The sequence below is a fragment of the Paroedura picta genome, chromosome 4, assembly GCF_049243985.1.
Source record: "Paroedura picta isolate Pp20150507F chromosome 4, Ppicta_v3.0, whole genome shotgun sequence".
NCBI lineage: Eukaryota > Metazoa > Chordata > Lepidosauria > Squamata > Gekkonidae > Paroedura > Paroedura picta.
Window position 1 is genome coordinate 118,833,415 of NC_135372.1, and position 1,098,708 is coordinate 119,932,122.

A 1,098,708-nucleotide genomic window follows, 5' to 3' on the forward strand; every position below is an offset into this window, starting at 1 on the left:
CCAAATTTAAAGATATATATATTGGTTGGAGAAAGCGCGTTCCCAATTCCCAAGAATCCCAGATTTCTGTAACTATTCCAAAAAATAATGGTAATGATCCAAGCAACAGCTTTCTGTGTATATGTTCAGCAAATGAACTTTGTAGTGCACAACCCTAGTGAGAACCTCTCCTTGTGTTGAAATGGGCAAGGTAGGATTAATATCAAATCAGATCAAGGAAGAGGCAGTGTGATAAGCAGACCTAATTAACAGTTAAAATGTGTGGGTCAACCTGAGGAAATAGCACCTATAGTAGTCCTTTTTCAGGCCTGGGGGCAGACAGTACTAAATCTTTTGATGAATCACTTTTGTACTTCACCACTTTTGTACCGGTTTCTCCCTTCAAAGTGTTGTTGTAAGAGAACAGTAACCTTTAGATCAGCACACTATGCTGTGTAAGATTAAAATATCCACCCACTGTTTTTTTCTTAATACTGCAGTTTTTAATGTTAGATTCACATCTATTTATTCTTTTGTGATTACTGCCAAAAGCAGTCCACATTTAAGAACGTGTATGAGGAGGAGTAGCTAGCATTTGCTTTGTCCACAGAGGACCATATGTTTGCATCTGCATGCAGATTATTGGGTACTAAAAATATAAAGGCACCCACATTTAATTCCTCTATGAAATAAAACCTGCTTGGTGACAAGTAGATGCAACCAGAAACAAAGCAAGGACAAGATAAGTTGAAGACACAGAATTCAAGGGAGGGAAATCCACACGAAAGCTTATAAACACAATAATACTATGGAAGTACATTCTCTCTGGCTTGTCTGGACTTCACAAAAAAGAGAAATTGTTAGGGCCAAGTGAGATATTGTTGGAGTGAGGTTCTGTTGCAAGGGCTGATAGAACAGCTCAGCTTTATTGGGCCCTGCACATTTTATATCTCTGTTCGGTCCTTGTTATTCATAGCACAGCTCCCTGGAGAAAGAGAGAGTCATACAGAGTACCCACCAAATTGTCCTCAGTGCTTATATTTTACTTGCACTTCTATGGTACATAGATTTAATGTACAGTAATAAATAGCACAATAATATCCTACATTTCTTTAGCACCTTTATATCCCTCAATATATCCCACAGCGCTTTGCAAATGACGCACCTTGCTTCTCCTCTCCTGTGTCAGGTATGCAAGGTCCATTGACTTTAGTGGAGTTACTCTTGAGTGACATTGGTGTGAGCAAGATTGGAATCAGGCCCTCGATATGCAAGAACTGCTTCACTTGCCACCGAGGCGTAGCAAACCAATTATGGAACAAGATTCTCCCATGTTATAAAAAAATCAGTTAGCACAAGAAGCAAAAATAAATCCTTTGCCCACTTGAAAGTGTGGTGTGCATTTAGAAAAAGGAAATATATATATATTTGAAACCCTGTAATTGCAGTTTGGCCAAGACTGAAAAGTCAACTTCAAGATCAAGTGTTCTACTTGGAAAGAAAAATAGAGATAACAGGCATATTCTTTGAAAGAAGCATGTTTTTTTGGAGGCTAAACCTCTTTGGCTCCCTCACACAGGATCTATGCAGTTGGCACCGTTTGGGTTCTTGTGATCACTGATTATGGGAATGCTTCCTAAAAGTGACACACACAAATGTCAGGCTGGCTTGTCTTTTCCCTTCTCAGAAGAAAATGACATATACATAAGACAGGTGTCATAATGACATTGTCTCCTTTCAGGTGAAAAAGTTTGTATCCCCTCCCTGCGCTTGGTGTAGTGGTTAAGAGTGCAGTCTTCTAATCTAGCGAGCCGTGTTTGATTCCCTGCTCCTCCTCCATATGCAGCCAGCTGGGTGACCTTGGGCTCGCCACAGCACTGATGAAGCTGTTCTGATGAGCAATAATATCAGGGCTCTCTCAGCCTCACCTCCCTCACAGGGTGTCTGTTGTGGGGAGAGGAAAGGGAAGGCAACTGTAAGCTGCTTTGAGACTCCTGGTAGAGAAAAGCAGCATATAAGAACCAACTCTTCTTCTTCTTCCTTTAAAAATGCATAGATCTTGAATCTCTTTGAGCATATGAGTCCCTTTGAAATTCTGACATAAGGTGTTGGGTGCAACTGCAAAATGGTCACAGCCACAATCATAGATGAAACTGACCTGTGGGAGGCAAGAGGGGGACATCTTTAAAATACACTAGGAAAGAAGAGTCAGAGACAGAGTAAAACCACTGAATACATAATCTATCAGATCTCCAATGGGCAATAAGAATCCTACTGGCCAGGAGCCCACCTGACTCTATCCATTTTCTAAAAATACTTGGTGGATGCCATTGTGACCCCAGACACCATGTTGGGGACCTGCCACAGATGGACAGACACCAGATCTGAAAGTCCACATCCCCCTCTTCGAGAAATATGGAATCTACCCAAGATCAGGGCCAGTTAATCCTTGTTGCACATGACATATAGCATGTGCTATGGGCCCCACACTTCCAGGGGCCCCCATAATGCCTCCCCCCCCCCGATCAGGGCTGTAACTTCTCTCCTCTCACATTTTTTCCTCGTTAAAGTCACTTGCATTGACCCCCCCCCCTTTCCACTGGGGGTCTCTGCCCCCAGTCTGGCTGCTCCCACCACAATTGTATCTGCTAGGGCTCTGCAAGTCCTTAAAATGGCTCTAGTGCTATTGGCCCTACATATCCTTAAGCCACTCCTGCCAGAAATCATTAGGAAGAAAAGGCCTTCTGGACCCACCAGTGGCACTTTCTTCTTCATTAGGGCTACAAACATGCCATAGCAAATGAGGCTTGGCCTGTAAATCAGACCAAAATATAAAGGAAGGTCACAAAAGGTTCCTTTAAAAGGACTTGTTTGTTTTGAATGAGTGCTGCACAAGAAAATAAAGCACCGTTCAGGAAGCAGTAATAAAGCTGATGAATCGATGCAGCTGACTTCTCAGGGGAGTGCTTGAGGAACCCCTGTGATATGTGGAAGTCTTTCTTCTCAGTCAGCTGTGCCAGGCTTATGACAGTAAATGAGGCCTTGCAGTGGCTGTGTGAGAATGAGGCAACCCGTGGCTGAATTGATCAAGGTGTTCACTCATTTCTCCCTGGAGAGCTTTTACTTTGGAGCTGGTAGCTTCTGGTTTAAATTTGGATGTCTTCCTTCTGGTAGCATTTCTCAACAGTGACGTCCTGAATGAAGGGCTGCGAGCTATGAAATTTCCACATTTGCCATCCTTTCAAAATGAAAAAGAAAGTGATTCGAGTTCCTCTTCATGACCTTGAGCTTCTTTCCCTCTTTTATCTTACATGCTATTGCCTATAGAAACAGAAAAGCAATACATCTATTATTATGCTTGCATTCTTTCAGATTCTTAAGATTTCATTCATATCATTGAGTCATGCTGTCAGGTTCAACAGTAGATCACTGCAATATTACTCAACCTCCCCCAAAGGAATGTCTATGACACTATGATCCATAAGATTGGGAGGGGGGAGGAAGTTGCAATTTTGGATCATGGAACTGAAGACAAAGGACAGAAGTCAGGAATTCAACTGACATGCAGCCAGCTATGTGAAATTTCATCAGCATTCCAAATATTGTTTTGTTCTTCTCCAAATATTGTTTTGTTCTCAGAGAACATTGAGAGCAACTGACTGGTGGCTAGTTTTGTATAGTCCGGGACATTTGGAGTGGGATATAATACTGAGTTCTATGTATGAGGCAGTGAGATAAGGAATGGGATTAAATATCTGGTAGATGAGACAGCCATTTAATCTAAGCAGACGGCTACAATGAATTTAGGAAAGGCCTTATGGGGGACAGGTTTGAAAGAGAGTAATGAACCTTCACCTGAAGAGTATTACTCCATGTTGAACTAGATTCAAGTGGGTAGCCATGTTGGTCTGAAGAAGCAGAACAAATTTGAGTCCAGTGCTACCTTTGCATCCTTTATGTGGCACCTTTAAGTGGCACCTTTAGTGGCACCTTGAAGACCAATAAAGTTTTATTCAAGGTATAAGTTTTCATGTGCACGCATGCTTCTTCAGACGCTTATACCTGTCATGAACCCCGATTCATGCCAGCTAAGTTTCGTTTTCTCACAAGCCTTTTTGCTTCTCACCAGCTTGGCCAAGCCAAGGCCATAAACCAATAAATCTGTCCGCTAGCTTCTAGCCTCCCTTCCATTTCCCAGCGGGAGTTTTCCATTGCTGATACATCCATCTCACTATAAGTGTCCTTGCAGAGACAACCCAAGTCTCAACAATGTGGCAACAACCTAGATAAGATTCCGGGCCATGTGGTCACTTGGGAATCAGCTCACCTTTGCTGCCCTCCGCTCTCCCGCCAAAATGCCTATGTTCCCCCTTCCCTTATGTGATGGGCTCTATATCTGCCCTGGGTTTCCTATTGTTCTTTGTTATTATCAAAATCTTTGCTTAGGAAGATCTTGGCTTGCTTTAACGTTCTGTGGACTCTGTCTAATAAAGCTCTCTTTGGATTTACAACTGCCTGTTGGATCTCGGATGTGCCTTTATCACGGACTCTGCAGGCTGGGCTCAGCCTGGTTTCTGACAATACCTTGAATAAAACTTTGTCCGTCTTAGAAGTGCCACTAAACAAACTTTGTTCTCCTTGCTGAATGGTATTTATTCTCTCTGCCATTAAGGCAAATCAGATAGAGCCTCTGGGTAGATTTGCTATCTCGGGGTTGGGACATTCATGAAGATTTAGGAGTGGAGCTTGGGGTGTGTGCGGTATAAGGGGTGGAGGGACCTCAGCAGGGTATAATGTCACTGAATCCACCCTCCAAAGCTGCCATTGTCTCCAGGGGAACTGATCTCTGTAATCTCCAGGTCCCATATGGCATGGGTAGTCAACCTGTGGTCCTCCTGATGTCCATGGACTACAATTCCCATGAACCCAGGCATTCACTGGCAGGGGCTCAAGGGAATTGTAGTCCATGGACATCTGGAGGACCACAGGTTGACTACCCCTGCCACATGGGAGTTGGCATCCTTATATATAAGAGGACCAGAGAAGGAGTTGATAGAGCAGATTTTCCATATCTTGTCCTTTCCCCTGCATAGTCCCAAAACAATCCACTATCAGGATTTGTCATAAAATGTATTGCCACACAAGGGACTACAATAAGAATGGGAAATCAGATGAAATTGGTTCCCGTTTCCTAGTTTGCCCATGGAACAATTGCACTGCCAGCAAAGGAAGGAGGAGAAGGAGATTTTGCTCATTCTTCCCTCTTAACTTCAGCCTGTCTCTTGTGATGCAGGTTATTAGTGAAGAAACATGGTCTATATGTCAAGGATGCCATCATTCATAATAGAAATGTGATGATGTCAGAGTCGGACCTGGCTTGGTGAACAACCTGAAAATTATTCATTTGATTGGCAGGCAGTAGGAGATTTATGGATTGGCCAGAGCCCATAGGAGAAATCCTTCTGTGCTAGCCTAAATTGTGATAGACATTAACCTCATTTTAGTGGCTCAGTTCATGGTTCATGGCTGAATCACAAACCAAACCATGAGCTGAACCAAACAGATATGCCGGTTCATGAACCGAAGTGTCCATCATAAATGACTGCTGTGTGAAACAGATAATTGAACTAGATGGGATATTGGTCTGATCCAGCAAATCTCTTCTTATGTTCTTACTAGGGACAAAGCCAGTTGCATTCAGGAATACAATGGGTGCTAGATTTGGGAGTGGGGAAGAGCTCTGCAGATGGCCTCTCCCTCCCCCCAGGACCTGGAAAGGCTGTAGGCTGGAGGCCCCCAGGCAGGGAACTCACCAGCAGGGGCAACTCTCACGCGGCAGGGATCTGCAGCCTCTGAGCCTCAGAAGCAAGGAGAAGGAGAAGGAAGTGGTGGTTAGGGGTGGGGGACAGAAGGCAATTGGCTGACAAGCTGGTTGGAGTAGGAGGCACTCAGGGTAGGATAGCTGCTGAATGGCATTTAAACCATGAGACCAGCTCCTCCTCCTAGGCCTTTCCATAAATATTAAGTGGAACAGATGCTGTAATGATCAGGTGGGTTCATTTGGATGAAACAAGTTCTTAATTATGCTTGGTCCAAGCTGTATGGAACTTGAAACATTGAACAAGAACCTTCAGTTGGGCTTGGAAGCAAATCAAAAGCCAGTTAATTTATTGATTTTTAAAATACTTGCAAATAATACTACTATAACATATAGAAGACGATAAGTTAAAATATCCAATTAGGACTGCTAATAAATAACTGAATAGTCAATTGTAAAGTAGTCCTAAGTAAAACTTTCTTCAGTTCCCTCCTTAAATCTGAAAATGAAAGGGCCAGGCACACCTCCCTAGGGAGGTTGTTCCACAATCATGGAGATGCCATAGAAAATAACTTTACTCCTGTGCTTTCAAGATGAACCTTTTTGGTGGCCCTCTCTATGTGAAATTTATGGGAGAAGCTATCCTGGTCCAAAGCCATGTTAGGGTTTTAAAGATCAAAAACAGCACCTTGAGTTGGATGTAAATCATAAGCCAGTGTAATTACTGTATGATTGGGGTCACGTGATCCTGGTCATGGGCCCTGACTAGCAATCTAACCACAGCATTCTGCACTAGCTGCAACCTCTGGACACTCTTCCAGGGTAGCCCCAAGTAGACTATATTGTAGTAGTCCGGTATGGAATGTAACTAAGGCATGGATCATTGTAGCTATATGTGACAGAGTCAGGAAGAGGTGCAGTTGGTTCACCAGCCACAGCAGTATAAATAAAACAATGGTCTTTATGACTATGTATGATCTCCATACACCTGAACTGACCAACATGGGTCTGTTAGATTGTTCCTTGTTAGAATGTTATCCTCCTTCTTCATTACTGTTTATTATTCATCTGACACAGCCATTGAGTTTTATGTATAGTTCTTGTTCTTTGTTCCATGTGAACCACGCTGAAACTAAGGGGAAGGCAGTATATAAATGCAATAAAAAATAAATATGATCCAATCCAATTCTGCTTGCAGCATTCTGTATCTATTGTGGTTTATGGATACTCTTCATCTAAGGCAGCCTCACATAGAGCACATTCTAGTAATCTAACTTAGATGTTACCAGGGCATGCACTACAGTGGCATTTTTTTACATAGGAAAGACCACAATGGGCATACCTGTCAAAGTTGGTGAAAAGTGCTTCTGGACTCTTATAGGTGGCCACCTGCTTATCCAAGAAGTAGCCTAGGTCTAACAACACTCCCAAGCCACATACCTGTTCATTTGTTGAATGTGTCTCTAAGTTATTTGCTATGGATATAATTCTTTCTCTTTAAATTGGTGTTTTATTTGCATTTCCCCGTGGTTTGCCTTGGGATTGCCAAGATTGTAATTTTTGGTTTCTTTTTAATTCTAACTGTGATAAGGTAAGATGTAAATATAGATCTGAAATGATATGAGAAGCAGAGAGCGAAGGAGAGGAGATGCCTTGACAATTCTGGTGATGGGTTGAGGTCAAAGCAGACTTAGACATACCTAAACTGATTGGCTTGAAGTATGGGCCCTCCCACTTCTCACAGCAGCCTGCTTTGCCATATGGCCTAAAGGGATAGTGTGGAAGTCTGATTCTGTTGGAGGAGAAGGAATTGACAAAAATCACCCTTCCCTGCCCCACCAACAAACAAAACCCCATTCAACTGGAAGAGCTGATGCTGTGATGAGAGAAGAGCACATAGAATCCAAGCCATTGATTTCTATGGGATTATGAGGAGAGGAATTTGAGATGTCAACAGGTGCTCTATGGATAATCCAGATAGAATATTGCAGAGAAACACTGCTGCAAGCTTGAAGCAGTCTGGTTAATGTCTAGTGACTTTTGAAAATAATAAATATATCCTGTTTATTCTTGTATATAATACTGATTCATATACAATGACTATTCATTCCTTGATGGAAGACCCAAGGACAAACCACTCATTTTCATGCAGAGGTATTATATGAAAGTATGTACAAATGTACAGAAGTAACAATCCAAGCCTGTACTGGTCGTTGCTGAACAAAGGAAGGTATCCTGACTCTCCTGCAGAAGCATTAACCAGCCGCCTGAAAGCAATGACAAAATGGTTCAAGCAGAGTTGTCTGAAGCTCAACTGTGCAAAGAAGGAGGTCCTGTGGCTGGGCAGGAAGGGACTATGTGAGGAAGTGTATCTGCCCACCCTGGATAGAGTGCAGTTCTCAGCAACTCGCTTGCCTAGAAACCTAGGCATGATCCTGGATGCTTCCCTTACAGTGGAAGCCCAGGTCACAAAAGTAGCATGGCTGGCATTTCACCACCTTCGCCAAACCAAGACACTAGTGCCCAACTTGGCCCAGGAACAATTGGCCACAGTGATCCATGCAAGTTGCAGAAGTCCAGTCTAGAGGTGACTGTTGCATGGATCACTGTGGCCAGATTGGTTCTTATATGCTACTTTTTCTCTACCCAAAGGAGTCTCAAAGCAGCTCACAATCGCCTTCCCTTTCCTCTCCCCACAACAGACACCCTGTGAGGTAGGTGAGAGAGTCCTGATTTTAGTGATCGGTCAGAACAGCTTCATCTGTGTTGCGGCGAGCCCAAGGTGGCCATGTTGAAATATAACACATGTTCTATCCATTTCTCAAAATCCACGTTTGAATTTAGGCACAAAATGAGGGTGACAGTAGAAAAGCCCTTCAGACCTCTTGTATTATGATCAAGCCAGGCCTCTCCCATTGATTTGGGTGGAAAAGTGAGCACATATGGGAGGAAACAATCCTTCTTTCAAAATCTCATGGCCACCATTGCTTGCACTACTTCATAACCCCTAGCATACAATTTCTGATTTTAAAAGGAAAGTATATAATGAGATTTACCTTTGTTGTTATGTGCGAAGTCGTGTCCGACCCATCGCGACCCCATGGACAATGATCCTCCAGGCCTTCCTGTCCTCTACCATTCCCCGGAGTCCATTTAAGTTTGCACCCACTGCTTCAGTAACTCCATCCATCCACCTCATTCTCTGTCGTCCCCTTCTTCTTTTGCCCTCGATCTCTCCCAGCATTAGGCTCTTCTCCAGGGAGTCCTTCCTTCTCATGAGGTGGCCAAAATATTTGAGTTTCATCTTCAGGATCTGGCCTTCTAAAGAGCAGTCAGGGCTGATCTCCTCTAGGACTGACTGGTTTGTTCGCCTTGCAGTCCAAGGGACTCGCAAGAGTCTTCTCCAGCACCAGAGTTCAAAAGCCTCAATTCTTTGACGCTCGGCCTTCCTTATGGTCCAACTTTCGCAGCCATACATTGCAAGAGATTTACCTTACCCTGCAGCATAGACATTTTTTTGCAAGTAAGAGGTTGGCAGAATAGAGGTTGTGACACCACTGTCATTCTACATATCCTAAATACTTCACAGCTGCACAGTAGGCAGCCCAAAATACTGGCCTGTATCCTCCCATTCTATTAAAAGCTGGGCTTTTTAAGCCTGCTTTTCACTTTCAGAAAGAGTCTAAAATCGGCTTGCAAATGCCTTCCCTTCTTCTTCCCACAACTGATACCCTGTGATGTAGGTGAGGTGGAGAGATCTCTAAGAGAAATGTGGTTGGCCCAAGGTTGCATGTGGAGGAGTGGGGAATCAAACCCAGTTCTCCAGATTTCCATTTGCTGCTCTTAACCACTTCAGCAACCTGGCTTCAGTTTAGTGGTTAAGGCTTCTTCCAATGGAAGTGGCTGTGTTGACCCACCTCCAACCAGAAGAAAGTTTCAGACTTAGCTGAACAGAGTGGAAGGATACAAGTCATCATACCAATTGCCTCTGAAAAGCAAGTCAATTAATATAAGAATCTGCACAACATAAAAACCCACAAACAAATTGTGCTTCACTACATCTTAGGTCCACTGATGCTATTTTTGCGGGGAGGACCTCTTAGCATCCAATAAACTCACTAATACTCACCTTAGAAAGATACCTCATGTGCAGCCTCAGCAGGGAATGGATGGCTGGAGGTCAGGCAGCTCACCAGGACAACAACATATATGAGGGTATAACAGGCCATAGCTTGATTGATCACAGCTGCATGTGCTTCCTGGATGTTAGGGAGGGCAAGCCCCTGGAGTGCCCTGCCTGGACAATTCTCCCATCAGCTGTTAAGTTTAAATGGCTAAGAGATATTAAACCTGCCTGCTTCACTCTCTCCTGCTTTGAAGTGGGAGGAAGCAAAATAGATTATACCCCCCCACACACACACACACACATACTTGCCCTGCTTGTGGCAAGCCACAATTGTGAGAAAGAGGGACTCAGACTGGCTGGGTTGACTGAAGGAAATTCTGTCCTTGCTTGGGTCAGGGTTCATTTCAGGGACTGCCCTGAATCCCAACCCCAACCAGAATTTTTAGTTTTGTGCCCATACGTAGTCCCTACCTATATTTGGGGAAAGAAGTAGATCGCTACAATTATTTGATGTGAATGCAGAATCCTTGCCAATTTCTTTTTGTATTGAAAAGATACATATTTATTGAACTTACTTCCAGTTTTGCTACTTATACCCAAATAAGGTTTCATTTTGTTCATTGCAAAAGCGCAAGTTTTGTGGGACTCTCCTAACTTTTAGAATCGTAGAGTTGGAATGGACTCCAGGGTCATCTAGTCCAACCCCCTGTACAATGCAGGAAATCACTACTACCTGCTCACCCACAGTAACCCCAATTTCATGCCCAAGTGATTTCCCCCCCCCCCCACACACACACACACCAAAAATCTCCAGAATTCAGCCTGGCCTGGAGAGAATTCACCTACCATCCCACATTGCCAATTAGCAATTCCCTGGGTATGCAAGGAAGGGCCACAAGAGACAGATACTGGCACATCCCTTCCTGCCCACAATCTGCCTAACTTCATAAAATCAGCTCAAATTTGCTCAAAAAAAGAAAGGCAAGTAATCCCACTCCTTTTACAGAATAACCATATACAGCCATCCTGATTCATTAGGATTTATCGATGGTGCTTCTCACTGTAAATTCAAAGCTGACTTACTACATCAACCATGAAAAAGCATCCTAAAATACATGATGCATGAGGAGGCCATCACAACATTGTATCCATAAACCTGGGAATACCAAAGCTGATTTGGGCTTTGTTATCTCCTGCACTGCTAAGCACATGGGTGTCGTAATAGTGTGGAAACAAAAAAAAAAAGTGGGGGGGAGGGTCAACATCTTAAACTCTTCTGTCAGGGTCAGAAGGAAGAATCTTATGTTTTGATTTTTTTTAACCTGCTTAATGTGCACAATAATAAATATTTGTATTTTGATCTTAATATGATCACTGTAGAGTCTAGGAATCCCTTCACCTTAGAAGTCTGAACCCAAGCAGGTAGTGATCCGTCCATGGCAAAGGAGCCGTTGTCAATTCCTCTCCCTTCAGATTGCATTCCTGCTTCCTAGAACAAAATAAAAGGTGATAAATCAATTTTGATACATTTCTTATGCATACCCAAGGAAGAAAAAAAGTCTTTCTTGGTTTTGTCCATTATTAATTACTAGGGGCAAAGCCTGTTATATCCAGGAATACAACGGGCACTAGAGCTTGGCAGTGGGAAGAGGAAGGGGAGGAGTTGTCCAGTCTTGTAAGGTCATGGGGTTGAATGGGTGTGTTGTGTGGGAGGTTGTGGTGGCATGAAGACAAATGAGGGCATGGGTGTGGAGAGAGGGGTGTCAAGAACCTGTCATTTGGAATATTCGTGGAGTCTGGGAGACGACTGACCTTTGGGAATTGTGGCATAGTGGTTACAGATGAGCTTTCCAGAGCCATGTCTTCAGATATATGAAGGGAAAATCAGACTGGAGATTCTTCTTTAGGGGGAGATTACATGGCAACCAATTCCTCCCAGTTTTAAGTGAGAAGGGGCTTTTCTGCGGTCTGCCTGTCAGCCAACTGTTTGGCAGAAGGGGAAAGCTCCCCCCCCCCTCAAAAGGACAGCCCACACCGATGCCCTCAGTCCTCTGCGTTGCTCTCAGAAATGCATCCTCCCCCCTAAGTCAGGGGCTGTCAGAGGCTCCTTCCCAGCAGGTCTGAAAAGAGGGGGGAGGGAGAGCTCTCTCCAGCCTCCTACCAACTCTGACAGTTTTCTGAGGCAAAGTAAGGGAAGTTAGAGTTGGACATGATGTTTAGGGCAGCCTTGGGGCAAAAAGGGCTGGCACAGCCTGTCCAAGCCTCTGTTCTCATCCCCCTTGGCAGCCCTGCTGACCTCCTCTCCCTGCAGTGGTCAGGGGCAGACTGGAAGTGATGTCTCCAGATTGGCCCTGGCTGGGCTGGGAGGGTGGGCCCTGTCAGATTGGGCCAAAGTCCTGAGTGGGCATGACCTGTCTGAGGCAGGGCCCAATCGGAATACGCAAATGCGTCCCGATTGGGCCGCGCCTCTCAGGCCAAGCCTACTCAACACCCACTTAGCCCTTAGCGAAATATATATAACAGCTCATGCTGTTACAGATACTGTGCATTTTACATAGTTCATAATATACTACATATATTTACAATTATCTTTGGTCTTTCTCTTTTTGATTTTAGGTTGCTGCATTGCAGACTTGTCCTTCTTCTACATTTTCTCTCTCTTTTTGAGATAGAAGAGTGTCCAGAGCTCCGGACATCTTGTGGATTATGAAAATTTGAGGTTCTGAATCAGTGCACCCAATTTTGGGGGAAAGCCCTGTCAAAATGTTCTTAAATCAGTTAAATGCAGTCTATTAAAGGTTCAATAGCCTCCTAGACTGGGTGTGTGCCCAAGAGAGCAGGTAGAGCAACTGGACATCCTGGAGTGCTTTGTTCTGCTTCTCAGGGCTCAATCATGTATATCGAATTTTGAAGCACCTAAGAATCATATCTAAGCATCTCATGTTTGATTGCATCAGCCACAAGTGCTTCACCATTACCTCCTCACTTGGCCATTTTTAGAATCATTTGCTGAAAGTGGAAAAAATAAGTAAAAAAAAAAAACAATTGTTATAGTCCAGAAGTGATCTCTTTTTGTTTCCAAAGAGCTGGGAGAGTGAGAGGAGTTAGCAAGTATTGTTTTATTAAAGTACAGCATCACATTTAGTGGGCAAAATGGGTTGTGCATGTGCACAAATGGTACCCAATTAACTACTGAAAGACAAATTAATTGCCATCCTATTGCCAAGAACTATGTATGTGCTTTCAGAGCAGAATGAAATCGATTACAAAGTTGTTGTCTTGTGAAATATATCGCCAGATAAATGAAATGTTCCAAGCCTCTGGAAAGGGGAGTGTTAGTGCTTGTAGCCTGCATGTCACTGCTGCATTTCAAGAGCGAGCTGGATAAGGAATTTTAGAGGGGGAGGTATTTTCTGAGAAGACAATCAGAATGGATTGCCTGTTCTCCACCAAACAGAATCTATGTGAGATAACCTGATTCCCTATTGAAATTTCCTCTAATGGGTGGCAAATGCATGCTTTATAGGGATGTGAGCTGAGAAAATGCCATTGCAGTTTCAGATCTAAGCATGGTAGTATTTTTCATATGATTGCATCATTTTATGTAGGTCAGTTATGGTTAGAAGTTCATGTGGTATTTTGGGGTTCTTTTGGATTTAGGATACTTTTTTTTCTAGTAGAAAGCCATTTTGAGGGACTAAAATCACCCTGAATGCAAACCTCCTCTTTCTCTCAAGACATCCCCTCACCCAGTTTCAAGCACATGCAGCAATTTTACTGGATCCTGAAGCAGACACATTTCTGCACATGCAAATTGCAGAAATCATTATCTTCAATGGAGCCAATCTGAGGGGCCTGGGGCAGCAGTTATGAAAGATAATAAAGGGACCAAAATTGCATGGAATACAGTCTTGTTTCTCCTCTCAAGACTCCTGAAATTTTAATCATATGCAGCTGTGGGCCTCCATTTTACCCCACCTCCAAGCAGGTTATAATCTGATATGGTGGGAAAATGACAGGCCACAATATTTGTCTTGATGCTTAAAACAAACCCTTCCAATGTTCATTTTTCTTCTACTGTAACAGTGAATGAGCAACAATATAATTCTTTTACATTTTCTCTTGAAAAAACTACTTCCTTGTAGTTGTGAATGCCCCCATTAACATTCTTGTCTGAGCTCTAGACTGCTCGTCCGTGCAGGATTCAATTGGAGGGAAGAATTCTATTCCATACTGACGCTACTTCTGGTTAAAAATAGATGTGATATCATTAAATTGGAGGGACACTCTAGGACAGGGGTAGTCAAACTGCGGCCCTCCAGATGTCCATGGACAACAATTCCCAGGAGCCCCTGCCAGCATTCGCTGGCAGGGGCTCCTGGGAATTGTAGTCCATGGACATCTGGAGGGCTGCAGTTTGACTACCCCTGCTCTAGGATTTGCAAAAACTCAATTGTTTGCAGTCATAGCCCTCCTCTCATTGAGAGACACTTTATAGTTAGTAAGCCATAAACACCCTTTCTATAATTTTTCAAATATTTAATTCCTGACAATATAACACGAAATACATTGCCTGGCAATATGACACTAAAATAGATGTCAGCCACATTGTAAGTGCAAACACACAGTCTCCAGGACACAGTGGGACCAATTTTGGTTTCTCTTTGCTTGCTTTTTCCCTGTGTACCCCCTTTCTTGTACAAGTCTCCAGGACAAGCCTGGGCATATGATTTAGAAAATGTGAAATAGGGAGTAACACTATAGTTTAACTGCAGAGTTTTTGTGACTCTCAGGGCTAACAGCATGACATCAGTTCCAGAAAAACTGAGAAGTAATACCATGCTAGGATTCACTGAAAGTCTATGGTTTTATCATAGAGATTCCAGTGATTCCTAGAGAAGCATGACATCACTTCAAAGTTTTGCTCAGAAGTGACATTATCCTGTCACTGATGGCTGCCCCCCCCCCATACCTCTCGCAGTTCCAATTATATAGCTGGTAGATCATTAATAATGGTTTATTGATTCAATTTTGCATGGTAAGTCATAATTGTTTGCAGATCAAACTGACAATTAATGGACAGCTAGAGAGACCAGTTTACGAGTTCTAATCTAGGTCCACACCAAGTTTTTGTTGTATTTTCTATTTCCCCAGTGTTTCTGCCTAACACTCTGATGGGAAAGCACATTGCCAAATTCTCTATTGTTCTTTTTCTTTTCCCTTGTATTTTCCACTTAATAATTTAAAAGATTGTATCCTGTTGGTTCTTTGTAAAACCAGGGCAGCCATTCTGAAAACCTCCAGCTGGGCATATATTTATTGGCTTCTTGTCATTTACCAAGTTTACACTCTAGCTCTGTTTTATGTTCATCTTTCCTCTGGTATTATGATGCTCTTGGACCACAATTGTTTCAAGTTATAAAATATGGATATTACCACCATGAATATTAGATGTCAAGTTATAGCCTTCTGAGGTAATTTGAACTGTATAAAATGGTATTTAAATATAGCTAACAATGGAGAACTTTCAAATGTTCACAGTAAGCACAAAAGGGCCTGAGTAAATCACAAAACAAAGAGGAAAAGATAGTGATAATAGTGGTCACAACAGAAGAAGAGCTGATTTTTAATACCTCACTTTTTGCCTTGCAGGGGGATATTGACCGCCTAATGAAGACACTGACAAGCATAATTTGGCATAAAATATTTGGCCACAGCCTTTATTCAACATTGAGCGTGGCAAGCATGGGAAGAGAAATTCGCCCTCTTGTGGTCAGCTGACCACAAGACAGCCCATCACAGCCTGCCTCTCAACAGGTTGCATTGGCTATCCAGCCCAGAATCCTGGACATAATGGCAGGCTGAAAAAGGGGGGAGGCAACATGGAGTGACCCCTCCGGGCGTCAGCCTCTGTTGGGTTCTCCTGCCTCCCGGAAATGCAAGCCTTCAACCAGGCTCTGCATCCATGCATCCCCTTAAGGGGCCCCCTAAATCTAGGGGAGGCCAGCACGCAAGCTTGGCTGCCCCAAAATTGATCCTTCTCATGCTACACTTCGCATCTTTGGGCACCCTGATGGGGAAAAGAGGCCGAACAATGTCAGGCCATCCATTTAACTGACGCCTAGCTCACCCACACCCCCTGTTGCCATGCCAATACACACACTGCCCAGAATGCCAGGGCTGGGAGTTCTCTCCCACCAGCCAGGTCCCTGCTGGTGTTCCTTCCCCGCAGTGGCAATGGTCCCCTTTAAATGAGTCTTTGGGGATTTTTAGTGCCTGAAGGAGTCTCAAAGTGACTCGCCGTCACCTCCTCTTCCTCTCCCCACAACAGACATCTTGTGAGGAAGGTGAGGCTGAGAGAGGTCTAAGAGAACTGTGACTGGCCTAAGGACACTTAGCTGGCTGCTTGTGGAAGGGTACAAATTAAACCAATTTCTCCAGATTAGAGGCTTCTGCTCTTAACCAAGATATAAACTAAGATTATAAAGCACAAGATAGTTTAAATAAAGACTCTTTCCATGCTAGAGTCCTTTAGCACTACTCCTTCACAATCAGATGTATGCGTGAGATTCCAGCACAGCACTTGCAGTAGAATCCAGCATAGAGGAACATCCTTCTAAGTCAATTGACTTCAAATTGGTTTAGAAGGGTGGGACTCTGTTTAAGGTCTCAGTTATGATCCTGCAATGCACGTGTCTATGGTAAAGGCATCGGTGTGCTGTTCATTCTTGTGCCACCTCTAGCAATACAGAGTAAAACAAGATTGTTCCAGTACGAAGTTATGGTTGGAATGTCAGAATAGGAATAAGGTCATCCATGGAGAGCCTACATCAGGCCTATCCTCATGCCCCAATTCAGGGTTCTGGATTTAACCTTTAAGGTATGGTGACCAGATTTTAACATTGGTAAAGCGGGACACCATTGACGGGGGGGTTCTTGATTAAAATTTGATTAGAAGAAGAAGAAGAAGAAGAAGAAGAAGAAGAAGAAGAAGAAGAAGAAGAAGAAGAAGAAGAAGAAGAAGAAGAAGAAGAAGAAGAAGAAAAGTTGGCTCTTATATGCCGCTTTTCCCTACCCGAAGGAGGCTCAAAGCGGCTTACAGTTGCCTTCCCATTCCTCTCCCCACAACAGACACCCTGTGGGGTGGGTGAGGCTGAGAGAGCCCTGATATCACTGCTCGGTCAGAACAGTTTTATCAGTGCTGTCGCGAGCCCAAGGTCACCCAACTGGCTGCATGTGGGGGAGTGCAGCATTGAACCTGGCATGCCAGATTAGAAGTCCACGCTCCTAACCACTATTCTAAACTGGTCTATATGAAGCAAAAATTTTTTTCATAGAACGCATAGAATGCAAAATTAGTATTGTATTATATATTTTTTAATTTCAACATAAGTACAATTTGCCAGGCACCCCCAGATATCCCTTACTTTAAGGCCATATGTGGCCTGGGCCCCACATACCTGAGGGACTGCCTGACCAACTATACTCTCCAAAGGGCACTGCACTCAATGAATACAAAGAGGCTGGCAATCCCTGGTCCTCAAGAGGTATTGCAATGCAATGCCCCATGTGGTGGAATGAGCTCCTGGAAGAACTGCAGGCCTTTCAAGAGTTAACTCAATTTCCGAGGGCCGGCAAGGTGGAACTCTTCTGCCAGGCATTTGTTTGGGGCTAATGACCAGTAACATCTTTGAGTTGGCCTCCTCCTATGACAAACTCACTCCCTGGAAATGGAGACAATCATTGGTAAGTGCTTGGTACTGCTGTGTAGTTGAGTTCTTAAGGAATGCTTTAATTAGTTTTTAATTCATATTAATGGTACTCATGTTCTGATTTTCATGTAACCATTATTTTGCTGTTATCCACCCCAAGCTAGCTTGCTGGGAGGGGCAGAATATAAATCTAAACAATAAATAAATATCTGCTGTGATTTGGATCCCTTGCAGAGTTCTGTAGACAGAAGGGATTTCCATGCGTGGAGTGGAATCTCTGTGCCTTCCTTTCTCACTGCAGTCCAAGATGCCCCAATACTGCTCTTAGAGGGAGAAAGGAGACCCCCAGCTTGAGAAGAAGTTGTCTGTAGCAGAAGGAAGGGATCACGAAAACTGCTTCCCTTCCATGTATAGATATCCTCCATGAAGCACATTTGGTGAACTTAAAATTGGTTGCATCCTGCCAGTCTTCCACAGTTGTTATAAGGGCAATATGAGGAAGGGAGAATCATATGCTCTTTGAAAGAAGGATAAGACAATGACGTGATGGATTAAATTTGTACATTCCCCCCCACACACACACACCACTAGAAATCTCATTCTTCCCTCATTGTGTTGTTCAGAGGATACAGAGTAAGAAAAATGTGAAGGAAAGTCTCCCAAGATCACTTTTAGTAGGGGATAAGTGAATTGGGGGACAGAAAGAGAGAACCACTGACCTTTTTTCCTGTTTTCTTGTTGGTGTGGCTGTGTGAACCTTATTTTTCTTTCTCTGCAGAGACTGAATTATATCCTCTGAAGTCTGGGGTCCAAACCAATACAGATCCATAAATCCAGAGTTCACTACCTTTTATACCCATAGCATAGTTTTCACTTGGATGTTTTTATAGGCTTATACCATTAGAGGGATCAATGGAAAAATCAAATTAAACTTGATCTAGCTGTACTAGTTTTCAGCTTTCTGGTATACATAACCCTTACCTTCCCAGCACACTTCCATCTGAATTTTCAGGCAAAAAAGGAGAAGAAGAAGTTTAAAGTGAAATGACACCCTTTTTAATTTTGGCTGCAAACTACAGACTGTCATGACTAGCCCTTTGCAGTTGGCTACATTTTCAGATATTGTTCTAAATCAGTTCATGTTTTGCGTTGCTTTGATTTGAACAGGATCTCTAGTGACATCCCTGCATGACACTTTGTTTGATGATAAAGACTACAGTCTATTCTATGCCTCACCTCTTCAGGTTCATTCTACAATATAGATTTCCTCAGCATCTCATGTTGAGCATACTATACAAGAACAACAAGGTTATTTAAAAAACAACAGCACAAGATATTTTAAGCATCTACAGAAATACACACATTCACCTAAACCAGGGGTATTCAAACTGCGGCCCTCCAGATGTCCATGGACTACAATTCCCAGGAGCCCCTGCCAGCAAATGCTGGCAGGGGCTCCTGGGAATTGTAGTCCATGGACATCTGGAGGGCCGCAGTTTGACTACCCCTGACCTAAACTGACATGGGGGGGGGGGATCCAGGTACACTTCTTTCCAGCTTTCTTTTTTAAAAACGATCCTTTGAGGCAATTGGCTGATTAAACTTGGACTGATGGCTGGAAAAACCGTGGAGGCAGCTGCAACCCCACTTCCCTCCCCTCCCCCTGCCTTCCCTTTTATCTCCCAATCCTGGTTCTTATTTTTAAAGCAATAAGATGGTGATGCCCATAGCATAAGGGCAGTCTGACAGGGTTTAGTACTATAAGAGTGCTGCCAATAAGTCCAAGCCTGAACCCTGTTGGTTTCCAGGGTTCTGTGTAAAATATATGAATTTTAATGAAATATTTTTAGAATAAGTTTATTTTTAGGCAATACAAAATTCTAGAATTCTTGCAGCTCAGAAAACAAGAAAAAGCTAACCTTTCTTACACATTTATTGTATTAGATGATACAGTTCTAGAGTCCCCAACTAAAAGGCCTAAGTGCTTGCCACTGCAATGCAAGCATGCTATAGTCAAGGCATCAGTCCACCAGAATCATGAAGTTCATTCCTTGTTAGCTCCTAGTCCAATTATAGAGTGAATCTGGCCACTCACAAAATGGCTGCCATGGAAAGCAACTACAATAGTTGGGAGGTTCCCGACCAAGCATTTTCTTATGAGGGAGCAGCTGTTTCCAAATGGGTACTCTTTGAAAAACCAAAAGTCATGCCTCCTTGTTTTTTCTAAAGCACCTCCTACTCCAGGGAGGTGGAAGAATGCTAGCGCTGGCTGTTTTGGAGAAGCAGCAAGTAAGCTTCAGAAAAGTATGGGTAGCCAAGGGCAGTGTACCCATTCTGTACCATTTCAGGATATAAGTGGGAGCTAGATATGAATGATTCCTCCCCTTGATTTTATTTAGTGTAATAATGACATCAAAGAAGATTACAAAACAGTTCTAAAAAGCTATCATATAATACATCTAATACTGCAACAGGGCTAGGATTACAAAATTCGACAGCAATGAAACAGTAACAAAATAAAATATAGCACACCACATGCAGAGAATATGTGACAAAAATAGAAAACCCTGTGAGAGCAAGATAATAAATGTAAAAAAAAAGTTTACCCCTCTGATTGGGGGGATGAAAATGACAGCACTGAGAAGAGAAAAGTTACACAGGGGTGGCCAAACTGTGGCTCTCCAGATGTTCATGGACTACTGTGGCTAGGGCAATTCTATTCAACATGGTTTAGGATTCAGAGCATAATTGCTGCTGTAGATGCATCTTGATCATGTATTCCACATAAGATTGGTGTACCTTGATCATTCTTTTAGGGGCGTTAAGGAACTGCAATGGAAGTAGAGATGGTTCTATTCTTGTGTGTGTGTGCGCGCGTGTGGGAGTAATATTTGTCTCTAAGTTTTAGCTCAAGAGCCATTTCACTAAGATAAAATACTGATGGGGTAATGTTTTTGTTGCTGGTGATGTTGTTTAATGTTTGCTATGTTTCATTTTGCATCACTGATATGAGGGATATGTCTTGTATTGGTTGCATTGAGATATCATGCATACCCATGGCTAAGTTAAATTGTGCATGAAGACAGTTTGTTTTCAAGATTGAGCAAGCCCTTCATTCCTCTCCGAAGCTGCTGATTTGATTGGTAAAGCCCTTGATGCGCAAATGCAGGTACATCTGTTTACTGTAGTTCATCCCCCCCACCCAACTACCCAAGATGTTAAACCAGGGTTTAACCCAAGGCTTAGAATCCAGGCTGGTGGAGGTCCTAAGGTACATGCCTACAGTCATGCACAAGGGTAGCCAGAGTCAGTTTCTAAGCACAATTCTCACATGAGTAGAGAGACAGAAGAACATGTGTACATATGAGCCCAGTAACAAGTTAGATGTTGCACATTTTCACCTAAATATCATTGAGTGTAGTATCTGAATGCTCTCCTTTGAGATATCTTAACTTCTTAGGACCTCTGAAACTGAATGCTGGACAAAGCAGAGGGCTATTATTTCCAAAGTCTGATTATTTTTTCCTTAAAAAAAATTCTGTTGCATGTGTTGTTCTGGTTCCCCCCCCCCCAAATAAATCTCATGCCACTCAGCCCTTTGGGGTCATTGAGAATGACATCTCCAAATGTGAGCTGTGTCAGTGTTGGGTGAAAACCTCAGGCTTCTTGCTGACATTTTGTCACTTCAAGAAGGAAAAAAAAATGTTCTTTGAACCAAAAGGAAGTTTTTGCTTTTCATGTAAGTGCTTATTTCCAAGCTGGTTAGGAAAGGTCATTTGGGGCCCCGAGTTCCTTCAAAGACGAATTGTACCAAAACTGTACACATCTGTAGGACACTCAAAGTTGTCCCCCAACTCAAAGGCATTTAAGAAGAAACCGGTGGTGACATTTTAGTGTACCCATTTTCTTTTGACAAGGTTATCAGCATTTGCCTTGTTCCCTTGTTTGCTCTTAGTCACCTCTTGATTTTTCCCCCTGTTTGCAACCTTTTACAACAAGACTAGAAGACTAACAACCCATTCGTTCATCATTCCACGCTCAGGGGGGAAAATACATATATGCGTTTTACAATTCTAATGTTTCAAATGTTATGCCAAATATTCGCTTCAGGAGTGGCAGTTCCTACAACAGAACTGTCTTATCTACCGAGCACAGAGATTGCAGCAGGTTTCTAAAGGTCTTCAGAAATTTAAATGTGGACTTTCCCCCCCTCTTTTGCTTGCAGCCAGTTGCTGACATGCATTCGCTGATGTGGTCCTGGTTTCTTTAACAAGGGAATAAGCCCATCACATAGTACATTTGCAGATGATTGAAAGCTAGGAGGAAGGGCAAAGACTGTGATGGACAGGGTTCAAATTAGAATGGAACCCTACAAGATATTGCAAGAGAAGGAAGGATGATGTGCCTGAATGTGCTATTTTTACACTTCTTCCTGCCGCCTGAAACAAATCATTTGAGGGAGCTGGCTTCCTCATCATCCTGCTGAACTTGTACATCTGCTAAACTTGTATTTTTATTTCCTTTTCCAGACTCTTTGTCACTGGAGCTGGACCCACTACCAGAGAGCCCTAATTGTATCTACTTTGCCACAGCAAACCTTGCAGAATGATGAATGGCCAGTGATGGTTGGGGGTAATTTCTGAGTTTGGATGAGGCCAGGTTTATTCTAACTCATACTCTTTTTCCACTTGTGTATCAGATCTCCAGTGTTTCACTCCTACCCTGATCACAGCTCCTCTTATTGTGTTTAAATGAGCCTGGAACCATGTCTCCGTCAGTTACTATGGAAGGTGCCAAAAAAGGGTTAATTTAAGGGAATTACTGTTGATTTAAGAAAGGGATTATTTATAAATGGATAAATCCATCTGAACTAAAAAAAACCTATTCCTTTTCTATTTATTCATATTTTAAGTTAACTGTTCATAGATTCTGAATTGCTTGTTGACATTTGGGAGAGGATAGCAAAAGTTGCTATTGAGTCCTATATGTATTGTGAACATGTGTACAGTTCATGGCTGAAAGCTGTATTTGCATGAAAGCTGTATTTGCATGGCATATGATCCCTGAAGGATTCTGGCCCCATTAGAATCTAGCCAGGTGCATTTTCAAGAAGTTGCTATCAGAACAGCTGGAGCTACTTTAGACCAAGATTATTTGAAGGCAATGAAGGTAGCTTTGTTGGATCAATTGGTTTGCAAGTTTACTAACCTTGTGTGCCAGATCCAGTTCCAACACCCTGCCAAACTGCAGACAGCAGAGTAAGTCCATGGTCTTAAGGAGACCAGTGGGCTCAGAAACCTGGGGCCAGAATATGCAGGGTCAAACAGCAGCCCATCAGAACTACCTTCCTGAATTGCTCAGTCAAGTGAGAACAGAACCATAGAACTATGGTGCCCCTGACTTTCAAATTAACCATCTTCTTCAAAAGGATATAATATTTGATGGTATTGAAAACCACTGAGAGGCTGGCTGTTCATGTGAATATGAGTCAAGCTCCTCAGAGGATTGCCTCAATATTTTTATCTGAAGTTTGAATGGAATGCTAGGTGAAACAGCTTTGTGCCTGCACAGTGGCTGACTGCTGAATAAGTTACTTTACATGAACACAGTCAGAGCAGCTCTTCATCATGGCTTAGCCTTGTGCAGCATTGCTCATGTGTCTCTTCTCCTTTCCTTGATGGGGGAATGGCCTTTCCCCAGAACATTCTCACCTTCTCCACCGATGTGTGAAATGATGAGATCCAGGTTGGCTTGCTTTTGTCACTTGTGAGCACTGAAGCGGGCACAAAGACACAGAGAGACATCTTGCAATTTAAAATTACTAATTGGAATGTGTCAATGTTTAGTGCCCATAAAGAATGTGGCAATCAGTAGATAGGAGGCCGCTGGTGGCTGTGGATTGGTGGGTGGACTGGGTAGAGATTTAGGAAAGCTATAATCATAACCTATACAAATGAGGCTGTCCTTCTGATGACCTGCTGAATGTTCCAAATCTTCTGATTGGCCCACAGTGCACGGCATGCCCCCAATAGGGAGAGGACACTCACACACTGAAGGCCAGTCATGAGTCTTCCCCACTCCCATATTCCTCCTCATCCTCCTCCATGCTGCTTCAGGCTACTTGCCAAGAGGAGGAAAATCCAGCAGAATGTGAACCAGGAATGTAAGGGAGTAGGCTAACCACACTCAGCCATGGCTGCAAATCCAGGCCTGGTGGCCCAGCTCACCTGGCTGTCCTGCTGTGCTGAGCCCTCCTGACCACCGGGGAGCATGGGAGACTGTCTACCTGCACTCCACAACAGCTGCAGTGCTGGCCTGGCCAGCCCTGTCTCTGGGCTGGGAGAGAGCCCAGAGGGAGAGAGCTATCTCTTCTCCAGCTGTCAAGAAGTCTTCTTACCTACTACCTTGGGAAGGAAAAGAGGAACCCATAGTGGCCAGCCTGTTTAGGATGTCTTAAGCTTGACCAAGAACCTGCTTTCTTGCTGCCAGTGGAGGAGGTTTTTCTTGCCTCTTTGTGATGTGTACAGCCAGTCATGCAGTTCTAAGTCGCTTGCATAGAACCAAATGCAGCTTGCTTCACCATTGTCAGCCTATGGTGCACCTCCCTGCTCTGCAGGAGCCCTCACATCCCTCACCCTCTGCCCTTCCCCCTTTCTACAGCCTAGTCTCAAAATGGGCTTTGCTATGGGCTCTGCAGGAGCCCTCCAGCTCTTTGTCCCCCCCACCTCTTTGCCCCCCCCCATTTTCAAAATGGGCTTTGCTATTAGTATTTAATAATGCATGCATGGTCATCTTTCTTACCTAGCTGAAATGTGTGAACTATTCACACACAGGTCTTCTGAATGTTTAGAGGTGCTGATCATAACCCATGAACAAATTGGGAGCTGAACAATCTCAGGAGTGTCCCAGCTGGCATGATTGTTACCATTCCAAGAGTTGCTCAAGCAGGTAGAAGAGCTACCATCCACTGTCTTCTGCTTATTATGTGGTATTACTGGCCATAAGAGGATACACAAAGGGGATGTTCATTTTACTTCAGTTATTACTGCCAGCACTAGAAACAAGGCTATAGTCAGCTTGCCGTGCTTGGTGGAGTTGCTGCCTTCTCAAGGGAGGATGAGTTTCTTCATTCCCAGAGCCCTGTCTATAGAGTGTCAATAGCCCTGTCTATACAGTGAACGCATGCACATCTGTTTGTAATAAACAGCCACTATGCATTCAGGGACACCTGGATAAATGCAGTGTTTAAATCACTCAGTCATAGACGTGTAGAATTTCTTGATGTATGAGCCTTCAGCAGACATTATATTACATTACACTGGCATTCTGTTTGTGCAGTGTGGGAGCCCACCAATAATGGGTTTTGGGAGTGCAGTTCATGTGAATGTCTTATGACTGAATTGTCCATGCAATGACAGCTTTCAGCCATGTGGACCAGAACCTACTTTCCCACATGCAATGTCTCTTTTGATCCCAAAAAGTTCAAGGACACTTTAAAGAATATTCTATTTTACCTTTGAAAAAGTAGCTTTGCAGTCCCACAGCAATGCAGATCATCCACTTAAAAAAAAAATTCTCAGAGCAGGAAGTTGAGAGGGGAGGGCGGGACAACACTACAGAGACTATTGCGCATTTCCCCCTCCATACAGGCTTACCCCTGGTTGTTCTCTGATGAGAAGTGCAATAGGATGTGGCTAATCCAGTTTTGACAATTTCCCTCATCCTGAGGCTAATCTAGCCAAAACTCAAGCCAGCCTTTGGCCAGCCTCAGGTTGCAGATTACGTCAGGTGGAGGGGGTTCTAAAACCCGCCAGCAACTAGAGGCTGTCCAGGGGCAGATTCCTCATGTGGAAACAGTTTAAAATTCAGACCCCAACAAGTTTACATGTGTAATAATTTTTTGGGAGCTGGGGAAGTTTTTACAATAAGCCCTATTTTATAAATTTTGGTGCCATCAGTAATTGAAACTGGAAAATATTATCACCACTGTAAGCTCAGTTCAGTTCAGCAGCAACTCCATTTTTGGCTCATGAAGTCACCAGATACCCAACATGGTTAAACTGCCAGACAGGTCATGAAACAGTCCTCAAAAGCATTTTTAAAAAAAAACATGCAATAATAGTCAAGACCAAAAATCTGAGAACCTGGTTCTTGACACTGAATGAAATCTGTTAAGCAAAGTGTTAAATGCTGATCCTGCCATGGTGCATGATTTCATTTTCAGAAAGGTTAAATCTGTTGGCAAGTGTTATTTTGTTAAGGTTATCTCATAGTTCAGTAGGTATAGCATGGTCTTATCAGACCCACAGCATTTGCTAAGGGATTGACAACTCTTAAGCTGACCCAGTTTCACAAGTTGGCAAAGGAGAAGGCGAGAGAGAAGCAAATGGTGAATAATTGCCTCCTGCAGCAACAGATTTATCACCATGAAAATATGATCCCCTGGAATGTATGTTGCTCTCAGATCTGGTTGTTCTCCCCTGTGAGCTTAGAAATTGCATCAGATAGACACTCCCAAACCACTCTGTGCCAAGCCTCAGTTTGGTTCCATAATAAATATAATGATTGCAAAATCAGAGATTATAGGCTGCTAAAGAATAAATGCAAGCCTCCCAAGTATACAAGCACAACAAAAAAGAAAAGAGCAGTTATCTGGTATGTTTAGGTTGCACACTGCTTTAGATTAATATAGCATCAAGGGTTGATGTTTTTTTTTTTTTTACATATTTGTATTTTTGTTGTAGTGGTTAGGAGTGCAGACCACTTTGAGTCTCCTTTAGGTAGCGAAAAGCAAATCTAAGGACCAACTCTTCTTAAATCAGCCTCTAGCTTTCCAGGTTGAGTGTTCCAGGACTTCCTTTGAATGGTACACCTAGAAACACAGCTGCCATCTCTGCCAAGCAGTGGAAGAGACTCCAGTTGTTTGCTAACTTCTCCAAAACCTCCATGCAAATAAAAAAGATGCCTCCCCAATCTTCCAGATACTCTGAACTATCTAGAGGGAGCTTGGTAAAGTGTCTGGTTATCATCTCAAATGTTCTGCAGTTTGGAGAAGGTAAGAAATAGTGGGAGGAACTCCTGCTGTTTCTTAGCGCCTCCAACAACAATAGAAGACCCTGCCTCTCTTCTAAGCCTTCTGGCATACACAAAGGACTTATAGGAGAGGCAAAGTTTGTCTCAGTCAGACTCAGTTTTTAAAAGGTAAAGAACAGCAGGAGTCTCTCATACAGATAATTAGCTCCTTCACACCCCAGCTCCTTGCAATCCAATCCCCATGAGAAGAAAGTCACATCTGTCTCAATATAGATATTGAGGAAATAAATTCCCAATAGGCATGCCTTCAACCTTCAAGTAGCTGTCTTCCATCATAGCTTTGCTGTTAGCCATGTAAGGGAGGTCCACAGATTTATACAAATAACTTGCAACATGCTTCTGAATGGGGCCTAGACATTTCTGAAGCCAAGAAGCAGCGGATCCGGCCTACAAACCTTCTTCCTTATAGGATATTTTCATTTCTGTTAATTTAAAGTGACCAGATTGTCCCACTTTTGGAGGGACATCTGGGAGTACCTGGCAAATTGTACTTATGTTGAAATTAAAATATATATATATTACAATACTATTTTTGCATTCTAGGCATTACATGAAACTTTTTGTTGCTCCATATAGACCAAATTTTTAATCAAGACCCTCCCCCCCCCCCCCGTCAATGGTATCCCGCTTTACCAATCTTGAAATCTGGTCATGTTATGTTAATTGTGGGCATCATGAGACCTTTGTTCCTTTGCAGGATCAACTCCAAATTGGTTTGGCTTACAGTGTTTCTGGATGTAGGAAAATCAGAGGCATTCACACTGATCCACAAAGGTCAGAACTTGAACATGGAAGTAGCAAGACAAGAGGACCTCCTTGTGATGAGAAACCACAAGGAAGCAAAGATTTTTCTTCCATCATTTCTTGTTCTCCCGCATGGCAATATCAGGGGTCTATTAGGTACCCAGCTAGAGAAGCAGGCTGTTTCATAGAGGATCCAAGGTCTGCCAATCCAATTGAGCTTTAAGATCTTGGCATCTTAAGTTTTGCTGCTGGTTTAGAAGGGGTGGGGAATGACACTACAGATTTACAGAATTCCTTGAGTGTCCAACTTCCCTTGCCTCTGGATAAACATTTATTTGCTGGTCAGATTCAAGAGTGAGGAAAGAATGACATGCCAGTGCCCACCCCCAGTTACTATCCAATAGCAAGGTGGTGGGTAGGAAAAACATCATAGTGATAGAGGATTCTCACTAGGTATGGTTTGGCATTTTCAGGCAAATCCCTCCTTTCAAGAAATTGAGCTAAGGTGAGGGAAGTTGGAAAATTCCATAGTAATGCTCTGGGAATTTCTCCATTTCTCTTTCCTGGACTGTCAGCTGGAAGTGATGTCATATCCTCCCCAAACTCCAGCCTCTCCTGACATGGCCTTCAAAATCTTCCAGCATTAACTTTTGAAGTATCTGATAGACCTATTAGCCAATCAGAATCTTTATTCCATATTTGTGACATTCAACGTCCTTCCTGATTGGGGTTCTTTTAGGGTATAGGGAAATGGTTTTGTTCCCTGGCACCATTACTTACTGTGCTGAGAGTTTTGGTGTTTAAAACATTGCTGGTACTTTATCCTCTGCATGCATATTTGATCAATTGATACTGCAAAACCAGAACAATGGGATCAAAATTTGGATGGACACCGTGTTAAGGATTGTAGCCTCAATTCCTTTTTCCTCCCTTTAAAATAACCTTTCCCCCCCCCTGCAAATAAAGAAAGCTTTTTATCTCAAATGAAATGTTCCTTTAAAGATAAATGCATCCTATTTTAATGGGATCTCTTCTCCAACTAATTTGTGGTGAACAACAGCAAAGGCAGAGCTCACGTTCTTATTGAAAGGGTTTATGAAGAAATGATAAAAGGCTTTAGCTTACTATCTGGAGTGATCTTTTTCCTGACCTTCCAAAATGTTAGCACCTCTCTTTTACTGCTTTCTAATTTTCTTTAAGTGATTTAGGCATTCAGAAAATTAGCCCTCCCCATTTGTGAGTACAAGCTAGAGAACTTTGAGGAAGGGCTGCACCACACTAGCAGGAGAACTCAAGCCCTAGACTCACATTCCCCTTTCCCTAGTACCCTGAATCGCCATTGCTGCCATGTGAGAGGGTGGTGGGGGAGGAAATCAGGGGGCAATTCAGTGCCAAACTGACATGCTACATCACTTCCACTGCAAATTTGGATGTGACATCATGGCCTCAGAGCAATGCTCTAGGAATTACCCGATACTCCAAAAGCATTGTTTTGCTATAACAATGTCACTTCTGGTTTCTCCCCAACTCCTCCTCCCCTCCTTCTGTGATTTCCCCTGGGGGTTTCACAGAAAGATCTCCCTTTTACACAACTTAGGGGAGGGGGGGATCCAAGGGAAGCTTCTATTGGGATCGATGTTGAAAGTTGTCATGATGTTACTGAACTTCTGTTGTATTTAATTGCAAACTATAACACAAGCCCACAAACACCTTAAGGACTGATGAAAAGTGTATCACTATACACCTGCATGCATTGCAGCACATCCCTTTGTGTATGATCATAGAATCATAGAATCATAGAGTTGGAAGGGGCCATACAGGCCATCAAGTCCAACCCCCTGCTCAATGCATGATCAGCCCTAAGCATCCTAAGGCAATGTGGACAGCTGCTACAGACTCACATGACCAACCTTCTGCAGTTTCCATTCCCTTCACCAGGCTCTCAGCTGACCACTTCATGCAGCTTGAGTGGTCTGAGAGGAGATGTGGTGGAGAGGTGGTGGAGCGGTGGTCAATGAATGCCATACTCCCTCAGAGCACTGCTGGCACCTGATAAACCATGCAGGTTGGTGGTGAGGAAACACAGGGGTCTCAAGTTAGATGGGGTGCAAGAGATTATGAAAGGATTTTGGAGAGGTGTCTCAGTTCAAGGGATGCATGTCTGGGGTTGGCCCCCAACAGTTGGGCTGTGCTGTTTCCCATTTTGTGGTTTGCAGGGGGCAGAGGGGCATCATGTCTGTCACGTGGGCTCTTTCCTGGTGGGCTACAAGGGGACATTTAGACCATAGGCCCCTTTTGAAGTTACATTTTTCCTCCCTGTCTTCTGACACTCTGTGCAAGGGAGTAGCATTGAGAGGTCATGGTCACATTGTCAGGCCATGGTTGCATATTACTCAGAAGGTTGTTATTGGATGCTGCTGCCTTATTGGGCAATGTTGCAAGTGAATTCTAGTATACTCACTGTGGTCTTTGCCTTGCAGAGGGGCATATGCTGGTCCCCCACACATACACATACACACATGCAATGGTCCTAGGAATCCCACCAGAAGACTGGCTAGTACATTGGTGGGGGGTTGCCACCTCCTTAGCAGCCTTACTTAACTTCTTATCCTTTGGAGCTAATTTTTTATTATATTTTCACCATTCTTCCTCCAAAGAGAGAGAAACCTACATGACTCTCCCTCCTCTCTTCATACCCTTTGAGATAGTTAGGGTCAGAATGACTAGTGCATAATCACCTAGTGAGTGTCATGTGTAGTGTGACTTTGAACCTGAGTGTCTTAGTCCCAGTCCAACACTCTTAACATCACAATTACTCAACCATCCATATTTTGTACCAACAAAAAAAGGCTAGGATTTACAACAGTTATAATTTTCTTGCTTATGTGTTTTTGCTTCCACTACAGATGTAAACATATCCATTTGTGTTTTGTCTAGAGAAAAAAATGCCAGCATCTTAAATTGCCAAAATTATACACTTAGTAAAGAAAAGCTCCAAGAATTTCTGAACCACTTGTAACAGCCGGTTTATTCAGAGGAGAGGAGGCTAAGCCAGCACAGACTAATCTATCCCAGAATAAAGGACAATGTTTGCCCAAGAAAATTAACTGTTTACCTTTTCTTCCAGGAGGCCATGCTTGGATATACGGAATTCGTCAAGTTGTTCTCTGTTGTGAACATTTTGGCTCAAGCACCTGCCAAGTTTGACAAAAGCTCCGTGGACTGCCACACAGTTTGAAAGGTTTCCATGGGAACTGAGGTGGGGGTGGTCTCTGGCGGCTGATGTTCAAATAAGATGGTAATGAATTTGAACAAGACAGTATTGAACTGCACTGAAGAGTTATCCCAGAAATATTGAAACCTTTAGTGAGGGTAGAACTATATTACAGTAGATGTGGATGTGTCACTGTGCACTTGTCTAACTTCTTTCAGGGTGTACTGGGATGGAATGCTCTTGGTGCTGATTAGCATTAACAAATAATGGTCTCTGTGAAATGCTGGGGAGGAGGAATAAGGCTTGGCATTGCTCAGCATGGTTCATGTGCTGGCAATGTTAAGCACAGCAAGCAACAATTTCTGGCCAGGGTGGACTCACCAAAATGGTAGCAGCCATAGATTGGTACATCGCACTGTTGAATATGCTGGTAGCTGATGACATAGACCAGCTATTACTAATTAAGCCCTAATTTGGTTGTCCTGTGTTTTGCTTTAGGAATGGTGATGGGGGCAATACTGACACATATATCTTCTATGAAGATGGTGGGGTTTTCTCTAACACTATCACATGAAACCCAAGTGCTCTTGCAAGTACCATTGTACTCGAGGGGGACAGAGCTGGATTCAACCCATTGAGTGGACATCCCAATCAAGAGGTGTCATTCAGCTTGTGACAATCTATCAACCTAACTTAATTTTCAAGTATATCCTGAGGGATAAAATGAGATTACAAAATGTAGGTTTCCATGGGAACTGTGGTGGGGGTGCTCTCTGGTGGCTGATGCTCAAATAAAAACTTAGAAGTGCTGTAAACAGATAAAGATAAAGGACTGTGAAGGGTTCATTCTTCACAGAGATAGAGAGACTTGAGTGACAGGCTGCTCCAAGAGATCTGACTGGATACCCAATGAACAAAGAGAGACTTCAGAACTTTGTGGCTCAGGAGATTTCAGTCTGATTTGATCCCTAGTTGGGAAGAGTTGAGTACTAACAAGTTTCATAATTCAGCCTTAACTGAGAAGTTTTACACAGATGGAAAACTGGGGGAAAGTTGGCAAGGAAGTTTATGAAGTAGGTGAAGACTCCCATTCAAGCCAAGGAAAGGCTTCTACTGAGAGAAGAATTTCTCTACCCAGTCAAATTCTGAAGGGTGCAAAGATTTGGTATAGTTAGAGACTGTCTTTAGAGCTCTTAAAAGACAGTTAAAAACTCAAAACAAGTACTGGGATTTGGGTACTGAAAAGAGTATGCCAGCCCAAAGAATCAGTGAATACTCAAAGAAAGTATACTGGAGTGTTTGAAAAACACTGGAACAAAAGCCTCTCAACATAATTGCCTGTTGAGGGGGTTAATTGGGGATTTTAATATTGTTTTTATTGGCCTTTCTATTTGTGTTTTGAACTGCCACAAGCCTTTTTGGGAATGGTAGTATATAAGCTGAACTATAAATAAAAATAAAAATAAAGATTAAAGTAAGAGCGAATAGCTTAAGAAACTCTCATTAGCCTTAAAAATAAGAACGAAAGTCTATGCATGCAGCAATTTTATCCCAAAGTTATCTAAATTGAGTTACCTCAGAAATTTCAACCCTTATCCTGCATTATAAGGGTTGAAATTTCTGAGAAAACTCAATTTAGATAGTGCAGTATGTGGCTTGTAACATCAAGATGATGTATAAGAATAAGATATGTATTATATGTAAGCTTTATGAATACTTCTTTTCTGAATAGTAGGTTAGTAGTATATAACAATATGTGGTATTTCCTTTTCTTTTCTATGCATCCTCTTAAAATAAAAAAGTGCAAAGGGAAAAAGAGATATTTCAACCTCTGATTTCACCTCACTTTTCCCCTCTGAGTTGAATAAAATGTTTTGTTAATTCTGAATTTCAAAATGTTTCAAGTGCCATTTTCAAGTAGTTTAAATTGAAAGGTAATCCCAACCCAATCTTGCCTCTGAGGGAGGGAAGTGAATGGGGTCATCATAACATGGAAGAAAAGTAGGATTCAGCTGTGATAAACAAATCAATTTAATGAACTCACGGTTTGTTATGTTTCGTGGAGTGCAAGAGCAGAGAGAACAGTTAACCATGCAGTTTTGATTTTGCTATTTCCATTGATTGAAATGTTTCCATTTTTCTTTTCAGGTCTTGACCAGATTTTCAGGGTCTCTCCAGAGCATTGACTCTGATTTAAATGGCGAAGAGTTTCTTTTGACTCCTGTTCAAAACAAGAAGCATATCCTCTACTCTTTTCATTTTCTCCAAGCTGGACCAAATGCCTGGACATCTTCAGATCTGTAAAATCAGAGTCCAGTGGCACCTTTAAGACCAACAAAGATTTATTCAAGGCGTGAGCTTTTGAGTGCAAGCACCCTTCGTCAGACTATGATCTTCTTACATGACAGGGAATATATAGCAAAAATCAGTTCTGTTACATCTGTGTCACAACCAAAGACTCTGATTTTATTATGCTACTTCAGACAAACACGGATACTCATTTGAATCTATCTTCAGATCTGGTAGGCTTCACCTGACAGCACCATCTGTTGGGAAAAGCAGATCTCCAACTGAATTGTTTCTTTTTTCCACACATGTGAAATACTCGACTTACTTATCTCATCTTTCCAACTTCTTTCTTGATTGCTGTTCTAGTTATAGTAGAAGGCTGAGCAGGTTCTGTTGGTGAGTTCAGTAGGGAAGAAACGAGGCGCAGTTGTGCATTTCAGCTCTTTATTTGTTAAGTGATTCCAGGTGGGAAGTAACCACGCTGACTGGGGACTTGCCTGGACAAGCCCCCAAATATATACACAGGGGTAGAGGTGGACACACCCTTGGCTGAGCCTTGATTGGATTAGCGGAGCCTGATTGATTTAAACTCATTGGACCCTGCAGTTGGGGACCTGGCAGTTCATTGGCTGTCCTTCGGGGCTGCTTGGATCCTGCTCCAAACCCCAAGCTCAGCCCTCTGCTGCCTCGCATACACAACAGGTTCCTTCTACATGTAAAGGTTTCTTCTAATCCCTGCCAGCAGTCTGTTCAGTGTGACTGGCCTCTTGACTCTGAACATTTGAAGCAGCACATCTGACTGTAAAACCAATCACGATTCATGTTTTGTTACAGTCCACCGGCGCAAAAGTCTAGATCAGGGGTAGTCAAACTGCAGCCCTCCAGATGTCCATGGACTACAATTCCCAGGAGCCCCTGCCAGCATTTGCTGGCAGGGGCTCCTGGGAATTGTAGTCCATGGACATCTGGAGGGCCGCAGTTTGACTACCCCTGGGATATTACATCCTAAGCATAATGTTGTTGGTGCTGCAGGTCATAGGATTAGGCGATTAATGTCTACACATTCTTCATGACAAAATGACAGGATAGTTAATGGAATTCTGTTTCAATTTTTTTTAATGGTTTACTGCATTTTGGGATTTCTGTGAAACATAAACTGATTATGAATTCACTGGGCTGGAAGGGCTTTGTAAGGAAGGGCTTCATTTTGACATATGCACAGGCAGTACCAGGCAATGTGCGATCCATGTGACAATGGGCTGCAGAAAGGAAGGGAGCTTGTTGCATGCAAGACCACCCACCAAAAGCCATAAATCATGGAATGAAGTGCAAAATGTGGTTTATTGTGGGAGCAGAAAACAGGGGGTTAAATGGAAGGGGCAAAGCACCTTCTGCTGCTGCACACCATGGCTAGCAGAAAGGAAGGGGGAAGAGTCAGTTGCATAAAGTGTATCTGTCACTGACTGTGCACTGGTGGGAATCAGGCGACATTCCGGGTAAGGGTGGGGGGACCAGAGCTCGGCAGGGGTCAGGGTCATCAGACCAGCTATTGCCAGGCTCTGCTTCACATCAAGCCATTTGACACTCTGCACAAGGTGGATAACATCAAAGCCCCCTTCAGAAAGCAGTTGGATGAATGGATAAGCATGGAAGTCACCACAGGCTTCTTGGGGACTGATGGTGGCTCTAAGATGAAGTCAGCAGCCAAAGAACTGGGCATCATGTACAAACCCTGTGTGGCCCACCTTCTCCACCTCATGGTTAAAGATGCCTTGGGGCTGAGTTCTGTAGAGAAGCCTGGCTTGAATGCGGAGACCCATGAGTTCTGACATCTCCTCCAGATATGTACATCACGGGTCACTTCTCTTGCAGTATGAGGGGCATGCATCAACTTCACAAGAAGCAGATACTGCCTGCTGTGTCATAACACCACTTTATTGGTGATGCTTTTTCACACTAGAATTTCACCTGTGCCATGCTTGAGTCCTTGGTGGATCAGAGGAAAGCTCTGACTGCCCTAGACATTCCAGCTGGTAGCCGGCACAACAATAATGAGTAGTTGACTGTCTCTCTGACTGTGAAAGTTATTAAGCTCTTTAAGAGCTACACAGAGATGCTGTCATCTGACATTGCAAGTCTGGCTGTGGTCATCCCCTGGCTTATGAGGACTTGGCTTCTTTTTGGAGCCAACTGCAGGATGTGCTGACTTGGTTCCAGCAGTACACATGCTGGTGGGAAGGCTGCAAGCTGGACTCAAGGCCACCTTCAGCTTCTCACACAGCGGAAGGTCTACATGACAAGCTATCCCACTGAGTTGAATACATGCAGGCTAAGAGGGTGACATTGGCACAATTTGTGGAAGAAGAAGGTGAAAGCAGCTCTGGAACTATTCATCCACACCTCCCACACTAAACAGCACCCCCTCCCCCAGTGGCCTCCACTGTGCAATGGCAGTCATCAGGTGAGTCTCTGGGAGTGGTAGGACCATGAGACAGGACATGGCATCTGCAATGGTGAGGGCTTACTTTGTGGAGCCCTGATAGCACAGACCACCTGTCCAATGAGGTTCTGGGCCATGAAGGAGGTAGTCTGGCCAGACTTTCTGACATGGCCCAGGAGTTCCTTGCATGTCCTCTGATGAGTTTGCAGAGTAAGTGAGATTTTTCCCATGCAGGCAACATTGTCTGTATGCATTGCACACACTTAATACACTGAAGAGTACTATAAATAATGAATCCAAAGTTCTCCTCCTTTGCAGGGATGGGAGGTGGGAAAGAGCCTGTGCTGGTGAAGGGCAACTGTAGCTGCTAGGCAAAGGCTACTTCACTGAGGCAGTGATGGTTGGTGTGCTGCTGCTAAAAGGGTGGACACAACCTTCACCCTCTCACTTCCTGAGGCCTTCCCTGGGGAAATGGCACACTGTATAAGGTTCTTGTGCATTTGCCCTTGCCAACTCTTCTGTTTTCTTGCTCATTAACCAACTTTGGAACATTCCTTTTTGGAGCTCTTTCAAGTCTTCTTGGCACTCCTCCATCCTATATACTTGCTTCTCTTTTCAAACCATTTGTGAACAAATTAAACATCACCATTTTCAATAAAAAAGGGTTGTGGATAACAGAGTGTCCATGCACTCCCAATGAGAGAATGTCCATAGTTAGAACATACTGATGATGCTACCTTACATCAAGCCACTTGTCTGTCTTTGATATTGTTACTGTTTCTACCAATAGCTTTCTGTGGTCTATGGCTGAAAACATTCCCTTGCAGAACTTGCTACTAACAGTGCCTTCCTAAGCAGACTTATATCCATTTCAGTGGATTTAGGAGAAGATATTTAGGGTTTCACTGTAAATTCTTGAAGTTTTCCATTCTGATAAACACTTGTGTCTTTAATTTTAGCAACATACACAGGCAAATATTTTACCATTTTACTACTCTCATCCCATTTCTACTCAGATTATGACACCAAAAAACAAACAGCCAATCAAAGAAGCACCAGTGCCAGAGTCTCTTAGTAAAACATTAATCTTGGATCACAGGTTTATTGTATGGATTTTGCAACACAGCCCATATTACAAACATTGTCTGGGAAACATTTACAAGAATAAATAAGATGGACTTGCAGTTATTAAAAAAAGATTACACTTCACTGTAATGTACAGTCAAAAAATATATCTGATATTCATTGACTTGACATTATTTACCTTCCCTTCTTGTAAATTAGGAAAAGAAAAATTCTGAATGCACAGTGCTGACTTTTTAGTATTTATGGGTTTTTTTTCATTTTTTGTTCTTTTTTTAAATACGTGCTTTATCTATCAAACATCCAAACTGTACAAGTGAGCTTAATTAGTAACCTTAGGCATCCAGGGGATACTGCAAAAGAAGAGAAATTTAGCTCTCATGCAACAACCCCTCCAAGCTAGCAAAACTGTTGGATCAAAAGAGCTAAAACAGGAGTTTATCAGCTTGCTTGGGATGTCAACACAATTCCCCCCTCCCCCGGGTTTGCAGGCAGAAAATTACAAAAATGTTGGCAAAATACCTTCTTGGAAGCCAGTAGATCTTGATTTCAACAGATAGTAGTGGGGTGGGGGGGAGAGGAAATCAAGAGGGGCAGATTTGTGCAATGCTTATACTTCAATCCTCATTTGCCTTTGCAGTCTGTGTGGGATGCCTTAAAAAAAAGATTGAACAAGACCTGATTCACAAGACTATCTCTTTTTACTTGGGCAAAGTCACTAAAATGTGACTTTGTCCTGCTAAGCCACTGTAAAGTAGTCTTCTGAAAGCATAACCGTGAAGTAAATGCCTAGAAAACTGGGAGGGGGGGGGGAATCCATGATCTGGCAAATTGTAAAGAGGGCAAAATTTACAGAATGGCTTTCCAGTCCCAACCTTTGCGGCAACAGTCTACAGATTAAAAATAATGACCATGTGAACTGGGACAAGAGTTGATCTTGTTTGTAAAAGAATTTTGAGATAAGGAGGTATTTAGTTCTCATCTGTGTATAGCAGCCATTGCATAACATTTTGCCGGTATCAGCCATTTGCTTCTGTGGTTACTGACAAAAGCTTGCAGAGACAGGGCAAGTCATGTGATGAACTAGCTCTCCATTTTGGAACTAGACACAGATCGTTTCTTGAAGATCCGAACAGACCAAATGCACCAAACAAGGCTTTTTTGACACCAAACCTCAGAATTTGACCCAACCCTCTGTACAACAATAACAAACACAAGGACATCTATGGCTTACTTTCATTTTTCTCCTTAATGCAGCCTAGCATGAGAAGTTAAAGGTTAAACTGTTGAAATGGTCAGTGAATGAAACTCCAACCTGGCTCACACCCTCACCGCAATGTTGACACTTCCAATTTGTTTTCCTTTTCGAGCATTTGTTCTGTAACGAAGCCTACATGCACCAACCTTTTATCATACATTTCTTCATTACCAAGCTAGAGTCGTTCTGGTGGCCAAGACAGGGGCAGGAATTTATGTGACAGACTCCGTTGTTGGAAAAGTACAAGAAAAATGATCCTTTTTGAAAAGGGCAATCTGGTTGCCAGCAATGCAGAGATTTTGGAGATTTACTATTATCATGTTTATGTTAGGCCAGCCGCACTCTGCAGGCATTGCCTTGTTCTCTCGGAATGAACTGCTTTTTAAAATAATCTCTAGTCCTTAACGTATGCGAGGAACCCTCTCAAGAAAGCGAATCCCATACAAGGTGCAGAGATATTTGTGTTGAGTCTACAGGAAATCTAGAACACTTTGGGGGCTGTGTGTGAAAATCTTCTTTTTTTTCTCTTTGAGGCCTTTTTTTTTTTCTTCCCTTCCCCACCCCCCGGAACATTGTGATAGAAATTTAGATGTTAACATTTGCAGTTCTATTCTTGACATGAGAAAGGTGACTCATGGCCTTACTTAATCCATTTCAATGCCATATCATTTCGACTTTGAAAGTGTGTGGCATTTGAGAGAATTTTCTTTAAAGATTCACTCAGCAAGGAGGATGAACTGAAGTCTTAATGGATTCTTAGGCCTCATCATGGCGTCCCTATTAGTATCCACGCAGAGTATGTCAGTGTGTTTTGAAGAGAGCCCTCCCCACACACTATCTTGTTTGATCTTTCATTTCATTCAGTCACATTTATTTGGGGTGAGGAGGAAGGCTGGAAAATGTCAAGCATTTCTTTAAGTTTAAAAGCATTTTTTTTAACAACGGTGAATTAATTCTTTCTGATGAATGGTTGTTGTCGCTTTGAATGGAGGAAGGGATTCTACTGAACCACAAGAAATGCCTATGTCAGAAAATAAGCTGCAAATTAAATTCCTTTCATATATTTGAGAGGTATTTAGCCATAAGTGAGGCTGCATAGTTGCCTTACCCACAAGGCACAGTGACTCCGTTTATATTTTTAGTATTCGGCTTCAGTTTTCGAGTTGCCAGGTTTCCTACTCTAGCAGATCATCTTGGCAACCTGTGTTTTTTTTTTTTTTTTTGCTCACTGGTGCTGGCTTCTACTTTTTTAAAAACCAAAAATGACATCAGCATGCCAGCATGATACTGGTGCTTTACGTCCTACCTCCAGTTGCTCGCAGGGTTGCCAGCAGGAACCTAGCAACACTAATACATTTAGATATTGGCATTCAATCCAGAGCAAGTAAAAGCTTCTATGCTGCCACAGATGAACCAAATCTCACCATTTGAGTCCAGTGGCAACTTTAAGACCCACAGAGTTTTATTCAAGGTACAAGCTTTCATGCACCCACACACTTCTTCAGATACATTGAAATGGAAGTTATCAGTCCATATATAGGTAGAGGGCGAGCAGCAACTTAGCATACAACATAATGACAATGTTTAGAACAGGGGTAGTCAAACTGTGGCCCTCCAGATGTCCATGGACTACAATTCTCAGGAGCCCCTGCCAGCATTCGCTGGCAGGGGGCTCCTGGGAATTGTAGTCCATGGACATCTGGAGGGCCGCAGTTTGACTACCCCTGGTTTAGAAGATGCAAGGATCAAACAGGAAGAACAAGCTGAGTTTATACAGTTACTATTTGTTTGGATTTAATTCCAGGGGGAAAGGGGAATGTAGTGAGTTAAATAGTATTGGAGAGTGATGTGTAAATGTACCTTTCTTAATTATGGAATGCTGAGAACAGTTAACTGGGACCCTGTTCTTATGCTCCATCCATCTCCTCTCCAGCATAGAGGTAACTTCGGTTTTCATGCATCTGAAGAAGTATATGTGCACATGAAAGCTCATACCTTGAATAAAACACTGTTGGTTTTAAAGGTGCCACAGGACTTGAATTGTGTTCTGCTACTTCAGACCAACATGGCTACCCACCTGGGTAAATCTCACCCTGACTTACATGCACACACATGGGATAGTGTTGCAATAGTATGATTTTTCTTAACAAAAGGGAGCAATGGTCCTGGGAATGCTCAGTACCAGCCAAACCTGAACTTGAATGGAGTTCAGGCTATTTACAGTATTAAGAGCAAAAATAATTAAATTTTCCATTTCTGCGGGTTGAATATAGCCATTTTGTTTTTGCTCCCGCAGGCCCATTTTTCCTTCTTATTAATGGCCCCATTCTCACATGGCTTTTGATCATATACAGTCCATGAGACATCCTGGAGACTTTCAGGTGGTCAGAGGAGACTTCTTGCTTCTTATCATTGGAAAACCTGCTGCTTGCTGGTTGGTTCGATTGCTATATTTAATAGAGCAGTATGGAACTCAAGGTGCCTCTCTAAAATGAGCACACACCTGGAATAATTTTACACTAACACCGTGGTTGGATTCAGTCATCCAATTCTATCCCCCCCCCCCCCCCGCACTTGATTATTTTGGCACATGCTGGCAAAAATTCAGTGAAACCTGGCTGTGTTAACAGATCCAACATTAAGTATTATAACACTAGCACAGTTTTAGTACACTACATTTTTCTAGCTTGTCCAAAACTAGTGTAGTTCAGCTTCAAATGCTATGGTGGCCTTGATCAAGTCATTAACTTCTTATCTCAGTTGCCTGGGGGGAACACGGTGGCCTATCCTGTAAGGTTAGTTCATGAGATAAGGGCTGTAAATAAAGTTATATTGGTTTAAAGTATATTATACATATTAGTTATAGGCTGGGCTGTTTACCACTAAAACTTGTGAAAGGCCTGGGATTTATCTACAGCTGACTGATGATAGGCTTGTAGCTTACAGATTTTTTTAATGAAAAAAATCCATGTTAAAATGTGGGACTAAGCTTTTCTGTTACAAAGTTTACAGAAGAACCAAATAAGTAAAAAAAAATGAGCCTCACCACTGGAATTACTATATTATTCAATTTAACATCAATATATCAGAGATGCCCAAGTTTCAAAAAAATATATACTACACAAACCCTTATTTTAATGTTCTACTGCACAGTCAATGGTCAGCATGAGAAAACATTCATATGTTGTCTCACATTATAAGTTTGTCTATTTCACTTTAGCAGTTCAGAAGACATATGTGTGTTTCTCCATATAGACCTCCACACAATGTGCCTTTTCCAGAACAATTGTCCACAAAGAACCTTCCTTGGAAGTACAGATTTCATTTCAGGGACTGTATCTATCCTTAAAATAAAAGACAGCTGCTGAACAAAATTTGGATATGTGAATGGCTCTGTTGAATTAATAAACATCTGACCTTTGTAGATTTGAATGCCCTAAGTAACTGTTCAGATAACATTTGTGGCTGAATTGGATGCAGTACTTGCAAGATGGATAGGCAGACCTTTGCAATGTTATACTGGAATCAAAAATTCAAATACAAAGTTTTTCAAAGATGGGAATTCACATTTAAAATAAAAGTTGATATATGTGGTTCCAGAGCATAACAACTGCAAACATGAACGTATGAATTTATACAAAACATACAAGATTCTTAAGCAAAATCTCCTAAAATATAGTACATTCAGTTTTGTGCCTTAAAGATACTCTTAAAGCTCATTTTAATGATAAAGGAGGTGGGCTAATGGAACCCACCATAACAGGAAGAGGTATTATTCTCTACTAAGAATATTAATAACAATTCATGCCATAGACACAGGGCTCTGCCCCCCCCCCACTTTGCATCCTGTACAATTTCTTGTCCAGTTGTGCTTGGGAATTCATGTGCTTGGGAATTCATGGCCTGAACACTCTGAACCTTACCCAAGTTCAGTGTCTGTACTGTGGGTGGCTCAGGAAAAACTATATGTGGTGTCAGCAAAAGACTGGAGGGTGAAGAGAATCCCTGAACTCTGAACTCTGGCCCAGAGCAGTCTCTGTGGAATGCTCCCTCCCCCCACTCACAGCTGCAACAGATGGATAGGAGAATGTTATGGGCCCCCAAGAACCAACTAGCCAAGGATGCAGAGGTTACACAGGGCAGCCTGAAGACTGAATCAGCCTCAAGTACTAAATGCTACTCCTGTGGTTAAATGGAAATGAACCATCCTGGGGACATTTCTAGCTACCCATCACTCAAAGGGAGGAGTATTGGCATCCAGATGGTCACATGCCAATACTGGGGCTGTGCCCTCTCAGGTCACAAGGAGCAATACTGTCAGAGGCATGCTCTGATTCTTCAGCAGTACCAGAAAGTCACCCTGAATTGTTTCCAAACAAGCTAAAAACATATCATAGGAAGTCTTTACCTCTTCAATGAAATCAAGAATCCTGGTTTACCTCCAGTGGTCCTTTCCCATAGGGATGCCTAAACACTTTTGGTCCCCAGAATATGTGATCCTGATTATTTACAATATAAGCAAGGCAGGATTGTAGTGTGTGTGCACGTGTGTGGGAAGAGATGCATAGTGTGATACTATGTACCCTAACTTAGAAATCCCATGATTTCAGTGGGAACTACTCTTCAATAATTATACATAGAACTACACTTATCTATATACTTATCACCTCTAGAAAAAATTACTTAGTAATGCTCCGGAAGCCTGAAAAAGCTGGCTAAAACTCATTCCACACACATTGGATAATGTGCAGCTGGATTTTCCTATGTGAAACAGGAAAATATGCTTCTAAACTGTACTGAAAGTGCATTATCCAATGTGTGCAGAATGAGTCCAGAAATCACTGTCTTTGAATGCATAGTGTGTATATATGGGGTGTGTGGGACATTACATAAGCAGTCCTAATTGTTGACTTTAACATAGTCATTTGAAGGTCACAACAGAATTGATATAAGGGATTTGCAGTGAAGTTTTGTAGCCCCAATGGAGTCTTCTGACCTTGAGTTAGGAATAAGAAGCCCTCTTTCACTCCATTGATTATGAAATTGGCCCAGAAAGGCAAAAGGAATGTGTATGCATCCTGGCAAGTTGACCACTTTTAGCTTTTTGAAGATCTGTTGTCAGCCCCCAAACTTAAATACACAGTCTTTGGATTGGTGGTATTTTACTTTTTTTATTGATACTGAATACTGCATGGATTTAGTGTTGTTGAATTAAGCTGTTTTTATACTTTCTCTTTAATATGAGACATTAATTGTGTTTTTTAAAAAAAACTTTTAAAAGATGTGTACGGAATACTTTGAGCTGTGGAAGATGTAGGATAAAAATATTTTAAATCGATGATAAACAAATCTGCTTGGAGCAATCTGGAACAGGATCTATGGCAAAAATGTTTGCTAAGAATAATATTCTTCTCTCCCCAAAAGTTTGCTTCATACACTTATCTTCAGGAAAAACCAGATTCAAATCCAAACCTTTCTTGTCATTCAACTCCCAGGCCATGGTGGTATGGACCCGATCTTACCGTTCCACTGAATAAAGTGTGTTAGTTTATGTACTCATTTATTGAAATATACTCCATGTTGATTTAAGGAAGGCTGCTATGAAAATAGTAGGATCCAGCCCATCTTAATTTCATTTCTGCCACTTCCCATCTTACCAGCTTCCCAGTTCCTCTCCAGTGACACTTTTCTTGCATACTCCCTATGGAGGGAGCTGGGCTGGCGGCAACATCATGCAAAAGCAGGGATTTGCCCCACTGTCATGAAGGCACCAGCCTGGCCCTCCCCCCCCTGCATAATTGGCCATGGGAACACAGAAAGTTCCCAGGAGAACATGTCCTTACGTTTGCCTCTAGGTTCCATTTCTTTGTCTTCCTTTCATCATCATTGATTTGGACATCTTACACTTGCAGTGATGCAAAATTCATCACAATCCAGATTAGGAACAGGTTTATATCGAAATATCCATTTGTTGGCTTCGTTCAGATTATCATGTACATCAGATAGAACAAAGTTGAAGTCCAGTGGCACTTTTAATACCAAGGTAAAGGTATCCCCTGTGCAAGCACCGAGTCATGTCTGACCCTTGGGGTGACACCCTCTAGCGTTTTCTTGACAGACTCAATACGGGGTGGTTTGCCAGTGCCTTCCCTAGTCATTACCGTTTTACCCCCCAGCATGCAAGCTGGGTACTCATTTTACCGACCTTGGAAGGATGGAAGGCTGAGCCAACCTTGAGCCGGCTGCTTGAACTCCCAGCCTCATGGTCAGAGCTTCAGACAGCATGTTGGCTGCCTTACCACCGTGCACCACAAGAGGCTCTTTTATACCAACAAAGTATAGTTAATGCTTTCAAGTGTGTGCACACTTCATGCTTATACCCAGCATTAAACTCTGCTGATCTTAAAGATCCCACTGGACTCCAACTTTGTCCTATTACTTCAGACCAACATGGTTACCCACCAGAATACATCATTAAGCAGACAATAAGTCAGAAGTGCTGATTCTGTCACCATGGACTACAAAAGACAAGGAAAAGCCCTATGAATTCTGGCAAATGACAGAAAACTCCTGCAAGTAGTCCCCCCCACACACACACACACACTGAGCATCAGTTAAACTCTGAGTATACTGATAAACTCCCTAAATCATGCCTGTCTTCTCTGCAATGAAGTAGAACATTTCTCCAAGTAAAAAAAACTTAGGTGGGCTGTTGAGCGCTTGGAAATTTCCATTTCATTTCAGCTTCTAGGGTATGTTCCAATAAAACACTTTAATTAAGGTTCCTAACCTTCAGGTAGAGCCTGGATATCTAATAGAGTTACAATAGAATTCTAGAAGTTTGAGATCAGTTTCCCTAGAAAAAAATAGCTGCTTTGGGGGGTGGATGCTATGACATTATACCCTGTGAAGGTCCCTCGCCAAGCCCTGCCCTTCCTAGGTTCCTGGAGATTTTTGGCAGGGGGATCATTTGGGCATGAAACTGGGGTCACTGTGGATGGACAGGTAGTTGTGAGTTCCTGCATTGGGCAGGGGATTGGACTAGATGACCCTGGAGATCCCTTCCAACTCTATGACTCTATGGTTACATCCCCAAATGTCCACAAATTTCTCAGCCTGGAATTGGCAACCCTACTTTTAACCACCCTGCTAAGTGTGGGAGTCCAGTCTTTCAGGCCGCATGCCATGATTGTGCATAGTCATCACCCTTGTGCCTAACTAGAAGAACATCGGATTGTAAGACCAGAAGTACTAAAATAATACATTCAACATTGTAATCCTAAACAGTTACATCCTCCTAAGCCCACTGATTTCAATGGATTTAAAAATAAGTAACACTGTTTAGAATAGCACTGTCTGTATTCTACCAATCTTGGTATACCCAAAACACTAATATGTTAAAAGTTTTCTTGGAAAATGCTTTTATTCATAGAAAATCGCTATTTAAAAATAATGCACAGAGAAAGCTCTTTCTCCAAAAGTTCTTAAATGGAGGAAAGAGCTATTCATTTTGCATGGAAACAGGAGATACATCATACTATTGTCACTCTTGATCTGAAACTAAAAAACAAACAAACAAACAAAAGCACACCCTTGTTCCTCCTGTTCCTCCTTATCTATGTAGTTTGTAAGATGGTGGTATCTCTGCCTTCTGCTTCACTTTCTACAGAAATTAATCCGTACCTTATTTTCCAAACATCACCCAACTAGCACAGGGTCTCTCTCTGAAGATGGATTCCAATATGTTGTCATTGGATCTGAGGCAGCAGAACAAAGTTTGAGTCTTCAGATATCTGAAGAAGTGTGCATGCATAAAAAGCTTATACCTTAAATAACATTTTGTTGTTTTAAAGGGGCCACTGGACTCAAACTTTTTTTCTGCATTTCTCTCTGTTCAGCCATTTCCATGATCCCTTTGCATATAAAAATGTTTCCTGAAGAAATTCCCTTGGGATACTATAGGAGAAAATGTGTTACCCAACCGGTCATCCTTAGAATCTGGCCAAATATGTGGTGGGATGCTTGAGACTAATAGAAAAGTTACATATGAACCACTCTGGAAAGTATATTCATAGGTAAGCACCATGGAAGCCCTGTCATGAATCAACTCCATAGATGCAAAACATGACAGCAGAATATGTTACCAAGCTGTAATTATATAACTTATTGCAATTAGAGTAATATCTGGTGGTAGTGATGCCTTACTTTGCACATCCTTATCCATTGTTGTTCCTCTATATATTTGTGAAATAGCCTAGGGGGTGGGATATGTCCTGCTGTCCAAGTTGGAATAGGGCCAATTAGGGTGCAGCCAGCTTTGCCCTGATTGGCCCTGCCCCTGTAGCTCCTGCCCTCTGTCCCTGGACTCTAGCCTCTTTGCTCTCAGACGCCTCAGTGCCTGGAACCAACAGCAGGTAAGGGGAGAGGGCCCTGGGCATAGGGTGTGGTGGAGGGTTTGCTAATGAGGGCCTCTCGGCCTGCTGACTGCCTGCTAAGGAGCTCTGTCCCAATTCTGCTAACGAGCTGCCCAGCCCCCACCTGCCCCACTTGATCTGGTTGCGAGCTGCCCAAAGCCACCTTAAGCTGCCTGGCCAGGGGCCAGTGGAGGTGACCCTTTCAAGGCTCGTTCTTAGGAACGGGCTTTGAAGCTAGTCTTTACATAAAGCAGGGCAAAATAGGATTATGCCACTGCTCTCTTTTGGGGGGCATACTACAGACATCCAATTTTCATTAGGAACACTCATAATTCCCTGTGCCCCCAGTTCAGGACCTGTGGCACACAACTGAATGCATGAAAAGTGTCCTGGAAAAGACAAACATTGAAGAGAAAACAGGAACTCTAACATGGAGACTGTAGATATCTACACACTGGTTCAGTCATCTCTGCATAACCCAAATGAGGAAACACTGACCTATTGCAGGCTAATTAAGGATCCTTGCAAATGTGGACTATGGGAACTAGATAAATATTGTGCCAAGTACATCTGTTTTCAAAATAAGCTGCAGATACATGTGTTCTAATAATCAAGATACCTAAAATACAATTAGAGGATTCTGTATCTCTCAAGCAAATATCAAATCTGATTGACGTTCAGCAGCCTCGGTTATGGTATTTCCATGAAGATTTGATTCCAGATTTGTGTTCCGTGACTTCCGCAGCTTCTTCTGAGTTATTTACTTTCCTGCTGAAATCACAAATTGTTTCACTAGAATTTAATTATTTTAGCCTCCCAGTGAACTTCTCAAAACAGGCCTTTGGAGCAAGAGGGTTTACTAATTAAAGGAACCGTCTAAATTAAGATGTCTTGCAGCTATCACTGTTTTACCCTTAAAAAAGAAATTAACACTATATTTCAAATGCCAAAAATCAATGAGTCTAAGGCCTGAGTGCCTGGTTATTAATTAAGTAACCAGAGGGCAGAAACACACCAGTGAGGTCTTGCAGGAGAGGCTTCTGTTACAGAAAGAGCTTGTCCCTGTGATGTGCTGTTGCAACCACCAACCTCAGCAAAGCAGTAGAATCTGTGTCAGGTATCTCAGAGTGCATCTGAACACTTGTGGTTGCCTTACGCCAAGTCAGACCACTGATCAATCAAGCTCAGTACTGTTTACTTGAACTGGCAGCAGTCTCCAGGGTCTCAGGTATAGAAGCATCATCTCTGCTCTTGAGCTACAGCTTCTCTCCTAACGTAGAGCTATTTATATAGTGAACTGGGGATCACAACAGAAATCTACCCCGCCCCCTGTATACAGTTGTTTCCTTTAGTGAAAAGACTTGCAAAAAACCCCCCAAAAAACAGAAGAATGGAAAGAATGGAAAGAATCATAGAGGAACAGGTAACATCTTAGTAGCTGTGATTTATATCAGTGGTCCCCAACCTTTTTATCACCGGGGACTGGTCAACGCCTCACAATTTTACTGAGGCCCAAGGGGGGGGGTAGTCTTTTGCTGAGGGACGTCTCTGCCCCTGCTCCACTTGCTTCCCTGCTGGTGCCCCTGACTTCCCACTGCCCGCTGGGGGGCGCTGCCAGCAGCAACTGTGCAGTGCCACACCGAGGGGGAGCCCCAGCCATGGCGGCTGCTGGAGAACACCAAAGGTGAGCTGGCGGCAGAGTGTCAGGGCAGCCCCCGAGCCAGCAGCCGGGAAGGAGGACAAGGAGGAGCCACGGCCCGGTACTGACTGATTCATGGACTGGTACCAGTCTTTTGACCGGGGGTTGGGGACCACTGATTTATATGATGTGGCAAATATTCATAATTTTTGGTTTCCAGTACAAAATCCATATATTTCCTATTCTGAATAAATTACCTGAAGAGGAATCAAGTTTGAAATGCCATATGCAAACTGTTGCAAAGATAAACTCACGGTGGCTAATTCATAAGCAATGGACAACCATTGGCTTGCATTTGCCCTCCTCCTTAGGGACACAGTTGTGCTTTTGACTGGGAATCATGACGCAAAGGAAAAGCAATCTCATTGGGAACTAAAAATCAAAATTTGAGTTGAAAAAGCCTCAGAACCACTGTTCAGGTAAGTGTGCCAACTATCCAGTGCTAGCACATCCCAAATATAGAGTGCATAACCTAGTAAGGATCAAAACTTGGCATGTGATAAGTGGATGTGGGCAGAGGGTTTCTGGGAACTGCAGCAGCTCAAAAGTAATAGCATTTTTTCAGCACATGCTGAAATGTCGCATGCCATATGTGGGTCACTGCATCTTGCATAATGATTTCCCCTAGGAGAGGAGTATGTTGCTACAAGAACCTCATGCTCAGAAACATAACAGTTCACCTAACCAAGCTGTGCACAGTTTTTGTTTTGCTTTTGCTTGATGCAATGTTCTATCGAAAGAAACCAGTTGGCTAAACAAACAATGACGGCTAAACACGTAGATACCAAACATTGTCATAGCTACTTGATTTCCACAGGATTTTACCATTCACAATGAAATGGAATTCAGCCATTTCATACTAATCAGTTGACAAGTGGTTCTGCAGCTCCATAATATAACTGTTGACCTGAGACAACAAAGCAGAATTGTCTGATGCTCATTTCCAAGAATAGCTTCGTGGGACTTCACAGAAAACTGTAGCATATAGCTTTGATCTTTTCCTACTATCTACTGACTTTGGGCATGCTTCCTTCTCTATAAAGTTCTCTTCTTTTGAAAGGAAAACTGACACTCGTGTTGGAAATGAAGAGTATGGGATCGTCGACACAATCTTTTTATATGAATGACAAAGCTTTCACCTGAAGAGACACAGAACCATTTTACCAAGTCCCATTTAGGAATTTCATTGCTGGAGAGCTGTCTGAGAATACCATATTATTATGGGTGATCTGTATATTGAACCATGACAACTCTATGTTGCTTAAGCTGAATATGCCGTCTTCATCATACCACTTATTTTGGGAATTTTGATTAGCAAACCTAACCTGTGCAAATAGATTTGACTATACCAGAAACTCACATTTAGTTTTCATACAAATGTGGCTATTAGGAAGGTGGGAAATTGCTGTTATCTATTCTTACGGAATTAATAGCTTTCATGGCATCACCCAACCCAGTCTATGATAACCTTGAAGATGAAGAAGAATTGGTTTTTATATCCCGCTTTTCAATACCCAAAGGAGTCTCCAAGTGACTAAAAATTCCCTTCCTCTCCTCATAACAGATACCCTGTGAGGTAGGTGAGGCTGAGAGAGCTGTGAGAGAAACTGCCCTGTGAGAACATCTTTAACAGGACTGTGACAAGCCCAAGGTCACCCAGCAGGCTGTATGTAGAGGAGTGGGGAATTGAATCTGTCTCTCCAGATTAGAAGCCACCGTTCTTAACCACTACACCAAACTGGCTCTCTTGCCAAATTGATAGTCCCACACTGCATGACACAACAGGCCCTTACAGAAACATTTATGGATGGTAGAGAGAAAGCCCCAACATACTGTAATACAGGCAAACATTTTAAGATCATCCTTCCATGTCAACCTCTTTTTAAAGAGACACTGCACACAAACAAATACTTAAACGTAAAATGGAAATTAGCTTAATTACAAACCAAAGAACAATAATACCTTGATGCATGACATTTTAGGGCACCCTCAATTCAGGAAAAGTGACATTACATAATTGTTTTACCAGAGCTGCAGCTAATATGAACCATTAAGATGTAACCAACCCATGCACAACATTGGAAATGTAGCAGTACTGTTTAGCAACTGAGACAGAAAATTCATAGCAGCTCCTTGGTTCCATGGCTGGGTTTCTATATAAAAGGACGGTGGCAGCAGATAGAAAATTACAGCTTCATGGCCGTGGCCTTTTCATTTGGAGAAACAGATCACAAAGGCTTACGGTGCTGAAAGCTTCAACGTGTCTACTGAAGCTTCCCTCCTTTGCCAAATGGCTGATAGATGAAATTAAAAACATAAAGTGAGGATTTGTGGAAAACAGAAAGAGGAGCTAAAAGACGGGGGATAATCCCAGTACTTTTTTGTTGTTGTTGTCGTTATCTGTATTCAAGGAGAAGCAAAAATGCACATCCAAAATGGCAGAGAGAAGCGGTCAGAAGGGATTAGAAAGCAGAGCCTTCCAGCCTGCCTCCCACTTTGCCAATTTGTATCGTAGGCTGTTAAAAAATCGAGAGAGGCTCCTGTAGAAAGCAGATGGCAGCAGTTTTCTCCTCCTTCTAGCTGGCACTGAAAGCTGACCCAGTCTCTCACTCAAGGATGAAGAGCTTTACTCTCTTTACCCCATTATTCCTTTCAAGTGAGGGGGGGGGGGAGGTCCAGCATCCTTCAAACATCAGGGCTCTTGGAATTTGGAAAGCTCCCTGTCCCCATGAGCTAAAATGAACTCAAATATTCCAGTGCAACCTCGTATACAAATTTATACTGTTCCTGAGAAAGAGAGAGAGAAAGAGAGAAAGCGCCATGAGAAAAAGAAATGTTTTCAACTTCAGTATGAAATGTTTTCAACTTCAGCCTCCACATCTTTCACACGGCGCTGCTGATGTACACAGAGAGAATCCACATTTGCACATAACATCCACCAACCTCAATTCATTCCTGTTAAGTCACTCTTTGTGTGAGCATGTGTTTTAAACACTAACTTCTAAATCGCTCCAAAAAGCAGCATAGAAGGTTTTTATTTTTAAAAAATTATCTCAGCATTAACATAAAACCTTCCCTTCTTTAAGAAAGAACCCATGGCATTTTTTCTGTACACAGATTTCTCTTCCCTGAAGAGTCGGTATTAAAGGGACATGCATGGAAGTGAGTGGACTTACGACATATGTTTATAAAGCATGGAGTTTATGAAGACACTACTACAACAGATGTGGTCATATTGTTTTATGTCTGAACTCAATTATACGTATAGTGGGCTTTTTAAAAAGCATTCATTTGCAGCTGATCTATTTTGTGTGCATTTTGAAACAAACAACAAATACAAAAGTACATTTGTATAAAAATGTCAAACACATTGTATTCCTTCTGGGATGTATATAGATTTGTATATAAAATCAGGAGTCATGCAGATTTCACGTGTGCTTGTGAATCTTCCTTTTAATGCTAAGGAATTCCTTTTTTATACACCACGGCAGCAAGAATTGTTATAGCTCAGAGTTGGAAGCACTTTGAGTTACCCAAGGTGACAGACTAGCTTGACAAAATGGGAGAACTTTGTAAGATGGCTAAGCTGATGAGTTAACTAAACAGAAAACCTTCTAAAGATTTTCAAGATCACTGGCACTTCTATTTGGACTAGATGGATAAGCTTCTCTTAAATATTGACTTTTATGGGTTTTAAAAGTTTTAAAGTTTTACTGCTGAAGCATTTCTAACCTCTTTCTTATGTATTACCTTTCTTTTTTACTGCCATTGTTTATTAGTGCATCTGCAATTTTGGTCTAAATGACTGTAAATAAAGATTGATTGATAAGCAGATATATTATTTTTTCATTTTTCTTTTCTCTGTTTGTTCTTCTTAAATGTTTAATAAATAAGTTTCTGTTAAAAAGCTATCTTGCAGATTTCACTCCAAACATCAGATGAATCCAAGAGGAAGTTGATCTTATAGCAATATACCCTTTCTTGGAGTGCTTCCACACTGGGATGGTATCCTGATTCCAATCCATTTTTGCCTTGTTTCTTGTCTAAGGATGGCAGGATTGTTTCCTTAGACAGCAAATAAAACCCGCATACAAAACATGCATGAAACATTTTATGTGTTTCAGACAGCGCTGCATTTCTCTACAACAACTGCCTTTTAAAAATTTTGACCATTCTGCACTATGCTTTTTTAAAGAGATGAATTGACTGGTCCATTTCTTGCTCTCATTAACTTGCTCTGCGATACAGAGGTATAGCAAAAACTGTGGGACCTTTAAAAGGGGCGGAAGATGGGCAAGAAAAATTAATGGGACCTTTAAAAAAGGTGGGAGATGGGCAAGAAAAATTAGTGAAAAAATTCAGACTATAAGAAGAGTCCTGCTGGACTAGACCAGTCTTGCATCTAGTCCATCACTCTGTCTCACACTGTGGCCAACTAGTTCTTCTGAAGTCCAATAACGGGGCATCTTCCCCTAATGCTGGTTCTTTGCACTGGTGTTAGAAGCCAGTGCTTTCAAGAGCATTGCAGACACTTCAAACAATAATTTCCCATGATGCAGAAACACACCATCCATGAAATTTGGAAGGAAACTTTTTTTTAAATTATTCAACGCTTCATTCAAAATGGGACAAAGTTTAAGATGTCTGCAAAAAAAAAAAATCCAAACATACCTGTTTGACATCAGAAGCCAAATCAGTTAAAAGAGGCAGTCTGAAAGTACTTTCACCTGTTCTACTTACCAGTGTCTCCACCATGTTGGACTTGTTGTTCCGCAAGGTTTTCACTATGTGAAATACATCGATGATGTTTTGCTGCTGGATCATTTCACACACACTGCATATAGCACAGAAGGTGCCACTGCGACCACCACCATTCCTATGAACACAAGGGAACAGGCAGTTAAGACAGGCAGAACGTTTTATGTTGGCTGAAGATCACAAGCGATCATGCAGTAATGGGAAGATCACCAAGTCAGAAAAATATTTAAATATAACCAGTCACTGGTATTCTGAGAGCAGAAACTAAAGATTCTTTCAGGAGTATATGGGATGAAAACTGCAAAAGGCTGGATTTTTACAGATCAATTAACAAAATGCTTGCTGCAAAGGAATTTGCTTTAGAGATATGGACAGTAATCTTCAAGTAAAACCCTGTTTGTAATGGGCTTGGCTAATGTGAGTTATGCTCAGTGCTTAGACTATGCCATATTTTGAATTCCAAACTATGTATGTCACATCAGCCCTGTGACTGTACCTAAATACTTCAGCCGAATCCTCTTCCCCCAAACTGGCTTTCTGTCTGCAGAGACTTGGAAGCTTCACAGAAGGCCTTTCTGTAGGGCTACCATTAATCCTTAGCTCATAAATCACTGACATGGCAGTACTACAAGAACCAGTGACCATGAAACATGTTTTCTGAAGTGCTGGTGTACTTAGTAAATCACCGGGGAAGCTGGAAACTACATGTCCCTTGTTTTACATAACAAGCTACCTACATTCCATCAAGGTACCTTCCTAACTTCTGGGAGACCTATTGTCTCAGATTGTGACTCAATCTTGGAATATCTGATAATGTATTTAGACTAGATTCCTAATAAAAACCATTTGTCCCCTGCACTACATCTTATTTGAGAGACACAATGTATTTTCTAAATCATATTAACAGTATTCAGAAGTATTGCAAGAACCTATCTTTGTTTCTGTCCGTCTATCTAATATATCCATCCATCCATCCATCCATCCATCTGTTCCATTTCTATGCCACTACTCCCAGCCTAGCTGACCTGTGGAAGCTTACAACAATATACAATAAAAATTACAATAAGAAAAAAACAGTTAAAAGCATTAAGAACCCATTCCCACCCTCCCTAACCACCCACCCACACTAATTCCGATTAATCCCCATGCCAGACTGCCATATGAGCCCAGAAGACATAACAGGCAGATGCCAATGTCAGATGACAAGGACAGGCCAGATCTTCCATGACCCGGCTTCAACCAAACACCTGGTGTTCTATGGATGTTGATTATCTAGACAGGAACATTCTACAGAATAAGGCTCTGCACCTCTTGCAGGATGCTTTGGAAAGCCAGCTTGGTGTAGTGATTAGGAGTGCAGACTTCTACTCTTGTGTGCTGGGTTTGATTCTGCGTTCCCTCACATGCAGCCAGCTGGGTGACCTTGGGCTCGCCACAGCACTGATAAAGCTGTTCTGACCGAGCAGTGATATCAGGGCTCTCTCAGCCTCACCCAACTCACAGGGTGTCTGTTCTGGGGAGAAGAAAGGGAAGGCAACTGTAAACCGCTTTGAGACTCCTTCGGGTAGAGAAAAGCGGCATATAAGAATCAACTCTTCTTCTTCATAAGAGGGGGTGCTTTGAATTTTACCACTGAGGAAGGCTTTTGGCTGAAACACACATGGTTCTTGTTTGTTTGTTTATTTATATACCTCAGGGTAGTATATTGGCATAATTGGTACCTTTTAACCTGTATTTATACATTTGAACATTTGTCTTTATATTAGACACAGGTACTTATATATGTAGAACCAAGAAATTTGTGTTTGTCATTTTAGTATCTTTGAATGTATAATTAAATCATATATTGTATTTTATATTTTAGCACTGCCTATCTAGCTATATTTTAGTTTCTTTTTTGTGTCAGTATTTGGATTACTTTACTGAGGCATTATAAACCAGGACTGAAATTGAGTGGGCTCAGCTCATAGTGACCTTGAGGACAGCAAATTCTTAACGTTTGCCACTGCAAACCCTCCTCCTAATTTCTAAGTCTTGGCATCATTACTGAATTCACACAATTGAGTTGGCAGTACATCTCAATATATGTCAAAGTGTTCAGTTTTCCATCAGAACAATAAGCGCATGTAGTCTCACAAAGGCATTATTACATTATAGTTCTTCCCAGTTCTCTTACAAACTGATTTCACATGTTTAACCTCTACTGAGCAAAGAAAACAAAGGAATAAAAGTACATACAAGCAATGGACTACAGTCCTCCCATCTCGCCCATCATACTGCTCCTGCCATTTCTCTAGCCGTCTGACAACCTTCAGTAGAGAGCGTTTCGAAGGAGGTGTGTCTCTATATGCTGGCCAGCCAATGTACTGCAAATGCTGAACAATACGATACCCATCTTGGGGCTAAGAAAAAGAATTACACATTTGTTGGGATGTGAAAAGCTCCAGCAAGAAAATGTCTGTAAAATATCAAATTACTACAATTTTAATCATTTATACCAATGACATTTATAATAGGCATATTAATTGCAGGATGATCCCAATTAAGACAGAATTGTAATTGTAATTGCAAACCAATTTAATTTGGTTTAGTTTAGTTAATAGGGTGATACAGGTCAACTGTAGACCCCCTATTAAGTGTAAGTGTGCTAGCTAAAGTGATTTGTTGAGCATTTTTTTTGAGTTTTTTCTAAATGAAAACATGATATGACCAAAGAGAATTCTGGAAACCTTGTATGGATGCATACAAAGAAAGTCCCATGGGAATAAGTTTCTCATTTGCCACTTTAAAAGAAGGACATGCAGTCCAATAAATCTGAAGCATAGAAGAACAGATGAAACATTTGTTCATTTTTTCTGCTAAAGTGCAAGACAAGACAAAGTGAAGTCTTTCATAAGCAGTTTTGGAAAAACAGAATCATATGGGGGATGTTCTTCTGTTAGGTTTGTTTGGTTTTGCAGCAAAGTATATAAAAAAGCACTTTCCTGAATGGAATGAAAATTTGTAGAAGCTTAATTCTTGGCAATAGAAGTAGATTTATTCAGTAGTTGTTTCTCCTAAGGCCCAATCGGGCCACATATTAATAGACGATCAATACAGAACTGATACCTAATTGTGAAAATATTCTGAAGGTGGCTAAACATCAAGATTATCTTTGTCATTGCCATTACAAAATAATGTGATGCTAGTGTTGTGGGAGTCTAGACATTAAGCACTCTAGACATTTCTCCTCTATCTGCAGCCTTAAGAGTGATGCTACTTAACAGAGGGCTCTAACATTTTCATGAATCCATCACCTCTGGAGAATAAAGGGTAGAATCAAGTAAGTTTGATAGGGAAATAAGAATTCTTGTGGATAAGAAACTAAGTGGCAAGAATCTTGGAAGAAAACCATCATTTTTCTAAATTCCTTTGTCTTAAAATCCCAGACCATGTAATTCTTTATACTTATATATATATAATATATACAGGGAGAGAGAGAGAGAACTGAGTTCAAATGCTACTCTAACAGAGTTTAAAACATGGCTATGCCATGAAAGCATGCTAAGAGACCTTAGACCAGTCATGGTCTCTTAACCTAGTTTGCTTCACAGGGTAGATATTATTGGAGGAGGAGGAGGAGATAATGTTGTTGTAAATTGCTTAGGATCCGAATGGGGAGAAAAGTGGGGTATACATTAATCAATACCTTTCATCAAATCTTAAACAGGGAAAGCTGAATTGCTGTGTTTTTATACTAATACACATATTGTCTTTTTTGTGTATTAGTCTTGAATGAGTTGTTATTTATAAGCATAATGATCAAGTACAAGAAAAGTTTTTATCAAAACGTTCTGACGTTCCATATAAAAAACCACATGCATGTACATAATAAGCCATACAATTATTTATATTGTATGTCACAGATACTGATTTCAAGTGACTAATTCCATCTCCACAGAGTTATTTTTTAAAATGCGTCCATGGAGTCAAGCAACACTGGGAATCTTCAGAAGTAAATGAATCTCCATACCCTTGCCATGTTGCAAATCCGGAATATTCTATTGATGATATCTTCATCTATGTCAGCAGAAACAAACTCCACTTGGATGGGCCCATAACAGCAGGATGTTTTCTCTGGCCAGTACTGCATACAGAGCTGGTTATGGAGAAAGGGAAACAAAGAATGGAATTAAAAAAAATGAAATGGAAATATTAGGAACAAATGGAATTCCTTTACATTCCTTAGTACTCCAGAGTTTCATTCTGTGCTGTGTTCTACTCTGCATTTCAAACTTGAATAGGAGATTTTTCTAATATTCATTCTGGAATTGCACTGACACAAGGCCACATCTGGTGCAAAAGTGATGTCATTGCACTGGGACAACACTGTAGGAGTCACTCAAACTCTATGCTTAAACTATAAGAGCTTTGGCTGAATCCCAGATTGTCATGCTGATGTTCAATATCACTTCTCTTTGTGACTCCTCCTCATTTCTCCCCTGTCAAGGGACAGTGGGAAATGGGGGGGGGGCAAGACAGGAGGTACAACAGAAGACCTGACCCCCAAGGAGAACTACCGTATTTGCCGGCGTATAAGACAACTGGGCATATAAGACGACCCATCAACATTTCCACTCAAAATATAGAGTTTGTTATATACCCAGCCCACCCCTGCATTTCCCTGTGACCGGCACTAGTGCGCAAGTGAGCATGTGCGAGCTCTGTGTAGACAAGGGGCGGGCTGGAGTGCCGCTGCTTCATGCCTGGAGGATCATTGTCCATGGGGTCACGATGGGTCGGACACGACTTTGCACCTAACAACAACACAACTTAATAGCAATCTGTTTGGAAATCTTTAACCAATTTTCTTTTCTTTTTTTTTTTTGTTTTCTTTTGTTTTGGTCAACAGTATTTATTCTAGGCCTGAAATTAAATGAAACAGCGTACATAGGCATCCTCAAAAATCCACCTACTTGTGCAGCATCCATTTCATTCAGCATCACAATGGAGGAACAGTTGTAATCAAACACCAGCCTCCAGAAATCTGGTACAGTGTTGGGTAAAGGATGCTGAGTAACTATAAAGGCAGCAGGTTGCTTGTGGCTCTAAAAAAGGTATGGAGGAAGGGGGGGAGAGAGAGAGAGAGAGGGAGAAGGAAAGGATTAATGTTCAGGAAAAAAAAGAAATCAATCACCATTTATCCAGAAGAATATTAAACCCGGAAGGCGGAGGGCAGGCAAAAGGATCCATTTAACTAGATTATACAAATTGCACCTCATCCCCTTTTGTTATCACTGCATACTGAAAGAAGCCTTTTATAATGGGATCCCAATGAAGACATTTCATTAAAGAAAAGTGCCATGAGAACAAGGATTATCTTTCATGAATTATTCATGGGATATGACTTGGCAAAATAATAATAATAATAATTAGAAGAAATAACTGGGGATGACAGCTGTCAGTAGGTCTTTTCCATGTTGCTGCTGGGACGGAAAGATGGCAAAAACATCAGAAACCAGGATCCAAAGAGGACCTTAGGCGTATGCAAAAAGATTGCAGTAGCTTCCTCCAAAAGGCTTTTAAAATGGTGTATGTATGTGTGAATGGGAGGGGGGCTTGGCCTCCTCTTCCGCACTGCCAATATTAATTTATCAAGTCACATGCTACAATGTCCTTGTGTCTGCTGCAACAACATTGTATCCTTCATGTGATGGGGGTTTGGTGCCTCCTGGATTCATATGGCTGGCTCTCATTCTCTAGTACATATAGAGCAAGGGCTTATAGATTCCCTACCACCACCACTATTTACACATCTTGAAACTGCCCTGAGTATCTGCTGTTTGTTCTGTTGCAGAAGCGTCTCTGTTTATTTACTTCATTTATATCCTACCCCTCTCCACAATAGAGACTGAAAGTTGCTTACATTGTTCTCCTCGCCTTCATTTTATGCTCATAAGAGCCCTGTCAGGTAGGTTAGGCTGACTGTATCATTGGCCCAAGGCCACCCAGCAACTTTCCATGGCAGAGTGAAGATCCTAACCTGGATCTTCTAGATCCTAGTCTAACATGCTAATCATAGCACCACTGCAAAAAGTGTCTTCCTGCAGAGATTTTCAGGGACATTCTGCTGGGCTTGTACTACTGCCTAGCTATTTTCCCTTTTAGAAACAATGGAGGATGCGGTATCTTCTTTGGGTGCTCATAGCATTGGATTCCCTGGTCCAAGCTTTTTGAAACTTGGTGGTTATTTTGAGGAGAGGCTCGACCAGATACACTGCAAATTTGATGCCTCTACCTCAACCCTCACCCACCATCAAACCAATGAACAGTCACAGGCTAGATTAGCTACTGACATTAATCATCCCATAGGGCAGGGGTAGCCAACCTGTGGTCCTCCAGATGTGCATGGACTACAATTCCCATGAGCCCCTGCCAGCAAATGTTGGCAGGGGCTCGTGGGAATTGTAGTCCATGCACATCTGGAGGACCACAGGACTTCCCCTGCCATAGGGTATAATGGAATAAAACTATTTGGTATTATTGAGCATACTAGTAATCAAGCCCGCTGTAAAATAGATACAGCGGATGCTAGGCAAGGGAGCCCCCAGCAGTCGTGCGCAGCGCGGCTACCGGGGGCTCCCTTGCTGGCGGCATGATGCGTCGGAGGTGCTTCGTGCCTCCCGACGCATCAGGCCGCCGGCAAGGGAGCAACTGCGAGCCGCGTGTCGGCAGGGCGGGAATCGGCCGGGCCAATCGAGGGAGGCCCGTGGCGCCGCGGGCTGTGTTAAGATATTGGTAGCTAGATACAGAATATAGAATCTTCATTAAGCATAGAAAATACCTATAAATACTAGTAAGGTATTTTCTGGTTGTTGTTGTTGTTCAGGTAAACATGCCTAGCGATAACAGCTGCTGAAGATCTATCACAGCAATATATGGTTCTCCCCTCTAAAATCAGAGAATCATGGAACTGGAAGGCACCTAAGGTCATCTAGTCCAACTCCCTGCCCAATGCAAGAAACTCAAAACTACCTGCCCACCCACAGTGGTCCCATGACCCCAAAGTGGCAAATGGCATTTCCCTGGGCATGCAAGAAAGAGCCACAAGAGCCAAGCACTGACACAAGCCTTCCTGCTTATTATGTCTGGGGCTCTGAAGTTTTGAACCAAGGTTAAAGGCAGCAACGGGCTGACAGGAAGAGTTCAAATGAAAGAGGAAAGAAGAATGTGATCCAAAAAAGGACCAATGACATAACATTTTTACCACCATCCCCAGTAGAGAGAAATACTCTTTGGACCACATCCCCATGTCTATATATATTTATCTATATATATACTAGTCATAATCCCCCCATCTGCCTATGCATATGTGGAAGAAAACTAGCCCTGGACATTTTGTCCAGTACCTCACAGCATGCTGAGGCACCTACATGTAGATTTGGTAGCAGAACATGGAGACAGAACAGGCCAGCAAAAAAGAAAGGAAAAAGACAAAGCAACAGTGAATGGGGTGGACAGAAATCGAAACATTCTTGGAACACTTCTGGGATTGTCAGCATCTACCAGTTTCTGAATATTCATTGTAACATATACATGCCATACAAACACATCCCTGATAAAAAGGGTAGACTCCTTTTTTTGGGGGGTGTTACGCATGGCAGGATCCCTGCCTTATGGCTTGGCACACTGTACTCCTTAACCTATAGAGCAGTGCGACAGTCTAGACTTGGGAGCAAGCTAGACACAGGACAGACCAAGTCACTCTGGCAGGGCAATGTCAGAGCAGACTCCATCTTAGGAAACAGGACAAGCCTAGGCTTGTTCTCAGCTACTGGTTTGGAAATCCAGGTGCCTCCATGCCCTACTCTCGACCCCCCCCCCATTGTATTTCTAAGTGAGTGGACTGGCTTCCTCCTGTTTGCCTAAAGGCTCCTAGGAAAATCCTTTGTCTTGCAACATTTTTCACACTTGGCCCCTCTGCCAGGGGATATTTCCTCCCCACACCCTGCCAGCTAGACCTGATGGCTCTCTTCCTCAGAGCCATTAATACCTTTATCCAAATCCATTTACGGCCATCACCCCCCCCCACTTGGCCAGGTATTGTCCTAATCTCTGGGGACCCTGGAAACTTCCAGCACATGCTTACCTGAGCCTTGTCACATAGCCCCCTTCCCAAAATCCTATAAAAACTGTGGCTTCACACAGCCACTCTGAGTGTCTTCCAACCCGGGACCTCCCACGCTGGTTCGTGCTCCTTCCTCTGACCCACCACTCCTCGGACAGGTAACTATCAAGCCTTCCACTCTTCCTCCCCCTTCTCTATATGACTGCTTGTATGTGTGTTAGCTATTAGTGTGTCTTTTTGTTATTTTCCTTTCAATAAAAGCTTATATTAACATTTTACCATTTAAATCTGTGTTTGCCTTGAGTTCCTACAGGTGGAATAACCCTCGTATACAAAGGTAACGATCCGATAACGCTAAGTTACCCCCCTCTCGCAGCATTTGAGCTAATATTCCCCACAAGCTCAAAGATACGTGTTTTAGGACACGTGTCCACGCAATTTGGGTAACAGATTATGGTGGATCTCGCGGGCAGTTGCCCCAGGCTTACTCGGGAGTAAAGTGGACGCACGGCACTCTCCAGTAACCCGGACGTAAGGGGAAAAGCCCGTTTGAACTCTTGGCATAAGTGTGTGAATGTGCTCTTGGAAGTGTGCTTTCTAAAAGGGTTGGCCTCTCTCTCTCTTTTCTACCCTTTTGCTATTGTTTTGCTCCTGCTGGAGATTAGTTTCCTTTAAGGCTAGGAACACCAAAGCAAGGTTTTCTTAGGCTTAGACGGGCGGGTGGACGACACGCACCCAACAACTAGGGATTAGCCAAGCGTAGGAAGGCGTTAGGCAGTTCCTCTTAGCTGTAGGAAGGACCAGAAAAATCCCCCTACCGCTACTACTCGTGCAAGCAGAGTCGCTCTCTGTAGCACCAAATTGCCCTGCGGCCGCAGGAGTTGGAGTTTCGAGTGTCGGGAGTGGCACGAGAACTCAAGCGGGCTTTGCGAAGCTCAGATGATCCAGGTTTTGGTAATTTTCCCCGTGTTCAGGAAAGCCAGGGCGATCCTAACCGAATAAATTAGCCGGTACCCTCAGGTTTTCTTGGTAGTTTTGTCCCTGAATCGAGAGAGCCCCGGCCATCTCGGTATAAAATAAGAAAACTAGCCAAACCCCGTAAGGACGTGCCTTGACGGGAGCCCTTCCCCCTTTTTGCCTTGCCGCTTTGAAGGATATAGAAGCCGCAAGAAAATCCCCCAGTGATCTCTTCCCTAAAAATACCTTCAGGTTTTCGGTGGAAAAATCAGCCATCTGCTTGGTTTTTCGGTAGTTTTTGCCCTGAACTGAGAAGAGCCCCGGCCATTCTCAGCCAAAAACAAACTAGCCACACCCGTGAGAGGTTAAACTCCACGGGATCCTTTTCCCTCTCTCCCCTGCTGTTCAAGAGACGAGCAGCGGCTGCCCCTCAACTCATCCCCTCTGTGTTTGCTTGCCCAGCGACAAGAAGCCAGAAAACCAAGCCCCGTCCCCTTTAAGATCTTGGAAATTAATAGGAAGAAATGGCATCCAGATTCAATCTGACTAGCCTGATTGCCCGCAAGGAATCGGCAGACAGACTGACACTCTGGGTGACCAAGAAGGGCGGCCGGAACCCCTGGCGCCCGGGAGCTTTCAAAAGCTCCAACCCACTGGAAACCCTTACCGAGGCTTTCCAAGAATGGTGTAACACCAGGAAGCTCGGGGGTGGCAGTAAGGACTCTTATGCCACTTGGGGTATGTTTGTTGCACTTCAGGACAGTGTAGCTCAGATTGCTGAGCTGCAACATTCCCTAGAAGAAAAGGATGCCCTATTGAAGGAGCAGGAAGCTCAACTGACTGACCGTCTCGAACAACGGGAGGCCCAGTTAGCTGATCTCCTAGAACAGCGTGAGGCTCATATCATCCACCTCTCCGAGATGGAGGACATGAGAACTGAGCGCTTGAGTGCACGGGTGGAGAAGGCTCATCAGCTTCAGACCATCCAGGAACTAGAAAGTCAGCTCCAAGCCACAAGGCAAAGAGCTGAGGTAGCAGAGGCTCGCATTCTTGAGCTAGAAGCAGAGCTAGTTAAGATCAAGGGAGCTGCACAGTTCCTAGTGGAGAACAATGTGGCCAAGCATGCTCAAGTAAGCCATGAGGCATGCCATAGAAAAATGCAGCAACTTGAAAAGCAGTTAGAGCTCCAAAGGGCTCTAGTTGCCACAATTCATACAGAGACTCTTCCCCTTCTACCTTCTGAGCCTCTGCCAGAAGAAATAAGCCCCAAAATGTTCATAGAACCCCGAGGGGAAAATTCAGCTCCCTTCCACCGAGTTCTAGTTACAACCCCTGCAGATAGAACTGAGAGGCAGGAAATCCAGAAACTGCTCCCCATTGCAGGCCAGCTTAGAGAATCAGGTTCTCTTGAATTTCCCACTAACCAGGACTCCAAAAATTTAAACATTCAGGCAAACAGTGGTCTCCACTCTCAGTACAGGATCAAGAGGGAGAACCGCTTTAATCAGAATCACCCCAATTCTAATAGGAATAGAGACAATCGCTCCCTGCAGCCACCTAATGGCTGGAGCAAACAAAAGCCAGGAGAAAGGAGTAAGCCACAAAATGGTTTCCCTTCAAATAATTTCCCCCAAAATACTCTCAAACCTAAATACTTTCAGAATAGAAATTCTGCCCCTCAGCAGCAGAATAAAATTAGTGACCGGATTTTTCTGTGGCGGGAACTTAGAAATGCTGGAGCAGACATGTCCCAGTATCATGACAAACCCACATCTGTACTCATGTGTGGTTTTGTAAAGGCCATTAGAGAGAAAAGGAACAGAGACATACTTAGATGTGAGCTACAGAAAACTAGCCCCATAGAAATTTCTTCTCAATCCCCTAAGGATTGGCAGAAGGAAATAGAGAAATTTAAAACTCTTACCCAGAAACAAGATTTAAAACAAGGAATTCCAGGGTGAACTTTTAAATGTAAAAACCCATTTGCAAAATGTACTGGATTTCCAAAGCCACACAGATAATAAATTGAAAAGAAAATACAGTAGACCCAGTAACTCAGCTTCATCTCTTGTCTTTAAAGAAGAGAAAATATTCTCAGTTCCCCCATCACAGAGTCAGGAAGGAAATCTTGTCTCTGAACCTGTACAGAGTTCCAAAATCCAAGTTGACAACAATTGTTTTAACAGGGAAGAATTTGTTGCAAGGCTCTTAGCTTCCCTAAAGTTAACAGATTTCCAATTATTTTCTCAACTTCCACAAATAGTTCCAGTGCCACTGAGTTAATTTAACATGTGTGCTTCCATTTTTACTTTTTAAATTTTCAAATTTTAAATTTGGCTGCAAATGGTAGAGCCTCCAGCTATAGTTGCAGTCACACTGAAACAGCCACTATTTTGCAATCTTAAAACAGACTCTCTTTGTCTAACTGCCTTCCTAGGCACTCAGCCCCATGACTCATGCCTTGCTCTCTCCCCCATCCAGGCAACTAATCCACATAACAAAGGAACTTTATTCTTTCTTCCTAAAGCAGTAAGGGAAGAAGTTTTGTTTCTTTAAAGACTGACCCCTACCTCAGAGAGAATCTAAGGGGGGGAGAGTACAGTAAAATTGTTCTGTTCTAAAACATGTTTTGTTTTAGTTTTTATTTTAAGACAATTTTGGCTGCTTTTAGTATTTGAAATATTTTCTCTTTGAGAAAAAGCATTCCCTCCATAGTTTTTCCCTCTGACATTTTTACTTCCTATTTCAAATTTTAATTGCAGTTAACACTTTTTTTCCTTTTTTCGTAAAAAAAATCTGTTTTTGCAATTTTGTTTTTGTTTTGAATATGTTTAGAAAGCTTCATACAGACCTTTCATTTGGGCACTCAGGCTTCCACTCAGCCTGACTCCTATGAAAAGGCACTCTGTGTATGTACAGAGGAACAGTCTTTCCTCCTTAAGAACACAATTATTTTGACACACTATTGTGTAATGGGACTCTGACTTCATCTTCATGTTCCTCTCATTCATTCGTTCCCACTCATATTCTCAGCAGTACTCCAATGTAACTTTTAAAAGATGTCAATCCACAATATTTTGCAAATTCTTTTGCCATGTTTTTGAGTCCTCTTTTAATTAGGAGTCCTCTCTTGTGCTCTTTATAGCAAGATCTTTATAGATCACTATCCAAGTTTTGTTTTTAAGCTTTCTTTTTGTGTTTTGATTTATCTTATGTTCCTTATAGAGAAAAATCTGTAGTATGTTTTCTGCTTATGCTTTTAACCTATTGCATAGAGCTTCTATTTCTTTTTGTGCTTATTAACTTGGGAAGCAATTGACCAGATTCTACCTAGCAATTCTTATTTTTTCCCCTCATATATATGTGTGTGTATTTGAGCTGCTAATCTATTCATTCATAGACCATTTGCAACATGTTTGCAGGAACCTTTAACTTTGGCTCTTTGATTCTTTTACTGAATGCTTCTTTTTACACAACAGTGCAGCGGGCATGCACATGTCCAGTAGAACTAGCCTCCAAAAACTATCTTCTTCTTCCAGGACTTCCAGGACTTTCTCTCCTCTTGTGTATTTCTACAAAGCATCTTGCTTTAGTCACCCATAGTAATCTATCAGTTTTCTCTCAAATTCCCAAACTCACCAGGAGTTTGGCAACCTCCTTCCCTTGTCTTATGATTGCACTCTAATCTCCATCTCCCTCCCTGGAGATGGCATCTAGCTCCTCTTAAATTCTATTTTCAGTCTCTGTAAGGTCATGGTGGGCACCCACCACAGTAGATCTTTTTGACAGTCACTTATGGGGGCACCCCTCTGCCTCCATCTTTCATTTGAGTTCATTGTCTTCAAAGCTCTAAATTTTTGAGTATTTTTCCTGATCTGTATATCCATCAGGCTGTGTGCCTACTTGAGCCCAGCCTCAACAGACTTTGCAGCCTCACTCTTTGCAGCTGCACACACTTCTCCATTGAACTTTTGTCAATCTTTGTCCTTCTCTCAATTGGGTGTTTCCCCTTTGAGCTCTTCAGCTCCACTGTGCTGTTGAGGCCCTGGGCCACTCAAACATTCTTGCAACCCACGTCTGCCAAGTCTGCCCTAAGGAGGCTCCAGGCTTGTGCATCACAACCAATTCCTGATGGTCCTGCCTGCATGCTGTTCCTGCTCGCCAACCTCCAGACCTGACCTGGTCAAGATGACAGCGATCCTCTGCCTGCGTTTGCTATGGATATGTCCTGTGACCTCCTGCTCTGCGCTTTCTGCCTCAGCCTACTTGCTGGTGAACTACTGATGCTTGCTGTTTACCCCAGCTCCTGGTCTATGAAGCCTCACTGCCCAGCCTGCCTGCTGTTTCTTCTATATGCAATCTCTGACCCTGTGTACGCTCTGACGCCCTGGATTAGTGCCTTTACTGCCTCTTCCCCTGCCATTTCAGTCACAAGGGGGGGAAGAAGATCAACTTGCAAGCTAACCCGGACCTGCACACATCTCCAGCTATTTGCTTGTTGCCACAACCTCTTGCCAGTGGCTCTCTCATAAAATGGATCCTCGCCAAAGTTGCTTTTTACCCCCATGGAGGACCCCCTTCACCATTCTATGTGTTTGCAAACATCACCCAGCAATGTCTTATATATATATGCATATATATATATCAACATCTTCAACTGCTGAACCAGTCGCTCATCTTCATCAATCCTCATGTTCAACTATTCAAGGAATCTCCAGCTTCACTCCCACCTTTACCAATGGGACAAGGGGGGGAGGAAGTTTTTCAAACTGTATTGTCTGTATTCCAAATTGTATTGTGCCCTGTATTTCAACTCACTGTCTATTGCATTGTGCCTGTATCAGTTTTAAATAGTTTGCAAGTTTATGTATATAAGTTTTGCTAAATTGCTTAGCTTTACTTTGTTCTTATTGCATTGCTTATTAGAAGCCATTGCTTAGTTCATTGTCTAACTTTTTAGTTTCTACCACTTTCTGCCTGCTTCATAGTAATTGCTTGATATTCATTGCCAGCATTTTTAGGATTGCCTAGTGCTCACATTCTAAAATATTGCTCAGTACTGCCCACAGTTTCCTGCCTGCATAGAATTTGGTTTTCACTGCATTTGCTTTTTGTCTATTGTTTGCTAGGTTGCCTTGCTCAATGTATTAGTTTGCATTGGTTCATTACTTTATTCATATGGTGGAGACCTCACGCTTAGCTAGTTCATAGTTCATGTATGTTACATTTCGTTTTGAGTGGTTGTGGTAAAGAGGAACAGCAACTTCACAGCTTTCCTTAAGTCACCCAAACCCCTCCTAAATGTGTTTTGTTTTTAATTTGGCTTAAGTTTTTGTAGTTTTTGGAGTGGCAGAAGATGGCCCCACTTTTCTCTCTGAATTTCCAGTCTGAATTTCAATCTTTGCCGCCACTAACGCATTATACATTGGTCTGTAGTGAATAAATTGGACATATAATTCACTACAGAAGGGGGGGAATGTTACGCATGGCAGGATCCCTGCCTTATGGCTTGGCACACTGTACTCCTTAACCTATAGAGCAGTGCGACAGTCTAGACTTGGGAGCAAGCTAGACACAGGACAGACCAAGTCACTCTGGCAGGGCAATGTCAGAGCAGACTCCATCTTAGGAAACAGGACAAGCCTAGGCTTGTTCTCAGCTACTGGTTTGGAAATCCAGGTGCCTCCATGCCCTACTCTCGACCCCCCCCCCCCCATTGTATTTCTAAGTGAGTGGACTGGCTTCCTCCTGTTTGCCTAAAGGCTCCTAGGAAAATCCTTTGTCTTGCAACATTTTTCACACTTGGCCCCTCTGCCAGGGGATATTTCCTCCCCACACCCTGCCAGCTAGACCTGATGGCTCTCTTCCTCAGAGCCATTAATACCTTTATCCAAATCCATTTACGGCCATCACCCCCCCCCACTTGGCCAGGTATTGTCCTAATCTCTGGGGACCCTGGAAACTTCCAGCACATGCTTACCTGAGCCTTGTCACATAGCCCCCTTCCCAAAATCCTATAAAAACTGTGGCTTCACACAGCCACTCTGAGTGTCTTCCAACCCGGGACCTCCCACGCTGGTTCGTGCTCCTTCCTCTGACCCACCACTCCTCGGACAGGTAACTATCAAGCCTTCCACTCTTCCTCCCCCTTCTCTATATGACTGCTTGTATGTGTGTTAGCTATTAGTGTGTCTTTTTGTTATTTTCCTTTCAATAAAAGCTTATATTAACATTTTACCATTTAAATCTGTGTTTGCCTTGAGTTCCTACAGGTGGAATAACCCTCGTATACAAAGGTAACGATCCGATAACGCTAAGTTACCCCCCTCTCGCAGCATTTGAGCTAATATTCCCCACAAGCTCAAAGATACGTGTTTTAGGACACGTGTCCACGCAATTTGGGTAACAGGGGGGGGCTCCACAGTGCTCTGGGCATGCAACTGCTACGAGGATAAGTCAAGTCTGTAGGCAAAACAAAACCCAAAGACTTTGTAACAAGGGCAGGATAAGGAAGATCAGAAGAAGGTTATGAGGAGTGCATTCAGTTAATCCAAGCCAACTCCCCGGTTCCCCCCCTCCCACACACATGAAAAATACCTTATTGGAATTAATTCAGTCGGATATATTTTTCGCTATTTTTCTGCTATCTGAATTAGGATATCTCATTACTGCTGGATAACCACAATTAAAGTGAATTTAAAGGGCTCTCAGTTCCTTTAAATTCCGTCAGAGTGAATTCTAGACTTGGAGAGGGCATTTAAAGAGACTGTGGGCCTTCTAAGTACCTTAAAAGTTCATTCATGCCACTGCAGCTTGCAAAAGCCATTTAATACAGGAATATCAGGCAATGCTGATATTTGGAGGGTTTAATATACCCAACCCCCCAAATACATTTTGTACACCCCTAGATATGAGGCATGAAAATGATCTCAGCTCTGAGGTGAATTGATTTGTATGCATTCTTTGTAAACGCGAACTTAATCACAAATGGCATTTTCTATGCAGGCAGCTGCACAACTCTTGAGTTAGGTACAAATGGCTCATGTGGAAAACAGCTTCTGCTCAACGAAGCAGTAAAGTCCTTTGCTCACTCAGCTGTTATATAACAGATATCTGCTATCGCTGTGTCTCAGAATCACTTCAACAAGACAACCTCCTGTGTCTGAAGCTTTTTAAAAAGACTCTCTCCCCCCCCACACACACGAAGAAACACAAACAGATTGTACAGAAATGGTTCTCACCACAGTTGCAAACATTCAGTATATCTGAGCTAGAAAAGATAGTCAAAAATACTTTATCAGTATTTTGTCACTATTCTGTCAGTTAGGGCTAAATGTTGCCTAGCAAAAAATGGCTACCCCTGAAAAATCCGAAAAATACTCAAGAATTTTTGGGACAACTGGACAGATGAATTTAACTTGCCACTTGTAGAAGATATTTAAAGGGACAGCAAACCCTTTTGCAAGCCCTGAGTGAACTTCCTGCCCTTCCATTAAAAGCAGTAGAAGATGGGAGCATCTTATTTTGGGGACCCTAGAATCAGACCCACTGGTCCAATCTTTTTTAAATCTTGGAGTCTTTTTAAAATCTTTGCAGCTATGCTGCAAATGTGGCACCTCTACCTCAAAAAAGAACCCCCCCTCCAAAGTCCAAGATAGCCCTGGAATGATTTTCCATTTTAATGGGACTGAAAAAAAGAAATCCGATTTCTTTAATATTTTCCAAATCCCAGTACCCCTAGTCGCAACTTCAGCTGAGTACATGCTAAACAAAGGGGGAAAATGAAAAACAATATAGAAAATAAATAGAAACAATATAGAAAATAAATAGAAACAATATAGAACAACACTACAGTCGTAGTTGATTTCCCTCAATGCAGAGTTTAATTAGTAACCCCCGTCCAAAAAAATGATAAAAATAAAAACCATGCAGGAAATTTGTGATTGTACTGGCAAGAGGAAATGCAGATAAGGATTATTTTCTCACACTGCAGGGTGACTTTTTTTTTCATTCACCCTGTGATAGATATCCTACTTTATCCTACTGTCAGTAATGGTTCCCTTAGCCGCTCCACAACTAGACAGAGAAGAAGGAACAACCAAGTGCCCCCCACTGATGTTGCTTTAGCAAGCAAGCAAGCAAGCAAGCAAGCAAGATCTTCCTGAGAAACAAGTCTTTAGTCTTTCTCTTAAATTAACTAATAAACCTGCATTATCCCTCTGCCAGCAGGTCTTCACATGACAAACTGCTGCTCTAGATGAAGAAGAATTGGTTTTTATGCCCTGCTTTTCACTGCCCAAAGGAGTCCCAAAGTGGCTTACAATCAATTTCCCTTTCCTCTCCCCACCTGTGAGAAAGTGAGGCCGAGAGAGCCCTGAACAGCTTTATCAGTGCTGTGGCGAGCCCATGGTCACTGTATTTGAAGAATCAAACCCAGCTCGCTGGATTAGAAGCTGCTGCTTGTAACCACTACACCAAGCTGACTCTCCAAAATAATTCCATTCACAGGGAATGTATGCTAGACGGCAAGGTTTTAGAGTCATCTTTTCCCCTGATGCGTACAGGAATACATTATTTTGTGAGAAAAAATTTCCAATGTAAGCCCTCACCTGTAGTCATAATTGGTAAGTTTGAGACACAGGTCTATTTCACCGAGAACCAGGCCTTTTGGCATGACCTGAAGAAAGTGAAGACTTGGCCTATTCAAACCAAAAGCTCAGTAATCATAAGTATACCATCAGTATGTGCATTTGGGTGACTTTTACGTCTGTTTTATTTTTTTTTTATTTTTGTTCCTGGCTTTGCTCAACAGGAAAGTTATTTCTCTATGTATGCTTGTCCTCATATTAAAAACCTGTCCTAAACTTCAGAAGAATTTGTGGCTGGGAGACAAGGAACTAGGTGTTGACATCAGCACCCCCTCTGGATGAACAACTTTTTTGTTGTTTTCTAGTGTCTCATCTGATTAAGTGATGTACATGAACTGGTTGATGAGCCAGCATTCAGCATGAACTTGTCCTGGTTTGCAGCCCCTGACATGTTCAGGGAAAGCGCCTCCCCCAAACATTTACTGGGAATTTGGCCAGTTCAGTTCAGCTGTTTCGGCCATCCTTATCCATGGTTCCTCTATATATTTGTGAAACAGCCTGGGGGTGGAACGTGTCTGGATGTCTGAATTGGAATAGGGCCAATCAGGGTGCCACCAGCATTGCTGATTGGCCCTGACCCTACAGCTCCTGCCCTGCCTCCCTGGACGCTAGCTATGTTCCTCTCAGACATGCCAGAGACAGAGAGAGACACACAGAGCCCTGCCAGACTGAACACAAGCCCTCGTTCCCTCCTATTGCTCCTGCTGCAAGGGAGGCAGAGAGGCACACAGAGAGAGCTGCCCCCAAACTGTACACCAGCCCTGCTTCCCTCCTACAAACCGGTTCTGATTATCTGCTATGCCTCCTGCTGCGAGGCACACTGAGACACACAGGGAGAGGGAAAGAGAGACACACAGAAAGAGATCTGCACTTCCCAGTGTCCCCTGGATCCTAGCACCCATTGCAAAGGGCTTTCTGCCTAGTTTATACATAATAGGGGGGGGGGGGTTCTGCCTATCAGCTGTTAGGTTTAAATGGCTACAAACCATTCAACATCTCTGTTTCCCCACTTCCAAAAGGGAGGAAATGAAATGGACCCAACCAATGGACAGGTGTGCAACTATTAGGTTTAAATGGTTGGCAGACAGTATATTGGTTAGTTTAGCTTACTCCTCTTTGGAAGCGTGGAGAAGCTGCCAGCAATTTAAGCCTAATAGCCTGGTGGATATGCCCATCAGTTGTTAGGCTTAAAAGGCTGCAAGCTATTTAACCTGTCTATTTTGTTCCCCACGCCACTTCCAATTGGGGAAAATGAAACGGACTTGAAGCCATTTCAGACTAACAGCAGTTGTGCAAACCTGCCCTGCAGTTAGGCTGAAATGGCTGCATGGCTGTAAGCCATTTAAACATAACAGCCTAGTGGGTCTGTCCATCAGGTCTTAGAAATGAATGGCTGTGAGCTATTAAACCTGCTTTGCTCCCCCCGTCCACGCTTCAAAGTGAGGGGGTAAGTGAAATGGGCGGGTTAAGCGGCTGCCAGCTATTTAACCTTTCCTAGGCAATCCCCCCTTTTTCCTGGAGGGGGTCTAAACTGGCTAGTTCATTAAAAAAAAAATGTGCCTTGGTTTAATTTGTTTGGTTCAGGGGCCTCCCTGAATCCAAACCAAACCAGAACTTTTAGGTTTGTGCCCATCCCTGACTCTCTCTTATTTATTAAGGAGAAACATCGGCAACAAAACATATCTGTGCTAACATTGATAAAAGGAGATGCAGCAGGTTACATGAACAAAAGACGGAATAAGATTTGGTATTCAAACTCTATATAAAGGCTAGAGACAACCATCTCCTTCAGTATTCCCATGTGGGTCAAAAATGTTCTGGATGACTCAAGATTAAAATGTTATGTAAGACACAGTATAGTGTATTAGTTACGAGAGACTTAAGCCAGGAAAGTCCAAGTTCAAATTCTCATTCAGCCACAAAACGCAATGTGGGCAATCATTCGCCCTCTGCAGTACTGACTTCACAGTTTGTGGTGAAGGTAAAATGAAGAGAAAAACCACTTATACTGCTGTAGGTTTCTTCAGCAAATAACAGTACACCCAAAGTTGCTACTCTGTATAATTTAGCTACAAAGGTTGTAATTTGCCTTACATCCATGAGTGCAGCATTAATGTAATTGCTTGATTCCCCGTCGACAGAGATGAGGAAGGGGAGGCACCGATCCAGGGGAAGAACATCCATGCAGCGGTTCTTGTCATGATTCCTGGGTAGGAGTCCAATACTGCAATCTTCTGGCCGGACCCGAGGTGTTACTATGTTAAGGGTCTGTAAAAGGGAGAGATGTTGATCAGTATTCAACTTTAGAAAAGGTGCAACTTTATACATAAAAGACAAATTCTGATTTGTTCTCTTCTGTTTAACAGTGGCTTAAGGTTTGTTTCCATTGGCCCATTATGCACGGCCGCCGAAACGGCGATTTCGGGTCACATGGAAAACGCGGAGGGGGAAGACGCGACGCACACCGGTTATGCACGAGGCGGGGCGTGACGGCGGCAAAACCCGGAGTAACCGATTATGCACGCGGCGATCCGGGCACCACTTCTGGTTCTGCCTCGGTCACCTGGAAGCTGTGCTTTCTTCCGCGTTTCGCGAACGCGGCTTTTTCGGCGGCATGCACTGAAGCTGCGGCTGGTTGCAGCCAGCACCGTGCGTTATCAGTGATTTTAGTCGCCGCCATTCCACCCCGAATGTGCGTTATTGCCCCCGTGCATAATGGGTCAATGCTGTGCAAGGTTCCATATGGATAAATTAAAAATTAGAATCATCTTACTACTGTACTCGACTTCCAGATATGTTCCACTCAGAAAATACTTGGGCTAACGAAGAAGAAGAAGAAGAAGAAGAAGAAGAAGAAGAAGAAGAAGAAGAAGAAGAAGAAGAAGAAGAAGAAGAAAGAGTTGGTTCTTTTATGCTGCTTTTCTAATAAAATAAAATAAAATAAAATAAAATAAAATAAAATAAAATAAAATAAAATAAAATAAAATAAAATAAAATAAAATAAAATAAAATAAAATAAAATAAAATAAAATAAAATTGTTGCACTGATACCTGAACTTGGAGAGAAGGACCTATTCTCAGCTCCATGTACAATGGAAGGCAGAAGTTACTCTGTGCCTTCAGACTGTTTCAGCTTCAGCTCAGAAATTATTCTATTAATGGTAGTAGCATAACTGTTCTCTCCCAAATAACTACGACACACACTGAACCAAATCACATTGAACGACACTCATTTATTTTTTACAGAAATATATGTAAGTCCAGATATTAAAATCAGAATGAGAATAAACAGACTTCAGACTGTCAAAACACGTGGGATGGCATAAATCTGTGATCTTTATGCACATTACTTAGCGAGCAGTAAGTCCCCAACAGAAGCAGACAAACCAAAATGTACCACCACAATGCTAAAATCCCTTTGAGAGAATCCCACCTGGCAGCAATCTGGCAAAAAGGACAACCAAGCTAAAATCTCTCATAATTACACTCCATTGCCAGGGTGCACATGATAAGCTGCATCATGCAAATGGCTAGACATTTGGCCTCTTAGCAGTTTATCAGTGCTTCTTTTCTCACTAATCTGATAAACCAACACTCAAGCACGGCTGTAGCCCAGATTGTTCACTTAGCTATAAATACAGGAAACCCTGTATTTATTAATGTCACCCTGGTCTCCCCCCTGCATCTCTGCAGCCATTCAGTTAATGTTACAGCTTGAAACCTTCAGGTGCCATTCGGATGCACACAGTATAGTAATAAATCATAATCTACAAGCAAAGTTTTGTAAGGATGGCTTGCAACACATATGTTGTACATAGAGCAACACAGAAACATGAAACTATCAATAGTAACTTTTCAGTGCATAGAGTATTTTCTGTTTTTTTTTTTTTAATAACTAAAACAGGAGTCAGGGTAGAAGTCTGTATAGAAACTCTCCCATCACAGATTTGGGGTCTAGCCGTGATGAAGTGGCTACAGCACGTCTCTAGATTGCTGGAATTCCATTATCTAGGCATTATGCTCAAACAAACCTAGTGCCAGCTAGCGCGTCAAAGGGGAGGTTCTGTGTGTCTCATGCTGAATTCTGAATAAGAATTTGAAACTACATACTGGCAAAAAACCCCAAAAGAACTCCTCTTAAATTGGGACCTAAGGTTTTTCTTCTGGTTCACCCCCTTCCCCTCCGTAGCCAAGGTAGTTTGACCATATAAATATTCCAGTGCATGAATGTTCTTTCCACTTAGACTATGATGTAGTATATGTTCTAATCTATATTCAGACATAATCATTGTTGAATAGGAGTGTCATTAAAAGATCCTGGCAGGGTTTGGGAGATTGTTTTTTTCTTTAGCAAGAGAGAAAACTCCATTCCTTTCCTGTTTCATTTATTTAAGGAGTAATCCTGGCACTGAAAACAGTTTGCACAGCTGAGCCCCGAGAAAGCCAAACTTCAAATTAAGCTATGAGCATCATACATGATTATCCAAAGATTGCTGAAGGGCAACCTTCTATGAAACACTGCAAAGAATTTCTTTCCCACTGTACATGTCATTCTCCAACATGTTTTGGGGCAAGTAATGACTCTTTACTACCTGCACAGAAAAGAAAGCAGCACAGGCTGAATAAAAAGCAGCATTATGTTTGGTTTATGCAATTTAATATTCCCTCTGGCTGCTCTCTATTTTTTCATATCACTCTTCAGTGTGAGTTCTCCGTTTGCGTCTTACTGATGAATTTGGGGAGAAAAATATTGTAGAGGGATGCTGTCAAATTTCACCTCAGCATTCGAGCTGGATTCCCGACTAGTCATTGTTTTATTGTTTTTTGATGGTTTAATTTTATATTGCAAACCACGTCGAGTCCACTTGCAGAGAGGGGGTACAAATCCCAATTATAAAGAAATTTAAAAAAAACACAGAAAACTGGGATGCTAGGTAGGGATGACGTTTGGATATTTCTGATCTGAATATATATCTGAAAAATATCTTACTGGTATTTTCTGGATATATCCAAATCTCTGAATGGTACAGGAGATTTTCTGGGGTACCAGGAAATGGGTTCTAAAAAATCCTGGAAATATTCAGAAGCAATTAGGAATATTCAGGAGCAATTAGGAATTTAAAGGTTCCCAGGACTGTTTTGCTTTCATATCTAGATCAATGTCTTCTTGTCTGGTATTGGCTTAGATTCTGTTCTTTGAAATTGGTTTTGTACGTAGGTCTAGCAACATTGTATTTTTTGCACAAATTGGCTTTCATTGGATTTGCTAATCTCTACTTTGACGTAAGAGCCTCTTGTGGCGCAGAGTGGTAAGGCAGCTGTCTGAAAGCTTTGCCCATGAGGCTGGGAGTTCAATCCCAGCAGCGGCTCAAGGTTGACTCAGCCTTCCATCCTTCCAAGGTCGGTAAAATGAGTACCCAGCTTGCTGGGGGGTAAACGGTAATGACTGGGGAAGGCACTGGCAAACCACCCCGTATTGAGTCTGCCATGAAAACGCTAGAGGGCGTCACCCCAAGGGTCAGACATGACCCGGTGCTTACACAGGGGATACCTTTACCTTTACCTTTACTTTGACATTGCAAGATTCTCAGGTTCTACATAGTCAGATGTGACATTTCTTGAGTTAATGGGAGATCAAATGGGCATATTCCTGGACCAGGCAAAGTCCTTTTCTCATGTGTAGCAATGTCATAACGAAGAGACCAAATTCTTACCACACTAGAGGCATTAGCAAATGCAAGGGGACAGTCTAACGTGGCCAAGGGCGTCCCTAGATTGTGCTTCATAACCACATCATAAGTTAAAACGCTTCTGATGCAGTGTTGGTGGTATTATTTCATGTACCAATGGTCTCATTAGGGATCTCCAGGCTTTGTGAATGCCTAGAATAGACTATGCAATTGACTCTGAATTCTTTAGGCTACTCCTCAACTAGCAGAAGAACTTTAGTTCAATCTAAGTTGAAATTTTTTTTTAATGGTTGGATCATATGAAAAAAGCTTGTTATGTTTTTTTTTTTAATTTCTCAAAACTGTAACTCTTCCTTCAGCCAACAATTTCAGAGACGTTGGTATTGAAAATACCAATACAATCTAGGAAATGTTACAGACCACAAAACTTTAAGTATAGCTATAAGGATCCTGATCCAATCAAAATTAAGTTTTCCCAAATCAGATGTGGTGTGTGAAAAACTGTTGCAACACTTGAATTCCCTAGTTGCCATAGTACACATTACATTTCATTAAATTCAGATGCTGTGAATGACAATGTTCAATAAAGTTATGTGGGGAGCATCTATTGTCAATTATATTGGAACTGCTTATAGAAACAGGAGTCTCATACTCCAATAAGGGCACTCTAATTTTATTTAGCCAATTGGTAAATGATGATGTTATCCGTTCAGTCATGTCCGACCCTCAGCGACTCTATAGGAAAGTCTTTGCCATGCACCTCTGTCTCTGACTGCAAATAGTTCCCTGTATTATGGGTCTGACTCTTAGCCTCTTAGCCATGTGGAGGATTCATTTTCCACAGTTATGACTTCCTTCCTTTTTTCAACATGTGGGATCCTTGATTAATTATTTGATTTGGCCCTAGTCCTTCTGCAGTTGTGCTTTTTTCTTTGTGTTTTCTACTTTCTATCAAGATGCATTTTGCTATATGCTGTCTGCATTGGCCTTTGACTATGAACTCCCAGAATGCCTTTCATCTTATTTTTCATCTCTGCATACGTAGTAACATTGACACACAATAACGCAATGAATAGCCTTCATCCATTTTTCTAAACATCTCCCTGCATTTGCCATCTACCTGCACATTTAGCTAACATTTGTCACTTCACATATTATTGGCTGGGCTTTTATTCCTGACCCATGTTGTGGAGCATACTACAAGAAAGAAAAAAAGGGGGGAATGCTACCTCCATACAAGAGCTGTGGAGATTGCTGCCTGGGAAATAATTTTCTTTACAAACAGGCAATGATAAGATGAGGTGACAATAAAGACAGGAAGTTCAGCAATATAATGTAATTTTATAATGTAAACACAAAGGATTGATAAATGAAGGAAAGGGGAAAGGGAAGGCTACTGCAACTAGCAAACATACAGCCGTGAGCACCGGCATATTAGTTTGTTATCTTGTGCAATCAGAATTACGTTAGAATGGAAAGAGGGCTTTAAAAAAAATGAAGATAGAGTGAAGTGGGTTGTTTTTTTATGCATAGTGATGACATCTATCTAAGCAGCAGGAGGAAATGGAGGCAGAAATGGAGGCGGGAAATAACTCTGTATCTCTGAATTCCCCATAAACAAAACACCAGTGGCAATGTGCAGGAAAACATGAAATCGATGCTTTTCCGGATTCTGAGAATGCAGGGTAAGCAGGCAAGAGATTCAGATCTGAGCTGTAGGCAGGAACATTCTGTGCAGAATTTTTTACTTTCATTGGGTATGGAAACAGTCTCTGAGTGTCTGTAGTGGTAAGGGTTTGCATTTTATTCAGAAGTAAACTTATTTTCTCTTACTATGGTTCAGAGCTGTAACCTGGTATTATTATTTTTTTTTTTAGAAGAAGAAGAAGAAGAAGAGTTGGTTCTTATATGCCGCTTTTCCCTACTTGAAGGAGGCTCAAAGCGGCTTACAGTCGCCTTCTCATTCCTCTCCCCACAACAGACACCCTGTGAGGTGGGTGAGGCTGAGAGAGCCCTGATATTACTGCTCAGTCAGAACAGCTTTATCAGTGCCGTGGCAAGCCCAAGGTCACCCAGCTGGCTGCATGTGGGGGAGCACAGAATCGAACCGGGCATGCCAGATTAGAAGTCCGCACTCCTAACCACTACACCAAACTGGCTCTCTTTAAAAACAATTATACTTATATCCCACCTTTCTGCCTTCATAGAATGATAGGCAATATAGAAGAAGTTCTTAAATCTCCCAACCAGTCATTGACCAGACTCAGTCCATAACCAATGATTAAGGCTTTGGATCAACACATCTGCATATAACTGGGACCCATCCATAGATTTTCAAGAAAGGCTATGCATTCTTTTTAGGATTTCTTAATTTGGCTACATTTGAGATTTGGAATATTAGAAAGGTATGTATTTCCCTAACTGAAGAGGCTGAAGGGGAATCTTGGCACAGCAAAATATCCTCTGCTTCAAAAACAGGAAGAAAGGTAATTGACAATTTGCTTGGAAATGGATATTTGCTTGGAAACGGAGTGAATGGATGCATTCACTCGCCTGTACTCATGCCTCCCTAATTCTAAAGGTAACGGTAGTTTCTCAGTTAATTGCTTTCTGTATTATACAAAAACACAGCAGGATCTGCATGAGATTTGCAGGCAACTTGCCAGTACAACCATCGCCTAGTTAGATATTTTGTTCTTTTTGCTGTTTTCCTTTCCCCCACTCCCCCCCAAATTAATCTAGTCAAATGGCTACTATCCAACTTAGTTGGTTATTCTACTGGGTTATAAACATCAAACAGGACATTAGTACTCCTACTGTCCCCCTCCTTATGACCTATTTTTCTGCTAGGTTGTTATCTTTTGGCTCCAATCCAATCTGTTTTGAGGAGCCCCTTATTTTCCTGCTATTTTAACACTTCAGGGGTATTCAGATAGCCCAGAGAATCCCAGCACTTTGCTCCAGACTTTGGGTCCTATCTCCATACGTGGCTCTAAGAACAGGCTCCAAATCCCAGTGTTGCATTGTGGGAATGTGTGTGTGACTCTGCAATTGCCCTGCCACCCATCACAGGTCTCCTTGAAAACTGTTCCCGTTTCCACCTCATTCTCGCCAACACTGCTTTTCCTTTCTCCTGATGAACCTTACTGGACTTCACTTGCTGGAACAGGCTCATATGTTGTACTGCCCTTCTCTTTAGATTAGTAACTTTACACTGGATAAGTTTATATCTCTTGAACTAACTGCACACTTCTACACTTCCAAAAAGTAGCAAAAGCCATTTGAAAATTTCTGTTGTGAAGTATATGTACTCTCTTATGCATTTAACATACATGAGTTAAAGATCCTAATTTTTAAACAAGACCAAGAAAACAGCCATGCAGAGCCACAGAGCCAAATATGGATTTAATGCAGCATTTTGATGCTATCCTTTAAACACCGAGACACAGAATCATAGAATCATAGAGTTGGAAGGGGCCATACAGGCCATCTAGTCCAACCCCCTGCTCAACGCAGGATTAGCCCTAAGCATCCTAAAGCATCCAAGAAAAGTGTGTATCCAACCTTTGCTTGAAGACTGCCAGTGAGGGGGAGCTCACCACCTCCTTAGGCAGCCTATTCCACTGCTGAACTACTCTGACTGAGAACAACTTTTTCCTGATATCTAGCCTATATTGTTGTACTTGAAGTTTAAACCCATTACTGCGTGTCCTTTCCTCTGCAGCCAGCAGAAACAGCATCCTGCCCTCCTCCAAGTGACAACCTTTCAAATACTTAAAGAGGGCTATCATGTCCCCTCTCAACCTCCTTTTCTCCAGGCTGAACATTCCCAAGTCCCTCAACCTATCTTCATAGGGCTTGGTCCCTTGGCCCCAGATCATCTTCGTCGCTCTCCTCTGTACCCTTTCAATTTTATCGATGTCCTTCTTGAAGTGAGGCCTCCAGAACTGCACACAGTACTCCAGGTGTGGTCTGACCAGTGCCGTATACAATGGGACTATGACATCTTGTGATTTTGATGTGATGGCTCTGTTGATACAGCCCAAAATGGCATTTGCCTTTTTTACCGCTGCATCACACTGCCTGCTCATGTTTAGTTTACAATCCACAAGTACCCCAAGGTCTCGTTCACACACAGTGCTACCTAGAAGCGTATCCCCCATCCAGTAGGCATGCTTTTCATTTTTCTGACCCAGATGCAGAACTTTACACTTATCTTTATTAAATTGCATCTTGTTCTCATTTGCCCATTTTTCCATTGTGTTCAGATCTCGTTGAACTCTGTCTCTATCTTCCGGAGTATTTGCCAGTCCTCCCAATTTGGTGTCATCTGCAAACTTGATGAGTAGTCCCTCCACCCCCTCATCTAGATCATTAATAAATATGTTAAAAAGTACCGGGCCGAGCACCAAACCCTGAGGTACCCCGCTACTCACCTCTCTCCAGTCTGATGAAACACCATTGACAACAACTCTTTGAGTGCGGTTCTCTAACCAATTCCCTATCCACCTAACGATCTGAAAATCCAGATTGCAGTCCTTCACCTTATCCATCAGAACATCATGGGGAACCTTGTCAAAAGCTTTACTAAAATCCAAGTAAATGACATCAACCAAATTTCCCCGATCCAGCAAACCTGTTACTTGGTCAAAAAAGAAAACTAGGTTGGTCTGGCAGGACCTGTTGGAGACAAATCCATGCTGACTTCCTTGGATCACCAAATTGTCCTCCAGATGTTTGCAGATCGCTCCCTTTAATATCTGCTCCATTATCTTCCCCACAACAGAGGTCAGACTCACTGGTCTGTAGTTTCCCGGGTCATCCTTCCTCCCTTTTTTGAAGATCGGAATAACGTTTGCTCTTTTCCAGTCCTCCGGGACATCTCCAGTCCTTAAAGAGGTTCCGAAGATGATGGACAAGGGCTGTGCAAGTTCTCTGGAAAGTTCTTTGAGTACTCTCGGGTGCATTTCATCTGGACCAGGGGATTTGAACTCATCCAGTGCAGCTAAATGCCTCTCGACCACCTCTCTATCCATGTTAACCTGCCACCCAGACACTATCCTTTGGCTACAGCCATGTCTAGATGTGCCTAAACACTTTGACCTGTGGGAAAAAACAGATGTAAAATAGGCACTAAGCCTTTCTGCTTTCTCTGCATCTTTCGTTAGAGTTTGTCCATCCGCACCCAACAGCGGGCCTATTGCCTCCTTTACTTTACGTTTGCTCCTCACGTAACTGAAAAATCTTTTCTTGTTACAATGGGCTTCCCTGGCCAATCTTAGCTCACTCTCAGCTTTGGCCTTTCTGATGATTGATCTACAGTGCCTAGTAACCTGTAGGTACTCTTCTTTAGAGCTCTGTCCTTCCCTCCATTTCCTGAACATTTTCCTTTTCTTTCTTAGTTCCTCTTGAAGTTCTCTGTTCATCCAAATAGGCTTCTTAGAGCTCCTGCAGTGTTTTCGTATTTCTGGAATATTTCAGAAATTCGTATTTCTGGACACCATTTGTTTATATATAAACAGGATTATTTTTTCAAAGTACTTCAGTGTATTTGTATATTTTAGCCTTAGTTTTTCATGGGACTTCATTTGTGTATATTTGATTATTGTGGAATTCAGATTTCTGATAATATATATCTGATAATATATTGCACCTTTGATTGTACCTTTGAGATCCTGGCTCCAGCCTGGTGGAATGAGCTGCTGGAGGAGCACTCTCAACGTTCCAAAGGGCCTGTAAAAAGACGCTCTTCCACCAGGCATTTTGTTGAGGCCAAGCTCACTTGCGAGAGCCTTTGCCCAGGCCACTCTCCCCATTAAACCTCGGCCAACAAGGGGCCTACCAACTACATGTGAGAATGATCATGGGATGAAGCATGAAATCAGTATATATATTTTATAATTATCACACCTGAATTTGTACTCTCAGTACTATTTTTGCATTACTGTAAGCTCCAGATGGTAACTGGAGATCTTGAATTACCAGGGATGTCTAGGCAGCAGAGATCAATTTATCTGCGGAAAATGGCTGCCTTGGAATGTGGCCACTCTGGCATTATACTCCGTTGACATCCCTCCCTGAACCTTGCCCTCCTCAGGCTCCACTCCCAAAATCTTCATGTATTTCCCAACCCAGGGCTGGAAAGCTTATTGAGAAAACATAAAATCTGTTTGGTTTTTACCTGGAATTCATCTTTTATCTGGCTGGAATTCGTCTGTGGATCCAGTCTGCTGATGTTGTAGTATATGGATCTGAATTCACAAACTGGGATGGCTGTGTTGCCACAAAGGCATGCTTCCAGAATGGCATCATGAACGAAGACATATTGCTCCTATCAAGCAAGAGGTTAGACATTCATCACCGCTTATCCTTTTAGGAGCAATCTTACATGGCTTGCTTTAATAAAGGAACTCTCAAGAATCCCAGAATTTTTAGGTAAACAAGTAAACCAGAACACTTCCTCCCTGTGAAAATAGTGTGTGGGTTAGAAGTGCTAAAGTTTGACTATTGAGCATATGTACATTGACAATAAGGGAAGCGTGTTCTTCTTCGACCAAAATTAAATAGAGAAACACAGGCCAACATGTGCACAATGTTGTGAAAAGGACTGCACATTCTATCTTTATTTGGATAGGTGGAGTGATCTCATAGCGTTAATGGATAAACGTGCACAGGAAAAAAATTCTAATCGTTTTGGATTTGGACGAATCCAAAACAGTCCGAATGGCCTTTCAATGGGACGGATTCGGCCAAATCAATTCAGCATTGATTTGAGTACTTTTCTTCTTATGCACACCGAATCGCCCACCGCTATTAATGGATAATTTACAGGAATCTTAATCCACCTTCAGCATTATAATTGATTATAAGTAAGAAATCCTAGAGGACAGAACTGAGAATTTTTTCCTTGAATCAACTCCCCCCTGTCCCTCAAGGTGCTTGAGCAGATCAATTGCCTCATCCCCTTTTTAAAAAAAATGATGTTCAACTCCACTGAAGATTCTGTGATTCTATGAGGACAAGGAGCATGCTGAATCTTCATCAAGTTATTTAGACAGATGGGTTCTCCTTTTTTTAAATTAAAAAAGTAATATTTTTGCAACACCTTAAGAAGTGCCTGAATGTACAGGCCCCTACTTGTCTCAGACTGAACTCATTTCACTACCCTACTTGCAGGTACAGCATGTGTTATCTGATGGGAAATTGTTCTTCTTTTCAAACATGTTAACAAAAATACATATGTCAGACTCAATATTTAGAGATCCGAAGAAGGCAAATGTATGGTCAGAGATAGAATCATAGAATCATAGAGAGCACCTCTTCTACAATCATGCCAAAAGCATGTATTTCTGCAAGCCATAAATGGGTAATGATATTCTTTAAAAAAGGTCTGTTGCCTAATTAATCAAGAGCACTTTCTTAATCAATCAAAGGTATGGAATCAATAAATCCTAATGCATAATTGGCCATTGTGTTGCAGCCCATATATGACTATCTGATAGGGAAGACATGATATTTTCTTGGGAGTAAGAAACAAGAAAAGATTTTATCTTGCACCTACCTCTGTCTGCACCAAATTGACCCTCTGGGATCGCAGCTCCCTGACACAGTTAAATATGTCCACCACACCTTCATTTTCAGCCATGTCAAGCATGATGTCAATGGCAATAAAGCACCCTGTTCTCCCAGCACCAGCACTGGGGGGGGGGGGGAAGAAAAACAAGACCTGATCAATGGACCATGAAAAGGGAACACATTCCAAGGGGTGGAAAGAAAATAAGTGCTGCAAATGCAGCTGTCTTCCTTCATTAGTCCCTCTTTGCCCAGAAGGTCTGGACCACATTGCTGAGCAACACTGATGCTAGGGAAGACAAGGGGAAGAAGAAATATATGGAAAAAAGAAAGGAAGGAGAGGACAGCAAAAGAATAGGCTTGTGATCATGCTTTTCCTTTCTTGAATACCTGAAATAGAAACCGTGCAGAATTCAGTTCATTTGATAAGATGTAGGGAGAAAATGATGGATGAGTAGACAGACTCATGAGAAATTTTGAGAGCATCTTTTGAACTATTTGTTTTAAAAGCAAACTTATTGAATTACTTATTGAATTACAAAGCTGAATCTTTCCAGAATGGGTATCACATCTATCTTTCACCTTGGTGGTAGAGGAAATGCCATCAAGACACAACTGACTCATGACAACCCCTTGAGGTTTTCAAAGCAAGAGATGGTCAGAGCTGCCTCCACGTCATGAGCCTGTTATTCTTTGGAGGTCTCCCATCCGATTACTAACTAGGACTGGCCCAGCTTAGTTTCTGAGATCTAACAAGAACAAGTTAACCTGGGCTATCCAGGTCAGGGCATCTTTCCCAGACCATCTAGGGAAATCTAAATGGGGGTTCAGATACATGCATGTGACCATTATGCTATCAAAATCAAGGCAATTCATATAGTTGTGATTCATAGAAGTTTTGATTTTTGTGTGGGGGAGATGGATCTTGTGAACCTGTCCAGGGTGCTTTTCTTGGATGTAAGAGGCTCATGTGAAGGGAAGGTTTTTTGCAATAAAGAAAAGTACCATTGCTAGCCAAACAGATCCCTGGGATCCATTTGTCATTGTGCTGAATATCCAATTGCCTTCCAAACATATATGAGATTATACCAAGAGATTATGAACAAAGTACAATTTCACACCATTCTGTTGTACGTTGCACATACAATTCTGCTCTGGAATGGAGATATGACAAGCAGAAGAAGAAGAAGAAGAAGAAGAAGAAGAAGAAGAAGAAGAAGAAGAAGAAGAAGAAGAAGAAGAAGAAGAAGAAGAAGAAGAAGAAGAGTTGGTTCTTATATGCCGCTTTTCCCTACCCGAAGGAGGCTCAAAGCGGCTTACAGTCGCCTTCCCATTCCTCTCCCCACAACAGACAGCCTGTGGGGTGGGTGAGGCTGAGATAGCGCTGATATCACTGCCCGGTCAGAACAGTTTTATCAGTGCCGTGGCGAGCCCAAAGTCACCCAGCTGGCTGCATGTGGTGGAGCGCAGAATCAAACCTGGCATGTCAGATTAGAAGTCCACACTCCTAACCACTACACCAAACTGGCTCTTACTGCAGGACTTACTGCACATGCAAGGAAAACAATGAACCCTCCCTTTTGATGTGCTAGCTTGTTGATATAAAGAAAGTTTTATAACATGTTTATGTGGGGAGGAACATTTGCACATTTACTCTCTCTCTCTATCTGAAATCAGCAAATCTTTATCTGAGATGGCATGCAGGAAGGAGTGGGGTACAAATGAAAGAATAAAATAAATAAAAATAAATAAAGTATCCATCAACAGGCATGATCATGTGAGGTTGCTCTTCATGTCGCTTGATTCTCAATGATGAACATCATTATTACCCAGGATACATGATTACCACGGATCACTCTGGGACTGTGGGATTTAAAACCAGATTTGAAGACTGAACCCTGAGCTATGGTGCTATAGCTGCATGGTTTCCATATGGAGGTGGGGGGCTGTGGTTCAGGGATAAAGGCTCATGGTTTGCAAGCACAAGGTCCACAGCTGAAAGCCCACTATCTCCAGTTATAAAGAATCAAGAACTAAGATTAGTTTGAGACCCTCGAGAACTGCTGCCACTCAGAGTAGACAGTATTAATCATGATAGAACTATGGTCTGAGTCAGTATAAAGAAACTTCATGTGCTTATGGGCAACTGTATACTAAAGCTCAGGACTGGCTGAACAAATATTAGTATCTAAATAATAATAAAAAGAATTCCATCTCTGCCTTCTACTATGAGCAACCAACAGCTCATAAAGTTTCTCCCTCCCCGAGGCTAGAGAAACTTCAGACATAAGAAATGCTAACAAAGCAAGAAGACAGAAATGACTATGAATTAATGGCCCAGATTAATCAACAACTAGAAGGGAAGAAGACATTTTTCATTTGAATAATCTCAATGAATAAATGGCATTCTCTCTCCCTTCCTCTCTTTCTGCTTTGCAAAATTTTAACGAATAACTATCAATTTTCTATATTTACAGGGATCCTGTACTTCATAAATATTGAATGACAATGTTATTCTCCAGTGAAGCATTCATTAATTACTACTTAAAGCTGGTCATTTATATTTAAAAATGGATAAACAAAAGAGGAAATGTCATCCAAATCATTGCAATTAGGAAAAAGATAATCATCTTCCATTCTCTGGACTCCAGTGACTAGGTCTTAGGATGAGAAGCAGTGAAGAGCTAGGGCATAGTACAGACTCAGTTGAAGGTACCTGCCTATTTCAAAGTTAGCATATTATGGGTATGCTGTATGCACTGAATGGAAGACACCAGAAATGTGCCAAAATACTGCTTCAAGGCAGGTAAAGTAGGATGAGGCTGCACACTGCTTTTAGAGTAAGTTTGAAACTGAGAATCTTGATAGTCAGACATAGAATCATGCAGTTGGAAGGGACCTCCAGGGTCATCTAGTCCAACCAGCTGCACAATGCAGGAACTCACAACTACCTGCCCACCCACAGTGCCTCCAATTTCATGCCCAAGTGATCCATCTGAATATCAACAGAAATAAAAAAAACAAGGAACCTTTCCAAGGCAATATTCTTGTAAATATATATATATATTCAATTAATAGAATCATAGAATCATAGAATAATAGAGTTGGAAGGGACCTCATGGGTCATCTAGTCCAACCCCCTGCACTATGCAGGACACTCACACCCCTATCGCTCATCTACTGTAACCTGCCACCCCTTTGCCTTCACAGAATCAGCCTCTCCGTCAGATGGCTATCTAGCCTCTGTTTTAAAATTTCCAAAGATAGAGAACCGACCACTTCCTGAGGAAGCCTGTTCCACTGAGAAACCGCTGTAACTGTCAGGAACGTCTTCTGGATGTTTAGATGGAATTTCTTTTGAATTAATTTCATCCCATTCATTCTGTTCTTTCCCTCGGGGCAAGAGAGAACAATTGTGTCTAGTTTAAAGCCCTCTTCAGCAGGTGTGCAAGGGTTCTCCCCCAAAAACTTTTTCCGTCCCTTGTGAGGTACACGCCATCTCCTGATAATAATCCGTCATATTGACATTGTTGACCATGATACAATTGTTTTGTATACATGAAGAATCAACCATAACATAAGACTAACATTCCCCGGTTCCTTTGAGCCAATGACCTATTGATATTAAAACACTAATATAAGGAAATGCTCTAGGATTTTTCCACTGTTGTTACAACAACCATATATTGGAGGACTCAACCATTGAAGATGATATTGAAAACAGAAATTATCTAGAAACCATTACGGTTGATTCTTCATGTATATATATTATGAGAATATTGCCTTGGAAAGGTTCCTTGTTTTTCTCTTGATATTGTATTGTGAACCTTCCTTTTTTTTGTGTGTGTTGTAATCTTCAAGTGATCCCTCCACCAAAAAAAAATCCAGAATCCAGCCTGGCCTGGGGGGAATTCACCTACCATCCCATAGTGGTGATTAGCAATTCCCTGGGCATGCAAGGAAGGGCCACAAGAGACCAATACTTGCACATCCAGCTACTGCTACTAAATAGTATACCTAAAATATTCAGTATCAAATTGCTGCACTGCTCAGACCACACTTGGAGTACTGTGTGCAGTTCTGGAGGCCTCACTTCAAGAAGGACGTAGATAAAATTGAAAGGGTACAGAGGAGAGCAACGAGGATTATCTGGGGCCAAGGGACCAAGCCCTATGAAGATAGGTTGAGGGACTTGGGAATGTTCAGCATGGAGAAAAGGAGGTTGAGAGGGGACATGATAGCCCTCTTTAAGTATTTGAAAGGCTGTTACTTAGAGGAGGGCAGGATACTGTTTCCATTGGCTGCAGAGAAAAGGATGCGCAGTAATGGGTTTAAACTTCAAGTACAACGATATAGGCTAGATATCAGGGAAACAAATTTCACAGTCAGAGTAGTTCAGCAGTGGAATAGGCTGCCTAAGGAGGTGGTGTGCTCCCCCTCACTGGCAGTCTTCAAGCAAAGGTTGGATACACACTTTTCTTGGATGCTTTAGGATGCTTAGGGCTGATCCTGCGTAGAGCAGGGGGTTGGACTAGATGGCCTGTGTGGCCCCTTCCAACTCTATGATTCTATGATTCAATACCTGAACATTGTTGCACGCTTAGGAGAAATCCAGATTTGTTTTAGGCAGGACACCTATAAACATAGTGCCTTATAATGACTTAAAACATAGCAAAAGGAACTGGTAAAGCCACCTCTCCACACTTTCAGACCTAGAGCACAAAGCCCAAAAGGCTAGAGAGGGAAGCAGTCTTAATCAGAGTCTTACAAACGCCAGCCAAAGATAGATTCAAGTGGGTAGTCATGTTGGTCTGAAGTAGCACAACAAAAATTGAGTCCATTAGGCACCACTGGACTCAATTTTTGTTGAATTGCCTGTTAAAATTGGTTAAAACAGTGAGGCTTACAGGCACCCTTTGCAAGAAGACTCACTCTAAAACAAACATCCACATCAGCTAACATCATTTGAGATTCTGGCCAGACAGAGAAAGATCAGTGTTTGTAGAAGAGAAAGACAAATATTACAGAAGACTTAAAGGGTTTAGGACAATGCCCAGTAACTCAAAGGGAACAATCTAGTCTCTTGCCTGAGCTAATCACATTGGTAAAACTTGTCTCTTGCATCTGGACCTCAACAAATATGTAAGCAAAGATCCAGTCATTGTGTTGCAGTTAATCTTTTAATTTTATTTCATTATGTACTCCATTCATACTCTACCTTTTCCCCCAGCAGGGACCTAAAGGAGCTTACATTGTTCTGCTTTCCTTCATTTTAGTCTCACAGCATTGTTAGATTAGTATGACACTGTGCAACTGGCTCAATGTCATAGAATCATACAATCACAGAGTTGGAAATTCACCTCCTGAACCCAAAGTGGCAAATAGCATTTCCCTGGGAATGTAAGAAAGGGACACAAGAACCAAGCACTGACACAGTCCCTTTTGCCAACCTACATACAATCTGCCAAAGTTCACAGAATCAGAATTTCTGTCAGATGGCTATCAAGCCTCTGCTTAAAAACTTCCAAAGAAGGAGAACTCACCACTTCCAAAGAAGCCTGTTCCCCTGAGGAATGGTTTTAACCAGGGGTAGTCAAACTGCGGCCCTCCAGATGTCCATGGACTACAATTCCCAGAAGCCCCTGCCAGCGAATGCTGGCAGGGGCTTCTGGGAATTGTAGTTCATGGACATCTGGAGGGCCGCAGTTTGACTATCCCTGGACTGTCATTAACTTCTGGATGTTTAGCCATAAAGTATTTTGAATTAATTTCAACTCATTGGTTCTGGTCTGGGGCAACAGAAAACGACTCCATCATCTATGTGACAACCCCTCAAGTACTGGAAGATGGCTATCATATTATTTCTTAGTCATCTTCTCTCCAGGCTAAACAAACCAAGCTCTCTCAGCTTTTCCTCATATGTCTTGGTCTCCAAACCCCACACCATTTTTGTTGCTCTCCTCTGGACATGCTCCAGTTTGTCTACATCTTTCTTCCATTGTGATGCCCAAATCATAATAGTATTCTAAGACCGTTTATGCATGGAGGGGTAAAACGTGCATTGCCTCCTGCTTGCAACTGTGGGATGGTAAACCTCGCATTTGCAGCCCTCCTCTTGGTAGAGCCCTCCTGCATTTTCCCTCTGCCCCATTGCAGCTTTTTGCTTCCCAACGAGGCTGCAAGGGAAAACAAGTTGAACTTCTCCCCCACCTCCCTGCTCCTTGGCTTGTCAATCACAGCAAGCCACCAATCATAGCACAGCAGTTCCCTCATGTACTGAAACTTTCTTCCCCTCCCCAAAAGGCCCAACATTATTATTATTATTTTATTAAAGGCATTTCTGCCTTGGTATGCCATGATGCAACAACACAGATGGATTTTACATAAAAATCAACACGACCTTGTTGATATGGAGAAATGCCAGAATGATACAGCATTTTAGGATTTTTGTTCTTTTGGACTTTATTTATGCCTGGGTGGATTTCTGAGATGCTTAATATGGTCCTTGGCTTAAAAACAAAGTGCTCAGACCCCTGTATGATTGTAAGAAGACTGCTCAATCACCCGCGCCCCCCCGCCTCTTTCCCAGCTCATTTCCTACCTCCAGAAAACACAAACAGGGCTATTTTTGCCTGCCTGAGTTGTGAGAAGGCCGGACAGAGTAACTGAAGACCAAAAAGACATTTTGTGTAAATAGTAGGGTTAAAAACAAACTGCCCAGAACCCTGTATGATTGGGAGAAGGATGCTTGATCACACACCAGGTGCGAGGGTGGGACAATGCTGCAGAGACTATTATGCCTTTCCCCCTCCATACAGGCATATCTCTGGTTGCTCACTGGTTGCACACTGATGGGATGCAAGATAAAAGGAAGCAAATCCACTTTTTGCAATTTCCCTCATCCCAAGGCAAATCTGGGCAAAATGCGAGCCAGTCCCTGGACAGCCTTGGGATGCAGGTGATGTCACGTGGTTGTTACTTGCAAAGTCGTGTCTGACCCATCGCGACCCCATGGACAATGATCCTCCAGACCTTCCTGTTCTCTACCATTCCCCAGAGTCCATTTAAACCCACACTGACTGTTTCAGTGATTACATCCAGCCACCTTATTCTCTGTCGTCCCCTTCTTCTTTTGCCCTCAATCGCTCTCAGCATTAGGCTCTTCTCCAGGGAGTCCTTCCGTCTCATGAGGTGGCCAAAGGAGCAGCCAGGGCTGATCTCCTCTAGGACTGACTCGCAAGAGTCTTCTCTAGCACCAGAGTTCAAAAGCCTCAATTCTTTGACGCTCAGCCTTCCTTATGGTCCAACTTTCACAGCCATACATTGCAACTGGGAAGACCATAGCCTTGACTAAATGCACTTTTGTTGGCAGGGTGATGTCTCTGCTTTTTTGGATGCTGTCTAGATTTGCCATAGCTTTCCTCCCCAGGAGCAAGCGTCTTTTAATTTCTTTGCTGCAGTCCCCATCTACAGTGATCCTGGAGCCCAGGAAAATAAAATCTGTCACTACCTCCATTTCTTCCCCATCTATTTGCCAGGAATTGAGAGGGCTGGATGCCATGATCTTAGTTTTCTTGATGTTGAGTTTCAAGCCAACTCTCCTCCTTCATCTGTATCAAGAGGCTTTTTAGTTCCTCTTCACTTTCTGCCATTAGAGTGGTAACATCTGCACATCTGAGGTTGTTGATATTTCTCCCTACAATTTTCATGGTCACGTGAAGGGGGATCTAAAACACACCAGCAACCAAAGTCTGTCCAGGGGCAGATTCCATGAGCGAAAATGGTCTAAATATGATATAACCAGAGCAGAGTAAAGCAGTACCATCACCTCATGCACTCTGGACACTATACTTCTTTTGATACAATCCATAATGCCATTTGCCTTTTTAGCCACTGAGTTACACTGCTGACTCATGCTCAGTATATGACCTACTAAGATCCCTAGATCTTTTTTGCACATATTATTGCCAAGACAATTCTCCCCCATCCTATAATGATGCATTTGCTTTTTCCTACCTAAATGCAGAGCATTTCTACATGTATATATTAATGACAAGTGTATACTGTACATGGGAGAGTACTGCATGTCTGTTCTGTGTAACTTGGAAATGGGGTTATAGTCAGCATGGGATAGATGACAGGTGAAGATCAAGGCCATTGACGTTCAAGTCACCACTTGGCCATGAACCTTGCTAGTTGATCTCAGGCCACTTATTCCCTCTCAGTTTAATTGAGGGTAAAATGGAAGAGGGGGGAACCATGCATTCCATTATGAGATCCTTGGCGTAAATGCGGGATAAAATATAACCAAAGTAAAAAGAGAGAGAAATGGAATTTTAAAACAACTGGATTTCAAATCCGTTTAAATGACCAGTTGTTATTCTACCAGTTTATGATCCTTCTGTCCAAATAATGCTATCTCTTATCATTATTTGTATTCAGTGACTGGCATATAAAAGAATCATATAGATCATATAATAATATCCGGTTTTGCTAACACTTTCACTGAAAGACCAGCACAGATCACTCCCTGCTTCCCTGTTTTCTCCTGTTCTTTATTTATATTACACCATGCCCAGGATGACCAAAATTAATCTGGAGCTGGTTAAATGAAGCAAATGCAGGTGGATACATGAAGGCTCCTGTGGCAGAGATACTTGGTCTTGTAATTCTGTACAACAAGGTACGACAATTCCTGCAAAGATTAGGAAAGTGAGTCCAACTGGTGAAAAGGAATGGAAAGAAATGGCAGAGAGAAACAAATGATGTACCTGCAGTGCACAACGATAGGCCCTGCCTCTGGTGGATTGAGGAACTTCACTTGTCGAACAAAGCCCAAGAGGCCTGTGGCATAACAAGGAACCCCATGGTCTGGCCAGCTGGTGAAGTGGAACTGCCGAATCTCTCGGATCTCATGGTAGCCTTTCTGAGGAAATAAAGCAACCTCTCTTTTTCTCCATAACAATATTCCATAACAATGTTAATAACGGCGTTACTGTACTTGTGCCCACTCTTTGTTCATGTCATTAATATCAATTTTTCCTTCTTGATGTCAGCTATACATGCATGTATTCTGAGAAACACTGTACAAAAATAAATTTGACACGATCATGTATACAATATTTTAGCAGTGAACGTGAGGACTCATTAGCACTAATAGAAGTATCATGAAAACCAACTTTGATAGAATCAAAAATTGCTTTTTTGCAGTGTTTTGTATGCACATCAGTAACATGGAGGTGGGGAAAAGAACTGAAGTCTGCAGTGAACTTTGCATACTATGGGTTGGAGTGAGACTAAATTTTCTACCAGTACAATGGAACATTCCTGTCTCTCTCCTCCCATTGCGGCAGACATGGTCTCCATGACATCCTGCTGGGAGTAGGAAGCAGAAGTTTTATATCCTGCTTTTCTCTACTGCTTTTCTCTAATGAATCTTAAAGGCAGAGAAACACATAGCAAAGCGATCTTCCAGGGTAATAAAGGACTAGAAAGGGAATCCACTCACCTTTTGGACTGTAAAAGTGCGAATGACATACTCTGCCAATGGTTCTGTCTCAATTAAAGTGACTTTAATGTCTCCATAAACCTCTGTATCATCTGGCCAGTATCTAACACATTTGACCTGTACCAAGAAATATCACAAAGTAAGTACTAATACGTAATATAGAATAAAACTTGCCCTAACCCATATCCTAAACATTTTGCTTATTGATAAACCCAAAGAAACAAACCATCCATAGTGGTGCAAATCAGGTATTTACCAAAAGACTTTAAAATACCCATGACCCCATCAACATGCACTGAGTCCCATGCATAAGCTTGAATCAGGCAGAGTGTTATAATTACATGAACAAATTACACAAATGATATGTCCAAAGAGATGAATATGGTATATTTTTAATGTAGCTGTTATGACTAAGAAAGCCCTTGAATCCTAACATGTAGCTTAGATCATTTTCTTTTCCAGTCCTCACTCGCAGCATAACATTTTGAATAATTTCTGGAATCATATTGCCATTCACAGATCTGCTTGAGGAAGCTCAAATTTAGCATGAGGCATCAAAGGATGAGCTCCATTACTGCCCAAGCAGTTGAAAGGAGTGTTTGAAAAGAAGCATATCGGCAGATGGTATCCCTCCTATCCAGACGTGTATGCTGACCCATGCATACTCCCATTCTGAGAAACTTGCAGAAAGCTGATTGCTGTTACAGGACAAAGAGGAATTCTGGGGATCTCGTTCAGATTGGCTCTGAACGGGAACCTATTTTTTTTTCTTTTTTGCTGTCCTAGGTTATAGTGGCACAAGTAAGTGTGGCCATAACTAGGTTTGGCCATAACTAGGGATAGTGGGAATAGTGTTGATTACTCTTGGAGATGAGCAACTTCAACCAAATGTTAGTAGCTTGAGCAGCTAATTGAGGGAAGGAGGTGAGATCTGGTACCTCTCAGCACAGTGAATGTGCATGTCATGATAATCAAGGTCAGCAAGAACACTGGATACGTGTGGACTCATGGTATTGTTGAACAAAATTTTGGTAGCCAATGTCTTGCCTTAGTTGCAACTTATGGCTAGAAGGTGAGTGAATGGTTCGGTGACACAAATCAGCCATTTAAAAAACCAACCCTATTTATATTAATTTCATGTCTAGTGTATTCATTAGTGGGTTGTCGGTATGATTGCTCTGAAATGCATATTGTAGAATTTGTTGAAGTAGCAATCGACGATACCAGCTGTACTGTTAATACAAACATTACCATTAAAAGTTTTATAATATTATCCAAATTATGTTGGCAACAGTAAGCAAATTGTTCATTTGACGGATCTTTGAATTAATAATTCAAATGACCTAGTTCTTCCATCACACAATGAGCTTTAATGGTGAAGTTTCCATGGTAAAGTTTCCATGGGGCTTTGTTGTCTGAAGAGGTCTCACACACAATAGATTTGTAGATACTGTTCTTTTGGCAAGCTGCAAAAAAATATAGCTTTGAGAAAGCCGGATATGAGTCACAGTGTGGACAGATTATGAAGGAGCTATCAGACAATGGAAGAAAGTAGGTTATCTGAATCTATCAAAAAACTTACCAGGTAATGGTATCTGTGTAAAGGTAAAGGTAAAGGTATCCCCTGTGCAAGCACCGAGTCATGTCTGACCCTTGGGGTGACGCCCTCTAGCGTTTTCATGGCAGACTCAATACGGGGTGGTTTGCCAGTGCCTTCCCCAGTCATTACCGTTTACCCCCCAGCAAGCTGGGTACTCATTTTACCGACCTCGGAAGGATGGAAGGCTGAGTCAACCTTGAGCCGGCTGCTGGGATTGAACTCCCAACCTCATGGGCAGACAGCTTCAGACAGCATATCGCTGCCTTACCACTCTGCGCCACAAGAGGCTCATTGGTATCTGTGTACATTGGCGTTAATACTTACAGAGTACACCACTGAAAGAAAAAAATGGCTTAGATGGTGCAACTCTGCTTAGGATGGCTAGACTGAGCCAATGAGAGTAAGAAGGTACTTCTGGGCATGAGGGAAAGCAACTAAGGATGCAAACACACAGTAATGTAGTCAACAATGACCCTTATAGTAGCTTTAATCAAATGAACAGCAAGTAATCTGAAGGTTTAAACCATATGATGAGTTGATGTTTGCACCAATTGCTTGAAGACCTGGGGAATCAGGAGTGGTGGTAATAACATTTAACTAACCTTATAGTTGATCCTTTAAAAAACTCAGCTCACAGAATAGTTGAAATGAAGTAACTACATAATAGGTTGGATTCTGTAGGCATTTCACTGGTAGAAGCAAGTCTTTCCCCTGAAGTCCCTTCTCCTAGCACCCCACTCTAAATATTGTTGGAGCCTGAGGGATCCTTTCAGGCAAAAAACTCCACACTTGTGTATGGGCCAGCCTTTCTAGCAAAGAAACGAATCAGGTGAGATTTCCCCTCCTTCTCCTTCTGCCAGTAGAACATCTGCAGTATCCAGCCTGATGTTCCTTTATCTATTTTTGATGGATAGTGACTGAATGCTTTGGGCAATCATCATACCCTGCCAACTTCCACCAGGTTGGTAACCATGACAACACTTGCAGAGTTCTCCTGCCAGATCATCCTCCAAAAATCCTTCACCGTCTCTTGCATTGGTCCTGAGGGGTACAAGAATGAAAGAGAAAGGACACCCCAAAGGTAATTTTGGAATAAACAACTCATTTTTGCCTCTCCCCACCAACATCCTTGCCCAACTGAAATTCTGACCTTTCTACAGAGGATTTCCTGTTCTTTTAAGTTTGGCTTGGGGAACAATCCAATTCTTGAATAAAACAGGCCATCACCATAAATGCCTAGACTGCTACAGACAGATCTAAATATGCATATTCCCTATCTGGTTTTGAGAACCAGAAGAGAGAGACTGAAGTTAAGTCACTTGTAAACCAAAGTGTAAAATAAAATGCACAGCGCTAAACTGCCAATTATAAATTAATGCTAAAAGTGTAAGGAATCTTTAATTATTTTGTGAAATTTTAGGTGAGAAATTCTTTGAGATGCAACCTGATTATTGTTCAATAGATAAGTGTAAGATTTGTAATTTTTATCAGAAATTTTATAGAAGGAAGGTGTTGCTTTTTCCAAAAAATAAAATAAAATCAAAAGCCTGCAAGCTCAAAGGAGTTACCTCCTTTCATTTTTCAGATAGTCTAGGAAAGAGCTGCTTGAATTGTGCTCGGCACATGAGCCAGTCCAGCTGTGTGGTATTTCTCCAAACTCTTTCAGAGTTCACTTATGGCAACATCCCATGCAACTAAGCTAAGTATGTACAATGCAAATGTTATGAGCTGCCAAATAGAGTATCCCAACAAATGTTGCTGTGCAAATCTTTACAAATGTTTCAGCAGCAGCTGACCCCACAGTGCTGGTTTCATTTTTTCTTACACACTCCTCTTAGTATATTTTTAAAATTACTCCTCCTGTCCCTGACACTTGAGATTCCTCTATATATTTATGTGGCAGCCTTTTTGTGGTTTATGCTGCCTCTTGTGGCAGCCAATCTGTATGTGAGCCCATCACGCTGCATCATAATTCCAAAGCTGGACACAGGCTCAAATAGGCTACAGAATGCTTGGCTAATGGCCAGAATCATTGCTTGGCAATGGGTACTAATTTTAGAGATAGTTCCCTGATGCTGAGATCTTGGAAGAGGTAATTCTTCCAGCTAAGAAAGGAGAAAGGTACGTGGCCTTCTTTCTGCATGGAAAGGATTAAAACAAAGCTGTGCTGAATTGAACCAAATTCATACATGTTGCTCAATTTAATCAGTTTGCTTTAACCAATTAAAAAGCCTTTGGTGGGTTAATGTCTAATAAAAGAAAAAAAAAGAATGACATGCAAACATTAATTCTCAATAGAACCAAGGAAAAGATAAAAATTCCTGCTTCTTGTTTTCCATATGGAGGAAAATCAAAACAACACATTATAATACCAGTATATTCACAATTAAGTTAAGATGTTTAATCAATCCTTAACTCATCACCAAGCAGTAATTGTCAACATGAGTACACCAGCTCAGACAGTCCTTCCTCCATGGCACTGTATCTACTTCTTCTTGTGAAGGATGTTATGCTCTAACATCAGACCTACAACACATTACAATAAACCAGACCTACAACTCATTACAATCATTGTCTACCATTCTTCCAAGGGTTTGGGCTTGTATATGTAAGATTTCCATATGTGGTTTCTTAAAACCCTATGTAAGGTAAGTAAGACTGAAACAGAAAGTGATTGGCCAGGTGCCCAAAGGTGCTTCATGGAAGCCTCCTGTTCTAGTCCAACACTGTAACCACAACATCGTACTGACTTTCTGCAAAGCTGGTATTCTACTGTATGATTTGCATATCCAGTTTGTGCATCTAGTTATTCAGAATCCTTCCTCAGTATTATAAAATGTCATCAATGAGTCTACAGAGAGTACTGGAATGTTGTCGTTGTGGAGAATGGTATGAAATGATGGGGAGACCTCTGTACTCAACCTAGAATGATCAAACCATTTATGAGGATTTACCATTTCTAAGCGGGATGTACATACTGCTTTACAAATCTTTATATTAACGTAATCAAACTTGCCTTGAGTTGCAATGTAATGGTGAGGCCGATGATATCCCTAGAAGAGAAAAAGGAGACAAAAAAAAATGAAATCAAAATTTATACTATTCTACTACTGGAGGAACTTCAGATGTAAATTTGCTGTATTAATAAGTTATCTGGCACCACAAATACTTACTCTCTTCCAAAGTGGATAATGACAGTAATTTTCAGCAACAGGCTAACGAATAACACATTCCACCCAAAAGCAACCTTTATGTTTCTCTTGTGATAGAATATTTTCATGTGTCTGCCCCAGACACACATAAAGCCAAAAGTAAGGGGATTTCCAAGAATGGAACATGGAACAATTCTCCTCCTGAATTTTACTGCCCCTGATTCACTGGTGGGGTCACTGCTTAGAACACAGAAAACGTGCTAGACCAATGAACTGTAGGGAGATAAGTTGTGTAGGAAAAGATGGAGTACACCATCCTGCATACATCATCTACTGCCAATAATCCTGTGACTGTCACTTTATATATGAAGGGAGCAGATGCATGAATGATGACCTTGACTCATCAGTTTATTGATGCAGTACGTTTGCATCAGCAATCACTAGACAAACACAACGTATGAAAAGGTGTATTTATTGACATGGAATGTTAAATTCATATACTCAGATAATAAAAATGCTGTCTCTCAGAATCCTGTTAAGAGGACCTTTAGGATGCTTTGGGCTGATCCTGCGTTGAGCAGGGGGTTGGACTACATGGCCTGTAAGGCCCCTTCCAACTCTATGATTCTATGACCTATGCTATACAGAGGATAGTAGAGCAATAGTCCAAAGGGGGGTCACAAATAGTTTGTTCCTAATGGCGGTGTTTTGATTTTCATAACTGTTTTATAATGGGGGGGGGTTAGTTTTGTTTTGTTTAGTTGAAAGCCATCGCAAGCTGGCATATCATTTCCCCTAAAAAGGTAAGAAAGAAAAATGAAGCCTGGTCTTTGAGTCAAACCCGGCCCTTCAACTGAAAGTCATTTTCTCTCAATGATGTACTTTCCACTGTACCAATCAGTAGTTGGCTATTGACAAAACTGCCATAAAGTACCATCTGGGTATAATTGATTAGGTGGAGAGAAAACCATTCAGTGTAGCATATGCCAGTAACAATATTCAGAGGTGGAAACTCTTCCACTTCACTTGTAATTTTGAAAAATTCAGAAAGGGTTAACCTTGGAAAGAATGTGATTACGCAAAAACGGAATTCAGAAAGTGCCTTCATATTTCCATGTACATACCCAGATGCTCTTGCTTTAGAAAAACTTCATTGCTAACTCATTAATAGACTGAACATGGAGAAACTTGCATCCCCCACACTTGAAAAACACACATCTGTTTCTTGTCAAAACTGACTCGGCATGAGTGATTTTTTCAAAAACTGTGTAGGCTGTGCCATATTAAATATGCTTCCCCCCCCCTTTTCCCTTAATTGAAGGATCTTTTAGAAACACTGTCATATAATTAAAGAATAAAGATACTTGCATTAGGAAAAGAGATGTTGTTAAATACTTTCCTAATGGGTAACAAATTTTGTACTCTGGCAGGAATCCACAGGACATTATTAGTAAGATAGAGAGGGTTTAAACGGATGTTTGCAACCTTCGTTCCATTATCCTGCAATTTAAAGCATGTGCTTAAACGGTCGGCCACATATATTTGGGATTATATCCAACTGAACTCATATTAAACTAGGGACTATAAAAGAGAGATGGAACATCACTCCATCTCTCTTGGCTCTTTGTTAATGTCTTATATAGAGAGCACAAGACCTGCCTGAAGACATTGTTCTGTGCGACACCACATCTCAGGCGCCACAAACATCTTCAGCATGGTTTGAAGAGGTCCTCCCTCTTGCCTAGCCCTAATTACAATGGCATTTACCTCCTAGGAAAAAGCAGCCCTTTCTGCCACATTAACAAGAGGGGCAGGGGGGAAATGAGCTCAAAATAACGATACTTTTTGAAGAAAAAAAAATATTCCACAGCACTTACATCTATATAGTTGGCATTTATGTAGTCTGAGTGGGGATCTCCATCCAGCAATTGTAGCCTAACCCGGGAGTGATCATCTGAAAGTAATCAAGTAATAGAGGACAGTTGAAGACAGGGAAGAATAAACATTTTAACGCAAACAGAAAAGGCAAAGAGGGCATAAGAATATGAACAATTCAGGAAATGATTAATGCATCTTTTAAAAAATGCTACATGTATCCAGAATCAGCTCGGTGCTTTCCTGAGCCATCCAGAAGCTGGTTTTTAATGTATGCTCTCTTCTTCTGTTCACCTTTAGTGCAAGCTTCGATTTACTGCATACTCGTTGGACTTAGTATTTCTCCAAAGAATTTTTAAAGTATTAGCATTTTTCATGACACACCCTTTCTCAGGCCACAGCTGAATCATTGCCCAGCAGCATTTTGCAACATTAAATAAACTTGGACTAACTCAGGCTCTTTCTGGATCAATGGAGAAAGAGGATTAGAATGCTGACTGGTTTTTGTAGCTCTCTCAAAGAGAGCTGAAGCACTCCTGGTTTGTCCTGCTGAAAGGTAAGGTTAATAAAAGGTATGTTCTAAACAAGGAAAGTTGTTCAGATGTTCCATTTTTCTTGCAACTACAAGGACCAGTAGCTGTACAAAAGAGAATAAAAGAAAGGCCTGGTCTACACATGCAGCAGAATAAGGCAGCAGAGATCTTCTGAGCTGTTAGGACCCACTTCTGACTGTGGGGAAGAAGTCAGAGTGTTAAGAGCCCTCTATGTAAAACTTTCCTACCAAAAAAAAGAAAAGAAAAAAAAAGAATCAAGGACAATAGTTCTCACAGCTCTTCACACACTGCCAATTTTCCACTTCAAGATAATTATTAATATAGAGTTACCTTGAAAAATGTAATCTCCCACCTGTAATGTAAAATGTTCCATTCTACCACTCACCTTCTGAGACCTTATGAACACCTCATGCTACTGTTATGTGCAGACCAGGACTGTGAAAGTGACACCTTGGTATATAGGAAAAGAGACTCAAGAGGAAATTGGTGCAGGTAGTGGGGTCAACAGTAAACAACCCCTTCCCTTTCTAAAAACTAACAATAACATACTAGGACCATAGGTTTGGCAGATTTTCTGCTATGGTGGGAGACTTCTTGCCAGCAATTCCATCTGCCTGCTGGTTCTCTCTCACTCGGCTGGAGAAAAAAAAGATTTGAATATTGTCATTTCCAGGGGAAATGCCTCTCTAGGAAAGGAAAGAAATTTTAGATAAAACTAGAGGTTCCTGGAGTGGCATGATGTCAATTCCAGGTTCTGTCCAGAAGTAATGTAATGTCATCATGCTGACAACACCCCACAGATGTATCCCCCAACTCCCACTGGTTGATAGGTGCTGGTGGCAACTCCTAGTTGTTACCCATGTTGCCAGAAATCCCTTAGGGATAAAACTGTTAGTCATCTCCATTTATGTACCCATCAAATAATAACATTAGGTCAGTGGATTGTTTTTTCTACACTTTCGTTATTACTTTTTTAAATAGGGCAGCAACTCAAAAGAAAGGTTATGCCTTCATTCCTTGCAAATCCTTGAAAAGCTGGGCCCAAATTTTGCTATAATGAAATTTATGGATAAAGGAACAAACCCAAAATATTAAATACAGTTTAGTGCAAAACAGTCAAAACTGCCCTAATAATTGTCCAGAGTCATATCAGAATCCTCACTTCTGCAGGCAGACAGCTGATAGTATTGTATAAATATATATGTCTATCTGTAGTACTCTAGCCTACTTTATTCTGTTTTCCCACTACCTGCATTTTGCAGATAGCACACCTAGTTAGAACTGCAGAATATGTCCATCCCAGAAAGGAGAAGAAGCTTACATATTTTTGGAGCTCCTTGCCATTACCAGGAAGTGGAGGATAATTTTTACACGAAACTTTGGGTTGTGTCCACACTTACTGCTTGATAATAGCAGATGGTAGCTGTAGCCAGGAGTTCCTTTTACCAGCTTTGACCAGTTCTATACAAGTGACACTGCTCAAGGCCACCATCAGTTTGTTGTGATGGGGCAGCATGCCTTGCTGCTTCCTGTGTCTCCACCAGGGACAGTTCATGGTGATGTACCACATCAACCCTGGATTTCTATGTCCCCATAATGCAGCTGGAAAGGTTCTTCCACACGGGGGGTGGGTGGGATTTTTTGTTCCTGCTGGGATGCCATAGGCAGCGAGGAGAAGGGCCTGGCAAACTCGGCTCTTCCTCATCCAAACAAGCTTGGCCTGGCATGGCTACCAATGGTGCCCACAGTGAAAAGGGGAATTTCAAAAATATCTGCATTCCCTTGCCATGGGGCATTGGAGGGCCTAAAGTGGGCCAGGGCTGGGAAGGGGCCATGCTGGCACCAACATCATGTGGAAGTGGGGATTAGCCTTGTTATCATGCAAGCACAGACCACATACAAGCACAGGCCCTCCATGTGAAATCTGTCTGTGACTGGTTAGCCAAAACAAAACAAAACAAAAGGGTAAAACTGGTTAACTGCAGACTTTCCTGGGCACAAAAGATCTGGCCACTGTGGTGCATTCTTTGGTTACATGTAGAACAGATGACTTCATTATAGTCCATGTGGAAGTGTCTGGAAACTTCAGTGGGTGCAGAATCCTGCAACCACAATGTTGAATGAAGTAGGTCATAGGGACCATATCGCTCCAGTCTTGACCTATCTGTACTGGCTTCCAATTTGTTACTGGACAAAATTAGTTGCTGGTCTCGACCTGCAAAACTCTTTATGGTTTGGACCAACCTATGTGAAGGACCACCTGCTTTAGAGGCATTGAACTCATTTGTTATAATGGCCAGATCTGACATAAATCTGATTTTGTCAGGCCACATTGTGTGTGCCCTATAACAGGGGTAGTCAACCTGTGGTTCTCCAGATGTCAATGGACTACAATTCCCATGAGCCCCTGCCAGCAAATGCTGGCAGGGGCTCATGGGAATTGTAGTCCATTGACATCTGGAGGTCCACAGGTTGATTACTCCTGCCCTATAATGTTATGTCAGGTTCTGAAGATGTAACCTTTATAAACAACGTTGTAAAACCCAATTATTACCTTTACTGAAAATACAAACAAAAGCAATTGATTCCAAGAAGTGAAAGCTAATTTACTGAGGAACCCACAAGCCCCCCCCCCTTAATAAATGCATTAATTATATGTAAGACTAGGTTTTCCCCAAATGATACCAAAATGCGGGGGGAGTGGGATCTTCCATTTACATTCAAATTAGTTGCTTTTTGCATATATAGCACTTTTAGGAAATGAGTCATTTTTCTAGTAAATAAATAAGGTCATTTTTAGCATACATATTCCACACGCCCAACCGCAGCAGCAGAGCACAGCAATGAGATGTCACTCACTCTTTGTTTACTCTTTTGTTTATCCTACCTCCAAGGATTTCAAGGCCTTCCCCCTTCACAGCCCTATGCCCAACGACAATAACCCTGAAGATGGGGTCACAGAGAAGGCCTTGAGAGGCAGGCCTTAACTGAAGTTGCTGAACCTCAATTAAACGTGTCTTTCATGTATATATAAACTGAGCCTATGTTGTTCCACGTGAAATCTGTCATGAGATCACACCACAAGTGTGGATTAGAATTGTGTGAAATGGCCATACATTATGCCTTTCTGAATGAGAAAATAAACCTTACAGACTAAAGCTTGTTTATATTTGTGTTCAATTTGGTTTCCGGGAGTAATTGACATACTCCAGGTGTTTAATTTTGCTGCCAAGCATCTGAGGTTGTAACATTTAGGTGTTTTCTTTCTCTCATCAGACGTTTCTCCTACTAAAATGTGTGAATGGTATGAAAAGGTCCTCAGATTACATATACACCAAGGCTAAGAAATATTAATGATCATGGCTCACCCTTCAGGAGGTAATGAGGCCTTTCATTTTATTTGTATTTTGAGTGGGCCATGCTTGGTTAAAACTAACACCATAACTTATTGCATAAATTACATTTTCCATGTGTTTGGAAGCTATTAGGGAGATACATATTTCATTGTGATACAGTGAGTTCATGTATTAATAATAATTAATAACCAGCAGTGAAACAATATGGAATGAGAGCAGACTGAGATAATGAAAATCACCCCCACCAACACATTACTATAATGAAGTCAATTCCTGAATGTTTCTTGTCAGCCTACTTCCCATGTACAGATTTTCTGCCTGTTAGCCTCACCACTTTCCTCCCACTGTCATCAGCCATATACAGAACCAAGCTGTTCTGCACAATTAATAGGCAACCTACACATAAATCAGGAACTTGATTGAATAATATTAGTTTACTTCCCAAGAAAATGTGACTATTTGACTGATTATGCATGGGGCAGAAAGGCCAGGTTGGCAGCGACAGGGCAGTGTGGCTAATCCTGGCCCCCTACCAACCCTGGCCCTCGGATCGCCTGTGGCAAGGGATTGCAGATTCTTCCACATTCTCTGTCTTGCTGCAGTGGCCAGAAGAGGCCCAGATCCTCCCCCACAACTATGGTGTCCCTGCAGGGACACAAAATGCCCTGTTCATTTTACCGACCTTGGAAGGATGGAAGGCTGAGTCAACCTTGAGCAGGCTCCTGGGATCGAACTCCCAACCTCATGGACAGACAGCTTCAGACAGCATTTCTGCCGCTTACCACTCAGCGCCAAAAGAGGCTCTTTTGTATAAGGACTTTAAATTGATAGACATGTTTGTAGCAAACTATGTTGTACCAGTGGTGCTGCCAGCATATCAGGAGTTTTGGAATCTTTTGGTGACTGTAGAGATCTGGAAATGTATGATTGGCATAAGCCATGGCTGTTACTTTCTCCTGTGCCACTCGTCCCAGCAGCCTTGAGTGGAGATCTGACCCTGAGTATGAAGCAAAATAGTCTGGTACAATGTGAGCAGCATGTCAGCTATGGGGTTGCTGACTCCTGCTGTCTGTGTGCAGTATGGTTCACCCAGAAGGGACAACTGCAGTCAGACTACATGATATGGTCCACTTTTTTACACTCATTTTCTTGTGTTTTCCCACGACCCTATAGTAGCTGTGGGGAAATGCTTCTTAAAAAAAAATGGATAGTTCAAATGAGCTCCTAATAATGCTGAAGGGGGAAGGAAAGGCTCCCCTCCCTGCAGGTTTCCCAACTGAAAACTGCACAGGGGAAGGAGTCATTTCACCAGTTTTGCTGCTTCACAGATCCTACATGCAGAGCAGCAAAATCAGGGAAAATATTCCCCTTGGGGCATTTTTCAAGTAAGAAAACTACTTAGGAGGGAGTCAAGAGTCCTTCCTACCCCTGGGGTGCTGTTCCAAGACTATTTGGACTCTCCTTTTGCTTTTTTTGTTTGTTTAAGGAGCAGTTTCCTTCAACTGCTGTGTTACTACTGGAAACATAGAAAAAAACAGTGTAAACAAGTGAGGGGACATTGTTAAGCTCTAAGGCTCCAGGTTCTAAGCTAATACTTAGAAGTATAATGTCCTCCTTCAAGTTAGGTTAGGTGTGACTAACTTCTACTAAAACCAGTAAAACAAGCAAGTAAAATAGCTAAATAGTCTACTAAAACCAGTAAAACAAGCAAGTAAAATAGTTAAAAATTTAAATAGTTATCTGTAAGTTTAGTTTAGTAGTTACTGGATCTGGACCTCTATGAAACAGTCATGACAATGAGACGGGTATAAACAAATGGTCCAGATCTACTATTTCAGCAAAGCAGTGGTCAAATAGTCTACTTAAATTGGTTGCCTTGAAGTCATGCAAAATGCTTTGGAAGCAAATGGGCGAAAACAACTAATATGGAATGCCTTCCATCCTATCGCACAAAGACATGATTTAAGCGTATAGAAAACTGAGGTAGAATGCTGAGATATCAGGACATATGGTGGATTCCAGCTCTGAATGTTCCTTCACAGACAACAAACATAAAAATGAATGCTAGTATGCCAAGGACAAAGACCCTGCCCCTTCTCTTTCCTTGCTGTATCTGCAGAGAACTTTGAACCCAGGAGAATGTAAAAAAATGTGGTCTTCCACCCGCAGCCATAACAGTGTGAAATCTATTCTTCATCATTTTAGCACCTCTTTCTCACTACTCTCCAGTATTTGTGAACAAGACCCTTCTTGGAAAGATTTCATTAAAACCAAGTGGTCTTGTTTCTAAATGATGAAATAGTGCCATGTCAGTGTCACTGAAAGAAGCTCTGAAAACCTTTTAGCACAGAGTTTGTGACCCTCCAAACACCCTGAGGTATTATCCTCAAACCCTTAGCATCAACTCAGTCACACAGCCTCTCACTTTTCATTGTTATCCTTTATTTACACTGTGTTTCACTGCCACCACATCTTCTGTTATTTAATCACAGACTTTCTCCCCCTGAAGAACCACTGATGTACTAACTCACTTCAATAATTCTTTTGAGGGGCAAAATCATTATCCCATTATTTATCTTATACACGTTCATATTCACCATCTCCTTCTCGGCACTTTCTTATCTATACCCCTTCATTTTCCCCATTTTTATCATTCCCAGCATCCTCTGGGTCTGAACTTTCACTATATTTGATGCCTAAAGGATACCTTTTTTCATACACTTGATTACATTTTTCCTATCCCTATTCAAATATAGCCTGTTTTCTTTTGTAATTCCTGTGGTCTTACATCTATATTTTTAGTTACAGAGAAAACAGCTACCTTTCTTGAGCAACCAACCACCTTTGTGAATATTTTCTTGATATTTGCTTCCCTTTCATCTTGTTTGATGTTCTTTTCCTTCGTTCTTTCCCACACGCCTCACTAAAACAGAGCGTTCCCTTCCCTGCAATCATATTTAATAAATGGTTATCTTTCCCTGATGAACTTATTTAACTTTGCGCATTCATCCTGGGTTCTGTTTATTCTAAACCATATGAAACAGTGTAGCAGCTTTATGGGGCCTTTTACATCATCAAAGGTTTAGCACTTCCTCAGAGATGTGATGAAAGGGTGATGTGTGTACTCAGAACCTTATTTTTCATTATTATGATTTCAGTCATTCAAAGAGGAAAAAAACACACACAATCATTTTCATCCACTAAGTAGGCATCCAAAATTAATCCAGCAGCAGATGTCATACAAGGATATTAGTTATTTACTTACAGTAAATGTATCTTAGATAATCTACTCCCTGCTCATACAGGAAGTAATGTCCTTTTTAACAAGATGCCTGTTGCGATGCCTGTGCAAATATCATCAATTTTCCTAACACCTTTTTTGTGCACGTGCAAATATATGAAGACTTAACGACTTAATCTGTTTGATCTCATCCAATGCTTGCACTGTGATTTTGTTAATTAACTAATAACCCTAATTAAAGGTAAAGGTAAAGCACCGAGTGCAAGCCCTGTGCAAGCACCGAGTCATGTATGATCCTTGGGATGATGCCCTCTAGTATTTTCTTGGGAGACTCAATACAGGGTGGTTTGCCCTTCCCTTCCCCAGTCATTACCGTTTTATCCCCCAGCAAGCTGGGTACTCATTTTACCAACCTCGGAAGGATGGAAGGCTGAGTCAACCTTAAGCCGGCTGCTGGGATTGAACTCCCAGCCTCATGGTCAGAGCTTCAGACAGCATATTGGCTGCCTTATCACCCTGCGTCATAGAAGGCTCTTAATAACCCTAATTATTAAGTGCTAAAAACAGGCGATCCACAGGAGCATCTTATTTGCCCTCCTCTCACTATTTACTGTTTCCTTTTATAGAAATCCCCCTCCCCAGTCTCCCCTTTCCTGCTTCCTTTTCTTCTTCTCACCTATGTCACACTACCAAGAGAGCCAGCATGGTATAGTGGTTAGGAGTGCGGACTTCTAATCTGGTGAGTTGGGTTTGATTCTGCACTCCCTCACATGCAGCCAGCTGGGTGACCTTGGGCTCCCCACAGCATTGATAGAGCTGTTCTGACTGAGCATTAATATCAGAGCTCTCTCAGCCTCACCTACATCACACGGTGTCTGTTGTGGGGCGAGGAAAAGGAAGGAGAATGTAAGCTGCTTATGTAAGCTGCTTTGAGACTCCTTCAGGTAGAGAAAAGTGGCATATAAGAACTACCTCCTCCTCCTCCTATCTGCCCCACACCCATCCCAGTCTTCAGCTTTCCCTCCATTCCCTTTGCATAGGCTTGTCAGGTGTCCCACTGCAGCAGGAGTTCTCCCAGCAAATCTCACCTTTGGCTGCTGGCACCTAAAAGGTCAGTAGGAGAAAACAGTAGCTAATTAGGGAACACATGCATGTAGTGTGCCAGTTTGTGACATCTCTTTCAGCAAAAAATGGATGCGATGCCATGGATTTGCAAAACATTTTATTTTATTTTTTGCAAATCTTAAAATGTCCAATGACATTGCTTTGGTAAAGTCCAATGACTTTACCAAAGTGAATCAATATATTATCATGACACTGGAATGCTAGCCCTCACCATACACTCCTGTGGTTCCTGGCTGTGCCCTGGAAACACTACCCTGAGAAAACTCTCAGTGACCAAGGTGGGGGTGGGTAATCTGGGGTGGCAGTAGCAGGGCAGCCCTGATTGTGCACGATGCTGCTGCCATCCCAGCCCTGGCCTAGCACAGCACCCGTAAAGCCCATGGTAAGGGAATGCGGAATCGTCTGCATTCCCTGGGATGCTGCGAGTGCCAGCGGGGGTTAGTTGAGGCTGGTGCCATGCATAATCATCAGAGCCGGGCCTTTTGGCTTGGCTGCTCCCCAACCTCCAGAGTAATAAAAAACCTTCAGAAACTCTGGCTCAATCTGGCCTGAAGGATAATTACTTCCTGATCCCAAAGTGGCAATCGGTAATAACTAGGCATACAAGAAAGGGCCACAAGAACCAAGCCCTGGTTCATCCTCTCATGATCTCCCTAATAATGACTAGCTACATAGTGAGACAGAAATAGCATTGCTGTGAGCCTTAAAAACCTTCTTAAAAAGCCTACCACCTCCTGAGGAAATACGGTCCACTGAGAAACTCTCTGAAATTCTTCATAATCATGTTTAGCTGGTCACTCTTCTGATTGAATTTCTGCCCTTTGATTCTGGCTCAACCTTCTAGGGCAACCTATATGTGCTCTGGATTGGAGATCCACTGGTGATATCATGCTTTGAGAACTGACACAATCTGAGGGAAGACAAAGGGCAACCTGAAGTTGAACATACTTTTTCAGCCATCTGGTCATGAGACATCTGGTTATGAGCAGCTCTTGCCCTCTGAAGCCCCTCTTTCTTTTGTCCTTCTGAAGATTTGTTAATATTTACTGGTTTCGGAAGACCTCTGATACGTTTTGTGTTTTATTTTGCCCTGTATCTTTTTGTAGGTTTAGATTTTAGGTTTTATAGGTTTATATTTTAGGACTGCTGTGGTTGCTACTCATATTTCTTTGTATTCATTCTGATATGGTAGTTTATAGTTATTTTAATAATTGTTTTAATTTATATTTATTGATATTTTATAGAGATCTGACATTTATATGACTGCAAGCTGCCAGGGTTGTTATGTTCTAGCTGAAAAGTCAGATAGAGATTTGCTACAATGAAAAGAACTAGAAAAACCTCCTTGGCTGCACCAAATGTTTGCCCATTTTTATGTTGGACCAAAAACAATGCTTGTAGAAAGCAGAATTGGTTCAGAAGAAGTCTAAAATAGCCGGTGTTCACCTCCATCATTTTCGTCATTTATTGTAGTTTCACACCATTTTCCCCCCTTAAAATCACTGGCTCATTTTTTTCCTGATAACTGTCAATGTCAGCCAATTAGAGATCACACTGGTGGAAAAGGCCATGAGGGAGCTCATATAGAAGCAGGGCTAATCCCCACTGCCACATGACACAGCCTGGGCTGGCCTGGGCTGGCCTGTGGATCAGGCCCTCATTTGCCCCATGCAAAGGGAATGTGGACAATTCTGCGTTCCCTTTTTCAAAGTTGGGGCCAATGGGGTCTGTCGAGCTGTAGGCCCATGTTGATAGGGAAGAACCAGGCCTTCTCCACCCCCCACTCCTGGCAGTCTCTATCTAGAAAAAACTAGTCTTTCTCCACAGTGAAAACCACAGAAGCTTCTCCTTTCTTCCGGTTTACCTGAACAACAACTCTGTGAGATGGGCTTGTTCGAAAGTATGTGATTGGTCCTAAATCACCCAGTCAGCTTCCACAGCAAGATTGGGATCTGAACCTCGGTGTCACAGAGCCTGCTCTGAAGCTCTTTTATACTACACTTTCTGGTTTTCTGGTTTTCATAGGATGCCTTCTGCTGAATAGTTGCAAGCAGCTTGGCCTACCTGGAACTTGCTTGGTATCAAGTCACCCATAGCCTTCCGCCAGGCCAAGGGTCATCAGCCTCTAGGTGGGATGTGGAAACCTCCCAAAATTACAACTATAAAGTCCAGACAACCAAAATCTGCCTCTCAGGAAAAAATGACTGTTTTGGAGGGTGGACTCTGGCATTATACCATGTCAAGGCCTTTCCCCCCCACCCCAAAACACTGTACTACCTGGAACTGGCAACCCTAATCAGCTGCCCCAATGAATCTTCCCTCAAAGGTTAAAATAGGACTGGAAGGGTCCTGCCTATTCCCCTGTCTTTTTACTCCAAACACTTCCCTTGTTCTGGAATACTGTGGTTTTCTAGTAACAGCCACTGAATAAATCTGTTTTTTAAAGCTACTGGTGGTTCTTTACTTATTTTTGAAGTTTTTAACTCTCCAATGTACTTTAAAAAAAATCACATTTTCCCGCAGGCCTGGGCACCTTTTTAAGTTTGTAGGAAAATGGGTCTCATCTCTTCACAGCTCTAGTCACCAGATTTAATTATCCAAAGATCTGCCAACTTCACTATTCAAATATGTTCGCAATGGACAACCTTACAGTGCAATTTCTGAGCCATTACAAAGAACTTGTTCATACCATGCTTGTTACCATGCTATCATCATACTTGTCCTTCAAGAAGACATTTATGAATAGTGGAGCCTCTTTTATAGTTCAGCATTGGCATGAAAGCCAGCTTGGTGTAGTAGTTAGGAGCGCAGACTTCTTATCTGGAGAACTGGGTTTGATTCTGTGCTCCCCCAGATTCAGCCAGCTGGATGGCCTTGGGTTTGCCACAGCACTGATAAAGCTGTTCTGACCGAGCAGTGATATTAGGGCTCTCTCAGCCTCACCTACCTCACAGGTTGTGAGGAGAAGAAAGAGAAGATGTTTATAAGCTGCACTGAGACTCCTTTAGGTAGAAAAAGCAGTATATAAGAACTGACTCTTCTTCTTCTTCTAACAACATTCTCCTTCTGTGTAAATAAGACCAAAGTTATGGCAGCAATGTTCCATACTAAACTCAGCAATATTTCTCTACCGATAAATTCCCTTGAATTCAAATTTATCTTGACTTAAAGTTCTTGACTTTTTCCTCTGTGGTAAGAGCACTGTCTTGAGGATCATTAGTTTCCCTTTCATATTTGTAGATGTCCTGTACCTCTTTATATAGAAGATACTTCAGAGATGACAAAATAACTCATGTTATTATTACCCAGAAATTGTGTTCACTTTTTTTACTAGAGGCTAGGCTTTTAGGTGTGAAGCTTTTAGATGTGATGAGACCATTTTCAGAAGGATTTTTCATATGAATTAGATTTCAGTGCACATAGATACTTCCAAGAATGGTAAGAAAAGATCAGATGAGAACAGCCATCAAGCTAACATTATAACTTTGGTGTAAAACTCATAAAAAATTGTATCAGTGAAAGTTTAGAAAAAGTATCTAACAGGAAAAAAAATTAAGCTCCTGAAAGAACAACCAGCCTTATTGGAATGACCGATGGAGACTAGATGTAACTTGCAATTCCTCATTTTGATATGAAAAATCTGCACTTTTGCTTGCTTGTTTTCTTTTTGTGTATGTTTTACTCTATTTTTGTTGCACTGATTTGTAAACTGGTTATCACTATAATGTGCAAATCCAGTAACAATTATTCATATAATTGAGATATGCATGTACATATAAAATAAATTACACCACCTACACCAGGGGTAGTCAAACTGCAGCCCTCCAGATGTCCATGGACTACAATTCCTAGGACTTGGGAATTGTAGTCCATGGACATCTGGAGGGCTGCAGTTTGACTACCCCTGCCCTACACCGACATCCAGGCATGGAAAGCACAGGGAGTTTTCCAGTGTTCCCCTCTGTTCACAGGATCTGTGTGGAAGAACAACTGTGTAGGTTGATGGACTGGCATGAGAAGAGGAAAAGGAAATGTTCCCCTTTGTTCACAGTTGCTGCTGTTGCAGAAGAGGAAGGAGGAGTGATTTCACCCCTTGGCCTTCCTCACTTTAACCCTAAAACCTGTGTCTCCCCTGCACTGCTGGGAATGAGCCCTCTGGGTGTTTGGAGCAAATACAGGAAAAGAGAAATGCAGGGAAATGCCACCCATACTCTGGGCACAAAGTATTAGGAGATCATTACGTATGAGACATTACATATGCAACACAAAGAAATCCATAAAACAACAGCCAAAAGAGGAGAACCAAAAGTTCTGAATAAATAAAAAATCTGAATAAAAAAAAAGAAATCCAATAGAGGGCCATTCACTCATATCCGGAAGAGCAAGTAACTCCACAAACACCTGAACACAAGTCTTTCATAGTTTTCCTTTAAGATCTGAATAACATCTTATACTCCAAGTCTCATCCCTCTTCGGTTTCCTTGTAGGAGGACAAAGGGCAAAATATTGACTCTAATATCCAATGAGAAATTCATACCAAAAAGATATGAGAAACAATGAAGCAAACACGATGGGAGGGGGGGAACACTAACAAAGAAGCATGGTTTTGCACGCATTGGATAAATAATGCCAGTTATTTTGAGCTTTTATTTTTGTTTATATTTAACCCCCTCCCCCACCCGCCCGCCCACTAGATGCTTACAAGATATACACAGGAAGTTCAGTTCAGTTTGAATTTGCACCTACAGGAGATGATGTTGCCATATCTGTTCTTATTGCGATTTTCATCTTCTTTGGCTGTATCCCAAGATGCTGTCTGCCCCTCGGGTAAAGCCTGTAAAATAAACAATAATAGAGTGTTTATAAAATATCCAGTGCCTTCTGGTGTTTTAACATAACAAAGTGGTGATAGAAAATGGCAGTACATCATTTAGCATTCAGCCAGCCCAACTGCTTTTCTCCATGAAAAGGGCACATCTAATAATGCAGTGTTGAAGAGAATATTCCTGTCTTCCTGCTTACAGTGGTATTCCCAGTGCAATTGGAACTAAAGCAAGCTTTTGGCTTCATAGTCATTGGGAGTTTTGACATAGCAAGCTAAATGGTTTCCCCTATGCCCATGAGAAATAACTAGAATGCAAGGTATCTTAACTGTGAACAAAGGCAGTGTTCGTAATAATATAAATTCCTCCTGTGATATAAATTGAGGGCTAGGGCTACCTATTTTTACAAGAGCTGTAAAAACGTCACATACATTATACATATACATTATGGCTATAAAGTATACTTACGTTCTATAAATCAAGCCTATTATCATGTGAGTACAATTCAAAGTGCCAGTTTTGATATATGAATTACTAAAGAGCTTGAGACCTTATCTTACAGAATAGTTATTACTTTTGTTCCATTGCAGCTCTTATAAACAAACTCTTAATTCTACTATTTATGCAGGAATCCTGCACTAGAAAGACATGGAGGGACATTCTCAACAGCTGCCCTACAACTGGACCCTTTGCTTAGACTCTGCTTGAAGTGCTTTATGCTTGCTCCCCTGCCCTCCCCCCCTCCACTAGGCCCAGCAGTGCAATCCCAAACAGACTTACCCATTACTGTAAATCCACTAAAGTCAATGGGTTTAGATGGGTGCAACTGTTTAGGGGTGCACTATACATTTCAGTGGGTTTGTGTAATTTCAGTTCAGTGCAGTACTACCTATTTGAATGCATCTTTAATTCAGTGGTTTTATTGGACTATTTCACTGTTGAGAAAGACAGTAAAGAATAAAATCCTCCCTGGCTTTGTCACAGTCAACAAAATCTCTAGACAGTTGTACATGAAGGGGGAGAAGCTCAGATAATACAAAGAGAGCTGTCCAGAATGCCAGCCTGTAACATGAATACTTAAGATGACAGTGCCATGAATGCTTGCTCTTGGATGTTACAGTGTACTTTCTCTGTTGAACTTGTTATGGTTAGATCTTTGCCCTTCTCCATGACTAAAAAAATGAGTACTCCTATAATTCCCTGAAATCAACTCCATTTGGGGTAAAAGGAGGGGAATTCTTGGGAAATCTCTACCAGATAATAAGATCATGGCTGAACTTCTATTTCCTGTTTGCAGGTAATTTAAGCATGGGAGTGGCAGGTGCGTGAGTCTTTACTGGAGGGAATCTTTGTCCTCAGATCTTATCCTGTGACCTTAACTGAGCCAGCCCTGGGGATCCAGGATTAGCCCATCATGCAATCTGAGGTTTTAATAATCTTTATTGTACCTTTTATTTCAGTTCACTGCAGTAGTTTTCTGTTTGTTTAAATTGTATTTTGTAGACCACTTAGATCTCCAGTGTGGAGAAAAAGAGGTGCCTAAATAACTATTTGGAATGTTCAGTGGTAGCTTGAAGGATAGTATTGTTTAAAATTCTTGGAACATGTCTTCATATTATGGTCCTGGATTATACCCAAGTAATAAAGGATTATATCACATAAATTTAGGGAGCCAAGTTTCCTAGGGATAACTAATAAACCATTGGCTGAAAATCACAATAGTGCACTGCTTCTTTCTTGAAATGACTATTTCAGCTGTGATGGAGTGAAAGAAAATGCAGAATATGCGACCATCCGCTTATGATTATGCTGTTTAACAAGGCAGTCTTTGCTGGATCACAGCATTTTTTTACCAGTTCACAAAGGGCTCCAGGGGAGATAATGTCAGGATGTACTATAGGTGCTGTTCTTCACAAAGATAAGTAATAAGTGTCTCAGGCTCAAATCACCAGACATGTGTAGTAATGATTTGGCAAATGGCAAGAACTTTGATCATGCATCCATTTCCTCAGACGAAGTAAGTGCTACCTAATGGTGGCTAATCTCCTAAAGAGAAGGGAGGGATCGGGGGGGGGGGGATAGATGTAGGAAACTCATTTTTATCTTCAACATTAGACATTAGAGGAGAAAAAGTATATTATTTGTACATTAGTGTCTAGTTGCAATACATAGCGGTGAGAATGGCAGCAGTTATTTTGGATCTCATCCTACGCTACTGATGTGGGGGGAAAACTGCATTATACAACATATAAATTCTCTAAAGGAAATGCTAGACAGAAATTCATTGTTTTGATCCGTAAGCTTCCCATCAAAAGCCAGCTTGGTGTAATGGTTAGGGGTGTGGATTTCTAATCTGGTGAGCTGGGTTTGATTTCCCTCTCCTCCTCCACATGCAGCCAGCTGGGTGACCTTGGGCTCACCACAGCACTGATAAAGCTGTTCTGACCGAGCAGTAATATCAGGGCCTTCTCAGCCTCACCTACCTCTCAGGGTGTCTGTTGTGGGGAGAGGAAAGGGAAGACAGTTTTTAACCACTTCGAAACACCTTCTGGTTGAGAAAAAATTATATAAGTACCAACTTCTCCTCTTCTTCTATTTAAAAAAGTCATAGATCCAATGTGTATTGCAAAAAATGTCAGAAAGAGCGCTAGTGACTGCAAACTGAGGAACCTGGAAAAAATGTACCTCTGGTTCACGGTGTGTTGTACTCTGCTATAATGTGTCTTATATAGGTGTGAGTGTATCTCTGGGGGAAAACACAATTCGGGGTTTCAAAACGATACTCAAATGATACAGTAAAATGGCATAATATGCCATTCTCATCCAATTGCATGGTTCCCATTTGGACACACCTGATAATATTGTTTCAGAAATTCATACAAGACTTTCATCTATATAGATGTCTCTTGTGGCTGGCCCTACTCTGAGAGACTTTTCTCCAATCTGTATGAACCCTCCCCCCCAAAAAAATTACAGAAAAATCTTTAAAAGTTTTTAAATCTATGGGGATTGTTATGTCTCCTGCAAACAAAAATATGTGCACACACTGAACACTTTCCAGAAGGGGGTCCTGCAGCTAGTGCATAATCTCCTGGGGGCCCTTGTGCCACTGCACTGCCACTGCAGTTCCTGGGGACTTGCTGCAGCTCCCACCATGGCTTCTGGGGGCCCAACCACCAGTGCAACTCCTAGACCCCTAGAAGTCACAGCTTTTGCAGTTCCCATAGTGGTGAAAGAAACGGGGATGTATGAGAAGGGGATGAGAATAATGTTGAGAGACTTCCTGATAAAGGGTGCCAGGGGGAAGTGATGCAACTCCTGGTTCTTGACAGGGCTGATTTAAAACCTTCGATCCCTGTCAAGAACTTTGGTATGATGCTGGATGCCTCTCGATGACCGTTTATGCACTGGAAGATTCATGCTGGGCTGCAGGCTAGAGTTTTAGTCATGGCAGGTTGCCCCACCTCTTCCTGCACCCAGATGGGGGAGCATTTGGTCTGGTGCACCTCATCCGGCCCGGATTTGTACTCCTGCATGAGAGTTGGGCAGTGAAGTTCCCAGTGCATAAACAGTCTATACGGAGGTTGCAACTGTCACTTGCCAGACATTCTACCACCTCTGCCAAGCGTGAAAGTCGGCACTTTATCTCTTGATATGTGACCTAGCCACTGTGATCCATGCAACGGTCACCTCCAGATTAGACTTCTGTAACATGTTCTATGCACGTTCACATTCACTTGAAAATGCTCCAGAAACTCCAACTGGTCTAGAATGCAGTAGTCCAATAAAGAGTACACATTACAACGGTGCTCATAGAGGTCAGTGTTGTAGGGCTGCTTGCAGGTTCTGACAGGATGGGCTTGGACACTGCTGGCACCCTGCCCGCTGTCACCTCTGCTAAGTTAGGCTCTCAGTGGTCCCACTGATCCTCCTCAGACAGTGGTTCTGGCTCCTTGGGCTTTTCCCCTACGGAACAAGTGTCTGGGTCACTGAACTGGCTGGAGGGCTCATGACACACAGAAATTTTTGAACGTTCTAGAGCATCATGGTATTATACGGTACGCAAGCTAATGCCACGTGGAATTCTGGGAAACAGGTTCAGTCATAAGGAGTGAACAAATAAGCTCTAAGGATAATTTTTACTTTTAGCCCAGCCTTGCCTGATCTCATCAGATCTCAGAAGCTAAGCAGGGTCAGGCTTAGCAAGTATTTGGATGGGAGACCTCAGAGGAATACAAGGTCATGACACGAAGGCAGGCAATGGCTAGCCACTTCTGAATGTCTTTTGGCTTGAAAACCCTTTGGAGTCATCATAAGTCAGTTGTGACTAGACAGCAAAAATATTAACAAATAGTGTATCCTGTATCTTCTGCTTCATATTTATAACATTTATATACCGTTCTTCCTTTTGAGGATCTCAGGACTGAGTATGTGGAATCATATAATATAACATCATCTTTTGGGAATCAAGTCCTATTATTTCACTGGAACTGTTTTAAGGACTGTAACGCAGAGTAAGCTGAGTTGATATTATTTGCTGGACCAATTCGTTTTTAGGCTTCTTATTTACTTTAATTAGGAAATATGTATACAGCTTTGCCAAAATCCTGCTTGGGTAGTAAGAACAACATCATAACTTTGACTTACACAATATTTAGGCTAAGACAAATAGCCACAGCAGGTTTCTAAGTTCCCCAAAGACATAAAAACAAAAACAGTTCAGTGGGTGAACATTTCAGCTTTGTTAGTTGTCAAGTAAGTTGGCCTGAAGCAGATGTTGTGACTGTGGCTTTTTAAATTATTATTCATCAGGATTACAAAAAGATATGACCTTGCATTTAGATGTGGTAAATACTAAGAGTTATATTTTTATATGTTACAAAACTGCTGTAGCAAAAACAAAACAGAAGCGGTTTTTGTTTTTTTTTTTAAGAAAATGGGTATCAGGGTTAAACAATATTATCTGAGGTCATCAGATCCAGACCATTTCAATTCTTCACAGTCCATTAATACTCCAATAAGGTAACTTATCTAGTTTTTTTTAAAGCTGCTTAGTACATGTCATAAAAGGTCAGAATGTCTGCATGAGATCATGTTTGTTTACTATTGAGAATCAAGCATGGTTTGCAGAAATGCCATTTGGGTAATTTATACATCAAAACCTATTTACAGATAGAATTTGTAAAAAAAAAAAAAATTCCTCTCCAAAGTCACATTAGAGATGTTCAAATTCTTCTGAGACATAAAAAGCCATGGTGAATACTAAATATTTATTTTATGGTTTGTGTGTGTGTGTGCGCGTGTTTGTTTGTTTAGATATTGCTTGAATTTTCTGGCAACTCTGTATTTAAAAGCAGAAGTTTCTTTTTCTGATTTATCCACAACCAGGATGAAACTATAATGATCTCTTTCCCCAACAAATTACCAAAAATGATGGAAATGTTGTTGAAAATCAATATCTGTTTTTATTTATTTATTTATATTTCAATTTATATACCGCTTCCTCTAAAACCAGTCATCTCAGGGAGGTGTCAATTGCTTCTAAACAATATGGAAGTGATGCATTCATGGCGTGACATAAATGGCACATCAAGAAATGAAATTATGAGTTTGACACACATCACAAGCCAGGCTTAAAATGATTATGCATAAAAATGATATGAAAACAAATATATATTCATACATCTCTCATTTTGCTTCATGGGTTGGAACCCACCAACCAGCTTCACTACTAGCCATGCCTTCCTCTGTCAGAAGGGGCCTTCTGTTGACACAAGACTCCTCAAAGAATACAGAACTGAGCCACAAAATCCAACATCATGTCAGCAACATGGAGGAACACAGATGTCCAGAAACTGTTACTACTGTCCAGCAACAGTAGAAGGTGGACATAATATGTTCATGTCTGACACAACCCCCCCCTCTAGTATAGCCTTCCACCATAAGTATCAAAATCCTATAATTTCACATATGGTTTATAGGACTCATGTCAAAACAGTTATGCTCATTGAGGTGTTTGTATAACTGAAGCAAAATTGGGAAGAATAAGCTCAGTCAGTTGAGGCTAATGACTGATGAACCCAGGTCATAGTGCTATTTCATGAGCAAAATTATTTGGCATTATGCCACCAAATAGATAGTAATTTATTTGTGTATTTAGAACATTTATTAGCAACATCCACTCAAGGCAGCTTATTTATGAAATCTGCTAAGAAAATATAGGAGGAAAAACAGACCTTAAAAGGCTATGTATGTATGGATGTGGACACCAGTGTAGAAAAAAGGATGTGAGAACTAAACAAAAATGTAGCTCCATTCAGAAAACTGATTCACCCAAGCAGCTGGCTTTGAACCATAACCATTTTTTCACCATTATCCGCAGATGGCAACCTGCTGCCTAAACCACAAATGCATTTCCCAGTGGTACATATTGTAGGTTATTTGTACAGCATTTTGAGTGTGCAGACTGATTAACAGTGCTTATTTCATCAATCACGCCTACAATTCCATTTTATAGATGCAAAACAAAAAAATAGCAAAAGTTGTGATTGTTGAACGTTTGGGAGGTTTATTCAAAATGGTTAACTTAGGCTTGATTCAGTTTGGGCTCCAATCAGCTTATGTTTAAACACAGGCCCATACTGAGTGCCATATCTCATTGTACTCCCAATTAGAATTTAGAGCCAAGCTAATTTCCAACATATTTCAAATATAATAGTTCTCCCGTGGGGGATATATTAGACAGGCAACTCTGTAGCTGAATAGTTTTCATCACAAATACACCAAAGTAGAAAAACGTCTAACAATAAAGCAAGTATGAAAATATAAACTCTGATGTGGGTCGTTGTTCAAAAGGATGCTGCTGCACATTATTTTATATAAGTGGAAACCCACAAGGACTTGTGGAGGCATCTCATTTCCCCACCCTCCACTATTTTCTCTATAAGTTAAATAATTGAGCCACTAGGGCAGCCTGCTGGGTGCAGTTCATCTTTTTAAAGGGGCTTTCATGGGCTGACCCATGCCCAGCAGGCTGCCCTGTTTAGAACAAACCAAGAACCCACTTGGCTCACATATGAACTGAGCTGGGTTAATGAATTTTATGCTCAAAACAGCTGCTGGCAGGGGCAGCCTGAGCCCACATCTCAGCTGTTTTAAGGGGGTTTCTTGGGCAGCTATCCCCTAGAAACAACTGAGCTGTGAGAGTAAATACATATATCTCATTAAAATACATAGGCTGTACTCCAAAATGCCTAGGATTTCCATTATGTTCTGAAAGTTGGTACAAATGTAAGTACTGATGGGTCCCTATAATGAAATGAAAAAGGATGCATGATTCTCTCTTTTTATATTGAAATCCCTGCAGCACTTTCTCTCCTTTGAATTACTATGCTTCTCACCTAGCACCAGTACTGGCTCTCTGCTCACCTCCAGGACTGGGCCATTCTTCAATCCGTATTGTAACTCAGTCTAGGCATTTGTGATATGTGGCTGGCTCCACCCATATTGGGTGGTTTTACCTAGTGGAGAATACTTTGACAGCTACCTTAAAAGTTTGCTTCTCCTTCACTGTACCCTGGCTGCAAGCCAATGGATATTATTAACTTTCAGTGTGTTATCTCTTCCTCCATATTGGAACTTTCTAACTTTAAATTAATTGTGCATGCTCAGAATTTTCATTTACTTATTTCAATAAACCAAAGGGTAAGCTGTGACAATTTCTTGCTCTTAGGTGTCTATGTGTTTCCAGGTAACACATTTTCTCAGCATCTACAGATAACGCAAGTTTATTTAAGATCTGAGCCAAATCTGTTCAACCTTGGTAAGCACCTTAACATCATTTCCAAATACAATCTGGCAAGTTTGGAAATAGGATATAGATTATCTAAATGCTTTAGACAAATGATGCTATATGGTATAGCTTCAACAGCCATCGATTTTTCCCTCCTCCTGCACAAAGACAATTTTTTTTTAGCATCTGTCCTTTCATAATGCAAGAAACACACATATATTTCAGTTGCCATAGAAAGGGAGAAAAAGTAACAGAAGAAAATTCTCCTTTGTTTCTTTAATGGAACACCTAGCAGAATTTGTTTATCAATTATACAATAAAGTTTGAGCAAACAATAAAGATAGAATGAAAGTACTGCAATTTATTTGAAAAAATTCATCCCTGTCTGTTATGCTGTTTGATGGTAACTACAAATGGTAACCAGTAAGCCTCTGGGACCCATTTCATTGGAACATGCTACATGGAGATAGAGAGAAGGGAGGTGTCCCCTTGCTTTGTGAGATGGTTATGGGAGCCCATGTAACATGACAGCTTAGAAATGCGTAAAAGTAAACATACAAATTAGGTACATATCACAGATCTAAAACAATCAGATGATATTCCAAGACACGTTCCATTGTAACACACCTAAAATTTTACATATTATATATATGAAATGTATTACAGTTATTTTTTAAGAACAAAAAATCCATTCTCTCTATAACCTACCCAAATCAACAGTCCTTTCTTTGTCTTTTCTTCTAATTTCCTTCCATTAACACTTCCTCTATATAGTCTCAGGTCTCTTTACTCAAATTCTCCATCTCTAAAAAAATTCAGTTATTCTTGGACCTTGAAAGCAGGATTTGTCCAAGAACATTACTAACCCAGCTAATTGTTTAAAGCATCAAACTGGAACCACAGGTGCCATTTCAACATAGTAAACTATTACAAAGTCCTTGACAATGCAATTCACTAAAGAATAAGGACAGACAAAAGAGAAGATTCCCAACCATCCATCTCTCCCTATTATATTGTACAGGATAAGTAATTTCTAACTAATGTAATAGGTGTTCAATAGCTGCTACATGGTTCTAGTAGGATATTGGCTGTATATGAACCATCTGTTCATAGCCCAGTGACTAGTGTGGCAGTAAATCTTAAAGCTTAGCCATTAGCCACTGATAAGAGGAAGACCTTGCATACATTTGCCCTTTAACTGACTGGGACAATTCTCCATGGGCTGGTGATCTGAACTACCCAGGAGATATCTCAAGCTCCTCTTTGCAAAGTAGTCTACCTGTCACTTCTTCTTCCTTGAAAGGAAGGTCATTCAAGAAAGGGCACAGCACCTGTTACTATATCTGTCTACATTCATTACAACCAGGAGAAGGTGGTGTCACAGCATCTTCCTCATGAGGACAGCAGCTGAGATATCAGCATGACAATAGTCACTGCACCCAGGTCCAGGATACCTTCTTCATAATCAAGACAAGGTGGATATATATGCTACTTCCTCAGATAGAGGGCTGCGCAGGTCATAGATAGGATGCTATCACCCCACAATGGAGAGACAGGGTTCTGGGGCCAATGCCTCTTCCCCGACTTAGTACTACTACCGTTGCCTGGGAAGATTTAAAAAGCCGTGTGTTTTCCAACTTCAGTCCTAGGACAGAAGAAAATCTGTAGAAATCCGCAGTGGCTGGTATAAATGGAATATTCAGTTTGCTTACAATACTACCAACAAATCCTGTCTGAACATCCTGAAAAGCATTACCTACTTCAATATTTGCATCCTGAAAAGCAATACCCACTTCAATATTTGCAAGGAGAGAAATTAAGGTTTTCAGGGGAAACTATTAATGACACGTGCTTCAGACATCTGTGGGTAGTATTCTGCATGTGGCAACAAAAATTTTGCAGGTGAGATGCCTTCTTCAAGCCCAGTTTACCTATAAATGGTCTGATTCTTTAAGACAGGAATACGTAGAGCAGGGGTAGTCAAAACTGGGGCCCTCCAGATGTCCATGGACTACAATTCCCATGAACCCCTGCCAGCCATGGACATCTGGAGGGCCACAGTTTGACTACCCCTGATGTAGATAAACGGTTGATTAACACTAAGGCTTGAAACAACCTCCATATTCTTGGAAGCCTCCAGGTTGCCTGCACAGTTAGTGGGCCTGACTGATGTTATTCATACACAGAAAATCTTCAATTAAAACACAGTCTCTCTTCTCAACAGAAAGAAAATGAAGGGAAACAGAAGTTCTTTGTTAATTTCTGCAGCAGAGATCTTTAAAAGGACTTTCTGCATATGATGCAATAGCTACCAGAAATGCTAGCTGCTACAGTCACCTGGAAGCATCTGATCACATGGACACTGTCCTGTCAACTGGGAAGTAATCAAACTAATTTTTTCAACTCATATTACACGGAGCATGGTGGGAGCACCAACAATTGTTCTGATGCAATCTCATATTAATTTGCCTAGTGTCTGGGGATTAGCCTTCATGGATCTTAATCCAGAGACTTCTGCTGCACACAGACTCCCAAACGAAGAGACAGTTGCATGCAAATTCCTTTGTGTGCATGGAACTGTCAGGAAGCCCTTGGAGGAAAGACGGCGTCTCCCTTACATCAAGCCTGAAGCCTTTTCAGTTCTCAGAAGTTGTACGATAAGCCACTACATATAACAGAAAGAGGACTCAGACAAGGATTTGGAAGCAAATGGGGAAAACATTAAAGTTAACATACAAAATAAGCCTCTTAAAGCTACCAAGGCAATTCTACCAAGTACCAGCTCTGAGAATTATTTCATTCTTTATCTTGTTATTCAAGTGAACATTCCTCTCACCTCATACTCCTCTTTAAAGCCATATCCCTGTCCCCGTTTCATCTGAGTGATGTGCTGCAACAAGTCGGCCACTCGGATTGCTGGCTGGAACTGTCCCCTGGGGTAGGACATTTCTACGGGGTCGCAGCTTCGATAGGGATGGGTCTGGATTGTCAGTGTCGGCTGAGTCATCTCCCCATGGCTACTGTCTGTTTTAAAGATAGGGAGGCAAAACAAACTTTCACCTAACTGTTATTTGTTTAGTTATTCTCTTCCCCCTTATTGGTTAGTTATTTCCCTGTGGGTGAAATAAAGCACAGCAGGATTACCGTACAACATCCAAAGTCACTGCAGGGAAACAACAAAACAAAGCTAATGTGCATTCACTGGGATTTTGTGAGGCAGGCAAGAGAGAAAACACGGAAAGAGAAGATTGCCAAACAATTACACGACATCAGGACAAAATATGATTTATCGATTCACATTAGATCAGCGACTGAAGCCCTTTTTGTGTCAGCTGACGGAATCTGCCTCTTGTTCTTCCTGCTGCTCACAGCTCAAAGGCAGAAATCAGTATGCCCCAAAAGCATCTTCTTTGTCTGGTCAGCCCACCCACCCCCATCCCTTGCCAGCACAAGCAGGCAGAACTCCAGGGCCACTTGCCAGTGGGTGGGAATGAACATTAGGGGCTAAAAAAAGTAAATTGCTCTTGTGCCCAGTCTCTTAATCCCCTGCTATTGAAAATAACATATTCTGATTTGGGAGCAAGAACTGTGGACCCCAAAAACAGAGCAAAGAGAAAGAAGCTGATGTGTGTTTGTGCTCTATACCCAAAATGCATTCTACTGACAGAAACAAACAAATAAAAATCCTTCTCTGAGGTTTCAGGCAGGAAGAGGTGTCTTCCACATGTTTCATGAGTTCCTTTATATGCTGCACCTTTTTACTTTAAGAAAAATCAAATTCAGAAGAAGAATTGTTTTTATAACCTGCAGAGGAGGAGCCCACAGGCGTCAGCTTCTATTGGGGTCCCTGTTAGCCATCTCGCCGCATGAGACAGCTGCCCCCCTATCTGGGAAGATGCTGTTGCTTAGGCACATGTAGAGCCTTGTAAGGAGGCTCCTGCAACTGGCCTGTAGGCATGGGCTCAGCCCCAAAGGATCTGGCCCCAAACCAAAACCACCCACTGTGACAATAAGGAGAGCTACAAAAGCATTTCACACTCTTGAGAAAAAATGAGCGAGGGAGGATGGGAGCAAGATCAGTGGCAGCGAATGGCAATGGGAGGCCAATCCCAGGAGTGGGCCCTCATTTTAAGCCTGCCACCCACTGCCCCCCTCCCCGGCTCGCATTTTCATGCAACCATCAGGCTGGCTCTTGTTAAGCCATGCAAGATTGCCTGCCCTCCTGCTTTGCCTCACCAGAGCCCTCCCCCCGAGCAATGACAATCGCATGCCGAGGCAAGTAGCACTGCAATAGTATTTCCTAGAGCTCCCCTTGTCACTTGAGATAGCTCTAGGAATCATCTGGAACTTTATGATCTGAGCTTCTAGTAAACAGACAGGAGCTTCGTTTCATTCTTTCCTCCTGAGATGCTCCCCCAAACCTTCTCAGCAGTTGCCAGGTACTGCTGTGAAATTGTCTTAATTTGCCATCATTAGGCTCAATGGAAATTCACTTTCACAACTGGCTGAGGACCCTACATTTTTATCAACCTCACTTAAAAATACACATATTATAATCCTTTCCCAGGGGAGCCACAACAGCAATGTACAAAAGCACAGTCAAGCTTCTCAGCACATTTAGACGTAAGACCAGATACATATAATGCTTCCATTTAATCACACTTAATCTTCTTCCTTACTACTGTCTCCATCATATGTGGCTTTACCCAGGCAGGTCCCATGTTTCCTTGTATATCATCTTTGAAAGCAAAAGGGGACCACCTCTTTCCTTTGTCATCTCAGGAAGAGTTGGTTGAAACTAACCCAGTATTATTTTCCATGTTCCAATCAAATTATCTTCTGGCCAGTTTCTCTTTTTTCTAGAGTTCTTGAATCAGGAATCAACACTTGAAGAATCCTCATAGGCCTTTTCACTGTATTAACAGGGCAATTTCAGTTCTGGTTTCAAGCCAAGCTTCAATGTTGCATGAATGTTTATCTCATGGTTCCTTCCTCCTCCTCCTCCTCCTCCTCCTCTTCTTCATCCCATATGCTGCAATCCCAAACCTACATTCTTGTTTCATGGTAAAACATAAATTTTAACTACCAGATTATGGTTTTCATTGTCGTCCCTTACTCTAACATATTTCTCATGTACTGTTTTGGTGTAAACAAGCATACCATGTATTTTATCTTATTGCTATGGTCTTATACCATAATCAACGACCGACATTGCCCTCCCAAACAGAACTAAAAAACTCAGTCTGGTTATGGTTTCCTATTCCAATTTGGCATCCAAGCACAAATTACAAGTTGCTGTGACAGAGAGAGTTGTAATGTGCAAGGGAAGGAGGAAGCATGCAATCCCGTGTCTTGTTCACATAATCTCAAAAGTTGAACCAAACCACAATTTAAAAGAGGACAGGCAGCAATGGGAGCTGCCGTTTGGGTATAAATTCAGTCAACAACCTTGGTGTACTGATTAAGAGCACCAACTTCTAATCTGGCAAGCTGGGTTTGATTCCGCACTCCCCCACATGCCCTCAGTTAGATGACCTTGGCCTCACCACAGCACTGATAGAGCTGTTCTGATTGAGCAATAATATCATGGCTCTCTCAGCCTCTCCTACTTCACAGGGTGTCTGTTGTGGGGAGAGGAAAGGGAAGACAACTGTAAGCCGCTTTGAGACTCCTTCGGGTAGAGAAAAGCGGCATATAAGAAGAAACTCTTCTTCTTTCCATAGGGCTTCTTTAGCTCTGCCGACTACTGATCCAAGGCACCAGACTACAGTTCAAGCAAGAGTGGAAGTTTCTTACAGTCAGGAGGTCTGCTGCAATGGTTGGCCAATGCTGATCTAACGTAAATTGTGAATTTCTGTTTATGTCTGCACCCTGTGGCATGAGCAATTCTGAAGACTTGACTTTCAGACCCTCTTTTTCATTTTTTTAATTGAAGAAGAATTTGACTTTGTTTGTTGTAATGACACTGAATCACCAAATGACATAAGGTTGTATCCTACACTCTTTTTCTGTTGGTTTGTTTGCTTTGTTCATCTGTTAGTGTTCATGCGTTTTTCTGATGCCTGGGCCCTATCACTAGCGTTGCATCAAAGGAGTAAACAGACATCAATGGAATGAAATGATAAATTCTAACCCATCAAACTGTGAAAATAGTTTATGTGGGGAATGAAACGTATGCTCCTCAGATAATCTTCCAAATAAAGCACAACTATAGAATGAAAATCAAGTTGTAAGACATATCCTAAATGTGCTGTAGGATGTAATGTAAGAAAATAACATGAATCTTGATTCTTTACACAAATTACTTAGAGGTGATGCATCATTTTGAACCACAGTTCTGGGCAACATTTGAGTCTTCAGGAGTTTCTTTGCTTTGCAAACAGAGGGGCAGAAAATGAAGAAATTCGTTTTCCTCGCAAAGCAAACTCTGACTGCAAAGTGAGGTTAATTCACGTATGTTTTGCAAATAATATACCATTCTAGAAATGCAATGTGTTCCCAGTATGTCTAATCATACTCCAAATCTGAATGTAAATAAGGCCAATGAGGCACTCAAGCAGGGTATTCTGCCATCTTTCAGGAAGTACTGCTTACAACACCTGTGTGAACAATTCAACATGAACAACAAGAAGTTGTACCTATACTAGAATAAACACTTAGAAATCAGTTTCCAGAGTCTACCTATTCATCTATAGCAGAAGTAGTCAACCTGTGGTCCTCCAGATGTCCATGGACTACAATTCCCATGAGCCCCTGCCAGCAAACGCTGGCAGAGCTCATGGGAATTGTAGTCCATGAACATCTGGAGGACCACAGGTTGAGTACCCCTGATCTATAGGTAGTGCTCTCATGAAAAAAAAATTAGATGTAACATTTTTGTTCATTATTATTATAATTTTTCATGGACATCGTTTATATTGTATTACAATAACAAGCAGCAAGCAAGCTGTTTCTAAAATTCTACCCATTTGTCACCTCTCAATGCATCATTGAGAGTATCCAGATGTCATAACCCCTTACTACTCATATCTGATTCATATCATGCTTTATTTGGTATAAGTACATTGCCCCGAGAGAGTTGCATCAAGGAGACATTCAAATCAGAGAATCAGAGATGTGGATTTTTTTGTTTTTTGTTTTCCTCAGGGGAAGTACTTTGCCATACAATTATAGCTCAGTAAGTACAACACAAACTTTACATGCTGAAAGTCCCAGCTTCAGCCTTCAGCACTTCATATCAGGGAACAGAAAGTGTGAAAGACTTCTACCTGAAACCCTGTAAGAGGGACCAAATAGACAATACTATCTTTGACCGACCAATGGTCTGTCTCAGTATAAGACATTTTATTTATTTTATTTTTTATTTATTTATCATACTTTTATACCGCCCTCCCCGGAGGCTCAGGGCGGTTTACATTATAACAGAGAACCATACATAAAACAGTCTGTAGAACATGTACATCAATAACCAACAATTGCAACCAAACACAACACAGTATAACAATAAACAATCATAACACAAACAGGTCCAGGGCTTATTGATGGGATTCTGAGGGGGGTGGCTTATTGATTGAATTCTGAGGGGGGATGGGGGGGAGCAGGGGCCCTTGGTCGCTGTAGATTACATCTGGTCTCAGCCAAATGCCTGGTGGAGGAGCTCCTTTTTGCAGGCCCTGCGGAACTGTTTAAGCTCCGTCAGGGCCCTGATCTCCTCTGGGAGCTCGTTCCACCAGGTAGGGGCCAGAACAGAGAATGCTCTGGCCCTGGTCGAGACCAGACGGACTTCTTTAGGGCCAGGGATCCTTAGCTGATTGGAGGCAGTAGAGCGCAGAGTTCTTTTGGGGGCATAGGCGGGGAGGCGGTCCCTCAGGTACACTGGGCCCTGACCGCGTATGGCCTTGAAGGTAATTACCAGAACCTTTAGTCTGATCCGGAATTCAACTGGTAACCATTGCAGCTGATGGAGAATAGGCCGGATATGGGACCTCCACGGTGTTGCCGTGAGGATCCTGGCTGCTGCATTTTGAACTAGTTGTAGTTTCCGGGTCAGGGCTAAGGGCAGGCCTGCGTAGAGCGAGTTACAAAAGTCCAGTCTAGAGGTTTTCACAAGGTTATGTATTTGGTGCATCAAGTTGGATTTAGTCCTCTGATACAAGGAGCTTTTTATAGGAAACTACCATCTGAGCAAATGAAAATGGACATTAAAACTCTCTTCTTGTGCACTCCTTAGTCGGCACACTTCTCAGACACCAGATTTGTGTTCCCTTCCCATCTTTTTATCAGCCATCTCTTTCCCTGGGACAGTGTTCAGCCATGTCTCTTGACTCATAATGGTTATGACAACTGCTTTGACACTACTATTTGAATGAAAGCATATTCCAATCTAGTAACATTTTAATGGCGGAAAATATATTCGTCGTAACCAGCTATCCTACAATGCAATGGGCAAGAAAGGAAGTAGTCTAGGAGCTGCTGAACCAGAACATTACTGAAATGGTGTCACACAAGAGGCGTTGTGCTGTATCATTGCATCCATGGATAGCAAAGAGTTGCATAAAACAGAGGTGGATTGTGTGCAGAAAGAGGTCAGGAGAGGTGAGAGCAAACACATTAACAATTTAAGTGACACACTGGTCTGGGGTAATCCTGTGAGCACAAAGCATGAATAATTACTCATGTGTTAATGTGTGTTAATGCCATTTGCTGTTGAATAGTAAATTGTGATAATATTTTCTCAAAAACATCACATAGTAAGGGGCATAGCAAACCACACCACAGAGGAGGGGGGGGGGGAGAGAGAGAGAAATTGAACAGGGGGGGAAACACAACAAAACCGGCTTTAAAAAACCTTCCAAACATCCCTGTAGTGCAACTAATGCAACTTTTTGCCAAGTTGCTACAGACTAAGCCCATAGATTTCAACACATTTAGGCTAAAGCAACTGCACAGAATTGCACTGTAAACCTTCTTAAAAGTGAATAGGAGAATCCATTTTTCAATTCACCCTATATAGTTAATCTGCTAAAAAAGAAGGTGTGGCTGGGGAGGGAGAAGACCAGACTTTGTGGAAACAGCTCACATCCTGCCACAATGTGTTGTCCTGAATACAAAAAGCAAAGTTTTGTTCTAAAACTCTTCCTTTAATATCCGCAGCCTTCTCTCCAATTTTGAAATGATAGGCCTATCATATCCATTTATATTTTTATTCTGTTAGTCTTGGCAAGTGTGTAACATGATAAGACATCCTTTGCACAAAATAAATTATTTTTGGAATGCTGTTTGCCATGGATTTAATTACACACACATCCAATCTTACTCTGGTAGAGTAAAGGGTTGTCATTTCTTTGACATCTCCTAAGGATGGGTCCAGCATGGCTAATATCACTCTCTGCATTATGTCAGTGGTGTGGAAGCAGTTGGCAAATCAGGCTTATAGATTGTGTTTGTTTTCATGTGTATCCAAACTACTATGTGACAAGTGGCTTATTTCAAAGTGACATGCTGAAGTATGATGTGTGTGGCTATAAATGATAGCTGATCATTTATCATACTGATTATGCCAACTTAATACAACTGAACATGGGATTCAGAAAAGAAGACTGGCTGTGTAATTTGATTTCCTACTCACACCAGTTTCCAAAAATCCTTCATCTCATGGTTCAAGACCTACTGAATAGGATTCAAGCTTTCGTTAGTGTTTTCCTCTTATGCTCAGCAGCCCCTTTGAACATAAGAGAAGCCATATTGGAGGAATCCCCTGGAGTATGTGGGCTGCCCTGGCGTAGTGTGTGCGCGTGCACATGCATGTGCACAACGCCAGGGCTGGGAAGCCCGACTCACTGCCTGAAGGCAGCAAAGGTGAGGAGGTGAATGGGGGGAACGGGGCCTCTACCGCACAATGGTGGGAAGCAGCATGCTGCTCTCCCACCAAGGTGGGGGTGGGGGGACTTCCCTGTCGGCTCCGACAGGAGTATGCAGTGTCCCTCTAGGGACACTGTAGGTAGAGGGAATGCACTTCAAGAATCATTAGTTTAGTTTTGTGTTGGAATATTGGGAAGGGTATAATTACTGCTTCCATTAAATGTCCAGAGTATGGTTATCACACTGGAAAGCCATGTGTGTGAGGGGGGATTTTTGTTGTAACTAATATTAGATGTCTGTCCATTAATTACAATCATGTCTATTCTGAAATTGTAAAACAATGCTGAAATCATAATTCTTGAAGTGCCCATGCTGCTCCTCTATAAAGGCAGCAGGAGCAAAGAAGGAGAGAGGAATTGTGCCAAAGTTGCTCCAAAGTAGATTGGTCTTTTAAAATGTAAAGGGTCATTATTTTCAATGCTCGGTAGACCTGGCCTCTGGATACTGTTCACTGAAACTAATAGCCTTTTAAACTTTAAAAAGCCAGTGCACTGCAACTCAGGTGGGGAGGGTATTACATCCTCTCTGTAGGCAAGCTGCAGAACACAAAGTTCTCCTGGTACAATTTCAGGCATTCCTAATATCTACTGGAAGTGAAATGTTGGAATAAGGAAATATTTGGAGTGCCTTTCTTGCTATCAGAGATTGCTGGTTTGATCTGATACTAGAAATGTCTGGCATTATATTAGGTTGGCAATATACAAATGCACACTCCTTGCCAGATAACCCTCCAACATAGCGCAGTGAGCAATGCAGGCAGGAAGGCCAGAGCAAGAAGAGGGAACCGGCCCTCCCTTTGCACGAGCAGAGTTGAAGCCCCATAATGTGAACTCTGCATATGAAGGTAGACAATGCTGATGAATACTGCTACCTTCACATGCAGATGCCTGTGCCACATATTGTTCAAGATGACCCTCGCCGTCAACAGAAGGGATTGCAGAGGGCTGTTGGGAAATGCAAAAGGCAGCAAAAATGTTTTTGAGAGCTTGTGTTGTTTGTGAAAGCTTGGATGTGATCCATTAAGTTTTCCCCTTCAAAGGATGTCAAGATTTCTCCTGTTTAATGCAACGATATAGGCTAGATATCAGGAAAAAAAAATTCAGTCAGAGTAGTTCAGCAGTGGAATAGGCTGCCTAAGGAGGTGGTGAGCTTCCCCTCACTGGCAGTCTTCAAGCAAAAGTTGGATACACACTTTTCTTGGATGTGTTAGTATGCTTTGGGCTGATCCTGCGTTGAGCAGGGAGTTGGACTAGATGGCCTGTGTGGCCCCTTCCAACTCTATGATTCTATGAATGAAATATTTGCTTTTTAGAGGACAGTGGGAGTAACAGGGAATGAGGTAACAGTCCACAGGGAATGAGGGTGAGTTCATATATTACATCTTCTATATGAAAGAAGCACAAACGTTCAAGTGCTAGTGGCTCTGTATGTAATGGGGGTAACTATCAAAGATACTTTCTGTGGATCAGTCAGCTCTGGAGAACCCCTACACCATTGCCATCCATTTCTGGAAGGGGCTGGTTTTACCATGGCGGAGTATCACATAATCATGGACTAGCTACACATAACCATATAATCCAAACATTATAGGTAGATAACCCAAATGTAGATGACCCTATGTAGAACTGATACCACACAATATGGCCGTCACATGCAACACACTGAAGCAGCCTAATGGAGGAATTATTGTGTCCTAATCAAGTGGGTAGAACTATGTATATTGTCCAGAGCTCCTTGGACGTGGGTCAGATACAAATGTAAGTGACATACAGAAAGGAGAATAACAATCCCCATGTCTTCATTTCCCAAAATAATTTACACTGCTATATATTGCATCCTCCACAATTCATAATCAATACAATAAATCCTTTCCATAGTTGATCCATAGGTATAAAGGTCAACTGCTATGCAAACTTTGGGAGATGGCATAGCATAGTTGTGGGGCTCCCTGTTCAAGTGGGGCTGTGGGGCTCCCTGTTCAAGTGTCTCCTCTGCCATGCAATCACCACGTGAGATTAGGCAAACCACATTCTGAGTGAACTCATTCACCCTCCCAGTCAGCAGTCTGGCGAAAAATACTGATCTACACTTAGAGAAGGTGGCATGGTATAGGCCGATCTCATTAGACCTCAGAAGCTAAGTAGCATAGGCACTTGAACAAAATACCACCAAGGAAAACTGCAGAGAAGTCAACAGTGATCCACCTCTGCTTCTCACTTACCTTGAAAGCCCCTTGCTGTGATCACCATAACTCAGCTATGACTTGACAGTACTCTACACTGCATACCCATTTACAAGGTCAGTATAAGAACACAGAAAGTGCTGTCTAAATGCTAGTAATTATTATTACTACTCTTATTACTTTATAGGTGGAAATAATCCAATTGGTTACTCAGACAATTATGTGACCTATGGTTCCTGTCTAACCATCTCTTTCAGGTTGCCTATCAATGGCCCATTATGCACGGGCCATAATGCCCGCATTGGCAGCAGCAGCGCTTTGTGGGAAATTACCGATAATGTTCGTTGCCGCCGCCAGCACAGGCGCCTCCTGGCCCAGGGCTATGGAAGGCCCGCGTTAAGCAAATGCAGGATCTTCCGCAGCTTCCTGGGTATGCTGGGGCTGCAGCAGACCGGAGCTGTGCATAATTGCCAGTGCCAGGCCTGTTGGCCAGCCCGGCCCTGACCCTACGGTATCCCTGTAGGGGCACCACATGCCCCTGCAGGCTCCATGGAGCCCCGGAGTTGGCAGGGGTGATCCCCTGCTCCCACCTGGGAATGCAGAGGGGACCTGCTCCCCCCCACTCCCCCCTGGGCCATCCAACCCCCCCATTCCGGCTTACCTCCTGGCCCCGGCGTTCAGTGCGTGTGCGCACACTACGCCAGGGCAGCCCAGCATGCCCCGCCCCTGTGCATACACAAGGAATGGCGGGGCATCCTGCCACACCGCAACGGTATGGCAGGAGCGCGCAGTAGCTGCCGCCTTGCATAAAAGGCCAATGAGAGACTTAGCTTTCATGGGCAGCTTGTTCTACTGTTGAATTACTCTTATAGTCTGCATCTTTTCATAAATATGTAAACTTAAATAGTTTAGCAACTGCTTCTCATAATAAAGTCATTATCTAAAGTGATCGTATGATTGCTTTCTTTTTAAAGCGTCTTTTGATATATTGTGTAAATACAATCATTAATTCTAAGCTAAAATGTCCAATATATACTGTTTTTCTTTTGGACTTGTTCTTAATGAACTTTATTAATTTGCTTTCAACAAGTTGTCAACATCCTCTGTTATAGAACTCCAGAATTCTACAACAGTAATGAAAGATAGTAAAGGGAGCTTATGATATAATGTTACTAAAGATGGTCATTAATCTCTTTGCTTCAATTTTTTATTATGGATTATTTTACTGTAAATGAATCCATGGATCTTGCCCTAGAAACAACCCTGGATAAAGCTGTAAAATGGCAGCTAATTCATCATGGCTTGAGTCATCAGTTTTTAAATTTCCAATTTAAAACAAATCTATAAAATAGTATAATCTTCATATTAGATCAATTATGTTGAAGTTCAGTTATCACACACAATCATCATCTATTTTTTCAGCTGCATGAACTCATATGGTTGAACTAACCACAGGGTATTAAGCATGCAACACAAAACCACCAGGAAATATACTATGAATCTTCATTAGTTCTGACTGTGAGAACCCAGCATAGCCTGTTTTTCCAGCTATGTTCTTTTTCATTAACAGAAGAGAAGGCAAAAGAACTTGCATCATCCCAGATACAAAGCCAGTTCACAACTATTATCTCTCATCTTTCTAGGACTGAGTGAAACAATCTTCTGAGTTCTGCTTTTGCTTTTAATATGATCAAAAAGCTTTTCTATCTGCTTTCAACTTCACTCTTAAAACATATTAATTTTCATCTTGGTTGGCTCACCAGGCACTGTATAGGGAAGCTTCTAATTTTTAGCAGCCTAGGGAACTAAGTGAGCCCTGATCATGTCTGCTCAAGCTCAAAAGCACTGCATATCTTGCAAAAAAAATCTCTGATCAATCATAACTTTTTGTCCACATGTTCACTTTACATGGGTAATGGTTAGTGGAATATGTCATACAGGCCAGTCCTCTGAGTTCTAAGGTCAGCCAAACATTTGCAGCAGTTAGGCTGTAAAGAGCCTAGTTGGGATAAGGGCTCCCTTATCCCCAGCTCCCCTTTCCCACAGGAGAAAAAGATTTTTTTTAAAGGTCACTGATCCAATAGTGTGGTGGCACAACTGGGGGAAATCCCTTATAAGAAACTCTAGGTTTGAACAATTGCCAGTAATACCTAAAGAGAATGACCCCACTTCCTGGTTTTCCCTGAAGTGATACCATGATACTGTGATGTCATTTGCAGATGTCCCTACCTCCCCATCCCACTGGTTGCCTGACAACCATAAATGTCTAGCAATCCTAGCAGCAGTCACAACTGCATGGGTGAGCACAGGACCAAATGCTATTACATGCATAAATGGTCATTGCAGAGCTGTGGAAGAATATGCAAATGCTGAGGACCCAGAAGAAGCCCTGTTTTCTCCCTATACACATATTAAGTGCACACATAGGTGAATGTTTGAAGAGAACAAAAGCTCTCACATTAATTAACTATGGATTTCCCATGAAAATAATTGGGAAAAATAAAACCTACATACTGCCTATATGATTTGCTGAAAGAAGACACAACTAGGATAAGATATTTATCCTGCAACTGCTTTGGGCTGGTTTCCAGAGAAAGGTCAAGATAATCAATCAGTAACACCTTGGCATATAACCAAAGGTCACCACAGTGCTCAAAATACAACATCAAACGATACAGTTCATAACAGCTCTCACATATTTATTCTAAAAAAAGGATCTCCTCTAACACTTATCTTGTCTAATTCCTTCTTCAAAAAGCACATCTCCATGTTTTTACTGTTTGCAGCAAATTTGCTCAATTCATATGTTTATCATTTGTTCTTGCCACAAATCAACTCAGTTCTGCAAGTTCTGGAATTTGGGTTTATTTTTCTAAAATTTTGCATCAGACTAAAATTAACCATGAAGTTAAGAAAACACCAGTGCTCTCTACAAAACTTTATTACTAGAGGGACAGTGGACCCTTGAAGAAAGCACCAGAGGTAGGCTGCAGTGAGAAGAGGGAATTGTTAAAACGTTGGGAATGCTGAATGCACTTCAGTGGTGTCAAAAGTTGTAATACATTTGCTGGCTTTCAGCAAACTATGCAAAACTGATTCAAGAGGGCTTTTTTATTCAGGTAACCAAGCTGTTACAAAAGGCTTCACAAAATTACTTGGATAAATTACTGGGGACTGTGGTCTGTATTACTGCGAATAGTTGGCTGCGTATTAGCTTCTGTTGTATAATTTTGCATCATTTAATGTGTCATGCTAACACTTGCACTTTGCTTTTCAGACTTCTGGTTGCTTCTATATTCCAAATCACATTGTCAGTAAAACCAACCAGGGAACCCTGACCTGTCTCATGATTTATGTAAAATCCAATTTGGCCTTCTAGGTACTTCAGTAAAAAGGGGAATAAGAGAATGGGTTAGGAGTAACATTTATCATTAAGGCACAACAGGGCATGGTATTGCAAAGTAATTCAAAGGTGAGGATGACACTGTCAACAGTTTGGTGACAACTGACTGGGAAGAAATGACCCACTATGCTTCCATCCCACTGCCTCTGCTGTGCCACTGCTTCTGTGCTCCCTAATTTGCAGACCCATGGTGGTCTATGACTCCACTCCACACTCTGTCCTCCTCAGATTGTCCATTAATAAGGACCAGAGAAAAGCTACTGCACAACCACCAACCAGTATGCACAGAGTTTGTGATATACACTAGACCAATGAACGAATACAAGGATTGACTCTCCAGATCCACTGACATTAAATACGGTAAGTTTGTCTGGTGAATTCACATGCAGCAAATATACCAGCATCCTTACTGTTTGGTGGATGCATTTACCTTATTTGACACAATTACACTGTGAATAGAGCCTCTTGTGGCGCAGAGTGGTAAGGCAGCAGTCATGCAGTCTGAAAGCTCTACCCATGAGGCTGGGAGTTTGATCCCAGCAGCCGGCTCAGGGTTGATTCAGCCTTCCATCCTTCCGAGGTCGGTAAAATGAGTACCCAGCTTGCTGGGGGGTAAACGGTAATGACTGGGGAAGGCACTGGCAAACCACCCCGTATTGAGTCTGCCAAGAAAACGCTAAAAGGCATCACCCTAAGGATCAGACATGACTCGGTGCTTGCACAGGGAATACCTTTACCTTTACCTTTACACTGTGAATGGATCAGGGATCCATCCAGAATACATCAAGCAAAATGGTCCAGTTTTGCATAGTTTGTAGAAGGTCAAGAGAATGGAATTTCTCCTGACATCCTTTGACAGGCCACTTCACAGGGCAGCGGCCACAACAGAGAAAGCACGTGCTTTGGCAGTTGCTGATTTTGCCCTATCACTGTCAAACGTAACTGAAATCTACAATGCTGTTTTGAATCATAGAATCATAGAATCATAGAGTTGGAAGGGGCCATACAGGCCATCTAGTCCAATCTAGTTTTGGATTTATTTTGTTTGTTTAATTATGGTTTGTGACCACACAGCAGTAAACAACTTTTCAAGGAATATCACCATCATGCAGAACACTTTCTTCCAACTCAGCCAAGCCTGATATGCCAATTCTTTACCCTGATATGCCTGACCAGGCCACCTGGATCCATGCCACAATGACATCAAGATGACTGTAATTCACTGTACATTGGCTTCTGCCAAAATCAGCTCACAAACCCAAGTGGTTCAGAATGACGAACAGGGGGACTTAAATGGAGTGGGCTTGTTACTCCCATTCTGCAGACATGCCACTGGTTGTCCATTTGTTATTGAGCTGAGTTTAAGGTATTGATTATTACATATAAATTTCTTTATGGTTTGGGCCCTTCTTATTTACAGGACCATCTTTCCCACTATGGTAAGCCACAACTCTGCTCTTGCCAGGAGGGGCTTCTGCAGGTGCCAATAGGCAAGTGGGCAAAATCAACAATTGCCTGAGCACATGCTTTCTCCGTTGGGGCTCCTATTTGGTAGAATGGCCTCCCCAAGAGGTCAGGAAAGCTCCCACTCTCCTGGCCTTCCACACACTGTGCAAAACTCAACTATTCAAGAGGACCTTTCTGCATAGATAATATAAGGTCACACAGTACAAAATGGTTCACAAACTTTCTTGGATAAATGTACCACAATGTGTCATATGAATACTTATGTCATGCTTCTGTTTCTTTCTGGTACTTTTAAACTTCTAATCTCCTAATGAGTTAGTTACTGAATGTCTTATTTTGTTGATTGTACCGATTCATTAGGCCTTGTGCCTGCAGTCCTTGTGAGAAAGGCAGGTTACAAATAACATAATTAAAATAAATAAATAAAAGGGAATAAAATAAACATATCTGCTCTCCCTCTGTTAAACATATGCCCAGTAGTACCTCACCACACATAAGAGTGTGCAATTTTTTAAATCACTATTCTTTGGTTTGAATCTATTGACCCCAGGATTGAACTGGCTTTAAAAAAAATTGTATTTTTATTTTTGGATCATTTGGACCCCTCAAAATTGTGGTATGTCTGAAAAATCCCAGATCACAATCTTGCTATCGTATTTGGATATGGGATTTTTCTAAAATCCTGAATTGTTGGGGATCCAATAGATTTTAGAAGAAAAATATCAGTTCTTTTCCTTAAACCAGCTGAATCCTGGGGTCCAATAAATCCAAATTGAAAAATACTAATTCAAAGAACTGCACACCCACGACAGGATCTCCTACATCATTATTTAAACAACACTGCAGAAGTACCTGGCCCCAGGATCTGTGTGCCTCTCAGGCCCATTATGCACGGCCGCCGAAACGGCGATTTCGGGTCACGTGGAAAACGCGGAGGGGGAAGACGCGACGCATACCGGTTATGCACGGGGCGGGGCGCAACGGCGGCAAAACCCAGAGTAACCGATTATGCACGCGCCGATCCGGGCGCCGCTTCTGGTTGCGCCCCGCTCACCCGGAAGCTGCGCTTTCTTCCGCGTTTCACTGACGCGGCTTTTTCGGCGGCATGCCCCGAAGCTGCAGCCGGTTGCAGCCGGCTCCGTGCGTTATCCGTGATTTTAGTCGCCGCCATTCCACCCCGAATGTGCGCTAAAACCCCCGTGCATAATGGGTCTCACTGCTGCCTGCAGATCAGCAGGCTGGAACAGTTTAAAATGCACTGCAGGAGAATCTGGCCCTAGGATGTGCTGTGTTGTAACTAGCAGTTTGCTTCATCCAGAACAGCAGCTTCTCCTTCAGTTCAGTTAATATCAGGGTGCAGGAGAAGCCAGCCCCAAGTTGAGTCAGCAGGAACAATCTGCTCCCCCACCACATCTTATCCTTGGGATGACTTCTGAAGTCCATTTAAACTTCACTATGCTTTAAAGCAAGGGTAGTCAACCTGTGGTCCTCCAGATGTTCATGTACTACAATTCCCATGAGCCCTGCCAGCAAATGCTGGCAGGAGCTCATGGGAATTTTGGCTACCCCTGCTTTAAAGGGACTGCAATAGAAGCCTGACAAACAGGTGAGAGGTGGGAGCAATCTGCTCCTCCCTCTCAACTGTTTTCAGATCTACCAATAATTCCTGAACCTATCCAACATTTTCTCTAGTTTGCCCCCCTCCCCAGTCTCCTGAATGAGCATATTAGTAGGCTGCATGAATGAGCATATTAGTTTCCATTTGAAGAGCTACATTAGAGTCCATTGTGCACCAGTGATGCCATTGCAGGCTGCTGCTGGTTCTTTGAGACAGGGCAGTTAGCCTGCCTTTTCCTGGGGCCAGACAGGAAGATTTTCCCTGCCAGACCCGGTCCACTCCAGATTACTGCCTCCACACAAGGCAGCCAGATCAGAGAAGTGCCACAGCACTTTTTGATGGGGGAGTGTTATTTTCACAAAGATGGAAATAAAAAAAATATGCCCCAGTTGGCTCTATGCTATCGCTACCGTGAAGTGATGCAAAGCTGACTGGGGCATTTTTTGTCCTTTCCATAGATGGGGGAGGAGCTGGGCCTGGAAGGCTTGATTCTTCCCTTTCCACATGGGCCTGGCCTGAGATAGGTCCAATTGGTGCCTGGGAAGAAAAAGGGAATGAGGAGATATCTGTGTTCCCTTGCTGTGGGGCAATGGTGGGCCTGATTTGTTCCAGGCCTGGTCCAGGTCTGAGCAAGTATTGATGTCATATGGAAGCGAGGATTAGCCCCACTACCAGAGATGTGTCAGCTCAGCCTTTAAATCTCATGCGGAAAAGGTCTGCGGGACACCTACACTACATTTGTTTCATAAATATCTGGTCTTTCAGCCAGATGTATATGTGTGAAGATCAAACTATACAGTAAATAGATGGTTGAACTTTCCAGCAGTGCTTTGTGACCACAGGATCCTACATAAGGTACCTTGGACATTTTCAGAGCCCATAATTGGTGGAGGTGACCTTAGGGGAGAAGACGTCTTGATGGTCAATATCAGTGGGAGGTGATCGCTATCAGTGCGGTCTCCAATACACCCCTCCCCCTCCCCAGGAACAGAGAGAAAACGGAATCCCTTTCCCACCTGTACTACAGTCCCAAACTGAATTAGGATGTGGAGGAAACTGGGAAATTGGTTCTTAGCACCTGACATTTGATTCAGGAGAAAATGTTCCTTCAACTCAACATGCTAAAAATATAACATCTAGTTTGTCTTGAGAAGTGCTCTAATTTCTGCTTTGATCATTCTTAATTTTTTGTTACTTTTTAATCTATGGTATTCTACCCCTGACCCACCGAGAGGTTGGGAATATGACCCCAAATGCAACATGATATTTACACAAATGTTGAACCCTATATTCTGTTCTCAAATGAAACGTCAGCGCATCAGCTTCCCAATGCAACCTGTTTAATTTGTTAAAGTGGGTGTGTAACAGAGGAGAAAATAGATTTTAGGGCCATTATTCTTAGGCATATAAATATCTAAATTTAATAATGAAAAATGGCATGACAAGAATTGCCCATGAAAGCATAACCCAGTCTTTTATAATGAAAGGGGAATCAATGAAAAAAATTGAATCTCATAATGTGTCTCAAATGCTCTCTGTTCTTAGTGCTCAGACACACACACACACACACATGCAGGAGCTCAGATAAAATGCTGCTAATGGTCTCTTTGGACTTTAAGCCTCACACATGCATTATTTTTGTTCACTTTAACCGTTTTGCTGCTAAATGAAAATGAAATCTATAATGCTGTTTTGGATTTATTTTTTGTAATTTAACTAGTGTTTGTGACCACACTGCAGTGAACAAGTTTTTAAGGAATAAAGCTGATCAAATAGCACACTTTTGATGCTGCGCATATGCTAAAACAATTATCCTTCCCACTCATCGGCTTAATAGTGATGAAGGGGAAATGTTTACCATCAAAAAGGGTACTTAATTCTAGTAAAGAACACTTTGGGAGGATGTCTGCTAATGTTCTACTTAGCCGTTTCCAGACAAGATGACTATGTTTTCACATCAACAGACCACCGTGGATCATAACGGCCTTCTTACCTAACAGTGTGGTCGATGGAACAGTGTCTGATGATACTTTGAGATGGAATTCCAATTGCGCACACAACACGGATCAATGGAACCCACGTGAGAAAAGAATGGGGAGAACAATATATAAACACAAGGTTAGCTCTTTCCAACATTCCAGAGGCTTAATTCTTCACTGCCATATTTATAACTCTGCAGGGTAAAGGCATAAAAGCAAACAGAATCAATAATAAAGTCTGGCATAAGTACCTGAGTAGTAGGAATTCAACAAAGATTTGCTCTGAAGGGTTTTGCTTTGGACAGAAAATGAGCAAGGAGAGGATGGCGCTAGGTAGGAAAGACATAAGGAAGATACTTTAGACACATGTAAAGTGAAAGAACAGGGAGAAAAGCTTCTCAGAGAACTGGGTAGCATTGAACACACAGGACATAGCATTAAAGCAAGCATGGTCTGCTAGCAGTTCAGATCATTTTCCTTTGTACAAATCAAATAAGACTCCACGCTCATGTATAGCAGGGTGCTCTGCTTGTTCCCACTACCATAATTTCAGAATAAGAACAAATTCATTACTAAAAATGCAAATCAGCTTAATTATATTGGCCTAAAATATACTAATTAGAAGTGGGCTTCCTGCCATATCCATCAGGACTACTGTAATATATACCTTCTTTTTAAAGCGAGGGCGGAGTAGAATTAGAGGTTCCCTAAAAAATGGCTCTGGGGATTATCATGAAGAGATGCACAACACAAGGACACCAGTTTGCAAATCGCAAATAGATGAACATATAAAACATTTGCCTATTAAAGGGAAGCCCTGAAATGAATTATTATTATTATTATTATTATTATTATTATTATTATTGAATTTATTTCCTGCCACTCCCTTGCGGCTCGTGGCGGGTTACAACAGTATAAAAACCACATAAAATACATTAAAACCAATTAACATGTCAATAGTTAATGACTACCTGGCAAGAGCGGCTAATCAACTACCCATTCCCCCCCTAGCAAGTGGAGAGGGGATACTGATGGTACTCGTGTCTAATCCCAGTCCTCAGGTCCTGGGGGGGCGTAGATGTTAAGCCTGGTCTCAACCGTAAACCTGGCGGAAGAGCTCCGTCTTGCAGGCCCTGCGGAACGATGGAAGGTCCCGCAGGGCCCGCAGCTCTCCCGGGAGCTCATTCCACCAGGCAGGGGCCAGGACCGAGAAGGCCCTGGCCCTGGTTGAGGCCAGAATGAGCTTGTTAAATTTGCATGTCAGTACTGCTATGTGGCAAGGATCTGGAGACACAGACACAGTCCTCTCTTGTGACAGACAAGTAATTCCCTCCCAGGCTCATTTCCATGCAAGATAACAGCACTGTGAAGAAGGATGAAGCTCCTTTTTTTGTGCTGCCACAGTTCTGACTGGAGGAAGAACAGCGTTCATGAGGAAAAGGGAGCATATGCTAGTAATCTATGATTGAGATGGAGTTCAGTGGTAGGGTCTGGGGTCCCCAGGATCTCAAACCTTGCACACTGCCTCACAGAAACTGACCTTATGTTCTTAGGAGGTGTCTGACCTCAAAGAAGGCCTTCTCTGTCCTGGTCCCCACCTGGTAGATCAAGGCCCTTCCTGGGCTACCACAGTTCTGTAGGGCCTGCAAAATAGAGCTCTTCTGCCAGGCATTTGGTTGAGGTCGACCAAATCAACAACTCCTGCTGGGCCTCCCATAAACTCTTCCACGTTAACTGCTCCCAAATATAGATGGACCTATGGGACCACATTTACCAATATTGTCACTACTGATGTTGGAACCATTGTGTTGAAGTGTTGTTGAAATAATGGGTATTAGTTGTTAAGACTATTGTTACCATTTTTTTGTTTGAGATTGTTGAATTGTACCTATCCCTACATTTCATGAAAACTGCCCTGAGCCGCAAGGGAGAGTGGTATATAAATACAACAAATGAATAAATAAAATAAATAATAAACTAGTGTTTACAGCCTAATACATATAACATGCATGCCATTAACAGGTGTCCAAGTTGATGGATTCTCTTTGTCAAGAAAGTAGCATGGCTGCCACATGTTACCCAGGGAGTAATAAAGGATAGGGGCCAGGATTGTGTCATTCAAGTTGACATTGTATCTGAAGAAGTGTGCATGCTCCCTGAACCTTTGGGGAGGGCAGTAAATAAATAGACAGACAGACAGACAGACAGACAGACAGACAGACAGACAGACAGACAGACAGACAGACAGATAGATAGATAGATAGATAGATAGATAGATAGAAGCTTATATCTTGAATAAAACTTTGTTGGTCTTAAAGGTGCCACTGAACTAAAAATTTGTTCAAGGAAGAAGATAATTCTTATACATTGCTTAACTAAATGGTATCCCCTGCCCCACCAAACTGCCATCTTTTTTAAAGGTTGCATTTTTAAGATTGTCCTCACTAGTGAATAGCAAAATGGAATGATCCAAGAGAAGGTAAGACTGAATCATTCTTTCTAACATGTTAGGTTATATGCACAGACAGATTTAGACACAGGTAAGGACTTTGAGTACCCAGCTTGTTGTGGGATAAACGGTAATGATTGGGGAAGGCACTGGCAAACCACCCCATATAGAGTCTGCCATGAAACCGCTAGACGGCGTCACCCCAAGGGTCAGACATGACCCAGTGCTTGCACAGGGGATACCTTTACCTTTAGGGACTTTGAATACATGCAATTCTCCTCCTCTAAATTTTTTAAAAGTTAAAAGATGAAGCCAAGATTGTAACTTATGCAGAACATTTATATTTCAATTCATCTTGGGAAGTCATCTTATGCATTGACCAGCCCGTATTCAAATATTTCTGACAATTTGATCACCGCTCAGGCCATGCGATTTGTCATCCTCTCATATTTGCTTCTAGAGATACAATTATATATATATTTCCAAATCCACCATGAGTTAATGCAAAAATAACAGCACATCCAAAATGATGCCAATGGAGAATGCAGACATAACTATTCTATAATACAAGTAGATAATATTCAGTATACATGAAAGTAATGCAGAAGCAATTTCTGTCCCTCCAGAGTAAATATTACTTACAAGTGTATAAAAGCTCATCAAAATCACTCCACAGGGTGAACATTACTGATCTAACAGAGTTTCAGGTAGACTGGAATCAAATGTTTAGAAATTATTTCAGTACTTTGGAGGTGAATATCAAGCAATTTCTTTTTAAAAAAATGTCCCATAGGAAACTGAAGAAAATGTTTGTGTACCAGCAGATCTACTGATAAAAAGCTCTTCATAACTAGGGGAGTGTACCATATATGATTCAGTTGATGGCATTTATGAGGCCCCCATCCTTTTCCTTCCACAGAAGCAAAATTTTCCCTCCATTTTTCTTTCCCTTTATTGAATGAGCTGCCCTAGTAATGTGTTTTCTTCTTTGATTAAGAATTCTGGCTGTCCCATCCTGTTACACCTAACCACACCTAGAATAAAATTATGTTGGTCTTAAATATTGTTCTACTAATTCAGACCAACATGCCTACGCAGCTGAATCCATCCTGTCACATTATGATAATTTGGCTGTTGGCTCAGCCTAGGAACCTGAGGAAGGATCAGGAGTGCACTTTAACTTAAACAACTCAAATGACGAGACATTTTGAAATTCAAAAATAACAGAGTATTTTATTTAACATAAAGGTCAAGGGAAATCAGGGGTTGATTTCCAAAAGTAAAACCAGTACATGCACAGACTTCAGTTCTTATGTTTCAGGCTAATGGATATTTCTTAAGTTTTTCACAGTGACTTAAAGCAGGGGTAGTCAACCTGTGGTCCTCCAGATGTCCATGAACTACAATTCCCATGAGCCCCTGCCAGGAAACACTGGCAGGGGCTCATGGGAATTGTAGTCCATGGACATCTGGAGGATCATAGGTTGACTACCCCTGACTTAAAGCTTTATTTTAAGAGGCTTTTGTTCCAGTGTTGTCCCCCAAACACTTCAGTACCCTTTCAATAACTATACTCTACCTCAGCCTTTCTCAACTTTTTTACTGTTGAGAAACCCTTGAAACATTCTTCAGGCTTTGTGAAACCTCAGAAGTGGCATGATCATGTAGAATATGGTTGGAAAGCATAGCTGAGAATACATGCATTTAGGGAGCCTCCCCTTCCTGTCCCTCCCGGTCCATTATTGGCCATTTTGGGATGAGTGGGTGTGTTGACATGACCATATATGGCCATATCACCCAATAAATATTTAACAAGTGTGTGTGCGTGTGTGCGTGTATGTGTATGTATGTGTGTATATATATACACACACACACACACATATATATATACACATATACATACATACATACATACATGCGTGCGTGTGTGTATACATACACACACACACATATATATATATACATACATACACATACACACACATGCTTCTAGGGATGTCAAGAGACTCCAGAGTTTCATGAAATCCTGGTTGAGAAAGTCCATTTGAACTATTTGTTTTCCAAAAGGCTGGTACACTCTTTCCTGTGCCTCAGTCCCTTCTCTGGTTAGTGAAGTTGGTGAAGTGATGCTATAATCAGGATAACAAATGATCACCCATCAATGGCATTACTGTACCCAGTCTCTGTGAAGTGTAGGTCCCCATCACCAAAATGTCTCCCAAATTAAGGTTTTATTCATCCTTTAAAATCATCCATAAATAATGAAAATTATAATGTTTAAAATAGGGAACACTTGGATTCTAACCACACTTTCTGCTGCTGAAGTGACCTCTGCTAGTAGAAAGGGAGGGGAGCAATTTTCATCTATTAGCTTTTTGCTTGCAAATCCTCATTTTGTCCCTATTCTGATCCAATTATCAATATCCACCAACCATGGAGGAGAGATTTCAGATAAAGACATGGGAAGAGCCATTGGAAGTTTTTCTTTTATTTTTAAACTTCTTTTCCAGGAACAGTGCTGCTGATTTCATGTAGCCCAATATCTCAGCCAATAAAGGTAAAGTTCCAATTAAAAACAAAACTAGTTCAAGACTGCTAATGCTGAAAGAGGACTGAAGATGGTGTCATACACTCCTATCATTCTGTAGAATGTGTTAAGCAATAATGCTCAGGAGGGTGTATTTTTGAGGGTACCTCTGTAATTCATACCTTACCTCAGGCATCTATGTATCTAATTACATCTATGTTGTTGTTGTTGTTGTTAGGTGAGAAGTTGTGTCCAACCCATCGCTATCCCATGGACAATGATCCACCAGACCTTCCTGTCCTCTACCATACTTCGAAGTCCATTTATGTTTGCACCAACTGCTTCAGTGACTCCATCCAGCCACCTCATTCTCTGTCGTCCCCTTCTTCTTTTGCCCTCAATCGCTCCCAGCATTAGGCTCTTCTCCAGGGAGTCCTTCCTTCTCATGAGGTGGCCAAAGTATTTGAGTTTCATCTTCAGGATCTGGCCTTCTAAGGAGAAGTACGGGCTGATCTCCTCTAGGACTGACCAGCTTGTTCGCCTTGCAGTCCAAGGGACTCGCAAGAGTCTTCTCCAGCACCAGAATTCAAAAGCCTCAATTATTTGACCCTCTACCTTCCTTATGGTGAAACTTTCACAGGCATACATTGCAACTGGGAATACCATAGCCTTGATTAAACGCACTTTTGTTGGCAGGGTAATGTCTCTGCTTTTTAGGATGCTCTCTAGATTTGCCATAGCTTTCCTCCCCAGGAGCAAGTGTCTTTTAATTTCTTTGCTGCAATCCCCATCTGCAGTGATCTTGGAGCCCAGGAAAATAAAATCTGTCACTACCGCCATTTCATTCCCACCTGCAAAAGAGCTTATCTCCTTTTTGGAAGTTGCATATTCACTCTGAATTCTGCAACTGATGAATTTCATAGACAACTATGAAAACATATATGAGGAATGTATTTATATCCATATTGGTTATGGCAGCTCATATGACTCCTCCTTGGTTCCATCTAGGCTCCTGGAACATATCCTTAGAACAGGGGTAGTCAATCTGTGGTCCTCCAGATGTCCATGGACTCCAATTCCCAAGAGCCCCTGCCAGCTTCCCATGAGCTGGCAGGGGCTCATGGGAATTGGAGTCCATGGACATCTGGAGGACCACAGGTTAACTACCCCTGCCTTAGAACACAACAACAGATTTCCACTTCTCGGCATTCTAACATCCTTCCCATGGGTTTTCCTTTGTAGTGCTCTCTGCCTGAAAAGTACATTTTCATTCTCTTTATTTTCAAACTGAGTTTTCTAAACAGGCAGTCAATATCAATTCCTAACATTTGCCTCCTTTTTCTCCTGTCCCTCGGTGTCCAGGATACGATATTCTCCTTTGGATCAGTCGCAGCAGTTCTTCTTTACCTATAACCCTCACCATGACAGTCCATCAGCCTGCCATTGGTACAGTTGTGCTTCTGTGCAGGACTGTACCATTAGTGCATCATTGATCATTTGATAGTGTCTCGCTCATCATGCTCATGGGATGCCAGGTTACATGAGATGTGCTCTCTGTTATGACCTTGTTTGCGCATCATTGGGCTCTTCTTGGATACTGGTGGATAATTTTAGCTCCCTTATCATGAGTTTTGCTGAATGAATACCTGTAGTCATTTGTTCTGTAAAGCACTAGATAAAATCACAGCACCTCCAAAAGATGACATTTATATCACAGAACAATTTCACATGCAACACATGCCAGATTTTTTTTATCTTCTCTATCTGCTCACGCTTGCCAATGAAACGAAAATGGCAATGACTGCAGCATTTGCTAAGGGATAGAATTAAAGTTGATTTTTTTTTGGGGGGGGGGGAATAAACTGCAGAGCTGAGCTGAGGAAAAAAAAAACTTCTTGGAGAAAAACTGCAACCCAATATAAGACCTGCAACCAAAAATGCCCCTCTACAAGGAGAAAGAAATATATCCTTAACCACCTCACTAAGTCAAGTGCTCCATGAACACATGGAGATGCGGTGTTCAAATAAGCATGGTGTATCCCAATTCACTCATTAATTTGTGTGCATGGGAGACTTTCCAGACTCCTTCAAACAAAGGAGGGGTGACTCTCCATTTTAAAAGGCCAGCTCCTTGACTTCAGTTACTATGCATATGCAATGTTCCCCTTATTCTACCATGACCTGCAAGGCTTTAGAATGGAAAGGATTACACCTGTACCTGCTGCACCTGTTGCTGTTGCAGCTGCTGTACCTGCACCACCACCTCCTCCTCCTCCTCACCACCCACCTTATTTCAGAACACTCATCAAAAGGGCTTTGATTAGAAAAACACAATTATAGAATAATTGGTTCTCCAAGAGTTATCTGCCTTTACAAATGTAGGTTATTCTTTATATCCATCATGACATTTTTAGTGGGAAGGGAGATGTAAGGAAAGTAACATAACAAAATGATTCAGAAAGATTCTTTGGCAAAGGGACAAGGACTATGGACTACTTTGCACTTCTGACCATCAAAGAATAAGAAAGCAAGGCCACCAGGGCAGAGTCTGCACTTACTTTCTTTATTCCATTGTCAATCCTGTTGAATTCAGATCGCTTTGAACTCGGGTCTTCCTCTCCCCCCCCTCCCCATTGAAACAGGAAAGTGTTCTGCACGTGGCTAAGGTAGTTCAGAAGGGGGGGGGAGCCAAGCCTCTTTCTTTCTTTTCTTGAAGGCGAGGGAGAGGAGCCAGGCAGGGGGCCACTTTCTTTTCTTGGAGGGGTGGGGGAGAAGATCGAAAAAGGCAGAGGAGGGAGGAAAAATCCAGGACCGACAGAAGTTGAGAGAAATTAGGGGCTTCTCCTTTAAGACAAGTTTGTCACATGACCAGGTGTGGCCTATCAGAGGTTCTCTACCACAGAGCTTGGTTTCCCAATCTGGATATTGAGCATTAAAAGCACTCTAAGATATCACACAATAAAGGTAGGGTCACTCCAGATCAATCCTTCTTGCTTCAGAAGGAAAATTTAAATCGCCCAAAATCCAAACGGAAATCGCATTCTGTGTAGAGGGCAGGGACTGAATTGATCTGGGGTTGGAATAAAAGCTCCATGCAGTTTACACCCAGGACAACAGTACCAATTGTGACCACTTTCATGCGGAAAAGACAAATCGAAATGCAACTAAAGACATCTGCTTTTCTTTACAGGAGTACAGCCTAAAGAGTAAGGGTCATACTGGGTGAAAGAACAGCAGATGGAAGAGAAATCTCTGCAGAACCCACAGATAGCAATGCAAAGCAAACAAGACAGTAAGGAATAGGGTTTGCTTTCACATTGGCAACAGTTGTAGCTCACAGTTCTGCACAGCACAACGTGCTTTCAGTTAGTTCTGATTAATAACTGAGCCATATGTTCCTTTAGAGAATGAGATTAAAGAAAATAAAGCCCAGAAATGTAATTTAAAAAACCCACAGTCCTCCACTTCCTATGCCTTCTCTTAGTCAGTCCTTCCATTTTTTTGACAATGACATTATAGAAACATGTCCTTCCATTTCAGAAAGCAAAACAAACTTGTGGACACTACAATTCCACTGGGTTTAACAGCTCCTCTTTCCAATGTCAGAAAAAGTAGCCAGGCTCAAAGTATATCTGAGAGCTGGGCCCAAGAGTTATACAGCAAGTCCCAAGAACCATAAAATAAAGTCTGTACATGATCATAGGGGAAAAGATAGAACTATTTGCATGCGATACTTGGCCAAGGGCTATTGTTGTTGCTTTGATCAGCTGCAGCAACATCAGTAGTTGGTGGATGTTCACTAGCATCAGCTTCCAGGGCAGTAGTCCTAGAGATCATGTCCATGATCTTCTACTCAAGCCATAATTCAATAGAACAGATACTTGCCTTGTAGTTCAATCCCCAAATAAAATTACTGTCTTTCTAGGTCCACTGAGGTCAGTGAGTTTAGAACAGTATAATTCTGCTTAGACTGAAACATTTAAATAATGTGGGGTTTTTTTTAGGAAAATGAAGAGGCCTGTTACAGTGGAAAGGGCAACACCATAGGGACAGAAACAGAGACAAGCCTAGCTCTCAGCTTTACATTGGAACATCATTTGTGCCAGGATGGATTAGTGGAAGATGACTCAAGGCAACTGGGTCTCAGTTAGGTGGGCTCTTGGGCAGCTTTCTGCAGCCCTGTACACATGAATATAGCCTTTTTCAACCTTTTGACAGTGGAAGTACCGCTGCAGTATTTTTTAGGCTAGGAGGTACCAGGAAGTGGTGTCAGCTGGGCACACCTCCCTGCCACGACTCCCAGAAATGAGAGAAGCCTCAGCCAGTAAATGCTTAAATGGCAGATGCCCCTCCTCTACTTACTCCCTCCAAGCCCGTCATTGGCCACTTTTGGAGGGGGCAGGGCAACCTGCCCAAATAAGGGTAGATTACAAAAAAAAAAATTAAGACCTTTTTTGGTCCCAGAGCAGTATATCTGAGTCATCTTTCTCCCCCAAGGAAAGCCCCCCATCCCACCCTTGGGTCACAATTTCACCTTCCCAGTTAGATTGCATCACTGTTTATCCCCTCAAATTTATTTGCAGAGCTGTAGGTTGGGGACCCCATGGTATTCAAATCTCTTAACTGATAAACACTCCCCTACATATGGCGGTACGCTCGGCACGCACGCGAAACTTACTGAATCCATTAACATCTTGGCAGCTCGAAGAAAAAGCTTCTTCATTATGAACAGCACTGAGCTTAGTGGCGGTCTTGTCGGAAGCAGCAACAGGGCCCATTTCTCTCTGCGTGCTGCTCTGAGTCTCCTTTTGCTTCTTGGCTAGTTTCCTTCAAGGTATATTGAAGAAGGAAGAAATCATGGTTAGTTTTTTTTTCTTCTTCTTCTTTTGGTCCCCCTTTATTTAACAACCAAGGAAAATGATACCTTAAAGAAAAAAAAGGGTGGGGGGGGGCAATCTTTTTGGCTCAAACTTGCATGCAGGGCTTGTAGCAAATGTGATGGAGTGTTGTGTTGCATCTCCATTAGAAGCCATAGTAATGGAGAGTGCCTGTGCGGAAACAGCAATGGGGTGCCACGGAAATTAAGAGCAAGCAAAAGTGGCCCTTAGAACTGGTGGAGCAAGGGAAATGGTAGTGTCTTAGGAGAGAAGTAGAAAAAGCCAAAACCACGGCCTCTCCCCAGCTGATGTTTGGCAGATGTCAGAGCCACTCCCCTCATATTGTGTCTCCCCTTTCCCATTTGCCAAACCAGAGGGAAAAGAAAGCTTTCAGTATAGCACAGACATGCTTAGAGGATATTTGGGGAAGAAGTGGACTGCCTTTCTTCCCAGCCTAGTTTTCCTGCAATATTTGTTGCTGACCTTAGATATAAACAGCCAATTTGTATTCACAAGTGATGTTTAAAACTGGTTTTGCATTTCACATCTGAATGCAAATCTAATGAAAAGGGTGCATGGAATAGTTGGCATGCAAAAGGTTTTACACATTTCTTCCGCTTCCTAGCTCACATCCATAATGTTTTTAAGTAACAAAAATTTCTAGAGGATCAGGGATTTTTTTCATTAGCATAATAATTCACTTATGAACTCATTTGGGTTCAGAGGAAATATGCCTCTGAACTCCAGCTCTTTAGGGAGGGTGCTGTAGGGCAGGGGTAGTCAGCCTGTGGTCCTCCAGATGTCCATGGACTACAATTCCCATGAACCCTTGCCAGCAGATGCTGGCATCTGGAGGACCACAGGTTGACTACCCCTGGTGTAAGGGATGGAGTTCCTGTGGCCTCCTCTGTGAGGTCACTGCTGGAAACTGGATGATGGACTAGATGGATTCTAGATGCATGGTTTGGTGAATGTTTTTATCCACAGAGGCAGAATTGCTACGAGGGTAATCTGTACTAGATTTTCCATCAGCGAGCTTGGTGTTGATAGAATCAGAGGGCATGGAACATCCAGCTGCAGGGGATTCACCTGTGTTACATGCCAAAATCGTAGTCCATTTGAAACGATAGAAAATTCTCTAGCATAAACAAGAACCTCTAAAAACACCTTCCCCCAAAGAATGAATGATTCCAATCTTTACTTCCAGCTGATAACAGCATGGGAACAACGAAGCATGATCAGCTAAGCCTCTGTTGACATTTGACTGCTCCAGATCAGAGGACCAAAACTGCTTAAAAATGAAATTTGAGTCCAGTGGCACCTTTAAGACCAATAAAGTTTTATTCAAGGTATACGTTTTTGTGTGCACACAAACATAGTTAGAAACAATGAAATGGATCACAGGAGTCCACACATATAGGTAGAGGGTGAGCAGTGAATTAGCATACAGCACAATGATGGTGGTTAACAGATTTATGGTCCAAACAGGAATAACAAACTTAGCTTTTATGGTTGCCATTTGTTTGGGTTTAATTCTAGGAAAAACCAGTGAAGGAAATATGTATGTCAACATTGGAAATTGATGGGCAGGTGAATCTTTAATTGTGAAATGCTGAAAGTAATTAATGGAGACCATGCCATTATGCTCAGTGGGTGACCTCAAAGTGGCTGTTTTATTGCAAAGGAAATTCAGGAACAGACTAGAAAGTGAAATTGCTGAGTTGCAAGTTATTATAACATGCTGAACAATGGAATCTCCAGGACTCAATAGGGATATTGATTTCCTCTTATCTCACTACATATGTTCACCTCATTTAGCCCCTACATTTGTATTCACACCAATCTCCCAGAAGGGCTGTATGTTCTCTTTATTTTATATTTGTAATAATAGATTAGAATAGAAAATGCAATGTAATGTAATTTGGACTGGTAGATTTGAATGAATTTCTCTGATCTGGGGACAGGGAGATAACTCTATACAGCCAATTGCCCTACTTCATAAGAAGAAAATGCTGTAAGGATGAAGTGTAACGGCTGGGTCTCTGTTTGGTCCTTGAATCTGTTAAACAGCTTCACTGTGCTGTATGCTAATTTGCTATTCACCTTCTGCTTATATGTATGGACCAATAATTTCCATTTCATTGAATCTGAAAAAATGTGTGTACACACAAAAGTTTATTGGTTTTAAAGGGGCCACTAGACTCTAACATTGTTCTGCTGCTTCAGACCAACACAGTTGCACACCTAAATGTCTTTTAAAAATGCATCGTGGCATTCCATACACCAGAAGCCCAGAAAGATATCATAAAGAATGTCCTCCGTCGATAAGAAAATAATACAAAAGCAAGAAAAGGAAGAGAAAGATTGTTTTAAGAAGGTTCTTCCCATCCTATGTTCTCTGTACCGAAGACTGAATAATGAAATTCAATTATGTGAAGTCCCCCATAAATTAAATTGATTTGCTCTTAGTAAAAATGGACCTAAATCATATGTCTCCCTCTAACTAAAAATTAATTTGATTCGAGAATAGGAAATCCATCTTTTCAATTATTTATCCACCATATTTATTTAGCACTGCAGGCATTTAAAAACCAAGCAGTGTTTAAATATGCAGGGTGTAGATACACCTAGGAGTTCTAAGACCTAGATGGCCTCTCATAGAGAAACGTCATGCAGTTTATACACCAGGAGACATTGCAATCAACTGGAAAAGTGCTAAATGTTAAAAATGACAAGCATAACATATATGTGAAAAGGTTATTACTGAATTCATTTTTTAAAGAAAATTGTGTATGTGTCGAATGTCATCAAGTCATTTCCGAATTATGGCAACCCTATGAATTAATGACCTCCAAAATGTCTTGAAATGCCTTGTTCAGGTCTTGCAAATTGAAGACTGTGACTACCTTTTTTGAGCCAATCCATCTCATCCCATGTCTTCCTCTTTCCCTGTCGCCTTCAACTTTTCTAGCACTATTGTCTTTTCCAATGAGTCTTGTTTTCTCATGATGTGAGAAGTACAATAGTCTCAGTTTATTCATTTTAGCTTCTAAATTAGATTTGATCTGGGAGAAATTATTTGTTTTTAGTGGTCCATGCTACTCACAAGATTCTCTACCAACAGCACATTTCAAATAAAGATAATTGGGTAAGAACAATTTGAATCTTGAATATTGGTATTCCCTAAAATGGCTAATGTTTACAGGTTCATGCATCCTTAGGAGAAGGAGAAAAACTGGTTTTTTGTACCCCGCTTTTTATTTTATTTATTTATATATTTATATACTGCTTTCCTCTTGCGGATCAGATGGTTTACACAGAACAGGGAAGAACATAATAATCTGTACAATATCATTGAGTATAACATCAATTGATAACAATGGTAACAATGCTATCAATGACATTCTATAACTAATGGTAACAAAATTAACCTGTTAACTGTGACCCTATAGGCTGGTCCGTTCAGAATTGCCCAGTAGGTGTTGTTGGTTTGGTTGACCTCAACCAAATGCCTGGTGGAAGAGCCCTATTTTACAAGCCCTGTGGAACTGTGTTAGTTCCAGCAGGGCTCTGATCTCGTCTGTGAGCTTGTTCTACCAGGTGGGAACCAGGACATTTGGCCCTGGTTGAGGTCAGAAATTCTTCCTTGGGGCCAAGGATCACCAGCCAGTTGGAAGTGGCAGAACGTAGAGCTCTTTGGGGGGTATAGACAGTGAGGTGGTCCCTCAGGGACACTGGGCCCAGATTGTGTATGGCCTTAAAAGTGATTACCAAGATCTTAAGCCTGATCTAGGATTCAGCTGGTATCCAGTGCAGCTGTTGGAGAGTTGGCTGGATGTGGGACCTCCAAAAGAGTCTCAAAGCAGTTTATAATTGCCTATCTTTCCACAACAGACACCCTGTGAGAAGGGGATATGTGTTGAGAAAGCTCTGCAAAAACTGACTGACCCAAGGACACCCAGGAATCAGGAATCAAACCCAGCTCTCCGGAGTAGAGGCTTCTGCTTTTAACCAGTACCCCAAACTGGGTCTCAAGGGGCAGTCACATTGTAGGCTGTGATTTCAAGTTCATGATGCCTGACTGTTTCAGTTGTTCAAAGAAAAAGATCCCTACATTTTTCTCCTTGCATTTTATGGGGCACATGGTCTATCTTAAGAGTCCATTTATGCTCTGCTTCCAATAAAAAACAACTAGTATCATTAGATTAGATTAAGGGAGGTATCTTTTTGTATTTTGAGCAGCACTTTTATTCCAGCTTAAAAACTGCATGAAAGAGTTACATTTAGGGGACTGGAACAGTATCCATGGTCACAGTAAATGAGGGCTCATTCAAATATTACAGTCTAATATCAAGGATGCTAATAAATATACTCAATATATTTATTTGTTTGTTTGTTTTGTTTGACTTCTAGTCCACCACCCTTGGAGACCAGTTTGCAGTGGGTTACACAAAAATCCATACAATAATACAATAAAATCCCCATAAAATCCCATTAAAACCCCAATATCTACATACAAAAATAACTTCAACAGGTGTCAAAACCACCATCCCCTAAGACAATACCTTATGAAGGCAGCATAGGGGGAATATCAGTGACTGCACATAAGGGAATAACATTTGCTGGGATTGGCTGGACTGTCTGCATGATCAGAAACAAAGAAAGACCCACGAAAGTGAAAAGAAAAGTCTTACTCACATGGGATAATGAGGGTCTCTGAGGATGTATAATGGATCATGTCACTTTAGTCTGCAGGTAGTGGATGCTTTGCAAGTTCCCTTTAAAACTTTCCATTAAAGTCCAAAACTACACAACAAGCAGATAGTTTCAGATGAGCAGTAGGTCTGAAGCAGCAGGACAAATTCTGAGTCCTGTAACACCTCTAAGACTAACAAAGTTTTTTTCAAGGTATGAGCCCTTGTCAAATGGTGCCCATGTCCACTAAAGCACATACCCTGAATCAAGCCTTGTTGGTCTTAAAAATGCCACTGGACTCAAACTTTGTACAACAAGCAGATCTCTTTGATGCTCTTCCTATTTTCCACAGGGAATCTTTCCAACAGGCAATCACTTGTGATTCTCAGGCCCATTCCGCACATGTACGATAATGCACTTTCAATGCACTTTCAAAGTAGATCATCCTGTTCTGCACTGGAAAATCCAGCTGCAAAAGCACATTGAAAGTGCATTATCCTATGTGTGCCCCAATCTGTAATCTGAAATTCACTCATGTGTTCTTAATTTCTTCCTCATTTCTCAGCCTTGGTGACCTAAACAATAGGCCTGAAGTTCCAGCAGAAATCTTTCATATTTTACCCCTACAAATTCTTCCCAATTAGAATTTTGATAAAAGTAATGCATACAAATATATTATAGCATATATGCCTATTATTTTATTCAGATCCAATGTTTTCAACTGAGGACAGGTTCTTAAGCATGCACTGAAAAGTATAATGCTGCATTTTGAGAAATTTCAGCTGTAACCTTGAGAAAAAATCTTCCATAACTTAATTCATTTAAGAAAATGTTGAAATGAAACACAAATTACATTAGGCACGTCCCAGTCTCTGTTTAAGAGTTAATCCATACTGACAGGAAGTTGTGGGCACTGTCACTTCTGAGAACTGCTAGCAAAGTTTTTGTAAGCGGTCTAGGAAGTGCATTTCAATGGAAAAGTAAATAAATATCAATAAAATCAGTATAGAAATGATCTATATAGGATGTGATGTGTACACCCCATCATAATCCATGAAAATACACAAAAGAAGTTCACAAAATGATCAAGGGTTCTATCTACTCATCACTGAATATTCTTAGCCATAGTGATCATTCCCAAGTTCCTGTGAGAACAATCCAATCCAATTGCCTATGATAGCAATAGTGCAAAAATTGCATAGTGGCCAATAATGTATGTGAGCAACTCATTCACTCAGTGGAGGGAAGTAAGCAGTGGGATCATACAAAAATCAGGACTGGAGTTTGTCCTATTTATAATCAGTTTACAAATGTCTTGGAACTAGGCATAAATAGTATAGTGGCCAAGTCTGTAGATGACACTCTTATCCAAAATCATAAAAACTGAGTCTGAGTGTCAAGAGCACCAGAAGAATCTCCACAAACTGAGTGAGGGGGCAACTATGTGGTAAATAAAGTTCAATGAAGACAGGTGTAAGGTGGTGCATATTGGAACAACAACATAAACAAAAACCAAATTTAAGTGCATTCTCACAGGGTTGAACTTGCTGTAGACATATGATGCAGTCTTATTTGGAATGCTGCAACCAGCTCTGGTCACTGCATCTCCAATATGAAGAATACAAGATGAGTTGGAACACCTCTCCTATGGGGAAAGCTGGCACTTTCAGTCTCAAAGACCATTTCCGCACTGGAGGATTTGTGCTGGGCTGCTGGCTGGAATTTGAGCCGGGGCAGGTTGCTCCACCTCTTCCTGCTCCTGCATGGCAGAGCATTTGGCCCAGTGTACCTTGTCTACCCTGGATTTGTATTCCTGCATGGGAGCCGGGGCAGCAAAGTCCGCAGTGAGGAAATGGTCAAAAAGAGACAACTAAGGGGGGAGGGGTCATGATATGGGTTTATAAACTTATATATGGGATAGGAGTGGACAGACAGAACTTTTTTCCTTCTCCCAAAATACTAGAACCAAGTGATAGGCTGTGGATTCAAGACGAACAAAAGGATAACCTGCTTTATCGAACAAGTGACTAAAATGCAAAATAGGCTGCTAGAGTATGTAATGATGGACATAGGCATAAACAGAAAAGAGATTAGACAAATTCCAGGAGGAGGAGGGGGAGGGGGAGGAAGAAGAAGAAGAGTTGGTTCTTATATGCTGCTTTTCTCTACCCGAAGGAGTCTCAATGTGGCTTACATTCACCTTCCCTTTCCTCTCCCCACAACAGATACCCTGTGAGGTGGGTGAGGCTGAGAGAGCCCTGATATCACTGCTTGGTCAGAACAGCTTTATCAGTGCTGTGGTGAGCCCAAGGTCATGTGGGGAAGGAGTGGGAATCAAACCCGGCACGCCAGATTAGAAGTCTGCACTCCTTAACCACTGAAGCAGGGTTGCTCCAACTTCTAGGCAAGGCTTTAGGGGGGTGTAACTCTGTTGAGAGAGCTTGATCACTGCTAATTTTTGTTCTTAGTTGCTTTGTCTAAAATACTGTTCTCTGCTGTGTCTATTTATTTGCTTTGGATATGTAATTATGCATCATGTTATTCACTTTCTTTTGAGTATTTAATCATACTCTTTAGCATCAGGCATTTCATTTGACCAGGAGGCTCTCTTCGCAGACACTGTACCATTATTCTTCCTTCATTTCTATGATGCCTTAACAGACTGGTTCAATTTGATTCAGTTAATTTACTGATTCTGTATCTTCTTACTGATTAACGTTACTCCCCATAGTCACACAAGACCCCTGATTTGCACGGCACACTTCAGCAGACAGGAAACCTGACCCTTTTCTGAGACTGCGTGTGTACACATAAGTGCTTCTGTAGTGCTTTGAGTTTTGGGGAAGCCAACACTGGAGTACTCTTCATGCATGATCCTAACGGAACTTGAGTTTGCATAACTGGCATCTAATTGCGAGTGAAGTGTCTCCATCCAATCAAAATCACCACGACCTCCATGAAAGATTTTTGGAAATCAGAAGTGTTTGCAGCAAAGGAAACAAACAAAAAGTTCTGCAACATGTCAGGGGGATTCGTGATTTACAGCTACATTCTGCAATGCTCGCCCTATGTTGGCTGGCCTATCTGCTGTTCATGTTGTCATTCAGTTTTGTACGCAGAGTCCCACTGCATTGTTCATTAATCCTATGCTGTCCCATCCTCTCCCCCCCACCCCCGTTTCTATACTGTAATCCAGGGGTAGTCAAACTGCGGCCCTCCAGATGTCCATGGACTACAATTCCCAGAAGCCCCTGCCAGTGAATGCTGGCAGGGGCTTCTGGGAATTGTAGTCCATGGACATCTGGAGGGCCGCAGTTTGACTACCCCTGCTGTAATCCAACCTTGAATCTGAGGGATAAAGGTGGGCTATAAATAAGATAAACAAATTAATAATAATCTGCAGTGTGAGAATTTGGCTGCCTTTTCCGGCCACCTTTCCTCTAGTTTCTTGTCATCGAAACTACATTTTCATAATCTCACCTGAAAAATGTATCATGGGGGGAGGGGGATAGATGTGCCTCTAATGAAACAGCTTGTGCCCTATGCTAAATACTGATAATATTTTCTGACAATTATCTCCAGTTTGCATACATGTATACATCCTTCCCACTTGTCCGTTTCCTCACAGCTGTAGTGAACCAAACGTTTAAAAAAAAGTCTTCCTCTAAAGACATTCAAATCGATACATTCCAGTATGGATTTGGTTATTAATACACCTTACAATTTTCCACATGGGAACTATATGGCTGTCAGCTGCAAGATAAACAGACAACACAGCAAGAAATTAGCAGCTGATTTTTCTCCTCATTTGAGGAGCTGCCGCTAATTATAAGGCAGGGGTACAACTGGCATCTGAGAACCCTCCATCATGAAAGGCCAGTTATTAAAAATAACCCAGGCCTGTCATCACTATTTCCCATCAGGCATCATCAATAGTGGATAGAGCATCATCAGCCTTCATACACAATACTCATCATGTATGTATCTATCAATGACTCATTGTTACCATAGACTTAATATGGTCAACACAGAATGTTACATCTTTTCTCCTAAGCCTTCCTTTGCTCACCATCTGCACCAAAACATAAAATCACACCTCTGTCTTGGCCCCTGCTTTCTCTCTTTCATAGAATCATAGAATCATAGAGTTGGAAGGAGCCATATAGTCCAACACCCTGCTCAATGCAGGATCAGCCCAAAGCATTCTAAAACTGTTCCTCATAGTTCTTCTGTCATATTTCACAACACATCAAAACTTATAGCCCTTCTTGTTCACCCTCTGGGTCACATTCTGGCCTCTTTGACTTTCTAACTTTCTCCTCTCTGCTTTTAAGCCCCCAAGCACTCTGCCATAAATAATCATTCACTTCCCTTGTCATTCTTACAATGTACTGCTCCTCCTTATATCGCTATACTGGTTTCTTGTTTACTTTTGGATCCAGAATAAACCAACATTCCTTACCTTCAATGCTCTTCATGACAGTGTCCTTTCCTTATCTCCCCAGTCCATATCCCACAGCACCAATACCTCAGACCTCGCCTCCTCTAGCTCCAGTAACCTCAGCTACTCAGAGATTTCCTTCTCCCTCAAATGTCTCTACACTTCCTCCCTTGGGGCACCTTATGCCTCAAATTATTTTCCAGCAAGCCAGAATGATGCCACTTCTCTCACTTCCTTCAGATACCATGTCAGAACATCACTGGAGCCTTTGCATGTTCCCAGCATCCCCTGTAATTTCAATGAATCCAAATTCTTCCTACCTTTACTTGTACCATCGTTCCCTCCTTTTGCTTTCTATGATATGTCACCTTTTAGATTAAGAGAACAGGAACTGTTTTCTTATACCACCATGCATAGTGATGGCACTGTATAAGCAATAAAACATTTACTCTGAAGTAAAGCCTACGGAGTTCAATGGAAAGCAGTCCCAGAACAGTGTTGGGTATAAGTATGGATGGGTATAAGGATGGCTCTTGTGAAGGGGAAATGGATACAGATTCAACAATACATACTAGTGTTCTGTTCTTTCTGCCGGTTCCAGTCTTCTAATATCCTAATGCATTAATTATTGAATATCATGTTTTGGGGATTGTTCTGATTCGTTATGTGCAATCTGCCTAGATTACCTGTGAGAAAGATGGTCTATAAATAATTAAAAAACAAAAGAACTAGTGACATTTCAGCCTATCATACTAGTCCAGGCTTTTGTGAAACCATGAGGCTTCTTGATGGGAGTTAATTTGTTATAGATTTTATTTACTTTATTTTTCAATTTATATACCGCTGCTCCCCAACTGGTCTCATGGCGGTTCACATAATAAAACATTAAAATACAATAAAACCTAGTAAAACTTCCCAATTAAACAACAAAGGCAGCAGTGGTCGCATCCTCTTTACCCAAACCTTTACCCAAGTTGCTTGGGCCTTGTTATTGTCTACACATTTGTTAAACATTTATTGGGTGATATGACCATATATCGTTATGTTGCCCCTGACAAAATGGGCCTGGAGGGAGTGGGAAGGGGAGGGGCCATGGGTGGGCATGTACACAGCTATGCCTCCCAAACATATGCTACATGATAGCACCCCTTTTGGGGTTTCTCAAAGCCTGAAGGATGTTTCAGGGGGTTTTCAATGTTAAAAGATTGAGAAGGGCTGTACTTGTCCTCTGCTTTTGGATACCTATATCATCACACCTTAATATAATAATGACTTCAGTATTTCTGAACGGTATGCTCTGTAGGTAGGGCAGTCTTCTTGATTTGCTAATAGAACAGGGCTACATGAATTGCTTTGACATCAGGAATACTGCAGATTTCTCAGTGGGAAACGCTAATCTAAAATGAATAAGTCCTCAGTAATGAGCACTCTGGACTGCTGGGGTGAATTGCTATTGATGCTTTATAAAGGTTTATAAACAAAGGTGAGAACTGTTTATTAAATTCTGCTTAAATAATTTCTGGCAACAAATAGCTGGCTGTCCTGATGCTTCAATTGCTTCAAAATGATGATAATGGACAAAGGGCTAGATCTGGCAAGCTCACTTTGCTTTTCAGGAAATGAACAATAGTGTTTTGATTTTGAATGGCCCACGCAGAACGGAACACTCAGGCTTCAACGGCGCATCTGCAGCAAAGCAATTCCAAGTGATCCCTTTGTCCCTGCAGAGGACACGGGAGAACCCGAAACCTTGGTCTGGACTTGGATGTTGAAAGGTTTAGTAGAGGCTCAGCATCTTTCACCTAGCTCATAAACCAACTGAAGTGGCAACTGTTTTGCCAACTTCAATGAGAACCTTTGGGGAGTAAGGAAGCAAAGAAAGCTGCACAGAAAAAGTTGTGTAATAAGCCCTTCTTTTAGATGACCTGAATTGTTTCATAACACAACACATTTGCAGTTTTGAAGGTTTTGTTTTTTTGGGGTGGAGGCTTGTTTTAAATTCAAATGCAACATATGTGTTGGAAGATATCAGAAGAGGTGTGCATAAGTAATTAAAACTTTCACATCTTTTCATTCTGTTCCCAGTTGCTGTGACGAAAGTAAGCCAGAACGCCCCAAACACAGTTCCTCTAAACTCAGGTGAGAATTCACTATTCAACATGTGGAATTATTGTGACAAGGAGACAAACAAAAACAAGAAAAGGCTGAAGCTTTTTCAAAAGACTGATTATTCCATTACAAGCTCTGTTTTTAAAGAAGATCACTGTATAAGTTTTTTGGGCTCTCTTCTTCTTCCGTGTCCCTACAGGAAAACAAACTCCACTTATGGGGGATCAGTTTTAGTTTCTCACAGTGCTGTAGCACAATGGTTGGATCATACAACGTTTCTTTGAACCACTCCTGGGTTCCCCTCACCAAACCAATTTTGAGGATTGGAGAATCCTCTGAAACACCAATGGGATTCCGCACACAAGGAGTGCTGGTGGGGTTACAAGGGAAAAAGTGAATGGGTAAAAATTACACTTATTTATTTATGTAATTTACCAGTAACAAACCTTGTTTTGAAAATGGGCTGTAGAAGGGTGGGAGGGCAGAGGATGGGAGGGCTCCTGCAGAGCAGGGAGGCTGAGCTTGGTGGCTGGGCTGCCCTGTGCTACAGGAGCCCTCTCGTTCTCCGCCCTGCTTCTTGTGCCTTGCCACAGGTGGCTCACCTCACTGGCTGGGCTGCCCTGTCCTGCAGGAGGCCTTCCGCTGCTTGCCTTCTGCCATGTCACCTTTGTTCCAGCAGAGCAGAGTGGGCCAGGTTGGCAACTGGGTGGAACAGTCCTCCGTAGCTCTCCCAGCAGCCAGGAGCGTGGGGTATATGGGCCAGGTGTGGCAGAATGCACCTGGACAGCCCTCCCCAGCCTCCAAGCAGCCAGGAGGACAACAAACACAGCAGAGGATGACAGAGCATGCCTGGATGGGCATTTCCAACTCCTGTGCTTATTTTATGGTGACTTTTTCTCTTCACGGTATGTGCTGGGAAGCAGCACGGAGGAGGATGGGGGGGGGGGGCTCTGATTGACCATCAGTGGGAGAGTTTATTTTAGATTTTTATACCACTCTTCCATATGGATCTGGATGGTATAAAAATCACCCTACTGGTGGCATGTCCCCAGTGAAGGCCAATCAGAGGACTGGCATGTCATTGGGAGGACCATGAATTTTTTATGTTTTATGTTTTTTATAATTTTTTATAACTACACTTTTCTCACTGAAAATCAAGGTGGATTACACAGAGTGAGGTAATACTTTTAATGCATTTAGAAAGCTTCTGTAACCACATGATGATGATTTATGGTCTTCCCGGGCATTAATGAGTAGTTTTTGAATGAGTGTAGGGAACTGGGAAAGAGGAGATGACAAAGGTCCCTTCTGTAAATTTGCCATGTTCCCAGTGAAATTGAATTGAACTCACAAGAGTCCTGCTAGGAAGAAAGAAAAAAGGTTAAAACTAACAAAAAGGTTAAAATATTCATCTCCTCTAGAGCTTGATCCAATATAGAAGATAGCCTGCCAGAATGTTGAGCTGTCTTCTGAATGACAGAAGCATTTGTTTGAAAAATGCTTCACTTCCTCAAATAAGGCAACTGAAATGCTATATCTGAATTGCTGACAAGTCATATCACTGACAGCTCCTGATCCCCTCTCTGATTGGCTATCCATAAGCACAGCTACTGGGACATCTAAGGAAAGTGGCTTTCATCACATTAGTGTCAACCCCTTGTGGATTACAGGGCTGTACGAAATGTGAAAGTGGCAGGAATTCACCAGGCAAGTTATCAAACAGTGAGAAGAAGCATTTGTGTTTTGCTCAGTATGCAAATAGAAGCGTCTGGATGGGTTCTTTAAAGAAAAATGTAAGAGAATACGTACTGACACATACGAAACGGAAATATGCCAATACCAAAGAATCAGCATATATTTTACTTTCACTTTGTCCAAGAATGAAAGGGAATGTAAGGATGTAGATTAGCAATTTGCTTTCATGGCACCAAGGAAGGAGCCCTGTCATATAAGAAGGACTGGATTTCGGGCAAGATATGCAGTGGTAATTGACCGGTTTAACCTAACAGATTATCTGAAAATATGAATTCTTGAACAGTCTTCCAAACACTATAAGAGTTCAAATATTTATCAAATAGATTTATCAAATAGATTTATCAAATACAAATGAACTTAGAGTCAACAAAAACAGGGTGTTCTGATTTCTTTCCTTTCATTCTAGGAGTAATCTAAACAACAAAAATATCTTTCAGAGCTGGAGATCATATTTTGAACCTAAATAGTATAACGGCTCTGGTATAGGACTTGGATCATAGAGACTGGGCTTTACTTATCAGCTTTACTTAAAGGAATGGATAGGGTGGAGGTAAATGTAACAGCCTGAGTTCCACCATGATGAAAATTGTATACAGTTGGATACAAAGCACAGGCAGTGGAATGGGTTTGTTCCTTAATGATGCAGACCTTACATTTTATTCCTGGGAAAGAATCTACTAGAAAATAAGGGTGTCCATTCAGATATACCTGAGCTGAAGCCATACCTAAAATTATTTGTTTGGGTTGGTTGAGGGACACCTGAAAGGATGCAAAGCATTCCTAGAATTCCAGTAGGAGAAAAAAAATCTTCCAGAATTTTGAGAGTGTTCTGGGGAGGCATGAGAGCAGGAAGGGAAAGAGAACCAACCAGTCTGGGAAACAGCTCATGTTTGGCAAGAAGGATGCCAATTGATAGCTGATGGTATGGTAGACTTGGCCTTCATCAAGAGCCCTTTGAATTTTGAAAGAGAAAGGGCTAAACATGCCATCATTGTCCCTACTGGAGGCTTCTCCCTGTCTCCAGCACTGGAGGCAGCAGAGTCTGCCCCACAGCCAAAAAAAATGGCAGACAGGTTACTGAGCTCCTCTACTCTCATAAAGTTACAGTGGCCTTTTGTTCCCCTGTCATTGGGGTGGTGCTCTTTAAAACTGACAACTGAATAGCATTATATTGATGTAATGATATAGCAGTGTTTATACACTTTCCCCCCACCCCCGAAAGTATCTAGCCATCTTTCCATAGTGGAAATATACTTCCTTCTATTGTTGAGATATATAGACTTACCGCAAACATAATGAAAGCTGATGATTTAAACAGCTTGGCACATATACTTCTATAGTGTTATACCAATATAATATCATTCCATTGCTGATTTTAAAAGCCTACAGTGGTGGGGGAGAGGAAATGGCTGCTGCAACAGTCAAGCCTTTTGGAAGTCTAGGAGCCCACATGGCTCATCGGCCATTTTATGGCTGGGGGAGGGCATTAAAGCCTGCTGCCATCAATGCCACTGGTGGGGAGAAGTCTTCAATGGGAATAATGCTGGCATGGTGAGTTCAAAGCTGGCTAATTCTCTTTCCCTCCAACCTTCCCCACCTCTGGGTGGGGAACCTTCCACCAATGGGTGGAAACCCGTGACGAGAATGGGGCAGTAACAACACTTGCAAAAAATAGGAATAACAAAAAAAATTGTCTGACCCAAGCCCTGGATCCAAATTGTAGTTTTATTGAAGTGCACAGCTTATCCTAAAGAACAGTGTAGGAAGGAAGACACTGGTAGAAAAAACAAAACAAAAACCTTTCCTTTCCCTTTAACACAAGTGTCATTCCACAGGAGGGATAGTGACCTGATGGCAACACAAATGAATGAGATGGGGAGGAAAGATAGAAGAAAACAAAGAAAGTACATGACTTTTTTTTTTTTAAAGGAAGACTTCATGTTGGCTCTCAGAAAGGATGGGCCCAATCTCTCAAGGCATACATTCTAGTCTCTTGTATAAAACACAGTATTGGCTGTTGTTAGCTAGAATATAATGTCACTCTTCTAATAAATACAATTACATTCCATTCATAGGGCTTAGGAATGAGGACCCTGTGCAAAAAATGTGCAAAAGATGGCATAGTAGCAGCACTTTCCAGACTGAATCCTACAAATGAAAAGAGAATGGATGTTTTATTTTCATCTGGGCTGTAGATAAAATGGGAATAGATTCAGCATGTAAATGGTGTCATTTCCCCAAATTGCTGGTATAAATTTATCCCAATAACTCCATGTGAATCACTTCTTTTAAAAACGATTCTGCTATTTCCGTATGCATGAGACTGCAGAGGGAATAAAATGTATTTTCCACACAACACCAATTGTTTACGCTTATTGTTAACTTTACCATGCATGAATCTCAAACAGTGGTTGGGAATGTCTCTTGGGGTTGGTAGTGATTCCAACTAGCTTAGTGGGTTAGAGAAGACTCTGAAGTACAGCAAATAGAAAGCACTTCTGCTTGGCAAAGGATGGATCTTTTGCAGATTTGCAGGAGGCCCACCAGCAGGGCCAGAACTCCACAAGCCCTTCCCCCAAGCACCAAGAAAACAGAGCATTACCGCCCCAGACATAAGAACATAAGTGAATGCTCTCCCTGTCCTCAGAACACCTAGCCGCAGTCATCTGCACAACAGTCACCTCCAGGATTGACGTCTCTAACTTGCTATACATGGGCCTTCACTTGTCCTTGACCCAAAAATTGAAGCTGGTACAAAATGCATTTGCTAGGATCCTCAATGGAACCCCATGGAGGGCCCATATCCAGCCAGTGCTGCGGCAGTTGCATTGGTCGCCAGTTGTGGCCTGGATCAAGTTTAAGGTTTTGGTTTTAACTTTCAAGGCCCTTCACAGTTTGGGACCCACGTATATGAGGGACCACCTATGCCTCCCGCAGGGCCTTGCACGCTGCAGGTGCTAACTCATTGGTGGTTCCTCGCCTCAAGCAGGGCCAGGGCCTTTTTGGTTCTGGCCCTGGTCTATGGAATGAGCTCCCAGAAGAGCTGAGGTCCCTGCAGGAACTTTCATGGTTCTGCAGGGCCTGCAAGATGGAGTGCTTCCACCAGGTCTTTGTTGGTCTTAAAGGTGCTACTGGACTCTGATTTTATTGTGCTACTTCAGACCAATACAGCTACCTATTTGAATCTATTTTTTCAATAGTCATTCCAGTGTACAAAACACATTATAAGATTTTGCTAATGTTTTTTTTTAAAACAATGATTGGCACTCAAGGGACCTAATGTCCACGCTTATATTTCTCTTATTATATTATACAGGCTTTTGTCTTAATACGTATGTGTGTGTGTGTGTCAGGGGGAGGACTGTCTTGCAGAAACTTCACCAAAGGGACTATCAGTTTTCAGTCCACAACAGAATTAATCCAATCAGCAATGGAAGAGGAAGGGGCACGCCTTTCACAACTTTTACAGATGTACTAACCAAAGAAAATCCAATATGCATAAAAATTATAGCAATTGTCTGCTAAATGCAAATGCTGTTTTAAAGCTGGATTACAGCTATTAGAGATTCTAATGACATAAAATAAAGAAATGATGTTAAACAAATAAATTTATGATTCATTCTTAACTAAGCCACATGGCACAGCTAAGCTCTTTCTTGATAAATATTACAAAATGTATATTAGGAATTGTTTTTCGTAGATTTTTATTTGTGTGAAATCCAATAAGAAGCACAATGCCTATGCCACTTAAAACAAAGTACATGCTTCCAAACTGATTTATGCCTAAACATAGTTACTAAATCCACTAAAGTCAATGTATTTCAATTGTGTAACCCTGTTTTGCACTGTTAATCTTATAAAAACTAGATATGGCATGAAGGGTTCAAGGGTTCAAGTTACTTTTTCAGTTAAAGACCTCTAGGTATGTATGTTGGCATTATACTGCAGTACTGGGGAGGGAGTCAAAATTCCTACACTGAGAAAGAGATTATGGGGCATATATATTTCCCTATGAAGCAAATAGCAAATGGGAGAGCTCATCATGAAAATGGTGCATGGAGACAGGTTGCTCTGCTCCAGTGCTCCCACCCTGATACTAATAAGATCCTCCTCCCTGCAATGTCTGGTTTTAATGTTTAAATACTTGGAATTACCTAATATCCCATATTTCATCTAGTAGCTTGAAATTTACTTACCACATTGATCTATATTGGACATATTTACATCTTTAATAAGGATGTCCCTCAGTACGGAAGTCTATCCCCACTGGGAGGCACAAGCCTGTAAATTTCTAGCCCCCGACACAAAGGCAAAACTCAAAGAACATGTCATAGGAGAAGCCTCAGCTGATTACTCTGGTCCCATAACTAGAGTTACTAAGCAATAGGAGTAGCCACAATTGGCAAAGGCTGACAGCATGACAATCTCTATAGGTGCATAGAGGCAAAACATAAGTCAACACATACAGGGGTGAGCAAAACACCTTTAGGCTGCTTGAAACAATACAGCTGGCATTCTATCACTCAGAAAATGTATATAAATCTCCTATGTACTGCTCTTGTTCTTGGGGTGGGCATCTTTGGCATGCCAGGTAAACATGCAGCTACAGCCAATGTGCGTGGAAGCTTATTCATTCCCAGAGCAGTATGAAAGCATTCAAATGTGGAAACAACCAAATGCTACATGTGAGGGAGTTCTTAAGTTTGGGCTATTTCAATGTCTGAATAAGAAGTGTTAACACACAGAATTTTTTGTGCAGGATACATGATCCTTCCTGATGAGCTGAGGGGACTCCAGCCATATCCAGTCTGCAGGACATGTTACTCCCTAAAATGCATTGTAACTGCCATTCATGTTCATTCCTATATAATTGGAATAGCATTGCTGCCATTTCCCTATGGCTGAATCTTGATCAATGTTGCTGGTAGAATTCTAGGGGACTGTGGTTTTTGTCATACCAGCAATGCACTTCATTGGGAATACTGTGAAAGGGCTCCTATATTCATGGAACCCACATAATCCTATTTCCTCAGTATTATCATAGGTAATATCACCCCATTTTGCTGCCTCAAAGAGAGTCTCTCAGCAGCCAAATGGAAAATTTCCACTGTGCATTCACTGATCACTCTCCTACAAAAAAGTCTGAGATCAAGCCAGGTAAGAGCAGCAACTTCCTAGTTTCTAATGTCATTTTCTCTCTGCTTCACTCTCACTTCTGTCTTGTCATTTAAACTACACACAATAAAACCCATACACACACAAAAACCCAACAGTTTGTCTGGGAACTTGCTCAGTGTCTTTGCTATTTATTGAGCTAACTCTTTCCCTCCATGCCTGAGATAAGGGGCCTTTGGCTTCATGAGCAGAGGGTCAATGGCTAGAGCTATGTTTGATTCTCACCGTCCCACTCCCACACGAGGGTGCAGCTAAGTATACAGATGTATCCTAAGACATCTTGCTGCTCAAAGAAAAAAATGCTTCTGCACACAGAAACCTTTCACTCACAGAAGGAATTGTGTTATGAATGAAAGAGGGTCTTTGCATTCATCCGTGAAGTATCTCTCTCAGTTGGTTGATCCAAATAGAGCTTGATTGCTGCAAAAGAATCTATGGAAGGGCTCAGGAACAAACCAGTAACAACAAACTCACAGAGAAACCTCTGTCTCCCTCTGTTTTGAAGTTTGGTAAACATCTTGATTGAGTGGAGACAGTTTGTCTGAAAATGTATTAATGCACAAACTGCAACAGACCTCCATGAACAGCTTCAAAGTTTGTGGAAAGTTCATGATGGTTGATCTATCATGAACTTCACCCTGAAGCATAAACTGGTAAAAAGTCATCATAATCCACAGAGGACAATCCACAGTTGTGGGCCACTGTGTGAAATATAGTATTGGACTAGATGGACCACCGTCCTGATCCACACACTTAATACAGCTGTGTAATGAAGAGAAACACACTATCCCAAATGAAGTTAAAAATCTTACCTCTTGTGTGGCCCCAATGAATTTAGATACTCAGCATTTTATTTGCTAGATATTTATACCCCACTTTCTCTCAACTTACAACACTCTTCTCCCATCCTCTATTTTATCATTACAGACTGAGAGACAGTAACTGGCCCCAGCTCACCGGTCAAGCTTCCATGGTAGAATGGGGATTCAAGCCTGAATCTCCCAGATCCTACTTCAGGCTCTAACTACTGTATCACACTGGATCATCTGCTTTCAGTGGTACTATTTGATGGAAGATGCGGAAGACAAATGCTACAGCACGATGTTTGGGCTGTTACTAGCTGTCTATTAACCTAAATGAACAAAGATCATTTATTTGACCAGGCTGCAAGGGATGAGTGAGGCTTAAAGGACAAGAATTTAAATGACAAAGAAAAGTAAAACAGTGCTATGTTCTTCTAATCACAAGGGGTTAAAATAGAGGGAAATGCAAACTATTCCAAAAACAGTGGTTCATATATGGAGACAGACAGACAGAGACAGAGAGAGACAGAGAGAGAGACTGACTAGTAAAGTTTTTTTTTAATGAAACTCTAATGTGCATGCTCAAGAAAATCATATCCAGCTAGGTACTTACAAGTAATAGGAGTAGGAATATGCATTTCTTCTAAATATTGATGGGCAGCCAGATGAAGAAAATGTCCAAAAGTGGGGAAAGAGGAAAAAAGCATGATTAGACTTTATATCAATGGTGCTGATTTTGAAATGTACACAGTATTGCACTGTACTGTCTACTACCCATTATATTTTTAGCCCCTGTGATTTCTGCGTACTGCTCTAAGGTTTGGCAATAGATCACTTAGAGAAAGAATTCCTGGGTTCTATCCCTGCTGCTGCCACTAATGTATTGCATGGTCCTGGGCAAGTCACTTCACTGTGCTTTGAGTTCCTCAGCAAATAACAATTGTATCTATCTACTGTTGCAAAGTAGCGTAGGATCACTCAATGAAATAACACGATAATGAATAAGCGAAGTATGGTAATAGCAAAAGCTGAAGAGGAGAGGGTGCTGTGCGCCTAGTTTGAGTAATGTGCTGCATTTTCCAGTTCTGGGATTACTTTTGCAAGCAATTATTGTCCTTTGATATAAAATGCAATAAACAAACTATACACACAATATAACTCCTAACAGTGTGTTCTGTGCATCAGTGATGTGCCTACAAATGCTTTAGTTTGAAATTCTTTATTGGCCTAGCAATGATTCTAACAATGCCTGAACCCTTATTGGTAGCAAGGTACAGAACTAAACACAAGATACAAAATTGGCTGCACAATAAAGTATTCTGAAGAATAATCTCAAAATTGATTGAAGTAGATCTTCAAATAATCTAATTCACATCCGGTTTCAAAATTAATAATTTAATCTCAATGTATATAGTATGACAAGTACACCGGTTATGAACTAAGTTTCATACAACATTCTATTATATGCAGAACTTCTCTATTGATCTGACTACAAAAGTGCTCCAAGCCAGTTGCAAGAGGTACACAACTTTTAGATATGAGACTTTTTAAACACTTCCTACACAGGTTCCAAATTTTGGAGAAAATACCAGACAATGCATGCATACTAGCTATAGGAATCTTTGTACAGCATGCTGGCAGGGGCTCATGGGAATTGTAGTCCATAGACATCTGGAGGACCACAGGTTGACTACCCCTGCTGTATAACACCACATGGTATTCTACTGAAGCACTGCAAAGCTGTTATCATCTGTTACCCCCAATTGGTTCAACAATGAGACACATACAAACCAGATATGTATCCCAGCAGAGATGCCAATACATGAGGCCAGATTTTTTTTTTTTAGAATTTGTTTCCTCTTAACTTTATAACACATGGAAATAACAAACCTGCAGCAAAAACCATACATCATAAAAATGATAAAGGAAAAACACACACTAAAAAGATACAAAATCTATCAATTGATTCGTACTTTTATGAAAAGGAACATTTCAACCAAAATCTAGATACTATTCTAAGTCATGCACAGCCGTACTCAATGCTCATTTATCGCTTGTATTCTAGAAGACCAGTTCTTGGAAACAGTGAATTCTGAGCATGATTCTATTTTCGGCAGGGCAGGATAAGATCATTCTTCTGTTGAAAAAGTAGATATTGCTGCACCCATAGGGAGTGGGGGAGGGAGGACAGCACATTGAGGACTTTGCTCAGGCTGGGCTAGACTAACAGCACAAGGAGACAGATGGGAAGAGGTTGGACATGGCAAGAGAGGGGATGGAGATGAAAATACTTTGCTCCATTAGAAGTTAGCTGAACTTGTCCTGATTATTTTGTAACATTGCACCAGCAAAAGAAGTAGCACAACATTTCCTCTAAAGTCAGCATAGAGTCATCTCTACCCCAACTAGAATTCTACCTGACCCAGCTGCTAATCAACTCTGCAGCTGCTAATATTGTAAGTCCCAGAAAAGGAATTGAGATTTCATATGGTAAATTGTTTGCAGGCCGTCTCCCCCAAACAAAAAACCCTAGCAACCTAGAAACACTCAAGTAATCGAAAAAATTGCACAAAGGGAATATTTTGTTCTAGAAACAAAAACTGAGAGAGAACAAAACAAAATAAAGGGGAGATCAGAACTTCTCAGAAGTCTTTGAAACACTTTGCCTTCAGGCCCAAAGATGTGAACTGCATAACATCAGAAATGACAAAATACCTTCTACCACAGGGGCTGCATGGATCACATACCCCACCCAGAATAAGCATAGGAAGAGATGCCCACCAGGCAGGGGTGCATGCTCCAAAGGTGTGACAGTATTCAAACACCTATCACCTCAAAATCTTCCATTACCACAATAGCTAGATAAACAATTTCCCAAACTCAACAAATCACACTGTGTCTTCTAGATTAGGGGCTATATGGTGCTAGCAAGAAAAGAGAACTCACCATGCATTAATGAAAGGACTGGAAAGTCACACCTATATGTGGCATTCTACTCCTTCACACCCACCTGTATACTGGTTGCATTTCAGAGGTGCCAGCTGTTAAATATCATGAACCGCTACTTCACCGTACATACTGTGTTAATATTTGTCAATTAAAAAGTATACTTAAAAAACTGCTGTGCATAATTAGTTCTTAAATAATGCATAATTTAATTTCCACCTTTGCTGAATTTTTCATTATATTCCTACATATATAGAACCACCAATGAGCACTGAATTTGCAAATCAATGAAATCCTATTTCGAGCAATATTATTATATCCTTGCCTATCATCCTTGCCTACCATTATTATATCCTTGCCTACCATCCTTGCCTACCATTATTATATCCTTGCCTACCATACTTGCCTACTATTATTATATCCTTGCCTACCAAGCCTCAACAAAGGTGTCTTATGGACTGCAGCCCTGATGTGTATTTTCTTCACCCCAGGGTACCAATTTTTATGTGGAACTTCTCCATGTCTATGTTGAGTGTTAAAAGATTGTTCAGTATTTTGTGTGTGTGTGTGTGTGGGGGGGAGGTTGCTATTGCACTGGAGTGATGGGGCAGTGTAACACCCCCATTGGCTTATGAAGTTACCACCACCAAATCCCATCAACCATACCTTCTCTACATGTCACCATTTGATTGGTTACCATGAGACTGGTTGTTTTGATTGGCTGTGTTGTCCTACCTTCTTGTTTTTGATTTACAGACAGCAAGTAAAAAATTCAGCATATAATTATATTCAGCCATAATTCTATGGCTGATGGCTAAAGGAATACTCCTTTCAAAATCTATTTGAGGTTCTTCAAATAATTCTTACACTGGTCTTGTTCTGTTATCAATAAATAATGTTTTTATGTTTATGTTACATTCATGATTACTGTGCACCAATCTTATTCACAGAAAGTGTGTGTCTCTCTCTGTGTGAAACCATATCTCTCCTTTGGCCAGCAGAAGCTAAGGTTGAAATCTCAGTTCACCCACCCTGAAGGGGCTCCTCAGGCTGTCAACTGCCTCACCGTCATTCACTTTTCCAGCGACAAGGCTCTTCCCTTCTTGGAGTTCCCAGGTTTTCATCTCCCATCACTATATCTGTATCTGTTTTCTGCTCCCTGTAAACCACCCTGAGCCTTTGGGGGAGGGTGGTATATAAATATGAATAAAATAAATAAATAAATAATAAATTAAATAAATATACTACCTTTTGAATAATAATAATAATAATAATTATTATTATTATCTTTCGATTTATTGCCCGCCACTCCCTTACGGCTCGTGGCGGGTTACAACATTTTAAAACCCCCAATAAAATCCATTAAAAACCCTCAGCAACAATTACAGTATAACATTATCGGTTAGCAAGCTAACCTGGCAAGATAGGCTAATCAACCTCCCCCTCCTACTAATTGAATCCTTAGGAGCTGATCTACTACCAGCAAACTGAGATGACAAGAGTTTCTTAGGCAAGCATATGTAGAGATGCTCTTTGATATTATTGGAGATATTATTGGAGTTTGCAGCATCTGTTTTATTATTTTATTTTATGTATTTCTATGTTTTGGGGTTTTATGGATTTTATTGTATGGTTTTATTGGGGCTGTAACTCACCTCGAGCCTCCGGGGAGAGGCAAGTAACAAGTCTAATAAATAATAAATAATAATAATTTGATGGTTCCTGGACAGGTGAGCTGAATAAATATCATTTGTTTGTTGGGGAGTCTCAATTTATGGGAGGGATAGCAGCCTAAAAAAAAAAGACACTTCCAAAAAGCAAGGTTGATAAGGAAAGGCCCATCTCTACACACACACACCACAATTCAAGATGGGTATGCCCCTATCTGATAACGGAGACACTTAAAGAACATTGGTCATTTCACTTTGGAATTTAAAAGACAAAGAGAGGGAGGGAGAGAGATGCACATTCATCCCACATCTCAATTAGCATTTTCTCGCACTAGACTGAAATAATAAAAAATGGGGGGGGGGAATGATTGCCCAGAGCATACCTGGGGGTCATGTAGATATAAAAAGAACAGGAGAAAGAAACTGACTCCTAAACTACTAATTGCACTGCAAAGATGGGGAGGGGAAATGATAGCATGCAAATTAAAAATAAAAAGAATCACCATCTATTCCACCCTTTTTGAGCAGGATGGGTAGCAGTCGACAAAGCGGCACAGACTTTTAAGGCTTCTAAACAAAACCATGTATTGTGCAGAATCATATCACTTCTTAAAAAGAAAAAAGTACAGGAGAAATTGGCTTGAGAAAGAAGGGAACATGAAGGCCAATTACAGGGTAATGCAGGTTTGTTAACAATGCTGTGTGGGAACCAGGGATGGGGAATGGTAACCGGGAAGGTAATATGGAACACTGATGCAGGCTGGAAGTCACCAACAAAATGTATGAAGCATCATCCCAGTTATGATGGATAAATAAATAGCAGTTTTGCAACACTTTTAGCTCATTCCTCCACATTACTCTTCCTGGCTGGGGTCACTATTAGTAGAGAAATGTGAAAGGATGAGAAGCTCCTGAAGTTCCACCTCTGTGGAACTCACCCATGTTTTCTTGCTCTGTGCTGGGTCTTCAAGATCTGGAGGTACAATGACTGCAAAACATTCATGCTGAAAAAATATGCATATATATAGGATATAATTTCAAACTATTTCCATATTTAAATCATTAGGCTGTGCTGGAACTTCTCCCAATTCTTGCTCAAATCTTGGTCTTTGAAAATGTCATTGCCACCGGTGCATAAATCTCTACAGTGACAATAAAACCAGGAAACCACTAATCATCTGGCTGCCTCCTTGACATCCATTTATTAGATTTCTCTCTTCAACCATATGTCATGCACAGTTCATCTCTTATTCATATAATATTTTGTTCATTAAGAATATTTGTATACATGCTATTTCCATAAACATCTGAGTGCTTGTTGAATTCTTGTTCTCCAGTGTTGGGGATTGGTTGTGGATTTTGGGGGGAGGGGTCCTTCCTTGTGGAGAGGGAGGTGTGTCCTCCTAATTCTTCTAGAACATCTAGAATCTACAATGTCGTGAGAGTTCTTCCTTAGAGGGTGTATGTTTCACAAGAAACATACAAGGGAAAAGCGCTGAAGCAGAAAAAGTGGCAATCTTTTATTCTCTTAGAATCAATTTCTACAATAGGTCATCCCACCAGACCTTAAACTTTTCTGAGGACAACTTTTAACACTTTTTTAATACAAGTTGGGTCTGAGGACCCTAGCCTGTGAGTCAGGACTTCTCAGATCTTTTGTTCATAGTGCCCAGTTCAGACTGTATTGTGATGTGTGACGAAAAGGGTTTCAATCCTCCCCCAAGTAATTTAATCGGCAAAAAAGGTAATTTGCTCTAAGTCTGTGAAGATAGGGTGGGACATAAATTGAAATAAAATGATGACGATGATGATGATGATATTTTCCTGAATTTCTGTGTGTTTATTTGAACAAATAATCAAAATGCATAATGAAACACACTCATTTTTTTAAAAAAGGAGTTGAAAACATTTTCCTGCATTCCCTGTCCCTTAACAGAATAATGCTTCTTCTGAAAAGTCTTTCTGATGCCCTTCTGAACATGCAATTAAGTATGGATGAAGGCAGTGAGGAACTGGGCAAAACTGACTTCTCCTCCCTTTTCCATTGGTGACTTCTGCTTGCAGAGGAGGATCTTCACTGAACCACATCCCTACCTTAATACTGTGGTGGAGATTTTCCCACAAGGGTGAAAAAGAGTTAATTTACATTTTGTGGGAATCCAAGGATATGCTAATGTTTATTTTAACAACCTGCTTTTTAAAAGCATAGGAATCTGAATCCTTATTCTGACCACAGTCTCTAGATACCACTTTAACAGTTGGAGAAATATTGTAGATTCAGAGCAACCAGATTACATCTCAACATCTGGCAAAATTTGGCTATAGTTAAGCATACATCACTTCAATGAAACACAGCCTAGAAGGAGATTGAAAGGGATGGACTTATTATGTTTCTTAAGAAAAGAAATTTCCTAGCATATTTTATTTGCAATATATTTCAGCATGACTTGTTGATCATATATTGTCTGATTTTTTAAAATCTATTTATCATGCTCAACAGAGGATATGTGTATGACCCTCTCCCTCGTGACACATTGGAAGTTACTTCTGAATCTCAGAAGGTAGAATAGGTTGATCAGAGGCAGCTTCCTCTAGAGTTACTGTTGGCAAAGAAATGTGGGGAAGGGAGGTTGATTTCAGATGTACTGCTGCCAAGACTTGGCTCTGGTCATGGCTCTGGTCATGCAAGACGTTTTTTTATTATGTTGTCAGCATTACAAACTGTGCACAAGAAAGATTTTCTGAAAGAATATAGAGAGTAGTGTAGCAATAATGAAATTATATTGGATGTTAGTTGCATTGTTACCTACCATGTGACACCACATGGAAATTACTTTGTTGCTCCCTCAGCAGACTTAAATACCCACACAGATCATGACTTACTTGCCTTCTCACTCTCATTGCTCACCATTATTCCCATCTATTTTTTTCCTTTCAGTTATCCCTTGAATCAATTTTTGCTAAGGCAAAAAGGCCTTTGCTTCTGGTTTCATATTCCACTTTGTCCATCTAGCTCAGAAAATGGAACAAAATAACCCTACTCAAATCAAATGCATAGATGAATATCCTATCTTTGTAGGGGCTGTCCCATTCTTCTCATTGATGCATTCATTAGCACATATTGACCTGTTCCCATAATTGAAATGAATACATGCCATTAGAATATTCATTGGGTTCTAAATTGGATATCTACCACATGGTAATTACCATCTCTTCAGAAATTACAATATTTATTTGTTGTGCAAACAAATTCAATAAAAAGCAAAGGGGTTGCTTAGTAATCTGTCAGGACAAGAAGAATTCAAGTCAAAGGTAGGAGCCACACATCACTGGATGCTATGCTATTGTAACTATTCACTTCCTGAATTTTCGTATCAAGTCAATATGTAGACCCAAGTGTCACAAGAAGGGCAAAAGAAAGGAAAACAGAGGTGGATTGTTTTCTCTATTTCTTCCTTCATCAGTCTCTTTCTCAAACATTTCATTTTCACAGGAACCTTAAGAGGTAGGGCAAGCCGAGGGAGTGTGGCTGGGTCCAAGATCATCCAGTGAACTTCATGGCCAAGCTGGAATTTGAACCTAGGTTCTAAATCAAAACTCTACCATCACATTACATGCTTCCCTGGTCCCATAAACTTGCCCAGGGAATAGCAGTGACACTGAGCTAAAACCAGTGAGGCCGCAGCAACAACCATAAAGCCCACTCAATGGCTTCAGCGCCCAAAATATATGATTGTGTAAGTTTGTAAGTACTATCTGGCCCTGAAGCCAACATAAAAAGCAAAACAAAACAGACAAGAAAATTCTATGAAAAGCTAGCAAACTTTGTTTATTCAAATTATACAGCTATTCAATTGTAAAGTATAGGCTGAAAACATCATTCAGGGCTCGTGTCAAATACACCCAAGGTGCTAACATTCAACAATGAACCTCTTTCATTTTCTAAAGTAATTATTAAACTTCCAAGAAGTGTCTCAATTTAACCGTGTTTGTCATTCAGTCAGCATTTTTTGTCTGTTCACCCATCCCTAATTTCAGTCATGTTTACTTGTCTTGGCAGTGTGTCTCTTCACCCTTAAACATTTTCTCGGTATACAGGCCCACACTGCTGTCATTTCCTCATTTGGTTAGCAAAATGCTATATTCAGGAAAATTAAATTAATTGTGTCTATTACTGATCAGCTATAATGCCCTGGGCCACGAGCAGACGTCACTCTGATGTCGGAAGGTAGTGCCTCAAGTTTATCTAATTAAATTACTACTTTTCTGCCTCATTGCCTTGAAAGACAAGAGCATCTTGTACTTGCTGCTCTGTGGATTGAGGGATTAATCTTTTTCTGTAAGTCTGAATTCAAAGTGGCTAAGCTGTGTGTGCCTGTTTTTGTACAATGCTGAGACAAATCTCTGCCTTATAATTATTTATTCAGGGTTGTTGTTTTTTTAAAAGAACTTAATCCATTTAATGTGCATGTTGTTGACATCCACCAATATTCTGAGACAGCTTTTCATATCAGTATGGCTCTAAATTTGTATCTAGTTCCAAAAGAGATAGCCTTGGGAAACATGTGTTTCAATAGGGCACCAGTACCCAACTTCCCTTACTTGGGTGGCCCAAGGTAGCCCAATCTCATCAGCTTTTGGAAGCTAAACTGGGTTGATCCTGGTTATTACTTGAATGAAGGACCACCAGCAAAGCCTAGGGTTGCTACCCAAAGGCATGCATTGGCAAACAAGGAAGCATGAAGGAGGGAAGGAACTAGATCCCTGGGGGGCTAACCAGTCCTGAGCCTCCAGAAGCTGCAGCTGCTCTTGCAGCTGTGAGGGGGGGTGTCTATTAATTTGAATAAGGGAAGCCAATGACAACCCCTAACTAACAATGGCCCAAAAGCTTGATGGGTGCCAGGCGAAGTAGTGGAGTACATTGTGACACTCATAGTGCCACGGTGGGGAACCCTAACCTAAAATGTTGGACTCTCCTTTGCTCAGATGTTGAAACACTGGATTTTAACCTGAAGTTTTCCCAAATTTACAAAATCCATAACTTTTTTCAAAGTCTTTGCCTAGCAGAATTCTCTAATTTAGAAGAATGATTATGCTGTAGCTAAAAATATGGCAACCAATCATCTAATTTGACTAGGAATTTCTAAGCACATTGCACAAACAAAACAACAAAGGCTACCAGTACTGTCATAAGTACCTAGGCATATCACAGTTACTATAGTATCTCATCACTAGGGAAGTTACAGTGCAATTCGGCACATTTAACTTCCATTGCAGGCCATTATTTTGACACTTTATTTCAGATTCTGATAATTTTCTTTTTCATCAAGGGGAAATGGATGTGAAAACTTTTATCTAAGCTAGCCAGATTTTAATATAGGCCTGAACTTCCTATTGAAAGCATGCAGATTTGGATTATTCCACTGAAAGTAACCAGCATCTGTATGCATATTCCAGTGGGCATCTGGTTTATACCTTTAGATCCTAAAAACAGGGCTGATGCTAAGGGGAGTTCCTGTGGGTATCTGAGACCACAGCATGGAACAACAGAGAATAAAACAAAAGTTCTGTGCACCTCTAGCTGAGAAAAAAATCTAAAAATCAATTTCAGATATGTACCTCAATTTACGATGCTTGGTCCTGACAACAAAAATGGTGAGTTTAAGGAAGTAATCGTGAAAGACTATGCTCCTACAGAGATCACTAAATGCAATCAGGATTTCCCCCCAATCCCAAATCAGTTATAAGGCTTTTAGACTATAATGAAAAATATAAATGCAAACATTGAGTGGGATCCTAATTTTGTTTTCCACTGATGAAAGTAGAGGCAGTTCTCACTGATTTACCATGCAGACCCACATTTTGTTTTCCATATTGCTCCTCAGGGAGGGAGGGAGGCCAACCATGCATCTCACATGACATCACAGGTTGCAGTATTAGGAATGAGGTAGCACAGTTCCCTTCATTAAAAACTGTTGTAACTTTTAAAAAGAAAGGATTTAAACCACTGCCTCCAGAGGCTTAGAGCCAAACTTTAATATGTTTTAGCAATTACTTAACCAGTATGATAATTGATTGTGTTTTATTGTTATATCCTTATTATGTGACATTTTATTCTGGACGTTTTGCATTCTAAAATAAAGCAGGAGGGGGAAACATGGATCACTGTCTTCAAATATTTGAAGGATTGTCTAGCATAAAATGGAACATTTGCTCCACAGGAGAGGAGTAGAAAAAATAGGTGGAATTTATAAATCAGTAAATTTTGGAAAATTACTAGAAAAAGACTCTCTAAACAGTAGGAGCTGCTCTGCATTGGAAGGAATATCTTGGAATGAACATGGCTTTCCTTCATTGGAAGTCTTTAAGCAGAAAATGGATGGCCATCTGTAAGGGATGCTATACTTATGGATTGGACTAGATTACCTCCAAGATCGTTTCAAACTCAATAACTCTATTGACATAATCTAGAGAAGTTTCTGTGACAATGTACACCTGTTCCCTTCTTCACCATCCCATCTCCACAAAAACATGAAATCACAATAGGACAGTAATAAGCACATGGAAATGTTACCAGCTATGGAAGATTGGCAAGCACAATAACATGAGATGCTATTCCACATACAATGATTCCGTTATACATGACCCATAATTCCCAGTTATTGATTTCATGATGTTTTGTTAGCATTAGTAGGGAGTAGACAAAGAGCAAAAAGTTTAAAGCCCAGAAAATTAGTTTAGCTCTGCCAAAGATTCTTTGATAATACACTGGTTTATTTTGGTTCCTTGCAGATTAGAACAAGTACTGAGAAGGTTAAGAATATTAGGTATTTGGGGTCCTCTCGACTGAATTTTAAACACAACTACAAGAAGCATGCATAACAAACATACTTAGGTACACAAGCTGCCATGGACAGGTTCCCAGCAGAGATGGCATAGGAATTTCCCAAATAAATTAATATAGTGAGTTTCTAAGCATTCCCTATGAAACAGCAAATGGATGCATCAGAATCTCTTTACCTGTACTTCTAGACAGAGTGGTTGCCTTTGTTAATCTGTTGGCACTACTCTTAAAATGAAGGACAGGATCTAATAGTGGTTTTCTCAGGGCTATAAGACTTTTGCCCCTGCAGGGAGGTCTCATGATAAAATATCCATACGTAAAACATACAACACATATTGCTGAAGTTGTGGTCAAGCAGTGAAACTACTACAATTAAAACACTCGGTTTAGTAACAGCCAAAGACAGAAAACTGAACCAATTGCAAGTTCAAAAGTCATACAACCATTGTTGTGTTGGAATGTGGCAGACTAATGGCTCGCTTTAAAATTGCTCTTTGGAAAACAAACATATGGTCAAAAAGGGACTTAAGCATAAAACAAGGCCATAAAGGTCTTCTCGGTGCTAGACAATGCCGGCTTCACTGAATCACTACTCCACAACGTATGATAGGCATGGGTCATAAAATGAGAGCAAGGAAACTCAGCTATCATGCCATGCTGGTTCAGAGTGTGAGCGCTCGTGGTTCACATAGAAAGCATACACAGATGCAAAAAAAGATGGACTGCTTCAAAACTGTGTTTCAAAGACATGCCAGCAACAACTTCAGAAAGTGGTGGTCAGATATGAATAGAAACAAATCCTCAGACAACCCTTCTTTCCTGGGCAAGTGTTTAATAATGGTCCATCGGAATGGATGGTCCAGAGGAAATGGCTGTCAGTGAGCATGCACAGTCAAGCCACACTTAGAAGGTTAATGATAATCACCTTGGATCTACTGCACCGCTCCTTCAAAAAAGAATAAAAAGGCAGGTTTTTTTTGAAGAATCTCACACATTTCACAGATGCAATATAAAAATCAGATGGGAAACACCATACAAATATCCACAAATCATTTTGTCAGTCTCTAAACACACACACAAACCCACATACACAAACAGAACATAAAGCTTGCACAAGGTGTCATCACATCTTAACATCACACTGTGGAATCAGTAGACACACGACTTTTATAGGATAGTTTGTGCACACGCTTATAAACTACTTTTCATCTGAGGGAGAGGAAATGCTTGATAATTAGCCTTCTTAATTCTTTTCCTGTTCATAGCTAGGTGAAATGACTTGCTCAGGTAGGACAAAACAGCCATCTACACTACAAACTTATATTGGTTTAATATTAGGCCTCTTTAATTGCCATTGTTTCCACCAAAGAATCCTGGGAATTATTGTTTAAGTGAGGTGCTGAGAATTTTCAGGAAGAATTCCCTGTCACAAATACACATGAAACTACATTTCTCTGGATATCCTGGGAAGAAGGAGTGACTAACCAAATATAAGTTTGCAGTGTGGATCTCTCTAGTGGCAAAATAATGGGGTTTAGAACCCAGGACTTTAGAACTGCTTTTTTACGCATGTTGTACATCCTTTATATTAATTAAATAATGTCTAGTATGTTGTACTCCTTCACAACCTCACCAATCCAGGAAGAAGAGACCTGACAGGACTGGGAAAGAGTCCATCCATTCCTCTCCACAACCCTAGTGATTGTAATAATGTACAGACAGTCATGTGGGCTAGAACCACTGAGAAGCACCCCCATGAGGTTCAGTGCTATGTGCAAAAAAGGCCCTCAGGTCTTTGACAAATATCTAAACTATGTGAAGAAACCTACACTATTTCTGCCTCTACTTCCCCACATCAGATTGACTATATTATCTCCACAGGACTACATTTTTTAAGCAAAAGGTAAGCATAACAATAAGCATCTCTGAGGTCAAGAACAGTAGGTATTTTAAAGACTTACCTTCTCTTGATGGTAAGCATTGCTCCTAAAAGAATAATTACAAACATAAGAAGGCCAGCAATAACTCCTGCCATTTTCACAGTGTTGTCAACTTGCTTTTCTGGTTCCACGGCATTGGAATTCTGTGTCGAAGCTCCTTAAGAGGTTGCAGGATGGAAGGAAATAAAAACAACAACAAAAAAGTACCTTGTTGAAATATACCAGGTTTCTTTTGCACTGGAAAATCACAGATAAATTTCAAGCCACCAAGGCTAGAGAAGAAGGTATAAATCTCCAGAGTATAATGTAACATTTTGAACCACAACATTTTAAAATAGCATTACATTTGTACACTGCTGGCCCAAGCAAACACCCTGGTTATTTTAGATACCTTAGGGAACCCCTAAGATTTAGCAGCAACAATTTTACTTCCAAGATACAAAATAGATTATCTATTTAGTTATCATCTATCTGTTTATGTTGTCATCTGGGTCTACAATCCCAAATCTCTATTCCAAAAGGAACCAGATTATGGTCCGTTTGCCATTGCTTTTTCTTGGCTTTCAAATTTTGTTGCAATGTTTGTTATTCCAATTATGAAACTTTTCCTATTGCTAAAAGTATAAAAATTAGAACTGTAAAAAGTGTCGTTAATAGCTCGACAGCCCTCCTTTCTCAGCCAGCATTTTTTTCCATCTTAAGTCCCAGAAACTAGGAAGAGTTCAGTAGCATCTTAACAGCTAACAAAATTTGTGGCAGGGCATGAGCTTCCATGAGTCTCTGCTCACATTTTCAGATACAGCGAGATACTTTCTAACTCTATCTGAAGAAGTGAACAGTGACTGATGAAAGTTCATACCCTGCCACAAATTTAGTTAAACTTTAAGTTGCTACCAGACTCTTGCTCTTTTCTACTGCGATAGACAGACTAACAGGGTTACTTATTCTGATCTACCAGAAACCAATACGTAAAGAAGGTAGAGGGAGGTTACCTATCATAAACTTTAAAAAACTGATCATTTAGTTCCCCACCTAACCAATAGAATTCCATCTTCAGAGGCTGTCACCTTGTTGTCCACTATCCCAACTGACATTGGCCATTTGGAGAGCACAAGCGTTATATGTATTTGATCAGTGTGATGATATTGTTGTGGATTATTTAAGTCTGGGGTAGTCAACCTGTGGTCCTCCAGATGATCATGGACTACAATTCCCATGAGCCCCTGCCAGCTAATGCTGGCAGGGACTCATGGGAATTGTAGTTCATGGGCATCTGAAGGACCACAGGTTGACTACCCCTGATTTAAATAATGATTTTTGATGGTCTCTGTGATCCCCATTAAAAATGTGACTGCAAGAAGAAAAAAAAAGCTTTGCAAAACATGAAATTCCAAGTTCTAGACACACTGACAAAATCAAACCAAACTAGGAGCAAAGTCACAAAATGAACCACAAAGAGGATGTGCTCAGCACCAGTGAATTACTTTGAACAGCACTGAACTATTAATTTACTGTAAGCCACTTCTAATATTTATGCAAAGAAACTGGGTCAATGAATAAATGGAGAGACAGGACCTACAAAGCAGTAATACGAAGTCAGATAAGCAATGAAAGGTACTCTTCAAGTCAAGACCATGAGATAGTTAGTGGTGATTCATGGATACATTTTACTGGCTTAGTAGTAAAGTAGTCACTAGGGAAAATAAGTGTTCAGAGGATAACGTATATAAAATGGAAGCAGAATGTGAGTGGTTAGTAAATGACTGTTGTTAGTAAATGGTGGAAATCAGTGGAAAGACTCTCCTTGTAAGATACATATTTGGAAGGGCACTGTTCAGCAAGAAGTTGACATCAACCTGTAATTGCTCTTATGCTTTACTTTTGGATTATTTGCTTCATCTAGATGTCCTGGGTCAGATAGTGGTATACCTTCTGCATATTGCTTGGAGTACTTGCTGCATATTTCTTAGAAAGAATTAATCTAGATACAGTAGTTCCTGTTATCGTGATATTCATATTAAATTACTGTTATGTTCTTGACAAGGACTTATATTTAAAGGAATATTTAGAGACTGAAATTGGTTCAAAATATAGTGGATATAAGTATACTGCCTGGAATCATATGATTGTAAGGATTTAATCCTATCATAGAGTCCTGCCTGACTGTTCTATCTACAGCATTTGCTTCATGAAATGCTTTAAGTTTAGAAGAAAAGTCTCAGTAATTACCCCATATTCAACCTGAGGAAATCCACTTATTGCCTTCACTACTTGCTTCTTGTTCTGGGCATGTAGACCTGACTAATCATGTCTCAGATTGGTTTGTTTCTTTATATGCCACCTCTTGAGAGTCCTGCTTAAGGCAGCTTACAATTAAACAGCATCACAATATTTAAAGAAACAAACCCAAGAAGAAGCCATTGACATAAGCAGAATGAGAACTAAAACAGAAAGACTCATAGATCTATTATGCACGGCAGCCACTATGCTGGGTGGCCGTCACTCCATTGCGGTGGGGCACGATGCCCCGCTGTTCCCCATGTATGCATGGGGGGGGGCTCCCCAGTGTATGTTGATGCCCAGGCATAGCGCGTACACACACACTGCATGCCAGGGCCGGGAAGCCCGGGATGCTGCCAGGCTGTGGCAGCGGCTGTGAGTGAGTGGGGCCGGTCTGGGCCCCCACCACACACTACGGCGGGGGCAGGGGATGCCCCTGCGATCTCCATGACTCTGCAAAGCTCACAGGGGCGTGCAGTGTCCCTACAGGGACACCATAGTGTCCCTACAGGGACACCACACTGGTTCGGCCGAAAGGCCCGATGCTTTTGATTATGCACAGCGCTGGCCCATCCCAGCCCCTGCCAGCGCCCACAGTATCCTATGGAAGTTCCCGTGTTCTGATAACGCGGGCTTTCCATGGCCCTGGGCTGGGCGATGCCTGTGCTGGTGGGGGAGCATGCATAATTGGGGATTTTCCCCAATGCGCTGCTGCCACCAACGTGGGCATTCTGGCCTGTGCATAATGGGTCAAAAAGAGTTAATGATAATATCCATTAGTTAAACACCTGGGTAAATACATATGTTTGGCCTAAAAGAAAGTATAATGGGTGCTAAGTGAGGGTGTTCAAGAGCTGAGGTACCACCACAGAAAATGTCCTGTTTCTTGTCATCACCCACCTCATTGTTGAATGCAGGAACACTGAGAGCAGGGCTTGAGGGACAGATCTTATAGGTGGGCTGAATAGTGTGGGTGGAGAGTGTCCTTCAATAACCCTTGGTGCCAAGCCATTTAGGGTCTAAAAATAAGAGCCTGAATTGCGTCCAGAAGCAGATGGTTAACCTTTTGAACTAATAGAACTCTCCAAACCATTTTCAAAGGCAGCTCCACCCATGGTGCATTATAGCAACTTAACCTGGATATGATCACAGCATGGATCACTGTAGCCAGATCATGCTTTCTGAGTAATAGCCATAGCAGGCAAACCAGCTGAAGCTGATAAAAATGCTATGTGCCATAGCAGAGTCCTAAGCCTCTATCCTTAGGACTGAATCTAGTAGCATCCTCAAGCTATGAACCTTTTCCTCCTACTCTAGAACAGGCCAACTTTGCAGTCCTCGTGCAGCTTCTCCTTTGACCAACAGTACATCAAACTTGCCAGGACCGAGTTTCTGTTTGTTGTCCCTCATCCATCTCATCATTTTCTCCATTACCTTCTCCAGAACTTCCATAGACCCACCTGGCTTAGCTATTAAGGAGAAATAGAGCTTGGTATCATCTGCACATTGGTGACCACTCTAAATCCTTGAATGACTTCTGTCAGGGATTTCATATAAACAATAAACATTATGGGGGGGCCATAGGACAAATGCCATTGGGACAAAAAACAGTCCCCCAGCACCACTTTCTGGAACCCGTTGGTCAAGAAACAGCTGAAATACAGAAGCATGGTGTTTCCTACTCCCAACCCAACCAGCTTCTCTAGAAAGATACTATGGTTGATGTTACCAAAGGCTACAGAGATATCCACGAGAATCAACGGAGACACACTTCTCCTTTCACTCTCCTGCTAGAAGAACCTAGTACAATTGGCTGCCTCTTTTATTCTTACTGTTGTTTTTAAACAAATTAGGAAGCAACTGGCAGAAGCAGATCCTTCCCTGCATTTTTATTCTCCAAGTAGACTACTGTGTCCCCCTAAAAAACACTGATGGAGTGCAGAGGTAACCTGCCAGACAAAAAGCTACATTGGTTAGGTGGCTGCGGTACAGAGGAGAATCAGGCAAAATTGTCCTCCCTCCTGCTTATGTTAGTGGAATGTTCTGTAGCGCACAACCCATTGGATTAAAACTTCCTAGGTCACTTTGAAAATGCACCCTTGAAAAATGGGATTCAAACATTTTAAAACTGGTTAAATCATCAACAGTGGTACATTTTGTATTTGGTCCTCAGTCCATAAGGACACCTCTGGAAAACTTGCAAAATTGGAGAAGCCTTTGCATATCCAGATTTGAACAGAGAAAGTCAGTTATGTTTGAGAGATTGTTCATTATTAGCAGAATAACTAAGAGTGGGTGACATGGTGGTCTTGACATTCAAAAATTCTCTCATAAATCAACCTTCATTTTTATTTCAAGTTCCATTCAAGTTGCATGCAGAGTTCAAATGATTCTTTTTATATTTATAGAAGTGCTCTTTTCATAATAGCTGATTTAAAAGTAGAAAAGAAGCAGGAGAAAGGAAGGAATTTAAAACACTACGATGACCAGGAAAAAACTGAAGGAACAAAGATTTAAATGTCAGAATAATGTTGATGGCTGCATATAAGTATTTTAATAAATAAACAGCCTTAGTAGAAGAAAGAAGAGAATGAATATCACAATTACTGATAGAAGAAAGGAGCTGAATGGAAAAGTCTGTATAATACAAGTGAGGGGGAAAGCATGAATATAAGTCCCTTTTATCAACAAAGAAAAATCCTGAAGCCAAAGATAATAAAGGACACAGGAAGGACAAACACAAAGGAGAGAACTGACATACAAAAAAAGACAGCATGGCAAGAATATTATATAAAGGATAGGAGTAGAAAATAATTTGCTTAGCAGAGTACGAAGCATTTAAATATGAGCAGAACATGAACAAATCATGAAGGAAAACAAAAATAAACTGGGACTTAAAGGTGACAAGATTTTAACATTGGTAAAGCCATTGACCAGGAAGGGGGGGTCTTGATTAAAATTTGGTCTATATGGAGTAACAAAAATTTTCATAGAACGCATAGAACACAAAAATAGCATTGTAATATATATATATATATATATATATATATATATATATATATATATATGTATGTATGTATGTATGTATGTATGTATGTATGTATGTATGCATGCATGCATGCATGCATGCATGCATGCATGCATGCATGTATGTATGTATGTATGTATATGTATATGTATATGTATATGTATATGTATATGTATATGTATATGATGTATATGTATATGTATATGATGTATATGTATATGTATATGTATATGTATATATTTAATTTCAACGTAAGTACAATTTGCCAGGTGCCCCAGATGTCCCTCCAAAAGTGAGACAATCTGGTCACCTTAACTTTGCTCCAAATGCTGCATTGCAAGAGTGGAACAGCAGACAGAAGAATACCAAGGTCCAGAAGAGGAAATGTGACAAGTATCACAAACAGCAACATTAGGACTGCCAGCAACCTGGAAGCTGCTGGGATGGGATGGGGGTGGGGGGGTTCACTTATCAGAAATTAATTCAGTGCGTCTATGTGAGCTAGAAGTGCTTTAGGCACATCAGGAAAACTGGGGTGCAACACTGATTTTTGGGCAAACACTTTGTGGTAGAATTAGCTTCCCCCCTGATGTCCTTGACATGTTCTAGGTCATGTAGACATGTGTTAATTTCTGGTTGGGGTTAATTAAGGGGAGAGAGTTGTGGCCTGAAAACAGGAGATCAGAAGCTCATGCAGCATACAAAGAGAAAACAGTACAGTCACCAGTAAATGAAAAGAAATTGCAACTGAATAAGCATCACACCAAGAAGAAATGGGAGAAACAGGAAAAGAATAGAAGAATAAAAAAAAAAGGCATGAAAACAAGAAAATAGCCTGACAACAGGGTGGCTGAAAGGGTAAAATGGGGAGACGAGCTCCTTGGAGGAAGGACAACTATATACCAGGTTGTCAGATCTGGATTCCCATTTTTTTAAAGTCATTTATTTATTATATTATATTACATTACATGATATTATACTAATATACTGCCCTCCCTCGCGGCTCAGGACAGCTTATTAATTATGGTTCCTCTTTCCATTAATTGCGGGAAAGGGAATGACTAGCACAGAAGAGACATCAGAATTTGACCCACAACATAAAGCCAATAATGACAAGGGTGATAAAACTATAATCAGATAAAAAACAAAGAAAATTGAACTGTTCTACCTCATTTATTGTGTGTATTCAAGAAGACTTCTATGAAGTTAGCACAAAATAGTAAGGTGAACCCCCCCCCCCGCTTTAAAAGCACAATGTTTAATAGGAGAATTCTGCAACAAACATATTCCAGAAGTTGTGTTAAATAGGGATAATGGGTCCATCTTCTTTTGTAACCAGAAAAAAGAATGTATAGAAAATTTTTCTGTGGCCAGTAGTTTATGGCTTTATAGACATTGGTCAACCATGGCCCTGGCCTACAGTGTTGTGTGAACTTCATGGCATCACAGGACTGGTTAAAAGCAGCAGACTTTAATCTGAAGAACCAAGTTTGATTCCACACTCCTCCACATGCAGCCAGATCGGTGGCCCTGAGAGAGGGACAGTTCTCTTAGAGTTCTTTCATCCTGACCTATCTGAGGAGAGGAAGGAGATGTGATTGTAAGTTGCCCTGAAACTCATTAAGGCAGAAAAAGCAGGGTATAAAAACTATTCTTCTTTTTCAGTATCATATTGTTAATCATCCAACAGAATGATCACAGATTTTCAGATACATCACTTTTCTTTACTTTAATTCAAATGTTTTTAAAAATTTGGTGACGTGGAAACACATCAACTGGCAAAGTCCATCAGTCTTGCCCCCATCAGGAGGCCAGAAAGCAAATGACATAGAAGATGCGGGGGGGGGGGGGTGGCGGGCCTGGCACTGAGCTCCACTCGCTCTGCCTCCTCCTCCACCACAGGTATTCTGCAGCCAGCCCTGCTGCCAGGAGTGCGGATGGAGGAGGAGTGGGCATGGAAAATGGGCAGCGGAGGTGCTGGTACAGTGAGTCATTTCTCCTCCACCTGTGCCAGGCTTTGCCCAAGGCTGACAGCCTCAAGGGTGGCAGTTGTGGGGTGGGCAGCTGAGGTGGTAGCAGTGGAGAGTCAAGAGGGGCAGAAGACAGGTGGTGGAGTAAGGTGCTTGATCACAGTGCATGGCCAGATGACACCATGCCCTTTCCTCCTCTCCCTTCTTCAGCATCCTCCCGAGCCCGAGAATCCCTGTCTCCTTCTCTGGCCTTCAAGTCAGAATTTAGGAGGCTGCAGTAGGACCTAGAAGATGGGCAGTAGCAGCGGATCGAGGGGCCTGAACTACAGGCCAGGCCAGCTGATTTGGTGACCTTTCCTCCTCTGGCCTCTGCCCAAGTTGGAGCACCTCAGATTCCTTCTCCGGATGTCAGATGTGTTTCCACATAATATGTTATAATTATTAAAATTGCATTTTGTCGCCTTTAAAAGCAATTATTAAAAAAGAAGCTAGTTAACCACTGCTGGCACAATTTTTGTTGAGTATTCTTTTTTTTTTAAAGCCACAAATGTCTTAGGATGATGAACTGAGGATCATCAAAACTAAGAACCCATCAGACTAGCTCATACAGTTAATATGTTAGATTCAAGTGTGCAGCTATATTTTAATTTATCTCTTTAGTGGGATGATTGATTGGAACAAGTAGGTTGTAATTATGACTATTATAATGTAATGTTATATATATGCTTTTATCTGGTTTGCAAACAGAAACAGCCCAATCCCCTACTTCAAAGAAAAATGATGCCCCCAGATGCTTTCATGCTTGAGAGGACAAGCAGGGGGAAGAAGGGCAAGGTCTCACCTACTTCTGTCAACAATACATTATCTAGTCACCCATTATTTTCTTAATGTAGACATATTTATTGAACCTAAGATGTTGTCATGAAATTCAATCTCAAGTGAATATAAAGAAATGCAAATTACTGTTGTTTCCTATTTATCTCTGGAATCTGTCAATCATTTTCATTTTGCTGTAGGTGAATTTACCCTCAGACTTGCCTATAAGTGTGAACTGATTATTTCCATTTTATGGTATTGTATCTGAGAAAGTATATGTGCACACAAAAGCTCATCAGTACCATAAATAAAGGGATGGTGGGGGGAGTTGAGACTCATTATGTGCCGGAGTGGCTGTCTGTCCAATGAATGGCCAATCAGGTAAGCTGTCCTGTCCCTGATTCACCATCTGTCCAATGAATGGCTAATCAGGCAGACTGTCCCAGCCCTGGCCACATCCCACTCCAGTACCAGCCCACTCCACTCCACTTCCTGCGAGATGTAAGGCAGCCAGCGAGTGGGAGGAGGGAGGAGGGCCTGGGACCACAGCCAGGACCAGGTCCTGGGAGGGAAGGGAGGTGAGCCCTGACCTTGTCAACACATGGGGGTGTGAGGGGAAGGCCATGACCCCCGCCAGTGCTCCCCCACCCCAAAAAGCCCCACCATGGCCTGCTCTGGGGGGGAAGAGGAGGCCAGTCCCTGCCAGTGCTCTCCCCTACCCTGAAAAGGCTCACCACAGTCTTTCTAAGCCTTTGTGGGACTGCCCAGGGTAGGGGGGGAGAGAAGGGTAGCACCCGTTGTATTTTAAATTATAATGGGCCATTTTACTAGTACCTTGAATAAAAGTTTGTTGGTCTTAAAGGTGCCACTGGACTCTAAATCTGTTCTACAATTAATATGAAAATGTTATAAAACAGATTTCAACTATGCCAGAAAGTTAGGTTTCCAAGCTCTTGAGAGCTTTCAGTCTTCCCTACCCACATTTTTCATGCAGACTGTGAATGTAACAGCCAGTTAAATGACCAATAGGATTACTGAATAAACTGCAAGTATGATATAAATTTGTTTTGCGTGCGCTCCACAGAAGTGCACTTTTACATACGCATGTTACTTCTCCTTAGATGAGGTTGAACTAGGACTGTGGAGACCCAGGTTCAAATTACTGATCTCCTACTCTCCCAGGAGGCTCACTGGGTGACCTTGGTTCAGACATGATCTCTTCCCCTAACCTACATCACAGAGTTTCTATCGGGATAAAAAAGGAGGGATGACGTACACATTCCTGGCTTCCTTAGAATCAAAATACAATGGTGAAAATGGGGGGGGGGGGCAAAATAAATTGGTAACTCGTCTCAAAATAAATATGAAAATTGGATTGTTGCAAAATATTATGTGGGAACATCAAACATATTAACAAAGTGCAAGTCTGTCAGTTGGAGATGTTAAGGTTTTCAACCTCAAGGTAGGGCCTGGAGACCACCCAGGATTCCTACAGATCTCCAGATTATAGAAATCCATTTTCGGGGAGGAAAGGGCTGCTTTGGATGGTGGACTCTAGGAAATTATGACCAATTTTTAGTCCTGCAGCACTAAGTGTGCATGAATATCCAAACACCACCTGCTGCCAAAGGATTAGGTAGAGATGTTGAGCTAGGAGAAGTTCAATGATACTCCCCAACCCTTTCAGTGTAAAAATGGGGCCCAGATATCCCTCCCTAGCACTTCATTAGCCATGGGAGAGGGCATTGGTCTCTGAGGAAGCTAATCCATTCCATCTCCTGGAACCCCAAAACAGCCTTCTCACCTTAAATATGGAACTAATTGTTTGGGAAGGATAACTGCAACTCCTTCTCCATGCCTCAAGCTGCCAATTTCCAACTGCAGCCAGCTGATGACTAAGGACGGCTTAATGTTTTCAGGGGAGCTGCCTAGCCCTCAGCTCTCACCACACTGGTAGCTATGTGCCAGAGGTATGAGGCACATACCCATACCATGTATTTTTCTTCAAGGATAGAACTGCCCATCAGTAAAGATTCTTTGCTACCTTGTCCTGTTCACACTGAAGTTTCTGGGACATTAACATACACAGAACCCACTTTAAATATGGAAGAACAGGATATTCCTTCCATGGGTCCTACAAGTAGGGTGTTTGTATCAAGTGTCAGAATACACTTCCTGCTCAATAAAACAAATTTAATTACAAATAACTATGCTCTGTTTTATTGCTTTAAAATGTTTGTTTTTCCCCTATAAGAACGCCTGAGAGATCTGTGAAGATGCTCACAAGCTGCCAAATATTAGTTGATTCTTGAGATACTGTGAAAATGAAAATAGCCAAATCCTAACTGTGGCTTTGAAGACGTATTTACTTTATAAATCTGAAAACAACAACAACAACATGTTTTTAGTTTTTTTCCAGAATAGAAAGCACATCAGGGGAGGATCAGACAACATTCCTGCAACAACTAGGCAATTTCTAAAATATTTTGTTTGCTGGGAAATGTCCATTGACCATGGTTTCAAGTTGCTTTTATACACTACATTTATTTATTTATTTATTTATTTATTTATTTATTTATTTATTTGCTATCTCATAGGAACTCAAAGTGAGTTACAATGTAAATTATAACAAAACACAATGAAGTACATGAAAAACCACTAGTTAAAATTAATAGTTTAAAACTGTCAGTAGGCAGAAGAACTAATCAAATGCTGTCAAAATGGTTTCTAGCTGCCTCCTGAGGACTGAAGGTGAGACGATTAGTTGCTCCTCTCTGGAGGCACAAAGTGGTCATTGCGATACTAGCAGTCAAAATGACCATGCAACTGATTGAGGATACAGCAGGACCGTACATTGCTTTCCTCACTAAATAAAACTTTAAAAAGGGATAATTAATGATGTTATCACAGCCACAGATATGCCTATACTTTTCTCATCCAGTGACTATATGCATTTAATGTCTATGTATTATTGCCTAAGAAAACTGAATAATAATAAAGTTCAGAAATATCTTTTATCAATCAGTCTAATTTCCAATGTGGCCCCATCTGTGGACATAAGGTTGACAAAAGAAATATGACAAAAATAAGAGAAACAGTACTTGTAGATTTAAGAAATGAGATCTCAATGTCTGCTGTGGGGGGATGTAGGCAACCACAACAGTATTGCCAGCTTTTAAGCCTTGGTTTCTGACAGTAAAAGGCAGGGATAGAGGGAAGGGCACCTTTTAGGACTGCTATGTCCTTTGAGGAAGACACATTGTGTCAGACTCAGATGCAAACACCAGGAGATTTGCTACTATGCAACTAATATGATGATCAAGGCCCAGCTGTCTACTATTGTTCAACATCAGTTAAAGTTTCACAATAAATCTGAGATACAAAGATCTGAATCCTCACTCGGCCCTAGAAACTTTGGGCCAGCTACCCACTCTCAATTGAACCTTCTTCACTGGTTCTTGTGATAATAACATGATAAGAATTATAAAAGCAATTTTGGGGTCCCACTGTTGAAAAAGGTGGGTATACATTTATTTATTTACAAAATGAAGTGAATATATATATATAATAAATATAGCTGAAGATTGGGGTCACAAAAGTTGGGTTGGCTTGTGGCTAGGAAGGAGAGACAGAGTAGGGGAGGTGAGATATGAAGGCTAATTTGAAGAGGCAAAGAGGAAATAGTGGGGAGATACAGAAGAAGAAAGGAGGGAAAGCTGAATATGAAGAACAGAAATAGGTGGCTTGACTTGTGTATGGGAAAGAGAAAGGGAAGCTGGAAAGGGGAACAGGCTTACAAGGAAATGGAAAGAGGGACAATTTAGAAATTTAGAATTTAGAAATCCTTGTGAGTTATAATTAACATTATTCTTAAATACAGTCAGCTTGTACCCAGCAGTAAGGATAGTTCAGAAGGTAAGGATAGTTCAGTAGTAAGGATAGTTCAGAAGGTCAGATGTTTATGCCACATCAGATGGGCACAGTATTTCAATTTTAAAGGCCAGATTTCTTTTTAAAAAAGGAATGCTGCATATTCTAGGGGGGGGGGGAACCCTCTCTTGTATGCACCACCAAAGAGAGCCAGTTTGGTGTAGTGATTAGGAGTGTGGACTTCTAATCTGGCATGCTGGGTTCGATTCTGCACTCCCCCACATGCAGCCAGCTGGGTGACCTTGGGCTCACCACGGCATTGATAAAACTGTTCTGACCGAGCAGTGATATCAGGGCTCTCTCAGCCTCATCCACCTCACAGGGTGTCTGTTGTGGGGAGAGGAAAGGGAAGGCGAATGTAAGCTGCTTTGAGCCTCCTTCGGGTAGAGAAAAGTGGCATATAAGAACCAACTCTTCTTCTTCTTCTTGTTTTAATATATTTAGGGGGTAGAAGGCAAAATCTGTGCTCTAGGAGGATCTGAATACAATCCTGAGAAACAAGGGTAAAAATAAAAATAAAAATGCCAGGACATGTTTGCAACTCATAGTACCAAAAGTTCTCAGAAAAGGAAAACGCAGTTATGCTCCCTTACAGTAGCTCCCGGCACAGATCCAAACCCTGCAATCATTATAGAGTTTTCTGTTGTCAGCTACAGATGAGACAATACTTGCACAAACTCATAGTCTAGAAAAATGGAGTTATAACACAGTTAACCTTGCAAAGGAGCCCAGATTTAGGAATCTATTTCAATGCAAATCTTCATTGCTCATGTATGATAGAAGATAACAAATTAGACATTCAGCTTGATAGTTAAGGGATAGTAGTGACATCTAGAACACAAGAAGCTGGCTTTTCTGAACAGACGATAGTGCATAATGAAAGAATTCTTAAAATAATAACTGTGTATTACCCAGCAAGGACAAAATAATCCAACAACAGCAGAGAGCTATTTTGGCCAAGGCATATCCACAGATAATTCTCTAAAGAATGTTGAACATAAAATTAAGAAAAAATGGGAGGAGTAATAAAGCCCGCAGAGGAAAAATAAATGGAAATCCAAATTGTACAGAGACCAGATTGTTTCTATGGCAAACAAGAAGGATTAATAAAGGGTCTGGCATCAACACTGCAACCAAAGGTCAGAAATAAATAAAGGCTGGCATACTATGAATGGCAGACTAATTACCCATTTTGTTATAAGATAAATTGTCAAAATGTTTTAGCCCTATATTACAGAGTTTGCCATCGCTTATACGGAACTACTGGTAGTAGAAACTCACTGTTCAAACTGACAATATGCTTTACTAGAAATAATCTGAGTTCCTCAATTGCACACTGACTGAGAAGGTACCACTTTTTCATCCTGTCCTCCTCTACAGGGAGAAGCATTGCCCAATTCAGTGTAGCCGTTGGCCATGAAAAGCCTATCATCATCCCTGGAGTCAAAAAAGGAAGTCATTTCATCTCTATGGCGTTTGGTTTGCATATCAAAAGGTTCAAAGCACTGAAAGGTTTTCCTTTCTCCCTAACCCAGATGGGAAATACTCTTTCCCGAATTCTGCATAAAAGCTTCAATAAGTGCTCTATGGAGATATGAAATTGGAGTTTGAAAAGATATGGTAAATCGAAATACTATCTGATCTTCCCAGGATCCTGGGAGATATGGGTTAATTGGACAGAGAGGTTCTTGAAGAATAAAGGTCTCTATGAAGATACAGACAAAAGTATTCACCACCATGTTTTAAATAAAATATCATAAAATATCACAGGGTCAAATTACAATGGTGGAAGGGGTGTAAATCCATTTGGAAGATCTTCTAAGAAAATAACAGCAGTTGAAAACAACAGAACTGGAATATCAAATTCAAATCTATTTATTTATTGAATTTATTACCCACCACTCTCAATAAATTTCCTGTAGCAGCAATAACAATTAAAAAACCCAATACATAACCATTAAAAATCCAACAATCCATATAAAAATAATACTCCAGTGGCAAGCAAATAAAAAGTGATCCACCCCCTAGCTATCCCCCCACTCTAACCCTACCCCCAGCACCTCAGGGGGAAGACACTCCCCAGGTGTGTCAGTCAATCTAGCTCTAATCTCCTATGCAGTATAGAATATGGAGTTGTAGAGGGGCCCTTTGATCTTCCGTGCCCTGGCCTCAACCAAAGACCTGGCGGAAGAGCCCTGTGGGAGTTTTTAAGTTAACAGGAAGTCATTTTGATGATTTTAAAATTAACCAGATTTTGTGAATTACACATACATACAAATGTAGATCCATTGATTTCCCTATAATTACAAACTGATGCCCCAGAGCACAGGGCACTGAAACCTTGCTTAGACCAAATAGGTCTAGCCTTGAGTTCCATGGTTCCATGGATTCCTAGTTGTCTACAGGAGCTCTGGAGGGGGTTGAAAGGGTGGTCATAAGGAAGCAAGACAAATTCCTGCTTCTACATGATGCAGCTGCTGGGCAGGCTCCCTCCTGGGTCAGCCACGGACCAGGCCCTCAGTTGGCCCAGACTAATGGAACATGGGTGAATCCATGTTCCCTTAGTCCATGCAGGGGCCAACAGGGCCTGTCCCACAGCAGGCCCATGTAGACAGGGTAGAGCTGAGCCTTCCAGGTGGCCCAGTGTCCCGGAAGGGGCAGGAATGTCCCAATTGCTTTGCTTAACTATGGGGTTGACTAGGGCATTTTCATTTTGCAGAAAGGCGGGAACACAATCCCACCCTCCTGTAAAATAACCCATGTGACACCAGCCCAGTATGGCGGAACTATTCCTCCTCTGCTATGTTTCCGGGGGAGCACATGTGCCCCCCACAAGGACATATTTCAGTACCGGAGTAGATCCAGTGCTGAAATGTGCCTCCCACGGGGACACAGTAAACTGCAGAGCTTTCTGTTCCGCAGTACTGCACCGGTGGCGGCCCACTCAGCTGCCACCGTGTGGAATGGGCCAAAGAAACTCAATTACATGAGTTGCTTGTCTTCTAGATTTTTCATAGTCTTAATGCTTTTTTGACAGATTCACAGTTATCAAATTATAGGCACAATGGTCCATAATTGGCACAATTGCGTAACCTGCAGTGGTCACCAACATGGCTTTCAAGTAAAGGCCTTAATTTCCTATAAACAGATATTCTGTATGAACACTTCCTAGCAATGACTTAACCAACAATCCATGAATTCCAAACTTGTATGTACTAGCTGCCTCTCTCCAATATCTACTTTTTCCTTGTATATTACACTGAAAAGTCTACTACCACTTTGCATTGTACTTTAAACAAAAAATCTCTGTGGATTAATAACAGTAATGAATGTAGTCAGTGTTGGGTTTTTGAGATCCTATTTAAGGCATGGTTCATTAAAACTTGCAAGAGGCCATGCCTCTGCAAACTTTATGAACATTTAGTGGCAATGATATAGTCACACTAACCTTTTGAAATAACCGAGAGAGAATGAGCAATTGTGATTAGTGTCCATGATAGGACCATGATAGTTCAACTCATGCACTGTTGCCAAAATGTGTAGATTGTTAACAAAATGTCAATATAGATTCAAGTGGGTGGCTGTGTTGGTCTGAAATAGCACTACAAAATTTGAGCCCAATAGCACTAAGACCAACAAGATTTATTCAAGGGGTGAGCTTTTGAGTACAAGCTTGAAAGCTCACACCTTGAATAAATCTCTGTTGATCTTAAAGGTGCTATTAGACTCTATTTTTGAAATGTCAATATAGTGACTACAGACATCATTTTCCAAAAGTGTGATCAGCCTTCTGGCTTGATGCTCCAATGTCTTTTGATACACATGGGACTTATCTAGATAAAGATGACTTTTACAGTGCACAGTGGCTGTAGATAACTCATTTGAGCTGCTCCATTGCTCCATTCGGAAAGGTTGTCGCCCATGCCATCTTAAAATATGCTCCAGGTTGGAAATAATTCAAAATTTCTAATTAAAAATATACTGCATTAGGCTACTAAAATATCAAGTTCTCAATATATAATCTGGACACAAATTAGGAAAAATGCCAGATTCCCAGAGAAAAATGCACTCATAAAACTGACAATTTTAGGAGATTTATTTTTCTAAATTGAGTATCATTTTGTAGGATGTAGGAACCACAGCTGTTTAATGCATTGTCTTGGTGACACATAATACTATACTTTAAATGTTGAATAGCAATGAAGGATAATATTAATAGGCCAAACCTTGGAGAAAAAACAACAAAGCTGTTGGAAAATGGCCACTGAAAAAATTGAACAAACAGTTGGAAAACTGAATAAACCTATCAAGGACTTTGGCATTAATAGTGCTCAAAGACTAACTGCAATAATAAGAAATTGTCTGTTTTAACTTATGCATTATTGGTCTGTAAAACCAATTTTTTTTGGAGGGGTGGGGGACAAAAAATCCAAAATAGATTATCTAAATTTCGCTGAAATAACATCCTGTTTAACTAATTAGTCTTCCTAAAGAGCAGTCTTCTGACATAAACAAAGCAATTCATGTATCAGGATTCCTTTTTTTGTTTTACAGTGATTATTGCCATTAATGCTTAAAGTGCATTAGTATTTTAAGTCATATGGTGTCATTAATACCTTTAGATTCATATTGCCTTTTGAACTCTTGGCTTGGTTCCCAGATGGATTCAGAGAAGCTCATGGAATTCTGGTGGCATCTCATTTCTCTGTTTAGCACAAATACTTTCATGGATCCAGTGAACAAAACTGGCCCATAACATGGACATCTGTGTGGAAATCTTTCTGCATATATACTACATTTCAGTGAACACGAAGAGCCCTCAGATCAGGTTGCTTGCACTTAGGATTGCAGATAGTGACTTTATATTCCCTCATAAAATATTCGGGAGGAATTCTGTACTTCCAGTGAAAAATTCATTTAGCACTACCTTACCTATCCGTCTTTTTCACTGTTGTTAACTGTGACTACAAAGACAACATCCTAACCACAATAAATGAAAAATTCTCTCCATGTCTTCCATTAGACAGACATACTTTAGAGTCACCCAATTCTGCCACATATTACAATGCCAACTTTCAAGTACCTGCCTATCAAGAGGTTCTACTATCTTCAAAAACAAAAGAGGTATATCTTTCCAAATGCTTTGTGCATGGGGAGGGGAAGTCTATTCTTCTCTACTTCTGATGTCATTAAGAGACAATAAGCAGTGACCCTTCTCAGAAATAGTGAATTAATTCATCAGCAACCCTCAAATTCGGGCACAAGAAAACTGTACGGATTCCACTAGTTTATTTAAATGGCTGTTATGCATCACTGCTGACTAAAATATGGTCACCAAGGCCTACCTGGAATGGGGTGTAGTTCCTAACAATGGGGTGTAGTTCCAAACATTGCAACCTCCCCATTGCCTGCGACCTCCCCAGCCTTGACCAATTCTGCCTCCTGCCTCCTTTGAAAGAAGAGGCCTTCCTTCTGTAACACAGCACACATAAACAGTGCAAAGAGAGGACCTAGCAAAAATAGTTGCCAATGCCTCTACGAAAAGGTCAGAAGGAAAAATTCCCAGGAAAAGCTGACTTAGGCTCTTGGAGACTTCTGCTAAACTACTTCAGGTTTCCAGCAGCAGCAGCAGGGAGTAACTTCTTAAAAATAAAGCACCCAAGCAGACTTGGAATGCAGCGTTTAGTAATCAAGGATATCTGTTCTGAGGTTACCTGACTGCCATAGTGTGCAGATATAAAACTCTTCATAATATTAAGTGTAATCAAGAGAGACAGCTGAAAAAAGAGATTTGATTTAACAAAAATGAAAAGGTATAACCAAAAATCTAGGTTTGATCAAAAATGTATGCAAAATTCTTAACATCCCTGGTTTCTTCTTGCTTTGGAACCATAAATCTTAAAGAAAGCTTGTGGATTTTGAAAAGTAATATTTCTAAGATCTCCCTCCTTTGCAAATCTTCCATATGTTTATGAAATTTTGGATCCTCTATAGAGAAATTTCCTTTCTCAGTGTGTGCTTTGAAATGTTTGTAGAAAAATAAGGAAGGTAGGAAAACACCCATTAATTCCTCAGCATCAAATGAATCATTGATACTGTGAAATAAGATATCTGTTTGTGTGCTGAAAATCAGACTGTGGTCCCGCAAACTGCCTGGTTTAACATTCCCAAACATTTTAGCAGAGATTCCACAAAGGTGTTATATAACTAATAGGGATAGGCACAAACCAGTTCAAGAACTAAAGTTCATTACACAATTTGGCCTTTTTGTGATCCACAAAACAATGTTTACAAACTGAAGACCTGCCATGAATTCTGAAGCAGTTCATGGCAGTTTGTGGAGAGAAGAAAATGGCTCTGAGCCTTTTAAACTCCTGCTTTCTGCTTTTCATTAAAAAAAATCGGCGGTTTGGTTTAAATGACTCCACGTTTTAGAAATGCTGTATGAACAGCTGAAGGACTGTGAAATGTTAAATTCTTCAAAGAAATAGAGAGTCTTAAGTGACAGGCTGTTCCAAGCAATCTGATAGGTTAACATCCATTGAGCAGAGAGAGAGAATTTAGAGCTGAATGCTGCTGAGGACAATTCATTCAGAATTCAGCAATTCAGAGAGCAATTCAATACAAACAGGAGAACTGAAAAAAGTTGGCAAGGATGAGTAGGTAGTTAGACGGAGACCTTCATTTGGGCCAAAAACAAGGAATAGATCTTCTAGTGAGAGAATTTCCCTACCCAATCAAACAGGGAGTTAACTCAGAAGAGTGCCGAGACCTTAATATCTATGTATCTTGATCTTTATAACTCTGTCTTATGTCATATACTAGCTTCAAAGCCCATTCCTAAGAATGGGCCTTGAAAGGTTCCCCTCCCCTGGCCCCCGACCAGACAGCTTAAGATGGCTTTGGGCCACAGCTTGCAGCTAGATTGTGGAGTGGGCGGGGGCTGGCCAGCACATTAGCAGGCCCAGGACAGAGCTCCTTAGCTGGCAGTCAGCAGGTTGAGAGCCCTCCTAAGCAGGCCCTGTTTAGCAGGCCAGGAGGCCCTCGTTAGCAGGCCATCCACCACAACCAGGGCCCAGGGCCCTCTCCCCTTACCTCCTGCTGGCTCTAGACACTTAGGTGTATCTGAGAGCAAAGAGGCTAGAGTCCAGGGACAGAGGGCAGGAGCCCGGACACGTTCCACCCCCCCAGACTTTTTCACAAATATATAGAGGAACCATGGATAAGGATAGTCAGCCAAATTGTTATTATGGCCATAAACCAGCATATGGAAATTAACGTGCAATCAGTTGAAGAGCAGTTAGTAAATGAACAGCTAAGAGCATAAAACAGCTAAAAGCATAAAGATAAAACACATTGGTACTATGCCACATATATGTTGTTCACTACCCTGAAACAACCCCAATGTGAGGGGTGGTATAGAAGCTTTGAAATAAATAACTCATTAAAAAATCAAGACAAGCATTCGTGTTTTAGGGAAAGGGAGTTGGGTATTGGAAACAGCATACCAGCCTTCTAGAAACAAAAAGAGTCAGAGAATACTCAAAGAAAGTATGCTAGAATGTTTGGGAAAATACGGAAATAAAAGCCCCTCCGCATAAAGGTTTAAGTCACTGAAAAGCTTAAGAAACTATTATTAGCTTGAAACATGCATGTACTGATTTTACCTCAGAGTTCTCTACATTGAGTTACCTTCAGAAATTTTCAACTCTTGATTTTGCTTGACCTTTTCCCTCTGTTTAATAAAATATTTTGCTATTTTTGGATTTCCAAATGCCTTGATTAGTGTTTTAGTTAAGTTAAAGGGGGTTTCTAATCCTCCCCTCAAGTTCCTGGGTTGAACCAATAACCAAAATATACTGTGAAAGGATGGGATAGCTAGAGTTCTCCAAACACATTACTAGGCTATGAGAAAGAGAAGTTGAAAGGGAGGGTATCATAGAGCCATTTAAACCACTGCTTTCTGCTCTCTGCAAAAAGTCATGGAGAGTAGAAAGAAGGGGTTTAAAGGGCTCTGAGCCAGTTTACTCCCAGCTTTCTACTTGCCTCAGATTTTAGTAGCAAGGAAAAAGTAGGGGGTGAAATGGCTGGGAAGATTTCACCCCCTGCTTTTTCCTTGCCACCAAATATCATAGATAGCAGAAATCTGGGGATGAAATGAATGGCTCTGAGTCTTTTGAACCCTGCCTTTAGCTTTCCATGGCTTTTTGTGGGGAGCAAAAAGCTGGGGTTTAAATTTTAATTGGCTCATGAACCTATATGAGCTCGAGAACTGGCCCAGTGGTTCATGCTTTAGCTTTTGCTTCTACCATGAAACCAACTGCAATAATGAAGTCCATGCCCATCCCTAATAACATTAACCCAGCTTCACTGATCATTTATCTCGTTCTGACCTCCCCCCTCTGTCTTGACTTCTTCATGTCTACTCTTTGGGGATGTCAAACACGTGTTAAAAAGTTCTAGCTCTAACAGCTGGCATGCTTTCATGTCAAATTAAAACATATCCAATGGACAAAATGGCCACTGTAAAAAATACAAAAAAGGAGAACTGCGTAGACACCAAATGTCTCCTTAGTCCATATCTTGTTGTCATCAGTGGCCAACCAAATGCCAATGGGATACCCAGAAGTGCCACATGAAGACAGGAATACCCTCACACTTTTAACCCATAGCAACTGCAATTCAGTGATATGCTGCCTCTGAACATGGAGATTCCTGAACAAGTTATATTAATGACCTGCTACTTCTTAATGCACAGGTTCAAGCATAACTAGTTGAAGTTATATTGTCACCCTGAACAAGGTGGACTGATTCCCTCCCAGATCCAGCCAACAGCATCTGACACCTAGGAAAGTGACTGATGGCATTCACCCTCCATGCCACTAATGGCTGTTCCCCTACAATGCATCACTGTGCTAATTTTGTTACCCCAAGTAATCAAATTGGTGGAAAAGTGACCCTGAGGTTGGCCAACATCTATTGTTTTTAGAATCTGAACAACAATTGAAATATCAAAGCTGGTTTACCAATCTTTAGATTGCTTGGTATTACATTAAGAGTGTACTAGTCACTCAACAACTATTTAATTTTTTTTAAGTTCAAACTGGACATCTTCTGTCCTGATGCAAAAGTATTCAAAATATCCTTCAAACAAATCCCATCAACATCACACTTCAATTTGCAGGCATACTATGACATGACAAACTCAGTACTGCCCCAAAGTTTGCATATTTACGACATTCCCTTTCCTGAACTGATAATCACCTGTGCTCATGAGGCTGGGTGGATTTCGGGTGGTCACCTGTTGCCTATTTATTACTGCTAAGGACAAGGAAAACCGTTCCCAGGCAGCATGCACAAGAGAGAAAAGAAAAAAGGGAAATAAAAATAAAAATGTGCCACTCAATGAATTAAATTGCATTTTCTTTGCACAAAGTTGCACCCAGGACAAAAAATAATAAACTTGAAATAGGGAACCACTTACGAACCTTCTGCCTTGGTTTCAATTAGGTGCTGAAATTAATGTAAAACACTCAGAGATCACAGAGGCAATTGTTTCTCCCATAGCAAGAGGATGCAATTGTCACTAATAAAATGTCAATACTAACATATATTGTTTGGGGAGAAGGGGAAAAAAATCAGTTCATGCCAAACGAACACATCAAATTAAAATAAGAACAGAAAATACATGGTCACTAGGGAAACTAAAACTGCAAAAACGTTTTTTTTAAAAAACCTTTCTGAATTAAAATTCCTCAGCAGAGAATTGGTAAATCAGGGTTTAATTATCAGTTTATTTTAAAAGGGGGACTTGTCACACTAATGATAATAACATATTCTGGTTGACAAATGGGGTAGACATTTATGCTCACCTCTTAATTTAAACACAACTAGACTGCTGGTAGATGAAAGAGACAGTCGATGTAAGGCAGATCATAGCAGCAATGCATAAAAGAACTATGGTTTTGTATTGTGAAAGAAACACATGTAAAGCAATGACAGAAGACTGGGGAAAACAAAGAGAAGTGTAATATTGACGGGCAAAAGTGGAAGTATGGAACATTCAGAATGAATTCTGGGCACAGGGTCACCAGGAACAACTAGGAAAATGTAAGGTGCACGAATCCACAAGGGCCAGTGCTTCCTTCAGTTCAGCCTCTGGAGAAAAAAATGATTTATGGGTTTCTTTCCTTTCAAACGCAGAGCACTCAAGGTGATGTACACCAAAAATATTGTTTACCCTCAGGCAAATCTCAGACTTTGAGAATGATTTGGTGATCCAATTTGAATTAATCTTGAATTCTAGAAAACATTTGTAATGAATTTTGATCAAATACACCTAATAGGTGTAAAAGCACTAATTATATTATATTACTGATTATATTATTTGGTCAGGGAGAACAGGGTTCAATGTCTTAATCAGAGCAGTTGTCACACACTAAAAGGACTTAGCGCCTTCAGATCAGGGCCTCCAATAATCACAAGCTTGGGTGTCCATGAGCGGACCTTCCCAAATGATTGAGTTAGGCCAACACCTCTAACTGATGGTGTGTAGTCTGGTAAGCTGGCTATCTGTTTCTAAAAGTGGTTCTAAAAATGCAGGCAAAGCCAAGGAACAGGGCCAAGGAATACGTTTTTGCTCAAAGCTAGAGGCAGGTGTTGGCAGAAGATGAGACATTCCATCTGGACAGAGGGAACAGAAGGGAAGAATGATGACTAATCATGAGAGGTTGCTGGAACACAGCAGATTTGTGGAACTGTTTTGAACTCAAAGAGACTTTTGTTCAAAGGGAGAGGTGATGGCTCTGAGAACAAGGCATTGTTTCAGCTCCCAGATGGTCTCCAATTCAAGCCCTACACACACACATACACAGGTGGTCCTGACCGGTATCAGCTCAAAATCAGTTCTTCACAACACTCAGCCTTTTCAGTGCAAGTAATATAGAAGTGAATCTAAAGTATACGACACATGCATGTGAAGGAAGGGAACCAGTGGTGAATGGAGACTATATCGCCATTCGGAATTCTTTTTCATAAAGAATTCAGTCGCCGCATAGTTTCTATGTGTACTTTTTAATAATTGGGGATGGGAGTAGCACCTATGCATATAAATTGCCACCTGGGGGGTTGTTTTTATTTTACAATTCCTCTCCTGAAAGTGATGAAAATTAATGGTAATTTTAAAAACAAGGTTTGAACTAAAGAGCACCTGAGTAAATAGCACAACTGCAATCAATGCACAAACCAAATATAGTAGTTGCAGCTGTGACATTATATATAACGTTGTCTTAGTGTGTGTGATTTTTTTAACCTATGATTTTATCCTTCAGATCACCCTGTATAGGAATCAGGTAGCCTGATAGTGTAGTCTAATTAAGTAGCAGTTCCCATTACTCTGATTTCCCTTGTACTGGCTCCAGGAATGGCATCATGTCCTCCTTTCCTCATTCAGCAGTTCGTAACAGTGGATAGTGGTATTGTGCCCACAAACCATCACACAACTATCACCTAGCTATGAATAAAACCTGGAACAATACGCAGGATAATCAATCAACATCGATTACCTTGCTCAACAGTGGTCCCCAATGTTCTGGAGCCTGTAGGCACCTTTGGAATTCTGATAAACTGTGATGGACAACCACAGCATGCTTGCCACAAGAGAGGCATGAAGGTGAGGTTATGCATGATTCTAACAATAAATCTTCAGTGTTTCAGGAAGAAGCTCTATAGAATGGCTTTTAAGTGAAGAAGTTGTTTCAAGAGATTTTTCTTCTATACATATAGCTTACTCTAAGTTATTCAGTGAAGATCCTTGTGTTGTGGTGGCAGTTGTTGCCTAAGCAATTTTGAAAATCTGCATAGCCAATCAGATCTCCAAAGGCCAATTAGAAGTTGTGGTCACTTTCTTTAAACAATACTGGGCAGGCATTAGGAAGGGTGCTGGTGGACACCATGGTTGGGAAACCCTGTTGTGTAATTTATTCTGAGTGTTGAACCTGGATTTTCTTACTTTTAGGTTTCTGGTACAGAGTTTAAGAGTGGGCAAAGGACACGTATCTTAAAAAAAATGTATTTGTGAGGTATCCTTATAGACCGATTATGCACTGGGAACTTTACTGCCCCAGCACCCGTGCAGGAGCACAAATCGGGGCTGGATGAGGTGCACCAGGCCAAATGCTCCCCCGTGTGGGTGCAGGAAGAGGTAGAGCAACCTGCCACTACTAAAACTCCAGCCTGCAGCCCGGCATGAAACCTCCAGTGCATAAACGGTCATAGAGAGCCAGCATGGCATAGTGGTTAAGAACAGCGACCTCTATTCTAGAGAACTGGGTTGATTCCCCACACCTCCACGTGCAGCTGGGTGACCTTGGGCTTGTCAGTTCTCTTTGAGCTCTCTCAGCTCCATGTATTTCACCAGGTGTCTGTGGTGGGGAGAGGAAGGGAAGGTGGTTGTAAACAGCTTTGAGACTCCATCGGGCAGCAAAAATAAGGGGTATAAAATCTGACTCTTCTTCTGTGTTTGAAGCAAGTTGGTTAACTGTCAAATATTAAATGTTCATTAAATATTAACTTTAGGAAAGCATTATTAACGCCATTAAAGCTGCAGGCTCCTACTTTGCATCCAATGCTACCACCCAAATGTCACCTGGAATTCAGTAGCAACATTTCAGAGAGTTTAGTAGGCTGCAATGAAAGGGGGAAAGGCAAGACAGTTCTCTTCTGCTGCTCTAAGAGCTTCCATTGGTAGAAAATGACTTGGTAGAAATCAGGTTATATGTTTTTTTTCTGTCACCTTCTGTACTTTTCTAATATATCATTATGCCACTGAAGATACAGGTAATCAGATTGAATACACGCATTTGAACTTTCTTATCTCACAGTTCAAATGCTTGTGAGCAACAAAACAATTTGAATATGAAGCTCTTACATGAATAACATTCCAACTCTTAGTAGACATGCAGCTGTTTAAGCCCATTGATTTCACCAGATTTAGAAGGGTGTTACTTTGCTTAAAGTTGTACTCATTTATTCTAATTATTTCTCAAAGTCTGTAGCACATTGGTCTTTTGTCAAGTGTCTAAATGATGTCAGTTCAATATTCCTGTCTTTCTCCATTTACTTTCCACTCTTCATTGAAGAAGCAGAAAGTGACAGTAGCATCTTATTCTAGAAGAAGAAAATTGGAAGCATTGTGTCCAATTTTTTAGCTTTTCAGACCTCTGACAGAAGTATACCAATGAAATTTTGGGAGAAATCTCATTACAACTTTTGTGTTCCATTTTTTTTTAATGGAGTCCAAATTTTCCTGTCTACAAATCACTCACTATCATTAGAAAATAAAGCAGAACAATCAGTATTGTACATACCCCTTCCTCAATTTAGGCATGTTTTAAAGCTTATAGTTATTAATAATTCAATTCACAGTGACCAAGAGGAAAAGTCAGCCTGCTTAGACTCAGCCCAATACACTAACCACCATGTGCTAATCAGACTTTTAGTTAGATGTATAATCTCCTTTATTGTTCCTGAGTTTGTCTTTGTCTAGATCAGGGGTAGTCAAACTGCGGCCATCCAGATGTCCATGCACTACAATTCCCATGAGCCCCTGCCAGCATTTGCTGGCAGGGGCTCATGGAAATTGTAGTCCATGGGCATCTGGGGGGCCGCAGTTTAACTACCCCTGGTCTAGATCCTACTACTCCTTGATTCTAGGCAGTTTATTTAAGGGAAGTTATAAAATGATCTATGGGATTGCATCATGTGTTGTTTACTGCAGCTTTGCATTTCTTCCCCATCCAACCAGTGGAGGTGTTAATTGAGAAAACACTGCAGAAATCCATCTTCCTAGTGATTGTATATATGATTGCTTCGGTATTATTTTTAGTCAGAGTTCTACTGAAGCTTATAAGTACTCCAGAACATTAATAAAACCACTCCCAAAGATCATGATTTAAATTAATGTAAGATCAAGACTGTATTTTTGCAGTGTTTTTCAAGACATGCATGCACACCTCTAATGGAATGCACCAGATAAGTCCCCCAATATCCAGTGGACATGAACAAAGCTTGTGAAAAATACTTGCCAGCATTGTTAATATGAATAGGATTGAAATGCATAGAGCATCTGACTTCTGTGCAACTGAAATTCACTTAATTGTCCCTGTAGTTTGCCCACTGTCTCTTAAATTTGCAGCATCAATTTAAATAAATTTGGAAGTTACGGTGACCATTTCATGAAGGACCTCTATACAGGGAAGCAACAGGGAAAGAAGCAAGCAGTATACTAAAACAAAAGCTACATTGCAAGGGTAGAACCAAGACATAAATATGTCACTATCTCTTTTTACTATCACTATTTACAGGAGCAATATTCCCAATTTTCAGCACCTCTGCCAGATTCTCTGGTGTTTCAGAGCTGCCTATAATTTAGTCAGGGACTTTGATATCAAATGCAAATGATTATGCTCAACTGGTGCTCCATGGTTGTCTTTCTTTGGGTTTTCTACTGCCTCCCTTTTGGATTGGAGGTACAGAAAGAATGTAACAGTCATCAGTTAATAAAACAATCTGAATCCATAGGGAGATCCTTGTGGTCAGTTTTCTGTGTTCTCTTGGACATATAATTTTCATTGCAGTGATGTAGAATGCTTTTGCTGGCTGAAAACTCACTGACCATAGTGATTTTTTAAAAATAGATTTTTTAAAATAGAAAATAAAACTATTGGAATGTTGGCTAAAGCTATCAAATAGGACACAAAATGCCTTCAGAGATATTTCTAGTGTAAATTACTTATCCATTAATTGCACACATTAGAACATTTGTCCCAGATTGTCATGCTTGGTCTATCCTGGTTTCATTTTGTGATGTGTGAAAGTACCCAAAAGACAGGGTAACATTTCACACATATAGTTCCCAGAAGAAGGAAGAAAACAACAATTTGGAAAATGGACAAGAGCTGTGCCAATCACTGCCTTTTTCTTTGGAATAGACAGGACTATTGTAATTGAGTTACTGAGCAAGGCATCAGTATGATTTTTGGATTAAACTCTGATAATACAAAGTCACTTATTATCCAATTTCTAACAATTCCTACAACTGTATTCAAGAACATATTTTCTAAGCATGTAGAATGGGATATAGTTGTTGCCAGTGGACTGACCTCACATTAGAGGGAGCCAGAAAACTTTTTTTTATTTCAAGGTCAACAGAAAATCAATGGGATGCTTACAACCAGCTTGTCTGTGTTAAAATGGGGAGGGGGTGTCTCTTTTCATTATCAAAAAGGCTATGTTGGGTGTCCTGAGACCAACATGGTCAAAAGCCAAGTGGAGAAGAGGGTGTAATAAGGAGAGGGATTGTTTGAGACTGAATAACATTTTTTACTCGATCCAGCACAATGTCAAGGTATGATCAAATATTTATGGAATTGAGAAATCACTGGAAATCACAGTTTGGACTATGCTTGCCAATATGAATATCAGGGAAGTCAGGAAACTGTACCAGGGCATTGCATGAAGGCAGCAACAAAGGAAACAAGCAAAAGCAAGTGAGGAAATCTGAAAACAGGGTCTATCTACCATAAACACATGCAGTCCAGGAACCACAAAGAAAGAATGTTTAGTAGCGGATTTTGCTTGAATGACCATATGAAACTTAAATGATAAAAGCTGTCTTCATTGGCCTGTTGCAACAGAAAGATTTAATTCTCAAATCCCATTTCTGTTCATGAAAGGAGAAAGGACAATTTTTATCAGTTTTTCCCTCTCAATATAGCCCTCTGCTTAGACCAGCATGATGTTCCTGGGAGACCACTGCCAAACAAGGGCACAATTTCAGATGATACAGAAGGCTCCCATGCGAGGGAGAAAGGGGAAATTTCTAAAGTGTCTTATGGTATCTGAAGGGGTAGATAGTGATTGGATTTTGGATCACAAATGAATCAGTTTCCAGACCTACTTCATGCAAAGATAAATAGCTGGGAGAAAGAGATCCCCTACATACCTTTAGTTGCCAGTCGGACACAGTTGATCTTGGTCTCCTGCAAATAACAGAATATGAAAGGGCATCAAGTGAGATTAATATATATTACCTCAGAAAATAAGGGACAGCATGCACTCCATTTACATTAACTACCTCAGTATTTGAAGGAACCACATACCCCAAAGACTCTTCTGTATTAACACTATTTCGGATAATTTCCACTCATGCTGGGTGAAAGTTATTGAGGAGAAACTATATTTCTGTAGGTAGCCCTAGAATTGGAATGCCTGGTCCACTCTTTTTGAAGCATGGGGACTCTTTTGAGGAGAGGCTCCTGCAGCCACACTACAAGTTTAGTGCCTCTACCTCAACCTTCCCCCCAACCTGAGCCTGGAAAAAGACAAAAAAGGGAAAATCCCCATAGATCCCCATGGTGACATTGGTTTCGATTAGGCCATATCCAGATCAATTTGGCCAAATCAAAACTACACTATGGGTGATTCGGACAGATCAATTAAGTTTGAATCGTTTGGGCCAAATTGAAAATTGAAATCAGTCTGAATCTTCTTCTCCTCGCACATGCCTACTCCATAGTGTACTGGGCTTGCAACCCTAATACTGAAGGTTGTTCTCCTACTGAAGGGCTTATAGTTAACTAAAGATTTTTGCAATCTTGCTGTTGCAGCAAACTTCAAAGAATGCAAGTCTCGATACGTGATCTGTAGCCCCAGTTTGCTCGTGAAGACAAGGCAGAGACAAACATTTTGCTGGACAAATGGTGCTCTACAGTGAATCAGAGAGAGAGAGAATAATAAGAGAGTACAACGATATAGGCTAGATATCAGGGGGGGGGGGGAAATTTCACAGTCAGAGGAGTTCAGCAGTGGAATAGGCTGCCTAAGGAGGTGGTGAGCTCCTCCTCACTGGCAGTCTTCAAGCAAAGGTTGGATACACACTTTTCTTGGATGCTTTAGGATGCTTTGGGCTGATCCTGTGTTAAGCAGGGGGTTGGACTAGATGGCCTGTATGGCTTCTTACAACTCTATGATTCTATGATTCTAGAGAGAGAGAGAAAGACTGCATTCATGCAAGACAGGATTTTAAAAGATCCCATTAACTTGTATAGTTTATTATTCCCTGGGATGGAGTGAAGAATGACATATAGAGCAGTGGTCCCCAACCTTTTTATCACCGGGGACCGGTCAATGCTTGACAATTTTAGAGGCCCAGAGGGGGGTAGTCTTTTGCCATAGGACGTCGCTGCTACCTGAGCCCCTGCTCCAATTGCTTTCCCACTGGTGCCCCTGACTTCCCGTCACTCGCTGGGGGGTGCTGCCAGCAGGTGCACATTGCCACACCAAGGGGGAGCCCCAGCCATGGCGGCCGCTGGAGAGCACCAAAGGTGAGCCAGTGGCAGAGTGGCAGGGCAGCCCCTGACACAGCAGCCGGGGAGGAGGATGAGGAGGAGCCGGGGACCAGTACCAACTGATCCATGGACCAGTACTGGTCCCTGGACCAGGGGTTGGAGACCACTGGTTTAGAGGAAGCAGATCTGCAGTGTCTGAGACTGGCAGTCCAGTCAAGGCACCTAGTTAAACCAGCAACAATGAACAGTCTGAGTCCCAAGGTCTATATTTGGATTATCTTTAATTTCTCCCATTATTTTGCTTCTATATAATTTTAGCATTAGGTTTTGCCAAAAACATTATTTATCGATATAGATGACACATAACTGTGTTATACTTCATCTACATCTTTGCAGATTAGAAAAAAAGACTCTGTCAGACAGCAACTAACTGCAGGCTTTTCTTTCCACTTCTGACTTTACAATGTCACGCACATGTCTCTGGTGCAAAGAATATTGCAGAAATTACAGAATGTTCCAGGGACCCATTCATATGGATACATTTGATGCATATTTTGCACATGTCACCACTGCAGTGTAAATATTTACTTCAGTAGATTTTAACAGTAATCTTAAGAAATTAAAATTTGGCTAAATTCCACAAATGCATTTTTCATTTGCCAGCATTGTTAATGCTTGTCTCTGGAAACCATTTCATGGATGTTGACAATGTCTTCCCTATCTTCAGTAACATGAAGAACTCAAAAGTCAGGGTTAAAAACTGAAAACTGCTAAACCTCAGAAAGAGAGGTATCTTAAAAAAATTAAAGCATTCATATCCTTCCTTACTTTAAAAATTCAGAGTGAGCGGAAACATACCACGGAGGCACAAATTATAATAAACACTGAATTTAATGTCTCATTGAAACAGGCAAACCTAAATACAGCCTCCAGAAGCGGGGGTAACCCAGTATACATCTGCTTATTTTCAACATCAACAATTAAGTTCCATTAACAGGCCTCTGAAATTGGCAGCTTTCCAGGACTTCCTAAAAACAACACGCAAAGGTGCCTTCAGAACCTCCTCCAGTAAACTATTTCAGAGCTTGGTTCCAATGTGGCAATGGAAAGAGGAATGTAACTGGAGTTCAGGTGCACAACAGAAGATGCAGTCCTTGCTCATGTCTTGCAAATAGAGGGTCATGGCTTCCCTTACTTTGTCAGTCCATCTAATGCTGCCTTTTGTGCTGCCTTCAACTTTTCCTAGCATTGTGAACTTTTGCAATGACTCCTGTCTTGAAGCTTTTACACAGCCAGCTAGACAGGCACAGACAAATGGTCACTGGGAAACATTCTGGGACAAGCGGACCCCCCCCCCCCCCCCCCCGCCATCAGGCTCATCAATGGCTATAATTCGCCATTGGCGGCGGGGGGGGGGAGTGAGTCAATATGACAAATAACAATTTAAAAAAAAATTATTAACTTCCACCCATTTTAGGAAAACCTGTCAAGAAACCCCAGGATTACATGCAACCCTGACTGAAAAAGTCTGTTCATGTTTATATGTTTATAAGTTTAGCATTCCTGCTCTCCATGGGAGCAAGAACTGATTAAAGTTCCTTCACCTCCAAGAAATGTGAAGTCTGGCTTAGGCTTTTGTTTTGCTTTACATTTCAGTTAAGCATCTGGCTTTTGATAAGCCCAAATTCACACCATTCAGAAACAGGTACTTTATAGAACAAAGACCAAGAGTACTCAGCTTCACACATGTTCTATTTAAACCCTCTTCTGAGAGAAGCACCAGATATGCCAGCTCCCCCTGTGACAACCTACAAACAAAAACTCAAATGAGCGTCTCTTTTATCCTAAAACACAAGCACAAAACGATATATAGCACTGGGCAACAGAAGGCAAGGAAGCTCATGATCTAATTCAGCTACAATTTATGACACTTGTTTTATAACTGTCTATTAATATGTTTATTTCCAATGCAACAATCACAACTAATGGTAGCAGAGATTGTGAGCACATGGACAAGCTGCACACACTGTTACAAAGAGAGAAGCTGCAACAATGCAGAAAAAAACTCAACCCAAAATAATGCTCCAGTATTTTTTCTGCTTTTTAGCTATGAACTGTTTCCGGTAAATATGTTTCAAAGCAACTCTTAATAGAGTTTTAGGTTAAAACATAAATGGCTATGTAAATAAATGTTCTATTGCCAGGTTTGTTGAGAGATAATGTTGCAATCATAAGCTCTGAAAAATGGCTGTCCAATATGATTTGAATCATAACTTGCAGGACTGATCACATGACCAGACAGAATAATTACATAATGGAAGTTCATAACTGAACCAAGATATAAAAGTCATGCCAACAGTCACAAAATTCAGAATGAGAAATGTGTACTTGAACCACCATCACCACTGGGTCAGATGGACATATTGAAGGTCAAACTTGCATTATAACACAGAAATATATTTTAGACATGCCATACCTCCAAAAATTATCAGGATTACCAGGTGCTGGCCTGGCCATCCTTTTTGTTAACATATACCATCAAAGAGCTGAAGGATTCTGTCAACCCTAGCATTATCAAATTCAAGTGCCCTACCTGACCTTGGAACCCCTAGCCACAGTGATCCATGTGAAGGTCACCTCTATATTAGATTATTGCAACCCTTAACCCTAATTCAGAAATTAAAACTGGCCCCAAATGCTGCTGCTCAAGTCCTCACTAGGACTCCATGGATAACCCATGTAAGACCCATCTTGCAGCAACTACATTGGCTTCCAGTGTTTGCAGTGCTAGCCTTTAATGCCATTTGTGGTCTGGGACCTGCATATCTAAGGGACCCATCTGACTACATCCCCCGGGGAAAGTTGTGGTCAGCTATGGCTAACCAACTGGTCGTCCCTGGCCCCAAAGAACTTGACTGGCCTCAACTAGGAGCAAGGCCTTCTCAACCCTGGCCCCTGCCTGGTGGAAGGAACTCCCAGAGAACATCAGGGCCCTGACTGAGCTGACACAGTTCCATAGGGCCGGCAAGATGGAGCTCTTCTGCCAGGCAAATGGTTGAGGCCAGTATGCCTGGAAGAACAGAACGACATATGGGCCTCCCCTACAAGTGTGGGGTTTCCTCATTCATCCTCCCTTTTAAGGAGAATTAATATAAATGACTCAGCTTAGTATTTTTATTGTTAACTTTAGTAATTTTGTATTTTATTGCATTTCTATATTGAATTGGTTCTTATCTGCAACTAGCAAAATAGCCCCTTATAATTTACAACACAACGGGTGCTAGCTTTCTCTCCTCCTGCCCTAGGCAGGCCCATCAAAGTCTGGAAAGGCTGTTTCAAGTCTTCTATGGGCAGGGGAGATTGCTGGCGGGGACTCACCTCTTCCCTCCACCCTGGCAGGCCCGCCAAAGCCTGGAGAGGCCACAGTGAGCCTTTTGGGGTTTTGGAGAGTGCTGGTGGGGGTTGTAGCCTTCCTCATCCCCCATTTGCCAGTGAGGCCAGAGCTTGGCTCCCTTCCCTCATAGGTCCTGGTACTAGCTGCAGTTCCCGACCCTCCCCCTTCTCCCAGCTCACGCTTGCTGGCTGCCTTACCTCTCATAGGCAGTCGAGTGGAGTGGGCTGGCCGTGGAAGGAGATGTGGCCAGGAGCGAGACAACTTACCTGATTGGCAATTCATTGGATGGATGGCCAATCAGGTACACGATGAGTCCCAACACCTCCCACCATCCCTGCCCAGCTTTATTTATGGTACAGATGTTGTACACCACCCCAAGCTGATGGGCCCAAAAGGGCTGACCTAAAAATCTTAATAATAAATAAACTAAGGTGATCTATTTGTACTTTCTAACTTCAATGTTATGTCACCTGTTCCTCTTCCTATGTATCTGGGAGTTTCTTTATCTGCTATTTTGACTGGTTATTTAACATGGCCCAGAAGAATGATGTTTTTTTCTTAGAGTTGAACAATGACTAGTTCTATTTTCTATGCACATTACACGTTTCATTTCCAGGGGAACAAGTGGACTTTACATTCACAACACCCTCTAAATTGTAACATCAAATCATCTCTGAGCCATCTTCTCTTTAATCCAATTTATCTGGATCAATGGCAAGAGCCCAACACATCCCTAATACCTCTGAAAATGAATTCATATCGAAAAAGAATACAAACTTACATTCAGATCAAATTACACTGTGGCTCAAAAGAGTGGGAAGCAACTAAAATACATCTCTGCAAAGATAAATCAATACTTTTTAATGATATACTTCACTGACTCAACCAAACAAGTACCAGAGGCAAGAGAAATTCTCACTAAATCACTGTGTGACCGAGGTTACAAGTAGAAGGCTTTCTCATCATATAAATACCTCATCAGAAATACAGGCAATCCAGAGAGACAGTTCACTCACATATTTTAACTCTATACAACTACATAGTTCTCATGAACCTCTCCCCCAGAAGACAGTGGCATCTGGTCCTTGTTCCCAAAGCTACATTAACATGAAATATTTACCCTTAAAAACTGATATATGATACTTTATCATCTCAAGAAGATGAGACTAGAAATTACTATTACAAAAGTGGCTATCTCAACTTACCCCATTTGCTTTACTGAGAGCCTGAAAGTATATGCTATAACTTTTCAGAGGTGAAAGTGGAGCATTCCAATAGCCATTGTAGGTTTTGTTGTCCCCCACGGTGAAAGGCTGGGTGACAGGCAAGTTGACTGGCTTCAGTTCAGCTGCAAAGTAATGGGGGGAGTCTAGGGTTGACGCATTTTTGTAGCTCACTGGAACAGAGAAGCATTCAATGATATCTGCAGCTCTTCGTGACTTCTGTGGCTTTTCTTCTTTCACAACAAGCTGATAAATACTGAAAGAGAAAGAACAAGTGCTCCATGGAATGAGGAAGAACTGAGCATGCAAGGGAATGAAGCAAACCTATCAAAAGAATTCTAGTTTTCCCAGATAATTCCCGGGAGGCAGTAAGCATGTGAGAGAATTAATCTCCTACCAGAGTAGTTGGGGGTGAATTTACAGTTTAATAGAGAATGGGAGCATAATGTGTTACAGTTTTTAAAATGTTGATTTATCTTAATAATATTGGGGGAACTACATCTCCCACAGTGCTCTGCAATGACCGTTTATGCACTGGAGGTTTCATGCCAGGCTGCAGGCTGGAGCTTTAGTCGTGGCAGGTTGTCCCACCTCTTCCTGCACTCACACGGGGGAGCATTTGGCCTGGTGCACCTCATCCGCCCCCGATTTGTGCTCCTACACAGGAGCTGGGGAAGTAAAGTTCCGAGTGCATAAATGGTCAATGACATGCATTTATAAACTGCTTTAAAATCAGGTAGCTAGGAAAACCATTAGCATTTAGGCTGTCACCCACAATCAGATGAGTAAAATAAGAATTTTAATGTGATTTTTGATGCCTGTGTGATTTTAATTATTTTTTTTTTTGTACAATTCAAACAACACTAATAAACTGGCAGGAAACTTTGCAGTGTATGTCAGCAAGGGATCAAATAACCAACACTTTGGTAACATTATGAAAATAAAGTAACCACTTTAAGATTTTAATAATCATCTTCACTTGATGGGTTTACATGCCTAGAAGACCTACTATCCCTGCTAAGGATGAACTGGATGATACTGCTCTTGCCCTAAGATAGTGGTTCTCAGCCTTCCTAATGCCCCAACCATAACATTTCACAGAAATTAAACCAAAACTGACCAATGGCAAGAAGATCCATTGTTCATGATAGTACATGTTCATGAGAGCCAGTTTGGTGTAGTGGTTAGTAGTCCGGACTTCTAATCTGGCGAGCCGGATTTGATTCTGTACTCCCCCACATGCATCCAGCTGGGTGACCTTGCTCTCGCCACGGCACTGATAAAACTGTTCTGACTGAGCAGTGATATCAGGGTTCTCTCAGCCTCACCCACCTCAAGGAGATCTGTCTTGGGGAGAGGAAAGGGAAGGCGACTGTAAGCCGCTTTGAGCCTCCTTCGGGTAGAGAAAAGTGGCATATAAGAATACTCTTCTTCTTCTATATAAAGTGTTTTTCCCCCAGGATTTCTCAGTTCAGTTCTGCCTCTTGTCCCACCATACCGATCTCACGCTTTTTCACTGCTCCAGACAGATGAACACTTTATCTCGATCTACCCCGCAAGGCTGTTGTGTGGATGGCATTCCACCGGCCAAGCCGCTTGTCCTGCCATCACCCCTGTGAAAGTATCATTTGACCCCCAAAGGGGTCCCAACCCCCAGGTTGAGAACCACTGCCTTAACAAATCTTTCAGTTAAGCATTTAGAACAATTTCGATAGGCATTGCTAGCTACGTTTCTATTTGCTGTACATTTGCTGTTCTATACATCACTGGAAAAGATGACTTTTAAAAATATCACCATTTTGAGTAGATCTTGACTGCCCTTCCCCCTCCTCTCACATGAGCAGAAGCCCCACTGGTGAATGAGTGAGAAGTGGCAATTTCACTATATCCCCTTCCTTTTGCAGCCCCTCCTTGTTAGGTTTTTATTCCGAGCCCCAACCCCAATCAGGGTCTTGAGGAGTCACGGGGGCCTGCTGTGTGTGTGGGGAGGTGAAAGCGGGGAAGATCTGCTTTCATGATCACCATATTTTCGCTTACATTTTCTGCCTCATTAACAATATTGTGAGATTCAAATATGCTTTTAAGTACTTCTTGTAAAATATCAGCTTATTTGTATGTATGAAATGTCATGTGAAATATCAGCTAATTTGTATGTATGGTTGACATAATATGTGTCATGATAAAGAGCCTGGAAAGTTTGAAAACTTGCACACATTTGCCAACAAGCACAGGTTCACAGTCCTATTACTCCTAGAATATATAACTCAACACTGCTTAAATATGATGCCTCCAAGCTCACACACTTTCTGATTACATGTTACTAAGTAAGAGGATAGTTTCAGGAGGGCAGCTGTGTTGGCCTACAGTAGAAGAACAAGGCTCATGTCTAGTAGCACCTTAGAAACCAACAAAATCTATACACTCTCGAGAATATAAGCTTTCGAAAATCAAAGCTCACTTCATCAGATCGAAAAACTATGACCATGGGAAATATCAGTCTAGACCATAAAATAAAAGAAGTCTGGCAAAGACAACCAGGTTTGCTGGAGTATGTAACCTTTATTTTGGTAGTTCTGAATCCCTGCTGTTGTCATTTTTACCCATATCAGAGTTTAATCTGTTTGAGGTCTTCATCTCAGTGATATCAAGCACCAACAGCTGGCTCTCCATGTAGCTTTTCATTTTAACAGGACTGTGTGTAACATTCAGATACAGGGTATTTTGTTCTTGCTGTCATCTAAAGCTTCCAAGTTTGGCACTGCAACAGTGAATGCAAACATACTTGTGTTTTAACAGTAGTCATCCATTTGACAGAGAGAATGGTATCATGGCAAGCCACTTCACTTCACATCCGATTATTCATATATGCCACCCTCACCTGTCTATATGAGGCTGGTTCTTTGTCTTGTTAGACAGGAGAGATCGATGGAAGGCTGGGGAGCAGCCGCCAAGTTATCATTCGAGCAGATTTCAGAGACTCGTTGTGACAGAAAGATGGGCCTAAAAGCATTCCAAGCTATGTCTCATCAACATTACACTACAGAAAACAATAGAATGGCAGCCAAAGGAAAAGAGAGTTTCAAACACCTAATCCCCACACTGTGATTAATCACTGTCTCTTTTTATGAGTGTAGGGCATATTCTTTTCTTAAGGAGAAAAGAGTTACGTCTGAGCAAAAAATCCCAAAAGGAACAGAGGTTAGGGTTTTTTTTTTTTTTTTTTTTTTTTTGTAATGACAGATATAATGCTGAAAGGGGAAGTTTGTTTCAAGGTATACATCCTGTATTGCATGACATTTTGAGCCCTGTGTGGAAATTCCATGAATTTGTATGCTGGAGAAGAGAATCATTCCTTGTTGACCCTAGTTTCTCTGTATATTCAAAGCAACATCCATATACAGATGTGCTCTCTACCACATGCATTCTAAGTATACTCATTGAAATGAACAATCACAGGGTGGATCTGACCTCTATTGTTCCACCCCAAAGTGCAGTTTCAGAGCCTCTTGTGGCGCAGAGTGGTAAGGCAGCCGTCTGAAAGCTTTGCCCATAAGGCTGGGAGTTCAATCCCAGCAGCCGGCTCAAGGTTGACTCAGCCTTCCATCCTTCCGAGGTCGGTAAAATGAGTACCCAGCTTGCTACTGGGGGGTAAACGGTAATGACTGGGGAAGGCACTGGCAAACCACCCCATATTGAGTCTGCCATGAAAACGCTAGAGGGCGTCACCCCAAGGGTCAGACATGACTCGGTGCTTGCACAGGGGATACCTTTACCTTTTTAAAGTGCAGTTTCAAGCCTTCCTCCAACATAACTTAGGTGGTTCTTCTTTCAGTGGAAGTACCAATAAAATAGGAGGCCATATTCTAAAGCTAGAGGAAGGCTCTTTAGAGGAAGGTTGGATTAACACGTCTGCTAGGCAGCTGTGATCTTAGGTACTCTAAGGTAGGGGTAGTCAACCTGTGGTCCTCCAGATGTTCATGGATTACAATTCCCATGAGCCCCTGCTAGCAAACATCTGGAGGACCACAGGTTGACTACCCCTGCACTAAGGTTAACAGGAAGAGTGGGGACTAATCAGCTTACAAACTAAAGTTCATCAGGAATTTTTGCCAATTCATGGTTCATGAAGCAATGTTCATGAATTGCAGAAGCACCACAAACGTGCATGAATTCATGAAAAAGTAGCTGGGAGCCATTTAAGCTCCTGCGGGTTTTTTTAAAGATTTGCACAAGGATGAGATTGTATAAGAATGCAGTTCCACCCTTGTGCAAATTTTTAAAAATGCCCCATTTGGCCCCATGCTGCTGCAAAGCACTGCAGAGTTGACACATTTTTGTCCCTGCCGGGACACCGTACACACAAGCCTGCCCCTGGATAGGCCCCTGTTGGCCCCTGTGGCAGACCGAGGAATGCAGAAATATCTACATTCCCTTCCCGTAGGCCTATGGAGGACCTAAAGCATGCCAGGCCTGGGATCAGGTTGGGATGACACCAATGTCATATAGAAATGAAAATTAACACTGCTACCATACCAGCCCGGACTTTTTCACCCATGCACAATAAATGGCCTACCAGTTACTCTGGTGGGCCAACAACAGATTATATAACACAAGGAAAATAAAATTGCTCCAAAGTAGGTGATGTGGATATCTTCAACAGGAAAATTAATGCAGAAAACAATAATAATTCCAATTAAATAATGTCTTCCTACATTTCTATATTTCTTGGAGTTCTGCTTGCAAGAAATACTGCACAAAAGATTATCCTTCAAATTGGACATTTTACATTGGCTCTGAAAATTAAGCAGTCTGCAGGGCTAGCTGTATGGTACCAAAGTCCTTTTCAAACCAAGCTCTGTAGAAACTCTTAATCTTCAGAGGAAGGCTTAGACTTATAAGATATAATGGTATAATTAGCCATGCAGCATTCTTAAAAATAATAAAGAAAGAATTAAATGATAAAGTCCCTAAGAACACATCAAACCAAACAGTTTTAAAAGACAAACTGTTTGGCAGAACATTGCTTAGAAACTATTTTAACAACTTAAGTTTCCCAGTTGTCCTTTCCCTGCACATGCAACTCCCTTTCCTGTCCACCAGACTCTTTTGGAATCCAAGTATCCGGATTCCTCTCAGGAACAAAAATTCTTTTTGTCAAGAAACACACAAGAAGCTTTCAAGCTAAAGGTGGTTGTTATACAGAGCGTCCCACATATTGTAACCTGGGTTATATAAAAAGGCTAGATATAAATACAAGAGTTTTGCTGAGATGCTCATTAATCGTTTTCATTAAATGGCAGAAGTTTTCTTTCATATCAGAAAGTTTTGTCAGAAAAAAATTCTGTGCTTACTAATGTCACATCAGAGGACTGCCCATTATTTCCTATGAGGAGAAATGGTGTCAAAATAGTAGTTTTTCTGAAGTTTTGTTTTTACCAAATGGCACCTAGATTTTAGTGCTTCCACTTTACTAAATACCCCCAATACACCCCATGTTTCAACTGAATTAGACAAAGTGGTAAAATGCTAAGGCCCCTTAAAGAAGACACCCACAACTGTTATTTTCCGTATAGTTTCTACGGGGGAAATGGTAGATTTCCATAAGCAGCTACTTGGCACCCTGTCCCTTAAGAAGCAGCTACTTGGCACCCTAAATGGCACCCTGTCCCTTAAGAACAAGAAATGGGAAACAAAATAAGAACACAAACATGTCCCTTTAGAACCATACTCCTTTTCCAGGCAAAAGGAAACATTAGCTAATCAAAACAAATCAAACCAGTCAGCAAAGGTCCAGCATAGGAGAAATGTTTCCTCTATACTGTGCACATGAGTGGCTGGTCGTTAACACAACAATTTAGAGCTATGCGGGGTCTTGCACTGCCCATTGCCCATTTCAAGATTACAGCATTGATATTCTGCTCAGGATGTGAAGTGCTCCACTCAGTAGGTGGGAAAATTAGCAGGAATATTGCACAAGAGTCCAAGGTTCAGGTAATCAAAGTAATCAAAGAGTTTTCACATCCAGAAGCACACAAGGAACAGTTGAAGGGAATTTCTTGAGCAAGGTATCCTAATAGAATCATAGAGTTGGAAGGAGACATACAGGGGCTCAGTGCAGGATTAGCCAAATGCATCCAGGATAATTTTAATTAACAATTTTGTGTTCTTAAGATAATCTATACAAAAATGACATGGGTCCAATTGGAGAGCTTGGAGGTTTAGAGGGAGCATTAAGGGTGGGGAAGGTGTTGTGACATGGTTTGGAAAGGCCATGGAAAGTATTATATGAATGTATTGAACATGTAAAAATAGGTGGATTTAAATAAGCAAAAATTCTCAGGTTAGGGTTAGAGTTAGATTAGTCATGTGTCTGGATGGGAAGTTTGTACGTTTTGCGTGAGTGTAAAGGGTGGGAAATTCTTTTTGACATAGTTAGGAAAGGCCACGGGATGTAGAAGTATTATTTGATATTATTTAACATTTAAAGTAGGGGGATTCATATAAGCCTAAATTCTCAAGTTAGGGTTAGGGTTGACTTATCTGCCTGGGTAGTTTGTAGGTTTTGTGGGAGCATTAAGGGAGGGGAAGACTTTTTGACATGGTTTATAAAAGCCATGGGATACATAAGTATATTTTGACAGTACTGAACATATAAATATAGGGGGATTTATATTAGCGTAAATTCTCGGGTTAGGGTTAGGGTTAGCTTAATCATGGGCCCTGCTGGGTAGTTTGTAGGTTTTTTTGGGAGCATTAGTAAAGGGGAAGGAGTTGTGACATGGTTAGGCAAGGCCATGAGATGTATAAGTACCTTTTGACATTACTGAACATTCAAAATAAGGGGATTTAAATGAGCGTAAATGCTCAGGGTATGGTTAGGGTTAGCTTAGTCACGGGTCTGGGTGGAGAGTTTGTAGGTTTAGAGGGAATGTTAGGGGTGGCTGTTTTATGTTTGTATACAGGTCAGATATACATCCACAGGATCTATGTCCTTAATGGTCTTGAATGCATGGAGCCCTAATCTCCCTCTTATGTCCATTTCTACTCTGGTGAATATTTCAGCCAAATTTCAAAATAGCTACACAGTAAGTTCAATGATACTCTTTTAAAAAAATAAAATGTGTGCTTACATTGCACTAGACATGTTGTCTGACTCACTTTTATGCATAAAAGTTGACCAGTGAGAAGGGTCAGCAGGCATTTCAAATTTGTGTATTTCCATACCACAGCCTTCCCCATCCATCCGACCTGTCTTGCAACACAGATTAGGCATAATAGCTACTATTCCCTTGAGGAGTAAGCATGGGGACCCTCTTGTTCCAATTCAATATTATTCTTTGCTGGCAGATTAAAGATAATGATTACCTACAGCTACCTACAGCTATGGCTTCTGCTGTGAGAGGAGCCATGCTCATGTCTTTGGAGGTGCCTTTCCTCTCCCGTGCTCACTCTTCATCCATCTGACTTGCAACACACAGCAAGGAGCAAAAGCTGTTAACATCATTTCAGAGGAGGCAGATTTCAGCTGGCTCGGGTCTTTTGAGTTCTTCCTTTCTGGATGACAAGGAAAGATTCAAGGACAAGAGCTGCTATGTGTGCAAGCTTCAGTGGAGACGAGATTGGGAGCTACTGCATCAAGTCTCCTGTAACTATATTACGTTATGATTTATGTGGATCAATACACATGGAAATGTTACTTTGGAATATATCATATACACAGTCGCTAAATTACGATCCCATAAATTGCCAGTAACAGGAATCTAGGACACAGCTCAAGCTATTATCCTTGAAGAAATTTATGGGGGTGGCAGATTTTGACAAACAGTTGTGATTTGTAGCCATCTGTGAGAATTCCAGAAGTTCTCCCATGTATGCAAAACATTATCTTGGAACTTTGAAGATAAGGAAAAAAAACATTATGGGCTATAGTCCAGCACTAACTTAAGTGTGCTTAAACTCACTAATTTCAGTGAGCATGCATATCTGTTTCAGGGATTCTGGCCAAGTGGGAATTATGTGCAAAATGCCACGTTTCCCATTTTGCCTGAAGAAATATCATGCATTCCTAAACTGAAATAATCCTTTCAGTTTCGTTTTTGCTTTCCGCAGTTCCACTTTCCAGTATGTCCTCAAAATGTCACCAGCTTTTTGACAGAGGTTTGAGAGTCAAACTACATGTGTTGTTACAGTTCTGTGATAGGAACTGCTATGTGATTTGGCACTGAAAAACAGCTATGGGAGAGAAGTATTCAGGTTGTGAAGTTGGTGGAACAGTGGGCTTAATGATCCCCTCCCCATATAATTCTCCTAGTTGAAAATTGACCCTCAGGCTCCTTGAAGCACCATTAGGGCAAAAAAGAGAGAGGCAATGATATTATGTTTCTCTTGCTCCTATAGTGTGATTGAAAGCAGTTTAATGCCAAATAGGTTTGCCAGGTCTCCCCTGTCCACTGGCAGAGGATGGGGTGGGGGATGGTTGCCAAATCTGAGTTAGAAAGCCTCTTTAGATTAATGGATGGAGCCTGGAAAGACATAAACCTTAGTGGGATGCAATGCCATAGAATCCACCTTCTGAAGAATTCATTTTCTATACAGGAAATGATCTCTGAAATCAGGAGATGAGCTGTAATTCCAGTGGACCCCTAGGTCCCACCTGGAGGCTGGCAGCCCTAATGCCAAATTATATATTGAGAGTTCTAGTCACAGAATTTCAGCTGTCCATCATTTGGCCTTAAAGACTAGGAAGACAGAAATGTAGAAATCAAAAGGTCAAAAGGCTTCGCTCACCCAAGGTAATATGATGCCCCTGAAAGTAATCCAAGGTATAAACATTCTCATTTCATGATATATCAGTTGCTTGTCATTACTAGTGACTCTATAGCTTTATCCTCCTCATCATCATCTTTATTTTTATACTCTACCCTTCCTAGTACCTCAGGGTGGGCCATAGCATATGGTAAAACAATCCATTTCTTTAAGACCGGTTTACACTTTAAAACCTCTTTCACACCATGATTTTGGAGCTTTCCTGAAATATGCTCTGTGGGCTAACTCAGGATTTCTCACAGTCCCATGGGATCTTAAAGATCAGTTTTCTGAGACTCTGAGTTGTGCGTATGATTCAGGATTTGTATATGAAGCAAGAGAACCCTTTTGATTTTCATGCAGTTCGCTTAATTGTTTGACACAAACAAAAAGTGCTCCACCACTGAACGTGCAACCGTCAACATGTCAATTCAGTGCAGCTTTAATATTGTATACTCTGCTTAGCACATTAAAATGGGCTTAAGAAACGATGCAATGAATAACTACAAAATCCTTCATTAAAAAAAGCAAAATAATGTGGTTCTCAAATAAGAAGTAACTACTAACAGGGCCATCTGATGCAGAGTTAGTCCAGTCAGGCATTTATTTATTTTTTAAACAGTGGTATTCTTTGGGCTCAGAAACAATATCAGTTTGCCATTCTCTGACAGAATGCAGATGAAATATTCTGGTGTTGAACATATTAGGGATGCTAGTAAATGTTGCAGGCCCATGGTTTCAACTCAACATCTCTGTGTGGCTTCGATGTCTTTCTTGTGCGCATCAAACTTGTCAGTCTTCTGTGCCATTTTCCTTTTCTTGTGCCTCTACATTTTCCCTTTTCAAATGAATGTGTGTTTTGTTTTGTCTTTTGCAACAACAGTGTAGTAAGAAGCATGCCTAGGGAACTGGGTAAGATAGCACAAGAATGAAACAAATGGAATTGGGAACACCTGCTCACAATGCAACATACAAACTGAAACACCAAATGTTTCAGTTTCCTAGAAGAAATGAACACATTAAACAAAATACCTGATAACGTACCATTATGGTCAACAGGTATCTGAAACATTTACATGCTAACTGGATTAACAAATGTCTAATAGTAATAAAAGGTAAAGGTATCCCCTGTGCAAGCATCGAGTCATGTCTGACCCTTGGGGTGACACCCTCTAGCGTTTTCATGGCAGACTCAATATGGGGTGGTTTGCCAGTGCCTTTCCCACTAATAGTAATAAAGAGTAATAAATAAACAAACCACACTCCTCAATTAACGACTATGGTCACTGGGAAAACAAACAAACAAAAACAATAATGCTAGTAAGAGTTGAAGGCAGTTGGAAAAGATGATTTGACTCAATCAAGGAAGCCACAAGACCTGAACAGACTTTTGCACAAGACCTTTGCAAGACCTGAGCAGGGCTGCTAATGATAGGATGTTTTGGAGACTATCAATTCATAGGTTTGCCATAAGCTTGATAGCAAATAACATGTACGCCATGGTTACTACTATGTAGCTCCTTCTATTCACCTGGAGAAAAAAAGGAAGAACAATTCCCTTGACATAACCATTAGATGACACAAGACTCCCTGGATGGGTTTCAGAGCTGGGCATCACAGGGTAGCTGGCAACAATCGAGCATCCCCCCACCCACACACAAACACCAAATGGCCGCAGCAGAGGAGCAGCTATCACTCCCTGCCTTGCTTCTCTGCGTTTCATTAGTAGCAATGGAACACACTGTGAAGATTAGAGCACATTGTTCATGGTGGCATGATCTTGCTTTGGGTTTGCAGGGGAAGGAATAAGTACTAGCATCTTATGTGACTTTTGTTTGGGTTTGTTTGTGTGTGTGTGTTTTGTTTTTTTTTCCCATCTGAGTGAGGGAGCAGAAGAAGACACAAGCTGCAAGCATAGCATGCTTGGGGTTGGGAAGATCAGGGACCTAGGTCCAGAGGACACCAAAACCTGGAACCCGCCAAAAGCTTTGCCAGTGCTCCCTGCCCCCGATACCGTTATTGCCCTCCTAAAGTTCTCTGTGTGCTGCACACATTTATGAAAAAGCTTGCTTCTCAACTCTACAGTGTCAGATGCCTGTCAACTTTCACAATGAACACATGTGGCATTAGCAGCCAAAGCAGTTTATTGAGATACTGATATGGAGCTCTTGATTATTCTTGCTGAAACTCGATAGGCAATGCACTGATCAATATAAACCTTAAATCCCACAAGAGCCAGGTTCCTAGGGGGAAAAAAGCACACAAAGTAGTCCTGTGCCCAGGTCCATATTACATAATTCTTACAAGGCTGACTCAAGGCCAGCCTCACCAATATCATCCAAGGTCCCCTCCTCTATGGTTCCATCCTTCCAAGAGAAAATTGGCAATTAGACTGCACAAATGAGTAAGCAGTGCAAAACAATAAAACCAGTTACAATCAGGCTGATTCTGCATGGACAGAAAAGGCTAGAAGGGCACTTATATGGAAGCAGCCGGAAGGTCACTCATATGGAAGGCAGAGGCCAACCTGGTGGAGTTCTGTGTGGACAGGAAGAAGTCATCCAGGCCAGGCCCCTCCCCATTCTATGGAGGCCCAGAGGGGTCAAAAATGTGAAGCGCTGCAAAGCACCATGGGGCTATGCCCCATGGCTATGTCCACCACGGCTATGTCCCCCATGGGGACACATTTCACCATTAGACTGGATCCACCACCAAATTACATCCCCCTTAGGGACACAAGAAGTGGCAGTACATGTTGCTCCTCTGCAATGCACCAGTGGTGCCTCAGAGTGGCAGTACTGGTGCAGAATCACCCTCAAGTAACTTTCCTAAGTCCTCTCCTCAGATCACAATCCACAAAATGACAAGGGACATTGACAGCTGGCCCTGATATGATCATGACAGGAGACTGGCAACCACATAGATCCTGTCCTATGGAAGAAGCACCAATATCTGCTCCTGTTTTGATGCCAGGGAGAGCTTCACCTGCAGAACTGAAACAAGCAGGTATGCATAGAAAGCTATTGGAAGCACTGACCTCACACCTCTGGCATATGTATGCTTATACGATGAATTGCTTTTAAAAAGCACCCTTCACTGTGATGAGGCTGAAAGGAAGCAATAACAACTTCTTTTTAGAGATTAAAACTTTTTAATCCTTCTGAAATAATGGTGCATATTTCCGCTCACTAAAAGTAATTTTATTTTTCAACTATACATTCCATAAACATAAAAAAAAAATCCTGCAAGTCTCCATATAATGTCAGAACCTTTCCTAAAGACTATCACATGAAGGATTTGTAATGGGGGAAGTCAGGGGTAATCAAACGGCGTCCCTCCAGATATCCATGGACTAAAATTCCCATGAGCCTCTGCCAGCATTTGCTGGCAGAGGCTCATGGGAATTGTAGTCCATTGACAACTGGCCGCAGTTTGACTACCCTTGGAATAAGTGAACCAGACACATACACGAAAGGAGGCGAAGTGTGCCTGTTTCCACTAACAGCCTTGCCAGCACCATAAATTTAAGCAAAATACTGGAAGGAGATGATGTTGGCTCCTTTGGAAACACTTCCCAATACAGAGAACAAGAGTGACTTTCTATGTGCAAATCCACCTTATTCTCTCAGGGAAGTCTAGCTTTTGTTTTTTGATAACTTCTACGGATAGAAGTGGAGCTCACAGGTGAAATACTGTAATTGCTGCGGTGGCTTCCTTTGTATCTTCGCTCCGCATTTATGATAATCCCCTCATTCCATCTGCAGCCCACGCACTAATGCCGCAGCCCCCTTTCCTGGTTCCAAGAAAATTATGCATTCATTATGGAGGAAAATTAACACCTCAAAGCAAACTATAATTAGGAATTCTTCAATTCAGTTTATGCTTTTTCAATTAGGCCCTCTATAATTTTAATCATGGGAGCATTAACATGTTTCCGTAATTTATATACCTGTGGTATAATTAAGTCCTGAAATGCCTCAGTCTACAGTAGCAAAAGTGGGGCTCAGACATCTTCAGTTTGTCTTGTATTTAGGTGCAAAAGCACTGTGTGCCAGGTAGCCTGGATGTAAGGAATGAAAAGATGCACAGATCCAAAGCATTGTCTAGTTGTGGACTTGCCAATCAGCCTATCTAAGAAATCTACTGAGGATTCCCCAAAGAATGTCTTCATTAAAAAGCAAAGTTGGAGTTGGTGCTATTTAAAGTGGGTTTTTTTAAAAATATCTATCTCTCATAACAAGAGAAGTCTGGTAATAGCAAGGAAAAGTGGGAAAGAACCTGCTTGTTGGCTAGCAGCAGATGACTAGGCCTGACACTGTCTTGGGGTGGATGGTCCCAACGCCCCCCCCCCCACCCACTCACCACCTCAAGACATCATAGTGAATGGCAGTATATGAATTAAATGAATGAATGAAAAGAGATGCCAGCAGGGGGTGGCCTTGCCTAGGCACTGTAGACAGCCCAGCCAGTTTCCTTGGAGAAAATGGAAGTGGATTCCATGACATTGTACCCCACTGAAGAAGAAGAGCTTTTTTGTGTACCCCACTTTTTATTATCCAAGGGATTCTCAAAGTAGTTTACAATCACCAACCCTTCCTCTCCCCACAACAGTCACTCTGTGAGGTTGGTAAGGTTGAGAGAGATCTGAGAGAACTGTGACTGGCCCAAGGCCACCCAGCTTGTTGCATGTAGGGGAGAAGTGGGGAATCAAACCTGGTTCTCCAGATTAGAAGTTGCTGCATTACACCAATCTGGCTCTCTCACTGACTTCCGTGTCCTCCTCAGACTTCATCCCTTAATCTCCAAGAGTTTCCGAACCAGGATTTGGTAACCCTGCTCATGCATCCCCTATTGATGGCTGGGAAGAACCTGGCAACCTGAGGCCTAGGCAGGAAAAGAAGGCTTTTAAAACCTCCAGGATGGGATGCGGAAAGGCAGGGCTGAAGAAGGGATGACCTGGGTTGACTAAGGGAGGCCATTGGCTCAGATTCCCTATTCTTACCAAGGGCCCACCTGTGAAGAGAGGACATTTGGTTAGTGAAGTCAAGGGGGCAGCCCATCTCCAGGAATTCCTTTATTAGGTTGGTCCAAGAAAGGCCAGATAAGACAGCCCAGGCCTTTCCCAAGAGAACCTGGTTGAGGCATCTCATGGGAAAGAGACAGACAAGGGTGAAAGACTTCTCCATGCCCTTTTTTGAGTTTTTTCCTGGCATGTGAACCAAAATAAGGAAACACTGGAGAGTGCTAATGTCCTGGACTCTGTCCTAGCTCCAGCAGAGTTAGACAGGTACATACCTAAGTGGTGGGAAGTAGCAAGAGCATGGGAAGAATTTGCTCCCAGCACAAACCATATAACGCTATGCATTTGGACATATAAATGAATGACAGCAATGAATAAACAGGGGGAAGTAAAAAGGTATGATAGGAAGTGATGGGAAGGCTAAGTTTGTTCTCCATCCTTGGTAACCTCAGATTCTTATCTCACTCCCACAAAGTCTTGCTGATTACAGTTTATTTATGTTGCTTCCTGAAACTTAAGGGCAACAATGAAAAATGAGTTTGTTCCTATTGGCATAGCTGTGCCTTAGTTGTATTAAAACACATGTGATAGAGATGACAATGCTGGCTATTGTACAGAGAGATAATGCCTGATATAGGCAGAATGAGAAAGAAAAGAAATTCACTTTGTTCTCATCTGCCTACCCATTTATGCTGCCAGATTTCCACCTCTTCTTTGAATATATCTCCCCAGCATTTGTCTAATGCCTCTACAGAGCAAGTATACATTTTCCCCTTTAGAAAAGACACATATATACAGAATAAAGCAGCTATTCAGTATTAATGGAGAGTTGTACAATGAACTTCCTCCAGAAGGAAGCTTTTACTGGCATGCCTCATCAGCGGTGAATGTCAGTTCCACTTTGCGCAGAATCTCGACAATACAGTCTTAGCTTTTTGAGCTGATCCACAAGTATAGCTAGAAAATCAACATCTATCATTAAAATTATCTGGCCGAGATAATGAACTTCCTTCCAAAACGTACCCATTTTTTGGATGGTTCATTATGCATTAAGAACCCTTAGGAATAAGACACAACACTGCTCCCACATATATAATATATAATGACAATGTGGAGTGAGCCAGTCATAAATCAGAGTCTTAGGACAACTGAATCTTTGTTAGCAAGAATTTTAATTCTAACCAGAGATCAGAAGCCAGCAAGTCCTGATTTCAGAAATGGATTTGGTGGATCTGCCCTCCCCCCAACTTTCCATCTCATCAGCTGAACTAACCATGCTAGATAGTATAAATAAATAAGAGGAATGAAGGAGAGGATGGAGGCCCATATGATTTCAGACTGCCATGCCTCACCCATAGGCCTGGTGGAAGAGTGCTGTTTTGTAGGCTTGTGGAATGTTGACAGATCTGTCAGGTGGCACATTAAATTATACTAAAATTACATAGTGGGATCCTAGTTTCAGCAGGCTAAATACAGTAGCACAGTCCCCAATTATTCATCCCAATAACATTGCAGATATAGTTGGAGTACTTCAGCAGGGAGGTGGCTGACTAAGGAGTTTGTGAGTTCCCCCTCATTGGCAGTCAGTGGCTGGTCAGATACATATCAAGGATGCTTTTAGGTTGATCCTGCATGGAGAAGGGGATTGAACTAGATGACCCATATGGCCCCTTCCAACTATATGATTCTATGATTCTCACTATCTGCACCAGGTTTTAATTGTATCTGCATGTCTTTCATATACATGTACAAATACACTGGGACACAGGACATTAAGCATGATCTACTGCAGATTAGCTACTGTCAAATTGACAGTTGGTTCCTCATTTTGATACCAGAATCTTTTGTTTAAGTCACCAGGGTATTTGTCTTAAAAGAATACTGTATATACTATTACGTATGAATATGCTGATATTTGCAGCAATATACAACATGTAAGCTTAAAATTACTATAAATGGGTTGGGGACTATGGGAATGCACTAAGCAGGAATAGAATTACTTTAAATGGGTTGGGGAATGTAAGAACACACTAAATGGGGTTTAAATGAGCCTTCGGGGAGGGCGGTATATAAATCTAAATAAATAATAAATAAAAATGATCTTGGTACAGGAGTAGTTTGCCAGCCTCCAGGTGGTGCCTGGTGATCTCCACATTGCATTATGATTTCTAGTTCTCCAGGAGAAAATAGCAGCTTTTGAGGATGGGCATAGTACCCTGCTGAGGTCCCTTCCCTTCCATTCTGTCCCCTCCCCTCCCTTCCCCTCCCCAACCCCAACCTCTCCAGCCTCCAGCCCCTAAATCTCAAGGTATTTCCCAATTCAGAGCCATCCTACATAACTCATTTGCCACTGTTTAAAAAATGAGTTATCAGCTACTTTTGCCTAAATCTGTGAAGGCTCCATTCTTGTTCAAAGAATAAGCCATTTCACTTCCTTTTACTAAGCTGTTCAATGGGCAGATTAAAGCTATTTGTGACAGATTAGTTCAAAATATGTAATGCAATATAATGTACCAAACTCTAGCTCTGGAGCCCAGGTTCCTGGGCCTCTCAGATAGTTGCTGAGCAACTGCTATGTTGCTTTTTCTTTCTGTTGAACTCTGGAATGCACAGATGATAAAAGATAGTGGTGTAAAAACTACAGAAAGCCAGGATGGTACTCTATAGAATTCAGTACTCCTCACACATTATTTCTGGAGATGCTCTTGGGATAAGCGTACCCCATTCCTTGTCTAAACTGCTCTGTATAACCTCTCTTAAATTCAGAATAATGTGGGTATTGTATTGATGCCACAAGTAAAATAGGTGTTAAATAGACTTTGGCTCAAAATAAAACACACTCAATACCAACCAAGATGACATGGGAAACAATAGCTGTTATTCTATTACCTCTCCTGTCAAGGGCATTTTAGGACTACATACAATTTCCTAGAGATCAGGGCAAATGCAAGGCTTTCCAGGATCTTTGTGAACTTTGCAAAACAACCAGCGCCCTATCTGTGAAAAAAAAATGTGATCATTATAATAAGCCTATCACACACTGGAAACAATATATATGTGTGTGTGTGTGACATTTGAATTATGTCTATAGAAGACACTGTAGTGCTATAAGAAGTCACACTGCAATTTTGTAAAAATGCTCTCAGAAAGATTTTCATAATAGGCTCATTTTTCCGCAGACACTTATTGAATATAGGGGAAAGCATGGCAAATTGGACTTTAAAAATAGAAGACTGTTCAATAAAAACGAAAGAAAATAGCAACATTTAGGACAGCAGGTGGTAAAATGAAATATGAAAAAAACCTAAACAATCAAAGTTGGCATTTTCTGCTCTCCATCAGAATACCACACAATTTCTATGTATGTCACATAATGAAATTTTATTTTTTATTCTTTAGAGAACTACTGAATTTTACTTTTTAATTGACACAATACAGGCAAGTGAGAAGACATTTCTCTTTCTATATCCCTAATAGAAAGGACCAAATTTGATTTACACAATCACTTTTCCTCTGAAAGCCAGAAGCTGCAATAACAGTTTTTAATGTAAGAGCAATTGGGTTAGTTTTTGAAGACCACAAGATAATTTAAAAATCACACAAAACCCCCAACTAAATATATTTCGATTCCAAACACGTCAGCTTCAACGCTTCCTCTATATCAGACAGAGCAATTCACACAGCTGAAGAAACTCAGAGGACACTGGATAAGATCCAGACAAAGATAAACTAGCACAATGAACATCTGTTGCTTTAGATGGCAGAACATATGGCATGGTTTTCTCTCTGATGTGACATCATGCCACTGCTAAAAGCTTTGCCCCTACCCCCCATCTCCCACAGGCAGCCAGTTCATTCCTGGCAACCCTTCTCTAACCATCAGAATGTTCTTAACCATCTTTCTATAGCCTTGCTTTCATAGTGGCATAACAAATCCATCGTCATCATCATTGACTATCACGGTCAGTGTTGAAGTTGCCATTTGTCAAGGAGTGCCCAGTTGGCTCACTCATTCCTCCTTATCCCCCATCCTCATCCTTCCTTCTCACAGGGGCAGTCCTTCGTGTTAGTTTGGGAGCTAATGTCACATCTCACTGACATGAACTAAACCTAAGCCACAATCTGCAAAATTACGTACACCTGTAATTTTAAACTGTGCATTTATGGCAAGTAGGACAAGAAGATCACAAGCATCTCTCACAGCTAATCTCAACTGAGCTTTTGTTTCCCTTTCCATTTGCATATAATTTAAGCCTCGGCATGGGCAAATGAGCGAGCTGCTGGGCAATAACCAAGGAGCAAGGAATGAGTGAGTCTAAGGAATGCTCCACATTGCCTGTCTTTGGGTAGACAACCAGAACTGTTCCATCTGTACCTGGGGTGTCAAATGGCCCTATCCTAAATCAACAATCTATAGAACAAATGTGTGGCAATTGAAATTGGATTGTCTTTTTAGAAAATGAAATATCCAAGAAATTCTCACCAAGCAGGTCTCAAATTTTTCAATAAAAAAATCTACAGCAATACTTTACTTTGACTAATGCAAGACAAACAAACAAATACACAAAGCTATGTACATTAATCTCTTTTATGTTTGTTCTTGTATTCAGTTATAATACATGTCATAAATATGCTGCCAATTTACAGAAAGCCCCCCTTTTTGCAACAAATTGTAGAAATTCCTAATCATATGCTAGTAAATCTCAGTTTAATGTTCCACAAAAACAACAGATTTCTAACTTTCTCAAGCACAGAGAGGGAGGGGGAGAGAGAAGGACAGTCTATTAACTCTGATCCATGGTCCTGTGATCTTTAGTGTCTATCAACTGAAAGAGCAATGCATTGGCAAAACTCATACAAGAAGGAAATCAGGGTATGACTGCTTTTTAGAAAAGCTGTCAATTAATTATAAAGTAACTCTTGATAAATGAAATAACAAATTGGCATAATTAATACAGTATATTGATACATAAGACATATTATGGGTAATTTTAATGGTGATAAATAGCAATTGGTAAAATCAGCATAACAAAGAATGAGGAACAGGTAGCATTCTGAGCTATTATACCCTATTATTTAGACCAAATTAAAAGGCTGAGAGGGAAGGCAGAGAAAGGCAAAGAGGAAGTCAGAAGGGGTCATATAGTATCATAGGCAACACTGGAACATGTACCTTTCCTTGCCAATGTGGGTGAATATTCTCAAAAATGTACCCCATCAATCAGGCTTCATTTGCCCTCTGTAATGTCACTGAGTAGGCAAATCCTATTGGCTATATAGAATCCTCATCTCACATGAACTCTGATTGACTAGGATCAAACAGTCAGAGAGAAGATAAAATGGCATCATGGAGAATTGGAACACTATGAATAAGCAGCCATAAAAATGGTGCACACACCCTCTCATTTGCTTAAGAGTCTTTTCCCTTTTATTCTTCAAAGTGTCAATCTGAATCTGAGTTTGGTATACATAGACTAACAATCTCCAAGTATTATAAGCGCCCAAAATACATGTGTGGTCTGTGAAAACAAGGGGAACAAGCGAGAATAGGAACACTATGAATAAATAGCCATAAAAATTGTCAGGTAATATATTTAATGTCCCCCCAACGGCACCCCAGAGCCAGTTTGGTGTAGTGCTTAGGAGTGCGGACTTCAATCTGGTGAGCTGGGTTTGATTCTGCACTCCCCACATGCAACCAGCTGGGTGGCCTTGGGCTAGCCACAGCACTGATAAAGCCATTCTGACTGAGCAGTGATATCAGGGCTCTCTCAGCCTCACCCACCTCACAGGGTGTCTGTTGTGGGGAGAGGAAAGGACTCTAAGGTGCTTTGAGACTCCTTCGGGTAGAGGAAAGCGGCATATAAGAGCCAACTCTTCTTCTTCCCTCTTCTTTGACTCCACAGTTTAAAAGGCGATGATTCACCAATGATTTCGAGGGGAGGTTGTTTGTTTTTTAAAAGTGGCTGGAGTTCACATATAAGGTTACACTTTTGCACCAGTTCCCTCTTCCCAACACAAGTCCACACTTGGCTGGGTGCAGTGTGCCACCACATGAGGACTAAGGGGACCCTGAAAAAGGTGGCAATTCTCAGTACTGGCAAATAGCGGTGGAAAGTATGTCAAGTTGCAGCCATGGCAAGAGATGTGCACAGGTAGTCTGCAACGGCTTGTCTCTGACCTTGGTGTATATGTAGGCTAAGGACTCCAAGAATATAATTGCCCAAAGTACACATTTGTTCTGTAAAACAAGGGACATCTTTACACATTATGACCCTGACCCATGTATACTGGGTTGGGTAACAATGTAGAAAACTAACTTAGGGGAAAGATGGCAAGACAAGAATCTTCCTTTAGCACAACCTGATGATTGATGCAAAGAGTTTCTGGATATCCAGTCCTGCAGTCCTTCATCTGCTGCAATAAGTAACACTGACTATGAACAGTCAGGCTGCACAGTCTACTGTTTGTTGCTTATGTCTAATGATGTGTGTATTTTATACTGTAGTTTTTAATTGTGAGCCACCTCAAGCAGGACTCTGGGGAGATGGCATAAAGGCAACTCATAAACCTGACAGTGCCCACAACAGTGCCAGCAGCTCCTGTGAAAATTAATTTATATCCACAACTCTCAATCTGGCCTCACTGAGTAATCAGAACCTTGCTTTTTATATTTAAATAAGGAGAAGGATACATCAAATTTGTAAACAAGAAACTTCAGAGAGCAAATAAGGGGAGACCATGATGAATCTTTTACCTGACAGGTGCGCCACGAGACTGAGCTGGCTTCAGCATGACTGTAATGGTTGTCTCCGTCTCATTCAGAGGAGAGTCGGTATCATATTCTGGCATTGATGGAGCTGCAGCACAACAAAATAATCCATGCATTAGTTACTTTATGAGATCTGAAATCAGTCACATTGTACTGTGAACCCAAAGTCCCCTAGTACCGACAGAAGGGCATGCAATAACAGGTTTCCTGTTTCTGAGCGACCATTTACTTTGGCACATGTCCTGTGATGGCAGGATATAACTGGGACTTAAACAAACGAAGAAACAAGAATGTGAAATAGCCTTGCTGTTTAATTATGGATGGATATATAGGCAAATATTTTACCCTCAAATTCATTACTGTAGCTTAGGTGACATTTTTTGCATAGTATTTTCCTAAATCTTTAAGGCAAGAAGCATAAATTGATTACATCTAACTCTGTTGACAATTGAGCTGCCGTTTATTCCTTGCAAGAGGTTTTTATTAAGGAAACGGCACATTCAGTGTACCCATCCTATCATTCTGCAGTTTCTCATGCACTATGCCAAACTGCTCTTTGAACTTGGGAGAGTTAAAAGAAGAGCTTTGGAGGCTTCTTCTGAAAAGGAAACTCTCAGAGGTGCAAATTAGTAGCACACATGCTTCCCTATGGATCAGGGCCATTAATTATAAACTTGCTAAGGATCTCAGTGCTGGTCTATCCTCTCATCTCCTGAAAATTCTCTTATCCATATTTATATGGGTTACTCCATGCTACATAAAACAAATGTTAAATAGCAGTAATAGCAGAGTCACACATTTAAACAAGGCTGTTGGATTTTTATACCCACTTATCAGAAGTATACTCAGAATACACATGCCTAACAAGTATAGTTTCCCTCAAGTCTGTTGTGGGGAGAGGAATGGGAAGGCGACTGTAAGCCGCTTTGAGCCTCCTTCGGGTAGGGAAAAGCGGCATATAAGAACCAACTCTTCTTCTTCTTCTTCATAATGATCAGGATCCTGCAGTTCTCTGCTTAAGTGATTCCTCTAACACAAATGCTGCCTGGCCTACCGGAAGATTGCATGGTATGTACGTATACCACAGGAATCACATTAACATATGATGACCAAACTATGACCAAACTATGGAGCCATGAGAGTCAGCAGTACATATACTGGACAAGTTACATGTAATTGTTATAAGACAACTAGTATTATAAGCTGTGCAAGATGCATTGTCAAAGCACATGCAAAATATCCCACTTTCCCAATTAACGTATATTCTACCTGCATGATTCTTCTATATAAAGCAGCTGAGCTGATCATTTAGCTCACAGTGCTGAAATTTTTACTGCTGAATTTCCAAAATCCTTTTTAGTGGCCAATAAATAAAATGTCTATACTTTAATTCATGGCTAAGAAATAAGCACATGGCAGCCACATTCAGAAATTTATTATGCAGAAAGTGATGGGCAAGGGAAAGATATTTTTGTATATGCAGTTTTTTTATAAGAGTCGCAACTCAGTCCATCAAATGATACGTAATACATCTAATAGCAAAGCTGCTGACTGAGACACAGCAAATTAGGTATTTTTCTAGAGACCTGGGGAAAACCACAGGCTTGCAGGGGGGAAAATCCAAAATTAAATTTTACATGAGAGTACTGAGATCTTGCAATGCTGTGTCATCTGATCTCAGCCTACATTTTAGGTAAGAACCACCTGATCATCACCTGACCCAGTCAGACCGAGGCAGTGGAATTGTGGGCAGATGGGTAGGCAGGCAAAGGAGAATAGGAGCTGCCTCCACTGCTTTCACCAATAGGGCTGAAGTGGCAGCATTTTAAAGATAACTGTTGCTTTACCTACTGTTCTCCTTCTGCTACTGGCATTGCAGGTGAGCAGTGGGTGGGTGAGGAGCGGGAGCTGCCATAGCCCTCTCTTTGCAAGTTGCTACGGCTAAAGAGTCCCATTGCAAGAGTCCCCACTGGACTGTTGGTAATTTGGATGGGCAAGGAGTAATGGCCCACTGCCACTTCTGCCACATCAACTAGGCTGTCCTATTAGGTGGGAATGAATGATATCCTCCCCTGCAATCTTGTGGGTTCCTGCTTGTCATATTATAATTTAGGTAGTTTAATTTAGTTTTGTTTACTGTTAGGTTCCTCTGAAATGAAAATTGGGATGGGGGGCAGAGGACAGGCTTTTCATCTTTAGGATGCTTAGGGCTGACCCTGCGTTGAGCAGGGGGTTGGACTAGATGGCCTGTATGGCCCCTTCCAACTCTATGATTCTATGATTCTATGATCTCTGAAGCCTGATCACCGTCTTAAAATCCCATCAGGTTTGCCTGGGAAAGCTACTATGCTTCTTAAAGTCTGCACAGCTGTCCTTGAGATCTGCTTCTTGCTGACACTGCGAATGCCAGATAGGTGGATGTACCATTCATTTGTAGGAGGTTATTTTAAAAGCAATTCCCATTTTTAGTAGCAGAATTTGTCGGTAAAAATCCAGAATGGAAGAGTAATTACAAAAATTAGGGCAGACATGGAGTACTCTCTCCCCTTATCAGGATAATACCTGCAATTTTAGTTGCAATCCGCGTGGTGATAGGAGGTCCAAACCCCTTGATTGTGCTGGCTTTGATGGTGAATGAGTATGTGGTCCCTGGATATAATCCTACAAACAGGTGGTGAGTTTCATTTCTTAGTTTGAAGACCTTTCCTCTCTGGTTAGACAGGTCAGCAGTGGGATCTAGAGAACCAACAGCCTTGTAGGTAATCTGAAAAAGAAAGTCATGGTGGTTCTGTGATTTATTAAGCATTATAATGCCCTTCCTAATTTAAACCATTTATACTGGAATGACTGGAAATATATATGGCAGATGTGGATTCAACTGGTTTGCATTTATATGCCATAATTCTACATCCATTTGCTTTTCTTCATATAGAACATTGATACACATTTCATACTGACTAAAGGAAAATGTCAGCAATTTGTGAATGTTGGTATTTATATAGTTAATATAAAACACCTTAAAAGTCCGCTGATGGTGGAGGAATAGCATCACTTATCTGTTGAAAAAGCCAATGAAGGATCTAAACAGCCATGGAAATCATACAGATCCTACATTGTGTATTATTTCTTACAGCATTTATAGCAAATTCCCACTTGGTTCTGATGCAAAAGAGAAATCAGTTCTGTTTAATCATCTGAATATATGATAAAAACGACAATGACTGAAGAAATCTTCAGTTCTTGAAATAATCCTGTTGATATTTTAGATAAAACAAAGGCCTATCCAGAGAAGAGAAATAAAAGATGTTTTAAAACAGAGAACCTTCCATTAAGCTCTGTGATTTTGTGAATTGGTGGTCTCTATAAGACCATTTAAGCACTGGGAACTTCACTGCCCCAGCTCCTGTGCAGGAGCACCAATTGGGGGCGGATGAGGCACACCAGGCCAAATGCTCCCCCATGTGGGTGCAGGAAGAGGTGGGGCAACCTGCCACAACTAAATCTCCAGCCTGCAGCCTGGCATGAAATCTCCAGTGCATAAATGGTCTAACAGAGCCTTTCCAAAATAAAATCACCAAAGTTGCTACTGGAAGACAGAAATCATATACTGTGTGAGCTATGTTTTCATAACATTCCAACCTTGAACTCATATTATTATGACTATAATGTGAATATATGAAAGAACCTGACAATAAATGAGATGAGGTTTGCATCCGAACAATGTTTCTCAATTACAAAAATGTGTGATTTGTAACAAAGACTTATACAACACTCACTCACGACTAGCCTTCTTACTTCATTTCTGGTGCTCTGTTTCAGAACATTTGTAAAACATCTACCTGAGAAGGCTGCCAGGGTTGTACAAACTCTATTGCTGGGATAGTAATGCATCATTAGAGAGCTAGAAGCCCAAATCACACTTTTGACATTTTATCTGTGTCATGCTTACCTGTGGCAACTTTGCTGATGCACGCACACACAGAGAGGTAAAACTCATGCCTTATTTACTAGCCAATTCCTTTTCTGTGCTCCAAATTCAATCTAAAAAGGTCTTTATTTCAACTGACCTATCAATATAATACACTGTGATGCTCCCTGAACCATTTCTGCTGTTGTAGGATCTTTGCTTATTTTTGGTTCTGGCCCCCTACCTGGTGGAATGAGCTCCCGGAGGAGCTGTGAGCCCTGTTGGAGCTCTCTGGGTTGCACAGGGCCTGCAAAACAGAGCTCTTCCACCAGGGATTTGCTTAAGGCCAAGTGGAAGGACCGGGGCGTTAAGATCAGGCTGCTACCCCGCTTTTGAGGCCAGAACTGCTATTAGACTATGTCTGCCCCTTTTAATATTCTGTCCCTTTCTGAAACCAGGCTCAGAGAAGCGTTATTGGGTAATGTTTTATGCCACAATTGGTTGATTAATTGGGGTTAGAATGTTTTATTTGATTTTAAAGATGTATGGGGTGTATATCTATTATATGTAAACCACCAGCAGCCACAATTCTTGAGAGTGGTGGTATATAAATACAATAAATGAATAAATAAATAAATAAACAAACAAACAAATAAATAGAGACATTGTGAATAAATCAATGTACGCTAATGCTACGCTAAAATTATTATTTTTTTAAATGAAGGCCTTTACAAAAATCAAATTCACTGGTACCTGAGAAAGCCTTTGTGGGGGAACAAAACTGCTATTTTATAACAAAACACAACTCTCTGTAATATTAATTATCAAGGTTGCCTGAATTTGCAACCATTGGGCTTTAAACAATATACATGGGAAAATGTCACAAATATGGTGAATTATATTTCTTAAATGAAATTCATTACTCAGAAAACATATACAAATCCTAAATGTAAAACTGGACATTTAAGCTAAATTAGATTTAACAATTGCTAGTAATAACTGTTTTTAAAATCCACGTAAAGTTTAGTATTTGGCATTTCAGTGCACTTAACTCTTTCCGACTGAAATCAGCTGCAGTATTCAAGAGTGCTTTTTTGCACAGGGAAAAGGGCTGCACAGTACAAATGTAGTTTAAAAAGAAGCCTGAGGGGAAGGGTTAGGAACTGTAGACTACGCCACTAGTATATAATTCATACTACCTGTGGCTGAAAGTAGGTTCCCACTAGTATTTTTTTTAAATTTCTGCAATGTGTTACATTAATGCTTATGCTTTGCTCTAGTTGCAGCCATATTTCTACAAGTCAAATCCTACTGCACTGTCCATAGGATGTTCTACCCTATAGCTTGTACTTCTCAGTGAGAAAGACAGACTATAAGGAATATGAATAAATACTTTTAGCTCAGTAGCATGCTTTGGTTTGCCAAAGTCATAGAGTCATATGAAAATGAGCATGAAAGTTCTTCTACCTCAAGCCCCTAATAAAATAAAGAATCCTAATGACAAATGATCATCAGCCAGGAGATTTTTACAAGAGAAATGCAGGCATTCACAAACACATCAGGATTGCTAAATCATGTGAGTCCACTTACAGAAAGAACGACTACCAAAGCCAGAGTTTCAAATAAATATTGCAGTTGATATTGGTTTCGTTCAAGTAAGGTGATATATCACCAAGTGCAGAGTACCCATAAAAATATGTGACAGGTGGAAAGAGGGTGATGCTGGTACACATTGCCACATCAGACGATTGCCACAGAACTAACAAACCCCCTCCTATGAGAACAGTAATATATGAAGATGAATAGTAGGTGACAGTCGGATTGTGACCCTGCAGCAGATCATCTCAGCCCATTCACTTATGAATTTAAAGAAAACAATTCTTAAAATAGATCCCAAAAATTATATAGCATAGAATGAGCGTACCTATGCAGGAGGATATCAACTGAGACAGGAGGAGTGAGAAACTTCATGTGTTCATTGTGTAGGCATCTACTCTTTATGGATATTGAAACTTGCAAATAAAGACTTATAAAATGCATTCAAAAGGGGGGAATCGCTGTAATTTAATAAGGGGTGTGTTGCATTTCCTCTGATGAATCTCGGTGACTAGGGACATTCCTTAGAGTGTTCTCCATATACACTCATTAGATATAAGTGCAGAATCCGATAACTGATATAAGGCTAAGTATGTACCAAAGGTTTAGTGCAATGTTCAGAACCCACTGAGTTTTCAGATAACTGGACTACTGATTGCTCAAAAGATAGCTCTAGACTCAATGCAAATGGATGGACCATTGATTAACTGGTGGGCAAAATGCCGTTACTGTCAGAGCAGTGGGGAAATGCTGGCCATACCATGCTAGCTGGAAGAATAAGCAGGAATTCCCTGATTTTGGTCACCTATTTGACACCACCACAACAGTTCTGTGAAACACTCTGACCCTTGTGGAGGACACTGGGACTACTCTTCCTTTCAGGTCAGTTGCCAGGATGATAAGGGTAACAAAGGCAAGGCATCAAATGAGACTTCCCTGAGGAGGTTTAAGCCTTGGAAGGCTGTACTGGGATATAAAGCCCTGTAGACCTGGGCTGAAGAGGACTCCCAAGTTGGCTTCAGAGGTGCTCATGGAGAGGACAGAAGTAACTTGAAAAGGGAAAAAAAATCAAACAAATGAGTGAAGCCTGAGAAGTCCTCCCTCACATGCCAGAGGCAAACTGAAGTCCTTTAATGTCAGGTAAGTGATACAGCTCAGTACATGCAAATTAAACAGGGTGTCCCAACGACTCATGTTAAAAAGCATTATGGCAAGGTATCAGCACCTTGGACAGCTCTGTGGCATGACCATTGTCATGTTAGCCATGGTCCTGTGCTCAGCTCTTCTAAACAGGAACCAAATGAACTGGAGAAAGCGGCTTGGGAACTTATCAGCATTGTGGGGGTTCTCTCAGATCTAGAACTGCTAACTGTCAAAATTATGCTCAAAGAGCCTACAGGTGGGAACTTGACACCTATAGGATAGGTGACAGCTATATCCAGTGACAGCTATATCCTAGCTGTGCCGGATCAGATCCTGGACTACCAGCCTTCCAAGCAGAGTAGTAGAGACAGCAGGCCCATTCAAAAGTGGCCCAGCAGAGCTAGGCTGCCAGTCTTCTGTTCTAGACCACTGTTCCAGTGAATTTAGCAAGATTCTGGGCCAATCAAGCACCAGACAGATGAATCCTGGAATCCACTTTCAGAACATTTTGGAGCCCATTCCCTCTTTTTAAGCCTTGAACTAAGAAGGAGTTCTTGCTAAATCAGCCAGTTCATAAGGCACCAGCTCTTGTACTCTAGCTCTTGCCTTCTAGACCCAAGCTCTAGACTACCAACTAACTCCTGGTTCATAAGAATATCTTTCTCATCATGTTGCCAGGAGACAGAACATTCTGATTTTTTTCTCTTCTACCCAAAGTATTGAGTATTTTAAAAAACTTGCTGGCATACAATTTAAGCACAACCCCATTTTTCAACAGAACATGGTGAATTAAACTTTCTTTGAATACTAACCCATGACTATCATTCCATGATCAGTCTTCTGATCTCAGTGACTATATCTGTCCCTCATTTTTAATTTTCTTGTCCCTCCAGCCCTTTTAGAAATAAACTAATACAGCAGAGAAGGAAAGGGGGGAAAGACAAAGAAACATATTATAATTGCACTAAACTTTGCAAATGTACTTGATTAATTTAAGTACTTACAAGGCATACATTGTTCCTAGTAGAGACTATGTGCATGTGTTTCATGCTGAAATTTGGCATTTATGGCATAGATTACACCCAGACCTGGCTACAGTATATGTCAATTATTGTGGTCCCCACAGCACAAGCCCTTGCCTCCACTGAAATTCTGTGTCTTTCCCTTCAGAAAACACAGCCTTGCTAACCTTTGTGTCCCAGTTCTGATGCTATCTTTGAGTCTACAGCTAGTAAACAAATGTTTAGTGATGCTGCAGGAGCCAAATGGTCTTATGACATTGATGAGTGAGAAGAGAGACTCAAGAAATCACTCCATTCATGACCTTGCCAGGATCTGAACCTCAAACCTCTTGGATGAATAACCCTTGCTGAATTTTCTAAGTCAATTATCATTCAAACCAAAACCCAGGAAACAGGGCTATTTATATGTCAAGTCTTGTCACATCGTTGCATGTCTAGAGTAGGTGAGGGAATAAACTAAGGATCCTCTGGTGGCTGTTAGAGGTGTCAGCTTCTTTGCCAAAACATCTGAGCATCAGCAGACATGAAGAACACATCTCATCTGTTGTGATGGAAGATCTTGTTAGCTCGTATCTCCGTGCACCTCTCTGAGCACTAAATATTGACTCAGTCTCCTCTGAGACCAAGATGAATCCTGAATAATGAACAGTTCCAAACCCACCTGCAGAGCTACACAAGGTCCTCCCGGATGTGTGAATGCAGGATCAGCTTGACTTAACGAAAGCAAAGGCAAGAGACCCGATCACTTGACCCTTCCTCCCCACTAACTAAATGACAGTTCATTTTCAAAATTACTGATTGATTTGAAGACATTCCTCATTCTGAAGCTTCCATTATTACTCCCATTTTTCTAAGTCAGTAAAAAAAAATACTTTACCTACTACCATTGCTGTAATTTAGCCCCAAGAACAGGAGTAATGAAGGTCATTAGATCAACATTTCTAAAATTAAAAAGGTTTGAGCTGGGGCACCTGAATTCAAAACTGTTGAAGAGTACTAAGAAGGAAAAAATGATACCTGTTCTGTGGATCTAAGACACTTCAGAATATAGAACAGTGTTAATAAGTGGATTGGCTTTTTAACCCATCCAATTGGCAAGAGGTCTGAAACGACCAGCTGACCCTACATTCTTCCCAGATCATCTTTTACCAGACTGACAGGAGCCGAAGTCTACAACAGTAAGGACTGAAAGTTTTCTGGTTTTTCCTTTTCTTTCCCCACAAGCTCTCCCCCCCCCCTCAACCAATTTACAAGTGAATTCTTTCTTTCATCGAGTGAGAGGCTCCCAGCTAATTATACCCACTAACCAAACAAAGAGAGAGCTCAAGAAAAGAGAGACTTTAAAGTTTTGCTGGAGAGAGTTCAGTGGGGGAAGCTGACTTGATACGGAGATCAACAAACTGATAATTTTGGATCGCTCGTGCTCCCGCGAGACCTCACGAGACTTTCTATTTATAGTTTGTGACTGCCTAGAACTATGGAAAAATTAACTAAGGCACAGCTTTTCCATTTGTTATGCGAAGGGAACTCAAAGATACTGAAAGCAGTCAATAAGATGGGAAAGGAAATCCGAAAGACTAAGAAAGAGCTTTTAGACAGAATCGACGGTCTGGAAAAAATGGCTGATGAAAACACAACTCAGCCAACAATACTTCAAACGAGAATTCAATGTCTGGAAGTTAATCAACAGGAGGGGGAGAGAGCTAGGGACGTAAAAATCCAAAGCACCTTGGAAGAACTTGGCAAAACAGATTTAAGGAAGGAAAGCACTGAAAACCTGGAAGTCTATTTAGAGCAGGAAGTGATTTGGATCAACAAAATAAAAAAGAGTCTATTCAAAGGCGACAGCACACAGGAAGCTATCAGGAGATATCTCTGTGCGACCAGAGGAAGAGATCCAGATTGATAAAGTACACAGAGCCTACTTAAAGGTGACTACAAGCAAGAATCAAGCAAGAGACTTCTTTGGCCCTGACAGAAGGACAACTAGAAATACTCTACTATGGAAAAAAACACAATTTCATTTTCTGCGACCACCTGAAGGATGTGATGAACAGTGGAGCATTCTCCTGGTTTCCTGTGGGGAAGACAGCAGCAGTAACTTTTAGGACAGGACCAATATATGAAGGGAACTGACTTTATATCATCTAAGACAATAATAGAATATATTCTTATAATAGATTATACTCTCATATGTATCAACAATTACTCTGCTAAGAAAGATGGTAATAACTTCTAGAGCAGGATCAATATATGATGGAAACTGAATATGTATGCCAATATGTATGCTAAAAGTGGATGGCAAACTATACTTCATATGTATTAACAAGACAGCAGCAGTAACTCTTAGGTCAGGGCCAATTTATGAAGGGGACTGACCTTATATCACTTAAGATAATAATAGAATATATTCTTATAACAGATCATACTCTCATATGTATTAACAATCATTTTGCTAAGAAAGATGGTAAAAACCTCTAGATTAGGATTAATATGTGATGGGAACTGAATATGTATGTTAAAAGAGGATGGCAAACCATATCAGCTGGTCGCTTTTTTCTCTTTACTTTTCTGTAAATGCTTCATATAATAATAAATAATAAAATTATTTTAAAAAAACAATCACAAAGCTGTGTTCTCAGACAAATTAGTAACAATAAGCAAAGGCATTTTGAGCCTATTAGGATTCAAGAGAACACAGTCTGGTTTGCATTCCTAATCTAGCATTCTCCGTTAGCCTGGCTGATTTAAAATTCATTCATAACAATTTTACAGTCCAATTGTAAATACCATGTACTTGCACATATTTGCACTTCTTTTCCCATAGCTACCCTGATGCCTACCAATACAGATATCACAATTACCTTATATAAGAGGTCTAAATAGCAAAGCTAAAAAAAATTCAAAATTTTAGTATGCAGCTATTTCACTGTTGGATGTAGTGGATGAGTGGTGAGAAAATTTAATTGTCAGGGTGTGTGTGTGTGTAGTAATCATGTGAATATAAATGTCCAAACAGCTCAACAGGTCATGAGCAGGACAATGAATGTTGAAACATAATTACTTATTGAAGAGTCAAGCAATATCTATTAGCTTCTTACAGATATTTCGCCTTACATTGTCCCTTAGTCATTTATGGACTTGGAGTTAATAATTCCATTTGGATTCCCTAAAACCTCTACCATTTGGATTCCCTAAAACCTCTACCTGCAGGTTTACTAATGGAAATTTAAAAAGAAATACACACTTCTGGTAAGGAAGTATAATTGACAGAAATTAGCAAGTGAAAGCAGATTTAGCCAATCAAGAAATCTCGCTGGCTGAAAGAAGTAATTTCATCTACTACTACAGTTTGCTGCTGAGTTCACCCTAAGATGGTGGGGTGACAAAAAGCACAAAAGTGGGGAGGCGTGATCATTTCCTGTCATTGTCTGTTCGAAACAATGCCTCTGATTGCTGTTTGTATAAGTGCCTCTGCAAGTTAGACTATCAAGCTGCCGCAGATCGAGTTTCTATTTGCAAAGAAAGACTGAAAAGAAGCTGTTTCCATCGAAAGAAACAGGCTGTGCAATCTCCCAAACCCATTTTTCTATTTTTGAAAATTAGTACCTACATACTTCCTGTCTAACAGGAATTCTGGAAAGTACAGACTAACTGGCCATAAAAAGTCTGTGATGAGTAGTGAGCCAACCTGTTCAAACTCCACTTCAATAACAGATAGGGCAGATTTCCCCTCCCTGTTAAGCTTGCCATTCAGAAGTGGGCTGGAAATTCCAATATCATTAAAAAATGTTAATGTTATAACCCTGCTTATAATCAAGGTGTAGCCACAATATTAAAAAGACCAGACTTTTGTCACCTTCTCATCTCTACTTCATGAACAGAACTCATTAGTGCAGGACATCTAATAGACATCATTCAACGTGTAATTAGAGAAACATTCCCTAATTAGGAAAATTATAATTTCAAAGGTAAGCCTCCTATAGAACTTTTCCTGTGAAGGCTGAGTACATGATCACAATAACCAAGAGCCAAAAAGAATCAAAGTAAATGATATGTGCTTCTTTAACATTTCCCTGGAGGAAAATCCAGCTTTTGCCCCCTCATCTCTTTCACTAATGAGCTGGAAAATCCAGCCCCTAGCTGCCAGATGAGACTGACAGATTCCTTCTCTCTGCACCAATGACACCCAGGACAGCCAATATACGGATGGAAAATAAAGCTTTGACCAACAAGGGGAGAAGAAAACTCTGCCAATTCTGACACTTCTAATTTCAGAATCATCTAAGCAGTTATCATCTTCCCTCCTTTGTATTTCTGGATTGTTCTTTTGCACTTGTAGTTTAGCAATGGCTCTTGGTCGTTTGCACGGAGTGGCAAAGATCATTCTTTATTTTTCTGCCCCATAGGTGCTTGATTGCAGTTTATAGCATTAGTTCCAAAGTACTGCAGTATAAGTGCCTGGACTCTTTTTTTCTTTTCTTTTCTTTTTTGAAGGAAAAAAAAAGACAGCTGGAATGTTGCACCTTGGTGAGTAGCCAGACAGGAAGCCAACTGTTTTAAATTTTTTGAGTGGTGTGGAGGTGAGGGAGGTTAATTGCTAAGGATGTAGGCTTAAGCTTCTCATGCTGAGAGTCTCAGAACTAAACTGATCTTGATAGGATTTGGCAGGTCTTTAAAAGTTAGGCATCAGGAGGAAATGGAAAAATGTAATGCCAGTGTGGAATATGTTTGGACCACTTCCCTACCAAAGAGGAAATTATTTTCCTTGGCTCTAAAGTATTTGTTTGGAATCTCTCTGTGGACTACTTTTCTGCTTGATGTTCATGCCATTCCTACGCTTTCTATGGGAATGGACTTGGGGGGGGGCAGGGGAGGCTGTAGAACTTTTCTATTTCTCCTCATAGGATGTTGTGCAAGCTCTTCCCAAAGTGGCAGCTTACACAATGAACCTCTAGGCATACTCCCATCCTCATTTCAAGTGATGTAAGCAGTTCTGAACCCAAAATTGTTGCAGAGCATACAAACATCCAACATAAGGCTTCTATTGCAGAATCTGAAGTAGATGAGAAGAACATTATGTTCAGTAAAGTACACATGGCACTGCCATACCCCTTTCATGCAGATGCTGACTACAGCATAGCCCCACAGGAAGAACTGCCTATTACACAGCCTTTTCTATATATACGGACCATTGTGACCCATTTTCCATTATGGATGTTGACAAACTCCTGGCATTGGTGAAGGCCACTACTTGTGCCCCTGCCAATCCTGGCTTCTAAAATCATGTGAAGACCATCCGTGAATGAATATTTGGTAACTATTATAAATCCATCAATGAATACTTAGCATCTATTATAAACCAGTCAGGGTACCTTCCCCTGACCACTGAGTCCCTAACTCAGGGTACCTTCCCCTGACCACTTAAAGAGGCAATTATCCCTACAGAACAAAAGATGTTGCCAGTTATGTGAAATCTGCCCTTCCTAGACTAAGGGACTTTATTTAAGGGACTTTCAGAGCAGTAGCAGAACAGCTCCAGATTTTCTTGAGTAACTCATCTGTTCTAGATCCCTTTCAATCTGAGTTCAGACCGAACTATCTGAAGGAGACATGCTTTAGATCAGGGACACCAAATTCATTTGTTATGAGGCCTGGATCTGACATAAACATTACTTTGTCAGATCCGACCATGTTTGCCATAAAATATAATGCCAGGTACCAGAAATACAAACAAAAGCAATTTGTTCCTAAGATTGAAAGCAATTGATTTACTGGAGAATCCACAAAAGCCCCAATAAATGAATTTCCTGAAATAGAATAGTAGCCCTCCCTCCAAGGGATACCTTAAAAATGGGTATTTCCATACAGATTATTTACTTTTGCCATATGATAAATAAACAAGGTAGTTATTCAGAACCCCTTCTATATGTTCAGTCTCAGCAGCTAAGCATGATACTTGGATGCTCTTTGTTTCCTCTTTTCCCCTAGTCTATCTTTGAGAATATCAAGGAGGCACACCAGACTCTTCCCTCTAGCATCCCATCCCCACTACCACCACCAACCCTGTAAGGTGGGCCAGGCTGAGCAATTGGCCCTGGGTGACCCAGACAATAGGTTACTGATTCAGGAGGAGAGATCTGAATCTTCCCAGATCCCATACGCACTTTGCCTCTCAGTTCTGCAGCTGTTCAGACATGCAGTGGCAACTGTGGCCCCCTTTTCACCTTCACTCATTTCTGAGAAGTCTTTCCCAATCTACATCCCGGTCCTCCTTTTCTCTCTCCTACAGGCCCCATCCCTTTATTGCCAAACTGCTGCTCCATGCACCTGTTCTCACCAACCCCCCCCCCCCCATTGGTCACCATTTTGTGTCATGGTGGCAGCACCAGCTGCTTCCAGGAAGTGGCTTCATCAATCTTCTCTGAGCTACAGTTGGAGGAGGCAGGAGGGGGAAAAAAAAACACATCTCCTTTTTTTCCCTCTGCCTTTGCTGCCATTTCTGCACTCTTTTCTGCACTCATAGCCCTGCCCTTGTCTATTTCTTGACAGTTATAACTACATACATCTCACCTTTTATATGCAAACTGGCTAAGAGTGAACAAATTGAAAACAATTTATCCTTGCTTGGGCCAAGCTGCTGGTGATCAGGGGGACAACTCTCCTGATAACATGTCCAAAACAGCTGTGGCTCATTGTCACCAGTGGAACAAAGATAACAAGAATGCCTGCATGGGGTCTCATTGACGATTAGCACAACAGGGAGAGTGTTTGCATGATGAGAGTTAGAATCTCTGGTATCAGGCTTATTAATGGAGCTGAGACCTTGGATTTATGTGGAAGCAAATGTAAGTAATGTTCTAGCTGACATCCACCTTGCCTGACCTCTGCCTGAAATCCTGCCAGACTTCTTGGATATTCTGACCTCAGATGGGACTACTGACCAACCTTTTTGGAGCTTGTCTGCCTGCTTGACTAAACCTCTGGCTTTCTGACCCGGCCTTGCTGACTAGTGTTCAAACTTTCTTTTGTTCTCACTTCAAGCACACCGCTGTCAGCAATTGATTATATATTTGCTCATTATTCTCTTAATGTGGACATCTTTATTGTACGCAGAATGTTTCCTGTGCAATTTAGTCTCAAGTGAATATAAACAAATCCAAATTGCTGGGTTCTTTTCTATTTATCTCTGGAATTTGTTAACCATTTACTGCATGCAAATGCACTCTTACACTTTGCCTATAAATCTGAACTGATTACTTCCATTCCATGACATTGTATCCAAGGAATTGTGCATGCACATGAAAGCTCATACCTTGAATAAAACTTCATTGGACTTAAAGGTGCCTTTGAACTCACATTTTGTTCTTCAAGCACACTGAATGGCTGCTGAAACCTGACATCTCTGGTTAAGCCTGATCACCAGAACAGCCACTTTGAGACTCCTTTAGGTAGAGAAAAGTGGAGAATAAAAACTAACTCATCGCCATCAAGATTACTCTACTGTAATGCACTGTACATTGGTCCCCCTTCAAAATCAATTTGGAAGTTCCAGTTGGTGCAGAATACTGTATCTCAGCTATTATAGGGAGCAGATGGAACATACATATTATTACTTCCATTTTGCAGTAACTCCCCTATCCATCAGTTACTGGGCTCAATTTAAGGCCTTGGCAATTACATGCAAAGTCTTTCATGGTGCTGGACCCTTCTAGCTGTGAGACTTCTAGCTGTGAGACTGTCTCTCCCCCTATGATCTACCATGGCAGATTTGCTCATCTGTTCAGGGGCTTCTGCAGCTACCAACCTGCAAATGGGCAAAATCAACAACTGCCCATATACTTGCTTTCCCTGTTGTGCTGAGGCTTTGTTAGACATCTTGAGTCTAAAGAAGTAAGGAGGAATATAAATATTTAAAATAATTAATAAATATAACCTGTTCAGCCCTTTAAGTTAGGACAATAGCTGGTGTGCATGATAGAGCATGACATTATTTAATGTGGCCTCAGTTTCTTTTCATTTATTTGTTCCTGCTATGACTTTCATTTTTGTTGCTTACATTTCTGTCCTGGTCCCTATATTGTTCAACATATTCATCAATGATTTGGATTAAGGAATAGAAGTGGTGCTTATTACATTTTCAGGTGACACAAAACTGGGAGGGGTAACAAACACATCGGAAGACAGATTCAGAATGCAGGATGATCTTGACAAGGTAGAAAATTGGGCTAAATTGAATTTCAAAAATGATAAATGTAAAGTTCTTCATTTAGGTAGGAAAAATCAAATGCACCAGACTTGGCAGTAGTGTGTGAAAAGGATCTGGGGGTCTTGTTAGACCGGACACTGAACATGAGTCAGCAGTGTGAATTGGTGGCTAAAAAGGCAAATGGGATTTTGGTCTGTATTAAAAGTATAGTGTCCAGATCACGTGAACTCATGTTACGACTTTACTAAATTATGGTAAGACCTCACTTGGGAGTACTGTGTTCAATTTTGGTACTACAACTGAAGAAAGATGTAGTGCCCCCTCCCCGGAGGAGGGCTATGAAGATGGTAAAGAGATTGGCGATGAAGTCATATGAGGAAAGCTTGAGGGAGCTTGGTGTGTTTAGCCTAGAAGATGACTAAGAGATAATATGATAGCCATCTTCAAATACTTGAAAGGTTGTCACACAGAAGATGGAGCAGAGTTGTTTTCTGATGCCCCAGAGGTTCGGACTAGAACCAATGGTTTGAAATTAATTTAAAAGAATTTTCAGCTAAACATCCAGAAGAAGTTCCTGACAGAGCGGAACTTCAGTGGAACAGGCTTCCTTGGGGCCCATTATGCACGGGCGGGATAGCACACATTCGGGGTGGAATGGCGGCAACTAAAATAACCGATAACGCACGGTGCCAGCTGCAACCGGCTGCATATTCAGTGCATGCCGCTGAAAAAGCCGCGTTAGCGAAACGCGGAAGAAAGCGCAGCTTCCGGGTGACCGGGGTGCAACCAGCAGCAGCGCCAGGGTCGCCGTGTGCATAATCGGTTACTCTGGGTTTGTGTCCCGTCCCGTGCATAAGCGGTTTGCTTCGCTTCTTCCCCCTCCACGTTTTCCATGTGACCCGAAATCGCCATTTCGGCGGCCGTGCATAATAGGCCTGGGAAGTGATGGGTTCTCCTTCTTTGGAAGTTTTTAAGCAGAGGCTAGATAGTGATCATACAGAAATGCTAATATTATGAACTAAAGCAGATTGTGAGGGGGGTGGGCAGGAAGGAATGTGCCAATGTTTCTCTCTTGTGGCCCTTCTTTGTATATCCAGGGAGTTTCTAATTGCCACTATGGGATGGTTGATAAATTTCCTCCAGGCAAGGCTGGATTCTGGAGATTTTTGAAGGGGGATTCACTTGGGCATGAAATTGGGGTCACTGTGTGTAGGCAGGTCGTTTTGAGTTCCTGTACTGTACACACAGTTAGACTAGATGACCCTGGAGATCCCTTCCAATTCTATGATTCTAGAAGAAGATTTGAAAAATACCAGGAAATGCCAACTACACATCTTCTCTGATGCACCCTAGGATATTCTTCATATATTGTTCAATCATGCACACTACTGATCTTACATATTCCAAGACATTTGAGGATCTGTGTAATTTCAGAGGGCCTTTGGACAGTTTTGAATAATGATTTATACTACAACTGAAGTTTTTTAGTACATTATCATACTTAATAGCATTCTGCTGCTTTCAGTTTATTGAAGTCTCAGCATGCTACTATTGTGCATTATGATTGTTTCGGCAAAGTGATTCTGTATGTTTTTTTAAAAATTGGGCGCTAGTTTTGTTTTGCATTTTTGTTTATATTTATTACATGATACTTTGGGTTTATGCAATGCATAGAAAGGCAGACCCTACGCTCCCCCATAATCTAAATTAAAATATGTGGCACACATAAGCACAAAATCATCACTTTTGATGCCAGCCGCCGAAGGGAACTTAAGCACAGGATCATCCTTATGAACAGGCATGAGTGATCACCCAAGGTTTCCCAAGAGCCATGTCCCATTATTTCACTTTGATCACTTCTTAAGGATGTAAAATGAGGCTCAGAAATGTTATAAATAATAAAATAAATACATGAATGACATCAGCAATCCTGTTAAGCAGTGAAGTAGATAAGCTTGCAGAAGTACACATTTTTCAGGAGAATGTGTATCAAAGTATTGCATTTTAATATAGTGATTTTTAATTATCAGTGGCACAGAAATTATTGCAAGTGTCATGGAAATAAAAAAGAAAGAAAGAAAGAAAGAAAGAAAGAAAGAAAGAAAGAAAGAAAGAAAGAAAGAAAGAAAGAAAGAAAGAAAGAAAGAAAGCTGTCAAGAGCTCCAAAGCATCTTCCCATTAGGCCAGGTTGAGGATAATGTTAAACACTTGAGAGGGAACCAGCAATAACATGGTCCTAATACTGTGCATAGTGTTAGAATTGGTTGATTATTACTGAAATAGGCACATTTCTAGGTATGGGAATGAACTGGTTCATGAGCCAAACTTCAGCATGAATTTTGTCCAGTTGATAGGCCCTGAACCGAGGTTGCCTTCCCCAAACATTTACTGGACTTTTGTCCAATATGGCAAAACAGTTTAAATGTCTCATAGCCATTTCAGCCTGAAATGACGAGTGGACCAACTTGCTGTAAGGCCAGCTATTTCATTGGTTGGTTTCATATCTCCCTACTTGGAGGCAGGGAAAGAAAAAATGACAGATCTGCCCATCGGCTGTTAGGTTTAAATGGCTGCAAACCATTTAACCTGTCTGCTTTCCTCCCCCTACCATCACGTCCAAGCAAGAGAAAGCAAAGTTGACTGGTGAAATGGCTCACAGCCTTTTCATCTAAGAGGTTCACCCCCAGGAAGGCTAAATAGTTTGGTACTTCTTTGGTCAAAACCTTAATCCAACTTCGACAATTTAAAACAGACTGTTTATATTTTGTCAAATGCTTTCTTTATTTTTTTACTGCTGGCAAAACATTTGTTTAGAAGGTATATATTTTAACACAATTCATATGTTATTTATACAGATTATGTATGGTATTTTTACACATAATTTATTGATGGACAAATGGATAACTAGTTGGAAGATACATATATTTTTATGGGAGAAAATCACAGGTGGAAAAAGGGAATGGCATAAAACCATGGGTTTCTGTCACCAGGAGAGGGGCAAAATTGAAACAGGTATTCTTGGGTCAAAAGATCAAGAATGAGAAATTGGAAAGCTTCCCTAATTTTGAGCATACAACCTCAAGTAGTTAATATTGCAATATTCTTGCCCGCGACTAAATACTTACGAAGTAAACATGTTTCAAACAAACCTCTATTTCATCTTATGAGAACAGACTGGAGGCTTGAAAATAAAAATCTTACCAATACATTGGGGAACCGAAAAGAATCATTATAAATTGACAAAGGACAAGTTTTTATTCATCCAAATTAAGGGTAATTTATTGGGAAAGTAACAATTTGCTTCAAAGCCATTGCCTAAAGACACAACAGCCGAAGTTGGCTTTGATACATTTTATCATACACATTTCCCTCCCACAATGTTCGATTTGCAAATGACGTCAAGTAGACTGACCTAAATAAATGCAAGTTTTCATTCCACTTACATAACCCCTAAGTTGAACATTTGTTGTGTATTTTTTATTTGCCAGCAAAAATTTTACTCACTGAATAAAGAAAAGAAATATTCCCATTCACTTACTTTGGTATTTCAGGATAACAGAGTGATAAGATGTGACCAGCTAGAATATTAGCTGAGCTATGGAAACCATGACCATGATAGAAAAATATGTCCAAGATTTGCCCAACAATCAGAGTATGTCTACTGGTACTTGGATTCTTTTTGACTTTCAGCAGGAAATCAGGTTGCCAGGTCCTGCCTGGCCACAGGTGGGGATGGTGGGGTAAGTTTGCCAGACCCTGGTTTAAAATGGAGGATGGATCTGGGGATGGGGCCCGGGGATAATTGGGACCTCAGCAGGGTACAATGCCATAGCATCCACCGTCCAAAGCATACATTTTCTTCAGGAGGACTGATATCTGTAGTCTGGAAAGCAGTTGCCATTCTGGGCAATTCTGCAACCCCCCCCAAAAAAAAAACCCCCAAAAAACCCTGCATGGCAGAACCTCTCTACCACGGATGCATCTTCCAGGGGGACACGTTTCAGCAGAGGACCAGGTGTCCCACTGAAATGTGTCTCCTGTGGGGACACAGAAAGCTGCAAAGCATGCAACTATGTGGCTATGCACTGGCAGCAGCCCGGTGCAGCTGCCACTGTGTGGAATCAGCCTCTGAGGTCCACCATCCTAGACAGATTCAGGACATGCCTAGCTGGCCTCTCATTGTCTGGCTATGCCGAGACTCTGAGGTGGAAATGGAAGGCCAAAACACCAGGAAATGGGACCAGCTCCTCACTCTAAGCACCACCACTGCAAGTCATCAAAAAGACTGCCCTGGTTAAGTCTGGGAGCCACTTAACTGTATTACTAAAACACTCTAGCTTGCTCATGAAATCCTTGGGTATATACATTTTCCCCACTCCCCCCCCCGCCCCACAAGCACAAATATGGGATTAAAGATTTCCTGCTTCAAAAAAAACACACACACAGTTTGTCATCTGAGACTTTAACACACTGCTGATTTGTAAGCAAATATGCACTATAATCTGACTAAGCTAAGGTGACCAGATTGTCCTACTTTTGGAGGGACATCTGGGGGCACCTGGCAAATTGTATTTATGTTGAAATTTATATATGTACATTGCTCCATATAGACCAAATTTTTGATCAAGAACCCCCCGGACAATGGTGTCCCGCTTTACCAATGTTAAAATCTGGTCACCTTAGACTAAGCATCCAGCTCAAAATGCTCACTGGATTGTAGTTTCTTTCACAATAGCATTCAGCTCCCCCATGTGTGTGTGAGAGCAAGTTCCAAGTAGGAGACTGTTCTGGCAGTCAGTGAAACAGACCAGAACGCATCAGGTCAGATTGGTCTATGATATCATTTCTGCATGTCATATACCATGCTCAATCTAAAACATTACGTATAAAATGAAAGAATCAGTTTTTTATTTACTTTCCGTATCTCACAGATGCAAAACGCTGAGCCAATGTGTTCTAGCCATATGAATAAAATACAAAACCGTCATTATCAGATAAAAATCCACAGGAATAAAAGATGACCCACTATCAACAAAGTATGCAATTTACTGTACAAAAATAAATCTTAACTCAGATAAAAGATTGCTTATACAGTAGTGGGTTTTGCCTCTGACATTTTGTTTTATTGCAGTTACATTTTGAGCTCTAAGCTGGAGGAAACAATGCAAGTAAGTAGAAGGAAATGTCAATGAAAGGACAGTTCTGGGTAGGAATAGGAATTACATGGTTTCATAGACCTGCTGTAGTGTTTTGATTGCTATACCAATTTCTTATTAACAGAATAAAAGAGCCATCACTTCCTGGGCATTTAAATGTCTTCTTTTTTGAAAAGTTATTACAGCAAACAGCAAGGGGAACACTTTTTGAGATTTCAGAATTTTCCAATCATAAATCCAGGATGGACCCTTAAGCTCTGAATGGATATTACTACCTGAGCTGTTGCAATATATTCTTGCATTGCAATTTAAGGAGAAAGTCACAAACAGCCTTCATTTCCTTGTTGTAGACATGGTGCCAATTGTGGTAGAAATGTTGCTGTATGTCCTGTAATTGTGGTGCATTCTAGTTCCTAGTTTTAAGTGTTTCACTTGAAAGGGGATATTAGGATGAATTCACACAGATTATGGTCAACCCACATCTTAATTCCCTCTCTACTGTCATACTTTCCCCTCTGTATGTGGTATACTGATAGTTATATTAGCTCTCTGTAAATCTAATTGCCTGACATGGATCACCTGTTAGAAACTATTAATGCTCAGTCTCCTGATGGGTTGGTCTGCAAGCTGCCCACAATTTGCCTTCAGTGTGATTGCACATTTCAAAAGACAGTGGTGCATTCATGTCCTCCCTCCATCCAAAGCCACAAGCTTCCTTCTCTGACTTCTGTTGGTCACATTCTTTAAGTATATTAAATATTTCAATCTGACAGTGAGGAATTTACATAGCTGGGGTATCTCCCTGCATCCCTTACAATTGCCTGTTCTTTTCTTTGTTAATAGGTAAGAAAGGTGAACTGTTTAGATTGGGAAGAATTTAGGCTTGTATCTTCTCATACACCGCTACAAAAAGAAGAAGGAGGAGGAGGAGGAGGAGGAGGAGGAGAAGAGATGGTTCTTATATGCCGCTTTTCCCTACCCAAAGGAGGCTCAAAGTGGCTTACAGTTGCCTTCCCATTCCTCTCCCCACAACAGACACCCTGTGAGGTGGGTGAGGCTGAGAGAGCCCTGATATTTCTGCTCGGTCAGAACAGTTTTATCAGTGCCGTGGCGAGCCCAAGGTCACCCAGCTGGCTGCATGTGGGGGAGTGCAGAATCCAATCTGGCATGCCATATTAGAAGTCTGCACTCCTAACCATGACACCAAACCGGCTCTCAAACAACTTCCTGTTTCCAATCATTTATTCAGAAGAGGGGGGGGGGACCTTAAAAATCTGGCATATTCTCTATTGGAGATGAGCTCTCCACAGCCAGGGCAATTTGGGCAATTTCTTCTTCTTTTGGGTGTGACCATCGACACCTTGGTCTCTGTTCTGCTTTTCTTTGATATCATTGTCTTCCTCCTTTTAGATCACCTCTCTCCCAAAATGAGCTTGAGGCATTTCCTAGATTCTGAAGACAGGAGGCAGGCTCCACTATACTGTTTTGAAAATGAAACTGATCAAAGGCTACAGTGGAGGGGGGTATATTTTCAAGAATAAAGGATTGCGTTACAATGCAATCCCACCTTCGTGAAAAAATAAAAATAAAACTGCAGTTGGCTTCATGCCACTACAAAGTGCTGTAGAGCTGACTTTTTTTGTCCCTTCCAGGCCACTGTAGGTGGGGTAGGAGCCCGGCCTAGAAAGCCTGACCCTTCTTCCAAATGAGCCTGCTGTGAGAATGGCCCCATTGGCACTAGGAGTGAAAAAGGGAACACTGAGGTATCCACGTTCCCTTGTCATAGTGCAATGGAGGACCTGATTCAGGCCAGGCCTGGGCTAGGGCCAGGCTGGTACCGACATCATCTGGAAGTGCGGATTAGCCCCACTACAAGATGAGTGGTAGCCCGGCCTTTAATCGCTGTGCAGAAAAGGTATGTGTATATATGTGTATATACTGTTGCAAAAAGAAGAAAATAACTTTCAAAATATGGTTGTCAAGGTAAAAGTGTTATAATTCTTGGGACGTTATCCTGAATGCTGTTAGTACTATGTAGAAGATACCAAGTTATTGTAGGATTTTAGTTAACTGAATTACTGAGATTACAACTTTCTTTTAAATGGCATTTTGCTCCCTTTCTCAGAATAATAATAATATTATTATTATTTTATTTATTTCCTACCCAAATCATAACATAACATGGTGGCAGCCAATCACAATCTACTCCTACCTACCAAGGCGATAGAGAATGGGGGGGGGTGATGTATACTTCAGGCTCTACCTCGCAGACCCCAGCCTCAACCATAAACCTGGCGGAAGAGTTCCGTTTTACAGGCCCTGCGGAAAGCTGACAAACCCTGCAGGGCCCGGGAGCTCATTCCACCAGGTGGGGACCAAGCCAGGAATTTGGGCGTGACCATCGACGCCTTGGTCTCTGCTCTGCTTTTCTTCTCCTCTTTCAATGACTACATGGGGTCCTTTGGCACACTGAATTGCTGTGTGCCCTTCTTCCATTCTGGACATTCTAGGCCTCTCATGTTTATCAGATAGGCTTTTATGTTTACATTTGGTCCAATTTATTTTGTTCTTCTATTGCTCAGGTGCTATATTTTTAGGGTTAGGATTACACTACATGTGTGTGAGAACGTACAGCTTTCTGTATGCCTACTGCTTTTATTGTGTTGTCATTTCTAAACAAAAAAAAAGTTTGGATTCTATTTTCTATTCTATTTTCTGTTTATTTTCTGGGAAACTCCCCATTTCCATAAAGGGATTGCTGCTCCAAATTCTGGATCTTGGTACACCCAAGCAGTAGCCACTTGACACTTAAGGAGCCTGAAATGTCAGGGGTTATAGATATGTGAGCAACATATACGGTAAAAAAAAACATCCTGCAAAGTCAGCATATTTTATCTGAATTGAACTACATGACAAACTTGCAATGTATGGCTGTGAAAGTTGGACCATAAGGAAGGCCGAGCGTCAAAGAATTGAGGCTTTTGAACTCTGGTGCTGGAGAAGACTCTTGCAAACCGGTCAGTCCTACAGGAGATCAGCCCTGCCTGCTCCTTAGAAGGCCAGATCCTGAAGATGAAACTCAAATACTTTGGCCACCTCATGAGAAGGAAGGACTCCCTGGAGAAGAGCCTAATGCTGGGAGCGAATGAGGGCAAAAGAAGAAGAGGACGACAGAGAATGAGGTGGCTGGATGGAGTCACTGAAGCAGTAGGTGCAAACTTAAATGGACTCCGGGGAATGGTAGAGGACAGGAAGGCCTGGAGGGTCATTGTCCATGGAGTCACAATGGGTCAGACACGACTTTGCACCTAACAACAACAAACATGAAAAACACAGCCCATCCTTTCTGAAGTGCAATTTCCAAACCAAATGCATTAAGACAGACAGGATAAAATCTGTCACATATTGAAACTTTGTGGTCAGCTGCATTGGCTCGTTTAGAATTGCCGTATCAGTTAAAACTTACTCTTCATTTACTATCACTAGATATGGAGTGAGCCATTAAAATACACACAACATTCACTCCAAGACACGTTGTGTGAAGCACAAATGCTGCTGAACAGAAGTCAACATTCCTTCATTCAAAATTTCTTCTGGGGAAATGTCTACTGGGATGGCACTGGGTGAGCAAATAAGCAAAACCTTAGAGAGGAGCTCTGCCAGGTCAGATGTTAACTTTCTGAAAAGAAAAAGAAAAAGCGAGAGCTCTTCAAGGCACTGCCTAGGGAGAGCAGGATACACCAGATTGCAATGTATTTAGCTGCTGGCAATATTAATAAGCAATAAATGGTATAAGCAGAAATATTTATGAGCTGAGCATTCAGAGAATGATGTCTTGTTAAATGCAGTGGTTCTACTTCATTGTCTGAAATGCAAATCCCTTAGCCATAAGCAAGAGGCATTGGGAGCATCAACACAATTTCCATTGGCAAACTCATAACTATATAAAGGACCCATTCTCAAAACCCACTGGGCTTTCTAAAATAGACAAACCTCAATCATAATAATACTGCCAGGTTTCTTATTAAGGTAAAGGTAAAGGTATCCCCTGTGCAAGCACCGGGTCATGTCTGACCCTTGGGGTGACGCCCTCTAGCGTTTTCATGGCAGACTCAATACGGGGTGGTTTGCCAGTACCTTCCCCAGTCATTACCGTTTTACCCCCAGCAAGCTGGGTACTCATTTTACCGACCTCGGAAGGATGGAAGGCTGAGTCAACCTTGAGCTGGCTGCTGGGATTGAACTCCCAGCCTCATGGTCAGAGCTTCAGACAGCATGTTGGCTGCCTTACCACCCTGCACCACAAGAGGCGCATAGGTTTCTTATTAGACCCATCTAATTCCTGCTACAGAGTGTCAAATTTAGAACCCTTTCTTAACCTTCACCTTGCCAAGTGAAAACAATACCACATACATCAATTCCAATAGTTCACAGAAAGCCCATCCCTTGTTAGTTGGTAATGGACAGGGGGGAATCAGAATACTACCACTAATATTCTTGTTTTCTCTCCCTTTTTCTTTCTGTCTGTAATAAGGAAAACTATTAATGGTAGCATTCAATTTATCCATAGATAAACTGGGATTTACACAACATTTTAATCTATGGATGTTTAATGAAATGACCAGTTTGTCAAATGAAGGCCTAGCAAGACTATGTCTGGACACAGGGAGCAAATTAAAGCAGAGCTGCCCCCTTCCAAAGCTTAGAAGGTTATAACTCTCTCTAGGATGGCACTGCGTCTCCCAGCAGTTTTTCTAAAAATAAAAAGCAGCCATGAGATGCTGACATTAGGAGCAGAACAACAGAAGGGGAGGGCAGATTACACAGTAAGCAGGGAATTTGGCTAGTGTGTATCCCGGGACACAGTCCTACATTCTCAACATTAAACAATACTGGTCTTCCATTATGTCTACTGACTTTCCTCAAAACAAACAGAAAGGGGAAGAAGATCCCAACCTGGAATAGAGTTAAGAACCTGAGATGGGTGAGAAAATCGCTACTTTATATGATAAAACGTATTTCCTTTGAATTTTATTTATGAAGCTCAAATATATAGAACTATTAAAAACAGCAGGGAGGGACACACGTTACACATATATAAATTAGTTATGCCTTTAAATCCAAAGCTCTTACCAGGGTGGCAAACCAACTTCTATATTCCAGAGGAGGTCCCTTGAATATCCACTGGTTGTTAAAGGTTCTTATGCAAATAAGGTATTTCAAGGGACTGTCTTCAATACTCTTCCCTGGTTTTGAACAAAACCCGCTGTGTGCTCTTGTGTGCACACAAGAAGAAGCTGTTTTACCACCCTGGTGATTGAAAATGCTATAAAGACATATTTTATGTATATCTGTGTTTTTTCCTAAAACAATTGTGTGTACTTAATATTGACCTCTGAGGAAGAGCTGTATAGGTTGAAATGTGTTAGATCTTTGGATGTAAAGACATAACTATATGTGTGGCTTGTGTCACTCCCTCTTGTTTTTATTGTTTTTACAGTTTTATAAATTTGAGCTCCATACATACAATTCAAAGGAAATACGTTTCTATTATCTACTGACTTTCCTATACAAGACATAAGGAAATGTGGTGCGTCATAGTGGGTGAAATCTCTGTTGTGTCATATAAAGCTTTCTGGGAGACGAGCTCATCACAGCCTCTCATTAGCAAACCTCACAAGGTTATTGTTGTGAGAATAAAAGTGGATCCAGATGTGATGAGCCCCTTTGGGTCTCTATTAAGACACACTAAGCGGCTGAATAAGCTCCCCTTCTATCATTTTTTGGCTAAACAAAAATCGTCCCTAGTTTTGATTTGAATGGAAACTGAGAAGGAAACTCTGAGCAGAAGAACAACCAGAGGGAAAAGGATCAATTCATCCCCCCACTGTTCCTTACTCTATATTGCAGTTTCCTATGACAGCTTTTCAGAACATCAATAGTTCAACTGGAAAATTGTTGCATGCCATATGCCATGAGGCGTCTAGTCTGGTCCTGACTTGAGGATGATTTCGTTAGAGTCCCTTTTTTCTCCCCTCCCATGCTCTTATGGCCTAAAGGACTCGAAGCTGAACCTCGAGGCAGACAGTAACGGCAGATGACACAGGCTGACATGCACAGCGGCCCGAGGCCATTCACCTTCCCTTCTGCATTCTGAAAATTCACACTCAGGGTTGCTGAGGACACTGTGCTCAGGGCCCTGCCTAATGTACATAGATGCTTTGGGTTGCTGAAATTGACATCTAATAAAGCCTTTATGGCCTCCTTGCTTCTCCCAATCCCCGCTGCGCCCTCAAGAAGCACTGGCGATCTCAGCCTGTCGGTCTGAGTGCTTCCTAAGCAAACATCTCATAAAATGCTGGTTCCCATCTACGATTTAATCTCTTAAAAGCATCATAAGTCTTATGCTTCTCCTGTTGGAAATTTCAAACGGTTAGGATCATTATCCCATTATCCACATTGTTCCTCGAAGGAACCCTGATAAAAAGAAAAGCAATGGAAGGGGGGAGGGGGGACCAAACAGATAAACCCTAGGCTTTTCGCTTGCAAGGGGAGCTAGCAGCTCATCAAGACAATTTCTTCATTTGAGATCTATAAAATAACCCATACTAGCTGTAGGGGATTTTTCTGGTCCAGGCAGGCTTTTGTAACAGATGTATAATGTTTTCCTCCTTTATTTAAATCTCTCAACCAAAGCAGCTAAGAATAGTTCCACCTTCCCTGGTGCCACAGCCATGTTGCTGCTGGGATTACATGAGTTAAACTAGTAGCAAGCAACCTGGGACTTCCTGAAAAACTCTTTTATAAGCAGCCTTCTTGGCACTTGATTACCATGACAGAGGAAGCCAGGAGTCTAAGAAACTCTGCTGACAGCAGAGCAGACCTTTGCCTCAGGCAAAACAGAATGAGTTCCTACAGTTCCCAAATCAGTGTGATTTATAGCCTAAGGCTATGCCTCATTATTTCTGCGGAGCCAAGGTCGTTAGAACATCATGCATTAGTTGTGCGGTGGACTTGCCAATTCCCTGTCAAGGACGCATTGGTGCTTTAGTCAAGGAGGGTATCTAATCATCCTGGCAAGGAAATGGACATCTGTCTCCTGAGTGACTACTACACTCAAACCCATCATGTGGAATATTTACTTTATACAACGTAATGGAACAGTCTGCTCCTCTCCTAATATCTATGTAACTTAGTTTGGTCCTATTGGGTGGAGCTCTTGCTTCATTGCCCAGTTTGCCTGTTAGCTGAAGTTGCTGGTGTTGCAGTCGTCTCCTTATAAATAAACTGCTGATGTTTTGAGCCAGCTTGTTCTCTGCTTAATGGATCTGAGAACAGGTGCCTCTCTGAGGGCTCTAACCAGGGAACCCACCACCAAAGGGGGATGTTACATGGTGTCAGAAGTTGGCCTGTTGCTCCTTTGGGTCTCCCGCATTGTAAAGGAAGGTTTCAAATTGCAACTTAAGAAGAAGGAGGAGGAGGAGGAAGAGAAGGAGGAGGAGGAATTGGTTCTTATGTGACACTTTTCTCTATCAGGAGTCTCAAAGTGGCTTATAATCGCCTTCACTTTCCTCTCCCCACAACAGACACCCTATGAGGTAGGGGAGGCTGAGAGAGCCCTGATATTACTGCTTGGTCAGAACAGCTTCATCAGTGCTGTGACAAGCTCAAGGTCACCCAGCTGGTTGCATGTGGGGGAGCACGGAATCAAACACGGCTCGCCAGATTAGACGTCTGCACTCCTAATCACTACACCAAGAAACGCAATGGAGCATTTTAAGCCTCCCTCAGACTTGTCTTTATTGGAAATTTAGGGGAGAAGTGGAGGAGATAGGAACAAACTTTGAAACTGTACCTTGAAGTCACCGGGGCTGAAAAAGAGTGTGAAGATTTAAAAATTGCAGTGTTATTGTACTGCACAGGAGACAAGGCCCTTGAAGTTTACAATAATTTGCAAGGTCTGTTTGCACACCCTCACGAGAAGATCCCCAACAGAGGTTTCAAGAGCTTTCCAACCCTACTGTGAGCCCAGAAAGATCCCTGTGTTGAGAGATACCAGTTCTGGCAATTAGAATATGAGGCTGCTAGAATAGATGATTTTGTCACTGAGCTTAAAGCATAGCACTGTGGGTTTGTTCCTTCTCAGGCTCTCATAGTAAGCAAAAAGTTTGTATTTAGTATAACTAATAGCAAGTTCTTGGAGAAACGCCTAGAGAAGCCCAGTCTCGCCCTCCAGGAGGCAACCGATAACTGCAGAACAAAGGCTTTTACAAGTACCCTGGCCGGAGCTATATCTTCAGATGCAAAATGGCATGCTGTGGAGCAAAAGCAAAACTGTTCCAGCTTGTTGCAACAAGCATGCAAGCCTCCAGCAGACCTCCCACCTGTCCCTGCTAAACTACAGAAGATTTGCAATAAGTGTGGAAATACACACAAGCCTAGACAGTGTTCAGCCTCTGGGGTTACTTGTTACAAATGCTTGAGGGGGAAAAAATCATTTTGCTAAACTTTGCAGAATGAAGGGAGAACACAAAGAGCTAGAAAAGGATGTGATAATGCTATCCATGGGCTCTCTGTCTACTCTTGATCGCTCTAAGGCATGGTACACCATATCAACAATAACCTTCCAGCCACTTTAAACTGGATAGGCAACACCATCCCTGCTGCAGTGGCTAAAGATTGAATGAGAAAACTGCACATTATGGAATTGCCTTAGTTCAAGTTGGCTACTGACCTTTTAAAATCGCAATAGTCAAGTTGTGCCTTATAGTTGCTATTATTCCAAATACACTGAGGTGCTACTGCTGCCTGACAAGACATCTGACATCATTGTGGCCAAGATGAGATCATTGTTTGCTTGTCATGATATTCCTAAAGAGTTCATTTGCAACCATATCCCACTGGCGAGTTCAGTGATGAAATGCTTTGCATCTGAATGGGGTATCTCTATCTTTCACTCCAGACCTGACTATTCCCAATCCAATGGTCAGGTGGAATGCATGGTTCAAACAATCAAACACATGTTCAAATAAGCTTTACTAGATGGTTCAGATCTTCCTTTGGCTTTACTCAACCTGAGGAACATGCCTGTTTCAGGTCTTGAGTTCACCCCTGCACAGCTCTGTATGCTTTACACAGCACAGTACCATCAGCAGCAGTTCTGCAGAAGTTGAAGGCCCTGGAGTCAATAAGAGGCCTGCTATGACAAATGGGCCATTTCCCTTCCACCCCTGCAAGAGGAGGAGAATGTAAGGATGCAGAAATGTATGGGATGGGTACCAGCATCAGTTACAGGCAAGAGAACTGAACCACATTCCCATACTGTTGAAACACCAAATGGAAACATCTAGCCTGCCTGCTAGATTTAAGGGTTAGCAGTAAAGGTGAACCCCAACAATGATGAATAAACTATATAGCAGTTTAGTAAAAGGGTCAGTATACATGAAGTTCCGTTTGGTAACATTTGGGAATAAGAGAAGCCCACACTGGTATTATAACACACGTTGTAAAACTGCAATGAGAAAACGCCTGCCTGATGATCATACTGTGGAGTTAAAATTACTCTTTGTAGCTTCTTATCCAATTGAGCTATCCGTATATTTTCTAATATGTTGACAATTTAATAGTTGTGAGCAGTGACTCACACAAAAAAAAAAAAACCTTGTATCCTACCCTCAAATTTTGTTATTTTTTAAAGGTGCAACTGGACTCATACTCTTTTTTGCTGCTACAAATAAACATAGCTGCTAATCTTGAACTAATTTAATACTTATAACTTCATAAGTTCTAAAGATATCTTCAAAGTCAGTCTAACATTTTTATATTAGTGCCAAGCTGTGGATCAAATTAAGCAATCTTAACAGTGGAAGGACACCCAAAATTCAAATCCTACCCCAAAGCACATTGTTCTAATATAATCTCCACACATCTTAACTCACTTAATCCAGACTACAGTATCCATCAGTGCAGAGAATAAAGTTAAGTATACTATGCCTTTAGGGTAGGTTCTTCAGCTCAACAATGTAGAAAGAGTATGCTTTAGATTCAGTCTACACATGCAGTGGAATAAAACAGGAATGAGGCAGTAGAATGCTAAAATGGCAATATGCACTATACCTCTAGGTTATAGGTCAGGAATCATATTTATGAATGCCCCCTCATGTTTCCCTGTAAATAGAAAATTCCCACAGAATGGAAATGACTGATCACGACATTTTCTTCATGCTAGGTTTTGTATTAAGGAACACTTCTGATTGGGGGTAGGGGGACAGCTGGCTAAAACCAAGATGAAACACAAGAGAAAGGAATGCATTTTATAATTTGGAGAATCCAAATCCATTTATTACTACATTCACCATTTCTTATCCAAGTGTCTTAAATTTCAATCCAGTGTTAGCCAAGAACAAATTTAAAGGACCATACCAGATAACATAATATCTCTAATGTGTCAAGAAACATCATCTCAGTATGACTGATCTTATTGTTGGAAAACAACTATCTGTGCGATGTCTCCTGATGTGTGGGTGTAAACAGGCACTCTCTTGCCATAGAGATAGTGAGATAGATAGGACACTGACTACTCTCACCTTTGATCTCACTGACCTGTCCCTAGAGGGTAATTTCCTGTTTTCACAGTCCCCATTCTCTTTCTCCTCCATCTCTCCAGCAAGCAACATGATGGCAGGGAGGTGCTTCAAGCATCTCTCTCCATCCAGCTATTTAGAATAGAATAGGAACCTTATCTTTACCTCTAAGTATGTAGTATTAAGTTCTTTATTAAGCAGTAGTTATATTAGTTAAGTACCACGTTTGTGAACATGTGTTTTTTTGTTTGTTGTTTTCACTCCACATGCACTCTGCCAGCCGCTGTGTTACTTGCCTCATCAAGGCACTCTGCTAACTTCAAGGATATTAAGACTTTACCAATCCTTAATATCCAACACTTATAAAAATGTTGGTAAGGAGGTCAGAATTATGACTCTTCATATGCAAAGTGAGATATAAAGATGAAAGATAATGGCTTGGTCTTAGGTCATCAAATTATTATCACGTTAAGACTTAGGTTTAACATCTTGTCTGATATAATACTTCTCCCATATGAAAAGGTGGTGACTTTCCCCAATTCTTCCTCCTCCCATAGCAGACCCCCACTTTATTCCCATGGTGATTGTGGGAGTTCACAAACACACATGGGTATGATTTCAAAGGGAAGACAGCAAGCCTGGCTGACAATTTCATTTATCAAATGGTAGATGAACCCACAAGAGGTTCAGCCATACTGGACTTAATACTGACCAACAGGCAAGAGTTGGTGGATGAGGTGAAGGAGGTGGGGACCCTAGGGGGAAGTGACCATGTCCTCATAGAATTCCTTTTGAGATGGGGAGCCAAGGAATCTTGTAGCCAGACGCGGATGTTGGATTTTCGTAGGGCAAACTTTAATAAACTCAGAGATATGATGAGTGTCATACCATGGACGAGAATGCTGGAAGGGAAGGGAGCATGTGAAGGGTGGGCGCAACTCAAACAAGAGCTATTGCATGCTCAATCAATGACTATTCCAGAAATATGAAAACACTGCAGGAGCTCTAAGAAGCCTATTTGGATGAACAGAGAACTTCAAGAGGAACTAAGAAAGAAAAGGAAAATGTTCAGGAAATGGAGGGAAGGACAGAGCTCTAAAGAAGAGTACCTACAGGTTACTAGGCACTGTAGATCAATCATCAGAAAGGCCAAAGCTGAGAGTGAGCTAAGATTGGCCAGGGAAGCCCATTGTAACAAGAAAAGATTTTTCAGTTATGTGAGGAGCAAACGTAAAGTCAAGGAGGCAATAGGCCCACTGTTGGGTGCAGATGGACAAACTCTAACGAAAGATGCAGAGAAAGCAGAAAGGCTTAGTGCCTATTTTACATCAGTTTTTTCCCACAGGTCAAAGTGTTTAGGCACATCTAGAGATGGCTGTAGCCAAAGGATAGTGTCTGGGTGGCAGGTTAATATGGATAGAGAGGTTGTCGAGAGGCATTTAGCTGCACTGGATGAGTTCAAATCCCCTGGTCCAGATGAAATGCACCCGAGAGTACTCAAAGAACTTTCCAGAGAACTTGCACAGCCCTTGTCCATCATCTTCGGAACCTCTTTAAGGACTGGAGATGTCCCGGAGGTCTGGAAAAGAGCAAACGTTATTCCGATCTTCAAAAAAGGGAGGAAGGATGACCCAGGAAACTACAGACCAGTGAGTCTGACCTCTGTTGTGGGGAAGATAATGGAGCAGATATTAAAGGGAGCGATCTGCAAACATCTGGAGGACAATTTGGTGATCCAAGGAGGTCAGCATGGATTTGTCTCCAACAGGTCCTGCCAGACCAATCTAGTTTCCTTTTTTGACCAAGTAACAGGTTTGCTGGTTCGGGGAAATTCGGTTGATGTCATTTACTTGGATTTTAGTAAAGCTTTTGACAAGGTTCCCCATGATGTTCTGATGGATAAGTTGAAGGACTGCAATCTGGATTTTCAGATAGTTAGGTGGATAGGGAATTGGTTAGAGAACCGCACTCAAAGAGTTGTTGTCAATGGTGTTTCATCAGACTGGAGAGAGGTGAGTAGCGGGGTACCTCAGGGCTCGGTGCTCGGCCCGGTACTTTTTAACATATTTATTAATGATCTAGATGAGGGGGTGGAGGGACTACTCATCAAGTTTGCAGATGACACCAAATTGGGAGGACTGGCAAATACTCCGGAAGATAGAGACAGAGTTCAACGAGATCTGAACACAATGGAAAAATGGGCAAATGAGAACAAGATGCAATTTAATAAAGATAAGTGTAAAGTTCTGCATCTGGGTCAGAAAAATGAAAAGCATGCCTACTGGATTGGGGATACGCTTCTAGGTAGCACTGTGTGTGAACGAGACCTTGGGGTACTTGTGGATTGTAAACTAAACATGAGCAGGCAGTGTGATGCAGCGGTAAAAAAGGCAAATGCCATTTTGGGCTGTATCAACAGAGGCTTCACATCAAAATCACAAGATGTCATAGTCCCATTGTATACGGCACTGGTCAGACCACACCTGGAGTACTGTGTGCAGTTCTGGAGGCCTCACTTCAAGAAGGATGTAGATAAAATTGAAAGGGTACAGAGGAGAGTGACGAAGATGATCTGGGGCCAAGGGACCAAGCCCTATATAGGTTGAGGGACTTGGGAATGTTCAGTCTGGAGAAAAGGAGGTTGAGAGGGGACATGATAGCCCTCTTTAAGTATTTGAAAGGTTGTCACTTGGAGAAGGGCAGGATGCTGTTTCTGCTGGCTGCAGAGGAGAGGACACGCAGTAATGGGTTTAAACTTCAAGTACAACGATATAGGCTAGATATCAGGAAAAAGTTTTTCTCAGTCAGAGTCGTTCAGCAGTGGAATAGGCTGCCTAAGGAGGTGGTGAGCGCCCCCTCACTGGAAGTCTTCAAGCAAAGGTTGGATACACACTTTTCTTGGATGCTTTAGGATGCTTAGGGCTAATCCTGCGTTGAGCAGGGGGTTGGACTAGATGGCCTGTATGGCCCCTTCCAACTCTATGATTCTATGATTCTAAGCGGTGATGAGTTGAAGGAAGCAGTAAAGTACAGTTTAGTGAATGCTGCTCCCCTTGTGTCACATACACTCAAACCCATTAACAGTGTTCACATGTTATAGTCAATGCATGCACACACTACAGATACATACTGCATGTATGCGTATACATCTATTTGTATGATAGAGCCAGCATGCAGTCATATAAAAAATGAAATGGTACCAGTACCTGGATAAATGTGTTCATGTTCAGCAACATGAGAATTACTCAACAGATGTATAAAGGAAAATGAAGTACTCTCTGTAACTTATGAACAGCATTATGTGCTTAATGATGTATATAACTAGTGTCTTGGAGAATAAATGTAGTTGCTCTAAATTGGGGGGGGCACTTCTCTTAGTGCTGATTTTTTTTGGTTTTGCCCTTCATAAAGTAATAATAAGCACTCTTGATATTTGAAAGTTTTCAAACAAGTTCTGATAGATATTTGGACAATGATAAAGAAGCATCTTGCTAATCAGGATCTGGGAAGATGTCCAAGTAGCTACAGAAGTGTTGTTACCCCTATAGAACTGATAAAACATGATTCATGCTTTTGTATGGAATACAATGTTTGTTTTTAGTCGCATTACAATTTTTGGCCCATCACAGTGCGTGAAAACTTCTACTGACAGACCCTATAGTAATATTGAAGAAACAGGACAAAGTTCCTTCGCATCTCTCCTATAAAACAGATGGAAACTATCAAAATACATAATTAATTTTATATAGAAAATCTCCCTAAGAGTCCAGTAACCTGGGACTCAGCAAAAAAGCCAAATCTTTGTGTATGCTCTCAGGAAGGCCCATTATGCACGGCTGCTGAAATGGCGATTTCGGGTCACATGGAAAAAGCGGAGGGGGAAGACGTGAAGCACACCGGTTATGCACAGGACGGGGTGCGATGGCGGCAAACCCCAGAGTAACCAATTATGCACGCGGCGATCCCGGTGCCGCTGCTGGTTGCGCCCCGGTCACCCGGAAGCTGCGCTTTCTTCTGCGTTTCGCTAAGGCGGCTTTTTCGGTGGCATACACCGAAGCTGCGGCCGATTGCAGCTGGCACCGTGCGTTATCGGTGATTTTAGTCACCGCCATTCCACCCCGAATGTGCGTTATTCCCCCCGTGCATAATGGGTCAAAATGGAAACAACTCGGCACAGGAAACCACTTTTCAACAATAACCCACACCAGTACAATCCACTGATGCAAGCTCATCCAATGTTTCAGTGAAAAACATTAACCAAATAGACTAACCTAGTAATGTATAACCCTTGCCCATGAGCCTGCATTTTAATTTGTCCAAAACCACAACCACAACGTATTATAAACAAAGTATAATCCACTGCATTTTCAGTGCTCTTACTCTCTGTTTTGTATTCATGCTTCCCTGAAAATGACATTCTTTTCATTCGCAATAAATAAGACTAAATCGAGCAACATGTAAGAGTAAAAGGGGGAAAAAATGAAGTGGATAACAAAGCAACTGTGCGCTCCGCTGTGATGTATACATACCATTAAGGATTTCATTAGGTTTACTAAAAGGTCATTAGTGATAAAATATCTTTTTTTTATTTTACCTACTTCCAAAACATTACAGTCAATTCCACTTCCCAAGCTCTGTAACCCATTGACATTAATTAGAAAGCTATATATTAGAGAAGCAGTTTTAATGAGCTGTTATTTCAAATGGCTTTATTGGTGAACAGCATTGTTCAGTTTAATAGCACATAAAATGACAACTACAGAAATTGCTTTGATAAGATTAAAGCATCCAGGGGTTATTCAAGCTCCTGCACTGTACCTCTCACAATCCTTGGGGCTAAGAACATTTTGCTATACACACACACACAACTTGCTGTGCAAGGTCTTCCTACGAGATGTGGAAGGTATATTAAAAAAAAATTAAGCCACCCAATACAGAACAGAGACCTCCTCATCTGTAAATAATTTTATAAGATGGCAAAGATACAGATAGGACACCCAACCATACCTTTGAATAGTTATTTTTCATTTCCAGTATGCCAGAACATGTGCACTAATATGGAAAAATAAGCAATTTCCAGCTGGAGTCCCACTGGACAGAGAGAAGTGGCATATTAATATTTAAAATGTTATTTTAAAATGAATAAAAAACATAATGAAGCAATCAGATGGACTAGTGCAGGGGTCCCCAACGTGTTACCAATGGGTACCGTAGAATCTGCTGGCATTTTCCTGGTACCCACCAAGTGTTTTTAGAAAGTGGCAGCCACCATATGGGGCCAGCTTCTGTAAAGTTTTGTCCAGCTTGTGTAAAGACATATATTGTCTTCATTAGACAGGCATCTAACCTGTCAACCAGTTCAATATGTATACTTGTTTGGGATATACGGAAGAAAATATTTGTATACAATATACCAATTAAAAAAGGCATCGTTCTCAACAGGGCTTCGGTCTGAAATGCTGAAGAGTTATTATCAGTCATGCACAACCTCAATCCCTGAATGTTGAAGCTGACTCTGCCTCCCATGGTATGTTGTAGATTTGTCCGCTAATTAATCACACATAACTTGTTTAGGATTTATGACTGCCAGCCTGGGGGGCGTGGAGTAGGGTTCTACTGGATTCAATCTTCATATCACAGAGGTCAGTTGCCGTGCAGGAACTGATGGCTTTAGATCTCCCTGTGGAGCTCCCTTCTTTCCTCAAAGGCTACCCTCTCAGGATCTGCCCCCAAATCTCCATGAGTTTCCCAGATTTGGGAAACCCAAATGCCACAGAGAGTGTCCTCCAAAGCAAGAATTCTGTGAATGAAAGGCTGCCAGGGAAGTAGTCGGAAAAGTGAATCCATAGCATCCATCCTAAAGAGTTTATTATACTTCATTTCCCTAAAGAGGAGAATCAAAGAGCCGCATGAATGGACACTGGAAACCTTTTTGTTTCATTTACATTCTTTGCTTTTCACTAGATGCCTATGAAAAAATATGGCCTTGATGATACAATTGTTTTATGTTTGCAAGCACAATTAATTCAATGCACCAAACAACTGAAAGATTTTTTATGCGAAATTACAAACAGAACAGGAAAAAAACAAAACAAAAAACAGACATCCTCTTTGACTGTTCACTTTTGGAGATGGTTTCAGAATATATATTCAGACATATAAACTGTTAAAATGGGAGCTTTATGCATATCAACAACAACAAAAAATTCATTCAGAGTGCCCCTTGGGAAACTTCTAAAGTCTTACAAATTTATTCTTTTGCAGCATTGAGAGGAAAAGTTATCCATAAAGAAAGAACTGCAAGACATCAAATACACATTCCATCTAGCCTAAAGAACCAATCAGAGCAGGGTGATGGAGATCTTCTCAGACTTGTGTGGATAGTCCCAAAGGGATTCTAGGATCATGCATTTAAATGCAAACTAAAAGGCACCATGGTAGAAACTACTTTTCTCTCAGAGGGAAGCAAAAGGAACCCTTTAAAATAGAACTCACTCTCTCTGCAAATTTTAGGCTTAATCTCCCATTCAACTCGATTTACATAATTACAACTGCACAGGTTGTAAGAACTCAGTAAGGAGGAAAATTAGAAACAAGATTTGGCTCAGATGGATGTCTGATGCTCTGCCCTCCCGCCCAGTAATGTTACTTGATTTAAACAGTAATTGATTATGTAAAAATTATGCTACATATATACATGTAAGTGGGACCGAGAAATCATCATATTCCAACAAGCATAACACACATTAATGCTTGGAAGTAACCCATCAGGAATTCATTTCACATTACATTTATTGGGTCCTGCAGGAATTAAATAAGTGGAATAATTAGCAACTTATTGGGAAATGCAGGCAGCAGATCATTTGCTATCACATACTGCAGGCAATTTAAGCTCAACTTCTTTCAGAATACCAATAGTGGGATCTTCTCCATAAGCCTGGCTGTGTTCATTGCTTTTAGAAGAAGAAGAGTTGGTTCTTATATGTCAGGAGTCTCAAAGCAGCTTACAATTCCCTTCTCTTTCCTCTCTCCACAACAGAGACCATGTGAGGTAGGTGAGGCTGAGAGAGCCCTGATATTACTGCTCGGTCAGAACAGCTTTAGCAGTGCTGTGGCAAGTCCAAGGTCATCCAGCTGGCTGCATGTGGGGGAGCGCAGAATCGAACCTGCCTTGCCAGATTAGACGTCTGTGCTCCAAACCACTATACCAAGCTGGCTCCTAAAGGCCCACATTTTTAGAAGTGATTGACACAGCACTGCTCTGGGTACTAGAGAAATAGGGGCACTCTGTTGATCCAAATGACATGCCTCATAGCACTGTTCACAGAATGCCTCATCTCCAACCTCTCTCTCAAAACTTGCCTAAACATTTTGCATTTTTAGCACAATTAGCCCAATTGCAGGTCTGAGGATTATAAATCTATGGCTCAGATCATAGACTTATAGAGTTTGAAGGAACCTTCTGGGCCTTCTGGTCCAACCTCCTACAGAATTCAGGAAATTAACAATTACCTGCCCACCACAGTGACCCCAATTCCATGCCCAGATGATGCCCCCCCAAATAAAAGAAACAGAATACCTGGCCAGTCTGGTCTGGAGGAAATTTGCCTCCTGACCCCAAAGTGGCAAATGACATTTCCCTGGGCATTCAAGAAACAGCCACAAGAGCCAAGCACCGACACAGTCCCTTCTGCCCACCTACTTACAATCTGCCTAAGTTCACAGAATCAGCATTGCAGTTAGATGGCTGCCTGGAAGCTAGCTGGGTGACCTTCGTCCCCAAATAGACTTATGTGAATGTTATGAGGATAAAATGGGGGAGAAGAGCATGATGCAACTGCTTTGGCATCCCATTGGGAGGAAAAGCAGGATATAAATGAAACAAATAATTAATTAACCCCATATTATTGGGGTTTTATTGTGGGGATTTTACAGTGCTCCCCACCACAGACCAGTTGCTGGGAGTGGCAGGCAGTAAACAAATAAACAAAGGATTGAATAAATAAATTAGGCAATATTAATATTAGAATTGGAAACTCCATTGTTGTATTTAGGATGATGGGTAATTGACGCCTCTACTTTCCTTCCCTGTTTAATTTACTATTGCTTATAAAAGACCTATTACACACTGAGTCAGAAACCCCCTTGTGTTTCTGCCATGATTCTAGCTCTGCTGTGATTTAGTGAGTCCATCTAGCCTGACCTGTATGCCCTGATGTAACTCAGATGCTTTCATTTGACACCCCAAAGCTAATTTCCAGCTATTGCATTTTATGTATATCAACCTCCCCAAACATTCCTCACCTCCTCTCCCTTATTGCCCTCTATTTCCCTCCCTCTTTGGTTCCTTTAGTCTTCATGGCTTCCTGTCCCTTGATGCCTGGACTCTTATCTCTATATCATTACTTCTTTTGAACTGTACCTGATTTGAGTTCCCAGGGGAGGGGGAGCCCCCTCAAGTCCCAAGATCTCCTATCCTATACTTTTTGAGTCAGTTCTGACTAAGCCTTCAATGTAGATGCTTGCATTTCTAATTTTAAAAACCCTTTAATTCAAAGAGTTTGCTTATTTAGAATTTGGTCTCTCACAGTTGTGGTGGGGCAGCATGCTCCGTTGTTTATTGTGTCACCATGGGGGATGTATTTCAGTGGCGCAAGCTGGTGCATCACTTTCTGTGTCCTCGTGAGGAGCACATTTTGGTGACAAACCAGCTCCACTCCAAAATGTGGCCCCCTAGTGATTGCAACTGCAGTAGAAAGGTTCTGCTGAGTAGGGTGGGGGTGGGGGTTAATTTACAGGAAGGTGGGATTGCCTGAGAATGCAAACCTACCTTCCTGCAAAATAGCAAAACAAAACCCCATTCGACCCCATGGCACCGTGAAATGCCACAGAGCCGAGTGGGGCATTTTTGGTCCCCTGTCATCCTAGCACAGGAAGGATCTGGGCCTTCCAGACCTGGCTCTCCCTGTGTGCATCAGCCTGCTTTAGGGCAGCCAATGGCTATCAGAGGCCCTAAGGCAGGCCATCAGAGCCAGTTTGGTGTAGTGGTTAGGTATGCGGACTTCAAACCTGGCAAGCCAAGTTCGATTCTGCACTCTTCCACATGCAGCCAGCTGGGTGACCTTGGGCTCGCCACGGCACTGATAAAGCTGTTCTGACCGAGCAGTAATATCAGGGCTCTCTCAACCTCACCTACCTCAAAGGGTGTCTGTTGTGGGGAGAGGAAAGGGAAGGCGACTGTAAGCCGCTTTGAGCCTCCTTTGGGTAGAGAAAAGCGGCATATAAAGAACCAACTCTTCTACTTCATCTTCTTCTAAACTAGGCCGGGGCTAGGAGGTGTCTGGCCTGGTGGCAACACCAAGCATAAGCATGGGTTAGCCCCACTGCCATGCTGCTGCCAGGCCAGCCTTTCCACCCCATGCATAATTGGCCAGTGTTTTTCTTTTCAACACCTTTGGGAGGGACATCTGCCAGAACAGGCTGGTATATACATAGGTCTAAATCAGGGGTAGTCAAACTGCGGCCCTCCAGATGTCCATGGACTACAATTCCCAGAAGCCCCTGCCAGCATTCGCTGGCAGGGGCTCCTGGGAATTGTAGTCCATGGACATCTGGAGGGCCGCAGTTTGACTACCCCTGGTCTAAATGTTCCCTAGAAGTGTTGGGATGCACACTTGTGGGGATGTCTACATGTGTCAGGCTTTGGGATGACAAGATGACCATGTACCTCTGTGGTGGCAAAACTAAAATGGAGTCTCGTGTTACTTTTTAAAAGCTGTATTTCAGCATAAGCTTCCCTGGTAGAAACTGCTTCATCAGAGGGGAAAACTACAAACAGTAGAACTGAAACAACATAAAATGCAAGATCCATGCCATTTTCATGCCAAACTCCAAAGTTCAAAAAAAAAAAAAAAAAAGCACAATGATCTTTTTCCAATAGATGTAATAGTGTCTGTTTAAGCCTTCGTTAATACAATTAAATCTATTGTTAAATTCTAATTCAGCAAACTATTTGCACAGCATGTATTTATGCTCCAATAAATCTGTTAATCTTGGTGACACAAAGCTTCTTTTGTTTATAAGGAAGGAGGGGAATTGTAATACCTAATAAAATATATTTTGTCATGGAGCAATGATCCCTTGCAATGAATTGATATTATACATTTAATGTGAAAGAAAAAGAAAATTATATCCTAGGAAACTTTTCTATGAATCTATGTTTTGCTATTTAGGAACTAATGGGGAGAATTGCACAATTGAACCTCGCTTTGGGTGACAAAATAATTTGAACTGGTCTTAGTGGAGGCTGCCAGGAACAGGGCAAAATTTTTTCCACAGATTGAAGACAATTTATTATTTTGAATATACTGAACTTCTTTCCTTTAAGCCCATTTTTCTTCCTTGGGGATGCTTTTTTTTTTGTATGGCACCTGGAGTCTGCAAACATTTTAATGTTTATGTTCTCTTTGTAGAAAAGGCTGGAGAAAAGGGAATCAAATGAATTCACCTTGGTTTCTTGAATGGTCAGAAAACTTTGGGTTGATCAAACTGCTAACATGAAGGGCTTCATCAGATGTTGCTTCCACTAAATGCCATAATTTCAAAGATAAAGTTATTATTGTGATGACTTATCACTCTCCAGGCACCATGGTGTTCCACAGCAGCTGTTCGGCCAGAAAGTGATTTCTAGTCCAGTAGTCTGCTCAGTATGTTGTATTTTATTTAGTGTTTAAACAGCAAAGAGTTTCTTTGGACCTTTCTAGGTCCCCCCCCCCCCGTTATTGATTCTCATGTCTACTCATCAGATTCTACAGATTCTTAGGAAATAATTAACTTGCCTCTTGTATGCTTCTCCAGTCCATGTGTGCTGGTGCTATAAACTTAGCACACTCTGTGTAAATGTTCACGTGATGATTTCACCAATTGGTCAGATTCATATGGAACTATGTCTTCTAATAATCTACTAGACCATAACCGGGCTTTAAATTAGTACTACTGAATGATCCCAGAAAAAAAAAAATCTTTGAGCACAGATGAATCCTGGGCTATGTAATTTATGCCCAAACATAATTTTGCAGGATCAGTTTAAATTAATTAAGAGGAAGAGGAAGAAGAAGAAGAAGAAGAAGAGTTGGTTCTTATATACTGCTTTTCTCTACCTGAAGGAGTCTCAAAGCTGCTTGCATTCGCCTTCCCTTTCCTCTCATCCCAACAGACACCCTGTGGGGTGGGTGAGGCTGAGAGAGCCCTGATATTACTGCTCAGTCAGAACAGTTTTTTATCAGGGCTGTGGCAAGCCCAAGGTCACCCCACTGACTGTATGTGGAGGAGGAGTGGGCAATGAAACCTGGCTCACCAGATTAGAACTCCACGTTCCTAACCACTACACTATGCTGGCTTAACTTCTTAACTATCCTGAAAGTAACATGTTAGAGTTCTCTAGAGTGGCTCACTGAACTTAATCTCCTTATGGAATCGCAATAGCTGGGAAACTAAACAAATGTGGTGAAAGGTCCAACATGCCACAGGAGAGACCTGAGATTCTGGTTGTAAATGTAGGACCCTCAAACTACTATAAGGTACATGTCTTCTAAAAACCGGAAGAGTTCAGAGGAACTCAAAAGAAAAAAACAAAACAGACATGTTTTGGATAAACACAGTGACTACAGCCTCTCACTACTAAAAACTTAAGACCTAAGAAAAGCTTTAAAAAAAACCTCTCAAAGCATGTAACAAAGAACTTTAAAATTGTAAAATAACTCATTTGCATTTAAAATTTCCATCTCCTCATTTCAACTACCCTTTTCCTCTTTGTGAAATAAAATATTTTATATGTTGAAGGTTAACAAAGCATCTGTGCCATTCTGACAAACTGAAAGACAGTGGTGGAAGGACCTGCCATGGCAAAGCTTGGGTTTCCACTGCCACCAGCAGGTTGCTGCTACCATGATTATGCATTGGCCCCACCGAGGCCTACAAGGGCAGCAGCAACAGCAAAAGAGGTAGTGAGAGGACCAGCACAGACCTGCTGTTGCAGCAGACAGGCAGCAGACAAGGAGGGAGTAGTGGCTTTTTAATGGTCTGAGAAAATAGTGGCAACAAGGTGGAGTGGCCCTGTCCTCTCCACTTGCTCCTTCATTCCTCTCCTTGGCATGCCATGACTTCCATCATGACTTCCATTGCATTCCCCCCTAGGGCATGATGTTTTCATACCAACAATGCACTGATAATGACAAGACTGAACTGTTGAACTGATAGATCCAAGACAGAAGTTCTGAGGCTATGCATTTTTACATCCTAATTACTTGAGAGCGACAACAGGATATGACTCTTGTCTGCTCACTATACATAGGCTGGTTTGTGGAGCTGGGAAGTGAATTAGGTGAATCATTGTTGCATACTGTAACAATATTCAAAGCGGGGAGGTGAAGTTTACCATCTCCATTTATTTACAAACATTCTCAAACATTTCCTCTCTGTACACATATGCTATGCCTTAGCTGCACTGTACAATACAATTGCCTGAAGAAGTACACTGCACAGAGATTGCTAGTCACAGCAAATTGTGCAAGCCTTTCAGTGACATACACAAACATCCTCCAGAAATGGAGCCAAAACCACTAAAGTCAATTTCTTTCTTTGACCTAAGCCACTTTGGAAAATCATATTTCCAGATGTGAAAAGCTCAGTGCATTAACCTTGGTGCAAACATCCAGCCCTCTGCCATCTGCTTTTACTACAGAGACAACTGCTAGAATTGCTATATTCATAGGACTGGTTGAAATGAGACTCATCAGACAAGATCATCTTCAGTCTAAGCTTTCTTTTTCTCACTGTATCAAGAGAACCTTTTAAAGAAATTACAGGCAGGAAGCAGATGGAATTTTAGTACAATTCACATTTAAGAACTAAGCCATCTTGGTGTAGTGGTTAACAGTGGTGGCTTCTAATCTGGTGAGCCAGGTTTGATTCCATGCTACCCCACATGCAGCAAGCTGGGTGACCTTGGACTTGCCACAATATTGATCAAGTTGCTCTGACCAAGAAGTAATATCAGGGCTCTCTCAGCCTCACCTAGCTCACAGGAAGTCTGTTGTGGGGAGAGGGAACGGAAAGCAACTTTAAACTGCTTTGAGACTCCTTCTGATAGAGAAAAGCAGCCTATAAAAGCAATTATTCTTCTTTTAAAATCTGGCTGTAGAAGTCAAACCTAGGAATCTCTCTCTCTCTCTCTCTCTCTCTCTCTCTCTCTCTCTCTCTCTCTCTCTCTCTCTCTCCCCCCCCCCCCACACACACACACACACACACAAATGATTGTTTGTCTGCCAGCCTCAGATTTGTATGAAGATCCTCCTTGTCACTAGACTGAAACACCCACCAATCTGGTCACTCTGAGAAATGCATAAATGGATTACTCAAAGTCAGAACCTGAATGGGATACCATGTTCCAGCTTGGTGTAGAGTTTAGGAGAGCGGACTCCTATTCTGGTGAACCAATTTTGATTCCCTGCTCCTCCTATAGCCAGCTCAGTGCCCTTGGGCTCACCACAGCACTGATAAAGCTGTTCTGGCCGAGCAGTGATATCAGGGCTCTCTCAGCTTCACCCACCTCACAGGGTGTCTGTTGTGGGGAGAGGAATGGGAAGGCAACTGTAAACCCCTTTGAGCCTCCTTCGGGTAGAGAAGCGGCATATAAGAACCAACACTTCTTTGAATCTTCATTTGGCTACCTCATGAATGTTGCTAATTTTTCACTACAGTATTTTTTGTGCACAAAACTTTATAATTATCTACTATAACCATTTCTCTCTACTGTGGTCTATTATGAGGTACCTATGAGTAGCAAAAAGGAAAGACCTGTGGGATGTTTGTAGAAAAGGAAATATACTGCCTAGCCAAAAGAAACTCATCCTTTGTTGACAATACTTCTCACATGGCAAAGCAAACAAACAAAACACAGCGTATTTGATTGCATAGCAGGGAAGCAAGTAGCAGGACGGCATGAAGACTCAACACACCTCTGGTTTGGCACCTAATGGGCACAGCTTTATTGTTACACAAATCAAGCAAAAGCGCATACAAGGGTTGATCCAGCCATCTTGTGGCCACCAGGCCACTAGGAAACCCCTGCACCAGCAGCCAAACCATCCCAATAATCTCCATGCCATGTATGTGTATGTGGCCACCCAGGAAATGACAAGTGAAATTGAGGTGTATGTAGGCACCTGCCTCTACCATGGCCCCTCCCCATCACCTTAATATGTGAGCCACAAAGCCTTCAAGAGGGAAGGGGCCATGGCTCAGTATCACAGAGCTCCTTTAGGAGGCCCCTTGAACATGGAGGAGGCCTGCATGCAAGCTCATCCTCCCTGCTCCCCCATATGGCTCTACCCCTTGAACAAACAGAAACAAAATAAATACAAAGCCAACATTAAAAGAGCAGAGTAAGAGAGGGCTGGGTGGGCTAGCCACCATGAGGACAGCAAGAAATTGGGCACTGGTGCCGGCCTACTTTTAAAGGGACCATCTGCCCAGCCCCTGCCCCAGTACCAGCGGGAGTGCTCCAATTGCATGGATTGCATCCCACCTACAAGCTGCCCTGACCACATGGAGTCCTCCCTCACCCTGCTGTCTCCGGCTGCTGCAATCTGCAGCCCCTTTAAAATGGCTGCCACATTTATGTGAGCATACATTAAACTGCAGCAATAACACATGACGTTAGCCACCAAAGGTCCTACAAGTGATCAGCGCAAATTTCTCTTTCCAGCTTACTGTGGCTTTACATGTGTACAAAATAAACTATGTGACCAATTATGTCTCCCGCACTGTGTCAGTACTGATGACTGATATTAAAACCGTAAATGGTTAGTATGTCAGCTCCAAAAAGGATAAAATTTACACATTACAGTAAATCACCACTTATTTTTGAATGATTTACATATTAGACTCTTCTTTTAATTATGCTCATTCTGATATTTTCCAATATTTATCTTTCAGGATCCCACTCAACCATTGAGCTATACATTATAGAGAGTTCTATATTTCTATATAGAGTGTATTGTCATAATCTTGACCACTGAGGAAGACCCGGAAGGGTCAAAACGCGTTTGGTCCTTGGCTCTATGTGCTGTTAGTTTTTAAGAAGTTTTTTATTCTGTTTTTAATTGTGCACCATAATAAACAACCAACAAGTTTTACATTATTTTTATTGTTCAGCTCAACCTTTGAGTTCCTACCTAGTATGTCAGCTCACCTGACCATCATCAATCCAGAGACCCTAGGCCACAGCTACCATTTATCAGGCAAAGAAGGATTAGCTCCACCCAATATCAGATTGAGAGCTTTGGACACATTCTCTCACCCTCAACCCACCACCACCACCACCACCACCACTGCCACATCCCAGCCAGAAAAGTCTAAAAAGCACCAACAGGAACATTCTGACCTGTATTCTTGCCAAAAGTAGGGACAATACGTGCTGCTTCACCCTCACCTCGTAGAGTGTAATGATCCCATTGGTCTCATTGGGGGGCTTCCACTGAACATAGATCTTCTCTTCAAAGGGCCCTCCCTGAATAGATTCTAGAGGAACAGATCCAGGAACTAGGAAGGAAATGAGGGGGAAAACAGTTTTAATTATAATGTCTCTTCTCGTAAAATCTCTATGGTACATGAGATAAGAAGCTTTTCACCCATTCTCAGTTTATTCAATAAATGTTTGTGACAGCCAGGCAGGTTCCAAGTTTATGTGCATTCTGTGTGTTTGTGCCATGACTTTGTCTGGGCTACAGGGGTGTGTTTTGCAGTATGCTTCTTGCATGTGTGTTTCAAATTAATTATGCCACAGGGTTAAGGCAGTCAGGATCAAACCCTAAGAATGGTTATTTATATCATTTTAGATCTGTTAGTAAATTCAGGTTAGTTCAGGAGTACTCGGATCACAGAGTTTTACTACCATTATAATGTGAGTCTTCTGGAAGCCGTATAGCAGCAGTTTGATCCTAAAAACCAAATACTGGCATATTGTTGACAGTGGTGCAGCATCCTATGGTCTCATGGGGAAAAAATAAATGGCAAAAGGACTCCACTCCAGGGAATTTGAGCCACAGAAGATGTAGTAGAAGCCTTAGTGGCACAGCTAATACAGAGAAATCACAAAGAACAATGCTGCCAAGTCCCTTGCTTCAGCAATACATGGAAGTAGCCAGTCAATGCATGGCAGTGTCTACTTGCTTTCCTAACATCGGCCCACTCCCATCCATGGCAAGCTAAAGAACATCCCTTTGTAGGAAGGGCCATGGCATACCCAAAAGAATTGCTATAATAACCATATAGTTGGGTATTCTGCAGATGGGGGCTTAATTACCATGGTGCAAACACTTTTGACCAGCAGATACAAAAGGAAGGAAGCCTCACCAGTCCAACAATACCAATCAGATGTTGCTACATCTCATCTCATAGAAGAAACCTCCATAGGAAGCCCAAGCCTATCCCAGTCAAGGGTTTATGTATGGGGGGTGGACAGGAATGTCCCAAGGAACAACATTTTTGTGAGGTAAGGAGAACACAGACATTAAGGGTGCCAGTCAGCTCCCCAATAACTCACCAGGCACAGGCCTTTAGGATACCAAGTAAACTCAAATCCTCCACTGGGATGTTCCCAGTGCTGCCCATTTCTGGCTGTAATGTTATTCCAGTGGTACCAATAACAGATTTATAACAGTGCAAAACCAGGGTGGTATGCTGATGGATTTCTAGACTATGCTATCATAGCCTGCAGTTGCTATCCTGTGCAATATATAGGTTGGCCTTATGATTGTATCCTTACTCTACGAAGTATCTGGGGACTCTGGATATTCATGCTGGTGTTCAAAATATTTGTTTCCAATCCTTTAAGTAATAACCTTCTTTTCTTACCGTCCTCTTCAGTTTGCACCACCAACTCCTCGCTCTCCATCTTGCCCTCTGGATTCGAAAGAGCCAGCTTCAGACGGATGGTCATGAAGGGTCGGAGTCCTCGCAAAGTGTAGTGGGATGATGTCTGAATTAGTTCCTCTGCCTCATATTTCTGCTGATTGAACACATACTGGTAATAGACTGTCAGGTTATAGCTGTGGCAGCGAGTCACCGCATAGCCAAAAGGCTCCCACTGCAACGTGAGCTGGCGAGATCGGATGTCAACAACTTCCACATTCTGGGGGCCATGCACTGGATCTGTGGAGAAAACAGATGACCTTCAGGTAATGAGGCATGTAAGAGTTAATCAATTTATTGATTTACTTAGGGAATTCATATGGCAGCTTTCAAGTTAAAATAAGGCCATTCGTTCATTTAAACAGCAGAAATTATCAAAATAAAACAGGCCAGGAGCATGAAACAACTTATAAGAACTATTGTGTATCTTAAAGAATATCCATAAACCAAACCAGAAGAACATAAGATAAATCTCAGACAAAAGCCTGGGTAAAACAGGTACAAAAAAACTTAATAGCGGGTACCACATGGATCTCAAAATGGAGGGCATCCCAACACTTACAACTGAAAGTGCCTTGGCTGTAGTCACAACCCTTGCTCTGAAGCAGGGATTAGGAGGCCAACCTTAAATGTTGGGATTTACAATATGGGAGGAAAGTATTTTTAGAGGTCATATTCTGAGTACTACTTCTTTAGAACTACTATGAGTTATACAAGAGCCAGCTTGGTGTAAGAGCCAATTTGGTGTACTGGTTTCATCCATCCATCCAACACATTAATATACTGCCCTCCCCTTGTGGCTCAGGCAGTTTACAGAAAACATGGAAAACATAGTACAGATAAAAACATGGCCCAGTAATAACAACAGGATAAAAACAGTAGTAACAGTAAAGTTTGGTGATAATTATTTCTAATTAAGCACCAACAGAAAAATTTATAGTTAACTGGATCCCAGAGGTTGGTCACTCAACTTCAACCAAATGCCTGGAAGAAGAGCTCCCTTTTGTAGGCTCTGCAGAACTGTGGAAGGTCTGATGGGGCGTGGACCTCTTCTGGGAGCTCATTCCACTAGGTGGGGGCCAGGATGGAGAAGGCTCTGGCCCTGGTTGAGGTCAAGCATGCTTCCTTGGGGTCATGGATCACCAGGTGGTGGTGGAAGTGGTGGAGCTCTTTGTGGGGTATATACAGAGAGAGTGGCAGATTCTAATCTGGCAAACTGGGTTTAATTTCCTGCGCTCCCACATGCAGCCAGCTGGGTGACCTTGGGCTTCTCACAGCACTGTTCTGACTGAACAGTAAAATCAGAGCTCTCTCAGCCTCACACACCTCACAGGGTGCCTGTTGTGGGGGAAGGAAAAGGAAGGTGACTGTAAGCAGCTTTGAGCCTCCTTTATGTAGAGAAAAGCGGCATATAAAAACCAACTCTTCTGCATCTTCTTCTTCTGCATTGAAGTTCTAAGTTGGAAGGCAATGAGATAGCTTGGTCCTAAGTTATGAATGATAATAAAATTACTTTATGTCAAATGGGATTGCCAGCCCCAGAGAGTGGGGGGAGGGGATCATGTATGTGTCACAGACCTGGAAGTGAAATCAGCGTATCAAGGCAAAACTTAAGTATCCCACTGAAAGTCTATGGTTTACCAGAGAATTTCAGTGGAATCCTAGCAGATTGGCCTAAGGCAATAACATCACTTCTGGATTTATGCTGGGAGTGATAGTGATTCCCCCACCAGCACCCTATTTAGAGACAGTGGCTTTTGGAGTGGACATATGCTAGAGAGGGACAGATCTAGCGACTCTTAATGTCAAACCAGGATCTGAAGCTGTTTGATTTACCACAGTTAACCTTAACTCTTGTTTCTAATGAAGAATGTGGCCCTTCTTATTAATTTTCTTTTGCAGATTTTTGTGCTGCCCTTCCCCGAGGGCTCAGGGTGACTTACATCATGTTAAACCCATAAAACAAAATTAGAACCTTAACTCTGAAGTCCAATATACATTTAATGGGCAAAAAGCTCTTGCCTTTTCTTCAGTGGGAGGATGGTGAGGAGTAAAGTGCTCAGATGTTATTAACAATGACATGCTGATGTTATTGCCTGTGTAGGGGGGCCAGATTGCCGATGGTATTCTGTAGGCCTCAGCCAGAGGAGTAATGGAGCAACTCTGTCTTACAGGCCCTGCAGAACTGTTTTAGTTCCTGCAGGGCCCTGAGTGCTCCACCTGTCCAGCCCTGACTCTGGTTGAGGCTAATGATCTCGAACAGATTTTATATGCTTGAGTGCTTTCTTTTTCCAAACTACAAGCCAGATCCTAGCCAGGTCTCTGTGTTTGTTTGTGTGTGTGTGTGAAAGTGAAGATCATTAAACTAGTATTTGAGCCAATGTATACAATTCAACCCCTGAACTGGATAGCCCAGTCAAGCCCAATCTCATCAGATAGCATGAAGGTAAGTAGGGTCAGCCTACTTTGGTGGGAGACCACCAAAGAAGTCCAGCATCACAACACTCTCAGTGGATGGCAGACTGAGTTTCTGGCTCCTATTTTTATATGAATTAACAATTCAGGCAAAATGCCCAAAGCCTGGCATTAAGCCATTATCGTACCAACATTATTGTACAACACAAAGATAGACAATCATGGAGTGTCTCTTCTCTTGAAAACCCAACGTGGTCACTATAAATTACTTGTGAATTGATGTCACTTTCTACCATCATGCAACTCAAATCTTGATTTTACAAACTAGCCATACATAAAATGTTCCAGTTTTATGTTTTATTTTAACTGGGCTACAAAAGTCTGTGTGCACGGTATTTCAAATTTCAATGCTATTTCATATATTATTAGCACACAGCATTTTATACACACACATATCTATCTATACACACATTTGTGTAAATACAAAGTTGGAAACATGGTGCATGCACATGCACACATACACAGTCACTGCTGCATCCCTTTCTATATTGTGTGTGGTAAGCCTCCAATATTATATTCATCAACTGCTGATTATGAATGCACATATGGACACGCATAATGTAATAAATAATTATATGTAATTTTCACTCATAATTTTTTTGGTTTCAATGTGCAATTAAAATATATTGCTTGCTAATTTCATCTTTTCTCAGTATGAATTTATAGAAACAATAGTTTTTCAAAACTCACAAATACAAGGAAATCTATAGTCTTTTGTCCTTTAAAAGCTGCACATGGCATGAAGAGGAGAATCTAAAAATTGTCAGAGAATAAAAAGAAATCCATTTGTACTTCTGCTCATGAACAAAGCGTAGATGTGTTGAGCAGCTGGTCTGCTGTTTTGAGCTATCAAATGGATGACCATTTTTTAGAGCCTTAACATACTTATATTTATTTTTGGCCTTGTTTTAACAAATGAAAATTTGGCATGAAATTTCAAACATGCAGGATAAAAGTGTTGCATCTGCTTGGGAAAATGGGTCCAGTGCTTTTATTAAACATATTAAAATATCCTAGAGTACCAATATATATAGCAGTGTGGTAAATAAGGGGAGGCTGAAGCTTTGGAGGAGGGGGTTAACAGGGTCCCTACACTAAGGTTACATGAGCCTCTTGTGGCGCAGAGTGGTAAGGCAGCCGTCTGAAAGCTTTGCCCATGAGGCTGGGAGTTCAATCCCAGCAGCCGGCTCAAGGTTGACTCAGCTTTCCATCCTTCCGAGGTCGGTAAAATGAGTACCCAGCTTGCTGGGGGGTAAACGGTAATGACTGGGGAAGGCACTGGCAAACCACCCCGTATTGAGTCTGCCAAGAAAACGCTAGAGGGCGTCACCCCAAGGGTCAGACATGACTCGGTGCTTGCACAGGGGATACCTTTACCTTTACCTTACACTAAGGTTACCAGACGTCCCTGGTTTCGCAGGACCATTCAGGATTAGTCCCGTGTCCTGGCCGTTTCCCCAAAATCCCGATTTTTGCCGTGGGCGGGGGGGCGAGGCGGAAGTGGCCAGTGGAGGAGGCGGAAGTGGCTGGCCTTGCCCCTGCGGAGGGAGGGGGAAGGGAGGCTGAGTGCCCACCACACACATCAGGAAGGGAGGAGGGGAGTCCGCCCCCCCCGTCAATGGTGTCCCGCTTTACCTTTGTGAAAATCTGGTCACCTTACCCTACACCTATGACGCCAGCCAGCCATTAGTCTGCCTGCATTTTTATACCAGAGAGACAGTCATTGTAGTTTGCTGCCTGAATAATGGTGTGCCAAACCCTGCACTTCCCCAGAGCAGGCCTTGGAGAATCTGTCCCAGCTGCTCTGTGGCTAAGACCATCCCCAAACCAGAACTAGGATGAAATCCCACAACTATGCACATAGACAACAGTCCAGGCCAGAAAGTATTTCTTATGAGCAGACCTACATCCCAATGATTTAGAAAACGGGTACCAGCTGTGAATCAGCCATGACAAAATCTTTTCAGCATGGTCCAGGGAATTAAGGATCTTGTTTTAATTTGCTTGAAATCAGGTTCAATGCTTCTTCAAAGTTCTATTCTGAGTATCTGCCCTAATGTAACTAAACAATATTGAATCCATATGCTTCGGTTAAACTAGTGCAGCTTTCTCATGCAGAGACTGATAGCTTTTCCAACCCCATGATTCTTGTAATACTGTAGGAAGCACAACTGCATAAGCATGTAAAGCAATTAATCAAAGAGAGACTCTTAGCATGAAATTTCTAAGAGAAAAAGAAAAAGACAAGAACAAAGATCAATCTGTTATTTTTCCAAAGTTGACATAATAAATTTTTCCTTACCCCATCCTTTAATTTATTACAGATTCTAAACCAACAGGGGTTTATTGAATGTGAACAATAAATATTTCGACAGCTGACTTAGGGAGGCAATTAAAAACATACTCTTTGCTGTACAGTAGCAACATCTTGTCTTGAAGTACAAATATATCTGCATGGAATGTCAACAAAACTGTCATAGGATGGAAATCTTTATTCTCTGCTTATATTTAGGAGTTCAGAATAGGCACTGAGGCCATCAAAAGATCTGTGACCGCATCCTCCAAAACAGGAACCCTCATTTTAAGATGTGCAACTGTTTCAAGGCTGGCCTGAAATAATCTGTGGCTGGCTACCCCATCAATGGGGCATGATAATCCAAGCATCAATACAAGAAATCCTAAAGGCCATTTCCACTTTCAAATTAAACCACAGTTGTCTCACAAGTTGGTATCATCCCTAGTTCTGAAGCTCCTGGTGCCTACAATCTGTTCAGGCCATAAGGTATTGCACAGGCAAGCAGCAGACCTTTCTCACCTTTCTCCTATGTTCCTTATCCCTTTGCCTATTAGACAGAAAGCCTACAAGCAACCTCTTTCATTTTCTGACTATAAATCACTTTGTTTTGAAAGCTACTATGAAATAATTGCCTCGACCTGGATGGCCTGGCCAGCCTGATCCTGCCATGTCTTGGATGTTAAGTAGGGTCAGCCCTGATTAGTATTTGGACAGGAGACCACCGAGGAAATCCAGAGTTGCTGTACAGAGGCAGGAAACCGGCAACCCACTTATGAATGTTGCCTACCTTAAAAACCCCATGGGGTGGTCATAAATCAGTAACTTGACAGCACTTTCTACCCCCTATGTGAGCCTGATCTTGCCAAAACGGGGAGAGCGGTTTATAAATGCAAAAATGAATGAATGAATATTAGAAGCTAAGCAGGGTCAGTTGTGTTAGTTATGTGGATGGGAGACCAGGAAGTCAAGAGTCACTATGCAGAGGCCTGCAATGGCGAACTAGCTCTGAATGTCATTTGCTTTGAAACCCCTACAGGAAAATTTGGCTGCAATTGTAGTATATGGGACTGTCTCTTTAAGAAACCGCTTTATGTTCTAAATGGAACTCCCTCTCTTCACATGAATGGGTGTGTCATCTGCAATACACTAGTTTGTTTATTTGCATGCCACCCTATACAGAACTGGATTGTTGGTAGTTAGGGCTCCAGCCGTTGTTAAGTTGAAGTTGTTCCTGTCTTATTGCTCTGCACTTTAAAGAATATTTTGAAGATATCCTGCCTGCTGTGTCTTTCTGACCTTAGGGCAGACCATTTACCCACCTCCACAATGAGTGCACTTTACAGGGGAGTCAAAAACAGCATTGACTTGATGGCACTTTTCGCCACTGCCGTGAAAGAATTATTTGCAGTTTTATCTTTAACATTACACTTTTCAGTAAGCAGTCGATCTATGTGTGTGCACATTGACCCTTAAAGAGAGAGCTCTTGCTTCTTAATCCTGAAGGTGGATTAAAACACAAGAGGCTGGTGAAAGTCTCTAATCTCTTGTAAAAAGGTAGGGGAGCTAGTAATCTGTAGAGCTCACCCTATTGCAGGGTTGTGCTCAGTGTGGGGCAACAAGCGTAAAAGATGGATGGTTTGCAGCAGTCTGAAGCTGATTATAAATTATGTGAGATAAAATGTCATTCTCTCCTTCAAAAAAGCAGTCATCTCATGGATGTTGGTATGGGAAACTATTCTTGGAAGGACCAAGACATTGTTTAAAAACCAGGAACTAAAACTAAAGGAACAAAATATGCTTGTTTAGGCTTTGCCATACTCAACATTTAATATAAGAAGGATCACTGGTATTGGCACATTCAGAATTAGCACAATATGCTGCATGGTAACAAGCCACACATCTGTAAATTCCCAACATTGCATGCAACCTCAATTTGGTTTATATTTAACTCCCAGTGTGCATAATCCCATAAGGAAAGTTTCATTTTTCTTCTTGAGCATCACGTTTAAACCAGGCCTTCAATGTGATGCTAAATGCAGAACCAGTACACAAATGGAAGTTGCAAATCTCTCACCCACTTTCCCTGTAGAAGTTAGCCCTGTCCTGTTTTCCTGGCATTCCCCTTCTTGACATGACAAGCTGCCACAGGCACAGGGTAGAAAAATAAGGTTTTAAATGCTGGGACAACAGCAACAGTGAAGGGTTAAAAATCCTCACTAGGAAGACAGAATCAGAACCACAGGCTGCCTTGATATTCTGGCTGTGTGCTAGGGTTCTGAGTCTATTCTGATTCTAACAGAGTCTTAGCTGATCACTTACCTTGATGTGAAACTGTAATAAGAGAACTGAGTTTACTACTGACAGCTAATACACACAATATCTGGACAACTTGGATAGTTATTTGACAATGAGAATTTGGTCAGTAAAGCGAACTCCCAAGATAGGGCAAATTGGAAGGAGAATTCTAAGAAAGATCACTACCTAGTTAGTAAGGTGAAATCAGGTGTGTATTTTCCCTCAGACTCATGTTTGTGATGAAGTGCTTCAGTTACCTCAGTAGGCAGTGGTAAGAAGGGGGAAAGTGGTGGCACAAGCTAACAGTACCCACTTTCTAGTAACCAAGGGAGTTCAGGGGAACTCAAAATAAAATACAAAGAAAAATGTATTTTGAGATAAACACGGTAACAAAACCTCCAAGCTTAAAATAATTCTTAACATCTGAGAGAAAAGCCTATGAACGTCTTAAAAAGCCTGTAACTCAGAACTTTACTAAAACCTGTAAAATAACTGATTTGTATCAAGAACCCTGGTTCCTCATTCCAACTACCCTTTTCCTCTTTGTAAAATAAATTTTTTAATCTGTTTGTAAAAATACCTCAGTGCCCTTCTACCAAAGGATTTTAAAGAAAAAATAGGCTCCACACTTTCCCCCAAAGTTCAAGGGCTGAGTAAAACCCAAAAGATGTAATAGAGTCAGGATGGGGCAGTGAGCTTCATTTTGATAACAAAGAAAACCACAGCAATCACTGAGGGAACAGCAATTGACTTTGTAAGGAAAATTTAACTCAGAGTGGGGAAGTGTGTAGGGGTGACCATCGTAGTTGGCGAGGAAAGCTGTCATGACTTCAGGGCACAGTTCAGTACACTCACCATGAATTCTTCTTTCATCTCTTTCATACATTTGGTTTGGGGAATACAAGATGAAAAACAGTTCTCTTGAAAAGCTGCTCCATATATCTTATGCATTTCTTTTTTTGTTTTGTACGGCACCTTAGTGTTGGGAACGGAATTTAATCAGTGGGCATCTGCACCATTAATAAACCATGCCGAACGGCATCCACAGGGTCATAAATGATGAGCACTGGGGGGCCCAGAGCAATATGGCCATCGCCCACTCAGTGCTGTGTCATTAGTGACAGAACCAATTTTTTGCAATTAGGCTCCTGCAGCAGGTAGTTAACCTGAAGGGCAATGGCTGATTGTCTCCATTTAGCTTTGCTGCTCAGCTGAAGCCTCTCATTCAGAACATACTGTGTCGCGTCAAGCTTTGCCTTCCCTCCCCCCATCCCTTCACTTCCCTAACAGAGGGAGAGAAAGCCAATCACGGTTATTAACAAAGCCAAAAACAACATTCCCAGTCCTCCCACCTGCTATCCCACTGTTATTAACAAAGCCAAAATCAAAATTCCCAATTTCACCACTTGCTGCAAACCAGATAAATACCGAAGGGTAAAGAAAATAACCAGAATCAGTCTAAAAAGAAATAACAAAACATGGGACATCTGCATACCAGTAGTACAGCGATAATGGAACAGCTTTCCTTGAGATAATGTGTTGTACATAACACAATGCAGATGAGGTTCAGAACAAAGTTTTAGCCCAGTGGAATTTTTAAGACCAACAAAGTTTAATTTCTGAAGATGTGTGTATACACATGAAAGCTTATATCCAGAATTAAACTTTGTTGGTCTCAATTCAAGATGCCACTGAACTCAGACTTTGTTCAGTTGCTTTGGAGCAGGCTGTTTATCTCTTCCCAACTCCAGAATTCTATGCAACTTTTAAGTTACTAAAGCAGATATGGCCAGGCCTGACGTGCTATGTAGGCCTCCACTCAGGGTGGGGAATTCCCTACTGCAGTGTGGGAAAATGAAAAGCAATTAAAAACAAACCTCACCAACTGAATGATGACTTCATTTCCAGGGAATATGCACAGACTTTACCATAGAATTTCCAGCAATTCCTAGAGCCCTCGCTAGTTTCCAGGTATTCCTCTGGCAACCAAGCAGAAGATGTGGACAGGAGGGTACTAATGGCAGGCGTAATCTTCATCACCATGCAATAATATCACTTCCAATGCAACCAGTAGCAGACCGGGGGGGGGGGGGACTTATTGTAGAGGAGCAATCATTATCACCATGTCATGACATCACTTCCAGTGAAACTCGGAAGTGCTGGCATCATATCAAGAAAACTCCAGTAATCAGCACAACACTCTATAGAGTTTCTAGGCAAATGCTAGACCAAGGATTTCTAACCAGGGTTCCCTGGGGGCGGCTTTCTCATGTGGTAATCATGCCTGGGAAAGAGAGCAAAGCCTAGCCACCTACTCCTGCCTCAAACCACCTCCTTTCTCTCTTCCCTAGTCCTCCATGGGTGTGGCAGGGAGGCCTGGCCAGATGACTTCCGGCCTGATTCTGGGACTCCTTGAAGCCTTTAAAAGATTTCAGGGGCTCCTCCAGGCTCAAAAGGCTGTACTAGACCATTGCCCCAGTATAATAGCATTTTCAGGTCACGCCAGATATGACAGCATCACATGGTGACAAAGATAGCTGTCTCCCCCCCCCCTTTTGTTAGCCTGCCATTCTGACAATTGCCTGCAGTTTGCTCACCTTTATTGGGTATCCGGTGAGTCTACCTAGGTATTAGCCAGGTGACATAACCCCTTGTACTGTCTTAACTCCCTATTTTGGCATATCATGTCCTGCAGGAGACTGAGATATTGACACTATTCAAACAACAGTAATCATCAGCTGCTATACAAAGCCAGTTTAGAAGGTCAGAGATGGTATAAACACCAGTTCTGCCACTGCTTAAATGTATCTTACCACACCACTAATCTAAAAGCAACACATTCCTGCCCCTGAGAAGAAATTTCAGACACCAAAATTATAAAATGGCAACCAATCCATCCAATAAATAGCCATATCTATCCAATGTATGAAAAGTAAGAATATTGGAACCCAGACTTCAAGTGTTGTTGCCAGCTGAGAGGAGAGTCATTATTTTTCTTTCTCACTCCTCCACCCAGCCTTCCCCTATGCTAACATTTGCTTCCTACCAAAGGTATAAGGATAATTTCTTTGTAGTCTTCACAGGCTGATGGGATCTTATTCACAAGAAAAGAATGATTATACAGACACAAAGGGAAACTGTCTTTGTTTTCAAGATATGTGAAGTGAAAGTACTGTGCAGGCAAAATGACAATGCAATCCTGTTAGTTGGTCTGGCTACCTTGATGAATTCATCTCCTACCTTCTGACTGTTTTTATGGAGGGTATCTCCCTCATATTTCATAGCTCTGTGACTCAGAAGCACCTTTATCTCTGGTTGTTATAAACAACATAAACATAACACATGTTTCCTGCATAGTGCTTGTTTTGCAATTTAGTGTTGAATATATTAACAACAGCCCATTGAACCTTGCCGTAAATCTTGCTTCTTACCCTTACCATGCTGTAACATCACAGTGCAGGTGTGAAGAAATGTCTGCAACAAAGCACCATGTGCGGTACTAATTTGGTGGAACATTCTATAAATCATGTTTGGGGAGAGAAGGCAGGAAAAGACTAAGTGGGAGGAGAGAAGTGCCAGTTTTCAAGCATTAATCAGTCGGATTTTCTCCAACACTGGAAGAGTTACAGGACTAGATGAAGAAAGAAAAAAATGAAATACAGAAAAACTATTTAAACAATTCTATGATAGCATTTGCATTCTATATATCTAAAAATGGAGTGGAAATGACAAGCAAAAATCCCAGAATTAAAAGCATTCAGGAATATTTTGAATTCCAGAAGTCATAATGAGACATGACATTAGCTTGTTATGACAACTGCATGAATACTATTATACCTTAATAACTATGCAAACTTGTGGCATTAATACATCATAGAATACAGCATATTGAGCTGCTATGAGGCACATGACCCATTATGATTATAGGAACCATATCACTCCAGTCCTGTTCCACCTCCACTGACTCTTAAGGAGTGAAGGAGGTGGGAACCCAGGGGGGAGGGAGTGACCATGTCCTAAAATGCCTTTTAACATGGGGGACCAAGGAAGTTCGTAGTCAGATGTGTTTCTTAGACTCCCATAGGATGGACTTTAATAAACTTAGAGACATGATGAGAGTCATCCCATGGACCAGAATGCTAGAAGAGAAAGGAACAAGTGAGGGGTGAACTTTTTAAAGAAGAGTTATTGCATGCTCAAGCCATGAGTATTCCAGCGAGATGGAAACATGGTAAGGGATCCAAGAAGCTGATTTGGATGAACAGAGACGTTCAGGAAGAGCTGAGGAAGAAGGATATATTAAATAAACTAAGGGGATAACAAACTTCTAGATAATATTATCTGCAGGTTACTAGGCCCTGTAGGTCAGCCATCAGAGAGCCCAAACCTGGGAGTGAGCTGAGACTGGCCAGGGCAGTCCACTATAGCAAGTAAAGCTTTTTCAGATATGTGAGGAACAAATGTAAGGCAAAGGAGGCAATAAGCTCGCTGTTGTGTGAAGATGGATAGACTCTGACAAAGGACAGAGAAAAAGCAGAAAGTACCTATTTTGCCTCTGTGTTCCCCTGAAAAATATGTAGTAGGCATGGTATAGTCTAGTAGGCATGGTATAGTCTTTGTGTGGCAAGGTGACATGGACAGAAAAGTTGTTGAGAGGCACCTGACTGCACTGAATGAGTTCATATCCCCTGGGCCAGATGATGTGCATCTGAGAGTGCTCAAAGAACTTTCTGGTGAACCCTTGTTCATCATCTTTAGGACCTCTTGGAGGACTGGAGAGGTACCAGAAGATTGGAACAGAGCAAATGTTATCCCAATCTTCAAAAAACGGAGAAGAGATAACCCAGGAAACTACAGGCCAGTGAGTCTGACCTCAATTGCAGGGAAGATAATGGAGCAAATATTAAAGGGGGTGATCTGCAATCATCTGAAGGATACTTTGTTGATCCAGGAAATTGGATTTGTCTCCAACAGGCCCTGGCAGACCAACCTAGATTCCCTCTTTGACCAAATGATGGGCTGATTAGATCATGAAAAATCAGTTGATGTTGTTTACCTAAATTTCAGAAAGGCTTTTGACAAGGTTCCCCATGATCTTCTGATGGCTAAACTGGAGAACTATAGACTATATTTTTGGATGAGAAGGTGGATAGGGAACTGGAGAGAAAACTATACCCAAAGAGTTATTGTCAATGGCATTTCATCAGATTGGAGGGAGGTGATCAGCAGGGTGCCACAGGGCTTAGTACTGGGTTTAGTACTTTTCAACATTTTTATCTGGACAAGGGGACTCCTCATTAAATTTGTGAAAGACACCAAATTGGGAAGAGTCGCAAACATCCAGAATATAGAGATATTCACTGAGATCTAAACACAATGGAAAAGTGGGCAAACGAGAACAGAATGTAATTCAATAAGGAGAAGTGCAAAGTTCTACATCTAGGTCACAAAAATGAGAAGTGTGCATACTGGATTGGAGATACATTTCTGGGTAGCAGCATGTGTGAATGCTTGGATAAGGTCTAATAGCTGATTAGAATGTTGTTTCTTTTTCATCTGCATGCCTATGTTATTCAGTTTGTTATGGTCAACTGACTCTAGAGAATTTATTGTCCTTCCCTGCCTCCTACATTCTCAACTCCCTGTTTGGGCTCTGTCCTTGTGTTTCACAGAGTTCCCAGCCACCTGGATTGTTTTTCCTTTGAAGCTTCCCGGGTTAATTGGATCCCATGAGGGGAATTGGGCAATGGGGTTATATACTGTGTAACTGTACTGAAATTTCAGTGCTGACAAAGTTTATGTTTGAGTTATCTTGCTTGCTCTAGAATAAAATCTGTCTTTTGCATCCAGTCAAAGACTGTGTTTGCTTGGCAATGAAGAAGCATGACAATTTGAAAAAAGCACGGCAGGAAAAGGTTTCCGCTGGCAGCAGTGAATAAGATCTGCAGTAATGGGTTGAAACTGCATAGAATGAAAGCAGCTAGATATCCGAGAGAGCGGAGGGGGGGGGGATTCACACACTAGTTCAGCATTGAAACTGACTGCCTAAGGAATTGGTGAGCTCCCCCTCACTGACAGTCTTCAAGCAGTGGCTGGACAGATACGTATTTGGGATGCTTTAGGTTGATCCTGCATTGAGCAGAGAGTTGTACTAGATGGCCTATATCAGGGGTAGTCAACCTGTGGTCCTCAAAATGTCAATGGACTACAATTCCCATTATCCCCTGACAGCAAATGCTGGCAGTGGCTCATGGGAATTGTAGTCCATGGACATCTGGAGGACCACAGGTTGACTACCCCTGGCCTATATGACCTCTTTCAACTCTGCGTTTCTAAATCCTACATTGTATTACAACACAGTGACACTGCTTGTGGTTACTCACTTGGAACTGATGTTGTGGCATCATGGAACACTAACTTGGCACACAGCCACCCTATCCCCAATCTCTGAGGGGATGCCAACACTTGGCAGCCCTAAGTTTTAATTACAGTTTTATGAACTTTTTTCTATTTATTTTAAATTGGGGTTTTCATTTTTAGGAACTATTTTTATGATATGTTTTATATTATAATATTCTGACCTAGAGATAACTCAACCTTTTTGATTTTGTGGACATTTTTGGAATTGCTACACAAGGTGGTGAGTGCAACCACAAAGTGGCACCCATGGGAGGTGGGACTAACCACACAGAACAAGGACAAGTGTAAGGTAGAAAAGGGGCATTTAAAATATACACCAGGAGAGAAGAATGAAAGAGAGTGTTGGCCCCCATGGAAGCAACATTTAAAAATATATATAGTCATTGCAAATCAGATTTGCTACAGACAATAAGAAGGCTACCTGGCCACACCCCTTCTAAAAGAACACTTGGTGGGTGCCATAAAAGATATTGGTAGGTACCAAGGTGGGTACGCATAGATACCACATTGTGGACTCCTGTTCTGTTAACTGCTTTTGTGGCCTTAGCTAGAAAAAAGGCAACATACAAAGAGGCTTTTCCTCATTGTTTCACCCTTCAAGGCTGCCCAAAAGACAGCTACCTTAACTGTCTCCTTCCAGTTCTTTGGAATTCCCTCCCCGAGAACTGTGAGGAGGGCTTTTATGTTGTCATGTTGTGTGTATCTGTGTGTGTTTTAATAATCGAAGTGAGGCTGCTTTGTTGCAATAGACCTGTGGAGTCATGGTTTCAGGATGTAATAGCGGCTCATATATAGATGTGAAATTTTTTATAGGCTGAATTGTTATGTTGTCTAATGACCAGGCTTTGGTAAATTACTTTGAGATATCATGTTCAATGTGAAAAATCATATTATGAATATTTGAATACAGAAATACATAATATCTAGCTTGAACTGTCATTTTTTCCATGGAGATATTGCTTAAAAGGCTGTTTAGAATTACCATGAACGCACATTATATAGTACAGGCGCTGTAAATTAATTTTCTTTCCAGGGACAATGGGGTCACAACAGGCTTCCTTGTATAGGGACTACTTTAAGTAAGATGCTGGTCCAAGTGTCAGAGACCTGCACACTCTTCTATCATGAATGCAGCCTAGCATATACTTTCCCACAATATCATTCTGTTTCTTTGTGTGGTCAGAAAATCAGACACACATATAAACATACACATTCCACTGTACACTCACTAGAGGTAAGGGAGATTTTTTCTCATTCCAAAACTTGGTAAGGAGCCTTTACCTTCCAGCTCTAAACAAACAAACAACAACAAAACCTGAACCTGACAAGATGCAACTTTGCTATACACACAGCAGATTGATTTTAAAATAAAAGACCAAACCCCTGCTTGCCCTCAGCAAGTTCACGGGGAAAATTACTCATTACCATGTTGTAGTAAGCATGCCGAAGTTATATAATGGATTCCATTGAACACTGGAACTATAGACCTCCTGGTAATGACAACAGAGTAGAAATGATTTTAAAGATGTTCAAACTGTTGGGGGAATTGAATACACAAGAGATTAAGATGTGAGGACTCCTTAAACAAACAACCAAAAAACACAATGCAACTCCTTTCAATGGTTTGTGTAGAAACAAAATCAGACTTAAAACACACAAACAAAAACAACATTTTCTAAATTATATAGCTTCCAGCCTCACAGAAGAAGAATATTGTGGCAGAAAAAAGAACAATCAATGCCTAGAATATATATATATATATATAATCTGTATCCATTTTCTATGTTCATTTAAGTCAAGAACACTTTTTCTTGAATTTAAGACATGAAGAGGTTTTTTGGCCGTAAGCTCAAGAAGGAAGTGGAAATTTGCATAGTACAAAATTACATTTAAAGATAAATCTTCCCTGTTGGGCACACAGAATAAGAGACATAAAGCAGAGAAGAAAATATATTCTATAGGACCAGTATTTAGTAACTCTGGAGCTAATCCAGAACTCCGTGTATTTTTCCCCTTATAACCAGGATTCAAAATTCATATTTACTTTGCTTCTAACTTATCATAAAGGGGATAATTCTATTTCCATTTTAGCAATAATCTTTGTTTTTTCCTTGCCTTTACTTAAATAAATCTTTATTGCTACTAAATACTATGATTTTTAAAGTTAAAATTCTCAATGGCTGTCCTTGGAGCTAAGAAAGAATTGCCCCTCCAGGTCAACTTGGCTAGCAAGTCATTTATCTTATTTTTCTAATCATCATAAACTATGATACAAAACACAATGGCTCCTCTGATATGTGGTAGTCTGAACACCCTTCTGCTCATAGCACACTGTGATCTGGATGACAGAAATTAGTTCTGAAGCATGACCGGCATGGGAATACTGCCAAGAAACTCTCCTTGTAGGAAATGATAGCCACCCTGACTGTAAGCTACTGAACTATTTACTGTGATTATCTCTACAATTATATTAAGAGTCACGCTGCCAACAGTCTTCAAGAACCTGAAAAGGGCAGAGACTGGCAATGACGAAGCCAGTAAATCAAGTAAAAGGTTTGTTATAAGACACCTAAGGGAAAGGGGTTGCTGGTTAATCACATGTGGCAGACTCTCAAGTTTTACTGCTCTTTCATGCCCCTCACTCAGAGGACTTCCACAGCAACCAAACCTCACAACATTTTGGAGTTTCATGGTAACAGCCCCTGCATTAAGAAGGCCCTTCTCTCCATAGCATGGAGCTGTCCGACATGACAGGCAAACAAGTGGCCCAGCTGTTCAGGAGTCCTCAGGCATAGCTGGCTCCCAACAACTTGTGACAGGCTGAGGGATAGGGGGAGAAGCAGAGCTGGGGGTATCAAAGCTGAACAGCTGGAAAGGTGGGAATGTAGCATCCACGTGCCTTAAGATCTAGAACAGCCCTTCTCAACTTATTTTACCATTTCAAACCCCCTGGAACATTCTTCAGGCTTCAAGATTTTCTAGAAGTGCAGGATTGTGCAGAATATGATTGGGAAGCATAGCTGCAGACATGCCTACCTGGGACCACTCTCCTTTCCACCCCCATCTTTGGCCATTTTGGGGGCAGGGTGGGTAGACATGACAATGTAAGATTTATCATCCAGTAAGCTATTTATTTTTTTTAATTTATGTACCGCCGCTCCCCAACAGGTCTTGCGGTGGTTTACATCAGTGGTCCCCAACCTGCGGGCCGTGGCCCGGTGCCGGGCCGCGAAGGCCATGGCGCCGGGCCGCGGCTCCCTCTCCCCGCCCCCCCCGCAGTAAAAAACTTCCCAGGCTGCAAGCTTGCGGCCCGGGAAGCTTCTTACTGTGGGAGGGCGGGGAGAGGGAATCGGGGCCGGGCCGCGCCCATGCGGGCACGGCCCGATGCGCGGGCGCGGCTCGCGGGCGCGGCCGATGCGTGGGCGTGGCCCGCGCGGGCCGCGGGCCGCGGCCCAATGCCCTGCCGGTCCCCAACCTCAGAAAGGTTGGGGACCACTGGTTTACATAATAAAGCATTGAAATACAATAAAATCCCATGATTTACCCAGTTAAGCAGTAAAACAATAAGAATGACAACAGGTGGCAATGGTCACATCCTCTAGTGTAGGGGTAGACAACCTGTGGTCCTCCAGATGTCCACGCACTACAATTCCCATGAGCCCCTGCCAATTCCTATGAGCCCCTGGCTGGCAGGGGCTCATGGGAATTGTAGTCCATGGACATCTTGAGGTTGACTACCCCGGCTCTAGTGGCCATTTGTCAAGTGTTTCTTCAGATAACCTTTCACTTGACCAAGACAGGAGAGTGTTCCTTCACATGAAGCACTTTGCATGTAACACAATATTCAATGTATAATATTTCTACAATATCACCCAGGTCTGATGGAAATTTGGATCAATGAATCCCAAGAGGCAACTGAAAATGATAATTCATCGAAAGTACAAAACAATTCCTCTCTTCCTCACCATTTTTGTCTTTGGCTGATGAGGAATCAGGAAGAAAAGGGAAGGGAAGCAGAATATGTAGCCAACGGAAAATGCAGTTTTTAGAGAAAGTGCTTTCAAGGCACAGAAAAACCTGGACAGGAAATGAAAGGTAAAATTGCTTGCAAATCTAGTGTGCAAAGGTCTTAAAGAAACTGCGCTGTACATTATTTTTTCTTAAAAAGCATTTAGTTAAACACAGACCTCTCTCCTATTCCTTCTCCAAAGAAATGTCCTGCAGCCCAGTAGTCATATGTAACCATCCATAAGTATGTCCAGTAAGTAACAAAATGGTTTTTAGTTGTTTCTCCAGCTAACGATAAAAATGCCTCATATACAGGTATAGAGCAATTTGGTGCATTGAACTGCAGTCTCTCAGCCTTTCCTCATTGGGTTGGTCTCCAGGCCCTGGATCATTCTCTCCACTGTCCTTTGCACCCTCTCAGCAGTGGTGGAGGCTCCACACAAAGGAACTGAAGGAATCAGCTATTTATGTGTACTTGTGAATCAAAGAATAAATATCCTACCTTAAGTTAATATTCTTTAAGATATGCACAGAGATTAAAAACAGAAGATATGCAGTTTTACTGCTTGCTGTAGTAGTTAAGAGTGGCAATCTCAAATCTGGAGAACTGGGTTTGATTCTCCACTTTTCCATAAGCAGCCAGCTGGGTAACCTTGGACAAGTCACGTGATGTCCTTACAGAGCAGTTCTGTCAGAGCTTTCTCTGCTTCACCTTCCTCACAGGATGTCTGTTGTGGGGAGAAGTTGATTGGAAACAATTTTGCAGGGTATGAAAAGCAGAGTATGAAAACCAACTCTTTTTTACTTTGGATCAGTGCTAAATTTTCTGTGGCAGTATATAATATCTGCACTTTTCATTTTCTTAATAGACTTTCCTATTTTGAACCCTGTGGCTCAAACTCTGTGACCCACCAGTTGGCCCACCAGTTGAGCATGGGACTAGCAACTGGGACTAATGACATCTGCCAATGATGTTGCTTTGGTCCAGTCCTTCTTTAAGCCTAACTTATCTTGCACATTTGTTGTAAGATAGATGGGCAACCAACCCAAGGAGGGTTTTTTCACTGTGCTTGCTGCCACCACTACCCTCCTCTTCCCTGCTCACAAGCCGGGCAACAAACCTGGTTGGGCTGCTTCTGACCTCCAAGGTGGATGTTTGACACCTCTGCTCTAAAGGCAGTGGAGGAACCTGAAGAAGACCATTACAGGAAGAACCTATAATAAGACCATTCAGGTAGAGATTTTCTTTGATATAGCTTATGGTGATGGCAGCTACTCAAAGAGACAGATTTAGGGGGAGTAGAGAAAGGGAAATTGGGCTAGGTGGAAATTAAAGCTGCCGATCTCCAGGTAGCCCCTGGAGATCTCCCACAATTACAACTGACCTCCAGCCAACCAAGATCAGTTTCCCTGGAGAGAATGGCTGCTTTGGAGGGAGGACTCTATGGCATTATACCTTACTGAGGTCCCTCCGCTCCCTAAACCCTCCCCTCCCCTGACTCCCCCTTCCAAATCTCCAAGTATTTCCAAATCAAGAACTGGCAACCCTAACAGAAATCTAGTCAGCTGTGCAGCTTTTTCTCCCTCACAGGGTAGCAAGTTCCTGTGAGTGCTGATTGTCTAGGGGTGCCAAACTGTGGCTCTCCAGACATCCATGGGGGTTGGGGGTGGGGGGATGCCCCGGCCAGTTCCATAGCTCTGTGGAACTGACAGGGGCATGAGGTGTCCCCTGCAGGGACACTGTAAGTCTGGGGAGGATTTTGCACGGTGCCGGCCAGAACTAGCCCCCTCTGGCATCTGCAACATCCCAGGGAACTTAGAAGATTCCGTGTTCCCTTACTGCAGGCCTTCATGGGCACTATGCCAGGCCAGGCCTGGGATGGTGGCAACGTCATGCACAATCGGGGCTGCCATGCTTCCACCACCCCAAATTACCCACCCCATGCATAATCAGTCAGAGAGAGACAGAGACAGACAGACTGACCCTCATCTGGCATCTAGATAGAAGACTCATCATGTTAATCATGAGTAAATGAGGCTGTGACTGAATGATAGGAAAGTAATAGTACAATATACATTTTGGTCACTACTGCCATCAGACTTTAGGGTTGATGATAAGCCTGGATATTTTTTTTTTAAATCTGACTCTTTACAAGAGGTCTAATGACATATTACTTACCAGGTGATGTTATTTGCTTCCGTGCTCTAAAAAAAAGTTTAAAATGCCCATTTCCATACACCAGACAGACGGGACATTTTTTTTCTCCAGGCCTCCTGGCAACCCTGTGAGCATTTGTGGTACAGATTTATACTGGATCGTTCCTTAAAATATGTGATTTTAGAAAACCCTTTTACTATGGATTAAGTTTTTTTTTTACTAAACCCTGTTTGAATGTGAAAGCAAATTAAAAATGTATAGTTTAATTTCCCACCTGTCACATTTTAAAGCTCCAGGGTTAAATAAAAATTGCTTTGGCTATTTGTATCTTCCAGTCTAAGTCGTCTTGTGGGACCTTGGATGAGCTGGATAAATGAGAACCAAAGAACACAGCGCAATTGACAGTCCATCTCTGTTTCCTAGCTCACTTGCTCCTGGTTCTTTCTCTTCTGTTGGTTTCCAGCTTCCACTTTTGTTCACTGCCTTCTGAGTTAGTGCTAGCATGGAATGATCCCCTGACTACATGCAAAATTTAACTGTACAGTACTTGTGGCTTTCTGAGCTTCTATGGAGTTTAACCCTGCCTTTTTCTTGATTGTGCAGTCTCTACCAGACCCTGGCTGAAGAAATGACACTCATTTTATTGTTTTCCTCCCACTAGAATTCAAGCCATGAAGCCATTTCAGGGCACCCACAACAAAACAGGATGTAAAAATCTACTAAGAATTGTCATTAGGAGTGATTTCAATATACACTTAAGTGCTCATTTATAAATATCCATCTGTGTTCTCCATAATATTCGTTTCTTAGTGGATCAAGGGGGAGGGGGAAGCAGTCACAAAATCATGATTGACTGCTGTCTGTCATCCATTATGCCATATGTAGCCCTGCCAACTTAGTAGGTCACTTTGCTTATCTTGGTGCCATGTAACACATCGGTGTGTGAAAACAAGCACCATTGTCTCACAACAGGATCATGGAGGAACTTCTTTATACTTATCACATTTCTGATTCCAAGACAATCCTAAAAATAGAATGGGTATCTATACAGAAAACTAAACACACACAAAAATCATGGGGAGAATGACTACATATGAGTTTAGTCTTGTAGACTTGAAAAATCAACATTAGGGAGACAAGCCCCAGTTACAGAAGTACATTGCACTCTCTTCCCTTTGTCAACAAAATACTGTATGATATCACACACAAAAATTGGATCGTATAATGAAAAGCAAACGAAAACAACCTTCCCTGGTTTAATTCCCAACTTCCTCTTTGACATCTGCAGCAGTGACCTTCAAATCACCATTATGCTTCATAGTTGCTTCTTAAATTGTCAGTAGTATAGGATTAGAATGACCAGGTGATATGATAGGCAAGTTATCTTAACAAAGCTTAGCGGTCATGGGATAAAAGAACGATCCTATTGTTATTATCATTATTGTTATAGTTATTGTTATTAATGTTGTTTAAGAGCTGTCTTTATACTGCTACTTTCTGCTCTGTGCCATTAAACCACTTCTAATCCATAAATGGACCTGCTTGCTCATCCCCAAATTCCATATAATTTATGAACAATTCAACTAGCATCTGTTCCAATAGTGATCTTGTTGTTCATAAATAATTTGGAATTGAGTTGAGCAAGCAGTACAGAGGTCAAGTTTGGCCATAATACCAGTTATTTAAGTTGGTGAAAACCAATAAGGATTATGAAGAACTAGAGCAGGTTGTCTCTAAATTGGGTGGATGGGCAACAATACAGCAAGTGATTCAGTGTTTATAAGTATAAGGTGATGTACACTGGGATTAAAAAAAACTAGATCTGAATTGGTTGATACTAAGGCTAAAATATGTCTTAAGGCTGGAACGGGAAATATCAGCTCACTATGTGGCGCATAGAGCCTCTTGTGGCGCAGAGTGGTAAGGCAGCAGAAATGTTGTCTGAAAGCTCTGCCCATGAGGCTGGGAGTTCAATCCCAGCAGCCGGCTCAAGGTTGACTCAGCCTTCCATCCTTCCGAGGTCGGTAAAATGAGTACCCAGCTTGCTGGGGGGTAAACGGTAATGACTGGGGAAGGCAATGGCAAACCACCCCGTATTGAGTCTGCCATGAAAACGCTAGAGGGCGTCACCCCAAGGGTCAGACATGACTCAGTGCTTGCACAGGGGATACCTTTACCTTTACCTTTACCTTATGTGACAGCAGTAAAAAAAGGCACCTTTCATCATGCAGAGGAAAAGGCTTAAAATAAAACATATAATATTGAAGTGGCCCTGTTTTGAATACTTACAGTTTTAGTCACTATGTCTCAAAGAGAAAATTGCAGAGTTGACAAAAGTACAGAAGAAGGCAAGCATACGATTAAGAGGCTGGAGAACCTCTTCTGTGAGGAAATGAGAGACTGGAACTCCTTTAAACAACAGTTAATTACATTGTGCAGTTCAGTGCTCTTTAATGTAATGATGATAGTGAGCACACGTGGCTTAAAAAGTGGTTAGCCAGGTTCATGAGGCCCATCGGTGGCTACTAGCTATGGTGACTAAAGGAAATCTCCATATTTGTAGGCAGCAAATCTCTAAATAACAGTGTTCAAGGGCAGCATCAAGGATGGTCTTGATCTTTGTCACGTATGTTAGCTCTCTGGGGCAACTGGTTGGCCAACATGCAAAACCCAATGCTGAACTAGATGGACCAATAGTCTGATCCAGCAAGGATTCTTATGTTTTATTATTGGTTTCATAGGATATTTCATAGGGACAAGTTGTGGTGTCTAGGGCTTAACTACTCATTTGAGGATAAATATTAGTGGCTACCAACAAATCAGCCCACCCTGAAGAATGGAATGCATTTAGGAAAAATGTGAATGAGTTTCATGTTTCAAGAGAAGGAACATTTCTCACAATTCAAGAGCACAACTTCTTTTGGTAGCAGGTTTGAAAATGGCAAATGGGGGAGAAAAAAACATGACACAAAAACAAAACCACCTCCAGCTACGTGGCACAAGAATTATACCTTTGTGAAAGCAACAGACTGCATTCATGGTCATAGCCATCATGCCCGCACAAACCTTAGAAAAGCGACACAGCTAGCACTAGACCTAGTAGATTGGCACGGAGAATCTTTAGCTCCCTCCTACATTTGGTCAGTTTCTGAATAATATTTGTGTTGCACGTGTAGACATATTTAACAACTTGGATGAACAATACATCCCTGTCACAAAATAATTTACTTGCTGAGATCAATACTTCTGCATTTGTTCCTGCTACATAGCAACAAATGAAAACAATCACCAATTATGCATGGGGAGGAAAGAGCGGGCTGGTGGTGGCATAGCAGTGGAGCTAATCCCTGCTTTTCATAGAATCATAGAGTTGGAAGGGGCCATACAGGCCATCTAGTCCAACCCCCTGCTCAATGCAGGACTAGCCCTAAGCATCCTAAAGCATCCAAGAAAAGTGCGTATCCAACCTTTGCTTGAAGACTTCCAGTGAGGGGGAGCTCACCACCTCCTTAGGCAGCCTATTCCACTGCTGAACTACTCTGACTGTGAAAAACTTTTTCCTGATATCTAGCCTATATCATTGTACTTGAAGTTTAAACCCATTACTGTGTGTCCTCTCCTCTGCAGCCAGCAGAAACAGCATCCTGCCCTCCTACCCGAAGAAGTCACGGCTTACAATATGTTTTGCATGACATTGCTGCCATCCCGATCCCCTCCCAGCCCCAACCTGCTGTAGGGCCTTCACTGGCCCTTTTCTCCTGCAGCCACCATTGGAGGCTAGGCCAGGCCAGGCCTATGCACACAGGAAGAGCCAGACCTGGAAAGCCCAGTTCCTCCCTGTGCTAGGGGGGTCCAAATATGTCCCACTTGGCTGTGTGGCATTGCACGGTGCCACAGGGGTTGACAAGGGCTTTGTGCGCTATTTTGCAGGAAGGAAGGATTGCAGTCTCATGCCTTCCTGAAAAATGAACCCCTGCCCACTACCCCCTCCCCATAGGCGAAATATTCACCTGTGGCAGCATTCCCCGTGGGGATGCAGAAAGCGACATGCTAGCATACACTGCTTTACCGCATCTCCCATGCACCCTATAAATGGCAGAGCATATTGCTCCGCTGAAACACTCTGGCAGCAGCCTGGTGTGGCTGCTGCCATGCATAATTGAGCAGTACTCAACCAAACACTGAGTGAACCTATGACAGCTGTATAGTAGTAACAACTTTAGAATGTTAACCTGGGTCTTTTAATTTGTGCTGCTTATTTCAATGTTAACATGATAGCTCTTGACAAGAACAACCTGAACATCCACATGGCTGTTTGGATCACCAGTTCCCAAAAGCCAGTCGAGGACATCATAAAAAGCAGAGATCAAAGTTTGCATATAGGAAGGCGTCATCATTAGATGCTGGTGATATGATCTGTGAGAGCTTTCCCTAGGTTCCCCACAGCCAAAGAATTCCCTGTTAACTCTCCCTTGAAATAGAATAAAAGGAAATTAGCTGCAGATACTCCTTCCGCAGTCCTGCCCTACTGTTCCTCTCACACCCACGGTGGTCTCTAGTTGTGAAATTCAGCAGGACCAGGGAGAAAATGGGTGTTAGTGCCTTTGCTTGAAATATGAATTCAAAAGGCAATGTCTGTTCTTGGCAAACATGAGGAAAATGATTTTGTTTCTGCCCATTGTACCTGAGGAAGTGAGTTCTGACATAAGCTCGCACAGGAACAAATGTTGTTAGTCCTTAAGCTGCCTCTGAACTTCTGTTTTGTTTTAGGCAACTAACAGCAGTCATTCTTGGGAGGAGGAGGAAGAGGAGGAAACACAAGCATCTTAGCCTATGTTCCCCCTCTTTACCAGCACAAAGCCTTGTTTCTTTCCATGTTGTCTTAAAGAACCAGGTACTCATCTAACTTGTGAAACAGCTATACTGCTGGTACAAACGTGAAAATCTGTCTTTGCATCCTGTGCCCCCCCTGCCACTAATGTGGCAGATGTTATCCTATGTGAAATTCTACCTGTTCTCTTGGGACTTTCCCCCAGAGCACTGCTATGCAGTAAATTATAGAGAACACAAGAGGCATCTAGTGTGGGTGTCTCTATCGTGGCTCCATGTAGAGTCATTTCAGATGTACATTATTATTTTTTAAAGCCTTCTCAATACATTTTACACCTCCCCTGCTGCACATATCAGTATTTCATTAACCTAGTTACAGTCGTATAATGTAAAAGTTTAAAAATAGCTCAATCCTTGTCATACTTAACACTCTATTGTTCTCTAACAAGTTAAGAACAAAGAGAACAATTAAAAATAAACCACCAACCACCAGCAGTAAAATATAATTACTGATTTTATTAAAAGCATCCATCATATATTCATAGTTGGGTGTTATTTCAGCACTGAGAATAGAATATATGTTACTCGCTTTTCTAAGGATTAATTATGAAAGGGTGATTGATGTCAGTGGAAAATGGCTTTCCCTAAAGGGCAGATTTCTTAGCAGTCAGAGAGCAAAGAATAAAACAGAATTTGTTTGCAATGGACGGACAGACAGATATTTCCCAGGGACAGCATTACCAATACTTGGGACTCAACCAGCTTCTTTAACTTAGATGGATTTTATATGATTCATATGCAACCTCTAGATAGTTAAATATACAACTCCTTTATATATACACTAGGGGCAAAGCCCGTTGTCTCCAAGAATACAACGGGCGCTAGAGCTTGGCAGTGGGAAGAGGAAGGGGAGGAGTTGTCCAGTCTGTAAGGGCATGGGGTTGTCATGTATGTTGTGTGGGAGGTTGTGATGGCATGGTGGCAAATGAGGCCATGGGTGTGGAGATATGGGTGTCAAGAACCTGTGGTGTGGAATGTTCGTTGATTGTGGGAGAGGACTGATCTTTGGGAATTGTGGCATAGTGGTTACAGATGAGCTTTCCAGAGCCATGTCCTCAGATATGTGAAGGGAAAATCAGACTGGAGACTCTTCTTAGGGGAAGATTACATGGCAACCAATTCCCCCCAGTTCTGCGTCATTTCCCTTCTTGTGTGAATTAGGCCACATTCACCGAAATGCCCCTCTGCCCTAATACACATAGGGTAGTCACAGTACACAGGTGTCCACCCTGTTCCTTCTGTCTCCCATATTTTCACTGTTGGTAAAATGTTATGTGCCCACATGCTTCTTTCATGGTTGCTCCTTAGAACGGATTTTTGTACCCTGTTGCTTACTACCCAAAGGAGTCTCAAAGCGGTTTACAAACACCTTTTCCATTTGTCTCTCCACAATAGTCAACTTGTGAGGTATGTAGGGTTGTGAGAGATCTGAGAGAACTGGGAATGGGCCGCAGTGACCCAGCAGGCCTCAGGTGTCTCAAAGCATTTTCCAATCGTCTTCCCCTTCTCTCTCCATAGCAGACTCCCCATGAAGGAGGTGGGGTAGCGAGCCTCACAGGGAAGCTGGCAACCCTAAGAGGAAGACTGTCTGTGCACAGCAGTCTTGACCATAGTAATGTTTTTAATACTGTTTTTTTTTATTTGCCAGGCCAAGGTTATTTGCCAGTTACTATTTCAGTTACGATGTGTCTCCAGACATTTACTTGTTCTCTATTTAGTTTTAGGCTGTAAATATTTATTTAGATCTTCCTGCACTTTCCAGACTCACAGGACTGATGCTGGTCTGCCTGTCTGCGCCCCAGAATACAAACAGTTGCTGATAAGGGCTGGCCATAACCCATAGGCCAGGAGGGACACTCTTGCACCACTCCCTACCAACTGCAGGCAAAAATGGCTCATTTGAAGGCTGGACTCTGAGACATTGTACGATTTTGAAGTCCCACCTCCAAACCTCCAGGAATATTTCCAACCCAGGGGTAGCCAACCTACAGGTGTGGCCAGGAGAGCTCCTGGAATTACAGTTCACCTGCAGAGTATAAAGATCAGCTCCCCAGGCAGAAAGGGCTACTTTGGACAGGGTTGTGGTAGAGAAGAAACATTTAAGGCTTCCCACACAGGTTGTTGTTGAATTGAAAGACTTGAGGCCTACTGCACAGGGTTGTTGTGCAGATGAAACAGGAGACAAAAGAGCCAGCTTACTCTGCAGAATAACGCTGTGCAGTGGCCCAAATCTGCAGGGAGTTGCAAAGAAGAAAGACACATGGCTTGGCTGTGTCTAACCCCTGGCCAGAGCAGTATTTTAAGTGAGAAGGGGCTTTTCTGTAGCCTCCCTGTCAGGCAACTGTTTGGCAGAAGGGGAAAGTCCCCCCCCCTCAAAAGGAAGGCCCTCAGTCTCCCCTGCGTTGCTCTTGGAAAGGCCTCCCTCCCCTCAGTCAGGGCCTGTCAGAGGCTCCTTCGCAGCAGGCCTGAAGGGAGGGGGGAGGGGGAGCACTCTGCAGCCTCCTGCCAGCTCTGTCAGGGTTCTGAGGCAATTTGCAGTTGGACATGGCAGTTAGGACAGCCTTGGGGTGAAAAGGGCTGGCACAGCCTCTGTTCTCACCCCCCTTGGCAGCCCTACTGACCTCCTCTCCCTTTGGTGGTCAGGAGCAGACTGGCAGCCATTTCTCCAGATTGCCCCTGGCTGAATGGAATTTTGGTCTGTCCTGGTGAGGGGCCAATAGGAAGGCACTTTGCGTGCCTCCCCATTGGCTGCTTGGCCCTAGATGGACACTCAGAGGGCCCAATCAGGAGCCGCTTCACGGCTCCTGATCGGGCCCTCTGAGTTTTTATCCTGGACAGAGCCCGCCCTAACTCCTCCCCAGGTGGCCTTACTCTTTTATTTAAAAGGACCCTGTCCTATTTAAAGATATAAAATGCGGTTTTGGAATGAAGGTTGTGGAAACAGTCCCTTAAGTGGAGGCGCTTCTTTATAATTGCTATTGTACTAAATCACACATGGGGAAAGAAACTAAATAAAATAAGGCAATTGTTTCTTCTGATAAACGTTTCTCTTTCATAGCTACGGCTTTGTTCTCTGTTGATCAATCTGTATGGATGAAACAATTGTTTTTCTCTCAGATAATTCAGAGTAAACAGTTTTTTTTTACTCACACACACACAGCACACAGCACACAAGATTGTCCTCCCTGGCTCTTGCCAAGCTGGAAGCACAGATGCAGCTTGATTAAGGAATAAAATATATGTTCACCCACCCACACATACATACACACCCCTTGGTTAGTGAATCTGACTAAGAGTAGGAACTGGTACCAAATGAAAATAAAACACGCAACCTGAAAAGAAATTCCTTTACTAACCAACCAAAGTGGTCACTTCATATATTGACTGAAATGGCAGTGAATGGATTCAGTAAATTCTTACTCCTCAAAGAGTATATCTGTATAACTTCTTATTCTCTTGATACCTTATCATGTAGCATAGCGATCCCCAACCTGTGGGCCACGGACCACATGTGGTCCACTAATTGGAGGTGGGCCCAGAAAGACGCCTTCTCTCCCCCCCCCCGGCCATTTACTTCATCCCCCCAGCCCTTTACAACACACTTCATTGTTGTGGCGTGTCTGTATCTTATTTTGAAGGGATGTTTAAACATTACCATAGTGATCAGAGAGCGCTAGGGCAGTGGTTGAGAGTAGAGGAGTAAACTACCCCCCACCAGGCCTCAGTAAAAGGCATTGAGTGGTCCCCAGTGAGTGGATCCCGGTGATAAAAAGGTTGGTGACCACTGAGCATATAACTATATAGCATTTCTCCCTCTCTATATGGGATTACACAGACCCTCTCTCAGGGTCTAAATCTGGGAATATTTATTGACTCAGCCTTGGAATTTGATATTGAACAGAAACTGGTACATGGAATGCTTCCTACCAGCTACATTCCATTTTGGACAAGAATGATTTTTGCCAAGGTTACTATGAACTTGTATTTTTATTGGAATAATACTAGTAGACATTTAATGACAGTGCAGAATGTATTTGAAAACTGAAAACTGTTCACGCACTAATTTTAATATCCCCAAAGAACTGTGCATGATATGCTTATGATGTGGTTGCCCACCCATTCATTTAAATAGAATTTTAATTTGCAGAGTTCATTGCCATTCCAAGCAGTTTCAGCCTTCTAAGTCCATTTTCGGCATATTTAGGAGGGAGGGACTCAGTTCTGTTTAGGATGGCACTGTGGGTCATCCTATCATTTGCAGGCTTGGTTAGGCCTATACTACTTTGGTTATTAGAATCCCCCTTTTCACACCAGGGGGTACATATTACTGTAGCTTGGTTTGGATTTGACCTGTTAAGGCAATCAAGTGAATTCATAAATTCTTTTTCTATGAATTATTATACGTATTTTATACCAGTTTATCAATCTTGCATGTTCTTATGGGTAACTACCAGGCAAATATCAATGAAAACCTGCAAAACTTGCCTGATATTGTTCAACTAATGACATCCATTCACTGTTATTCCTTTTGCAAAGCAATCTGCTTTTCAAAATGGAAAATGTATATATTTTTACATCTTGCTATTCTGTTGATCAGTGTCCATCTGTAGGCCTAGATGTTGGGGAGTCTATAGAACTGGGAAGGATCCCCAGGAAACTTCTTCATAAAGCCCATCAAAACAACAAAGATCATTAAAAAAAACAAAGCAAATTTGGATAGAACACACCAGTTGATAATGAAAAGATCACATTTGAGGATCTCAGCAGAACCACAGATTTCTTTGTTCAGTCAAGACCGAAGTATAGCATTCTAAAATGAAAATACTCAAATTTTGGTGTGTTTTTTTTCTCCCTTTAAATATGTCGAGCTCTTTGGAGTAAAACTAACTTTCAAAATGGTTGGCATTCCCAGAGAAATTTCATTAGAAACCTTATCTGACCAAAGGGATGAGATTACCATGGTCTTGACAAAATCCAGTATAGTTTATGCTCTTAAGACAAAGTATACTTTACAGAAAGCCCAGGAGCCCTTGAAAAGATGCAACAGAGTAATTGCCTCCCTAGAAAATGACTTCTTTGTAAGTGATTTTAAATGCCTCTAATACCTGTAATCTTTCCACAGCCATGTATTACGGGGGGAAATGCATCACTGAATGTTTCTATTACCAAGATGTATTCTGAGTTAATTCAGTTGGAAACAATCAACATACCAAGAGATGCAAATTTGCCAATTACTCACTCTAGCAATGGCAAAGCCCTGCTTGTACTGGCAAGCAAAGAATTGATGATATTGCCACAAGGCACTGCACAAAGTTGGTAAACACATGAAATCTACGATTTCCCACTTAGCAAAACCGCACTGGGCTTTAGATATTAATGAGGGTGGAAGTGATGAACGAGGTAAACTTTGGGGTGGAATAGTCCATTATGAACACTTGCAGGTGGCTACACACCCAGCATCCATTGTTACCACTCCAGATCCATACAAGACCATAGAAGGAAAGGGGTGTGTACAAATTCCCCTAATTGCTGAATAAGAGCAGCCCATTCTTGCACATCTGGAATGGAACCTCACCACTTCCTCTGCTTAAGAAACAGAGTGTTTTCAGCCTCTTTGCGTCCACCTCTGTGCAGTAAGCTACCTCCAGGCAAACTCAAAGAAAGGAGCATGGATGTGTGCATATGTGTGCCAGTGAGAGAGATGTAGACAGAAGGACTCTGGCTCCCTTCCATTTTGCTATGGCATTATAAGCAAAAGGCTGCAAGCAAGCATGTGACTATCCATGTGCAAATAACAGCCAGAGTTTTTAATAGAATTAGGCAGCTGAGCTCATTTCCACCCCATTAGGATCAGTATATGAGACAGGGCCACTGAAGAAAAGCAAGCACAAAAGATTAGTTTTCCTCCTCACTGCTTTAAGAGATGCTCTGAGCTCCAAATACAGGAAAATGATGCCATCCAGGGAAACCAGAAAACCCAAAGAGAACATCACAACTGCTACTGCCTCCAGATTCCTTCTTGGCACTATTTGCATATGAACGCTCCCCTGGCCAATGTTGATACTATTAATGTCTTGTACTAAATAAAACAGCAGAGAAAATGCTGTCTCATGGAGGGTGTGTTTTTAATTGGATAGATGTGGAGAATCTCAAGCTGCAGCAACGCCCCCAAAGCTGTTCACGTGTATCCCGGCAGTGACTTGTAAGATGCTTTCTCCATTTGTTCTGTGGCAGGAAGTGGTGGCCAAGGTTTAATTTGGTCTTCTGTGGTATGTGCACAAAGGGACATGGCTGCAGTGTACATATAGTGTTTTTTTACACTGTTATGTGTATATTATATTTTTGCCAAGAGGTTTGGTTCTCTGCTTTCTGCACTGGACTTCGGCATTTTGTTTGTACTCTTATTTTTGTTGATATTTTAAGATACAGTTATATGGTGTCTTCATATCATACATATGCTTGAATTGAATTGTATTAGATACAGCCTAATGTCAGTCTTCATACATACACTTAAATATAACTGATTTTCAAAAGCACAAGTAATGCTGAGAAGTGTGCATTCTACAGGGAAAAGCCATAATGGTGTGGTTTTGGTCTACTCCATGAGGGTAGGATTGAACTGGTTTTGGTCTACTCCATGAGGGTAAGATGGATCCTGGTGCGGAATGGCCCAGAGGGTTGCAACATTTTTCCCATGGCAGTTCCCAACCTTCTATGAGGAAGAGAGGAATTGTTGCTTGTTCTTTGAGCTGGAAGAGGCATTTTGAGCACCATGAAGACTGACTTGCATGGGTTGCCAGCTCTGGGTCAGGAAATACCTGGACATTTGGGGAGTGGAGCCTCGGGAGGGCAAGGTTTTGGCTCCGGAGGGATCTTGGCAGGATATAAGGCTAGAGTCCACTCTCCAAAGAAGCCATTTTCTCCAGGAGATCTGAACTTGGGTCAGCTGGAGATCAATTGTAATAGCAGGAGATCTCCGGGCAACCCTAACGATGACCTTTTCCACTCATTACAGCTTAGGTCATGAAGGACATATTTTAAGTATGGACAGCAGGAACAGCGCAGGCCATTCTAGCATAAACGGGGAAGTCTGGCAAGTGCATGATGACTATGTGGCTGGGAGGTAGGTTTGCTAAAACTGGGTTGGGAAATAACTTGGGATTTGAGAATGGAGCCTAGAGAGGACAGGGGTTGGGTAAGAGAGGGATCTCAATCAGATATAATGCCATAAAGTTCCACCTCCAAGGCATCCATTTTTTTCCCAGGACAACTGACCTCTGTAGCCTGGTGATCAGTTGTAATTCTGGGAGATCTCCAGCCCATATCTGAAGGTTGGCATCCTATTGGAAGAGGGAAATGTTGGGCAGAACAGCAATAGGTGAATCTTTGTTACTGTATTGCATGGGGGAGGGAGGAGGCTTGGGACCCCTTCATACAATATTGTGCACAGGCAAACATTAACAGCACTATGCAATGACAACCAGGGCAAAATTGGTATCCCTTCCTCAGAACTCAGTTTCTTCAAGCCTGTTCCTTTAAGGCCTCTATAGCTCCTTCATGGGAAATTGGTGGAAAGAACCATGAAGTTCTTAACAAGTGAAATGTTTGTGAAGAGGGTAAAAAAACTGCAAGGCATCCCCCCCCCCAGCAGTTTTTGTCCTATGCAATTAAAACACCATCAACAACAATTATTATGTTTTGTCTCAGCTATGTCTTCCTGGCCTTCAACCAGAAACTTGTACACAGTAAGCAGGAATGTTATCCTTAGCAACATACTGAAATAACATGTGCATAACTGGACAAATTGACTTTAACAATACCAATGAATGGTCAGAAACCACCACAATTGGTTTTGTGCCTTAAATCTAGGAAAACCTTGCAGCCCAGTCCTATTCACATAGACGTGAGAGCCATTGTGTTCAGTATGTTTTATTCCCTGGTAAATCTGCACAGCATTGAAATGTTAGCATTATCTGATGGTTCACCTGTGCTGGGATCTGCTATTATCAAAACATTCCAGACCTTTACACATCCTACACACTGGGAAACACATAATTTCTTTTGAGATTATTCACTTTTTTCCAGAAACCAAAACTATTTTAAGATCATGGGGAGGGTAATGTTATTCGTGTTGTATAGTAACCATTTTTTCCTTTGTGACTTCCTTTACTGTACATTCCCTCCAAAACACAAGAGCCTGTAATGCATGTCTAACAGCTTTCGGAAAACCAAATCAAATAACTGTACATTTATCAGAATAAAATTCTCCTGAGAGAGCTTTTTATTGATTTGTGCATCTGGCTCTCCTTGGGATTATTGCGAAATTACTTTTATCCTCAACGCTGAAAAAGAAGCTGGCATCAAAAGAGGCCAAGCCGCCACCATTTTTATTTCTAATCTGCATAACGTGTATTTCTGAATTTATTTCCAACGCAGCAGCAGGAAAACCACTGTCGATGATTGTCTTACAGATGATGGCATTTATCTGTGTATCTCCAATTAATCTGCCGGACGCCTAGGGTTGGAGCCAGCAAGAAATTTCAGCTTGTGCTAGACTTCTTGCAAGGAAAAAGACAGCAGTAACCACTTGTGCTAAAACACACTAACAGTATTCCCACTTATACAGGTACTTGTTCAACAAATTTCTGACAACTGTAATACATATGGAGGGAAGAGGTTTTGCACATTTTTCTGCTGCTGCAGGCCACAGAGTGCAATAATGGTCTGAATGAGTGAATTTTTTTATACTACACAAAAAGATAGGATGAGGCAAAAATAAACCCACCCCATAGCTCCATAAAGATTTTGGAACGTGAAAATAGGATTCACTCCATCTAAGGATTTTAGGGATCGAAGATGGGATTCACTCAGGGCCTTTTCGCACGGGGATCTTTGTTGCAAATTGTTTGCGGAATGAAAAATCGCCATTTAAAATAGTGGAATTCGTCGTTATGCATACCTGCCTTTGTAGTGGAATCAGTTGCGTTTTTAGCATTTCCCATCGCTAGAAAGGAAGCGCTATTGCCAAGCTCGTCCCGCCCCTGGCCGTCAAGCAGCCAATGGGCAGCCGTTAGCATGCTCCCAAACAGCCCCTTTCCCTTTAAGAAAGGTTTAAAAAAAAAAAAAACAGACCCATAGCAACGAATCTAGGTAGATTCGTTGCTACGGAGAGACCCATCCAGCTGCCTAATGTGAGCTGTCGTTTGATTGTATGATCGTTGGCACGCTGCCTCGAGTGATAAAAAAAAAATCCCCCCCCCCCCTCTCACGGGCCCGATTTTCGGCTGAATTTATGTGTAAAAAATAAAGGGACTTTATTTCAGCAAACGGGCTTTTATGTGGTTTGTGCTTAGTGACTAAAGGTGAAGGACTGAAGCCAGGGAAGCCTCTAAACAGAAAGAGGCTCGCTGGTGCGTTTACCCCCGCTCGCTCGGAGAAAAAAAAATGGCGATCGCTTCGCCGGAAGTTTGGAGGAGAGAGCCAGGGGGAGGGACTTTGAAGAACCAGCAACAATGGTAACGCACAGGTCTTTAGCGCTACTGTTGCAGATTGGTTGCAGGAGTGTATCGCTATCCGGAGGGTGAATCCACTTTTCTGGATTCCCCTGAAAGCGCTACAACGAAGCGCTTTTTGCGGGTCGGTTTCAGGATTGTTGCAGATTGTCTACGACGTCGTGGGTTATGGCAAATTAGTAGCGTTTCCAATTAGCAACCATTGTGCTATTTTGAAGCCGTGCGAAATGGCCCTCAGTCTAAGATTCTAGTCTAGATTCTGGTTCAGGTGGAACTCTTCCCAGTCTCTACATAAAATTCAATTCCAGGATGGATTTTCACATTCACCTGCCCACTTAAATATGCATCTATGATAGCAAGATATTCTGATTAGGTAAAGCATTACCCCACTTCCAGAAATAGTACAAAACCATGATTAAATTAAACGATCTACACTTACTGTTTGCCATTATAAAACATTCCAGCTTTTGTTATCCAGTATCATTTACTCAGTTCTGTGATTGTTTAGAGAAGAACTAATTTTTGTACCCCAGTTTTTACTACCCAAAGGGGCCTCAAAGCGGCTTACAATCTCCTATCCTTCCTCTCTCCATAACAGACACCCTTAGGCAGGTGTGATTCATACTGGATAGTCTGAAAGTACACAAATCTATGCATATTTAGATACTTTCTGGGCAAATCTCGTACAAATAGCCAATTCCCTAAAGATTAAATCTCCAAGCAACCCTGTCTGCACTGCCAAATTGTGACTCTGCCATAATTCAGTGCTTTGGAGACTGAACCCTTTAAAGTTTAAAGGGGATTTAGACCTCTCAGGGAAAGAAAGATCTCCACCGACAGCCAGCTCCCAATCTCCACGAACAGTGGTCTCCTGGTGGCTTGGGGAGAGAGGGATTGGGGTGGACAAGTCCAATCTCCACTTGGCATGCCGTTTAAATGCCTCACACCACTTTTTCAGGCTCTCCCCAAGTTGCCTGAAGCCTGCAGTTAGTGGGGATCAGGAAGAGTGAGGGAGGGGGGCATTTAAAGGGCCCACCAAACAGCTAAGAGAGCAGGCTTGCATTGGGGAAGGGAGGCAAAGGGAACCCCATGCCTGCCCTCCCCCATGTTTGGAGAGCTGGCTGCCAGCTTCAATCAGAGAGGGGAGGCATGGGAACCCCATGCCCACCCCCACCCCAAATGTGTATCAGGAAAAAAATCAATGATTTTCAGATTAGAACTGATCTGGCCAAATCCAGAATTGGGAAGACAAATTTGAAATGCTCCACCCCCCCCACCCCCCCCCCATGCAGATACCTCAATACTCTGTAAGGTAGGTGAGGCTGAGAAAGCTCTGAGAACTGCAAATGGTCCAAGGTCACCCAGTTGGCTGCATGTGGAGGAGAGGTGAATCAAATCCAGTTCTCTAGATTAGAGGTCACAGTTCTTAATCACTACACCAACCTCTGTTAATTCATTTTCAGCCGCTATGGGTGTTCCTTTTAAGGTTAATTTACCAATTTATGGCTGTACTAGTATTTCTGCAGAATTTGCAGTTTGGAAAGAAAGGCAATGACGTATCTTTTAGAAGTAGGCCTATTTTTAAAATATATATTTGCATGTGTCTATATATGTTGTTGTTATGTGCGAAGTCGTGTCCGACCCATCGCGACCCCATGGACAATGATCCTCCAGGCCTTCCTGTCCTCTACCATTCCTCGAAATCCATTTAAGTTTGCACCAACTGCTTCAGTGACTCCATCCAGCCACCTCATTCTCTGTTTAGGTCTATTGGACCCAGAAACTTTCAAGATTAACCCCCCCCCCAAAAAAAAATCCCAAATTTGTTTGATTTCTCCCTGAACCAGGAACTATATATACATTTGATAAAGTTTATGTTTTAATTTTTATTTTTTAATTGAAATATATATACAATTTTATTTGCAGGATATTGTACAGAGACATATGATAGGGCAGTGGTCCCCAACCCCCGGTCCGGGGACTGGTACCGGTCCGTGGATCAGTCGGTACCGGGCCATGGCTCCTCCTCGTCTTCCTTCCCAGCTGCTGCCTTGGGGGCTGCCCTGCCACTCTGCCGCTGGCTCCCCTTTGGTGCTCTCCAGCAGCCGCAGTGGGCGGCGGCAATTCAGGGGCGCCAGTGGGAAAGCAAGTGGAGCAGGGGCTCAGGCACTGGTGACATCCCTCGGCAAAAGACTACCCCCCCCCCCGGGCCTCAGTAAAATTGTCAAGCATTGACCGGTCCCAGATGATAAAAAGGTTGGGGACCATTGGGGGTTTCATTTCTTCCTGTTGATGCAATTTGCTTCAAATTATCTATTGCTTCCGGGATGAGGTTAGCAGTTGATTTGCTTTGGTTATTATTTTGAGTTTGGAAATACATCGTTTTTTAAAATCTATCTGTTTAAATTTTTCAAATTTAGTACAGAGCAACCTGGACCTTTGTTTATTATGCATTCTTTTCATTTGGGTGATGTATTATCCCTGTTTGTTGCTATTTATTTTATTACCACTAAGGAAGACAATTTTCAGAATATACTTGGTCTTTTATATACACTTTGTAAAGGAAGGGTTATTTTGCATTAACTTAAACAAGAAAAGTGTGTTTGGGGAGGAAGGTTGTTGAATCCATAAGGTCAGGACTAAGTATCAGAGTCGTTTTATATTACACTTCAAGAATTCTGTATTTATACATGATATTGTTGTGCTGCAATGCTATATTATACATTTTGATCCCTGGTGGTACCGTCAGATACTCCACTACTACTGAAGTGCCATTGCCTGGCTCGAATAAAAGTGATATGTTGAGCCCACTCATGTCTTTCAAAAACTGTAAGCTTGTTAGAAGTCTCATATTTCAGTATTCACTTCCAAACAAAGTCCCTTTTGAGGCAAATTAGGATTTGTCAGCTCTGAACCAAATCCTGATTTTAAACCATTTTTTGTGTGTTATGTCTAAATTCTTTCACTGCTAGATTTCATAGAACTACAAAAACCACTTGACCAATGCAAAAGATAATCAAGTGTATTGCTGACTAATTATTGTAGTTAAAAACAATTAATTTAACCAACCACTTGAAAAAGGGCACACATTGTCTAACATATGCGCTTGAGGTAATGTTATTAATATTAGAGCCCACTCATGGTTAGGGAAACAACAGGAAACATTATCTCTTATTCCTTGCATATTTATAAAATATATACAGAGCATAACAATGAATGTTGACCATATTACATTTTGAGTAGTGCATATTCAGAGATGAACACACATTATTATACTCTGTATCCTTAACACTATTTCACTCCCTTATATATTTGGGAAACAGTCTCCTGGGAGGAGGCTGTCTAAGGCCCTGTCTGTCTAGGTCTACCCTGATTGGCCCTCCCCTTCCAGCTCCCACCCTCCCGCCTTGCCTGCTAGAAAGCCTTGTGGCTGCGGCCTCCATTGTCGCCCACGAGGAGAGAGGCAGCGACAGGGCTTTGTGGCCCGTAGGTACACTTCCGCTGGGAGGGAGCGGGGAGTTTCCAGCCTCCCTGAGGGCCACAAAGCCTTGTCACTGTCGGCGGAGTTGAGGGCTTTCCACGCCCTTTAGCCTGCTTTGCTTGGATAAGCCTGAAAATAACTCAAATTAATTTGGATTCAGGTATTTTGGGGGGCTCATCTGATTTGAATTGCAATCCCCATTAGTTTAAATGGGCCAAATCAGAGCATCAGCTGATTTGGTTGATTGAGAAAGACTCTGTTGTTTAGCAGGGTCTTTAAATGTCTCTGTTGCAATTAGCTCTGAATCTGTACAATGTGGGCCCTCCACAGCCTCAAAAAGGTCTGCTAGAGAGAAAGATGCCACTGAATAGCTGGAGATGTCTATGTATGTTTGTGTGATGACCTCAACTGCTAAAATTTTGGTGACAGGGGATGGATTTGCTTGGTGAGGTAACACTTAAAAGGAATATTTGCTCACCCTTCTGTCATCTGTTCTTCCATCTCAGCCTCCTTGCCACCTCCCACAGCTCCACCATTTTGACCTCCTGAAGACCACCTCATATACCTGGTGGATTTCCAAGTGCATGCTGGACATGAGGTCTTCCATATGGCCAGAATGAAGGAAGAGGTCTAGTGGTGCTTCAGCTTCTGCCCACTGCCAAAAGATACCATGTTGCCTTGGAGGCATTTTGGCACAATAAGAATAAAATCTTGTTGTATGCAGTTTAGAACATTTCAAACTTTAATGGTCTATGGCAGGGGTAGTCAACCTGTGGTCCTCCAGATGTCCATGGACTACAATTCCCATGAGCCCCAGCCAGCATTTTCTGGCAGGGGCTCATGAGAATTGTAGTCCATGAACATCTGGAGGACCACAGGTTGACTACCCCTGGTCTATGGTGTCCCTCTTCCCATCCACTCCATTCCATTTACCCTGCCAATAACACCAAGTACATTTTAATCTCTTAATTGAAGGGTTTTTTTCTTCCATGGAAACTGACCAGCCCACCCTCCTTTTGACACCCAGACAAAAGTGCTAAAAGTTTGTTTTAAAACTTCAAAATAAATTGTATTGGTGCTCAACAAAAACATAACCCATACATTGTGAAACCACGAGTTTTATTTAATACAAGTACAAATAATCATGGTAGTTGAGAGGCTTGCAATCATGGAAACAGGATATCCTGGGCACATAAGTTTTGCTTAAAAATTATTTTGAAACCTCTCATCTCTCCCAGCTTATCTGTATACCTAAAATTTGCCAGTACATCACACACATGCTTGCCCTTGGCAAGATGCTTCTTGCAGGCTTTGCAGGCATTGTCTTCCTCCAGTGGCACCAGCATGATGTCATGATCAGTTCATCTGATGAGAGCATCATTTCCCTTCTCTTCATGTATGTTGTGCAGAATCACACAGGCAGTGTAAACCATAGTTAGATATCAATTAACACTGCAAGGTGTGCAGAAAGACAGTGCCAACAAACCTTCAACTGCCCAACTGTTCACTCCACAACATTGCATGCCCTGCACCATTTTGGGTTGAAGTTCCTCTACCTCACGTTCCTGGGGTTACTTTACAGCTTCATCAGCGAGAACCTCATGGAATAGGAACCATCGGCTATCATGAGAAAGCAACACTCACCCCTTCTGAGTTATTGTGGGGTGGGAGGAACAAACACGGCATCATCCACTGCAGAAAACAAGCTGGAGTTGGAAACATGAAAGCATCATGAGTCCTTTCACTCCATCTGCGTTGATGAATTAGCCAGCGTTTTCCACCACCCCCTGGAGAACCATGAAGAAGAAACAAATTTCTGTTTCTGTATTGATTAATTTTCCTTTCAGGGACTGGAATGGTGAGGTGCAACCCAACCAATCAATGGCTTCTATGCAGTGCAAGAATCAAACATGCTCAAAACCACCCATTATCTGTACAGAAAGAAAAGGAAACTGCGAAGACTCTTCCCTGGCTGCTCTGTTAGAATCTTTATTTGCAACATGCTTTCAGCCTTCTCAATATGTTTCGTATCTATATCAAAATGACTTTTGGCATACCTAGCAGCTCTTATGATGGTGTTATAGTGATGTTATAATGTAACTTAGATAATATAATTTTTTTATTACCTTGCAAATCTTGTTGTGTAGGCAGACAACTTTCTTATTCAATGCAGCCTCCCATGCAGAATACATCTCCAAGACAATTTTGTCCACCGTGGATAGTCCAAGATCAAACTGCTCTCACACATTGTGATAGGTATTAGCCTTGGCCAAATACCAAAGGACAAATGCGAATCTTCTCCACAGAGATTGGAGAGCATATCTTGATAATCTGTCAATCCAGCCTTCCTCTCAAGAGAGAGACATTGTCCATGAAAGTTGCGTGAGATATTCAGAAATTCTACAGCCACTTCTTATTGCTCCAGGCACTGAAAATGAAGTTATCCCACCGGTTGCAACTTCTGTGGTAGACCCAATGGCATTGTGGATAGCCTATACCAGCAAGAGGATGCCATCCCTTTTGCCAACAATGGGAGTTCCTCAGATGATTAGTAAGTACCCAGACATGTTTGGACACAGAGGAAGCACACAGGGCATGGAGGAGGCATTTTCTCTTCCACTAATGATGCAACTAGGCTGAACAGACATCCATGGAAGACATGAGGCAGAGGAGGGACACATCGACCAGGGAAATCAACAGAATGACCAATCTGAGCACTCTAAGAAATTGTGTACTTTAAAGTGACCTGCCCCCCCCCCCTTCCCCAGTGAGCATACTGACTTTCTTGGCAATGTAGCATTCAGCATAAATCATACAGATAGTAAAAAAACAGAAAATAAAGAGTGACTTCCAACAAAACATTAAAAAAAAACAAGCCATGAAGACCCAGTGTTATGATTTTTAGAACAGCAGGAATGTAGAGGGATATATACACTGCTTTGGCACATGAACTTTTTTCATGACCCATTAAGCAGCTATTACCATCGCTTGGAGATAAAGCAGTCTTTTCATAAGCTCATAATGAAAATTGCAAGCCTGCATACCAGGTGCCTCCTGTCATTTCACCTTTTTAAGGAATTGCTTTAGATGATATACACAAATTTCATGTCAAATGGCTCTAATAGTATGCACAGTTGAACAAGTCTCAAAAGCATTAACACACAAAGAAAAGAACACCTGAAAACCTACAAGGAGACATTAAGGTATTCAAGTGGAAGGCTTTACACATGGGATGGAATTGAGACTGTTAAATAAACTATGAAATCACTTGAAATCAAACCACAACTCACATTTAGCGTAATGTTGTTCTACAAACTCTGCATACAATCTTGATTTTCAACAAGGCTCCGGAATGGTGCACAAACCTTAGCATCCAAAATATTAGCCGAGACCAGACTAAACTTGATAGTCATCCCATTTCAAAGGCTCCAATCCTTTCCATCCTTACCTGGGACTAAGTGCCATGAAACAAGTGGGTCTCTTAATGTAGCTCTGCTTGCAGGAGGGATTATGGAACATCATCTGCAGAACTTCCAAATTCAGCCTTCAGCCATTCTTATAACACATTTGGGAGGTTCTCCTGAGATACTTCTGACCATCATGACCCTCATTGTGGCCCCATGCACAGAAAAGGTCTGTGAAGAATTACTAATGAGTAGAGGAATTTTGCTTCCCCCCCCTTTTTTTTTTTAACAGCCTCAAGAAGGAGAAGCTGGGACTCTTCTACCCCCAGTAGATGCTTTCTGGGGCCTATGTTCTGAAACCCTGGAGGGGATGGGAAGGGGAGGGCCCCAGCTTGGGCATATACACAGCTCTGCTTCCTAACCATATTCTGCACAATTGCACCACTTCTAGGGTTTCTTGAAGCCTGAAGAATGTTTAAGGGGGTTCTCAACAGTAAAAAAAAGTTGAAAAAGGCTGGAGTATGGCCTTGCATGTACAAAGTCTTGCCACCAGATGCCCTGGGGCATTCCCTTGGATCCACTGCCAAGTGAATCCTACCTGTGGAACAGCTGAAGAAACAAAGGGATGCACGGCTCCCTTTGAGCATGTGGCCAGCAGACTTCTCACGTGTCATCACTTCCAGGGTCTTCCACGAGTGGCCAGAGCTTGGCCAGGATGCCAGGGATGGGCACAGCAGCTCTGACACTTCTGGGCATGCCCACTATGGCCTCCCTTTCTCCATTCCAGACTCACTGTTACACGATACAGAGAAACACATTGGAAGGCCTGCCCTCCTTCATGGCACCTGGTCAACAAGCAGCAGGTGGGAGGCAGTGCTAGAAGTATGACAGCCAATGAGCTGTGTTGCCTCACTCCCACCTATGAGAAACGAGCTGGGACTTGTGGCAGCTTGGCACTGGTTGACATAACTTCCCCACCACCTCTAAGAGAAGTGCAATAAAAGTTCCCCTTCCTGTCAATCAGGAATGAGGCTCCCCAGACCCAGCAAGGCTGTGCAGCCTGCCCCACAGGTGGGTGTGCAGTGTTGCACGATGCCACCATGGCTGGCCTCTCCACCCAACTCCGGTCCCAGTCTCTTGCCATCATTAACTTGAGGGTCCAATTCCCTAAAGCTAACTCGCCTGCCTGAGATGTAAGTACTAACTCTGCTTCTTAAGAGATGGTTTCGAAAAGAAAACACTGCAAATAGCACCCACTAGCTATGACTATGTCTGCTACCTCCATCTTTAATGAAAACTAGAAAGAACTACATATCGGTCCAAATACTAGCTTTTACACAATCATGCATTTTGGCTTTTTCAAGGTGATTTAAAAAATAAAATTAAAAGGCAGCACCGTAAATCCTGGTTTACTAATTGCACATGATGAGGGGAGAGAACCAGAGAAGTGGTGCTTGCAGCTTTCTATTCACATTAAGAAATAATGACAGCGTTGAGAGCTGTTCTGCTTTAAAAAACTGAATCGGGCATTTGTCACCATATTCAGACTCAGTGGGAGGGAGAAGCACATAAGTATGGAGCATGGCAATTATGGATGCTTGCTTAGCAGGTGGCTGCTTGATCCAGTGAGAAAGTTCCCTTAAAGCCTTTCATAGGAGGACTTTAAAATTGCAAGGCTTTTTATAAATGTGAGGGTAGTCATACGTAGTTGGTTACAGTGGCGACTCATGTTTTCAGAAAGGTTCTCAGTGTCTTGGATCAGCTGAACTCAGATTTTTTTTTCTAAATAAACCCCATTCTTTAAGAGTTTCAGTGAAAGGAGAAACACACACACACACACACATATATGTGCATATCTGTATAGAGGCTGGTGCAGGGTGTTCTGGAATGTGGCAAGACTATAATTTTAATGACAGCACCTCACTTGACACACTACACTTGGAACTTAATAAGTATAAGGAAACAGTTTCTTTAAGCTGCATATTCCTGGCTGTCAAAACTTCCTGAAGATAGGTTAGGTTTAGAGAGTAACTAGCCCAACATTACCCAGCATGATTCAATGGCAGAGCATGTATTTGAACTTTAACCTCCCAAATTCTAGTGTGATACATCACACTGGCCTATTAAATAACTCAAAAATTTGGTCTCAGATTCACATGTAGGTACAAAAAAAGTTTGAAAATTAATGTTCTAATGAAACCAGATGTTTTTTACTGAAGCGAATGGACAGAAATTCAGGGGGAGAAATGTATAGATTATATAGAAATGTTGAATAACTAGATTGGATTTTTAGGCTATAATAAGGTATTTTATGTATTTTATTAGGTATGATAAATGAGAGCCTCATGAATTGGCAGCCACAAACGAGATTGCCCACAGGTGTCTTCTCTGCCTTCACCTTAAACAGGCTCCTTGGTATACCAGGGAGCTTTGGGAGAGGAAGAGGGAAGTGAGACGTGAATGTGGCGAATGTGGCAGAAAACAAAGCAGCAAGAACATCCTGTTGCATGCTTATGAGGGCATATGAGATGGCAGTGCAAGTGACAAAACACGATTTCTTTGCCACGGAAATTGCACCCGTGAGCTCTTGCCCAGCACAATTGTTTAAGGTAGTTCAGTCTCCTACTGCCCTCAAGGAAGGGCACCAAAATGTTAGTAAATTAGATCTTAGCTGGGAGGCATTAGCAAGCTTTTTTGTGGATAAAGTCTTGTCACTCCGCCGGGACCTTCCTGCCATGGTTGATACAGATAGAGAACTGGAGGCCTATTGGTCACCTTTGGCAGTTACGTTTGATGGCTTCAGGTGACTCTCATTAACAGAAATGGACAAGAAATGGGGTCAGTGAGGGCAACCAATTGTCCCCAGATCCCTGTCTGTCTTGGCCAGCATATAGGAGGCCAACCCAGGAACATTATCAATATCTCCCTGTCTACTGGGGAGTTCCCTGAGTCACTGAAGGGGTCAGTGGTTTGCCCTCTACTAAAGAAACAATTGCTAGGTCCATGGGACCAAGCCAGCTATTGCCCGGTCCTGCATCTTGCATTTCTGGGTAAGGTGGTTGAAAGGGCCACCACAGACCAACTCCTGAAATTCTTGGAAGAAACTTCCGCACTCAACCCATACCAGTTGGGCTTTCGTCCTGGCCACAGAGTGGAAACAATGCTGGTCACCCTGATGGATAATCTCTGGCACCAGCTGGATCAAGGCGGTTTGGCCATCCTTGTGATGTTAGACTTGTCAGCAGCATTTGATGCGGTTGACCATGAGTTGTTGGCCCACCACCTTGCTGGGGTGGGGATACATGGGATAACTGAAGGAAGATGTCAGAGGAGGGCTACAAAGATGGTGAGGGGTTTGGAGATGAAGTCATATGAGGAAAGGTTGAGGGATCTTGGTCTGTTTAGCCTGGAGAGAAAGCAACTAAGAAGTGATATGATAACAACCTTTAAATATTTGAGAAGCTGTCATATAGAAGGTGGAACACAGTTGTTTTCTATTGTCCCAGAGGGTCAGACAGCCAATGAATTGAAATTAATTCAAAAGAATGTTCCGCTAAACATCTGGAAGAAGTTCCTGACTGTTAAAGTGGTTCCTCTGGATGTGGTGGGTTCTCCTTCTTTGGAAGGTTTTAACCAGAGGCTAGATAGTCATTTGACAAAAATGCTGATTTTATGAATTTAGGCAGCTTGTGAGAGGATGGGCAGGAAGTGATGTTCCAATCTTTGTTGCTTGCGGCCCTTCCTTGCATACCCAGGGAATTGCTAATTGCCGCTGTGGGATGGTAGGTGAATTTCCTCCAGGCCAAGCTGGATTCTAGAGTTTTGTGGAGGGCTCACTTGGGCATGAAACTGGTATCAATGTGGGCAGGCAGGTAGTTCCTGCATTGTGCAGGGAGTTGGACTAGATGACCATGACACTATGATGCTATGAATAAAATGTAAATCATACTTTTATGTAATATACTTCAAGGGATACTTATTTACTGTACTCAGTAAATAAAATTATTTTTATTGTAATTTTTTTTGTATTTCTATGATATAAGCCTCCATAAGCTGGCAGGCAAGGAGTGGCGGCCTAGAAATGAAACCAATAAATAAACAAAGAAGCAAACAAACAAACAAATATCATACTTCTATGACTGGGCAAATTCTTCTGTATTGACCAGTCACAATCCCTCATCCTGACCTACCTCACAGGTTTGTTGTTGTGAGGTTGACGTGGAGGAGGGGAGATAATGTAAGGGCAAAGGGAATTCTTGCTTTTTTAAAAATGAGAATGAAAATAATCAAAATCAATAACCGTCCCAAGAAAATATCAAGAACACCATGATGCCCTCAGTGAGAATGCCCAATTCCTTACCATGAAATTTCAAAAAGGGATGAGTAATAAAATTATTAATCCTAAATTAAGTTTTAGGAAAGACGCGAAGAATTATCTCCTACATCACCACTCCAAATTGCTTCTTAAACCAACTGCGCTTCAATAGAAGGGAAGTTTCAATTTCCACAACCACATATTTGTGCTGTCTTCCTATGTTATTCTTGTATGAGGAGGTTCCTTTGAATCAGAAGACATCTTGCAGGTACCCTTATGATTTTCTTTAGTGTGGGGTCTGTGCATCTTCACGTGAACCAAACAGACACGGCCTGTTATGCTTGTGGCTTTTCAATTATATGCATACGGTCACGGAACAAATACTTAAGGGTGAGCTGTTAGTTGCTACGTAATTGTACTGACATAGAAGGTTCCATAAAACAAAGTAGGGGAATCTTCCATGCTAGGCATGATTACATTTAAATTTATTTGCATGCATATTTGTTAGTGCAGTGTTTACTTTGTATTTCAATGGCTTCCCTCATTTCTGTTTGAGTATGAATTGGAAACAATTTCCATAGACTTCTATCGGTTTTATTTTGCTTTCAGATAAGAAAACCTTGCATATACATTGGGTAACACACAGAACAATGAAGTGTGTGCTGGAATAAATTAGTATGAATGTAGAGCAAGAAAGAAATGCAACTGTCTTTCATGGAGCCAAAGGTGCCAAAATGCCAATAACACCAAAATGTAGCCAAGCTCAAGAATGACAAGGAAGCTGCAACGAAGAAGGAAACAATAAGTTAGGAAATCAGTTTCTTCAGTTGAATTGAAAACTTCAGCTACAGAGGGAATAAGGATGGACAAATGTTCTCTGTCTCCATGCTTAATATCTCTGTGCTTTACAGTTTCTATTATCTACTTTCTGCTGCCTGTTTTCCAAGTTGATTTGAATTGTGAAATTGTGATGCTACTTTTGCATGCAGTGTGCGCCATTCATGGGTATAACTCTAGTTCACTGATGCTCAACAACATTCTTGCCATGTAGATTAAGCTAAAAGAGAGGTAACTGGTGAAGCTGGGATTCCTATAATTCCAAGAAGGCTACAGCAGGGGTAGTCAACCTGTGGTCCTCCAGATGTTCATGGACTACAATTCCCATGAGCCCTGCCAGCAACCACTGGCAGGGGCTCATGGGAATTGTAGTCCATGAACATCTGGAGGACCACAGGTTGACTACCCCTGGGCTACAGGACAACACCACCACCATGTATTTAAAGGCTTTACAAGCCTGAAGAACTCTGAGGAAATAGGTAATTAAAAAATGCAAATGTCAACAAAGAAAGCTTATAATTACTACGCCAATTTTTCCTAAGGGAAACTCACCCATCACAGTTACTAATTACTTCCCTTCTTCAGTCATTACTTTGTTGTCAAGGGCAGCATTCTTCCCTTTTATCCTCATGCTGTCCATATTATTGTGATAATACAAATCATGTGGATCCAATTTGTAACTGTGCTATACAGTGAATGTCCCTGGATCAAATATCACCTAAGACATGAATGCACTAATCAATCTTCGGACACCATTATCCCTTACATTTATAATACTAGTGATAATAGCCATTTAGAGAGATGGGATGCTGCCCCTCCAGAAATATGCCCAAGGCAGCTTATAAAAAAACAAATTAACTTTATTAATTAAAATCCAGCATTAGAAGAAAAAAAATTGAAAATGGCTCGAGCAAAGCTGCCTGAAGCTTAACCCCCCTGAACATGGAGGTCCTGTGGTTGCGAAGGAACAGACCAGAAAAGGAAACAAAGCTGGAAGCTGCATACACTGTCAGGAATGTGGAGGCGATCCTCAATGTCTTCCTCTCTATGGAGGTGCATTTCACAAGGGTAGCATGGTGGACATTTTTTCATCTATGCCAAGAAAAGTTACTAGCACCCTATCTGGCCCCAGAACACCTAGCCACAGTGATTTGTGCGATTAGTGTGATCTAGCCTCCAGGCTAAATGAGCCTCTTGTGGCGCAGAGTGGTAAGGCAGCTGTCTGAAAGCTTTGCCCATGAGGCTGGGAGTTCAATCCCAGCAGCCGGCTCAAGGTTGACTCAGCCTTCCATCCTTCCGAGGTCGGTAAAATGAGTACCCAGCTTGCTGGGGGGTAAACGGTAATGACTGGGGAAGGCACTGGCAAACCACCCCGTATTGAGTCTGCCATGAAAACGCTGGAGGGCGTCACCCCAAGGGTCAGACATGACTCGGTGCTTGCACAGGGGATACCTTTACCTTTACCTTTAGCCTCCAGGCTAGATTACTGCAACTCACTCTATGCAGGTCTACCCTTGACCTTCCTACAGAATTAACAGTTGGTACAAAATGTGGCTGCTGGTCTTCTTACTACGACCCTCTGTAGAGCTCATATTTGAGTTGCTCTACAGCAGCTGCACTTGCTGCCTGTCAAGCTCTGGATCAGGGTCAAGGTGTAGGTTCTTACCTTCAAGACCTTACATGAGCTGGGCCCTACATATCTGAAGGATCACATCTCAGAGTACATCCCCCAAAGAGCACTACACTTTGCCCACTCCAATTCGTTGGTGGTCCCTGGCCCCAATGGATTGGAAATGGCCTCAATCAGAGCCATGAGCTATTTGGCACTGGCCCTAGTCTGATGGAATTAGTTGCCAGTAGAGATCTGGGTACTATCAGAACTAGCCAGTTTGGTGTAGTGGTTAGACTTCTAATCTGGCATGCTGGGTTCGATTCTGCACTCCCCCACATGCAGCCAGCTGGGTGACCATGGGCTCACCACGGCACTGATAAAACTGTTCTGACTGAGTAGCGATATCAGGGCTCTCTCAGCCTTATCCACCTCACAGAGTGTCTGTTGTGGGGAGAGGAAAGGGAAGGCGACTAGGCTGCTTTGAGCCTCCTTTGGGTAGAGACAAGCAGCGTATATGAACCAACTCTTCTTCTATCAAATCGGGAAAATTGTGTAGACCACTGGATTCCAATTGTTATAAATTAGATGAACCTTTATGGTCCATGTGATAAATACAAGAGTCACTGGGGTAGACAGTATGGTTGAAAACAAGTTTTAAGTTCCTGGAGGTTATTTTGACTGTACCTTGAAGTATTTTTTTTTTAGATTTGCCATCGTCACCTTGGTGATTTGGCTGACAGGTCCTCCTTGCTGGATACGGTTGAGGCTAAGCGAAGCATGCAATAACATCAGAAACAGACTCCATCCTTTCCACTGTACTTCCCCACCATCAGAAGTAAGGACATGAATTAGAACAGTGGTTCACAGCTGGGGGTTGGGGCCCCTTTGGGGGTCGAATGACCCTTGCACAGGGGTTGCGGCAGGTTTGGGGGATGCTGCCATTGTGGCCACTCCTCCTGCAGGCACCCGCGCTCAACTGCCAGCCACTCCAGCAGTTCCTCCAGCGCAGCACAATCTCCTGCCAGACACTCCAGGTGGTGGTGTAGCTGGGTGGGACAAGAGGCAGAACTGAACTGAGGAACCCTGGGGGGGGGGGAATTGGGTTATTTCATGGGACTCCTACAGGAGTTTTGCCAGAATAATCCAGTCATTATTTTTCCATGGGCCTGATTAATCACAGGTAATATATAAAGCAAGAATCTCAAAAACTGTTGAGTCTTTGTTCAGATTTCCATACTCTAAAAAAGCAATGCCATTGTTTAGAGGTTAATCATCAAACTCCTCAGTGGAGCTTTTTTTAATGTCACTCAGAAATCAGCATGGTGTGTACATCGTTCATTGAAGCAATCAGAGGAATGAATTCCAGTCAACACCATTCATCAATGTCAGCCACGAGAGCAATTATATTTCATCCAACAAGAAACACATAGATGACAGGCATCGTATCCTAGATGACAAGCGGAACTAGCTTCTATAACTATATGTCAGCCCTATCCTGACTAGGACAGGGTTGTTTATAGGCATCAGTGACTGAAAGGATGACTATTATACATGAATAAATCATACTTGCAAAAGTTGCTCTCCCATGCAGAAGTCAGAATCTGTTCTCACCAGAAACCTATTTGCAGAAATCATTACACAATTGGATATCACAACTGTATACATCAGGGGTGGTCAAACTGTGGTTCTCCAAATGTCTATGCACTGCATGCTGGCAGGGACTCATAATAATAGTAGTCCATGGAGAGTCACAATTTGGCCACCCCTGGTATAGATGGTAGTAGAAAGGGTTTACCACCACATGAGACCCCATGTGGGAATAGTATGGGACATTACTATTCTGGGACAGAAAGAAAAACAAAACCAAACAAACAAAGAGAGTAGCAGGTGACTGAAAACGTTTCCACACTGGGGATTTTGCTGCCCCAGCTCCTGGGTGGGAGCACAAATCTGGGGTTGATGAGGTGCACCAGGCCAAATACTCCCCCATGTGGGGGCAAGAAGAAGCAGGACGACATGCCCCAGCTCCAACTTCAGCCAGCCAGCCTGGCACAAAGCCTCCACTGTGGAGAGGAGAAAAGGCCACAAGGCAAGGTAGAATTGTATGAACTGAGGAAAGCAGCAGCAAGTGCAAACTAGTCACAATCTCTTCCTGTTGTCTCCTTCCCATCCAGGCCTAAATGATCATAACCTTCCTAAGTCATAGTCGGATAATTTAATTGGTGAGGATGTATCACAATAATTAGTAAAGAACAATGTCAGACGAGAACAATATGTGACAAACAACTTTGGGCTGCCATTTAAGTGAAATGCAAAATAGTAATAAAACAAATTATTATATATAAATTAGGGTGCAGTTCTAAGCACACTTTCTAAGAGTAAGCCTCATTGAACAATACAGAATTTACTTCTAAGTAGACTTACTTCAGACTGCTCCTTCAGACTTTTACATAATTTTTACATGGCCCCCATATGTTTATTTCTGGGTTATGTTTTTCAAGCTCTTGGATTGGCTCTGAAGTGCTATATATGGTTTTCAACCCCACCCCCGCTCCCAAAAAAGGTGGCATTCTTACAGAAGTTTCATTTTTTCAAAGAGATCTTGGAATGGGGAGGAGCTTCTGAATCACTGGACCAAACCCTTTCCAGAAGATGAAACCATTCAGCATCTTAATTTGAACACAGACTAAAGTATACAATGGTACTATGATCCCTATAGCTTGTCAGACAGTTTCCTTCAAATTAGCTTTCTTTTAATAAGATACCAGCGACATATCCAAAACTTTATAACATTAAGGTATTTTAGACAAATAGAGTTTGTAATTTCAAAGGAACGGATATGCCATGAACACTAGTTTTTGTTTAGTTTTTGCCTAAAATAATCACTTTGTACTTGACAAGTCTAGCAACAGATCATTTCCAAGACAAATTAAATTTGGAATAATATTTTTCCTAATATTTACAACTCTGCCCACATGTTTCTACCACTCTCACTTCATGGAGAGTTTGGTTTACAAAATATTTGATATCAATTAAAAAAAAAAGAGTAATAAAATGATAGTTCCATTATGGGGTTCTAGTCTACAATGCTATTTTCTATGACTCACAGAAGACCTTGTGATGGAATGTTCCACCCTCACAAAAAACATTTGATCCTCACAAAAACATTCACATGACTAATTGCAGCACTAGCAAAGATTATTTTTATTTAGGATTAGTATTTTTAAAAAGAGTCTCTTGTGGTGCAGAGTGGTAAGTCAGCGACATGCTGTCTGAAGCTGTCTGCCCATGAGGCTGGGAGTTCGATCCCAGCAGCCGGCTCAAGGTTGACTCAGCCTTCCATCCTTCCGAGGTTGGTAAAATGAGTACCCAGCTTGCTGGGAGGTAAATGGTAATGACTGGGGAAGGCACTGGCAAACCACCCCGTATTGAGTCTGCCATGAAAACGCTAGAGGGCGTCACCCCAAGGGTCAGACATGACTCGGTGCTTGCACAGGGTATACCTTTACCTTTTACCTATTTTTAAAAAGCAACTAAGGCTATTCAATATGTACCTCCATTATGCCACTTCCAATGGAGGAGTAGTGCTACAGTGAAAAAAAGGATTATGGGCCTTTCTGAAGGGAAGCTGCAAACATATGCACTTCACTTAAGAGTGTGAACACCCAAATACGTTTCCAAAAGATAGCAGGTCATTTACTTCCCAGTCTGCTTTGCTAAGCTCTTGCCAGATCAGCCACTGGGTGAGTGAAGTTCTGAAGGAGATTTCTTCAACCTGTCACTTCCTGTCTTTGAACAGTGGGCTGTGCAGGCAACGGAGAAGAAAGACAAATGAAGGCATAGAGGAGTGCTTCCATAATGGAAAGTGAACTATACTTGTTATAAGAGCTAAATCACAGCAGCAGCTTGCAGTGGGGTCCGATTACAAATTGCTTCAAATGCAGGATTCCTGAACAATTGATTGTTTCTTTCCTTTCACGTACAAAGCTCGTTTCACAAATACAGCAGAAAACATATCAGACAAGAAATTTCAAGGCAACTAATTACTCATGCGGTTAAAACAAATTGACCTTTGATCTCATACCTTACAGTGCCACAGGAGGTTTACTCTAATTACCCACAACAGCTTTGCTAAAGGGTGATTGCTTAATTATCAGGGTGAGTTGTTCATATTTAATTAGACATTTCATTTGAAAAAATGCATTTTGAAATGGTATTCTTCAAATGCCTTCACTATAAAAGTTCATTTATAATTAAGAAAAAAAATGTTTTCTTCCACCCCTCTTTTAAATATACATTTTGGCACACTGCATTTTTTTCTTTTAAAATATAGGCATTATAGCAGTTGCTTACTTTCATTCATTCATTCATTAGGAAAAAAAGAAAAAAGGAATTTAACTTGATCCTTATGTATTGATTGAATATTTCACCAAAATGGATGAAAACACCACCATGCAGAGAGATTAATAGTTCAGGAAGAAGAAGAGTTGGGTTTTAAATGTCACTTTTCTCTACCAGAAGGAGTCTTAATGCGGCTTACAGTCATCCAGTTGGCTCCATGTGGAAGAACAGGGAATCAAACCCAGATCACCAGAATAGAAGCTGTCGCTCTTAAAGCATCTAAAACTCAAGAGCTGACATACACAATGGATCCTGTATGCTTTGAATGATGTGTCGAATTTGGCATGCCACAAACTATAATTCTAAAGACATTTTCACCACACTGTCCTACAGAAGGTTGATCAGATCTTCAAAAATAATGGGTCATGCCCTTAGCGGGTCATGTCCAAAATGCCACAAGCATGGGGAGGAGCTGACAAGATGAAGAAAGAATGGGTGAAATTGCCCCATCTTCCTCTTCTGCCAATGGCATTCTTTTTTTCCCCTAGTGAAAGAAATAGGTGGGGTGATTTCACCAGATTCACCCTTCTTACAGCAGGCCTCATGCTCCATGACAATTTGCCCACAACATTCACAGTATTTGTCATCATCTTTTCGAAGCTCTCCAAATGAGAGCCATATCTATCATCCCTTTCCACTCATGGTTTGAAAGATCTAGATCCATACATTCCATTCTGTAATGTGATCTTAATAGTCTGCAGAAATTTTAAAGGATTCTAATTGGCATATTAGGGTTAATTAAATTTCCCTGATGCTGACTTATTCCATAACTAGATATTAAGCCCACTGTAGGCAAAATACAGAGGGCGCTAGCGGGGTGGGAAAGAAAGAAAGAGAGGAAGGAAGAGGCAGACGGGAGAGAGAGAAGTTAAGGAAGGAAGGCGGAAGGGAGGAAAGGAGGAAAGGAAGGGAGGCAGGTAGGAGGTAGCTTGAAGAAAATGGGGCAGGGGGTTGGAGGAAGGGTGTGGTAAGGTCCTTTGGGGGGAGGGTGAAGTAGCAAAGGGTGGGTGGGTGAGTGGGTGGGCTTGGAAGGGGTGGCGGAGGGTAGCGCGGAGGGGGTGCGCAGGGGGGTGGCCTCAGCAGAAGGGGGGAAAGCCTTTCCCCCAGGCCTCCCCCATGCTGAAGCCATCCCCCCACCCCCTTCCCCCCTGATAATGCTCACTGCCACTGCCAGCGTGGGCGTGTCCTGTTCCAGGCCTACGGAAGGCCCGCATTATGCAAATGCGGGAACTTCCGCAGCTTCCTGGATACGCAGGGTGGCGGCAGCGGCTGAGGTGGGTCAGTGCTGTGCATAATGGATAGTGTTGGGCCTTTCGGCCCACCTGGCCCCGACCTATGTCAGCCCTGCATGCCCCACCCCCATGCATACATGGGGAATGGCAGGGCATCATGCCCCACTGCAACGGCACGGCAGCAGCATGGAGTAGCTGCCGCCATGTATAATGGGCCATGGATACCTCCTATTCCATGAAAACAACATACACTGCCTACCTGAGCAATGTTTTCCAATAAATGGATTCCAGTCACACTAGCACATGAATATCCTTTTGTCACAGAAGAAAATGCTACCATTGTATATTTATTAGCATTTCAGCCTGAACGTATGCAATCCCTTTAGAAGTTAGTAGACAATAAGTGCCAACATTCTTCTAGGCTGCAATCAGAAGTAGCCAATCTTTCCCTTTTAAAATGTAATAACTATAAATGTATAGCCTAGTTTGAAATGGAACACTAAATTCAACTCAGTCTCCTATCTTAAAAAAAGGGGTTAGTTTCTGCAATTAACAACATACTTGCTCTCTAAAAATCTTGTAGTTTTAAATTGGTATGGTTTAGACCAAATGGCTTATAGACAGACCATATCCTGAAAAGCAGGAAGCTGGTCAGAATTTACAGTCTTAAAAGCTTTCTTGAAGAACTAGTTGATTTACTGACGTTCTCCCTGTGGGCTCAGCTGCACATGATTTGCATGCAAAAGGTTCCAGGTTCAATCTCTGACAGCTTCCATTAAAAGAATCTCACATAGCAGATATTGACAAAGGCCTCTCTCTCCCTGAGACTCTGGATAGCAGCTGCCCATCTGAGTAGACAATACTGGGCTAAAGTGACCTTGTACATGGGGAAGGGCCATGGCCTAGTGGAAGAAGAAGAGCTGAATTTTATACCCCATTTTTCACAACCCCAAGGAGTTCCAAAGTGGCTTATAAAACACCTTTCCCATCTTCTCCCCATAACAGACACAATGTGAGATAGATGAGGCTAAGAGAGCTCTAAGATAACCCCTATGCAAGAACAGCTCTTCAAGGTCACCCAACTGGCTGCAGGTGGAGGAGTAGAGAATCAAACCTCATGCTCCAGATTAGAGTCCACCACTGTTTATCTACTATACCCATTCTCTACTCCTCCAACTACTACACCACACTGCATGCCGAGCATCTGCTTGGCAGTAAAAAGGTAAAGGTATCCCCTGTGCAAGCACCGGGTCATGTCTGACCCTTGGGGTGACGCACTCTAGCGTTGTAGACAGTCTTAAATTCAACCCCTGGCATCTCTAGTTCAAAGGACCAACCAATATAATACCATTATTTGCCTATGTGGGAGTCTCTCGCTAGAGGCCTAAAGCAGTGGTCCCCAACCTTTTTATCATCAGGGACCGGTCAATGCTTGACAATTTTACTGAGGCCTGGCGGGGTTGTAGTCTTTTTGCCGAGGGACGTCGCTGCCACCGCCTGAGCCCCTGCTCCACTTGCTTTCCCACTGTGCCCCTGACTTCCCGCTGCCCACTGGAGGGCACTGCCAGCAGTAGCTGTGCAGTGCCACGCCGAGAGGAAGCCCCACCCATGGCGGCCTCTGGAGAGCACCAAAGGTGAGCCAGCAGTAGAGTGGCAGGGCAGCCCCTGAGGCAGCAGCTGGGGAGGAGGACAAGGAGGAGCCACGGACCGGTACTGACTGATCTACGGATCGGCACAGTCCCCGGACCGGGGGTTGGGGACCACTGGCCTAAAGTACTATATCTATATCTAAACATATTGGGCTCCTTCTATCATTCCCCCCCCCCCCACAGGTCCAGAGAACTGGATCGTGCCCAAGCACACAGATTTTCCATGGAAATCAAATTGTGTTTGTGTGTGGGGGAATGGAGTTCTGAATTTAATGAGTTTTAGCACATATCCACCCTGACCTGGACGGCTCAGGCTAACCTGATCTCATCAGATCTTGGAAGCAGAAGGGGGGATGGTCCTGGTTGTTACTTAGATGAGGGACCATCAAGAATGACTAGGGTTACTGCATAAAAGCAGGCAATGAGAAACCACATCTGAACATGTTTTGCCTTGAAAATCCTATGGGGCCACCATACGTTGGCTAGAACTTGACATATACTTCGCAAGTATATGTAAAAATAAAATAAAAACTTGCTAACAGTCTCAAGTTAAAAGCAGTAACAGAACTGCTGTTGCATTCTGTAGGCTTAAATTGATAGAGTCATTTGCATTCCAGCAACTCATTCAACCCTCCCCAAACAAAAACACTTCAATAAATCGGTAGGTCCCAAACAGCCATTTAAGAATAAGGCTGTTTTAAACTTCTCTCATACAGCTTTGCAGGTTATTAAACCATAGCTAATTAAGACTGTATACAGTGTGGGCCACAGTGTTTGGATGAAGACACTGGATTTTAATGATACACCTGCCATGCCACCAATTGGTAATCAAGTAATTCATCAACTCACTCACTTTGGGAAAAAAAGAGAGAGAAGAAAGCATACAATACAAATAAACCAACAAAAATCTTGTGAACTAAAAACAAAGAGATACACAGCAATGTACAGCAGAGGTCCAGTGATATATTTCTACAGTGTGCCAACCTGTTTGGAAACAGTTTTCCAATTATTTTGGCTGGGCAGGTGCAACCAATCTCTATCTGTCTGTTCTTTCCCTACAATTCATATTCCCCCCTGGGGTGGGGAGAGCCTATCATGGCTATGTTTTTTTTCTGGAAGGGTTGCAGCATCTGTTCTCTGGAAAAGAACTTTAAAAATTTGGGTTGATTGGAGAGGTGATGGTGTTCAGAGATATAAATGGTAAGGGGGGGGGGGGAGAGGGGAGAAATTGCAAACTCCAAACATACACAATTATATGGCAAAAGATTCAGAATAATGGGCCCATTTTCCATCATTTCAGGAGTAGCGAAGAAACAAACAAACTACATTTTCCATTTAGTGCACTTTCTGAATTCCATTAAAGGTGTTAAATGAATAGAGAAGCTTCAGGGTGAGATGACAGTAAGCGAAATGGAAATGTCTGCTTCATAGAAAAGGAGGATTAAAAAAAAATCAAACTCGATGCTCCACCATTGCAGAACTGTTTTTAAAAACACACAACAATGCTCTTTGCACTTGATACACTTTTGTTCTTGCCTCTCACATATATTCTTTTGATCCAAGGTTTTCTTTTAATATATGTATACACGTATACATATAACTCTCCACCCACACTTGCTTGTGTTTACAAAAGTGTGTATATATACACACATAGATACACATACTTTTTGGAGGAAAGTAGTTTCTTTAATGCTGTAACTTAGTATATGTATGGTAGGTCTGGTTGCTACATGTCTCCCAGAGATCTTATTCACTTAAATCTATCAGTAAACAGACTATGTTGCAGCCTTACACATCTATTCCAGTGGTCCCTAACCTTTTTATCACCGGGGACCACTCAATGCCAGGGACCACTTACCGGGGACCACTCAACGCCTTTTACTGAGGCCCGGTGGGGGGGGGGTAGTTTACTCCTCTACTCTCAACCACTGCCCTAGTGCTCTCTGATCGCTATGGTAATGTTTAAACATCCCTTCAAAATAAGATACAGACACGCCACAACAATGAGGTGTGTTGTAAAGGGCTGGGGGGGGGATAAAGTAAAGGGCCGGGGGGGGGGAGAAGACGTCCTTCAGGGCCTACAGGTTGGGGATCGCTAGTGTAGACCAGTGGTCCCCAACCTTTCTGAGGCTGGGGACCGGCAGGGCATCGGGCTGCGCCCACACATTTCACATGTGTGAATGCGCCATGCGCATGCGCAATGTGTGGGCGTGGCCCGCATGGGCACGGCCCTGATTCCCTCTCCCCGCCCTCCCGCAGTAAGAAGCTTCCCGGGCCGCAAGCTTGTGGCCTGGGAAGTTTTTTACTGCAGGGGGGGGGCGAGGAGAGGGAGCCGCAGCCCGGCGCCATGGCCTTTGCAGCCTGGCACCGGGCCGCGGCCCGCAGGTTGGGGACCACTGGTGTAGACCATCTTCACTGTCTTCTACAGGCAACAAAATACAGGCCCTTTCTGCACATGCCTCCTGACATGGAGGAAGAAGAGATTTAAGATCAGCTGTGTGGGGAGGCTAAGAAGAGACTGGAGCAATAAGACAAGAGGTGAAGTGGCCAAAGACTGCAGGAAGGTCTTGACATATGCTGGGTGCCCATAATGGTTGCAGGCTGCTCTCTCCTTCCTCCACTATTCTCCTACCTCCACCTGCCCATAGTCCTTCCAGATGATGCCTATCTGCATCCTCCTCAAAGATCCAGTCCCCACTTATTCCTTCCTTCAACCTTCTACTCTTTGTTATGTTTTTGAATTACCTTTGGCTTGGGGGGGAAATAACACTAAACCACTCTCAGAAAACCTGGGGAAATAGTGCATAGAAAGTAAATGAATTTCTGAAGGGAGGAAAATCAATGTGGAACTGGGGGGGGGGGGGGCTGACACATGTGAGCAGTGAAGGTGGGGTGAAATACAGATTGGAAAAGAAAAGACAATGGGAATACATGATGAAAGCAAAGGGAAGTATCAGTGCATAAAATGTCACAGTCAACATAAGGAAAATGTATTGTAGCCTGGTGTATTGGCCCATCAAAAATCCATCCCCAATGCATGAAATACCTATTGTTAGGACCAATCAAAGCAAAACAACAACAACAACAACAACAAAAACAGTGTGAAATTCCAAGCTCCGCAAAAGTCTTCTTTTACAACAATGGAGGGGGGGGGGAGATTTTTTAGACATGATCTCTCAGTAGGGTTCTGCTACCATTCTTTGTATGGTAGTGAATGACAGGCACATCATTTTGAATTGCTGGTGTCCAACTGCATCCTAAGAAGAAGAAACAAGTGTGCCATATAACTAGAAAAAGGAAGGCCAGTAAATGTCTTTATTTTTTCCCCACTGAGATGACTCTCCATTGTTTACTGTGTATTCAAAATGATATGCCAGCTCAGCACCTCAGAATGAATACTACCAAGACCAGGTATAAAGATTAGGACCTGAAAAAACTGCTTCTCTTCCATACACTTAAAATAAAAATCTAACATCATGTTCAACGAAGAGCTTGAAAGCTTATACAATGTTTTATACTAGTTTGGTCAGCCTGAATAAAAAAGGTATTACCTAGAATTTGTGCTTTTCTTGTAGGAGGGCAGAGATGAGAGGAAGAACAAGAAGCAGCAGAAAATGAATGAGACAGAGAAGCTACAGCATCACTTGATTACTTTTTAGGGACACAGCAAATCTCAAATTATTCAACTACAGACACATTAAATATTATAACTGAGAGTGTTTTCACAAGTAATATTTTTGCCTAGGAACTGTATAAAAATGAGGTCAAGTAACATATCCTAACCCTTTGCATTCTCTGTCCCTAAGGCCAACACTTTATCCTCTTTATGGGTCAAAAGCTGAATCCACACGTTCCTAGATATTGTCTTACCACTGCATTATTTAGTAATTATTCTCCTGGATTTTCCTGTGAACAGGAGGCAAATGATTATGAGTGCAACGATATACAAATATCTAGGATTCTCAGACCCTGGGTAAAAGTCCAAGACTGGGACCCAGAATCAGTGCCACACCACTGCTGCCCACAGCCTGGGCCATGTAGGGGTGGCTGCACCTCATGCAAGAGGGAAGAGAGCCATCACTATTAGCATAAACCAGTTTCACAAGCCCCAGATGGGATAGATACAAATGGCACCTGCTCTTCTTCTTCTGTCCCCCTCTTCTATCCCCTCGTAACATTTAAGTCAACTTGCTTCCTTCTTCTATATGGCCATAATTTTCTGAGCATTTCATGGATTCTGCCACTGGCAGCTTCTGTTTTGGACTGGGCTCAGAAAAGTGTAATAACATAATGAACATGAGGGTAATACTATCAGGACATGGCACTATGACAGGGATGGAGGGGAGGAGGTTAGACATGGCACTTTTATTTATGACAACACCCTCAACTACAATCTGATTCTTCCCTGCCTCGTCCCTTGCCATTCTACTCTTCTCCCATAGTTGTGGGTGGTTTTCCTTTTGTAAGACTTGACCAGCTTCATTACATCTGATGAAGAGATTAAACACTCTCAAACCCCTCCTTCGCCCACACAGACATAAGCTATAATTTTTATCATGCAACATCAATTTTGATGTTTGACAGTAAAAACTCCACTTGCTATAAAACCACTAGAATATGGAACAGGTATTAATTAAGCATTATTAAAACTGTTTTTATTCCATGTGAAAATATTTCTGAATCACTGTGATGCTTTTATCTACCTTCATTTTAATTTAAAGCTGATGTCGGATTGTTTTCCCTAGCAGATGGTAACTACACAGTATTCATCTTAAACAAAGAATTCTCACTCTAATAAAAGAGCATCAGGATTCAAAACAATATTTATAATATTGCCCTTCACAAGTCAACAGAAAGAAATGGGATGGTCAGAATAAGTCCTTCCAAAGTCTCAGTCAGGCTTTCACAACCTGGGTTTCTTGATGGCTCTAGAAGGGTTTCTTGCATGGGTGGGAATTTGTTAATCATTTATTGGATGACACAGCCATATATGGTCCCTTATATGGACCCCCTCCCAAAATTGCCAGTGATGGGCCTGGAGGGGGTGGGAAAGGAAGGGCCTTGGGTAGACATGTACACAGCTATGCCCCCCAACCATATTCTGCACCGTCACTCTACCTCTGGGATTCCTTGAAGCCTTAAGAATATTTCAGGTGGTTCTCAATGGTAAAAATGTTGAGAAAGCCTGGTCTAAGTGGACTGTGTGCCACACAGAACCCTACTGAAAAAGTCTTATTATCATGTCATGTGAAGAGTTATATGTGCATTTTGCATGCATGTACAACTTCAGTATAAGCAAAATTATCGCTGCATTTATCAGGGCTTCAGATCAATTCCAGGCATCTCCCGTGAAAATAATTAGATGGGAAGTGCTTGGAAAGGCCCCTGCTTGAGACTCTGGAGATCCACTTCCAGTCTTAAAAGACAATGATGACCTTGATTAATGAGTTGACTGATTCAGTGAAGGCAGCTTCATGTGTACATGAAGATTAAATTCATGCTTCGCTGTCTTCACACAAATGACAGTACATAGCGGCGTCACGTGTAGTGCATGGACCCGATGCATGTGATTGCAAGGCTCCTCGTGCATATAAAAATAATGTCTGACACATCCATATGTATCAGTGGACAAATACCTGTATCAGCATCTTTCTTTCACAGATTCCCTCATACAGATGCCAATCATCCCTGTTTTCTTTCCCTTCCCTACTCCACTCAAACACTGGACCTCAATGTTCTTTTGCTCTCAGCATTCCCCCTCCCCAAAGGCTAGTCACAAAGAAGCAGTTTCTTATGAGACCACAAAGAAAATATTAAAGCCCCATGCCTGGATACAGAGAGAAAGAGGGAGGGAGGGAGGAATTTTTCTGGACTTCTGGATAGCTGAAGAGCATATAAAGGGAACACAGTCTCTTTAAATATCTTCTGGGTAAACTCACAGCTTGGAGAAGGAGTTTAATTGGACAACGAGCCCATTAAACACCTTTAAACACCTTCAGACTGTTCATATTGAATGTTCATATTGCAAAAGGCATTTAAAGGGACCACAATTCCTTTAAACATATTTTCCCTCACTGAAAACAATGAAGGATGGGAGTACCTTCTTTGGGGTCCCATACATTTAGAACTCCAGTCTAATCTTATTGATACTTGGAGGGTTGAAGAGAGGTACCAGCAGCTAGGCTGTAAATTTGGTGTATCTAACTAAAAAAAAAGCCAACTGGTCTCCCATCCAGGTATCTTTTCTTCTAGAACCTCTTCCAGGCAAGAATTCTGTTCAGATACTTCCCACCATGATCTTATAACTACAGCCACAAACAAAAACACTGCAATCTTTCCTTTCTCCTCATCTGGCTATTCTAAAGTCTCTGGAGCTATCAGTTCCACATTTGCTCAGTTCACCTTTTTCTCCTGCTCACTAAATAGCAAGTGACTCTATCAAAGAAACCAGAACAGAAGAATGTTGTCCTGATGAGATATTTCCATTGAATAGTGTGTTCAATAAGGTGTGAAGTTGCTCGTGGAGAGAAACATCAGCACTTCATTTAAAATCACACCAAAGAATTGAACTCAACAGCCCACCATATACACCCATATACAGTCCAGGGTTCCGGCAAAAGCCTGTGATTGCCTCCATACGAATTCCCAGGTTTAAACAAATTGGACCATTCAAACAATCCAGTTTGGTCCTGACTAATGACATTTATTTATTTTATTTATTACATTTATATACCACCCTCCCCTTAGGCTCAGGGCGGTTCACATGGAACAAGAACAATGCATAAAACTCAAAGTCAGTGTGAGATGAATAACAATAATAATAGTAATGAACAGGGAGGATAATATTCTCAGTCCCATGGTTGGTCAGTTCAAGTATATGGATTCACAGGAGGGGGTTGAGTCAACTAATCTGTTGTCTGCAGACTGGTTGTAGTCCCAAGAGATCTCCAGCCACCACCTGGAGATTGGCAACCCCAGCTGCATGCCAGTTTATGATGCTGGACTGGAGGGAGATGGGATGGGGACAAGTTTAAAACTTGTACGATAGTAATTTACAGCCTGCTTGTTTAGCAGCATGAGATAATGATTTGAATGTTGAACTGAGACTGGGGAGAGCTGGTTAAAATTCTCAATGGGCCAGTCATTCTCATTAGCTTAACTGGTAACATTGTGAGAACAAAATGGAAGAAAGGAGAACCATGCATTCCTTGGAGAAATGGTGGAATGAAAAAAACAAAAACAAAAAACAAAATTGATACTCTTCCCAGGTTCCCTGTAGGGGGTATCCTTGTTCTTCAGATTGCTGTTTGTCTTTCCATGTCTTTATTCTACCCAGCACCCCAGGAACATTGTGCTATATTCATGCTTGGATTCTTTAACATAATACCCTTTCATTTTAACATCACTACCCACATGGAAGATTTTACAATTGCAAACAGAATTTATAGTAGTCTACACTCTGCTTGCCAAGGGCTATGGCTATAAATAAGAATTTTCCCACTGTATTTCTTCAGAATTTTTTGGCTACGTAGAAAAGAGGGATGATGAAAAACATTCACATGTCAACTAGTTGAATACCCACTGTAGTCGGAACTGAGGAATAGATCAGAAGCTTCAGTGAGATTCCTGTCAAACTATGGCAGAATTAAGGCAGCACAGCTGGCAGCTAATATGGAGATTCATGGAATGTAGGGTTTTCCAATTAGGATGGCTGCACACATTTATTTTGAGCCTTTCTTCTTTTTTATCCATGTAACACTCTTAGAAGGCAGAGAAGCACATGTGAAAATGTGGGTGTATAGCATCGATGCTGAGCAGTAGGCAACCAAATGAATTTGAATACCTGTAAGACTAGTAATAGGTGCTTCCAGTTCATTCAAATAGTCATTAATCCAAAAATTAGTGATCTTTGGGAATGTGATGTTCAATGACTATAAGTACAATCTAAAAGAGTAGACTAGTTATTCACCGGCTGAAATTAAAGCTGGTTTGATTATACCCATAGAGACTACATCACTCCAGTCTTGTTCCAACTACCCCAATATATTCCGGGGCCTAATGAAAGGTACTGATATTGACATTTAAATCCGTATATGGCTTTGCACAAGCTTTCCTGAATGACTGCCTGTTCTGCTAAGAACCTACCCAACTACTCTGGTCATCATGAGAAGTTCTGTTTCAGGTATCCTTACCATCCGTCAGGTTAGATAGGTAGCATCCTGAGAAAAACTCTGTAATGATAATGACACTCTGGAATTCCCTCCCTAGGGAGGGTTGTTCCCATCCCTTTATTGTTGTCTTCCATCAGCAGGTGAAGCCTTTTTGTATTTTGCATTTCTTCAAAAAAATCTTATTAGCCCTCCTTCCTATTTTGTGGGTGTCTCATATATTTATGTTTTAATTGTTTTTAAATTATTATTATTATTATTATTATTATTATTATTATTATTATTATTATTATTATTATATTTGTTTCTCGCCACTCCCTTGCGGCTCGTGGTGGGTTACAGTATCCTAAAATCCCCATTAAAAACAAAACATTAAACATTACCAACATTACCAAGATGGCAACTCAACTTCCTCCCCTCCCACTAGTTTTACATACATTTGTATTTCTAAATTACCTTTAATTTTTGAGACGCAAGGCAGGTACGGAACTGGGCAGGGGGGGAGACAGGCTAGACCAGCCTTTCTCAACCTTTTTACCATTGAGAAACCTCTGAAACATTCTTCAGGCTTCAAGAAACCCCAGAAGTGAAGTCAGGAGGCTACACCTTCCTGCCATGCCCCTGGAAGTCACATGTCAACAAATGTGACATCACACTTGGTAGCCCCCCAATGCCAGAAATAGTCCAGCAGTGTACTCCACTGGACTAGGAACAGGACTGGGGAAGGCATCCACCACTCCATCACCCCCTGCCACCCCCAAATATGGTTCAGTTAAAATGAGTCTTTACTTCTCTGAATTCCACTCACTATGATTTGCAAAAAGCCTTAGACAACAACATTTTTCATGACTGGGACCCCTCCCCTTCCACCCCATCCTTTGGCCATTTTGGAAGGGGGTCAATGTAACCATATAGGGTTATATCACTTGATAATTTTTATATATAAATATATCAATTAATTAATTAATTAACTCCCAACAAATCGGCAAAACCCTTTTGAGGCCCATGAGAAACCCTAGGGTTTCATGAAACCCCTGTTGAGAAAGCATGGCCTTGACAGCAATCAGGTAAGATTAAAAGACTAGGGAGTGATTAAAAGGCATTTATAGCTAAGGCAATCAAGGAGAATCAAGAGACTGTCTGAGACTAGAGAGGTTATGAAGGACCCGGAGAACAGTAGTGTTGTTCCCTTTATCCTTGATATTGCAATCTAGAGTGGATCACCTGGACTGGCTCCAGTTGGAAATCTTGGCTTATCAAAACCAACAGGACCTTTTGCTTACATTTTATGGACTGATTAGCAGAAAAGCCTGTAATGTCCCTGAATACAATGGGCACTAGCCCCCCCCCCCTGTCCTGGGCAGGCCAGCCAAGGCTTGGAGAGGCCTCAGCAGGCCTTTTCAGGGTGGGGGGAAAGCACTGGGAGGCAGTCCATTCCCCCCTGCTGCCCCCAAAAGGCCCAACAAGGCATGTGGAGGCCTCAGTGGGCCTTTTTGGGGCAGGGCAGGAAGCACTGGGGGGAATCCGCTCCTCCCGCTGCCACCACCAAAAGGCTCTCTGAGGCCTGTAGGGGCCTCGGCAAGCCTTTTTTGGGGTGGGGAAGCATTGAGGGGCACTCGGTTCCACCCTCCCACCCCCAAAAGGCCTGCTGATGCCTTGGAGGACCTTTTCGGGGCCAGGGGGAGATGCTGGCAGGCAATCCACTCCTCCTCCCACAACCCCAATAGCCCATGGCTGGAGCTGTTCAGGGCAGCAGGAGTGTTGGAGAGGGCTCCCTCCCTCTTTCCCCCACCAGTCCACAGTCCTAGGCCCTCCACCCTCCCTCCCAGCTCCAGCTTACCAGGCTGGACCAATCCTTTCTGATTGGCCGTTCATTGGATGGAGGGCCAATCAGGAATAGGACAGCTGGGACAGCCAACCTGATTGGTGGTTGGGCAATGAGTCCCAGCTCCTCCCAGCACCCTCACTCCCAGTAGTAAATCCTGCCACTATTTTTGTGTATGCAGAGAAATTCAGTGCTTTGGTTTTCTACAAATCATCAATTATCATCATTATCCTTATAATTTATTCAGAAATAATTCCATTAAACTCTATGGATCTTATTCCCAAGCAGATGCACAGGACCAAAGCATAGTAATTTTTATTATTAGGCTATAATTTGCTTTGTTTGTTCACCTGGTTTTGCTTTTTCCTAATACACATCTTAGATGATGCCATTTTTTCTTTTACAAGGATTTTCTTCATTTATACTAAATGCTTAAGAACTAAATATATCTGAAAAAAACAAATAACTAAATGAAAGCCACTTTCATTGTTTAGGCTACAGGGTTGTACAGGCTATCTAGTCCAACCCCCTGCTCAATGCTTTTAAGAGAAGAGCTGGGGGGTAGGGGATTGTACCCCACTTCTTATTTTCCAAAGGAGACTCAAAGTGACTTACAATCACCTTTGCTTCTCTCCCCACAACAGACATCCTGAGAGGGAGGTGGAGCTGAGAGAGCTCTGAGAGAACCGTGACTGACCCAAGGTCACCCAGCTGTCTGCATATGGAGAAGTAGCTAATCAAACCCTGTTCTCCAGATCAGAGGTTACCACTCCACCACAACAGCAAGCTGGCTCCACAATAATAATGTTAAAAAAGAACCCATACAAATTAAATACAGAACAGGAATCTTTTGTGCTACTGTATTCTAAAGGGTATTGTAATTGATTCCCTTTGCTTTGGAGATTCTATGCAGAACTATATTAAATGTCTATAGTTTATAACTGGGTTTATCTTTTAGGGTTATTTTATAATGACCCTCATAACTTTTACAAAGTAAGACAAACCCTGGCAATACATTTTCAGTTTAGTTGGGATTACAAAAAATGAATTTCAAAACAGTGTCCCCTCTTAAGTCCATATTTTATCAGTTTGGATCACACAGGCCTTGCAAAACCACAGCACAGCTATTTGGTTACTTATATCCATTATTCTCAAAGGGAAGAAATGTTTTTTGGAGGGAGGTGTTAATTCTTCAGACATAAATTATGGCTTGGAATGTAGCTCAATGGTAGAACACAAGCTTTGAATGCAAAATGACCCTGGCATCTCCAGTTAAAGAATCCATTAGAAAGTGATTAGAAAGGACTCTGTGACTGTAGAGAGGACTAAAAGACAGACAGTAGACAGTGCTGTGTTTGATAGACCAATGGTCTAACTCCATGTGAGATGGCTAAACATATATAAAGCTGTGGCATTTTTAATGAAACCAGATTCCTCCCATGTGTTACCCAATGTGAAATCTCCAAATTGTCTTCAAAATGTCTTTTTTGGTAACATTCAGTGGCAACTAAATGGGCTTGAACATATTGGAAACACTAGAAAAGTAACCCTAAAATAAGAGAAGAGAAGAGCAATGGCTATTCTTAAATAGTTATACTCATCCTTTTTAGCATTATTCTGGCTTGGTGTTGCCATTCTTACTGCTTCACTGGGAAAGAAGAAGAGTTTTCCCCTGCCCTTCCCAATATAACACACATCTCTGTATATTATCTTCAATAAGGGGGGAGGGGGTGAGATACAGAATAGAAGTCCTAGCCTGTATACACATAGTGCCCTGACATCATGGAATAAAGTGTTACAGCTGCTCAGTGATCCATTAAAGCCTATTCTCTGGCACTGCTGATGTTCTAATGGCCTCCCCTGAGGTAGTTAACCCCAAGATCAACTATATAACTTGGGGGAGCAAATGCCTCATCCTCTGCACTGATGAAATTGCTCTACTCTTTTGACTCATTCACAGAGATGACCTATGATAAGTCTTCACTCACAGAGAAACTGAACTACAATGTGTATTCCCAGTTCAGATTTCCATAATGCTGCTATTTTAAAAATCACAATAACTGAAAGGGGTCCACAACTATTAAGGCCAGCAAATTTCTGTCCTGCACAACTCAAACATCAACCCCATATTAATACATGTGGAATGCTCTGTGGGACTCACCACACTTTTGCCCAGAAACTTGATAAAATAGCTGAAGATATTTAACATAATAATAATAATTATTATTACTAATAAATGAATAGCCACATTTTACCCAATTGTTAAATTGTACTGTAATGGGAGATTACTAGATTCTTTGGATCCATTATGCCAAACTCTGTGGTTGTTTTCTCACACTGCTTCATGATAAGAATGAAGTTGATTTATGCACTCCCATTTCCCAAAACAGAGCCAAGACAGAAGATCCCCAGATTTAGCAAATCTGCAATCTAAACACAGCGACTTGTAGTTCCCTGGTTTGTCAGACATTAATAGCACCCCATTTGTGAAGCACCCAAACGCAGGTTTAGCAAAAGATAATTAGACCCAAGACTTCCAGAACCAGGAAATCTTCTGTCTTGGCTTTCGTCATGATCATGATACATGAGATTCTGACAGACAGGTAAACTGGGACACCAGGAAAGTGCTGGAGTTATGTACAACATGGCAGAAACTCCTGACAAAACCATAAGATTTCTGGTGATTCATGTGGTATTACATGGCACTCAACATTGGCAATGAAAACAACCACCAACTTCCCTGACCCAAAGGAGCAGCTGCAGGAAGAGCAGGATGTTGGCTGGATGTCTCCTGTCATAACAGGAGGCCTGGTTACTCTTTGTTCATTTATACCACAAACAAAATGGAGTTTGTACATAGTGTTAACATTAGGGTTGCCAACCACCAGGTAGAAGAAGAAGAAGAAGAGTTGGTTCTTATATGCCACTTTCCCCTACCCAAAGGAGGCTCAAAGCGGCTTACAGTCGCCTTCCCATTCCTCTCCCCACAACAGACACCCTGTGGGGGGGGGGTGAGGCTGAGAGAGCGCTGATATCACTGTTCGGTCAGAACAGTTTTATCAGGGCTGTGGCGAGCCCAGGGTCACCCAGCTGGCTGCATGTGGGGGGAGTGCAGAATCGAACCTGGCATGCCAGATTAGAAGTCCACACTCCTAACCATTACACCAAACTGGCTCTCCGCACTCCTAACCACTACACCAAACTGGCAATTCTTGGTGATCTCCCACTGTTATAATTGATCTCAAGACAATCAAGATCAATTCTCCTGGAGGAAGAAATGGCAGCTTTGGAGTGTGGACTCTGTGGCATTATACTCTGAGGAGAAGCAAAACCAGGGGAAAATGCACAACTCCAGTGTGGCCTTCCTGGGGGCTAGCTACATGGCAAAAGCTCCTGCCCACCTCTGAGGTCTTGAGGCCCTGCATCCAAACCTCAAGGAACATTCCTGACCCAAGGATCGCCAACCTCAATGTGCAGTCCAGAAATAGAGATCAGCTCGCCAGAGAAAAAAATGGCTGCTTTGGAGGAGGGTCTTTATAATGACAACTCAACTCAGACTCCTGGAGATGAAAGGGCTTGCCTGGGAGGGGGGATCTCTGTGGCACTGTGCCCCAGAGAGGTTGCAGGATGCCAGTCTCCAGATGGGACCTGGGGATTTGCTGGAATTGCAGGTAATTTCCAGGCAACATAGATCAGTCCCCCTGGAGAAAAGGGTTAATTGGGAGGGGAGACCCTCTGACTTTAGGTCCCATGGAGGTGCAGGGATGCCAGGCTCCAGGTGAGAGACAAAGAGAGATGCTGTGTGTCAGGAATTGCCAATAACAATAAGCATCCAATAATTCATAAACATGTCAGTTTCTTCCTTGATAGCAAAATTTGCTTAAAGAACTGAAAACCTTTCATTCTGTACTTTCTTCAGTCCAGTTCAATATCAAAGTAAATCAAAAACAGTTGTATGTTACAATCAAACATGAAAACATTGGTTGGCAAAAAACTTAGAAGAAGAGTTGGTTCTTATATGCTGCTTTTCTGTACCTGAAGGAGCCTCAAAGCCTTACAGAGGGATTCTCAATAACTGCCTCTGTCAGCTTTTTTTCCTAGTTTTTTACCATTGAGAAATCCCTGAAATATTCATCATGATTCAAGAAGCCCTAGAAGTGGGATCTCCAGGTCCCAGCTGGAAGCTAGCATCCATGCCACTGTTCAGTCCTGTTAGAAACTCTTCTTATCAAGTAGTTTCTTTCAGAGCTCTCCCAATCTCGCCTACCTCACAGAGTATCTGTTGTGGCTAAACTCCAATGGGGGACATTCCTCACTGAGGGCCATCTCAAATTGGGGGAATATTTCCAAGAGAGGGCAATCAGGCAGAGAGTGAGTTGTCTGCATGCAATATAAGCTGATTGGCCCTCATTGGCATGGTGTAATTTGAACTGATTGGCTGTCATTGGCAGAGTACTCTCTCCCTATTAGCTGCACACCTATGGGGAGGGCCAATCAGGTAGGGAATGAGATGTCAATTTGAGCTTTATTATGTTTATTGATGATGATGAGGTCCCTCTTTTCCCCAAACCCTGCCTCCTCAGGCTCCACCATCAATATCTTCAGGAATTCCCCAACCCACAGCTGGCAACTCTAGTAAGAATACAGATACAATTTTTTCCTCTATTTTTCCACTTTTTTTTTCAAAGTGGTGTACTTGTGCACCATTTCAAAAAGAGTGGTGTAGAAGTGATATTTGGAGGTTTTTGTAAGCCCTCCCTTTTAAATACTCAGATTTTCAGTTACTGCATCTAAAAAAGGCCCATTCATGTCAACAGGGTTAATTTCCTAGACTGGAAAAGTAATCTCTGTTCCAGAGTTTTGACATCCTTACACAACAACCCATCATGAAAAAAATAATTTGGAAGAGTTTTGTTCCCCTTTTTTAAAAACAACAACATTGCAGGCCTTCATAAACCTTTCACAAAGACTTCCTCATGATATTATTCTGATGCATAGTAGATTAGAATGGTATCTATTTTTATAGCATGAAGGAATGAGCAACTCTTGCTTTTATGCATTACAGTTTTTGATGTACTAAGCTTTTGAATGAGTGTGTTATCCATCACGGTGAAAGACAGATTAAAACAAATATTACCACCATCAAAAGAAGATCCAGACAAAATAGCAGACAGCAACCCTCAAAGAAATTAAGTTCTGAAATCATTTTCCAAAAGGCCCAATTTGTGTTTGGAAAATGGGTTCCGCGTCAGTTGGAAATGCGTACATCAAACACCTTGGTAATTCTTTATTTAATAAACAGAAGAATCTGCTGCCATTGAGATTTGACAACAGATGTTTTTACAAGGGAAAAGAAAAAAAGAAAAACATTGATATGGTCCACACATTGATTAAAGCAATATACTTGGCCCTGGGGGTGGGGGGTAGAAGAGGGCTCAATTTGTATGTTCCTTCAAAATAGTGGATTTGAGCTGCCTGCACATTTTGCCTCATAATTCTGCAACAGAAGGGGCTTATTTTTTTCCCAAAAAATAGAATTTCAGTAATTATAGGCATACAGACTAGAAAGTTAATTCACAATAGTGCAATAGCAATTAAAAAGCCTCAAAAGCCTCCCAGTGGTACAGCAGGCAAATAATACAGGGAAAATGGTAGCTCATCATGTAGATGCAACCACAGATCATTAAATCAGTCTCAAATATATGTAACTATGTATGTAATAAATACAACTAAATCCCTACCCATCTGTGCCTAAGTAGTCCTTCATTAACCACTGCCACTCTCCTTGGATCAGCAGTTTTTAGCACATGCACAATTTGGGGGGGGGGGGATGCCTATATTTAGCAGGAGTTGAAGTCTTCAGTGGCCAATTTAACAGATTGGATGATCACAACAGCTAACTTCTGATTGCATAATTGAACATGTTAAGTCATACTGTTGTGCATATTGTAGCCAACTTCCAGGTAGTGAAACTGGAGTTCTCTCAGAATTATCTCCAGAGTACAAGGGTCAGTTGTCCTAGAGCAGTTCCAGAGGGCAAACCCCATACTACACCAAAGGAATTAGGTCAAATGTCTCTAAAAAAACAATGATACTGTCCCCAATTCTTGAAGAATTTCCCAGGTCACAGTTAGCAAACATATTTGTTCATGTTCAACATGAAATCCACAACTTCCCTACTTCTCAAAGAAAAAAGTCATTGCCAAAAGTAAAATGGGGGGGAGGGTCCAGATTACAACTTTCATGCATGATAAATAGAGAGAATTATAGGATACATAGTTCCCCACCCAACTTCATGGCAGTCCTCTGAGAGGACTAAACAGTTCCGCAGGGCCTGCAAAAGGGAACTCTTCCACCAGGCATTTGGCTGAGGCCAGGCCAACCAACCTACATCTGCAGGGCCCCTGCCCCCCCTCCCCCCAGAAACCCACTAAGACTCCTGGACCTATTCGAGTTACCACTGTTTATGTTATGATATACTGTTATGTTATACTGTCACCCGGTTTATCAATTAATAATATTAATGTTATTATATGTATGGTTTCATGTATAGTTTCAGTTATATGTAAACCGCTCTGAGCCTTTGGGGAGGGCGGTATATAAATATGAATGAATGAATGAATGAATGAATGAATGAATGAATGAATGAATGAATGAATGAATGAATGAATGAATGAATAAATGAATGAATGAATATTAGAGATTTTTATTCTGTCCAGTCTCCAAGGAGCTTGGCATGGCAACCAGTGAGAGTCTGGAGAGGGGCATCAGCATTGTGTCAAGTCATTACATTTCCAGTGGCTCCCCCTCCGTGGAATGGATGTCAGCCTTTTCTAGGAACTGCCAAAATCTCTATTGTTTTACCATAGAATTTCCAGACATTCTTACAGTCATGACATCACTTCTGGATTTTCCTGAAAATCATGACATGATGCTATTACAAATAGCATTTTAAAACGGCTTCCTCTCTCTGGTCACTCAACAGCTGGTACCCCCCCCCAAAAGCAATGCCTACCCCCAAAACAACCCTATTTTCATACTTTGTCTTTATTTATTGAATAAACTTATAGTATACTTATACCCTCACTATTCACTTGCCAAGAAGTTTTATTTTTATTTTGATGTTTTGATATTTGGCTAAATTTTAGGATCTTTAATTTATAAACTATAGCAAACAGCAGACATAAGAACACCATGCTGATCTGAAAATGAAAATGTACCCATTATGGAGTAGAAAAGACCATGATTATAGCAAGCTCGTAACTCATTAAACTGTTTTTGATGGGTTGCTAGATGCGGTGGGAGGGGCTATTGAGTCAGAATCAGTAGGAGGATCAAGGAAATCCTGGGAATCAACCAGTACTTTTCTCTGATACAGAATGTGTTTGGAGGAGGAGGAATGGAAATTGAATCTGGATAGCTTCACATATGGTCTTATAAAGCCAAAAGTTTCCTCCGCACCCCACAAAAAAATGCAGAAGGAAAATGAGGAGCAGAAGCAGCCAGCTGTAAAGACAGGAGGGAGGGGGGCACAAAAAATGTCATTTATTTTGCAAGTATTTCGGGAAATTTGTTTGGTAGACAAATTCTCAAAGGGTACCAATCTATTTACTTTCACCAACATTAAAATATACATTTCCAGCTTTATTCTTGAAAAAAAAGGAGATAAAAGCTACTGCGAAAAAGCCATTAAAGCAGTTAGGAGGGAGAAGGGGAGAAGAATCACTTTAAAAAACATACTTGCCCATGACAAGAGCAGAACAGAGGCAGCATGTCCTCTTTTCCTGAAAGCTTTGGAATATAAAACTATTTTCAGTGCTCATTTAGGCCTCTAATGGTGAGCCATCCATGTCTTTGACTGCTGTCTCTATAATAAAGTAAGGCAAGCAGATGTGTATGCAGGAAGGCAGTACAAAGGCCCAAGTGATCACTGAAGCATGAAATTTGTAAGTGATTCATTTTGCATATATTCTAGCAACAGTTGTATGCAATAGCACAACCTGCACTCAAAGAGTTGTTGTCAATGGTGTTTCATCAGACTGGAGGGAGGTGAGTAGCGGGGTACCTCAGGGCTCAGTGCTCGGCCCGGTACTTTTTAACATATTTATTAATGATCTAGATGAGGGGGTGGAGGGACTACTCATCAAGTTTGCAGATGACACCAAATTGGGAGGACTGGCAAATACTCCGGAAGATAGAGACAGAGTTCAACGAGATCTGAACACAATGGGAAAATGGGCAAATGAGAACAAGATGCAATTTAATAAAGATAAGAGTAAAGTTCTGCATCTGGGTCAGAAAAATGAAAAGCATGCCTACTGGATGTGGGATACGTTTCTAGGTAACACTGTGTGTGAACAAGACCTTGGGGTACTTGTGGATTGTAAACTAAACATGAGCAGGCATTGTGATGCAGCAGTAAAAAAGGCAAATGCCATTTTGGGCTGTATCAACAGGGGCATCACATCAAAATCACAAGATGTCATAGTCCCATTGTATACAGCACTGGTCAGACCACACCTGGAGTACTGTGTGCAGTTCTGGAGGCCTCACTTCAAGAAGGACGTCGATAAAATTGAAAGGGTACAGAGGAGAGCGACGAAGATGATCTGGGGCCAAGCCCTATGAAGATAAGTTGAGGGCCTTGGGAATGTTCAGCCTGGAGAAAAGGAGGTTGAGAGGGGACATGATAGCCCTCTTTAAGTATTTGAAAGGTTGTCACTTGGAGGAGGGCAGGATGCTGTTTCCGTTGGCTGCAGAGGAGAGGATACGCAGTAATGGGTTTAAACTTCAAGTACAACGATACAGGCTAGATATCAGGGGAAAATTTTTTTACAGTCAGAGTAGTTCAGCAGTGGAATAGTCTTCAAGCAAAGGTTGGATACATACTTTTCTTGGATGCTTTAGGATGCTTTGGGCTGATTCTGCATTGAGCAGGGGGTTGGACTAGATGGCCTGTATGGCCCCTTCCAACTCTATGATTCTATGATTCTAAATGTGTGGGTTTGCTGCATGCACCAGGCTTCAAGGCACCACCATAAGAATTCTTTCATAGCATCCAACCATATGTTTCCAGGTATGTGCAAAGAACTCTGGAATTTGATTTCATATTTACAGAGCCAATGGCCTTATGTTTGTCTAAGCGGGGCCCTATATACAATTTGCCAACCATTGTTGAATAGTCTCAGTGGGGCATTTAACAGTAATTTGTGACATGACATGAAATAGCTTTTCAAATTGTAAAGGTCAAGCATCCCATTTGGCATGCCCATGCCTTTGAATGTGTCTCCATTTTTTAATGTGAGAACATGTACAGAACTAAAGGATACTTGGGGAAATCCAAAACTCTCCATAATAAAAGGGCAGTCTTCAGCAGAATTCTAAAATATGAGTTAGGTTCATAACAATGGATCACTGAAAATATTTTGCCCCTGTCAAAAAAGTGAAAGCGAATGATTAAATATAATTATTCTTTCTGGATTGTATCTTTCATGTTGTTCTGTGTGCACACTTTTAAAATGGCTGCTTTTACATGGTGTGTTTAAATATCTCTTTACTGATTAATAACATAAGAGGAGGGGGTGGGGAGAGAGAGACAGAGAGAATTTATCTGCAGTCATACATCCATTATGGAGAACAGCTAAAAAGCCAAGAGGAAATCTTGTTACAAAAGACAAAGACACATTGAAACTACGAAGGAAAAAGAAAGCCCTTTTTAGAACAGGATGTACACACATACGCATAGAAACAGTCGCTGAATATTAGGCATTCTCTTGGTATACCTTCTAGTAAGACAATTAAAGAGGATAACATTTTAAAAGATAATATTGTTCATGTTTATGAGTGGAATGGGAATTCTAAAGTGCATGGATAATTCTGATAATAGAACTGAGGTGGGAGAAATAGAATGGATTAATTCATCCAATTAACTATTTTTGGATTAACAAATAAAGTGTTATGTACCATTAGACACCTTTATGCTTCCACCCACCTGACATTAAACAAAAACAACTTTCAACATCCTTTTTTCTAACTTTTCCAATGGCAGATACTGGAAAGAACAACTGCAGAATATACGTGTTGGTTCTGCCCAGTTGTTCTCCATTCAATTCTTACCCAACCATAACATATATTTGAAACAGGGCAAAATCCAGATGCATAAAATGGTAATAAAAGTTAAAGCAGTATACTGCTATATATTTCAATAATAACTTCTTTAAAAAGAGCAGTGAGTGATACCCTGGTTAAAATTAACACAGTAGGCATGTAGAAGTTAGAAGTATTTTCAGACACAAGTGGCTTCTGATTTTCTCACACTCAATACAACTCAATGGGAAGATACAGTCTTTACAACCTATGCCTTGGAAAACTTCCACTATTGTACTTAATGATGCTGCTTCATGATGAGTCAGACCATTGCTCTGATGAGACTGCAGGAACAATCCATGATCAATAATACGAAGTGCAAGGTATTTTAATGTATCCAATGGACCAAAGATTCTATCCTAAATCAGCCTGGTGCAAGGGTGCCCAAGACATATTTAATGACTTATCCTCAGTATATATGGTAACACTGCATTTGAATTGTGGTTTGTTTTTCAAAGAGTGATTTAATTTAACTGAACCATTTATAGCACAGGAAACAAACAAAAACTAGCCAGTAGTGAAATTCCCATATCAGATACTCATGGTGAATGCCAGTGCATCACCACTTTACCAGATGCATGCTTAACAACCCTGAAATGTGCCCCAACATTTATCTTCCTCATACCATGGTTAAGGATTCACCTAAGCTAAAACATACAAATATTCAGTTCCATTAGAATAGTGATCATTGCAAAAGGTTAATTTAAACTAAACCTTGATTGGATACACACTTTTCTTGGATGCTTTAGGACAGGGGTAGTCAACCTGTGGTCCTCCAGATGTCCATGGACTGCATTGAGAACTGCATTTTAAGCAATGTCTCAGAAAGAAAGAAAGGAAAGAAAGAAAGAAAGAAAGAAAGAAAGAAAGAAAGAAAGAAAAAGAAAGAAAGAAAGAAAGAAAGAAAGAAAGAAAGAAAGAAAGAAAGAAAGAAAGAAAGAAAGAAAGAAAGAAAGAAAGAAAGAAAGAAAGAAAGAAAGAAAGAAAGAAAGAAAACCCTGACTTGGGTAGCTCAGGCTAGCCCAATCTTGTCAGGTCTTGGAAGCTAAGAAGAAGCTTCCAAAGTTCTGCAGCACCTGCAAGATGGAGCTCTTAAGATTAGTGGGCCTCTCCTCTGAAAGCCAGAACATTGGACTACCCTTATTATCATACTCTGGAGGTATGATGAGCAGGAGGGAAGGGGTAGGTGGGGATAAGATATGGTGGGGATAAGATTGGTTGTATTTCCACCACCAGGGAGGGATGATTGTTGTGTTTTATGGAGTTTTATTGTGGGGGGAGGTAGTAAAAATAATAATAACAACAACAACAAAAATAACGGTTTGGCCCTGATGACCAATTGGATGGGAGACTACCAAGTAAGTACAGAGTTGCAACACAGAGGCAGACCACCTCTAAACATCTCTCACCTTGAAAGCCCTACAGGGTTGCCATAACTTGGCTGTGACTTGATGGCACTTTCTACCATCACCATCATCACAAAAAAATATTTCAGATAACATTAGCTTGTGGAAGGCTGACTGACACTTCTATCAGAATAGTGTCCCAAACTTACTTACTTAATTTATTTAATTATTTAATTTTTCTACCACATCCTGTGGGGTTTCAGAGTGGCTTCCAATTGAACATTTAACAATAATATACCATAAAATACATCTAAGCCATAAAAGAACACCAGGTAAAAATGAAATTATAATTTTAAAATATTAGAAAACATCAATCATATAAGAACTCATTCCTAAGAAATAATTCATTCCGCAGTTACCAGATAGAGGCAGTGGACAATTCTATAACATTTAATCAAAGGCCTGAGAAGAGAGAATGACCTTACAGACCATGTGGGATGCACACAGATCCTGCAGAGTATGGGCCACCTCAGGGAGATGGTTCCAGTGGGCAGAAACAACAACTAAGAAGGCCCTGGTGGAAGATAAATGGGGAAGCCAGGGGTCAGGAACCTGCAGGAAGCCCTGAGAGACTGACTGGGGGAACATGGGTATTCAACCTGGATCATTTTTGCACTGGGAACTTTGTTGCCCCAGCTCCCATATGTGAGCAAAAATCCGGGGCAGACAAGTGCACTGGGCCAAATGCTTCCCTACACGGGAGCAGGAAGAGGCAGAACAACCTGCCCCAGCTCAAACTCCAGCCTGATATGAAGCCTCCAGTGTGGAAATGGTCCTGAAGTGGCAGTTCTACAGGTATGAAGATCCCAGACGATTAAGGACTTTAGAGGTTAAAGCCAACGCCTTGAATTGGCACCAAAAACTAATTGGTAGCCAGGGTAGATTCCACAAGATAGGGGTGATATGAACTGACCATGGAGTTTCCAAAGCATCTTCAAGGGTAGCCCTAGTAGAACATGTAAAAAAAAAGTCCAAACTGGAGGTAACCAACATAACACTAATAAGGGTAATGGGGTATAATGAATAGCCTGCTGGACTAGGTACAGGAAGGTCATAGCCCAAATCATCATTCTGTCATGAAATTAAATGGAAATTTTGCACCAGCCACAGTCTCTTACAGCTCTTCTGCACTCTCATTTTCTTCTTTTTATTCTCTCTTTGCACGTTTTTTTGTTTACTCTAGTGGTTGCTTCAATATTACATTGTGGTATCCCTGGCATATTTCTCTGCAATTTTAAAGTGAAGAGAAATATGGTACAATATTGAAGTTACCACTACAGGAAGCAGAACCCCTTTTGGAAGGAGACATCATAGGGGCACACAATCAACAAAAATAATAGTACAAAAGAGCCTTTAGTTTAACTGCCTCACAGGTCTGTTATAAGGATAATATGGAAGAACAGACCAAAAGAAGAATAGTTATTTTTTATACCTTGCTTTTCACTTCCCAATGGAGTATCAAAGCAGTCTTCCCTTCCTTTCTGCACTACAGACACCCTGTAAGGTAGGTAAGGCCCAGGGATCAGGGGGGGAAGAGGGAGAGCAGAGCTCGCCATGCGCCGCTCACCAGCGGTCGCAAAAGCGCAGGCGTGGAGCTGCCGCACCTGCACATTTGTGCCTGCGCCTCCCCCCCCCCGCAGCGCAGTGCTCGCCGGCGAGTTCAAAAGCATAGGCATGGAGCTAATGCGCCTGCGTGTTTGCGCTGACCAGCGGGCGCCAATCTGCGGGGGGAGGCGGGGGCGGAAATGCACAGGTGTGGTAGCTCTACGCTGAAGGAAGGAAGGAAGGAAGGAAGGAAGGAAGGAAGGAAGGAAGGAAGGAAGGAAGGAAGGAAGGAAGGAAGGATGCCTAAGGAGGTGGTGAGCTCCCCCTCACTGGCAGTCTTCAAGCAAAGGTTGGATACACACTTTTCTTGGATGCTTTAGGACAGGGGTAGTCAACCTGTGGTCCTCCAGATGTCCATGGACTACAATTCCCATGAGCCCCTGCCAGCATTTGCTGGCAGGGGCTCATGGGAATTGTAGTCCATGGACATCTGGAGGACCACAGGTTGACTACCCCTACTTTAGGATGCTTTGTGCTGATCCTGCGTTGAGCAGGGGGTTGGACTAGATGGCCTGTATGGCCCCTTTCAACTCTGTGATTCTGATTCTGTGAAGGAAGGAAGGAAGGAAGGAAGGAAGGAAGGAAGGAAGGAAGGAAGGAAGGAAGGAAGGAAGGAAACCCACCCACCCTTGGATTCCTCCTCAGCCTGCTAAGAAGTTTATGGTTATTCCCTCCCACCCCAAAACAGAATGTTTCCTCTCAGATAAAAGTCTTCCTGTGCATTAACCAAGCGATCCTGCATCTCCTTATCATAATGGGGTGAGGTGGTTTCTCTTTGGTCCATGCATGGAAAGCCTCTATGAGGTCAGCTTGTTGATCATGCTCCTAAGAGGCTGGTGACAGACATGAATACTGACATTCTTGGCTTTTTGCATTAAAAGTAGTTGCTGTTTCCTAGTTGCTCCCAAACAGGCAGGCTGGGGGGAGGGGTTTCACTGTCAGATGGTAGGCTGGCAGTGGGATCTGCTGCTCCCCACCCTTGCTGTGCCAAGATCTGAGGAATCTACAATAAATAAAGTTGTGGTCTTATTTCCCCACTCTGGAGCTCTTCCTTTTCTCCTTCCCTACTGGCTGGTCTCCACTCTAGAATTGAGGAGATAACTGGATTAACATTGTTACATGGAATACTTTATTTGACCTTAGAACTCCCCCAACTACCAAATTACTATTTCCACATGGATTGTCACATGCAATTTTTCTAGGTTTGTACTTCTAAAGCTCTATATTATATGCAGCATGTCTGATACCATACTGTTATTGGCAGTAATTCCATTCCATTCTGTTTCAGTCATCCCAAAATTACACATACTGTCCATTGTTTATTGCTTGTACTTCTTTTGGATGAATTCTCAAATCATAAATCTCTGTTGCATTATTCTCTATGATGGTACACGCCACAAGAGATTAGTTAACGTGCATTTTACACTGTGTGTTTCAGCTCAATCCGCATCTATTGTTCTCATATTGATGACAAAACTCACAATTCAAAGACTTATTCCTCAAAAATATTACCTGCCATAGGTAAAGATGCAACTCATTTCTCGTACTAAAAATAAACAGTCTGCCATCCTTTTATGTGTGATATTGCCTGCTCAGGCATAAACAAACAAGCAAACAAAACACTACAAGATTTTCAAAAGAAGTTGCAAGACTGTTGACAAGAACGGAAACATTTGTCAAAAATGTTTGCATATCCTAAATTTATGCTGCAGGAAATAGTAGAAAAGGAAAGGAAATGGAAACAAAACAAGTCCAGTAGCTCAATGGTAGAACATATGTATTACATGTAGAAAGTTCTAGACTCAGTCCCTCATATCTCAAAGTGAAGAACCTTAGCACTAGGAATGGCTTTTCTGTGCATAAGACCCTGGAGAGCAGATGGCAACCACAGTAGCCAATACGAGTTGAGATGTTCCCAAGATACTCTTAATTATAAACCACTTAAAACTAATCTGAAATTTATTAGAGAAAGGTAAACTATATAGTGTGAACAAATACATAATTTGCAATCAAATGGCTATACCAGCATTTGATGGTTACTAAATAAAATATGTATTCAATTTTGCTTTAAGTCTTCTTTGATTTATTACTGAATTGTAATTATTATTATTATTATTATTATTATTATTATTATTATTATTTCGATTTATTTCCCGCCACTCCCAAATGGCTCGCGGCGGGTTACAATATCTTAAAAAAACCATTAAAACTCCCATTAAAAGACTTTAAAATGTCACAACATGGCAGCACAATAATGGCTACTGCATAGCACAATAATGGCTACTGCACAGCACAATAATGGCTACTGCATAGCTCCGCTCATGCATTGTCAAATATTGACAACTACATGACAGAGAATGCCATATTCTGACCCCGACAGTATACCAGCCGCCATATACTATCAAAGGTAGATATCCAACATGGGGGAAACAAACAAACCTCGTGGTGTCATATATCAAACATTTGTGAAATATCCTCTTGTTGAAAAAGTGATTTCAATCAAAATTCAAAAGAATTTGGGGGGAGCATTTTGAAGACAAAATTCTTGTCAGGATAAAACTTGGGAAATGAGAGACTATGGACATCGCCCTAAACACTTTGCAGAAATCCAGGGATAACAATCTAACTGACATGGATAGTCTAGGCTAGCCTGATCTCTGCAGACCTCAGAAAATAAGCAGGGTCGATGACAAAGGTTATGACCAAGGAAATCCAAGGTTGCTACACAGAGGCAGGTGGTGGCAACCCACTTCTGAATGTCTTGCCTGGAAAACCCTGTGTAGTCACCAGAAGCCAGCTGTGACATAAAGGACAAAAGAAGAAATGAAGGAAGGAACTGTTTTTTATACCCCACTTTTCACTACACACAGTCATCTCAGAACAACTTCCCTTCCTCTCCCCACAACAGATACCTTGTCAGATAGATGAGGCTGAAAGAACTCTATCAGAACTGCTTTATGTGAATAGCTCTAAAATGACTGTGACTAGCCCAAGGTCTCGCAGCAGGCTACATGTGGAGGAGGGGAGAATCACAGAATCATAGAGTTGAAAGGGGCCATACACGCCATCTAGTCCAACCCCCTGCTCAACACAGCATCAGCCCAAAGCCTGGCTCTCCAGATAATAGATCTCCACACCAAATGCAGATCCTAATCTTAAATTTTTTAAAACAAATTTTATGACTAAATAAACCTTTCTCAACCAGAGTTTTGCTACAGCCTTGGAAAAGTCCCCCCCCCCCAATTGGGTGGAAGTTAATAAAAAAAAAATACTAGGTGCTCTGACCATATGTGGTCGTCAACTCACCCACCTGTCCCAAAATGGCCAATGATGGGCCTGTAGGGGGTGTGAAGGGGAAGAGCTCCATCCAAACAAATCATTGTAGGCCGGGGCTCATTACACATAGTAGCACCTGGAATTCGGAGAGGTAAGTCCTCTCATTTTAACTTAACTGCAGGGGTGGGGGTGAAGTGGCATAGGCCTGTTCCAGCCCTATTTCTGCAGGCTTCCTTTGATAGTCAGACCAGAAAGAAGGTATGGTTGTGTTCAAAACTCATTTGAAAACAGTCCTGTGTTGTCACTTTCTGTGATGTGGGAACGGTATGGTGATGTCACATCTGGTGGGGATGTCTAGGTGATGTCACTTTGGGTAACATGTGACTTCCAGATATGGCAGAAAAGTGTGGCCTATTAAAATCACTTATGGGGTTTCTTGAAGCCTGAAGAATGTTTTGGGGGTTCTCAGCAGTAAAAAAGGTTGAGAAAAGCTGGACTAAACTATGAGAAAAAAAATGCCATGCAAAAAAATCCCGTACAAATAAAAACAAGCAATCAAAAATGACAAGCAGGGCTTCACTCTCCCCCAAACACACTAAACTTCCCTGACTTTTTGTAACATTTCCCCTGCACTGTTTTCAGACCCTCACTTAATTTTTATCGGGTGGCTCTCTCACCCTGGGCAACCAATGCATCAGACAATGGTGCCAAACAGCACTTTCTTCACCATAGACCCAAAGCAACAGATGGAACAATTAGCTCTCTGCCCTGCAATACTGTTGTTTTTCAAAGCAAGGGTGCCAAGGAAGATAATTGCTTTTACTGTTCTCTTGGAACATGTTGTATTGTTTGCTGACAGCCTCCTAGACTCAGAGCACACTCTACTTAGCCCTAGGCAGTAAAGCTCATGTGTGCATTTCAGATTTCTTTTCTAATTGACGGACTCCGGGTATTTCAGTTCCTGCCTGGCATCTGATCGTGGCATTTTTTTTTTTTTTTTATAATGATTTTTTTTATTTTCATAAAGATAGAAATATAATCATCATTTGAGAATATACGACCCCACATTGACTCCACAGTGATATAAACTTTTGCCCAAAACTCTAAGAGCCATGAGTCTAAGAGCCGTCCACATTTCCACTACATTTAAAAAAAAAAAAAGGCCTGTTTAGGTATACAAAAGAAAAGTTATTATTAGTCAACTTACTTGAGAGATCGTAGACCTCACATTAACTGCTTGATACAATCTAAGAGCTATCCTAGCAGATATTTCTAGGTTTGAGTTAGATGCTTAACATTAAACATTTCTTATAGCACAGTATGAGTTTTGGCCCTGTATCAATACCCTGATGAAGGGAGAGGAAAGTAGGGCTTTGCCTTAAAGATGTACAAAGAAAAAAAATTACAAAAGGATTTCATAATTTCTCCTTATCCTTAATACAGATACATCTACAAACCATTTATACTTGACCCATTCTAAGAGCCATCCTGACAGGTATAAGTTGAGAGCTTTGCATTTTCTACAGATCAATATGGGCTTTGGCCCTATAACAATACACCAATAATAAAAAAAAATAATAAGGGGGGAAAGCCCCATTTTATATTTCCAACGCTAACGATTATATTACCTATATGCCTACTAAGAAAAAGAAACAAGAGAGAAAAAAGGCACTGCTTCCCCTTTTTCATAAAAGTAGCAATGTAGAATACAGTATGTGTTGTTAATACAGAGAATAATAAGATTTCCAGGTTTAGATTAAATGCTTAACATTAAACATAAAACAATATAAGCTTTCAGTCTTCTATAGCTTCTCCTTATCCTTGGTTCTGATACATCTACAAAACAATTTATGCTTGACCCATTCTAAGAACCATCCTAACAGATATATTTTCAGATTTAAGTTGAAAGCTTAACATTAAACATTTTCTACTAGTCAGTGTAGGCTTTAGTCCTAGGACAATACACTAATAGAAGAAAGAAAAAATAAGGGGGGAGAACCCCATTTTACATTTTCAGCACTAATGATTATATTACCTATATGCCTACAAAAGAAAAGAGACAAAAAAAACAAGAGAGAAAGAGACACTGCTTCCCCTTTTTCATAAAAATGGAAATATAGAATACAGTATAACATTAAACATAAAACAATATGAGCTTTCAGTCTTCTTAAGGGGGTCTCATCTCGAGGCTTGCTACATCTTGTCGTTCCCGTAAAATTATATTCTGTCCCATAGGCCTTTGGCGTAGAAAGTGCAGTTGTACTCTTTCCCGCAGAGTATGCATCGATAAATCTTGAGGCCGTTGCACCTCCTGGACTCCAGTATCAATACAATTTTTTCCCCAGAGAGATCCTTTAAATCGGTTACTTTCACTGCAGATCCATATTTCTTTTGATTGATTTTTGTACACTGTTGCTTTGAGATGGCTGTATGTCTTTTTAAAAAGGGTGTCCTTATCTGGGCTGCAGAACTCCGGCATCCCATTTTCCGTCTCCAGAATTTCAGATTTCTCTTCTACTGTTGGTTTTCCACCTTGTTTAGAGCTGTCATCAGCCACTGTTATTGATCCATTATTCCTGTTAAAGACGTCTTCCTTGGCATCTTGGATCTCCTTGAAGATATGAATTTCAGATTTCTCTTCTGCTGTTGGTTTTCCACCTTGTTTAAAGCTGTCATCAGTCACTGTTATTAATCCATCATTCCTATTGAAGACTTCTTCCTTGCCATCTTGAATCTCCTTGGAGATATTTTTGATCAATCCATCTAAGAATACTTTGTAATCTTGGGTTTGTATCTCTATTAGATGAGCCAATCTTTTTAACATAGACATGATTTTGACTTTAAAAAAACCCGGCCTCAAACAATTTTACAAGTGGCCAGTAGAGGTCCTCTGTTTTATCCTCTAATGTTCCGGCACAGGCATGTGACGTATTAAAGTCAGTTAAGGCACAGAGTTCTCGTGAGATTTTCCCATTCACAGCTCTTATCTTCTTATCTTCGAAAACCAAAACAATTACAATAAGAGCTTTTGCCAATTAATTCGAGTTGATTTGAGTCCTTCTTCTGCTTAGTTAGGAGAATTAGCCTGCCTCTTAACGAGGTGGCTTCAGGCAGAGCAGAGTAAGAGGAGGGGGGAAACAAAGGGCTTTGATGCAGGAAGAAAGACGAAGAAAAAAAAAAACGAGAGATACTTGCAGTAAATGATGTTTTGGAACTCAGCCGATGTCCTCCCCTCAGTTCAAAGCGTTCATTTGTGGTAAATCATCATGTAGGGTTGAAGCAGATACTTTAAGATTAAAGAAAGAAAAGAAAGTCCGAGGTAGAAAATGGCAGTCGTCCTCTGGACCTGGAACGCTGACAGCCTATAATCCAGGGAGATATACTCCCTAAAGGATTGGAGACGGCCCCAAGAACTTCCTGGGTAGAAAGGTGAGGTGGGGTTTGCGTACCCCTCCTCTTTTCTGCCAATTGCTTGCACAATTGACCCCTGTCAGGCTTCAGAGATAGCAGAGCAGATGCCCTGCCACCCTCTCAGGACGACATCTTTAGCCACACCCTGATCGTGGCATTTTTTAAAGCCCTGCTCATTGGAAAGTTGGCCTGAAAGGAATAAAGGTTGTACAGTAGTGACACAGCAGTGAGCCATTACCTTTTGCTGTCCTTTGTTTTCAGGGATTTCATGGACGGTATGCTGCGTAAAATTATGCTGCATATGACAGACTGCATAAAATTAAATGACACATTTATTTAAACAGCCTGTGTGGTGTAGTAGTTCTATTGTTGGCTTAGGATCTGGGAGACCTGCATTCAAATCCCCATTGCCACAAAAGCTCACTGCATGATCACATTGTTAGGGGAGGCGAAACTCCTCCACCCAAATTTACCTTGTTTTTGAGGATATAGTCACTCATTCCTCTTATTATCTTTTAAAAGAGAAATTTCTCTTTGAAGAGAAATCAGTGTACCCTTTTGTAACTTCAGCACTTGCAGTTACTTTATATTACACACAACAGGGTGATGCCCCATCAGGAAGACATAAAGGTCTAGAAATATACTGCCTGACTCTGAACATCCTCTACAGAGTAAAATTCTGAAATGTTGCAGAACCTTGCTCTCTGCCCCTCTGTTTTTTGATTTTTTTTCCCTTTGAGTGAAATAGAACTTAGAAGAAGAAAAGTTGGTTTTTATAGCCCACTTTTCACTACCCAAAGGAGTCTCAAAGCGGCTTACAATTGTCTTCCCTTCCTGTGAGGTAGGTGAGGCTGAGGCTGATTCTGCACTGCCCATGCCACTCCAGGATGCTGGTGGTGTATTGCAATGGAGGTGCATGCTCCACTGCTTTCTGTGTCCCCACGGAAAACTGTTTGCAAGAGTGTAGCACTTTTCGGAGGGTGAATCCACTTTTCCCGATTTCCCTTTAAGCGCTAAAACGAATCACTTTTTGTGGGACTGTTTCAGGAGTGTGGCAGATTGTGTGCGACGTTTTGCGGAACTGCAAATTAGTAGTGTTTACAATTTGCAAGCCTTTTGCAACATTAAAGTTGTGCAGAATGGCCCTGAATTTCCTCCAGGCCAGGCTGAATTCTGAAGATTTTTGGTGGGAGGGGATCACTTGGGTATTAAATTGAAGTCACTGTGGGTAGGCAGGTAGTTGTGAGTTCCTGCATTGTTCAGGAGGCTGGACTAGATGACCCTAGAGGTACCTTCTATGATTCTATGATTCTAAGGTACATGAATCACAACACAGCTGCTCCTTCCCTAATGGTCTGTCACTATCACCTCTTGTTAGATAATAATCTTGCATTATATGTGAGGAGTTCACCAGTAACCAAACAAAAGATGGAAAGCTCAACTGAACTCTCTTAAAATCTAAAATTGTCAGTTGCAATATGAATTGCATTCTAAAAACAGCTATATTTCACTCAGCACTCCTAAGCCAACCCTGTCTATATGAGCACTTTCACACCCACATACACACACACACAAATAATGCACTTTCATTGTACTTTCAACTGGATTTTATTGTGTGAAATGGCAAGATCTGCTTGCACGTGGTATCTAAAGTGCATGGAAAGTGGATTGAAAATGGAATTTGAAAGTGCCTTATGTTTGCATCAGGTTTTGTTCTGTGACTTTAGGTCAGACCCTCCCCCACCACCACCAAAAAGAAAAAAAAACACGACAATAACCCTTAATTTAGGAAATATTTCAGGGAATACTGCTGAGATGCTTGTTAATAATTTGGATTAAAAAAAAAACAATTATCTGAAAAGTGTACTGCCCAGTCAACTAGTTTTCTTGAAGGGCCAGTTCTGAAAAGCAAACAAACAACAACAACAAAACTGATGTGTCAGTAACTCCCCCCTCCCCGAGGTCCCTGTTTGCAAACTTGTTTCCTGTTTTCTCTACATCTTTGAAGATGCACTCTATAAGCTTCTTTCAGTTGCAGTGAGGAAGGCAGGGATAAGTAAGCTAAAGAAAGAAAGAAAATTGCTGCAAATGTTAATCATAGTCTACAGAGATATGAGCGCATAACTGAATTTCAACTGTGCAGCTGCTTGAGTACTGTCTTGTTTTTATTTCAATTACTGGTTTGAATCCATCTAGATTGACAACTTCCAGTGATTTCCCCTTCTTGCTAAAGATTCCCCCCCACGTATAATTTTTTGGGGCCCCATGTCTTTCATGAACAGCAACTTGAAGAGGTGAGTGGGCTGCAGTGCTAGGAGTAAGGAGAAAGAAAAGTTTCACTTTATTGCTGGAAAATGTTGAGTCTGCATCCAATCCACTGTGCTTTAACTTTTGTGTTGTAAGTAGCTTCAAACAGGGCAAAGAAGTGAGTTATACTGAAAGAAAGAAAGAAAGAAAGAAAGAAAGAAAGAAAGAAAGAAAGAAAGAAAGAAAGAAAGAAAGAAAGAAAGAAAGAAAGGCACCACTTTACCAGATGCATGCTTAACAACCCTGAAATGTGCTCCAACATTTATCTTCCTCATACCATGGTTAAGGATTCAACTGGAAAGCTAAAACATACAAATATTCAGTCCCATTAGCATGGTGATCATTGCAAAAGGTTAATTTAAACTAAACATTGAGAACTGCATTTTAAGCAATGTCTCAAGAAGAAAGAAAGAAAGAAAGAAAGAAAGAAAGAAAGAAAGAAAGAAAGGAAGGAAGGAAGGAAGGAAGGAAGGAAGGAAGGAAGGAAGGAAGGAAGGAAGGAAGGAAGGAAGGAAGGAAGGCTCCCTTATGGCAGGGGTCTCCAAACTTTTCAAGCTTGAGGGCTCCTTTGGAACTCTGACAAAGCATGGTGTGTACAGTCCCAAAATGGCTGACCATTTACAAAATAGTCACCCCAGTTACACAGTGGATATCCTCATGCTGTAGAAACATTTTTAAAAATCTGAACAGCCAATCAGAAAGCTCACTTGTTCTCTGTTACTTTCTGAAAACACTTGATGGGCACCAGAAAAGGTATCAGTGGTCACCAAGAATGGGAACCCCTACATGAAGCTCTGCTGTCACTAAGTCTGCAATATCAGCTGTTTCTTGGGAAAGGAGTGGGTGCTACCAATACAGGATAAGATAACCTTATAACATCAGCTAAACATGGCTTCTTTTTACCATAAAGAAGCTGCTAATATGTAGGGACATCATGTTAATATTTAAATACATTTAATTCATTACTAAAATGCTTTGGCCAAAAAAAATAAAATCCAGGTACATATATGGAATATTATCTCCTCATGCTACAGTGAAACACTGTCAACAATAAAGGCCAAATAGCCAGATATTAGGCAATAGACAGTAGGTGTTTCTGCATTGTCCTCTTCAATATTGCCCATAAAGTTTTAAATAAGTTATTATAAAAGTTATCCAGTGTATCCAAGTCTAGCCTTTATGCTAGAAATTAATTCCTAAGGGTGCTTGCTCCAATAGGTAAAAATGCGTGTCATTTTATTTATTATGATGATGATCATGCTATGATGATGACTGGTGTTCTCTTTATGGTAATGTTTTATTTGCTTTTATTCTCAGCTGTCCACTTTGATTTAAAGTATGTTTTCCCTTAAGAGTGACAACTTGAAATAGGCATATCAACGCTAGAGTTATTTACTTTGAAAAAAAAATGCCAGCTCTGAAGATCTCTTTTTCACCTAAATAGTTCCTTTTAAAGCGTGGTCTAAGCAGCTACCTGCTGAGTTAAGCTATCCTAGGGCTCTTTTGTATAGCCATTTCTGAGCAACAAGATTGCCTTCCACAATCTGGCTGAGGACTCAGGTGATTCACAAAAGTGGCTTAATGGAGTCTGCGGAGACAGACAGTAACAAACCTCCTGTAAATTGTCTCTTGCCTTGTCAAGCTGTGACTTGATGGCCAAACAAGCATACAAAAACACTGTCCCTATTAAAAGTTCTCCCCCAACCCATTTCTGCATTAGATCCTTCACAGAAATTCAACAGGCCCCACTTCTGAGCCCAGAAGAAATTTCTGACCTTTGTACCCAGAATTACCACAAGCTAAACTAATAGAGGAGTCAAGGGGGTGGGGGATTAGATATACAGGTCTCAACTTGGGCCATGTCCATCACTCCATTACACCCTTCCCAGGTACGAAACTTTTTGATGTCAACATTCATTGCATCTAATAGATCCACTTCCTGATAGCTGTCAGTGGTACAGAGCAGGAGTACATGAACAGCCTTTGGTCTTCAGAAACCTTGGTGGTTTGCATGAGAGACCTGGACTTATGGATCTCTCCACACTTGGACCCTTATCTAGATCTTTCAATGTCTGAAGTGAAACAATGTTGTCCCCCTCCCTGAGCTCTCTGGAACCTCTTCCTCCAAGGAAGCATCTTCACATTTGCTTGATGGGGTCATGATAACTGAAATTGCCTCAGAGGGCAATGGTCTTTGTTTTGTTTTTGTTGTTAGTTGCGAAGTCATGTCGGACCCATTGCGACCCCATGGACAATCATAGAATGATCCTCCAGGCCTTCCTGTCCTCTACCATTCCCCGGAGTCCATTTAAGTTCGCACCGACAGCTTCAGTGACTCCATCCAGCCACCTCATTCTCTGTCGTCCCCTTCTTCTTTTGTCCTCGCTCCCAGCATTGTTTTGTTTTAAATGGCATCAAAGTTCCAGATTTGGACAAAAGCTGTGTAGAAATAGCAAACCGTTAGTAGACCATTCTTTAAACCTTTCATTCCCTCATTTGTGCATAAGTGAAAAATGGTACAACTCTTGCTGAAATTCAGAAGGTAGGCTTTTACTCTTCCTTTTCTTGCAAGCATTTTCAATAAAAGGTAACCCCCCTTTTGCTAAAAGGTTTTTCCACTTCTCTTGAGAGATAGAGAGACCCAAGTAGCCATGAGAAGCAGAAAAATGGGAGCCAAATGCTTTGAGGAATTAAACTAAAAGAATTTGGCATGTATTTCAAGGATCATACAACCCTTGTAAGTAATGAAAGGTGCAGAGGCTCATTCCATATGCTTTCATTATGAAAAGTACAAAGAAACACAAAGAATATTAAATTGGAAAACTCTCTCTTAGCAAACATTAATCCTAGAGACAGCTTGTTGCCTTGTACATTTCACAGTACTTATTTGTCTGTTGCTTATTTGGAAGTATCAAAGATTCCTGCCTGAACCCTACGGATTCCCAGAGCTAGTGCACACAAGAAAACAATACTTGTAAAATGTATAGAGTTTACTTGAATAATATTCTGATATAGTTTTATGTCTACTCAACACAACACTCTAAAATCATACAGCAAAGCAAATAAGAAAATCTAACTTAATCTAACTTAATTATCTAAAAAATATAAAGAACAAAGTTTGAGTCCAATAACTCCTTTAAAACAAACTGTTTTATTTAAGGTGTGAGGTAATTATCTCATTTTAAGACTCCAAGGCAAACAACATATATTATTAAAATAAAATAATTCAGTTTTTCTTGGGACCAACATATAAGATGAATGTTGAACTTGACTAAAAGATATGCAATCACACTAACATACCTACACAAGGAGAAACAGAGAAGGAAATGATTAGGTATGGGGGACAAGGGTCAGCAAGGCTTATATTTACAAATTGGGATGTGGAGTACACTGGAAAAAAGCACAAATGAACCTGCACTCGTGTTGGGCATCTGGCGAGATCCGTACTAGGGAAGCTGGTCACCAGAGATGTGAAAGTACGACCCAGTTTCCATGTAGAAAGGCATATTTCAGGAGCTGATTCAGTTGGTCCAAACATGAGTACTGGTGCTCCCAGAGAGCCTTGTTCTGGTGGTCTCACTTGTCCTTGCCTAGATCAGTGTGAGTACTGGCAACAGCTTGACACAGGGACACAGAGTACCAGCTTGGTGTAGTGGTTAGGGGTGCAGACTTCTAATCTGGCAAACTGGGTTTGATTCTGCGCGCCACATGCATCCAGCTGGGTGACCTTGGGCTCCCCACAGCACTGATAAAGCTGACCAAGCAGTAATATCAGGCCTCTCTCAGCCTCACCCACCTCACAGGGTGTCTGTTGTGGGGAGAGGAAGGGAAAGACGAATGTAAGCCCCTTTGAGACTCCTTTGGGGAGAGAAAAGGGGCATATAAGAACCAACTCTTCTTCTTCCAATCCAACAATGTCGACTCTTGCCTGTGGTAACACTACATGGCCCTTATCATCTCCAAGGTTAAAATTAGGAATGTGATAATTGGCTCATCATGAACACTTGTGATCCATAGGATGAGAAGTAAGAATCAGGAGTAATGAGATTTCCATTTCATTGTCTGAGGAAGTATGCATACTCACGGAAGCTCACATCTTCCATGGTCTTAAAAATGCCATTGGACTCTAAATTTGTTCTGCTGCTTCAGACCAACACAGCCACTCCTAAATCTAACAAATTTAAAATCTGCCATACATGACACAATTTTACAAAGGCTAGATCAAAAGGATTCTTGATGTTGCTGTCCACTGTAATAGAGACATATATTAGTAATGACCTTTAGTCCCTCAGAATCCAAGCTAACCTTCTTCTTCTGGTTTTTACACCAACTGGTATCAGGTGATGATGACTATCCAATCAGGATATGTTCTTGTTGGAACCCTCTAGGAAATGATCTCATTATTTCTGATTCTTCCACTCCCATCCTATAGGCCACATTTTGCCATGATGAACCAATTATATCATTCCTAATTCTGGCCTTGAAGATGATAAGAGCAAGCTAGACCACCATCACAAAGCACTCTAGAAGCACCTGTAATCTGACTCCTGAAATATGCCTTTTAACATGGAAACTGGGTGTCACACACATAACTGATGACCAGCTTTCCTAGTACAGATCCTTTCAGACACCCAACTTGAGTGCAGATTCGTTCATGTTGCCCTGCTTCTTTCTAGCATACCCCACATCCAGACCGGTAAATATAAATCTTGCTGACCCTCTTCCTCTATACCTAGTCATTTCCTTCTCTTTGTTTCTCCTTGTGTAGGTGTGTTAGTGTAATTGAATATCTGTTAGTCAAGTTCAACATTCATCATATGTGTTTGTCCCTAGAAAAATTGAATTATTTTATTTTAATAATGTATGTTGTCTGCCTTGGGCTGAATTTGCATGGAGCTTTCATTCCAATCCCAGGTCAATTCAGTCCCTGCCATCTCCACTGAATGCAATTTCCAGTTTGATTTTGTCTGATTTAAATTTTCCCTCTGCAAAAAGCATGATTGATCCGGAGTGACCCTACCTTTATCCTGCAATATCCTAGAGTGGATATAACCCTCATTATTTGAAGAATCGGATTGAGAAAGCATGTGGAGCTCTGCCTGTTTCAAATTTGTTTCTGAACTCCGTGGTAGAGAAGCCCTGATTGGCCAGGGCATCAGTTCCTGGTCTCCACGCTTAAACGGGAAGCCCTAACTTTCCTCAGCAGAAGCTCCAGAAGCCTAAACTTTTCTCAGTAGAGATTTGCCTCTTGTTTTTTTTTCACCCTCCTTTGCTGTCTCCAATCCTACCCCCTCCCCCATTCAAGAAAAGAAAGAAAGAGGCTCCTGCTACACTTGGCTCCCTCCTCCCCTTCTGAACTTCCCTAACCACATGCAGAACACTTTTCTGTTTCAATTGGGGGGGGGGGGAAGACCCAAGTTAAAATCGATCTTGATTCAGCAAGATACACATAATAAGTGCTGATTCACTCTTGGATTCCTAAAAAGAGATAATTACCTCATAAAACATTAGCAATAGTTTTTGCTAATTACCCCCTCTCACTTAGCTATTCCACACTACCATGTGTTTATTAGCATGCATTTTGGGGAACAGTAGGCAGAAAGGTCCTATCAGCAACACCTGCAATATGGAATGATCCCACCACTATACAAATTAACCCTTGGTAATAATCAGGGGTGCTTTGCCTCACAGGAAGCCAATGAATGAATGCAGTCTTGCTAAATAGTGAGGGTAGACATTTTGCAGGGAACCAACGCACATTTTGAAGATGATTTGCAAAGTCTTCAGTGTCGTTCTGGCCATGACCCACTGTGATGCAAGATTAGAACTACCTGGAATAGATAATGCTATTGCTTGACTGCTGGAATTCTCATAACCTTTTGAAGTCTTCCCACAAAGCTTTGAGAGTGAATGAATCAATCACTGGCAGCAATTCATGTAACACTCGTCAAGGTCTTCCTGGACAACAGCAGGAAACCTTTGGAGCTCAGGGGAGCCAACGCTGAAGGAATGACTCTTACCACGCAGCCATCATTACCTTACAGAAAGCTTTGCCTTTTCCAGCTAGTTATTTTCAGGACATCTAGGTCTCCAACTGTGCTGTGATCTACATACTTCTCAGGCATGCATGACAGGACAATAAATTCTTTTGTGGCCTCTGAATTTTATATACCTTTTCCCTAGCCTGGTAAACAGAGAGGTAGGGCTTAGGAGGAAAGTAACTGGCAATTTTACTTCAGCTTCATTGTTATTCCCACAACCTTATTAATAATAATTTGAAAAGCAACAGGGGTGGGAACTAATTGTCTTGTCCATTTTTCAAGACAATGCCTGCCTTGAACACTTTATGCTCACAGCAAAAATAGTCAACAAGATCACCCCGGGTTGCTCTTCCTTACTCACTGGTGTGCTAGATTTCTTTTCAAGGCAGCAGCATCTTTGGTTCCACATGGTCGTCCTCCAGACTGCTTAACTTGTATTAATAACAACACTAATATATTTATTCTTATATCCCACCCTTCCCTGGTTGACTCAGGGTGACGGTTTCCACATTGGAGGCTTCGTGCTGGACTGCAGGATGGAGTTTGGGCCAGGACAGGTTGCCCTGCCTTTTCTTGCTCCTGCCCCCGTATTTATGCTCCTATATGGGAGCTGGGACAGCAAAGTTCCCAGTGCGGAAATGGTTGGTGGGAAACACCAATTAATAAGAATTACATTAAAACATAAAGATGGTTCTTAATGCTTGAATAATGCTTGCTCCTGAGCATTCATTGTGATTAAAAAGCACACATATGCTTGAGCTTTGCATGAGAGCTATAGAAACTTCTTTAACACGTCAGCTTTGGAAATAGATCAGCCTCATCCAGCAAAGGAGGATGGAGACCTGTCAAAGGAAATGAGCAACTACTCAGGGAGAAATCCTAAACAGGTCTTCTGAGAATTAAGTCCCATTTTATTCATTGGAGCTTAATTCCAGAAAAGTGTTAGCAATGTACCTTCCTCTTCCTCCTAATTCTTCCTACCCAGATATCAGCAGGCTGCATGCACATCCTGGTCTGAGAATATTTCCTTGTATTTTCATACAAAATAAATGACTGTCACTGAGCAGAGGATTTTGGGAAGGTAAAATAAGGGGTGAGGGTGGGGAAGGGGGAATTCACGGCACCTGAGGTACATCTCAGGTAATACCAAAATCTTCGATAAACTAAAAAGGCACAACAAGATTATATTTCTGCTTCCTTTGCTATGCAAGGAAGTTGGTTTCCACTGCAGTTTAACAGCATTTACTGCAACATAAATCTTCCAAGAAATAGTACTGCATTAGCCTACTGCACTACTGAGCTATAAAACCTGTCGTAATGGCCATGCTCCCTAATGCTAGAGAAATTGTGTGCCAGGTCAACAGCCCTTGATAAACTTGCCCAATCTTTAATGACTTAGACTGAATATTTAATAATATCATACCACTTGAGTGGATATGCATTATCCTGTAACAAATATTCCACTACCATGATTAGATTGCTTTTTATCCATCTGCTACAGCACAAACAAAACAAGTCAGATGATATCTATACATTGCTTAAAATTGCCATTCTTTCTCTCTCTATTTAGAAACAGATGTAATTACTTAAACCAGAAGAGACAATATTACTTCTGCAGCAACGTCAAAACATGCATCAACACCCACTTTCTATAATTATTTTGCAGGCAGCTTGTTCTGGCATCTTCCTAAGATGTATAGAGTATCGAAAGCCCTGGTTTGCTTAATGAGCAACATAAAATTACAAGCACATGCCTGCTGTGGGTTGAGGTGGAGAGTTAAACCTTCAACCACAGTGAAGATCATCCAACTGTTCCCAGTCAGCCAGGTATATCTCAATGTTTAGGAAACAAATATTTAGCTAGCATGAAAGTCAAGATGGGCTACAGCAGGTTCGTTACCATTCTCTTTCCTTTTATTCCCAAGCCAGTGGCATCTGCAGGGCACAAAGCTGAACCTGGTTCTGAGAATCCTGGGTTGAAGCTCAACTTTATCTACAAATTCAATGTGAAAACCTGGGATTTTGTTGTTATTTTCAGCTTCATCGCTGTAAACTGGTCATGTTCATGACATCTCTTGCAGAGCTGTCATAGGCAATCGAGTAGTAATCCATGGGACAATGCTATAGTTATAAACTACCACCACTATCACCATTGGGAGAAAAAACATATACTTTAATAGTAATAATAATAATAATGATGATGATGACAATATATAACATTTATAACCCACTATTTCCCAAAGGCAAATAAACAATAATAATTCATTAAACATTCCACATAAGCATGTATATTAAAATCCATTGATACCGAGTTAGATTAAAATAAATCCTTCTAAGCCACCTCCTCTTTTCTGGTGAAAGTGTTGATGTAAACACAGAGGGGTTTAGGTGATGTTCTGAGTGGTCTGATGCTTTGGAAAAAGGCCAGATATCCAGTATTATCTCCAACCTCAACAGTAGGCCTGGTGGAACAGCTCTGTCTTGCAGGCCCTATGGAACTATCTTAAGTACGACAGGGCCTTGATCTTACCAGGGAAAGTAAGCTGGATCTCAGTAGCTCATAGTGGGTTGAAAATTTCCTGGAGATTTCAGAGTGGAGATAGGAGATGACAGGATTTCAAGAGGGAAAGAGAGTGGTATAATACCACAGAGTTCATTCCACTACAAAGGAATTCTAAGTGACCTCTAGACCCCAGTTGGAGTTTAGCAACTCCAGTGTACGTGGAAGTTCAGTTTTTCTGTTTCACATGGTAGCCATTTTCCCTTACAATGTTCCTTTGACAGACATTTCCTCCCCTTCTACTAGGGAGATTTCTCTTTTTTCCCCACAGAAAATCAGCATTATAATATAATTATATTCTGAATATAATTTGCCGGGCCCTTCCCCCGTGGGATGAAAGTCAGGCTCTGTGGGCCGCAGCAAATGATCTCACCGTGGCGAGAGCGCTTCATGCGGGCCAGGCAAGTGAGGCTCCCACCCACCCCCTGGCAGATTCCCTGGGCCTCCCTTCCCTGGGCCATGGGAAGTGCTCTCATAGTAGTGAGAGTGCCTCCCGTGGCCTGGGGAGGCTACAGGGGAGAGGGGGGAGGCTCCCTTCCCTGGACCACGGTGATATTACTTCCCCCAGCCCAGGGAAGGAAGGCTTCCCCTCCCCCTTCCCCCTGGCAGGCTCCCCGGGCCTCAGGAAGCGCTCTTGCCGCAGCGAGAGTGCTTGTCGCAACCCAGGGAAGGGCGACTCCCTGCCCCTCCCAACCCTCCCTGTGGCAGGCTCCCTGGACCACGGGAAGCGCTCTCGCTGCTCGAGGCAGTGAGAGCACTTCCCGTGAACCAGGGAAGGGAATCTTCCGTCCCTGTGAGCCAGCAAGGAGGGAGGATGGGAGGTGGACATAGAAGGCCAATCAAGGTGCAGCCAGCAATATTGGCTGCACCCTGATTGGCCCTATTCCAAGTTGGGCAGCCAGACTGTCTCCACCCCCAGGGCTGTTTCACAAATATATAAGGGAAAACAATGGATAAGGATATCATTGCAATGTTCAATGTTCAAACTACCGCACCACTGCACTTATTTCTCATGCTAGCAAGGTTATGCTCAAAATCCTACAAGCTAGGCTCCAGAAGTAGAGGCAGGATTTCGAAGAGGCAGAGGAACTAGAGAGCAAATTGCCAACATACGCTGGATAATGGAGAAAGCTAGGGACTTCCAGAAAAACATCTACTTCTGCTTCATTGACTATGCTAAAGCAACTATGGGTCACGATGGGTCGGACTCGACTTCACAACTAACAACAACAACAATCATTGCAATAGTATCATCATACCACATAAAATCATGACTGTTCTTCTGATGATGTGCCTTCCCTCTAATTGGACCTTTGTGGGGAGGACCCTCCCTGTTGAGGAACATTCAAAGGGGCTGGTATATTTGATTAAAAAAAGCACCCGGGGGCCTTTGATTGGTCCTCACACTGATGGTCAGTCAAAGGCTCTTCCCCATCCCCTTCCTCCTCCCACTTTAACTATGTGGATCTGGAAGGAGGTAAACTGTGAAGCTCTGCAACCAGCCAGCACAGCTTCTCACCACTGGTGGGGGGTATGTGGACTGGCTGCATCCTCTGTGGAGCTTGTGCCAGTGTCCACCACCTCCTGCCCAATTACGGCAGCTAGGAATGCCAACTCTCTCCTTCGCAGAGGACCTGCAGACGTGTTGTGCCTCCCTGCTTCCAGCAGAGGCTTCAAGGCCTGCCTGCCTTCTCCGCAGCCACATGACTGCATTTCCCATTCCCTGCTGCCATTGAGGAGGCATCTGAGGAATGTGGATCCTCTGTGCAAGAGGCATCCACACTGCCCATCTCCCAGTGGAGGTGAGCATGCCCATCCATGCCTATTAACTGCTAGTGGCACAAGCTGCTGCCTTCTCTGCAGGTACCCTGCCACTGTCTGCTGCCTTCTGACCATCAGTGGGGCTGAGGGACTGTTACATCCTCCACTCCACTCTTGCTGCTTCCTCCAGCCTTGTGCAGTGAGAGTTGGTATGGGAGGGGGATGCTGCTGGCTTCTAGCCCACTTTTAAAGCAGGTTTCATCCCTATTATGTATTGATTGATGGACTGATTTGATTTATATCCTGCCAGTCCCAGGATGGCTTGTGGCAGGTTACAACAGCACATTAAAAATTCCCCAATAAAACACAAGCTCTATGATATAGGATCATAGAATTGGAAGGTACCTCCCTGCACAATGCACAATATACAACAGTTTATCTGAATTCTTATCTTTCATTTTTTCTTAAAGTAAAGTCTAGTCCCTTCCCTTGCAGATATATTTATTTAATGTATGCCTGCCTTTCTCACAAGGACTCAAGGCAGATTACATATAATGCAACAGTGGGGTACCAAAGTGGCTTAACATCATTCTCCTCTCTCACCATTATATTCACCATTTTTTTTAATGTCTTTATTTTGGTAAGGCAGCATCTACAGGTATCCAGCACAACAGATAGGCATTGTCAAAGACAAGAAACAATAAAGAAACCTGGCAGATATACTCTCCACCAGTTGGCGTTTGATTCCCAGTACAGTATGAAAACCTGAGACAGTTGTTTCCATACCCAGGTGCAAGAATTAAAACAAGATGGTTTCGCATACCAGGAAGAACTGAAATAAGAGCATTTAACAAATGCTACAAAATCTCTGAAGTAAAAAGCAAGGGAGAGCTGGGTTTTGGGGAATGGGCAGCTACAAGAGGCCTCATGAAGGCCCCCTCAACTCCAGAATGGAAGAAATGTCAAAATTGGCATGACCTAGCATGGCGCATGACACCTAGGAGGTAGATTAGCCTAAGAGTGTGTATCTGGCCCAAGAGTTTAGTGACCATGAATCCTGGGTCGTGTGGGACAATCCCAACATTTCAGAATTTGTCCCGTGTCCGGGGTCGTCCTTCAAATAACCCGCTTTTGAAAAGCGGCCACCAATGCGGCCGCTTCCCACACTCACCCTGAACACACCCACTTCCTCCTTGGCATGGTTTCCTGCAGTGCCACACATGCTCAGAGCGAACCCCACCCTCTTCCCATTCGCCTGTTCACTCATTTGGCGGCAGTTTCAGGCTTGTGAGGGAGCAGGAGTGGGTCTGGCTGGGCTGCTGAGGGGGCAGGAGCAGGTCTGTCTGCAAGGGGGGGCAAGTGGCACCAGAGAACTCTCCCCCTTCCTCCTATTCCTCCCGGGCTGCAGCACCGTGTCCTGTCACCAGGGAAGGGAAGCTGCTCTCCTTCTCCACGGCGGCACCCAGCAGGAAGTGGAGCCGCTCTCCAGAGCCAGGCGAGAGTGCTCAGGTAAGGCGGTAGGGAAAGGCGGCAGAGGACCCCCCGCCAGCAAAGCCCATCCGCTCGCACCTCCCCCCACGCTTCCCCACCATGTCCCGCTTTAACAGTTTGAAAATCTGGTCACCTTACCCAAGAGTCACCCTGCAATATTCCATGCCGAGTGGGGATTTGAACTTGTGTCTCCTTGATCCTTATCCAACACTCTATCAGTGTAGTCTGCCCTACACCACTTTAGAACAAAGTTTGTGTCTAGTGGCTCCTTTAAGATCAACAAAGTTTTATTCAGGGTAGATGTTTACTTGTGCCTGCAGTGTGCCCACAAAAGTTTATACTTTGACTAAAACTTTGTTGATCTTCAAGGAGCCACTGGACTCAAAGTTTGTTCTACTGCTTGAACTCAATATGGCTACCCACCAGAATCTAATACTGTTTGGATGGACTTTCTGATGCAATAATGGGGGGGGGGGAGAGAAAGAAAGTGATGACTATTCTGATACTGGAATAATCTTTGTTTGCATGGTTTCTCTTTTGTGTGGAGTCCAAAAAGTAAGGCTTATGTTACGACTGAACCTCTTTCAACATTCAAAATGTTTATATGGTTTCTCTCCTGTGTGACCCTTTAGTGAAAATTGAGGTTTCGTACTAGAGTGAAGCTCTTCCTGCACTCAATGCACTTATACAGTTTTTCCACTGTGTGATTTCCTTGGTGAGAAGTGAGGTTTATTGTATGCCATTAAAGGTAATCTATATCAAGTGAGGTTTCTTCTATTAATGAAATTCTTTTTGCACACTAAGCATTTGTACAATTTCTCCCTTGTGTGGATTCTTTAAAGACAATTCAACTTGTCAATCTGACTGAACCTTTTTTCATGCTCCAGTCATTTAAATGGCTTCTCCCCAGTGTGTACCCCTTGGTGGTAAGGAAGGCCTGTGTTCTGACTAAAGTTCTTCCCATACTCCAATCATTTATATGATTTCTCCTCTTTGTGAATTTTTTAGTGAATAGTTAAATATCTGGAAAAAAACTAAAACTCTTTTGACAACTCCAAGCATTTCTATGGTTTCTCCCCAGTGTGAATCCTTTGGTGAATAGTCTTTTGCTACAGCTACAACTTTTCACACTCCACACATTTATATAGTTTATCTCTGGTATGAATCTTCTGGTGTGAAGTAAAATTGTCCCTTCAACTAAAACTCTTTCCACAGTCCAAGAATTCATATGGAGAGCCTGTTTGGTGTAGTGGCTAGGAGTGCAGACTTCTGGCATGCCATGTTCGATTCTGCACTCCCCCACATGCAGCCAGCTGGGTGACCTTGGGCTCGCCACAGCGCTGATAAAACTGTTCCGACCGAGCAGTGATATCAGGGCTCTCTCAGCCTCACCCACCTCACAGGGTGTCTGTTGTGGGGAGAAGATAGGGAAGGTGACTGTAAGCCACTTTGAGCCTCCTTCAGGTAGGGAAAAGCGACATATAAGAACCAACTCTTCTTCTTTCTTCTTTTCCTCTGTGAGAACTCTCTAAGGTCTTTCAGAAATGGACTTTCTGTCTGAACCTTGCTCATAAGAACATAAGAGAAGCCATGTTGGATCAAGCCAATAACCCATCCAATCCCATACTCTGTGTATGGCCAAAACCATCAGACGATCCATCAGCAGGGAGGTCCGGAAATGACCATAGGTCCAGAAGCCTCCCACTGTTGCCCCCCAAGCACCACAAATATAGAACATTACTGTCTCATATTGTTCCATCTATATATTGTGACTAATACCCACTGATAGACCTCTGATCTATATATTTATCCATTCCCCTCTTGAAGCTGTTTATGCTTGTAGATGCCACCACTTTCTGCAGGGTGACGTTGTCAGCCATTCAGTTGGTCTTGACTCTTGGCGATCCAATGGCACAGCTGTCACCACAATCCCTGATCTGGCACCGCCTCCTTCATCCATACAATGTTCATTCTGATCATGTCCAACCACCGTGCTTTCTGTTGGCCTGGTTTCCTTTTTCCACTGACCAATCCTAGTACAATTACTTTCTCCACTGAATTGTATTGCATGATAAGACCAAAGAAAGTGATCTGGAATTTCATGATTTTGCCTACCAATGATATATCAGAATTTATGTGCTGTAGTATTTCCTTGTTTGTGATTTTTGCTGTCCCTGAAACCTGCAGAAGCCTTCTCTTGTCCGTTTTTTTCATTGTCCAACTTTCACAGCCATAAGTGGCAATTGGAAATATGATGGATCTAACTAATCAACATTTGGTAGTCAGGCTTTTCCATGTTCCGCTCAGCATCATTGCTGAGTGATCCAGAGCAATTCAACATTATATTTCCATACTGCAATCACCACTCACATCAATTTGTGATTCAAGAAAAATGAATTCTTGAATGTATTTGATTTCTTCACCATCTATTTTTATTGTGATATGTCTCTTCTTTGCAGTGGTCATTATTTTGTCTTTTTAGTGAAAAGGCCTAATTTCTTACTTACTTCATTGGCTTTTGTAATCAGCTGTTCTAGGCCTTCCTTAGTTTCTGACAGGAGGGTAGTGTCACCAAACTCCAAGTGGTATAGGAGATCTCCCACTATTACAATTGATCCCCAGATGACCAAGGTCACTTTCCCTGGAGAAAGCAGCTGCTTTGTAGAATGGCATCATGTGCTGCTGAGGTCCTTCCCCTCCCCAAACCTCATCTTCCCTGGGATCTATCCCCTAAATCTCCAAGTATTTCCCAACCCAGAGCTGGTAGCCCTATTCATGAGATGGTCCCAAGAAACACTTTGGAATGTCTTCTGAAGCAACACCTTCCCATAAAATTCTCTTCCCTCTCACAGTTGTGTCCTCATTGGGAGAAACAAAAGGAGATTCCTTATTCCAGAAAGAAAAAGGAATCTGATGAGTTCTTTGCTTCCCCAGAGTCTCTCACAAAAATCTCATCGACTTCCACTGACCAAGAAATGAGGTCAGGCTTACAGATTCAAGAGCCCAGAGAAGCCATGCTCCTATAGTTCTCCAGCATGACTTCCCTGTAAAGAGCTCTTTGATGAGGATCTAGCAAGGCCCTTACATTCTTTGTGAAATATATGGATAACTCCTCAAATGATAAAGGGCTTTTGGTCTGACATCTTGCACTAGCTGAAAGTCTCCCTTGAGAAAGAAAGGGGAACTCAATCCATCCCTTTTTTATACAGCACAGCTTCCACTCCTCTGCCAGGAAGTGGTGATCTGCAACTCCTGAGTGATATCTTTCTGCTATGGGTAAAGACAGACTTAAAGCAAAAAACAAAACAAAACAAAAACAAAAATGCTGGGATATCAGAAAACTTGTTACATCTCTTTTATAGCTGTTATAAGGGTACAATGGTATTCCACTACCAATATGATTTTTTTTAAGCAAAAGTCCTGGTGGCCCAGATGAGGATGGTGACCACTACTGGGGGACTGGGATACTAAAACTGCAGGTGTAAGATAGAAGTTTTGTTGCTCCTGCACTTTTTTGGCAGTCACACCACCAATGGAGATCCCACACAAGCTTACTCCATGTGGAAATCACTGCCATGAAGAAGCAGAATAAACGGGTATGTTCAGGTTAAAGTAGCAGTGATCCAATTAAACTGATTGGCCAAATCCTGGCACTTCTCTAAATGGACTGGTTATTGACTGTCATGGCTGAATGCTGGCTGCCATTGACGAGATTGCTCCCCAATGTTCTCTCCACCCCTGTACCACGTGGGCTCCCTGATGCACAGAGAAGCTCCCTATGATAAAATGGGAACTGATACGACTAGAGCGAGTTTGGAGGAAGATTTGTGCCAAAGCATCGAGAACATCTTATGACATGGCAGTGATATCAGTAATAAGTAACTTTTAATCTCTATCGCATCCACGAACTTGCGTCCAGCACAATTGTTTAGGATAGTTTGATCACTCGCTACCGTAGAGGGGCACCCAAATAATAGCATATTAGAAATCAGCTGTGAGGCATTTGTGAGCTATGTCAAAGTCTTGACACTCCACCACAACCTTCCACCAAATTTGGACACAGAAAGTGCAATAGAGGCCCCTTGTCTACCTTTTGAAAGACCACTGAATTGTTTCAGATGTCTCACACTGACAGAATTGGACAGGATGCTAGCTTCTAGATCCCACTAGATCCCTGCCCCTCATGCCTCCTTAAAATGGCTGATGAAAGGTTGGGGTATGAATTCAGTTCATCAAACTAGGGCTATCAAAAGCTGCTATTCATGAAAACACATTTTAAAAATGTTCATATTCAGCAGCAATGCACACCTTGTATATATGGATAGATAAGTATCAGAATTGTCTGGACTCATCATTCACCACCTAAGATGTCCCTGGGGGGGATTTGGCTTGGCAGTGATAACCAGCGGAGGGTTGGATCCAATCACTTTTTCTGCTGCTGAAAAAGTGAGTAGGAATCCCCTTTGTCCATCCATAAAGGTTCTGGTAGGAATCATGAGACTGTTGTCAGGAGGAAAATCTGGAGAGATTGAGAGAAACAATCTCTGTGGATCCAGCACAGAGAACTGGGCTAGTCAGACATTCTGCTGATTCAGTAAATAATTATGTTCCTACAGCAGCAATCACTTTTATCCCAAAGTTCAAAGCAGAAGTAGTCCCTGCCATGAACTTTTACAAATTATAAAAGTGGAAGATTTTACATTTAAAAGAAACCTTTGATTCTTATGCGTCTTTCTTATCCATTTCCAGCAGCTTGGCAAGGCAAGAATAGCATATTGGTCTGTACCCTAAAATGCAAAGTGCATTTCTCGTAGACACAAAATGCTGACTCTATCTGGGAAACTTGTTGCGTGAAATTAATCCTCCTTTTAGAACTAAAGGATTATGAAGTCATGACTTTGGGGGGGGGGGGGAATTACCATCAAGGATGTATCCCTGACAACATCAAACTGTAACAAGTTTAATAGATAATACACTGAATTTCGATTTGAATAGCTTGAACCCTCAGCTCACAAGGAGAAAAGCTATGGTTTTAAATTTTAAGCTTTGATTTGTACAACCATGGACAATTTCTACAGCAATGTGAAGTGTTTTGCCTTAGATACAAAACACATTCAGAGCAAGGGATGATCTGAGGGGAGGGGGAACGGAACCATTTCAGAATTTACAGACAAATATCTAAGCACAGAAGCAACACAAATGTTTCTAGGGAGCATAATGAATTATGATGACAATTTTTATGAAAAGACAGTGAGGATCAAGGTTGTTATTTACATTTCCTTTTGTTTCCAAGGCAGATAAAACTTGAATTTCCAATAACTATAGAAGGTAAAAGAGGCATAGAACTGGGATTGCAGTATTAAGGATGTAGTCCAAGCCTGGGCATATAATTCATTTCTGCTGGGCAAAACCATGCTTTAAAAAAAGGTTTAAGCAGGGTATCTCCTTTTTATGAATTAAATGTTGGAACCTAGTACACAAGCACATAAAATTGCCTTATAGCTGGTCAAACCAAAATTCTCTCAAGATCAGGAACATCTGCTCTGACTGGCAGTGGTCTTTCAAATTACTTACCACTTAGTCCCTTAGTCTGGAGATGCTGGGAATTGACCTTTGGCCAAGTAGATGGTCTGTCACCACTCAGCCAAATTCACACAGCGTGAAGTGTAGCTTTTCCCACTGTAATCTTGTTGCACTTTGGCCTGCCTACCAGTGTCAGTCACTTTGGCCAGCCAACCTCCTCCTGGCATGGCTGACTGACAGATGAACTTCTGGCGATCGCCCTTTAAAAAAATACTTATTCATTTAAATGCCTCTCCATGTATTCATAGAGGCACAGACAATCACTGCCAAAGCGTATGTCTGCCTATTAGTTGCTCCGGGCAGTTCTCCATTTTTAAAAAGCACTTCCCGTCCCCTGGAAGAAGGGAGAGGGAGGAGGGTGCAAAGGTAGGACACTGGAGGTGGATGTAGCGCCTCTTCACTTCCATACCTTTCTTTTGCTGGTAGACTGCTGGTTGTCTGCTGGGGGAAAGCAGTTATAATTTGGTGATTCCACTTTATGCGATTCCCCAACTAACACTTTAAACACTTTAAACTAACACTTTAAACAGCCCTGAGCCTTCGGGGAGGGCGGTATATAAATCTAAATTAATAAAATAAAATAAATAAATAAAATGGCAGATGTAGCAAGCAGTTTGCTGGCCAGACGTGGGAGGTTGGCGACGTCATGCACAGCGGCTAGAATATAGTGGCCTCATAAGATAAGCATTTAACTAGAATCATAGAATCATAGAATCATAGAATCATAGAGTTGGAAGGGGCCATACAGGCCATCTAGTCCAACCCCCTGCTCAACGCAGGATTAGCCCTAAGCATCCTAAAGCATCCAAGAAAAGTGTGTATCCAACCTTTGCTTGAAGACTGCCAGTGAGGGGGAGCTCACCACCTCCTTAGGCAGCCTATTCCACTGCTGAACTACTCTGACTGTGAAAAACTTTTTCCTGATATCTAGCCTATATCGTTGTACTTGAAGTTTAAACCCATTACTGCGTGTCCTCTCCTCTGCAGCCAACAGAAACAGCATCCTGCCCTCCTCCAAGTGACAACCTTTCAAATACTTAAAGAGGGCTATCATGTCCCCTCTCAACCTCCTTTTCTCCAAGCTGAACATTCCCAAGTCCCTCAACCTATCTTCATAGGGCTTGGTCCCTTGGCCCCAGATCATCTTCGTCGCTCTCCTCTGTACCCTTTCAATTTTATCTACATCCTTCTTGAAGTGAGGCCTCCAGAACTGCACACAGTACTCCAAGTGTGGTCTGACCAGTGCCGTATACAATGGGACTATGACATCTTGTGATTTTGATGTGATGTCTCTGTTGATACAGCCCAAAATGGCATTTGCCTTTTTTACCGCTGCATCACACTGCCTGCTCATGTTTAGTTTACAATCCACAAGTACCCCAAGGTCTCGTTCACACACAGTGTTACCTAGAAGCGTATCCCCCATCCAGTAGGCATGCTTTTCATTTTTCTGACCCAGATGCAGAACTTTACACTTATCTTTATTAAATTGCATCTTGTTCTCATTTGCCCATTTTTCCATTGTGTTCAGATCTCGTTGAACTCTGTCTCTATCTTCCGGAGTATTTGCCTGTCCTCCCAATTTGGTGTCATCTGCAAACTTGATGAGTAGTCCCTCCACCTCCTCATCTAGATCATTAATAAATATGTTAAAAAGTACCGGGCCAAGCACCGAGCCCTGAGGTACCCCGCTACTCACCTCTCTCCAGTCTGATGAAACACCATTGACAACAACTCTTTGAGTGCGGTTCTCTAACCAATTCCCTATCCACCTGACTATCTGAAAATCCAGATTACAGTCCTTCAATTTATCCATCAGAACATCATGGGGAACCTTGTCAAACTATATTTATTACATGCAGAAAAGCTCCAAATTTATAACCACAACATACAAATGGACCCATAATAAGTCAGTTCAGGCCCTGGATGTCATTGGAGGGAGGTTCGGGGGCCCAGTGAAGGATGTTGGTTCCAGTCAACCAAATGGCTGTCGGAGGAGCTCCCTTTTGCAGGCCCTGAGGGAGTTCTACAAAATTGTATCTGAGGAAGTGTGCATGCACACGAAAGCTCATGCCTTGAATAAAACTTTATTACTCTTCAAGGTGCAACTGTACTCTTAAATGTGTTCTGCTGCTTCAGAAATTCAAGGCTACCCTCTTGAATTTCTCTTAGGGACAACTTCCTATTCCATGCTTCTTCTTCAGAAGCCTCTCTCCATCTTGCTTTTCTGCAGTAGTGTGGCTATAGAGATGTCTCCTGCATCTCTCCCCATCTAACTAGCTAGAGTTGATTCAAGACTATCTTCTTCCCTTTCCTGTCTCGAACAGAATTCTCTAACAAACAGTTGCCATATTAGTTTAATAGCACTCCCAGAGTCTGTGGTTGGAACCTTCATGCACTCAGTAGCCAGCAACACCAGCTCACTTAAGCTACTCTGCTAAATTTTCTTGATATTGCAGACCTATGCCATGGGTCCCACCACTCGATAGCCATCACTTTCTACTGTGAAGCCTAGGGAGGTAAAGAGTTCCCAGCATAGGGGGGCCCTTGTTTCACATACTCCATAACGGGATAGACCCTGTTTAGTATGTGTTGAATAATCTACCAGCATTTAGCCTGCAAAGAAGATGACTTGGCAGCTTGCTAATGTTATCTATGCCAGCTTTCCCTGCATCTCACCCACTTTCTTATGAGAGGGGACAGACTGTCAGGGTTTGATTTTCCAGAAACTTTTAGAAAAAAAACTTAGAAATATTCCAACCTTCCTTTTAGAGTCCTCCAACCCCAAACCCTCCAGATATGGCTAGAAGTAATCTAATTACAGGGTGATCTGTTGCTAATGCATTCCCTTTGTTGAGGCTATTTCTAACATATTCTAGCTACATTTAGCACAATGAGATTGGATCTTCTGTCCCTGTCCATAAAAAGGCTTTTAAAGGGCAACCTGCAGCTTTTTTTCTTTTCCTTGAACTAGTTGGCGAGCTGGATCAAATATTTACTTATTTTCTTTCATACCTCAGGAAAATTTTGAATGCACAAAGATCTGGAATGGCATTTGATGCAATTAGATGTTTCATATCCGTTTAATATTTTCTACAGAAATTAAGGTTTAATCTGAGGTTTCCTTTTTCAGGGCTTTCTTGGGGGGGGGGGGTGGCAGCTGTTATTTGCTTTAGCTCATCACACACCAGCCACTGGTGCATCCGCACCCAGCCGGCTTCCCATACACTGACTTCTGCTAACTGATTAGAAGAGGCTCATTAATATGAATGGCTGTTTGCCTGTCTTTATTTGTGCAACCCTAAAGCCAGAAGGTATCTTCAATTGTACTAAGAGGCAATCTCAAAATCTGATCATGGAGACAAAAGAATATTATTTTGGCAAATTGCACTTTATCTTTAAGAAATGCACCTGCACAGGGACACAACATTCATGATTTCATTTCTGACTGTGTTTTCAGTAGCCAGATGGCACAAGACCTAAACTCCAAAAGTAGCAGTGGCTAATTAATAAAGGCAAAGATGTCTAAAAACTGCATCTTCTGTTGCAAATCTATAAGGGGCTCAAATGTATAGGAGGCTTAATCAGCAGCACAGAGAAGGCATATGGTGTAAGCTTACTCAGAGGATATTCTCATACTTTAAAACAACTCAGATTGGGTGTTACAGATCCTCATATGGAGTAGAAGCAACATGAATGCAGTTAGAATCATAGAATTATAGTATCATATAATCATAGAGTTGGAAGGGGCCATACAGGCCATCTAGTCCAACACAGTATCAACCCAAAGCATCCAAATGTGTATCCAACCTTAGCTTGAAGACTGCCAATTTTTAGGGGCAATCAGGTAGTGACTATTTCTTGTAAAATGACCTAATTCTGTGTTCCTTCTATGAATGTTCACATTACATTGTGATCTGGGGAAAAAATCCAGGGCCTAGAACACAGAGTCAAATGGAGGGTTTATTACCCAAAGAATGAGAAATTAGTTTTAAAAGGATTCCAGAAAGAAATAATGCTCATAGGTCTGTTTATGGCATGGTGGATCTTTGTAGGGATGCCTCAAAATAAAATAGTGAAGAGAGTGTGTGAGAGTGATTGTAAACACAAACAACTTTATTATATTCAATTTTTTTAAATTAAAATGTAAATCACCTAATATTTGGCACCTGAGATGAAGTAACCTAAGTAACCATACATGCACATACACTCACATACCAACAATAGGACACACTTATAAAAGGCAGGAGGAAGGAAATGTGTATGTTTTAGAGAAGGAACATATGACCTGAAATCTTGGACTTGAGGTCTGAAGGAAGCTACCTCAACCTGGGTTTCATCAGACCCTAAGGATTCTTGACAATCCTGAAAGGGTTTCCCAAATGGGTGGGAGTTAATTAATTATTCTTTTTTATGTTAAACATTGATTGGGTGATATGGTCATGTCAACCCAAACTCCCAAAATGGCCAAAGATGGGCTTGGAGATAATAATAGTACACATTTGCTGGCCGCATATTTTTTCCCCCTCAAGCTAAGTCTGAGGCCACCAGGGATTCTAGCAGTAAGGCTGGCTAAATGAGTTATCAAGATGATGAAGAAGAGTTGGTTCTTATATGCTGCTTTTCTCTACCAGAAGGAGTCTCAAAACAGCTTACAATCTCCTTCCCTTCCTCTCCCCACAACAGATACCCTGTGAGGTAGGTGGGGTTGTGAGAACCCTGATATTACTGCTTGGTGAGGACATCTTTAAGAGAACTGTAACTAGTGCAAGACCCAGCTGGCTGCATGAGAAGGAGCAGGGAATCAAACCCAGCTTAGAATAATAGAATCAGAATCATAGAGTTAGAAGGGACATCCAGGGTCATCTAGTCCAACTCCCTGCTCAATGCAGGAGCTCACAACTACATCCATCCACAGTGACCCCAATTTCTTGCCAAAGAGATTCCCCCCTCCACCAAAAATCTGCATAATCCAACCTGTCTTGGAGAAAATTCACCTACCATCCCACAGTGGCAATCAGCAATTCCCTGGGTATGCAAGGAAGGACCATGAATGACAAACCCTGACACACCCCTTGGTGCCCACCCACTCACAATCTGCCTATGTTCATAAAATAAGCATTTCTCTCAGATAGAATCATAGAATCATAGAATCATAGAGTTGGAAGGGACCACACAGGCCATCCAGTCCAACCCCCTGCTCAACGCAGGATCAGCCCAAAGCATCCTAAAGCATCCAAGAAAAGTGTGTATCCAACCTTTGCTTGAAGACTGACAGTGAGGGGCAGCTCACCACCTCCTTAGGCAGCCTATTCCACTGCTGAACTACTCTGACTGTGAAATTTTTTTCCTGATATCTAGCCTATACCGTTGTACTTGAAGTTTAAACCCATTACTGCGTGTCCTTTCCTCTGCAGCCAACAGAAACAGCATCCTGCTCTCCTCCAAGTGACAACCTTTCAAATACTTAAAGAGGGTCCCCTCTCAACCTCCTTTTCTCCTATGACTATCTAGTATCTGTTTAAAAACTTTCAAAGAAGGCTTGCCAGATTAGAAGCCACAGCTCTTAACCACTACACCAAGATATATTACAGAGACGTAAGTAGGATACCTGAGTACCTTTGAGCACTCACCAATTAATTCAAACAATACATGGAGACATGATTACTTAGTTCATCTTTTTTGCACTATGAAGGTCTAAAACTCAATCCCCAGCACGTTCAAAGTAGTAGTCGTAGTAGTAGTCATCAAGAAACACCTGGACATTCTGGACATTGAGCAAATAACATCATGGGAAAATACATTTGCAATTCCCAAGAACTTGACTAGATCTCAAATTGCAGAGCACTATCTACCGGTTAAATAACTGACTGTGATGACAACAACAACAACAACAGTAATAGGTGATGTGAAAGACCTCAATGTGAGATCCTGAAGATCTACAGTCACTCAAAACAGAAAATACTTATATTGAAAGACCAAAGAATTCTCTTGTGCTGAATATGAAATTGTTTGATGATGTGTGAAATAGATCTTACCAGCAGAAAATATTTGGTGTGAGCTTGATAAGACCAAAAGGAAACAACACAAAAATAATGCCATAGTGTCTATGTCAAAAGGATATGGGGATGAAAAACACTGCTAAAGGGAACAAGCACTGTGCGAAAATACAGGTCACAGACTTTTATCTCAGACCTAGGTGGCTACTTTTTGTTCTTCCCCTACTGGTTAAACAGCAGGATTTAAAATTTAGATGCTATTGGGGGAAAATGTTGATGTAACATAATCCATGATGCCAGTTTAGAGGTGTTATACCATACAAAACTCCATATTCCCTGTAACACTTTATGCTTCATGAGATGAGGCTTAAGGGAACAATGAAATATTCATCTTTGGCATAATGGAAAACAATCCAGCATGCAAAGAAAAATGACTACAAAATGGCTCACATATCCAAGGTTAATAGCATAATGCTGTAAAAATGTATTTAACAGTGTCCATTTAAATGTGGCCTTTTTCTCACCTTCTGTACTACACATTAGAGCTTTCAAAAAGCCAATTAAAGTGCACTTTATTTTTGTAATGTCTAAAAATTGGTTACTTTAAGTGTGTAAAACAAAATGCCTCTTATTATTTGAGAGCTTTTTAATACAGAGTTGTGCACATTAAAAATACATTTGAAAAAAAAATGAAAGGCTCATTTAGGTTTCAAGCTGTCTCGGGGAAAAGCAAAAGGTACAAACACAGAAGCAGGAAATTGGAGAACAGCTTTCAACACTTTCCTGTACTAAGTGTGTTGACTAAAAAACAAAATCTGTGTTTTAAGATTTATGCAATTTGTGCCTTACATGTGTTTGATCACCTGCAGACGTTCTTCCAAGTAGGGCTTCAAGTGAACAGTTTTATTGCCTTTTTTTCCCTAAGAAAGAATTGAAGCTTGATGGCCAACTGTTAAGGATTTGCTTCTGAATTCTCATGCTTTGAACTAGTTGACTTAAAAAAAAATTATGACACTCATGGTTAAAGGGCCAAATATTTCAAGAACTGGACTCTCTTTCTCTTTCACAAGTACTGGGGTGCAAATCTTGTCCACTAACAGTCACCCATTTTAAGCATTCTTAAACCCACAATAATACAATATCTAATTTGAACATGGAGACTGGTAACAGAGCTTGCAAGAAATCTAGATGCCAACTTTGCTGCCACAATCACTGGACCTAAAAACATCAACTACCCTATATCAAGATCATTTATTTTCTCATCTTGTAATGTTCTATACACCATTAATTGCCAATAATACCTCTCAGTTCTCTACATAGGGCAAATATGCCAGCCTATGCAAAACAGGAGTTCCCAGAGGTTCTGAAGGAGGAGGTAATTTGTTATTTACTGAAAAATCCATCACTGAACTTGCTGGACCTGGCCAAGTACTGCCTGGTTTCCCATCTTACATTTCTGGGTAAGATAGTTGAAAAGGCTGTGGCAGACCAGCTCCCACCATACTTGGAAGAAGCTTTGATGCTCAATTAATACCAGATGGGCTCCCGTCCTAGCCATGGGGTGGAGATGGTGCTGATCACTGTGGGGGATCATCTCTGGCATCACCTGGATCAGGGTGATTTGGCTATCCTTCTGATTCTTGATCTGCCGGCTGCATGAGTTGTTGATCCACCACCTTGTCAGATCCAAGATCCAGGAGCAGCCCTTCAAGGGCCATGCTCCTTTCTCTGGAACTGGACACAGAGGGTAGCAATGGGGGAGGAATTCTTGTGCCCTTACCGACTCCCTTGCAGGATCCCACAGGGGGCAGTACTCTCCCCTATATTAATTAACATATTTATGTGCCCTCTGCATAGCTATTAGTGCCCTATTTTCCCAGACTTTCTAGTCATGCAATGGTCGCCTCTAGGCTGGATTTCTGTAACTCGCTCTATGAAGGCCTATCCTTGTCCTTGACCCGGAAACTTCAGCTAGTCCAGAATGCAGCTGCTAGGGTCCTCACTGGCACACCTTGGAGGGCCTATATCCAGCCTGTACTGCAGCAGCTGCATTGGTTGCCTGTGCTGGCCCAGATCAGGTTCAAGGTTATAGTGTTAACCTTTAAGGCCATTCATGGCTAGGGCCCTTCCTATCTGAGCGACCACTTGTCTCCTTATGCCCCCTGCACGGCACTTTGCTTAGCAGCTTAATCTATTGGAGGTCCCTGGTCCCAAAGATGCATGCCTGGCCTCAACCCAGGTCAGGTCCTTTTCAGTTATCAGAGTTTTGCAGGGCCTGCAAAACAGAGGTCTTCCACCTGGTCTTTGGTTGAGGTTTTGTTGTTTTGTTATGGGATGGGGTTTCATCATGTCTTATGGGGGGGGGGGTGTTATATTGCACCCTGCCACAATTCCCCAGAGTGTGGTGACCTAAAAATCAAAGGGAGGGAGGGACATAGATCTGACATTATTAAGAATTATAAAACTGAAAAATGTGTAGGATAATGCATCAACCTCCTAGCTTCAAAGTAGCTGTTTTATTGCAAAGGAACGTCAGAATCAAACTAGGATACTGCTGAGTTATACGTTATTACAACACTGAGGACAATGGAACCCCAGGGCTTAAAAGAGACTTTGTTTTTTTGTCTCACTACACAAGATAGCATCATTCAGTCCTTGCATCTGTTTCTAAACTTCTTTATTATGCTGTATGTGAATCTGATGCTACTCACAGGTCTTACCAACCACCTTCATCCAGTCTTAGCTTTATTTATTTATTCATTCATTCGTTCGTTCGTTCGTTCGTTTATTTATTTATTTATTTATTTCACGCCACTCCTGAGCTGGCTCGTGGAGTGTTACAGTAGTCACAAAACCCCCAATAAAATTGGACATCGCAGAATACAATACAAAATACAAAATCGCAACAACAAGCAAACATGGCAATAAACCCATACACTCTCATCCTCCCTTCACCCATGCCTAGTATCAGTAGGGAAGGAGGAGGGCCCACGATGTCACAATGGCCAGAGTATTTTACAGAGTGTACTTTCTGTTTTACTCCACTGGTTGAATTGTGCTACCCATAGGTAATGGATGGTAACGTCTGTTTCAATGTATATGAAAAAGTGTGCATGCAACAAATCCTTATACCCAGAATGAAACTTTGTTGTTCTTAAAGGTATCACTGATCTCAAAATGTTGATATGTCATTCTGTCATGTGGATTTAAGATGGAATTTATTGTCCATTTTGGAGGGATTCTATTGCCAGCTATTCCTTCGTTACTATTTTTGTATGCATTTTCAGCAACATCAGAACTTGCTCTACCATTTGACAAAGATAATCACAGAATCACAGAATCATAGAGTTGGAAGGAGCCATACAGGCCATCTAGTCCAACCCCCTGCTCTACGCAGGATCAGCCCAAAGCATCCTAAAGCAATTAAACTATTAATCTGTTCATTTTTTCAGGAAGTACTGTCCTCATGGTAAACAGACATCCTTTGACTTAAGTAACCTTAGTGCTAACTTGGCTATCCAATGGCACTACCTTCTCACATCCATTACTTACCCTCTGATCACTGTGGTTCAATCCACTCTACATGGTAAAGAGGAATGGCAATGTTTCTTAATTATTGCAGAGCTCTTCCTGAATGGCTCTTAATTACTCTGCTGAAGCAATCTCTCATGATTTGGGGGAGGTCCCCCCTCCCAGTTTGGAGCATGTTTAGATCCTCCCAAGCTGTGAGAAATCTCCCTCTACAAACAGGAAGGAGAAAACGCCAGAGACCAGAAAGAAGGCTAAAAAAGGATATGTTTTCTATGTATAGGCTGTTTCTCATATAGGAGAGCATTCAGAAGCTCCCCTGTGTAATTGTTGTATGTCTAGCAGAACTATTCTGTAAAAAAACCTCTAGGTCAATAACTGGGGGGTGGGGGGGTACTGCAACTTACAGGAAGACCTGGTGTGTTTTTTTGTCTCTTTGTCATCCTCCCACTTTTAATTATGTATCTACTGTTTACATTCTCCAAAAAGCTCTGAAAGTGGTTTTTGATGCTTCTGCAAACTTTTGTGGAGAGCAACATGGAAAGAATGACTGAAAGACAGTCACAGGCCTGCAAAAAGGATCCATGAAATAAAATAGATCCCCGGAACCCTGGGAGACAATTTCATAGCCTCTAAATTATGGTTTAACCCACAATCTGTCAATGCACCTAAATTATCCATTTATCTTTCCCCCTGCCGAATTTCAACTGAAAGACATAGTATCAAACAAAAAGAAACATCTATAGCCCTAATCTCATCTGTCACCCTGCAGAAACAAGGACAATAACAACAATAAAGCAGAAGAGGCTACTGGCTTCTGAAAGATGCCACTTAAACAAACTGTACAAGACAACATGCAATTTGAGTAAATTGCTTTTAGCTGGGGATTGTATGGAAACGGAAAGGGAATTTTGAGCCTATTTCTCATGGGGTTTATGTTAGAATGTGCATTGAGGGCTAGAATTTTAGCTTCTGTAATTAGGTAACCTTGATAGATCTAAATTCACTTGCCTGACAAGACCAAATGCTCTAAGCTAGTGGTCTCCAAATGGCTTGTGCATCCCCTGGAAGAGCAAGGAAAAGACTGTAAAAAGAGGTGCTATAGGATTTAATTATTTAATATATAGTACTGTTATACTAGAGCCGAAATAATACTCGCTGCAGAGAATGAAAAGACCTTCAATTTGTAGAAGGAACCAGCATTTGTTGTAATACATGTCCCTGTTAGTTGCCACCAAGTAGCCAAGCGTCAGATCATTTTTTGCTGTCCTTGGACTGTTAGTCTAGGCATGCTCCTAAGAAGAAGGAGTTGATTTTGGTCTCCCTCTGTAAAGTGTCCAACCATTAGAGAAATGGAGATGGTTTCAGGCTGACCTAGAATCATAGAATCATAGAGTTGGAAGGGGCCATAGAGGCCATCTAGTCCAACCCCCTGCTCAACGCAGGATTAGCCCTAAGCATCCTAAAGCATCCAAGAAAAGTGTGTATCCAACCTTTGCTTGAAGACTGCCAGTGAGGGGGAGCTCACCACCTCCTTAGGCAGCCTATTCCACTGCTGAACTACTCTGACTGTGAAAAATTTTTTCCTGATATCTATCCTATATCGTTGTACTTGAAGTTTAAACCCATTACTGCGTGTCCTCTCCTCTGCAGCCAACAGAAACAGCATCCTGCCCTCCTCCAAGTGACAACCTTTCAAATACTTAGAGGGCTATCATGTCCCCTCTCAACCTCCTTTTCTCCAGGCTGAACATTCCCAAGTCCCTCAACCTATTTTCATAGGGCTTGGTCCCTTGGCCCCAGATCATCTTCGTCGCTCTCCTCTGTACCCTTTCAATTTTATCGACGTCCTTCTTGAAGTGAGGCCTCCAGAACTGCACACAGTACTCCAAGTGTGGTCTGACCAGTGCCGTATACAATGGGACTATGACATCTTGTGATTTTGATGTGATGCCTCTGTTGATACAGCCCAAAATGGCATTTGCCTTTTTTACCGCTGCATCACACTGCCTGCTCATGTTTAGTTTACAATCCACAAGTACCCCAAGGTCTCGTTCACACACAGTGTTACCCATCCAGTAGGCATGCTTTTCATTTTTTTTACCCAGATGCAGAACTTTACACTTATCATTATTAAATTGCATCTTGTTCTCATTTGCCCATTTTTCCATTGTGTTCAGATCTCGTTGAACTCTGTCTCTATCTTCTGGAGTATTTGCCAGTCCTCCCAATTTGGTGTCATCTGCAAACTTGATGAGTAGTCCCTCCACCCCCTCATCTAGATCATTAATAAATATATTAAAAAGTACGGGGCCAAGCACCGAGCCCTGAGGTACCCCGCTACTCACCTCTCTCCAGTCTGATGAAACACTATTGACAACAACTCTTTGAGTGCGGTTCTCTAACCAATTCCCTATCCACCTGACTATCTGAAAATCCAGATTGCAGTCCTTCCATTTATCCATCAGAACATCATGGGGAACCTTGTCAAAAGCTTTACTAAAATCCAAGTAAATGACATCAACCGAATTTCCCTGATCCAGCAAACCTGTTACTTGGTCAAAAAAGGAAACCAGGTTGGTATGGCAGGACCTGTTGGAGACAAATCCATGCTGACTTCCTTGGATCACCAAATTGTCCTCCAGATGTTTGCAGATCGCTCCCTTTAATATCTGCTCCATTATCTTCCCCACAACAGAGGTCAGACTCACTGGTCTGTAGTTTCCTGGGTCATCCTTCTTCCCTTTTTTGAAGATCGGAATAACATTTGCTCTTTTCCAGTCCTACATATATACATATATACATATATACATATATACATATATACATATATACATATATACATATATACATATATACATATATACATATATACATATATACATATCTTTAAACCGCCCGTGGCGCCGCGGGCGCCACGGACTAAATAAATGGTTAAGGGGCCTTGAGGAGGGCTCTGTCCGTGATGAGGAAGGGTCCGAATTGGACCCTTCCTCACGACAGACAATCGGAGGGACCAATTGGCAGGCGCGAAGCGCCTGCCGATTGGTCCCTCCGATTCCCAGCCCCAGCAACTGTGAGCCGCGCGCAGCGCGGCTCGCAGTTGCTCCCGGCCTGACGAGACTCCAGCCGGCGAGAAGCTGAAGAGAAAAAAAAAACACCCCTGTAGGAGCCTCTCGCGGCTCCAAGCCGGCACGCCCACGAGAGCCAGCAGAAAAACATTAACCCTGTAGGAGCCTTTCGCAGCCCCAAGCCGAGAGCCAGCAGAAAAAAAAACCCTGTAGGAGCCTTTCGCAGCCCCAAGCCGAGAGCCAGCAGAAAAAAAAAACCCTGTAGGAGCCTTTCGCAGCCCCAAGCCGAGAGCCAGCAGAAAAAAAAACCCTGTAGGAGCCTTTCGCAGCTCCAAGCCGGCACGCCCACGAGAGCCAGCAGAAAAACATTAACCCTGTAGGAGCCTTTCGCAGCCCCAAGCCGAGAGCCAGCAGAAAAAAAAAACCTGTAGGAGCCTTTCGCAGCCCCAAGCCGAGAGCCAGCAGAAAAAAAAACCCTGTAGGAGCCTTTCGCAGCCCCAAGCCGAGAGCCAGCAGAAAAAAAAACCCTGTAGGAGCCTTTCGCAGCCCCAAGCCGAGAGCCAGCAGAAAAAAAAACCCTGTAGGAGCCTTTCACAGCCGGCACGCCCACGAGAGCCAGCAGAAAAACATTAACCCTGTAGGAGCCTTTCGCAGCCCCAAGCCGAGAGCCAGCAGAAAAAAAAACCCTGTAGGAGCCTTTCGCAGCTCCAAGCTGGCACGCCCACGAGAGCCAGCAGAAAAACATTAACCCTGTAGGAGCCTTTCGCAGCCCCAAGCCGAGAGCCAGCAGAAAAACATTAACCCTGTAGGAGCCTTTCGCAGCCCCAAGCCGAGAGCCAGCAGAAAAAAAAACCCTGTAGGAGCCTTTCGCAGCCCCAAGCCGAGAGCCAGCAGAAAAAAAACCCTGTAGGAGCCTTTCGCAGCTCCAAGCCGGCACACCCACGAGAGCCAGCAGAAAAACATTAACCCTGTAGGAGCCTTTCGCAGCCCCAAGCCGAGAGCCAGCAGAAAAACATTAACCCTGTAGGAGCCTTTCGCAGCCCCAAGCCGAGAGCCAGCAGAAAAAAAACCCTGTAGGAGCCTTTCGCAGCCCCAAGCCGAGAGCCAGCAGAAAAAAAAACCCTGTAGGAGCCTTTCGCAGCCCCAAGCCGAGAGCCAGCAGAAAAAAAAACCCTGTAGGAGCCTTTCGCAGCCCCAAGCCGAGAGCCAGCAGGAAAAAAAATCCTGTAGGAGCCTTTCGCAGCTCCAAGCCGAGAGCCAGCAGAAAAAAAACCCTGTAGGAGCCTTTCGCAGCCCCAAGCCGGCACGCCCACGAGAGCCAGCAGAAAAACATTAACCCTGTAGGAGCCTTTCGCAGCTCCAAGCCGAGAGCCAGCAGAAAAAAAACCCTGTAGGAGCCTTTCGCAGCCCCAAGCCGAGAGCCAGCAGAAAAAAAACCCTGTAGGAGCCTTTCGCAGCTCCAAGCCGAGAGCCAGCAGAAAAAAAAACCCTGTAGGAGCCTTTCGCAGCCCCAAGCCGAGAGCCAGCAGAAAAAAAAAACCCTGTAGGAGCCTTTTGCAGCTCCAAGCCGAGAGCCAGCAGAAAAAAAACCCTGTAGGAGCCTTTCGCCGCTTCAAGCCGGCGCCCTGGGAGCCCCGGCAGCCGCCCACAGCACAGCTGCTGGGTGCTCCCTGCCCTCTTTGCCCCAGAACACAATGGAGCCGCCGGGAAAGCCGCAGAAGAACAAAAAAATGCAGAGGAGCCGCCACAGCCCAGCGCACCACACCTGGGACTCCCGCCTCCTCTTTCAGGTAGCCTGTCCCTCGCTCTGTCCCTCGCCTGCCGCTCGCTCTGGTCCCCACCTGCTAGCGCCCATTGTCTTCTTCATACAATGGGCTTTTTTACTAGTATACATATATGGCTGTTTTTTAACCTGCCACCCAGACACTGTCCTTTGGCTATGGCCATCTCTAGATGTGCCTAAACACTTTGACCTGTGGGAAAAAACAGATGTAAAATAGGCACTAAGCCTTTCTGCTTTCTCTGCATCTTCCGTTAGAGTTTGTCCATCCGCACCCAACAGTGGGCCTATTGCCTCCTTTACTTTACGTTTGCTCCTCACATAACTGAAAAATCTTTTCTTGTTACAATGGGCTTCCCTGGCCAATCTTAGCTCACTTTCAGCTTTGGCCTTTCTTATGATTGATCTACAGTGCCTAGTAACCTGTAGGTACTCTTCTTTAGAGCTCTGTCCTTCCCTCCATTTCCTGAACATTTTCCTTTTCTTTCTTAGTTGAAGTTGAAGTTAGTCCTCTTGAAGTTCTCTGTTCATCCAAATAGGCTTCTTAGAGCTCCTGCAGTGTTTTCATCTTTTTGGGATAGTCATTGATTGAGCATACAATAGCTCTTGTTTGAGTAGCGCCCATCCTTCACATACTCCCTTCCAGCATTCTCGTCCATGGTTTGACGCTCATCATGTCTCTGAGTTTATTAAAGTTTGCCCTACGGAAATCCAACATCCGCGTCTGGCTACAAGCTTCCTTGGCTCCCCATCTCAAAAGGAATTCTATGAGGACATGGTCACTTCCCCCTAGGGTCCCCACCTCCTTCACCTCATCCACCAACTCTTGCTTGTTGGTCAGTATTAAGAGTAAGACCTCTGTATAGAGTAAGGTGTCTGCAGGCTGACCTTTGTACAGAGTAAGAGATAGCAGCATGTGCCTGCAATGTGGGACGCAAGACAGATGATGAAAATGCTTTGAGCTAACTGGACCAATGAATTATCGGTGGATTTACAGGAGTGGCTGATGAGATGGTGACCTCATTGGGCAACGTAACTTTATAAAAATCCTGTGCAAGGGACATTCTGGGCATTTGATTTGGGACCAGAGCCCCGATGTCACTTACGAATTGGCTTATATTGTAAATGATATCTTGAAAGAATTCTCTGGCATGGATGTAGATTTCTATCCCACAAAGGGGAGAAACAAACACAAGTTTGTTGGGGATAAAATAGTTGGTGCAGGCTTCTTCCAAGACAAATGCCTGCCTTGACCCTTTGTGTGCTACAGCTCAAAATAGAGCAGATTTATGCTGTTGCCTTCCTAGTGACCACTTGAAACTTTACAGTTTTAGCTGAGCAGATCTAAGCTTCCCATACTCAAGGGATTAGCCCTGGCAATGAAACAGATTTGAGATCTAAATCCTGCCTAAGGATTTAGTCCTTCTAATCTTGTAAATCTAAAATGCTTTTTATTATTGATGGGGGAAATTTTTTTCCTTAAAAAGGAAGCAACATGCACCTAGATCTTGCCAAGATATAAATTAAAAAGTTCCTGGCCCACAGAGGTTACAGTGGAGAGAGTGTCTCGCTCGGAACTGAAGAGCCATCTGACTGATGCTGCACATATTTCTATTGTGACAACAGCATAAGGTGCACATAAGACCTTGTGCAGCTTTCAGTAAGGTATATTGCTAATTGCCATCCCTCTCGCTGCTCAGAACATAATGCTAAATTCACACCCTGCCAGAGAGAAGTCAAAAACACCAGAAATAATTTACAGAAACACAGCTTGATGTGGAAATGAATCACTTAATATGAAACAAAATGTGAGAAATAACTGAGAATTATTTATCTGGGTTAAAAATAAAATCATAATTAAAATGTCCCATAGTATTTACATCCAGATGAAACAAAATCCTCATGGAAAACAAATCAGCCCAAATGCTATCACAGATTCTCACTAAAATTTACTACCCCTTATGCATATACTACAAAGACAGATGTAATGAAATCTCATCTTCAAGGCATATGCCAGTTTGTAATGCAGAGGTCAGAAAAAGGGGTGGCATTTCTGCCATAGAGGATACATCATTGTTCAAATATTTTAGATTCACTACATCATGGTAGTTACCTTATTCTAGTAAAGACTGTAGGAAGTAGGGTTGGGTGCTTCGGTGTCCAAGGCGGCTGTTCGTGCCCGAAGCAGCCAGCTCAGCGGTGCAGGGGGGGGGGTAGGGAGGCATAGCGCCTGCGTGTGTGTGCCGGCCGGTGCCTCTCCCCCCCCCCTGCTGCACAGAGCTGGCTGCTTCAGGTGTGAATGGCTGCTTCGGACACCAAAACAACCCAACTCTAATAGGAAGCTGTATTGGGCCACAGAAAATTGGAAGAAGAAGAGTTGGTTTCTATACTCTGTTTTTCACTACCTGAAGGAGTCTGAAAGTGGCTTACAATCACCTCCCCTTCCTCTCCCCAAAAGAGATACTCTGGGAGGCTGGGGAGGCTGAGAGAGCTCTGAGAGAACTGTGACTGACCAAAGGTCAGCCCGTTGGCTGCATGTGGAGAAGTGGGGAATCAAGCCTGGTTTTTTCATTGGCCTTAGTACATACTTTACAGGTAACAAAATAAATATTTCTCCGTCCTGGCTCCCACCTGGTGGAATGAGCTCCCAGATGTCATCAGGGCCTGCAAAATGGAGCTGTTCCACCAGGATTTCAGTCAAAGCAAATGAACCTGCCACCAACCAGAGCCCAAGGCCCCTCCTAACATAAACTGCACCCACAAAAGAAGAAAAAAAGCCACAGTGCAGCAAAACTGAATCAAATATTAATTACTGGATGCCAAACTAGAGCAACAATATCAATATCCTATATTACATTGTGTTAGGAGTTCTTACTTTTAATTGCTCTTACTGTTATGTAGTCAAATCAAAATGTTATAATGTATTACATTATGAAATGTTCAATGTAAACTGCCCTGAGCCACAATGGAGGGTGGTATATAAATATAATATAATAAAGAAAAACAATGCATACTCTTGACAACCAAAAAAAGGGAAGTCAGATATAGTTATGTCCTGTGGAAATGCTTAGGCCAGAACTGTAAGGATCAGATTAGCAAGTTTCATTCAGGCTGTGAATGGTGATTAAAAAACAGCCCGAAATTACCCAGGACCCCCACTGACAAGGCAAGGGAGCAGATAGGGGAAAGAGGCAGCAGGAGAGAGTCCCAGGGTGTGCGCAGTGGATCGCCATATTGAGAGTGGTGCCCTGGGATTGGCTGGAACGTGGGACAAGCAGTGGCACTCGAAGAAGAAGAAGAAGAAGAAGAAGAAGAAGAAGAAGAAGAAGAAGAAGAAGAAGAAGAAGAAGAAGAGTTGGTTCTTATATGCCACTTTTCCCCACCCGAAGGAGGCTCAAAGCGGCTTACAGTCGCCTTCCCATTCCTCTCCCCACAACAGACACCCTGTGAGGTGGGTGAGGCTGAGAGAGCCCTGATATCACTGCCCGGTCAGAACAGTTTTATCAGTGCTGTGGCGAGCCCAAGGTCACCCAGCTGGTTGCATGTGGGGGAGCGCAGAATCGAACCCGGCATGCCAGATTAGAAGTCCGCACTCCTAACCACTACACCAAACTGGCTCTCTTAAGGCTCTGTGTGCTTGGCCCAGCCTCTTTGTTAGGCCTAGCAGCCAGAACAGCTTCCCACCCTCCCACCTGTAGGCTAAAGCAAAAGTGTTATAGGTTTAGGCCACAACTGTTTGACAGATGTTGTGTGGATATAATTTGTAAACTGTTAAATTCAATTCATCACAGCTGGTGGGTTGGTGGGGGACTGAGCTGGTTTGGAGGGAGCTTGTTCTGCACAGCAAATTCCTCTAATAAGGGGCCTCCTTAAAGAGGAAGCAGGCGGTGAGTGGGGCTGAGCCAGCTTGGTGTAGTGGTTAGGAGCGTGGACATCTAATCTGGCAAGATGGGTTTGAGTCCCCGCTCCCCCAAATGCAGCCAGCTGGGTGACCTTGGGCTAGTCACAGCACTGATAAAGCTGTTCTGACCAAGCAATAATATCAGGGTTCTCTCAGCCTCATCTCACAGGGGAGATATTGTGGGGAGAGGAAAGGGAAGGCTAATGTAAGCCATGTTGAGACTCCTTCAGGTAGAGAAAAGTGGCATAGAAGAACCAACTCTTCTTCTTTTTTCCGATCCTGCTCAGAGGCATGGAGCTTGCAGTGCTGCGTGGCCTGGGATGGAACTAGAGGAGGTTTGTGCCCCCTCTGGCATCCCAGGTGGAACACCTCCCTGGTTCGGGACTACAGCGGCATAGGCTGGGAACCATTGTGGGATGCAGGGGGGCTACTATAGGATGGGTATAGCTGTAGTTCAGAGGTAGGATATATCTGAATCCCAGCAGAAAAACAACAACAGCACATCCCACATAAGCATCCCACAAATAATTCATGACATTGTAAGGAACAGAACAATAGACTAGACAGGCATTGATATGTAAAATGCTTTGTAGATAAGATCAGTCATTATCATCCTTCCATTCACAACCTGGCTTGGCTGATCTTTCAGACTTTCTCTAACAGCAACTATATACTAGATCATAATCTTCTGGGTTACAGTGTTTAAGCCAGGGGTTAAGATCCCCTTGGCTCATATTTATGGCCATCCTTAAGTTAAACACCTCAATAGAGGAGAAACAAAGATTCACTCCAGATCTGATATGCTTACAAAAGGATGTGCCAGATTTTCCAGCAATGCAGTTAAAAGATTTCTTCAATGTTTATTCCAGTGAGAATTGGACAATCACTACCAAGAATCCCCAAGTTGCTACTTCTCTTTTTTGCCCTCTCTTGTCTTTCTTTCTGCATCTAAATGCTACTGATAGACATTTGTGTCTTGGTTAATTTGTTGCAACATCCTGTGACATGGCACTAACAAATTAGCTTAAATTTCATTCCACTGTTCTCTCCCATGGTGCATGTGGCTGTATTATAAACCTGTGCCCTTTGTGCTACATCTCTCTCCACTTGAAACCAAACCGACATCTGCCTATGACAAATGCATTGCACTTATACTGTCAACAGTTACTCAGAGAGAACCTTTTCTCATATGCAAGCTAAAGGTTTAGCTTCATAAACTTCTGTTTCTAGATATAAAAGCTGCCTTCACAAGTAAGGACTTAGCTTTAAGCTTATCAGAATGATCTTTTAAACAATGTTTTCCTTATTTCTGGTTTTATACCGGCCAAACTACAAAAGCCCCACTGCTTCCTGCATCCCCACAGGGGACCTTTTTGGGTGGCACATCAGGTCCACCCCAGATTATTGCCTCATGAAAAACAAATAAATAAATCTCCCCTTAGAGCCAGTGGTTAGGAGTGTGGACTTCTAATCTGGCTAGCCAAGTTTGATTCTCTGCTCCTCCCCCACATACAGCCTGCTGGGTGACCTGGGACTCACCATAGCACTGATAAAGCTGTTCTGACCGAGCAGTAATATCAGGGCTCTCTCTGCCTCACCTACCTCACAGGGTGACTATTGTGGGGAGAGGAAAGGGAAGGTGATTGTAAGCTGCTTTGAGACTCCTTCAGGTAGAGAAAAGCAGCCTATAAGAACCAACTGTTGTTGTTGTTGTTGTTGTTATTATTATTATTATTTGGGCTGGTTGACCCACTCCCTCCTTTAGTGACCAATGATGGGCCTACAGGGGGTGTGAAGGGAAGGGCCCTTGGTCACTTGAGGCTCCTCTCACTTTTGGGGTATTTGGCCAGCTGACATCAATTCCTGGTACCCCAAAGCCTGGAAGATATTTCAACAGGACTTCCATGGTCAAAAGTTTGAAAAAGGCTGGTTGAGGGGGCTGCAGGAGAAAACACAATGACAATAGGGGTGCAGGGAAGGAAGGATTATGGGAATATAAGCCTTTCTCACTGCATTGTGCTGATGATCATGCTTCTTGTTCATCAGCATTTAGCATTACCAAACAAAAATGTCATATAAATAATGCAGGGACAATTTAGGTTAATTTAATTGTTTCCTATTATCAGCAACTTTTTTATTTGAATACCACTTCAAAGGATATGCATATCAAGAATAGACTTGCTGATGCCTTCATCTCCACATTTATTAATCTGTTCACTTTCCAACATTATCGCTGAAGCAGAAAGAACAAGACTTCCAGGTACTGTGCTCCACTTGGAGCAGGGAGATAAGAGAAAGAAATCCATTTGGAAAACAGCCCCCTCTTTCTGTTGAACAAAAGTCTATTTTGTAGAAGACTATCTTATAGCACCAGGAAAAAAAGCTACAAAACACTGTTCCTGTCTTTAGTAATATTGATTGGAACATTAAGTATATGAAAAGGAAATTTCTCTCTATGATGTTTTTGTTACAGCTTCAGGAGATGATTACCTAATATTTCACTAATACATACTGATGCTGCCCATCTGCTGGCTCAGAAAGAGGGAATGTAATTGTATTAATTGAATCATCGATATAATGCAACCTTGTTTCATCTGACATGCTGGGGGAGCATAAATATGGCTCCAGTAGACTCAAGTCTAGAATGCAGGTGGGGAGAAGGATGCATTAAACATATCAATAATTTCAACAGAGGACATAAATCTCATTTGGGATATATAGCTATTGAGCTACAGAAAAGCCTGATAGATGAGGAGAGCCAGGAGGACCTACAGAACTGACTGCATATCATGGCAAGTGACAGTATTTTGGTTCACTTCAGTATTAAAAGGCCATAGAAATGTAAAGTGACTCATTAGCAGAAGCATTACAGCTAACCACAGGTTGCTTGCTCTGAATTACTGACACAATGGACAATGATTTCTGCCTGCAAAGCTGGATCCAAGTTGGAATAACTCCCTTCTGCCAACACTTCCTCCATCTTTCCTGAGAACGGGCTTTTTCAACCAGAGTTCCTTGACAGCCCTGGGTGGGTTTCCTGAATGGGTGGGAATAAATTAATTTTAAATACATTTTAAAAATGTGTTAAACATTTATTGGGTGATATGACCATATATTGACCAAATCCCCACCCCCCATCCCAAAATGGCCAATGATAAGACTGGAGGGGGTGGTAAGGGGTGGCCATGTAGACAGCTATGCTTTCCAAACATATTCTACATCATCGTGCCACTTCTGGGGTTTCTCAAAGACTGAAGATTGTGTCAGAGGATTTTCAATGGTTAAAAAAAATAATAATCAGAAAGGCTGCCCCAGAAAAAGGGAGCCATTGGATCTAGACCTATAAAGTTGGAAGTTGCACTTTATAGTCTTTATTTTATGATAGGAATGCACTAGGTTGCCAGATCGCTTCTGGTGCCTGCCGCCACTTCAAGAGCCAGCCAGAAAGGGGAGAAGGGACAAAACTCACCGAGTCTCCTGTGTTGGTATGTCACTTCTGTTGTCATTGATGCCATATGCCCCACTCCCATGTCCTAGCCCACACTGGTTGCCAGGCTTTCTCCCCAAAGTGATCTCATACTGGCATAAGTATGAAAAAAAGTCCCCGAAGGTCAAAATCCTGCACACATTCATCAACAGACTTTAGGCTCATCCGATCGATTCTCCTGTCAGTAGAAGGTCCAGGTTTAAATAGAAACAATTATGTTAAAAAGAGTACGACTAATATGCCTTTCCCAATTACTGAGTAATTCCCGTATTTAGTAAGCAGCTTCCACTTATATGGAAATGTGACCAGAGGCAGATTTGCATTCTGGTGCTTCCTAGATAAATTATTAGCTGATACGTTTGAAGTAAGTATTATGCAAAATGAAAAAGGGAATGGGAAACCAACCTTAACAAAGTCAGGAACTCAAAAGTTGAGCTATAAAACAATATAAAAATTATAACGAATATTTATTAAAGTGCACCAATATATTGTTAAAAACAAAGTAAAAACTATACAGATCTAACTGCACATGAACAGAACCAAATGAGTTTTGACCCTTATGGGTCTGCCTCAGTGGTCAATAGCCTTGAAAGCTTTTTTTCTGTGACACACATGTAATGCACTCTCTATGCTGAATAAGACAATAACTGAGAGTGGTGGTCCTAGACATTATATATCTTTGAAGGTGAGTTCCAAAAAGAAACACTACAGAAGTATTTGTTGGGGCTACACAAAACTGATTTCCCTTGACCACCCACATAAACTTCATAATTTGTTTTAGATAGGAGTGCATTGTATAATAATATTGACCACTGAGGAAGACCCATGAGGGTCGAAATGCATTTGGTCTGTTCATGTGCAGTTAGATCATTATAGTTTTTCTTTGTTTTTAACATGACATTGGTGCACTTTAATAAATATTTGTTATATTTTTATATTGTTTTATAGCTCAACTTTTGAGTTCCTGAAGTTCTGGTTCTGGTACGACCCTCTGGGGCAACAGAAAACAACTCTGCTCCATCTTCTATATGACATCTTACATAAGCAAACAGAAAGGCGACTGTAAGCCGCTTTGAGCCTCCTTCAGGTAGGGAAAAGCGGCATATAAGAACCAACTCCTCTTCTTCTTCTTCTTCTTCTTCTTCTTCTTCTTCTTCTTCTACATGACAGAAAAGTAAAATGTATACAATTACTGATTAGGAAGAAGAGTTGTTTTTTTATACCCTGCTTTTCCCTATCTGAAGGAGTCTCAAAGTGGCTTTCTCTTGCCTTCCCTTCCTCTCCCCACAACAGACACCCTGTGAGGTAGGTGGGGCTGAGAGATCTGACAGTACTGCTCAGTCAGAATAGCACTATCAGGACTGTGATGAGCCCAAGGTCACCCAGCTGGCTGCAAGTACAGGAACAGAGGAACAGAGAATCTGGCTTGCGAGATTAGAAGCTTCCACTTTTAACCACTACACCACACATGACTACAACAGGGTAACAAATGAGAGCCAATCTGCCAACACCATGTTCTTCTCTTTTAAGTACCGTTATGACAATGACAAGGAGAAAAGTGGTGGATAAATTATGTGAAATAAAGTAAAATATTCGTCTGAACTTTACTATCAAGCAAAACTCTCAAAGACAATGACTAACTCATAATAGAATATTCCCCCCTCCTTGATGTTCTGACTGTCAACTGTAGTCAGCAGATAGACTTAATTTATTCTGAATATTATTTCTGAACATAAACAGCAGCAAGAACCCATAAAATCCTATCACAGTGAAAATTACATACAGCTGCATATGTGGGATTAAAAACACAACTACTGAATCAGAAGACTTTTAAAAATACAGATACAATTATCTAATTTAATATGCATATATGTATTTACTAAATAAAATAACATACTAAGTAGAACGTTTTTGTAAAACTTAGAAAGATCCACTCTGTAATACATCTGGAAATGAATTTCAATCATCATAAACATGCCTTATAACAGTTGTATCACAGTTTAAAGCTGAACTAAAGAAACCTGGAGCATTTCAGACAGTTAAAATTCTAGTTTGCTTTCCGCAATAAGGAAAACAAATGAAACACTATCAGATCACTAATACAAAGTGAGATTATTCACACCTTCTGCTTGGAAGACGGGTGTGTCTGGGACTATTATTCTTTTTTTTAAAAGAACATTAAAACCATTTTATATACCAAACTATATGGGTCAGAAGAAGTACTTAACCATTTGCCTGCCCACTGCATTCCTGCAAATGGCTCTCTGGGCCATTAAAAATAACAACAGCAACAACAACTTCTAGATTCAGACTGAAAGAAGCTTGGTTGAAAGGAAAAATGATGAAAGCAGGCCTTTAAAAGGCAAATCAGCAGGTGCTAGAAATGCAAACCTCCCTGTTGATCATGCAGTCCTGTAAATGCCCTTTCCTGTCCTTGAATTCAGAACAACCAGAAAACAAATTTAGCAAAGAAGCTTTTGATGTGCAAGTCTACCCAACTCACTTCCTACACCATTCAGACCATGCTGTCTCTCTATACTTCTTTCCAAGGATAATACAGTTTCTTCTACTCCTTGGATTCGCAGTTCATCTCTCACAACAGCACCACTTAAAAAAAGTCAAATAAATCGATGTTCAAGATATGGAACTTTAGCCCAAAATTTTCTCTGCAAATTTCTCTGGACAGAGCAGCCCAGTCAATGGCTAGTAAGATCCCATAGAATGATACTTATATTTTTTAAATTATTATTATTATTTATTTCAAATTTCCTGTTACATTTCTATGGCAAATCAGGAAAACTGCTAATTTCCCCAAATGTAACTCATACTCCTATAAAAATTTCTCCTTAAATGGGATCAACAGAGGAAAAAAAATCCTGACTTCAGAAATAGGATTGTGTTGCAAAAAGTAACAATTGTATGAAACAGTTTATCATATATGCTGTGGTCAAAAACAACAGCAGACTAGAACATGCCTGATGGTTCTTTCACAGCTTGAAGGCACAATTCACACACACACTCACACAAACATACACATGCGCACACATACAGCAATGGTTATGGAGCCTTTTGTCTGACCATAACTTCTTCAGCTACAAGACACCACAAATCATGACGAATTTCTCAAAGAAATGCAAAAATCAAATCAAAATTCCAGGTCTAAGTCAGTATCTTTCTATAAATCGATTCCTTAGACAACAATATACATTATCTGGACTGTGTTCCTCCTTTGTTGTTTTAAAGCTTCCCCTCTCCCCAATATATTTCAAGATAACCAGCAGGCAGACCACAATGATAGAAGTAAATGTCATGAAATACACATTTGTTAGAATTGCAGAGAAGAACATCCTGAGAAACATTTTATAATCAGCAAAAACAAACACACACACACACACCTATAATTAACTTCATATAACCATTCATCAATGGGGGGGGGAGTGAGAGTCAAAATCAACAGCTTCTACCATAGCATGCCTATGCTTCTTCAAATTCGCCAACAACTTTTAAAAAATAAAAGTAGCTTACCTGCACATTTTGTTCTTGTTGTAAGTGGAGGCCCAGGCGGTCCTGTCCCTCCATCTCCAGGACGGGTAAGAAGTACTCTAATCTCATATTCCACATCTGGGTCTAGATGCCATAACTTGTAATTTGGTGAGTCAACAATATGAGTTTCAGCCCAATTCCCATTGGTTGTACGGTATTCCACTTCTTTCAGAATGATTGGACCATCTCCAATGATAGAGTTAGCATTTGGTTTGATCCACAGATAGGTAGCTCCAACTGCGAGAAGTTCTGGAGGTGCAATAGGAGTGGGAGGTTCTGCAAACAAAAAGGAGATAGCCATGAATGCTGCTAACATCTGGTGATGGTTATTGTTACTTGAACATTGGGCCAAGCTGAGGCTTTAGAGATCACTTTGACTCATACCTCAGAAGTTTCATCTAAATCTCCCCCAGTTATCAAATGAATTAATGCTGTTTTATTTTTGAGAAGATCTGTAATGTGAGGAAGTGGAATTGTCCCTTATTGTTGTAAAATTACAAGCTTCTCCTTAACATTTATCATAAAATAGTGAATTCATCTTGTGACACTTACAAGAGCTATGTATTTAATTTTATTCTAATACTAAAAGGTTATAAACTCAATCTGGAAACTTTGTTTTATACAAACCCTCTTTTGTGCTGAAAAGAAAGGTCTTGAATAAAAAAGGACTTATTAAAGGCTGGTTTGTTTGATTTTTGCTTCCATCATAAGTGCCCAAAGATCTACACACCCGAAACACATCTGGAAAACCAACTCAACTGAAAGCAGAAATTTCTGTCCTTCCAATTTTGGTTATTTTTCATTAGTTTTCATTGTTAGCCTTTTCAATCATTAATGAGTCATTCATGGTTTGTTTCTTTTATGCCTTTTTATTTTTATACATTTATAAGCCATTTATAATTTGCACTAATTTTAAATAGAGAAAATTTGGCACACAAAAGCTGAAAATAACACAGGAATAAACACACATGGGGCTCAATTTGCATAAGGGATAAGCAAAACTGAAATGGGATTTCTGAATACAAACTCATAAAGTTGGGAAATTCAATACATTCCTTGATAAAAATGTAGTTTTACAAGGATTCACACACACACAATATTATGATCAGCATGTTTGTTATGAACAATGCCTATTCCTAGGTGGCACATTACAAAGGACCGGAATGCCCTTAAAGTAAAGGGTACAGAGGCGAGCACGTTCCTTAGAATTTAGTAAGGCCTGTCATAGGAGAAGTTGCAAGCATTTTATCCTGTACAGAAAGAATAATTTGGTCCATGTTGGGTCCGAGCATGGGCAGGAAAATGAGAATGCTATATTTGGTATGGGATAGAAAGCCAAGTAGGACTTTGATATGATTTGGTTGAATAATTTGAGAAATAAAATATGAAATGTTCTTTCATAATTCATGAGATTTAATTACAGGATGAAATCATATATTTATGAAATTGTACCAGGTCAGAAAAATTATATTTGACCCTGCAGGTCCACACTAGTTTCATTTTTGTTCCCATTTGACAAACTACCAACTACGGAACTAGCATAGGTTTAACTTATGATGCGTATGAAAAGGAGACTTGGTTAACTGAACATGTTAATCTGATCTTTACAATGCTATTACTTGTATTTATTTGGAGACTGGAGAGGGAACCCAGAGGACTAGCCCTTGAAAAAAATAAATGCTTCTTGTCAGACCACATTCAGAAGACTGGGCAGTGATTCGGAATTGGCAGCACATATTAACCTGCAAGGTTTCTCAGGTTTTGCATAGTCACTCATGGTTTTCTAGTATCTCTGTAATACTACTTAAAAAGATTATCCAAAGCTTTGAAACTGTATGTTATTTATATATGTCTTTAACTAAGCCTTATTTTCTTCCCTGTGTTAGTGTCTGTCTGCCATTCTCAAGTGGTTGTGAAAGAACAAGCAGGAAATGCAAGGAAGCTGAATTAAAGCAGCCAGGCCCGGGGCACGTGGAAATGTGCCTGTGCAAACCCCAAGGCCTGAAACATGCTGGATACCTGGGAGGTAGCAGGCAAGTGGAGGGTCCTGCAGGCATCAGCCTCTGCTATGAGCTCCTGACCTGCCATCTGGAAATGTGAGCCAGGAAACCAATCCTTGCTCCTTGTGGGGATGATATGGTAGCTCCATGTACGCATGGCCTCTTATGGAGGCCCCTCCAAAATGTGGGAGTCCAGTGCATAAGCTCAGCTTCCCCCCAAATGGATCCATCACATGCTTAGGGCTTAGGGCTAATCCTGCGTTGAGCAGGGGGTTGGACTAGATGGCCTGTATGGCCCCTTCCAACTCTATGATTCTATGATTCTATGCATAACAACCACCAACTATGACAAATCAACAGGCTAACAATCAGAATAGAATAAATAAAAAACAGCCAACAATGATAATAAAAGCAAGGCTATCATGGTGGGACAGGTGGGCAACAGTAGTGGAGATAGTGGGAAGAGCACTGGTATGCAGCCCTTTAAATAGGGATGCTCGAATGGCTCCAGCCCGCACAGCATCCCAGTAAGGATGGGGCCCTCTCTCTGAGCAGGAAGAAAGAAGCCCCACAAGCCCCCAGAAGGTGGGAGACTTCACACCTTGACATGCCAGACCAAACTAGTCCATTTCCAGCCTTGGCATCCCCAGGATCCTGCAGTCTGCAGCCTACATGATTGGCAGCCATGTTTACAGTGTAGATTAAACAATTTTAGCTTATTTTAATTGAAACCATTCAATGGGAGAAAAGTTCTCCCAAACTACACATTCATACAATGTTGATTCCCTTCCCCCATATCTCTGATTAGTGTAAATGCAATCTGACCACTGGCATTCACATAGCACTCACTTAAATGATGAAAATGATGTTTAGTTTATGTTAACAACATGATAACGATGCAAAATGAGAGCTAGCTCTGCAAATCATGGGATAATTTGTCAGATGTTAGACCAACTGTTCACCTCATATTTAGGAAACCTTGTTTAATAATCAAGAATATTTCAGTAATCAAGGTTGTTTTTAAGACTGAATATATTTTTAGATCTACTGATTTGAAGCAGTGTTGGACTTCAAAAAGAAGAATCAGTAAGACTAGAAATATATATGCCCACTGAATAGCCTTCAGTGTATAACAGAGCTGTACTAGTAAAAAATGGCACCACTCTTAAACCATAAATCACTAAGTTAACCATGTGGATTAAGAACAAAAAGACCATTTCTGCACAAAGGGATAAAAGTGGCTTCTTGCTTGCAAATGCAGGATGGTAAATCTTGTGTTTGCAGCCCTCCTCATGGGGAGACCCCTCCTGCATTTTCTCCTTGCCCTGTTGTGGCTTTTTGCCTCCTAACGAGGCTGCAAGGGAAAACAAGCCGAACTTTCTTTCTCTGTTCCTTCGCTTGTCAACCACAGCAAGCTACAAATAACAGCACAGCAGTGATCTCATAGACTGAAACATTCTTCCCCCTCCCCGCTGCCCCGAAAGTATTTTTGTTAAAAAAGGAACTTCCAAATTGCTATGTGGTAATACATTTTTAATAAAAACCAATACTGCTGTGTTGCTATGGAGATATGCCAGAATAATACAGCATTCCCTCCCCCTGTTATTTGGGGCTTTATTTCTATCTGGGTAGATTTCTGAGACACTGAACATGGTCCCTGGAGCCCAAAAAAGCATTGCTTTACTGACTGGCTTAAAAACAAAGCACTTAGACTCCGGTATGATTGGGAGAGGGCTGCCTGATCATCCTCCCTTTTTGCTCAGCTCATTTCCCACCTCTAGAAAACAGAAATGGGGCTGTTTTTGCCTGCCCGAATTGTGAGAAAGGTGTACATGGTCACTGGAGCCCAAAAATACATTTTGTTTTAATGGTTGGCTTAAAAACAAGGTGTTCAGAACCCTATATGATCAGGAGAAAGATGCTTGATCACCCACCCCACTCTTTCCTACCTCATTCCCCACCTCCAGAAAAAAGAAAAGGGGCTGTGTTTTGTCTGCCTGATCCCAAAAGGACTGTGGACACGTTAAAAGTTTTACTTTACCTTTGACAATGAAGATTTGTGGTCATGCTGCAACACAAATTGCATCATTAAAAAAAATTACTCGGAGTAGGAAACAGAGAGGGGAGAGCAGGTAGGACAAAGCTGCCAAGACTTTTGTGTGTTTCCCCCTCCATATGGGCTTGCCTCTGGTTGTTCCCTCATGAGAAGTGAGATTGCAAGTGGCAAATCCAGTTTTGGCAAAATCCCTCATCCGGAGACAAATCTGGCCAAATCTCAATCCAGCCCTGGGACAACCTCGGGATGCAGACGGCATCATGTGGAGGGGGCTCTAAAACCTGCCAGCAACCAGAAGCTGTCCAGAGGTATGTTCCTCATGTGGAAACTGTCTATTCATCTCTGTGCTATGTAGGTGGAGTCTCAGTTTACATCATTTTGATGGTGTTGATGGAATTTCCTGTTCTCTGTGAAGTGAATGATGATACAATTGTATTTGTTTCACTGGTAGAACAGCACCCTGAGAATATCAACCAGGAGAACGTATATTCTATATCAATAGTGTCTCTTCTAAAAAAAAAGCCTATAGTAACCTTTGCAATTACAATAGACATTACAATAATCTAACCCGGATATACCAATATTTCAGTGTTTCTTGTTCTACTACTATGTGGGAAATTTCAAACAGCTGAAACTTGACAATGCTACAGCTGCTTCCTCATTTATTCCTTGAAAGGAATTTTTTCTCCATCTTTTAAAGTAAAAAGTGTACTTTGCACACCAGAGGACTACAGTCCTTCCATTTCACTGAAATGGATTGCTTACACAAGCCCCAAGGTAGCCAGATAGCTTTTCTTTACTGAGAACATTCTATCAAATCAGTTTTGTATAGGTACCTTCTCGAACGCTGCAGGGTGCATAACAAGCTAAAAGCTGCTGCAACATATGATGGACTCCTTCCATTAGGATCTGAAATGTCAAGGAGCTTTTGCCTCGAAAGAATTGGACTATTTGGAGGTGCCTGGTTATTTGTTCCAAAAGTGTGTGTGTGTGTGTATGAATGGCACAACTGTTTCACTTAATGCTTTATTAACTTGGTTTTATGACTATTACCTGCTGTTATTGTTTCATATTCTCTTCTGAACATTCACTTTATATTATTGTCCTGGGCTTTCTTGGATTTTTTTTTTAACACTTTAATAATCAGCAGCCAGAATTCTCTGAAATCACAGTATTTACGCTGGCAATTTGTAGAAGGCACTTCTATGGCATACACTGTAAAGATGATGGTTTGTTACTGGCCATCTCCTTAAACCTCTTTTTTTTCCATTTTAGAGACAAAAGGACTCACAGATTTTTATTACGGCATTCAGTGGAGGACTAAGTCGCTATAAAAAATGAACAAAGAGCTAAGAGGCATCTTATTTCAAGCTTGGCTCTGGTGACACTGTTTGCTCACAATAACATGTTGCATTAGCTGAAAGTGAGGCAGCTGAGTAAAATGTAAGCTAGTTATAATGACTCATTGCACATGAGGACATGGCAAGTTGCGAAATTAAGGAAAGAGGTGTAGAAGGGGAAAAAGTCTGTACAATCACATAGCTTAGTTTTCCTCAGTCTCCCAGCATAGAAACTGCTTGATCATTGAAAAGGAAAAGCCTATGTTGGGTGTTCACAGCTAGTAACTTATAATTGAACTGATTAACACGTTGACTGTTAATCCGCAGGTTGACTCATGATGTTACTGATGGGCCTATCTGAGGATGGGTTTGGGGAGCTGGTAGTTGTTGTCAATATTTGTGCTGGTATGGAGACTCTCTGGTTGTTTCTGATTTCCGTAGCTGTTTTTGCAGCCCTTTTCCATCCCAACCCTGGGATTTTTCCTTGAAACATAATTTCCCCATCAAATCACAGCTGATTTAAGGCGATTAGGGAAAGTTTTCAAGGCAAGAGATGTTCAGAGGTAGTTTGCCATTACTTGTCTCTGCATAATGACCCCAGTACCTCTTGGTGGGCTCCCATCCAAGTACTAAACGTGTCCAATCCTGCTTATTTTCCACAGTCTGATAACATTTTTATATATTTATTTAGTTATTTTCTATACCGTTCCTTCCCACAGCAGGCTCGGTGTGGTTTACAATAATAAAACTGCAATAACACAATAATAAAATACAATAATTAAAATACTATAATGCAGTTAAAAAACAGTCCTCCTTTCCTCACCCTCTTAGATATTCTGTATGAACTACCTGGACTGGAGATGGTAGAAAAATAGGGGGGGGGCATGGTGGAGGAAAAAGGAGAAAGGCCCATATGGTACCAGACAGCCATGGTCTCAGCCATAAGCATGGCAGAACAGTGCCATTTTACAGGCCCTGTAGAACTTTGGCAGCTCCATCAGGGCCCAGATCTCCACTAGAAACTCATTCCACCAGGTTGGAGCCAGGGCCAAAAGGGCTCTGACTCTAATTGAGACCAGGCAGATGTCTTTGGGGCCAGAGATCACCAATAAAGCAGTGTTGGCAGAACACAATGCTCTCGGGAGGGGGGGTATTGGGAGAGGCAGTACTTCAGAAACACAGGGGCCAGATCACATTGGGCCTTAAGGTCAGTAACCTGATCCAGAATGCAACTGGTAAGCAATTCAGCAGGTTGAATGTGGACCCTCCATGGGGTTCCCATGAGGACCCACGCAGCTGCACTTTACACGAGCTATCAAGCTAACCTTGACTATCTAGGATGCACTGTATCTGAGAAGACACAAATACAGCTATTCCCATTTCTTTTTGTAGGTTATCTTGAGAGTTTTTCCTTCCCACATATTTTCGTTGTTGTTGTTTCTGATTGGGTTTTTTGTATGTTTGTTTATATACAATGAATGAACAACTGATTAAAAATGGCTCTGCAAAAATGCCTTATTTCACAAAAACATGTGAAAACAAAGGCTTGTGGATTTAATTCACACAAGTATACAATGAAAATAAAACTAGGATTTTTTTAAAGTTGAATCCAGCTGAGATAAAATATTTGAAAATATCCTTATTTGTGCCAGATTTTCAACTCCTGTGGGTAAAGATGGATATTCCACTAAGGTATTGTACAGTTATTACCATCTCTTGATATTTGATCAGGCCTGTTCAGAAAAGCTTTGTCTATGATTTTTATGTTTGCAAAATTTCATATTTACTCAGAAGTGGGAAAAACTTTACTACCTCAGTGAAATTCCTATATAAGGCTCTGCCTGAACAGTACCCTATTTTTCTCAAATTTCTCTTCAGCCCAGAACCAAGTTCCTCTAAGCATATTTAATGGGCTTAAATTCAACTTCAGATTCAGAGAAGCTGCTGGCTCTTCTTTATGATGTTCCATTTTTGTCTTACAGAGTCACTTGTTGATTTAGCAGCCAAGAAAACATAAGCTAGATCTATACCTAAAGAGGGCAATACTATGATTTTACCTTCTGGTTAGGCTATTTTGATGTTTTAGATTGTTTTCATATTGATGTTTGTAATTCTTTTCGGTTTTTTGCGCTATATGCATCAGATTGTAACAGTTTTCAGTCACAGACAATAAATTTTCTTTATCACAATGTTATATTAAGGTAGCCAGTTGAAGTACAAGGACAGAATAAATGAATGAGACTGTGAAGTCATGTTTGTCATGAATTTGTTGTTGTTCTCCCTCTCTCTCTCTCTCTCTCTCTCAATTTATTCTGAATTTCAACATAGCTTCAGAGGAAGCTTTCATTTGTTAATAAAGGGGGGGGGAAAGCATTGAATTAATGGAATTGAATCTCATTTCTCAGCGTAAATGAAGGGAATTAGATGGAAGACATGTGGATCTAATTGTGAAGCTTATTACTGATCTCGCCTAGATTGAAATGGAATGCTCCTCCTGGAGTTTGTTTATTAATTTTTTTAAAAGAGAAGAGCAACTTGAAAAATTCAAAAATTCAAACTGCCATCAGAAACGACAAGATAAAATTTGAAAAATAAAGAAAAGAAAAAAACATAATTTCAACAAACGTTTGGCATCTGCACTTTGAAAAAAATAAGCTGAAAGAGGAAATGGGACAAGATTGCTGTAGCACGGACACAACTAATGTATTCAGCTTCCTCTCCTAATCTAAGAAAACACACATGAAATATATACACATTTATATTTAAATTCTTCAAACTACAGGTTTTTAATGGAGGGTGTAGTCTCCGTGGGTGATTCCATACCAGCGGCGCCAATCCGGCATGCTCTGCCGCTTTCTGTGTCCCCGTGGGGGACACATTTCTGCAGCGGACTCAGTATGCCCTGGATTTGTGTATCTCTATGAATGCAGCCAGGGTGGAATGGTTCTGCCAGGAAGGGGGGTTGCGGGGTGGGGGGTGCAGGAAGGTGGGATTGTGTGAGAATGCAATCCCACCTTCCTGCAAACAACAACAACAACAACAACAACAACAACAACCCTCATTCATCCCCACAGTGCCACAAAGTGCCATGGAGCTGAGTGGTACATTTTTTGCACCCTCTGGGCCTCGGTTGGATACAGAGGAGTCTTCAGGCCCGGCTCTTCTGCATCTATATGGGCCTCCACTAAACTAGGCCCTGTTGGCCTCCAGAGCACTAAAGGGAACACCACATCTCCTTAAATCATAACAACAGTGGCTTAGAGTGTGACAGGCCTGGGAGAAGCCCACCCTGATGGCAACAACATGTGGAAATGAAGATTAGCCCTACTGCCATAAGATCATCATGCCCATGTGGAATCAGCCCCTATGTGACATTTAAATCACATTACACAGCTTCTATGCACTCAGCTGGACTTTGTAGTCTCTCAATCTCTCTCTTTTAGTTGAAAATTAATTCTTGCATTTGGAATTCCGGTTTGTTCATTGTAAAGCATCTTTTGACACAATACTATAGGTAAAGGTAAAGGTATCCCCTGTGCAAGTACCAGGTCATGTCTGACCCTTGGGATGACACCCTCTAGCGTTTTCATGGCAGACTCAATACAGGGTGGTTTGCCAGTGCCTTCCCCAGTCATTACCGTTTACCCCCCAGAAAGCTAGGTACTCATTTTACCGACCTCTGAAGAATGGAAGGCTGACTCCACCTTGAGCCAGCTGCTGGGATTGAACTCCCAGCCTCATGGGCAGAGCTTCAGACAGCATGTCTGCTGCCTTACCACTCTGCTCCATGTAAAGAATGCATATAAATGCTGAATACCTTGATCCTCCCAGAGACATCTCCAAGTTAGAACCTCAACAAGGTGTGCCAATTTACAACATCAATATTCAAGGGAGGAAAATTGTACAAATAATGGGGGTGGGGTAAGGCAATGTAGACTAAACTGTGATTAAGTGTAGTATAATGTATGGGTGGGGGGAGAACTACCTAGGCTATCACAGGGCATTTAATGTTACAGCACAATTTGTTGTTATAAAAGTATGACATTGTAAACATAGCAGCCTTCCCTAGGTCTTTTGACAAATGGGTTTTGTCCAGCTTTAAGACTTCCTGTGAAACAACTTAATCTGATATGCTCAAATTGAAGTATTAGATAACTCCATATATGCTTATAAAAGAGTATGGTTTACTGTTTATTTCATACAAATACCTTGAAAATTCAGGACATTCCTGTATAAAGTAATACAATACTCCAGAATATGATAGTAATCAAGAAGTATTTCCTATAGCTCATAGACAACAGCAGCTATGATAGCCAGGGTTGTGTTTTTTTTTGGGGGGGGGTGTTTTTGTTTTGTCTAGCAGTGGGTGGGATAAATAAGCACACAAATAATACCAGGAGCCATTGTGAACTTATGCAAATGGAGGTGTATCCTTCAATTAACACACACAAATTCCACACTAACATTACAATCAATGGAACTAGCCATTTAACTTTGGTCAAATAGTGACCAAGATGTATCATGGCTCAGTAGCATAGCATGTGTTTTTCACGTGGAAGCTCCCAGGTTTGAACCCTGGCATCTTGAATTATAGCATCTAAGGATTCCATGCTGGAAAAATATTTTTCTTTTACCTAAAGCCATGGAGAACTGCTGGCAATCACAGCATATGGACAAGTAGTCTGTCTAGTGCAATACTGTCTACTGGCACACTGTCTACTGTGCCAGAGGTCTCACTGAATTGTACTCTTAGTTGGTTAAACAATGGAACTCAACTTTAATTGATTCAGCTTTTAGTTAAAGGTACAATATATTTCTTCAATGTATTCTAGTTTGCTACTATTGTGAATCATGAAAAAATAGATCAAACGAAATAATGAATGGTAGCTTCTGTTCTGGGCTCCCTACATAAAAGACAGACATCTGGATGCCTACGCGAGATGTAACAACAAATCACTTTACCTCCCCTGCCCCCCTATCCAGAGAGAAGGCAATGAGTTCCTAATTATCTTAATAGAAATATGATTGTTTTAAAATGTTTTAATTATTGTTTTATTTCATGATACGTTTTGTGCCACCCAGAGCCCACAGGGAAGGGTGGCATCAAAACTGGAAAATAAATAAAAATAAATAAAAATATTAAATTGCAAATTATCTTCCTTCAATAGCTTACTTGTTCTGAAGCTTTAATGAAATGCAAATTTACTTACATAAATTAATCATCATAGTTACATTTAATTAATCATCAATTAATATATACATCAACAATAAGCTAGGCCATTAATCAACTATTTTTTCTTTTCTATTCAGTTTGCAGTCCTACATGTAAAGGAGTTTTGAAACAGCAATATATTCTATTAATTATTATTTGTTTTTCCTTTTCTGAACAGAATCTGTTGTTCTTATATAATGAACTACAGTGATTGACATAAGTGATTGCCTGGTATTAGGTCAAGTGAGTTAATTTCTAAGACATAATAAGGATGGAAGTGAAACAAGCAGCTTAATTAGTAAAATACAATAAGCTAAAGAAATTAATTGATAGGGTAGAAGAAGAATATAATTATGGTAAAAGCTGATTAATTTGTTTGGAAGTAATTATGGTAAAGGCTGATGAACTTATTTTGAATTGAAGGAATTAAATCAGAATTCATGCATAAGAAACTAACTCCTATCCGATAATTGGTTTTGAAATTAAAACATACAGAATTAATGGGCAAAGAAGATAAAGATTCACTTTGACCACAGAAGGAAAGACCAACATGTACAGGAACACATGCATCAGGCCAGTTAGAAAACAAATATGGAAAAACATGGCACAGGCTAATGGTGCAAAAATAAAGACATTAAAAAAAAAACTACTAAAAAGAATTTCCAATATGTTTCGCCCATTAAAGGCTTTTTCAGGGGAAGCTGAAGAATAACTGTATTTTTTTAATACTCTACTATTAACACTCTGTGTGTGTGTATATATATGTATATGTATATAGAAAAGGTAAAGGTATCCCCTGTGCAAGCACCGGGTCATGTCTGACCCTTGGGGTGACGCCCTCCAGCGTTTTCATGGCAGACTCAATACAGGGTGGTTTGCCAGTGCCTTCCCCAGTCATGACCATTTACCCCCCAGCAAGCTGGGTTGTATATGTATATCCTTTCCCTTCCTTCCCTCCCTCTCAGCCCTAAGAGAAATGTGACTAGCCCAACGTTATCCTGCTTACAAAAGAGGGCTGGCCGAATAAAGTAATCGAAACTGAAAAAATTCAACCAATTGGCTGGTACAAAAATATAATATTTTTGGTTATGCTTATTCCAATTTATTTATTTATTTTTATAATTTTATTATTTATTATTATATGAAGCATTTACAGAAAGATTAAGAAAAAAAAGCGACCAGCTGATATGGTTTGCCATCCTCTTTTAACATACATATTCAGTTCCCCTCACATATTATTCCTAATCTAGAAGTTTTTACCATTTTTCTTAGCAAAGTGATTGTTAATACATATGAGAATATGATCTATTATAAGAATATATTCTGTTATTATCTTAAATGATATAAGGTCAGTCCCCTTCATAAATTGGCCCTGACCTAAGAGTTACTGCTGCCGTCTTGTTGATACCTATGAAGTATAGTTTGTCATCCTCTTTTAGCATACATATTGGCATACATATTCAGTTCCCATCACATATTGATCCTGATCTAGCAGTTATTACCATCTTTCTTAGCAGAGTAGTTGTTGATACATATGAGAGTATAATCTATTATAAGAATATATTCTATTATTGCCTTAGATGATATAAAGTCAGTTCCCTTCATATATTGGTCCTGTCCTAAGAGTTGCTGCTGCTGTCTTCCCCACAGGAAATCAGGAGAATACTCCACTGTTGTACTCATCCTTCAGGTGGTCGCATAAAATGAAATTGTGTTTTTTTCCATAGTAGGGTGTTTCTGATTGTCCTTCTGTCAGGGCCAAAGAAGTCTCTTACTTGATTCTTGCTTGCAGTCACCTTTGAGTAGGCTCTGTATACTTTATCTATCTGGATCTCTTCCTCTGGTCGCTCAGAAATATCTCCTGATAGCTTCCTGGGTGCTGTCGCTTTTGAATAGACTCTTTTTATTTTGCTCATCCAAATCACTTCCTGCTCTAAATAGACTTCCAGGTTTTCGGTGCTTTCCTTCCTTAAATCTGTTTTCCCAAATTCTTCAAAGGTACTTTGAGTTTTTACATCTCTAGGTCTCTCTCCCTCCTGTTGATTAACTTCCAGACATTGAAGTTTCGTTTGATTTATTGTTAGCTGAGCTGCGTCATCAGCTGGTCTTTCCAGACCTTGGGCTCTGTCCAAAAGCTCCCCCTTAATCCCACGGATTTCCTTTTCCAGCTTATTGACTGCTTTCAGTATCTTTGAGTTTCCTTCGCATAACAAATGGAAAAGCTGTGCCTTAGTTAATTCTTCCATAGTTCTAGGCAGTCACAAACTATAAACAGAAAGTCTCGTGAGGTCTCGCGGGAGCACGAGTGATCCCAAATTATCAGTTTGTCGATCTCCGTATCAAGTCAAATTCCCCCACTGAACTTTCACCAACAAATCTTCAAAGATCTCTCTTTGTTTGGTTAGTGGGTATAATTAGCTGGGAGTCTCTCACTCGACGAAAGAGGGAATTCACTTGTAAATTGGTTGAGGGGGGGGAGGGGAGAGCTTGTGGGAGAAGAAAGAGAAAAGCCAGAAAGCTTTCAATCCTTACTGTTGTAGACTTCAGCTTCTGTCAACGCTCCTGTCAGTCTGGTAAAAGACGGTCTGGGAAGAATGTAAGGTCAGCTGGTCGTTTCAAGCTTGTAAAGTTGTTTGCGACAAGGGCACCATCGTGACCTTGAGCACACGCCGCTATTGATCTGGGGAGCTCGGTCCCCCTACCTCCTCACAGATCTGTAGGACCCTCAGGATGCCATTCCCGGTTCCTGGGGCGACCAGCGAGCAGATTTGCGTATCTGCTCAGGTCTGCCAGGTGCAGATGCTCCTGACCCTCAGCATGGCTTAAGAGCTGGGCAGAAGCCCACCTAGTACGGCACCATCTTCAGTCGTTCCCTATTCCAATTTATTTTGTAGATATTTAACGTGCAAACATAAACCAAAACGTGTTCTGGATAAAAAAAAAATGTTTATCTTTTTCAATGGCCCGTTTTCAAGGAAGTTCTCTTCCTCAGTGGTTTGTTATCTAAAACAGATTATTACGAAGTATTAGTAAATATTTACATTTAAATTTCCTTGATTTAAACCAGCAAACTTCCACCTACTTAAAACTGAATCATATCTCAATATTATTAAGTAAAGCTGTAGGAAATATACAAATCCAGAGTGAAACATTCTGTGTAAATATATAGCAAAACCTTTAAACTAAGTCATCATTAAGTTGACTTCTACCTGTTCCATAACATTTCTTATCCATTTCAAACCCAATTTTCCAGATTACATTCTGCCATTCTTATCCACTACACCACACTGGCTCTTCCACTCCAAATGTAATTCTTGAAGGTATCAGTATTTATAATCTGACAATACATTCTGTTTCTTCCCTTAGCAGTAACCATTTATTTGTGTACATTAATTTATATTAGCTTTATTTAAAGAAGTGAAGAAAAAAAAGAGGTATTTCAGGATATGGTAAGCTACTCTAGTACACTTGCCAACCTTTTAATCTTTTTTTCTTTTTTTGCTGAATTATTGGAAGATAAACAAGTTGGTAAATTTATTCATATTAAAAATAACTATTTTATTATTATTTCTGGGTTGCAGCTGGCCAAGTGTTGAAAATTTTTATTTTTGTTTTTCTGCAAGTTATTTTACTTGTAATCTTAAGACTATAATAAGCTCTAGCAGTTTTGTGTTTTTTAAACTTTTAATATAAAATATATATTGTGTGATCTTAATGAAGAAGAGTTGGTTCTTATATGCTGCTTTTCTTTACCTGAAGGAGTCTCAAACTCGCTTACAATTACCTTACCTTTCCTCTCCCCACCACAGACACCCTGTGAGGTAGGTGAGGCTGAGGGAGCCCTGATATTATTGCTCATTCAGAACTGCTTTATCAATGTTGTGGTGAGCCCAAGGTCACCCAGCTGGCTGCATATGGGGAAGGAGCAGGGAATCAAGCCCCACTCACCAGATTAGAAATCCATGTTCCTAACCACTACACCAAGCTGGCAAAATTGTATAAACTCAGTAATGTTATTATCGTATTATATATTGTAGATAGATAGATTCCCCTGAGTAACTGAATAATAATAGGCAGCGGGGACTCACCTGAGCCACCATTTGGCAGGTGGAGGGTGGGTAAGATGTGGCTCAGGCAGCAGGATGCTCGGGTGCACTGCAAGTGGCTGCACACACGTGGGGGGCGGGGCCAGGAGCATCCTCTTAGGACACCGCTTGGTGCTTTCCTGGCTCTTCGCTGGGCCAGTGGGTAAGTGGTCCACCCTCCCACGCTTTGTTTTTCATTAATGTTTAGACTGATTACATGTTATCTGCTTGTTGTCACAGCATGGTCAGCACATGCTAGTGAGCCTGTTTTGTGGCTAGCCGTTGTGCAATCAGACTCCCTGTATGGTTGGGGCCTCCTTAAAGGGGTGCTGGTAATGAGTAGGGAGCCAACTCTGCAGGGTAGTCTTTTGTGGCTTTCTATTGACCAGGTAGCTCTGAGGGTAGCCAGGGAGGTTTACACCCTTTGGCCCCCCATCTGGGTCATCTCCCATCTTAGACAATCCAAATAAAGGAGATTTGTATTCCCAGCAGGGAATTATGATGGACTCCTTTAGGGTGTCAATTAATGGGTAGCAGCCAGTGTTTGCTTAGGTTAGGCTCATTCCCATGTTGCTCCAAGCCTCCTTGGGGAAGTGTGTTTTGTGATTAAAGCAGTGGCCATTTATAAGCCAATTAACCGAGTTGCATCTTCCTGCCAAAATAATTTTACCTATTCTTAAATCTTCAGCCGGGGCCTTGGTTTTCCACGTGTAACCGGTATGGCTCTTTATTTCTAGTTAGAACACAAAGACATGTCAATACAATAGGTGGTGGGACTTCTGTGTAAGCAATTTTGTTCTTTGGAAAGAGTAAAATAATATTAGGAAATAAAGTTTCTGAAGTGAAAGAAAAATAGCTTCAGAAAATGAGATTTAAAAGTTATAATGAAAATATGACAAGATAAAAAAGGGCATCAAAGATTATTTAGGCACCAGAGCATTAAGAAAAAGTTAGCAAAAGCTGCTACGGAATTTCTACTTTAAAAAAATACAGATTAATTAAGAAATAGAGGGGGGGAAAGAACCTTTAAGATTAAAGGTTGTCAGCATGTATTGAGAAATACTTTGTAAAGTTCCCTTTGAAAGTATGGCCTTGAGTTAGGAAACAAAGTACATGAAACTATTATAACAATGACAATTTGGTTATAAATGTCATACTCAGATAATGGGACCAAGTGAAGAATTAGTTATCACCTGAAATTTTCCTGTTTATTTTTATGCCCTCACAAGGGCCAATAAGGTGGTTAAAATTAAAATCACATTTTAAAGCCATTATAAACCATCTGTCCCAAACACATATCATTAAAACAATTCAAAACAGAGCTAAAGAGGGTGGCAGATTACAGAGGATGAGCGATATAAGGTTGTGAATGTCCTGCATATTGCAGGAAGTTAGATTAGATGACCCAGGAGGTCCCTTCCAACTCTATGATGTTATGATTCTCTATGATTCTAAAATTCAAATACAAAGCAACAACAATTAAAACATTGGTGAGGAAGAACAGATCACTGAGAGAGTGCTAAACAAAATGGACGTTTTTATCCACTAGCAAAAGATGGCACCCTGGGAAGAGTTCCAGACTTTTGATGACACAACTGAGAACAACCTATCTTGGTTTGCTACCTGCCTAACCTCACAAGGTGGGGGCTCCCAAAACAGGACCTCCCCGGGGGGGGAGTCTTTTGCCGAGGGATGTCACCACCACCACCTGAGCCCCTGCTCCGCTTGCTTTCCCGCTGGCACCCCTGACTTCCTGCCACCCACTGAGGGGTGCTGCCAGCAGCAGCTGTGCAGTGCCACGCTGAGGGGGGAGTCCCAGCCATGGCGGCCGCTGGAGAGCACCAAAGGTGAGCCAGCAGCAAAGTGGCAAGGCAGCCCTGGATCCCTGGACAGCTTCACAGCACTACATAGCTCTGCAGGGCAGACCAGGGCATTTTAAAAAATATTTTGTAGGCAGAACCTTCCTGCCGCCATTATATTTCCGGGGGGGGGGGGGGGGAGAGGATATTTCAGTGAGACATATTTCAGTGTCCCACTTAAATGTGTCCACCACAGGACACATTTCAGCACTGGAGATGATAGGGACACAGCAAGCTGCAGAGCATGCAACTCCGCAGCAAAGCACCAACAGCAGCCCAGAGTGGCGCCCCTGGTGTAGAATCGGTCTCTGAGACTCCTTTGGGAAGTAAAAGGCAGGACATAAACCCCAACTCTTCTTCTTCTTCAAAGCATATTGAGTTTTAAAGGTCAACAACAAAACCTTGAATTGTGCCTTGAAATAAATTGGGAGCCAGTGCAAGGGGACTGTAGTAGCAACACTATGTAGAGTGCATTGTAATAATCTCCAGATCTTTTCTGCTCAGCAAAGTCTGCAGGTGGCTAACCAGTTGACCAAGTGACACCTTCAGAAAGTGGAAGCTGACTGCATGGATCTGATAATAAATATCATAAGATGTTAAAGACTGTAGTGGTTCTAGTATTATGGCTTTAAATATCTTCAAGTCCAAGGTTATCTATGTGATATTACAGAAAGGTTTGTGCTACAACGTATGCAAAAAATTGAGAAAATGTATACCACGTGTGAAGAACGTCTCCCCCTCTCCAAATCTGTATACCATTTCATTGGCTGCATTACTTAACCTGAAAATAGTTCTCCCATAAGATGGCGAAAAGATCAGTATTGATTTAGAAGAGAAAAAGGGTGAATAGATGTTTATACAACGGATCACTAATACAATGTGTCTTTCTTATTGGAAGAATCTGATAAAAAATATATATAATATTGACATTTAACCCCTGCCAGGCATGCAAAGATCTATGGGACTGGGAATAGTAAATGGTTGTTTTATGAAGTAAAGACAGGGTTTATTAAATGTGTGGGATAGAAAAGTAGGATAGTGATGGCAGGCCTCCACCCCCCATCTTTAAATATAGATTACCTCTATTCAAAATAGTAACCAGGGCTGACCCCTCTTAGTTTTCAAGTTGTGACAAAACTGGGCTAGAAGAAGAAGAAGAGTTGGTTCTTATATGCCGCTTTTCCCTACCCGAAGGAGGCTCAAAGCGGCTTACAGTCGCCTTCCCATTCCTCTCCCCACAACAGACACCCTGTGGGGTGGGTGAGGCTGAGAGAGCCCTGATATCACTGCTCGGTCAGAACAGTTTTCTCAGTGCCGTGGTGAGCCCAAGGTCACCCAGCTGGTTGCATGTGGGGGAGCGCAGAATCGAACCCGGCATGCCAGATTAGAAGTCCGCACTCCTAACCACTACACCAAACTGGCTAGCCTTGGGTACCCCAGTCAGGACAGGGCCACTTCTGTATTTTTAAAATATTAGTCTTATTATGGTAACTATTCCCCTCACTAAATTCCTTCTGGTTTCATCCTCATTAGTTTTCCCCAAGCCTATTCTATTAGCTTCAACCTTTAATCAACTATCAATTTGTTGCTTCTTGTATGGGTGGGTCATTGCCCAGACTAGATACACTCCATGAAGCTAGGTATGCAAATTAAGCTAGCAGCTCTTAGGAATGAGGGATGGCAGAAGTGCCCATATCTCTCCGACTTTGATCTCTGTCCCCCCCTCCAAATTGTCTTCATTCAACTGAGCTCTCCAAAGTCAAAGCGTAGAGAATGCCAAAACAGCATAGGAAGTCACCATTACCCCGTATGACCTCAAAATGTTTATATAGGAAGCAAGTGCACTTCTTGAGGACCAATGATCTATCGAATCCTGTTTTAAAAATGCAGGTAATCTACTGCAGTCTGTGGCAGTATGCATATTTTGCTACACCTACCAAGGATTTGTTGAATCATGATAGCTGGCTAACCATTTCTCAGGGATACATAAGTGACACTCCACAAAGCCACCGAGCTTAGAATGAAGTGGATTAATATAATCCCAGATGGCATCCATTTCCTTTCAAAAGGAAGGTTCTTTGCACTAGTAAGTAGTTTGGCCTAAGCTTTCGTTGTGGCTCATATTCTTAACTTCACATCCTGCTATGGCTCGTCTATCAAACACTATTAAATCCATTCCAGCTTTCTGCATGAGAAAGTTGCTAATCTCCCACAGGTACTGGCAATTTATACTCCACAAGCCCTATACAGCAAAAGGAAGGGGAGAAGGTGGCTGCCACCAGGGAGGAAAACTACCCACACAAACTTTGGAGCATGTAATTTCAGGTCAACTCGAGTTCAAGCAGCTTCATCAGTTGCTACATTACCCATTTACAAGGAGAGAAGTGATTAAGGCTGTGAGGGTTACCTATAGAGGCAATTTTGAAACTTTTTTACTGTGTGGCACATCCCCAAGTACAGCAGAAAAGGATGTTAATATAAGCAACTGAAGTGGCAAGAAAGGGGAGCAAAAACTCCACAGGTGAGTTTGTCTAGATTGATTAGGCAGCTTGGTCCATGGCAACCTGTTAGGCTGGCAGCTAAGAGCCTAAGCAGAATTGTTCATGTAATTTCAGGAGCAGAGAGATTTGTTATTAATGTCTGCCTTTCTCCCCCACACAGGGACCCAAGGCTTGTAAACAGATAAAATAACAACAGACAAAACAATAAAACACAACAAATGAAGAGAAAAACAGTGCCCGGCGAATTAAGTGTCCCTATTAAATTATTTCCAAAGCCTCTACAAACTCTTTAGCTTCAAAGAAGTTTATGTAAAACAAGAAGCATGGGGGATCTTTCTTACATTCTCCAGAAGGATGTTACACAGAGTAAGGGCAGACAGGAAATTCTTCAGGATGTTTAGCCGAACATTCTTTTGAATTAATTTCATTCCATTGGTTCTGGTCCGACCCTCTGGGGCAACAGAAAACAATTCTGCTCCATCTTCTATATGAGAGCCCTTCAAGTATTTGAAAATGGTTATCATATCACCCTCTTAGTCGCCTTATCTCCAGGCTAAACAAGCCAGGCTCCCTCAATCTTTCCTCATACAACTTGGTCTCCAAACCCCTCACCATCTTTGTAACCCTCCTCTGGACATGCTGCAGTTACTCTACATCTTTCTTCAGTTGTGATGCCCAAACCTGAACACAGTACTCCAAGTGAGGTCTTATCAGAGCAGAGTAAAGCATCAGCATCATTTCACCAGATCTGGGCACTAATAATACTGCCCAAAATCCTGTTTGCCTTTTTAGCTGAGTAACACTGCTGACTCATGTTCAATGTATGGCCTACTAAGACCCCCAGTTCCTTTTCAAATGTACTACTGCCAAGACAGGTCTCGCCCAATCCTATAGTGATACATATGATTTTTACTACCTAAATGAAGAACTTCACATTGATCACTATTGACATTCATTTTAGCCCAGTTTTCTAGTCTGTATTCTGATTCTGTCTTCTGGTGTGCTTGCTACTCCTCCCAGTTTAGTATCATCTGCAAATTTAATAATGACCCCCTCTATTCCTTCATCCAAATCATTTAAAAATATATTGAACAACACAGGACAGATTCCTGAGGCACTCCACTTGTCACTTGTCTCCAAGATGATGAACCATTTACAGGCACCACTTAGGTGTGCTCTGTCAACCAGTTCTCAATCCACCCAGCAATAACAGGATCCAGACCACATTTTACCAACTAGTCAATAAGAATGGCATGTGGAACCTTATCAAAAGCCTTACTGAAATCAAGGTAAAGTGTGTCCACAGCATTCCCCTGAACTAACAAGGTAGTGACTTTTTCAAAAAAGAGATGTTAGTCTCAGGTGACTTGTTCTTGAGAAAGCCATCCACTCGAGATGCTCCAGGACTGGCAGTTTATTTGTTTTAAATTTTTGCCAGCTATGGTTCCCAAAAGAGATGATCAAGCAGTCAATCCTGCAGGGAAAACTCTCTTTGCAGGCTTGACTGGAGCTCTGCTGGGCAGACTGGTTTAGACCAGATTGCCCGACAGAGCTTGCCTAAAAGCTCTTCCTGCAGGCTCTGCTGGGCAGTGCCATTTAAATCAGGCTGCCCAAGACAGCCCACCAATGAGCTGGTTTAATCTGTGCTTCAAGGGAAACTGGACCCAGGATCTGCTGTGCTTTGACTAGCAGAATTTCCTGGTGTCATAGCAGCTTCTGGGGCTGGCTTTTCCTACAGCCCGACTGAAACTGGACTGTACAAGAAGTCAGCCCCAAGTCGAGCTACTGGGAATAGTCTGCCCGGCACAACTGTTTTCAGGTCTACTTGTAACTCCCAAATATATCTTGAATTTTCTCAGGATTCTCTTCCCCCCAATTTTCTCAAGGAAACCTGGATATATTTGGGAAACTGAAATACTGCTAAGATAGACCTGAATAAACACCCCTATTTTTGATTCAGTCAAATCTAGCCTCAGTGAACCATGCTTTAATAACATCTAAGCTGAACTATTACAATACTTGGCACTACCCTTAAAGATTGTTCAGAGGCTATAATTGTTGCAGAATGCTGTGGCTAGACTGCTGGTTGGGGCCAGATACTGGTAACATGTGACTCTCATACTACAACAGTTACACTGGCTACCAATGTGCTCCCAAGCCCAATTAAAAGTTTTGTTTCTGTCCTTTACAGCCCACATGGCTCCTCCTACGGTAACCGAGAGGGGGCAAATAATTCCCTGTTGGCTTCGCAGCACTTTTCTGCAATGCGGGGCAGCCCAGGGTATTCATTTTTATTTTGCAGGATAAATAATAAAACCCCAGCAAAATAAAAAGCCCTTCTGGACCTCCCTCAGTGCAGTGGAACTATTCCACTGCTGCTTTGTTTCCTGGGGGACGCATTTCAGCATGACACTAGGTATCCCACTGAAATGAGCCCCCTGGGAGGACGCATTTTTGAATTGGAGCAGATCCAGTGCTGAAATGTGTCTCCCGTGGAGACACAGCAAACTGCAAAGTTTTATGCTCTGCATCATCACACCACCGGTGGCCGGGTGCAGCTGTCACCATGCAAAATGGGCCTAAGAGGCTGAATTAAGCTCATCATTCAGATTTTCTCATCACTGTGGTCTCAACCTCAAATCCTTATTTTTTGTTTCTCCTTTGCAACCTCAAAGCATGATTCTTTATTTCAATTGCATTTTTATGTCCTCCAACCAAACTTTCTCCCAGTTGCATACATTGTGTTTGATATTTGTGCATTAATAAATCAGTACTCTGCATGTATTAAACAAAACAGCAAAAACTGTGCATTTAAATGCCATGTGAACTGCGTCAAACAGCTGAACATAATAAAAGCAATTGAAACAAATAAATCATAGAATGGCAGCTATGTCTCATCATAATACATTGGCAGGCTACGTATGACTATTGACCAAGTACCATTTTCTATTTAACGAAACATTAGTGAGGAGTTGGTACCACAAAATATGAAGCAATATGAACCCTTTTCTGATGAATGGACCACTTAGTCCCATACACCTAATGGTAGAAAAGATGTAGCAGGCCACCAGAACCTGACTGAACTTCTGCTTTTAAACCACTATTTTAAAATGCCCTCCAGTTAAGATAAGTTTAAAAAGCTTCCCATTATTTCTGCTATTCGGTGTGATTTAGAAAACACCTGAGAGCGAGCCCTTTCTGCCCTGACCACGTGCCAGCTCAAAAAAGCATTTTTCAGAGTGCTTTTTCCGACAATTCCAATTTCCCTCAGCATACTTTGAACAGGCCTGCAGCCTCTGAAGCACAACAGTTTAAAAACATCTGACAAGGTTGCAGTGGCTACAAAAAAGCCAACAAACACTTTCAGAAATAATTTGGCTAAGGAAAGAACCAGCCGCTTGCTTCAGTGCCCCATTTCCCTCAGTCCCATTTGGACAAAGGAGCATTATAATATAAAGTCTATGTATATATGAAAATAATGTTACGCAATAACTTCTGGTCAGTGTTGCTGAACACCCTGGGACAAAAACTGATTCTTAATTCAAAAGCAGATTCAGCCAGTTGTGAAGCCTGACATTTTAAATGGAATATTCAGCCAGGCCTCCTGGCAAAATTCCCTAATGTGTATTTCAGGTTCTCTTGTTTACACTGAAATTAGTATTTAATTTCATCCTGAAACATTTACATGCAACATGTGCTACATATACTGTGGGGGCAATCTTTTCTGCTGCAAACAGAGACTTTTAATTTATTCATAGTTTATCAGATTTTGCTGGTTAAAATTTAAATGTTTAAATCCCCATTCTAATTTTCCATTAATGAACAAATCATTTACTTGTAACAGAGCCCAGTGTGCTGCAGTGGACAGAATCATGGCTTGACCTTGGACTTCATTCTAATGCTCAGATTCCTTGTAGAATAGTTGTTCAGATTTATATGAGGGATAATTTTATATTTTTTATAAAGATGTTCAGGCCTCCCTCCCTCATGAGATCAGGGGTATTAGAGTATAAGCACTGAAATCTGGAGTTTGATCCAACCAGCTTTTCTTAATCTTGTTCAGTTGTGCTCCATTGTTTATATCATACATGTGCACATAAAGCTGCCATATACTGAATTAGACTATTGGGCCATCAAGGTGAATACTACCTGTTCTGACTGGCAGCAGGTCTCCTACATGCCACTGAGCCACAGCCTAATCTATCTGACAATTATGATAATATTCAAGGGCCCTGCATAGTGTTCTTGCAGGACCTATGAACCTAGAATGAACCTAGAATTGTCAGCCCTGTGCCAGCAAATATCAGGAGATTTGGGTACTTATGCCTAAGGGGAGCAGAAGTGATATCATTTTCAGTCGCTGTTTTATGAATTTCCTTAATATTCATAATGTTGCCCATAGAGGCTGGGAAAAGTTTTAGAATAACATGAAGGGTGTGACACTGTTTTGAGGTGAAGGATAGATGGATTTAACATCAAGCCTTATTTTTGCTTGTGACCCAGACTTGAGTTCTGGCAATGCCTTACCACCTTGTTGTTGATCAAAATGATTCTTATATGCAGGTTTTACCTTATCATCCATGGCCAGTAACAATATTGCATGAGCTCCTTGTAAGAGCTATGGGCCCTGGCAGAGCTAAGCAGGTTCTGCAAGGCCTGCAAGACAGAGATCTTTTGCCAGGCATGTGGTTGAGGCCATATGGATGGAGGAGATATGCCCCTCCTCCAATATTCCTAATAAGAGGGTTACATAATCACTCCAGAGTCATATCAGCATCTGTGGGGTGGGAGGGGGTTGCTGGCATGGGAAGGTTGCGAGATTTTTAGGATTTTGTTTTAATTGTTATTTTATATGTTGTTAGCTGCCATGAGTCAGCTGGAAGCAGTGGCCTAAAAATATGATACATAAATAAAAATATTTTTAAAAATATTTTGAATGGTGTCAAGTGCTTCAACTGAAACTCTTACTTTCTTCAGAATGAATCCTGAGACATATTTCATATTGAAGTCTCACTTTTTGAACGTGTTTGGCATTAAGCAGGCCAAGCAATAGATGCCTGGAGTCATTGTTGGTGTACGGTCACAACGACTTTGACCTCTTCCTACTTATTCTTAATGACACAGTGGCATGCCTCCCTAATGGCTGAAACTGACTTGAGATTTTCCTAAATGGCACTGCAATTTACTGACCAAAGCAAATGGCTCAATTTTCAATGTCTGTATTACAAAAACATTGGACTCAGATGTTGCACTTAGAGCCAATTTAATTTCTTGGTAGTAATGGACAGCTTCCTCACCCATAATGTCTTCAGGCATATAAGACAGATCATAAACATTCTTTAAAAAGAAAAAAACGAAAATAGAGGGCTTAGCTAGATGGTACGTATGACACAGGTCAGCTTGGGAGATCTTGAGTCAACTTGTGTCACATACAACATCAGAAAACGACTATGAGGCAAGATTTGGATTGCAAATGTTATATAGGGGAGGAGGGGCACCATTTTCCTGAGCCAAAATATGAACATTTTGCCCCACTGTGAAGCCTCATGTTCTGTAATGGACCTCCACATCAGGACAAAGCTCCTTCATGGCTGTTTTGGCTGAAGAAAATAGCCAACAAAGGAAGGCTGAAGCCTGCCCCCCCCCCATGCCATGCCAAATATAGCCTCACAACATGTGAGAATGCCAGTTACTCGTGACATGCTGGGTCAGGTCACCTCCAATGTGACTTGCATGTTTATTTGAGCCTCCTGCATGGTCTATTTGAGCCTCCCCCCCTCAAGTGAAGTGGGGGTCATAAAAACAACAATTCTGCTTTGATGTTTGCCCTCAGTACAGGACAGTTTCAGCGGGAAAAATGACTTTGCTTTTTTATTACTGTGTTTTACATGGCAGGTATCAGCATATTTTGTGGTATTAAAAGCAGCTATGAATAGACCATTTTAAGGGCAAAACAATATAGAATCATCATAGAATCATAAAATCATAGAATGATAGAGTTGGGCCATACAGGCCATCTAGATCAACCCCCTGCTCCTTGGTCCCTTGACCCCAGATCATCCTCGTCGCTCTCCTCTGTACCCTTTCAATTTTATCGACGTCCTTCTTGAAGTGAGGCCTCCAGAACTGCACACAGTACTCCAGGTGTGGTCTGACCAGTGCCGTATACAATGGGACTATGACATCTTGTGATTTTGATGTGGGGGAAGGAAGTGTAAAAAACCCAATTCCCCAGAAGCTAAAGTGAGAGAAGTGTGCAACCCTAGCTGCCCTCCTTTTGTTCTTTTTGCAGCTCTGATTTTTTTTCTTTTGGGGGGAGGTGATACAGCAGCCAGAACTGTACATAGTATTCCAACTGAGGGTACATCATAGCTCTTTACAAGGATATTACAACCGGTCATTTTTTTCAGTCCCTTTCTGATTGATTTGTTCCAGTGTTCATCATCTTCTCACACATACTGGTTGTCCACTGGTGGAACACCAGCTCTTTCTTGCATTTTGCTTATAGCTTTATATATAAAGACAAGGCTATAAGCAGTATGTATGTATGTATGTATGTATGTATGTATGTATGTATGTATGTATGTATGTATGTATGTATGTATGTATGTATGTATGTATGTATGTATGTATTGAAGCAGATTTTGGCTAGGGCAGATGACACAAAGAGCAATACATAATGTCTAACAGACTGAGGATAAGATACGAAGCAAGTGATGTTGCAATACTTCAAACAGGTAAAGAGTTGATTGATGTACATTGTTTAAAAATATTCTTTTTAAATAGCTGTATGATCTATTGCTGCTTTGAGTAATTCAGCCATCCATTACTGGCCTCAACAATAACCTCTGAGGTCACTGTCACTTTCACCCAGCTGATATTAACTCTGGACAGATCAACAAGGATTGTTACTTCCTTATACCCTCTAAGATAAGATTTCGCAGGCAAAAGTGTGGACACGCTTTCTAATATTCTCATAAAACTGTTCTCACACTTCCCCCCAGCCATCCTACAAGTGTTGGTTACTCTGTTCTATTTCATCTTCAGTTACTTACCAATAGTTTAACTTATATTGGTGTCCAAAAATACTGCAGAACAACACTAAATTGACCGTACCAGTTAACACTTTAAAAAAAGTTTACTATATTTTGTCACAACTGATCATATCTTAAAATAGCTATAACATAAACACACACAGCCACATTTCCTCCTACCCAAAGCATTATGGAGAAAAGAAGGGTCCCATATATTGTCTTGGTAGCTGTTCCTTATGTTCATTCAAGAGCAAACTAAATGTGAATCTCTGCAATCCTTTCAGTGGATCTGTCATATTTTAGTAGTTAAATGTGGTCTAGCACAAGCCAGGGTAAAAACCGAGGAAGCCAAGTCGGAAAACAAAACAAAATGCAAACATCAGAAGCCGAAGTCCAGGAGCCAAAAACAGGAGTCAGGAACTGGTAGGCAAATGGGCAGAGCTTCGCTGGGGGAGAACAAGGAACCAAGGTCTGAGGTTTTTGTAGAAACAATGTGCAGTTGCACCCACAAGCAAGTTCAATCCCTGCCTTGCTTAAGTGCAACTTTCCTTAACCAGCTGAGTTGCTGCAGCTGCGGCCTCAAGCATCATCTGCTGAAGTATGCTAACCTGGCCTCTATTTGCTTTGACAGCGGGCCATGAGCTGGGCACTCCTGCAACACTTGGTGAAGCCAGTCCACTGCCCTTGCCTTCTGCACTTCCAGGCTGGAGGGAGGTACTGATGATGTCGAGGGTTCCACCAGTAGAAAAGGCAGTGTGTCAGCTTGACTGGTTCCTGGCTACACCACCTGATTTGGGCTCAAGGCTCATTGATCATGCCCTGGATCCTCACCGCCCAGCCCCTCCTCCTCCACCACATGCTCTGACAAAAGTGGTAGCCCCGAAGGCTGATGGTGCAGGTGCCGAGTTTTCTGACAGCAGAGGAGGTGGGGCAGGTGCTGATGATTCAGGTGCAGATTCCTCCGGTGCTGGCAGCAGCCTTGTGTGTAGCTTACTCTGGCAGTGACTGGGCATGGGTATGACAAAGGAGGAATGTGATCCTGAAAGATCCACTGGATCTCTCAGCAGCCTTCAGTACTATGAATAGTGCCACCCTACTAAGCCAATTATCAGCACTAGGATTAAGGGACAATGTGCTATGGTGGTCTGACTCCTATCTGGGGAGTTGGTCTCAGAAAATGTGTTGTTCCTCATCTGCCCCATAGTTGTTAGCCTGTGGGGTTTTGCAAGGTTCCATCTTATTTCCATGCCCTCCCTCCCTCAATCAATCAATCAATCAATCAATCAATCAATCAATCAATCAATCAATCAATCAATCAATCAATCAATCAATCATCTGGAGCCAGTGTGGTGTAGTGGTTAAGAGTAGCAAGCAGTGTTTGATACCTCACTCCTCCATATGCAGTCGGCTGGGTGACTTTGGCCCATCACAGCCCTGATATTGTTGTTCTGGCTGAGCAGTCAGAGCTCTCTCAGCCTCACCTACCTCACAGGGTGTCTTTTGTGGGGAGACGAAAGAAAGGGAATTGTTTGAGACTCCTTTCGGCAGTGAAAAGTGAGGTACAAAACCAACTCTTCTCCTTCATATGAAGCCACTGGGGAAGTTCACCTGGAGGTATGTGCTGCAGCGTGGTCAATATGCAGATGGTTTTCAGCTCCACCTTTCTTTTCTACATTATTCTGAGGGTGCTAGATGTCCTGAATTGGTGCGTGAAGACAATAACAGACTGGGTGAACATGCTGTTTGGCACAATGGCCGCTTTAGAAAATCAGGCGGCTCAGATTGCTTTCACTCAGTGTTGGTTGGTTGGTGCATCAGTTGTATCCATTTGTGGATCAAGAAGATTTAGCCAGAATGTTCTATGCCTCAGTTACCTCTCTAGACTGGTCTACTGGAATGCACTTTTCTTGGGGCTTACTCTTGAAGAGTGTTCAGAAACTGCAGTTAGTACAGAGTTCTATGGCTAGACTGCTTCTTGGAGGGCATGTGACAACAATTGTACTGGTTACGAATCTACTCCTAACCCAAATCCAAGGTGTTGTTTTTGCCCTATAAAGTAAAACCAAAACCAAAAAAGGAACACAACCCAACCTTTACAAGTGGGAACTCAGAAGTTGAGCTGTACAATACAATATTATAAAAACAGTAATTATTTATTGTGGTACACAATTTAAAAACAGAATAAAAACTACATGAAAACTATACAGAACTAACTGCACATAAGACCAAACGCGCTTCAACCCTACTGGGTTTTCTTCAGTGGTCAGAATTATAACAATACACTCTATATACAAAGTCTGAACTAATTCTAAAGTGTAGCTGAGTGCACTAACCTGATGAGATACACTCTCAGCACAGAATTATATGATAGCAAAGAGTGGTGTGCCTAGGCATATGCCATAGGAGGTGGTCTCCAAAAAGTAAAAAAAAATTAACATATTGGTTGGAGCCATAATCTACAGATCCCACTCAGCTACACATTATAATGAGTTCAGACTTTGCATATAGAGTGTTTTGCCCTATAAAGTCCTAAGTGTCTTGGAACCAGGATATTGGAAGAATCATCTTTCAGGGAATTGAGATGGCAAGAAGAGGTCTTCCTGACCCACTAATAAGAAGAAGTTCATCTGGTGGCACATGAAAGAGGGCCTTTTTCAGTGGCAGGGAGGTATGCCAGGCCCCTTCTCTTCTGATCTTCAGGAAGCAACTAAAGGAAATTTTATTTAGGACCATGTTTGACTAATTTTGTTTCTTATTTATTGGCCATTTAAACTGATACTTTGAACTGTCATCTTTTCTGTACTTTATTTATATTGTATACTGCCTTGAATGCCACAAGGCAGAAAGGTGGCTGATAAATGCTTTTAACAAACTTTCACAAGCTGGCACGATGGGCTCCAATAAACGGGAATGCACGCAACAATGATTTTTAAAAGGAAGCCGAACATCTCTCCAAAGGCAAAGTTGGTATAGCGTTTTACCCACTGGCACAGGTGACAGAAAACCTTTGTATTAACTCTTTAAAAGGTCAAAACAAACTATCCAACTATTATGTGGATGATACACACAAACACCATCTCCACCTCGCACAAAAAGTGCCAAAGGCCAATTTCAGCCATATAAAAATAATCTGAGTGCCCAGCTTTCTGCTTAGCCACAGAAGGATTACAGATTTGTGAAATGAAAGGATAAGCTTTGAAGAGTTTATCCCTTTTTTGACTTTCTTCTGCTCCCATTTGTGCTTAAAATATACACTTCAGTGCTTTGTGTCTGGTATAATCATGTGTTGGGAGGGAAGTAAGCATTTTTTTTATTAGTAACTGCAGTTTCCTTTTGTGAGAAGAACTAGAATGGGCAAAAGTAAAAAGACAGGCTGTATTAGCTGAAAATGTAGGCCAAAGACTTATTTAACAACATACCTAGTACTTCTTTATAAGGCTCAAGCATTAAGGTACTTGGAAGGAATTTATTGGGACCAGGACACAGACTCTGTTTTTCAAAAGCAAAAATTGCACTGGATCTTCAAACCTTTCCTTTAAAGGGACAAAATAATATGCTGATGGCAGCCTCTTCCTGTCCCACATTTATCCCCACTGAAATTCTTGTCAGTACCACTGTTCTTTGGTCAAAGAGCACTCCATAAGCTAACACTCATAATTGAGGAACTTGACCTAAACGACATCTGAAAGTATCTGCAAAGTGGATTTCATACAAGCTGCATGTTATGACCCCACACGCTCCTTTTTGATTTGTGCGTGGCCACCTCTACACTTAGTATAATAGCTGTGCGCCAGCTCTTCAAATCAATACCATCTCTGAAGAGACCAATGGTAGCCACATGAAAGAGAAACAGCCGGATGAAAGTATTAGCTTTATAAAAGTTAATTACTTCTGCAGATTAATTTATCACAGAACCCCACACTGCCCCTCCTTTTCTGAGCTCTGCAATGCTGAACGTCCCACAGTGGCATTATCCAAATCAAAACATTTTAAAAAAAAACATCTTCTCTGTGATGGGTATTAAAGAAGTAAGCCTGGGGAAAGCACACACCTAATGCCTTGTTAGGAGCAGGTCTCCAACATAACCATCAAGCAAAGATAAAACAGTGGCAGTGTGGTTCCCTTCAGTCCCTCAAAGCAAAGTTTCAGTTGTTCCTTAGCTCCTTCTATCGTGTTACATATATCAGGCCTGTGAAGGAATAATTATCAACAAAGCATTAGCTCAAAGCAAGTTAATCAGCTTTCAAGCTCTTCTTAAGTTACTTAGAAACTTGATGTTTAGAGGGCTATTTTGCTGAGCTCCTACTGTTTCACAAGATAATCACTTTTTTTTTTAGTTTTTACATTTGACCACACATAAGGGACAAATACGCTACATGCAATCCTCCTGATTAGCATGATCACCCTTTCTTCTGAAAGGGCAATGTGCATATCCCAGTTTCTGAACATTCCAGATCCAGAGGTCTGATAAAAAAATAGACCAAGACGGAAAACCCATAGATTTCTGTTTTAGAAATGGTGATCACTTGTATCAGGATCACATGTTCACAGCATGAGGAATGTAGAAGAAGAAGAGTTGGTTCTTATCTGCTGGTTTTTTCTACCTGAAGGAGGCTCAAAGTGGCTTACAGTCGCCTTCTCTTTCCTCTCCCCACAACAGACAACCTGTGAGGTGGGTGAGGCTGAGAGAGTCCTGATATTACTGCTCGGTCAGAACAGCTTTATCAGTGCCGTGGTGACCCCAAGCTCACTCAGCTGGCTGCATGTGGGGAAGCAAAGAATCAAACTGATCTATGCTGATAAGAATGAGATAGGGTTATTTGGGTACACTCCAGGTCAAAACTGGTGGGGAAAAGGCAACCCATCATAGTCCAAAATTAGTTGTGGCATTTATATGTTCTATTTTTTTTATGTTCTATTTTTTTTAAATCAGTGTGCTAGTGTTGTGGCCCAGAATATTCTGATCCATTTTGAGATTTCACTGTAGAAATACCTATTATGTGGTTATTGCAGTTATGACAATCTGTAATTTTATCAACTTCCATTGGCTAGTATCACGTATCACCATTTAGTGTGGTTCCCTGTTGGTGCTGCAGCCGCCAGACAGAACAGTAGCAACTGAGCTTCCACGTGGCAGGTTTCCCCAATTTCCCTGACCCAGTTCCTATGCAGTAGCCAAGCAGCCATTCCCTCTCCCAGCCACCATTAAAAAAAACAAACCAGTAACTGAATATTGTTACATCAATATCATGTTAACATTTGTATCATGTTCTATGATACCACTCTCTCTTGTTGTCACATAAATATGCCTTTCCTCTTATTCTCTACAATCGAACGGGCCAGAGACTTTAAAAAAGAAACTTGGAATTCAGAGAACTTGTTACACACTTTGTTGTAACACTGAACCAATATTCCAATATTCAATTTTTAATTAAAGCAAATACTAGATCCTTAGTGGGGAAGGGAAGAAATGGCCGCTGTTGAGACAAGGTGAAGGAAAATGGCTGCTTCTTGGGCAGGAAATATCAATGCTTTCTCCTACACATGAATACAATGTTTCATCATGACATTTCCCAAATCTTTAAAGCATAGCAGGTTTGAAAAAGATTACAGAAAAACTGAGGACATTCTAGAAGGTATATAAATGCCCCACACCCAATTCCTAACAGCATCAAAGCCTGGGAAAATTACCCAAGTAGAAGTGGTCTATGTTTGAAAACCAATCTAGAGAAGGATAATAATCAGTGGCTGATTGATAACATATGTTGTGTCTTGCTAGAATTTGCTTTGCTAAATGTTACTATACTCTAGAATAGAATCTGAGAGGTGTAGGGCAGTGGTCTCCAACCTTTTTATCATCAAGGACCGGTCAACGCTTGACAATTTTGCTGAGGCCCGGGGATGTAGTCTTTTGCCAAGGGATGTCGCCACCGCTGCCTGAGCCCCTGCTCCACTTGCTTTCCCGCCGGCACACCTGACTTCCCACTGCCCACTGGGGGGCGCTGCCAGCAGCAGCTGCACAGTGCCATGCTGAGGGGGAGAGCCAGCGGCAGAGTGGCAGGGTAGCCCCCGAGGCAGCAGCCGGGGAGAAGGATGAGGAGGAGCCGTGGACCAGTACTAACTGATCCATTGACCTGTCCCGGTCCCGGGACAGGGGTTGGGGACCGCTGGTGTAGGGCATGTTTACTTTGAGTTCATGTGCACTTTGAGTTCAATAGGACTTCTCCCTAGTATCTGTGCAGCCAATGTCTGGGTGACATAATTGAAAGTTTCCTACCTGGAAGAGATGAAGGAAGGTAAGCCACAAAACCAATATACCGTATATACTCGCATGTAAGCCGACCCACATATAAGCCGAGGCACTTAATTTTACCACAAAATCTGGGCAAACTTATTGACTCGCATATAAACCGAGGGTAGGAAATGCAGCAGGCTACTGGTAAATTTACAGGGTGGCATAAGTGCTTAATCCATTCTCAATCATCACAGGCTTTCCCATCCAGCCTCCCCCAAACAAATACAGAAAAGTCAAGAGGATGAATAGCTGCTGGTTTTTCTACCCCGCTTTTCAATAACCAAAGGAGTCTCAAAGTGGCTTACAATTGCCTTCCCTTCCTCTCTTAATGCCAGACACCATGAGAGAGCACTGACAGAACTGGTCTCTGAGAACAGCTCTGGCAGGAGAACCAAACAGTGCCCCCCAGGCCAGCAAACCAGAGCAGAACAATACTACCCAAAGTTGGCAACCTACTACAACAAGTACAACAGCTACCAAACTGGGGGATACAGTGCCCCCCAGAACAAAACACTGAAATAAAGAACTGTAAAACTGAAAACTGAAATAATTGTAAAAATCAACTTTTAAAAGAAACACAACCCCAAGAAGAAAAGGCAAATAATGCTGCCCCTCAGATAAAAGAAGAAAGAAACACTGAAGAAACAGTAAATCCCAAAGCACCCCCAAAAGCCACCCCACCCCACCCACAGAAACCAAAAGAATAGTTTGGAAGAAGTGATTAGGAAAAGAAGGAAAAGAAAAATATCAGAATCCCTCAGTCAAACCATTGATGTTCTACAAGTTGCCAGAGAAGGCTCAGCTTTCAAGATATTTGCAGAAGGCAATGATTAGCTGGGAGCAATTAGCTCACTTGCAAAGAGCTTAGTTTTTTAAGATCTTTGCAGAATGCAAAGTCTGACATATTAACCATTGTTTAGCACTGGCTCTTGAGCACAGAGCCTCTTGTGGTGCAGAGTGGTGGGGCAGCAGACATGCAGTCTGAAAGTTCTGCCCATGAGGCTGGGAGTTCAATCCCAGCAGCCGGCTCAAGGTTGACTCAGCCTTCCATCCTTCCAAGGTTGGTAAAATGAGTACCCAGCTTGCTGGGGGGTAAATGTTAATGACTGGGGAAGGCACTGGAAAACCACCCTGCTTACATTTGCCTGCCTTTCGCAACCCGAAGGAGTATCAAGGTGGCTTACAATCCCCTTCTCTTTCTTCTCCCCACAACAGACACCCTGTGAGGTAGGTGAGGCTGAGAGAGCCCTGATATTACGGCTTGGTCAGAACAGCTTTATCAGTGCTGTGGTGAGCTCAATGTCCCCTACCTGGTTTCATGTGGAGGAACACAGAATCAAACCCAGCTTGCCAGATTACAAGTCCATGCTCCTAACCACCACACCAAGCTGGCTCTCAGGATTGCAGTGTAGGGGGTAGAAGGGGTTCTTTCCACTCTGCAGCATTTTTCAAGAGCCCAAATGCCTCATGGGACTGAGCTCTTGAAAAACTGGGGAGGGGGGAGAGGAGCTCCTCCTTTGCTCTTGAGAGCCAGTTTGGTGTAGTGGTTACGAGTGCGGACTTCTAATCTGGCATGCCAGGTTCGCTTCTGTGCTCCCCCACATGCAACCAGCTGGGTGACCTTGGGCTCATCACGGCACTGATAAAACTGTTCTGACCTAGCAGATATCAGTGCTCTCTCAGCCTCACCCACCCCACAGGGTGTCTGTTGTGGGGAGAGGAATGGGAAGGCGACTGTAAGCCGCTTTGAGCCTCCTTTGGGTAGGGAAAAGCGGCATATAAGAACCAACTCTTCTTCTTCTTCTTCTTCTTGATAACCCAAAGTACAATGAAAGCCCAACAGCTTTTTAAAAGCAAAATAAATCCCAGGTAAAATGGCTGCAGCATCCCCAGGTTGTATACAAATATGTTTGTGTCATACATGAAACTCACCTGATGAGTTTCAGAGCTGAGTGTTTTTTTGTTGGTTTTGTTTATTATATTTTATATACTGCCCTCCCCTTGGGCTCAGGCCAGTTCATATGCTCATCCTTACCAGTGGTCCATCAGCTGTAGTACTATTTACTTTGACTGGGGAAATTATGTTAAAAAAATTGAGATGCTAGTTGAGTCTAGGAGATTTACTTCCATACCACTGAGCTATGACTGTAGGCAAACACCAAGCCAACTAATGGTCATGTTGCAGAGGACAGAAGTAAGCCTTTACACCAGGGGTAGTCAAACTGCAGCCCTCCAGATGTCCATGGACTACAATACAATTTGACTACCCCTGCTTTACACAATATAACGCGCAGAGCTCATCGCTTAAAGAAAGCATGTATTTTGTTAATGTATCCAAATGGGCATGGGAACATTTACCAGACAACTGACTTTAATACTTCACCATTGTTTTGCACCGCTCCATTAAACTGAAGATAAAATTCCACATAATTGGTTCAGCAGTAGATATTTCTTATAAACGATTTTAGGCATGCAGGCTGCAATTGTGAACTCACTTACATGGAAGCAGACTCACTGACATCAGTTGCATCAACCTGTAATAACAATGCCTAGAACTTTACCTCTATGTGCTATTCGTAAACAGTCCTTGAACGGGCTCTTTTCTAGAGCTATATTTATTTCAAGTATTTGCTTAAGTTGAATGGCACCAAAAAGATATTGAAAGAAATCAGTCCTTTAGTTTTCATAGAACAATTTGGAAAGAGTAAAGATATTTGTATTTGGTTTATACAAACAGGTTATATACAAACAGTATATATAAAAATATACTCGAAAAATGCACATGTTGACCTTCTGAGCACAGTTTGAAGTTCTATAAAACTTTGAACACTTGAAAACAATTCTCAAAGTGGAGAGAGGAAAGAAGGCAGGTGAAGGACTTCTACACAGCAGAGATTTAAAGGATAAATAGACCTTACAATGGAAGTAATGAACATGCTGATGCTCACAATGATTGTTAAAGAATAAAGGTAGAAGCTACATTATAGGGATATGAATGAACTCATACATTAAGATCCTTGTGATAGAAGTCATCTCCAAATGGGAACATTTGAACTGCGTACTGAAGAGTTTCTGCTGATCTTACACTGTGAGCAATACAATTAGGAAGCCAAATGTGAACAAAAGCTCCTATTCATTAATTAAAATAACTGAATTTCAGCCCCCCCATCTTATAATAATGAGCAAGTGCACTACAGTAAGCATTCTGCTCCATACACTGATTTTTCCCCCTTCGCTGAAAAGAAGAAAATTCTACTGTTAAACGTAATTCCAGCTTTTGCATGGCATGAATCCTGTGGGCCTAGCAAACAGTATGTTGCATTGTGTGTATGTCTGTATGTGTATATTTGTTTGCTTGTTGGTTTGTTTAATATGCCTGCCTTTCTCCTGAGCATTTCAGGACCATAGGCTGGTGACAGAAATATTAAAAACTAGGGGCAAAGCCCATTGTATCCGTTGGATATAACGGGCGCTAGAGCTTGGCAGTGGGAAGAGGAAGGGGAGGAGTTGTCCAGTCTGTAAGGGCATGGGGTTGAATGTGTGTGTTGTGTGGGAGGTTGTGGTGGCGTGGTAGCAAATGAGGACATGGATGTGGAGATATGGGTGTTAATAACCTGTGGTTTGGAGTGTTCGTTGAGTGTGGGAGAGGACTGACCTTTGGGAATTGTGGCATAGTGGTTACAGATGAGCTTTTCAGAGCTATGTCTTCAGATATGTGAAAGGAAAATCAGACTGGAGACTCTTCTTAGGAGAAGATTACATAGCAACTAATTCCCCCCAGTTCTGTGTCATTTCCCTTCTTGTGTGAATTAGGCCATAGAAACCAAAATGCCCCTCTGCCATAATACACATGGGGTGGCCACAGTACACAACCTGTTCCTTCTTTTCTATTTTTTCACTGTTGATAAAATGTTATGTGCCCACATAATTCTTTCATGGTTGCTCCTTAGAAGAAGAACATATTTTTGTACCTTGTTGTTTACTACCCAAAGGAGTCTCGAAGCGGTTTAAAAACACCTTTTCCATTTGTCTCCTCACAATAGTCAACCGGTGAGGTATATGGGGCTGTGAGAGGTCTGAGAGAACTGGGAATGGGCTGCAGTGACCCAGCAGGTCTCAGGTGTCTCAAAGCATTTTCCAATTGTCTTCCCTTTCTCTCCCCATAGCAGACTCCCCATGAAGGAGGTGGAGTAGAGAGCCTCACAGGGAAACTGGCACCCCTAAGAGGAAGACTCTCTGTGCACAGAAGTGTTGATCTTAGTAAGGTTTTTTTATACTGGCTTTTTGTTTGCCAGGCCAAGGTTGAAAAAAGTTATTCCAGTTCCCATGTGTCTCCAGCCATTTACTTGTTCACTATTTACAGTTTCAGGCTGTAAATATTTATTTAGATCTTCCTGCACTTTCCAGACTCACAGGACTGATGCTGGTCTGCCTGTCTGCACCACAGAATACAAATAGTTGCTGGTAAGGGCTGGCCACAGCCCATAGCCCAGGAGGGACACACCTGCACCACTCCCTCCCAACTGCAGGCAAAAATGGCTCCTTTGAAGGCTGGACTCTGAGGCAACATACAATTTTGAAATCCCACCTCCAAACCTCCAGGAATATTTCCAACCCAGGGGTAGCCAACCTCCAGGTGGGGCCTGGAGAGCTCCTGGAATAACATCTCACCTGCAGAGTATAAAGATCAGCTCCCCAGGCAGAAAGGGCTACTTTGGACAGGGTTGTGGTGGAGAAGAAACATTTAAGGCTTCCCACACAGGTTGTTGTTGAATTGAAAGACTTGAGGCCTACTGCACAGGGTTGTTGTGCAGATGAAACAGAAGACCAAAGAGCCAGTTTTGTCTGCAGAATAACGCTGTGCAGTAGGCCTCAAATCAAAGAGTTACAAAGAAGAAAGTCACATGGCTTGGCTGTGACTAACCCCCGGCTAATAGTATTTTAAGTGAAAAGGGGCTTTTCTGCCAACTGTTTGGCAGAAGGGGAAAGTTCCCCACCCTCAAAAGGAATGCCCTCAGACTTCCCTGTCTTGCTCTCTGAAGGAAAACGCCTCGCTCCCCTCAGGGGCTGTCAGAGGCTCCTTCACAGCAGGCCTGAAGGGAGGGGGAGGGAGCACACTCATTAGCCTCCTGCCAGCTCTGTCAGGGTTCTGAGGCAAAGTTACAATTGGACATGACAGGATAGCCTTGGGGTGAAAAGGGTTGGTGCGTCCTGTCCAAGCCTCTGTTCTCATCCCCCTTGGCAGCCCTGGGGACCTCCTCTCCCTGCGGTGGTCAGGAGCAAACTGGCAGCAACGTCTCCTGATATCCACTGGCTGGGCTGACTGAATGGGATTTTGGTCTGTCATGGTAAGGGGCCAATTGGAAGGTGCTTTGCACCTTCCAGTTGGCCCCTCTGCTTGTCAGTCCGGGGCCAAGGGGACAATTGTTGCCCCCCCATCCCAGACTGAGCCCACCCCAACAGCCCTTACTGTTTTATTAAGAGGAAACAGATAATTAAAACAACAGATTCAACTTAAATTCACTCAAGCATTCACCATGCCCCCACCAGCACTGTATGTTCCCTTTGCTCAGGCTCATAATATGCGAACAAATATTATTTATTTATTTATTTATTTATTATTTGTCTATTTATTTAGATTTTTACTGTTGTTCAGACTGAGAGTATGCCTAATAACTACAGCAGAAATCAGTTATGCCATGTTGTAATTGTTGTTGCTGCTGCTGTTGCTGTTGTTGAATTTTGATGATGGCCCAGCCCCATGACTTAAGAGACAAAATCATCTTCTTATGTTCTACTTCTCAAATGGCACACAAGAAGTTTTTGAAAGTTCAAAATAAAATATTTTATTTAACTTAGAGGAGAAAATGTCAGGAGGAATCAGCGGTAGAATGAATGAGGTGAACTCATAAAAAAAACGGAGGTATCTTTGTAATGATAATAAATTTTTATAATATGTTGGCAAAAGAGTATTTTTTGCTTCTCAACAAAGTATCTGAAACTCGAGGAGGGATGTTTTCTTTTCCATGTCTGCTTTCATTCACAAAAAAATAAGTTTCTGATTTCCACTGATACTGCATGTTAAGAAGGAAGGAACACACAACCAAGTTCCCCCAAGTCCTTCTATATATACAAACCAATGAATCATCCCTCTCTTTAGAACTATCTCCCTTTTCACTGGGCAGGGATTACTTCGTTACAAGTTTGTTTCTTTTTCACTTTGAATAGGGATCTTCTGTAATCTTCTCAGTCTGCCTCCTTCCTAGTCCTCAGTCAGGGATAAACTGTCTTTTCTTCAACAGTATGTTCCCAACTGTAATTTCTTAACTGATGCTCTCCATAGAATTCTGTTTGCATGCCCTGTAATAGTCCACCACAGTCACAAGGGTATTTTTCCCCTTTGACAATAGATTCAGATGGCTAGCCATGTTGATCTGAAGCAAGAGAACAAAATCTGAGTCCAATGGCACCTTTAAGATCAATTAAGTTTAATTCTCGGCATAAGCTTTTGTGTCCATGCACAGAAAAGATCATTTGCAGAATTAAACTTTGTTGGTCTTAAAGGTGCCACCGGACTCAAATTATGTTCTGTTTTCTTGGACAAATAGAAGTTGTGAGCTTTTCTGTTCATTTTCTTTCTTCTATAACATCCATGTTCTTGTGCTTTCATGTCTAACTTCAATAATTACCCCAAAATTCTTCTTCAGGGCTTTTCTGAGAGATCTGTCTGGGTGAGATAACCTATATTTCCGCTCAATGCCACTTTTGAAACAATGCCAGAAAATTACCAAATGCATAAGCATGATTAAGTTGAAAACTTTCAACATACTTTTTGTCTTCCCACCAAAAAAGGTCAGAGGATTGGACTAGTTATTGATCTTCAGTAAGTCTCTCTCTTTCCTCTCCCTGGCCTTTGAGACAAAGTTCACAAAGAATACTTGGCTTTCTTAGGATATATGCTAGCAAGACTCAAATAGAATGGTGGCTAATTTGCTTAAAGCATCAATAGAAACTTTTACTTAAAAAGGAAGAAGGGTACTCAAAGCAAAGACAGAAATTGCACTCAGCGAGCAATAAGTGGGGAAATCCATATTACTTGGCTTTTGTGTGTCAGGTTGCCATTCGTCAAAGTACAGCTAACATTCTTTAGGCAGAATTAGCTATTGAAACAAGGTAGAAAAATCTGATTTAATGAAAAATAGGTAGAAATGTACTCTATCCAATTTATGTTATCTTAAGAAATATTAATAGACTATATATTTGAAGAAGAGTTGTCTTCCTCCAGGTGTTGGCTGGAGATACAGATAATTTCACTTGGAGAAATTGGCCCCTTTGGAAGGTAGGCAACTCTATGCCACTATATACCATTGAAGTCCCTCCCATTCCTCAAACCCACCCTCCTCAGGCTCTGATCACAAAGTCTCCAGGTATTTACCAATCCATAGCTGGCAATCCTAATTAACACTAAAAAAAAACAGTTAAAGGATGACCTGTGCATTAAGAGTGAAGATGACTGTGCCATTGAGAGTTTAAGAATATCCCAAAACTCATATGAGGATAACCGATATGAGAGTGGAAAAAGGTTTGCATGGTCATGTATCTGAAAACAGAACTATAGATTGATATAAATGACTGACAATCTGTCTGGTCATTTATGGCACCCTACAGTCCCCAACCTCAAGATGGGGGGCTGGAGATATCCTGGCATTACAACAGATCTCCAGACAGCAGAGATGGAGAAAACAGAATCTTCAGAGGGCAAACTCAATGGCATACCATGGATTACAGTTGAAATGTCTCTCCAAATTTACCCCTCCACCGGCATTTCCAGGAATTCCCCAACCCAGAGCAGGCAACTCTATAACATACCACTTTTCTCCATATTGGGACTCAAAGTAGCTCGCAAAGAATACTGAAATACAATACATTAAAACTATTAAAATAGACCTAATGAACAGGACCCAGGAAAGTCCTGGTTGAGGAGGCTGTCCAAATAGGACCCAGGCCATGAGCCTCCAACTAAAAGCCAAGGATTTATACTTCTGGCTCCATCAAGGTTTATGTACTTGCAAGGAGAAGAAGAGAATACTTAGCCCAAATGGAAAGGCATTGTGACTGATTTGCTGCCAGCAAGAACCTTCTCCATTTTCCTCCTGCAAGATCCACAATCCTAAAATTAATATCATCTGCCTGAATAACTCTAATTGGACAAAGATATATTCAAGTGGGTAGCCATGTTGGTCTGAAGTATCAGAATAAACTTTGAGTCCAATAGCACCCTTAAGACCAACAAAGATTTATTCAAGGTGTGAGCTTTCAAGTGGACGCACATGTCTAAGGAAGTGTGCATGCATATGAAAGCTCATGCTTTGAATAAATCTTTGTTGGTCTTAAAGGTGCTATTGGACTCAAATTGTGTTCTAACTCAAAGCACAGTATATTGAGGATCAAGTCACCAAAAATAGTTAGGGTTTATTTAAAAAATGGCCTATCATACCTACTTAAATGTTCTTTCTTTACATGCAGTTTATATTTGGCAGGGACTGTTCTATAGAACAGATATGAGCCAAGACAGATTTAGATGTTCACCTCACTTGTCCTATGTTCCGTTTATAATCTTCCACTATGAAAAGGGACCTAACTCGACTATGCATTCACAAAGAGTTCAAGAGTTGGCAGGGATCTTATAGCATGTGTAATCCAACCACCTGCTTGATGCAGGAATTCTAACGCTAGAACATTCCTGACAGATTGCAGTCTCACCTCCTTCTGAAGTTTCCTGGTAAAAAGAGAGACAGTGTAGCCTAGGGTTACAGTGTCGGACTAGTGCCAGGGAGACTCTGGTAGGAATCCCCAGTCTACCGTGGAAGCTTGCTGGGTGATATTGAGCCAATCACACATTTTTAGCCTAACCAACCCTACAGGGTGGTTGTTGTGAGCATAAAGTTGGAGGGGAGAAACCACTTTGGTCTCCCATCAACTTGCCAATCCTTGGGTAATTGATTTCCTCACCAAATGGCCCTTAACAGTAGGAAGTTTCTCCAAACATTCCCATTTTACCCTTTTGTCACTTTAGCCAATTAGATGTAGTCTTGTCATCTGGAACAACAAGTAACAGCCACAGAAGTAATTAAAGAAGGTATGCATGTATCTCCTTAGTCTTCTCTTCCTGGGTTAAACGAACATTGTTTCTTTTTATGCCTTGTCTCTTTTTTTAAGCCTTGCTTTCCAGACCCACCTTAATAATAATAAAAAGGCTTCTTCCTTTTAATTGGTTTATTTTCTACATTCAAGGAGACCCACATTAAACCCAAGACTAGATACACTACTTCTGATGAAAGGCTGACTCTGCAGGCAGTGGAACTTTTACTTTTCCCTGCAAGGGTGACAGTGGCCTTGGCACAGTTTGCTGAACCAAAAAATGGATGATCTATTGAGGGCAAGAGGATAGATTGGCAACTCCCCCTTGTTCTGTACAGAACTATTATATCCTTCACTGCCCTCAAATTAAACAGAACGGGTCACTAGGCATACATAACAGAGAGGCACATGTGCATAAGTGCCATGCTAGGGATGAATTGCTGGAGTTTGTCTCCCCCCCCCCCAAAAAAAGAAAAAAAACTTAAGAATATACATCACATATTGCTGCAAGATTCTTTTCTTTGAAGGCAGTTTTCTATCAGATTAAAAAAGAAAAACACCATCAAGTAGAGTTGTAGCAAACTTTGTGGCAAATATGTTTGGGAAGCACACATACTGTTTCCCACATCCACATTCACTAGCGAGGTGAACCTCAGCTCTCCTCAATGTGAAAGCCATATGATGAGAACGGCCCTTTGAGCAACCTGTCTGCACGGGAGCTGCCGTGTTGGAACTTCATTTCCATCTGTTTTGTAGCCACTTTTATACCTGACCAACAGGTGAAATCCCGCCCCCCATCCCCGACTGTGAATAGTTGTGTGAAGTAATTCAATGGCTGGGGGCATTCCATAAGGATGTGTTACATCACACATTGGTCACACAAATTTTGATCAACAACAAGCGGCAAGAAATTTTTAAAAATGCAGTATTTATAAATTATTGTGTGTGACCGCTTTTCAAAGTTACCAGCTGCACCGCACTGCACAGAGATGGTGGGCCAGTGGACAGAACCTACAAAACGAGGACTCCAGTCAGGCTGAGTGAGGAAAAAGCAACCACATGATCTGCTGCCGATTGCACTACACTGGTCTATTTGAACAGGAGAAAAAGCAGCAGAGTGAACAGGGTCCAGCTCTTTGCAAACCGCTAAAATACTCAATAAAAATACCGGCTTCATGCTCACCACTCATGAGCAGAACACAAGTCAAAATATATAAACTACTAGCTTCAAAGCCTGTTCCCAAGAACGGGCCTTGAAAGGGTCCCCTCCCCTGGCCCCTGTCCAGGCAGCTTAAGGTGGCTTTGGGCTGCAGCTCGCAGCCAGAATCAAGTGGGGCAGGCTTGTTAGCAGGCCTGGGACAGAGCTCCTTAGGAGGCAGTCAGCAGGCTGGGACGCCCTCATTAGCAGGCCCAGCCTAGCAGGGCAAGAGGCCTTCGTTAGCTGGCCCTCCACCATGACCCTTTGCCCAGGGCCCTCTCCCCTTACCTGGTGCTGGCTCCAGGCACTGAGGTGCATCTGAGAGCAAAGAGGCTACAGTCCAGGAACAGAGGGTGGGAGCTGCAGGGGCAAGGCCAATGAAGGTGATTGGCCCTATTCTAACTTGGACAACTGGACACGTTCCACCCCCCAGGCTGTTTCAGAAATATATAGAGGAACCATGGATAAGGATATGGGCCTCCCTTCTTCTCTTTGGCTTCCTCCCATCCACAGTCCACTGAGCCTGGTAAGGATGGAGGGAGGGGTATTGGTGTGAACTGTGCTGCTGCTGCTGCTGCTGCTGCTGTTGTTGTTGTAAGCCTCCTCAAGCCCATTTGTGGGAAGGGGTGATATATAAATTTAATAAATAAAATAGTGGCTATTTCAGCGGGCGTAACTGCTGGTGCTTCTAATTGAATGCCAGAGCAGTCGTGTAGAGAAGGGGGAGAAAACCTTTGTTCCTTTCTGGTTTTTACGGCTTAAAGTTTTCCTCCCTTTTCCTAAAAAAAGAAGAGTTGTTTTTTATGCCCCACTTTTCACTACCCAATTGAGTCTCAAAGCCGTTTACAATCTCTTTCCCTTCCTTTCCCCACAACAGACACCCTGTGAGGTAAGTGGGGCTGAGAGAGCTCGGACAGGGGTGCTCTGTGAAAACAGCACTATCAGCACTGTGACTAGCCCAAGGTCACTGGCTGCATGTGGAAGAACAGGGAATCAAACCCAGCTCACCAAAATTAGAAGCCATCACTCTTAACCACTCCACCAAGATAACACTTTTGTACTGTTTATCAGGAAAAGGCAGCTGTGTATGTGGGATGGGATTTGAACAGACAAATGGCTGGAAATGAAAGGGTTAAATATGTTTCCCCCCCCCTCCCCCTTCCCTCAGCCTCATTCTGTCTTCCACAGTTTATAAACTTGGTACAAGAAAGGCTCTGAGGAACATAAATTTATTTATTTAGAAGATCTGTGTTATGCTAATCCAGGCCTGCTGAAGGTGTCAGAACCACAGAAACAGATGCAGTGTGGAGTTGCATCCATACAGAAGTAGAGGGGGAAAAATGACATTCTTCATAAAACTGAAAAACGTTGTGTGCTGTCTCTCTGTTTAAAGGAAAGGGAAATATGCAGATGCTGTGTTACGTTATAAATTTGAGGCACAAAGATTCAGAATCCCCCACACCCTTTATAATAACACACTGAAAAGGGTTTCTCATGTAGTGACGTACAGATTTATGTGTGTAGCAATGATTGTCAATTATCAGGCATTAACCCGGACACTTTGCAGGTATATTAAAGGATAATTAAGATTGCATGCTAGCAGTGACTAGCCAAAACCAATCCAGATTTGGCTCTTTTTCCAACACCCACATATGGGATTCCTGCTGTTGCAGGAGACTAAAGTCCTTGTTACCTGCAAGTTCTGGAGTATTAACAGGTGCAGATCTCAATCAATATAATGTGGGGATGCATCATAATGTCAAGGCAGCAGAGGAGAAAACCACAACAAAATGAAGCAAAACAGATAGCCTTCTTGAAATGCCCTTGTTCTTTGTTTGAATATATTCAAATATTCCACAAAGAGCAAATACTTTTGAAGGAGGCTTGGAACCTTTTAAATAGAAAATTCATTTGAAAAACATTCCAGACTGTGCTGGCATTGTGGTTACTCTGGAGCAATCTAGGCTTTTGAAATGAAGTATTAGCATGTATTGACTTTGCTGCCATGTTGCCCCCTTAATTATAGACTGTGTGTGTGTGTGTGTGTGTAGAGGGGGGTAATTATGAAAAGTGTTGCACATGCAGATCAGTGAGAAGTAAGGTAGCAGAGTCTGTTAACATCAGGGCCTGGAACACCTGGCCACAGTGATCCAAACAGTGGTCACCTCCAGACTAGATTTCTGTAATTCACTCTGCCCTTGTCCTTGACCCGGAAATGACAACTGGCACAAAACACATTTGCGAGAGTTCTCACAAGAACACCTTGAAGAGCCCCATCAAGCTGGTGCTGCATTGGTTGCCAATGGCATTCTGGATTAAATTTAAAGTTTTGGTATTGACTTTAAGGCCATCCACAGTTTGGGCCCAGCATATTTGAGGGACTGTCTATCTCCTTATGCCCCTCACAGAGCTCTTCACTCTGCAAATCTGAATAGGCTGGTGATTCCTGATCCATGAGAAGTATGCTTGGCCTCTACCAGAGCCGGGGCCTTTTCGGTCCTGGCCCTTACCTGGTGGAATCATCTCCTGGAAGAACTTAGGGCCCTGCTGGGGCTATCACAATTCTGCAGGGCCTGCAAGATGGAGCTCTTCCACCAGGTGTTTGGTTGAGGCCAGGGCAAGGAAGATATGATGGGTTCTTCCTCCAATCAGCATCTCTGAGGCATTGGGTCAAAGGGTCCATTGAGTCTGTTGGGAGGTGGGATTTTATTGTATTTTATGCTATTGTTGTAAACCACTACAAGCAGCTCCCTCCCTCCCTCCCTCCCTCCCTCCCTCCCTCCCTCAATCAATCAATCAATCAATCAATCAATCAATCAATCAATCAATCAATCAATCAATCAATCAATCAAACCAAGTTATAGCAAGAAAGAGAAGATATAGAGTTCCATTGAAATTGCAAATACTTATTGTCTGATTGAATTACATTCACCAGTAAGGATAACCAGAAGAATTGGAAACTGATAAATATGGATTTCATCTCTTTTGTTCATCTGACTGTTTGCCTGGCAGTTCCAAATTGTAGGTTGGGTACTGATAAAGACAGATTATTGTAGGCTTGCTTGTATCAGACTGGATATGGAATAGTAATTATTCTGATTGTGTTCAGGATTTTGAAAATGCTAAAACACCATCTTGAGAAGTCTGTAAGGAGTTTAAAACACTTACAGCAGAATAATCCCATAACTGGGTATGAAAGCCCTCAAACTATGCTGAAACCATCTGAACTCACCCAAGGGAAGCCAGAGGTAAGGCTGTTTCACATATCACTCATGCCAAACAGGAGCTTTCCCATGTAGTAGCGGCATGCGACTTCTGTGTTTACAACCCCAAAATACTCTTTAAAATATTTACTACCAAATTATATTGAATATAGGAGCATCTCCTCAGAAAATGCTGGCTATATGGGAAGATATATCTCAATTTAGAAAATTAAGATCATGGGCAAAACAAAAGTTACTGAACAACCATTCAGATAAGCTTCTAAAGGAACAGATGCACTCAATGTGCCCGGTGCCAACCATAGCAACGGGTCATTATGGCAAAGTTAACCACGGCTCTTTGACATTTCAGATGAGAAGGGAAAGGAGGGGATGGAGATCTCTCAACAGAGATGGAAACACACTTTGCAGATCTTCATCAAATCTACTTCTTATTGTTATTTCTTAACAAGCTTCAGGACTGACCCCAAGCTTTCCAAGCCAAGTCCAAAGCACACTCTTGCTTTGAGTAAAGTTTGGGGAGGCATTAATAGACACCCTCAGTTCAGAAAAGATCTATTAATGCAACAGATCCTGACTTGCATTCTTCAGATTTGATGCCTTCAGGACCCAACCATAGCAATTTAACATAATGGGTGAGTTAACTGGGTTTCCTGAAGAGCTTTTTCATGCTCTTCTGAAAGCTATGAAGAGGCAATGTGTAAGTCACAAATGCTTCCTCTCATGTACAAAATGTGCTCTTGGGAAATAATTCAATGCAATGGCAATTAGAGCTTAAGTAAAAATGGAACCAATGTTAAGTTGCCATTCTTCTCCCTATAATATGTGTGATGGCAATACAACAACCATTGTATTGTTCCAATCTTATCAATAAGTAAGAGCCTCTTGTGGCGCAGAGTGGTAAGGCAGCCGCCTGAAAGCTTTGCCCATGAGGTTGGGAGTTCAATCCCAGCAGCCGGCTCAAGGTTGACTCAGCCTTCCATCCTTCTGAGGTCGGTAAAATGAGTACCCAGCTTGCTGGGGGTAAATGGTAATGACTGGGGAAGGCACTGGCAAACCACCCCGTATTGAGTCTGCCATGAAAACGCTAGAGGGCGTCACCCCAACGGTCAGACATGACTCGGTGCTTGCACAGGGGATACCTTTACCTTTACCTTTACCTTTATCAATAAGTTCCTGACCTTCTAATAGGCTACTTGACTTGTATCTGAGCCCTGCTTGTTCTCTTGTGCTAGCCTTCTCTTTTCACAGACTGATTGTGAAGAGCTGACTCTGATCTGCCATTCTGTGACTTAACTTGGCTTGTTTGTCCATACATCATGTATACATCATGGACATATCTACTGTGATGCTGTGTGTGCTAGCATGGGAATAAAAAGAATCCAGCTTCCCCTTCACTTTCTTGGTGTCATAATTGTCCTTTCGTGCCTTAGAAACATGAGTGAGATTTCCCAAGGATCAAAGTGTGGTGTAGTGATAAGGCATGTGCATTCTGCTTAGCAAAGGCCCCCCCCACAAAAAATGCAGAAAAAATACCTAGTAGATATTAATTCAGTATTTTAAAGCAGATTACAGATTCTCTGATCTGCCTCAGCTACCGAGTTAAAGCTGATAAACCTGAAACTATTTGTCTTAATTCAGCTATACTGAAAAGCTGCTGTTGCAGAGAGGCACATTTAAATGGACAGAGAAACAAACTTAACTTTCAGCTTCCTCTCCTCTAGGAATCCTTCCTGCCTTTTGCTCTCATGTCCAGGGTAACAAAAGGGAGGAGAAACAAGCATCTTTGCAGACAAATGGCAAAAGGGGGACCTAGAGTCAATCATTGCAATGAGGTCTGCAAGTTGCAAGCTTGTTGCTGTTTTAACCTGTGGATTCCAGCAGCACCACTTTGCTTTTCCCAGCCATATATCAGGGAAGGGTAGGAAGGGAATAGGATCTGGCAAATAGAAATTTAGGAATAAGGCTGCTGAAATGCTCAAATGCTTCAGTACCTGTTCAAAAAACAAATAACAGAGGTAACTTACGAGGGGAAGTCTGAACTGCTCCCACCAACTGTGCGATCACCAGAAGCAGCACAGCATGCACAAAACTGAGAAAGGCAGCTACAGTCTGAAAAATCCTTTATCTCCTCCCTTGCAGCAGATAAGTCCCTGGTATTCTAAAAGCATATTTATCATTTCTAAAGAGCTCTAGTACTCGTGCTACAAACTGTCCCCATTGTTCAAATTTCAGCACAAAATAGGGGACTGGAGATGATAGAAACTGGCCCAGAGCAACTGTCCCCCAAATCAAAGAGAGAGAGAGAGAGAGAGAGCAGACCATCTCTATATAGTTGGCAGCCCCAACAGGCTAACACTTTGGCACCATTTGTTTGTTTGCTGGTTTTAACAGAGACAGTGAGGTTGCCACATATCCAAGGATAGATGATGAATTAACAAAGGCAACTATTAAGAATTAGTCCAAAGATCCCTTTGTCCTCAGTGACATCATTGCCTAGCCAAATCTGAAAGGCTACCTAGCAACCTCACCATTTCTAGAAGGAAGAGAGACTTAAAAAAAAATTGTACCCAAGCTGCAAATGCTGAGAGAAAACAGTAACAAAAGAGGCCCTTCTGCACACCCGCTTGAAAAAAATAAATAAATCAGCAAATAAGAAGAAAATGAACATTCCCACAGCAAACCTTCACATTCCAGTTTACTAGAACCGAGCATTGTAGTAACCTACTGCCCTCCGCTGGGAACTACAAATCTATGTGACAAAAGCTACACATGTCCAGACACTCTAAATTATCCACATAAAGCTTGTCTGCTGAATAAGCACATTTATTTTAGTAAACAAAGCAATTCTCCAACTCCAGTTTAGATTCCTTGAATCGAAAGAACTGTTCCCCTGTATTCTCAAGTCTGCTACTCAGATATGCACCAGCTGCTTCTTAAAATTGTGTGAGTTCAAAGCAATAGAAGCATATTTTGGAAAAGAAAAGCATGCAGAAGACCACGCCTTGGTGTGCATGCCCCCACATAACCCCAAAAGCAGACCTGAAACCCACAACACACACACACCCCTATTGTAAATTGGTTTCCCTCTCCACCTCGGCCTCCGAAACATTGCACAAATGTGATACAATATTTTTGAATCAGGTATTTGGTGGTTATATTTATCAGTCTATTTTAAAAAAAATAAAGCATAAGGATATTCAAGCTGGCCTTATTTAAAATACTGAATCTAATTTTAGCCTAAATGAAAACAGCTCCCCTAAGGCTTCCTTAAAAGAAGAATAGAAGCATTTGTTGACTAAATACATTTGTGAGCCTTTTTAAAGAAACAAGAGGGGAAAACAATGGTAATTGGTCAGAAGAGATGAGCAGAGCTTGGAGGCACTTAAAAAAAACACTTCCTTATCTTTTGTCACTTGAGTTAACAAGAATTGAAAACCTATGATTCACTGAAGATGAGCTAGACTATCTTAGACTCAATTAAATTAACCCTGGCTCACTGACATTTGTCCAGATGACACACACACACAAAATCTCTTTCAGAAAGGCTGCATATTTTTTATTTAAACTCCTAACATGTGGCTGGCATTTTTTGACATTATAGATTTCCTGATACATAGCATCCCCCAATCCAATGTACATCTAATTTGTGGTGTAGAAATATACTAAAGAAGCTATGTTGTGTTCAGGTTTATGTACCAGCGATGCTCTATCAATTCATGATCTGTAGGTAAGCCGCATGCAAAATGGACCTGGGCTTCCTAAGCATAGGGAGAAATGTAGTTATGCTGAAAAGTGAAGCAGGCATAGCTGCAGGGTTATCCAATTATTACTGTCTTCTCAAGCAGCTGATCTTCCCTTTCCTCCAGTCACCTATGGCTTGGGATTGGACAATGCTTTCTGGTAATGGTGATGTTTATGAGATTCACTCATGCCTGTCAGCTGAAGGTTAAAATACATCGTAATGCTCTGACTGCCCATCCGAAAATAGCAAGAAAATAAAATGGTAGAATTCTTGTACCAAGCCTCAAGTTCAAGGGATGTAGATGGAGCTACACATTACAAAGACCTCACACTTGTTGAGAAACAACCTGAGGATTTTGTATCACATGGTAATAGACATTTTGGGCCTTCCAGACATACACCGGTGCTTTTATGTTTGCAGGATATGATTGCATCTTCTGCCCCTGCTGTTTTAGGCATTCTCACCCCACCCCACGGGGACACTAGTACTGGCTTCACTGTAAGAATCGTGTACCTGAAATAGCTACATGTAAATTTCTCAGCGAAGCCAATAGCAATTTCATAGAGTGGTCTGAGGACAAAAGAACAGCAGGGAGGGTAGGCAAAAGCTATGTCTTCCTGTGTTCTGTGATTGCAAACAGGAAAGAGCAGATGAGTGATTAGGAGACACAAAACTCCCATTGCATACATATCCCCCGACAAGCATGAGTATTTTGCAATGTGCAGATGGAGCCCAAGAAAGGGACTTAGTTTTTAAAGCTCTCTCTCCTCCCCCTCCCCCCATGCACACAGTTTTGGGACTTTTAAGACCAACAAAATTTTATTCAAAGTATAAGCTTTCGTGTTCATGCATGCCTTTGCAGATACAATGAAATGAAAACTACTCGTCCATGCAAACAGGTAGAAGGTGAGCAGCAACTTAGCATATAGCATAATGAAGATGTTTAACAAATGCAATCACCACACAGGAACGGCAAGCTTTTCTTTAAGATGGGGTGTTATGTCTCTCCTGTGGAATGTAATATCATTTGGAATGGCAGATTGGAATATGGGACCGAAGGGGGGAGATATAACCAGTCACCCAACCTTCAAAGAAAAGGATGTTCTTAGGCTTGAGAGGGGGTGGAGGGGGTCCAGGCTTGAGAGGGGGTGGATGGAGCATTCCAACAGGGTCTGAGTTCATTACTCTCAGCATTCCACAATTAACATTTACCCATCAATCTCCAATTTTGATATAGTTGCTTCGCTATGACTCCTCCCCTCAATTAAATTCAAACAAATGCAGGCCAGACTTAAGAGTGTTTTCATAAACATCTGGAACTGTGTGCCTAGCTTGCATTATCTGAAATGGAGTTCTGCAAAAGTATTCTAGGGTATTTGAAATGTGTTGGTTTAACTTACAAGCTACCTCCCTATTTTTTTTTAACAAACCTGTACAATTCTTTGTTGGACTCAGGACCACAATTAGAACTGAAATGATTATTCAGTTTACCTGTTTGTTAATAAATAGACTTTTGGATCCCTATTCATGCTTCTTTATAATATACAAAAAGTGACATATCTTTAAAAGTTTGCCAGTGGAAGACAGGTGATCTGTCTTACTTAGGTAACTTTACTTTTCTGTGTTCCCCCCACTTTTTAAAAAAACACTTAAACAACTGGCACCAACTGGGGGGAGGGGGGCACAAAACCAGCAACTGGAAATAGCTCACATTTTATTTGAGAAACACAGCAGCATCTACCATCTTTTCACCTGCCAATTACTGACTTCCCAATTCAACACTGCAAAAAACAAATGCTATATTTTTTGCTTGCATGTGTAAAACTTGAAACAGGATAAAGTATACCTGAGGCTGTTTGTCTGACAGTGGCTGAGATACAGGGAAGGCTATTACCCTCCCCCTGACAAAATATGACAATGACCCATTAATGATGTAGCCTGTCAACAGAGGTGCAACTCTAAGGGGGAAAAGTTAAAACTAGATCTTTAACAGTATACAGGACTGGAACACCTACTAAAATAAAGCTAATGACATTTCTTCTATGTAAACCCTAAAGATTAGAAAGTACAAACTATAAATGTGCTAAGGAATTAAATAAAAGAATGAGTCACAACAGCAGAATTCAGTCTAGCAACAGAAGCAACAAGGAATTAAATTATATGTACTTTGTCAATTATGCAGTGTTATACCTCTGAAAACTATTTGGGTGTAAGAACACTGCTTCTTGAATTTCAATCTTACAGCTTAACTATGCCACCTACTTAGGGTTTTTTTTTGTTTTTTTGTTTTTTTAGAATTTACTACTTGTGGTGCTATTTTAGAGAATGTGTGAGTTTCAGTCCATACCAACAGCAACAGCTTGTTGTGTGTCTGTGGACCACATTTCTCATTCTAAATTCTTTTTTGGGGGGGAAGCTCCTTTATATTGACTCAGACCAAAAATCAAGTCAATATGGAGCCTCAGGAAGAAGTCTGCTACATCACTCTGTTATCTTTATAACTGGGTATTGAACCTGAGACATTCTGCATGCAAATCAGATATTCAAACACTGACCCCCAGCCACTGCCCAGGTTTAATGGGAGGAAATTTGGGTTAACTCAATTTGAATTCACTGGAAGAATGCAGTGACAGTATTATAATAAACTAGGAAGACACACAGTCGATAAGAATTCCTTAAGTCACTTGTGGAGATGTTATTCCTCTTATTTTCATGCTGACACCCTGAACACATCTATAATATCACAGCCATTACTTGTGAAACCCATATCCAGAGCTAGAGATTAACTCTCATTTTTGTAAAGTGATCAGAGTTGCCTGTTCAAAAGCACTGCTGCATTTCTGACATGTCATCCATAAAAAGGTGTATGACAGCAAACATCAAGGCTGGAAGCTTGCATTTAGTTCACTTACCACTTTCAAAAAGCTGTGTTCTACATACAAACAGCATGGAATGGAAAAATAAGCAGCAAACATTTTTCCAGATCCTACTTATCAGTGGTGCTCATTTGAAGTGATGTGGCCCATACCAGACAGTTCACCATGAAAAAGGAGGACAGGTTCCAGCAGCGCACAAACACACACACACATACACACAAACCAAATCAGACTGGGCAAATGATGAACTCTTTTAACTTCATATTTGGCCTACTGCTCCTAAAAGTTTGTGAACTTCAATGGGAGATCACTCAAGTGAATCCACTGGAAGAGAGAGGGACCATATCTTGAACAGAAAACTGGCAGCATCTGATTGTTGCTAGAAAGTCTATTTTGATTTAAAAGCCTCTGTGTCCCGATCTCTCCAAGTCCTGAGGTAACTTATCACCAGTCCAAGGTGTGGTCCAGAAATACCCTTGAATCTACCTCTACCCAGCAACAATAGTGAAGATAGTGGACTGGGACTGAGATAGCTCAGTTAAGATGCAGCGCCAGGCTGGCAGCCCATGCTCCACTTCCTAAGCCAGATCATGGGGGATGCAATACCAGGCTAGCGGCTCACGCTCCACTTCCTAAGCCAGATCACGGGGGATGCAATACCAGGCTAGCGGCTCACGCTCCACTTCCTAAGCCAGATCACGGGGGATGCAATACCAGGCTAGCGGCTCACGCTCCACTTCCTAAGCCAGATCACGGGGGATGCAATACCAGGCCAGCGGCCCATGCTCCACTTCCTAAGCCAGATCATGGGGGATTCTGGCCCCATTTAAGCATGGCAATATGAGTCCCCCATGATGCTTCTAGATCGGATGGGGCTGCTGTCCACCTGCCTATTTAAACCTGGGATCCTGTCCATCTCCTTTCCTGCAACTCCAGTTCTAATTCAATGCCCCAAGCTTTGAAATCCAGGCTGAGAGTGCTACTCCAGAGGTGACCTGCCTGCAGAGTGACAGTATACTATGCATTAGAAATATTTTTTAACATGTAATACATAAGCTTTCTTTGTCAGGAGTTTTTTACTTTGGCATTGGTCAAGGTAATTGACTTGGTGGTCCAGATTCCGTTGCCTTAGTCCTCGCTCCACCATAGCCTCAAGGCAGGCTGATACATAACCCACAGTGGGCCAGTGCCCTTCCCTTCCGACTGAGGGAGCCAGACAGAACAGACCTGGGGTTGTATAAGCTTGCCCGCTAACATAGCTCCCCAGTAATTGGTCTCTTGAGAAAAGATCTCTTTTTGCTATGTCTTTGTACATATTTCTCTTGTAGATCTGATCCTCCCTGCTAGCCTGACTCTGCATTCTGCCTCTGGCCTTAACACCTGCTGTGTCAGATTTGACCCAGCCAGCCTGCCTAGGATTATATTTCCTTCCTCTGGCCCTAGAGAACTATTGTTTGCTGTGTCAAACATGACCTCTGGCCTGATGACGAGTGTGCTGCCTGCCTCTAGCCCTCCTGTTCCAGTTGCCTGCCTCACGAGCCTGGTTCAGTCCAGCCAAAGCCCTTGAGGAGTTTGTTTATTCTGTTTTGCACTCCTTCCAGCTCCACAATATCCATTTTAAGACATCCCTATCAAACAAAGTTCTGTCTTCCTTTAAACAAAGTATATGCTATTCAAAACACAGCACTGGCCAGTTCAAAATTTAAAGATATATCCCCACCACCCCTCCCTGCTTACAATGTACAAGTGCTTATTTTAAGTTCAGAACTAGACTCTGGAACTTGCATCTTAATTTGGTTTACTCCCCACAAGAGATGATACAGAATATTACTAAAAGAGCAATTATTCCCTTTTCCTTTATACAATGTGTTTCAGAGCATAAATGTTATAAATTCCAATATCCTTCAACTTCTGCATGTTTGTGAGTGTGCAAGTAATGGCAGTAGTTGGTAATGCCAGGCAATGGTATTTTACCCACCCACCAACAGAAATTATTAAAAGGCATGAGAAGAATGGGAAAGAACCTATCATCCACGTCAGATTAGAGAATTTTAGAGAAAGGTTTGTGGAACCACCACTAAGCTAAGTATTTGTTCCGATAATTCAAAAGGTGAACAGTATTTCTGCATTTCTCCTTAACCTTCTTTTGTGTGTCTGTATCAATGATGCTGGAGCCCACATTTCAGGTGTAAGCTTTCAACATCTGCAGTGTTATTCTCTGGATCAGCCTTTTTCAACCTGTTGACCATGGAAGCTTTGCAAAGCCCCAGAAATTATGTGAGCTGGCCACACCTCCCTGCCATGCCCCCAGAAGTGACATGTCACAGGAAGTGATATCACCACCCATGTCAACAGGCAGGCCTGAAGAAGACTGAGGAGAGAAGAGACAGGAAGTGGTTTAAGCCAGGAGTAGGCATGCAGGCCCTGTCTCTCTCAAGCGCTGAAACCACAAGAAGACCCACTCATGCTTGGGAGGGGGAGCTATGGAAGTAGCTGCTTTCATAGCTGAGTTCATTAAGGAAGGAGCGGAAAGGCTGTGGATATCAGGCATAATTGGGGATTAGCCCCGCAGCCCTGTCACCGCCAGCCTCGGCATTCCAACCCATACATAATTGGTCATAGTAAAGTGTTTTATATGTGAGCTGCGTTATACAGAAGCTGTGTCCTGGCTCCAGTCCTGTGTTCTCAGTCCTGGCTCCAGCCTGGTAGAACACTTCAAAGTGAGATCGGGGCCCTGCGGGACCTAAAACAGTTCTGCAGGGACCACAAGACAAAGTTCTTCTGCCAGGCCTATAGTTGAGGCCTATAAATCCATCAATGAATGTGGTCTCCCTATGCATTTATGTAAAAAGGCATATAATCATAATCTAATACTGCCAACTACCATCATAAATTCTACTCCAGCACTTTATCTCAACCACAATCTAGACAAGTAGGGGCTCCCATCCCTGAAATACAAGATTACATTTCTGTACATGGGTAGGTGGGAGAGTGTGTTAGGATTCCTTGAACTTATTTATTAGATTAGCATTAGAGTTTTTCACTAACACAAAGAGGCTTTCAATCCCAGATCCCAGTGAGGTGTCATGCCATAGAGATCACCATGCAAAGCATTCATTTTCTCAAGGGGAATTAATCTCTGCACTCTGGAGATGAGGTGTAATTCTGGGGCATCTACAAGCTCTCACCTGAAAGCTGGCAACCCAATTTGCTGGTAGAGATGCCAGCCTCCAGGGTAATAAGCAAAAAGAGGTCACAGAAGAGGACAATGCAAACAACAAGAAGAGAACTGTGAGTACAGCAAATCCAGTGGTAGATACCTACATACCAATAGAAGATTTTCAAATATCAATTAAGTTTATTTAATATGAAATCACCAGTTAGAAGAAAATAGCACATTCTTTTAATGCAATATTATTGTTTCTGCAAAAGTATCTGCTATTCAAACTAATACATAGTAAACAGGCAGCATAACAACCAAACATATCCATGTCTTCTGCATAGTCAGCAAGTGGCATAATGGCCAACAAATTACTACACTGTAAACTGACGACAAAGTAACCAGACAAAATATATTGCTTATACATTATAGATAAAATGGCACTGTGGCTAGATACGATGTGTCTCTGGTAACTTCCCATTTTGGACTAGCCTTTTTAAATTATCTCCACAATTGAAGAGGATCTAGTTAGCAGAGTAACAGACTGATAACAATGTTTTGATAATGAACTCCCCCCCCCCAATAATTCAACACAGCTTGCTGCTCTAATATAATACATTTTCCCCTATAACCTTTTTATCACTGGGGACCACTCAACGCCGGGGACCACTCAATGCCTTTTGCTGAGGCCCGGTGGGGGGGGGGGGGGGTAGTTTACTCCTCTACTCTCAACCACTGCCCTAACGCTCTCTGATTGCTATGGTAATGTTTAAACATCCCTTCAAAATAAGATACAGACACGCCACAACAATGAAGTGTGTTGTAAAGGGCCGGGGGAGGATGAAGTAAAGGGCCGGGGGGGGGGGGGAGAGAAGGTGTCCTTCGGGGCCCACCTCCAATTAGTCGAAGGACCATGAGGTCCATGGCCCACAGGTTGGGGATCGCTAGTCTATAGGATCAAGCCTCTATGCAGACAAACATCCCTCAAACATGCTAGCGATCTGAGACCTTGAGTAACAAACCAGAAAGGAAATAGAAAACCATATTTATCATATATTAAATGTTGACATTTTATAATAATACCCACGAGTCTTCTTAAGGGATTCTAGCCTTAGAAACTAGCAAGAAATCTAAACATATGCCTAACAAGTCTCCACATTCATGGCCTGCTGATGTTGAATTATATCTAACGGATAACATGCAGATGTGTATTCCATGTTAACTTTCTTAAAGAAACAACACAGAAGTTCAATGTTTAAAGCCCTATAAAAGTTGCTACTTATTAGGAAGTCCCTGTATAAAGTATCAAAACATTGCTCAAATTAACTATGTTTGTCACAGAAACCCCTAAAGGTGGGGCCTGGAGCTCCTGTGGAATTATTATCAGTTCCTCTGGAGAAAACAGATGATTTGGAGGGTAGATTCTATGGTTTTGTACTCCACTAAGGTCTCTGTCCTCCCCAGGCTGCATCTCCAAATCTTCAGAAGTGTCTTACCCAAGATCTGGCAACCCTATCCTCTGTTCCCGCCAGTGGCCAGGAGGGACCTGGAAGCCCAAGGGTAGACTCTATGGCACTGTACTCCACTGAAGTCCTTTTCCTCCCCAGGCTCCATCCCCAAACCTCCAGGAGTTTCCTAACCTGAATCTGGCAGCTCTGCCCTCCACCACCCTCTGGTGGCCGAGATGACCAGGCAACCTTATTTGCTGGTTTAGGGTTTTATTTATTTTATATCAGTTCATGTTTTGTTATTGGTTTCTGTTCTCCACTTGTCTCTGCTAGTTTTGTAAATCTGTTCATATCCTGCAGTTATTTTGTATGTTTTGATTTGCAATTTACATAGATAATGCAATATAATCAATAGTAGTCAGAGGGACTACTTTTCCCAGCTGCCTTCACTCTGGAGGGGCTGTCCTTCCTTTTACTAGATGGGATGGGGGGAGAGAGAAGAAGTTGTTTTTTACACCCCTCTTTTCCCTACCTGAAGGAGTTTCAAAGCAGCTGACAATTGCTTTCCCTTCTCCCCACAGCATATACCCTGAGAGGCAGGTGGGGCTGAGAGATCTCTAAGAGAACTACTCTATGAGAACAGCCCTAGTAGGACTGTGATGAGCTCAAAGTCATGCAGCTGGCTGCATGTGGAAGAGTGGGGAATCAAACCTGGCTCTCCAGTACAAAAGCCACCACTCTTAACCATTACACCAAGCAGGAGAGGGTTGATGGGCCTAAGTCAAGCAGGTGCAGCCTGGCAGAAAGAAAGAGACTAAGCAGGAGACTGAAGCTCCAAATGGAGACTTTGCTCTTGGACAGTATCAGGTAAGCCCTGGGGCCTGGAACCACTGAACTCTTATCAGCTGGCTGGCAAATAGCAAAAAGGCCTTGCCAGGGACTTGGAGATCCCAGGTACTATTTCTAACCCACTCCATCCCCCACTTTGGATTTGCTTCTTTATTAAAGTTCCCGATCTGTGCAATGAAGCGTGAATACACACATGCTCCTGAACTGCACCACTGTTGCAATAAGAAATCATTTCTAAAGACATTGCTGGTATGAAGAATTCATTGTTCCAAATGATACAACCAACACCAGAGCTTAATTTCAAACATTCTTTTTGATTCATGAAATGTGCAGCAAATTCCCAGAGTGTCACCCAAAAATTAAATGCAAAATAAGTGCCATGAAATACATTAAGCAAGCTAAAAATGTGTCTGAAAGGGTGGAAGGACAATACACATACTGATTCCTGGATTCCTCAACAAGAGCAAGAATTGCAGTGATTACCAGTTGTCTGAAGAAAACCCCAGATGCCAAAGCTGTATATTAATCATTGCACATTTGATCAAATTGTTTATAAAATATGTTGCTAGTAACTTCAGTCTGTTTTCCCATATTTGCAATTATCAAGAAAAGAAAACATATTAAAGAAACAGGCAAGGTAGAGAATCCAGTCTACTGTGTTAGATTGTAGTCGGTATCAACTCCAGGTTAGCGAAACAGGGCAGTAAGGAATATCCTATTTGATATGGGATCCATTCACTGATAACCCAAAATTTGTTCACTTTTTGCATCTAATTCAAATGCAACTATACACTATTCTGGAACTTTGCCTTATGTGGATTAATTAGGCCAACCTTACCAACAAGCTGCAAGAGGAACTGGAGGATGCCTAAAGATGATGAAATGGGACAAAAGGGAGCAAATAACTTGCAAGTTCAGGCAGAGGGCTGGTAATACAGTGTGGAGTGTCACTGCGTGGTAAAATGGCCCACACCCCCAAATCCCCATAATATATCCCTGTGGAAGGATATATTATCCTTCCATAATATAAGTGGAAGACAACTCTGACCTTGTAAGTCCAGGCTAGCCTGATTTCACCAGACCTCAGAGCTAAATTGGGTCAGACCTGCCTAGTATTTGGATGGGAGACCTATGAGGAATACTAGAGTCATGATGTGGAGACAGGCAATGACAAAACACTTCTGAATGTCTCTTGGTGGAGAAAGCCAGCTTGATATAGTCATTAAGATGGTGGCTTCTAATCTGGCAGGCAGCTGAGTGATCTTGAGATAGTCACAGTCTCTGTCAAGCTCTCCCAGCCCTACCTACATCACAGTGGAACACCAAGCATGCATAAATCTACAAGGAACTTTCCCCCCTACAATAGTTTCTTATTTGCAGGGAATCCCCCTCCCCCCCGGAAGCATTATAGGAAAAGTTGCAATGCTGTGCTAGAGCATTTGCTTTGAATGCAGAAGGCCCCAGGTTTAATCCCTGGCATTTCCAGTTAAAAAGATCAGGTAGTAGGTGATATGAAAGACCTATACCTGAATTTTTTGACAGCTGCCGCCAGTTAGGGCAAGCAAAACTGACCTTTAAAAAGCAAGGTCCTGATTTGGTAGAAGGAAGTTTTCAGTTAAAATACTGAATCTGTGTTCTTTCCTGGTTCAGTGTAGCTGGCAAGGCATAAATTACTGATCCAGATTGTCGTGCTATATACATGGAGAGTTTCTTCTGGGGTTGGCCTGGTTCTAGAAAACTCATAGTATACATTTCTGACATGATCAGGAGTCCAGCACCAAATAAGTGTCTTGAGTGGAAAGACAAGGTGTCCATGCACACAGAAGCTTATCTGTTCCACTTAATATTTCTGCTAAGGCCTAGGCAGAGAAACTGGTCTCATGACTTAAGTGCCACTCGGCACAACACCCACTCAGGGCTGCTGTCCTGCCCCTGAGTGCCTCCTCTTCCAACCAGCTTGCCTGTCTGTCCAGGGGCCAGTCAATCACCTTCCTTCCCCCACCCCCTCCTTCCACTTCCTTCTGAGGCTCGGAGGCTGCAGATCCCTGCTGTGTGACAGCTTCCTCTGCCTGTGAGTTCTCTAACAGCTGCCTGCAGCCTTTCCAGGTCCTGGGGGGAGGGAGAGTCCATCTGCAGAGTTCTTCCACCCCACCCCACCCCAATCTAGTGCCTGTTGTATTCCTGAATGCAATGGGCTTTGTCCCTAGTACCTTGAATAAAACTTTGTTGTTGTTGTAAGGTGCGAAGTCGTGTCCGACCCATCGCGACCCCATGGACAATGATCCTCCAGGCCTTCCTGTCCTCCACCATTCCCCGGAGTCCATTTAAGTTTGCACCTACTGCTTCAGTGAAGAATAAAACTTAGCTGGTCTTAAAGGTGCCACTGGACTCAAACTATGTTCGAGTGGAGAGAGAAATGGGCTGAATCCAAGAAGATCAGGGAAGACAAGAAAGCACTCATGGAAAACCAAGGGAGGACAAATCTCAAAGCAGATGTAGATAAATAAACAGGCAGAAGGTCCAAGCCCTGGCAGGCAGACACAGACAGATTTCAGTGCAAGACAATGAAGCTGCTAAGATAAAATTTGTGGCCAGCTTTCTAGCAGCCACTTCCAGCTGCTTTTGGCAGTGTCTTCCCAAAGTCTTCTGCCAGCGAAGCCTGGGAAAAAAAAATATGAGCATCCCTTGAGGTTTTTATGGGAAGCACTCTATTTTGTATCTTATTCATTTAGCTGCAGGGCATGTGTGAGCAAAGATTTTGAAATGGTTCATTGCATTTATGTGAAAACGGAATGCCTGTTCCATTATGATTTTAAGTTATTCCTACAAGTAGCTCTCTTGTCTAAAATCATAACAGGCAACTACTCTTTACATATGCAACAGATTTAAGAGGGCACATCGGTGCCCCGTGCATAGATATCTTTAAAGCTTTTCCTGAGTTATGGTTTTAGACATACAGGAGTGTTTCTGAAAAAGTGTCTGTGATTTAAAACAGTGTGGAAGGTTACGTTGAGAAGTGGCAAGTCTAAAAGACAAGTATTAAAAATCTATTTAGAGCCAGTAGGCTGCAGGTACGGCAATATGCATATGAGGTCCGTAAACACAACTTTGTACATTGTTTTCCTGAGGAAGATGGACTCAAAATGACAGTTGCTGGTATGTTACATCTAGCCTCCAGTGAATCGTTCTTTCAGACTGTCATGCTCAAGTTCCAAGTCAAGATGCAAACGGGCATTTTTCAGCCGAACATTCAGTGGATAGTCATTCAAAACCCTGAATCACCTGCTCACAAATCCAAGTCAATTTATGCTAATTCCCACATTAATCATCTCCACAGACTCATTTCAGGTTTTGCATTTAGACAAGTTTGACAAGCAAGGAGAATAATTAAGCAAAGCTGGGCTTAGACCTAAACATGTTAGCCAACTGCATATGAAGAGTTTCCTAGTATAATATTGCAGCCTGGATGCCTTTCAATTGTTTCAATGTGCTTGTTTGTGAGAAAGTGCCTGTATTTCAATGATCACCTCTGAACAATTCTTTATTTCTCCTTTACCTCTGTAAAGAATGTATGCCTGAAAAGGGATGCAAAAATATTTGCATGAAATATTCATTACCACCACTATCTGGCATACAACTCGCTAGTCATTTTGTTTCTTTTTAAGAGTGCTGTTTGACATGCTGTGAAGCCACCAAGGGCCATATTCCCCAAGGGAGTGGCCATCTTTTCTCCACATTGACAGAGATGAGGCAACACATTAGAACTGTGAAGGTTGTATTTGAGTATACGATTCATTTACATTGCGAACTCCAAAGATGAACCATCATCCTTTGGCCTGGCCAGTTCATAACTAGGGATGTTTGATTCAGCTTGGATCAGCCTGACAGTACTTGAATCAATGCTGATACAAGTACTTTTCAGGCCGATCCAAGCTGAATCAAACATCCCATCCATTTAAACCTGGTGAATCATAAAAGCCTGAATTGAATCAGTCTTGATTCAGCTGGTTCAAGATTTGGTCATTGAGAAGGACCCGTCAAACAGCTCAACCTGTGTATCAGCTGTTTGGCAGGGTCTTTAGATGTCCCTCAGACACTTCCCAGGCTGGGAAAAGCCTGCCCTCTGCAGCCTGGGAAGGGGGGGAATAGCTGCCAAAGAGCTGTTTGACAGCTCTTTAAATGCCTCTTCCCTCCCCAGATCCTTCCCAAACAGCACTCTACTCTGCTGCCTGGGAAGGGTCAAGGTGTATGTGAAAAGTGCTGCTAAACAGCTGAGGTCTCCCCACAGACCCCTCCCATGCTGTGCAGAACCCAGTCTCCTTCCGTCCCCCACCCCCTCCCAGAGGGGTCTGTCTCCCAGAGGGGTCTGTAGGGAGACATTAAAAGACTCTGCTAAACAGCTGATCCCTGGAGATCAGCTGTCTGTTCATCATTGCAGCCTAATGGGTTTGAGGTTCCTGAATCAGCCATACTTGAATCAGTGATTCAGTTGACTCAAGCTTTACCAAATCAGGAAACCTTGAATCCAAAAAAAGTACAGATTTTTTTTCCACATGCACATCCACAGTCACCTGTTTACACCTCACTGCTAGGGTCACTTTCCCCCACCTGCATCCTTCTCCCATGACATTACACTCCTGACTTGGCCACTACACTCTTCCTGTAGAGTTAAGCCAGAAGTAGCTCATCTGCCTGCTAGGTCAGGCATGCAATGTTCTTACTGGGTGTAAACTGCACGGAGCTTTTATTCCAATCCCAGGTCGATTCAGTCCCTGCCCTCTACACAGAATGCGATTTCCATTTGGATTTGGGGCGATTTAAATTTTCCTTCTGCAGCAAGAAGGATTGATCCAGATTGATCCAGAGTGACCCTACCTTTATTGTGCAATATCTTAGAGTGCTTTTAACGCTCAATATTTTTCAAATCCGGATTGGGAAAGAAAGCTCCGTGGTAGAGAACCTCTGATAGGTCACACCTGGTCATGTGACAAGCTTGCCTTAAAGGAGAAGCCCCTAATTTCTCTCAACTTCTGTCAGTCCTGGATTTTTTCTCCCTTCTCTGACTTTCTGGATCCTTCTCCACCCCCTCCAAGAAAAGAAAGAGGTTCCCTGCTTGGCTCCTCTCCCCCCACCCTTCAAGAAAAGAAAAAGGCTTGGCTCCCCCCCCCCACCTTCTTAGCCTCCCTAACCACGTGCAGAAGACTTTCCTGTTTCAATGGGGAGGGGGGGTGAGGAAGAATCAAGTTCAAAGCAATCTGAATTCAACAGGATTGACAATGGAATAAACAAAGTAAGTGCAGACTCTGCCCTGGTTGCCCTCAGGGCCAGGACATATATTTTATGTAGCTTCAGGAGACATGGTTACTTCCTGCTTGCAAAATTACCAAGACTGCTTGTCCACAACCTTCAATTAGCTACCTCTCTTAACTGGGTCCTTTTATCCTTATTTACAGGATCCTTTTCACATGCACCTACTCTTGAGCAAGCACTTCCTCTCAAGGTTTTTACCTGGGAGGAGTACTGATTCCCTGCTCCAACAACTGAGCAAGCACTTCATTGAAGAATTTAGGAGACACCATGTTGGATCAGGTCAATGGACTGTACTCTGTCAGACAGTGGACATAAACCAGATGTCATTAAGAGGTCCATCAGTCCATCAGTCCTCCCACTGTTGTCCCCCCAAGCCCCAAGAATAAAGAGTATCACTGTCCCAGACATCATGTTTCATCTTTACCTTGTGGCAGGTGGACCTCTGTTCCATATCCTTACCTAATCCTCTCTTGAAGCTAAGTCTCTAGGTGGCCTTTACACCATAGGTGCCCTTTGAACCAAAGGAAACTAGTACTAATGGGCATTCTGATTGCTCTTCCTTTGCTGTTGCTGCTATCCCTGGCTCTCTTCCAGGGTTGTTGCCCTCCTTAGGGTCATGGCCCATCTCCACCACTTATTGTTATTACTACTATTATTCAATTTCCAGGCTGCCCCTCTCCAGTGGGCTTGAGGCTACAACACATTAAAAACACATAGTTACTTTAATAATTAGAATCTTTAAAAAATTAAACTCTAAGAATAACCAACTCTCTATCCAGCAACTAATTTGATGTATTGTCTAGCTACTTATCCCCTATTTTCTGCCATTGCTTCTTTCCCCACCACTTGGATATGGCAGGTAACTTAGTGGCATAGAGAAAAGGAGTAGAGAAGAACTGTGAAGATCAGAGGGTGGCCCTTTCAGTGAGTTGCCCTGGCCTCAGCCATAGGCCTGTTGGAAGAGTGTTGCCTCAAAGGCCCTACAGGACTGTAATAACTCCATTAGGACCCTAATTTCAGTCTTCTTTCCCAGAGGTAGGGAGCCCTGAGATGTAACACATGGAAAGGACAATTAAGAGCATGACTTTAAAAAATAATGAGAGAAAATGGTATGTTCCATGAGCACATTTCTACATCTTACACAAAGTAATGGTCTCCGTGAAATTACACTCTGAACATAATGAAATTTGACTGTTGTGTAAGAGGCTGCCTAAGTAATTTCTCACTGTCCAAAGAACAAGCATTTTGCTGGTAAGACAACTCGATAATATCTTTGATAGAATTAAGTTGAGGAAGAATGATATTTGATAGGCAGAGGGAGGAAACACTTGGAACAAAAACTGCAAGTTAAGCATAATCAGGGTCCATTGTCCTTTCACTCCAATGAACTACCAACAAAGATGGAAATATCAAAAGTTAACAGCAATGTAGAAAATACCTAGGGAATTAATTAGCCTCTACCTTTTGAGTGCTATTCTTTCTGATGTTATTTCTTGATTTTCGCTTTATGGAGTTTGGTCCAATGACTATTTTAATAGGAGGTTTTGCCAGTGAAATCAGGGACATTCTGCCATTCCCATCTCCCACTAAAGACCCCTTTTTGTCCCCAACACTATCAATGAGGACCCCAGTAACAGTGAAAGGCAGGATTCAGGAAGTCTAATTCCATCAAAAGAGTTCTGCCTTTAGATTTAATTCATGGTATGTTGTTGTTGTTAGATTTATTACCCACCACTCTTGGTACACCAGCTCCTGGCAAGTTACATAATAATCCAATACAATAAAATCCCCAACTAAAATCCCACTAAAACCCATATCCTTAAAAGAAACAGTGATACAATACAATGCAATACAATACACTACAGATGGCAGAAAAAGCTGATTCCTCCCTATCACAGGGAGGCTGTCAGCTGGAACAGCAAGTGAATATAACACTGGTCACTCCAATAATAGAATCTGCATGGCATCGTATTTTCCTTGTGGGGCTCTTCAGATCTTCCTCGGCACTGGCCTCAACCATAAACCTGGTGGAACAGCTCCTTTTTGCAGGTCCTGCAGAAAACTGAAAGCTCCCCCAGGGCCCACAACTCTTCCGGGAGCTCATTACACCAGGTAGGGGCCAGGACCAAACAATCCCTGGCCCTTGTCAAGACCAGGCATACTTCTGTGGGGTTGGGAATGACCAGCAAGTTGATACCCACAGAGTGCAAGACCCTGGGGGGGGGATAGGGCAACAGGCAGTCCCTCAGATATGTGGGTCCCAGACCATGCAGGGCCTTAAAGGTCAAAACCAGAAACTTGAACAGGATCCGGGCCACAACTGGCAACCAGTACAGCTGCCTTAGCACAGGCTGGATATGGGCCTTCCAAGGTGTTCCAGTGAGGACTCTAGCAGCTGCATTTTACAACAGCTGCAATTTCCAAGGATGGGACCACATAGAACGAGTTACAGATATCAGTTCTAGAGGTGACCGTCACATGGATCACCATGGCCAGGTGTTCAGAAGACAGGTAGGGTACTAGTAGCCGTACCTGGGGAAAATGGAAAAACAGCTGGCAGGCTACATTTATAACCTGTGCCTCCATGTATAAAATGAAACTAAACACACACAACGTACATTCCACCTCTATCACCACATTTCACCTACACAAACAAAGAAAGGCTAACCCAGTATTTCACCACAGCAATACCCTGCAAAGATGCATAATTTCAAGAGGACAGTCTTTATAGACAGTTTACGCACAAAATAAAATATTACACTTGTGTGAACAGAAAGGTGAAACAGAACAGCCTGATTAAACAGCACATAAAATCCACACAGTTAACTTCCCATGAACAATGATATATTTTGATACTACAGACTGCGCCTAGTTTCTTGTAGCAGAAAATACAGTGCAATTCTTCTGTAAGTTGTCTGCGGGGTGGGGAGTCATTGAAATAGCTTTAGTATGGAAGGAATGCTGGCACAAAGAGATTCAATTTCTTGTTTTCTAATTGATTATGTAAATAATGTGGATTAATGTACTTTTTATATGAAGCCCCATCTATTCTGTCCTGCCCCTATTTGAGGACATCACATGGGTGAATGAAAATTCTTAAGGGCTCTGTAGATTCCTTAAGAAAGGAGTTGAAGAATTACTTGTACCTGCCACTGACATGCCAATGTCCCTCCACTAATTGGTGTCCTCATGCTCTTTCTTTTGATGTGCTTTATCTCAATTGTTTGTAAGCCTCAAAGATTCAGAGCCTGGAGAGCAGGAAGGAGCATATAGTGAACCTTGTTGTCCAACCCTTCCAAGGGTCCTGAATGGAGGCTCAAATACTGGCAAAATGTTGGACTTAACTTCTACCTCCTGAGAAAGAATCAGTGATGGGAAGCTGCAAACTCTGGATCAGACTTCTGCATGAACTCAACATTGTATTGCTCTCCAAGTTAGAATCATAGAATCATAGAGTTGGAAGGGGCCACACAGGCCATCTAGTCCAACCCCCTGCTAAAAGTCTCAAATTCCAGACTGCTTCCATGTTCTACACATATCCTTCAGAATACATACAACAAGTAGCAGGAAAATACCCAAAGAAGAAGATCCCCCCCCAAGAATGTGAGAATTTCAGGATTAGAATCATAGAATTGGAAGGGGTCATACAGGCCATCTAGTCCAACCCCCTGTCCAAGCAGGATCAGCCCAGAGCATCCTAAAGCATCTAAGAAAAGTGTGCATCCAACCTTTGCTTGAAGACTGCCAGTGAGGGGGAATTCACCACCTCCTTAGGCAGCCTATTCCACTGCTGAACTATGACTGTGATTTCCCCCCCCCCTGATATCTAGCCTATATTGTTGTAGTTTAAACCCATTACTGTGTGTCCTCTCCTCTGCAACCAACGGAAACAGCATCCTGCCCTCCCCCAAGTGACAACCTTTCAAATACTTAAAGAGGGTTATCATGTCCCCTCTCAGCCTCCTTTTCTCCAGGCTGAACATTCCCAAGTCCCTCAACCTATCTTCACCTTTCAAACTCTTCAGGGCCTCAGATCCCTATATCAGACAGGCTGTTTCTCTCTGTGTGCTGATTATGGTCTGCTGCTGCTGACCTTGACAGCCCCTCCACGCACACCCCTATGGATGCTTGCCTGGCATTCACATCTTTTCAACTGTGGTTCCACCTCAGAGAGCTATGGGCAGATGACCTTTTAGAAAAGCTGTGCTGTTTGAAACGGCATTTAGCAGGATTTAAGACAGGTGGGCATGAGGTTTCATGCAGTGCGTGTTCTAAGAGTTGTTGTCATTTATGGTTTTAATGTCCAAAACCATAAACTGCTTTGAAATGCAAAGGAAATGGTGCAGTATAAATCTAATAAGTAAAGGAGGCACTGTTTGCCTGTCTGTGAACTTGCAAAACTTAACAGAAAATGATACTAGGAGCCTCAAAATTGGCCACTGTCTTCAGGATAGTTGTGGGAGCTGCAGACCCAAACTTAAGGGAATTAGAACATCATAGCACAGATTTGCTTTTGCACATCCCACTGATATTTGCAATGGACAGTAGTAATACTTGTATTGGTTGTGATGATAGATCAGCAAGGATTAATACACAGACATGCTCATTAGCACATCTATATACAGTAACCTTTCAGAACCTCATAATAGGCTGATTTCAATAGTACAAACATAATTAATAAAAAGATTAAACCAGCTGCTGCCTTGTTAAACATGCCAAAGCACAGCATCTGGCTACTTTAAAGGTGGTCTTTTTGGAACAATCTGGGAGTAGCAGGAAATGTAAAATTCATCAGGTCTGCCTGGAAAATTTGATAAGATTCGAGTTATGTATGCCAATGTTTCAAAGGGCAGCAAGAATAGACAGTAAAGCTTACTGGAATCAGAAATGCAAGCAGTTAGAATAAGATTACAAAAGGGGACATACGAGAAATGCTTTTGCTCAAGTAAAGAGGGTTCTGAATGCCATTTGCTGCTTGCAAAAGCATTATTAAAGATAAACAAGGGAAGGAACCGACTGACCAACCGAGCATCAAGAACAGGTGGCAGGAATACACAGAAGAGTTGTATGCATGCAGAACAGAAGTTCGCTCTCTTCGAAATGGAAAAAAAAATAGAACTTGAACTGGCCATTCTTGAGGAGGAAGTTGAATGAGCCTTGAATCAATTGCCAAATGACATCATACCCGTGGAACGGCTGGGATGTGTACCAATCAAAACCATTACAGCTTTGTGCCAGGAAATTTGGGTAAATAATGACTGGTCAGAGGAGTGGAAACAATCTGTGTTCATCCTACTACCCAAAAAAAGGGTGATTCAAAAAAACTGTTCCAATTATTGTACAATAGCCCTCATTTCTCATGCTATCCCAGAGCCATATGGAAGGGCAGTATAAAAATCCAAACAAACAAACAAAGATCCCACTCAAAATCATACATCAATGCATAGTGACAACCACTGAAAGAGAATTACCAGATGTTCATGTTGGCTTTCGACAGGGGCATGGCACTCATGGTCACATAACAAACCTGTGCTGGATTTTGGAAAAGTCACAGGAATACATCTGTGCATCAAGGTTGCATTCTTTCCCCCTTCCTGTTTAACTTGTATGCTGAGATAATTATGAGAAAGGTTGAACTCAAAGAATGAAACAATGGAATTAAGATGGGAGGAAGAAATATAAATAGTCTTCATTATGCTGATGACACTACCCTCCTATCACAAACTAAGGAAGGCCTAGAACAGCTGATTACAAAGGTCAATGAAGTAAATGAGAAATTTGGCCTTTTGTTAAACACTAAAACAAAAGCAGACATGTCACAATAATAGTTGATGGTGAAGAGATCAAAAACATTCAAGAACTCATTTTTCTTGGATCATGAATTGATATGAGTAGTGATTGCCACATGGAAAAAAAATGTTGAATTCCTCTGGGTCGCTCAGCAATTATGAGTTTGAACCAAACATAGAAAAGCAAGGATATAAACCTGGCTACCAAATGTAGATTAGCTAGATCTATGATATTTCCAATAGCCACTTATGACTGTGAAAGTTGGATGATGAAAAAATCAGACAAAAGAATAATCGATTCATTTGAATTCTGGTGTTGGAGAAGGCTTCTGCAGGTTCCATGGACAGCAAAAGTCACAAACAAGGAAATACTATAGCACATAAAGTCTGATATATAATTTCTAGGCAAAATCATGAAATTCCAGCTCTCTTTCTTTGGTCTTATCATGCGATACAATTCAGTGGAGAAAGTAATTATGCTAGGATTGGTCAGTGAAAAAAGGAAACCAGGCCAACAAAGAGCACGGTGGTTAGATGCTAGGGTTATACGTGGTGGCGTCCGAATCGGCCGTTCCTGGCTGACACAGCCATTGCCACACTGCGGGGGGGGGGAGATGTGGGCACCGGTGTGCAACTCAGCACACACGTGCCTGTGTGTGCGCGCCAACTGATGCACCGGTGCCTGCACCTCTCCCCCCCCCCCCCCCGCGGTGCAGCATTGGCTGTGTCAGCCTGGAATGACCGATTCAGATGCCACTGCGCACAACCCTGGATGCTGGTCAGAATATTGCATGGCTGAGGGAGATGGTGTGGGATCAGGGATCATGGTGACAGTTGTGAATGGCATCGCCGTGAATCAGACATGACTGAATGGCTGACAACAACAATGGCAATGTCCAACAACAATGGCAATACAATAGTATATGATCAAGTGTTTTAACCATGTTCATTTAGCAGGGACAAACACATTGAGGGTGAAGGAAACTTGTGTATTATCTACTTTCAAAAGGAGCTGATGGTAAAGCATTAAAGTGGGCCAAGATGAAGGTTCTTTGGTGTATAGGTATAAAGGGATTTCTAAAACATACACTCTTTTGTTGTTGTTATGTGCGAAGTCGTGTCCGACCCATTGCGACCCCATGGACAATGATCCTCCAGGCCTTCCTGTCCTCTACCATTCCCCGGAGTCCATTTAAGTTTGCACCTACTGCTTCAGTGACTCCATCCATCCACCTCATTCTCTGTCGTCCCCTTCTTCTTTTGCCCTCGATCTCTCCCAGCATTAGGCTCTTCTCCAGGGAGTCCTTCCTTCTCATGAGGTGGCCAAAATATTTGAGTTTCATCTTCAGGATCTGGCCTTCTAAAGAGCAGTCAGGGCTGATCTCCTCTAGGACTGACTGGTTTGTTCGCCTTGCAGTCCAAGGGACTCGCAAGAGTCTTCTCCAGCACCAGAGTTCAAAAGCCTCAATTCTTTGACGCTCGGCCTTCCTTATGGTCCAACTTTCGCAGCCATACATTGCAACTGGGAAGACCATAGCCTTGACTAAACGCACTTTTGTTGGCAGGGTGATGTCTCTGCTTTTTAGGATGCTGTCTAGATTTGCCATAGCTTTCCTCCCCAGGAGCAAGCGTCTTTTAATTTCTTTGCTGCAGTCCCCATCTGCAGTGATCTTGGAGCCCAGGAAAATAAAATCTGTCACTATCTCCATTTCTTCCCCTTCTATTTGCCAGGAATTGAGAGGGCCGGATGCCATGATCTTTGTTTTCTTGATGTTGAGTTTCAAGCCAACTTTGGCACTCTCCTCCTTCACCCGCATCAACAGGCTCTTTAGTTCCTCTTCACTTTCTGCCATTAGAGTGGTATCATCTGCATATCTGAGGTTGTTGATATTTCTCCCTGCAATCTTGATCCCAATTTGTGACTCCTCTAATCCCGCATTTCTCATGATGTGCTCTGCATACAAGTTAAATAGGCAAGGCGACAGTATACAGCCTTGCCGAACTCCTTTCTCAATTTATAGGTATAAAGGGATTTCTAAAACATACACTCTAAGTATGTTTAACATAGTTCCTTACCACCATATTAGGCTGTTCTTGTGTTCTATCAATGTTTAATTACACCTTTTGCTCCCCTAGATATAAGATGTCATATGGCTAGGGAGTATAAATCCATCGAAATTTTCACCCAGCAAGAGTGGAAATTATTTGAAAGAATTAATGAAGTTAATCCAGAAGGGCTAAACTTTAATTTGAACTATGCACAATGAAAGCCAAAATTTAATCATGAAAATCCAGGAAGGACAGCACAGACAGGGAAGTTGTTAGGTCACTTTTGGTTTTGTAAGAAAGGAGATGTTGCAAAATAAATGGGGTTTAACAATTTACCTCATTTATCTAGGCCAGTGTCATGTATTAGTCAGATTGTTTTACTAGGTTCAAGGAGGGTCAAATTCCCACTCTGTCCCTGAGAGTTGTGGGCTGAACTTGGGCCAGTCACATAACTTCTGCCAGATCTACCTCACAACAACAAGGTTGTTGTGAATATCAAATGGATGTAGTAACAGTATAACACAGTGGTTCTCAACCTCCCTAATGCCGTGACCCTTTAATACAGTTCCTCATGTTGTGGTGCTACCCAACTATAAAATTATGCAAGGGTTCTTTCACAGAAATTAAACCGAAACTGACCAATGGCGTGAAGATCCATTGCTCATGGTTATATATAAATTGTTTTTTTTTTCAGGGTTTCTCAGTTCAGTTCTGCCTTTTGTCCCACCATGCTGATCTCGCTCTTTTCCACTATTCCAGACAGACGAACGCTCTATCTCAATTTACCCCGCAAGGCTGTTGTGTAGATGGCGCCCCTCCTGCCAAGCGGCTTGCCCTGCCATGACCTTTGTGAAAGGGTTATTTTACCCCCAAAGGGGTCCTGACCCCCAGGTTGAGAACCACTGGTGTAAGGTAATCTGAGTCCCCATTTGTTATAAATCTATGTTTGAGCTCTGGTCACCAAAAAGGATGATCACTCTTGCAGTTGCTTCATTCAGTATTATTGGCAGTTTTGGAAACAGGCAGAACTGACTATACAGTATTCAAGTTACCATTACATATTTCAAGCACCACAAGCTATAAATGTGGTGGGCAGAGCGAAAGCTAATGCTAAAGACTAAAGCTAAAGGCTAATGAGTTTGAGCCACAAAGGTATAGCAAAACAGAAATAGCCAAATAGGATATGCAAGCTAACAAAAATCAACAGTGCTACTGCTTTATGATCCAATACATTTGCAGAGAAGAAAACAGCACTAAAGAAAAAGGATTCTCAGCAGTTCTTTCCATTTTGGCAACTGAATTAATAGATAACCATACGAGCCATGTGTGCATTGTCAGTGCAGCTGCACCCAAGAGTGAGCCTTCCCACAGACAGTGGGTGCCATTTCTCAGAAGGGTGCTTAGTATCACAGAAAACTGGCCACTCTGGCAAACAAACATTCACAGAATGATTGATGTACAGAATAACACTTTGTATTACTTTAAAATATACCTAGTACATAACAAACTGGACATAAGACTTGAACAGAGAAATAGCTGTATTGCATAGCAAACTACACACACACACACACATATCTGAACATTTCTTACAAGGAATTCACCTCCCTTTGGGTTTTCTTCAATCCTGAGAATATTCCTCTGAAAGGAAGACATGTACACACTGATCCAGCACAAAAGAGATAGCCACAAATATCCTTTCAACATTCCATACGTACATAAAAAAAACAACCTTGTACTATATGCATGCAGAAATCACACAGCCCTTTGAATACCAGCCTACAGATGGCTCCAGTTTGAGAATCTACTTTTTGAGTTTGCATCCTATTCTGTAAGCACTATTCAGCAAGTATTCAAATAACTTATACCAGAAGCAGAATGTTCATTAGTATCAAGAAGAAGAGTTGTTTTTTATCCCTCGTTTTTCACTGCACATAAGGGTCTCAAAGCGTCTTACAATCACTTACCCTTCCTCTCCCGAGAACAGACACCCTGTGAGGTAGGCGAGGCTGAGAGACCGCTCTGTGAGAACAGCTTCTAACAAGGCTGCGACGAGCCCAAGGTCACCCATCATGTGGAGGAGGAGTGGGAAATCAAACCCCGCTCACTAGATTAGAGGCCACTGCTCTTAACCACTACACCAAGCTGTTTGTCAAGGTTAACAGAAGCAGTGTATTAGCTGTGTCAAGACTGGCTAATTTTAAAAGGGAACACTTGTTAAAACATATTAAATGTAAAGGTATTCCCTGTGCAAGCACCGAGTCATGTCTGACCCTTTGGGTGATGCCCTCTAGCGTTTTCTTGGCAGACTCAATACAGGGCGGTTTGCCCAGTCATTACCGTTTTACCCCCCAGCAAGCTGGGTACTCATTTTACCGACCTCAGAAAGATGGAAGGCTGAGTCAACCTTGAGCCGGCTGCTGGAATCGAACTCCCAGCCTCATGGTCAGAGCTTTAGACAGCATGCCGGCTGCCTTACCACCCTGTGGCACAAGAGGCTCTTAAAACATATTAGTATGTCTTTATTTAACTTTTGGTTTCCAGAAATGGACAACTGACAACCTCTATTTTTAAAAATAAATATCACATGGACCCATGAAATCGATTAAAGGGACTCCTGGAAACCATGTTCATTCTGGGTTTCTAGTTCACCTGGAGGTGCTTTAACTTATGCATCCATATCTCCTAGTATGCAGACAGATCTCCCACTCCCACCCCCCACAAGGCACCTATAGAAGACGATACAGTTTGTCCTCATTCTGCTTATTCCAAATTCTGTAATAACTTTTCCAGAGTATATCATGTATAATTTTCTACTGATATAGTGCCTAGTGTTTCATGCAGTTATTTGGTTTTGGTCTAGCACATAAAAAAAATAAACACTTTCTACTTCTGCATTTACCTGCATCCAACCATTTGATTTGTCTTGATATAGTAGGTTTACAGACAAAATTGTCAATTGCAGTAGACTTCAATTACTGACTAATTCAATGTATATCCAAGCGCATTACCACAATTCAATAAACAGCTCTTTAGAAATAAGCAATTCCAATTTGCTTTAATTTTAAGTTCTGTGCATGCACATCACTGCAAATTTAATATTATCTTCAATAAATGAGTCCGACCTTTCCAGAAGCACTGATCCATACAATCCCAAAGGGACATCAGTACTTCATTAGACTAACCTCACATCCAGCACTCATAAATTTACCTGATCAATGGGGGGGGGGCACACACATACAACAAAAACCAAGTCTTAGCAAAATAATACTTAATCTATGCTTAATTCCCTTGACCTCTTTATCAGCACTGTCTGCCACAATGACTTCTCCACCTTCCCATCTGTTTAGTCCCCATGTCCAATCTATCAATGTCTTATCTACAAGGTGGTCATTCATCACCATTTACAATTTACTATTCCATAGCATCAGGACAGCTACGGTTAACATTTTCAATACTGGCAGTTTCCTGCTCTATGCCTTGGTCTCACTGATGTTCTTCTCATAGATTTTAGTATTCCTTCTTTTTATATATGATAGACACTTCTGGACATGATGTCCCCTCACGGGCAGTCTTCAAGCAGTGGCTGAACAGGTTTTTATCCTGGATTCTTTATGCTAGTTCTGAATTGAGCAGGAGGTTGGACTAGATGCCCCCTTCCAACTCTATGATTCTACTCTATGATTCTATGAGTCTATTCATATGTGCAAGTGACTACATTAAAGTTAGTCTCTTTTAATTATTTCTTCTAACAACTGGGAAAGTGTCTGCCATTAATTACTAATATGGATAGTTTTATTTCTCCTATGTTTTTGTGAACTACAACTGAACTCAAAAGGACTGATTAGCTGTTTTAGCAAAGAATTACCATATGGCTTAATTTGGATATTATGACACAGTTTACTAATTTGCCACAATTTACTTTTGCCTTATATCTGTACTCTTATGATACTTGTCCCATTGTCTGAGGAAGAGGGCATGTGCTCGAAAGCTCATACCTTGAATAAATCTTTGTTGGTCTCCAAGGTGCTATTGGACTCAATTTTTGTTGTGTTACCTCAGACCAACATGGCTACCCACCTACATTAAAGCTTGCATGCTAGTATTGCCCGCCTGAAGACATCATCACTAGTAGCTTCCATTCACTACACATACATAGCCGGTTGGAAATATGGGAGGAAACATGTTCTAACACAGGTTTATCATGCGGCAAGAGGCTAAAAGAAAATACTTCTCCATGGAAAAAGAGCCCATGTAGTTAGAATCATAGAATAATAGAGTTGGAAGGGACCTCATGGGTCATCTAGTCCAACCCCCTGCACTATGCAGGACACTCACATCCCAATCACTCATCTACTGTAACCTGCCACCCCTTTGCCTTCACAGATTCAGCCTCTCCGTCAGATGGCTATTTCCAAAGATGGAGAACTCACCACCTCCCGAGGAAGCCTGTTCCAATGAGAAACCACTCTAACTGTTAGGAACTTCTTCCTGATGTTTAGATGGAATTTCTTTTGAATTAATTTCATCCCATTTGTTCTGGTCTGTCCCTCTGGGACAAGAGAGAACAATTCTGCTCCATCCTCCATATGGCACCCTTTTGAAGATGGCTATCAGATCCCCTCTCAGTTGTCTCCTCTCTAGGCTAAACAGACCAAGCTCCCCCAACTTTTCTTCATATGTCTTGGTCTCCAAACCCCTCACCATCTTTGTTGCCCTCCTCTGGACACGTTCCAGAAAAAAGAGCCCATGTAGTATGTTTGTAAATTCCATTTGCATAGTTATTTTAATCCTATGACCCAGTTTTCAGATACTATTTAAGGTGATGCCAATAGCCTTTGTAGAAGTGAAGGAATGGCACAAGGTTTTTATGCAGTGCTGGAACTGTCAGGATTGTCTCTTTAGTAGCAACAACATCAAGATAAAAATGCCAGTGTTTAAAGACACAAGGTATGCCGACTCAGCCCTACTAGCAATACAGGGATCTAAAGCGACTGGGTTTGAAATGTTAGAATGCCTTTCCCAGGTCCACGATGAAACTCCATCATCATCTACATCAAACAGCATCAGAATTACCAACAAGGAATTATTTGAATAAATGTCTGAAAAGAATTTAGCAGGATTTTTTTTTCTACTAAAAAATAAAATAAGAGATCAAAATGAAACAGGGGTAAGACCAAAAGGAGAGGACAGGAACTTTATTGAAAACAACAGATCAACAGAAATCAACCAAAATCTTGAGGAAACAGAACTCTTTCTGCCTGGGGCCTATAGGCAGACAGGCGAATTTCTGGGATAAGGAGGTTCCATAACTTGAGGTTCCACAACAGAAAAAAACCCTGTCTCTAGTGTCCATCTATCATTAACTGAGTACTTCAACAGCAAAGACTTCATGGATGTCTGTTCCTCAGAGTTCGGAATCATTGGCTCATTTTCACAGCACGGTGCAGAAACTCTTGTGCTTGTACAGATACAAGAAAGAAAAACAACAATACTTCATTATTTGACACTGCTTACCTTTCACTATTAATTCTGCATAGTTTGAAACCCCTGATCCGCCGTCAGAGCGGATGACACATCGATATTTGCTAATGCTGCGCTGTGAAGTGTCTGCAACACTGACCGTGGCAGAAAACCGCCTGTGGTTTACCACTCTGGTGACCATTAAAGCTGTGTCTCTGCCATTCCACTGCTGCCAAAAGGAACAGAGGGAGAAGCAACGTGAAATAATTATAACATGGTTTTTAATGGCAGCTTTTTAGCAGCAATGGCCAATAAACACAGTACTAATTCAAGAATATGATTCAATATTCATCCTGGAGTCTTTTAGCCAATATATTTATGTCCTATATTCAAAATTTTAGAAATTTGTGTCCCAAAGTTCTTAATATCAGGGCAATCTAAAATATTATGTATATAATAGGGCTTGTTCTATTTTTTCCTCTGTAAAGAAATTGTCATTGAATTAGCCCACCCAAAATCAGTTCGCTTTCATCAAAATTCGTTGAAAAAGAAGAGTTGGGTTTTATACCCCATTATTCATTTTCTGAAGGAGTCTCAAAGCAGCTTGCAATCACCTTCCCTTCCTCTCCCCACAACAGACACCCTGTGAGGTAGGTAAGGCTGAGAGAGCTCTAACAGGACTGCTTAGTACTTTCAAGGCTTTGACGAGCCCAAGCTGGCTGTGTGTGGAAGAGTGGGGAATTAAACCCAGCTCACCAGATTAAAAGCTGCCAGTCTTAACCACCACACGACGCCAGATGAATATTTCTACTGCATGGCTATTTCCAAAGTCACCTTCAAGTTTCAGCTTCACTCAAACTCAATGTTGACATATAAGGATTTCCATGATAATTTTTGTGAAAGGTATCAGTTGATTGTTGGAACCCCATGTATATCTACTTCAACATCTTGAATTTTCAGTGCCAGGCAAAAATATAGTTATTGACTTGGAACTTTCCTCCCTCCCTCTTTCTTTTATCTTCCTTATCCCATAATGGGATGAAGATACCAGACTGTAGGTACACTCCTTCTATCTTATCAGCCTTTTCTCTAAGATCAAGTGTAGAATCACAGAATCATAGAGTTGGAAGGGGCCATACAGGCCATCTAGTCTAACCCCCTGCTTAACACAGGATCAGCCCAAAGCATCCTAAAGCAGTGGTCCCCAACCTTTATTAGGCTGGGGACCGGCAGGGCATTGGGCCACGCCCGCGGGGACCGCGCCCGCGCGGGCCACGCCCACGCTTCGGGTCGCGCCCGCGAGCCGCGCCCGCGGATCGGACCGCGCCCGCGGATCGGGCCGCACCCGCGGGGCGCAGCCCGGCCCTGATTCCCTCTCCCCGCCCTCCCGCAGTAAGAAGCTTCCCGGGCCGCAAGCTTGCGGCCTGGGAAGTTTTTTACTGTGGGGGGGGCGGGGAGAGGGAGCCGCGGCCCGGCGCCATGGCCTTTGCGGACCGGCGCCGGGCCACGGCCCGCAGGTTGGGGACCACTGTCCTAAAGCATCCAAGAAAATGTGTATCCAACCTTTGCTTGAAGACTGCTTAAAGTGTAGACTATTTAGTCTTTGGATCAGGCCTAATTGTTATTAACCCCCCAAAAAATGTGGAACAGGCAAACACATGTGTACACACTGCCAAGTCAGTATGAAGGGTGCTCAATTTTTTTTTCTCCGGCACCAAAAATGCAAGCTGCTGATGCTGCATTATTCAGATGTACTGGGAGGTCAGTCAGTTATTCTGGTAAAAGTCTGTATACTATCAGCTTACATACTTCGTCAATTTCACCTCCTATTCCTCGGGGGTGTACCAGATTCTCACAGTACAGCATTGTCATTTCAGGGGACTTCATTTATTTAAATTTGTTTTCCATTAAGTCACAGCCAATTTCTGGGTTTTCAAGGCAACAGACCTTCAGAAGTGATTTGCCATTGCCTGCCTCTGTGTAGCGACCCTGGTATTCCTTAATGGTCTCCCATCCGGAGACCCATTTGGAACTGACCCTGCTTAGCTTCTGAGATCTGATGTGATCAGGCTAACCTGACCTATCCAGGTCATGGATAAACTCTATTATTGAATGGCTAGCATTTGCCTTTAATGTTGAACAGTTTCTGCATAAATGAAAAATTACAATTAATAAGAAAAGTTTGGATATGCACACACAGAAAAAAACCCTCTAAGAATTCCACTATGTATAATTTATGGAGCATCAAAGGGCATCCAGTGGCCAAGATGCATGATTTTAATTTCTTCCTGGCACCGTAGAAGTGCCTCAAGACACTAGGGGCCAGACTTGAAACTCTGAAATTCTAGATGATTTTTTTAAAGAGGATGTCTGAGTATAGGCTCAGGCCATGATTAAACTTTGTGCCACTATTTAGTATAACACCACATGACCTTGAGGTCAGTCTGAATGCCAGCCTGCTGTTAAAGCTGCTGCCTTCAAAATGCTTTGGAAACTCTCATTTAGTCTTATTATTCATGAACTACGGATGACTGGTGCAACCAGTCCCCAAAATTTCAGTAGATACTCTTTAAATTCCCATCATTCTTGAAAGTTTCATGAGGCCAATCATACCAAAGAGTAGAACTCTGAGCTAGTCTCTGATACTCATTATTGTGGCAAAAGAGTGAAAACCATACATGTAGCTTAATCCCCCATCTGAAGGTTAAATCTACAAGGTGTCTCTGGGAACCTAATAATCATAATGAACTTAGGCAGATTGTGAGTGGGCAGGTAGTTATAAGTCACTGCGTTGTGCAAGAGGTTAGACTAGATGACCCTGGATGTCCCTTCCAGCTCTATGAGTCTATGAAAAGTACTGTTGTATCCTTTCCTCTCCCTTCAATACTATCTTATGCTTCCTTTTCCTATGCCATCAGAGACTAAATACATTTCTCCAAGTGGGTATTCGTGTTGGTCTGATGCAGCAGAACAAATTTTGAGTTGAGAGGCCATGATATTGTATCTGAGGAAGTGTGCGTGCACACAAAAGCTTATACCTTGAATAAAACTTTGTTGGTCTTAAAGGTGTCACTGGACTCTAAATTTGTTCTACATAAATGTATAGCCCTGTTTGTCCATTCTCAGACCTTGACCCAAACCCACAAGTCTACATGCTCAGATTTTACAAGTGAAATTAATTAGGAATACTAAATATATTTATGCTGCTTGATTTGTGTAATATGTCCAGAAGGTTAAGGTGCATAATGTGTTCCACTGAAGTGTTATTTCAGGGTACAAGTTTAGAACCCCGGGGACATAATTGAAAGCATGCAGGTGTGTTCTGTCCATCTGAATGAAGGGAAATTTTTAGTAGGAACCCAGAAATATCCCACTAGTTCAGAGCATCTTTCTGGGGGGATTTTTTTTTGGGGGGGGAGGGAAGAAACAAAAGATCCTTGAATACACAGAGTTCTGAAAATCTTTTGAAGCCTTTCAAAAAGCAACAAAATGAAGTAGTGTATCCACCCTACCTGTAGCCACAGTTTGTCATGTTGTGACCACTTTCCTCCAGCCACACACTGGAACGTTGCATTCTGCCCAACATTAACCTCCACATTTTGAAGCCGCAGGAAGTGAGGAGCTTTTCCTGACAAAAAAAAAAAGCAAATTAAAAATACATTACCTAGGGCAGTAGCGCAGTACATAGCAGAGAGATGCATTGTGAAATGAGGCATTTAAAACAAAAACACTAATTTCCCCATGATCCACACAACTGGACAAATCATTTCAATAATCTAGACCAGGGGTAGTCAAACTGCGGCCCTCCAGATGTCCATGGACATCTGGAGGGCCACAGTTTGACTACCCCTGATCTAGACTGTGTTTCTCTTCATACAGTATGGATCCATGTTCTAGCACAGCCCAAAATCTAAACCAGGGGTAGTCAAACTGCGGCTCTCCAGATGTCCATGGACTACAATTCCCAGGAGCCACCTGCTAGCGTTTGCTGGCAGGGGGCTCCTGGGAATTGTAGTCCATGGACATCTGGAGGGCCGCAGTTTGACTACCCCTGATCTAAACTGTTGACAATCCAGGACCAGATATTACACTTCTAAAAATAATTATTTCTCAAGGATGGGTTTCAATAAATGCAGCCTGCAAGCAAAAACGTTTTGTAGAAGAGAACAATGAGAAGGTTTCATAGCAATCCTGAAAAAAATAGATTTTCACTAAGACTTCAGATATCTTCTCATTGTTACACATATATTAAGTGGATACTGATTTTAAATGGAAGCTTACATGTATCCTGCACATCCACATTGAATTCATTGTGCAATTGTGTATAGCAGGGGCAGTCAACCTGTGGTCCTCCAGATGTCCATGGACTACAATTCCCACGAGCCCCTGCCAGCGTTAATTTCAGACCTTTTGTTATATTGATGTATATGTAGTTAAAACTAATTGTCAGAGAGATAATGGGTTTTAGTGATTAATTTTTAGAATGTAAATGTTATTAATAAAGTATATATGTATGTATTTTATATGTATGTATTTATAATAAGTTGTAACCAGCCTCAAGGGAGGAACAATAAAATCAAAGTCCAGTAGCACCTTTAAGACCAACAAAGATTTATTCAAGGCGTGAGCAAGCACTCTTCGTCAGAGGAAGGGAGTCTAGAAATATAAAAACAATAGTCCCAATGTGTAGGACCCTTTACTAAGATTAGATTCTTTGCAGCTAGGGAGAATGCATTTCAATATTCAATGGGTCAAGTTGATTCCATGATCCAACACTTACTATCTTTCCCCAGAGGTTACTCAGACATTATACCTCTTCCCCACTATGTGTGGTGTGTTCAGAGAAAAGCAGTTCCCCTATATTAGGAGCTGTTTCTAAACAGCATCTGACCTGACTGTACTTCATAGGAAAGCTGAATGGAATATTAATAACATTTGCTATGACGGACTGAACTTTTAAAAGCTTAGAAATGCTGTGTAAACAGATAAAAGGGTTAATTCTTCACAGAGCCAGAGCCTTGAGTGACAGATAGCTTTAAGAGATCTGATTGGTTAACATCAGCTAAGCTGAGCAAAACTTCTGAGCTGGATGCTGAGGAGAACTGATTTCAGCCTTAGCTGAGAACATGTTTAATACAGATGGAAAACTTAGGGAAAGTTGGCAATGAAGTTTGGGAAGTAGGAGAAGACTCCCAGTCGAGCCAAGGAAAGGGAATAGATCTTCTAGAAAGAGAAGAATATTCCCTACAGTCAAACAGGAAGTTAGCTCTGAAGAGTGCAGAGACCCTGGTCTGGTGTGATTAGAAACTGCTGTAGAAACTTAAAGAGTCAGTTTTAAAACTCAAGCTGAGTACTGGTCTTTCAAGAGATGGAACCCACTAGTTCAGAGCATCTTTCTGGGGGGATTTTGTTTGGGGGGGGATCCTGCACCCAGCCCCAGTCTTCTGGGCAGCCCTTCCGAGGGACCCTCCTACCCACCCTGTTAAGATATGTTACAGGAGGTTTCCTATTGCATTGTTGCATGATTTTGTCACAGCTTTAAGCAGGCAGTAACAGCATGACTAGAGAGCCTTTGGGGCATCAAACTTAACATCTTGGGGTCTCAATCCTGAGGTGGCTTAGAGCAAGTTAGGCCAAACCGGATGGGGAGGCTGGACGCTTGCTGAGCTAGGTGGCCTAGATGCTCAGAGGAGGTGCTCTCTGGCACTTCAGGTGGGAACACATTCCGGTAGGTTGGCTCAGTGCCTAAGGGGTGGAGGCAGGGGGCACCCTGATGGGTGCTGGGGTCCATATTGGAGTGGTTAAGAATGCTAGTGAGGCTCTTCTAATCCGTGCTCATTTGATGCCAACTATAGTGTGTTTTTGATAATAAAGTTGGGGCCATGTTAATGCCAGCTAAGGTCCACCCCACCAGGCCTGCCTGCGAGTCAGAAAGTTTTTTTCTGTCTAATGCTTAAAAAATTATAACCTATGAGACTGCTCTGGTTGGCAACATTTTGGGCTTAAAAAAATCAATGCTTAACAGAAACTAGAAGGCTATATGTCTCGGGCTTTAAAAAAATGAGCAAAAAATGTTTTCAGAAAGATCTGAGAAATTTTAAACCCTTATCCTTGTTTTCCTAAACCAAATCCATTCATAAAACTACTAAAACATTGTAAAGAGGCCTTACATACATGCCATATGATTTAAGTCTCCCATCAGCAATTCCAACCTTCCCTTTTCGCATCACCAAGCCCACTAGAGAGTAATAATGCTATGGCACAACCTTTCCACCAGATTAATGAGGCAAGATATTTCACAGAGGGAAGGTTCTGAAAAGGGTACTCAATCAAAACTAGAATATACTGGGCGTATCTGGATGTCTTATCAGGCCCATTCTGCAGTCCATCACAGTGAACTGGGGTTACCTCTTCAGCTTCATCCTATGTGATGTCATTATGGCAGTGGATCCACATCTGCAAGAGACACACAAAGCTATTCGGCTCGATGCATGCTTATGATGTACCCTTTGGGTAGGCCTTGTTGTTGTTGTTAGGTGCAAAGTCATGTCCAACCCATCGTGACCCCATGGACCATGATCCTCCAGGCCTTCCTGTCCTCTACCATTCCATTTAAGTCCATTTAAGTCTGCACCGACTGCTTCAGTAACTCCATCCAGCCACCTCATTCTCTGTCATCCCCTTCTTCTTTTGCCCTCAATCGCTCCCAGCATTAGGCTCTTCTCCTTCCTTCTCATGAGGTGGCCAAAGTATTTGAGTTTCATCTTCAGGATTTGGCCTTCTAAGGAGCAGGCAGGGCTGATCTCCTCTAGGACTGACCGGTTTGTTCACCTTGCAGTCCAAGGGACTCGCAAGAGTCTTCTCCAGCACCAGAGTTCAAAAGCCTCAATTCTTTGTCGCTCGGCCTTCCTTATGGTCCAACTTTCACAGCCATACATTGCAACTTGGAATACCATAGCCTTGACTAGACGCACTTTTGTTGGCAGGGTGATGTCTCTGCTTTTTAGGATGCTGTCTAGATTTGCCATAGCTTTCCTACCCAGGAGCAAGTGTCTTTTAATTTCTTTGCTGCAGTCCCTATCTGCAGTGATCTTGGAGACCAGAAAAATAAAATCTGTCACTATCTCAATTTCTTCCCCATCTATTTGCCAGGATTGGGTAGGCCTAGCTAAGTTCATTTCATTGTCATGAGCCAAATTGGGAGGGTGATATATATATATGTATGTATGTATGTATGTATGTATGTATGTGTGTGTGTATGTATATATATATATATATATATATATATATATATATATATATATATATATATATATATATATATATATATATATATATATAATCATAATATGTCATCATAATAAAGGTGAACAATTCAGAATCAAAGCATGTCTGTCTTACATTCTTGCCAAATTTCAAAGCATCTTCACCCTGCTGGACTTCAAAAACGATAAGTCCAAGGCAACCCATATTCTAGTTTGATGGGGTATCCATTTTTGAGGTAACTCAATATAGATAACTCAGGGAGAGACCTCAAGATGGCGCCATAAGAAAGCTGGACTTTAGTTCAGCTCTTAAGCCATGCCGAGGGTCAGGGGCTTATGCACCTGGCTGACCTGAACAGATACGCAAATCTGCTCACCGGTCGCCCCAGGAACCGGGAACGGTGACCTGAGGGTCCTACAGATCCGTAGGGAGAAGCAAGACCTCCCTGGATTAATAGCGGCTTGAGCTCAAGGTCAAGATGGCGTCTTTGTCGCAAACAACTTTACAAGCTTGAAACGACCAGCCGACCTCACATTCTTCCCAGACCATCATTTACCAGATCGATAGGAGCAGAAGCTGACAGAAGCTGGAACCTACAACAGTAAGAATTGAAAGCTTTCTGGCTTTTCTCTCTCTCCTCTCACAAGCTCTTCCCTCCCCCCCCCTCAACCAACTTACAAGCGAATTCCTTCTTTCCCCGAGTGAGAGACTCCCAGCTAATTACACCCATTAACCAAACAAAGAGAGTGCTTTGAAGATTTATGGGTGAACGTTCAGTGGGAGAATTTGACTTGATACGGAGATCGACAAACTGATAATTTGGGATCGCTCGTGCTCCCGCGAGACCTCACGAGACTTTCTGTTTATAGTTTGTGACTGCCTAGAACTATGGAAGAATTTACAAAGGCACAGCTTTTCCATTTGTTATGCAAAGGAAACTCAGAGATACTGAAAGCAGTCAATAAGCTGGAAAAGGAAATTCGTGGGACTAAGGGGGAGTTTTTGGATGGAGCCCAAGATCCGGAGAGACCAGCTGATGACGCAGCTCAGCTAACAGTAAATCAAGTGAAACTTCAGGAGGGAGAGAGTGCCAGAGATGTAAAAACCCAAAGTATCTTTAAAGAACCCGGGAAAACAGATTCATGGAAGGAAAGTACCAAAAACCTGGAAGTCTATTCAGAGCAGGAAATGACTTGGATCAGCAAAATAAAAAGAGTCTACTCAAAAGCGACAACAACTAGGAAGCTATCAGGAGATATTTCTGTGCGACCAGAGGAAGAGATCCAGATTGACAAAGGACTCAGAGCCCCCTCAAAGGCGACTACAAGCAAGAATCAAGCAAGAGATTTCTCTGGCCCTGACAGAAGGACAATCAGAAACACTCTACTATGGAAAAAAATACAATTTCATTTTCTGCGACCACCTGAAAGATGAGCTGAACAATGGAGTATTCTCCTGGCTTCTTGTGAGAAAAAAAAAAAAGCAGTAGCAACCTTTAGGACAGGTCTAATATATGAAGGGAACTGACTTTATATCACTTAAGACAATAATAGAATATATCCTTATAACAGATTATACCTTCCTATGTAACAACAACTACTTTGTTAAGAAAGATGGTAATAACCCCTAGATCAGGATTAATATGCGCTGGGAATTGAATATGTATGTTAATATGTATGCCAAAAGAGGATGACAAACCATATTTTATAGGCATTAACAAGACAACAGTAGTAATTCTTGGGTTAGTGCCAACTTATGAAGGAGACTGACCTAATATCATTTAAGATAATAACAGAATGTACTCCTATAACAGATCTCATATGTATTAATAATCACTTGGCTAAGAAACGTGGTAAAAACTTCTAGACTAGGAATAATATGTGATGAGAACTAAATATCTATGTTAAAAGAGATGGCAAACCATATCAACTGGTCGCTTTCTCAATACAACTTCTCTGTAAATGCTATATAATAATAAACAATAAAATTATTATAAAAAAAAATATATAGATAACTCAGGTAAAATCAGTACATGTACAGACTTTCTTATATTTCAGACTAACAAGATTTTCTTAAGCTATTGACAGTAACTTATGATCTTCATGCTTAGGAGGATTTTGTCCCAGTGTTTTGAGTTTTTAAACAGTTTAAGCAGTTTATAATCACTCTTCAGAGCTAACTTTCTGTTTGACTGTAGGGAATATTCTTCTCTTTCTAGAAGATCTATTCCCTTTCCTTGGTTCGACTTGGCTCCTACTTCCCAAACTTCATTGCCAACTTTCCCTAAGTTTTCCATCTGTATTAAAGTGTTCTCATCTAAGGCTGAAATCAATTCTCCTCAGCATCTAGTTCAGTTGATGTTAGTCAATCAGATCTCTTGAAACTATCTGTCACTCAATGCTCTTTGGCTCTGTGAAGAATTAACCCTTTTATCTGTTTACACAGCACTTCTAAGTTTTTAAAAGTGCAGTCTATCACAACGAATGTTATTATGGTTTCATGTATACCATCCTGAGCCTTTGGGGAGGGCGGTATATAAATACAATAATTAATTAATATTCCATTCAACTTTCCTATGAAGTACAGTCAGGTCAGATGCTATTTAGAAATAGCTCCTAATATATGGGAACTGTTTTTCTGTGAACACACCTCACATAAGGGGGGGAGAGGTATAGTGTCCCCTGGGGAAAGATAGTTGGTTTCTCATAGAATCAGCTGTGCACATTGAACATTCAAATTACTATCTCCTGTTGAAATCAGAAAGCTTTGTATAAACTTCTTTTGATCTGCACTACACAAAACAATAAACTCATAGGAGCACAGATGCCAGAGAGATCTTCCAAGTGTGAAAATAGCCTAATGTAACATCTGAACAGCTCTGGATCCGGAGAAATTTTTATCTGAATGTTACTATTTGGACATCTCTAATGACAGCTGAATAAGAAACTCTAATTGGATTTTGGTTTTGTCCATTTGTTTTTTAATGGATAAAAGAGCCAAAGAAAACCCATCAGCCCGGGGTTTGTAGTGAAACAATCCTTAACGTATTTCTCTGCTGCACAGTAAGAGCCAAATGCTTTGAAAGTGATACGTATTTGTTAAATCCTTTCATGGAAGCACTGAAAGAATTTATATTCCTTTAAAGAAAAAGCACTCCAGGGCATTTCTTCCAGAGAGTGAATGTTGCCTAATTCCCTTAGTTTTGAGCATGAAGGCTGCCCTACCCCAAGTTAGTTCTATATGGGTATCATTAGAACCCTGTAATTCTTCCCCTTCAATGTCCTGAATCAGAGCTAACAATCAAGAGCTTTATATCCCCCTTAATAATGGACTAAGATTTTGGCACTCACTGAACATTCATAGCAGTTCTGCCTGTTGTACAACTTGAGAAATTATGTATTTATTCAGGGCTGATTGCTTTCACTCTGTAAGCATTTGCAAAGGATAAAAGAAGATATTTGAGAACTGATTGAATTGGATGAATCGCTTCTCTTGAAGCAGGGCCTAGTGTAATACATGATTGTGGTGAGAAGAAAGGCGGGAGGGGTGGGGGTGGGGATGGTACTTACTGCATGGATGAGCAAGAACTCTGACTTCATCCACAGCGATGTATCCAGGATGACCCTTCAGTGAAACCGATTCAAATATCACCTGAAACATAAAGGCAAAACGAACTCCTTAGCGAAGTTACCTAGAATTTACTTTTAAGTATTCATGGTCTCATGTCCCTTGATGCTCAAACCAGTTAAACTTCTCATGTGCATTCATTTCAAACCTGGTAAAAAATGTCTATGTGAGCACATTGATTTTTAAAAATTATTATTACCATCTAACGACTGACAAAAGTAATTTCCATTCTAAGATATACCCAAGAGAAGGTATTACCACAACAACATGGCTGTCTTTACCAGCTCTCCCAACTTGGGCGTCTGAAGTGGACGTTTTCGCCCGAAGCAGCCAACCCCACTCCCAACATGTTCCTGTGCATCAGCTGTTTTTCTCACCAAGGCCTAACACCAATTCTGTTGAGGATTGGACTAGTTGACCCTGGTGATCCCTTCCAACTCCATGATTCTAGGCCACAATCTCATACAATGTGGGCTCAGGCTTTTTTGGTGATAGAATGATGACTTTAGAAGAACTATCCTTCTGGCAAGTATGCAACAGAGTTAATCCTAACAGTTGTTGGGGCAGCATGGACAAGTTGGGAATACCATGCGGCATGAATTGTTTTTAGTTCTGTGTATAATGTTTTGTTATATTGTTGTATTCTTTTCATTGTGGTCACTTATCTTGGGTCCTGGGATTCCAGGCAGAAGAGTGGGTATATAAAGATTTTAAATGAATAACTTCTGCTATATTTGCTGCATAACTACTCTACTTGTTGTTAGGTGCAAAGTCGTGTCTGACCCATCGCGACCCCATGGACAATGATCCTCCAGGCCTTCCTGTCTTCTACCATTCCCTGGAGTCCATTTAAATTTGCACTGACTGCTTCAGTGACTCCATCCAGCCATCTCATTCTCTGTGGTCCCCTTCTTCTTTTGCCCTCAATCGCTCCCAGCATTAGGCTCTTATCCAGGGAGTCCTTTCTTCTCATGATGTAGCCAAAGTATTTGAGTTTTAACTACTCTACTTAGCAGGCAATAATTCAGAGAGTTCAATCATTCACAGGTCATATAAATCAGTCATTAGTAAATGCTGTTTCTACAAAGTTCTACCATTTGGTATTCATCTAAGTTGTCCTTAATGCTGCTAATGGCTGCCAATTAGTTTGAATGGACAGTGTCTTTGCACATAAGTAGTTCTGCAAACCAGTTTGGCAGACATTTGTGACTGTTAAGCATGTACTGAACTGAACAGAGATCACAGCACATCTGATCAACACCTTCAACCATTGATGTGTTCATGATAAAACTGGCAGCATCTTTACTAAATTCAATGACAAAAGATATGCATATAAGGTCCTTCGGGGAGAGGTGAGTAAGAAATGTAAATAATAATAATAATAATAATAATAATAATAATAATAATAATAATAATAATAATAATAATAAAAATAAAAATGTTGCCAGACCTCAAAGTGGAAAAAAAAAAAACCTCGGGTTACAAAAGGCAGACCTGATTTCACGAGCTTTCCCACACATGAAATAATTTCAATGCACTTTGCGAATGGACTTTGCAAATGGCAATAAATATAAAATAAATGTTATTTTCCTATGAGACTCAAGCATGACAGAAGGCAGTAAGGTCCAGCCCAACCTCATCAGAATTCAGAAGCTAAGCTTTTGGATGGGGGACTAACAAGAAAGACTCTGCAGAGGAAAGTAATAGCAAGCCATCTCCTATTCTTAGTTGCCTTGATAGCCACTTGCTGCAGTTGCCATAAGCCTGTTGCAATTTTATAGGACCTATGTATAGGGTCAAGTACTATTATATAAGAATTTTAAAAAAAATGTTAGCTAATGGTCACACTGAGTAAAAATACTGATCCAAATTTGCATTTTGGTTGCTAATTCACCATGCAAATTGATCCTATCATGTGTGAAATGTTATGATTGATAAAATTATTAATGATTTACTGATTAAAATATGTATACCCTACACTCTCTGTTAAACAGGTTTTTGGTTCTCTCTCTCTCTCTCTCTCTTTCTCTCTCTCTCTCTCTCTCTGATAACATGTTATCCCTTGGCATTTACAGCTAATTTGACAAGAACTTCATTTAATCATCTTTGTGCGGTCAAGAAGTTACAATCTGCAGGTATCTGGAGGGTAAATGCACCATTACCTGTTTCAGCTTCCTATTATTAGGTAAAGGCTCTATGCAGCATGATAGATTTTTACCATATAATAAATCAACTGAAATGCTGAACTAAATTAAATTTTGATTTCCTTTATAGCAAAAGCTTATTGTTAAATTTATCCCATGCGGCCAATAAAGTATCAATCAAATTACGGCTGAGATAATATAGTTACTTTATGGCTTTACTAATATAAAATGTGGATTTTAACATAGGTTAATTTTAAAATAAAATATGTAATATGTTTATCCTTGAGAACTATTGTAGTGGTTATATTATATTGCTAGGTTAGGATCTGGGAAACTCAGATTTGAATCCCATATGTGCTATATAAGTTTGGTCAAGTCACTTACTCTCAGCCTAACCTACCTCATAAGGTTGTTATAAGGATAAAATGCAGGAGAGTGATGCAAGCTACTTTGTGCACTCACTGAGGAGAAAGAAGGGGTAAAAATGAAGTAGGATTAATATGCTTTATTGTGTGCTTTTACTTTGTAACACTCCACAAGCCAGCTAGTCTGGGAGTGGCAGGTAATAAATCTAATATTATGAGGAGGAGGAGGAGGAGGAGGAGGAGGAAAGTCAAGAAATACTGTGAATCAGAAACAAATAACGTGAAAATGTCTTTAGCAGCACCCTCAACATCTGCAACAGAAGTCCCATCACAGAAGTGATGTAGTGCAGCAGAGAGAGGAAGGTAGGGATTTTGAGCTGTATCAAACGGAGTATTGTGTCCAGATCATGGGAGGTGATGGTATTGCTTTACTCTGCTCTGGTTTGGCCTCATTTAGAGTACTATGTTCAGTTTTGGGCACCCCAATTGAAGCGGGATGTCGACAAACTGTAGCGTGTCCAGAGGAGGACAACAAAGATGGTGAGGAGTTTCGAGATCAAGACATATGAAGAAAGGTTGGGGGAGCTTGGTCTGTTTAGCTTGGAGAGGAGACGTCTGAGAGGAGATTTGATAACCATCTTCAAATATTTAAAAGGCTACCATATAGGGGACGGAGCAGAGTAGTTCTCTCTTGCCCTGGAAGGATGGATCAGAACCAATGGGATAAAATTAATTCAAAAGAAATTCCATCTAAACATCAGGAAGAAGTTCCTGACAGTTAGAGCAGTTTCTCAGTGGAACAGCCTTCCTCAGGAGGATGTGAGTTCTCCATCTTTGGAAATGCTTAAACAGAGGCTGGATAGCCATCTGACGGAGAGGCTGATTCTGTGAAGGCTTAAGGGGGTGGCAGGTTACAGAGGATGAGAGATAGGGATGTGAGTGTCCTGCATAGTGCATGGGGTTGGACTAGATGACCCATGAGGTCGCTTCCAACTCTATTATTCTATTATTCTATGATTCTATGTAGGAGCAAGCAGAGAAGATGGGGCCCCTCCACCTCTCCTTCCCAACAGCATCATAATTTCCACCTCCTCTACACCTGCCCCCATTTCCATAGTCTGCAGCAGGGCCCATATCACTACCACCTCCTCCCTCACCACCCACCTGCAGCAACAGTGGGGATCCTGCCTCTTGCCACCCCTTCTGCTGCCACCCCAACAGACTGGAGGGCGGCCCATGCACAATATTTCCCCAATAGGAGATAGATCTGAGCCAGGAATGGCCCGAAGTTTAGTTCCAATCAGGAGGGAGTTTTTGGCCAGGAAAGGCTAATAAGTTATCAGCTCTCAGCCTCAAGCTTCTTGTTGGTTTCAGAGGTTTGCTGGGTAGAAAAGAAGCCAGCCTTAGAGCAAGCCTGAATGCCAGTAAGTTGTCCTAGCCTCCAGGGTGGTGGTAAATGAGCTGCCTCCTGGTACAGCGTCTGCATGCCTTCTGGTGGGAAGGCTGTGTAAATGCCACCTGATGGACCTCTAGGACCCTGGGAAGTCAGGAAAAGCCTTTGCCCTGCAAATATTTACTCATGAGTCAGTATTGCTAGGTTTGCAATTTCAATCTGAAAAAGGAGGAATGCTTTGGGGAAACCATTACAGGCAATTGCAGCACGGAAAATAATGCTGATGTGGGTGGGACTGGGAAGATGTAGACCTTCCCTTTCCATATGGAGACCACCTTGGCATTACTGCAATATTTCCAAGACCATCCCAACAAAGCAAATTTGAGGAGATATGAAAACTGTAAATGAGGCACAGAAGCACCATGGGGACATGTGGAGGGGGGAGACACTTTCCCAGTAGAAGAGTTGGATTTTATGCCCTGCTTTTAACTTCCCAAAGGAATCTCAGAGTGGCTTATAATAGCATTCCCTTCCTCTCCCAACAACAGACATCTTATGAGGTAGGTGAGGCTGAGAGAGTTCTGAGAGAAATTGCTCTGTGAGAACAGTTTCTAACAGGACTATACCAAACCCAGGGTCACCCAGCATGTGGAGGAGCAGAGAATCAAATCCAGTTTGCCACATTAGAAGCTGCTGCCCTTAACCACTATCCCAAGCTATACAAATTGTCATTAACTTAAAGAGATGGAGCAAAAGCAGAGGCAGAACCAGCTGCTGAAGCAGGATAGTACAAGTCTTTTTTGACTTGCTCATTGACTGTTATGGGATTATTTCCCTTTAAATTTGGACCTTCTGGCCAATGGCTTTTCAAAGCAATCAAAGGAGGGAGATACTCATATATTTCCTACATGGAGAAATGATTGTGTGGTTCATAAGGTTTGCAATTTGAGAAGGTAGGAATGCTTTTGTCTTCTGTGTTCTCTCTGTCTGTGTTTGTGTGTGTATAGAGGGGAATGCTACACACATTTCATCCCCATCCCAAGCAGCTTTTTCCTAGAAGGGAACTGATCTCTTCAGTCTGGAAAGGAGCTTTCATTCAGGAGGTTCTCCAGGTCCCACCTGGAGGCTGGCATCCCTTAACATTGGCAGGGATGCTAGCCTCCCACTGGAACCTGGAGATCCCACTACTGGGGTTTCTCAAAGCCTGAAACATATTTCAGGGACTTCTCAATGATAAATAATTTGAGAAAAGAATATCAAGCTGAGGTCTTTCTTGACATCTGCTCCTTGATTCTTTAAACGGATGATGCCAGAATTTGAACCTTGGGTCTTTTGTATGCAAAGCAGATACTCTACCACTGAGCCTTTTGTTTGCTATTATGGAGAAATATCTACTTTTCTCCTGAAAAGATCATCCAATAAGGGATCACAGAAAACAATTTTGCTGGGGCTGAAACATAGATACAGCAATTCTCAAAGATCAACACTGTTGCACTGTTGTTTTCCCCCCTCTACTTTTTGTGATACCAGATAAGTCATATTTGCCAATTAATCTAGTGAAAAGGGTTGTTTTTATGTAGCAATGCAAAATTTATGTATTTATAAATATTCATATTGATAAATGCTGGGATTCTTTAAAAAAGGTAAATTAAGCCCATTCAGGATTTTAAAAAAAGAAAGAAATGTGTCCCTTAAAAAAAATTGTTTAAGCAACCTTACAACATACTATTAAAATGTAATTATGTATAAAGGATTAATAAGCAAGAAATAAAATAAATGCATTTCTCATTTCCATCTTACACACATATGCTTAATTAAAAAAATCGTTTGATCTAATGTATAATATTTCTTTCAATTTAGGCAAGTTTTCACATATATGGCAGTTACCATTGACTTGTTGCAAGCAATTCATATAATCTGCAGCATTAGTTATCCTTTGAGAGCTCTCAGAATAGCTGAGTCATGACTCCAGCATCCAATCTGACACAATGAAAAAGCTGACAGAAAATGACAGAACAACTGCAGAAAGAATGATAAAGGTAAACTTGAGGTGGTCATACTAAAGAAGCCTGTTGTTTATCAAAGAGAAACAGCTGAACCTATTTTTTTTTAAAGAAATCTGTTTATGAATCCCGGAAGATTAATGGCATTTCCTTGGTACATTTTACTAGCAGGGCTTACAGGGACATAGTCGTGTTAGCCACCGACCAAATAATTTGTACTATTTTTAGACAGAGAGAAGAGACAGAAATCTATGTGCTATCAGTGCAATCCCAACCACAGTTATAACTACTCAAGTCTGTTGAAATCATTGGGTTTAGAAGGGTCGAACTTTGTTTAGGTTTGCACTGTCAGTCAGTTCTGCAACATGATTAAGTTGCACAGATTAATCATCGGGCAATGCCAGTATCTGCTATACCTAATTTGTAATAGTTCACTCTGGCCTGCTAAACAGGACCTCTCATGATATTAAGGAATGTTAATAAAATGCACTTCATAAATAATTGGCAAGGGAAAGTTAATTTTGCCATGTCAGTTATTAGGAATGTAACCTGTCCTTTTATTTCCATTAACATTTCAACCTTCTCCTGAGAATACTGGAAGTACCTGAGGACAGTTCATAACTCCAAACATGAAGGAGAAGGATTTATGCTAGAGACAGACACTTTTGCTTTTGCTGAAGGCAAAGAGTGTGAAGAAACATATGCCCCTACTAGGGGCAAAGCCTGTTGTACCCAGAAATACAACCGGTGCTAGCACACATGCCTGCCCTGTGGCTTTTCTGCATGCTGATCCTCCCCCTGCCCCATTCCCTGCTGGATCTTGAGATCCAGCATGTTGGAGGTGATTAAACAACAAAGGTAGGTAAAGGTATCCCCTGTGCAAGCACCGAGTCATGTCTGACCCTTGGGGTGACGCCCTCTGGCGTTTTCTTGGCAGACTCAATACGGGGTGGTTTGCCAGTGCCTTCCCCAGTCATTACCGTTTACCCCCCAGCAAGCTGGGTACTCATTTTACCGACCTCGGAAGGATGGAAGGCTGAGTCAACCTTGAGTCGGCTGCTGGGATTGAACTCCCAGCCTTATGGGCAAAGCTGTCAGACGGCTGCCTTACCACTCTGCGCCATAGGAGACTGTAATCTCAAGAGCTCAGATTGATCCCCCACTCCTCTTCCATGTGCAGCCAGCTGGATTGCCAGCCTCTTGGTGGGGGCCTGGAGATTTTCAAGAATAACAACTGATATCCAGGCTCCAGTTCTTCTTGAGAAGACAGCTGGGAGTGAGGGAGGGAGGGAGAGCAAAGGCCACACATGATCTCATGGGGCTGGTGGGCAGCCTTTACTCCTTCTCCCACCCACCCCGCGGACTCTTAACCCAGGAGTCACCAACTTCCAATTGAGGCTTGGAGACCTCCTGGAATTGTTCATCTGCAGATTATAGAGATCAACTTCCCAGGGGAAAGTGGCTGTTTTGGAGGGGGGATTTTGCTACAACAGCTCATATCCAGACCACAGAGATCAGTCCCTCTGGGAAAAAGGGCTGCTTGGGAGGTGGATTGCAGCCTTGTGCCACACAGAGTTCCAGGGATGCCAACCTCCAGGGGGGACCTGGGGATCCCCCAGAAGGCCAGCATTAGACTGCAGATATGAGTTCCCCTGTAGAAAAGGGCTATCTGGGGGTGGGGGGACTGCAACGTGTCCCACAGAGGTCCAGGGATGCCAGCCTCCAGGGATGCTTGGGAGGGGCTTCCCCCCCACCCCACTTCTACACCAGGACATCTCCATGGGGGAAACCTTTCCAGGCTCACCAAGAGAGAAAGCTTGGTGTAGTGGTTAGGAATGTGGGCTTCTAATCTGGTGAGCTGGGTTTGATTCCCCGCTCCCCCACATGCAACCAGCTCCCCACAGCACTGATAAAACTGTTCTGACCGAGCAGAAATATCAGGGCTCTCTCAGCCTCACCCACCCCACAGGGTGTCTGTTGTGGGGAGAGGAAAGGGAAGGCGAATGTAAGCCGCTTTAAGACTCCTTTGGGTAGATAAAAGTGGCATATAAGAACCAACTCTTCTTCTTCTACTACTCACTGTGGCTGGCTCTGCTGATGCTACTGCAGCTTCTCCTCTCCTTCCCTCCATGTCTAAACTACTCACTGGGGCATCTGCTGCTGCTGCTGCTTCTCCTGCCTTCCCTTTTGTGTTGGCTAATTATTATTATTAATAATAATGGTTGTTATTATTATTATTACTACTGCTGCTGCTATTATTGGATTTCTTGACAGCCTCTCTCCCGTTGGTTTTCCTTCACTTCTAAGTCAAAGTTAATTCAAAAGCCTAATGATTCTATTAGATTCTGTTTCCCACCAGTCAAGAAATATGACTCTTTCATGGAACTTGGATCACTGGACAAAAACAAACAAATAGTGACAGGGAAAGGTTTAAATGTGTTTGTGAGTATTGTTTAAAGTTAAAGAAATATGTCCTCAGGAAGAGATGCCATGTTCAGCTGAAAAATGCCTTATGTGTGTGTGTGTATACTTATCCAAGCTGAATCAAAAATAACAACAGTGTAAATCAGCCAAATCATTGAAGCCTGAATTGATTCTTGCTTGATTCACCTGATTTGATTTGGTAGCAGCATATACTGATGACAACTATTTGGTGGCTCTTTACATGCCTCTTTCCCCCATCCAGACACTTCATAGGCAGCAGAGGCTAATCTCCATTGCCTGTGAAGGGTCTGTGGGGGGAAGAAGAGCCTCCAAGAAACTCTTCCATCAGGCTCTTCCCTCAGATATTTTTGCAGCCTCATAAGCCTGCAAAAGGAGAAGGTTTAAAGAGTCTATCACGCAGTTATCCCACTGGTGAGCTGCTTGGCAGGCTCTTTCTCCCCTGTGTAGCCCTCTGAGGCTGCAGAGAACCTTCTCCGTGCCACTTCTGAGGGCTATATAGGGAGCTGCAAGTTGGGATCAGGGAGGGGAACAGGACATGTCCACACTTTGCCAGTCCTCCCCGGCCTTTTAAAGGCTGACTGACAGCTGACATTTATAAATATATATTGAACAACACAGGCCCTAGGACAGATCCCTGGGGCACTCCACTTGTCACTCTTTTCCAAGACATGCTGAATCATTAACAAGCACCCTTTGGGTATGATATGTCAACCAGTTATCGATCCACCTGACAGAATTAGGATCCATACTATATTTTACCAACTTGTCAACAGGAATATCATGTGGAACCTTATCAAAAGCTTTACTGAAATCCAGACAAACTATGTCCACAGCATTCCCCTGATCCAGCAAGGTAGTCACTTTCTTGAAAAAAGAGATAAGGTTAGTCTGACATGATTTGTTCTTGTGAAACTCATGCTGACTCTTGCTCAAGGACCGACTGTGTGATGATTTGTTCCAAAATTTTGCCAACTACAAATGTCAAGCTTACAGGTCTGGGTCCTCTTTTTTTCCCTTTCCTGAAGATGGGGACCACATCTGGCACCTCACTTATTCTCTAAGAAGGGTAAAAAATAATCGAGAGAGGTTCAGAGATGACATCTGCAAGTTCTTTTAGTATCCTTGGATGCAATAGGCTATTTTCACTAAGTTTCAAATATTGCACTCAGTGCGCAATTGTTAGCGACTGGGTTTCCCTGTATGCAAGAAGAAAATTCAGTGGCAAAGAATTACTAAAGTGCATTGAATATGCATGACATGTATGAAAGCAGCCCTGATGGACCATTTGCTGTAACATCAAGCAAAAACAGAGAAGTGATTATTTCAGAACTCATTCTCAATCCAAAACATAACAATATAACTGCTAAGGTAAGAGAAGTGAACACACCTGATAAAAGTGTGGCCAGAATGTGCTTATAGCCAGTTCTGCTTTCACCCAACCTTCCGTAACAATCCCAGAGACATTCCAGATAGGGTTGCCCTGGGGTCCACCATTCACCTTCACATAAACGTTCAACGATCCAGGGCTGGAGCGGTCTCGGCTGGAGAGATAGTAATGGAAGTCTATGCAGTGGGTATCGTTTTCCTTCAGGGTTGGTAAAAGCAAGTGAGCCTTTTGCCCAGATGCCCTCCCGGAACTGTTCACCATCATGAAGGAGCCTGAAGATAATGAGGGGAAACAAGAGCAAAAGACAAGAGAGAAAAGAAGTCCGTGGTTATTCCTCTGTACCCAAAACACCCACAAAAAAACAGACTATAATGAAAAACCAATAATTCTCAACAACCTGCATATAAGTAAAAAAAAAAATAAATAAATAAAAAGGCATTCATCACAAAGAACTCAAGCCTATTATTTCCTACTGGCACTTGTTTGAATGAGACAAGACATCAAAATTACAGGTGTTACAAATAAATTTCCATCCACTGCCTCCACCCTAGTTATTTATTACTATTTTCAATATTTTCTTCCCTAGATTTCACATAAAGACTGACAGTAAAATATTCACACCAAGCATGAAAAACACACATCTTTCTTGTTTGCTGTATTAACCTCTCATCCAATGGTCAGGGCCTCATCATATATATATTTATGAATCATGAAGCTGGCTATCCTTTTAGCGTTTCCAGATCAACGGACTCCACTGCTGAGTTAGCACAGAGCAAGCCCATTTGCCCATGCAGGAGTGAACTCCCTTCAGTGGATTGCAGCCGTGGCAGCAAAACCAAACCACCAGTACTGCTAGACAATGGAGATGTGAAGAGAATGTCAGGCCTTATGTATAGGTATTAGGAGCTGCAATAGTTTGCACAGGATACTGTCACTGATGCCGTGCAAGGGTACAGCTGCAGATTCCTTACTAGCCCTTGCTGATATTGGCAGTTCCATCACCATCTTCCTTATGCCTACAGCTAAGGCCATCCAATGATGACATCACAGTGAGGCCATCTAGTAAACTTATGAACCAACAGCCATCACTGTAGCAGATCTCTCTTGCAGGGACAGCACATCTTTTGTGTATGCCCTAGAAGGAGCTTAGGTAGCAGACAGACTTCTCTGCAAAGGACATTCCTTGAAGATACAAGAAGTTCCATCTAAGACTAGTAAACTATCAAGGTTAATGCACATGAACGAGCATTTTTCTACCATTAGGACAGAATTCATGTATACTTTTCATAAATTACCTATACTATGTAGTTTCACAAGCATTGACACCATACCTCTGTGGCATACCATATAACTGTTGTTTTTTGACAATGATACAGAGCAATAGTTGACTTTACAATATCTGAGGCTCTGGCAAATGAAAACATATTTTCATTGTAAAACAAATGTGGAGTTTGTAACGCTGGAATATCATGCAAGAGTTATCTGTACTGTAGAACAGTGGTCCCCAACCCCCGGTCTGTGGACTGGTGCCAGGCCACGAAGGCCTTGGTACTGGGCCGGCGGCGGGCACGCCTGCCTCTTCCCCCCCTGCAGCGAGAAGCTGCCAAAGCGGCCACTTCGCTTACGGCACGGCTAGCTTCTCGCTGCAGGGGGGGGAGGGAAGAGGCAGGCACAACCACCAACATGCCAGCGGACACAGGTGCAAATGCACACATGTGGCAGCTCTGCATAGGGTTGTGCGATTCGGCCGCTTCGGCAGCTGTTCCCTCCGGGCGCAGCCAGAGCCGCGCCGTGGGGGGGAAGGGTGGTGCCGGAAGCGGCATGAGAGCGGGTGCAACCATGCAGGCGCAGAATTCTGTGCCTGCGTGGTGGCGCCCGCTGTCACACTGCTGCCGGCACCGCCCTCCCACCCGCGGCGCGGCATTGGCTGCGCCCAGACGGAACAGCTGCCAAAGCAGCCGAATTGCACAACCCTAGCTCTGCGCATGCGTGTTTGCGTGGAGCTGCCACATGTGCGTTGGTGGAGTGCAAACGCACATGCGCAGTAGCTTTGTGCATGCCCATTTGTGCAGTGCTGCTGTGTGTGTGCATTTGCGCCCAGCCAGTGGGCGCAAACATAGATGCACAGCAGCTCCACACATGCGCGTTTGTGCAGCAATGCCACGTGTGCGAAGCGCCCGGGCCGACGGCTCTCCCCCACCCCCGGAAGCGGTCCTCAACCTGGAAAAAATTGGGGACCACTGCTGTAGAACATCTCCAACTTCCCTTTTGACAACAGCTACTACAGCATTCATGTGGTGAACTGGGTTGCATTCTGGGTTCAGTAATCCCAGTTTACACAGCCCTCTTGGTGTAGTTGTTAAGATCAGTGGCCTCTAATCAAAATAGACTTTAAAAAATGGGATCCAAAGCCTTTGAAAAACATGGGGTATCCCAAATGAATATGGTTACCTGCTCTGCAAAGTAAAAATTTCTCTGATCTGAGTTACATCTGTATATTTGATAAATGTAGAAAATGTTCTGTCAGAGCCCGGGTCACAATCCTGGCTTCTATTCTGGTGAGCCGGGTCTGATTCCCTGCTCCCCCACATGCAGCCAGCTGGGAGACCTTAGGCTTGTCAGCACTGAGAAAGCTGTTCTGACCGAGCAGTAATATCAGGGCTCCCACAGCCTCACCTCCTCACAGGGTGTCTGTGGTGGGGAAAGGAAGGGAAAACAATTGTAAGCTGCTTTGATACTCCCTTAGGTAGTGAATGAGGGGAGGATAAAAACCAGCTCTTCTCCTTAATTTTGCTGGAGAAATAGAGTTTGGTGAGATGTTCAAATGATGAGGAAGAGAAGATGGTCTGGTGGACCCATAAATTTATAACTTGATGCTCTAAGGCAGGGGTCATCAACCCCCGGTCTGCGGCCTGGTGCCGGGCCGCAAAGGCCACGGTACCGGGCCACCGGCAGCCATGCCTGCCTCCCCCCGCCCGCAGCGAGAAGGAAGGGCATGGCGGTGACACAAACGTGCATGCGCGCAGTTGCCGCGCATGTGCGTTAGCGCCCCTGGTGGCAAAAACATGCATGCACGGCGACTGTGCGTGCGCGTTTTCACAGCACCCATCAGCTCTTCCCTCACTCCGGAGGCGGTCCCTGACCTGAGAAAGCTTGGGGACCGCTACTCTAAGGTCCTTAGAAACATGTTAAAGACTGCTTTTACCCATGCTTGAAATATTCACATGCATCTTTTAAAAGAATCCCACTCTTCTGCCAAGGATTAATGTCTGGATTATATTATGTTCTCCCCTTTTATTTTATTCTCACAACTCTGTGGAGGATGTTAGGTTGTGTGTGTCAGTGTGAGAGACAGACCTACAGAGAGCGAGAGAGAATGATTGTCACAAGGTCACCTACTAAGCTTCACAGCTGAGAGATTTTTCAGACAGGGCTCTCTCCAGTCATATTCAGACTCCTTAATCCTTACACTCCAGTCGGAAATCTTATCATGAGTAAGTGATCCATGTCACGGTATGCATCAATGAGTCATAAAAAAAAGAAGAACGCAAACTATTGAGGAGGAAGCCAAAACAGTGAACTTTGAGGAAAACATATCTAGTTGTCCACTTCTGGTTGCAGCAAGATGACGAAATAATATCTCAAGTAATAACAAAATAAAAATAAAATAATCTTTTAAAATATGGAGTATTATGAGAAAGTGAGAAGTGGGGTTTACAAGGAAGAATATCCATTGCAGCAGTCAGGCATAGTAATTTTTAATCAAATACAGCCCTTTTGACATTCGCAGTTCCGATACTGCTGCCAAGTTATGCTACAAATGTATTTCTCTGCCGGCTCGCTCTTGTTGTTCACAGAAGACTGACTTTGGAAAGGCATGTCTCACTTCTATCCTACTGAAGTTTGTTCTTCCTTTGTAAGTCATGTTGCAGCAGTGAGACAGACACTCAGACGAGCCAGATAAACATTTTGATCAATTCTGCTCAGTGAGCAGCAATATGCAGTATGGTGAGAGAGACAGAAACTATCAGCCTTTGTCCACATAAAATGTTCTTCCAGCACGCAGTTACAAAACACAGAAAGGTCCCTGGGTGTATGTTTTTGTGCAGAGCCCCCCCCCCCCCTTCACATTATTTACAAATGAGCTGTGGCATGTGCAGAGATGTTCGGTAAGCGAACAAATCACGGATGAGAAATGAATGGAATTCTACATGCCCTGAGAGCCTTCCAAGGTAAGCAGGAAACGTAAAGGGCATCTTAAGTAAACTGCTGGCCTCTGCCTGAAACCCCCACAGCTGGCTGGTTATAGACAAGGACTACTCTTATGCCAGCAAAGAGCAGCAGGCAGGAAGTAATACAGATGCTATCATTGCTTTCAATGGAATGCACATTCGGAGCATACTTGGATGGCCTATCATTCCATTAAAAGCTCCAGAAATCAGTTGCATATGTGGATATGCATCCAATTTGCCTCAGTAAAAACTGCATTTTTTAAATCTTGTTTTTTGTGACTGTGTCAGATGTCAAGCCATTGAGCAATTTAATAGCTTTGAATAAACGAACAGTGCCAATTATACTTAATCATTCATGCAAATAGTCTCTCTCTGTCTCTTTTGTCGATATACTTCATAATTTTTCTCCTCACTGTGGCCTATTTCCTTCTTAATTTAAAAAAAAAACTTATTTCAATAAATAAGTTATTAGGAGTGTAATCCTATGTATAATTACCTTCAATCGAACCTTCTGAAAGCAACAGGGTTAGATTGAAATAATTCAGTACGGGACTACACTATAAAAATATTTGCTTCACTTATACATTTGTGTTGTTTCAGATGGGAAAATACATATGTCTATTCTATTGGTTTCAGATGGGAAGCACATTCTACTCTTGCAATCTTTTCTTGGTGATACAATGATACAATATTATATTGGTGATACAATATTATCTTCATTGTATGACCAAGAAAAGATGGCAAGAGTAGAATGTATTTCTGATAGTATCTGATAATATTGTTCCCCACCCCCCAATGGATCCTCCTTGCCAAATCACAAAAATAAACTTGGCAAACCTTTCACAGAGTATACTTAGGGGTCAAACTAGATGAGATGGGCATCCGCAGGGACATTTTGAACCAGTGAGTTCCTACATGGAAACTCCTTTTAACTGTACTGCAGGGAAGGGGTAGTCAAACTGTGGCCCTCTAGATGTTCATGGACTACAATTCCCATGAGCTCCTGCCAGCGAATAGGAATTGTAGTCTATGGACATCTGGAGGGCCACAGTTTGACTACCCCTGCTGTAGGGTCTGATTCTGGTCAGGACTACCACAGCATGGGGGAGGGGCTCCTGACTCCCCCCCCCCCCCATGCCATTATACAAAGTGAATTGATGCCGGGGGTATATGAAGAAATAATTCCCTTCCCCGCATGCCATTTAAATTCAGGAAAATGGTGTTGGAGAAAGACAGACACTCTCCTTCCCCCCACACTACAATGTTCCTAACCAAAATTGGGCCCCAGTGTGCAGTTAAAAAGAGCTGAGTGAACGCTCAGTTTCAAAATGGCTGGGAATCCTTGGCCATGTCATATTGTCTAGTCTGGCCCCTAGTGTGTGTATTGATAGTCAACAGATTAAATAGTTGGTGATTCTAACAGAGTTCAGATTCAGAAAACCTTTATTGGCATAAAATCTGATATGTATAAACAACAAAAATTAAAATTGGTGATTCTAATAAATAAAGTGTGCTATTATATTTAAATCCATATGCACACTGTGAAATCTCGTCACAGTTAACATTTTGGGAAAAAGACATAATTTGCCTTAACTAAGAGATCACTTACAAATCACAGACTATACCTTATCTTTCACACATTGGTTTGCCAAACAAAACCCCAGAAAATGTGCTAGTAGAGAAATACAATAGTGAAACGTTTAAAAAAAAATCTAAACTCCCACTGGTTTTTTAAAAAATATTTACCATCAGCTTCAGTTGTCTGTCATTCTTACTGTTAGAATGAAAAGACTCTATTGTTTCACATTTTAATATAAAGTATATGTGAATTTCATACACAAATGAGGATAGACTATACATATGTTATTTTTTCCCATAAAACTTGGCATACAATGCAGGCTTTGTGTTACTCAATGATGTGCCTTCCATTATAACCCAGCTGATTAAGGCTATGGATTTACCATGCAGTTAGCTGAAAAATGACTAGAATATGTCAGTCACTCATCTCCCAAGGTTAGACCCCAAAATTTAGTTGACTCTGATCCAAGACAGGGCTCTTAACATATCACAGAGTACACAGATTGGGCCCCCATTCTGTGTCCTGAATAACAGTCAGAGATTAGGTGCAGATTTTCTTCAATTCCCAAATGCATGTGGTACTCAATTCAGATTGTGGCACATGCAGTGAAGGAGCTTCAGCATTGTCCCTTGCACCATATCCCAATCTGAAATCACCCTAGAGCAGGGGTACTAGACCTGTGGTCCTCCAGATGTTCATGGACGCATGGGATTGTAGTCCATGGACATGTAGAGGACCACAGGTTGACTACCCTGCCCTAGAGGGAACCAATAGCATTATCCAACTTTACTACCAATATTCAGTCATTTAGTGTCTGCTGCCATTTTACTTTTTCTTTTGCTTTTTTTTGTTTCCCATTGACATATGTCACTTGTTCCAGAATAAGAGGACACGAGATAGAAGTCCCCCCTCCGCCCCCAAACTTTGAGATGGAACCAGGGCTTGAAGAATGTTTCAGGGTTTTCTTAATGGTAAAAAAGGTGAGAAAGGCTGACACAGCGTAATATAGCAGGCCCCAATGTCCAGAAATGCTGGGCCTCTCGTTCCAAAAGTATTTGCTATTCGCATCAGCAAATTTAGAAACTACAGAAAATATAATCCCAAACTGAGAAAGAAGATAAATTGGTGTGCTAGGAAAAGCAGAGGTTTCTTTGCTTATTAAAGTAGACACAGAGCACAATTCAGGTTGAACATCAGGCCAGCCTAATTTAATGCACATTGGTCAACATGTTAGCATAATTAATAACTTGCTGTTGCTATCAGTTGCCTGATGATAAAAATATGAATGTCATATGCACAGATCAGTCAAGATTAAGAAAAGAGATATTTTAAAAAATCTACGGAAATGACAGGAGATATAAAATGGTACTTGCAGAGCTACAGTTATTGAGCACACCACTGAAAGTGGGGGATTAAACCATGAAGTGCTCTCTAGATGCCCATAAATTCATTTTTCCCCTCTCCTTGGTGCATAATGATGCCTTGATAAGCCTCTGATTATTGGTGCATCTGCAACATATATCCTCTTTTCAGAGCTGAAATGCTACTCGGTAGCAGATGGTGCCCATTGTGTTTACACATCAGCACTTTATGATTGCATTTTCTCACGTCTACAGTAAAAAAGAAAGCCATAATTGAGTTTTTAATGGCTTTGCACATTGTTCATTAAGATTACATGGCTATGTTCCTGCAGATGACAGCTGAAGAAATGAGCTACCTAGAAGAACCCCTCATGACCATCTCAGACAGTCCTCAGTCTCCACTTTCAGCCTCACCTTTCAGCTGGCACATTTACTTTATACGCTAATTTACTGCAGACAGCAGCAGGAGGGGTGGGGGCTGTTATACACATTTAAGAGCACTGATGCTGAATTATTCAGGCACAAATTTGATTCCCAGCACCTTATTAAGATCAAATGGGTTAAAACCTTCTTGAGGACCGAATTTCAAACTTTTGTACACTCGAGTGCACCTTCCCTTCCAGTTGTAAAGCTATAAAGGGCTACACAAATGATATCACCCTGCATTGAATTGACTTTTTTGGGTGGGATAATACAAAGAAGAAAGGACCTGCTCGTTCCATTTTTTATTAGCGACATAAAGGAGAAATGAAAGGTTTGCTCAACTGGAAAAAGGAATAAATTACATTAGTAAAGATTAATAAATGTTATTTTAGGTGCAGTTAATTAGGAATGATGGCAGCATTGAAAGCTGATTCAAAAATGGTTGTAACAGAACTGCCAAATAGTGGGTACAGAATTTGAAAAAGTACTGGAGAATAGGGGAGATTATTTTCAGCAGGTCACATAAGGGGCCCTATAGTGTGCGTCATCAAGATAGACTTCTGTTGCTGGTGGCTCCCCTTTCCTCAAAAGCTAAACATTACTTTCCCAATATGTGCATTTCTTAAGCGATAATGTGTTGATAAGGAGTCAGAAAAAATGACAAGGGGCTTGAAGCAGGCAGAGGTAATTCAGTGCTAAGAAGTCTCTAGTGATGTCTGGTTCTAATTCCAAAGTCATAGGAGGGGATTCACTGTCTACAATCCAGTGCAGAAGAAGAAGAATTGGTTCTTATATGCCACTTTTCTCTACCCGAAGGAGTCTCAAAGCGGCTTACATTCGCCTTCCCTTTCCTCTCCCCACAATAGACACCCTGTGAGGTAGGTGAGTCTGAGAGAGCCCTGATATTATAGCTCGGTCAGAACAGCTTTATCAGGGCTTTGACTAGCCCAAGGTTACTCCACTGGATGTATGTGGAGGAGGAGCAGGGAATCAAAATTAGAACTCCGCACTCCGAACCATTACACCAAGCTGGCTCTCAACACCAATCTATTGGTGCCTTACCCCTCTTTGGGACTCTGTCTCTACATTATCACTCAAATTCCCAGTTCTTTGAACTCAACAACTTATTTCCCTGAGTATTTAGATCTTTGTTTTCTTTTGGCAAGAACAAATATAGGATTTGTTATTTTTCTTGTAAGATGCTGAGGGATATTTTCTTTACTGTATGGCTGGGGGCCAGGGGAGGGGGCCCTTTCAAGGCCCATTCTTAAGAACGGGCTTTGAAGCTAGTCTATATACATAAAATTGTGACAAAATGCTGAAAGTTCCGAAGCCTTCTATTGGTGGAATTTCCACCCACCCCCCAGGGCAACTTCTGCTCTTGCTCAGGGTTCCGCATCACTGTTCCCTTAAGGCCTGCTGTGAAGGGAGCCTCTAACAGCCGGTGAATGAGGGGAGGGACATGTTTCTGGAAGCAACACAGGGGAGCCTGTGGGTATGAATGGACATTCCTTTTGAGGGGGGAAAAGGTTTCCCCTTCTGACTAACTGCTGGCATACAGGGAGGCCACAGGAAAGCCCCCCCCCTCATTTAAAATACTGCTGTGGCTGGCTTCTGTGCTGGAGGGCAGACACAGCCAAGCATATTTCTTCTCTCCCCCCCCCCCTCAACATTTGAGGCCTACTGCGCAAGATGAAACTCGATGTTGTTGTGGGTGTTCTTTTGTCTCCTGTTTCATCTGCACAACAACTCTGTGCAGTAGACTTCAAGTGTTCCATCTCCACAACAACCTGTGTAGGAGGCCTCAAAAGTTTCTTTTTTTACCCCTTCAAAAGTTTCCTTTTCACCCCCAAAGTAGCCAATTGTGACTTTATAGTCTGGAGATAAGCTGTAATTCCAGGAGATCTTCAAGCCCCACCTGGAAGTTGGCTACCCCTGGGTTGAAAATATTCCTTGAGGTTTGGAGGTGGAGCCTTAAAATAATACAATGCCTCAGTCCATCCCCCAAAGCAGTAATTTTTGCTTGCAGAGCTGATCTTTATAGTCTAGAGATGAGCAGTGATAGAGGCTTACAGGCTGAGAGTGGGATACACGAGTGTGACCTAATTGGGCCATGGGCTCTGGCAAGCCCTTACCAGCAACAATTTGCAGTTTTGGGCACCAACAGACCAACTGCATAGTAGAGACGATGGTAGAGGCTTGCAGGCTGAGGTTGTGGTGGAGTGGTGCAGGTGTGTCCCACCTGGGCTGTGGTCTCTATCCAGCCCTTACCAGGAACAGCTTTTATTTTTTGGTGCAAAGAGACAGACAGAATAGCAAGGGTCCTGCAAGTCTGGAAAGCGCAGGAAGATCTAAATAAGATCCATGTAGACACAGTAATTGTAATTGGTGAACAAGCAATTGGCTGGAGAAAAAAAGGGGCTGAAGTGACTTTGCCATTAGTATTTGCCATTAGTGTCCTGTGAAAAAAAAAAACACATTACTGGCCCAGGATTTCAAGTGGAGTTAGCTTGGGAGCTCGCATACAAAGAGTTTACAGGAAAGTAGACAGTGAGACTTTGGGGGTAACTAGGTTTTCCAGTTTTATTAGACAATGATGATTTGCCTTTGTGGACAGTCTGGAGATGAGCAGTAATTCCAGGAGATCTCCAGATCCCACCAGGAGGCTACTCCTGGGTTAAAATATTCCATGAAATATTCCTCAAAAGGGTATAATGCCTCCGCAGCCACTCAACCAGCCACATAGTGTCCCTGGCCTATTTCAGGTCAAGAAAAGGAGGTAAAATTGCCTGATAGGTGTAGGTTCGTGTTCTGGAATTCCAGGCTTCCTAGGTGTGCTTGAACCCGACTTGGCTCAGGATTGCTGTGCACAAGACACCTCCTCTTAGGGTTAACAGCTTTCACATGAGGCACAACACTCATATCAAACCATGAGCTGGTTGCATTACAGCATGCAACAGGCTTTACTACTAGTACCTTGAATAAAACTTTGTTGGTCTTTAATGTGCCACTGGACTCAAACTTTGTTCTGCTGCTTCGGACCAACAAGGCAACCCACCTGAATCTGTCATTTAACAAATAAGCAGCATGGAACTTGTTCACATACCTGTTTTCTGAGTGGATGATATGTCTTAATGAATCTAAAATATTCATATAAAAACCTGCTGTTTCTATACCTGAACAGATACAATCATTTACAACCTGTAGAGCAGAGAGAAGTCATAATTACAATTGTGACAGATATTAACAGGTGAATGCTGCTTTGAGTTAATGGCTACGACATTTTTTAAGGTAGTAAATTAACAAGAAAATTCAGTCAATCAATGATTTCTTTTAAAAAATATTGAAATATTTATACTCTAATAAAAAGCCCAGAATGAACTTTTAATGTTTTCAGCACTTATAAGGATATTGACCTGTTCTGATGGTGTCAAACTGGTAGCTGCTTATCTAGTGTGGAGTTTTATTTATTGTATTTCTCTTTAAAACTTCTGCTTTGTCTTGGCTTTGCAAAGAGCAGATAATAGGAAGCTTTTAGTCCACCATGCCAAGTTTTAACTGTATTTTAACAGTGTTTTTTTTTTTTAAACTGGGGTCATCTTATCTTTGTTCCAGGTATCATCACAAACGAATGGTAGAGGAAAACATTTCATTTTATATACTGCCTGTCCAAAAATGCCAAAGATTTTCTAGCACAAAAGAAACAATGGGGAGGAAGAAGAATCCAACGGATTCCCCCACCCCTTCAAATATTGGTCATCTTCAAACCAAGCAAAGAAGCCTTGCATAGCCTTGCAATAACCTCGTTCTTTGTAAAGACCCAGAGCATAGTGTTACACCAGCTAAGTGGTGTAATGCTACATATAATCATGTCTCCTCGCTCCTCCTCACTTTTCCTGCTGTCTCATTCTTCTCTGGGGTCATTTCGCACTTCTCCCCCTTCACAAGTGCTGCTGGAAATGTCGGAAGAGAGTAACACAATTTATATGTGACTCTCTTCCGCCTGCCAATCAAGCCAGGCAGCCAATCCGCTTCCTCCATGATTTGAAGGGCCCCCGCGATGCCCATTAATTAAAAAAAAAAACCTCAGTAGTTCTCCGTTGAACCGCCCATGTATCTAATCATAATGCATAGTGTGTCTTTATTGCCACCGCTTATAGAATCACAATGCTTGCTTCTTTAAAAAATAAATATCATCCCTAATTGGGGGGAGACGCTTAGAGAGGCATGCTTTGTGTCACAACTTTGGGGGGGGGGGTTGTATGTGTGTGTTTTGCCTTTGCCTGCATGACTGAACGCCTATTCATCCAGAAATTTCCCTTTTTCTAAAAAGGCAGAAGCTGTAGGGGGGCAGGCAAAGGGTTACCAACTATGGACTTAGAAATTCTAGGAAATTGGAAGGGAGGTGGAGCCTGGGAGTTAGGAAGGAACTTCAGCATGGTAGAAAACCATAAATCCACTCTCCAAAGCAGACATTTTCTCCAACGGAACCTATGGATCTGTTGTAATCCTAGGAGATCTCAAGCTCCTGCCTGAAGGTTCCCAACCCTAGTCAGGAGGCAAAATGTTCTGTCCTTACCTGAAACTAATATTTTGGATATATAACTGCATCCTGTTGTTACCTGCCTGAGCTTTTGAATAAGGCCAGGTTAAAAGGGAGAACCTGAGTCCCTCTTCTGAAATTCTCCAACTATACCTATCTACATCCACTTAGGTAGGAATTTTTAATGGATTGGGAAGTTTGTTTTTAGGCTTATTAATATTGTGTATATTTAAACTTGTATTGTTTTAAACTGTTGTAAGCTGCCAGAGCGGACCAGGGCAATAGAGGTGGCATATAAATGCAAAACATAAATAAAAATACATAAAACAGGAAAGGTAGGCAATAAACATAAAATTGTTATTATTACTATTATTATTATGTTGTCGTTTCTCAGCTAGAATTGTGATTCACAATGCAACTGTGTTCATCATACAAAATAGATTCAGTTGGGTAGCTGTATTGGTCTGAAGCAGCAGAACAAAGTTTGAGTCCAGGGGCATCTGTAAAACCAACCAAGTTTTATTCAAGAAAAGCCATTTGTAGCACTTAAAAACTGATGACAAATTTGACATTACATTTTATAAAGAAGACTAGCTTCAAAGCCCGTTCCTAAGAACGGGCCTTGAAAAGGTCCCCTCCCCTGGCCCCCAGCCAGGCAGCTTAAGGTGGCTGTGGGCTGCAGCTTGCAGCCAGATCAAGTGGGGCGGGCGGGGGCTGGCCAGGCAGTCAGCAGGCCAGGAGGCCCTCGTTAGCAGGCCTTGCTTAGCAGGCCAAGAGGCCCTCGTTAGCAGGCCCTCCACCACAACCCTTTGCCCATGGCCCTCTGCTGCTGGCTCCAGGCAATGAGGTGCGTCTGAGAGCAAAGAGGCTAGAGTCCAGGGACAGAAGGTGGGAGCTGCAGGAGCAACTTGGACAGCTGGACACGTTCCATCCTCCAGGCTGTTTCACAAATATATAGAGGAACCATGGATAAGGATGGTTCATTATTTTTGTATACATTTCAGTAACTACTTGAGAACATTAGCTGTGTTAAGAACAGAGACAAAGAGCAATGCAATTCTAAACAGAGATATACCCTAACTCTATGGAAATCAATGGGCTCCAACTCTTTTGAAATATTTAACTTTGCTTATGTTTGCACTTAGGTTCCACCATCAATATGTTTTTAAGATGATCAAGATCAGCTCATAATCCATTCAGACATCTGTCTTTTTCTGTAGATTTCTATAGAGTTTCCTTTTAAAGGATGCCTTTCTATAACTTCATAGACTAGTATTCCCTAGATTCATAGAGTACCTGCACTAAAGAATCCAAGGTTTGCTGCAGCTTCTTAATTGCAACCCACAGAGGTTCATTGAAAATGTCCCTGATTGAGCAACAGCTGATTGCAGACATTTTCAATGGCATCCCAGGACAGGCCACTGGTCAATCACAGGTATTATCAAGAAAGATGCTGGTTTTAAAAGGCCTCCAACAGCTAAATAATGGCATTGTTAAATCATCAGCATCTTTCACAGGCTTCCAACCAAGTGATAATTTGAGAAAGAATGAAAGAATAAATGTCTCCTAGCAAGGAGGAGGTCTGCCTGCACCGTAGGAAATAACAAACCAGACAAACAGAGCATCAGAGCAAGCATGGCTACTATTAAATAGGACTGAGACCTCCACTTGCCAAAAGAATTTAGATGACCTATGGGAAAGGAGAATGTAAGGCAAATGTCTATCAAATATTAGGTGGTAAAAGAAGTTCAAACTTTCTCAACTTTTTTACCACTGAAAAACCCTGAAACATTCTTCAGACTTTGATAAACCGCAGAAGTGGTGCAATTGTGCAGAATATGATTGCATTATTGGCCATGGGGGGGGGGGGGGTCAACATGATCATATATGGTCATATCACCTTATAAAGGTTCAGGAAACCCCTCAGGACATCAAAAAGCCCCACCATTTCATAAAGCTCTTGTTGAGAAAGCCTGGTTTATGGAATGGTGTGTTTGTAAGAAGGATTTGATTAAGAAATTGTAAAGCAGAGGGAATCAGTGAACTAGATCAGATGGTAGTTGAGCTCCTTCCCAACTTTATTATTCATACTAGCCTTCAAGCCCATTGCATCCAAGAATGCAATGAGCGCTAGCGGGGTGAGCCTCCAGAAGGGGCAGCCGGCAGCAGACCTACCACAGTTCTGATGCGTGCAACGGGTTGGCGGGTGGTGGGAGGGCACACAGTGTTCGAGTGGAATGTTAGAACGGTGACAGCTGGTAAATGCCCCTGCAGATGGTTGGGCTGCCGCACGTCAGGCGAGGCGGCAGCCCCACTTGCGGGTGAGCTGACAGCTGCGCTGCTGGCTGGGCTGCCATGGGCACTTGCGGATGGGCCGATTGGCGGAAAAGCACGGAGTTGCGGGAGCACTCTCCTTGTCAGCCAGCCAGAATCTGGCCACGAGGCAGGCACTCCAGTGGCCAGCCCAATCCAGGTGCAGGCGGAAGCAGCGGCCGGAAACCAGGAGATGTCCCAGTCAGCACTCTGCCCATAGTGGCTTTTCACAAACATAAGAGCAAAAAATGGTGAAGATTGCTTCTGATTTGCAAGAGATAAACTCAGTTCAGACATCTATAGATACTGGGACATACAGGGAAGCAAAAAGAGCCATAAAACAGGGCTCCTCCCGTGGAGTTTGGGAAAGGAACAAAAGCTCACTCGCCCACCTTACAAGAAACTGAGGCAGCTAACTGTCTTGCTCTGATGTCAGCAGCTTCTTCTCACCCCACATGGGCCAGGACCGCCAGCTCCTTCTTGGGACTGATTTCTCACATGGGGCTGAGGAAACTGACTCCCTTATGGTGGTGGCAAGTCACCTACTCTGTATGGGCATGGGCAGCTGGCTCCCTCCCACCAGCAGCTATGAACTGCCTGGGAAGGAATGAGAATTGCTCTTCAATTGGAGTTGAGGTAGCCCTAGCTGAGGGAACCAGGCCATTAGTCCACCAGGATTTTTTCCTGGTGATCTTAATGGCCAATGCACCAGTATATAGATATGAACGAGTGTGCCAGCACAAAGTCCTTACGAATTTAAACATTACCTGCTATGAGAAACTATGTGAAAAATGATAACTAGTGAAAACAATAAAACAAACAAAGAAACAAAAAAGACCATAGTGATATGGTTCCTGTGCAGTATTATGGAACACTCACTATGTAACCCGCCAACCAATTCCAAATGTCAGAATTCATGTTGAAATAATTTGGTTCTAAAAATGTATAGCTTCTAATGCTACATTGGATATAAACGGAAACGAGAGATATATTTTAATTGTGTTTTATTGTTTTTAACTAATGTGTTATTCTATTGTGTTTTAATAATGTTCTCATTATTATGTTGTTAACTGCCCTGCACCAGTTTGCTGGGAGGGGCGGTCACAGAAATCTATATAATCATAGAATCCTAGAGTTGGAAGGGGCCATACAGGCCATCTAGTCCAACCCCCTGCTCAATGCAGGATTAGCCCTAAGCATCCTAAAGCATCCAAGAAAAGTGTGTATCCAACCTTTGCTTGAAGACTGCCAGTGAGGGGGAGCTCACCACCTCCTTAGGCAGCCTATTCCACTGCTGAACTACTCTGACTAGAAAAACTTTTTCCTGATATCTAGCCTATATCGTTGTACTTGAAGTTTAAACCCATTACTGCGTGTCCTCTCTTCTGCAGCCAGCAGAAACAGCATCCTGCCCTCCTCCAAGTGACAACCTTTCAAATACTTAAAGAGGGCTATCATGTCCCCTCTCAACCTCCTTTTCTCCAGGCTGAACATTCCCAAGTCCTATCTTCATAGGGCTTGGTCCCTTGGCCCCAGATCATCTTCGTCACTCTCCTCTGTACCCTTTCAATTTTATCGACGTCCTTCTTGAAGTGAGGCCTCCAGAACTGCACACAGTACTCCAGGTGTGGTCTGACCAGTGCCGTATACAAGGGGACTATGACATCTTGTGATTTTGATGTGATGCCTCTGTTGATACAGCCCAAAATGGCATTTGCCTTTTTTACCGCTGCATCACACTGCCTGCTCATGTTTAGTTTACAATCCACAAGTACCCCAAGGTCTCGTTCACACACAGTGCTACCTAGAAGCATATCCCCCATCCAGTAGGCATACTTTTCATTTTTCTGACCCAGATGCAGAACTTTACACTTATCTTTATTAAATTGCATCTTGTTCTCATTTGCCCATTTTTCCATTGTGTTCAGATCTCGTTGAACTCTGTCTCTATCTTCCGGAGTATTTGCCAGTCCTCCCAATTTGGTGTCATCTGCAAACTTGATGAGTAGTCCCTCCACCCCCTCATCTAGATCATTAATAAATATGTTAAAAAGTACCGGGCCGAGCACCGAGCCCCTGAGGTACCCCACTACTCACCTCTCTACAGTCTGATGAAACACCATTGACAACAACTCTTTGAGTGCGGTTCTCTAACCAATTCCCTATCCACCTAACTATCTGAAAATCCAGATTGCAGTCCTTCAACTTATCCATCAGAACATCATGGGGAACCTTGTCAAAAGCTTTACTAAAATCCAAGTAAATGACATCAACCGAATTTCCCCGATCCAGCAAACCTGTTACTTGGTCAAAAAAGGAAACTAGGTTGGTCTGGCAGGACCTGTTGGAGACAAATCCATGCTGACTTCCTTGGATCACCAAATTGTCCTCCAGATGTTTGCAGATCGCTCCCTTTAATATCTGCTCCATTATCTTCCCACATATAATAAAATATTGGCAAAAGTACCAAAACATCCCAAACCAAATAAATATTTTTGGTTGTTAGATTAAAATAATCTTCTTTGCCAAAGCATTTGTATCAACGAGCTGCTTTTGTTATATGTGATTGGCTATGCTGTTACATGTGCAATGCTTTAGCTTATTGTTATTAGCAATAATGAAAAGGCAAATCATGGCAAATTATCCCCCCAAAACTTGAAAGAGGAAAAGTTTAGAAATAAATGGGCCAAATAATGCTTAAGGTCTTCTCTACAAGATCCCTTGTGGAAGCAACATCCAAACCCAGAAACACAGTACAACAAAACAGAGCACATGGACATAGGACAGCTCCAGAAACTGGTAGCACAAGATCTTTCACATGTAGAAACACAAGTAGGGACAAAATGAATGTTACTTTGTTACTTGAGAAGCCAACACAGTATTTTCCTTGTGTTTCCATTTATGTGAAAGTTGTAGTTTTATGCAAGATTTTAGTTTTATGCAAGATTCAGCTCAGTATCTTTTAGAATTAAGATTTCTTTTACTGTGTAACTATGTTACCAAGATGAGAAATAATACAATTAAAGAATATGATAATATAGTAAAACTGAATTACAAAGACTGGGAAACAATACAGTAAGAACTAGATAGCACATACAGTATATCAAGTGGACGGGCTACCTACCGACTGGCCACATAAAATTCAATTTACAGTCATATTCTCTTTATCAAAAGTATCTTCCTGCACAATACCATTTTACTACAGCCCAAGTCCATATATAAAAATACCTTCTTGAACAATTCTTTTACACATGGTGTGTAACAATAAAGTGTGGTTGCTTTTACTTGAATGCATTTTTAAAAATATGTATTCAGCAGTAAATCAGCATTATATGTTATCTAAATACAGAGAGAGCACAGAAATTACATTTAATAACTGTAATACATGGACACCAAATAAATCTACAAAACCAAAAATGAGAAGTGAAAAAACAGAACTACTGATAAAGATAAAAACAAAAACAATAATTGTGATATACCTGTTCATAGCTAACAAGCACAATATCTTTAGGCCATTGAACACTTTATTATTCTTCCCACCCCTGGCCGTCAATCAAACCGAACAGCCAATGCGCTGTTGTGTTCATACTCCCCAAAAGCCCCTTTCCCTTCAAGAACGGTTTTTTTAAAAACCCAACACACCCGTTGCAACGAATCTGTGTTCAATCGTTGCATCGGAAAGACCTTTTTGCTGGCATAGGAGCTGGCGATTAATCATTTATACGCTCCTCAAGTAGAAAAAAAAATCCCCCCCCATGGATGCGATTTGTGGCCAAAATTACAGACAGTGCTGAACAGGGGGCTGTGTTGTGCTTGGGAACTTTAAAGATACTTGCAGTAGGGAGCTTTGTTTTACTGTGTTAATCACTTCTTTGGAGGGACTTTAGCCGGAGAAGCCTTGCTTGTTCGTTGCTTTCACCGGTCTAAGGGGGAAAAAATGGCGAGAGTGACAACAAGTGCGCTGACTGGGAAAGATCCCCTTGCAAACTGTGGGCTACTGGCATGCTGAAAAGTGAGGGGGGGGGAGGTTTCTGGACTTGCTGCAGGGCGATTGACACTCCAGTAGTTGGGGGGGGGGGCTGCAAAGGGGGTGGGGCACCCATCTTCTTCCTCGGGAGCTGCTGCTGTCTTCAGGGAACCCCCTCCGCCGCCGCCGTCGCTGCCCAGCCCCGCTCCACTCTAGGGCTCCATCTCGCCTGTCACCTCACCTGCTGGGCAGTGCCGCTCCACATGAGCTCAGCCAGAGCCATTCTGACCACGGGTCTTTCTGCTGCTGAGGCATAAGCGCTGACTCTCGGGTGCTCGCTTCTCCGGAAGTTCGCTTCACTTCTGTGGAGGGACTTTAGCCGGAGAAGGCTCTGAGAAGCCTCGCTGGTTCGTTGCTTTCCCCAGTCTAAGGCGGAAAAAATGGTGATCGCTTCTCCGGAGGTTCGGGGGCAAGAGTGGGGGAGGGACTTTCTTTCTACCGCTACATTGTGAGCGCACATGTATTTCGCTGATGTGTTGTAGCTTGTGCTCAGAAGTGTAGCAATTTTTTCAGGGGGAATCCACTTTCCCAATTTCCCCAAAAGCGCTACAACTAAGCGATTTTTGCGGGAGTGTTGCAAGAGTGTTGCAGATTGTGTGCAACATCATGCGGAACCTTGAATTTGTAGCGCTTACCAAAGGTAAGACTTTTGCTATATTTAAGTCGTGCGGAATGGACCGTGGATTTCAGTGCATGCTAGTGACATGTATAGAAGGGCTACAGTACAGCAGGTAGCATAAAAGAAGCAATCCCTCCTCAAACTTGGTCAGATGTATAAATGTAGAAAAATTTCTCGAACAGATCCAAATTTCAGCTGCTTTTTCAGAATAGAATCGGGTATCAGGAGCCATACTCTTCAAAAGTACTCTGACGATACAATGTATATATAAATCAAAAATAATTTGGCAGCTAATTATTAGACACACAATTTATTCCACTTGCATTTATCTCACAAATCTGGAATGCCCCCCTCCCCAATCCATGCACAGATAATTACTTCTTTGCTAAATATACACTTAATCAGTAATTAAATTCTACTTTTCTCATTGTATGAGGAAATCTCTGTTATTTGCTAGATAATTAACTTTTTAAGTAATGTTTTTTGTCAAGCTGCATTTAGAGAAAAATCAGAATTCAATTAAAATGCAAAAAAAATACTTTAATAATGTTTTCATAATGAAATAAAATTAACCTAAATCCGTTGGATAAACGAATAAGAGAGCAAATTGAAAGTGGATCTGCATCTAAAAGTCATTCTGCTAATCTAAAACTACTGTGTAATAATGAAATCATAATCTCTGCTGCTAAAATGAAAGTTCCAATGAGGGGAAACATCTCTGGAAAATATTAATCTTTGACAGGTTGCAAGAATTTTGGTCACTGCAGCAGGATATTGAAATTGCTTCACTGCTGTGCTGCATATTGGCGTTTGAAGACTAATAGCTACTGTATGTCTTACCTGAGGATATTATATGCTTCCTTTCCCAGTTTTCAAGCTTCATAAACAGAGTTCCACAGATCAGCCCACCACAGCTGACCTCCATAAGTCACAGGCATGCTTCACACTAAACACCATCACTTCGCCATGAAAGGAGGCCATTTCTCAAAGGTTTGTTACCAAAGCCCTTGGTCAAGAAGAGATTTCTTGCATTAAGCCTCTTCCTGTGCTTATGTATCACTGGACTTCCCATCTTTGATACCCATATTCTGTATCTGCGGGTATCGTCTTATATGGGACAAGCTGCCAGAAGAAGCTTCTGAATCTTGCCAGAAGTTTCCAAATCCACCAAACACAATTTTCTTGTAGTTCCTTGCAAAAGTTAATCATCAAATTTCTTTCATCATCAAATGAATTTCTTAATTATGTATTTGGATATTTCCCCCCCCACACACACACACACACACTCAAAGGCATAGACAATATACTGGGGGGGGGCAGATAAGAAACCATTAAATCTACCCATCCTCAACTGACTAATCCACAGGGTTGGGGAAGAGGAGGGCAGGTAGTTGAAGTTCTGTCCTTGATAGAAACAATTTCTTCCCAAGTATCACCAGTTTGACTGTTTACGCACTGGAGGTTTCATGCCAGGCTGCAGGCTGGAGTTTTAATCGTGGCAGGTTGCCCCACCTCTTCCTGCACCCACATGGGGGAGCATTTGGCCTGGTGTACCTCATCTGCCCCAGATTTGTGCTCTTGCACGGGAGCTGGGGCCGTGAAGTTCCCAGTGCATAAATGGTCTTTCACAAGCAAAGCCATATTCAATGGCATATTGATGTATAATCAAGATTAAACATGTGTGGGGATGACACAGTTCCAGGAAATATTAAAAGCAGAGATACATTTCCCCAAGGTAATTTTTCTGAATGTCTGTTTTGGATCCTAGCATAATTACACATAACCCGCCTTTAAAAATACAGAGAACTGGTTTATCTGTGCACCAGCTCACTTGGAAATGACCGGATAGCCACATACTATTGTATTTTAAGCAGATGCATATCTTTCATCCTGGAAGGTAGGGGCTGTTTGGGGGATGGGGAGGAATGTAATTGTGAACTACTCTGGACTATTGTTCTTCTTCCATATTCTGTGCTAGTTGTACACAAGTCATCACCCCTACCCTTTTATTCCTATATCTAAAATAACTGTTCAAAAACGTATTACTTTATTTGGAGCAGTTATCCACAACAGCAGTTTCCCCCCCTTTTCAAGAGATAAAACCACAAATGTTTTCAGCACCCGTACTCTATAGCTCATATAATAGTATATTTGGTTGTACTGGTTACAGATTGTGCTTTCAAAAAAGAAAGGAAATATGTATGTTCTCAACAATCCCGCACTGCTGCTACTGAATTCCAGAGAATAAACAGTAGTTTTACCAATCAATCATGTCCTCAATCTTTATTTTTAAAACAACTGTGCCTAACAACATCTCTTCATTTTTTAAAGAGAAGCATCCACAGGTTTTCTGTAAATAAATATATCCTCGAAAGAGATATAGCTTTAGTGCATGGAGCTGAAGCACAATACCTTAAAAATATTATAGCTGCCACTGAAACAAACCAGGTTGATTGGGAACCAATATATGGAATAGTGAAAAAAGTGTTGGATTTGGATGTGGATTCAAAACATAGGGAAATCATCATCTTTGGCCTCAGTTCCCTACCTGCAAAAGAGTAGCAATAATAATTTTAGAAAGCTAAAACAAAACTATTTATTTATTTATTTATTTATTTATTTATTTATTTATTTATTTATTTATTTATTTATTTATAAGACCACTCCTCTCAGCCTGGGGTGACATGTCCCCTCTCAGCTGAGTGATGGAACTATAGAAACCAAGAAATTCAGGATCTTTTAAAGGTTCTTACCAAGCAGGGCTCGCCCAGGAGTTTTTCGCTGGTTTAAGTGAATTATTGGTGTTTCTTTAAGAGAGAATAATACAATACATATAATAAGCAGGGGGAGGGGGCTTAATTTCATTTGTCACCTGTTAAACCCTGGTGTTCTAGATTACCATCTTGTTCAGATCTGTAACCAAGTGGCATAACAACTCTTATAGATTTCACACCTACCCGTACCTTCCCATGTTTTGGCAACTTGCAGTCCATAGGGGTTTAGTCAATACCCTTCAAGAAGTAAACAATGTATGTCAACTGACATAAATTGTTAAGAACGATCTATGCAATACCATCTAGTTGCTTGCTCCCAGAACCTATTAATCAGGGATATATGGCCATAGTAAAAGCCTGTAATCAGAAACAGAGGGAGAATGTGTGTGGTTTTTATCACTGTCATGAGTTTCAATATATTATCACATTATTGCCTGTCTCAAGCCTTAATAGTAGAATTCTGCTAATCAAATAAATCAAACAAACAAATGTCAGGATGAGACAGTGGCCAGAAGCCACTTTTGCCAATTTAAACTGGTGATAATGCTATAATCTTTCATCTGGGGTTCAGAACTAGCGACAGTAACTCATGCTTTTGCCGCCTCAAGGTTCAACTTCTCTGGTATCCCTTATGCAAGACATGAATTATAGTTGGCTGCATCAAAAAAGGATTCCTAATTAATTAATCTGAGGGGAAAAGTTTCATAGAAGTTACATAGAAAAACACTTGACAATTATTGTAACACAGGAAACATGGGGTCGTGATGGGTTGGACACGACTTTGCACCTACAACAAAATACATGCAAACTATATTTACAGAGTCTAAACATGTAGTTTTGTTATACTCTAACACTACTAGAACATATGTTCTATTAATTTTTACCATTATTATTAGGATGTATCAAATCAAGTAGAAAGAGAATGAAATGTTGATTCTGTGAAGTCAGGCAAATTGAAAGTGAGTGGGCAGAAGGGACTATGTCCATGCTTGACTCTTGTGGCCCTTTCTGAAGGCAAATTTCTTCCAACCAGACTAGCTGCCTTATAGGATACAGAAGTTGTGGGCACTGAAACAACAGAAACATTGGCAAAAAATAACACAACCCCCCATAACCACAAAGCAAGAGCTCATGAATGAGAGGACTTTTTTTTTCCTTTTGGCTTGATGTTACTTCCTACTTTCGGTTCCTTCTGGCACATCCCACATAATTCCCAACCTGTGGAGATGACAACTGGAAGGCCTAGGAAAAGGCAAAATGGGAATGATCTTGTCCATTAACTCATTCAATTTGTAAGTGATTATGTTGAAGACATCCACTGACATTCAGCACTGGTTGTGTGTGTGGGTCCCTATTTGTATTTTCTAATGTGCATGCTGAATTCATTCAGCATAGATACGCTGGCTCAGGAAGCAGAGCGAAAAGGGAAACTTTTTTTTTCACATTTAGTGTCCAGGCTTAGCTATTACACAGAAAGAAGCAAATGGCTAAGCAAGCAAATTAAAGAAGTCTGGCAATTATCAATTAAATTGTAGTATAAAAAACAGGGGGTAATGAGAAACAGGAAACATAATTAGACATGAAGCACTGAAATGCTACAAGTAAAATATACAATTAATATAAAAAAGATTAATGATAGCAGATGCTGGTACATTTGCCACAAACAGTCTGGAATTGGGTGGCAAATGCTACTATACACTGACCAAATGTAGATAGGTAGGTAGACAGGCGGGAAGCCAGAGCACCTGACCCAGGACCCAGGGAGCATGTCGGGAGCTACACCCCAACCCGCAACCCCCTACAGCAGGGGTAGTCAAACTGCGGCCCTCCAGATGTCCATGGACTACAATTCCCAGGAATGCTGGCAGGGGCTCCTGGGAATTGTAGTCCATGGACATCTGGAGGGCCGCAGTTTGACTACCCCTGCCCTACAGATTCAACAAACTTCCATTGCCCATGTTTGTGCCCACCTCTAGAGGTGACTTCTTTATTGATCACTGTATCTAAGTGTTCCAGGGCCTGATAAGGCATCAATTACAGGTTAAATAAATGTACAGGTTTTTGTTACTGTCCATGACTTTGACTAGCATACCTAGTACTTCACAATCCATCTGTTTTTTTCGTTTGTTTGTTTGGGGTTTTTTACTGCAATGATCCCATAATTAAAAATTTCCTATCAGGATAAATTTAAAAAATCCTCATCTCAAAATAAAAATGTACTGCACTCCCCATACAACTGGGGGGGGGATCATAACCCTAAATCCACGCAGCATCAAGCCTTTGTCTGGTATTTTATTCCAGTGAATTTCTTTATTAAAATTCACAATACTTTCAGCAATTACAGTGCATTTATGCAAGATTATGTATTTGAATCATGATCAGACAATGATTACTTAATGAGGCCTGCTCTTGTGTAATCAGAAATAAAAATAATAATCCTAAATAGGATGTATAGAAACAATTTAAAATACTAAAAGCTTGATTAGAGAATTAGGCAATTAGTAAAGGAAAATTAAAGATGGCCAAGGGGTACATTTAAAAACTTCAATCACCTTTTCTCATTAAAAATTATTTGAAATTCCTAAAAAAACCACAACAACATTTGGGTTGGGAAGGGGGAGTCCCTGCAAGGGAATAAATATGCAGACATCTCTTATTTTGCAAATGCTGGTTTTCAAACAACTTGCAAAAGGTTCTCCCTGTGTCACAATGACTTGGATCCAAACAACCTCAGGAAGCAATTACGCTCCCAAGGTAGGCTCTTTTCACCTCTTTTGAGTGCAGCCCTTTGTGCATCTTGAAAATCTGACATGTGGCTGACAAGGTATTGAAAATAGCATATGCATTGCAGCCCAAGGAGCTACACCGTGGAGGAGGTATAAGTGGGAATCAGCAAGACAGATGTGTTTTCACACACTTCAGGGGCTATTTTGACCCACATCATTAGGCTTAGATTAAGCTGTTTGAATGCCAACAGAAGAGTGCCAGAGCCTTAAAAGTCACCTCCCACTGTGTCAACCTGCACCTCAGCTTCAAAGGGTGTAATAAGTAGGATTTCCAGCCCTCTGCTGACAATTTACAGGTGAAGTGTCACAGTGCTTGTGATCCTTTAGGAAGTGTCTCAGTCTCTATGGTTTTTCCCATAGATATTGGGGCAATTCCTACAGCAATGTCACTTCTGGGTGCTCACACAGATGTGACATCATGGTAGATATGTTACCTTCCAGGTTGTTCCTGGGGATCCTCAGGAATTACAGCTCAACTCAAAACTACAGAGATCAACTTCCCTAGATAAAATGGATGCTTTGAGAATGGACTCTCTGACATTTTATCCCACTGAGGTCTCTGTCCTCTCTAACCTCTGTCCCCAAGTTTCCAGGAGTTCCCCAAGATGCATCTGGCAACCCTACTCATCCATCCCCCACCAGTTGCCAAGGAGGACCTGGCAACACTATGCATGGTGAAAAGTGTGGAAGAAGGAATTTCCCCATCTCAGCAGGCAACCTAGAAATCCTAGTTACAATATAACACACCTTAAATTAGCAATTAAAACATTAGAAACTAAATTAATAATCATTGTGGGATTCCCAGTACTTTCCTGCTTACAGAATGAAAACTGTATAATATAAATGGAGACATTGGTTACTAATATGTAGGTGACAAACTCCTAAATGACAAAGCTGTACAGGCACCTTTATAACCACCACCCCAAGGCAACTTTGGTGGGCATCTCCCCTTCCATTGTTTCCTATAGGAAATAACCCTGAAACATGCTAAAATCTCTCGCTCAACTAAAATCTTCATTCTGGCCACTGAAAACCAGAGGGAATAGAAAAGTTCTTAAAGAAGTTACCCTTAAAGAAGTATCAAGGAAGGCCAGGGTTTATGTTTGCCAAAAAAATGCTGAGATGAAAGAACAGACTGCACCACTGCAGACTGGAGAACAGGAGATTCTGGTTTTGAGTTGCTATTTAGGTTTGTTAAAAACAAAACAAAAAAGCCCTCCATTCTTATAAAAATCTAATATAGCATAGAAAAAAGGTTACATTTCCCTATATTTATTTATTTATTTATATTATTATTATATCGCCCTTCTCTACAGCTCTGGCCAGTTTACAGAAAACACTTAGGAACATTTACATGGAATAGTATCAGTATTAATATAACAATATAATAACAATAACATACCAACTAGAACTATAACAGTATTTCAACAACAATAACTTTGACACTCCCTTGGTAGGTTCGACCTCTCAGTCTGGGAGAGACGGGGACCTGTAGATGTTATGTGTCAGTCGGCCTCAAGCAAATACCTGGTGGAAGAGCTCCTCTTTGCAGGCCCTGTGGAATTGTGGAAGTTCCAGCAGGGTCCTGATCTCTTCAGGACGCTCATTCCACCAAGTGGGGACCAGGACTGAAAAGGCCCTGGACCTTGTTGAGGTCCGATGTGCCTCTTTAGGGCCAGGGATCTGCAGCCAGTTGGAAGTGGCGGAGCATAGAGCTCTTCTGGGGGTATAGGCAGGGAGGTAGTCTCTCAGATAGACTGGGCGCAGACCGCATATGGCCTTAAAGGTGATTACCAAAACCTTAAACTTAATCCGGAATTCAACAGGGAGCCATCTGAGTTCTTGGAGTACCGGCCGGATGTGAGATCTCCATGATGTCTTAGTGAGAATCCTGGCCGTGGCGTTCTGCACCAGTTGTAGTTTCCAGATCAAGGATAACAGTAGGCCTACGTAGAGCAAGTTGCAGAAGTCCAGTCTAGAGGTGACCATTGTATGGTTCACTGTGGCTAGGTGCTATGGTTCCAGGTAGGGCACTAGTAGTTTGGCTTGGCGGAGGTGGTAAAATGCCAGCCGTGCTACCTTTGTGACCTGGGCTTCCATTGTAAAGCATCCAGAATCACGCCCAAGTTCCTGGTGGAGTGAGTCGCTAGGAGCTGCACACCATCCAGTGTGGGCAGGTGTGCTTCCTCCCATGGTCCCTTCCTACCCAACTCTGTCTTTGCAGGATTGAGCTTCAGATGACTCTGTTTGATCCACATTGCCACTGCTTCCAGGCATCTGGCTAAGGATTCGGGGGGGGGGGGGGGTTAGGGCGGTCATCCATCAGGAGGAAGAGCTGGGTGTCATCTGCGTATTGGTGGCAACCCAGCCACACAGCTGAGCAAGAGGGCACATGAAGATATTAAATAGGATAGGAGAGAGGACTGCTCCTTTTGGGACTCCACATGTGAGCTGGTGACGGCTAGACACTCTCCTATTGCTGTGCTAGTTTTCTTTCTGAAGGGAGTTGAGGGAGTATTCCTCCACATGCTGTCAGAAGTGGTGGAATCTAGTCCAATCCCCCTGCACTATGCAGGACACTTACAACCCTATCACTCATCCACTGTAACCTGCCGCCCCCTTGAACCTTCACAGAATCAGCCTCTCCGTCAGATGGCTATCCAGCCTCTGTTTAAAAATTTCCAAAAATGGAGAACCCACCGCCTCCCGAGGTAGTCTGTTCCACTGAGAAACAGCGCTGTCGGGAACTTCTTCCTGATGTTTAGGTTCTGGTCCATCCCTCCGGAGCAAGAGAGAACAATTCTGCTACATCCTCTATATGGCAACCTTTTAAATACTTGAAGATGGTTATCAGATCCCCTCTCAGTTGTCTCCTCTCCAGGCTAGAAAGACCAAGCTCCCCCAACCTTTCCTCATACGTCTTGGTCTCCAAATCCCTCCCCATCTTTGTTGCCCTCCTCTGGACACACTCCAGTTTGTCTACATCCCTCTTCAACTGGGGTGCCCAAAACTGAACACAGTACTCCAAGTGAGGCCAAAACACAGCAGAGGTCTGCTGCCACCTCTGAATATAAAAGCCCCATTGAGTCATCACTGATCATAGCCATTGATGGGACTATCCTCCACGAAGCTGTCTAATCGCCTTTCAAAGTTGTCTGTGCTCATAATAATCCTGCTGGCAGTGGATTCCACAATGTAATTACTATCTCAGTAAAGAGGCATTCTCTGTCCTGAATGTATTCATTATTTTACTTTGAAGGAAAGATTTCTGAAAACAACCACCCAACCCATAACAATGTGAACTTCATCAATATCTCTAGAAATAATATCAAAATCTGATTTCCCCTTAGATGTGGTAGTATAAGAACACTTGTATGAGAAAAACCCCTCTCAATTTCATCTGTCCACTACCAAAGTTTGCTGTTGTCCCTGCAGAAGATAAAACATAATGAATTCAGCTCCCTGCAATGTATAAGGGCAAATGATTCAGTGCTTTGTACTCCGACTCATAAGGTGATCAATCGCTATGCACAAACCAACTTGAAGGCAACACAGTGGTGTAATTATATGCTACTGCTCCAGATGTGCATTGGCTAGCAGGATAAGAGAAATGTTAATACATTGAAAGATAACCCTCCGTGATACTTTCGTTCTGAATACCTTATAAGCATAACTGCATTGTGCCTTCAATCGGAGAGAGGATTTTCTCTGTCAAGTTGGCCTACTGTTGCTATGTAAAAATATCATTCAGAAGCCAAATGCACTAATCTGACTCTTCCACTTCCTCCCCTTTATTACTGCTGGCATATGGGGCATCATGATATGCATTGCCGGAGGGAAGAAATTGGAGAAGGCTCCTTTTTGACAATTTACTTTGTAAATTTACCTCCTTCAACCACAAGGAAGAATCCAATTTCCCAACCTACAGGCAGCCTGTTTTTTTTTTTTAATGGAATGTTAGTTTTCATTTTTAACACTCACAGCTTACAACTCCTGCTTTAAATACATCCAGTTATACTTCTTTTCCGTAAGGCAAAGACTTATGGTATCCCACTATAATTGTTGGGCTAATACCAAATTTCATTTTCTGATTGAACATGCAAAATACTATAGTGTCACTAACACTGGATGGTGAAGAAGGGTTTGGTGATAGCCATGTAGGTTATCAAGAATGACCTTTGAAGTATTTGGCAGGGCCAGAACTTTCAGGAGTTTTAACTCAACACTCTCTTGTTATAGAATACAAGTTCTCTTTGGCTTGGATCCAAACTAGCATTTTTGCAGAGAGAAGAAGTTTTACTTGGATCCAGACTACAGGATCCAAACCTTCCCCCTTCCCATGGCAGCTTGAAATGCCCCTGAGGGACAGGAGACCCCCACAAACAGAAGTCAGTCTGGTCTTCCAAGGAAGAAAGAAAACTGCTGACCATAAACAGAAATATTTGCATTCAGAGAAATGCTCATCTGGATCCAATCCTGGATACAATTACATCACAGAATTGGTATAATCGGATCTTCTGGGTTTTTTTTAAATTTGTAAGTAGTTGCTATTCATGCCCAAACTGGACCAAAGGTGTAGCACTGGGGACATAACACTTTACTTCCACACTGTTTCTACAACTTCAACTAGGCCATCATGCAAACATAAGGTGACCAGATTGTCCCACTTTTGGAGGGACATCTGGGGGTACCTGGCAAATTGTACTTATGTTGAAATCAAGAACCTCCCCCTCCCCCCTGGTCAATGGTATCCCGCTTTACCAATGTTAAAATCTGGTCACACTATGCAAACAATACTCAGACACAGCTGTCAAAAAACTTCTGGTCACCCTGTTACCCTCCATGGTCATGGAGATGAGCAAGACATATGACATTTCTTTATCCACCAGAGATTCCCTATGGACAGAATTTCTGTTCATATAGTGAAACTCTGCCTTCTTCCATTTGCTGTACACCCAAATGCTGCTTCTGAGGAGCAAAGAATGCCAGGAACAACATTTTGTGGGGAATTTTGAAATGTAGCAGGTGTGAGTGGTAAAGAAAGGCATGTTCTACAGATGGAAATAATTCAGTCCACATAAATAGTTGGCCCAAGTCATAAAAAGAAATTTATATTTGTACTTTTCTGTCTATCCCTGGAATCTGTTTGCCCATTCTTCAGCTTGTTTTCATCTTTCTCCATCCTGACTTTCCCTAAACTCTGCCCAGCCTGTTCACTTCTTCCCTGCTTATTTTCTCTTCTGAGCTATCCATATCCCACATTAGGTGAAATGTCCATTCAGACATTTTAAATTATGGGGCAAAGCTGCACTGAAATAACAACAGCACAACTGGTGATCAAAACCTTGACAAATCTTCAATAACAAAAGCAATGTGACACACTTGTCAAGTCACTACATGTTTGTCACATTCAAATAAATACGGAAGGCTGCACCTATCCATAGAGTGGAGTGATCTGCAAATATTGTGAGGGCACAAGATGATAGCTATCACACTTCCACGACTAAGTATTATTTCAGCATCATACTGGAACATAATTTTAAAATTTCAGCATGTAATAAGGAGACTTGTTGAATGTTCATAACCTACAAATTCCAAAACATTGAGGCCAGCAGGTCAGAAAAAATATATTATTATTATTATTATTATTATTATTATTATTATTATTATTATTATTATTATTATTATTATTATTATTATTATTATTATCTCATTACCAGGACACAGTTATGGTATCTTACTAGTATTGGTTGTAGTATGATAAGTAAACAGCTGGTCCTTGCACCTACATTATTTGGTTACCACATTACCACCATTCAAAGTATTCTAATATGAATTCTCCGGGCCATTAAATACAATTTCGAATTCCATGAGGGTGTAGGAAGAAATGTGTCATTAGCTACTCCTGATGCACTAGGACAAACTGAGTTTGCAGGAACATTATGCAGCTACAATACTTTAATGTGAATGTTTGTATTTTCCCCTAAAAATCACTTGATACACTATAAAAATCCAAATTTAATTAGAAGCGGACCACGCTGACTATTTTCCATATGTTATAGTTTGGCCTGAACATGACTCTTTTGTAGGGACAATAATATGCTTTGAAAAATACTTTGTTCTTGTGAAGACCACTTGTTTCTTGATCCTATTCAACAGGGATGTATACTTAACACATTTTTTGTAATAACTTTGGATCTAAATTTAGGGAAGGGTGATGTTTTCATTATACTGATTTTAAAAATGTTGATAGCAGGTCAAGATTTTTGTCCTGGTTATCTTTTCGGGTCCTGAAAATTTGATCATCCTCCGAAGGTGGCAGAAATGGAAAGCAAGACTCTACCCCCAAACATTCCAGCATTATTGTCTCTAATAATTTTACGTCATCCGCTAACAATGCTCGCTCTCAGTTCCAGATCATTTGTGAACAAATTAAATATCACTACCCCCAATAGTGATTCTTGTGGGACTCCAAGAACCAGCAGTCATTTTAGTGGCAGCATTCTACATAACCTGTTTTGCAATCAACAGAGATACACAACATAAAAATAAACTGCAGTTAAAAAGGAGACATCAGAGTCTGAAGGAGGAAGGGTCTTTTTTTTAAGGGCATAAGATTAAAATAATTTAAGGCTCCAAGCATAACTCTATTTTTTTTCTGCACAAATTTGAGGCAGCAATTAGCCATGCCTTAACAGAGCCAGTTTATTGGGGGCAGTGGCAAGATGACAGCATTTAACACTACTCCAAATTCATAGATGTAATCAGGTTGTAAAACTGTAAAATCCCGTTAATAGACTTTCACAATCTGACCCAAAGCCAACATTAAATCCTCCTCAATAAAAAAAATGGAGAAGAGCCAAACCAAAAACTGAAAATCGGAAGGGCTTTAACCTAAGTCACTTAATACATTTCACAGTAACGCTCTATCCTCTTTTTTTTTGTACACAGATAGCAACTTGGCTCAAATTAGCCATCTTTATGGCAAATGTGAAATAGGTCAGACTTGACTGTGTCATTGGAAATTGTCCCTTGATGAAATATGAGTGGCTACTTTATTATTAATTTCACTTCCACTGAGCTCTTCATCCCAGGCACTCAGACCACTTTACCTAAGGGCAGCCAGCAGCCTCTCACTGAAACAGGTTAGAGTCAGCCAAACTTCATTTCAGTGGCATAACTAAATGGGCTGCTTTCAAGACAACGCTTTGAGATCGCATTTGAGCAGATCTCATTATCGGCTCTCCTGAAAAGAAGAAAAAGAGTTGGTTTCTGTATGCCGCTTTTCGTTCCCCAAAGGAGTCTCAAATGATTTTGTTCTATGATTTTGTCCTTTTTTAAAATGGGGTTTCATTGGGGTTTTTATTGGACACTTTGTAACCCTCCACCAACCGATCTCGGGAGTAGCAGGAAATAAATTAAATAACAACAACAACAGTCGCCTTCCCTTTCCTCTCCCCACAACAGACACCCTGTGGGGTGGGTGAGGCTGAGAGAGCCCTGATATCACTGCTCGGTCAGAAAAGCTTTATCAGTGCCATGCAGAGCCCAAGGTCACCCAGCTGGCTGCATGTGGGGGAGCGGGGGAGCAAACAAAGTTCACCAGAATAGAAGCCGCCACTCCAAGGCAGAATTGTGACCCGGGCTCTGACAGAACATTTTCTACATTTATCAAATGTCCAAATTTTATTAGTAATGTAGCTCAGATCAGGGCCATCTTTTCTTTACATGGCAGATAACCATACTCATTTGTGATACCCTATGTCTTCCAAAGACTTTGGATCCCATTTGTTTGTCTATTTTGAAATCTAACCCTAATTATAACAAAGAGTCTCAAAGCACCTTAAAGGCTCAAGAAGAAAAAGGGTTGGTTCTTATACCCCACTTTTCACTGCCCAAAGAAGTCTCAAAGCAGCTTGCAATTGCCTTCCCTTCCTCTCCTCACAACAGACACCCTGTGAGTTGCGTGAGGCTGAGAGAGCTCAGATAGGACTGCTCTGTGAGAACAGCTACTAACAGGGCTGTGGCAAGCCCAAGATCACCCAGCTGGCTGCATGCAGAGAAGTGGGGAATCAAACCCAGCTCACCAGGTTGGAAGACAGTACTCTTAACCACTATGCTGTAGGACAATTGCTGTTGATGTTGAACCCATGAAACTGCCTTGTACTGAGAGTATTTGTCTATTAAGGGCAGTATTGTCTGCTCTGGCGGGCAGCAGATCTCCAGGATCTCTTCCAGAGCTCTTCTGCTTGATCTGTTACGAGACCCTTTTAGCCAGAGATGCTGGGGAATGAACTGTCTTCATGCAAAGCAGGCACTCTAACAGCCCCTCCCCTTTTTTCAGACCTGACAAAGCACACTTCAGTCAACAACACTGTACATTAACTAGACTGTTTACTTTCTTTTTTTTTCTGCATGAAGTTAAGACAGCTACCCCTCCTGAATTAGCCTAATTATGATGTTCACTCTTATAGTACTGAGTAGTGTCAAAGAAACTTGTTAATGTAAGTTTACAAAGACAGCTTACTGGAGCACAAATATGTGTGCACTGCCGCTACGCCCGCCTGTCTGCTCCGAAAGCTGCCAAATTGAAACAGAGTTTGTCCCGCCGCAGCAGCAAGCTGTCTTTCATGAAAAAGGTAACAGGGCAACTGGTGTCACTGTTGTTTTCTTCCTACACTGGATTGGTGGGGCTTTTGAATGTCATAGTCACAGAGGGTAATTCCTTATGCACTAAAAGCCTCACGAAACAGAGTGCAAGACTGCTAAGCCTTTTGACATCCACTCTTGCACCCCCCCCTTGCAAACATGGAATATTTATATTAAAGAAACAGAAAAAAAGAAGCCCAAGCCCAAGGGAAACTATGTGAATTGAGAGGGAACTAAGGTTACTTGGTAAATATACAACCCAGCACCAGACTATATAGCCATATGTGAAAGCACAAGTGTCTCAAGCACAGATTACCATTGGAAATTCATGATCACTAAAATGACAAAAGTGGGTGGTTATCTCCCCATCTCCATCTGACCAGCAGCTTCTTATCTTGATACGTTTAGAGGTGGTATCAACCCTGGAGGGAACTGCTTTTTAATCACTGTCTATCAGATTATTCACTTTGCCTCTGAGAAAGAAATACACACAATGGGGACAAGGACAGAAATGAAAGGTGTTCCTATTTCTCCTCAGTCTTCTCTTGTGTGGGAAATAGTGCTCAATGTGGCAACAATGTATCACAGCAGGGGGACGGGACTGGTGGCCTACGATCACCTAGTTTCTTTAAATGAAACAAAATCTTCTGGGCAAGATGAATTGCATCCAAGGGTAGTAAAAGAACTTGCAGATGTCATCTCTGAATCTCTGACACTTCTTGGAGAACAAGTGAGATGCCAGATGATTGGAGGAAGGCAAATGTTGTTCCCATCATCAAGAAAGGGAAAAAGGAGGATCCAGGTAATTACTGACCCATCAGCTTGACACCTATAGATGGCAAAATTTTGAAACAAATCATCAAATAATTGGTCCTTGAGCAGCTGGAACAGAGAGCTGTGATTTCTAAGACACAGCACGGGTTTCGCAAGAAAAAGTCACATCAGACCAACTTTATCTCTTTTTTTGAGAAAGTGACTACCTTGCTGGATCAGGGGAATGCCGTGGACATAGTTTATCTGGATTTCAGTAAAGCTTTTGATAAAGTTCCACATTATATTCTTGTTGACAAGTTGGTAAAATACGGTATGGATCCTAATTCTGTAACATGGATCGATAACTGGTTGACAGATTGTACCCAAAGGGTACTTATTAATGGTTCAGCATCTTCTTTGAGAAGAGTGACAAATGGGAGTCCCCCAGGGATCTGTCCTGGGACCTGTATTGTTCAACATATTTATAAATGATTTGGATGAGGGATTAGGGTGGTACTTATTAAATTTACAAACGATACTAAACTGGGAGGGGTAGCAAACACAACAGAAGACGAATGTGTCCAGAGGTGGGCAACAAAGATGGTGAGAGGTTTGCAGATGAAGACATATGAGGAAAGGTTGGGGGAGCTTGGTCTATTTAGCCTGGAGAGGAGATGACTGAGAGGGGATCTGATAACCATCTTCAAGTACTTGAAAGGCTGCCATGTGGAGGATGGAGCAGAGTTGTTCTCTCTTGCCCCAGAGGGACGGACCAGAACCCATGGGATGAAATTATTTCAAAAGATATTTGGTCTATCCGGAAGAAATTCCTGAGAGTCAGAGCGGTTTCTTGGTGGAACAGGTTTCCTTGGGAGGTGGTGGGTTCTCTATCTTTGGAAATTTTTTAACAGAGGCTGGAGAGCCACCTGACCAAGAGGCTGATTCTGTGAAGGTTCAAGGGGGTGGCAGGTTACAGTGGATAAGTGATAGGGTTGTGAGTGTCATGCATAAGACAGGAGGTTGGATTCGACGATCCAGAAGGTACCTTACAACTCTATTATTCTATGATTCTAAATCTAGAGAAACTTAAAGGTTTACCCCCCCCCCCAAAAAAAATCCTCTACTTCCCTCTAAAGAAACAATATCCTAAACTGGAAGCAAAAACATTTTTTTTTAGGAGGTAAAAGTAAAGGTATCCCCGGTGCAAGCACCGAGTCATGTCTGACCCTTGGGGTAACGCCCTCCAGCATTCTCATGGCAGACAATACAGGGTGGCCTTACCAGTGCCTTCCCCAGTCATTACCGTTTTACCCCCCAGGTACTCATTTTACCAACCTCGGAAGGATGGGAGGCTGAGTCAACCTTGAGCCAGCTGCTGGGATCAAACTCCCAACCTTATGGACATCGCTTCAGACAGCATTTCTGCTGCTTACCACTCTGCGCCACAAGAGGCTCTTTTGAAGAGGTAATGATGCACAAACATGTAATTATTAGTTCTTTTATGATTTGTCTGTGTCCAGGTTGTGGAAACTGTTTTTACTGTATTTCCCCTTAACTCAATGGCTTATCCAAGCACAAATTGTAATGCTACCTATAATGGTTTTCAGATATTTTTAATCACATATGCTAGAAATCAGAACTACTGATCAGAAGCCAGGATTGGTTTTACAGCCAATAATTACCCTGCTCTGCACTTGAATGCCAAGGGATAATATAAACACTCACTGAGTAGATATCAGCTGATATTCTGAGTCATCATCATAGAAAAGAATGGTCCACAGGCAGCTGCAAATTAGGGGGGATGGACCCTGCCTTTTTATGTACAAACTTGCATTCTGTTTAAACATTTCTGAACAAATAATGCCAGTATTCTTTTAATCAAATGAACTACAAATACAATTGCTCACAGTAGTTCAAACTCCACGTAAGCTAGAGAAACTACTCATTAGTAAACTCTTGATTTGAGGAAGTTTCAATGTTATCTATTATGATGATTTACAGATGATTAAGTACAGCTCTCCTTACTCTCGACTATAAGTACTCTCGACTATAAACAAGGGTATTGTATCTCTGTTTGTTTGTCTAGATGCCCTGACAGCATCTGGCACCATCAGACTTGGTATACTGCTGTATCACCTTGAGGGAATGAGTCTAGGCCACACCGATTTCATTGGAAGACAGATTCAATAAAGTGTTAATGGATTTATGGTTTCCCGTACATTTAGATGATAATACTTCAGAAGCAAAGTCTACTAACAACCCCCACTGAAATTGTGAGTTGGTGCCCTAATATACTGTTCCAAAGTCCAGCTTTCATGGCAAAATTGTCACCGGGTCTTCTCAAGACCCCTTTCTTCCTTTTAATGTCCTCTATCTTGAAATGGCAACAATTCTCTAATCTCTTTCAGGGTCAGATGTCTTCTGTTTATTAAAGATACAATGACAAACCAAAAGCAGAGGAGCCCTCAGCTGACCTTCTTCATGCTTTTTAAAATGGTGTGAAATTGCTCATTTTATAGGCTGTGTAGCCCAGATAAAGCACATCAGAGATCTTGACATTACTAACCCTAGCTTATTTTTACCTATACGTACTAATCACTTGTTATCTTTTTTTCTTGACCAGAGCAGTAGAAAGAAACAATCTTTTAGGAAACCCTTTTTTTGGAATAAATATTATTATTGTATGCATGCAAGTCTTCCGTCCTCCACCAGCATGGGCTCTGTGTAGAGAAGAAGAATTGGGGGTTTTCTTGTTGTTGTTCCCTACTTTTCCCTATCTGTTTTATTAATACTAAATCTCAAAATGGCTTATAATTGCCTACCCTTCCTCTCCTGACCACTGATACCCTGTGAGGTAGATAAGGCTGAGAGAGCTCTAAGAACTGCAACTGACCAAGGTCAACCAACAGGCTCCATATGGAGGAGTGAGGATGCAAGAGGCTGCTGAGGCATTGTAAAAACTGGAAGAACTTCCTTTCCAATTGTTGCTGCTGTGTCTTTCCCCTGTGCAAAGTGCCATCAAGTTATGGCCAACTTGTGTTGTTCCCAGCAAGGGGCTTTCAAGACAAGTGAGAAGCGGAGGTGGTTTTCCATAGCCGTCCTCACAGAATCTTCCTTGGTGGTCTCCCTTCCTAACACTGTTCCTGTTTAACTTCTGAGATCTGATAAGATTGGGCAATCTTATGCCATCTCCCTTCCACCCTCCCACTAGGAACTGCTTATCTAGACAGCTGTAGATTACTTTTCTCTAGCTATGTCAGAAGCTGAGGCAAAGAACTTCACAAGTAACTCTAGTTTCCAAGTGATATTTGAAGGCTCCAATATTCCACAGACATAACCGACATAATTGTTGATTGCATAAATTATGAAGGCAAGCAAAAAAAAAACCCCTTGCATATACTAGTATATGAATTTGCTGACTCCCACAAGCTCTGAACTCTCCCCCCGAGAATCAATAACAAATTAGAGATATCTACTATTGCCTAAATCCAACTGCAGCCACTGCTAAATGAAGAACCAAGTGTACATTTGCAACAGAAGCTTCTGGGGATGAAAAGTGAGAGAGGGAAATTTTTTTGGGGGGGAGTGTTTTCAAACTTTCATGTTGTTGTTGTTAGGTGTGAAGTTGTGTCTGACCCATCGCGACCCCATGGACAATGATCCTCCAGGCCTTCCTGTCCTCTACCATTCCCCGGAGTCCATTTAAGTTTGCACCTATTGCTTCAGTGACTCCATCCAGCCACCTCATTCTCTGTCGTCCCCTTCTTCTTTTGCCCTCGATCGCTCCCAGCATTAGGCTCTTCTCCAGGGAGTCCTTCCTTCTCATGAGGTGGCCAAAGTATTTGAGTTTCATCTTCAGGATCTGGCCTTCTAAAGAGCAGTCAGGGCTGATCTCCTCTAGGACTGACCAGTTTGTTCGCCTTGCAGTCCAAGGGACTCGCAAGAGTCTTCTCCAGCACCAGAATTCAAAAGCCTCAATTCTTTGACGCTCAGCCTTCCTTATGGTCCAACTTTCGCAGACATACATTGCAACTGGGAAGACCATAGCCTTGACTAAACGCACTTTTGTTGGCAGGGTGATGTCTCTGCTTTTTAGGATGCTGTCTAACTTTCATACATGACTGAAAAAACAGAAAAATCATATAAAAATGAAGTTACCATTTTTTCACAGATGTGCTAAATCATTTTTAAAAGATACCTGTAATGCCTAGAGGTTGCTTAAAAAAGAGAAATTGGGGGGGGGGGGGTCAGAAACTGAGGTTTCTTTATTAAAGGAAAGTGGGCATGAGTTCAGCTTTTACACATGAAAGCCACACATTTCAGAGTAGAAGCAGGCATTCTGTACATGCACAGAGGTTTCTTTTATTCTAGCACTTGGTAATACTGTTGAACATAAAATGCTAGACTGAATGCTGGTAAAGCCTTAATTCAGATTGTCATGAATTTTAGACAGCTAGCCACATTAATCTATTCCAGGAAAATGCGAAATAGATTTTGGGTTAACAAATTTATTATAAAGTACAGTTTCATGGCTAAAGACAATTTTATCACATGCATAAAGTGAATTCTTCACCAGCAGATCCAGGGAGAAAATGGTAAACAATGGGATCAAAGTATCATGAAATGAAGGAGGTGCAGACTACTGTTCTTTGCAAAATCCAGAAGTACAAGGTAAGCATGGGGACTGCTCACAACAGCTGTGGGGCTGTTTATAAAAGTCAATACAGTTAAATCTATCATTAAATTCTTAACTCAGCAACTACTTAATGCTATAAGAAATCTATTAAATCTTTGAGGTACCACAAAACTCTTTTTCATTTAGAAGGAAGGAGAACAACTGTAACACTCATTCTGCCAAAGAGGTAGGATCCTTTACAGGGAATTAATAAGTACAATATATTTAAGAAATTAAATATTAAAAGAAAGCGACATCCCAGGAACATGTAGGTTGTTTCTTCCATGAATCCATACCATGCTGTTCAGGAAGTAGTAGCAGAGGTGGCAAAGAACAAAAATGTTCCTTGCTGTAATGACAAAATACTTTAAAGCACGGTAGTCAACCTGTGGTCCTCCAGATGTTCATGGACTACAATTCCCATGAGCCCCTGCCAGCAAATGCTGGCAGCTGATGGGAATTGTAGTCCATGGACATCTGGAGGACCACAGGTTGACTACCCTTGCTTTAAACCATCCCCATCCTCTTCTGTGGCACAGAAACAGAACCCAGAAATGCACTCCTCTATGTGCTCTTTTGTCATTAATCTATATGTAAACAGTTTGCATATGATTTGCACATAGGGAGAAGGATCGGCATTTGGCCAGGGCAAATGGAGAAGTGTTGGGATAGATCAAGGAACTTGGCCAGGGCTAATGATTGCAGTGACTCCAATCATCACACTCTCCCCCACCCTTTTGTTCCACCACCTGTTGAACAACACAATCTGTTGAACAACAGAAAAGCATTGCAGGTTAGGTGGCTGGGCTTGAACTGAAGCTGATGGTGTAATGCTAGTCCCAGCCAAGCCCTTTCCATCACTGAGAAAAGAGAAGCAGCATGCAGCTGGTGCAGAGTGTGACTCAGTGTTGTGACTACAGCACAGCAAGATGTTCATATCAAGCAATTTGGCCAACACAATCAAATTCTTTCTACTCCTGTTGGTGAATCATCTCATCAACAGCTTGTCATCTAAGAATTTACAGTAATTTTATTGAATCCATTATGCGAATGTACTTGGCTTGGAATTCTGGGGTGAACATTTCAATAGTACTAATAGAAGCATTTATCAATATGCTGCTTCATGGACTGATGTGTGACCACTGCACAAAATTGGTACTATGTAGGGACAGGCAGAAAAATACATACCACTTGAATGATAATTGGCCAATTTTAAAATGTATTTAAACAACAGCTATCCTATATTAATCCATTTCTTTTCATAAATGTGTGGATGTCCCTGAGGCATCACCCAGCGGCTCTCTCCAATTTATTATATAAAGAAGGGGTCCCATTTAGTCCAGTAACTTAGTGGTTGCTTCACAAACTTCGTGGTTTGCATATTGGTAATACCAAGGATCAGCTTGGGATCTTGGAACCTATGTCTACATCAGGGGTAGACAACCTGTGGTCCTCCAGATGTTCATGGACTACAAGGGGGGAGGCCAGTACTAGACTGACCTGGTTCCCCAGATTGTTCCACCCTATGCCCAATTATCCATCCGTTCCCTTCTGCTCATCCAGTGGGCCTGTATGGGAATAGTTTTTTAATCGCCATCATTGTGACTCAGTCATTATTTTAATGGGGTTTTAATGGGGAATTTTAAAGGTTAATATATTGTATTTGTTTTAAAACATTGTGAACCGCCGCGAGCCGGTTTCCGAGAGCGGCGGTCATATGTCATGACCCCCCTGGTTCATGCCATCCTGTTCCCGAATACTCTTGCATATTTTACTTTCTCAGGCCTCTTCTCACCCAAGGCCATAAAGCAATAAACCTGTCCTCTGAGATGTTCCCTCCCTTCCTGTTCCCAGCGGGCGAGGAGGCCCAACAACTGTATCAATCTCACTGTAAGTGTCCTTGCGGAGACAGCCAAATCTCAACAATGTGCCATCTCCCCGATAAGGCACCTGGCCATCTGGTAGCCTGAGAACTGGACCCCTTTTTGTCTCTCTACCCACTCTCCCGCCGAATCTCCTGAGCACCCCTCCCTTATTTGGCGTACCCTATATCTACCCCACCCGGTTCGCTTGTACTTTGTTATTATCAAGATCTTTGCTTAGGAAGATCTTGGCCTGCTTTAGCTTTCTGTGGACTTTGCCTAATAAAGCTCTTCTTGGAAATTTGCAACCGACTGTTGGATTTTGGATGTGCTTTCACTTGGGACTCCACAGGCTGGGCTCAGCCTGATTCCTGACAAATTGATAATAACCACTTCTCCCTGTTAATCCATCCGTTGGTGCGCCTCGCTTCCCATGGCCGCGGCAGCCCCGGAGGACTCAGGGTTAGACATCGTGGAACAGTCCCCGGACGGGGGCCGGCAACGCCTGATCATCCACGTTCCCATCGAAGAGCGGGCGGAGGACGGCGCCACCACGGTACCGTTGACCACCCCTCCAGACGCCGGAGCCGGAGACGCCCCCCCCGACACCGAGGACCACCGATCCCCGCCATGCCAGAGCCCCACGAAGGAGTCTGCGAGTGCGGCGGGGAAATCGCCCCCACCCTCCCTCGAGGAAGAGGACGAGGACCCTCCCAGCGACCCAGGAGATGCGGACCGTCTGGTCGAAATGGGGCGCCAGGTGGGGGTCGACTTCACCAGAGAAGGACCCCAGCAACTTGTCCCGATCGAAGAACTCGAGAGCCTGATGCTACGCGTAGGGGACCAACGACGAGAAAACGAAGCCCTTCGCCGGGCCCTGCGCCAAGCCGAGTCCCGTCGGGAGCATTGGAGCGCCCCCCCCCGACTCCAAGAGGGAGAAGAGAGGCCGTCTCTCTTCCCGCATCACTACCAGGCAATCCAGCTGCCCAGGCCACCCGAGCTGCTATGCGCCCCCCTGTGGGCCCCGCTGTCAAGCCCAAACACCACAGCACCCCGTCTCTGGGGTACGGGACTCTAGACACCCTAGGGGGGACCACGACCACGGGCCTGATCTCGACGTTCGCCCCCCCCAAACACCTGACCTACTCCCGTCCAGCCGGAGCCATGACCTGGCTGGAGGAGGAAGATGTCGACACCGGACCCGAGCTCGAGCCGGGACCCGATCAGGGCGCAGCCTTCGCAGAGATCCCCCCTCACCACGAACCTCGTCGTCGGAGGAGGGATGCCTCACCATCACGTTCCCGGCCGGGGGGCCAGGACCCCGTCACGTTTCTGTCGGGCCCCTGGGGGGAACCCCCGACGAGAACCCCCACTCCCCCGAACCCGGCCCCACCGCCCCGCGATCGTCGCCTGGCCGAGGATTGGACTCATCCGACAGCCCCGAGGAGGGGGACCTATGCTCCGCTTGCCGCAGCTGCCCCACCTCCCCTGCCCCAACCTCAACCGCCGCTCGCCCCGCCGCCCTCGCCGGTCCCCCTGCAGCCACCCAATCAGCCGAACAACGGGGCCGCCCGCGGCGGCCGCCACGACAATTTGGGGGGCCGGAAATTCAAGGTGAAGTTCGATGGTACTTCGGAGAGACTCACCTATTTTTTGATTATGGTGGATGGCTTCTTGGCGGAATGGGGAGATACGTTTACGGACGAGGCCGATTTAGTACGCACGCTGGGCTGCAACCTAGAGGGCAAGGCAATGGACTGGTGGGTCACCCAGTACGAGAGGGGGACGGCGGCAGCCACCTCCTTAGAATCCTTCAGGGCCGCCCTCCGTACGGCTTTCCGCGACCCTTTCCGTGAACGGAAGGCGACGGAGGCACTAACCAAGCTGAAACAACGGGGGAGGCCCCTGATGGACTATGTAATTGACTTTCGGGCCATCTCGGACCGAATCACTACCTTAAACGAGACCCAGATCATCAACGCCTTCCTGGATGGCCTGGACCGCCCAGTGGCCGACGGGATTTTCAACCGGGGGCCACCTGAGGACGGGGACCTCCAGCAGTGGATCGACGCAGCGGGAGTGATCGAAACAAACCTCGCGAATTACCGTGCCTACCAGCGTCGCCAAGAGGCGGCCCGCCTGCTCCGGTCGTCACGATCCGACAAGACCCCAAGTGCCCCGAAACTGATGGCCTCACAGCCTGCCCCGGCCAGTGCGCCAGACAGGGAGAGGCGCAAACAATCGGGACTCTGCCACGAGTGTGGGGGGAAGGGACACTTCGCCTCGGTGTGCCCAACGCGCCTGGCGAAATCCAAAACCCCCTCCCAGCAGGATAGAGGCCAGCGCCCCCCGGACAAGCGCCCGGCCGACCGCCAACGTCCGTCCGACAAATCGGCGGGAAAGCCCGGAGGGACCCGGGCGCTCCTCGCTCCTGTCTCCCCCGCGACGGAGGCGGAGATTTCCTCCCAGACCAGCCCCGAGTCCTCCCAGTCGGACAGCTCGGGAAACGAGGACGGTCCGTCATGCCGGGCGCCCCTCGGCGGACCCTCCCTGTCGGCACTCCGGCGCCCCCAAGACGAATCCTACCCCCCATCCTCCTCCCGGCGGTACTAATCAACGAGGAGGCCGATACCCGGGTGGAGGTCCAGGTCTGCGTGGACTCCGGCTGTTCTACGTCTCTGGTGACCCCCGGAATCGCACAGGCCCTCGCCGCCCGCCAGGAGGACCTGGCCAAGCCGATAATAATGCGCCAGGTGGACGGCGCTCCGGTTGGGGGGGACGCCATTCGTCACGCCACCAGCGCCCTGGCCCTGAATCTGGGGTCCCACTGGGAACGAATCTCTCTCACGATCGCCCCCGTGGCCGGCTTCTCCATCCAACTCGGCATGGACTGGATGGACCTTCACCGCCCCGAGATCGATTGGGACGAGAAGCGCCTCGTTTTCTCCCACCCGAACTGCAAGCTGCACTTCTGGTATCGGGACCAACCCGACGCGCCGCCCGTGGCCGTCGCGGGGACCGTAGTCCCGTGGTCCGAGAGCCCAGCCATGCTCAACCCCTGGCTGCGGGCGATGGGCCTCTATTCGAACCCCGATGACGCCATCCCGGCCTGCTACCGCGACCTCGCTGAGGCTTTCTCGGAGGAGGAATGCAACCAGCTGCCCCCCCACCGCCCAACGGATTGCGCCATCGAGCTGGTGCCGGGGGCCAAACTCCCGAAGGCCAAACTCTACAACATGAGCCCGGCGGAACTTCGGGAGCTTCGCGCCTTCGTCGACAAGAACCTGGCCCGGGGCTTCATCCGCCCGGCCACCTCGTCCATGGCAGCGCCAGTCCTGTTCGCCAAAAAAAAGGACGGCACCCTCAGGCTTTGCACCGACTACCGAGCGATCAACGCGGTCTCCAGAGTCAACGCCTACCCCCTTCCCCTCATCAAGGACCTGCTCAGCCGCCTGGGGGAGGGGCGCATCTTCACCAAACTGGACTTGCGAGACGCTTATTTCCGGGTCCGCATCGCCGAGGGGGACGAGTGGAAAACGGCTTTTAACACCCCTTTGGGACAGTTCGAGTACCTCATCATGCCGTTCGGGTTAAGCGGCTCTCCGGGCGTGTTCATGAACGTTATCAACGAAGTTTTGCATGATTTGCTGTACCGGGGGGTGGTGGTTTACCTGGATGATGTGTTGATTTATTCCCGGGGGGAGGAGGAACACACAGCTCTTGTCCGAGAAGTCTTACGCCGCCTGGCGAATCACAAGCTGTACGCCAAGCTCCCGAAATGTGAGTTTCACAAACCCCAGGTCGACTTCTTGGGCTACCGGGTTTCAGGGGAGGGAATTGGGATGGACCCCGCGAAGGTCCAAGCGGTCCTCGATTGGGAAATTCCCCGGACCCGTAGGCAGCTTCAATCCTTCCTCGGGTTTGCCAACTTCTACCGTGACTTCCTCCCAGGGTTCTCCAAGGTGACCCTACCCCTCACCGATCTCCTAAAGACCAAGGGGAAAGGGGCCAGGGACGGCCGTCCGGGGGCGCCACTACCGTGGACCCAGGACTGCACGCAAGCCTTCGAACGCCTCAAACACCTATTCACCTCCGAGCCCATCCTGGCCCACCCGGAGATCGATAAGCCCTTCGTGGTGCAAGTCGACGCCTCCAACGAGGCGGTCGGGGGGGTTCTCCTCCAAAGGGGGGAGGGGGACAAGCTCCGGCCCTGCGCCTACCTCTCCCGCAAGTTCTCCCCCACCGAGCGGAACTGGCCCATTTGGGAAAAAGAGGCGGCGGCGGTCAAAACCGCCCTGTCCACTTGGCGGCACTTCCTAGAGGGTTCCCCCGTCCCCTTCGAAGTCTGGACCGACCACAAAAACCTCGAGGCCCTGCGGAAACCCCGCACGCTCAGCGCGAAGCAAATTCGGTGGGCGGACTTTTTCTCCCGATTCGACTTCACCCTCGTCCACATCCCGGGGCGAAAAAATTTCATGGCGGACGCCCTCTCCCGCATGTTTCCGGGGGAACACCGCCCCTCCCGGGTGGACACGGTCTTTACCCCCAAGCAGTTGGGGCTCTTGGCTCAAACCCGCAGCCAGACCAAGGCGGGGCGCCCGGCCCAGGGCCCCCCCCCAGACCCGTCAGGACCCCCCACGGGGCCGCTCTCGATTCCCCTGTCGGAATTCCGCTCGGCCCTGGGCCCGGACCCGCAACTCGCCAACCTCCGCTCGCAGCTTCGTGCCCACGAGGGGGTCTGGTACAAAGGGGATCGCCTGTACGTCCCCGCCTCAATGCGCAAGACAATCCTGGAATTGTGCCACGACAGCAAGGCTGCGGGCCATTTTGGATTCCTGAAAACTTAGGGGCTGCTTCGCCGCCAATTCTGGTGGCCGGGAGCCCGCCGTGACGTGGGAAAATACGTCGCGGGCTGCCCAGTGTGCCTCGCGCACAAGCGGGGGGTGGGTAAACCCCAGGGCCTCCTTAAACCCCTGGAGATCCCCGACCGCCCCTGGGAGATCATCTCCATGGACTTCATCACCGACTTGCCCCCCAGCCAGGGGAAAACGGTGATTTGGGTAGTGGTGGACCAATTTTCGAAGCAGGCCCACTTCGTCCCCTGCCCAGGGCTGCCCACTGCGCAGCGCCTGGCTGAGTTGTTCGTCACCCACGTGGTGCGCCTACATGGTTTCCCCCGCAAGGTGATTAGCGACCGGGGGGCACAGTTCGTCGCCAAGTTCTGGGGGGCCCTCATGGACCTGGCGGGAGTGTCTAGGGGGCTAAGCTCCGCGTATCACCCCGCCACAAATGGTCAAACCGAGAGGGTTAACCAAGTGCTCGAGCAGTACCTCCGTTGCTTCCTGAACTACCATCAGGACGATTGGGTTTCCCTCCTGCCCCTCGCTGAGTATGCCTACAACAACGCCCCGCACTCAAGCACGGGGAAGGCCCCCTTTGAAGTGGTTCACGGCTACGCCTCGCCCCCCTTTCCCACTCTCGTGAAACCGCCGGGTGATCCCACAGCCTCCCCGCCGGGGGTGGACGAATGGGCAACCCGGGTGCGGGAGGCCTGGGGGGAGGTAACGGAATCCCTGAAAAAGGCCAAGGCTGATTTCAAGAAGTGGGCTGACCGCAAACGCCAGCGCCCCCCCGCGTATGCGGTGGGGGATGAGGTGTACATCTCCACAAAAAACCTCAAAAACAGGCGGCCGTGCAAGAAGCTGAGCTACCAGTTTGTGGGCCCCTTTAAGGTAACCCAAGTGCTGAACGAGGTCACCGTACGGGTGGAACTCCCAAAAACCTACCGCAAGGTTCACCCGGTTTTTCATGTCAGCCTGCTCAAAAAGGCTCCCCCACCTGATAAGTGGCACCCCCAGTCCCGTCCACCTCCCCCCGTCATGGTGGGGGAGGAAACGCACTACGAATTATCCGACATTGTCGATTCTCGCTTTTTCCGCAAGCAATTGCAGTACTTGGTTTCTTGGAAGGGCTTCCCCGACTCTGACAATGAATGGGTGGACGCGGAGGACGTCGCCGCCCCGATTCTCCTCCGCAAATTCCACTCCCGCTTCCCCGATAAGCCGGGCCCTGCCCCCGTAGCTGCAGGGGCTTGAGGGCGAGGGGGTCGGGGGGGGGCCTTAAGGGGAGGCGAGTGTCATGACCCCCCTGGTTCATGCCATCCTGTTCCCGAATACTCTTGCATATTTTACTTTCTCAGGCCTCTTCTCACCCAAGGCCATAAAGCAATAAACCTGTCCTCTGAGATGTTCCCTCCCTTCCTGTTCCCAGCGGGCGAGGAGGCCCAACAACTGTATCAATCTCACTGTAAGTGTCCTTGCGGAGACAGCCAAATCTCAACAATGTGCCATCTCCCTGATAAGGCACCTGGCCATCTGGTAGCCTGAGAACTGGACCCCTTTTTGTCTCTCTACCCACTCTCCCGCCGAATCTCCTGAGCACCCCTCCCTTATTTGGCGTACCCTATATCTACCCCACCCGGTTCGCTTGTACTTTGTTATTATCAAGATCTTTGCTTAGGAAGATCTTGGCCTGCTTTAGCTTTCTGTGGACTTTGCCTAATAAAGCTCTTCTTGGAAATTTGCAACCGACTGTTGGATTTTGGATGTGCTTTCACTTGGGACTCCACAGGCTGGGCTCAGCCTGATTCCTGACATCATACAAATCAAATAAATAATAATAATAATAATAATAATAATAATAATAATAATAATAATAATAATAATAATAATAATAATAATAATAATAATTCCCATGAGCCCCTGCCAGCGTTTGGTTATTGTAGTCCATGAACATCTGGAGGACCACAGGTTGACTACCCCTGGTCTACATGATCACTTGATACACCACATAAGTGCATCTGGATAATCAAGCAGCAGCTGTGGTCAAGAGTACCTTTTACCACCCTTCACTGATTAGCCAACTGCAGCCTTTCCTGGACAGAAAAGATCTTACCACTGTGATGCACTCTTTGGTTACAACTAGATTAGATTCCTGCAATGCCTTCTATGTGAGGCTGACTTTGAAAAAAGACGGGAAACTTCAATTGGTGTAGAAAGTTGCGATCAAAATGTTTACTGGAGTGGGTCATAGGGATTGTATCACTCCAGACTTGCCTTACCTACACTGACTTCTAATTTGTTTCTGGGCACAATTCAATTCCCCTTGGGCATTTCCACATATCGCTAAAAATAGTGTTACATTAGCTGATAATCGCACCTCCCAGACCCTCTTAATGTCTTAGGTTGACCCTAAAGCTGCCAAACTGTATACCAAATGGAAACAGGAATGCAAAAACTGAAAGATAATATCAGTTTGTTATTGATCACCCACTGGTTAAAATTAAACATAATCATAGAATCAAAGAGTTGGAAGGGACCTCCTGGGTCATCTAGTCCAACCTCCTGCACTATGCAGGACACTCACAACCTTATTGCTTATCCACAAATACCATAATACCATACTACCAAGAGTCTAGCATCAATTATATTAAGTGACGATTTTCAATCACCTTGGTAAAATGCTATGAGGCTCAAGATGGCACAACTTGGGTCATCAGAACGACTGTTACTCCACTTACATCACGATCAAGCTAAGTCTGTTCTTAAACAAAGGTCTATGGACTTTAGTCGACAATGGGACCTTGACAGAATCCCAGATTTCCAGTTTCCAGATAAGGTTAGATAAAGGCTAGTCCCAACTCCATATCTCCATATATTGCTTTAGGATGCTTTGGGCTGATCCTGCATTGAGCAGAGGGTTGGACTAGATGGCCTGTATGGCCCCTTCCAACTCTATGATTCTGTGATTCTGTTATCTGGCTACTCTAGAAAGCAGCTAACAGAGGAGGGGCTTCACTCAGGCCAGATGCTCAGTGCTACCCACGGCCATCCTGGAAGTACGTTATAGGAAGATTCTCTTTCAGAGAGATTCTGCCCCTGTGCTTGTGACCATCTAGAAACAAACAAACATGTTTTGTTAATCTGTCCCATCTATAATGGCATAAGAACCAACCTAATCCAGCCAACCTTAGACCAATATCAGAGTCTCCCATCGAAGGATATAGTAACGAAACTTCTCATTGATGAAAACCATCAAATAACTTTACGCACTGCAAATTTTTGTGCAGCTGGCATTAAATTGTGTGGTATTTATATAAGCCATAAAGTTTATGCTTTAACTGAATAACATATTGACTTGATATTTAGCCAATGCTGTTTCAATGACAAGTTTTAACCCCATCATGTTTTACATTTTCAATTTTAAACACCCCCTTGTATTCAAATATCCATTTTTGTATCCATTTGATATTTTAACTGTGCATTTGAACTCTGGTCTGAATGACCGTCAATAAATAATGTTGATACTGACCAGATCCAGTGGATGGAATCTGGCAGCACACTGCCCACTAAAGTCCGATCCTACCTCGGACTTTAAGCTTGGTCCTCGGCAGAACCACAAATACAACAAATAATATACTTTTGATTTCAAAAAGGAGCTGCAAAAAACTATGCCGACCCTAATCTGCTGTTCTGAACAGGATCTGATCCAAACATCTGCACAGACTGCAACATATATAGTTCTCTCATGCTTATCAGTAGACAGCTTGTGCCACATAGAAATCTCTTACTCCTGCCTCGAGGCAGGGAAACTTGTCAAAAAGTTGTCTCTTTGTTTCTCCTTCAGAACAAATATTATTACAAGTAAGTATGAAGTGAGAAATAAGGTTAGAGGAATTCTGACGGAGGGAGGTCTGGATCCCTTTGCAAGATGTGTCAGTATATCTAATTCTGTACAACAGTTTTAGAACACATATCAAAAATCCACACCATGGGGTCATGTTCAAACATGGTGGATTTGCTATTAACCTAAGCCCAAAACTCCCCAAAGCAAAACAAATTTGTGAGGGGAGCTTAAAATCCCCTGAAGCAGAATGGATAGCACCGAAGGGTTGCCTAGCAATTCCAGAAAGACTAGAGGCTTTTGGCCTACAAAAAGCACTGAAAGCTGCAATTTGACATGGGAAAGGGATGTTAAGGGGGACAGCAAAAAGGGGCATGAAAAATGGCAAAGTGACAAAAAACAGGAGGGAGCAAAAAAAGGAGCAGAAAGAAGTTCCTTTCCCAGGTTGTAAATTTCCTAACAGTGCACAGGAAGCTCATGGATATGAACTCTATAGCAAAGCTTAATCATTCAAGGATGGAGCAAACAGACTTGCTTGTTAATATGTCCTCAAGGACAGCATGTCTTTGGGCCACTTATCTTCAGCTACATAGATGATGAGAACCTCATGGGGTTTTTGCAAAGCTAAGAAGAAAATCTGGAAAGCTTTCAGTAGGTGCCTACTTCATCTTGTTACAGAGTCCAAATACCAACTGAAATACACATCAGCACCTCAAATGTGAATGTTTCTCCTAGGGTGAATTTGCTTTTCTGCTCAAAGCTGTATTTTGTTCTTTCATTTCTCAATAAATACGTGATGCCAAACAGCCCAGGAAAGCCCCAGTGGCAACATAGTTAAATTAGATCTATCTGAGTCTGGTCTAAGCAAAACAAAATTTATTGTACTTGTGTGCAATAAAACAGAATCCCCTAAAGAACCTTAATTCCCGTGATTGGAACTAGAAGTCAGTTCCTGACAGTTTTGTTTCAAGAGATGGAATTAATGCTATGGGCTAAATCAGAGCTACTAACATGTGGGCTTTCATTTTTTTATTAAAGAATTGATAACCCTGCTTTTAAACAACATATGTTCTCAAATTTAAAAAAAAATGCAGAACAAAACCCGATGCATTTTCAATCTATACTCCATTATCCTTAAATTAGCAATTCACCAATTGGCATACAAGATGGCTGCACAGGTGGATCACAAAGCCCCCCTTAACACCATTGAAGTCTCACCAGTCAGCTGGAACACTGGTTTTCCACAATCCAGGGCCCTCTACAGAATTCATATGTAGGCAATCAATCAATCAATGTTTATTTACAGTCATTCAGACCAAAATTAAAATATAAGCAATTAAAAACTAAGACAATTAAAAAAAAATAGTAATAGTACTATAAAAATTTTAAAAATCTGACAATATAAAAACTAAGATGCGACATTCAATATTTAAAACATAGTTTAAGTTGCCAGTGACAAATGGCTCTTTGTACTTTTGAAATTGGCAATAGTATGTAGGCAATAGTTTAATCCAAACTGACACCACCAGCAAAATCTGGTGTTGATCTCTGTGATCCAGAATGAACTGCACAGGGTAAAAAGTCTCTCAGATACTCCAAGCCAGGATTGCAATGGGCTTTAAGGGCAAGTGCCAGCATCTTAACAAACAAGCATATTCATAGCTAGTGCAATTCCTACAACGACTGATGTTCTCTAACAGCATAAATCAATCTTGCTGCCACATTCTGGAGCCATGGCAGTTTGAAAACTGCCTTAAAGGACATCCTTCTGTAGATTGCACTACAGCAATTTAACTGGGAGGTTAATAGGTCCCACGGTACCCAAAACATTTTGTTCTAGCCAAAGCTGATGAAAGGTGTTCTTGGCACTGACTCAGCCAGGGGAAGATCTGAATCCAAGAGCACAACTTCAAATCTGATCTTTCATAGGAAATACGACTATAGGTCCTTGTTAAGAATACACTTTCCATTATTAAATTTCAGCTGTGATGCACTGGCATATTTTGGAACCAAACTGCTCTTACTCAAGCCCCTGAAGCCAGGAACAACTAAAGATCCAGATAATTATATGTGATCTTCTAGAGCAGGGGTAGTCAAACTGTGGCCCTCGAGCGAATGCTGGCAGGGGCTCATGGGAATTGTAGTCCATGGACATCTGGAGGGCCGCAGTTTGACTACCCCTGAGACCAAATAACATCAACATTGGTCTCTTAGAAGGAAAACATGTTATATAGTTTTCAAAAGCTTTCCTTGCCCCTCTGGGTGAGGCTCAAAGCACAACATGTTTTCTAGAGAATAAATAAGCTTTCATATATGGGTGCCGCAATTTTGATAGCATAATTTAACAAACAACTAGAGAAGTTTCTCTGCAAACTGAACCAGATCACTGTTGAAGTCCACCTGAGTGAGCAAACAGTTTAAATTCCAACTTTGAGCTGCATCCCTTCAGTCTTCTTAGCGCAGGTCAAACCCTTTATACATAAAGTGTATTTATTTATTTATTCTATCTATATACTGCCCTCCCAGCCAAGCATCCATGGACCCCCAGGGGAGCTCCAGAGGGGGTCTGCAGCCTTTCCCCTCTTGCCTTAAAGACTTGGTAGCCAAGCTATGGAACCAGCTGCTTCCACTGCCAAACATGAGTTCTCTTGTGGTTTCTGTCCCTGGGAGGGGGTGGGGCCTGCATATTCACCCCTGCTTTAAACCACCTTCTGTTCCCTCACCCCAGTACTCCTGGAGCCTCTCTGTTAATGTGGGTGGTGATGTCACTTCTGCGGGTCATGACAGGGATGTGTTGCCAGCTGACACTATTTCCTGGGAACTGCCTTGCTTTTTATGTAAGTTACCAACAACTCTCATCACTGTTTGTTTTTCCATTTCAATGCAACCAGTTAATAAAAAGTATTTTTGTTTTTTGTTTTTATTCTGCCAGCTTTTCTAAGCCTCTGGTATAGCTGCTCATCTAGGCAGCAGTAACCTTTACCCCTTTTAGGCTTGCCAAACTGTTGGCAAGAGCCACTGCCCATCACCACTCGAAGTGACAGAGGGAGGTTGTTGCTGTGGTTTTAAGCAGCAACACTGCTGAGGCTGCTATGTCACCTCCATAGAGTTTCCTGTGATTCCTAGAGCTACCATTTGTCACTTCCAGGTTGTATTCAGAAGGGCTGTAGCAAGAGCAGCAGTGCCATCCTCTCCCCGTGTTCCTGACTCCACCCCTAAACCATACATCCCCCTCATCAAAGAAGATGTTGCCAAAGGAATTTAAAGAAAAATGGGTGACCTGAGCCATTCAGTTTTATTTGTTTATTTTTTCCATTTATACTCTACCGTTCCCAGCATGCTGGGAGTTATAGGAAAATCCCAAAGGTGGCATCAGATTACAGAACTTTCCCTGCTGCAAGAAAAGTGTTTTTTTTTTGTCCATTTTTATTTGTTTGAAATGTAGGTGCCTCACAATAGTCTAAACAACATGACAGACAATGAATTTAAATGTTTGAACAAGACAGTTGCTCAAGAAAACACTTATAAGTCCCTTGGCGTGTGGTAACACTGGAATTATTTTCCATAAAGGTTTTTGAAATGCCTTTTCCACAATTCATTCTTTTGGTTTCTTATTATTGGAACTTTCCACTTTATTTTCCTTGTTAGAAAAAAACTACACCTCCACAACCCAGCAAATATATTATAGTTTTAAATAAGATTAAGTAATCTCATCACTAAGTAAAAAAAAAAGTTATAAAGTTATAAACGTGCAAAACAAAGCAACTAACCTGATGTTCCAACCTCTAAAGATCTGACAAACCTGCAAATTAAATTGGTGTCATACACCCACTCACAAAAACACACAATTTCACAAAATTAAATTGAAATATTACTTGGCATCTGATACCACCTCTTCATACACTTCCTCAAAGGAGTTTAATTTTACTCCAGACTTCATAATTCAAATACGTATTGGATGTGTTCCGAGCTCTTTGACTTTTTCTTCCCTAGGAACTTATCAGCACACTTGGCTTTCTTTGGAAGTGGTAACAGTGGCTTCTTTAATAACATTACCACTGCAGTAGAATAGTTGGTGCAGGGATATGTCCCTTATATCTCTCAACCTGGTTGATTCCGCAATAGTGGTGCCACTCCAGACTGCCAACGTGCATTGATTCAAAGCTGCATGCTCCGCAGACAATCTCTGGTGCTGGATTGTCTCTGGTGCTGAAATGTATCCTCTGGGAAACACAGTGGTGGCAGGAAAGTTCTGCCATGTGAGGGCAGTGTCAGGGGGTATTTTATATTTGATGGAAGGTGGGATTGCATGGAACGCAATCCCACCATCCTGCAAAATAAACAAAAAATGTCCTGGTCTGCCCTATGGTGCCATGAAGCACTGTGAAGCTGTCCAGGGCATCTTTTGTCTCCTGCAGGCCTCCATAGGGCATCCAAATGGGCCTGCTACAGGACAGGCCTTGCTGGCCCCTGCAGTACCAAAAGGGAATGCAGAAAAATCTGTGTTCCCTTAGCATCGGGTTTCTGGGGCCTGATCTATGCAAGTTCCGTGAGGGCTAGAGAAGAAGAGCAGGTTTTTATACCTTTTATCTGATTAAGGAGTCTCAAAGATGCTTAAAATTGCCTTCCCTTCCTCTTCCCACAACAGGCACCTTGTGAGGTAGATGGTGGACATAAGAGAGTTCCAAGGGAACTGTGATTGACCCAAGGTCCCTGAGCAGGCTTTGTGTGGATAAGTGCAGGAATTAAATCTGGTTCTCCAGATAACAGTCCACTACAACAGTGGTCCCCAACCTTTTAATCACTGGGGACCGGTCAATGTTTGACAGTTTTATTGAGGCCCGGTGGGGGGGGTGGAGTCTTTTGCTGAGGGACATTTCTGCCGCCTGAGCCCCTGCTCCACTTGCTTTCCCGTTGGCGCCCCTGACTTCCTGCTGCTCTCTGGGGGGGTGCTGTCAGCAGCAGCTGTGCAGTGCCACGCCAAGGGGGAGCACCAGCCCTGGCAGCCACTGGAGAGCGCCAAAGGTGAGCCGGCAGCAGAGTGGCAGTGCAGCCCCCGAGGCAGCAGCCGGGGAGGAAGACGAGGAGGAGCCGCAGTCCGATGCCGACTGATCTATGGACCGGTCCTGGTCTCCAGACCGTGGGGTTGGGGGACCACTGCACTACAACATACTGGCACTATTGAAGTTGTGGATTCAGAAATGTGTGTTCATCTTCTTAAAATGTGAACTGAATACTTTGTGTCAGGGACACTTTATAGGCCAATTACCTTGGTTGATTAGATAAATGCTTTAAATTAGGGCACAGCTGTAGCAGGTACTAGATCAGAGGTCCCCAACCTTTCCAAGCTGGGAATTACTGCAGAGTTGATCCCGGTGGAGACTAATACTCTACTTCCTGTCCCCACCATTGCTTAGCAGAGCAACGGGGGGGGGGGAATGGGTGGGGGGACTCCAGGAAAATACCATTGGTGTGATGCTCTCAGAATTGTAGGATCCAGGATTTCTAAAATCAGCTCTAGGAATCCGAGAGCATTATGGTAATACTGTCATATCACTTCTGGTTGCACTATTGGTTTAGCTCTTTTGGCTCTAAAGAGAGACACTTATGGGAGTGCAAGACAGATTTTTGTCCAAGCTATGGAATTGTTCTAAATATCCTTCAAATATAGAATGGGTCCTGCAATTTGTAGTAAATTCCTTTGCAAATATTAACATACAATGTCCTCCCCCCCAAAAAAAGGATACATGTCAAACTTACTTTCCAAATCCCAAGATTTTCACTAAAGGAAAGCACCTTCAGCAAGGTAACCTTTTCAAAATATTGTAAACAACTTGAATGGCACTTGTATTTCTGCTTACTTTAACAGAAACAGAAACTAAAATGCTTTGGGGGCTGGTTTCCTTGCCTTGATGCACTTAAAGCAGCAGCTATTCTGAACAAAGAAGATGTTGCTGATTTCATCCAAAGTATAGAGCTGCAAATACTGCAGGAGAGTATATTTAGTAAACCTATGTTTATGGGCATTAGGCAAGACTGCTATCAAGGCATCACATACTTTCATAAGCAATGTGGAAAGTTCTGCCATTTCAATTTTCAGGAAAACTTAAAAGTAGAATTCTATATGGGTGAAGAAGAGAGGAAATGGCTGAAATGGGCAAAAGAACATTTGGCTATTACAAAATGCTACCCAGTAGTTATATCCATTAGACTGTGAAATGATTGTCCAAGAACTGTTATGGAATTCCCATGATTTGAGTTCCTCCTTTCCAGACTCTGCAGAGGCCTGAAGCACATAATTGAGGCAAAAATAATGTATTGAGAAAAATAGGGGGGAAACTATGTCCAGTATAGTTCATCATTCTCAAGATTTCCTACCCTTTTCCCCTCCAAAAACATAATATACCTTTCCTGTCTTTGTTCTGTACTTAAATGCATTAACATAACTTTACACGGAATAGTTTGCATTTAAAAAAGTAAATGCACACAAATATACAACTATTTCATAATCCTGACAACACGTCAGTTTGGAGCATGTGAGTATGGAAATGCATGGATTTTTTTTCTCCCTACTTACCTACTTATAAGTATTTGTACACCTGCTGCTAGAAACAGCAATCAGAGGGAGACCTCCTTAGGCAGCCTATTTCACTGCTGAGATATTCTGTGATCCCACCCCCCACCCCTTGATATCTAGCTGGTACCATTCTACACATAGTTTAACTGTGTAGTGCGGGACCTACCCTCTGCTGGCAACAAGAACCATTCCCTGACTTCTTCCAAGGGACAACCTTTCCAATATTTAAAAAAAGCAATTACGTTGAAGAGAAGAGGAGTGACAAGTGGAGTGCCTAAGGTATCTGTCCTGGGCCCTGTGTTATTCAACATATTTAAAAATTATATTGATGAAGGAATAGAGGGGATGGTTATTAAATTTGCAGATAATCTAATCTGGGAAGAAAGAAGAAAGAATTAGGATATAGAATGATCCTGACAAGCTGGAAAACTGGGCTGAAATGAATTTCAATAGTGAAAAAAATATAAAGTTATGCATTTAGGTAGGAAAAATCAAATGTATCATTATGGGATGGGGGAGACCTGACTTGGCAGTAGTACATGTGAAAAGGAACATCAATCAGCAGTGTGACTCAGTGGCTACAAAGGCAAATAGGATTAGGGAAGTAGAGTGAGATGATGGTACCACTTTGCTCTGGTTAGACCTTAGACCAGTGGTCCCCAACTTCCGGTCTGTGGCCCGGTGCCGAGCCATGAGAGCTTCGGCAGCGGGCTGCAGCTCCTTCTCCCTGCCCCCCCCCCCGCAGCGAGAAGCTCGCCAGGCCACGAGCAAATCAGCCGCCGAAGTGGCCAATTAAATTGCGGCCCGGCAAGCTTCTTGCTGTAGTTAAATGCCCAGGAGAAAGGAGAGGTGTTACAAAGAGAGGCCAGACTAAAACAAGATTCAATCAGAAGATGCAAGACACTTCAATCCAACAATAGAAGAGAATAACACATTTCAGATCAAATGTAGGATGTTCAGAAGGTGTCATTACATTAAAACAAATCCCACTGACCGTGGGTGCATCTGTGCTCATCATAGCCATGACAGTGCTGTTCTCACAGAGCAGTTCTATTAGAGCTCTCTCAGCCCCCACATACCTCACAGGGACCATTTCTGTACTGGGAACTTCGCTGCCCCAGCTTCCATGTGGGGGCACAAATCCAGGGCAACTGAAATGTACCAGGACAAAAGCTCCTCCATGCAGGAGCAGGAAGAGGCAGGGAAACCTGCCCTAGCTCAAACTCCAGCCTGCAGCCCGGCACAAAGCCTCCAGTGTGGAAATGGTCAGGGTGCCTGTTGTGGGGAGAGGAAAGGAAGATGATTGTAAGCTACTTTGGTCTATTATGCACAGCCGCTGAAACAGCGGCATGGAGAACACGGAGGAGGAAGAAGCAAAGCAAACCGCTTATGCACGGGATGGAACGCAACGGCGGCAAAACCCAGAGTATCCGATTATTTACGCAGCTAATCCGGAGCCGCTTCTGGTTGCGCCCTGGTCCTGGGAAGCGCCACTTTCTTCCACATCTCGCTAATGCGGCTTTTTCGGCAGCATACGTTGACTCTGCGTCCGGTTGCCGCCTGCAGTGTGCATAATTGGTGATTTTAGCCGCCGCCATTCCACCCTGAATACGTACCTTCCACTCCGTGCATAATGGGCTTTTGAGACTCCTTAGGGTAGTGAAAAGCAGGATATAAAAACTCCTTCTTCTTCTCCTACATGGCCCATGCAAAAAAAATTACAGTTCATAAAATGTCTCCAAGTGAGTTTTTTCTGGCTACGAATCTTTTCTGGGAATTGTTCCTAGTACCGAATAGACCTGGGTAGGATTTAGAATTGTCCTCTTGGAGTGGGTGACCATCCTAAAATTTGTAGGGACCTTATCATACTATTTAGGAATATATCTCTCATAATTACTTTGAACAGTTCTTAGAAGTATTGTTTCGAAGTTTTGTTTTGTAACATCAGATAGAAGTCTATTCTAAATCCCATTTATTCCGACAACTTCACCTTCTGCAAGACAGCTTTGAGAGCAGTTAAAACAGAAACTGAGAATCATAACCTCTATAACCCTTTCAACTGAAAGCAGAATGGTTATCTTCCAGTTATTATTGATAGTTTTTCTTAATTCCAGAAGTGTTTACTTTTCATACCAGGCTTTTAGTGTTTTTTATCACTGTTTCTGAATACAGCAGTTTCTCCCACTGCCACCCCTCCATTAATCTTCCCTACTGTACAAGCGACAAGAAAAGAGGTTTTTATTTGCTTCGAGGCTTTGTTTGATGCTATCAACTTATTCCATTACATGTGTTCACCCAGAATGACCTAGTCTTCACGGCTTCCTTTTCCAGTCCAACCTAAGTCACTGAGGTTCAATTTTGAATTTACCAGCTGTCACGCGAAACTTGGATTATCACCTCATGTCCGACTTTTAAAAATCTGTTTCTGCTTCATGGAATCAAAGTGGCCTGACCTTGTTAATATTCCTGTGGAACATCAGTGATGGTGTTTTCTAGATAAAGGTGGGTAGCCATGTTGGTCTGAGTTCAGTTGCACCTTTAGAGCCAGAGTTTTTCTTCTGGGTATAAGTTTTCATGTGTTTTCTAGTGCTGGAACTGTTCCTCCCATAAAGCTCGATGTGTCTGAAGTCCAGGCCCATTCTGGAAATTATCATACTTAACCTTCACAAGCCGAAATCATGCAGCTCCTAAGAACCTCAGCAGCACCATACAGAAAACAGAGCCAGTCAGTGAGTGCTTTTAAGAACACTGCAATTCAAGACATCATATAATTTCTATTGAAGCAATATTGTGTTAACCCATGGAGTAAATGTACGTTTACTAAGCCTTGCTAAAAACTCCACATATTTTTTTTAACTAACCCACATGCCCACATGAATCTGTTGATTAAATATAGTGTGCCATTAGTCTGTGGGGGAGGGGGAAAAAGCTTTGGAGACACCTGAACCAAAGCTTGTTTGAAAGTGCCTCCTTTTGAAGGGACACGGTTATTCATAATTTCATCCTGTGGCTTCACAGTGGCTTCTCCACAGTTTTAGAATAAATTCCCCTTGAGAACTAGAAAGTTTCCTCACTTATTATTTTTAAAGACATTTTATTCCAATGGTGGAGGAAATATTACATGACTGTTGTATGGCCTGTTTTGTATAGCATTTAGCCAATTGTTTAAACCAGGGGTAGTCAACCTGTGGTCCTCCAGATGTTCATGGACTACAATTCCCATGAACATCTGGAGGACAACAGGTTTTGACTACCCCTGGTTTAAATGATGTCTTGAGATGAATCTGTCAGTCACTTCTGACTCTGCTGAGGTATGTCCATTTAAGCACAGAACTGTAGTACAGCTTAAAAACCACCAGGGGTTCAGTATTTAGGAGCCAATTGGGTCTGTTCCTTCCTAAATAGTCACATGCTCCAGCACGATCACACCACATTCTCACTCCTGAACCGACTCATGGCGGGTTACAGATGTCCAATAACCCCCATCCCCATAAAGCCCCATTTAAAATTGACAATAAAATCACAATAGAAAACAACAACAACATGGTGAAAATCCCTCCCCAACCTCTCCCGCCCATCCCTGCCTCCGGGGGGAAGAAAAGAGGGTCAAGATGACAACTGACTGCTGCCATAGCACCATAGCACCAGGGGGGGCGTCAATCTTTCTCACTGCCCTCAACCTCAACCATAGACCTGGTGAAAGAGCTCCATCTTTCAATCATGAATGAATGAATCCTGTATCCAAAAAGTCACCAAAAAGGAATGTTTATGAGTGCTGGCTGGGACACCTGCATTTTCCCCACACTGTTTTTAGTAAAAAAATAAAATAAAATAAAAAGAAGTGATAACTTTTCTCTTATTAGGTTTTAGTATTCGTATTTTCTAACAGCTGGTTTATGGCATTCAAATTGCCATAAAGAATAACCCATTTTCCCTTTCCAGTTGCTCAAAAATGACATCCGTTTAAAATCTGGTAACTGTAAAAGTGGAAAACGCGCTCAGTATCTCTAGATGTACAAGGAGAAAATTCTCTGCCGCTGGAAAAAAGGACAGATCAAAGCGTCTGAGGATGAGAAATCTTCAGAACTTACAAACTTCACACGTAGCCCATCTCCAAGCCCAGATAATATACAATTAAAAGATGGAAGAGAGAATTTTGCTCATTCCAACATTAAAGATTTGGATATGCTCAATTGCTGGGGACTTCTGTGCGGGAAATTGAAATGTACATACAAATGGCTACTTCGTATGCTGCTCCCATCGCAAAAAAGGTTCTGTCCACATTTTATCTATGCAAAACTGCCACACTTGAAACATGTTTATAGAAATTTAGTAATCATCTATATGCAGACTGGTGGTGGTGGGGATTCAAACTGCTTACAAGTCAACTAACAGCTCCACAAGGGCATTACGAAAAAACAGTATTGGGGGGGGGGGCAGCATTCCTCTCCCAGCCTCAGTAGGTCTTTTCATCCTCCCAACATCTACTTTTAAACATGTGTAGCCTTAGTGTTCAGGGAGTTTACTCTTTTCAAGGCTCTATGAAGTAAATAAGACGTTCTAGATGAGGGCTATAACGTTACGAATGCCAAGTCGCTGAAGATATAAAAAGCATGACCTGTGCTGTGTGTATTTAGAGAGGGTGTATTTAGAGAGCCCATCCAGGCCCCAGCAAGAGATGCCAGCCTCCAGGTGGGACCTGGGGATCCCACAGACTTGCAGGCCATCTCCAGAGCACAGAGATTACTTCTCCCTTAGAAAATGAATAACTTGAGGGTGGACTCTATGGCACTGTATTCCACTGAGGCCCAGTCCTCCCCAGCTATCATCCCCAAATCCCCTGTAGTTTTCCAACATGGATCTGACAACCATACCCCCTGCCCTTCCCTGCTGGTGGCTAGGAGAGTCCTGCTAACCCTTTCTCCAGCAATTCTGGAAAATGGCAAATCCCAAATATTCAGCACTTTGTCTCTTCTGGGTGAACCTAGGGCTTTGCCTAGTTTGGAGTATAAAAATTACAAAGTGAGGTATATGGTGCTTAAGCTCTATAAGCTGGACACAGCTAATGAGATATAGGAGAAACTATGCTAGCTGCTGTTAAGATTACAGGTGTATTGCAAGCTTATTAATGTCAGTTTCACAGAATTCTGGAAAAATACAGTACCAGTAGTTTCCTTCCTTCATGTTGAGAATGGCTGAGAAAGATCCACGTATTGGTCTTCAGGACTCGAACACTTAACCCTGTGGTGAGTCTATGAATGATTCAGAAAGTCTCCTCCAAACTATCCCCACTCCCAATTGTCTCTGCTATTGTTACACCAGTTATCCAGCCAGATAGAATAGGGAGATGGCCAAATCCATCACTTCCTAGCCTCTTTTACTTCTCCTACTTGGATCCTAAGATATTACTGCAGCAACAGCCAAGGACTCAGATGCCTCCTTATAATTGTAGGCCAACTAGCACAAAAGTTGGAAGTGACATGGGAGGAAAGCATCAGTGCCTCTGGGATACAACCAAGGAGAACCTGGATGGGATAGAAAGTAGCTCTAAAAACATTCCCAGAAGTAATGCAGTGAAACAGCCAACACCATTAGTTTTTGTTATTTGGTTGGTTGGTTTTGTTTTTAAAAGTCTTCTGCTGGCACTTGGTCTCCTGCCACCGAGGTCTCCTGACAGCCCTAGGCAGGGGTCAGCTAACCAGTATATTATAATGGCTCAGGTGATCGATTTGAACCTGGAGTCAGCTTTAAGACTGCAGTGCTCTCCTTCATGGTAACCATATGGACCACTAAGGTCTACAGTATAACCTGTGAAAACAAGAACTCTAGCAGCATCCCTAATTCTAAAATGAGCTCTAATTGCCAACTCCAATCTATGGCTGTCCCAGTTTTTGAATATGCTTTGGTATCTTGCCTCTTCCTTCTCCTCCTCTGTGGCAGCAAAGAAGGAAGGAGAGAAGGAGGATCTCTTGCTTTCACTGTCTCCTAGCTAGAATGTTGCCAGTGATCCAACATAAGGAAACCAAAGCAAAATACATAGTCCATGTCTCATGGCAAACATTGAATAAGTATAACAGTAATGTTTCAAGTTCTAGAGATGAATAGGAGCCAGAGAAACCGCAGTCAGCTAGACTGCTGGGCGGGAGGATCAGATCCTCTCCAGCTCAGATTCAAATTCAAAAGACAGAAGCGTTTAGTGGTCTGTAATTGCTCACCTCATACTGAAGATGAGCATTACAAGGCACCAGGGTTTTTATTCTGAGCCATTTAAAAAATGAAAATATATAAAAGACAAATTTCATGTAATCATAAGGCAGCAAGTGATGAAATGCAATTCAAATTATATGGGTGAGGGCTCAAAATCAAAAGACTGCTGAAAGAAAATGCAGCAATAATAGAAGCTCCACAGGACAGAAGTCTTACAGTTTCTCAGTAATTAAATTTCTTTTAAAACTTTTGATGGGTTTTCTATGGATTCCTACAATTGACATTATGCTGCAGAAACTTATATACATGTGAATCTGCAGAGTGTGTCCCTTGAGGAAGTTTTCCATTATGCCTCTTGGAGGTTAAAAAAAAACCCAAAAAACTTTTAATCACAGGTTATATTATATACATATAAAACCATATATATAGCACAGTAAGATTACCTTTATCTTTTAGACTGGTATCACATTATCTTTTACAATACTGCAGAAAATTTCTTTGCATCCCTGAAAAGCTCTGGGAGCCTGCAACTTTTATTGTCCTTGATGATTTCCTGCTGGGGTTTATGGGAATTAGAGTTTTCTCAGTCATCCAACTCAGTGGTCCCCAACCTGCGGGCCGCGGCCCGGCGCCGGGCCGCAAAGGCCATGGCACCGGGCCGCGGCTCCCTCTCCCCGCCCCGCCCCCGCAGTAAAAAACTTCCCAGGCCGCAAGCTTGCGGCCCGGGAAGCTTCTTACTGCGGGAGGCGGGGAGAGGGAATCAGGGCCGGGCCGCGCCCGTGCGGGCCACGCCCGCTCGGCCCGATCCGCGGGCGCGGCCCGATCCGCGGGCGCGGCGTGGGCGCGGCCCGCGGGCGCGGCCCGATCCGCGGGCGTGACCCGCGCGGGCGCGGTCCGCGGGGGCGCGGCCCGATGCCCTGCCGGTCCCCAGCCTCGGAAAGGTTGGGGACCACTGATCCAACTGACTTCAGGAGGCTTAGAAAAACTACAGCCCTGACAGGAAGTCATGCTGGGGAGGTTTGGGAGGACTAATCTGTAAGAAAAAGAGACCCAAGGTGCAACCAACCCTGTTTCTTGTCCCCCCCCCCACACACACACACTTGTGGCTGTTACTCTCCCACAAGCACTTTTTGAAAAAGGTGAAATTTGTGATTTGAAAAGCAGGAAAGGAATTGACAAGGAAGGGAGACTAGTAACACCTGTGTATATGCACAAGTGGGCATTCTGTAAGCACCCCAAAGATTAGCAAAGAAATGTAAGCATCTTTGAATCAAGAATCATCCATCCATCACTGTATTTTATCATCCAGGACTATGGTCATGTTTATGACTACTAAAATTAACAACCATTTGATGGTGCAAGGAAGATCCGGCAGCTGACAAGTCAGAGCTACTATCTGTTTTAATTTATTGATTTTGGCTATTTCTAACTGGACTTCCTTTAACACAGTGCCATCAGTTACCTCAGCATAATAGCTTGGATATGATTTGTGTGGATCAGCATAGAACATAGATTTCAATTGGAACCACTGTGTATTCCAAATCCCACTAACCCTTCCCTGACAAGGCCCAAAATAAGTATTGTAGACTATAGGGCAGGCTTTCTCAACCAGAGTTTCCTGAAATCCTGGGAGTTCTTAATGGCCCTGGGGTTTCTCAATGGCCCTGGAAGGATTTCCTGAATGGGTGGGAGTTAATTAATTTTAATGTATATATTTAATTTGTTAAACATTTGTTGGGTGCTATGACCATGTATGGCAATGTTGACCACCCTTCCAATGGCCAATAATGGGCCTGGAGGGGTGGGAAGGGGAGGGGCCTTTGGTGGACATGTACACAGCTGTGCTACCCAACCATATTATGCATAATCATGCCACTTCTGAGGTTTCTTGAAGTGTGAAGAATGTTTTGGAGGTTTCTCAATGGTAAAAAGTTTGAGAATGGCTGACAGAGACAGGACAGTGCAGTTGTGATGGACTGTAAATGGTTAATGCAGTGATCTGGACTAAGAACCTTGAGTGACAGGAGATCAAATGGAATTATTCAGTTGAGTGAGTCAGTTCAAGAGTGAAAGAACTGACAGTTGATTGGGAAGAAAGGGTAAGAGACTGTGAGAAGATCACAAAGGATCCTGAGTTAGGGAAATGGGATGCTTAGCCCATCCTTAACTAGTCTGAAGGAAATAGCTCCTAAAAGACCTGGAGTGATCCCTAACTTGTGTATAAGGAAGGAAATTAGTGCTTGTTTAAATCAACTTTAGAAGCTTCTACTATTTTTATGTGACAAAAACTGCCAAGAAATTTCTCGTGTTTTAAAGGCCTGTCCAAATAACAGAAACAATTACTTGTTTGTGACAACTGATCTGACATTTGAAAATGAAGTTATCTCATTCTTGTTTTCTGATCACTTCCTAAGTCCTCCACCTGATTCCAACCTAACCATTTCCCCTCAAGTTTAAATAAAACAGTATGTTGTTTGTGAACTACCACCAGCTTCTTCTGCCATTTTCAAAACAGGGCATGAGAAGGATTTTAGCCTCTCCCCTCAGTTCTTTACGCTAGGTCAATATATATATATATACCTAAACACTTTCAAGTGATTGGGTTGGACAGCCTCAGAGAAAAACAAAGAACAAAAAAGGAAAAAGGAACTCAGTCACATAGAAGATGGGTGAAATTGGCATAGCAGCATATGGAGAATTATGTAGGGGACAAAACACTAAAATATCTGCTACAAGGACACTATCTGAAAGTCATCTTTCTGTAGATGGTGATGATTGTTGCACAGTAGGTTATAATTTCTGTGCATGCATTTAAAATCATACTAAGACTAGAACTGAGCCTCCAGGGAGGGCAGTATATAAATATAATTAATTAATAGTTAAAAAGCTCACCTTGAAACATTCCATCTTGCCAGCTTTTTCCTCTCAGTCTTACCCAAAGCCCTTCCTTACTACAGCCTGCATCTCACTTGGCTTTTATCCATGCTGGTCCCACAGCCTATTTGGTAGTCAAAATGGACCACCTCCTCCTCTATCCAGCAGCAGAAAACCTGGTTGGACACAACATATTGTTTCCTCCCTCTTTTCTCCTTAATCATTTTAGAATTCTAGAAGTTAAGATCTTTGAATCATCTGACATTCTTACTCATATACATAGCAGAAGGAACCCTCTGGAGGAGAGTAGTTTACATATCCTTGGAGTTTGTTTGGTGTTAATTAAATGAATTTGATTAATACATTTAAATGAATTAAAGAATATAGAATACTATTAAACCCAAACTAATAATAATTTCGCACCTCGCTGCGTTGTTTGACAAAAAAAATCACTGAACTCAGAAAAAGTACGTTGTAAAATATAAAGTATGGTTGACAATAATCTCCCATCACAGCAGACGATCACTGGAGCTTGTGGATGGTTATGGATCTTCCCACCTTTGTCTTCCTCCAACAGCCATTTTCAATCCCCAAGGAAAATATATATACTTCCATTCCTGCCTCTCCTGTTGCTAAATTTCAAGAGAGAGACAGTGTGGACAGCAGAAATGGGCAGCATTATGTGATAGCTATTGCAGATATCATAATTCCCATGTCATGGAAGGAAATGTCATTTTCATAAATCTGCATCTTATATTCAAAAGCAACCAAAATTCTAAAGCAAGCAAATCCTCTAAACTGTGTTTTAGTAGTTGTTATTTTGTTATTATATAATCAGCAAAGCAAAAAAAAAAAAAAAAACAGATTTAACCCTGTGGCATTCTATTTGTAAGTTGTTTTTAATTTGTTCATAATGAGATGAACTCTGTTGTGCATTGAGAATAGGGGTGCTACTGGATTTATAACTCCTGCTGTTTCAACTCGAAAAACTGCACTTCAGTTTTGCTTTTCTCTTGTACAAAATGAACTCATGAATTTTTATTTCTATTCATTTTATCTATTCTCACTTTCCCATTAAAATGCATGCATTGCCAATGTTATTTTTGTGTCAATAGTGCATAAACAGCATACAAATGGTGTGTAATGAAAAAATACTATAAAAGAAACAAATAAATTGCAAACACCAAAAACAAAAACGTGTGGAATTAAAGACTGACAATGACAACCGGGAAAAAAATTGAAAAGAAGTGAAAAGGAGCATATTTATACAACCCTACTTTCAATATTGCAATGACATTCCTGGCACTATTTTATATCTCGGTTGATAACACCCAATATTTTCAAAATGGAAGGAAAAGGAAAAAATAAAACATGACCCTATATATCCCTTGAACATAGAAGCATCAGAATTAAGGTTTGCATACTCATTCAAAACAATATTGTTCACTTTTTAAAAAAGATTTCCAGCTCAAACCGCAATTGAAGGGACCTAAGACAGGGTTAAGAGACAAGTCTACAGGAACCCTGCCTTGGAATACAACAGCACAGTAAAAATTAGTATGAATGTTCTTTGTATGAAGTACAACATCCATAATACCCCAACCCATTTTCAATGAGGCTGACTGCAAGCAAGATCGTGGCAAAGGAGTAGCCATATTAGTTTGATGTTGCACAATGTATTGACAAAATTATTCCAACATGAACTTTTGTGAGTTAGAGCTTGTTTCTTCAGATGCTTCCTTCCCTTCAGTGATTTTGGAACTAAAATGTTCAAAATGATTTCTTATTCCTTTCCGTAAGCATATGAAGATGTTGCTAGTCCTCCAGTTGGGGCAGGGTATCTCCCCCACTTCCATCGTCTGATGGGAGAATTTTTTTAGAAGAAATATCTACCAGCATTGCTTGCACCGCTAGGATATTCCCAGTGATAACATGGAAGTCCCAGCCCCCAAAGGGCAAGCACAAATCATGGGGAGATATCCTCCTCTATAGTATCCTTTGTGTAATATATAATAACATAATACACGTAGGACAATTAAGTGCCCTGTGACAGTCTGGAACCTCCAGTTCAAATCATCTCATTTTCCAAAATGTCCTGCTGAATATATGGCTCCGCATCAAAACTCCAGTTTTGTAATTCCCAAGTATAATTCAACCAATACCATCCCTTCCTAATGCTTAGCAATCAAGGAACCCAAGTCCCCCCCCCTCCGCTCCATGCATTGTCCCTCATTGTTGAGGTGGCAAGGCTGGAGAACAATTAATACCACACAGATAAAGGGGAAGGTGGAAAGGAAGAAAGCCGCCCTCAGGAGAAGAAGAAAGTGATGGAGGTGGGGTGGAGAATGGGAAAACACAGAGCAGCTGGCTGGGTTTACGCTGCCCTTGACAGCCCAGCCCCTTTCCCGAGAACGTGGTGGGGATTAAGGCAGGAGTTAATCTGCCTGAAATGAACATGCACCGTGCAACACCCAGCCATCTTACAGAAGTTACTAATTGGCCCTTTCTAGCCCACAGGCCTCTTATCATCTTCAAGGCCATAGTATGGAATGGGCTAACTGGCTTTATGGGAACAGGTGAGCCACAGGATGGGGAGGGGGGGATAAAAGCAGTAAAGTAATTCTTTAGAGCAGGGGTGCTCAACCTGTGGTCCTCCAGATGTTCATGGACATCTGGAGGATTCTAACTGGGATATGTTCTGATTGGCTTACTGTTATTGTTTAGCTCACGTAAGCGGCAAACTATAATTAGCTTAAGGATTTGGAGACCAAAGGCTAGCTTGAATTTTTAAGGGCTGAGGGCCTACACGAATGAATTGCTGTTGGCAGTATAGAAAGATGTTTCAGAGAAGACCTGGATTTGCATGAAAGTAAGGCTGTACTCTGGTGAAATATTAACTGTATTAGGCAGTTAAACTAGCATTTATTATTTTGCGCTATTTGTTATTAAATCATTGTGTGGTTTATTAATATTCTGATAAATTGATATTTAAATTATTTTTTACCTAAAAGCTTATTATCTTTTTACAAAAGTCTGTTATCTGTGCACACTTGCCCTGGGAACCCATAGGGTACAGCTTTGGATTCTTTGACAGGATGTATTCTAACAGAGATACCCTCTGTCAGGTCCATGTTTTTACCAGGAGTGATGCAGCAGTGCACATACTTTTACTGCCACCCCCCATGTTCCCACCCCCAAACCTCCCACTGGTTGCCAGGTATGGGCTCGCCTAGCAACACTCTGCATTCCAAGGAGAAAGCCCTATGCAACCCCTGCCATGTTTCCAAGACAGCCAGGAAATATAATGCAATGAAAAATCTCCCATGAAGGCTGAATGACGCAAACGTTAACAATGTGTAAGAAACTTAAAGGATCTGGCAGATGCAAATCTCCCTGATTCTGATAGTTGTACACAGAGACTTTTCCAACCCCTGTAGGCATGCATCTTAAGTCTAGAGCAGGAAAATATATATATATATATATATATATATATATATATATATATATATATATATATATATATATATATATATATATATATATACACACACACACATACATACATACATACATACATACATACACACTGTCTGGAAGGAAAACCCATAGAAGCCCCCCCCCCTTGAAAGAATCCTGGTATATTGCATGAAAGGGATTGGTGGTAGCAGTATTTTTTCCCTAGCCTAGCTATTATTGTCTTGAGACAGATTGTGCTCAGTGATAAGCGACACAAACTGTCAGGAAATGACAAAAAGGCAATTAGTAAACTGCTGTCTTTTTGCAATTGTTGATGAAATTTAAGCCTCTGTCTTTCCCCCTCTCTTGCTGCTTATTCCTGCCAATGAGCAAGACAGCACCTGGGAGAAGAATCCAATTAACTTAAGCTTTTAAGAGCTGGGGGTGGGGGAGGTGTTTCTCTTTCTATTACAGTCTTGGGGGGTGGAGATACAGCAGGACACTTTGGCCAACAATTCTGATCAGCTGCAGCCACAACCGAACTTGTGCATCAAAAATGGCTTTGCAAAACTTGTGAGCCCCAGGCTGAATGCAATCCCACCAGATGTGCAATGCACACTGCGGAGTGTTCAACAGCCTGTTTTTGGTTTGTTGTTTTGTTTTGGTTTTTTAAATATCCGCTGGCAGCCTGATGGTTTTTAATAGTCTGTGTGAAGTTTGATAGATCATAAGTTATGCAAGTTCGATTAATGGTAAATTACATATCAGAAGTAGTAGTAAATACTTGGATGCTTCGAAGTAATTTTTTTCTTTTGTTTTGCCTATTCTTTTAGCCCCAGTTTTCTCTTAGATAATACATCTTTTATTAGAATGCACTAGCTCTCTGAGCCCGTTAGCTTCGACCCACTCAGAAGAGGAGGAAGAGCTATCTATAGATTAACACATGCTGGAGTCAGAACTCTGCAACCCACAGCAGAGATTCAAACAGCTGGACTGAAGGAGGCACTATCTTATAAACTTACCAAATCCAAAGCCTCCAGCTGTCCCACAAATGAGTGATCCTGTGTTAGAAGAAACTAACACTCTTCTATCACCCACTGGAAACAAGGGATAACGTAATGAATCCTTTACAAAAGACTCCTTAATAAGGAAAAGTATCAGCCTAGGTGCCCAATGCTTTCCTTTGCCAAGATCTGACAAAAGCTTTCAGGATTAGTTCCTCCACTTAAGCATCATAGAGGCTAGGGTTTACATGGTATGTCTTTGTCCTCTCATTTTAGAGTAAAATACCTAGACTCCACAGTTCCCTGTTACCTTGTGGACAGCTCACCTGCTGCTTCAGCCACTCAAATTTTATCATAACCTTAGCTATCCTTCACTGTTGGGCAGATCCTCTACCATATCAACTATCCCAGTACCTCTTCCTGCAATAATGAAAATGGGATGTCATGTATGGGATGTACTACTTCAGACAGTGGATGGATGCTCACATGATAGAATAAACTTCCAAACAAAACATTAAGAATCCTCTGTAAATAGCAAAATAGCTTGATGGGGTTAGACTACAAGCCTCTTCCCTAACATTTTGTTTCCAATGCTGAAGAATTTCTTTACAGCAAGTAATGTCATGTCATGTGACATCCCATCTGCACTATGAAGAATACATCCTGGACATGAGTCTGGGAGCTTAGTTGCAATGAAAACTTTCAAGTAGTTACTCTAGACTTTTTTTTAAGTTCCGAAACAAGAGTAGAAAATGGCATATAGGGCGTATAACAACACACCTGTCATTGGATGACAGCATGTCTAATCTGTGGTACAGGAAGCAAGAAATTATAAACTTCCTGGACATAGCTGTGGCATAATGTTAAGCTTATACATTTATTTTTAGAGCAACATACTGACATACGGCTAGCAGACCAATGTAAAACCACATCACTGCATGGGGGAGAAGGAAGAACTGCATATATATAATATCTGTACTAGACTAGATATCTGTTATAATGGCACTGCTGCATATTTTGGACAAGCCACATCTGTCCAAAAGTTGGTTTTCTACCAGATTGTGAATTAACTAGCTTCAAAGCCCGTTCCTAAGAAAGGGCCCTTGAAAGGGCCCCCTCCCCTGGCCAGGCAGCTTAAGGTGGCTTTGGTCTGCACCTTGCAGCTGGATCAAGTGGGGTGAGTGGTGGCTGGGCAGCTCGTTATTAGGGCTAGGACAGAGCTCCTTCGCAGGCAGTCTGCAGGCTGGGAGGCCTTCGTCAGCAGGCCCAGCCTAACAGGCCAAGAGGCCCTCGTTAGCAAGCCCTCCACCACAATTCTTTGCCCAGGGCCTCTCCCCTTACCTGCTGCTGGCTCCAGGCACTGAGGCATCTGAGAGCAAAGAGTCTACAGTCCAGGAACGGAGGGCGAGAGCTGCAGGGGCAGGGCCCATCAGGGCAAAGCTGGCTGCACGCTGATTAGTCATATTCTAACTTGGACAGCTGGACACATCCCACCCTCCAGGCTGTTTCATAAATATATAGAGGAGCAACAATGGATAAGGATGATTTTGTGTCTATTGATTGTTTATGTAATGCAATCTGCCATGGTTGACTACTCAGTCTGATGGGACAAATCAAAACTGAATACATGAAGATGACTCAAACCAATGGCCCATTGGTCAATAATATTCACTGACAAGGATACCCTTTTATTTTGTGAACCTTGAAAATTGAACCCTTGGCAACAAAGTGATGATTGACTATAAAAGTTACTAAGTAAGCAGAGCAGTGTTGTCTGTTGTCTGACAGTTGTCTAGACAGTCTGTCTAGAGTTGTCTGTAGATGATATTCTGGTTAGTTATTAAGAAGCAGTATGTTCATTAATGATAGTGTGAAACCCTATTAATTGATTGATTGATTGCATTTGTATACCACCCTCCCATGAGGCTCAGGGAAGTTCACAGCAAACATAAAGAACAATACACTGAACTTAGTTTTGTGTCAAGTCAAATACAGCAATAGTAATAATAACAACAACAACAGAGAATAACTATTTAACAGAACAACAATCAACCAGGTCCATGGCTCAGTTCAGGTACATGGATTCCTAGGAGGGAGGTTCAGGGGCTCAGTGGTGTTATTGGTTCCGGTCAACCTCAACCAAATGCCTGGTGGAAGAGCACCCTTTTGCAGGCCCTGCAGAACTGTTTTAGTTCCATTAGGGCCCTGATCTCCTCTGGGAGCTCTGGCCCTGGTTGAGGACAAGCAGGCTTCTTTTGGCCAGGGATCACTAGCCAGTTGCAGGTGGAAGAAGGTGTGTGCAGGTGTGTATGGCCTTGAAGATGATTGCCAGAACCTTTAGCCTGATTTGGAATTTGACTGGTAGCCACTGTAGTTGTTGAAGGATGGGCTGGATGTGTACTCACTCAAAGATCCTGCCACCTTCTACAATATCAGTCACATAGGTTTGGAGTTACAAGTAGATCAGTCCACTACCTGTCTTGTCTATATTTAATAGGTAGAAAGCTTTTTATGTACATAGAGTCCCCCCCTCCTCTTCCCATGAGATTTCAACAAACAGGGCAGCATGTCAACCACCCCCTTCGATATACTTCACTGAGCTGGGAACTAAACCTTCTTTTGTTTTGTTTCCTTACTATGCTGCTGCCAATTATTCACAGCTATGTATATGCGTAGCAACCATGGTTTTACAGATGCATCTGTGAGTGCATAAGTACGTTTGTTTCCCTGAGATAACAGGTATCCAGTCAACAGGGTTAATACAAACAAAGGGAGGTTATTTTCATGGAAGGTTTAACACAATGAGGGAGTGATTCTTAAATGTATAAACAATGTTTCTTAGTTGTTAAACTTTTGAACTCTAGTTCAGTTCATGCTTCTAAGACTGTTACAAGATGCCATTCTCTTTGCTAGCGACACTCTACTCTTCTGCCTCTACATAGCTCAGAAATGTCAGCTCTTAGTTACTCTCCAACTCCCACTGACTAATTCTCCCTCGACAGTTCTAAATGTCTCTCTGCTCTCAACATTCTGTTAGTTCTCACTACCTGAGACCCTAGAGAAAGACTGCCTGTCAGAATAAGCAGTAAAGAGCTATACACTGTTTGACCCATTACATATCCTAGGAAATTAAAAGAAGTTCAGGTTTGCCCAGTTATCTAAACTTAAATCATGACACTAAAAACAGGCCTGGGCTGAGATCTGGTACAACTGGGATCATATTAAACCCTGAGCAGCCCCCTTGCCCCTTGTCTGTGAGAAATGTCTTAAAACGTCTGTGAGAAAAGTCCACTTGAGCTGTAACACAGCAGCCAGACAAACAGAAGTACTTTATGCTTTTGTACTTATTAGCTCGGAGTTACAGCTCAATCAGAAATGCTCTGCCGGTTCAGAAGCTGCACACTAATTAATAAGATTGGAAGCAAGAAGTTTCAGAAGTCTCCCAACAGCATTCATTAACATATACCATGGAGAGATTTGATAAAGTTCAAAGCTTATCTTGTAGCCTTCATGCTCCACATGTGCTCAAAACAGCAGCTGGCCAAGTGATCTCCCTGTTTCTTTATTTCTTTGCAAAGATCAAAATTAAATTAGTGCAGATCATTATCATTTCCAATATATAATTAAAATCTTTAGCCATAACACTGGGATTGTGTGCTGATGACACACCTACCCCCAGATTGGCCCTCAGTGGAGGATATATCCCCAATAGGGAGAGAGCATTCCCCCACTGAGGGCCTATCAAGAGGCTTCCCTGCCCTCCTTCTAACCTCCTCTTCCTTATTGTCACTTCCAGGCGGTGAATTACTAGTATAAAGCAACTACTGTGAATAAACTTTCCAGTATAATGTTACAAACAATGTTAAACAGTGGTATCTTGTTTGCTAATCGATACTATAAATTTCAATATTGAATATTGGTACACAAGTACAGTATCTTCAGGCCACCAGTTGCTGTCTTCCAACAGGAAGGCTCAGTGGAAGAAGGCTGGATCGACTCCTATTGCTAAGCCTCAAATATGACTCCCTTTCTTAAAATGGAATGGTTCAGGATCAGGCATTATATATATTTTAGATAATGTTGATTTTGAGTCACTTGATGTCAGTTTAGTCCTACTGCTCTCAAGTTACCATTACAATCTACTTAAATTGATATTTTAAACATATAGGCTCTGACCTCAAATTAGAGAAACCATCTATGGGGCTTACTGAGTGAGGTCCTTCTGTACAGATCTCATGGTCCTCTAATTAACAGCTGAAAGCCCCATCCACAGAGAACCCAGTGTTATTAGGCATTCTTTATATAGAACAGATAGGCTGTCATGGAAGGTAGTGATTTAGAAAGTCTTGATGATGTTTGACCTGTTAATGATTTTCCTAAAGGCATCTCTAGGCAGGCTACAATTCCAGAAATAGTGAGAGGTATATCCAATAATCTAGCTCTCAGCTGCTGTAGCCTACTTGTAACAGATCTTTGCTCCACTGCTGGAAGAGTTTAGAGGAATTAATTGAATAGAGTCTCAGTAGAATCAGTGGATCAAGAGTCCCCAACCTTAGGCTCTGAATTGGTGGGAAGTTTGTTCTAAGTAATAAGGTTGTACTCTGAGACACTGGCAGAGCTACCAGATCATAGCATCAGTTTTGGCACTTGAAAGCCCTGAACTAATGAGAGGGGAGCAAAGACTGTTGTTTAAAAGTCTGGAAGACATAATACCTCTGGAAATTAGAGCATTTTTCTGCCATATAATCACCCTTGGAATAAATGGGCCATCAAAGGGCAAATAAAATTTTCTTGCCCTAAATGATTTGTTTAAAGGTTCAATTGACATCAGGGCAATAAGATCAACTTCTAACATTTAGGTGGATGTTTAAAAATTTTACTGTACCAACTTTAGAATCCCTAAAAGGGGATCCTACAGTCCAACAAAATATTCAGACAAAAATGCTGAAGCTGTAACACCAATTGGCTAGTATCTGACACACCAGGATTTTGAAATGGGTTTATGAAATGGCTTACATATTACGTGCAATATATAAAGAAAATGATTGCTATCTTGCTTCTTCAACCAAATAATGATTATTCCCACTTGGGCAGAAAAGGAAGAGTAGGGGAGGGGATGGGATGATCTGGAAAACTGGAGAAAAAAAATGATACAAACCAAAATAATATTCAATAAATGCACTTTTAAGAAGATAAAGTTATTTTGTTGTCTGATATACTAGAAAGCAGTAGACATTAAGTTCTAACATGTAGGCTATGCTCACCAATTAGCAGAATATTATCTTCAAGATCTAATAAGGGAAGATTCATGGTCATTCCATAAGGTGTTCATTGATAAAACATCTCAGCAAGCAGACATTTATTTACAACATTACTGATCTGCCTATTTTCACAGGATTCAGCATACAATCTTGCTGTCTTTTTTATGCACCATTATAGAAAGACTCTTGCATGGTGGTATTTTATCCATGTGTAAGAACATGTATGCACATTAGTAAAACACCATACCAAGAAAAGCCTGTTGCAACTGTGGGCTTGGAGCCTAAGAACACATTCCGCATGAACATTCTTCTGCTTCTTTGATGCTAACACTTCAGTTTATGCAAACATTCATTGAAAGCCACTGATCTACTTAAATGCAAGTACATTGATAATACAAGGGGAGGAAAAATGCTCCAAAAGTGCAGAAAACAGGCATGCCAGCACTCTGTTCAAAATCTGGAAATGAAAAAGTTAACAATGGAGAATTTCTAAGGACGTGGAAGGTCCACACTGGAAGAGCTGATCATTTAAAACTCCAAAATCCAAGACATTTTGTCTTTATACCAGCAAAGCGCTTGATAGTGTCCAAGGTTAGAAATCAGTAACTGGAACTAGATTGACTGATTTGTTGCAAGAAGACCAATAACAGCAGCTGTTATTGAGGATGCTATTCCTGCACATCAGAACAGACTCCAGAAGGATGGCACTAGACACATCTAGAAGCCCTACACATGAAAAGGTCCAGGGAAACATTTTCACTGCTTTTAAATTTTATTCCTCACTTCACTGGTTTCATTTGCTACATCTGTTCACATAATTCAGAGAAATTGTATAACGAAGCATATGGATGAGTAAAAGACCATTAGAAATCACTGAACAATGCTTTTTATTTGAAAACCCTTCAAAATACACAAAATTACTTTACTCTGCTTCATTTTCTAACATTCATAAACATAATTGCATTTATTTTCTTCTAGTCAGAACTGCAAAACAAGTGATAATTTACAATATTACAGCTTGCATCTCCTAGGATTACAGACACTATATTTGCTAACCATAGTGATGAGGGGGGGTACACAGACAATTTAGATGATTTCTACAGTTCCCCTCCCTCAAAAAAAGAAAGGAAAAGTTCTCAGCTTTTTAAACATCAGCTGCTCTTTCTTCAAAGAAAAATGATTCTCTGGGAGACAGAACATTTGTTAAGTGAATCCATTCTCCATTCATCAAGTGGAATCTACACAAAATAACGTTGACTTATTCAATAAAGTACCCAGCATGAGACATATTTTATCTTGGTAATGATCCAACCAAGATGATTTGATCTTCGAGATGAGCTAAGGAATGGTGGTAGTATGTAGAAGAAAGCTTTAAAATTGGTTTTTACACAATCATTTTGAACAGGTTAGACAATATGATTTAACCATCAAAAATGGTCAGGAAAAAAACACACCATATAGTAACTTTAACTTGAAATCAATTATTGTGCCAAATTGTATTCATTCTGGATGTGCATATACCCACTGATTTTCTGAAACCTTTATCAACATGTACCCTCCAGAACATCATTCCAACACACCAAAGACTTGTTAACTTTCTAAGAGAGCTGGCAGAAACACAGTTTTTATTATTTATGTCATTTCCATAGATCCAACAAATAAACTGGGTGATTTTATTGAAATACACGGTCACAAATCACTTAAACAGCATTTAGGACTCTTTGGAAGCTTATAAGGAGGTTCTTAATAGCAGACCAGCTTCCCTGGAAAACAGGGAAATGCAATCATAAGAAAGAGTATCCAGGGTTCATTCTCATGGTGCATACCTATGCAAAGTTGTTCCAGTCTTAAGTGCATTGAAATTTTGGGGCTTTATGGAGGGATGAGGTTGTTACCTGCCACAAGCCACTTGTCGTAGTGACAGGCTAGAAATCAAAGAATAAACAAACAGACAAATAAATAAATAAATGATTTTGACTACAGTAATCCCACATAGGACTTTTAGTGTGGCAGGCTTAGTACAATAATGAGGCTCAACTGAATGAAATCTACTTTCCTCAGTACATAAATCCATGTGCAAATGAGGAGCAGAGTGGTCATTAAAGCCGCCATGAAAAATCCCAGTGAACTAATGATTTGGGGAGATCACTCATTTTTCTGGGGTCATACCAGCCCCAAGTGACTGGCTGCCCTCTTCCCATGAGAACAGCCATGGCAGTGAATCAGTAGCCCTTACCCTCTGAAGAGCAGTTGAATAATCACCATCACAGTGAACTGTGAGAGGGCCAGCATCCTAAGTGAACCCAAGTGTAGACACCACCGCAAGCCAGCTCTTCCTCCTTTCCCCTTCCAGTGGGGGAATAAGCCCAGATGTAAGCCCCTTTCCAGGGCCATTTTTGCCTCCCAGTTCACTCCTATAAAAGGTTTTCCGGAGGCACACAGTTTGGATAGAACCAATCTTAGCCAACTGGCTGCAAGTCAACCCATATCACATTAATTTATTATGCCAAATAAGCCCTCTGGAATTCTGTAACCCAGAATCCATGGGGAGAGGGTTGGGCTATTTCCCATACAGAAAAAAGGTACATTCTTCCCAGAGTGATTGGAGGGCCTGAAGCAGCAGGCAATTTACCACAATTTACCCAGCTTGGCATAGTGGTTAGAGGGGCAGACTTCTAATATGGTGAGCCGGGTTTGATTCCCCGCTCCTCCGCCACATGCAACCAGCTGGGTAACCTTGGGCTCGCCACAGCAGTGATAAAGCTGTTCTGACCAAGCAGTAATATCAGGGCTCTCTCAGCCTCACCTCCCTCACAGGGAGGTCTGTTGTAGGGAGAAGAAAGAGAAGGGGATTGTAAGCCACTTTGATACTCCTTCGGGTTGAGAAAAGTGACATACAAGATCCTCCTCCTCCTCCTCCTCTTCAGTTCTATAAAATATTAAAAACTATACAATAAAAAAGTTACAATAGGAAAGTAGACATCATCAGTATGCTACCTCTGAGCACATCAAGTATAAGATGTATCACAAGATGACACCTAGCACTCAAAAAGCACACCAGGGTACATGAGGCCCTGGCAGGTCTCATCCCTAAGTCCTTGATGTTCTCTTAATAATGGTGATGGTGGGTAGATGTCAATGCTCACAGCCAAAAGCAGTCACCTCTTGATTGTTTTTCAGTAAGGAGGAAGGGGGAGAAGCAACCTGAAAATAGCTCAAGGTTACCATTTAACAGAGGCAGGCCACAGTGATTTTAGGGACCCCCCCAGGAGAGCAATTCATTCTGAAAGATTACAAACCTGCCTGGGAGTCTCCTCTTTCATAGCACACTTGTTTCTCCCCTACACATTTTTAGGGAGATGGAATCTGTGGGCAAGCTGATGAAGTGTCTCTCAGCTGGGTGAGTGATAAATGATTTCAGTACAAAAGCGCCTCCAGAATTTACACTGGATATGAACTTGTCTTGTTACTCTCTCCCTTCCCCCCCCCCCTTGGATGGTGAAGTATCTGAAGAGAAATATTGCTGCCCCTACAGAAAGACAGGCATAGAGAATGGTGTCGTTTAACCAAAGGGGTGTGTGTGATCATGTTAAAGCCACACTAGAGTTAGGCCTTTTGAAGTAACTCATTCTAGAAAAATGTTTGCATCCCCATGGCACCCTTAGGACCAGCAAAGTTTAATTCTGTGTCTTGAAGGTGCTACTGGATTCAAACTTTGTTCTGTTGCTTCAGACCAACATGGCTAACCACATGAATCATTCTAGAATGTTTAAGTAGGTGTTAAAGCTACTTGAGTAGAATCAATTTCTCCCCCAACCACTTTCACTACATGTTTGTATTTACAGAGAGATCTCCATCTGTTAAGCTCAGTAAAGACTCATACTGGAAGCTGTGCCATCTGCACCCAATAACTGTTCTAAGTCAGATATGAATGAATGTTCCCATTTAAAAAAAATGCATTAATATTGTTTTGTTCCCACTTCTGGTTCACCACTTCTTGATGCTGGCATTGTAGATGCATTTGTTCTGGGAACCCATGCTGTACAATTTTTATATATACAGTGTAAACCATTTATATACATTAGATGCTGAGTGACTGACACATAATGAATTCTACAATTCAATGGAGCTGCCCTAAATTGAGGAAACTCCAGAAATAAGGTTAAAAACATCAGTGAAATGAACTTTTAAAGATTTAAATTGTGCAGTTTTTATGCTAAATTATGAAGCATTCTGTTCATTTCAGCATGCTAAGTAACTTCTCTAAACAAGAGAAAATTATTTCATCCTTTACACCTCCAACCTTAGATAAAAATATAATAATGACTCATTGTGAGGGCAAGTACCCCTGATTCCGCCCAAGGATTAATAGGTAATGGTTTCACTCCATATTGCAGGTATTACTAATTGGGCTGCTCTGCCAACATGGCCCTTATCATCTTCAAAGCCAAAGTAAAGGATGAGATAATTGGCTCCTCATGAGAACCTGTGAGCCACGGAATTGGAGGGGGAGTCAGGAGTGATGAAGTAATCTCCTAGAGCAGGGGTAGTCAACCTGTGGTCCTCCAGATGTGCATGGACTACAATTCCCATGCGCCCTGCCAGCAAACACTGGCAGGGGCTCATGGGAATTGTAGTCCATGCACTTCTGGAGGACCACAGGTTGACTACCCCTGTCCTAGAGCAGCGGTCTGGAACCTTTTTTTGGTTGTGGCCCATTGCCAAGGGGTGGGGGGAGAGGGCGACCGGGGACACAAACACGCATGTGCGGCAGTTTCACACCTGCACGGAGCTGCCGTGTGCACGTGTTTGCGCTCCTGGTGGGGCGCACACGGACAATGTGCAGCAGCTCTGCGCATACGCGTTTGCGTGGGGCTGCATGCCAGTGGCCACGCTTCCCTCTCTCTGCCCCCCCCACAGCAAGAAGCTCGCCGGGCCGCGAGCTAATCAGCAGCTTTGGCAGCCGATTTGCTCGCGGCCCAGCAAGCTTCTTGCTGCAGGAGGTGGGCGGAGAGCGGGAGCCACGGCTCACTGCCAAGGCTCTCGCGGCTGATGACCCCCGTCCTAGCAAGAATACATCCTAAATGGTTGGTCACCATAACCTGATCTCACCTAACCAAAACCTATAACACTGGAAAGTGAGACCAGCTTTGAGTTTTGATAGTCTAAAGGGCCTTGACTATGATCTGCTCATTTGCAAATGGACAGCATTGTAGAATGTGCTTGAACTGTGGCCTTTGATCTCATGACTATAAGACTGTGCCATCTAATGCAGACCTTGATTAGTGTTAGACAGCAAAGCTACTTTTTCTTTCTTTTCTGTGTTGCATAATTTTAAAGAAATTGCTAATAGATATAAACTTATAACTTGAGAATTATTTCAATAAACTACACAGGAGTCAGTCAAAGACTCCTTGACACTCCTGATGTATACAGTTGGATTCTAATTTATTCATTTTAAAAGTCTGCATATTTTCTTGTAAGCAAAAATTAATGCACCAAGGCATGAGTCAAATTATGGTAATAATTTTATTCACATTTTTGAATAAAATATATAAGAAGCTGTTACTAACAGCTGCTGTCAACCTACGCAGCCTGAGCAAAAAGACAAAGATAAAAGTAATGACTGTGCTCAGAAATATACAAGTTGTTTTATTTAAAACGTACAGTCTTTCATATCACATACCAATAGTTCACTGGGCACACAAAGCACTCTGCCCCACTATGACTTGTGATGAGTTTTGCTGAAAAGTTAAAAACAGCTAAGAACATTGATGGATGAAATACCTGATGTTAAACCCCCCTGAACTATGTACATGTTAACCAATCAAAGAATTCTGTAATTTGCCTTGAATCTCATTGAGAAGGGCAGAGCCCTGCTGGATCAAACCAATGGTCCATATAGTCCAGCATCCTGTCTCACAAAGTTGCCAATCAGTTTTTCTGGGGGACAACAAGACGTAGAGGCTGTGGCCTTCATCTGATGTTGCCTGCAGGCTCTGGGATTCAGAGGTTTAGTGGTTTGAATATGGAAATATATGAAACTGCCTTATACTGGATTGAGGCTGTTTTAGAAAAGAATTATCATATGTCTGTATTTGGATGTTGTGACACAGTTTATTAATTTAACAGGATTAACTTTTGCTTATATATTCATAGAATCATAGAATCAAAGAGTTGGAAGGGGTCATACAGGCCATCTAGTCCAATCCCCTGCTCAACGCAGGATCAGCCCTAAGCATCCTAAAGCATCCAAGAAAAGTGTGCATCCAACCTTTGCTTGAAGACTGCCAGTGAGGGGGAGCTCACCACCTCCTTAGGCAGCCTATTCCACTGCTGAACTACTCTGATTGTGAAAATTTTTTCCCTGATATCTAGCCTATATCTTTGTACTTGAAGTTTAAACCCATTACTGTGTGTCCTCTCCTCTGCAGCCAACAGAAACAGCATCCTGCCCATATTCCCACTGTCATGATGGTCAGTTCTTAGTTTGAGGAAGAGTGCTTGCACTCGAAAGCTCACAAGTTGAATAAATCTTTGTTGGTCTTAAAGGTGCCAACTGGACTCTCATTTTGTTTTGTTGAACCGTATACTGAGTCAGACTACTGGACTATCTAACTCAGCTAGTGTTACCAAATTAACTGCCAGTTCAACTCATCATCCATTGCAAGCACGGAGCCAACAATATGCCAGTCTGTTTGCTGTTTGCAACCTGTTTGAACCTGTCAGGTAGCTTTTCAACTATTTCAAAAGTCCAGTACAATTAAACAGTCGGTGTTCTACCCATGCATATTTTCACAGAGCCTACAATGCTGTCCAACTTTTTCCTGCACAGACCTGTGATCACTTCATATCATTCTGCAACCAATGATATAAACAAAAAGTGGGCAATTCAGCCAGATAGAAGTTATATGTAAACATTTTGAAAAGAAAAGTCTTACATCATTTGGGGTTTGTGTAGCACCATGTTTTCATCATTATTTCACTCACAAACATTTTTGTGGCCTTACAGAAGATGTGGCTCCTTCCCTCTTATCACTGAATGACCGAATCCAACTCAAGAATCTGAATGGAATCAATCTCATCCACTACAGAGAGGTAAAAAGAAATGAAACACCTATAACAACCAAAAATATTTAAGCTCCATCACCATAGCTATTGCACAGGTACAAAGTCATTTGAGAGCTCTTTCAGGTGGTCGACAGACATGCAAAAAGGTGGAAATTCAGTTCATGGGAAATCACAGCTCTCAAACAAGTTTTACTATTAAACATGACTGCCGTTACATTTCTGGCATTTCTAAGCTCTACATTGTCTATTTTGACCATTAGAGCTAGGATTGCCAGCTTTGGGTTGGGAAATATCTGGAGATTTGGGAAGGGGTGGGATCTCAGTGGGATATAATGTCATAGAATCCATCTTCTAAAGCAGCCATTTTTCCAAGGGAGCTTATCTTGGTCATCTGAGTATCAATTGCCTTAGCAGCAATACTTCAGGAACTGAGGAACAGAAAGGTCCTTGAACTGAAGAAGTCATAGACTGAACAGAGGGCATTCTGCTTGCAAAGTATGCACTCTACCACTAAGCCACGCCTCTTCTATCATCAATATTTCTTGGGTCTGCCACAGAGAAGACTTTTGACGCCTTTCAAATAATTTACTATAGCTTGTAAATCACTGAGCCAAGGAGCGTGTTACTTCTATGTTGTATTCTGTTCCAGGTAGGTTATAAACACTAAATCAATGTTGAGTAGGAGCAGCATTGGAAAGTTAATAGCCAATGTTATTGGATGTCATATTCGTAAAAAAAAAGAAAAATAAAAAGCTGTTGAAAAACAAATTAAACATTTGTTTTGTATTCATGGGATGTTCTTACCTAATTATACTAAAGTAATTACTCTAATCGAGTTAGCTCTGGTTAGATCTGCACTGTTTGATTAGTTAAGATCCACTTTGAACATTAAAATGGGGAGGATTTTCTGGTGATATGAAGGGTTTCTTGGGCCGACTAACCTCTTGTATTTCACATGCGAAAAGCATCTCTCCCTGTCTCCTGAAGAGTCTATTCCTGCTTGGTTGCCCACTAGACAGGATTATTTATTCCATTATAGAGGCTTGACTTTAGAAAGAGAGGACTTTGGGCACACGTGGACCAGTAAGAGTCAACTGAGACAGGAGCCAGTAAAAATCCATTAGCATCCAAGACCATGCACTGCTCAAGAAAATCAGCACACTGACAGTCCTGAAGAGGAATGAGTAGGAAGATATGTGCCCATGGGGTTCAATTCTTGCAGCTGCAAAAAAATAAAATAAAATCATTTTATTTTCTCCAGAACCTCAGGGTGTCATAGGTACCTCCCTTGATCCACTGTATGCCTACAATAATCCTGAGAAGTTTACTGTGCTGAGAGAAAGACACACAGGTCTCTAATGTCCCAATCAAATGCACTCTACTATACTGGTTCACATGCTAACTCAGTAAAACCAAGCTGAGCAGCCAAGCCTCTAGAGGTAAGCAAAGATGACAATTATAAGATCACACTGTAAGGATCTGGATGAAGAGGTGAAGTGTTGGGGGGACTAGGTAGCTAAGGCAGAGGGGTGCGCAATGCACAGGGATCTCTTCAGTGTTCCTGAACAAATAATGCATATCTTCTCTCAGATTTTTTCTCCACTTCAGCTTTGCTGTTGTTTCCTGGCAAGCTGAATCTCCAGCTGATGCTCCAACTTTGCAGCTCCCTTTTCACAAGACGTCATTTATTTGAGGGATTTTTTCCTTAAATTGAGACCCGGTCCTCCCATATGTTCTGCATTTTCCTTGACAAAGAAGTCATGCCATCATGCATTTCATCAGCAAAAGAACCTCCCATTTGTTTTTTCTTTGTGCAGTAATGTTATAGCATCATAATACTGTGTAAAAAGGCTGGAGGTATTGTGGGGAACAGCATGGTTGCTACCATTCCAAAGGTTCTTCCTGCTTCTTCTTAGTTGCCAACTACTAAAATGGCTGGCAATCATAGAACTGGATATAACTATTAAATAATTATGAAGCACTCTAAATGTGTCTGCATGTCCTTTGTCAATGATGGAACTTTCTTTTTACATGCATAAATGCTGTGAGCTTATAACCTTATAACCTTTTAAAAAGAAGGCTGGAAATATAATGGGGGAGAGCATAGTTGCTGCCATTTCAAAGGCCCCTTGTTCCTCCTAGTGACTGCGGAACTGGATGCACCAACTGAATAATTATGAAGCACACTAAATGTGTCCTCATGTGCTTCAGCAGCAGCGGAACCTCCTTTTTTCCCATTTACAGTAATGTTATAACAGCATAACATTGTAAAAAAAGTAATGCAAATCTAGTTCCGATTCCACACTGAAAAAAACGCAGTCAACTCTATAAGAGAAGAATCTTTTATGATGGTGCTGTGAATGGCCCTTTTTCCATGCATAAACGTTAGTGGGTTTTTCCCTGAGCCCGTGACAACCCCTTTTCTTATTGCAGTCCCTCATCCACCAATAGAAGCTCAAGGTGCCTGCTGCCAATTCTTTGCCTTCTCAGTGTCAGCGATCACATGAACATGCAATTTGCTTCTGGGTCTCCCTAGCAACCAAGCCAACTGTATTGCCATGTAAATGAGGATTATTTCTGATATGTGTGGCATTTCCTGCTACAGGCTTCCATGAATGCTCCTGAGACTACAAAAACATAGTTTCTCTGTAGAACTGTAGCAAAATGTAAATACATGTAACAGCAGTCTACCTTTGATCAATGACCATTGGGGGGGCATTGTTTGTTTGACAGTTTATCTGGCTGGCGAAGCAGAGGGGTCTTCCCTGTGCTGCCTTGCATGGCCTCAGCAGCTGACTGGAATGCTGGTTCTATCTTGCATGAGAATGAGACAGCAGAAGATAATCCTCCTCCTTTGTCTGTAACAGGGACCAAAGGCAGCTTATGTGCTCTCTTCTCTACCATTTTACTTTTATAACAATCCTGCGAGGTATATTAAGTAGCCCTAGGTCATCCAGTAAGCTTCCATGTTGGGATTCAAGCCTATAGGTCTTCTAGAATCTAGTCCAAGACTTTAATTTGAAGTCCTTGATCAAAACTGAAGGCCAGTCAGATCTTCCAGAATCACTCTCGGTATATCACCATAAACCGTGTGCGTGTTAACCCCCCCCCCCAATCACTGTAGACAAAAATCACCTTAACCCCTATTGTCAAAACCTAATTACCAGCCCCCTTCACATGCACATACACTAAGGTTGCCAACACTGCACTGGGAAATTCCTGGAGATTTGGGGGTGGAGCTTGGGAAAGGACATCTGGAGGGTATAATGCCATAGTCTCCATTGTCCAACACAGTTATTTTGTTGAGGAAAGGCTGGCAACCCTAACACTCAGTCATCTATTTAGATGCAACTATTAAAGTGATATGTGCATAAGACCACACAGCCAGAGCATTTCTCATCCCTCACATCAGCTGAGTTTGGAAAATAGTACAGTCTAAAGGCTCAATGGTTTATTTGACTGCCTGGGCCCATGGAGCCCAAACTCAACCATGAACTAGATTGCATTTGAAACTTCATTTTAAACCCATGCCATCAGTACTTCACATAGTATAAAGAGGCAACAGTAGAATGTTTTCAGGAGTCTGACAACCTGGATGAAGCAGGGGGAAATGAGCTCGAGTTCCATTAGATTCTCAATACAGGTATTACAAAATATCAACAGAGAATTTACTGAAAAGGAAGGCAAGAGGGAAAGAAATCAATATTTGCTCCTTAATCCTCTAATTAAGTCAGTCCTTTGTTTCCAGCCCTGAGGAACCTATTATAAAAACTATTTGCTTGTAATGATCTAAAACAAATTGTCCAAAAACATTCTTTTTTGTGGTTGGCAATGGAGCAGTTTACTCAGCTATATTGTCAGATCATCAGTCCTAACTTAGAATTGTCTACTCTGATTAGCTGGGCTTTCCAAGATCTCAGGAGGAAAAAAATGCTTCTCCGATATATTCTGTGTGCAAATCATGAGCCACAGACCTTCTCCACAAGCAAACCAGGCAGTCTGCAACAGGAGCTCATCATAAATCTTGGACACGAGTTCAATAAACCTGAGAAAATGGACTTCAAAACAAGCTAGGTGCTCAAAAGAAGTCAGACCAAGCTTAAGGTGACCAGATTTTAACATTGGTAAAGTGGGACACCATTGACCAGGGGGGTTCTTGATGAAAAATTTGGTCTGTATGGAGCAACAAAAAGTTTCATGCATAGAATGCAAAAATAGTATTGTAATATATATATTTTAAATTTCAACGTAAGTACAATTTGCCAGGTACCCCAGATGTCCCTCCAAAAGTGGAGCAAAACGAAGCCAAACAGGCTCCCGGTCTATAGAACACCTATAGATCAATCACTAATAGATGCATAAAAAGAAAATAAATATTTACACTCAATATTTATTAGGACTTATATTTTCCCACTCAAAATGAAAAAAAAATGTACTAAAGTAGGGGAACTCCTAAACCAAAGGAGCACAAAACAAAGTTTAATTGGGTCCCAACATACATCAATATATTATCATGCTAGCTGCTGACAGAGTCTCAATCAATAGCAGCTCCAATGGTCAACATTGTTCCACTTTTGTCTGCTCTGTGTGTGAATGGGGGGGGGGGGGTAGGTGTTATCGGCTTTCCCCTGTACAGAAAAATTCCTACACAAGAGGACTAGATATTAGTGATCTGGATGTTAGCCTTCTCCCCTGAAATTCTAGATTTTCCATGCATAGGAAATGGTTTTTCACACATGAGTTTTCCACCTTGTAAACCTCCACATGCATACTGAAGTGGCATAGTCTGGAAACTTCAACTAAGGATTGTGAGCAGCTCTGTCCTTCAACTTGCTAGAAATAAGGTCCCCAGTGCCCAGATAGACCCTCTCTTTAGGTCACATGTCACTTCTTCCTTCCTTTCCTATGCTCACCTGTACCATGCTTTTGTTGATATTAAGAAATGCTACATGTAAATTTCGGATTTATGTGCCAGCATGGTATGGTATATAAAGGTTAGAATGTGAAACTAGGATCTGGGAATTTCAGGTTAAAAACCCTATTATGTCATGAAAATTTGCTGGGTGACCTTGGCCCAGATTCTGTCACCTTAACATACCGCACAGGGTGGCTGCTATGAAAATAAAGTCAAAGTCAAAGTTTATTATTACAGCCATTCAGACCAAGTTATAAACAAGATCATAACAGAACATAGCAGTATGGTCATAAGGTATAGGAATGAAAACACAAAAAAAGGCAGGGAAACAACATTTTGAATTACTTAGAGGAAAATGTGGGATATAATATATCTAAATAAATAAAATTATTCAAATTCCTATTCATTTTATAACTACCCAGGAACCATGCAGATAAGCTTCTCGCAAGCTGTATCTAGTGCCTGATCTGTAGCGAAGCCACCTTTTTTCTATATTTTCATTTATGTACTACAGTCAAGCAAACCAAGCTTCAAAATGTTATAAGATTCACTGAAGCAAATGCAGTATTTCCCAAGACTATTTAGAGAACCAGTTTATTTAACCACAGTCAAGTGGTACAGCTTTTTCTGGATTGCAACTCTTCATACTGAAGGGAGGACATATGCTTGAATGCTCTATCATTTATAATGTTAAAAGAACACAAGAAAACAGCAGAGAGAATGGTTTGTCCTAGCAGGTTTCCTGGCTTGGGTTGGATCTAGAACACATGTTCAATGAGTCTTGCCCAATTCTCCTCCATATTCTGTCATAGAAGCTCCTTTGGTGACCTTGGACAGCTTCTCTTAATTTACCTCACAGGGTGGCTGTTATACGAATAAAATGAAAGATGGGAGAATAACACTGTAAGTCCACATTCCACATGACTTTTGCTTGTGCAGGTCCCATGCTCCCCTTCCCACCACAGGAAAAGCTTGCTGGATCAAGCCCAGTAAGATACCATTCAGTCATTGTGCTTGGAGAAGCTGCGAGTAGCTCCCGTGTGGTTGGAAGACCATTTAAATAATTTAACTACTCGTGTAAGGGATGATCACATGGGACTTTTAAACAAAACTGAATTCAGCTAGATCAGTAAATGTGAGTTAAGCAACTACAAGCAGCTGGGAGAACACATCAATAGTAACTGAACAGATGCACAATAACATTATGCAATATTGACATAAACACATTCATTTACACCAGGCTTTCCCAACCAGGGGTTTCTTAACAGCCCTGGAAGGTTTTCCCCAATTTGGGCGGGAGTTACTTAACTTTTAATATCTTTTTTAAATCGTTAAACATTCATTCAGTGTTATGACCATACATGGTCATGTTGACCTATCCCCTCCCTTCCAAAATGGCCAGTGATGGGCCTGGAAGTGGTAGGAAGGGGAAAGACCACAAGTGGGCACATTTATGCTTCCCAACCATATTCTGCACGATCACACAACTTCTGGGGTTTCTCAAAGTCTGAAGAATGTTTCAGGGGTTTCTCAGCAGTAAAAAAGTTGAGGAAGGCTGACTTATACCATTTCTGCTGCTAGACTGTGAGAACTATGCTATTCATGAGGTAATAAATTGTTGTGGAAAGAAGGAAAGATTAAGTGATTTATTTATTATTTGATTTATGGTGTAGGATATTCTTACTTCCCTTTCCTGGTATAGCCTACTGAGCCTTCAGAAATTTTGCTCCTGGTGTGTTGGAGGGGGGGCAGATATCAGTGGATCCTCAGGAACAGCATAGGGGCAAAGGAGGACTCTGTAGTCAAAAGGGGGAATCAGTAGAAGTCACTACCCCCTCTTCCAAAGACTGAAGCATCCTTCATAGTTGAGTGCATGCCATTATTCCAAAGTAACTGTGTTATTAATGTATGCTTTATTTAAATTGCCCTGACTTTTCTAAATGCTTGAGCAACCTACATGCCTTAAAGTATGGAAACCAAAGATTTATTAATGGTAGTCAGTGACAAAAAAGGAAGGACTTTTAAGGAACATGCTGTTTCCCATATGCTTTGCATGAAGGTCTCCATTTCAGCCCTTGCAATCTGTTGGTAAAGGATCTTAGCAGTTGCTGAGAAACACATCTCTACTTGATACCTTGGAGATCTGTCCAATCAGAAAAGACAGTCCTGTACCTAAGACAGCCATTTCTAAATTGACAGAAGACAGAGAGGATATACAAGCAAGTGACCTGGCACAAATGTATTTTCTATACATACATACACAAAGAGGCTAAAGAAAGCTGAAATAAGGACAACTTGTGAGATTAAAGAGTGGTTCAAACTGAAGGCGCCATTAATTTGTATTTTAAAGCAGATCAATATGAGCTTTGTAGTGCTAAATTGCACAGAACAATCCCCTATATAAATTGTGGTCAGTTCCTCAACCAAAGCAACATAGGAAAGCTAATGTAGTAAGTAGTTAAGAGTGTCAGCCTAGGCTCTGAGTGACCAGGTTTGGGTGGCCTCTCTGTCATTAAGCTCACTCAGTGACTTTGGGACAATCTCTCTCTCTCTGTCTCTCTCTCTGCTTAACTTACCACACAAGGTTGCAATGAGGATAAATGATGAGCCATGTACATCACTTTGAGTTCCTAGGAGAGAAGATGGGCATAAAACTGTCCTGGACAGTGATATCTTTTTGTGCCAACAAAACTGGTGGGGATATTCAAGTAAAAGAGCAAGAGTCCAGTAGCACATTAAAGACCTACAACATTTGTGGCAGGGTATCAGCTTTCACAAATCACTGCTCACTTCTTCAAACACCTCTGAGCAGTGATGCACAAAAGTTTTTATACCCTGCCACAAATGTTGTTAGTCAATGAAGTGCTATGGACACTTGCCCTATTCTATGGCTACACATATTGATCTATCTCAAATATTAAAGATACTGAGAAATTAAAATGTAGCAAGATTAATACCCTAAACAAGCTCTGAATTGGGGAACATAGTGATCACTATAGGTAAAGGTAAAGGTATCCCCTGTGCAAGCACTGAGTCATGTCTGACCCTTGGGGTGACGCCCTCCAGCGTTTTCATGGCAGACTCAATACGGGGTGGTTTGCCAGTGCCTTCCCCAGTCATTACCGTTTACCCCCCAGCAAGCTGGGTACTCATTTTACCGACCTCGGAAGGATGGAGAGGCTCTAGTGATCACTATGGCCTTATGCTAAGGAATTACTGGTTCCAATCTACTAGCTACAAACCCCTAACATTTTGAGTCGACAAATTAAACTGCAAGTAAAGGTGCTAAAAGAGAGCCTCTTGTGGCGCAGAGTGGTAAGACAGCTGTCTGAAAGTTTTGCCCATGAGGCTGGGAGTTCAATCCCAGCAGCCGGCTCAAGGTTGACTCAGCCTTCCATCCTTCCGAGGTCGGTAAAATGAGTACCCAGCTTGCTGGGGGGTAAACGGTAATGACTGGGGAAGGCACTGGCAAACCACCCCGTATTGAGTCTGCCATGAAAACGCTAGAGGGCGTCACCCCAAGGGTCAAACATGACTCGGTGCTTGCACAGGGGATACCTTTACCTTTACTTTTAAAGGTGCTAAAAGGGGAGGAGGGGCAAATGTTGGCCAAGAGTCTGAAAGTCATAACATTTAACAACTTACTGTACAAACTGAAATTCAGTGCCAACTTCTATATTTAACCAAGGTGTTTCACCTTCTAAAAGCAATCTGGGTTGGCAGGACAGAAATTTTAAGACAAATGAAGACATAAATCTGTGACTGATGTATTGCATGCAAAGACATTTTTTTTTTAAAGACAGAGTTTCATATGGGTGCAAACTCTTGGCAGCTAGCCTGGGACCAAGGCATTCTTAACCTAACTGAGCATGCACTGTCTACAAGTGATCTTTTGCTTGTGTTTTCTAACAACACGTTGTACAAGAGATGTACCAGAATCTGCTGGACATATGCATAAAAACTGCACTTTTAAATGCTGGTGTTTTTTGCCAGTGAGTAGATAAATCATCACAGGGATACATCTATTTGTTGTTGTTATGTGCGAAGTCGTGTCCGACCCATCGCGACCCCATGGACAATGATCCTCCAGGCCTTCCTGTCCTCTACCATTCCCTGGAGTCCATTTAAGTTTGCAATACATCTATTAAACCAGCCCAATTTCAAAATTTTTCTCACCCTTAATCACACCATGTCCTTTTGTTAAGGAAAAAAAATAATCATTTTCTTCATAATTACACAGGAGTTGAGTAGCACCTTAAGGACTAACAAAATTTGTTTTAGCACAAGCTTTTATGAGTCATAGAATCAGAGTTGGAAGGGGCCACACAGGCAGAGCTCACTTCTTTAGATACATGAGGTATACAGCACTGAACATGATTTAATATCTGTGGGTGGGGTATTACAGAGGGAGGACTGTGTAAAAAAGAATGTTCAGTTGCTCACATTTGGATGGAAAGAGGATATCCATTTATATCTCCAGGTTTTTTTTTTTTTGTACAAGGCTGATACATTTCATAGAATCATAAAATCATAGAGTTGGAAGGGGCCATCCAGGCCATCTAGTCCAACACCCTGCTCAATGCAGGATCAGCCCAAAGCATCCTAAAGCTTCCAAGAAAAGTGTGTATCCAACCTTTGCTTGAAGACTTCCAGTGAGCGGGAGCTCACCACCTCCTTAGGCAGCCTATTCCACTGCTGAACTACTCTGACTGTGAAATTTTTTTTCCTGATATCTAGCCTATATCGTTGTACTTGTAGTTTAAACCCATTACTGTGTGTCCTTTCCTCTGCAGCCAACCTGAACAGCATCCTGCCCTCCTCTAAGTGACAACCTTTCAAATACTTAAAGAAGGCTATCATGTCCCCTCTCAACCTCCTTTTCTCCAGGCTGAACATTCCCAAGTCCCTCAACCTATCTTCATAGGGCTTGGCCCCAGATCAAGGGACCACTTGTTGTTGTTATGTGCGAAGTTGTGTCCGACCCATCACGACCCCATGGACAATGATCCTCCAGGCCTTCCTGTCCTCTACCATTCCCCGGAGTCCTGCTTCAGTGACTCCATCCAGCCACCTCATTCTCTGTCGTCCCCTTCTTCTTTTGCCCTCAATCGCTCCCATCATTAGGCTCTTCTCCAGGGAGTTCTTCCTTCTCATGAGGTGGCCGAAGTATTTGAGCTTCATCTTCATTTCCACTACATACAGCTAAAAATCCACATTATTTCCACAGAAAATATCCTAATAGATACTTGAACTTATCCCCAGCAAAACAGCCACCACTTTTGTTTTACATTCCCCCTTGTTCAAAGGATAGTTTGAACTATCTTCCACATTAACAAGGTGGAATGCAGCTTCCTCTGCCATGTCCTCATGCACACCAGCCTTCAGATGCAATGCAAACAGCAGTGTGACATGAAATGAAGTGATGCAATGACACTGATCCTGGGTAAAGTAAATCACACTTGCCTAATCAATGAATCAAATATTGCACAGCAATCCAAGCTTGTCTCATGGGATTGGCAATCCAAAGGTTTGTCAGAATCAGAAATAAACCATAAATAAATCCTCATTTCAAGACACCCGGACAAGCCTCACAGGCACATGACAGATATGGATTCAACACAGCTTGCCCAAACAATAAAAGTGTGTGTGTGCCCGTGCTTAGGGGCAGGGGCATAAGTCTTTGCAGAACTGAGGAGAATGCAACATATTATCTAGAACTCAAAAATCGACCCAGGAAAATTTCCCCATGAACTGATAAACAGAAAATTGCTAGTCACCGCACCATCGCTTCCATTCTGTTCTGACAGATGTTTCATCACCATTGGCTGTGACATGCCATTTATATGAAACAATGACATCACCAAGTGGGACATCAGAGTAGCAATGTCTCCATTGGATGTTATATTGGTATCAACAACAAAAAACCCAGCACAAATAACTTAAAATGAGGGGTATTCTAAGAGCACATCTTTTTGCTGTATTTCAAGGGAAGCTTAAAATCAGTCCCAAGTCATTCCAGATAAAAACCAGAATTAAAAAAACATTCCACATGGCAATTAAATATTTATTACTCTGGCTTCCTAAACCAAATGTATAATGGTCAAGCACCCAAGACAAACAGAATCCCCTAAGAATGCTCCTCAATCAAGATCTAAATCAGGCTTTCTCAACCAGGGTTTATGAATCCCTGGAGTTTCTTGACAGCTCTGAAAGGGTTTCTAAAATGGGTGGGAGTTAATGTTTATATATATATATATATATACTAGCTTCAAAGCCTGTTCCAAAGAACGGGCCTTGAAAGGGTCCCCTCCCCAGGCCCCTGGCCAGGCAGCTTAAGGTGGCTTTGGGTTGCAGCTCACAGCCAGATCAAGTGGGGCAGGTGAGGGCTGGTCAGCTCGTTAGCAGGGCCAGGACAGAGCTCCTTAGCAGGCAGTCAGTAGGCCGGGAGGCCGTCATTAGCAGGCCAGAGGCCCTGGCCGGGAAGCCCTCATTAGCAGGCCCTGCTTAGCAGCCGAGAGGCCCTCGTTAACAGGCCCTCCACCACGACCCTTTGCCCAGGGCCCTCTCCCCTTACCAGCTGCTGGCTCCAGGCACTGAGGCATGTCTGAGAGCAAAGAGTCCAGGGATGGAGGGCAGGAGTTGCAGGGGCAGGGCCAGTCAGGGTGCAACCAGCTTTGCTGGCTGCACCCTGATTGGCCCTATTCCAACTTGGACAGCCGGACACATTCCACCCCCAGGCTGCTTCACAAATATACAGAGCAGTGGTCCCCAACCTGCGGCCCACGGCCCAGTGCCGGGCCGCGAAGGCCTTGGCGCCAGGCCGCGGCTCCTTCCCTCCCACCCGAAGTGAGAAGCTCGCCAGGCCACGAGCAAATCGGCCACCAAAGGGGAGGGAAGAGAAGCTTGCCAAGCCGCAAGCTAATCAGCCGCTTTAGTGGCCGATTTGCTCACGGCCCGGAGGGGCCGGGAGGGGGAGCCGCGGCCGCCAGCATTGCGGCGGCGCAAACGCGCGTGCGTGGACTGCCCTCTCCCCGGACTCTGGAGCAGCGGTCCACAGCAAGCGTAAGCTTGCAGACCGCCGATATAGAGGAACCATGGTGGATAATAGACATATACATATACATATACATATACATATACATATACATATACATATACATATACATATACATATACATATACATATATATATATACATATACATATACATATACATATATGGGAGATATGACTGTATATGGGGGATATGACTGTATATGGGGGATATGACTGTATATGGTCATATTGACCTGCTTCCCCTTTCCAAAATGGCCAATAATGGGGCTGTCGGGGGTGTGAAGGGAGGGGCCCCAGGTGTACACATCTATGCTTCCCAACAATATTCTGCATGATCATACCACTTCTGAGGTTCCTCAAAGCCTGAAGAATGTTTCAGGGGTTTCTCATTGGTAGAAAAGTTGAGAAAAGCTGATCTAAATAGTCCGAAAGCAACAAGAAACAAAAATTGTACTTTTTGGTTCTAAAATGGCCCAAACCCAATTGTCACTAAGAAGATAACTGCATTTTGGCTATTGCTACCATATCATACTTCAGGCAAGTATTCATGTGATAAAATGCTGCTTGGGAATGAGGGGGACCTTTCACATAAAATCTAGAAAGGAAATTGCTTAGGCTTAGCCATCCATGTGCAGGCAGATTTCCTTTTGCAGAATAGCATTTTGTCCTGTGAAACCTTAACTGTACCCTGCAGTTATGCTTTTCAGCAACAAGGTTTATTATTCCATGGAAAAATTAGTTCTCTTATGTTCCAAGAAAGGTACTGCTGTAGATTTAAGTGGTTGTCATGGCACATATGGAATGTATTGGATTGTCGATGGTAATTAATCCTTGTTTACATAGTGCCATTCTTGCAAATAGTGGTTTGCACAATGTTGCCAAAAAAGACAGGCACCAAATAACTTTCGAGCAAAATTCTCATGGCAGGTGAGATAACAAAGTATGCAGGTGTGGAAGAAAACCTGGTGCATATACCAAGTTTCACACTTTTCAAGCTGACAGAACTTTCTACCTCTTGAGACTTCTCAAACACCAACGACAAATCTGAGAGCTGATGCAAACATTGGTCTCTCTCACCCCCTACACTCTTTCTAGATAAATGTAAGGAAACTGTGAATTGGTAAAGCCTGGGTCTCATTTGGTAGCAGATGGAACAGTGAAAAAAATGGATTAAGCATTACACGAGGCAGACCAGTGCACTCTCAAATTAATTCATGTAATATTTTCCCCCTCACAGATGTAGGTGCAAAAATAACTCTTGCATTGGCAGATACATGATTAACCTTTGAATCTAAAAAAAAGTGGTATGTTAATTGCTGCCTCATATAGCAGCATTTTCTTCAACTGAAAAGCAGTATAATTGGGCAAAAAACAAACAACTGAACAACAAGTGAACAAATTAAACAACAGCACACTGCAGGCTGCAGATCCCAGGGGTCCATACTTCTTGTCCAGGCATCTCCATGTAACATATGCAGACCATCTCGCCAGAAATGAGGGACTCCAACTGTCTTTAGGGGGCTATCTACCATGGCAGTCAGTGGGGTCGAGTCTGGTGATTGGGATGGCAAATAAAGTTGGGGTTTCCAACGTCTTAGGAGAACCCCAAGTCTTGAAGAGGACACACATCTCCATAGGGCATGAATGGCTATCTTTTGAAAAGGGATGTGACGCAGAAAGAAGTGATGTGAAGCAGGCCAAACAAAAGAGCAAGAGGGGAAAATAGGTAAAGGCTGAGCCCAAGAACCTGTCTTCCATGAGAAAGGCACCACAAAGGGAACAGGTGATAATTTGTTCATGACAAAGTTTGAAACAAAATGGGAGCTACCGAAGTCTGAGAACTGCTGTATTGCACACAACACAGGGTTTCCCCCCCCCTAACAATGATTTCCATGTATAACATCTGTAAAACTGTGTGACAAGTCATGATTTCTATCTTTCCAAGCCTTGAACAGTCCAAAGCTGAAAACCATTCTCAAGGTAAATGCCTCCACTGGAGCCCCTTCACCAGACACCATGTTTTTCACTTACCGGTAGGGACAGCCGGATCCATTGTTGGTTTCTCCCAAGTGTTAATCTGCTCCCAAGTAAATCCATTGGTCCCCAGTGCCACACTATAACCACAGTGACTGTAGTGTTCATCAAACGAACAACTGCCTGAGGAGAAGAGAGAGTAATAAATACATCTTAATTACTTCTGTCTCACTATATTATTCTATTTAAATCAGTCCCTTTTATAAAAAGCTTCATAAGGCAAAACTAGATTTCAAAAAAATGAATTTCTGGCACAGGAGGTTCTTGCTGCTGCCTGAGGACATGCAGCATAGATTTCTGGACCTTAAATGGATATTTTGTAACATATGGCGAGTTTCTCCCTTAATGCCACTCTTTCGTAGCCCACTTTTCTTAGTCAAGGCTTTAAATCACCACATTCCAGACAGCAGTGTCATAGGAAGCGTCCATCTGAAGATTTGTTCTCGTATCTCAGTTAACTGTCCCCCAGGCATTGAGCAGTAAAACCTAATGTTCATAAAAGAACGAGCACGGGAAGGAGACAACTTCATTTCTAACCAAGCGGCACATGAAAGTTTGAAGCGCTTTTGTGACTTTGCTTTTCCTTGGAAATTGCACCCAAAACAAAAAGTTAACAATTCCAAAACTATCCCCATTTCCTGAAAGCTAGGAGCAGCATCAGGAAGAATAGCAAAAACAAAACAAAACAAAACAAAAAACCCTTGCTAATGTTTAAAACCCCTAACATATTATGCATTTTATGGTATGTTCTTATTGTTCGAAACACTTCACAAGCAATAAATCTTGTAATGAAGGACAGTATTGTCTCCAAATTGCAGACAAAGGCTAATTCTGCACATCTGTACACCGCCCGTGGCGCCGCGGGCGCCACGGACTAAATAAAGGAGTAAGGCGTTCTGAGGCGGGATGTGTCCGGGATGAGGAAGGGTCCGGATTGGACCCTTCCTCATGACAGACAATCAGAGGGAACAGACAATCAGAGGGACCCTTCCTCATGACAGACAATCAGAGGGTTCCCTCTGATTCCCAGCCCCAGGAACTGTGAGCCGCGCGTAGCGCGGCTCGCAGTTGCTCCCGGCCTGATGCGGCGAGAGGCGCTTCGCGCCTCTCGCCGCATCAGGCCGCCGCCTGAGGAAGCCCCGCCTGAGGAAGCCCCGCCGCCGCAAGACCAGGACTCGAACAAGGACTCACCAGGACAAGAACCGCCCCAGGAACTGTGAGCCGTGCATAGCGCGGCTCGCAGTTGCTCCCGGCCTGATGCGGCAAGAGGCGCGAAGCGCCTCTCGCCGCATCTGGCCGCCGCCTGAGGAAGCCCCATGTGGCTGCCAGGGGCTCCCTGCCCGGCGCCGCCGCAAGACCAAGACTCGAACAAGGACTCACCAGGACAAGAACAGGACTCGCCAGCCTCCCAACGCCTCCCGCAACATGAACGCACAGCCCTGCAGCCCGCCGCCAAGCCGCTGGCCGCACTCACCTACCTCCACCTTCTCTAACATCGCCACGGAGCCCCGCAGCCCGCCGCCGAAATCTCGGATTTAAAGCTGGGTCCTCTTTGTGTTTCCTCGGCGAGAGGCGCGAAATGCCTCTCGCCGTCTCAGCCCGCTTCCGCCGAAAGAACAGGACTTGAACAAGGACTGCGGCCGATCGCCAGCCGCTCGCCAGCCTCCCGCCGCCTCCTGTAACATCAACGCACAGCCCTGCAGCCCTGCCATGCGGAGCTGTGGACAGAGCGGAAAAGCCTCCCTGGCGGGGTCATCGGCCGAGCCCCAGCCTGAGATCCCCACCCAACGGAAGGAACATCAGCAGCGGAAGGAGCCAGCGCGTCGTCGGCCGATTTCCGGCCCACGCTGAGAGGCCCGGCCGCCGCCGTGAAAAGCAGCAGCAGCGCCAGGAGCAGCGGCCTGGCGCAGGGGCCTGCGCCGGACATGCCATGAGGAGCTGCGGACTGATCGAAAAAGCCTCCCCGGCGGAGGACCGCGGCGCCGAGGCGACGGATCCCGCCGCGTTCTGCTTCTTAGTTGAATTGTCTCTGAGATATTCAGGTAAGAGAAAGAGTATGTGTGTGTGTGTGTGTGGGGGGGAAGTTGACCCATCCCTTCTGTTAGAAAAACAAGTGGGAGTCAGTCTATAACACTGTCTTCTTCCAGTTCCATCTGGAATGGAAGCTGTCTCCAGAAACATGATCACACCGACCCATGCCCTTATGTTCCTGTGCTGGTACAGTTGAGAGACTCTGCACATGCTGCAGGCCTCAGAAAAACATCAGCGTTTCTGGTTCTGGAGTGCAACTCATTTTAGAGAGAAACAACCTGCCAGGGGCTCCCTGCAGGGAAAGCCTAGCGCCCATTATATTTAGACATACAATGGGCTTTTTTTACTAGTATTAGATAATGCAGTTGAGAAGTAGATCTTCTGGTTTAGCACAGGAAAATCCAGATGCAAAAGCACATTGAAAGTGCAGTATGCAGTATGTATGGAATGAGCCAGAAACAGGAGCTAAAAGAAGAGTAGTTTGTCTACAATGGTCCAATGAGATTGCAGCTGATATGCAAGTACAACCAGACTCCAATTGTGACCATAGCTGGTGCTGTGGACACAAGACTAAGTGAATCGGCCCTTAAATATTAAGTGCAGTAGCGCCTTAGACCGTTTACACACTGGAGGCTTCATGTTGGGCTGCAGGATGGAGTTTTAGTCGTGGCAGGTTACTCCACCTCTTCCTGCACCCACACGGGGGAGCATTTGGCCCAGTGCACCTTATCCACCCCCAATTTTTGTTCCTGCACTGGAACTGGGGTAATGAAGTTCCCAGTGCGTAAACGGCCTTAGAGACCTCCAGGATATTTCAGGGTATTAGTGTTTCAAAGCTAAAGCTCTGTTCATCAGATCCATGTACGAATGGAGATCCTTGATGAAGGGAGGTTTGATTCTCAAAAGCTTATGTCATGGAAATCTTGTAGGTCTATAAGGTGACTTGAATCTAGCTCATCTACTGCAGACCAACATTGCTATTATCTTGAATAGGCTTGCGAGCTCCAGGTTGGGAAATACCTGGGGATTTGGGGGTGGGGCCTGAGGAGGGGAGTTGGGGAGAGATTCAATTCAATATCATGCCACAGAATCCACCTTCCAAAGTAGCCATTTTCTCCACGTAAAAATATTCAAAAAATCATTGGAAGCAAAAAGCATAAACAATTTTAATGATATCTTCATAGAATCATAGAGATGGAATGGGCCATACAGGCCATCTAGTCCAATCCCCTGCTCAACACAGGATCAGCCCAAAGCATCCTAAAGCATCCAAGAAAAGTGTGTATCCAACCTTTGCTTGAAGACTGCCAGTGAGGGGGAGCTCACCACCTCCTTAGGCAGCCTATTCCACTGCTGAACTACTCTGACTGTGAAATTTTCCCCCCTGATATCTAGCCTATATCGTTTAAACCTTGTAGCTTAAACTCATTACTGCATGTCCTTTCCTCTGCAGCCAATGGAAACAGCATCCTGCCCTCCTCCAAGTGACAACCTTTCAAATACTTAAAGAGGGCTATCATGTCCCCTCTCAACCTCCTTTTCTCCAGGATGAACATTCCCAAGTCCCTCAACCTATCTTCATAGGGCTTGGTCCCTTGGCCCCAGATCATCTTCGTCGCTCTCCTCTGTACCCTTTCAAATTTATCTACATCCTTCTTGAAGTGAGACCAGAAATTGGCAGAAAAAAATTGTATGAATAAAATTTCCTCAAGTGACATAGACATGTGAAAAAAAAGATATTTCTGGATGTGAATTAAAAACAAAAACAGGACTCAGGAAAACTTTATCTGTAAGAAATAATCAGGCAAAGACAGATGTTCAACAGGTTAAGAATGTCACTCCTTGTGTAGAAGGATATTACTGGTGTCTTAATTGCCAGTTGTGCAAATTTGCTTGGGAGACCAAACAGGTTGTTTCTCCTGAACTAAAATTTGATTTTAAAGAAACAGTTTTGTACCTTATATGAATACTAGAGGTAAAGCCCATTTATAAAAATGGGCAGGGCATGGCTGGGCCCTTGGAGGCCTCACAGCATGCAGGGCCGTACTTACAGTATGCAGGGTGTCTGGGTGGGCGGCATGGGCAGCATCTGCGCCGGTGGCCGTGGGTCAACGGTGGGTGGAAGCATGGCGGGGCAAGCGGGGGAAGTGTTGTTGCCGGTGGTGGTCTTGCGGGTTGGCGGGTGGGGGGCCGTCTCGGCAGACATTGGCGTACAGAGGCGGTGCAGCCCGTGTAGGCGGGGGCATAACAGCGGAGGCAAGCATGCAGGCGCGGAAGAGCGTGCACGTGTGGTTGCGCCTCTGGTCCTGGCAGCGGCCTCGCGGCCCTGGAGGGGTCGTGGCAGCACGATCGGGGCAGTGGTGTGGGTTTGTTGCCGTTGGTGTAGAGTGGTAGTGGGGTGCGTCCAGGCCCCAGGGCCCACACAGCCGGAGGCGTGATGGTGGCCGCAACCACGCAGGCGTAAAACTGGGTGCTTGCGTGGATGCGGTTTGCGTTGGAGCAGTTGTGGTGAGGGCAGCAACGCAGCCGAAGGGAGAGAGGGCAAGTAGGGGCGGGGAGAAGGGTTGGTGGGTCAGCAAGGGATGTGCGGGGTGGGGCACAGGTGGGGGTGGGGGTGCGAAGTGGTCAGACAGCAGCAGTGGTTGAGTCGGGTGGGCAGGCGGGGGGGGGTTGCGGGCAGGTCCCTGGGGCGGCAAGGGCTGTTGGTGGGCATAGGGAAAGCTGGTTTCCCTGCCTGTTGTGGCGTGGGGCAGCCTCCTCCCCAGCGGCCATCCACGTCCTTGGCCAACTCACTGACTGGAGGGTGCAGTGTCGAGGATGGCCGCTTCGGAGGAGTGGAGAGTCGGCGGCGCGGTGTTCAGAAGACGGGCCAAGTACCCAGTGGGGAGGCACGCTTTGCCCGCCTCCCAATTGGCCACTTGGCCCTGGAATGCCACTCGGAGGAGTGAATCAGGAGCCACATCACAGCTCCTCCAAGTTTTTATCCCGGACAGCGCCCGCCCACTCTCCTCCTACTTAGCCCTTAGCCTTTTATTTAATTCCGCTCCGCTGGAGCAGTTTACAGATATTATTACAATTATTTGGGTGTTTTTCTGACTATATTTCCATCCATTTGATCAACCTATCTATATGTTATGAGGATGAGCTGACCTCTTGTCACTAGCAGGAGATCTTTAGCCACCACTGGGATGTTGACACCCCTACTCCTGAAACTGCTTTTTAAATGTATTGCTTTCAGTAATGTATTTGTTGTTCTACAGGGTATACCCAGTCCACAATGCCAGAAATTCCATGCAGTGCAGCTTTCTTCCAAGGCTTTGTGCATGCTCTGGATAAAAAAATATATGATCACAAGCTCTGTATATTGGCAGGAGACCAAAGGTATTTGAATCTGGGAATGTTTTTCAGTGCCACAACCAATTGTGTCTGTTAGTCCAGCTGGGGGAGTGGATGACACTCAAAAGGATTTGCTTTTTGACCCATTTGTCTTTAACACTTTGTTCCTCTGATATTTGGCCAACACAAATATTAGTTTGCCACACAAGCCAGACTGCAAGAAGCACAATGGCGAGAAACAGGGCTGTGCAGAGATGTTATGTGACCTCTAATTCCTTCCTCTGAACCAGGTTTTCCCATCTTCACATATTGATGATATGCAGTCTAAGTAGCCTGGAGTGCATCTGCATTGTTATTGGACAACAACAGAGTGTCAGCAGAATGGCCCTTCAAGGTCTTGCTGTTCAGCATTCACCATCTGCTTTATTTAAGTAATGCCAGCAAACAAAAGCATAAATGCATCCCTTGACCTTACTAAAAAATGTAACAAAACACCCCCATGCAGTAGTCCTGCTCTAGTTACCAAGGTTTTAAAACTCCAACTGTTTCATGTTTACACTTTACCTTTCTGAAGTTAACTCTGCCTTTTAATAGTTCCCAAATCTAGGTAGTTTCTAGTTACCTATTCTCATGATTTGGGAGGGGGGGGGGGCTTATTTTTAGAGATGACATCCCATTTCGCCTCAACCAGCATTTCAAGATCTTTTGTTTTGGGTGCTGTTCAAGCCTCCTAAAGAATTCTTCAGACATTGAAAGAATTTTGGAAGAAGAGCTTGTCTTTTGTAACCTGCTTTTTACTACCTGAAGGCGTCTCAAAGCAGCTTACAATCACCTTCCCTTCCTCTATCCACAACAGGCACTCGGTGAGGTAGGCAGGTCTGAGAAAGCATCTCCACAAAGGAAAAATAAGCTCTGAAATGATCATGCCAATGTTTATTAATAGACTGGATCTTGTTGCTATTCTGGCATGAGAATACTCATACAACAGTTTGTGACAGCTAATTAAATACAAACACAAATGTGGGACCTGCAAGGATTTGTGGGAGGTAGCTCATTTTCTCCTGTATCTACACACACACACTGTTTCTTCTTTCTCTTTCCTTGTCCCTCTTACCGCTTCCTTCTACCTTTCCCAAAGAAGGATCAACCTATATTTATCTGCCCCACCCCATCTTTAGTTCTCTCTAGCAAATATTTGGTCACGTTGTGCTCTGGCTGCCACTGGGTTGAGTTAAGTTGGGTGGGCTGGGCTTGGCTGAACTATGTGGGCAGTGAGTTTTTGGTGAGCAAGACTGCTGCCAGGCCAAGCTCAGGTGAGTTGTAACTGTAGTGAGGTCCCTAGTGGTCAGTGTAGAGGCTAACTGTAGCAAGTCCTCCCCAATCAACTGATTTAATCCTTAACACTATTTCACTCCCTTATATATTTGGGGAACAGCCAACTGAGAGGAGACTGTCCGGGGACCTGTCCGTCCAGGTCCACCCTGATTGTCCCTCCCCCTCCAGCTCCCATCCTCTCTCCTTGCCTGCTAGAAGCCTTGTGGCTGCGGCCTCCCTTGTCACCCACAATGAGAGAGGCAGCGACAGGGCTTTGTGGCCCGCAGGTATGCTCCTGCTGGGAGGGAGCGGGGGGGGGGCATTCCACTCCACTGGCCAAAAGGAGCCATGGCCACCCTCTCATGCCCTCCTGCCTGCTGCCCCTTTCAAAGCCCATTTTTAAAATGGGCTGTGATACCAGTAGTTAGATAAAAGCAAAGCAAAAAATAAGCATTGCCATTAAATAATGAGATTGTCAGAAGCCAGAAAGAGGATAAGGTTTTAATGAGAGCATAAGATAAGAAGGCAGCCAAGAATGGCTCATGTATAAAATACTCTGTATCTTCTATTTAAGCACACAAATATACTCACAAACTTCTAATATAAAATCCTCGTTTGCCAATTGCATTCTAAGTACCCAATGAATACAAAGTCCCACCAAGGCTGAGCTCCTCTGCTGAGTTCCCCTGAAGTGCAAATTGCTTTAACTATGTAATTAAATACTTCAATAACAGGCCAAAATTTAATTGCTTGTCAATGTCATAACGTAAAGCAAGTAAACAGCAATAACATGAAGGACATAATTATCTTACAAAGCAGACAGCTGTACAGAATATAGAAGAAAGTTCGCTTTTAATTGTGGCTAACGAGGAGTGACATAGGTACCTGGAGTTTGGATAGACTGGAAGGAAGAAGAGGACTTAGTTTTTATACCCCATTTTCCCCCACCTGAAGGAGTCTCAAAGTGGCTTACAATGGCCTTTCCTTCCTCTCTCCACAACAGGCACCCTGTGAGGGAGGTGAGGCTGAGAGAGCTATGCTAAGATTGTGACTACCCAAGGTCACCCAGCTGGCTTCAAGAATCGGTTTGCCAAATTAGAAGCCGCTGTTCTTAATCACTGCACCAAGTTGGGTCTTTTAACGGATTGCTAAATAATGAGATGGTCTTTATTGTAAAAAGAACAATGAATCCAAGCACATTGCATGCTTACACATAAACAATAATAGATGGAGACAGACTGTTTGTAGGGAGGACGTTCCACAATTTTGGAGTCACAACTGAAAATGCCCTTTCTTAGGTTGTCACTCTTCTAGCCATGGATGGCAGGGCACCTGAAGCAGGATATCCAGAGATGACTGGAATGTATGGATAGATCCATATGGGATAAGGTTGTTATAAAGGTATGCTGGTTCCCAGCTGCATAAATTCAAATTGAATAGGACCTAGAAGCAAATTGGAAACCAGTGAAGATGTACCAAGGTTGGAGTGATATGTTCCCTACAAACCACTCCAGTCAACATTCTGCACCACCTGTAGATCCCAGATAGTCTTCAAGGGCACTCACACACAGAGCACATTACAATAATCTTATCTATGAGTTATTAGGACATACATTACAGTGGCAGAATCTTTCCTATCCAGGAATTGCTACCACTGGACCATGAGCAAAAGTTGTTGAAAGGCACCCCTAGCCATCACTACCTCTTGCTTTTCCAGCAGGAGACACAGGTCCACCAGCACCCCCAAGCTACAAACACACCCCTTTAGGGGGAATCCATCTTCATCCAGAGCAGGAAATATCCTCTTTCATGAATCATACTTCCCCCCACCAACTCCCCACACACAAACACACTTCAATTTTGTTGGGATGACATTTCAGGTTATTATCCCTCATCCATCCATAAACTGCAGATTCTTTATTACAAATTACTACTCTTTACCACTAATTACTATTAATAGCAGATTTGCTTTATTGTTAGGCCATCTCAGTCACCCGATGCAGAGGAGACCAAGATTTGGTGCTTTAATTACTAGCTGCTGCTAAAATTGATAGGTATTGATAGACATTAGCATTATGCTGTAAATAATGAACAAGAATGAGCAGTAATGGAAAATGTCAATGAAATAAAATACAAATAAATCTGTTTATATCAAGATGGTGTTCCGTTTATTAATTTATAGAGAAAACATGTTATGAATTATGAGTTGAACAAACCAAAGGCTGTATCCAAACTGTGAATGCATTACAGAATGGAATCTTTCACCTTCCCCTGCAGTATGCTGGGACCCCAACCATGCTTAAAGGAGAACCTGGAAATAGTGCTGGGTGTAATGTGTAGAAGTCTACAGTGCTCTTCTATGACCAGATCAGGTATTCAGAATCTGTAGCTGAAATATGCATACAGAGTCTGAAGCAACTATATCAGAGGGTCAGGATTTAAAGAACCTTGCAAGATAATACTTTGTATGCAGCTGGTCCTTTGCTTCCTCCCCTCCCCAAAAGCAGCACCAAATCCTCCATGATAAACCATTCCAAAAATATTAGAATCATAGAGTTGGAAGGGGCCATACAGGCCATCTAGTCCAACCCCCTGTTCAATACAGGATCAGTCCTAATATTCCTAGAAAGGAGGACAGGTGTCCACCATCCTGTAACATGGGGCAGGTACCACGCTGGGGAACAGAATTCAGAAGAGTCACAACAATCACTGAAGTAAAGCCTAATTATGTACAGCTACGTTTGCTGTTTTCATCCATGTTTGTAATCTCTGACTCCCTTTTTCTCCAGTTACTATTTCCCTACTGTTGAAATCTACATGGACTGATATGTCCACTTGGTCGTAGAAAGCCTTTTTGCTTACATTACTCTGCAAAGCACCTCACCACCCTCAGCCACTCTAAGTCGTGTGGGCAGGGGGTATATAACATAAATTAACACATAAAATATGTTGGTAAAAATAAAATACATGTATTGATGGTGCCAAATATATAAAAGTTCCTTATTGCCTTGCAGGGGGATATTGACCGCCTAATGAGGACACTGACAACCATAATTTGGCATAAAATATTTGGCCACAGCCTTTATTCAACATTGAGCGTGGCAAGCATGGGAAGAGAAATTTGCCCTCTTGTGGTCCGCTGACCACAAGGCAGCCCATCACAGCCTGCCCCTCAACATGTTGCATTGACTTTCCAGCCCAGAATCCTGGACATAATGGCAGGCTGAAAAAGGGGGGGACACCACGAAAAAAAAGGGGACGGTTCAAAATTATTGCAACAAACCTGGGAGCCAAAGGCCACATATATATAATTTAAAAGGAAAACTTGAAAAACAACCACTGAGGAAAACTCAATTGAAAACGGTTAAATCTGGAGGCCGTTCTGGTTGTGCTTATATACATATACATATATAAAAAAGAAGAGATAAGAAATGTTTATTTGTATTCATTGTGAAATTGTTTAAAATAGCCCGGGATAGGTTCTGTTTTCTGTTGAAAAAGGGGGGGAGGCAACATGGAGTGACCCCTCCGGGCGTCAGCCTCTGTTGGGTTCTCCTGCCTCCCGGAAATGCAAGCCTACAACCAGGCTCTGCATCCACACAGCCCCTTAAGGGGCCCCCCAAATCTAGGGGAGGCCAGCGCGCAAGCTTGGCCGCCCCAAAATTGATCCTTCCCATGCTACACTTCCGCCGGCTGTGACAATTAAACAATAATACAATCCAACATCTAACAAATAGTCCAACAATTCATAAATAGGGAGGGAGGGTGGGTTTCGCGTCTTTGGGTGCCCTGATGGGGAAAAGAGGCCGAGCAATGTTAGGCCATCCGTTTAACTGACGCCTAGCTCAGCCACGCCCCCTGTTGCCATGCCAACACACACCCTGCCCAGAGAATGCCAGTGCTGGGAGTTCTCTCCCACCAGCCAGGTCCCTGTCGGCGTTCCTCCCCCACAGCAGCAATGGCCCCCTTTAGATGAGTCTTGGGGGCTTTTTATTGCTTTACGTGCTAAAAAGACATATATTTTCTCTTATCCACACCACTGAACATCTAGCCTGGTGATCCTCATTACCAGGGCCAGATTTTCCTATAGGCTAACTAGGCTTCAGCCTAGGGCCTCAAGACCAAGAGGGGCCTATATTCCACATTTTTTATAAAGGTTAGTACCAATCACAACAAGTTCCATTTAACATACTGATATATATATCACAGTAATGATGTATTTTATTATCTCTCATGTAATTTACAAACTTAAAAATGGGAGGTGAAAGGGCCACATAAGTGGAATAGCCTAGGGCCTCTTTTCATGTAAATCCAGCCCTGCTCGTTACTCTTTGATATTTTGATAACTTGTGCTTAATGAAAGAACTGGGGGGGGGGGGAGTGGGGAAGAATTGATTGGACTAAATTTTAACTCAAATACTTTGGCCACCTCATGAGCAGGAAGGACTCCCTGGAGAAGAGCCTAATGCTGGGAGCGATCGAGAGCAAAAGAAGAAGGGGACGACAGAGAATGAGGTGGCTGGATGGAGTCACTGAAGCAGTCGGTGCAAACTTAAATGGACTCCGGGGAAAGGTAGAGGACAGGAAGGCCTGGAGGATCATTGTCTATGGGGTCGCGATGGGTCAGACACGACTTCGCACCTAACAACAACAACAACAACAAAGAGTTTTAAGAAAAAAGAACAGGGAGGGAAGGGAAAACAAAAACTATGCCAGGTGGGGGGAAAAGACAAATAACAAGTAATCTCACAGCTATGAAAGAGAAACGCAAACAAACCAAAGCTAGCCATAGAGATTCACCTCAACAAAGGCTGAAATAACCCCATTTCACACTGCCAGCTAGTAACAATGCTCTGGCTTTTCTGAATGATCCTAATTAATTTTGAACAGACCTATCATCAGCTACAGAGTCTTGCCCCCGGATTAAATGTAAACCAGCCTTGCATAAATTGAGGGCTTTCTTTGAATATATAATTGAATCTGCAGAAGTGTGCACCAGGGGGGTGTTTAAATAAGTGCACAAATATGATAAAAAGGACTTCACGCCATTATATCTAATTCAGTAAGCAAAAATAATGGGAGGGCACATCCCAATTAGCTTTTGATTTATTTATTTTAACAAATCCAATTAGTAGAATGTTCTATAAAGTCATCCAATGTCAAAAACTCGCGGACACTCTAAGGCAGAAGAAAGAGTACTTCTGAAAATGGAGAAGAAATTAAGCCAGGCTTGTTGGATTAGCTGTGCCAATTTTAAGAGTATACATGATAAGCAAATGCATTAAGAATCATTTGAATGAAGACTTCCTGCAGTTTCAGGATAAACAAGACCAGAAATATGTTAATATTCCCATTCTTCTTACTTTGACCTTATCCGGTGTACCCGACATCTCCCTTCAGTGCAAATGTCCAATATTGCTTTGTGTGTGCAGCAGCCACTGAATAGACACTCAACCCAATGTCAGTCTAGGGTTGTCCTGCAAAATATGACATGCTCTTTTCCGGAAGGACTGAGCCCTATGTACATGAGACCTTTAGCACTCAATAAGCCAGTTTTCCAGTCTGGATATTTCAGTGGGAAAAATGGTTAATCCATGATACAATAAATGAGGCAGATTGTTTCCCCAAACAGCAGCATCAAAATTGAGAATCTGGATACATCATGTACAGTTACTTTTGCTAGTGTGTTTTAACACTATGCCAAGCCAGCAAGATGGTTGCCAGGAAATATACTGACTCCAAACTCCATGTCTAATTCAACCCCCCCTCCCCTTCATCCTTCCTTTCACCTCCCAAGTTGTTTGGAAGAAATGACAGTATGGTTCAGGCAAAGCCAGCTGAAATTCAACTCCTCCATGATGGAGGTCCTGTGGTTTGGTAGGAAAGAGCCAGAGCAGGAAGTGCACTTGTCCAGCCTGGAGAGAGTGTAATTGGAGATCTCACACTTGGCCTGGAATCTAGGCATGATTCTTGATGCCTCCCTTACAAAGAAGGCTCAGGTCACCTAAGTAGCCTAACTGGTGTTTATGCTAGGCACAGCTACAAGCACCATCTATGCTAGGCACAGCTACAAGCACCCTATCGAGCCCCAGAACACCATGCCACAGGGATCCATGTGACGGTCATCTCTGCATGCTTTCCCTTGGCCTTAAACAGGAGACTACAGCTGGTACAAAGTGTGGCTCATAGGGTCTCACTAGGACACCTCATAGAGCCCATACCCAGCCAGTGCTGAGGCAGCTGCATTGGTTGCCAGATGAATATCAGATCAAGTTCAAGGTTTTGGTTTTAAACCTTCAAGCCCATTTGTGGTCTAGGCCAGGTATACTGAGGGACTGCCTATCTCCCTATGCCCCTGCAGGGCTCCTCGTTTTGTGGGTTAAAATAGGTGATCCCTGGCCCAGGTGAGGTTCACCTGGCCTCAACCAGGGCCAGGACCTTTTCAGCCCTGACCCCTGCCTGGTGGAATGAGTTCCCAGAACAGCTAAGGGCCCTGTCAGAGCTAACCCAGTTCCACAGGGCCTGTTAGATGGAGCTCTTCTACCAGGCATTTGGTTGAGGCCAGGTGGACAGAAGATTATGCCCCTCCTCTAGTGTCTCCCGCTGCTACCATCGTTTATGGAGACTTGGCAAATCAGGGAAGGCAGGGTGGGGGATCTTAGCTTGTTGTGGGATTCGGGAATCACAGGGTTTTATGTATTTTATTGTATTGTATTTTTTATCTGTTGCATTATATTTTATTATTATCAGCCACCATGAGCTGATCAGGAGGTCAGGAGCAGAAAGAAAGAAAGAAAGAAAGAAAGAAAGAAAGAAAGAAAGAAAGAAAGAAAGAAAGAAAGAAAGAAAGAAAGAAAGAAAGAAAGAAAGAAAGAAAGAAAGAAAGAAAGAAAGAAAGAAAGAAAGAAAGAAAGAAGCACAAGTATCTCACTTAGGTAATGGAGAATGGACAATTTGGGGAAAAAGGCAGTACCATCTCAGGAGTGTATATTTGCAAACTGTTGACTTTTAGCACATGATATTATTAACTTGAAACAATAATGTATAGTGTGTTGTCCTAGATGGGCATTTTCCACTCTGGAATTCAGTCATTCCTGGTCCACTCTACAGCATTCACCCAGATGTCTTTGATTTTCCCATTTCAAGTTTCAGGTGTTCCTGTTTCTGCTGTTGTGGACAACTGAAACATGAAAACGCTTCAGAATACTGCTCTTAATGTGAATTATGCATATAACTACTATTGGAGAGAAGACTCATAAAATCCAAGTGAGCAGGGATCTGGGCTTTCTTTCTTCTATAACTTCAGCAAGCAATCTACAAAATAATCATGGTCAAAGGTCTGAATCAAACTAAAGAAGGCAAATATCTTGGAAAAGATAATGAGTATCCTTTCAAGCCATTGCAACGGCAATTATCAGGAATAACAAAGATTTCCTGAAACCCTAACATTTTATACAGAGAATTCAGATCAAGAGTAACTGAACAGAAGACCGATAAAGGTTCTGTTAGGTTAATGCTAAACCCATAAATTATAATAGCTTTGCCTTAAATTAGAGTATTAATTGGCACTAGAAAAATGCTGTTAAGAATGAACACTTTACATAACTGCAGCGTCCAAGCACCTTCGGGAAACCACATATTTTTATCGTATTTCTGGGGAAGGAAAAGAGGGGGATTTGAATAAAGACAACTATAGGCTCAAATTAATGTTAACGATCCTTCCCGGTCAACACAATTATTTAGTGACTAGGGGCCAAGCCTGTGGCATTCAGGAATACAACAGGTGCTAGATCAGGGGGGTAGAGTGGAAGAACTCTGCAGACAGCCCCCCCTCCTCCCAGGACCTGAAAATGCTGCAGGCAGCTGTTAGGGAACTCACTGGCAGGGGCAGCTCTCATGCGGCCGAGATATGCAGCCTTCAAGCCTCAGAGGGAAGTGGAAGGAGGAGGGGGTGGTCAGGGATGGGGGATGGAAGGCGAATGGCTGGCTGCTGAACAGACAGGCAAGCTGGTTGGAAGAGGAGGCACTCAGGGGTGGGACAGCCACCCTGAGTGGGTGTTAAAGCGCTGAGTGGCACTTAAGCCATGAGTCATGCTCCTCCTCCAAGACCTTAATAGAAATATATCCAACTCCAACCTAACTAATCAAAGCTGAGTGACAAGAATCCAGTACATTCCAGAGACTGGAGTTATAAACAGACAAGCTTGTCTAAAAGCCTGAGAAAAATCCCAAGTTTGCAAAAAAATCTGAAATTTTTAAAAATGGGTGTGAGGGGTGCTTAATAACCCCCATTAATAGTAACAGTGTATGTAGCTTTTAGAGGCCATTGTTTGGCAACCACAGCAATATTGCCATTTGACACCTTGGTTTCTATCAGTAAAAGGCAAGGCTATTATCAGACCTGTTTTGAATCTCAGAACCAGAAGACAACATCAGGGAAAGGCCTTGGTCTCTGTGACCTGTTGTTGGCCCTGCAAGGAAACTGGTTGATCACCGTGTGAGACAGGATGCCAGACTAGACGAACAACTGGATTGACCCAGAAGGACTCTTATATTTTTATGTACGTTCCATGGAATAGATGATAGATTAGATATTATTCAGTCAGAATCGGGATCACACAGAGTGGGAAGAGGTGACAAAGAGCCATCCAAGTCCAGCCCCCTACCTTCTTGGGGACATAAAAATCATACAATCCTAACAGGTGCTTATCCAGTCTCCTCCTAAAAATATCCAATGAAGGAGACTCCATCACCCTCTGAGGTACCATGTTCCATTTTGTACTAGTGCTGCATGTTTTGCTAAAGTGAGTTATAGAGTGGATTGGATCCCGCAATAAATCTCTGCTGACAGAACACATTTCCATCATCAAAAGGACTCCATCCAGACAAATCCCAAAATATTTCCTCAAATATTAATCTGGGGGAGGGGAGTAGAATAGCATAGAAGGGAAGTTAGAAATCTACAGCAAGAGGAAAGACTCAACAAAACTCGCTCCAATATGTTAGCAGAAATTTTCTACAGTTCCAAACCCTTATAAGCATCACTCAACCAAAAGAACAATGAAAAATTCAACTTCAAACAATAGGGGTTTAACAATATTTTTTCTTGTGCATCCTTTCCCATTAAAAGCAAGCACTTAGAAAACTTTTAACTATCATAGTAGGTTTCAATTCCCTACTAAGAAAGAGAAATCTAAGTATAATTTCACATTTAAGCACACAGTTTTAAAATCCTATCAGAGAAGATTTTCTAAGGATTTACTGCATCCCACTCCCACAGAAGGTATTAGACATTTCTTGGAAAAACCCCATATTGTGTTGCAATATCCAGCCCATGATAAATGTACACAGCATATTAATATTTAGCTGTACTATCTGGATTAGCATTTCTGTTGCAAAGAGTTTACCTCCAGGGAGGTACTCTGTTATTTCCTTTTAAAAACCGAGGCTTTAAGGAACACAATAATATTTTGATTAAATTATATTTTATCTGCTACACCTTTAGGGATATTTGACAAAATAACATACAGCTCATTTTTAATCTCCAGACTCCAGAACTTAAAAAGTCTAAATCTTCTTAACTTCCAGTGCACGCAGTGGAACCTACTGGTTTGCTGCCAGGCAATCCAGTTTGAAGTCCTTCATCAAAACTGAAGGTCAGTCAGATCTTCCAGAATCACTCTCGGTCTATCACCATAAACCTCCCAAGGTTGCTGGGAGGTTATCCTCAATCAAACTTCTTGCTGTCTTTGCTTCAAGAAGCTCAAGGTGGTACACATGGCTCTGTGAGGAAGGTCAGGCTGAGTGGGAGTGATGGGAAAAAATAACCTAGTGAGCATCATAGATGAACAGAGATTTCAGCATGAGAAACATTTCTGTGAGGATCAAGCCAAGTCCCAGCGTATCTGAAAATCCAGACATGTAATTTCACTCCCCAAAGCTACTGGGTGAGCAGAGTGTGTTGGATCAAGGACACAGAGCAACTAAGGATAGGTTATCCCAGTACTGTTTCTGTGATCAGAAATGCCCCATTCTGATGGTTTAATCCCTAACTGAGACAAAGAAATGTTCCAATATTATATATATTACACCTAGGGTTGTTAGGATCTCAACCAAGGAGGAGCATGTAATTAACTTGCAGAATCCACTGCTCCATAACGTAACAATTAACACTGATCTTGATGGATTATAAAGGGATTAGAATAACTAATGGAGGATTAAGATTATTTGTGATTATTACCCATGACGGCTAAAAGGAGTTTTCATGTTCAAAGTTAAAATGACCCTAATGCTGGGAGCATGGCCAGGAAGAAATTTGGGTTTGCATGTGCTCTTTGCAGGCTCTCCTGGAACATCTGGTTTGTCACACTGGAACAGATACACTACTAATCAGATCCACCAGGACTGTCTATCTATCATACAAAGTGTACAATACACTTGATTTCTCTTTACTCACACGTTAAACAAATTGAACTTGCCTTCAACAAAGTCTTCTGAAGGAGAAATTAGCTTGAATACATCCAGATGGAACTATAAATATTTTTAAAATTAGATTCCTTATTGCTTTCTTATTCTGTTATGTCAAATAATGTTATTTGTTGTGCATTTGGTATTGGGTGGTCTGTGATGGGAGACATCCTGTGGGTTTGTCCATGACTGCCTGCCCAAAAAGACCACAAAAGAACTCAGAAAGCAAGGTAGGTTCTCTGATACAGCAGCAGCTGCCAGAGTATCCTTATCTATTTCCCAGCCATGACATTCTTGGCTGGCTGTACTTTCTCCCTCTGGAAGGGGGGGGGGGGGAGGAGAGAGAGAGAGAGAGAGAGAATGAATGAATGAATGAATGAATGAATGCAGGTTACAGTACTGCAAAGCTCCAACCCTAACCTGAAGCTTTTCTTCATGCGTTCTAGTTTTGAAGTTCCTCTTTTTCGTTTTGTGTTAAATTCTCACAGCACAGAATCATAGAATCATAGAGTCGGAAGGGACCTCCAGGGTCATCTAATCCAACCCCCTGCACAATGCAGGAACTCACAACTACCTGTTCACCCATGGTGATCCCAATTTCATGGCCAAGTGATTCCCCCACCACCAAAAATCTCCAGAATCCAGCCTGGCCTGGAGGAAATTCACCTACCATCCCACAGTGGCAACCAGCAATTCCCTGGGTATGCAAGGAAGGGCCACAAGAGACAAACAATGGCACATCCCGTCCTGCCCACCCACTCACAATTTGCCTAACTTCATAAAATCAGCAGTTCTGTCAGATGACTATCTAGCCTCTGCTTAAAAACTTCCAAAGAAGGAGAACCCACCACCTCCTGAGGAAGCCTGTTCCGCTGAGGAACCACTCTAACTGTCAGGAACTTCTTTAGGATGTTTAGCCGAAAATTCATTTTAATTAATTTCAATAGAAATAAGGCAATGTGGTCTGGCCACTCGATACCCATGAAAATTGCACAAAGTAGACAGCAATGACAGAACTGACAAGTTTCATTTTTTTTGTTTGGTTTGCATGCACCAAAAGTTATTATTTATACGACAGCAGCCAGAAGGAATATAAAACAAAGTCTTTAGGACCTCTGTCTTGTGAAATGTATTTCTAACACTCATTTCTTAAAAAGCTAATAGTCTCTAAAACTGAGGAATAATTAGGTATAATAATACAATTACCTTTAGTACTAGCCTCTCTATTAACCACAAATATTAAACCTTGTGCCTGGAAGATTATCTCAAGTATATTCATCTAGGAGTTATATTATTTCATTGCTAAATATCAACAGACATTGCTTTATTAGCCAATCATTTAATGGCATAGAATCAACACTAAATTTAGCATGTCTCATTACATTTAATAAAGTGGTCACTGGATATTGAGCTCAATGGGAGACATCATAAAATGCATTTATTGAGGCAGAACAACTTTTATCTCTACAGGTTGGTTTCTTTATATATTACAGAGCAGTTTAAGGGTCAATAAATATTATTTTACTCCTCAGTGGTCATTTCCTCCAAACGTCATTAAATGTAGATTAGGTACTGAGCCAAGGGCACGTAGGGATACATTCTTAGTGACAGCTTCATATTAGTTACTTCAATTTTACAACATGCTAAGAACAACTCAGCCCCAAACTTATTTTATTTCTAGGATCTTTGGTTTCAAAACTATTAATACTGAAGAAAAGTTAAGTGATGGACTTTACACGGAGCTCTACAAAGCCTTTTAAAACATCCCCAAGTCAAAAGTAACTGCCATACAATGTTATGATGTTCTAGGGATGGTATTGTGCTATGTTGAGTGACACCACTTCTGGATTAAGTACAGTTTACTAAACAGTCATTTACGGTGAGTTATAGTTTGGCAATGCTGTATACTGTCGCCTTGCCTATTTAACTTGTATGCGGAACACATCATGAGAAAGGCCGGGTTAGATGAGTCAAGATTGCAGGGAGAAATAAAGTGGGATCAAGATTGCAGGGAGAAATATCAGCAGCCTCAGGTTTGCAGATGATACCACTTTAATGGCAGAAAATGAAGAGGAACTAAAGAGCCTGTTGATGCAGGTGAAGGAGGAGAGTGCAAAAGTTGGCTTGAAACTCAACATCAAGAAAATAAAGATCATGGCATCCGGCCCTCTCAATTCCTGGCAAATAGATGGGGGGGAAATGGAGGTAGTGACAGATTTTATTTTCCTGGGCTCCAAGATCACTGCAGATGGGGACTGCAGCAAAGAAATTAAAGACGCTTGATCCTAAGGAGGAAAGCTATGGCAAATCTAGACAGCATCCTAAAAAGCAGAGACATCACCCTGCCAACAAAAGTGCGTCTAGTCAAGGCTATGGTCTTCCCAGTTGCGATGTATGGCTGTGAAAGTTGGACCATAAGGAAGGCCGAGCATCAAAGAATTGAGGCTTTTGAACTCTGGTGCTGGAGAAGACTCTTATGAGTTCCTTGGACTGCAAGGCAAACAAACCGGTCAGTCCTAGAGGATATTAGCCCGGACTGCTCCTTAGAAGGCCAGATCCTGAAGATGAAACTCAAATACTTTGGCCACCTCATGAGAAGGAAGGACTCCCTGGAGAAGAGCCTAATGCTGGGAGCGATCGAGGGCAAAAGAAGAAGGGGACGACAGAGAATGAGGTGGCTGGATGGAGTCACTGAAGCAGTAGGTGGACAGGAAGGCCTGGGGGATCATTGTCCATGGGGTCGCGATGGGTCAGACACGACTTCGCAACTAACAACAACAGGAACGATTTTTCCCCAGTCAGCAAGGATTTGTATGACCAGGGCCCCTCCCTTTCCCACCCCCTCCATGCCCATCATTGGCTATTTAGGGGGGAAGGAATATATATAAAATTAACTCCACCCCATTAAGAGAACCCCTTCCGCTGCTATCGAGAAACCCCAAGGTTTCATGAAACCCTGGTTGAGAAAGCTCAGACTAAGTCATCACTATAACCCAAGCTCATGTGATCACAGCGTTATTTGGACTTTAAGGAGACATTTACATTGCATTTCCTATACAGGCCATTTTTTAAAAGTACAAACAGACCCATACTTATTTGATGCAAATTCTTCCAAATCCAGAGACAGTGTCTCTTGTTTAGTCAACTTTTCTCTATTTACAAATGCCCAGCTGGAGATCTTACATTTAAAGTATCCGATCTGAGGCACATGCATTGAGCCCCAGCTGTTCATTCTCCAAAGATGGCTATTAAAAGAAAGGACAGCAGGTGGGGAAAAAGAAAAGAAATATATACCCTGTAACATTAACAACAACAAAAATCCTGCTATCTCCATAGAGACATATTTGTCCATTAAAAAAACTATGAGGTATGGAACAGCAGCAATGACAACAAACCCTAATAACATCGTAAGAAGCATTTGTATCGTTAACAGTTGGAGAAACATGCAGCAATTCAGATTCTTGACTATCTTGCTGAAACATGCTCAAAAATTCAGCCACTGTTGCTATTCTCTCCACCTTCCCATTCTCCCTGCCACAATTACATCTCTTAACTTTGCAAGCAGGAGGCATAAATATGGTTGCTTGGGCCCCATCTATCACACGAGATTGTTCTGCTGAGCTTGTTCTTCTGGATCATCCATAGCCAACCGCAGCTGCTGACAAATTGCAGGTAATCTAAAGCCATGATCATTGGGCTAATTCTAGCCATGCTTCACTGTTGCAATCCCATTGTTCAGGTCATTAAGGAACATAAGGCTTTCTGCGCCTATCCACTTAGGATGGTTTAAAAATCTGTTGCAATTGCTCTGCTTTGCATGGCTCACCACATCTAATTAAAACTTCCATTAAATTATACAGCAGGGAAATAACTCAAAAGGTCATCTAGACCACCCCTGAATCTAAAGCAGAATCTATCACATTCACCACTAATTCATTTAATAGCTCAGAATGAAAATAAAGCTCTCCTTGGCCGATTCTGCATGGGAGTAGCAGCAACTAGGCATTGCTGCGGACCTGCATTCTCTGTGTCCTCACTGGGGACACAGTTCAGAGGGACACCTTGTATCCTGCTGAAATGTGTTCCCCCCAAGAAACAAAGCAGTAGTGGATTAGTTTTGCTGTGTGAGGGGGCAGACACGGGGGGGGGGTCTTTATTTTGCAGGATGGTGGTATTGCATGGAATGTAACCCCATCTTCCTGCAATATGAAAATAAATGCCCCAGTCCATTCCACGTCACGGCAAAGCACTGCAAAGCTGACTGGAGCATTGTTTGCCCCCTCTGGGTCACCATAGGAAAGGGAGGAGTTGGACTCACATGGGACTGCCATGGGATTGGCCCTGTTGGCCCCTGGAATGGGCTAAGGGAATTTGGAAACTTGTGTGTTCCCTTAGCCCGGGGCTTCTGGGGCCTGATCTGTACCAGGCCCAGGAGAGTGGTGGCCTGGAGGCAACATCATATAAAAACAAGAATTTGCCCCGTTTCCATATGGTTGCCCACTCAGCCTGTTACGCCAGTGTGGAATCGGCCCTATATTCAGTGACCATCCAGTGGTGGGACAGGTTTCATTGCAGGTTAGCTTGTGAGGGGTATATTTCTTTTTTACAGGAGGAAGTATTGGGATTATATATGTCAATGTCTTATTCTAGGAGAAGTGTCTCTTACAACCCCATCATTTTTTTTTCACATACACAAAAATCAACAATAGAAATTCACTTGCCTCCAACATTTTCCTATCAGAAACCATGGTGTCCTCAGGTACACAAAAAATACTTTTGTGAAGGGTCACCACCAAATGAAAAACAAAGGCTGATTCATCCAGCATTCTCAACACAGATAAATTATACATTTTGTACTTACAAAATGCAAACCCATCTATAAGCGAAACTAGACGAGCAATAATGTAGCACCCGCATAACAGCAAGCCAGTAAAAAAAAAAAAATTAAATGAGTACAAAGCCACCCACTCACTTGCAGAACAAAAAATTGCACACAATTAAAAAGCTAGGTCTCGGTGTCTTTAAAGTGGAAACAATGAAATAATGCTAGAATCTGAACTAATGCGCAAAACTCAGAAAATTTCACCCTTGCAAAAAATTGCAAATCAGCTTTTGCAAAGAAGTGTGCTGAACTTGCAGTGTCACTTTTCATCAAAGTGGAAGCATCTACAGAAATAATGAGCATTTTGCACATCCCAAGATATTTTCCCTCACAGCCTAGGCTGCAGTCTTCATTCCTCTGCAAAATTAAATTCAGCCCAGAGACTGCACAGTTCCTCACACCATACAGTGAGGCGTTTCTCCCATGTGTAACTTCATATTTTAGTTCATGTTAGGCTAGTGAAAATTGAAACACCTTTCTGAAAGTGTGATCTAATAGCGGGAATGTGTAATGAGAATCCAATTATAAGTGTTTTATTCCCAGTGCAATAGCATATGGTATAATGCTGTCATTTCAGATGCAAGTTCGTGCATCATTAGGAGCTACAAAAGATGAAAAGTTCACATACTCCCTTCTATCCAATTTAGTGATGTTGTGAAATGTCAAGCTATAGGATTCTGGCAAACATTCACACTCCAAAGTGCGATCTATTGCCACCGGATTCCAGGATTCTAAAAATAGGACAACTGAATGGTAGCACACAGAAGCATTTTTAATATTGTGTCAAGCTTTCCCCCTTAAGGATATTAGATTAAATATCATTTAATTTGAGAATTAATTGCTGCTCCTGGCCTTGTAGATTTGTATTCACTACAGGTATCAAATTTGTGCTGTCTTTTAATTACCTTAACAATTCAAGTTAATTTACTGGTAACAAGAAGGGTATCCACATCAGTAAAACATGTGTTGTGGAAGAAACAGATATTTTCTTTTTTAATTGCAGAGATATCAGGATGGGCCAAAGCTGATTTTTTTTTTCTTGCTATGCTGCCTCAGAGACAAAACAGAAAAGGCTGGGGGAACACTAGCTGTTTAAACAGATGGAACACATTGACATTTGTGGAAAGTTAGCATATTCTGCTTAGTAGCATCATTAAGCAAGGGGGAGAGCTGTATGCACTTAGGGAAAAACAGTTCTGGACCTGGGATTCAAGGAAGACCCGTTTACTATACATTCCTGATTTTCCCGAAAGCCATACCAATTTGGTATTCAAATTATTATTTTCTTTTTGGGGGTTCGGTCATTTTGGAACCATTATTTTCTATGGGGAAACCAATCCAAGGGTCTGGTGCAGCTTTATTTAAGATAAAGACCCCGAATTTGTACAGAAGATAGTCCTTCCACTGACCCATGAAGTTTCCAGCTAAATGGATAGGTTTGATTTTACACACCACTGAAGTAGGTTCACCTCAGCACACTTCTTTCTTTCCTATGAGGAGCAATGGAGTTGGCCCAGCAGGAGATTGCTGGTTGCTGGCACTGAAACAAAATGAACCTTCTCTGCAGTCCATCATTCACATCTACTCTTACAGTGACTGGCTGACTTTTAAAAAATCTTTCTTCGGAAAGCTCTACGTTTGCCACCATTCTTTGCTGTGGTCTGTTGCCTCCTTTCGCAAATCAAGGTGTACTTCTTTGGGCACATGTGTATATGATAGCCTGTGCTATATCCATTTGCAATGTCTTCACTCTGGCCCTCCACTGTACAGGTCCCTTAATTACTACTACTACTAGTATTTCAGGAGTTTCTGTTGGGTAGAGACTCTCATTGAAGATGGCATCTGGTTTGACTGTAGCAGTTAAGACCAGCAGACTCTTATTTGGAGAGCCTGGTCTGATTCCTCAGTCCTCCACATGCAGCCAACTGCATGACCTTGGACCCCTCCTAGTTGTCTATCAGACTCACCTACCTCAAAGGGTGTCTGTTGTGGAGAGAGGAAGGGTAGGCAATTATAAGCCGCTTTGAGATTCATTTAGGTAGTAAAATATGGGGTACAAAACCAACAGAAACTCTCTTTCTCTGTCAGAGAAGGAGCTATAGACCTTAAAGTTTTTTCTCTGGGCCTTCTCTACAATTGGTGATTGGTTGAGAGTACTCCTGGTGCTTTGCAATTGGCAACTGCTCCCCAAGGAGATTCCAGTGGGTAGCCATGTTGGTCTGAAGCAGAATAAATTGAGAGTCCAGTGGCACTTTTAAGACCAATATTTTTACATTCAAGCCCATACCTTGAATAAAAATGTGTTGGTCTTAAAGTTACCACTGGACTCTCAATTTGTGCTACTCCCTTAAGAGTCAAAGAAATCCCACGTAACTCCTGATATCTGAGGTATTTTTAACTTGGAGATGCCAGGTTCTGATGCTGGAAACTTCTACGCAAAATGGAGGTGTTCTGCTAACAGGTTTTATCTGATCCAGTGGTCTTTAGACTGAATAAGAGTCAGACCTTAGTAACAACAATGAACACTCAACATATCAGACAGATTTGCAGCATTTCTTATGTAATTATGAAGACCTGAGGATTACGTTTCATTTGGAACAGGGATTTTTAATTAAGTTGGTGTAATGTTATAGATGGTTTCTTGTGTTGTTTATACATTTTATGTAAACTGCTCTGAACCTCCAGGAAGGGCGGTATATAAATATAATAAACAAGTACAACAGCCACCAGGAGTTACCAACCTCCAGATGAGGGCTGGAAAACTCTTGAAAACACAAAGTTCCCTTTGCTGGTGCCACAATCACCTCGCACTCTGGTTCGTGTGGCCTGACTTCAGGGCTAGTGCGCTCCCTCCATCCAAACTTGGGCAAGCCCATAATTTCTTGTTTTGAGCATCCTGACCCCCCCCCTCCCTGATATCTCCTCTCCTGCTGCCCCACCCAAAACACTCCTAAGGAAATGAATGCAAATACACTTTTGTTCAATGGGGAAGTATTGCTCAGTTGCAAGGCCAGGCTAAGGAAACAGCTGCAAGAGAAAATAAAGAAGCGTGTGCTGCAGTCATGGCAAATGGACTCAGGGCTTCAGGAGCAGCTCAACAGGCCTGGCTAGGCCTGGCTTAGAGAGTTCAGCATCCCAGAGCCACAGCTCGGGTTGAGGGAGGTGAAGTATCCTCCCCAGGAGGTTCTGTGCTATCACTGCAGCTAGTTCCTAGTTCCTGCCACTGCTGGGTCTCTAGGCTCCAACTTCGTAGGGCTGCACCTGCGCAACACAGCCACCTTCCTGCCCGTTGGTTTCCTCCAGGGGGAGAATGCCATCAAAGGCAGGGGCTGGGACTGGGCTCTTGAGTGGCAGGGGGAACCAATTGAGGGGCCGGCACTGTCCTGCCTTGCCAGCCCATGAGCAGTACTAACAATTGTGTGCTGGTTTAGGGAATTAAAAAAAAATTCTCTATTGACCTTCTCCTGAACTTTTTTTTCAAGTCAATATTGTCATAGCAGTCAGGGTTGTCGGACAGCCAGGAAAATACAGTACCTTCCATTTCTGAGAAAGAAGGGGATTGTCTTGCCTTCCCATCCAACATCTTCTTTTATTTCTTTGAAAGTGTATTTTCTTTTTATGGCTTTTTATGCACTGGTGGTTTCTTTCACTTTAACCTTGCATTCCCCTCGGGTGTATTTTTCTCTTCTGCATGCCAACTCATTTTCACTTTATGGGAACACTGAATTTTCTTTTTCCTTCTGCATGGATTTTACTCTCTTCAGAACTCAGCTTGTTTCCATTCACTGTATCTAAGTTACATGGCCCCAGCTTTTCCCTTTTTTGGGCTTCCAAGGCCAAAAAAGCAGAACAATTCCATGAGATTCCCACCCCAACCCCCCAGCCACACTTTAGCCACCAACATTGGGCCACAAAGCCCAACCAGCAGCACAACCAAAGGCTGGGGGTATGCAGAGTTATATTTTGCCATTCAGAGAAGAATAATTGGAGAACGAAGAAATGTGCAGAGTGCAGAAACAGGATACAAATGAAAGGGATACCAGCTTCAATTCAGTGATAATCAAAATTAAGCTGTGCATGCAAAAAGGGCCTATGTGTGTTCTGCACATCTGTATATACTGAGTCTCATACACAGTGGAAGAGAGAAAAGTGCATGTGTGTAAAATTTGAAAAAGTTGTGCTGCTCTACTGGCAACCATCAGAAGCTGTGATTAGGAGGCTGGATGGTTTCCTGGTTAATTCACACACCAGCACAGTCCTGCATAGAAAGATACAGCACAGGCTACCAAGATGAAAAAGGTCACCCACAGATATCATGGAAAGGAACCTATGCATCACTTCACATTTCAAGAAGTCTCAGTTTCGTTCAGCTTAGGCCGAACCTAGGCAGACTGCAAATTGGGATGGTGTTCTCCTGACCTCACATGTGTTCCATACAGGCAGATGGCAGCTGCAGGGAACTCAGCTCTCCAAGTGCGTCAAGGCCCAATTTGTGTCCAGACAGGAAGGAAGACTGCCTTCCCCCACCATTCTCCTGAGCCAAGATATCCCCTGAATAGCTTTATTTATACCCTTAGGGGGATCCCCTGAGTTCTCCTATTATGCTTCTAATTTGAGTTTAGCTTGAAATGCATTATTCATTTCTCCACTATTTGTCTTATTTAAGGTTTAATCTCTCTGTTATTTAGGTATCATGATCTTCAAGTTCGCTATTTTGTCATTTCATCAATCTCTTATTTTGGCTTTGTGTATTTAAGTAGTGCTAGTCATGTCATTAGTTTCTCATCTGCACTGTGCTTCAATAATCCACTTTAATTAACCTCTGTTATACTGCTGAATCCATCACATTTTACTAGTTAAGCATTACCTACTCTGGTCATACAGTTTTTAGATTAAGATCCCCAAATAAACTCTCACAGTGATTTCATGCAAATGTTCCATCATGGGAGACAACCCTGAAGGACCCACAGTTTACAAGTGATAGGGTGTAGTAGCCCCGTAGTCCTGCATCTGGCTGTATAAAGTGTGGGATCCATCAATTCCCATTCCCAATAAATGGTCAAGGAAGATACTACTAGTATCAAAAGCTGCTGAGAATTCTTCAGGATCCACAGGAATCCATGATAAAGACACATCCGAGATCCAACAGGTAGTTGTAAATCCAAAGAGACCTTTATTAGACATAGTCCACAGAACGCTAAAGCAAGCCAAGATCTTCCTAAGCAAAGATCTTGATAATAACAAAGAACAATAGGAGACCCAGGGCAGATATAGAGCCCAGCACATAAGGGAGGGGGTACATAGGCATTTTGGCAGGAGAGCAAAAGGGCAGCAAAGGTGAGCTGATTCCCAAGAGACCAGATGGTCCACAATCTTATCTAAGTCATTGCCACATTGTTGAGACTTGAGTTGTCTCCGCAAGGACACTTATAGTGAGATGGATGCATCAGCAACGGAAAACTCCTGCTGGGAAAGGGAAGGGAGGCTAGGAGCCCACAGGCAGATTTATGGGTTTATGGCCTTAGCTTTACCAGGCTGGTGAGAAGCGAAAGGACTTGCAAGAAAACGAAACTTAGCTGGCATGAATCGGGGTTCATGACAACCACATCCACACATCCAGCTAAGCTCAGTTTGGAGAGGGAAGAGGAAGCTGTACCAGAGAGGGGCAAAATTCTTTATGAACTGGATCTCAGCTATTCTTGGACACTCACTGGTTAACAAGCAGGGAGCTCATTATTCACCAAACTGTTTGTGTCCAAATTACTTGGGAAAGATTATGACTATTTTCATGCAGAGTTGGACCACCACGCTGGCCCCTGTGACCATCTTGCACTATAATATTTAGAAAACAACAGTAAACTGGAACCAAAAGCCAGAATTATATTTTTGAACTGACATGCAACACTCTGCTTGGTTTTAGAATCTGTCCCATCACCAAATTAACCTTGCTATCAGTCCTTGTGATCACTTGTCAAATAGATGTTGCTGGGTTTGCAGGTGAAGGAAGTAGGCAACGCAATGCTGCTAACATATGTAATCAAAAGGAGACACCTGAGGTGTGCAGGTGCAAAGGAGAAATCAAACTCTAAGCACTTCTACACGGTATTCAAATCAATCCATTCATTGGACAGAGTGACCATGATCCTGGAAGCAATACCACCTCATTTCTGTTAATTGAGATGTTTTAGTTCATGAAATGGGCAAAAGCAGTTGGAAGATGCACTGACTGAACAGCTACAAGGAAAGACACAAAGCTGCTTAAGCACAGCACTGTGTCCAGTGTGAACTGTGCCAGGAAACATTAAAGAAAACAAACCAAAAGAGAGTTTGAACAAGATATGTACATCTGATCAGTTTTGGATTGAAGTTATTGGTGCATATAGTCTCAATTACAATGAACTTTGCACCCAGTCTACAAGAATCCCAGTGCCGCAGCCATCAGCAGGCCCCTTTGCTTATGTGGTTTCTCCAGCTATTGTTTGTTCCTATTAATTCAGTTTTTCCTAGTTTGAACCTTTTCAAAGTTCAGCGTTAATGAGCTGTGTCAGCCAGGTGTGCTGGTCTCCAAACTCAAGGGAGGAGAAACTGCCATTGGATACATCAACCTAAGACTTTTTCTTCTGTTCTGTAAATGAAGCACAGCATGCCGCATGTCCAAGCTGGCAGTCCTCTGGGACTAGTGTTCACATGCCTGCCTATTGCTTTGTCTTTCCCTCCTGAAAGAGCTAGAATACATTTATAAATTCTCATGATAACGTTTCACGGGTCCATAGCCTGTTTGTTAGATGGGCAATTTTTGTTTAAGGGGCAGTTTAGCATGGTGGAGATCCCTGTGTTTGTACAGAATCAAAACATCTAGTTTCTACACCTCACCTACCCCTCCCTGCTTCCTCTCAAATACAGATGGAGGACCATCTGGGATATTGCACAGGTGGCCAAAGAAGAAAGGGAGAATCAGTGGAAATTACCCCCCACCATTCTTATGATAATGGAAGCATCTTTCCTTTATGCTGTGGTCGCCAACTTTTCTAAAGCCTCTTCAGGATTCTGATCTACTGTTCCAGTGCAAGGTTGCCAAATGACCTAGAAAAACACACATAATCTACATAATCTGCTGCCCCCCCCAGAAAACCCTCCCCATGAACGGAAACCCAAATCGACCAACCTGTGGGACGATAGTTAACTGGTTAACGTTGTCAGAATTAATGTTGTAATTCTTATATAAAAATGGTATTGGAACTCTTATTGAAACCACTATTACTATTGTATTTGCTCAATGTTATCATACCGTACTTACTCCTATGTTCTATGTAAATCACCCTAAGCCAGGGGTAGTCAACCTGTGATCCTCCAGATATTCATGGACTACAATTCCCATGAGCCCCTGCCAGCATTTTCAATAAATAAAAACTTGAGGTGGAAAAATGCCTTACTCAGCACATCTGTAGCCTGGCTGGTTGGCAGCATTCTCTTTGTGCTCCACTGCAGACACCTGCTGTTGCCTTCGCCAGGACCAGGTGCTCCTGGAGCCTAACTCTTCTAATGATTTTTATCTGAGGTGGACCACCTCATCTTTATTAAGACCGCCGAAGGGACCGCATTCAAAGCTGGGGCAGGGCACATTAGGGTTCCGGCATCAACCCTGATGTCCATCCCAAGGACAACTGAAGTTATCCATGGACTATACAATCCACGTGTCTTCTTACTTTTGCTCTTTTCATGACTATTCTCTTATATTTGATAAAAAACTGGGTATGTGGAGAGTTAAAGCGAGCTGGTTAAAGGAAGAGGAGGAAAGGAGAATAAAAATTAATTGCTCCTGGTATTTGAAATTCTAGGGACAACCTTTTCTCTCCCCAAGTACAGAAAACTGCTCACGGCACTGTCTGTAAAAATGGGAGGGGTGGAGAGATCCTTTTCTAAAAATGTCTAGTAGGTCACCCTTTTTCGTGCAGCAATTCAAACAGCACATGTTTCCGAGGTGTTTGAATTGATACGTGAAGGGCCTCCTCGGCAGCATGAGGAGCAATCAGTTTCTTTGCCAGAACAATGAAAAAAAGCAGAAGTACACCATGGGGGGCGTGAGCAGAGGAAGTCTGCCAGAGGGAACGTGCCAAAGCATGAGTGCCTCGGTTCCTGCAATTACCTCCCCAGTAGTGGCCCCCTGGAGTTGTGTTATTACTGTAATAAAGCTGTGTAATAATTATGTTGATGAAATCCATTTAAAAGGAAACCTAATGTCGGATGCAATTTTAACTGCACAGCCCATGGCTGGTACATTAAGTCCGCCGTTCACAAACTGCTGAAGAACCAAAAGGAGAATCAATTCCAATCTATGGCAGCCTCACAAGCACACAAAGTGAGCTAGGAGAGAGTAGACTGGGGCAAAGGCAAAAACATTGCAGGGCTTTCAACATCTGCTGAACTTTTAGACCCTGCATCACCTATGCCACAATCATTCCTTAATGCTCAATGATTGAGGTGCTGCCTACCTTTTCATACTCTGCTTAAGCATTTATATCCTACTTTTCTCCCCCAGGGGAACCAAAACAGCTAACATTTTGTTGGCATTCAGCTACTGTTCTCTCTATGGGCACTGTTTGTGGCCAATAGCCCTTTTGCTCTTCAGTTCATGCCTCTGGCCATGCCCAAGCTTTATAATAAAATTGGGCACAAACTGGTTTGCAAGTCAAAATTTCACATGAATTTGAACCAGTTCGCAGCCCTGAATATTTACCAGATCTTTACCTGGTTCAGCTCTTTATGTTATTTAAACAGGTGAGCCGGGTAGTTCTGTCCATCAACGGTGAGGTTGAAATGGTTGTAAGCCATTGAAATGTTTGTAAGCCAAAAAAGTATTTTGTTCCCCCTGCCACTTCCAAGAGGGGGGGGGGGAACAACCAGTGAAATGGCTGCCAACCATTTAATCCATTCATTTTTGCTCACCCCTCTAGAGGGGGGAGGAAATCAAAACAAATCAGTGAAATGGTTCACAGCACATCTGCCCCACTGTTAGGCTGAAATGGCAGTAATCCATTCAAACCTAACAGTGGGTGGGTCCACATAGCAGCTGTTAGGTTTAATTAGCTTTTAGATTTAAATGGCTGCGAGACATTAAACAAATTCACTTTGTTACTCTTGCTTTGAAGTGGGGGAAGTGAAACAGACAGAATACTAGAATTGAAAGGGGCCATACAGACCATCTAGTCTAATCCCCTGCTCAATACAGTATCAGCCCACAGAATCCATGGTATCTGTCCTGCTGTTGCGTGAAGACCACCAATAAGAGGTAGCTATCAACCACCTTAGGCAGCTTATTCCACTGCTGAACTACTCTAACTGTTGGATTTCCCCCCCTAATAGCTAGCCAGTATCATTCTGCACATAGTTTAAAAACGTTACTGTGGGTCCTATCCTCTGATGTCAACAGGAACAGCTCCTTGCCCTCCTCCCACTGACAACCTTTCAGATTCCTAAAGGGTGTTAACATGTCCCCTCTCAACCTCCTCTTCTCCAGGCTAAACGTTCCCAGTCCCTCAGCCTTTCCACATAGAGCTTGGTCCCCAGATCCTAGATCTCCCCCTTTCAGAACATTCTGCTGATGAAACTCCGGATCCAATCTGTTATCTCTTTCTACCATTAGCTATGTAACTAATTGGGGGAACTGCAGTTAACACAATCCAATTCCTAACCACTACAACACTTTTTATATTAAAGAAAAAATGATGAGGTCCAGTCCTGGATCTCTCATGTAAGGTGTAGTTTGCTAAGGACTGAGCCAACATTCCCAGTTTTCATTGCCAAAGTCATTAGTTGCTTGGTGGAAAAGCCAGTTAAGTTAGAGGAAGGTTTCAATTTTTTGCTGTGCAGTAGTCCTAGTAGCCAACATGTTACTAACATAGAAATCAAGAATTCTGTAGGGAACTTTCTTTACTCGTCACCACCCTCCTGAGAAAGTAGTTTGGCATGTTTATTCTTATATAGCCCCATGGGAGTTGTACTTTCCTTTTGCATCTTTGAAATAAATCTGTGATGTTGTTTTCCATAGTAGAGACAATAGTGATGCCTTGTGGATGGAATTCATGTTGACAACTCTTTTGTTTAAAAATCCAAACAATTCCAGTTGAAGAAAAAAATTCTCCCACATGTTCACTATTTCCTAAGGGTACTTTAGGGGAGCCCTCCTTTTCCATGGGCAACAGATGGACTCATGAGCAAAAGTAGCTGTGATCAGTGATTTAAGAGATTCTTCAATGCCAAACTATGATGGAAAGGAGGGCTATCTATTGCTGGCAAGAGAAGGCCAAGCAGTGCCCCCCCCCAACAACCAAGTCCCACAGAGAACCTCCCCAACAAGACCCAAGAACATACAAAATCCCGCCACATTGAACATCACTCCGGGAAATATTGTACAGAAAAACACTCTTCTGGCATGGAACGGAGGCAGCAAAACCAACATCCAGCAGTTGTTGGAACTGAAGGTGATGGTGGATGGTCTATCCAGGAGCACAAGAAAAAGACTGATCAGCCATCATAAGCAACCTGTATGCCACAGACTTTGGCCCCTTCAAATGTTGTCTATTTTCAACCAAAAAGAAGGGGGAGGGACCAGGCTGCAAGACGAGGGTCCTGTACTTCCTGAAAGGACACGGTTGGCCCATCAGCTGATATGGAGTCTGTTCAGCCACAAAGATGCCCAGTTAAATGCTGAAAACAAACAAGACAAGCCAATCCAAGGCTCAGCTCACAAGTCAAACAAGCTATGTTTAAGCATATTCACCGTGAACCTCTCAGCACACCAAATTGGGGGGCAAAACAGACACCTGAGCTCATTCCTATACCTTGGGCTCAATCAAAATGTGCTGCTAGTCATAGGTAAATGGCTCACAAATGTTGAAGTAATTCAGAGGACCCCTTGTTTAAATGCTCTTCCCACACATGCATGCCAGCAGGTCATCTGCCGCTCTCTGCTAGCCTGCTAACATGCTGTGCATATTGGCCCAGAACAGGTGGAAAGAAAATCTTGAGACAAGAGCCTCATGGAACACTTATGTGCCATAAGTGCTTTACTCACAACTTGCATCACATCTAAATCAAGCCTCAGGCATTACAGTTCTTCTGAGTAGCCCCGGCCATCCTGCTGATGTGCTTCTGGGTAGAAAGAATCATAAGGAAAGATTCAGATTAGAGTCAACACCAAAATTTTGCCTGAAGACAAATTCAAAGTGAATTTGAAGGTTCCTTCACAAAGGAAACATCTGAAGAATGTTAAGGAAAACCAAAAGACTTTCAGTAAGGCTGGTGAAGTTTCACGGGGAGATTTTACACATCTGTATTCCAGATGCTGCCGCTGAGATACCAAACATGCCAATTTTACCCTTAAAATCAGGAGCACTTGTTCACTTACAGCAATGACAAAACCAGTGGCTTCAAATGTATTTCATAAGAAATTGATTCATTTTAGCTTCCTGAAATCTAAATTAAATTTGTGGTTATGAACTTGCAAGCCTAGAAGGCTATAATAGGAAAGAGGAAGTATTCATATTCATCAGTTTAACACATTTATATCCCAAGCCTACCAACCAAAATTGGATCCCCAGGGCAGGTTACCAGTTAAAGAAAATAAGTTAAATAAAGTACAGTATTACAATAAAAACAGCCTCAAATGTCTCCCTTCTATTAGGATTCATTAACTAGCACTGTTTTTAAAGGGGGGAACTGTAATTATTGCACCGCAACAGAACTGGCAAAGGCTTCAGCATATTTTCAAAGAACAAAGATGGGTGTGAGATTTGGTTCCCATGGGAGTGAATTTTCAATTCTATAAGGGATTAATGAAAGGCTCTCAAGTAAAGAGCATATTATTTCAGATTCCCTTCCCCCATTTTAAATACACTTTCCCTACAAAATAATACAGGAGAATATCTCATAAAGGCACAGAGAAAGTAGCCTGGAATTTCAGAAGCCAAGCAAAAAGGTAAGTCAGTAGGAATCAGACAAGGAGTCAGCCTATGAATTTCCCTAGACCTGATCTATGATTTGTTCAAACTGAAGAAGCACGCTAAAGTCAGCAGCTGGAACCTGACTGGCTCTTCACATATTCTAGTTTCTATGTTGTTAAGATTTGCAGCACATTCTTCAGAACAGTGATGGTACTGAAGCAGAGGTCAGAGATCACCCTTGGCAGAGTGGCAATTTCCTAGTAGGGTTTCTTAGATCCTAGTCAACACCAGGGATGTCTACTTGGGAAAAAAATCTGATTGTTTTAAAAAATACAAACTTTTATTTAATGTTTATTTGTATTTAAAAATACAAACCCTACTGGCTTGGTGACCTTTCAATTTAAATATTTCCATTCCACTTACAACTAATTTGATTTATTCTAGGAACTAGCTTCAAAGCCCATTCTTAAGAATGAGCCTTGAAAGGGTCCCCTCCCTTGCCCCCCGGCCAGGCAGCTTAAGGTGGCTTTGGGCCGCAGCCAGATCAAGTGGGGTGGGAACTGGCCAGCTCGTTAGCAGGCCCGGGACAGAGCTCCTTAGCAGACAGTCAGCAGGCGTCCTTAGTCTGCAGGCTGGTAGGGTCTTAGTCTGCCAGCCGGTAGGGTGTCGTTAGCAGGCCCTACATAGCAGGCCAGGAGGCCCTCGTTAGCAGGCCCAGCTTAGCAGGCCAAGAGGCCCTCGTTAGCAGGCCCAGCCTAGCAGGCCAAGAGGCCCTTGTTAGCAGGCCATCCACCACAACCCTTTTGCCCAGGGCCCTCTCCCCTTACCTGCTGCTGGCTCCAGGCACTGAGGCGCGTCTAAGAACAAAGAGGCTAGAGTCCAGGGATGGAGGTTGGGAGCTGCAGGTGCAGGGTCTGATTGGCCCTATTCCAGCTTGGACAGCCGGACACGTTCCACCCCCAGGCTGTTTCACAAATATATAGAGGAACCATGGATAAGGATGTCATCAACAACATTTAAGAGTCTTTGGAAGAGAAAAAATCCTAGTAATATGGAAGAATTAGCAGAATTCCAAAGAATTGCTCTTAAAACAATCAGGTCCAACAACCTACTTTTCATGGTCACCATCATTCATTTTGCTTATTACAGCAGAGGCCAAGGCACTCTTATAACTATACCAAATTGCATTAACTGAATAGATACAGACACAATGCCTCATTCCGGGTAGATCTGGTTGTTTTTAACAGAGCTACTATCTGCAGAAATGGGCTGTTTAGCATTTTTTATTGATTCATAAGGCAATAAGGTCTAATATCTTACTGAAACATTTTGTTCTAGAACATTACAAATAAAGGTCAACATTTTGCATTGCGTTTTCCAATTAATTGCAAGCATTTGCATATTATAACTTGTTCTCCACAAATGTTTGCTTACTGTAGCATATAAGCAGAAGCAGACTATGCTATTTATGTAACTTTCTAGAATGTGCCATATTTCCTAGATCCTAAGCCATTGTTCCTCTTAATATTTGTGAAACAGCCTGGGGGCGGGTGGAATGTGTCCAGGGTGTCCCCTGCAGCTCCCGCCCTTTGTCCCTGAATGCTTGCTCTCAGACGCACCTCGCTGCTAGAGCCAGCACATCTCCCACAATCCATGCCTCCACCCTGCTGCCGGCCTGTTCTCTCAGGAAGATGGCTCCTGGTGGCCCACCACTGCACTACTTGGACCTTGCTGTGGTAGAATGACGTGAACGGGTTGTGTTCAGGAATCCTCAATGCTTCCTGGGAGAGGGGTTGCCAACATCTCTTCTACTTTCTGCCCATGTTCACCCCCAAGCACTCCACACCATGCGTGCACAGCCCCTGCCCCACTTCTCCAACCGCTAGCCTCCCCTCCTCTGTCTTTCTCCCCCTTCCTCTCATCTTTGTTCACTCCAGCACCCCACCACACGGCAAACACAGTTCCCAGATGCCCCTGCCAATTCACCATTGCGACCGTCCAAAACACTGCCTGCCCATCCCCTCACTTCAGTGTGTGCATGTCCCCACCGACAGCTGCTGCAGGAATGGGAGGAAGAGTGGGCAGAGTCTGTTGCACCGCTACAAGCTCTGCTCTTCCTTGGAATGTACTGCCCGTGTCCGCGCCACTAACCACTCACTCTGTGCTCTCCTGGTTCTCTTTCCCAAAGCCCTCGCACTCTGGATACCCTGCGAGTTCACGGAGTGCAGCGCCCTGCTGCCTCCCCTCAGCCACCAAGCGTGGAGGGCACAGAGACATCCTTACTCTCTTGCACTCCTGCCTACAACCCCCCCAACCCCACACGCGCGCATCTCCCAGCCTGCTAACGGCCTTGCTCACGAGCTTTGTCCCGGCCCTGCTAATGAGCTGGCCAGCTTCCGCCTGCACAGCTTGATCTAGCTGCAAACTGCTCCAGAGTCCGAGCAGCCCAAAGCCACCTTAAGCAACATGGGCTTTTGAAGTTAGGGGGGGTCAGGGGGGGTCAGGGGGGCTTTTGAAGTTAGTTGTTGAATAAGGCAGGAAACTGTCTTTCAATGATCTGTTGAAAGACAGATCTCTGGTACTTGGTACCAGAGGAATGTGCTCCACCACAGGTGTCTATTTCTGCAACTGAAATGAAGTTTAGGATCCAAGATCAAGCTATAACCAGCCCCACATGGTGAAGTTGCATGCACAATTATGTTCATATCTCCATCTCACAACTCCATAGTATTACAGTGTACTGTGGGATAAACCTTTTGTAGCTCTTTAAGGTAAATTACCCTTACAAACTAGCATCTGTGATGATCAGTTATAAAGCTCAAAGGAGCATCCTCATCACATTGCTTCTCCAAGTGCAATCACAAAGGAGGAAACTTCTCCTGGGTGAAGGCTGTAAGCTCTTGCAACCAATCTTGAGCAAGTCTAGGGTCACTTACACACTGGTTCAATAAAATCAGAGTCCAGTAGCACCTTTAAGACCAACAAAGATTTATTCAAGGCGTGAGCTTTCGAGTGCAAGCACTCTTCATCAGACTAAGAACTGACCAACATAACAGTAGGAATGTATAAGCAAAAGTTAATCCTGTTACATTAGTAAATTGTATCACAACATCCACACACAGCCATATGATAACTCCCTGCCAAACCAGCCAATCAGACCCCTCAAACCCATTTGTAGTTCACAAAGACATATCAGAAATAAAACTGTCAAAGCCAGTGATCCACCGCTCACACCCTACTATTTACTGCCGGCCCAATCTGTCTCCATTCACCAGTGTGAAACTTTCTTACAAGTAGAAGCTAAGCTGGCAGCTATCTTGTCCTGGGACAAATAAAATTCAAGAAAGTAAAATTAAAAATCACATTATATCACATTATCAATTAAAAAATCACACACTAACAGTCACATAATCCCAATTAAAAATAAATTGTGAGGAATATGACAGTTTTATTTCTGATGTGTCTTTGTGAACTACAAATGGGTTTGAGGAGGCAGTATGAGACTTTTCCATCTGATGTTGTTTTGTTCTGTTTTGCCAAAGAGGAAGTATTCCCAGTAGCTTCTTGGTCCTGGGTATGGGGTGGGCATAATGCAGCTATAATAAACTTGTTAAATATATTTGAGCCCTGTTTTCTTTTTACAACTAAAGGATCTACAGATGTTCAGAACCCTCTAAGAAATTTCAGTAATCAAATTATTTCGAACAAAGTTTGAATCCAATGGCACCTTGAAGATCAGAGACCAAGCTTTTGTGTACAAGCACATGTCTTCAGATATTATTTTGGTATCCTTAAAAATTCCACCACATGCTCTACCTGGCAAGCAACCTCCAAATGAACTTTAATTTAGATCCATATATCCTTGAGTTTTAATTAACAAAGGCTTGATTAAAATTTTAAACTAGCAGCTGTTGCCTACTCAAAATAGACAAAAGAGATTTTATGGAGAGGTTCTTGCCACTAGACCTGGAACATTTCAGCTGACACTCACTAATAGTTTGATAGTTGTCTAAGAGGATGGCTTCTCCCTTGGAGTAGATCTTTGCATAGAGGCTCATCTGTTCAGCTTTAGATTGTTGTACCGGACATAAGGTTAGATGACCTATAACCAGCCGTATGTTAATTTCACTGTACAAGTATGTGGCTTTTCCAAACAGTGATGATCTGTTTAGAAAAACTGATACATATGAAATGGACTTCTTCACAACTGAGAAATATATGATGAGAAGCTGCATGTATTATAGCTAAGAGAATGGCATTCCTACAAGCACAAGGGCAAACCTGGAAAAAAATAATTTTTCATAGAACACTGAAACCTGGAATTAGATCCCACCTCCAATCTACATTTGCTAAACTATGCCAGACTAATTTTCAAAACTTAGAATAATGAGCCTTCTTACAGGATAACTGAGAAGATCAATAAATTTAGGCAATACAGCTCCCCACTCTGTTCCTCAGGAATACATCATATATTTTACTATGCTATGTAGATTACCATCATATTTTACTTATCCCTATCCAAGCTTTACGTATGGGTCGGTTATTCCTTAAATTCACTACAGCAGAACTATTTCTACAATGGACTTGTATGTCAACTAGAATTTGAAAAGCAATAAGCAACTTTTTGGAAACTGCAGTGTTATCAGCAACCAACATAACTGATCCACCATTAACAAATCATGAGTCCTAATGAGCAACTGCTTACTGGCCAAAAAAGCTTTGCTGAAGCATCAGTTACATAATGCAATAGCATCAGTCAAGTTAAAACTATAATAATCTGATCAGGAAGCAAAGCTTTTTTTAACAGTCAGGAACAGATACAACTCTATGACTATCAATACTATACCAAAGTAAAATAAGTTACATTTCATTTTAAAGCCTTACATGACCAAGTAATCCAACTGCCTGTTATATCTGCACAGCCAAACAAGGGGTGCATACTGTATGGAAATTCTCTGAAGCACAGAAACATAGAGCTGGAAGTCACCCCCAAGGGTCATCTAGGACAGGGGTAGTCAAACCTGTGGTCCTCCAGATGTTCATGGACTACAATTCCCATGAACCCCTGCCAGCAAACGCTGGCAGGGGCTTGTGAGAATTGTAGTCCATGAACATCTGGAGGACCACAGGTTGACTACCCCTGATCTAGGACATTCACAGCTACCTCACCCACCACTCCCCCAGTGAACCCTTCTCTATACCCCCAGGAAAGCAAAAGACCTCCAGGATTCCTAGGTCAATCACACATGAAGAAAAATTCCTCTTTCCCCAAAATGATTGGTATTACCCTGGCCATATAAGAAAGGGTCACAAGAGGCAAGCACAGGTTCATTCCTTCCTGTCCTCATTTGCATGATATTTGTAAATTCACAGTGAGTCACAGAGTCAGCATTACTGTCAGGTTGCCATCTAGATTCTCCTTAAAAATATCCAAAGATGGAGAACTTGCTACCTTCTGAGGAAGCCTGTTCCACTGTAGAACTGCTCTAACTGTCAGGAAGTTCTTCTTAATGTTTAATCAACAACTCTTCTGATTTAGTTTCAACCCACTGGTTTTGGTCCAGCCTCCAGGGGCAACAGAAAACAACTAGAGTCCACTCTCTATATGATAGCCCTTCAAATACCTGAAGATGGCTATTGTATCTTCTCTCAATTGTCTCCTCTCCAGCCTAAACATATCACCAGCAGCCTTGGAGTGCTTGGATCTTGACCCAGCTGCCATAAATGGACCAAATTTTCTGCGACAAGCTAAAGTTTCCCAATATACCTTTATTGGAATATTCACCAGAGAGCCAGGATTCAGTCAAGGAGCTACCCATTTTAATCTTTCGACAACAGCAGTAAGAGGGGGGATATGAGGAACTTTATGCAATGGATATTCCAGTGTATCCCAGTGATGCAATGGATATTCCGGTGTATCCCAGTGTTTTAAAACCACACCAGGGCCTATTCTGCACGCAACAGATAACGCACTTTTGATGCATTTTAGAAGTAGATTATCCTGTTCCGCACAGGAAAATCTAGCTGCCAAAGCAACTTGAAAGTGCATTATCCTGTATATGTGGAATAGGCCCAGGTGTGCAGGAGCTTCCTTCAGACTGGGTCCTTGGTGTGAGGGGAAAGGACTTTCATGCATTCCTCCTTGCACTGTTATTCTAATCAGAAAACTCCCAGGGAATTTCATTTACTCCACTGTAAGAAAGAGCACTGTAAGCTCCATGCATGGAACTTTCACAGTACTGCATAGTCAGCATCAGCTGAAAATTTATGTGACAGACAGACATGCTGACCAGCCAGACGAGTAATCAAAGTTCCCAGAGTATTGCACCAGTAGACTCCTATGCACAGCATTCCTGCTAGTCCCACTGTATTGCTGGGCTCTGTTGTTCTGATCACATTAAGCACACAGCAGACCCACATCAGTTTATCTGTAAGACTGAATGTGCAGCTTTGCTGGCATTTGTTGTCAATCATTAGCCTGAATGTAAGAGTGAGTGTGCCTACTGCCTACCTTCTGAGGATGTCAAACACTCATTCTGCAACCTTGACTGCCTTTCCCGGGGTGCCAAACACCAGTTTGTGGCCACTGTACGTGCTAAAACTTCAGCTGACATTTTCTGCTCCCTGCATGAGATTTGGCAAGGAGAGGTAAGGTGTACAATTCCCATATATTTAATCCCACTATGGTGGAAATCAAGGTTCCACACAGAAATGTGTTTCCAGTTGAAATCAGTACAAAACAAAGAATAATATAGCAGCAAAGAACAAGCGTCAACACTATAACAGAAAGGAAATAAAATTGTTAAAGAATAACATGATGCAAAAACTAATGCAACAACTAATAAGATTTCTTTCCTGGTTGTACACCCTTTGATCGCCTGGTACACATGGACTGGAAATAACAAGATAGTTGCTTTCTTGACGCAAATCATAAAATGTGTAGCTTCTTGCCCTTTTGAATGTGTAACTTCTTGCCCTTCTACCTTTTCATGTGTGAAAAGATAATGATATCATGGACGATATGAATATTGGCCACAGAACCCTTTGCTACTAGCATTTCCTGAAACAAGACAGGATATTGGAAAATATAGGCTAGATAGGCTTGTATTTTATGAAAGTTTGTTCATCATTCTTGGTTGTAAAAATGCCTCAGTTATCTGATTTCACACCATTATTTCTCCCCATGAAACCCAGTTTTAATGGAGCTGTATATAGGCAGCAATCCAGTTCTTAACTTTTTATACAAATATATGTCAGATGCCATTCTAGCTAACAGCACAGAAAAGGATGGCTTTCTATTCTAATGTTACAGAAGAGCAAGGCAAAAATGACAGTATACTGACATATAAAACAAAAGTGAACAATATCACCCACTACTTTGGGACTGTGAGAAGCTGCATTAGAGTCTGGCCATTCGCCTGTTCAGTATTGTCTACTGTGCCAGTGACTCTCTAGGACAGGGGTAGTCAAACTGAGGCCCTCCAGATGTCCATGGACTACAATTCCCATGAGCCCCTGCCAGCATGCGCTGGCAAGGGCTCATGGAAAGTGTAGTCCATGGGCATCTGGAGGGTCACAGTTTGTCTACCCCTGCTCTAGGATCTTGAACAGAAAGTGTCTTTTGCAATTCCAACTTCTTGAGAAGCTCTCCACTGGAGAGCCAAGGACTGGACATGGTATCCCATGAGCAACTTATATAACTTATAACCACTGAGCCAGTTGTTTGAGACTGAAGACAAAACCCTTACGATGTCCTAATGAGGACTGAGGCACTGAATATCAAGGCTAGTTGAGCATCACTTCATGGGAGGAAAGAGGGCAATTGGGCAATTAGCCTGCTAAAGCATTTGGATGAAGGGAGAGTTTCGTAATTGTATGGCTCCCTTCAACAATTCTTCACAGGCTCCCCAGTGGGCACTAACTTGGCTTCAGAAGTAGGGCTGACATCATTTAAACAGATTAAATCAATTAATGCTAATGCTCCTTAATGTCTGTAGAAGTTTCCTAAATGGAAGCTAACTGTTTAAGAGATAGGCTTCTCATTTCGGAGGTGAAACCACCAGAGCATCACAAAGGTGTGAACAATCTATCTGAGGATGGCAGCAGAGATGTGAATGTATGTGAAGAAAACAAAGAGAACAGGTGGGGGGCAGGGAGAGAATGAGAGCTGCAAGATGGTGAAGGTGAAGCTCCTTTTGGTGTGCCAGCTATGGAGAAGTGGACCTGTTGTCTTAGAGTTTTACTTTTCTGTAAATAAAGCAAATGTTACAAAACATGTTTGCAATGCTTTCTCTCAGGAGAGGAGCTCTGGCTCAGTGATGGAGCATCTGCTCTGCATTTCCAGCTAAAAGAACTAGATGGTAGGCAATGTGAAAGACTCCCAACTTGAGACTCTGGAAAGCTGTTAGTAGTCTGACTAGACAATAGAAATCCTGATAGAACAATGATCTGATTCAGTATCAGGTATGTGTCATTATCAATCTGCCCTCAGTTCTCTTTGCTGGGTCAGCATTTACCAATGTTCATTCAAAAGACTGAGTGAGACAGACAGAGAGAAACAAAGAAAAAAGAAAAAGGGTGCTCAGCTAAAAATGTAAAAGGAAATCCTGGGAGAGAAGGCAAAAACGTCATCCACACATTTCCCATTCCCATTAGGCAAAGAACAGAGAGTGCCAAGTGACATTCTGAACTCTTTATGTGCAAAGATAGAGAGCACCCAGAATTCTCCATTCTAAATACATGTTCCAGAATACAACCCCACAGGGATTCATGACAATCTTTAATTCAAAACTTTCTTGTACTCAGAGGTGCATATCATGGTCTTCTAATTCCATCGGGCTTATATGCTATGATGTAAGAGACACATCTGTCTAGGGATGACCATTTTGTCTGTTAACTTGAGATCTGCTTTGAAAACTGGCAGCTAAAAAGTCCCCCTCTACCGATAATTAGCAGCAGAAGCCGCAAATTCAGGCAATTTAGACAATGCAGTGGCCTCTAGTGGCCAACACAGGAAGAAATGGCCAGATTGTTTAGGCAGGCACCCCAAATTGTCCTGTTTTTTTTTTTTTTAAACCTAGCTAGCAAATACAATTTTGTTTTGAACGTTTTCTTTTCTGGTCCACCAGCAACACATTTAAAGCTTGTTAAGTGTCACAAACATGTTTCCTTGGTTATCTACTTGCTAAATATTATCTAAATTATGTCAGAGAATATGAAGATCTATTGACCTGTATTTCACACAGGCCTAGCCTGGATGTAAAAGCTCCCACTGGAGAGGCACATTTAATCCACCATGACTTGGATTATGTGAATGCACTTTGACCAAACTGTGTAAAAAGGTACATATTTTTGTATATCACAGTTGTTTAAAACAAAACATGGTTCCACTTCCTAGTGATGAGCAGTGAATGTGTACGATCCATTCTAGGTTGTGGCTTTTTAAAGGGGTATTTCAGTCCAACATTCATATACATCGGAGAATTAGAAAAACCTAATTAGCACAAAGGAATCTGAAATTAAAGGGATTACAAAGCATAATCAAATAGGAAGTAATTTTATAGCTACAGATCAACCCTTCCCCTCCAAAAAAATAATCTCTGCTCAAACCTTGAGGAAAACAATTACTTTTACTAAGTGAGTTTTGCAGCTCCATTGCAATTGCTTTTTGAAATTGTTTTCTGCAGTGGTCAGGTCCAGTGACAGAGAACCTGGGAAAGATGCTGTGTCCCCTCTCTATTCTCTGAATGTTGTTCCTAGAGATGTGATGATTGTAGTGGGGGGGAGGTGTCTGTGGGCTTTTTTCAATGTATCTAATGGGGAAGGTTGGAAAATATGGGGGGGGGGGACTGAAACAGAGATCCCTATCAAATATTTCTCTCTTTTATTATTATCATCATCATCATCATCATCATCATCATCATTATTAGATTTATAGCCCGCCACTCCCTTGCGGCTCGTGGCGGGTAACAATATCACAAATCCCCATTAAAATCCCATAAAACAATAATAACATTGCCAATATTGCCGGCATGGCAAGAATGGCAGCTCAACCCCCCCCCCCTCCCTCCCACTACTAGCGGGTGGAGAGGAGGTCCTGATGATGTTTTGATGTTTTAGAATGAGTAAAACACTTCATGAGGCAAAGTTGTTCACATACTAAATGTATAACATGAAAAAATTGAGGACTTCTACCATTTTACTAATGAGAGAGGGAAACCTTGTGTTGCCTTTTAATGCATTTCATTCTTTCCAAATGTACAACAAGACATGTCTGAAGACTTCTTAAATTGTTGCAGTGGGAAAAACCTGGAGGTTTTTGGAGAGCACTAAAAAAGCCCTCTTGTACCGCAGACATATACATCCTTCTGGCTTTTTGTTCTTGTTGTTTAAACCTACACAACATTGGCAACAATATGCAATATTGTAGAAAGGAGAAAGGACCAAGGGCTTTCTTCCCAACAGGCCTTTTGATTGGACACTAGAGAGCAGCAGCAGCAACACCTAAAGTACAAGGATCTTCACTGTATGGCTCAAGGTAAACTATGTGTAAGTAAAAAAATATTGTTTAAAATACGTTCCTTTTTAAAAGGCATTCTGTTAGACAGAACATCTGCCTGCAATGTTGGGGGCTTACTATAAGAGTTGTGCATGTCCTCATTCACTCATATTTGTGGATGTACCTGTTTTCTGTAGCAGCCTTCTGGTGGGTGTGCCCATCACCCTACATCAGAACAAGGGTGCCTGCAGGCTTGTAAAGTTTAAGGATCCCTGCTATTATGTGTTTATCGGTAAAGGTAAAGGTAAAGGTATCCCCTGTGCAAGCACCGAGTCATGTCCGACCCTTGGGGTGACGCCCTCCAGCGTTTTCATGGCAGACTCAATACGGGGTGGTTTGCCAGTGCCTTCCCCAGTCATCGATAATGTTTATCGATAATGCACTAATAATGGTTCAGTGTTTTCATTGGAATAAAGGTTAATCTCCAAACAGACCTACCTATTGTGACTATGAAAGAGTTTCTGTTCTGTTCTCACTTTCTAATATTTATTACAGAATTTGTTTTCTACCTTCAACTTATACCTGCATCTCAAATGGCAAAATTTAAAGATACGTTCTATAGCAGCAAAGAGTGCAGTAATTTGGAGAAAGCAAATATACTGGTATGTTTACACTCCATAAATATGGCAAATAGCATTATTTATATGCCAACTAAATTATAAATGAGATGTTTTAAAATCTGTTAAAGAAGCCTATGTTCAATAGGAAAGTAAATACTGCATAGAATTCAATTTTCCTAAAACTTTGTGTGTCCTTCCTAAAAAAAAAAAACCAATCCCCCCCTACACAAACCATTTCCTTTGGCTTCAAAATTTCCACAAATTGTATATCTCTGTGTTATCATTTCCAAAGAAGAATCTCTGACCATTCATTCTGTCCAGTGTAAAACATCAAACAGAATTCTGGTTTATGAAATTGATCAAAGACTTCATAACAGCAGGGGTTATGGTGCTATGTCCAGTAACAGGGTCACCAAAGGAAATTAAAGGAATAACTTGGCACTGGGCTTATTGCAGGGCTTGGGCTTTTTGAATGGCACACCTATTTTATTGATTTAAATACCACCCGACCAACATGAAACATATGCTAGAAAAACAAATATCTTTCACAATATCAAATAATCAACAAAAAGCAGCATCAGCATCAAAACAATTGGACACGTACAGATAGTATAGGAATTAAATAGCACCAAATCTAACAGGATTGCAGTTCTAGCAAAACCTGGTGGGGCCTGTAGTTACACACACACCTCTAAGGGAAAAAAAAGTATCCATCTATTTAAAAATTAAAAATCGATTGGGCAGCAAGACCAACACAAACAAGAACGAGTACTTTTTCAAAGCAAGTTCACCATCTGGGGAACAAAATCTTCCACACCAGGGGTAGTCAAACTGCGGCCCTCCAGATGTCCGTGGACTACAATTCCCAGGAGCCCCTGCCAGCGTTCGCTGGCAGGAGCTCCTGGGAATTGTAGTCCATGGACATCTGGAGGGCCGCAGTTTGACTACCCCTGTTCCACACGTTCCAATCATCAAGAAAATAAAGTGAGAAACCTCAGCTACTGCAGAACGGTTTGACAGCTGGTCAAGTTATCGGGTGGGAGGGGTGAGGCAAGGAAAACAGAGGCTCTGTTCCTGTCTGATTGCTACTGTCCAAACTGGTATGTGCCATTTCCAAACATGTCTGGCATGAAGTTTTCAACATCGCTGTTGATTGCTACTCAAACTTTCCCCCCTAAGGCAATATTCACCGTGACCTGTGTGGTTTATGCCTCATTGATCACTCTCAAGTCTGTCTCTTTCATTTTAATACACTTCAACAGGAGTGACATTGCACTGCATCACACTCCTATTGTCTGTCACACATAGAGAAACTAACAACAAGTTAGCATTATGCCATCTCCAGTGGCATGGTTAACCGCTTGATTCTTTAATTAAGCCTGTGGAAACATCAGCTACCATAGCCAGCCCAGGCCTAACTAAGCAATCGCCCAGAGGTAGAAAAGTAACAAGAGAGGCACATGCTTAATGGATGGGGTGGCTATGCATGGGCCCTGGCCCACAGCTCTGGAATTGTATGGGCAAACACCAGCAGCCCCAGGCTATGGCAATGCCAGCTCCAATGGGGGAGCTTATGAGCCCAATTTCCTAATCCCATTATGTGACCAAATAAACAGCCCTTGTGCAACACCCTTTTGCACGCATCAAAGGAACTCTGTCAGCCTACCTCTGCTCTACTCTGAGAGAGTGCATTGTATAAGGACTCCCAGGAGGAACCCATGGAAACTGCAAACCCTCTTCAAGCATTACTAGAGCCTGCTAGGGCTCAGGAATTGGGGTGGAGAAGCCCTGCCTCTGCCATGACACTCAAGTTCTCATACAATGAAGAATTATATTTACAGATCAAGGGTCTGGCCATGGGATCTGCCATTGCCCCTGTAGTGACTAATATGTTTATGCACTGTGTAATCACAATGTCAACACATACTTCCATTTTGTTGAAATATATGCTAAATTTCTCGGTGACATCTTTATAGTGTTTTCAAAGGCTGAATGCATAATTGATTTGGGCCAATGGCTTAGTACACAACATACAACCATTAAATTCTCTACCCAGTCACACTAAGAGAGGATCGCTTTTTTAGACACCATGGTTTGTATTTCCCCTGATAAAAAATTAGGAGTAACATCATACTGTAAGGACACAAACTACTCCTGTAGAATAGTAGGGGCCATATCATTAAGCAGGTTGCCAAATTTTGTGCGCATGTGCTTAGCACACGGGAAAGACAACTTAAGCTTAAGTGAAGATTTTTAGAGGTATTTTACTATGCATTTTTTATAATGTACGCATCAATTATACAATTTTATATATTTTTAATTTTGTACTGGCTCCCTGATTTTGCAACTTTCTACTCTGAAATGTTTTTTTCTCACTGTCTGTTTTATCTGGCCACAGTGCTTTATTAAAATAAATCTGAAGGACACAAACAGAAATACCTCATTGTGCTTTGAGCCTTTTCATCCATGGCAACTTAAAACCAACTTACCAGTAAGACATTTTTTTTTTAACATCTGAAAAGAAACAACACCAACAGACGCACCTACAAACATATGTATGTGTCTTTAATAATAGACCTAATCTCACATGGTTACCCCATGTGGTCTGTTGACTCAGTGAAAGAATGGCAGATCAGTCTGACAGGGAAACATTGTTAATTTATAGGGATCACAATACCACTACTGGAGTCACAAGCTCTTTTGAATTTTCCGACCACACACGAGAGATTAAGAACATAATCTCCAAACAATGGCACTAAGTTGCCAACATTCCAGGCTGTCAGGAAAAACCATTACTGGCACGGCGCAGGGGGAGAAACATTACAGAATTGCTCCCAGGACCAAATTGGAGAGTTCTTTACCTCCAGGGAACGATCGTTGTGAGAAATGCACATGTGGGAAATAGATCATTATACTCATTCAAATAACTTTTCTTTGCAGAACTTTTCTTTCAGTATTAAGGATTTTATTACATGTGATGATTCAAAAAATGTCATATATATGATTAAATGCAAATGTGGTTTAGGATATGTGGGAATGTCTACAAGAGCATTAAAAACGCGTATCATGAAGCATAGATGCCGTATTCAAAACCTGACCATGGATGCCCCTATTGTCCAACATTGGATTGAGAAAACACATAAAGTAGGTTATTCTGTTTTCTTTGGTATAGAAAAAATTAAACCAGGTCAATTTGATGAGAAAAATAGCAAACTGTACGTGAATGTTATTTCATTTTTAATTTTAATACTTTATTTCCTAATGGGCTGAATACTAATTGAGACTTAGACTTTTTTTTTTAATGATAGAACATTCCTCATGTTCACTTTACATTGACAAAATATGTGACACCTGTTAGAATATCTTTCCATGCATGTTAACCTTTAAATGTTCAGCTAATTGATTTCCCTTTTGAGCATGTCAGTAGAACAACCCCATTACAACAGAGCATAAGCCTATATGATACCCTCTACTTGTATTTTCAGAAATCATTAATCTCCAAACTGAGGTATGTTATAAATACAATGTGTTTTTTTCCAAATAGGCTTTGTTATTTATAAGATTTCCTGGATGATTTCATAAGGCATTTATATTACAGAATAAAGGAGCAATCCTTGAAGAAGATTTCATAAAAATGGGTGAATCCAGTACCCAGGACCCCGTTCTGATTGCCCATGACATTTATCATTTGCCTAAGATGTTTATGATTATAGAAATAAACAAACACTTGAATTTTGGAATTGATCTGAGGATTTATGGACATACAGCCTTTGGAATTCCATATTTCGGTCTTTTCCACTTGTGGAATCGATGGTTCAACTACAATGGCACTCAACCCTGCAGATGCCCTCCCAGGGTTCCCAACGAGGAGGTTAAGCTTCAGCATCTCACCTGAACACAACTTCTTCTGCAGAGCAAAGAATCAGTCCATTTATTGTTGAGAAACAGGTTACTGGAGTTAGGAGATTTGGGTTGCATGGCCATATAGGGTATGACAAAATTAAAGTCAATGTGGGTTTTAAAAATTGCTATACTAGACATGCCACTGTAAGAATATGGAATAAATATTCTTTATGGATTTCAATGCAAGAAGCATACTTTAGATGATAAATGATAACTAAACACAAGTGGTTTCTCAAGGGGAATGTAAAATAAAATCGAAAGAAGACTTGATAATAGACGGAAATGGTTTTTTGATGTACAATTATCAGAAAGGTTTAAAGCAGATAAAAAACTAATGGTTTTGAACAATCTAAGGATGAATTTGAAGTAGAATTGTGCATGAATGATGAACATGTTATTGCTGTGTAAGCGCTTGTTGAAATTTGAGACAAGAGAAGTGAAAGAAGGTATGACAGCCCCCTCAAACCATCAACATGTTGCCATTTAATATTTGCACAGAAAAATGAAGGACTCTAGAAATCATGGCCCATTGAACAGTATTCCCTGTTCCAAGATTCAATGCAGAAGATCACCTAGCCGTGCAGCATGCAGAACTAGAATCAACTATTTGATATAGTTACACTTTGAATGCAAAACTGTGGTGAGTGAATGCCTACTCCGACCTCTCCTCACATCACTCTGGGATACTTTTTCTGCCTTTAAACCTTTGGTTTCCATAGAAACAAAAGAAATGTAGTAGAGCAAAGACCAAAAAAAATTCCATCAACATAGGGTGGTGGTTGTTATTTTTTTTTAATGGAGACAGGTGGCTTTTTGTGTTACTTATTCACTCTTGTCTGTAGGACTTAGCTACTACTATTAATGAGTACTGTGATCTGATTGCCTTCTTCTCCCACCTTGCTGTCAGCTTCTTTTGTGCTATCTATGAAGGAAAACTCAACCTCTACCCTTTGCCTAGCATTCAGTGAAAATTATCAAAGCCAATCAAGGACCACTTTTGCTACATAAGTGGATACTTCTGGAGAGAAACCTGCCTCAAAAGGATAAGCAACATATAAAGTGCCATCATTTCTACTATGTGCTGTTCCTGTGGGCTTCAATGACTCATGCTCCCCAACAACACAGGGAAGTTGATAACATTTTGTAAGAAATAAAATGCCAATTGGTATGATAAACAGAATTTACATCAGCAGCTTTGTTCAGGTGGAGCTTTTATACTGCAGCCATGCAAGGCAATAATAAACATAACATGATTTAAAACCCACTATATTAATCTCCTGTTAAAATAGCGGTATCTAGCTATGATCAGGTGAAAACAACAAGAAGAAGAAGAGTTGGTTATTATATGCCACTTTTCTCTGCCAGGAGTCTCAAAGCTGCTTACATTCACCTTCCCTTTCCTCTCCCAACAGACACCCTGTGAGGCAGGTGAGGCTGAGAGAGCCATGATATTTCTACTTGCTCAGAAGAGCTCTATCAATGCTGTGACGAGCCTAAGGTCACCCAGCTGGCTGCATGTAGAGGAGCTAGGAATTAAACCCTGTTTACCAGATTAAAAGCCACCACTATACCACGCTGGCTCTCTTGTCAGAATTGCAAAGCACGACTTGAAAGAAGACTAATTACAGGATGACTAATTAAAAACCTGTGGAAAGAGCTCTGTCTTGTAAGTTCTGAGAAAGCTTACAAGGTCAACTCCACCAGGACAGGGCCACCACATAGAAGGTCTGGTAGAAGAGGACCAAGCCATTTGAGGGCCAGACACCACCAAAATATTGTGCGAAGAGCACAGGCAGTATGGGGGATCATAATGGGAGAGGCAGTCCTGCACATATGAAAGTCACATACTGCTTAAGGCCTCAATGTTAAGACCAGCATCTTGAATTTAATCCAGAAACCACAATAAGTACAGTTGCCTCAGTGTGGAACATCATTTGTTGTCCTCAGTGAATACAGCTATTTAGATGGAGCCACCCACACCCTGAATAGACCCATGCTCCATTATATGTCTTGATCACAACAAAGCTGGGCAGAAGTACAGAACATAATAAAGTACATTGGAAAATATAAATAGGAAAGTGGCTTTATATGTTATGAACCATCAGCAAATTGATTAGGAAGTGACCTGAGATACACTCCTTAACTTGACACTGCTGTGATTTCCCAATCATTGCTCATGCAGAATAAAGTATTTCCTCAAACATTCTTTATTTGCTCTAACCCTGTAGGCAAATTTACATTACACGTAACACTGCTTATCCACATCCATCACTGATGGTTCAAAAATAATGGAAGGATTCCCCCATCACCCCAGGCTACTGATCCCCCTGTCTTATGCCATGCAACAGATGCATATGTAGAAGTGTTCTCCATCCATCTGTTGACTTTCTATTTCTTTCTCACAGCTAACTCAAAACCATGATTGCTAGAATATTGGTTTGGAGCTAGCATGTTATTCTTTGAGATCTGCAAGAAATACTGCCAGTAAGAAGGGCAAATCAATAGTGACAAAATGTGAGAAGAGAAAGGCATGTAACTGAAAGGAAAACCTATAAAGCTCTTGGAAACTGAAAGAAAATGTCCAGGAACTAATCAGAATCAGAGCAAGAGGTTACATCCTCAGAGATTTACCCTTTAACAAACACACAGATCTCAAATGGACCTCCAGAAGCTTTTACTCATAAGGAAAGCCACAACCAACCATGAGACTTCAGTAATATTTTAGTGATGCAGAAAAGGGAGGAATTGCAAATACAAGAACCCAAACTATGTCAGTTAAATATAGGTGTGTCTATGTTATTTGAGCTTGCTGTACCCAGCTTGCTGGGGGGTAAACGGTAATGACTGGGGAAGGCACTGGCAAACCACCCCGTATTGAGTCTGCCAAGAAAACGCTGGAGGGCGTCACCCCAAGGGTCAGACATGACTCGGTGCTTGCACAGGGGATACCTTTACCTTTACCTTTATGTTATTTGATTGTATTCCTTTGCCAACAATAGTCACAGGATCCAAGGGAAATCCTCAATAAAAGCTACCTCAGATTACAATACGTATTTCCAAGCCAAGAAATAAATGCTAAAATTATTAGGCATAATACAAAATAATTAGTATACTAGTGATGGGCAGCAGTTAAAATAATTTTAATGTAGCTGAATCTGAACTGTAACTAATTTACATGAATGAAGAGAGTAGTTGCAAAGCACAACAGGCATGCCCATATGGGCTTCATTCTTTACATGCATTCTTTGACAACTTACATGCCAAGATCTGGGTCTTAATTATGGATCCATACAGAAGAAAACAGAATTCTCTTCATTGTTAAGGATTCATTGCTTGAGTTCATGCTGGCCCCATGATTTTCAGCACTGTCTTTTTGGGTGGCCAAAGGAGACTTTCTCTTGCCTTTCTGCTACTAGTGAAAAACCTGCTTGGATTCAACCTATATATCGTAAAACTTTGCTTCAGAGTGGATCAACATGTGCAATATCACTCAATTTATCCCCCTTCATGCAGCCACGTTGGCTAAGTGACATGTTGTCCTCATGATTCTACCATCACTGGCTTTTCAGAACCAGTTTGGAAACTGTATTAAAACAATAAATACAACATCATTATCCTAATTACTTCTATTAAGATGTGGTTTACTAGCAGGTAATGCTATTTTTTGTAAGCTAGGAGTTGAACTACTTTTTAATGAAACTGGTACCCATCAGTTAAAGATGTAGTGTTAGAAATCTTCTTCGTGGTTTTACCCTGCACAATGACACACCTGAAATGAGGGAGGTCATAAAGAGAAAACAATAAAATAAAAATGGAGGAGAAGATGGTGATTTAAGGAGTTGCTAAATAGAGACACAAAATTCAAAATGTTCAAAATAAAATCAGGAGATTTGTTCCTAAACAAATACATTTTCAGACTTTTTTTCAGATAGACCAGGGGTAGTCAAACTGTGGCCCTCCAGATGTCTATGGACTACAATTCCCACAAGCCCCGGCCAGCATTTGCTGGCAGGGGCTCGTGGGAATTGTAGTCCAAGGACATCTGGAGGGCCGCAGTTTGACTACCCCTGATAGACATTAAGAGTAATGATACTGACCCTCAGGCGAGGCCTGGAAATCTCAGGGTGACAGAGATCAGTTCCCCTGGTGAAAATAGCTGATTTGGAGACTAAACTCTATGGCACTGGGGTTACTCCCTTCAACAAATTCCACCCACCCCAGGTTCCATTACCAAATCTTCAGGAATTTCCCAACCTGGAACCTTATTAAGAGAGTAAAAAGTATCACTGAGTAAACTTGCTACCAACGGGAAGATTTGATCTGTGTGAATGGGGAGCATACAAACAACAAATCAACGGTTGCTAAACGTTAAAGCTTTCTAAGTTAGCTGTGCTGAAATTTTGAAATGTGAGTACTAAAATGTTGTTTCTCTATTCAGCAACTACTCACAAAGAAATGCAATACAGTTACTCTGGAAGGGATAACTGAGCCAAAAAGTCTGGTGAGCAAGTGCTGGATATAAATGGGCAAGACAGCTTAAAACAGAACATATTAATTGCCAGCAAGGAACTCTATTGCTGTCAGCGCTGTAAACATTAAGATCAGGGAGTCTCCATAACAACAAATTATAGAGTTTGAGTTTTATAAATCACAACATTTCCACAGATATTTTTTTTGTTGTTTTATGACTGCTACTGTAAAGAAAACAACTTTAAATACATTTGATATATTAATCTTCAAATACTGTAATGGGCTTGGTTTGGAACTGGAAAATATTCAACTTTGTTTCTCTTTGCTAGTCATGCCCATTTCATAATTGGCAGAAGGAATCAGCCCCAAAGAGAATGTCACAGAATCACAGAGTTGGAAGGGGCCATGTAGACCATCTAGTCCAAACCCCTGCTCAATGTAGGATCAGCCTAAAACAACCACGATAAGTATCTGTCTAGCTGCTGCTTGAAGAGTGTCAATAAAGGGGAACTCACCACCTCCTTATGCAGCTTATCCCACTGCTGAACTACTTAAACTGTGAATCCCGCCCCCCGATATTTAGCCAATACAATTCATTACTGTGGGTTCCATCTCCTGCTGCCAACAGGAACCGTTCCCTGCCCACCTCTATGTGACAACCTTTCAAATACTTCACGAGAGCAATCATGTCTCCTCTCAACCTCCTCTTCTCCAGGCTGAACATTTCCAAGTTCATCAGCTTTTCCTCATAGGGCTTGGTCCCCAGGCCCTGGATCATTGTCATCGCTCTCCTCTGCAGCCTTTCAATTTTGTCCACAGCCTTTTTGAAGTGAGGCCTCCAAATCTACACACAGTACTCCAGGTACTTACTGCATTCCTCAGAGTTCACTGTATTCTTGTGTGAGGCAACATGCTTGGCATCAACCAGAGCCTGTGCTTTTCCATCATAGTACCTACCCCATGAAATAAGTAACCAAAGAAGAAAAGCGTGTACCATCTTGAGCCATATATAGGAAGCACTGCAAGGCCATTTTAATTCTTAGAGGTACTACTAGTGTGAAGGCAGTAGATGTTTTGACAAGGGGTGATTGGGTATTTGATCATATTTTGGGTGCTTTAAATTTAAATGTATATGGTGCCTCGAGCTATGGGGAAAGATATAAATATTTTAATAAAATGAACGAATGAATGGCATTTTCAGTGACAGACTGATCCAGAATATACCCCAAAGATAACCTCTGATCACACAAATTTGTTCTGAAATATCTTCTCATGTAAGTTAACACTGATAGTTAACTCATAGTCCCATGACTATATCTCATTAGTAAAGAGAGGCCTATGTCTGCTTTTTAAATAACTACAGCACTTTCTGAATGGCTTAAACTTTAATGTATTTATTTCTCAAATAATCTATAACTAGCAAACTGGGAGAAAAAAGGTTATTTTAGAACCAGTGATGTCTCTACACTGAATTTAAATCGATCAAACACATCTAATTTGAAGACCCACATGAGAACACCAGCCAACAGCAATCCATCCCTCTCTTGATTACAAAGAGGCACCTGCTTTTTAGGGACTTCACAGGTGGCTATGATACACACGCCTCTTTACTGGAATTCCAATCAAATACCTTTTCTGTAGGAACTGTTTTCATCCAAGTAGTCAAACACGGACATTTTTGAAAATATAGGTTTTCAAGCAATCACATGCATGTTTTCAGCAACACCAAAAAACAGTCATTCCAGGGATGAGTGTGAAAGGAAATCAAAGCATTTAAGTATTCTGGAAGCACTGCGATCCTCTGAATTGTGATGACAATACACAGCATGGTGATATCATATTTGACTGGGATCAACTGAATGGAATCATTTACCTTCAGGAGTGAGGTATGAACAAATCAAAATGGATACACACCATCTTCTTCACTCTGTGATTCTTATTTAGCTGGTAAGCACAGATTACTCTCAAGATTATTTTCCTATAAATGCATATTAGCATAATACATTCTAGGGAATATTTGAAACATATTTTACTTTAAAAATCATCTGAAGTCTAAGTTTCCCGTCTGGGATTTACACAGGCACAATATATTCCCATAGAAACCTTGCAGGAATAGAAGCAGAAAGCAAACCATACAAAGCTTTCTAAAATGACTAATTCAGAATTTTGTGCATGTGTGCTGGTTCTTAGGAATGTGGGTGTAAGGAGCCATTGCGGGTAGTTAATGGGAGTCTATCCATTTATTATTGTTATTTTGCCCCAAGCAAGATTTTTAAAGCTAGTAAAAACAGAGAAAGCACTACATCAAAGTGTCTTTTACATACATTTCAGGCTGAGGGAGGCCTGAAAGAAACTGATCAATTCCACAGGGACTGTGGGAACTGAGTGAGAAATGGGAGTTTATATGCAGCTACTTCTGTTAGCACCAACAAGGGAAACTAGGGCTTTGAATTTGCCACACTTTACATTGGAGAGAAAGAATCTGATTAACCACTCAATTTAAATCAAGTGTTACTTCAGCTACAGTGAACAGGATAATGTTGGTGTCCTTTCAGCTGATGGAGAGTCAACATTTTAAGGCAGGGGTAGTCAAACTGCGGCCCTCCAGATGTCCATGGACTACAATTCCCATGAGCCCCTGCCAGTGTTTGCTTGATTGCCTGTTTTTAGGGGTTGTAACAATAATCACTGGTTTTGCACAAGGATGAGATAGACTATGGATCATTTCAGACATGGCATTCATTCTTTTACACTGGTGTTCATATCTTTAAATAGGACAGTGTCCTATTAAATAAAAGAGTAAGGCCACCTGAGGAGGAGTTAGGGCGGGCCCTGTCCAGGATAAAAACTCAGAGGGCCCAATCAGGAGCCGTGAAGCGGCTCCTGATTGGGCCCTCCGAGTGTCCATCCAGGGCCAAGCAGCCAATGGGGAGGCGCGAAAAGTGCCTTCCTATTGGCCCCTCACCAGGACAGACCAAAATTCCATTCACCCAGCCAAGTATGGCTGCCAGTCTGCTCCTGACCACCAAAGGGAGAGGAGGTCAGCAGGGCTGTCAAGGGGGGTGAGAACAGAGGCTTGGACAGGCTGCACCAGCCCTTTTCGCCCCAAGGCTGTCCTAACTGTCATGTCCAACTGTGAATTGCCTCAGAACCCTGACAGATCTGGCAGGAGGCTGCAGAGTGCTCCCCCTCCCCCCCCTTCAGGCCTGCTGCAAAGGAGCCTCTGACAGGCCCCGACTGAGGGAAGGAGGCCTTTCCAAGAGCAACGCAGGGGAGCCTGAGGGGCCTTCCTTTTGAGGGGGGGGGGAATTTCCCCTTCTGCCAAACAGTTGCCTGACAGGGAGGCCACAGAAAAGCCCTTCTCACTTAAAATACTGCTCTGGCCGGGGGTTAGACACAGCCAAGCCGTGTGTCTTTCTTCTTTGCAACTCTCTGCAGATTTGAGGCCACTGCACAGCGTTATTCTGCAGAGGAAACTGGCTCTTTTGTCTCCTGTTTCATCTGCACAACAACCCTGTGCAGTAGGCCTCAAGTCTTTCAATTCAACAACAACCTGTGTGGGAAGCCTTAAATGTTTCTTCTCTACCACAACCCTGTCCAAAGTAGCCCTTTCTGCCTGGAGAGCTGATCTTTATACTCTGCAAGTGAGCTGTAATTCCAGGAGCTCTCCAGGCCACACCTGTAGGTTGGCTACCCCTGGGTTGGAAATATTCCTGGAGGTTTGGAGGTGGGACTTCAAAATCGTACAATGCCTCAGAGTCCAGCCTTCAAATGAGCCATTTTTGCCTGCATTTGGTAGAGAGTGGTGCAGGAGTGTCCTTCCTGGCCTATGGGTTATGGCCAGCCCTTATCAGCAACTGTTTGTATTCTGGGGCGCAGACAGGCAGACCAGCATCAGCCCTGTGAGTCTGGAGAGTGCAGGAAGATCTAAATAAATATTTACAGCCTGAAACTAAATAGAGAACAAGTAAATGTCTGGAGACACATCGTCACTGAAATAGTAACTGGCAAATAACCTTGGCCTGGCAAATAAAAAAACAGTATTAAAAACCTTACTAAGGTCAAGACTGCTGTGCTCAGACAGTCTTCCTCTTAGGGTTGCCAGCTTCCCTGTGAGGCTCGCTACCCCACCTCCCTCATGGGGAGTCTGCTATGGGGAGAGAAAGGGAAGACGATTGGAAAATGCTTTGAGACACCTGAGGCCTGCTGGGTCACTGCGGCCCATTCCCAGTTCTCTCACAACCCTACATACCTCACAGGTTGACTATTGTGGAAAGACAAATGGAAAAGGTGTTTGTAAACCGCTTTGAGACTCCTTTAGGTAGTAAGCAATAGGGCAGTGGTCCCCAACCTGTGGGCCACCACCACAACCTCCCACACAACACACATGACAACCCCATGCCCTTACAGACTGGACAACTCCTCCCCTTCTTCTTCCCACTGCCAAGCTCTAGCGCCCGTTGTATTCTTGGAGACAACGGGCTTTGCCCCTAGTATATATATATTAAGGTTGAGTGCTTCGGAGTGGTTCGGCCACCTTGGTGATCACCGAAACCCAAGGAGGTATGTAGGAGGCCAGGAGTGTGGCATGCAGAGGAGGGGTGGCAGCGCTCTGTTCCTGCGTGTGGCCACCAGCTGGCAGACCACTACCATCCCTCTTTTCTACAACACACTGTCTTGCATCACTGTTTTAAAAACAAGACAATGATGCAGAAGGGATAGAAAAGAAAAAGAGGTACCATACAACTACATATCAAAAAATTATTATACATCACCAGGCATACAGAACAGAAAACATTTCTCCCCATCCCTACTTCAAACATTTCACATTTCAAACTTCATAACTAATGTACTTGACAACCTCACTACTAATTTCACCACCACTCTATACTACATGCCTCATCACCTCCATGCAGCAGTTATAGTTCCCAACACACCAAAGTTCAAAATAAATTGAGCTATATCTCACAATTAAAAATAATAGACATTTTTGTTCAAAATGTATTTCCATTGATCTTTACTTTCAAAAGTTGTTTTCATTTGATGCAAGTAATCTTTTAAGGGTAGGTATACATGTGATTCAACTGGGTCTATTTAGTGTGTTTCACACAAGCCTAGAAATCTAAGGTTCAAGTTCTACTTTAGTTGTAGTTTAACTGAATGACACTGAAGACATTGGTCCCAAGTCAGTTTCCATTGGCAATCTATAAAATGCAACCAAGTTGAGTTCTACTTTATAGGAAGGCTATAAAAGAACTTTGAATATTACTGAATGATATCTATGAAGAGGTATAAACTTGTAAACAATTGCATCTTTTAGAGTTTGTCTGGGTCCAAATTCTTCCATATTGCATTTAAAAAATAAATAAATATGAATCTGGCAATTTGGACAAATTTTAGTCATATTATTATTATTATTATTATTATTATTATTATTATTATTATTATTATTATTATTATTTAATTTTTAGACCGCCCTTCTCCCAATAGGTCTCAGGGCGGTTTACAACATAAATAGTTATGTTTTACACCTTTTAAAATGTCTGTTAGCTTTTTGCTCTTCTCAAACAGTTTGTGATGTCTCCCAATGTATTCATTTGATTTGCTTCCCTGAGGGCAGATGTTCTTAGAAGTCTGTCTCCTGAAAATTGGCATCTACCTACCAAAGAAACATCGACGATATTCTGAGTTTTTCACATAACAAAGGATTGTTCATCCAACAGACCTGCATATTAAAGGGGGAGGGGAAACCCACAAACTAACCCTAACTCACAAACTCAAAATAAATTGCATCCATATCAATATGCTGGCTGATGTTTCAAAAACTATAAAATAAAAGGAAGGTCAAAACTGTCCTTTATCTTTGACATAGAAGAACATGACTGTGAGACAAGAGGACCTCTGAGAGACTAAAAGTGGGCTTTCAACAAAGAAAAACAAGCTAGTTTTTCCAGTGGACCAAAGTAAATGGGGAGATTTCAGGTATTTGTTCTAAGAGCAGTGCTATTTATATATTTAATATTCTATAGGACAGTTATATTTTTGCAGATGCCAGGAAGTTATGTAGGAAGAAAGAAAATGTCAAACTGACTGGAAAGTATTTACTTTAAATCCAATATTTCCCAACTGTTCCATCCTTTTTCCTATCTTAAACATATTCCAAAGTAACAGTAAAGCGTTAGTTCAGCAATCATGGGATTATCTTGCTTTACACTACCTATTAGAAATAACACTGGACTGTTCTGAGTCATCAACATTATATAGATAGCTAGAAGGTTAAGAAACCGAACAATATAATGACATTTGTTTTTTTCTGTCAAAGGGTGCAAGATGAATATATTTGGTAGTTGCATTTTGGCACATAACCAAATCTTGTACAAATCACCATACTACAGTGAGAATCAGCAAGCCTACAAAATCCTTCTGCATCCCTAAAACCCATATTTTATTTCTATTCTGCTCAACTTGTCTGGATAACAGAGATACTATTGGAAAGCAAAGCTCTGAAGAGAGAGAAATCTTGTCTTCACAGGAACCATCTACTTATCTGAATATACATACTAAGTAGGTAAGACACAAGAGAAAATAATAACAAGGCCAGTTGTGTATAACAGTATTGATGCCTTTATAGCAAAAGCACAAATTGGACAAATCTCTGCCTCCTTCTCTTTACATAATTCCAAATTCAGAATTAAAGACGGAGCATTCTTGACATTAGCATGCTATCAAAAATATCCTTCTTATGATAAGTGATCACTGAATGATTTACAGCTTCCATAGACATGTCTTGAATGGTCTTCAGCCATCATGGTACAATCCTTCACACTGTTATTCTGCCATTTTGCTCACAGCAGTATTAGATACAGAGCACACTCCTCCAAGGAGTCATGGCACGGGGGAGCCAATTAAAGTGAAACACACATTAAAAAAAAATTCTCACAGCTACCATAAAATAGTCCAGAGAAATTCCTGAGGTGATTCCAGAAGGGTATCCCCATCACAACTTGTCTCCTTAGTGGATTTTCTCAGTAGGCCTAATGGGAATGGGATTCTAACCTTGTCAATTGCCATCTAAGTAAAGAGAACCCAATGAGGATCAAAGGTGTTGTTCCATACCTGCAACAATATTTATGCTAGCAGAGTAGTACTATTGTTGATGAAAAATGAATTTTCCCGTGCCCTGAGATGCCCACTTCTGTCATGCACATTTCTGCTGCACATCATGTTCTTGTCACTCCCAGGAACTCAAATGATCACAGCAGAAGTGGAGAAGCACTTGGAGCTCATCCATGACTGCATTTTGTTAATTATTATTGACCATATTATACTACTACCAACCAGAGTAATAGAAGTAATCCACAAACCACTGTTGAGATGGTATTAGCATCTTGCAGTTTTGTTACCAAGAGGTAGGGAAAGAGGGTACACAGAGAAAAATTCAGCCAGATTTTAGAAAGATACCTTGTATGGTGGGACCAGTATAAATTGTACTCACAGCTTTAAGTCAACTTCTGCACTGTTCAATGGCTGACTGACATGTGAAGGCAACAAAGAAGAAATCTGAAGGGGATTAACCTCAGGAAACTCAGGTTCTAGAATTCTATCGATCCACCCTCTGAGCCACTATGCTCTTGTCTGCAACTAACAATCTTTCAATAATGATATTAATGATTCTTTAAAAGCTTACAGCTCATTTTTTTATACTATTCTTAACCCCACTCTGCAGTTCTTCTCACTGTAAAATGACTCAGCAACACATGGAGTGTTTGCATTTGTTGTTCACTACTACATGAATAGTGTTATTTTTACCACATGCTGACTCCTTTCTAAAGTCCCTTTCCGATTACTCACTGAAAACTAGATGGAAAGATGAAATTGCTTGCATGTTGGAAGGTGTATTTTGAAAATAGTCCATCCAGAGCCATAAATATTGTGACATGAATACAAGAAGTCTTCCACCACTAGTCTATCAAGTTTAGCAGTGGGTAGCATTTCTCCAGGAACTCAGGAAACTAGCTTTCTCATCACTTGACTTTACACTTTTTATCTGACCAAGTGTGCTTGCATGAGAAGACTTATCCTTATCCATGGTTCCTCTATATATTTGTGAAACACCCTGGGGGGGGGGGGGGTGGAATGTGTCCAATTGTCTGAGTTGGAATAGGGCCAATCAGGGTGATTGGCTCTACCCCTACAGCTCCCGCCCTCCCTCCCTGGACGTTAGCCACATTTCTCTCAGATGCGCCAGAGACAGAGAGAGAGGCACAGAGCTCTGCCAGACCAAACACGAGCCCTCATTCCCTCCTATCACTCCTGCTGTGAGGGAGGCAGAGAGAGATACAGTGAGAACTGCCCCAAGCTGTTGACCAGCCCTGCTTCCCTCCTAAGAATGAGACCTAATTACCTGCTATGGCTCCTGCTCCCACGGAGAGAGAGACACAGAGAGAGCCACCCCTGCTGTGACGGAGGGAGAGAGAGACAGAGAGCTGCCCCAAACTGCACACCAGCCTTGCTTCCCTCCTACAAATCAGCCCTGATTACCTGCTATGCCTCCTGCTGTGAGGCACGCAGCGAGAGGGAGAGAAAGAGACAGAGAGAGAGAGAGATCTGCACCTTCTGGTATCCCCTGGGTCCTAGCACCCATTTCATTCCTGGTCACAATGGGATTTCTTGCTAGTATAGTGATTAAAACTTTGTTGGTCTTAAAAGTGCCACAGGACTCAAACTTTGTTCTGCTGCTTCAGACCAACATGGTGACCCACCTGAATCTGGCTACCCACCTGGAGATGTTAAAAGCTGAACCTGGGAGTTTCTTCATGAAAACAGAAACTCTACCACTGAGCTTGGTAGGAAACTCTTTAACCAGCAGTGCCTGGCAGTTCAACCTTAGCATACTGCAACTGGGGCTCCCTAAATGATATCAGGGAGGGGATGATCCATCATAACAGAACTTGACTAATGGGATTCAACAGAGATCAGAATGTAGATTAAAAACACAGAGGCAGCAGGAATTGTGAGAAAAATTAACAACTTATATCAGGGAGGGTCAGCAGAGTCGCTATGGACTTCAGTGATGTTACTATGTTCTTAGCTCCTTGGGATTAAGCCTAGTGAAACACCATAGGATGCCAATTAGTTGCATGCCAACATAAGCAATATACTGGCATTGACTTAGGACTGGAGTCGCTATATTTTGACAGTAGCTGCTATTTACCTTCGTCTCTTCTTTTTCTTTATAGTATTAAGGCACACTTCCTACGGCATTGATCTTATCTGCAGAGGGACTAATAGTGTTATATTTTCCCCACCTAAAAAACACTATGTACTTGCTATATGCTCCTAAAATGTTGCTATCCCGTGGCTGCATGAAATGAATTCTCCATAGTTTTGAAGGAGCTGTTGGCATGAAAAAATAGAAAAATATAGCATTCTCAAAAAAAGTAGCTGTTGCTCTTCCATCATGAGGACAGAGAAGCATCAGGATCTCGAGTAAGCCCCTGCAATGTTAAGTAGTTTGGTATAATATACAAAAATGTTCTGTTATCATATTTTAATTTAAAGAGATTAACATATATGTGTCCTTATAACCCAAGAACAAATCAATATATCTAATCATCAGCACAGTCAAATCTGTGGATCTTTAAATCCAAAGAAATAAACAGATGAGATGGGTCTTTCTACAAACTGAGGCAAATGCCACAGTATTGCAGGAAAGTCTGAAATCTTTTGTAAAAATTGGGAATTTAATTCACCACAAAATAAGCAGCAACTGTAACTATGAGAGACAAATGTTGTCAGTGGCCATTGCTAGGCAAACAACAGTATTGCCTGTCTTCAAACCTTGGTTTCTGTCAAGTAAACAGCAGGAGAAGCAGGGCCCTTTACAGGTCTGTTTTGGCCTTTGAGACAGGACTTAGCAAAGCCTGGCCTGACAGCAAACACTGGGCTCTTGCTACCACATGACTTGCATGATTAACCCAGGTCCATCTGTTTGCTACAGATCAACAATTCCATCTCACAAAATCCAGTGTGGAATAGGACTACAGTTTCAGACTAGGATGTGAGAGACCCAGGTTCAAGTGCCCAGTTGGCCAAGCTCACCTGGGGCCAGTTACACATTCAAAGCCTAACTTAACCCACACAGTTGTTTGTGAAGATAAAACAGAGGACAGGAGAATGATGTAAGGTGCTCTGGCTCCCTATGGTGGAGAACAAGGAAGGATAGAAGCAAATAGGAAAAAGGGGACATACTGGAAGGAAAAGATGAAATAATGTGGGGAGGGATATAAAGTGGAAAGTGAGGTGCTGCTTGCATGTCCTTGTTGGCTTCTTACTGAACACAGCTGGGCCACAGTTATCCTGTACAGGCTTTGCCAGATGATGGGAAGGAGGGGAAACCAAAGGTTAGATAAAGGTAGGCTTGTTGGTAAGGAGAGAAGGAGGTACAAAAAGAGGAGAAGTTATGGGAGCTTTCATAGAAGAGAAAGAGGAAATGATGAGGGAGGAGAAATCAAATACCCCTTACAGTCCTTGAGTTGTATTTCTCTAATTCATTGCTAAGTTTAGAATCAGATTTTACAGGACCTTTCTATACCGTACCGAGTTTTACTGGTATATCTCTATGTTGCTTACTACCCCTCACAGCTGTCTTTAAACAAAAAAAGAACTTGCTATTAGTGATGGAAATAAATTCTTTAAAGGAGGGTTCTACTTTGGCTGCCTATCTTCTAAAATAGCTGTAAGGGCTCAAGTGAGGTGCTGTATTAAGCCATTGCTGGACACTGCCACAAAAACCCACTCATTAACGCAGGGGACCCCCAGTATGATGTCCGACAGAAAACTTCATCATGCAGGGGAAAATGAAGGTGACAGAAAGAACTTGTGTTATGCCCTTAAGTAGGGCCTGACCCACTCCTGACAGCATTTGAGTTATGGATTTGGGTGATATTCAGTAAAACAATCTTTCCAGAATTATTCCTAGGACAAATTGGGACACAATCAATTACTAACCAACATAAAGGAGAATTTAAATAATATATTTCAGATAGTTACACTGTAATTACGGCATTCTTGAGTAACACTATTATTCAAGCTATTTCTAAACTGAATAATTTAAATGAATAGATTTTCTGCCTTAAGTGAAATAGCAAAAAATAATAATAATCAATAGGTCTTATTTTTCCTGCACAATAGATAAAAGAATACATGGGAACAATCCACATTTAAATGCTATGGACTTCAATAGGTTAATTGCATTCACACAAATCTCTTTTCTTGAATTCACTTTGATTTGATTGTGTCTGTAGAACAGAGACATAAAAAAACTAAATATTTCAAATTTAAGTTCATACACTTTTTTCTTTCAACAATATGAAGTTTATGCAATTCACACAATAATTATATTTTACTGAAGCCAGAGAAACAATACTGTTAATAGTCAATTCTGTTTTTTTTTTTTTCATCCATAAAGGTACAACTTAAGTTACAAGTTGGACAAAGAAACAATTTTAGTTCACAAGTCTACCATTGTAAAAAGCAATGATTTCAGAACTCTGGACAGCTCCTAAAATTCCACAAGTATTTCAGATTTGCTAAAAACCTATATTTCACTTTGCTTTTGTGGTCAAATATGAGTAATTATATAGCTTTTATTCCCCAGATACATAACACCATGTCGACACACTACTTCCCCAGGGAGGACAAGATGCATGGGAGTCCCCAGTCATTAGTTCTTTGATTCATATGTCCTTCTATTACTTTCAACACAGTAAATCAAGCACACATTTCAACAGAATGACCCAGATTTAAGACAGTGGTATACAGGATTTTCACTTAAGGCACAAAACTAGGAAAAATTACATTTCCTGTACTCACTAACTCACTGGACCTTATACCTAGATCAGCAACTCAGAGGCAGTCAACTCTGGCTATTATAATGGGTTAATATTGCCAAATGTTGTAAGAGCATTATCTTAAAGCTTCACCACCACTGCCACTCATGCCTGGTACAAATAACCCAACTCTTAAAAAAATGCATGCCAAATCAGAAAGGTCAGCTTTACAACATTACACAGATAAAGAACCCAAATGCTAGCCATTAAGAAATGGAAGTTGATAACTCTAAGTTTAAAGTAGTCAGCTATTTTAAAGGTAATGCTGGCAAAAGCATTAAGGTAAATAGAACCATTTGTCAACATGTTGTAGAAACAATGGGAAATTCTATTCTTGCACTTCAAATCTGCCTCCCCAAAGAGCTACTATACATTACAGCTAAGTGGCCATGTGCTTTGTCCGGTTGTTGCTTCAAAAGCACTCTTTAATCCATATACAGAGACCCCCTAATCTCTTGTTGGGAGTGACATGGAGCCTGACCATCAACTCCTCCCCTGAATTACCTACTAGACTTTTTGTTCAGCACATGATATCCACTACTTCCAGTCCAGGATGGTAAATTGCCATGCAAACAAAACACTCATCGGAAATCTCTCCCTTATCCCTTCTGCCTAAACTGCCCATTTCTAAGGAAAAAACTCCCCAATTGTTGTGAGTTGTGAGTTCCTGCACTGTGCATGGGGTCGGACTAGATGACCCTGGAGGTTCCTTCCAATTCTAAGATTCTCTAATTCTAATCCTCCAGGGAAGGATATCTTCAGTATGAGAGGATATTCTTCCTTGGGAAGATTCAGTACATCCTAGTCAGGCTTAGAAGACCGTAGTTATGAAATGGCATCAAAGCAATAAGCACCAGGAAAACCCTTGAGAGATGGATGAGCACTGGAAAGATAACATAATTGTTTCCAACAACTCATCATGCTTGTACAAGCATTTTTAACTATCAATACAAGCTACAGAACTTAAGGCATGATATACTAGTAGGTCTACAGAGAGAAACAACTCAGAATAAGGACACCTCCATAGGGAAGCAGATATGAACCATGGGAGTACAGGGGAAATCTCTCTCTCTCTCTCTCTCTCTCTCAATTTTTGAATTGACAAATCATTTTGAAAAAAATAAATAATAGAATATGAAACTCAGAGTAAGCTCTTTTGCAAGTACAGCTGCCTGCAGGGTAGCAGGTAAGAAGAAAAAACAAATTAGAGTGATTGTTTCCTGAAGAACTGATATATGTAACCTATATTCCAGATAACTCTATAAACAAGCTAAAATAGCAGAGAGAATTGTTACATTATTCCATTTCCTGATTTACCACCAAATTATCACTTCCATCAGGTGCTAATATCCTGAGCTAGGATATGGAATTATCATTCTTTAACAGCAATGGTTCCACTCTAAAATTCAAAAGTCAATGTTTTCATTTGTTCATTTGTTTTCATTTGTTCATTTGTTTTCAAAGCAGCAGGTCCCACATGTTCAGGGGAATGGCAGAATGGATCAGAACATACCTTTGGGCTTGTGCCACCAAACTCCATCAGGTAAGAAGATGAGGTCAGAATTTCAGGCATAGCCTTGGCCTTTGTTTTCAAGAATGCATGACAACTGAGGCAGGAGGATGGAAAGTCTTTCTCGACAGCTGAATGATACCATTGTGGGGAGGGGGGAGTTATAGACACACTGTGTTTGAGAGCTCCTAAGCCTCCAGGTTAGCCATCTCTGTGCTCAAACCACATGCCAATAAGTTTTTTTTTCCTTTTTCTGTCCCACTCTCAGAAAATAAATGATACCACAGCAGCTATTGTTGTCCCTATGACTGGGTTGTGCTAAATGGCCCCTTTAAAAATAAATTAAAACTGTTTCACAAGCAAGCTTGAAATATGTCTGCTTTGGTGTTATGTAAACTGCATCAAGAGTTTTATTTCGCTGCATTGCTTCAGCAGAGTGCCAAACCAACTCCTGTATTTCATGCAGTTTATCCAAGATGGGATAGTAAGCATAAGATGTTTAAATTTACAGAAATCCTAAAAAGAAAGGAGCATTCTGCAATAAGAAGCCTAACTCCTTAAGGTATCATTCATCTTAAACCATTATTGGTCTAAGAATAATTGGTGTATTAGAACAAAGTTTATACTCCTCTCCCATCTTCCTTAAAAAGCTACCCAATTGACCAGAAACTTCATGAAAAAAACACTATCTTCAAGAACCTTCTCCCTTTAGTGCTGTGACAAAGGGCAAAGGCCAAGAAATAAAAGGGAAAGGATACGTGGAATAGAATATCAAGAATCTCTAAAAACCTTTATGAAGTACACTGCATGTTTTCATTTCTTTAAGACTGAAAAACTGAGAACTGTTAAAAGAACTTTAAAGGAGAAAAGATATGCCCTTTAAAATCTCAAATGTCTTCCTTTAAAACACTAACAGCAAAAAAGGAATCCTGATTTGAAATAGCAAAATCAAGTGGAGTCTTAACAGTTAAATACATTTTCTCTTCCCTACACAGCCCTGAGGCAACTTGAGGCTGCAAGTATCTGTAGTCTGCATATAATAGACTAGGAAAAGGAAAGAGGAGGGTTTGCTCCACTTGCACAAGAGGCAAATCCAATCAGTGGAGCTATTAGTACATGAAAATCCCTCAAGCCACTGGAAATTGAGTGGCCGGGGGGGGGGGGCTCTTTGACCATCACTGCTTTCTGCTGGTGGTTCACAAGATCCAAGCCAATAAACAGAACTGGATCAACTGTTTGTTTTCTCCTTTAGAGCTATCAGTCAACATAACTGGGTCTTTTGTAATATTTGGTTATACAGCAAGAATAGTTCAAAATCTGTAAAACAAAAGGTTAAACCAGGGTCCCAAGCCAATGGGCACCTCAGAAATTGTGACCCAGGCTGCTACAGGAGACAGAGCTGGCCACAAAAGGTCAGGGAGGAGGTTATATGTAACTTTAATAGCAGACATCAACATTTTAGACAAAAATTCTCTTAAACAATACCTCTTAAATTAATAAATAGAAAATATTTTCTTGTGCTGTGGTAGCAACAACAATATTGCTGCCACATAAATGTTTCTTTGTTTTAAATCTGTACATACAATCAGATCTCCAATGGCCAATCAGAAGCCATGCTGGAAAAAAAAAGGTCCACCTAGCCCTACCCACTTTCTAAAAACCTTTGGCAGCATATCAGAGGGCACAATGTTCGATATCCTGTGTTAAATATCGCATTTTATAAGCAGTTTTTCCCCCTGTATGTGAATTTTCATCATGTGACTGACTCTTAACCTTCATTTTTCAGCATGAAAACATTTCAGAGCACGGTGATTTCAAAAGTGAATATCAAGGGGAGCTCATGCAGCATGATCAATGCTTTAGGACTACACTATATGAAAACAGCCATATACATTTAAATGCACTTACATTTAAGTGCATTTAAGGGGTGATTAAAAAATTCAATGGAATGTGCTGATGGTGCTCCTCCCTGCTCTCATGGTTTTTCTTCCTCATGCCATTCACAATCATAAGTCATCATGAGTCATTGCTTTAGGATGCTTAGGGCTAGTCCTGCGTTGAGCAGGGGGTTGGACTAGATGGCCTGTATGGCCCCTTCCAAGTCTATGATTCTATGATTCTATGATTCTATGATTCTATGATTCTATGATTCTATGATTCTATGATTCTATGATTCTATGATTCTATGATCAGGGCCAAGGCTCACTGGTGAAATACACCAGCTTGTACTCCAACAACTCAGCTGGCATCCGATTGAATTCCAGATTAGGCTTTAGGTTTTGGTACTTACCTTCAAGGACATATGTGATCTGGGCCCAGTGTACCCGAGAGACCGTCTCTCTGCCTATACCCCTAAAAGAGCCATACACTCTGCCACCTCCAACTGGCTGGTGATCCCTAGCCCCAAAGAAGCATGTTGGACCTCAACAAGGGCGAGCTCCCTGAAGAGATCAGGGCCCTGTCCCACAATTTTGCAGGGCCTATAAAAGGGAGCTCCTCCACCAGGCATTTACTTGAGGCCAACTGATCCAACAACATCTGCTGGTCCCCCTCCTACCTACCTAAGGGCTCTGTCAAAGTAATCGTTTGAAATATTGTTCTATGTAATTACCCTATCATGTTTCATGTAAACTGTCCAGGGCCATATGGAAGAATGGTATAAAAATCTAAATAAATAAAATTAATATTCCAGAGCATGTGCAGAAGTCATCACTCTTAACTGGCATTTCCAGTTAAGAGTAAAGATGTGGCAAACTTAACAAGAAATGCAACAGGCATTCAAATATTTATGGGGAGGGGATATTGATTTCTCTTCTCTTTTGTTTCTCTTTTAAGATCAGGATTCCTCTTTGAACAGAAATCAATGCACTCTTCTGTACCTTCAATGCTTCCAGTTGCTTTATTTCACACACAACAGGGTGGTACCCCAGGAGGATAGGAAAGTCTGGGAAGGCTTTGCCTGCTTTTCAAGCACCTACAGAGTGAAATTCTGAAATTCTGCTGAACCTCCATTCCTCTTGATTAGAAACAGACTCCATATGCCTAAAAAAGGGGGGGGGAGTGGATTGCTGAATTTCAAGGAAAAACTAGATAAAGAAGACTTCAGTAAATTTCTCTTAACAATGGCACATTTACATTTACCATAATCAAACTGCTAATTTACATAGAAGTTTGCTTAAAGTCAGAATAGTATGCCAGGTCAATCAACTCTGGTTCTGTGCATGTAGCCAGCTCTTCTTGTACTACTTCTACAAGCATTTCCTGCAGAAATTGTTTGATCTGCAGCAGGGTCTTTGGCAAGTAGAACATATGTAAATAAGCTATGTCTGTAGCACATCTTGCAAGATGAAAATTACAGCTTTGCCTATAAAACACATCTCTCCTTTTACAGAATACTATGAGGAAGTCTGGGGAAAATTGTATTTGAACAGATATAGGACAGTTCACTGGCTTTTCCCACAAGGAACACTTCCAAACAGACACAAGAGATTTATTTATTAATTCAATTTTATTCTCACAAGAGCCCTGTGATTTAGGTTAGGATGAGTGTCTGAGTGACCCAAAGTCACCCAGGCAAGTTTCCATGGCAAAGGGGGGGGGGGAAATCCTACTCAAGAACACAAAACTGGAAAATACCTCACATCTGCCACTCATTAAATATGAAATGTTAATGTTTTGTGTATTTAAAAATTGACAAACTACAGACAAGGAAAGATGGTGGGGAAACTACAAAAAGCACATTTACAATCATCTTTTAGTACAAGAACATATATGAAACATTGTAACAGAAACCAATTGTTACACATTTTTGCTGACTGCAGTTTGCAGGTAGAATGGAAGACAAATCAGCAAATGATTGAGCTCTTTCCATGCCTCAGATCCCACAGCTTTATACTAGAGATGGGCATAATCCAAGAAATTCTGGTTTGCTTGGAGTTTGAGCTGCTCCTGAACCAAAATCCGGAACCCAAATCCAAATGACAGAGAAGCTCCAAAAGAAACCAGCTGCACTCGGGCTGGTCCATTTCACTTTCCCCCACTCCCAAGAAAAACAACAGGAACACATGTCCCTCTGTGAAGCCGAAATGCCTACAAGCTTCGAAGTGGGGAGGGAACAAAATGGATCCCTGAAATGGCTACAAGCCATTTTGAGTTCAGCTGCAGTTCAAAAGGACTGATTAGCTGTTTTAGCAAAGAATTTATAGCTGAATTTGGATGTTGTGACACAGTTTACTAATTTAACAGAATTAACTTTATTCCCACTGTTATGATGGTAGTTCATTTTCTGAGGAAGAATGCATGCACTCGAAAGGCTCATGCCTTTAATAAATCTTTGTTGGTCTTAAAGGTGCTGTTTGACTCTTATTTTTGTTGTGCTACTTCAGACCAACACGGCTACCCACTTGAATCTATCAATTGCACATCTACACCTATATTTAACCTCAGCAAATCTCCATTGGCAAATCACTTAAGTTTTGGCTTACACCTGAGGATGCACATTCAGAATTGAACCTTGGCCATGGAAAGGCATGTTGAAGAAAATCTGTTTCAAAAAAGTCATTTGAATTTGATCATAACATACTGGTGTTATATTTAATGTGTATTTGACTATTTTTACAGAATTGTGGTTCTTAACTACTTTGATTTTTTATTGTGAGCTCGACATCGGAAATTATTATATGTTGTTGAGATATTCACATTTTATTGTAAACACCATTCCCTGTTTATATATATATATATATAATATTATAATATCCCTTTCTAATTCTTTTTGAATTAGAACTTTCTAATTCTTTTTGAAAATTCTCATAATTTTTCTTCAGGAATTTTATGCCACCAATCAGCTCTCATTGCAATACTGTATTATTACATGTGTGCATATTTGATCACTGATGAAGACCCTCTTGGTTGAAACGCACATGGTCTATGGCCATACCATATGCAGCCACTGACACTGTATGTGCAATACTGCACAGATTGTGTGTTATGTTTTAATGTTTTTAATATTAACGTACACTTAATATTTGTATTTTCACTTTAATATATATTTGCTGCTCAGTCTTCTAAGTTCCTGACTTGTTTTCTCAGTTTGTGCTTTTGTTCCCTTTTTGTTTTTCACCAAACGCATATATACACCACACAGAAACATTTACGCGAACATTCATATGGGATTTCTAAAACCTGAATATGATTGTTAGTTCCCATAAACCTGACTGCAAATCGGAGTTGCTAGAATTTGCAGCTGCAAGGCCTATTTCCCAGACTAACAGGGCAATCATAACTATGTTCCCCTGAGAGCTGGGCAAAAAGCTTATACTTAAAGGGGGTGGGGGGGGGGAATCAATGCACTGACCAGAGAAGAGAAAAGTGATGTGTGTTGGCAAGCACTAAATGATGAGACAAAATGCCATTGTGTCTAACCTGCTAAAATGATTCCCTTGCCACTTAGAAGCCAAAGTTCCTTCACTTTCCAATTTAACATTAAATCACTACTTTGAAACCACTGAGTCATTTGGACTCAAGTCATTTGGACCTAACATGGGTTTAAAGACACCAAATAGAAGAGCAGCTGGTTTTTATACCCCGCTTTTCTCTACCAGAAGGCATTTCAAAGCAGCAGCCTACAGTCACCTTCCCTTCCTTTACCCACAACAGGGACCCTGTGAGGTAGGTGAGGCTGGGAGAGGGCTGATGTTACTATTCTGTGAGAACAGCACTATCAGGGCTGTGATGACCCCAAGGTCACCCAGCTGGCTGCACATGCAGAAGCAGATCACCAGATTAGAAGCCAACACTCTTAACCACTACACCAAACTGGCTCTCGGAGAAGCACCTATAAATCCTAGATGGGGCTGGCACACATCCACACAAAAGCAGAATGTTCTGTTTTCACTAACAAAGAATTCATCTCGAAAATACTGAAGAGTTTCAGAAGAAGAGTTGTTATTCATACCACACTTCTTACTACATGTAGACTCAAAGCGGCTTATAATTGCCTTCCCTTCCTTTCCTCACAACAGAAACCCTGTGAGGTAGGTGGGGCTGGAAGAACCCTGAGAGAAACTGCTCTGTGAGAACAGCATTATCAGGGCTGTGATGAGCCCAAGGTCACTCTGCTGGTGGCATGTGGAGGAGCAGGGAATCAAACCTGGCTCACCAGATTAGAAGCCACCACTCTTGACCGCTACACCGAGCTGGTAGGACATGAGGTCCAGCTTTTTTCTTTTAAGAAAGACACTTTAACCCAAGGGTCCCTCAACAAGGAGTCCAAGCCTGAACAATGTGGGTTTCCAGGGCTAGAAAACAAACCTTGTAAAAATACAGAGTTTGAATAATGTTCAGATAGTTTTTCCCAATAAGCAGGCCACCACTCTAATATCATACAGAAAAGGGAGGAAAAAAACAAGAAAATCTAGTTTTAACTACGACATTTGAAACCTGCATTAGTTGGCACAATCCAGAGTCAAAGGTCTTCTGTGTTGCTGTCCACTACAATAGAAATGTAGCATACTCCAGGTCTGTAGTCCAAACTGTCTTTCGTCTCCAGGCTCTTAGCTCAATTATAGCCCAAGTAGCATCAGGTGATGACAACAATCCAATCAGGACATGTTCTTGCTGGAACCATCTAGAAAATTACCTCATCACTCCTGATTTCCCCCTCCCATCCTGTGAGCTGTAGGTTCTCATGATTAGCCAATTATCCCATTCCTTACTTTAACCTTGAGCCCTGTAGACAGAGAGGCCCAATTACTAACAGGTGCAAGAAAGAATCCTGCCATTGCTATACACATTAACCCTTTGGAAGAATCAAAGGTGCTTTGAATTACAGTCGACTATATTTTTTGAGCCTGTGTACACCTTTGGAAGAGAGCCTCTTGTGGCGCAGAGTGGTAAGGCAGCCGTCTGAAAGCTTTGCCCATGAGGCTGGGAGTTCGATCCCAGCAGCTGGCTCAAGGTTGACTCAGCCTTCCATCCTTCCGAGGTCGGTAAAATGAGTACCCAGCTTGCTGGGGGGTAAACGGTGATGACTGGGGAAGGCACTGGCAAACCACCCCGTATTGAGTCTGCCATGAGAACGCTAGAGGGCGTCACCCCAAGGGTCAGACATGACTCGGTGCTTGCACAGGGGATACCTACCTTACACCTTTGGAATTCTGACACAGCATGGGGGGTGCAGCCACATAATTGATGCTGCAACATGGCTGCTGCAAGGAGCAGAGCCAGCCACAAAATGTGGCTACAGCTTACGTCCAGTCACACAGGGAAGACTATTATGTTTTGGAAGCTACTGCCAAATCAACATTGTAAAAAAATCTGCACCAATCAAATCTCCAAAGATCAATCAGAAGTCTTGTTGAACAAAAGTCCCATCTGTCCCTATCCACTTTCTAAAAACAGTTAGCAAGCACCTGGAAAGGTGTCAGCAGGTATAATGGCACCCACAGGCACCACATGGGGGGCCCCAGCTTTAATCAAAAGACCTCAGAAAATAAATCCAGCATTGCAGATTCACAATTGGATCCTGGTAAAACAGCAAGCATTATTTTGCTTTTAACCACCTGTACTGACACAGATAAATCAAGAGTGGCATTTTTCCCCTTGAAAGAGGGAATTACCTTGCTTTGAGAACTACCTAGAATCAAACTGGCACACTTCCTTTAACAAGGAAGCAAAACAGTCCACTGTCTGTTCCTATTTTACATGCCAGTCAAGTCAACGCCACCCACACATTAGAAACTGGATTCCCTTTCCTGTCTCTCACAGGCAAGCAGATTACAAATACTGATTAGAATGACAGGTGAAATATAAACAGACGACAGTTTCCTTGAACTTTAATACTTCCCAACTTCAACTACAAATGTATATATAGTGTGATGCTACCCAACACCTAGGGATATGTTTGAGTCTCTGGTAACCCTGGTTTTAAAAAATTACAGCAGATGCAAGGGTGGAATGCATTAGCATGTTTCTTTTTAAAGAAGACTGAAATGAGGAGGATAATCTTACTTATATGCCTATGCAGCCACAGATTTGATTCATATGTATTCACACACCTGGGAAAGTTCTAGAAAACAAGAGCTAGGGTTATGGTAGCAAACTTCCAGCTGGAGAGCTCTCACTATTACAGCTGAACTCCAGATGACCAAGATCAGTTCTCCTGGGAAAAAATGGCTACTTGGGAAGATGGACTCTGTGACATTATAGCCTGCTGAGGTCCCTCCGCAAGCCCAGCCTTCCCCAGGCAGACATGCAAAATGTCCATGGATTTCCCAACTCTAGCCTGGCAGCCCTAGCTGGCAACCCTAGCTGCCACCCTAACCCTAGGTGGCCTCCACAAGATATGCATGAAACAATTAAACAAGCCCACGAAAAACTACATAGCTAAGAAGTGACAGGCCCAGGAGTGGCAGTGAAAAAGAAGGTAATTCTTACTTCCTTCACCACAGCATTCTAGAGAAGGATATTTTAAATTCTAAGTCCATAGGTGACTTATCACCTCTTTGGAGAGGGGTAGCAAAAAAATGTCATTCAGTTGGGCTTTCTTCCAGGAAAGTTTGTTTAGGATTGCAGACATTGTGCTCCATATGATGGAGTGGATTTTGATGGAGATCTTCTTTTTCCACATCATGCAAGATAAAATTAATATGTATTAAGTATTATTTGGTTTTTTAAAAATATTTTTAAAATTCTTTTCAATTAAAAAGATCATTCTAGAATTTGTTGTTGTTGTTGTTGTTATGTGCGAAGTCGTGTCCGACCCATCGCGACCCCATGGACAATGATCCTCCAGGCCTTCCTGTCCTCTACCATTCCCTGGAGTCCTTTTAAGTTTGCACCTACTGCTTCAGTGACTCCATCCATCCACCTCATTCTCTGTCGTCCCCTTCTTCTTTTGCCCTCGATCACTCCCAGCATTAGGCTCTTCTCCAAGGAGTCCTTCCTTCTCATGAGGTGGCCAAAGTATTTGAGTTTCATCTTCAGGATCTGGCCTTCTAAAGAGCAGTCAGGGCTGATCTCCTCTAGGACTGACCGGTTTGTTCGCCTTGCAGTCCAAGGGACTCGCAAGAGTCTTCTCCAGCACCAGAGTTCAAAAGCCTCAATTCTTTGACGCTCGGCCTTCCTTATGGTCCAACTTTCGCAGCCATACATTGCAACTGGGAATACCATAGCCTTGACTAAACGCACTTTTGTTGGTAGGGTGATGTCTCTGCTTTTTAGGATGCTGTCTAGATTTGCCATAGCTTTCCTCCCCAGGAGCAAGCGTCTTTTAATTTCTTTGCTGCAGTCCCCATCTGCAGTGATCTTGGAGCCGAGGAAAATAAAATCTGTCACTATCTCCATTTCTTCCCCATCTATTTGCCAGGAATTAAGAGGGCCGGCTGCCATGATCTTTGTTTTCTTGATGTTGAGTTTCAAGCCAACTTTTGCACTCTCCTCCTTCACCCGCATCAACAGGCTCTTTAGTTCCTCTTCACTTTCTGCCATTAGAGTGGTATCATCTGCATATCTGAGGTTGTTGATATTTCTCCCTGCAATCTTGATCCCAATTTGTGACTCCTCTAATCCCGCCTTTCTCATGATGTGCTCCGCATACAAGTTAAATAGGCAAGGCGACAGTATACAGCCTTGCCGAACTCCTTTCTCAATTTTGAACCAATCCGTGATTCCATGTTCAGTTCTCACTGTTGCTTCTTGACCTGCATATAAATTTCTCAAGAGACAAATAAGATGCTCTGGTATTCCCATCTCTTTAAGAACTTGCCACAATTTGTTGTGCTCCACACAATCAAAGGCTTTAGCATAGTCAATGAAGCAGAAGTAGATGTTCTTCTGGAACTCCCTAGCTTTTTCCATGATCCAGCGTATGTTGGCAATTTGATCTCTAGTTCCTCTACCTCTTCGAAATCCTGCCTGTACTTCTGGAAGTTCTCGGTCCACATATTGCTGGAGCCTAGCTTGTAGGATTTTGAGCATAACTTTGCTAGCATGAGAAATGAGTGCAATGGTGCGGTAGTTTGAACATTCTTTGGCATTGCCCTTCTTTGGGATTGGAATGTAAACTGACCTTTTCCAATCCTGTGGCCATTGCTGAGTTTTCCAAATTTGCTGGCATATTGAGTGTAGCACTTTTACTGCATCGTCCTTTAAGATTTTGAATAGTTCAACTGGAATGCTGTCACCACCACTAGCTTTATTGTTGCTCAGACTTCCTAAGGCCCATTTGACTTCACATTCCAGGATGTCTGGCTCCAGGTCAGTAACTACCCCACTGTGGTCATCAGGGATGTTAAGCTCGCTCTTGTATAGTTCTTCTGTATAATTTTGCCACCTTTGCTTAATCTCTTCTGCTTCTGTGAGGTCCCTACCATTTTGGTCCCTTATCATACCCATCTTTGCATGAAACGTTCTCTTCATATCTCCATTCTAGAATTACTGAACTAATTTTTCTAGCCCTCAGCAAACAGCGGCCATTGTGCAGGCAGGGGAGTCCGGCAGAACAAAGAACATGGTGTGTTCCAGTGCAAGGATGTGGCGAGAATTCCCTGCTCCTTGCAGGGAACGTGACCTGTAGGGCAGTGGTCCTCAACCTTTTTATCACTGGGGACCACTCACCGGGGACCACTCAACGCCTTTTACTGAGGCCCGGTGGGGGGGTAGTTTACTCCTCTACTCTCAACCACTGCTCTAACGCTCTCTGATCACTATGGCGATGTTTAAACATCCCTTCAAAATCAGATACAGACACGCCACAACAATGAACATAAGGAACATTTTATTTTCATGGAAATTTTAACTCATGACAATGACAAATCAATGGGAACCCTGAGCTTGTTTCTCTGCAACGAGATAGTCCCATCTGGGAGTGATGGGAGACAATGACACCCGAAGTGTGTTGTAAAGGGCCAGGGGGGGGGGTGAAGTAAAGGGCTGGGGGGGGGAGAAGCCGTCCTTTGGGGCCCACCTCCAATTAGTCGAAGGACCACATGTGGTCCACCGCCCACAGGTTGGGGATCACTACTGTAGGGGACAGTCTGGTACGAAGTGACAGGCATAAAAGGAGACTGGCATGAGCCATATGGTCTCTTTTTCCATTCACTAATTTGGCCACCTGCTGCTTCCCACTGTCCCTCCCTCGGTTATTGGCTTGTTTTGATGTTTTCATAGGCACAATTTTCATTATATGCCACAGCTGGCAGTTTATTTGGGGGCGGATCCTCTTGGACACAACCTGTGCACATGTGCTGGGTTTCCCGCCCATTTGTGGGAGTTTCCTTAAGAGCAGGGTTCACTTCTCAGCAGGGGAGTTGGCTACCTCACATAGCGGGGTGGCTGGGGAAGCTCCAATAGCGATCGATTTCCTATGTTTACCTTCCCAGGGTCCTGAAAACCTGATGGTTAGGGGGAGCTTACTGGTGGGTCACTCAGTCCCTGCAGGCAGGCCTCCTGGTGGGTTCCCCTCCCTGTGGGACTGTGCTCTGCTGGCCACAGCAGGGGAGGTGTGGTTTTCAGATCCACTCCCTCTCCTTCGGTGTGCCTATGCTCATGTAAACAACAATAAGGTTGTGGCCCTGTTTCTGCACTGGAAACTGCCTTCCTGCCTTGCAATTATACAATTTTTAAAATTAAAATTCTCTTGTAGTTCTTGTTTGAATTTGTTTGCCGACACCTAGGAAGCTTTCCTCCAAGCTCTTACACAAAATAACATTTCCTCATGTACTTAAAGCCAGAAACAACCCCAGAATAAGCACTAAAAAGGGTATATCCAAACATGCAAAATAGATGGGCAGAGAAAGATGGAAGTGGGGGAGGGCAAAAATGTTACTTCTAGCAAAACACTGTGAGCTAACTCATCACTATGCTGTGCATGTAACCTAGCACAAAAGTGGGGCATCTATTATGTGCATGTGCTTGTAATATCTTGGCAACCTGGAGTAGTCCACAGATGTTAAATGCTATTAGAATACTTTAGGGAACCCTGATGAAACACTGTTATGTCAAGTTCACAGCTGCTGCTCCCTGGTATTCTATGGCAAATCTGGCTTAAAACTTATTTTTACATTGCCAAGCTTTGGGTGATTTTCTCTTTAAAAAAATTGTAAATATCAGTGGAGTCTGAATCCTGTGTAAATCTTCACATTAAGTCTTCATGGGGGTTCCTGTAGAAAGTCATGACATTTATAGTTAGCATTTGAAATGGTTTTTGGGGAATGGTACAGATTCCCAAAGATACTAAGAGTGACAAAATAAAAATAATGCCATCAAGAATGGAAGTAGCTTGTGAATAGTACAACTTAAAGCAAAAGTTGACTGTGGAAACCTACTGAAATGAGTTTGAAACTCATACTAGACTCCAGAAAGGATAAGGTGCCAAAATGGGCCATAACTTACTAGCAGGTTCCTTCCCCAGCATCTCCAGTTAAAGGATATCAGGCACCAAGTACTGGACAAGTCACGTCTCCACTTGAGATCACAGAAGGCTGCCCCCAATCAGGACAGACAACGCTGAATCGGAAAGACCAACATCTTGAACCGCTGCAGATTTAAGTATCCACGGATCTGGTCATGCTGAGAATGAGATACATTTATAGGATTGTGTCCTGTTGCATTGTTTCATGAATGAATCATCTTGAGCTTATTGCATTATCTACTTTTTGAAATCCATTTTATACACTGTCTATGGTACATCGTGTCTAAGACTGTCATCTTTGGCTTGTTTTCTAATTCTGTAAACGTAATCCAATTGTATTGCTTAGCAGACAGGTTATGCTGTCTGTTCGCATTTAATATATTTAATATATATGGGTGCATATATGTGGAAAGAGGGAGACCTTATACAAACATACACACACACACTGAGGGAACATTTTTATATGCATTGTGATGTTCTCATCATTGTCTTATATCTGTCAGGACAAAATTCAGGCGCTTAAATGTCGACGGCTCCAAGCCATGACTCAGAACAAGCCGTGCTGTTAATATGACACTTTCAGAAACATTTCTCACTCAAAATTCAAATAGAAAAAAGGAGCTAGGGTTTAACCTTCTGCAGCGTTTACCTTCATCTGAGCCCAGTAGCTGGCTAGGACTACAGATGTTTCACTGCAAGACGACCTCCGACTACGGAACATAATTAGAAAAGGCTACTGCTCTTTCCAGTTCATTTGGCCTGGGTTACCAGGGTCTGGAGCTAATGCCTACAACTGTCACAGTTGAATGGAACATTTCAACAACAGTGGTATTTTCCTCCTAGACTGGTTTCACTTTCCAAACTGTAAAGGCTTCATTCTCCTTGCATTAATGCTATACTGTGCTTGCCAAACATGTCTACCTTTGCTGATCGAAAATTGCCTTTGGGATTGCAAACCACCCAGAACATAGCTGTGCTTCTGCTCTTAACACTGAATTAAGCATTCCAACAGTTATGTTGTAAACAGGAAAAAAAATACTTTGCCTTTCAGGGAACAAAGTAGGCAGACTTTCAGGAAGATCAACATTAGTTCTGCATGATAATAAGCAGAATTTATTCAATGCTCAGAAATCTGGCATCCAAAATTCAAACATCCCCATAATCCCTGTTTACAATACACACAGAGAAATTAAAGCAGGCTTAACTAAGCAGTGTTTGGGAATATTAATAAACTTATACTCCAAATCCAATCTTTTTTAAAAAGGCCAAAAGAGGATTGTTTTCAAACTAATTTATAGTTACATGGATTTTTCTGGATATGAAATATAAAGCAGTGCTGCGCATGGTGCTCGAAAATGGTAATGCTCCTGACTGAAATCAAAGGGAAGTGTTATGTTTAACTAGCCTGAATAATATTCAGCCAGCAGATCAGTGCATGACAAGCCCAATGCCGTTTTCTTTTCTAGGTCATACCACTGTTGGACCAGCTCATTACAATTAGGACCAAATCATACAACCAAAGAGGGTATACTGAGGAGAAAAAAAATGGGGGACCGGATGCCTACAGCATCTAGCACGGAATGAAGTGGTCACAAAATTTCCGGGATCTAATCCATATCTCGTTCCCAAACACAAGCCGTCTACTGCACTACCTATAAAGTTCAATTGGTGTGGTTACTTAACCAAAGCCAAGAACAAAATCCACAAATAAACACATAGGGTTAGATCCTATGGATCCATTCTTATTGCAGTGGCAGTTTCTTTCAGTACAAGAAAGTACAAGAAATTTCTTTGGAAATTTTTAAACAGAGGCTGGATAGCCATCTGATGGAGAGGCTGATTCTGTGAAGGTTCTAGGAAGTGGCAGGTTACAGTGGATGAGTGATAGGGGTTGTGAGTGTCCTGCATTGTGCAGGGGGTTGGACTAGATGCCCCAGTGTCAAACGCGAAGAGAACTCACAACAGGCTTCTTAATTAAAGAAAGCTTTATTGAAAAGTACTACACGCTCTAGGACTGCAAAGTCAAATCTGACTAGAGTACAGATTTGCTTCTGCTTATCAATACAATTCTCCCGCTCAAAACTTGAGGGGCTTTACGCACCGGGATCTTTGTTGCAAATTGGTCACTGAATGAAAAATCGCCATTTAAAATAGTGGAATTCGTCGTTATGCATACCTGCCTTTGTAGTGGAATCCAGTTGCGTTTTGTAGCGTTTCCCACAGCTTCCGGTCTCGGCAGAAATCGCTAGAAAGGAAGCGCTATTGCCAAGCTCGTCCCGCCCCTGGCCGTCAAGCAGCCAATGGGCAGCCGTTAGCATGCTCCCAAACAGCCCCTTTCCCTTTAAGAAAGGTTTAAAAAAAAAAAAAACAGACCCATTGTAACGAATCTGTGTAGATTCGTTGCAACGGAGAGACCCATCCAGCTGCCTAATGTGTTTGAGCTGTCGTTTGATCGTATGATCGTTGCCACGTTGCCTCGAGTGAAAAAAAAAATCCCCCCCCTCTCACGGGCCCGATTTTCGGCTGAATGAATGTGTAAAAATTAATGGGAAAATACATCAGCAAACGGGCTTTTCTGTGGTTTGTGCTTAGTGACTAAAGGTGAAGGACTGAAGCCAGGGAAGCCTCTAAACAGAAAGAGGCTCGCTGGTGCTTTTATCCCCGCTCGCTCGGAGAAAAAAAAATGGCGATCGCTTCGCCGGAAGTTTGGAGGAGAGAGCCAGGGGGAGGGACTTTGAAGAAACCGCAACAATGTTAACGCACAGGTCTTTTTCGCTAGTGTTGCAGATTGGTTGCAAGAGTGTAGCGCTTTCCGGAGGGTGAATCCACTTTTTGGGATTCCCCTGAAAGCGCTACAAGGAAGCGCTTTTTGCAGATTGGTTTCAGGTGTGTGGCAGATTGTCTACGACGTCGTGCGTTATGGCAAATCAATAGCGTTTCCAATTGGCAACCATTGTGCGATTTTGAAGGCGTGCAAAAAGCCCCTGAAAGTTCCCAAGGGAGGGGGGAAGGAGAGAAGAGGCACATGCAATTAAAACAGTGATACATTCTCATGGCCTTGACTGGGTGATAGCGAAACCAGACCCAGCCGAGAGGCCTCAACAAGTGATAAGAGTTACAACAACATATTTCACTTATAATTGTTAGCAAGAATATAGGACCTGTGGCAACCAGGCACCAAGCAATAAAACTGTCATGGAAGAACTCAGGCTAATTTATGACAGAGATTCTACAATCCTGACACCCAGAAGGTACCTTCCAACTCTATGATTTTTTGATTCTAAGAGCTTATATGAGGCTGTCGTATATTGAATCAGACCACTTGCTGGCCAAAGTCAGTATTGTCCAGTTTACTCACATTGGCAGCAGCTGACCAGTTCTCAGGTACAAGTCTTGCACATAATTTACTGTCTGGATCTTTTAACTGGAGATGCAAGGGCTGATCCTTCTCCATAAAATGCCTTGATCCCTCCATGAGCCACAGCCCCTCCCCAAGTTGGCAGAGTTCTATGCACTGAAGGAAAGCCCTAATGTTAGCACATCTAACTTATCAACTATTAACTGGTTAAAATAAAATGTAAAATATATCAGAATTGGCATTTATGTCATCAACTAGCAACCCATAATACCTGGCAGAACAGGTCACCTAACCTTCCGTGTGATTGCAGCAGTGTGCCTAGCAGTTTATTTATTCCAGTGACCTAACAGTACACATCACTCCCTCTTGAAGATCCTTCTGAAGATCTAGTGATGAATGGCAAGAAATACGGCTCCTTAGGAGAAATGCAAACTGGGAAATCTAGCAGGGTATAGTGGACATCCTTGATTTCCTGTATTTATAGTGTATATTGTGGCTGCCATACCCCAAATCTGCTAAGTGGGGTTGAGCAATGACATGGCAAATATAGGTCAGGGATGCAATCCACAGGCATGGTGAAAGAACTACTTTCCCACATAGCAAACAATCCAAATCTATTCAGTCCATGTCCTGAACATACCAGTTTGGCAGAGTGGCTTTAATGCTCACAGAACAGCATGAGTGTATTATAGTATGCTCCACCACATTTACAGTGCTGCAGCTGTTGCTTCTTTTCAGAACCTGCAGCATACATCTCGGCAAGGTGGTGATAAGCCGTGTGTAAAAAATTGCCAATCCTGGAATAATGCTACATTTTATCTAACTCCTTATGCCACAGAAAAACAGCCATAAATTGATGTTCTCTACATTGATCGTCAAGCCTAAAATGCAGTAGTGTTTGTGGATCAAGGGGGCTGTTTAGAATTTAATCCATTACATTTCATGCTGCCTTTCATATAACGATCCCAGAAAGAGATTCCTTTCCAGCCTCCTTAGCAAAATCACAACTTTAATTCATTCTGCAAAGATGATTTCCTGCCCTATTTGGACAACAATGTGACTGTCAACACTGCACTTTCTGCGGTAGCAGCTGGGAAAATAAGAGCTAAATATCTGCAGTTCTATTGCTGTTTCCTGTAAAACTGTCTAGTTTAAATTAAATTTCCAATATCATGCTAAGCATGTATGTAGAGGCTTCCAATGCTGTTTAACTGATGTGATATCTGTGTAAAAAATCAGTATATCTCTACAACCACTTTGCAAAGTCTTGTGAATCTCAGTAAATTCACTGAATGTAATCCTTCTATTTGCCTAATTTGGTCTCACTTCCACAGGATCGCTTTTCCCAGGTACAAGCTACCAGGCCTGTTCTCCAGTCAAGTCACCCAAACAATTGCTTGTGACAGAAGCAATTAGGATGGTGCTGATCCAACACAGGAGCTTGCTTTGAGACAGCCAATGGCACTGTAGAAAATGGACATTAGGTTGTTTTGAAGAAGAGTTGACTCTTATATGCCACTTTTCTCAGTCAGATCAGCTCTTTCAGGGCTGTGACAAGTCCAAGCTGGCTGCATGTGGAGGAGAAGCGGGGAATCAAACCCAGCTCGCCAGATTAGAAGCTGCCACTTTTAACCACTACACAAAGCTGTTTTAGGGCATCAAAATATCCTAAGCTGGCTTTAGCCAAGCAGTAATGAGTTCTCTGTACAGTACATAGCAAGAAAATGTCAAGAGACTGGGATCATGGCACATCCACCTCTTTAATCCACACAAAAATAAGAGTATGGAGCAGAGAAAGGTGCCAAAAAATTATACAGTACTCAAACCGTTGCAATCTGAAATTGCCAATGATGTGCATCCTCTCTATGTCCCACAAACACCCCATGGCACCAGCACTCCCAGTTTAGCCAAACATTTAATTCTTAACATCATCCCAACCAATCAAAATTATGGAAGATTTGTTGCACTCAACTAAGTACAAGGAAGCTCAGGCAGTTCTGCAAAATGGATTTTGTTCCGCTTCACATCTTTCCACTTCTCTCCTTCCACTGAATGTCCATACTTCTCATCACAGTTACAAGAAGCAGCTTAGAGTGAAGAGATCTATTAGTAGCCTGAAGCACAAGGACTATCAGTCTCACTCCCATATATAAACCGATCAGTCTTATAAACCTTCCTGTGACAAGCACGCCTGGTTTCCTTCTATAAAAATTGGACTTCTCCTCCCTTATTTTCTCATCTCCATCAGTGCTGACGGCAGGAACACAGGCGGCTGCTGCCCGCATTATTCAGCTTAAGTGGAGATCGTCGCTTACTGGCGCTCAAATGGTTCATTAACTTGTCATGCCTGAACTCAGAAGAGGGGAACCCAAAAGCGTGGAGCAGAAAACACACACACACACATAGTATGCCAATATTAACAGCAGTAAGCAAAGCAGGGATTTCCCAAAGGTTTAGGTAACAGAAGGGGAGAGATTTCGCTTACTACCACATGCGCTGGAAAATTAAAAACAAAGGCGGTGATAATATTTGGAAGCTAGAATATTTGAAGTGGAGATTATTGTAATGCTTGTGATGAGGCGGATCTTGAGGGGAAATTTTTCTGCTTGTCTGTTTTATATAACCTGAAATGTACAGTAATTTTGGATTTCTATGATTTGCTATATATAAAACCCCTTTTCTCTCTTGTATCCCTTTTATATTTCTAGCTTTCTTTGAAAAATAAATAAGGAAAACTGAAAACAAAGGTTTACGCTCTGACCTTTTCTTTTCCCTTTGCTTGATACATGATGAAGGAAAGTTCAAGCATTTGGGTTTTTAAAATTCATTCAGAGCTTGTCCTCACAATGCAGAAATACTGAGGTAGCTTCTATTGCAATGCTTTGAGGCTCAATCATAGTTGGCTATTCCGATTTGGAAAATTCCTGGGAACAATGTCTGGGGTAACCAGGGACCTTAGTAGGGATGTAAAACCACACCCTATAAGACTGCTGTTGCCTTCAGGGGAAATGACTTCTGTAGTAACCTTACCTGGATAGCCTAGGCAAGCCCGATCTCAGAAGCTAAACAAGATCAGCCCTGGCTAGCACAAGGAGGGGTGACTTCCGAGGAAAACCACAATCGTGACATGGGGGCAGGCAACAGCAAATCACCTCTTGTCTGGCAGCCAGACAAACTTAGGATCTCCTGCCTACATTTACACACATGCCATATGATAAATAATAACCTCCTTAGTCCAGGGACCAGTTATAATTCCAGAAGAACTCCAGTCCCCACCTGGAGGTTGGCAAATCTGTGTACAGTAGCACAGTACAATTTACAATTCTACCTAAATTGTAAATCAAGACACCTACAGTTTAGCTTGCCAAAAAAAAATTAGAAGTCACATAAATTACATTTCAATATGGTAGCAACAGGTATTTGGTGTCTTGGAAGAACTCTGTTAGGCCATCTGTTAGTTCAGCAGTGGAATAGGCTGCCTAAGGAGGTGGTGAGCTCCCCCTCACTCGCAGTCTTCAAGCAAAGGTTGGACACACACTTTTCTTGGATGCTTTAGGATGCTTAGGGCTGATCCTGCATTGAGCAGGGGGTTGGACTAGATGGCCTGTATGGCCCCTTCCAACTCTATGATTCTATGATCTCCACAAGGTCTTCACAAGGCCTTCCATAGTAGCTGAATGATTCCTTCCCCCTTTCCCCTCTCCTGTGCAGCAAGCATACAGAATGATGGGGCAGTGGGGGAAGAGAGCCCTGCAAACGGTCCCAGGGAGAAAGAGGACCACATGTCAGAGTGCAAAGTTATCATTACTCTGTTTTGTGCAGAGCAGCCAACTGGAAATGGTCCCCATCTGCAGGTTTAAGTCTTCCCATGGCTTTTTAAAGGTTTTGACTTCAACCTCCACATACCCTCTTAAAGACAGCCAACATGGTGTAATGGTTAAGAGCGGCAGACTCTAATCTGGAGAGCCGGGTTTGATTCCCCATTCTCACACATGCAATCAGTTGGGTGACCTTGGTCAACTCCCTATGAGCTGTTCTCACAGAGAAGTTCTCTAAGAGCTCTCATCCCCACCTAACTCACAGGGTATCTGTTGTGGGTAGAGGAAGGAAAAGGTGTTTGGCAGCCACTCTGGGACTCCCTCAGGTAATGAAAAGCAGGGGATAAAAAAGCAGTTGTTCAGTATTCAAGGTAGGATTCTCAAGGTGCCTTTTTGAACCACTTTTTCTTCTTTGGCCCAACTGATTATGAATATTAGGGATTTCTTCCCCCCCCCCCAGCTATTCTGATTTGCAGTACCAGTGGAGAGAATCATGTCATTAGTTGAAGGACCAATTGCCTTAGCAAAAAGTAATTCGATTTGGTGACAGCAGCGTCCACTAACTCCAATGATAGAGAAAGGAGCACCCTAAAAGCCTGTCTTGGAGAACAGGAAGACCACACTTCGGGGGCTGGTCATCATCTATTGACACAAAGTAGGGCGGAGAGGGTGGCTAAAGGCCATCTGTTTATGAGTTCAGAGTTATTGGAAGAAGGTGGAGTTACTTGCCTCCACTTCCTCCCCAGCAAATCAGCTAGCGGGACTGGAGTTTGAGAAATGGGGGAATTAATCCATTCAGGTTGCCCATGGCAGATCCTTCCACTGCTTAAAAAAGATATGCAGCCCTTTATTAATTCAATAACCTCAGAGAAGTCTCTTCATCTGAATTACATTTACAAGGGAAGGTAAAACTAATGGATGAAAAAAAAACCAATTAACAAGCTGTTTTCTAATTTTTGCAGCATGTTTTGAACATAAAATATCTTTCCTCAGGGGAAAGCAAAAACTAGTGAAGCACTGCTAAGATCATGAAGTCCATTCAATTAGGAATTAAATACAAAGCTCACAAAGATGCCACACTGTAACCCACTGTGAATGTTCTGGGAAATGTAGAAGCCATCTTGTTAATCAATCATTCTGTCCCTGTTGGTTTAGCTTTATCTTGCTGATGGTTACAGCCTTACTTCCAGGTATATTTCCTAACTGTTATATGCTGTTTAGGAAACCTTAACAGGGGAAATATGACTATAATGTAATATTTTAGGATAAACAAACTGAAATAAAAGAAACCTTAGCAGAACAGCTCTTAAAATCAGCAACCCACTTCTCATAACAAGGGAACTGCTAGAGCAGTTAGAAAAGGCCCTGTTGTCAATATGTAAAGATGGAGCTAACCTTAAGGAATGAGGCATGCTTCCCTGTCCCTCTAGCAGCAAACAAGAACATGAACAGCCAGGAAATATTCAGTGGGGAAATGCTATGCCACAGATTTTTACAGCTACTTGCACCTAGAATAGAGTAACTTACTATGAGATTGTTGTTTTGGATCCCATGATCTTAATACCAGTCTGACACTACACAACAAAATACAGAAACTAGGATTGATATAGTTTTGTTGCCTGACAGTAATACATGATCTTAAAAAGAAGAAATGTGATACATCTGGCATATTTTAATTTAAAGCTATCCTTTGGCTTTGAACTCAGGTAGACTGAAAGTGCACATCTGAGACAAAATCACAGATGTAAACCCCAAAGGCATGACCACAATCTCTAGTGTACATGGAGAACATGATAGAATACAACCGTCATTATGACCCAAGTTAGCTTCTTGGCCAAAAGGGTGTGGGAGCAACATTCTGGAATACTGCACCAAGACTGGCTCAAGCAATGCAACACTTATTTAAACAAATCTTTCCTTCTCCTATGGGTTTGCTATGAATCCTGCCAACTGACCCTATAGTAATGCATACTCTCAAAGCTACAGGAGAAGGCCCAGGTGTTGCTTGTTCCTTCCATGCCCTATCAAATTAGACAGAGTGCTCATTTATTTCAGAGCTGCCAAACAGGACACATTTGCCAAAGTTTCAATTTAATTCATCTTGTTCTGCAAAGCCCCATTTCCCAGAGGTAAATACCGCTGTCTAATGAGGGAGAGTCATGCACAATTACACTGTGGAGCGGCAAATAGCCAAGGAGCCTGCCAAGCTGATTTTCTTTGTCCTCCCCCCATCAGCCCAAACTAATTCATGGAGACAAAGGTTTGCACAGCATTGAATATGGACTAAAACTATCAGACGTCAACAATGAAAGTCTGCCACTTCCTATGTTTGCTAAAAACCTAAAAGTCAGAACTGTGTTCCTTGGGAGAAAAGGAGGAGAAATGTTATGTGTTAATTTCAACGTTTGAACACGTTCGTTTTTGGACTGCAGGAGTGTACCCAGGATGAGTTCAGTGAGTGCTATCTGGTTCAGTGGCTCACTCCGTTGGCCCCACTTCATGGTTACGGGCTTTTAATTTGCAATATGACAGATTCCATGGCAGAGTCTGCACTTACTTTGTTTATTCCATTGTCAATCCTGTTGAATTCAGATCACTTTGAACTCGGATCTTCTTCTTCCCCCCCCCCCTCCCCATGGAAACAGGAAAGTCTTCTGCACGTGGTTAGGGTAGTTCAGAAGGGGGGGGGGAGCCAAGCCTCTTTCTTTCTTTTCTTGAAGGGGGGGGGGGAGAGGAGCCAGGCAGGGAGCCTCTTTCTTTTCTTGGAGGGGGTGGGGGAGAGGATCGAAAAAGGCAGAGGAGGGAGAAAAAATCCAGGGCCGACAGAAGTTGAGAGAAATTAGGGGCTTCTCCTTTAAGGCAAATTCGTCACATGACCACCTGTGGCCAATCACGGGTCCTCTACCACGGAGGAGAGCCCAGATTCAAAACAATGCGATTTTATAATATATTCAGGATTAAAAGCACTCTAAGATATTGCACAATAAAGGTAGGGTTCACTCCGGATCAATCCTTCTTGCTGCAGAAGGAAATTTTAAATCGCCCCAAATCCAAACGGAAATCGCATTCGGTGTAGAGGGCTGGGACAGAATCGATCTGGGGTTGGAATAAAAGCTCTGTGCAGTTTACACCCATGTAGAAACGGATGAGTGTTTTCAGGTAAATGTCAGCCATCTAGTGCTGGCAACTTACAGGAAGAGCCTAGAGATCTTCTGGAATTATAACTGATCTTCAGGTGATAGGGCTCAGTTCCCCTCAAGGAGATGGCTGCTTTGGAGAGTGAACTCTATGACATTACATCTTGCTGAGCTCCCTGAACCCCACTCTCAAAATCTCCAGGAATTTCCCAACTCAATTTGGAAACCTTATACCCAGACTTACTTGGCACTGCTTTGTGGCTAGGTGGGAAGGCATGATTCTCAGCTCCCAGCTGGGCTGCCAGCAAGGATCCTCATAGTATGAGAGCCTGCTGGGTGGGCCAAGCTATGGTGCCAGCCAGGCAGCTAGTCGCTGGCTGCTGGTCAGCTGGTGGCCAGCCAATCAACTGGTATGGGGCCTTCGAGGACTTGGGAAGCAAACCCTTTATAGGCTAGCACTGCTGGGGATCAGTCTGCTCTTCTTCCTATCTATTATGACTGTCAGCGTAACAAGATGTTTAAAAAGGTTAACAGGGAATTTAAAGCAAGTTTCAATTGAAACTTAGACAGAATTGGCTAATCAAACTGATTCAAGCATGCCATCACTGTTGTGAGAATGACATTCCTTTAAGACAGTGGTTCTCAACCTTCCTAATGCCACAACCCTTTAATATAGTTCCTCATTTTGTGGTGACCCCTAACCATAAAATTATGCTAGGGTTCTTTCACAGAAATTAAACTGAAACTGACCAATGGCATGAAGATCCATTGTTCATGATTGCATATAAAAAAAATTTCCCAGGGTTTCTCAGTTCAGTTCTGCCTCTTCTCCCACCATGCCGATTTTACTCTTTTCCACTGCTTCAGGGGTCGCGATGGGTCGGACACGACTTCGCACATAACAACACTGCTTCAGATAGACGCTCTATCTCAATCTACCCCACAAGGCTGTTGTGTAGATGGTGCCCCCCCCCAGCCAAGCTGCTTGCCCTTCCACTACCCCTGTGAAAGGGTCGATACACCCCCAGATTGAGAACCACTGCTTTAAGAGAAGGTTGGAAGGGCATGCAAACATTACTGACAGGAGGGGCTAAGCCAAGCAGAAGAGCTTGCAAGGTTATTGATAACTCCTTTTTCAATAAGGTATTTGATGCTAAATACAAACAATTCCTGTGTTATTCAGAAACCATTCTCCTTCCTCCTACATTAGGGATCGGCAAAGTGGAGCCTGTGGGCATCATGGCCCCAGCTCATACTTTTTCTAGTGCCTGCCAAGCTGAACACAGCTTTCAACCTGAAATGTTGAAGAACTACTGGAGTTATACATGACCTCACTCCTGCCATATTGCTGTTGGCTCTGCCTCCCCAGCAAACACTGTAGACTTGCACCTCTCAACTGCGACAAAATTCCAAAGGTGACTGCAGGCTGAAAATGGCTGAGGACCCCTGATATAGAATGTGCTATGAAATTATTTTCTATATCACTAGTTTTCCTCCAGTGTCTCCTTGGAAGATGCATCTTTTGAAGCACATGCAGTTCCATTCCACTCCCTTCTACATCCTTGAAGTTTTAGAAGTCAACAGACATGGCTAGTTTCTGGAATAAAGGTTATATTTGGGCTATTTTGTTTGTATTATGGTTAGGTTGCATGTGGGCCCGAGAGATGCATGGATTCCTACAGGTTTTGCCAAGATCCTTATTTAGGTTTCTCACCCTTTGTTCCAGGAAAAGAACTCTACCACATGCCACCCTACAACAAAAGTTACCCACAAGCTAACAAGCAATGGCCTTAGCACTTTAGAATACTCACCTGCATTGTCTCAGTTAATCCCCAAATTCCTTTAAGGTACCTAAATAAAAGTATTATCATCTCTATATTAGAAATGGAGGACTGTGTTAAAGAAACATGTAACAGATCAATGGGGGAGTTCATACCAGAGACAAGACTCAAACCTGTATCCTAGCCCCTGTGCGACACCAGCTGTTATATTTGGCAGTGATTCACTAGGCTGTCAACAACTTCAACTTAAAAGCAATAAACTCTCAAGTACTCATTACACATTTTCGGTGAACAGTCACATCACCTTAACTGCCGCATATGGCTCTGACACCAAATTCAGTAAAATAGCCAACAAACTCAACCAGCAGTTCTTGAAGCACCAAAATAAAATTCCTATTAAACCAATGAAGCCAATGAAACATCAGATTCTGAACATTACAAATCAATCACCAACATGAACAAAATGGTGTAACCCAAGATGGAGCCTCAATAAAACATCAGCAATAAAATTAATTTGATAAAATAGTCACCATTAAAAAAAAACCCTGAGGTGGTAAAATATAAAGATGTTATTCCACACATCAAAGTTAATTAAAAAGTTTAAAGGACAGATAAGGTAAAATGATACACTGGAGGGTGGGGGTGGGTAAAAATAAATATTTGAACATGGTGCCAAAAAAATTATGATTGTTCAGCACCAAATAAACAGATATTGGGAGGAGGGCCTGGAGAGGTGAAATAAAAAGCCTCCTATCCTGTAGCTCCCTCCCCCATTACCTCAGAAGATGGGGACACAGAGAACAAAGTCTCAAAACATTATTTCAGCTGACAAGACAGGTTCATAAGTGAAAAAGCAACACTTGGAATGCAGCAGTCCCATACTTTTAGGGCTTTAAAGATAATAGCCAGCTCAGAAATGAACCAGCAGTGAATATAGTTTTTTTGACATGTGAAATGTGTTCCCTGTAATTAGTACCTATCAGCAGCCTTGTGTTCTCTTACACTAACGGAAACATCTTCTGAGCTATCCTCAGAAACTGTTCCACGTAGAACATGTTGCAATCTTTTAACCTGGATATTCGTTTCACGGCATGATGATTACTTCCACCTTGGATTGTGCCTAACACCATGCATGAACAAGGAAATTTTAGTGAGTGACACAGATTAGCCTGTCCAGTTCACTCACTGAGAGAAGTTATTATAGGGCAGCGAGAAGGTGTACTTCAAGTCCGCTGTTTAAATCATTAGGAAAGAAGCATAGAAGCACCCAGTTGTGAAGGATAAGTAAATTGATGGAGGAGGTGAAAATTAATCCTTGCCAATGTTTCATTGTTATGCTCATCCGTTGACTAATCTGTGACCAGCATATACTACAAAAAAAGACAGTGGATGTTGCTTTGTCACTAGAAACCAGACAAGCTTTTAATACACTGTGCTGCTTCCGAAGTTTTTACTTTGAAAACGTTAGCGTGATCCTATGCAAAGTCACCCCGGTTAAATCCACTAACATTTATAGACCAGAACAGCTCTGCACAGGATTGCCTTATAAAACTTGGGGAAGGAAGTGTTTTAGATTCAATGTGGATAAACGTAAGAGAAAGAGTTGGGCAGACTAGTGATAGTTATTGTATCCAGAACAGAATGTCCTCTTTTTAAGTTATTATTATTATTAATTTATATTTTAATAGTCTTGGTTATCCATGTAGCACTATTAGTTTTCTAGATATCTCTGCACTGCAGGCAAATACATGGTGTTTGTAATACTTAATGCACAGAGTATGTCATATGCACATATAACAGTGACTTTTGAATATGAAAAACTGCTGTGATTAAAACAAAATAACCCAAAAGACACAATCACAGGTTCTGTTCCCACAAGGGAGAACAGAAGTGACATGAATTTTTTTTCAGGTCCTGACAGCAGGGATGAGAAATTCAAAATAATTCCTATTATCTTTCCTTGCAAGATTTCAAACAAAAGTTTTACATTCAAAGTATCTTATATCAGCATGATTAACTAGATGAACAATTGTTTCTATGCAAGGCTTTGTTTCATATTCCTTTTGAGTATTATGGAAAGTGGCCTTTGCACCATGAGTACTGTCAACATGTCAGACTCACTTATTGTATAGTGTCATTATACAAGATGCATTCCCACAAAATCACAGTTGTAGTGTTACTAGTAAATTAATTCCAAGTTCTTGAATGTGCAAAAGTTCAGGTTCCCCTGCAAAGACTATGTGAAGGGGAAAGAACAACTGTGCTGCATATGGTGTGGTATTTCTCCGGATAACCAGCTCTTTCATCCCGTGTGCCACAATGACTGGGAAAGTAGCCAGTGCTTCCACTTGAGGATTATGTTGTGTTTCAAAGAAATAAACTGAAGCAATATGATGGTAACTTTTGACAGAGGTACAGGGGGATCTGTCTTGAGAACTGACCTTTCTCAAGAATGCTCTTATCAGTTTCCAGCTGGCAAGTGTGTCCTCTCCCTCCATAGGATCATACAAAAAATGGTCTACTACAATGATTAGATTTTGATCCCAGTACTCAATCAAGAGTCACAAAACCTCTAGAATAAACACAGTGAACTGTACATCTAAACCTGAATCCAATACATGTCAAACTGCTAAGAGAAAGAGATAACATTCAGACAAACAAATTATTTGCCGGCCCAAAGCCACTGCGGTAACATCCTACTAAAAACAATTAAAAACAATAAAAGGTTGATCTGAAGAATACAGGCGGCATCAACAAAATCCCAAACCCATCCAATCTTAAATGTGCATTTTAAGATCCAGGTCTTCATGCATGAAACCAAAGTAATCTTTGTTTACCTCCACCCCGGTTATATTGCTACTATCTGTAAACTGCTGGAAGCGGTATAAATAACTGGTTAAGGCCTAAGAGGGAGGAGAAAGGGGCGGGGCCAGTCCAGGATAGCGGAAGGCGCTGATTGGTCCCTCGCCCGGACTGACAAGAATTCCAGCCAGTCAGGTGAGGGGCCAATCGGAAGGCTTGGTCCTCAAGCTCTTCAGGGTGCACAAGTTCCTCCTTTATATATGTTGTGATCAGCAATGGCACCAGCATGACAAGAGGGTAACAGGGGAGTGGTTGTGGGCCAATGGTAGACCATCTACTTAACATGCAGAAAATCCCAGGTTCAATCCCAGACATCTCCAGCTAAAAGGATCAGATGATAGGTGACGTGAAAGCCTGAGATCTTGTAGAGCTGCTGCCAGTCTGAGTAGACAATACTGACCTTGATGGACCAATGGTCAGATTCAGTATAAAGCAGCTTCATGTGTTCATGTATGTTCACATGTGATGATGATGATGATGATGATGATGATGATGATGATGATGATGATATTTCTAGCCTGCCAATAAAAAGTACCCCCTAATACATCAACATTTCTCAGTAAATATCTACAAACCCAAAACACAGGGTAACCTGGGTGGCGGAAAATTACTGGGTGGCGGAAAATTACATAGCCTAAACCCAACCCACCCACAGCCAAGGGGGCGGAAAAGGGGTCATTGATCATTCACCTGCCAACAAGTAAATGATTCACTGTGACTCAAACAGTCAATCTAGCAAGTAACCTGAATATTTAAAATATTTGAATGGGGGTTACTTGTACAGCCATCAGAACCTTGACTGCCGTTAGCTGATGTTCCATTTTTAACAAATCTCTTAATAATAAAATTAGTATTAATAAAGGGGGGAAAAGAACATGTCCCCACCATTGTTGATCCCTTGGGCAGAAGCACCTTTAATTAATCCAGAAGGGAAAATGGGAATTTTCTCCCCCATACCTGTTTATGTTCACTTTACAAACAGGCAAAAGCTAATTACTTTGCAGTGCCAGTAAAATCCACCCAGGGAATATGGCACTTTTATCTAATGCCACCGGCAGTGGAACTAGACTGCTTTGAATTATACCCTCAGATCAAAGTGCATCTGTGCTCGGCATTATCATATTTCCTCCTCCTCCCATCCACATTCCCCTACATTCCACAAGGCTGGATTTCAGATCTGTCAGTCTGCTAAGTTTGGCGGATGTAATTATTAGGTGACATTCCTTCTAGTCACCTTTCTTTCTTACACATCACAAAAGTATGAATTCTGCTGCCATAGCTTGTAGCAGGCTCTAAAGTAGCAGTCTTACACAGTTTTATAACAAGTCAAGCTCCTCTTTCTTCCCTTCGCTTTTCACCTTTTGGGAAGGGAGGCTGCTATGTACCTCATCTGCCAGTACACACATCACCTGCCTTCCTACCCACCGTGATTCCCCATTTGCTGCTGCTAATAAGAGACAGGTTAGCTCCGAAGCAGCATTAATCAGCCATAAATTGAAACCATTATCATCACAATGAAAAAGATGTGTGAAGGTGATTTTTTTCCCAGTGATATTTACAAAAGGAAGATTAATAAGGTAATTTATATTAAATTATGAGGAACAAACTTTCCAGGGAATTCAACGTACGTCGTACATTGGATTGGAAAAAGACAAAAAAGATATTTAATAGTACTGGTCAGAGACTGTAGGTCACTGTGTCCCATAATATATGTTAGTGTTTTATTTAAAGGCTGCTTCCATTTGCACTAACAGGGGGCATTTCCCCCTCCCAGTGCAGCTTCATATAGTGCCCCCATGCTGCTTGAATCTTTTACAACAGTCCCATAATGGAAGCTTGGCTTATAACTGAAGAGGTGGTTTTCCTTTCCTTAGCCCTCCCTGGTGAACTCAGGGCAGATATGAGATTTCATTCAAAGGTGAACATTAGTCCAAGGCCCCTAAAGCTTCCAGGGTCATAGAATCATAGAATAAGAGAGTTGGAAGATACCCCATGGGTCATCTAGCCCAACCCCTGCACTGTGCAGGATACTCATGACCCTATCGGTCATCCAATCTAACCTGCCACCCCCTTGAGCCTTCACAGAATCAGCCTCTCCATCAGATGGCTATCCATCCTCTGTTTAAAAATGTCCAAAGATGGAGAACCCACCACCTGCCGAGGAAGCCTGTTCCACTGAGAAATCACTCTGTCAGAAACTTCTTCCTGATGTTTAGACAGAATTTCTTTTGAATTAATTTCATCCCATTGGTTCTGGTCCATCCCTCTGGGGCAAGAGAGAACAACTCTGTTCCATCCTCTATATGGCACCCCTTTAAATACTTGAAGATGGTTATCAGATCCCCTCTCAATCTTCTCCTCTCCAGGCTAAACAGACGAAGCTCCCCCAACCTTTCTTCATACGTCTTGGTCTCCAAACCCCTCACCATCTTTTTTGCCCTCCTCTGGACATGCTACAGTTTGTCTACATCCCTCTTCAACTGGGGTGCCCAAAACTTAACACAGTATTCCAAGTGAGGCCAAACCAGAGCATGTAATGCCACATGATTCAAGAAAACAACTCAGGAACACCCCTCCCAAGCCAGATCCAGAGCCCAAGCTCTGGGATGGGGAAGAATCCATCTAAAATCAGACAACAACTCAGACAAATAAATCAAAACAAGTTGTTTTTGCTCGACAAGGCAATCAGATGTCCCTATGGAACAATGCACACAGCCTCCGTGAAGCCATCTGGTTTCTAGCCACACTAGACAGTCTGATGTTTGTGAAAAGATCGGCAAACAGTTCAGAATCTAAACATTAGGTAAGGCAATCAAGCCAACTGCCTGATTCACTCATTAAGACAGATCCATCTCCTGATGAAATTAAGATTCCCCCAGAGAGGGCAATATTTTATTTGATTTATTTGATTTTTATACCCCCATCCCCCCCCCCCAGCTATGCAGAGTGCTCAGTCCTCCCTGCCTCTCTCCAACCCACTCTCTGGAACTCACTGCAATCTATCATTCCTCTGGTGCCCTTAGCTATGTACCCACTTTCACTATCTCCAGACATTTGAGCTCAGCCAGCCTGATTGTAGATGCCAGATGGGTCCCTGATATAGCATGTCTGGTGACTTTAGTAACCTTCAAGAAGATGAGCTCTCCTGCAGGGCCATAAAACAAGGTCTGCATGGCCAGAATGCAGCCTCTAGAATGATTCTGATAGAGCCAGCTTGATGTAGTGCTTAGGAATGCGGACTTCTAATCTAACTAACCAGGTTTGATTCAGCGCTCCCCCACATGCAACTAGCTGCGTGACCTTGGACTCGCCACAGCACTGATAAAGCTGTTCTAACCAAATATCAGGGCTCTCTCAGCCTCACCTACCTCACAGGATGTCTGTTGGGGGGAGAGGCAAGGGAAGGCGAATATAAGCTGCTTTGAGACTCCTTCTGGTAAAGAAAAGTGGCATATAAAAACTAACTCTTCTTCTTCTAGTTGGTCTTTGACCTTCCTGAGTACCTTGGGAACAATCAGAAGTGCAACTGCCAGACTAAAGAAGGAAGCCCTCCATTGCTTGGGTGGAGTGACACAAGAGCTGGAAGGAAGGTTTCCCATGCCATAGCAAATGGCAGGAACAAAGGGTCACGATAGCTGGGTCTAGGTACATGGTTGGAAAAGGGCCTGTGGATGCAAAGAACAGCATCACCCCAGCAGGGGTGACAGCTCTGGTGCATGATGGGTGGCCAGGGGGGATCTCCAATAGAGGCTGACATCCATGGGGATTCTTCTGTGCATCACCTCCCATGGTTGGAGTACGCCTGGGATTTGACTGGGAGTTGACTGGGATGTTGCTTGGACTCCCCTGGTGCAGGCCTGCTGATGGTTTCTATCCCTGGTATTCCTTGCGGTTGGCCGTCTGTGGGATGGTTAGATCTGCCCACCTTGTCAATTGGCTCATTTTGCATAACAATAAAGCTGTCACCTTATAAAGCCAAAATCACTTTGTGTTTGTGTCTCTTGTACTCTCCCCCTGCCCAGCAATGTGTAGAAAGGCAAATAACAGGGTCTTTGTCCATGGAGAGGTGAGAGCATCTGTTGCCTCCATCCCGGGGTGAAATGCTTATGTAAAACTGGTCAAGTTGATAAATTATTGGGGACACAAAGAAATCTATTTGAGATCAGAGTAGATTGATCAGGACAGAAAGCATTCTAAGGCATGTCGTCTCTTCAGTTCCAGTGGGAGGAAGACTGCTTAATTTTAAAGAAATCTGGATCCAATCTCAAGCAGACCTTTTGACTGTAGAGTTAATCACCTAGGGTTACGTAATAAAATTAGCCAACCCTCCATCAGAATGCTTCATTCTATCCTCATCAGCAAGAGATCAGAAAAGAACTCCTCAAGATCACCTGGACAATCCAACATCAGTAGGAGATAGGATAGAATAGAAAAAACTTTTAGAGAAGAGTGAAGGTCTGAAAAAAAAAAAAAACAGATTTTAGTATAGAAAAAGGTAAAGCCTATTGGTTAACTCCTCACTGGTAGGAAAGAAATTGAAGAGGGAAACTCCCACAAATAAGAGACAGGAAGTTGAAGATTTGTTCCTGCCTGCTTGATTGGATGGTGGTAATCACCCCAAGATATCCTCCAACTCAGAGGACAAGGTCAACCAGTGAACTTCATGGCAGAGATGGTATTTGAACAAGTCACACTATTCCTGTCCTAAATTAATACCCTAACAATGCTGTTTTTCATATGGTGCAAATAGTTGCACTAATAATTTAAAATAAACACTGATTTTTACTAACCTTTTCTCCTGCTGAGCAGCAAAGATCCATCACCTGCTAGTTCTTTCATTTGCTGCTTTGAGCATTATTTGATTCCTATAGTCTATTTTCCCCTTAGTTTTACATTTTGCTTCATGAACTGAATGGCAAATGCCTTTGGGAAGTGTGTTCCTATGTGCATAGTGTGCAAAAGGTTACGAAGATAATAGACTGAAACAGCCTTATTGTCATGCCACTACTATGCTCAGTCCGCCTTTACAAAGGACTTTGTAAAGAAGAAAATGGTTTTTAAACCTTTCAATGCACACTTTAAATCCCATTAATAGATTTCCTCTAACTTGGAGTAGCCTTTATTCTCCCCAAAAACTGATGTGTAGAGCAGGAATTTCCCAGGAAATCATTTATTTAATTTATTTATAATTACACTTAAATTCCACTCTCCCCTGGTGGCTCAGGGTGTATCACATCAAATTTAAATACAAGTAAATTAAATATACCACATAAATATTTAAATCAAAAGTATAAGTTAAATTTAGATTAAATTTAAACCACTCAAAAGCCACTTCCTTTTCCCAGAATTAAAAGTTTACTGAGCGCAGCTGATCGATTCTTGGACGATTTGGTTGACTAAGTGGATTTTAGGCAGGGAGGCCAGCATTTACTTGATGTTAATTCCAGGCCTCAACCATTGGCCTGAAGGTCCCTCAAGGCACTGATCTCATTGTGTAGAATGTTCTACCAGGCCAGGGCTGAAAGGTCAAGGTCAGTTTTACCTCCGTGGGGGCCGGTATCCTGAGCATATTTTGATTGCTTGATCTCAATGCTATTTGGGGGCGGGGTGTAGTGGAAGAGGCTGAAGTTACAGGGGTTCCAAACCATTTAGAGTACTGAAGGTAAGAACTAGAGCCTTGAACATGATACAGTCTCCAATCTGAAGCGAGTGAAGCTGGGAAAGCACAGGTCGAATATGTGCTCTCAACTGGATCAATTCTCTAACAACTAATTTAACTACCCTCCCTTATCCCAGCCATCACATCTTAGAATCATAGAATCATAGAGTTGGAAGGGGCCATACAGGCCATCTAGTCCAACCCCCTGCTCAACGCAGGATCAGCCCTAAGCATCCTAAAGTATCCAAGAAAAGTGTGTATCTTGCCTGCCTGTTGACTATGGAAGGCACATCTGTCAGTGGCATGGAAGAAAGAGGGAAGGAAAACCTGAGGGAGGCGGAGGAAGGCCCATATTCAATCACTCCGGTTTCAACCATAGGCCTGGTGGAAAACTGCCATTTTACAGGCCCTGATGAGTGACAAGAATCTCTGCAAAAGAATTTCGCAAAAGCCTCACAGCTAGTGTTCAATTGAATAATTTTGGATGATCCTTTAGTTAAGGATGTCAGAGATTAAATTGTTTTGGATAACTGAGCTGAGAGTGAGCTAGTGGAGGCAATAGAAGCTGCAAAGTAATTTGTGGCCTTTACTGCCATCTTGTCAGCATTCATAAAGGTCTTATAAGATATTCTTGAAGCTTTATCATGCGTTTACTGCTAAACACATTCTAGCCATTTCAGTTCCTGTTTGTGCTGCTCCAATGTGTACCATGGAGGTGCCTTAGGATGGGAGCAGAGAGGGCATCAGGGAGTGATCTCAGAGTGATAGCTATGCCAGTCTTCTACTAGCACATCTACTGATTTGCTGGGGCACAGAAATCCCACAAAACATTCCAGAAGTCAGTTGCATCCCTAAGTCTCCTTGGATGAGCATCAATCTGCTCTCTTATACAGGGAGGGAACATGGTATCTATTTGAGGACAAAATGGTCTGACCATGACAGTCTAGCACAATATAATTTTTAATTTAAAAAAATATTTATTACATAAGTGCACTAATTCAACATATTAAAAACATAGTCATCATAATTTAAAAACATACACATGGAATAGACCAACACAGAATGGATCAAACACATTTCGACCCCCAGGTATCTTCCTCAGTGGTCAAATTATTGTGAAGAGCGTGCTCATGTGTGCTTCTATCCTTCTGCCCAGCTCTCAATCACCAGTGCATTCCCACGTGTGTAAAAAAAAGCTTTATCATCCAGCAAGCCTTCTGACTTTGATTTTATACATGATTGCATTCCTCACAATAATTTAACCACTGAGGAAGACATCCCCTTGGGGTCTAAATGCATTTGTTCCATTCTGTGTTGTTCTATTCCATGTACAGTTAGAAATGTTATGTTCAGTCCCCAGCTTCTCCAGTTGAAAGACCCCTGCCCAAGACCTTGGAGTGCCACTGCCAGTCTGAATAGACAATACTTATTTTATTTGTTTGTTAGGCTTTTATGTGCATGGTGGCTTACAACCTGAATTAAAACAGTAAAATCAACAACAATAAAAATCCCTTACCCCCTACCCAACCCTCCCCCTTTTGCCAAGAAGATGTACCACCTGATGCAACGACACCGAAGGCATCAGCAGTACAATGGACAAAGGGTCTGATCCTGTATGTGTACCAGTTCAATGACCAAGCTATATCCTACAGTACAGAACAAGTGTTTCAAAAATAATGTGGGAACTATACCTCTAAATTTTAGGTTAAGATGTCTGTAAAAGGGAAACTGGTCACATTTATACTCTATGCAACTGTACATTTGAAAACAAGACTTGCAAAAGACACTGGCCTTTTCAAAAACAGCAGCCGCATCACCAGTACAGCATAAGCTGCAATATTCCTTAGTAGAGCAGGGACCATTTTACCTGGCCCTCTGAACAAAAGTATGTCCTATTCTGCCAAGATCTGAGCCAGTTATATGCATGTATATACATTATATATAAAAAGAATACCATTTGTGTTGGTCTTTTGTAATTGGATTTTATGACTCTTCCACTGTAGAAATAATCTTGAGTCCAATGGCACTTTTAAGATCAGCAATGTTTTATTCAAGGTGTCAGAGAGAATGCAATTTAGAGAGAATGCAATGGCAATCACTTGACTACATACATAAGGAGGGCTTTACTCAAGGTATAAGCTTCTTGTGCATGCACACCTCCTCAGATACAATACAGGAAGTGTGCGTGTACATGAAAGCTCATATCTTGAATAAAACTTTGTTGGCCTCAAAGATGCCACTGGACTCAAAATTTGTCCTGCTGCTTCAGATCAACATGGCTACCCACTTGAATCTATATAAGGATAGAATAGCAAAGGTGAAATTTCACCCCGGGGAAGGCTTTGCATCCTGGTCCCAAGGTCAATTTCCTAGAGCCTCCACATTTTAAAAGATCAAGCCAAAGCTGATCTGAAAGACAACTATCTGAGACCCTTGGCGAGTGGCCACCCATCAAAACAGACAAAGCTGGTTGTGAGTAACCAATGGTCTGACTTGGTATGAGGCAATTTCATGCACACATTTTCATGTGTGGCATACCTGATAGCAGCCCGTTCTTTTGCCAGTATATGACATCTGCTCTAATAGAGAGAGGTGTTCATGGATGTCATTTTCAAAGTTTAGGACTAGGCATAGATTTTCCCCAACAAAGCTTGCTGCTATTGACGCACTGATGCTGAAGGAGCATTGACAAAAAGTCAAGGTCAGCTTTCTTGTTTACTTGTGCACCAACCTAATGTGTGACTTTGCTATCTCTTTGCTGAATATAAAGCTATTCCTGCCATGCCCAGACAGTGCTTCCAAATCCAGACTGCCCCTGTCTCTCCCCTTGACGCTAAAGCCATCTCAACAGTTTTAAAAGACTCTGTCAATTACTCCGGATTCTCCACTGCATTAAATGGGCTTAGAAATAAAAATACATTCTCTTTCCACTTCCTAATTGTTCTGTATTTGACCAATTATTTACCACTTTGAAAGAACCACTTTATTTGTTGCCACAGAATTAGCATAAGGCAGACTTTTTTCTTCCATTTTCCTCAGTGGAAAGACACATAAACCAAGTCATTGGCTTTTCAAAGATTCTAGCCAGAAAGATACTATAGTATGGAAAGACCACTGTCTCTTACCACAGCGTGTCACTGAAGACTTGGCAAACTTTAAAGAGATCATTTAAAGATCATTTAAAGATCAGTCCTAGAGGAGATCAGCCCTGACTGCTCTTTAGAAGGCCAGATCCTGAAGATGAAACTCAAATACTTTGGCCACCTCATGAGAAGGAAGGACTCCCTGGAGAAGAGCCTAATGCTGGGAGCGATCGAGGGCAAAAGAAGAAGGGGACGACAGAGAATGAGGTGGCTGGATGGAGTCACTGAAGCAGTCGGTGCAAACTTAAATGGACTCCAGGGAATGGTAGAGGACAGGAAGGCCTGGAGGATCATTGTCCATGGGGTCGCGATGGGTCGGACACGACTTCGCACATAACAACAACAACAAAAGATCATTGAGAAGTAAATTCTTCTCAGAGGTAAGCAATATCCACATTTACATGTCAGAAATGGAGAAGTGAGGTGTCAAGCAACTAACCAGTTTCTCTAACACTGGACGAAAGAGTCTGCCCCTTTAATCCAAGTTCACTTCCTTATATAAACTTAAGTTTCTCTGATGGAAGGCATTAAAAACCCAACATAGTCCACAGCTGTGTCATGGAAGAAATATAAATATTATTTCTGATATGGCACAAACAAATATTTCAAGGTATGGCAGCCTGGACCAGCCTACTTTGCTCCCTGAATCCTGGGTCATAAGCACTCACAGTTTAATTTCGATTCTTAGTGAATTGAAGCAATATCTCATTAATCCACATCCTGTTCGCATCTGTCCCTGCACTCTGCAAATATTTCCTTTTTTGGACTTTTTCCTCCAAATTGCCGATATCCCCCCCCCCCCCATTTAAGCTGTTGATTGGTTCATGTATGGCAGGAGCTGCCCTTTGAGGCACTCTCTGCAATTCTGCATCTGGACGCTGCCGAGAAAGGAGGTTGGCATCTCTTCCCTTCCCCTGACCCCCAGAAGGTATTTCACCATGGGAAACCTTGTCAAAGCCGAAAAGGCCATGCCAGCCCTTCTTAGTCCCACCCAGGGCTCCCTTTGGTCCCAAGAAGCTCCAGAGTGGCCTTTCTCAGCCTCACTAAGCCAGCCCTCCCCTTCATCCCAGAAATCCTCACTGAAGCTGAGAAAGGCCATGTTGGGCCTTCTCGGGGTGAAAGGGAGCCCTGGCTGGGACTGGAGGAGGCAAGTCCCAGCTAGGGCTCCCGTTCACCACGAGAAGGCTCAACATGGCCTTTCTCTGCCTCACTGAGCCTGCCTGGGATGGGGGGTATTGCAAGTCCAAGCCAGTCCTCCCTTTCACCCCAAAAAGCCTTGCTGAGGCCAAGAAATGGTGAATGGAAGCCCTGGCTGTGACTTGAGGAGAGGAGTCCTAGTCAAGGCTCCTGATCACACTGAGAAGGCCCAACACAGCCTTTCTCAGCCTGGTGAGTCCTCTTCCCTACCATTGTAGGAGGCCAGCCCTGCTCTCCAGCAGCAGTCAGCCAGCAGTGAGCTATTAGGTCTGGGTCTGGTGAGTGTGGGCAGCTTTCAGCACTCCTCTCCGGAGAAAGGCAAGGGGAGATGGAGCTGCAGAGGCCCAGAGGTTGGCCTATTTGGCACCCAGTGGTTGGGAGGTCTCGTAAGGAGGGGAAAGGAAATGAAGGGAAGGTCTGGCCACTGTTGCTGGCAGCAGCACAGGCAGGTGCCTGAGAAGACGATGCTTGGCTGTGAAGCCCCGCAGCTGGAAGCAAGCTGCTCTCCACTCAAGGCTGCAGTCAGCTGAAGGGGCAGGCGGCATCACCTGGCCTGGGGCATGTTCTCCAGTGCCTGTGGTGGATGGGGGTTGCCTCATCGCAGACTTACTTACATAATGGGACTTTCCGCTGTTCACAAGAGGAACCCCTGCTACCCCCCTGCAACCAGAGGAACCCCTGCAACCCTCCTGCCTGCAACCCCTTTCAAAGCCCATTTTTACAATGGACTTTGATACTAGTGTATATATAAAACTACAATATACAACATAATAAACATCTCTTAGTTGAAAAATGTATCTAGGACTACTTTAATCTTATTTACATTTCAGTCTAACTTGTTTAAAACAAATGAAAGTATAGGTCATTCTATAATAAAATCCACAGTTACACTACTTGGCTGTTTGGAAGCCAGGTTGAGAAATCAATGTCCTTTCTACCAACAGCCCTCTAATCTGACAATATTAAATTCTCAATTATCCTTCCTGCCCTTCACCTTAAAAACCCGCCCTTATAAAATCAGCCAACATTGACACCAAAGGAATCCATAAACACCAATAAGCGATTCCTCAAGTAAGCTACAAAACACGGTTTGAATATTCAACAAATAACATTTCTCAAGGGTGTTCATCCTCCTGTCTGTTATAATGTATTAAGAGTTACTGACCAAAAAAAAAACTTTCCACTAGGGGATAAAAAAAACCCTGAAAAAAGAAAGACCTTAAAATTTAAGCTATGTTTCTGTGGCTTCACAAACTTACAGAATTAGCATTATGCTCTGCAAGTGTTGTAGGTCTATCCTTTGAAAGAAAGGAACATACAACTTTTGGATCTACTTTCTCTTCAAGAAAATCCACATCCCCCAGCAGCCTTTGGTACCTGGCTTCCTCCCTGAGCCATATGTCCAAACAAGAGTACGAATTTATCCCTGGGGCTCAGTCATCATGAGCAAAGTGTTCTACACAAATGGCTAATGATGTGATGCTTCTGGAAGGATAATGAAATAAGTGTCATATGGCCGCTATTCTGGTGCAACTGAAACTCATGACCACAGACAAACGGAACAGGATGGCAATGAGCAGAATGAATAAAAGACAAGACCTGGAAACTCAGCCAGGATTTATCAAATACCCATATGGTTCTACTTACTTTTCCTTTAATTACTACAAGCAACTTTATTAGTATACGTTGCAGCATCATTAACCATTACTTTAGGCTTAAAATTAAAAATAATGAGCTAATACATTATTAATGATATTAATTAATAGCATCAAAGCATCACAGTCCTGTGCTAGCCTGTCTTGTAAGAAACTCCCACATGCCCTTCAGTTCTACAAGAAAAAGGAGAGTTGGAGTGTTTGGGGGAGACTGGGAGAAGGTAAACCACATCTGTATTTGATAAGCGCAACAGTTTGTCTGGACCTTTCTGGTCAATATAACTTCAATTTAAAAAAATAAGATCCCAAATTGATACAAGCAAAAAGACCTCCATCCCTTCTCCCATGAAATTAAAGAATGGTTGCTGCATAAATATACCCTTAATGCTAGCTGTCTCTTGTTAGCATGGGTATGCAGTCAGGGCAAATACAAACCTTATTGATATTTTTCAGGTATATTCTTACTTCCCAAATGTATCTGGGATTTTTTTTTTGAAAACTGGTTTCAACTGGTTTCAGCCACAAGAAAAGCCATTTCAGCCAGGATCTGCACGTAGCAGACAGAGACCTTCCTGTGGCATTCAGATCCTGGGGACAGCTGCTCCTACACTGCAGTTTAAACCATGCTGCAGGAGAAGCCAAGCTACCCACAAGATTGGACAGCTTTTGTTTTGTTTTTCCAACTTATATTTTTCTTCTTCCGTCTATTGGACCTGAAAAATGTAGGATTTCCTAAAAGTCCTGGATCTCAATAGCATACTGGCATTGGGATCTGGGTTTTTTTGGAAATACAAACATTTTCTTCATGTCCAATTGACCAAAGAAATAAAATGCCAATTAAAATTACACATCCCTACTTGTCAGTTTGGCAAAAAGGCATAGTGGCCCTCAACCAAGCAAGGTGGCAAAAACTCATAGAGGAGTGCCTGGAAAAATAAACACTTGCAAGCATGGGGAAAGCATCAGGGGGTGGTGATGGCATGGGGGTCGGAGATAAGAACTCCTCTGTTCATCTGGCCACACGTTCAGAATTTAATCCGGACAGCACACTGGCAGGGCAGACAAGCAAGACTCAGAGTCCTCAAAATAAATTATTTATTGGAACAGCTGAATTTATGGCTGTCATGACCAAACAAGAAAGAGAGAGAGAGAAAGAAGGAAACTGCAGCCTGGAATTCAAATAATCTAGGCAGCCTATCATCCAAGAGCTCCTTCTCTCACTGACTGAATAGAAATCAAAGAACTTGTTTTTGTCAATGGTTGCGGCTCTCAGCTTTCTACTGCTGCTTTTGTTGATTTTTTCAAAAATACAGATGCTATATGTCTTTCTATACAATAAAAACATTTCACGGTGAAGGCAAACATTTGCTTTTAACAGGCATGGTGGGGCTTTATGTCCACACTCTTTCAGAATGGTGCATGAGGTTTCAAGGGACCTGGATCAAGTATAGAGGTAAGAGGTAGGGAGAGGTAGCGAGCGCTTACTGAAGATGGCTCCACTTCCTGGCTGCTGCTCTTTTGCTGAGTAGGGTCACTGACCTCCGAGGTGGGGCCTCCAGATCTCCTATAATTAAGTTCATTTTCTCTCCCCCACCCCCACATTTCCTAAGTGCACACAGCATCACAAAAATCACACATGGTTGTGTTCCAAAAGGGTTCCCAAATAAGTCAACAATTAAAAAACATAAAGCAAAGGCTGAATCTGTATAAGAAAAATCCCATGGAACCTAATTCCACAAGCATCACTGATTAATTTGAAAACTGTGAGGAGGCCCCTGAGTTTTTCCCAGTCATGGAGTCTGACTATCAGAGGGGAAACCTGACCACATTGTGCATGTAAACTACTCAAATGTCTGCTTTATTACACTCAACATACCTTAGTGTTGCCAAAACTAAAGCATCAAAGCTGGGCCCTCCACCAGTGCTAATGGGCGCCACGGACTTACCTGTGCTGCCATTTGGCGGTTGGAGGAGGGGGGAAAGGAATGGCAACTTCGGCAGCCACGCGTGGTCTTTGGGGAGGCGTGCTACAGTGGCAGCGTGCATGGTGTGGGAGGCGGGGCTTGGAGCATCCTCTTAGGACGCTGCCTGCCTCCTTCCCACCTCTTTGCCGGCAGCACAGGCAAGTTACCAACCCTCCCCCTCTGTACTGTTGTTAATTTTGAATTATTGTTGTATTTTGTCATAGTATATTTTGCAAAAGAGAATGAGCCTGTTTGAGGGGAGCCATTGTGCGATCGGCCTTCCCGTGGTCACTGGGGCCTCCTTAAGGGGGTGTTGGTAATGAGCTTCAAGCAGACCCTGTGGGGTAGGGCTTGGGTAGCTCATTCATAACCAGATGGCTCTGGAGGTAACCAAGGAGGTTTACACCCTTTGGCCCTCCAACTTGGGTCATCTGCCATGATTAGGCAGATCCACGTGAGACCCGTATTCCCAGTGGGGAAAATGATGGGCTCCTTGTGGGTTTGCATGCGGTCAGTGGACTGCATAGGTCAGGTTGATTCCCTTGTTGCCCCCAAATGGTTGTGGCCATTTAAATGCCAATAAAAACTGAGTCACGTCTTCTTTCCTCCTAACTGACCTCTTGACTGCCAATGCTAAGGTGCATTTTCTACCACTTAATGGGGCAACTGCTCTACATTTACAGGCACTAATGGAGGATTACGTTTCTAGTGTTCAAGCTCAGTGCCAAGGGAAGCAATATAAATGCGACAATATTTCTGTACATGAAAGAGGGGGGGGGGACACTGGAGAGGATGCCTTAGCTTACCTATGAGTTTGTCTGACTCTTGGGTTGTATCCCTGCTGTCTAATACCTGTCCCCTTTATCATTATTATTAGGGTTGTCTGTAGTTTAGACAGGTAAATCTGAATCAGCACATCATCAGCCAAGAATGCCCATGGCTCATACTTCCTGTAATTACAGGGACACTTAAAAAAAGATGAACATCAGTTATGTAACCCTTGTTCTTATAATGATCCTATGGGGCTCATTTGTTCAGATGTTTTGTAATTCATTTAATCAAGGCCACAGAGACTCAAAACTAGTATTTCAAAAAAAGTAAAACTCAGTAAGTATAACCATCATGCCTGCAATCTGCTGCAATTTCAGCCCTGTGTTTTTAATACATGTTTAATTTTTTTTAAGTTGCCTCTGCATTTATCAGAGATATCTGCTGACCACACAGACAGAATGGGGAGATTAACTGCTGGAAACAGCACACATGAAGACTTGAGTTCTTTTGTGATGGTATGCTTTGGAAACATTTTCCACAGAGAAAACTATCAAAAGCTAACAGCTATAAACATCCTGAACAGCCACTTCTACCCTAGTAGTGATGGTAAAGCAAATGAGCTAAAGACAGAGATGGTACTAATAAAAAATATCAAGCGTTTTGGAAGGGATTGATTTGACATTGGTGGATGGAGAACTACCCTGCTGGATAAAGAGATATACTTTGAGGGTTCCTGGAATCAGATCCACTTCTTGAAAGATGTTGGAATTGTTTACCAAAAAGTCCTTCCCAGTCCATACTTGGTACATAGACCAATCCATCCTAGTTATGTTGATCCATGTTACCATTTTCCAGAACTGATTACTGTAATGTGTCCTTCAAAACTGATGCAGAACGAAATGGTGCATCTTTCACATAATGCTAGATCGGGGATTCTCAATCTTGTGGAGGCTATAGCACTCCTTCAGTTCTGAAACAGGTAAATGGGCATTACCAATAAAATGGCCCCAGCCCATAACTAAATGTTCGGAGGCAACATGACAAGAATCCTCCTGTGGCAGCAACTGCTTTTGAATTCGTTCTCCCTTCAAACATGAAGATGATCTTTTCTGGGTTCTTTTGAAACCCCCTTTGCTCAGATAAAATAGATAAAGTGTACAATTGGCTCTGCTTTCAGAAAGAAGAAAAATAAGCACCTCATTAGTGATCCCTGTGCCAGGTGATTTTCACATCCACTTCTCTATATATGAGTCTATACACTCATTGATATCACTGGCAATGCCATCACTTCATAGGTGGCTAGTATTAGATAATGAAATTAGAGATGCCTCCCAGGTTCTCCAGAAACCTGGACCTAGACTTTAGGAATGTATCATCTAGCCAGGTCAACTTGTTTGAGTGGGTCTGGGAGGTAATATACTGTGGGCAGGTGCAGTTCTGACAGCTTTGAAAGTGGTGAGATCCCTCCTGAAGATGGTATCCCTGAACTCGAATGATCTAAACTATAGCCTGTGAGGACCGCCCCTTTAATTATCATCAAGACTCATAATCATGAAATCAGATTTCTTTATTGGGTAGCATCTAGGTAGCAGCAAACACGCTCTTTGCTCAAACTGAGGTAGGGTACTCTGTTTGGCCTCTATATAGCTTTCGGAGTCCCAACCCCTCACTCTCCATGAGGCATAACTTTGCCCTGAGTTGCAGATGGTTGACAGGGTGGCGCTCTCTCAGGCCATGGGTAGGGGGAGTCATTCCCCTGGGGAGATGACTTCAGTAGATAGTAGGAGTGGCCCAGGTGCTGGGCTGTCTTGAGATAACAAGAACCATCAAAGGTGTGAAAAAGGGTCCTTGGAAGGGGGCAAGGCAACTGACCAGGAGATGTGAGCTATGTGTGAGAATCCCTGGACAAAATGGTTGCTGGCTCACTCTAAAAAAAAAGAGGTTTGAACAATACAACAAACATTGCAACATGGTACCCATTACAGAGGCAAGAAATCAAATCAAACAGAATCACATTAAACATGGCAAATCCCACAGGATTTTGACACAGTCCAGTGGCCAGTATTCCATTCTTTAGCAAGGTGCTTGATACTAATTGTATTGAAGGAGATGGATGAGTTTCACTCGCTTCAATCCAAGATTCTTGTTGGTTATACTTGACATCTCAGAAACTTTCAGTACCAGTAACCACAGTATCATCCTTCTGGAGAAGATGGCTAGGTTGGCTTTTCCTCCTACTTCAACGGTTATACTGTTACCTGGCTGGCAGCTCTGGTAAGCGATACTGGGAAATTACTGCATGAGTACACCTGTACATCATGCTGTTTAACACCTACTTAAAACCTCTGGGAAAGATCTGGAGTTAAGTTTTACCAATATATGGTTGACAACCAACTCGGTTTCTCTATAACAACAGAATCAAGCAGGTTTCTGGAAGTCCTCAATAAATCCATGGAGAACTACTGAGAAGAATGAATGCCAATAAACAAACTCAGTGTATTGACACATGCAGCTGCCTTATACCATCAGGCCACTTATCTATCATCAGTTCTCTAGGGTCTCAACCAGCCTTCAAATTATCTACTATCAAATCCTTGTAAGCTGGAGATGCTGGAGATTGAAACTGGGGCAGTCTGCATGCAAAGCAGATGCCTTGCCAGTAAACCATCACCTACCCCCCCTATATCCCCAACACACCAGATAACACTGCCATGGGGATGGGTGATGACATTGCCCCTCAAGATCTGTAAAATTAGCCTGTCCTAAAAGAACAGATCTGTAGCTTGTGGGTGCTGATGGATCTGTGGCTGTGGAAAATTAGGTCTTCTTCTTTACCATCAACTTTAGCTGATACATCAGGTATAGGGTGTTCCTCAATATCTACCATCTGGTCTTAGTGATTCATACTAAGCCAGTTTGGTGTAGTGGTTAGGAGTGCGGACTTCTAATCTAGCATGCTGGGTTCGATTCTGCGCTCCCCCCACATGCAACCAGCTGGGTGACCTTGGGCTTGCCATGGCTCTGATAAAACTGTTCTGACCGAGCAGTGATATCAGCGCTCTCTCAGCCTCACCCACCCCACAGGGTGTCTGTTGTGGGGAGAGGAATGAGATGGCGACTGTAAGCCGCTTTGAGCCTCCTTCGGGTAGGGAAAAGCGGCATATAAGAACCAACTCTTCTTCTTCTTCTACTCTGATTTCACCCAATTAACAGCCACACTATTATTGGGGGATTAACACAGGGAAAGCTCTAGTCACATGCCGAAAGATCTGCACTGACGGTCAATTTCTTTGTGGCATAGTGCAAAGGGCCCTGTGCTGGTACCTGGAAAGTTAGCATATATACTTGCTAAAGAAATACAATTTTTTTCTTCCCATACTTATTTATGCCACCAGCTTGAGTCCAAAGGCACAAACTCCAGCAGCCGTTTCACAAAGCCTCCATCTGATTCCTCCCACTAGGAGTAAGACAGGCCCCTCATCTGAACTTTAATTTTATTAGCCACATACTGTTTACCGCAGCTAGAAATGGGGTGTTCCCAGAAGTGGCCATGTAACTCTGGAATAATCTTCTTGAAAAACCTACTCACTCTTACTGCTTTTGTGAAGAATGCCAAAAGAAAAAAAAATCTGCTTGGCATTCAATGAAAAGGGGTTTTGTGACCATTCGGTGTCCTGTAAGTTTCTGAAAGAGCTGTTATTAGTGCTGATTATTTAATGAGTTTGAGGACAAAAAAAAATTGTCTAGAAAAAAGGATTGAAATGCCGCAGAACACTTTCCAGAACTCAGTGGGATAACCATCCTCCACATTTTGCTTGAATAGTAATCATAATGAAGAACTGCATTTCCAAAATTCAAAGCCCGTAGTGGCAAAGGATGCATTGAAATTAAACATGACATTTCCAGACATGGATTTTAAAAGTCGCAGTTCCCTAAATGGGGATGTTGTGTTTTTTTCTGTCAGTTTGACCCCACTCCTAGGTTCTGATCCCTGCTGTTTAATTTTTTCCCATCACCATGGTTTATAATTAAATCATTTATACTTTCAGTGGGTGAAGGTGAATCAGCAGCGAGAGCCTTTTAAGAATTCCCATGATTCATTCATTTCCAGGAGTTACAGTGCAAGCTGAAGATAAAGCAGTCATGATTTACTCATGTTGAACTAATGCACAGCAGGGTGATACCCAAATCCCTAGAGAGGCTGCGTACCCAAAACCTTCTATTAAATGTTGTATCTAAATTTGATCTTTAACAACAGTTTGAAATTTCAGGCCAAACACCTTCCCTCCATTTAGAAGGGTTAATCTTTCACCCCCAGTGACGTCCAGTTTTTTTTTTCTTACTTGGTTATTTAAATGAGCATGTTTTCCATACAGAAAATAAGGCAGGCTGAGTCATTAAGACTTGGCCTTGCTAATTTCTGATGTAGTTCCTGTTTGCATAGCTCACAAGATGGGATATCTATTGGAGGTGGGTTCTTGTGTAGTCCTTTTCCTCCTACCAACTTCTAGCTGTGGCTGCATCTTTTGGGTCTCAGTGAACAGGGAAAAGAGGTCAAGTGGAACCAATGATATATGCCCCAGGTGAATTGAGGGGGTGCTCCATTGTTACATGGACTATTGTTACATGGACTATTGTACAGTACTAGCCTCCCTAGTGGCTGTTATGCAGTAAAGCCAAAAGTGTGCAGGTGATCCCAAACTAATACTTGAGAGACAATGCATCCCAACACCTTTTCTTCCAGGGCATTATAGTGTCTTGACCACCTGGCCTCTAGGGCTCTTATCCAATTATTACCCGCTTCTCTTCTTGCAAGTATGTGTCTTATCTCTATTGACCAATTCTGATACTGGCAGCCATCCAGGCACGGTGTTCTGGATCTGTTCACAATGCCATGGCAAGGCCAACACTGCGGTGAGTTCAGCAACCCATCCTGATTTCTTAGAAATCACAGTTCAGCTTGATTTGTGGGACCTGATTCTGTCTTCTTTACCTCAGAACAATCCTGCTTCTCAAGCTGTGGCTTCATCTTTAATTCAGCAACTGAAGAATAGCCTTCACCCTCAAACCTGAAGTTTTTAAGATTGAAGACTACATTATATATAAACAGAAGAGAGAAAATAAATGCAACTTTTCCAGCAACTTGTGGCCTAATTGGAAATGTGGAATAAATTGGGACACAAAAGTGCCCAGGGACAGTTAAAGCAAAAATAGTCTTTTAGCAGCTTTGCATATTTAAGTAAGAAGCAGAGAGAAATTAAGTGATAATTTTCAGTGCAAAGTTAATGCCATTGTCATATGCAAGTTACTACATGAAAGGTGTTATGTGGCATATTTTCCATCCTCCAAAATTAGCATCTTAACATGCCCAAACAGCCATGATATCCTTACTGATTACTTTGTTTATGAGCAGAACATGGTGTAACTGCAATTCATTTGCTACAGGGAAAATAGATATAGAAAAAAATGCAGTGTAGTTATCAGTAGATCAATTTCTGGAATTGTTTAGAGTCTTCAAGAGTATTGCTTTGGAACTGCAAGATCTTGCTGGACTCCCATGAGACCAGAAAGCAGTATATTCTCTCCCCGCCCCCCCCCCCCCCGGCAGTTCGATAAAGGTCCCTTTAAAAGACTGAATATATGGCATCTTTTGTCTTTTTGATTCACTCTTCAGTAGGACAATTAACACAGGGATCAGAAGTGTAATAAATGTTTGCTGATGTCCTTTGCATCTCTTTCATTAGGGATAATTCCTTGGAAAGGTTTCCTTCTTCCATAGGCAATGTCCAGCCACTTTCTTATTTGGGATTAGAACAGAAACATGGTCTAGAATGCTAACAGACATGGGGAGAAATCATGAAACTTCTCGTACAGAATTTTGTTTCTATTTGCTTCAATCAACTAAAACTATTAAGCCTGAACTTTTCTGTTTCTTTTTGATCTGGACTGCTCCGATTGATAAAAATGAAATATTAGTTAATGGATGTTAATATGGTTGGGTAAAGGATTGGTCTAGCTAGCCTTCAGCGCCTTTAGTCTTGAATTAACTGCCTCTGAAGGATAAATAAAATAAAAAGACTTCTCAGTATATAAAGGCCTTCATAATTTAATTTTAGCAGCTATAATAGAAGTATACCTAGCTTGGCTCAAGAATAAAGCTTGTTTCTTCCTTTAATCTGTAGAGTTAAATAAAATAAACCCCTTCCCCCCCCCCAAATAAAACCCCTGCCATCCCCACTTCCCCGCCCAGGAAAGAGATTTGGTTGATGACTAGCAAAGGCATAGACTCCTTAGTTTGTAGTTTTAGGTCAGAGATGTGCTTTCCAGGTGTCAAACCTTGGTCAAAACATCCATGCAAAATTGTTTCCTGAATCCTCTCCTTGCACAGGAGATGCTTGGTCTGAAACGTCTTAGTTCTCTTGGACTGAGTGTTCATATTTAATCAGGCCTCAGCCAACTGGAAACATACACTTGCTACCCAAGACAGAACACAAGAGAGATGTGGCTTTGGTAAACGTGAATTTGATTTGTTCATTTCCTTTATAGAAGAAGAAGAAGAAGAAGAAGAAGAAGAAGAAGAAGAAGAAGAAGAAGAGTTGGTTCCTATATGCCGCTTTTCCCTACCCGAAGGAGGCTCAAAGCGGCTTACAGTCGCCTTCCCTGTCCTCTCCCCACAACAGACACCCTGTGGGGTGGGTAAGGCTGAGAGAGCGCTGATATCACTGCCCGGTCAGAACAGTTTTTTATCAGTGCCGTGGCGAGCCCAAGGTCACACAGCTGGTTGCATGTGGGGGAGTGCAGAATCGAACCTGGCATGCCAGATTAGAAGTCCGCACTCCTAACCACTACACCAAACTTATAAAACTCCATCCTTAAAAAAAAAAGAACACAACTCAAGATAGTCCCTTAAAAAAAACCCATAAAGTGACATACTTGGATCTAAATGCCCTTTTCACATAACTGATGGATTTCCCATTGGATGTTGCAGAAGAGAACTATATTAGACTCAGTCTATAATAAAAAGTACAGAGAGAAGAACTTAAAACCCTAGCAAAAGTTATACTAGAGCAGTAGCTAGGGGACTGGAACGTCGCTTCAAGCTCCCTCTTCTACTGCCAATTGCCTGAAGAAATGAACACATCTATATTTATATTTCAGTCTATTACAAGTGGCCACCAAGGAGTCTTGCATCAGAATAAAACTGAAGCACTGAAAACTGTATATATAATAAATCTAAAGCAACAACCAATACAAACCTAACACAGAGGAGGAAAATAGCATTAAATGGCTAGAAAAATGATCACTTGATTTAACACCATGCAACTCAACCATCCACACAACAGTGCAGATTCAGAAAATATCTCATTAGGACAAAGAAATATTAAAAACCTTCCAGAACAAAAAAGTTGTAGTCAACTTTTAGAAGGCCAGAAGGAGTCCTCATGAGCTTCCTGGACCATGGAGGTCTGTAGTCTAGCTGAAAACATGCTATGTGCATGTGTATTAGCATTTCTGTGGCTGTTCAGAGCACCTCCCATATCTTGTTGCAGCCTTACAATCTCCTTGTAAGGCTGCCCAGTTTTACCACACCTACACTAGAACTGGGGGGGGGGGAGTGGCAAGGCCTAAAGAGATCTTTGCAGAGGTGAGACACTATTTGGACCACAGTTCATTCTATTAGCCCCTACTTTATACCAGTTCACTTGCAGGCAAACTAGTGGCATTTACAATACAAACATTTTATTTTCTAGTCAATAAACACCTCTCTTCACTTATCAGCTCCCGTTGTACATATTTACAAATACACCGTGGGTACAATATATTTACAAAGTAAGGAGATGACTGAAGAAACTCCTGCAAAGGTGCCCAAGGCCAAGAGGTTTACGCAATAGTGAAGGCTCCAGGAATACGAAATAAGGTGAAAACAGAATGGCTGTTGCAAAGGAACAGTCTTAAAGTAATAGAATACTGAACCACATCATAGTAAGGTTGTTTTTTTTGTTTCCTTTTAAGCACACCACCACTATGAAAACCCACCTTCCAATGAAAAAACTATTGACAGGATGTTATCTTTCCCCTTAAGACAAGTTCAAAAATGACAGAGGGGGAAGGAATGAAAGAACAAAAGAGGAAACAAAGTAACCCAACCTGTATACACAAGCTAGGAACATACTCTGGTTTCTCTTCAGATCGCACACAAGCTAGGAACCATACATGTGCACATAGAAAACTTGAAAACATCAACATATATTGTGTCTTATTGCACAAATCCAAAACAATCTGACACATGCAGGACTGACACAAAACCACAAAATCAAAATGTGCTTCACCCCTTCTTGGGATCTTCTTCGGTGGTCTAATATTTAAATACATTCAAGTGATGTAATAATGTGGTAAGCAATATGAATGGTAAGCAATATGAAGAGGCTCCCACACTAATAAAATATATCCAAATATATATCTTGGCACCTCCCAATTAGAATATTTATTCTTCAAAGGGCCACCCTTATTGAAGCCCTCTCTTAGCCTGAGTGTATTCTCATGTTTCTCACAGAATGTGGGGTAACTCTGGGGATTGCTAGGAACTATTATGTATTTACCACTGAATTTCTGGTAATTCCCAGAGCTGTCCCTTTCAGGTTTTCCCTGGAAACAAGATACCAACACAGCTGAAATCTCATCTACCATTTCTCAAAACCATCCCCCAATGGAAGCTGGTAAGCCTAGCTAAGATTTGCAGACTCTGTGGTGAGGCAGCATCAAAACGCCAGCCTTTACAGATGGAACTCTCCAAGTTACATGAGATGCCATCTGAGGAGCTAAGAGCAGTTAAAACTCTTGTATCTCCTTACAGCCAAAGATCCAAGTCACAGGTCAACAAAGTGCTAATCAGTGCCTGCTTTTTGGTGTGTTAATGGGAGAAAGAAGAACAGTTTTATACTTTTACCTCCTTGACTGATATTCGGCTTCTGTTACTGGAGCTTTGCTCAAACAACTTACTGAATTGCTCCCGACAGAGATAGAAAGGCAGAAAGAAAATAGCAGAGCAAAAGCTACTGTAGAACCAAAGTTATCTTTTAAGAGACTGGAAGGGTTCAGAGGGAAGCAAACAGATATCCCTAAGCTCCCTTTAGCTACTTGTATTTTCCAGCAGCATTTAGTGCTTCAGCAAGCAAAGTGTTTAAAGTGACTGTATTCTTCAAGAGGTTGGCTCAGTTTATCAATCTTCTATTCACAAAAGAATGGACATGCAACACAGTGCAAAATGCACAGCAGTTGGTCAAAAGCATGAGGGCCATGCAGTAACAGTCTGTGCTCATAGGTCTTCTGTTGATGTGGAGAATGGAATTTTCAAGGCTAGATGGCTGAGGAGGCAGGTGATCCCATAGGTGAGACCCCCTCCTTGGATGACAGGCCAATATTGTCTTGTACCCAGGACACCCATATGGGTTTGGTGGGAAAAGGGCTCTTGGTAGTGGCTGATTTGATTACTAGGATTCTATAGAGTAGAGTCAATTATAGGGGACTTGCTTCTCTGGGGCAAAGGTTGGGGGATATAACACACACTGCTTGATGGACTAATCATGCAGGGGAAGAGGCAGAGTTCATGGTGCACTTTGTTTATTTATTTAGTTCCTTCCTAGATCTATTTAAGCCATTTTTCTTTGGCGCCAGTCACTGGATCTTCCATTCAGTCAGTCATTCTCATCAGAGGAGTTTATGAGGCAGTCTTTGGATGTTCATTCTGAAAACATGGCAAAACCACTGCAGTCTGCACTTTTGGATTTGTTCTTTCGTTTGCGGCTGGTTGCCACATTTTGTCCGAATTGTCTCATTTTGATTATGATCACAGAGAGAGATGCTCAGAATCTGTCACAGGAGTCGCATTTGGAAGGTCTCAAGTTTGTTTATGTCAGGTTTTAGTAAAGTCCATGTTTCTGATGCTTATAGGAGGATTGGCAAGATTAGTGTCCAGAAGAGACAAACTTCAATCTTGAGAGAGATGTTCATCTTCTTTCAGAGGCACCATTTGATTGTGGCAAATCCTGATGTTGCTTCACCAATCCTATTGGGGGGTTTAGTGGTGGATGACACTTTCTTTTCTTGCACCAATGAGCCTCAATATTTAAATTCTTTGGCTTGCTCAATTTGGGCTCAACTGAGATAGACATTTGCCAATGATCCATCTGTGGTTACGACTTTGGTTTTGTCAACATTATGTTTAAGCATAAGATTTGGTGATGCAGGCAATGTCATTGAGCAGCGGTCCCCAACCTTCTTCTGGTCGAGGACCGCCTCTGGGGGTGGGGGAGAGCCAGCGGCCCGGGCATCGCGCAGCAGCTGCACGTAACGCAGGTGCCGCAAATGGGCATTTTTGCCACCAGGTGGCGCAAATGCACATGTGCAGCAGCTCCGTGCATGCGCGTTTGCAGCGCTGGCATGCCGGCAGCCACACCTGCCTCCTCCCCCCCTTCTCTCAGCGAGCAGCTAGCCGGGCCGCGAACAAAGTGGCCGCTTCGCCCTGGCAAGCTTCTCGCTGGGGAGGGGGGGGAGAGGCAGGTGCAGCCGCCAGCGGCCCAGTACTGTGGCCTTCACGGCCCAGTACCGGGTCGCAGACCGGGAGTTGAGGACCCCCGTCATAGAGGATGTTAGTAGCCTCTGCATCTGTATTGGCAAATATGGCACTATCATCTGCAAACATCAGATCTGTCAGAACTTTGTTTGGCCATATTGAACTCCATGTCTATTCTTGAATACTTTTCTCATAATGGCATCAACTACAAAGTTAAAAATTAGGAAAGAGGCCACATCTCCTTGGTGTGCTCCAGTCTCGGTGGTGAACTTGTCTGATAGCTCATTTTGAATTCGCACTTGGCTTGTTGAAGCATCATATGCTGTTGGGAGGAGTGTGATTATTGGGGGGGCACATTTTCATTTTCTAGTACCTTCCATAGAGAAGGCCAGTGGACACAGTCAAAAGCGGATTTGAAATCAATAAAGATAACAACAGTTCTTTTTCTGCACTTAATTCTTTCTTCTGCTAGTTGACGGATGGTGAACATTTGATCCGAACACAGCCCCGATGTGGCCTAAATCCTGCTTGTTCTTCTGTTAGTCTGTTTGCAATGTTCCCATAGCCTTGATTGCATGATCTTCATGAACACTTTGCTAATAACTGACAAGAGGCTGATGCCACAGTAATTCTTACATTTTTTGGCTGTCACCTTTCTTCAGGATTGGCACTATGACGGCTTTCTTCCATGTTGATGGAATGCATTGTGAGCACCACGAGTGAAGAGGGTGTGGAGCTGCTGGAGCAGAATGTCTCCCCCAGCTTTAATCATTTCAGCAGTAACTTGGTCTGCTCCAGGTGCCTTTCCATTCTTCAATGATTTTATTGTGCTTTTTAGTTCACTATTAGCTCACTGCTGATGAATATATTTTCTGGCAAGTCAATAAGTAGTAATTCTAGTGGTGGCCCCTGAGGTGCATCATGGTTCTATAGCTAGTTAAAAAATTCTTTCCATCACTGCAGGTGTTTGGTAGTAGATCTCACAAAAGTACCATCGTCTTTCTTAATATTACCATTTGTCGACTTAGTTTTACCGCTTAGTTGTTTGAGGGTCTGATATAGGGTTCTGTATTCATGCCTGGACACAGCTTCTTCCAGGTCTACTGCAATATTGTTCCAAGTAGGCTTCAGTAGGAAGACCTTAGAAACCAACGACTGACTATCCATATGGCCAAAACTACCGCCACCAATCGCCAAAAGTGGAAACATTATAAACAAGGAAAGGTCCAGTGGCACCTACAGCAGTGGATTGGCTGAGAGGATAACCTGCTCCACCAATCGCCAGCTAAAGGATAAAAAGAAGAAGAAAATTATTTATTTTCATTTGTAGACCGCCCTCCCCTGAGGCTCAGGGCGGTTCACATGAAATGTAAAGGAACTATACATCAAATTCAGTTTTTTTATATTGAATAGAAATAACAGCAATGGTACCAATAATAATAATGACAACAATAGAATAACAATCAAGCAGTTCCATGGTTGTTCAAATTAGGTGCATGGATTCCTGGGAGAGAGGTTCTGGGGCCCAATGAGTGTTGTTGGTTCCAGTTGACCTCAACTAAATGCCTAGCAGAGGAGCTTCCTTTCGTGTGCCCTGTTTTTGTTCCATTTGAGCCCTGATCTCCTAAAGGATCTCATTCCACCAGGTGGGGGCCAGGACAAAGAAAGCTCTGGCCCTGCTTGAGGTCAAGCGGGCTTTCTTGGGGCCAGGAGTCACTAGACAGTTGTAGGTGGCAGGGTGCAAAGCTCAGGGACAAAGCCTACAGGAGCTGGGGGGCCTCTGAAACAACACAATTTGTAAAGCATGATGTTAAATTTATTGAGACACAAAAGCAAAATGCAACAGTGTAGAGCAGTCTAGAGCAAAATAGAATTAATTTCATTCGAAGCTATAAATATAAACATGACTACCACACAATTATATACTTAATAAGCATGTTAAAACAATCCCAAAACTTTACATAGCTTGATTTCAAAAGAATTGTCTCCTCAGTGTTTGCATTACAAATAATGGTGTTGAAACCACTGATAAAGGATGGCACCCAAAGTGGCAAAGAAAACTGGCAAACTGAAGAAGATATCAAAATGGCCTTTATCCAGAAGTCCATCCTTGAACTTTTATATTTTGGATGTCATTCTTTATCAACAGTTTCAGCACCATGGTCATTTACACTGTTGTTTGGCTTACTAAACGTATTCAAACTGAAGGATTCACATTCTCTACTCAGCCTGCCACTGCCAGAACCTTTCAGCTTAGAAGATTTCCACCATATAGCCTTTCCTCAAGAAAGCAATGAAGGAAACAGCAGAAGCATATCAATTCTCAAATAAGCAACATACTGAGTTTTCTGCTGAAATATTTATCACAAGGATGTCACCAGACTAACAGCTGTTTCATGAATGCAGTTATTTTGACTGGTCAGTTAGATTCCAGAGGACAGTCTACCAATGCTACAGAGTCCAAATTACTATGTTTGGTAGCCCCATGATAGAGCATGCTGACAAAGGAGCAAGGGTATTGGACTACTGCAAGGGTTCACCTGCAATAGTAGGAAGCCAGAGGAGCAAAATTAGCTATCATACAACCTGGGGGGGGGGGGAATCTTGTTTATTTATTTAGATTTATCTCTGCCAATCCTGGAGCCAGTCCAGCTCATGGCGATTTACAGTAAAAACAAAGATACAATATAATAAAATGACTTTCATATAGTTTTGCCAAGTTTAAGGAGAAAAGCATCTTAAAAGTCCAGACAGAGGGCTGATGGAGAAGCTGAGAGCCATAAAGGTGCCTTGACAAGACTTTTACATACACAAAACTCCCACTAGCACCTCCAAACAAAGGTCAAGAGGCGGTAGAACAGACTATGCTAAGCAACCTTTGGATGTCTGCTTCTAAGAAACCCAATTACTTCCTTGCCTTAGGCATCAATACAAAAAGTTCTTGAAGACTGGCAACAAAAAGTTACTGAAGACTCTTTCTCTACTTCTTTTGGGGGAATGCACACTTGAAATTAATGTGTGAGTTATTTGGGGGCGCAGATGGCATTTGTTTGTGGAGAATTTCAAGAATTTTATATACTGTTCTTAACTTTTTAACTAAAGCCAAAGAATAAACCTTTTGACAAAACCATTAACAGTAAATTTATTGGATGAGACTACCACTCATTAAAAGGAGGTTTTCATATAATATTACTTTATAGACTAACAGAAAAGTAGCCTGATCAGTACTAAATACACTCCAAGAGAACAGATCGTTGAGAGCAGTTAGCAGTCAGGTTTAGTCCAAACGATACCACAATCAGAGGGAGATTTCTGTTTTCACGTGACATATATATTCATCTGTAAATGTTGCCATTTGCATTTGGCATGTTGAATCTTGCTACCCCAAGAATTCCATGATAATCTGGTGTGAGCTTTTTTGGCCCACGGTAGCACTGAGAATGTTTTGAATTATATATAGCTGGAGAATGGAGCTTTTGGTGTCAGTTGGCAATAGAGTTCTGATTCCAAATTATCTGAAAAGAATGGATCGTACGTGTCTACTGGTCCTCCTTCTGAAGCAGTGATGGTACACCTACCTTTAGGAAGTTTGCAGTGATATATGGCATAGGGATAATTCAGAATTCAGAGACAGAAAAGGGAAACACGTTGCAACAGAAAAGTCTTCCTTTAAAAAAAATTCTGTGCACACAATGCAGATGGTTTGCAGCAATCAACACTCATGGCAATGTACTTGCATGCAGTATGTCACCAATAAGCAGTATGTCACTATAAGCAGTTTTGTGTACACCAAAAAGGGAAAAGGGCAATAGGAATTGCCTTCCTCAAGCCGTAAATGTTTACAGAATCCTGGCAGGGTGAAATGGTATTTCAAAATGTTTCTCTCATTTTAAAATCCCTTACAGGTACTACCACAGGCAGCTTAGTGCTAAAGCTATTCTCCTTACTGAACGACTGGGGAACAGCCAATATAATATCTGATTTTATAAAATGAGACCAACCAAAAGGATGCAGAAAATTACACAGTTGTGAACGTAATATCTGGCCCAGATTAGAAGCATTAAAGTTTAGGGATAGCACAAACTGACTAACAAACTAAAGTTCTTAATGAATTTTGGACATTTTGTGCTTGGCAAACTGAAGTTCATGACAGATGAACTGGCATGAGCTTTCCACAGTTTTCTAGCTGTTTATAAAACTTCAAAACTAAATTTGGGAGACTGAACTTGGATGAGCATGTAGAGCAGTGGTCCCCAACCTTTTTATCACCAGGGACCAGTCAACGCTTGACAATTTTACTGAGGCCTGGGGGGGGGGTAGTCTTTTGCCGAGGGACATTGCCGCCACCTGAGCCCCTGCTCCACTTGCTTTCCCACCGGCACCCCTGACTTCCCGCCGCCTGCTGGGAGGCACTGCCAGCAGCAGCTGCGCAGTGCCATGCCGAGGGGGAGCCCCAGCCATGGTAGCCACTAGAGAGCACCAAAGCTGAGGCAGCAGCAGAGTGGCAGGGCAGCCCCCAAGGGAGCAGCCGGGGAGGAGGATGAGGAGGAGCCGCGGAATGGTACCAACTGATCCACAGACCGGTCCCGGTCCCTGGACCAAGGGTTGGGGACCGCTGATGTAGAGGAGCATCCAGAGAAAGTTTTCTTTTAGCTTGCACAGGATCCATTCTATACACTCATGAAAAGATGGTCATTTTTGATAGGCATATAAAGGTTCAGGAGTGTATGGATAGAAAAGATCCTGTGTGAACTAGAGACACCAAACTCACAGAAGATCTCCAGCTGACAACACTCTAAATGCCCACATGTTTGATGAGGACTGGATTTATGAGGTCTTAGTTATGCCCCCCCACCGAATAATGGGCCCCCAGGAAAGTGCTTTTTGGGTGCACCTTCTTTAGAGGGCCATAACTTGGACCACATAACTCTGATCCTCACCAAACTTGAAAGGCAGATAGAGGAGAGGTAGCTGGAGATCCCCTCCGGTATAGTGGCTGTAGCACACTGGAGGCATTCCACCACACTATGAACCTCACCAATCAAACTTGTTTATTTGGTGGCTAAAAGATCATGGCAGTTCATGAACTGGGCATTCCACAAACCATGAACCAAACCACATTTTCCCAGTTCATGTAGAATTCTCCATTAAGTTGGATTTCTTGATATGCAAAAGAAAAGCCTTCGTAAGATAATTAATATGGCACCTACAATGGAAATCCCTTCCTTATCAACATTTTAGAATTCTTTAAGTACGAACAAATATGCAATAGAATTAAGCCAATGGACATTATGGCTTGGAAGCTCCGAATGAGTGCCATATGTGCCAGATATTCTCTGCTGCCAAGTGCACTTCTAAAGCTTTTATTTATGCAAGATCAATGCTTTCCAATGGCTTCCAAGTAAAAATTAGTCAAAGGAAAGAGGACAAGTTATTTTATGACTCAAGTAGTTTTTTAAAGGAATAAATGGATAGTTTTCATAATAAAGGTGTGCTGCCATTGGACCACCATGATTTAATACTCAAAATTGAATCAGGATAGACATCTAGGTAGCCCATTTGTTAGTATCCTAAATAATATAATGTTACTTATTACATCTATAACAAGCCTTTCTTCCATAATCGAACCAGGAGGTGTATATATATAAATCTATTCCAGTAGATCTTCCAGATGTGCTTAGTTTCAGCAAAATTGCTATATCATGCATCTTCCATGACTATAACATACATTCTGAGGAGGGATGCATTGGTTGCAAACACTGACAAAAGATCTTTTACTAGAAAGAAGCTGTGGAATCAAGCATTGTATTAATGTGCAAAAGGATTTATTGCTGATGGTGGCAGTCATGTCTGGCTGCAGACAGCTGGGTTGATTCAAACTAATTGCTGATTAAATCTGATACAGCTTTAAATACTCAGAAAAGGCTTCCTGCATAAAAAAATACTTTATGCCCCTCTCCCCAACTCTGATATCCATCCATCCAAGTTATCTGGGAAAAAGGCATTCAGAAATAAAGATGGGCATCTAAACCTTTTGATCCAAAACATTCAATTGCATGCACATACCATTGAATGTAGTGGAACTTATAATAAACTACGAATAAACTAAGGAAAGAAGCCAAGTTGTGCTTAGTTTGCATTTGGAATACATCATTTCCTCCCATAAATTATTTAGTTCTGCTCTACTAGATGAAGTGAGTTTGTTGCCGCCAGTTCAAAATCCTTCCCAGCAGACTGTAAATGTGCATGTTATTAGATGTAAGAGATGGTCCTTGTCCACTTTGTGTAATTCATTACCGCTACAGAGTATCATCTGTTGGCCCCTTTCTACTCTCTTTTGACAACAAACGTAAATCTCTTACTAACTTGAATAAGAGTAACACTAAATTCAATCTCTCATTTACTGCCCTGTTAAAAGGTCAAGATTATAAAACTTTTCACCAATATTGCAAGGCAACTACCTCTTCAATGTGTAACCAAGCTAGAGGTCTTGAAGCTTATAACTGTTTTTTCTTTCTTTCTTACTGTGCCTTTGCTTCACTGGGTGGTTTTCAGAGGCATCAAATTACCACACTATTTACTTAGTACCCTAATGTTCTCTCCAGTGGGTGAGAAGTGGCTTACAACATTCCCCCCATCACCATTGTATTCACACAACCTTGTGAGGTAGGTTAGATTAAGTGTGTGTGACTGTCCCGATGTCATTCATCAATCATCTATGTCAGACTGGGGATTCATACCAGGATCTCCCAGGTCCTAGTTGAACACTCTAACCAAACTGGCTTTAAAAAACAGGAAACATCTGATATACTATTACCACAGTTTAGGCATGCCTTTTTCAACGATTGTGGAGGAGCCACTGAAATAATTTTTCAGGCTTCAAGGAGCGCCGGAAGTGGAGTCAGCTGGCCACATCTCCCTGTCATGCCCCCAGAAGTTGTGAATGGAAGGGACATCACTGCCTGCATTAACAAGCAGCCTCGAGGAAGACTGAGGGTGTAAATCATAAAATCATAGAGTTGGAAGGGGCCATACAGGCCATCTAGTCCAACCCCCTGCTCAACGCAGGAACAGCCCTAAGCATCCTAAAGCATCCAAGAAAAGTGTGTATCCAGCCTTTGCTTGAAGACTGCCAGTGAGGGGGAGCTCACCACCTCCTTAGGCAGCCTATTCCACTGCTGAACTACTCTGACTGTGAAAAACTATTTTCTGATATCTAGCCTATATCGTTGTACTTGAAGTTTAAACCCATTACTGCGTGTCCTCTCCTCTGCAGCCAACAGAAACAGCATCCTGCCCTCCTCCAAGTGACAACCTTTCAAATACTTAAAGAGGGCTATCATGTCCCCTCTCAACCTCCTTTTCTCCAGGCTGAACATTCCCAAGTCCCTCAACCTATCTTCATAGGGCTTGGTCCCTTGGCCCCAGATCATCTTCGTCGCTCTCCTCTGTATCCTTTCAATTTTATCTACGTCCTTCTTGAAGTGAGGCCTCCAGAACTGCACACAGTACTCCAGGTGTGGTCTGACCAGTGCCGTATACAATGGGACTATGACATCTTGTGATTTTGATGTGATGCCCCTGTTGATACAGCCCAAAATGGCATTTGCCTTTTTTACCGCTGCATCACACTACCTGCTCATGTTTAGTTTAGAATCCACAAGTACCCCAAGTTCTCGTTCACACACAGTGTTACCTAGAAGCGTATCCCCCATCCAGTAGGCTTGCTTTGCATTTTTCTGACCCAGATGCAGAACTTTACACTTATCTTTATTAAATTGCATCTTGTTCTCATTTGCCCATTTTTCCATTGTGTTCAGATCTCGTTGAACTCTGTCTCTATCTTCCGGAGTATTTGCCAGTCCTCCCAATTTGGTGTCATCTGCAAACTTGATGAGTAGTCCTTCCACCCCCTCATCTAGATCATTAATAAATATGTTAAAAAGTACCGGGCCGAGCACCGAGCCCTGAGGTACCCCGCTACTCACCTCTCTCCAGTCTGATGAAACACCATTGACAACAACTCTTTGAGTGCGGTTCTCTAACCAATTCCCTATTAACTTAACTTAACTATTTGAAAATCCCGATTGCAGTCCTTCAACTTATCCATCAGAACATCATGGGGAACCTTGTCAAAAGCTTTACTAAAATCCAAGTAAATGACATCAACTGAATTTCCCCGATCCAGCAAACCTGTTACTTGGTCAAAAAAGGAAACCAGGTTGGTCTGGCAGGACCTGTTGGAGACAAATCCATGCTGATTTCGTTGGATCACCAAATTGTCCTCCAGATGTTTGCAGACCCTTTAATAACTGCTCCATTATCTTCCCCACAACAGAGGTCAGACTCACTGGTCTGTAGTTTCCCAGGTCATCCTTCCTCCCTTTTTTGAAGATCGGAATAACGTTTGCTCTCTTCCAGTCCTCCGGGACATCTCCAGTCCTTAAAGAGGTTCCGAAGATGATGGACAAGGGCTGTGCAAGTTCTCTGGAAAGTTCTTTGAGTACTCTCGGGTGCATTTCATCCGGACCAGGGGATTTGAACTCATCCAGTGCAGCTAAGTGCCTCTCGACAACCTCTCTATCCATGTCAACCTGCCACCCAGACACTATCCTTTGGCCACGGCCATCTCTAGATGTGCCTAAACACTTTGACCTGTGGGAAAAAACAGATGTAAAATAGCCACTAAGCCTTTCTGCTTTCTCTGCATCTTCCGTTAGAGTTTGTCCATCCGCACCCAACAGTGGGCCTATTGCCTCCTTTACTTTACGTTTGCTCCTCACATAACTTTAAAATCTTTTCTTGTTACAATGGGCTTCCCTGGCCAATCTTAGCTCACTCTCAGCTTTGGCCTTTCTGATGATTGATCTACAGTGCCTAGTAACCTGTAGGTACTCTTCTTTAGAGCTCTGTCCTTCCTTCCATTTCCTGAACATTTTCCTTTTCTTTCTTAGTTCCTCTTGAAGTTCTCTGTTCATCCAAATAGGCTTCTTAGAGCTCCTGCAGTGTTTTCGTCTTTCTGGGATAGTCATTGATTGAGCATGCAATAGCTCTTGTTTGAGTAGCGCCCACCCTTCACATGCTCCCTTCCCTTAAAGACAAGTTGCAGTTTAAAGCAGGAGCAGGCATGCAGGCTCCACCCCCTCCTAGGTACAGAAACCATGAGAGAACTCACTCAAGCTCGGGAAGGGAGGAGGGGAGCAATGGAAGTGGCTGGTTCCCTAACTTGTGACCAGGTTCATAAAGACAAAAAGGGGAAGGCTGTGGACCCCCTCTGGAGCTCCCATGGACACTTGAGTGTCCATGAATGCCTGATTGGGAATCCCTGATTTAGACTAGCGATCCCCAACCTGTGGGCTGCGGACCACGTGTGGTCCTTCGACTAATTGGAGGTGGGCACCGAAGGACGCCTTCTCCCCCCACCTGGCCCTTTACTTCATCCCCCCCGGCCCTTTACAACACACTTCGGGTGTCATTGTCTCCCATCACTCCCAGATGGGACTATCTCTTTGCAGAGAAACAAGCTCAGGGTTCCCATTGATTTGTCATTGTCATGAGTTAAAATTTCCATGAAAATAAAATGTTCCTTATGTTCATTGTTGTGGCGTGTCTGTATCTTATTTTGAAGGGATGTTTAAACATTACCATAGCGATCAGAGAGTGTTAGGGCAGTGGTTGAGAGTAGAGGAGTAAACTACTCCCCCCCCACCGGGCCTCAGTAAAAGGCATTGAGTGGTCCCCGGTGAGTGGTGTTGAGTGGTCCCCGGTGATAAAATGTTGGGGACCACTGATTTAGACCATTATATTCCATTAACAGCTCTACGAGGCCAGACTGGCCCAATCTTGCCAGCATTTGGAAGACCTCCTTTGTTGGGAGACCATTAAGGAGGATTGGGACAGCTGTACAGAAGAAGGCAATAACAAACCACCTCTGGTCATTTTCATGGAATCACCATGAGTCAGTTGCAACTATAGCACAATTCACCACCCATTCTGCACATTAGATAATGCACTTTCAATGTGTTTTTGCAGCTGGAATGCATTGAAAGTGCAGTATCAAACATGGGCAGAATGAACTTGGGAGAGTAACTTTCCATAAGTACTAGAATTAGCTGCCCTACTCACCTCCTGCCCCTCATTCACTTATGCCCCACCAGATTCCTCATCAACTGCTCCCATTCTTTGCTTGTCGGGCATGAGTGATCCTGTTCTATAAGGTCATTTCATAGGACATTAAATGCAGATGTTCTCCCTGCTTCATCTTGCCCAACCAATGGTGATGTCATGAGCCATTGGATATTTATGATGTTGTGCAAGTCATATATTTGGAGCAGCAATTAAAATGCACCAAGCAAGTTCTAGAATTATCAAAGCATGTAAGTCCTTGGCTTCAAGTCCCCCCCTCCTTTTTTTGTTCTCTAATACTGGTTAATCAAATTAATTCTTACTTATTTAATATATTATAATAAGTAAAATCTAGAGAAGAGACAGAGTGTTAGGTATAATGGCTACAGTAGAGGAAAAAAAGCTTTCAAACACTACAGGAACACTCTTTTAAAATTCACATATCACATTTATATTAACCAGGGGCATAATTATTTAGTGGAGAGAAATAACTGGCTTTAGTAATAGGGGATCATTATTGGAAATTATGCATTAAACACTGTGTAAAGAGTAGAAAGAGTCCATCAGTAAGCCATAGAACTATATTTACTGTTTCTTATTAAGTATCTAGTCTCAATAAAGTCAAGGTTAAATTCTTTATCCACCAGATGCCCAGTGGGAAACACACACATACTTAAGAGTTAGTACAGAAATGGTTCTTCTTTGGGAAGAATCTCTGTACACATTTGAAGAATTCTGCACACATTGACAGAAATTAAAGAGATTTCTGTAATATATCATATGTTCTGTCTGCATTTCTAATTAATTATCTTTCACAGCATACAAGAACTTCAATCCAAGCAAAAACAGAGGCCCAACACAAAAGCCATTGTCAAGTAATGTTACACAATGTCAATCTCCCTTCCACAGACACAAAAAAGGTAAGGATGAGATAAATCAAGCACTGCTTCAAATTAGGGTTACCAATGTCCAGGTGAGTGTATCAGGGGTGCCACTAAAGAAGGTGTGTACACTGAAAGCAAGTGTTGAATTCGGAACCTCTATTTGGATCAATTATTTTGCATACTAAAAGAAAAATACGTTGGACGTTCATTATTTTTCCATACATTCAAGCCTGGAGATCTCTCAGAATTACAGTTCATCTTCAGAGGGCACAGATCAGATCCCCTGGAGAGTTGACTACTTTTGAGTGTGAATTCTATGACATTATGACTTCTTGAGGTCCTTTCCCCTCCGAAACCTCACCTTCCCTGGGCTCTGCCCTCAAATCTCCAGAAATCTATCCCCAAATATCCAGGGTCACCCACAGCAAATGCCTGTGGCCCAACCTGTGGTCAAAAGCACAGTGGCTAAATGGATAGCCCAAGATAGCCCAATCTTGTCAGACCTCAGAAGATAAGCAGGACTGGCCCTGGCAAGGATTCAGATGGAAAGTCTCCAAGGACTACCATGGCTATGACCTGGAAGCAGGTAATGGCAAACCACCTCTGAACGTCTCTTGCCTTAAAAACCCCATGGGGTCACCACAAGTCAGATATGACTTGACGGCACTTTCCACCACCAAAGTTTAATTATTCAGGTAGGGATGGGCACAATCCAGCTCGTGCGCCAAAATTTGGGTAAAACCTGGATAATTTCAAAGCTTGGGAACCAATGTTGAAGGAAGCTGCATTTCCCAAACATTTACTGGACTTTTGGCTGATTTGATTTGGTTGCTCAGAACTTCTGACCCTCTTTGCCAGGTCTTGGGCTGCTCTTCACCTCATATTTAACCCTCTGGTTTTGCTTTCCGCCCCTCAAAGTGGTAGAGAGCAAAACAAAAGAGTTAAATAAATCCCCTTCCCAAGCAACTTCTGTCCCCTTTCTCCCAGCCACAGAAAGCCATGGTCAGGAGAAAGAGGGAAAGAAGTCCCACCCCAGGTGATTTCCCCACTTTCTTCCAGCCACAACAAGCCAAAACCATGAGAAATGAAATCACTTTCAGGGTGATCCCCACTCCTTTCTTCTGGCTGAAGTGAGACATGGCTGGGAGAACGGGAGAAATCCTTTCCCAAGCGATTCCCACACTCTTTCTCCCAGCCATAGCAAGCTGCAGCCAGCCAAAAGGCCAGCTCAATATGGGGTTTGGTCTGTGGGGCACCCTACATCCAAAACTGAATCAATTTTTAAATTTGTGACCACCCCGATATTCAAATGATTTTTGAAGTCAGGTCTCTGTAACACTTCACACTTTCTTCTATGGTAGAAACAGTCTAGCCTCTCTTCCTGTGCATAAAACATATTGGAGATAATTTCAAATCTTTCATAACTCGCATTTCAACTTGAAAATCTCCATTTCAATTTGATGTATTCATAGAATGGAATCATAGAGTTGGAAAGGGACCTACAGGCCATCTGGTCAAACCGCCTGCTCACTGCAGGATCAGCCCAAAGCATCCAAGGTAAGTATTTGTTTTGCCGCTGCTTAAAGACTGCCAGTGTATTATGTATTGGGGTTTTTTATGTATGTTGTAACCCTCCACAAGCCTTCTTGGGAGTGGCAGGCTAGAAATTAAATAAATAATAAGGGAAGGGAAGGGAAGCTCACCACCTTTTGGCAGCCTATTCCACTGCTGAACTACTCTGTGGGGGGAAAATCCCTGATATCTGGCTGGTACCATTCTACATGTAGTTTAAACTTATTATTGTGGGTTCTCTCCTCTGCTGTCAACAGGAGTTGCTCTTTGCCCTCCTCCAAGTGACAACCTTGCAAATACTTAAAGACAGCAGTCAAGTCCCCTCTTAGCCTACTCTTCTCCAGGCTAAACATTCCCAAGTTAATCAGCCTTTCCTCATAGGGCTAGGTCCCCGGGCCCCAGATCATCCTCACTGCTCTCCTCTGTACCGTCTCAGTTTTGTCCACATCCTTTTTGAAGTGAATATACATATTCAATGTTTATTGCCTGTAATTCTGCATTTTCATGCCATTTTATTGCCTCATCCCATAAGATAGTAAACTGTATAGCTGTACAACATCCATACACATTATAACTGAATTTACAACTCAGTGGGAACCTAAACCACTGACAAATACAGAAATGAAATAGTACATACACACTTGTCCTTAAAACAGTTTAAGCCTGCTCACACTTCAATTCCCCTACCACATTGTAAGATCACTTAAAACATCAATTGAACTACTCTATTACATACAACATGTTCTATTAAAAAACTGGCCTTTTTTTTTTTAAATGGACAAATGCACTCTTCTTGAATAATATATTACTCCATATATTATTAGGACAGCATCTTGTACTCTAGGATACTACAGCTCTGTAGAACATAGTATAACGCTGATGTGAGATTTAAATCTCTTGTAACTGATAATAAGCATGATGTTGTAAATTAGTGCTTTATCAACAAATCAAGTCTGTGGGAATGCTTTGCCATGTTAATATTGATTTCACTTCGTAGGACCATTTCAGAGACTTTAACTAGGCTTTACCAGCTCAATATGACCCATTATGCACGGGGGTTTTAGCGCACATTCGGGGTGGAATGGCGGCGACTAAAATCACCGATAATGCACGGAGCCGGCTGCAACCGGCTACAGCTTCGGTGCATGCCACCGAAAAAGCCGCATCAGTGAAACGCGGAAGAAAGCGCAGCTTCCGGGTGACCGGGGCGCAACCAGAAGCGGCGCCCGGATCGCCGCGTGCATAATCAGTTACTCTGGGTTTTGCCGCCGTCACGCCCCGCCCCGTGCATAACCGGTGTGCTTCGCATCTTCCCCCTCTGCGTTTTCCATATGACCCGAAATCGCCGTTTCGGCGGCCGTGCATAATGGGCCTATGGGAGGAAAACACAAGTCATGATAAAAAATTCTAGCCTTCAAAGGGGGATTGCAAAATAGTATGGTAATGGCCAGTCTCATCAGATCTTGGCAAATAAGCAGGGTCAGAACGAGCACACAGGACCACCAAGGAGAACTCTACATAAGAAGGCAAACCAACTCTGCTTCTTGCTTGCTTTGAAAGCCTCTTTGCTAGGATCATCATGTCACTTGTGATTCAATGGCACGCACATACATAGCCTTCAAAGAAGCAGTTGTGTGTCACCACCTGCTAGCAAGATTCACCAGGAAGTGAGATAAATGACTTCAGTGTCCACCTTATTATAGGTTCTTTCTTTGTCCTTCTCTCTGATCTACACAGGTGCCATGAGTGTACAGGTGACCAACCATGTCACATAAATGACCATGAGGCTGTACAAAGGATGTTCAATGCTCCTACTGTTTACTGTTTAAAGAGGCCATCACTGAAATGAATCGGCATGATTAAGCCACTGCCACAGGTAGGTATGACTTTTTGCCACTACTAGCACAACTCTTCAAGGTAGATTCAAATGGGAAGCTATGTTGGTCTGAAGCAGCAAAACAAAGTCTGAGTCCAGCGGCACCTTTAAGAGCAACGAAATTTAATTTAGGTATAAGCTTTCGCACATATGCATACTTTCTTCAGATATGAGAGGAAGGGATAGTTAATTGACAGGAAGGGATAGAGTCAAGATGCACCAGTAACTAGGCAATTATAGCTGAGGTTGCATTCAGGTAGTTGGTAAGATCTATGAATAGCAGCAAATCAGAATACAAACACAAGAGTACCAAGTTGGATCATTTCTATATAGTCAATGTATACAGCCAGGCTCTGAGCTACAGCCATATATGTCCCAATCCTACAGGCAGAGATTCTCACCTGAAGGATCTACAGCAAACCTTTTTGGCACTAAAATATCCACCTGATGAAGGCAAGAAACAAAGCCAGAATGGTACCCAGAGAAAACCTGTTCAAAGACAGGCCCAAAAGAGACAATAACAGAATGCCACTCTCAACTCAAACAGTTCAACACATCATCAGTGACTCACAACCTCTACTGGATAATGACAGTTCTCTTTCACAAGTACTGGGGGACAAACCTTTTATTGAGCTCAGACAACTCCCCAATCCCAAACAACTCCTCACCCACAAAAATACAAGAAGATCTCTCTTGCCTGTTCACAGCCCCAATCTTGAAAAATCATGTGACTTTGCAAATAGAATTTAGGACAAGTGTGGGTTCATGATATTCATGAGTTATTCTCTCTCTCCCACTTTAGCATTGGGACCAGTGCGACTCAGGGGCTTGACTGGGCTTTTTGGTGACCACTGCACCCAAGAGGGCTCCCAGGCTGAACCACCACTGGTCGAAGCAAAGCTCCTGGCTGAACTGTCACTGCTGAACCCAGCTGCTCCCTTATCCCACTGATGAACACTGGAGGTTAAGTGCATTCTCTCTGCAGAGAATGCTCTTTTACTTCTCTCAGGATTACTCTCTTCCCTGCCCCCATATAGTTTGTTTTCAAGATTTCAGACCTTGCTGAAAAATCTGTCTAGCATCCATGTGACCCTGATCCATGAATTTAGCTATCCACAGATGGAGACCAAACATCACTAATAGTATATAGATATTAATGATTAACATCTAGTATAGTTGCTTTTATCCCAAGACAGCCTTTCTCAACTTTTTACTGTTGAGAAACCCCTGAATCAGGCTTTGTGAAACCCCAGAAACGGCATGGTCATGGAGAATATGGTTTGGAAGTATGGTGTACATGCCTACTCAGGACCCCTCCCCTTTCCACCCTCTCCAGGCCCATCATTGGTCATTTTTGGAGGAGAGTGGGTCAATATGACTATATATGATCATATCACAACATATATGTTCCATAAATTTAAATATATATATACCAATTAATTAACTTATACTCATTCAGACAAACCTTCCAGTTCTCTCAAGAAACCCCAGGTTTTTATAAAATCCTGGTTGAGAAAGCCTGCCCTAAGAGCAATATAATTACAAGAAGCTATTTCTAGTAGAGGTTTCTCTGGTTAGTATCTTTTGAGTATTTTATACAATTAGTAGTGGGTAATTGTGTTTGGTGTTAATCATGCAGCCTATTTTGATTTTGATGATCTATTTGTGGTATTCTACATACAGGCAGACTTAAGCAATTGAATACATGAATGAATATATTTTACTATTAAATTTACTCATTATTTACACATGGGCAATGTTTGAAACTTAAAAGGAATTCAGTGTTACTGTAGGATTATGAAATTCAGCAAATGAGACTGTGTAAACAAACTACTAGTTTGAGTAGCTATATAGGATTAGACATAACATTAAATTAGGCTGATTAAATCTCTATGTGGGAGTTGTGACAGGATAGCAATAAATCTGTTAATAACAACAACGTGTGCATTTCAATCCTCCCATTTATCACATTCATTTCAGGAAATTATACATAAAATTATACATCTGTGCTTACATAATATTAGAGACTGGCTTACCTATTTGACTACTGAATGTATATCCACAAAAGTGATTTACCTGTTGGACATTTTAAATGTGGGAGATGTTCTGGCCTTCTTCCATGGAAGATCAATGTTTTAAGCATCTGGGGGTATCAATTATTCTTTCTTTTTTTCAAATTGTAGTTCCAAATATATACGTCATTCTATATGTGTTGATTTCTGTATAAATTCATTCTATCAGAACCCGCATTGTAGAATATTGATCGTGCATTAAGAGCGCATCCACTGAGGCACCACTGGTTTCACCCTTTTTAGAAAGGACACTGACCTATTGATTTTCAGCCTTTTGTCACTTGGAAAATATGAATGCACACATGACGTACGATAACTTACAGTTGCATAAGAAGGCTGAATGGATTTTTAGACCAAGGTCTTACATGCCACTTGATATTCTTTCTGATCTATATCTTATTTGCTTTTTTTAAAATCAGAAATTGTAAATTCAGGCTAAAATGTATACATGGGTGAGACTTATTACTACTAAGTCATGTTTATGTTTCTTTAAAAGAACTCGTATAAATGTAATTATAAGGAGAGCATCGCCAAACTAGCTGTGGCAAGTAGGAATCTTAATTGCGTTTGTTTCTTATGGATTAGTTTCATCAGGCGAGAGTGATAATGTGCATACAAAGTCTTAAGACCAATAGACGCTACTGCATCTTTTATATTATACGGTTTTTAGTGCCAAGACCTCTGCTGATGGGAGCCCTTTGTCTTATTTCCCAGAGGAAATGCTTTAGGATGCTTTGGGCTGACCCTGCGTTGAGCAGGGGGATGGACTAGATGGCCTGTATGGCCCCTTCCAACTCTATGATTCTATGATCCTGATGGCACAAAGGAGTAGCAATAACCTGACCAAATTACTATGTGGACCTCAGTCTCAAAGCGGTATGGGCAAATTCACAGTTAAGTTTGGTTTGTGTATCTTTTTGAATTTGCTATTCCAGCCTCCCTAATTGACAGACTCTCTCCATAATGCTGACTATTTTGTCAAAAAAGGTGGAGGAGACAACTAGTCTCATTAATGTTGCAGTCTCCCCTGGCTCCTTATTACTGCCATTAAGAAAGCCTGAGTGGGGCTAGCTAATTTTGCAGTATCAATCTTCCTAATTTGATTCTACAACAGGTGATCAATATTTTCCATTTTTTCCCTGAGACAGACTGAATCCCTTGGGTTTTGATAGCTATAATCTTTACAAGACTTGAGACACAGCAATTCCTGAGCTATAGACCTACAGAATTGCAAGTAGGCTTTCATTCCACCTGTTCACAACCATCCAGTTCTGGTAATAATATGATAAACAGCCTCCAGGTGGGGCTGGAGGTCTCCCAGAATTACAACTGACCTCCAGAGATCAGTTCCCCTGGAGAAAGTGTCTGTTTCGGAGAGTGTACCATATGGCATTACACCCCAAATGAAGTTCTTCCCATTCCCAAACCTCACTCTCATCATAGAATCATAGAGTTGAAATGGACCTCCAGGATCATCTAGTCCAATCCACTGCAGAATGCAGGAAATGGCCACAAGAGCCAAGCTTAGACACAGTTCCCACCCACTTATAATCTGCCTAAATTCACAGAATTAACATTTCTGTCAGATGACTATCTAGCCTCTGCTTAAAAACTTCCAAAGGAGGAGAACCCACCACCTCCTGTGGAAACTGCTCTGGCAGGAACTTCTTCCGGTTGTTTAGCCAAAAATTCTTTTGAATTAATGTCATCCCATTAGTTCTGGTATGTCCCTCTGGGGCAACAGATAACTCTGTTCCATCCTCTATGTGATAGCTCTTCAAGTAAATGAAGATGGCTATCATATCACCTCAGATTCCACCCCCATATCTACAGGAGTTTCATAGAACAGAGGTGGCAATCAGTGTATTGCTATCAATGGTGAGAGGCAAAAATCACGAGGTTCTGTATTCTGTATTGGGGGGGGGGGGGAGGTAGAGGACCTCTAATGAAATCCATTTCTTGACACATATCCCTTCAACCTTGAACAGAGCTACAGAGTTCACCCTGTACCGGCAACAACAGCAAAAAGAAGAAGGACAAAAGGTTGGGACACTAGGCTTATCAGAGTACTTTAAGATCAGAGAGCCAGCATCTCTTGAAGCAACAACATACTTTCCCAACCCTTTTCATATAATATTGCTTTCCTATGACTTCAGGCAAAGCCCATGGAATTCAATGGGCTTAAACTGGAATAACTCTGCCTATATTTGTGCAGTTAGAAACATAGATCTTTCTACACCATTAAATATTTTAACTTAATGCAGTGAGCAAATCTGAACCAACTGTTCCCCTGTTTTGCTCACTATCCAAACATAAAGTCTCCTGGTCCATTTAATTTCCAGATTTGCTTCCTAGCCTGCATAATAATTTTTTCAGAAGCAGTAAAATAATTCCTACTGCTAATAGATTGGGGTGTTTTTAAACTTGGCATGAGAACAACAAAATAATTAGCAAGAGAGGGGAAGAGGGTAGAAGGTATTCTAGGCAAGCACGCTGCATGTAGGTTTCACCATAAATGCAGTTTAATTTTGTTTGGGGGTCACAATACTAGGCACGGATATTTATATCTGAACAGTTGGAGAAGCTCACTTTTTTGTCCTTCTGGAGAAGTTGAAAGGGAACGTATTACACAGGGTTTGAAATTCTGCCATAAAAAGTGCCCAGTGTATAATTATGCCTTGTTAACATGACAAGTTCTATCTAGTCAAAGAACAGTGTGCACACAAAAACACAACAAAAGGCACTTGTACCAAGCTGTGGGTTTATACGAATACTTCAGCAATAGAACACTAAACACTCTGAGACAAGTCAGCTTACTCAAAGTTAGGATTGCTAGCCACTGTTATTACTAAATATACTACAGAATTACACTTCATCCAGACAAGACGGAGGTGGATGCTCCTTAGCAGTGCTAGCAATATCGTAGAGTCTGTACTACCCACTTTGGATAGAATCAGTAAAGACAAGTTCTTCCTTCTAATCTCTGTGCTAAGGAAGCAAGACTGTGTGCTGGAATAGAAAATCGCTTCTCTCTTGTATAACACACAGAGGTTATTTTCTCAGGTTGGCTACTCTGTTTTGAAAACCACCAGGAAATTTGAGAGGGGAGCTCAGGGACGTCACAGAACTCAGTATGGTGTAATGTCACAGAGTGCAGTTGCCAAAGCAGCCATATTGCCCAGAGGAACTGATCTCTGTAACCTAGAAACTATTTGTAATTCCAGTACACTGGCAACCATATCTTGCACTCTGCCAAGCTGGCCATCTGGAGCCATGTGAGAATCAGCTGCAAGGCTGGGCTCCTAAGTAGGCCCCATGCAGGGCTGCTCTTGAACTAGACTTGGAAACCTCCTCTAGGGTAAAATGTGGCACTTCAAAGATAACAGGGGCTTACTGAATTGAACGCATAGCCTCTGTCCAGCAAGGACTTCAGATTTGTTTCTGCACCCAATACAAAGAGAGGATGTCTCTGACCCTCATCTGCTACTGATCACTACACATGAAGCTGTCTTATACTGAATCAGACCCTTAGTCCATTAAAGGCAGCACTGTCTACTCAGATCAGCAATGGCTCTCCAGGGCTTCACATCACCTCCTACCTGATCTTTTTAACTGGAGATGCTGGGGATTGAACCTGGGAGCTTCTGCATGCCAAGCAGATGCTACAGCCACTCCCCAACATAATACTGCTTCTCCTTAAGAGGCATAATATCACCATCTTTATCCATGTCTGAATCCTTAGATCTTAATCAAGGGTATGTATTGGGCTTATAAACATACATTTGAACTAAAACCAATAGTACTTGTGTACACTCAAACTTAAATACTTTGGCCACCTCATAAGAAGGAAGGACTCCCTGGAGAAGAGCCTAATGCTAGGAGTGATTGAGGGCAAAAGAAGAAGGGTACAACAGAGAATGAGGTGGCTGGATGGAGTCACTGAAGCAGTAGGTGCAAATTTAAATGCACTCCGGGGAATGGTAGAGGACAGGAAGGCCTGGAGGATCATTGTCCATGGGGTTGCGATAGGTCGGACATGACTTCACGCCTAACAACAACAACATCATTGTTGGGACTGAAGGAAAGCATCATTTTAAAAGTATGAACGTCTTTAAAGCTTTTTCATATGAAATGAGAGCACTAGTTCTCAAAATACTCTACCTTCTGTCAGTGGCAAGAGAATTTAGCCAAATTGGTTTTATGTAGAATTGTGACATCATTCATTATATGGGCCTGGGTCGTCAATAACTGATCCAGAACACCAATACTGATGAAAGAGAATTATATCAATACAGTAACACAGTTTTCATAATTTGCAAGAGATAACCCCCCTATCCTCCCAAAAAAGAGAAGTCTACTTTAGACTTCAGGTTGACTTGAAGAAGAGATGGTTCTTATATGCCACTTTTCTCTACCAGGAGTCTCAAAGAGGCTTACAATCGCCTTCCCTTTCCTCTTCCCACAACAGACACCCTGTGAAGTGGGTGAGGCTGAGAGAGCCTTGACATTGCTCAGTCAAAACAGCTTTATCAGTGCTGTGGTGAGCCCAAGGCAACCCAGTTTGCTGCATGTGGAGGAGGAGTGGGGAATCAAACCTGGCTCACCAATTTGGCTCTTTAAGAATTACAAACAGGCAACCATTTAGCACAGCCAAACATAGCTCTTGTTCTGCTCCTGAAGCAAAATCACAACCTTTTCATATGTATGAAGAACAAGCCACTGATCCTTTTCAAGCATTCACTGAAAGTACAGAATTAATTTTTCTCCAGATTTACAAGTAAATCCATTAATTCATTGGCAAGCTAAGATTAGCTTTTACAATGGATCATGCAAGGAAACTCGACAATTTTATCAAACCATTTTTCTCTCACACAAATTATTTTAGTAATAATGGAACATGCTCCCCATATTAGTTAAAATTCACTCAAATCTCCTTTGCTCACAGTACTCAAAGAAAACTGGTAATGAAGCTAAATTATTTATAGCAGATGAATGTAATTGTTTTGAAATGATAAACTAGAGAGTTTGTTAGTTTCAAGCAGTCCAGAACTGGTTTTCAGCTAAATGAAACTCAATTCATTTCCTAGATTAAACAAAAAAAGAAAAGTAGAATTAGACAGATCCCTGATATCAAGTATCTGTTGATAAGTAACTTTCAGGTGTTTGCACTATCTAACATGTCCATAAGTGATTAAAGATGACTTTTCCTGTTAAGAGTCCTTTTACTAGTCTGATTTCTGCCTCCTAATTCTTCGGTCACTACAAACAATAATGTTATTTGAAATCTAAGCCAGAAGAATGAAGACACTTAGTCACTTGGTGCAGACTATGATATGCGGTGACACTGAACTGCAAAGAGAGAAAAAACTATTTGCTAGCAGAGAAATTTCCAATGAACATAGCTCAAAATGCACCATCTTGCTATTTTGACCAAATAGCAAGCTTGGTGTAGTGGTTAGAAGTGCGGACTTCTAATCTGGCATGCTGGGTTCAATTCTGCGCTTTCCCACATGCAGCCTGTTGGGTGACCTTGGGCTCGCCACTGCACTGATAAAGCTGTTCTGACCAGGCAGGTATATCAGGGCTCTCTCAGCCTCACCCACCTCACAGGGTGTCTGCTGTGGGGAGAGGAAGGGGAAGGTGACTGCAAACTGCCCTGAGACTACTTCGGGTAGAGAAAAGTGGCATATAAGAACTCTTCAAAAAATCTACTTCTGTATTTTATTATTGATCATAATTTTTTTCATATTGTAAGACATATGATCTTGAAACCCAAATGGATGTAGGGCAGTACAAAATAGAGGAAAACCCCAGAGACTTCTGGAGATATTCTGAATTTCTCCCTTCCCTGCCATGTACCCCCCCAAAAAAAAACCACAATAGTATCTGTATTTAAGGCACCCTTTGGCTTTTATGCAAATTAAATGTCTATTTCTAGAAGCAGAGATATTTTCCATTGCTGGTGAAGAGCATTTGTTTATCCATTTAAAGAAAAACCTTTCTGTGTCATCCACAGCAATTTGGACCACAGAAGGATGAAGTAATAACTTTTAATGCTCCTACCTACCATGTACTTGTGAACTATAGGAAGACATCACACAAGTGAGTGTTCTAGACTAGCCTTCTCTTTGTAATGCAGGGAGATCATTTAGCCTGAAGTTACAATAAGGTCGTCTTCTGCCATGACCCACAAGAATTAGCACATGCATATAGGCAGTACACTTTATAGCTGATGCACCTAAAACAAATATTACTGGAAGTTTTCAAAAATCAAAGAGTAAGACCAAAATATGTTATCCAAGTTTAGCTATATAGTTCCCTTTAAAAAACCAACAACCCTCAAGATAAGCTATATTTGGGATCTACAATTTCTTAGCCTACTGCAGTCATACCAGGCTTTTTCAATATTCCTATCAGTGGTATACAGAATAAATCCTTTTTACTACTAATGGAAACATATTTCTGTACAGCAACTCAATGCCAAATTTAAATCAAGATACACCAAGTATCGCAACAGGGTGTATTTACAGTCATTCTCAGATTACTTGCTTAAGAGGAAGGTCATCTACAAGGCGTAACAATGTGAACACTAAGAAATAATTTGAACTGGAATTTGTGATGTGACTGATGGTCAGTCACTGACCTTTTCCGATCCCAGATAAGTTTATTCCTAGGGTTACTGGACCTTGTGTAGAGTAACTGCCATATGTGTTTGGAGAATGCAATGGAAAAGGAGGAAAGAGCAAAATTTCTACCTTCCTCTTCTTCCATGACTGGAGCTTTGCTGATGGAAGTGAAGGAAGTTATTTCACCACCACCCCCTTCCCCTCTCTACTGTAGCCTCCCAAACTGTGTTGCTCATACCCCAGATGGGTCATGTGACCGCAGGAACAGATTTTCCCAGGCTCAAAACAGGACTACTCAGGGGATGGGGGATCTGTGATCCCTGCGGTATATCTAACCAGTTTGTTAACTGTTCCGTAATAGCCAAACTCACAAATGTTCGTATTATTACATTAACTGCATAATATTTTCATAGTGTCACGCTCCCTTATCCTAATTTTATAGGTTGTATGAAGAAAATAACTCTCTCTCTGGCTGGTTGCTAGTAGGAGCCTGGTTTGATCAGCATGTTGTTTCTCACATTCTTATGACCCTCCTTGCAGGAAGAGTCACAAGACTTTTGAAAACCATGACATTAAACTAAAGAGGTGTCAGTTTTTCAGGCAGAGACATGAAAGCTTGACAGAACCTCCCCCCATCCTGACTCTGACACCCATTCCATATAAATCTTTATTTTAAAACAGATTCGGGCCATTACACAAAATACTTACAATAAGCACCAACCATATGTACCCTATATTTGAAAATTAAGAACAACTTTTTAAAGAAGACAACCATCACCATTACTCAGCTTTCTAAGACTGGTTCACCCTATCAACTCAGCCAAACTCTCCCCAGGACACCAACTTCAGCTACCACTTCAGAACTGCCTTAACAACTGGTCTACCCAACATTAGTTGTCCACATTACTATTCATTTTTGTAGTCAAATTTATTACAAAGCAAGTAAATACATCTGCATAAAAACTGGTAAGACGTGGCTGTTTTTCTGACACAGAAACCATGTTCCCACCTTTGAACTGTGGGAAAATATTAATTCCACTATGCCTTCCCAAAAGCATTGAGATAGCCTGACCAAAACCTGCTTAGGATCTCCAGCCCAAGGGAGCCTTGGCCCTGGCCTGGTAGAACACTCTGCCAAGAGATCAGGGCCCTGCAGGACCATAATCATTTCTGCAGAACCTGCAAGACAGAGCTGTTCCACCAGGCCTATGGCTGAGGCCCAAATAGAACATCAAGTACTTATAGCCTCACTGCTGAAACAGAAGAAAGATCTGCTCCTTGTGAACCTCCATACCCAGTTCAAATTCATTGGGGACTGATTAATTTACAAATATGTTTTATTGATTTAATATGATGTGACTGATTGTTTTAAACCATGTTGTTACCCACCCTGAGCTATCCAGGAAAACATAGCAAAAAATAAAGTAGTAGTAGTAGTAGTAGTAGTAGTAGTAGTAGTAATTATTCCATGAATTTCATTTTTGTCCAAATGACATGGAGCACAGCAGCTGTGCAACAATTCATAAAGGAAACATAAGAGAGTATCATAGTTTTGATGCCCTTGAGAGTCAAACTGAGGGATTTTGGCTTCTGGGGAAAAGGAACATTCAAAATGCTCTGTCAAATCACAACTAACTCATGGCCACCCCCACCATGAGGTGTTGAAGATAAAAGATGACCAGAGATGGTTTGCCATTGCCTTCCTCTGTATTGCAAACCCAGTCTTCCTTGGTGGTTTCCCACCTGAGTACTTGCCATGGTCGACCCTGCTGAGCTCCCAAGTCTGGAGAAACTTGGTCCAAACTGGAAAATTCAGGCTGATACAAGAACATTACAACAATGCAAAAAGAATTCAAAGTGATGCGCACACCTGCTAAACTAGCCCTCAAGATGTTTCATACAAATTCATGCAGAAAATTGCTCAAACTTTTTCCCAAATAAAAAAAAAACACATTTGTTTCTAATTAAAAAATGGAAGTCTATCTCCCCCCACCCCACTTTACAGCTTTTATCTTTAGGAAATATGGAAGCTTCGTGGTTCTATAATTTGCACTTCATTTGAACACTAATGAAAAGAAATGTTCTTCCACTTCAAACTATTTCCTCAGTCAATTAGACAAATCCTCTAAGTGGAGCTTGTGAAGTGATTCGTGTCCAGGAACTTAATTAGTCCCTAATTCTGGAACTTGCAGCCTCTTAACCTATGCTTATCTATTAAGCAGAAGCCACACAACTTGGACTGCAAAGCCTGACAGCATGTGGGAATCGGGACAGAAGGTCAACGGGGAACGGAAAAGATTTTGCTAGCATAGTGGCAAATGCCTCCTTTTTCAAAGACTCCCGAAGAGGGTCTTGCGTGTGAGAGATATAATGCTCAATAATGAATAGTAAATTATCATTGAAAAGACAAATGGCAAAACAATATCATTAATGGCCTGTGCTTCGTGTTCAAATCTTAATTAACAATGGATGCTCAAATTTTTCATTGTACTGAACCATTTGATGACAGAGTTAAAGCTATCCAAAGCATAGCTGGGTCCGGTTCAGATGGCTGGTTTTGTTTGTTTCTGGTAAACAGTCCCTTGGGATGTCATAGTACCAAAGCACATCACGTAAACTTGCAGTACTATCAGCAGTACAGTGGTCTATTTTAATTCGACTCTTTAAAAGCACTGATTACAATAGTAGCCTTGTGGTACACATTTTACTGATTGTTTTTTCTTGCAATTAAAGGCACAAGTTACTTAAGGATGATAGTAGGTATACCAAACCAAAACTGGTGACCAAAGGTTAAACAGTCCTAAAGATGACGTCAGAAGTAAGATTCAAAGGGTGCAATTAGTGCGTGTTTGAAGAGGGTATTGCCAGTCAATTTGTGGTTTCAATAAGTAATTAGAAATGCTGAGAAATATGCCTTCTAGCATATGCTGGTAAGTTGTGGAGCAATGCACAGGAATGTGGCCAAGATGCTGACCATTATCCCTGTGGCAGCTGTTTCCATGTGCATAGCAATTCCCTTGGAATGACTCTCTATGAACAGAAATGTCCAACCTAGGAAGAGAAGCCTCCAATCAAGCAATGTATGAAGAGAAGTTTCCAAGAACCTGTTTCCATCTGCTGGATCACTCCAGACTGGCAATTCACTGTGCACAGAGAGACAGAGAGGAGAGATCTCCGGTTAAGTGGCTATCATACACCAGTAGTTCATGTGACACGAGTCCCAATATTAGGAAAATTATTTGCTTCTCGCCTGCTGTTCTCCTTAGCAGGGTATTCTTTGAATAGGACCCACTGCCAGAACTCTCAATATTCAGCTAATAAATTCTGTATTTAAGACAGAGAGGCTCTTCAAGTGAAAAGGGGGAAGGGACAAAGGCATGCATTTCAATTTATCTCCTATTGAAAAACAGGAACTTTCCATTTAAACTTTGCATCATGCATCGGAAGTCTAGTGACTTCATATTTCTAAATAACCTACTATGTAAATTTCAGGCTGGTCTGAAAAACATCAAACGTACCAATTTAAGCCACTTTGAGTAATCCTGGGGTAGAGAAAAGCAGCATATAAGAACCAACTCTTCTTCGTCTATTCCCTGAGTGCCTCTAACCAAGGGATAGTTGAAAGAGAGAGAAAACATAGATCAAATGGTTTGAAAGATGACTAGTATATGTATGGAGAACCAGCTTCATGTAGTAGTTAGGAGTTCAGACTTCTAATCTAGCGATCCAGGTTTTATTCCCCATTCCCCCACATACAGCCAGCTGGGTGACTTTGGGCTCACCACAGCACTGATAAAGCTGTTCTGAATGAGCGATCATATCAGGGCTCTCTCAGCCTCACCTCCCTCACAGGGTGTCTGTTGTGGGGAGAGAAAAAAGAAGGCGATTGTAAGCCACTTTGAACCTCCTTCGGGTAGAGAAAAGCGGCATATAAGAACCAACTCTTGTTCTTCGTCTATTCCCTGTCTACTGAGTGCCTCTGACCAATGGACAGTTGAGAGAGAGAGAAAACACAGATCAAATTGTTTGAAAGATGACTAGTATATACTTAGGGTTTTCCTCATTTTATTTGCCCCAACTTTTGGGCCCTTTGCTATATTATTGGATAAAAATATTCATCTCAACACCATGAAAAGCTGTATTGTTCACTCAACGAAACAAGTTGCGTTCAAAGATGCAGCAAGAGCAAGATTTTTTTCCAGACAGTTGCTAGCTCTACTGCAAGATGTAGAAGCAGGATGTCCCTATAGCTACAGGAAATAAATGTACATAAATACAACCTATTGAGAGGCAACAGCATGGGTACAATTCTGTTAATCTAAGTACTGATACAGCACATATTTAATCAATTTAAACTTTTTGGGGAACTATAGTGCATTCTGGCTACTGTTTAGAGCAGGGGTAGTTAAATTGAACAACTCAGAACATTTGCTCTCCATACATTTTCAAATTCTCTTTAGAACACAGGGAAATCAGCTCCCCCACTCTTTCATCAGGGCTTGAATCCAACATCCTGTTGGAGCTAACCTCAGAACTAGTAGTCCTCTTCCACTTTCTTCATTTCTAACCAAGGGATTGAAAATGGTGGCCTTCCAGACACATGGACAGAAGAATCAGACTTCTGAGGATGGCAGGCATGCCCCAGAACTGACCCATAGTAACCTCTCCATTCAACCAAGTAAGCAGGGGAGATAAAGAATAGGTAGGCAACATGTGGCCACAGAACTGAAAGTTAGTGGAACTGGCAACATTCATTGCTCTGGCTCACCATCCAAAAACAAAATGGGGTAATGCATATGGAGATAATGTTTTGCGTGGAAGAAAAGCTTCTTCAACTACCACAGCTGGAGATGGTTCTGGAGCTAGCAGATGATATAGTTCTGGTTTCATGTGATTTTTTTCCCCCTTGTGTTAGACTTTGAGTGTTTGACTAGCAATTCCAAAGAGCTTCTTGGAAACAATGAGGAGGATGAGAGGGACCAGAGCTGTTAGGATTTGGAATGCTGCATCGATGGATCTGATCTAATCGACAATGATGAAAACTTAGATTTGACAGAATGGGCTTGTTGCAACTCTGCAAGACTCTAGGGGGTTGCAAACTCCTGGAGAAGCTTTTCTCTCCCCATTTCTTTCTCACTTGGGTACTGCCACCACCACTGACCATTATGTGGTATTGTTCACTGAGAGGGTCAGACATCACTACAATGGGGATCATTTAGTACTCAGTGCACCCCTGGAGGAATAGCTCATTGCATTTCCAGCTTTCTCCATTCTTTGGAGCTCCCCTTTTCAATAGCATTTCTGAGATGTGTGTGGAGGGGAGGTCTATGTGGGGTCAGAGAACCACTACCAGCATCCAATGTTTAAAAATGTTTACAGGTATAGTTTTAGCACTACACAGGTCAAGCAAGAAAAATTGGTTAAAATGCCATCCTCTGTTCTCCTTACTAAGACCTGCCCTACAAGATGTGAAACACAGGTCAGGCACCAGTTACTCAAGAGCACCACATATGCTTAAGCCTGATCTGGATAAAATAGGAAACATGGATACAATTGACCAAGTTGCCCCTCCATTCAACGTTTCTTCTAAGTACATTCAATCCCACTCTTTTACCAAGGAGCTCAGAGCATCATAACACAGAACTTCCTTTCTCAGTGATATCCTCACAACTAGCCTACAAAGTACGTAAGGCTGAGTGTGCACAACTGGGTTGATGCCATTCAGCCACTTTCATGACCAAGTGAGGATTTCTAAAAGCTTCCTTTGAAAAACGGATTGAGTCAGCCTCTTTAGGATAGGGTGGGTAATTATGTCGTTTGGGTGGTTTGTTCAAAAAACCCTTCGGAAATGTCAACACCATTTAAGCCATAAAAGAAATTATGATTTCGAATGTCAGCAAATATGGTCCCCAATACATTCATGCAAACAGACTCATTCTGTTGTTTACCACTAAAGTATATAATTAGCTTCTTCATGTTAAACAGAAACCAACTGAAAATATATTTTACATAAATAGAAGATCGCTGCATTTAAAAAAAAAACTTATCTTCCAGTGAAAAACCAAGTAATTACTATGGGTCATTAAGTCCAACAGTGGGCATTCAAGGGTCAGTAAAATCGGGGATCTAGGAAAGGTGGAGACCTGCACCCCTATATGACTATTTGCTTGACCTGAACTCTGAGGAGAGTAACAAAATTCGGAGAATCCTAACTGGATTTCTTTGAAGCTAGCAGCAGTGGCAGGAGAACAGCAGAGGAAAAGCCACTTGTTTTTTCAGCTCCCTTAACCCACACATTTCCTTGTAAAGATTTCTATAGTTACACCCTTGCCCAGCTGTAGCAGCAGCTCTGACAGAAGACAAGGGAAGAGCACAGGTGCCTCCAATTTACTCAGCTCTGCAGCTGAGGAAAAACAAAGAAATTGGCATTGCTCAGATGTTTCTTGAGGTCAATGTCAGGAACGTGGCATGGAAGAATTAACAACACTCCCTTTGCCAGAAGTCACTCTAGTCACAACCCAAGAATGGTCAGGAAATAACCACACTTCTCTGCTATTTATAATAGGGGGGGGGAGAAGCATAACTGGTTTTCCATCCTATACATACAGTTTCTTAGCAGTACCAATACTGTAGGGCAGGGGTAGTCAAACTGCGGCCCTCCAGATGTCCATGGACTACAATTCCCATGAGCCCCTGCCAGCATTCGCTGGCAGGGGCTCGTGGGAATTGTAGTCCATGGACATCTGGAGGGCCGCAGTTTGACTACCCCTGCTGTAGGGTGTGAATATTACTTCATCTCCAAAGAAAATAAAAGAAGATGGGGAGAAGAAGTGATTTTTAAAAACTATACTGCAAATGTAGACACACACAGAGAGAGAGAGAGAGAGAGAGAGAGAGAGAGAGTGTGTGTTCTGCCACAGTATCTCCTGCCAAGGGAAATATTATTAATGCTTTCTTCCTGCCAGCCAATAAACCTCACACTAGTCATTTACACCGAGACAGCAACAGTCGGGGGGGGGGGGGGAAGGGAGATAAGTAGCATCATTAAGTTAAGCATAAACTTTAATGTATTTATTCTTTTGGCAGCCAACAGTTTCAGGCAACATTAAAATCTGCTTTCAATAAACAGAATTCAAAGGAAAACCACCTATGTGTATGCGACACAAATCCCACACACACACTTGCGTACACAAAGAACGAACGCAAGAAAGAGGGTCAGTGTTTTTGCCTCTCCGTCTTACGTATGCAGATGATTATGAGAGGAATCACGTGGACGCTCCCCCACTGACAAGTACTACTTTCATGAGATGAATCGCTGGCACAGAAGAGAAGATGAAAAAGAGCAAACCGTTGTGATCGTTGTAATCACCACAGGAGAACATGATTATGTATAGTCAGCTGTTCATCGGTGTGAATTCTTCTGACTTCATCCCTGAAGGTAAGCAACATATGGTCTATTGCAACGTTAAACTCTAGCTACCAATTAAGGTGAGAGGAAGACAACAGGGTTCCTGTAAATACAACACTGATGTGGGAAGAGGAAGTTTAGTAGTACAGATGCACAAGACCTGACTACCCATGCTCAGACTAGTTTCAACCATCAGACTTGAAATGAGACACAGGTGAGATTGGTTTAACTACTAGAGAAGTAGTTCCCAGTGGCCATCATTTGGGGAGAGGGACATCAACTCAATGGTTGAAGGCCTCAAGTCCAAACCCCACCATCTCAAGTTAAAAAGATGAGAAGCAGGTGCTGTGGAAGACACTGCTCTACCTGTGGTACCAGGAAGCATCAAACTATGTTGCCCTTGAAAGACCAATGATTTGACTCAGTATAAGACAGACGCTTATAATTATGTTGCACCAAAAGCACTCCATATTACCACTTACTCAACACGGGATGTCTGAGAAATTAAGGCAGTAGGGAATCCTCTAGGACTCATGTTCCATATGATATCAGAGTGAAATGGTCTTTGCTCAGAATAGGGAAAAATTAATTCAGTCCTGAACCCAACTGACCTCTGAGCAGGCTTATCCACCACTGGCGATAGGTAAAGTAATTATCAAACAGCTTGTGAGAATATCCTTTTGTGATTCTCCATTATAGCCGGGTCAGACTGCCACTAAGCCTCTCTGAATTTGCAAAGAGTGGCCTGCAAAATCCATTCGGACTTCTCTAAACTCAGAAATATACTCCGGAATTTCTGGAAGAATGAAAGGAATCGCTGACTGTGTAACAAGAACTTTCCAAATGGGAAACAAGTAGTTAAGTTCATTTCTATATGGAAGCCCTCATTTTGATTCCAGGATATACAAGGGGATTTTTAAGACTACACATATTTCTGTGGAATATACTTATACTGCTAATGTTTGAAGACACATGCTGAGGTTTAAGAGCTTTTTGATGCGTTTTGCTCTGAATATCGCTAGAAGATGTAATTTTCGATTTGGGAGTTTGTAACCTTTTATTACGGCTGCTGCAGAGAGCGCCTGTTGAAATGTGTTCCACAGTTTTACTCACAATTGCATGGGAAATGCTACTTCAGTTCCATATTTATTTCAGATATTGCATGGAGAGAGCCAACAGCTATTATCTGATGAACTCCTTTTTACTGCAATAATGTGGGAAACATTAATAAGTAATTTGTACTATTTTGGATCCATCCATCTGTTGTCAGCCTCAGCTTTACCAGATATTGGTGAATTTATTTGAATTCCAGATTTAACATTTCTATCATTTTATAGTTAGTATTGTATATTTATTAAACATCAGATATATTTTATTTACCTGTTGAATTGTGTTCATATATGTGAAGCAATAAAAAAAGTTATGCCCTGTTTTTCTTCCCAGTTCTTACCTAATTCTTCACACTTCCTTTATTTTATCCTTACACCCCATAACACATTAGGCAGTGTACCTCACTGAGGTCCCTGTCCTCCTCATACTCTATCTACAAATTCTTAAGAGTTCCCTAACCTGGATCTGGCAACCCTATCCCTTTATCCCCCTGCCAGTGGCCAGGGGGAACCTGGCAGCCCTAGTCTCAGTTCAAGAGCCCTCCCCAGACTATGGATATTTTCTATCAAGGGGACTGTAACACCATTCAGAATGGATGACACCTTGAGACCCAGATCAGACCTTCCACCCACCATTAGAATTTCCATCTTGTCTGGATTAAGCTTTAGGTTATTGTTTCTTATCCATTCCAGACCAGCACCTAAGCACCAATCCAGCATTTCTACTGTCTCCCTGGGATCAGCTGAAAAGTCAGGATAGAGCTGCTATCTGCATACTGGTCAAATGAAGAATACCCCACAAGGTAGAAAATGAAGAAGGAACGATGGCGGCTATTCAAAGTCACAAGAATTCAGAAAATCATTCTGTATGCAATTAGTAACAGCAGGGCTTCATCAAACGTATCACTCTGCTGCTTATGCATCTTGACTCAAATTAGTCTTTCCTACTAATTAACCCTACCCTATCCCAAACACGCATCCTTTCTCTACCTCTTTGTAATGGTTGGCGAAGTCTGTTGCAATGTATCTGAAAAAAATGTGCATGCACACAAAAACTTATACCCAGCATTAAACTTGGTTTCATTCCTGGTTTCATTCCTTCATTCATTCTATCGAGAGAAGACACTTTTAGAAGTGTTGAGGAGAAATCTGTGGAGAACAGACCTGAGTCCCTTAGTTCCTCTTTACTAGAGTTACAAACGTGGGTTATCACGAAGCAGTGAAGATGGCTAAGAGCACAATTGACTTTGATCATGTCAGTACCCACTTCTATGCAAGGTGTCCATGTTCTGACTTCTCTCCTCTTTAATTCTTCCCTGATATTTAAACTTTCTTACTTTGCCAAGCCATTGCCCCGACTCAATGTTAGGCAGACTGACTGTCTTGCCAACTGTAGAACTGATCTTTGCCAAAACTTCACTTGCAGAAGTTTCTACTGATTTGCTGTATGTGCAATTGAGACTGTAGATCATAGTTTATATTGCAATCAATAGGTCTTACTCAGAGATTCTGGACTATGCTTATTCTGAACAAATGCCAACATTCTGTTGGATCTTGAGCAGCCTTCTTTGGTGACATCAAACTTTAATAACAAACTTGTTGATGACTTTGAATTTACTTTATTTGTAGTAAAATATATGTTTATTTGGTGTTTAACGTTATTGTATACTTTCAAGTGGGTAGCCGTGTTGGTCTGGAGTAGCACAACAAAATCAGAGTCCAGTAGCGCCTTTAAGACCAACAAAGATTTATTCAAGGTGTCAAGAGCATCACTGGGGACCCACCCACTCCCCGGTGACACTTTTGGCACCTTGTTGTAAGTCTTGTTAGTCTTAAAGATGCTACTGGACTCTGATTTTATTGCATAGTGTTTTATTCATTCATTTTGCTCAGGACCTTTAGCTAAAGGAGCTTAATAACAAAAGAAAGGAATAGGACACCCTGCCTTATCTTGTTAATCTCTAAGTGCTACAAGTACACAAAACTGTAGCAATCCACTGCCAAGATAAAGATACTACACAAGTTAAAATCACGCTGAGAATATACGGCTGTTGACTGGCACTTGAAAGAGAATCGAGGCGTCAAGAGTATGTTGTTCAACAGCACAAGCAGTTTCCACTAAAGAAGTGCTGTAGAGGTAGTCGTACTGCATATATATCCTATAATGAAACTGGCCTCCAGTGAACACAGCCCTTTTCCTGCAACAAGTTGCCATGGGGAACTTCACCGCTACTCCCTGCTGTCTCTATCCTTATAGCAGCTGGGTTACTTGTGCCACTCTGCTCTTTAGATCCTATTTGTAAGAACACAGGGAACCTTTGCCGTGCCTGATCTGAATGGCAATGGAATCACTCCAGCTGTGACAGGGTAGCTTGAACTCCCTAAATGGTCAAAGGCTCCATTTGAGAACGATCTGAATGCTACGAGAAGGGAGTGCCAGAAATCCATCAAACACAGGCTTACCCATCTTGGCCATAGCACCAACGAGGAATAAATGCACACACTTACTCAAGAGAAGACAGCACCAGAGAGAATCCAGCAAAGGAGAGGCTGGAGGAAGACAGTTCTTCTTCGAGATGGAATAAATCAGTATAATTTCCTCCACCCCCCCCCAGCATACATAGGAAGCCCAAAGAAAATCTTTTGACCTTCTTTTATAAAGACAGTGTTGGCCAAAGGAGATAAGCTTAAAAGGTGATGGGAAGAGAATCCCTCTTTTTGCAGTTAAACTGATATCAGGTTCATGAAAACAGAGCTGCTCTCACCTATAACCATTGCTCATTAAGTGGTCTTCTCTGCAGGCACACAGGGACTGTGGAATCACAGGTCAGCCACAAAAGAGTTAACAAGCTTTACAAAGATCTTTCTAGAGCTAGAGAATGCTCATCCCACATCTGTCATGCAACCCTTTAGTGTGGTGAAAAGGGATACACTGGAGATGGGGGTGGGGTGAGCACACTTCCTTCAGTTCTCCCGTTGCCACCATGAGGATTAAAATTGACATGAAATGATAAGAACTACCCCATTTTCATCATTATGGGAGACTAGCAAGCTCACTCACTAAGGATCTTTTGTAAAGCTTGTTAGCCCTTCCATGACTGTGCAGTCTGCATGTGGGACTGCAAAAGCCATGACAATAAACACAATGTTTTGATTTGAAAATCCCAGGTAACTGAGTAGGTTCCTCCTCCTTGAGATGAAACCACTTCCCTCTCCAACTGCCATGCTAATAAAATTAAACAAAATTATTCCAGCCCAAATCAATACTTGTTTTGGGGTCAGTAGTGTAAAAGGAACAAATAGGGAACAATAAGCAACATGGCATGACTATCCAAATAAGTGTTTCATGTTTATCTTATCATGGATCTTTACTGTGCAGAAAGGTCCCAGTGTAATTACATCCCCTCTTGTCATTGTTGTAAGGCTCTACTGATCCCCTGGAGCAAAGTTTGGGGTGTGGGGCTCAGTAGAAAAGCCCTTTGCTGTGAGATCTGCAATATCCCAGTGTTCACCTTTGCTCACTGCCTCCTTCAGGTCAGGTTTAAGCACTGCTAAAGAAGGAGAACTGAAATATTCCCTTTGCTGTCATTGTCGACATTGGTATGAAAAAATACCATCAGTGATCAAACAAGAGAAAAAGTGATAAAAGAGGGAAGATTGTGACACAGCACATATTTAGCAAGCAGAACTAGATGCAATCCTCGGCATCTCTCATTAGGAAAAGGTCATTTTCCAGCCTTACTAAAGTATAATGAAGTCAATAGATAAAAAGACAGAAACATCTTGAAACTCTGCTTGCAGAAGGAAAATATCTTTACATTTATATGCAGCTAGAGTAGCAAGGGTGGCAGCTAAGAGTTTGCAGAGGTCACAAATATCTCTCCAGTTATTTATCATTTTAAAGGATATTTGCTCAAAGTAGAAAAAGAGAGACTACCCATCCTTTATCACTCTTTGGAAGAAAATAGTAATATTATAAAGCCTTTGATTTTTCTACCATAAAATAAATGAAGAAAGGCTGCAATCTCTTCATTGAAAAGGGTATTCTTCAAATCTTTTTCCTATACCACTTTTAACTGAACAGTAATAAAACATTTAATAATGGTCTTTTACAATGCACACTTGGATCTTAGTGTTCTGAGCTTGAATAAGTTAGCTTTGGAAGTTTCAAGATTACTGTGAGATTCAGCCATTTCCAACTGCATAATCAATATTTCCAGCTTCATAACGGGTGCCGTAGTTATGCTGATTTATACAGAAAAAACTAACACAAGAAAAAGTTTACATTTTTTTTACTTTGTCTAAAAGGATTTTGATCTGCAAGCCTCATCACCTTTATTTATGACCAAATTTGCACAGAGAAAAATCAATGGTGCTTACACATGAATCAATTTATTTTAGGCCAGGGTCTTCAAAGTTAGAAAACAGCAAGTAATTATGCTTTTGCAGGTCTTCTAGTGCAGGTGTCAGTGCATTTCTCATTCTGAGCTTAATGGTTAACCTCACCTAAAGCAATGTCACCATAATTGTAAATGAGACAGCTGATTGTGACTCTGCAGTTTCAGTGTCATAGTCCCTGCATTGGCTATAGAGAGCACAAACTAGTGACCACATGATACTGACTGGAGATGTGGTTAAATCACTATTAAAAAGGAAAAATTTCAACATGCAGATCCATTACCAACCATTAATGCATTATATACTAGTAGTATTACTGGCTTGTATCCTACCACTATGTTCTGAAGACTGCAGGACACTTCCAAATTGGGTACAATTTCCACTCCAAAGTAACCAAATGAAAACCAGCTTTTTCTTGACACTACTCTTGTACCTTTGATCAGTCAGGCCATCCCCCCCCCCCCCCCCGTGTAGCTGACAAAGTTATAGATGATCCTGGAGTAGATTTTGTTCCAAGAACTTATTTCAGGACAGTACAGTGAACATCAGTATACTGAGACCTTATCTTTACAAAATACTCATGGCATTTTTCAGTAGTTTCAAGATATTTGTTCTGCATATTCTCTCTGCCTTCTTCTCCCTAACCCCTAAAACAGATCTCTAGTATCAGTCCAAAGAGCCTGATTTCCTGCTCTGTGAATTTTCAACTGCTGCTGCCTTCAGCATCTACGCCAATTTTTGAACTGTAATCCTGGCTATGTGCTCCTACACTAATGGAACAGTTGTGCCTAAAAGGGCACCTCTGATCTCTTGACTTGTTCTCTTGTAGCCTAAACAGATAACAAATGAGTAAACATGGGGCCACAATATCATCACGGAGTCATTGAAGTTCTAGAGATTATCAGATCATGGTAGAACACAATTATTAAAGCTTTCACATGATTTTTTAAAAGACACACGTACTAGCTTTGGAAAGTACAATGCTGTGAAGATTTTTAAAAACAAAGAGTATGTCCATAAAGTTTGCTTTTTAAAAATAATTCGTGTCCTTATACTTTCTGGAAATAGTTCAGGAACTTCTTTAAAAGGTCCCATCCCCCTGTCTTGGAAACAGTTCGAGAACACATTCAAAGTCCAAAACCAGGGTGGGCCTGTCCAAACAAGGTGAGTAGCTAGAAAACATTTCTAAGCCCTCCTCTTGTTAAAAAGAATACCTGTTACCTCAGTTGAAGGTGATTAACAGTTTGATTCAGGCATATATAATAAAGATGACCTATAGTTTTTGCAAGTCCTATGTATTGTACATCCCACGAGTTACTGAAGAAAGCAATCCTTGCAGTTTCAAGTTCTTCAGAACACAATGGTCTAAAATTTATCTGCAGCTTATGGCTGAGAATTTCATAAAATGAATTTGTATCATTTCAGATAACTCAATAGCACATCCAAACCCAGCCACACATTTGGTTCCCATCACACAGCTGTCAATGCCATCTTTATAACAGAATGACTGATTTGACCTTGTGAATGATGCCCGTTCGAGATGAAATGCTAAAACTATCCATGATAGGAGATTCCCCTTGTGTCATTCTCTCTCTCTCAAAGATGACAGGAATGAATAGAACTTGCTTTATGGCCTTCATAATAGAGGTTTTACTTGGCTGAGTTTTGCCATTTGCTGAATTTTATAGAAGGGAGGAGAGAAAAATCTTGTAATTGAATCCCATAGCCTCAGATGAGGAAAATGACAGAAGGAGAATATGTAAACAAAAAATATCCATCTTAACGAATACTATAAAAACACTGATCAGCCTTCAATATTACTAAGAACCAACTTAAAAAAAACACTGCATACTTCAGGTGCTAAAAAAAAAGGATTTTCAGTAATTCAGCTGATACTTATCAAGGTGATTGATCACACTGTAAAAGTCTGGCACAGCAATTTCTTCCTAGAAGAGTATCTTTTTAGGTTCCTATGATCTGGCCTATACTTGAAGTTCACAGAATGATGCAAGCATTCCCTTTGATGACACAAGATGCCCCAATACTGCACCATCACATTTCAAACAGCAGCTAGTCACAGAGGTGGAAGAGTAATCACATTTACTTGTATCAAAATATTGCCACCTTGAATGCTGAGAAAATTATTTCCCAGCAACAGAAACACTAGCTGGAGAAAACATGCTCAGTTAAACAACCATGCATTTATCAAGCTCTATCCTGAAAGACCTAGGTATTACTTGATCTGGCAAGAGAATTTATCCTTTTTCTCTTATTTGGACTGCATATTAACATAAGAAAAGCACTGCAGGATCAAATCAAAAGTGCCTCTAGTCCAGCCACAAGTGCTTCTCGTCTACAGCCCATCTCCAACTATAGCCAAACAGATGCCTCCAGAAGACCCATTAGTAGAGTATGAAGACAATTGAATTGCTTTAAGAAAGCAAACTGGCTTTTATGGATTGCCGGGTTTAAGATTCACTCCTTAACTCCACTTTAAATCCTCACTCACATTGATATACAAGCAAAAGGGAATGTACATTCTCCTTGGTTTATCTAATAAAGAATCCTTTGATCTGAGCATTTCTGAGGTTGAGATGAGCTATTGTAAGCCTTTCTAAATGCTTTGTAGCCCTTCTGAGAGTTAGGATTAAGTCCTTCCATAGCTAAAGAGATGTTCGAAACTCAATCTAGTTTCCAATCTGTGATCGACTCCATGGCATCTTCCTTACTTACAAGTGAATTTGCCCTATTAAAAAAGTAATGAGCTATTAATTAACTGCACTCATACAAAGCTCTTTAATTCCCAATCCAATTAACAGCAATCTGTTGAAGAAGTCTAATGATTATTTTAAATTTGCTAAGAGAACCATCTTGGTGCCTTTCTTAATAAGTTATTTATATAATGGTTCTCAATGAAGCTTTCCTGAATTTTAACTCAGCACCATCTACGGTGTGCTTTTCTGCATATTACAATCAGCCATTCATTTTGATCCAATCACCCAAGTGCATTGGTTGAGGAAATCCTTTGTTTTCACACTGCCATATGTGTGCATGTGAATATTACTATATACATCAATATTATTATTAAATGTATAGCCTACCACTCCCAGACAAACTCGCTCTTGGTGGGTGATATGATAAAATGCCCCACAATAAAACCCCCAATAAAACGGCTTAAAAATTGTCCCTCCCTAGCAGCGAAAAACTAACCTCCCCCTCAACCTCTCGATATGTGAGTACATAAACATATTTGAAATGCAACTATTAATAACATTACAATTTTAAAACATCAGGAAATATATTTTGCAGGTAATTACAAGCAAATATCACCTCTAGGCTGGATTTCTGCAATTTGCTCTACGCAAGCCTGCCCTTGACTTTGATCCACAAACTGCAACTAATCCAGAATGCAGCTGCCAGGGTTCTTACAGCAACACCACATTCAGTCCATCCTCCAGCAGCTGCGCTGGCTTCCAGTTGAATTCCGGATCAGGCTTAAGGTTCTGGTTATCACCTTTAAGGCCATACACAGTCTGGGCCCATTGTACATGAAGTATCACCTGTCTGCTTACACACCCCAGAGAGCCTTACATTCCAGCATTTCCAACTTTCTGGTGATCCCTGGACCCAGGGATTCTCACTTGATCTCAACCAGGGCCAAAGCTTTCTCTATCCTGGCCCCCACCTGGTGGAATGAGCTCCCAGAGGAGACCAGGGCCCTGACGGAACTTGAACAAGTCTGCAAAAGGGAGCTCCGGCAGTTAGTTGAGGTCGACCTGAACCACCACTTCCCAAGGGCCCTCCCCCTGAGCCTCCCTCCTATGGCACCCACTACAATTCTGCCCAACCCACTGGGCTATCAGTAAGTGTTAATTTAATGTTTTCTACATTTTTCTACTGTTCTATGTTGCTTGTTGTTATCACTTCATTATTGTTAATCTAAGTTACTTGTATTGTTTCAGTTTTATTTTAACTGCCTGAGCCTTCAGGGAGGGCGGTATATAAATATAATAAATAAATATATTTTGCTCTTAACTTTTGTCAAAATTAGATGTTAAAAGACTCAGACAGGGACCATCTCTTCCCCTCCATGAGATCTTGTGACGAAGCACCTTTAAGCAACAGTGTTTCCTGCCAAATATATACTAATGCTACTGGCTTCTGCTGATGGGCAGGGAAACTCACAGCATGACAAGGTTGCATCACACGCTGAAATGGGAGGAAGAGAATGCATGGGAGGAAGAGAATGAGCCATTGCCATTTTGGGTAATACTTAAGTTCTGGCTTTTGTGTATGAAATCTTAAATTCTAGCAAAATCCAGCAATTCTAAAAGCTAAGTCTCCTTAGTCCAGGTTGAAATTTGGGGAAATCACTAGAAGAAATCAGTGTCTGAACTTTGTATTTGGAATAGAATGCTTGCTGTTGAATATCATTGTTCTCCTGCCTTCCTCCATGTATAAAAACAGGGCAGATGGTTAAATGAAGCCTCCATATTCAGAGTTTGGGGGAATATACAATAGTGTTGCTACATATGAGCATCCTAGAGACATCCTGTCTGGATTATTCAGTATTATTCAGTATTTTTTTGCTGATAATTCCCTGGAAATCACTGTATCTATAACCAGATATCTGGCCACAATACTGCAAAAAGGGAACAGAATGCAAGAAATAATTACAGGTCACTGAAATTTATGAAAATGAATGTAAATGTATGTACACGTTTATAAATTAATACCTACTGAATATATATAATTATTATTAATCATGGTCTGAATCAAGCCTTAAATTCTCCTTTAGTTCTTAGTAATATTTATTTACTTAGTTACTTCATTTATAGCCTTCCCTCACTGAGACTCAGAGAAGATTACAAAATTTAGGAAACAATTCGGACAAGACCACAGACATCCAGTAACAATGCAACAGGATTAGGATTATAGAGTTCAGGAAAGGCAAACTGTCTGAAGTCTGACACACCTTAAACAAAGCAAAGTGTGGACTGCAAAGGTACAAGAGGATACATACAGACACTTCAAAAGACAACAGTTGTATGCACTGATAAAAGTACCTTCCTGAATTATTCGAGTATCCTGCAGTTCTGATCCCTTTATTAAAAGTGCCCTCCTGAACACTTCTGTTTTGCACTTGCTGAAGCATGGGAGATTTTCTGAACTCCTCAAGCAACCTATTCCACTAGGGAGAAGCCTCAACAGAAAAGGCACATTTATTATTATTGATTTATTACCCACCACTCTTGGGTTATACAACCGTTCAAGTACAATAAAACCCCAATAAAATTCTCATTAAAATCCCATATACTTTACAAAAAATTGAACAACAAGAACAAGATGGCGGTAATAAAAATATAAGCCTTCACTGAACAGAAAGGACTACTAACTGGGCGACAAGGGAGTACAACAACAGGCCACGCCAGGTAATAACAGTGCAGTGGCATTCCTTCCCAAGGGAAGCAGTTGCTCATCTTCACCATATTTCAGGTTGGCACCCCCAGAAGGTTTTGTTTAGATCTAATCATATAGCCATCATCAGAAGGCACAGTATTGGGAAGGCTATGGAAATTAACAACTTAATTTCTCAATAACTAACTAGCATTGAACCCTCACAATCAGGCTTTGCTCCTACTCCCAGTTTCTTAATTCCTTCATGTAAATCTCAGTGCTTTCCCGCATTATTCCCAGTCACCAGATTTATAGGATTCCCTGAAGTAGCTTTATAGATGAATTCAGCAAGCCCATTTATCAGCACAGAAGATGTCCGCCTTCCACCCAAATAAGGCACTCAAACAGGAAACGGGACCTGGACAAGCTTTCAGAATTCATTTGGGCTAACGTGAGAAGCTCGTGAGAAGCTCAGAATTGCATCCCCCCCCCCCGAATCAAAAGGGTGTTCTTTCATGTCAGTAAAAGTGCTGCTTACAACACTAAATCTCCAGGGAAGGAGCATTTAAATCTGGTATATCATACAGCAAGAACTGATCCCGGACTCACAATAACTTTTATGGGAAAAGAAAGCTCAGTATATTATATTACACACATGCCAAGCCCTTGATGCCTAGAGCCTAGTCCCTTATAAAAATGGATGAGATGGCTGAGATGTTCCCAAGTGATCAATCAGGTGATCATCCGTGATTCCCTCGCTGCTTTCATTGGCTTGCCATTTAAATAGCCCTTTATGTTATCAACTTTCACCTCCTGATTATATTTACGGCTGCAAGTACCTCTATTGTTATCTGGAGGACACAAGGACAGAAGACATTCTGTGTCTGCTTATCAAACATTGTTATGCTGGTAAAACAGCTAAGATGGCCACCAGTATTTATTTATTACTTTATTTATTTATTTGATTTTTATACCGCCCTCCCATACGGCTCAGGGCAGTTTACATATAACATCACAGGGTGATACATGGAATGACCTTAACATATAACATAGTCAAAAGTAACATCAAAAATAATCCAACAGTGATTCTAAATCAACACAATTTAAATGGTCTTAATCAACAACAATATAACAGGCCCCCAGAGAGGTCAGACAGGTTCAGGCCATGGAGGGGGATGTATGAGGGGGAGCTGTGGATATTATTGGGTTTGGTAGGTCTCAGGCAAATGCCTGGTAGAGGAGCTCCCTTTTGCAGGTCCTGCAGAATTGTGGGAGTTCAGGCGGGGCCCTGATCTCTTCAAGTACCTCATTCCACCAGGTGGGGGCCAGAACAGAAAAAGCTCTGGCCCTTTTTGAGGACCAACATACTTCTTTGGAGGCAGAGATCACCAGCCAGTTGCCGTTGGTGGAGCGTAATGCTCTCTTGGGGATATAAGTTGAAAAACTGTTGGTCCTAGATTTACTTTATTATTATTAACACCACAGATGCTGGCCTCCTTGCCTGACAACCCATCTGCCAATAAAAACCCCTCCAAGTTCCAGCCAACTATCAGAAGGAAGTACGTTTAAAATATTTTTTAAATGTTTTAATGCTTAATTTATGTAATTAATGTTGTCAGCCACCCTGTGTCAACCAGGGAAGGGCACGGTACAAATAGGAGATTTGTTGTCAGCATAACTTTTTTTTTTAAGAACATGCTTGAGTTTATTTGACACAGAAAGAAGACTGCAGGAACACCAATTACAATGTGAACCCTTTGATTTTGAAGTCTCCTTATATGGAAATGTAAAGTATCCTTTCCATGCTCCTTCTGGTTGGGGAAGGAGATTTTGTCACCACTGGCCAGTTTCACTTTCAGTTCAGAAGCATTGAAGATGATGACCTCTGCTTTCTCACTGAGCTGAAAAGGGAAGTGGCTGTCCCATTGTTCTTCCCCCCCCCCCCCCACATCCCATCCTGCCTGAAGTTGAGCAAGCTGGTGTTCAAATCCCTGAGGAAGTCAAAGCATGGATTGAAGTAGAGCACCAGGTTGTCGATGTCTTGCCCAAGGTTCACCGCAAAACCTTTGGCATCTGGCAAGACTTTCTCTTTCACTGGGATGCTTTCCCTGGCCTGGAGCTTGAGCTGAGTCGCAATCAGTTCACTTTCCATGCTGCTATCTTGGTGTAAAGTCCAGCTGGCGAATCCAATCTCAGCCCACCAGTGTAACTTTTTAAAGTTAGCATTCAGTTTTGGGTGCGGGTGTCATGTTTGTTGTATTTTTTTAAGTATGACTTTAAAATAATTCCAATAGACAACAAAACCTGCTATACACCTCTTATCTTGCTAAGTTGTCCTGCAACTTTGAAAGAAAAAAATCTCTATGCTTTATGGCACAAGGGCAGCCAATTATGGAAGACCATATAGTTGATTTGAGTACCATAAAAGCAAACAAAAGCATCCAAAAACAATTTAAACTTTGTGCTCAGCTGCTTGGTCTACAAATACTAAGCACAGGAGCTGTTCCTGCTGCCAATTTCATTGTAAGCAACTATGCCTTCAGGGACATAATAGGATCATTTCCAGAGACCCATCACAACTGATGCTTAGCCCACTGTATCAACAACATACAGTGTCTGTCAAGAAGAAATACTTCCAGATTAAGTTGAATACCATTCTAGGAACAGAAGAATGACATAGGGGGACAGTCATCACCCTTTCTTCCATTTAGAGGAATGCCAATTTTTAGAAGTCCTAATTACCTTCTTCAAATGAAATTTAATTCACTGTGCCAGATTTCAGCTTACAGTATTTGGAAATATTCAACAGATATTACAAAAAAGAGCTTCTTATTGGGAAATTGGAAATGAAAGACATATCAAATGGTTGCTAATTGCCCAGCTGATTGGGATACTTTTCAGTTTACTCAGTCTGGGGATGTGGCCATGGTCCTTTGAGATTTGAGACATACTGCCTTCTTGTATGAACCTTTCTCTTCCTGACTACTTAAAACTTACAGGAGAAGTAACTGGTCTGAGAGGTAGTTAATGCTCACCTGAGAGAAGGGGTGGCTGCCCGACTTTGGAAACAGGTTGTAACAAGTCCACTAAAGAAGCCTACATTGGATCTTGGCCATTTCAATAACTATTGACCAATTGTAAATGGTCCATATTCTGGAGCAAGATGACTGAACAGGTGAAGGCTGGACAGCTTCAAGCATACCTTGATGAAGTAGATTATTTTAATTTATCCCAATCTGGTTTCAGGCCTCTTTATGGGACTGAAACAACCTTGGTCACCATAGTGGATGACCTGCACTGGATGGCTGATTGAAATTGATTGTCCTGGGGCTTCTCAATGGCTTTTGATACTATTGATCATGGTATCCTTCTGGAAAGCATTTCCAGACAAACTCAGAAGCAGTAGTTCCAGTTGTACATGGGCAGCAAGTTTCTGAAGGTGGTGCTAGGAGACTGCTGCTCTTACCTTAGCTTCTGGGGTATCACAAGGCTCCATCTTGTCCCCCTATGCTATTCAACAACTACATGAAACCACTGGGTGAAGTCATTTGGAGATCTGGTCTGAATTGTTATTAACAGAGATGACATTCAGTCCTTATCTTGCACTTTCAGCCACCCCCTGGAATGTTGTGGATATCTGAACCAGTGGCTGAAGTGGATGTGAGCTAATAAACTGAAGTTTAATCCTGGCAAGATGGATATGATACTTGTGAATAGAAGAACTGACACAGGGCCTAAGATTTCACCTATTCTGGATGGAGCAACATTTCCTATGAAGCATCATCTCCACAGTATAGAGGTGCTCCTGGACCCAAGCCTACTGAGCAGGTGGCAGGCGTGGCCAACTTAAACTGTTCAGCCAGCTGTGGCCTTCCTTGGAAAGAAAAGATCTGGCCACTATTGAGCATGTCCTTGAAATGTATTGGGAACCATCAACTCATGTAGAATGCTCCAATTGGTCTTGCCCCCCCCCCCTCATACTGACTTCCAGTCTGTTTCTGAGCAAATTCAAGATGCTGGTATACTTGAAAGACCACCTACTCCCTTACAAACATGCCCAACAATTATACTTCTCCAACACTCTGCTTTGGGTGCCCCTGCCTTCTGAGACTAGGCAGATGTCAACCCATCAAAAGGCACCAAAACTATAGAACGCTCTCTCCCTTCCCCTTCTGCTGCCATCTCTCACCACATGTGGAGAGTTGGTGGTGTTTTCCCCTTAGTGATTCCTCCCTGCTTTGTATTTTAATTGTCATTTAATGTGTGTTTTGTTATATGGAATGTCTACTTTAACTTGAGTTTTATTTGATTGTTTTGATTAGTTTTAATGGATTTTAAGATGCATTTTGTTATATTTTGTTTTAATCTGTTAGCTGCCTTGGTGTCCCTGATAAGGGCAGAAAGGTAGAATATACATGTTGTCAATAACAAATAATGGAAATGATAAGAGTATCCCCCATGCTTCCAAAGATCATCAAAAAGTGCAGCAGCATAAATTTTAATCTCATTGGGAATGATACAAATTCTAAACAGACAAGAAGGAACAGGCCAAAAATCCAGTAGTCAATTATCTTGTTCCCCACATTGACCAACCAGGTTTTGCAGAAGTCCTACAACTGAGGACAAAGTCTCTCCGGCTGGACCACCCAGCAACAAGTAGGAAAACAGTGTTGATCCTCTAAATATGACGTTTCCATTTTAGCCATCATAGCTAACAGTCATTAACAGGTTGATCCTCCATGAATATGACTAATTCTCTTTTAAAGGTATCTAAACTAATGGGTGCAACAGGATTATGGGAAATTTATTTATTTATTTTTATATTTATATACCACCGCATTCTCTTTGGACTCACAGTGGTTCACAATAAAACAATAAAAACCAGTATAACCCAATTAAAACCCATTGAAAATTAACATTAAAAATGAATATTAAAAAGATGGCGAATACCGATTTCTAACCCCCCACCCTCAGATGAATCAATAGGCAGACTGTTAACAGGTTTTCATGATGTTAACAAAAGGCTGACAGCTCAACAATACCAACTGCTTCTAAACATTGATTTGGGGGGGGGGGATGTTTAGCAGGTTGGGCCTTATTGGCTAGATTCCAAGACGAACTAAACATCTTGAGATGAAAGGTGAAACAAGACTGATAACAAGCTTTGGCTTCTAAAATTCTGGTAGACATAAGTAGATTCCAGGTCAATTAAAAATGTTTATAATTAAAAATGGGCCCTTAGCAGGTAGGGCCTGGATATCTCCTGGAATTATAACTACAGGCTACAGAAATCTCCCCTAGAGAAACTGGCAACTTTGGAGGTCAACTCAATAGAATTATACCCTGCCCTCTCCTCCCCAAACCTTGCCCTGCTCAGGTGCCATCCACAAATCTCCAGGAATTTTCCAAACTGGAACTGACAAAATTAGCAGCAATGCATGTAGCTATTCACCGCTATTTTATAGCAATATATTAGAGTTTAGCAGAGACTTCTCCTTGAAGAAACAGCCAAGGCCAAACCTAAGTTTGCCTCAGAAGTCATCTCCCTTTATGACCACCACAACCACCCACCAACATTTGTTTAGCAGATACAGCATTAGTTTAAAAAACAGCTCACAGCCTGGCTAGCTTCTTGCTGCAAGGGGGGGGGGGGAGGCAGGTGCAGTCGCCGGCACACCAGCAGACACAAACGTGCATGCTTGGAGCTGCTGCGCATGCGCGTTAGCGGCCCTGCTGGTGAAAATGTGCAAGCGCAGCAACTTTGTGCATGTGCGTTAGCGCCCCCTGCTGGCAAAAACATGCATGCACGGCACCCGGGAGGCGGGCTCTTCCCCACCCCCGGAGGCGGTCCTCAACCGCAAAAAGGTTGGAGACCGCTGCATTAAACTATCCTATGTTACCTTCACAACAGTTGCATTAGAAGGTCTGACCAAAAGATGGTGGTTCATCCAAAACAACCAATTAACGTTATGGCTCTCTAGAGCAGGGGTAGTCAAACTGAGGCCCTCCAGATGTCCATGGCAGGGGCTCATGGGAATTGTAGTCCATGGATATCTGGAGGGCCACAGTTTGACTACCCCTGCTCCAGAGAGTTACAACCGAGACTTCTTGCTCAGAGTTTACCATATACACCACTACCAAACAAGTGTCATCATCAGGTAGTATTCTGCCTAAAAACAAGCAAGAACAACCAAACTACTAGCAGATATATGATATAAAGGGAATTTTCAAAGAAATTACACTATAAAGCTATCCCTCCCCAAGTCTGATCATTGGACCATTCACTCAAGTAATATTTAACTTGACTTTCAGCAGCTGTCCATATTCCCATTCCCAAAGATTTTTAATAGGAAGTGCCCAGGTTTAAGCCTAGGCATTTCTGCATTCAAAGCATTTTTCTGACCATTGAACTATGGCCCACTCAAATGCTTTTCTGGAACCTTTGAGCTCAGTGTTCCACTATTTTTCTGCTATGAATTCCCTCGTCAGTCTTGGCAAGTCACCCTCAGCTTCAGTTCCCTATCTGTACAAAGGGGAATAATAATGATGCCTTTTACAGGCTTGTTGAGAATGTGAATGAAATAAAGTTCATGAAGCAAGTGGTATATTATTAATGTGCAGAAGAAAGATCAAACATCAATGTTGTCTCAAGGTGATTAGCAACTGAAACTGGAGGCATTGCAGGTACTAACTACCCTGACACGACATGTTGGCCACTACTCATGCTAAATCCAAAAAAGGAAGACTATACTCTCCCCCTCCCCCCGCCCTTTTCCCCAGTTAAGGAATCTTTGTACTATTTCTAGGTCACTAATAAATTAAAGAATAAGTTTCAAAAGTGCAAACACCAGCAGTACTGTAGCAAGCCTCTTTTCCCATTTCTGTGTAGCAAATAACTTCTACTTCTTGCAGAGCCCTAACAATAAAAGGGAGTTTGAGAAAGAAATCAAATTGGAACCATCACTCAGTGGTTCACATCTCTTAAAGTAGCAGAGTCCATTAAAAAAAAACACACACATATATAGCTACTTCCATTTACCGTTATGAAATATTACCATCAGCTTCTCTCCTACATAGAAGAGATAAGAAAATTCCATCTAGGTTCTCTCTGAAAAGTTGCCTAGGCAGTTAAGGACTATATGCCTAACAAAAGTTAAGCACCAAAAATCATATATGTTAGGAAGCTGTATACTTGCTCAATAGAAAAGTGCCAGGAAGTCATATTCTACATTCCAAGGTCACGAAATGACTAGTTATAGCTCCTGCCCACACAAAGGTGGCACTAGCTTCATATGCAGGCCTCACACTAAAGAGAGGTAGTTATTGTTATTATTTTGAAAACAAGATGATTTCTTTATTTCCTAAACATGAAAAACAGGAGATTTATCAACACCAAGAATAAGAAAAGTTACAATTTGTCAGTTGTGTCAGCTTTCGTTTTATATTTACTGGTTTTAGAAGACTTGGGTAGGGTTTACACATTTTGATCAGTTTTCATTAAGATGCTGAACATCATTCATTTTTTGGGGGGGGGGATATTTTGCCACACCCCCATGTTCTACCACCAGCAAAAATGAAAGAGGGGGGCCTGTCTAAAGATCAATGAAAAGAACAGGAAGAAAAAAGGAAAGCTGAGCCAGTGACCAATAGAGGGTTTATGATCCTTCCACCAGCATTAACCAGAAAAACCACACTCCCCTCCCTAGCACCTGCCATGTCCAAACTTACCACCTTCTACCCCCAAACATACTCCAGAACAATATATCGTACACAGATTAATGGACAGTACTGTCTTCAACTGGAGTCTCCTTTCAGTGTCCCAGAGACAAAAGCCTGAAGATGCTCAGTGAGGGCACCCCAATTTTATTTCTTCCATCGCCCCAGCAGGAATGTTTCATTACACTTAAACTTTAAAATATATATAGGGAAGGGCTGTTATAGTATTTTGTGGCAATACTATCCTTCCTCTGATTCCTCTAAGCGCTCACATGCTCAACAAGGAGACAACAACCGTAGTAATGCACTGAGTGCTCTTAAATCTTTGCATTTGGCCGTGGTTCGCCATCATTCCAGTCTAACCAACAAAGCTGTCAACACTCAATGACACTGTTATAGGTGACACTAAATATTTCCTCACAAGATCAGGGTTATAAACACTGAAGAATTTCCAGTATTTCAACACGTTTCTTTTTCAGTTCCCTTCCTCAATTTCATTACTTGGAACTTCAGCATAATCCCTACTGACACAGCATTGCCTTTGTTCACCAAAACAGACAGCATTAAGACAGTAAATCACCTGGAAAGCACACTGCATGTCACCACACAAAGCCCAACTGAAGCTGTATGCAGGTTCTGTAAGACAAGCAACCATCTGGGAATTAGAATATTCACACTGCCTTCAACTGTGTTCCAAAACCAAGCTCATTTCCTATCTGAAGAAGAAAAACACTGAGGAATAACCTGCATCTCTGCTACCTAACCTAGACACTTCTGTATTGACAAACAATGCAAGTGTCCATCAGCATCAGCACTAGACAGTGCTGCAGAATCTAAATGAACGCAAGCAAAAGAGAACTCACTCATTTGTCACTTCAGAAGCAAGACTGGCACTTGATTTCTTCTGTAGGTAGAATGGAGAGCAGCACTGAATAAAGCACCAAATAGTCAAGTACATAAAACCTACGATGAAGACTGACCCCAAACAAATAGAATGATTTAAATCCCTTAGAACATATCTATTAACCTCTTTCCTATACTTCAATGAGATGTGACCTTAAAACAGGATGCCATCCACCAGTATTTGTGTATTCATGTTTTGTATTCCTTTAGGAGGCCAATTGTTCTGTAATGTTTTTCTTTCCTTTTCTTCTGTAATTGGAAGCATATCCATAGTAACCATGTTGGGTTGTTTTAACCCTCACTTGCATGGGATGGGAAAGTGAGCCGAGTATGAAACTGACAACTTTTTCTTGCTGTCAGATCCCCGTCAACTTTCCCAATGAACACACTTGGCATAGCAGGAAAAGAGGTTTATTGAGGTAGCGATACAAAGCTCATGAGTATTCTTGCTGAAACTGATTTGATAGGCAATACACTGATTATTACAGCCCAATTTTCCATCCCCACTAGAATAAACCCACCCCTAATGTTGAAGGTGGAACTCCCCTTTCCCCCCCAAGGAGAAAGTGGACTCCCCTAGTCCCACAAAGAATGCAAAGCACCCAGGAGTGTATTACGTCATTCACACCCAGCTGATCAAGGCCAGCCCAATGATAGCATTCTACCACCCCATATCCAACATGTTCGTTCTCTGTAAAAGAAATTACTAATTAGGCTACACAGAAAACAAAACAGCACAGCACAGAAAGCAAACTAATGAAAGTTGTTGCAAGCAGGCACACATTCCCAGGCCTTCTCCCCCCACCCCCGTGTAACATTTAAGTGATGGTTGTTACATTCACCAAATGACAGCTGGCACCAACAGCCTACAACTGGCACCTCATCAATACTGCACAAAAACCAGGATAAAATTACCATGGCAGGAAGCTGACAAACAGGCAGATCCTGACACATGTTCTACTTGGTCACTTGATTACAGATCTCTTCCTATACTGCCAACCCTACTTCATGTAGGGCTTCCCCCTGAGTTCCTTTGCTGCTAGAGACATGTCCAAACTCCATTTTAAACAGATTTCTATATTTCACTTTGGAGTTCAAGCCATAGTGGCACAGATGGGAAGAGACTCCCTCCCAAATCATGTTGCCATTTCTATGATGCTGTATCTTGGCGGGGCAACAGGATAAGCAACCTTCTTGAGCTTGAGCCAGCCATACAAATAGGCTTTCGATATGGCTGGAAACCAGACTAAGCTTCCTATGTGGAAATGGTCATTAGCCATTTAGCCATTCAGGGAAGAAACCCAATCCTCATAGCTATACCTGATGGAAGAGAAAGGTAAATTTCCAGTCATCCCCTTCCTTCCCTGAGAACTCACCATCAGAAATGGGCATGGATAAATTGAGTTACTTGCCAATAAAAATCCATCAACAACTCAGTTTCTTCCAAGCCTTAAGATATTAAGTGCTTGGAAAAAGCTGTTGGAAAAAGCTGAGAGCTTCAAATGGCATTATGAGTAGCTTGTGGGACTCCAAAAGCCTTTTTTCCCCACTTGCTACAATTTTGCTTGCTTCAGTCTGATAGCAGGAATACACCCCTCTTCCCAGCATCTCCTATGTTGTTATACCTGAGAAATATAGACCTCAGGCTGTCTGTCATTAGGTCTCAGATATACTGGGACACAAAGTTTCCATGGCACATCATAAGTGCTTTGGGGCACTGCTGATCCTGCACCTGGTCAATGGCCTCTACAGCCCAACCTGAAAGACAATTGAATGGAGGGGGTATTATGCACACTAGGCTGCCTACCTTTCTCCTTCCCACTCACCAAAGAGCTGATGAACAGTGATTCATGCGACGGTCACCTCTAGGCTGGACTTGCTTAAAAGGCCATCCCAAATGATGGGCAGTTTGAATCAGCATTTGTTTGTTAAAACATTTATACCCTGCCTTTTCTAGTGGTTCCAGCCAGGGCAAACAGGTAGGGTTCGACTCCCAAGGCCAGCGCCTTGTAAATGGGCAGCTCTGGACAACTGTAAAAAGCACAGAGCAGCAGACTAGGCTGCACTGGGGAAGCTGAAATTTTGCTGGAACTTAAACTGAATGTACTCAGCAAACAGAGTACGTAAGTGGAATTTTGGCAAATAAATAAATAAAATAAAGACACTGAGTTCAAGCTCACCAGGAGAAGAAAAGCAGGAAAAGATTCCCTAATACCTTTAAACAGTATTTTCTTAACACAAACCTACATGGCCTCTTGATTCTCACCTGGAATGGATGCATGTCTATGGTGAATGTGTGATCATTAGGAACCAAACTGCTGCCCAGTTTCAGGAAAAGGCACACCTGACTTCCTGGGACAAGAGATGTATAGATTTTTCTGAATCTATGCTGAGCTAAGGCACATCTGGCCACCAGGATGGGCAAGAAGCCAATTCCAAGGCGTCAAACTTTACCTAGGGTGTTGAGGGGAAGAAGAAAAGGATTAGCACCTTACTTTAAAATGTTCTTTGAGCTGCCATCAAATGCCAGGCAGGGATGTCCTGTATGTCTGAGAAGACCATAGAAGTCTAGGAAATTCAGTGAAAATTTATAATGAATCTGTGGCCTTTATACCTTCTTTATGTTCCTCCCAGATTGAACTGCATATCTGAACCAGACATTATTTGGGGGTTGCAATGCTTGCCCTTGTATTGTAGGCAATAATTACAGATGGCAGAAGGTTGTACTCAGAATGGAACAAATGAGCTCTGGTAGCACATCCAGGTAAGAGAGCAATACTTGTACTGCATTTGGGTTGACACTGGGAGACGTTACGCCACTTGACTTCCGAGGAATGAGGTAGAATTTTTACCCAGGAGATCTCCTTGATTAAACTTCAGTCTGCATTATTAAACCTTATATGCTACATTTATCCCAGACCAAATCTCCAGGCAGTTTACAACTACTTATAAAACCGAAAACATTATCACATGATTGGCAGCCGGCGATGCAGATGACACATTGTCCTTGATGCTTTTCATCTAGCACGCTCCCACATTAAATCCTTTTTCCAGGAAAGAAAGTACAAGAGTTGCCAACTGCAGTAAAGAGCTCTATCTTCAATCAATTCTCCTCCACCCTTTCCACAGTCATGACAATGTATTCCATCATCTCCCTATAAGACTGCAATTACTCCTTCACTGATCCTCCCACTGTATCTACTCCACTTCCATTTAGTCAAGTAAAAAAAAAAAACAAGGGAGACTCCTCTGTTGACAACTAACACACAATTTTGAACATATATGGCAAAGAGTTTAAGAAAAGCCATGCTTCCTATCCTTGCTTCTAACATTTGTTGTTGTTTGGTGCGAAGTCGTGTCCGAACCATCGCGACCCCATGGACAATGATCCTCCAGGCCTTCCTGTCCTCTACCATTCCTCAAAGTCCATTTAGGTTTGCACCAACTGCTTCAGTGACTCCATCCAGCTACCTCATTCTCTGTGGTCCTCTTCTTCTTTTGCCCTCAATCGCTCTCAGCATTAGGCTCTTCTCCAGGGAGTCCTTCCTTCTCATGAGGTGGCCAAAGTATTTCAAAGTATTTCATCCAAAGACGGAGGTCCTATGGTTGGGTAGGAAGGGAAAATGGGAGGAAGAGTGTCTTCCCACCCTGGATGGTGTGCAGCTCTCACCAACGCACTCCGCCAGGAACCTGGGCGTGATCCTGGATGCTTCCCTTACAATGGAAGCCCAGGTCACAAAGGTAGCGTGGCTGGCATTCTACCACCTCCGCCAAGCCAAGCTACTAGCGCCCTACCTGGACCCAGAACACCTAGCCGCAGTGATCCACGCGACGGTCACCTCTAGGCTGGACTTCTGCAACTCGCTCTGTGCAGGTCTACCCTCATCCTTGATCCAGAAACTACAACTGGTACAGAATGCTGCGGCCAGGATTCTCACTAAAACATCATGGAGATCCCACATCTGGCCAGCACTCCAACAACTTGGCTGGCTCCCAGTTGAATTCCGGATTAACCTTAAGGTTCTGGTAATCACCTTTAAGGCCATACGCGGTTTGGGCCCAGTGTATCTGAGAGACCACCTTCCTGCCTATACCCCCAAAAGAGTCTTACGCTCTGCCACCTCCAACTGGCTGCATATCCCTGGCCCCAGAGAAGCGCGTTGGACCTTCACAAGGGCCAGAGCCTTCTCAGTCCTGGCCCCCACCTGGTGGAACGAGCTCCCTGAGGAGATCAGAGCCCTACCCGAACTTCCACAGTTCCACAGGGCCTGCAAGAGGGAGCTCTTCCACCAGGCATTTGCTTGAGGCCGACCGACTCAGAACACCTGCTGGTCCCCCCAAGACGCCTGCCCATGACTCTCCCAAAGTTACTGTTAATTGTTATTATATTATAATTGTGGTTTTGTAATCTGTTGATGTTTTTTAAAGTTGCTTTGATGTTATAGTCTACATCAGGGGTAGTCAAACTGCGGCCCTCCAGATGTCCATGGACCACAATTCCCAGAAGCCCCTGCCAGCGAACGCTGGCAGGGGCTGATGGGAAATGTAGTCCATGGACATCTGGAGGGCCGCAGTTTGACTACCCCTGGTCTACATAATGTTTCATGTAAGTTATAATGTTCTGTGTAAACCGCCCAGAGCTGCAAAGAAATGGACGGTATAGAAATCTAAATAAATAAATAAATAAACACTTCTAACATTACCAGGATCACTACCGAGTGACAAAGCCACAAATTCTGTTAAAGCACACTGAAATACATTCCAGGTTTTTTCTAACAATTCCACTCATCAGGGGTGAACTGATCACCTTTTATTAAGGTAAGACACCTAGTACCATGAGTGACTCATTCCCTTCAGTGGAACCTTTTAGCACGGACTGGAGGGGACATGTTCAAGTGACATACTGGTCACTGAACTAAATCAATATCTGTTGACCACTGGACCATGTTTAAAAATATTCTGGGTGACATGCAAATTTTGAATATGTTAAAGGGCCAGCGTGTAGAATAAGGAAGTTTTTATGCAAATATGAGAAGATCAGGATACCCAGATTCTGGGCTCCTCTAACAACAGTGTATGTTCTCCCCATACACATCCATGTCCATGTATCTCCAAATTTTGGAGACACACCAGTTAAGAAGAGCATTTCTAGTAGCTCACTCAAACATCTTTCCCTCAAATGTCACCCAAGGTAGATTTTTGAAGATCCCTCCTCAAGATCCCTTTATATGGATGTAGTGTCCCTGACACATTGTACCATATACTTCTGGTGTGTCCTAAGTTTGAAGTATATCATCACCCATTAGCTAATTATCTGAAGAAATTGAAATTCACCTGTGTTAATGAGAAACATTGGATTAAAATGAAACTAAATGTGAGGGATTCAGCAACTATTATAAAAGTAATGTTTTTGCTGGCAATTTTAAATGAAAATCTTTTTACGATGGATTTTACATCTGAACTGTTTGAAATTTTCGCTTTATGCTTTGCAATTTTATGCCAATAAAGGTACTCTGAATCTTAATCTGAATCTGCAAATATCAAGGGCCTACATGAATGTGCTCTTTTTGGCAGCACCTGTGGCCATCATCACATTTAGATCAATCCCTATGCCAGCAACTAATGGCCCATTTGCAAACTCTTACAATTCTTGCTTACTATGGGGATTTCAGCCATATCCCTGTTAAGATGGCACTGCCTTTTCCTGTGGGACCAACATTTCCACTTACTAGACATACAACCCTGTTATAATAAGAATGGCCAGCTGGCAGCTCATCTGATCCCTAGAGGCCCTGCCATACTTTGACTGGCATTTTGCTTGCAAGGAAAAGTAGCTGTAAGAATCCACAAGAGAATATCTTACTATATTGCTCATTGAGGTGCATTCTGGGAAAACAAAGGACCACTGCTCAGCTTTCTTTTGTGGGTAACTATACTGTAGCACATTTATTCTTCTTTCCTTCCTCATTCCATCTGAGCACTTGCATTCTGTAATCACAAAGACCTTCTTGCCATTAAAAATGCCAGACGGTTCATGCCCCTGAATAGTGTTCATCAGAATTCTCTAAACATAAAAGATCCTAATTTTTATCTGCAGCATCAGTCATTTCAACTGCCTTTATTTATTTCAAGCCAATTTCTTTTCTTTCAATGATTACAGGATTTTGTCAACAGTCCTCAGGGCTTAAAGGAGCTCAGGATCTGAAATATGCATATAGGAACTATAACGTAGTTTGCTATCATGATATTAAAAAAGGGGGGGGGGGGACTAAATACAATTCATTATATTGGTTCCAGAAAGAAACACAAAATTTTGAATCTGTTTATTGTGTTTCCCAACAGGAGGAGAATATTATTTATAAGTGAACAGTTGGAACCACCTAGGAAATATCCTAAAAACAGCAACTGCTAATAGCTAAGAATGCCCTTGCTTATTAATTAACCCAGAACGATCCCTGAAGTAATAGTTCAGTGCTGTATACAGGAAAACAAATTTAAAAGTAATTGCACGAATAGGTATCTCCACTGGCTGCTTTACACTAACGAATTCTCAAACTAGCACTACAAAACCTATTTGGTATATTTAGAAAATGAGAAGAAGGAAAACACAAGGCTTCGGTGGCTGAGTTCCAGATGAACACAAGACATAAGGAGAACCATGACAGCATTAACAGATGTTAATGCATTCTTCTGTTCTCTTATCTGAATGGAATTGCGCAAGCAGTAATATTCAGTCCCAAATTGTGGCATCAAACCTCATCAGTAGAACCACAAGCTTCTGTTGTGAGTGATGAGCACAGTTTGTCAAGCATGTATGACTGAAGCCAACCAGGGTTGCAAAGCCATGAGGAAGAACCATAATTTCAGAAGGGGGGGAAATCCTCCCATTTTACAGGGCACTTGTTAGTGTTCAGACCCCTTTCCATGAGCAAAGGAAGAGCTTGCTTGCAAACCTCCTTTTGGACAATGTTGCCTGCAAAGCAATGCATGTCCAGAAATGTACTAAGACATGTCAGTTTCACCGAGGATACTGACCCAACCATGCTTGTGTACCTGCAGCAAACAAAACGTACATTCTCTAACTGCATGTTACATTAGCGGTCCCCAACCTTTTTAGGCTTGAGGACTGCCTCCAGGGGTGGGGAAGAACTGGCGGCCCGGGTGACACACATGCGCGTTAGCGCCCCTGGAGGTGAAAACGTGCGTGTGCGGAGCTGCCACGCATGCGCATTTCACCACCAGAGGGTGCTGACGCGCATGCATGGCAGCTCCACGCATGCGTGTTTGTGTCCACCGGTGTGCCGGCGGCCGTGCCTGCCTCTTCCCTCCCCCTCACAGCAAAAAGCTAGCCAGGCTACGAGCGAAGCGGCCGCATTGGTGGCCGCTTCTCTCGCGGCCTGGTGAGCTTCTCGCTGCGGGGGGGGGGGAAGACACAGGCATGGCAGCCCGTTACTGAGGCCTTCGCAGCCTGGTAGCGGACCGCAGACTGGAGGTTGACTATCTGCTTTACACTCTCTGGAGGAGTCTCAAAGTAGCTTACAATCACCTTCCCTCCTGTCCCCACACAACAGATATCCTGTGATGTAAGTGGGGCTGAGAGAACTCTGACAGGGCTGCTCTGTGAGAACAGAACTATCAGGACTGTGACTAGCCCAAGGTCACCCAGCTGGCTACATGCAGAGGAACATGAAATCAAACCCAGCTCATCAGATTAGAAACCACCACTCTTAATCACTACACCAAGCTAGCTGCCTAGCCTTATCCTCCAGACACAAAATTTGGAACTTATGCAGGTATTCTTGGTCATTACCATTTGTGTGTTGTTCTCAGATCCAAACTATGCACCCCAAAGTTTTGCTGTCTCACTCCTCTGGACTTCTGCACACCATGTACGGGAGCTATTACTCTTTCTTTAACTCAAACCCATATATCTCCTATCACACCATCTCAAACTTTTCACTTTCTTGTGTGCTTCTGTTACCTTAAATTACATGCAATTGAGTTAGGTTTTATTTTTAAATTTGATTTTCAACAAAGATAATTTTATTTATTTTCAATTTGGTCTTTGTGAGTTTTCTAAAGTGAACACTCTTGTAAACATAGGTGGACATCCTATTTGTTACTCCTTTCGCTGCATCTCCTAGAAGCTACGAGTTAACCCATCTAAATTCAGGAGATATTCTTATTTTAGATAACACCACCCCCTTTGGGTGGTGTTTGATTCACAGATGCTCAAAAGTAGAAGACTTCAGTCTTACTCTGCACATGAGGGGACCAAAGCCTGGCATGAAGCTGCATTCATGGCTGTCACAGACAGCTACAGAGTTTATTGTGTCCTCTAAAAATGGCTGTTAGCTATTATGGAATTCATTTATGTGGGTGATTTGTACCTTCCCTTTCCATCTCAAAGGACACAGCATGAACTAAAAGACTTTATAAAAAATTGATACTGAATGCAGCAGATATATAGTAAAACCTCAGGAGTGGCACATTAAAAATCACTATTGAAAGCAATACCAAATAAAACAAACAGCAAGGACAGGTATCATTTCAGAAGCCTCTAGGCATCTCTAAAATATCCCAGAGCAATTAACCGAGTGCTTGTAGAAACTAAGCAGTGCTGTATGTCAGCTATTAATTACAAGGAAAGAACATGTGCACATTATGTCGAGTAAAAACCAATACTGTTACATTTGTTCAATTAAATGCTTTCAATATCTGTAGTATGTCTGCCATGGAATAACGATAAATACCAAGTGGAAAGCATTGCTTTGTAAAGTAAAACACTGCTGCCAAAATGCATTCCAGCTGCCTTTTGAGCAATCCTGTGTTTAATCTCTATGAGAAAGGAAATGCATGGAATTTTCACACATCACCTACCATGTGCATTAAGACTAGGAACAGAACAAACAAGAAATATGAAGGGTTCACAGGAGTGGTGGACTGGTTCTCCCCCCCCCCACCACCACCACCATCTTCCTCATGTAATTTGTCCTAAAATTCCTCTCAAAGAATTGGAAGACCCTCACAAGCAGACACGCCACAGAAAAGGATGCAGCAGCAATGTGGGGAAATCAGATGAGAATTCTCCCTCTTCCTTCTCTGTTGATCCAAACTGCAACCAGAACAGAGAAATCAACACACGGTGTCCATTCTGGTGGGTGCATTTTGATTACAAGGCTCTGCCAATTCTAAGAGAGGTGTTTTGGGAAACACAGTAGGTTGGAGGAAAAACCACTCCTCTAGTCCCTTCCAAAACCTCTTCTACTGGATCCAGCCCACCTTCTGCAAACCTAAGATCCCATAAAGGTCACTGATATGTTTTGAATCTCACACTCACTTGACTGCAAAAAGCTCTCCCAGCTCTTTTCAACAGCTCTGGAAACATGAACAGGCATTACAGAATCAACTTGGCATCATGTTCGGCAGCAAGAATGCTTTGGAGAAGTTGCATCGCAAGTAAATGCAAAACAGGGCTTAGTGTATGGTCTAGGAAAAACAGAAGGGTATAGCCTTACTGAAGCTATGTAGGCCTGCTTGGACAGGATTAGCCATCTATCCGGATAGATAGCACACTGAGCCAGGATATACACTAGAAGTCAATGCAAAGCTGAAACGCAGAATTCAATTGCATTTAAAGCTTTCTAAAGAATCGACAATATTTTCAACCCTTCTAGCACAGAATGTATCCAACTGCCTAAAACATTGGAAGGCAGAAGCATTTTTTCTTTTTTTTTCCAGAATAATCCAAAGCTTTTCATTTTAGCTCCCTACATTAGAAAGCAAAGGGTTACCTTGTTCTTGAAATGAGTTAAAAATTCAGGGAGTAGGCCTGGAATATCTCAGAAAACCAAGCCCCTGAAGTCCTCCACTCCATGGAGGCATCATTAATTTGTAGTCAAACAAGCAATCTACTTTCAATACACAAGTTGTACAACCCAACATCTGTGCAAAGAACCACACTGTTCAGTGCCCACAAATAAAATCTGTCTCTGCCGTGTGACTTCCTATGTTTGCTAGTTGCATGCAAACTTGTTCTTAAAATGGGTGACACAAGGAATTGTAAATATATATTTAATTTAGTGGAATGAGCCTTTCGCTGAGGGAACTAAAAAAGTAATCTCCAAGTTTCTTATTTTAACTGTTAGGATGACAAAACCCAACCATTTCAGCTTCAAGAAGCAGGCTAAAATTAGCTAGAACATAATGAATTTCATGAAACTTGTTAATAATGAGTACTACAAAGAGCTGGGTTGCTGAGGAAAATATTCTCGATTCACATTCATCTTGAAATGCATTATTTTAATCATCATCTTCATGTAATTATACGTATTATAGACATAATGCATTTATACCAGGTCATGATTGCAGTACATCACAGTCCCAAAAGCATGTCATCTTTAACACTGTGGAACAAGCTTAATTAATATGAAGACTATATAGCGGCTTCCAGTATACTAGACATAATTTTTTTTACTTAAATTTAACAAACATAACTATCACAAGGCTATAGTGACCAGAATTTAGGGATCGTAAGGCGGGACACACCGCTGCTGCATTGTGGTTGTGGCTGTGCGGCACCGGCCTTCCTCCGACTGGCCTCACTTCGCTTCCCGCGTGCCGCTCCCATCCTGTGTGCCTTCACGGCATCTGCTCCGGCTTGCGGGACATTCCAGGACCCGGATGGGGCCTGGGACGAAGACCAGGGAAGCGGGAGTGTCCTGAGATTTTTGGGATGGATGGGCAGCTTACACAAGGCACCCATGTTTACAGTTTGCACGTTTTTAAATGTTAGAAACTGCAAAAGCAAACAAAACAATCTCGCCTGGTTTGTAACCTTCTTAAACATATCCTACTGGCTAGTATAGGAGAGGACGCAAGGTTAGATGGAGCTTTGGTCTGATTCAGCAAGGCTGTTCTTTCCTAAGTCAAAATATAGAATATACACACTATCTTCTAAACAGAAATGTTTTTTTTTTTTAATTCAGTCACCCAAAAGACTGTACTGCCAAAACACTAGCAAGGCTACAGTCCTCAAACAGTACAATCCTTGCACTCATCCTGCTTGTAATGTATCCTTTCCTATTGACTTGATCATATCCTCAAACTGCTGATATAGTTACAAAGAACAGAGCTACTTGTGGCCTACACAGCAGGTCTCATTGATCACCATTCTGAGCCTTTTCCCGCACAGTCTCCAAGCAGAAGGAACATGCACAATGCATTTGCTATTCAGTTTATAACTTTCAGTAGACACATGGCCCCCCAGGAAATACCCTAGAGATTTTGAGAGAGGATCCGGGGGAGGGCAAGTTTTGGGAAGGAGAGAGACCACAGTAGTATATAAAGCCACATAATCCTTCCTTCATGGCATCCATTTTCTCCAGGAGATGTGATCTTGGTTGTCTGGAGATAAATGGTAAAAGGAGAGCTTCTCTTGGTGCCACATATCCCTCAGGCTAATTATGACAATTCTCTTTCATCATGTGCTCTGTATGCCCTCTGAGTCATGATTGTAGGTAAAGTAACATTCTAGGCAAAGAGAGAAATAACAATTGATTCTGTGGTAAAGAAGTATCTGGCAACTGGTGGAATAGTACTTTCCCTCTGTAATGGAACAGAACTGGTACCTCCATGCTTGGATGTACATGGAGCAAGATGTACTTTCTAAGCATGGGCAGGATATTTATAAAGAAAATTGCTGTTAAAAATCTTGACAAACAATTTCAAATGATGTTTAGAACTATATTTTACCCTCAAAATGGAGACACTAGGTTGAGAGGCACAACATTGTCTCTGGCTCATGTTCCTCATTTCCCCTTCCTAAACCACACTCAAAAATTTAACAAGAGCCCCAAATCTACTTCTTTTCTTATTTTCAAAACATTAAAAATATGTGCAAATGACCCACAGTTAAAGTACTAAACAGCAGAACCCTAAGCAGAGTCTAAAGGGCTTAGACAGGAGTAACTCAGCACTGTAAAAGGACTTGCCCAATGAAGTCATCAAAGTCCGAAAAGTGGTTGGTCCAGCTACAGATGCTTCAGGTACAGGATAAAGCATCCTATGGCAGAAATTGGGCCAACTGAGACTAGAGGTTGCCTCTGCTGCAAATTCCTTTCTACCACTAGTGTTGAAAAGGGTTGTAGCTCTGTGATAGAGCATCTACATGGTATCTCCAGTTAAAAGGATCAAGCAGTAGGTGATGTGAAAGACCTCTACCCTGGAGAACTTCTGCTAGTCTGAGTAGTCAAAACTGACCATGATGGATTAAAGGTCTGGTTCAGTATAAGGCAGTTTCACATAGTCATGGCATGTAGCTGCTCTGGGAATTCAAGATGGAGTGAAAAACGTCACCAATGACACTTCTGAGATGCTATACATTTGCTGTCTGTACTGCAAGCACATTTGCTGAGATGCCCCTTCCTAGCTCTGCGCGTAATGAATCCCATATTCATAGCTGCCAAACAAGCAGCACTGGAATACATGGAAAATTATAACAAAAGATAATGGAAGACACACAAGATTAGGACTACTCCCATTTTAATATTTCACAATTTGGGATAAAAGGGGGAAGCACGATTCCTTTCCCTCCATCCTACTCTACAAATGATAATCTTATTTATAGATCTATAAGCTCCATTTATACATTTATATCACAATTTGCTTCAACATTTTTTTTTCTTCTTTTGTCTGTTTAACAACACAGATGAACTCTGCCATTCACACATCACTACTGCTGAAAGTGTTTATATTATAAAGCATTTCCTTTTGGCTTTACCATCCAGAGGCAATCCTTGTGCATAAGGAAAGTCATAGTTAGACTAGCCCACTTCTAAGCACCAGTGACCATCTGGCATGATGGCTGCAGTTTCCAAGTTTTATACAATACCATACTAAAATATTATGAATGCATTTAGATACAAAGATTTTTCAAACTAAGAACATTTATTTTCCAACATTCAAATGGAGCCCTCATTCTGAAGAACAAGTATTTCCTTTCCCATAGGCAAAAAAAACCAGCCATATATGTATTTTTGTTTCACAAATATTTTTATGCACTTACAATATAACATAAAGGTAAAGGTAAAGGTATCCCCTGTGCAAGCACCGAGTCATGTCTGACCCTTGGGGTGACGCCCTCTAGCGTTTTCATGGCAGACTCAATACGGGGTGGTTTGCCAGTGCCTTCCCCAGTCATTACCGTTTACCCCCCAGCAAGCTGGGTACTCATTTTACCGACCTCGGAAGGATGGAAGGCTGAGTCAACCTTGAGCCGGCTGCTGGGATTGAACTCCCAACCTCATGGGCAGACAGATTCAGACAGCATGTCGCTGCCTTACCACTCTGCGCCACAAGAGGCTCTAATATAACATAAGGACAACTAATAATTTAGCAGCTGTTAGCAGGATTTTGATTTCTGAAACTTTGACACTGGTAACCTCTATGGCTAATTTTATGCCAGGAAAGAAAACATTTGCTTGTAAACATGGTTTGTCTTGGCACCCAAAAGAAAACAAAGTCAGTGCCAAGCAGCCTCAAGGGGTCAGGATGTTGCAGAGAGAAGGTGCCACCAAAGAAAGAGCCTTATCTCTAGTGAATACACACTTCACCTCTGAAGAAGGGGCAGGGAGAGGAAGGCTTGAGAGGGCTAGATAAGTGAGAGTAGATGGTCCTTCAGATACCTTGGCCCCAAGTCCTTGAAGGCAAGGATCAGCACTTAGAATTCTCCACTGACCAAAAACACTTCAGTCTCGTCCGGACCAAGCTTCAATGTATTAGACTTCATCTATCCCAATTCCTTCTCTATACATTTTTTTTCAGGATTGCCACAGACCTAGCTGGCTTAGCCTTTAAGGAAAAATAGAGCTGGATGTCATCTGCATATCAATGGCACTTTATTCCAAATCCCAAAATGACTTCTTCCAGTGGTTTCATGTAGAAATAGCATTGGGGGACAGGGTGGAACCCTGTGATGCATCATCATGCCATAAATATGAAGCAGTTCCTCAGCACCGCTTTGTGGAATCAGTTGGTCAAGTATAGAACAATGAAATGTAATTTACCCAAAAACATACACATTCCCACTCCCATTCCAGTCAGCCTGTCCAGAAGGATAAACCATGCTCAATGATACAGAAAGACACTGAAAAATCCACGAAACCCAACAAGGACTCCCTCTGTAACTCTCCTGGCAAAGGTCATCCATCAGAGCAGTCAGGGATGTTTCCATTCCCAAAGCCAAGCCTGAATCCAGACTGAAATGGGTCTAAATAATAAATAAACTCAAGGACCTTGCACATGAATGGAATATTAGACACTGAGCAATACATAGATGAGTTGAGTCCAGGGACACCTCCTTCTGGAGGTGTCTCTCACAACCACCCTTTTCCAACCTCTTGGAGAGCAGGTGCACCAAAACTTTAGGACCCTGCAATATCACACTCCTTCGAACTAACTCAGCCTTCGTGAAACCCCAGAAGTGGCACGACTGTGCAGAATATGGTTGGGAAATGTAGCTGAGTATATGCCCACCTGGGACCTCACCCCTTCCCAACCCCTCTAGGCCCATCATTGGCCATGGGGCAGGGGGGAGGAACAGGTCAACATGACCATATATGGTCATATCATCCAATAAATATATGGACATATCATCCAATAAAAGTTTAATCAATTTAAAATATATGTATTAAAAATATATTAAAATATATCAAAAACTCCCACCCATTTGGGAAACCCTTCCAGGGTCATCAAGAAACTCCAGGGTTTCATGAAACTTTGGTTGAGAAAGCCTGATGTAGCCCATCACACACCAAAGATGTATAGATTTTTTTCTGTGTTTTTTGTTCTTTCACCCCCTTTTCAGCCCTTGGGGTCACAGGACCTACATGAGTTGGACAAAGGGATGAAATTGCTCTTTCTCTTCCGCAGAGCTATGCTTGAAGAAAGGAAAAGAACCTATTTCATTCCTTTATTTTTCCTCATGGCAGCACACAAAACATAGACATTCTAATGTATATGTTTCATGGTCCTGAGAATTATTTTTCTTGGGGCTGAAAGGGACTGCAGGAATGGAGAAGAACAAGAAAAAAATCTGTGTTCTGTGCCTAGATGGTTGAATACAGGCCCATTTCTTGATATGAGGGTGGAAGCCTTGATAACAGATGGCCACATCAACAGAGAACAAGGCAAACACTCATGGAACATTTAATTGAGTGGAGGTTATATGCAGTGCTCCATGGATTTCATCCTTGATATTTTAACACCTTACAATCTAACAATAATTACCACTATTGATTTCACTATATGCACTTTTAATGCCCGTTAGAATTCTAACACATGGTTGAACATGATTTTTCACACATTACAGTGTGGATAACAAATATTTAAGTCAGGTAGACCTATGGATATGGAATACCGCAACATTTCGCTATTGTTGAAGTCCAACGTATGTTAGTGCAAATGTTCATGCATATGATCGCGCAGCAGTAGAATGTGCCTTGCCAGGAAGAGCTGAACCTTCCAATACAAACAATTTACAAAGCGTGTTTTGGAATTAAAAGCATGCTTTCATATCATTAATTTTTGGACCCACTATTAAGCCAACAGCAGCTTTGGCAATAAAGTTCTGCATGTGGTAGATTTGCCAGAAACCCAAATAAAGAATTATCTGAATAATCAAAGGGGAAAAGCTACTGATGTGTTCATAACGAAGGTCTAAGGGAGCAAGCTGTGGCTTCCAGGGTTATTTCAGTTCTTTTAGCCATGCTGATGATGCAAGATCATGGCACTTAGGTCAATGAATAATGCTCAGGTAAGCGTCTGCAAAAGAGGCTGAAGATTCTGGATACCTGAGTTCTAGATGATATATACAGTCCTATATGCACTGTATTTATTGTATATCCATCCTAAAGCACCTTTTCCAGACAAGTGGTGTCTGGGGGAAGTGCATGGGGGAAGAATAATGGTAGTAGGTCCTACCCACCAAACCACACATATTCATAGAATCATAGACTTGGAAGGGGCCATACAGGCCATCTAGTCCAACCCCCTGCTCAACGCAGGATCAGCCCAAAGCATCCAAGAAAAGTGTGTATCCAACCATTGCTTGAAGACTGCCAGTGAGGGGGAGCTCACCACCTCCTTAGGCAGCCTATTCAGTGGACTATTATAATGAATCCAGCTGAGTACTGAAGTTGGATCTTATAGTAGTTTGAGCAGAAAATTCATGGAAGCAAATGTTTTCCTTCACATAGTGGTGTAAAACAGAATTCATGCAGAAAACACTGGCCTCAGCTATCTTCTGTATGGATGGAAAGGTTATTCCATGGAAGAGGGGGCACAAATACCTTCCCTGTTAGCCCTCATGGAAGGATTCTCAGGGCACATACAGGGAGCAGCTAATAAAAGTTAAAGGCAGAACTAATTCACTTCCATAAGTTCTATTGTAGAGCACTGCCTTTGGGATATCGCAAGAAGGGGGGTTGCCAAATACCAGTACAGAGCTTAGACTGGCAATCGACAATAGACCCTCTGTTCTGACAGAAATTTCATCCAAGATTAGAAATGGGGCTCTTAAAGTATTTATTTAGGGTAATTCTATGCCATCACTTCAGAGTTCCGCTTGAGAGCTGAACATCCGGAAGTGCACACAGTGAGTTGTAGATGATAAATGTTTTGTGCAATCTCACACTCCTTTATTCAACATTTCTGTGGGACATTTTTTAAAATAGAAGCAGTAAAGTCAGCGGGAGATAGGAAGAAATAACTGCACACAGCCCCTTTTCATCCTAACTGTAGCCATTTTAGCCGGCGGACTCAACGTTTGGGCCCCAAATGCAAATACTTTTTGGGCCCCAAATGCAAATACTCATTGTTTTGCAGCTCTGCCAGTGCTGTGTGCTCCATGCCCCATTCATCTGCTCAGCATACTCCAAAATAGTATAAAAACACGAGCGGGGGGGGGGGGGGGAGGAAGCTACATGGCTTCTACCATTCTAGCTTTTTGCACACTGACACTCCATCTGACTTCCAAAGCCAGGTGTGTTTCGTGTTCATTTGTATTTTCAGACTGAAGCAGGAAACAACATATTACAGATCCCAGCAGCAAGATATTTTTCAATGCATATATTAAAATAGCAGCACTCAAGATTGCTATACTTGGAAGCAATGCAATTTTGTTCAATTAACACATCGATGGTCAAGTTTATTAGTAGTAACAATTTCCTGCCCCTTTATTAAAAATAAGATGCGAGTTGAAACAGCAAAACCAAGAGCGCCCAGAGGATTTTCATTCCCCTCTCCAATATCTGACTTTGCCATAAAAGAATATGCACATTGACTTTCCAACACCACACTCCTTTACACCAATTTAATTAGATGGGGGCTATCCTTGTAATCTGCCATGTTGTCACAATGTTCTCTTGTACAGTTCCATTCAATACAAAAGGCATCTGTGTTTCTTCACACGACACTTATAGCATAGCATGCACTGGAGCATCCATATCTTTAACATGAGCACTTCATTGATATAATTATTACAAATGGTCCTAGACTTACAATGCAATTCTAAACAGAGTTACTCTCCTCTAAGCCTGCTGAATTCAGAGCACGAGAAGTGTATAACTGTGTTTAGGGTTTGCACCTTAAATAAGTGATGATTCACCACCCTTTGTCAGATCAGAAACTAAAAAACAGGGAACTGAGCTTAATAAAACAATGACTGTGAAGCCAACAGGGCCCAGATGCTCTTTCCCTCTCCTTCCCACACAACAGAAAAAAAACAACCTCTGCAATACACAGTCACAGATTTGCCTGTAGCCATAAATTCTACCCATATCAAAAGAGTGGCATGGTTCCAAGAGCATGACAAGGCTTTGGAGGGCACAGTTAATTAGGTCATTCCCTGCATTATGGAAGACCCAAAGGAATATTATTCCAGCTGAAGAAAAGAAAGGCAGTGGACACATTTGGAGCTCTCTTATGCCAAGGAACCAGATCACCTGTATTAACTTGCCAAAGAGAGAAGAAAACATTATCACACACTGTATGCAGGTGCACAGGAAAATGAAAGATTTTCTGTTCTGCTATTGCCAGGAACTGAACCCTTGAGTCATTAAGAGAGTAACTGACCAGCTCTTCAGAAAGGCCTGCAATGGCAGTTTCCCCTTCAGACAAAACTCCCTGCTTTTGCTGACAGTATCCTGCCTAGGATGAAAAGAATACTCTCTTAACAGATGCACAAGGGCAATAACAGAGGAAAACTGTGGACATATGAAAAAAAATATGGAAAATATGGGGGGGGGCATTCTAGTGACTGAAAAATGGGAAATCCTTTGTATAGAAGCAATCCAGGTCTTGATTCTTCTTAATAATTTCATACAAGAATTAAGCAAGAGATCATTGTATTTGGGAAGAAACAATTCTCCTACCACCACGTGCTCTCCCCCTCCCCTTTTCAAGCATTACACCTTATCACAATTTACTTATAATCTTCTGGTAGAACTTTGCTATATTCAAGCCAGTTCAAATACACACATCAAATGAGTTCTCAAATCTGAATGTGCACTTGAGTAGATAGAAACCATACGGCTTCAGTGCTGAATCTGTGTTTGTTCAAGTTAAAACTTAGCACTGCAAGGATTGACATCCATGTGAATAGTAGTCCCTCAAGTATCAAGTTTTCTGGGGTGGATTTTTGAGTGTGCTTCTCAGTTAAGTGTCTTGGTCACTTTACAGACCACAGGTTTCAGCAATCTAAAAATCATAAACTGCAAGAAGATTAAACATACACTTCCAGTCCATTTAATTTAACAAAAGACTGCTGCTTGCAGAGTCTAATTTTTAAAAAGCCATGGAGTGGTTCAGTGACAGCTTCTCCTCACCTTCCAAGATACAAAAGTCTTGTTCATAGGAAACTAAGGTTCAAAGCTACCTTTGATCTTCTGTACCAAAACAGATAAACTTGCAAAAGACAAAACTAGATGTCAATAAAGTCATTGCAATCTCTGATATTATTCAATACACCAGGAAGTGGCTCATAGCATTGATGCCATTCCAGAATTTCTGCATAATGATAAGATTATATGCACTTATCTGCTATTAGAATGGGGGGGAAACAGAAGCGCTCATTTAAAAATGCAGGTGATGAGCTTTAGACATAATTGTCCTCCTGTGAAAGGAATATGATCTTTGTTTATCATAACAGCAGCAGCAGCCAGGACAGATGCCCACGGGCAATCACTATGTTTACTAGGTTATACTCCTTTCCAGTGCAAGCTGTACCCTTCTGAACCCATTGATTTCAAGGAATTTTGACGTGTGTAACTCAGCTTATGATTGCTCTGTAGGATACATTACAATGACAAAGGCGAGCCTCTGTGCAAATGGGAAAGCAGAGTATTTATTGAAAAGAAAAAAAACATACATCATGTTAAGTGACATCTCATAGTAAGGAGTGGGTGTGCATTAAGGAGCCCTAACAAAAGCAAAGTGCGCCTTGGATCACAGAATGCAAGGAGGCTGGCAGTTCTGCGTTTAAGAACTTCAACACGTAAGTCAATGAGTAGAGTACATTAATATCCAATCACTAAAGGTATTGAACTTTTCAAACACCAAGTTAAGTATAAGTGTACTTGTTCATTTCACACACCGTCTTTGAAGGCTGAAGCTGCGACTGTAGGAAAGCACCTAATTTCCATGTTTGTCACAGATCTAATGCTGGCAGGTTGAAAGGCGAAAGCCCCGATAATTTCTCTTGACTTTGTTACCCCTCCTTCACCTTTACTCCCCCCCCCTCAAACAGCTTGACTAAACACAACTCCAGGCATTTCCCAAGCTGGTGTGGGAGAAGGTAGATAGCAGAACCAAAGAAAGAGAGGCAGCAGACACCAAGAGTTTCTTTTGAATGCACTGGGCTGTCCAAAAAGGTACAGGAGGAATCTCTGGATTACTACTTAGCAGCCATGCACGCCAGAAATCTTAAGAGGCACATGGTCATCCCTGTCCCTCTTTCTTTCAAGGATGTAGAGAGATGCTCCAGATTTTTGGAGGAGTGCTCTTCACTACCTGCACAATCACTGCTACCTTGTACTCACAGAAGTTGACAATCCTTGCAGCAGATTGGAATAAAAGCATGTTTACTCGCTCTGAAGAAACCTATGTCCTGCCATATTAGTGCCAGGCATAGGTGTGCATATGTGACCTTGCATGTGTTATGTTACATCAAGTCATTTCTGACTTCCAGCTACCATACGAATTATTGCCCGCCATTAACAGCCATCATTAACAGCCTTGCTCAGGTCTTGTGAACAAGGCCATGGCTTCCTTTAGGGAGTTCCTTTAGACCTCTTCATGGTCCCAATGTGAGAATGGAGTCAAACAAACCTGATCTCATGCCCTGCTCCTACAAACAAACACTTAGCCTTGAAACAATGTCAGAGTTTGTGTGCCATCCCTTTAAAATGCACCAACATGGTTGAGGTTCCCAGTCATGCTCTTCCACTGACATTTCAATTTACCCTTGATGGTTTTGCTGTCCACTGCCATTTTTGGTGGGGGGGGGGGCTATAGACTATGGAGTATCCCATAGTTCAGTGACAACTGCTGGCTTACTCTCCAGTTCCTGTTACAAACCAATCTACCAATAGTATTTTCAGTTACAGATCAAAGGCTTTTTCCCCCCTCCCCACAATTCGGGTTGGGGCACTACTCCACTTGGTACCTTTGAGGCAAAAGAGAGATCATGGCTTTGCTAATGCACTGCTGCTTGTCTTGATTTTCTCAAGTCCCTCTAAAAATGTGACTTGGCCCCTTCAGTGCAGCCAGGAATCTGAATTTCCATTCCAGCCCATAAACTGGTATCATTTTAGCATCTGAGTGAAACCTCGTTCATAGCACCCTTTACAGATTAATATACTCAGCATAACACAGTAACCCAGAAGGGACCATGCAATCAGCCCTACACGTTCACGCAACTTATGGGTTGTTCCAGCCACAAGAAAGATGTTCGGAGATAACAAAACTGAGAAAAACCCCACATAGTGTCTTTTTCAGATAGGAATTCTGGATTACTTGCTCGGTAGACATGTCAGCAATTACTATGATACCTTAAGCACTTGCTACTCTTCAAAATGTGTCTAGTAACATTAAAGACCTTGTCTCTGCCTTACACCTACACAACAATTCAAAGGGCTGCCTATTATGTTATTGTGAACACGGTATATAGTTAAAGCAATAAGCCGCAGAATGCTTAAATATTAGATTTCTCCAGGCCCGTTACATGGTTTTTTGCTCTTCTGATTCCGGATCAAGTAAAAGACTTTGCTACTATTGATCACTGCCTCACACGGGTGGCACAAGACATTTAGTTAAGTGTTTAACGTTCCTGCTTTTCAAATCAATAAATAATTATACACTCAGGTGTTCTGCCCCAGAGTTTGTTCAATGTCTGTTGCTAGAACAAATATTGGTTAGTCTTTAAGGTGCTAACAAATTAAGAGGGCTTTTTTCTGTGTGTTTTATCTAGCAGAGGTGGGAGTCTTGCTGGGAAAGCGTTGTGATGTTGGTCTCAAAGCTGCTCAGGCGTCCACACTGCTGTGAGGCCTTTTGGCCACCATCAGAGAGCCTCTTCCAGACCTCCCTAGCAGAACTGCTGGAGAGATAAAATGGAGGGGAAAACCACGTACCCTAACCACTGGAGCTCCTTGAAGAACTGGCATCCGCCTTCTTGTGCCTCTTTCTCTGATGTAGCCCTTCCGCTTCTAGAGCAATGCATCAAAGTAGGAGAATCCGATACCCTGATCTATCCATACACCAAGAGAGATTTCCAAACTGTAAATGAGTTCGCTTTATCTTACTCAGTCTAATCACAACTGTACGTGCTAATACATATCACAAATAGCAGTTTCCAGAACAAATAGCCTTTGCCCCGATTTCTGCTCTATAAGCTCCACAAAACTTATCTTACCTGTTTGGCAGCCCAGTAGTTTCCATGGTAACTAAGCATGATCCCTCATTTTAAAGACAGGATAGTTCTGCATTCTATAAGTTATTTTCTAAAAGAACCGTACACAACATTAAGTCAACGAGAGGCTGCCACTCATCACAAGTGTAGACAGCCCCAGGGGTCCCACACAGAAGAGAATACAACACTGGAGTTGCGTGTGGCAGAGAAAGCATTTCCAAGGTGGAATGCACCTTGAACAGGCAAGTAACTGTTTTGTCTTTCAGGTATGCATACACGCAAGGACCCAGTCCCTGCGGTTGCAGGAAAGTGATGTTTTTTCCCAAAGTATTCTTTTCACAATAATTGTTCTTTTATGAGAAAACAAATCAAGCTAGCCAAGGAAGGAAAACAACCCTGAATCGCATTGCTAACAGCTCCCTAGAGGAGAAGGAAAGTGATTATGGAGTTAAATGGCTACATTGTAACAGTTGCCACAGACTGTTCACAAAGGAACGGCGAAGGTTTATGTTGCTGGGCATCAAACGCAAGGAAGGCAAGGTACTAGGGAAGGAATCGACTGTACCGTAACTCTCTCTGGCTTCTTTCACCGCTTCCGCTGTGCAATACCTTTCCATCTCCAACACTCCACTACTCACTCATATTATTTATCAGCCTTTGCAGCAACCCCCATAATAATAGGGTTGAGCTTTCAAATTCTACATGGAGGGGGGAAGAGGATACTCTCAATGCAACTAAAATGTGTAATGCAAAGAAAAGGTCACACAAAAGGTCAGTGGGGCCCTGATCTTCAAGACATACAAAGATAGTCTTCCAGGGTAGCTAACAAGACTTCAAGCTATTCAAAGATATGGTGACTTAATTATCTAAACACTTTTTTCACACACATGATCTAAATATTACCAAAACACAGAAGAAGAACTCTAGCAGGTTGAATTTCTACCTTATTTGGTAACAGAACCCTCACGTCCCACCATGTCAACAACGGAGAGTTAGAGAATGATCCTAGGTGTTAAACTTAACTTGCGCAACAACAAGCAAAAAGGAAAATTATTTGTTCATATGCTACTTTCAAGGAAAAGGTTTATTTCACTGAACAGTGATCTTACCACAAGTTCTTAAATTTTTAGTCAACTAACTTATTCATTGAAGCCAATGGGATACTTCTGCATAAATGCTACAACAATTGCTTTCTTGCCGATGGAAATCTACAGAAATAAATCTGGAACCTTCAAGAGAATGCTTAATTTGTGTGTGGGGGGGGGGAGGGGAGGGGAACCAAGCCTGTTTGATCAGGTATGAATAACAACAGGTATAAATTAAGGGAAGTCATCTAGGTATATTACTGCAAGCATATAAATGATAGGGATTAGTAGGAAGATCACAGAAAGGAAACAGAAGCAGAGAATGAACCCAGGTGAGTGTTTTCTAAATGATGCATGAAATCACGCATCTGTGCCATTATTTCCTAGGATTCTCCACCAAGTTTTCCACTGTGTAGAAGAGGGCTTCATCAGCTAAAAGTCAATGGGGAAAGGCTTCTGTGAAGGGAAAATTAACAAGTACAACAAATTCTCGCAACGCCGGCCCTATTCAAGTCAGCAGGAACTGCCCAATCAATTTCAGTTAAAAGCAAAGCTGCTTTTGTATTTCCATCATGTACAGGACTCAAAAAATACATGAGATTCTGTCAATAAGTGATTCCTGCTTTTTCCCTCCCTTTGACCAACCAAAGTCAATGGTGAATGTCAAGGCACCCAGATAGTCTAACACAAGTCCAACCACATGTTGCCTGATAAAACTTAACACACTAGAAGCTCTGAAAGAAGACTGCTGAATAAACATATTAGGAATTGAAGCAGAGTTCCATGGCAAAGCCCAGGATAAGTAAATAATTGTATTCTAATAGTTGTGAAGGCAGCACCATCTGATGGACAACAGAAAAAGTGCAGCGGCTGCAACAGATGGAACTTTAAAATTCACCAGTGGGGTATGGAGTGATTGAAAGTTTTGTGCTTTTTTTAAAACGACAAATCTTCGCTTTTGTTATCTCAGTATTAGCTCTGCAAACTGGCTACAGTTTACTGCATTTTCAATAGCTAAGTGTAATCTTAAAAAAAAAAGGAGGCAACACTCCCTATAACCTTGTTTACAAAAGTGGAACATCAAGTAGGGCTTGTTTCTAGAAATAACGTTCTCTTCTCTTTGACGGTTGCAGGGCATGGGCTGAAGGAGAGGTGACAGTCCCCCATCACTGAGCAAACACAGCTTCCTTGCTTAAACCATATTAATAATAGCCATCTCTGATATGATGGCAAATCCTTGTAACCCAAACCACTTTAATTGTATAATTGCATTTGTGTAGCCTATCTGCCATATCCATCTCCTGCTCCTATCCGGCATTGAGCTTGGAACTATATTTTAAGAGTTGTTTTTAAAAACCATGGCATCAGTCTTGCATCGTGGATCAACAATGCCTTCACCCTACTGTCCTCACTTTTGCGGTTGCTTTGACAAACACAGGGCGGTATCACCAGCATGTTCTTATACACAAGTTAAATGCTCCTGTCAATTCATGTAGCTATAGAAGCAAGTTGTATCAGCACCAATGCTACCAATAAAAGGCACTTATGATTGTGGTTATAGGCTGGTTCAAGCAATCCTAATTTAGCATTTAGCTCCGGGAGCATGCTTCATGAAACTCAGACATGATCACACTCTGGGCACAAAAGCAAAAGTTATGATACTATTTGGAACAGGTTTAGAAGGAAGCAGGTCCCCTTGAACCATCCACAGGACTTTCATCCAGTTTTGGTCTAATGGGGTTGAAAGTCTCTCAGAGCCTTCAAATCCAGGAGGAACAGTCACAAGCCATAGGAAAAAAGTTTCAGTAGAGTCCCTCCATGTTAATTTTACCATTCTACTCTTTAATTACCATTTCACATATTCCATCCCCCACCATTCTAGTTGCACTACAGCAGCTTGGCTACTTTAAAGTGTACCCGTATCACTCAGAGGGTTTGCCAAGTGACACAGTGTCATCTACTATCACAGCAATCGCTCCCCATGGGAAAGTTTTTCTTTTTAAATCACCTGCTGAAACATTCAGCAACCTAGACTTAATTCCAAAACCTCAACATTTACCGAAATTGCCCAAACAGGAGCATTTAACAAAGCAAGCCATCTCTGCCTGGTCTTTCAGTATCTCCTTAATCCAAAAAGATGTTTCCTTGAAATGAATTGAAATGTACAAGATCTAGCAGCCAATCTTCAAGGCACCTGGTGTCTCTTCATAAGAGGACTGCAGCCAAGGCAGCAGTGGCAAAATTAACAACTCATCTGACAAACAAATCAAGCACAAAATCTGAAGAGAGGTGGAGCATGTATTATGCAAGCAGGAGACAAATTCAGAAAAAGTAGTTCAAAAACCCTGTGCATAAACATATTGACATAGAAGCAAAATGAGAATGTGTTTTAAATGTAACATCTTGTCTTGATTATATTTGTTCAAAGTGGATCCCGAGTAGACGCATCCTCTGCCTCCTTATGAGGTATGTAACAGATTTTCTTTCTGTACTTTGCTATGTAACTTTATCAAAAGTTACACTGAGTCAGTAGCAGAGCCAGAAATATATAATACCAAATATATGTGGCAATCAATAATGTAAATGTAAACAGAGTACTTATGGAATCTGGAATCCAAAACAATGAATATCAATACTACTGTACTTGTACATAATATTTTCAAAAATCACAATGAAGTGGGGAGAAATGCTTTTTGTCTTATTTTTGATATACCTAACTCGGATGTGCAATCCCTTTGTCATTCATTTATCCTCTTCACATTTCTCTCTCTATATACATATGCAGCGAATCATCAGCATGCAGGTAGATAGATAGCATTTAAAGAAATAAAGAGAGATTATCGGCGCTTAGAATCATTCAAAAGCCACAGCAGGAACACATAAAGAAATCCTGTACAGATTTGCCATATCTTTTCTCTACAGGCAAGGGGCAGGAGGGAAGCGATGATGAAGGCAGAAGCCATCCATGGGAAGGAAATCCCAACCAAGGCACCAAGAAATGCGATCCCTACTGCTTGCTAGTGACATGTCCTCCTAGAGATCCCTCAAGATTAGAAAGACAGACTCTGACAAGTGTGAAGGCATATATGCCCAAGTGGCCAGCCATCTAGATAAAGTTCTTTCAGTGGGCAAGATCCCAAGGGCTGGCAGGCAGACAGGCATGGGGGAGGGCAGATTCCCCCAATGAACTTCTAAATATGTTGCCCAAGTTTTGATTTAGGGAGAGAGAGGGTAGGACAGGGGGCACATATTTCAGATACTCTGCACGCCTCCTCTGCCTTTGATGGAGACCAACTGTTTACTATTTAAAGGTCTGGAGGGTCTCGGCTCCAAGAACGAAGGAATGTCTTCAATACGTCCCAGGGCACAAGTTTAAAGAAGCACCTTCCCCTAAGACCTTAGCTATAAAGACCCAGTTTTATTGTTGCCAAGAGCAGTCAACACACACCCAGTTTCTGAAAGTCCCGTTCCTAATGGTAAATCCAAGACTCCAGCAGGTATGTTCCTTTGTTGTCCATCGCATGCTCATGAAAGGAGGTTCCTTAGGTGGTCGCTTTTTAAAAACCAACCTATTTCATTTGGGGGGGGGGGCAGATGAACCAGGAAGGAGCCCACCTAATTCAGCATCCCGTTTACAAGAAGGTTCTCCTCCGAGGCCGGCAATGTATGAATATGCCTAGGAGACAGTCGGTCTCCCACGGCCCGAGACCTCCGCAAGCCACCGACGAACACCCCCCCCCCCCCCGCCGCAAGTCCCTGCACAAACTTCGCTCTCGAAAGCCTGGCCGCTGGCAGCTCCCCTTGGCAGGAAGGCAGAGGCGAGCCGCAGCACCAGCCGCGGTCCTCCGCTCGCCCCTGCCGGCATTCCAGGGCAGTTCGGCGGGCGGGCGGGCGCTGCCACTTACCTGCGAAGACCTGGCCCTGGGCGCTTCGCAAGAGCTGCAAGAGAAGAGCCACGCTAGCAATCCTCGGCATGCTTCCCGGGAGTTCACATCCCCTTCCCAGGGCGGCAGCAGCAGCAGCAGCAGCACAGCCGGCTCCCCGCGCGCCTCGCCAACATCCCTCGCAGCGGCTGGATCTCTCGCGCGGCGCCCGCCCGCCCTGATCTGATGAGTCGCGCGAGCCGATTGAAGAAGCGGGCGGGGGGGGGGAGAGAGAGAGAGAGAAAGAGAGATTTCCCCCGAGTCCTAACGCTCGCCTCGTCTCTCTCTCGCCCTCCCTTCCTCGGTTATAGGGGGAGGGAGGGGGAAGAACCACCACCACCACCACCTCGCATTCACGACCGTCATTCGCCTAGTGGCCTGAGCCACTGAACATCCCCCTAGTCTGCACTCAAGCCAGTCCCTCCCCTTCGGGGGGGGGGGGGAGAGGAGAGAGAAGGAATCAATGCATTTAAGAAACTGCCTCTCCACAGCGGGCGACGTTTGCAACCCTTCTCTCCCCCCCCCCCCCGAGTTAGAAAATGTTGCAAAACACCCAACAGGAGACCAGCGGCGATTTTAGCTAGCTTTCCCCCCGCGCTCGACGTTTGCGTGCGGCAACCTCCGGCTTGCTTGCTTGCAAGGGGCGGGGAGCAAACTACTGGGTAGCCTCAAGCGGGGTGGCGGAGTCCCTTTCAGGAGCCCCTGGCTTCAAGGGTGAGGGGGCGTCAAGGAAACGGTACAGGTGGGAGGCAAACGTCGGTTGCCGCCTTCTCTTCTCCCCTCCCCCCCCCCCGGGCCAACCCAGGGCATCCGGATTGCCGTTAAGCTCCGCGCGGGAGAGCAAAGCAGATGAGCCCCCCTGCGAAGAGAAAGAAAGTCGGGGAAACGCGGGTTTCCAGGGGGGCCATTACGAGATCAAATCTTCTAAAGCGCGCGCAGACGTTTCCCGCGGAAAATAGTAATTTGCGTCATTATTCACTTAACTTCGGGGAGAGTTGGCTGCTAAATACCTACGCGCGGCAGGCAGGCAGCAGGCGCGCTCGGGGGATCGCGGCAGAACACGCGCCCAGGTCGGGAGCGCATCGGCCGCGCGCGCTCTTGCCTGCCTGCCTGCCTGCCTGCCTGCCAAGCGGCTCCGCACGGACCAAGAGGCTGCCAAGCGGCTGCCTGCCTCGCTCGGCGGGGCGGAGGGGAAGGAACGACGCGCTCGCCGCGCAGTGAGCCCAGCGGCCTGTCCTTCCAGCAAGGGGCCCAAGCTCGCTTTCGCTTAGGGAGGCCGGCCTTGCAAAGCCAAGCGAGCGCCAGCTGGGGTCACTTTCCAAAGGCGCTCGCCTGGGCTTCGAGAAAGGGGGGAAGGCGGGGACGGCGCCTATCAACGGCCTAGAAAGATTTGCCTTAAGCCCTTCCAATTCCTCGAGCGCAGCTTACTCTGCGATTCTAATGGCGCTGTGAATTGCAGCGCCTCTCGCCGTCCCTCCAGCCCACCGCCCTCTTCTTTTCCCACCTGCGCCCCGCTCAAGCAAGCCGCCCCGACGCACGGGCCGCCGGTAATGGAATAGAGGCGTGTGCGCCCTGCGTAGCCGGTAGGGGGTGCTGTTACACTAAGAGTACTTTCTCCCCTTTTACGCCGCCTCCTTGCTATCTGGTGGCCCTCCGGCGCGCTTGAACCACTGGGGTGGCCGGGACGGACCCTGCCAAGAGGGATGGGGTGGGGTGGCAGCAGAAGCAGAGGGAGGATGGGGAACTGTTCATGAAACATGAACATCATGAGAACTGCTGCTGGATTTAAGTGACAGTCACAGGACAGAGACCAAGAAAACTTCTGGTATTTGATCATGGACGTTGGATTCAGACCTTGGAAGGTGGAAACTCCTTTTAGCCAATATGACAGATTGCTTCTTCTTAAATTTGCTGGATTCCCTTTACAGACTGTGTAAAAAAAAAAGTTGCACCACCCACATACAATCTAGCCTTGTACATGCCTCCCGGCTGCGAGGCGAATGAACGCACAGAGAGCATGAATATGCCAGCTCCAGGTAGGGCAGAGTATGTATAATGGTCATGGAGTCTAGCCTCCACATCAACCAGAAAGGCAGGACTCTTGTCTTGAGAGCAGTCGTAATTCCAGATGGTTTCCAGGCACTGACTACCCTACTTCCACAGGTAACTAGCTTGTCAGCAGGTGCCTACGCACTGAGGTAGTGTCCAAACATACGATTCGTCCCCATGTTTGGTGATGTTCAGGAAGTGGTATCTCTGTTCACAGTGAGTTTCCCTACAGACGCTGCCTCTGCACGCAGTTGCTATACTCAACAAGGCAGGAACCCTACTTAAATACCATGTCCCTCTACTCATTCATTCATCCACCAATGTGTACACTTGCTTTTTTCTTCACACAATGAGCAATTTCCATGTTACATTCAACTGAACGTGATTTAATCCAAGTTCTGGCCCCTGGTAAAGGGAACATATGTTGTCTGTTTCTTGCAGTCAGATCATGTACACACAGACATGCAAGTGCATGTGTGTTCACTGTAACACGCAGCCCTGCTCACATGTTCTAATAAATTTATGTTGCTGTTTATATGCTGCCCTTACCCCGGGGGGCTCAGGGTCACTCACAACATAACAAGTCACATCCTTATCCATTGTTCCCTCTTAATATCTGTGAAACAGCCCTGGGGGTGGAGAGTGTCCTGGCTGTCCGAGATGGAATAGGGCCAATCAGAGCCATTGCAGCCATTTAAACCTAACACTTGTTAGGTGGGCTCGCCCTGCTCAGCTTTTAAGTTTAAACAGACCCACCTTAAAGTCTCTGAAGAGGCAGCCTATGCATTTTCTAAATAAATATGGGAACAGGAAGGGCTTTCTCCACCTCATGAATAATTTTATAAATCTCCCCAGACATCTGTTTTCGAAGCTGACAATTTAATCAACCTTCCTTTGTAGGGAAGATTCTGCAGCTCCGTGGTCATTTGGATTGCTCTTTTCTGCGCCTTTCCTAGCTCTGCAATACCCTTATTGAAGTGGTTAAGCAAACTCTGCACAGTGCTGAAGTCCCATCTCCTGACTACAAAAGCAAAAGCTCTGCATCGTCGCACACTTTTGTGAATTTCTCGATGATGCAAAATTGCAAGGAATTGCATACACTCTAGGGAACAAGAGGATAATTCGAAATGATTTCAGTAAGCAGCAAAACTGGCAAACAACAGCAAAAAGCATCCGACGAGAGTAAATATAAAATCTTTCCGCACATACGTCAAAATCAGCAAGTGTAACAAAAAATTGTAAATTGAATGCCAGTCATTTAATACAATGCCTGTTGACAACATGGCAAAGTGACACAAAAGCCAGTGTCATTTTAAGTGTATCAACGATACGCATGGTGTTGTCATTATAATGCCCTAATTATAATGTGTGCAAGTCACATGTAAATTTGTAGAGGGTTACAAAATATAATTGTGGTAGAATTGTCACAAGTACATTTTCCAGAGTGTTGGAAAGCAGAATGGAATAGAGGGACACTTTTGTTTTATCTATAACCTTTCAAAATGAAGCAAACATTCCCCATCAGGTCTACACTGCAGCAGGGTGTACCATGTTCTTTATTTGTATTAAGTTCTCTGGCTTGTGTTATCTTTTTGCCATACTGGCAGGGCTTGCATTGTACGATAGCTGGTTCTTCACATGAAAACTACAGCCCACAAATTAAATGAGAGCCAGTTTGGTGTAGTGGTTAGGAGTGCGGACTTCTAACCTGGCATGCCAGGTTCGATTCTGTGCTCCCCCACATGCAACCAGCTGGGTGACCTTGGGCTCGCCGCGGCACTGATAAAACTGTTCTGACTGGGCAGTGATATCAGCGCTCTCTCAGCCTCACCCACCCCACAGGGTGTCTGTTGTGGGGAGAGGAATGGGAAGGCGACTATAAACCACTTTGAGCCTCCTTCGGGTAGGGAAAAGCGTCATATAAGAACCAACTCTTCTTCTTCAACACAAACCTCAAGTGCGGCAGAAACATAATTCGTAGTGGGATGTGTTTTTCATATTCAGAATCTCAGTGGATTAGAGCAGGACATATTATCATATAGAATCATAAAGTTGGAAGAGACCTCCAGGGTCACCTAGTCCAAATCCCTGCAGAATGCAGGAAATTCACAACTGCCTGCCCACCACAGTGACACGAATTCCATGCCCAGACGATATCCCAACCACCCCCCAAAACAGAATTTCTGGCCAGTGTGGCCTGGAGGAAATTCACCTCCTGACCCCATAGTAGTGATCAGCACTTCCCTGGGCATGCAAGAAAGGACCACAAGAGCCAAGCACCAACACAATACCTTCTGTCCATCCCTTCTGTCCACCTAAGTTTATAGAATTAGCATTTGTCAGATAGCTATGTAGCCTGTGCTTAAAAACGTCCAAAGATGGAGAATCCACCACTTACCTTGGAAGCCTGTTCCACTGAGGAACCACTCTCTGTCAAGAACTTCTTCCAGATTTTAGAACAATTCCTCAGTGTAAAGGGCTTCCCCTGGAGGTGGCATATATGTATTCTCCTTTGCAAAGTCCTGTTTTTTTTCTTGGAATGCTTGCCTCATTAGTCTATGAACCTTTGTTTCATCTTAAAGTGGAATTGGCTGTAGGCTGCAGGATTTCAAGTCAGTCTGCTTTAAATACTCTCAACAAAATTTTGTTATTATTTACTAATTGTGGGAAGAACAGCCAGGAAGAAGCCAGCAAAGATTCTTATTTGTAAGGCTGTGTCCTGGCAACCAAGATCAAGTGAATTAATGCTGTTGTGTTTCCCATTATCATGTATGGGTGTGAAGGTTGAAAAATGGAGAAAGCTGACAGGAAGAAAGTAGATTTATTTGAAATGTGGTACTGGGGGAGAGATTAACAGATACTGTGTGCTACCAAAAGACAAAATAAGCGGGTTTTAGATCAAATCAAGCCTGAAGTCTCCCTTGAAGCTAATATGATTAAACTGAGGTGATCATACTTTGTTCCTATTATGAGAAGACAGGAGTCACTGGAAAAGTCAATAAGGCTAGGAAAAGTTGGAGGCAACAGGAAAAAAGGAAGACCCAACATGAGATTGATTATCTCAATCAAGGAAAGCCAAGGAAGCCAGTTTGCAAGAGCTGAGCAAGGATGTCAGTGATAGGATGTTTTGGAGGACATTAATTCATAGGGTCGCCATAAGTCAGAAGCAACTTGATAGAACATCACGCATAAGCATTCATTATCTGAATACATGAAGCTGCCTTATGCTGAATCAGAGATCATTCAAGGGTATTATTATCTACTCTGATTGGCAATAGCTTTCCATTGAGGGGGAGATGGGTTTTCTCCTCTTGCAGAGTTGCTTGCCACAAAAGTATTCTATTTATTTTATGATGCCCTTCCCCAAAAGCTCTGGGTGGTTTACATGAGTTAAAACATAAAGTACAAATTATGAGCTTCAGGTTGGTGATGGAGTAGTTGTAGTGTTGCCAAAGGCTCTTCTACATATTTCTTTTTCTAATCAGCTATTGGAGTTTGTTTGGGTGGTTCGTTTGATCACTGATGCTACCTGAAGTATTTTGAGACTTTCCAGCCAAGCTTGGGATTCTAAATATCCAGTAGGACTTATTAACATTTAAAATCTACAGTACAAATTATACAAGCTATCTAATATAAATAATATAAAAGTTGTAATTCAAAACCCAAATTGTCATTATTTAAAAACAAAGAAAGCACTAATCTGCTAACCCATCTCCTACTCCAGGGGACGGAAGAAAGGGGGCTGTAAAAAAATTTTTTTTGATGGAGTTTGCTCGGATGGGTTCAGGCAGGGAGGCCAGCAGAATTTGACGTTATCTTCTGGTCTCAACCACAAGTCAGCAGAACAGTCCTGTCTTACAAGCCCTGCAGAACTGCTTAAGGTTCCACAGGGTTCCAGTCTTGAGGAGCAGAGCATTTTGTTAGGCTGGGGCCTGGTCCAAAAAGGGAAAGTAGTTGCAAGTGGTAGTCTAACAACTTTGTAGGCATTGGATGTATTTAATTTGATCTCTTTTTAACATGTATATTTCAGGTCACTACTAACAGAGAAAGAAGAACTAGGAAGGACATCTCTGGCATCTGTGTTATCACTGTTGTTTTTCCCTTGGCTGTTTCAGGTCCTTTAAACACTTGGGCTTGGCCAGAAATGAAAGAGCCAAAGGACTGCTGTGTTTTCAGACAAACCAGCCAATGACTCCATAGACAGTTTGAGAGGTACTTGAATATTTAATGTATGTTGTATACTGATTTGGGTCCTTTTGGAGAGTAAAGACAAGGTACTAACAGCTTGGTGTAGTGGTTAGGAGGACTGACTTCTAATCTGGTAAGCCGGCCAGTTGGGTGATTTTAGGCTTGCCACAGCACTGATAAAGCTGACTGAGCTGTAATATCAGGGCCTTCTCAGCCTCACCTACCTCACAGGGTGTCTGTTGTGGGGAGAGGAAAGGTAAGGCAATTGTAATCTGCTTTGAGACTCCTTCTGGTAAAGAAAAGTAACATAAGAACCAACTCTTCTTCAAATAAATACTAGAAATTACATTGAAAACATACAAATCTTAAAACAAGATTTTTAGAATTAGAATTAAATTAGAATTAAATTTCTTTAATTGGACTGATCGCTATGTGTACGTGTCTCTGCTCAAACAGCATTCCATTCCTGCAATGGAGGCATTAGCAAAACGTGATACATATCTAATACAAAACCAAAGAATGAGCATTAGTATGTTCCTGTCATGCTCTAACAGTCCCTTACCTGGACTAATTTTGCTTTGTATCCACATCTGGCAAAATGTTGTTTAATTAAAAAAGAAGCATGTGTTTTGTTCAAGATATTTTTCATGCCATCTAAACTACCAAAGTGTGATTTCTTTTTAAGGGGGAATCATAGTTTTGTATATCATCCTGAGTGATATGTTTGTAACTGGTGCGAAAATCAGGAGTTTGATTGTAACATTACTTAAGAGCTTGGGATCCTTTCAGCCTGAGATTTGGTTGAGGTTGGGTTTCACTTAAGGCCTCTCTTTCCTAGGGTTTTGTAAGGGTCTTCAGGTGTTCAGAACTGGCCAAGTACATAATTAGTTCTGCAGGGACACATAGCAGTAGAGCTTGAACAAGGGAGATATGCACCATGCTTTTGGGATTTCAGAAGGAAACTGGTTTCCTCCCCTCTCTGTCTCTGAAATCTCAGAACAAACAGAACCATGAGTAGAATGGCTTATTTGAGGAGGCCTCATTTATTACACACGAAACAGAGAAAAATTTCAGAAGTACGTGACGTTTTGAATAGTAATTGGACAGCATATTGTCACTGAGTCATTTGACCACATGATCATCCTACCCCATGAATGTACCTGCTGCCCTTTGAAGTCTGTCCTCCGCTACCTTGAACTAGATTTCCCAACACATTTGCATATAGATGCATAAACACAGATACCAGCTGTCTTTTTAAAAATCTGGTTGCAATATGAAATCACTAATAGGTATCTGACACATTGGCAGTGATCCACCTACATACCATTTTCCTTAATAAACCTCATCTCACACAGGGAGGAATTAAGCACCTATTTCTCAATAATCCAGGAATATCACGTTCGTATTTACATCATTGACATCTGCCAAAACTGTTTACATGGAGGGCAGAATGTCTCAAATCTAATATACAATTTGGAGGAAACTCTTCTCCAGGCAAATAACATGTAATAACTCGGGATATGGGCATGGACAGAAGATAAATTTGAGAAGTTGTATTCAAGTGAACTCTAAATGAAAATATATCAGCTCGTGGTGATCACTTCAGATCTTCAAGGAAGCCTGATCTAAGTGTACAAGTAGGATTGACAATGGGATAATATTTCTGGTAAACTCTGACGTCCAACAGTACAATCCTAAGCAGAGTTAAAGGTAAAGGTAAAGGTATCCCCTGTGCAAGCACTGAGTCATGTCTGACCCTTGGGGTGACACCCTCTGGCATCTTCATGGCAGACTCTATACAGGGTGGTTTGCCATTCCCCTCCCCAGTCATTACCGTTTACCCCCCAGCAAGCTGGGTACTCATTTTACCGACTTCGGAAAGATGGAAGGCTGAGTCAACCTTGAGCCGGCTGCTGGGATTGAACTCCCAGCCTCATGGGCAGACAGCTTCAGACAGCATTTCTGCTGCCTTACCATCCTGCGCCACAAGAGGCTCATAGCAGAGTTACACCCTTCTAAATCCATGGGTTTAGAAGGGTATAACTCTGCTTGAGATCTCACTGTCAATCTCTAACACTCTTTTGTGTCAGCATAATAATGTTAACAGAGCACATGACTGCTTATACCAGGAGCGCCAAATGTGGGAATCACTCAGCGTACTGAACCAAAGTGGAGCCATTTTTGAGAGCTGAGTGACCAAAGGAGGATGTGCAGAGTATGGAAAAATACTGACACTGCCACGTTGACAGGAACAGAGCTATGTGTCCTAAAGTCCAGAAGACTGGAAAACTACTCCATATAGGAAGGGAAGTGCATGTGGGATGTATGTATAGGATTATGTATGGTAATGTATAACTTTGTAGTAGAGATAAGCATACGCACAGAGTACAGGGGGATTAAGACTGTAACAATAAAGACGGGGTAGGAGAGAGAGAGAGAAAGGGAGAGCGCGCTCAATTCCCAGACGGGGAAACTCTGCTCGGACTCCCCTCAGCTCCTACCTAGATGAAAAGGCACACCGACTCTGAATCTTCTTTCTGGGGCTATCAGCTGTCGGCTGGCTCCGACAGCCAAACTCATGGCCAAGGGGCCAGAACTATCCCAACTAGGACATTTACTGGTGTGATGGAGGGAAGGCAGGAGGGGGCGAGGGGGCACATGCAGTGAAGGGTGTGTTTGGTCTAAAAAAATACCCTATTTACTTGCCAGGAAGGTGATTCTTCTCCTAAAAGTGCTATGGATACAAAAAGTAACTAATTTGTAGGGAAATGTAAGATTCCCCCCACCCACCATTTTATGGTATTTCTTGGGGGGGGGGACTTAGTCTTGCACATGATTAAGGACATTTATTGGAGCTTTTTGTGGATTCCCCAGTAAATCAATTGCTTTCACTCCTAGGAATCAATTGCTTTTGCTTGCATTTTGAGTAAAAACTAATATTGTTAATTGGTTTTGCATGTATCATTTATAAAGCTTGTATCTCCGGTACCTGGCATTACATTTTATGGCAAACATGGCCCAGTCCGACATTTATGTCAGTTTGGACCCTCATAACAAATGAGTGCAGGGATGGCTAAACTTACTTCTTTGATTAGAGAAAATACAATAATTTCATTCATTGCTAATTGGAACCCCCTTATTGACTTTTTGCATGAAAGGAGGAAAAATGATATGATGATTTGTAGTTTTGAGGAGGAAGGGAATAAACTATTTTTTTCTTAGATTGGATTTAATGTTAATAGAGAGACTGTTAGAGATTGAAAAAGGAAGATTTTTGTTGTAAGTTTACAATATTGTAGTAAGCAATTTCATTATATTATATTTTAATTAATTGTTAATTATATTTTGTTTTTTTCATGGAGAAGTTTGAAAATTGAACTGATGACTTTCTACTTTATCTTTTATTCATTTCTTTTTTCTTATTGATTTTTTTAACTTTTATATTATTGTTAAAAAAATTCTGTCTTTCTATAAACAAATGAGATCTCTGGCTTAGATCAATTTTCATTTATTGTGAGTTGAGGATGTAGTTAAGCTGCTTGAACATTTATATTTTTTATTCTAGCAACAGTTTTATTTAACTGGAAGACGCTGCCCAGCTGGATTCTGGATTTATTAGAGTACCTCTAAGTATGTAGGGTTGTCTCTCCTCACCAGTGTCAAACTTTAACCAGTTTTTGTAAATCTTCAGTGAAGAGAAGAGAGCAAGAAGTCAGGAGTTGAAGTAAAAGGTGCCCACACTTCCCACTGCTCCTTGCTTTATTCACCTCCAGTAATAATTATGGTCTGGGACCAGAAAGACCAGATACATCCTGCCCTACAACTTCAGTTTTCCTCACAGATTCTTCTCCATGTCTTCCATCCCACCAGTTTTCAGAGGCAGGCAGAATTCACAGCTGCAACTATAGTGTTGTTACTTCCCCACACAGTGAGGTGGACCTGCATTTTTGTAGGTATATATGTATATATATATATGTATGTATGTGTGTGTGTGTGTGTGTGTGTGTGTATATATATATATACATATATATTTATATATATATACACACACACATATTTGCAGTAAGGTGTGGGAGAAATATAGTGGCTGTGTTAGAGTTGGAAGGTCTGCTCAGGCCCTGATAAAATGTTTCTATGTCCTTGATCAACTGCCATTAATTTTTATAGTGCTTGTTTCGAAGCTCTTTTTTGCTTCTGGCATTCCATTTATTGTAGATATAAACACAGAACAAACAGGGAGGTTAATGAAATGTAAGAGTGGAATATCCTGAAAGGGTTTTTGTGGAGCATTACGCCAGAAATGTGTCACTTAAATTCAAATGTATGGTTATTTCTATCCTGTAGAGGAGCCTTTCTCAACTTTTTTAACCATTGAAGAACCTTTGAAACATTCTTCATACTTCAAGAAACCATAGAACTGGCATGTTTGTGCAAATTATGGTTGGGAAGCACAGATGTGTACTTGCCCACCTGAGGCATCTTCCCTTCTCCAGATAAATGTTTAACAATGTTTTAATATATAATTTGATTTAGATCCCTCCCCTCATTCAATGTCTTTGGAACTCTCACCCATTCATGAAACCCTTCCAGGGCCATCAAGAAACCTTGGGGTTTCATGAAACCCTCTCTGAGAAAGTCTGCTGTAATTTGAAAATCAGGTTCTAGAGTGGTAGCTATGTTAAGTTTGTTACTTCAAAAATAAAATAGTTTCGTAGAAGATTTATTCTGAAATGCTCAGGATCATGAACAGGAATTAGGCAGATTCTAAGACTGGGACTTAAGGGAAAGGGCATGGAGTGATCCAGTATCCAAAAGCCAGAAACTGAGCCTGTCCTAAGTCTTAATCCAGGAGCTGAAGTTGCAGGGGAGTTAGATACTGAAGATCAGAAAGCATGATGTTGCCAAATTTCACAGCAAGAGGTGAGGTCATGTGGGAGCTCACATCTCAAGAGTGCTAAGAAAAGCAGGTATGCACCAGGACCAAAGGACGTGAGGAAAACAAAATCAACTGATCAAGAGAGCTGCAGGAAATAGACAAGAAGTAAAGACTATTGACCAGACAAAGGTTCTCAGGCTTCCAGAGAGGGCTAGAGTTGCTTCCTGCTCCTGGGAGCCAATGGCAGAGTTGGTGGATAGAGCTTTCCTTGATCTTCAGAGCTTCTTATAGCTTCCAGAATCATCTTGATGTGCAGTTTCAGTGGCTTGCTGCCGAATGCTACAGCATTACCAGAATTACTGGTTCAAGTTCTTGCAATCCCTGACAGTCAGTAAGGACTTGTCTATTCTTGTACTCAAAAATAATCCTTTATTGATAAATGTCTGTCCTATTTTTGGAATTTGTTTACTTAGTTAAACTATTTATCCCATCTTCTCTCATTGGGTTCAAGGTGGTGAATAACTCAACAACAAGTTGCAGGGAAGCAAATCCTCCTAAACCCATTAACAAATCACATCAAAATCACAAGATGTCATAGTCCCATTGTATATGGCACTGGTCAGACCACACCTGGAGTACTGTGTGCAGTTCTGGAGGCCTCACTTCAAGAAGGACGTAGTTAAAATTGAAAGGGTACAGAGGAGAGCGATGAGGATTATCCGGGGCCAAGTGACCAAGCCCTATGAAGATAGGATGAGGGACTTGGGAATGTTCAGCCTGGAGAAAAGGAGGTTGAAAGGGGACATGATAGCCCTCTTTATGTATTTGAAAGGTTGTCATTTGGAGGAGGGCAGGATGCTGTTCCCATTGGCTGCAGAGGAAAGGGCACACAGTAATGGGTTTAAACTACAAGTACAACGATATAGGCTAAATATCAGGAAAAATATTTTCACAATCAGAGTAGTTTCAGCAGGGGAATAGGCTGCCTAAAGAGGTGGTGAGCTCCCCCTCATTGGCAGTCTTCAAGCAAAGGTTGGATACACACTTTTCTTGGATGCTTTAGGATGCTTTGGGCTGATCCTGCGTTGAGCAGGGGGTTGGACTAGATGGCCTGTATGGCCCCTTCCAACTCTATGATTCTATAATATCAAGATTTTTGGATGCTTAAAACAATAAAGCTCTGCATCTTTACATGTTTCTAATTATACTTGAAAGCTGATCCTTATTAATTGTCTCAGAAAGTAGGGCTGACCAATATTGGGGGGGGGGGGTGTCTACTTTTTAAAAAAGAGCCTCTTGTGGTGCAGAGTGGTAAGGCAGCAGAAATGTTGTCTGAAACCTTTGCCCATGAGGCTGGGAGTTCAATCCCAGCAGCTGGCTCAAGGTCGACTCAGCCTTCCATCCTTCCGAGGTCAGTAAAATGAGTACCCAGCTTGCTGGGGGGTAAACGGTAATGACTGGGGAAGGCACTGGCAAACCACCCCGTATTGAGTCTGCCATGAAAACGCTGGAGGGCATCACCCCAAGGGTCAGACATGATCCAGCGCTTGCACAGGGGATACCTTTACCTTTACTTTTTAAAAACCTGAATCCTTATGGGCCACTAATGGAGTTACTGTATTGCTTGTGTTTGGCTACCCTAAAGATGCAGCCTTGTTTAAGAAGGCAAGAAGTGCCCTTCTGTGTCAAATGAAGATCCATACAGATTCACTTCCTGCATTTAGGAAAGCATGCAAGGCACTTTTATGTCAGTGGACATTTGATGAAAGATTACCTGTTTGCAGCAGACTCAGATGCGTTTTTATTCCATTTCTTTTTAATCTCTCTATTTTTACTTTAGAATCATAGAATCATAGAGTTGGAAGGGGCCATACAGGCCATCTAGTCCAACCCCCTGTTCAATGCAGGATCAGCCCTAAGCATCCTAAAGCATCCAAGAAAAATAGGCAGCCTGTTCCACTGCTGAACTACTCTGACTGTGAACAATTTTTTCCTGATATCTAGCCTATATCGTTGTACTTGTAGTTTAAACCCAATACTGCGTGTCCTTTCCTCTGCGGCCAACGGGAACAGCATCTTGCCCTCCTCCAAATGACAACCTTTCAAATACTTAAAGAGGGCTATCATGTCCCCTCTCAACCTCCCTTTCTCCAGGTTGAACATTCCCAAGTCCCTGAACCTATCTTCATAGGGCTTGGTCCCTTGGCCCCAGAACTAGAATATTTGCATGATACTCACTGGTTTGCAAGAGCCACTTATTGTGCAGAGTGGTAAGGCAGCAGACATGCAGTCTGAAAGCTCTGCCCATGAGGCTGGAAGTTTGATCCCAGCAGCTGGCTCAAATTGACTCAGCCTTCCACCCTTCCAAGGTCAGTAACATGAGTACCCAGCTTGCTTGGGGGGTAAATGGCAATGACTGGGGAAGGCACTGCCAAACCAGTCCGTATTGAGTCTGCCATGAAAATGCCAGAGGGTCTCACACCAAGGGTCAGACATGAGCCAGTGCTTGCACAGGGGATACCTTTACTCACTGGTATAGATTGTTCCCCCAGGCTAGCTCAATAAGACACCAATTTTGAGGATTCAGTACTGCTCCAGAATGTATACAACCTCCACAACATTGGTATGCTGTGCTGTAGGACAAGAGTGGAAATAAATGTATCCCTGATCCCCTCAGGCGATCAGTTTATGCCCTGAAGCATGAGATTAGATTACTCTTATTATCTCAGTGATTGTAGCTACAACTGTTAGTAACCTTGATAAAAATGATCTGCCATTATTATTCTACTGTGTGGCATTTGAAGAGTGGGGGGAGGAATAGTGAAAAGTTTTCGTTTGCTTCACCCCTCCCCCACACTCAATAACTCACGTTCAAAATGGCTGCTTCTTCTAGAACAGCCCATGGCCCATTCAATCTAGTGACAGCTTTAGTCAGTTTAAGACTCCTGCTTAGCCATTCTGCAATGATACCGTCACACTCAATGAGACTTTGCTTGCCATTTCTCATCATTCTTTCCTCCCTTGAGTCCCCTTGTGCCTTCTCAGCAAGAGTAATTTAGGCTGTCCCCCTTCAGGTCTACCTACCATCCCACCTGCAAAGTAATGGATGGGTAGCACAGTACCCGTTGCTCAAGAGGCCGATAAGGGAGAATAATGGCCACCAGTTCTCTTCAACCAGTCAATTATAGCTCCTCTGGATTCACTAGCATGTGGACAGTTCAGCTAAACAGACTGCTCCCTCTGTGAGGACTCTAGACACAACCCAGACCTAAAATGGATTAGATTGAAGCAGGGGCACTTTTCAGTGCGTATTTCCAGACCTTTCATCTGGAGAAGCCTATCCATGGGTATTAACTATGAAAGCTAAATAAAAGCACCACATTCATAAGCTGCATACCACTGAATGCCACTTGTCCCCTGCAACACAGGATAAACATTCTGCATGCTCTGAATGTAAAGACCTTCCAGTGGTTTACAAGTGGGTGCTAATGGAAACAAATTGCTAGATTAGATACATGTTGGCCTGTTCCAGGAAGATCAGGTTAATTGATACAAAGGGAGGCTTTAAAGGAGAAAATTTTAGAAAGCAAGATGGCTTAACAGGTGGAAGTTTTACTGAAATGAAGAAAATATGGCAAATTAAAACACGTTTTGATGATCATAGTGCTAAAAATGAAGACGAACAATACTTCTTTAAATAAATATGAAGAAGGAAACCATCCAGGGACCTAGAAGAGGCTCTTGGGTAAAATTAACAGTCATGATAAAATGCTGAATTCTCTTGTGGGTTGGTAAGTAACAAGAGAAAGAACAAAAATGCAGGGACAAAATTATATGGATGACTCTATTGTTCAGGATGCTTTAAAAGACGCTTGCTCCTGGGGAGGAAAGCTATGGCAAATCTAGACAGCATCCTAAAAAGCAGAGACATCACCTGCTAACAAAAGTGTGTTTAGTCAAGGCTATGGTGTTCCCAGTTGTAATGTATGGCTGTGAAAGTTGGACCATAAGGAAGGCCGAGCGTCAAAAAATTGAGGCTTTTGAACTCTGGTGCTGGAGAAGAGTCTTGGAGAAGACCCTTGGACTGCAAGGCGAACAAACCGATCAGTCCTAGAGGAGATCAGCCCTGACTGCTCCTTAGAAGGCCAGATCCTGAAGATGAAACTCAAATACTTTGGCCACCTCATGAGAAGGAAGGACTCCCTGGAGAAGAGCCTAATGCTGGGAGCGATCGAGGGCAAAAGAAGAAGGGGACGACAGAGAATGAGGTGGCTGGATGAAGTAACTGAAGCAGTAGGTGCCAACTTAAATGGACTCCGGGGAATAGTAGAGGATAGGAAGGCCTGGAGGATCATTGTCCATGGGGTCGTGCTAGGTCGGACACGACTTCGCACCTAACAACAACAATAACAAATTGTTCAGGATAGTGAAAATCAAAACAGGCTGCAAGGATCTCCAAGAAAATCTCTCCAAACCAGCAAACATGATGGAAATAAATATGAAGTGATTCATGCTAGAATACAAAATCCTAACTTTGTATAACAATGATTCCAATAAAGCTGTTTTGCTATAGCACTCTTCATCCTGAGTGTAACTTGTATTATAAAATGGAGAAAATGTCCCATATGGAAGGGTACAGCTGCAGATGGCTAAATATTCTATCTAGTGTTGCATTGATGGCAGTGGTGTATTCTGGCTAGTTGCAGCCAATCAGGACTCTGCTATGACTGCTGAGTCACCACCTGTGTATTGTCTCATCATCTTCCACTGCTGCCAATGTCATTCAACAGAAATGGCAATACTGTGAGTATATCCTTATTAGAACAGTATTCTATATACCCTCTATAGACTTATTTCATACACCGTGATTTCTAAGGAACTGTTTTACAGGAGGTATTACTGTATACACAGATGGCATCTGAACTGGTAGTGGCAAACCGGAAAAAAAAGTTGTTGTTGTGATTCCATGAAAATGTCAATTCAGTCCATGGCAACAGTGGAAAAGACAAAAGTCACTGTACTAGGGGTCATTGGGAAAGGGACTGGAAATAAAATAGCCAGTATCTTAATGCGTTCTATATAAACCTCTGGTGCAGCAGCCATTGGAATAGTTAGCACAATTCTAGTGGCCCCATCTGGGAAAAAAAGGATTCTTTAGAGTTGAAAGTAATCCACAGAAAGACAACTAAAATGATAAACCATCAAATATTACTCTTTTTTGCTGATCCTCACTATTATATTCCATTGCAGGAGAACACTTTGATTTTTCATTCATATCTTTGTGAAGAGAAACATGCAATCTGATTTACTCTTAGCCTGATTTAATGCATTGCTCACCATTCCTTTGTCCTTTGTATATTCACTGTCTCTGTAATTGAGGCTTCACATCAGGCTAGAGTATGAGTCAGGGCAGGTTGCACCACCTCTTCCTGCTCCCGCCCAGGGGAACATTTGGCTCGGTGCACCTCGCCTGCCCCAGATTTGTGCTTCCGCACAGGAGCCAGGGCAGTGAAGTTCCCAGTGCAAAAATGGTCAGAGTTCCTTTCAACCTTTGCTTCAAACTCATCTAAGCATCCCAGTCATATCAAAGTTGGAGACAGCTTAATGTTTCTTACCTTTAAAAAACCCCATAAAACACTGCTTATGTAAGCAGGCCATTAAGGGCACTTGATGGCAGAAAAGCTTACCACAAAAGTCAGATCTGTTGCACCCCTCCAAGCCTATGGTTCATGATTCTATAATGTGGTTTATATTCTCATAAAACCCTTCAGACCAGCTGTCCCAGTAGACACCATTAAGGGCAGGACCTGGCAGATAAAGCCTGTTTCATTTCTTTTATTACGTTCCCATGAAGTGTCAACAATAGGTCACAGCTTGTAGAATGCTTTAGGAAAACAGAATTTGATCAGCTCTAATTTCTAGTCCTTTCTTCCGGTCACCCCCCCCTTTTTTTTTGTTTTCTTTTTGCTAAGGCAGCTGTAAGTAGCATTGTTACACTGACCGTCCTTCCATTATACCAAGGCCATGTTTTCCTTGTTTTGTAAAGGAATCCTTATAAACAAAGGCACCTGGTAAAGACATTGGTTCTACATGGCTGTTGAAAGAGCCATCTGCAATCAGAAATACTCTGAAATATATATGAACCAAGGGCTGTGATTTCCTTAAGCACATTCTGTTTTGTTCCCTGCCTTCCTCACCCTGAGTACTCATAAAGCCACCCAGAGATGTCACAAAAACATATTCCTAATTGGAATAATGGGTAGTTGTGATGGGTTTTTTTTAATTACCCCCCAAAAATCCTCTGAAAGTCAATCTCACTTGTTATTAGACATTCTCCTTGCTATTGGGATAAGTAAATTATTAAGTAGCTGGTCGAGCTTTGTTTTAAAAACTGTTCTCTTATGAAGCTGAGTGATATATTTACCATGAATACTGAGTGGTCTCAAGGTCTCAAAGGGCACATCACTGAGTCATATTTTCCACCTTTAGCAAAATGCTTGTATAATTATCATCAGCAATTTATGAGGATCTCGAGGACTTCCTTGTATATGTATAAAAAAGAATGGCAAGATATTATTAAGGGGCAGGAATTTTAACACATTGTTAATTAAATTGTTGTTTCAGTTTCTTCCTAGTGACCTAGAATGTGCAAGGAATTCATTCATTTCAGGTCCAAAGTCTTTGGCTCTTTCACATCAATAGCTAAATCACATACTGGGGAATTTCAGCCTGCTTTCTTGGAGCAGATGACTGCTCTCCTAGAAACAACAACAGGTTTACTTCCTCACACCTCCAACCACTAGAGGGCCTTCTCTCCACTAGGGATGAGACCATGTTTTAAAAGCCATCTCGTTTGGTTCAAATATATCTGTTTTGATTTTCTCTCTCTCCTGTGAGAACCAAGCCTTTTTGATTCCCATTCAGTTTACTAGCACTGAATTATCCCCCAATTAAAATAAACATATTTTCAAATGTTTAATAGTTTATATATGGGTGGACCACTCAAATGAAACAAACAACGAAACCACTGGTGACTGCAATGATATTGAAGCATTCCCAAAATGATGCATTATTATTATTATTATTATTATTATTATTATTATTATTATTATTATTATTATTTCCCACCCTTCCCTCTGTGGCTCAGGGTGCCTCTGCTCTACAATTGGATTTCTGTCCCTGGCTGCCCCACAATCTGTTAATGTCTGCAGATCAAGCTGCTGCTAAAGGCACAGGAGCTGCCAAGCAGGGCCTGGTTTCTACAGTTGGCAATCCATCCACAGAAGGAAATGGAATTCCTGAAGCATCCATTTGCAGCAGATGGGGCTAATAAATGCATCAGGGAATGAGGACAAAGAAGTGTATGGGAACGAGCATATGCACACAATATCCCACTTTTGGCACAGCTGTTTCATTCACTCAGCTTGACTTTTCAGTGAGTTGTTAGGACAGAATGCAAATACTATATGGAACTATGTAGCATGCAAGCTCAAAGAGAATAAATATTTCACTGCTCAATAATGGAGCACTTGCTAACATTCCACAGTGTTCTGCTAAACCACTTGATATTACTTACTGCTCATCTTTCCTTGCACCTGCTACAACTTATGCAGATACATAAAGAGTCTAGAAGTTCACGTAGGGTTACATTCTAATTCAAGAGCTGGTTTAAAATGGTGAAATCTGTAAAGAAATGTTTTCCAAGCTTGCATGTTAAGAATGCAGTGCATGTTTCCATTTCTTTTCCAAGCCAGAAAGAAGAGCTGGGGTTTGTTTCCTATCCCTCAAAATGGCTTATTCCTTTCTCTTCCCACAAGAGAAGAAGAAGAAGAGTTGGTTCTTATATGCTGCTTTTCTCTACCCAAAGGAGGCTCAGAGCGGCTTACAGTCGCCTTCCCTTTCCTCTCCCATCAACAGCCACCGTGTGATGTAGGTGAGGCTGAGAGAGCCCTGATATCACTGCTCGGTCAGAAGAGCTTTATCAGTGCTGTGGCGAGCCCAAGGTCACTCAGATGGCTGCATGTGGGGGAATGCAGAATTGAACCCAGCTCACCAGATTAGAAGTCGGCACTCCTAACCACAATACCAAACTGGCTCTCCAGACACCAGGCAAGTGGAACAAGACCGGAGTGATATGAGCTATATGACCTGCTCTATTAAGCAACTCTAAGCTTCACAACAGTCTGCAATTGTGATAATTACCCCCAAATAAGTATATTTAGTCACACTGTGAGAAAACAAGACTCACTGGGAAAAACAAGACTTCCGGGAAAAGTTGAAGGCAACAGGAAAAGAGATAGACCCAACATGAGATGGACTGACTCATTCAAGGATGCTGCGACCTTCAGTTTGCAAACCTTGAGAATGGCTGTTAACCACAGGACATTCTGAAGATGGTTAATTCATAATATCACCATGAAGTTGGACGGTACTTCACACACATACAATACAGGGGAAGGGGGCATAATGCAGTTATTTGTTCGAGGCCTTCCAGGGAATTGTGAAAAATTTAACAAGGAACTCTCACTATATAGATCATGTTCTTGACTGCTACACAATTTCATCATGAATTCTGCCAGGAAGTTCCTGCTCATGTGGTTGCAAACTGAATCCTTCAAAGCTGCTATGATTTTGTAACCAACTGGATGCTATTTTGCTGATTTGTTAAGCAACTTATGCTATTCCATATACAACCACAGCAAATGACTTCTTTCTGACTGAAGACTGGCTTTGGAGTATGACTAGACATTGGAGACATATATAACATCCTTAGATTCCTTAGATTCCTCTACTGCACTTCATGCCCAGCCATTAATATCTAATCCCTCTCTATATTTCTCTCACTTTTTGTGCATGACGGTTTTCTGCATGGAATAAAAAAGCAGCTTAAGTCACCAGGAATGCAGCTGCTGGCATTGTGGCCAAAGAATTGTTACTGCAAATAAATTGGTTCAGAGTTTAATTCATTTGCTTGTTTTTATTAACACCCAACCTCCGCTACAAAATAAAGTGACATTCATAGCTTAATGGGAGGAAGTGTTAAAGGCAGAGATCTCACAGCGGGGGACATTCCAAACTCTATTTTAACAAAGCAGCTATTTATTTTCATTAAACATTGGAGAGCACCATGGATGCATAGAGTGTTCATGTTCACAGGGCAACTTCAAAAAAGAACATAAGGAAAAGCAACATCTTATTCTTAAGGTGCTAGAAATCTAAATTTGGAAAGTGAGGAAGACAACAATAAGAGCAGGACTTTTTTCCACCATTAAAAGTACCAGTACTCCTATATAAGTCCACAACATTTCCCATCAGTACCCCCCTCAGGACTTGGGAGACATCCCCCATAGCCCAGACTAGCCCAATTTTGTCAGAATTTGGAACTTAAGCAGAGTTGGCTATAGTCAGTACTTGGAAAGGAGGCCACCAAGACTGTTATACAAAGGAAAGCAATGGCAAACCATCTCCGGTTATCTCTTGCCTTGAAAAACCTATGGTAAAGGTAAAGGTAAAGGTATCCCCTGTGCAAGCACCGAGTCATGTCTGACCCTTTGGGTGACGCCCTCCAGCGTTTTCATGGCAGACTCAATACGGGGTGGTTTGCCAGTGCCTTCCCCAGTCATGACCGTTTACCCCCCAGCAAGCTGGGTGCTCATTTTACCAACCTCGGGAGGATGGAAGGCTGAGTCGACCTTGAGCCAGCTGCTGGGATTGAACTCCCAGCCTCATGGGCAAAGCTTCAAACAGCTGCCTTACCACTCTGTGCCACAAGAGGCTCGCTAAAAAAAACCCTATGGAGTCACCATAAATTGTCTGAAATTTGCCAGCATTCAATTATTCTCATTATTACTCAGTACTTGTGAGTACCATCTAAAAAAGCCTTGAACAGGAGGATGGGGAAAGTCAAGTCCTGTGGGATTAAAAAAGCAAATACAGTAGCAAATTGAGGGAACACATTTTGTTTTCATTGGAGATGGGGGCTTCCATCAGGGGAATGGTTCACACAGCTCCAGAACAGCAGGTGAGATTCATGTTTTTGATGTGTTGGCACTTCCTTTTTAAAGGGAATATTCACTGGATATGTGTCCATGGGCAACAACTCCATTGACCCACAGGACATTGTGACTTCATGCTAGAGCCAAGCCTGAAAATCTACATAGCAGACAAGTGCGATCACCAGTGCAATGACACATTCAAGGTCAACATGTATCATTGGTGCTACATCACACCATTCATTCTTTACAAAATATGAGGTTCTATGTAGACATTTTAGTTCCATGCCTTCTTGCTGTGTTGCAGCAAATGGTAGAACTGCTGATTAAGGGAGGTGTCTCATGTTTCCTTTTATTACTCATAATTAGCATTTATATTGCACTTTCAGTGCTCAGATAGCTTCATTTACTTTGCAGTATCATAATCCTGACAGCAATATTGTAAGTAGACTTAACATTGCTATCCTAAGCAGAGTTAATGGACCGAAAAGGGTATATTTCTTCTTAGGATTACATTGCTATCCCCATATTGCAAATGAGAAGTTGAGGTTAAGTGGTCTGCCTATGGCTACCTAGTGAGATTATGGCAGAGGCTAATTTAATGTGAAACTGTACTGGATTAGAGCTCATTCAGTTATCCACTGTGATAAACCAGTTTTTAAAGACAGAGGTCCAGTCTACAAAATCACACATGTATGTATGCCTATTATTCTATAAGAAACATAGATATTTATTATAATATAATATATACTAGAAAATAAGCTCTCTGGGCCCCGGCAGGCTGCCATGTTTCACGTGCTCCCTGGCCGGCGGCCGCCATGTTCCGTGTGCCGACATGTGCCGCGCGCACCCTGGCCAGTGGCCTGACGCATCAGGAGGTGCTTCGCGCCTCCCAACACATCAGGCCGCCGGCAAGGGAGCAACTGTTGCTCCCTTGGCGGCAGGGCGGCCATCAGAGAGGCCAATCGGCAGGCACCCTTCCTCATCCCGGACAGAGCCCGCCCTAACTCCTCCCCCCAAGCCCTTACGGCTTTATTTAGTCCGCGGTGTCCGTGGTGCCGGGGGCGGGGTTAAGATATTATTGTAAGAGACATGTATGTGACCAGTCTTCTTTAAAAATGGAGATGTGAAGATTTCCAGCTACGAGGCTTTCCTTTCTGTGACATCTTTCATTCAAGTATTATCAATTTAAAAACTCAATAAAAAAACAATAGCAAATTACAAATGCAAGTTCCTTTAGTAAAATGCTTGTATAACTATCTTCAGCAATTTATACAGATCTTTTCAAAGACAAATCTATTTATTTTTCTGAGGTGGCAAGGGCAACCCTCACCAATGGGCTCAGTTTTGCATTTTTGATCATCAGATTCTTTGTTCAAACTTAATTCTGTTCCATGGAAATAGGAAACTCCCTATTACTGGAGAGCAGAAATTATGTGAAAATAATTTAAAAGGATAGCAAGATTCTCCCAGAGAAAATGTGCTGCTTGGTGTTATTAAAGCTAGTAAAGAGATTTTTTGCAAAACTTTATTTATGCCTCCAAATAATTGGATGGATTGCTGGGATAAGCAGATCATTAACTAAACAGGGAGGTTTTGCTGCCATTATGGAGTAATACTGGATTTTGTTGTGCAGGGAAGATACAAAGTACAAATACACAACTCCTTAATGTCACTTTACAGCCTTAATGCACTTCTCCTCTTCAGTAGAAAATTCAAGTTGTTTTCCCACAGGAGCAGCCTCATTGGTTTACATCACAGGGCAATTGGCTTAATGATGCTTTATAATGAATACCTTACATGCTGCATTTTAGCACAGAACAGCTCAAGTTAGAAGCCTGGATTCAAGCGCTGAAAGCAATTGGATAAAACCGATCTCATGTTACCATGCATAGAGATTTTTGTTAACAAATATATTTGCAACATGGGCAGCCAAAACAGTGAAATTTACCAAATTCTTGAATGTAGCCCCTCCCTAAAAAGCTTGGAGTGGTGCATATCATTTTAAAATTCTCCATAAATATAAACACTGATAAAAAAAACAGTCAAAAACATAAAACTATAAACCTGAGTGCCCCAGTTGTCTCACCTCTTAGGCCTTGTGCTTATTCCTATGCCTTTAGGCCATCTATGATGCAATACTCTGGAGGGGGTATATTCTGGAGGGGGAAGACCCTATGATTTTGTTTGTCCTGGCCTCAGCCATATGCTTTGTGGAATAGCACTGCTGGACTCTGGTAGTTCTTTCAGGAGTCAGGTCTCCACTGGTGAAATAAAAAAGGCCCTAGCCCTTATCATGGCCATGCACATTTCTTTTGGTCCAGGGACCATGAGGAACCTGATAATCTTAGTGTTCTTCTGGGGGTGTATTGGAAGAGGTGGTCCCTCAGGTGCCCAGACCACATAAGGCCTTAAAGTTCAAAAACAATGCCTTGAACTTATTCGGAAATTCAACTGGTAGCCAGTGCAGCTGTTGGAGGACAGGTCTAATATGGGCCCTCTACAGTGCCATGGCTAGGACCCAAGCAGTCACATTTTGTACCAGTTGCTGTTTCTGGGTCAAGGCCAAGGCAAACCAATATCCCATATCAATACTACCCCTACAGGTTTCTTGATTCAACCTACGCCTGGGCCATCATCACTGAGTTGAAATTGTTGGTAGAGCTTAAATATGGAAATTGTTGGTAGAGCTTAAGCACTGGCTGCTTAAAGAATGAATAGCTTTGTTAAGAAGAGAAACAACTATGTAAGTAGAGTGTCTTGACATTCCAACTAACTGTTCTGATTCATTTGAAGGCAAATAGGGAGGAAGTGTGCTCACAGGAGCTGGAAGTCTCCAGTTGAACCAATCAGAATACAGGAGATTATTTGAAAAATACAAGGAAATTTCTATTCTAAATATGTTAATAACATATAGTCCCCAGTGCCCCCTGTAGGATATTCATCATATCCCTTTGAATTATGCACACTACAGATCTTGCATATTTCAACAAAATGTACCCAGAGATTATGTTCATACCCATCAGAAATCAAACAGAATACTATACCACTTAGGTATCATTTTAACTTTTATCAATTAATATTTCTGATGGTGAGTCTGCAAACAGACCAAGCATTTGCTTGCACAAAAGGGTAATCTTTGATGGGTTTAGGTCACTGAACTCTTTGGGTGCCAACAGAGCAAAACTCATGCACACCCAGTCTAGGAGTTTGTCCAAAGCGTTATCAAATCTCTCTGAATAATGAATAAATGCATAAAGCTCAAAGCCCTTTTCACAGATAATTCATGAACACAGAAAAGGATACTACATTTGTTGGGGAAATTATTCATGGTGCATAATTTTGTTGGTTTTAGTTTACACATATTATGTAAAGTGATTTTTAAATCTTAGTTTACACAGCCTTTAAAGCTAAATAAATGAAGAGCAAATTATATGTAAATCAATGTAAATCACCCATCTATATACACAATATTTGCCATGTGGGATATTACTTATAACAATAATATTTTACTCTTTCCTGGCACCTTTCTTCAGAGAGGCTCTAAATGAATTACAAACACTGACTAATTAATTTCTCACCGGATTATCTCAGTGATGTCCATTCATGTTGTTTCAGTCCCTGATGCCTTGCTCAGTTCTAAGGACGACTGTAGATTATCAGCATTATAATAGGAAGAAATTTCAGCAGGTAAAATTATGCTCCTTTGAGAATTCTGTCTTTTGTCTATATCCTCTATTTCTTCAGTGGTAAGATTCAACTAAGGGACCAAACACTATTTATTTTGACCTTGTGAATAAACCTGGATTAGATGATAGAGTGCTAGCCTTTAACAGCTTTCCTCTTTCATATTCCTGTCAAACTGAAAAGCAGTGCTTATAATTCATGGATCACTCCTGGGAACAGATGTACACATAGACCCAGCACATATGCTTGATCTGGATGGTTCATGGCATAAACCAGTCTGAGCTGAGGTTTGAATAACAGAAACATGAGACTGGGGAATTGCATGGTAAATTCTCATAGCAGTGCTCACTAGTGCCAGGAACAGGCAGTGTTGATTATGTAGAATCTTAATCTAGTTTCCCATGTGATCCCTTAGATTTATTGATTTAAGGAAGGCAATGGGCAATAGCGCCCAGGCCTGCCCTCTAGCCTTCCTGGGAGCTCCTTGGTCCATCAAAGTCAGTGTTAGGGCAACTGTTACTCTATGTGCCATCACAGACACAGAGTATTATTTGGGGGGACATTTTAACAATAGTTGTGGGAGTAGTGGCTGGTGTAGATCCAGCTTGGTGTAGAGGTTAAGCTTGGTGTAGTGGTTAAGAGTAGCGGCTTCTAATCTGGCAATCCGGGTTTGATTCCCCACTCCCCCACATGCAGCCAGCTGGGTGATCTTGGGCTAATCACCGTCCTGATAGATCTGTTCTGACCGAACAGTAATGTCAGGGCCTCACCCACCTCACAGGGTGTCTGTTGTGAAGAGAGGAAAAGGAAAGTGATTGTAAGTCGCTTTGAGACTCCTTCAGGTAGAGTGGGGAATTAAAATCAACTCTTCCTTTTTTTCTAGTAACATTAATGGGCTTTCTTTTACCAATTTGTAACCTTCACTGAGCGATTTCTAGCATGATGAGAAGAATCTCATTAATAGTATGAATCTTTTCTTAATAATTCCACTACTGTTCTTCCAAATTTCTGTGGAATGTTTTGGCCTATAGCATAGCCTAGGATATTCCAAAGTACACAAAATGCTTTTGAATTATCCACATTTAATTTAGCTACCACAAGGATAGATATCTTTGGGTACATTCCCTCTCTTATCCTAACCATAGAAAGCTCGCAAAATACACTCAACGGTGTTTCTGAAACAGCTGGCATGTGAATAAGACAAGGCTTAATATCTGGTTGCTAAAGGAAAATTGCCCTACTCTTACAGGAGAATGAACTGTCTGCAAGACACTTAAGATGTTTGTTTATCTCAGGGCCATGCTGGACTTGTGGTTTGCCTGTAAAGTCTCCATCAGGAAGAAAGAATGGCCCATGTCCATTATGAGTTAAGGCCAGTTAAACAAAGAAGGAAAAGAGTGTAATGTACTTCCTGGAGCTATGGACCTAAAGTTAGCAAAGTACCTCATAAAGTGAGATCTAAAGAAAAGATGCCTTTGAGGGGCACAGCCAGAAACTCAAGTTGGCACTAATTCAAACAGCAAGACAAGATTGCCTATGGAATCCAGATTAAATTCTGGGAGAAGCTATCGCAGCTGGGAAAAGTGAGTTTCCTTTTTCTCCCTTTAATTAATTTCTTCTCCCTATCAAAAAGGGTACTGAATTGCCATCCATTAAACTGACAGACTGCTTGTAACGTTGAAAATGAATAGAAATATGTATTGCGGGGAATTTTAATAGATAAAGTTTGCACTCCTCGCTTGCCGAAGGATGGCGATGTAAATAAACTTTGATTTAAATAGACAGGGAAATGCAATACCCTCGGGTAAAGTTAGACAGTGTGAATCAACTGCAGTGTAGAATCCTGGATTCAAAGGGAACTAGAAGATATTCACTGGTTTCACAAGGGCAAGACTCCAACTGCTACCTGTAGAAGAAGAAGGGCTGGTTTTGAACCCCACTTTTTAATACACGAAGGAGTCTCAAAGCAGCTCACGGTCATCTACCCTTCCTCTCCCCACAGCAGACACCCTGTGAAGTAAGTGAGGCTGAGAGAGCTCCGAGAGAACCGTGACAAGCCCAAGGTCACCCAGGAGTGTGGAATCAAAGCCAGTTCTCCAGATCGGAGGCCACCACTCTTAACCACTACACCAAACTGGCTCTCAAGCTGTAACTACATTCTTCATGCCACAACATTCAGGATACATGAGCACATCAATTAGAGACATACATCAATAATTTATTTTATTTTTATTTATTTTTCTGTTTTTAGACCCCCACTCTCAACACCAGCCGTCTCGTGGCATTTTACAAGCTGTAAAAACAATAAAAATGACGGAATATAAAACCACATAACCCCCCCCTTTTTTTTTTACAATTGATGGCAGCATAATCGATTTCCTAACCCCCTCCCAGACCCACAGCCCTGCTGTTCCCAGTCTCTGGTTCTTAAATAGATGACCCTAGGTGATGTTAACCCGGGGAGCCCCAATCGTAAAAAAGGCAGGATGAGATCTCCAGATTGGTAACTCCAGTCTCAGCCCTGGCCTCAACCAAATGCCTGGCAGAAGAGCTCCATCTTATAGGCCCTGCGGAACCCAGAGAGCTTCATCAGGGCCCTTAGCTCTTCCGGGAGCTCATTCCACCAGGTTGGGTCCAGGCCCTGCTTGATGCTTCCTTGAGTTCTTTTTCTTCAAGTCTGAATTCACTTAATACATTTACAGAGCCCAGTTCATTATGCACTTGTCTTTTGCCATCCTTTTTAGCTGTTAATTAATCTCCTCATTCAGTTGGTTAATTAAAATATGATCATGTGAGTGAAATATTTAAATAAACTTAATACCTTCTTTTCCCCCTTTATAAAGCAGGGACTAGCATTATCTGAGAGTTTGGAGACTGACTGACAGTCAAAGGATAGTTTGCTGGACTAGATAGACTGAGGATGCAAAGGGATTGAAAAGTCATTAGCATATTACGGCATAATGGGTTGGATCCGATGATCCATCAGCAGAAGCTATTAAAGGTAGCTGCAGATTTTCCTGTCATCCCCTACTTCCGGCAGTATTTTCCAGCCTTGGGAAACGTTGTTTCCGGAGTCATGGGGCCTGCATTAAGCAATAACCAGGTGGGAAATCAAGCTGTAGTGCAGAAGGTGGGTAAGAATGGTTATCCCTGTCTCTTTCATGAGCAGAGATGATGAAAGGAAGAAATTTGCCCCCTTCCCACTGCAACCATCTACATCACAAATCTTACTTATTGCAAAAAATGTGTTTTCCATTTATATTTTGGCAATAAGATATATGTGCTAAGGTAGCAATTTCATTAATATATCAAAATACAGTTTTATATGCTAACTTCTAAACGAGGCAGTTTATATTGTTAAAATAATAAAGCAAATTTAGATTTGATCAGAAAATACATATTGCATACATTACAGTCCCCCCAACTCTACCCTCCCCCACCTACACACACACAACACACTCATAGAAGGAGGGTTTTGTTCCTAAGGTTTCTATAACTCTGGAAATGTTACAACTTGAATAATACTTTGCATGATACAGTGGCGAAGCATGCCAGATTGTGTCCTAAATACGTTGGCTATCCAATTTAGGAAGTCACCTTTAAATCCACTGCAATGCACAGGGATTCTGTGGGGAAATTATAATGATTACTGAACAGGTAAAATGATGTTGAAATAAGTACCTAAAATTAATAATTAATAAACTTAACCTTGTTAGGGAATATGTTTCTATGTACAGAATTCTTTGCAAAAGTCTTCATGGCATTCTTCTTCTTCCCTGAATTCTAAAGAATCAACAGGGAATAATTCCATTTCTATTTCACAGACTGAATTATTAAAATAATGAGCAATTACGACTTTTAAACTACAAACTACATGCTGATAGAGACTTATTTTGAAAGTTTAAAGACTAAATGATTTGTGTGTGTCTCTGAGAGCAAGCATGATCAGTATATGTTGTGGGATTCAAATAAAACTTTCAATTGTCTCCAAACACCTCATGAATACAAGCACACAGGCAATTGTTTTGTTACTAAAATTGTTACTAAAATCTTGGATTTTAGTAAAGCTTTTGACAAGGTGATGATGTTCTGATGGATAAATTGAAGGACTGCAATCTGGATTTTCAGATAGTCAGGTGGATAGGGAATTGGTTAGAGAACCGCACTCAACCGCACTCAAAGAGTTGTTGTCAATGGTGTTTCATCAGACTGGAGAGAGGTGAGTAGCGGGGTACCTCAGAGCTCGGTGCTCGGCCCGGTACTTTTTAACATATTTATTAATGATCTAGATGAGCGGGTGGAGGGACTACTCATCAAGTTTGCAGATGACACCAAATTGGGAGGACTGGCAAATACTCCGGAAGATAGAGACAGAGTTCAACGAGATCTGAACACAATGGAAAAATGGGCAAATGAGAACAAGATGCAATTTAATAAAGATAAGTGTAAAGTTCTGCATCTGGGTCAGAAAAATGAAAAGCATGCCTACTGGATGGGGGATACGCTTCTAGGTAGGAGGGACTTGGGAATGTTCAGCCTGGAGAAAAGGAGGTTGAGAGGGGACATGATAGCCCTCTTTAAGTATTTGAAAGGTTGTCACTTGGAGGAGGGCAGGATGCTGTTTCTGCTGGCTGCAGAGGAGAGGACACACAGTAATGGGTTTAAACTTCAAGTACAACGATTTAGGCTAGATATCAGGAAAACGTTTTTCACAGTCAGAGTAGTTCAGCAGTGGAATAGGCTGCCTAAGGAGGTGGTGAGCTCCCCCTCACTGGAAGTCTTCAAGCAAAGGTTGGATACACACTTTTCTTGGATGCTTTAGGATGCTTTGGGCTGATCCTGCGTTGAGCAGGGGGTTGGACTAGATGGCCTGTATGGCCCCCTCCAACTCTATGTTTCTATAATATCAAGATTTTTGGATGCTTAAAACAATAAAGCTCTGCATCTTTACATGTTTCTAATTATACTTGAAAGCTGATCCTTATTAATTGTCTCAGAAAGTAGGGCTGACCAATATTGGGGGGGTCTACTTTTTTAAAAAGAGCCTCTTGTGGTGCAGAGTGGTAAGGCAGCAGAAATGTTTTCTGAAACCTTTGCCCAGATGTGGGATGTGCGTGACATCATGTGGAGGGTCTGGAATATAGTGTCTTCATTAGGTAAGCATTAATCTACATTTATGGTGTGCGGAAATGCCCTGAGTCAGTCCATTGGTCTCTCATGGCTGACATACTCAGAATACAAAGCAGATACTATCCTTCTAAGCCATGGCCCCTCCTTTAATATTAGGGAAAGGAGAAAAAAAACATCTTGAGCCATGCTGATACTGCATGCTGTAGTACCATCTATTTTCTTGTAACTGCCATTTTTCTCTCATAAACATCAATGTTATTTCACCTGCTCATTCTGCCCCAGTAGAAATGGGATTCCATCTCCTGAAACCGGCAGAATGATTTCTCTGCTGCTCAAGATGTAAATAAAGGTGACACCAGGCTTCCCACACAACCATGGCACAGCAGATATATATATATGAATAAATAGATCTTTTGTCATAAAACACCCTTTGCGGTGTCAGATCTACTCTTTCTATGATATAAAGGCAAAAAAAAAATGCAATTGTATATCACAAACAGATATTACCACTTACACCCAGTATATGTAAATCAGATCACCATGAATTGATATTATGATGCTGCACAGGACTGCCTGCTTTAATCAACTGTCAATAGTTACAGCCATGGGAGCTCAGCAGTAGATGAGTATATAATGTGTTCTGAGCTACAGGGCTTAGAAAATTTACTGAATCTCTTCCATCTATTGAATTGTCATAAAGGACTCTGTCAGGCTGATGGCATTCCATCAAATCAGCATGAGCTAGGAAATTCACATATACCTTTCCCCTGTAGCAAGAGAATTTGGACGGGTAACTATGTACGGGCACACACCCGTACATATGCACTTGACATTGCTTCTCTCAGCAAGTGCAGATTTCACCACAGAAATATGAATAAATGTTTCTATCATTTACACAGAAGGGGGAAAATAGAGATCATGAAAAAGAATGAGAACCCCTGTTGGCTCCAAGTTTAGCAGAATTTGAACTTATCTGTGACTATCCCATTAGGGAGACAGGTAGTGCCTTAATGGACGTGAGGTGAAGAAGAATTGGTTTTTATATCTCACTTTCCTGTACCCTAAGGAGTCTCAAAGAGGCTTATAATCACATTCTCCCCTTCTCCCTACAACAGGGACCTTGTAAGGCAGATGGGGCTGAGAGACTTCTGAGAGGACTGTGACTGGCCAAGGTCACCCAGCAGGCTTCATATGAAGGAGTGGGGACTCAAACTCAGTTCTCTAGATTAGAGGCTGCCACTCTTAACCACTGCCCCATGCCAGCTCTGTAATTCTAAACATATTTAGTAGAAGTAAGTCCTGTTGAAATGCTAGGTTTATTTTTTTTATTTTACTTTTATTGATGTTTATGTTATGTGTGATGCCATTTCAACCAGGTTCTTTGGAAAGGCCAAGAAATTTTCTAAATCAATTAATCAATGGATTTTATTCAGTAGTAGTAGTAGTAGTAGTAGTAGTAGTAGTAGTAGTAGTAGAAGAAGAGTTGGTTCTTATATGCCACTTTTTCTACCAGAAGATGTCTCAAAGCGGCTTAAGATCGGCTTCCCTTCCCACAACAGACATCTTGTGAGTTAGGTGAAGCTGAGAGAGCCCTGATATTACTGCTTTATCAGTGCTGTGGCAAGCAGCTTTATCAATGATGTATCAAGCCCAAGGTCACCCAGCTGGCTGCATGTGGAGGAGGAGCGGGGAATCAAACCCAGCTCACCAAATTAGAAGTTGGCAATCCTAACTACTACACCAAGCTGATTCTATGGTCATTGTACAATTTCCGTACAATTTCAGAAGCTACTCAAAATTTAATTGGATCTTGTTTCACCTTTGATTCTCTCATTAGGCAGATTGGTAGAATTGGAGGGACTTTGTGTCCATCTTTATATTTTCCTTGGAAACGCGTTTGCACACATATACCCTGAAAAAAATCCTGGAGCTCAGCTTGCTTGTGAATGTCTCACTGACTAGGCTGGTAGTCCGATATACTGACACAAGGCAGTGATTGTGTTGCAGATCCATCTAAGATTGTGTTCCTCTGGGATTAATTAAAGGCACAGTTCCCCAGGAGCTTCTTGTGCACATGTCTTCTTGCAATGACTTTCCCCAGCCAGAGTTCCTGCAGTTCTTATTCATATCCATATTCGCAGAAACACATTACTGGACAAAAAGACTGAGACAACTTTCCCCCATTGCTGTGAGCCATAATTGCAAGCATATTAATAGCAAACCAATACAGAAAATATGAGAAAAGTGGTAAGGGCTGTAATTGCTTGCACATTTATTTGGGAGATGGAAACCATTGACAGAACATGCATTGGATTAGATCAGCTGCTTACTTGGTAGGACAATATACTTAAAAGTGTTGCTTATTACAGAGGTTCTGCTTAAGAAGTTTGTGTCTTCAGCCCAATTCCTGTTCCAAACTTAAAACAGAAATGTAAGTTGTAAATAAGAGTCATAACCAGGGATATATAGGTACTACTGGAGGGAAAGTCACGCGGTATAGCCTAATTACAACAGATCTTAGAAGCTAAGCAGGCTCAATTCGTGTATGGGAGACCACCGAGAATGAATCTGCAGAGGAAAGCAAGGGCAAACCACTGCTGTGTGTCACTTGCCTTGAAAGCCCCTTCCTGGGCTCTCCATAAATTGGTTAGAATTTGACAGCACTTATGTGTGCATGGTCCTTGCCATTTCTGGCAGAAAAGGTTGCAGCTCTGAATTATTCCATGGGTTGGGGTTATATGGCCATTTCCCGGGCCAAGGATCTTCAAGCTTTCTGCTGTTGGGGTACTTTCCAGTGGCTGAACATTGCAAAGGGTTTAGAGGGCACTGTTTGAGTGTAGGCAAAGTGTATTGGTGGCAAGTATCTGAGCAAAGGGAGCAGCAGACGGAGAGAGGGAGGGAGAATGGGATAGCCCATGTTGAAGGGTTGAAACAGATATTGGAGTTTTCAAATGAGAAATGGTATAGGATTAACTCTCAGGGAACATCAGATTACTTGACTAGGAGCATTTCATCTGCAGTGTAAGAATCCCAAACTGCTAAATGGACCCTCCTCCAATCAATCAGTGGTTCTGGTGGGATTAAATTAAAAAATGCTTCATCAGTATGATTTCCAGCAGGTCTGAACCATCCTTATTTCCAAAGGCTGATGTGTGTTGTATTGGCACACTCAGTTTGTGCAAGCCAGACTTGATGGGTCACATTCTCCTGCATAGAAACTGGAAGCATGTCATCAAATGCATACATCTGTCCAGTAGTGTGTCGCTAAGGAAGCTCGATAATGGTGAGGATACGGTCTTTAAAGAAGGCTTTTTCTTCTTTAGTGATCTGCCTAAAGAATCCTTTATAAGCACCTAAGACATTCTAGATGACCTAGACAAAAAGTTTTAAAAATGATTGCCTCATACTGAAGGATGCATCAAGTTGATTTTTAAAAACCTGTTTCTGCACATGGCCATTTTGAGTGGTTTTCGGTGTTGGTGTTGTTGAGACACTTGTTTCTTTTTACACCATTTTAATCCAATTAGTTTCTTAATGAATAATATATTGGGGAAATTCAGTCCAACAAATGAGAAAATGGCCTGAAAACTGAGACAGAAATTTTAAAAAATGTGACAGCATTATTAGAATATCATATTGTTTTACCTGAAAAGCAACAGGTTTATTGATGTCTGTCTGACAACCAGGGGGAAAGAAGGATAAAGATAACTGAGAATCTCTGCTTGGTGATTGTTTTCAAAGGAACCTGATTGGAGAGGGTGCTATTTCATCTAGAACTGTTACCTCACTTTTCCAGTGACAGGTTATCCAGAATGATACATTTAAATGTATAGACATGAATCTCCATATAAATTATTTATATATGCAAATAAGCAATAAATTGGCCCCGTGTGTCCTCAGAAACTAATATTCCTATTTTGTTTCTTTTTTTGCCTCTGTAGTGGATATTCTTCTAAAATATGGTTTAGAATGATGCTTTCCAAATACTGGAAATGTTCCAATTACACTATGGCAAGTTTTACTTTTTCAAAAAGGCATTATGTAACAATCAGAACAACTGAGAAAAATATGCAATTTTCTCTCTGTGTTTCATGTTTCCTTTAAATTCTTTCATTTCTGGAGTGCTGTGGAAGGGAATGGATGATAAGTTATTACAGAAGCATCCAAGTAGCCTGTGTATATACATGTGGAGAGACATCCAGGGAGGTAGATGATAGTGGTCCTGAAGGGGCCTTTGGTCTGTGGATGGAATAGCTCACCCTTCTGCATAGCTCAGCCTTCTGCATAGCTGAACTGCATGATCTCAGAGAAAATCCTCCCCTCCATTCCTGCTAGTACAGTTACCAAGAACTACAAGCTCTGGCTCCAACTATATCCATTTCTTGTACAAGAAATCTGCAGTGCCCCATTTACAGACTAATGGGTCTCTCTGGGATACATAGATGGGGCTCCGAAATATATCTACATCCCACATTCCTTTCAATGGTTCTTAATCCCTTGACTCTTACTGCTTCTGATCTTCTCCTTTCTCTTCCCTCTTAACAAGGGATGCAACTTTCACTAATTGGAAGTCACTGTTTCATGTTCCTTCACATGTTTGGTGTTGCTGGTTAATATGTAATTCCTGAGACTCTCCCATTTCACTCTGGCCTTATCTATGCATCATTTTGCTTTACGCTATGAGATAAGTCTGTTCCACGAAGCTTAATAACTCTTTTTTTGAGGGTTATGAATTTCTAGATTATAACTCAAAATATATAAAGTATAGAAACACACGCAGAGAGAGAACAATCTGCAAATAAATCAATAACCTATGAAAACTATTTTTACATGTACACAGGAATTGGTTTGCAAAAGAGAACTATTTGTGTATGCCAAAAAGAAAAGTATAAAAGTATAAAAGTCATGTGAAACCTGACTGCAGGGCACAAGGAAGGGCTAAGCAGACGACTGAATCCAGGCCCATCGGACTGAACATGGCGCATAACATAAAGTGAATAACAAAATTTGATTTCAATAGCACCTTTAAGACCAACAAAGATTTATTCAGAGCATGAATAACTAAAGTTTACTAATTTGCTACTAATTTGCCCTTTTTTAATATTGATACCTTGTTCCATTTTGCCTGAGGAAGAGCACAGGCACTCCAAAGCTCATGCCTTGAATCAATTTTTGTTGGTCTTAAAGGTGCTATTGGAATCACATTTTGTAGTGCTACTTCAGACTAACATGGCTACTCACTTGAATCTATAGAGTGAATATTATTTATTATTATTATTATTTAATTTTTAGACCTCTGTGTTTAATTGCAGAGATCTCTTGCAGAGATCCTGGTGATCTTTGCAAGTATGGACAATGTCAAAGGGAGCATGAAGAAGAAGAGTTGGTTTTGACACCCTGCTCACGATCACCTTCACTTCCTCTCCCCACAACAGACACACAGTGAGGCAGCTGAGGCTGAGAGAACTCTGAGAGAATTGTGACTGGTCCAACGTCACTCATCAGGCTTCACAGGGGCCCATTATGCACGGCCGCCAAAACGGCGATTTCGGGTCACATGGAAAACACGGAGGGGGAAGAAGCGAAGCAAACCACTTGTGTACGGGACGGGACGCAATGGCGGCAAAACCCAGAGTAACCGATTATGCACGCGGTGCCGCTGGTGCCGCTTCTGGTTGCACCCTGGTCACCCGGAAGCTGCGCTTTCTTCCACGTTTCGCAAATGTGACTTTTTCGGCGGCATGCACCGAATCTGCGGCCGGTTGCAGCCAGCTCCGTGCGTTATCAGTGATTTTAGTCACCGCCATTCCACCCCGAATGCGTGCTATCCCCCCCCCTGTGCATAATGGGCTATGGAGGAACGTAGAATCACTCAGATCCCCAGATGAGAGTCTGCCGCTCATGAGCACTATACCATGCAGCCTTGGGGTTTTTTTAAAGCTTGGTGCAGATCTTCCTAATGGAATCCCACCAATTGGACAATGGTCCTCATTGGTCAGATTTTGTACACATCTGGGGTGTGACAGCGCCAACTGGAGAACATACAAGACTTGTATGTGGAGGAATCTCACCTAGCTTATCCTTACACTCTGCCTCCCTGCCTGCTTTTCCATCTGTCTGCCAGTCTGACCCCATCCCAGACACTTTCAGAATTTTACAGGAAAATGTATCAAAGATCAAAGCAATTTGGGGAATCCCTAGACCAGGTTTTCTCAATCAGGGTTTTGTGCAAGTTTCTGGAGTTTCTCGATATCCCTGGAAAGGTTTTCCTGAATGGGTAGGAGTTAATTAATTTCTTATATATATTTTAATTTGTTAACTTAAATGTCAACCTGCCCCCTCCCAAAATGGCCAATGATTGACCTGGAGGGATGGGGTGGAGCCAGAGGTGGACATCTACAAAGCTCTGCTTCCCAACCATACTCTGCATGATTGTGCCACTTCTGGGGTTTCTTGAAGCCAGAGGAATGTTTCAGGGGTTTCTCAACCGTAAAAAAAGTTGAGAAAGGCTGCCATAGACCGTCATAAGGTGCCCGTGATGTAACTTCTTGGTTTTCATAGAAACGATGGTGCGATGCTGGCTTCCCCTTGCCATTGTCTTCCAGCTTCCTGGAGGAAAGCAGTGGCTGGGCTGCAATGGACAGCAGGAGACTGCCTACCACCATCTGGAAGTTGGTAATGCTTGTGTTGGCACAGAAAAACAAGGTATTAAAAGAAGTGTTTAAACATACATCACATGTTTATCAGCTGACTACAACTTAACTTTTTAAAAAATGAAGCACGGGTAAGATCTTTTCAAGTAAAAAAAAAGTTGCTGAAGCTGCAGCAGCAAACTGGTGGAAGAAGAGCTGCAAACAGGTGCAAAAACATTTATAAAACACCAGACAGCTATTCTACACCCTTCAAAGTGGCAGTTTTCATACTGAAAATTGATTTTGAAAACTCAGTGTAACCCTGGTATGGACAACAACAAGAGCTAACTGTTGGATTCCCTTCCTGTGTGATGGGCTGTAAGGCAGTAGAACAGCTGCCCAGTTTGTGGAGGAATTTCTCTCGCTATGTTTCTTTTCTGGAGCTTCTATTCATGGGTATTTAAAGGCCATCTAGCCCTGCCTCAGGATCCTAGTACATTCTCATTGATGTTTCTCTATCAATGCAGATTGACAATGTTGAGTTTTTTTCAGGCACTAAGAACACCATCCTTTCCATGTGTGTTTACAAGCCCCACTGAGTTGAATGCAGTTTGAATACAATGTGCTAGTACTGGGGTCTCAGTCTTCTGTTTCATGACCAGGAGAGTCAAGAGGCTTGCCATCCAGGCTTCTGCCCAATTAGAGTACTGGAACTGGGCACCTGGGCCTCTTCCATCCTTAATCTCATAGAATAATAGAGTTGGAAGGGACCTCATGAGTCATCTAGTTCAACCCCCTGCACTATGCAGGACACTCACATCTCTATCACTCATCCACTGTAACCTGCCACCCCCGTGAGCCTTCACAGAATCAGCCTCTCTGTCAGATGGCTATCTAGCCTCTGTTTAAAAATTTCCAAAGATGGAGAACCCACCACCTCCCGATCTGATGGGTGGAAGAAGAAGGCAAAGTTATGGTGCATAAACAAACAACATCTACAGGACCAGATTATTACAGACCTCTTGTTAGGGTCAGAAAACAGCAAATACCATTGTGTTCCTTTGACCGTTTATGCACTGGAGGTTTCATGCCAGACTGCAGGCTGGAGTTTTAGTCATGGCAGGTTGCCCCACCTCTTCCTGCACCCACCCTGGGGAGCATTTGGCCCAGTGAACCTCATCCACCCTCAATTTGTGTTCCTGCACGGGAGCTGGTGCAGTGAAGTTCCCAGTGCATAAACGGTCTTTGTGAATCGACTGATGTGAGTTGTATTCCCACACATGCATAGTTTGCTGCTCTGGTGTTAGGGGCCCTATGGCCTGGTATACAATGGCCCATTTTGCACATTCCTTTTTCCTAGAGAGGAGGGAAAAAAGAAGAAAAGAAAAAAAAAACAGGGCACTTCTAATAACCAGGGGAAACTTCATTAGCTGGTAATCTGATTGCGAAAGTTAGATTTGAAGCATATAAATTAACAGCAATTTATGATTCAGCAGCAGTCAATAACACTCAATCAATAAAAAGCAATCACTTATAAACCCAGTCCAAATGCAATTAGTCTCTGGTGCTTTAGAAAAGCCTTGCCCCAACATCTACTCTCCTTAGGAAAGCTAAGCCAAGGACTGGAGTGTATGTGAGGTCCTGGTAGGCAGTAAATGAAATGGCATGCCAAGGCGGAGAGAAAGTGGAGGGGAAATTAACTGATTGTGGTCATGAGAGACTCCGGGGGGGGGGGGGGGGGAGGACCCAGGGGCAATGTTTGCAGTGGCCATAGCAGATGGGAGGAAGAGTAATGGGAGAAGTTTGGCAGTACTCTGGGGGTGGCACTCTAAGATAAGGAGTGCTTGGAACTGGAGCTGGTGGAAGCCAGACAGAGTCTGTGTCCAGTAGGAGGCTGGGAAGGGCTGGAAGAGAATCTCCAGCCTGGTGGAGGAGGGGGAGGAGAGAGAACAAGGAACTGAAGGGATAGTTTATTTCATAAACTGCCTGATCCTAAAGTCCATCTTGGTGGAGGCAAGGTCTGGAAGAAAACCTAACCGGCATTGCTAAATCCTAGATCTTATATTCCCACAGTGGTTTTGGAGTCAAATAAAATTACCTCACTTGACAGTTTCAGGCATGAAATAAAATTACATTACTAGAAATGTAGGGACAGCTCTAGCAATGGCCAACAATGGGTTTGCCATTATGATTCAATCAAGAAGACGGCTAGGTCACTGCTACAGACAGGCTAGGGATTGTGCTGTAAATCCTGCCAAACCTTTGGTCATGTTTGCCCATCCTTGTCTGAAGATCTGACTGTACTTCAGTGGCCAGAGGCTCTCAGTGATCTCAGCTACTGAGGAATGCTGCCATTAGGACAAAGCTTTTGGCAAGGAGACTCATGTCACAAAAAGCCAAGTTTTAATTGGGCATTTTATCTTCTTGTCAGATTGTGAACCTGATCTAAGATGGACTCTGCATCTTGCCTTCCCGGCATCTGGATATGGTTGTAAATGAAAGGAAGAGGTCCATTTTATGCAGCACTCCCATAGGCTCCAGGGAATCATAAAGCTCTAGTCGTCTTTTGAGGTTTGAGTCTTCTGGGCTAATATATGCCATCAAAAAATCCAATAATCATTGTTCTGTTCCTTGTATCTTCATGCCCCTAAATAAGCTGCCAGATCTTGTACACTCTCTACTATGTAAAGCAACGTGTGGCTGAATACATAATACAAATCTAGGAAATATTAAGTTAAGGCTCCATATCGGTGATTCCTGGAATTTCTAAGACATCCATTCTAAGACGATTTCATACTTGTAAGTGCAAGATAAAAAATCTACAGCTATCAGAATCAATCAGAAACAACCTTTTGGAACAACAATTAAATGGAAACTTTTATCCCATGCCATCCCACCAGTCCAGAAAGTTAATCCACAACACTGTCTATTTTTTTCCTCTCATGGTTAACAGTGTTGGACTAGGATCTGGTCTGAATTTCTTCTTGTGCCATGGAAGCTTGCTGGGTGACCTTGGACCAGTCACACTACACTGCTGGCACTGGCTGCGTCACCAGAGCTGGTGCCAGAGGGTGCTGGTCAGGAGGTGCCATGTGGGCCACTCCTGGTCCTTCATGGGATCAATGTGTGTATTACCCTGCCTGTCTCCTGAGACTTGTGTTCCAGTTCACCATGGTGAAGCTCTGTTCCTGCAACTCCTGGCTCTTCAACCTCTGTCTTGTCTACTGACCACGTTCTGGTTCTTTGATTCCTGGCTTGTCTACCGACCATGCTCTTTGACTTTTTGGCTTGGCTTCAACTTTGCTCCTGATTCCAGTTCATGTTTTGCACCTGTCTCACTCTCTGTGGTTTTGACTCCATTTTGGCTTGACTTTGCTCCCCACCCCACATTCATGTGAACTCTGTCCTCCCTGGATCCCAACTTCCCAGACTGGACTCTGGCTTTGGGGCAAGCTCTGTGCTCTGGAACAACCACCCGGCCATGCAGGTGTGGCCTGGCAGGGCGGCACACATACTCTCTCAGCCTAACCTACTTCACAGGGTTGTTATGAGGATAAACTGCAGGAGAAAGGTAAGGCAACTGAAATAATTAAATCCAGCTTGTTAGAATCCACACATTCCAAGAGTATGTCACTTGCCACTAATTTTTAAAGTATGGGATGCATCAAAAAGCCTGTTTATAAATTTGCCATTCCTAGTTTGAGAGAAAGTTTATTTCCTACTTGAATTTATCTATCCACCTCCAATCTGAGAAGCAGTGGACTTCTGCTCCTACCAAATTCTGCTCCATTGCATCTGTGCCCACATCTGACCGAAAGTTCAGTGAAACCCAAAAGGCTAAGGTCTGCTTAGAAAATATACGAGGTGACTGCCTATATGAATTTCAGCAACAGCTAGCATTCTACATTTTGAAATCTAATCTCATTCCTGATTAAAGTTTCCCCCCTCCATCCTATTTGTAACCCTGCTTGGCAATTTGATTTGTGCGGCTCTGTACAAATATATGCTTTAGCATTAAACTGGGTCAGCAATTCTGACAATGATCTCTCTTGGAAATTGGGTCCGGACAATTTGTTCAGCTGGGGTAGATCATTTAAAACATATATGATGGAAAGACTATAAAGTGATTCTCCCCCCACCCCCCGGTATAGTGTACTAATAAATATTATGGATGGAGACCTCATTTGTGTCTCCTTTCAAGGGTACAGGGAAGATCTTCATGGGGATATACTGCCCTCTGGCAGCAAGTGAGAACAGCGTTAGGCCAGGATCCAAAGGAATGGCATAAAGCAAGAGCCGTGATCCGTGTACTGATAACACCCGGCATCTGCTACAAGTACAATACGAGATTCGATAGAGGGGCATCACTTTTTATTTCTTTGGGTGCTAAATTGTTGTTGACTTTTTAAAAATCAGGTAACTGACCAAGAACTACTCGCCACAAATATCTTAAATAGCCAGGGTAGGTGCCATAGGAAAATAGGTGCCATAGGAAAATAATTTTAGGGGGAAATGACAGGTAAAGATTCAAGAGGGTCAAGAGTAAATAAAACAGACTCTGTGCAAGCTGGAGACATCAAACTCTCAGCAGACCTTACCCTGATCTCCTCTACATGCCCTCCATGTTCTGTGCAGATTGGATTTAGAGGGTCAGAGTTGTTGTTGTTGTTGTTGTTGCTGCTGCTGCTGCTGCTGTTGTTGTTGTTGTTTCAATTTGATTCCCACCACTATTGGGGAACCTTCTTGTGGCAGGTTACAATCATAGAGCATAAAACTCAAAATCATAAACATAACCCCCCAATTAAAACCCACTATTACTATGTATTGATTGATTGATCAATTGATTTTTATACTGCTGCTCTTCCAGTGGTCTCACAGCAGTTCACAACAAAATAAAAACAATCAAATACAATAAAACCCCATAAAGCATCCCTAACAACAATAAATAGACAGACTGATAGAAAAAACCGATGGCAGCATAAAGAATTCTCCTCCCCCACCAACCCTCCCACACCTGGTGCCCCCAGAGGAAGACTAGTGTTAAGTTTCTGCATCCCTGTCGACATAGCTGTGGTACACCTGGCGCTGCCACACAGGGGTCACCGAGGAGGGTGTAGATATGTTCCCAAAATGGGGGCTGGAAACAGGGCCTAGTATTGGAGAAGATAGAGGGGACCCAGCTGCTTCTGGTGCAGGGCTAGGAGGAGCCATAGAGGGATGTATTTAAGGCAGGAGCAGCAACTGGGATTTGGGATGTAGAAGGGTAGATGCTTTCCCCCCACCCTCTGTTGTCAGAATCCTTCTCTCCAAAGAGTGTTAGCAATTACTTGGCATAGCTGTTAAGGGCAGCGGATAATAATCGGGTTTGATTCCCCACTCCTCCACATGGGCTTGCCACAGCCCTGTTAAAAGCTGTTCTTGCAGCACTGTCCTGTCAGAGCTCTCTCAATCCCACCTACCTCACGGGATGTCTGTTGTGGGGAAAGGAAAGGGAACGTGATTGTAAGACACTTTGAGAGAAAGCAGGGTATAAAAACCAACTCTTCATCTCTTCTTCAGTGTAAGCAGCATCCTTCTCTTTTCTTACTGATGCCAGGATGACGCAAATGAGTCGGATCCTGCCAGCCCTCATCCCACATGGCTTTTGCCATGCAGGCCCTATGATTCCCCCAGCATGCCAATTTGGGGTGGTCAAGTTGGACCCCTCCTCTTTTTTTCACCTGTGGAAAACCTGATAGGATGCAACCCTAGGGAATTGTCCTTCTCTTCATGTTATTCTGCATTCCCATGAGAAGAAACCTAACCCACTTTCCCTGTCCTGCAACGTCCTTTTAAAGGACCTGCAATCATTCTATGTTTTTAAAATATTGATCCATACCCTCCAACAGTTCATAGATCAAAAGAGAGAAGCCTCTGTTCACATGGCAAAGATGGCTTCCTGAGATCCTCTGCACTTCCAATTAAGCTGTGTTGAAGGCTCTACTCTGCCTGTTGTATATTGTATTCATTTATTCGGCAACAGCTAATCTTTCATTGATTTAAAAGCAAAGAGAGTGATTTTGGTAAAGATATACTAGAGAACCAGAATTGTCCTACAGTAAGTTGTTATCAGTTGAAATCATAGCATGCTGCGCACTGCGTGGAGACTTATAGTGTTTGACAACATCTATTTATATTGATGCACACAAGATGCATCACCTCCCCATTCGAAAATTTAACTTCTGGAGAGCTTGAAAAGGTGGCTTGAAAAGTCTTTATGTGGACAGGTTAAGTCCCGCAAAACATTGGAAAACAAATAACATTAAGAAAATTAGGGCTGAATAGGAAGATAGGCTACTAATTTTCTGCCACCATTCATTTCCCCTCTGATTGCAATGTGCATTATCTTTGCACCCTTTACGAGTTTTCTTTATAATACCCCTTTTCAATATGACTGGGGGGGGGGGGACTCATATCTCCATTCATACTGTTGTCTGATGAAGGGAGCTTTGACTCTCAAAAGCTTATTGGTAATTTGTTGGTTTCTAATGTGCAACTCGAGCCTCTTGTGGTGCAGAGTGGTAAGGCAGCCGTCTGGAAGCTTTCCCTATGAGGCTGGGAGTTCAATCCCCGCAGCCGGCTCAAGGTTGACTCAGCCTTCCATCCTTCCGAGGTCGGTAAAATGAGTACCCAGCTTGCTGGGGGGTAAACGGTAATGACTGGGGAAGGCACTGGCAAACCACCCCGTATTGAGTCTGCCATGAAAACGCTAGAGGGCATCACCCCAAGGGCCAGACATGACTCGGTGCTTGCACAGGGGATACCTTTACCTTTACCTAATGTGCAACTCACCTCAAATCTAAATGTTCTACAGTATACCAATATGGCTACCCTCTGAACCACATTGAATTCTAATGAGGCATTCTTAAATGTTCAGAGTAAAATTGGGACAGTGGTTTCTTAGGGACAGGTACCAGCAACTAGAGACTGTTCTTGGACACTGGACACCAAGGAGCCTGAAAATGCTATTGGATTTGGATATTTGGGGGTCATTTTTCATTATGTATGCAAAAATATCAGTGATATTTTTTAAATGGTAATTGTCTTTGTAGCCCACCCATCCCTGAAAGGTTGGCAGGAGAAAAAATGGCAGTCAGTTGGTGGGAGTACAGCAGCATGTACTGTCACTTCCAGATTTGGTTGTGGGGGGAACAGGGGGCATGGTTGGGGAGCTCACTGACATGCTGATATCACACAGAAATGATGTCACCACATTGGATGGGGAAGCCGGTGTACGTCGTGGCGGTGGTTTATGGCTCTGCAAGTTTCAGTGGGGGTGGGCATGCACAATAGTGACATGTGGCTTTGCAAGTTTTAGGTGGGGGAGTGGGTGTGCATGATGGCAGTGGGCGGTTCTGCAAGTTTCAGGTGGGGGAAAAAGCATACACAATGGTGGCAGGTGGCTCTGTGAGTTTTGCTTCGAAAGGAGTGGGTGCAGTAATGGAAGTGGGCAGCATCTGTGATGAAGTTTCAGGTGGGGGATTCCTGCATTTTATAAAACCCCTAAAGTGGTGGGTGAAGATGCTAAATTGGGTGTCCCTCTGGCCTCAGCAGGGTTCTAGCATCCCAAATTCCAGAGAAAATTGGAAGTGAAGTCATGATGTTTGGGGTGATGCTTTGAGATTTTGCATATTCTAGAATCTAGAGCAACTTCTTGACATTCTGACAGTGAACTCATATCTGCATCCAAAATGCTCCCATAGGTTCCAAGAAGCTGAGCCAGTTGGGGGCAATGCTTCATTTGCCATGATGAGCCAGCCTTCCTATAAAGGTATCCATTTACTTGCAACTTCTAGTCTTCATGCATACTACAGAGGGGCTAGATTTCTAGGCTTCCCTAGGATTAACCAGAATAAAACAAGAGTATGCTTATATCTTAAAAAATCAATAAAGTTTCCACGAGGAACTCACTCAACTTCACCAACCTCCAGGTGGGGCTTTGGGATCTCCTGGAGAAAAAGGCAGCTTTGAGACCTGTAGGGACAATCTTGGCTGGCCTTTCTTACCCATGCAGTTTTTCTCTCCCTCTAAACTTTTTCTCTCTTTTAAATTTTACCCCCTGTTATCTTTGGGCTGTTGCTTTCTGAAGCCTTCTCCTCCTCTTTTCAGAGCCCCCCTAAAGTATTTACTTCTTCTTTGCTACACACATCTGCCTACCATGTCCCATTCTAAAATTCCAACAGGTCAGACCAGTGGCAGCCAGATTCAGGACTGCCTTCTTCTACCTCTGTGACAATTTGGTCAATCTCTACCTTCATCACCAGATCAGTCAATGCTTTGATAGTAGATCCTCTATGCAGATGCCCAGATCTTTTTATCAAAACAGCAGTTAGCACCCAACTGTTGCAATCTCCACACCAGTAAGCTATTTTAGGCACCTCAAGGCTAAAAAAAGAGAGCAAAACAGTAACATAAAGGACTGTTGACACAGAAGCTTTGCATACTAGTTTAATGCAATTAGGCTAATGATACAGAGAGATTATAGAGCAAGAACAAGGTCTTTTCAGCATTCTGTGATATGGAATTCAAGGGTTTTTTAACTACATATATATTCTTTGATTAAAGTTTTTTTTCCCCTTCAGATACCTGATTTAGATGGTAGACATGCACACCCAATAACACCAAGAGAGTTCCGACCTTCCTCCATTCATCTTGAACTTTGAAAGCCTGTATGTGACAGGTTCCCGACCAGCTTCAAGCAAAAAGACAAATACCCAGCTTGAGTAATTGAAATGTAATTACAGGGTGCACCTTAGAGAGCTGTCTCTGAGACTTCTGCCGTCCCAGACATACGCCTGAGAAAATGAATAATCATGGTGAAATTGGTAGACTCTTGAACCACTGAATGTTTGTTCCAGATAAACAGATACACGCTTGTTTGAGGGGGTTATGGCTTCACAATGCAGAAGATGGGCATAAAAATCTATTCAATGAAGATGTGGGAATACATATAATAATCACTTGTACATTTCAAATCCAGAAGATTGGTAGTTATATCGATTGGACAACTCTACCTAATCTTAAGGACAGTTGCATTAACTTGTAAATACATTAAACTCTTTAGAAGGGTATGACTCTGTTTAGGATTGTACAGTAATTGCAGTGGTGAACAAGGATGCAACACAATCTTATAATTTCAATCAATCAATCAAACTTTATTACAGTCATTCCAACCAAGTTATATGAAGTCATTACATAAGAGACCAAAAGAATATGGCCATTTAATATAATACAATTTAAAACAGATCATAAAATAGTACTTAAAACTATGCTACTTTAGAGCATTGGATTTTTATGGCGGCGGCACAAAACTTAGTCAGCTGAGTTGTCACCTGGGGGGAATCATCACTTAGCCTCTTTGCTTGATCTACATCATGATGTTCTGGCAACTTTTTAAGAAGTGGTTCAATCAAGTTGCTGTGAATGTCTACATAAGCAGGGCAGTGGAACAATATATGCTGTCTTGTATCAATTTCTCCACTCCCACAAAAACATTGTCTCAGTATAAGGGGAATGTTATTATAGTGACCCTCTACAAGAGCTGAAGGCAAGACAAAGCATCTTGCAAGGGTAAATGCCCTTCTTTGCTTACTTATTACCAGCTGAGACAGATAAGTGGCAGGGGCCAGAACATATCTTGTTTTAACTGGGGCCAAAAAAGTTGGAGCTTTACTCAGGTCCAGTTGACGTCGATTGTCCCATATCCACTGCTTAACTAATGATGCAGCTTGATTTTGAACTAATATGGACTTATAATTTCAGACCAACTTGATAATGTAAACTCCCTTAGCCCCGTTGTAGTTTATTTATTCTGATTTTGTTCCATGTTGAAAAAAAAACATGCAGTTCTGTAACACATCAAGAATGACACAATTGCATTTTCCGCCACAGTGGGGGAAATTATGGCACTGAATTGTTACTGTGGAAAACAGCCTGTTGTCTCCAGGTCATTTTGGGTGCTCATAATAGCAATGTAGGCCCTTTCCCCCTGCGCCATAATCCTGATCGGAATCAACCCCCGATGCACACTGGAGTTGCAACCAGGGATTCACAGCTGTGGTATGCCAGTGGCAAGCTGTGGCATAGTGTTGGTCTTTAGATTCTTGCCTGAGCTATAATTTAAGCCCAGGCTTCCCAAGTCATACACTGACTAACTACTATTTCCCTCATTTTGTTTCAATATTTTCTCTGTCTGCATTGCACAGTTGTTTTCATATAGTGTTTTACTGATGTACACAAATTCTCCTCAGTGGTAAAGAATACACCCAAACAAAATTGTTACCACTGTATTTACAATTTAGATGTTGAAGGTTGCCCCACCCCACCCCCTACCTCCAATATTTGGTCAATGTATACACCTGTATTGGAAAAATAGGAGGGAGAAAAGATGTACATTTGCTGAAAGTTGTGGCAAGCTGTACTTACTTTGTGCTTTGTATAAAATCCAGAACTATGGCAGGACACAATAGAAACATTTGAACTCATTTATTCCATTTCGGACAGGAGATCTGAACTTTACATTCTAGTGAGCAGTTCAGGTATTTTCAGAAAGTCCCACACTCTTTGCTCTTACATGGTTCCCCTGGCTTGAGGATGGTAGATTTTGCAGAATACAATTAACTTTGTAATGATATAATGCAAGATTTGGCCTTCAGTATAGAAGGAAAGAAAATGCAAAGAAAGAAAATGAACCCAAAGCTCTAAGTCCAGAATTAATTTTACAATTTATCCTAATTATACTGGCATTAAGGAAGAGTGGAGCATAGTACAGAGTTCAAGTAATTTCATTACAACTATATGTTTGTTATCTGATAGCTAAGCTTACCAAGTTTTTACTCTGAGATGGTTTGTTTGCCTTTAAATCTGCCTTTATCCTGTCCTTTCTCTATGAAATACGGAGCGGTATACATTATGGATACCCCAATATTTTGTCCTCCCAATGATGAGGTAGGTGAAGCTGAGAGCGTGTGGGGTTGGGAAGAGACTTGGAGGGCAATGTTGTATCCCTTTAATAGAGGCTTAATATGTGGAAATGGCCAGCTGAAGTTTTCCATGGCATTGTTGTTGTTAGGTGCGAAGTCGTGTCCGACCCATTGCGACCCTATGGACAATGATCCTCCAGGCCTTCCTGTCCTCTACCATTCCCCGGAGTCCATTTAAGTTTGCACCTACTGCTTCAGTTACTCCATCCAGCCACCTCATTCTCTGTCGTCCCCTTCTTCTTTTGCCCTCAATCGCTCCCAGCATTAGGCTCTTCTCCAGGGAGTCCTTCCTTCTCATGAGGTGGCCAAAGTATTTGAGTTTCATCTTCAGGATTTGGCCTTCTAAGGATCAGTCAGGGTTGATCTCCTCTAGGAATGACCAGTTTGTTCGCCTTGCAGTCCAAGGGACTCGCAAGAGTCTTCTCCAGCACCAGAGTTCAAAAGCCTCAATTCTTTGACACTCAGCCTTCCTTATGGTCCAACTTTAACATACATTGCAACTGGGAATACCATAGCCTTGACTAGACACAATTTTGTTGGCAGGGTGATGTCTCTGCTTTTTAGGATGCTGTCTAGATTTGCCATAGCTTTCCTCCCCAGGAGCAAGCATCTTTTAATTTCTTTGCTGCAGTCTCCATGCAGGTGAGGAAGCAAAATGGATGAATGAATGGTCCAGGAACAAAACAGGAAATGAAGAGGCCGTGTCCTCTCCTTGCTATAGGTCTAATGTTCATGGATGATATATGTGAGGAAATTTGTGTCTGTAGTCAGTTCCTTTTAAATATCGTGGCCATTTGTTATGGTTATTTGTCAGCACAATTTTGTATCTGGAAAATCTAAATCAGTTCTGTGGTTGCTGCATTTTATACACTTACCTTCACCAATGATTCAGTCCCACAAGGCACAACCTCAATGTCCTCAACTGGATTTTACACCACAGAACACCAAACATAACAATAAACCAAAATTTTAGTTAAGAGAGCAGAGTAGAACAAATAACAGTTGGACAGGTTGACGTCAGAGCCTTCAGTTTAAAACACCACAGAGGAAAGGGATCTGTCATATATCTGCTGAAAGTTTGTGGATTTTCATTTCTCAGTAGCTGAGGAGATATAACACCAAACCTATCTGATGAGGGATGAGCAGAGATAAAGTAATTTCATGTCCTTGTATGGATGAACAGAGATGAAGCAAAAAAAAAATCTATTTTCTAACTACTTTCCAATCTCAGGCAGCTAAATTGTCCAAAAGGGCCTCTGTGTGGTGCAGCAGTACTTTTTCCGATGTACATTTCTATCCAATGTAATAACTCCTTTGCCTTTCCGGGCAGCATCTTGAAGTAAAAGAGTAATTGAGGCACTCAAGACATTGGCACTTACAAGTTTTGTCTGCCATCATGACAAAGCTAAATGACTGTACTTAACAAGAAAGCTCTTTATCTGGATTAGGGCATCTCTCCTTCCCCCTCCCTTCCTTGTAAGAGTTTAAAGATTTGCACAATATTGTCAAAATAAATACAAATTCTTTACTGAACGCCATTGAGGCTTCATGAAGTAATGTTTTAAAAGTGCACAAAAGAAAGGCCGTGCTTTCAAAGTCGATAAGGCACAGAAAGTTATTTTCAAGCGCAGAACAATTATGAGGCAGCCGGGGCTACAAAGTGTTTGCTAGAATCCCTTTATCCAGATTTGTCAGTGTTTACCACCTAGATTTATTGAACCCCAGCTTAGATTTAACATTTCTATAAGCTGTTGTAATAAAATTGTTAAAGATTTTCAAAGGCACTTAATGGAGTTAGGCTCCTATCATATCGGGAGGAAACCAATTACGGAAGAGCCCTTCAGGAACTGATAAATGTAAATAAAGTAGATGCCTGCCTGACTCTAAGGCTGAGTTGAACAGGGTGCATGAATTTTGTGGAAACTTTTGCAAGATTCAAAAGGGCCAGTTTTCAGAAGGGCTACAGACAGGCATAGGAATGCCAGCCTCCATGTGGTACCCAGGGATCCCCTGGAATTAGAGCTCATTTCTAGACTACAGGGATCAGTTCCCCTGGAGAAAATGGATACTTTGGTGGATGGACTCTATGGTGTTTTAACCCCCTGAGGTCGCTATCCTTCCTTGCCTGTACCCCAAACTTCCAGGAGTTTCCCAACCTGTATCTGGCAACTCTGCTTCCTCATCTACCACCAGTAGCCAGGGAGGACCTGGCAACCTAAACAGGAACAAAAGTCCTTGCCCAGTAAGAGTGAGGGTATGAAACATTATTCTTACTCTGAATTGGCTTTGTGATTTAATGTGTGCTTTATACACCACCCCTCCCAGCAAGGCTGGCTCAGGATGGTTTCCAACATTTTAAATCTATATAATAATGTACAATGTATCATCATAATTAAACTATATATTAAATATTAAAACATTAAAATATTAAAACCAGTTGATTAACTAGATAAGAAATCCATGCTTCTGGGTTTGGATTTGGGGGGGGGGTAATTAGCATAGAGGGAGCCCCTTTGAAGTTTTATCTGGTGTCGTCATGATGTTCATTGTCTCCAACCAAATACTTGGTGGAAAAGCTCCGTTTTACAGGTCCTGTTGAGCTGGTTCAGTCCCATCAGAGCCTTAGCTCTTCTGGGAATTCATTCCACCAAGTAGGTGGAAGGTTCTGGCCCTGACTGAGGCAAGATGTACTTCTTTTGGACCAGGCATCGCCAGTTTATTAGAATCGGATGATTGTAGTGTCCTTTAGGGGTTATAGTCAGTCAAGTGGTCCTTCAGATACACTGGGCTGAAACCACATATGGCCTTAAAGGTTAGCAAAAATACCTTGAAGCAAATCTGGAATTCAACTGGGAGCCAGTGCAGGTGCCTCATGACCGGCCGGATGTGGGTCCTCCATGGTGTTTGTGTGAGGACACATGGTCAAGCCATTTTTGCGGTAAACTATTTTCTGTTTTCACCTCTTCTTTGAGCTCCTGAATTGCTGTAGTATGCTGTTTAAAATATCTGCAATGCTTCCAATAGTGCTGTACTTCCCCCCCACCCCTTTTTCACTGTATGATCTTCCTCAATTTTTTTTAACATTCCAAGCTGACTGCCTTCATACATCTTTTGCCATGTTATTTCACTTCAGCCTTTTGCTGTCTTTATGTGCATTAATTTGGCTTGCATTTGTCCTTTATAACCTATCCACGTGCCTTGATCTTTTGAAATGGAACTGTGCCTACTTCAGGCCTTTGCCTTTCTAACATTTCAGCCGTTGCTAGAGTACATGATTTTGCCATCTTGTCTCCACGGCACAGCAGCCAGAGTTAACTTTGGTTTAGGTGACTGGAGGGAGACACCTGGAGATTCCTGCCCAAAGTAGCCTCCAGAGGGAGGCATGGAGGTCAAGCTAAATAAGCTGTGCTAGAGGCTGGACATGTCAATTTCAGCAATAATGTGAAGATGTTAACTCTGTTGCATTTTCAATAAAAGGATTTCCTTCAGGAGACATCTGTTTACTGATGGCAGTTGGCTTGACCTTCACTCACCACTGAGATACATATTGAGATTTTGTTCTATGGATACAAAAGGAGACAAGAAGCTCACTGGGCAGCGGGGGCAGGGTAAGGGCTACAGAAGCTGCTAGCAGCATAACGTTCAAAAGAAGAGGAAAGAAAATGGCATGGTGAAAAAGGGCAGAGGAAAAAAGTATGGTGCTGTTTGAAATAACCAGATTGCTTCAGAGAAGGCTCATTAACAGAACTAAATTCACTGTTTGAAACCCTGTATCAGTTTACCCAAAACCAGGCCAACAATGGATAACAATGGACAGTAATGTGAAAGGGACTTTAGTATCTTGTAACCTGCTTTTCCCAGAGCAGTCTACCTCCTTCTCCCTTCCTCCATTTTATCTTTGTGATGTTGGCTGCATAGTTTCATTGTAATGTGTTGCTGCTGTTATACTCACCAGTTGGTTAGCATCACATAGTATGAAGGACATACAATGAACTACTTTAAAGCAGCTAATGATCAGGCAGGAAACATGCTTTGACAGTGACAGAAGAACAGAATTATGCCAGCTGTGTTTTCTGGAGATAGTAGGAGGATGGCAACTCAGCTCACTTCTAGGCTCTGACAGGCTCAGAGCCTAAGAACAACAGGCCTTTAGCTTCCACCTCTGGGCATAATCAGGCTTTACATACTTGTTTCCAGAAAGGAGAGTGAGTTCAGCAACATGTTAGTCAGCTGCTAGCAGGATCTTTCCCTGTTTTTTCCCTGCTAGAAGGAACAATGTAGAACTTCTCAGCTTTCTCATTTAGGTACCAACTAAATAGAAGAAGTGGGAATTTGCAATGTTTGAAGTGTTTTACTGTCTTACCTTTATAATTGGTGTGAAACCCCTCCCCCCATGACCTTGAGTACTTTTTTTACTATTGAGGTCTATCTAACCTTATGGTCATTAGAAGAGTGCAATCATTGTGATTGGGTGGTAAGCCTGTATGATCCAGTTGCTTCATTTGCCAGTAACAGCCTTGATTTTCTAATTTCTGTCCATGAGAAATCACATCACTTTCCCTGTTCAGTTCCTTGTTTTGGCCTTCTGCAATAGCCTTGTTAAAATCCTGCCAGGATGAGTTGTTAGATCTGAGCTGAAAAGCTTGCGCACTCTTATGTATCATCTCAGTGGGTCCTTCTTTGAGGTTTGGACAACTGCAACTACCTGCAACCTCCTTCCTCACAATCCCCTTCTTTTGTCTACTTTCAGAGTGTTACCTTGGTTTTCTGTGTTCTTTCCTCTGTGAAAATAATAAGAAGTCTTGTCCTGGGGTCCAGGATGCAGAAATTCCACAGAGAGACTTTTAAATGTAAACAGGGGGATGACCTGTGTCTCTGAAATAGACTGTATTAACAATGGTTTTAGTATAGCTTTAATTCAAGCTGACCTGACTTTGTCTAGTGGAAATACTGGGGCGGATGCTAAACTCCTTGCTAAAACTGTAGAGCATGGAAGGTTATCTTTCAGGGTTTGAAAAAGTTAACAAAAAAGAAACCCTTTCAGGGCTGGCTTGTAAGGGTGAGGTGCACAAACTGACTTCAACTAATGTTCAGAGAGCAAAGAATAAAGGGTTGCCTTTCTCCCCCCTCCCCCTTCAAAATATCTGATTGAAAAAGTTGTCTGCATTGATTGATGTCTCTATTCTGAAATATCGATCGGATGTGCTGAAAACAGTCAAATAAAATAAAGTAGCATTTGGTTTGGTTCAGATTGAAAAATTCATCTCTTGCAACCTTTTACTGATCTGCTCATACTGCATTATCTTCTGCCTCTGTAGTCTGGCCTGGCATTAAGATGTCATAGATCCCATGACAAAAAATGCAATCTTAAATTGTCTGGCTGCATTACTGAAACCGCTTTAATTTTTTTTTTAATCCAGGATTCCCTTTATTTTAATGGATATGTTTCTGAGATTTCAAAATTGCCTATCAAATAGATGTTCGATGCAATATTAAAAAAAATAAAATCCAGAGACCAATTTAAATTCCACCAGCCTAAAACCATAACCTGAGAAACTGATGTTTAAGTAAAGTCATGGTGAAGTCAGTAGAACAAATAGGGCAAGTTAGTCAACATCCTGAGTACACTGGAACTTAAACTTGACTTTATATCTCAAAATTGGAGATACAGAATGCAGCCTACTAGTTAGTTCTCCTATTAACTTGATTAAGTAATTGAGGATTAGGTTAGAAAGAGAGAGGATGACTGGTTTGAGCTTCCCCAGTGAGCTTCTAATGATGGTAGTGGAAAGTGTCATCAATTCACAACTAACCTATGGTACACAATATTAGAGAAATATTGTTTTATTTATTTATTTATTTATATTTGTGCCATATTGTTTTAATTGTGTTTTGTAATGGCCTTTGGCTACATACAATAATTGTTATCGTATCGTATCGTAACTAACCTATGGTGACCCCATAAGGTTTTCAAGGCAAGAGAAATTCAGAGGTGGTTTGCCATTTCTTTCCTCTGCGTAGCAACCCCAGACTTTCTTGGTGGTCTCCCATCCATGTACCAAGCAGGGCTGACCCTATACTGAACAGGGCCCTAGCTACAATACTGCAGTATAGTTCAATCAGTGCTGTTGTAGTTTCTTTTTATTTGGAACATGTATACCAATTTTCCTGAGTACCGGCACAAAATCATTGAAGTTACAAAATGAGGAACAAGGCAAAATAAAGCAATATTAGGGGCATTTTGACACATCGCTAAAAATAGTGTTACACCAGGTGAATGGTGTAGCGCTAAATATTATTGTGCCTCCTGGCCATTCCTCACCTTCTTGCTGTCTCGCTGCAGTCTGCCTCCTTTTTGCACTTCTTACCTTCTTACCATCCTTTTTGCACTTCTTACCCTCCACAAACAATGCTGGAGATGGTGGAAGAGAGCGACACAGTTTATATGCGTCTCTCATCTGCCTGTCAATCAAGCCAGGCAGCCAATTCCCTTTTTCCTTTTTTTAAAGGTCCCACGATACCTGCTGATTTCTTTTTTTTTAATTAATAGTTCTCCGTTTAAATGCCTATGCATCCAATCATAGATGCATAGTGCTTTTGATTGCCACCCCTTATGGAATCACAAGTCTTGAGTCTTCTAAAAATGAATGTTGTTCCTGATTTGGGGGTGGGGGACTTTAGGGGGGGGATTTGGCTTTGCCTGCACGCTTGTATGCCTATTCGTTGCTCCAGGCAGTTGACTTAAAAAAATTAAAATCCCATCCCAGAAGAAGGGAGAGGGAGGCAGGTGAGAGGGTGGGACATTGGAGGTGGAGATAGTGCTTCTTCGCCTCCATCAATTCCTTTTGCATGTAGTCTGCTGGTTGTCCACTGGGGAAAAGCGCTTTTTGAGTCAGTGAATCCACTTTTGGGATTCACCAACTTGTGGACTGCCTGCTGGGGGTGAGTATGACACTAAATGTATGGTATGCAGAAAACCTCCAGCTTCTTCCAAAAGCCTGGAGAAACAAAAATAAGTCCTGATTAAGCTTTTGCAATCCAATAGTTGTTGTGTCTCCTTTGGGAAGGATCTCCTTTGGGGAGGCTTTCCTAACTGTAGACACCTCCCCACACACACACACATGCAGAGACAATAAAGTGTTTCCCCACCGTATAGTGTCTACATGATACACTTTCACCAGGTTCATTCCTAGTCAACAAGCATTGCCTGAAAGTTCTCTTTGCAAAACTTTATTATCAGTTATGTAGGGGGTAAGGATGGGCACAAATTGCATTTTTTCCTTTGATTCATGGTTCCAGGCTGAAGCACAAGCTGAAACATAAGCTGATACACTGGTTTCAAATGGTTATTGAGCCATTTAAACCCCTGTTTTCTGCTTCTAGGGAAAAGTAGTAAGGAGCAGACAGAATGGTTTAAATGGCTACAAGCCATTTAACTTTCTACTTACTGCAGAAGCCCTCCATGAAGGCTATATGGGGCACAGTCACTGGCACTTCCCAGTTTTAGGAAGAGGGAACTGAGCTGGCACAAATGGCCATGCCCAATCTGAATGAAAGAGAACCAGAGAAACTTGCATTTCTGTACGCTGTGTCTTACCTCCCTCAAGTCCTTGCTGCTGTCACCATTGTCCCCTACTTGCTTCAGTCACATGACATGATTCTTCCTAAGCAGTGGTTTGCCAGCATTATTCTGTGTAACATCTCATCAGTTGTCTTTTTAAGTGTTTTATTTGATGGGGAGCAGAAGTTTGAAAGTTCTTCTGTTCAGAAATCTGTTTCCCTAGAGAAACTGAGCTCCTTTAGAGAGTGAACTCCATAGCATTATACTCAAAAGAGGTTCCTTACTTCCCCAAACCCTGTCCTCCTCAGGCTCCATTCCCAAATATCCAGGAATTGCCCAACCCATAGCTGGCAAACTCTGCACTGAAGACCAACCAGTAGAGACCTGCTAGGAGCGGTTAAAGATAAGTATGTACTAAATCTATTATGTGGAAAGCCATTTGTGTGAAGTGCCTCCAAACATGAATCAGTGGAATCTCAATCACCTGTTCTCATTTTTCTAGATTGGCAATCTAGCTACTACATAACAAGAACCCCCCTCCATGCTTATGTATTTTGATTTTCAGAAGGCAAGAGGCAAAAAGGGACAACAGAAATATCTTGCCACATGGAAAAGCTTTATGCCTTTGAGTCAATGAAGAAACATGACTTTGGTCAATTAGTATATTCCGTGAGAATACTGCCTGTAACATTCTAGCAAAGGTGTGCTTCGGTCTATTAGTTTGACTCTAAAGCAGTGGTCCCCAACCTGCGGGCCGCGGCCCGGTGCCGGGCCGCAAAGGCCATGGCACCGGGCCGCGGCTCCCTCTCCCCGCCCCGCCCCCGCAGTAAAAAACTTCCCAGGCCGCAAGCTTGCGGCCCGGGAAGCTTCTTACTGCGGGAGGCGGGGAGAGGGAATCAGGGCCGGGCCGCGCCTGTGCGGGCCACGCCCGCTCGGCCCGATCCGCGGGCGCGGCCCGTGGGCGCGGCCCGATCCGTGGGCGCGGCCCGGGCGCGGCTCGCGGGCGCGGCCCGGGTGCGGTCCGATCCGCGGGCGCGGCATGGGCGCGGCGTGGGCGCGGCCCGATCCGTGGGCGCGGCCCGCGGGCGCGGCCCGATCCGCGGGCGTGGCCCGCACGGGCGCGGTCCGCGGGGGCGCGGCCCGATGCCCTGCCGGTCCCCAGCCTCGGAAAGGTTGGGGACCACTGCTCTAAAGCACTATGTGTTAGTTTGAAGATAAATATTTTTCCCCTTGGATTTTTGCTCAGGATTAATATTTTAGTAAGAACTTCATATTTTATCATCACAGTATATAAGGAAGGCCATGTTGCCCCCTGAAGCCTGGATTAAAGGTCATATTCAAAAGTTCAACTCTCCCCACCCCAATTTTTTAAACAGACAAATATTTAACACAATAGCATGAGGGGGGGATTTTGTATGTGTGGAAGATATATTGCTGCCAAAGCAACTTCTTTTATGTGCTTCTTGAGTTTGCTGCAATATTTCAAACTTGTGAAAGTAATTATTTCTACAAAAATGAATGCTTTGTTAATGACACCAAAAACAATGTACCCGTTTGCTTGCATTCTTTCTGCATTTTTCTCGAAGTCTTCCCATCTTGATTGCTGGAGCTTCATATAACTCTTAAATTCATATTCAAAAAGGCCGGCCTAAGGATAGACACAGCCAGCAGGACTTCTAGAAATCCATCTGATTTTTTTCTGTCTTTCCCCCTGTCCCTTATTACTATGGTATTGTTTAAAAAAGAAGAGCAGTGTCAATTTAACAACAGACTGACTCTTGTTAACACTCCCTAAGAAAAGTAGTTTATTAATAACTTTCTATAAGAGCTCTTCTAACATAAGGTTATCAGTCCTTGAACTACCTGTTCTAAAGCTTTCTCCACAGCTGTAGTGTTCCATGTATGCTGGGAGGTGGCTTTAAAAATGAATTGACATCCTAGGCAGGGTTAGTCTATAAATGTCTTAACTAAATCTTTGGATGACACTGAACTCTATTTCTCCTTTTCATCTGCTCCAGTTGAAGAAGTGAATGTTCTGAACAGATGTCTGAAGTTAATAATGGGCTAGATGAAGACTGACAAACCAGAGCTGTCTTCCTAGAGGGCCCAAATGCAACCCACCACCCACAGTGTAATGCTGTCTGTCTTCTCAGGGTGCTAAATGCAAGACTTTGCGGCAGAGTTAAAAAAAAAATTTTTTTGGAACTGCAAGGTGGTACATTGTTGGTATTTGTGTGCATCATCCATGCTGCAGCAGCACATTTTCTTGGTCCATGCCCGTGCTTTGTTGCTTGAAATCCAATCCCATGGCATTTAGGAATCTTTGTTGAGTGATGGAAATGCCTCAGATTGGGGGATGTGATGCCACTAAATGCAGACAAATGCAGCATTCTAAGCAAAGTAGCACAACTTAATTAAATTTTGAACAGCAAATATTTTTTTTTGGACCTGCACAGTGTTCCCTGCTAATTTTGTGTCTTGCAGAGCTTATCCTTCTTGGAGTACCATATTTCTCCCTTTTAATTATTCTGTAGTCTTCCTGTCTGTCTTTGAGAGAGGTACAAAGCAGCTCCCTGTACCCTCTATTTAATTCTGACTGCCTTGTGTGTGTGTGTGGGGGGGGGGTGTTAAAAATTGTCAACTTGTAAGTCTCCCCACTTTCTGGAATAGTTTCAAGTTCAGTTCACAGTCTGAGGAAGAGTGCTTGCACTCAAAAGCTCACACCTTGAATACATTTTTGTTGGTCTTAAAGGTGCCACTGGACTCTGATTTTGTTTTGTTGTACTTTCTGGAATGTCAGCAGTCTCATCTCTCTCTGCCATATGACAACTGCCTATAAAACCAGGATGTTTTGTCCCACCTCTCTGACATATAGCCAGGATAGGGGCCAAGTGCATCCCATGAAAAAATGCCCCAACTGAATGGCCTGGGAAAAAAGTTACCTCCAGAAATGTGTTTCCCTGGGAAACCAGACACAAATGGAATGAATGGACTAAAAACGAATCATTATAGGAATGGTTGTCTTTTCCATGCAATCGACTTTCCTTGTCCATGTCACAGAGGCAGTGTGCTTGCTCAGGCTAATAAAACCATCCCCAGGCTTGGGGCTTTCCCACCTGCAGTCTGGGCAACAGGTTTTCCCCAGGACTCTTGGCATGTTTCTGTATGTGCAGGATTTGGCCTTTAATTCTGTGTGCCCGTCATACTTGAAACTACACTATGTATTGCATCCAGCGGACGCAGCAGTTGATGCTTTTTGAATTCCAATCAAATGTAATTCTTTGGTGCTTTTCAAAGAGATTTAAAAACAAGAGGTGCAATGCACATGATGGCTCAGAAGATTACACAGGAAACATTCTCTCATTCCCGCTCTTGTTTTCCCCCACCCCTTTCTCTACATCTGCTTGAATAGCTTCATTTTCTTGTCTGCTTATTGAAAGCCTACACACATTAGAAGCCCTTGAAAGGGGGAGCTTCTACGAAATGATGTTTACATTTCTCTTTGGATATTATACACCATACTTCATTTGTTTGCTCTGCGATTTAATCATGATTCTGAATCTCAGCTCATCCACTGGGTGCCTTTTGCTAGCGCATCGGAGCTTTGTTTCGACTCCTTTCTTTTGGGTTTCAATTTATCTGCTTTTGACAATGAAGGGGCTTAATTCATAGCAATTCCTCAGCTGCTCATTTGACCTAGCCTTGCCAGTGATAGGAAGCCTCTTGCATGTATGGAAGCTGCTGCGTCTGTGGACTGTTTTCTTATTCCTTTTGAAAAGTCTTCAGTGGCCTTGGATGCTTGTGTTACAAAACAACTATCATCCAGCATTTCGCAGAAGAAATCTTAATTAGGGATGGGCTTGAAGCAAACCATGATGCAAGATTAATCATGAATGCTTGTGGTTCATGAACTGAAGTTCATAAGGGGGTCTGCTGTTACGAACTTCCATGAACTTTTAAAGCAGTTCTTGGCAGTTTAACTGTTTTAACTGGTTTCTGTTTCCAGTGGAAGTTACAAAAACAGCTGAATGGCAGGAAAGAAGAAGAAGAAGAAGAAGAAGAAGAAGAAGAGTTGGTTCTTGTATGCCGCTTTTCCCTACCCGAAGGTGGCTCAAAGCGGCTTACAGTCGCCTTCCCTTTCCTCTCCCCACAACAGACACCCTGTGGGGTGGGTGAGGATGAGAGAGCCCTGATATCACTGCTCGGTCAGAACAGTTTTATCAGTGCCGTGGCGAGCCCAAGGTCACCCAGCTGGTTGCATGTGGGGGAGCGCAGAATCGAACCCGGCATGCCAGATTAGAAGTCCGCACTCCTAACCACTACACCAAACTGGCTCTCAGGGAGCCCTGCCTCTTAGCTGTTAAACCTTAAAGGGACTTCCAATGGGGTTTGCAGGGACATGCACTACAAACAGGGTTGGTTTGTGAATAAACCTCCCGGTTTGGTTGTATTCATTCTTCAGCTATGAACCGTGAACTGACATGAACCACATGGTTCCTGTTTGTGCCCATCCCTATTCATATGCACCCTTTAGTGAAGAGCTCACATAAAACGACTTTTCATATTCACTTTGTTCTTATTAGCTAGGCCTTTTACATATCAGTTTCTTGTATTTGATTATATGTTGGATCTAGTGATCCATCAGAGAAAGGCGCTGACAACTACAGGTCTTTCCCATATTCCTCTAACCCAGCAAAAAACCCAAAAACAAAACCACTTCAAATCAGGGGGAAGGCCACAAAGTCCTTGAATGCACAGTGATGGCATGTGGACTCTATAGGAAAGACTGTTTCTGTTTGGAAGACACAACAGTCAAACAGCAATGCAGGAGCAGAATGAGTAGTTTTAAAACTTTGATTCATCATGAGCTTCCACAAAGAGATAATAGGACTCTTTCTCTCTCTCACACACACACACACACACATACACATATCCATTTTGTCACCAATTTCCAGTCAATTGCACCCTGATGCCACACAACAAAAGCCTACAGGATGACTATTATACAGAAATGGATTGCGGAGCAGGGGGGGGCAGTAGCAGGATGGAACAAAGACTCAGCACACTCATGGTTTGGCAAAGAAATGGCCTCAGCATTATTGTTATACAAATTGAGCAATGGTGACGCCAGGGGTGGATGCAGCTGTCTTGTGGCTAGCAGACCACAAGGAAGCCCCTGCACCAGCAGCCAAAGCATCCTCCATACCATGCGTGCTCCAGTTTGTAATGCATGCTGGACACCCAGGAGATGACAGGCATCATTGGGGCCCCTGCTGGTGTCGGCCCCTACTAGGGCCCCCACCCGTCACCCCAATATGCAAGCCAGGCAGCCTCCCGAGGGAAGGTGCCATGGCTCAGCAACACACAACCTCTTACGGAGCCCCCCCCTAAACTGAGGGAGGCCAGCGCACAAGCTTGTCCTCTTCCTCCCTCCCCAATATGGATCTGTCCCCTGACAGCTGTGACTCATTGCAAAATGGAAACACAAAAACAGAGTAAACACAAGGTGGGCATTTAAAAACAGAATTAAGAGAGGTCTGGGTGGGACAGCTGCCATGAAAAGGAGGGGAAGTGCCCAGGCACCAGTGCAGGTCCACTCTTAAAGGGACCACCCGCTCGGCCCCTGTGCCCAGAGTGCTAATCACTGATGTGGCAGGGCTGTGAGCTGGCTTGGAGGTGCCCCAATTGTGCAGCATGGCATAAACAAGGAGTGCTGGCTGGGATGGCCTCTCTGCAGGCTGCTCCAACCATGCGGAATCCTTTTCTCGCCTCGCCACCTCCCACCTTTGCACTCTGTGGCTCCGTTAGTGGCAGCCACATTTGCCCTTTGGGGAGGGCCTGAATAGCTGGGCCAGAGCCTCTTAGTGCCTAATCTGTTCACCACCACTGTTATTACATTAAAAATGGACTGGAACTTGCCCGATAGCCTTTCTCCAGCTTGATGTAGGGGTTAGGAGCGTGGACTTATAATCTGGTTTCGATTCTGCCCCCCCCCCACATGCAGTCAGCTGGGTGACCCTGGCCTCACCATGGCACTGATAAAGCTGTTCTGAATGAGCAGTTACTATCAGGGCTCTCTCGGCTTCAGCTACCTCACAGGGTGTCTGTTGTGGGGAAAGGAAGGGGAAGACGACTGTAAGCCACTGTGAAACTCCTTCGGGTAGAGAAAAGCAGCATATAAGAACTAACTCTTCTTCTTCTTCTTCTTCTTCTCCTCCTCCTCCTCCTCCTCCTCCTCCTGTGTCCAGAATCTCTGCAATTGGCCCTTGAGCAATTATCTCCGATTGCACGCAGTTGAAATCACAGATGGGTTTGTCAAAATAAATTTCCCTTACGAAGTTTATAGCCTTGTTATAAAGATTTTATGAGAAAGACATTAAATCATGCCCAGATACATATCCCAAACCCCAAAGAGTCACTAATATAAGTAGCTATTGGAAAGCAGTCTGTCATTGTAGACATCCACTTGTCCAAATAATCTCCTAATTGTTCTGGATTGGAGAGAAAAAAAAGGGGGGCAATGTGTGCTTTAAAATTGCAGACAAAATCCTCATCAGTTTGTTAATCTTTTCCATTTTTATCATAATTTGTATTCCTTTCCATATGCAAACATATCCAACGTTTGAAATTGCAAATATATATACTCTCTAAATATATATTTTAAATCCTCTCTTCACACCATGTCATTTAATTATAGTCTCATGATACCAAGACTATTCTTAGGAGTGAGGGTGGGTTTTTGTGATGACTGTGCCACATGACATACGCTTTAGATCTGTGCAAAGTAACAGCAAACAAAATGCTATAATTTAATTGGTCTGACAAGCACAGTACTTTGTTATTCTTAAAAGTTAGAAGATCCAACATATACAAAATCCAAAGAGGCATGTGACATCAAAGGAAAGGTGCTTTCTCTCTCTCACACACACAATTCCTCCTTCACTGATCTGGATTCAAGACACAGAAGTCAGACATCCTTGTGAATCTAGATCAGTGGAGGAATCTCTCTCTCCCCCTCGTGTGTGTGTGTGTGTGTGTGTGTGTGTGAGAGAGAGAGAGAGAGAGAGAGAGAGAGAGAGAGAACGATCACCTGTCTTTTAATAGAAGCAGTCTATTGTGGCGCAGAGTGGTAAGGCAGCTGTCTGAAAGCTTTGCCCATGAGGCTGGGAGTTCAATCCCAGCAGCCGGCTCAAGGTTGACTCAGCCTTCCATCCTTCCGAGGTCGGTAAAAGGAGTACCCAGCTTGCTGGGGGGTAAAACGGTAATGACTGGGGAAGGCACTGGCAAACCACCCCGTATTGAGTCTGCCATGAAAACGCTGGAGGGCGTCACCCCAAGGGTCAGACATGACTCGGTGCTTGCACAGGGGATACATTTACCTTAACTTTATTAGCAAAAGCAGGTTTTCTTATTGCTCACAACAAGGAGTAAGGCTGACTCAGGAGCCAAGGTGGCCAGTGAAAAAATTCAAAAATATTCATTAGTGGAAATTGGTGTGGAATGATCAAGGAGAAGGCGATTCTGTTCAGAAACCAGGATTCATATGGCCACTGACTGGCATGCTCAGATCAGTGAGCTGGCTAGATTCAGAAATAATGATGGCCATTGAGAGCTCGGAGGCAGGCACTGAGCTGACAGCTACTCTCACCAGAAATACAGGCAGCCACCACTGCAGACAGCCACCTCCAGGGAGGGAAGGTGCTTTCTAGCATCTTTTCTGCCAGGCTTGTGGGCTGTTGCTGTGTCCTCCATGATCGAAGATGTACACCTGTCCCTTTTGGGGCTCAAACAGTGGAAGCCACATTGTACTGTAGCTCAGACAAGCTGGTTCAGCAGGATCATGTTCCCTCACTCTTTCCAGGATTTCAACATGCCAGCTCCTCAATACATTCACTTGTTTAAAAAGGATAGGGGGGACAACCATCTTGGGTTTGGCTCCTTCCCCACTGACCATAGAAATGAGTACAGTGCTCACCTTTCCCCAACAGCCTAATTTGCCCACTGCTTCTGCAAGTTGTTCTGTAAGACTCTTGGAGGGAGGGGGGAGTTTAGCTGTCTTGGGTTGGCCAAGCCAAGCCTTTTCTGCAGTGGCCACCCACCATGCTCAGGACAAAGGCCAGCTCTTCATTGGGCCTAAAGTAGCCTTGTTTAGCTGGGGACTAGTGAGAGGCAGTGATTCTGGGGGCCCATCTTGGACTCTTGCCCAGGGCCCCAGAATCGCAAAGAAGAACCAGTGGTGTAATTAGTCTCTCTACGATTATCTCTTTGAGCCAGAGCTAGATGGTGGTGCACAGGCTGAATTCCTGCTTTGGATCTTTTCAGTTATCAATTCAAGCTCCACAGAGGGCTTCAGGCCTGATGCGGATGCAGATAGAGAAACAGCAGGTGAGATTCACAGAGTTGCAATTGTGACACTTTTGCTAGATGAGTCATCCTATCTAGACCTGAATCAGAATGAAGAAATTTGAGCACAGAACTGCCCTTGGGAATTCTTTAAAATCGCAGCCAAGGCACAAGAAAAAAAAATTAGCTGTTAATATTTCATATGAAGCACATATTGATCCCACATATCTGCCCCCTTGTAGAGGTATGCTTCATACTGCACGTCTTTTGTTACAAGTGGGTCTATAAGGAAATAGCTTACCAAATCTTCATTAAATAGGACAGGAAATCTGGAGATCAGAGAAGATTGTTTTGTCATCAGACAAAACTATCACGTTTTCTGACAGGCTAGAGATAATTCCCTAATTCTACCACAGGCATCACTAGCCTTGCCAGGCAAGGCATGACCTGGCAACTGGCAAGAGTCCGGGGGGGGGCAGTCATGGGGTACCATCAGGCATAATATTGCTTCCAGGGATAACCCAGAAGTGATGTAATGACTCTCTAGGAACTGTTGGTAACTATGTGGCAAAAGCATAGAGTTTAAAGTAGTTCTTGAAGCAAGCTAATATTACTTCTGTGTTTTGCCCTTAAGGGGTGTCATGCAGTTGCCTGATGGTGATTTTTAAAGATTGTTTTTCTCCTGCTAGCTTTAAAGGCAGCAAGTGTAAACAAGAGCTGGGGTGGGGGGGGGAGAGATGGGAAACCCTCTATATAAGAAATAGTACACACTATCCCTGCAAAGATACCTCTGCAGTCTGTCTTTCTTGCCCTTTTGTTCTTGATCACCTGGGCATCAGCTAGGATTAGAAATCTCATAACTCAGGCATTGATTCTCTACTTGCTAGTCCTCCAGCAGAGAGGTGCTGAGGATTGTGCTCTCAAATGAGACAGACAGTGAGATCTCAAGCCTCAGCCAATCAACACTGAGACAGGAATTTAGATTCCCATCCTCAGCCAATAATCACTGAGACAGGAAGTGAGCCCACAATTGCCAGCCAATCAACACTGAGACAGGAAGTGAGATTAGCTAGGATGACCTGGGCATCACTAAGATTAGAAATCTCATACCTCAGGCACTGATTCTCCACTTGCTGGTCCTCCAGCACAGAGGTTAGATTAGGAAACTGCAGGCTGGTGCCAAGAAATCCGAACTACAATCCAGAACCAGATAGCCTTTCTTGAAACCAGGATGCAGGTGATCCCATGCCCCTACTCCCTATAAAGCCCTCAGATCTGCATTCAGCAAGTCTGTTCAGCATTCCTGTGGGAGTCACCCCAGCTATTCTTGTTCCCCTGCCTATCACACGTCTGGCCTTCATAACAGAACGGAATGCCGCACAAACAATGATGGGCTGAACAGAGCACATTCCAAGATTTCATGCTTCTAATACTGTCACGTGTTGTGAAATGTGATAATTTCCCTGAGATATCAGAGACATATTTAGATCTTTTAGCAGATGTTAAGTCTACTGTTATTTGAAAGTGTTTGTTTGAGAATTAAACACACAAAAAAGCTAGAAGTGTGATTTGGGAGATACTGAGAAGTAAGAAAAAAGAAGAAGCGAGTCAGAAAAAGACAAACTCTCCTGTCACATGCATATGACTAATACTTCTGCTAGCAGTTGTACCATTTCCTTTTCTTCTAAAAAGTGAACATTATTATTTTAAGGAGCCATATAAGGCCAGCAGAATCAAAGGCGATAGCACTATTCTGAAGGACAAACTTTGTGGCGTACCTATGAACCAGCCCAGAATTGTGATAGCCCATTTCCCATATGTTTCCCATAGAATATGCTGATGAGAATATTCATTTTTGACCCTGTTTGTTGCCATTTTCCTGGTTGCCTCATATTGTGGCTGCTTTGGCAAATTTCATTTTCTTCCCAGAGTTCCTATCCATAGTTAATCAAGAATATGATGTTTTAAAAACTTTTTTTCCTGAATTAGGCAAACTATCTTGTATTTCGCAGAAACAAAATTAAAACACTAACAGCATCAAAGCAAAGAAATTCATAATCAGGTGCTATCTGTAGTTCATAAACTTACAGATGTTAATGCAAAGCCTGACCAGAGAGAGATAGAGAGAGATGGAGAGTGCTACTTTGTACTTCTCCCGACTCAAACAGCGGCCTAAGAGAAGCTATCTTCCTACTTCTCTGCATCCCAGTCTTGTAAGGGTTGAGAGAGTAGATGGGAGAGGGGAGAAAAGAAGCAGAAACTCAGTTGGGATCAGCTGACACCTTCTTCCAAACTTCTCACTGGAACCAGGCAACAATTTGGGATATATTTGGAAGACACCTTCTGTTTGGCACCTGCTCAAGTTGTCCACCAGAGTTGGGTTTTTATACCCTACTTTTCACTACCTGAAGGAGTCCCAAAGTGATTTACAAACACCTTTCATTCCAACAAACGCCCTGTGATGTAGGTGGGGCTGAGAGAGCTCTAAGAGAACTGCTCAGCAAGAACAGCTATAAGAGAACTGTGACTATCTTAAAGTCACCTAGCTGGCTACATGTGGAGAAGTGGAAAATCAAACCTGCCTTGCCAAATTAGAGTCTATTGCTCTTTAACTACTACCCCAAGCTGGCAAACAGATCTAGGAATCAGCTGACAATTTGCCTTTTGAGTGTGTTTTTGCAACAAAATTCCTTGCTGTGGTGCTTTGGGCTTGCAACAAGCTGGAGAGGAAATGGTTCTATTGGCCATTGTTATATATACTCTTGCACAACAAATGACTAGCTGATCCAAATGCAGCTCCCCTCCGCCGAACTCCTTGGCTCCTCTGTAGGGCCTCTGTCCTCCCCTTCTAAACTCTAGACTAAGCAGGAGCTCTAAAACTCAGTCAAAATTGCTGATGGGTCCTTTTAGAAGGCTTTTGCAAAATGGCCATCCTACAACAGGATGCAGCAGCTTTCCATATTATACAACAATCATTCTGGGAATTCCAGCACAGTTACCTACAACAATGTTACCTACCTACAATGTGACAGCATTTTCAGCTTTGAACAAAAGAGCCAAGATTTTGAAATTATGTATCCATTTTAAACGCATGCAATTAATGCTTTGACAGTTCTCTTTATTAAAGTTCTCCACAGCCAATTGTTACATTGGAAGATGATATGGGGGGAAAGGAGGGAAGGATAAATGGATCCAGATATCCCATTGTCTAATGGGACAACAAAAGCATTGCCAAAATATCGAATTCGTTTGTGTGTTTATTTATTTTTGGACTTTTATACCACCACTCTCAAAGAGACTTGCGGTGGTTCACAGTAAAAACAATACAACCCCTAAAAATCCCCATAATGCATTAAAAGATGGCAATACAGTAGTTCTAACTCCCCACACCCTGTCCAGCTTGCGGTCAAAGAGCTCTTTCATTAGGAGCGAGGGTCCTGATCTCACAACACTAGAGGATCCCCTATAGTAAATCCAGGACCTCATCCTGGCCTCAGCCATATGCCTGGCGGAAGAGCTCCGTCTTGCAGGCCCTGCAGAAAGTTGACAACTCCAACAGGGCCCTCAGCACTTCTGGGAGCTCATTCCACCGAGTTGGGGCCAGGGCCGAAAATGCCTTGTCGGGGTTGATTTTTAAATCAAACCACTGTTTATTCAATGCTGTTTAAAATCATTCCTTAAATTCAGGTCATTTTTAACAGTTCCTGGTCTATAGGATATATTCTGCCATCTGCAAAAGTGCTACAAAACAAGAAATACCAAAACAACCAAAACAACCCTCCATGAATCTCCTGCTAAAATCGAAATGGATAGAAAGAACAGGAGGAACTAACTTATATGAGTAAAAATAGGGAAGAGCTCTGAGATTATGGATCAGTTCCCTCCCCCTTCATATATCTATTGCAACTTCTAAGTGTACATGTGGGGGGAGAGAGATAGAATATTCTCTTTGCATATTTCATGACTGACAGGTTTGCAAGTTATTGCTGATTTGGAAGTGAATATTTAGCACTTTGGGCTTTCCTAAAAATTCATTTCATCTGTTCACCAAACTGTAGAGTTTGATCTCTTGGGATTCTACGAGAGCAGAATGGAAGCCATGTTCTTGTCCCTTTCACATCATACTTCCACAGGCAGAAAGATGCTTACTCAGGGGAGGGACCGGCATTCTCTAAGGATTTCTTCTACACAAAATATATAACCAGTGGGCACAATTTAATTGGAGATTGTTCTTCCACCGTGACTCAAGATTGGAAGACAGATTCTATAATATTAGCTTGGAGATGTGTAGGCTGAATTTTAGTAGGCAAAAGGGGAAGAAGCAAAGGATGGCACAGGTTTGCCAAATTAGGAAGCCTTAGGAATGAAACATTTAGACCCCCCCCCCCTTTGCACATAAAGCTTCCATCCTGAATCCCATTTACCTGAGCCAGGTTGAAAATAAAGCCAAGAAAAGCCAAGGTTTGCATTCCTGAAGATCATATTATTATTCCTAAGTACATGCTTCATTGCAAACAGAACAGAAGCAACAGCTATTTCTTTGGCTCCTGTGTCCCAGCTGAAATGCTGTCCCTACGGAGTACCTATTTTTGGCCTTTGGTGGAGATGTTGAAATTTGGTTCCTAAGGATGAGCCCCAGCCCTTAGCTGGTTACAGTGAAATCCCTCCATGGTGGTTGAATGCATGTTCTCTCTAGTAAAAAGGCATGTGAATGCACACTAAGGCCCTATGCACTTCGCAGCCTGCTGTGTCAACTGCAGCATCTGCTAAACTATATTGAATGGCTGATAATGGGCTGTGGAAAGTTAGAGAAATACCCGGGGGGGGGGGAGAGCATCCTCCAACACAACACACACCAGATTAAATTTTAAAACAGTGCCAAATAAGTAACTGTACAAGAACAAGTACTCCACACCATGGTGACAAAGCTGCAGTTAAATAGCAGCTAGGAGAGTCAATGAGGTATAGTGGTTCGACTATGATCTGGAGATCTCAGGTTCAAATCCCCACTCTACCATGGATGAGCTTGGAGGAACATTCTCAGGTTCACCTTTCTCATAAATATAAAATGCAGAAGGAAGCTCTTTGGTAGAAGGATAAGGTAAAGGTAAAGGTATCCCCTGTGCAAAGCACCGAGTCATGTCTGACCCTTGGGGTGACGCCCTCCAGCGTTTTCTTGGCAGACTCAATACGGGGTGGTTTGCCAGTGCCTTCCCCAGTCATTACCGTTTACCCCCCAGCAAGCTGGGTCCTCATTTTACCGACCTCGGAAGGATGGAAGGCTGAGTCAACCTTGAGCCGGCTGCTGGGATTGAACTCCCAGCCTCATGGGCAAAGCTTTCAGATGGCTGCCTTACCACTCTGCGCCACAAGAGGCGCCACAAGAGGCCACAAGAGGTAGAAGGATAAAGTGTGCCAAATAGAATGAGCATTGGTCCATGATATTCTTGGGTTTCTCAGGTGGACCGGTCATTGGACTTGTCAGAAAATTTCCCAGTGGGCTATTGCCTAGCAGGCCCACTGCCACTAGAAAGTCTACCCCCTCTAGCATTGTTGCCACAGCACAAAGCCAAACTGAGAGACCCCTGATAGCACCATAAGGACCACTGGAGCTCTGTCCCCTCCCCCTGCTCTGGAAAATCATGGCTCAAGATGCAGGATCACAACACTTAAGGACAGGAGCCTAGCAGAACAGGAAAATACTGTCCCACCTAGGGATAGGTTTGCCGGTCTCCAGGTGGTCTAGTTCCCAAGGAGAAAACAGTTGAACCCACAAAGTGAAAAACAAATGAAGAGGATCGACTTTATGGCTGTACAAAAAAGTCTTTTTATTGTTCTAAGATTTGATTGTACAGCCACACAGTCACTCCTCATAACTGGTCTCCAGGTAGTAGCTAGAGATATCCCAGAATTACAACTGGTCTCCAGGTTCCAAAGATCAGTTCCCATGGAGAGATTGGCTGCTTTGGATGGCTGACCTCATGGCATTATACCCTACTGAGGTCTCCCCAAACTGCCCTCCATTGGCTCCATCCTCCAAATTGCCAAGAGTTTCCCAACCCAGAGCTGGTAACCCTGCCTAGAGTTGAGGAGCTCTGCCCAGCTCAGTGTGGTTTGGCTGAGCTTTTAGCTGTAAATCACTACCCTCCTCCCCAGCAGGATTCAGCCAATGCAGTTCCATTGAGGTGGGAAGAAAGGGCACGTAATAAGTTCAGGTTCCATCATAAGACACAGTAAAGTCAATGTAATAGTTTATTGCCAGACAAACACAGCAATTTTGTAGCTTTCCTGAATGACCTCGGAGTCCAACTGCCCTGCGTTTCCTTCCTTCTAAAACAGCTGGAATCCTCTGTAAGCTCCCATCCCCTACGTTCCCATATGAATGTGTCTTTAAATTACAGCAATCACTACAGGCCACATACTGGCTGATGAACCCGTACACACACTCACTCCACAGCTCTTTGATAGCTGGCTCCAATGTGATGCAGGAAGCACCAATTTCTTGCTAGCTCTAGTGTTCTTGTTGGGGCTCCTCTCTCCTTCCCTCTGGGTGAGATAAATCCAATCAACAAAGTGCCTACTTTCAATGATCACTTCCCATGGAGAAAATGGCTGCTATGGAGGGTGGACTCCACTGAGGTCCCTGTCCTCCCAGGAACTACCAGGCTTCATCCCCAGATCTCCAAGAGTTTCCCAACCTGGATCTGGCAACCCTACTGCACCACCCCCTACTGGTAGGGTTAGGGATTCACAGGAATCTCCTGGAATCACCGCTCATCTCCAGACTACAGAGGTCAGTTCACCCAGATAAAATGGCTGCCTTAGAGGGTAGACTCTGGCATTATACCCAACTGACAGGGATGGCTGCCTCCACGCGGGACTTGGGGATCCCCTGGAATGATGGCTCCCCTGCAAACTACAGAGGTCAGTTCCCATGGAGAACACTAATGCTTTGGAGAGTAACTCTTTGGCATTTTACCCCACTGGGGTCCCTGACTTGGTAATCCTATCTTCTTACCTCCTTACTCCATTGCCACTTTCCCTAAGCTCTGTCCCCAAGTATCCAGGAATTTCTCAGCCCCAAGTTGGCAACTATTTTTCTGCCACTGATAAAAGCTAATTAAAGTATGAGGAAGAAGAAATAGTTTAGTCCATTAAATAACTTCTCTACCATTTCCACATATATGGTTGTACTGTGCTCCTTTTGTCGCTAAACCAGTGGTGTAAATAATCAAATGTAATTTGTCAGGAGATTAAGGAACATAAGCTCCCAATGCTTTTCAGCTGAAATATCAGGGAAAATATTATCAACAGATGGCTTGCTGGTGGCACCTAAACTATATTACAGTCTGATGGGCTCTATTTTCTGTTATTGTTAAGTCTTTTGTAGCCTTTTCACGGTTCTCTGGAATTAGGTCCAAACGGTTTAGGTTTTTTCTCTTTCAAACAAAGCTCACACACAGGAACATTATTCTCGGAAAAGCCAGGCTCATCCTTTTCTAGTGTGAATAATGTGATAGTTTTCATTAGCCCTCAATACAGAGCTCTGTATAAGGCCTCAGTTCTCCTAAGCGAATCTGTTGCTCATGGAAGGTAGCAGAGGTTAAGCCACCAAAAGGCAGAGAGAGCCTGTCAACCTGGCTAAAGTCGGCCTGGAAGCCCATTTGGAACACACAGAGGTCAGCTGCAACCTACACTTTCCAGCTTGCCTAATAACAGCTATTAGAGAATTGTAGTGCATTTGTTCAGCTCCCCCCCCCACCCTTTTCTTTATCGCTATTGGGGCTGAGGGTGGATTCAGAAACCGTAAGCAGTAGCCATGCAGTTGTCCAGTGTCGTCACATGACTCCTTAAATCAGGACACTTACCATGAGTGGCCATAAACCGCAGTTTCAGGACAACCCCGATAAATACAAAATGTATCCTTCGGTTCACATGCCCTACCTTGTTTCCCAGCCTGCAGAGGAATCGTATTAAGCGGCTGGGGTACCGAAAAGCAGTCTGATGCCAGTGGTTAGAAGAACTGGGAGACTCAGGTTCAAATTCCCATTCTGTGGAAGTTGGCTTGGGTTGGTCACTCTCCTGCTGTCTCAATTTAACCTTCCTCACAAGATGGTTGTAAGAATAAATCGCTGGGGGGGGGGGGATGCTGGAGTGTTATACCTCCGGTGGAGAAAAAAAGACTAAAAATGTCTAAACAGATGAAATAAAAGAAATGCCTGGGATCATTCTGCTATCCCTATTTGCCTTGCTGTGTTTTGAGCAATACTTGTGTACAGTGCATCTAACCTCCACTGTGTGTATATTTCAGTGTGAATCGATGCAGACCAACCATCCAGATCTGGTGTATGTGCTAAAGTACGCTTCCTTGCTCATTTGTATTGACTTATATCCCACTTTTCTTGGGTGAAAAGGAAAGCAAGGATCTGGCCATGATGTCCAGGGCTAGCTGTTGGGCAGAGAAGTATGGAAGAAACAAACATCAAAGACCCCGAGCAGAGGGGCAGGGTTAATCTACCCTTGTCCCATGCTCAGAATTTTACTTCTTGTGATATGCTTTCATTTTTTTCCACTTAGAACATCTGGAAGAGACTTGAGAGATTTGGCTCAGCAATGCTTTATAGCAGGGGTAGTCAACCTGTGGTCCTCCAGATGTTCATGGACTACAATTCCCATGAGCCCCCTGCCAGCGTTTGCTGGCAGGGGGCTCATGGGAATTGTAGTCCATGAACATCTGGAGGACCACTGGTTGACTACCCCTGCTTTATAGAACAGAGCCATGTCAATTTGAGCTCACAAACTAGCTGTGCCATTAAGGTATAAGGGAGAGGCCATTGCTGAGAAAGAGCCATGAAGAAGATTCCAGGTTCAATCCCCTACATCTCCAGCCACAAGGATCAGGTAGTGGGTAATAAGGAATACCTGTACCTCAGACCTTGGAGACCAATCTATAACCAGAGCAGACAGTACTGACCTTGATAGACCAATGGTCTGACAAAATACAAGACAGCTTCATGTGCTGGAAGATAAGGGCTGATGTTTCAAAGTGTTGATGTTTTGGGCAAAAACATTCTTGTTTATTTCCTTTACAGGTTTACTGTTTGCACTCTTGCCTGGCTCATAAATGCAGCACAGATGATGTGGACAGATAAGAGAAATGAGGGCAAACATATACACATCTATATGTACTGTGTTCTTAACCGACCTAAAAGAAACAGAGGAGGAGACAGAAAGAAGTCATTAAATCCAAATTCCAGCCAATAAAAGATATAGCTTTATCTTTCCTCGAGGGATTAGTGAAGAATGAAATAAGATGGTAAAATGGGCCTTCAGAGGACCAGCTATGTGCCCATAATTGTGTTACTTCACAAGAAACAAAATATTGGTTTATAAATATATACAGTGCTAAGCCTGGCAATTGCTCTTTTAATTTGTATAGGTTTGGCAGCGCATAGGGCAAGAGGCACAATTACCTCCGAGGAAAACATATAAGGGATTTCATTTGCTTTTTGTCCCAAGGATAATGGAAAGTAGCAGATGCTTGACATCATAATAGAGTTCAAGAGCCTTAGCAGTATATCTGCTCTCAAAGAATAATATGAAAATAGCTAAAGTAATGTACTCTGCAATGAGTATCAGAAAGGCAGAACATTTTAGAGCTTTTTCAGATAAATATGGTTTTGCTTCCATTGTTCCATCACGTCAGAAAGCCTTTGGACTCTATGGGACTACTGACCCCGGTCTGATCAGTAGCTATCAGCTAAGCCTCTGATCAAAACACAGAAATCTAAAATGACCAGTGGGTCATCTAGGACAGTGGTTCCCAAACTTATTTGTGTTGTTGTGCTTTTAGCTCCCAGGCCACACCCCTAGTGCTCCACCTCGTTCCTGGTCTTAGGTCTACTGCAAATTCAAAACACACTATATTGCCTACACTTCATTTTTGGCTGTTGTGCCATATTTTAGCCTGGAAAAATACATAAGTTCTTTGTAAAGCAATGGAAAATCCCTTGGCCAGGACAAGCAGAAGAAAGCTTTCCCAGTCTCCCAGAGATGGAGACTTTTGGGGAAGGGTTGCCACCACTGGGTTAAGACATTTCTGGACATTTAGGGTGTGGCCTTTGAAGGACAGAAGAGGGGAAGGAGCTCAGCAGGAATATCTTCCCTTCTGAAGCTGTCATTTTCTTCAGGAAGCTAAGCAGGGTTAGCCCTGGTCATGAAAGTCTGGGCATGAAAGTCCTATTTAACCATCATGCTAACAGTCATCAATGGATTTATCATACATCAATTTCTTCGATCCCCTTTTTGGTTGGATACAGGATGCAGGTCATCAGTATTTCCTGTGGTAGTAGTGTTGCCAGCTCCAGGTTTGGAAATTACTGGAAATTTGAGTGTGAGCCGTGGGAAGGGTGGTGCTTGAGGAGAGTAGGGATCTAAGTAGGGTATAATGCCATCAAATCTGCTCTCCAGAGGCAGTCATCTTTGTAGAGCCAGTTTGGTGTAGCGGTTAGGAGTGTGGGCTTCTAATCTGGCATGCCGGGTTCGAATCTGCGCTCCCCCACATTCGGGTAGGGAAAAGCGGCATATAAGAACCAACTTCTTCTTCTAGTCTGGAGAGCTGTTATAATTCTGGGAAATCCCCAGGTTCCACATTGGCAACCCCATGTGTCTGTGAGTTTTGTAAACTAGTAAACGTTAAGTTGATAAAGTGACATTCTAGTATTAAAATCTACTTTTCCACTTACTCCAGGCCATGCATCATTTCATATATCTATGTTGTCTTCATCTTCTTGCCGATGGGAAAACAATGACTGTTGAAAGTATTGGGGGAGGGACTCAATAATAAGCCTCAGAAGTCAGAAACAGCTTTTGTGAGCCTCATTGCTTTCAGGCTGGGATGGCTAACTCATGACCAGCTTTTCAGAATTACAGATTCTCTCCCTTTCTTACAGGTGCAGTTATGTGGAGGTAGAAGGGAGGTCTAGCATAATGCATCTCTTCATGGTCTCACTGGTGCTGAGTCGTTGGCGCCTCCGACTGGTGTTCCCTCCAGAACAGAGGCCAGTACCACCAAGTTCAGCCTCTGCTTTCTTCAGCAGACTACTCCCCCCTTCTTCCTGGCTGCCTCTTGCATCAATGACAGCAGCAGCATGCCTAATCTTTCAGCCCAGATGCCTTTAAATCTGAATGGGCCAAGAGGAATGCTACACCATCTGTTGGCCCTGGTGGGACTGTGGTCACAAAGGTATATCACTCAGAAGAAATTTCCACCAATACCCTGAGCTTTCCTGTCTTTAAACTCAGTGAAAAGCAAGAATGGCCCCTTCCACATCTCTCTTACATCTTAGAAAACCAGGGCTATGATTTCATAGACTTGCTTATTTTTCCTTTCCATAATGTGCTAGTTTGTATGCAGGGATTTTTTGGCCAAATACAATTCATAACCAATCAACATAAATAAAAGCGTATTTTAACAGGGCACCAATTGAGTGCCCTGTGTCACTATGCAGTCTCAGTTGCCTTCTACTGAATTTTTATTTTCCAAGAGATGACAATTTGGATTGCGCCTATTTTCCATTTTCCTCCTATTACCTCCTAGTTGTGTTTGTGTGCAGGTGGAAGGAAACTTATTATATCCCCCCCCCCCAGGCCTTTGCTGCTTTTCATGCAGAGAAATAATTTCCAGCTTAATCGTGGGGAAGAACTAGCCATCTCTGATGTGTTTTTAAACAGATATTTCTAATGGCAAACTTCAGCCATTTGGTGCTAAACTAGACTGGCTCACATCTGATCATCATGGCTGAACATTTTACGTTTGGCTGTTGAACATGTTTGTTGGATAAATTGAAGCATTCCCACTTTGCAACTCTCCAAATGGCAGGGTTGACCATCACCATAGGTCATTCAGGGGGGGGGCATGCTGAGACTCCCCTGATGACTCTGCAGCCAACACCTTCAGCGGCTGCTCTGAAGTCTTCACTACTGCAGAGTCTCCCTGAGCTGCCCAGTACTCAGATGGGGAGGAGAACAATCAGCAATAGTATGAGGAACCCCCTCAACTGTCCTATAGCTCAGGGGTAATCAACCTGTGGTCCTCCAGATGTCCATGGACTACAATTCCCATCAGCCACTGCCAGCGAATGCTGGCAGGGGCTGATGGGAATTGTAGTCCATGGACATCTGGAGGACCACAGGTTGACTACCCCTGCTATAGCTGATCACCCTCCTACCTGAGTTATTCTGGGACCCCATCCTTGAGTTTTATCTGGGGCTCCAGAGTCAATAAGATGCTGCCCCAGCCAAGTGGCAAGAATTCCCAGGTAGAAGATCCATCAATTCATATCAGCACTCCCCCCCGCCCCTTTCAAAAGAGCTAGTGTACCCCTTAGATGCTTCAGTCAACTTGCATCAGTATCTTTTTCCTTAACTCTCTGTCTCCTCCAGAACCCAAAATTCTCTTTCTTTATCTACCCAGCCATCATCCCCTCTCTTCATCTGAGAGGAGAGTCATTTTCTCGAGAGGAGATAGCTACAGATGTTAAAAAACATCATGATTTATTTTGTCATAGCTACATGTCCCTCTGCCCTTCCCTGGAAAAGCCAGGCTAGCCTGATATCATAAGATTTCAGAAGCTAAAGAGGGTCAGGCCCTGGTTAATATTTAGATGGAAGACTACAATTCTGATGTGAAGGCAGGCAATGGCAAACCACCTCTGAACATCTCTCACCTTAAAAACTCTACAGGGTTGCCTTATGTCAGCTGTGCCTTGACAGCATAAACAACCACCATCTTGTCCCTCTCAAGTTTAGCCAAGCCCTTAGGATAGGCTTATTCATGAGAACTAAAGTGGGATACCCCGTAATTGTAGATAGGGTTGCCAGAATCCAGGTAGAGCCTGGGAATCTCCCAGAAATCTCCAGCTAGCAGCAATTAGTTTCTCTGGAGAAAATGAACTCTGTGGCATTAACACTTTCCAGGTAAGTATCTCTTGAGCTAGTGATGGTATTTGGAGTTGCCATTTGGAGGAGGGCAGGATGCTGTTCCCATTGGCTGCAGAGGAAAGGACACGCAGTAATGGGTTTAAACTACAACAATATAGGCTAGATATCAGGAAAAATTTTTTCACAGTTAGAGTAGTTCAGCAGTGGAATAGGCTGCCTAAGGAGGTGGTGATCTCCCCCTCACTGGCAGTCTTCAAGCAAAGGTTGGATACACACTTTTCTTGGATGCTTTAGGATGCTTAGGGGGATTGGACTAGATGGCCTATATGGCCCCTTCCAACTCTATGATTCTATGATATCTCATTGAGGCCTCTCCCCTCATCAACCTCCACCCTCCCCAGGCTACATCCCACAATTCCCTAGGAATTTCCAACCTAGAGCTGGCAATGCTAACATAATTTGTACATGATTGTCCATAGTTCTGAGAGCAAATTAATAATATGTGCATGTTTTTGACTGTAAGAGTGAAGTGTTCCTCCAATTTTATACTCCTCCCATAAAATATATTCCAAGAATCAAATGTTTCGGAAATGCTGGCCAGCAGAATCGAAAACCCCTATGGCTACAAAACAGCTGTGCACTGTGCTCTTCCCTGTACATAGCTAGCATTGCTTAGAGAGAAAACAGGAAGCATATGGCACCCGGTAAGACGGCTGCATAGATTATTTTGGGAAAATTGGACACAATTGGAATATAATTAACTCATGGGAATGTATAGACTGTGTGCCCCTTTCATTTAACACATAAAAGTGTCTGGGTGGGTTGCTGAAGTGTATTTTAAGATATCCAGTTCTTCAGCGAGGATGCCATTTTAGTTTTCAGTAGTGTGGATGAAGGAACTGAAGTTTAAATGGTTTAAATGGTTCTTGGATTTTGTAGTGATAAGTGGGAGGAGAAAGCCATATGAAGATCAGGGTGCAGCTATACAATTGACTGACTAATGCTTTCCTTTCCCCCCCAAGTTTGATTTTCACCCCTCTTCTCCCCATATCTGTTTACCAAGCATGGTGAAAAAAAACTGGCATAGCTGCGAAGCATGTGGGGGAATCAGGGAATTTTCTGTGATGGCCACTTGATAAACTCTCTTACCCAGGCTGCCAAATCTAAAGATGCCTCTCGCTTTTGGAAAATAGTTGCAGGTAGTTTCCAATCCGATAGCACCAAACCATATTGTAAGATCCATGAAAAACCTAGGAGACTGATTTTTCTGCACTCTAAACCACAGGACCCATCCTGATATCTCCTCCATCAATCAATATGGAAAACCTCCTACCCTGGCCTCCAGTCTTGCTGCAGAAGTCAAGAGGCTGGGAGACCAGCTAAGGCTGGGGAGAGCCCCAAGGAGTGACCTGATCCCTCCAGGGATTATCAAAGACATTGAATGGTTGGCATAGGTCCTCACCACTGTTTTCACATACATTGCCCAAACTGCACAGATTTCCAAAGACTGGTATTTGGCCATCATCATCTCAATATATAAAAGGGGGGTGAAATCTCACTCTTTTAATTACTGCCTAATCAACCTGCTTAGTACAGTGGATAAGGTTTGCTCCAGATACCTGTGCTGGAAGTTTTGGTACTGGCTTGATAGGAAGAATGTTTTAGCTGATGAATAAGCAAGTTTCAGAAGTGGTCACTCCCCAAAGGACCAGAGCTTGATTCTGCACCATTTGATGAAGAAATGTACCACCAGGTCATATGGGGCACTTTAACACAGTCTTTGTTGATTATAAGATGGCATTTGATAGCACCTCATGGGATAGATTATGGCTAAAACTAGATGCTTTCATGGTAGACCACAGACTGCTTATCCTTATATGCTCATTACATGAGAACAACTATTAGTCAGTGACATGTAGGTCATCTGTTCCACATGGGTCTGGTCAGGAGAGGTGTGACTCAAGGTTGCATCCTTGCTCCCTTGCTATTGAATTTCTATATAAACTCCAAGGTTCATCCCTTATCTGATCCTGAGGGCATTTCTGCACATCAGTAAAAATAGCATTACGCAAGCTGAGTGGCAAAACACTACATATAATTGTGCCTCCTGGCCCCTCCATACCTTTTTTGCTGTCTCACTGTTCTCTGCTGCCATTTCGTGCTTCTCCCCTTCCACAAGTGCTGCTGGAAATGGTGGAAGAGAGCAACATGGTTTATATGTGACTCTCTTCCACCTGTCAATCAAGCCAGGCAGCCAATCCCCTTTCTCCATGCTTTAAAGGACCCACAATCTTTGTAATCAATTGTTCTCTGTTGAATCGCCTATGCATCTAATCATAGATGTATAGTGCTTCTTTATTGACACATCTTATGGAATCACAAGTCTTGCTTCTTTTAAAAATAAATCTTGTTCCTGATTTTTTTGGGGGGGGGGAGTTTAGAGAGGCATGCTTTGTGCCACAACTTTGGGAACGGGGAATTTTTTTTTTTTTGCCTTTGCCTGTATGATTGAATGTGTATTCATTACTCCAGGCAGTTCACTTAAAAAGGGAGAAGGGAGAAAGAAGGGAGAAGGGAGAGGGAGGCAGGTGCGAGGGCACAGACAGTACTTCTTTGCCTCTACACTTTTTTTGCTGGTAGCCTGTTGGTTGTTCTCCGGTAGGTAGCACTACATATGTTGGTGAATCCACTTTTTGGGAATTACCAACTAGCGCTTTAAACTGGTGGATGTGACTGGCTGTTCACTGCTCAGATGCTGCGGGTTGGCAATGTCATGTGGAGGGGCCGGAATATAACGACAACAAAGGTAAGAATCTCACTGTTTTTAAAGGGTGTGGAAATCCCCTGAATTTCATCCACCCAGATCATACTATTATATGTAGACAACACAGTTATTCTATTTTACAACAAAGCAGGGCTCAGATGAGCCCTCTAGGCACTTATGGCCTACTGCAACGAGGAACATTAAATAATCAGTCTTTCAAAGTCTAGAATTCTTGTTTTCTCTAAAAGGTTTATCAAACACAGGTGGCAGATTGACAGCCATGAGATTGAACAAGTTAAATTGTTCAGGTATTTAGGTGTAGTGTTCCAGTCATCTACCTCATAGACAACTCAGCTCTCACATTTCACATGAATTGACCCAAAGAGCTGCTGTAGCAACTTCATGATTCTTCTTCACAAAAGATTCTTCTTTACCATATGCATTGAAAGTCTTTCAGGGCAAGGTGGTTTCCCAGCTTACATATGGTTCACAGACATGTCTGTACAATGATTACCATAAACTAGAAGCAACCCAGTTCAAATTCCTCAGATCCCTATTTGGAGTGCCTTATTGTGTACCCAATGCCCTCCACAGACTAGAAGCAGGGCTGGTTCCACTAGAAGTGCATACCTGGTTCCAAGCCACATGCTTCTCATTCAAACTTCTCCCTCACTGGAATCACTTCATTAATCCTTTCAGACAAATTTTATTCAAGGGAGGTGAGAGCAATAGAAGACAAATGGCAACTACTTGGCTTTTCCTGTATACCTTCAGTGCATCTTGAGCACCAAGGAGTACCAAGTATCAGATCCGCAGCATCAAGCAATAGCAGCCAGAAATTCACTGCACATAAGTCTCCAGACCAGGAGTAATACAGTAAGGATGTTTTGTATGGGAGGGCAAGGGCCACATCACTTCCAGTAAAAAAAGGAAGTTACAATAGATAGCCCTAGGAATGGCTGGAAACATAAAATTTCCTGAGATTCCTGGAGCTATATTTGTTGCTTCTGGTAAGAATGATGCTGTATGTGCCCTCCCCCCATCAAATTAAAGCTATATCAGATATTTCAAGTTAAACCAGAAATCCTAGCAATAAATGCCATCACGGGCAGTCAATATGACATTAATTAGTTATTTCCACCAAAGGCATATCAGAATAATTCCAATTTGCACTTCTTAGGACAGAAAGAGTATGTTTTTTTTTTTGCACTGTATCTGGCAGGCCAACCAAGTGAAACCTAGTCAGTAGATGACTAGACCTCCTGAACAGATAGAACTACCAAAAGAAGCCTGAAAGCCTTACCTGGCTCCTAGGTTACTTTCTTACACCTCAGTCTAACTGTACTAGTGTCATCAATAAATATCAAGCAGGCTTACTTCCTTGTTTAATGCCAGTAAAGGTCATATGTATGTATGTATCAAACAGGTTTTTAATTGTTTAGTATGTAGAACCAACCAATAAGCTTTTCACTACTCAGGTGGTCCCCCTTCAAGGATCGCTGCCTTGTTGTGGCAAGGGGGCTTGCGTAGTTCAGTGAAGCTATGAGCTATGCCATGCAGGGCCACCCAAGACGGACAGGTCATAGCTGAGAGCTCTGACAAAAGGTGATCCACTGGAGAAGGAAATGGCAAACCACTCCAGTATCTTTGCCATGAAAACTCTATGGACAGTTCCAATAGGCATAACGATATGACGCTGGAAGATGAGCCCCTCAGGTCGGAAGGTGTCCAATATGCTACTGGGGATGAGCAGACGGCTAGTACGAGTAGCGCCAGAATGAATGAAGCGGCTGGGCCAAAGCCGAAAGGACGCTCAGTTGTGGAAGTAACTGGTGGCGAAAAGACAGTCCGATGCTGTAAAGATTTTTATTCCATAGGAACCTGGAACGTCAGATCCATGAATCAAGGCAAGCTGGACGTGGTTAAACAAGAAATGAGAAGACTGAACATCGACATTTTAGGAATCAGTGAACTAAAATGGACAGGAATGCGTGAATTTAATTCAGATGACCATCAGGTATACTACTGTGGACAAGAATCTTGCAGAAGAAATGGAGTAGCATTCATAATCAATAAGAGAGTAGGAAAAGCAGTCTTGGGATACAATCCCCAAAATGACAGAATGATCTCAGTTCGAATCCAAGGCAAACCATTCAACATCACAGTGATCCAGGTCTACGCCCCAACCACTGCTGCTGAAGAGGATGAAGTTGATCAGTTCTATGAAGCCCTACAACACCTTCTAGAAGCAACGCCCAAAAATGATGTGCTTATCATCATGGGGGATTGGAATGCTAAAGTAGGAAGCCAAAAGATAACCGGGATAACAGGCAAGTTTGGCCTTGGAGTACAAAATGAAGCAGGGCACAGGCTGGTAGAATTTTGTCAAGAGAATACAATGGTCATAGCAAACACTCTTTTCCAGCAACCCAAGAGACGACTCTACACATGGACATCACCAGACAGTCAACACAGAAATCAGATTGACTATGTGCTCTGCAGCCAAAGATGGAAAAGTTCTATCCAGTCAATAAAAACAAGACCAGGAGCTGATTGTGGTTCAGATCATGAGCTTCTTGTTGCAAAATTTAGGCTTAAATTGAAGAAAGTAGGGAAAAGCACTAGGCCACTCAGGTATGAACTAAATCATATCCCTGACGAATACACAGTGGAGGTGACAAATAGATTTAAGGAATTAGATCTGATAGACAGAGTGCCTGAAGAACTATGGACGGAGGTTCGCAACATTGTACAAGAGGTAGCAACTAAAACCATCCCAAAGAAAAAGAAATGCAAGAAATCAAAATGGCTGTCTGAGGAAGCTTTACAAATAGCTAAGGAGAGAAGGGAAGTGAAAGGCAAGGGAGAAAGAGAAAGATACACCCAATTGAATGCAGAATTCCAGAGAAAAGCTAGAAGAGATAAGAATGCCTTCTTAAATGAACAGTGCAAACAAATAGAAGAAAACAATAGAATGGGGAGGACCAGAGATCTTTTCAAGAAAATTGGAGATATGAAGAGAACGTTTCATGCAAAGATGGGTATGATAAGGGACCAAAATGGTAGGGACCTCACAGAAGCAGAAGAGATCAAACAAAGGTGGCAAAATTATACAGAAGAACTATACAAGAGCGAGCTTAACATCCCTGATGACCACAATGGGGTAGTTACTGACCTGGAGCCAGACATCCTGGAATGTGAAGTCAAATGGGCCTTAGGAAGTCTGAGCAACAATAAAGCTAGTGGTAGTGACAGCATTCCAGTTGAACTATTCAAAATCTTAAAGGACGATGCAGTAAAAGTGCTACACTCAATATGCCAGCAAATTTGGAAAACTCAACAATGGCCACAGGATTGGAAAAGGTCAGTTTACATTCCAATCCCAAAGAAGGGCAATGCCAAAGAATGTTCAAACTACCGCACCATCGCACTAATTTCTCATGCTAGCAAAGTTATGCTCAAAATCCTACAAGCTAGGCTCCAGCAATATGTGGACCGAGAACTTCCAGAAGTACAGGCAGGATTTCGAAGAGGCAGAGGAACTAGAGATCAAATTGAGAGCCAGTTTGGTGTAGTGGTTAGGAGTGCGGACTTCTAATCTGGCATGCCAGGTTCGATTCTGCGCTCCCCCACATACAGCCAGCTGGGTGACCTTGGGCTCGCCACGGCACTGATAGGACTGTTCTGACCGAGCAGTGATATCAGGGCTCTCTCAGCCTCACCCACCTCACAGGGTGTCTGTTATGGGGAGAGGAATGGGAAGACGACTGTAAGCCGCTTTGAGCCTCCTTCTGGTAGGGAAAAGCGGCATATAAGAACCAACTCTTCTTCTTCTTCTTCAAATTGCCAACATACGCTGGATCATGGAGAAAGCTAGGGAGTACCAGAAGAACGTCTACTTCTGCTTCATTGACTATGCTAAAGCCTTTGATTGTGTGGAGCACAACAAATTGTGGCAAGTTCTTAAAGAGATGGGAATACCAGAGCATCTTATTTGTCTCTTGAGAAATTTATATGCAGGTCAAGAAGCAACAGTGAGAACTGAACATGGAATCACTGACTGGTTCAAAATTGAGAAAGGAGTTCGGCAAGGCTGTATACTGTCGCCTTGCCTATTTAACTTGTATGCAGAGCACATCATGAGAAATGCGGGATTAGAGGAGTCACAAATTGGGATCAAGATTGCAGGGATAAATATCAACAACCTCAGATATGCAGATGATACCACTCTAATGGCAGAAAGTGAAGAGGAACTAAAGAGCCTGTTGATGCGGGTGAAGGAGGAGAGTGCCAAAGTTGGCTTGAAACTCAACATCAAGAAAACAAAGATCATGGCATCCGGCCCTCTCAATTCCTGGCAAATAGAAGGGGAAGAAATGGAGATAGTGACAGATTTTATTTTCCTGGGCTCCAAGATCACTGCAGATGGGGACTGCAGCAAAGAAATTAAAAGACGCTTGCTCCTGGGGAGGAAAGCTATGGCAAATCTAGACAGCATCCTAAAAAGCAGAGACATCACCCTGCCAACAAAAGTGCGTTTAGTCAAGGCTATGGTCTTCCCAGTTGCAATGTATGGCTGCGAAGGTTGGACCATAAGGAAGGCCGAGCGTCAAAGAATTGAGGCTTTTGAACTCTGGTGCTGGAGAAGACTCTTGCGAGTCCCTTGGACTGCAAGGCAAACAAACCAGTCAGTCCTAGAGGAGATCAGCCCTGACTGCTCTTTAGAAGGCCAGATCCTGAAGATGAAACTCAAATATTTTGGCCACCTCATGAGAAGGAAGGACTCCCTGGAGAAGAGCCTAATGCTGGGAGAGATCGAGGGCAAAAGAAGAAGGGGACGACAGAGAATGAGGTGGATGGATGGAGTCACTGAAGCAGTAGGTGCAAACTTAAATGGACTCCGGGGAATGGTAGAGGACAGGAAGGCCTGGAGGATCATTGTCCATGGGGTCGCGATCGGTCAGACACGACTTCGCACATAACAACAACAACTCAGGTGGTACCAAATGTACTCTTAGGGAGAACCATCCTTACCTGCCTCCCCAAATCCATTCCAGCAGAATTTATCTCTGTAGACCCTTTTTGAAGCAGAAGTCAGTATATTACAATGGGGAGGGGAACTATTCCTTAATAACTGTAATTAAGAGAAGACTTGACCTCCCAGAATGCTTTCATTGTAAAGAAAAAATTTCACAAGGCAACCACAGCAGAAGGAAGCTAAAAATATTATGATAATATTGAAAGGCTGGCGATGTGGTAATTATAAGGTGAGTATATATGATACAAGGAAAAGTCCATGGGAGACATGTCATCCCAGCTCAAAACATGCCTTCTGCAAGGAGGCTACAGAAGCCAGGGGCCAGGGGCAGGGTCCATCTACCACAAACTTTCTGCAAAGCCAAAGGGGAAAAGCAAGCCAAGGTGATCAATGGAGCCTTAAGTTGGAAAGTCTGAGGGCCGTTCCGCATTCGTCCAAAATAGCACAATGGTTACTAATTGAGATCGCTACAGTTTTTCCGTTATGCACAACGGCGTTGACAATCTACAACACTCCTGAAACCGATCCGCAAAAAGCGCTTTGTTGTAGCGCTTTCAGGGAAATCCCAAAAAGTGGATTCACCCTCCGGAAAGCGCTACACTCCTGCAACCAATCTACAACAATAGCGGGAAAGTTCTGTGCGTTACCATTGTTGCGGTTTCTGCAAAGTCCCTCCCCCTGGCTTTCTCCTCTGATCTTCCGGCGAAGCGATCGCCATTTTTTTTTCTCCGAGCAAGCAGAAATCAACGCACCTGCAAGCCTTTGTTTACCCAGTGAGGCTTCCCCGGCTGCAGTCCCTCTGTTTAAAGTCACCAAGCACAAGCATTGCAGAGGCCCGTTTGCAGGTTTATTTTCACTTTATTTTTCACACTGTTTTCGGCCGAAAATCGCGCCCGTGAGGGGGGGGATTTTTTTTTCACTCGGGGGGGGAGTGTGGCAACGATGAAACGGCAGCTCAAACATCACCTGCTAGCTGGATGGGTCTCTCTGTTGCAACGAATCAATGCATATTCGTTGCAACGGGTGTTTTTTTTTTTTTAAACCTTCCTTAAAGGGAAAGGGGCTGTTTGGGAGCATGATAACGGCCACCCATTGGCTGCTTGACGGCCAGGGGTGGGACACATCTCAGCAATAGCGCTTCCTTTCTAGCGATTTTTGCCGAGACCGGAACCCTGTGGGAAACGATAGAAACGCAACTGGATTCCACTACAAAGGCAGGTATGCATAACAACGAATTCCACTATTTAAAATGGCGATTTTTCGTTCAGCAAACAATCTGCTACATGGATCCCGGTGCGGAATGGCCCTGAGTCAGCAGCAGAGATGAAAGTTTTGTGCATCCTACCTATCACCCTGCTTGTTTCCCTCATGATCATAAAAACTCAGATGATCTGGGTCACCTGAAGTCATCTTAGTTGTTCCAATCAGGAGGGAAACATTAACAAATAAATACATTTATAACCAGATATTTCCCTGATTGTTCCATTGTAAGAAAAAAAATTCCCTCACTCCCCCTAAAGAGGGGGAACCCTGTCAGAGAAAATTTTAGGTTATGCAGTTTGAAATAAACTACAGAGGCCTTAAGCTTTACATCTCAGAATAAACAACATACAGACAATGGAAATTTCCTGAGACAGGGGACAAGTTGGCCATAAGCTTTTTTTAGCTCAAAGCAGAAGATAAAGGGAAGTTAACCTTTAGCTTAGAAGAATCACTAACTTAGACAAATGCAACTTCAGCTTAAAAGGTGCCATGCTTGCATGGCAAATGGAGGAGTGAAACATAGAGCACAAATGTATATATCATCTCGGGGAAATGGGGGGCTATCGGGGAAGCAGAAATTGTAATGGGATAGGTGGGAGAGTGTGAATCCACAGGTCAATTGACCAATGGGGCAGTATTAGGCAGAGCAGGGCTATCTTAAAATTGAGCTGTGCTCAGTTTGACTTTGAAGATCCTTGGGTGTGATCCTGAAGTATCTTCCCATGATTTGGAAACCATGAAATAAACCTGCTTATTGCTTTCATAATTTTCCTTGTCAGTGGCATTCATTCACAGGGCGGAGTTTATCCGTGACAACCCAATTGTGCCTGTGGAAAATTGGCCAACTGGCAAACCAGGGAGTGAAGGAGATGGTAAGGAACAACCATAATGGAAGAGTCTACACATAATGATGTCAAAAGTTAATGCTCTTCACAGCATGCACATTCAGCTCACCCCTCCCCATATGCAGCAACCTCCTCACATTATGTACTCTTTCCTCTTGCTAGTGAGTAAAAAAACAATTGTTTCAAACAGATTTGTCCACGTTGCTGATGCTATCTAAACTTTAAATAATTAGGAGTCTTTGGTTTCGGACTAGCATCATTTTGTCAAATGCATCATTGGCCATATTTCATGCTGACATGATCGGCTTACATTTGATACGGCTTAGTAAAAATTAATTTTTCTAATGGAAAAGCCTCTATTGTCTGCTAATTGAATGTTGCTTAAGTTGATGAGTAATTGAAGATGCTTTCCAAACCTGTTACCCAGTTAATGGTTTGCGTAAGCAGCATCTTTCTTTGGCTCAGGAGTAAGGGAACTGCTAACATTTGTGGACACTTCTCCCAAGCACAAATTTCATCTGTAATCACAGTCTGTCGGATCTTACGTTGAGCTCTACAATGTCTAGCAGCACGTACTCCTATAAATACTGTCACGCCACTAAAATCAAGATTCCGTAATACATCCTCAGTAACAATGGAGTCTTCATTTCTGTGAAGCACTGAACCTTACCGCGGCTGCTAGCTTGCCTTCATTTTCACAATGGGGCTCAATTTAGAGCAGAATTGGCAGCTGGCTCCTTAAACTGACAGATGCCATCCCAGTATCCCTGACAGCAACAGTCAGATTGAGGGATGACTCACGCAGCTATATTGAGATGATGACATGTGAGATGAGTCGATGCCATCTAAGGCAATAGCGAGATGACTTGTGCCCCTTCCCATTAGGCCACCAGTGCACCAACACTTAACCCAGTGTGGGAAGCTTTCCAGTTGTGCAATTGCAGTATAAAACAGTAGTCCAAAAGATATTGTACCACTGTTTTTGGAATCTTGCAGTTCAGTTAATCAATGTCTAGGAAAGTCAGGAGGACCCTCACACCTCTGGATTTCCACAAACTATGTAAAGCAGAATTGTTCTAGAGGACATTTTTATAAAGGCAATATGGCTGTATTATAATGCAATGGTTTGAGAAGTTGTTTTAATAAAAGGAATAGGACGACACTAGTGTGCATTGCAGCAATGGGAAATCAGCCTATGGGCCAATAGTATATATTACCTGTTTGTTATATGTATACTACATTGTGTTCTACTTATATAATTCCACTTTTTGGTATTGTTAACCTATGGTGTCTAATACTTTGGTTTTAGTAACAGTAATCTTACTATTATTTCACTTAACAGATTTCTTCTACTGATTACACTGACTTACATCATATAACCACCTTGAGCCTCAGTAAGAAAGGTGCACTATATATAGCATAAATAAACCTACATGATTACCCGTTGAGATCTGGGCCCTATTGTAGCTGTCCAAGTTCCAAAGTGCCTGCAAGATGGCACACTTCCACCAGGCACATGGTTGAGGCCAATACAAGCACAGAATGACAACAGAAAAGGGCCCCCTCCTTTCCATCTCCCCTCCTGTCTGAACCTGAACATAAAATCTAATCCAGAATCACTGTGACCCATGTGGAGTAAGTACTGGAGCACTTAACAGGTATTCAGTTTTAAAACTTTGATATTTTACTGATGTTAGCTGCCCCGAGCCTGCTGTCAGTGAGGGGTGGCCAATAAATTGAATTAATAATACTCCCATTATAATATTATTCTGTTTTGTTATATGTCATTACTTTGTTGTTTTGTGGCAGCTGGCAGTTTTGGGCATGGGGCAGATCCATTTGGGGGCAGTCCGAGGCTGGGGGGCCTCTATAAGAGGCTGGGGGGATGCTGAGCCCTAATGGCACCTGAGCTGGTTGCATTTCCAGATGGCAGAGAGGTGAACCAAGTATATGCTCATGCCCACAGGGCTGCTCATGGCATGCCACCCCCCAGAGATCTCACTTGGTAAAGGAAGCCATGCTCCAGGCCAGCTGTGCACCTCAGGATCCACAATTCATGCCATTGGGATTGGGGCTACCTTAGGATCAGCTGACTTATTCTGCACCAATGCTCCTGCAGGAGGTTAATAAAGCTGTGGTCTAATTTGTTCCAAAAGATATCCGAGTATGCATCATCTTTACAGGCCTCCTATATGCCCTCCTGCTATGCAATCTGAACATATTGTCAGGAATCAGGCAGAAGTCAGCGAACAAAGTCTGTGATAAAGGAGCTTCCAAGACCCAGACAGAGTAAAAATCCAAAGGAAAGGCTTTATTGAACAGAACTACTACAACAGCCAACATGGGCCAAAGAGACAAAGATACACTGGGGTGTACTTATAGGGGGGACCAAACATGGGAGGAGGGTGAGGAATCAAAGTGGCAGGTAAGGTACATTTGCAAAAAGTTACAAAGATTCCCAGCAGAGCCAGATGGCCCAGCTGTGATTTAAACTAACAGTCTGTTGAGACTCCAGCGAGACAAGCAAGGTCACTAAAAGCAGGAGATATAAGAATGTCCCACTGAGGACAGCTTTGGTATGCAGAGGCAGAGAGGAACTAACACTAGGATTTATAGATTTATGACACCCAGCCTGGAGGAGTCTGGGAGAATGCAGCAGGAGGAAGGGGCATGAACCAGGGTTCATGATACAAATCCTGAAATACTAGAAGAAGAAGAAGAAGAAGAAGAAGAAGAAGAAGAAGAAGAAGAAGAAGAAGAAGAAGAAGAAGAAGAAGAAGAAGAAGAAGACGACGACGACGACGACGACGACGACGACGACGACGACGACGACACCAGAAGGAGTCTCAAAGCAGTTTACATTTGCCTTCCCTTTCCTCTCCCCACACCAGACACCATGTGAGGAGGTGAGGCTGAGAGAGCCCTGATTTCAGTGCTCGATCAGAACATTTTTATCAGTGCTGTGGTGAGCCCAAGGTCACCCAGCTGGTTGCATGTGTGGGGGGTGTGTGGAATTAAACCCCACTCGCCAGATAAGAAATCCACACTCCTAAGCACTACACCAAGCTGGGTCTCTATTACCTATTTTACTCCTGCAGTAAGTGTGATTGGCTTGGTCCATCTGACATTGCCAAGTCTCAAGCAAATACATGACTTAAAGCTGATGAAATACAGCAAGGCATTTGGATAGAGGTTAGCATAGTTTCAATGGAGAATTCCAATGGAGTTCTGATGTGGAAAATGAGAGTAATCAATGTTGTCATCTGGAGTAATAAATCTCATGTCAAGTCTGTCTCTTTTTAAAACTTGTCACTGAGTGATAGCCCAGGCAAATAATTATTAATGTAGTAAAAAAGGGTGCATTGGCATTTTTGACTACTGGGAAATTCCCAGGGGGTTTATAACTTGAGAGGGCTGTTTGTCAAGAGTTCCCCAACCTGGGCTTGAGAAGTGAGGAGACCAGTATGGAAGAATATACACCACCAGTAGGAGAGGCACATTGCCCCCAGCCTTGCGTCTTGCCATGGTAAGTTGTAAGGCGGTGAGTCTTCCCCAAGAGGTCTACTAGAGGTGGGTCAGGGGAGGATCCCTTTCCAGGGCCATTCCAGCACTCCGGTCTGCCCCTGTTTAGTAAAGAAAACTAAATGGTCTGACGGTTATCTATTATTCACAATGTGTTCTCATTTGCCCTTAACCTTCCTTGCGTTCCTTTGAAACTGTACTATTTTCTTTGTGGGAAAATCCTTCAATCAATATTAGGCTTCATAAAACACTGGCTACATGAAAATCAAGAGCTTATGCTCCTCTGTTTTCCTGAAGATTAACTGTTTTTCTCTCTAAAAGATCAGATTACGGTGTAATTTCTTCTTGTGTATATGAACTCAGTCAGCTGGAATGGAGTTGATTAGCTCTTGTTTCGGGGATTCAGAGATTTCATCAACGCTCTTGAGTTCTCGTTTTACAGGGGAACACTGTCTATTTTGTAACTAAGTTATCGATTTCCTTGTTTGTATAGAATATGTTACAACAATACAGACTTAAGTGGAATATTAAGGAAAACATCCTTTGCTCTAAAAAGTAGTTTGCCAAAAAGAAGCGTGTTTATACCTTGACAAATCAATGATCCCTCTCGCTCTGTACAGCAAGTTTGACTGCCAATGGCGTATTAACATTTCAGACAGAACTTTCCTATTAATGAGCTTTTAACTGGCTATACTGGGTTTAAGTACCATGCTGCATATACAGAAGGCACATGCTTTGTTTTGATGCTGCTACGAAAGCCAATATAGAAATGTGAGTAGTCAGGCAAAGCTTTGTATCTCTCCTCAGCTGTGCATGGACTATGAAAGCGTGTCTTGCTGTGCTTGGGATCCTCTTTGATGTACTTTCCAAAGTGACACAATGCAGACTTTGCTGTTAGTTTCTTCTGGTTGAATTGTAGTCTTGTTATAGGGGGTGACTTATGTAGAAAATTATGTATTGCCTTGCATCCGGACTAGTGCTCTCAAGAGATGCAAGGATGTCTGCCTGTGGTGTGCGACTTTCTCATACCTCCCTCCTCTTATGGCAGCTTAAATACCCCTAAGAGTAGGGGTACACACACCCTTTGAGGTAGGTCAAGCTGAAAAATTTCTAAGAGATCTGCTCTTTGAGAACAGCCCCACAAGAACTGTGACTAGTCCAAGGTTACTCAACTGGCTGCATATGGAGGAGTAGAGAACCAAACCTGTTCCTCCAGATTAGAGTCCTCCACTTTTAACCACTACGACTATGCCACACTGGAGTGTAGGGGAAGACGTGGACAGTGGACAGTTAGAAGAAGAGTTGGTTTTTATACCCTCTTTTTACTACTCAAAGGAGAGTCAAAGTGGCTGACAATCATCTTCCTTTCCTCACACTGTGTTCAGTTTTGGGCACCCCAGTTGAAGAGGGATGTAGACAAACTGGAGGGCAACAAAGATGGTGAGGGGTTTGGAGACCAAAACATATGAAGAAAGTTGAGGGAGCTTGGTTTGTTTAGCCTGGAAAGGAGACGACTGAGAGGGGATCTGATAGCCATCTTCAAGTATTTAAAAGGGTACCATATGGAGGATATAGCAGAATTATTCTCTCATACCCCGGAGGGGCAGATGAGAACCAATGGGATGAAATTAATTCAAAAGAAATTCTGTCTAAACATCCAGAAGAAGTTCCTGACAGTCAGAGTGGTTTCTCAGTGGAACAGGCTCCTTTGGGAGGTGGTGGGTTCTCCATCTTTGGAGAATTTTAAACAGAGGCTGGATAGCTATCTGATGGAGAGGCTGATTCTGTGAAGGCTTAAGGGGGTGGCAGGTTACAGTGGATGAGTGACAGGGTTGTGAGTGTCCTGCATAGTGCAGGGGGTTGGACTAGATGACCCAGGAGGCCCCTTCCAACTCTATTATTCTATGACTAGAAAGCAAGCCAGCTGTATGGGAAATACAGCAGGCACTAGCAGTCTTCCCTGGTGTCTTCCTTTCATGCACACAACTTGAACAATGAGCATTTCAAGGGAAGGTGCTTGCTGGATGCTATTGTGCAGCTGCAATAGGGCGATTGCATGCCTTAAAAAAAAACACCCACTGCACATCGCACATTGTGGGTGTAACCCTGAGAAGGCTGGCACTGTCAAAGCAATGGCTTGCTTAGGAGCATTCTGAGGTTGATGGGAGGGGCCAGATTTGAAGCAGAAGCCTTCTGGTTCACAGCTCAGGCTTCTGGCCACGCTAACACTATCCTTCATTTTAAAATAATTGCTTTTTGAAACTTCAGAGGATGCTCTTCTCATCTGTCTGCTTTAAAATGGGCAACTTGATGATGACAAAAATATTTCAGGCTTAGGGACTGAATAAATCTCCGTGTTATAAATGCTTGCCCTTTAGGGTCTATGTGGGAGAGATCGGCTTACCGCTAGCAAATGTACTTTCCATTCTAAGCAACAGTATATTTGCAATATGCATCCTTACTTTAAAAAAAAAAGATGCTGCTTCTCTTTGCTTTACTTCAGTGTGAAATAATATATCACAATACCAAGTCTGAAAGTATGAACGTATTGAAAAGCTCTGACAATTGAAGCAGTTTTAAATTAACCTTTGGAATTACGCTTTCTCAGCAGACCCCCTTCCCACTTCCCCGTCTCAACAGAGCAACTATCTCCCCTGCAATTCCATTAAAATGCTCCAAAATAAACCCTTTAGCAGCGACAACAGGGCAAATTAATGTCAACACGCCAGGACATATGTCTAATTTCAGAGCTGAGACTTAAAGATTGGAATCCTCATTATAGACCTCATCAGCTGTTTCCAAATACCCTTCAGGTCTGGAGAGATTCATTTCAAATGAGGTATATCAAGAGAGAGCAGAGAGATAAAGAGAGAGAACCGTTCAGATGGCACATTAATTTCTATCACTCAGCCAGGGCTGCGATGATCATCATTTTGAATTTAATAATTTCGACAGAGTTTGCTGTTCGTGCAGTTTTTGCAAGCTGTATTGTGCATATTTCTTTTCTATGGGAAGTGGCCAATAAAAATGCAATCTACAGTCTTCCATCATGGGAGGGTTTAATGAGGGCAGGCCTACACATTTTCCTAAATGTGGGTCTGCCACCAAGAACAGCATCTTCATGCTGACTTCTCCCTCATCCCTCCTTTAATGGGCAAGCATTTCAACACTGTCCCTCCATATCACTGTTTGCAACTGGTGGTGAAGACAATGCACAGTGCAATGATTTCTCCACACAGTAGACTTTCTCCTTTACCTTCACTGATGAAATCTCCGGCTGAAGCCTATTTTACAAGATCTCAGCAAAAGAGAATAACCTGTTTAAAATATAAGGACATGCTAGCTAAGACAGGAGGATTTAAAGACATTCAAGCATTAAAAAAAGAAGCAGTGGAAATACAGTGGTTAGAGTTTAACCCACTGCTTTCAAGATTTAGTTCAGAATTTAACAGGCAAGTGGAGATGGATGCTCCGCTCCCGGAGTTTGAGAATATGTTAATTCAAACCAAACCACACTTACAAAGTCAAATATATAAATTGTTACTAAGATATAAAGCCAAATAAGAACAGGTCAAGGTGTGTATGATTAAATGGATATAGAATATTGGTACTAACCTTACATTGGAAACATGGGACTGTATGTGGGTTAAAGTACCTAAACTAACAATCAGCTATTAAGAGAAAATTGGTATAAGCTGTTTTACAGATGATATGTAACACCCAAAGTCACTGCAAAGGTGGCAAAGGGCTATAATAATATGTGCTGGAAATGTCATGAAAAAGTGGGGTCCTTTTCCCATATGTGGCGGAGATGCGGGAAAGTAAACTAAATCTTGGGCAAGAGTACATGATGTTTTAGAAGAAATGTTTAATATTATGTTTCCTATGAGAGCTGAATATATGTTATTAAGTTTGTGTCCAGATCTACTTCCCTCTCATGCCGGAAATTAGTTTTGGCTAAGAACTGGAAATCTCCAGAGATACCAACAATTGAACTATGGCTAGACAAACTTGCTGACTTAGCATAAATGATGAAATTAACATCCATAGGCAACAAAAGCCAACCAAAGATTTTCAGGAGCAGTGGAGCTTCTATCTGGATTACCTCACCAAATGAAGCTTCAAGCAGGATACAGGGATTGTGGGGGAATGAGGGAGGCGGGACATATTGTAATCAATACCTATTTCTTTCTTTTCTGTATACTTCCATAAAACAATCAAGACTTATAAATAAAAAAAGATTGTTGCCCTTTGGTGTAAATATTAGATACCTGGATCTTTGTCTTACAAATAAATGTAAAGGCTTTTTTGTGTGTGGAGAATTCAGCATCCAGAATGGTAATTGGTTGTAGAGCTTGCTGCTTTGTTTGGGCCAGTTCTACTTTTTATTGTTCATGATGATGAACTTGGCCATACAAATGGTTTCCCTCATCAGGCACTGCAAATTTCCTTACTGCTGCTCTACCCTCAATTAAAGAAATGGAGCTGCCTGTTAAATATTCCCTACAATTTCCTGTAAGTAGAGGAAAGAGAATTCGACTCAGAATTGCAAATGAGCTCAGAAACCTTGTGCTTGTTTTCATGACATTTAGAGGTTTTTCACTGGTCCATCAGATTGCATAACACAGTTTGTATATAGATATAGATGAGATTCTTCAGAGGTGCCATCCACTTTATTCCATCCAGATGGAAACCAGGCACAACGTGGATGTGTTCGTCTGCTTTGAGGGATGTAATAGTTCTCGGTCACAACACCTGAAATGATCAAAAGCAATTCTCTTCTCCTGTGTTTTTTTCCCCTCCACCTCCTTTTGCTTCCCCTCCAGTCTGACAGATGCAAATATACCCAGCAGGAAGCTGATTCACTTTTGATATATTCTGTGCATACAATCCAAAGCATAAATATTTCCCTTTATTCCCATCAGCAAATGCATATCAGATGAAAAGATAGTGAAGGAGTATGTAGGATGGCAAAACAGGCTCTGCCTGATCCAATAGTATCTATCTAATAGCCAATTACACCTGCCAAAGCCTACACAGCTCCATGTGGCACGCTATGTAAGATTTGCAAAAGTAATTGATATAGATGTTTGACAATCATTGAATTCAAAATACCTTTAAAGAGTCTACATCTGTACATTCCAACTCAACTCTAAGATGTTGGGTGAGGGTCACATCACTGTTGGCTGAATCCAATACTCTGTGAAAAGTAGCTTGGTCAGTTCCCTTCCCCACCACTTCCTGAACCTTCCTTTCCCCCCCTTCTTTAAGAAGGCAAAAAGGAAATGAACAAGAAGTGGGAGCCTCCTCCCACAAGCATGCTCTGATTGGTCCCTTCTTTTCTGCCATCTGTTACTGATGGACGTGGATGGGGAAGACATTTGCCACAAGAGTCTATAATTATAAGCCCAAGAAAAAATATCTGTATTTATTTTGGTCTGCCTTTTCCTTCGTACTTTTGCCTGGGTGGGGAACCAGAGACTGAAACTGAGAATCACTCATCCCTTGTTACTCGTCTTACCAGTATTCTGCAGAAAGAATGTTTTGAAGATATTTATTTATGCACCACTAAGCATGCCAGAACTAATATATTGGTTCAAATTGTTTTTACATTCCAATATCTGTATCCTGCTATAATCATACACTGGGGCCTCAAAGTAGCTTACGAAGTAAGATGTACAAACAACATAAATTTACATGAAAATACTTATTTACTTGGGAACCTCAAGTGGCTCACAACATTCTCCCATTCTCTATTTTATGCTCACAACTGGGCTGAGAGCATGTGATTGGTCACCTAGCAAATTTCCAGGGCAGAGCGGGGATACAAGCCTGGATATCTCAGATCATAATCCAACACACTAACCACTGCACCATACTGGCTTTCAAGATACAAGCCACTAGGCCTCCAGTCAAACATAACACAGGTGCTTGTAGGATCTTATAGGATCATGGGCTAGGATAGCCTGCTCTGGATTGGGAAATTACTGGAGATTTTGAGGTTGGAGCCTGGGCAGGGCAGGTTCAGGGGTGGGAGGGACCTCAGCAGGATATAATGACATAGAATCCACCATCCAAAACAGCCATTTTCTCCAGTGGAACAGATATTGGACACCTGGATATCAATTGTAATGGGAAATGTTCAAGTGCTACCTGGAGGCTAACAAGGCTATCATGGGCTAAAACCATGGGACAAGTACCCTTTGGATCTTATCTCTGACCTACATTTGTGGTCTTTATGTGGTCTGCAAAACACAGGTACAGTTGCTAAGCCCAGTTTTTATTTAGAGAGCTCAGATATTCCCAATTTCCTCCCTCCATAATGGTCAGTGTTCTGAACAATCTCCAAACCAGTATTGTGGAAAAAAAATTCATAAGAATTCTTATATAATTTGAAAGGAACTGATTCATCAGTGTTATGTGGATCAGGTGGATCTTTCTGATTAAGTAAAAACGTGTAAAAACAATGTTAAGTTGGTAGCTTGTTGGAGTCATATTTCATTAATACCTGTTTATCCTCCCTTCTACTCTTACCTGATGAACCAAGCGGTTGAGACCCAGCAGACTCATGTAACAGACATCACTCATGGGCTTCTGGATGAAGCTTTAAGTAGAATGCAAGAGGGGGTTGGGAGGGGCATTTCCAACTGAGTTCAGGAAGGTGGTGGCTTTATGGGAGATCTGGGAGCACAAAGGAAAAAGCCAAGCATCAAAAGGGACAAAAAATATAGGTCAGTAACAGGAGTTCATGACAATCTGGCCATGATTATGCATTCTTTTACACTGATAACCAGTGTGAGGTTGTTGTTATAACAGGACCAACACCTCATCAAAACAATTTAAAATCAGAGTTTAAGATTAAAAGCAAAAGATTAAAAACAATAGTTAAACATTGAAGGGATCACTAAGGGAATGCCAAGTAAAAACAAAATAGGCTTCTCTTTCTTGAATGGATTCCTGGGCCTTGTGCTGGATAGCCCAGGGCAAGAAAACCTCGTGAAAAAGTCTGCTCAAAAAGACATTGTTGTTTTTATTTCTGCACAAGGGACCATTTTCAGTGTGTGAAATCCATCATGTTATTTTTGATTATGCATGACATACCCTCCTCATAGCATTGACTGCATTTTTTCAGCACGGTATCTGAAACTAGCTTTGTGATGACTTTTCTTATGTGATGCCACTGAGAACACTCTTTTTTCATGCAGAAATGTTAGCATGTTTTTCTGCTCACAGACCTTCATCCACCAATAGGAGCTAATTCTCTGCCTCTGTCAACAGTCACATCAATATGCCATTTACCCTGGCAACTGAGCCAACTGTATTACTATGTAAATTAGTAGGATTACTCTGTGGTATACATAGCATTTACTTCTGCAAACGCTCCTGAGATTACAAAACTCTACCTCTGATCAGTAACCATGGTGGAGGGGGTCTTATTTGAAAGTTAATCAGGCTGGCAAAGTAGAGGGGTCTGAAATGCCAGTTCTGAGTTGCAGGAGAATGAGGAAGAAGATCTGCTTCACGCTATGGGCAGAGGCTCCCGGTTTGGGCTTGCCAGTAATTAAAAAAAAAAACCTTCATGGTGGGTTCTTTTAAGTTTGCATGGAAGCCTGTGGTCTGCTATGGTCTGCTGTGGTCTATCCTGCCGACTCTCTATGAGGAACAATATACCTCAGAGGTGGAAAGGTGGTAGTTTTGGCATTCAGATGTCTGTGTGTCCCCATGGAAAAGTCTCCATGTCCATGAACTACAATTCCCATAAGGCCCTGCCAGCAGCATGTGCCAGAGTGGCAGTCAGGTGACTTTGTAGCACAGTGGAGGAAGTTCCCCCTGCCACAGTTACAGTCAGAATGGTTTAGAATGCATAATCGGTCAAAAACAACAACGTAGATCAGAGCACATGCATAAGTGGGAATGTTTTAAAAACATTTTTTAAAGGATGATTTTAAAGGGTCAGCACATTGACTGCGGAGGAAACCAGTGCATGCATAATAGACCCAGGCTAGCCTGATCTTGTCAGATCTACAAATCTAAGTAGGGACAACCATGGCTAGTATTCGGATGGGAGACTTTCAAGCAATGCCAGAGTCATGACATGGAGGCAGCCAGTGGCAAAACTCCTCTGAACATCTTTTGAGAAGAAAACCCTACAGGATTGCCATAAGTCAGGTGCAACTGTGTTCTTGGACATTTCCCATATTTATCCTAGACGGAAACAAAAATATAACTACCTTGCCGATGTGACTTGAATTATATTCTGTGCTAAAGACTGGAAACTATCTCAAGAGTGTATTCTTTTCTGATAGCTCTGTTTTTATTTGGTTAATAAGAAAGCATCCGCTTGAAAGCTGTATTCTCTAATCAGGCATTCCCTGTGCAGCAACATATAAATATGCATAACTGTTAAATTTATGGATCATATCATGTAATAATTTGAGGGTTTTTTTACAAAGGTAGATCATCTATGCTTATAATCAGCTTTCTAATATACAGATGAACTGCATGAATGCATTAGTCATGAAAACAGAATAAAAGTATGTACGTGTTGACTAATTAGTTACCATTGACCAATTACCCCTGTAAATATCCATCCTTTCCATAGCGCCAAACTATTAGCTTACTTATTTGATCATATCAAATATTCCACCCTAGTTCATACATTCACTCTGGCAGTCCTGCAACACGGTGACCTCTGTGGGAATGCCGCATCATACGGATGTCTACTTTGCACGATCCTCTCCTGTCATTTAAAGTGAAAGATCACCTTAAAGAAAGAAACCAGACCTTTAAATGAGTAAACAAAGAGTCTTGTGCAAGGAAAAATGAAGAGAGTAAAAACAATGGGCAGTGCAACTCTAAGCAGAGCTACATTCAGAGAGCCAGTTTGGTGTAGTGGTTAGGAGTGCGGACTTCTAATCTGGCAAGCCAGGTTCGATTCTGCACTCCCCCACATGCAGCCAGCTGGGTGACCCTGGGCTCGCCACGGCACTGATAAAACTGTTCTGACCAAACAGTGATATCAGGGCTCTCTCAGCCTCACCTCCTCACATGGTTTCTGTTGTGGGGAGAGGAAAGGGAAGGTGATTGTAAGCTGCTTTGACACTCCTTCTGGAAGAGAAAAGTGGCATATAAGAACCAACTCTTCTTCTCCTTCTCCTTTTCCTTCTCCTCCTCCTCCTTCTTCTACATTCATCTAAGGCCACTAAAGTCAAGGGGTTTAGAAAGGTGCAAGTCTGTTTAGGATTGTATTTGTTCACCTAGCTTTTAAAGAGCTGGTGTCTGTGGGAAAGAAATTCCATAGTCAGAGGGCCACAGTACCACATACATAACCTCAAAAGGGATCCCTGAGCAAAACTGCTAGTGATTAAGTTCTAAGGGTAAAGTTAATGTAATTAGGCTCCTCTCCAATCCAGTTTACCACGTGACCTCTGGGGAGTCAGTATGGTAAAGAGGAAGGACGAGGGGGACCAGAAGAGTTACCAGGAACAGCCATGCTAAGGGATAAAAAGGGTTCTTGACAACTGATTTGATTTTGATAGCAATTATATCATCATATTATCAGCACAGCTATGGGTACATGCATTGCCTCACAATATTCAAGCATATTCAAAGTTGATATAGAACAATGCTTCCTTACTTCCTGTCCATCAGCTCTTGTCATGTACCCAGGACTGTGTGTGTGTGTGTGCGTGTGTGTGTGTGGTGGTGATGGAACTTAGTACCAGGACCTTTATGGGTGATCTCCCATGTCTTGAGGGGAGAATTGGTAGAAATCAATGTAACCTTACATATATATGAGAGTGGTAGAAAGTGCCCATGGTGACGACCTTATAGAGTTTTCAAGGCAAGAAATGTTCACAGCTGGTTTGCCATTGTTTGTTTCTGAAATAGCAACCCTGCACTTCCTTGGTGTTCTCCTTTCCAAGTACTGACCAGGGATGACCCTGTTTAGCTTCAGAGATCTGCCTGTATCTAAGATTTCTTGACAATATTTCAATCATCTGGACAATAGAAAAGAATCTGCCAAACAATTCCACTGGGACTTCAAGAATTTCACCCCTATATCAACCTCATCATCAATTCACACAACAAGTATATTTCATGGACATCTTTCCATCCACTGTGTCTGTATCAAAATATGCAGAATTGGTTGTGAAGGGTAAATCATTAATTCCAGAATTTACATCTGGTAAACTTGGCTGACATTTTCTTCTCTTAATCACTTTTGATTTCTCAAACCTATTTTGAGGCTAATAAACTATACTGATGGAGTTCAGGCTACTGGTACTTGTTCCAGGAGGCACTCCATGTGTTCCCTTCGCTTTTAATCATCCTCATTCACTTATCTAAAAAGAAGCAAGTTGATATAATGCACTGAGCCAAAAGAATTTCTAGGACATGTTTATTAGATACTTTGACACCTACATATTGCTTTCAAAGCTCAGGAGTCTGTCAAGCAAATCAGATTTGCATATCTTTTTTTTAATTATTCATTTGTAGTATAGGCAAGTACAGGGTATCAAAATAATGACCAGTGATGGAACTTCTACAACATTTCCTGCTGATCAGACAGGGGTGCTTCTAGCCTGTCAGACGTCATCTCCAAATCATCTTTACTAAAAGTAATTTGATATACCTCCAGCAGCTGGAAGGACAATAAGAAAGCGAGGAGTGTTTTTTTCTTCTGTTTTTTACCTTTGCGCACCCCATTAACGAGCCTCTTGTGGCGCAGAGTGGTAAGGCAGCCGTCTGAAAGCTTTGCTCATGAGGCTGGGAGTTCAATCCCAGCAGCCGGCTCAAGGTTGACTCAGCCTTCCATCCTTCCGAGGTCGGTAAAATGAGTACCCAGCTTGCTGGGGGGTAAACGGTCATGACTGGGGAAGGCACTGGCAAACCACCCCGTATTGAGTCTGCCAAGAAAACGCTGGAGGGCGTCACCCCAAGGTCAGACATGACTCGGTGCTTGCACAGGGGATACCTTTACCTTTACCTTTACCCCATTAACACCCCAGGAGCAAGGTTGCTAAAGGATTAAAAATAATCTGGCTTGGCTTGCTTTTGCTTGTGGAGCTGATGGCATATTGTGTAGATTTATTGCCGTTTGTTCCTAATGAAACTTTTTGAAGATTTGTTAGCCATCATAGAATCATAGAGTAGGAAGGGACCTCCAGGATTGTCTAGTCCAACCCCCTGCACAATGCAGGAACTCACAGCTACCTGCCCACCCACAGTGACCCCAATTTCATGCCCTGTTGGTCTTCTCCTCACACCAAAAATCTCCAGAATCCAGCCTGGCCTGGAGGGAATTCACCTACCATCCAGCAGTGGCAACCAGCAACTCCCTGGGTATGCAAGGAAGGGCCACAAGAGACAAACACTGGCACATCCCTTCCTGCCCACCCACTCACAATCTGCAGAAAATCAGTATTCCTGTCAGATGGCTAACTAGCCTCTGCTTAAGAACTTCTAAAGAAGGAGAACCCGCCACCTCCCAAGGAAGGCTGTTACACAGAGGAACCACTCTAACTATCAGGAACTTCTGCATCCACTTCTCTGAACTGGCATGTCACCACTTCTGGGGTTTCTTAAAGCCTGAAAAATGTTTCAGGGGTTTTTCCATGGTCAAAGGTTTTAAAAAGCTGATGTAATGGAATGCATTCTAAGGCGGAGGTTTTGTCCAAATCTTGAGGCCGAACCCTGTCTAAACTTGCTTTTTTATACATTTTCACACACTCCCAAATCCTATCTTCAGTATTCTAACCAAGATTGCTAACCTTCAGGTGGATTCTTGAATTTTGTGTGTATTTGCCTAGACCTGATTATCAAAGAAAGAAGAGGATACTCAACTATGTACATTATAGCAGCTGGAAAGACTGCTTAGTCTTCCCCTTATTGACTCTGCACCTTTTTCTTCAGAGGGCTATGGACCAGAAACTTGCATTTATAAAAATAAAATGCACTGGCTATAAGATTCTGAGACAGAAATACAAACTCTTCATGTCCCCTGCCTTCATGTATTAGTAGACCACTGCGTATTCAGCCTTCAATGAGCATATTTAATTCTTTTGATCTTTCCTCATAAGTCAGTCCCTTTGGGCCTGCAATTGTTTTGATAAGTTCTTACTGTGCTGCCTGGATTACCTGATAAAAGACAGCTTCTCGTTGTCATATGTTATAGTCTCACTTTGAAGCAGAACTATCTCATCCCACCCCCCACCCCCCCGCATCCTCTTCCACTTACAGATTTTTGTCCTTTGTGATTTGATAAATACTGATTGACTGAATGACCCTTGGTATGAATAAAGAGACCTGTTTAAATAATGTTACAGAATGCTCTATCATACCCAAACATCTTTGTTTGTGCACCAGAACTGCTGGCTGCTGTTTGCCCAGCCCTGGAGATTGCAGGTGGCAAACTGTACGATACGATTTGTAGGTGACTTAAAGCTAGGCCTGCAGATAAAGATATGAGCTTTGTGCCCTCCATTCAGACCTTTAGCATTTCACGCACACAGGAACCAAGCACCGCACTTCAATGAATACCGTGTTGATCCCAGAACAGTTTTGGGCCGGAAGTTTTAAAGGTGAGTCAGAACTACCCGAGCTACACCAAAGCGAGATCAGAGTACCAGGAGAGCTGTTAACAAGCAGTAAGCCGGGTATGAGTATGTGCCTGTGTGCGTTTCACTTCAAGAACCTCATCTATTTTCATTATATTCATTGTTACAGGTGTTGGTTTTTGTTATAACATTCATTTTTTGTTTCAATTGGTTTCAGTGGAAAAACACATTTCTGGCTGCTGCCTCTTGGTTTTCCACCCAATTTGAATAATATTTTTAGAGATTGTACCTGTCAGTGCCAGTCAGCAGTAGTGAGGTGGGGCACATGCCAAGACCCAGCCCTGCTATAAAATAAATGTGTTTGTGTGTGTTTTTTTCTCACACTGCAAACTTCATACCTCAGTAAAGTGGCAACTTACATTCCGGTGGTGGATGCTAAGCTCTCCCCAAAGTCAAGGGGCATTCTTACTCACTTGGTTTGCACACATTCACCCGCCGTTGTTTAATAACAAGTCAGTGGGCATCAAAGAAAATTTTTTAGAATATCCGTGTGTCGCAGATATAACAGGTAAAGGTCCTGCAAAGTAACTCTTGGTTTAAAAAAACTGAATGATGCATTTCTCACTATTAACAATAAGGGTTTCTCCTCCTCGTTGTTTTAGTTTTGGGTCCTTTGAGCCTGTGTTTGGGTGCTAAAATTAAATTCCCTTGTTTCAAAGGAAAAGTTTCAGTATGGTGGGACTATTCAACTGTTCATTTTGGAGGGATTTAGACTGGTCTCTCCATTTTTCAGTGGAATGGAGAAACTTTCCTTGCTTCCTTTAAAACAATATATAGGCTATTATGCACATACAGGTTTGAAATGTCTTTTGGTAAAGTCAGAGGTCTTTTCTTGCTATTCATAAAATACAAGTAGTGCAATGTAGAAGAAGAGTTGGTTCTTATATGCTGCTTTTCTCTACCCAAAGTAGTCTCAAAGCAGTTTACAATCTCCTTCCCTTTCCTCTCCCCACAACAGACACCCTGTGAGGTAGATGAGGCTGAGAGAGCCCAGATATTACTGCTCAGTCAGAACAGCTTTCTCAGTGCTGTAGCGAGCCCAAGGTCATCCAGCTGGCTGCATGTGGGGAGGGGGAATCAAACCCGGCTCACCAGATTAGAAGTTTGCAGTCATAACCACTGCACCAAGCTGGCTCTAAATGTAGTATGTTTGTCAACAATTTGCCAACATCTTGATGAGCTCTCAGGTTCATTGATATGCATCTACAAGAAAACGATATAAGAACCAGAACCAACTTCTTCTTTGTTCTACAGCTTCTAGTACTTTGAGAAGCAGTATCTATTGTTAGATGGACTATTGGCCAGATCATAATCTGCTCTTAAGAGTTTGCAAATGATATCCCATTACAGATTCAAGTTTCAGTTTTTTCCTCTTTATAAAATTTCCCTTGATTTTGGTCCAAACAATTGTGAGTAGAGTATTGTTCACACAGAACTTTCCTAGCTCTCTCTGTCTTCTGCTGTACTATGTAAAAGCTGCTCCTAAAACTCAAAGTCTCTCAAGAACAGCAAAGGATCCCACCCATGAGACAGAAGTTTAAGGGGACATTTTTTGGAAAGATTGGATTGTTTCTTGCACAGCTGGAAGTGTCAGAGTGTCCTTGCTCTCCTTTCTTGATGTCCCTTCTCATTAAGACAAATAGCAGCTTTCATTTAAAAGTTATGTCCTTTGCTTGACTTGGCTGATCTGCCCATGTGGATCCAATTCCATGGTTACCTTCAGACTAGACAGTTATAATGATTCTATATGTGTCTGGCCATAAAGACAGGAACTCCCACTAGTGCAGGACGCTGCAGTCTACTTTTGGGCATTAGGCAGAATATGCACTAGCAGCCATTTCACAGGTACTCCATTGGTGACCAAGCAGTGAACAAATTCAATTCAAGGTTCTGGTTATCACATACAAAGCCCTTCAAGGACTTGGACCCCACATTCTTGCAAGACACCCCCTCCCACTAAACTCTGCTGTACCAGATTCAGCCACCCAAGCAAAACCTGAAGGTGACACCTGCAAGAGCATTCTCATGTACATTCTCAGTGGTGGAACAGCTTGTATGAAAAGGTCAAGAAAGCTCTCCAACTTCTATCATGCAAAACAATCATGTTCAATAAGGCATTCTTAACTAGAGAGTAGAACTGTAGTAGGATGGAACAGCCCAGAAGGCACCATAATAATTGAATAAGATTAAATCCACAGCAATGATTATTGTAGATATATCCTGTTTATACTGCATTGTATGATAGCTTTTAATCCACCTTCTGCATTGTTTATAGCATCTCTTGCTTTAGATGGTTTATTGTTAAGGTGACCAGATTGTCATGAGAAACATGCCCTGAGAAACAGACACTGTCAAGATTTTGGTTTACATTAATATTTGAAATGGGATAATAAGTTAGAACATAAGAGGTGTCTTTCTCAACATCTGGCCCAACATCCTGTTTCTCATAGTGACCAAAGTCACTTGCCCCGGGAGGTCGCTGAGGAGGCTAGGGAGTCCCCCTGCCTCCTAACTTTGGTACTCACAGTATTAGTTTTACTTGCTATGAAAGTAAACATGCACAATAGCCAGGGATTCTCTATGAATCTAATTCCCCTTTAAAGCTGTATCTGCTAGTTGACATCTCTACATCCAATGGTAGAGAATTCCACAATTAACCCACAATGTCAGTGTTCCTGCCCATCTTGAAGACATAGGCAGCCGTGAATTCCATTTCTCCAGTTACTAGAAAGTTACTCTTCTGCCCTGTGATATTCTTAATCATTAATTTGTGACAGGTGTCAGTTGTAACCCCAGAAACATTTTTATTACTTGGATGTTCAGGCCTTTGATGTTCTATATTTAAGGTCACAGGTTCACTGACTAGAGATTTTCCTGCAGTTCACTGTCATGCTGCAATCAGATCATACATAAGAGTCACATTTTAAAAGACCCCTCTTTCTTGCCCCACAATCCTTTCCAGTGCCAGAAACAATAATTTTGAAAAGAACAATGAAGAAAACAGTGTCTTCGTGATTTATGTGCGCAGCCTGCAATAGGTGCTCGGGAACTTTGAAGTAGATGGTGCTGTGAAGAAATAAATGATTAATTGGATTTTTTGCCCACAGGTATTTAAAGTCTTTCTGGTCTGAATCCAAGTCCTGGGTTTTATTTGTGATGTGATGCTTTAAATATGTAGAATTGGTTTCTGTTGGACAGGGAAGGAAAATGTTGATGCTTTCATGATTCTGATGTGTAATTCATGAATTAATCAGTTCCCTGCTTGATACATGGAATCAGCAAGGATGTTTATTATTATTATTGCTATTGTTATTATTATTAATTGAATTTATAGTCCGCTTGCCTCCAGGGACTCAAGGTGAATTACAATAGCAATCTAATAACCATAAAAACCCCAATCCTTAAAATATGGTTAAAAGTCTTACAATTATCATAAATATCAGATGGCTATAAGAACCCCCCTATCTCCCCACAGTCATCTTAGGGGGTTAGCACATTGGTATAGCATAGCCTGGGAAGGGGCATTGATCTGAAGAACTCATCCTCAGCCAAAAACCTGGTGGAAGAGCTCTGTTTTACAGGCCCTACTGAACTTTGACAGCTCCATCAGGGCCCTTGGCTCTCCCGGGAGCTCATTCTACCAGGTTGGGGTCAGGACCAAAAAGGCCCTGGCCCTGGTCGAGACCAGGGACCACCAATAGATTAGTGCCCAAAGAGTAAAGGGCCATGCAAAGAGGGGGCATAAGCAGACAAGTGGTCCCTCAGATAGGCACAGCCCAAACCATGGCTGGCCTTAAAGGTCAAAAACAGAACCTTGAATCTGATCTGGGCCATAACTGGTAACTAGTGCAGCTGCCTCAGCACAGGCTGGATGTGGGCCCCCCAAGATGAACCTGTGAGGACCCTAGCAGCTGCATTTTGTACCAGCTTAAGTTTCCTGTTCAAGGACAAGAGTAGGCAAGTGTAGAGTGAGTTACAGAACACCAATATAGAGGTGACCATTGCATGGATCACTGTGGCCAGACAGTCCAGGGGCAGGTAAGGCGATAGTAGCCTTGCCTAGCAAAGACAGTAAAAAAGCATGTGTGTTACCTCAGTGATCTGTGCCTTCACTGAAAGGGAGGCATCCAGAATCACCCTCAAATTCCTGGCTGTGGGTGACATGTTATGGGCCCATTATGCATGGCCTCCGAAATGGCGATTTCGGGTCACATGGAAAACGCGGAGGGGGAAGACGCGACACACACCGGTTATGCATGGGGCGGGGCGCAGCGGCGGCAAAACCCAGAGTAACCGATTATGCACGCGACGATCCGGGCGCCGCTTCTGGTTGCGCCCCGGTCACCCGGAAGCTGCACTTTCTTCCGCGTTTCACTGATGCGGCTTTTTCGGCGGCATGCACCGACGCTGCGTCCGGTTGCAGTCGGCTCCATGCATTATCGGTGATTTTAGTCGCCGCCATTCCACCCCGAATGTGCTTTATTTCCCCCGTGCATAATGGGTCACGCTGTGCCCCTGCAAAGATGGAGAGACATTTCCTGTCCTGCCCTTTTCCTGCTCAGTAACAATTATGGTCTAAGATTCTAAAGTTAACCAAATCCCTATACCTAAGAGAGGGCTGGTATAAAATGTTCTATAGGTGGTACATCACCCCCCAAAATATAAGCAAAATCTCCCAAAAAGCAGACGGCAAATGTTGGAGATGCAAAAAAGCTATTGGATCCTATTATCACATGTGGTGGACCTGTGAAGTCATTCAAAAATTCTGGATCAAAGTCCACACCAAGATGCAGAACATTAAGAAACACAAATTTCCAATGTTCGCCGAATCTATGTTATTATGCTTTATACCACCAAATATGCCAAAATGTTTAAGAGAACTGTTTTTTTACGCAACAGCAGTGGCTAGGTTGGTAATAGCACAGAGATGGAAACAACCACTGATGCCTGAAATAGAGATATGGATAAGCAAGCTAGAAGATCTTGTTTCAACAGCCAAATTAACAAGCCTGCTCCACAGAGAATCTTCAACATTGGAAAGGCTTCTTGGACTTCAGGGAGAAATAATCATATTTTGGTGCAATGAAGGATCAAGTTCAGGCCAAAAGGAATACAATCAAAAACATTCATAAATATTTTTATCTTTAATCTTCATGTATTACTAATTAATAAATAAAGCCATTAATAAAAAACAAAATAAAACAAAATGAACATAATAAAAGAATAAATAATAAAATCATTTATTCCTTTTGTGGTGGTTAACATTTATTTATCAAATTTGCTTCTTCTATGGAGGTATTGGAAAGCCCAGGCTGTCATCAACTCCAGGAGGGTCGACAACCTATCTTAGGGAGCACTGGGTGGTCAGTAAACCACCAAGACAGCCATGTTCTACACTGATCCCCACTCCACCCTGACACACTCCACCCCAGTTTTAGAATCATAGAATCATAGAGTTGGAAGGGGCCATACAGGCCATCTAGTTCAACCCCCTGCTAAACGCAGGATCAGCCCAAAGCATCCTAAAGTTTTGAATTAGTTGAATCAGCATTATCCTTGCCCATTCACGAAAATACCCATTATGGAGAGGAAAGACATGTTTACAGTTCCTCGGATGAAACAGAAAACCAAGTAGCTCAAAGCATAGTGCATTCTTGTGGGGATGTGTACTGTGCATATGCTTGGCAGTATTCTGACTTCTAAACTAAGAAGATCCATCCCCCTTTCAGGCAGGGCTTCAAAGTCATGAATGGGAAAAACAGTGCTTAACTGACAGCAACTTCTATAATCTTGTTGCCAAACCTAAATGTGGAATAATATAAGGATTAGGGCTGCAATGCCAACCTTCATCTGGGGTCTGGAATTAAAATGATCCTGGAATTAAAACAATCTCCAGACTACACAAATCAATGGATGCTGTGGAAGGTAGACTCTGTTGCTTGACATCTCTGTTGAACTTCCTCCTCAAATTCTGACCTCCCCCGGGTCAAATCTGTGGACATTTCCTAATCTGGAGTTGGTGATGAATAATAAGGATAATGAAAAATTCTTGGGTGGGCAGAGTTAGGTAGGATAGGAGGGCAGATCTTGGAATTATTCCATTATGGGGACAGGCTGCCACTGGTGTATTTTAAAAACCTGTTTGAACCCCAAACTTTAGTTTTCCCCGAGGAAATTTCAGTGTTGCAAATGATTACAGAACTTGTTCTTCAAATATATCATAGGTGGGATGAATCAGTGCTACATAGGAATGGTACAACTGCTACACTCCCATACCGTAAGCCTGCGCATTCCCTGGGGGCACTGAGGGGAACACTGCGAGTCCATGTGAGCTAGCAAAATCATGAATACAACTTATCACGTTGGTTATTCAAGCATTACAATAAAACCATGGCAAGACTTTTACAAAGTTTAAGACATGTGCTTAATATATCTCTCTGGGCTTTTACGTTCATCAGCCAGGATACAGCAAAAATATTACCTTCTCAACATGCAAATAGGTACAATACTACCTGCATAGATTCTGTTCTATCTCTGTATATAAAAATACAGAAGCTCAGTGCAAAAAAAAACTTACATGGGTGCAAAAGTGCTACAGCTCATCCTTTCCCTAAATTAAAACGAAATCTTCAAGGCCAGAGAGATCAAGGTATGTTAACCATATAGTCAACACTCAAGAGGACGGAGATCGTCAGCCTTCGTAGCATTTTTAAACTTGATTCCACTAAGGTGCTGAACCATTAGCTCCAGTTTTGAACCAAACAATCAAACAGGCAGACTTTCAATCAGGATTCTCTACAACAGGCCTCTCCTGTGTGATTAATGAAGTATTGCAGAAGATGAATGCTCATAAGCTCCCTCTGTAAGGCCTGCACCATTTTTGAAAGAGCTTTTGATGAGAAGAAATTGCTGGGTATTAAGAGCTTTCAGGAGTCAAGACAAAAAGAAGCTGCATTTGGTTCATGATTAATGAGATCTTCCCTTCATCTATGCAACTTTAACTCAACCAGAAAGTGTGACTGTAGAAACACGAGGCTTCAGGACTCCTCAGTTTAGAGGTGGAGACCAAGGAGGCAGGGACATGGGGAGTGGGGGCAGTCAACAATGATGTGGTGATGTGGTAGGGAAAACCTGGAAGTGATATCACACCTTTCTAGGTATTGATCCAGTGATCCCTAGCAATGATTAATGGCACTTTTGGTTTTTTTCTTGGAAGTGATTCCACGCCATTGGCTGGGGAGCTTTTTTTGCAGGGTTTTTTTTTTAACCTACTGCTATACTGAGTGCAATGGGGAATTGGGGCCAGGGGTCCCCAGCCTCAGCCAGGGCTTGGCAGCCCTACTTCCAATACTTCTGTGGCTTGCTGAACGAAGGGTTAGGATTCCATTGAATTCAGGTGAAAATGGAGTCCACAGTGCATGTCCTACTCTGCTGCCCCTTCTATCAAGCGTTTCGTTCCAGAACCATTCTGTCTATTATTAACAACTAGGGGAAAAGCTGTTGTGATCAGGAATACAAAGGGCGCTAGATTGTGTGTGTGTGTGTGTGTGTGCAGGGGTGGAATAACTCTGCGGATGGCCTCTCCCTCCCGCCAGGACCTGGAAAGGCTTCAGTCTGGAGGCCCCCAGGCAGGGAACTCACCGGCAGGGGCAGCTCTCATGCAGCAGGGTTCTCCAGCCTCTGAGCCTTGGAGGAAAGTGGAAGGAGGAGGGGGTGGTCAGGGGTGGGGGACAGAAGATGATTGGCTGGCTGCTGGACAGACAGGCAAGCCAGCTGGAGGAATAGGCACTCAGGGGTGGGACAGCCCCCCTCAGTTGGTGTTAAGCACTGAGTGGCACTTAAGCCATGAGACATGCTCCTCCTCCAAGGCCTCACCAGAAATATATTAAGTTGAACAGATTTCCCAGGACATCCAGATTCTAAATATATCTGACTGCTACTCTCCAACAAAGTACCTCAGCATGTGTTTTTGACTGTGAAATTCTGCAACTTGTAAAATACTTCAGCAATGGGAGATCTAACATTTTATTTTAATATTTATTGCTGTTTTAAATTATAACATATTGCTTTTATATACTGCCGATTGCCCATGTATACGTCTGTTTTGTACATTTTTGCTGGTCTAAGACCATATTAATAAATACTGAAATGAAATGATTCCATTGGATAGGTTATGGTAGCAAATTACAACACAGTCCCAGGACAACTCGTATGACCCACAAGACGACATGAATAAATTCAGATACAACAGCAAAGTGAGACCAGTCCTAGCTTGTATGAGTGTTCCTTACCATATGAAAGAAAAAATAAGTACTAGGCCATCATTTCCTTTTAGCACAATCATTCCTCTGCTCCCCAATCACTGTCATTTTCACCCTTCATTCTGAAATGGAGCTATGTCTTACCAAATCCATGGCCATAGATGGGTATAAATCAAGTTGGGATTGCCTTGTATTTTCCTTCTTGTACTTAGGCCCAGGAGTCTCCTTAAATTATGAAGCATGCCTGAGTGTTGTAGATTGAATGTTCAGTCTTTTATAGAGATTTTCTACCAGCTACCACAGTGTGTGTCAGGGACTGTTCCTTGTTTGGAATTCTGTCCCCTCTTTTTAGGATCCATAGGATTAAGTCATTCAGCTCAGTTTCCTGCTGAGAAGTGTTATGTACAGGATTTTCATTCCTAAAGTGATGGGAACATCTTAGAAGTACCCACAAAGCTCTTTTCCATGTGGTTTGTCAACACCCACTTTCCTTCCTATTGCTGAATCTTCCGAGTTGATGCCCATGAGACTCTTGGCCCTTTTTCTTTATGGTTTGATTCCCTTCTGTACAGGTTTGTGTCTGTGTACACCCAGAAATGATGGAAGGAATCAGAATAAAGTGATATTGTAAGTAGTGAGTCATGTCAAGAATGAAAGAAATGCAGGACCCCTTCTTATTGGTTATATGAATAAGCCCAGCCTGAGAGGAAATCAATCAAGGACCAAGTAACAGGTTTGCTGGATCGGGGAAATTTGGTTGATGTCATTTACTTGGATTTTAGTAAAGCTTTTGACAAGGTTCCCCATGATGTTCTGATGGATAAGTTGAAGGACTGCAATCTGGATTTTCAGATCGTTAGGTGGATAGGGAATTGGTTAGAGAACCGCACTCAAAGAGTTGTTGTCAATGGTGTTTCATCAGACTGGAGAGAGGTGAGTAGCGGGGTACCTCAGGGTTCGGTGCTCGGCCCGGTACTTTTTAACATATTTATTAATGATCTAGATGAGGGGGTGGAGGGACTACTCATCAAGTTTGCAGATGACACCAAATTGGGAGGACTGGCAAATACTCCGGAAGATAGAGACAGAGTTCAACGAGATCTGAACACAATGGAAAAATGGGCAAATGAGAACAAGATGCAATTTAATAAAGATAAGTGTAAAGTTCTGCATCTGGGTCAGAAAAATGAAAAGCATGCCTACTGGATGGGGGATACGCTTCTAGGTAGCACTGTGTGTGAACGAGACCTTGGGGTACTTGTGGATTGTAAACTAAACATGAGCAGGCAGTGTGATGCAGCGGTAAAAAAGGCAAATGCCATTTTGGGCTGTATCAACAGAGGCATCACATCAAAATCACAAGATGTCATAGTCCCATTGTATACGGCACTGGTCAGACCACACCTGGAGTACTGTGTGCAGTTCTGGAGGCCTCACTTCAAGAAGGACATCGATAAAATTGAAAGGGTACAGAGGAGAGCGACAAAGATGATCTGGGGCCAAGGGACCAAGCCCTATGAAGATAGGTTGAGGGACTTGGGAATGTTCAGCCTGGAGAAAAGGAGGTTGAGAGGGGACATGATAGCCCTCTTTAAGTATTTGAAAGGTTGTCACTTGGAGGAGGGCAGGATGCTGTTTCTGCTGGCTGCAGAGGAGAGGACACGCAGTAATGGGTTTAAACTTCAAGTACAACGATATAGGCTAGATATCAGGAAAAAGTTTTTCTCAGTCAGAGTCGTTCAGCAGTGGAATAGGCTGCCTAAGGAGGTGGTGAGTGCCCCCTCACTGGAAGTCTTCAAGCAAAGGTTGGATACACACTTTTCTTGGATGCTTTAGGATGCTTTGGGCTGATCCTGCGTTGAGCAGGGGGTTGGACTAGATGGCCTGTATGGCCCCTTCCAACTCTATGATTCTATGATTCTATGATTCTATGAAGGACTGTTTCTCCAAGGAACCCAGAGTTTCCTCCCAGCCAAACTGACTGTAACCAACAATCCAGATTTCCAAAACAATAAGCAACAGGTCAAACCTAGCAATTTCTTTCCTACCTAAATGACCAGACAGGATGATCCCAGCCCTTTCATCAGCCAGCTCCCTCTCTTGTGAGACCAACATTATGACCTCTGACTGAACAGGCGGGGGTTATAGGATTAGAACGCCATCATTGTTGTTATTTTGTAACATATAATGGGATGGGATTTTATTGTGATTTTAATGTTTTATTGTGATCTGCTGTGGGACTTCCTGGCGAACAGCGGTATATAAGTTTAAATAATAAATAAATATAAATAAATGATGAGAAATACCTGGCCCAAAGATACAAATTTTCAAATCTCCCCAGGGGCATCTTTAAGACCAACAATGTTTTATTTCATTTGCACTCACACTTCAATGACATTATATCTGAGGAAGTGTGTGTGCACATGAAAGCTCATCCTTATCCATTGTTCCTCTTAATATTTGTGAAACAGCCTGGGGGGTGGAACGTGTCCGGGGTGTCCGAGTTGGAATAGGGCCAATCAGGGTTTTCTCTTGTAGGCTTATTCCCCTCAAGCAGGCAGTCATTTTAGGGAAAGGTGCTTTGGTTTTTTTAATTGAAATTTCGCAATATTGTGTTTCCACATTTTTCATTCATTACTGCTTTACCATATTGCTTTTGACTATCCTGAGTTTTTCTTGTTAGTAAATAAAACCCGTTTTTATTGAAGATTCTCTCCCTGCCCCCTATCTCTTTGAGTCTTGATTTGAATCTGCATCTTGGTATACACAAGCAATGCAGTCTCAAGTGTTTGTGACCAAAATTGCACGCATTGGCTTTATGCAAGGTGGAGGAAACCCAAGCATATTACTGCCCTTGCACGGGTATACCAATCTGGGTAACAGAATCGTCTCTGATTCTTTTATATATAAAAAGCTGTGAGGAAGGCAGTAATTTAAGACTCACCAGGATAACAATCAATCAATGTTTGTCGTATATTAGCAAGTATCAGTAGTTAATTGTGGCCAGTTTAAAGGAATAAACTGAGACAGTAAGTTTAGAGACAGCCCAAAGAAAAGCTTCAAGAATAACATCACTCTTGTCAGCTAAACCTACACTAATGTAACTTAACAACTCTTCTTTGAAAATAATCCAGTTCATTAAACTGCCATCACCTGATGGGCAATACAAGTGAATCTATACTGTAAACAAGAAACAACAACAGAATAGCACTAGAAGAGGCTTTGTTGGCTGGAAATGAGGAATCCCAAGCTTTGTTTAGCTTTGGGTCAGATTCTAAGGTATATTTGCAGGAGGCACATTCATTATTTTGCTGTGCTTCCTTGTTAAATAGGCTACGTGGGTTTGGGGAATAGTTAAAAATCCTGCCAAACTTGTTAAAATTGAGACAACTGCAAAGGAGATGGAGTGATCATAAGAACTACGGCTATGAATAGTTCTGCTGTATCATCATAAAGGCTCTGGTTGTTTACTTATTATTTTAACTCCTTCCTTCCAGGGGTTTACAGTGCTGTATGTCCTATTCTCAACACAACCCTATAGAACAGGTTAGACTGACAGAAACCCAAGGATACCCAGTAAGCTTTATGGCAAGAGAGAAGCTGAACCTATCCAAAATAACCAACAACACATATCTACCTACCTATCTACATCTCAATATTGTAGGTTTGAAGCATGGAAATGTGCATGTCTTCCCAACACAGCTTGACAAATCAGCATCTATCAATTAGCATGTAGTGCAGGCCATGATTGGCCTGATTCAGGGCACATTTGCAAGACCTGATACACATAATGGCTGTTTCAATTGGCTCAGAATCAAGCTAAGCAATCAGCCGAAACAAGTTCATTACGTGCTTTTACACTTTAACAAAGAAAACTGAGTCATGTCGAATCAGATTGCAAAGCAGCCTTGCAGGAGTGAGGGTGGCTGTTTACACTTTGAACGCTCCTACTAGATCACCAGAAATGTGAATCATCCAATACAGGCCAATCACACCAGATCTTGGGTGATAAGCAGGGTCAGGATTTGGATGGGAGACCACCAAGGAGGAATTTGCAGAGGAAGGGAAATCACGTCTGTTTAATCACTTGCCTTGGAAATCCTGTGAGGTTACCTTCAATATGATGGCACTTTTCACACACAAACACACACACACAGAGGATCACTCATTTAATCCCCATAGAAGTGCCTGACAGCAATCCTCTGTATGTCCTCTAGAGCGTAACACCATTAAAACACCCATCCACACTGCACACCTGATGACATGCACAATGCCCATGCCACTTGTTGACACAAGTCATTACACCAGCCCCCCTCAGCTTTCAGCTCAGGCATCTTGTCAGGCCTAACAAGCAATGTCTATAAGGAACAGTACAAAGTGTTCTGAGGAAAACTCCTCTCTTCCCCTGGAAATATGGCCACAGGGATCAGGTTCAGCTGAAAAAGACTGAAAGGACCAGGGCCTGGAGTGATGCCAGGTAATTCAGGAGAGAGGAACACAGTTTCAATGGTTGGCTCCAAGGGCTGGTGACAAAGGAAGGAGGCACCCTCACTGACTAAACCAAAAGGGCTGTGTTGAGAATCATGGGACTTGCATGTTCAAAAGTCTTGTGGGGTAAGAGAGATGTAGAATGGAAGGGAAATGGGCAAGTGGAGTGAAAGCGGATGGCTAACTTGAAAGTTGCCAAAGGAAATTGGGCCCATTATTGCTGCTGGGCCTGTTACGTATGGCAGCACCCCTGCCTCACAAAGTGGCCCTGATGGTCATGTATTCGGTATACACATGTTATGTACTAGACATTTTTATAGTTGAAGAATTTATGTGAAAGAGGAACGGAAGATGTGTCCTTATTGGAACTCCCTCTGCTCTCTCTTTGACATTTTAAGACTAAGCTGCATATGCAGGAAACATTATTGGGAAAAGCAATGTGGAATTTGAGCTTTCATAATGCGTTGGCTCTTCCAACAATGTATATAGTGCCCTAAAAAGTAGCACTGTAATCTGCCAAATCTTCACTTTGAATATGACACATGGGACATCTGTGTAGACATCTGTACAGATTGTGGTGAGTGTCATAAGCATAAAGAACAGCCTCTAGTAGTGCACAACTTAACACATGAAGTTGCCTTATACTGAATCAGATGGTTGTTCCATCAAAATCAATACCATCTGGGAGATTCCACAGCAGCGGTGCCACTCTGGGGCATCGCTGGTGCATTGTGGTGGATCAGCATGCTCTGCTGCTTCTTTTCTTCCTATGGGAGACACAGTTCGGTGGCAGACCCGGTCCACTGCTTTCTGCATCCCTGCTGGGGACACATTTTGTTATGTGACCCCATAGGGAACACAGACATGGTGGATAGGTTCTACCATGTAGTGGGGGTGGTGTGGGTTGCAGGAAGGTAGGATTGTGTGAGAATGCAATCCCACTTTCATGCAAAAAAAAAATAGTGCTATTTGGTCGCAAAGTGCCATTGAGCCAAGTGTGGCATTTTTGTCCCCCCTAGGCCTCCATAGGATGTCCACATGGGCCTACACCGGGCTAGGCCCTGTTGGCCCCCAGAACACTTAATGGAATGTGTAAAATAACGTGTGCCAAGCCCAGGATGGGACCGGCCTGTTACCAAAATTGTCCTGTGACACATGTATTAAGTTATAGGGAATTATCAGAGTGAGAGGGAGGTAGCTTAGGATTTAAGGCTCAATTTTGCCAGTGTTTAACGAGGTAATTATACCCTTAAGAACTCAAGGCAGACAACATTGGTAAATTGTAAAAATGATAATAGTCTTTATTAGAAAGAAAATAGTAAAAGCATAAATATATCTAACACACTAACAAGCAGTCATATAGAGAAGAATAGGGTGGGGAAAGAGTGTTCAGTATAATTACCTTTGCTGTGGAGATGATAGGCAAGAGAAAGCAGGCTGCACGCGGATCATGCAGGGTGTTTCAGATTAATCCTATTTCCAAAATACATGACAGGGCTTGCTAAAGCCACTGTTTATATAGGGTTTTTTTGGGGGGGGGGCTGGCCTACGTCATGAAAGCCAGGTATAAGGCAAGTGGAAATTTCCACTGAACCAGGTGTTGGGCAACTGTTGGACCAAGCTGGAGATGGCTGTTGATGGCCCTGGACAAAAGGAACCATCCTAGAGATGGTACTAACTATTGACTAGATGATGAACGCCTAAGTGTGAGGAGACAAATAAAGTGGCCAAGAGCCCCTGGCCAAACCAGTTCTGGCCAGACCACACTATCAGCAAAATTATGGGGTAGGGGGAATCAGAGTTCAGAGGCTCCTGAAATTCTAGCCTGTAGCAAAGGCAAGCTGAGGCATGTTCTGGTTTCCAAGATGGATTCTGCCCTAGCAGTGTGTCTTGTCAGGGTGTTCCAGGGTGTTCCTGTGTCTGGCGTGCTCCCAGGCCTAGATGGTTGCAGTGTACTAGTGGTTATGGAGTACAGTGGGGCAACTTGTGAGGCCATACGTAACAGGCCGAGCAGCAATGTCATATGGAAGCGAGGATTAGCCCTGCTTCCATACGAGTGCCCTCTTAGCCTTTTTTGCCTGTGCAGAATTGGCCTCAGGGTAGCAACTACTCTTCCCAGTCTCAGGCATAGGTTTTCTACATCACCTTCTACCTGATTGTTTGTTTGTTTTTTTAAAAACTTGAGGTGCCAGCAACTGAACCTGGCACTTTCTGCATGCAAAGCAGATGTTCTGTCACTGAACCACAATCCTTCCCTAAATATCACACAGAGGTTATTGATTGATCCTAAGAGCTGCAACAGGATGCTATTACACTGTTATTCAAATTTCCTTTAAGTTCACACTGCAACTGCAACATTAGCTGTATAAGAGTCCATGGAATTATAACCTGTTTACTATGCAGCTTGAGATGGTCTCTAAGTTGGACATCAAAGCACTTACTAGGCATCTTGGATTGGATTTGAGTGTTTTTCTGGGAAGTGTTCAGAAAACTGTAACCAAAAACCTGACAGCTATAATTTTGTCCCTTACTCCCTTTTGACTTCATTGGGACTATTTCTTTCCATTGGAGCAGTCCCTTATAAATGGATTGCATTCTGCTGGGGAGCTCTTGGTGGGTTTCACACTCAGCTGCTATCGGAATGCCAAGAAGTATTAACAGCATCGGCTGACTAATAGCAGAGGACCAAAAGAAACATGCATTTCACAATTCCCCCCCCCCCACTTTCAATTTTATCATTATAACCCTCCTACAACCTGGTCAACGGGGCAAGTAGTTATAGAGCCTAATCACATCTGCTGTCACTGGGTGATAACTTTGTTCACAAGTATTTTTTTTTCCTAGGGGAAGTAAATTGGTATATTGATTTCCTTTCCCTCCTGTAACTTAACACCATTATCCCATTACTGTACCATTGTAAATACTGTTCCTAGAGTTTAGGGAGAGTGATCTTTGTCAGAACTAGTGGTTACTAGAGTTCAGGGAGACCTCAGCCACTACCCTGCACTCAACTGGGGTACTGCTGAAAGTCTACTGATGCAGCTGCTTCGATGAATCTAGGAATGTCGTGGGAGACTGCATGGGAAATTTTGTGGAACTCTGTTTGTTTGTTTGTTTTATACTCTATTTCTAGTCTTCCTTTCATGCTGAATCTCAAGGGAGATGACAAAACATCTTTAAAAAATGTTAAAAGGCTGCAAGAAAAGCTGTATGTCATACAATAAAGGCATTATATGCTCCCTGGATGGAAGAAAGATGGGATATGGATGAATGAGACATGAGATTCATTGCATATTATTATGAAGTCATCCTACTTCGCAGTGTTATGGTGAGGACTGTGATTTGGGGGGGGGGGATCGTGGTTTCTTGGAGGAATCCATTGAGACAAATAGAAAAACAGTAGTTTTTTAAAAAGAAGAATTTGTTTTATACCCTACTTTTCACTGCCCAAAGAAGTCTAAATGTGGCTTACAATCACCTTCCCTTCTTCTCTCCACAACAGACATCCTGTGATGTAGGTAAGGCTGAGAGAACTCTGACAGACCTGCTCTGTGAGAACAGCACTATCAGGCCTGTGACAAGCCCAAGGTCACCCAGCTGGCCACCTGTGGAGGAGCAGGGAATGAAATTTGCCAGATTAGAAGCCATTGCTCTTAACCACTACACCATGCTGGCTTAATAGGCCTTATTTGAGAGTAATCTTCCTGTCATCTTTTCACTGGCATTAAAGCTGTCATTTTTCCATGCATAAATGACCAACACATTCAATAATGTGATGTTTCCCTTATACAGAAAAGATCTGAGGCCACCTTTGCATGATGAAAGCAGTGAAATTGCAGTGTAATTATCCTCTCATATGGTTGCCAACTTTGACTTAGGGAAATTCCCAGAGGTTTCAGGGTGATCCCTAAGGAGGTGCACTTTGGGGGAAAGCAGGAATTTAGCAGGAATGTGATGTCATGCAGGCCACCCTTCAAAGCTGCCATTCCCCCATAGGAATGCATCTCTTTACTCTGCACTGCAGACCAGTTGTCATTCCGGAGGATTCGAGGCCCCACCTGGAGGTGAGCAATCCTATCGGCCACGTTATCCCCCGCCCAAAGGTAGATGAGATATTTTCAGGTAACATGCAACCAGATGTGCGTGCACCTTCCTTGGATCAATGGGAGATGTTTACCTGACGCTCAGGAACTAAAAGCCTGCTGCCGAGCTGCAAAGTATTCCCATGTTGAAACATTTCAGCAGCAAGGCCAGGAGAAAAAAGTGGTGAGCAGCAACTACCCCCATCTAGTGGCTGTATTGCATAATACAAAGGCCGCACACAGCAGTCTAGATGCAAATCATGCTGCAAATCTGGAAGGCAAAACCCTTTGTGGGGACAATAAGTATCAACGGCTGAGTTCTCGGGACACAATTCCAGTAATAATAAAGCAAGCAAAATGACTTAACTCATCTCTACCAGTAACCTTTCTAAATCTCTAAGTTTAGCTGGAAGGGTATGAAGCAGCCATTTTATTTATTTATTTATTTATTTATTTATTTATTTATTTGTTTGTTTGTTTGTTTGTTTGTTTGTTTGTTTGTTTGTTTGTTTGTTTATTCGAAGAAGAAGAAGAAGAAGAAGAAGAGTTGGTTCTTATATGCCGCTTTTCTCTTCTTGAAGGAGCCTCAAATTGGTTTACAATTGCCTTCCCTTTCCATTCCCCACAACAGACACCGTGTGAGGTGGGTGAGGCTGAGAGAGCCCTGATATTACTGAAGAAGAAGAGTTGGTTCTTATATGCCGCTGTTCTCTACCCGAAGGAGTCTCAGAGCAGCCTACAGTCACCTTCCTTTTCCTCTCTCCACAACAGACACCCTGTGAGGTGGGTGAGGCTGAGAGGGCCCTGATATTACTGCTGTGTCCGAACAGCTTTATCAGTGCTGTGGTGAGCCCAAGGCCACCCAGCTGGCTGCCTGTGGGGGAGCACAGAATCCAACCCAGCTTGCCAGATTAGAAGTCCGCACTCCTAACCACTATACCAAGCTGGCTCTCTACACCAATCTGGCTGTCTGTGGCTGTTTTGGAGCACAAACGCTATGGCATCATACCCTGATAAGGTACCTCCCCTCCACCAACTCTGCCCTGCCTAGGCTTTCTCTGAACCAAATTGGGAAGGAGGGTATAGACATTTAATAAATAATAATAAAAATAATATCTCCAAACTTCCAGGAATTTCCCAGCCCTAAACAACACTGAACCTCTTTTATCCCGTTTCTCAAAGAGGGAAACATGTTCCTGTTCCAGACTGTTCCTCTGCTTTTAGAAGACGTGACCTTAGGGTTTGTGACACTTTAAATATGGGATGCTTTTGAAGTGAATAACAAATGCTTCTTTAAAAAGTGCTCTAACTACATGAGTTTGTAAGTGGTTCATTTTCTACACTGTCGTAAAAGATTTGTTATAAAGACCATGTGAAAGAATACTTGGCCAGCATTTTGTCCCACCATTTGCAGTGTGAGGAAACATAATAACAGGAAGGCAGCATTCCAAGAAATCAGCGAGGGCACTTTTGTGTTAATGCAAAAGTGCATTAACTTATCCTGTTTTTTCCTCCTTTGCTTCCCTCTCAGGGGATTTTTAAAAAACTGCTCTTCTTCTTGACCATTACACTATGCTGGCTCTGTTGTTTACTCATTGAGGTATGGGTGGAGCCTAAAGTATCCTTGCCCCCATGCCATGATATCACTTCAGTTTTGCACCAGAAGTGAAGCCGTGCATTTGTGCCACACCAAATACATGCACTTTTGAGCAGCAGTGAGGAACAGGAGGTCCAGGGCCGGCACTCTGCTCTTCCGACCCATGTCCTGCCTGTCTTTACTGATGCTAAGTCTCATAGCAGTTTGGGGGAAGAATTTATCTCAGAAAACCACTGCAGATCAAAAGAGATTTAAGAAACACAATCTGTTGCAGTACTACGGACCAAATGTAGATCTCTTGCCCTTCTCTGGCTGCTTTTTGATGTCTACATCAGACATCATAGATCCCCAACATCCTAGCCAGTATGCCCCTTAAGCACACAGGTAGGGTTGCCAGCTCTGGGTTGAGAAATACCTGGAGACTTTGCAGATAGAACCGGGAGAGGGGGGATTTGGGGGAGGGGGTGGCATCAGTGGAGTATAATGCCATGGAGACCAGATTCCAAAGCAGCCATTTTCTCCAAGGGAATTGATCTCTTTAGTCTAGAGCTGAGCTATAATTCTAGGGAATCCCTGTCCCACTTGGGGACTGGCATCCCTAGACACAAGTTAGCACTTCATTTCAATGGGATTTGCACCTAAATTCCTTCAGGCCAGATCCTGAAGATGAAACTGAAATACTTTGGCCACCTCATGAGAAGGAAGGACTCCCTGGAAAAGAGCCTAATGCTGTGAGTGCGTCTAGTCAAGGCTGCAGTTTTCCCTGTTGCAATGTATGGCTAAGAAAGTTGGACCATAAGGAAGGCCAAGCATGGTGCTGGAGAAGACTCTGGCGAGTCCCTTGGACTGCAAGGTGAACAAACCAGTCAGTCCTAGAGGAGATCAGCCCTGACTGCTCCTTAGAAGGCCAGATCCTGAAGATGAAACTCAAATACTTTGTCCATCTCATGAGAAGGAAGGACTCCCTGGAGAAGAGCCTAATGCTGGGAGCGATTGAGGGCAAAAGAAGAAGGGGACGACAGAGAATTAGGTGGCTGGATGGAGTCACTGAAGCAGTCAGTGCAAGCTTAAATGGACTCCTGGGAATGGTAGAAGACAGGAAGGCCTGGAGGATTATTGCCCATGGGGTCAGGATGGGCTGGACATGACTTCACACCAAACAACAACAACAAAATTCCTTCAGATTATGACACTTGATGTAGTCCCAAGGTAAACTGGACTTGTCTTTCTTGGTGTTTATCTCCCTAGGAGCCTGCACTCTATAAATAAAAGCAAATTATTCTATCAATTGTATGCTCCACTTCCTTTACAGCTTTTATATGGCTTTATAGGAAGCATTTTGAAATCTGGGCTATGGTAAGCAAATACAATAAAAAAACACCGCAATCCCTGTAGGTTAGAGAAGCATCTTCGCCCTAGTTTCTTCACTGGGTGATAGCTGAAGAAATCTGTACCAGTCAGGCCTTTCACTCAGTAGCTAAGTACTGTGTACAGGAGCATTTGGGGAAAGTGCTGCCAAAGGGATTGTATGGGCCTCGTATTCTGTTTGTATTCAGGCTTCCTTTTGGGTATGCTTATGCATATTAACTATAGATTGCAAGTGGTTAGGAATCCAACAAGCATTGTCTTGTGGCCCCATGGGAGTTGTAGTCTCTTCATCTATGGCTTTCCTTTGTCTATGAAAGTATCTGACATCTCTCACCAGACTTTTTCCTTCTACGGTGCGTAAGGTAAAGGTAAAGGTATTCCCTGTGCAAGCACCGAGTCATGTCTGACCCTTGGGGACGGGAGTTCTAGCGCCCGTTGTATTTCTGCCTACAACGGGCTTAAGATACTAGTTTATACATAATGTAAGAATGTATATTTTACTTTTCTCCCAAAATGGCTTACAGCGAGGTGGGATTGGGGGGTTGGGGGTGGAGGGACCTTTATATTTATAAACCAGTGCAGGGCAGGGCAAACAAGCAAAAACAAGTGCATCTTAGGCCTGGGCTTATTGGCTGGCTTGTCCTTACAGTCAGTGCTCTATGAGCCAATGGACTCCTGCTCTTACAGCCGAGGGCTCCATATCTAGCCACACCTAAGCTTTTGGTCACCAGCCTCCAGCTTGCTTCTGGAGATCTCTCAGAATTATATTTGATGAAGAAGGGTTGGTTTTTATGCTCTGCTTTTCACTACCCGAAAGAGTCTCAAAGAAACTTAAAATCTCCTTCCCTTCCTTCTCCCTACAACAGACACCTTGTGAGGTAGGTGGGGCTGAGAGACCAGATAATACTGCTCAGTCAGAATAGCACTATCTGTGACTAGTCCAAGGTCACCCAATTGGATGCATGTGGAGGAGCCGGGAATCAAACCTGGTTCACCAGATTAGAAGCCACCACTCTTAACCACTACGCCACACTGGCTCCAGATGACCAAGATCCCCTGGAGAAAATGGATGCTTCAGAAAGTGGACTCCATAGCTTAGGTCCCTTCATTCCTCAAACTCCACTCTTTTGAGCCCTCCCCCCCCCCCCCGAAAAAAATCTCCAGGTATTTCCCAATCCAGAGCTGGCAACTTTATTTCTAAGATTCCTGAAGGAGGAAGGATAAAAGCAATTCCTCAACAAAGCTCTCTTTCTTCCTTCTTTCCATCCTCCCTCTCCCTCATTCTCTTAGAACACATAAGATGGAACCAAGGCCAAAGATGGGGTGAGTGTAGGTGTAATGGGTCTGAGCCCATTACTACAACATGGCCTATGCATGTCGCTTCAGAAATGCCCTAAATGTTTCTTTTGTAACTCATATTTATTCAATTTACTTATTTTAATTTTTATTTTCAGCTTCTCCCAAGTTATAGATTGATTTACAAAATCTGTATGCGAACAGCAAAAGGTCAATACAATATAAAATATGTTGATACAGTTCATAACCCATTGTTGACAGAACAACACAGCCACAAATTAACACAGACCAGTTAGAAAAATAAATGTTTTTAACCCCTATTAAGAGTTAGAAAGAGCCTCTTGTGGCGCAGAGTGGTAAGCGGCAGAAATGCTGTTTGAAGCTGTCCGCCCATGAGGTTGGGAGTTCGATCCCAGCAGCCGACTCAGCCTTCCATCCTTCCAAGGTCGGGAAAATGAGTACCCAGCTTGCTGGGGGGTAAACGGTAATGACTGGGGAAGGGAATGGCAAACCACCCCGTATTGAGTCTGCCATGAAAACACTGGAGGGCGTCACCCCAAGGGTCAGACATGACTCGGTGCTTGCACAGGGGATACCTTTACCTTTACCTTTAAGAGTTAGAAGGGAACAGGATTACTCACTGGAGCTGGAAGACACGCCTATATAAAAAGGTGTGGCTTCTCCTGGCATGCATTGGAAACATAATATCCCATGAAGCCTTTATTAAAGACACAGGACTTTTTTTTCTCCAGGTGGGTTGGCAAATCCCGAATACCTAAATGTACTCTCTGTGTTCAGAGGCTTCAAATACCAGTTCGGCCACAAAGGTAGGCTTTGTCCTCCATGCAGCTCCATAAAAATTCAGACGAAAAATGACAGTTCTTTATTTTTACATTATGAAATGCAGTCAAAGTTCTTAATGACTCAAGCTCCAAAAGAAAAGATGAGAAAGGGAATCCCATTGCAACCACTTCCGTGTGTTAACTACAAAAAATATGACCACCTGCCATTTCCCCAGAAATCACTTTCCTGGGGGTACCTTTTTTGGAACACTGTAACTCAGAGCCCATAAATCCAGGTAGAGAAAAGTCATCTGGAGATCTCCCATGAGTTTGGTGTCTCTTAAGTTGCACAGGATCTGTTCCACACTAACCACGAACCAACCTATCACTAGCCACAAATCCAACAAACTTCTTAAAGACCTTTATCCTCACTATCTCTATGCACTATACCATGGTGGTAGAGACAGTTGCTTGCCTTTCAAGGCATTCGAAGAGGCATAACATCTTAAATGGGCTATGGAAATGCACTTTTGTACTTCTGCCTTACTCTGACGTTTTCCATTGTTGCCTGGTCTGTCTGGAAAGTTACATAGAGTTACCCAACTTCATTTAAGGAGAGAAAGAATAAAGAGATAGTATTTAAAAGGAATGCACTGCCCTGTCCCATTTTAGCCCGCTGTACTAAAGGAGCCTCTTAATGCCGTTAATTTGTTGCTGAGAGACAAAAATGCAAAAGAGAGCTCAGGCTTGCAGAGGCAATCTGAGCCAACAGATATATGGCATCAAAGAGCAACCCTGCACCCATGGTGGTTTGGAAAACTATGGGGTGAAACCCAGAGATTGAAGAGAAGGAAAATCTATTAGACATTTTGTGTGAGAATGGTAGGGAAAATCCCTGTCTGCCCTTTGGCAGCAAAAATACCCATCTGAAAGCATCCAGTCTTTCAGTTTCTGGCTCTTCTGAACCCATGACATATATTTCCAAGTGAGTAAGTTCACTTTTTGAGAATATAACAAGTACCCCATTGGAAGGGACTATAGTGCATTAATTAGTATTGAAATCAGTACAAAGATTGATTCATGCTTGCTGCACAAGGAGCTATGGCTCAGTGCAAGAGCATTTGCTTTGCATGCAGAAGGTCTCAGGTTCAATCCTAACCAGTTAAAAGATCCAGGTTCATGTGCAAACCCCTGGAGAGCCCCTGCCATTCTGAGTAGAAATACTGCCCTTAGTGGATCAATTATGTGTACCGGCTTACACCATTCACATTTTAGGTGTTCCTAGGAGGAACACCAATATGGAAGGACATGCAACAAATACATTTACCACAGAAAATACAAGAGTAGCCCTAGCAGCAATTAATCCATGTTAACAGGAACATGTGATTACACCCTTGGACCCTGCAGAAATGTATCTATGACATACATTTAGAAGGGAGAATGTGAGAAGTAAAACACTATGGTACAAAACCTAGATGGTGAACTCCACTGAGCACACAGTAGTTTGAGTTAGAAGTGCGAACTACATTCTCCCCCTTCTGCCCTGCTTTCTGCCTTGCTTCAGTGTGTTTGTGGGGATGGGGAAAGAGATTGAGGGATGTTAAGTGGCGTTCATCTCCCCAGACCCAGAATCATCTTGCAATATCGTTCTGCCAAAGCTGGTGCTCAGGGAGACATTACCGTACAAGAGATGCACTATACTAGTACAGTACTAAGTGTCAGTCCCCTTGAGTCAGTTGACACTGTAATAACTATCACTGTGGTGTGAACTTCATGAGTAGTATTACATGAATTTCCCACTTAGCAACTTGCAGTTACATGGATATTTTGGCTCTCTTCGGTGCCTGAACAGGGAGAAACATTCTTTTGCACTTAGATTTAGCAAGCTGCCCAACAGGAATGGAGAAATCAGAGCCCTGTGTATTAGAGGGGCAGCCAGAATGCAGTTGTTTTGAGGAGATTGATCTAAACAGGGGAAGGAAGGGGAGTATAGCTGACCAGGGGGCAAAAATTTAGAATGCCCCCTGTTTCCCTACAGTGCACTGGAGCAGGGACTGGAATGGAATTCTTCCATTCATCAACTGACATGTGATCAGATCTTGGGATGGGTGCATTGAAACGCCCATGCACTAGAGAGCCCATGTGGCTTGATGCCGCTTTGCTAATTATATCCCCAAGTTTTTTTTTTCAGGGGTTAGGAGTAAAGACAAAATTTGCTTGAGCGCCCAGGTCACCAATTATGCCTATGTAGCCAGGTTAAAAATACAATAAAATTAAGACTACACAGTTACAAGTAATTATAATCCAATAACCACTCTTGAGAAGCCTATATTCAGGTCAAGAAGCAACAGTGAGAACCGGCATGGAATCACTGACTGGTTCAAAATTGAGAAAGGAGTTTGGCAAGGCTGTATACTGTTGCCTTGCCTATTTAACTTGTATGTGGACTGCAGCAAAGAAATTAAAAGATGCTTGCTCCTGGGGAGGAAATCTATGGCAAATCTAGACAGCATCCTAAAAAACAGAGACATCACCCTGCCAACAAAAGTGTGTTTAGTCAAGGCTATGGTCTTCCCAGTTGCAATGTATGGCTGCGAAAGTTAGACCATAAGGAAGGCCGAGCGTCAAAGAATTGAGGCTTTTGAACTCTGGTGCTGGAGAAGACTCTTGCGAGTCCCTTGGACTGCAAGGCGAACAAACCGGTCAGTCCTAGAGGAGATCAGCCCTGCCTGCTCCTTAGAAGGCCAGATCCTGAAGATGAAGCTCAAATACTTTGGCCACCTCATGAGAAGGAAGGACTCCCTGGAGAAGAGCCTAATGCTGGGAGCGATCGAGGGCAAAAGAAGAAGGGGATGACAGAGAATGAGGTGGCTGGATGGAGTCACTGAAGCAGTAGGTGCAAACTTAAATGGACTCCGGGGAATGGTAGAGGACAGGAAAGCCTGGAGGATCATTGTCCATGGGGTCAGGATGGGTTGGACACGACTTCACATCTAACAACAACAACCCACTCATAAACAGAAGGAAAGCGAACAAAACCTTTAAACGGAGCAAGAGAGAATTATACACTCAATTCAGTTGTTATTCTAATGTCATCATAAGCCACAGGAACTCCTTGAAAACTCTCCAAGTCGTGCCGCAGTTCAGCGTCCAATTGTATGCTGATTCATGTCTGCTTCCGATGGAGGAAGTGCGGCAGCAGTGTGAAGGGCTTGCACAGCGTCAAAGGATGGCAGGTCCACAAAGGGAGGAGGAAGAAGCGGTGCTGCCGGAGCGAAAGAGGCTGTCGTCACTGTTGCCTCCACCGCGGGGCCGTTCCATTTTCCCCCTTGGCCATTGCCTTGTAGAGACATTATTGCAGCAATACAGACAACATTATTATACTTCTTGTGGTTCTTATACCCACTTGGTGCTTACATCCCACTTTCCACTACCCAAAGGAGTCTCAAAGCACCTTACAATCGCCTTCCCTTCCTCTCCCCATGATACCCTGTGAGGTAGGTGGGGCTGAGAGAGCTCTGAGAGAGACTGCTCTGTGAGAACAGTTCTAACAGGACTGTGACTAGCCCAGCTGACTGCATATGGAGGAGTGGGGACACAAACCCAGGTCACCAGATTAGAAGCTGCTGCTCTTACCCATTACGCTAAACTGGCCCGTTTCTGATTGCTATTGTCCAGACAGTGCACTTTGCTCCCGGCATTTGCGAGATTTATTTTTAACTCATGTTTTTACCATTAAAAATTCTAGTTTTTAAAATCTTTGATGATGAGCTCATTTGCTGAATGATTTTAGTTTGATTTGTTTTTGCTAATTTTCGAAGTGATGAAGTTAGACTGAATTGCTGAAAAGGTTGTGTGATTGCCCCACTATTCCTTCCAATATATGATTTGTCTGCTAAACCTTTTAAATAGACAACTGGGAAACTGGAGATGTACTGAAATATGAGTACAAGTCTTCACTTGGTCATGACCTTGACGCCCCCCAAGTATAACCTAAGCCATAAGGTAATTGCAAGGATAACATGGTGAAGGGGGAATCATGAACTCCTTGGAGGGAAGGGCAAAATAGAAAGTATTGGGTCTTTTGGACTTGACCTCTGATGTCCAAGAAGATGGCAATATCAGTGCCCCTTTAGTGTGATGAAAGATGGCCTAGCATAGTCTGGGCTATGGGCCATCTCATCTTATGTGCTGCAAGACTTCTGTGCTGCAAGACATAAAGCAGTATTAGTCCCCCAGAGATCTTGGAACAAGCAGCAATGAGTCTAAATGTGGTAATCTAGACCTTTATTTGCATGCTTAGAGTGAACGGAAGGAAATATCATTGATGCTGCAAGTTTTGACAGAGTGGCATGAATTAATTCCTCTTTTTGCAGCAGAAGAGCATGGTTTCCAAAAAGGATATGGAGACAACATTGTATTAAATTGTTTTGCTTGCTCATTAATTTATTTAATGAGCATCCACACATAAAGTTTCCTTACATTGAGTCCAACCATTGGTCCATCAAAATCAATATTATCCCCTCAGATTGGCAGTGACTTTCTACTGTCTTGGCTAGAAGTCTTTGCCATTCCCTACTATTTTAGCTAAATCTGCCAAAGATTGAACTTGGGGCCATCTACATGCAAACCAGGTACCACATTCCTACACCACGTTCTGTCAAGACTTTCAAAGCTGTTTAGAATTTATAAATTGTATAAATATAAAAATAAATTAAATGAAAATGTGAAAAGACAAAGAGAGCAGAAATTGTCTCAGTCCTTAGGTTATTGGCATGATTATCTTAGATTGCCTCAAGCTCTGGCCACATGTCTGTGAAAGCGGAGGAAAGGCGATCTTAGATGATTTCTTTCAGGCTACTGGTGGTTCCTTCAAAAGTTTGGCATCATTGACCAGGGCTGCTTCACTTGCATTTCCCTCAAGCAACTGGTCTTAAAGTGGACTCAGGCAAGCTTAAGTAGGATAGGGGGTCATCCCAAAGGAATTATCTCAAGTCATTATAGGACTCTTCAGGAATTTATGGTTTGATTATCCTAGTCTGATTTTGTTTTCTCTTTAGGCTTTTAGGGTGATGGTGAAGAACATCTTCCAGAAAACATTAGGAGATGCTGTCTGAGTTTTTCAAACAAATATTATAGACCACATTGAGATCTGATCTGAAAAATTGCTTCCTGCTGTTACTCATCTTAGTACTCAGAATAAAAGAACCTACACATTTTGAGTTCTTCTGGGATTGCTTAATATTTTATGAACCTTCTTTTACCTTTCCCTGAGTTCTTTTGCCAAAATCTTTTACATGAATATGCTTAATATAAGGTTTTTAACCATCATTTTTAGCTGTTTCATTCAAGACATGTTTTTATTAACCAATTAAAATGTTTTCCCTTAAACAAAATCCTTTCTGTTTTGCAGACATGTCAGTTGGCTGGCATTATACTCTGTTGTACCTTGTAATGATAGACTAAAAGAAGAAATGCTAATTTTTTCATTGGAAATTGGTGGAACTTAAATCCTTTCTTTCCTCTGTTTTCAATGTCAACAGATATGATTGAAAACCAAGGGCTATTCCGCACAACCGCCAATGTAGCTAAATCTGAGTGCTATTGTAAAGCGCTGGAATTAATAGCGGCAGGTCTCAGTAATGCACACAGCCATTTTTATCGGGAAAAAGACTCTCCCACTAGTGCTATTTTCATAACGCACAAGTTTCCAGTCATGCCGGAATCGCAACAAAGCAGGTGATATTTTTCCGCACTTCCTCGCTCCCCTGGCCATCAATCAAACAGAACAGCCAATGAACGGGCAGTGTCAAACAGAGGGTTGTATTGTGCTCAGAAACTTTACAGACAATTGTGGAAGGGAGCTTTGTTATACTGTTAAGCACTTCAGAATTGCTTATGGAGGGACATTCTTGCTACTTGTGGATTTCAGCTGAAGAAGCATCGCTTATTCGGTGCTTTTGCCAGTTTAAGGGGGGAAAATGGCGATCACGACATCGGAAGCTCGGGTGTGAGAGCTTATGGAGGGACATTCTTACTACTGCTATATTGAGAATGCACATGTCTTTTTTGGATGTGTTGCAGGTTGTTCTCAAGAGTCAAGTGGTTTCTTTTAGGGGGAATCCACTTTTGTGGGTTTCCTGAAAAGCACTACAATGAAGCGATTTTTGCGGGAGTGTTGCAGGAGTGCTGCAGATTGTGTACAATGTCGTGCATAATGTTAAAAAAAATAGTGTTACACAGTGGTAAGACTTCAGCAACATTAACGCTGTGTGGAATGGACCCAAGTTTCTGTCTCCATTATGCATACCTCCCGGGTATGAGTAGTACATAGTTTTGACCTCCATCTCCACCCCTCTAGTAGTGGGGGTTGGGAGTGGTTTTTTCCACCATGTTGGGATTTTTATGTCTTTTAATGGGGGTTTTAATGGGGATTTTATAAGACTTCGTAAACCGCCACGAGTCGGTTTCAGAAGTGACAGGGAACAAACGAACGAACGAACGAACGAACGAACGAACGAATGATGATGATAATAATAATAATAATAATATTTCTAGTATATTCTTCTCTTTTTTTCTTTTTTAAATAAATAAATAAAACCATTTCAATTCAAACAGCTATTGGTTCCAGGTGACCTTTATTTTCAGGTAGATATAAACTATTTAAATTAATCAACATGAATAGATTAGCTTTATTATAATCAGAAGATACAGCTTATTGGTGATTGTCTAGGTAATATATTTATCCTTCACAAATTTGTATCATAGAATGATATCTCAATAAACAAACCAGGATACTTTGCAATTTAAAAGAGGTTGTAATGCTGTTACATAAATGCAATTAATGTGATTTGTAATCACTACAAATGTATCATATGGAAGAAAGATTGCATAGTTCTAAAAATATACTTACCTTGTGTATCTTTCATCAAAGGGGCAAGAGAATCAGAAATGTGCAGAATAGTTTTAAAAGACTGTTATGTATCACTAGTAGAGGTTTGATTGAACTCTTTACCTCTAAGGGAAGACAATCACAAATGGTAATTACCACAAAAGAAAACCTAGTTTGTGGGAGGGCATTTCCTGGGTCACAAAAGAAACCAAGGCAGTAAAAGAACATTAAAATGTCACAATGGAATAATCAGTTTTGAAAGTCATCCAATAGTGATATCTATTTTCCTCTCAGTGTTCATTTGGGAGTTGAACATAGTCAAGGCATTCTGGACTGCAATTAGAAGGCAAGGTTGCTGGGCACCATCTTTCAATTCCCATCAGTAGGGGTATCTTATCTAATGGCCAACAGGGGCAGCTGCCCCAGGCCCCATTTTGAGAGGAGTCCTCCTGAATGTGTATTGCCATGTGCCCAAAGGAAGGGGGAGAGGAAAATAGCAGGCTCCACTTGTATCTATTACTCTGTTTCAGCAGCTGGCTTCTAGCAGCTGTGGTTCTCATGAAATGTGTGCATTCAGTTCACCTGAACCAAAAAAAAAAAAGATTACTGGTAGCTCCGGGGAGGGAAAGAGGCAAACCCCACGCGCACGCGCAAATGGCTCGCCCCTCCCAGCTGTCATTCTGCCAACGCCCCAGCACAATGCCGGAGGCTCCCAGGCAGTGTTGACTGCTTTGTGGCCGGTGTCTTTTGCCAGTGTTCTTGCCCTGCAGTGGCAAAGAGCACCGCCCCTGAATCTAAGGTGCGCTTCTAGTGAGAGGAGAGTTTCCCTACCCGGTCGAACAGGGAGTTATCTCTGAAGACTGCAGATATTCCTGTTGTGGTGTAGTTAGAAACTATATTTAGGAACCTTAAAGGTAAAGGTATCCCCTGTGCAAGCACCGAGTCATGTCTGACCCTTGGGGTGACACCCTCTAGCGTTTTCATGGCAGACTCAATACGGGGTGGTTTGCCAGTGCCTTCCCCAGTCATTACCCCCCAGTTTACCCCTCAGCAAGCTGGGTACTCATTTACTGACCTTAGAAGGATGGAAGGCTGAGTCAACCTTGAGCCGGCTGCTGGGATTGAACTCCCAGTCTCATGGACAAAGCTTTCAGATGGCTGCCTTACCACTCTGCACCACAAGAGGCTTTAGGGACCTTAAGAGTAGTTAAAAACTCAAAACGAATACTGGCATTTCAAAATGGATTTGGGTACTGGAAATAGTGTACCAGCCTTCTGAAAACCAAAGGACATAGAAATGCTTAAAGAAAGTGTACTAGAATATTTGGGGGAAACACTGAAATAAAGGCCTCTCAATATTATTATTGTTGATGTTGTTGTTGTTAAATTTATTTCCCACTACTCCTGAGACCGGCTTGTGGTGGTTTACAGAGTGTCCAATAAAACCCCAATAAAACCCCATTAAAAACAGGATGACAAAATCAGAGAACAAAACGAACAAACATGGCAGCAATTCCTCGATCTCCCAACCCCCCAACCAGCCTCTAGTAAGGTGTAGAAAGAGGGGCCAAAGATAGCAAATGGCCTAACTGCTGCCTGACACCAGGGGGGTGGGCAAACCAATCTTCCTCACTACCCCAGCCTCAACCATAGACCTGGCAGAACAGCTCTGCTTCACAGGTCCGGCAGAATGCTGGAAGTTCCCGCAGGGCCCGCAGCTCTCCTGGGAGCTCATTCCATCAGATAGAGATTTCAGTAACTATAAATAGCTTAAGAAACTCTCATTAGTCTGAAACATAAGAAATAAACTTTGTGCATGTATTGATTTTATCTCAGAGTTATCTCAAATTATTAACCCTGATTTCACCTGACATTTTCCCTGTAAAAATAAAAGATTTTGTTATTTTTGAATTTCATAATGCCTCAATTACCATTTAAGTTGTTTAAGTTTCATGGGGACATATGATTTTTCCCTCAGATTCCTCGGCTGAGCCAACGGCCAAAACATTGTACTCTGGTAGGGTGGGACGGTCAGAGTTCTTCAGCAAAGAAGAAAACACATTACTAAGGCAGCTCAGTCAACAAAGGGAAAAAAATAGAATCATAGAATCAGAGATTTGGAAGGGGCCATACAGGCCATCTAGTCCAACCCCCTGCTCAACGCAGGATCAGCCCAAAGCATCCTAAATGGAGGGAAAAGCTTGCCTCTGAGGGAGGGAAGTCAGCAGGGTGGGATCATATCATATTATCAAGGCTTCTGGCCTCTCATGAGAGCTTTTTCTCTCATAAGATATTGAGAATTACTGTGGCCACAGTGGCAGTGTCACTTTGCCTTCCACAATATACCCAGCAACACTGATATTCAGTTGCTGGTGCCCTGGAAATTTAAAAGTGCCTTCCATTGTTGCTCCACCATATCCCAGGGCTGCTACCCAACAAAGGTCAAAGAGGCTTTGATCCCCATCCCCAGCTACTGGCACACTTACTTTGTACATTGATGAGTTTTGTGTTGTTCTTTTAAAAAGTATTTTTATTAATGATATGATATAAGCCACTCTGAGGGTGGGACGTTTGGCGGCAAGATAGATATTTTATGATTTTTGCATTTCCCAGTACAAGTGATAGTTATCAAATGAGGTCGTGAGGATTAGATACGTAACTTGATGAACTATATTTCATAGAATCATAGAATCATAGAGTTGGAAGGGACCTCATGGATCATCTAGTCCAACCCCCTGCACTATGCAGGACACTCACAACCCTATTGCTGATCCACTGTAACCTGCCACCCCCTTGAGCCTTCACAGAATCAGCCTCTCCGTCAGATGGCTATCTAGTCTCTGTTTAAAAATTTCCAAAGATGGAGAACCCACCACCTCCCGAGGAAGCCTGTGGGAGGCGAAGTGACACTGCCACTGTGGCCACAGGAACTCCCAATATCTTATGAGAGAAAAAGCTCTCATGAGAGGCCAGAAGCCGTGATAACATGATATGATGCCCCCCTGCCTACTTCCCTCCCTCAGAGGCAAGCTTTTCCCTCAGTTTTTTTTAATGTGTTCACTTCTTAGTGATGTACTATTATACCATCTTTCTGAAAGATCTGGAAGGCAGGGAAAGAAGCAAGTCCAATTAAATGTAGTCAACTCCTGAAAGCTAAATGATAAAAAAAACATAATTCATACTATCTGCGGATTTTGGATCATTGCGGTCCTGGTGCTGGATACTTTGAGATACTGTTGTCATTTCTACTTTGTTTTGGCAAATGTGTCTGAACGGAACCCCTGAATCTTACGGCTAGGCAGGATAATGAGTCCGAGCTGGGATTACTTCAGTCCTTGCTGAGTTTCCTATTCAGCCAACTTTTCGAGCCATCTTACGACCACATTCAGTTAAACTTCCCCTGCTGGGTTTGGCTTTACTTTATCTGACTTCTCAGCTAAGAAAGCAGGGATTTTTTTTTTTAACTGCAATTTAGGACCACCTGCCCTAAATTAAATCCTGTCATCCTTAAAGCCCTGCTGATTCCAACCTGGTTTATTTGTCTTGCTGTCCTGTGCCAGCTTTCTAGCTCTGCATGTCTATTCATTTTCATTCTACCTGTGTCCATGTTTGCTCTTGGGAGCCAGTTTTACTTGAAAGCAGGACTGGGGCACAGGTCTGGCAGCTGTGAATTGCGAAATTCCTGAAGATTTGGGGATGGAGCCTGGGGAGCATACAATTTGGAGAGGGGAGAGAACTCAGCAGGGAGAAGAAGAGTGTTTTATTCAGGCATATAAATAAAGCCTTGCCTTTCTCTACCTTAAGGAGTCTCAAAGCAGCTTTCAATCATCTTCCCTTCCTCTCCCCACAGGTGGGACTAAAAGAGTTCTGAGAGAACTGTAACTGGCCAAAGGTCACCCAGCAATCTTCATGTGTGACAACACGGGAATTGGGATTGGCACAAGATGGGAAGATGTAGTTTGGTCTATATATGACATTACAAGTTTTTTATTAGGTTTAGTATTGTTACCTGTCATTTCCCCAGAAAGCACTTCCCTGGAGCCATAACTTGCATGCTGTACATCCAATCCTCACCAAACATGTAAGACAGATACAGGTGAGTCGGAGATCTTCTGCAAGTTTGGTGCTTCTAGCTTGCATACGTTCCATTCTATATGCTAGCAGTCCACAATCCTTTTTGTGTGGCAGACCGGTGGGGGGGAGGGCGATCCGGGCCCCCACGCATGGCGGCCATCCCTGCGCAAAAGTGCATGTGCGGACCTGCCGCTCCTGCGCATTTGCGCCCGGTGGGGCAGCAAACACACATGAGTGGCAGTTTCACGTATGCACGCATGTGCTGACCTGCCATGCATCCGTGCTTGCGCTCTCGGTGGGGCCACACATGCGCGCATGCGGCAGTTTCACGCATGCAAACACGCACGAAAATGCCACGAGTGCGCATTCGCGACCCCACTGGGAGCACAAACATGCAGGAGTGGCATGTGCAGGCATGCTTGGCAAGTGGCACCTAAAGGAACGTGTGCACAAGCGCACATGCACGAAACTGACGTGCATGCGCGTTTGCAGCCCCACCAGCGGCCGTGCTTCCCTCTCCCCCCCCCTGCAGAAAGAAGTTTGCTGGGCCGTAAGCTAATCGGCCGCTTTGGCGGCCGATTTGGCCGCAGCCCGGCGAGCTTCTTGCTGCGGGGGAGGCTGGGAGAGGGAGCCACAGCCCGGTGCTGAGGCCTTCCAGGCTGCGGCCGAGGGGTTGTGGACCACTGCTATATACCACTGAGCCTCCTGCACCTCCAGCTGTCAAAATGGCTGAGGTTCATGAATGTATGGAATCGATCCTGTATGGAGATATCAAAGTCACATGTTCCTTTATATGCCCTCCAAGTAGTTGCAGTGAAATGTTGTATATATTTCGATTGAACAGAGAGTCCATTTGGGAATGTATGCACTCACAAACTGGCATGAACCCCAATGTCATAGTTTGTGGAAAGGTTATGTTGGGGGTCCTCACAGCAACACCATGGAGGTCCCACATTTAGCCCATCCTCCAACAGCCGTGCTGGCTTCCAGTCAAATTCTGGAAGCAGGTTTAAGGTTCTGGTAATCATTTTTAAGGACATATGTGGTCTTGGCCCATTGAACCTGAGTGATGGCCTCCCTGCCTACATCCTTCAAAGAGCCTTATGCTCCACTAAATCCAACTGCCTAATGATCCCTGGCCCCAAGGAAGCTCGCTTGACCTCAACCAGGGCCAGAGCTTTCTCCATCCTGGCCCCCACCAGGTAGAACAAGCTCCCAGAGGAGAGCAGGGCCCTGATGGAACTTGAACAGTTCCGCAGGGACTGCAAAAGGGAGCTCCTCTGCCAGGCATTTGGCTGAGGCTGACCTGAACCAATCACTTCCCATTGGCCTCTGAGCATCACTCCCATGGAAAACATGGCCGACCCAAGTTCAAATCCATATCATACCACTCTGGGTGGCTTTAAGCTAATCACCCTCAAACCTAACTCACAGAGCTATAAGGATAATGAAGAGGGGATTATCCTTTTCCCATCCTGAGTTCCTTGCGGGGAGGGCATAATAGAAATTGAATATCTACCTCCTCACTTGTGTCCTCAGGTTGTCCTTTATTTATTGTGCCATGAAACCACCTACTTTAGGTGTCACATTTTCTGCTTGTACTCCTGCAGTTATTATTCCCTTTTAACTACGTTTTCAAGATAATATCTAAATGCAGAACAAGGTTTGGGGAATCTTAACCTGGACCTTTTTATGGAGGAGTATTAATTGGAAATTGAGGTTAATGTATTTCTATTTTCAGCCCAGTAGGCACAAACTCCCTGATTCTCACTCAGATGTACAATCAATCATGTCTGAAATTTGATGGGTAGCAATATAATCCTGAAAATTCAATAAAGGGCAGGATAGTATGTTGCCCCCCTCCCATGACCTATTGGGCAGTGGTACTGGGCTGTGTATCTCTGTCTTCTAACTGAATTTCCTTGCACAAACTCAATGGGTTTAATATGGTTTTTGTGCAGGGCAAGATATTTTCCTGTACCCTTGCTATCCAAAGTTACACAGTCCATCTCTCTTTGTCACTTAGCACTGAACCATAGCTCTGCTGAAGGTTTATCATCCTAGAAATTAGAGGAGGTGAGAGAAACACAAACCATGGAGTTAATGGTTCCCCAGATCAATGCAGGAATCAGCTTTGTCAAGTTGCTCTTTGCCAGTGCACAGAAATCCCCAAGACATGATTATAAAATCTAGCAAGAGATATAAACTACTCTTGCTCTCCGGCATGTGGGTATCAAAAGAGTTCAGATAAGGATATCACTTAGACATGGTAAAAACAGCAGAGTCCATTTACTGACTCCCCAGTGTGTGTTGGTGAGGGCACGAAAGACAAACAAGATTTTGTTCTAGGGATATGCAACTAGAGACTTTCGGGCCAAATCAATTCCCCAGAGACTCTCCACTTGACCCTCACCATAGTTCCTGATTCCAAATGTGCGCAAGCTCTAATATCGATTTTAGCAGGCATGCCAGGTGTTGCCATACTGTCAGTGAAGGAGGGGGCACTCTGAAGGAGGGGGCACTCTCTCAGCACTTACCCAAACCCAGAATACTGTCTGGGGAGCTGACATCATCTGAAAGTGACAGGTGATGTTGGAGATGTTGGGGGGCAATGCTCTAGCTTTTGGGGAAACTGTATGATTAAACAAATCAGCCTCAAATCATAGAGTTTTGTCCAAAACCTAGAACATCACCCACCCACGTACTCAATGACCCCAGTATGCTGATATCACTTCTGAGCGACATTAACAATCGGAACATTCTTTCTGGTCCAGGTGAGTGGTGGAGGGTCCTGGGGGCAAGGATCACCATGAAAGTAGCTGTTTGGGGGAGATTTTTCCCCACTTTCTGAAACCCCCAAGGTGGAGGGAGAAACACCAAAGTGGGGGTTTCCTTGGCCCCAGTGGGGAACTAATATCCTGACATTTTAGTCATCTTTTCATATAGGCAAAAGAACATAGGATTTAGCAGAATCTATTTGCTGCTCCTTCCTGTATGTAGCCATCACTACAAGGCTAGAAAACTGAATTATTCAAAATTATTATTCAAAATAAAGCAAGGAAAGAGGGTGGAAGTGCAATCTTTGGAGAGTAATTGAAAGGCCTAAGGTAGCACACAGGTTATCTCAGAAAAACTCAAGGGTCTTTGCAAATTTAGACATTAATATACATTAATTAATTAGGGTTCCCTATAATGATTATTATTGAAAGGAGGCTGTATATTTATTAATTGGCTGTTAGTTTGTATTTTGATTGTTATTGTGGTGGTTTGTATAAATGTTCTATAAATCTGGATGCTGGAGTAGATGGACCACTGGTCAAATCCAGCAGGGCTCTTCTTGTTCTTATAAGGCCTCAGATTGGAGAGGGAAGGGGGGAGGTTAGACCACCAGGTTCCTCCTCCTTTCCATAGCTCCCACTCTCACTCACTTCATCCTCCCTTGCTTACAACAGATCGTCCTTAAATAAGATGATTTTTCAATTCCCTCTCAGGCTGAATCTCCACCTTCACACAACCAGAAAGTGTCCTGAAGCCCTGTCTCAGCTGAAGCCATCTCCTGGGGCTTGATAATATAATGGGCTCTAATGGGCTGTCAAACTCAATGATTAACCATGAGTTTGCGTGCATGCATGTCTAACACCACACTGCCCATTTTGGGCGTGTCCTGGCCAGGATGATATGACTGCCAGCCATGTAAAAGGTAAAGGTAAAGGTATCCCCTGTGCAAGCACCAGATCATGTCTGACCCTTGGGGTGACACCCTCTAGCGTTTTCATGGCAGACTCAATATGGGGTGGTTTGCCAGTGCCTTCCCCAGTCATTACCATTTACCCCCCAGCAAGCTGGGTACTCATTTTACCAACCTCAGAAGGATGGAAGGCTGAGTCAACCTTGGGCCGGCTGCTGGGATTGAACTCCCAGCTTCATGGGCAGAGCTTTCAGACGGCTGCCTTACCACTCTTCACCACAAGAGGCTCTTGTACAGCTAGCCTAAAATGAGGATAGTTGCATCTACAAGTTTGGTCAGCGTGGGTTTAGTTTTTGGAGACTTTGCTAATCTTATAGATACAAATTACAGAGTATGTGCTTAGTGCTGTGCCTTAGCATATAAGTACAGCTGCCAACTTCCAGGTGGGGTTTAGAGCTCCTGGAATTACAACTGACCTCCAGATGACAGAGCTCAGTTCCCCTGGAGAAAATGGCAGCTTTCAAGAGTGGACTATAGGGCACTATACCCTGCTGAGCTCCCTCACCTGCCCAGATCCTATCCTCCTAGGCTTCACTCCTAAGATCTACAGGTATTTTTCAACCTGGAGTTGGCAACCCTATAGACAATTCTGCATTGTCAGGTTAGATCAAAACTCCAGCTAACTTGGTGTTGGCTGCTTGGCTATGGGTAGCTTTTAGGGAATTTAGATGTTTTTGTGGGTGTTTCCCACTGCCAGTTACCCAAGGTCCTTTATCCGGAGTTGCCTGGAATTGACCCCAGTTTGTTTGCCAAGCAGGCACGTATTTTGCCTTTGAGCCATGGCCCTTCCTCTTAAGCAGCCTGGCAATACAAAAAGGGGAAATGAAGAAGTATCGTGCACTGTACTTTAGGATTATATTGTAAAGTGAAATTTCTCGAGTAAACGGTCATGCTCCCTGATTACATAATCTCCCACATTTAGAACAGTTAGCTGCAGTCATGGCAACTCATGGAGATTAAATGTAGTTCGTTTTAGTTCTAAATTTGGTTATGGAAACAAATATATCATTTTGGTGGCCCTCCTAAAATAATTTTATTTTTATTTATAATTATATTTGTATACCACATCTCCTGGTACGTATCTGCTTGCGGAGGTTGATATCAATAATTTACATTGATGTTACTTGCCTTTGGAGGCATGTCCAAAACATGGAATTATGGGATGTCATCTTGAAGCAAAGAAAGAGCCAACTTCTAGGTATATTTCCCAGTTTCATGATAACAGGTGGGATTAGGTCTGAGAAGCTAAACAGGGCTGGTTCTTGTGTGGGAGACCATGAAGCAAGACAATGGAGGAACATGACTCTCAATAATATTTGGATTCAAATATGTAGCTCATCTCTATACTGAATCAGACCCTTGGCATGTCAAAGTCAGTGTCATCTAACTCAGACTGTCAGCAGCTCTCCAGAGTCTTTCATATCACCCACCACTAAGGTTTTTTTAACTCTGGGTTGGAAAAGTCCTGTAGATTAGGGGTGAAGCCTGAAGAAGGTAGATCTGGGAAGAGGACAGACTTCAGGGTGGAGCGGTGGGATAATGCCACAGACTCCACCCTCCAAAGCAGACTTCCCCCTCCCCTGGAAGACTGATCTTTTTTAGTCTGGAGATGGAATTCCAGGAGATCCCCCAGCTCCACCTGAAGGCTGGCAGTCCTACCCACTACTTGATCCTTGAACAACTGAAAATGGCTTTTACTGAATCTGACCTTTGGCCCATAAAGGTCAGCATTGTCTACTCAGACTGGCAGCACCTCTCTGGGGACGCAAGTCAAAGTCTTCTACATCAGAGGTAGTCAGCCTGTGGTCCTCCAGATGTTCACAGACTACAATTCCCATGAGCCCCTGCCAGCAAACGCTGGCAGGGGCTCATGGGAATTGTAGTCCGTGAACATCTGGAGGACCACAGGTTGACTATCCCTGTTCTACATCACTTATTGTTTGATCCTATGATTCTATGATTCTATGATTCTATGATTCTATCCTGTTTTAACTGGAGATCCTGGGACAAGCTGGAATGTCTCAAAAAGTCATGTGTGAAGCTCTAATCTTATGAGAATAACCACCGTTGAAATCGGTGGGACTTACTACCAGTGCTGTCTCCAAACTACTACTGTAGACAGGATTGTGCTGTAAGTGGATGACCATACACTATTCCTTTATTTTGATTTATACACTGCCCTCCTTTGCGCCTCATCACATATTATGCTTGTTCTAAGTTAAATGCCTTCATACCCTTACAACCCAACTATCTTATGTTTTACCGGTAAATAAAAGTGACAGTTATTGTGCCTCCATTTCTTTAGGACATTTTAAAGTTTAGCTAAAATTTTAATTTCCTGATCCCATCAAGGGCTATGTAGCAATAAATGATCTGGCAGCACGCAAGCAATAAAAAGCAATAATTCCAATTACTTCCACAAAAAAGGGAGGAAAGAGAGAGGCAATCAATTTCTCAGGTCCAGAGACATCTCTGCCTAATCAATGGTAGTACAAATTACATGCTTATAACTATTAATATATTTCCAATTACATTTAAATTACTAGTCTGATTGGTTGTCCAAGACTTTTGTGTTATGGCAGCCCATATATATTTTTGTTCTTCTGGATGGAGCATTTGCACATTAATGGCTGGTCTGCTTATTTCAAGAGAAGGATGATAAAGATAAAATGTAATAATTAATTAGGTTTGTTTGAAATGGGATGAGAAAATAACTTAAAAAAAACAGGACAGCTGAATTTGTACATCAACTAGAGCTTTTTACTTTAATTTAGGATGTGTCTCTTCCCTACCACACAGAAGCTTCCTAACTCCTTTTTCGTTAGGCTGGGAGCATGGATAAATTCCAGCGGAGTTAATGGCATTGGGGAGTGGCATTCATAACACCACTATTTTCCTACCTGCTGCAGCTGGATCTCTTTGCTATCTCCTCCACCACTTGGGATACCTGGGAAAGCCTCAATAAACTTAGACATTTGCAAAAATAATGGCAACACGGATAGCCGGAAATACGCAGAAAAACAAAAGCGTTAGAATAATGGATGAGAGGTGAGTATTTACAAATGCAAGACTTAAAAGGTATCCATAGTTTCATCAACAAATTTCTATGAGTGAAAGTCTCAATTTTAGGATTGTAATAAAACATATAGGCCTTAGGGCACAGATTGGTGTGGGTGGGGGGGATCTGGGGCAAAGCACAGAAAATTTGAGCAGATCTTTTGGCAGAGTCCAGCAATTTGGAGGGCGGGGAAGCCCAGCTGATGAGACATCAGCAAAGATGGAGAAGGATGAGGCGTCAATGAGGTTGTCAAATACCAGGGTGGCACAATGTATTGTACTACTGCAAACTGTGCAAGTAGATTCCAGTTCTGAACGCTTCTTCACCTAAACACTAAACTTTAGCAAAATAAAGAGACCCCCTACACACACACACACACACACACACACACACACACACACACACACACACACACCCTATTAGTTGTCCCATCTGCAGGCAATTTCTAACACAGGGGGTCACTCCAAAATGCAATCTGCAATATACTCCAATTGCAATGTGACGTGGTGCAGTCTACTCTACCCCCTCATTCACACATTTTCTTGCATAAGCAAATTAGGTCTAAAGTTTACAATCAAATATTCAATGAGGTTTAAAAAATGCTTAATTAGCAGCTTTTCTTTGCATTATATTATGGGGTCATTAATAGCAATGGCCGTAGAAAAGACGAGTTGCTGACCACCACAAGGGTTTTTGCCATCGGCGTTCGCTTCAGTTTATCCCCTGATTTCTACATGTACTTTTCTACCTTTACTTTCTGCCTCTTAGTTTGTTCCCAGTGGTAATTTCACTGAGAAAAATCTATTGTTATTATTTAGTTAATTTCTATTTTGCCCTCTCAGCAGACTGGCTCAGGGCAGTGTACAATGTCATTCACGCACAATTTACATATAATTATAAATGCAGTTCATTAGTCCAATGAAAACAAATTGTGGTCCATGGACATCTGGAGGGCCACAGTTTGACTACCCCTGGTAGGTACTGGATCTTAGTACCGGTTAGCAGCATCAACAGTCTCAGTGATTTAGCCAGGCAATAAAGCTATTGCCTAACCTAGCAAAACTTGGTGGTACGTTTTTGGCAACCCCTTGCCATTACTCACATTTTCTTTTTGAAGGGATTTTGATGGCAATTCTAGAAAAGTGGCAAGTAAATGGATGTCCACTGAAGATCTGAGCTAGTTGAGACAGGAGATGTCTGGGAATTAAGACCTGGATAAGGACAAGAGCCTCTTGTGGCGCAGAGTGGTAAGGCAGCCGTCTGAAAGCTTTGCCCATAAGGCTGGGAGTTCAATCCCAGCAGCCGGCTCAAGGTTGACTCAGCCTTCCATCCTTCCGAGGTCGGGAAAATGAGTACCCAGCTTGCTGGGGGGTAAACGGTCATGACTGGGGAAGGCACTGGCAAACCACCCCGTATTGAGTCTGCCATGAAAACGCTAGAGGGCGTCACCCCAAGGGTCAGACATGACTCGGTGCTTGCACAGGGGATACCTTTACCTTTACCTAAGGACAAGTCATTAGTAGTTTACCTTATGTCCTGTTGATAGATGAAATAATGGAATATTTTTGCATGTATGGCTTGTTTGCATAATTAAACATCTCTCCTCTCTAGTGTGGGCTGTTACTAATGGATAGCATCAAATGGGTACCAGCTTTGTAGGAAAATCCACTATGGTTCCAAATTGGCAGTACTGTTGGTTTTGTTTATCTTAACCGGGGCATCAAACGATGCCAAGAAGTTCTAAATCATCTCCCAGTTCCCATCCCCACTCAACATGCCACTCAAGCTACTAAGGGATTGCTTATGTTAATGCTGCTGTGCATCAAGTGAGCTCTTCCTCAACCCATTCTCCCACCAGGCTTGCCATGTGTCCACTCATGGTAGGCAAACTTCTGGCAATTTTGGCAACTGTCCACTGATACTCCATTGGTCAGTGGTAGGAAGCAAGGTGGCCAAATCGGGATCAGGCAGGAATTGTTGCTGCTCAGTGATGTTACTTCTGGTACAACCCAGAAATACAGTATTGTACCAAGATAATGCTCTATGCGCCACTCAAGAACTCTAGTGTATGTGCTACAGTGTGAAGTTGGAGCTTTTGGGTTGTGCTGGAAGTGACATAATCATGTAGTGACAATGATCATTCCCACCCCCACGGTAATTACCCACCACTCCATATCTCCTGCCACTTTCCATACCATGCCTAGAAACCCTATCTCCCACACTAGCTGATTTGGGAACCACCCTTCTTCAATCAGTGACTCAGAATATTTGCAAATCATCCCTCCCTATTTTGTACCAAGCCACACCATTAATGCCAATCCTAGTTATGACTGAACCAGTCACGTGACCAGGCCTAATAATTCATGCTTCTTTCCCCCAAGATCAATGTGGAGCAAGTGAGAAAAAGGCTTTCTTCTGGCCAGTCTGAAAAGAATCCAAACATCTCTTTGGCACTTCATCAGGAAAACTGGGAAGGGAAGTCATCTGGGGTTTCATTTTTGGTTTTGAATTCTAACATTTTAATTAATTGTGACTTATAAATTTCCTTGAGCAATGAGGAAAGGCAGGATACAAATATTATAATAAACAAATACTCTCAGAATATGCTGCAAGGAGGGTGAGTTGAGGAGCTCACAACGTAAACCTGCTTAGAGGAGGTGGGATTTGTGTATGTTATCTATTCTCGCTTTAGGCTGGCTGGGTTCCACGAGGCAAATTTCTGAGCACAACTGACCCAATCAGCTTAATTCAAAAATTGGAGCAGGCACAGTGGTATCTTTCTTATGATAAAATCAGATGTTGCTATTCTGGAATTAATGATTTCTAAAAATTCTCAGCAGAATGACAGGGATAATCATTTCCACTTTCATGCATAAACCGGTCGGTCACTATGTTCTTTGGTAAGGGCTAGTAATTGTAGCTTTTTAATGTCAAGCAAGCCCCGGTATGCACCGCCGCTAAACAAAGTAGCTAAAGAGCATGGCTTTTTAGACCGTGGCTGCTATTACCAGTGAACCTCACAAAAAGAATTGGCTTATGTAACTCCTTTTTTCCCCCCCGAGCAAGGAACTGAACAAGAAACTGAAATGTCCCATAATTATTATAATTATTTCAGCTTGATGTTTAATTACTTTGCCTAATGAGGCAACAGTATAGTAATCAGTAAGTAAAGCTCAGCTGCAATGCTCTATTTATTTTTTGTGGTGCTCATCCAAAGGTAAGCAGCATGGTTGGGGGTGAGGAGGGGGGGGGATGATGGCTTCATTGTGAGTATGAAAGAGAATGGCTTCTAAATCTGGACTCAGAAATTCTAAGGACCTCTCCATACCTGCATGCCTATTCTGGAATAACTCATTAGTCCAGGGGTAGTCAAACTGCGGCCCTCCAGATGTCCATGGACTACAATTCCCAGGAGCCCCCTGCCAGCGAATGTTGGCAGGGGGCTCATGGGAATTGTAGTTCATGGACATCTGGAGGGCCGCAGTTTGACTACCCCTGATTAGTCATTGACTGATGACCTAGTGGCTTTTCCTCCAATTGTGTGTTGGCCTAATTTAAATATGCAAAAGAGGATCCAAGTACCAGCTGCTAAAAAGAATAAAATAGTGTTGTTAAGAAGATAAACATTTTTTTTAATAGAAAGCGGAGAGAGTGACCTGTCTAACTGGTCTGTTGTTTCATTCTGTCTGTTGGTTGTGGAGACAAGCAGAGCTGTGTTGGTCTGCAGTAGACTAGTTAGGGTTGAGCTTATTGGTGCCTTAAAGACCAACAAGATTTTCAAGGTCCGAGCATTTGAGAGTCAATGTTCTCTGGTATCTGATGAAAGAGCTTTGACTGGCAAAACCTGTTATAGTACTTAAGAGCAACTGTCTCTAATCTGGAGAACTGGGTTTGATTCCACACTCCTCCATGTGAAGCCAGCTGGGTGATCTTGGATCTCAGGTGGGGATCTCTCTCAGAGCTCTCTCAGCCCCCACCTACGTCACAGGGTGTGAGTACGGAAAGGGAAGGCAATTGGAAGCAGCTTTGGGTAGTAAGAAGTCTGTGGGTTTGGCAAACACAGATACAGGAGTTCTTTGAAAACACAGCTCTTTATTCAATCCAAAATCAACCAAACACCAAACAACAACTGAGAAAAATCACAAACTTATAAACAGTTTGAGGACACCACCAAAAGCCCTGATTGGCTCTTAACGGGGCTCTTGGATTGGTCCATAAAGTCTTAGATTACAGTCTTCTGATTGGTCTCTTTCAGCAGCTTTAATTTGCATGATGCTTCATGCTTGCACAAAACTGTCTGCATATTAACAGGTAGTAAAAAGCAGGGCAAGCTCTTCTCTCTACCAGTGTGCAAATTATGCTACTTCCCAGGAAACGACAACAAAGGTTTTTGAAAGTAGCTTGTGTGGAGCAACTTTCTTTCCTTTGCTTTGCTGTGCTCCTACATAAGTGTCTTTTTCTATTCTAAATACAAGTATGTAAGTCTTCCATGCTGTCAAGCAGGCACCTGCCGCAAGCAGCAGAATTCCTGAGAGGACAATAAAAGGTTCTTTCTAAAGTAATATGAACACAGAATTGTTTTGGTGCCTATTATGATGAATGAGTAATATTTGGATTCCCAGGTGTTTAGAGTGCGAATTCCATCTGACAAGGAGAAATTATAATAAAACCATAGGGCCCATGTGGGGTGTGTTACTTTTTGCAAAAAGTGTTAGACAGCTTTGGTTTTGATAAATTAATCCTGTTCCGTTTTCTATTGTGACTCCCCTGACTGAGGGAGGGGCAACTAAGGGCCAATATTCGGCAGACCCTTAACTGGCGCTTTGAAAGAAATATCCAGACTTTTAAAAAAGTATGTCATCAACATTCCAGAAGGGAAAGTGGGCAGCACTATATTGCCTGATTTCGTCAGATCTCAGAAGCTAAGCATGGTCAGGGAGAGCACGAAGGAGGCGGAGGAGTTGGTTCTTATATGCCACTTTTCTCTACCAGAAGGAGTCTCAAAGCGGCTTACAATCCCCTTCCCTTTCCCCACAACAGACACCCTGTGAGGTAGGTGAGGCTGAGAGAACTCTGATATTAATGCTCAGTCAGAACAGCTTTATCAGTCACCCAGCTGGCTGCATGTGGGGGAGGAGAGGGGAATTAAACCTGGCTCACCGGATTAGAAGTCTGTTCTCCTAATAACTAGAAGAAGAAGAAGAAGAAGAAGAAAAGTTGGTTCTTATATGCCACTTTTTTTCTACCAGAAGAAGTCTCAAACCCAGCCAATTAAACAAACCTTGTTTTGCAGGGGGACATTTCCTACACCTCAAGAAAGACACAAGCAACCATGTTCATTTGGGCATATACTGTCCATAGCTTGATTGTTAACAGAGAGTTGTACAGCAGGGCCCCCATAGCCTGTTGAGCCCACAGGAGGTGGCAGGTGGTTGGAATCCATCGGGCATCACCCTCTGTTGGGTTCCCCTGTCATCCAGAAATGCGAGTCAGCCGTCCAAACCCCCCTCCATGAGTGAGGGCCACTCTGCTCTGCATCCAAACAGCCTCTTATGGAGGCCCTCTTGGAGAGGCCAACGTGTAGACTTGGCCTCCCCCCAAATGGATCCACCCCATGCTCCAAATATTTCAGGCATGGAGTCTTCCACAGCTACAAATGCACCCTTGGTAAGTCCTGTTTGCTCTTGAGTTCCCCACTGGGTTTTTATCCACCATACAGCTGTCCACAAGATTGATATGCAGGCACTGTCAACCTCTGGTAATTGAGAAAGTGGGTGAGGATGATGGGAGCTGGAGGCCAAAGTTATCAGAGTTAATAGAAATGTTTAAAGTTACTTGTTTTGGTTTGCTTTCCTTTCCAGGCAATTTTCTCTTTTTTACATCTGAACATTAATATATATATACTTCTCATCTACATGCTGCTTCTCATATATTTTTTTATTTCTTCAAGGTAGAATTCCCTTTTAAAGTGAAGATAAAAATTGCTGGGTTTTATTAGAGGACTGGTTTATAGAAATCCAGACAATTTGGGAGCGGAGACAGGATGGAGCAAGCAATCTTTTGCTATTGATGGAAGAAATCTTAAAAAAAAAAAAACCTTCTGGTTAACACTCCTTATCATGCAAGACGGTTCCTCTAGGACCCACCTGTGGGAGGGTTCCTCTAGGGCAGGGGTCTCCAACTGGTAACTCACTAGCTGTTGCAGAGTAGCTTGTACATCCCCTAGTAGACTGACGGGAAAAATTGTTCTGGGAGAAAGCAAGAAATCTTGATTTCTGGAGCAATTCCAAGTCCATGTTGAAGAAGAGAAAGTTTTTATACTCTGTTTTTCTCTACTCTAAGGAGTTTCAAAATGGCTTACAATTGCCTTTCCTTCCCATCTCCACAACAGGCATCTTGTAAAGTAGGAGAGCCTGGAAAAACTCTGAGAGAACTGCTCTTCAAGCTCAGCTCTAAGAAAAACTGTTACTGACCCAAGGATACCCAGCAGGCTTCATGTAGAGGAGTGGGGCGTCAAACCTGATTCTCCAGATCAGAGTTCATCACTGTTAACCACTACACCATTCATTGACAATTGTACAGCATTGATATACATTAAATGGTGTGTTGCATATGAATAATTGTGATATCATTGTTAATATAAAAATAACTGAATGTCATGAGATTGCTGTCGGTAACCTGAGGTCAGCCACGCAATCTCAACCTAACTCATCTGTGATAGACAGGTTAGGTAGGTTCTGCATCTTCCTAAGAGGAACCAGTGAAAGTCACCGGAATGTTGGAGAATGTCAGTTGGAAAACAGCTGTTAAGAGCAGCAGTTGGGAGTTGGCAACGAAGGAGTTGAAAGGGAAAAGCTCTGCAGAAGAGCTGCTTCTGGACGGCTGAAAATGGTCAACTTGGACCCCAGTTGCAAGAATAGAACCTCAATTCAAACATTAAATGGAAGGAAAATACTGTTACTTATAACTTTTTTCAGTGTTATGTTAATGCCACAAATAAAAGCTATTTTCCAAACTCTACCCTCCTCAGACATTTCCCTTAAAATACCTTAGCATTTGGTGAGATACTTCTGGAAACCCTATCCTTATGGGAAACATATGCAGGCTCTTGATCTGGTGAATTCTATGCATGCACAACTGTTCACATGTGCCAAGAGAAGATGGGTCAAAATGAAATTTTATTAAGACTTTTTGATTGCCTCTATCTGCAGGCATAGTGACATGATGGGGAAAGACTGTGTTTTTATGTTCTTCTTGAATATCACCTTATGTTGGGTAGTTTATTCATTTAAATTTTAATACATCCACCTTTCTCTGAGGCATACCAGTATCTAATGTAACAAACTATTAAAAGTACACTAAAAACAATGTATGTGGTTAAAGTCCACAAGGGCTTACATGTGTGTGAGTGTGTGTGTGTGAATGTTTATAAACTCGTGGCTAGGAGGTGGTGTTTAAAGGGATTGCAAGCTCTTTAAAAACCTTTGTTTATTCATGCTGTGGCTAGCACAAGACATTTAAATGTTAAAGGGACAATATTCCCTTTAAATGTCTTCTGACCTTTCATTGAAACCAATAGAGGATGAGGGCACTTTCTTTGGGGGCGCGTAGAATTGGACTCCTTAGTCCAATGTTTTTCATACTTGGTGGTGTTTTTTCAGGAGAGGCACCAAATTTGCAGCTGCAAAAACACCCCCCTCCCCTACTCAGATATCCTTAGACTGATTCTTCATTATACCCTAAGGACGGCTTTCTCAATGAGGGTTTCATGATACCATTTCTTGATGGGCCCAGAAGGGTTTCCTGAATGGGTGGGAGTTAATTATATATATATTAAAATTGTTAAACATTTATTCGGTGATATGACTATATACGGTCACATTATCCCCAAAGAAGAAGAAGAAGAAGAAGAAGAAGAGTTGGTTGGTTGGTTCTTATATGCCGCTTTTCTCTACCCGAAGGAGTCTCAAAGGCCCATTATGCACGGCGCCAGATTCTGCGCGCTGGTGCCATGCCGTTGTGGTGGGGCACAATGCTCCGCCATTTCCGGTGAACGCACGGGTGCGGGGGCATGCTGGGTTGCCCCGGCATAACGCGCGCACGCTTTATGCTGGGGCTAAGAGGCCCGGCCGAGGGAAGTGCAGCGGCGTGGATGGGGAAGGTGGGGAGGGGCTGGGGGGAGCGGGGGTGGCTGGGGGTCACCCCTGCCAGCTCCATGCCACCAGGGAGCAGGTCAAGGCTCGGCGGCCCAACAAGCCCGGCGCTGCCAATTATGCACAGCGCCTAGCAGCCGCAGCCCCGGCTTACCCGGGAAGCTCTGGAAGATTCCACCTTCACTTAACACGGGTCTTCTGGAGCCCGGGGCCGGGAGGCGGCCGCACTCGCAGCAGCAGCGTACATTCTCTGTGATTTTAACCGAAGCGCTGCTGCTGCGAGTGCGGGCCTTATGGCCTGTGCATAATGGGCCAAAGCAGCTTACATTTGCCTTCCCTTTCCTCTCCCAACATCAGGCAACCTGTGAGGTAGGTGAGGCTGAGAAAGCCCTGATATTACTGCTCGGTCAGAACAGCTTTATCAGTGCTGTGGTGAGCCGAAGGTCACCCAGCTGGTTGCATGTGGGGGAACATGGAATCAAACCCGGCTCACCAGATAAGAAGTCCGCACCCTTAACCACTACACTAAGCTGGCTCTCACACCAATGGCCGATGATGGGCCTGGAGAGGGTGGGAGGGGAGGGCCCCAGGTGGGCCTGTACACAGCTATGCTTCCGAACCATATTCTGCATGATTAGATTGCACCACTTCCGGTGTTTCTTGAAGCCTGGGTGTAAACTGCACGGAGCTTTTATTCCAACCCCAGATCGATTCAGTCCCTGCCCTCTACACAGAATACAATTTCCATTTGGATTTGGGGCAATTTAAATTTTCCTTCTTCAGCAAGAAGGATTGATCCAGAGTGACCCTACCTTTATTGTGCAATATCTTGGAGTGCTTTTAATGCTCAATATAGTTTAAAATCTGGATTGGGAAACCAAGCTCCGTGGTAGAGAACCTCTGATAGGCCACACCTGGTCATGTGACATGCTTGCCTTAAAGGAGAAGCCCCTAATTTCTCTCAACTTCTGTCGGTCCTGGATTTTTCTTCCCTCTTCTGCCTTTTTCGATCTTCTCCCCCACCCTTCCAAGAAAAGAAAGAGGCTCCCTGCCTGGCTCCTCCCCCCCCCACTTCAAGAAAAGAAAGAAAGAGGCTGGCTCCCCCCCCCTTCTGAACTACCCTAACCATGTGCAGAAGACTTTCCAGTTTCAATGGGGGGGAGAGGAAGACCCGAGTTCAAAGCGATCTGAAATCAACAGGATTGACAATGGAATAAACAGTGCAGACTCTGCCCTGAAGAATGTTGCAGGCTTTTCTCAATGGTAAACAGGTTGAGAAAGGCTGCCCTAAGGGGACATTGACTATAATGAAGATGAAAAAAATTGTCATTCTCAAATATTTACCAAATCTAGCTATCATACCAGTATTGGGATTCTGGATTACTGGGAAATATTGATATTTCTGGGGTTCAATGTATCTGAAAAATATTTTTTGCACACCACTAGCTCAAGTTGTGATTCATAAAAACTCATAAAGGTAAAGGTAAAGATATCCCCTGTGCAAGCACTGGGTCATGGTTGACCCTTGGGGTGACGCCCTCTAGTGTTTTCATGGCAGACTCAATATTGGGTGGTTTGCCAGTGCCTTCCCCAGTCATTACCGTTTACCCCCCAGCAAGCTGAGTACTCATTTTACCGACCTCTGAAAGATCGAAAGCTGAGTCAACCTTGAGCCGGCTGCTAGGACTGAACTCCCAGCCTCACGGGCAGAGCTTCAGACTGCAGAGGTATTAATGCATAGGGCCAGCAGGCATTATTCTGTTCTCTTTGGCCATATGCTGAACTCATAGTTTTTAATATCTGCATAGAGCTATAATCTCAAAGGCAAATTTAATGGTGTCAGCAGGTTCTGTATCCATTGAAGAAAGAGGAAGGCCTAGACACCACTGTATCACACCTGTTGGCTTCTGAGAGATAATAACTTGTCTTATACCTTCAGTGAAGAAAATACATAGGAGAGGGGCTGTGGCTCAGTGGTAGGATCCTGCTTTGCATGCAGAAGTTCCTAGGTTCAGTTCCCAGGATCTCCAGCCAGGGATCAGGTAGTAGGTAATGTGAAAGAGATCTATTTGAGGCCCTGAAAAGCCATTGCCAGTCTTAGTAGGCACCACTGACTTTGTTGGACCAAGGGTCTGATGCAGTATCAGGGCAGCTTCATGTGTTTATGTATATGATCTCTTTCCAGCAGTTTTCTGCCACCCTCCCTAAAAGCTAACTGAGCCTGCAATGGAGAGGCTACAGCCTTCCATTGCATTTATGATACACTAGGCTGGGTTCAATATATTTATCCAAAAACCATTTCAGATAGCGCTAAGTGATGAGTAGTGGAGTTAAAAATATTAAAGTACAAGAAGCTGAGTAATTCTTGCCATTGGTAGCTTGCACAGTATTGTCATCACTGCATTGTAATGTGACGCAGTAGAGAATAAACATCTCTATAACCAGAAGTCTATATCTAGAGAGCACATTTGAAGTTCATGCATAATTAGATCCAATCACTGTCGAAGAGTATTTAATCGTGTTTTTCCACCACAAAGTATTAATTGCATAAATTTGGTGCAATTAAATATACTTACCTTATTATCACATTTCCATATTTCATATTCTTTGGAGGAAAGTGATGTCTCCTAAATGTGGGTTACTTCCCCAATCTCTGAATCATCTTGCAGTGCGCCATTACTCCCTCTGTCTCCAGAGCCCACTCCATCACATTTGCAAAGCCTGCTGGCATGCGCACAGACACATGCACATGCATACTCAATCCTCCTTCCAACCACACTCATTTCTCCCCTGCATTTGTATTCACATTCATTATATCACATTTTAGAGGCTTTCAGCTGCACTTCGATGTGTTTGAGAACAAATTTTTAAAAAAACCCTTAGATTTGCTGCATTTTAATTATGGCATGTGTTTTGGAGTGATTTAAAGGCTGATAAGAGCTCGAAGCAGCCTGAAATTCAGAAAGGAAATGAGGAACATGACATTTTGAAAAGGAAACCAATTTTCTTCAACTTAAACTGTAGCTCATATAAACCAAATTATAAATATACTGTGTGACTGTAATGCTACAGAGGGCCGCTTATGGAAATATGATTAGTGGTGCAATTTTCTCTGAGGTTTCAACTGCTTTGAGTTGTTGTTTTTTTTAAAAAAAACAACTGTCTTTTAATGCATCCAAATTCAAACAAGCTCCCCTATTGATAATGAAAATGAAATGGCAAGTCCAATGCGAAATGGCTGGAGGCGGTTCATCACCACCTGCATCTGTGTCACGAGAGAGTGGAGGATGATTCTTTGTGCGAGATCCATAGAGAACTCTGTTGGAATTCAGGATTTACAAGACAGAACATTAATATGAACAAATTCATAGAGACCTTTTGATGGCCACGCAGTGGAAGTCTAGAATGCATATTCTGCACAACATTCAGTACCGGTGAATAATTCCTTTTTGACTAAAACCCAACAATTCATGAGGACAGGAATGAAATTTAGACACACTTGTCAATAATATAATTAATCCTGGGCTCAGTATTGCATTTCAGGGCAGAGGCATACGCATGATCCCTGGCCCAGGATTGTATTTAAGAACATACTGGCCATATTTCTATTGTTGTTGTTGTTAGGTGCGAAGTCGTGTCCGACCCATCACGACCCCATGGACAATGATCCTCCAGGCTTTCCTGTCCTCTACCATTCCTCGAAGTCCATTTACGCTTGCACCTACTGCTTCAGTGACTCCATCCAGCCACCTTCTTCTTTTGCCCTCAATCCGTCCCAGCATTAGGCTCTTCTCCAGGGAGTCCTTCCTTCTCATGAGGTGGCCAAAGTATTTGAGTTTCATCTTCATCTTCATCTGGCCTTCTAAGGAGCAGTCAGGGCTGATCTCCTCTAGGACTGACTGGTTTGTTCGCCTTGCAGTCCAAGGGACTTGCAAGAGTCTTCTCCAGCACCAGAGTTCAAAAGCCTCGATTCTTTGATGCTCGGCCTTCCTTATCATCCAGCTTTCACAGCCATACATTGCAACTGGGAAGACCATAGCCTTGACTAGATGCACTTTTGTTGGCAGGGTGATGTCTCTGCTTTTTAGGATGCTGTCTAGAAGATATTTCTATTAGCCTAGTAAAAATTAGCAAGACTACACAAAAGCACTCCAGTCTAATCAAGAATGTGGCTTTTCTTAAAATGTTGAAATCACACCAATCTGCTTTTTGCAGAAAAAGGTAGATGTGGATTTTAGATTTTTTTTTTAATTACAGCACTAACTAATCAAACAGAGAACCCTGTATGCACTGACTACTACTATATTAGGAACACAGATGTGGAAATGTTGATGCAAATGATAACCATAACTAGATCATGAATATAAAAAGATTTGCCTGTCTTAGAATCATAGAACTGGAATGGATGGGAAAGATACTGTCAAGATATACCATGAGGCCAGAATTTCCACTACCGAGGGTGGCAGTGAGGATTGTTATATTAGGGCTTTTCCTGAGGCCCACAGCTAAACAGAGGGTCCAACTGTACTGGAAATGATAAATCACTCTTCCATTTCCCAATGAGAGATGTATGGAAGGAGTCAATGAGAGACAATGGAGGGATCAAAGCAGAAGTGACTTACACTCTGATGTCTCCTTCAGACACTCCTCCAAATTGCCATAGGTCCCTAGAATTTATAAGTGATTTCTTTCTAGACACAACAAAACAAACAAAGATAGTGAAAATATTTAAAAGTCCATACAGCATATCCATAACTGGAGAAGGGGGAGTTCGACACAGACTGTTTCTGCACCCACTAAGGATGGCACAATGGCAGCATTTCCATGGAATCACAAGTTCCATGGAATCACAAATCACATGGAATCACAAACATTTTACATTAAAATCTTGCTGTTCAGGTGCAGATCCAAATGCACTCCCTGTTTGCCATGCACTTTGTGAATGACATAAAAATGGGATTTCTCCCCCTCCCCTGGGAGAAAATTCGCATTGACCCAATGAGGCTCAAGGGTCAAGTTGGCTTCCTCCTCTGTTTCTTGCCTCAGACTCTTCCCAATATTCTGCCTCTCCTCCCACCCTCCACCCTTCCCCTCCCTGCCTCTCCCTTTCATATTTTTTTTCTTTTGGACATGATCACGTTACAACGCTAATCTGCAATAACAAGAGCACCGGCTTTCTGGGAACTCTCCAAAATGTTGAAAGTCGACTCCACAAACACCCTGCCTCCCCCAATAGCATCTAAATGAGGCACTGATGGAGGAGAGGACATGGGAGGTGGAGGAAGAGATTTCATTTTTTCTCAAGCTGGAACAGATTGTTATTTGGATTTTATGAGTTTTAATGTTTGCATGTATTGTGGCTTCATTCTTGATTGTAACCTGCTACAAGTAAACTCTGAGAGCAACGGGTAATAAATCCAATAAATAAATAAATGCACATTATGATTTAAGGTACAAAAAGACAGCTTTGCTGGGTGAATCTGGATTGGCCCACTGCCTGTGGTCTCGGAGGGCTGGACAGGCCCAGACAGTCCTGGACAGCAGCCCCGAGACCCGGACAGCGCCGCCCTGATGGCCTTTTCAAAAATATATAGAGGAACTGTGGTAAGAATGTTAAATATTAAAGTAAAATATGAAATATCTCTTGTGAAATATTTATATTCAATATTTGCAGAATGCCCCATGTCAAAATTTAAAGAAAAGAAATGGCAAGAAAAAGGGGGTCAATTTATTTCTGCTCCAATCTTAGGTGTTTCATCCAGAAACAAATGTTATCACACTACATGAAATTTCTTCAACTACAAAAGTACAGACAATTCAACCTTTACATTGCATAATTCCGCAGAAAAAGCTTAGATAATTAACATCCCCTATATTAACTGGAATCAGATTAAATGGTATGAGAGGTGGGAAATCATCTGAAACTCCCTACTAGCCATGTGCATATAAGTGCAAAGTTGTTTCTGAAAACAATTAATGGCTTTTGTGCATGAATGGTAAGTTAAGAAATGGAAGTAACTTGGAATGGCCTTCTGATAAAATGTTATAATTATATATAGAATATTACATTTTCTTGAAATAGGATAGAGGAGTCCTTAAATTGTTACATATAAGGTGGATGTAATTACTGACCTTTTCCTCCAACACAACATATCCACAGTGACATTTTGTTAAAGGGCTCTGGATTGCCACGACTTTGGAAGGTGAATTAGGAAAATTCTCACTAAAAATTACTTAGGAGAAGCATACACAGGCACAACTCCTTAACCAGTATCTCCTTATAGAGCCCTGCATTATAGAAAAATAGCAATAAATCAGAGGGATCCAGTGGTGGCACACATAAAAACTGAAAAACAAAAGAGAAGTCATGCTGGATCAGGCCAATGGCCCATCTGGTCCAACACTCTGACCTTTTCCGTATGGGGGGAAAAGGCTGGGCTAATCCCTGCTTCCACACAATGTCAGTGTCATCCTGGTCCTGGTCCTGTCCCAGCCCTGGCCCTGGCCTGCTTTAGGCCTTCGTTGCCCCACAGCAAGGGAACATGGGCATTTCAGCATTCCCTTTTTCTCTGTGGGTGCCAATGGGGCCTATTCCAGGGTTGGCCCATGTGGAAGGGGAAGGGTTAGGCTTTCCAGGCCCAGCTCCTCCCCCTCCTACAGCATCCCAGAAAGGACAAAAATGTTCCACTTGGCTCCGCAGTACTTCATGGTGGTGCAAAACCAACTGGGGCATTTTAAAATTTTCATGAAGGTGGAATTGCATTGTCACGCAATCCCACCTTCATTAAAATGCCCCTCCCCTGCTGCCACCGTAAAGCATGGTGGAAACTCTCTGCCCTGGCTGCCTCATGTGGAGGCAGTAATTGAGGGTGGACTAGGTCTGGTGGGGAAAATCTTCCCCCATGAGGACCTGGTGGGAAGTGGCGAGCCTAATTGCCCTGTTGAAAGGAACTGGGGGCAGCCCAGCATGGCTGCTACTGTGCAAAAAAGGTCTTTGTGCTACACAGTGGCCAAAACTCAGGTGTCATCAGGAAGTCCACCAGCAGGGCCAGAACTCCAGAAGCCCTCCCACTGTGGCCTCCCAAGTACCAAGAATACAGAGCATCACTGCCACAGAAATAGTGCTCCATCTATACCTTGCAGCTAACAGCCACTGATGGACTTCTGCTCCATAGGTTTATCAATCTTCTCGTGCAGCAGTGAATTCCGCATGTTGATCATGCTTTAGGTGGAAGTACTTCCTTTTATTTGTTCTAAACCTACTGCTCATCAATTTGACGGAGTGCCCAGAAGTTCTTGCACTGTGAGAAAGGGAGAAAAGTACTTCTTTCTCTACATTCTCTATTATTCCATGCATACTGTTATAAACCTCTATCATATCACCCCCCTCATTTCTCCAAGCTAAGGAGTCCTAACCTCTTTAACCTTTCTTCGTAGGGAAAGTGCTTTTGTTGCCCCTTTCTGCCCCTTTTCCAATGCTATAATATTTTTGAGGTACAGTGACCAGAACTGTACAGAGTACTTTTAATGAGGCTGCACCAGAGGCATTATGATACTAGCTGATTTGTTTTCAGTTCCCTTCCGAATAATCTCCAGCATAGCATTTGCCTTTTTTTTTTAGTGTAGTTGCACACTGAGTTGACATTTTCAATGAGTTATCTACCATGACTCCAAGATCTCTCCGTGGTCTGATACTGCCAGTTTGGATTGCATCAACATGTATTTATACCTGAGCTGTTTGGTTCCAATATGCATTACTTTATTTGCCCATGTTGAACCTAATTTGGCGTGTTGATGCCCACTTGTCCAGCCTCAACAGATCCTTCTGGAGCATCTCACAGTCCTCCCTGGTTTTCACCACCTTGAACAACTTAGCATCATCCACAAACTTAGTCACTTCACTCCTCACTCCCAACTTCAAACCATTAAAACACTGGACCTATAACTGATCCCTGCAGTGCCCCACTGCTTACCCCCTTCCACTGTGAAAACTGCCCATTTAGACTCAACCTCCGTTTTCTATTAATTATCCATTTTTTAATCCACAAAAGAACTTGTACTCATATTCTATGACTGCTGAGTCAACTTAGGAGGCCATGGACACGTACACCCCTCCCAGATTCTTACTCCTTTCCTGAGCAGAATACAAGGCATGACCTCTATGCACAGGCACCTTAGCAATGTGATTCTTGCTCTCCCACTGGCCTAGAACCGTCTTCTAAAGACAGACCCCACTTTGCCAAAGTGCTCATATGTCGATGTGATAGCATTTGTTTTGTTTTGTCTTGTGTCATTTTTATTTTATTTTTCCATACCCCACCCTAACCCTGGAGCCTCTGCTAAACTACAAAGTTGCTTAATTATATTCCTTAGCATCATCCTTTGTGTTTATATCAGTATCGCTTTGCACAAAAAATATCTGGTAAGAATGAGTCCCAGTCAATAGCTTGTGGAAGTATAAAGAGGTTGACGGATACATTCTGATGATCTCTATTCCAAAAAGTTCCTAAAACATCCTTCACCCTGCTTCAAAATTACTCCTTGGACGGCATCCAGACTTAACATAGCTTGCTAGTTGCAACTCTTCCACAACTGTTCAGGTTCTGCAATGTCCTCAACTGAGAGCAGAATGAGGCTCCTGCATACCTGTTGAAATCAAGTCACTGATATATCATTCAGTGAGTGTCTGGGCCTGCAATATCAGAATGAGACAGGAAGACGGCTCCTTCCAGAAGGAAAGCGCGACGAAGGTCAGCCCCAAGAACAAAGACAAGGGAGGCATCTCGATCGAGTCATCGTGCCAAAGCCAGACACCGCTTCTGGGAATGCAAACTGGGGGATTTTTAGCCTAGATGTGATAACATTTGAAGATTGATCAGACCAGGAAGCTTTTTCAGAAGCAGAGGAGGGAACTGGCGGTGAGGGAAGGGGAAGGCGTGAGCATGGTAATGAAATCTATTCATGCCCAAGGGAAATTTAATTACAATGTATTTGACATCTGAATGCAGCCACTTTCTCTGCCTAGGAAGTAATTCCTTTCCTGTAATTTGCTTTTAAATATATAGCCATTGATTCTTCTTATTCTCTCTTTTTTTTCTTTGAAAAGATGGGTTTCATTTTGTCCAGAAATCACCAGGAGCCCCTGCTTGTGTTCTATGTTGCACAACACAGAGTGGTGCTCTAGCAAGAGGACAGAAAGGTTTGGGAAGCCATCCGTTGCCTCTGAGCTTCTACAGAATGAAATTCAAACTTTTTGCAGAACCTCCTTTTCTACTCCTCCTCTCCTCAGATTTTTCTTTGAGCAAAACAGAATTGATTTGAAACTGACTATGAATTCCTAAGAGGAAGAAAAAAGATGACTTATCTTAGGGAGGATCTGGATAAAAAGCAATCACTTAGGATTGCCAGGTTGCTCCTGGCCCCTGACAAGGGATGAGCGGTAGGGTTGCCGGATACAGTCTGGAAAACTCCTGGAAATTTGGGGGTGGGGTTTAGGGACAGCAGGGACCTCAGTGGTCACTCTAATGCTTTAGAGTCCACCCTCTAAAATATCCAGTTTCTTCAGAGGAACTGTAGCCTGGAGCTGAGTTATAACTCCAGGAAATCTTCAGGTCCTGCCGTGAGGCTGGCATCCCTACAGTCAAGAAAATTTCTCTTAGCAATGCTCAAAAATAAATGTCAGGATGTGAAAGGTATTTCCTTTCCCTTACTAGTACTGGCTAATGAAATGGAGCATTTAGAAAGTTTTCCTCGGCAATATGGGAGAAGGGAAGATGGGCTGCAGTTTTCAGCGCCAGCACAATATTTCCTATAATCCCGGCTTTTGGCCAGGCAATACCTAGAACTTGTACCCAGGATCCCTTTAGTCCAATCTCTCTCAACTTATTTACCATTGAGGAACTCCTGAAACATGCTTCAGGTTTCGAGAAACCCCAGAAGTGGTGCAATCATGCAGAATATGATTGGGAAGCATAGCTGTGTACATGCCCACACTGGGCCCCTCCCCTTCCCACCCCCTGCAGGCCCATCATTGGCCATTTTGTGAGGGGAGGCAGATCAAACATGACCATATACGATCATATTGCCTGATAAATGTTTACCAATTTTTTTAATGAAAAAATTAACTCTGACACATTCTGAAAACCCTTCCAAGACTGACAAGAAACTCCAGGGCTTCACAAAACCCTGGTTGAGAAAGCCTGCTTTCGTCAGGTACTAAAATGAGGCTACAGCTGGACTTTAAGTGAAGGCATGCCTCGGCACATGTTACATTATTGTATTCTGCTTGCCAAGTAAACAAGATGTTAGTTTTCCCCCTGAAGTTCCCCAGATCCTCTTTGTAACCATTTGTGGCCAATACTATAAAAATTCTACTAGAAGGAATTCTCTTTTGATTCCATTTTGTATAACACTTTCAGCCTTTCTGATGATTTTTCTCTCGTAGCCTGTGGCAATGCTGGAGAAATGGCCCCTTTTCTCTTCACACAACTTCTAATGTGCATTTAATCTCCCTCCATTCAAGTGATAATGGATTCCAAACTGTGTACCTTTCCCAACAGGTGCCTGAAGTGCACATAATACCTTTTCATTACAACTGTAAATGAAACCTACCTGGCACTCCTATTAATCTTCTTAGTTTTCAAAGGCAGTGTCAAAATGGTCATTTCAAGCTCGAGGCTAATGAACTCCATCTGCCAGTCCTGAGCACATATATGTCCAGTGAGGCATTTTGCTCTGGCTTTCTAAGGGGCAGACATTCTGCTCCTACTTAGCCCCAGAGATCTAATAATTGTTATGAAACCAGTGGGATCCAGAGGCAACTAGCCCATTAAGGCTATGTAGGGAGGTTTGTACCAAGCATTTTGATTATTTCTCCTAATTATTGTGAAGCGTCAACAGTGGGCATAAAGCGATGTCAAATGGGATAATTGAGCACCAAAGTTATTTCTTTAAACAATCCTCTCTGAATGGATAAAAGAAGCCTTTGTTTGAATTGCACTTTGATGTAAGCAGAAGCTTTGAAACTTGGAAAAACACCTCCTCTTATTTTTTAAGAACAAATAATAAGATGAGTCCTGTTGGATCAGACCAGTGGCCCATCTAATCCAGGATTTAGCAGTTTTTCATATCTGGCAGCAACAGGACTGTCAACCAGCCTGAAGAAAAATGTTTCGCCCCTTTAATAGAAGTTTAATATGAAGTTATTTAAAGGGTGATGGTATTTACCTCCATGTCTTGAAATGCTTCAACTCACTGTCCATTTCCATGCATTAAGCTTCTGTTAAAAGGAACAGGATATTTTTTCCAGGCCTGCTGGTAACCCTCAAGTATAAGAATTTCATTTTATTTTATTTCAGCATCTTTGGACTATAGTTCAAATTTTTGGTTTAACATATAATGCCTCCAGTGGTACCCTCTTTCCTTCAGTCCATAAACATTGTTTTTATTTGGTCTGGTTTTAATGAAAAACAAGAAAGATTCCTTTCTTTAAGGCTATGACACCCACCACCACCTTATATGGCACCCAACAATTGTTTTGAGAAAGTTGGTGGGGCTAGATGGGTGGGTCTTACCTAGCACTGCTCCTGATTGGCTATCAGAGATCTAATTGGCTGCAATATTTTAATCATGCTTGGTGGCAGCTGCCATCACAGTGTTGGTTTTATTCTCTCACACACATATCTTTCTCATTTTATTTTCAAAATCACCCCTCTTTTGCCCTACACTCAGATTTCTTTTGAATGTGTGATTGGGCTTACTTCCTTTGGCAGCCATTTTGTAGTTGTCTCCTGCAGTAGAACTCCGTGCTCATACCCACCACCTCACATTAAGATTCTAAAGGTTCCCCCAGGCACAAAAGGATTGGGGACCTCTTGTTTACACTGTATATTCAGCAAGCATTCTGGTTTTGAAATACTCTGGGGCTTTCCGCACCGGGATCCTTGTAGCAAATTGTTTGCTGAACGAAAAATCGCCATTTAAAATAGTGCAATTCGTCATTATGCATACCTGACTTTGTAGTGGAATCCAGTTGCGTTTCTATCGTTTCCCACAAGCTTCCGGTCTCAGCAAAAATCGCTAGACAGGAAGCGCTATTGCCGAGCTCGTCCCACCCCTGGCCGTCAAGCAGCCAATGGGCAGCCATTAGCATGCTCCCAAACAGCCCCTTTCCCTTTAAGAAAGGTTTAAAAAAAAAAACACCCATTGCAACGAATATGTGTTGATTCGTTGCAACGGAGAGACCCATCAGCTGGCAGGTGTGTTTGAGCTGTCGTTTCATCATTGCCACGCTCCTCCCGAGTGAAAAAAAAAATCCCCCCCCCTCACGGGCCCGATTTTCGGCCGAAAACAGTGTAAAAAATAAAGGGAAAATACATCAGCAAACGGGCTTGTCTGTTGTTTGTGCTTAGTGAATAAACAGCTCTGGGGAGGGACTGAAGCCGGGGAAGCCTCTAAACAGGCTTGCTGGTGGGTTGAACTTCACTCGCTCGGAGAAAAAAAATGGCGATCGCTTCGCCGGAAGATCAGAGGAGAGAGCCAGGGGGTGGGACTTTGTAGAAACCACAACAATGGTAACGCACAGAACTTTCCCGCTAGTGTTGCAGATTGGTTGCAGGAGTGTAGCGCTTTCCGGAGGGTGAATCCACTTTTGGGGATTTCCCTGACAGCGCTACAAGGAAGCGCTTTTTGCGGATCGGTTTCAGGTGTGTGGCAGATTGTCAACGACGTTGTGCATAACGGCAAATCAGTAGCGTTTTCAATTGGCAACCATTGTGCGATTTTGAAGGTGTGCAAAAAGCCCCAAAGATTCTGAATCCTTGGTTTTCTCCAGTTCCTTCCAACCATTATAGAAATATCAGCAATAAAGATTTAAATCTCTTTCAAGTATAGACAGAGTATCCTAGAAGCCTCTTCCATTTGCTGAGACTGGACCTAGCAGATGTACCTATCTAAATAGGTACCTAGCTGGTTAATTCCCCAGCAGGAGAGAGGGTGCCAATCAGGTGGGAAAGACCAATGTTATCAGCCTCATATGTTATCTGTATAGTTGGAATATCCACACACTTTGCAATGTCAGAGAATTGAAAAAACTGCCTTGCTGCTGCTGTTGGATGCGTGTGCAAAAGGGAGCTTCATCTCATTATGCAGTAATAAGCAGATACTTGGTGGGTCCTAAGCTTTTGCTTGTTGCCATTTGGGATGTGTACAGAGTCTCAGCTCCTATCGTCCATCGGGATCATTTTGTGATACATTTGGGTTGTTGCATTTGCAAACTGATATCAGAGGGAAACACGTGTCCACCACACTCCTACCCTCCCCAAAAAAGCCCTAAAATGGGTGAAATCGCAGAGATTCTCTGACCCTAGTTGTCCTCCTTGCTAAGTTGTGGAAATTCAGTGACCTTTTTAACAGGTCACTGAAGTTCTGTATTGTAGACTGCACAAATGGAGGTTGGAGTAATAAGTATTTTCCCCATGCTCCCCTTCGCATTAATTTAGCTATTGATTTGAGTCTTTTTACCTAGCTTCTCTCCCCAGTGAGCCCACAAGTGGCTCACAATATAGAATTCAAGTAAACAAATGGATACAAACAGAAAAGTAGCATACTGGTGCCAGCCACAAGACTGCAGCCAAAGACTGCAGCCAAAGACCCCTTTGGCTCACACCAAAGGCTTATGCCATGCCTAGGTTAATTACTTGCAAGCACTGGAGAAACAGAAGTTCAGCCCTGACCTTATTCAACTGCTGCTGTCCAGATGTTTCCTTCCACCTCTCCTCAAATGACTGTACTACCATTGCCATTTCATTCTTTGAGAAATGCGTCCCCCAGTGCTCAACCTATGATTTCTGAGGCCGTTTAATGACACTCTCATTTTTAAAAAGAAAATAAATGGGAAAGTTGGGGTTGAAAGGCCACAGAACAAGCAGTCCTTTTTATTGTAGAAAAATTCATGGAGTTGCACTGGTTGGGGGGGGGGGGAAGGGTAGTTACAAATTTAGTTAGCTGCACAAAAGCCCAGGACTGCTTACTGAGTGGAAATTTTTTAAAAGGTAAACTGCAATAAACTGCTTTCAGCCCACAGTGGTGTCTGGGGCAGATCTGTGTCATTAAAAGTCAAGCATAAAATAAGAAAGTAGAGAAATGGCAATTAAAAAGCTAATGATGAAGAATCGCATTAACAATGAAACTCATCTCAGTAATGTCAGGAGTTTTCACTGTCATGAATGCCGAATGAGGAACAGCCTTCAGATTGTTGCATGAACAAATTCTCTAATTCCAGAAAGACAAGGGTGTTGGAATATTGTCTGCTGTTAAACAGTTTTAAAATGTTTTTTTTTTTTGCCAAGCAGGAAGCCAATAAGATCAAGAGAAATAGAGTAAATGCTAATCCAGGATATAATGTTATAGATGGCAGATACTGATTAAATATTTATTTATCATGAAAACAATCTGTCCTTACCACTGGTTGCCAAGTCATATCATCTCACTGTGCCAAATATCGTATTGATATGTGCCGGGTATCTAGCTTATATCATTCTACACATAGTTTAAACCCATTCCTGCAGGTCCTATCCTCTGCTGCTAACCAGAATCCTGGCTACAGTTTCCCTTATTCAGTCATAGAATCATAGAATTATAGAGGTGGAAGGGACCTCCTGGGTCATCTAGTATAACCCCCTGCACTGTGCAGGACACTCACAACCCTATCACTCATCCACTCTAACCTGCCACCCCCTTGAACCTTCACAGAATCAGCTTCTCTGTCAGATGGCTCTCCAGCCTGTTTTAAAATCTCCAAAGATGGAGAACCCACCACCTCCCGAGGAAGCCTGTTCCACTGAGAAACTGTCAGGAACTTCTTCCGGATGTTTAGACGGAATTTCTTTTGAATTAATTTCATCCCATTGGTTCTGGTCCATCCCTCTGGGGCAAGAGAGAACAACTCTGCTCCATCCTCTACATGGCATCCTTTTAAATACTTAAAGATGGTTATCAGATCCCTTCTCAGTCATCTTCTCCAGGCTAAACAGACCAAGCTCATGTTGAGGAAGATCTCATGTTGGATCTTCCTCCTTTCTGCTGTCTTTGAGTTTTCCAAGCATTATCATCTTTTTCAGTGTCTCTTCTCTTTTCATAATGTGACCAAATTATGATAGCCATTTTAGCTTCTGGGCAGAGTTCAGGTTTGATTTGGTCTAGAACCCACTTCTTTGTCTTTTTGGTGGTGCACAGCACCTGTAAAACTCTCCCCCAACATCACATTTCAAAGGAATCAACTTTCTTCCTGTCAGCTTTTTTCATTGTCCTGTCAGCTTTTTTCACACCCATATGTAGTAATATTCAACTCTAAAATGGACCTGGGGTGGGCCCCCTTTTCGTGGATCTTTGGTCTGCATGTTGGCAAGCTCTTGGTTATTAGACATAGGGTATGATATTATTTGTAATTACATGGTAAGAAACAAATTGATTGTTACAAAAAGATGTGGTTATTTAATGTTGGGGAAATGTTTTTGTTCATTCTAAATGGAGCAATTCCATAATATGTCAAAGCACCCTAATTACGCCATTTAATCAAATGTATCATAATTTAATAATCACTGAAAACACTTCTATTTATGATAATTACATAAGTCTTGGGAAAGTTTTCCAGGAATGACTGTCCAAGATGGAGCAAGGTGAAACATTGTTGGCTTTTATTATGGAAAAAGTGGTTTCAGATGGCATAAAAAGGATCCTGACCAAGGACACATCTAGTATCATGATATCTAATTTTATGTCATCTGAAAATCTATTTTAATTCAGGTTAAATGCCAAGCCAATGAGATTTTTGGTCAGACCACATCATTTGGCTCAGAGTTATATGTACTGGTGATACCCTGCTAACAGAGTTATTGAAGTATGTCCTTTCTTTTCCTGATTAAATAGTAGGGTCTGATACAAAATGATATTTGTTATCTGATTAGACAGCCATTGTGTTTAAAGTATATTGAAACAACCCCTAGATAATTGTAAGAGCCAATGGAACTTCAGCATCAAAGGTCTTTTACCTTTATGGTCCTTTAGATGGAGACAATTCTATAAATCAGTTTCCTAATACTGAACATTCAGGGTTCTTGATGGCTTGCAATTTTTTATAGACAAAGTTTCTCTGTAAGTATAATCCATAATAAAAATGCACATACAGAAGAATACCTGAGACTGATAGGTATAAAATGGGGAGGGGGGATCCAAATTGTCATAATCTACAGTTTACTTATCCTTGGTTTGACTTTCTAACTCATTTCCTTTTACATGCGGATGTCTCGCCTAGTGCAGGTAAGTTCAGTGCAGTACAATTCTATTTGCCACAAGCTTCCAGTTTGGATAGCACCAGTTATGCATGCATTCTACTGATACATGGATGTACAGCTAAATCATGTTCCATTTGAATGTGTATTCCCAGTTGAATGAGAATCCAAACCTGCTTCAATCTGCGTATTTCATTCCTTGCCTCCAGTTTATGAGCCAGCACACTGCATATAGAGTCCAGGTGAAAAGTGTTGATTGCACCAATCTAGGTTCTTCTTACTGCCAAATAGCTGATCAGCACACTTATTTCTTTTATATTTGGTTACTGGAACAAAGACCCAGCAAGTGAACAAGAAAACAGGAGGACTATAGCCTTTACAAGATGGGGACTTCAAGGACTTCGGGAGGGGTATCTCATTCTTCCTTCCTTACTACATGCTATCCCCCTTCCCTGAGAGCTCCCTTTTTCTACTCCCCTCTCTCCTTCCCATCTACCAACCAACCCATCTTTTTCTGCCCCCTGTCCTCAGCCTTCATTCTTTTCCCCAGCAGCTTCTTCCCAGGAAAACTATGGTCCAGTTACCGAGTAAGTCTAGTTACCAGCTGAGTTGGGCACTTTTTCACTGGCCAGTACCTGCAGGAGGCATCTCAGTTTTTCCACTGGTTTATTTAGTCCTGCAGCCCCTCCCTATACTATTTCATCTTTCTCTCATCTGTTGCATATGAAGAAGAAGAAGACTTGGTACTTATATGTCGCTTTTCCCTACCCGAAGGAGGCTCAAAGCGACTTACAGTCTCCTTCCCTTTCCTCTCCCCACAACGGACACCCTGTGAGGTGGGTGAGGCTAAGAGAGCCTTGATATCACTGCTTGGTCAGAACACCTTTATCAATGCTGTGGTGAGCCCAAGGTAACCCAGCTGGCTGCATGTGGGGGAGTGCAGAATCGAACCCGGCTTGCCAGATTAGAAGTCTGCACTCCTAACCACTACACCAAACTGGCTCTCAGTTTAGCAGAACTCTGGTACCTGGATTGGCATGCTGTCTTCTAGTAACCAGTGGCATTCATCTATAGTCTAGGCTTGTGTCAAGCCAGACACTATTAAAAGTCTGCCAAGATCCTGTTAGGACTAGACTCCGTCTTATTTTTAGCCACATGTTTGACATGCCAGCTGTGTTCTGAGACACATTCAACGCATATCTCGATGACACCCCCCCCACACACACACACACACCCCAATCCATTGTATTCACTGAGCAAGGGGTCAGGCAGAGTCCTGTTTGCCTAAAAGTTCTTTAAGCAAGAATCTTGATCTGTCATCTGGGATCCACTCTATGCCTATCTATCAAGGGAAATTACTTCCCCAACAACTAGACACTGCTAGATATGATTGTTTACCCATTAATGAATCTGGATTAGACATTTTCCCAACATCCTGACACATATCAAATCCTATCATTTGCCCACCTGTTTTTGGTCACGTCTTCAATTCAACCCTCTCTCCCAAAAACATATATAAACAGTGGTTTTGCCAAGCCAAATCATGCTTCTGATCCAGGACCCATTCAGAACACCCGTCACACTGATGGCAGGTTGTGTCGTATCTCTGCCTCTCTACTCTTCAGGAGTAGTAAACATACTGATTGCGAAATTCTTCCCCCTTTGATTGCCTATCCAATTGAGTGTTAGTGTGCCGGATATATTTCTTTTTATTATTTTCCTACCAATAAGTCTGTTATTATTTTACTATAACTATCTGTTGGCTGTCTTGAGTTCTAAATGGTGTAATCACCTCGTAAACATTGGCAAACAATCCTTAATGCTCTGTTAACAAACCACTCACAAGCAATTCCCCACTGCTAAAAATACACGTGTCTTGGATGCATGACTGCATTTCAGGTAACACATCCTAGCAACTCCTACCTTTCACTGCTTTCTTATCTTCTTGACATCCACTCACCAAACTACCTTTTATCAGCCCTCCACGTCTTATTTATTTACTTCATTTAAATTCGGCCTTTCTCCACAATCGTTCTCTTCTCCTCCATTTTATCCTTACAACAACCCTGTGAGCTAATTTAGGCTGAGAATCTGTAACAGGCCCAGTTAGTTACTATAGCAAAATTGGGATTCAGTATCCCAATCAGAGAGCCTCTTGTGGCGCAGAGTGGTAAGGCAGCCGTCTGAAAGCTTTGCCCATAAGGCTGGGAGTTCAATCCCAGCAGCCGGCTCAAGGTTGACTCAGCCTTCCATCCTTCCGAGGTTGGTAAAATGAGTACCCAGCTTGCTGGGGGGTAAACGGTCATGACTGGGGAAGGCACTGGCAAACCACCCCGTATTGAGTCTGCCATGAAAACGCTAGAGGGCGTCACCCCAAGGGTCAGACATGACTCGGTGCTTGCACAGGGGATACCTTTACCTTTTACCTTTATCCCAATCAGAAACACTAACAACTACTTTGTTCTTGCATTAGCTGCTGTTGAACAGCAGCAAGCAGCCAGTCCTGGGTTAGTCATGCAAGGTGGTTGGTATCAAGTCCCATGGTGGTTATTGCTATATCTGGCCCCAATGAGTTATCCAAAACCTGAAAGCCCTGGAAAAGACCCTGGCTCCTCCCCCCAAGAGAAACCAAGCCTGAAATGCTTTCATAACAGTTATGTTTGCCTGTTGCCACTCAGGACATCTGTTTATTAAAGCTACATGCAGTCTTTTATCATTTGGGAGGACTGATTATGTTTTTTAACTGGCCAGTGTATTTTTATGCAGATGAGGTATTTTTCAGGTTTTCCAAAGGCCTATTTTGCCCATTCACTACTCCAGACTCTGGATTTAAGTATTCTCAAATGGGATCACACCTTAATATTAGAATATATGACAAATACATGTAAAAAGGTCATACATGAAATAGCCCTGAATTCTAGAAATTAGTGGGCCATGTTTTGTAGCCCTTGGAGAATACAGAAGCCGATATTCTTGTTTATGCTTTACATCAGTGGTCCCCAACCTTTTTATCACCAGGGACCATTCAATGCCTGACAATTTTACTGAGGCCCGGTGGGGGGGGGGGAGGTAGTTTACTCCTCTACTCTCAACCACTGCCCTAATGCTCTCTGATCGCTATGGTAATGTTTAAACATCCCTTCAAAATAAGATACAGACACGCCACAACAATGAACATAAGGAACATTTTATTTTCATGGAAATTTAAACTCATGACAATGACAAATCAATGGGAACCCTGAGCTTGTTTCTCTGCAACGAGATAGTCCCATCTGGGAGTGATGGGAAACAATGACACCCGAAGTGTGTTGTAAAGGGCCAGGGGGGATGAAGTAAAGGGCCGGGGGCGAGGGGAGAAGGCGTCCTTCGAGGCCCACCTCCAATTAGTTGACGGACCACATGTGGTCTGCAGTCCACAGGTTGGGGATCGCTACTTTACATAATGCCAAAGTGCTGTACCCTTCACTTTTGTTGGGATATGCAAGATCTGTAGTGTATATGATTCAAAAGAATATGAAAAATATGCTACAGGGGGTATCGGAGGAGATGTGTATTCAGCATAGTTAGAATAGGAACTCTCCTTCTGTGTCCTGATTGGCTCTTTTGAAGACTTCCTGCTCCTTTGAACACACTTCCTCCCTGCTTTAGATTGTAGGATTTTTCTTTACAAATAAAACTTTACAATAAAACTATTTTATTCTTTTAAGCCGCTAGGTGCTTTGCTCTCTCTACATATTTAAACTATGCCAACACCTTTAAATCGATGGCTGAATACTAGACAAGGCAGTGCAGTGCCATTTCTGAGAACCAGAAACATGATGTTCATAACACTATTCACACACTTCAGAGGCTGAGTGCTGTTAATCCCTTAATGTAGAAAAGCCCCCCCCCCATAGTTTTGATCTGTATTCCTGTTGTATCTAAGAAAAGATCAAGAGACCAAATTTGATTAGCATATAATAAACCTGAAAGAATTTTGTGAAAATTAGTAACTTCAGTGGAGTTACATGGAAAGAGATAGTAATAAGTCAAAAATAAAAAATTTAAAACCAATAGCATTTATCCATTATTGCCCCCTTTCCACTCTTTAATTTTTTCACACTTTTCCCTCCATTCTGGGTTTGGCAAAAAGATTTAATTTTCTAAGTTGTTAGCTTTATCATTTAAAAGCTTATAATAGCACATATAGGTGTGCAGCAGACAAAATAATAATTCATATTATATCAGTCAGAATCATTCCACCATCTTAATCTTTCATAATGGTTTTTCTGCAGCTTCAAATTTTTCTCATAGTAAAATAAATTACTTAGTAAATGGAATATCTTCTTGTCATAACAATTTAATATTAAAATGTCAATAAGATTCTGGCACACACAGCAGAGGGTATAAAGGTAAAGCAGCAGAGCAAAAATAAAATAAACGTAAGAAAGGAGGGCAAGGAAGTACAACAGAGCCAAAGTAAGCTTTGGTATCTGATTGGAAAAGATGCTTCTGTTCGGTTTAAAAAACAATTAGTCTTCTCTAATGACATACCTGTCAGTGGAATACAGCTCAGTTCATCACATACAGAGATATAGAAAAATGTAAACTGTTGGGCCAGAAGGCTACAAAATACTCTTTCTCTTATCGATAGATGAAGAGAGACGCTGAGAGACAGAGATAGATGGCGAAAGAGCCCGATAAACAGACCATGTGCATGCCAGCTGAGGATAATACCACATATCTGATGAATTGGAGGATAGAGAGCGTATGCCAATATAAATATAGCCTTTCAGGTGTCACTAGACTTTATTTCTCTCATTGATGTAACAAATGAGCCCAACTATCCCTCTGGAACTGATTCTCCCCAAAACTGTCATTATTGTGCATAAGGATGTGTAATTGCTTAATTGGGTTATCAGCCTTAAAGGCATGTTTTTGTTTTTTTTAGGAGACATGGAGAATTGCTGAAGTATATCAGTAATGGATATGAAGATCTTCAAAGAAATATTTATGCTCTTTTTTTACCTCAGCGTTCTTAGGGAAATAAGGTGGTAAGTGATATGAATGACCATAGCCATCACGAATAGAAAATGCTGACTTTGATAGAATAAGAGTTTCAGGTGTTCATCAATGGTAATCCAGATTACAGAGGGAATTAATTAATCCACTTTTACTGCAGGAAGGAAATGCAATTGGAATCATGAGCTGGCCCAGAAGTGATACCATGCCTCTACCACAAAGTTTTCAGAGATACCTAGAGAGGACTGGTATCAATTCAGAGGTTTGCTGAAAACTCCAGTGATTCCTAGAGAAGTTATTCCTGGAAGTGTTGCCATGCCATTGGACCAACTGCCACTTTTTAATTTTTGCCCCACCCCACTGTGAGCAGTGATAGGAAACACAAGATTGGGGTGGGGTCTGGTAACCTTAACTGGTGTAACTCAATTATGACAGCCTAGTCAGAAGCTTTTTTAAAAATCTAGGGTTGACCTTCAAACCTCCAAAGTAATCTAAGAACAGCAGTTTGTCCTTTACAGAATTAGATATTCAGTTTAGAAATACAAAGCAGTTTCATCTTTCCAGAACAGATCAGTCTATATTATTTTCTATATTACATTCATCCATCATAGACATATTTCTCATGTGTCTAACATCACAGGTGTTTGCAGCATCTCTCATTATTTTAGAATTTTAATTAATGTACCATTCCATATAAAAATGTTGCTGTTAATTAAGAGAAGATCCAACAAACATCCTAAGACATTCTGATGGACAGCTTCTGAATATAGAAATCAATGAGTTTTATATTGATAGCCTTTAAATGCTTTTCAATTCATCTCAGGCACTTATATCCAACCAATGATTTTAAAAGAATTAGTTTTTCAATCAAACGTTTGCGAGGCTTGTTTAAAATGATTTATTGTGGAGCAACTTCTAATAAAGTGACATATAAAGGTTTGATCAGGTTTCTCTTTTAAAAGAATGATATCCTAAGGGGGCAATATAAGTTGCTACTTTTTGCTGTGACCTCAGACCATGGACCTTTTATGCTTTTGTGTAAGGACTGCCCTCCCTGTTCCTTCATGGCCACCTGCATTACATCTATGTACCTAAATAATTCATACAATTGATGGTTATTGGTTCTCTGGGCAGCGTGGCCATGGTCTGGTAGTTATAATCACTGACATTTTGCCAGGATCTGTGACTGGCATCTTCAGAGGTAGGATGCAGCAAGATAGCAATCTCTCTGAGCCAAAGTGTGGAGTGTGTGTGAACAATTGCTGGACATTTTATATATTTCTCAGGAAGGGTAGGATGTAATCCATAGTCTCCCAGGATCCTCACAAAAACACCATGGAGATCCCACATCCAGACCATCCTCCATCAACTGCAATGGTTACCGGATCAGGCTAAAGATTCTGGTAATTACCTTCAAGGCCATACGCGGGCAGGGCCCAGTGTACCTGAGGGACCGCCTCCCTGCCTATGTTCCCAAAAGAGCTTTATGCCACCAACAGGCTTGTGGTCCCTGGCCCTAAAGAAGTCCATCTGGCCTCATCCAGGGCCAGAGCCTTCTCTGTCCTGGCCCCCACCTGATGAAATGAGCTCCCAGAGGAGATTAGGGCCCTGACGGAACTAAAGCAGTTCCATAGGGCCTGCAAAAGGGAGTTCTTCCACCAGCCATTTGGCTGAGGCCAGGCACAATCAATAACAATCAATAACATTGTTCATATGTAAAAGATATGCAAACGCAAAAAGGAAAGTGGTCTCCATCAAGATAAGAAAGTATGTGGAACCACTTTGCCAGGGAAAGAAGGGCTACACATACCAATACGTAGTCAATGGTGCTGGTCTTTTTCCCAGCTAGAAAGGTATATTCCCCTGGGCAGTTACCAAAGAGAGAAGAGCCATGTAAATCATGCGGGCTTAACTCATAAGCCAATTTGTCAATGCCCTTACTTACCTGGCAGGTGAGACACCTTTTTCGCCTGGCTAGTTGTTTTTTCTTCCCACCAAGCCACGGAAAGTGTCCTGCAGCCACTCAGGCCCCACCAGGCCAGCTTGCTTGCCACAGAAGTATTAAACACAGCCAACCATGGTTTGCCTTTGAGATCTGATGAGATACAGCTAGCCTGGGCCATCCCAGTTCAAGTCATTAAAACATTTAAAAATATCATTATCATTAATATATATACTGTTTGAAACAAAATTTAAAACACAAATGCATATAAGGACACAAGCAGGGAGAAAGAGGGCCTCTGTGAAGTTGCAACAAACGGCGAGTTAATACAGCGAAACTCAGTCCAAACAAGACCAAGACAACACCACTGTGGGACTTTTTGAACAAACTGATCTTGAACTGCCAATTCCTCATAGGAGTGTGTTGTCCTTTTAAGTTCATAGCTTGGGGATCCAGCAGAAACCAGCTGTGCTTCTGAAATCCCTAATAGTATTTGCAGCCAGGAGTACCTTTTATCAGACAGATTTGCCAATTATGCTTGCTCCTAGAACAGAGACTCAGAGTTCTGTCCTCTAAATGCACTTAGAGAAGCACAACTTTGCTTAGGGTTAAAGAATGCAGTACTGGTCCCTGTTATGCCTTGTCATCCGGATTAAACTACTGTTATGCATCCAACATAAGTTTGTCCTTCAAAATGGTCCAGAAACATCAATGGATATAAAGTGCTAGGTGTGCATGCATGTTTTTTAAACCTGTAAAGCCCTAAGGCATACCAGATTGACATTCAACAAGAGTAAAGCCATTATGAACTTTCCATTTGCTTTTTTGCTGTATCCAACCCACAGAGTACCTTTTATTCAATTCCTTCCAATCTTCCACCCCCATTGGAAAGTAGTCAAGTATTATTTCAAGTAATAATTATTAATTAATTGTTGCCCCTTTAAATAAACCATGCTTTGGAGTCAATAGATGTGATGATTAATAGATGAAAATACAATTAGGTTCAATCAATACATCACCCCCATGAACAGAATGAAATCCGCTGCTATGGGGAATGAATGTTTTCACCTACAGTTTTTGTACAAACATCTCAGCTATATGTCAGCATCAAGTGGTACTTGGAGAATACTTCAGAAGACTCTGGGCTACTTTGCAGCCACTCATACAAATTTGCCATCATAAACACTGAATAATACATCACCCAAATCCAATTGTTATTGACTGTTAGAGTTGCATGTGTGACCTTGGGGATACATTAATCCAAAGGGAAGCTGTGTCTTTTCTCATCCAAAATCCTGTGGGGATGAACAAATCACATCTTAGTCCTGCCCCCATGCTTCCTCCAGTCCCATTTGCCATCAGATAGAAATCGATATTTGGTAAGAACTGGCTATTTCAATTCTCTCTATTTGTTGGAGGATGCCTCACTGTTCAAGTGGAGAGCAACATCTGTGAGCCAGCTTGCTGGGAGTGGTGGTATATAAATCCAATTAATAAATAAAATAAATACATTAATTAATTAAATCAACATTTGCCAATTTTTTGCCCTTAAAATGCACCATGAACCCAATTGAGCAAGTGTCAGGATCAAATAGAGAATTCTAAGGCTGGAATAAGAGCCTCGTGTGGCGCAGAGTGGTAAGGCAGCAGACATGCAGTCTGAAAGCTCTGCCCATGAGGCTGGGAGTTCAATCCCAGCAGCCGGCTCAAGGATGACTCAGCCTTCCATCATTCTGAGGTTGGTAAAATTAGTACCCAGCTTGCTGCTGGGGGCTAAACGGTAATGACTGGGGAAGGGAATGGCAAACCACCCCATATTGAGTCTGCCATGAAAACGCTAGAGGGCATCACCCCAAGATATGACTCAGTGCTTGCACAGGGGATACCTTTACCTTTACCTTTACGGCTGGAGTAATTAATTTCTCTTCAGAAGTTGTTGGTTCCCTTGCATGTAGATTCCAGATGCCTGGAAGCAATGACAAGGGGGCTCAAGCAGAGACATCTGAAGCTCAGCTCTTCAAAGACAGAGGTCCTGTGGCTGGAAGGGACCAAGAGAGGAAGCATGCTTGCCCGTCCTGGATAGAATGTGACTAGAAGTAGCCCGCTGTATGGGATGGCGGTATAAAATTCTGATAGATAGATAGATAGATAGATAGATAGATAGATAGATAGATAGATAGATAGATAGATAGATAGATAGATAGATAGATAGATAGATAGATAGATAGATAGATAGATAGATAGATAGATAGATAGATAGATTCTGAAGTAAAAAAAATCAGAGTGTCTTATTACAAAACAAGTGTGCATGGTATTGGAGCCTATTAAATCTACCGCTCTAGCCACGGCTACATACATCAGTGTGCTTTAAGTTACAACATGCTTTGCACATAATGTGCTGTTCACAGAGACACAGGACCCAGTTTCTTATCTTAGATTTCACCATTAACAAATTGTAGCCATATAGGCAATGATGAGTAATTTGCACACAGAAAATTAGATAGGAGATTTAATTGCAATCTTTATTCATGCAGTTAGGGGAGTTTTAAATTATTTGAAGCCATTGTCTTTCACTCAGGCATCCCATCATTGGGATATTGCGAGTTCCTCTTTATAAGCCTTGTGATTAGGAGCCCTATAATTATACCAAGCTTTTTATCAATAAAGAAGCTGAACCTGTGAAAAATCTCAGAGAATTCTGGGAAGCTGATGGGTGAATATCACGGAATTTTCTCTTCGGAACCTGTGAAGCTTAGTAAAGGCTGCATTCCAGTAGACGGGGATTTCTCTCACAGAGATTTTGAAAGCAACGCCTTTATATCACTTCCTATGTTATCTGTTGTACTTGTGGGTTCTGAAAATCAGCTAATGAGCAAGTCATGTCACCTTATCACATGATGCTGGGACACAGATACCCAAAGAGCTCCAAAACAAGGAAACGTTATGAAATTGCAGGAAAAAAAGTATTAAAAGAGCTTTGACTTTCAAAAGCTAATTCCCTGGAAATCTTGTTGGTCTTTAAGGTGTGACTAGACTCAAATCTTGCTCCTCTGCAGTCCGATGCAGTTACCCTCCTGAAACGGTTGGTAGGACAAAAAAGTAGTGAGAATTAACTGGTGTCATTTTTATGTATTTTATGGAGATATTTGAGTACAGATTATTTTGTGTGGTATTAAAAGTTACTGAATGCATACAGGTCCAAGGGGAAGGTCTGCTAACCCGACCCAGCCTCATGTGTGTTCACACAGTTCATCTGTGTTCTCAATAAGATTTTGAAATAAGAAAAAATTGATAGCTGGTAGGCTCTCTGTATCTCAGGGGAGATTGCCACTGCTCCCAGAAATTACTTGGAACCATAGAATTAGAAGGTGCCATGGAGGCCATCTAGTCCTACCCCTTGCTCAATTTAGGATCAGCTTGATAAATAACTGTTTAGCCCAGGGGTAGTCAAACTGCGGCCCTCCAGATGTCCATGGACTACAATTCCCAGAAGCCCCTGCCAGCGAATGAATGCTGGCAGGGGCTTCTGGAAATTGTAGTCCATGGACATCTGGAGGCCTGCAGTTTGACTACCCCTGGTTTAGCCGCTGCTTAAAGACCACCAGTGAGGGGGAGTTCATCACCTTCTTAGGCAGCCAATTCTACAGCTGAACTATTCTGACTGTGAAAAATGTTCTGGATATCTAGCCAGAACCATTCTACATGTAGTTTAAACCCATTCCTAAAGGGCCTATCGGCTAGCCTGCCTTAAAATCCCAGAGTATAATGAATGGTATATCCTCTGGGGCACAGCTTGCACCACACACATCTGTGAAGAAACCTTTTTCCAAGATGAAAATGGTGAAATTGAAATATAGGTCAAGGCTTAAAGATGAACATGACATTTTAAAAGTGTCTGTCGCAAACCTTGACTTGGACATCAACACCTTGGCTAATAGCCAAGAAAACAGCCACAAAAATCACACTGATTAGATAAGCATGGGTAGCTAAATAAAAGGATTCCACAGTAAAATATTGTTCCAAAATGGATTGCATTAACATTTCTTCATTGACCTTTGGATGCTTACTTTTGAACTAAATAAGTAAGTTAATAATTTTATTACATTTTGGTTTAAGATGTGGCCTTCTTTAGGCATTGGGTGCGCTAATGTGCCAAAAGCTTGGAGACCCCTGATCTATCACATCAAGCAAAGTGATAATCTTTCAAGTTGTCCATCTTTATAAACGTGTAACTGTTAGATTCATTGTTGACAGTCCTCTCTCATGGCTTGGACAGATTTCCAAACTCTCTTTCACAGATACTTTAGATTCAGGAGGGGAAAGAACAGGATCAGCTTCAACATCTCATATTCTCACAAGCTATTTTCAGAAATGTATAGTTCACTAAGGTTATATAAGGATACAAAATTTTTCTCCAATGTCTGCCTGTACCTTCCCCCACTTCTTATCTACCAAGCTTTATCACTACTAGCAGCTCTGTTTTTTACTGCTATTTCTGAATGACATTTTCTTGTTACTATAAACTTAAGTTAAATGAAATTGAGCTCTTAGTCTGCCTTCTTTCTGAGTGTATCTTGTTTTTTTACTATCACTCTGGGTAAAACTTGCAAGTATGGAACCTTAGAGTCTGTATCTCTCTCTCTTTTATTGCAAAGATGTTAATTTATGGTCTCATTCCCATCCCCTACTCCACCTCGTGACTGCTATTTTTTCTGTCCGTGTTGCTTCTTCCCCAGCTTTCCTTCATTTTTAATTCTGTTGGCTTTTCTTTTTCTGAATCTGGCTTTTTCTGAATCTCTGTTTTTTCGTTGCTAATCTCTCTTTAGCCGTTTCCATTTCCCTACCTCATCCCATCTAAATTACACTTGACTCTTTGACTACTTTAGTAAGATTCCCATAATTTTCATTCTGACAGTACTTTAAATTAAATAACAGGCTAGATTCCTTTAGTTTACCTTTTCTCTGGAACCTAACTTTCCTGGCATCTGTTTTGTATCTAGTACCTGTCTTTCTTTGCATCTATATAAACAGTATTTGAAAATGCCTTTCAAAGCTTTGACCTCTAATTTCTATCTCTCCTTTTTTTTTCTTTTACCCTTTGTGTCCCCTTTTACTTTCATTACAGCCTTAATTTTTTTCATTGTCGTAAACCCGCAAAATGCTTTTTAAAATGCTGTTGTATGTTTCCCCATCCTTGAGATTCTTTTAAAATAATAAATATTATTTTAATGAGAGCCACATGCAACCTGATATTACTCATAGTTATTTAGTAACAAATCCTGCTTTGATCAATGGGATTTAAATCCAAGCAACAATTTGCAGGTTTTCATACAAAAAGTCACAGGTCCAAATCTGTTACATCCATTTACATTTTCCATCAGTCACGTGATAGTTTGAGATTGCAGCTCCAATCCTGCAGGGAATACACAGAAGCTTTCTCTTTTATAAATCTTTAACACCAGATTTATTACTTTAAGTGGACTCCAGCTCTGTAAGAATAGAATATGATCCCTCTAGACCAACAGATATCTAAAATAGATATTACAAAGAACAGAAACAATGCATGCAGACCAGTTCATAAGGTCTCCTGCATGCAGACACCTGATTCTAGCTAGTACCCAAGTATTTTAAGAACCACTAGGTAATATTTTCTGCAACCAAAAGAAACCCTTCATAACTTATTATTTAAATAATAATAATAATTATACCCCCACCCACCCATAGGCACACTAGCTACTGTGGCACCTTCTAAACTCTAAATATCAAAATAATAATAAAAGCAATCATATGAGATAGATGTTCTCACTTTGACCACCCAGATAACTATGCTAAGAATCATACAATCTGTAAGAACAAAATTGGGATGGGGGTTGTAAGAAGGAGGAACTTTTTTCCTATTTTGAAATTTCTTACATCTTTTAATACCCCATTTTAACCCTTACACTTTGCTTCACTTCTGTTTCAGATTTCTGATTGTTTCCAGATTTCTACAACTCAAATCCTATTGCATTATTTATTGGGTGACCCATCCTGTGGCTTGTATTGACTTATTCCGTGTAATTGTCCTTGAGTCCAAATGAGAAAGGCATATGAATAACAATTTAAAATGTTTAAAATATTGCCATTCTATTCCATCTTTCTTCCCAATGGGAACTCAAAGCAACCAAGCATAACAGAGAAAAATACAACAGAACAAGCAAGGAAGAGGGGAGAGGTTTCAGTCTGCCAAGCTGAGCACATTTTCTCTCCAAGGTTCCCACTCTCCAGATGGGGACTGGAGTTCTCTTAGAATTATCCCTAATCTCTAGACTACGGAGATCAGCTCTCTTGGAAGAAATGGGAGCTTTGGAGTTTAGACTCTGTGGAATCACATCTCTGCAAAGTTTGCATCCCTTGAAAGCTCTGCCCTCCATTGGCTCCAACTCCAAATCTCAAGGAATTTTCCTAAATAGAGTTGGCAACTCTACTTCTTTCTCTGATAGCTAACATTCTACCCATCTCTGGATTCTGATCCTTAGGACAAGAGCCAAAGGACAAGAGCCTTTGTGATTGTGGCTCAAGACATCTTCTGGCTATAAATACCCACATGCAAACTCATCATCTGCTAACTAGCAGAATCTTTCCCAGTCTGTCTCATGCCAGAACTGAGCAAGACTGAGTGAAAAAATTAACCAATAGCAACAATAAATCTGCTAGAAAAAAATCTGCCCTCCCCCCCAAAAATATGATAGACCAGCTGCATTAAAATAACACTGAAAGCACCAACATTTAAACATTATAATCTGGATCAACAAAAAGGTTACTTGGTGCTGAAAACTTCAGAGATACCACATCAATGGAACAGTTTCAAGGTGAAAAGTTCAGAGTGGCAACCTCACCAACTGAAAAGGCCTTGTCCCTGATTCACCTGAGAGTAGGGTTGCATGCATCTAAGGTTCATAACCTCCAGTTGGGTCCTGGAGTTCTCCCAGATTTACAATTGATCTCCAGACTACATCAATCAGTTCCTCTTCAGATAATGGTAGCAGCTTCTGACAGTAGACTCCATGGCAACCTTTCACAACTTTTTTATTGTTCAGAAACCCCTGAAACATTCTTTGGATTTTGGTGCGGTCTTGCAGGATATGAGAAGCATAGCTGTGTACATGCCCATCCAGGACAATCAGCTGTAGGCTGGCTCAGGCATGCAACGAAATGGATTGTGAAAGCCCTTCCTGCTGTCCTACAGTCTTACATAGGGTGCATCAGAATCCCCAGTGCTCTTCATATGTCAAAGCATGTATTGATTAAACAAGAACAGCCACTGGTCTAGTGAATGGAGACGTTACACAATCTGGAAACAGGAAGAACCAGAAATGAAAGAAAGAGAAAGAGTTTAGACAAAACATTACTTTACAAGAAAAATTACTGATCAAAGCAAAGCCTCCACTCCCCCACCCCCATTTGTTGTTTAGCATAAACTTGTAGAAGAGCTTAATTCAGAGGAAGGATTGTTTGTGAGTTGGAGGAGGTGGTTGCGAGAGATTGATAGCATGTTAAATTTCAGTAGCTGATAGGATAATTAAGTAATAAAACTCTCCAAGTAGTAATTATAGGATATGTCAAATGGAATTATAAGGCATGAGGCCAAAGGCCAAGTGATTAACCACCAATGAATTACAGCAGTTCCCTGGAAATGCTCTGCTTGGAGTGTATTATAGCTACAATGAAATAGAGTTTTATAAATAACAAGATGAAACAGGGCCCTGCATGTACATCTCTGGTAGGGTGCATAATTGGAACAAGAGGATAAATGTAGAGGTGATGTAATACTATTTATATATTGGCATTTTATAAGGTCACTCATAGCTGTACTGCTGGTTAGTGGTTCTACATTCACTGCCTTTATCTTAAAATTAAGGTAATAAAAGTTGTCATCTGAAATTCTGGAGCATCTTTTTGCTTTTATAACTTTCCCATCAAATGATAACCAATATTTATATTTTAAATCGTATTTGAAGTGTGCTGTTGGTTTTTTGTCCTCACTTTTTCATCTTGCATGGATACAACATTTCCACAATTTTTTTGCCAAAGGCTTATTTGTTTAAGAACAAAAAAAGAGCCCTGCTGGATCAGACCAGTAATCCACCTAGTCCAGCACATTCTGTCTCATACAGTGGCCAACTAGTTCCCTTGGATGGCCAACAACATGGAATAGAGGCCATGGGCTTCCTGGAACTTGAATTCAGAGGTTGATTGTCACTGAACATCAAGGTTCCCTTCCATCACCATGGATAGACCTATCCTCTAAGAAACTATTTAATCTCCCTTTAAAGCTGTATATTCCCGTGGCCATCACTACATCCACTAGCAGTGAATTCCACATTTCAGTCACTGTTTATGTAAAGCATTTCCCTTTGCCAATCCTGAATCTATTGCACATCAGCTTCATTGGATGCCTTTGAGTTCTAGTATTTGGGGAGAGGGAGGAAATGAAAGCCAGCTTGATGTACTGGTTAGGAGCACTGACTTCTAATCTGGATAGCCGGGTTTGATTTCCTGATCCTCCACATGCAGCCAGCTTGGTGACCTTGGGCTCGCCATGGCACTGATAAAGCTATTCTAATGGAGCAGTAATATCAGGGCTCTCTCAGCCTCACCTCCCTCCCAGGGTGTCTGTTGTGGGGACAGGAAAGGGAAGACGAATGAAAGCCACTTTGAGACTCCTTTGAGTAGAGAAAAGCAGCATATAAGAACCAACTCTTCTTCATCAACTCTGTCTACCACATGCATAATTTTATAAACCTCTATTATGCCCCCCCCCTTAATTGCCTCTTTTCTAAACTGAAAAGTCCCAACCTTTTCAGCTTTTCCTCATAGGGAAGGTCCTTCAACCCCTTAATTGTTTTGGTTGCCCTCGTGTACTTTTTCCAGCTCTGCAAATGTTCTTTTTGAAGTACAGTGACCGCAACTATACACAGAATTTTAAATAAGGCCACAACTGAGATCTATACAGGAGCATTGCCACCCTGGCCATTTTGAATTTACCTCTTTCCACATAATTCCTAACATGGAGTTTGCCCTTTTCACTTCTGCTGCACACTGAAAGTGTCAAACAGCAGGACACTAATGACTCCTGAAAGCCCCTGTAGGATGGAAAGAACTGCAAAATGGTGTCTTTCAATCCCAACCCTGAGAGGCAGATCAGAAGGATACTATGGTGTCAAGAATTACAAGATGTCATCTAACCACACTTAATTCATCACCTTGTTCAAGAATGGTACATTTAAGACTGGATAATAACTATTCAAATTCACTGGATTCATATTCAATTTCTTAAGGAATAGATGAACCATAGACAGTTTTGGGACTGGGGGGAATACTCTCTCTCATTCTCATTGGCTCTCAAAGAAGCATTTACTGCTTCCCAAACCCAGTTGACCACCACCACCCTGGCAAACTTAATGAATCAGGAAGGGCAGGTTTTTGGACATCTAAGAATCCTGTCCACATGCTCGGATTGAATAAACTGAAAATCACCTCATATAACTGGGCAAGCCAGTATCCCAGCACCACGTAGTGCTAACACTACTAATTAGAGCAGTTCCTCAGTGGAACAAGCTTACTCGGGAGATGGTGGCTTCTGCTTCTTTGGAAATTTTTAAGCATAAGCTAGATAGCCATCTAACAGAAATGCTAATTCTGCGAATGTAGGCAGATTGCAAGTGGGTGGACAGAAGAGATTGTGTAGGTGCTTGGTTGTTGTGGCCATTTCCTGCATTCTGCAAGGAGTCGGACTAGATGACCATGGTGGTCCCTTCCAACTCTATGATTCTATGAGTTAAAATCAAAATGGATATAAGAGATTTTATTGGCAAAATATCAAGCAAAATGGTGACACCTCATCCTGCAGGCAAGATCCCAAAAGGCTATCAAGTACAGCTCTGCTGTCCTATACTGTGTGGTCACAATAGTGTCAAACAATTATTATTCCTTCACCACCATCATCACCATGGAACAGGCAAAATGAAAGTTAGCCTATATCTTGCCAGATTTGTCATATGTCTTCCTCCACTGTCATTCCAACTGCCTTCCTTGTCTTTTCATTGTCCATAACCCCTCAGTAAACCAAGAGGATGCCTGAGCTCTAAGGCTTGAGAGATGGTATCTAGGAGCAATACACAATTCATGCAGCAGTTATACATTTAAAATATGTCATTTTTGCAGAGTTAGATAATACTGATGAACATACTCATTTAAAGCAGGGTGGAGAGACCAGTGTGAAGAAATGGAGTGGTGATCATAGGTCTGATTAATGCAAACAGCATCCCCACCCCCCACCCCCACCCCCTTCTGCAAAATCAAAATTGAGATTTTCAGGTCAATGAGAAAATCAGAATCTTCCCTAACTGTGAAGATGGGAGATGTTTTGAATCTTGAGTATTCAGGTCTAAATTGAGATCTGCAGCTGAGTGCTCTAGAAATAGATCTTAAAAGAAGCCCATCATTCATGGTTTCATTTCATTTCCCAAAGTTTCCTAATACCTCGGGCAAAAACTGTCATGCTCTTTTATTGACCCACTGTTGCAAACAGCCCCTGTTTTTCAACATTTTAGTGGTCTCTTAAAACTAAAACAAACCAAGTAGCATCATCAACTTTGCTTCTTTGTGCCACACTTGTTATGGTGAAGAAGCATGAACACCAATATAACTAGCTCCCTAGAGGGCTTTGTTTATTGGAAATCCTTACAGGATGTAGCTTTGTCATGTGTCTTCTGCAACCATTAAAGGACAGAGATTTCTCTAGGGGGAAACAGCAATTGCTCTAAGTTACAACATCATCCTAAAACCCTTTTGCCATGTAATAGAATAAAAGCTATTAGGTTGCTATGGAGAAAACCTTGATGCTCTCCAACTGGTGTAAATCTTGAATGTTATGCTCACAGATGGTTTCCAAGCCCTTAATTTCCAACACAAGCATTAAATGCCTGGGTTTTTGGTATGCTCCATTTCTTAAAAAATCTCACCAACAGCAGGTCTCTTCTGTACCAGTAATGTGGAGGATGTGAATTCATAGTAGAGAATTCACTGACTGTGGTAGTCATCCATCTTCTATATTCTGTGCTCTATATTCATTTAACTAATAAGATTATCAGACTACAGTAGATTAGCAGGCTCCTATATTCTATGTTTTATATGTATTTAATTAATCAGCTTTCTTGGAATGAGATAAACATTGTTTATATTAAAATCATACCTGTAAATAGAATAGGCCACTTGTTATCCAGGCTTGTGGACATATAAGTCATCTCTCTTGTCCTGTGGAATTTTCTCCTTCAGTTTAACTTTGGAAAGATTAGATTTTCTCTCACACTCCAAATCTTCCATGTTCTGCTAACATGGAGAGAAGAATCATGTGACCAGCGCAGGGCAAACAGAAGAAATTCAACATTCATAGAAGCAGTGAAAGAAAAAAAATCAAGCCATAACTTTTTGGTAATGGGAAGCAACAGCCATCTTTCTTTTCTTCATCACTTCTGTTTCTCTCAGTTTCATCTCAATATTATTTTAGTGACAAATCTCCACCCTGTTCCATTTCCAGTAGGGTGAGACTCTCAGGCTAGTCTTCCCCTTGAGCTTTGTTAAATGAGGCAGAGAAACTGGCTAATAATATGTTATGGACAGCTAGAGGAGGTAAGATCAACATTTCAAAAAAAAGAGGGGGGACATCTGGAGCTGTGTCTTCTGAAATAGGAAGCATCTGTTATCTTCTATGGGACTGATTTGAAATAAGGAACATCCGTTATGTTCTCCAAGATTTTGAAATTGGGGACATCCATAATATTTTATGGAGCTGTGATGTCCTAGAAATAACAGATAACTCCATGGACTGTTGTGATGGGAATAAGAAAGCTCCAACTCTATATAAACACTGAAGAGAAACAGCTACTTCATACTCAGAATTTGTCACTCACATCAATTGACTGAAGAGGAAAAAATATCTAAAAACAGCCATATTAGTGTAGGTAATAATAACAATAATAAAGAACTCACTGGTACTAAAATGGATGTTCACATTGCTAAGAGGCACTGATATAATCCAGTTTAACAGTCAAAGTTTTAAAATTTCCTGAAAATGTTGTGATGAAATATATGGAGTATTTCCTGCTTCCCAGTTCCCCGATAAGATGTAAGTTGAGTGCTTCATACCACACACATCCCATGAATAAGAAACCCCTATTCTACTCCACTGAAACATAATCTACCAGAATGTCCCAGAGAAGGGCTTTCCTCCTTCCTGCTCTTGTTCATGTGATACCTGAGAAACAGCCTCCGAATTATATTTTTGAACAGAACAATAGCTGAGCTACTACAAGGCAACTGGTGGAGGTTTTGGACTTAAAGTCATATCCTTTCATCAAAACCAGTAGGAAAAGACCTGGAGATTTTAAAGGTGGAGTTTGGGAGGAGAAGGACCTCATCAGGGTATCTGCAGGGCCCCTGCTCCCTCCCTCCCAGAAACCCTAAATGCATTTTGCTCCTGGACCTGTTGTGTACTATTATACTGTTTGTAATGTTGTACTGTTACCACTGTTATAATTATTAGTTAGTAGTATTAATGTTATAGTTATTTATATGAATGGATTGTTTTTTGTATAGTTTCTAAGTTTTATGTAAAACCACCCTCAGCTTTCGGGGAGGGCGGCAGATAGATAGATAGATAGATAGATAGATAGATAGATAGATAGATAGATAGATAGATAGATAGATAGATAGATAGATAGATAGATAGATAGATAGATAGATAGATAGATAGATAGATAGATAGATAGATAGATAGATAGATAATGCCATGGAATCCACTGTCCTAACCACTGTTTTCTTCAAGGAAATCATCTTTGTAGTCTAGAGATCAGGTGTAAATCCAGGAGCTCTCCAGGCCTCACCTGAAGGCTAGCAATCTTATCTCTTATACAGGCTAGCAAACTACTGTGCCATGGCCTAGATACTTAAAAAAATAACTTCCAAATTCTAATCCTACCTTGTCTAGTAACTCTCTGTCTCTGAAATCCCATGATGTCCTAAACCTTCCTTTCTTCAGTTTACTTAAGGCCTACATCAGTGAACACAGCGGATTAAATAAAGTGGCTTCAGATCCGAGCCTTGAGAGCTGTTAATTAGCGTCCTTAAAATACTTTTGAGAACTTCAGTCAGGCTATTGTAAGGGCAAATTAATTATTCAGAAAGTACAAAAGGACTGAGTGTTTCACCTGTTGGCATCAGTTCAGAATCTTCTAGACAGTTTCAGCCTTGGTTCCTACTGATATGTTCTAAGCCAGGGCTAGTCAAACTGTGGCCCTCCAAATGTCCATGGACTACATTTCCCATGAGCCCCTGCCAGCAAATGCTAGCAGGGGCTCATGGGAATTGTAGTCCACGGACATCTGGAGGGCCACAGTTTGACTACCCCTGTTCTAAGCTTTCCCCTTAGGGTTCTACTTGCTTTTTTTTTTTTTTTTAACAAAATCAATCAGAAATTTTTCCTCAGCAATTTCATAGAATTCAGTTTCTTTTTCTATAGGCTTTCTACCTGCAATAGTTTGTTGCTAGGGCCATCCATCCCTTCCAACAATAACCCCACAGTGGTGGTTGATGACAGAATATTGTGCAGGTATCACTTGCATCTACTGAACAGGGACACAAAGAAGGCACACTGGTCATGTACTGATTCACAACATTATTTAAAGTCCCAATGGGCCCTCTGTCCTCTTAGAAGAAACTATTCTCAAGAACTGACTGGCATTTTCCTCTCCATCAAAAACATTAGTATTTGGATGGGAGACCACCAAGAAAGTCCAGAGCTGCTACGCAGAAGCAGGCAGTGACAAGGCTAAGGTGACTAGATTTTAACATTGGTAAAGCGGGACACCATTGACCGGGGGGGAGGAGGGTTCTTGATTAAAATTTTGGTCTATATGGAGCAACAAAAATTTTCATAGAATGCATAGAACACAAAAATAGTATTGTTTTATATATTTTTAAAATTTCAACATAAGTACAATTTGCCAGGTACCCCCAGATGTCCCTCCAAAAGTGGGACACTCTGGTCACCCTAGACAAGGCACCTCTGAATGTCTCTTGCCTTGAAAACCCTATGAGGTTGCCCTTAGTGACTTAATGGCACTTTCTGTCACCTTGTTGGTTGATAGTCATGTAAATAGTTGTGAGGTAAGGTTAAGGAGAGCCTCTAAAGAGCCTCTTGTGGCGCAGAGTGGTAAGGCAGCCGTCTGAAAGCACTGCCCATGAGGCTGGGAGTTCGATCCCAGCAGCCGGCTCAAGGTTGACTCAGCCTTCCATCCTTCCGAGGTCGGTAAAATGAGTACCCAGCTTGCTGGGGGGTAAATGGTAATGACTGGGGAAGGCACTGGCAAACCACCCCATATTGAGTCTGCCATGAAAACGCTAGAGGGCGTCACCCCAAGGGTCAGACATGACTCGGTGCTTGCACAGGGGATACCTTTACCTTTACCTTTAAGGTTAAGGATCGGTGTCTTGACTGCTGATTTCACCAGTGTTTTCCTGAACAATGGCAGGCAGTTCCTAGAGAAGGAATTAGTCTCAGATAAAATATTGTGGTTTCCCAAATAATTGTATTACCCACTACCTCCAAGTTTTCCAGTGGGATTTTGCTGGCCTATACCAACAAAGCAGTTCAGGGGAAATCATTGGGCAGAATGATATAGGTGTGGGACATTATCTAAGAGAATCAACTGGCTTTTTTGTTATATCTTTTTCCATAGTGCATTCAGTGGCTTTCTTAACACAACATTATAACAGAGTACTCTGTTGACGGTAAACACAGTTCACTAAACCTTTGTGCAAACACCGTTGAAATGAATCTTGCCTGTGTCCAGAGAGAGGATGCTGCATAATGCCCTTTAATTATCCAGGCATCTAAATCGCAGTTCAATGGTATTATTCTATGCTTAAAGGAAAAGGTAAAGGTATCCCCTGTGCAAGCACCGGGTCATGTCTGACCCTTGGGGTGATGCCCTCTAGCGTTTTCATGGCAGACTCGATACGGGGTGGTTTGCAATTCCCTTCCCCAGTCATTACCATTTACCCCCCAGCAAGCTGGGTACTCATTTTACCGACCTCGGAAGGATGGAAGGCTGAGTCAACCTTGAGCCAGCTGCTGGGATTGAACTCCCAGCCTCATGGGCAAAGCTTTCAGATGGCTGCCTTACCACTCTGCGCCACAAGAGGCTCTTATTCTATGCTTACTGCAAAAATGCTTATTCTATGCTTACTGGGAGAAATGCTTAGGGGCTTTTTGCACGCCTTCAAAATAGCACAATGGTTGCCAATTGAAAACGCTACTGATTTGCTGTTTTGCACAACGTCGTCGACAATCTGCCACACACCTGAAACCAATCTGCAAAAAGTGCTTCCTTGTAGCGCTTTCAGGGAAATCCCCAAAAGTGGATTCACCCTCCGGAAAGCGATACACTCCTGCAACCAATCTGCAACACTAGCGAAAAAGACCTGTGCGTTAACATTGTTGCGGTTTCTACAAAGTCCCTCCCCCTGGCTCTCTTCTCTGATCTTCCGGCGAAGCGATCGCCATTTTTTTTTCTCCAAGCGAGCGGGGATAAACGCACCAGCGAGCCTCTTTCAGTTTAGAGGCTTCCCCGGCTTCAGTCCCTCCCCTTCAGTCACTAAGCACACTTCAGTCACTAAGCACACTATTAAGCAGTCACTTTATTTTTTACACATTAATTCAGCCGAAAATCGGGCCCGTGAGAGGGGGGGGGATTTTTTTTTTCACTCGGAGGGAGCGTGGCAACGATCAAACGACAGCTCAAACACACCAGGCAGCTGGATGGGTCTCTCCGTTGCAACGAATTAACACAGATTCGTTGCAATGGGTCTGTTTTTTTTTAAAAAAAGAACCTTTCTTAAAGGGAAAGGGGCTGTTTGGGAGCATGTTAACGGCTGCCCATTGGCTGCTTGACGGCCAGGGGCGGGACGAGCTCGGCAATAGTGCTTCCTTTCTAGCGATTTCTGCAGAGACCGGAAGCCTGTGGGAAACGCTACAAAACGCAACTGGATTCCACTACAAAGGCAGGTATGCATAACGACTAATTCCACTATTTTAAATGGCGATTTTTCATTCAGTGACCAATTTGCTACAAAGATCCTGGTGCGTAAAGCCCCTTAGAATTGTCTCATGCTTGCCACATGTGTTATTACTGAGAGCCCTGCTCTGTTATCTTTTGCACTCAAAAGTAAGATCGGAAGAATATATGAGAATTTTTTTCTGCAGTTGATCCACAGTTATGAGACGCCCTCTGCCTAGGACGTCTGTCTCAAATTTTATTTCAGCTGGATATGAGAAGGCTGCTTTATACTGGCTGATAAACTCCTGTTTCTAATTTTTGCTCATCATTTTTATGACATGTAATTTTTTAAAATATGTATTTTTAGGATGAAAGTCATTTTGAGTGTTTGTCAGACAGCTGAGGTACAGTACCTTAAAATAAATAAGAAGAAATAGGTTAATGGATGGGCTCCTGTGCCCAGGGGCAAACGATAATGTGAATCTCCAGTTTAGGTTAAACTAGAAGTGATATCAGCAAGGCAGCATCAAGGAAATGAAATTCAGATAAGTTAGAAGAGTTGTGTTTTTATATCCCATTTTTCTCTACATTAAGGAATCTTAAAATGGTTTACAATCCGAGCCATATAGCATATGCTATGGGTCCCATGCTTCCAGGGGCCCCACACAGTGCCTTACCCCCCCCCATAGATCTAGGATGTGACATAGCCTCTCACCTCCACCCTTTTTCCTCTTTAAGGACACTCAGTGTGACACCCCATTCCACTGTGTGGGGCTTCGCCCTGCCCTGCCCCGCCCCGCCCCGCCCCGCCCCGCCCCCAGTCTGGCTGCTCTCGCAGCAATTGTATTTTTCTAGGGCCCCACAAATCCTTGTCTTTGGTGCTACGGGCTCTGTGAATCCTTAAACCACACCTGCTTTCAATCACCTTCCCTTCCTCCCCCCACAACAGACACCCTGTGTGGTAGGTAAGGCTGAGAGAGTTCTGAGAGAATTGTGGTAGGTCCAAAGTTATCAGGCTTCATGGAAGAACGAGGAATCAAACCCAGTTCTCCAAATGTGCAGGAAGAAATCATTTGATATGCAGTTGACCGTTATCCGTTGATCAACATTATTTTTAAGACTGATGGATGAGAAAAAAAGATATTACAATGTAAACCACCCAGAGCCAGCAAGGTCAGGAGGGGCAGTATGGCAATTTAAGTAGAAAGAGAGAAGGAAATAGAAAATTATGATGATTAGTTCCCTCATTCTTCATGACCATATATTAATAGTCTACTACCGAGCTTGCCAACCTCCAAGAGAATTCCTTTAAACCACATTTGTTCTCTTGCTTTACCTGTATCTTTCATTCTGTGCTGTCCTTTATTCACCCATAGAAGCTGATGTTTTTGGAGTCCATTCAGTCAGTGGTGGCATATTGTTATAGATGCAGACAGGTTCATTTTCTGACTCAAATAAGATATTTTTTCTGTTTATGGATTTTGATGTGACACTTATACTGATGAAGCAATACAAACCATGAGAATGATCACATTTTTGTATTCTTTGGATAATATAAGAAAATGGACCAAGCTGGACAATATCAGTTTGTGAACTTCATCACTGTTTTCAAGTTGAAGTGTCTCATATTCTAATGAAAGGTCTACCAGATTAAGGTCTGTACCTAGGAACTTGTAAACTGCTTTCATTTTGACTGAAGGCTGCAAAGTGGCAAATGGCTTCAAAATCAGCAACAGCACTGATTCAGAAACTCAACAAGTAAATTAATGACTTTGTTATAGACAGCACCAATATCTCTCCCTTCAGATACATACTGGTGGTGTACCTTGCATCTCTTCATCCACTTTTTTGCCAGTTGAAATCCTTTCAACATCAGTTTCTCTGTATCAAGGATGGTGACACCATCTCCTTTTAGTTGCTTCTGATACCTACTGAAGACAGTAAGTATATCAACCAGAAAGAATTCCTTAATCAAGAAGGAATGCAAGAAGCCTTCTCCTCAGATTTTTTCATGAAGAGAACGGGAAAGCCAGGTCACAAAACTGAATGTACTAGTGAGAAGGAAAACTCTGTCCACCTGAGGAAAATAGTGGCTGACTTTTGCAATGTCCTAAAGTTCTGAGAGAGCCTCTTGTGGCGCAGAGTGGTAAGGCAGCCGCCTGAAAGCTTTGCTCATGAGGTTGGGAGTTCGATCCCAGCAGCCGGCTCAAGGTTGACTCAGCCTTCCATCCTTCCGAGGTCGGTAAAATGAGTACCCAGCTTGCTAAAAGGTAAAGGTAAAGGTATCCCCTGTGCAAGCACCGAGTCATGTCTGACCCTTGGGGTGACGCCCTCTAGCGTTTTCATGGCAGACTCAATACGGGGTGGTTTGCCAGTGCCTTCCCCAGTCATTACCGTTTACCCCCCAGCAAGCTGGGTACTCATTTTACCGACCTCGGAAGGATGGAAGGCTGAGTCAACCTTGAGCCGGCTGCTGGGATTGAACTCCCAACCTCATGGGCAGACAGCTCCAGACAGCATATCGCTGCCTTACCACTCTTGCTGCTGGGGGGTAAACGGTCATGACTGGGGAAGGCACTGGCAAACCACCCCGTATTGAGTCTGCCATGAAAACGCTAGAGGGCGTCACCCCAAGGGTCAGACATGACTCGGTGCTTGCACAGGGGATACCTTTTCCTTTACCTTTACCTAAAGTTCTGAGTCCTTATGTGTGGAAATATGTGCTTAGCCCAGTAAACTACTTGAAGACTTATTCAGCTTCACAGATTGAATTATTTGTCAGGGTCCAGGTGGACTCCACATCAGATTTAAGAAGACGGACAGAAGATTCTTGACTATTACCTGTTGTTTTGAATTAGAAAAGAGTCCAAAACCTACCTTATCACCTGATTTGACAGAGGTGCCACATCAAGGTATGTCTAACTATTTAGGGACCAACTGTGTTGCTGCAGATATTCTCAACTGCATCCAGCACTCCTCTCGTCCCTGACTACAGAGTTCACTGGCACCTAGAAAGAACTGCTTTTCATCATCATCAGATCTTGTAATGACTTTCACCATTACATAAATTTTGGTTCAGTTCTCTGTATCATCTCTCCTCAGGAACAATGCCATTGTTTCTTCAGTTATTGTTTGCCTGCCAGTTTTTCACTGACCTTGCATATAGCTTTTTCCCACAGAAGAAACATGTGATGTTTCAACAGATGGCAAGGTTGACAGAGGGAGTGATGAGGTGCTTTCAAGGCCAGGATTGCTCCAAATGTTTTTGAATTGCCTCAGTCCTGCAAATAGTCCTCAACAGTAACATTATTATTACTACATTTATTTCTGCCCTACCTTATGAGACTCAGGGTGGATTACAGTAGAGGTGAAACATATAAAATTGTAATATAAAATATACAGTTAAAATAAATAAAATATATAACAGGTATTAAAACAGGACTAATTGCCTGCTCTTCCTATCATTGGAAGGGGGGCCGGATAATAAAGATGGCCATTTGAGTTGGTTGGTGGATTCTGACAGAGAGGCCAATGGATTAGATGTTTTTAGGCCTGGCAGAATCGCTCTGTCTCACAAGTCCTTTGGAACTGTCTGAGATCCCACAGTGCTCTGATCTCATTAGCAGAGCATTCCACCAGGCTGGGACCAGGGCCCAAAAGCTCCTATAGCTGGCTGAGGCCAGTCTGATCTCCTTAGGGCTGGGGAGCCTGAGCAGGTTTGGCTGATTAGCCCTTATAATGGAGATATTCTTTATTTTCTTAATAACTTCCTTCCTGTCAGTCTCTTTGATTGAATTTCTCTAATCATTTTCATTTCCCCTTCCCTCTTTCACATTACTTTTCTTTTTAAGATTTAGGAAGTGCTTGCAGGATTGCAGATTTTGTGCTGGCATTGGCTTCATGTGCAATAGGGGGAGGGGACCTAGACTAAACCCTGCCTCTTATCCCAGGAGTAAAAGGAGTAACCATGCAATGGAGAAACTGTTGGGCTGACTGAAAACAGATGTGGGAGTAGCAACACTCTCTCCAGCCAGAAGATGATTGGGGATGGGAATCAAGGCCTCTGCTCAAATCTGGTTTTATTGCCTTTGCACTTCACTCACTCCTATAAATCTTGTACATTGTTTCCTTATCCTTCCTCCAAAGAGCTCTGATCAGTATGCATGGCTCTCCCATCCCCCAGTTTACCCCATTTCAGGTCAACTTTATGAGTTGGGTTAGCTTGTTAAAATGTGACTGACTGCAGATCAGCCAACAAGCTTCAAGGAAGTGTATGTGGGAGATCTGAACCCAGACCCTAGTCAAAGACTCCACACATAACCACCTGGTACCCTAGCCTGCATAGCTGCTGAGGCTGTGATGGTGAACAAGCTAGGACTAAGTACATTCATATACTCCACAAAACAACAACTAAAAGTAAATAAACTTCAACCCATAGTTTCAAACTTTGGTTTGACAGATCCTACCTGTTCATAGTTTGCATAGAGGAATGTGCTCAAATGATCACAGTTAGTATAATTAAACCATATTTGTATGTTATGTCTAGACCAAGCCACAGAAAGATGTCACAGAGGCATTGTTGAACAAGAAGATGGTACCTTGCTACCAAGGCAAAAGTGTTCGTGGCAGATCCTGTTATCTGTCATGTTTACACTGTGGATATTAGAACAAATTAAGCTGTAGTAATCAGTGAAAGGATAAAAAATAATTCATTACAGAAGATTTATGGATATAAACAAAAATATTATGGCTGGCATGTTGACTCTTACGGAGCTGAATGTAATTTCCCCCCATCTACATGTACTCAGAAAGTAAGCATCTGTTAATGATGAAAATGCCAAATTATTCTTAGCACAATATTTTCCTGACTACGTTTATCATTATACAAAGGTAAGTCAAAAGGTATTGCTACAATTTTTGTTATTAAACAAAAATATCAAAATGTGAATCTATAGGTCTTTATGCTTTTGTAGCTGGTATCTCCATCTCTCTAACCCTTCCCCAAAGTATTCAGCGTCCTTCTATTTACATCACATCAAAATAGCAGTTTGAGTCTCCTTGGGAGACTCAAATTGTATTTCTTTTAAATGTTCTTTCAGTTTTGGGATCAGGGCTGTAAAGTGGATGTGGGAAGGTTTCCCAATGAAATTCTTGTAGTACATCCTTTGCTACCCCTGAGGAATAAGCAGGCACATTTTTGTGATGGGGAAAAATTCCTCGGTGAAACTTACCTGTCCTTTTTCTCACCGATGCAATTTTCAATTTTTTTGAAGGCACCCTAACAAGAAAAAAGAGAGAACCTGTCCGAGGCTATCAAAATCAGTTAACATTATATTTGTACAATCTCTATTTTAATGATAAATGAAACAACCAGAATGGACTCAAGATTTTGTTCCATTTTCAATGTAGACCTTTCATCAGTGGTTATTTCCAACTCAAAGTTGTAATCAAAATTCTATGCGTATAATACTGGCCTTCAGCTTGCAGGTATGGGAGAGCTTTGTTCAGATACCACTCCCCAGTTGTTTCATTTATCATTAAAATAGAGTTTGTACAAATATATTTTTAACTGATTTTGATAGGCTGGGACAGGTTCTGTCTTTTTTCTGTTAGGATATTCATTCAGAACCGCCTGTTTTTTCGTGTTGTAGTTGTATTGTAACATGGCACCCTAACAAGTGCATTATTGATAGAAGTTGTCTGCAGCCTTCCACTGTTCACAGAGACATGTTTAAATGTGTCATTGGATCCTTGGGTGTTTCCACAGGGGTTGCGGCTCAGGCCACCCTTTTCATCCTGTTGGGCAACCCAGCAACCCAATCCTGTTGAACTATGGCTGGATGTCCTTGCCACTCTTCAGCCTCCAACCCCACTGGCTCAGATGCAAGGATGCCCAACTCGTGTGGTCTGGTATCATCGGCTATGGAAGGGGTAGGGTGGACAGACTAGCTGTGGACAGACTAGCTCTGTCCACCATGAGGATTGTTGTTTTGTTTTGGTTTTATCATCTTTATTGTAAACCGCCACAAGCAGTTGAGTTTGGGAATGGTAATTGATAAATACAAGCATAAATAAATTAAATAAATAAATATAATAAAACAAAATTTCCTCAACTATACAAATAGGTTGGGGGTGTGGAGGAAGTTAATTGCCAGAAAGGTTTATCTAGAGATCAAATCCATGATTAGCTGGGCAATTATAACTGAGATAGGAATGAGGTAGTTATCAGCATCTTGCGAATGGTCATCATACAAAAACAAGAATTAACAAACAGATGGTTGGCCCCAAGGTCAACAAGTTCAACTCTGGCTGCAAACAGGAACTGAGAGGTCATTATGTGCAGTTGTGCACATCTTCTGTTACACTTGAAACAACTTTCCTCAAATGTTACATCTAGGTAGGGTTAATAAAAATAAAGTTCCGTAGGACTATACTGTAAGTTTGTTGTGGATCTTCTGCCAGCTACTGTGCAAAGGAACCCTGGCTTTATTTAAAACTTGCATTTCATGATTTTTTTTGCCTGTGTTGATCACCATTCTGCTGGCAACAGGAACATCTCCAGTATCCTGTAGGGTTTCAGTTAAAACTTGGGGGGGGAATGCTTGTAGGCATGGAGATGCAATTTGTTCTTTCTTGCTATATGAAAAGGACATGGGGCAAATTAAAGTAACTGGGTTTTGATCAGCATTTCCCATTTGCACCAGGTCCTCTCTGAATTGAAATGTAAAAGGTCAAAGCTCCAAAAGCATTTTTCATTTCTAAAAAGGTTTGTTCACGACTATAATTTAATAGCCATGCCAAAGCTGATAAGATTTTGGAGCTGGTCCATGGCGTGTATTGATGTCACAGGTCACAAATAAAGGCTTCAATGTAATTTATTTCTCCAAGCACAGTGGAGATAATAACTCAAGCACGGAGCAATATGTTAAAACAAAATTATATTCAATAAAGATGACTTCAGCTATTCTTCTCAAACTAAGTATACTTGGCTAAATTTTTAGATAATCATTATTGCGTTGGGATAGTCTCCACAGGACATTTCCATGTCAGACAATTCCTGATGTGTTCATTTGATCTATTTTTGTGCACACTGACTCCATTTCTCAGACACTTTCCTCCATTTTCAGTTCAGAAAAATACTCAATTATATTGTGCTTTCTTCTGGGGTGGCCTCATATTCTGCCTTTCAAAAAGATTGTGTGATCCAGCCGAATAAAAAATTCTTTTCATATAGTGAACTCCGTTCCTACCCATTCATCAAGAAAGTCATCAACTGAAACCAAGCAACTGAATTCAGAGGCGGTAAAAATGGCCAGTGACCACGAGACTAATATGAACCCTTGCTCTATGTGGTCCATTGCATAGGAAATGGCCTGAATTATCTATAGACTAGCAAGAAAGCCCATTGCAGGCAAGAATGCAATGGACCCCTGGACCCAGGGGACTCTGGGAGGTGCAGATCTCTCACTGTGTTTCTTTCTCTCCCTCTCGCTGCATGTCTCTTGGTGTGCCTCACAGCAGGAGGCATAGCAGGTAATCAGGGCTGGTTTGTAGGAGGGAAGCAGGGCTGGTGTGCAATTTGGGGCAGCTCGCTGTCTTTCTCTCCCTCCATCGCAGCAGGGGCGGCTCTCTCTGTGTGTCTCTCTCTCCGTCACACCAGAAGCTATAGCAGGTAATTAGGGCTCCGTCTTAGGAAGGAAGCAGGGCTGGTCAGCAGCTTGGAGCAGCTCTCTGTGTGTGTGTCTCTGCCTCCCTCGCAACAGGAGTGATAGGAGGGAATGAGTGCTTGTGTTCGGTATGGCAGGGCTCTGTGTGTGTCTTTCTATCTCTGGTGCATCTGAGCACTGCTGGCTGCACCCTGATTGGCCCTATTCCAATTTGAACACCCAGATATGTTCCACCCCCCAGGCTGTTTCACAAATATATAGAGGAACCATGGATAAGGCTAGTGACAGCAAGGTTAATTCCACATCAGTGGTGCTACTCCAGGCTGCCACCAGTGTATTGCTGTGGAGCTGCATGCTCCTCAGCCTACTGTGTCCCCAAAGGGGACATATTTCAGTGCAGTGTCCTGTTGAAACACAGTGGCAGCAGGTAGGTTCCACTGTGGGAGGTGGTGGGGGGGTTGTTTTTGTTTGTTGGACGGTGGGATTGCATTCCATGCGATCTCACTAGGATTGGGTGCTTCGGCAGCTGAACAGCCGCTTACACCCAAAGTAGCCAGCGCTGTGGCACAGGGTGGGGGAGGGGAGTTGCAGGTGTCGACCACGCCAGCTGGCATACAGACGCAGGCACAGAGCTCTGAGCCTGTGTGTGTGCACCAGTTGGAGCCCATACCTCCTCCCCCATGCCACAATACTGGCTGCTTCAGGAGCAAGCAGCCACTTTGGCCACTGAAACGCTAAACCCTAAATCCCACCTTCCTGCAAACTAAACAAAAAATGCCCTGATCTGCCCTGCAGTGCCATGAAGCACAGCAAAACTGTCCAGGGTATTTGGTTTGTTTTGTTTAATTATTTGTTTGTTTATTGTGGCAATTTACATAAAAATCTTTTAAAAACCACATAAAAACAATATACACAATGTTCCAGATGGTGGTAAAAACTCAATCTTCAGGATGTCCCCACTCCGACCCCAACTGCCATTTACATACCTGGCAGCCTTCCAGGGGCGATTCCAGCAATAACTAGCTGAACAGGCCTACTAGGCCTGTATAGGAAGGGAGCTGCTTTTCCTAGCATGGCCTCAACCAAATGCCTTGCAGAAGAGCTCCCCCTCACTGGCAAACTTTAAGAGCTCCCCCTCACTGGCAGACTTTAAGCAAAGGTTGGATACGCACTTTTCCTGGATGCTTTAGGATGCTTTGGGCTGATCCTGTGTAGAGCAGAGGGTGGACTAGATGGCCTGTATGGTCCCTTCCAACTCTATGATTCTATGATTCTATGAAGAGCTCCATTTTATACGCCCTGTGGAACATTGACAGCTCTGACAGGGCCGTCAGCTCTGGCCCTGGTCAAGTCTAGGCGTACATCTCGGGAACAACAAACAGATTCCTACCTGCAGAGTGAAATGCCCTGCGAAAGACATAAGGAGATAAGCGGCCCATCAGATAAGTGGGGTCCAGGCCATGGATGGCCTTAAAGGTAAGAACCAAGACCTTGTCCTCTGCAGGCCTCTGTAAACCTGCTGCGGGACAGGCTTGCTGCGGGACAGACCCTGTTGGCACCCATAGTATCAAAAGTGAATGTGGAAGAATCCATGTTCCCTTAGCACAGGGCTTCTGGGGGGCATGGGGCAAGACAGGCCTGTTGCTCCATATATACCAATGTTTTAATCAAGAACCCCCCTGGTCAATGGTGTCCCACTTTACCAATGTTAAAATCTGGTCACCTTAATATAGATGCCACTCCGGGCTTTACCGCCCATGTAGAATTGGCCCAAGTATGTCTTCTTGCTGATCGCAGAAATGGCTGCAAAATGGAAAAATAGATTTCAATATGGTAGCATAAGCCAAACTACACGAGACGGTGGAGCTGCACAACTGGAAATCCAGATGTATTCTCTGGCTATAAAAGATCTTCGGGGATGTGATATAAAAGAAGGAGGTGGGAGAGAACTCTTTCCTCTTCTGCACCTTTTCCACACTGCACACACAGATATTAAATAAGGTTTCAGAGAACAAAGGATCCTTTGTCCTGTGTGGCCACAGGAACATCGAGACTAGATAACTATAACGGACCTGTTCATTGGTCTCCCCTCCCAATCAATTCAAAGACTACATTTGGGGCAGAATGCCACAGTTCAGCTATTATTGGGAGCTTGATAGAGGAGGAGTTGATTTCTATACCCTGTTTTCCCTATTCAAAGGATTCTCAAAGCAACTTACAATTGCCTTCCCTTTCTTTTCCCACAACAGACACCCTGTGAGTTAGGTGGGGCTGAGGGGGCTGCATGTGGAGGAGCGGAGATCAACACCAATTCACCAGATTAGAGGCTGCTGCTCTTAACCACTACACCAAACTGGGTCCCAAGATGGGGCATGCATTCCAAGGTGGGGCAGGCATATTACTCCTATTTTGCAGACACACCTTTGGCTGCCCGTTTGTCACCAGGTTACTCCTCCATGCTCTGCCATGACAGCTTCTCTCATGTTAGCAGGTATCTCTACAGGAGCAAACCAGAAAATGGGCTAAATCAACCATGTGCTTTTACATGTGCTTTCTCTCTTGTGGCTCCCACTTTGAGGAATGGCCTGCCTGAGAAGGTCAGGGAGGCTCCCCCTCTCCTGGCATTCTACAAACTGTGCAAGACTGAATTATTCAAGAGGGCTTTTTGGCACAGGTTAATAGGGCTGCACTGTACATAATGGCTCTCAGACTTACTTCAATAAATGATTACGTATTGGTCTATACTGCTGTGTATAGCATGTTTTTAAGTAGGATCCTATTATGTAATTGTTTTTACCACGTACAAAATATGTTAATACTTATGCTAAGCTTCAGTCCTTTTTGGTTGGTTCCAGACTTCGAAAATCCAAATGTATTGTTTATTGCATGTCTCATTTTGTTAATTGCATTGACTCATGCTGTATAATCTACCTGGAGTCCTTGTGAGAAAGGTGGACAATAAATATCAAAAATAAATGAATATAGAATGCTTTACAAAGTGACAAAAGGACTGGTTCCTGATCTGATAAACATGGAACTGAAATCTGGACAGACATTTTGACAATGAACAGTCAATTGATATGAGCAAATGCTTAAACCTTTCCCTCCTAAATAAGGACTACAAGTACAATGATGTAGGCTAGATATCAGGAAAAAAATTTCACAGTCAGAGTAGTTCAGCAGTGGAATAGGCTGCCTAAGGAGGTGGTGAACTCCCCCTCACTGGCTGTCTTCAAGCAAAGGTTGGACACACACTTTTCTTGGATGCTTTAGGATGCTTTGGGCTGATCCTGCGTTGAACAGGGGGTTGGACTAGATGGCCTGTATGGCCCCTTCCAACTCTATGATTCTATGATTCTATGATTCTATGACAATGTTCATGTCTTCTAAATCTGTTGAAATCAATGGGTGTAACTCTGTTTAGGATTGCACTCTAAATGCTACAGACTTCGTTTTGTTTTGTTTAGAATAAATCTTACGTTCATCCTGTTTTAAAGAATGTCAATCAGCCTGGTTCAGCAGACCTTTGTACATGCACAGTGGGGGTTTTTTTTGGGGGGGGGACACGCAAACCTGTTTGGAAGGCATTCAAGTTGTTGACTGTCAGATGGGGTGATTGCCTTGCAACTTATTCAAACAGGCTAAGTTCAATTGTCAAGCACATTTGACATGAAAATCATGGCACCTATGCTCCTAAGCAGAGTTATCTCCTTCTAAGCTCATTGGACTTAGAAGGATGGACCCTTGCTCAGAATTACAATTTTTTTGGGTCACATCCTTCTTCCAAAGAAGTAAGGACATCACTTATCTTTATCCCCTCCCTCATCATGTTCTCACAGAAAATATAGTTTGAAAATAAAGAATCACAGCATGGTTTGCTAAGGAAAAGGGGTAACAAAATGGGAATTCTCAATTCAAAGGCTAAAAAATGTGGTGTCATCTGAATTTATACAAAGATGTTGGACTGGAAAGAAAAGAACACAGGGCTATTGACTGTAGGAATCTTCTAAACATTTCTGAGAGTATTTTGAACAGATTCCACAGGGACTGTCAAAATTCTGTTGGAAAGCTTTTTAAAAGAAATAAATGTGTTAGCTGGGCAGATATATGAGGGCCAGTCTTCATGGAACTTCCAAGAGAAGGAGGAAACAGTGCATGAAGTAAACATATGGATGGGTATAAAGGGAAGAATGAAGTGATATATATCTGAAAAGAAAAAGAGCCCCGAGGAGTAGGGAAAATGTTAAGAGAAACAAGCCGATAAACAAAGCTGGGGGGAAATAACTGGTTGGAAAGTAGGTCAGCTGAGAAGTTTCAAAGGTGTTTATATGCAAATAGAAGGGAAGCAGGACAAGGTGGGAGGGAAATGAATAACGCTATGTGGGCAAGGCACACAAAGGGGATCACAATGTGTGGAGTCAACAACAAACCCTGCTGTGGCAGCAGAGCTCTGTTGGGACTCATACAGTGGGCTGTAGGCAGAAGTGAGACTCAAGTGTGCAACTGGGCATGCTAAGTCCTTGTGTTCTGGGAGTGATAGAAATAACAGATACCAAGGATGGGTACTTAAAAGCATGCGCAGAAGACTAAAACGTCCCTGATCACAATCCAGAACAGCAGACCCATTCTCCCATTCTTAGGCACATAATGACCTCTCTCCGGCTAATATAAGGTGGTTATTATACTGCAGGAATATTGCAGTTCATTTAAATTAATTTGTTTTGCAAATGCTGTTCTTGATTTAGCCCATGTAACCCTCCCCTCTGGTGGGATGAGTTTATAAAGGCAAAATAGAAATAGGAAATTGATTCTGGTCTTGGTCCCCCAGCTGAAGGACACAATGTTGAGGTTGATAAGATGACAGGAGATCTCAAAAAAAGATTGGCAAGGAGGGGAGCCCAGGCATTTGCTTATCTCCTGAGATTCCTTCAGCCAACCCTAAATCCAGCATTGTTTGCACTGGCATGGATTGGAGATAGAACTGACCCCCCAAAAATAGCACTCTGTGATTTTGAAAATCTTCACCTTCAGGATTCCTTGTCCCAGCACTAGATTTTAAAAAAATAATAATAATTAGCTCCCTTTTCAATGAGTTTCTTAAAAAAAATAAAAATAAAGCTTTTGAATCTCCACAGGGCACAAAAAAAGTGTTTTATTTGCTTCATAAACCCTCTCTAAGAGAGACAGAATCTGGAAACAGACTCATTCAATGCCTTAAGAATACCCAAGGTGCCTTGCATTGTGACCAAGACGTGCCCAATAAACATTCTGTTATTAAATGTTGCCATTTAACCAGTATATTTTGATAACCCCACTTCCTAATGTCACAGGTATGTGGATCTGACATACAAAGCTTTGCTTCATGTTTTACAAAAGTATACTTAATGAAATTTTAATGTAGAAAGTGTAAATTTGCAAGCAGCTGGATGTGGTTTTAAGTTCCCTTGATGTCTTTTATCTGTTTAATACACGGGCATATAAAAGTTGTTCCTCAGCCCACTAATGAGCAATAGGGGACTCAAAGCCATTTTAAAAACCACAAATGAGGTGCCAAAAGGAGAGAATGCCATAAAGGCCGCTGGAGCAGGAAACTCTCTCTGTATCAGGTCGCAGGAGTTGTGATTAGTGTCATACAAGTTTGATAAAATAGGGAAACGACTATAGTAGCCAAGGCTTTAATATAAGCAAAACTTGGTGCTTTGGAATCAGTAGCATTGTCTACAGCAGGGTAGTCAACCTGTGGTCCTCCAGATGTTCATGGACTACAATTCCCATGAGCCCCTGCCAGCATTTGCTGGCAGGGGCTCATAGGAATTGTAGTCCATGAACATCTGGAGGACCACAGGTTGACTACCCCTGGTCTACAGGACAAACCCCCAATAGATACCATTTTTCTTGTTGCATGTCATCAGTGACATCCAGTCTTATTTATCCTGTATTAACCAATAGATGGATTTTTGTGAGTAAGGGATGGGAAAGGCTGCATGTCTCTTTTTGAAGTTCATTTGCTAACCTATTCTGTAACTCTAATACAAAGTTTTGCTGATAAAAATAGAGTGAGTCCCTTAATTGCGAAAAAGGTCAAAATATTAATGGCTATCATGCTGCCAAAACAGTGGCTACAGATTGCCCCTGCTTACATTTTGGAGCCTCTGGAAATTTCATTTCACTATTTTTATCCTAACTTTCTTCCCAGTGGGATCTCAAAATATGAAAATATAATGTCAATTCTTTGACGCTCTGCCTTTCTTATGGTCCAACTTTCGCAGCCATACATTGCAACTGGGAAGACCATAGCCTTGACTAAACACACTTTTGTTGGCAGGGTGATGTCTCTGTAGGATGCTGTCTAGATTTGCCATAGCTTTCCTCCCCAGGAGCAAGCGTCTTTTAACTTCTTTGCTGCAGTCCCCATCTGCAGTGATCTTGGAGCCCAGAAAAATAAAATCTGTCACTATCTCCATTTCTTCCCCATCTATTTGCCAGGAATTAAGAGGGCCAGATGCCATGATCTTTGTTTTCTTGATGTTGAGTTTCAAGCCAACTTTTGCACTCTCCTCCTTCACCCGCATCAACAGGCTCTTTAGTTCCTCTTCATTTTCTGCCATTAGAGTGGTATCATCTGCATATCTGAGGATGTTGATATTTCTCCCTGCAATCTTGATCCCAATCTGTGACTCCTCTAATCCCGCCTTTCTCATGATGTGCTCCGCATACAAGTTAAATAGGCAAGGCGACAGTATACAGCCTTGCCGAACTCCTTTCTCAATTTTGAACCAATCAGTGATTCCATGCCCGGTTCTCACTGTTGCTTCTTGACCTGCATATAAGTTTCTCAAGAGACAAATAAGATGCTCTGGTATTCCCATCTCTTTAAGAACTTGCCACAATTTGTTGTGCTCCACACAATCAAAGGCTTTAGCATTGTCAATGAAGCATAAGGAGATTTTCTTCTGGAACTCTCTAGTTCCTCTGCCTCTTTGAAATCCTGCCTGTACTTTTGGAAGTTCTTGGTCCACATATTGCTGGAGCGTAGCTTGTAAAATTTTGAGAATAACTTTGCTAGCATGAGAAATTAGTGCAATGATGTGGTAGTTTGAACAAAACACCATACCCTGGGCTAAATCTGGATTTTCTGAGCAAACTCAATAGAAGTCCCTGGCTGTGAGCCCTTTGTGTTATCCAAAGAAGCCAACACATGTCAGGCCCATAATGGGTTAAGCCAGGGGTAGTCAACCCGTGGTCCTCCAGATGTCCATGGACTACAATTCCCATGAGCCCCTGCTAGCATTTGCTGGCAGGGGCTCATAGGAATTGTAGTCCATGGACATCTGGAGGACTACAGGTTGACTACCCCTGGGTTAAGCCATCCTCTTGCTAATATGAACAAACACGTATTTGAGGTACTTCTATGCTTGGGCTCTTAAGCCTGTGTACCCCAAGGCCCAGATTCAGACCAACACCCAGAAAAAGACCCCACCTGGAGTACTGTGTGCAGTTCTGGAAGCCTCACTTCAAAAAAGGATGTGGACAAAATTGAGAAGGTACAGAGGAGAGCGACAAGAACAATCCGGGCCTGAGAACTGAGCCCTAGAGGAAAGACTGGGGGCTTGGGAATGTTCAGCCTGGGGAAGAGGAGGTTGAGAAGGGACATGATGGCTGTCTTTAAGTATTGGAAAGGTTGTCACTTAGAGGAGCGCAGGGAGTGGTTTCTGTTCGCAGCAGAGGAGAGGAACTGCATTAATGGGTTTAAACTACATGGGGAATGATATTGGCTAGATATCAAAGGAAAAAATTCACAGACAGAGTAGTTGAGCAGTGTAATCATCTGCCTAAGGAGGTGGTGAGCTCCCCCCCCCCCACACACACACACACACACTGGCAGTCTTCAAGCAGCAGCTGGGCAGATATCCTGGATGCTTTAGGCTGATCCTGCGTTGAGCAGGGGGTTGGACTAGATGGCCTGTATGGCCCCTTCCAACTCTATGATTCTATGCTACATCCATCATTACTGGCTGTCCAACGGTTGGCTTTTGGTTAATTGAAATGAGGTCTGTCTTGACATTGGCTTAGTTTTCTGAAGTGTTATAGATTGTTTATATGTATTTTAGGATTGTTTTCTTAAATAAAAAAATCATGTCAGACAAAAAAACATAAGGACCGAGGAAACCTTGGATCCATTTTATGAATTGTGCCACTGTTTTATGGATTTTTATGGGTTTTTAAAGGGGTTTAATGGTATTGGGGGGTTGTGATTTTTTTTAATTGTGTTTTTTTTATTTGTCTTGTGTTACCCTCCACGAATCTCCGGAGAGTAGAGGAATAAAAATCTATAAATAAATAAATAAATAAATAAATAAATAAATAAATAAATAAATAAATAAATAAATAAATAAATAAATAAATAAATAAATAAATAAATCCAGAATAGCATTTCTATGGGGAAATAATTTTTTCCTATGGGGTATTATTTTATTACCTCGCCACAGCACCTCACAGTAGCTCAAAATGCCCCACAAAATGCTGTTCCTGGGAGTTCCCCCAATCCCCTGGAGCAGCATTTGTGGGGACATTTAGGGTCACAGTGAAAGTGGAAAAAAAGAAGCAGTCCATGGACAGAAATCCTTCCACCTATGGAAATGCTGGGATGGATCTAAGCTATGAGGTTGTGTGCTATTGATGGGAAGGGTTCAGCAGAGCACGGAGTAGCACCGTTAAAATGTTGGTCAGCTGTTACACTGTGTGACTGTTGTGACATGACTGTGTATGTGAGTTGCTGTGGGTTGTGAGTCCTGGGATTAGGTCCTCTGCTGGCGTTGAGACACAGAAGAGGGAGCTATACAAGCCCATGAAAATTTATACAGGTCTCTTATTTGTGCATCATATCCATCCTGAGCCAAGTGACAGCCCTTCCCTGCAAGACTTAAGAGCAGGGGTAGTCAAACTGCGGCCCTCCAGATGTCCATGGACTACAATTCCCACAAGCCCCTGCCAGCGGATGCTGGCAGGGGCTCGTGGGAATTGTAGTCCATGGACACCTGGAGGGCCGCAGTTTGACTACCCCTGCTTAAGAGATTCCAAATGACTACAGTTTAAGTGCATCTCACCATAGAAATTCCAGATGGTATGATGTGCCAGCATTTAGTTAATCCCAATTTGCAGCAAAACTGTCAAACGGCTTCCGCTGATAGCCGGGGAAAGGCAATCCATCCTTGATCAAGCAATAAATATTTGATTGTTTTTTCTCAATAATTCAGCACTTGCTCAACACTCTGAATAGGAACAATGGGGGAAAGCATCGCAAAAGATGAGAAACACAAAATAGATATACAGTCTCACCTAAAAGCTGCGCTGCTCTGCCTGCTGCTGCCGTCATGCTTACTAATCAACCCAGGTCAGGTAAAATAGAAGATGAGTTGATGCATTTAATGATTTCTTCAAGACAAACTGGGAGGGCAAATACCATTACCCTCTCAATAATTCAACAGAAACAAAGTTGCAATATGAAATACACACGTCGCAACAGAATGGAAGGAAAGCTTATTGGGTGAAAATAGTCGGTCTGAAGTAGCTATTCATTTTTAAAGGCTGTTTTCCTCTTCCCTTAAAGAAGACTCTTTCCAACTCCATACATTTCAGATTAGGAGTAAATTTTTGTTTGCTTAGTTTTTCCAGATTTGCTTCTCAGTTTCTAGGGTGGGCAGTAAAAATCAGAGTCAATTAGCACCTTTAAGACCAACAAAGATTTATTCAAGGTGTGAGCTTTCGAGTGCAAGCACTCTTCCTGAGACTATGAACTGACCATCATGACAGTGGAAATATATAAGCAAAAGTTAATCCTGTTACATTAGTAAACTGTGTCACAGCATCCAAATACAGCCATATGCTAATTCTTTGTTAAACCAGCCAACCAGACCCCTCGATTTCAGTTGTAGTTCACAAATACATATGAGAAATAAAACTGTCAATGCCAGTAAACAAGGTTAGTGAAATAAAAAAAACAAACCTTGTCCTTGTTGAGTCCAGGGAATGTCATAGTATTGAGTGTTGTAATAACTTGCATTTATGCAATCTCCCTTTCTAGCCTGTTCTTGAAGTTCCTTTACAATAAAACTACTCTCAGGTCCCTTATTGAATGTCCTGGAAGGTTGAAGTGTTCCCCTACAGGTTTTTCAATTTTGTGGTTTTTGATGTCAGACTTGTGTCCATTAATTCTTTGACAGAGGGTTTGACCTGTTTGCCCTATGTAGAGAACAGAGGGACATTGTTGGAATTTGATGGCATATACAAGGTTCGAAGATGAGCAATTGTATAAGCCTTTGATGCTGTAGGTGATGTTGTTAGGTCCAGTAATTGTGGCATTGGAGTGTATAGGGCTGTCTGTGTGAAAGAAAAGGTTTACCCCCCAGTGCTTGGGAAGAAGAACTGTCTTTATCCAGTAGGGGTTGTAAGTCACTGATAATGTGTTGTACTGTTTGGAGCTGAGAGCTATATGTAACCACTAGTGGTGTTCTGTTGTTTTCTCTTTTGGGTCTGTCTTCTAACAGGTTTTCTCTTGGTGTCCTTCTGGCTTTGTGAATGTTGTTGTTTCTTGACCTCACTACCTGGGTACTTTAGTTCCAAAAAAGTTTGTTGTAGATCATTTAGGTGGGAATCTCTGTCCTTGGTACTGGAGCAGATGCGGTTGTAATGTAGGGCCTGGCTGTATACAACGGATTGTTTGGCATGTTTAGGATGGTAGCTGGAGGCATGCAGGTACGTTTGTCTGTCAGCAGGCTTTCGGTATAAGGTTGTCTCTAGGCATCCATTGTTTAGTTTTACAGTATTCAGAAAATGTACTTCTTGCGTAGATTGGTTCATTATCAGGTTGATAGTGGGGTGAAAGTTATTGTATGCCTGGTGGAACGTATCCAGGGCTTCTTTACCATGTGTCCAGACAATAAAAAAGTCATCAATGAATCGCAGGTATACGAGAGGGGTGAGTGCGTGAGCATTCAGGAAGTGTTGCTCCAGGTCTGCCATGAAGATGTGCGTGTATTGAGGCGCCATGCGGGTGCCTGTGGCTGTACCATTGATCTGAAGGAACAAGTCATCACCAAATCTGAAGTGGTTATGGGTGAGAACAAATTGGCACAGTTTGGTGGCTGAGCCAGTTATGGCATTGTTAGAAATTGTATTCCTAATGGCTTGTAATCCATCTTTGTGTGGGATTTTCCCTCTCAACAGACTGTAGAAGCAAACACCTGGCAAGTAACAGAACATTATCCTCTTGGTTCACCCCCATTTAATTAATTTACTTGTGATCATCAAACCAATGGAAAGTCTGGAAATGATAAAGATTATTGAGGTGCATTTGTTCTCTCAAAATGGACATCATGAGATGGTACCCAGGGTTTTGCTCTTAATTGCTTTGCCAAAGCTTCTTTGTCTCAGCAAAGTCGAGTCTTCTAATTATCATTGTTACAAGCAGCATTAGGTTGAAAGCTACACAAAGCTAAGTTTCATTCCAGCATTAAAGAGGTACCCAGAGAGCCAGCTTCTTTGGAGATGTTCCAGTAAGTGCTGGAGATGACTCTGAGGAATTCTCAGATAGCACACTTTGTCAAGGCAAGGGTGGATCCAGGGGAAATAGACTAGTGTTATTTAAGCTGTCAGCGGCAAAAGGAAAAGTGCTCACCAAAGGATCTGCTGGCTCGACACGATCAAAGCTGAGACAGGGATGGCCATGAACCAACTAAAAGAAGCAGTCATTGACAGACATGAATGGCGAAAACTTTCCTATAGAATCGCCGAGGGTTGGACACAACTGAAAGGATAACATCATCATTATTTAAGCTGGGATATAAGGGTAACAATGCCTGGTAACCAGGGCAGAGTCTGCACTTACTTTGTTTATTCCATTGTCAATCCTGTTGAATTCAGATCACTTTGAACTCGGATCTTCCTCTTCCCCACCCTCCCCATTGAAACAGGAAAGTCTTCTGCATGTGGTTAGGGTAGTTCAGAAGGGGGGGGAGCCAAGCTTTCTTTCTTTTCTAGAAGAGGAGGGAGAGGAGCCAAGCAGGGAGCCTCTTTCTTTTCTTGGAGGGGGAGGGGAGGATTGGAAAAGGCAGAGAAGGGAGAAAAAATCCAGGACCGACAGAAGTTGAGAGAAATAGTGGCTTCTCCTTTAAGGCAAATTCATCACATGACCACCTGTGGCCAATCACAGGTCCTCTACCATGGAGGAGAGCCTTGATTCAAAACAATGTGATTTTATAATATATTCAGGATTAAAAGCACTCTAAGATATTGCACAATAAAGGTAGGGCCACTCCAGATCAATCCTTCTTGCTGCAGAAGGAAATTTTAAATCGCTCCAAATCCAAACGGAAATCGCATTCTGTTTAGAGGGCAGGGACTGAATCGATCTGGGGTTGGAATAAAAGCTCCATGCAGTTTACACCCAGAAGGAGGTGTGGAGGGTATGTGGGGGTATATGTTTGTGTGATGTATCCAGAAAAATCTGGAAGTCATGGCATGTCATACCTCTTTGGAAATTGTTGGAACTGTAGAGTTTTTGGAAAATTTCTAGAGAGGCAAAACATCATTTTTAGGAAGTACCAGGACAGTGTTTTGTTTTGTCTTGTTTAGTCTGCTGAAGTATTACCAAGCAAGAGCTGCTGTGGGTGGGAGATCTCTTGCCACCAGCAGGTACATGGGAATCCTATGCAAGAGCCACCAATCCCCAAAATTATGATGAAATACCCAGGAATATGAAGAAGAAGAAGAAGAGTTGGTTCTTATATGCTGCTTTTCTCTACCTGAAGGAGTCTCAAAGAAGCTTACAGTCACCTTCCCTTTCCTCTCCCCACAACAGACACCCTGTGGGGTGGGTGAGGCTGAAAGACCCCTGATATCACTGCTCAGTCAGAACAGTTTTATCAGTGCCATGGCGAGCCCAAGGTCACCCAGCTGGCTGCATGTGGGGGAGTGCAGAATCAAACCTGGCATGCCTGATTAGAAGTCTGCACTCCTAACCACCACACCAAACTGGCTATGATGAAAATCATAGAGGAAAATAATCTTGCTAGTTTCCTACCACATGCCAAAGAGAAACCCCATTTTTACAGTTTTTAATTAAAACCAAAAATACAGCTTGGCACTTCAGCACAAGGAAAACTTTGTGAGATTTAAAAAATGTATTTTAAGAAAGACTAGCTGTTAAGAATGGCCCATTTAAAGGCAGGGAGAAGGTGTTTGAAGCAGATCAAGCTATTTGTATGCTTTGCCTTTTGGATGGTAATGCCTTAATTGAACACACTTTGGACTACTGGATATTCTGTGGTATATTTTCTAAGTGGATTGTGAATCAGGTGTCCTTCATGCCTTTTCTGGGCCAGTGCGGGGGTTCTGTCTGTAGAAATCAAAGCCTTGATTTTCGTGCGAGAGGGTGGGAAGGTTTAGCTTGGCAAATTTGACAAACTGACCTAACAGGAAAATCAGAAGTTTGAATATTATTTGCAAGAGCTTTTGATAATTGCTTGCACACAAAACTACAAGAAGATTCTGAACTCTGGCCTAATATAACCTTTTTGAAAATCAGGAACTATGGAACAATCAACATTGTGGAAAATAAGATTGCAGCTACTGTGCAAACTCTTTTTCTGCTTTGTTCTTCCTTTGGGGTAAAGTATAATAATATAGAATTTTAAGATACAGCATACATATATACACATACACACACACACACATATGGGTTTTTCTTTTTCTATTTTCCTGATATTGATCAGATATTTAGAGCCAATTCAAAATGTGTGTGTAGGAACAAGCTACCATGAGAAATAATAGTTCATTTCACACATAGAAAACATGAGACACAATATTTTAAAAAGCAAAGAGAATCTCCATTAAAAGTAGCAGAAGTGCAGGACTTGGCAGTAAGTATCTTAAAAAAAGGAAAGATTTTGATTTTTTCAGATAAATTCTACTAAAAAAGAAATTGGAGACCACTGGAAGATACCAATTTTGATAGAGGTATACTCACAAAAAGGCAGAAAAATAATCAAAACAAATGCATATGAATTGGCATTGAGATTAAGAACATAAATTAAAAATGAAGAGTTCTAAGAAAGAAAACGGAGTTTGTGAAGATAATTACAAAATTAAAAAATGCGTTTTTATGGGGGATATACAAGTTATGAGCCTCTTGTGGCGCAGAGTGGTAAGGCAGCCGTCTGAAAGCTTTGCCCATAAGGCTGGGAGTTCAATCCCAGCAGCCGGCTCAAGGTTGACTCAGCCTTCCATCCTTCCGAGGTCGGTAAAATGAGTACCCAGCTTGCTGGGGGGTAAACGGTAATGACTGGGGAAGGCACTGGCAAACCACCCCGTATTGAGTCTGCCATGAAAACGCTAGAGGGCGTCACCCCAAGGGTCAGACATGACTCGGTGCTTGCACAGGGGATACCTTTACCTTTACCTCTATACAAGTTATTGCCTCAATGACCGTTTATGCACTGGAGGTTTCATGCCAGGCTGCAGGCTGGAGTTTTAGATGTGGCAGGTTGCCCCGCCTCTTCCTGCACCCACCTGGGGGAGCATTTGGCCCAGTGTGCCTCGTCCATCCCCGATTTGTGCTCCTGCACGGGAGCCAGGGCAGTGAAGTTCCCAGTGCGTAAACGGTCAATATGAAACCAGAAAAAGAACAAGTTAAAAATGTTCAAATCACAGAATTTTAGTGAACTAATGTTTAATGGGAATGATTATGGGGAAAATAAATCAAATTCACAACCAGCCAGATGCTAAGAGAAAACTGGTATAAAATGTTTTTAGATGGTGCATTTTCCCAAATGCATTGAGAAAATAGATTTTAAAATGTTTGAAATGTCAATAAACTTTTTATCATATGTGGTAGACCTGGAAAAAAACACATAAAAAGTTTGGAATACACAGGATAATGCAGAATATTTTAGAAGTTAAATTCTGGAATTCATTCCTAAATTAGGACTACCTGCATCCAGTTTTCTTTGGGGAACAGCAGAAAAATATTCATGATCTCAGTTATTTATCATTAAGCAGAAAAATTAATTTGACAGTCTAGTTTGAGTTCCTGCTGTTATGAATACATATTTTCTAGATTTTTAGATCATACCATAATTATTTTTTATTGGGTTGTTTTTTATAATTTCTTGTTTGTTTTACAAAAAACCCCTTAGGGTTACACAATTGAACATGGAAACAGAAATCTGTGGAACTGTATCAAAGTATGGACTCTGTTCCTGCCAAGCATCCTGAAAATCTTAGGTTCATGTTATACAAAACAAAAAGTTTTCTCACCTTCTGTTTCAAGGTGCTTAAAATTTTCATGCTCCAACATTCTGCAGGATGAATGCCGAATTAGTGGATGCTCCTCATCATTTCCACCTGACGGTATATTCAAATACAGCCACTGCAATCTGTTGCCACTTAGACTGAAGAAATAATGTATTAGTGTACTTATTTTGCTACAAATCTAAACAGATGTGCAATTTATTATTGATACGGTTGGCAAAGATATCAGTGCTGGACGGTGATCATAAGCATATTGGAGAATGGCCTAATGGTAAGTGAGATGGCATTTTCCATATCAGAGATGTGAAATGAATGCAAAGTGTGTAGATGAAATATGCTTTTCCTTCAATATGCATGCTCAACATAAGTCGGTGCTTCCCTAGTGAAGAGGGAAAATGGACCAATAGGTACTGCTTCATCTGAAGCCTGAAGAAGCTGAGTGACATCTTTTCTTAATAAAAGATAAAAAGCAGGAGAGCAAGAGGAGTCATCTGGCATCTTCTTCTCATCCCATGGCATTTCTAGGTTGAAACTGTCTTGCAAAATTTGGCAGAATTCTATTACATACTTTGAAACAGAATATACCTGTAATCCCTTCTATAGCTTGAGCCCATTAGATCTAATCTTTGGCTTTACAGCAGCAGGAGAAAACTTTGCTTCCTATTCTTTGTCAAAGCCATTCAGGTGTTTGAAGAGTTTGCCATGATCCCCCCCCCACACACACTTGTGGGTTTTCTCAGTCTCGGCCGAAATCTACCCAGTTCTTTCCACTTCTCTTCCAGATCCTTAACCAGTATTCACCATCCTCCACTAAATCCACTTCAGTTTGTTTTTATACACCTTAATTCACAGTGGCCAGAACAGGGCACTATTTCCAGATTTGATCTTTATGGCGGAGTAGGAGTGTTACTTCTCATGACTTGAATCCTACATTCCATCACTGGTAGACACTGACAGTTGAAGATTTTTGTAGTACTATCTTACATCTGGTAGTTCCCTTTTAACAGCTGGAAACTTAAGTTCAGGGATCATAGGACCTGTGTGAACCAACAACCAGCTGTACTGGGCAGTTACTGTGAGGGGTGGACACCTTCCTCTTTTTGTCTTCCTCTGATGTGCATGCCCCTCTGATGTACATGCAGGTCCCATACGCCCAGGACTCAGCATTTCCAAACCTGGACAGGACTTCTGGGGTAAGGAGTCAGGCTCACCAGCCTTTTAAGGAGACTGGGACAGCTTGTTTCCAGTGCTGTGACTCTTCACTCACCCTCCAGGATTTTTTGAGAATAGCATAGCAAGTCCATTTGGTTACCTAGGATGCAGTTCTTCCAATCTTCAAGACTGGAAGACTCACATAAGGCAGCTAATATTCTCAAACTCCTTTCCAATCCTGAGCTGCATTTTCTCTTGCTGCTTTTGTGAGGCTGCACAGTTTGGGACAAGACAAAAACAAAACAGAAGTTGAGCAGCTAGCTCTGAATTCTCTTTGTCACATATTAACATTTCATACAAGACTAGAAGAAGGACGGTCTAATAATTAAACCAAACAGAGAAAAACGACCTATCCAATGGCAATACAATAGATATATTCATAAAAGAAAGGTGTCTTTTTTGTAGTTTTCCTTATCTGTTTATTCTGTAGGACTTCTGTCAAAATGGAATCCAGGTAATATCCGTTTTCAGTGAAATTCTTTCCTCAGTGACAAGTCCTCTGAGTCTTCAATATTTTTAACAATTTTATACATATTAAGAATGTAAACCTTATATATAGTAATAATATAATACTGGCCACAGGCTCACATAGGTATGGCGATACCAGTCTGTATTGACACATTTAAATTCTTGTTACGTATTAACATTTCACCATAATCACTGAGCAGTGTCCCTCCTATTTTATTATTCTTCGTCTTCCTTTCAGCATATCTATAATCTCCAGTGATAAATCTTCTTTCTCTTTCTTTGCCTGAAATCCAGGAGAGCTGCTGCTGGATAAGATGATTCTAAAAAACGTGTCATGTTCAGACTCCTCAGCCAAAATCAGACAGCTTGATAATAAGAGTAATCATATTCACAAACAGTTACTTTTAAAAGAATTAAAAAGTTTCTCAATAAAACGGTTTTAAAAAGTTTAAGGCATTAAAAAAACTGATTGTGCATGTCATTTAAGTAAGTGCTTTTAGCACTTAGAAAAAGCACTATCCATACTGAGCAAGTAACTGTCTGCTTGATGTAATACTCTATATTTATAAGTCAGGTGTTGCCAGGGGAGGGGGGGGATGTTGTGTTGTTCACGCTTAATTTAGCTGATTGCAGATTTCAGGTGAGAGTATGTTGAGGTACTTCATTGACAAAAGTTTTCATATAAATGAATGTTTGGCAACTGAGACTGAATCCACAGTTTCTGCCATTCTTTTGATTATTTAATTTAGCAGGTTTTTGGCCTTGTTTGCTTTTTGTCACCAGTTCCTTTCAGCTGAAAAGAACTATATAGAACTACATAGAAATGACCTGGGGGTTAATGGGGCTGTGTTTTGTTTGTTCATTTACTGTTCAGTAGCCCCAGCCTTAGATCAGATGAAACGAGGGAGTGTTAATTCACTACTAATTAGAAACTCCATGCAGTAAATAGCAGTCATTGCCATGCACCAAAAAGGATGACAGCAGACAACCATTTGTAGGTTTGTTATAAGGCTCTCTACCGTTTACGCACTGGGGGTTTCATGCCGGGCTGCAGGCTGGAGTTTTAGTCGTGGCAGGTTGCCCCACCTCTTCCTGCACCCACACGGGGGAGCATTTGGCCGGGTGTTCATCATCCGCCCCCAATTTTTGCTTGGGGCAATGAAGTCCCCAATTTGTGCTTGGGGCAATGAAGTTCCCAATGTGTAAACAGTCTAGGAGGCTACTCACAGGGGTTTGCTAGGGTTTGGCCAAAAGCCCCTTTGTTCAAAATGTGGAATAGTACCATGATCACACTTGAAACCAAACACTGGCAGAATAAAACGTGTAAAAAATAAAGGGATCCAGTTACAAATTCCTAGTATGTCTTACTATCCATAACAATCCAAGTTATTCACAACAAATATTTATGTAAATATCAGTCTATGCATCAGTCCATGCTCCTGTGCTGCTATAATTAATAAACCCTTAATCAAGTACATTCTAGAATGGTCTGTTTTTCCTTTATATTGGATTTAATTCTTTTCCGGTATATAATGAAGAGATGCCACTTTCTCAGTGCCCGGTTTTCTCTCTCTCTCTCTCTTGTACAGGAAGATTTTATCCATTATATAATGATGTAAGCCACTTTGGATCCCCATGGGTGGAAAGATGGCTTTAAAGGACATAAATAATACCTTGTGTGCTGCACAAGGAGTAAAATGTCAGGGTGGTGGTGGTGGTGAAAAGAGTTATCAAGTTGCAGCTGACTTACAGCAGCCCTGTTGGGTTTTCAAGGCAAGAGATGAACAGAAGTGGTTTGCCCGTGGCCGGCCTCTGCAAACCAACTCTGGACTTCCTTGGTAATCTCCCAACTAAGAACTAACCAGGGGAAGTGTTGGGACTTTTGGACTTGGCTCGGTCCTGAGTCCCTACAGAGAAATACAGCTGCAGAGTAACAGATTGTTTTGAAAGTATGTAGTCATTAGTTACTTTTGTGGATAAGGCATAGATGGCACTTTGATGTTTAAAAGAGATTAATCTTTACTCAAAAGATTATTTACAGAAATATCTCCTATTCATCTGCTTCAGTCTCCTTACTGGAGCAGAGTACAAAAGCTTAAAGAGTAATGACAAAAGCAGCATATTGCAAGCTTATTGCGGCTAGGCTGCAGGCAAACTACATGCCACATATCAGCAGACGGAGAGGGCTAAGCCTAATGGAGTCCGTTGCTCTTCCTTGCTAGCACAGCACACACACTGACCTGCTCTTCCCCCGGGGAGGGCGGTATATAAATATAAATAAATAAATAAGTGGGTAGGGAGTCCACCTGAAATAAAGGAATTTCCAGAGCACATGGCTTAGATTTCCCTGCAATCTCTCCAATGACCATTCGAAGCCTCTAGAGAGCACACAGGCAATTCCAACAGAAAACCCTGCTTTGCTCCTAGATCCAATGAGACTGGGCTAGCCTGGGCTATCCAGGTCAGGGAAATGGCACTATTGAAGTGTTAATGCAAAAACCACTTTGACAGAATCCTAGATGCTTAAATGTTCAGACAGAACTACTGCAGACTGACCGTACACCTGCTGACCTATACAGTATTGATCAAACATCTAGTGCAGGTGATTGTACACTAAGTTCAGAAGGCAACGCACAGGGGACCCCTAGCATCAGCACAGTTTCATTCCACTGGCTGAACTAGAGCTGCCAGACTCCAGGCAGTGGCTGGAGATCTCCTGGGAATACAAATGGTCTCCAGGTGACAGAGATCAGTTCACTCAGATAAAATGGACACTTTGGATGGTGGACTCTATGGAAATATACCACAATGATGTCCCGCCCCTCCCCAAACCCCATCCTCCTCAGGCTTCACCTTCAAATTCCCAGGTAATATTTAGCCCTTAACTGGCAACCCTAGGCTGAACCCTCGTGTTAACATCACAGTTCCCTGAATCCTATTTCTTTCATAGGTTGGGAGGGGGGGAAGAGGACATATTTCTATGATATTCTTAAATTACTCTACTGTTGTGCCCTGTGCTCAAATTGACCCACTGCTAATGAGTTAGATAACCGGAAATGAGTTAGATAACCTTGTGTGTCTTCATCACCTCCAACTTCCAGAATACTGTGATAAAAATCAAACATGCTACATCACAAAAGCAGATGTAACAAAGCCATGACAAGTGCGGGTTGAATTATGCATTGTGAAGAAGGCCCTCCTGCTCCCCTGCAAGAATCTAAATCGGTTTGCTTAGCTATAAATCCTGGAATGTAATTATTACCATTTAACTTGTGTTTAGTGCCAGCAACAAACTAGGCAGCTATTCCAGATCCTGAGTCCCCACTCCCCATCTTCCAAACGGCGCACATTAGAATAAATGAAGATCCAATTAAATCAGTGAAATTGTCCTGTCCACACTTGGGTGTTAAGCGATGAACTGATTGAAGTGCTCTCTCCCCACCCTTCTCTGCCTTGATTGGTTTCAATGCAGTCCATTGAGCCCTCCAACTTTATCTGCCTGAACTCGCTGTCAGGATTGTCACAGAGGAGGAGAGAAAGTAGGCTGGCTATATCAGTACTATGGGATGGTTTGGGCAGGGCCAGCAGCTGGGCACTCGAGGTCCTTCATACTGACTTGAAGGGAACAAAAAAGTCCAAAGATAGTAATAGGAAATGCATTTCAAGGCAGCACCATGTGAGCAGATTCTACACGGCCTCAACGCAACTACAAGTGAGCATCTCCACTGATCCACCTACCTTCTTCTGATGTTGCAGCATCAAGCTGGTATAAAAAAGGGTGGTTGAGTGCATCAGGGGAGGCACTTAGTGCAGGGGTCTCAGTGAGTCAGCCTTACCTAGAGTCGGTGACAGGCCTCTTTTTAAGCATTCAGAAGAGAAGAGAGAGGAAACTATACTGAAAGCAGAAGATGCAAGCCTGTGTCACGATCCTATTTCTATAAGAATTACAATCCTTCTTTAGAAACTTTATTTCACCTTCAATGGATTTAAGGATGCACCCTTTGCATGAGCCTTCCAGCTACAGGAATTTGGCACTTCCTGTGTTTATCATAGTCACATGTGGAGCTGTTAACTATTTTTTCCTGGCAGAAAAAATGCCTTCCGCTACCAATAAGGCTCCAACAGGCAAAGCTTTCCCCATCACTCCATTTCCATGCTCAAAAAGATTCAGCTATTCAACTCTATACATACCCTTCTATTCAGCTTTGTTTCTTGAAGAGTGGTGGCCTCCAATCTGGAGAAACAGGTTTGATTCCACATGCAACCAGCTGGCTGATCTTTAACTAATCAGGCTAATATTTGACTAATAATTCTTTTAGGTTTGCTCTCACACAGCAGTTCTCTTAGAGCTCTCCTAGCCTCACCTACCTCACAGGCACTGATTCTACATGGGGAATAAGCTCCGCTTTACTGCTCGTCTGATGGTGGGGCAAATTCTCATGTCCCCATAACATTGGCACTGGTCTGGCACCAGCCAAGGGCTGGCCCGAATCAGGCCTCCAGTCTCCCTGCAGCAAAGGAAGGAGGATTCTGCCACAGTCCTTTTCATGCCATGGGTGCCATCAGCAAACATTTCAGGCAACACCCATGTGAACAGGGAGGAGCCGGGCTTTCTCCAGCCTACGGTATCCCAGAGGGGACAAAAAGTGCCCCAGTCGGCTCTGTGGAGCTTCATGGTAGTGTGGAGCTGATTGGGGCACTATTTTATTTTCACAACAGTAGGATTGCATTGTTACACAATCCCACCTTCATGAAATCATCCTCCCCCCACTCCCCCCCCCCACAGCAGTACCTTTCTGCCCTTGTTGCCTCATGTGGAGGCTGAAATCTGGGGCAGATGTGGTTCCCCACTGAAATTGTCTCCCATGAGGACACAGGAAGGAGCAGAGCAAATGGCCCCATCACAAATTCCCGCAGCAAGTTGGCATGGTCACAGCCGTGCAGAATCGATATGGGTGTATGTTGTGAGGAGAGGAAAGGAAAGGTGCTTGTAAGTTTCTTTGAGCCTCTTCTGGGTAGTAGAGAGCGTGGTATAAAAACCAGTTCCTCTTCTTCTTGCTCACATCTGGGATCCTGAATCAAGATTAAATCACTCTTTAAATTTTGAGTTAGCTACAATCAACAAGCCACAGTTTGCAATTTTGTCTGATTCAGAAGTCATGACTAAGTGTAGTTTGTATCAAATGAGGAACTCTTCAATCTGTACCCTACTTAAGCATGAGGGAATGGGAAGGTACACATGAGGTCCAGGACTTCAGAGGCTCTTTCTTCTCATGAATAAACCAAGATTTTTTTTGTGACATCCTAAGCATTACAACGGCACCGTAAGGCAGGGCACTAATATTATTCCCATGCAGCAAATAGAAACTGAGGCCAAGAGAAGAGGCTGAGAGAAGACTCAGCTCATATACTAGTAGCTATTCTTTCAGTGCCACATCAGTGTGTTGATGGGTCTTCAGAATCTCCTTATAGGTAGAGTATGAGAGTCAATTAACATACAGCATAATGAAAATAGTTAACAGATTCCGGAGATAAATAGGGGAAAATAGAGAGTCAATTGCTGACAGCAGTTCTTGTCCCTTTGCTCCCTGCAGGCTGCCAGCAATTGACTATCCATTTGCCCATTATTCTCTTAATGTATACATTCACATTTTTATTGTACACCAACTGTTTCCCATGCAATTCAATCTCAAATGAATACAAACAAATCTAAATGGCTGTTTTTCCCTATTTATCTCTGGAATCTGTTAATCATTTTCATTATGCTTTATGTAGATTTTCTCTCACACTCTACCTAGAAGTTTGAACGGATGACTTCCATTCCATGACATTGTATCTGAAGAAGTGTGCATGCACACGAAAGCTCATACTTTGAATAAAACTTTGTTGGTCTTAAAGGTGTCCCTGGACTCTAAATTTACTTGTCTAACTTTATATTATAGATGTACTTATCATATAATCTAAGGTCCATTTCCTGCCCCTTCCCCTCTTGGTATATGACATACTTTACGGACTATTTTCGTTTTCATATATGGGGGAAAAACTGATTTGTAGGGCATGAGAACATGATAAACATCCATACAAGATTTTCTGGGGAACCTACTGGTGGTGGTAGGGCTTGCTGAAGCCCCATTTCTTAAAAGTGGCTTGTGAGCCTTCTGTGCAGTTGTGCTGGTTGATTGATTTCAGTGCTTTAGAATGGAAAGGCTGCTGTCTTTGTCTTTCCGCAGGTGTCTTTGGTCCTTGACCAGCTGCCTGCTGTCATTTTGGAGCAGGTCTGCCAAGTAGTTTCACTCTTGTTTAAAGCTCTCTTTGTGCTCTGCATGGTCAAATCAAGTTGCTTTAATTCCATTTTGCCACTGAGTTGACAGAACCATCCTTCAGTCCAGCTATATTAATGAGCTTCTGTTGGAGGCAAATATTCACCCTGCAAATCGAGTTGTCATGTTATACCATACTGTAAATTCCTCTTTTGTATTGCTGTTGTGGTGCTCCTTCAGGTCCCAGTGGGATATATTGCAACTCCTACCCAACCTTTTAGAATTTATGCAACCAATCATTCGAGACAGGGCAGAATGCAAATTTAAGAAATAAATAAACCAGTCCTGTTCAACATCGTATGTCTCTCCTGACCACAGATGACTCCATGCCTTCTTCTACAACTCCATTCTGTTTGTTCTTCTTGGAACATTCAGGGCCAAATTATGTGTGACTTGGAATGCAAGTTTGGTCAAGTGCATGGGTTTCCACATGTTTCTCATCCCCTTTGCTGGGTACCCGTTGTTGCACTCACATGTGCTGGTGTTCATGTGTACAACAGCCGCAGATTTTCAACTGTGGGTATGCTCATAATTTGCTCAAGAAGATCTTAAAAAATGATTCACTCAATGGTGTACGAGGTGGTATTCCCATTGCAAGGCCTCTTTTTAGCTGATCTGACCCCTTTTGTTCTTTGTGACTTACAAGCACACCAGCGGGCAGTTAGGGAGTTGTACACACTCCCTGCTTCTTGGGCATGGGAGAGTAAGCTACGGTCTTGGTTTACCAGGTAGCCATTATTAACAGGGCTACTGCCAACAAAATTTAGCTGATAAAGGGACATTTCAGCTGGAGGAAAATGAATCTGGGAAGTTTCACTAAACCGTATTACAATTTAACTTACCATAATTCTAGACTTAGAGCATCCCCTAAAATCTCCAGCTTACTACTGGAGTACTTACTACTGTGGTTTTTCCCCATTGTTCTTGGCCTCCCAAGAGACCTGTGTGTTTCATGTGGCAACAAGAACCATATCATGAACTAACTGGTTGTTATATTTGTTTGCTTCTTCTTTCCAGCATGCCAGATGTGCATCCTAAAACTAGGCATACCCCCTATGCTCCCTGGTATCAACAAAGCATTATACATAGGATGCCAACAAAGAGGTCTTAAGATCATTACTTAAGAAATATTTTTCACATATGCACACTTATTTTAAAAGAAGAAAAACAAGAAAAAAAGAAGACAAAGAAGAACAAAACAACAACAACCTTGGTCTGGATATGAGGAGGGGGTCCCCTTTGATCACCCAAATGTCATGCTGGGGATCAGAGGACCTGCAAAAACAAAAGCTACATGGGACTAGGATGACAATAAGAAGGGGGATTGGCCAAGATTGCGTACATAAACTGGCTGGATCCAACCCATAGTTTTTGCATTTCTTATGTAACATTGTTTTCCTTGTATTCTTTTTATAATTTTATAATCTCCCTTGAGTAAGTAAGAAAGTAGACTAATATGGCCTTAAGGTTTTGTGGATATTGGGGAAAGGTCAATAGAAGTGTTGTTGCTGCAATGTGGTTTGAAAGCAATCCTAAACAGCTGTAACTTGGAGATGCTATCACGCAAACAGTCTGTAAACTGTGTTTTGCACAATGCAGTATGTTTTTGCCACTGAAGTCGCTCTGTGTGCCAACCACGTTGAAGGAAGCCTTGCAACTCCTTCACTTCCCACCATGATCAATTCTGCTGAGATAATTGAGGGGTTCTTTATCTCTCTTTTCTGTGGGATGTAAATAAAACACCCCTCCAATAAACAGTTTTATCATCAAATGAATCAATGGCAGAGGATGAGGAAATTTCTCAGCCAAAGAGGTCATGTTAGCAAACTTTGTGGTGTTCTCATTGTTTTTCATTGGTAGAAATGGGAGTCAGAAACAGCATTTGGTTTCTCTCGGCCTCTTTTATTCCAGAGCTCTTTGTGTATTGGGCATAATAATTCAGGCACGAACAAAAGATTTCTTCCGAACACCCATAAAATGATACAATAGAGTTTTAAAGCAGAAAGAGAGGGAAATCTCAAGCAGAAGAAAAGAGAAGGTAATTATGCAATCTCTCTCTTAATGTCAGTAAATGTTGCGAACTGAAATTCAATTAATGGAGAGAAGTTTTATTTCATACATATATATATTCCCTTAATCATCGAAATGTCCAGGGAAGTGGGTGCACTACAAAGGCACCAGGGTTGCTTACATGTGACATTCTCTATAGAATATATTTTTAGCCAGCAATCTTTTTCTCGGAAAAAGTACGAATTTGGTTCTGAGTGGCAACGTCTTGATTTAATGAATGCCATTCATGCCCGGGTCATTTGGGCATTAGTCAAGATGTGCTATTGTACAAAGGACTCTTTCAATCCCAATATAAAGAGACCTTGAAGGACAGAGTTCCTAATAAGTTCCTTTGTTCCTTAGAAAAGAGAGCGCTTGCAGAGCACAGTCCTGGAAGAAGCTTGATGCATCCCAGAGATGCAAGGAGGAAATGGACTCCCTGCTCCTTGTACAATGACTCGGAAACTTTTCAAAGAGCGCCTGTCACAGCAAAGCAGTGAGGCTTTATTAACACTGTGGCCCTATGCAGAGTTATCCCGTTCAAAGTCCCCTGGAAACAATACATAAGATTGCACTGTAAATTCACTTACTCGCTGTTCTCTGTTAGGAGCCTTGTAAACTAATCTAATCTAAATATTGGCAATGCTGCAGGAAAGAAGACTGTCAAAGCGGAATGGCCGATACAAGACTATTGTTTTATTTGACGATTGCTTTTATTTTGTAAGCCACCTCAAGCAGCTTCCCAGAAAGGCAGCATTAAAAAATGTTCTTAATAAATAAACAACATGTGGGCTCATGCCATTATTCAGAATATAGCCCAGAGATTGCATTGAGCTATTCTGATGCTGAAATGATCTCATATATAGCTGAGATAAGGACATCCCTCTGGGAACATGTTCAGTGCATCATTAGATTAACAGACCTTGAATCGCCAGGACTCTTTGCTGACATGTTTTGCCTCTGCAGCTAGGCACCAGAGCTTCTGGATCCTAGAAAGGACAAACTAGGCACATTTTAGAACTAGAAGTACACTGGCTGTATGGAACGGAAAGGAATCCAGTGTGGTTCAAAGGTAGAATATCTCTGAATTGCAGTATCTGTATAGGGTTCCACTTGAACAAATGGCTTCTTTGGGAGGTGGACTTTATGGTCTTAAACCCTGCTAAAGTCTCTCCCCCTCCCCAATCCCCAAAGTTTGAGGTTTTGGTTTTAATCTTCAATGCCATACACTGTCTGGGCCCAACATATCTGAGGGGCTGTCTGTCTCCCTATACCTTCCACAGAGCCTTGTGCTCTGTAGGTTCTAATAAACTGGTGATCCCTGGCTCACGTGAGGTGTGCCTGGCCTCAACCAGGGCTGGGGCCTTTTCAGCCCTGGCCCCTGCCTGGTGGAATGAGCTCTCCAATAAGCTGAGGGCCCTGCAGGAGCCATCTCAATTCTGCAGGGTCTGCAAGACGGAGCTCTTCCACCAGTCATTGGGTTGAGGCTAGGGCCAGAATATCTAGAGACCCCCCCTTCCCTTCTCCCTCCCCTTTGTTTTTCCCCCTCCTTTTCTCCCTCCTTTTTCTCCCCCTTCTTCTGGATGCTCTACATCTGAGCATTATTGTTTTTTACCACCCACCATGTCATTATTGCAGTTTTGGTATCACTCTCCCATGGCATGGTCTGATGGTTGGGGATGGTTGGAGATTAAATGGGGGGGGGGCTATGATTTTGCTATGCCGTCATTGTCACTGTATTTTTTATATCATGATGGGTTAGGAGTATATCGTATCTTAGAGCCTGAAATCTGTCCAAGTCAGCATGTCCAGAAGCGACGGGGAATGAATGAATGAATGAATGAATGAATGAATGAATGAATGAATGAATGAATGAATTCATCAGCATAGTGTTGTGATTAGTGTGTCAGGCCTGGATCTGGGGGAATCTAGATTCAAATGCCCACTCTGCCATAAAATTCACTGGGTGACCTTGGGCCAGTTGTTCTCTGCCAGTCCAACTTACATCACATGTTCTCGAGAAGGTAAAAAGAAGGAAGTTGGTGTGGATCATCCTGAGCTCCTTGGAAGAAGAATGGGGCAAAACTGTATTAAAATAAATAAATATCTGGATTTTGCATGGAACTGCCATAGAATATAGCTATTTGACACCACTCAGGGTTCTTTTCTCTCTGAGATCATGCATATATCTGAGGACCTCTAGCTCCATAGCAGTTCATGCCAGCACTATTCTCTCAGTCTTGAAAATGGCACAACTTTCAATTTTTGAGCCTGTTGAACATGCAAATCTGCCTAATACTGAAGCAGACTATTGGCCCATCAAGGTCAATCTGACTATTGGCCCATCAAAGTCAGACTAGCATTAATTCTCTAGACTGCCTGGGATCTCAGGTGAAGATCTTTCACATCACCTTTCACCCAATTGTCTTAGCTGGAGGTTTAGCTGCCAGAGATTGAAACCTGGGACCTTCTGCATGCCAAGCACATGCTCTAGCCCTGAGCCACTTATGAACTTGTATTGTCCACAGGTAAGATCAGGTGAGACACCAGCATTGCTCTTTATTACTATTTGGAATTTTCTGTTTCATTGTACCAGCTGCTGATGGGAATGAAAACATTATGTTTCATTTAAATTTCATTTAAAGTACATTTTAAAATACATCACAATCAGGATGAAACAATTCCAGAATTTGACTTTTAAATAGAATGTTCTAATATTCATGCCAAGCACACCTGTATCGTTCAGGAAATACTGGCCGACTACCTTTCTTCCTTGCTAGTTTGGAGCCACCTGTGCAGCCTGAAATGAGTACAAAACAACAGCTCCATCTAGTGACAAAATACTCTTGTTGACAAGCATGTCATGAAACTGGCAGAGTGATGGTATGATTCTCAATACCAATCATTCAGGGCAGATGGCAATATTACACAATAGCCAGAGATTTCCCTTTTTTTTCTCTTTGTAGCCGCAATGCCATGCTAAGAGTTGTACCTATTGAATTCCTGCCTGTAAAGGCACCTGGGCCCAAAGTGGTCAGTTCCATTTGCTTTTACTGAAACCATGTTTCTCTCCATTCCAGTGTAAGATCACTGAATGAGACGCAGGTTTTGAGGGCAAGATGTTTCCCAGGGCAAGATGTTAAACAACCCACCTGCTTGAGCAGGCACCCCATCCTGGTGGAGAGCAAAGGTAAAAACACTAGAGTTGCCTTATACTGATTCAAAGCATTGGTCCATCAAGGTCAGTATGGTCTGTTCTGACTGGAAGGAGCTATCCAGAATATTAAGTAGAGGTCTTTCACAGCACCTGGCAGCTGTTCCTGTTTTGTAGCTGGAGATGCTAAGGATCGAACCCAGGAGCTTCTTCGTGAAAAGCAGAGGTTTTCCCACTAAGCCACAGCCCTTTCTGGCAGCAAAAAATAAAGGAAACCAAAGGGATTACATCTGCTCCTTCTAGCTGTCTCTTGTAGTAGGAAACAAGAGATTGTCTATGAACCCCTGTGGTTTTCCAGGAACTTCCAAAGACAGTAAATCCAATTTTGAGTTTGCAGTTGAGCCATTCCCAAAAGTGTATTTAATGCCTTACATAAAGCATGTGCAGCAAAGACTCCTGTACATGCTTTATGCTAAGCATATGCTCATTTAGCATTTTTAGGTTGTGTAAATCACCTGTACCCTGAACTAACCTCATCAGGGTCCTTTGTCTATGAGGTCAACATCACCTTCAGTCCCCACACAGGGTGTCCGATGTCTGGGTGAAGTACTTCTACGGCACACCGTATATACTCTGGAAGACTGCAAAGCTAACAATGGAAGAAAGACCCTAGAATTCCCAAACACAGGATGGAATATAAATGCTAAAATAAATAAAATGAGATCTCACTTAGTTCGCAAACACTTCTATCACAATTAAACTTCCATTGATCAGCCTAAGAAACAAAATCTAAAACCATGTTCTCGTTTGACATCTACTTAAGGACTGCATAGCAAATGGATGTTTGCATGGCCTTGAATCTATCAAATGCAAAGATCTTTCTTGCCTTTTTGTTGTGGTTGCTGCTGCTCCTCTAGTCCTTGCTAAGGTTGGCAGCCTTGTCAGTTGGTTAGATCATGCCACTTGGCTGGTCAATCAACAGATGTTATTTATTTAGTCATGTTCACATTTTGCCAAGCAATCTGCAAAGCCAGGATTCTCAATCTGTAGGTGGCAGCTTACCCTTTTCTTTCTTTTATAATGTCTTCTGTTAACAAGGCAGGAAAGAGAGAGCTGCTTGTCCAGCAGCAAACATGGCATAGAGCTTACAAAGCTTCTCCTACCATCAACCCAATATAAGTACAAGAAACTCCAAAGAGAAACATGAGCCTATGGATTGTTCTCTAGAACATCACATGTAATTTCATTGACCTCTATCACACCATTCTGCTCAGCAAAGTTTGAAGTTTTCCTCTATTCTCAGGAATTTTTCTTTCAAGTGGCTATTTCTCTAGTGGAGGAATCACTTCCATCAGAAGAAGGTTCTTTCAGATGGAGGAAGGACCAATAAAGACCAATAGAAGCATACACATGCATTGTATATGCCAGTACCAAAACATACATTCAATATGGAAAGAACTTCAAAACATTATAATGAGACTCAGGATGATTAACTTGGGGACCCTGAGCAAGTTTTGCCTGCAAGATCTTAATGCTCTGAAGATTTGATTGCAACAGTCGCTTTATTGGTGAGTTCTGGTGCCATGCTTGTTCAGCATTTTCAAACTTCCTGCTTTGCATTCAGAAAGTCCCAGGTTCAATCACCTACACTTCCAGTTAAAATACTAGGTGGGCAGTAATGTGAAAGACCTTTCTCCTAAGTCTTTGGGGAGTCCCTGCCAATCTTACTGACCTTGATAGGTCATTGTTCTGAGTCAGTACAAGGAAATTTCATATGTCCTCTATCAAAACTATGGAAATCTCACTATGATTCCTGGCGCCGTGATAAATGTAGAACTGGAATAGGAAGTGGCCAAGTTGTTTGCTTTAGCTTTCTTTCCCCATTCTTTTGTAACATCTCTTTTCAAATGCTGTGAGGTTTAGCTTCCTTAACAGTCTTTCCAGTGATGACAAGAGATAGGATTGTGTGAGCTTCCCCCGCACATCTCTGCTCACATGTTTTAATTTTGACTCACAAATGCATCCCTTCTGCTATTCTAGTCCTAGCCCCTTTTACAAAACAATTAACCAGGAATGGTGGTAATTTTCTTGTTGCGGGTGAATAGTCGCAAGGGACTGGGCTAGGATCATTCAACTCTCCTGATTTGTGACCCGCACCTGAAACTCAGTTAAATCCTGTCAAAAAGCAATCATTTCTCTTTTTATTTGTTCCTAGGAAGCAATTACCAGGAAAGCAATGAATGTGCTGCTAATTACATCATCACCCCTTTATCACGCTCTGCTCATAGGAAACTTTAATAATATAAGGTATTAGAGAAATAATTGTTCCACTCAAATACAAATGGGTAAACAAAAGGTGCGGGTCTCACATCTTGATTAATTTTACAGCTAACATAGTGATTAGAATGTTGTGCAAAAGACTGCAAATGAAAAAATGGAGCATTTGCAGATAGCTGGATGTTTCAGGTGAAAAGGGTTCAACTTCTAACCAAGAACTTATTGGACAACTGTGAAAAAGTCCTTACAATTGTCAGTAGAATTGCTGTGAGTTGTCCTCATAACCTTGGTTGCTGTGCTTTTCACAGTAGTTCTGATTTGTAGACATGATGGGGGAGGTATTTAAAGGGCAGCTTAAAGTGCTCTACAAAACCCATGGAGGGTTTTCAGGATGTCAGTGTGTTGGACTTCAGTAGAAAAGCCAGATTCAAGTCATGGTTAGGAGTGGCAGACTGGAATCTGGAAACCCAGGTTTGATTCCCCATTCTTCTCCATGAAGCCTGCTGGGTGACCTTGGGCCAGTCAAAGTTTCTCTCAGAACACTCTCAGCCTCACCTATCTCACAAGGTGCCTGTTGTGGGGGCAGGAAGGAAAGGCAGCTTTGAGACTCCTTAAGGTAGAGAAAAGTGAGGTATAAAAACCTACTCTTCTTTACTTCTTCAAAACTCCCTTTGTCAGGGAGAGTTGACTCTTGAAAACTGGTACTCCAAGTTTAGTATAAGCTTTCATATACACGAAGAGTGCATGCATACAAAAGCTTGTAGCCAGAATTAAACTTTGTTGGTCTTAAAGGTCCCACTGGACTCAAACATTGCTCTAATGCTTTATGCTAAAATGGCTACCCACCCACCTGAATCCAAAAAAATCCTGCTCTTCTCTAGGGTGTTTCTAGATTTGAATGTAGTTCTTACATAAACCGATATTCACCAACACACTGATGAATAATATTAACATCCAGTCCACAAAATGATCTACCTACTAAGGAGTAAAGGTAAAGGTAAAGGTATCCCCTGTGCAAGCACCGAGTCATGTCTGACCCTTGGGGTGACACCCTCTAGCGTTTTCATGGCAGACTCAATACGGGGTGGTTTGCCAGTGCCTTCCCCAGTCATTACCGTTTACCCCCCAGCAAGCTGGGTACTCATTTTACCGACCTCGGAAGGATGGAAGGCTGAGTCAACCTTGAGCCGGCTGCTGGGATCAAACTCCCAGCCTCATGGACAGACAACTGAGGAGTACCATTTAAAAAAAGAGAAGGCTACCATTAAATTCTAATGAGCTGGCCAGGCTATTTTCTTGAGCCACTTGCAACTCCCCAAATCATATTTATGGACCACTCCAATGTAAGTTGCATTCCACTTGCCCCTCAATATTTATTCAAAGTAAGGATTGCTGTGCTCAGCTGGGCATGTTCCTGTGCAAGCTTGCAACTCTGAGGCTGATTTGCACATTCACATCCCTCCTTCAGTGCCTTTCAGCCATGATTAATAGCATTCATGGGAGGTATTGTATGTGAGATGGCAGAGGAAGGGCTGAAGCCTCTGGGCAGTGTTTCTGCTGGGTATGCAGAAGGTTCCAGGTTCAACCCCTGGCACTTACAGTTAAAAGACCTGGAGAAAGACTGAGACCCTGGAGAGCAGCTGCCAGTCAGAGTGGACAATACTGATCTTGATAGACTGGTGACCTGACTTGCTATAAGGCAGTTATGTGTGATGTGATGTAAAGTGGAAACTCTTTTATATGGGAACATGTAGCTGAGGCTCCATTTCAGCAAAATCCTCAAGGATACTATAGCTGCAATCCTGAGGATGCTTCCCCAAGAATATTCCATCATATGGGACTCATTTCTGCCTAGTCCTGCTTAGGATTTCTCTCTACCCTGATTATCAGTTTTGACTGCTGCTATAGCCACAGGAAGGAGTCCCCAACACGAGGGTGCCACTTCTGTCCAGAAGATAAGGGAGTCATGGTACACCACAGGAAGAACTTTCTTGCCACAAGTAGCTTAGAAGCAGGGGGAGAGAGAGCCGCTAGTACTGATGTTTTTAAGAGAGCTAGAAAGAAGATTGTAGTAACTGGTTATGCTTTAGGGATGCCAACCTACAGGTGGGGCCTAGAGATCTCCCAGAATTACAGCTAATCTCCAGACTACATAGATCAATTCTCAAGGAGAAGATCCATGGAATGGAACCCTGCATAGGTCCCTCCCCTCCCCAACCCCTTCACTCCCTTGGTTTCACCCCCCAAAACTCCAGGAATTTCTATACCCAGAGTTGGCAACCCTACTATACTGGCAGTACAGATACTTGTGGCATGATTTATTTATTTGTTTGTTTGGCTCCTGCCACTCTCCACGGACTCTTGGCGGGTTACACAAAAACAGATTAAGACACCAATAAAATCAATCACAGATTCCCTGATCCCATTAAAAAAAACCCACAAAAGGCGGCATAATCCCCAATCCTCCCCGATCTACAGTCAACCATCACAGGGTATACGTTTCGTAGAATGGTATAGCATTGGCCAGAGGAGGGGCCCCAGTTGTTCCTAAAACCCGGCCTTTCTGACCACATGGAAGCTCACTTGATATTTTGCTTATTAATTCATGATGGCAATGAAATTATAACCACATGACCCTCTGTTGTACTGAACACACATACATGAGGGTCCCTTATGTGAACTCTTCTGTTTCTCCCTTAAGGCATGTATTAGAAAGCACCTCACCTGGGCTTTGGATTGGGTAATAAGTTTGCAGTCTCTTTATTATGATTATTCATGTTCTCCATTCATGTTCATACCATCCTTGTATCCATGGGACCCAGCCAATTACAACCCATTTTGCATTTAGCTTTTCTAGGGAAGGTGGTTGAGAGGGCTGCTACAGCATATCTAGATGAAGTTTCAATCTTAGAGCCATTCCAGTCTGGCTTCTGGCCTGTCCATGGAGTGGAAACAGTGCTGGTAGCCCTGATGGATGACCTGTCTGGAGACATCTGGATTTGGGTGGGTCAGCACTGTTCATATAACTGGATCTCATAGTAGCATTCCACAAAGTCAGTCATGAGCTCCTAGCTCACCAGAATATGGGAGACAGCCCTTCATTGACTGATTTCTTATCTCTGGAGTCAGACAGAGGATAACTGTTGGAGAAATGCAGTTGTGCCAATTTCGCCTCTATTGTGGGGTGCCACAAGGAGTGATTCTCCAACTTTGTTTAACATTTTCATACACCCTCTTGCACAGCTGGCACAGGAGATTGGGATTGGGTGTCACCAATATGCAGATGACACCCAGCTCTACTTCCTGATAGATAGCTGCCTAGATGCACCCCAGACAATCCTGGCAGTTGCCTAGAAGCAGTGACAGGATGGCTCAAGCAGAGTCCTCTGAAATGCAACCCTTCAAAAACAGAGGTCCTGTGACTGGGTAAGAAAGGACCAAGTGAGGAAGTGTGCCTACCCCACCTGGATGGGGTCCAACTGTCAGCTGAGACCTCAGCCAGAAACTTGGGTGTGATCTTTGATGTCTCCTCAGGTATGGAGGTGCAGGTCTCAAGAATAGCACAGCTGGCATTTTTCCACCTTCACCAAGCCAAACTACTATCATCCTACTTGGTCAGGAACACCTAGCCACAGTCATCCATGCGACGATCACCTCTAGACTAGACTTCTGCAATTTGCTCTATGCAGGCCTTGCTTCAGAAACTGCAATTAGGAATGTGCGCTTCAGTCGAAAAATCTCCAAAGCAGGACTGAATACAGTCCGGAGCTTAAACACCTACAGGGAAACAGAGCCAAAGCAGCTGTCCGAAGCGTGCTTCAACATGCTTCGGCACACTTCACCTTGCCTGGGTGCCCGCCCGCCTGGAGTGACATTCCTCTCACGAGGCCTGCCCTGAAAGCAGGAGAGCGAGAGCCCTACAACAAACAACAACGACAACTCAGGAGTTAAATAAATAAATTAGCTGAACGCAAGGAACCCAGGAAGCTGCCTCATACCATCAGTTCACCAAAGTTGGCATTGTCAACTTGGACTGACAGTGACCAGGGGGAGGCCTTTCACATACACTAGTACTTGGTCCTTCTAGTTGGGGATGAATCTGGCACCTTCTGCATTCCAAGCTAGTGTTCTACCACTGAGCCACAGTCCCTCCCCAAGGGAGATGCCTGTGGCTGAAGCTGGCAGAGTCAGGACTCGGTGAGTCTGAAGGATGAAGTGAAAGCAGGACACATGAGCTGACCCTTACCCACCACAATAGACATAACAAAAGCATGTGTCTTTGTATGTTAAAATCTATGTTACTTTTGAGGCTAGAAACAGAGGAGCAATTAAACCTATGAATATCTCTGAAGACAAGATGGCCCATTTCTCTACTCACAGTAAATGGGCAATATATATTTGAATCTTCTTGCAGGTGGCTAAAGCTGTGGACAGGTTGTCTGAGTGTCACAGAAAGCCTTCTGTCTCATTAATAAGTGGCATATTAAAAAACATAGACACCAGCCTTCCTGAGCAAATCTTTGAAACCCTCCAAAAGTTCTGAAGGAAGAAAACCTATATTCCAGCAAGGTCAAAAACAGTTCAATTCAGGCCACCTTCTGATTGCCTACAAAAACTTGCCTTTCCCCTCCTATCAGCTCAAACTGGGTCATAACTCTTTTCAAGGAGATCTTTTTTGTCATATCCCCCCCCCCACCAAAATGTTTGCATTTTTAAAAATCTTCATCCAGAGAGTTCCGCTTGCATAGCAAAACTGTTATATGAGATTAAGTTTGCGATATCTGACTATTGATTTAGCAGGGTATTATCTCAAGGCATTGCTTGCCCTCCCTGCCTGAAGTCTTTGAGAGACATATCGTTCCCTCGTTTTAAAAAGCTCATCACAGATGTATCACCCGAGGATCTATTTTGGAGTGAGATTTCACACTGAATGAGCATTATCCTTGATAGAATTTTTAATACATGGCCAGCAACTAGGCATTGATCGAAGAGAGTTAAGCTGGAACTGAAGGCTACATAAATATAAACGTGTCATAATTGTTTACAATAACTAGTTATATGCTTGGAAACACTGGCTCTTATCTCCCCATGTGTCTCCTTCTCTGTATTTCTAGTGGTATTTGTAGTCTTAGGAGAGAGATTGTTCCAGCTACAAAAGCCCCGAAGATGCTTTGGGGGAAAGATGGGGCACGGCAGAAGCATGCTACACTCCATCAATCACTAACTGACAGGCCGCTCCTGGGAGGCCAGCATGGACTCCAAGAGCTACCCTATCATCTCATTTGCTGAAATGTTTAGCAAGCAAGGCTGCTGCTGAGACAAGATCTATGAAAATGCAAGTAGAATGAAACAGAGTAGACTCTATGAGGTCCACTTGAACGTTGTTGAATTATTGTAGAGTTACGAAGTGGGTCATAGGGAAACTTTGACCAATTATGTCCATGGCATTGATTCATTCCTTGCCTGGTCAGGTGCCCAGGGGCATGATCACATAAAACGGGAATCCCACCATTGATATCAAAGGCCAAAGTGAAAGTTGTGGGCTGAATTCAAGGGCAAGATGGAGTTATAAAATCCAACTGAGTGGCCAAGACTTGACAGAGACCATAAGGAGCACAGCCCAGTTAAAAACAAAGATGGATTTCAAACACAGAATTTTAAAAAAATGGAAATGAAAGCATGAACAAATAAGACAAAACAGAGAAAACTAGCAGTCAGAATGATTGTGAAGTGACATAACACCGATTAAACAAGGTAAAACAAAACAGACAATCAAAGGGCCAGACTACACATTATACTACCACGAGTTGCCAATGATAATTGGAAACTGTAGTGTAGTCGCAAGTCACTCATTTCATTGCAACTCATGTGTAAATGTTAGAATTGGCAACTCCAGAAGAAGAAGCAGAGTTAGTTCTTATATGCTGCTTTTTTCTACTCGAAGGAGTCTCAAAGCAGCTTACAATCGCCTTCCCTTTCCTCTCCCCACAACAGACACCCTGTTAGGTGGGTGAGGCTCAGAGAGCCCTGATATCACTGCTTGGTTAGAGCAGCTTTATCAGTGCTGTGGTGAGCCCAGGGTCACCCAGCTGGCTGCATGTGGGGGAGTGGGAAATCACACCAGGCTTGCCAGATTAGAAGTCCGCACTCCTAACCACTACACCAAACTGGGGGTGAAGCTTGGAGCAGCCATGGTTTGGGAGGGGATAGTATTGACCTCAGCAGTTATAGTACCACAGTCTGCCCTCCAAAGTAGCCATTTTATGCAAGGGAACTTATCTGTGGAATTTTTTTTTTTAATCTTAGAAGATCTTCAGGCCTTATCTGGAAGTGGCAGCCCCAAGACCCACATGGGCAGATTGAGCCCTTGCCTTCTCCTTTCTAGTACCAGAAAGCCATGGGGGTGTTGTTTGCCCATCAGGATGCAGCACATGCACATCCAATGCCCCCCTCAGCTGCTTCTGCTCCAAAAGCAGTGTGCTGGAGAGGCAGAAGCCCCCACCCCACCCCACATCATGTCCCTGATCTGAATCTGGCCTCTCCTGTGCTTTTTCACAGGAGTTGCTGGTGGGGATTTCATCTGCAGTATGGCTGCAAATCCCCATGGAGAACTCACATAAAGTGTAGCGTATAGTTTGACTCAAAGGCAACAGCTCAAGGAAGTTATTGTGGACAGAATGTGCCGCTGATCCATCCAGCTCCAAAGCAGCATACAGATGGCTCCTGCAGAGCACAGTCTGGTTGCTATAGTAACTGTGAAACCCCAGTAAAGTAGGGCATATGACACATGTTAAAGCGAACATATAACATGGACAGGCATTCAAAGGCATGGATTGAGCTGCTTTGCATGCGAGTATTTTCAGCTTTCAGACAGGTGTGTGCAGCTTCAATGAAAGACCATCCTCTTCCATACTATCTAGCCCATAAGTTAAGATGTATCTCAAGCCCTGCTCTTTGTGCCCCTACCTTCAGATGTGAGGCAGGCAGCAACAACTAAAGGCAGAAGAGGAGAGCTGGTTTTTTGTACCCTGCTTTTTACTATCCAAAGGAGTCTGAAAGTGGCTTACAATTGCCTTCCCTTTCTCTCTCCCACAATAGGCACACTGTGTGGTAGGTGAGGTTGAAAGAGCTCTGAGAGAACTGTAACTGGGCCAAGGTCACCCAGCTGGCTGCATGTAGAGCAGTGAGAAATCAAACCTGGTTCTCCAAATTAGAGTCTGCTGCTCTTAACCACCACACCTCACCACAGCTAGCTCTCAAACCTCCAGGCAGCACCTGGCAATCCTCTATAATTACGACTCATTCCCAGATGTCAGATATTTATTCCCCTGGAGAAAACGGATGCTTTGGAGAGGGGATTCTGTGGCATTGTATCTCACTGTTCTCTCCAGGTTCCAGCTCCAAATCTCCAAGAATTTCCCAACTCAGAAATGGCAATCCAATATTAGAGACAGGCCTTTCTCAGTAGTGACACCGAGCTTGTGGAATGCCCACCCCCTGGAGGCTCACCTGGCAGCTACATGGCTTTCTTTTAGGGGCTAGGACAATACTCATCTTTTTTACCAAGGCTTTTAATGGTGGCAGGAAATCTTACCAGATTTTAATTGTCAGCTTCTGTTCTATGGATATATTATGTCACTTATATCCAATGGCTTGTTTTTAATTCTTTGTTTTCATTGGCTTGCTTTCTATTGCCACCTGTCCGAAGAGACAGCAAAGAAATATTCTAGTAATAAATGTGAAATGGCTATTTTGAATGAGCAAATCACAAAAGGGTTGTTCATGTGATTGCTATGAGTATTGTCAAAGTCTGCACTCCTAAGAATAATCTTCTGAAAGTGAGCCTCATTGGGGAAAGAATGGGATTGACTTCAGAGTAGGCCTGCTTAAAATTGCTCCCCAAGTCTTCTCCATGACTGTGCTTCATTCCTTGACTTGCAATCTTCTCCTTGAGTTCTCCTGACTTCTTTCCTGCTTCATCCCTTTTGAAGCCATTCGCTTATCAAGCTCAGACTGTAATATGAGTAAAGCAGTTTGGCATGCAAGCCATTGGGAATATAGGTGTGGGATTGTCTAGTCCCTCTCCAAATTCTCCCCCTGAACCTTTAAATCCATCACAAAATTGCCTTTCATGCACCGCATCTAGAGAGCTGCTTGTTTTAAGATATGGGGAAGGGGCAAGTTAAAATGCTGGGGAAATCTAACCAAAGGCAGGAAATCTACTTGATACTCATTCCTGTTTGAGTTCATTTTGAGTGTTAATCTGTACCACATTAACACCTAACAGAAAACACAGGAGCCATTATACTGTTGCAATAGTCAGGATCTTCCACTACTTCTGTTTCCTTCCCAATTAGCTTTTTCTCAGACCTTCAGAACATATGGGGGAAAAAACAGGGATCACACCTGCTGGTGCCACACTCCAACTTCTCTGACACTCTCATTGTGTCACTTACATAGAATCCCATTAACATGTTGTTATGTACTCCTCACATCTTTCTGCAGAGAGAATCTCCAGGAGGTGCACTTAGCAAAGTTGTTTCCCTTTGGAGGAAAGAGTGCTACAGACTTCTGGCATTTCTTACTATTTGTTTTATTTACAAATATTCAAGTAGAGTACAAGTGGAGACCAAGCTGTACTGCAAAGAGAGAGGATCTGCTACCCAGCATAAGATCTCAGAGAAAGAGAGACATCCTGCGCTTTCCAGGTACTTGAGCCAGTTATGACTTGTGTCCAGCTGCTGTCTTCTCTCTGGCTTCCCAAATCAAACTGGTTTTTCTTCACATGTAGACATAACCCTTTGTTCTTCCTTCCTTCAACTGGGGTGGGAATGGGGGAATAATCCTTGGCCAAAGTAATTTCAAAACAATTAAGACCCATTGCAGAGAATATCTGTGGAAGAAGGAGAAGAAAAGTTGGTTCTTATATGCCGCTTTTCCCTACCCGAAGGAAGCTCAAAGCGGCTTACAGTCGCCTTCCCTTTCCTCTCCCCACAACAGACACCCCATGAGGTGGGTGAGGCTGAGAAAGGCCTAATATCACTGCTTGGTCAGAACAGTTTTATCAGTGCCATTGCGAGCCCAAGGTCACCCAGCTGGCTGCATGTGGGGGAGCGCAGAATCGAACCTGGCATGCTAGATTAGAAGTCCGCATTCCTAACCACTACACCAAACTGGCTCTCTACACAAAACTGGGAAGGCATCATGATACCACTCAGTCTCATCAGGTCTCAGAAAGTCAGAGGTGTGTGTACCAGGACACCCTGTTGCACAGGAGGTTGATAACCGTTCTCAGCATGGGTGGCACAATATACCCTGTCTTTGGTTGGATACATGCTTTTCATCCTAGGTCAAGTGAACTGGAAAACATATTGCAGCTTATAGACTGTGGTATACGTCACACTACTCATGAGTACCACATCTATACTTGCATCCAGTAGCAACTTAGAGGCTTATAAAATTTGGGGAGGTATGAGATCTTAAGTCAAAGCTCCCTTAGTCAGCTACTGACTACTCATGGAGCACTGTCCATTTGGTAAATCTTCATCCATTTATGTAAATGGTTAGAGCTCTTATGTGTCAGCATGCTGGTTGCTGGATTCAATGCTATGGTCTTGACTGAAAGTGGCATGCCTAGAAGAAGCCAAATGAAAATATCTTTTTGCATCTGTAAACTGCCATTGAATCACAGCCATCAAGGGATTTTCAAGGCAAGTGAGAAGCAGATGTGGTTTGCCATTGCCTTCTTCTGCAGAGTCTTCCTTGGCAGTCTCCCAAGTCAGAGAGCCATCTTGGTTAAGGTGACCAGATTTTAACATTGGTAAAGCAGGACACCATTGACCGGGGGTGGGGGGGGGGTGTTCTTGATTAAAAATTTGGTCTATATGGAGCAACAAAAAGTTTCATAGAACGCATAGAACACCAAAATAGTATTGTTATATATATATATATATATATATATATATATATATATATATATATATATATATATATATATATATATATATATATATATATATATATATATATATATATATATATATATATTTAATTTCAAGATACGTACAATTTGCCAGGTGCCCCCAGATGTCTCTGCAAAAGTGGGACAATCTGGTCACCTTAATCTTGGTGTAAAGGTTAAGAGCAGCAGCCTGTAACCTGGAGAACCAGGTTGAATTCCCCATGCATCCACAGGTAGCCAGCTGGATGACTTGGGATAGTCACAATCCAGTTAGAGTTGTTCTCACTAAGCAGTTCTGTCAGAGCTCTCTCAGCCCCACCTACCTCACAGCGTATCTATTGTGGGGAGAGGAAGGGAAGGCGACTGGAAGCTGCTTTGAGACTCCTTCAGAGAGTGAAAGGCCATGTATAAAAAACAACTCTTCTTCTTCTTCCCTTCCAAGTACTTACCCTGCTTACCTTCTGAGAGCTGATGAATGGCTATTCAGATATCTAGACTTGAGATTCTGCAGAGTTATGAAATCTTCTGGGGATCGTGATAAGGAACGTCAGCCTGTATGCATACATATATATTTAGAGCACTATTTTTCACCTTATGGATTTCTGCCGTTGTCCACTCATATCTGACTGTAGAAAGAATTGCTCATTTTTCAAGGCAGCCTCAACGGTCATTACAGCCCCAGTCTTTTGTTTGGGTATTCTTGAGTCATGGTACATTTTTTTCATTTGGAATGTCAGTATTTATAAACAGTATCCACAAGCAATTTTGTCTGAATGCCAGATGCTAATGAAAAAAGAAAGAAACAGGTTTAAGGTAAAGATACATTGCTGTACATTTTCGGAGGGAAAAAAATAACAATTGTAAAAATACCTTGTGCTTTGTTTGCTTTGGCTAAAATGCCTGTAAAGGCTGAATAGTCTCAAAAATATTTTTTAAAAGACAGATTCAGAATACAGTGTGGTGGTATGTTGGAGGAAAATATCAAATGGAACCCATTTAAACAGTGAATTGGGGGAAATCGGACTGTAGCATCTCTGAAACAGCATACACACACACTTTAACTTCACCTTTTGTATTCTTTGTTGTTGAGAATGGAAGTTGTAGCTATTTTGTGGCATTTTTTTTTAAAGCAGGTCCATATTTTCTGCAACTGTTACTGCCAGAGTAGGTTACAGTAGAAATCCCAGCATAAGGCTCTCTTGGAAGGCCATTTTGAAATAGACAGTGGCTAGCAGAGCTTCATTTGGGCCTAGGCTCATCAGTACATAGTCCTGTCCTTTTTTCAACGCCCTACAGAAGGGTCCTGGAATAATAATGATGCTGAGTTAGAAACCTGAAACCAAATATTTAACTATTTCAAATCAATTATGAGACCTTTGTTTTCTGGCATTTCTTCCTTCTTGTTCTGTTTTTCTCACCCGCAAGACCTTTTCCTCTGGGCCCTTTCCCTTCTCTCTCTCTCTCTCTCCTCTTCCAGTAGCACCCCTTGGACCTTTTCTAGCCTAGTTGGGTTGTCAGAAAACAGATCCATTCCCCTGGAGAAAATGGCTGCTTTGAAGAGTGGCCTGTATGGTGTTATACTCTGCTAAGGTTACCCAAACCAGCCCAACCCTCCCCAGCCCCAAATCGACAGGAATTTCACAACTCAAAGCTAGAAACACTAAGCCAAAACCTCCTCCTTGCCCAGGATCATATATCTTTTCAAGAACTTCTCTTGGTGTCAAGCAACTCCTCTGATGACCAACTAGAAACCATTCTGCCTGCCCCATTCTCCAGTGCTTTCCTGACAGTTTAGCTCATCTCTGCCAAGAAGATTCATGCAATATTTGTGCTTTCTTAAAAACTAAAAATATTTGTTGTGAGAACTAATTTGCAACTCAGTTTACCAAATGCCTGGCCACAAAGCTCATGGATTCTGTGATTAAAAGGCTTGGGACAGGAGTACAGGAACGGAGGTTGTTTTCGCTCTTGCTCCCATATCAGGTAACCCATCCCAATCAGTGGAGTTGGGTTTTCCAATTTTGTTCCATTTCCACAAGGTGGACAGGATGGTGATTCTCTAAAGAAAAAAGGACACTAGTGGCCCCCAACAGGATTTTGTTGAAGCCTGTGCAAGCTTCTGCCCAGTCTGATCTTGTCTTGCTTGGTGTAATCATGGCTGTTACTGTGACATTACAACTCCCTTGTCTTATCCTGCAGGCATGCCTGTGCTTGGGCAACTTAATTGCTTTTAGCTTATGCTTGCAGAACTTTACAATTAGATTATATTATTAGCGAGGAGTATTCGCCGGGGATGGATCATGCACCAGTGCAGGGTCTGAAGTTTAAGCCATAAATCAGGACTGTGCCTAACAGACTTGAGGCAGTGCAGCCCACCTACCTTGGGTAAGCCTCCTGTTTTTGCAGGCCCAGGCAGGAAGCCAAAGCAGGAGATTTATTGTGCCCTGAATCATATTCAGCTTGGAAGTTCCTAAATTCTGGTGCAAACTGAATCAAGGAAGTGTAATGTTTATTTGTATTCAGTACATTTGCACCCCCACTCATTCTCTAGTGCAGGGGTAGTCAACCTGTGGTCCTCCAGATGTTCATGGACTACAATTCCCATGAGCCCCTGCCAGCCTTTGCTGGCAGGGGCTCGTGGGAATTGTAGTCCATGAACATCTGGAGGACCACAGGTTGACTACCCCTGCTCTAGTGTGTTCAGGACTCTGTGCCTTGACTTACTTCTTTTCTTTTCCCCTTGGAATAAAATACATTGAGCTAAGAACTGATGACCTAGTTTTGTGCATGTAGTACCTGATTTGAGATCTGATTACCACTTCTTCTACCCAAACCTAGACTGGTTCTGCACTTACCTTTCTTCCCATTGTTGATCCGGATGCATTAAGATCGATCTGAACCTGGGTCTTCCACTTTTGCTTTCCCCGAATTGAAACAGACATTGCATTCTGCACTTAATTGTGTGGCTGTTCTCTCCTTCCCGCTTGATTAGGGAAGCTCAGAGGGTGGAGGGAAGTGGAGGTCATGAAGCTCCAGCCAGCACTGAAGGAGCACAAGGATAGAGGGGGGCTTATTTCCTGCTGTTCATCTCCTGACTCTACAGCCAAAGCAAGGGGGAGATGGAGCACGAGGTTGCTTGTTCATTTTTCTTTACCTGAGCAAGCAAAGGGGAGAGAACGAAGGGAGAGAACGACAATCTGAAAGGCAAATCTTGGCACATAGAACTGTGGGCTTGGAGCATGGTCACTTTAGAAATAAGAGCAAACATAAGTTTTGGAATGACAACTAGGAACCAGACAGTCTTTGAACTGATGCCCTGACAAATCAGCAACAGAATGCTTAGCTATTCCAGTGTTGGATGCACCGGGGCGGAAGTTAATCCGACAAAACGCTGACATTTACACAATACTGGGGCTCTCAGAGCAGTTTGCTCAAATGTAGCAGGGGAAAGGTAGTGTCACCGTGGATCAATCATAGATGTTGCAGAGGGAAAATTTAAAACGCTAAATACAAGAATGGAAATCAAATAAGGTATAGATGACTTTTTAAAATTCAAGATCACCGGGGATAAAAAGCCCAGTGCAGATTCAGCCCTGGAGTATGTACATTCTTCTCTCACTACTGTATCCACAATCACAAGGCACAATGGACAGTGGCCATTTAAAGGCCGTCCACTGAGTTCAATCGTCCATTCATTTCATTGTATCCCTTAGGACTGTCCATGTGGCTCCAGAGAGATCACAGACCTTTTCCCATGGTGTGCCCAGTTCTTTAGAACAGACTGCTAGAGCAGGTGAGGAGGACATCACCCCTTCCTACAATTAGCAACGTATATAAAGTGTGCATTCCAGATAGTCCCGTCCAGAAAATATTTTGGATGGTGAAATTTTCCATCAGTTCTGCCTATGAATTTGCTGATCCTATGAATTTTAACTCCCGAGTGTGCTTAATCTGCATGCTTTTACATTGGTAAACTGGCTATTTTAATCTGTTTTAATTTTGTTAATTTGTTCCTCTGCAATTAGGTCACTGCACTGGGAGCCGCCTTGAATCCAGGGATGTAAGGCAGGATGTCAATGTTTAATCAGAGAAATAAATACATTGACAGCAAACACAAAAAGCAAAGACAGAATCAACCACTGCCAGAAAGACCCATTATGCACGGGGGTTTTAGCGCACATTCGGGGTGGAATGGCAGCGACTAAAATCACCGATAACACACGGTGCCGGCTGCAACTGGCCACAGCTTCAGTGCATGCCGCCGAAAAAGCCGGGTTAGCGAAACGCGGAAGAAAGAGCAGCTTCCGGGTGACTGGGGCGCAACCAGAAGTGGCGCTGGGATCGCTGCATGCATAATCGGTTACTCTGGGTTTTGCCGCCGTTGCGCCCCACCCCGTGCATAACCGGTGTGCGTCGCGTCTTCCCCCTCCGTGTTTTCCATGTGACCTGAAATTGCCGTTTCGGCGGCCGTGCATAATGGGCCAAATGCATGCTCGGGTTTGATGGTCGGTTTTTTGAGTTGAAAATTCCAGATATCTCAAAGTTACTTCTGCATCAACAGCAAGTAAGCTACATGGCATGAATTAGGTCCTGGCATGAATATGCTACTTTTTATCTCTTTGTGTTCTAATTTCAGAGATTAAACTCCAGAAAACTGGTTAACCAGTTAGCCATTCTCACTGTCACTTGAAGCTGAGACTCTCAGTATCCCATTGATATATGGGATACAGAAGGTCTTGGGTTAGCTCAGTGGTACCATACAGCCAGACATTTCAGGCTGATCAGGAACAAGGTTCGTCTGTAAACTTGATAAAATCTCAGTCAGAACTGACTGATATAATAGTCCAGTCTTCCTTGCTTGGTAGTCCTTGTTCCAGATGTTCAGAATACTAAGTACATCAACACACAGTAGCTATACATACAACCAAGAGTCCTGTTTCTTTATAGGTTTGCCAATAGAGTAGAAAAGCGTACATGTCCACAGTGGCATGGGCTAGTGCAGTGTTCCTCAACCACCGTGCCACAGACCGGTTCCGGTCCATGGAGGCCTTAGTACTAGTCCACAGTGGGGGGGAGGCACCAGCATGCCAGCATGCACGCCTCCCTCCCCACTGCAGCGCACACTCGCTGCGCCAGGAGCGATCACTGCCTCCTGACGTAGTGAGCACCATGCTGTGGGGGGGAGGCACCAGCGCCAGCACCCCGGCGGGCATTTGTCGGCACCAGTGCATGCACCTCCCCCCTGCAGGCAGCTGATTGCTCCCAGTGCAGCAAGTGCTGCGCCGCGGGGGGGAGGAAGGCACACCCGCTGGTTTGCAGGTGCCAGTGTGCTGGAGCCGGCGTCTCCCTCTCCCCCCCCAGGCCTCCCCCCCCCCCGGTCCCTAGCCTGAAAAAGATTGGGGACCACTGGGCTAGTGGGTTCAGTCCTACTCCTTTCTCTGGTGAGGGGTTGAGGACTTCAGCTTGATGTCTTGTTAATGTTTTGGTCTAGTAGCCTGTATCTTGTCTCTTTTGATATCTACCCTCACCACCCTGGTCATAAGGTCAATAAGAATATTACATGTGTTGCAGTAAGGTCAATGAGAATGTTACATATGTTGTTAACTGGCCTGTTTTCTCCCTAATTCAGCAACAGCCTAACATTGAAAGTCTACAGGCCCTATTGACTTGAAACAGCCAATAGAGTCCTTTAAGCTCCCCGCCAAGTGATACCTGAGAAGCCATCTGCATGAAAACTGGGGAACAAGAAACTTCTGTCAGTCCCCAAAGCTAATTCTCAAGCTAAAGTATATAAAGTTCTTCTTATACTATCTTGTGCTGGAGATGGGTCAATGGAAAGTTTTAATAGCATGCCGAATGTCTATGCAGATTCTGCAAATAAAACCCTCGCAGAAGCCCTAGAGGCATTCAGTGATTATTGCAAACCTAGAAGGGGGAAAAACAATTTCAAGAAGTGCCAGTTTTGGCAGGCAAAGTTTGATGAAGCAGCAGAAATTAGATAACTTTATAATAGAGCTAATCCAAGAAAGCAAGAGACTGTGAATTTGGAGTTTTGAAAGACCTCATGCTGAAAGACAAGGCTGTGCTGAGTTTCACAGACGTCAAGTTAAAAGGGAGCCTCCGTAAACCCTCAGCCAAGCTCTTGCTTAAGCTGTTGAGGTTTGCAGTGCAAAAACACTGATAAGAACCCTCACTCAAGCACTGGCTAAAGCAATAAGCAAGGCAAAAATACCACCGCCCCCACCACCAACACACACAGCAGAAAAAGCACCAGGGATGCACAAATCAGCCTAATGGAGAGGCAGCACTCAGGAATCCCTGCAGAAAGGTCAGACATAGCCACACACCTGGAACCTGGTGTTTGCATAGCACTCACTTCACCAGAAACATGGAGGGTATGTCCCTGGCATTTCTTTATACTCTGAGTCAATAGAGAGCCAGTGATGAGGTATATGTTACAAAGAGAATCCACTTTGGAACAATAATCACCACTGAGAAAGGAATCCATATGTAGGGTAAGGAACACTCCTCGCTGCAGAAGATGGACTGAAGATAATATACTGGATGAAGAAGCTTTTCAGCCTGGTACAGCCAGCCTTAATCAATGCTTTGGACCATTACTTCTCCCTGAGGCAAGGTCAGGAATCAAAAGAGCCACAAGGAAAGCAGTGAAGTCCTCCCACCAGGTGAGGGAGCAGCAGGGAGTTCATTTTCAGACTTTCCTGGTACTCCCAGAAAAGTGCAGGGCAGCAGTTAAGGTGTGGCACAGTTAAGATAGGGAATTACCACCACCACCACCACCACCACCACCACCACCACCACCACTACTACTACTACTACTACTACTACTACTACTACTACTACTACTACTACTACTACTACATTCCTTTATGCCTCTCTTCTCTGTCCAGCTCAGGGCGGATCTGTCTGGCTCAGGAAGATTCTCCACAGCCAGTTTGGTGAAGTAGTTAAGACTGGAGGATTCTAATCTGGAAAACCAGGTTTGATTCCCCACTCCTCCACATGTGGCCAGCTGGGTGACCTTGAGCTAGTCAAAGTTCTCTTAGAACTGTTCTTGCAGAGTAGAGCTTTCTCAGCCCCACTTACTTCACAGGGTGTCTGTTGTAGGGAAAGGAAGGAAAAGGTCTCTGTAAACTGCTCTGGGACTCCTTCAGGTAGTAAAAAGCAGGGTATTAAAAAAACAGCTCTTCTTTTTCCTTGTTGTTGTGGATCCTACATGGAAGATATTGAGGGGAGAATTACCTCCCCTTAGTCATGCTACATTGAGAGTGTCATGGATCCCTTCTAGTTCAGTGACCTTTGACTGTGCTTTTGGCTTTTGGCCAAAGAGCACAATGGCTTTTCATGGCTTTTATTATCATTTCCTGCTGCCCTTGAAGCAGCTTCTGTTTGCCCATTGATTTCCCATCATAAGTCAAGGCTAGAAGAGTTTGGTCCTTATGGAATCTCAGGGAGGAATTGAAAGTCCCAAACAGACACACTACGGAGTGCAGCGGTTAGGTCTGGGCCCCACTCTCTGTCCTCAGACATAATTGGGAGGTTCTCCTCTGTCCCCACACGTATGGTGCTCTGTTGGGACTGTGAAAGCAGCGTAGATGGAAGAGAGGCTTCACACCCTCCCCACCCACTGCCATTTCCCTGACCTGACATAATTTGGGAGGCAACGTTTTAGAAAAACCTACATTTCCACCTGATACAAAATCGGGGACGGGGATCCTAGACCCAACCTGCATCCATCATAAAGTGTAAATCTGATTTTAAGTTTTTAAAAAAGCATATATGGAGTGATGGTCTGAAAGACAGAAGGACTAGAAATCAGGAGCGGCAGTGGCTGCTATGAATTACCATGACAGCATTGGGGCTACTGTGACAGCGTTCATTTTTTGTATATGCTGACACTCCCTATCAATAAGTATTTTACAGATGTATCTTTCTTGAACCTAATTTGTTAAAGGTTGAAACAGACATTCAGTACAGCGTTATTCCCCTTTGTGCATTGAGGTTTAAGCATGTGTAATTAAGGGAAGCAAACTCTCTCCAAGAAGCCTGTTATGTGGGACATGCACCCCTCCTGTGACAAAGAGGGCTGCCTTCTGCAAGTTATCCAAAAACAGCTGGACTCCTCAGACTCTACCTATGAAGCTGGGATCAGAGACTCCTTGAGACTGCAGAATTTGCAAATCCACCATCACACCAATCACCACTCTGGCAGAGAAGACAGAGGCGGTCTGGAGGCCTTCTAGTGATGCTGAAGTACACATCTTTGGATTCTGCTTTACTATTCAGTAAGTGGTGCTGCATGGAAATAAACAGGCCAGTTTCGCTATTCAGGTGCTCCAGAGCTTGTTGAAATAATGCCTGCGTGTTGCCTTGGAGCAATCCTAGTTCTTGCTGAATGCAGCTTGGTACTGACAGCTCAGTCTTGCTGTCTGAAGGCTGATGAAGTCGTCTGATGCTTCATAGCTCCTGAGCAAGGAACATCATCCTTCCTCTAGCTGAGCTCCATTTAAGTTTTGTCCAAGACCTTGCAGGTCAGTCAATACAAAACAGTTATCAATCCAAGTATAAATGGACATATCAGATGAAATGTCTGTGCAGTTGGGCAAGGAGCAGTCAAGAAAGGGCAGTGCTCCTACACATAGGCTACAATCCTAAGGGCCTTTTCCTGACAGTAAGCCTTATTACTGAGATTTTCTTTGTGTAGGATTGCTTCCATCTGAAGCCCAACCTGTGCTTTATGTGGTCAGCAACAGCAATGGCAAACAACATTATCTTATGAAATGACCCTCGGTAGGCATAAATATTACTACAAAGTAGCGATTTCACAGAATGCCAATTCCATGTATTTCTGACTGTTATTAATTGGAAGGCACTCCTTTATAAGTTCAAAAATTTATACATCAAGAGAATCCCACCTATTAACAATACTGAAGATAGATTTCATTCCCAGCTAGGGCTACCTATAGGCATGACGGACAATATGCATGTTCATTTTTTCCTTGAGTGAACTTTGGTTCTAACTACAGATGTGTTTGGGCTTAGCTATTTGACCATGATTCTTTATATATAAGTGGACTTGAGGTTTTATGGACAGAACGTTATAATACTGATTTTAAATGTATGCATACAATATCAGTGGTTATATTTTTTAAACTGTGTTCTTTTGAAATATACATTTTTGTGCATAGCGTTAAGCTGTTTGTGCTTTTTGTCTTTTTTCAAGATTGTTTTTTCTTACACAGAGGTGGAATATGGGGTTGCCATCAACCTGGAGAAAAAAATCCTGTCCTCTTAGGGGAATGCGATATAATTCCCCAGGTGATATTATTGACCTTCTTGCCATGTAATGCTTCAGCTGCCCATTTCTGCATATCATGTCTCAACTTTTATTTTAATTCCCTGGCAACATTTATATTCTGCCTTTGCTGCCATGACAAGGCAGCTAACAAGTAAAAGCCAAACATAAACCACATCATAAAACCAACAGAAAAATGCATATATAAAAGCACAAAACCAATGGTTAAAACAGAAGACAGAAAGTGCTAACCATGTGCTAACCCTGCTCTTCCTCCTGATGGATGGCTGCCCTGACTCTCCCAGAAACATTAGACAGCTGCCTGGAAGCAGTGATGGGATGGCTCAAGTAGAGTCATCTGAAGCTCGACTTTTCAAAGACGGAGGTCCTGTGGCTGGGCAGGAAGGGTGCAAGTGAGGAAACACGCCTACCAACCCTGGATGGAGTGCAGCTATCCATGACCCACTCTGCCAGGAACCTGGTTGTGATTCTTGATGCTTCCCTCTCAATGGAGGCTCAGATTGCGACAGTAGCATGGCTAGCGTTCTACCTTCGCCAAGCCAAACTACTAGCGCCCTACTTGTCCCGGAACACCTAGCCACAGTGGTCCATGTGACAGTCACCTCTAGACTGGACTTCTGCAACTCACTATATGCAGGCCTGCCCTTAACCTTGATCCAGAAATGGCAACTGGTTCAGAACGCTGTGGCCAGGGTCCTCACAGTAACACCTCAGAGATCCCACTTTCAGCCCATCCTCCAGCAGCTATGTTGGCTTCCGGTTGACCTCAACCAGGGCCAGAGCTTTCTTCATCCTGGCCCCCACCTGATGGAATGAGCTCCCAGAGGGGATTAAGGCCCTGACAGAACTTGAATAATTCTACAGGACCTGCAAAAGGGAACTCCTCCGCCAGGCATTTGGTTGAGATCAACCTGAACCACCACTTTCCATGGGCCCTCCCCTTGAGCCTCCCTCCTATGGCACCCACTACAATTCTGCCCAACCCACTAGGCTATCAGTATGTGTTAATTTAATGTTTTCCATATTTTCCATATTTTTCTACTGTTCTACTGTTTCTATGTTGCTTGTTGCTATCACTTGATTACTGTTAAACTAAGTTATCTGTATTGTTTCTGTTTTATGTGAACTGCCCTGGAGGGCGGTATATAAATATAATGAATAAATAAATAAAAGCATTGCTAGGTGACCTTGGGCCAGTCACACACACACTCAGCCTGACCTTCCTTATAAAGTTGATGCAGGATACCATGGAGGAGAAGAGATCACCGTAAGTTGCCTTGGGTCCACACTAGGGAAAAAGGTAAGGAATAAATAAATGAAATGGTTATACGTTTCAGACTCCAGCAATTCACAGACACGACAATATCCAGAGTCGCTGAAGCTTACATAATTTCCCATTAGTTACAAGAACATTACTGATTTTCCATTCATTTCTTTGAAGTCCCTACCTGGAAATATGGCAATTCCGATATGCACATCAACCCCTGCCCACAATGACAAGCACACAAAAGCAGTGGGCTCAGATAAGGATATGTTCTTTGCATTATAAAACCAGACCTCCTCACAGCTCGGGATGACAGCTTCCCAAAGCCTGGCAGAAAGAATATTCTTTCCTTTAAAATCTTTAACTCGCAGCCTACTGAGGAAGGTTAAAACGAAGGAGGATATATGTAGGGCATTGTCTAAGGTGATGAGATCACTATCTCTCGCTTAAAGCTGCAAGTTTCTATCCACATCCTTTTCAGAATAACATACTGAAATGTTACCAAAGTAGACCAGGCCCACCAATAAGAGATCTCAGGTTTCTTGGATGATCCATTTACCCGCTATGCTGGTGTTAGGTTTGCCAGACTGGAGATCTCCTGCTATTCCAACTGATCAGTTCACTGGAGAAAATGGCTGCTTCGTAAGGAGGACTCTATGACATTATGCCTCATTGAAGCACCTCCCCTCCCCTCTTCAAGCTCCACCTCCAATATTGTCAAGCACCATACATATACTTGAGTATAATTTTAGCTAAAGCGCCTGATTTTACCACAATGTTAACAATAACAGGTAAATAGGACCTTCAGCCGAGTAAAAGCTTAAGGGGGCTTTTTCAGCATTAAAAAGTGTGCTGAAAAAGTAGGCTTATACTTGAGTATATAAGTATTTCCAAACCCAGAGCTGGCAACTGGTATAAAAGGAGAATTCAGGAAGCAGCTGCTAGAACTCAATGCTCAAGGCAGCAATAAATGGGCAAATGAGGAACAGGAGAAAGGGCCAGGGATATTTCTACCAGGAGTTGTCATGAAAATGGTCTCCATGTGTGCAAATGGACAGGGCAGGCTTTCATGGCATGGAAGTCAAAGACAACATCTGTTAATAGGGTTGTCAGTTCCAAGTTAGGAAACTCCTGGAGTTTTGGGGATGGAGCCTGGAGATAGTGGAGTTTAAGGAGGGGAGGGGAGGCAGTGGGATATAATGCCAAAGGAACTGCCCTCCCAAGCAGCCATTTTCTCCACAGGTATAGGTCATTATAGTCTGGAGAACAGTTGTATTTCCAGGAGATCCCCAGTTCCATCCTGGAGACTGACAAACCTAATGTGTAACAGTATCCCATTAAGCTGCTACTAAGGGGCACAGGAAGACTTCTGCCAGTTTCGCTGTTCCCTCCAAGCAACATGGCAGCCCTTCCTGAATATACCAAATGCCTTTACTTCTTTCCCTGACGATGTCATGCACTGGCCTTGTGTTTGGTGAAGGGGATGGACAAAGCCAGAGCCTCAGCTATTTCCCCACCCTCTCTGGTCATTCACCTGAGGCTGCAGGCAAGGCATTTGCTTGCTCCTACCATTTAATTCCCAGTAGCTTTAGCAGCTCCACTAGGAAGCATTTTGGGCTATATCCTTAGCCCTCCTCAAGGCTAGGAGCCACCAAATGCTGACTGGAGGTGACACCGTATAATATAAACATAGGCAAAGCATTCAGGTTTGATTGCAGGCCTGTCTAGCCGCTGTCTCATGCAGCTTCAGTCATTTTTTGTGAATGACATTTGGATGCAGCCCTACCAAAAGTCAGAGGCAATTTAGCCCAGATTATATACTACCCGAAGAAGTCACAGCTCTGGCACCGATGCTGTTTCTGTATTTGCAGCTAAATGTGAAGCCCTTGTAAATCCCATCAGGGGTAGTCAAACTGCGGCCCTCCAGATTTCCATGGACTACAATTCCCATGAGCCCCTGCCAGTGACCGCTGGCAGGGGCTCATGGAAATTGTAGTCCATGGACATCAGGAGGGCCGCAGTTCGTCTACCCCTGAGATAAAAGATGATCACTCTACTGGTCCCAACTGTCGTCTTTCATTGATTTCAGTTGGATGTCAGCGTGACTTGCTTTTCTCGGATTTCTTCCTTTGATAAATGATATTGCAGATTCAGAGTCTGGTGAGACATCCTTACATCTCTGCAGGAGTGACAAATCGGGCAAACAGGCTTTCACATCAGGGAAACTTCTCTGCAGTGTGAAAGGGAGGGAGGCTATGAATCAGATGCTTCTATCCTAACACTCCCCTTGAGTCTTCCTTCAAACTTGTGGCTCTTCCACCGGAGGATCCATCAGTTTTTAAGTTCTCCTGTTGACTCAAGTGGATGTTTTTCTTCCTATGATAAGAATAACTGTGAGGCAGATATAGCCTGTCTGCAAAAAAACAAACAAACAAACAAACCTTCTTAATCAATTCCCACAATAGTTCACAGGGGAACAGTCATAAAACACAATTACGTTCTCTCATGAAGGCTGTACCATGGTGTTTCTGACTCTTTTTGCCCCATAAAAACCATGAATTTCAGAGCTTCTTCTGAACTCTTGTTCCATATCAGTCTTTTCTCAAAGTATATTCTGGTCCTTGCATTGCAGTTTGCTGAAGGGCAAAAACATTTCACAAGCAAATCCCAGTTTTCTATTGACTATGCACGTAGCCAGATGCTGCAGTCAATCCTCCCTTCCTCATGAGAAGTCATTCACAGCCAGGATTACTCCAGAAGCCCCAGAGGGATTACTCCAGTTGGGGAGGTTAATTATATATATATTCAGGAGAGGACTGCGTCCAATGCCACAGAGTCTACCCTCCAAAGTAGCCATTTTCTCTGTAATCTGGAGATGAGCTGTAATCCCAGCGAATCTCCAGGTCCCATCTGGAGGCTGGCATCCCTAGCCAAGAGCTACTACACCTGGATCCAGTACAAGGATTCTGCACAGCCTGCACAAGGATTTCATTCTTCCCAGGTTTCCCCTTGTCCTGGCAGCCATTTCCAACCCTGGGAAAATATATTCTCAGGTCTTGTTATGATTGCCAACCTCCTGGTGGGACCTGGAGATCTCCCAAAGTTACAAGTGATCTCCACATCACACAAATCATTTCCCCTGAGGAGAATTACTGTTTTGCATGCGGGGGTTTATGACAGCTGAGATTAATGCTTTCTTGTTTCGCTCAGGCAAGGTACTACACATACAAAAATGAAATGAACTTCTTATTTAACAAGCACTTTATTTTAATAGTGATGCCATGCTGAGTAAACATGTGACTGGTATCACTTCCACAGTTACCTGAAGCCTGAAGAATATTTCAAATGCTACTCCATGGTCAAAAAGTTGCAAAAGGCTGCTTATGATTACACCTGTATGATGCACATGTTTCTCAGACTCAAAATTGACATGTAACACATTTTAGATATGCACCTAAAAATCAGTTATCTGGAGTCCAAACAATGCATTTGTATGCTGCATTACTTCAGTCGAAGCCTGATTTGAGACTAAAGTAATTCTGCATGCCCTAAGCCTGACTGGCACAGATTAGCCCTATCTGATGAGATCTCAGAAGCTAAGCAGGGTTGGTCCTGGTTAGTACTTGGATGAGAGACCACGAAGGAAGTGGAAGGTTGCAATGCAGAACCAGGCAATGGCAAACCACCCCTGAGCATCTCTTGCATTGAAAAGCCTAAGGGTCACCCTAAAAGGAGGTTGAGAGGGGACATGATAGCCCTCTTTAAGTATTTGAAAGGTTGTCATTTGGAGGAGGGCAGGATGCTGTTCCCATTGGCTGCAGAGGAAAGGACACGCAGTAATGGGTTTAAACTACAAGTACACCGATATAGGCTAGATATCAGGGGAAAAAATTTCACAGTCAGAGTAGTTCAGCAGTGGAATAGGCTGCCTAAGGAGGTGGTGAGCTCCCCCTCACTGGCAGTCTTCAAGCAAAGGTTGGATACACACTTTTCTTGGATGCTTTAGGATGCTTAGGGCTAATCCTGCGTTGAGCAGGGGGTTGGACTAGATGGCCTGTATGGCCCCTTCCATGATTCTGTGATTCTAAATTGACTGTGACCATCAATTCTGCATAGTATTGCACTATTGCCATTGATGGACACACCTCACAGAAGGGCATCCACGCAAATGTTTCATGGGAGTAGGAAAAACAGCTGCAAGTTTGACTTGGCTAAATTTGGTCTTGGTGCCAACTACTGCTGGCATTGTAAGTGTTTCTCGGCTTTCTTTACATCAGTTCTTCCCTTCTGTTACAAAACTCGGCAGTTTCACATAGATTAGCAAGCTGGGTCTGCTCCTGCTCTCAGCTCGAGCATTCTTGCTTCCTGGGAGTTCCGATGTTTGTACCTTTCTAATGCTGTGAACTTAATAGCATTGATATTTCTTACCGCCAGGCTTGTAAGTATGAGGATATTAATGTCAAAATGCTAAATGTCGTGGATTTCTGTGCAGTATGTTCTACAGAGCCCTGAAATAGCGCACGGGGGTCTGTTGGTAAAGTGATGTCTGTTTGCCACCGGAGTGCTGATATAAACCTTTCATCATACCTCCTGAGGATTAAATATCCCCTCTAAAAATACAGACCTATGTCATGTGCATTTCACGCGGCAGAAAAGATAACAAATACAGCAACAGCACATAGGGGGGAAAAAGAATAACACCAAGGGTACACAGGCAATTACAAAGCTATTTCTGGTCACCTTAAACTTCCAGTGGATTTAGTGACGTTCTCTGTCCCTTGCCTTATGATGAGGCTGAATTCGTGTAAAATTTAAGGGAAATGACCCATAAGACTTTCCCCTCTCCTTTCCACCACATTTCTGATTTCTGTCTCAGTTGGGATTATTTCCCAGGGCAATATTTAGAATCCCCTCTGACCTTTGCAGGGTATTATTCTTGGCAGTTTGCCCCTGAGGCACATCCTGATTTCATTTCAGGCATAAAAGCAGCTTCTTACCTTCTCCTTACCTACTCTGTCCAGCTAAGCTCTATACAAAACTGTTAATAGCATGTGACATTAAGGGTGAGATAAAAGATCAGCAAAAAAAAAAAAATTAAGGGTGAGATCTGAACTGACACAGAATAGGACTGTGAGTTTAGAATCTCTAATTTTTTTCCTTTCCAAGGCAGTCTTTGTAAATTGCTAAAACCCCATAAACCCTAACCGCAGGTATCTCTGTTTCAATTTTTTAAAGGTTGTCACATAATATGTAAGTAACTGTACAAAACAGTAGGAGATTTTTGTCAAAATGTTCAGTTAAAGTTCAGTGAATATGTCATTTATCACTCCATTTCTTGACAATTTCACCATTGTTAAAGAATCTTGCCCTTGTCCATGGAGAATAGAAAGGGCAATGAAGAAGATGGTTTTAAAGAAAGGCAGGGATGTTTGACAGGAATTCAGTGTACCTAGAAGGATGTAGGGGCCTTATCTATCCTCAGCAATTCTGGGGCATTTTAGGGGTCATGTTTTAACTGTATCAGAATTGACTTGGAAGCACTAACCCATCATCATGGGTATTTTGTTTAAAGTGGAAAGTAATTTGCAGCAAGCCGTGGTGGTCAGATCACGGAATGGTTAGCGGTTTAGATTCATTTCTTTAAAAGTGTGCAATTCCACTAAAATGCAGTCTAAACTTTTCTTCCAAAGAAGAAACATAACCCTTTGTGTGCCATATCTTGAAGGCCACAATTTGCTTAGGGATACATGTGCTGGGTCCATTTTCACAAGGCTGTTACTGGGACTTTTAGTTAGCGTTGACATCCAACTACATGTACCATGCTCTGAGATGATCAGGTACCTGCTGAAATGCCACACACACAACTGAGTCCTTAATTGGATTTTTGCAGGCCTGTGCCATAGCAGCTTGTTTTTGAGTTCTTGCAGATGCACACAAGCCCACCAATCTTTTATTTTTTAATATTTATTTATAGTTTCATTTGTTTACCAGCCCTTCTGGCCGGCCAGCCTCAAGGTGGTTTACATCAATATAGACCACATTAAAAATAACAATATCAAATTAACTCCTTCCCTCCCCCTCCCACCTCTGCAGCTCGGAGATCACCCCTAGCCACCTCAGGCTGCAAGGAGGAGGGGCTCAGATGTTTTTCTAGCACCTGGCCTCAACCCAATGCCTGGTAGAAGAGCTCCATTTTACATGCCCTGCAGAACTGTGCAAGCTGTGAAAGGGCCCATAGCTCTTCCTAGAGCTCATTCCACCAATGTCTGGAGCTCCTGGGGCTCCTAGCCAGGATCAGGAGCTCGGACTCAACCACCCCTGCTCTGCCCAGCTGCCAAACCAACCCCCCCTACACTTAACAATACTGGGACGTGGCGGAGACCCTTGTCACCAACGCCAGATGCCAAGGCGGTAAGTGTAGGGGGAAAACAGATGTTGCCACTGCAGTCTCCCGGACCTCATCCAAAGAGGCCTGGAAGTATCGTGGGGCGCCACCCTGGACTACCAGGAGGAGGGGAAGGATAAAAATAAATAAATAAAAATAAAATAAATAAAAGGGGGTCCTGCCTAACAGATGGGGCCAGAACCATGGAGGGAGAGGAAGGAGAGCTGATGGCCCCAGTGAATATGGAAAAAGAGTGGAGGAAAGGGAAGACAAATACCAGGTGAAGGAGGAAAGAGGAAAAATGGACATGAGGTGAAGTAGCAGAGGAGGAAAGAGAAAGGCAAAAGAAAAAGACTAAAGAAACTGGAGGAGGCTCCAAACTCCAGCAATATCCCAACCCTGGGAGCCTGGGAAGACTCGTCTGAATCCAGCAGTGACAATGCGTCCCCACCTCCAATTAGGCACCCTTTGAAAGGAGGAAGTGGTGAAGCAGCACTACAGGTAGTGAGGGGAGCCCCACCTGCCAGCTCAGCCACACCTCACAACCAGGTTGCGGCCAGGATCGAGAAGGCCCTGGCTCTGGTCAAGGCCAGACGGACTTCTTGAAGGCCAGAGACCACCAGCCTGTTCAAACCCAGAGTGTAAAACTGAGTTCTGTAAGTGGCATCCAGCGTCACGGGGTGTCTGCAGAGGAATCAGCATGATTCAAAATGATGGGTGCTACGCAACAGAAGGTGCCTAAGCTAGGCATAATGACAACCTAAATTATGTCATATTGAAAGTCCCCTTCTTCCTTAGAAGCCACTCGTGTTGTGAGGGCCTAAGCTGTAGCTTACTTAGCTTATCCTTAAATCCGTTTCTGCTCCTAAGAGGGGATGAATGAAAGAAGTAGCCACCTGTGGCGGTACATTTCCAGCTTTTTTTTCTGTTTCAGAGAGTGTCTCAGCATTCCTGCAAATCATGACACATTATTTGCAGCCACTATTTTTTAAAAGCTGCCTGAAATGAATCTTCCAAATGAAATCTGCAGAAGCAGGCACTTGCCAATGGACGCCTCGGCTGCAATTAACGTATTAGTCAGTGAGGTGCCACAGGGTATTTTGTGTTTTGTGATTAAATTCAGCACACTTGACACAGGACAAACCTGGATCTAAAATCTTCATAAAATATTATGAGTCTGACAGTTCATTTCAACCTACTTTTTTTGGGGGGGGAGGGATTGGCTCCCAAAACAACTTTTGGGAAGCTGATGATCCAAACTCCCTGCTATCTTATCTGATTTGACTCTAAAACGAGATCAATGGGCTAAGTCAAGATCATGTGGCAAAGAGCGTGGCATTGTGGAAAGGTAAGGGGTGTCGTTTAATGCAGTGGTCCCCAACCTTTTTATCACCGGGGACCGGTCAACGCTTGACAATTTTACTGAGGCCCAGGGGGGGTAGTCTTTTGCCAAGAGACATTGCCGCCTGAGCCCCTGCTCTGCTTGCTTTCCCGCCGGTGCCCCTGACTTCCCGCTGCCCACTGGGGGGCTGCTGCACAGTGCCATGCCGAGGGGGAACCCCAGCCATGGCGGCCGCTGGAGAGCACCAAAGGTGAGCTGGTGGCAGAGTAACAGGGCGGCCCCCAAGGCAGCAGCCGGGGAGGAGGACGAGAGGAGCCGTGGCCCGGTACCGGTCCCTGGACCGGGGGTTGGGGACCACTGCTTTAATGCATGTATGCATATACATGATTAGCACAGTTATTTTAAAGCATCCACCACCACCCATCCTCAGCGTTAAGCAACAGTATACTGGGACTAGGGATGAGCATGAACTGGAAAAAATGAAGTTCAGTTCAGTTCAGTTCATGGACTGTGGTGTGCCTGGTTTGCAAACCACAAACTGCTATGAACTTTTAGCTGCCTAATAAACTGGTTCGGTTTTGTGAGGTTCCTGATCTGATAGAAGGGCTCCCCTCAGCATGTCAGAGACCCCAAACTCACAGGAGATCTCTAGCCTTCTCTCAAGTCTGGTGCAGATTGGATTCATGAGGTCCAAGGTACAGGCCCCCCCAAAAAAGTTGCCTCCAGAAAAGTGCTTCCTGTGGAAATATCAGTTGCAGTTTCAGGAGTGTATAGGATGCATACATGCATTTATATATATATATATATGCATTTATCATCTGATATTCAGAAGTATACAGCCTCAGTACATGGAGGCTCTGTTTAGCTATCATTACTGATAATTATATCAACTATGGACCCAGATGTGATAAATTTGGGAGAGGGAAATTATTTATTTGTTTGGCATTCACCTCACCTTACATCTTCACCTCACCTTACATCTCTTTTGCTGTTTCAGGCAAGCCTATCTCTTGTCCTGTTATCTGCATCCAAGACTGACCAGCCAGATGCCTTGCTGAAACAATGTACAGATGCATCAGAGACACTAGAGAGGCACCACCAGTCTGAGTAGATAATACCGGGCAAGGGTCTGATTCAGTATAAGGCAGCCTCGTTTGTTCAGAGTTCTCCACTACACAGACCAAGGTAAGCAAGAGCAAGTCACCCAATTAATACTTCTTGAAAAGTCTGAAGTTTCAGACTAAAAACTATGACTGCTGTTCAGAGCCTGCACTATGGTATCATTTTCGGCTCTTGGCTGAAAAGCCACATAATCAGTTCTTCCAAATGACACAGTAGCCCTTTTCAAACATTGCATTTGAGAGTACCCAGCCCCACGTACCAATGGGACACACAATCTGCAATCTTCCTCATGTGCAGCTGCCATTTCATCTCAATGGGGCATCACAAATATTTTCAGCTTCAGTAGTTGCCACACACAAAAAAAATTATGCATAGGATCCTACTCAAATGAAATGGCACCTAGTATATCAGTTGAATTTGGGATAGCATGTGTTCCCAGTAAACACAGTTGGATGCCCCAAGCACAATAGCTGAAAAACATTAGTCAGAATGAGAATTTCATAAACCAAAATTTATATCATCTGTTGGATACTCATAATTTGGCAGGGAAATGTAATGTTTTTGCTATATCCATGAGTCTGAAGGAAGCCAGGACCCCTGTGAGTTCAATCAGCCCTTTATTAGGATCTCAGCATGGTGGGACAAGAGGCAAAACTAAACGGAGAAACCCCTGAAAACCCCCGATTTATATACAATCACAAACAATGGATCTTCCTGCCAGTGTGCACTATTGGTCAGTTTCGGTTTAAACTGACTAGATCCTGAAAATGGGATCTAGCAGCACTATTGGTCAATGCCATTCCCCGCATCAATCCTGTCTTGGACCTCAAGCTCAGTCCTCAGTAGAATCGCTAACAGAACCACAAACACAACAATTCTCTCTTGTGCTTATGAATCTGAAAACAATGTTGATGGAATGATCAGCAAATACATCAGGCACTACACAAAAGTCTTTCAGATCATTCAACTACAACCCTGAGAGTCAGAGTTCTTTAGCTAAGGAACTTCAACAGGAAACTCCAGTGGGAAACTGCCAAATTAGAATTCATCATTAAGTCCAGTCAATCACTAAGCTTAGTCAGGGACTTAACAGTTCTGACCTTTTTTCAGGCTTTATCCCATCATTCAACATCATTAAGGAGTCTTTGTTACCAGCAATATAAAACAGTAGTCCACTTGCACCTTAAAGACAAACAAAATTGACTCCAGCATAAGCATGACTAATCATTATGTTTATTGGTATACTTTTGAATGTTGCAAAGCAATATCACAAAACTGGGTCTTTTAACACGTTGTTCATTTTTTTTTAAGTTTACTGTCTCTGTATAAGTCATTCTATCTAAAAATTCATTTAATGCATGAAATAGACCACAAAAACTTAAGTTACAATATATTTCGTGCAGTGCACTTTTAAGCAGAAGTTCAATATACTTAGAAGGATGAATGTTTAGAATTGCACTGCAAGTTCTTAAGGTGCCATAAGAGTCTTCTTTTATTTTTGAATCTCTCTTATATAGTTTCTGCTTGTGTCCTGTGTGGAAAGCAGGCATGCCTTTAACATTATATCGTTTTGGTTAAAGGACCATTTATTTTTGCACAGGAGAACTTCAGCGTGATGGAGCTATCACCTGTCTGATTTTTTATTCTTTGGGTAGGTTTTTGCAAATGCTGCATTTTGTATCAAGGTGAAGGTGACATTCATTGTCAGGTGTTTTAGGAGGAGAAAAGATTAAAGGCTGAAAGGAGGAGAAAAATTAATCCTTTCAAAATTAATGTCAGCAGTAGAAACTCCCATGTGGCTGCCATTGTATGGTTTGCAACATCGCCCCCCCACACACACACACACAAAAGTGATCTCTTGAACTCAGCAAAAGTAGGGGTTACTTTTAGCTGAATTCCATCCCAAAGGGACATGAGAAGCTAGAAGAACACATGATTGAACAAGCTGTTAGCCTTGATGGGACAGTTACCTGCATATAGAACTGCCCCTGACAAACATCCAGATGGTGGGTGATGAAAGATAAGATGAAGAAAAATGCAGGAAGAAAAGAAGCAACAAAGTCACAGCTGCACCAGTCACTAGTCCACAGAGCTTGAATCCAGAAGCCATTGCTGGAACAAACCACAGGGTCCTGTTTTACAAGGTGGTCAACAGCTCCAAGGAACATGGCATAGCCACCAAGGCCTTTCCCTGATGCTAATTCCTTTCCCTGATGCTATTCAGGTTTCAAAAGCCTACAATTCTTTATACTCTTCCAACCACGCATCTCCTCTTTTGCTATCTTTCCTCATCCCTTTCAGTGGTTCAAATTACCATCGAAGTTACATTTCTGAAAGAATGTTTGGGAAACTCCTCCGAAATGTGTCTCCTTTTTCTCATAAAACTAGACCTTGGGAAATGTGCCAAAGAAATTAATTAGCTGTAAGTTCGGGACAGACAAAAGTCCTTCATACAATGTGTAATTAACTGGCCAATAACTCTCTGTCAGAAGATGTACTGATAACCTCAGACTGAGGTGCGGGATAGATTCATAGACAAAGGTATCAATCACTGTCAGCAGTGAAACAGTTTGCTAGTTGTAGCTATCAGCTGCTACTGCAGTGTGATGAAGGGCAGGGTAGAATTTCCACCCTTACTTTAGCCAATGGTGCACCCAAGGGGCCTAAGTTAACACCATGCAAAGAGATGGTTACTAACTTTATTGCTTGGATCAGCAGCCAGTGTTTCCAAACAGCTTTGCTGGCCACCATGGGGATGTGCATGACCGAACTCCCAAGCCAGAAAATATGCACTAAAGCCAATGTTTTGAATTGTTAAACTTGTTTCCCAAAAATGGTATTAGCAATCCATTATTCTTAGAGAAATGAAACAACCATCTCTCCCCCAAAAAACACTGTTGTTTTTGCATAGGCATTCATTGTGTTATTCTTTGATTCCACTGGTTTCCCAGACAATAGCATCCTTCCAACATTGCAAGGGAGGAGCACAGAATGCTTCCAGTCAATCCCATTTGGCATTATCTTCAAAGAATGCTGCCACAAACCCTGAAATTGGCTGTCAATTGAAATGAAGGATGTCTGTCATGGGTGTGCATTAGAACACCTACAGGATCTATTAAAACAGAGCCCCTTTGTTGCATGTGTTTGAAATTTGAGGGATCTTGAAAAGAGAGGGAAGCCTGAATTCCATGAGGATTTTGTAATGTTATGTTTAATGATGCTACCTCAGAGCCTGGAATTGTCTATTGAAAAAAATAGTGTCTGCAGGGAATGTACTAAAAGCAATGACAAGAATGTCCATTGGGAACAAAGGGGTAATCCTGAAAGTTCATTGGATATAATGGAAGTTAGGAATGCTAAATGACTTGCATAAGTACTATCACAGGGAATAAAAGTTGCAATGAAACTGCAGCAGAGATTTGGAGAAATGTGCTCCAGGACTGGAAAGACAACCCCAAAATGGAATGTCAGTCTCTATGAGCTAGGGAATCATAGCCATCAAGGGGACTTAACGGTGACAAGACCACTCATTTCTGTACCATGGACTGCCATTCCATTTTGGGATTGTCATTCCCATCGTAGAATTCTTTGTTACTCTCACAAATCATCATTCCACTCTGGAGGCTATCATTCCAGCCCAAGAGCACTGATTCCAGTACCAGGGACAGTCAATCCACTCTGGGGCCAGTCATTCTAGTCCCAGAATGTTTACGCTTCTCCCAGGGACTGTCATTCCACTCTGGGGGCTGTCATTTCAGTCCCTGATCAGTTAATCTGGTTGCAGGGTCTGTCATTCCATGGTAGTGCATATGTCTGAAGATTCGCCTATATCAGGGTCCAGTAAAACATTCCCCTTTGTTAACTGTCCTTGAAATCTGCCAATGTTGAGACAAGGAAGAAGGCTCTGTTCAGAACAAATGTGATGGCATTATCTTCAAAGCAGGCCCTTGAATTGGTGGTCTCTTGAAAAATAATAGCATTTGTACTGTGCAGTGCAGTGTGAGCACATTCCCGATATCAACAGCACGCACCTCCACTTGGTGGGTTTCTTCTCTTCTCCCTATGAAAAGCTGGCCATTTTGCTGCTGCTTCTGCTAACTTCTACCTCATAATTCTACTCCTTTCCCCTCAGCTATTCCTGTTCCCCCTCAATTTCCCCTTGGCTAGCCTTGTATGTGTATAAGTGAGTTTGTCTTGCCCCTTTATTTCTCTTTTAAGAAAAAGCCTTTCTGATTGAACAACTGCCTAGTTTATTTGAGAGGTCTCCTAAAGGGGAAAAATCCTGGTATACATTAGTGGAGATCCCAGCCTCTCGTTCCCCCTAAGCTAATCCCCCCCCCAATTAAATAGGAGGCTGCCTCTTTGGGTAACAAGCAACTGGATAGCCATTGTTAAAATGAAAATTCTGGATCAGATGGACTTTTAGCCTCATCCAGCAGTGTTCTTTTTATATTCGCAGCCTAAATGTCAGCTCTCTGTTATAGAGCTCTAGATAACCCACAATCAACAAAAAGCAATCATGCCAATCATGAATAACATTGCCTGGTCCTTTGCTTGCATTTATTATGCAAACGAACGTTGTACGCTAAGCTGCCAGAATCCAAAGACAGCAGAATTAGATTGCAACCTCTTTCTGCTACTGTGCTTTTTCATTTCTTAAAGCATTCTTTAGCTGTAGCCTTTGTAAAGGACTATGATCTTCCTCAACATGAGTGAAGCCAAATCACTATTTAAGATCTTTTCGGCATTTTCACCTTTTGGGAGAAATTAATTATGCGGCAGACATAACTCATTCTGTAAAATGAAATTGTAATCTTTCCAGCAGAAGGGGAGGGGCGGGGGAAGCGCAGCAGAAATGTTATTGTCTCAGCTGCCTAGAAGATCCCACAATGGAATGTAGGAAAAGAGCAGTTCTCAAGCCTTAAATTTTTATTGAAGGCGCTACCCTAATACATGGCTCTGTGGCTCCAGTTAATGATCAGCTATTGAAGCCGATGGGCTAAACTTTTGCTACATAGTCAAAATCTCCGAACTGAAAGGTAATAGAGACTAGATAAAAATGGTAGCAGCAATAATAATCTTTGTACTATGTAGCCACTTTGAGAAACTGCAGTACACTTTATATCTGGAATAGAGACAATATATGAATGGCCACCACAAGCACTAACAGCTGAAAATACATACAGAGGTGAATAAAGGAAAAATATATTGTGGAGGGCCATGGCTCAGTGGTAGAGCATCTGTTTGGCCTGCAGAAGGTTCCGGGTTCAATCCCTAGTGTCTCTAGTTTTAAATGGACAGGCAGTAGGTGATAAGAAAGACCTCTCCCTGAGACCCTGGAGAGCCACTAAGTAGACGTGGACTACTGCTCCTCTGATTCACTATATGGAAGCTTCTAAATCAAAGCCAATTTGGGATAATCTGGTAAAGGTAAAAGTAAAGGTATCCCCTGTGCAAGCACCGAGTCATGTCTGACCCTTGGAATGACGCCCTCTAGTGTTTTCATGGCAGACTCAATACGGGGTGGTTTGCCAGTACCTTCCCCAGTCATTACCGTTTACCCCCCAGCAAGCTGGGTACTCATTTTACTGACCTCGGAAGGATGGAAGGCTGAGTCAACCTTGAGCCGGCTGCTGGGATTAAACTCCCAACCTCATGGGCAGACAGCTTCAGACAGTATTTCTGCCGCTTACCACTCTGCGCCACAAGAGGCTCAATAATCTGGTAGGGCACTTAAATAGTTGTACAACAATGGATGATGTGCCAGATTGACATCTTGAATCAATCAATTTGAAAATGGGAACATGGGGGGAAAGAAGCAAATGCTGCTCATTTCTGAAGATTTCCTTCCTACTGGCTGTGATAGTTTTAGCTCCAGTATTGTGAAATGAGAACCTCAGTCCTCAGTCTTTGGCTAGCCTTCTGGGGTGTTATGGAATGTTTATGAACACTCCCATTGCTCAGACATTAAAATCTCCCCCAATGTTGCCTCCTGCCACTGGGATTCAGAGATTTACTGCCTCTGAATGACCCATTATGCACGGGGGTTTTAGCGCACATTCGGGGTGGAATGGCGGCGACTAAAATCACCGATAACACATGGAGCCGGCTGCAACCGGCCGCAGCTTCGGTGCATGCCGCCGAAAAAGCCGCGTCAGTGAAAGGCGGAAGAAAGCGCAGCTTCCGGGTGACCGGGGCGCAACCAGAAGCGGCGCCCGGATCGCCGTGTGCATAATCGGTTACTCTGGGTTTTGCCGCCGTCGCGCCCCGCCCCGTACATAACCGGTATGCGTCGCGTCTTCCCCCTCCGCGTTTTCCATGTGACCCGAAATCGCTGTTTCGGCGGCCATGCATAATGGGCCAATGAGAAGCTTCCTTCTAATGACCAGGGCTACTAGGAGCTAATAGACTCATCCTCCATTACACACTGAATGATCAATTTAATTATTGATATCATAGTATTGCTAGTATATTCCACAATGCAATTTTACTCATGTTTAAACACTGTAGGAATTACTGTGTTCAACAAGACTTATCCCCAGTGTCATAGGATTGCAGCCACTGGCATGCAACTCATTGTATGGGGATGCCCTTCCAGAACATTTGATTGCCATGCCTCTGCTCTCATCATTTCTTAATTGCTAAAATGAAACTCTGCCTAGTGCTCTGCCATGACTTAGAAGCCTAGTGAGTAGTCATAGGATTGCTAGCCTCCAGGTAGGGCCTGGAATTCTCCCAAAAGTACAGCTTCTCTCCAGACTACATAGACCAGTGCCTCTGAGAAAATAGCTGATTTGGAAGGTAGACAGTATAGAAGAAGAAGAAGAAGAAGAAGAAGAAGAAGAAGAAGAAGTTGGTTCTTGTATGCTGCTTTTCCCTACCCAAAGGAGGCTCAAAGTGGCTTACGGTCGCCTTTCCTTACCTCTCCCCACAACAGACACCCTGTGGGGTGGGTGAGGCTGAGAGAGCTCTGATATCACTGCTCGGTCAGAACAGTTTTATCAGTGCCGTGGCAAGCCCAAGGTCACCCAGCTGGCTGCATGTGGGGGAGCACAGAATCAAACCCGGCATGCCAGATTAGAAGTCCGCACTCCTAACCACTACACCAAACTGGCTCTCTATAGTATCACAAACCCTGCTTAGCAACCTTTCCTCCCCACACTTCTCCCTCCCTGGGCTTCCCCACCAAATCTCCAGGAATTTCTCAGCCTACAATTGGCATGCTTTGTCCTAAATAGGTCTACTCAGGAGTAAATCCCATGTTATTCAATGGGCTTAAACACCAGGGAGTATCCTAGGATTGCAGCCCTGCTAGAAGAAGGCTGTCTGATTACGACTGAAGGAAAGACATTCTGGACATAATAATTTAATATTACTTTACGAGCTCCACAAGTTTCTGGCAAGTGAAACCAATGCCAAGGATGAGCCTTCATTGTCTTCATTCGGTTTGCCCATATTCCTTGCTTACCATGCAGGTCCATTTACCCCTCAGGTCGACAAAGGGTTCAGTTACCCCAGGTTACATGTATGGAGGAAGCCACAATAACATGTATTTATTTAAGCTTTCTATTGACCTTTTTGGTGGAAAAGATCTTGCCCGAGCAGTGAACGGTAAAATCCATATAAACAAAATCAATAAAATAGCGCAAAAGAGAAGCCCCCAAGGAACAACCGTTTAATAGAACTCTGCAAATAAACAAAAAAGAAAAGCAAACATGAAATGCCTTCCAGAACAGCCAGTTTTATACAGTACAAGATAAGAAAAGATGGGAATGCACAGACCTGCCTTGGGAGGGTACTGCAGAGCCTATGTACTGCAGAAGAAAAATCCATTTCCTGTCTTAACATAGATAGAAGAGAAGAATGGAAGAAAGCCTTGGGCCTTGGTCTAGGAATCTAAGTAGGCTCATAGCACAGGAGGAAGGCCTTCAGATAGCATGAAGGTTGCATAGTCCCTCCTGACAGCTAGCAGGGGATGAGGGACTTACCAGGATGAGGAGGGAAGCCCAGCAGATGACACGGCAAAGCGTCTACTTCACTTCCAACATGACCTGGAAGTGATGTCATCACACGGTGACATCAGGGCAACACTCTGGTATTTGAGTATAATCGATTTGGTCTCTACCATAGAGTTTTTGCCCTGACGGCACCCGCATGATGATATTGCCTCTGGAAGTGACATAGGCAGTTTGCGGCAATGTTGACTGAGCCTCACTCTTTTTATGGGCAAGCCCTCTTCCTGGACAGCTGACTGGTGACAGGAAGGTTGAGCCTGCTGGCAGGGAAACCCTGCCTCCACTGGGGGTGCCTGGCAATCTAGATCCTTCAAAAAAATTGGGCCCGCAACACTTAGGGCTCTAAAGATTAAAAAACAGTTCCTTGTTTTATGCTTGCAACAGTATTATAATGATGCTCATACCAGGGTACAATATTTGCATAATAGGGCTGTTAGGAGTCTTTAAAACTGCCCATTGCTTATAATATTAGCTAAAGACATCACATTCTTTATTCCTGTCTCATTGAATCCAGTGATAATCTAATGCAACATTGCCACCTTGTGAGGTAACAGAAAAGTGACTGGAATAGCAGGAAGGAGATTATGGATTTCAATCTTCAGTATCACAAATTTCAGAATAGATGCACATATACATCTATATGATGATATATAATCTCTGGATCAAACAAGGCACAACCACATGCGACTGACTATCTCAGCTGCCTCTATTGTTGTTGTTTTGTTTGTTTGTTTTAAATACTAAATAGTGTAAGACTTTAAAGAACATAACTGAACCAAAACAAAACAAATAGTTAGGGAACTATAGTACTGTTCAAAATGATATCTGCTGATAAGAAAATCACATTGGCGTTAAGAGAAAATGACTAAACCAAGATCACCTATGAAGCTTTGTTGTAGGGAAAGAATATGAAGCCAGGTCCCCCAATCCTAATCCAGCATTCTAACCGTGATCATGCGGGCTCTTCTTTAATCTTGACTTTAATCTTTCATACATCAAAAAGCAAGCCTGCAAACTTTCGTGTGACACTATCTCTCTAAATCTCCCCAAAAACATGCACAAACACTATGGGTGGAATCCAAGCATTTGTGAATCATGCACAATTTACAGAAGATATCACAGCTCAACAAAAAGAATTTGGACCTAGTAGCCAGCCCCAAAATTAAGCACCCTAGGCTATACTTGTCAGGCAGTAACTGGCAACAGGCATGGAGCACAGGAATCCCATGAGACAAAAAGAAAAATAAGGCCTTGTCTACTGAGAAGAGGTTCTTACCATAGAATTCCTGGCAATTCCTAGAGCTACCCTAGAGGTAACAAAGGGTAGCCCAGAGAATTGTCAGAAAGTCTATAATAAACCCAGAAGTTCTTACCATAGAGTTTCTAGATATTCCTAGAGCTACCCTTTGTCTTTTCTGGGTAACTCTTGGAATTGTCAGGAACTTTATGATAAGAGTTTCCTGTAAGTACACAAGGTCTCATTTTTCTTTTAAAATTTTCTCCTTGGATCCCTCCACTAGTTGGCAACCCTAAATTCAGCAAGAAAAACCTGCTCTAAGAAATAAGAACATCAGCTTGCTATAAAGATCAGTCATTACTGAAGCAGGCTCTGGAATGCCTCCCTGAATATGATACCAAGCTGGCTTTTCCTTTTTCCAGATGGTATGCAAAAAATTGTGTGTGTGTGTGTGTGTGTGTGCAAATGAGCATATTTTCCCAAAGAGGCACAGCCCAGGAAAACCTGTTGAAAACTTTCATAGACACCCTTAGTTCCCCTCCCTTACAGCACACATCCTTTTCCAGTTTTGCCCCACCTGCCTGTTCTCTCCCCTCTCTTTGACCGTTTATGCACTGGAGGTTTCATGCCAGGCTGCAGCCTGGAGTTTTAATCGTGGCAGGTTGCCCCACCTCTTCCTGCACCCACACAGGGGAGCATTTGGCCCAGTGCTCCTAATCTGCCCCCAATTTTTGCACCTGCACAGGAGCTGGGGCAGTGATGTTCCTAGTGCGTAAACGGTCTTTGTCATCTTCCCTGTCTCGTATTCTAAATAGTAATCTCCTTGGGTCAGGGACTTGCCTTCATGTGCTCTGTAAGATATCATGTACATTGATTGTCCTGTGGAATAAAAAACCTGCCAACTGATTCAGCTGAATATAAACCAAGTATTAACCACCAGTTCTTGTTGCCTGTCACCAATCTGGCAGCCAGGGAGATAAAAAGTAGCAATCGGCACAAAGATGTTCTTTCACTCCTAAAGGAAACCTGGTAATGCTGTCCCACCACTTGAGAAATCACCAGGAATTTTGTAGTTTTAAGGTAGATTTCCTAGAAATTCTTAGAGCAACTGGACCCACAAAAGCTGCTTTTGAACATGGGGTCAGCTGCTTCTGACTGAGCAGTGATATTAGGGCTCTCTCAGCCTCACCTCCCTCACTGGTGTCTGTTGCAGGGAGAGAAAAGGGAAAGGGGTTGTAAGCGACTTTGAGACTCCTTCAGGTAGAGAAAAGCAGCGTATGACCGTTTATGCACTGGAGGTTTCGTGCCAGGCTGCAGGCTGGAGTTTTAGTCATGGCAGGTTACCCCACCTTTTCCTGCACCCACACGGGGGAGCATTTGGCCTGGTGTACCTCATCCACCCCCTATTTGTGCTCCTGCATAGGAGCTGGGGCAGTGAAGTTCCCAGTGCATAAGCGGTCTATAAGAAACAACTCTTCTTCTTCTTCTTCTTTAGGAACCATTTGGGATTCAGCACTCCAGACTGAAAGGTTTTCTGGCTCTGTCCATTGGAGGGAATGAAATACAAAATCCTTGTGGTGGCAAATGTTTCATGTAAAGGTAAAGGTAAAGGTATCCCCTGTGCAAGCACCGAGTCATGTCTGACCCTTGGGGTGACGTCCTCTAGCGTTTTCATGGCAGACTCAATACGGGGTGGTTTGCCAGTGCCTTCCCCAGTCATGACCGTTTACCCCCCAGAAAGCTGGGTACTCATTTTACCGACCTCGGAAGGATGGAAGGCTGAATCAACCTTGAATGTTTCATGTAGCCCAGCCAAAAAGATGAACAGAAGCATTAGCTTGCTCCACATCTGGCTTGATGCCTCTTGTTGAAGCTGCTGACCCACCTATTCACCCAATTTGTGCTCTTTGAGATGCCATTTCACACCTCCAAGTCAGCATCTCTTGATATTGCCAAGTAATGGACAATCATAGGTGAATATTTTCTCAGTAGGGAAACTTTTTTTTGAAAAAAATTAGAATAAATTGATACAAAATATAGAACAGCCTCAAAATATATGTTACAACCTTCATAAACACCAGTTTGTCCTAAATTTCAGGAAAAGAACACAATTGCAAAGAAACTATTTAAATTGTTCTACTGTTAGCCCTACATCGTCTTCTGTTTCTATGCATCTGTATTATCCCTTTTAGATTGCAAAATAGGCTGCCTAGGGAGGTGGTGAGCTCCCCCTCACTGGCAGTCTTCAAGCAAAGGTTGGATACACACTTTTATTGGATGCTTTAGGATGCTTTGGGCTGATCCTGCGTTGAGCAGGGGGTTGGACTAGATGGCATGTATGGCCCCTTCCAACTCTATGATTCTATGATTCTATGATACAATAGCTGAGGGCTGCTATCCACAGAATACTTAACTGGGATTAAGCCAATTGAATGAAATGGGACTTACTTTTGAATACATGTAGTTAGGGAATTGAATTGTATTAGACTGGTCTTTGAAACATTCTAACCAGTCCCTGTTGCAGAGAATACAGCATTTATTTCAGTGTTAGGTATCAGACTCATGAGAAGCAGAGGATACCACCAAGGGCCATCCGGTCCAGCTCCCCATCTTCTCAGGGACTTAAAAATCACATACTCCTGACAGGTGCTCATCTAATCTCCTCCTAAAAACTCCCAAATTCCTGGAGTTTAGAGGAGGAGCCTGTGAAAGGTGGAGCTGATATAGGGATCAGTTGTGATTCTGGAAGATCTCCAGGACCAGTCCAGAGGTTGGCAATCATACCTGAGAGGAGTTCCTCTCATTTGAGAAAACGGCAGCTTTAGAATGTAGACTGTAAAGCTTGAAATCCCTGTTGAGTTTCCTCTGCTCCAGCTTGGTGTAATGGTTAAGAGTGGCAGCCTCTAATCTGGAGAGCCCACTCCTCCATATGTAGCCAGCTGTGTGACCTCGGGTTGGCCACAGTACCGTTAGAGCTGTTCTCACAGACCTGTCAGAGTTCTCTGAGCCCCACATACCTCTTAGGGTGTCTGTTATGTGGAGAGGAAAGGCAAGGTGTTTGTAAGCTGCTTTGGGGCTCCTGATAGTGAAAGTGGGGTAGAAAAACCAACTCTTCTTCTCCTCAAACTCTGCCTTTTCTAGACACTGTCCCCAAATTGCCACAAATTTCCCAACCTGGAATCAGCAACCTCTTTAGACCATTTCCACACCAGATGTTTCATGCTGGGATGCAGGCTGAAGTTTGAGCCGGGGCAGGTTGCCCCACCTCTTCCTGCAACCGCATGGGGGAGCATTTGGCCTGGTGCACCTCATCCACCCCGGATTTGTACTCCCACATGGGAGCCAGAGTAGTTAAGTTCCCAGGGCAGAAATGATCGTTTGGGAAACTTTTGGTTAATTGTCTTTGGGTTAATTCACTGGCAAGGAATGCCCATAGCAAGAGCAGCCGCCTGAGTATTTGGAAAGTCCTGCATTGTCTGTAGGTGACCTGATTTGGTCTTTTGTGACTGGCTCTTGCCACCCACATGACTATTAAATATAGTAAATAGTGTTAGACTTTTCTCAGCTCCGAGGCAACGGAGTTCTTGCCTAATGAGAAAGCCTTTGGTGGGAAGATAAAAGGAAAGCAGTAAATTCAGGCCACCCTGGAAGCAGGGTGAAAGATTCCCTCACCAAGGCTTAATTGAAGACTTCTTCCTTCCTGCAGCAAGCTCATGTTGAATGAAAAGATTTAAGCTAAATTCTTTTAATCGTCATTTGTACTTTCTTTCCACTCTTTTGAAATATAGTTTCCCTGCCCCAGCCTGGGCTGCATTTGTACAATGAGAAACAGAAGTGTTTCTTTCTTTTTTGCTGTATGCTTTCAAAGTCTGTCAGACCTTGTAGCCCGGGGGTGACCAAACTGAGGCTCTCACTGAGGTCCTTCTGACTCCACCCATCCTCTGACTCCATCCCCAAGTTTCCAGAAATTTCTTAAACAAGAGATGGCAACCCTAGTCCACATGCAAAAATGCTGGGTCCCCATAATCCCAAACCCTGTAATTTATCAGATGTATCATCCAGGAATGTCTTGGGGTGGGACCTGATAGACATCACATTGACTATCAGTATTAGTAACAGTATTTTTCTTACTGAGTTTCAAAGTGGATTCCATGGTGTAAGTCAATAAGATGAACAGGATGGGACACCCAATAAGCAATGTAATAGGATTAAAGGTAAAGGTAAAAGTAATCCCTGTGCAAGCACCGAGTCATGTCTGACCCTTGGGGTGACGCCCTCCAGCGTTTTCATGGCAGACTCAATATGGGGTGGTTTGCCAGTGCCTTCCCCAGTCATTACTGTTTACCCCCCAGCAAGCTGGGTACTCATTTTACCCACCTCGGAAGGATGGAAGGCTGAGTCAACCCTGAGCCGACTGCTGGGATCGAACTCCCAGCCTCATGGACAGACAGCTACAGTCAGCATTTCTGCCACTTACCACTCTAAGATTGTAGAAATCTAAAACCAAGCAGAAATGCCACTTGTTCCATCCACAGGGCCAGCTGGATAGGCACAGTTTGGGAGCCTCAATGTGGGGATGAGATGATGATGTAGAAAGGAGAGCTTTAGATTTATAAGGCACTATGGGACCAATTGGGGCAAGTCAGACCTCCATAAAGGATAAACATTTGAACCAAAATGGAACTGAACTGATACACATAATATTAAAAAGGTGGCCAAGCAACTTTTAAACTGAACCCTGGGGGGAGGGGGCAGCCAAAAGTTGCTGAGAAGCATCCAGTGCAGGTAGACTGGTCCCAAAGTGGTGAAGGGAGAAACACTTCTGATGACCCTACTGGAGACTGGATGGGAAAGGAGGGTTAAATAAAGCAAGATAGCCAGTCAAATAGGCCAAAGAAGTGGAAACAGCAGAGATGTCTAGACAGAAACAGTTTGGATGTGTTTCTATGCAAATATCACAAGCCTTCAACCCCAAATGGAGGAGTTGGAGCCCTTGGTTTTAAGAGAAAACATAGATACAATGAGCACAACAGAAAACTGGGGGATCCAACATGTTCCTGAGATGCCCACTCTATCTCAGCTGTCATTGAACACCCAGCACTCCAGCTCCCCAATCTTGACTCAGTGACTGGCCTACAGACACCTATAATGTGTTTGTCTCACCTCCCTTGGCCCCTTAGTCACCCCATGTGGCCCTCAGCCGCCATTTTGATCCTATCTACATTAACTGGAGTGTTTATGCAATCATTGCTTTGGACTGATTTGTCCTGAACCAGAGAGTCCCCAGCGTCTGTCAGCTTTCCCCATGAGATCAGTTTAAAAGTTGTTCCGCCACATTTTGGATATCAGTTCCAAGCCGCCTGGTTCCCTTTTGGCTCAAGTGAAGCCTGTCTCTTTTGTACAGGCTCAGCTTGTCCCAGGAAGTTCCCCAGTGCCTTGCAACCCTAAACCATTCCTTCGAGCACCATTTTCTCATCCACTCGTTGACACCCATGGTCTGTGCCTGTCTAGCTGGCCCTGCGTGTGCAACCAGCAGCACTTCTGAGAGTCCTGGCCTTCTAATTTTCCTGGCCTTTCCTGATAGTCCTGGCCTTTGAAGCCCTGGCCTTCTAATTTTCTACTTGGTCAACTAATTTTTTTCCTCCAGGACCACACAACTACATTTCACAATGTCATTGCCTGCTGTCTCCTCCCCAGCATGTGATGCCCACAACCTTCGCACCAGGCTGGCAAGTCACCATGTGGTCAAAATACCTGTCACAGACCCCACTCTCTATATGTCTAATGAAAAAATCATTCACAGAAACCCACCACGCCCAGCCCCTCCAGAGTATTCTCAGTGCAAGAGGATACTGGTCCATCACCCAAGGAAGAGGACCCTTCTAAGGGATCACATCTCTCTTCCTCAAACACTCTCTGACCTCAAGACTCTTACTCTCCTCAACCAGTGAAGAGCTATTAGCACAGGAGTTGGACTCTTCTGGCAAGTCCCTGTGGTCCTTTCTCCTCACCCAACTGGCTCATTTCTAACCTCTGTTGAGATTAAGAGTCCTTGCACAATAGCCATCTTATGCCTCACCATCTTTTAACCTTAACCCCAGATTTGGGAGTGGGGGAATGAGGACAGGTGCTTGCCAATGATTCTCCATCAGTAATAAAAAGCATTCTGTGGGTGCTCATAGATGCAGCATGATGGCTTGCAATTAATGATTCAAACAGCTGGAATGAAGCAGCATTTGCCTTTCTGCTCTCCCCCCCCCCCTCATGTAGCTGTGAGATGAATATCTACTTATTCAGCACCCATGTATATATTGCCAAGTTGATATGTACGGCACAAGTCAAATACTTACAAGCTTAAGTAGAATTTTTCTCAATTTTTTTCACTAGAGGGCATCAGTGGAATAGACTTGAATATAAGCTATATGCCATTCCAAAGTATAACAAAATGATAAGAAAGCAAGTAGAAAGTCCAGTTCCTGAAAGTTATAGGTTTTGGCATTTTTACAAAGAATTTAAGATGCCAGGATTGACCAACCTGAAGATACCATGGTCTTTGCTCTTGTTCCTGGGGACATTCATGCTAAAGAGTTGACAGCCCACACAATGGGCTACTAAGACACATGTTTTATATTGGGAGGATAAGAACCATCCTGGTCTAATCATTAAAGTAATGGTCTGAATCTGGGAGATCCCAGCCATGGTTTTAAGGTCTCCAGCAAGCCATTCTCTCTGAAATTGGACCACTTATTTATAAAAAAGGAATAGCTGTGATCTGCCTCTTGAGCAGTTGGGCAGGATAAAGTGTCTTAAATGCTTTGATTGTCTGATGAGGACAGGATATGGAAAACAATTTTAGGACTGTGAACAACTGCTCCTTGTAAAATGAACAACTGTTCCTCTGTGTGCAGTCGGCCCATGTAAAATAGGCAGTGTACATAGTTTCTTGTGAATGTCGGTGGCTCAGGGAGTTTGCAGGAATCCACTCCAATCTCCTCACTAGATCTACTTTTAATATTTATTTTTATACCCACTTTACTGATGGGACATAATTCAAAGTAATTTTTCATTATTGTTTGTTTGTTTCTTTCTTTCTTTCTCTCTTTCTTTCTTTGATTTCTATATCACCCTTCCATATGGCTCAGGGCGGTTTACATACAACATCATAGGGGGATATATGGATACTATTCCAGCATCCATGGCCAAAAATTAGAAGACAAGATAAAATTATGCAGATGAAAGGAGAAAGACACAATAGGTGCAAGACCTGTCAGAGATCAGGTTTGGTTTCCAGGGAAGTGTGTTCAGGTATAGCCTGGTCATATATATATATACATATATTAAATACCTTATTCGTATTTTTTATATATTTGGGTCTCTGACAGGTATCTTGGATTTCTAGAATATTGGCAGATGGGTCCTGAAAAAGCCTAAAAATATTTAAGAGTAATTAGGAATATCTGCAGTTAGCGTTTGAAGGCTCCCACGGGTTTTTTTCCTTCTTTTTTGCAGTAATAGGGTCTTCCTGGGCTGCATATCAGCTTGCCAGTTTGATTCCTCTCAGATTAAAGCCTTTTAAATTGTGTTATTGGTTTAGCAAAGTTATGATCTTTGCTGGCTCATTATTATGTTTTTATCATGGATTCTCAGGTTGGACATTGCTGTAGACTCTCGCATTGTACATTGGTTTCATGCTGTGATTTTATATATATTCTATATATTCTATATATTCTAGACTTGAAGAAAAAGAGGAAAAAGAAGAGTTGGGTCTCATACCACACTTTTCACTACCAGAGGGAGTACAAAGCAGTTTACAGTCGCCTTCCCTTCCTCTCCCCACAACAGACACCCTGTGAGGTAGGTGGGGCTGAGAGAGAGCTCTGACAGGACGGCTCTGTGAGTATGGCATTATCAGAACTTTGACTATCCAGACCTGACACCTGTTTTTCTTAACTGTACACATCTATTAACGTCTACTGCATCTTTATTAGAGGACTGGGCTGCATTCCTTGCCAAAACATCATAGGGGTGGAACTGGATCCATAGCCAAGGGACTGATCTGTTCATTCAAAAGCATATCAGGAAAAAATTCTCAGTTCCTGTAGTCCAGGGGTAGTCAAACTGCAGCCCTCCAGATGTCCATGGACTTCAATTCCCATGAGCCCCTGCCAGCGAATGCTGGCAGGGGCTCATGGGAATTGTAGTCCATGGACATCTGGAGGGCCGCAGTTTGACTACCCCCTGCTGTAGTCTGTAACTGGCCATGGTTAGAGCACTTTGAAACTTTTCAGGGAGTCAGAATATGCAGTATTTTACATATCCATAAGATGGCACTGCAGAAAAGGATTTGTGATAAAACTTTCAATGTTCATTCAGGTTTGTCTTAATGGCGCCACTGGACTCAAACTTTGTACTGTTTCGGCATTTATGTAGTGGCTGGGCCAGTTATTTTAATATAGTACCTAACTTACACAGGAGCAAAATAGCCAGGCCGATTTCCACAAGTAATGCTAATGTCACCTGTAAATCACACGAACACACACACAGACACACACGTATAGTTATATGTAGTTTAATTTAATTTATTTTTATATATTTAAAATTATTTAAATGTTTTAATAAAAATATTTAAATACTTGCCTTTCTCCCTGTCACCTAACACTGAATGTAGTTATTAGTCACTGTTAATGTAGATCAGTGGTTCTCAACCTTCCTAATGCCGCGACCCTTTAATACAGTTCCTCAAGTGTTCTTTCACAGAAATTAAACCGAAACTGACCAATGGTATGAAGATCCATTGTTCATGATTGTATATAAATTGTGTTTTTTCCCAGGGTTTCTCAGTTCAGCTCTGACTCTTGCCCCATCATGCCGATCTCGGTCCTTTTTGCTGCTCCAGAGACAAACACTCTCTCGATCTACCCCGCAAGACTGTTGTGTAGATGGTGCCCCCCCCAGCCAAGCTGTTTGTCCTGCCATGACCCCTGTGAAAGGGTCATTTAACCCCAAAGGGGTCTGTTACCCAAATTGCTGGACACGTGTCCTAAAACACGTATCTTTGAGCTTGTGGGGAATATTAGCTCAAATGCTGCGAGAGGGGGGTAACTTAGCGTTATCGGATCGTTACCTTTGTATACGAGGGTTATTCCACCTGTAGGAACTCAAGGCAAACACAGATTTAAATGGTAAAATATTAATATAAGCTTTTATTGAAAGGAAAATAACAAAAGTACACACAAATAGCTAACACACATACAAGCAGTCATATAGAGAAGAGGGAGGAAGAGTGGAAGGCTTGATAGTTACCTGTCCGAGGAGTGGTGGGTCAGAGGAAGAAACACGAACCAGCGTGGGAGGTCCCGGGTTGGAAGACACTCAGAGTGGCTGTGTGAAGCCACAGTTTTTATAGGATTTTGGGAAGGGGGCTATGTGACAAGGCTCAGGTAAGCATGTGTTGGAAGTTTCCAGGGTCCCCAGAGATTAGGACAATACCTGGCCAAGTGGGGGGGGGGATGATGGCCGTAAATGGATTTGGATAAAGGTATTAATGGCTCTGAGGAAGAGAGCCATCAGGTCTAGCTGGCAGGATGTGGGGAGGAGATTTCCCCTGGCAGAGGGGCCAAGTGTGAAAAATGTTGCAAGACAAAGGATTTTCCTAGAAGCCCTTAGGCAAACAGGAGGAAGCCAGTCCACTCACTTAGAAATACAATGGGGGGGGGGGGTCGAGAGTAGGGCATGGAGGCACCTGGATTTCCAAACCAGTAGCTGAGAACAAGCCTGGGCTTGTCCTGTTTCCTAAGATGGAGTCTGCTCTGACATTGCCCTGCCAGAGTGACTTGGTCTGTCCTGTGTCTAGCTTGCTCCCAAGTCTAGACTGTCGCGCTGCGCTATTGGTTAAGGAGTACAGTGTGCCAAGGCATAAGGCAGGGATCCTGCCATGCGTAACATTCCCCCCCTTCTGTAGTGAATTATATGTCCAATTTATTCACTACAGACCAATATACTGTGTTAGTGGCGGCAAAGATTGAAATTCAGACTAGAAATTCAGAGAGAAAAGTGGGGCCATCTTCTGCCACTACAAAAACTACAAAAACTTAGGCCAAATTAAAAACAAAACACATTTAGGAGGGGTTTGGGTGACTTAAGGAAAGCTGTGAAGTTGCTTTTCCTCTTTACCACAGCCACTCAAAACTAAATGTAACATACATGAACTATGAACTAGCTAAGCGTGAGGTCTCCACCATATGAATAAAGCAATGAACCAATGCAAACTAATACGTTGAGCACGACAATCTAGCAAACAATAGACAAAAAGCAAATGCAGTGAAAACCAAATTCTATGCAGGCAGGAAACTGTGGGCAGTACCTGAGCAATATTTTAGAATGCGAGCACTAGGCAATCCTAAAAATGCTGGCAATGAATATCAAGCAATTACTATGAAGCAGGCAGAAAGTGGTAGAAACTAAAAAGTTAGACAATGAACTAAGCAATGACTTCTAATAAGCAATGCAATAAGAACAAGGTAAAGCTAAGCAATTTAGCAAAACTTATATACATAAACTATTTAAAACTGATACAGGCACAATGCAATAGACAGTGAGTTGAAATACAGGGCACAATACAATTTGGAATACAGACAATACAGTTTGAAAAACTTCCTCCCCCCCTTGTCCCATTGGTAAAGGTGGGAGTGAAGCTGGAGATTCCTTGAATAGTTGAACATGAGGATTGATGAAGATGAGCGACTGGTTCAGCAGTTGAAGATGTTGATATATATATGCATATATATATAAGACATTGCTGGGTGATGTTTGCAAACACATAGAATGGTGAAGGAGGTTCCTCCATGGGGGTAAAAAGCAACTTTGGCGAGGATCCATTTTATGAGAGAGCCACTGGCAAGAGGTTGTGGCAACAAGCAAATAGCTGGAGATGTGTGCAGGTCTGGGTTAGCTTGCAAGTTGATCTTCTTCCCCCCCCCTCGTGACTGAAATGGCAGGGGAAGAGGCAGTGAAGGCACTAATCCAGGGTGTTAGAGTATACGCAGGGTCAGAGGTGGCATACAGAAGAAGAAGCAGGCCGGCTGGGCAGTCAGGCTTCATAGAGCAGGAGCTGGGGTAAACAGCAAGCATCAGTAGTTCACCAGCAAGTAGGCTGGGGCAGAAAGCGCAGAGCAGCAGGTCATGACCACAGGACACATCCATAGCAAACGCAGGCAGAGGAATGCTGTCATCTTGACCAGGTCAGGTCTGGAGGTTGGCGAGCAGGATACAGGTGAAGAGCACACAGGCAGGACCATCAGGAACTGGCCTGGTGATCTGAGGTTTGTGATGCACAAGCCTGGAGCCTCACTAGGGCAGGCTTGGCAGACGCGGGTTGCAAGAATGTTTGAGTGGCCCAGGGCATCAACAGCACAGTGGAGCTGAAGAGCTCAAGGGGGAGACACCCAATTGAGAGCTCTGAAGACAAAGATTGACAAAAGTTCAGTGGAGAAGTGTGTGCAGCTGCAAAGAGTGATGCTGCAAAGTCTGTTGAGGCTGGGCTCAAGTAGGCACACAGCCTGATGGATATACAGATTAGGAAAAATACTCAAAAATTTAGAGCTTTGAAGACAATGAACTCAAAATGAAAGATTGGAGCAGAGGGGTGCCCCCATAAGTGACTGTCAAAAAGATCTACTGTGGTGGGTGCCCACCATGACCTTACAGAGACGGAAAATAGAATTTAAGAGGAGCTAGATGCCATCTCCAGGGAGGGAGATGGAGATTAGAGTGCAATCATAAGACAAGGGAAGGAGGATGCCAAACTCCTGGTGAGTTTGGGAATTTGAGAGAAAACTGATGACTGAAGCGAGATGCTTTGTAGAAATACACAAGAGGAGATAAAGTCCTTCAAGTCCTGTAAGCAGATAGCTTTTGGAGGCTAGGTCTACTGGCCTTCTGCCCTGTTGTGTAAAAAGAAGCATTCAGAAAAAGAATCAAAGAGCCAAAGTTAAAGGTTCCTGCAAACATGTTGCAAATGGTCTATGAATGAATAGATTAGCAGCTCAAATACACATATATATATGAGGGGGGAAAAAAAGAAGAATTGCTAGATAGAATCTGGTCAATTACTTCCCAGTTAATAAGCACAAAAAGAAATAGATGCTCTGGTATGCAATAGGTTAAAAGCATACTACAGATTTTTCTCTATAAGGAACATAAGATAAATCAAAACACAAAAAGAAAGCTTCAAAAACAAAACTTGGATTGTGATCTATAAAGATCTTGCTATAAAGAGCACAAGAGAGGACTCCTAATTTAAAGAGGACTCAAAAACATGGCAAAAGAATTTGCAAAATATTGTTGATTGACATAAACAATCTAAAAAGTTAGAGCACATAAGCACAAATCTAAAAGCAAAGGTTTCTTATAAAAATGAATAAAACAAATAACCTTAAAGAAAATTTAAAGGTTGAGGTATAGAAACTTGTTTTTCAGATTGAGATCTGCCTGCTGGTAGGCCAGGCTGATTAGATGTCAATTGCTTCTTTTAAAAGTTACATTGGAGTACTGCTGAGAATATGAGTGGGAAAGAATGAATGAGAGGAACATGAAGATGAAGTCAGAGTCCCATTACACAAAAGTGTGTCAAAATAATTGTGTACTTAAGGAGGAAAGACTGTTCCTCTGTACATACACAGAGTGCCTTTTCATAGGAGTCAGGCTGAGTGGAAGCCTGAGAGCCCAAATGAAAGGTCTGTATGAAGCTGTTTCAAAACATTCAAAACAAAATTGCAAAAACAGATTTTTAAAGAAAATTGTCTTATGCAAAGAGGAAAAAAATGTTAACTGCCAATTAAAATTTGAAATAGGAAGTAAAAATGTCAGAGGGAAAAACTATGGAGGGAATGCTTTTTCTCAAAGAGAAAATATTTCAAATATTAAAAGCAGCCAAAATTGTCTTAAAATAAAAACTAAAAACTAAACATATTTTAGAACAGAACTATTTTACTGTACTCCCCCCCCCCTTAGATTCTCTCTGAGGTAGGGGTCAGTCTTTAAAGAAACAAAACTTCTTCCCTTCCTGATTTGAGAAGAAAGAATACTTTCTGTGCTGTTAAAGTTCCTTAGTTATGTAGATTATTTGCCTGGATGGGGGAGAGCAAGGCATGAGTCATGGGGCTGAGTGCCTAGGAAGGCAGTTAGACAAAGAGAGTCTGTTTTAAGATTGCAAAATAGTGGCTGTTTCAGTGTGACTGCAACTATAGCTGGAGGCTCTACCAATTGCAGCCAAATTTAAAATTTGGAGGTTTAAAAGTAAAAATGGAAGCACACATGTTGAACCATTATTTTTCCTGTGTATATCATTGAATCTGTTAACTTTGCTTGCAACATTTACTGGGAGGAGGGAAGCTAAGAGAACATTGAAAAGGAATGTTGTCCTTGCAACAAATTCTTCCCTGCTGAAATAATGGTTGTCACCTTGGATTTTGGAACTCTGTACAGGTTCAGAGGCAGGGTTTCCTTCCTGACTCTGTGATGGGGGAACTGAGGACATTTCCTCTTCTTTAAAGACAAGAGGTGAAGCTGGGTTACTGGGTCTACTGTATTTTCTTTTCAATTTACTATCTGTGTGGCTTTGGAAATCCAGTACATTTTGCAAATGTGCTTTTACTTTTAAAAGTTCACCCTGGAATTCCTTGTTTTTCTCATTAAGATCCTTAATTTCTAAATCTTGTTTCTGGGTAAGAGTTTTAAATTTCTCTATTTCCTTCTGCCAATCCTTAGGGGATTGAGAAGAAATTTCTATGGGGCTAGTTTTCTGTAGCTCACATCTAAGTATGTCTCTGTTCCTTTTCTCTCTAATGGCCTTTACAAAACCACACATGAGTACAGATGTGGGTTGGTCATGATACTGGGACATGTCTGCTCCAGCATTTCTAAGTTCCCGCCACAGAAAAATCCGGTCACTAATTTTATTCTGCTGCTGAGGGGCAGAATTTCTATTCTGAAAGTATTTAGGTTTGAGAGTATTTGGGGGAAAATTATTTGAAGGGAAACCATTTAGTGGCTTACTCCTTTCTCCTGGCTTTTGTTTGCTCCAGCCATTAGGTGGCTGCAGGGAGCGATTGTCTCTATTCCTATTAGAATTGGGGTGATTCTGATTAAAGCGGTTCTCCCTCTTGATCCTGTACTGAGAGTGGAGACCACTGTTTGCCTGAATGTTTAAATTTTTGGAGTCCTGGTTAGTGGGAAATTCAAGAGAACCTGATTCTCTAAGCTGGCCTGCAATGGGGAGCTGTTTCTGGATTTCCTGCCTCTCAGTTCTATCTGCAGGGGTTGTAACTAGAACTGGGTGGAAGGGAGCTGAATTTTCCCCTTGGGGTTCTATGAACATTTTGGGGGTTATTTCTTCTGGCAGAGGCTCAGAAGGTAGAAGGGGAAGAGTCTCTGGATGAATTGTGGCAACTAGAGCCCTTTGGAGCTCTAACTGCTTTTCAAGTTCCTGCATTTTTCTATGGCATGCCTCATGGCTTACTTGAGCATGCTTGGCCACATTGTTCTCCCCTAGGAACTGTGCAGCTCCCTTGATCTTAACTAGCTCTGCTTCTAGCTCGAGAATGCGAGCCTCTGCTACCTCAGCTCTTTGCCTTGTGGCTTGGAGCTGACTTTCTAGTTCCTGGATGGTCTGAAGCTGATGAGCCTTCTCCACCCGTGCACTCAAGCGCTCAGTTCTCATGTCCTCCATCTCAGAGAGGTGGATGATATGAGCCTCACGCTGTTCCAGGAGATCAGCTAACTGGGCCTCCCGTTGTTCGAGACGGTCAGTCAGCTGAGCTACCTGCTCCTTCACTAGGGCATCCTTCTCCTCTAGGGCATGTTGCAGCTCAGCAATCTGGGCTACACTGTCCTGAAGGGCAACAAACATACCCCAAGTGGCATAAGAGTCCTTACTGCCACCCCCGAGCTTCCTGGTGTTGCACCATTCTTGGAAAGCCTCGGTAAGGGTTTCCAGGGGGTTGGAGCTTTTGAAAGCTCCCGGGCGCCAGGGGTTCCGGCCGCCCTTCTTGGTCACCCAGAGTGTCAGTCTGTCTGCCGGTTCCTTACGGGCAATCAGGCTAGTCAGATTGAATCTGGATGCCATTTCTTCCTATTAATTTCCAAGATCTTAAAGGGGACGGGGCTTGGTTTTCTGGCTTCTTGTCACTGGGCAAGCAAGCACAGAGGGGATGAGTTTAGGGGCAGCCACTGCTCGTCTCTTGAACAGCAGGGGAGAGAGGGAAAAGGATCCCGTGGAGTTTAACCTCTCACGGGTGTGGCTAGTTTGTTTTTGGCTGAGAATGGCCGGGGCTCTTCTCAGTTCAGGGCAAAAACTACCGAAAAACCAAGAGGTTGGCTGATTTTTCCAATCAAGGTTGCCGGAGCGCACTTGATCCTCGGGAAAACCACCAAAAACCTGAAGGTATTTTTAGGGAAGAGATCACTGGGGGATTTTCTTGCAGCTTCTATATCCTTCAAAGCGGCAAGGGGAAAAGGGGGAAGGGCTCCCGTCAAGGCACGTCCTTACGGGGTTTGGCTAGTTTTCTTATTTTATACCGAGATGGCCGGGGCTCTCTCGATTCAGGGACAAAACTACCAAGAAAACCTGAGGGTACCGGCTAATTTATTCGGTTAGGATCGCCCTGGCTTTCCTGAACACGGGGAAAATTACCAAAACCTGGATCATCTGAGCTTCGCAAAGCCCGCTTGAGTTCTCGTGCCACTCCCGACACTCGAAACTCCAACTCCTGCGGCCGCAGGGCAATTTGGTGCTACAGAGAGGGACTCTGCTTGCATGAGTAGTAGCAGTAGGGGGATTTCTCTGGTCCTTCCTACAGCTAAGAGGAACTGCCTAACGCCTTCCTACGCTTGGCTAATCCCTAGTTGTTGGGTGCGTTTCGTCCACCCGCCCGTCTAAGCCTAAGAAAACCTTGCTTCAGTGTTCCTAGCCTTAAGAAAACTGTTGTTGGGTGCGTTTCGTCCACCCGCCCGTCTAAGCCTAAGAAAACCTTGCCTCGGTGTTCCTAGCCTTAAAGGAAACTAATCTCCACCAGGAGCAAAACAATAGCAAAAGGGTAGAAAAGAGAGAGAGAGGCCAACCCTTTTAGAAAGCACACTTCCAAGAGCACATTCACACACTTATGCCAAGAGTTCAAACGGGCTTTTCCCCTTACGTCCGGGTTACTGGAGAGTGCCGTGCGTCCACTTTACTCCCGAGTAAGCCTGGGGCAATTGCCCGCGAGATCCACCATAATCTGTTTCCCAAATTGCTGGACACGTGTCCTAAAACACGTATCTTTGAGCTTGTGGGGAATATTAGCTCAAATGCTGCGAGAGGGGGGTAACTTAGCGTTATCGGATCGTTACCTTTGTATACGAGGGTTATTCCACCTGTAGGAACTCAAGGCAAACACAGATTTAAATGGTAAAATATTAATATAAGCTTTTATTGAAAGGAAAATAACAAAAGTACACACAAATAGCTAACACACATACAAGCAGTCATATAGAGAAGAGGGAGGAAGAGTGGAAGGCTTGATAGTTACCTGTCCGAGGAGTGGTGGGTCAGAGGAAGAAACACGAACCAGCGTGGGAGGTCCCGGGTTGGAAGACACTCAGAGTGGCTGTGTGAAGCCACAGTTTTTATAGGATTTTGGGAAGGGGGCTATGTGACAAGGCTCAGGTAAGCATGTGTTGGAAGTTTCCAGGGTCCCCAGAGATTAGGACAATACCTGGCCAAGTGGGGGGGGGGGGATGATGGCCGTAAATGGATTTGGATAAAGGTATTAATGGCTCTGAGGAAGAGAGCCATCAGGTCTAGCTGGCAGGATGTGGGGAGGAGATTTCCCCTGGCAGAGGGGCCAAGTGTGAAAAATGTTGCAAGACAAAGGATTTTCCTAGAAGCCCTTAGGCAAACAGGAGGAAGCCAGTCCACTCACTTAGAAATACAATGGGGGGGGGGGTCGAGAGTAGGGCATGGAGGCACCTGGATTTCCAAACCAGTAGCTGAGAACAAGCCTGGGCTTGTCCTGTTTCCTAAGATGGAGTCTGCTCTGACATTGCCCTGCCAGAGTGACTTGGTCTGTCCTGTGTCTAGCTTGCTCCCAAGTCTAGACTGTCGCGCTGCGCTATTGGTTAAGGAGTACAGTGTGCCAAGGCATAAGGCAGGGATCCTGCCATGCGTAACAGGTCCCAACCCCCAGGTTGAAAACCACTGATGTAGATGATATCTACTTGTGAATTTAGATTCTCCAGTAGTCTCCTATTTTCTAGTTCTCATGAACTTAAAGATGTGGCTTATAGGTGCACTTGACCATAAAAATAGAATTAAGGGTTTCCTAAAGGGCATGCCTATTACACCATAAGAAAATTGCAGTATTCCTATATCTGAAAAAATATTCAAAAATGTATAATGTGGGACAGTGTGCCTTTGGCATTATTTATTGTTGTTGTTGTCAGCCATTCAGTCATGTGGGACTTTTGGCGATCTGATGACACAATTGTCACCATGATCCCCAATCCCACAATGGCTCCCTCAGCCATGCAGTGTTCGTATCTAACCACCATGTTCTTTGTTGGCCTGGTTTCCTTTTCCCATTGACTAATCCTAACATAACTGCTTTCTTCATTGAGTTGGATCACACAATGTGGCCAAAGTAAGTGAGCCGGAGTTCTGTGATTTTGCCAACCAATAATATATCTCACTTTATGCACTGTAATACTTCCTTGTTTGTGACTTTTGCTGTCCACGGACCCCATAGAAGCTTTCTCCAATGCCAGAGTTCAAATGAATTGATTCTTCTCTTGTCCGATTTTTTCATCGTCCAGCTTTCACAACCATAAGCAGCTATTGGAAAGATGATAGATCTAACTAATCTACATTTGGTAGTCAGGCGTATGTCCTTGCTTTTCCATGTTTGGTTCAAGCTCATCATTCCTGAGTGACCCACAGCAATTTGATGTTTTATTTCCATACTGCAATCACTTCTCACATCAATTTGTGATCCAAGAAAAATGAACTCTTGAACACATTCAATCTCTTAACCATCAATTGTTAATGGGACATGTCTGGGTTTTTTGCAGTAGTCATTATTTTTGTCTTTTTAGTGTTTAAGAAAAGGCCAAATTTACTTCATTGACTCTTGTAATCAGCTGTTCTAGGCCTTCCTTAGTTTTTGACAGGTAGTGTCATCAGCACACTGAAGATGATTTATATCCCTTTCTCCCATCTTAATGGAGCTCTTCCGCCAGGTTTAAATGCGATGGGCTAGGAGGAAAATCTGGTAGCCCCCCCCTTGACATCAAAGGCAGCAATACACCAAGGCCACCTATTGACTAGGGCTATGGCTCCCCCTCACCACTTCCCCTATTGGATGTTTTTATGGGGGGTTGGGTAGTTGACTTATACTGCCATATTTCTTACTCATATGTTCTAATTTTTTTTATGTCCTGTCTTAATTTTAATGGGGTTTTAGTGGGGGGTTATTAATGGACTGTTGTAACCTGGCACAAGCCAATTCTGGGAGTGGTGGGGAATAAAAATCTTAATAATAATAATAATAATAATAATAATAATAATAATAATAATAATAATAATAATAATAATAATAATTCCAGTGTTTGATTCTTTGAGTTCAATCTGTCATAATGATCTCAGCATACAAGTTTAAAAGGAAGGGGGAAAGAGTACAACCTCTTGTAGTCAATAAAGCAGATGTAGAAATCCTTCTGGTATTCCCATGACTTTTCCAAAATCCAGCACAGGTTTGCTATGTGATAATGAGTGCCATGTCCCCATCGAAAGCCAGCTTGAACATCTGATAATTCTCTTTCAATGGTTGTTGCTATGTGTTGTTGTAAGTTTTTGAGCAGGATCTTGATAAATGAGGGCTAAAGGTAAAGGTATCCCCTGTGCAAGCACCGGGTCATGTCTGACCCTTGGGGTGATGCCCTCCAGTGTTTTCTTGGCAGACTCAATACAGGGTGGTTTACCATTCCCTTCCCCAGTCATTACCGTTTTACCCCCCAGCAAGCTGGGTACTCATTTTACCAACCTCGGAAGGATGGAAGGCTGAGTAAGCCTTGAGCCAGCTGCTGGGATCGAACTCCCAACCTCATGGACATGGCTTCAGACAGCATTTCTGCTGCTTACCACTCCGCACCACAAGAGGCTGTTAAATGAGGGCTAGGGAACAGATTTTTGAGTCACCCTTTTTCATAATAGGATGACCACAGATCATTTCCACTCCTGTGGCCAGTTATCAATTTCCCAGATTTTATACACAATGACAAAACAAATCCCTATAACAATGAACCTAGGATGCCATGCTAAGTAGGAGAATTAAGTGGGAAATATTGACTGGAATACCATGTAATGAAGAAGTTGATGAAGAAGTAGTTGGTTTTTATAACCCACTTTTCACTCCCTGAAGGAGTCTCAAATCACTCTCCCTTCCTCTCCCAACAACTGACAACCTGTGAGGTAGGTGGGGCTGAGAGAGCTCTGACAGGACTGCTCTGTGAGAACAGCTCTAACAGGACTGTGACTAGCCTTTGTAACACTGAGATCAGATTAGACTATAGTAGAGCTCTCCACATGGGACTTAACGTGAACTCAGAGACTTCAGTTGCAACAGCATGCCACAAGCTGGTTATTATCAGGAGCTACATGGAATGTGCATATTGGCTGCCCATTGTTTACTGGATTCAATTCAAGGTACTGACTACAAAGCCCTGTATGTCTTTGGTCCCTCGTATCAGCAGTTCCTCCCACGTTCTTTCCATGTTCCACTGTGAAGAAATACTTTTTTCTTTGAAGGTTTGAAATGAATTTTTAAAAGTTATTCTTCCCTTTCTGGGCAGAGAACAGACAGGGAGGGGAAAGTCAATCAATGGCTTTCTCAGCTAGTTCTTTAAAAATGCTAATAGGTTTGGCTGGAGACAACAGGAGGGTCCAGCCTCTCCTCCCCCCCCTCAAGCAGAGATCAGAGATTCAGAGGAATATAATACAGCAAGACTCCAGTCATGCCCCCTATATAGCCACAGTAGAGCTCCCTCCCTCTCTTTTGTAAAATGGTAGCATGAGCGGAAAGAGAGTCTTGAAATTGTTGATGGCAGATGAAGCTCTGGAAATTGCAGTAGAAGCTCTACAGGCTTTCTGTACTCTTGAGAATGCCTCCTCCTGATCAAAAAACAGAAAGGAAATTAAGGACTCTCTCTGCAACCCTAGATTGCTGCTTCCCAGCTAAGATTTCAACATCACTTGCTTCCCATTTAGGATTACAACCCATTACCACTGACCCTTTAGGACCTGGAACCTCTGAAAGTTTTGTATTCATAGGACAGCCATATTTCGTGACCTTCCAGTGCCCACTAGCCATATACCAACACAGTTCAATGGATCAGTTGTGTTTTCTTGGATGCTTTAGGATGTTTTGGGCTGATCCTGCATTGAGCAGGGGGTTGGACTAGATGGCCTGTATGGCCCCTTCCAACTCTATGATTCTATGATTCTTATCTAGTATCTTATGTCCAGATCAGTTTCATAACTACTCTGGATACTTGGATACCAGCCAATTCAACTTGCATCCTGTTTGCTGGTTGCAAACAGGAAACCTGATTGTGTGAAAACTAATCAGATAGCTCAGTGGTCTGTTTGTTGGTTTGACAGGTTGCTTCGCTGTGTTTCTCCATCATATTCTTTCCTGACCATGCAGCACTGTGCAAATGGTCATTTTCGTGCATGGACCCATGCACAATCTTAGCCCAATCAAATTCTACTGCTCCCCACCTGTCTTTAAGCTTAAGGGTTCCCCTCAGCAGGCAGTTGTTTAAAATAGACAATTTGATCCCTCTCAAATGGTATAAATCAGTCATAAATAAATGCTGTGTTTCAATAAAAACTTATCCTTCAGTGTTCATCTAAGGAGTCCTCAGCAAAGTTAATGGGCACCAATTAGTTTCAATTGGAAGTGTCTTAACACATGTGCAGCTATATGAAAAACTGATAAAAACCATTTTGGCAGGCATTCATTCACAGATGTTCACCATGAACCAAACAGATTTGGTCATTGACTCACCACTGGGCAACACCTCCAAATAATGCTAAATTTGTCTGTTGAATGCCTGTCAAAATTGCCAGCACTCCTAGCATACTGAGTCCAAGTATAAGGGGGGCTGGATTTGTTTACTGGGACCTAGGCACCGATGGCCTAGCCCAGACAGCAAGGCATTATCATGCTAGAGCAAACTTTCTCAACTTTTTTACTGTTGAGAAAGCCCTGAAACATTCTTCAGGCTCCCAGAAACCCCAGAAGTGGCAGGATCATGCAGAATATGGTTGGGAAGCATAGCTGTGTACATGCCCACCCATGGCCCCTCCCCTTTTCCCCCATTCATTGGCCACTTTGGGAGGGGGAGATGGTCAACATGACCTTATATGGTCATATCATCCAAGAAATGTTAATTTTTTAAAGGTAGCAACCTGACCTAAAGCAGAAGGCTGGATACCTCCCCAAACTTCAAGAATGGAGGTAGTAACTGGGAGGTGGAGGCCCTCAAATAGGGCTGGACCCATACATGAGAGAAGGGTACCTACCCACTTCCTGCCTTCCTACTGTGGCACCCATCAATGGTGGATGGTAACTTGAAGGACAGATGTATTGGGTGCTCAGCTGCTTCAATTTCTGTCTCTGCCCAAAGTACAGATGTAGCTGAGATGGAATGAAGGGCAAACCCTGGCTTGCCCCACCTGGAACTGTGGTGGTCCCACTTAGCAAGGCCTCCAGGGGAAGGTAATGTAAATCTTCTGAGTTCCTCCTCACATTTTTGTTGTCTTCCTTGGCCCATCATCTGTTAACCTTGGTTTTCATTCTTAAAAGAGACTTTGGAGACTGTGGGCCGGTATTACTGCAGGGGGGGGGGGGGGAGTCTGTAACATGACTTGCCTCAGGCCAGTTAGTGAGCTCATGAGATAGGTTAAATTTGGACTGGGGGATTCTCATACTGCTATTCATTCCCTTAGGGTCCCCACTACTCTGGTCTCTAGCCCACAGGCCCTCCCGGCTCTTCCATGGTGTGCCTTGAAGTATATGTCTTGCTGTTTTGGCCTTCCTTGATCCAGGGCAAAGACTACAGGATTTCAAGACAGCAGGGTCTTGTGATAGTACTTTCCTTGATTATTCTCCAGTGTGAGGGACTGTGATCCTCTGGTGTCATCTGGATGGAAGAAACATGGGAGGGTTTGTATCAAGGAGATGGGCACCCATGAGAAAATGAATTGTTGCCCTATCAAGTCTGGGTTAGGGGGCAGATGAGATGCTTGTTCTAGTACTCCTCCCATCCCTCAATGCTGCAAGGAGATTTAGCAAAGCTGACTGTCAGATCTTTGAAGGCAACTTGCCCTGTCAAGCCCCAATCCCAAGGCTACAGCTGAAGCCAGGGCAACCCAGTATGGCCTTCCCTCTGCCCCTCTCAAAGCTTTAGGGGTCTTCCTGACCACCTCAGACTGACTGTTCCATTCATTGGGAGCCACCTCGAAGAGTGAGCAAAGACTGGGATATTTCCTTGCTTGTACCCCACCATTCCATGCATACATACATGACTCAACGTTTAACCTCTTCTCACTCTGGTTTGTCAGCCTATCCAGCAAAATGAAGACACTCCTAGCTTTGGGCATTCCACCAAAATGTCACCAAGCAGTATCTGTTGGGTTCTTCTTTGCAGAGTTCCACGAATGCCTGGAATCAAACAATTATTCCCTTCCTTCCTTGTTTACACATTTACCCTAATATTCATTTTACAAACAACAGACTTAAAAAAAAAAACTTTTTAGCAGTCCTTGGATCTTTGGCCAAGGGCAGGGGCCAGAAAACCCTTCCTCCCACATCTGCCATTCCTGGGTCTGTTGAGCAGAAAGCTCCTTCTGGAAGAGAGCAGCGAGAACAGTAAGGAACAGCCGAGAATGCAAAAGGTGGAAGTTCATGTTCTCAGTATGATGGTTTCAGAAATCAGTCCTATGAGGAGAGAGTACCTGCAGCTCAAGAATTCACAGACAGGACATCACCCATTTCCCCCAGTGCAGATATCACAGAATCTCACAGCAGCAGCAAATAACAATATTGGGATGTTCTTCTTGCTCAGCTCAGCCAAGGCCCTCTTCTTCCAGGAGATGCACAGGCCCTTAGCTAGGCCTAGTTGTCTGCTGGAGATTATCTGCTGGGAGGGGTTTTCTGCTAGAGATTGGACCACAAGCAAAGGGGTGTGATGGGAATGCCCTTGCAGGTCTTTGGCCCTTTTCCTCTTTCCTCTTCTCAGTCTTCTGAACTGTCACCCCCCCCCCAATCCTGCAAAATACTAATTCCTGAAACGGACCAGCCAATGGCACCATGACTCTTAGTGAGTCTCTCTCCTGCAATGCAGAGCTATCTGGGTAGGAAGGCCTGCCTACAGCGGCTCTTTTGCAAAACCTGTTCAAAGAAACATGCTGGGGGGGGGGGGCACTTGATTCTACTGAGAGCATTGATTGTTATACCTAGGGGTGGCCAAACTGTGGCTTTCCAGATGTCTATAGACTACAATTAGTAATTCCTAATTACAATCACTAATTGTAATCCGTAAACATTTGGAGAGCCGCATTTTGGGCACCCCTGCTCTATGGCATGCCTCCCCGGAGTCCTTTACCTTGAGATTGGTTTCATTCATTCATTTTAATTTTTTTTTAAGACACTTGGACTAATGGTCACTCGTTTGCTCTAGAAAGAGCGCCCCGTCCCTCCAAAGCGTCGCGTTTGCTTTCTGCTCAAGCGGGACCGCGTGTGCCTGCGCCTGTTAAAAAGATGTCTCGCCCCGCCCGCGTCTCTCCTTGGACGGGAGGCCGTCTGTGGCGGCGGCGCTGCTCTCGTCTGCAGCCGCGTTTAGGCCGATCCCTCCGAGGGGAGAGACGGGGATCAATAGGGACGATCATGGGGAGTTAATTGCGGGGATCAACGGGCCCGGCGGGGGCTGGATGGCGTCACGGCAGCGTCGGAAGCAGCAGGCCGTCTCCTCGGCTGCCAATTCGCCCGGCTCCCTCCTGCTTCGCAGCCCGGCCGCAAGCACCGCCCGGATACCTGCTTGAAGGCAACGCGATTTCGACCAGACGTCAGGGGAGGAGGAGGGGGGGCTCTCTCGAAGTGGCCCGCGGGGCTCTGGATCGGAACGTCGCCCTTACCTGTTTTCGGGCATGACCGCCTTCCGGCTGGCTTCGTCACGCTGCCCATTGCGCCCCGGGCCCCGGCTTCGGGAAGCCGATCCGCTCGCTTTCGTTCCGAGAAGCCGTCGGGTGGGAGGCCGTCGCCGGCGGAGGAGCACTGCGGGGCCGGGGGAGGAACTCAGCGCCGCCCGGGTATTTTTTATTGGCAAGCGGCGTGAAGGTGGGGAGGAATGCTTCTGCTTGCCCTTCACACGACTCCAAGGTCATGCGAAATGCTAAATACCCGCGCCACATGGTGGAACTTCTTCTTCGGGAATGAGAGAGGGGAGAGATTCCTGCGTCTCCTTTCTAGGACTGAAGTCTGCCTTGATTCCTCCCGCAGACTGCGGGATATTCTAAACCTCCCCAACCTTGCAGGAATAACTCTACTACTTAAGGCTGTTTTAAATTCTGTTTTCTTGATGTGGATTCTTTTGAGCATCCCCCCCCCCCCAAAAAAAATCTAAAGCTTTCAGAATCGCTGGCAGTGATGCCCAACAGTTATACCTATTCCTAAAAATATTCTATCTAGAACTCTTTATCGTTTCAACGATATTCTGTTACCTGCTGGACTATTCTAAGGCGGCCTCTGCTTAGAATACTGGGGGAAACCTCAGGTGTCCACTAGGATGCGCTATTTGAAATGTCCCTAATCACAAAATTAAGATAATCGGGACTATTTAATTGGGGAATTCAGGGAAAGCAGAGTAAAGCATGTTGTGAAATATATTCATAGCCAGAACAGGGCTGTGTTCTGACATCTTTGTTGTCACGATAGCATAGCATGTCAGAGCAGTTCTGTTATGCCTGGATCTGAAACCATCTGTAGGGCAAAATTCAGTTCTTGCTTGCCACTAGTTCTGGATCTAATGTGGCTTGGAATTACATAACAGAAACTAACCATAAGCTGTCAAAAAGAGCTAAATCATAATTTTGTTTAAATTTGAAAATAAAACAAGATAATGTATGTGAAGCAAGGACTATATAAATGCGAATTATATGCGGCCAGATTCAGCATATCAGGCTCCAAAGTATGTTAAAACATTCAAACACATCTTGTAGACCATGCAAAAATCATTGGAACTTCTCTTCCTCATCAAATACATGACACAAATCTAGGTCTTAATTGTTGAGTCAATGAAACACAACCTACCTCATTTCTTCTCTCTCTCTCTCTCTCTCTCTCTCTCTCTCTCTCTCTCTCTCTTTGTAGCATTTTGGGCACCAAGAGCAATAGCAGGAATTGAAACTGAAATTTAACTCAGAACTCAAAGTCTCAAAGTACAAACTGAGACCGCAAACGCTGGGAGGGGATTTTCGTATAACCCTATGCATGGAAATCTGAGTTGGCACTTCACGAGGCAGATACAAAATGAAAAATCTGCACAGCCATTTCATCGCAGCACAACAGTCGAATGGACAGGGCTTTAGGCCAAGAACTGAACTTCACTGTTATAAATAGCAAATTCCTTAGGGCAGGAAGTCATGGTTGGTTCTCTGCAAAAAGCCATGCATACCGGTTGTACTGTATAATAACACACATTCAGAACCACCTCACAGTCTTTGATGGACTGTATCTCTTCAGAACTTAAGTGGTGTAGCACATGCTTAAGTACTGTCCTTTAAAAAAGAAACACTTCCCTGAACATAAAAAGTCAGCATATTGGGGGAAAGGGTAGCTGAAAACCCTTAATTGTGAGAGGCTAACTTCTCAAAGACAGGGATTGCCCCATTCATGAAATCATGTGATGTCCCCACCTTCACTCTAAACTGGCAGTAAAGGTATCCCCTGTGCAAGCACTGGGTCATGGCTGACCCTTGGGGTGATGCCCTCTAGCATTTTCTTGGCAGACTCAGTACAGGGTGGTTTGCCAGTGCCTTCCCCAGTCATGACCGTTTACCCCCCAGCAAGCTGGGTACTCATTTTACTGACCTCGGAAGGATGCAAGGCTGAGTCAACCTTGAGCCGGCTGCTGGGATCGAACTCCCAGCCTCATGGTCAGAGTTTCAGATAGAA

At 42.4% G+C, this 1,098,708-nt stretch overlaps 1 protein-coding gene across 10 annotated transcripts; it reads right to left on the minus strand.

Annotated features, from left to right (window-relative positions):
- Positions 1-36,484: 36,484 nt before the first annotated feature.
- Positions 36,485-806,121, minus strand: PTPRT (protein tyrosine phosphatase receptor type T). Of its 10 annotated transcripts, none has more exons than XM_077335394.1 (35): positions 805,701-806,121; positions 609,467-609,592; positions 513,737-514,008; positions 503,942-504,023; positions 496,619-496,734; positions 493,161-493,335; positions 416,461-416,754; positions 286,548-286,844; positions 285,124-285,233; positions 240,577-240,778; positions 238,000-238,102; positions 217,400-217,673; positions 211,456-211,492; positions 204,717-204,770; positions 183,450-183,585; positions 182,414-182,434; positions 170,642-170,671; positions 150,852-151,000; positions 141,449-141,526; positions 141,212-141,247; positions 123,464-123,651; positions 112,759-112,846; positions 99,739-99,815; positions 97,726-97,762; positions 95,653-95,750; positions 93,110-93,226; positions 92,373-92,527; positions 83,591-83,726; positions 82,211-82,360; positions 72,434-72,607; positions 57,583-57,714; positions 56,640-56,765; positions 54,866-55,029; positions 52,610-52,745; positions 36,485-50,656 (listed from the first exon to the last, which is right to left on the minus strand). In XM_077335394.1, the coding sequence occupies exons 1-35, from the start codon at positions 805,768-805,770 to the stop codon at positions 50,603-50,605; spliced, it is 4,494 nt and encodes a 1,497-aa protein (XP_077191509.1). In that variant the 5' UTR covers positions 805,771-806,121; the 3' UTR covers positions 36,485-50,602. The 10 variants fall into 10 exon arrangements, with proteins under 10 accessions (XP_077191509.1, XP_077191508.1, XP_077191511.1 ...); XM_077335393.1 differs by having other exon boundaries at positions 204,717-204,773; XM_077335396.1 differs by lacking the exon at positions 170,642-170,671 and having other exon boundaries at positions 204,717-204,773.
- Between the last annotated feature and the right edge of the window lie 292,587 nt (positions 806,122-1,098,708).

Coding starts and splice junctions, on each gene's coding strand:
- PTPRT (XM_077335393.1), bottom strand. CDS start 805,770: ATGCCGAGGATTGCTAGCGTGGCTCTTCTCTTGCAGCTCTTGCGAAGC. Junction 496,735..503,941: donor AGTTCTTGCTCATCCATGCA/GTAAGTACCATC, acceptor TTTTTTTGTCAG/GAAAAGCTCCTCACTTCCTG. Junction 123,652..141,211: donor TCCATCGACCACACTGTTAG/GTAAGAAGGCCG, acceptor TCTTTAAAACAG/ACAGTAGCCATGGGGAGATG.